Source organism: Zootoca vivipara, chromosome 11 (assembly GCF_965207765.1).
Source record: "Zootoca vivipara chromosome 11, rZooViv2.hap1.1, whole genome shotgun sequence".
Lineage (NCBI taxonomy): Eukaryota > Metazoa > Chordata > Lepidosauria > Squamata > Lacertidae > Zootoca > Zootoca vivipara.
The window spans coordinates 1509277-2662709 of NC_142594.1; the positions used below are offsets into that span (position 1 = coordinate 1509277).

General features: G+C 43.1%; 4 protein-coding genes across 4 annotated transcripts; 2 read left to right on the forward strand and 2 right to left on the reverse strand.

Moving 5' to 3' along the window:
- Nucleotides 1-1279: 1279 nt before the first annotated feature.
- Nucleotides 1280-48508, reverse strand: CUL1 (cullin 1). Its single transcript, XM_035101380.3, has 22 exons — nt 48420-48508; nt 36276-36569; nt 31043-31217; nt 27876-28043; nt 26856-26906; nt 25758-25848; nt 21094-21257; nt 20041-20203; nt 15589-15719; nt 14680-14787; nt 14487-14593; nt 13772-13820; nt 13258-13389; nt 12125-12242; nt 11632-11708; nt 10068-10199; nt 8569-8661; nt 7164-7211; nt 6996-7078; nt 5337-5442; nt 3985-4098; nt 1280-1880 (listed from the first exon to the last, which is right to left on the reverse strand). Exons 2-22 carry the CDS (start codon nt 36413-36415, stop codon nt 1800-1802), a joined length of 2331 nt encoding a protein of 776 aa, XP_034957271.1. The 5' UTR covers nt 36416-36569; nt 48420-48508; the 3' UTR covers nt 1280-1799.
- A 13059-nt stretch (nt 48509-61567) lies between these two features.
- Nucleotides 61568-898555, reverse strand: CNTNAP2 (contactin associated protein 2). The gene is made up of 24 exons (XM_035101355.3): nt 897352-898555; nt 578943-579062; nt 558334-558527; nt 485111-485258; nt 461514-461723; nt 457953-458137; nt 455608-455751; nt 452119-452383; nt 398245-398394; nt 350617-350755; nt 319214-319320; nt 301078-301197; nt 286593-286793; nt 193647-193803; nt 169687-169814; nt 133750-133920; nt 123626-123844; nt 120509-120745; nt 116545-116790; nt 115498-115631; nt 104422-104515; nt 69610-69840; nt 65924-65992; nt 61568-64353 (listed from the first exon to the last, which is right to left on the reverse strand). Exons 1-24 carry the CDS (start codon nt 897446-897448, stop codon nt 64154-64156), a joined length of 3966 nt encoding a protein of 1321 aa, XP_034957246.3. The 5' UTR covers nt 897449-898555; the 3' UTR covers nt 61568-64153.
- Nucleotides 223519-229380, forward strand: LOC148684182 (uncharacterized). The gene is made up of 2 exons (XM_088653881.1): nt 223519-224890; nt 229278-229380. Exons 1-2 carry the CDS (start codon nt 223656-223658, stop codon nt 229378-229380), a joined length of 1338 nt encoding a protein of 445 aa, XP_088510007.1. The 5' UTR covers nt 223519-223655.
- CFAP141 (cilia and flagella associated protein 141) lies at nt 353220-361462 on the forward strand. The gene is made up of 4 exons (XM_035101356.3): nt 353220-353385; nt 356215-356255; nt 360128-360257; nt 361232-361462. The coding sequence occupies exons 1-4, from the start codon at nt 353311-353313 to the stop codon at nt 361331-361333; spliced, it is 348 nt and encodes a 115-aa protein (XP_034957247.1). The 5' UTR covers nt 353220-353310; the 3' UTR covers nt 361334-361462.
- Nucleotides 898556-1153433: the final 254878 nt, after the last annotated feature.

A 1153433-nucleotide genomic window follows, 5' to 3' on the forward strand; every position in this document is an offset into this window, starting at 1 on the left:
AATGCTCCAACCATTAAGTTCGATAACCTGAACAATCTTAATCAGCATGGATTTATTATTAACTGAAATAGTTTTACCTTGTGTCCAAATTTCTACCTGATTTCTATGCAGTGTTTATATGCAACTGACAAACTTCAAAATTTCTAAAAATTAGAATTGCAAAGCTGTCTCTGTATTTTAATGACCATGAACTGTGTTCATATCATCTTGTCATGAGTCACTATGCTTGAATTTTGAATCAACTGCAATGCCATGCCACAAACATGTCCCTGTATCTGTAAGTAATCATGGTGTGTTTCCATATACAGTACCATGCTGCAGCTTTAAAGACACTGTGTGTAATACGGCCAGGCAGCTGCTTTGTGTGCCCCACGTGCTAAATATCACATGCCGCCTGTGGGGAGCACGAGATAAAGAACACAGCGGGAGACAGAATGTGGATCGGAAGGTCGCCCAGAATGAAAGCAGGCACCCCCTTTTATTGTAAAGTTTCAGAACTGTCAATGATTAACTAGAGGTGCATCCTTCATCCAATGACAAGTGGTCAACTCCAAAAGAGGTGGTGTCCTTGCATAGGTCACATCCTGCCAACACCCCAAAACTCCGCCATAGAGGAAGTGCCTGGTCCTCACATACTCCTCAGACCTCGCCCTGTCACATGCCTACTCCTCAAACATCCCCCTCCTCTCAATCTTGTGATCCTTGGGGTTTTTCCACCACTCTGCCATTTTCCCATTGTCTTCCTCCTAACCTGGGTCTGACCCTTCAGGCTTGAACCAGCCTCCCCTGTTCTAACCTGCTCTAACTGGTTCCATCAGGATCCTCCCAACTCTGGCCAGCCCAGTAGTGACCTGCTGCCCTCTAATGTCCCCCTGACCCAACTTGTGGATGCGTGTTTGTGCATACTGACGTACAGGAAGGTTTGCCAGCACTGTACGTTGTGTTGATAGCTGAGGGTTTTGATAGCTAGCTTTTATCTGATGCGGTTTGCCAGCATCAATCTAAAATCACTGCTACACCGCCATACCTGGTAATTATGATGATGGGCATAATTAGTGCTTCTATGAAAGTGCATGATTATTGGGGAAAACGTTGGGTTCGTAACACCAATATTAATTTCAAATGGAAGATGGATTTTCTGGCCAAGGAAATATTCCTTTAACCCCCCACTCCCACTTTTCACATTGCAATAAAAGTTTTGGGCAAACTTCACTTTTCCAGTACCTGCAACCAGACTTTGACATCATTAGAAGCAATACAACAAGCAAAACAAGACTAGTTTATCTGGCTTTCATAATTATACCTTTTATTTACATTTAAGAAAGAACTCATGGAACTTAACAATAAAACCAAATCCAACTTGTACAGAAAGTTTTAAGTTTTTATTTATCACACATTAAAAAATGAAACACACTATACAAATGATTTTATAGCAGATTACACATGGGCCAAATTAGACTCTCTCAAACTGCTGCCAACATGTATGTATAAATGCTGCCTGGCAACAACTGTTTGCTGTGTAGCCAATGTATTGATTTAAATGCAAGTAGCATGCAACCTCCAAGGGAGGTTTCAGATTCCTTTCTGTTCTTAAATTAGGTTAAATGGCATTGGTGTCCATATTTACATACTTGAAATGTATCAATCCTGAGCAGGTCTGATGTAAGTCCAAGACTGGCAGATGGAAGTCCTAGTCTTGGTTATAAAAATGGAGGTCCAGACGGCAGCAGGCCAACAAATTCTGTTCTCATTTTTTCAATGACTTAACTACTCGCCACCCAGACAGCTGCTGAGAACCATTAAGCCAAGTAACTGTAGGTGTCCTTCTCGCCATCCACTCGCTCCAAGTATTCCTTCTCTATTAGAATGTCAATGCACTTCTGAAAACGGAAAGATGTGACATTGTTCATAGCCATCTTAGGGGGGGGGATAAAAAGTACCGTATTTTTCCATCTATAAGACAGAATTGGGGGGTCATTTAAGAAAATGAGGGAAAATCTTATCTGTGTATATGACACCCCCAAACTTTGGACATTATTTTTTAGGTAAAAAACCTAGTCATACACGGGAAAATACAGTACGTAAAATATAGCACTATGCTGTAGTACAACTTCAGTATTGTAGTATTTTTTTAATGGGACTTGGGTAGCAATAGAGGGGGAACAGGCTAGACTAGGCAGTAGCACCAGCATCCCAAGTCTGGACCAAGTTCAGTGTCCTAAGAGACGACAGAAGCGCAGCAGGCACTGCAGGGAGCCAGGGGGTTCTGCTGGGTCTCATCTCCTGAGCTTAGACGCATTTAGCCTGTGCACATTCATTTTCACATGCAAAATAGTAATAAAATGAAAAGAGGGTGGGGATCTGGGGAAAAAAGACTGGGCAATCCCACCTGCCATTGCTCCCAATATATTTTGACTATACACAATTTTGGCTTTAGGCACAATCCCCTGTGTAAGTTGAGGGCTTACTGTATTCAAAAAAGAATTTACAGTCATGGGAAAAAGAAAGCACACTCTTGAATTCTGTGGTTTTACATATGAGGGCATAACAACAACCATCTTATTCCTTAGCAAGTCTTAAATTTAGGTAAATACAACCTCAGATGAACAACACATGACGTATTACACTGTGTCATGATTTATTTCCCCAATACTAGCAGTCATCTGCATTTGATTCTTCGTTACAGCTTATAAAAAGTGTTTGTAAGAGTGCATAGAGCAACTTTAATAAAGAAAAAACACAACAACAATCATGGCTTTCCAGAAGAACCATCTATGTAATTATAGTAGCTATGAAATTATATAATTATTGTGCACACACAAACGGGGGGAAGGGAGAGCAAGATATTTTATAGGGCAGGAAACCTTTCCAACTTGGGTGGCACTATTTTTCCTGATTCCCTGCAAGGCATCAGACGGAATACTGAAAAGAGTGAAGTCCTTTTTGAAATCCTCCAAAAGGCAGGCAACTTTTGCAAAAGAACAGCTGGTGCTGTTGTAACAAAAAATAGTCAAAGACAATATATTGGGAGGTAAGGAACGGTTGTCTCTATGTGGTGCTCTTGCACAAGAGCCTGAGGTGCGTGTCCAGGAGTCACCTGATCCTAGGTCAGATTGCCAAAACTGCAGTTTTTCCTTGCCATACACCGTGGGCCTGGTCCATTTTTAAACAGCCACCCTTTATTTCACTGCCACTGCCCCATGACCCCAAGCACTGAAATGCTAGACGAAGCTGCCTTATAGGAACACCTTATAGCATTGGTGGATCTACCTCTGTCTTTGTCTACACTGACCACCAGCAGCTCTCCAGGATTTCAGGCAGGATTCTCCCCCCAACTGACCAGGAGATGCTTCTGGGGGGTTGGACCTGGATCTCCTTGCAAGGCAAGCGCTCGGCCACTGAGCTACGGCCTTCCCAAAACCTGAAGTATCTACTGTGTGGGGATCTTGAGGAAGCAGCTCCTCCAAAAAAGGGCTGCTGAAATTTGGAGCTCTCCTCAGGATGAAGGAATTGGTGGAAATGGGCACACTGGGCAGCTTGTGTCCAAAGGAGGAGCAAACCGTGGTAGTGTGGAGAAAGAGGTCACCCTGAACTGTAGCCACACGTGACCAACCCCACCAAAAATGCACTAACCAGCTTCTAGACAAGCACAGACTGCAGATGCTGATTTTATTTCTTGGATTTGCTGCAGGAAGGGAAAATCCCTATTTAAATGGGGCAGTATGAGCTGTGATTTGGATGAAGGTGGTGTGAGATTAGACACTATGGAAACCTGTCATGTGGAAGCACCCTTTAAAGTGTTGCTGAAAGTTTTACACTGAAATATAATGAAACAGGATCAGACAGAGTCATAATTCTACTTGAAGCTTGGCGTATTTTATGCTAATCCCTATTTTTCTGTATGTGGAAAGGGCTGCAAATGTGTACTGGTACTTCAGAAGAAAGATTCGTTTTTCCAACTACAAGATGGCTCTTTAGACAAACCTTTATTACTGGAACTCGTGGCTTGAACCTTGATGATAGTTGTGTGAGAACTTCTCCCAGTAACTGCTGGTGTTTCAGGACTTTTCTCATCTTCATAATCCTTACAATGGCAGCCTAGCATGCAAAGGGGGGGGGGGGGAGAATCATTTTAGTTATCCAAGATCAGCCACTGACTACCAAAGACCAATCACCGAAAAGCTTTCTTAGTTGTTATTATGGAGACCGTGTTTTACAGCAAAAAAAATCTATTTGGCTGTAGGAACATTTCAGCAGAAACAGCCAATCTTATAGATTTTCCCCCTTCTTACTTTATTTCATAAAATTTATATACTGCAGTTTAAATGTTGCTCACTTATGTGTTTGGAACACACAATCTTAAACTTCTAGATGGCAGAATATTTCCTATATAGTATCACCTGAACGAAGTAAATTTAAAAGCCAGCTCTGCATCAGATATCCCACAAGATCAATGAGCAATTCCCTCAGTCTAGTCAAGAGACTGACCTTCCCCCTGGCTGTTGCATGGAGGAACCTGCCCTTTGGGACGGAGAGCTGGAAGTTAATGTGGGAGTCACTACCTGGGCAAGTGCCACCATTCTACTGCCTCAAAAAACCTTGGTTTGTTTGTTTAGATAAGCTGAAGCAGACATGTGCTTTTACATGTGCATATGCTTTTAAAACTGTTGGTATTTGTTTTGTCTACTTTTTCTAAACTGTTTTCATTGCCATTTTAATGAGCATTTTCTACCATTTTATAAAACAGGTAGGTAGCCGTGTTGTATCTGAAGAAGTGTGCATGCACACGAAAGCTCACACCAATGACAAACTTAGTTGGTCTCTGAGGTGCTACTGGAAGGAATTTTTTGCATTTTATAAAAGGTATTTAAATCCTGCAGGCATGTATTCTGCCCCATGAACAGTTCTATAAGATCCGGGGCACACCTAGTTGGAGGCCTCAGGCAGCTGGCCTGGGAAAGATTGGAGGTTTTCAAGAGCCCGTCTGAATGGACTATCCGGAGCAAGACGGAGCAATGGGTCCAACTATGGCATTTTCCTTCCTGCTTATAGCCATGAATCTGTACACTTCTGACACAAACCTCTGCCCAATGTGTTACAATCCTGGGAATTGAAGCCCCTTTAGCTCTTGTGGGGCTCCTCCAAAAAGAGTCTTCTGTAATTTCACTTTGCTAATCACTGATATTAACCATTGCAGAGGTAAGTTCTGTTAAAAGCAAAATTATTTCATAATTCTGCCAGCCATGAGAACAAGGAGAATCTCACTAGATAAAGATCAGCAATATTCAGAACTTCTGCACATGGCCCAAGTTCCTGAGCTACCTATTGCAAGTCACCTGGATTAGTAGTTTTCGATCTTCCTCTATATTCTTATGTGTAGCTTCCTGTTCTTGTTTCTGCTCAGTCTTCATTGGCACATTTATGTTCACTCGCAATTTTTTGCTGCCAGGAGAAAGGCAGATAAATAACTTTACAACGCACAAATAAAGAAAAACAACTATAGAACTGCCTGGAATTTTTACTAGATAAAAAAATGTATGAGCCTACAAAGTTATTTTCAAATATGACTAAACAAGGGCATTCCCAGTGAAGTTGTGGAACTCCCTCCCCAGAGGTGTGTCTAGCACCTTTGCTAAACAATTTCCTGCAACTATACCTTGAGGTGTATATTTTTATTTTTTATTTTTTATAATTATTTATTAAATTTTCCAAAATAAACACATTTAAAACATTATACAAGACAAACAAACACATAAACAAACATTCAAAAATACAAACATCCCAAAAAAACATGCTCCGCCGAGCTTGACTTCCCTCCCTCCCCTCAAAAGGTTTTCTAATCAGTTCTTATCTCGCAGTTCCTTTGTATCTAATCTTTAGGGTCAATTCGTAGGATTTATTTCACGCCTGCAAGTGTCTTTAAACCTTTACAGTTCATTTCCATATAGTCCACAAATTTACTCCAATCCCTTAGAAACCTTGTCTCCCTCTGGTTTCGAATCCTGCTAGTCAGTCTCGCTAATTCTGCATATTCAATCATCTTTGTCTGCCAGTCTCCAATTGTCGGTAAGTCCTGGGTTTTCCATTTTTGGGCTAATAATGTCCTCGCCGCGGTTGTCGCATATAAGAAAAGGGTACTATCCTCCCTAGTTATCTCTTGGCCTATCAGTCCTAACAGAAAGGCCTCTGGTCTTTTGGGAAAAGTATATTTAAATATCTTTTTCAGTTGGTGTATATTTTTAGGACCTCTTCTACTTTTGTCATTGAAATTTCTTTTAAACTGTTTTTTAATGCTGTGCTTGAAATTGTTGTGGCCTGGCACCTGTACCCAGGGCACCTTAGGGTGTAGGGCAGGTAACAAATCAAATTATTAATGATAACAGTAAAATAATAATAATAATAATAATAATAATAATAATAATAATAATAATAATAGCAGCAGCAATCACTAGTCTTCCAACAAGTAGCATTTGCCAGAAGCACTAATCCACCCTATGGCAGATTCAAAAGGCTTTTTATCCCATCATTATATTATTATTATTATTATTATTATTATTATTATTATTATTATTATTTATTAAAATTGTAAAGGTAAAGGACCCCTGACCATTAAGTCCAGTCGCGGACGACTCTGGGGTTGCAGCGCTCATCTCGCTTTACTGGCCGAGGGAGCCGGCGTTTTCCCGCTGACAGCTTCTGGGTCATGTGGCCAGCATGACTAAGCCGCTTCTGGCAAAACCAGAGCAGCGCACGGAAACACCGTTTACCTTCCCGCCGCAGCAGTACCTATTTATCTACTTGGACTCTGACATGCTTTCAAACTGCTAGGTTGGCAGGAGCTGGGGCAGAGCAACGAAAGCACACAAGGTATTTCAAAATTAATTGTAAAACAGTATTTCAAATTCTAAAAATATACTGCAACAAATTACACAGTTCTAAGAAAGAAATCTTCTATGGTTATGCATAAATGGTTTATATTAGTTGATCTTCCTTACTTTTTGTAACCAAGATAAAGTTTTATTAAGGTATCTGGCTTCAACTCCACCTCGTCGACATTTGCATTTTCATCTTCCAACACCTACAGACAATAGAAACAATGCAGGAAAATGTTGTCAACAAATCATTTCTCTCATATCCTACCCCAAGAAATCAAGAGGACTTACCAGCAACTTTGACTTTAGCAAAATCTGTAGAACTTGTCCCAAAATATCCTAAAAGACGAGGGGAAGGGGAAAATATTACTCCTTCATTCCATTTATAGTTCGGAGCACACATACTTATTTTGAAGCTGGTGGGGAAGAAAGCAGAGCACTTCTCTGCAAGTGCATAGCTGTGTTTATGCATGTGTTAGGTTTCCCTCCCTCAAATATTATATCCTAAAGAAAGGCAAAATTAAGAAAAGCAAAATGTCATCCTGGGCTCTGCACTGTGAAGAAGGGCTGGATATAAAATGAACAATAATAAAATTTATGCTTGAAGGTAACCCAAATTCAACATCAACAAAAGTGGAATGGTGCAGATTAAGTATTTTACTTCACTTCTACTACAGTAGATATGGGAAAGGTCAAAGAGTTCATTATCTAGGGCACTCCAGATGCATCTTCCTCAACCAAATCCAACAAGAACCTTTCATGGCTTTGAAGGTTTCCCTGATCCTTCACCATATTATTATTTAATAATAATAATAATAATAATAATAATAATTATTATTATTTATTTATACCCCGCCCATCTGGCTGGGTTTCCCCAGCCACTCTGAGCGGCTTACAACAGAATATTAAAATACAATAATCTATTAAACATTAAAAGCTTCCCTAAACAGGGCTGCCTTCAGATGTCTTCTAAAAGTCTGGTACAGTGGTGCCTCGACTTACGAATTTAATCCGTTCCGAAGGCACCTTCGTAGGTCGAAAAATTCGTAAGTTGAAAAGCGCCATTGGAAACGCGGTTTCCCATAGGAATGCATTGGAAACAGAAAAATTCGTAAGTCGAAGCAACCTTATCTAAAAATTCGTAAGTCAAAAAATTCCCATCTAAAACAGCCGCGGTTTCCTTTCGGATGTCGAGACATTTGTAAGTGCACGGCCATTTGCCCCATTCTCAAGTCGAAAAATTCAGTTGTCGAGTTGTTCGTAAATCGAGGTACCACTGTAGTTGTTTTTCTCTTTGACATCTGCTGGGAGGGCGTTCCACAGGGCAGGCGCCACTACCGAGAAGGCCCTCTGCCTGGTTCCCTGCAACTTGGCTTCTCGCAGGGAGGGAACCGCCAGAAGGCCCTCGGTACTGGACCTCAGTGGCTGGGCAGAACGATGGGGGAGGAGACGCTCCTTCAGGTATACTGGACCGAGGCCATTATATTAATGTTTTTCAAGTCTGCCATTAGTCATCAGAGCTAAGAAGCCTGTTTTCTTTTTAAAATGAAAGACAAAATTTTATTCCCATTGTCATTGGAATAAAAAAAAAGCCTCCAAGAGTGCAATAAAAGCAAGGATATTGTTGGGTTTCCAGAGGCTACAGTAAAAACAAATGCTTGGGAAACCTACTGTGAACGTAACAAACGCTGCTTACCATTTTTATCTGAGTACTGTCTGTCAGTTGTTGAACAGTGTAGGCATCTTCTGTGTTATATTGCAGCAAGATTGCCATTTGGAATGTAGATGCCTTCAAGAAAAAAATGGGACAAATGTTGTATTTGAAATAAAATCCAATTCAAGCAACTCAGAAATGATTTTACTGCTTCATACGAAAAGCAAAGCAAACTCTAGAACAAACCTGTTCTCCTAGACTCAGCTGTTCTGCTTTTCGTACAAATCCCCTTCCTCCTAGGAACTGATCATTATATATAAATATATAAACTGGACATGTGGGTTAGTCTCAACTTTTCTTCAAAACCGCTTGACCGATTGCGTTCAAATTTGGACACAATGTCACATGCCAATATGCGAGTGTTTGTATGCACTTTGTGTAGACAGGTGTCACACCTGTGGCAGGTAAAGCAGATAAAACCCAGTTCGGCACACAAAACAGCGCCCTCTAGCGATGGCTACACTGGTACTGCACCTAGGAAAGCTTCCCTCTCCACAGAGACTGGGCCGAGGGGGCGGGATAGGTCATGGGTCGGGACAGGGTGTGGCCAGTCACAGGGATGTGGGGGGAAGAGGGGGCAGAATAGGTCATGGGTTGGGGTGTCACAGGGTCGGGCCAGCTAGTTATGAATAAAAGCCTATTCATGAAATGTTCCAAAAGACTTTCTCTCCACCAAGAGCCTCAGGACACAAAGCAGACAAATGAACAGAAGAGCTTGTCTGCATTTCAGTCCCTTTCCAGGGGCGTCCAAACTTTTTTCAGCGGGACAGATTCGATGAAGTGAACATGCCAAAGTTGTTAACCTTTTTTAAGGATTGAAGTTGGACATGCCTGCTTTTATCAAACAAATGGATTCAAATGAGCCAACTGGAAGAGTCAGCTATTTTGGCTTTACAGAGTACTCTTCGCCAAGGACTCCTAAAATGGGCACATGGGTGCATGTGTATGCTCAGGGCTTTGCTATCAAGAGCCAGCCAAGAGCCTTATAGAAGGGAGAACGATGCGGGGGGGGGGGGGAGAGAAGAAAGTAGAAAGTGGCTATTCAAAGCTATTAACGGGCAGTATAAAAATGAACACGGGGAGAGCTGCAGCTCCTGTCTCTCACTCCTTCACATCTAACCAGACCTCACTCCTCATTCCAGCCTATAGATTTCCTTATTCTGGGAGATAAAGCAGCTTCCGCACGCTGCTCTCCCTATGCAAATGTAACTCTAAGAGCAGCAGTCAAGTACAGATTTCTAAATTTGTGGAATGGACTCTCACAAGAGCTAGTGGCCTCTCCTTCCTTGGAGGTTTTTAAGCAGAGGTTGGGTGGTCATCTGTCCTGGATGCTTTGGCTGAGATTCCTGCATTGCAGGGGGTTGGACTAGAGGACCCTTGGGGTCCCTTCCAACTCTACATTCCTATGATCCTACGAACTCTGTACTCAGTTACTGATTACTTGTAGAAGCTTCATATCAGCAGCACAAGGGGTACCTTACCTGTAAAGTGTATCTGTTTTTGAAGCAATTGGTAACCAGTTCCCCTTTGGAGAGCTGATACAACCAGGTCAGTTTTCTTCCACTATGGCGACTAGCATAAAAAGCAGTAAATCTCTGGTAACTGCGCTCCAGCTACATATTGCAAAGCAAAGCAAAAACACAGCCATGTAAATGTCACATTTTCAGTCTTATTTTACCAACCTAGTTTTAAAATCAGATTAGACCTTTTATGAGCGTGTGAGTTTAGACGAGGCATAGGCAACCTTGGCTCTCCAGATGTTTTGGAACTACAACTCCCATGATTCCTAACAGGGCCAGTGGTCAGGGATCATGGGAGTTGTAGTTCCAAAACATCTGGAGAGCCAAGGTTGCCTATGCCTGGTTTAGACTTCCCTTAAAATACCTGCTGCCATTAGCCACTGACTTAAGATAGCAGAATTCTCCCTTTATATTTTTACTCCAATACACAGCTAACCCAGACAGTTGGAGAGAGAGAGTCCCCTTGGAATCCACCCAGACCAGAAGACAGTCAGTTCCAAATAAATACACTAGTTTAATGAAGGAGCCTAATTACATTCAGAATATGCCTTCTTTACACAGTTACTATAGTTCCAGATTCCTGATCTAACATAACTGCCCAGCTTATGTCACTGACTATAATAAAAAGGATATCTTAGGTTTCAGAATAGCATCCTATTTAAAATATGTTGTTTCACCCCCCTTCCTTACAGCTACACTTTCCAGCCAGTTGCTCATTTTGACTCCTCCCCACATCCTCTTCCACTCCCCCCTATTGTGAAACATTCATCCACCAGCAATTCTGCAAGAACTGCCTGGTTCTTTCTTGTTTTTTCAAATGATATTTATTCGTTTTAATCAAAGAAATCAGACAAAGGTGTTTAAGGAGCAATTTAGACGGCTCTCATCCAGACTGAACATATTGTAGTAAGTGCTCACTGAACTGTACACCTCATAGATGTGGGAAGCGGGGAAGCCACCTGTCAGGGGGTCTCTTTATAAAGAGCCCCCACCTATCATTTTCACCAGCTCATCACCCAGCGTCAGCACCAGTAGCGAGTCAGAGGAGAGGAATGCGGAAATGAGCGGAGTGGAGAGAGGGCTGTCATATTCTACAGAGCCCTTGCACCACTCTGAGGGAGAGCTAGGGGAGGAGGAGCTAAGAGAGCCTTCGGACACAGGACATCTGTTTCCCCCAACACCTGAATTGAGGCGTGCTAGCACCCGTACCCGTAGGGCAAGGGGGGAGTTTTGGGGGGCCCAAGCTGTTATGCTGGGCGAAGACCAGGAAGAAGCCATTGCGAAGTTCTGACACGGACTGAGCAGTCATGTTTCCTGATACTTTTGCACAGTAAATAGCATGCACAATAAAACTCTGAAAGAAACGACGGAGTGGAGCGTCTTTGTTCATGGGTAGCCACAACCTTCTCTGACACCACCTTTATAAACTGCACAAAGCACCTTGGCTTAATCAGACTTCATTGGTCCCACAGATTACAACTCTCATGTAAATGGAAATGCAAGCTTAAAACACAAATACACCCACCTCTGAGGGGAGAGCAAATGCACAAGACATTTGGAAGGGCCAAGATCCGGAGCTCAGAACCTGTATGCTAAAGTCCACTGGAAGAGAAAAAAGGAAAACACATAAACACTCTTTCTTTCAGTATTTATATACTGAATATATAAAAACAGAGCCTTCTATTCTTTCAAATAAAGATTAAATAAGCTTATATTTAAAACTTAGGGTCTAATAGATCACATTTTGAATTACAATGGCTCTTGCCAAATTAGACCAAATATGAGCCAGTTTTAACAGCTGCACAAATAATATGCCCAATGCACTTCTGAGTTAACCAAACCTACAAGACGACCAACACCTCTGGCACGAGAAACTTTGCTCGACTCAAACACATTTTACCAACACTTGAGAGCAAGAATGGTCATTTCTTCATCAATTGTTCACTTTCATCACATAAAAAAAGAAATATGGCTACTCAAGGATTCAGGTTTTAAAACAAATAGTTAGATTAACTTACAATCCAATGGCTCCGAATTGGACAGGTGCTTTTTAAACTGTTCATTCAAGTCTTTGCTTACACCAATATCTTGGAACATCCTCTGAAGCTTTGAGGTGTATTCAAAGCCACAAGCTTGCTGTAATTAACCACAGAACAGTATATAAAAGAGGGGGAAAGACCCACACATCTTACAGCAGGACCCAGTTTCCAAAATTATCCAATGGTAGAAACTACCGACAACAAAACCCACCTATATAAAAGGCCGAAAATTCCAGAGGTAAGGCAGCCCTAGCAAAGCCAACAGAAAGAGCTTCCACACAGCGATCAGTTTGTAACCTGTCATGGTTGAGGTCTACCTCAAGTTGCAGAAGACCGACACACAAGTGTTATGATCCCCCCTCTTGTTATTTTGTCCCCACCAGTCACTGGGCTAGAATGGGTTCCCCAAGGGCAAACCTAATGGGAAAGTTGGATTGTTGCTTCACCTCCCTCACTTTTGCTTTTCACAGGCATGTAGACAATTGAGAAAAGCCCAGACTGTCACTTTTGTGAGCATACTTGATATGCCGTAGCTCAGTGGCAGAAAACGGGCTTCACATGTAGAAGGTCTTTAAAAAAAACCCAAAATGGCAGGGCTGGAAAATATCTCTGACTTGAGACTGCAGAGCTGACACCAGTCAGCATTGACAGTTTGATACTATACCTAAGAGCTTCATGGTTCATATGCTGTTTAATTATCCTGAATAAACCCCAAACTAAGACCCCAGTGTGGCAGCCACTGTGCAGGCTCTTCCCAGCCATTAGCAGCCACACAAATGAATCACCAGGAGTCGCTGTGTGACAGAATTTGTAGAGGCTCTTTGGCCTAGGGATGCTTCGGCGGTTTGGAGGCCGATTACTATTCTACAGCCATCGAACTCTAGTAAAGGAAGTATGTAAGAATCCCAGTACATAAAAAAGAGAAAATCCAACCAGCATGCTTATGTATTTTTCTCGGGGAGCCTTATTTGTCTTCCACTAGTCTCCACCAGCATAGCTGACGGTCAGGGGGATGGAAACTGCATTCTAGCACCTTCTGGAGGGGCTGCTTTGCAGTGTAATCCTGGAAAGGAAGGTGGTGAAGCAGAGGGAGAGGCCCAGGCACAACTCACCTTCAATTTGGAGATCATGCTTGCCTCAGCATCATCACTAGCACTGTTCTGGTGCACAAGCCGTTTTGCCAACATTTTGGCATAGAATTTTTGAAATACATCTTTGTCTTCAATATACTTAAAGACAACCATCTGGAAAAAGCATGTATTCTTAGCATTAATTTCTAAATGCAAACTATTCAAAAGTATTCAAAGGCAAAATCACAACTTTCAGCTCACTAAAATATTATAACTCTTTTAAAAACATTTAAGAAGGGAAATCTGGTGTTTCAAATCATTCAGAACATGTAGCACAATATAAATTGACATAAATGTAAGCATACACAAACCAATGTTCACTTTAATTATTTTTAAGGGTTGTGACAAATGGTTTAAAACATATGCACGGATGTTGATAAGTTTTCTTCCACGATTCTCTCAATCTTCATTCAATTTTCTTTCTAAAGAAGTCTGCAAAAAGAATTACTTGAATGCAGAATACAGCTTGTGAGTAAAGAGTGAGTAAGAAACTTACCACTTGATTGAGTGTGTCTTCAAGCTCGGCTTCCTCTGGATTCTTTGAGCTGTGGTAAAAAGGGCATCATTTTTGTTACAGTTCAGCATGCTTACCATTTGGACTCATAAAATCTCCTTTACTTTCCAGTACAACAAGCTTGGGATACGCACAGCTTAGTTGCAGCAATAAAACTCTCCAAAAGGCAGCAGGTTACAACAATTAAGCTGCATCTAACCGTTCCCAAGCATTGTACCAATAGGAATGTTAGTCTTCCCCAGACAGACTGGACACTGATCTCTCAACTGAACTGCTGCTCCTTTCCCTACCCTCTTTACTGCTGTGAGTCATGAATGAATGAACCAGGAAATCCTGCAGATATTTTAGCGCAATATTGTTCTTAATCCTGGAAGACTGCATCCTCATTAAAGAGTACACAGTTTCAGTCTCTCCCTGGGGAAAATCCTGAGTCAAAGAGGGGCCCCAGAAAGGTAATGTAGCTGAATATTTCTAACAAATTTTTTCTGTGTGTAAGGGATTGAAGGAGGTTAACATGTAGGAATAACCAAACTGAAACCTACAAATACGTTTTCACAGCTACAGGCAAAGATTAGAAGTCTGCACAAGATTCCTTGATCAACAGTTAGAATGGCGTTTCATTTCATGAATGGTGTGTGAACAACTCTAGTCTACTACTAACTTGCAGAAGTCACAGAGTTCCCCATGGAACACATACCTTTTCTTTAGCAGAGAGTCACAATACCGTGCCAACAGCTCTGGGGATTTACTGGATGACTGGGCCATTTTTGTCACTGCGTTGTTATTTATAAATCGACCACAAGCCTGTGATACACACAAAGAAGTTAAACCTGCAGAAATCCTCAAATGAGTAATTATCAATAACAACTACAAAGTTTAAGTCCATTTACCTTGTCTAGAGCAGCCACAAAGCCAGCATCATTGTTGAAAGCAGACATGACCAGTGCATTGTATTTCTTATGGACATCCAACACGGTCTGAACATACATTTTGGGATCCTAGAAATTAGAGGGGGTGATGAAAAACTTGCCGTATGTTCAGAATACTCTCACAGCTACAGATTTTAGGGCAACATTTTCAGCACTTAAACAACTATCAAACAATAAAGACATTTCAAAAGCAGCACCCACCCTGTGGAACGCCCTCCCAGCAGACGTCAAGGCAATAAGCAATTATTTTACTTTTATAAGACAACTGAAGGAAGCCCTGTTTTGGGAAGTTTTTAATAATAATAATAATAAATAATAATAATATATGATTATGATGATGATTAAGCAGTAATTGAAAATAAGAAAATGCTTATAGCCACAATATCTTCAACGAGTCACTTATCTACCTCCTTAGGGCAAGTTCACTGGCCAAGGATCTCACATACAATGACCCCCTTTTTATCAAAGAAAAAATGCTCAAGGTTAGATGAAGTAAGAACATCAGTCTATTATCAGGCAGAGATGCATTTAAGCTTTTTAAAGCCGTATTTTGAAGCCATCAATTCTATGTAGCTCAGTTTGTATCACAGCATGAGACTACAACCTGAGAGGTCATGGGGCACCCGCCCCCCCCCCCCCAGCCATAACTCCCTGCTTGCATATACTGTCACCGCCTATTACAGACCCAGTCCCGAATCAGCAATGTTTGAAGTCCATGTAGATATTCCTGACCCTGCAGGAAAAGTCTAGTAATTCTTACACTGCAGTTGGTCTCTCTTGCTCTTTCAACTCCTTATCAAACATATGGTGAATCTGGGAAATGTGCCCAGATAATCAAGCTATCAAAGTTCCTTTCGAAGAAATACTTGCATTAAGAGCAGCTTCTCCACACTTTTCAATGGCAGAGAGACCCTGGCTGTGGATGTGTGTTTCCAAAAGTCTTTTCAGCTCCCCAAGGCCATCTTGGATTCGAGACACAAGGCTGTACATGCGCCCCAAGTCTGGAAAAGAGGAAACAGATCCTTTCAGTTGTACGAACTTCAGTTCTGCATCTGAGAACTGCTCGGGAAACGAGCAATACATTTGCAAACATATCAGAACCATCTAAACCATTGCGACTCCAAAGCAGGACAACTTTAAAACCTTAAAGCTTAAATTTAACTATTGTCAATGTTAACCAAAATCATGAATAAGGAGGTACCACTGTATCATATTTTGTCCTCCTTACTTAATTCGTTCTGGAGGTCCTTTCTTAAACTGAAACTGTTCTTAACCTGAGGTAACAGGTTAACGGGGCCTCCCGCTACCGCGGTGCGATTTCTGTTCTCGTCCTGAAGCAAAGTTCTTAACCTGAGGTACTATTTCTGGGTTAGTGGAGTCTGTAACCTGAAGAGTCTGTAACCTGAGGTACCACTGTATTGAGTTTTGACTTGATGACAAATGACACGAGTGGTGCTCCATATAACACTAAGGGTTCCCCTCCCAATAGCAGAATCCTGATAAATTTAAGGCAAGTGGACAGGCAAGTGAAAGAGATGCCTGCCAACAAAATCCTTCAGTAGGTCTAGAGCTAGCAATCAAAAAACATTTTTAGGAAAATGTTGGTTTTGAGGGATATAAACTTTGTAGTTTTTAAAAATCAAACCACCAATGTTGTAAGGCAAATGACTAAATTCTATAAGCCCACATTAAGTTTATTCATCCTTTTATGGATAACTATTACATTACATGTAATAGTATTGCTCAGTACTGCTCCACACAAACACAGTGGACTCAGTTTTAAATTGCTCAAAACCAGTGAAGTTGTGTGGAAAACTTTTAGAGGTAATACACATTGCTTTCATAAAATTTACAGTGAGGGGATCCCCTAGTAAATTTGCCCATTTGCCCGCTGACGACGAAATGACCAGTCCATAATTCTAATGGTAGGTTTATTTTAGCTGTGAGAGACAGCTTAACAACAGGAAAACCCCCAGAAACCCAGAAGACAAGAGTCAGAGATTGATGTGCATTATGAGTGAAATAAGTATTTGATCCCCTATCAACCAACCAGATGTCAGGCTTCCTGGTATCTTCACTGTATGTAACAAGCTGAGATTAGAAGCACCTGCTGTAAGGGAGAGGTCTTACCTGTAATCCCAGCTCATTACAGTACCTGTACAAAAGTCACCTGTTGGCAGAAGCAATCAATCCAGCAGATTCCAAAGTAGCCACCCTGACCAAGACCAAAGAGCTGTCCAAGGATGTCAGGGACCAGATTGTAGACCTGCACAAGGCTGGACTGGGCTACAAGACTATTGCCAAGCAGCTTGGTGAGAAGGTGACAGTAATTTGCAAATGGAAGAAACACAAAATAACTGTCAACCTCCCTCAGTCAGGGGCTCCATGCAAGATCTCATCTCGTGGACTTGCAACAATCATGAGAATAGTGATGAAGCAGCCCAGAACTACACGGGGGGGACTTGTCAATGATCTCAGGGCAATAAAACTACCATTACAATTATGGACTGGTCATTTCTTCGTCAGAGGGCAAATGGGCAAATTTAGCAGGGGATCAAATACTCCCCCCCCCAATTGTATTTGCAGCATAATGAATGGATATAACATGAGTCAAACTAGGCAATTACAAAGTATACAATACCATTCAAATCTAAATTAAAACATAACAAACTTTTCAGATGACCATCCCTCCAAAACAAACTTTGTTGTGCATTACTTTTTAGTATGAAAAACATGTCAATGTTTTACAGTGCCTTAATTTTCATCTTGAAAATTTAAATTATTCTGTCATGTCACGGGGAAATGGTGGTCTAAACCAGTGTTTCTGAACCGCTGTTCCGCGGCACACTAGTGTGCCGCGAGACGCTGGCTGGTCCGCCGCAACGTGCGGCGGCGAGAAGGGCGATTTGCATTGTCACGTGCCTAGCGGCCGCCAATAATCAGCACTGACCCGCCGGAAAGGAAGCCGGCCGGGTCACGATGCGGGGCGAGCGCAGCTCTCAACAGCCACCACCACGGGAGGGTGGTTTTAGACAAACTTAAAGAAGCTGGCTGGATGAGCTCAACCTGAAACTTGCTGAGCAAAGGATTGTGCTGGCAGAGAAATCAGCGGCTTGTGAAGCCTTATTACAGGAGATTGCAACCAACACAGCAATTGGCAAGTGTTTCTTACAGTCATAATTATATAGTCAATATAGGGTGGCACAGAGTTAAATTTTTTAACTTTTTTAATGGTGGTGTGCCTCGTGATTTTTTTCATGGAACAAGTGTGCCTTGGCACAAAAAAGGTTGAGAAACACTGGTCTAAACTACAGAGCTAGGGCTTGCCAATCAGAAGGTCGGCAGTTCGAATCCCCGCGACAGAGTGAGCTCCTGTTGCTCTGTCCCAGCTCCTGCCCACCTAGCAGCTCAAAAGCACGTCAAAGTGCAAGTAGATAAATAGGTATCGCTCCGGCGGGAAGATAAACGGCGTTTCCGTGCACTGCTCTTGTTTCACCAGAAGCGGCTTAGTCATGCTGGCCACATGACCCGGAAGCTGTCAGCGGGAAAACGTCGGCTCCCTCGACCAATAAAGCGAGATGAGCGCCGCAACCCCAGAGTCAGTCACGACCTTTAATTTTCATCTTGAAAATGTAAATTATTCTGTCATGTCTAAAAATGTTCAGAAATAGTCCAATAAAAATGTTATTTGCATGAAAATCTACACTACACTAAGTGCATTTACAGTGGTACCTCGGTTTACAAACACAATTGGTTCTGGAAGTCCGTACTTAACCTGAAGCGTACTTAACCTGAAGCGAACTTTCCCATTGAAAGTAATGGAAAGTGGATTAATCCGTTCCAGACAGGTCCGCGGAGTACTTAAACTGTAAATACTGAAACCAAGGCGTACTTAAACCAAGGTATGACTTTACTGAATTTTATCCTAATCACATATTTCAGTTCAACTAATTTTGGCTATGGAAAAAAACTTGAAATATAAATAAATGAATGTAAAATGAACATGGCATCCGTTTTAAACTTGTTACCCCAAACCAGACATCCCCAAACTTCGGCCCTCCAGATGTTTTGGACTACAATTCCCATCTTCCCCGACCACTGGTCCTGTTAGCTAGGGATCATGGGAGTTGTAGGCCAAAACATCTGGTGGGCCGCAGTTTGGGGATGCCTGCCCTAAACTATATCCACTCACTGATTAATTTTATGGAAAAAATGTGGTTTTGAACAACTGCAAAATATTCTGCTGAAGAATTCTGCATCAGAAACATTTCCACCCCACCATCACTGACATCTGATGACATGGCAGGTGACCTAAAACCCATCCTATAGAAAGTGTCTTCACAATTCTTTCAGGCCAAGCTATAAATAACACCTTTAGGTAAACATTTTTATCGCAATGCCTTTTAAACAGCCTGGAAAGTCCATCATGTCTAACAAATACCCTGTTTCTCATATTTTAAGACATACCCATAAAATAAGCCATAGCAGGATTTTTAAGCATTCAAGGAATATAAGCCATACCCCGAAAATAAGACATAGTGATAGGCGCAGCAGCAATGCCGGCCGCGGCAGGAGGAGGAGGAAAAAAATAAGACGCCCCTGAAAATAAGCCATAGTGTGTTTTTTTGAGGAAAAAATAAATATAAGACGTGTCTTATAATATGAGAAACACGGTACAGTGGTACCTCTACTTACAAATTTAATGCGTTCCGAACGCACATTTGTAAGTCGAAAAAGTCGAAAAAAATTGTAAGTCGAATGCACTGGGAGAAAAAAATTGCAACCCTATCTAACAATTCGTAAGTAGAAAAAATCCTATCTAAACCGCATCCAAGATGGCGGACGGAGCGCCATTCGTAAGTAGAAACAATTGTAAGTAGAGTTATTCGTAAGTAGAGGTACCACTGTACTGAAGTTTTCAATCAGACCCATGAAACTAATATCCTATACCACACACATAAAAATCCCCCTATTTGCATATTTTAACCCATTTTCCTATGCTTAGTGTCTGGCAGTATTTATAGCTAGGCCAAACTGAATTTGTCTACTAATGCAAGTGATAGTTAGCTTAAAATCCTTGCCATTTAATTTTAAAAGCTATTAATCACAGAAATTGAAAGTAGATTTTTCATATGGCAAAATTACACTCCTATGCATTGTAATTCTTTGAAAAATTGCAAATCAAGTGTTTTTAAATGTGTTCTTCTCCCCCACACCCAATTTTATGTACATTTTAAGCAAAGGAAACCACCCTGAGCAAAGGTCTATCACATTATTCCCATTACTCATAAATGTCTAGAAGTCAAGCTCGAGAACGCTAACCTTCATTTTTGTCAGCATCCAACAGGTTCTGAAATTCTGTATGAAATATCTCCAAGTGTTTTTCAATCAGTACTTGTTCACATTTCCGAGCTAGCTCATCTTGCGTGCTCTCGTGGAGATACACCTGAACCCTCCTCTGCTCCTCCAGGAGGCGGGCTTCGGCCTGCAAATAAGCAAAGACTTAAAAGCAAAGTCTGAAATGGTCCTAATGTCCAAGTTGCAAGAAGTTGCAAGTAGTTCTGCTCCTCTTTCTATGATGAAATGCTATGAATTAATATTTGAAGAAGCAGAACAAGTTTTCAAACCCTTTCCCACTGGCACTTATATGTCCCTACCTTAGACTCAGATCACTGATCTATCTAGCTCAATACTGTTGAAATGGAATCAGTTTTCAACAAGTCTCAGGATTTATTATTGCTGTTAATTATTTATTGATTATATTTCTAAGCTGCCCTTCATCCCAAAAGAACCCCAAGGTGGCATATAAAAAGGAATAAATACCAAACAGGTGGGGGTAGGGGTGGGTATGAAATAATGGGTGGGGAACCTGATAGAACATGTGTTTCTAGAGACAAACAGGAAATGGCCATTACCCCTCATGACAAGGTTGTGACCTTCTAAGGCAGGCGTCCTAAAACTACGGCCACGTCGGGGTTACCTCAGTGCGCGGGGACTGACTGAGGCTCTGAAAGCACCTCAAGCAGCAGCAACTCTGCCAATGAAACACCGTGGTGGGTTGCATAGGAATTCGATCATATTTGTTTCAAAATATAGTCCGGCCCCCAACAGTGTCTGAGGGACAGTGAACCGGCTCCAGGTTTAAAAAGTTTGAGGATCCCGGAGTTAGACATTTGGGGGGGGGGGAGACAGTGCAACAACAACAACAACAACAACAAAACCTAAACTACAGGAATTATGAATAGAAGATGAGGGATTCAGCTTGACTAGAACTAAGTAACCCCTCGAACCTCTACCATGCAAAAACAATCCTATTACTTCTAATACCATAAGCAGTTTCAAGATCTAAGCAGCAAGTACTGCAAGTGTACTTACTTTTTTCATGTATTCTGTAACTGGATTCTGTTGCAAAAATTCAGTGCTCTCTCTTGTGTAGAACCTCTCTGTGTCAGCAAGAAACTGAGACTCAAAGGACTCCTTATACACTGTCAGTGTAGGGCCCTTAGCAAAAGTATCATCTTCATTCAGACCTAGCTCCACTAGAAACATAGGAACAAAGCAAATAAATAAATCATACAAGTGTGCATGCACACGACAGCTCATACCAATAACAAACTTAGTTGGTCTCTAAGGTGCTACTGGAAGGATTTGTTTGTTTGTTTCTACTATAGCAGACCAACACGGCTACCTACCTGTAAATTAATCATAGTTATTCTGCTGAATAGGAAAGGTTCTATGATTGTACCTATGCCTAATGAACTGCAAAATTATCAATCCATTCAGAAAGATTCCATCAACTTTATCTAAGAATGCCAAAAGTGGGTTGAAGAACCTGCAACTAAAATTACAAGATTGCACGCTTCTGCAGTTGAAGCCAGTCTCACAGCACAGCATATCACCATGGCTATAAATTCTAATACAGTGGTACCTCTGGTTAAGAACTTTATTCATTCCGGAGGTCCGTTCTTAACCTGAAGCACCACTTTAGCTAATGGGGCCTCCTGCTGCCGCCATGCCTCTGGAGCATGATTTCTGTTCTCATCCTGAAGCAAAGTTCTTAACCCGAGGTACTATTTCTGGGTTAACGGAGTCTGTAACCTGAAGCGTTTGTAACCCGAGGTACCACTGTAATTTTGTTTTGTTTGCAGAGGTGTTTTTTAAAAATTCAAAATGGTAAATATTTTCTCTTTTAAATTTAGACAAAGTAGTTTTCATTTGTGGCAGCTGCATCACAACATGTTTCCTCCCAAAACAACCTTGTTTATCAGGCAAAAGTGGCTTCCTGAAAAGGCTTTTCTCTGCCACATACCTTTATAGTGCTCATGTCTCTTGCTTCTACATCTAAAGCGAGCTCTGTCTTCCACATCATAGTTGAAGCTGTCCACAAGGCTTAGCGCAGAAGTGTGTAACTTTTGCTCCAATTCTTTCTTTCAGCACAATCCTAGCCACGTCTACTCAGATGTACTACTGAATTCAGTGCTTACCCCCTGGTAAGTGGGGTTAGGATTGCAGACTTTTTCTTCCTTCAATTCTCTGTTGCTCTATTCTAGGCATCCCCAAACTTCGGCCCTCCAGATGTTTTGGACTACATTTCCCATCTTCCCCGACCACTGGTCCTGTTAGCTAGGGATCATGGGAGTTGTAGGCCAAAACATCTGGAGGGCCAGAGTTTGGGGATGCCTGCTCTATTCCTACCTCTCTCCCCTGCTGTTTAAACTCTTCGATGGATCATTGTTTGATTTACAGTGGTACCTTGGTTTACGAACTTAATCCGTTCTAGAAGTCCGTTCTTAAACCAAAGCGTTCTTTTTTTGGGGTGTTATTATTATTAATTATAACAATCTATACAATCCATCTTATACATTAATTTCAAAGAAAAAAATACCAACAAAAATATAATACAAGCAAAGAACATAATACAATACACCACCCTCCACCATTCCCCCTCCCCCCTCTGACTTCCCTCCAGTCTACTCGACTTCTGTTTCTATCATTATTTTAATTCTGTAAATTCTATTATCTATATATTCCTATAAATATATATCTCTGCATGCATTCTATTTTCATATATTTCTATATCTGTATCCTTTTTATCTCCAATTTTATCCTCTTGTGTAACTTCATATCTTTCATTCTAAGCATGAAAGCCTATTATCCTTTGAATGATATTTTTTCATATATTCATCATAGCATTTCCATTCGCTTCTTAGCTTTTGTTTTGATTGACTTCTCACTGCTGTTGTCAATTTAGCCATCAATAAATACTCAGTGACTTTGCTAATCCACTCCTCCTTTCTTGGTATTTTTTGTGTTTTCCAATATGTGGCTATTACCATCCTGGCTGCTGTGCTAGCATATAAACACAATTTTTTATTCTCCTTTGGTATCTCCTCATTTAATAGTCCTAGTAAATAAATCTCTGGTTTTTTATTATTGATTTTTTCATCTTTTTTTTAATACCTCGTGCACAACTAGCCAGAACTTTTTGATTTCTTGACATGTCCACCACATATGTATAAATGTTCCAGGTTCTTTGTTACATCTCCAACAAAGATTAGTTTTTAATTGATATATTTTAGCCAATTTTGTAGGTGTTAAATGCCAGCTATGGTAGATCTTAACGAAATTTTCTTTTATGCTATACGAAGCTGTAAATTTAATATCTTGACTCCACAATTTCTCCCATTGATCTATATGTATTATATGGCCGAGATCCTTAGACCACTTGATCATTTGTTGTCCCTTCTTCCATCAAATCCCACTCCAATAGGAGATTATATGTTTTGGATAATAGTTTCCTTTTGTTTTGAATCACTTCATTTCGAATTTGGAATTTATTTTTGCAAAACCTTTCTTTTTATCTGCATTAAATATACTAATCAACTGCATATATTGCCAATTATCTATTCCAAAAAAATTTAAATTTTCATATGTCTTTAATTTATAATCACCTTGACATTATTCTAACAATTGTCTATATGTGGGCCAATTTGTCCTAGTATTCAATTTCTTGATAGCATGAGCTTCTATTGGTGAAATCCACCACGGCGTATGGAATTCTGCATATCTTTTATATTTGTTCCATACCTTATATAACGTGCCTCTTAATATGTGATTAGAAAATTCTTTATTTATTTTGGCTTTTTCGTAATTTAGATATGCATGCCAACCGAAACCAAAGCGTTCTTAAACCAAGGCGTGCTTTCCCATAGCAGCGGGGGACTCAATTTACAAATGGAACACACTCAACAGGAAGCGAAACATGTTCTGCTTCCAAGGCAAAGTTCACAAACCAAAACACCTAGTTGGATCAAGCGTTCTTGATCCAAGTTGTTCTTAAACTAAGCTGTTCTTAAACCAAGGTACCTCTGTACTGTGTTTAGCAAGCAGCCATTACACACATAAAAATAAGAAGAATACTGCTAACAATAGTGGTTTACATTTCTACTCCCCGAGTTTTACACGAAAAGTAATTTCCCATTCCCCCTTTTAAGTTTTATTACACAAATTGGTAAAGTCTTGGCAAGAAATTTGTATGGTCTAAAGGTGCTGTGGGTTAAACCACAGAGTCTAGGGCTTGCTGATCAGAAGGTCGGCGGTTCAAATCCCTACAATGGGGTGAGCTCCCATTGCTCGGTCCCAGCTCCTGCCAACCCAGCAGTTCGAAAGCACGTCAAAGTGCAAATAGATAAATAGGTACCACTATGGCAGGAAGGTAAATGGTGTTTCCGTGTGCTGCTCTGGTTCGCCAGAAGCAGCTTCGTCATGCTGGCCACATGACCTGGAAGCTGTACGCCGGCTCCCTCGGCCAATAACGCGAGATGAGCGCTGCAACCCCAGAGTCGGTCACGACTGGACCTAATGGTCAGGGGTCCCTTTACCTTTACCTTAAAGCAGTGGTTCCCAACAGGTGGTCCGCGGACCCCCAGGGGTCCGCGAGCTATGCCAGAGGGGTCCGCAAGATGCTATTAGAATAAAAAATATATTAAATATATTTCGTATGATAGCAGATTTTTTGTTTGGGCCGCTTCCTGCATGAGCAGAGTCTAGCGCAAAACTAGAATTAGATAGAGGCAGTAGTTCTGCTGTATGCCGTTAGGTGGAGCTTTACAAACACTACTGTTTTGCAAAGAGGCAGCGCGCACATTCTACTAACGCTCACCTCCCCAAGATGCTTTGCGTGCGTCGGCTTCATTTGTGCGCTACTGCGCAGGTACCCTGTCTTCTCCATTCCCCTCCCTCCTCCCTGGCGCGCGCTGCCTCTTTGCAAAACAGTAGTGTTTGTAAACAAAGCGTTGTTCTTCGCGGAAGCTACAGTTCGCGTAGTTAAAAATGGACCGTTGGTTAAAAAGTGGTTCATCTCATTAAGAACTGAAAATTTAAACTAACTGTATACTGATGGAGTACTCTGTTGTAACTGTAAAAAACGTATAAATATAAAATATAAAAAGATTCTTAATTTGGCTCTCACTTTTTAATTTTAGGATTAGGAATTAATGGGGGTCCTTGTCACAATAGCGGCTTGATGAGGGGTCCTCAAGAAAATTTTGTTGGGAACCCCTGCCTTAAAGGATATATACCACTCTACATTAGACAACAAAAAACAGGTCTTTGCAAGAGATGTCCTTTCCTTCTGCCATCTTAACAATGGGTGGATGTAATTGTTTCTAAGGTCATTATAAAAAGGGCATTCAATATAAACAACATATAAAGCTTTCACTCTCCCAGCTATTTACACACCGAGAGTAGGCAGGTATATTGAACTTCATGACAAAGCAGGCATTAGACCCAGATTGTGCCATACAGTTTGTTGTTGCAATGAAGTCTTAAACACGAGGCTATGCAACTTAACTGATTGGCTGAAGCAGCTGAAAAAGCTGATATTCTGCTAACTCTTCAACTCTACAACTCTAACACCAGGCATGGGGTGGGGAAAGGACTGCAAATAAGGGCTGTTTCAAATTCGTCCACAGGGTTGCACATAGTTTGGAGTTGTACAGGTCTGGCATGGAGAAGTTAGCAATAAAAAAATATTTTACCATAAGACTGCACAACTCCACTGATCAGTCTTGTATTGATTGTTTCACCATTTCTTTCCTTTTCAATCAGCTTCAGCACAGCATTTGTTACCTTAAAAAAGGAAATTAAGTGAAGACAAACTAGTTATTTAAACAAATTACAGAGAGCACCCATGCATACATTTGAAAGCCTAGGGTCACCCAAAAAATCCTTACAGTTCAAAATCAAATATGAATATTAATTATTTTCATCTTTATTGTTTTCCTCTGGAACATGTTTAGCTCTCTTGAATCATGTGTAACCATCCAATCTTCAGAAGCATTCTGCCTCCAGGTAGATGGCATGTGACTCAAGTGGCTGCTGGGGAAGGACATCGCCAAACACTGGCCTCCCATCAGCCATGCTTACTGGGCTTACTGGGAGATGGGGGAGGTCCAGAGCGGTGCAAGCACAGCAGTGGAGTCAATCTGGTGCTACCACCTCTACACCAACCTCTCCTCCCCTGAGAACAGTAGTGCGGCTGAGGGAGACCAGTCCCATGGCAATGCCCCCTTCCCATGCCGACCCATTTCAGCCCTTTCATTCTTACAGCTTCCTATAGGGATATAAGGACTGAAAAGTAAAATGATTAAAAATGCATTTCCAAAGTATGCTGGTATCAGGAGCTATCAAGATGCCTATGATATAAAACATATTTGTTTTTTGTTTTTAAAACATTATAGTTAGAACTATGAACTTATATAACATTATTGTATGCTATTAATAACACAGAATACTTATGTACAATCAAATGCAATTAACTACTTTTTAAGGCAGCTATTAACTATATGCATAATGATAAACTACTTTTCAGCAGACAATTTTTTTAAAGATTTAAATGAGAACATTAACATTAATGCAAAGATAGAGGTTAGGTGTGCAAGGATATAACCAGCTAATCCTTATTCTGCATATCTCTTTTCTGGGCAAGATACTGACTTATTTGACAAGTTATAACTTTTACTTAAGGAATATGGAAATATATATATATACTATTAGTCCTATAAATAATCCATTACTCCTATAAATAATTAAGGCAAACCTTATAAGAAAATACAGGAATCACTGCAAATACCTACCTGCTTATTTAAAGGCCTGAACAAACAGTCCCTCCAGGTGACAAGGGCAAGCTAGGATTTAACAGAAGAAAATAGAAGTTTGTGAGGTCTACAACATAGCTTGCGCTGCACACTGTGCTTTTCAGAACTTTCTTCTTTCAACAAACATTTTCTAAGGAGCATTGTCTTTCAAGGGATTCCCAAGTCCTTTAAAACTGTATGGGGGCTGCCTACTAAGTGGACTTATTGAGCAACACCTCTGCCTTAGGGCAAGGCTGGACAGACTGCAGGCTTTCTGGAATGTGGGGTTTCTTTGTTTTTAATTAGAACCCGATGTTCTATCACCTACAATCAGGTGCAAAATAGTGAACTGCAGGAGAAGGAAAAGGGAGTGAGCATAAGCTTGTAGTACAATCCTATGTATGCTTACTAAAATGTCCAGGAAATTGTTTTCAGTGTCTGAATTACACTTTCACAGAAAAAACCAATTGTGGCCTTTCCCTTAAGCTTTCTGTTTCTCCAGCCTAATTTCGGAGGCACTTCATGCACAAAACCTATGCCATAATGCATTTATTATTTTTCGAGAGAGAGTACAAGACTCTTTTACTGTCACATATCAGTGAATGGCCAAGATACAGAAACTCTGCAAATTACCCAGAGATTCAACAGGAGGTCCCAATGATGTTCAAATGCAGCCACTGAGAGGTCCAGAAGACAAGGAACATAATTGCCCCTCTCATGCCAGTAGTGCATGTTCTATTTTATAGCAGAAGTGTGACCCTCCAGGAGTTGCTGAACTCCAGCCCTATCAGTGCAAGCCAGAATGGCCAATGATCAGGGATGAGCCCAAAAACTTGTGGATTGCCACAGGCTAACCGCTCATGTTTCATAGCGGTAGAGCATTCATAATAAAAAAAAATTATGTGATGCCGTAGTAGAAACAAAGCCACACAAAGCTCTTGTGTCTACCCATTTAAAAACAAACAAGTTACCCCACAAATACTTTTCCATTGAAAGCTACCACCTTCTTGGAATACTTACTGAATAGATTTCATATATTCCCTTGCGGCCTTCATCACACTCACGACGAACCCAGTGTCGATTGAGGTAGGCACAAATCCCATTCAGCACTTTGCTTGAAAACCTATAATCCTCCCATTGTTGAGTGTAGAATTTCAACACACTTTCATCCATCAAGTCTTCACCATCCTGAAAGAGAAATGCGGGGGGGGGGGCATAATGCCAGACACAAGCAGGACGTCGGTGATATGCCCGAGGTCAGAGTACAGCAGGAGCCTTAGCAATCCTTGATTGCTTCTCACAGTGATTTGGATCAGAAGGAGACACATTTTCCAAGGCATGAGACCATGTCCATCTTTGCTTCTTGCAAAGTCATAGGCTTATAGAATTTCTTCAGTTTTTATAATTTTGGAAAACCAGTTCCAACTCTCCATCATCTCAGATAGCCAGAGATGTTTCTGCAACTGTTGCCATATTATTTATGTGCTTAAACCCCACTCTCCACGTTAAGCATTTCTTTGTTCTTATAATTAAGACCAGAGGGCTTACTCCGAATTGACACTGGGAATGCACCCACTGGGCAGAAAGGTAGCACCAATTTTATGAGAGACAACAGACATCTTAATACTTCTGTACCTGAGCAGAACAACGACAGTTCAATTTAAATCATCTTTAGGAAAGTGCCTCTTTAATTCATTCCAACTGGAATGGCAAAAGCTTGCTGGGAACAGGTCTGTGAAGAACAGACAAGCATTTGAAAAAATGTTTGGTGGGATCAACGTGTACCTATTTAATCCTATTGCTGAATACTATGTTTCAGAGCAGTCTATGGACCAGGAGTAGGCAAACTAAGGCCCGCGGATGATCTGGGAATCAGCGTTTTTTTACATGAGTAGAATGTGTCCTTTTATTTAAAATGCATGTCTGGGTTATTTGTGGAGCATGGGAATTCTTTCATTTCCCCCCCCCCCAAAAAAAGTCTGACCCACCACATGGTCTGAGAGACGGTGTACCGGCCCACAGCTGAAAAAGGTTGCTGACCCCTGCTATGGACTAACGAGAGGCGCCAAGCACTGTAATTCAGAATCTGAGATTCCAGAGACTGGCAGGCCCAGAGCAGGTGTTATGCCAAACCACGATTGCTATGGGCCCAAGCAGTAGCGGCACAAGGCACCTGCTCTTAAAACCAATACAGTAGAGAGTTTCTCATTACATCCAAATTGGGGGAACTCTGAATAATCTAAGCAGGAAGCAAAAGCCTTCTTCTGGTATGCCCCACAGAGGACCTTACGGTCTGCTAACAACACCTTGAAGATCCCAGGCCCCAGGGAAATTAGACTGATCTCGACTAGAGCCAGGGCGTTTTCAGCCGTGGCCCCAGCCTGGTGGAACACTCTCCCACAAGAGACCAGGGCCCTGCGGGATTTGACATCTTTCTGCAGGACCTGCAAGACGGAGCTGTTCTGCCTGGCCTTTGGGCAATATTGTTGATCCAGAGTAGATTTCAATGTATAGTTAGCAGAGTAAAAACTTAAACACGTTGCAGGATTCCCAAAAAGTAGACCAGAGGCAATAGTATTTCATTCAGCAGAGCTTTGCTGCTACTGAAGGCAAATGAGCATAATGGGTCACAAATCCAATACATTCAGGATTTGCACTGTCCATAGGAAATCCAGTTGTAGCAGACTTAACTTAGACTTATAATAACTTATAATAAGTCTAAACCTTAACACTATACAGTGGTACCTTGGGTTGCGGACCCGATCCATTCCGGGGTGCCATTTGCAGCCCAAAAAGTCCACAACCCGAGTGGCGCTTCTGCACATGCAGCGAAACCCGAAAGAAAAAAACACTTCCAGGTCCGCCGCATTCACAACCTGGAAAAACGCAACCCGCAGGGGACACATGAGGTATGGCTGTATACAGAAACCACAGCAGAAGAGATAGAAAGAGAAAGTGAAATCCAGGCTCCTTCTGGCCCTACTTTTATAGTCAGCATGACATGGACAGAAGAGATAAGAGAACTAGTGTAAGTCAGCTGTACTCAGCTTCTCTGAAGGAATAACCCAAACATCATGAACCTTCTGCTTGTTTCTTTCACACAGAGAAGCTTCCAGAAGCCTCTTGAATTAAGTAGAATAGGAAGTATCCTCTACACATCAAATCAATACTTCCTGCACTAAGAAATGCAAACTGACATATACATCAGGATGAACTTTCAGGTGGTAACAGCTGTTCTGACAGTGGAATGGACTCCCTGAGGAGGTGGTGGACTTTCCTTCCTTGGAAGTTTTTAAGCAGAGGTTGGATGGTCACCTGCCATGGATGCTTTAGCTGAGATTCCTGCATTGCAGGGGGTTGGACTAGAGGACCCTTGGGGTCCCTTTCCAACTCTATAATTCTATGATTCTAAGCCTCGGGAAGTAGATACTTTAAATAAATAATAAAAGGCAAAAATCTGTATAACTTCAGGCTTATCACCCACTGACACCAACCGCTTTTATTTCACTCCATTCACAAAATAATCTTTAATTTAGCAATCTCCCATGAAGTAAGGGAAGGTGCTTTTCACCAATGACCCTTCCACAGTTCGGGCCTTAAACAGGGCTGTCAGACCCTTTGGAAGAAATTAAGATTTGGTATGAAGGGTTGCAGAAGGGGGACTCTGAACAGATTGCCTGTCTTTCACTTCCATCCACACAACACGCTGTTGGATCAAAGTGACCTAACCTTATGTGTCCCCTCCACTGACTTCAGGCAGTTATCAGCCATTTCTCAATATGTGGCTGGCTATTTATTATTCTTTCAAATAATTTCCTCAGAGCCAACATCAAGTCAGGCTTAAAGTTTAATGCATTACTGCAACTCTTACAATTTTCATAAGAATACTGATATTAAAAGCTTAGGCATTTTATCTGTAATCCTATTTAAACAACATTTCTGGTATTATTTCTTCATTCTAATTGCATGCAACCCTGAATTTTACTGAAGAGGAGCCTAGAAATGTCTTTAAAATACTTATATGCTATCAAGAAGATCATTATTCTGACCTTTACAATATATATCATTTCCACCTTATAATTACATGTATTTTAAAAGTGACAGCAAAAAGCTCCACAGAGGTTTAAAGGCAACTTGTGCACTACCTTAAAGCCTTAGCTTTTGAGCTGATACAATTACTGTCTTACCTTAAGAAGATTTGTCAAGTAATTCTTCAGAAATTCTTTAAGCCGCTTGTACAGTTCCAAGCCAACAAACTGAGCTCCTCCAGGTGTTTGGCCTTTTTTAGACTTAGAAGTCGGCACACCAGCCCCTCGTGCTTGATTAGACTGGTGGACACTAGTACAGTAGTTATAAACATGACTGGTAGAATAGTTAAGGAATATGCAGTGTAGACTACATGCTATAATCAATTAACAAACGAGTGTGAAATTAATACTTTCAAATATTCAAAATGGTTCACCTACATTATCTTTTAAATCTTGAAAATAGTCATATATAAAGGTAAGTCAGCACTATCCCTTTATTGCAGAAGAGCTGAAGTAGGTGGATGTCCTGATTCATACAACGGCGTACTTTTAGAAGGTTACAGTATGGCAGACTTAGATTGGGGCATGTTTTCTAACAGCAAGAGAGCTATGGAAATAGGATGTAGGGAAAACCTGCCTTACCTTATTTTTGGAGAAGGAAATAAAATGAACATCTGTTGAGGATAATTACTTTTGCTTTTAACTACAGCAATGATATGTTACCTTCCAGTTCCAATTCACAAAGAGAGTTCTCTATATACTATTGATTTGAACACAGTCTCAGCTTTGTTGACCAACTTTAATTTATCTTAGGAAGAAACAATAAATTTACATGCACTGAGAAGAGTCAGTGAATATGTTAACCTAAATAGAAGCCAACAGAACTAACAGAAAACCCAAGGAAAGTAAAACATGGGACAGCAAACCAACATTGCTAAATTCGTAAGTAGAGGTACCACTGTACATTTAAAACATATTTAAAGCACATGGCTTTCCCCAAATAATCTTGGAAACTGCAGTTTACATCTGCCAGAACTACAATTCCCAGCACCCTTAAAAAACCACAGTTCCAACTTCCGGTCTACCGCCATTGCTGACCGGCGGGAGAATCTCGAGCTCCGAGATTCTCTAGCGCTGTGAGGGAGGGGGGAGCCGTGAGAGTGCCGCGGACCCCCAAAAGACCTCCAGATCGAGCGTTCTGGAGACGTGGGGACTCAGCTGCACCTTTTTCTGTCTCCTCCACCCCCCAGTAAGGGAGCCGAGAGCGAGCAGAGTTGAGACATGGTGCCTTGAGTCAATCTGCTACCCTTGCAACATGAAGCTCCGAGATGGCAGCCTGTGGAGCAGTGGATTTTTCCAGATTCAAAGGATTTGAAAACATAGGGCACCATGAGTAAAGGAAAATGATTTTTTAAAAAAGTTTTAATTCAAAAGATTTGGACACGGGGGGGGGGAATTAAAAGAGGAAATCGATTTCCCCCATTGAGCGAATTGAGACACAGTTAACTTGCCCGAAGCTGGGAAGATGACAGGAAGTTTTTAATCACCAAAAATCGGACTTAAAACTTTCCCCCTAAGGCAGGGTCAAGGGGAAAAAGGTTGAACTTCGCAAAATCCCTATAAAGGTTCTTTTATTTGGTCTGGGGAAAGTGCCCCTGGGAGCTGGAGTCGGGACCCTGGAGGGATCAGCGAGCCACCATTATGACATCACAATAGGATGGAATTTGTTTACCTCTTTGAGGCTGAAAACTGTCAACATTGAAGAGAGCGTAAAATATAAGGTTGGGAATAAGAAGTTTGACAGAGGTTTTTTTCTTAAATCGATATATGAGTTTTAAGATATGAAGAATTAGAGAGTTTGTAACCAGATCAGGCATAATTTCTGTTTCTGAAGATTGGAAATATGAACTGAAAATAATAAAGAAATCAGAAGGACTTCCATATGTCAGTTTTGAGTTTGAAGAGGATTCAAAATGTGCACTCCAATATAACATCTAGCTGTTTCTCACTCTGCTAGTCGGTGTTCTCCTAATTTCAGCCCCAGACATCTCAAGATTATTCATTCCTTATTCCACCCAAAAAGTCCAAAGAGAGGCTCTTCTTATTATTATTAAATATCAAAGATAATCCTTCTCTGATCCAATATGAGGAATTTCCTTCCAAGGGTTCCAACAAATCTAAACAATATACAGTGATACCTCTACTTACGAATTTAATGCGTTCCGAACGCACATCTGTAAGTCGAAAAAAATTGCAAGTCAAATCCCATAGGAATGCACTGGGAGAAAAAATTCGTAAGTCGAAGCCTATCTAAAAATTCGTAAGTAGAAAAAATCCTATCTAAACCGCATCCAAGATGGCGGACGGAGCTTTGTTCATAGGTAGAAACATTCGTAAGTAGAGTTATTCATAAGTAGAGGTATCACTGTAATAGTCCGTAATTATTTACTTCTCTAGTCATCATTAAATTGTACCCAATTCCATGTACAGTATTCCAGCCCCATTTCCTGTTAGCCATTCTTCTCCATCTTAGATAATAAGTCACACACACCCCTTTTTTTCATTCACAAAGTTTGGAGGCTTTTCTTCTTCACTTCAGCTTGTACACAAGGCCCTTTCTCTCTCAAGCTCTGTCTCTGCCATCTTGTTGTTTCTTACTGTCTCTGATTCCATTCATCTCTTCCAGCATCCCAACAGTTTCGGTCCTCCAGAGAGCTCTATGGCTATCCACTCAGTTTCAACTTCTGCTGTTACCCAGCTTGCCTTTGTCTTCTCAAGTTCAGGCAGGCCTAGGTCAAAATCTTTTCCCACAAGTTCTGTGCATTCTTTAACCTGTTGTTTCTTTGCTGGAAATGCATTTACCATTCTGCACATCTCTCAAGTTGTGTCAGCTGTTCATCTAACAGCTGCCGCATGAAGCCACTGATCGATGAAGCATTCATCAGTATCTTTGCCATATTGGGTGCTGTTCATCTCCCCCTTGGCAGTCTCTGCTTCTAGAAATTTGGGCCTGTCTCTTCAAGCCAGCATTCCATTCCCCACTGATTAGCTGCAGCTTCACTTTTGCAATCATTACCGCCCCCCCCCCAAAGACCAGAGAATCACAGGTAATATAAAAGATTTTATACCAATTAGAGCTGCCTCATGTGTTATCATCTTCTGTAGTAACCAGTAAAATAAGCCTTTGAGTCTGCTCCTTAGCCTGTTGATCAGTACTTTTTCACCCTCCAGCAGTCTGTTTGCTTTCTGCATGCCAATCAAGTGGCAGATAGAAAATCCAAGTTGTGCTTAATTCCAGTCTTGAAATAATCAAAAGGTGGTGGTTTTGTTGACCTGGTGCCCTGAATTATGCAGTGTGTGGGCCCAATGAAAGTTCCTCGCTCAAGATGTTCTTCCATCCCTGAAAACTTCTTGTCTCTGGTGTGATTAAGTTGATCCCTGACCTCCCTTATTTCAAAATGGAGTTTGGTAACCAAGATTTATACCTTGATTACTTTTAATCACTGCATAAATATTTGTATCAATGGGAGCATCAGCAGTCGTTGTAGTCCACCATCATTCCTCTCCGGAAGTCCGGAGCCAATGCATGTTCAAGAGATGTAAGGTGCCGCTGGGACTCAAAAACAGACTTTGTTTCTTCCAATTCCTACCCACACCACTATGGCAAAGGGCTTAAATATAAATGGAAACAGATGATCAGAGAACGTTTCAATATACTTTCCCCCAAATATTTAATTTGCTCTTATGGAAAGAGGCTGTGGTTCTGACAACAGACTTGTAGTCATTTGGCATGGAGGACGGGTGAAAAAGTCTAAAGACCCTTTGATTGCACTGAACTAGTTCTGTAGTTCAAAATCATTGCTATACAACAATCCCACTCTACTCAACAATCATTCCTACTGTAACCAACATTAAGCTAATTTTTGCCATGCCTGCCATGTGAACAAAACCACGGATGAAAGGATTAAGATGTAAATAACCCATTAAGTGGTTTTCAGTTAGCCAGCTACCCAGTAAGGAAAATACAGAAAGATTAAGCATGTAGGAAATCACCTAGAAGGCACATAAAAAGTAGCAAGCAAATCAGACAATCCATGCTTTACATGCACCATTCACACAAAAGCTGCTCAAGGCATTTTCGATCTAAATGCTAACACACTTAAGACTACTGCTCTTATAAAACTTTTTATATTAAATATCCAAATCAATTACTTGTGCAACTGATGTTACAGTCTTCTGCCATCTGTTCTGCCTCAGTTAATGTCACAAGGACTGATTTAAAAACAAAACAATCCTAGTATCACAAGGATATTCAAAACAACAGAACATGTAATCTATCTGCAGTGTAGCAACGAAGTACACTGCAACTAAGCCAGAAATTCCAAGGAGTCCTATGAATGTTGATTTGTGCCAAAAAGCAGCACATATTGGAACTCCAACTCTGATGCAAGATGCTGATTATCCTAAATTTAACACTGTCCAATTAGAAGCTAGATAGCACATTAGTAATATGTCCCTGATAATCCTCTAAGGACAAAATCCTATGCACATTATTTACTCAGTGGAATTTGCATCTGTGTAAATATGCATAAAACCAGGCTGTCAAATACGAAATTTTGCCTGCTTACAATAAAAATCCTCAATATCTGAGCAAAGAAGTTTGGATTTCAAATATGAATATCCTTTAAGTATTTGCCATCTTTTTATCTTTAATCAGCTCTGAAGTATTTTTTTATGTTACTATTTGGAATTCTAGTAATAATATTGCAACACAAATAGGGAATTTCAATTCAATATTAAATTTTATTTTAAGTTTCTTTTTTATATTTAGATTGTAAAACTCCATGAAGCATGGAGTTTTTGCTCTCTGGTAAACACCATTCCTTCTTACAAAAAAGTAAAAATGGAGGCAGCTGGTGTAAAATATTTGGATTGCTTACTCACAAAGTTGTCACCAGAGCATTGTCATCTTGCAACAACCATTCCTACCTACATGAACTCGGAAGCAGCATGCCATAACAAAGACAGAATAATTTAGGATGAGATTTATACCAAAGAGGATAACCCTCCTACTTCTGTCATTTAACAACTTTATTTTTACAGAATATCAAAGGCGAGCCAAAGACTCTGGTTTTGCCAAACGGCCTCCAAGTCTCTCATTTAAGTTTATAGGTCAAACAGTGAACCTAAACACAAGCAGAGGTTCAAGGGAAGTCAAACATCCTTTCTCTCTCTAAACCCAAATATTGAGATCCCAGGCATTCAAGGCCTGGTTGGAAAAAAACTAATTAAATTGTATCATTATAAGCGAACAATTAAAGTTGCCCATGTAGAATAATTCTACATCAACAGTAAGATTAATAGTTGATTGTTTAGAAATGTGTTAGGATACGTGTAGAGTTCCATATATCTGGACTTTGCCATACTTTGCCTTGTATAAACTTGCTGAATTCCAGCTCTAAGGTCATCCCATATCTGGTCAAGACCAATTTGTTTAAGTCCATGTGGGTTCTGACTCCGATTTGATGACATTTTGTATCTCCTGTGAAGTCTTTCAGTGCAGGAATGAGAAATCTGGTTATTCCTCCATCAGAGGCAGAAACAAACCAACATTCCAAGTTATGCCACAGTCACTCAGAAGAGATGCTCTTTTCATATGCAGGCTGATATGGACTCACAAGAAACCCTGCAGAGGAAGAGAAAGGGGGATGTTTATTCAACTGTCCACTTAATTTCACCAGTAACTAATATAAAGCTGTAACATATTTGCTTTAATACCAAATGGAAAGATGTCCTGGAACATTTGCAAGTGTCTCTGGTTATTTTAAAATCGTGTCTCCCCTGTGGTGGTCAGATATTCTGTTCTCAATGTACTAATCAGCATATTATCGAACACAAACCAGTGAAATCAGAATAGCTGGATTTAAACCACATTAGCTCATCTGATTTGAAACAGCTTGTGAATTACCGCCTACAATTTGTGCAACGATACACAATTCCAAGGCATTTTAGTAGCAAGTCAGATGGACCACACCACGGGCTTACTCTCAATTCACATAATCAAACTGAAAGTAAATATGAATTTGGGTAAGGGTAAGTGATAAGATTATGGTCTACACAAATACCCCAAGGTATAATCTCTCTGTTCATGGCTACTTTATAAAGACAAAACAAAAATGAGAGAAACTCTCAAACTGGCGTTCACAAACCAATATTTATTCATGCAACTTAAAGAGTACTCAAATGGGCAGCATTAAATAAGTTACTGAGCACCATGAAGCAAACCAGCATTCTGTTTACTAAATATCCTTGCTTGGCTACCTAGGAATAATTTGTATTAGCTGCAAGCAGCTAAGCAACTGATCATTTTACAAGCCTAGTTTTATCTATTTCTTTTAAAAAAGAAGAAGCTGAGTGATAATCATTTAATACTTGGTTACCTGACTCTCCTCTATTTAGTACTTTATTACAACTCCAATAAAAAGCAGATAAAATACAAACTGGCCACCTACTCATTTATGATGGATCCAATTCTAGGGACAGAAGAGGGGGCAGGGAGGAGAGGCTGGCAGCTTTGCTACCTTTAGCCTTCTGCACTGACTCCCACACTATTCTAGCATCCCCCCAACCCTCTGTTAGGATTTTGAGTACCCGATGCTGGGTAGTGTGATTGATATAAATCACATGAGATGTCTGAGAAGAGTGTGGGAATGGAAGACTGTTTTATCTCTTCCGTCTGAGCATGTATTGTTGTATTACTTTCAGTTCTGCAGTATGCAACAGTCTTGTTCTGCCTGAGCTGGAGAACACAGACGTGATTTTGGATCCTCTGTATATGCAATGGTGCCTCACTAGACGAAATTAATTCATTCCACGGGTCAATTCGTGTAACGAATTTTTTGTCTAGCGAGTCCCAGTTTCCCATAGGAATGCATTGAAACGTAATCAATGCGTTCCTATAGGCTCTGGGGGACTGGCGGCGGCATGCAACGGGGCTTTGGAGAAGGTCTCCGAAGCCCCGTCTGTTGCCGCCTGTGTGCAAGGTGGCGGGGGGAAGAAGCTCTCTTCTCCCAGCCACTGCCTTCCCTGCCTCCCCCGACACGGAGCGCAACTTCGGAGGTCTCTCTCTTCTCCCCCCCCCGCCACCTCCCGCCTGTCTTTCCCGGTGGTGTGAGGCAGTGCGGTGGCTCCAGGGGACAGAGCCAAATCGCAGCGGGCGCTGCTTGCCCCTGCCTGTCTTCCCCGAGCCAAGGGGAAGACAGGCAGGGGCAGCCGCCGCACCGCCGTGTTTCGGTTCTATCCCCCCTGGCAAAGGAAGATTAGCTGTCAGCTTCCCGCGCTGACAGCTGATCTTCCTTTGCCGCTTTCTATGGCCGCGCTTCGTAAGACGAAGCGGCGGTCATAGAAAATTTTGTCGTCTTACAATGCCTCTCGCAACGCAAAACTCTTTCGTCTAGCAAGTTTTTCATTGTGCGAGGCATTCGTAAAGCCAGGCACCACTGTAGTGTGAATAAAACGTAGTTTAGACCTATGGGTGTCTTCTTCTTCTCGCTGCGAAATGCCAGAAGACCTATGTGCACTTTTTCCAAGGAGGAGTGTCGCAGAGAGGCACTCTGGAGTGAAGGGGAATGCCATTCCAGAGACGTGCCTTCCCGGATACGCACATTCCGACACCCTCTTCAGGGGCTACCAAACCCCGAGTGTCATATTCAATAAGGAGAACTCCAGTTAAGAAACTCTGGATTCAACCCATTCAGATGGTATTGCAATAGCACCAAATTAGGGAGGTGGTTGAACCCTTGGATGACAGGCCCTCCATACCACACTCCCCTGGCTTGTGTCCCAGAGATGTCACTGCGGTGCTGCTAACACAGCAAACATAACATGGGAGGCAGCAGTTACGGGTTAACAATCTCTGTGTGAGTGCTCCTGCACCATTTACCAGGAAGTGCTTTCCTTTACAGAAATAGAAACATTAGAACTGAAAAGAATCACATGATGTGGGCATGAATGGACAGAATGAGACAATGCCCCTCATGGCAGCTCCACCGATCACAGAAGTTGTGACTGCAAACTGAAAGAAAAAGGTTCTTCCCAGTGAGTGGTTAGTGTCTGCAGGACTAGGATCTGGGAGCCAGGGTTCAAATCCCCACCCAGTTCACTAGATGCTACTGTCCTATTCGTGCCTAAACTTAAGCCCGACTGTGCTCTGTGGTTTGCTATGGCTGGTTACAACCCTCCAAACAACACAAATTGCAAAAAGAACAGAATAAATCATCTATGCAAAGAAGTTGTTCACAAATTTATAAAGACACAGGTTTTGGCAAACTAGCCACTCTAATTAAGTAAAAGACTATTGGTTTTTACTTTTGCTAGAATGAAACTGCAGTCACATTTCTCCTAGACTACTTTTTCCCTTGATTGTTTGTTTTAAAAGAACTTTTCTTTTGTGCACAGCATTTATTCCATCTTCAGCTAGATCCCCCATCTTGTCTTCAATTGCTTTGTAATACAGTAGTGTAAAAATAAATGTGCTGAGACATATTGTCATGGCGACTGAAAGCTAGGTTTCAGATGCCATTTGGCTCCTAGCTTTTATATCTCAGTTTCTAACACTTGAAAAAATATAACACTAGAACTCGTGGGCATCCACAGACATTAGAACAATTGGTTAAATCCTCTTTATAAGGGAAAGATGGGAAAGTGGGAAAGATGGAGGGCACCAGGAGAAGGGGACGACAGAGGACGAGATGGTTGGACAGTGTTCTCGAAGCTACGAACATGAGTTTGACCAAACTGTGGGAGGCAGTGGAAGACAGGAGTGCCTGGCGTGCTATGGTCCATGGGGTCACGAAGAGTCGGACACGACTAAACGACTAAACAACAACAACAGTAAGTGCTATTTTTATGGCAAAAGAGGTGCAGGAACTCACCATGAACAGTTCCCTCTTTCTCTTAGAATGGCACTTGCACCCACCATAGAGGTGCCAGAACTGAGTTCCGGCGAGTTCTCCCTGAAAAAAGCCCTGCTTTGTATCAATAATTCAGTCTGATATGCAGACTCGGAGAAACGAATGAAAAAAAGAATTGGAGGCTTCAGGTGAATGTTATATAGCGGATGCTCGGGTTGCGAACGTGATCCATGTGGGAGGCACGTTCGCAACCTGCAGTGTTCGCAACCCACGTCTGCGCATGCACAGGTTGCGATTCAGTGCTTCTGCGCATAGCGTGATTTAGTGTTTCTGCGCACGCGCGCACCGAAACCCGTTCGGGTACTTCTGGGTTCAGCGTGGGACGCAAGCTGAAAAGACGCAATCTGAAGCGTCTGTAACCCGAAGTATGACTGTAGTTTCAGTAGCAAAGTTGTTAATTGACTTTAAATTGTATCTTATACAACAGAAAACAATATTTAGAATTTATTGGACTTCATAACATTTGTACAGAAAGGGACTAAGACAACACGCTGTTAGAGATGAAATAAGGATAATGCTTCTTTGAAACATATGCAACATCTAATCCAGGCTTCCTCACTCGGCCCTCCAGATGTTTTTGAGACTACAATTCCCACCATCCCTGACCACTGGTCCTGCTAGCTAGGGATCATGGGAGTTGTAGGCCAAAAACATATGGAGGGCCAAATTTGAGGAATCCTTATTATAATCCTTAGAAACTTTGGGGAGAAAGTACTATATTGTATAAATATAGTATACTATCATAGGATAATAATATTCTAAATTATTTACCTACTATATGGAATTTGACAACTTGTCAATGTAAATGGATTCTCCGCACCCTCCCTATGGCTAAAAGACTGATACATATTGATCCAAATCTGTGGCCCTCATTAATCAATGGAGAGAAGATACAGTGGTACCTCGCTAGACGAATGCCCTGCTAGACAAATTTTTCGCTAGACGAATGGGTTTTGCGATCAGAGGTTGCCCCGCAAGATGAATTCGTTTTGTGAAAAATTCGTCTAGCGAATCGCAGTTTCCCATAGGAATGCATTGAAATTAAATTAATGCGTTCCTATGGGCAAAAATAAAATAAAAAATTCAATGCATTCCTATGGGATTCACGAACTGACTCACAGAACCAATTAAATTCGTCTTGCGAGGCACCACTGTATATGACAACTCTTGAAACATACAAAGGAAGGGGAGAATACGCTTGTGCTTGAATCATGTTTGCAAGTTTCCTACAAGCATCTATCTGGCTGGCTACTGTGAGACCAAGAAGCTAACCCATTCCCACAGGCTCTTCTTATGGACAACACCACCTGGCCAATGTAACTGGATTGGAGTATCATTATCCTGGACTAATTCCAGTCGAATTTTCTGACTATCACCACTTATGTAGCCATGCACAAGATGGCAGCATCAGCAGACATAAAGGGATCCTGTGGTTTGCATTAATACTAACTTTAAAACAAAAACAAAAACAGCCCAATGAGGACAGAGAACACTTAGTAGCCACAGAATGCTGCCTGTTGGGAGGGGAAGAGGAGCTGGGTGGCAGGTTGTGTGAGAATGGCTGTGCGAGATTGATAACCCATAATCAATAGCATTGGTACACTTATAATCAATAGCTTAAACTATGCTCATAACCAATGGTTTTCATTAGGGCTACACAAGATCTGTTTTTCAACATCGCGATATATTACCAGCTAAACCCAGTGATGTACTGATATATCACAATGTCTGAAATAAGGATAGAGCCATGTAGTGGCGAACAGTAGGGCTGGAAGATATCTGGTTTTCAACTTTGTGATAGATACTCTTCATGATAGAAACCAGCTAACAACATGATATACAGATATATCAATATAATGTCTGAAATAAAGATGGAGCCATGTGGAGGCATTGGCTGGCTTCAAGTTTTTCCCTTCATAGTGAATTTTGCGTTTCCTCTCTCTCTCTCTCTCTCTCTCTCTCTCTCTCTCTCTCACACACACACACACACACACACAGAGAGAGAGAGAGAGAGAGAGAGAGAGAGAGAGAGAGAGAGAGAGAGAGATTCACAATATATTTCCAGGTCAAAAAATTATGAAACCAATATCACAATATACCAGTGTCGAAGCATGGCAATTTTGAGTGTACTGTACTTCATCTCCCTTGTTAATATTCTAATGTTTAATGCTGGCCTCAAATATCATACACTTCAAACCCTTGTTTAGAAAATACAGAATAAAATATCCTATGTGCTTGATGCCTATGTAAGGCAACTGTTGCTTAGACTGGAATGCAAGACTCCAGAACCAAACTTAATATAGTTTAAGTTTAAGACAACTGAGTGCTGTGTGTTTTTCTTTTTCCTGCCCCCAAAGGGGGTGGGGAACAACACTAGAAGCAGAGCAATGCTTCTCTGATTTCAGAACTGCATGTACAAGCTCACATGATACTGTGTAGAACAGTATGAATACCAAGGACATGTATATTAAGCCTAACATGCAATCTAATGCCTTTTGAACACAGCATTGCTTGCTACTTTCTACAAAAAGGTTCTCTCTATTATTTATAAGATTTGATGCTTACCACATTTTTTCTCAGCGCAGCCTGCTTTTTTTAAAAAAAAGAGAACATATAATTTCACATTTTAAATGCACCAGAAAATTAAGGAACATTAACTAACAGTTAACTATACAGTTACATTGGCCAGAAAATTAACTAACAGTGTTCATCCTGGAATAATATAAAGAGGACATTCTTAATTACATTAATGGGGGGGGGAGCTCATAGTGTACTGATAATTGGGAGATTTGCTGCTCAATTGACACTCAACCAATACACTGTTCTGCTCACTGACCAGATTAGGTTCCAATCTCACCCTTTCCCACATTTTCACACTTCATAAAGGTATATGGGCTACCCAGGAGTATTTGCAAAGCAAGACATTTTATGCAAAAAGGGTTCAATGAAGAGTCAAAATCTAAGTGTCTCTGACAATATGCACATTGGTTTGAATCATAGAATTGTAGTTGGGAGGGATCCCAAGGACCATCTAGATTCTAGTCAAACCCCCTGCAATGCAATAATCTCCACACACAGTCCCCATCCAATTTGAAGCTAAACACCTTTCTACAGATTGCCCATTGTCAGTTTGCCTCCGTTATATGCATAGAAGGCTACAATCCTGCACACACAAGACAGTACCAGTAAGTCCTCTGAGACATACTTCTCAGGTTTTGAACAATGGGCGTGCATGTGAATCGATGGGCGTGCATGTGAATTTTAGCATCAATGAACAAAACTTCCACTAGTATTAATAGAATGACTGATTTAGAAGTACAGGCAAATCCCCATGTGTGCATACTCTATTTGCACACGACCACCCACACATATGTACAGTGTTGGGATCCCAGAAATGGGGGGCACGCTGGAGAGTCCTCCGGGCTTGCAAGTAGACCCTCCCCAGAGCCCGAAGAGCTCTCTCCTCGTGAGCCACCAGGACTCTCCAGTGTGCTCCCCATTATGTGTGATTTCATGTACACACACAGGGGCCCGGAACAGAAGCCCCACATAAATGCAGTCTCATTCCTTAGTAAACATGGTTAAGAATATGCTTCGTCAGGGGCCACCCTATGTAAAAAAATCACTTGTCTGAACAAATCCTACAGCAGTTCATCTGCAAACATTATGTGAAACCACAAAATATGTTATAGGTACATAATTTCAGGACTGATTTGGTATTTACAGGGGTTTGATAGGTAACACTGCTATCTAAACTTGAGGGACCCCCCCCTTTGCACATGAGAGTCAGCCCAAATGGCGCTTCTACATCACCTCCATTTGCCCTGCAGCTAATTAGTACAGTGCTACCTCGGGTTACAAACGCTTCAGGTTACAGACTCCACTAACCCAGAAATAGTACCTCAGGTTAAGAACTTCGCTTCAGGATGAGAACAGAAATCGTGCTCCGGCTGCGCGGTGGCAGCTAAAGTGGTGCTTCAGGTTAAGAACAGTTTCAGGTTAAGAACAGACCTCCAGAATGAATTAAGTTCTTAACCAGAGGCACCACTGTACTGTCGGATTTTTTTTTTAGCAGTGGGACCTTGTGGCAGGCCGGAGAAGCAGCACCGCACTGGGGGGGGGGGAGCTGGAAGAAGAGGCGAGGAGGGCAAGTAGTTCTCCCCACCCCCAGTGCTTACCTGCCACTGCCACCGCTGCTTCTGCTTCTCATGGGTAGGCAGAGCGAGCTGATTCACTCCATTCTCTGTCCCACAGGAGCACCAGAGCGGCGGCAGTGGCAGCAGCGGAGGGAACATGAGCGGCATGAAAGGGCTGGCTCCAGAGAGGGACTGCTTAAAATGGCGCTCAGCCAGCTCAGCCCAGTCCCCTTCCTCCTCTAGGCAGGGCAAGGGAAATCCAGGAGGGAGGGTGGAGGCGCCGCCGCAGTGTGTGTGAGGGAGGAAATGGAATGACGCGGGGGGGGGAGAATGGCGCAGCCCGAATGAACAGAATCCCCACACCGAACCACAGACAGTCCACAGGCCGGATCCTGAAGGCAATTGGGCCTGATCCAGCACGCGGGCCTTAGTTTGCCGACCCCTTGTATACAGCAACCCCTTTTATTTAAGAAAAGCTCATTTTTAAAAAAGTACAGTCAAACCTCAGCTCCCAAACACTTCCGTTTTGGAATGTTTCAGCTCCGAAACACCAAGAACCCGGAAGTAAATGTTCTGGTTTTTGAACGTTTTTTGGAAGCTGAACGCAGCTCCTGCAACCAATCGGAAGCCGCACCTCAGTTGTTGAACATTTTGTTGTTGAACAGGCTTCTGGAATGAATTACATTCAAGAACCGAGGTTTGACTATATTTACAAAAACTGCAGGTGCTGTCTCAGAAGATGGAATATATTTTCTATTGTCCATTTATACTTCACCACAGTCAAAGTTTGCGTCTTCTTCAGTGCAATCACTTTATTAAACACACATTCACGTAAATTTGATCAATCTATTACAGCTATAATTTATTAAGCATTATTTATTTAAATATGTAGCCAACCTAATTTAGGTGCAAGAGAGGTTGTAAACCAGTAACATATATTTTCAATGCTGAAACAGATGGAATGTCCACCATGCTTCAGAAACAAAAACGCAAGTGAAATGAAATGAAGAAACCAAGAGAGGAGAAGATGCACAAGAACTGGTAAGGTCAAAAGGAGTCATGGTAATAGATCCAGTAGCCTATGCTGCACTGTTAAGAAAGCATTAAAGTACTTCAATAGTGGTGTCTTATTTCTTATTTGCAGTTTTTTAAAGGAGGAACTCATCTGAATACAGAAAACGTGTAGCAGAGCAATGAAAGAAAACCCTTTCTAGCTACTGTTTTGTGTTAGTTACTGATTTGTGTTTTCAAGTCTCCTTCTGAACACATATACCACAACTCAGATCCACTGGCCCTAACCTACTTGATGGTGTATTCAGAGAGTATTATTACATCTTACATATCAATGTGATCATTTGCAAAATTATGCTAACACTTGATCCACTGTAGAAAAAGAAGCAATTATTTAATACATAAATAAAAAAGAATAGCTTATAAACAAGTCATCTAACATTCCTCAGAGCAAGTTTTGAGCAAAGCAATATAGGAATTGATTAAAAAGTACCCCAGGAACAACAAGTGTCTGTAATAAAGAGGTATTTATGAAGAAAAATAGCACACATTTCATTATATATACATGTTTCCCCTGGTGGTTCTACCGAGATACTCTTCTATGACAATATAATTTATTTACAGTCTACCAACTACAAAGCTACACTCAACTTAAGATGCTGATGAGCCATTTTATGTTGTACTTTTTTTAGGTAAATCTAGTCTCTATCACAATACCATTTTGCTAATAAATTTCAAATGAGTGAACAAGCAGCACATTTTGGAGGTGGCAGTTAATACTACCCCAGTTCATGCTTTTATGCAAGTGACATCCTTAATCAAGCTTGCAATTAGATTTCACTCAATTTGTCTAATCAGGACTTCCTCGTTTTCTCCTGCTGAAAACAGAATGTCAGGTCTCAGGTTCTTCCAAAATGCACTAGCATCTCCCCCTCCCCCCTTTAATACTGTACAGAAGTGCAAACTACCGTGTTTCTCATATTATAAGACACGTCTTATATTTATTTTTTCCTCAAAAAAACACACTATGGCTTATTTTCAAGGGATGTCTTATTTTTTCCCTCCTCCTCCTGCCGCGGCCGGCATTGCTGCTGCGCCTATCACTATGTCTTATTTTCGGGGTATGGCTTATATTCCTTGAATGCTTAAAAATCCTGCTATGGCTTATTTTATGGGTATGTCTTAAAATATGAGAAACAGGGTAGAGACTGAATGATACCCTTATCAATGCAAGTTACATGCAAATGTTTTACCACAGTGCTGTTTAAAATTTAATTTAATCAGTGTCATTTACATACAGTGGTACCTCTACTTACAAATAACTCTACAGTACTTACGAATTTTTTTACTTACAAATGGAGCTCCATCCGCCATCTTGGATGCGGTTTAGATAGGATTTTTTTCTACTTACGAATTTTTTCTCCCAATGCATTCCTATGGGATTCGACTTACAAATTTTTTCGACTTACAAATTTTTTCGACTTACAAATGTGTGTTCGGAACACATAAAATTCGTAAGTAGAGGTACCACTGTAATTCCCTCACTTATCCATTTTGTCTTTGCAACAACCCTGAGGCTGAGTAAAAAGAAAACCCTCCCAAAGCCTCATACGTTTGTTTTCTCATACTACAGAAATCAATGTGCTATAATCAAACTTGTAATCATTAACAAACCATGAAATTTTCACATGCTACCTATTCAGTTAGGGTACATATAACATGTTCAACTCCCGCCTGGAAACCAATGTCCCCACTGTGGAAGGACATGTGGCTCCAGAATTGGCCTCCACAGTCACTTACGGACCCATTGTTAAAACCGTGTTTATGGAAGATAATCTTACTTGGCTACGAGTGATCACCAAATAAGAAGATATAACATGTATACTGGCTAATTTTGTTTCATTATTGAAATACAACAAATTTCAGGGGTTTGTATGAAAAACTTTAAACAGGAACTCCACTAGGAGCTACAAAAGTGCACTTTTAAAAGAACATAAAGGTAAAGGGACCCCTGACCATTAGGTCCAGTCGTGACCAACTCTGGGGTTGCGGCACTCATCTCAGTTTACTGGCCAAGGGAGTCGGCGTACAGCTTCCACGTCATGTGGCCAGCATGACAAAGTCACTTCTGGCAAACCAGAGCAGCGCACGGAAACACCGTTTACCTTCCCGCCGGAGCGGTACCTATTTATCTACTTGCACTTTGAAGTGCTTCCGAACTGCTAAGGTTGGCAGGAGCTGGGACCGAGCAATGGGAGCTCACCCCATCGTGGGGATTCAAACTGCCGACCTTCTGATTGGCGAGCCCTAGGCTCTGTGGTTTAACCCACAGCACCACATAATCTTAAAATAGCACAATACAGTATAGCTTTCTCCTCACCAGTCTCTCAGCCCGCACTCTTGATTAAGGGGTCTGGCAGATGAGCTTTCAAACATCAATATTCTCTCTCAAAATACAGCTACGTATTAGGACAGTTAGAGCAGGGATTCAATGAAATGAATTATTAGCAAATATAAGAGTAATTGCGCTTGCAGAGATGCGCTTGCTTCCTTAGGGAAACGAAATTAAGCAGTCGTGTTTCCTTCCTGAGCGTGCGCCTAAGGAACGTGCGGACAGAGCGAGCAACGCGGCGGGTTTCGAGGGGGAAAGGGATCTCTGGGCGAGGGAGGGAGGCCGAGCAGACGCCCTAAACAGAGCAAAGGGGATCCCGAGGCGGGCGCAGCTGAGACGGGAGCCTTGGAGTCACTGCGGAGAGCCATGGGGGACCAACAGGCGGGTGGAGGGGGGTCCCTAAGGGGTCCCACACTGCGCACCCTTCCCGGATCCCCAGGGAGGGCTTTCCAAGAGAGCCACAACTAAGTGAGGGCGAGGCCCGGGGCCCCCGATGGCTCCTGCCTGGGTCAAGAAGGCGCCCGAGGGAGGCCAAGGCAGCGCCGACGGAACGCTTCCGTTCTCCGCGAAGACACGGGACCCACGAGCGAGGGAAGCTCCAGGGGCCGCCGGCGCCGCCGGGGGACAGCCACGAAGCCCAAGGAAACTCGGGGCGGACGGAGGGAGGGAGGCTCCCGCGAGCGAAGGCCAGTTTCCCGCGAGGCCTTCCCCGGCGGCGCTGCGAGCGGGAGGAGATGCCGGTTCCTGGCCGCCCTCGCCGCCTCCTGCGCCACCAGACTCCGGAGGGGGAGGGAGAGAAGCGGCCCCGGCCCACCCCCGCCCTCCCCTCGGCGGAAGCCCGCGCGCGCCCCGGCCTCTCTCTCTCTCTGGCTGCGCCACAGCCCCGGCCAGGCCGCGCCGCCGCCTCCTCCTCCTCCTCCCCCGGGCCTTCCCTCCCGGCCAGGCCCCGCGCCGCCTCCCGCTCCCAGTCGAACTCCAGCCTCGCCTGGGCTCCCCAAGCGACGGGCCCCGCGGCGGCGACTCACCGGCCCCATAGCGCGCGCCTCGCAGAGTCCGTCAGGCAGGCAGGGCCCGGCGGCCTCGTCTCCACACAGGCCAAGCCTCTTCCGCTTCCGGGTCGGGCGCCGCCGGGGAGTCGCGTCACCGCAGCGTCATCTTGCATCACGGCCCCGCCGGGCGGCCTAGCCGGCTCTGCTCCGCCCGCGCGCCCGAGGTAGGGAGGCCGGGAGGGGGTCTTGGCCAAGGCAGGGGCCACTGCGTCGCGGGCCGAGAGGCCGGGGCGCCGGAGACCCCATGCCCTGGCTGGGCTCCCCTCGCGGCAGGAGGAGCTAGAGGATGCTGGGAGTTGGAGTCCTCAAGTGCCTCTCCCCCCCCCCAAAGATGATGGTGTATCTGTATTGCGATTGATGGGCTTTAGGCTGACTAACTGCCCTTCATCCCAGAACCTCAGCCTAGAAATGCATGGCGTCGTCATCTTCATCATCTTTGTATGCCACCTTTCCACAGTGAAAAGTGCTCCAGGCGAGTTACAGCATGGCAAGAGTTGCACCATTGCAACCACAACAGAAGCCACAATGGAAAATAAATAAAACACGCCAGAAAGCACATAAGACAATGTAATCATAAGCTATCTAAAATTATATATATATATAAAATATTACATATATATATGTGTGTGTGTGTGTGTGTAAACTGGGCATGTGTGTTCGTCTCCAATGTTCAATGAAACTGCTTGACCGATTGCGTTCAAATATTGACACAAAAGTCAAATGTGACTACGAGAGCAAGCCCATACCGTTTTCAAAGACAGATGTCACACATGTGCAACATAAAACCCCTAAAACCCCGTGTTCAAAACCTCCCCACTCAGTCGAAAGTGCATGCTGGGAAATAGAACGGAGAAGCAGCGTCTCCATTAGCTGCAGACAATCGGTGACATCACTAATTTCCACTGCAACCAACTGAAAACCGGCCTTTTGCAGCAACAAGGCCCAGCATTGCCCAGCTGACTGAATAGGCCACAGCATTGCCCAGCTAGGAGAACTGACTAGGTCACAGGCCACAACCAACTGAATATGGGCCTTTTACAGGGCCGTGCCTTTGGGTAGGATAAATGTGTCGGGGTGGGGTGGGGGGATTTTACAGAACACGCATGGGTAGGGGAGTCAGGGTAGGGACAGGGCAAAATTTTACAGAACATGCGTATTGGGGGGGGTGATTGTGTGCAAAATGAAGGGGGACTCTGAATGTGAGGGGACTCTGAAAGGAGACTCTGAAGGTCCATTTAACATAAAAAGGTCCATTTAACACAAAAAGCCACAGCAACGCGTGGCATGGCCAGATAGTGAGACCTAAAAATAAAGGCACACAGAACAACCACGACCACCACCCAAGGAAACACAGAGCAAGGTGCTCAGGCGGGGAGGCCGTTCTGCAGCTTTTGCTGCTGGAGTCTGTCTGTCCGTCCACCCACCACACCAGGCCTCGCCATCCCCACTCTGGGTGGCTTCCAACAGGATATTAAAAACAAAATAAAACATCAAACATTAAAAACTTCCCTAAACAGGGCTGCCTTCAGATGTCTTCTAAAAGTCAGATAGTTGTTGTGGGAGGGCGTTCCACAGGGTGGGTACCACTACCAAGAAGGCCCTGCTTTACTGGTTTTCAAATATAAAAAACATCACAGAACAAAAAAAGACCAAATCAAACAATATATAGTAATCAACACAAGGCATTCCAAAAGAGAGCTAAAGATGACTTACACTTCTTGCATACCAAAATTGAGTTCATCCTTCGCTTGATTTCCAATCCCCCCCCCCACTGTGGTTCCTAGGTTTCCTTTCGCTGCGCACTAGGCTTTATCTCCATTTCCCCCAAAAAATTATTTCTGTCTGGAGTCCAATTATGGCCTTGTAAGTGCTGTTTACTAAGCACCCCATCTCCTTAGACAAATCCAGGATCATTTGAATAGAATAGATCAGGCTACTCCTAGGTTAGGGAACATTATTACAGGAAACCAATCCCCTTCTGTGATGTCACTGCACTTTTTTTCACATTGTGTTGAGGTGGGGTTAACCCTGCTGGAAAATCATAGGCCAGTGTACAGGTTCCATCCCATCATGGAGGAAGCAATATACCTGCCCATGTTCCACTTACCCAGTAGGTTCCTGCTGACAAGTCACAAAGTACCTGAGGTTGGTACGGTACACAGACTTCTGCAGGACAGCTACAGTTTGGGTAACACCAAGAAACCTTGAAATTGTCAAAAGGGACAAGTTCACATTCTGTCCTTTCACACTACAGTGGTACCTCAAGTTACAGACGCTTCAGGTTAAAGACTCTGCTAACCCATAAATAGTACCTCGGGTTAAGAACTTTGCTTCAGGATGAGAACAGAAATAGTGCGGCGGTGGCAGCGGGAGGCCCCATTAGCTAAAGTGCTACCTCAGGTTAAGAACAGTTTCAGGTTAAGAATTAAGTTCTTAACCCGAGGTACCACTGTATTTCCCAACAGAATGTTGTTATTATTCCTGTCAGGGGGACTCCTGACCAGCACTTCGCCCAGCAATAGCACGAGCAGCAAGTCAGGAGGAGGGAATAAGGAATGGAGTGGGATGGAGGGAGGGCTCAGTGAGGCGTCCGAGCCCTGGCTACGCTCTGGGGAACAGAGGGACAGTGGATGAGGGGCTCAGCAAGACGCCGAAGCCCAGGCACCGCCCCAGCCAGCAAGAGGGGAGACCTCTCCTTCCGGTGCCCGAATTGAGGCGTGCGCCCAAACGTAGGGCTAAGGGGCGGCGTTTTGGGGTGCCCAGGCTTTTATGCTGGCCCCAAAGCAGACGGAAGCCATTGCCGAGTTCTGAAAGTGACTAAGTGGTCATGTTTTCTGATATCTCTGCACTGTAAATAGTATGCACAATAAAACTCTTAAAGACAGTGCGGACTGTAGCGTCTTTACTCGAGAGTAGCCGCAACAACCCCCTGACAATTCCCATAGACCCAGGGGTCACTAAGATTTGTGATTCTTGACACATTAGCTAATGGTACAATAAATGAGCAATTTGGGTACTGGCCAACATTCTGCTTTCTCCTTCCCACTGGAAACAAACTTCTGCAGCATCTTGACTGGGAGCCATTCAGTGTTTGGGGCTAACTGTCCAAACGTTTGCACCACACGATGGGAAATGTGAGTAACATTTACCTGCAGTATCACTGGGAACACTCAGGTGGTGGTTTGTTCTGAAATACTCAGGGGTTTGCCAAACCAACATTCTACCCGGTTTGTTAGCAAATTTGAAACTCTTTTGCTTTAACCATTTTATTTTGTGTTCAATTTCATTATTTAAAAATATGGAGAGTTGGGTTTGCAACATTTTGATGTTTCGTTTTGCAATCTCGTTTTTTGGGTTTTTCGACAATTCTTTCTCATTTGTACTTATCTCTTTCCTAATTTGCTCCATTTTGTTTTCTCTAATTTTCTTCTGGGTGGCACTTTGTTGGATACAGAAACCTCTCATAACAGCCTTGCTAGCATCCCATACCACTTTGATGTCAGTTTCCTGATTTATATTTATTTCAAAAAAATATTTTAAGGTCTCTTGTGCTTTTTAAAATATTTTTTCATCTTTAAAAATGTTGTTAATACAGAGATAATATCCTTTGACTCAATACACAACAAAAATGTTTTCATTCCTTCTTCTCCATCTCCATCTTGTTTTTCTAGTGTTTCTCAGCTCTAAGGTGACTTGATTGTAGTCTGAGATCAGTCTTGGTTAGATTTCTGATTCCCCCCCCCCTTCAATATTAAGTTACTTGACATCCATATTGCATCTAACCTCCCTGCTGAATGTTTTGCATCCAAGAAGTGAGTAGTTTTCCACCAGTTGGAAGAAGGTCATTGGCAATCTTCCTTCTTTAGATTATTTTTCTCTGACTGTTCTATCCAATTCTAATGAGGTTAGAAAAGCGTATGACAGGAAAAGGGGAGGGGAGGAGGCGGAGGGTACCTTGCTTCCAGGGTTGGAGGGGGGGGGAGAGGCTACATCCAGCAACTGACTCTGAAAGTGACAAATAAGTTAATGAAGCTCAGACTGCTGAGCCGTTAATTGCTGAATAAATCCAAAGTAATAAAACTGTCAGAGACTGCTTTGTGTGGGAGAGCCTACCAACCTGACACCCAGCATGGTTACCCTTTATACACAGCCCAACAAGACAACACCAAAAACTCGCCAACAGCAGGCAAATCAATCTGGCTAACCTGATCCAAAAACACCCACCCACCCCATTCACACACAAAAACAACTTTCACTACAGCCCATCAAAGACAACCAACCACACCCTAGGCCACCCCAACCTCTCTCACCACCAAAGAAATACGACAAGTAAAGAGAACACACACAAGTGACGCTGACACAAAACCCCACACATACACTATGTAGAATAGAAGCATTGGTACCCGACCCCTCCCCCCCCACCATTCCCCTCCCCCTCTTATCCCATTTCTTCCTAACCTAAAAAAAACACTTTGTACTATGGAGAATTATATTTGAATTTCATTTATTACTAAGGCTTCCAGTGTTTAATCAGTTTTACTTGTGTAAATGAATAAAGTATGTCAAAGTAAAAAACAAAACAAAACAAAACAAAAGAAGCAACTCTATCCAGAAGGTTAAAAGCTTTGAAAAGGTTCTCGCCTGCAAAATAGACATCAGGGTAAAGTTGTCCCTCTTGGCTGTTGACTGGCAGGTTGGTGGCTTGAGCCCACCCAAGGACAGCTGTGGGCAGGATTCCTGCATGGCAGGGGATTGGAGTAGATGACCCTTGGGGGTCATATACCTTTAGGCACCAGGTGAAAACATTCCCCTTCAACCCGGGCTGATTAATCTTCTACAACCTTTGAAATGTGTTTTTTTTTGGGGGGGATATTGTTTAGTTTTCTTTTTCTTTTAACTATTTGTGTTTTTTATGCTATATTTTTATCCTGCGAATTGCCCTGAGCTCTTCAGATGAAGGGTAGTATGTAAAATTTTGTGTGTATGTGTGTGTGTACACACACACACACACACACACACATTTCCTGTGGCGGACCTGCAGTTGGTTCATTGGAGTGAGGGATTTGGCAACCATAAAAGGGATCCTGAACTATACCTTTTCTGAACTGCCTTGTGTTTTCACTTGTTTGATGTGACAGAGAGTTAGGCATTTTGACTAAACAATCCCCAAATTCACATATTTGGCCACTCTTAAGTATGGGAAGTACAGGATAAAAGATGTTTTTTCACCACATTGACATTCTTCCCTTATGATTGGCAGAAAAACCCATTGCCTCAGATAGCAGAACCAGTCATTTTCATAAATTGACAGCAGGTATAGTCTACCAGCATGGAAACACCTTGTTGTTTTGCTATTTCTCCCATTAAAAACAAAACACAAAACAGAATTCCCCTCCCTTTGACTCTAATGAGAATCAAAAAATTACAATAGCTCTCTCTGCCCCTCAGATAGAGAGATCTAAATAATCCCAATGTCCCTGGGTCAGTCTCCTATGCTTAAAGTGGGGGGGGAAGCAGCCTAATGAGAACAGTGTGAGCAATGGTCACAGATTGCTTGATGGCTCACTGTTGAGCGGGTGGGAAGGGGAAAGGCAGGGGCAAGCACTCCAGAAGGCTCAATTCTGTTGCAGGTTGCCTTTCTTAGAATCATAGAATCATAGAGTTGGAAGAGACCACAAGGGCCATCCAGGCCAACCCCCTGCCAAGCAGACCCAGTTACAAATCCACTGAATGGTAGCATTGTCTAGCCTGCATTTTACCAGCTTCTTTACAAGAATATCATGGGGCACCTTGTCAAAGGCCTTGCTGAAATCAAGATAGGCTACATCCACAGCATTCCCTTCATCTACCAGGCTTGTAATCCTGTCAAAAAATGAGATCAGATTAGTCTGACATGACTTATTTTTCAGAAACCCATGCTGACTTTTAGTGATCACAGCATTCCTTTCTAGGTTCTCACAGACCGTTTGCTTAATGATCTGCTCTAGAATCTTTCCTGGTATTGATGTCAGGCTGACTGGGCGGTAATTGTTTGGGTCCTCTCTTTCCCCCCTTTTGAAAATAGGGACAACATTTGCCCTCCTCCAGTCTGCTGGGACTTTGCCTGTTCTCCAGGAATTCTCAAAGATTGATCACTGCATGGGTTGCCACCTGTCAAAAGTGCCAATAGTCGAGACCTGCACTCCCGGCAGCTAAAGGACACACCTGGGAGACGCCCAATGCACCCTGGTCAAGGGTACACATCGATCCCGCTGGCCCTTTACACGGACAGACCTTTATAGTGGTGGTCGATGCCTACTCGCCTATAGTGGCTGGGGGTGGCCCTGATGACATCCACCACTTCCAAGGCCATCATCTGGGTGCTGCGGGGCCTGTTTGCAACCCATGGGTGTCCTGATGTTCTCGTCTCCGACAATGGACCACAGTTCACCTCAGATATGTTTGAACAGTACCTCCTGGGACTGGGCCTCCAACACGCGTTGACAGCACCATTTCACCCCGCCAGCAATGGGCAGGCAGAAAGAATCGGCAAAAGAGGTGCTTGCGCGCCTGAACCAGGGGGACTGGCACAAGTGGGTCACTGAGTACTTGCTCGTGCAGCACATCACCCCTCATGCGGCCACAGGACGGAGTCCGGCCGAACTGCTGATGGGCCGCTGCCTTCGATCTCCACTTGATCGACTACACCCAGACTTTGGTGTGGCCGAACCCCCGGGCTGTGTCAACGCACCACGATCTTTCATTCTGGGGGATCAGGTTTTTGCCCGGAACTTTGTGGGAGACATTCCTTGGGTGCCAGCCACGGTAGTGGGAATCACTGGACCTCGCTCATACCAGGTGGCACTCAAAGACGGACGCTTATGGCGCCGACACATTGACCAGCTGAGGCGCAGGGTTGGGTATTTGGACACTGCCACAGTGCCTCCAACTGCACCCCCAGCTTCGGAGCAAACTCTAACAGAAGGCGAGGCTCAATCTACACCTCCCTCACAAGCTGCGGATGTGGATCCTAGCCAAGCCACGTCAGAGGTTCAGCATGGCCCTCCAGAGTCTAGGGCCACTGCTGTGCCTGACCATCTGCTGAGTCCGCACATGGCGGTTCCTTTGGCAGTCACGGAGACAGGAAACTTGGACTCACCGCCACCATCGGTGGCGCCACAGTCTCAGCGGGAATCGGCCAACCCCCTGGACACTGGTACTGGCCCTCGGTGTTCCACCAGGGTCACCAAGCGGCCATCCTACTTACGGGACTATGTTAGTAATTGCATTTGAAACGTTGCATTGTAAATAGAAGCTATGTACCTTGAAACTGTTATGCTCTTGTACCTAATTGAAACCATTACGAATGTAACTAATGCCTTTTCACGGTGTTATGTATTGGTGTATATGGTTTTCCCTCAGGTCCTTGACAGTTGTTTTAGGAGGGAACTGTCATTGTTTTAGGAGGGAACCGATACATTGTTTGAGGCAGCCTCTATAAAAGCAGGCCAGCTCGGCAATGCAGTTCAGTTCTGTTCTGGCTTCCGAATAAAGAGCTTCTTGAAGAATCGCTGTGTCGTCTACCCACTATTTAATAGAAAATGTGTTGAGAGGCAATGTTAAGAGCTACCCTGCCATAGCAAGAAGGATACCCTTTGGTCGAGTAACCACACTGGGGCAAGGCCCCATAGAATCATAGAGTTGGAAGGGACCCCTGAGAGTCATCGAGTCCAACCCTTCGCAATGCAGGAAACTCAGCTAAAGCATCCATGGCAGATGGCCATCCAACCTCTGCTTTAAAACCTCCAAGGCAGGAGAGCCTCAAATTTCCCATGGGAGACTGTTCCGCTGTCTAACAACCCTTGCTGCCCCAGAAGGGAACTGGGCTTGCAGCCACCCAGGGGTGACCCTCCCATTAGGCAGGAGCTGGGAGTCCCTTGGTCCGCCTGCTGTTGCTGTATCTGCACTCAGGACCTCCCTCTCAGCCCCCACTTACTTCATGGCTATTTTCCCATCACTGATGCAGCCTCTGGCTGCTGCCCCTTTCCACCCCACAGGCCCACAAGTGCTGCCAGAGAAAGGAGTGAGCCATCTTGTCAGGCTGGGCAGAGCCAGCCGTGTCCAGTGGGGTGGGGGGGTGGCGGTCTCTCTTCGGATTCTTCTTCCTCGTCTGGCTGGCACCACAGCAAACAGCGCAGCATCACTCAGTCCACCAGCAGAAGCGCAGCAATAAGCAGATTCCATACCCTCCAACATTTCTCAGACGAAAATAGGGACAGCCCATTCCCTAATGATAATTTTACTATTTATACCCCACACATCTTACTGGGTTGTGTCAGGCACTCTGGGCAGCTTCCAAACATATATAATAACACAATAAAATATTAAACATTAAAAAAACCTTTCCAATACAGGATTGCCTTCAGATGGCTCAGGGGTTGGATAACTCCATACCCTCCAAGATTTCTCCAATGAAAATAAGGACACCCCAAGGAAAAGTGGGACATTCTGGGATCAAATCAGAAATCAGGACGGCTTCTCTAAATTAGGGATGTCCCTGGAAAATAGGGACACTTGGAGGGTCTTAGAGTCTCTCCTCTCTCCACCCACAAGCAAATGCTGCATGAGTGGAGCGGCTGAAGGAGAGCTTGCTTGCAGAGCAGTCCAACCCAAGTGTGGCTCTGCTTGCCCTGTGCTACCCACGAGACAGAGGTCATCCAGGTGGCTAGGAGAAGAAGAAGAAGAAGAAGAAGAGGAGGAGGAGGAGGAGGAGGAGGAGGAGGAGGAGGAGGAGGAGGAGGAGGAGGAGGAGGAGGAGTTTGGATTTGATATCCCGCTTTATCACTACCCTAAGGAGTATCAAATCTTCTTTCCCTTCCTCCCCCACAACAAACACTCTGTGAGGTGGGTGGGGCCGAGAGACTTCAGAGAAGTGTGACTAGCCCAAGGTCACCCAGCAGCTGCATGTGGAGGAGCGGAGACTCGAACCCGGTCCCCCAGATTACGAGTCCACCGCTCTTAACCACTATACCATGCTGGCTAGGAACATGCAGCACAGCATGTGTGGGCTCTGGGCAGCACCGGAAGGCAAGCCTGCTGCGCACTGAATGTCTTGGCACCACTGCTGCCATCTCATCTCATATTATTATTATTATTATTATTATTATTATTATTATTATTATTATTATTATTTCCCCAGCCACTCTGGGTGGCTCCCAACAGAATTGATGATGATGATGATGATGATAAAACATCAGGCATTAAAAACTTCCCTAAACAGGGCTGCCTTCAGATGTCTCCTAAACATCAGATAGTTGCTGTTTGTTTCCTTGGCATCTGGTGGGAGGGCATTCCACAGTGCAGGCGCCACTACCCACATCAGCTGACTTACTTCCAGCCTGAGTTCAACCTGACATGGTTAGCACTGTGTAGTTGGCGCTTTGCAGTGGGGCAGCTGGCGGTGCCTGATGAAACAATGCCTTGCTGGAAAGAGCTTGTGCCACAATAAACTGGGTAGTTTTCACTGCACCAGAGCAGATGAGCCTCTGTCTATTCAGAACATCACATCAGCCCCTCTGAGGTCCAGGGAGCTGAGTTTCCTTCACGTGGCGCTTCAATATGCCTCCCCTCACCCCTGCTTTATGTTTAAAGGCACCATCGGGACATCTGCTCCATGCCTGGGCCAGAAACTTGGATCTGCTGCCCAGTCATCATGTGAGGCTCCCATCAATCAACTCCTATATTAGGCATTGATTTTCAGGCTAGAAAATGTTACCTTCACACCACTTTCACCAAGCCAACACTGCAATCCTATAGATACTTATCTGGGAGTAAGCACCACTGAACTCAATGGGACTTACTTGTGAGTAGACTTGCAATAGCTCTGTTAGAATGTATGGATGACTTTGCCTGTGAACATTAATTGCAAAGGGATTTAACTGTTAATACTCCACTCCCCAGAGTCGCTGGGGAGGCCCAGCCAGATGGGCAGGGTATAAGTAATAAAATAATAATAATAATTAATAATAATAATAATACTTATTTCTGAAGCATATGGAAAAAGTAACATTTAATATTGGAAGTGAAGTGAAAAGATCTGGCTGACAGACCAATTCTGGGTGATACTTAACTCAGAAAAGGGTCCCTGATTTTTTTACCTCCATTTAAATGAGCATAGAATTCTGGCATACAAATCTAATCATTTCTAATTCTTCTTGCCCAGAAACAGCCATGTCCACCTTTAACATGCCTGATTAAATCTTCATTAAATCTTTAGAGTCTATTAAATGAGTCTTTTATTGAGATTAATAATGACATGCCCTACACTATGTTATATCACTAATCGATATTTTCCTGAGGTTTCAAGTGACCCAATTTAGTGAATGCCACTGTTGCATGCTAGGCAATAGTGCTAAATGTCAGTGTTAAATGTGGTTATACTGATAAATTATAGAAACTGTATATAATTATGAGTGACCAAGATATATATGCTGTTTTTCTTTTTTCCCCTTTTTTGCAGTTCATGAATGTTAATTTGTCATTCCTCCTCAGTTTAAGATCAAAAACAATGCAGAACAGTGTGTGCAATTTAACATTCAAAATAAAGGTTGATTCAAATTATGGCAGAGGAAATAATTAAAATAAAGAACAAAAAAATCTGTTGCATGCAAGCAAAGATTCCCCTTCTTCCCAGACTTCAGGTGCACAACAGGGACAGAGACAAATCTCTTCCCACCAACCACTGTCTTCCTTCCTTACTGCAACTATTTTTACACACACCTAAAAATCCAAGAACTGTGGCATCACAATTGTACTGTAGCCCTATCAGCGGTTACTAGGTTTCAGAGATCTATAAATGGGTAACCACCCCTCCACCATTCCTCCTAGCTAGCTGTTGAGGATGTTTATAAGAGGACTAGCTGGCCTTACCCGCGTTGCTGTGCGTTAGTCTGTCAAATGGAGGGTAATAGGCCCCCTTCAGATCCCCCTGAGCCTCAGAGTCCCCCTGTTTTACAGGATCTCGTGGCGGAGGTGGGGTTTGTGGGTGTGGCGCGTTGTTGTGGGTGTGGCGCGTCCCTGTGACTGCCCCACGTGTCCCGATCCATGATCTATTCTGTTTGCCCCCCCCCCCCCCCGTGATCGGCGTATCTCATGACGTTTTGAAGGATGGTATTTATGTCTTGTGGTTATTTGGTGGGGGATTTGGCGGGGGTTAGTGGTGCTAAATTTTAAAGTAAAAACCCCTTGCCGTGCCCCCAAGTGCGTTGCTGTGGGTTATCTCCCCCCCCCGGGGCCTAGTGGGGGCCTGGCAGGGCCTACATAAAACAAAGGCCATGCTGTGACCTGCGATCCGGGTGCTCGCCCTCTCTCCCCCCCCCCTGGGGGAGAGAGCCTGGCAGGGGCCTAGGGGTCTGATAATGGCCGCCTTGGTAGTTTCAGTTGCTTGGTTGATGATGTCATTATTTGGTTTGTGGGTGTGGTGTAGATTTCACAGGAAGGAGGAGGAGTGGAGGGAATAACGCCACTTGAGGGTGCTGTTTGACTTGGTGGAAAACCAGGTATATATCTGCCCAGGTGTGAGATTTGAGGGATTTTCTTTTCCAACAATGCTCAGGGAGTGGCCTGGATCGTTGTGTCAAAATTTCAGGACGATCGGTCAAGCAGTTACGGAGAAAAGTGGAACACGCACTTTCACGATTTTTACATTTATATATATATAGATTGTCCCATTTTATCTCACAGAAAACCTGTGATGTAGACTAGGCTGAGACACGGAAAGTAGCCCAAGTTTGCCTATTGAGCCCCACAGCCCAGAAGATATTTGGCTGTCGGTTTTCCTGGTCCCAAGTGTGATGCTGTATTCACCAGACCACATGGAAGCCCCAAAGCCTCGGAACAAGTTAATGCAAGGACCGGCTGGTAACACCAAAGCTGCCATGGAAACTCTGTGCAGGGGTTCTTTTTGTGTTGGCGTGGGGGAGGCAGGGTGGAGGGAATGGCAACGTAAGCAGCAAGCTTCTATGCACCTAGCTGATGCAGAGGGGTTGTGTGTGGGCACAGGGTCCATCTGAACATTCCCCATTGAAACCTGCAGCTCTGTAATTGGATATGTGGAGGGGGAACGGTCTGCCACCAGTCATACCCAAGTGCAAAATGAAGTAGAAAAAATGGTCGCCCGCACAGGCATCAGTTTGTAGCAATCTTTGGTTCTCAAATGCTGCCTCTAAACATGCTGATGCCTATAAGGCATGTCCGCCGTGCTACTGTCTTTAACTGTTGCCTAAAAGACTCAAGACGAATAAAAAAAGAAACTGATATGGGCATGAATATGAATCTGCCTTATCTAATTCACTCTACCTCCCTTTGCATTCTGTCTGCCTTACAAAAAAGAAAAATTAAAATGTGGTTTTCACAAGGATCACGACTTCAAAAATTAAGTAAAAGAACAGCTTTTTGGATTCAAAAGGTATCTTTGTTGATTCAGAAAGCTGCCATAAAACAAGTTTACATCACTTACTTTCCTTCTTGCTGAAGAACTCTTTATAAAAATCCAAAGCCACAAAAAGAAGAAAGTAATAAATTGGTTATGATAAGGAAAAACTCCCATCAGGATATGAAAATGGGAAAAGGAAACCAGGTGTATCTTTTCAGGTGAGTCATTAACCCACCAAATGTTGTGGATTTGTTGTTGCTCATTTCTCTGTTTACAACCATTGATAACTCCTGGTTCCCAACTGGTTAAACACGGCAGACTGTGCCACTTTCCTTAGTGGGAGGCATCCTGGTGGCAGTAGAAGCAAATAGGCACAAAAGGACAGAAAGGGCTCAGCGTTCGTTACTGCTGTCACAAATGTACTAGTGGCTTCATAAAACGGGGGGGGGGGGGAGTGATGTTCCTTAGTGGGATCTCTGGGCCGTGTTCCTGGAAGAAATGTTGCAGAGCCTTGAAGCATCTTCTGGCTGCCCTCAGCTTTCCCATCCAGACCAGCAAAGTGATTCAGAAGGCAGACAGATAAATGCAAAGACATGTATGGTACGATAAAAGATTTCTAAATGAAATTCTCTCCCGTTTGCAAAGCTTTTGTAATAAATATAAACAATTTCACTCCCTTCTGTACACAAGAAAAATAAAGTGAGGATTCAGCTAAAAGAGAATAGTAGTCTTTAGTATGTTGAGCTACAGTTATTTTTGATTTCCCCATCATTCTTTCTCAGGTGTAGTTGATATAGAAATGTTTCAAAGCTGTGCATACCAAAATTGTGAGCAGATGAATCATGGATCCACAGCCATCATAAGCAAAAAAAACTTTCACAAGAAATAATTCATTTTTTTAAAATACATAATAAGCAAGAGGCCATACAATCATATATCTTCATTAGGTTGTACTATACAACTTTCTGTAAGGCTTTGTCAGTGTAGAATCTCCTCAATCAGCATTGGGAATTCTTTTTTAAAAAAAACCACCTGTCATTCAAGAGAATCATTGACTAATCCTGCCTACTGCAAAGGAGGGGCCCTTTCCCAAAGGTGGTTGTTATCGAAGGATGTGGTGATTGCATATTAAAGAAACTTAAGCCAGATTCTTGCCTGTTTAACTGCCAAAGGAATCCAAGGATGCTGCTGTTGAATGAAAGAGCTATGGTCCCACTACAAAGGACTCCTCCACATAGAACTGCCATTTCCAATTTTCTTGGGAAAAGTTCCGTTGGTTAAACCATTTTATAATTCACTAAGCAGAACTCTACTGGTGGAAACTGCATTGTAAGAAACCTCAAGCCACATGCCGGAGCTGAGACAGCACTTTCACTCAACCATAGCTTTCCATCACTTGGCCCCAGCTTTCTCCATTTTAGAGAGGTGTAAATTTCAGCTGCTCTATATGACCCATGTCCCAGAAGCCTTAGCTGACTTTTGCCTTAGCTGCCTTCCAATTGCCTGAACAGAGATAATGAGAAAGACCAGGGAAATCTGTGCTTTAAAGAAAAGCCATGCTCTAGGACTGTGCAATCCTGCAGCTCTCTCTGCACACAGGACTACTTGATCTCTTAATTTCTGCCTCTCATCTTGGGAGAAAACTGCTTCACAGATATTCTTCACAACAGTGTTCCATTGGGAAATTGTAAAAGAGAAGAGAAGAATTCAGCAGTATGTTGTGTTTCACATGAAATCTTCAAGATCAGTATTTCTGCAGCAGTCTATATATAAGAAACAGAAGCAAAGAAGTCTAAAATCTGGTTCTAATTCCCTACTGCAATGCTTATGTCTACATACGTATAGCATATGCCAATATGATGTCACAGGTGGAACAGGTGTGCAATGAGGACTTCAGGTCAGCAGAGTCATTACAGAGTCAAATGGGACAGTCTTTCTTCAGATCTCAGCAAGAAATTCACTAAGGATTCCTGTGCCTTATGATACTCCTCTCTGACAACTACAAGGATGATAATATGAGGCGTTTCTAAACATTATTGTTAAGTACTTCTACACAAACATCATTATGTGCCCTTAGCAGACAGATGGCAGGCAACGGAAACAGGCAAATGTGGTTTTCTCTCAAGTGCTTCCTATGCTCCAGGCTTCTTGCTCTCTACAGGCAGATCTACACTACAAACATGTACCAGCTTTAATCTTTTGAAACAATCATGGTCTCTCTACCCTCCCCCCCAAGAATCCAGAAAACTGTCCTTTAGCGAGAAAGCTAAAATGATCTGCTAGGGCTAAACTTTAAATTGTGGGAGCCATTGCAGCACAGTTCTGTCCTGCATCAGGCAGTAATACTGGAAGTTCAAAGTTCACATGGGAGCAACCCACCCCTTAAGATGCCAGAATCAGGCCTCCCAGGAACTGGAGCCATTGGGGGAGGGAAGGAACTGTGATATAGATTCCTCAAGCATCTGATATGACTGAGCCATGAGGCAGCAGCTCCCATACAAGGTAACATCAAATGGGACACTGAGAAATTCCTAGCCTTCCCCACAGTTCCCTGAATTCTCTGGGAGAGGAGGTGACTGTTAAACCATTTTAAATCTATAGTGTAGATCAGGCATCCCCAAAGTGCGGCCCTCCAGATGTTTTGGCCTACAACTCCCATGATCCCTAGCTAACAGGGCCAGTGGTCAGGGATGATGGGAATTGTAGTCCAAAACATCTGGAGGGCCGAAGTTTGGGGATGCCTGGTGTAGATTCACCAAATTGGAAACATTTAACCATGCATTAAAATAACAATCATTGACACTGTATGTGAGTACAACATCCTTTCTAGGAAATTATCTATGCAAGAATGCTAGAGAAGAACGGTCTCAGGCTTTAGGATTGCTTTGCTGTTCTCAGGAGAGAAGTATTTACATTCTAAAGGGCTTCTAAAAAAATATAGAAAAGTGGTCCCTGTTTCCACAGGTATTTCTGAACACCTCCAGCCACTGACAAAGAAGACAGGTGGTGATTGACAAGTGTGAACCTCTTAAATTATGCTCTTAGTTTAGATGGATACAAGAAGGGCAAATTCACAGTAAACCAATATTAAAAAGTCCTTTTCTGAAATGCTGTGGCACCTCCAGTCCTAATGGTTGTTTGTCACTTGCTCCTCCGCTTGTGCTGATCTTTTTTAAAAACTAGATTTGTTGAAGAGTCTGCAAGAGAGCTCTCTTCTTCTCACTGCAAAAGTCTTCCCTGCCCCCTCCCCACCCCCTTCCCCCAAGCCAGCCGTCGGCTTTTCTTTCTGCTTCCAGTTTCAGATCAGCCACTCCTTTTTGCTTTCGTCAATGGTCTCAGTAAAATTGGGGTCGTTGCCCATAATGGCTGCGTCAGCGCTCTCTGCCGATTCTGCCCCCTTGGCTTCATTGGTGTGGTAAGTTCCCTTGTGGCGGAACATGTAGCGAATGAGGAAGACAAGGGTGCAGAGGATGGTGAAGATCACAACAGCAATGACACCTAACACAGAGAGAAAGGCGGAAGGTTTCAGATTCAAAAACAAATGAGCAAACAGTTTAGTTTTCATATACTGTCTGATATGACATGGCTACAATATTGTCTCTCTCATGGTAACAGAGAAAGCCTCCCGTCTTATTGCTCCGTTCTTAACACATGTCCATTAACTGGCAAATAGTACAGTGGGGCTTGTGCGGCTGACACTGCAGAGCCAAATTGGGAGAGCCACTTCATGACACTCTTAATTCTAACTATAGTGTGGCATAGGCATTGGGGATGTATCCTGAATCAACCAGCTCAATTGCTGGCTGATTACTCCACAGTTGATCCTGGGTTAAGGATCCCCCCAAGATGCAAATCAAATAGGGCAAACCTGCCAGGTTGTCATTTGGGGGGATCTATGGCCCATTAGCCACCATCTGGGCCTTTGGACAGAAACCTTCCCCCTCAATGCCTTCACTGGGGTACCCTGAAATTTGAACCTGGATAGCTCACTTTTGCCATCTAGTGTCACATTTGTATGTTGCGCTTTACAACACATTTAAAACATGTTATTTGCAGCTGTATAGCTGAGTCCTCAATGCCTGTTTCTGCCAAAAGTTGTGACAGTTGCTATGAGCATAGCTGCCAAGTCTCCCGTTTTCCCTGGGAAAACCCCTTTTTTTACTTACCTTTTCCCGGTGGTCCCCCGTATCACTTCGTCTCCCGTTTTTCTCCGTTATTTTCTCCTGCCGGCGGCCATTTTTTTCTTTCCGATTTGCCCTTCTATGGGCACCAAAAATGGCCACTGCCAGCTTCAAAAGTCGCATCTACGCATGTCCGGAAGTGCATAGACGTGACTTCCGGTGTTGGCAGCGGCCATTTTTGGTGCCCATAGATGGGCGGAGTGACACCGGAAGTTGCGTCAGCAGACTTCCTGACATGCGTACAAGCGACTTTCGAAGCCGGCGGCAGCCATTTTGGGTGCCCATAGAAGGGCAAAGCGACACCGGAAGTTACATCGACACAACTTCCGGTGTCAAATGGCTGCCGGTCCCGGATTCTGCAGTCCGGAACTTGGAAGGTAAGGCTATGAGGAAGGCAAAACCCCCAGACAGGCCCAATTTGTCTGTGGGCAAATTCCTCCCTGGCCCCAAATGCAGTGGCAGATGCAAGGCCATAGCGGTGCCCTGCCCACTTCCCTTCAAAGAGAGCAGCAATATGCAGGGCTGGAGGGGGGGGGATGCCCAATGCAGACTGTGCTGTTTGCTCCCAGCACAGCCAGTTTACATGCTGAATGTAGCAGGATATGCCATCAGAATTCAAACTACCTGTCATTTACTGCTTCATAATTAAATGTATTTATTTCCATTTCTTATTACAGTATCTACTCTGTCCTAACAGTTCTGGGAAACTAAGCATTTTAAAACAAAAGACAAGTATAGTTGAAAATCCTTTTCTCTTTGTTAGCTTAGCCTTGGAAATTATATGTGTGTTTTAAATTAGGTATTTTAAAATATACTTGCAAACATCATATCTTATCAGCATAGAAATCAACATTCCCTTCTGAAAGGCGGGACGTGTACTTACTTACCTCCAATAATGGCTGAATTCCTGTTAACACCACCTCCAATCACTTGACCATTGTAAGGAAGATCGGCACCTGGGACACAAGAAAAAGCACAAGTTATTATTTACACCAGGCCCTTCAGACATTTAGCCCCTCACTTAAAATTCCCCGTGCTTTCCCTCTGTCCCACTCAGACGTCCTTCCAGGCTAAATCAAGCATTTGATGCTGGAGGCAGTTTTATGCTCCACTGCCTTACGGGGCACAGAGGTTTAAGTAAAATAAATTTTGCACCAGGAGTAAAACCCAAAATAGGACAGGCTCTTCTGTCTTTAATGCTCATGTTTTTTCAACCCCCTGGAAGACTCAGGTAGCCCTCGCACACAGGAGGGATACACTTGCAATGGTTTGTTGCAAGGTCCCACTTCTTAATAATATTTAATTAAAATAACACAAACAGAAGTGGTAATAAAGTATACAGCTGGATGCTGCCATTAACATTCGTATTCCAATGAGGAATCCACTTTCCCACAAGAACTGGTTCTGTTTCGTGTTTCTTTTGAGCAAGTGATGCCCACAGTATGTGGCCAAAGACTTGAACTGTAACAAAGCCATTTGGGGGGACAAATAAAATCCCTGCCAGCAGACCCTCCAAGTGTCCCTATTTTCCAGGGATGTCCCCGATTTAGATAAGCCATCCTGGTTTCTGATTTGATCTCGGAATGTCCTGCTTTTTCTTAGGATGTCCCTATTTTCATTGGAGAAATGTTGGAGGGGATGGAGTTACCTGACCCCCTAGGCACCTCTGTATAGGGATTTTTTTTTTTAATGTTTCATGTTTTTATATATGTTGGAAGCTGCCCAGAGTGGCTGGCACAACCCAGTAAGATGTGTGGGGTATAAGTAGTAAAATTATCATTATGGAATGGGATGTCCCTATATTCATCTGAGAAATGTTGGAGGGTATGTGCCAGTGAATTTAGTGGCAGAATACTAACTGTTTTAAATACAGTACTAACACCAATCTCTCTTCAGGTACATATATTTATATATTGCTTGTATTTATTTTAAATATACCCAGCTTTCTAGAGGACCAAATTAGCTTCAATTTCAGAAGGCTTGAAACAGCAGTTAGAGAAAGTGGCTCCCCCCCCATTATAGCGTGTGTGTGTGAGAGGGTAAGGGAGATCCAGAGACGCACCAAGGAAATAGCTATTACCATGCCTTCTCCCTCCCTTCTGAAATTGTTCCCGATAACTCCACATAGGCAGAATTTCTAGGAATGATCTTTTCCATGGGAGAGCAGCGCCTGCCTTTGCTTATCCTCATCTTCCTGCTGCTCTGTGGCATTAAAATTCTGCTCAGAGCTGCACAGAGCAGCTTGAAATGCCCAGGTCTCTCAGGGAGGGCTGCTAGAATTTATGGCTTTGGCAGGCAGCTGAGCCTCAACTGTCTGTAGCTCCTGATGAAGTGTCTGGGGTGGAGTATATATTGCCATTAAGTTGGGCAGGAGGAGAAAGGTTGTGTGTGTGTGTGTGGGGGGGGTGTTATTGCATCCAAGAACCAGGCAAGATTGAAGCTCTCTTTCCTACTCCTTTCCATTAGGGAAGATTTATGGGAAATTCAAGTGCCATCATTAAGTCATTTGGGATCCAAAGAACAGAGCTGCTAAAGCTGAGCCAGAGATCAAGCTTGCTCTCATGTATTCCCATGAGAAGAAATTGGGGCCATCCACTCATTAAATAATTTTAAGTTGATTCAACTCTTGCTTTTAAACCAATTAATTGAATGGAGCTATTGCAAACATTTCAGCACATGTGTGCTTTTGCTATCCTGGATGGCGCATGGAGGAGGAATGTAGAAAACTGCCTTATCCCAAAGGAGACCACTGGGTCCATCTATATGCTCTGCTGACTGGCAGCAAAACCCAGGAACGAATGTTTCTGAGCCAACCTAGAGATTTCAGGAACTGATCTAAAGGTTTTCTGTGCAAAAAGCAGCACGGACAGGGCAGCCTTACGTGTGCTGTTTGCACGCGGCAGCCCCACGAGTCGTCGCTTGCTCGGCAGATTGCAAGGTCGCCACGGGAGCAGCAGCGCCATTTGTGCATGCACCGTTCGTCATGATGTCAGGATGTATGCATGCTGCGGAGCAATGCCTCGCCCCCAGGGGGTGCCTCCACATTTGCCACCCCGAGCAGCCAAAAGGCAATGTTCGCCACTGGAGACAGCCGAATAATAAAATAAGTCTTCCCTCTAAGCCACTTCACCTGAACATGGTTCGATTTTTTGCACTTGAGAAAACAACAAATGCAGCTACTCCTTTGGAAACTGAAATCTCTAATAGTCCGTATGTGCTGGTTGTTTAAAGCATGGCTGCAGTGAGGCTGCTATCTATGTGGAAAGCAGAATCAGTTATTTTTGCTCTCTACAAATTTAGCAGTCTTTCTTTTTTTATTTCCTGGTGCAGCGTGTCTTTCACTCAAGTTTGTATATTACTACACGAAAAAAGGCAGACAAAGAAGTTAAGGATAGGATTAATTTGTTTTTTTTTAAAAAAGTATAGTTATTTTAAGAACGGGAAATTTTGCATTGGTGTATCTTTGAAATCTTTGTGTTTTTCTACTCCATAAACAAAAACAATTGTGTGTTTGTATGCAATTCCCTGATGGTTTTGAATTTGATGACAATTAAAATCTACATGTAAAACCAATTATTATTTTAACTCATGATTCCTTTGCCTCATCTACTTAAACACAGGACGCAGTTCTGAAGGGAAGCCAGGGGCTGCTTGGCCCTGCGTCCATCTTCAGAAAGGAAGAGACGCTGGCTGAGTCCTGCAGCTCCTCCATCGCCAGCACAGAAAGTCACCAGGGCCACAGGGAAAGGGGGGCAATTACAAAACAATTTCATGCTTTGAGATAACCATTTGGCACCGCAGCAGAATATGAACATGGTCACAGAAGCTGTATTTATAAAGTCAAAATAGACGTTATCTCTGGAAATGTGAGGCTTCAGCCCTGAGATAACAGGGAATTTGGGGTGGGGATCTGAGCTTGCCTGGGGGCAACAACCTCCTCAAAGGGCTTCCTTAGGTGACCTGAAGAAGCCTCCAGGTTTCTTCTGTGCCAATGGTGCCTCCCTGCCCTTGCAGCAGCTAAGGGAAAGCGGGGGAGGGGAGAGTCCCTCGCAATATTCAGATTGGCTCTAACTCTAGCAGTGGACCTGGCTGAAAACTGATCTGCCACTTTTCATCATTTCCAAGGATTATTCTGGTAAAAAGTGCTATGATTATCAGCACCAAGAAAGACAAATCTATGCCAATTTTCTGAACTTGCATTCATTGCATTTATCAAAATTAGAAGCACCAGTAAAACAACAATTACGTGCCCACAAGACAACCCACAGGTCAATCTGCCACTGCTTCACACTGGAGGTTAGTGTCTTTAAGATAAATGCAGTAGTCATAAACCTATAGCAGCAATGAAAGAATAAACTATAATGGATACTTAAGCCATTATAGTTTAGAAGTTAAATTGTCAGTGTGTGTGTGTGTGTGCGTGTGTGTGCGTGTGAGAGAGAGAGAGAGAGAAAATGTTCACTATTATTCTAATCTCACCATCATAACAGATGGTGAGTTATAGTCTAACCCTACATTCTGGAAGCAGCTTCAGGGATTGATTTCAGGATTTTCTCATCCGGTCTCAACTTACCTGAATCGGAATGCCACGGATCCGTTGCGGAAGACATTGGTTGGATGGTTTGTGGGTTTGCACCACAGTTGGATTCCACAAGTTCTCCTTCTGTGTGGATGTGAGAGGAGATGTTTGTGGCTCTCAAAGCTGCCTTGAGCGGGGAAATCTGGTTGAATTGGACTCTGGACAGGCAGCCAGAGAATCCCGGGGTATTGTATTTATGGATCTCTTGGTCAATTTTTCCAAGTTCTGGAGGACAGAGGAAAGGAAAGGCTTTTCAACAGAATTCACTGAAGAAGGAACAAGCACCGTGATCCTTCTCCATGCTTTTAATCCTCACTTTCAGAAAGTTAGGCACACGGCAGACTTTGTAAGTAGTATATCATACCCTCCAAATTCCCACGGACAGTCCCACAATAACAAAAGCCACCGGGCTTCTGATTTGATCCCGGAATGTCCCTATTTCCCCCACCACCGCTGCCACCACTGAGCTCAGAGAGAAGGATGAGCCGGTGTTTGTCCTGAGCAGCAGCGGCAGCGAGGGATCATCCATTGCCTCTCCATGGCTGCTGCCGACCTCCTCCCTTGGGCAGCTCCTAGCAGCTGCTGGACATCAGGTGAGAGGGATAGGCTGCTGCTGCCAAGGGGCAGGAGGAGGGCAGGGCTGCCCTGGGTGGGGAGAAAGGCAGAGCAGAGCACAAGGAATCTTGACTTTTATATATAACTAGCTGGCCTGGCCATGTGCTGCTGTGGGTTTTTGTGTTAAATGGACCTTTTTCTGTTAAATGGACCTTCAGAGTCTCCCTTCAGAGACCCCTCACCTGCCCTGTCCCAACCCTGACTCCTCTACTGTAAGTTTCAAAAATAAGACTCCCCACCCACACGTGTTCCTGAAAATGACCTCCAAAGAAGGAGACTCCACCACACTCATTGGCAGCAAATTCCACTGTTGAACAGCTCTTACTGTCAGGAAGTTCTTCCTAATGTTTAGGTGGAATCTTCTTTCTTGTAGTTTGAATCCATTGCTCCGTGTCCGCTTCTCTGGAGTAGCAGAAAACAACCTTTCTCCCTCCTCTATATGACATCCTTTTATATATTTGAACATGGCTATCATATCACCCCTTAACCTTCTCTTCTCCAGGGTAAACATACCCAGCTCCCTAAGCAGTTCCTCATAAGGCATTGTTTCCGGGCCATTGACCATTTTGGTTGCCCTCCTCTGGACACGTTCCAGCTTGTCAGTATCCTTCTTGAACTGTGGTGCCCAGAACTGGACACAGTACTCCAGGTGAGGTCTGACCAGAGCAGAATACAGTGGTACTATTACTTCCCTTGATCTAGATGCTATACTCCTATTGATGCAGCCCATAATTGCATTGGCTTTTTTAGCTGCTGCATCACACTGCTGACTCATGTCAAGTTGGTGGTCTACCAAGACTCCTAGATCCTTTTCACATGTACTACTCTCTCAAGCCAGGTGTCTCCCATCCTGTATTTGTGCCTTTTATTTTATTTTTTGCCCAAGTGCAGTACTTTACATTTCTCTTTGTTAAAATTCATCTTGTTTGCTTTGGCCCATTTGTCTAATCTGTTAAGGTCATTTTGAAGTGTGATCCTGTCCTCTGGGACAAATGTTTAAAGCATGTCAAGGCAAAAGGTTACCAGTTCAAACTGGCACTAATAATTAATGGCAAGAATTCCTTCTGATAGACTAGAAGAAAAATGTTTTATTGGGCTCAAAGTGGGATATAGAAAACCTATACAGAAAAGTGCAGGCTTTTAAAAGGAGAATTGCATGAATTAAGGCTGCTGGCAGCATGGGAAGATTACTGAAATAATGCACAGAATGTGCTTCAGACACCCTAAATATAAATGCCAACTATTACTAGTAATACAACGTAATGACAAGAGAGCTGGCAAAACCCAGCTGAAAGTGTCAATGAATGGCCGATTCACACAGCACTGAAATTGGGATGGCCAAGGCCAGGAAAAAAGTAAAGGAAAAGAACTCTCGGCACACACATTCAGCTTACTAAAGAATTATATACAAATATATTGTTCCTGAAAATTAACAGCCCATATTTCTGCATATAGCTCTTGAGCAGGGGTAGGCAACCCAAGACCCAGGGGCCAGATGCAGCCCAATCGCCTTCTCAATCCGGTCCATGGACGGTCTGGGAATCAGCATGTTTTTACACGAGTAGAATGTGCCTTTTTATTTAAAATGCATATCTGGGTTATTTGTGGGGCATAGGAATTCATTCATATATTTTTTTCCAAAATATAGTCCGGCGCATCACATGGTCTGAGGGACGGTGGACCGGCCCATGGCTGGAAAAGGTTGCTGACCCCTCCTCTTGAGCATCATGCATTTCAAATGCGTTTCTGTTCTTTTCCAGCACCATGTTGTCTCTGTTAACACAACTGGTAGTCTGGACCTGCACTAGCAGAACACAGATTAACATTTCAAGCATTTCATTACTGCAACATAAAATGTGACATTTTGGCTGCAACAGGGAATCCAGCTTCACATTCTCCTGGACTGTGCAAAAGAAATAAAAAGGAACCTCACCATGGTCATTTTTGGACAAGTTTAAATTGGAGGCACTGAAAAGTAACAATGCAGCATCCATGATTGAGCTCCTCAGAACAAAAGTGGTTCATTCACTGGGACAGCAGAAATACCGGGTGCATCTAAACCATAAAGTAGCTTCTACCACCTGAAACCCCTTGCTTAAGAAGCGCTCATTTGTGTCCAGGAAATAACTGCCCTGTATCTCTGGGTCCAGTGTTGTTGTTCCATAAGGAACAGTTGTGCTACCACCTGTTCATGCAATTATGTGCTCACCAAACCCTGCTGGTCAGCCCCATCCCTAGCTAGCTCAAATTTGTCACAGCATGCAAGGATTAAGAGGGCATGTGACCTCCTAAACTGCTGCAAGCACCTTATCCACATCCTGAGGACTGAGAACCTGAAACTGCTCTTACGAAACCAGACTAGACGGCACACTAGGGTTGCCATGTTTTTTAAATAAACCCTGACACCTGCAAAATTCCCCCAATGCCATTTTTGCACCCCAAAACAAGGACATGTCAGGAATTTTCCTGAGGTATGGCAAGCCTATGGCACACTGTGCACTTCCTCAGGACCTGTCACAACAAGAGCATCAAAGTTGTTGCGGACGTGCATGATTTTATCCGTTGTCACAGTAGACTTCTGGAAGCTGCAAGATCCCATTCAGCAGGTAACATGTTAGGAAGCACCATACCACTTAGAATAGGTCTGCTGCCCAACTACTTGATGATGGAATGAAGGCAGCAAAGTAGACCTTCTTGTCTCCAGTCCATGATTATGTGCTCTAACACGTCATCTTTGCCACAAAAGCAATGCAATTTGTTTTGCAGATATTAATATTGTACAGCTTGAAGCAATAGGATGAATAAGCAACTGGAATAAAATATGATTCAAAAGCTTTACTAACAGAACTTGCTCCAAAAACAAATACGAAAACAAATGATACATCCAAATAGTTGTACAGTCATACCTTGGTTATCTAATGCCTTGCGTCTCAAACATTTTGGCTCCCGAACGCCGCAAACCTGGAAGTGAGTGTTCCAGTTTGCAAAAGTTTTTTGGAAGCCGAGCGTCCGACGTGGCTTATGCAGCTTCCGATTGAGTGCAGGAAGCTCATGCAGCCAACTGGAAGCTGTACCTTGGTTTTCGAAAGTTGAATGGACTTCCAGAACAGATTCCATTCAAGAACCAAGGTACAGTGTCATGTGCATGCTCAGCAAGGCTTATCTTCTTGGATATTTGAAATTACTCTCTCTCCACACAGACTCTGTTTGCCTGGAGCTGGTCTCCTGTGTCTTTATGAGACACCCTGTACAATTACACTATTCGTGGTTTGTTGGTTGGTCTTTAGAAAAGTGGAAGATACTTGGTTAAATGCCTGAAAACATGTTTTGCAGCTGATCTTACTTGACATTTGGCGTCAGCTTATGATGAGAGAAATGATATAGCAGGGAATGCAATGCAGGTGCAATGCACCCTGTTTGATACTTAGAAGATTTTTGACATTTCAAATCAGTTTGAGCACTCCAACTGGAATTGCATTATGTGCGTTACAACATAACAATTACAAGAGCAGGAATCCTAAATATACAGACTGCTTCATGGGTAAATAAAGCTCTGTAAATAATGATGGTGCAGGTTGGGGGTGGGAATTGTGGGGCTAAAATTTTGGGGTGCAAAAATAGTGCAGAATGACTTCAAAGCATTACATTACAATGGCACATGGGGTTTACAGTGGTTTATTCAATGAAAAAAATGACAACTGTAAGAAAATATTGCATCTACCATGTACAGTTTGCTTTCCACCAGGACCCTCTGTGTCTGACCCAACTCAGCCCTTTTCCCTCAAACTCCTTCTCCCGGCCAAACCCCACCCTCTGCGCATAACAACTGTCACTCTGACTCCTGGCTCTCCTCTGCATGGACCCAGCCTCTGCAAGCACAACCTCCTGCTCTCCTCGTCCAACCAGACCCACCTTCTGCCCATGCAGTTTGGATGACGACGAGGAGCACAAATAGGTGAAGTCAAAACAGGACAGGATACACTTTTCTTAAAAAAAAAAAGGGTGATCACATTTTTCTAGGGATGGGGGGGGGCAACCCTTCATCCAGCACATATCATTGCAGTGCTGAGGGATCTGCACTGGGTGCCTGTTAAGCACAGAGCCAGTTATAAGGTTCTGCTGTTGACAGACAAAGCTCGAAATGACTCTGGGCATTAGGATCAGCAAAGGAACCTGGTTTGTTTTGCGATGGCCTGATGTTTACCAACATGTGGCAACACAGAGGCCGGATTTCAAACTGAAGCCCCCCCCTTTATAATATGTGATGCCTCGTCTGTATTGGGCTTCTGTTCTGCCAGCAATGCAAACATTCCCCTGAACGTGACCTCTTGGCCTCATTGTTTAAATCACTTTAAAAAGTGCTGCTATTTTTCTATATATACAGATAATAGCCCTATAACACATTCGCTTGTTAAAGCAAAACCACACACACATTGCCTGTGTTGGCTACTTAAGGGGGACAACCTACCCATGCAGCATCAGAACATGGCTCCAACGAGTCCAGTCTTCTGTCTTCAAAGATGGTCGGCCAGCTGTTGCTAGAAAGCTTGCAAGCACACCACATTCCCATGCCTTGCTTGCTTCAGGACCCAGCAATCACAGGTAAACTGCCTCTGATGAGGGAGGCTCAATTTTGGCCTGTCATTGCTCACATCTATTGCTAGAGTTCTCTTCCATGGATTTGCCTAATCATTTTTATACCATCCAAGCTACACTACATCTTGCAGCAATCATTCCATTAAAAAAAAATAAACATTTTGCTTTCCATTTATAATACCAACCAATTCAAACGTCAAATAAAAATGTCCTCAACTACTCAAAACAGACTTTGAGTCAATTTCAAAAGGCTTGTGACTTAGAATACTGTTCTCATCCCTTTGTACCTGGGTCTTGTACAGAACTGATTGTGGAAACTATCGAGGCATCTCTCTATTAGCTGTAGCCGGCAAAAAAAAATTCTTGCAAGGGTCTTTGCAAACCGTCTGGTAACAATATCCAAGGTGACCCTTCCTGAATCCCAAAACGGTTTCTGGCCTTCTAGGGGGACAGTGGACATGATTTTCACCACTCAACAGCTTCAAGAAAAATGCATAGAGCAGAACTAACCCCTGTATATGGCGTTTATTGACCTGACTAAGGCTTTCGACACTGTAAATTGTAATGCCCTGTGGACTGTCCTTCTGAAAGTTGGCTGCCCAGATAAATTTGTAAACATCATTCAGCTCCTCCATGATAATATGACAGCAACAATCGCAGATAACAATGGCTCTCAAAGTGAACTATTCACAGTGGGATCAGGTGTTAAACAGGGTTCTGTTATTTCCCCAACTCTATTCATTATTTTCATTGCCATGATCCTACACTTTGTCGACGGGAAACTCCCCACCGGAGTAGAAATCATATATCAAACAGATGGAAAGGACTTCAATCTGAACAGGCTGAAAGCAAAAAGTAAGGTTACTGTAACTTCCGTCATAGAGCTTCAGTATGCTGATGACAACGTAGTGTGTGCACACTCAGAGAATGACCTCCAAACCAAACCATCCTAAATATCTTTTCAGAAGTTTACAAAAAGCTTGGCCTATCACTCAACATCCAAAAAACCAAAGTGCTGCACCAACAAGTACAAAATAACCCCCCTGCAGTGCCACAAATCCAACTCAGTGGTGTAACGTTGGAAAATTTTGATCACTTCTCCTACCTAGGCAGTTACCTTTCCACAAGGGCCAACATTGATGCCGAAATCCAGCATTGACTGAGCTCTGAGTGCGGCTTTCTCCCAATTGAAGTGCAGAGTGTTTGAGGACCGGGACATTCGCAGCTTGTTTACAAAGCTATTGTACTACCAACATTACTATATGCTTGTGAAACATGGACCACTTATAAACGCCATCTCCAACTCCTCGCAAGATTCCATCAACGGTGTCTCCAAAAAATTTTACACATCACTTGGGAAGACAGGCGAACTAATATCAGTGTACTGGAAGAAGCAAAGATCACCAGTGTTGAAGCAATGATTCTTCAACATCAATTTCGTTGGACTGGTCATGTTGTGCAGATGCCTGATGATCGTCTTCCAAAGCAACTACTCTATACCGAACTTTAAAATGGAAAGCGTAATGCTGGTGGTCCACAAAAGAGGTTTAAAGACTGTCTCAAGGCAAATCTTAAAAAATGTAGTATAGACACCGACAACTGGGAAACACTGGCCTGCGAGTGCTCCAGTTGGAGAACAGCCTTTACCAAAGGTGTCATGGGCTTTGAAGAAACTCGATCTCAGGGCGCAAGGGAGAAACGTGCCAAGAGGAAGGGACGCTTGGCAAATCCACACCGTGATCAACTCCTGCCTGGAAACCAATGTCCCCACTGTGGAAGGACGAGTGGATCCAGAATGGGCTTCCACAGTCATTTACAGACCCATTGTTAAAAACGTGTTTATGGAAGACAATCTTACTTGGCTATGAGTGATCGCCAAAGAAGACGACGACCTGGGTCTATTTTTGTTCTGGGTTTTTCCATAAACTGAGTTTGCAACGTTTTCTAAGCAAATGAATAACAACAAAAGCTAGGATGTAATTTGTTAAACCTGGATCTAAAAATGCTCAGACTTTTACTTTCTGTTGTCTCAGCTAGATATTCTCCTAGCTTTGACAGCTCTGACGCCTTTCTTTCACATTTCTTAGTTGAGGAGCTTTTCCTATTTTCTCTTTCTCTTTCATTGTATGTGCCATTCAATCCTCTTTAAGTCCAAACGGAATATCCAACAGAAATGGGATAACCTATCATTTTGCAATCACAAAACTAGCTAGTGTTTGTCAAGTTCTTATAGAACCTCCACTGCCCCATTTATCACACACACAAACAAATAAGGGAACGTGACAGGCTCGCTAGTGAAGAGTACTGTAGCACCCACATGCTCCTTTTGTTTCTTGCCAACATGCTGGATCACTGACTGTGCTCAGAAAAAATGAAAAACTCAACGGAAGGCAACGCACCTTAAGAAAAGATCAGATACACTGCCGACATAGCTGTTACTTGTATGAATCAGCGTCATTTATTGACATAAAACAGAACTGCAGCTTATTCATTTATTTGGCAGCTTGCTCGTCCAGTAACAAATTTATCAGTCTAATGTCCCAGTCCGCCTTTTTTTTTTTTGCTGCAAGAGGCAGCCTTTGGGAATCTAGATTCACTGGGAGTTAAGCTGTGAAAAAGGCAACTCCAGCCACAGCCCAAGGACTGACCTTTTCGCCCGGGGAAACGAACACCTGAGAAACTGGAGGCTGGCAAGGCAGCCGGTCAGACAGCAATGGCCCCTCCCTCGGCAGTTACCTGGTCCGCCCTTGCCTCGTCTCTCTTCTTCCAGGGGAAATGCCTGCCTGCCTCTCCTCCGCCGGACTCGGGGCTCCTCCGCGTCTCCTTTTGTTGGCAGCAGGGATGCCTGCCGTCTGGCTGCAGCCAATCGCGAGCCCCCCCCCCTGCCGCCGCCCCAATCCCGGGCACCGAGCGGAGAAATGCAGGTGAGGAGGGAGCACATGCAAAACCCGGAGTGTAGTCGGCAACCAATGGGGATACGATTTCTAACAGCAAAATGTGACGGGAGAGGCAAACAGAAAGACGTGGACCGGATCTCTCTCTCTCTCTCTCCAGCTGTTTTGGGACTACAACTCCCATCATCCCTGGCTAACAGGACCAGTGGTCATGGGTGATGGGAATTGCAGTCCCAAAACATCTGGAGGGCCGAGTATGGGGGCGCCTCCTTTTGGGTCTTGGATCCGGACCAGGAAGCCGCCGGAGAAGATTTCGGGAGCGAGGTGGGTTGCCTTCGCAGGAGGCGGCTGTGCAGCATCTCCAAGAGACACACCTGAGTCTCCACATCAGGGATGCGAACACTCGGAGTCCCATGGCCCCAGCAGAACACCTGTGAGTCCAGCACTTGATATTGCTAAAAGCTCTTCTGTTTGCAGTAGTCATTTCTTCTGGAACAGTGTCCAAAGAACATGGACTGAAAAACACAAAAAGGCCTGTGCCTTCTGTTGGCTAAGGATATACCAGCACAACATTGTTCTCTGATGTCTTTTCCAAAGAAGTCTTGGCGCGGCTGTGTGCATCCTGCGCTTCCTTAGGTGTTTGCAGGTTCATACTTGCGCCCGAGGGACAGGATTCACCCCCCCTCTCCGAGCCATAACATAGGGCCGGAGGAGAGAGCACAAATCCAAAGAATGGCAGCTGTAGCCACGCTCATGACTTCAAGGGCATAGTGCTAAAATCTGAACAAGGCTAAATTTGGCCTCGGATCCAAAAGATAATTTTCTGCAGCCCATAGCCTGCAAATTATCCTTGTATACCAGAGTGCTGAGTTAACAGTGGCCAAAGAGCACTCTCTTCTTTTAATATAAAATTCTCCCTGACACCTTGTTAGCAGTTTGCAGATGCTTTAAAAACAAACACCATGAATTGAACATTTTTGTTTACTAAGTATTTCATCTAGTAAAAATTAATTGAGAATGTTTGTGCATACTGAACCTTGGAAGATAATCCAGCATACAATTGAGTTTGAACCAGAAACTAAATGTACCAACATCCCTCTCAACTGGAAACATTTAGTATAACAGAGATCTTCTGCTTTTTTTTAATGAAAAACCCCCAACACTTTGTGGTCCCATAAAACTTTGTATTTTAGCACTGCACACAATTGGAGCACAAACTTAGTCTCTACAATTTTTTAACAGAAATGATTTGTCACTATTTTAAAAAACCACCTTCCAAATCTCCTCAAAAGCTTGTATAGGGGTTTATGAAGGAGATGTTGCAAAAAATAGGGATGGAACTTTGAAGATAGGGACAATTGGATCATATTTAATTGCAGTATGCAATGGAAACATATTTTCAACAGCTTGCTGAAAATAATACAGACCTTTCAATATCACTAACTAATGTAAACCAGCAGGCACATTTAGTGAAAATATAACCTTAGGCTGTAAACTGGAGACTCTTTAAATTATGGTAATGGATTCTGCTCCATTAGTTTCTTATATTCCTATTTAAGACCACACTCTTAGCAACTTTACTCATAATAAAGTCCTATTGAATGGGACCTGCTTTTAAACAATATTTATTTATTTCATAAAAAATTATATCCTGTTTGATTGTAAAAAAAAACCAAAATTCTCAAATACAAGAAAACAAGAAAATCAAGAAAAAACTGCAACTGTACTTTAAAATATCAGAAGTTAAAATACTAAATCAGATTCAGAATATGCTAATGAGGCATGAAGAACAGTTAAGAGATTTAGTTACAGGTAGGTAGCCATGTTGGTCTGCCATAGTCAAAACAAAATTTAAAAAATCATTCCATAATAATAATAATAATAATAATAATAATAATAATAATATATTTGTACTTCGCCCATTCAGATGGGTTTCACCAGTCACTCTGGGCGGCTTCCAACAAAGATTAAAATACATTAAAATGTCACACATTAAAAACTTCCCTCAACAGGGCTGCCTTCAGATGTTTTCTAAATGTCAGGTAGTTGTTTATCTCTTTGACATCTTATGTGGGAGGGCATTCCACAGGGTGGGTGCCACTACCGAGAAGGCCCTCTGTCTGCTTCCCTGTAGCTTTGCTTCTCGCAATGAGGGAACCGCCAGAAGGCCCTCAGAGCTGGACCTCATTGTCTGGGAAGAACGATGGGGGTGGAGATGCTCCATCAGGTACACTGGGCAGAGGCCGTTTAGGGCTTTAAAGGTCAGCACCAACACTTTGAATTGTGCTCGGAAACATACTGGGAGCCAATGTAGGTCTTTCAGGACTGGTGTTACATGGTCTCAGCGGCTGCCCCCCAGTCACCAGTCTAGCTGCCACATTCTGGATTAGTTGTAGTTTCTGGGTCACCTTCAAAGGTAGCCCCACATAGAGCGCATTGCAGTAGTCCAAGCGAGAGATAACTAGAGCATGCACCACTCTGGCAAGACAGTCCGCGGGCAGGTAGGGTCTCAGCCTGCGTACCAGATGTTTCAGTGTATCTGAAGAAGTGTGCATGCACATGAAAGCCCATACCAATGACAAACTTGGAATCATAGAGTTGGAAGAGACCACAAGGGCCATCCAGTCCAACCCCCTGCCAAGCACGAAACACCACCAAAGCATTCTTGACATATGCCTGTCAAGCCTCTGCTTAAAGACCTCCAAAGAAGAAGACTCCACCACACTCCTTGGTAGCAAATTCCACTGCCGAACAGCTCTTACTGTCAGGAAGTTCTTCCTAATGTTTAGGTGGAATCTTCTTTCTTGTAGTTTGAATCCATTGCTCCGTGTCCGCTTCTCTGGCGCAGCAGAAAACAACCTTTCTCCCTCCTCTATATGACATCCTTTTATAGATTTGAACATGGCTATCATATCACCCCTTAACCTTTTCTTCTCCAGGCTAAACATACCCAGCTCCCTAAGCCGTTCCTCATAAGGCATCATTTCCAGGCCTTTGACCATTTTGGTTTCCCTCCTCTGGACACGTTCCAGCTTGTCAGTATCCTTCTTGAACTGTGGTGCCCAGAACTGGACACAGTATTCCAGGTGAGGTCTGACCAGAGCGGAATACCGTGGTACTATTACTTCCCTTGATCTAGATGCTATACTCCTATTGATGCAGCCCAGAATTGCATTGGCTTTTTTAGCTGCTGCATCACACTGTTAACTCATGTCAAGTTCGTGGTCTACCAAGACTCCTAGATCCTTTTCACATGTACTGCTCTCAAGCCGGGTGTCACCCATCCTGTATTTGTGCCTTTCATTATTTTTGCCCAAGTGTAGTACTTAACATTTCTCCTTGTTAAATTCATCTTGTTTGCTTTGGCCCAGTTGTCTAATCTGTTAAGGTCAATTTGAAGTGTGATCCTGTCCTCTGGGGTATTAGCCACCCCTCCCAATTTGGTGTCATCTGCAAACAAGCTGGTCATCACAAACACTCTCTTCCAACAACACAAGAGACGACTCTACACATGGATATCACCAAATGGGCAGCATCGAAATCAGATTGATTATATTCTCTGCAGCCAAAGATGGAGAAGCTCTATACAGTCAGCAAAAACAAGACCTGGAGCTGACTGTAACTCAGATCATCAGCTTCTTATAGCAAAATTCCAGCTTAAACTGAAGAAAGTAGGAAAAACCACTGGGCCAGTAAGATACAATCTGAATCAAATCCCTTATGAATATACAGTGGAAGTGAGGAACAGGTTTAAGGATTTAGATTTGGTGGACAGAGTGCCTGAAGAACTATGGATGGAGGCTCGTAACATTATACAGGAGGCAGCAACGAAAACCATCCCAAGGAAAAGGAAATGCAAGAAAGCAAAATGGCTGTCCAACGAGGCCTTACAAATAGCGGAGGAGAGGAGGCAAGCAAAATGCAAGGGAGATAGGGAAAGATACAGGAAACTGAATGCAGATTTCCAAAAAACAGCAAGGAGAGACAAGAGGGTCTTCTTAAATGAGCAATGCAAAGAAATAGAGGAAAACAATAGAATGGGGAAAACCAGAGATCTGTTCAAGAAAATTGGAGATATGAAAGGAACATTTCGTACAAAGATTACCATAATCAAGGACAAAAGTGGTAAGGACCTAACAGAAGCAGAAGACATCAAGAAGAGGTGGCAAGAATACACAGAGGAATTATACCAGAAAGATATGGAGGTCTCGTACACCCCAGGTAGTGTGGTTGCTGACCTTGAGCCAGACATCTTGGAGAGTGAAGTCAAATGGGCCTTAGAAAGCACTGCTAATAACAAGGCCAGTGGAAGTGATGATATTCCAGCTGAACTATTTAAAATTTTAAAAGATGATGTTGTTAAGGTGCTACACCCAATATGCCAGCAAGTTTGGAAAACTCAGCAATGGCCAGAGGATTGGAGAAGATCAGTCTACATCCCAATTCCAAAGAAGGGCAGTGCCAAAGAATGCTCCAATTACCGCACAATTGCGCTCATTTCACACGCTAGCAAGGTTATGCTTAAAATTCTACAAGGCAGGCTTAGGCAGTATGTGGACCGAGAACTCCCAGAAGTGCAAGCTGGATTTCGAAAGGGCAGAGGAACCAGAGACCAAATAGCAAACATGTGCTGGATTATGGAGAAAGCTAGAGAGTTCCAGAAAAACGTCTACTTCTGCTTCATTGACTATGCAAAAGCCTTTGACTGTGTCGACCACAGCAAACTATGGCAAGTTCTTAAAGAAATGGGAGTGCCTGATCACCTCATCTGTCTCCTGAGAAATCTCTATGTGGGACAAGAAGCTACAGTTAGAACTGGATATGGAACAACTGAGTGGTTCAAAATTGGGAAAGGAGTACGACAAGGTTGTATATTGTCTCCCTGCTTATTTAACTTATATGCAGAATTCATCATGCGAAAGGCTGGACTAGATGAATCCCAAGCCGGAATTAAGATTGCCGGAAGAAATATCAACAACCTCAGATATGCAGATGACACAACCTTGATGGCAGAAAGCGAGGAGGAATTAAAGAACCTTTTAATGAGGGTGAAAGAGGAGAGCGCAAAATATGGTCTGAAGCTCAACATCAAAAAAACCAAGATCGTGGCCACTGGTCCCATCACCTCCTGGCAAATAGAAGGGGAAGAAATGGAGGCAGTGAGAGATTTTACTTTCTTGGGCTCCTTGATCACTGCAGATGGTGACAGCAGTCACGAAATTAAAAGACGCCTGCTTCTTGGGAGAAAAGCAATGACAAACCTAGACAGCATCTTAAAAAGCAGAGACATCACCTTGCCGACAAAGGTCCGTATAGTTAAAGCTATGGTTTTCCCAGTAGTGATGTATGGAAGTGAGAGCTGGACCATAAAGAAGGCTGATCGCCGAAGAATTGATGCTTTTGAATTATGGTGCTGGAGGAGACTCTTGAGAGTCCCATGGACTGCAAGAAGATCAAACCTATCCATTCTTAAGGAAATCAGCCCTGAGTGCTCCCTGGAAGGACAGATCGTGAAGCTCAGGCTCCAATACTTTGGCCACCTCATGAGAAGAGAAGAATCCTTGGAAAAGACCCTGATGTTGGGAAAGATTGAGGGCACTAGGAGAAGGGGACGACAGAGGACAAGATGGTTGGACAGTGTTCTCGAAGCTACGAACATGAGTTTGACCAAATTGCGGGAGGCAGTGGAAGACAGGAGTGCCTGGCGTGCTATGGTCCATGGGGTCACGAAGAGTCGGACACGACTAAACGACTAAACAACAACAACAAACAACAACAACAAGCAAACTTGCTCAGGATGCCCTCAAGCCCATCATCCAAGTCATTGATAAAGATGTTGAATAAGACTGGGCCCAAGACAGAACCCTGTGGCACCCCACTAGTCACTTCTCTCCAGGATGAGGAGGAGCCATTGATGAACACCCTTTGGCTTCGGTCAGTCAGCCAGTTACAAATCCACTGAATGGTATCATTGTCTAGCCTGCATTTTACCAGCTTCTTTACAAGAATATCATGGGGCACCTTGTCAAAGGCCTTGCTGAAATCAAGATAGGCTACATCCACAGCATTCCCTTCATCTACCAGGCTTGTAATTCTGTCAAAAAATGAGATCAGATTAGTCTGACATGACTTATTTTTCAGAAACCCATGCTGACTTTTAGTGATCACAGCGTCTCTAAGGTGCTACTGGACTGATTTTTTAAATTTAGTTAAGATATTATATTAGAATTATGTTATTTTGTTTGGATTTAATTCGTTCCACGGGTCTTTTCTTATAACGAAAAATTCATCTAGCGAATCCCATAGGAATGCATTGAATTTTTTTTTGAAAAAATTTTTTTGCCCATAGGAACACATTAATTGAATTTCAATGCATTCCTATGGGAAACCGCGATTCGCTAGACGAATTTTTCGTAAAATGAATTCGTCTAGCGAGGCAACCTCCGCTTGAAAAATCCTTTCGTTAAGCGGAAATTTCATTAAGCAGGGCATTCGTTAAGCGAGGCACCACTGTATTTAAATACTTTTAAATAGATATTTTTAAAACAATTGGCTCAGAAGTCAAAGGCGTGGCTTAAGATTTTTAAAAAACCTATTTGAAAGAATAAACCATAAACGTTATTGTCATCAATTTATTAAATTATTTTGTATAAGAGAAATAAGCCAAGTGACTATGCTCAAATATGGAAAAAAGTTGTGATAAAAATTCAAGAGACTACCGGTAAATAGAAATATTTTGTGGCAAATAAGAATAAATATTCAGCATCATTCTCCCTGAGGGAGAACTCTCTAAAGGTGTTTACAACCTTTATATTTACCCTGATGTTGGGAAAGATGGAGGGCACAGGGAGAAGGGGATGACAGAAGACGAGGTGGTTGGACAGTGTTCTCAAAGCCACAAACATGAGTCTGACCAAACTGCGGGAGGCAATGGAAGACAGGAGTGCCTGGCGTGCTCTGGTCCATGGGGTCACGAAGAGTCGGACATGACTAAATGACTAAACAACTTTGATTAGTGCATTATTTTAATTATTTATCTGTTTCTTTCTGATTTGTTAAAGGAGGTTATTTACCTTCAGTCACACTGTGGCCTTGCATATAAAGGTTTGCACAAAAATTCAAGTCACTAATTCATAATGCGAACAATCATGATATAATCTTGAGATTTAGAAGCAAAACAATGTCCCTGAATGAGCCCTGAAGGCCTAGGATGCCACAGTCACCTGGCCCCAGAGCAAAGCAGCGTTGCTCAGGTCTGTCTCTTACTGGGAGATCCCCCTTGAATGAAAGTCTATATAGATAGATATTATATATATATAGATAGATAGATAGATAGATAGATAGATGATAGATAGATAGATAGATAGATATAATATATACTATCCATTTACAGACTCATGCAAACTAAATGAAATCTCAACAGCCAAAAGGTTGACAATACCTGCTGCTCTCTCCCACACGCTGTGCCACCTGCTGAACCTGCTGCTCTGCAAATTACTAGATGTCAGTCACATATAATCAATCAATATCCTTATTTACCACCCCTAATGATCTATTAACTGGTCCCCACTTCTATTTCCCCAGCAAACCAATTACAATGCATTCCTATGGGATTCGCTAGATGAATTTTTCGTTATAAGAAAAGACCCGTGGAACGAATTAAATCCAAACAAAATAACATAATGTACGTAATGACATTACGTAATGTCATAAGATTTAGAATATGAGCAAAAACAACTGCCCTTTTATCTAATATAAACTGCCAATTTTTAATATTTAGTTAAGGCTGCTATTAACATCAAATCAACCAGCAACTATTTGACTTTTAGAAGACACCTGAAGGCAGCCCTGTTCAGGGAGGTTTTTAATCACTGATGTTTTACTGTGTTTTTAATATTTTGTCGGGAGCCGTCCAGCATGCCTGGGGCAACCCAGTCAGATGGGCTGCATACAAATAATAAAATCATCATTATCATCATCATCATCATCATCATCATCATCATCATCATCATCATCATCTCCTAATAGATACATGGGAATACCTTATTGCAGAGTATAAATGTATCTTTGAGAATAAGCATTTTGCTTTGTTGTCTTTGTCCATGGAGTTTTCTTGGCAGGGATACTGGAGTGGCTTGCCAGTTCCTTCTCCAGGTGGATCACGTTTAGTCAAAACTCTCCACTATGACCTGTCCGTCTTGGGTGGCCCTGCACAGCATAGCGCATAAGTTTCTCTGAGTTATTCAAGCCCCTTCACCACGACAAGGCAGTGATCCATGAAGGAAAGTCCCATGGACTGCAAGAAGATCAAACCTATCCATTCTGAAGGAAATCAGCCCTGAGTGCTCACTGGAAGGACAGATCCTGAAGCTGAGGCTCCAATACTTTGGCCACCTCATGAGAAGAGAAGACTCCCTGGAAAAGACCCTGATGTTGGGAAAGATTGAGGGCACTAGGACAGCGTTTCTCAACCGCTGTTCCGCGGCACACTAGTGTGCCGCGAGACGCTGGCTGGTGTGCCGCGACGTGCGGCGATGAGAAGCCCCTGATGTTGGGAAAGATTGAGGGCACAGAGGACGAGATGGTTGGACAGTGTTCTCGAAGCTACCAACATGAGTCTGACCAAACTGTGGGAAGCAGTGGAAGACAGGAGTGCCTGGCGTGCTCTGGTCCATGGAGTCATGAAGAGTTGGACATGACTAAACAACTAAACAACAACAATACCACACTGACATACTCAAAGCAGTTCACATATATTATTTCAGTAATCCTTACAGCATCTCAAAGATGGCTAATATTAGTAAGAAGATTTTACTTTCTTGGGCTCCATGATCACTGCAGATGGTGATAGCAGTCACGAAATTAAAGGACGCCTGCTTCTTGGGAGAAAAGCAATGACAAACCTAGACAGCATCTTAAAAAGCAGAGACATCACCTTGCCGACAAAGGTCCGTATAGTTAAAGCTATGGTTTTCCCAGTAGTGATGTATGGAAGTGAGAACTGGACCATAAAGAAGGCTGATCGCCGAAGAATTGATGCTTTTGAATTCTGGTGCTGGAGGAGGCTCTTAAGTATTCTTAGGGAAATCAGTCCTGAGTGCTCACTGGAAGGACAGATCCTGAAGCTGAGGCTCCAATACTTTGGCCACCTCATGAGAAGAGAAGACTCCCTGGAAAAGACCCTGATGTTGGGAAGGAGAATCATAGAATCATAGAATCATAGAGTTGGAAGAGACCACAAGGGCCATCCAGTCCAACCCCCTGCCAAGCAGGAAACCTATCCATTCTGAAGGAAATCAGCCCTGAGTGCTCACTGGAAGGACAGATCCTGAAGCTGAGGCTCCAATACTCAGGGAACGACAGAGAACGAGATGGTTGGACAGTGTTCTTGAAGCTACCAACATGAGTCTGACCAAACTGTGGGAAGCAGTGGAAGACAGGAATGCCTGGCGTGTTCTGGTCCATGGGGTCATGACTCATGTAGAGTCGGATATGACTAAACGACTCAACAACAACAACAATTTTGCTTTGTTGTACTGTTAGTTTTATTTTGAAATGCCAACAGGGTTCCAAGAACCACTCGAGGACCAAACTTCCAAAAATAATCATGGTCTACATACAAACTAATTGAAAATACTAAGCTGGTTGCTTGCAATTGCCCTGAGAAACTCCACAATTTTCCTTCAGGAAATCAAAGTTTCACACATTGCTAAAAGTCAATTACACAGAGTAGATTCAGACAGGGTCGGCCTGCTGTTTTTAATGAGGGTTGCAGACGCAGCGGCATCACAGGATGCAACAAGTGTGGGGTTGTGTTCTGACTGACCTAGATACACACAAGCCACACACAAGGAGAATGACACGCAGCTTCCTCTGAGCTCTAGCAGCTTGTGTAAGAACATATGGAGAGTCCTGCTGGGTCAGGTCAAAGGCGCAGCTGAGGCAGCCTCCTCTTTTCACATTGGCCAACCAGATGCCTCTGGCAAGTCAGACAGCAGGACCTGAGGACAAGAGCCTTCTCCTCCCTTGGGGTTCCCAGGAGAAAGCAACTGGAATACAGAGGCAGTAGATGTGGAACACAGCTATCATAGCATCCTGCACAGAGGTGCATTCGCTGGAACAAGGATCGTGGCAGTAAAATAGAAATAGGGACAAGCCTTTTTCGGAGATGTTTGCAAAAGTCTTTAAATGTAGATCTCCAAGTATCTGTGTGCATGGAAGAAAAGGCTGGAAAATAGCCCCCTCCTGATTTCTATACCACTTGGAGGGCTGCCTCAATGCTTTTATCAATGTTTTACTAGTAGCATAATTGGCATGCAGTGAACATAAAATGTGAATTTAATTTAGCAATAATTGGCTACTTCTGTTGATTTGGAGTTTCTGAGTGTCTCTTGGTAAGAAGAGAAATGCTACGTCTTGGCGTGATAGATTTGTTTCCTGCCGCTCTAAGCCCTTTATTTCACATTGGTTGGATGCTTTCCTGCTTCCTGAAGAAATGCATTAAGTGCAGAAGAGAACCAAGGAGTAATCAGAATGAAAATCCAGAGACGAAGCAGCAGCAACAACAGAATGGTTAAGATTTCTCAGGACACAGATTTATTATAGCATGAACTTTCATGAGCCAGAGTCCACTTCAAGGTAGTTGAAGCTGAAATGTTCACCACCCCAGTCCTTAAAAAAATACCACCCTCAACAACAAATACTTCCATGTTTATGAATATTTATTATCAAGTTTTTAATTACTAAGGTATGTAAACATGTAATGTATTGATTCCCAAATTGTGAAGAGGTGCTGGTGGAGAGGGAAATATTGGGTACCATCTGAGCTTTGTGTTTGTCGGAGCCATACTCTCATGGGTAGCCAGGGCCGTCTTTAGCATATGTGCTGCCAGGGTGCAAAGATCCACTCAGCACCCCCAAATTTAATTTAAATGTCCAGTTGCATGCTCATCTCACTCTATGGGTCCGCAGACAGCTTCCAGGTTATGTGGCCAGCATGACTAAGCCGCTACTGGCGAACCAGAGCAGCGCACGGAAATGCTGCTTACCTTCCCGCCAGAGCTGTACCTATTTATCTACTTGCACTTGATGTGCTTTTGAACTGCTAGGTGGGCAGGAGCTGGGACTGAACAACGGGAGCTCATCCTGTTGTGGGGATTCGAACTGCTGACCTTCTGATCGGCAAGCCCTAGGCTCTGTGGTTTACACCACAGCGCCACCCATGCCCCCATTTTTAAAGGGGGGACCGACTCAAAGTTTTTGAGCTTTTCTCACCTATAACAACGATGCAGCGGAAATAGCTGCTTTTGCTGCCTGACTCGTCAGGAATATTTGACACTATGGAGTAACAGAGCGACAGAGGAGGGAGCGGGGACTTTTGCTCCATTGCTTTTCACGGCTGCCGATACATTTGGTGCCCACCAGAATTCGGTGCTCAGGTGCACTGCACCCCTTGCACCCCCGGGTAAAGATGACCCTGTGGGTAGCATTGCTAGGTGTATGCAAGGTGTGCCCAGGCATACTACCGGTACCATGTTTCAAAAACAACAATTTGTCCCAACATGCCCCCCCCCCCCGGGACTGGGTATATCCTACTCTAAGGGAAAGCCAGGTGACTCATGTCATGTGTAGTTTAGTCTGATTCCAAGAGAGGCACTGCCTCAAAGAAAGTGAGCGCCTCTTAAAATCTTGGGTGCTGAGTCTGGGACCAATTACAGCTTCCAGGCCATATAGGAGAGTGACCAGGTTGTTTCTAAATGTGAACTGGGCAAAACGGTGGTTTACGATGCTAATCTTTCTGTTCCTTGCCATTAACAAACACCGGGCTTAATAAGCCCTCCAGAACTTTTGTGATGTGTTTCTACACGCAAATGGCAAATGGCACCCTATGCCATGAGATGTTTCAAAGGAGTGGTGCCAAAGAGAAGCTTGAAGGGGGAAATGTTGATGCTTATGATTTTTATTACCCTCCTGGCATATTAATGTCTTTCTCCTCTTCTCCCCAGGCATAATAAAAAGCTCCTTGCTGGCAACTGTTCTGATTGATATGGGTGGCTCTGTCTGAGCAACAAACGTTGTGGCTTTAGGGACCTCCATTTCCCAGCACCTGAAGGGAGCTGGGCTTGATTCTCAAAGCAAGATTTCATGCTGCATCACCAAACTCTTTCAGACCTTCCTGAGGTTCTGCCTTTATTGGTTGATACAGAAAATATAGAGTTCTTTAACAATATTTACCGGTAGCTGCCATTTCTAGCTCACCTCATCTGGAAGACATGTGGCATGTATAGGTGTTTAAATCAATATGTTGCAAATAGGTAAAAATATGAATAAACAGTGACCCGAGACCCTCGCCTTCAAGTCTGAATTAACTCTGGCTACCATCCCATGGAGTTGTGGAACTCCTGTTCCACTGGGACTACTGGGTCACAGTCCTCCAAATGTGGGCTATTTTTAACACCCTACGCTGCCAGTCGTCATCGTCATCGTCGCCATCGTCATCATCATTGTCGTCATCATCATCATCATCATTATCTCAGAGTAACACACTCTTTTCTGTCCCACACATTTTTTATACTTTCGTTTAAACTGAGATATGCTGCTGGAGACCTTTCAGTAAATCTCTTCTCGGCCAATCCATTTCCTGCAACATGCCACCAATCCTAATCCAAAAGTAGGGCTACAGCAAAGAGCTCCTTCCCATGTTTCTCTAGGTAGAAAAACATGTGGCAGACATTTGGATATTAGGACAGTCAGCTTTCCAGACCCTGCTGGGCAGATTCCCACTCCCTCTGTTGTTATGAGGGCAATTCAGCCGCTTGAGGAGCAGCACTGCACCTATCTGAATAATACGGTACATCAGTTCTGAGCATGCCCTGAGTTGTTTCCTTGAAGGCCAGATCTTCTAAAAGCTTGTAGCATGTCCTGGTAGCCAGAGAAGCAACAGGATGTGTCTTCTACTTTGAGGATCTTTTGTTCTTTGGGCGAGTACTGTATTAGTTTTGTGACCTTGCTAGAGAGAAAGAGCATGGATGCAGTGTGAGTTTCTTTCTATAATAAATATCTAGTTTTTACTTAATTTTTCTGCATTTGTGACTTGGGTTGGGAAGGGAAACGATGGCTGGCTTGTGTAGGTGTTGCAACAAAGTCTGTATTAACCATTTCCCTGCATTCATTCATTAAAAGCCAGTAGGGTTGCCAGACTCAAGAGAGGACACGACTTCTGTGTCTTTTATTGCCCTGCTCTCTTTTGAGTCCGGAAACCTTAAAGAGAAACCAGCAGACCCTCTGCTTGGAAATTAAACAAAGGGTCTGCTGGCTTCTCTTTAAGGTTTCCAGACTCAAAAGAGAGCAGGGCAATTAAAGGTCCTCTGTTGAGTCTGGCAACCCTAAAAGCCAGATGACCTTGGGGTCCCTTCCAACTCTGCAATTCTATGAAAAGCTGCAGCTGCTGCTGGATGGAGCAGAGCAGGCTGATCTGAGCCACATGCAACTCCAAAGTATTTTGCAGGGCATTTCCAGAAAAGGCATGTGGGTCTGCTTCCAACAAGCTCCCCTCCTAGCTTAAAGTTCAGAATATCTTGCAGGATTTCTTCCTTGCAAGCACAGAACAGTCATTGTGTGGCACCTGTCAAAGTGCCAGTTCTGCAGACTGAAGCTGACCAGGCATATGTGGGGCAAGACTCTTCCCAAGGGAGACTGGTCCCAATCTGTTAAGGGCTTTATACACTAACGAGAGCACTCTGAATCTGGCCAGATGACAACTTGGCAGCCAGTGCAAATCTCTGAGCAGAGGTGTAATATGCCGACAGGGTCTCACTTCTGCCAGCAACCATGCTACAGGAATCTTGGATACTTTTTGCTTTCGGATACTCCCTTGCCACCTTCATATATACGTCTCGTCTTCACCTGGATGCTCCGTTGCCACCTATACTTGTCACGGCGCTTGGACAATCCATTCTGTGGAATAACCGCTAAGTGACCTCATCAGACACACTATATATTCCTGGTAGCGGTGAACAAAAAATCTCAAGTATTACACATCCATTTGGAAGTACATTTGAACCAATTTATATGTCATATGGATACCCAAAGTATACTTCTATACTGTCTGTATTGTTGTGATGACCAACGGTTTCTAACAAATAAATTTGACTGACTGACCTAACCAAAGGGTCCAGGGCCAGTTTCTTTAGGAGTGTCTGTCCCACTGTCTCTTTCAAGGTGAGAGGGGCCAGTCTCTCGTGCAATGAATCATTAACAGTGCTGTGGACCCAACCAACAACCCCCTCTGCTAGATTTCGTGAACCAAGTGATGTGGCTCAAGAGGACATGCAGTTGGGCAAATAGCCACAAGTACCTTGTCCACATCAGGCTGCGTAAACTGAAAATGAGCCCACGACACATCCCAGATTTTGGCACTGGGTACTTCAATTAAAACTGCAAAAACAGCGGAATCAAAGTCACTCTGAAGTACGAGACTTTATCCTGGTCAAAGGCCTGGAAACAATGCCTTATGAGGAACGGCTTAGGGAGCTGGGTATGTTTAGCCTGGAGAAGAGAAGGTTAAGGGGTGATATGATAGTCATGTTCAAATATATAAAAGGTTGTCATATAGAAGAGGGTGAAAGGTTGTTTTCTGCTGCTCCAGAGAAGCAGACACAGAGCAATGGATTCAAGCTACAAGAAAGAAGATTGCACCTAAACATTAGGAAGAACTTCCTGACAGTAAGAGCTGTTCGGCAGTGGAATTTGCTGCCAAGGAGTGTGGTGGAGTCTCCTTCTTTGGAGGTCTTTAAGCAGAGGCTTGACAGCCATATGTCAGGAATGCTTTGTGTTAGGTTTTTCCTTTAAGACTGATGTGGTCAATGGTGCTACACAGAGATGTGTGTTTTGGAATGCAAGGGCAAAGGTGATCTGGTAATTAAGGTTCCTTGTTTAGGCAAATGTAAAGATATATGACTACTTGTCTGCCATTTATGATAGAAGGAAATATAGCTCTTTGTCTCCCATAAAAGGTAATAGGAAATGGGTGTATCTTTTATCATTGGCTCTAGCACACAGCCAATAGGAATTTCAACCAAGCTGATTGGACAGAGGCAGCCAAAAGGAGGAGCAAGGGAGCTGGGCTGAGGGAATATAAGTGCTGACCAGCAGGGCTAGAGCAGGCAGAGCTTTTTGGTAACTATACCACTGTGCCTCTCATTTATTTGTCTGACAAATAAATTATTTTAATTTTTCTATTGCTGCGTTGAATATTTCATTCCAGCTAAGTGTCAACCACAAGCAGGGTGCTACATTTCCTGCTTGGCAGGGGGTTGGACTGGATGGCCCTTGTGGTCTCTTCCAACTCTATGATTCTATGATCCTCAAAATGTGCAGATGGTTGATCACAGCGGGTCCTTGAAAGCTCCAGAGATCGCTCTCCCCGATGGGAATCACTGTCTCTTTGATTGAGCATCAGAGGACACACAGGTAAGTGGCTTGCACTTAGGGGCCATGTTGTGAGAAGCAACACATATTGCACCCAGCAAGGGATTCACACTCACTCCTAGGCCTCTGGTTGAATGGAATAGTAAGTGGAATCATCTGTGTTGGGGTTGTTGTTGTTTTTTGCTGGTCACCCACACTTTTTTAAAAAAACTGAGTGCATATAGTTGAATCCGTATAAGTTAATGTGCATATTCTATGGCTCCACCATACAAAAAAGCTTGAACTTGGTGCGGTAATCAATTGTTGGCAAGTTCAGAACCCACAGACGGTAGTATCCTGGTAGCAGTTTCCCCTACAAGCAGCCTAACTACTCCATTCTGCATTAGCTGTAGCCTCTCCCCCAAGCCCAAGGGTAGCCCTGCATACAGTGCATTGCAGTAGTACAGCCCTGAGGTTGCCCCTGCATAGACAACTGTGGTCAAGCTACCCTGATCCAGGAATGACTAGAGTTGCCTTACCAGCCAAAGTGGGTAAATGGCACTCCTAGCGACAGAGCTAGATCCAGGAGTACTCCCTGACTACACCTCTGCTCCTTCAGTGCAACTCCCTGCAGAGAACTGGCTGGTCTTCCAGTCCAGAATCTGCTCACACCCAGAGCGTTTGTCTTTCCATGATTCACTCGGTTTATCAGACTGGTCCAGGACCTGTACAGCCCCTTTGAATAAAATGTTACAGAGATCAGCATATTGATGGCACCTCACTCCAAATATCCTAATGATCACTCTCCGTGGCTTCATATAGATGCTCAGTAACACTGGAGACAATCTAGTGCCCTGTATTAGGGGGCTGAGAAACATTTGCCAAATGATATCTTCTGGAACTGCCCAGGGAGATACTATTGGAACTCCTGCAGAACAGTCTCCATCATCCCCACCCCCCACAGATGGTCCAGGGGATTGATGATCTCCAAAGATGGTGAGAGATCGAGTAGAAGCATCATGGTCACACTCCAGTGTTACTCTCCCATTGAAGGTCCTCCATCAGGGTGACCAAGGCTGTTTCAGTCCTGAATGCACATGGAGAGACAGTTAAGTTAAACTGCTCACCTGCATAAGTGCAATGTTCCTTTAAAAATCAGGGTATTCTTGCTGCATCCTCTATATAAATGAACACTTTTTCAAGTTTTGATCTTTACCCTTTAATTAGTTTGCACTGAATATGCATGTAAATTGTGGGAAGGTAAAATCTCTTCATTCCATATTGATGGTTCTGCTGCTGTGCTCAGTGCCCTTGAATTTATTTTCAGGGAATTATCGGGTGAGTCCTTTAAAAGAGGCCCCATGGATACAGAGCACACATGTTCCACAGGGCCTCTTTTCAAAGACTCACCCTGTACAAGAGGAGGCCTTTCAGTGGGGAAGCAGAATGGAGCTAAAGACAACCTTGAGCTTCTATTTGTAATGTATCATGTAAACATTGAAAAGCAGGTCTGATCATGACTGGCACCATACATGGAAAATCACAAACTGAACAACTCTGTGTGTAAATTTACAAAAGCTCATTTACAACAACAAACAGCATTTCAACAATTTCTATTTCATGAAATCTTAAATGATGTATACAATGCCAAAATAATGACGACTGGAGCAACTCAGTATCTCAAAGCCAAGCAATCCAAATATTTCTGAAATAAGTCCATGAGGGAAACTCTCTCTGTGTAGACTTGCGCTGCTGCAGTCTCAACAGAACTCTGACCATGAGATACCTGGATTTCAGTCTCTGTTACATGAATCGTAAACCTACACACAGAGTTGTTTTGTTTGTGATTTATCTCTCTGAATTCCTTGGGTGTGTTGTGGTTCAAGGGGAAAGGCAGTATACTGGAGGCATGCAAGGAAGATGCAGGTTTGCAGAGCCCAAGCAATTTATGTCTCAGGCCCTTATCAGCCACAGACTCTTTTGTCTTGCATCCTCCCACCATGATCTATTCAGCTCAGAAGCAAAAACGGTGATGCCTACAAAGGCTTTTTCAAAAGAAGTAAGAGCAATTTGACAGTGAGCAGGAACTGAATGGGGAGGGAAGGCTCTTAGCAGAACCATGTCAGTAGTGAAGTGATTTAGATAATGGTTTGAAAAATACTAAAAGTCTACCTTCAAAAAACTGACTGATGAGTTCAAATCAATATGCTCCTCCTAGTCTTCAGTCTCCACTACGTACAGTTTTCTGCCTACTTGGGTTCCACTTTCGTTAGCTACCTTGTTGTTGTTGTTGTTGTTGGTTTACAAAGATATGTGCAATGTCTCTCACAACATTTTTACAAATCAGTTTCATTTGTTGAGACATTGGGAAGAAAAGGGGGAAAGAGGTAGATGGGGGAGAGATGGGTAGGGTGGGGTTGGGTGAAGATGTTTCTATTTTGCTTAATATGTGTGGGGTTTTTTGTCAGCGTTACTTGTGTAGCTACCCTGTTTTGGGGGCAGAATCTTTAGATGCTCTCTTCCTCTCTATGCCCTCCCCACAATCACAACATGCAGGGCCCTCCTTGCTTCGAGTATAGCAATGTTTTTTTTGAGCCCCCTCTTTCATTTCCATGGAGACGCAGGTTAATTCTGTGTCCAGGGCGGCTCCATCTGGTACGCAGGCTGAGACCCTACCTGCCCGCGGACTGTCTCCCCAGAGTGGTGCACGCTCTAGTTATCTCTTGCTTGGACTACTGTAATGCGCTTTATGTGGGGCTACCTTTGAAGGTGACCCGGAAACTACAACTAATTCAGAATGCGGCAGCTAGACTGGTGACTGGGAGCGGCCGCCGAGACCACATAACACCAGTCCTGAAAGACCTACATTGGCTCCCGGTACGTTCCGAGCACAGTCCAAAGTGTTGGTGCTGACCTTTAAAGCCCTAAACGGCCTCGGTCCAGTATAGCTGAAGGAGCGTCTCCACCCGCATCGTTCTGCCCGGACACTGAGGTCCAGCGCCGAGGGCCTTCTGGCGGTTCCCTCACTGCAAGAAGCCAAGTTGCAGGGAACCAGGCAGAGGGCCTTCTTGGTAGTGGCGCCCGTCCTGTGGAACGCCCTCCCATCAGATGTCAAAGAGAAAAACAACTACCAGACTTTTAGAAGACACCTGAAGGCAGCCCTGTTTCGGGAAGCTTTAAATGTTTAATAGATTATTGTATTTTAATATTCTGTTTGGAAGCTGCCCAGAGTGGCTGGTGAAACCCAGCCAGATGGGCAGAGTATAAATACTCTATCTATATAAATGTAGGCATTGCGTGCGCAGAGGTCACAGCCTTTCTCCATAACCGCTGAACTGTAATGTAACAAATTTGGCCACAACGTTCCATGCTCATCAGTGAGGGATCTGGCATAATTTTTTTCCCCCAAAAGCAAACCTTTCATACCTAAAATAATGATTAAACACAAAAAGTGGCGCCCAAATTAGATGTCACCAGCAGCTCTGAAGACTCCAGCAGCATCCAATAGAAAGGCAGATCGCCCACTGCTGCCCCAAAAGCCGCGCCACCAGATGACATCACAAAATTCCACAGCAAACAACTGAAAACAGGCCTTTTGCAGTAACAAGGCCCAACATTGCCAAGTGGAAGTAGGGGCCTGTCTGGGGGGTGGGTGGGGGGCAAATAGGTGGCAGAGATAGGTAATGGGTCAGAACAGGGTGGGGGGAGACACAGGGATGAAACCTGCCCTCTCCACAGTATCTTACCTCGGCGTTGCAGACTAGGCTGAGTGGATTTAGGGGCCTGCCGGGGTGGGGGATGGGGACGCGCGAATAGGCCGCAGCATACAATCAACTGAATATGGGCCTTTTACAGGGCTGTGCCTTTGGGTAGAATAAATGTTATTTCACATAACACAGGTGGGTAGGGGAGTCAGGGTTGGGACAGGGCAAAATTTCACAGAACACGCGCATTGGGGGAGTGATTGTGTGCAAAATGAACGGGTCACAGGGATAACCCGGGGGGGGGGGTTGGACGGAGGAGAGGAAGGAAATCACAGGGGTAAGTCGGGGTGGGGGGAAGATGGGGCATAATAGGTCATGGATCAGGACAGAGTTGGGAGATTCACAGGGATGAGGGGGGAATCACAGGGATACGTCATGGATCGGCACAAGGTAGGGGAAATCACACAAATAACCCACAGCAACGCGTGGCAGAGCCAGCTAGTAAATAATGATGATGATGATGATGATTAATAATAATTTGTGCCTCCTTACCACAGCCCCATGTTTCTGTGGCTCTTTGCAACAGAAAAAGTGTTTACAAACTAATGAAGAAGAAAAAGCAAATCATCGGGCTAACACATAAAGACAGCTGGGGAAGGCAGTGATTCTGAGAGTTTCTTAATGGACAAAAAGGAGAAAGAGTTGGTTCAACCAGACAAACATTCCCAGGAGAATTGCAGACGCAGGCGAAAGAAAGGACATTTGTTGCACTTTGGCAAAGCAGCACAGGTAGAAAGGCACCACAAATTACGAGCTGTAGTTGAAGGGTCTGATTGTGTCCTGTCCACCTGCCTGTTTTTCACTGCATGGTTCAGCTTCCTTCTCAAGGAAGGGCTTTGTTAAAGCATCCTGCAACAATGCCTGCCTCTGCCACTTCAAATAGTCCTCTTTTCTCTGCCGCTGGAAAGGAAAATGAGACCTCTTTAACATGCTACATGGTGTCCCACAAGCAACTCTTCAGAAATTACAACAAAACGATCGTTTGGCCAACAAAACTGTCTGTCTTTAGTGCAGAGAGGGGGAATTCTAATATACCAACAGACACTGGGAGTACAGAAGATGTCCTGCACAGCTTTCTATGCCTCTCAACAAAAGGCCAGCCCTGCATGTCCCTTGGCAAAAAATGGCTGCATCATCAGAATTCATCAGAATTTACAAGCAGAAAATCAGATCTGGCTTACAACATAATCAACCTGTATATTATTAACCAGCCTGTATATTATTATAACCAGCCTGTATATTATTACAAAGTGATCAGTTCCGTTGTAGTCGGTTATTACATTAATATTCCACCTTTCCTCCAAGAAACACAGATCCTGCCTTTCAACTTTTATTCTCACAATAACCCTGTGGGGTAGGGGAGCTCAAAGGATGGTGACCAGTCCAAGATCACTGAGGGCGGGGGGCCTTCATGGCTGAGTGGGGATTTGAAGCTTGGTCTCCCCAGACCTAGGCTGATATTCTCACCACTACACTGCACTGTGCACTGCCCCTCAGAGGAGGCAGACTGTGACCAATCTCATCCTTTGCTGGGGGCCAATAATTCTGCTGCTATCTTGCATGTAGCCATGGTTTATGGCTTCCTGCTCATGGGATGTCAGGGTACGCCATGAGTGTGATGCTATGCCAAACCATAGCTTAGCTCACAGCAGTGTAGATGCAGCAGGATCAGAAGATTGTCTCTCCTGGAACAAGCACATTTGCTCATTTGTGCCAAGCTGTGATTTGGCTTAGAATTGCATGCAAAGTAGGCCATTGTGTTGACAACAGTCCATTTCCAATGAAATGATTTAAAAGGGATATGTGTGTGTAGGAGAGAGTGAGTGAGAGAGCAAAATTAAATTTGCACATCCGAAGGTCTTTATAAGTGTCAATCACACAGATGTATTAAAGAATGTGGTAGTTTGATCTCTTGATCACAAAATCCTTAAACAATCCTTCTAGTTTCATGGAACTTGATGAAACAGCTTGCTAATATAATCCTGGGACTGTGGAACTGGGGGAAAGGTCAACATAATGATTTGGGGGGAAGCAGAGCCTTCTTTCTCATAGAGCTTAGTGGCGCATTGCACCACAGCACTGCCCTCTCAGGGGTGCCCCAACGAGTGGGGGAGCTGTGTGGCTTTGCCGGCAGCCTCCCCTTTCCCTGCATGCCCGGGCGTGCAGCTTGCCTTCCAAGCCTCCTCTGCATGGCAGGAGTGCGGGAGGGGAGCCCCAAAGAGGTGGGTGGGAACGGTTTTGACGGGGAAGCTGGAGCCTCTCCCAGCAGCTCCCTGTCAAAGCTCCCCAACAGCAAGCGAGAACCCCGCCTCTCCCTTTTCAGTGTGCCAGCTTCCCGGTGGGCGGAAGGGAACTCCAAAGCATTTGCAAAGACTCTTATCCTCCTCACCTTATGGAGACAGCTCAGTATCTTTGCAGCCACATAATCTTTCATGCACAATATAAAGCTATGTCATAAATAAACTGAGTTGCTTTCTTTTTGTGTGCGTGGTTGGGTAGAGTGATTCACACAAACCTACTTAGAATACTGGGTGAATGTAGCAAAAATGAGGAATACTCTTGTCACAGCAGAGGGAGAAAGGAAACAGGAGACAGGAGGTGGAAAGAAAGGGTGCGTGCTAGAATGGCATTTTCCCCAGACTCACACAGGCATGAACACTGAGCACTGCTAAGCAACCAGAGATGCCCTTCAAGCCCAAAGAAAGGAAAGCCTGTCTTGTGGGTGCTATAAGGGATGACGGATTGGACTTGGGGAAATGCCATTCTCTCTCTCTCTCTCTCTCTCTCTCTCTCTCTCTCTCTCTCTCTCTCTCTCTCTCTCTCTCTCTCTCTCTCTCTCTCCCCCCCTCTCTCTCCAGGGGCATATGACACCCCCCCGGTCCCCCCATGCTACACCACTGTATATTACTGCTGGGTTCACACACAGTAGGGATTGACACAATGGGGCATGGGAGTGCATCCTTGGTTCTTGCACAGCTCCCACAAGGTGTAGGAAAGGGTGGGGGGAACTGGATCTTATCTCTCCCACTCTACACAGGCAAACTTTGGCAAGTGGGCAGGACAACCCAGTCTTGGCACGTAGTGATGACTTCATTGCACTGGGGACTAGAAGCCGCTAAGTGACCCAACCACAATACATTTCCTATCTGATTCAGAAGCTTGATGGTGCCATGTCTAGTTAGATACAGAACTACAAAGCACTCTTCCCTGCCAGCGTCCGAACCCTGATATTTACTGTGGATACAAGTCTGCTGTTACAGCTCGTAAAGGTAAAGGTACCTGACAGTTAGGTCCAGTTGCGGACAACTCTGGGGTTGCGGCACTCATCTCACTTTACTGGCCAAGGGAGCCGGCGTACAGCTTCCGGGTCATGTGACCAGCATGACTAAGCTGCTTCTGGCGAACCAGAGCACACACGGAAACGCTGTTTATCTTCTGGCCAGAGCGGTACCTATTTACTTGCACTTTGAGGTGCTTTCAAACTGCTAGGTGGGCAGGAGCAGGAACCGAGCAACAGGAGCTCACCCCATCACAGGGATTCGAACCACCGACCTAGACTCTGTGGTTTAACCCACAGCTTGCACCTCTTTGATTGTCCCACTCCTGATCTCCGCCCATTAACTTTGTGCTGTAAACTGCCCTGTGATCTTTAGATGAAGGGCGGTATTGTTGTTGTTGTTTAGTCATTTAGTCGTGTCCGACTCTTCGTGACCCCATGGACCATAGCACACCAGGCACTCCTGTCTTGCACCGCCTCCCGCAGTTTGGTCAAACTCATGTTGGTAGCTTCGAGAACACTGTCCAACCATCTCGTCCTCTGTCGTCCCCTTCTCCTAGTGCCCTCAATCTTTCCCAACATCAGGGTCTTTTCCAGGGAGTCTTCTCTTCTCATGAGGTGGCCAAAGTATTGGAGCCTCAGCTTCACGATCTGTCCTTCCAGTGAAGCACTCAGGGCTGATTTCCTTCAGAATTGATAGGTTTGATCTTCTTGCAGTCCATGGGACTCTCAAGAGTCTCCTCCAGCACTACAATTCAAAAGCATCAATTCTTCGGCGATCAGCCTTCTTTATGGTCCAGCTCTCACTTCCATACATCACTACTGGGAAAACCATAGCTTTAACTATACGGACCTTTGTAGGCAAGGTGATGTCTCTGCTTTTTAAGATGCTGTCTAGGTTTGTCATTGCTTTTCTCCCAAGAAGCAGGCGTCTTTTAATTTCGTGACTGCTGTCACCATCTGCAGTGATCAAGGAGCCCAAGAAAGTAAAATCTCTCACTGCCTCCATTTCTTCCCCTTCTATTTGCCAGGAGGTGATGGGACCAGTGGCCATGATCTTGGTTTTTTTGATGTTGAGCTTCAGACCATATTTTGCGCTCTCCTCTTTCACCCTCATTAAAAGGTTCTTTAATTCCTCCTCACTTTCTGCCATCAAGGTTGTGTCATCTGCATACCTGAGGTTGTTGATATTTCTTCCGGCAATCTTAATTCCGGCTTGGGATTCATCTAGTCCGGCCTTTCGCATTATGAATTCTGCATATAAGTTGAATAAGCAGGGAGACAATATACAACCTTGTCGTACTCCTTTCCCAATTTTGAACCCATATCCAGTTCTAACTGTAGCTTCTTGTCCCACATAGAGATTTCTCAGGAGACAGATGAGGTGATCAGGCACTCCCATTCTTTTAAGAACTTGCCATAGTTTGCTGTGGTCGACACAGTCAAAGGCTTTTGCATAATCAATGAAGCAGAAGTAGACATTTTTCTGGAACTCTCTAGCTTTCTCCATAATCCAGCACATGTTTACTATTTGGTCTCTGGTTCCTCTGCCCCTTCGAAATCCAGCTTGCACTTCTGGGAGTTCTCAGTCCACATACTGCCTAAGCCTGCCTTGTAGAATTTTAAGCATAACCTTGCTAGCGTGTGAAATGAGCGCAATTGTGCGGTAGTTGGAGCATTCTTTGGCACTGCCCTTCTTTGGAATTGGGATGTAGACTGATCTTCTCCAATCCTCTGGCCATTGCTGAGTTTTCCAAACTTGCTGGCATATTGGGTGTAGCACCTTAACAACAGCATCTTTTAAAATTTTAAATAGTTCAGCTGGAATATCATCACTTCCACTGGCCTTGTTATTAGCAGTGCTTTCTAAGGCCCATTTGACTTCACTCTCCAAGATGTCTGGCTCAAGGTCAGCAACCACACCTGGGGTGTACGAGACCTCCATATCTTTCTGTTATAATTCCTCTGTGTATTCTTGCCACCTCTTCTTGATGTTTTCTGCTTCTTTTAGGTCCTTACCCCTTTTGTTTCTTTATTATGGTAATCTTTGTATGAAATGTTCCTTTCATATCTCCAATTTTCTTGAACAGATCTCTGGTTTTCCCCATTCTATTGTTTTCCTCTATTTCTTTGAATTCGAAGGGACCCAGGTGGCGCTGTGGTTAAACCACTGAGCCTAGGGCTTGCTGATCAGAAGGTCGGCGGTTCGAATCCCTGTGACGGGGTGAGCTCCCGTTGCTTGGTCCCAGCTCCTGCCAACCTAGCAGTTCGAAAGCACATCAAAATGCAAGTAGATAAATAGGAACCGTTACAGCGGGAAGGTAAACGGTGTTTCCATGTGCTGCTCTGGTTTGCCAGAAGTGGGTTTGTCATGCTGGCCACATGACCTGGAAGCTACACGCCGGCTCCCTCGGCCAATAATGCGAGATGAGCGCGCAACCCCAGAGTCGGTCACGACTGGACCTAATGGTCAGGGGCCCCTTTACCTTTTTATTTCTTTGAATTGCTCATTTAAGAAGGCCCTCTTGTCTCTCCTTGCTATTTTTTGGAAATCTGCATTCAGTTTCCTGTATCTTTCCCTATCTCCCTTACATTTTGCATGCCTCCTCTCCTCCGCTATTTGTAAGGCCTCGTTGGACAGCCATTTTGCTTTCTTGCATTTCCTTTTCCTTGGGATGGTTTTCGTTGCTGCCTCCTGTAGAATGTTACGAGCCTCCATCCATAGTTCTTCAGGCACTCTGTCCACCAAATCTAAATCCTTAAACCTGTCCCTCACTTCCACTGTGTATTCATAAGGGATTTGATTTAGATTGTATCTTACTGGCCCAGTGGTTTTTTCTACTTTCTTCAGTTTAAGCTGGAATTTTGCTATAAGAAGCTGATGATCTGAGTTACAGTCAGCTCCAGGTCTTGTTTTTGCTGACTGTACAGAGCTTCTCCATCTTTGGCTGCAGAGAATATAATCAATCTGATTTCGATGGTGCCCATTTGGTGATATCCATGTGTAGAGTCGTCTCTTGTGTTGTTGGAAAAGAGTGTTTGTGATGACCAGCTTGTTCTCTTGACAGAACTCTATTAGCCTTTGCCCTGCTTCATTTTGAACTCCAAGGCCAAACTTGCCAGTTGTTCCTTTTATCTCTTGATTCCCTACTTTAGCATTCCAATCCCCTGTAATGAGAAGAACATCCTTCTTTGGTGTCATTTCTAGAAGGTGTTGTAAGTCTTCACAGAATTGGTCAATTTCACTTTCTTCAGCATCGGTAGTTGGTGCATAAACTTGGATTACTGTGATGTTAAAAGGTCTGCCTTGGATTCGTATCGAGATCATTCTGTCATTTTTGAGATTGCATCCCATTACAGCTTTTGCCACTCTTTTGTTGACTATGAGGGCCACTCCATTTCTACTATGGGATTCTTGCCCACAGTAGTAGATATGATAGTCACCCGAACTGAATTCGCCCATTCCCTTCCATTTTAGTTCACTGATGCCCAGGATGTCGATATTTATTCTTGTCATCTCATTTTTGACCACATCCAGCTTACCTCCATTCATGGTTCTTACATTCCAGGTTCCTATGCAATATTTTTCTTTGCAGCATCGGACTTTCCTTTCGCTTCCAGGCATATCCGCAACTGAGCGTCCTTTCGGCTTTGGCCCAGCCGCTTCATCAGCTCTGAATCTACTTGTACTTGTCCTCCGCTCTTCCTCAGTAGCATGTTGGACGCCTTCCGACCTGAGGGGCTCATCTTCCAGCGTCATAACTTTTATATGCCTGTTGTCTTTGTCCATGGAGTTTTCTTGGCAGGGATACTGGAGTGGCTTGCCAGTTCCTTCTCCAGGTGGATCACGTTTGGTCAAAACATAACTTCTCCAAGTTATTTAAGCCCCTTCGCCACGACAAGACAGTATACAAATTTATTAAATTATAGTAATTAATAAATAAGCACATGAACAGCAGAATCCCTCAGAATCAGATGCTGCAATGCCAGCCTTCAGCCCTTAGGCACCTGGATGTTTCACTCACCTGCCATTGAGTTGTTTGACTGCATAACACTATAATTCCAACAGACCAGTCATTTCAAGTTAATGAAAGGTCTGCAATAAATTGATAGAACAAAGCAGCCCCTATTTTTTTTAAAATGCCATTTAATCATATTCTGGGCCTTATAGCTTTATAGGCTTAACCCTCTGATTAAACCTTACAACCATAAGCAAACCAAGAAACAAAAGCTCTTAAAAACGTGTCCTTACCTATTACTTTTCCTAGGAAGAGTGACTTCAATGAGTGGAACTGAAGGCTTGATGCTGCTGGCAGGGTGTAGGTGACGGCCGGGTAGAGGTCCAGCTGGAGAAAGACAAAAGCAAAGAAGCCAGGCTTTGAGAAGGCTGCCACCCAGCTGGGTTTTTGTAGAGGAGGTTACCCTCACTAAGCAGACACTTCTGCTTGGGGCTGCTTGCTTCACCCTGATAAGCAGGACATTCTAACAGCAGCAGCAGCAGCAGCAGCCAAGGCCATGAGAGCCAGGGTCAAGCCTCGGTGGGGAAGAGAAATAGCCAAAACACGGTGCTGCTATCAGTCTCCCATCCACTCCCGTTCACAGGCTCACGTAAGAATCTCTCGATTTGGTTTGCTGAATTGTCTGCTTTAGAAATGAAGGGCGTTCATCCTTTGATGTATATCTTTCAGATTTCTGTGCAGGGTTGAACCCATTGTAAAGTGAGACCATTCATATTTCATGTAATAAAATCAAATAGCAAAGCACCAAACTTGGTTATTGTTGAAAAACCAGATTTCAGATTTTGAGTTTCAATTCAAATTACACACCCAATTCTGACTTTTGTTTACAAACAAAACCAGAACTCCAAACACATTGTGAGATCATTTGCTCATGTCTGAATCTGACATACTTGAATACATGAAATCTGCTGAATTCTGAATTCTGGTTGCTTTCATTATTAATTTCTTAATTAATTAACAGTACAACAATTGAAACTAATAGAACAGAAAGAATACATCTATTAATAGCCAAGGTCTGGCACAGTGTTGTAACTCAAACCTAGTGCTTTGAGTTTGGGGGCAGGAATGCCGGACCCCTCTAATCCCTGAGATCCAGCAAGGATTAAAAGATCGAATGGGGTATAAATAATAAAATTATTATTATTATTACTACTACTACTACTACTACAGCTTCCAGGGGAGGTGATGGGGGATTATAGGGCTCAGTGACATTCGTCAAATGGGTGGTGCCCCCTCCCTCCACAGATAAAGCCAGTTGGGAGCAGCGATGGGGCAGTGAGGTGACCTAGAAGCAAAGCAGCAAGTTGGAGAGAGAGCCAGAGCAACGTTTGAGAGCAACATTTGATTTCTGCTTGAATCCAAGGCTGCGGCTATGGAAGGAAATAGACCCCTTGGGGTGTTAATGCTGTGAACCCCTCCATCACAGTTTCAGGTGTAAATAAGCTTTTATTACAAAGACCCCACCACAGTCTCTGCTGGGCCTCATTTCCAAAAGGACACAAACTCTGGGCAAGCCTGGGACCTCTGGAATCTCATCTTGGGGTGGCAACAATCTCTTTCTTTTGGGAGAAAGCTACATTTGGGTGTTCAGAGAAAGAGAGTAAGTTTCAAAGCCATCCTGCATTTAGGTGTGAGAGAAGGCTCCCACAATTCCTTACTAATTTTCCTGAGTGACGCTGACAGAAAAGGAGCTGCATTTTCACCCTCCCTTTCAAAGCTGACACAGAAAGCTATACCATCTTTTCTGCTCAGCATTGCAATGTTCAGGACATCCCTGGGCTAGACACTTGCCAGGGGAGGAGAAAAGATTGGTGCCCCAGTCTAAACAGAAAAGCTAAATGAATACAAACAGGGAACCGGACAGGGAGTAATCAAGCAGGCAAAGCGAAACAGAGAGCGAGCAAGCAAGGGAGAAAGGAGTGGAAGAGAACTGAGCCCAGATTTCCTGAGAGGAACCAGAATATTAATACCGGTAGTTACAGGTAGGTAGCTGTGTTGGTCTGACGTAGTTGAAACAAAATAATAATAATAAAAATTCCTTCCACTAGCACCTTAGAGACCAACTAAGTTTGTCATTGTGGCTAACCATCCGAGGTCATAACCAAAAGAAAAGGGTTGTGCTTCCTTTTCCTTTCTTTAGAAAATATGAGGCTTAGAGAGCAAATGTGGCCAACAGCCTGGTCACATGAAAGCAGCTACCCGTAGCGACCCCCATTCTCCCAGTTCAAGGGTGAAAACCCGACAGCTGTGCCCCCCCACAAATGCCAGAGTGAAACACGCAGTGTCCGATACCAAAACAAAAGAGGGAAACTGATGAGCACTGGGCATCTTGTGCGTCAGCCTTGTCAGAATTCCTGCAGCTGAGCAATATTATTGGGGGGAAAATAGCAATAGGTATGAATAAAAAGCAGGAGGAACTCAGAAAAAGTTAGATTATTACTATTCGTATACCATGGTGTAGGGCAGCCAATAGTAAGAGATAATGCTGGTCAGGGATATGCTCTTATACATGAGAAAATATCTACTAGATTTAAAAGAATTCATATTTCCTAGCACCAGCCAGTGGGAGATGTAGTTACAGGAAGAAGAAAGGGCAGCCTCTTTGAGTTATGTGGTTTTACATATGAAGACATAAGAACAATCCTCTCTTCCTTTGCAGGTCTTAAAATTAGTTAACACAACCTCACATGTCATATTACACTGTCTCATGATTTATTTAGCAGAAATAAAGCCAAAATAGGGACGCGGGTGGTGTCCTGTCATGCTGGCCACATGACCCGGAAGCTGTACGCCAGCTCCCTCGGCCAATAAAGCGAGATGAGCGCTGCAACCCCAGAGTCGGTCACGACTGGACCTAATGGTCAGGGGTCCCTTGACCTTTATCTTTAAAGCCAAAATGGAGAAATAGTGTGTGAAAAACTAAATACACTCTTACTGCTTCCATAGGAATTAAGAGGCTAAGTAGCAGGCAGGGGTTGTGTGTTCAGGCCCAGATACCTCCCCCCTAAATTCACACATGCTCAAATTTTGGTTTGGTTTTTGGCAGAATTTAGGCCACAACTTTATTGATTACAGAAAGTGAGTGGTTGCATAGGCTCTGGTTCGACTAGCTCCCTGCACCCTTGCAGGTAGCGGTGCCAAGGGTGAACACCTGGATAGGCGGAAAGCTGGGAACAAACTATGTCCACCACCCAGATATCCCCCTGGACTCAGGCATGCATGGGCACAACCCCCTCTCAAGGGTTGACCAAACCATTTGAGTCCCTGGATTCCTTTAATGGAATACCCTTCACATAGGGATGGCGAGAGTGTTCTCCCATCCCTATCACCTGAACCAATGCCTATCCACCACACGAGCCCCCCGCTTGCTGCCAACCACTCACACCTGTAACCAATCCCTTAACCCCGCTGACATGGAGGTCAGCCATAAATCATTCCCAGTCACAGACAGATGAACCCCATCAAGCCTATAAAGGGACGCATCACGGAAGGTAATGCCCGGGTGACGGATCACAGTCCTGCCCAAGGCCAGAACCTTCTTGGCCACTGCGCTCTGGACGCGCCTCTTGGCCCACTCGGTGGCAGCTGGGCATCGTCTTCCTCGCCACACATGTCGCTGCAACAGCTGCGACCAGAAAATTTTGAGTCCGGGAAGAGCTGCCTCCAACTCTTCCTAGTCCTCCTGCATGCGGGTCCACAGGCTCAAGCCGGGAGCTTCCAGCAAATCGTTCTCACGCAGCTGCACCACCATCGCCCCAGGCGTGCCTTCCGCAGACACCTTCGCCCACACCATTGGGAGAAGCTCCTCCCAACGCATTCCTCATCTGCATATCCAGGATACGCAGACGTGGTCAGGGAGTCTGAGCCTGCGTCCAAATCCAGACTCTGCTGCCTTTCGGCTGGCTCAGTGGACAATGCTATCCAGACATGCAGGGTAGGCGACCTAGGAATGAACAAAACAACATTAGCAACTGCACCTCAGTGCCGCATCCAGACATAACCCTTGTATGCTTCAGATTTCCAGCGGCCCAGATCCTTAATCCTGTCGATGGAAAGGCCCCAATGCGCAGTGGTAGTAGCTGCCCCAATACAGAAGGAATGAGGTGCAAACTCATTGGCCAGCAGGCTGCAGGCCTTAACATTACTGCAGCAAATTGATGCCTCTTTAACAGGGACCCATCCTCATCGACCAGGAAGGGTCCATCCCCAGGCGGGCGAAGTGACGAATATCTCTTGGCATCTTTCACTGGACAAGGGCCAGGCTTACCAGTGGCAGGCAGCCTCAACAAGCCGCCTCTGCCCAACTGGTCCGTTTTTGAATTACGAATCATGAGCACCAGCTCAGCACCAGATAGCTGAACATCCTGCAAAAACAAGCCCCTGGGAGCCCTTCCTCGTGCTAATTCCAGCACCACTTCACCCACACGCAGTGCACCAAAATTGCAATTGAAAAGGCTGCCTCATAAACAGACCAGCAAATAAGCCTCAGTTCGCTGCGCATAGCACAGAAAATACTTATCAAACATTTATTAGGCATTTTACAAGTAAAACCATAAAAGAGAAAATCACATATAAGAGCCTTGAAATATATATTAAAAAGGCAGCAGTTGGCTACATAGACTGATTGTATGTATGTATATGACAGCTGTCAGCGCCTCTCAGCTGATCTTCCTTTGCCTTCTTCTCACACTGCAGCTGGTTCCCCTTTGTGTTCCGCTGGTCTCTGCCGGTTGCCGCGAGCAGTGAGGGGCAACCGGCAAAGACCAGCGGAACACTAGGGCGGGAAGAAGGCAAAGGTTTCCCCCCCGCCGCCTGTCCGATCCAGGCGGGAGGCGGTGACGAGGAGAAGAGCTTCTCCCCGCCGCCTCGCTGCGCACAGCCGGCATGGTCTCCGAAGCTGCGTCCCCATGCCGGGGAAGGGAGACGAGGCGGCGGCCGGGAGAAGAGCGCTTCTCCCGGCCGCCACCTCGCTGCGCACAGCCGGCATGAGACGCAGCTTTGGAGGTGTCCGAAGCTGCGCCCCATGCCAGGGAAGGCAGGCGAGGCGGCGGCTGGAAGAAGTGCTCTGGGATAACGTCCCTAACAACATTGCTCAAAACTTTAACGTCTTTGAACGGTTCGCCATCAATGCATTCCAAAGGTAGGCCATACTGTGGGTGTTGGCTCTATGCTGCCATGCCCACCTAGGAAGGTCTGAAGCCCCCTCACCATGACCCCAATACAGGCCCAATGCCACATCTGAATCATCACCAGAGGTCTGAGAAGATGTACCAGTAGAAGAGGAGGAATCGCCATCTCTGCACCTCTTAGCCCTGCGTTTGGAGCGATGACTCTTCTGCCACTTTCCACCCGAAGAAGGGACTCTAGGCACAGAAAGATCCTCCTCAGAAGACTGGATGCTGAGAGCCTCCCTTGAAGGAGCAGACTGGACCTGCACAGAACCAAAAGCATGCGAGGAGCTTGGCTGGGAAGAAGACCCCCCCCCCACACACACTGTACAAATTGAGGCCCTGAACTCCCAGGCCCCAGGGGTGCTGACTGTGAACGAGGCAGTCCAGACTGGAAGGCCCACTGCATCATAGCACCCATACTCCTAGGACAACCCCTAGGACTAGCTGGGACTGGAATCCTGGAAGTTTGGAATTGGGAGAACAAGGCACCAGAAGAATAAAAAACCTCACTTCCTTCACTCACATCTGAAGGATCATGGGCCTCAAAAACAGTAGAAGACGTGGAGGGGCTGGGCTGAGACACAGGCTGCCTCCCAAACTGCTGAGCCAAAGACTCCAGCTCAGTATTAAACCTTGATGTGGCCACAGGATCTGATCCAATATCTGCCATAATTGCACCCAAACGATCCAGAGTATACTGGGGGATCGCTGGGGAAGGCACTGAACGCAGGGACTGAGATGGGCCTCTAATCACATTTTTGGAAGAGAGAGCAGGACTGGGATTCCTCTGAATAGGCATCCCAAAACCTTCTCAATAAAACAAGGGGAATTACAGAAATACAAATGGGATTAAAAAGGGGGGAACCCCGCAATCAAAATGACGCTTCCACCAAATTAGCTGGGTGAAGGCCTCCGCCTTGAAAGAAGGTAAAATGGCAATCGCATTTAAACTGGGGGGGGGGAGGAGGGGGTTACCGACCCCGGGAAATTCCCCACCAGCCCCTTAAGCAGAAGAAAAAAAAGCAACTCGCTCGGAGAGGGAACTCTCGGCGAAGCCTCAAGCAATCGGTTTCCCAACAAATTTTTCAAGCCCCAAAGGCTGCAGCCGCAGCCGGGATTGTAAGGTAAAGCCGCTGTGCGAAAGCTGACAATTAACAGGCAGTGGCAAGCTCCACGGACTGGGAGCGCTCAAGGTGCCGAAGCCCCATGGGGTGAAAGCCCCTCTGGGGGGAAGGGAAAGGCAAGGAAAGGAAGGGAATTAACCAGGAGGGAATAACAACTATTGGAAAAATCAAGGGGAATCAAGGGGAATAAAGGAAAAAAGATCACCAGGACGATCTGTCGAAGGTAAATCTCTCTCTCTCTCTCTCTCGGTTGCACAGAGGACACGCTGTTGCTGTTCCGAATGCACATACTGAAAGAGGAAGCTCTGAGACACGTGCATGGGCATATATAGGTCCCTCGATCCGTTTGGACTGTGCCCCATTGGCCAGATTGAACCCAACATTGAGGGACCTACCAATCGGATGTTGTGTCTGATCAATCTTACCCACCCACAACACAGGAGGTCGGTCTCCAAGTCTCACCACAACACGTGCCCTCTTTGAGGGAGGACCCGATCTGCTAATCAAATGCCCTTGCTTAATTGATCACCAGCAAGTGTGCCCACCTCTATAAGAGCCAAAGTTTTGTCAGTTTGCTGGTCTTGAGCATTCAGATGTGTTTTAACACAATGCCAAGGAGGAAAGACAACACAATGCTCTCAGAGAAGCAAGTGCTGCTGCCCATGAAACTGGGAAGGGTTCTAAGGCCATCTCCAACCAACTTTATGTTCATCATTCTACAGTGAGAAAGATTATTTAAAAGTGGAAAACATTTAAGACAGTTGTCAATCTTCTCAGGAGTGGATGTCTCAGCAAATTCACCCCAAGGTCAGACTGTGCAACACTCAGATAAATTGCAGGAAACCCAAGAGTTACATCTCAGGCTCTTCAGGCCTCAGTTTAAATGTTAAGTTTCATGACAGTACAATTATAGAAAAAGACAAAACAAGTATGGTTTGTTTGGAAGGGTTTCCAAGAGAAAGCCTCATCTCTCTGAAAAAGAACATGGCAGCACGAATTTGGTTTGCAAAGTTGCATCTGAACAAAACACAAGACTTTTGGAGCAATGTTCTTTGGACAGATGAGATCAAAGTGGAGATGTTTGGCCATAATGCACAGCACCACATTTGGCAAAAACCAAACATATGCCAACTGTTGAGAATGGTGGTGATGATTTGGGCTTGTTTTGCAGTCACAGGGCACCTGGGAGCCTTGCAGTCATTGAGTTGACCTGAAACTCCTCTGCACACCAAAGTATTCTAATGTGAGGCCATCTTCCCAAAAGCTGAGGCGTGGCCGAAACTGGGTCATGCCACAGGCCAAGGATCCCAAGCACACCAGCAAATCTACAACAGAATATCTGAAAAAGAAAAGAAGCAAGGGGTTGCAATGGCCCACTCAAAGTCCAGACCTCAACCCAGTTGAAATGCTGTATGGGACCTTAAGAGAGCTGTGCATAAACAAATGCCAGCAAACCTCCATGAACTGAAGCAATGCTGTAAAGAAGAACAGGCCAAAATTCCTCCACAATGATGAGAAAGATGCATAAAGTCCTACAGAAAACAATGACTTCATGTTATTACTGCTAAAGGTGTAAAGCTATTGAATCATAAGGTGTACTTAGTTTTTCACACATGGCCTTTTCATTTTGGCTTTATTTCTGCTAAATAAATCACGACACAGTGCAATATATCATGTGCTGTTGTTCATCTGAGGTTGTATTTACCTAATTCTAAGGCCTGTGTTTCCATGCGCTGCTCTGGTTCGCCAGAAGTGGCTTAGTCATGCTGGCCATGTGACATATGGGCCACTAGCGAGTTAATGTAGAAATTAAACAGTGCAGAGGCTAACAGACAGCCCTGTCTTACCCCCCTAGTGGTGGTGACCGGATTGGAAACTAGACCATTATTATCTAGCCTGATTCTCAGAGTGGTATTTGTATGCAGATTAATGATCAGGAGGAGAAGACGGCGATCAATTGTTGTAGCTGCCAGTTTTGTCCATAGCTGCTTCCTAGAAATTTGATCAAAGGCCTGCTTGAAGTCAATAAAGGCCACATGGAGAACTTTTGGGGCTTTGCCAGCGTATTTTTCAGCCAAATGATTCAAGATTAGAATTTGGTCTATTGTAGATCTTCCAGGGTGGAAACCAGCCTGTTCTCTGCAATGATATTATTGTTCTCCATCCAATTTGACAGTTTGTTTAGCAAATACCTTGAGTAGATCATCCCAATGACAGGCTGATCGGCCTAAAATTGCTTGGCTCAGTTCACAGGCCTTACCAATAATAATATAATATGTGGGAATAAGGGAAACAGAAGAGCCTTTCAAAAAGTTATGATGTGCTGCCATCTAGTGGTTATCAGGAAATGAGGCATTAAGGGTTGAAATATCTTGTTGCGGTAAAAAGACCCTCCACCATTTCTGCAATGAAAATAGGGACATCCTATTATTATTATTATTATTATTATTATTATTATTATTATTATTATTATTATTATTACCCCACCCACCTGACTGGCTTGCCCAGTCAGCTTCCAACATATATAAAAACATAATAAAATATCCAAGGCTGCCTTCAGATGTCTTCTAAAGGTTGTAGAGTCACTTATCTCTTTGGCTCGGGGGTTGCATAACTCCAGACCGTCCAAAATCTCACTGATGAAAATAGGGACATCCTAAGGAAAAGCAGGATATACTGGGATCAAATCAGAAACCGGGACAGCTTCTGTAAATCCTGGACTGTCCCTGGAAAACACTTGGAGTGTCTGCATTAATAGCAATACTTATATTGTACTTAACACTTGCTAAGTGCTATACAGATATTAAAAGATAAGGCAAACCTTGGTCCACAGGCTCACAATGTACCACCCTTCATCAAAAGGTGAAGGGAAAAAAGGAATATATTTTGAAGATGTGTAAGTTGCCAAAGAATATTTTGTTTTAGCAAAAATCACAATTATTAGTAAGAAGAACAATTATCCAATGAATATATATTCAAGTACATATTCAAGTACGGGACCCAGGTGGCGCTGTGGTTAAACCACTGAGCCTAGGGCTTGCTGATCAGAAGGTCGGCGGTTCGAATCCCTGTGACGGGGTGAGCTCCCGTTGCTTGGTCCCAGCTCCTGCTAACCTAGCAGTTTGAAAGCATGTCAAAATGCAAGTAGATAAATAGGAACCGCTACAGCAGGAAGGTAAATGGCGTTTCCGTGTGCTGCTCTGGTTCACCAGAAGCAGCTTTGTCATGCTGGCCACATGACCCGGAAGCTATACGCCGGCTCCCTCGGCCAATAATGCGAGATGAGCACGCAACCCCAGTCGGTCACGACTGGACCTAATGGTCAGGGGTCCCTTTACCTTTACCTTTATATATTCAAGTACAGTATTTTTTATTTTTTAAGGAAGCAGGATTGCTCCTCCTTCACATCAGCCCCTATGAGTGATCTTGCTGGGTTTGGGTGCCAGCTCAGTACTAAGCAGAATAGTTCCCTCTGATCAGGAAAGGGGTGAGACTTTTTTTGCACCGGGTTCAGGAGAGCAATTGGATGCACCAGGGATGAGAGCCAGTGTGGTGTAGTGGTTAAGAGTGGTGGACTCATAATCTGGGGAACCAGGTTCGCTTTCCCGCTCCTCCACATGCAGCTGCTGGGTGACCTTGAGCTAGTCACACTTCTCTGAAGTCTCTCAGCCCCACTCGCCTCACAGAGTGTTTGTTGTGGGGGAGGAGGGGAAAGGAGAATGTTAGCCGCTTTGAGACTCCTTAGGGTTGTGATAAAGCGGGATATCAAATCCAAACTCCTCCTCCTCCTCCTCCTCCACTTCTTCTTCTTCTTCTTCTTCTTCTTCTTCTTCTTCTTCTTCTTCTTCTTCTTCTTCTTCTTCTTCTTCTTCTTCTTCTTCTTCTTCTTCTTCTTCCTCGTCGCATGCCTGGAATTCAGCGCTGAAAAGGGAGGAGGGAGAAATCCCTCCCCTCAAAGTGCAATCTTGCTAGGAGGGGAGAGAAAAGCAGGGCCCACAGTTGTTCAGCACTCAGAGGGGACCTCAGCTGTGGCAAGAAACAGCAGCCCAGGGAGGCCAGACAAGCACAACCAACGCCCAGGTCTCTCTCCCTGTGCAGATCTTCTGCAACCTCACCGTCTTGCAGCTCCTTCCTTCATGCCAGATACTGAAGACTAATATTCATGAGACTGAGCTTGCTCGACAAGAGAAAAGGTCAGGGACAATTAAAAATTAAATTAAACCAAGCAAATAAAACAGAACACCATGCAGGAAGTGCAAAACTACAACTAAAGTCTTTTTTTAAAAAGGTTACAGTTATAGTCCCATGTCCTAAACAAAAGTTCTGTTTCTAAGCAAAGTGTGCGCATGTGCACTCCTAGGTTTTTGCAAGGCTGTGAAAAAAAGAGAATCTTCATTTCTGTCTTTAATATTCATTCATCATGATGTAATTATAAATGTAGGTCAACTCCTACAAAAACCTTTGCCAACTATTTGTTAGGAGTCGAATACTGCTACTGCCCCCTTTCCAGAAAAAAACACCAAAAACTACTCAGTGCCCCCCTTGATATCTCTCTTCTTTAAGCAAACAAACAGTCTGATCGGCCCCAAGGGAAGGGCCGGTGCCACAGCCCGCCTGCCATTGGCCAAAGAGGCAGGCAAGCCGGAAAAAAAGGTTTCCTCAAGCCTGGGAAAACCCCTCACCTCCAGGGCAGGCGCTGTCACCGGATGGTAAGCATCACTACACAACATATGAAACATGTACAAACGGTTTTCAATGTCCCCCACTCCTTTATTTTTATTCAGTGCCCCCCCCAATTGCATCCTAGACTGCTACCGCCCCAGGATCATTCCAATGCCCACTTTGGGAAACACTGTTCAAGCCCCGTTCTCTCTCTGACCAAAGGAGGAATGAGCGCCCCGTCTGTTTTGATGCCTGGCTGGCTTAGATTCCCCCACCTTCTGCCTGTATTCCATTTGCAAATTCCACATTCTTAGTATTAATGTTATCGATGACCCCATAGCAGCACATTTACCTGGAGACTGATAAACCTTCCTTGGCGTGTTATGTTAACGCTGTGTGGTTGTCCATTTGAGACGTTCCTGTGATCTACATTAATAATATACGGCTCTTTGGTGCTTCCAAGGTTGTATCGAATCTGTAAGTTTCCTACAGAAAAGAAGATTCAACTATTCAGTTATTGTTATCTGTTTTCTAGAACTTTTTCTATAAAAAGTGCAACGTTTTAGTTTTTACATCCTGTCATTGTGATACAGGGGTTGTGTTCCGAGGCACCACACATGTCGGTGAAATCATGTATAATTGAAACCCACTGAAAAACCCTGCAAATACCCCATTCCACCCTGCCCTGCCCCATCCTGCCCTTTGAGTGACATTTCAGCAACCTCTTTATGACGTTTCTGGGTCCAGGGCAATGTGCGATTGTAACTTATTTGAGGTCCGAAAGGCCATTTCACACATTCCACAGAAGGAAGCCCAGGTTTGCCACAGCCCTGTCCTCAACCATAGTTTCCTGAGGGTTTGTTCCCGTGTGACATGATTCAAAGCAGAATGTGCAAGGGGAGTTGTAGGTAAGATGATGAGACCAACATCTCATCAAACAAACAAAGCAGCTGCAACTCTCTGTATCCCCAAACTGGAAAGGATTATGACTGCAATAGTACTGAACTCACAATCTGAGTCTTTGGAGAAAAGCGTGTTCTGGGAAGAAGAAAGACTGGGATCCATCTTGGGCAGGCTGGCTGAAGGCTGGCTGGGAGAGATGCCTTGGACTCCATGGTTGCACTGCTGTGGGGGTCAAGCCACTCTTGAGATGAACATGCTGCAAGGTCTGGACTCCCCCCATGCAGACTGACACACCCTGTTTCTTAAAGCTATGACAGTCTCCATTTTGTCTCAATTCTCCAAAGGAACATTGTCACCCTAGGTGAGTGCCTGGAAATCCATGGGCTTTTGCTGCCCCTCGGCAGAGAGAGGGGCAGGCACCCAACTTTTGTAACAGTATAAGAAACAAATAAGGAGAGGAATTCTCACATAAGGAGAACAAAGACAAAGCACTTACCGGAGGGATTCACCAGCACAGCCATGTAGTCCTGGGAGTAAGAGCTGACATACAGGAGGATGCAGGGGGCTTTGTTAGTGCTGAAGCTGAAGCTCAGCTCCTCTTTCTTCAGGCTCTGGTCTGACACAGCGTTCTCTGTTTCCTTTGAGCTCAAGAGAGTTCTGCTACCTAAGTCTTTCACATTATTCCCCACAGATGAAAAATTGTACCGGAGCCACATTCCCTCTTCAAAAAAAGCACCCACGTCTGCAGAAGGGGAAAGAGAAAAAGGACGTTACAGTACTATGACATATTTGGATGGACACATGCTATAATTATCGCAATCTTATCATCAGCTCATCTCTCAATTTACTAAAACAATGGGCCAGTCTGGACAGATGTGATGGATGTGCTAGCAAATGCTGAGTAAAGAAACTGTTGAGAATGTGGCAACGCCTGTAAACGATTTTAATGAAGCAATTTCACAAGGCTTTGTTAAATCTAACACTAGCAAGTATTGCACTTTGTTGTTTTCCCAAAAAATGAATTAATGTGTTTGGAAGTGTCCCTGGTGCAATCACATAAAACAACAGTCCATCCTTTCTTTTCAGAGCTCTCTGTGATAGATTTATAGCTGGCATTCCACCATAAATCTCCTCCAAAATACTAACATGAAAAGCAATTCCATTTTACACCTTCCCTTTTTGTTAGATCCAATTTCACCCCTTTTGCTTGGTAATGAAAATCTCAAACTTACATGCGGACACTACCAACCATGAGCCCCACTGCTGTGGGTTTGACCCACTTTATGGTTCAACAGCATTTTGCCCATAAAATGGTGCTTCTAAGGGCATGACTGGCATGCAGCTGACTGCTTCCATCCACAGACTTTTCAAGTGCTTTTTCAGAGGCCATGATAGAAGACTCCAGGGTTGTGTGAAGAGGTCTTAGGCAACTGCTTGAAATGAGTAAGGGCATCACTAAAAAAGTTTGTGTTCGTGTGTTGGAGTGCCTTGAGATGAAATCACCAAACTTCCCACTTTCATGGTTGTTGACTGCAAAACCAACATGTGACTTCAAAGGACTGGCTGACAGCCAAGGTAGATGGCGGCTCCTCTCTCTCTCTCTCTCTCTCTCTCTCTCTCTCTCTCTCTCTCTCTCTCTCTCTCTCTCTCTCTCTCTCTCCAACATCCTGTGCCTCAGGGGCCTGCCAGCTGTCCACTGCCCTGTCTTCATGGCCTTGAAGGGAAGCCCACCACCCTACCTCCTGTACTCTCTCACACTGTGGTCTCAGCAAAAGCCCACAACGCTTTCTCGTGACAATATATTCCTATACACAACTGATTCCTTAGGTCTCACTAGAACAGGTGTAGGCAACCTAAGGCCCAGTGCTGGATCCAGCCCAATCGCCTTCTCAATCCAGCCCACGGACGGTCCGGGAATCAGTGTGTTTTTACATGAGTGGAATGTGCCCTTTTATTTAAAATGCATCTCTGGGTTATTTATGGGGCATAGGAATTCGTTCATATTCCCCCCCCCCAAATATACTCTGGCCCACCACATGGTCTGAGGGATGGTGGACCGGCCCATGGCTGAAAAAGGTTGCTGACCCCTGCACTAGAAAGAAGGACTCTAATAGGAGCTATTAAGCACTTTCAGGCCCCACATGAGAGATAACCTGTTGGATGCTTTGTGGTAGTGATAGCCTTTGTTTTATTTTCAACCTGGGGGACTTGTGGGTTTCACAAATCTCGGCCTGCAACTATCGCCCATGTGCAACCTAAAGCTGCACAGCCCCCCAGGGTCATTCCAAATGTGTAGATTGGCTCTGAGTGTCACGATGACCCCAAAGTCCAGCCGTGATCCACGCACACATGCAGCTCACCCTCCTGAATTACTTGCGGGCTCTGCTTTACCAAGGCAGACCAGGTGGGCTGCCCTCAAGAGAAGTCATTCCTATCACTTGATGCACTTCCAAGTCTTTTCCTGGCTAATTTTATAACTCTCTTTCTCTGCTATTCAATTTAGTTCTTTTATCCCATCTCATTATACAAAAACCACAAGTTCTTGTTGTTGATGCTGCTAGTGGACTTCTTCCTGTTATATCCATGTGACTTAAGACACTTCTTGCAATGCTTTTGAGAGTTTTATAAATAGTGATGATGGTTCTGGATAGTGATGCTGGACATTAATTAAGCAGCCTGTATCTTACCACAAGGTGCAAATACTCTTTCTTTCAGGACCCTTACAAAATGGAGGCTTTTCCAGCATTTGTAAGCAACTCTTATGTTTCCAAATATTTTCATTGCAATTTCAGGACATACAAAAATGGCAAAATTATACTCCTCTCCACCTAGAAGTGAGGCAAAGGAGTCTTGCAACAGGGTCCTATTTGGATTAGGATGAATTTTGATGATAGCCACCTGCTCTTTTCTTTTATCTGCTCCTAAGAGCCCCACTGGATGCGACCAAAGGCCTATCTAGTCACAGTGGCCAAGCTGGACCAGGAGCAGCAGCAGCAGCAACAACAGCAACACTTTTCTGCTCAGGAGTTGCTAAGGAAGGCTGCAATCCTAACCCCACAAGACTTACTTCTGAGTAAGACACAGCTAGGATTTTGCTGAGACACAATTTATAGCTCTCCTTTCTATCAATTCTTCAAGGCCATCATGACTGAGATGCCCAGAGTCCAGTGGAGCCCAAAGCAGCCAAACTCTTTCCCCTGCTCTTTTGCCCAGTGGCTGAATCCTCTCTTGTCTCTTACGTGGAGACATTAAGATGGAGAGGGATATCTTCCTAACCTCAGAGAGTCCGTTCCTATATAAAAACAAGCTCATTAATTTCAGGATATGTCCCCCAGCCCCTCTGCTTAGGCAGCAAGCTAATAAGAATGCCAAAATGAATACAAACTGGTTCAGCCCCCAGAAATGCCATTAAGTGCTGCTGGGCGGCTTCCACAAAGAAGGGGAAACATACATAAACTAAGGGCAAAATGAGGTCAGCAAAGCAATCTCTGGGACTGCAGACTCATTTCAGCCGCTCCTCATAACAATTTCTCAGATCAGTGAAAGAACAATTGCAGCTGATTACAACCCCCCCCCCGAAAGGCTCCTAATAGAAAGAAATGTCAAACTCCCTTTTGACAGCTATGTCCTTGGCCAGCTGCTGCAAATCTCCAGCACCTGAAGTGTCACTCATACGTGAGATTCGGCCCTCCACAGACTGGAAGGGGTGCAATTTCACAGCAGCCATCAATCAGGAATTCCAAGCATGAATTTCATCAATAAAAATATTCCCATAGTGTGTGGCCCACGCTCACCCTGAGAAGGGCTTGCTAGTTATAAACCAATCTAGGCTGCTCCTCAGGGCCAGCAGCATTTATTTGCTTAGATTCTTTTGTATCATTCCTATTTACCGGTCCTGTAAATGCATTGAAATCGAAAGTCACTGTTGTGTAAGATAAAGAAGGATCTATTTTCACTACTGGAATATGTGCAGTTTCTTGTCGGCCTGTCTGAATGAGGCTCTGTGCATGTAAAGCAATGTTCTTGCCTATGGCACGCACAAGGCACACGTCTTCCTCCTTGGAGCCTGCCAGAGGCCCGCATTTCAGACGTGGGAGTTAGCGAACTCCTGTGACATCCATAGGCCCAAACCATGGCGTAACCTCCTGGGTTTTCAGTGACTTGATGAATGTGCCATTGGGCCTAAGCATTTTTGTCTAGCAAACTACAGTGGAACCTCGGTTTACGAACACCTCGCTTCACGAATTTTCGGGTTAACGAACGCCGCGGACCCATCTGGGACGGATTAATTCACTTTCCATTACTTTCAATGGGAAAGTTCGCTTCAGTTTATGAACGCTTCAGTTTATGAACAGACATCCGGAACCAATTGTGTTCATAAACCGAGGTACCACTATATGATCCACAATGTCCATGTGCTACATTAGGAAATGGTGCCACGATCCTATGTAAAATGTTACCTTTTTTGCAGTATGGACCGTCGTATGCTGTCCCAGAGCAATCACAGGAGTAGCCATGGTATTTTTCAACGCATTTGCCACCATTCTTGCAGTACATCCCAAAGCTGGTGCAATGGCCGGAGCACCCAGGTTTCACACCAGGGGTGACTTTGGCTCTCTCTTCTAAATCCAGAGTCAAACCGTTCATTCTCAAAGAGCGAATGCAGCCCAGAAACCCCTTCTGTCCTCCTGCGGCACCTGGGCAAGAATGGAAAATGCTCAATCGAAAGATGCTCCTTCTAGACGGTTTCACATATTGCACAGGAGGGTCAAAAAGAGAAGGGCCAGGGATTGTTTCGACAGGTTCCCCCCTCCATGGGCTCTCTCCTCTGAGGAGAGAGGGGTGTGGAGGGACGGCGACTCTTCCAGAAGGCCGTGCCTGGACCCTGGGTTGTGGGAGTGGGGTTGGGGTTGGGGGCAAGAGGAATGAGGTCTGGCCCCCTTACATTCATCTCAGAAGAAGCCCTTCTGTGAAACTGGTTGTAAGCATGAGAAGCCACATCATCCTGACTCGCGAGCACTGACAGCTTCCTAAGCAAGCGGATGCCCAGAGTGAGTTACAACTACGGTATCTCCTGAACCAGTCAACATTGGGACCAATTGCTCTTTACTGCTAATCATTCTGAAGGTAGGAGACATGCAATTAAGATAAGCTCCATTCTTGTGCAAATGAATTTAGAGTCCAGCCCTAACAGAGACTTAGCCAAACCAATTTCAAGCTTCCTCTGATAGGAGTGGCACTGGTGTTTTTTTACCTCCAGTTATATAGCTACTAGTAATCCAAATAGTCCTGAGCTCAGGCTGCTACTGTCAACCACACCTGCCCGCCTCCTGTCCCCCACAAACAGTACTTCTGTCTTGTCAGGATTCATCCTCAATCTGTTAGCCTCCAACCATCCTCCAACCGCCTCCAGACACTCACACAGGACCTTCACTGCCTTCACTGGTTCCGATTTAAAAGAGAGGTAGACCTGGGTATCATCCGCATACTGATGAACACCCAGCCCAAACCCCCTGATGATCTCTCCCAGCGGCTGCATATAGATGTTTAAAAACATGGGGGAGAGGATGGAACCATGAGGCACCCCACAAGTGAGAGCCCAGGGGTCTGAACACTCCTCCCCCCCCACCACTTTCTGGACACAGCCCAGGAGGAAGGAGCGGAATTATTGAACAAAATGGATAAAATGTAAACAAGAAACAATTTTCAGACAATAAAAGAAAATACAAATAAAAGATACAACTCTAATATGAGGAAACAGGGAGTTCGGTTTCCCCATTGACTTTCAAAATGTTCCAGCTTCACAGTTTTGCAGGCCAAGATAGAGTTGTGTCCTCCTAGAGGCCCTAAGAGCCTTTATTTTGTTAAGTGGGAACAAAGCATGCATCATCTTTGAACATCTGGAAATTAGGCCAAGTAAATCAATTTGGCTCAATAAATCAATTAAAGATAATTTAAAACTCTCATTTACCATCTTTACCAACTAATTACACAAATTCCAGTCTAATACCTTAACTAGGTAAAGGTAAAGGGACCTCTGACCATTAGGTCCAGTCGTGACCGACTCTGGGGTTGTGGCGCTCATCTCGCTCTATAGGCCGAGGGAGCCGGCGTATAGCTTCCAGGTCATGTGGCCAGCATGACAAAGCCACTTCTGGCGAACCAGAGCAGCACACAGAAATGCCGTTTACCTTCCCGCTGTAGCGGTACCTATTTATCTACTTGCACTTTGACATGCTTTCGAACTGCTAGGTTGGCAGGAGCTGGGACCGAGCAATGGGAGCTCACCCCGTCACAGGGATTTGAACCGCCGACCTTCTGATCAGCAAGCCCTAGGCTCAGTGGTTTAACCCACAGTGCCACATGCGTCCCTGTCAATACCTTAACTAGCCCTTCCTTATTTTCCTGCTTCCTATAAGCAACTACTGGGACGCGGGTGGCGCTGTGGGTTAAACCACAGAGCCTAGGGCTTGTCGATCAGAAGGTCAGCGGTTCGAATCCCCACGATGGGGTGAGCTCCCATTTTTCAGTCCCTGCTCCTGCCAACCTAGCAGTTCGAAAGCACGTCAAAGTGCAAGTAGATAAATAGGTACTGCTCCGGCAGTAAGGTAAATGGCGTTTCCGTGCGCTGCTCTGGTTTGCCAGAATCTGGCCACGTTTGTCATGCTGGCCACGTGACCTGGAAGCTGTACGCCGGCTCCCTTGGCCAATGGCGCCTGCCCTGTGGAACGCCCTCCCAACAGATGCCAAAGAGGAAAACAACTACCAGACTTTTAGAAGACATCTGAAGGCAGCCCTGTTCAGGGAGAATTTTAATGTTTAATAGATTATTGTGTTTTATTTTTCTGTTGGAAGCCGCCCAGAGTGGCTGGGGAAGCCTGGCCAGATGGGCGGGGTAATAATAATAATAATAATAATAATAATAATAATAATATAATAATAATAATAACGCAAGATGAGCGCCCAGATTCGGTCACGACTTGACCTAATGGTCAGGGGGTCCCTTTACCTTATAAGCAACTACCAGTGCCCCCCTCCAGCCTCCTCATTCATTCAGTGCACCCATTTACCAGACGACCCCCTTCATTCTCAGCACGCCAGAGTTCTGGATGTAGCACCAGCGCAGACTGGTGTGTGTGTGTATGTTGCCATTGCCCATAAAAATTCAATCTCTCTCATCAGGACTACAGTCCAATCTGGGACTGGATTTGAGGGTTTATTTCGGGAGTTGAAGCTGAGTGACAGAACTAAATGCTGCTGATGTTCAGCCCATCCCACCACTCAGTGAGCCGATGGAGGTAATCTTGGAGATGAGGCTGGAGAGCCCCTTCCCAGCATTCAGGGCAAGGCAATGCCCAGTGTGTCAGCTGGGGATTGTGTGACCTCTGTGGCAACCATTGGGCTGTCTCACAACATCAAGGCATTCTCACAACACACTGTCATTCTGCTCTTTGGCTTTTTTTTTTTTTAAAAAAACACCATAAGATGTTATTAAGACTTTTCATAGTAGATTACAAAGAAAGCAAACTAATCTCAACAGTCCTTTGGTAGCTTAGCCCCTCAGAGCACCCTCTTACCAACGTAGAGCTGGCTGTAGAGCTCCAGGCGGGTGTGTCCTTCCGTGGGAGCCTTCCGGGTCTCTTTGGGCAGCTGGTCCACCTGCAGGCTGGCCTCCTGGACATTCCGCTCCGCAGTGACCCAATGCCACTGGTCATCATTGAGTGGACTAGGCGACCTCACATTGATCTCCACAGGGCCATTTCCAACATCAAACGAAAAAGAGACATCTGTTGCAGCTGAGGAGAAAACGATAAAGGTGTTTGGTTTGGTTTGGGTTTCTTTTTTTTGGGGGGGGGATTCTGCTTTACATAAATGCTACTGAAACCAACATGGAAACTATAGTTTACAATTAACTGTTACATTTAAGTTGCAACAGAGATTTAATTCTCAATTAGAATAAAGAAAACACCTTTTAAAGACCATGGAGTGGTCTTATAAATCAGAGGTGGCTGAACTGCCTCAAGAATCCGCCCTAGCAAGCATGGCCAATGGCTAGAGATGGTGGGAGCTGTACTTCAGCAACACTGGGAGAGCCAAAGGGCCCCCACTTAAACAATAAATAACTTGAAGTGCTGGTGCTCCTAGATGCAGAGAGAACAAAGGAAAGAAGGAGGAAGATGTAACCTTGTGCTAGGAAGCAATGTGCAATGAAGATCTGTAAAACCAATAGGGGTGGAAAAAATGCTATAAATAAGTCAGAGATTTAATAAACGCTATAAATAAATCAGAGATTAAACAAAAGAAAAAAAGCTATGGAAAATCACTTAGAACTTATTTGCTCTCTGGTGCCATCTGGTGTTACAGGTTTATAACGCACTCAAAACACTGTTTCTTGACTAATGTAGCAGAGTCCTAGGTGTTTGCTTAAATTAGCATCCAGCTAGGTCCAGTCGTGACCGATTCTGGGGTTGCGGCGCTCATATTGCTTTATTGGCCAAGGGAGCCGGCGTACAGCTTCCAGGTCATGTGGCCAGCATGACAAAGCCACTTCTGGCGAACCAGAGCAGCACACGGAAACACCGTTTACCTTCCCGCTGTAGTGGTACCTATCTACTTGCACTTTGACGTGCTTTCGAACTGCTAGGTTGGCAGGAGCTGGGACCAAGCAGAGGGAGCTCACCCCGTTGCAGGGATTCGAACTGCCGACCTTCTGATCAGCAAGCCCTAGACTCTGTGGTTTAACCCACAGCGCCACCTGCATACCTTTACCTTTAGCTATAGTTATTACTGTATTACATACTTATTTTTTACCCTGGCTTTCCGTTTACAGATAAAATTGGAACAGCTAAGAACACAGAGGTAGAATCATTAAAAACAATTAAACATTTATAGAATTAAAATCATATATAAATACAAAAGCTTTAACAGTCATGCCAGATAAACCTCATTTTTTTTTATGGACTTACAAGTTTGGTGGATGGGGGGGGATGCTGTTATCTTGATTACAGTAAGGCTTTTGACAAAGACTCCCATGATGTCCTGGCAAAGAAGCTGGTAAAATGTGGGTTGAACGAGGTAACTGTAAGGCAGATTTGTAGCTGATTGACTCATTGAACCCAAAGTGTACTTCTTAATGGTTCTTCATGAAAAACGTGACAAGTGAGGTGCCACAGAGTTCTGTCCTAGACTGTTGCTGTTCAACATCTTTATAAACAACTTGCATGAAGGAATTGAGGGGGTGCTCATCCAATTTGCAGAAGACACCAAACTGGGAGGGTAGCTAATGCTGCAGAATATGGATTCAGGATTGAAGATGACCTAACGGATTGGAGAACTGGGCCCAAACTAACAAAATGAATTTCAGCAGGGAAAAATGTCACGTTCTGCACTTAGGCAGGGAAACCAGATGCACAAATATAAGATGGGGGACACCTGGCTTGCTGGTAGTACATGTGAAAAGGATCTAGGAGGTCTTGGTGGACCACAAGCTTAAGATGAGTCAACAGTGTGATGCAGCAGCTAAAAACCTAATGCTCCTCTAGGTTGCATCAACAGAAGTATTGTTTAGTGTCCAGATCCAGATCAAGGGAAGTCATAATCCCACTCTATTCTGTCTTAGTCAGACCACACTTGGAATACTGTTCTGGGCACCACAGTTTAAGAAGGATGTTGACAAGCTGGAATGTGTGCTGAGAAGGGCAACCAAGATGATTGAAGGTCACCGTTAAGAGCGGTGGCCTCTTAAGCTGGTGAACCGGGTTCGCGTCTCCGCTCCTCCACATGCAGCTGCTGGGTGACCTTGGCCTAGTCACACTTCTTTGAAGTCTCTCAGCCCCACCCACCTCACAGGGTGTCTGTTGTGGGGGAGGAAGGGAAAGGAGAATTTTAGCCGCTTTGAGACTCCTTCGGGTAGTGATAAAGTGGGATATCAAATCCAAACTCCTCCTCCTCCTCCTCCTCCTCCTCCTCCTCTTCTTCTTTGTCCTCTGTGGGGAGGCAGGAATTGTTCTGTGCATTGTACCTTCCACAGCCACCTTAGTGTATTCTGAAGTCTGCAACTGCTGTCCTGGCTCCTTGGTGTCCAAAGTGAGGGCATGGAATTGATTTTGCAGCTGCAGTGACACAGCATGTCTCCTGACCATAGCTGCCAAGTACCCCGTTTTCCCTGGGAAACCCCCGTTTTTACTTACCTTTTCCGTATCATATCGTCTCCCGTTTTTCTCCGTTATTTTCTCCTGCCGGCAGCCATTTCCCCCCCTGATTTGCCCTTCTATGGGCACCAAAATGGCCACTGCTGGCTTCAAAAGTTGCATTTACGCATGTCCGGAAGTGCATAGACGCGACTTCCGGTGTCGGCAGCGGCCATTTTTTGTGCCCATAGATGGGCAGAGCGACACCGGAAGTTGCGTCGATGCAACTTCCGGTGTCACACGGCTGCCGGTCCCGGATTCTGCAGTAAGCTCCTGACAGTCCTGCTTCTGTGTGTCACATTCCTCCAGGGGTTTGTCTCCTGCAATGGGTGATATTCCTTCTCTCTGCCCCACTCTGCTCTAGCAAATACCCCTCATTTCCCCCAGTAGCTTGAAACATGGATAGGCGGGCCTCATGTTGCTGTGCCTTCTCCTCCAGCAAAGCAAGCAGCCCTGTTTACAAGCTCCCAGAGGCTGCAATCAGCCAAATAAAGCTTCTTCTTTTTTTTATAATAGTTTTTATTAGTTTTTATACAAACAAGACACACAAAACATACAATATAACACTGTCCCTTCAATTTCCCTCCACCCACCCGTCCACTTCTGCCACCAGTAGGACCCGTGGGCCTTCAGAATCAAAGGGGGTCCATTATAAGTTGGGTTTGACCTCCCCCCTCCCTCCTCCCCCCTTATCCCCTCCCTGCCACTGAAGGGACAGGGATGGAGGAGCTCTGAGAGTTGGTTTCCCCCCCAGCTCTTTCAAAAAAAAAACACACTTAAACAAACACACACAACAGTAGGGAAAAAATGAATTCCCAAGTTCTTATTGTCTTAACATTATAATTGTGACTTCCTCGATACTCTTCCTCCTGGTTTTCCTAACTTCTCTAACTAATTGTGGCGGGTTTTCTATTCCAATTCAAAATCTTATTCTTATAATATTGACTCAATCCTCCTCCTTTTCCATGCTGCCCTCCCACAGGTCCCCTTCTGCCACAAGAGGGACCTGCAGGGCACAGCACTTCCAAGGTTCCATTTCTTGTGTCTGGGTTTCCTTCCACCCCCTCCTCTCCCCTCCGAGCACCCCCTGCCACTGGGTGTCTCCAAGTAAAGAGAGGAGGGTAGGCAGCTCTCTGCCCAGACACCTATCTGGACTCACAGAAATTAATATTAAACTACCAAAAAAAATTTCTTTCCTCAGCCATTCTTCTAACTCCCTCCAGAAAACTCAGTTCCCCCCCCTTAACATCAAATCTCTACACTAAATCTTAACCATATACTTTATTACACTCTCCTTCCCCTCTCCCTATGTCTTTTCCCCCAATTGGCTCAGCATTTCCGTTAACAAGCCAAGATTTCGAAGACCGTCGTTCAAAGCCAAAAAAAACACCTTTTAACTAAAATTTTCACCCCACACCAGTTCTTTCCCAATTCCATCTCCAGGCCTTTAATCCCCCCTGCCCCTGTCCTTCCCATCCCTGAGTAACACCACTCCACATATTAACTCCTCCAGGATCTTCAATTCCATTAATCTTCACGTCCCTTTGCTTCTCGTTTTCTTGCTTTTCTTGTTTTTCTTCCTTTTGAAATCCATGCTTTGCTTCATCCAAAATATATTTTTTGTAGTCCAAGTCGCCTTCAAAATTCTCCTCAGGTTGTTTCTCCTCACACACAGTCTCAGAGTCAAAAATCTCAAAATCCAAATTGTCCTCTAAATCCTGAACTTGGACTTCAGCCTCTACTGATGATAAATTAGGATGTTGCCGTTCCTTGTAAATGTCCTCCCATATTTGTAGATAGTTCAGCACAGCCTCCTGGAAGGCTCGAGAATACTTTGTTTTCATAGTTCTCTTAACCACAGACGAACAGGAGATAGGGGGCAAAGGGTGCTGGAAAATTCCTTCCTATTTAGACGATCGACTCCATCTTGGTTGATCTTTCCCTTTGTCTTTAACTCCATCACAAATCCATTCTTAATTTCAATTTAAATAATTCTACCTCATTTTCAATCGATTTTTACTGTTCACAGCAATGCAATAAAGCTTGTTCTAACTTCTAACAAAAGAGTCACCTGCTCCCTGTAACTAGCCCCGGTCAGCAATCTGGCTGAAGCTTTTTGAGCCCAGGGTTGCCATAGGTAAAGGTAAAGGGCCCCTGACCATCAGGTCCAGTCGTGTCCGACTCTGGGGTTGCGGCGCTCATAGGCCAAGGGAGCCGGCATTTGTCCGCAGACAGCTTCTGGGTCATGTGGCCAGCATGACAAAGCTGCTTCTGGCGAACCAGAGCAGCGCACGGAAACGTCGTTCACCTTCCCCCCAGAGCGGTCCCTATTTATCTACTTGCACTTTGATGTGCTTTCGAACTGCTAGGTGGGCAGGAGCGGGGACCAAGCAGAGGGGGCTCACCCGTTGCAGGGATTCGAACCGCCAACCTTCTGATCAGCAAGCCCTAGGCTCAGTGGTTTAGCCCACAGCGCCACCTGGGTTGCCATACATCCGGAATAAAAACCACCTGGGTTGCCATACATCCGGAATAAAAACCAAACTTTTAAAAAAGCTCAAGTTGACGTTTTTGAGCACTTTTGAAAGGCAGCCCCAAGTAGAGTGCATCACAGTAATCCAAACAATGTCTCTTTAATGAGTTATTCTGCAAGTAAAGGTGTGGGCTTACTGGCAGGGTAGGCAGCACACAGGAAGGGGGCTTATTTATTTACTCCCTCACCACAACTGCTAGGCTAGGAGCCTCAGAGAAGAGGTCCCCATTGGCATGGGTGAGAACTTTTTTCTAAGGCTCCTCTAGCTATGCAATCACGCCCCCCCCCCCGCCGCTTCCCAAGCACTGCCTTCTCACTGAGTGAGCTGTGGAGGGGGGTGGTTGGTGAATGAGTGAGCAGGGGGAGATGCCACCTTTGTCCTCCCCCCACGTGAAATACTGTAAAAAGAAAAGAAAAGAAAAGAAAGGTTGGGAGCTTCCGATTTCTCCTTTTAAACTAGGCTTATATAGGCATGTTGTGGGAGAAAAGGCGCCCCGATCGGCTGCTGCAGATGCCAAAAATGAGCGGTAGAGAAAATAACTGAAAACAGGAGAGCAGTGGGGAATTGGAAATCAAAAGAGGCAAAAATTCAACAAGAAATTGTTGAACTAAAAATTAATGTCTTATTCTAAGTACTGATTTCAAGTTCATGTCCGATGCCCTTTCCTTCCCATGCATCATTCCCTGTGAAGGGGTCCATAGCAGAGTAGCTGCTGCGGCCACATTGTGCACACTGCAAAAAGCCAGCTTGTTGAAATATGGCCTAAGAAGCCATGACTACTGAGCATTAAACACTTTCGCAATGCAATCCTGTCCATGTCTATTCAGAATAGAGCTTTCTCCCATTTATAGGTCTGCAGCTTCAGCAACCAGGCTGTATTGGATTCCCACTGTTCAGTGGCTGCAAAGATTAAATAAAACCTGCTTTTCTGTTTCACATAAAATATCTTGTCCAGTTCCACAGGTGGGGCTCACATTTAGCCAGGCCCTATTCTACTCTCCTGTTGGCTCCAGAGAGTGAGCAATCATATTTTCTTCATATCTTTAATATCTAATGTATATGTTGGATTCTTACAAAAAGTATATGAATATGCAGTAAGGGACTCAAGAATGATGCTCAAGAGAAGAGAAAAGGATGGCCACTATTACAATATTCTAGAGGCTTTATCAAATGCTTTCCAGAGACCTATCAAATCTGATCATATAAAATGTGAATCTCCATTGTGTGGGATATATTGCTTCCCATGTTATTATTCTCCAAGGCAGAGAATTGTAAATTTACATTTATAAATACCAGTGGTGTTATCAACCGTTTACTATTGATTTTCTCTTAGACCAAACTCCTTATTGCCTCTGGAAAGTTTTATGAATGTTATTTGCTCTGAACTACCAGCTAAATGATCACCTGCTGGACTAGGCAATAAAAAAATGGGAAAGTCAGTTGGGAAATCTACGCAACTTGGATCTTACCTCAAAAGAACCATTCCATTCACATTCATCTCTATAGGGAATGTTAGCCAGGGATGTATTCTCTGAACTCTCATGAACCACAGTATTCTCCAAGCAGGGAGTGAGGGTGGTGGGCGGTGGGGGGAACTGGGGAGCACGCAGCCCTTGAGAACTCCAACTCCCATCAGCCCCAGCAAACATGGTCACTGGTCAGGGATGAGAAGAGTTGCAGTCCAACCACACCTAGAGGGCCACAGGTTTAGGTTCTCAAAATTGTACTTTGCCACACAAGTAGATGCCTGAATGGAAGGGCTACAAAATAAAACCAACACCATCTTAGCTAAAGGGGCTTCCCAGTTAAGGAGCATTGTTGGGGCATTATATAGATCTCTATTAAGATTTCCTGCCAGGGATCAGATAAATTGTTCGGCAGGCAGGCCCACAACGTGGTTCCTACTACCCAAACAACTTATTTTCATAGGTATCTTTTCACAGAGGGCATCATCTGTAAAATAAATCCCCCCAAACTGAAATTTCACCAAATTTTGCTCTACCGTATTACTGTATTCTGCCTGTCTACATACATGAACCTTAGAATATATACACAAAATGAAAGAGCCTCATCAGGAAGGAAACGCTTTGTCTGCAACTGCAAGTTTATCCCTTTGACTTCTGCCAAGAAAACTTTTCTTAATCTGGGAGATGCCGCTCTACAGCTCAGAGGGCACAACAACTTCATCTTCAAAGAGCAATCACACTTTCAAGCAGAAGTAATCAACTCACCATGTGAAGCAACATACTCATGACTCCTGGAGCTGGTTTGTATATGCATGCAGGCCCCTTGATCTCTCTGTCAACAGAAGTCTTGGGCACCTTCCACTATGATGGCTCATTCTTAGACGCCTTCCTTATCAAAAGCGGTGTGAAACAGGGCCGTGTTCTCGCCTCAACCCTCTTTGGCATACTCTTCTCCCTGTTGCTCTCATATGCCTCCAGCTCGACTGAAGATGGTATGTACATCCATACAAGGAGCAACAGGGGTCTGTTCAACCTGGCACGTCTCTACGCCAAGACTTATCTGACAGATGTCATTTGCAGGAGACACAACCGTGACTGCACACTCCAAGGAAGCTCTACAGAGCCTCACCAACCCTTTTGCCCAAGCCTGCAGGAAGTTTGGCCTTGCCACCAGCCTGATGATGACCAAAGTCAGAATGTTGCCAGCCCTCCATGCATCAGCAACGGTGCCCACACACTTGTGGTGGTTTGTCTCCCGGGGTTCCACCATAACCAGCAACCTCTCCATCAATGCTGAGCTGGACAAGCGTTTTGACCAGGCAGTTACGGCAATGGTTTGCTTCTCCAAAAGGGTCTGGAGAATGTGATGTCCAATACTAAGATGAAGGTCTACCAGCCTTGCATGTTGATCATGCCGTTAATGGAAGTGAGTCGTGGGCAACTTACAACAGTCAGGAGCGACGCCTCAATGCCTTCCACACCGCAATCTACTGGTAGATCCCTGGTAGGTTTTGGTAGAGTGCGGTTTACCAAATCACTGAGTCCCTTTCCTTAGCGTGGTAAAATAGAACACACACCCCGCCCCCTTGCCCCACCCTCCATTGTTGCACAATCTGCAGAGCAGAAGACGGAGTTTACTCAGTAAGGCCGTTTGTTTCCCCAGCGATCTGTAGGGGGTAGGTCACTGCCAGTTTTTAATTTTGTGAGTAGATCGCAGTCTCTTGGGAGTTGGCCACCCCTGCCCTAAACCTGCTCTCCTAGAAATGTGGGCAAAAGCAATGCAGGGGAAAGGTGTATTGAAGATTTGGTGCAATTGGGTTGTGTTGTTATGTGACTATGTTCCCAGTTACTACTAGACCCTGAGATGAGTTGCTTGGACTAGCAGGGATTAATATAAGGATTATCATAGTCTCCAGACAGTTTACAGATATAAAACACACAGACACAGACACAGACACAGACACAGACACACACACACACACACACACACAGCAAATAGGAAACTGACTAAAATTGGGGGGGACCCCCTAACTTAGGCTGCAACCCACCCAAACAAAGGAGGCCTCCCCAACCCAGATGATGAATTCTGATGTTGAGCTTCAGACCATATTTTGCGCTCTCCTCTTTCACCCTCATTAAAAGGTTCTTTAATTACTCCTCACTTTCTGCCATCAAGGTTGTGTCATCGGCATATCTTGTTGATATTTCTTCCGGCAATCTTAATTCCAGTTAAATAAGCAGGGAGACAATATACAGCCTTGTCGTACTCCTTTCCCAATTTTGAAACAATCAGTTATTCCATATCCAGTTCTAACTGTAGCTTCTTGTCCCACATAGAGATTTCTCAGGAGACAGATGAGGTGATCAGGCACTCCCATTTCTTTAAGAACTTGCCATAGTTTGCTGTGGTCGACACAGACAAATGATTTGCGTAGTCAATAAAGCAGAAGTAGATGTTTTTCTGGAACTCTCTAGCTTTCTCCATAATCCAGCACATGTTTGCAATTTGGTCTCTGGTTCCTCTGCCCCTTCGAAATCCAACTTGCACTTCTGGGAGTTCTCGGTCCACATACTGCCTAAGCCTGCCTTGTAGAATTTTAAGCATAACCTTGCTAGCGTGTGAAATGAGCGTAATTGTGCGGTAGTTGGAGCATTCTTTGGCACTGCCCTTCTTTGGGATTGGGATGTAGACTGATCTTCTCCAATCCTCTGGCCACTGCTGAGTTTTCCAAACTTGCTGGCATATTGAGTGTAGTAGCTTGACAGCATCATCTTTTAAAATTTTAAATAGTTCAGCTGGAATATCATCACTTCCAGTGGCCTTGTTATTAGCAGTGCTTTCGAAGGCCCATTTGACTTCATTCTCAAGGATGTCTGGCTCAAGGTCAGCAACCACACTACCTGGGGTGTACCAGACCTCCATATCTGTCTGGTATAATTCCTCTGTGTATTCTAAAATTTAGTTTGCCCTAAAACACTGGGGTGTCAAGCAGGAACTGAGATAGCATGCTGGACCCAGGTTCAACCTTCAACTGAGTTATGAAGTGTACAGTTATTGGCCCAAAGGCATCTCTCATGGGTTGAACCTACCTCATAGGTTGTTGTGTGGATTAAAGAAGGAAAGGGAAACATATATCTCAAGCCCCTTAAATTACATATAAATGTAATTTAAAAAGTGAAGGAATCTGTCAAGATTCATTAGCTGCACTCAAGTTTAAGCACATAAAATTCCATATTGGACTGTAGCCATTAACTTTAAGACAAAACTCATTTTGGAGCAGATGAGGGACACGCCGTCACTTTCTCTTCTGCAACATTGGGTTGAGTCCAATGCTAGCCCTGTTCAGAGGACCTTCACTGAAGTTTATGGAAGTGACTAACATAGGACCATTAATTTCAACGCATCTACTCTGAAAAGAAGTAGGATTGACAAGCTAGTTTTACAGAAGATGCTAGATGCCCAATGCCTTACCTTTGCCTAACATGCCATTAATGCTGTGAAAATACTCACATTTCAACTCAAGTTTGATGAAGTCTGTATTCCCCAGATTTTCAAGAAACACTCCATCAGCTGCTGATGTTTTGAAGTAGAAAGAAATGTCAGCACTAGTTTCGCCTTGAAAGGTGGAGAAGTGGAGATATGAAGATGGAGTAATAAATGAGGCTGCGTTCCAATAATTCTCTGTAGAGACATAAGAAACAAGGAAGATGCATTGGTGTCCCAGTGCTCTTTTTGAGCTATGAGTTACTTCTAGTCAGAAGAAATAAAAAATGGAGCTGAGAAGGGCCAGGTTTTAAATTCCAAATAGACTACAGCACTCTTCATGTGTCTATGTTTCTTTAGAAGTCTACATTTTTTAATATATATATATATATATATATATATATATATATATATATGGTTCTATTCATTTTCAAGATATAATATAACAATTACAAAAAAGATAAAAATATACAAAAACAAAATCCCAGCCTACTCCCTTCTCCCATCCAGGATTGATCAATCTAGTTGTTTGTCAAAATCCAATCTGTGGTTTCAGTAGTTACCAGTCTTCAGGGTTATCAGTAAAGTATTTTATAAAAGGATGCCATATTTCAACAAAATCATCTACATCATTTGTACCAGTCAATGTATGTAATCTCTTTGTTACGGTAATTTTGCTGATACGGCAACGGACCTACATTCTGCTTCCAACGAGAGACACACAGATGTTCCAATCCCTTGCAATTCTGTGCCCCTAGTAGGCATGCTGCTACTAAAAGAAAAGCAATTATTTCTTTATAACAAAGATCAGATTGCCCTTCCTTAAAAATAGTTAACAATCCCAGGGGCTTTATGCAGTTTAGGATTTTAAGTTTAAGCTACAAATCCACCAGGTGGGTAGTGTTTTAACATATTGCTGAGAATGGGACAAAACACAACTGAGGCCAAGGTCTTAATACAATTCAGAAAAAGTGATCAGTTCTATCACACAGGACAGATGAACAATTCAAGAAGTGCCAGAAACTGCCATTAGATCTCAGAACGTGAGCCAAATGAGCTATCACAGAACGTGGCACACTTCCCCCAAACTGGCTCTGATTTGAGTTATGGTACGCAGAACAATCTAGGATAGATTTTCATATGGAAGATAAGGGGCTATTTTATCTTTCTCCCAAGCAACAAATGTCTACTGATTGCAAGGCCAGTTATAAACTTCCGCCATTATGTATTTAGAGTAACTGAAACCCAAAAGTCAGGGAGTTTGTTGGCTGTGTGAACAATGCAAGCAATTGAGATTCTGAGACAGATAAGAATACACATAATCTCATTTATGAAATGAGCTTTGCAAAATCTGACACCTGCGAGTTGCTGTTGGAAATCAATTCAGTTTTATTCCTGTAAGGGAAGGGGATCTGATGGAATCACTCAGACTTGATTCCTACATTCCTATATTCTTAGCTCTTCCCAATGCTTATTAGGCATATCTAAGGTGGTATTCTAAGTTTCACTCAGAGGAGACCTGATGAAATTAATGACCAGATCCATTCATAGCAACAGGTCTACTCTGAGTAAAACTATCACCAAAAAGTAACAGTGAAGGAAAGAAGACAATGGATTGCCTTGTTGAAGAAAATGCTTGAGGGGCAGAAGACAATGGCTCACATACACACCTGTTTTTGTGTATGAAAGCACATACCACTTCAAATTGTTCGAAGCACCAACACTTCGAATTGTGATCAGAAACGTACTGGGAGCCAATGTAGGTCTTTTAGGACCGGTGTTATATGATCTTAGTGGCCACTCACAGTCACCAGTCTAGCTGCCACATTCTGGATTAGTTGTAGTTCCTGGGTCACCTTCAAGGTAGCCCCACATAGAGCACACTGCAGTAGTCCAAGCAGGGGATAACTAGAGCATGTACCACTCTGGCGAGACAGTCTGTGGGCAGGTAGGTAAACAGTTGCCCTGGACACAGAATTGACCTGCGCTTCCATGGACAGCTGTGAGTCCAAAATGACTCCCAAGTTGCACACCTAGTCCTTCAGGGGCACAGTTACCCCATTCAGGACCAAGGAGTCCTCCACACCTGCCCGCCCCCTGTCCCCCAAAGCCAATACTTTTGTCTTGTCAGGATTCAACCTCAATCTGTTAAAAAGCATGGGGGAGAGGATGGAACCTTGAGGCACCCCACAAGTGAGTGTCCAGGGGTCTGAACACTCATCCCCCCACCACTTTCTGGACATGGCCCAGGAGGAAGGAGCGGAACCACTGTATGACAGTGCCCCCAGCTCCCAGCCCCTCTAGACGGTCCAGAAGGCTGTTGTGGTTGATGGCAGGGTCTTTTAATGGTGGGTTTTGTATATTTTCCCTTCCTTTTCTTGTTCTTTTATACGACTTTACGTTGTTTTGATTAAGTGCTGTTTTTGAAAACAGTATCTCATTAAATTGCTCTTTAATATTTAGCTCTGTGTTTAATTTGGGAAGCAAGCGGCCTCAGGTCCTGCCCTGGAAGAAAGGGGTATATAAATGAAATAAAGAGCTTGCATTCAAATTTCATTCTTTTTTTTTTTAGTGGAAGAGAACTTAATCAACCTTTCCCCTGCCTCCTATCAGTCTGGAAGAAGCCAGATGTCTAGAGGTGACATGACACAATCAGAGCAGGCAACAGAAAGCAACATTTACTGGTATGCCAACCAACACACTGGGTGCTTCAAAGGAAAGGAATAGCACAATTGTTAATGAAATAGTGGAGTGGCAGCTGGATTCAGTAATGCAGAAAGATATCCACTGTTTGCAGTGCTCCTCACATACATCATCAGAAGATCATTTCTCATAAGCCTTGCCTTCTTTTCAAAGTATCTCATCATGAGGTACACCTTGCTACTACTGACAGCATTACTTTCATCAATCACAACGGTGAAAGATATCAACATTGTTTGCTTTTAGAACAGGCTGAGTGTAAGATGTTTTAATGAAGCATGTGAGCTGGGATGCTCTCACATGAATACTGTTTTGCAGAACAGTTAATAGGGAGGCACCCTTCTGACTACCTAAGAACCCCTTCATTATTATAGGGTACATTTGGCCTCATGATCAGTATAACCTGTAGGCATTTATAAGGATATTGCTTGCTTCAGTTACACTTTACATTTTAAGGGGTACATACAAAACACCCTCTGTATATACTTTATATAGTTATATTTTGGGTATACATAAAACTACATATTTTATGATTCATAACATGTTCCCTGGGAACATACTGTAAGACCCCTAGATATTTTTTACATGTACAGTGGTACCTCGGTTTAAGTGCACAATTGGTTCCAGAAGTCTGTACTTAACCTGAAGCGAACTTTCCCATTGAAAGTAATGGGAAGTGGCTTAATCCATTCCAGATGGGTCTGCGGAGTACTTAAACGGAAAGTACTCAAACCGAAGCATACTTAAACCGAGGTATGACTGTACTGCTGGTAAGCCAGGTATCCCATGATCTTATATTTGTGCATCTGGTTCTTCTTACCTAAGTGCAGAACCTGACATTTGTCCCTATCGAAATTCATTTTGTTAGTTTGGGTCCAGTTCTCCAATCCGTTAAAGTAATCTTCAATCCTGATTCTGTCTTCTGCAGCATTACCGCGTTTCTCCAAAAATCAGACACCATCTTATATTTATTTTTCCTCAAAAAAACACACTATGGCTTATTTTCAGGGGATGTCTTATTTTTTTAAAAAATTAAGTATGGTACAGTTTAACCCAGGCACCCCCAAACTTCAGCCCTCCAGATGTTTTGGACTACAATTCCCATCTTCCCTGACCTTTGGTCCTGTTAGCTAGGGATCATGGGAGTTGTAGGCCAAAACATCTGGAGGGCCAGAGTTTGGAGATGCCTAGTTTAACCTAAAAGGTTAAACTGCCTATCACTATGGCTTATTTTCAGGGTATGGCTTATATTCCTTGAATGCGTAAAAATCCTGCTATGGCTTATTTTATGGCTACGTCTTATTTTCGGAGAAACAAGGTAGCTACCACTCTCAGTTTGGTGTCATCTGCAAATTGGATGAGCATCCCCTCAATTCCTTCATCCAAGTCATTTAGAAAGATCTTGAACTACAATGGCCCCAGGACAGAAGCCTTGCCACTTTCTCTCAGCATGACGAGGAACCATGAATGAATACTCTTTGGGTTTGGTCAGTCAACCAGCTACAAATCCATCTAACAGTTACCTCATCCAGCCCATGTTTTGCCAGCTTCCTCACAAGAATACCATGGGGGACTTTGTAAAAAGCCTTACTGAAATCAAGGTATCTACAGCATTCCCCTGGCCCACCAAGCTTTTAACTGTGAGCTTTATGTGACATGACTTGATTTGAGAAACCCCTGCTGGGTCTTAGTAATCACAGCACCCTTTTCTAAGTGCTCACCATTTAATTATAATCTGTTCTAGGGTCTTCCCTGGTATCGATGTCAACCTCACTGGTTGGTAGTTACCTGGGCTTTCTCTTTTCTTCTTTTTGAAGATGGGGACAACATTTGCCCACCTCCAGTCTGCAGGGACCTCACCTGTTCGCCAAGAATTCTCAACGATAATGGACAAAGATAATAGACAAATTACACCCACAAGCCCCTGTAATACCCTTGAATGCAGCTCATCAGGCCCTGGAGATTTGAATTCATTTAAAAGTAGCCAGGTGTTCCTTTACCACCTCTTTTCCTATCTTGGGCTGCAGCCCCCTCCTTACAACACCCCCACTGCTGCTGCGCCGCCGCGCCAGGATCGCCCGGCCACCCGGAGATCCGGGGCCGGAGGGTCCCAGTGGCAAAAGCAGGGTAAGGAGGGGTAAGGAGGAGGCCCTGGCCCAGCTGCCCCGTCGCCGAACTCCCACTGCTGCCGCTGCCACAGAAGCGAAGAAGAGGACCCTGAGCCCCCATCCAAACAATGACTATCATCAGTCCAGATAAGAAAACAAATTAATTTTATTTTTTTTCATCTACAATACTGTCTTAATTCTTTTGTATTACAGTACATTGATTATTACCTTCATTTTATGTATCAATGGTCTTGGTAGACAGTAAAATTTGTGTTAAATTGTTGCTTTAGGGGGTGTTTTTCATTGTCTGGAACGGATGAATCCACTTTCCATTACTTTCAATGGGAAAGTTCGCTTTGGTTTATGAACGCTTCAGTTTATGAACAGACTTCTGGAACCAATTGTGTTCATAAACCGAGGTACCACTGTATAGGATGAATTATTTCTAGGCTTCCCCCAGGTTTGTACTTGCAGGGAGAGATTTAATGTGTGAAACAATGCATGTTAAACATAATCTGCAGTAACAACAGCTAAAAATTGCCACCACATTAATAGGAATTATTGCTAAATCCAATTGTGATATTTATTCATCCAACGGGGAGGGAGCTGGGGTAGAAGGCCAGGACTGTGAGACAAGAATTCCCTGCTTCAAATCCCACCTAAGCCACAAACTGACCAAGCAGCTAAGGGACTGTCCCCAAGCTGCACAACGAGGATGATAAATACTGACAGGGTCACTGAGATTATAAGTGGAAACTTCTGAACATATTGGACTATGTATTTACCACGTCCAATTATATAACATTATCGCAATGTAATACAAATTCAGAAAATTACTATCATTGCAGAGACTGAAAGAGCAGATGCCTTTACCAGTACTACTTACTGGATGCAGCTGTTTCCATGTTTTTTTTTAACCTGCTGCCCTTTTCAAGTCACACAGTTAAAGCAGCAATAAGCTGGTTGCGTCATGCATGAAAAGCTTGTCAAGCAATTTGTATGGCTTGTGAACTGCATGTTGTTTGATAAGTTTTACAGAAGCTAGGGAAGAAAAGAAAAGAAAGGCCAGTTGGAGACTTTAAAGCCTCATATTTGTTTGTTTCGAAAGAGTATTATACCAGCGTTATCCTTTAACATCTTTGGGGGCCTCTGGTCAAGAAGCAGCATTTAAATGAATGAATAGTGAGGGAACATAACAAGCAGCGTAGCTCTAAAACATCTTGGTTCTGGGCGGATGCGACAATAAGCACCTCTCATCTCTCCGTGCTTCTTGATCTGTCACCAGGAGATGGAAAATGCGTGTGAGGCATCGCTCAGAGCCCCATCTGTGGAAGCCCTGCAGCCATTTCCAAGCAAAGGTTATTTCCTACTCTGGCGGAGTGGCAGCTCAGATGTCTTGGAACAAAGGGCAAGCTTTAATAGCCACCTTTGTTCTCCTTCCTGGCCTCTTGCATTTGCCAGCAGCAGCCAGAAGCTGTGAGAGACATCAGCAGTAGCTCAGTGAAGAAGCTCCTCTGAGGGAAGAACATCTGTCAGGAAACAGATCTGTTTGCTCTGATATCAACTGTGACCCAAAGAGTCAGCAGCAAAGCAGCAGGTGGAACATCTGAAGATTTAGGGAGAGATTGTACATGCATTTGATCCTCTTTGGCAGGGCTTTTTTTCAGCCAGAACTCACGGGAACTCAGTTCCGGCACCTCTCAGGTGGGTGCCATTATAAGACAACAAAGGAGGCCTTCTTGGTGAGTTCCGGCACCTCTTTTTCTAGAAAAGAGCACTGCTCTTGCCTATTTATTTTCAGCGTAGTGTAAACCCCCTCAAAAACTTCCGTTACAGGAGGGTATAAGCACTGCAGATAAGAATAATGCAACATAGCTGCTACCACCCTGAGGACAGATGGAGAGAAGATGTAGAAAAAGACCCCAGAGCAATCATTTAAATATTTGAAACAGGCAGCATCTCTCCTCCTGACCCCTAAACTTTTCCAGACTTAAATGCGCCCAGTCCTTTCAAAATTACAGCTTTCCTTGGACCCCTTTCATGGGTGGCTCTTCCTCTCTTGCTTTAAATGCTATCATTTTTTTAAATGTACAAGTTGAAAGTGTAAGTGACAAATTAAAAAGAAAACATAGCTAGAATGGTTATGAATGAAAAGGACACCCCCCCCCCCCTTGAGGAATAGTGTGCTAGACTGTTATAGAGCAACAGGATATTGTTTTGTGAGTGAACTGGGCTTCTCATTTTTCATCCTGAGACACTGAAGTCTTTTTCAAGGAGGGGCATCATTTCCAAAACTACTAACACAACTTCACACACTGATAACAAAAGGAGAGGAAGCAGGTAGGAAGTAAAAGGATTGAGGAAATCAGATCCCCTTTTCAACGGTACTTTTTTATTTTACTAGAAGACACTGATTTTCTAAAGCAAAACACGTGTTTGCATCCTAAGCAAGCAAGCAAGCAAGCAAGCAAGCAAGCAAGCAAGCAAACAAACAAACAAACAAACAAATTAAAAGAAAACACCAGAGAAAGGGGAGGGCACAGCTCACAAGAACTGCAAAAGGACACAAAAGTAAAAGTAATTACACCAATGATTCTCCCCATCCCCAGTGAGTAATACTTACAAAGGCATGATTTATTTGTATTTATTAATTAAATTTATATACCGCCATTAATCCATGGGCGTAGCTAGTATTTCGGTTGGGGGGGTGTTAGGGGAGGCAGAACCTCAGTTATTTTTATTGATTTACTTGATGGGGGGGGGCAACTCCCCCCCACTCCTCCTTGGCTTTGCCCATGCCTTTATCATAAGATCTCAGGGCGGTTCACAGAATAAAATACAAGATAAAAACACCAGTAAATTATGGACCCCTGTTTTTCTTCACTCTCCAGCTGGCGCTTGCACAGGACAATGTCCCTGGGGACTGTAAAAGGGGGGTCCTCTGTCCACTCTGTCCACAAACAAGGCTAGCTGGGGACCTGAGAGGACTCTTCATTTCAGGGTTTTGGGTTTCTCAGGGATTCCTGCATTGCTTGGACCAGGAGTCAGCAAACTTTTTCAGCAGGGGGCCGGTCCACTGTCCCTCAGACCTTTTGGGGGGCCGGACTATATTTTGAAAAAAAATATGAATGAATTCCTATGCCCCAAAAATAACACAGAGATGCATTTTAAATAAAAGGACACCTTCTACTCATGTAAAAACATGCTGACTGTCCACAGGCCGGATTTAGAAGGCAATTGGGCCGCATCCGGCCCCCGGGCCTTAGTTTGGGGACCCATGGCTTGGACCATGTGGCCCTCGGGGTCCCTTCCAACTCTACGATTCTTTGATTCCAAGATGCTGAACTCTTCCCTTAGCACCACCATCCACAGTATTTATTTGCCTGCGTGGAACTGAAGAATACACAAAGCACTACCATTCACTTCTCTGATTTTCTAGGAAGATTCGTGCTTCTTCTTCTATCCTTTTCCTTTCCCGAAAGCCATTGCAGTCTTTTTACCCCAAGTATTTTCATACTATGTATTCTCCATTTTCTCCACAAGATGGGAACACATTCAACTGGAAGAAATATATTGAGTGGATGATTCTGCTTTTTGTAATTACTGAAGGCAATGGGCTTAAAAATTGCATCCTCACCGTTTTTCAAAAGAAACTAGAATCTCTCAGCTGCCACATGCAACTGTTTCTGACGCCCCCCCTCCCCCCGCTGCATTCCCTGCTTGGCTCTCCATGAGTGTTGGTTATAAATAATCCATTCTTATTTAGCATAGGAATATATTAACTCTTATTAAATTTAAACTGAATGCATCTTTGGGAACCTTAATTTACAGTATTGCCGAGTATAAATAGCGAGGGTTGCCACCAGTTCCACACCCATTACTCAGAGTTTTATAGCGGCACTGAAATTGACCAACTAAATGACTGTCCTGGGTAGCACATGATGCCATAAAGCTTAATGCTGATTTATTATTTAATAAAAGGTGTTGAAGATAATCAGGTTGTTTAATGCCAGGACTGGCTCAGTTTGCAAGATGGGATGCTCTGACTGGAACCCAGCCAAACAAGAAACATGGTCTTCTAAACATTTTGTTTATTTCCCATTTCTGCCTTCAGTAGGAAGTGTTGGGAAAGCCTATTTCGGAACAGGAAGGATTTTAAGGTGAGAGTATATGAGATTTATGGTGGAAGTATTTGTTACGAGTGGCACTGGAATACCTCAGAAAAGAGCATCCATTGCCAATTTCTCCTCGTTTCCCTCCAGCATTTAAAAGCACTTGCACACGCATGATGCCACCACACTGCGCATTCCCCCACCCCATGCCACATTGTTGGCTACTGCTGGTGGATGAAGACATCATGAGGCAGGCAGGTGCCCTGGTCACCATGCAAATGGGAACAAAGAGGTTTCTAGGCTGCACCGTGCCCCAAATGGCATAATTGTGGTGGGGCACAAATTTTGGAATTGGTTTAAGTTTAAAATGTTTTTTTTAAAAACAACAACAGCAACAACATTTGAAAATAAATTGTTGCCGAAGCCCATTCTGAATCAGGCTGGGGGGAACTTACCCAACACTAGTTATAAAGAACCGGGAGATGCAATTTTGGGTGGCATTCCTATACCATCCATATCATGTGGTCTCACAATAAGGGTGAGAGTAGGAAATCATTTCCCCTTTCGTCTGGTCTGATAACATTCTCACTGGTGAACCAAGACAATCCTCATTTCCTTTTAAACTGTCTACCTTGCATTCCGTATTAATACGGTATATTGCATGAATGGGATTAATGACTTTAGAAGCTGCAACAAGGCAGTGGTGTAGTGGGGGGTGCCCCGGGTGCACACATTTTCAACACCTGGTTCTGTTTCAATACAGCTGAGCGTTTCTGTCACTGGGCTCCATTGAAAAGAAGCTTCTCCATGTGAACCAGGAAGTGAACCAGGAAGTGACCCCTCTAGACAACAGAACGACTCTTCTTTTCTTATCTCTGTGACTGCGATCTCCTGCGTGATGCAGACACCGTTAGGCAGTTGAATGCGCATGACTCTGTGCGTTTCCCACCCTCCCCTACGCACGGCCCCAGGCACTGGCAACCCATGCTACGCCACTGCAACCAGGTTATGCACTGGATATGATTTCATGTTCTACTTTCAAAAAGCACAAGGTGGCCTTTAAATTCTGCCAGACATTTTCAGAGCTTGGGGTGACACTTGGTGTGTTGCTGCTTTAGGATTACAATGCTTTGATGCATCATTTTGGACTCCTAAAAATATACAGTGACTAATCTCCAGGATTTATCATTTCTCTTCCCATGTTTAGATGAATGTGGGGGGTCTCCAGGAACAATTTCACTCCACCCCCATGTGCTCATTTCCATGCACCGCATGAAACAAGCTACTACCAGCTGCCCTAGAAGTGCTTTGAGGACTTCCCATGCTTTTTAAACAGCAATTGCCAACAGGGGAAGCAGAGCGCATCGCTCAACAATGGTGAGATTATTAAGAGGGGAAACAAGAATAGAAAGAAGGGAGAAGAAAAATAGACAAACATTCAAGAGATTTAAGTGAATTGCTTTCTAAAAATTATGTCTGCTGAGGGGAAGTGATTTCAAATTGTTTTAATTAACATCTTCAAAAGTCTACCTATTTTCAGTTTCAAAATACTTCCAACAGAGGGCAGCAAGATGTAAGATTTACACCAAACATGCCTAGCCCTTTAACAGATATTTTTTTAAATTTTGATCATGTTTTCTAATAAATGCATTTAGACAACTAGTTACATTTGACTGCCCACCAACACACACACACACAGAGATAGGAGTTTTGTTTTTGTTTAAATTAGATTTCTGATGTGAAGGGACATACCCCTCCACAATTTCTCCCCACCCCCTTTTGTTAAAGCCAATAATTTTCTCCAAGGTTTGTATTCCGAGATAGCAAAAAAGAATGCCTTAATTTTGGTGGGATTCATGAAAAACTACTTAGGAATTAAGGGGAAAGAGAATCTAAATTTCCTAGGTTTTCCTCATTACTATTTGTGGATAAATCCCAGGGGACCCAGAGATCCTCCCCGTCTATATTTGATTTGCAAGCCTGCAGGCATTTTCCCCTTTATGCCACAGCTAGATCATGGACGCACTTAGTAAATATTACAAGTGTAGAAGCCCAGTGAAATTCATGGTAGATTGTGAGCTGTGGGCCAAATCCCTGCCCCCACCCCACCCTACTTTGGATTCCCCTCCAAAGTAACAGGGAAGAGGAAGAATTGGTCCCTGAGTCAACAACTTCTCCTCCATCGTCATTTGGGATGGCTCAATCTCTCTTCTCCCACCTACCTGGTGATGCTGAGGGGAATTTGCAGTTACCAGGGCCTGCCCTTGGCTAAGGTCAGTAATTGCACACCAGCCTGGGCTGCCAGGGACTGATGAGAGACTCCTTCCCATTTTGTCCCTCAATCCCAGTTTCTGCCACGGGTGGAAATGCACAGAGAATTAGAAGAAACCCTTTAGTGCCTTGCTCTCCCCCAGCACATCCACATATTGGGGACACTATTTATTACGGCTGTACATCATTTTTGTTGTTTTCCTCTGGAGAACAATTAATATGCAGGCATTTCCACCTTAGGGAGATGCACAATAAAATACTCTCACTTTTTTTGCAGACAAAAACTGACCATTTGTTTCTAAAAAGAAGAACACATAACTAGGAGATGGATGTTTGTGTGTGTGTGTGTGTGTGTACAGAAGAGCTATGTTCAAACAAATGCTACTAAGCTTTTATCTGAATGAAGATTTCCTCTGACAATATAAGCAGCATGATCAGAGCTCAAGGGCTTTGTGCAGGTTATCAGAAGAAGCCAAAGATAAAAGAGTGGCCTCTTATCATTTGAACTCAGCGGGAGCTCTAACATTAGACACCAAGAGAAAACATAAAACAGCCAGTGCTTAATAACTAGCAATCGAAATGACATGTCTATATTGTATTTTCTAGCTGTTTTTCCAAACGTCTCTTTTTGCCTTTGAAACGTGAGTGTGTACATGCAATCAAGATTCACAGTGCTGCTCTCCAAATACTCAGGAACAGACACCTTGATCCTAAACACATTTATTTGGAGGCAAGGGTTAGTTCCAACATGAAGGTCCTCCTGTCTGCAACATCAATGTGTGAAACAGCCATGAGAGATCCTACACCACTGACACACCTTGCAGAGGACTTGATGTTACATGAATCACAATGCTTTTCAGTGCAGGAAGTTCACACCTTGTGCGGCACTGTGGTAGGTGTATGCAGGTAGGAAGCAGTTTGCGCAGAAAAGGCTCCGAATGCCATTTCTCAATAAACACACATCCATTCCCATATTAGAAGGTGTTAAAACAGGGGGCAGCAAACTTTTTCAGTAGGGGGCTGCTCCACTGTGCCTCAGACATTGTGGGGGGCTGGAATATATTTTTTGGGGGGGAAATGAATGAATTCCTATGCCCCACAAATAACCAGAGATGCATTTTCAATAAAAGGACACATTCTACTCATGTAAAAACACACAGATTCCTGGACCATCCACGGGCCAGATTTAGAAGGTGATTGGGTCGGATCCGGCCCCCAGGCCTTAGTTTGCCTGCCCATGTGTTTGAGGCTTCCTTATCACCAGTGCAATTTTTCTACAAAAAGAGAACTCACCATGAACGCCTCCCTCGTTCTCTTAGAATGGCAATGGCACCCACCTGAGAGATGCTGGAATTGACTTCCGGTGAGTTCCGGCTGAAAAAAAGCCCTGCTTATCACACCTACATGTGACAAAACTAGACATGGGTGCATTTGGACCCTGTGCCAGGTTTTCTATAAAGACACGATTATCTTCTGTGAAACAGTCCTAAAAGGTCTGGCATATTTCAACAGAACCTCTTTCCAAGTATGGGTCACGTATGTCTTCATATTTGCGTGCACAGAGTAAAAATACAAGAGCCTCATGAGTCAACAGGCACAAAATTGCACTGTGAGAGCCCTGCACTTTTTGTAAACAGACCCTCTTCCCACCCCTCACCTGCACAGAAACCAAGCCTGGCAATGGAAGAGCGAAGGAGCTGCCCTTTGCCAAGTATGGCACAAAGGGCTCCAAGTGCAGTGCAATACCATCCTATTTCTTTTAAAGCTTTCCTTAAAAATGGATAGAATTGAGGCTGGTCTGATTTGACATGAAATCACCCCACTTCCTCCCCCACCCAGTCCCACTTCTGGCAGTTTTCTAGGTGAAATGGGGGTTCAGAGGGCATGGTGCTCGAGGAGGAAGCTGCAGTGACGTCATAGAATTGTTAAGAATTATGGGGCAACCAGGTCATAAAAAGAGTAGAGGCTGGCTGCAAACACAATGCATTAATCACATTATTCACAATAAACTAAAGAAGTATGGGCAAACCTTGAAAATATGTGGGTTATTTAGGGGCAGTCCCTCCCTCCCTTCTTAAAAGCATCTATAATATCTGACCCAATATTATATCAAAACTCTTCCTGCTTCAAGATTTTACAATTAGAAAGCAGTGATTTTTTAAATTTTGTTTTGCTCTATTGCTAGCTGTACTTAAAAACCAAGTACTAAATAAGGTTGCTAATAAATAACTCCCAGAATTTGAGTGTGTTTTATTTCCAAGCAAGTTATCTTTAAGACTGTAGTCCCAGAATGTCAGCTCTGTGAATGTTAACAAAATCGCCATTTAAGCCCAAATGTGCTCAGGAGATGAGGTGAGCAGCAGCGGATGTGGGAAATTGTTTTAAAGAGCAGGAAGCAAGGCAGTTAATGGCCTTTAAATACTGTACTGTTAGAATATAGTGTATGATGGTTACTGCCTTTTGGGGGAGAGCTGATGGTTTGTTGTGAGGTTTATCTCAGGGTATATCTGCCAACTAAAAATTTAATGATTTGCAGTAGAGAAATCTCTGGTTAAGAATGGTTTCAGGTTAAGAATGGAAGGAATTAAGTTCCGGAAGGAATTAAGTTAGTAACCAGAGGTACCATTGTACTTCAATTTCTGTTATAGATGGCAAAGTTTGGCTACAATCCATGAGGCTTTTGTCTAGTGTTTTCCCACAGAAATTCATGGTGTTTGTGCATGCACACGAAAGCTCATACCAAGAACAAACTTGGTTGGTCTCTAAGGTAAAGGGACCCCTGACCGTTAGGTCCAGTTGTGGACAACTCTGGGGTTGCGGCGCTCATCTCGCTTTACTGGCCGAGGGAGCCGGCGTACAGCTTCCGGGTCATGTGGCCAGCATGACAAAGCCACTTCTGCCAAACCAGAGCAGCGCACGAAAACACCGTTTACCTTCCCGCAGTAGCGGTACCTATTTATCTACTTGTACTTTTATGTGCTTTTGAACTGCTAGGTTGGCAGGAGCTGGGACCAAGCAACGGGAGCTCACCCCGTCACGGGGATTCAAACCGCCGACCTTCTGATCGGCAAGCCCTAGGCTCTGCGGTTTAACTCACAGCACCACCCGCACCCCTAAGGTGCTACTGGACAATTTTTATTATTATTTTAATATATATTTCTACTACATCAGACCAGTAGCTGAATCTAGCTGAATCTGGATGTGTGGAATAAATTCCTGCAGAAGATGCCCTTGATTTTGCCCTTGACTTGAATTGTATCCAAATAAATGTAAGATGGGGGCATATCACTTGCTATATCTTGCATCAATAATATAGTGGTGTTATCACAGTATTGCAGGCAAACTTTTAGATAAAAATAAAGCTTAATTTCAGGAGGTGCTCACAAAAAGGATTGGGAATCTTACATCATCAGACAAGCTGGGCTCAAATTAAGCCTCTCCGCTTTCCTCCTCTTCCTCCTCCTCCTCCTCCTCCTCCTCCTCCTCCTCCTCCTCCTCCTCCTCCTCCTCCTCCTCCTCCTCCCAGTTGGGCTGCTCTCATGTTTTGGCCATCTCACCCTTTTTATACAAATCAATACCAATAGAGGAGGAAGAATAAGATAGACTGTTCCAGATGTTACATATTGATTATTGAGGTGGAGAAATATTATTTAGGAAAAAAGAAACATAGATGGGATAAGGTTAAGCTCGAGGAAAAAGAGAGGATGCAGCTAGGCATACTGTTCCGATGGACTGAAGAACATTTGCAGCCCTCCTGTGGAGCTTTTGCCTTTTGCTCTCTGGTCAGACTGGCTCCCTTTTCAGGTGCTGAGGGGCGTCATTGAACAGAGGGCTACATCAGCCACGCAGAGCCCTTTGGGGGCGCAGGGCCACATTACCCCAGGGGAAAGGCAGACTGACAGACAACCATGCGGCCATGGAGAGGCCGCCATGGAGAGGCCATGCGATTCCCCCTTGCAGTTGCCTTTGCTGCTGTTTTTTTCTCAGGACTTGCTCCTCCTCCTCCTCCTCCCTGAGCGCAGCAGCAGTGGCACTGGTTGGGGATATAGGGTCATTGTGGGGTCAAATCAGAAGCTGGGAAGGCTTTCGTAATTCCGGGACTGTCCCTGGAAAATTGAAAAACTTGGAGGGTATGCAAATAAGGTGTTGTTATAAAGAAAATTAATATATAAGCTTCTGTTGTATTTTACAACATGATAACTAACTTGAGGCCCTTTTGTTTCTCATAACAAATTACAGGTGTTCCAGTTGCCTTCATGTTTGTGGTAATTAGCAAACTTGGCTTTTGGAAGAGAGAGAAATAGTACGACGAAAAAGATCTCAGCATCTGATCCTCGACTTTGCGCTGTTATGCTGAGCTATGTTCCAGTATCTCTGAGTGACAGAATACACTGCCAAGCAAGCTTCCAGAAAGTAAAGCAAAACACACACAGAGATCCACATTGTTTGCTCTCTCATATTGGAACAGCAAACTAGACAAGACACAATTCACAAAATTAGCATTGCACTGATTGTTTTAGGGGGAAAGCAGGTGTCAGGTCCCCATTGGGATGAGGGCCTGGTGGAGGGATGCATGCAGACTTTAACCCTTTGCTCTCTACTGAGACCCAGTGTGGAATAGTGGATCGAGTGCTGGATGAGGACCTGGGAGACCAGGGTTCAAATTCCAACTCAGCCATGAAGTCCGTTGGGTGGACACCTGGAATACTGTGTCTAATTCTGCGTGCCACAATTTAAGAAGGATGTTGACAAGCTGGAAGGTATATAGAGGAAGGTAACTAAGGACTCAGCTATATAGGTTTTAAGTGTGTTTTAAGTGCATTATACAATTGTGACACTAGATGGCGATGGTGCGCTTATGGCAAATTCAATATATTTTTATAAATGCTTAAAAAAATTCACAGCGTTTATTATATGTGTTTAGATTCCACCTATGATGATCAAGGGTCTAGAAACCAAGCCTTATGGGGAACTGTTGAGGGAGTTGGGGATGTTTTGCCTGGAAAAGAGGAGACTGAGAGGAGATATGAGAGCCATCTTCAAATATCTGAAGGGCTGTCCCATGGAAGGTGGAGCAAGCTTATTTTCTGCTGATCTGAAAGGTAGGACTTGAACCAGGACTTGAGACAGGAGAGTCCAGCTAAACATACGGAAAAGCTTTCTGACAGTAAGAGCTGTTTGACAGTGGAATGGCCTCCCTTGAGAGCTTATGGACTCTCCTTCCTTGGAGGCTTTTAAGCAGAGGTTGGATGGCCAACAGTCATATATGATCTAGTTGAGATCTGTGCATTGCAGGGGGTAGCACTAGATGACCCTAGAGGTCTCTTCTAACCCCACAATTCTATGATTCTAAGTTGGACTTTTTATGCCCTTTAAGAACAAATGCGTTGAGGTGTGATGTGTATGTAAACGCATGTGTGGTGCGCTGCCAAACTGGGTCTCTGACCTGGGTGAAAGAAAACCTAGTTTTGTCCCTGAAGGTGAGAGAAGGATTCCATAAAGTTATATATTTGCAGCTGTATAAAATTGTAGGGTGGTGTTGTTGTTTTTTGCCAAATTGCAGATTTAAGGGACATATCTCCAGTGTTATTCCATAGGAAGTGTGATGTTCCCACCATACATTTACAAGGAGCAAAAATGCAGATGAACCATTTGCCCTTCCACAAAGTACTGGAAACCTTGAATCCCACTGAAATCTGCTTGCATATATCTGATGGCAAGACCAAGGCTTAGGATAGAGTTTAAAATTATGGTATAGTCTTGAGCATTGTTTGTGGATCACACCTGTCTAAGTGAAGAAAATAACATGTTTTATTACACCAGCATTTCTGCAGCTGAAAAACTCTGCTGGATGCAGTTAATACACCACATCTATTGAGTTATACAGAATATCCATTAACACCTTAACATTCCCCCTCAAATCCAATACAGAGGAGTAATGGTGGATTTAATGCTCAAAATCCCTGCTTAAAGTAATAACTTCTAGGCCCTTTCCCGCTTAGGTTCCAATGTTCACCTTGCAAAAGATTATAACATTATTATAAAAACAGTGTTTGGGAGGGAAAATGCAACTCCTTACGGCTGTTCACATCTACCAAACTCTTTCAAAATTGAGATACTAGTAAATGTTAGACCTATACCATATTCTCATAGACAATTATTTGTCCACTCTGGCCTTCTGTTCACAATGCAAATTACAACGGTAAGAAAACTGTTTAAGCTTTCCTTTTCAGCACTCTCAATACATTTGTTTTGAAATGAACATTTATTTTAAATTGTGAAAAGAGATAGTACTGCTTCATGGCAATTTCTCAGCAACCTTCCAGCTGTTGTAGTTGGTAGAGTGCTGGTCTTGAACTGTGGTGACCAGTACAGTCTCCTTGGATGAGGAGAAAACATGGCTGGCGGGCTGTCCCCATAGGTCTGTGGTCTTCTCTGTGCAATTACCCAGGAAGGAGCACCATGTACTAATATTTCCAGGCACCTTTTACTTAAAAGTGGACACGGAGCAATGGATTCAAACTACAAGAAAGAAGATTCCACCTAAACATTAGGAAGAACTTCCTGACAGTAAGAACTGTTCGGCAGTGGAATTTGCTACCAAGGAGTGTGGTGGAGTCTCCTTCTTTGGAGGTCTTTAAGCAGAGGCTTGACAGCCATATGTCAAGAATGCTTTGATGGTGTTTCCTGCTTGGCAGGGGGTTGGACTGGATGGCCCTTGTGGTCTCTTCCAACTCTATGATTCTATGCTTCTATGAAAAGTGGAAACTGCTAAGGATTGGAAGGACCAGGAACCACCTTTGACAACCTTATAAAGTAGTAGCTCTAAAATATTACTACAGTAGTTCCAAAATATTCCAATGTATATCTGGAGAAAACATGTGGCTTTTAAATAGATTTTTTTCTTTTAAAAATCTGCACAGACTTTTCATATAACGGACTTGCCGGTCTTTTTCCTGCAAGGGTCACAGACCAGATCAAAACTCTCGTGTCTTTTCCTGCCAGAAATGCCAGGGATACATACAAGTTCTGAAGGTACAAGCAGAATCACCCCCTCCCCAAGGGAACAAAAGAGGTGTTTTTTATTTAAAACAAAACAAAAAATCCAGTAGCTTTTCTATTCTAGAAGGAAGCTTCCAATCTTTAAGTGAAAGCTGTGAAAACATAAATTTAAGTGACTGGTGCAGCTTTATTGCTTATACAAATATTTCACATGACAGGGAAGTCCCTAGGGTATGCCCTAATATATGGATTTGTTTAAGGTTTGTTTTCTCTTTTTATTGAATTACATAGTGCATCTCTGCATTTATTAGGACATTTTCTGTGCCATCTGCACAAAGATACCATCTTGGTGTTTTTGTTTCTGATTCTGTTCATTTGGTTATGGCTTAGATTTTGTAGTATTCTTTTCTCTTTTGTTAAAGTTTTGATTGATTATGCTTGCTATGCAATTTAAAAAAATCTAAGTTGTTTATTGGAGCCAGCCAATTGCCCTCATTGGTCAGAGGTGTACTTCCCATGGGGCTAGTGGCTCATTCTGCCAGAGTGCCGGCCTCTCAGGGGCGCCCCAGCATTGGTGGGGCACAAGGAGCCACTAAGCCCTACGGCTCCTCCTCCTCCGCTGCCGCCTCTCCCTCGGCCATGGGAATCCCCTCAGCCACTTGGCCACCAGCCCGAGATCCAGTTTCCCTCGCTGCCTGGGTGCTCCGCGCACACAGGTGGAAGCAGGGGCGGAGAGGGGTCAGCGGCGTGACCTGGCAGCGGGACACTGCAGGCAACTGGATCCGGCACCTGGCTGAAAGCAAGAGGTGACGGGCGGCAGGAAGCCTGGTCTGGTGGTGCCGGGGACCCTGAGCCAGGGCGAGAGAGAGCAGCTCTGGCGGCTCGGCTTCGGATGAAAGCGTGGGACTTTCCTTTCCCTTTCACCTGCCCGCGCCCACCTCACAACCGGCGGAGGTTGAGCTGCTCCCTTCCAACTGCACAGCCAGCAGGAAGGAAATGGTGCAGGCAGCGGCAGCGGCAGCGGCATCAGCATCAGGGAGCTCCCCTAGTCGTGCCAAATCTGCAGCAGAAGCAGCTGCTGGCCCCTCCTGCCGCGGCCCCTGCCCAGGGTCAGAGTGCCTAACTGAAGAAAGCGTGGGTGAGGTGGCAAGTGTGTGTGTGTGGGAAGGTGGGGAGACCCCCAAGGGATCCCTGCACCATGGCACCAGATAAGCTTATGACGGCCCTGTCATTGGTTCATCCCTAGCCCCAGCCTTGAATAGAATAGACCAGGGGTAGTCAACCGAAGGATGCGGATGCGGCCCAATAGCTTTTTCAATCTAGCCCACGGACGTTCCGGGAATCCGTGTTTTTACATGAGTAGAATGTGTCCTTTCATTTAAAATGAATCTCTGGGTTATTTGTGGGGCATAGGAATTCGTTCATTTCCCCCCAAAAAAATATTCCAGCCCACCACATGGTCTGAGGGACGGTGGACCGGCCCACGACTGATAAAGGTTTTTGACCCTTGGAACAGACCCAAGCACATGCTACAAAGCTTCTGCTAAATATATTTAGACTGATTGTTTTGCCTGTTTGCTCTTATGCATCTGCTTAGTTACTGACCTGCATATTAAATTGTTATAGTAAACCATTCAAATGCCTGAAGCCCAAAGTGTGACTACCCTGACTAGTTACAGGTAGTAGGTAGCCGTGCTGGTCTGTCATAGTCGAAATAAAAAAAAAATTCCTTCCAGTAGCACCTTAGAGACCAACTAAGTTTGTCATTGGTATGAGCTTTCGTGTGCATGCACACTTCCTCAGATACTACTGGAAGGAATTTTTTTTACCCTGACTAGCTTCAGTTCTATCCTGAGATAACCACATTCAATAATAGTAGAGAGTCAGGATAATCTATTGCTGTATGACAAAGCAGCTTCACAAAAGTTTATCTTCCTAGTGCCTTCTGTTGAGTCTGTGAAACGTGGAAAGAACAGCAAAGAAGCATTAATAGTTTAATCACAGGACTCTGTGGGCATTTCTACTTGATTAAGTAAATGTGGGAATATTGGTCTCCCCCAACCCCAAGCCTGTCCAGTATCATTGACTCCTGACAATCCACTTCTTTTAAAAAAGAAGCCCAAAGTGTGACTACCCTGACTAGTTACAGGTAGTAGGTAGCCGTGCTGGTCTGTCATAGTCGAAATAAAAAAAAAATTCCTTCCAGTAGCACCTTAGAGACCAACTAAGTTTGTCATTGGTATGAGCTTTCGTGTGCATGCACACTTCCTCAGATACTACTGGAAGGAATTTTTTTTTACCCTGACTAGCTTCAGTTCTATCCTGAGATAACCACATTCAATAATGAGAGGAAACAGAAGCATCCATTTTATCAAGGAATTATGGATTATAAACATGTTCAGAAACTGTGGCAAGATGCTTGAGTGGTTTTATGAAAATCAAATATAGTAGAGAGTCAGGATAATCTATTGCTGTATGACAAAGCAGCTTCACAAAAGTTTATCTGTTGTGGTGCTTCCTAGTGCCTTCTGTTGAGTCTGTGAAACGTGGAAAGAACAGCAAAGAAGCATTAATAGTTTAATCACAGGACTCTGTGGGCATTTCTACTTGATTAAGTAAATGTGGGAATATTGGTCTCCCCCAACCCCAAGCCTGTCCAGTATCATTGACTCCTGACAATCCACTTCTTTTAAAAAAGAAGACAAAAAGGTTCCTAGTCTTTGGGAGTACAGCTTAGAATTCATTCAAACCAAGTTCTACTAAACTTATTGGGATTTACTTCCCAATAATTGTGCACAGGATCACAGCCAAGAGTGAAAAAACAGAGTCAGTGTGAATTGGTGTGTGAAGCCGGGAGAGAGAGCCTTTGGATCCCCAGATGTTGCCGGACTTCAACTCCTCTCAGCTTCACGCACCATGGTCAGTCGTCACGAATGCTGAGAGTTATAGTGCCCAGACATTTTGAGGGCTGCATACTCCTGAGTTTAGGACTTGAGCTGCAATTCTATAGCCATATACTTGTGAGTAGGCCTCATCTGAGCTCAACAGGGCTTCCTTCTGAGTAAACATGTATAGGAGTGTACATATTGTATAGGATTGCACCTGGGGGTACCCAACTTCTAATTCCTCCTTGGCCATGAAGCTCAGCAAGTGTTCTTGAGTCAGACACCATCTCTCAGGGCAGCTATATGCAGCTTGAAAGAAAAGGGAAACTGGTTTGTAGCATGTAGATTCTTCCATGCTGTAAGTCACCAACTGTGACAGGGGTTGCCAAAATGGAGTCTGTGGACATCAGTCTGTCCATGAGTACAGAGACCCTGAAAGGTCTCAGTAAATATCCCACAGGCCCCCCTTCCTTGTCCTAGAGGTAATGCATGTGTTCACAAGAAACCACCTGATTACACAGAGTTGTTTGTTACAGGTAGGTAGCCGTGTTGGTCTGAGTCGAAGCAAAATAAAAAAATTCCTTCAGTAGCACCTTAAAGACCAACTAAGTTTATATTTTGGTATGAGCTTTCGTGTGCATGCACACTTCTTCAGATACACTAGAAACAGAAGTGTCAGACCCTATATATATACACTCCCATCAGCCCACCACCCATTCCCACCCACCCCCAGCACCCTCTGTATATATATAGGGTCTGACACTTCTGTTTCTAGTGTATCTGAAGAAGTGTGCATGCACACGAAAGCTCATACCAAAATATAAACTTAGTTGGTCTTTAAGGTGCTACTGAAGGAATTTTTTTATAGAGTTGTTTGTGTTCCTCTTAATAAAGTGGCACTACCTCAATGGAAAGTCGTCCTCGAAAGTCACTCAGAGCTGTTTCCCCCTTAGTTACTTTTCCTGACTCATTCATCGTGCTGTATATTCTAGCATACCAAGAAAGACACAACTAACTTTGCCATCCTTTTCACTTTTACCATCTTTGGTACATAATTAATATGACAACATGTGAATCCTGCTGTGCTCACGGCTGTACTGTGCATATGTAAGGAAATGGGACACTCCAGTATCATTTTATTAGAATTATGATTTAACAACCACAGTGGAGAACCTTATGCTTCATATGAAGGACAGCATCTTAATTTGCTAAAGAGGACTTTGCCTCCTCTGTAAATTTTCATATGTGCATTGCAGAAAGAATTAAACATTCTTTCAGGCAGCAGATTTATTCCTTTAGGAAGAGTTCATTTGGTGAATTTCTACAGCCTTTGTAAATTTACCTCCTCAATGACTCTTTAAATGGTTGTGGTGAGCTCAGCAATGTAATTGTGTGGGCCCTTTCCAAATTCTATTGGTGTTCATTAATGGCAGTTATAAATTTACCTTAAGGAGACAGAGGAGATGCTTTAATAAAGAATTTCTAATTAGTCTTGAAGACATATACTCTGTGAAATGTGGCAGGCTTAGAGTTCTTTTTCCTTTTGCGTTGTTTTTGCACTGTTGGCTAAGTGCGCCAGTTCTAGTACCAATCTGTCTTGTTACAGACACAAACGGATTTAGAATCCTACTGGGATGTAGGCAAGCTTTAAAGCAAGTTACATTAAAAACCTAAATGCCTAATCTAGTGTGGTTTGATGCTTAAGTCTGCTGAGGTTAGTGCTGGCACATTTAATAGTTATGCTGTATTCAAGGCTGTATGCCTGTTGCAGTTCTGCAAGAGTGCAAAATATTATATTGGGCACAGAATTTGGCTCTAAGTAGGGATGACATGCCTGAAAATCTCATTGTCAAGCTTATCTGTGTAGATTTTCTAATTCCCATCTAATTCCATTTTTAACCAGCTCTGCTAAAACTACAGACAATTCTCACATGTGTGCATTATTATATAGAAATAAGTAGCCGCCCTGCCACGCATTGCTGTGGCTTAGTCTGTGAAATGGGCCCTCCCTTCAGGCCCCCCTGTAGGCCCCACTATGGTTTAGTCCAGGGGTCCCCAAACTACGGCCCCCGGGCCGGATGCGGCCCAATCGGCCTTCCAATCCGGCCCGCGACGACCCCCGCCGCCCGCTGCCGCCGCCCGCTCTCACGGCGCGCGGCGCAGCGACAATCAAAAAAATCGGCAAAAAATCGCCGAAAATCCTTTGTGCGCATGCGTACAGGCCTCTCCCGACCCGGAAGAGGTCATTTCTGGTGCACTTCCGGGTCGGGGGAGGCCCATACGCATGCGCACAAGCGATTTTCGGCTATTTTTTTCCGCCCGTGCGCGTGTGCGCATGCGCACGGGCGCGCACTCCCCCGCCCTCCGGCCCGCTGCGCGCGCACTCCCCTGCCGTCCGGCCCACCGCGCGGGCGGCGCGGCGGGCACCGGCCCGCCGCTCGGTAAGTCTGGGGACCCCTGGTTTAGTCTGTGAAATGGGCCCTCAGAGTCCCTGTAGGTCCTAAATGGTCCCCCAGAGTCCCCCTTCAGACTCCCCTATAGGCCCTACTTTGGCTTAGTCTCTTACATGGGCCCTCAAAGTCCCCCTTCAGACTCCCCTGTAGCCCCCACTGTGGCTTAGTCTGTGAAATGGGCCCTCAAAGTCCCCCTTCAGACTCCCCTGTAGGCCCACTGGACTGGTGGGGAGATCTCCACTGAGGGCGGGATCGTGGATCGGGCGAGATATGAGCGGAGGGCATGGATTGTGGATCGGGTAGGATGGTGAAGGCTGAGACCTATGGGGGGATCTCTGGGGAGTGGGGGATCTTTGGGGTAGGTACCTCCGTGGAGGGAGAGGGTCCTTGGGGAGCGGGCTACTGTTGGGGTGGCTTGGTCCCTGGCAGAGGTCTGTTCTCCGGGGTGGGCTGTGTCCCAGGGTGGTGGGGTGGATGGAGAGTGGCCGCTATTTTGCCAGTGGGCAGGATGTGGGATGTATGTTTGATTTTGTTTGGTGGGGTGGGTGGGGAGTGGGCGGGATTTGGTGTATGTTGGATTTTGATTGGTGGGGCGGATGGGGAGTGAGCGGGATTTTGGCAGTATGTTGGATGTTGTTTGTTGGATGTCCACTGGAGGGGGCAGTTTTTTTGTATACAAATCCAGGTTTCTACCTGTCCTAGGTATGTGTATGGACAATGTAAGTGGATAGAGACACTCTCACATGCGCTCCCGATGTTCTGGACAAATTTGAGGACGATTGGGTAAGCGGTCGTGGAGAAAGGTTCATTGGAACAAACATGCACCCTCTACATTTTTATATATATATAGATATTGTCTGCATATACAATCCAGGTTTCTTTCATGTAACCAGAACATAAACATACACATATAACAATGGATAAAATGGTAAAAAAATACTTATGGATTTACCATTATTTCTCAAACTTCGGTCCCCAGCTGTTGTTGGACTGCAACTCCCATCATTCCTAGCTAGCAGGACTAGTCATCAAGAGTGATGGGCATTGCAGTCCAACAGCAGCCATTTTTAGTGGGAAAATGGCAGGAAGGGAAAAGATTGAGCAGCTCTTCCTCCCACACTAAATCTCCATGCCTGACTTCAAGCTCCTGTGCGCTCGCTTTTTGTTGATAAAAACAAGAGCTAGGTGGAATAATTCCAGAGCTGCCCATCACATTTTGTGGGGCCAAGGTCATCATGGGCTTGCATCTCCTTTTGTAATTCTATTTCCCCCTGCTGATCACACCTGTGGACTGAGACACCAGCCAAAAAGGAGGTCCTCTGTGGAATGCATTTTTTCACCTGGCAACATCTGTTCAGAAAGGATAAATGTTGTTAGCACTGCATTGTGATGTGACATATTTTAGCTTGCATTGCTTGACACTTTGACCTCACTTTGTAAAAACACTTCCCCTCCCTCTTCTCTGCATGACCCACTGAGGTTATCACTTCTTGCATCTGTCAAAAGCTTAAAGCTTTCATACACAATCAGGGACAACTTGACATTTATTTTAGGATCAACATACATTATAGTCTCCAATCCAGAATTTACATCTTGAATGCCATGGCCCACTCATATTTCTCACTTTCTGCCTACTGAAAGGTTATTGTAGCCTTCGGTGGAAGCATGTTGAGACCCATCTATGCTTCCCTTGGAGCCACGCTGTTCTACTCAATTCAGAATCAATTGAATTCTAAGCTCTTGTCATTTTGTGTCTCCAGCAGAAAAAAAACCCTTCACTACATTCCAGCCTCTTGTACAATAAGAAGGTTCAGATGCAAGTTTGCCCTCAAAACTGCTTAGCTAAAGTGGCATATTAGGCAGGCATTTGCTTCCTAATAATTCCACTTTTGTCATGCCAATTCAGGACCCGATTGAGGTGGTTGAGAGGGGGCAGGTTCTCAGGAGGCAGGTTGAGGGGTGGCAAACAGCATCCTGCCCTGATGATGACACAGTGTGGGAGAGAGGCATGCCCTGGCCCAAGGGAAGGCTGGATCCAGCAAAAGCCTTGACTCTTGAATTCCACTTGCTTCCTTCTCCTCCTTTCAGCTCTGCCTACTGTTGAGGACTGGATGTCACCAGCTTAACACTGCTGCTCCCTTCCATGGCAACTGGAACTTCAGTGAACTTCATGGCTGAGCAACTATTTGAACCGAGATCTCCTGAGTCCAAGTCTAATATTCTATCTGCTATCCACCACCCTTGCTCTGAAGATTTAATCAACATTCATTGTAAACACATTTGTTTCCATAAATGTTACAAATTTCTATTATGAGAGCAATTAAATGCTGTTATGAATTACTGTATTATCTTTATAATTGTGGGATGGCTTCTTGTAGGTGTTTAGTATGATAAAGTGCTTTAAAATAATCTAGTTACTTATGAAGAATGTGGCTTTCTGTCATTCACTCCAAATTAACAAAGAAAAAAATAGCTTTCACAGCAGGAAAATCAAACCAGAAAGATTTTGTTGTTTTGTTTGGACCACACATTCCATGTTGGCTCATTAATTTAATTGATCAATCCCAAGGAGAATAACAGATTAAACATTCTATTTTATTCATATTAGTATTTGCTGTATTAAATATAGTATGTTGGCACACACACACACACACACACACACACACACACACACACACACACACACACCTCTCTCTCTCTCTCTCTCTCTCTCTCTCTCTCTCTCTCTCTCTCTCTCTCTCTCTCTCTCATATATCACAGAATCATAGAGTTGGAAGGGGCCAAGAGTCACCTAGTCCAACCCTCTGCAATGCAGCAATCTCAAGGCATAGTCCCCCATCCCACTTGAAACCACAGCAAACCCTCCTTAGCTTTGCAAATGTGCTAGCAGTTTTATCACTGGAAAAAGTGCTGGGGAGCCGCTCTAGGCATGCCACCCTGTTTTCTGCCCCCACCCCACTTGTCCATCTCCCTCACAGCTGGCACAGCCACTCACCACAGCAGCCCAAGTGTGCCCCTCAGATGCCTGCCCACTTGCCCAGCCGGCCCCTGCCTGGCCGTCACACCTCTTACTCGCCGCTGGCCCTTTCCCTGAAGCCAGATGGTGCACAGAGAAGTTTGGCAGGTCATTCCCATTTGCCCCTTGGGGCCAAAGGTGGTTTATTATGGTTTCAATTCATGGCAAAGGGCTGAGGAGGTAACTCACTGTGCTGCTGCTGCTGCTGCTGCTGCTACCGCCTGGTGCCTTCCTCCTCCTGCACCCGATTGAATGGAGCAGGGCACTGGAGTGTCACAGGGGCAGCAGCAGCAGGATTGCAAAAGCCCCGTTGCTGCTTCACTTTGCTACCTGCCCCTGCCTCTTTCCTCCTCTCCCACCCCCTGGATCAGTCCCTAACTATGATACAAAAAACTAAACAAACCTGGACATTTTGCCAAATTTTAAAAATCCGCCCAGACAGAAATTCAAACCCTGAAAAGAGAACATGTCTGGGGAAAACCAGACATATGGCAACCCTCCTTACATTTAAAAACAAGAACAACTCAAAACATAGGAAAAATCATTTAAAAAAACCCATGAAACAATGATATAATTAAGACTACACACACACATCTATTAAATCTATACAAATAATGCAATAAAAACAGTATGGTATCAGCCCTTCCATTGAAAACCATTAGTTCCCCAAAGTCCAATGGAACATTAAGATCTTCACCTCCTGGAGGAAGGACAACAAGAAGGGAGCAGCCTCCAACGCCCTGCAACCCCTCTTTAGGCAGGGAGTCCCCCCTGTTCCTCACACGGGGGGTTGAAGCCTCAAAACCGCCCGTTTTCACCCCGTAAAGAGTAGCGCTCCCCGGAGCTTCGTCAGGGAGCGTCTGGAGCGGTCCGCGGCAACCCGGAAGTCCCCCGGCCGGCTTCCTTTACGGCGGGTCAGCGCCCAGCGCCCCCTAATGGCGGCCGCCTTCTCGTCGCGGCACGTGACTAGGCACGTGACAAGGCAGCAAATCGCCCTTCTCGCCGCGGCACGTCGCGGCACACCAGCCAGCATCTCGCGGCACACTAGTGTGCCGCGGAACAGCGGTTGAGAAACGCTGACATAGCATCTCATGGTTGTACACTTGTACTTAGAAACAGAAATGGTCTTGCTGGCATTCATTGTGCTTCAGTAATTAGATTTAAAAACGAGGGAATTTTGTTTACTTCTGACACCAGTTGCAGGAGATTACAGTTGCCAGTTCATAGCCCTACATTCACTTATTACTCCTCTAAAATCCTTTAATAGCCTCAAACAATGAAATAGAAAAGTACAGAGAAGGAAAATTCAGAAAGACAAGGAATAAAATCTGAAATGACACAAGAGTCAAGCATAAAATACAATAAAAATCAATGGTATATTTCTCTAGAGAACATAAGATCAATGCAAGGACAGGGTTTTTTATTAATTCCTGAATTCCCAACATTTCAAGACCATTTCCCCTCCTTTGATGGTTCTATATTTAATCCAGAGTAGTGCTGGACTTTGTGAACCCGAGTGGTCACACTATTACAGTAAGCGCAACAGCTTTTTCCTATCTCAGCAATGAAACTTAATGGAAGTTTAAAAAACAGCAACACAGTGCAGTGAGCCAAGGCTGGAAGAGGAAAGAGATTCACTGGGTGACTAAAACCCACAGAAATTAGGTGAAATGAAGAACATAAATTTGAGATGTAAAAAACCACCTGCTTCTTCAGTTCTTACTCTTCCAACAGAAACAGGACTCAGGAAGGACAAATCAAGTCTTAAAATAATGTTCCTTTTCTATGCTCAAATGTTCAGGCACCATCCTGTCCATCATCAAAACCAGTGCCTTTTTTAGCTGGAGCATGCGGGAACGCACTTCCATTCCCTCTCAGGTGAGCGCCATTGCAGGCCAGCAGTCTCCCACCTGCGTCTTCCCCAGTGCTTTTTTTCCTTTAAAAATGTTTAGGGGTACTCTCATTTTCCTACTCATATTGAAATACTGCCCCTCAATGAGGCCAAACTTAGATTCACAAAATGTTTAGGGGCATGCGTACCCCTGTGATTCCCCCCTGAAAAAAAGCACTGGTCTTGCCTTTACATACTTCTGAGGTACCCCAAACAAACATTTCAAGCAAAAATGGAAACTGGCCAGTGTGTGCAATTCTACACTTGTTATAAGATCGATCGATGACTTCACTTGGCTCCTAGCTGCTCCACGACTGGTTAATCTTCAGGGTGGGGCCAATTCATATTTCCTTTATTCAATCCCTCTCCAGTGTAGCAGTGGTAGGCTTTAAGCTTTCCAGCCAGGCCTTTGCCGTTTGCGCAAGGCCCCTTTCGAAGTGCCCTAGTCATCCACCAGAATCAGAGAGAACGAGGGAGATGGGGCGTATTTACCTGACCTGGGGCGCATTTACACCAGAATCAGGGGTGACCCCCAAACCAGCTAGGGAGACAGCTTGCCCATAGTTTTTAGCAGCTCTGAAACTGTCCAGGGCTGCTCTGAGTCGCCCAGCGGTAACAACTGTAATGGCACCTATTCTTCTTTTTTCTTTAAAAAAAAGCACTAATCAAAACCTTCCCCATCTGTCTTATTGCATGTGACTACAGGGAAAAGAAAAGGTTCACCAAAGAATTGCAGTGGGAACTGCAACAGGGATGTTGTTCTGACTGACATGAAATTTGCAATAGTTATATTCATGGCTTCCAGCATCTCCACAGACCACCATCCTAACACAGTAGTTTTCATGGTTTTGTTAACAAAGTAAATTCAAGAGAATGGTCACATTTTTACGTTGCAGCCTGGGTACAGGGATTTGCAAGGAGAAAGGCATGTTCTAAACCCTCAGGGACGTGAGCTGGGGAGTCAGGTTCGATGATTATGCCTTCAAAAATAGAAGCAAGATCTTTGAAGGAAAAGGAAATAATCTAAAAAGAAAATCGAAAGGAGTTGTATTGGTAATATTGATACAGGCCTTCCAAACCACTCTAGCAGCAAGTTTGGGATAGTAAATCATGGCAGCCCATTTCATTAGGGAGGGCACCCAGGGTGGGTTTTTTAAGGTGAACATTCATTGAATACGTACACATACTCAGTCACAAATAAAATTCTTATTTTTTTATTTTAAAAGGTATTTTATTAATAAACAAAATAAACCAAAACTAAAGAGCATAAAATAAATACTATTAAATCAGGTTGAAAGCAGCATAAGGTTGAACATTTTCATTGAATTTAATGTTCCAAAACATTACAAAAAATACCAATTTTTCCACAAACCTGTTAGGTTGGATTATATGTATTCTTTTCTAATAAATTAGCTTAATCATAGCTAATATGAACCAAATTTTCTCAATCCATTCAGCTATAGTAGGAGTTATGCTGCTCCCCAATTTTTAGCTATTATAATCTGAGCAGCAGTTATAAGGTTAAACACTATTTCTTTATTATTTTCCAGAATAACTTTTTAGATAACCAAGTAGAAATATCTAGGGTTCCAAGGGTACCGTGTTTCTCATATTATAAGACATGTCTTATATTTATTTTTTCCTCAAAAAACCACACTATGGCTTATTTTCAAGGGATGTCTTATTTTTTTCCTCCTCCTCCTGCCGTGGCCGGCATTGCTGCTGCGCCTATCACTATGTCTTATTTTCGGGGTATGGCTTATATTCCTTGAATGCTTAAAAATCCTGCTATGGCTTATTTTATGGGAATGTCTTAAAATATGAGAAACAGGGTATGTAAAACCTAACATATTTGAAATTTGATTGTATTGGAAGAGGAGGTTCTTCCATGGCACTTATGAAGTCCTCAGTTGTCAGAATGACTTGACTCTGCAACATCATATTTATGTTTTCTATTTTCCCCCAAATAATATTTATTCATTTTATAAGAATGAAAAAGATATACAAAGTACAAATATACACAAAAAAGAAGATAAAATCCAGACAAAAGGAAGAAAAAAAGGAAACAATAAGAATAACAATTCATCTTACTTTCATCTTATAACTTTCTAAACATAATTAACTGGGCTTCCTCGAATCCCCCATCTGATTTTCATTTAAATTCATCTTTGGCAATTTTCATACATCATACCTTTAACTCATTATTTAAACCTTTTTACATATTATTCTCAAACTTTACCCTATTTTAATCTTTTCCTAATTTCCTTACTTCTATCATTAACTTTTAAAATCATAATTAAATTACATCACTTAATAGGTATTTATCCATTTATATATCATTACTTCATTATACATTCAAATCCTTTAATAATCACATTAAATTAATTTCAGCAAAACTAACCTTATATTCCATTCCCTACCACCTCCTGTCTCCTCTAAAGAGAACCATATTTAAAAATATTAATACTGTATTACATTTCTAATAATTATTAATTATCTTCAATCTTCCCCCACCAACTTTTCCCTCTGGTCACTGACTTTCCCAGTTAGTTTGGCAAGTTCCATAAATCAGTCAAATTCCTATCTGGATTAACCTATATCTCTGACACCAAAATTCCTTCCTCACCCCACTCCTTTTCTAACATATTTCAAAACCTCAAAACCTTTACCCCCCCACTGCTGCCCCCCCCATCACCATCCACCCTTCTATTTGGCATCCACTTCTCCTGACTTTTCCAATTTCTTTCATTAGCTTCTGTCGCAGAAACAAATCCTGCTCTCTCTCCTGCACAAAAATGAAGTTCTTCAGTACAGTCATACCTCGGTTTAAGTACGCCTCGGTTTGAGTATTTTCAGTTTAACTACTCCGCAGACTGTCTGGAATGGATTAATCCACTTTCCATTACTTTCAATGGGAAAGTTCGCTTCAGGTTAAGTACGGACTTCCAGAACCAATTACACTCATACTTCAGGTTAAGTACGCTTCAGTTTAAGTACTCCACGGACCATCTGGAACGGATTAATCCACTTTCCATTACTTTCAATGAGAACGTTCGCTTCAGGTTAAGTACACTTCAGGTTAAGTACAGACTTCTGGAACCAATTGTGTTTGTAAACCGAGGTACCACTGTAGTTCTCCTCCTTTATGGGCTTTCAATCTCTCATCCAGAAAGTCCCTCACTATCTCGTCTTTCTGGGCTTTCCGGCTCTTACCCGGAAAATCCTCCTTTCTTGTCTCATGTTTTATTTCTGTGGTGTCCTCTTCAGTCCTAACAGTTTGAATGAACCTTTCAATCTGAAGTCGATTTGTTTTTACTTCCATTCTGATTTCCGAAAGCAGCCTCAAGACTGTCTGTTCAAAACAAAATGCTGTTTCATCTACAGCCATTCCTCCTCTTTCAAGGACATAGCAGGGTTGAAAAACAGGAAATGGTGAATCCTTTGTCTCCGGAGTTGGAAGTTATTTCTAAATAGCAACATATCGTTGTAGATTGCTCTTTTATTTTTTAAAGTCGTTAAAACACTTCATCAAAAAAGTTACAAGTTCTTTTAGTAACGTCTATCCCCTTGCCAGGACTTCAAAGCCTTCATGAACAAAGCAAATTCCTTAACGATGAGATCATAATGGTGTCTCGCCTTCCAACTGAGAGTCGTTTCCAAAGCGAAAAGCAGCTTTTCTCATGCAATTTCTCTAAAGTTTGCAGAGCTTTTGTCAGGTAACTCTCCTCCTCCCCTTACCCTGCTTCTGGGGAGGGATTTTAGCTCAATCTTTAGAGGTTTTAAAGCCTCAAAGAGAAGTTCTCGGATTCGGGCAAACGTTACTGCTTTCCAACTCAATCAGTGGCCAGAGACCAGCTTCCTTTTTAGATCCTTTCCCCGTGACCCGATTTTAAATTCATTTAATTTTATAGCCCCTTTTCTTTTACTCACGGTATCCAATATCTTCAAATCTTTTTAATTTGGAAGAATCCACCGCTCAACAGGCTGTCGGCTCAGAGCATCACGCAGCAAAGGTAGCAAATGACTCAAGGCACCCACGTCTCCACTCCGCTCGCTCTCAGGGCTCTTACTAGAGCTTACCAGGGAGCAGAGGAAACATGTCTGGGCGCAGCTGAGTCCCCATGACCCCAGAATGCTCAATCTGGGGTTCTTTTGGGGGTCCGCGACGCTCTCACAGCTCCCCCCTCCTTCACAGCACCAGGGAATCTCAGAGCTCGAGATTTCCTTGCTGCTTAGCAATGGCGGTAGACCGGAAGCCCCCATATTTATGTTTTCTAGATCAGTATCTTGCTATTGTTTGAAATCTTTAACTACACTGCATATTGAATACATATTGCCTGCAGCAATAAATGGTCAACAACATTTCCTGAAAAGCTTGAGAAGTTTTACTACAAGTTTTACTATACAAATTTTGTTAAATAAAAAGATAAACTGAATGCCCTATTGCAATAAGTGGTAAATATTCCTGCACAGCTAGTTGAGAAACTAGCTGTGGAATGCTTGATAACCTTTCTAAAAAATGAAACAAACCTCAGGCAAAAAGACAGAGGATCTTTGCCATATAAAATGAATAAACATCAAACAAATGAACATTTTCCCATTTTAAGAAACTAACAGTACAAACCTGTAAATGTCTACTCAGAAACAAACCTCACTTAAATCAAGGGGACTTACTCCCAGGTAGATGGGTTTAGGAATGCAGTCTTTAAAAATCCTCAGAAAAAATGGGTTTCTGTTAACTGAAAGCATACTGCAGATGATTTCAAAGTCAAAGTGGAAGATAATTATTTGTAAATCCAAAGCTGAAGAACCAAACCATCTGAATTCTATTTTAGAATAAACATTGTTAATTGTCAATTCTAGATAGCATTTCTTCTCTGCAAAATCCCTTTTGACAAATAATATTTGCGTACCAAACGCTCTATGAAGAAGAGTAATAACAGAAAGCAAAGCTGCCGCTTTTATAGGAAAGGAACAGATGGATAAGGTGGAACTATAATTCTCCAAGGCACACATTTCAGGTTTGGCTCTGGACACTGACTGGAGGGGGAAATATACGGAACAGTTACATTCAACAGCAGGCTGCAGCCCTCAATAATGAATGTCATGGCATTCCCAAGCAAAACTACTTTAGCCTTGTTCTACCATGTCCAGAAGTTAGTGGGACTGACACGTAACTATTACTACTACCAGAATTATAAAGGTTATTATAACAAACACAAGCTTCAAAGACATTCGCACAGCATGGACAAGCTCTGCAGCTTAGCAAGCACACACTTTTTGGGATCAGCATTGCACTGCGCGGGTCTCAGCTGGAGGGCCCAAACAACAGCCCAGGGATTGTACTCCTTCCTCTGCACAGCTACAAGGTAACCTCAGTTCTGAATCTTTTTATGGGATACCACCAAGCACTTAATGCAAAGATGAGGAACCCCAGACCTGGAAGCCAAATGCAGCCCTCCAGACCTCTCAGTCTGGCACTCAGAATTCCCCCCAGGTCACACCCCTCTTCCCAGCCGCATCTCTAACTGTCCCTGCTCCACACTCCACCCCAAGTTCTTCTGTATGGATGCAACACATCCTTGAAGAACTGCAATAATGTCTCTTGCTTGCAAGACAAATGTTGATAAAGCATGCATGGTGTTTTAATGCTGTACCACATCCAGGGACCTTAGGGTGAAGGGTGAGCAAACAACAACAACAACAACAACAACAACAACAACAACAACGTTCAGAAATATCTGGCTTTTGTGTGAATAGACTGTAATGGATTGTCCTACATCTAGGGTACCAGATACTGTTGGTGAATATTATAAACTAATAAATGGTAGTAGTTAGATAATATTTGGGATATAATGGAAAATACAAGCTGCAGAACTATGCCAGGCAAGGAATTCATGGGTTAGCTTATGTAAACCAGCCCAGCCAGGCTAGCTAAGTGCAGCCAAGTTAAGGAGCAATGGGGATGAATAAAAATGGGGCAAATAAAAATAACTGCCCTTGCCCCACCTGCCTCCCCACCCAGCTCTGAGGAGTGGACAGAGACAGGAGAACTGGCAGGTTGCCAAGGTGATGGGGGGGGAGCAAGATGTCATAGGAACAATTATCTGAAATGTAAAAGTTTGCTGGGAAGGAGTAGGGCAGAATTCCATGGGCTGCTGCAGAGGTGAGAAGCAGGAACGAAGAGGAGGCAGGCAGGATGGCTCTGAATGCAGTGCTTGGGGGGGGGGGCAGGGTCAGCAGCTCCTGAGATGAGAAAGCTGTAAGCTCTGAACTCAGGTTGTACGTACGTGTTAATAAACCACATTTAAAGATGCTGCAGACTCTGTCATTTCTCCCCGAAGAGACACAGACTATGGTTGAGGGCCATGACCCCGGGAATCTTGTGCAGCACTCAGCAGACATTGGGGTGGCTTCTAACAGCGCTGTGCAGAGATTGCTATACACACCTTGGCATATGGACCTCATAAGGTTGTCCATTTCAGCCCTTGGGCTGAAATCAGGTTATCCACCCCTGGATAATGGCTTCGCAGGGTAGGGATTTCATTTTTCATGAATTAAGAGATAATGGATTGAGGTGCATCTTTAACGGCGAATGCTCAGAATCTGAACTGAAGAAGCTGGTGCTGAAATGTCTGCAGCTCCTTCTTCAACCATCAAGCTCATACAGCAAAAAAGCAGTTTTGGTTTGCAACCCAGCATCCACCTTTGTTAACATGGATGCTCCTCATCAGCAATAATGTCAAACTTTATACATCCATAAGCCAAGCTCCCAATGATGCATTTAGCCATAATGCTGCTATTTATACCTCTATAAAGTTAGTTTATTGCAATATAAATAGTAATGCTAATGGCATTAATGGCAGAGTTCTGTGGCATCACAGATGTTGAGCGCTGCTTTTCTGCTGTTTGTATTACAGTTTATATCGTCATAAACGTAGCAGGGTAGCCCAAGTTGCCTCATTTTCCCTGCAAGGAAGATGAACGTCTGCACTTAGGATGCAAAACCAAGCCTGGTTATAGAGTCATTTTTATGTATAGGTTTTTGCAGTATTCCATAGATAGCTTTGAATGAGCACCATGCAAAAGCATGATCTAAGGAGCCCTGAGGCCAGGCAGTGTGTGTGGGGGAGGCCTTATATAGGCTCCAAGGCTCATTGGCCCAAATCTTGCAATAGCTAGGAAACTCTGGCCATTACAGAATTCTCTTCCCAAAGGGCTTGCAATGTCTTTGAACTTCCAGACACCAAAATACATGAAGCTCTTCTTTGCAACCCACTCTTGCCTCTAAGGGAGGCAGGTGGGTGGGGCTACCTCTCTACTGCACTGCCCTCATTCCCTGTATGGCAGACTTTGTCAGAGGCAAATAGAGGAATTACTTCTGAAAATATATTTATGGATGTTCTGAGACACAAGTTTAAACAGAGAGAGATTTGCCCAAACTGTCTTGGTAGCGCAATTTACCTTTGCATAATTGTACTAAAGCAAGTAAACCTTTTAGATAATGCATGTAATAGAAAACTTACGGTCTCCGTGACATCTCAGGGGCCCCACAGTCAACTTGGCTTCTGAGCCAGGCCGGTCGATATCTCCAACCATTACTTGACTGACAGGCAGATGGTCCTTGTAAGATAGGAGGCCAGCATCTTTTCTCCTGAGTGGCCACAAAAGAAGATAACATCACAAGCTATCCATTGAAGAGTGATTTTTTGTCCCAGAGAGCACTGAATGGTGAAATTATGATTCTAAGAAAATAGTTGTTCCAAAATAATTATTAGCCTTTTCATAAGCAGAGGCTTGACAGCCATCTGTCAGGAATGCTTTGATGGTGTTTCCTGCTTGGCAGGGCGTTGGACTGGATGGCCCTTGTGGTCTCTTCCAACTCTATGATTCTATGATATGTTGCTACACGACACAAGGGGGAGAGTGGGGAGGGGTGCCCCAACTCCATCATGTCACTATGCACATCCCTTCTGCCCTCCACATGCTAGAGGGCTCCTGTCTGCGGCAGGGACCCTTCTCAATGCATGTCAGCTGCCCGTACAGTGCAGGGTCCTACCGGTAATTATACAGGGTTCTCTATCAGTGTTTCGCAACATGTGGGTTGTTAACTGCAAGTGGGTCTGAAGGAAACCCAAAATAATTGTGGTTTTTAATCATTAACTGGTATGATGAATGCCTCTTACAACCTTTGGCCTAGCATAATGCTGTGGGGACACTTATAACCAAATGCCAAAAGGCTCAATTCTGCCATCCCTCTGAGACTTGCCAAAATGCACTTTATTGTGAATCAAACTATTAAAAATAGCCAAAGTTTGTTATAGCCGCTTGTGTAACTGTGTTATTAGAATAATATCTTTATATCCTATGAAGCAGAGCCCTGCAATCAGATGGTTAATGTTCTTTCATTCCCATTAAAAATATGAGAAACTTTATAAGTACTATAAATGTTTCATCAAATTCCTCACTAATTACTTAACCCCTGTGTTAAGTAAATTTTTGCTTGGCTACATCAAGTCATGGTTATAAGATACCTGAACAAAAGCAGCAGTCCGAAATTCATGCGACAATGAAACAATGAGTCACCATACCAAGTAAATTTGGATTGGTGGACCAGCATACCAAACCGGTTGGGAAGAACTGTTCTGAATCATGTGGGGAGCCTACCGGGGTAACAAGTCTTTGAGCCAGAATCATGCCACCCTCAGGCACATGGAAGGCAGGGGGACAAGTGACAGAGGATTCTTGTCCCTGCTCTCCATCTTCACATGGAGCATTTCAACACCCAAACAGGGCTTGCCTTAACCCACTATATGAGCTGCTAAGCTATATTTGCAATCAGATAGCAGTCTATGTGTTCTCATTTTCTGCTTTTTGTCTTGTGATTCCTTTAACAAACAGCAAAACTACATTTTCAGGGATTCATCATCTTCTATGCCTTGAGCCAATGAGGGGGCCAGGGAACCAGAATGACAGCAGATTGACCAAATGCAAAAGCAGAGTTGAAGCTAAACTTACACTGTACTTCAAACTAATATAGGAATTAGTGCTTCCTTTGGAGGAGTTATCCATTTGATTCTCGATTTTTGTTCATACAAAGACTGCCAAATTAAATTAAATTCCTACCTATCTCATAAATGCTATTTATAAATGTCGGTACCACAATTCCACCACAAAACAGGTTTCATGGAAATGCATGAACAACAATGATAGTAAAACATTGTATTAAATCTCAAATCTCAGGAAACTAATTAAAAGCATGATTAGACCCAAGACATCCCTTGTGGCTGATTGATGCCCCTTTCCAGTGCCGGGGAATCTCTCTCCTTGGTGGCTGGGGCAGGTCAGTGGCAAGCAGGTCTGCCTCCTTCCCCCTGTCCCCTAAACATCCTGCAAAAAAGGTTGAGTCTGGTGTGCATAAAATTGTGTGCCTTGTGTATGAGACTTAGTGGAAGTTTGCTTTTGCAGAATGTATTTTTTGCAAAAAATGCAGCAAGTGCAAGAATGTGCTTTTGCCACTAAAGCTGCAACTAGAGAGTAGGGTCTTTCCCCCCATGTCTCTCCCCCCCCCCATTCCTGGGATGTGGGTCTCTCTCAGAAGCTGCTGAAGCAATGAGGAAGCAACTTGCTTCTCGAAATCTCTCTCTGAGACTAGAGAGAGACAATACCAACAAGAGCATAAAGAAAGCTAAACTACATTGCTAGTTGTTTATGAGCAATGTGTTGATCTGTATTTACAACATTTTAAAAACAAGTTTAAAGACCGTTTGCAGTAAAACTTTGTAACTCCTTTCTTGGTGCAGAAAGCTTGTCCAGATCAGGGAATTCTGCTCACATAACTCTTTAACATGTCCTCCCTCTTGGGCAGCACCCCACTGGCAGGCAGCTCTGTGCCCTCTCCTCCCCACCCTTCATCTGACAAGATGAATTTTAACAAGGAGAAATGTAAAGTACTACACTTGGGCAAAAAAAAAAAAAGAAAGGCACAAATACAGGATGGGTGACACCTGGCTTGAGAGCAGTACATGTGAAAAGTATCTAGGAGTCTTGGTAGACCACAAACTTGACATGAGTCAACAGTGTGATGCAGCAGCTAAAAAAGCCAATGCAATTCTGGGCTGCATCAATAGGAGTATAGCATCTAAATCAAGGGAAGTAATAGTACCACTGTATTCTGCTCTGCTCAGACGTCACCTGGAGTACTGTGTCCAGTTCTGGGCACCACAGTTCAAGAAGGATACTGACAAGCTGGAACGTGTCCAGAAGAGGGCAACCAAAATGGTCAAAGGCCTGGAAATGATGCCTTATGAGGAACGGCTTAGGGAGCTGGGTATGTTTAGCCTGGAGAAGAGAAGGTGAAGGGGTGATATGATAGCCATGTTCAACTATATGAAAGGATGTCATATGGAGGAGGGAGAAAGATTGTTTTCTGCTGCTCCAGAGAAGAGGACACGGAGCAATGGATTCAAACTTCAAGAAAGAAGATTCCACCTAAACATTAGGAAGAACTTCCTGACAGTAAGAGCTGTTCGGCAGTGGAATTTGCTTCCAAGGAGTGTGGTGTAGTCTCCTTCTTTGGAGGTCTTTAAGCAGAGGCTTGACAGGCATATGTCAAGAATGCTTTGATGGTGTTTCCTGCTTGGCAGGGGGTTGGACTGGATGGCCCTTGTGGTCTCTTCTAACTCTATGATTCTATGACAGTAACTGCCCACCCAGCCCCCACCCAGCCAGGATCGCAGGGCTCATGAGAGAAATCTTGCACAGCAGAGATGGGGAACCTCCTCTTACGGCTGCAAGGCTGTCTCAGCCAAGCCATGCCCACCTGCCCTGTCTGATGTCCAATGTGCAGCAGTGGATAAAGCTAGGCATGGATGAAAGGGGCTTTGCAGGGACTGCCAATCACCTGATCAGTTGCAACAGCTCTGCCCCTGTCAACTCTACCATGGGGACCTTACCTAAGGGCTAGAATAGTTTCTTTCAAGAGATGGCGCACCCTCACCCTTTGGCACAGGTATGGTTGCAACTTGCTAGCCAGCAAATTGGTCCAGTTGTGTTGTTTCAGGTAACCAGCCCTGGGTTGAAAAGCTATTGAAATGCTGGCTCTGTCAGCAACCTGTCAGATTTGGCCTTGGCTCCATCCATGACTTACCAATGTCCATCCTGTCTCTGGCTCTGCCTGTTCCAGCCTCAACAGGGGCCTTGGCAATGTTAAAACAATGGATAGCAGTGCTATAATGGAATAGGTTTGTTCGGAGGGGAACTTTCTACAGTTCTGCTGGGCCCATTCCACTAAGAAACTAATGGAGAAAGAAAAGGGAAAGAGCATCAACACAAACTCTCTGTCTCTTTTCCAAAGGGCAGGAAAAGCTCTTCTGCTCAAACGCAGCACAGATTCACAACCCCCTGGACATATCCAGAAGGATGCATTTCTGGCCGAGTGTCACTGGAAGGCAGCAAGGAAGGCTCCACACCAGGAGTTGGTGTTTCATGGTGGCAGGGAATTTCATGACCTTAAACGTTCACTTGGTCACCACTGTTTACTTGGTCCTTTTCAAGTGATGAAGAGAACAAGCATTTCTTTTAAAAAGGAAATGCAATTAAAGCAATTAAGAAAATAAGTATAACGTTTTAGGATGGTATCTTTTTAGAATGGCTGTCTAACACTTGTGATTAAGAGGGTAATTAGAAACTTAATTACTGTGCTTTTAAAACAGTTAAAGTGTTGTTTGAAAACAGTGGATATCAATAGCGGACTGTTGTTTTCATTTTTGGTTGCTGGAAAATTGCTGTTCTCTCTCTCACTCACTCACAAACGAATGAGCACTATAAATCTACTTTAAAATACAAAAATTATTACTATCCACTTACTACCGGTATATTTTCTGCTGTGCATAAATAGTGGCATAAATTTAGGAGGGGTCACTGCACTGAAAGGGTCTCTCTGCATGCCACATCTTTTTCACAGGGTAAATTCATTAAATCCCCACTGCTTTTTAAGTTGTTATATCTAGGATTTAAGTTTTATCAATTCCACCAGTTGCTTTTTAACACATGAGATCCTCCATCGACTTACAGAAGAGTCAATTTCCATTTTTTAAGCAAAGGGATTTTTCACTTAGACACGGATCATGTTGAAACCTAGTTTGTTGTTTACTGTATAACAATGGTCACTGCTTGTGAGTTGTGGAAATATTTATGCTGCTGAGGAATAACTTGTGACCTGAAGCACAAGGCAGGAAGGGGGACCCATTTGCCAGCCTTTAAATGGCATCCTTCTCAGAAAACCACCATTTACAGTAATTTTAGATGATGCATTTAGACGATCGCATACCCTCCAAGTGTCCCTATTTTCCAGGAACAATCCCAGAATGACAAAAGCCACCCCGGAATGTCCCTATTTCTCCCTTTGGTGTCGCCACTGCCAATCTCAGGGAGGAGGATGAGCTGGGCATGTTCTGAGCAACGGCAGTGGTAGCTGCAAGGGAGCACCAGGGCCACTCACTGCTGCAGCTCATAGAGGTTGCTGGAGAGCAAGGGGGGGGAGGCTACCAGCGCAGAAGCCCACTCCCTGAGTGGGAGGAAAGGGGTTTGCTTTTGGTTTTACAAAATGCTTTGTGCATCCACACCTAATCTTGCCCCTTTCTAAAATTTATTTATTAAGGTGTGCTTTTCTTTTTGTAAATCTACCAAAGAATAAAATAAAATAAAACCAGGATTAAGGGGTTTTCTCAGGGCATGTGTGCTCTGTCCCAGTGGTGCCCTCCTTCTGACAGGAAAGGCTCTGCAGGGGGATAGTTAAAGGGGGGGGGGTCAAGGAGGGTCAGTTGGGGGGGAGTGAGAAATATCCCTATTTTCATCTGAGGAACGTTGTAGGGTATGGGATTTTGTGTTATAATGCTGATACTTCTGCTGCTCTTTCTAATGTTCCCTTTACACTACATTCCCTGTTGCATTATGGAACTGTGGCTTTTTGATTGATGTTCACACCAGTGTGGGTGATGCAACACAAAAGCACTCCCATCCTTTGTGCACATGTGCACTTCTGTTCCCCCAAGATTAACCCATGAATTCGGCAGGAAATATCAGTGTGCTGGGATACCAAGGTTTTCTGAAAACAGTTAACACAGAAATGAGTGCTGGATTTCCACTAGATTCTGCTAGATTTCCAGGTGGCTTTTATGTCATACGAAAGGCCACATAAAATGCAGAAGGTATCAGGTAAGAGAATGTTGGGGAAATGGAATAGTGTGCTGTCTGAATATAGCCTTGGTAAGAGGGCCCCACAGTCTGCTTCTGGAGTATAAATTAGCTGTCCTCCTCCCCACCAAGCATATGAAGCTGGAGGGGGAGACTCTGAGAATAATAATAATAATAATAATAATAATAAGAATAAAATTTTATTTATACCCCACCCTCCCCAGTGAAAGCCAGGCTCAGGGTGGCTGACATCAATAAAATTACAATAAAACATAAGAGAAAGAAAAACAATTGATTAAAATGCGGATTAAAATACAATTAAAATACAATTTAGATTTATTTTATTTTTTTAAAAAAATGCAGCCTCATTTTAAAATGGCCCAAATCAAAACCATAAGGGAGGAAAAACATAGGTGCCAGACTGAGTCCAGCCCAAAGGCCAGGCGGAACAGCTCCATCTTGCAGGCCCTGCGGAAAGATGTCAAATCCCGCAGGGCCCTGGTCTCCTGTGAGAGAGCGTTCCACCAAGTCAGGGCCAGTACTGAAAAGGCCCTGGCCCTAGTTGAGACCAATCTAACCACCTTATGGCTCGGGATCTCCAAAATGTTGTTATTTGTGGACCTTAATGTCTTTCGCGGGGCATACCAGGAGAGGTGGTCCCGTAGCCTGCTTGCTGATGGAGGCCTTGCGGCACCTGGAGAACAATGGGTGATGGCCAAGCTATTTTGGTGGAGAAACCTCTGGTCGCCCAAGAGATGAAGGGAGCTTTCAGTCACCACAGAGCTCATCAGAATTCTGTGTTGCTTACAAGCATTAAAGCCCCACAAAGGAAAGCGAGTTAATTACAAAACAAGTCCAGCATGCTGACTTCATTGTGGATATTTAGAAAAAAATCACTGCTGGAATATTCAGTACTTAGATAATAATGCACCCGCTATTTAAAGATTTTGTAAATTTTGATTGCAAAAATGGCCTCTATCATCCTTCTCTCCCAAAGGAAATCACCCCAAAAGAACAGGGATTAAATTCTCAGTGTGCTGTATTCCACTTAATAACCAAATGGGAGATGAATAATCCTGTAATTGTAATGAGATAGATAACATCTTGGAATAATTTTCAGATTTCTGCTTTCTTTGCACTACATAAGATTTGCAAAGAGCTATAAGGTCTCCCAGAAATAAAGTGTCAAGATAGTATTTTTAAAGTGTTTGTTAGCTTTCTATGCAGAATGCATGCATAGGCCCCAGACAAACTAAAACATACCTTAACCCAGGCATGCCACATTGGGGGGGGGGGAGCTGGTGTGGGCATGCGACATCACATGGTGGGAGGAGGCCTGGTGGGGCCCAACGCAGCTGCAGGAGGGCCTGACAGGACCCACCCAGCTACAGAATATTGAGAGGGCCCAGACCCCGCAATGAAAATGCCCCTCCCCCCAGCTCCATGGCCCCACATAGATGGTGACCTGCTCTAATCAGTGCTTTTTTTCTGCCGGAGTATGCAGGAACCCAGTTCCATCACCTCTCAGGTGGGCACCATTGCAGGCCAGCACTCTCCCACCTGCGTGGGCTTTAAGCTTTCCAGGCAGGCCTCTACCATTGCACACATCCGCGTTCGCACAAGAGCCCTTCCAAGCTGTCATAGCCATTCGCCAGAATCAGAGAGAACGAGGGAGGTGGGGGCGCATTTACCTGACCTGCACCAGAACCGGGGTTGACCCCCAAACCAGCTAGGGAGACAGCTTGATGTAGCTTTTAGCACCTCCTGGGGCGGTGAATGTGGCCGTTGTCAAACCAGCATCTGCCCTGAGTCGTCCAGCTGTAACAACTTCATGGTGGGTTCTGGCACCTTTTTTATAATAAGTGCACTGCCTCTAATTATTTTGTTTTATTGCTATAGCTAACTATTTCAAGTAACCATACTGGCAACACAAAACATGTTTTCTCATTTGCCTTCTCTTTTGTTAAAAAGTAAAGGATATGGCTGGCACTGTGCTGTTTGGGCTTGCCGATTGGAAGGTCGGCGGTTCGAATCCCCGCGGCGGGGTGAGCTCCCGTTGCTCGGTCCCAGCTCCTGCCAACCTAGCAGTTCGAAAGCATGTCAAAGTGTAAGTAGATAAATAGGTACCGCTACAGCGGGAAGGTAAATAGTGTTTCCGTGTACTGCTCCGTGTACTGCTCTGGCCACATGACCCAGAAAAACTGTCTGCGGAAGAGGACAAAAACTGGCTCCTTCGGCCTGTAAAGTGAGATGAGCGCCACAACCCCAGAGTCGTTTGCAACTGGAGAGCCAGTGTGGTGTAGTGGTTAAGAGTGGGAGACTCGTAATCTGGGGGAACCGGGTTCGCGTCTCCGCTCCTCCACATGCAGCTGCTGGATGACCTTGGGCTAGTCACACTTCTTTGAAGTCTCTCAGCCCCACTCACCTCACAGAGTGTTTGTTGTGGGGGAGGAAAGGAAAGGAGTATGTTAGCCGCTTTGAGACTCCTTCGGGTAGTGATAAAGCGGGATATCAAATCCAAACTCTTCTTCTTCTTCTTCTTCTTCTTCTTCTTCTTCTTCTTCTTCTTCTTCTTCTTCTTCTTCTTCTTCTTCTTCTTCTTCTTCTTAATTCTCAGGGGTCCCTTTACATTTACCTTTAAAGGACCCCTGACAGTTGTGTCCAGTCATGAATGACTTTATAGGCTGAGGGAGCCGAAGTTCATCTGCAGACAGTTTTACCTTGTCCGCCGTTCATAGCTGCCAAGTTATCCCTTTTTTAAAGGGATTTTCCCTTATGCTGAATAGGCTTCCTCGTGAGAAAAGGGAAAACTTGGCAGCTATGCCGCCGTTTACCTTCCCTAGGCTCTGTGGTTTAGACCACAGTGCTACCCGCGCCCCTCTCTTTTAATAATATTAATAATGTATTATTTATAGCCCACCCATCTGGCTGGGTTTCCCCAGCCACTCTGGACGGCTTCCAACAGAAGAATAAAATACAATAATTTATTAAACATTAAAAGCCTCCCTAAACAGGGCTGCTTTCTGATGTCTTCTAAAAATCTGGTAGCTGTTTTTCTCTTTGACATCTGATGGGAGGGTGTTCCACAGGGCAGGCGCTACTCCCGAGAAGGCCCTCTGCCTGGTTCCCTGCAACTTGGCTTCTCGCAATGAGGGAACCGCCAGAAGGCCCTCGGTACTGGACCTCAGTGTCTGGGCAGAACGATGGGGTTGGAGACGCTCCTTCAGGTATACTGGACCGAGGCCATTTAGGGCTTTAAAGGTCAGCACCAACACTTTGAATTGTGCTTGGAAACGTACTGGGAGCCAATGTAGATCTTTCAAGACCGGTGTTATGTGGTCTCGGCGGCCGCTCCCGGTCACCAGTCTAGCTGCTGCATTCTGGATTAGTTGTAGTTTCTGGGTCACCGTCAAAGGTAGCCCCATGTAGAGCGCATTGCAGTAGTCCAAGCGGGAGATAGCTAGAGCATGTACTTCTGTCTTGTCAGGATTCAACCTCAATCTGTTAGCCGCCATCCATCCTCCAACCGCCTCCAGGCACTCACACAGGACCTTCACTGGTTCTGATTTGAAAGAGAGGTAGAGCTGGGTATCATCCGCATACTGATGAACACCCAGCCCAAACCCCCTGATGATCTCTCCCAGCGGTTGCATGTAGATGTTAAAAAGCATGGGGGAGAGGACAGAACCCCGAGGCACCCCACAAGTGAGAGCCCAGGGGTCTGAACACTCATCCCCCCCACCACTTTCTGAACACGGCCCAGGAGGAAGGAGTGGAACCACTGTATGACAGTGCCCCCAGCTCCCAACCCCTCTAGACGGTCCAGAAGGATGTTATGGTCGATGGTGTCAAAGGCCGCTGAGAGATCCAGCAGAACTAGGTAACAGCTCTCACTCTTGTCCCTAGCCCGCCGGAGATCATCAACCAGTGCGACCAAGGCAGTTTCAGTCCCATGATGAGGCCTGAATCCCAACTGGAAGGGATCCAAATGGTCTGCTTCTTCCAGGCGTGCCTGGAGTTGTTCAGCAACCACTCGCTCAGTCACCTTGCCCAAGAATGGAAGATTTGAGACTGGGCGATAGTTGGCCATATTGGCTGCATCTAAAGATGGTTTTTTAATAACCGCCTCTTTTGATAGTTGTACACAATTTCTTCACTTTATCCTCTTCTAGAATGCCTAGATGAGTGGTTTTCCTCTCATGCCAAGTCTACTCCAGGGGATGTGGGAATACTGGTAGTGTCTAGATAGCTTGGTAGACAGGACCAGGGAGGAGTCAGTGGCTGCCATGCATGATGCATCCAGTGACATGGAGAAATGCAGTTGTGTTGTCATTGAAACAAAACTGAGCTTGCCAGGTAGGGGGTTGAAAGGCAGAGCTTTCCAGGTAGCCTTCTTTGAAATGCTGACCGTTCCATTTAAAGGGCAAAGCTAAAGCTAGAGTAATTGTTTGTTTGTTTTTCAACTGTGTGTGTGTGTGTTAGCTGTTTTTATATATGCAGTTGTTCTATATATGTTTTTACTGTATTTCACATTGCTCCAGGATGCCTCATGGGAAGTGATTAATAAGTTAATTACATACTACTACTTCTAATAATGTTAATTTACTACTGGGGATCTACTATTGGCCCCTTGACCAAAATGCTGAAGATGAGATGGAGATAGATAATGAAATTATGGAAATTAAAGAGGCTCCCAAAGTAGGAAATATTGCAGTAATGAGAAACTTCAAGTACACTCATGTAGACAGGGCAAACACACTTCCAGTCACAGCAAAGAGGCAAAATTTCTAGATACCATAAATTATAGTGTCCTAGAACAGGGACTGATGGAACTGACCAGATGGGAGGTGATATTGGTCTTAAACATAAGAGGTACATGTGGATTTCAAAATAGAAGACCTCTAAAAAATGAGGGGATGGTTAAAAACAACAACCTGAAACGGCAAATCAAGTGAGTCAACTCTTGATTGCTTGGGAATTATTTGAACCCATAATAACAAAAGCTAAGCTAGAAGGTAAACCACAGATCAGAAAGGCCAAGAGGATGCCAGCATGGTTAACTAGCAGAGGCAAAGAAGTGGTTAGAAGCGAGAAGGCTTTCTTCAGAAAACGAAAGTCTTGCCCAAATGTGGAGACTAAAAGAGGACACAAGCTTTGGCAAAACAAATGCAAGCAATTGGATGCGAAAAAGAACTCGCGAAGCACATTGCCATAAGACTTAAGACCAACAATTTTAAATTCTTTAAATAAGTTAGAAGCAGGAAACTGGCAAGGTCCCTTCTATGACAAGGGAGTCAAAAGTGTGTGAAAGGAGGATAAGGAGATGGCAGAGAAGCGGGATGAATTCTTAGTATCTGTCATCACAGCAGAAGAGGTGGGACAGATCCCTGTGCCTGAACTCTCTTAGGAAAGGACCCTGAGGAACGGAGGCGACAAGTTACAGGACACAACGTCAGCAACCTTTTCCAGCCATGGGCCTGTCCACTGTCCCTCAGACCATGTGGTGGGCCAGACTATATATTTTTTTTGGGGGGGATGAACGAATTCCTATGCCCCACAAATAACCCAGAGGCGCATTTTTAATAAAAAGCACCCATTCTACTCATGTAAAAACACGCTGATTCCCGGACCGTCTGCGGGCCAGATTGAGAAGGTGATTGGGCCTCATCCAGCCCCCGAGCCTTAGGTTGCCTACCCCTGTTCTAGACCTTAGTGACAAATAGAAAACAAATCAATCCAGATGTCATCCAACCAAGAGCTGAAGAATTTTAATAGTTCATTCTAATGACTTGCAAAAAGCTAGAATTTAACTGTTTTATAATCGTCATGGCTTCTCAATTCATCCCAATAATGTAAGTCCGTCCTTGATATATTCAAGACCCCAATTCAAAGGGCAATTGTGAATAATGATTCAGACCTCGCTGCTACCTGAATATATTCAAGCTGCACAAAAGGTACTTGTTAGTTTTCTTGTTAGATCTTCATCCAGACTACTGTACATCCTTTCCAACATCATGTATGTAACCCAGGGCTACACTTTTACCAACATAGGTAACCTTTTAGTGGTGACTAATTCCGTCATTTAATTCCGTCATCACCTTTAGTGGTGACTAATTCCACATGGAGCCATGCTAATGAACCTTCTCTGAAATTATGCATTCCCCTCTTGCTTCAAACAAACTCCTAGAGCCCATTTTATTTCTGAGCGCTAACTGCAACAGCTTTTTCTTTTTCTTTGTGGGGGTGGGTGGGGAATTCATCCAAGAATCTGTGAAGCACCCCCCTCCAATGTACATTCAAGCTGATGTATCCCATTCCCTGACTGGCTGCAGCAGCTATAGGTTTAGCCAGTCAATACAGCTGCCTGGAGAGTCCCTGCCCTTCGTCTTCCTCAGCAGTAGCTGGCTTCTTTAGGCAACAGGGAAAAGGAACAAAGGAAGTTGCACTATAGCCAGGGCAGTCTTGAGCAGGTTGCGCGCCCTGGTGCTGAGGGGCGGAGATCGCTCCGGCGCCCCCGCCCTCGCAGGGCGCAGCATGGCTTTGCCGCGCAGCGCCCTGCCTACCGGCCCGGCACCCTGCTGCCCTGCGCCACCGGGACTCTATCTAGAGCCGGCCCTGACTATAGCTGGTTTGAGCATCCATAGTTGCTGCAACCAGAGAGTGACTTCGATATACACAGGATCTTGTTCACAGATTCCTTTACAAACTACCACAAGAAGACATTTAGGTTTTTTAACCCTTAAATATATTCTTTGACATCACCACTGTCAAAATCTGAGAAATGGTATTGTGTCAAACTGGTCCTTATTTACAGTGTACTGGAAGGTTGATGATACAGTTCCTTGAAAGAAAACATATTTATGTTTAGTTGAATCTTAAGGGGAAATCTTCCATCGGAGTTGTGGAGAATGTTCTTTTAAGAGCATCATTATCTACACAGGGGCAGATGGGTAATTGTTCTGAAGCAGAAGGCCCAGCTCCAGCTGAGTTGGATCCAACTCCTTAGGAAATGGAGGTGCACCCAGGATTTCTTCTGGCCCCAGTGACATCTGGGGTAACTAACCCCATGTTGTGATGTCATCTTTCCGTACTCATAAGGAATGGCGTTTAGAAAGCCCCCAACTTGATTTGAAATGAGGGAAGCGGGGGGGGGGTGTCACAGGTTTTTTGGCAGCAACAGGGCTTCCCACCTAGGAAAGGGCACTCAGTCCAGACAGGCTGAAGGTCCTCATTATTTTGTAATTGGCAAGAAGAAAGGACCATTTCAGGCTCCAAGCTATGTAAAGGTTTCAAAAGATGCTATTTATAATAGTGGCTTTTAAAAAGAGTGATTTGAAGAGGAGGCTACAAATTGAGCTATAAACATGATGTTGATGCATCCGCTGGGGGTGGAAGGAGGCCTCTGTGATTGGCGTTAACTGAAATGTTCCAGCAAGACAAAGATGATGCCATTATGAGAAAAAGGAGAACTAAATAACTATCTTTAAAACATTTTTATCCTTCATTCATGACAAATAATTATTGGCAATTGGATGTGCCAAGATTCGTAAACACATTAAACGCAACAGCACACAAGAAAGGTAATTAACAGATTGGGGCTGGTGAGCCCCCCCCCTTCATTATGTAGATCACTCTGCTATAAAGTAGAGGGAGAAACAGATACTTCACTTTTGGACTGCTTCTAAACACTAGCATATGTCTCATAGAATTATTTTCATTTCAATTAGGCTGCTGTTTTAGTATCTTTTCCAGGAGGCAAGATGACCTTGTTAGAAAATGAAATGCTGCCTCGTTCATTTGTCGAAGACTTTATGGTCTGTTTCTGAGGGTTTATGATTTAAGAACTGTTTTGTGTTAGCAGTGTTAATATCCTTGGAAATCAGAAAATTGCCACAGGATTTTCTCACTGGGGTTTTGAAATCTTGCATGCTTACTTAATGTTGGAGAGTGGTGAATGAAAGCAGATGGGTTTTGCCTTGACATGATGGAAGATTTCTTCTTAAATATCCCAAAAACAGGATGTTAAATGAGCCACTAAACAGGTGACAGATTGAATTAGCATTTCAAAGGCAGCTGCATCCAACAGGATATTTGTGATTTTATATGCCATTCCTACTATATCGGTAATAGCATTTGGTCACTTAATACACATGACATAGCCCTTAAAACAGCGTAAAATGTCAGGCTAATTTAAATCCATATTGCAGAAATCTAACAGTGCAATTCTAGATTTGTCTACTTAGAAGCAACCCTTATTGATGTCAACTGGGCATGTACAGGATTGTACTGTTAAAGTTGTTAAGAATATTTCTAAGTAAAGTTAGAATTTTGGAAGGTGTTTGTCTAGGCAAGTTAGACTGCAAGAGTCTAGAGTGGGAAATGAATGGTTGTGAAGGGCAATGCTGTGAGAAAGCAGCTGAAGAGCATGATGTGTCAGAAAGATGAGCTGTGCAAACAAAGCCACAATTGGTGCTTGTATTTGTCCATAGTTTTGAAGTTTTAAAACATCTGTTAAGGTCTTTAAAAACTTATTTATTTGCTATTCAGCCTTTGGTGAAAAGAAAAGAAAAGAAAAGAAAAGAAAAGAAAGAAGTAACTTTATGGAAACATCAAATTGTTGGGGTAAATGAGCAATTTCCATTTAAATTTATGGTGCTGGAGGAGACTCTTGAGAGTCCCATGGACTGCAAGAAGATCAAACCTATCCATTCTGAAGGAAATAAGCCCTGAGTGCTCCCTGGAAGGACAGATCATGAAGCTGAGGCTCCAATACTTTGGCCACCTCATGAGAAGAGAAGAATCCTTGGAAAAGACCCTGATGTTGGGAAAGATTGAGGGCACTAGGAGAAGGGGACGTCAGAGGACAAGATGGTTGGACAGTGTTCTCGAAGCTACGAACATGAGTTTGACGAAACTGCGGGAGGCAGTGCAAGACAGGAGTGCCTGGCGTGCTCTGGTACCTGGGGTCACAAAGAGTCGGACACGACTAAACAACAACAACAACAAGTCCATGTGTGACCTGGTGGTTTTTTATTCATTATTTATCTCTCCCCCTGCTCTTTCCACCCCCACCCCACCCCCCGCAAGAAAACTCTTTGAGATGTTATAAATCATCTAGCTTGTCCAAAAAGCCTGAGTGACAGTAGAGCAGACTTCAAATGCAATGCATTCAAGAAACCTCACAAATATGCAATAAATATAGAATAAGTTATGGTTTCTGGCTGAATGGATATGGAAGGATAATCCCTAGTTAAACACTGTATTTCATTTCAGACCTTCAGATATTATTTCATGGTTTATGAAGGTTGCAGCACCTTAATATCAAATTATAGCTTTGAAGTTGTATTGAGAGTAAAAAAGGAGGGGAGAAACTCCTATGCATAAATGACAAAGGGAGAGAGAGAGAGAGAGAGAGAGAGAGAGAGAGAGAGAGAGAGAGCTCAGACAAATCTAATCACGCTGTGTGACTGTAAAACTATATGCAACACATATTACAATTGAGCGCGCGCGCGCACACACACACACACACACACACGCACACACATTTCTGATATATACCAAATGTATAATCACACTTTTACTGCAATTCTAAACATGCTTATTAGGAAGCAAGTTCTATGAGCCCTGTAGGACTTTCTTCAAAGTAAAGATTCAACCCAGATCCCAGAAATGGACCCATAACACACTGGATGAAGTGGAAAGGAAGGCAACTGTTGTCCCATCCTCTTCCTAGCATGGCCACCCACCCTCCCTCTACACACAATGACAGACAGGTCTCAATTTGTGTAGCCGAGCAGATGATGGGAGGGGTGGCAAATGAGATGAACCAAGAGGGAGGAACTGCAGAAGAACCACACCTTCTGTCTCTCGGACTTTCGCTTGTGGTTTAAAGACCATGTTGATTGTCCTGAATGCTTGGTCACATTATATTCCCCCCCCTTACAATAAGTCATATAAACCACAGATAACACAACAAGCTGCAGTTAATAAAAAACAAAGGCACGTGAGCTCATTTCTATCAAGATTAGCTCTGGTTTATCATGTCTGAATTCAGGGTCTGTTATCACTATATAGTACATTAAGTCTGATCTAGAAACTAAAGAACTAGTTTTATCTCAGCTCAGACATTGCTGTAATAAACTGCATTGTCATAATGCAAGCGTTTGCTGCTGGGTCAAACAAAAGATAAATGAATCAAACTCTTCATTTACTTTACTGAAATTAAGTGGAAGGAGCCTGGGATTTTTAATAAGCATTTTTCATGATAAGCATGATTAAGCATGCTGTTGCTGAATGCCAAATTGGCTAGGATTAAGACCTCCCTCATCCATGGAACTAGAGTGTGTATTCTGGCAGAGCTGGTCTTGGAGGCAGTGCTCAAGACTCCCAGACCCCTGGTTCTGGAGGACTTCAAAATCCATGCCAAGGTGACTGGCTCTGGGGTGTCTCAGAACTTCATGGGCGCCATGATGACCATGGGGCTGTCCCAACATGTCACCAGCCCAATGTACATGGCAGGCCACACTCTGCCTTGGTGATCTGTAAGTGGGGGACGTTGGCATCACTCCCTTCTCATGGTCAGATCACTTCCTGTTGAGATTTAGGCTTTCAGCACCTTTTCTCCTCTTCAGAGGTGGGGGACCTATAAGGATGGTTTGCCCTTGGAGGCTGATGGATCCAATCGGTTCCCAAATGGTTCTGCAGGATTTTCTGGCTGATAGGACTGGTGCTGCTCTTGATGCCCTGGCTGACCTCTGGAACATTTGAATGGCTCAGGCCATTGACATGATTGTCCCTGAGTGCCCTCTCCCACTTTGTGGAGCCCATTTGGCTCCCTAGTATACTCCCTAGTTTAAAGACTGTCTCAAGGCAAATCTTAAAAAAATGTAGTATAAACACTGACAACTGAGAAACACTGGCCTGTGAGCGCTCCAGTTGGAGAACAGCCTTTACCAGAGGTGTCATGGGCTTTGAAGACACTCAAACTCAGAATGCAAGGGAGAAACGTGCTAAGAGGAAGGCACACTTTGCAAATCCACACTGTGATCAACTCCTGCCCAGAAATCTATGTCCCCACTGTGGAAGGACGTGTGGATCCAGAATTGGTCTCCTCAGTAACTTACGGACTCATTGTTGAAACTGTGTTTATGGAAGACAATCTTACTTGGCTACAAGTGATCGCAGAAGAAGAAGAAGAAGAAGAAGAAGAAGAAGAAGAAGAAGAAGAAGAAGAAGAAGAAGAAGAAGAAGAAGAAGAAGAAGAAGAAGAAGAAGATACTACCTAGTATTCCAGAGCTTAGGGCAAGGAAACAAGCTGGGCTGTCTTGTGGGGTTGTTTCAGGGGAGGCGAGGTGGTTTTCTGTCGCGGCGTTGGTGGAGATGGGCTGTGGGGGTTTGGTGTTTCTTTGGCAGTGTACGGGCTGCGTTGGGGTCAGCAGAGGAGGCTGTGAGGTGTGGCCTGCCTTGTGGGGTTGTTTGGGGGAATGGGAGTTTCAGTTTGAGGTGGTGGCGGTTGGGGGGGTGGGTTGTATCATGGGGTGGGTGCGTTGGTGGGTAGGGCTGTCTTCTGCCATTGCTGTTTGTAGAGTAATGGCAGTTGGGGGGGGTATGATTTGGTATTGTATTAATGAGGCCTCTCTTGGATAGTTACTAATGAAACAATTATTTTAAAAATATATTTTAAAAAAGAAAATCCAAATAAGACTGAGGCACTGTTAGTGGGTGGTTCCCTAGACCGGATGGCTGGGAGGTTCCCTGCTCTGATAGGGTTACACACCCTCTGAAGGAGTGGGTACACAGCTTGGGGGTCCTCCTGGACCCTTTGCTGTCACTCGAGGCTAAGGTGGCCTCAGGGCCTGGAGTGTCTTCCATCAGCTTCGGCTGGTGGCCCAGTTCCGACCTTATCTGGACAGTGAGAGCCTAACTTCTGTTGTCTATGCTCTGGTAACCTCTAGGTTTGGTTACTACAATATGTTATGCGTACGGCTGTCTCTGAAGATGGTTCTGAAACTTCAGCTGATGCAGAATTCAGTGGCCAGTTTGTTCACCAGGGCAAAATGGTTTGAGCATCTTACACTGATCCTGGTCCGACTGCACTGGCTACCAATTAGTTTCTGGGCCCGGTTCAAAGTGTTGGTTTTGACCCACAGGCAGCTCCCCATTTGCACAGGGGTTGTGCTTTGACAGGGCATGCAAAGGCCCACTCTGCCCCATTCCTGCCCCATCCCTTTCCATGCTGTCACATGCGCCTTGAATGCGTGCAGGATGGGAGTTGCCTGTAGGAAGCCTTAAGCAGCTCAGGACCACAATACCTCAAGGACCACCTCTCCCCATATAAACCAACCCACACTATTGTGTTCATAGTCTGGGGCCCTTCCAAGAGAGGTCTGGAGGGAGGGCAACAAGGGAACAGGCTTTTTCTGCAGTGGCTCCCTGTTTATGGAATGCTCTCCCCAGGGAGGCTTGTTTGGCACCTTCGTTACATATCTATAGGTGCCAGGCAAAAAACATTCCTCTTTAACCAGGCCTTTGGCTGATTAATATTTTGTGGCCTTTAAAATACTTTTGTGGGAGGTGGGATTATTGTTTTGTTCTGTTTTTCTTTTGACTATTTCTTTTGTGTTTCTTTCCTGTATTTTTATCTAGTGAACTGCTCCAAGATCTTTGGATAAAGGTTGGTATATAAATTTAATAAATAATAACAATAATAAACAATAATTCACTTATTTGCAGGAAGAAAACAGCACTCCAAATACAATGACTAGCATAGCAGCAATGTAACAGTGACAAGGTGTTATTTTTACAGTAACAATTCCAAAATAAATGGGAGCGGCAACATTTGTTTAAGCATTTGCTTGCCCCATTCACATAAAGCAGAGTGAGCGAATCTGGCAGAAGAGTGGAGACAATTACGCCTGTTGGCATATGACCACATGCAAAAGGGTCTCCATGGAGCACTTGCTCTCATCGCAGGTTAAGGGCCAAAAAGATAAAAAACCATGCAAAGGTTTGACAATATCCTTCTGAGAAGCAAAATTGAGGAACGATGAAGTTCCAGCAATGCAAGCCTACAAGGTCCTACAGTGACTGGTTGGGACAAGGTAGAAGTGAACTCTGCTCGCCATAGTGTGGTCTATGCCCACTGAACTGAACTGAAAGTGGCCAAAAAGCAATAGCACCTATCTGGAAAGCCTTGCTCCTTTTTCCTTTGGAAACTGTGGGAGTAGATGAACTGCAGGCCCATTCCACAATCATTCACAACTGCTGCAGCTACCACCACCACCAATTGGTTTTACAAAACATTTTTCTCATGAGCGTTAAGACGAGAAATGCAAGCAAGGAAGAATGAAAGGGAAGAGGTAAAGGTGTCTTACACCAGGCATGAGAGAAATCCAAACCAAGGAAAGAATGGGAAGAGAAAGTCAAAGGGGGGCAGAGAGAGAGAGAGAGAGAGAGAGAGAGAGAGAGAGAGAGAGAGAGAGAGAGAGAGAGAAGCTTTCTAAAGGAAGAAAAAGAGGAAGACAGATAAACGTCCAGAGGAACAGACGTTCATCTTTGGGTGCGACAGCAACCAAAGGACAAAAGTGAGAAATGGCACTAGAAACAGGTTTAGCAAGTCACTAACAGTTGTTCTTTGGGCTGTTCACCTCGGCAGTTTGCTGAATAACTGGCTCACAACACCAAGAGCTCCTTGCCAGGCTTGCTGCCTTGCTGTCCATTGAATATAATGTCAGCTAAGCAGTGCAATATTGAAATAGAATAGAACCAAGTGTCTGTGACTAAAAAGGGATTCCTGAAATTAACAGGATGGGAAGAATAGTTCTTACCAAATGATACATTTCAAACTAAATATGAAAGAGCATAATTTTATGTTCATTTCAAAGGTTTGTGCTGTGTAATGATGCATTGAATTGTTTCATAACAAAAATAACTTTTAAAGTTTAATGTTCAATATGCCATACAGCCATCTTTGCAACGAAATGTTCAAGAAGGTAGAACTATGTGCGCTAGGCAGCAAATGAAGTAGGGCTTCATTTCCAAAGCCTGTAAAAACACTACTGTGGATTCAGCAGAGCATTGAGGGTCACTTTACATCTGAATGCAAACTGCTCTAGTGTCATATATGCTGAGTGAAAAAGACTCAAAGGGGAAATAAGTGAGAGAGACAAAATGAAAATACAGTGGTACCTCCACTTATGAATAACTCTACTTATGAATGTTTCTACTTACGAATGGAGCTCCATCCGCCATCTTGGATGCAGTTTAGATAGGATTTTTTCTACTTACGAATTTTTAGATAGGGTTGCTTTGACTTACAAATTTTTTTCTCCCAATGCATTCCTATGGGATTCGACTTACTTTTTTTTTTTACTTACAAATGTGTGTTCGGAACGCATTACATTCGTAAGTAGAGGTACCACTGTACTAGGGACAAAATCTGTCCCATGTTCACAAGTGAAGGCAAAAACCGGGCAGCCAGATCGATGACTGCTGCCCTGCCACGCATATAACCTGGAATGAGAACCAGTGCTCATGTAAGTCTGTAAGTCTTCCATGTAAGTCTTCATTAACCATGTAAGTCTTCATTACATTTTTCAATATAGACCCTGGTTCTCGTTATATAAATGGCTTGATGAGGTGAGGGATGTATGATTGAAATTAGAACCAGTACTTTCCTACATGCATAATCTAGTGCAGTTGTGTAAATGAGCCCAGAAAAGTTCCTAGTCTGTCACCTCCTCTGCAGCCCGCAAGGAAACTCGAGAGATTGGCCTCTTAGCAGGCCAGTAAAAAAAGTTTGCCTTTTTCCAAGTGGGTTGGTAGGGGATGACTGGGTATTTGCCATCCCATGTCCCTGCTAGTTGGGAAAGGATTTCTCTCTCTCCTACAACTAACATGGAAACCAAGAGGATGAAGGATGGAGTGACTGACCCCTCTTCTCCCACTGCACTCCCTCCCTCACATTGAAGTCCAGGTTGCCTATGGCTACTAGATCAAAGCTGGTCTAGGCATTTGAGGCCTGTAAACTAATCCTCCACCTCCAGCCTTCATGCCAATGGAGAAAACCTTGAAAGTATGGGTACCTTGTGTGCAGCAAGAGTCCTCACACACATGATACACGTGACAGACCCAACCCCCCTTGTAAAAATCACTCCCACTCCCAACGAAACCATTCTGAATGTCTCCTAGGTAAAGAGAAACAATCACTTATTTGCATATTGATTACACAGTCATGGAAATGAAAGGAGCTCTCATGCTCAAGATAAAACATTTCCTTCAATATTATCTCAAAGGAAAAATGCACACTAGTTTCAATGATTTTAAGCACATACAAAGAGGACTTGCTTACATGGGCAGCTACTTTATCTCAAACAGGTTGAAATAATTAGGAACACTTAAATGCCTGGTTGTACTAGTATTTCTTGATTAGAGAAATACACTTGATTAAATCACTGCAAGCCATCCATTTAAGCAAATAAACTGAAGCTCAGTCCAGATGTGCTGTTCAAAATGCAGTTGAAAATGAGGTATAAACTGCAGATGGCAGGCAATGAGGTAGCTTTAAGATACGATGGTCAGCCTCCTCTGGATGGTGGGGGGCTCACAGGTTCACAGCCTGGGGGTACTTTCTGACCACTTTTCTTACTTCGTAGGCAGATACCAATTATGGCAATGACTGCCTTCTCTCCTGCTATGCTGGATGTATGGCTTAACACAGTGATTGAAAATGTGTGAGCAATGTAAGTGCCGGGACTCAGTTTGTACTTGGGATCAAAGCAGAAAATTCCCAGATAGTTTAGAGGGCTCAATACATTAACAAAAAATGAGAAGAACGCACTGCAAGACGGCTGCCATTTTTCCTTTTGCTGGTGACAGATGCATCTCCACCTCCATCGTTCTGCCTGGACACTGAGGTCCAGTGCTGAGGGCCTTCTGGCGGTTCCCTCACTGCGAGAAGAGAGGACTCAAACAATTACTGCCCAGTCAGCCTGACATCAACAAACGGTCTGTGAGCACCTAGAAAGGAACGCTGTGATCACTAAAAGTCAGCATGGGTTTCTGAAAAAATAGGTCATGTCAAACTAATCTGATCTCATTTTTTGACAGAATTACAAGCCTGGTAGATGAAGGGAATGCTGTGGATATAGCCTATCTTGATTTAAGCAAGGCCTTTGACAAGGTGCCCCATGATATTCTTGAAAAGAAGCTGGTAAAATGCGGGCCAGACATTCAGTGGATTTGTAACTGGCTGGCTGACCAAACCCAAAGGGTGCTCATCAATGGCTCCTCTTCATCCTGGAGAGTAGTGACTAGTGGGGTGCCACAGGGTTCTGTCTTGGGCCCAGTCTTATTCAACATCTTTATCAATGACTTGGATGATGGGCTTGAGGGCATCCTGAGCAAGTTTGCAGATGACACCAAATTGGGAGGGGTGGCTAATACCCAAGAGGACAGGATCACACTTCAAAATGACCTTAACAGGATTAGACAACTGGGCCAAAGCAAATAAGATGAATTTTAACAGGGAGAAATGTAAAGTACTACACTTGGGCAAAAAAAATTGAAAGGCACAAATACAGGATGGGTGACACCTGGCTTGAGAGCAGTACATGTGAAAAGGACCTAGGAGTCTTGGTAGACCACAAACTTGACATGAATCAACAGTGTGATTCAGCAGCTTAAAAAGCCAATGCAATTCTGGGCTGCATCAATAGCAGGATAGCATCTAGAGATCAAGGGAAGTAATAGTACAACTGTATTCTGCTCTGGTCAGACCTCACCTGGAGTACTGTGTCCAGTTCTGGGCACCACAGTTCAAGAAGGATACTGACAAGCTGGAACGTGTCCAGAGGAGGGCAACCAAAATGGTCAAAGACCTGGAAACAATGCCTTATGAGGAACGACTTAGGGAGCTGGGTATGTTTAGCCTGGAGAAGAGAAGGTTAAGCGGTGATATGATAGCCATGTTCAAATATATAAAAGAATGTCATATAGCAGAGGGTGAAAGGTGGTTTTCTGCTGCTCCAGAGAAGTGGACACGGAGCAATGGATTCAAGCTACAAGAAAGAAGATTCCACCTAAACATTAGGAAGAACTTCCTGACAGTAAGAGCTGTTCAACAGTGGAATTTGCTGCCAAGAAGTGTGGTGGAGTCTCCTTCTTTGGAGGTCTTTAAGCGGAGGCTTGACAGCCATCTGTCAGGAATGCTTTGATGGTGTTTCCTGCTTGGCAGGGGGTTGGACTGGATGGCCCTTGTGGTCTCTTCCAACTCTAGGATTCTATGACCTTCCAAGCATTGACTTTTTTGGTATCTCTCCTAAGTTCTGTTAGCCAGGATTGCATCTTTCAACCTCATAAACCAAGCACTTTCTAAGCTTGCTACACCTTAGTATCCTTTTGATTCTTCTCCTATAATCCAAAAGCCATTTGAAAGAAAGCTTCTCTTGCTTAGCCTCTCTGTTAATCCATATAATTAATTACCTATTTTATCCTACCCTAGATGAATCAAGCACTTTTCTGCAGTTCAGCAACCATTAATAATATAAAGATTTAATGTTTACCGCTATTGATCTAAATAGCAACAGGTTGATTACAAGAAAGAAAAATGCTAAAAAAAATAAAGAAATATATCCTATTATATTTTCTGAGCTATAATCACACATTTATTTAATCACTGAGATCAAAGCAGTAAATGCAAAGCTAATAATGGTTCCAATTCTGTCATGTACCAGAAATGCGTTCCTTTGAGAGCAATATTCAGTCTATAAAAAGAACCTGTTACATAAAAAAGTGGAGTCAGGAAGAGTGTTTAAAGGTATACACATGGATGACTGTAATAAATGTACTCTGTCACCCAGGCCCATAAATATATAGAAAGACTAAAAGACTAAATATATAGAAAGACTGGATGCTTGTTCCGAGCATCCAGTACTCTCAGGTAGAATGCCTTTGAGCAAAGATGTTCCATGGTTAATAATAGCTGCTAAATGTTTAGATGCAGAACGGTGCTTAACAGCTATCAAAGCTAATGATCATAATCACATTCTCTGGAACTGAATTCCTCCATTTAATTATGTGCCACGTCTGACTGGAACCTTCGGCCTGTCCTGACCAATTCATGTAATTGTGTGACCTTGAGATTTAGTATTGTGAGAGATTTAGGTTGCAATCCTACATCCATTTCCCTGGAAGTGAATTACTGTAAATGGAACTTACTTCTGAGTGAATGCGCAAGATTGTGCTGCAAATTGTTAACATATTGTTACTGTGCACTTAACAACATACTTACTCTTTTTTCGAATCGGCATCACAGTTGCAGTGGTATTTGGAATCAGTGCAGTTGCGTTCAATGCCACACGCACACTTCTGAATGCCTGGTCCAGAGCCTCCCCAATAGTAGTGTTTTTCATTGGCACGCCCAAACCACCAGGTATATGGACTGCCCTCTGTAAGGATAAAGAAGGAAGAATTGGTCATGCTAAATAGAGCATAGCTCCATGATGCTACAGCTTCTATGCCAACCACATTGTATCTCAGAGCCCCTGGGCACATCTGGAAAAGAAATACATTGCTCAAACAAGATTAGAAATCTTGCTGCACCCCAAACTCCACATGCATGCTCATTTATCTTTAGAAATGATTTGATCCTTTATTTATCAGTGGTGGCAGCGGGGGGGGGGGGAGTTAAAATTCTTAAGCAATGGATGTTTTAGGAGGCTGCCCTGGACTCAGATCGGAACAGACAAACAACAACCCAACATTCTTGTTACAGGTAGGTAGCCGTGTTGGTCTGAGTCGAAACAAAATAAAAAAATTCCTTCAGTAGCACCTTAAAGACCAACTAAGTTTTTATTTTGGTATGAGCTTTCGTGTGCATGCACACTTGCACACGAAAGCTCATACCAAAATAAAAACTTAGTTGGTCTTTAAGGTGCTACTGAAGGAATTTTCCAACATTCTTGGACAGCACTAAACACAGATGGACCTGATTCCATCACATTGAAGTCCAATCCCTCCTCTTGAGTGCATGAGGTTGCGATCTGATGTCAGAAGGGAATTGCAGATGCACCTAGCCACAGACACAGATCCACAAGACACGCAGGCGGTGGCCCAAGGATGTTGCATTACTATCCTCTGAGTCAGAGGACTTCCACAGATGGACAGCCAAAGTCTTCCCAGCTCCATCAGAATAAAAGACTGCCAGAGTGGACTGGGTCCCTTTAACACCAGGGCTGGATCTAGACACATCAAAAAAGCATTTCAGGAAAACACATTCTAAACTTTATTATGAGAAATCACATTGGCGAAAGACAGGACTCCGCGACTCCATCTGGTGTCACAGCGTTACAATGCATCTAAAACGGTTTTTCTTTCCTAATGTAGCCGAGTCCCTGGTGCACCAATTATGTGTTCTCTTCATATGTATTAGGATCGTTATAGTGCTTATGAAGTCAGCCTGTCCACGTGGCCTGTGAAAGACTAATATTTAAGCAGGTGGTTTTAACTGATGTGTACATATACTAGGGGAGTGTGCAGCAGCCACAAGACTTGACTTGTAGCTGTAACTGTAGCTGTAGAAATACTTCCAGAGTGCCTCACAATATTGTTTCCTATTAAAACCCTGAATAATTTTATGCCATCTATGAATGTGGTAGCTGTACTTTGATAAATGACCATAGAATCATAGAATCATAGAGTTGGAAGAGACCACAAGGGCCATCAAGTCCAACCCCCTGCTGAATCATCTGCTCTATATTCTTCAGGTCGGGCATTGTTTTCTCTTTTGGAGAAGACTGAAGCAAAGAAGGTATTGAGGAGTTCTGCCCTTTCTCTGTCCCCTGTTCGCATTTCACCATCTTCTCCCCTAAGTGACCCCACTGTTTCCAGGCGCTGGTGATCTTTATTAGGAACACAAAGTGATATGGTGAGGGGGAAGGAGATTAAAATTCCTTCTATCTCCACACCTGTAATCTGCTGTGAAAGAAAGGGAGTCATTCGGAACACAATTGCTGAATAAGCTGTTTTAATGTTGTGTTTTAATGTTGGAACCCACCTTAGGGTGGAGGGTGAGCAATACTAATAGAAAAACCCATGTGGTGGGCATTACGACACCTTGTGGCGGTGAGTTCCATAAAATAATAGGCTGGCCCTATGGATGTCAAAGTAGGTGAGTTTGGTGGGCTTACTTCTGGTGACTGTGCACAGGAATGCAAACTGAATGAAGCACTCTGGGAAGAAATAGTACTCTGTTCTAGCACCCAATCTGGCCTTTCACCTTTTGTTTAGAACAGAGAAGGCACTGGCACTCGACTCATGCCTCTGGGAGTCCCTGGCCACTAAGACCAGGCTGGAGAGCACACCTTATCCCTGGGTACCAAAATAATTTAGGAAGGGGCTGGGAGGGATCAGCTGAAGAGATGGTTGCAAGAAAAGCTTCACAGCATTTGGTGCTTCCAACAGAAACACAGTTGGGCCTGGAAGGGAGTGGCTCCCTCCGGCTGAACACTGCAGATGACCCAGACACAGGCAGGCTGAACCGGAAGAGGGTAAGACCCAGTTCTCAGGGAATTAAGGGGAGAGTTGCTGGGATTAGGAAAGAAGCAGGAGTCCTGGCTGTGTTGTTTGTGCACAGGATCCAGCCTAAGAAAAGAGAGGCGGAAGGAATCTGGTCAGAAGGCGGCAGGAGGAGCTGATAGGAGGGGGGACCTTCAAGGGGACCTTAGAGGGGAGAGGCCCCCGCTATGAAGCGTCACATTCCCAAGGACTTACTGTATTGGCCTAAAGACTGACACGAAGGGGAGAACAGAAGGGAAGGCGGGGCAAGGATAAGAGAGCACAAAAACAGGCAGAGTTTCTTATTTCGCGTTTCTGGCATTTGGGGATGAAAATTGACCCTGGGTTCTGAGGAGGGATTTGAATGAAGAGAGAAGTAGCGCCATTTAAGTGTGTTTTTAATGCTGCATCATTATTTCTGCCCCAATTGCTGAAAGAAGTAGAACTGGAATGATGATCATACTTTTGTCATCTAATTTGAGTACAGCCTGCCATATACCATATTGTACAGGTTTTATTTCTAGCTGTTCTGTGAATGCACCAAGGCTCAACCTCCTCTGACTGCAGAGTCTAATTCTCCTCATTGTCAATGCCTCCCTTGCAAACCCAGCTAATTACAGCGCCAGAAGGGAAGAAAATTGCTTACATTTATCAAAAGAGGGATTATAAGTAGAAATGATTAATGAAAGTAAATGATTAAGTATATGAAAGTAAAATTAGCAGTTGGATATAATGATGATGGGCTGTATGAGAATCTGTAACTACAAACATTCTGAATGACAAGCTCTCTTAACAATGGAACCAAAGGATTTAAATACAGGAGATAATGCTGTGCTTTTTAAAGCTGCCTGCTTTGGTGGAACAAAGTTTGCTTCCCTCAAGAATCATGATCTCTGTCATTCCTTGACCTGTTTTAAGCCACCTTCCTTCCTAAGTAGCCCTTGAATAGAAAGCATTTTGTTTCATCTGCTACTGCAAAAACAACTCTGCACCCAAATTAGGGTATATTTTGATTCTGAAGTATTACAGGGCACGATTTAGCCTAGGACCCCCCCCCCCAACAATGTGGTCCTAGGGAATTTTCTGAATACAGCCCCGTTGCTGAAACTAAGCAGGTCTGGGTCTAATCAGTGCCTGGAAAGGAGAGCACTGGGGAATCCCATTCCCACCTCGAGTTCCATGAGAGATGAGAAATTGGAAATGAAATGTACTAAATAAAATAAAACTTGTCAGCCAAAGGAAGCAAAAATAGGTTTACCAAGTTTGTTTTGTGTTGCAAAGATGCCTGGTGAACTGCATTCAAATTTCTGGTGTTACCAACTGCATAGACATGATCTATCTGAACTCATAGCCAAGGCACACAGAAGGACAGATTGTGAAGGTCTCTGTGTATTTAAGTGACCCTGGAGAGTTGGGTATATGGTGCTGTGGACACTGAAATCCACATTTCCCCAATATCTCACTTATATTCCACAATAAGATCTGCATGTATCTGGGCTCCATCCCTTCAAAACAACAGCAGCAACAAAATTCTACAAATTTGGAAGAGTTGCCAACAAATGCACATATGTGGTGTTTGCACTGAAATCTTCAGGATGGTATATATTTATGACATTCCTGTCCTTCACTAACTATAGATTTAAAGCAATTTTTTGTATGATTTTTGTATTAAGGGCATTGTTTTTGCTATGCCAAAAACAACACACAAAGAAAATGGACAAAGGCTGTTAGTATTCCCATAAATCACCAGTGTCATAAAAACAAAATCTTGCTTGTTTGATAAAATATGTCTCCTTGAGAACCATTTCATTTAATATGAAAACATTCCCATCAGAGTTAATGTAGTATGAACTAAACCCAGAACAGTCAATAACATATTTATTTCTGACATAATAGAAGAATGTATGGCTTTCAGGGGAGCATTTTGCATTCTAGTGAGCATTTAATAAAACCTATTATTTCAAAATACTATTGCTTGAGAAGAAAGAAGATTAATTTTATCACTTTATGGAGATGTTTTGGAAAGATTTTCAATGTGCCTGACTGGGATTCCATTGACGAAATGAAAAGCTCATTTAGACACTTGAAATGGCAGTATTTTCAAAAGACTGCAGTGACCTTTAGGACTTCTGAGGACTTAACTCGTGTTGAGTTCTAAATGGCTTCAGTCCTGTTCAGAGTTAGTTTGTCTAAATTCACTGAAGTCAAATGGATTTTAAGTAGTCTAACTCTTTTTTTTTAAATGATATTTATTCATTTTACACATTAAAAAAATAACACAAAATACAAATTCAGCATACAAAAAAAGAAAAAGAAAAAGATCCCCCTACCCCCCCGCAAAAAGAAAAAAAGAAAAAATATAACAACAATAAAAAAAAATCAATCTAAAAATCTTATATCATTCTCATAACATTGAGACTTCCCCGGTTCCCCCCTCTTTGATTCCCTAATTTACTTCCTCGTAGAGCAGTTTTCACCTTATACCAGATAATTTTTAATTAATTAACATTTCCTCATTCATTATCACCATTTAATTATATCTATAAACTCAATTTTTAAATACTCATATTCTAATATATCTCCCCAACTTAGAATTTTTACCAACAATGAAACTGCATTTTAATACTTCATTCTCCCCCCCCCTTCCCCTGGACCCAGATTCCCTAGATACCTCAGCAAATTCCATATTTCATACCAGTGTCGGACATTTCCAATCAGACCAGCCTAAATTTACATGATTAAACATTTTATCCCACTCCCACCCTTTCCAAAAACTTCCAGCAATATTTTTTAAAGCCACTCTGCTGTCTCCACACTTTCCTTGCTGTTTCCCAACACCCCCCTTCTTCCTTCCCCTCAACCCAGAGCCTTCCCTGCACACACCCCCTGGTTCTCCGTTGGAGAGTTCTTTTTTTAAGTCCAAAACTTGTCCCACACCTCCCACTTGTGGGGCTTTTTGACAGTCTTCTTCCCTCTCTTCTTTGCAATTTTGAAGTTCTTCTAGATTATCATTAATGTCTATCATTTTTATTTCTTCCTCCGTGTTGTCTGCGCAGGTCAGTTCTCTTCCAGAATCCTTGTCCATATCTCCCTTCGTGTCCTCAAGTCTGTTGTTAATTTGTCGCACTTGTTCATTGTTCTTGACCAGCTGTCCCTTGATGTATAAAAGTTCCAAATAAATCTTTTGGTACTGTAAGTCCTGTACTGATGTTGAGACTGCCATCGTCCTTGCTCTCAAATCCCGTGGGAAAGCAGCAGATAATAAAACCGGATGTGACAGGTGTCAAATTCCCAGATGGAGTCCATTTTAAGTCCAGTCCTGGCTATTTCGTAAATCCAAATATCAATAACATAGTCTCTTCTTAATAATAACAGAATATCGGTCCATTCACTGATCTCTCCAGGGACCTAGTTCCAGTCTCCTGGAGGGTTTTAAGAGTCTGATTCTTGGTAAATTAATTACTTCCTCTCTCTTCCCCTGCTGGGGATCAGGTTACTGCTTCACATAACAATCAAAGTGGGAGACCGACTTCCATTTTTATAGTCGCCCACCGTGTCCAAATTTTTTTTTTAAAAAAAATATTGCCAATCAAGCTTTTTTACTCACGCTGAGTTTTGTTTTTTCCTGATCGTTGCTTTTTACGGAAGGAATCCACCGCTCTCTGTGTGAAGACTCGGGACGTCGCTTCTGGAGGTAATGCTGGTGCCCAAAATGGCTCCCGCGACTGCGACTCCGCTGACTCTCCGGGACTCTGCTGGGCTCCCCGGGCAGCGGAGGAGTCGCATCAGGAGCTCTGCAGGGCAAATTTGGCCCCCGGGAAGCTCAACCCGGGGTTCTATGGGGATCCGCGTGCCCCCGCGGTATTCCCCCCCTCCGCGAATGCCAGAAGCCCCGCAGCTCGGGGCTTCTGCGTCCTCACAACAGCGCGATAGACCGGAAGTCCTATCCAGTTAAACATTAGGAAGAACTTCCTGACAGTAAGAGCTGTTCGACGGTGGAATTTGCTGCCAAGAAGTGTGGTGGAGTCTCCTTTGGAGGTCTTTAAGCAGAGGTTTGACAGCCATATGTCAAGAATGCTTTGATGGTGTTTCCTGCTTGGCAGGGGGTTGGACTGGACGACCCTTGTGGTCTCTTCCAACTCTATGATTCTATGATTCTCTGTTTCTTGACCCTGGCATAGTTCTCTTTTTACCAATAAACAGTAACAGTAAGTAATGTGGAGACCAGGCTTCTGAACCTCGCTGAGTGGCGTGTGTGGGGCAGCCCATTGCTTGGGCTCGGCTGGCTCATCTGCAGCACAACTGACAGTCTGACATTAGCAAGATGGGCCTGAAAGTGATGTTGGGGTGGTCAGTCCTGGGGGTATGTCAGCTCAAGAACACATCCCTGAGCCAGGATTAAAGCAAGGAAGGGAGCAGGGAAGAGTGGGGGTCCGTCTTTGTTATCTTTTTGCCTTTCACTAGCTATGGCTTGTGTGCCAACTATGGCCATTCTCACCATGCTCTGGTAGGGATACCTGGGCCAGAGTTCCCCCTGCATTTGAAACCTCAAGACTTGATCATTGCAGTGTGTTATATGTTCCCCTCCCCAATCATGATCACATGGAAAATCTCCCCCTGGAGCAGCTATTAGCCTTAGAAAAAAAACCTCCCATTTTTACTGGGACTGGCAAGGATTAAAACCTCCCCTTTGTAATTAAAGGGGTTGTTTCATTTCCTCTTCAGAGTTTTTAATTGGAGTTCTTTCTCCACTCTTTGGCCTGCTGCTAGTTTCTTTACTGTTTTTTATTTATTGATAATGACATTACAGTCATACCTCAGGTTACGAATGCTGCGGGTTGTGCGTTTTCGGGTTGCGGACCACGCCGAACCCGAAAGTACCGGAATGGGTTACTTCCGGGTTTCAGCGCTCATGCATGCGCAGAAACGCAAAATGATGTCATGCGCAGAAGTGCTGAATCGTGTCACATGTGTGCGCAGACGCAGTGCTTCAGGCTGTGAACGCTGCGGGTTGCGAACGTGCCTCCTGCACGGATCACATTTGCAACCCGAGGTATGACTGTACAGTACTACTGTTATATTGTAATTTTATTTTGGTTTTGTAAATTGCCCCAATTTCTTTTGAGGAAGGGTAGGGTGTATAAAATGTGGATTTTGTTCCGTTTGGGTTGTTTTTTTTAAAAAAACAATACAATATTTTCTCACTTACAGAGGATCCTATAGCATGTAAGAATGTACATACAGCAGTTACCACTTTCTGAAAAACTACATGAGAAGTCAAGCAACATAATAGGTAGCTTGGATTAATCATTCTGGTCACCTACTGTTTTCTTCCTGTTATCACTCTGAAACCTTTCCCCTCTGATATTACAGATAACCTATAGTTTATTTCAGCTGTCAAAGTGACCAAGTCTTGCTGGCAGTTAATTTGGTAATGATGTGATTTATGGAGCCTGGCTAAATGTTGTGACTAAGAGATGTTCTTTAAAAAAGCAAAGCCAGGGCAATCCTAAGTACGAATTTTTAAAGCAGCAGTAGCAACTAGAGCAGGGGTCAGACCTTGGGGGGGGGGCGGTCTATTTTTTTGGGGGGGGGGGGAATGAATGAATTCCTATGCCCCACAAATAACCCAGAGATGCATTTTAAACAAAAGCACACATTCAGCTCATGTAAAAGCATGCTGATCGGCCACGGGCTGGATTTAGAAGGTGATTGGTATGGATTCAGCCCCTGGGCCTTAGTTTGCCTGCCCATGAGCTAGAGTTTTCATCCAAACACTGCAGCCTTTTTAGTGTCATGAGTCTACCACTCTTAACCACTACACCACACTGGCTCCCTAAAAGTGTTTGGGAATTATGCAAACTGGGAAACAAACCAGAGACAGGCATGGTTCGCATAGGTTATCTGGATCCAGGGGGCAATCTGGAAGCAAACAGATATTGATTGCAGCTCAGACAAAGTGTTATGTATTAGTGTATATAGTTTTCCCTCAGGTCTTGACTTTAGGAGGGAACTTTGAATTATGTTTGATACATTGTTTGAGCCAGCCTCTATAAAAGCAGGCCAGCTCGGCAATGCAGTTCAGTTCTGTTCTGGCTTCCGAATAAAAAGCTTCTTGAAGAATCGCTGTGTCGTCTACCCACTATTTAATACAGAGAGTGCCCGGCAGAGTTGGGAACTTTAAAGCACCCTTCTCCAATCTGCTACCTTTTTCAGATGTTTGGACTCCAACTTCCATCCGCCTCGGCCAGCATGGCCAATGGTCAGGGATAATCAGAGCTGAAGTAAAAAACACCTGGAGATCTGCTCTGCGCTGTAAAGGTTCAGGTGAGAGCCTCTTCACCACTTGTGCCACCTGATCCCTGCAGAACTGGCAAGAAGCTGCTCAGTCCCAAAACAGCAGGGGACCCAGGGCACAGGATCCACACCATACCTTTAAAGCACATGACTCACCCCAAAGAACCCTGGGAACTGAAGTCCCCACCCCAGCTGTACTTTGGATGCATGGTGCGGATCTGCTCCCAGTTCCAGACCTATGCTTAGATTTGCCTGTGGGTAGATTGTAGTTAGCTGTTGTAATTTGAATTAATGATGCATTGCACTTATGTCCATGCACCAGAGCACAATTTGCCTCTGAAGCTTATTTTTGATGTGCCGAGGTGCACAGAGAAGTGTGAAGCTGATATCAATTTACATTTGCTAGTTTTCACTTTCAAAGAGTGTGTTTAAGGTAAAAAATGATCATATCTGCAATGTATGGCTTCAAAAAAGAAAATTCAGACAGATCTATAGGAAATAAAACAGGAGATGCAAAATATCATCCTGGCTATCAGACACTTGATTAAAATGTCCTTTTCATGGAAGTAAACACCATTTCTCTGAGCTCGCAGAACAAGCTTGTTCCATGGATGGATTGCTTCAATTTCATCACAGGGACCTTGTCTACCTCTGCTCAGTATTCCACAGCTATTCTCAGACAAGTAGTGCCTTGAAAGAGCCCCATATTCTTCCAGGATTAGCAAGCTGTAAGAAAGCAGCAGGAATGGCATCTGTCACCTCAGGGAAAGAAAGGATTCTTGACAGCTTCATTAGACTGTTGGGAAGATTCACTTTTGGACCCTGAATCTGAAAATCTTCCGCCGTGTGGATGATTCCTTCCTCAGCGAGACACATATTCCCTTTGCAACACCACTAACTGAGGCTGGCTTGTTGTATTTTTCTTGGCTATCATAGCCCCAGTAGTGAGATTAGATGCCCTTGCATACTGTGGTCTAGTCAGTGACTGCGACATTGGAGAAGGACAATCAAGCTCAAGGATGCCATCGTCTCTTTGTGCCACAGCTAGGAGTAAATAGGTGAAAGTGCTTTGCTTTAGGAACTCTGGAAGTGGCCTTCTGTGGATTCAAGGCTATTGAACCCCCTTGCTCACTCATTCCCAACCAGCCAGGGATGATGGGAGTTGCAGCCCAAGGACTCTGGGTGGCACTGGGTCACAAAAGGCAGATTTATTCCTTGCAGAATAAATGCAGAATTGGCTAAGCTAACAGATAAACTACGAGAGAAGGACAGAAAGGACTTCAAAAGACAGTTTATTTGCAGAAACAACAGAATGGACTGGATTCACTGGCAGGATTTGAATAAATGTTCACAATTTCATTTGAGTAACAGATATTTCAGAGAAATGATAAGGGATTTTATTTTTGTGTAGGAAAAGCAGGATACAATAAATAAAACTAAATAACTCAGCAGGGTGCGTGTGTGAGGGAAGTCCAGAGGAGGGACGGGAGAATAATTGTAAATAACATGATGAATGAGATTTGTATCATTATTTGTTATAAAATTCAATAAATATTCATGTACAAAAAAGTAAAAACAAAACAAAACAAAAGGCACATTTACCCCGATATTGTTTACGCTTGCTGACACTTGGTCTCCAGGCTTTCAGCCTCTACGGATGGGGATGGAACATGGGATATTTTACATCAACAGCATGTGCTGTATCCACTGAATTATGCCCTTTTCCTCTCGGTTGCATATATCAGTCAGAAATAAGTTAATTCAGTGGAATTTGCTTCCCCATGTTGGGTGCGATTCAAGGAAGGTTGCAGGGGGAGATGATGGACCTGGTGTAGCTTGAGCACAATAGTATCACACACTAAATACAGTGGCTCACAGAAGCTTGTTCTCAATTAGGTCAGAATGCTCTCTTGCTTTGGTATCTGTTGAGGCAACATGACTGCAAGAGCAGCTGGAGGTACATTTGGGGGAGGGGAGAATGAGCAGAGCCTGCTTCTTCTCTTAGAGCCTGGCCTGGGGGAGGAAGAGTAGAATACAATTGGGTGGGACATTTGCAAGGGAGAATCAGCACCTAGCTCCTCCTCACCATTTCTGGGCAGCAGGCAAATTTCTGCCATTGGTCCCTTCCAACTCCGCAATTCTATGGTTCTATAATTCAATGGTGATCTTTGTGGGCTTATTTTGGGGTGCTGTTTTAGCTTACTTGGAACTCCAGGCCAGGCATGTTCAGCCTAGTTGTTGATCTTCTTAGGGGAGATCCCTTGGAGGACTCTGGGAATCTTTTGCAATGCACAAGCGTTATTCGGTTGTGGCTTGATATATAAAGATTCAGGACAAATGAAAGTCCTTTTTCACACAGTGCCTAATTAAACTATGGAAATTGCTCCCCAAAGAGGTTGTGGTGGCCACCAACTTGGCCTTGTATTTAAAGGAGTATTAGACAAATCCACAGAGGAGAAGGCTATATTCTACCTCCCCCATTGGATACCTCTGAATGCCAGAGTCTGGGAATCACAGGTGGAGAGGGTGGTGCTGCCCTCGCTTGGTCCTTGCAGGCTTCCCAAGGGCATCTGGTTGGCCACTGTGAGAACAGAGGGAAGGGCTAGATGGGCATTTGGCCTGATCCATATTCATCTTATATTCTTATGAAGTGTTTCTCAAAGATAAGAAATCAGGGCGCATGACACCTTGGAGCTTATCTTGGGTTTCTTCTATAGCACCAGAATGTATGGGAAATGTGTTGGCAGTGACAAAGTTTTTCTTTCTATTTCTGCATAGCTATATAGCTGAGGGCATTGCTTATCCCTTTGTTCCATTTCCCATATGTGCAGATCAAAGCTGCAGGTTAGAATCACCGTCTCACCCATAAGGCGTACATTTGGTTCCCCTCCCTTGTATTTCATGTTCTCATGTTCTTCAGTGTTTATGATGGAGATGGGGGGGGGCAGAAACTGCGTAGTCTGCCTTAGGCGACAAAATGTCTTGGGCAAAGCCTTTGAATTGCAACCCTGCAGGGCATTGCCTGGTGTGTTGCTTAGTGAGCATTTCCAAGAACAAGAAATGTAAAAACCAGCCCTGAGGCAAGATTCCCAGCTAGACTGATAAGGCCTATTGAAACTGTAAAAATCACACACATGTGTATAGGGCCTTCGAAGGCCTAGGGGGTGGGCGGGCTGTGTCCTTTGCAGCACAGATCAAGTCCTCCCATTGCTTTTTCTATCGCTGGAATGTTATCATGTGATAGAAGCAACAGGCAGGCCTTGATCCACACTGAAGAGCCTCCATAGACCCTGCAGAAATGAAGCACTTATCGTATATACTCGAGTATAATTTTATTTGGGATTTGGACAAATCAGTCCCACAGCCCTGTCAGCCACCACTGAATCCTGGTACAGTGGAACCTCGGTTTACGAACACCAAGGTTTACAATTTTTCGGTATATGAACAATCGTAAACTGGAAGTGTAAACCGAGGTGTTCGAGGCCTGGACCGCAGCCGTGGAGGCGATCCGATGCCTCTGTGGAGGCTGGGCCTTTGCTCCGGGCCTTCGCAAAGGCACCGGAGCGCTTCCACTTCCGTGGCTGCGTCCCCCGGGCTCCTTGGGGGCGCCTCTCTCCCTATTGGTTCTTTGGGCTGGCCTTGGAGCCCCCTCCACGCCCTCCTTGGGGCAGATGCCCCAAATGAGAAACTCTCCCGTGGTCCCCGGACCTCTTCCCTGGTGCCCTCCCGGAGCGAAGGCCCGGCCTCCGGGAGGCATCGGAGCGAAGAGGACCCTGAGCCCCCATCCAAACAATGAGGTAAGAAAAAAAAATAACATTTTCATTTTGTCTTAATTATTTTATAGTACAGTACATTGATTATTGCCTTCATTTTATGTATCAATGGTCTTGGTAGACAGTAAAAATTGTGTTAAATTGCTGCTTTAGGGGGTGTTTTTCATCGTCTGGAATGGATTAATCCACTTTCCATTACTTTCAATGGGAAAGTTTGCTTCAGTTTATGAACGCTTCAGTTTATGAACAGACTTCCGGAACCAATTGTGGTTGTAAACTGAGGTACCACTGTAATCACAGTTTCTTGTTTGAGTTGAATATAAAGGAAGCTGTTTCATTAATCCACATTGCATTTAATTGCAGTGTGTTGAGACAGGAGCAGAGTAGGGCAGCATTAAGCCACGATATGTACAAACTGGGCTGCCTGTCTGAGCAGGCAGTTCACATGGAGCTCTTACATGGCTTGCTGGGTACAGACCCCCTCATAAAATTCCTCCAGAGTGTTTTAGCTCATCTTGGTAGATTGCTGGGTGATATGAAGGAACAAAGAAGCTTCAGCAACTTCCGTGGTACTCACACAAAGAGATCAGTTCCCCCCCAAAGTATTTCCGAAGCTATGAGAAAGGAATACAGGCCTAAGAGACCTAGCATACGGTAGCATTGTGGATGATTGATAAAATAAACACAACAACACAGCCATGCGCAAAGTTAGCCTTGCAAACTGGAGCAGGGAAAGGAAACGGTTGCAGAACCCTTTCTCTGCCATCTGTTTCCCCATGAAACTTCCATTGAAAAGCTGCTTCACCCTGTCCCCAGGGAGGCCTCAAAACTCTGCTGTTTGTGTTAGTAATCACATCTAAATCATACCTCATCAGTATAATTAATCTTTGCATATGGTGACGGTGCAGCACTCCTACAGAGAAGCCAGGAAATATTACCTTCAGGAACAGAGTTGTTTTACCACATCGGACTCATCTCTATGTGGGAGGAAGTCCAGTATATAGTAATTCCTATACTGTAAAACTTTTGCAACTTTCTCCTTTTGTGTTCATGCTTTCACATCTCATTTTTTCCTGCAAAGATTGCCACACTGGGAACATCTTGGTAGACAAACCTAAACAGGGAGGCAAAGCAAGCGCCCGGCTGCCCTGCTCCATATTTCTCCCTCACAAAGGAAAAGCAGCCTTTGTCACTTGCGAGTTCTGCCCTGGGCATCCTATACTGAACCCTGACAGTAGGGGAGAATGCTGGCGATGAGGGTGGGGGAAGAGAAATGGACTTCATCCATTTGCTTTAACAATGGAGTCTCAAAGATTTTATATTTGACAAAGGAAAATAGATGTTGGCCGAAGTTATTGCAAGCAGGAGAAAGAGGGAAGGATAAACATTGTTCTGTGCAACGTACAGGACTTCACATTGAAATGAAGGGAATAAACTAAATAGATTTCAAAAGGGGAAAGCTGAAATCAGCCTGAGCTGAAATTGAGCTGAAATCGGCCTGAACACGGAGCCAATTCAGGAGGAAGAAGTAATGGAATCCATTGCACATACAAAAGGCAACATCGGGAAGGCTTCCGGTTTAGCGCCAGCGCCGTCCGGTGGGGTTTGTCTCGATCTCCGAGGCAGCCCGACTTTGCGAGGGGGGGGGAAAGCAGCGGGGGCGACGCTGCACCCCATAGAGCCCTATATCGAGCGTTATAGGGACGAAAAGTCTCAGCGGAGCCCCAATTTGGACTCCCCAACTCTCTGGTAGGCTCTAATAAGAGCTCCAGAGCGAGGAGGGTTGTAGTCGCGGGGCCATTTTGAGCACCATTGTTGCATTCGCAAAGAGAAGCTCCGTTCCGGAGGCGGAGAGCGCTGAATACTTCCAAAGAAAAAGGATTCAAAAAATAGATTTCCGTGAGTAAGAAGATTAAAAATTTCTTTTGGGACTTAAATTTGGAGCGGGAGGAGATTTAAAAAACGGAAGCCGATCTCCCCCATATTGATCAAAAGTGGAAACAGTTAAGAAAATACCCATTGCCAAGTCATTTGTGATTTTGTTATATCAATGCATCTGCAAGAACTGCGCTGAAATCCCCCTTGGTGACAAGGTAGAGGGGAGAGTGCGAGATTTAAGAAGAGAGAAAAGTCTCTTACTACCGCTGGAATCGGCGGTCCTGATGGATTCAGCAAGATTTGTGTAATAGGGAGTTTTGAAACAATGTGGATAAACTGAGTTGTAAAAGTTGCTTACGATAACTCCCTTGGATTACAATTTAGAAACAAGTAATGGATTTTAATTTCTGAATACATTGTAACCAGTTTGGAAAAATGGCGATCGAATGAAAAATGCTAACACTTCCTGTGCTCTGGGATTGTACTGTGTCCTTGAGAGGAGTACAAAAATGTCAACATACGATTACACAGTTGGATTTAAAGAAAAAACTCTGAAATTCTTATGGGAACTTACTATTGGAACACATAAACAGATTGCTCAATTAGAGGAAACAAATCGACTTCTTCAAGGGGACAAGGGACAAAAAACGTTGGAGCAAGAGAATAAACAAGAAACAGAAGGAAAGCAAGAAACATGTCAGCTTTTGGACCAAGAGGAAGTCTGCAATGAGAAGAAGGAGGAAAAAGTTTTTGAGCATGTGAATCAGGGGAATGACGCTCCCATGGAAGGGGGAGCAGAAATTATGTCTGGACTTCAGAATACCCATAGGGAACAAAGACTGTGGGAGAGAATTACCTACATTGAGTGGATGATACAAACAATAAAGGGGCAACAGCGAGGGAATGGAAAATTTGGACATGTAAAGTTTTGCAGAAAGGGAGTGGGGTAAATGGAAAAAGGCTTCTTGTTTAAAGGCTGGCTAAAACGGTTTGAAACTGGTTTATGGACCATGGAATTTGCTGATCCGAGAAGGGAGGTGCCGTGAACAGGGGGGGAAGAGGCTAAAATTAGAAGATAAGATTTAAAATGGAATAAGAAAATGATATATAGATTTTAAAAGTAGGAAAGTATGAAAGTTCTTGCAGAAAAATTTAGGCAAGGGAGGGAAAGTAGAATAGAGATGTGTGTATTTTTCTTTTTAGATTTGAAAGGAGATTATTAGTATAGCTGGGAAGAAGGAATAATGGGATAGCGGGGTTCTCTAATCCTCCTCCCGTGGTCGTCTCCGTTCTGGGGTTCCCTGGTGGCAGAGGGGGACTCCCGGAGTGGGGGGGAGGGGGGGAGGGGGAGAACCAGCTGGAAAAAGAGCCATCTCTTCCTATCTTCCGTACCCTGGAGGCTCTCAGTGGCAGGGAGAGTTTTGGGGTGTGGGGAGGAGGAAGGGAATGGAAGGAGATATATAAGTAAATAAATAAAAAATTATTGATAATTTGATTAATTGGCTAAAGGGATAATTTTAAATTAAATGAGATTAGAATGGATGGTAAATAGTGAAAACTGTAAAGATGGAGTTAGCAAATGAAAATCAATAAAGGGGGGGGGGTCTGGGGAAGCCCAATAGACAATGTTTAGGAAATTAGATTAGATTTGAATTTTTGATGTTATGTGTTTTGTTTTTATTTTTATTATATGCTGTGGTTTTTTTCCCCTCTTTTTTTGCTATTATTTTTATTTTATTTTTTATTTTATTTTTTCTTATCGTTTTTGGAATGTTAAAGTTAGACAATAGCTGGGTGGATATTCGCCTGTTCCTATCCTTGCCATCCTGGGACCTCTTGGTGGCAGAGGGAGGTTCGGGGGGGGGGAGGGGGGGTGGATAGAGACCCAACTATAAAATGAACCACATTTTATTGTCTTCCTCTCGGGAGGTTCTCTTGTGGGAGGAGAGAGCTCTGGGAGGGGGGGTAGGAGAATGTGAAAAGTATGTTATGTATGTGTATGGTCTTTGTTATTATGTGAAATTTTATTATGTAAAATTAATAAAAATTAATTAAAAATAAAAAACAAAAGGCAACATCGGGACCAATAAAGCTTAAAGTCAGAGAGCCAAGACCAAGCCATCTGTCAAGCAGCATCTCTTTGATTTACTAATACAACATTTGGAAGAATTACAGCCACAAGCATATTCTCTTACCAGAATGTACTTTAACCCTTAAGTTTCTGTAATTTAATTATTGTATTGGCCCGAATATAAGCCACACTTCCCCCAAAAAAATCAGGCCATGAAAAGTTAAAGTGGGCACGCAGTGGACAATTCGGCTCCAGGGACCACACATTTGCTCCATAAGACGCACAGACATCTCCTCCTCTTTCTTTTTAGGAGGAAAAAAGTGTGTCTTATGGAACAAAAAATAGGGTAATGTGCAATGCAGGTAACTAATAAATAGCATTGCATGTGGAGACCTTTTAACCACCCCCAAAAGAAAATTCAGACAAGACTCAAATTTTAGGTTTGGTTTTTGACAGAATTTAGGCCACAACTTTATTGATTACAATCAAGTGAGTGGTTGCATAGGCTCTTGTTCGACTAGCTCCCTGTACCTTTGCAGGCAGCGCTGACCCTGGGCACCAAGCATAGGTCAGCCTCGGGTGAACACCTGGGACAGTGGCAAGCAGGAGCCCTGCTAGGCCTTCACCCAGATGTCCCTGGACTCAGGCTCTGGACACAACCCCTCACAGGGACGACCAACCATGAGTCCGTGGATTCCTTCTTAAAGGAATACCCAACACATAGGGATGGCTAGGCATTTTGCCACCCCGATCCACCTGCCTATCTGCAACCTTAAAAGTTGTGACGATTTGCTACGCGGCAGGCAGAACCCAAATGGCACCAGCCAATCAGCCAAGTGGGGGAAATTCCTGCCGTGCCCCTGTCCCAACAACAGATGACACACGATGGCATAACAAGGTCAAGCACAAGCCCTAAATATAGGGAGAGGTGGGCAGGTGTTCTGATGCACTAAGCCCAAAGGAGGAAGCTCAGCGACATGTGCATGGGCTTAAATAGAGGTCCCTTGATGTACTTTTGCCGGCATCCCATTGGCCTGATTTCTCCCAACATTGAGGGACCTCCAATAGGGTGTTGTGGCTATCCAAACGTGCCCAGCCACAACACAGGGTCTGGTTGCCAGGTCGCACCGCAACACGTGCCCTCTTGTTAGGGAGGACCCAATAAAACACACAGAGTAGAGCTCACACAGAAATGGCAAGATTCCTTTAAGGCACACACTCAACTGGATCACACCAGAATGTAGAGAAAATATCTCTGGCTCAACTGGGCCTCTCAGCTCAGCAGACAAGATCAAAGCATGTTAAAAAGATTTATAACCTTTTCTACCTAATATAGTTTCATTGTTCACAATTAAATGAATAGAAGGCACAAACACTTTTCACATCAACATGTGTTAAACCATTACCCTAGCCTAGACAAAGATAAATGAAAGACAGAAAGGGCCAAATTTGAGCAGCAATGTACAGCAGATCTTAGCTTCAATCCTTAGCAACTCTGGCTTAGAGAAAAAGTTCCTGGGCTTCAGGGTACGGAAAGAGCTCTGCGAAGGCAGAAATGACCAACATGTGGTCCTCCAGATGTTCTGGCTTACAACCCCCTCCCCCTCCCCAGACAGTATGGCCAATGCCATCCCCACATCGGCTCCCTCTGGCTATGATGCTAAATGTTTAGGTTTAGTAAATATTAGGATTTCATTAGAACTTGTATAAGACACTCTGTATATATATTAGAAGGGGGTAATGTAACAGGTTTGAGGTGTTTAATTAGTGTTATGTGTAAAGACTGTGTATCAGACCTTGTACCTGTAATCTAGATCCCTGTGTATTGGAATATGCATGTGGTCCTAGAGCAGGCATCCCCAAACTTCAGCCCTCCAGATGTTTTGGACTACAATTCCCATCATCCCTGACCACTGGTCCTCTTAGCTGGGGAACATGGGAGTTGTAGGCCAAAAACATCTGGAGGGCTGCAGTTCGGGGATACCTGACCAAGAGCATCAGCAATTAGCACGTGAAGAGTTAATTAGCCTACGTAAACGTCCTAAGTGTGTACCAGCTTTTAATCCTAGTCAGGAGGTGAAGAAGGAATCATTCCTGTGTGTGTCCTGGAGATGAAGAAGATCGGTTGCAGAGCAAAAAGGATGCCGTAAGGATCAGCTGGCACATTTTGGGTGGCTGCTGCTGCTGCTGTGCTCCCTTTATTGAAGGCTTAAGGTTGTTTACATGTGTAAAATAAACCAAATTTCATTAAGACACTAGCCTCCATTGTGCCTAATTTCCCCAAAGGAACACAGACCCCCCCCTGAAACCCCCCTGGAATCTTGACAGACACTTGGCAGACAGTTGGGGTGGCGTCCAACTTTTGTAACAATATAAACGCCACTTTTATTCACAGGGACCAAGATGGGTAACACTATAAAATAATAACTTAATTTTAAAAACAGTTTGACAACAATAAATACAACAAAGAAGATGTCAGGGACTGGCTGGATCCCAGAGGAGGGAGCCTCAGAGCCCAGGGATTGGTGGTGGGACACTGAGGAGGTCAAAGTTTGGGAGGAGGGGCTGGGTGCCGAAGGAGCAATAGGGTTTTGTGAGCAGGGAGAGCCTGTGATGGAGAGCAGTTCAGACTCTGAAATTGAAGCAGAGGAGGGGTCAAGAGGCTTCTGAATAAGCCAGGGAGACTCCCCCTCCTGCTGCGACAAGGTCCCCCCCCCCATTCTCTGAGAACGCACAGAGTAAAGAGAAGAGAAGGCCAGAGGTACACAGATGCAGTTTGAGACTGTGTGGGAAACTTCCAGGAGAGGAGGAGCCCAGGAAACTACTCCATAGGGGCAAGACCTGCTGGGAAGTGCTGCTGGGTTACATGCAGTTTCCTTGAATAAAGAGTTAACTTCTTTCGTGCTGACCTGCATCTGACTCCAGCCCTGACAGAAGACATAAACACCAAGGGTTGTATTCAAAGTAGCACTGAGTCAGTGCAAAATTTCCGCTTACACATCAGACTCCTCCCTTCTTCAGGTTTGCCCCCCTAAATCTGTACTTTGGATTCCCTCAAACCTTTGGAACAGATGTGGGGAAGGCATGGGGGGGTGCAGGGGGAGGAAACCGGGGGAAGTCCTTTTGCACAAGTGGAAATCCTTGCACTGGGTACCACCCTAAAAGAGCGGTGAAAACAAATAAACATACTTTAATCGCAGCATTGAAAATGGCTTTTTAAAATGAGCAACCACCTCCGGCCCCACGCTCTTCTAAAAGGGAAGTTTTTGATGTCTAAAGAAGCCAAAAGAGAGAGAGGGCTGAGCCTCACTTCGTGTGTGTGTGTGAGAGGGGAGCATTTTGGAGTCTGTGAATAGTCACTCCAAACATGGTCTTCCTAGTCCCAACTATTGGCATACAGGATGGCCTCTGACAATATCAACAGGCAGACAGGTTCCTGCAGAAGATGCTGGTCCTTCAGATATCCTGGATCCATTGAACAACTTTAAAGATCATCACCAGCACTTTGCATTCTGCCCAGAAACAAATGGAAGGCAAGTGTACCTGTTTCAGTTAGGAAACATTCTTATGTGCAAACCCTCTTGACAACTAGCTTGCAGCATTCTGGACCAATTTTAGTTTCTGAGTACCTGTACTCTTCAAAGGCAACTTTATCCAGAGCAGTAATCCAGAGATGATGTAATGAATCGAGTCTACAACCTCCAATAATCGTTGGCACAGCAGCCTAAGCTAAAGAAGGGGAGAGGGGGGATTCCAGCTTGAGCTCTTTGGAGAAAAGATGGGATATAAATGTAACAATATTTTATTATTATTTATTATTGTGTTTTAGAAGACTTGGAGGGGGGGTCCATGTGTGGTTAAAAAGTACCAAACAAGTACTCTTTCCCCCACCTGGTACCCCTCTCACTATGGTATGGCAGAAAACCATGGCTTGAGAACACATCATCGCTCCTCCATCCCGTCTTCACTGTTGCCTGTAAGAAGAGGAGACGGAAAGCTTCCAATTTTGCCTTTTTAATAAACTGCAGTTTCTTGTTACATCCAAATTCAGGAAATCGTGGTTCATTTTGCTGTGGTTAGTTAGCAAATTAGAATTTGAAGCCATCGTTTCTTTGAACTAACCACAGTTACAAACCAACCACAATTAGACTAAACTAGGTAACAGACAGGACTTTTTTCTGATTGTTGCTCTGCCAACTACCCAATTATTTATTTTTTGAAAAGTGAAAGGCTTCTGATCTTGGGAAGTTTTCACCAAGCTTACTGTTTTCTGTTTATGTGTTTGATGTGCCTCCTAATGACCTTCATGGTGAAAAGTGTGTGTGTGTGTGTGTGTGTGTGTGTGTTAATTGCACAATTCTTCATGAACACGAACCTAAAATGATTTTATTGAATACTTATTTCCTCTCTCAAAGGATCAGCTGAAGCACATGGATGACAAAAGAGAAAGACAACTACATTGCAAGACTGTATTTATCTACTGTTTCAAAAACCTTTCCCAAAGTCTCAGGAAATCAATTCTTCATATCACTACAAGACTATTATACCCCGAAATTTAAACAATAAAGACTCCTAAAAAGGATGAAAGTGCATTCATTTTCAATTGTATCTAGGCTTTTCTACTTGAATGATTTTCCAAAGGGGAGAACACATCCTTACCTCCCCAAAACAAAAAATTCTGATTCACAGGTTTTCTAAGCTCTAATGGTTTTTGAGTGTCTTTTTAAAATATGCACTGGATGGATTAGTCACAGGCATTCTGCTAAAAGCCCATCCAAATATATCCTATTTAAGCCTGATCTTGGGTGAGACCTTTGTGTTGGACCAGGACCTGGGAGAGCAGAGTTCGAATCCCCACTCAGCCATGACGCGCCCTGGGTGACCTTGAACCAGTCACCATCTCTTAGCTCATCCTACCTCACAGGGTTGTTGTCAGGATGAAATGGGGAGGAGGAGAACCATGGACACCACCTTGAGATCCTTGGAAGAAAACACGGTATGGAAATGTACCATGTGCGCCCAGATGCACACAGAGACACTCAGAAACACTGGAAATCAAATGCAGGTCCAACTCGAGCCCAAATGGGGTTGGGATAAGTGAAAGGAAGTGACTTGCTTAATAACAGCTAACGAACAATACAGAACAGACACAAATAGAAAGATTAGAGGATTTTAAAGGGTGTGAGGGATTTGCTTATTAAAAGGAATCGTTTTTAGAAAAATGGATGGTCTCTTCTACATGATTAATGGATTTGGACTTGGAGGAATGTCGCATCTAGACTAACCTTCACAGAATTAAGCTTTTATAAAAGATGGTGTTAGTAAAAGGCAAAAGATTCATTCTCAGCAATGATGACACTCATAGGTGGAGAAAGCTTTCATTTCTACCTCTGTTTGTTATTGCAAAGGGCATCTTTGTACGAGTCTGGACTTCATTGTCACTCGGGGGCTGCTCTCTCCCTTGGTCCCTTTGTTCTTCACGGTTTACACAGTTGGTTCTTTCTTTTCTTTCTTTTTTGTTACATTTGCGCTTTTCAACAAAATCAATAAAATATTTAAAATGGTAAAACACAATGTTATAAGATCTTTCAGATTTGTCTTCTAGGTCATGATGCCTGCTGCTGATGTCCTACATCACAGGCTGATTTTTTTTACGTATATATTCAGCAGAAAATTATTCTTTGAAAAGCGGATAAAACAATGGAACGTCTATTAGCAGCTGATCCTAAGGCAACTCTATTATGCCATTGAAAAGACAAACTAGTAGAAACTGATTTTGAAGTACTAACTGCAGCCAGGATCTGCATTGTGATTGGGAAATATGGCTATTATGTCCAAGTTTACTTACTATACTGAGGGGATTTGTTTGCTGAATTTTTGAATGATAAATTTCAAGATGCATATAATCATTCATGCATCTTGAAATTGACACAACCTTGATGGCAGAAAGTGAGGAGGAATTAAAGAACCTTTTAATGAGGGTGAAAGAGGAGAGCGCAAAATATGGTCTGAAGCTCAACATCAAAAAAACCAAGATCATGGCCACTGGTCCCATCACCTCCTGGCAAATAGAAGGGGAAGAAATGGAGGCAGTGAGAGATTTTATTTTCTTGGGCTCCTTGATCACTGCAGATGGTGACAGCAGTCACGAAATTAAAAGACGCCTGCTTCTTGGGAGAAAAGCAATGACAAACCTAGACAGCATCTTAAAAAGCAGAGACATCACCTTGCCGACAAAGGTCCGTATAGTTAAAGCTATGGTTTTCCCAGTAGTGATGTATGGAAGTGAGAGCTGGACCATAAAGAAGGCTGATCGCCGAAGAATTGATGCTTTTGAATTATGGTGCTGGAGGAGACTCTTGAGAGTCCCATGGACTGCTAGAAGATCAAACCTATCAATTCTGAAGGAAATCAGCCCTGAGTGCTCCCTGGAAGGACAGATCGTGAAGCTGAGGCTCCAATACTTTGGCCACCTCATGAGAAGAGAAGAATCCTTGGAAAAGACCCTGATGTTGGGAAAGATGGAGGGCACAAGGAGAAGGGGACGACAGAGGACAAGATGGTTGGACAGTGTTCTCGAAGCTACGAACATGAGTTTGACCAAACTACGGGAGGCAGTGCAAGACAGGAGTGCCTGGCGTGCTATGGTCCATGGGGTCACGAAGAGTCGGACACGACTAAACGACTAAACAACAACATAATCATTCATATTTTTTTTCTTTATTGTGATCTGTTGTATTTGCTAAGAAGCTTAAAGATTTGGGTTTAAATTGTGTTATATATACATATACATACTGTATACATATACATATGCCTATTTTATTTTAAATGCTAACAACTTGGAACCAGTTCACCTATGAGATTGTGTTACCCAACATGTGCCTGCTTGACAATGGTCATTTAGTATACTGTAACAGGGATGCGGGTGGCGCTGTGGGTTAAACCACAGAGCCTAGGGCTTGCTGATCAAAAGATCGGTGGTTCGAATCCCTGCGAAGGGGTGAGCTTCCGTCGTTCGATCCCTGCTCCTGCCAACCTAGCAGTTCGAAAGCACGTCAAGTGCAAGTAGATAAATAGGTACCGCTCTGGCGGGAAGGTAAACGGGGTTTCCATGCGCTGCTCTGGTTCGCCAGAAGCGGCTTTGTCATGCTGGCCACATGACCTGGAAGCTGTATGCCAGCTCCCTCGGCCAATAACGCGAGATGAGCGCGCAACCCCAGAGTCGTCTGTGACTGGACTTAATTGTCAGGGGTCCCTTTACTTTACTTAACTTTAAAGTCCCAAATCTAGTTATGCAGAGTCGTACAAAACTCCTGAGCTCATAATTATCTTGTTCAGAATATTGCATTTTTACCCCATCTTTCCTCTTATGAGCTCAAGGTGGGATTTTAAACTAGGTCTCCCCAGAGTCAATCTACCATTCCATCTGTTACACTCCCCTGGAATTAGGAACGGATGGATCAGCTTACTTCATTGTCATACAGGTAAAAAGCATTTAAAAATGTTCCCAGGAAGCAGCTGCACAACATAATATGCAGACAGTTCCTGGGGCATTGCTCAGAAAAAAGATGGCTGATGATAAAGTTACCAGCTGCTCTAAGCAACTTTAAAATGTTTTCAAAAAAAGAAAGAAAAGTCAGCCTTCCAACCACCTTGTAAGTAAAGGCAGATGTTCCTCTGGTGCCGCGCCGGCACCAGAAGTCGCTTCTACGCACTTCCGGACATGCATAGAAGTGACTTTCCAAAATGTCCACAGCACCAGAAGTCACTTCTACGCACTTCCAGACATGCATAGAAACGACTTTTGATGCCGCTCTGCCCATTTCCAAAATGTCCGCAGCACCAGAAGTTGCTTCTACACATGTCCAGAAGTGCGTAGAAGCAACTTCCGGTGCCGCGGCACTGCTGATCCCGGATTTTTAATGTGGAACTTGGCACCTATGGGAAGGAGGGAAGGAAGGAGTTAGAGAGAGAAAGAAAGGGAGGGAGGGAGGGAGGGAGGGAAGAGAGAGAGAAGGAAGGGAAGGAAGGAAGGAAGAAGAGAGAGAGAGAAAGAGAGAGGGGGAAGGATGGAAGGAAGGAAGGGAGGGAGGAAGGAAGGAAGGAAGGAAGGAAGCTGGGAGGACGGGCGGAAGGGGCTCACCTCGCTTGCTGTCACAGAAGCAGCCCGAGAGTCTGTTTCCTGCTGCGCGCAGCTCTGGCTCTTGAACGGGCTCTGGATCTTGACAGTTTGTCAAGGGAGCCATGGACCCCAAAAGGTTGAAAACCTCTGACTTAGAGGGTCAGCTGATTGTCTACAGATAGCAGGGCCAGCCCACCATGAGGATTCATGGCGATCCTTGGGTGGCAGGATTCATGGGGCAGAAGATCTGGTCTCCTAGAAATGCATCGCTCACTGATGTGGCATCAATAGTTATGGTGTGCTCCTTGGAGGCTGGATCTGCCTCCTTCTCTGCAGCCCCACCCCACCCCCGGTCGCCTCTATTGCGGCGGCCTCTTGGTGAATGGGAAGCACTGGTGGCCTTCTCCCAGTGCTAAGAAGGAAATGGTGGGGGCTGCCCGGTGGGGTTTCCTGGGCCCTGCATCCGCCTAGCATGATTAAGATGGACCCCCCCCCCCCGAGTGATGGCCTTTGATTCCCACCTCAACCATCAGGGAAAGTTGATTGGATTTCCCACCTTGTTCCTAATGCAGGTATTTCTCCCCCCTTGTTCTTGATAGAGATCTTCACTCACCCCCTTTTCCCTGTTGGGAAGGTGCCATTTTGTGGTTGCCTCAGGTCAGTGGCAGAGGAACCCTCTTTGGCACCCGGGGCGGTGCAGCCTGTATGGACTGTGCATGTGTGGCACCCCACACGTGCGCACTCTGTACGGAATGCTGCACATGCGCAGCAGCCCGTACAGTTGCCGTGCAAGAGGCAGCCTGTACGGACGCTGCGCGAGTGGCGCCCATATGGACTGTGCATGCCCTCGACCACTCTACAGCTGGGGGGGAGGCAGGGGCCATCTTGTCACTCCTCCCAGAATGGAACCTGGGGTGGCCCAGCCCCCCTTCCTACGCCTCTGGGGCCAAAATGTTGTGACCTGGCCCTGGCAGGAAAGGAGCTGCGGTTTAGAGGATTCCCTTTTCTCCCTTGCCTCCTGAGGATCCAGAGTGCTGGTCACACTGAACATGCTGGAGGCTGACCCCTAGAGACCCTAGATCAAGACTCGTACCCCCTCTGTGTCTTATACACCATCACAACAGTGCAAAAACAGGACAGGATTATTGGCAAACACACAAACTTTTTCTGAACACTTGCAAAGAAACCTTGCAAACACCAAGTCAGTTCTAGATTAAACTGAGGGGAGTTTGTCCTTCTCAAGTCTAGGGGAGGTTGTATACGTGTGTTGGAAAACATCTCTGACTTGGTGCAAAGCATATATTTGGTCTGTGATTGACAATGTGACAGCTTCAGAATTGTGACAAGAGCTTAATTATAAGGTAATAGAGAATATGTGACAAGAAAATTGTGGCATTTAAAAATAGAAATGCTCTTAAACATGTAAATTCTTATAGACTCAAGGGAACTTTCATAGCTTCCCTAAGAGATATATCTCGGTATATGGACGCTTCGGTTTGAGTACTTTCAGTTTAAGTACTCTGCGGACCCGTCTGGAACGGATTAATCCACTTTCCATTACTTTCAATGGGAAAGTTCACTTCAGGTTAAGTACAGACTTCTGGAACCAATTGTGTACTTAAACCCAGGTACCGCTGTAATTTATTTGATGCCACACCTGTTCTCTTAAGAGAATATGACTGCGTACCATCAGGGGCGTAGCCAGGATCAAAATTAGGGGAGGGCAAGCCATGGTCGTTCAGGGGCGGGGCCAAGGCATGGGAGGGGAGGGGCCACGAAGTGGGAATGTGGGCGGGGCAACAGGGCCAGCGGGCCCGAGGAAATCGTGGCGGCGGCGGCGGCCACCTTGTGCTTCTGGGGCTGGCAGCGTTGGCGGCTACCCTGCTTGGCTGGAGAGGACGGGAGGGTCGGGCAGGCGAGAGGGGGTGGCAGGGCGGGCGAGGGCGAGGCAAGGCACGGCCGCAGCCATGACAGTTCTGAGGCACTGCTGCATATCAGCATAATATTTCAACCATGTCGTGGGTTCAAGCCCCACCTTAGGAAAAAATTCCTGCATTGCAGGGGGTTGGACTAGATGACCCTTGTGGTCCCTTCCGACTACAATTCTATAATTCTATTGATATATTACCATAGCATATGCATCATTCTGCTTTCTTGAATTGTCCTACTCCTAGGCGTAGCAGCCAACTCCTAGAGGCCTAGGTGCCTCCCCCCCCCCAATTACTGGTAAATACCGTATTTAAAAGAGTCATCCCCCCCCCATGTTGATGGGCTTTCTATGTGAGGCTTACCTGCCCCCCCAGTATTTTATTAAGGATGGAAGAGGGAGGGAAGGAAGGAAGAAATAGAGAGAGGGATAACTCATATTTGTGGGTGCCTCTGGGTGACGCTGTGATGCTGGAGCTCTGTAGCAAGAGGAAGATACCGGTACGCCTGTACAGGAGCCTTGTAAGCAGCTTTCTCTCTGCTTGATTTACAGCAGGCATGTCCAACAGGTAGATTGTGATCTACCAGTAGATCCCTGGATGTCTGTGGTAGATCACTGGTAGGTCACTGGCAACAACTCCCACTGAAGAACAATAGGGTGAAGTGGTCAGCTATCGAATATTGCCTGGGGATATCTGCTCCATTGTCTGCTAGCCACTTTGCTTTATTTATTTGATGTGTTTTTGTTACAGCTGTGTCCCCCCCCCCACCAGCAAGCAGAGACTTAGCTGCTCTTGCTAAAGCAAAGCCCTTTTTGGAGGGGAAAAGTGCTGGTTATGGTCTTGTAAAATACATTAATTTTTTGCTTCTGGGGGGGCAGCTGACCCCCCCTGCCTACGCCCATGACCAGTAGTGGTCTTAATTCTTGTAGTGAGATGGCCGGCAAGATCCACCTTTACTTGTATCGATGTATCAGTATACAATGTTCTGATAAGAAATAATAGACGGCGATCTATATTTGTCTTCCCCGATTTCTGCCACAATGCGTGTCTCGGAATCGTATCAAAAGCTGATTTTAGATCAATAAAAGCAACATACAGTTTTTGCTTCAAATTATGGATGTATTTACATAGCAGAAAGTTCATCACAAAGCACTGGTCCAATGTGGATTTCCCTTTTTGGAAACCTGCCTGGGCTTCAGATATCACCTTATTTGTATCTGCCCATTCTTCCAGTCTCCCAAGGAGGAGTCTGGCATATAATTTAGAGGCTACATCTAGCAAACTAATAGGTCTATAATTAGTGGGAATTTTCTTATCACCTTTTTTATATATTGGGGCAATTATGCTCAGCTTCCACCCTTCTGGTATGCGACCTGAGCTGTTAATATATGAGAACAGTTTTGCAAAAATGGGTGGCCAGAAATCGAGTCTTATCTTATAAATCTCCGCTGGGATCATGTCTTCTCCTGGGGCTTTATTGGGTAGTTGGCTTATGATTAGCCTCTTAATCTGGTTGGCGTGACGTCTGGCCATTCTGGCAGTTCTGATAACTGAATGTGGTCAACTTGTGAGGGTGAGTAGGTTCGGGAACCATATATTCCTGTAAAATATGTAACCCAATCCTTTCCTTGGACTGATGCTTCTAGCGAGTAGCCCAGCCCATTTGTACCTCGGGTGACCAGATGTCCAAATTTCCGTGAATACTTTTGAAGTGCTGCATCTCCCAATGCTTTCCACTGTTGCTCATAATATATTTGTTTCCTGCTTGTAAGTAGTAATTTATAATCATAACGTAATTGGGCTACCTCAGCTTGTATAACAAGATTGTGCTTATCATGTTTTAACTTCAATTTTCTGAGTTCCCTAGATAAGCTTTTTTTTTTACTATTCTGACACTCCTTATCAAACCAGGTATGTCTTTTAAACTTTTTATTTTTTGTCATACTAGTTGTGGTCATCAATGGGCGCATTCTGTTAATTATGTTCTCATACAGACCAATTACGTTTCCTGTTTCTAAGAACAATTCCCCCTTTAATGAAACAAATTCATGGGAATCCAGGATCTGAATCGTTTTTTCTTGGACCCGTGCATTCCATTTTCACCTCTTATTTCCAAGTATCGGATATTCCATTTCATCCATTAATTTAGGAAAAGCAGGAGAAACGAATGATATCAGAGATAACTCAAGTGGGAAGTGGTCACTTTCAGCTCTGGGAATTACCCTAAAGGTGTCTCGGTTGCTGTAGGGGAAATGGTTGGCCGTGCCTGACCCTACAATGCTGCTGCTGCTGCGCGGGGAATTCCGTTAAAGGAATTCTAGGGCTGGCCATGCTTTCGTCCGTACCCCCTACAAGGGGCTAGGGCCACGGAAGAGCCCCTGGGAGCAGTTGAGGAGAGGAGAGTCTCTGACCCCCGTCTCCATTCTCTCCTCAATTTCTATTCCTCGCCCTGACTTCCGCAGGCGGGTGGATGTCAGATAGTCGTAACCAATGCCTAAGCAGCCACTCACATTTTGTATTTGAAATAAAGTTGTGGCCAGAATTATGCCAAAACCCTCAAACTTAAATTTCTGTGTGAAGTGTGATTTATTGGGGGGTGTTTTGGAGACCTCTACACGCAAAATCGATTTTAAATCACGGACACCTTGGTTCTGAAAATGGTGTTGCCTGTATTGGTGTGACTGATGGGGTCCCATGGCACAAATTTCATGTGGTCCCAGTGCAAAGGAAAAGAGCTAAGATCTTGTCCCTTACTATAATGTCCAAACAAGTTGTGACAGCCAAGAAGAATGAAAGGTTTGTAAGGAGTCTTCAATAATTTTGCCAAGGAAATTCTGATTGTTCAGGGCCTAATGCTATTAGCCTCTCTTGTAAATGGAGATCCTTTATGAAATGCATGCAGGACCATCAAGCAAATCTGTTATGAGATACACCAATCACCATTTTTACTCCTGGAACTGCTCTGAATCTGACTTCAGGAAGAACGTGTTTGAACTGCACAGTGTCCTGGAATAGACACTCTGCATTTGGAAAGAAGGGAACTGAGTTCCCTCCCATTTCCCCCATTCCTGCTGTTCCAAATGACCAGTACCCTGGAGTTATGATTTGTCTTGCTGTCAGGATTCTAACTGGACTGTAACTGACCTAAGAATTCTGCAGAGCAGTTGCTGCTGTGGCCGGCTGCTCAGGTGAACGTCAGCCCAGTGGCCAGCAGCTGAGTCTTTTTGAGGCTCAGGAGCACCTAGCAAATACCTGCTCTATTCCTGGCCCGCTAGACTCTAGCTGAGGAACGCATTTCACGTAAGTGTAGGGATTAAACATTCCTCACTATGCCATCAGGTGTGTTTCTGCTCTGTGGGAAAGGATAGCTGCAGTAGCAGATAGCAAAACAGCGAAATCATGAGCAGATTCCCATCCACAACAGGTTGCTGTGGTTAGGGCCATTTTCACAGGAACAATGCAACAGTATATTCAATCAGGAGCAGTGTGCTGGAAGGAAGTATGTGTGTCGGCTTCTCTGGATCAGATGTCTATACCTAACCAGGGGGTGGGAGAGAGCAGGGGAACTCTTTCTTTTGCTGCTTCTTTCTGGCCAGGAGGGAGGATGTCCTTCAATGACTAGACATGCTTGTTATTCCCTCCCTCACTGTATGTTGTCTTCTCTTTTGTTTCCAGGATGTCTGCCAAAGTCTCCCTGGGTCCTCTATTCTCCAATCCCCCCCTGCGGGTGAGAGAAGGCTCCTTGGTGGGGAGATTGCTGAGCGTAGTTTCTTGCCTCCAGTTCTGTGGGTTCTTGATGAGTATTTTGGCCTGCATTCTGTGCATTGCAACCACAGCCAGTGTCAACTGGAGAGTGTGGCGTGGAGAGAACGGCTCTGGAAACGTCTGGATTGGAATCTGGAATGTCTGTTTTTGGAGAAACCCTTCTGACGACGGCAACTCTTTTTGGCATTGTGAAGGTCTCACTGAACGATATCCAACCCTCCCAAGGGAAATTTTTATTGCTCAGGACTTAATGGCCTTAGCTTCCACTATGAGTTCAGCCGCCCTAGTATTAATATCATTTGCCTTGTGCAATGTGTTCGAGCCCGGAAAACACGAGGATTTCCTTTTAACCTTTTTTAGGCTTGGAGCGTTCCTGAACATACCTGCAGGGATCCTTGTCCTGATTTCTGTGATATGGAACATGTCTTCTGTCTTGCAGAATAGGAAAATTGACTTCCCAGAAAATTTTGAATTGCCTCCAATTCCCAGCGAGCAGCATATTGGGCCTTCTATTTATCTTGGCTATATCGCTGCGGGTCTCCAGCTGCTGAGTGCAGCATTGGTTGGGATGGAGAGATTTTGCATCAGGACCACCACAACAGATCCATATCGAATAGACATTGCAGTGGTGATTACCCCAAGAAATTCGGTAAATAGCAAGAGTCTAACTACTTGTTCAAAGTGTGGTTCTCTGCTGGATCTGGTAATTAAAGAGAAATCCTCCACAGTTGAGATACCGGAAAGCCAGGCAGAAGATCTTGACACTCGAAACCAATCCTGCATCGTAGAGATACCGGAAAGCCAGGCAGAAGATCTTGACACTCGAAACCAATCCTGCATTGTGGATATCCAGGAAAGCCAGGCAGAAGATCTTGACACTCGAAACGAATCCTGCATAGTGGATATACAGGAAAGCCAGGCAGAAGATCTTGACACTCGAAACCAATCTTGCATAGTGGATATACAGGAAAGCCAGGCAGAAGATCTTGACACTCGAAACGAATCCTGCATCGTAGAGATACCGGAAAGCCAGGCAGAAGATCTCGACACTCGAAACCAATCCTGCATAGTGGATATCCAGGAAAGCCAGGCAGAAGATCTTGACACTCGAACCAAATCCTGCATCGTGGATATACCGGAAAGCCAGTCAGAAGATCTTGACATTCAAAACGAATCCTGCATCGTGGATATACCGGAAAGCCAGGCAGAAGATCTTGACACTTGAAACGAATCCTGCATCGTGGATATACCAGAAAGCCATCTACAAGATCTTGACATTCGAAACGTATCCTGCATCGTGGATATAGAGGAAAGCTGTGCATCTCCAAGCCCACCTGAAGTTCCAAAAGATACTATTATACATGTGACTCCCTGCAACATGGAATAGCATCAGATCCAGATCCATGCAGATTGCTCCCCCCCCAACACCATTGGGGTGTGGGTGGGTGGGTGTAGAGATCTGCGTGGACCTGGATCTGATAGTTTACTATTCCCTGTTGCAGGGAGTCACATGGAGGCCTCTTTTATGTGTTTTCTAGCATTTGTGTCCTTGTTCCCATTAGCTTCCTCCTCTTCTGGATATCTTTCCTGTGTCTACTCATAGATTTACATTTTTTTATCAGCTCTTTCATTTCCTAAGCAACCACTCACATTTTGTATTTTAAATAAATACACTTTTAAAATAAAATAAAAATAGTAGTCATCAATGTGCAGCACACAGTGCGTGCAAAAAAAAAATAGGGAGAAGAAATGGAAGAGAAAATATTGATGTGTATAAACAAGAACAAATTGCTAAAGAAGCTGAGTAGCTTCTTCATCCTGGCAGTCCGTCCTCCATTCAATGAACAGATACAGAACAACTAAGGACATAACATTCTAATAAACAAAACCATCTAATATTTCAAAAATAATATTTCTTTACATTTCGCAGGAGCCCTATTAACTCAAAAGGTTGCATATTTTATTAAGCTTTGGTATTCCAGTACGTAACAAAACTACCCTACTTCTCTGTGAATAAACTGTTCTGCCTTCTGCTTTCTCATATATACTTCCTCCTCCTCCTTCTTGTGAAATCACTCATAGCAGAGGAAGATTGTCTTCCATGAATAATGGTGAATCTGTAAGTGACTGTGGAGGCCAATTCTGGATCCACACGTCCTTCCACAGTGGGGAAATAGGTTTCTGGGCGGGAGTTCACCATGGTGAGGATTTGCTAAACTGTCTCTTAGCTCATTTCTCCCTTTCTTCCTGAGTTTGAGTGTCTTCAAAGTGCATGACACCTTTGGTAAAGGCTGTTCTCCAATTGGAGCGCTCGCAGGCCAGTGTTTCCCAGTTATCACTGATTATTACTACATTTGAGAGAGTCTTTAAACCTCTTTTCTCGTCCACCGGTATTTCGCTTTCCATTCTTTAGTTGAGGATAGAATAGTTGCTTTGGAAGACGATAATCACGCATCCGAACAACATGACCAGTCCAATGAAGTTGAAGTTGAAGAATCATTGCTTCGACACTGCTGATATTTGCTTCTTCCAGTACACTGGCATTACTGTATTTTTCCACGTATAAGACACTCCCATGCATAAGACGCCCCCTACTTTTGGGGGACCCCAAATTTAGAAAATGGGCATAGGCACTATCCATGTATAAGACGCCCCCAGATTTTAAACCTTATTTTAAAGTAAAAAAAAAACCTTAGTCTTATACACGGAAAAGTACGGTAGTTCGCCTGTCTTCCCAAGTGATGTGTATTATTATTTTTGGGAGACACCGTTAATGGAATCTTTCAAGGAGTTGGAGATGGTGTTTATAAGTGGTCCATGTTTCACAAGCGTACAGTAAGGTTGGTAGTGCAATAGCTTTGTAAACAAGCATTTTGGTTTTACCTTCATTTATACCACACTTGAAAGCGTCACATTCCATTCCTCAATAGTCAGAGTTCTTGAAATTCTAGCAGCTGTCAAAAGATGCACAACCATTTCTATACCAACTGCTAACCCTAAATCTTCTACAAAGCCAAAAAGCAACTCCATCCTTGTATTTACATTTATTTGGGAAGCCAATTGCCTTTATTGATTCACAACTCCTATTTTATAGTTCCCTTTTACCATGCTAACATGTTCATGTAAATTAGTACCACACATGCCTACAGATAAAAAAAATGACACACATATTTTGCTCAATCGAAGTAGACTTCCGCATATAATGATACCATTATTATAGCTGGAGATGAATGATATTTTAAAGAAAGTTGACAGTGGCTTGCAAGATGCTTCACTTTCCAGAGTGTACACACAGAGTTCTTTTGTCCCATTGCAGCCTGGGGTTCTTGAAACAGTAAAAAAAAACCTTTATAACACCCTGCAACATTTCTCCAATGAAAATAGGGATGTCCCATTCCATAATAATAATTTTACTGTTTATACCTCACTGATCAGATGGTTGCCCCAGCCACTCTGGGCAGCTTCCAACATATGTAAAAACATAATAAAACATTCTGGGACATTCTGGAATCAAATCAGAAACTAGGATGGCTTCTCTAAATCAGGACGCCCCTGGAAAATAGCAGCACTTGGAGGGTCTGTTTTATATACCTTCTCACATGAGGCGAAAGTAAGATTATTGTGCACACGATGAGTGAAAAGATTCCTCTTTCAAACCTCCTTCGGCAATCTGAGAGGGAACGTTCTGTCATCTGTCTTGAATTCAATTGTCACTCATGGAGATGGTGAATTTCTACAAATGGTCTTGAGGTACTAAATACAAACATTGCCAAGAAGAATAAGTAGGCAATGAGCAGAGGGATTTAGTGTTTCATGTAGATAAGGATACCTGCAATGCAACAGCATTTCTGTCTGTTTGGGGTGCTCTTTTGTTACTGAAGGGAGAAAAACTCACAAGAAGAAACAGTCTCACAAGGGAGAGAGCATTGCAAGACTTATCTATTCAACCATTTTATTCTGGTTTTTGTCTATTATATCTGTTGTGGCCTCACGCTTTCATATTTGAGCAGTAAAATGTTTGAGCAGTAAAATGTTTAAGAACTGCAGCTTGAAGGACAGTACATTCTCTGAAAAAGCTAGAGAACGTCTTCTCCAATCATATTTGCCAATCTTTATGGCAAATTAGAGCCAACATTAAAAAACTCTGAAGTCCACTGATTTAAGAGGGAGAGCATTAAGCACCTGCCCCACCTGTGGGATGAGCAGAGCATCCTGGGAGTTGCCTTGAGGTATTCTGACACAACCATCCAAGCCCAGCATCCCATTTCCAACCAAGACCCCAGCCAGGTGGTTCTGGAAACACACAAGCGTGGCATGAGGATGAAGGCCATTTCATGTTGCTTGTTCCCAGCACCAGATGCTCAGAGAGAGGCTGCTTTTAGCTATATAGCTCTCCCCCCCCCCCCCCCCAGCATATCCTTGTGTATAAGCGGAAAAGGAAAAGAAGAGGCAGTAGTTTTAAGAAATGGTCCTCAGGAGAAACTGAGAACAACCCTAAATCTACTAAATCAGCACATTCAACCAGATCTGTAATTAACAATATTGACTCTAATAACCCTTGGCAGGAAGGCAGTTTGCTGGATGCCCCTGGGGCTGATCAGTCACACAGAAGGCAAGGCTGAGGTTTGTGCAGATGGGCAAAGCAAGAGAGGTTTGTGGGAGAAGAAAGTTTATGGACTAAAATGGGACAACTTCAAATCTATTGGCTCTCAAGCATGCAGTTGTTTAAAAGGGGGGTGGCAGAATGCAGGACTTTTGAAATTAGTAACTATTTTAGACTTAAAGGAAACGGCTGCTTGAAAAGAGCACCCTTAAATCTAAAAAAAGGAATGAGAGCATCTCCAACCACTTCTGGAGTGTTCAAGCACAATTAACCCAAATGACTCTGTTGTGTAGCAAGAGCAATAATCCTTCTGGCAGCTGATAAGGGGGGAAATGCATATGGATGAGCTTGTGGGTGGAGAGCATTGTGCAAGACAAAGTCCTCATTCCTCCCCTAAGGGAAAAACTCTGCAAATTTGATGGCTGGTGACACAAGATCCTGGAAATGAATTTTAAAAAGGGAGAGTTCTGTATTTTTAGTAGTCAGGGTCTTTATCAAGCTTCTTTGCATAATTGTCTGGCAAATAAAGAGCTGATTTCATATGGTAGAGATTCCATTCATTCCCAAGAATGCACTCAAAAAATACATGCAAAATATTTGCACTTATTTTTGGAAAACAATAAAAACACCCAAACTCAAAAGAAAAGAATGGCTTTTATCACTATTAGGAACTTTGGGCATGATCCAGAACATATCCAGTGTGACAAAAACTGCAATCCAAGGCACACTTACCTGGGTGAAAACCGTGGGATTTACATCTGTTTAACTGTGCATTGGATTGCAATGTGTTCCATTCAAATCAATGATACGAGTTACTTGCAAATATGATGATGATGATGATGCCCATCTGGGCCTCTCCCAACAAAATATTAAAAACACAATAAAACATCAACCATTAAAAATTATGAAGTACCATTCTGTTGATTTCAGTGGGCCAGTAGCAACAAATTTTGGCTGCCTTGTGTCTGTCATAGCTGTTATATTCAAGATGGAGTTTCTGGTGGTTGATAGCTTTGCCATTGTCTATGGCTAACAGACTCCTTTCCACTTCAGCATGACATCTATGCCACAAAGGCACTTATGTTTTCCACAGGGCTCCTGGTAAGAACATGGAAGCCGCAAGTGAGCCCACTCCTGTGTTTCCGTGTAAGCCACTGTTTGGGGTGAACCTCTTCTGATGGCAGATCTTTTCGTTGCATCTCTGTGTCAATCCCGTGCAGTAGAAATAATGGGTTGACTGGACTGCAAGAGTTGGTTGGAAAGTTGATTGGACTGCAAGAAGTCATAGCAGAGCAGGGGCTCATCAGAGGTGTGTTGCACAGTTCCTCCATGGGGGGGGGTTAATTTAGCCTCACAAGAGCCTTGAATTAAAACAATACGTTGACTTCACTTCAGCAACTCTTGAATGTCATGTTAATTACCTGAACACACAGTTTGGAAAAGATTGCTTTCATACATTTGTTGTGTGCAAAAAGCTGAACTGGATATTAAGTTGGCTGTGAACTGAACTGGTCTGCAGAAAGTGACGTGTCCCGGCATCAAATCTGAGTCAATGTTCTCATCCATTATGAAAATGGATGCGGACTGGCATCCCGGCTGACACATTGCAAACCAAAGCAAGACAAATGATGCTTTTCAGAACAAATTCTCCGCCCCTGTTCCCCCTGCCCCAAGATATGGAAAATGTGATTATGATGAGGTGGATCCTTGGAGAATAATGAGTCTTGCTTCCATTTAGACTTTAAGTCATTTTGTTAATTGCCCTTCCTCCTACAGTGCCTTTGCAAAATGAAACGTAATAAAGAGAAAGCATTATAATTAAGCATTCAAAAAAAATGAGCCCACGTTTTGAATTAGCATTTCTGTGTTGCTGAGAGCACAGATATTTAGAGGTGGCATTAACATTAATCCAAACTTGTGAAATAGAAGAAGCATCTGACAAAGACAAGTAATTGCCAATTAGCAAAACCTCTCCCCTGCCTTCCTTCTTCTCCATCACAACACTATACTTCATATGGCAGGTTTCCAAATAGGTTAAAATTACTCTTTGGGGACAAAAGAAACCAAATTTCAGGATGTTTCAAGATGTGTAGCATACCTGCCTGTGCCCCCACCCCGCTCTGCTTAGATTCCGCAACAAAACAAAACAAAACAGGTCATCTTCACACATTGTATAAGACACACCCACCCTTGGAAATACTGTGGGAGAGGAGGGAGAGGTAAATGGCTCCTCTAGTATCTGGGACAATGAGAGGTTTTGCCCCTCTTCACTGGTGTACCAGAGCACCACTTGCTTATTTTGTCTCATGTAACCAACTGGGAATAATTGAAACTGAGCAAAAAAACAGTAAGTTTGAGTTAGCTGCCCCTGTGTGAAAGCAGGGGCATACCCAGGATCAAAACTGGGGGGGGGGGGGGAAGCCATGGTCATTCAGGTTGTGACATTTCAGCACGGAAAAGGCGAATGAAACCAAAATTGTATTATTATATAAGGAAAAACGGGAGGGGAAACAAAAATTAAAACACAACCACCAACGCAGCAGAAAAGAAAGATAGGAAGAAGAGGGGTGGGGATGTAGATATTTGCTTAGATGTAAAAAATGAATTAAAATGAAGCGTCGGGGGAACAGGCGATTGGGCCTGAGGTTGCCTACCCCTGCTTTAAGGTGTCCAAAGGCTCATTTTCAGTAACACAAATTTATCCTCCTCTAAAATAACCACCTTACACCAAAAAGAATGCAAAATAGCAAGGGATGTGTATCCACAAAGCCATGGCTCTGGCAAGATGCCTCTTTGCTGCAAATCACCTGACCTGGATCTCCTGTCTTGTACAGGACATACAGTTCAACCCCTTAAGGAATATTTTCCTTCTCCTTCCTTGTGAGGCGGAGCAGCCTTTCGAAGGTATATTCCAATCTCACACCTTCCCCAGGTGGTGTAAATACAGGAAAAAACAAACAAACCTGAAGCAGGCACCCAGTGCCTTAGCACTTGCGCCAATGTCAACATGTAAATAAATGGCACAATTCCCACCCCACCCACCCAGTCAACGGATGTCTCCAGAAAGCAACAGCCTGGTCCGTAAAACCTACACATGAGATGGGAGAGGATGCCATACTTCTGAAGAAAAGGGGAGGCTCCCTTCAGCATTTAGAACTCCATTTATGCAGGGTTTATTTATTTATTAAAATTGTAATTTATTTATTAAATTTGTATACCACCTTATACCCATAGATCTCAGGGCAGTTCATAACATAAAATAACAATAAAAAACCCACAAATTACATAATAAAAACAAAAAAACAAAGACACCCAATAACCCCCACTTCCACAACACATTTTAAATGGGCATTGGATGTAAATCAACCAAAGGCCTGGTTGAAGACGAACATTTTCAACTGGCACCTAAAAGTGCATAATGAAGGCGCCAGCTGAACCTCCCTGGGGAGAGAATCCCACAAATGGGGAGCTACTTCAGAAAAGGCCTGCTCTCGGGTTGCTGCTCTCCGGACCTCTTGTGGACAAGGCACACGAAGAAGGACCTCAGATGGGGATCTCGGGGTCTGGGTAGGTTCATATGGAGAGTGGTGGTCCTTTAGGTATTCCTGAGCCATTCTAAAAAAGTGTTCTGAATTGTCCAGGGCAATCTGGGAGTAGTGGAAGTGCCCATCTCCATCCACAAATTGGTGGGGGTGGAGATTTGTGGGGGCATAAACTAGCACACCGGCCTTCATTTTTCCAACTCAGGTCCACACACAAGCAGAACCTTTCCAACACCCCCAATAATTTGCTTTAATGCTAAATATTACAATCAAATCCAGGTCCTGTCTTGGTGGCTAAGGTATTTCAAATGTATTAGTATCAACTGAAAGTCTTCAAGGAGTGTTATTTTAAAGTCATCCAGAAATGCACTTCATTTTAGCTAACACAGTAACTAGAACTATATTACTGGTTACAGGTAGGTAGCCGTGTTGGTCTGGATCGAAGTAAAATAAAAAAAATTCCTTCAGTAGCACCTTAAAGACCAACTAAGTTTTTATTTTGGTATGAGCTTTCGTGTGCATGCACACTTCTTCAGATACCTCCTAGTGAAACAAACTGCTGCATCTAGGTATCTGAAGAAGTGTGCATGCACACGAAAGCTCATACCAAAATAAAAACTTAGTTGGTCTTTAAGGTGCTACTGAAGGAATTTTTTTATAGAACTATATTAGTGAATGTAATTACTGTGTTAAAAGTACAGTGGTACCTTGGTTTAAGTACACAATTGGTTCTGGAAGTCCGTACTTAACCTGAAGCGTACTTAACCTGAAGCGAACTTTCCCACTGAAAGTAATGGAAAGTGGATTAATCCGTTCCAGACGGGTCCGCGGAGTACTTAAACTGAAAGTACTCAAACCGAGGCGTACTTAAACCAAGGTATGACTGTAAACAGAAATGAAAGGTAGATTATATTGTACTGTTGCCTGCCAACAGGTTGGAATGCAAAACCGTGTAGTCACTAAGGAAAAGGGGAGAGGGAGAGAAAGACTCATGGCTCCTGACATCCCTCCTGGCCAACTGGCACTGCAAACACACGAACGCATGCCATGAAACCATGACATAAGATTTTGTTCAGTGGTGCCACAACTTGGCTCTACCAAGCCAGGAACACAGAATCGATTACTGCCAGGGGCTCTTGCTTTGAGCTCCCATCCTCTGCTCATTCCCCCTATGGAGTACCTAGGAAACTACTGCTTAGTTTCTCTGTATCTCCCCCTCTCCTAATTGGCCTCATTTGGCCACATCCTCCTAGTGAAACAAACTGCTGCATCTAGGATGTTATGTCAGGGGCCCAGGGGCCACTATTCTTCCACCAATCTACAAGCTGCCAGTTTTTCTCTTGCAATCTACCCAGCTGCTACCATTTCTGCATGATTATATCCACTGTTGGGTCGGTCATGGTGCCCCCCCCCCCGGTTCCGATCTTTGAGTCCATATCCCACCTCCAGCTATTGAAATTCCTGCTTCTACCCAGAGGCCTCCTGGTCACTTACCACCATGACAACTCCACTTCTGCTTCGGAAGGAGGCTGAGAGGACTGAGGTTGGGCACCCCTGGAACCCATGCTTGCTCTAGGGCAACATTCCTCACCTTGGGTCCCCGGGATATTTGTTGGCCTACAACTTCCATCCTCCCAAGCCAGCAGGGCCAGCAGTCAGGGATGATGGGAGTTGTAATCCAGCAACATCTGGGGACCCAAGATGGAGGAAGGTTTTTCTAGGGTGTTAAGCACCTGCTGCATCTCAGACAGAAATGATTATTGGCAGGGAAATGCAGTGGTGGCAGCCTGCTTCATAGCTGTCAAGTTCTCCCTTTTCTAAAGGGAAATTCCCTTATGCTGAATAGGCTTCCTTGCGAGAAAAGGGAAAACTTGACAGCTACGGCCTGCTTTGCCAACTGCTTACTGCAGTTATGCAGCTGTTTAAAGCACAGAACCTCTTCCCATGTGAAATAAGCAGTTTACAGTTTGATGCAATACATGCTGTGTATGATGCCTAGAGAGGTTTTTTTTAAATTAGGCAACTCATAAATTGCATAAAACAACAACAACAGGTTTTAGCCATGGGTTAAGTGTAATTTACTAAGTGTGCATAAATAATGCAGCTTTAGATTCCTAAAATGAGCCTACTTTTGAAATGGAGTTAATACCACTGTTTCCTAAAAGTCCTTTTAAAAGCATCCACAAACACTGAAAGTAAACATATGACTTCTGAAGATATTCAGTTCTAATTTACATTTAGTAGTAACTGTGTGTTGTGGACTAGCTGGTGTCAATTTCCTTAGCACAATTAGTTGCTGATCCCTTTAATCAGTTTTGGGTAGCGATTGTGGACATCAAGCAGACATGAGCAATTTCCCAGAAATGACATTTTGCTACTTGGCAAACTTGACGTTGCTGGAGGGTCTCTCATGTTGTCCTCTTCTTGATGGGTTGTCCATGTCGCTTTACCTTTTGGAACCTTGACTGAAAAATCTTTGATTATAAATAATTATTCATTTCCAACCATCTGTGAATAAAGTTTTTTGCAACTGTATGTTTTGGAAAGTGAGATTTTACTTAATCCAATTCACTCTGTGAAGCGATGTCTTGAGTGATGTCCCCTCATCAAAATGGGATTCAAGCACCAAGAGTCTTCTTTTCTTCATCAAATCCAATTGGTTTCTTTACTGAAAACTGACAGTAAATTTGAAGCTGCAACATCCAAGGACTCCAGGTTAACGCAGCTTAAAGGCCATGCGATTCACAGGGGTGGTGTCACTTGCCACCTGAAATGCATCAAAATTGTGTCACACACCTGTGGATTATAAGCACCTGCTAATTAGCACAATGCTTATTTGATAGACAGCTGTCACCCACTGCTACATTTCTTGCTCTGCTGTTGAGGACTTACAATGTGCTGATACAATTTTCAGTGTAGCAGGCAACAATATATGGATTACTAACGATAAAATTTGTAAATTGGCATCCACCACACACATGGACTTATGGCAAAAGCTTATACATTAACCTTCTGTTTTGGGGGAGGGAGGAGGTTGGGAATGGGGGGAATCTCTTGCTTTGTTTATACACCTAATATATATATATATATATATATAGAGAGAGAGAGAGAGAGAGAGAGAGAGAGAGAGAGAGTTGTTGTTTAGTTGTGTCTGACTCTTCGTCACCCCATGGACCAGAGCATGCCAGGCCCTCCTGTCTTGCACTGCCTCCCACAGTTTGGTCAAACTCATGTTCATAGCTTCGAGACCCAACATCAGGGTCTTTTCCAGGGAGTCTTCTCTTCTCATGAGGTGGCCAAAGTATTGGAGCCTGAGCTTCAGGATCTGTCCTTCCAGTGAGCACTCAGGGCTGATTTCCTTAAGAATGGATAGGTTTGATCTTCTTGCAGTCCATGGGACTCTCAAGAGTCTCCTCCAGCACCATAATTCAAAAGCTTCAATTCTTCGACAATCAGCCTTCTTTATGGTCCAGCTCTCACTTCCATACATCACTACTGGGAAAACCATAGCTTTAACTATATGGATCTTTGTCGGCAAGGTGATGTCTCTGCTTTTTAAGATGCTGTCTAGGTTTGTCATTGCTTTTTTCCCCAAGAAGCAGCCATCTTTTAATTTCATGACTGCTGTCACCATCTGCAGTGATCATGGAACCCAAGAAAGTAAAATCTCTCACTGCCTCCATTTCTTCCCCTTCTATTTGCCAGGAGGTGGGCATGATCTTAGTTTTTTTGATGTTGAGCTTCAGACCATTTACACACACACACACACACACACACACACACACACACACACACACACACACAGTCTACCTATACACGGACAAACATGGTCATGGGGCCTATTTTCTTACAGTACAACCCCATGCTGTTAGGGAACACATGCACAAGAGCAGGGCTCATCACATGAGTCGTCCCCCCCCCCGGCCAACTTCCCAGTAGGATAGTCTTGTCCCTACCCCCCACCCCCAAGGTTCCTCTGAATACCAGGCGACTCTTGCTTCCAAGGAGACCTGGGTAGCCTTTTATTCTGAGAAGTCAGGAGCTCAGTTCATCCCATGGCCCCCCCTTTCCTAGGCTAGCCCCTGTGCACAAGAAACACAGAAAGTGTTAGCGCTTCTTCCCTCAATGAAACCTTCCTGTATTACCCCTGCAATTCCTCCACTCACCCTTCCAGCATTTCCATTTTGTCTCTGTATGCTGAGAGCCTGGTCCTGGCTATCACTGGAGAAGCTTCCTGCAAATACAGGAATGTGAGCTGAGCACCTGCTCACCCCCATCTAACTGGCACCTGATGCTACACCAGGGGGTTGATGGGGTGGGAAAGATGGGTGTGGCCTTCCTTGTGCTCAGAGGTCTGCACTGGCTGCTGATTTCCTACCAGGCCAACTTCAAGGTGTTACTATGAATATACAAAGCCCTTAACAACTTGGGACCAGTTTGCCTGTGAGATCCCCTTACGCCACATATGTCCACTCAAGTGCTTTGATCCGCAGAGCTGGCACAGTTCACGGGGGTCACATAAGACTCATTCCGCATCTGTAAGAACTCGATTTTTTTAGTGTGGCAGCACCTACACCCTGGAACTCCCTGCCTCTTGACATCATTGTACTCTTTTCAGCCTCTGCTAAATACAGTTTTGCTTAGATGAGCCTATACCCAGATATTTAGAAGGTTGCTGCAAGTTCTAATCTGTTTTCAGTTAATTGTTATTTTAATTGTTCAAAAGTCTTAAATTTTTGTTATAAATTCTTCTCATTTAAATTTTTATGGTTTTATCCTTTTTGTAAACCATTTTGAGGTTTGTTCGTTTGTTTACAATTAAGTGGTGTATAAATCTTTTGAAATAAAGAAAGTCAGTTCTGTTCGCCAGTTTTTAGGATTGTAAGACATCAACAATGGTTACTTGACTAAAATCCTAAATGCAAAAACAAAAACAAAAATAGGGCACCATAAAAAAACACAAGCAAGCATAGAAATAAGAACAACTCAGCTGACATCCAATAAAGCTGGACTGGAATCAAGCGTTCCTGTGAGGATCTAGCCTCTGTTTGCTGTTCTGGCATTCCCACAGAGCACTCATGCCAGGCATCCCCAAACTTTGGCCCTCCAGATGTTTTGGACTACAATTCCCATCTTCCCCGACCACTGGTCCTGTTAGCTAGGGGCCATGGGAGTTGTAGGCCAAAACATCTGGAGGGCTGCACTTTGGGGATGCCTGACTCATGCCCTTTGCTTTGCTAGCAATCTCCTGATGGTGCTAGGACAGACTTATTTTGGAGACATCTCTACAAACATGGTTAGTTCATCCCCCTGTGAACTAGCTTCTCCCTCAATGAAATGAGTATTTGAAACACAAATGTTTTCTATTTGCCAACTTTCTCACATCCTTACTTAGAAAAATGGTAGTTTATAAACAAGCATGTGACAAGTGAACTAGCAGAACTTGAGTAGCACACTGATGGAAAACATTCAGAAAGCGAGATTTTGATTTTCTAAATTTGGAGGATCAGGAGCTATGAGCTGCTGACACTTCCTGTGCCTCCCCTCACTGGTTTGCAATGTCCCAAATTGTTTGTATTTGGAGGGTGTCCCCTCTCCCCTTTGTTATTTATATCGGTTCTGGAAGTTTTACTCTCTATGATTAGGAAAGATGAGGAAATCAAAGGAGTAAGAGTAGGGAGAAAACAATTTAAACTTAAAGCCTTTGCAGATGATTTAGTATTGACTTTACAAGACCCAGAATCCAGTGCCATTAAGGCACTGGATTTAATACATGACTTCGGAAGTGTGGCAGGTTTTAAATTGAATAAGAGTAAAACCAAAGTCTTAAACAAAAACTTAAATAGTAATGAAAGAAAAAAGCAAGAAGCAACTGGTTTGTCACTCGTTAAGAAGGTGAAATACCTTGGTGTGAACATGACTGCAAAGAACTTGAATTTATTTAAAGACAATTATGTTAAGTTATGGAATGAAGTTAAGAGTGATCTAGAAATATGGTCGAATTTGAAATTGTCTTTGTTGGGCCGTATTGCAACAGTTAAGATGAATGTATTGCCAAAGATGTTATTTATGTTCCAATCATTGCCAATAATTGATAAGATGGAATGTTTCAAGGAATGGCAAAAGGCGCTCTCGAAATTTTGGCATTGTGCAAGGTGCCACTGACGTTTGAAAGCCCAAAGTCTGCCACTGCTACATGGGCAGAGGCATGAACTTTCCTCACATCAGAATCACATTTCAGACATTATATAAGGAAGCATGGAAACAAGTGTGCATGCACACGAAAGCTCATACCAATGACAAACTTAGTTGGTCTCTAAGGTGCTACTGGAAGGAATTTTTTATACACACCACCTGTTATTCTTAAACTGCCATTTAGGGAAAACGAGCAAGATGATAACTATGGATGTGGACCTCAAGCAGTAGGATACAGGGTTCGGCTTCTTTTGAGCAAAGATGCAAAAGATTAGATTGCAAGTTTAAACCAATCTGCAAATTCAACTGATTAAATTTTACGGTTATGTTATGGTGGCCATCATGTCAGATACCGTAACTATATACATATAATATGTCGATATGGTATAGGTTAACACGTTCAAAACTAAAACACCATATAAATTAGGGCACTGGCCATTTCAGATAATATATACAATCACACGCTCAAACAGGCATTTGATTTCATTAATAGCTGTGGAATTGATGATTAACTCATGCTGCAGTTTTCAAATCACATACTTATGCTACTGAAATAATTGGTTCTAAACTTCTGGATTACTACAGTCCAGTTCCTCTAAATTTACAACATTAGCAGATACAGTACCTCCCAACCAAAATAAGGCTGAGTGCTGTTAAAGATCCTGGTGTCTCATCCAGCCATTTCCTGCTTCAATAAACATGGAGGTTTGGGTACATGTGACTCACCCAAGTTAGAGATGGTAAAGGCATATTAAGATAATTTACTTGACTGCAGGAGAGCATGAGCTCCGGGTGCCCAACACATTACATTCTAAACTGATTTGTCCAGTCTAATTTTAAATGTATTAAGTGATTCCTTGAAAGGATATTCTAGTCTTATAAATCTAATTTATTTCAGATTCATTAGATTTACAGGAGAACAGCTAGCTGTCTGAAGCTCAAACCAAATAAGACTGATGGTAAGTTAGATGACGTGCCTGGAAGATGCTGTGAGAATGAGCGCTTTCCCTTTACTCAAGTCTGTGAGCCTTCCGTTAGTTTGCCGTCTGGAATATTGCTGGGCCTTCACTGCTCGGATCTGCATTTCAAACTTTTTTTTTTTAAAGAAAGCACCCTACATTTTCATATCAAGAATTTGGTTATCATTGGTTAATTTCCCTTTTTAAATGGGCTATATGGGTGAGTGCATACGTAGTCCTGCTAGCATCCCTGTTAAGAACAGTTACAACCCCCTGCCTGGAACTGCTGAGTGCAGGTCACTTCTCATGGGCTCTAGACCTAGAATTTCACTAATCAAAGGACAGTCTGTTTTATATGCATCCTTTTCGATATAGATATTATTTTGAGGAACTTCTCTGTTGTATCTCCTTGGAGGAGGTTTTGCAAAAATATCTAGCAATAAGTAAACAATTGAGAGCCTGTTTCATCACTGAAATACCGTATCTGCAGTACAAAGAAGACATGAACCCTGTTTAAGTGGCCACACAGCCAGTTTCATACAGTAATGGTGGATGATGAGTCAGAGACACAGCACCAGTGCTTTTTCCCCCCTTAAAAAAATGTTTAGGGGTACTCTCATTTTGACTCATGAAAACCACCATTTTATAGTTCAAATTGGAAAATTTAATAGAGTAAATGGACAAAAGTATAAAGATTCACAAAATGCCCGAGCAGGAAGAAGCAAAGTGTGCACCAAGCAGGTGAGCGAGCAAGCTAAGGAGCGAGGCTTTTTACCGGGCAGCAGGGCAACGGCGCCTCCCAAGCCGTAAAAAACCTCACTCCGCAGCTTGCTCGTGGTTTGCCAGCGGTTTGCCACCGCCGGCCATACGAAGGTGCTGGGACCCTCTGCTCGCAGCCGTGAGCAGAGGATCACAGTGCTGGAGCGCCGCTGGCAACCCGTTAGGTAGTGCACATGCGCAGCAATGCCCCACTCCGGGTGCGCGTCAGGGTTGCCGCTCTGGGTGCCCAACACCCGTGATTAGGCCAGGACCCGGGAGACCAGAGTTTGAATCTTCATTCAGCCATGAAGCTCACAGGGTGATGCTAGGCCTGTAAATGGCGTTTCTGTGCGCTCTGGCACTCATCATGGTCCTCCATGCGCCTGTAGTGGTCATCATGGTCCTCCGTGCGCCTGTAGTCCTGCTGGCCACATGACCCAGAAAGCTGTCTGTGAACAAACGGTGACTTCCTCGGCCCGAAAAGCGAGATGAGCACCGCAACCCCATAGTTGCCTTTGACTGGACTTAATCGTCCAGGGGTGCTTACCCTACCTTTTTCTAGGCTAGTTGGGGTGGGAGAGGCCATGTAAGGATTGTGAAGGAGGACATCTCCCATGAATTTTCATAGATCACCACTCATTTCTCTCTCTTTCCCTCCCTTGTATAATTCATTCTGCATTATTATTATTTTTACTATTTGCAAAATTTCTTCAGTTTTTGCTAGAAATGGAGGAGGGTAAGGAGCACTGCAAGACACAGAAGCTCCCACCCCAGAAAATGGGTACCTCTGCCTTTTCCATTCCTTGGCTTTTGAAATTTCAGAAAACATTGTCAACAAACCTTGAAGCATATTTACACAGCCTTAAGGCCTAGAAATGCTCTCTCTTTCTCGCTCTCTCTTTTAAACATCCAGGGGTTCTCTGAAGGTGATTTTTGATCTTGGCTACCATATTCTGTGCTTTTAATGTGCTCCTAAAGAATCCTGCTGCGTACGTGGCCATGGAAGCCTCTCATTATCACCAGGGTGAACCATGTGCTCCACACAGGCAACAATCTAATAGTCTTATCCAAAGCATTTTGGCTATGTGATGGTTTTACTGACATTAATCAGATAGCTGCAGCTTTTCATAGGGGCAGAAATAATTCAACCTTAAACATCCACATGCATTTACTCGTTCTACATTGTGCTGTTGTTGTTTTTCATGTTCCGAGTAAGCTACATTTTTGTAGTTTTTAGCTTAACAGTTAACATTTGGATTTATAAGCATTTACAAAGTAAATATTCACTATTTATGTACAGTTTAAAAATAATCCTGATAATTGTAATGGGCTTAAAAACAGATTAAGAAAGAAAGAGTCAGATGTATTCTAGTCAATAGAAAGTGCAGAGCAATTTTCACAAGGATAGTGTTAATAAGAAAGATGCATCTACTGTAACAGAGCATGCCTGGTCTAGTGGCTAGAGGGAAATTGCTTGTTAATCACATACAAATGACTGAGTTTCTGAGTCAGCTGTACCATGTATTACTCTATGGAGAAAAGAAAGGAAATCAGCTACAAATGACTGAATATGGTTTATGCCAGTAATAACCCCTTTAGACCTCTCATGTGGAGCAGTTAATGCCTGCGTTGCTGAAGTATTAGAGGCTTTCAACATTATAATGCTCCATTAGTTGTCAAATCAGCCATCAGCCATGGGCAATGGTCATGGGTATCATAATTATTGGTTAACACTTAAATGCTTTTCCTAGAGGGATCATTGTTACCAGGAAGCATGACATCAAAAGCAAGGGAATTATTTGGCTGAGTAACTGTTTGGGGGAGGGTGGAGAAATCACCATGTGAGTGTGCTCCATTGCATTCTTCCCTATGATCTTGCAGATCAAGTCAAAACCTAACATGCTCCTTCTTTCTATTATTTACCTGCATGGTAGGGCAAATGAATTTATTTAGGGGGGAGGTCTCTGGGTCTGAACACGCAACTTCCCCCTGAGAGGTACACCAGCAGTATCCCCCTTAGCAGTTCTGCTGAAGATAAAGCTTGACAAGGAAAAGCCCTTTTCTCTAGTCGCTTTAAGCACCCTCGGTACTTTCTCTACTCTCCTTCAAGTGGGTCATAGAAATAAAGTTCTGGAGGTTTGTGGTTGCCATGAGATAGTAACACCCCACATGAGTTGGGGCAAGAGGTGAAAAATGTGTTCTTAAAATAAAAAATAAGGCAGAGAGAGGTGATCTTATTATGTCAACAACCTCAATTATTTAATTATTCTTATCACTTCACAAGCAGGACCTCAAGAAATCATTGCACACAATGCTAATTCCATAGTAATTATCTCAAAGTTGCCTCATTACTGTCAGAGGCACTGGATAATGTTGTTATGAACCACCAAGTCAGGATTGTATTATCACAAAGGAAGGGCAGTCACAATAACAATTTATTTTAGACATGGTGCCATTGAGTTTGGGACAAACATAACAAGAAAATAGTGAGTAATGGAAAATGTGTTATTCCTGTCTATATTATCAGCTCTGTTGTGATGCCTTGCACCTCAGGCTCACAAATATCTTTTGCAGTCAATCATCAGTGAACTTTGCATTCTTTATAAAACAACTATATTGCTCCAGTTTACAAATGGCAAATGAGCAGATTTACCACCTACCCACCTGTCTCTCCCAAAGATCATTGAATAGTCTAATTATAAGACATGCTGTTCTAAGAAAGGCACACATGGGTTCAGGCACGTCAGCTGTTGCATTGACAAAATTTTACACAATGTTGTACTGAAGAAGAAAAATCCAAAGGCCACGCTTGGAGCAAGTCAAAAAGCTATAAAAATGTGGCCAGCCTTTGAGTTCTCTCGAACTCTTCATTAGGCATGATGTTACAGTAGGCAGGGGTAGGGCTAGGATGAGAAAAAACAAAAACCACAAAGTAGAAAAAATATACTAAACATTGCAGCCATTAGGTTAGATCTGTTGCTGTGGCTCATTTCCCTAATGAAGACAGCAGGTTGAGCAAGTGCCTCCCGGGTTCAGTGCGCTGGCGTTTATCATAGGGAAACAAACCAGATAATGCATTGAGTGACAACATCCCTGCTCTCTCTGGTGTATACAGCAATGCATGAAAGTGACTCGAAATGCAGAGAGGTGGAATAACCACACCGTGCTTGAAGCAGCTAATGTGTGCGCAACCCTCATCAGGACTCTTAAGAAGGATTTCACACTTGAAGTACTCTGGGCTTCTGTCTTTCAACAAGCCTTTGCCTGCCCTTGGTGCTCCCTTGGAAGTCTTCTTCTCCTCTTGTTCCATCTTGCTGGGCTGCTGTTCTCTCTTTTTCCTTAACTCCATGGGCTTGAAGGCCTCGCAAACCAGCCAAATTTCCCATTCACAGAGGGCATAAGTAGAGTTATCACTTGGAAGTTGACTAAAGAGAAAGTCATAGCAAGTCTGAGGGTTCCTCTTCAGGCATAGCATCTAAAGAATTTTAAGTGAAGCAAAAAAAGTTTTGATCAGGCTAGCAAAATATCTGCGGGAACTGGAAGGTGTTTTGCACCTTTGTAATGAAAAGCACATTGACAAGCAACCGTGGAGAGCAATGTGAAGTACACATTTGAAAAGCATGGCCCTTTAAGTTTGCTGCTTAAATATGGATTTCAGAGCCGACCATTTGGCATCCGAGATGGAAGAATTTATCCAAGGCCTCCCGAGTGAACTTGTAGACAATGAAAGTTCCTGCCACTTCAGCTGTCTCTGAGATATCCTTTTGACACCTTTCACTCTCTGCATTCGCTCACTTGATTATCAAAGCATGGGCTGCACACTATCTTTCATCCACAGCAGTGCGTTCCTTGAGATCAACAGAAGAGCCACTCTGGCCTAAAGGGAGGTTACGTGTGTTTTCTATCACTGCCTGGCCAGGGTATATTCTCTAACTGCCTGACATTTGCTTAGTGTTGAGCTGGCTGGTGAAGATTTATCACAACAGAGGCATGCTGTACAGACTTTTCCCAAGAGGTGGAAACAAATTCCCAAGGACTTTTTTTTTAGTTTAGCAAATGTCAGAAAACAATGAGCGGTCTACAGCAAGCAGATGAAGAAGTGGCCAGAAAGGTCAGCTTGGAACATTGCTGGACATATTGCTGACAACATCGACAAAAATAAAGTTCACCTTCTCTGTCATGTATGAATGAGACTATGGGGTGTTTTTGTTTTTTTACTTTAGCACCTGTTGTGGCTTTTAATCCCCCCCCTTTGCAAGGTGTTTGCCACATATATTCTAATATCATTGGTGAAACTGGGCACAATCCAGCCAAATTCAGTTCCCAGAAAGACACACTCAACGCAAGGGAATGTGCAAGGGAAGGCCTAATGTACAGCTAATTTAAATCCATTGATTTGCTAACCCTGTAATCCAATGTTTCTCAACCTTTTTTGGGCCACGGCACACTTGTTCCATGAAAAAAATCACGCGGCACACCACCATTAAAAAAGTTACAAAATTTAACTCTGTGCCGCCCTATATTGACTATATAATTATGACTGTAAGAAACACTTGCCAATTGCTGTGTTGGTTGCAATCTCCTGTAATAAGGCTTCACAAGCCGTCCAGCGGGTTAGTACTGCGTATTGGTGGCCGCCAGGCTCGTTTGCATTGAGCTTTGGGAAAGAGGAGGAGAAATATTGCTTTCCGGCGGGTCAGCGTTGTATATTGGCGGCCGCCAGGCACGTGACAATGCAAATCGCCCTTCTCGTCGCCGCACGTCGCGGCACACCAGCCAGCATCTCGCAGCACACTAGTGTGCCGCGGAACAGTGGTTGAGAAATGCTGCTGTAATCCCTAGTCTTCATGGAAATTAACTGACCTTTGCTCTATCCATTTATTGCACTCCAGTCTCTAGTGACACACCAGCTCTCCTCTCACCTCGCGACCATTGCACACAGCCGCAATGCCAACTCATTCTGCCCATATTTTGCCCTTCATCTGAAGGGCTCCCCGAATCTTTGCACATCAGCAAATAAAATAGACACCTCTACTATAATTGTCAGTGGACATTAAGTGGGATATAGTATTGTTATACAGTTCCTTCCCCTTCAGGATACTATGAGGAAAGAAGTAATTATCCAGTTAATTTTACAAGTTCAATTAATGAAATGGCCACGGCAATGATTATATTAATTCATTAATAAAATTGCATACACTGATTTTATATAATAAATATAGCTGTGAAACTTTCATATTATTATTTAATGGGTACTCAATTACTTAGTTTCTGTTTTTAATGTACAATGGCATGCAACTAATTAGAGGTAACAAAATTATATTCATTACAAATTATAGATCTTTTTGTCCAGCAAGTCGAATACCATGAGATTAAATCATTTAACAATATTATATACAGGTGTCAACCACTGACTTTGCAGAGTTTTTAATGGTCTATTGAATTTAGAATAGAATAGAATAGAATAGAATACTTTATTGTCATTGTACATAGTACAATGAAATTGAAGGCCATCCCATAAAAAACAATATAAAAACACAATTACAGTCACACACACACACACGCATACATTTAATAACTATTTTAGAAAACTAAACAAAAAATTAAGTTCACTAGAAACAGATTATATACCTAACTGATGGGAATGGAATATCTAAAAGAAACAACAGCTTTGAACCAAATAGAAAATTGCTGAAGGGAATTGAGGTTGCTTTGCACTAAAGGAATCCATTACATAAATTTCATACCACATTCAACAAGGTAATTTAATATTTCTATTTACATGTGTAGCCTGACTTGCTACAATAATAGTTTTATAATAATGCTGCATACAAATATGTTATGCAACTGTGGGATATGTGCTCCTTGGGGTTATGAGGCTTGCAGTCTGGTAAATAAATCTCTTTACAGGGATTCACATGAGCAGGTGGATCTTACAGGACAGGAGATCCCTTTGTAGAGGATTTGATCACTTATTTTCAAAGAATGAAACTTAAAGCAACTTACAAAAAAGAACACTGTCTTCAAAAGTCTTAAGAATAAAAATTCCGAACAACGTTTTAAAACATAACCAAGGATAGAAATGATCTTAACAAAAGTGACACAAAACAAATCCTTGATTCTTTCTACATCTATAGTGAAGGTCATTTCAGAGGTAGATCTCCTGCCCCTTATTCTCTTTTTAACCATTAAAAAAGAATTACTTTGCTTATAGGCAGTGGTGGAGCTACATGCTCTGGCACTGGGAGCGGAGAACAGGTGTGGCGTGGCTGGCACATCTCCGGGGGTGACGCCGTGCGTCCTGGGGGGGTGGCTGCGATGGCACCCCGCCAGTGATGGCACCCGGAGCGGACTGCTCCCCGCTCCCCTTCGTCCGCCAGTGCTTATATGGTGACTGGACATGGGACCACAAACACCCGCCCTCTTGATCTGCCCAGAGCCAAACTTGGCCCTGGCTCTATGCCCTTTTCAGTCGCTAGCACTGCTCCTCTGCAGCACACTTTCTCCAGAACTGGGAGTTACTAGTGACTAATTTAATTGCATAGTAGATTGTCACAGCATGACATTTCCACTCATATGAACACTGGAAGCCTTACCTGCCCCCTGCCCCCCCAATGTAACCACTACAATTTACAGGTGATTTGGCTGCCCGGTGCAATTATCTGAATGACTTTCTTGTACGTCTCACACATAAGAAAGGATCCTGATTGAATTTGGTTTCTAGTTGACTGACCATTTCATTTCTGCTGGGGAAATGGGACTGGGACTGAACAAGTACCCTCACAATTAAACGACTTCCTTGCCATAATAACTTCTACTGGGAATGTTTGATATTCAGTCATTCTAGATCATCAGTATCCTGCAGAAAGCTAAGAATCCCTCCCTCCCTCCATACCCCTTTCTTTTAAAACAGGATGTTGAAACTGTGCATGTGTTTCTACGTGCATTGACACTGACTGTTTACAATTACACTTCTTTGCTTTTTATATTATATTATTTTGTAGCCTCTTGCTTCTTTGCATTGCTTCAATTCTGACTCGGATTTCAACAAATTATCCTGAAATATATTTACTTCTCGTTAACATGCACCAATCCAAATCATATTCTAAGATCAGTTAGACCCTTAGAGATCAAGAAAGGATGTGAGGAATCAAAAGGCCACCAGTAAGACTGCAACCCTGCATACTCTTAGTAATGAGTAAACCCGGGCACCAAATTAATTTTGCTGCCCACAATGATACTGTGGAGGATTCCGCCCACTTTGGGATGCCTAGCTGGCTAGAGTCCACGTTCTCATGGCCACACAGACCAAGACCCTTATTTGCAGATTTGTGATGGTCTATGGCTACAAGTATTAAAGTTTGCAAGCATTAATGTGTAGGTCAAAATGATTTTTGCCTCATCTTTTCCCACTAACTGTGATGACAACTGAGGCAAAAATCATTCTTTGTTCGGAACCACCTTATCTCACCAGTAAAAGGTGCCTTATATCTGCAGCTGGGGGGGGGAGGGGACAACGACGACTGCAAAAGATACTTTTTTCTAGTACCCCAAAATAGGGCATTGCATTTGGCTGATACTAATCAGCACATGTTTTATGTGTATCATTTTGGAACAGTGCATTACACACTGATAAGGCAATCCATCACCTTGATATGTTATCTGTTTGTAATGTGCTTCCTTTAGAAAACTTCTCAGAGTTAAACTGGGTGGACTTCTTTGACAGCAAGTGTGCAGATCTGTGCTAATGTGCATGTACGAAGGAGCACTAGATTGTTGGCAACTGTCCTCCTGAGACTAAAGTAAGACAAATAAGCTCATTTGCTCAGTGACAGCGGCTCTGGACTTATGAACTAGTACTTCAATGAGGCAAAGTCAGCATATGTTAATAGCACAAAACATCTAGCTTTCCTTTTCTTTCCCAAGCAATTAATAAGTTTCGCTAGTGCTGCTTTCAGAGAGAGAAATAAAAGGCTATTGTTTGTAATGAGACACTGACAATTTAAGCAACACGTCCCTGATCGTTTCTTCTATCATCAACTATGGAGGGGAAAGGTGATCCTGGTTTTCCTGGTTTATTCATGAAACCTTATGGTGAAACATGGTGACAAGTAGTAGTTGTCACTCTTGACGCAACTGCAGAAACAACTGCTACATGAAGCTCAATGAGAAACCACAGAAAGGTTCTGAACCATCTACATTAAGGGTAGACAATGTAGGGTAGACAATCCCCAAGATGTTGCTAGACTACGGTTCAACTGGCCATGCAAGTTGGGGCTGATTAGAGTTCATAGAATAACAGAACCACAGAACCATAGAGTTGGAAGAGACCCCAGGGGCATCTAATCCAACCCCCTGCAATGCAGCTAAAGCATCCATGACAGATGGCCATCCAACCTCTGTTTAAAAGCCTCCAAGGAAGGAGAGTCCTTGAAGACATTGGTTTGAGTCTTACCCCCCAGAGCAGGAGAAAACAAGCTCGTTCCCTCTTCCATGTGACAGCCGTTAAGATATTGGAAGATGGCTATCATATCTCCTCTCAGTCTCCTCTTTTATAGGCTAAACATACCCAGCTCCTGCAACCATCAAGGCTTGGTTTCCAGACCCTTGATCATTCTGGTTGCCCTCCTCTGCACACGTTCCAGTTTGCCAATATCCTTCTTAAGTTTTTAAGTTGTAGTCCACCAATATCTGAAGTGGACCATGTTAGCTTCCCTGATAAATAAGCACTTGCACAAATTCATGCAGAAGATATTGTTCATGCAGAATTTGAAATTGTAAAGACATCCTCACAATTAGAATGGGAAAAGGACGCAGTAATCAAGATTGCATTTCTTTGTAAAAATGCATCTAAGTTCTTAGAAACTGTTGTAGTAAATGTAGTGCTGTAAAGTTCATTAGTGGGTAGTAAATCCTTAGGCCCACGCAGCCAATCTTCAATGGCTGCCCAGCACGCTCCCCAGCTCGCTCTGCAAAACTTCTTCTTGTTTGGACCCAGCAGAGTTATAGCACAGCTGGAACGATGGCAGTCTGTGTCTTCAATAAAACAGACTCAACTCCGTTGCTTCTAATCTAACTCAACTTTATTACAGAAGCATAAAAGAAACAGCAAAACCAACAGAAGCTAGCTGCATGTTTGCAGCTCTTATCTCTAGCACTCTCTCCTACACACTTGTCTCCGGCAGAAACTCAGACTCAGACTCTGAGACTCAAAACCAAAACTGAACTCAGAACAAAGGAAATTGCACGTATCACTTGTGGGCAGACACCCAGAGAATCAGAACGCCTTTAGAGGGTTTTTAACTCTGTGTTCACCAGAATCCCAACAGAAACTGAACAAATATATAAGGCATTGGCTAGAATTAAGAGTCCTTATTATGAATTTAGTAACAAAGGGTCTTGTCTACTAGTAAAAGCTTTCAAAAATGTAGAAATAAAAATCTAATTACTGGGATTTGCAACCCTGAAGGGACAGGTGGGGAGGATTGACCATGGTGCCCCCAAGCTTGGGTTTGGGTGTTTGCCTGGTTGGAATCCATACCCTGGTCACCCAGTGAAACCTTGCTTGCTTGACTTGCACCATGGCCAGGTACCACAGTGGCCAGCTCCCATAGAATGGGCTTGAGATTCTCCAAACCCAGTGGACCCATTCCATCAATGTGGGGTTTGTGGAATGATGAACTGATCCTGGGACCCAATGCCATGCCAGTCCTTACCCTGCCTGCTGCTGTCAATAAAGGTTTGGCCTGATTTTATCTCATCACAATTGTACAGTCCAGCTATTTTGCTGCTCTCATGGGCCACATAATGTTCCTGCCTGGGCAAAGCAGAATCATTATGTTTCCAGGACCCATTCAGTCACACTGGGAATGGACCAATTGCACTCAAAGAGCAGATGCTGAAGAATAGTTATGGACACACACGGTAACAGACACAACATTTGGGCAGCATCTCCTCAGCCACTACCTTCATACAAAAGAAAAGGCTGAGGTAATTTTGTCTGTCCATTACCCTTCCTTTCTGTTCTGAAATTGACATAAATAGGGGGTGGCTGGCAAGACATTCATAACATTTCTCAATGCATTAATAGAATTTCCAACCTTTCTCCCCCCACCCCCATTTGTCTCCAAGCACTTTTCTTCTCAATCACACATATTTTATCTGAGCAAAGAACTGCCCCATAAAGGACAGGCTCAGTGTATCCCAGGATGTTTAATATGCATATATTTCACACTCCTTATTTGTTTTGCAAGCCAATTTGCATGTGGCATCTCTCCAAGAGAAGGAGTTGGAAAAGAGATAAAATGCAACTGGGGGGAAAAGGGAGTTATTTTAGATGCCATTCTAAAGGACAAGCAAATTTCTAGCTCCAAAACAGGCAATAAGAGCTGCCATCAGGCTGGAATCTGTGGGAAAGATGTGAAGCTGGAGAGAGTCAAGAAAACTCATTTCCCTGTCCAAGATTCCATCTTAATATCCTCTTGTAAAACACTTAATGGATAATGGGTTCACAATTTCTCTCTCTCTCTTTCTCAACCATTGAGGAGATATATAAATATATTGAAACAGAAAACTAAGAGCTAATCTATACATGATGATAAATCCCAGAGGCCTTGGATCTCCTGGGCTGTACTAGGGTAGAAGGGAAGAAGGTCTTCCACAGCATACACTCAAACACTTCACTGCACATAAAACACCCCAGAGAGAAAGATCAGAAAAGGTTTCCAAGCTAGTTTCCTGTGAACTTTTGATGGGAGACATATCCAAAATGCAATCTGAAATGGTAGGGACCAAGAACTCCTAAGAGCCACAGAATTCTTTAAGGTGAATGAGATTCCAGGTTGGAAGATATGCTGAACGTAGAGCAGATTTCTAGTTCTGTTGACAGTATGAATCAATTCCTGTGATCCTAAGCACATTTGTGAGTACCTATTGTTTTATGCTGAAAAGTTTAAAGAAACCAAAGAATGGGGTTTTCATGGCAATGGAAAGTTGGCTGTAGACACACAACAAACTTAAAATGCAGCAAAGTCCCCCCCCCCCCCGGATGCATTTCAAATCATGCTTGCTCAATGTTGTGCACCTCCCTGCAGTGTTCCCTGGCTGGGTGCCGTCTGTCCACACCAGTGGCTGCAGTGGCGGCCTTCCTATGGCTTAGGTTTCTAAACTAGACCCAAGCTGATTTGGATATTGTGTTCTTTCTTTCTTTCTTTCTTTCTTTCTTTCTTTCTTTCTTTCTTTCTTTCTTTCTTTCTTTCTTTCTTGTAGTATTCATTAAGAAAGAACAGGACAGATGTGGATTGTGGCTAAAATGAGTGGTGGGAGTATATTGGATGCAGAGTAAACAGGAGTTTGTACACAGCCTGATATCAGCAACCTAGCATTAATCATATGGTCTACTATAACAACTTTATTCATTTTTTTCAGATAGTTAAAATTATTAGCTCTTAGGATTTTGACAACCATACCAGATATTTTTGCATAAAGGTATTCTCTGTGGTTGCTTATGGTGGCTGCTATTTTATTTATCTGTGATAGCCTATGTGTTCTGTCACTCTGGGGCCGCTCTGTAGTCTATTCATAATATACTTTTAGCAACTTTTTAAATTCTAGGCTATTTTTTGTGTTCCTGCTTCTTGTTCAGCCATGTAGCAGTCATTTTATAAAGATAATTTTCTTTCAAAGTAAGGCAAGTACATGTTATCATTAGTTTCCTCTTACTTGAATATTAGATTCATAACACTTTATTAATAAATTTCATACACATGTAAATTAGACCTAATTGGACTGGCTCATCAATCTGTTATTCCCCAATTACATAACAAAGTACATTAACAGAGTGTGATTTATGGATAAGGTACCAAGTGAATGTTTGTGATGGAATTCAGAAAGTCCTCATTTGCATAGCCTAATTAGTAGTTTATTAATCTTAAGTGCATATGGAAATTAACAGCATTTTAATCTCCTAAAATTCAGCTTCTTATCCCTTCATTAACTTCTTCCACTCTGGGTAGTGAGAGAATTTTTAATAATGTAGGTTAGTAGATTAGGAGTGTACTGTATGTGCATTCGCATGGATGTACAGTGCGCCTCTAATTACCAGATGGTAGAAACTACAAATAGGTGGTGGAAATTGCCAACATATTCCACAAATAAATTCTCTCTTGCACCTGGATAGCCATTAGAATCCTAAATAAAGATTTTTTTAAAAAAATGTTCCTGGTCAGGGCAATGATGTAATGCACTCCCTTGCCCTCCAACCCAGGAGAGAGCAGGATGCAAAAATAGGACTTTAAAGAGAAGAGAGAGTGCATTTGAGTGGATCAATGGAAAATTGGGAATAAACAATTAGGACCTGCTGCAAAGGAGCAGAACAGGGTGAAAAACAACAGCTGCAGTTTGTTCCTGGATGGAGGAGATTTTCTACTAGAGCTGGAGGATCTCACTAGGAAAAGGCATGGTACCTGCATCATCACATGCCTTATGGAGCAGAGAAATTTTGTAAATAGTGTTTATGTTGTATTATATATATAACTATCATAATAAGGGACCCAGGTGGCGCTGTGGGTTAAACCACTGAGCCTAGGGCTTGGTGATCAGAAGGTCGGCGGTTCGAATCCCTGTGACGGGGTGAGCTCCCGTTGCTTGGTCCCAGCTCCTGCCAACCTAGCAGTTCGAAAGCATGTCAAAATGCAAGTAGATAAATAGGAACCGCTACAGCGGGAAGGTAAACGATGTTTCCATGTGCTGCTCTGGTTTGCCAGAAGCGGCTTTGTCATGCTGGACACATGACCTGGAAGCTATACGCCGGCTCCCTCGGCCAATAATGCGAGATGAGCGCGCAACCCCAGAGTCGGTCACAACTGGACCTAATGGTCAGGGGTCCCTTTACCTTTATCATAATAAGGTAATAGTATAAACTGGATCAGCTAAGCTTAGTGTTTTGATATAAATTTTCAGGGCTTTTTTCAGCCAGAACTCAGCTCCAGCACTTTTCAGGTGGGTGTCATTGCCATTCTAAGAGAACGAGGGGTGTGTGCATGGTGAGTTCCAGCACTACTTTTTCTAGAAAAATAGCACTGGTGTACCGACGCTAATTATTAATGTCTCTGTTTTCATCCTTAGTACTGGTGTGTGTGCAACACACACAAATGTTTTCATTGCCAGGATGTAAGTTACAAATGGCCATTACAATGTATAGCAATGGCATTGTACTACAATTACTACTAGAATTCTGAAGAAGTGTGCATGCACACGAAAGCTCATACCAAAATAAAAACTTCGTTGGTCTTTAAGGTGCTACTGAAGGTATTTTTTTATTTTGCTTCGACTCAGACCAACACGGCTACCTACCTGTAACTAGAACTACTAGAATTGTTAGCTGATGTAGTGGGACACAACTTTACAGAGCATTTGTGCTACATGACTTCTCTTTGACCCTGGAAGTTTTATTGTTCCAAAGATGCACTTTTACGTTTCTTGCTGTTTGCCTTTATCATCTGTAACACCCATTTACAAGCCAAATATCCTGCACCAAGTGAGAAGTATTAAAAATTAAAGTAAATTTCATAAAAGATGCTATACACAGATACCAATAATCCAAAATTACTCATTTTCTCTCTGCACTTGGCCTTTCCTTAGCCAGCCAATAACAGTTCACTTCTCACCATTTTCTGAATGAGAACCATTAACGGAGACTTCATGAAATAGCTATAATGTAATCAGGTCCAGGTTTATATAATCCATTAGCCCTGAAGAACCATCAAACATTTATTAAATTGTGTTTGAAACTTCATGGTAATATAAAGTCAAGATAATATCCATAAAACTGAAAATATACAGACATTTTCCTGTTTAGCAACTCTGGTTAATTAATGGCAGGAGTATCAAATATTTCCTGCTGGGCTCAGACAATTTTTATAAGGTTTGTTACTCTTGGGGTTTCCATTTGCAAACCTTTTCTTTTTATCATGTTTATAGGCTTACTATTTGACGGCTGAGAAGGAGTCTGGACAGAAGAGGGGTAAGGGAGCTTGGAAGACCCCTCAACTCCCCTGAGGGTCAGCATGCTCATATCCACAACATATGAATGCTTTAGAGTGGCTAGGAAATAGCGGAGGCACCTTCTAGAGAAGGCAAAAGATGGCAGAGCTAGGGTTGCCAATGCTGGTTAGAATTCACAGACCCGATGCCGCACCTTAATTCCCCTTTAAACAGTAAACCCCAGAAATAATGGTGGGTCTCACCAGACAACTACTCTCACTCTGAGGTCATTGCATCCTTCCTCCCTGCTGCTTGGCAGATAGCATGGCACCTTCATACTGAAAGACTTGCTATTAAATGTGATGGCTTTACCTTAAAGCTGCATTGGCTTGCCCCCAACTTCCTTCCTTTTAAATTTGTATTTAAGCTTGTCTCTTGCTGTTTTAGCAGATCTGTGTTCTTCTTTAAGAAGTTGAGGAACTCTGCAGAGGTCATGTCAATGTTCCGTTGCACCTGCAGCTTGGCCTTCACAACACCATCGCTCAGTCCAAAATTGGCCTCAGGCAGGGTGCCAACTTGAATAAAATATGGGGGGACAGGTAAGCCCTGCCCCACCCCGCCCCACCCCGCATAATAAGTCACAAGATATGGGGCACACACACCATTTGAATAACAATGCCTCTATCAACTTGGTGGGTGGCTCAAATATATTATTGTGGGGCGAAGGAATCGGTAGAATCCTGGAGACTCCAAGCCAAACCTGAAGAGTTGAAAAATCAAGACAGGGCCCAAAGATGAAGAAGACCAATTCCTCCTGACAGAAAAAAAACTGAATTAGCTCAGGGTGTGTATAAAGGAGGGGTGGCTAACCTCTAGCCCTCAAATATTGTTGAACTCCAACTCTCATCAGGCCCAGCCAGCCAAACCAATGAAGAGGGATGAACAAAACTGGAGCCCAACATCATTTTTGAAGGCTACAGATTAGCTACCCCTGAGGGAATCGACGGATTGCAAGCAAAAACATTTAGGGAATGAAAGGGTGCCTCCCTCTGAAGATATGGAAATAAGTGTGCTCTGCTGTTTACTTCCATTAGTGCTCTGCTTTTATATTCGTATAGAAATTAAATATTGCAAGAGTGGGGAAACCCCTTAAGGATTACCTTTTTCGTTGGATTCCATCTGTGTTTAATTTTCACTGCTATGTCAGCTTTTGAGTTGGAATTAAAACAGTATGGTTGGATAGAAATGTTTTAGTACACAAAACAAAATTTAAGAATGCCTGCCTGAATTTTTTTTTTAAAAGAATGATTGTATTCAGTAGACTTCTAAACTGAAACTGTCTGGAATAAATGAGGAAAATGAGAGTACCGTAATAGCATGATTAACCAGAGAATTGCTCACATAAAACTTTCTATTTGGGGTGGTCAACTGGGGGAAATGAGGGCAATGAAATTATTGATATTATTAAACTGAATTAGAGAAAACCGTATTTGGAGAAGGCAGATGGAGATTCTGCCATGTTTGGTAATTCTTTTCATCTACTGAGATGTTTTGGGCTTCCTATGAGGTCTATATATTGTATCTTTGCAAAGACACCCACTTAAAGGAGCACCAGAGCACAGTTGTGATATTTCTGACTTGCTGTGTGCACAGGATAAGAAAATTTCATTTTATGCATCATTCAGTGCTTGCCAAAGCGATTCTCTGAAGCTTATGCTCTTTTACGATAAAAGCAGAACAAAATAAAGATAAAGAAATCTTTGTTCTCTTGAATGAGTTCATTTATAACTGAATTACAAATGGTGCTGAAAAATCAAAATTGCTTGGCTCTGAGTGCCTTTTTCTTTCTTTAAGATGCTCTTTACAACATCCAAAAACCTGGTTACTTAGCTCAGCTGTAGCCTTATTAACTAAAGCATACAGGATTACTATAGACAAGAAAGCCAACACACTCTGTGTCTATGAGAAAAATACATTTTTTAAAAATTAACAGAAAAGCTACATGGAACACTCAGGAACACACAAATTCAACATATTCAACATTGGCTACTATTTAGGACACTTCTCATGTTTAAACTTGGATAAAAAAAATTGGTAGAACATGTTTTAATAGAGCAACAAGACTGCGAATTCAATTTTAAATAGTGAACCAATTTTTTTAGAATGCAGTGTTACTATAATATGTTGTATGAGAAAAAAATCTTCAAATTGATTATACTGCTTCTGCAGTCATACATTAGACTAGCACTGGCCCTGAGTAATAAGACATAAAAGCAGGATAGAGAGTTGACATGGAAATGAATAAAGAATAGTAGGGGTTCTGCTTCTGGAGCAATCTGGAAAGCATGGCAAAACATTTCCAAAGCTCATATTTTTTGGAACAGTGACTCCCCCCCCCCCCCGGGAAATAAATGGTCCTGAAAATAACCACATGGTCCAGCTGTGCCCTACAAAACCAATGTTTAACTTAAAATCTTATAATAGCAGCAAGTGACACTACAGATGCTATAAATAGGTTTGCAAAGAAAGAAAGAAAGAAAGAAAGAAAGAAAGAAAGAAAGAAAGAAAGAAAGAAAAGAAAAGAAAGACCAATAAAATATAGATTTTGTTCTGTGTGTTTCTGATCTTTTATTGGAGTAATAGCTTGTGGGTGAACCATTCAACTGACAGTTAAGTCATTATCATTTGTTAATTGTATTTTAAAAGCTTCCTTATGAACATTAGTTAGCAATGAGGATTCTGCTTCACTGATTAAAATAACTAGGGAATGTCAATGTTTTTGTCAGACACTAGTGGTAGTTGTTTTCTTGAACCTCTGCAGTAAAGGTTAGAATATGTTATAAATTCATAATCTTTCCCATGTAGCCAGCACTGCTGTCTTTATTAAGGTTAAGCTGGCCATTTCTAATAAAGCTGTGCAAGCATTACCTAAAAGCCTGTGGCATATTCTGTGTTCGTGATGATCCACAATGGGGACCCATTTTTCTTTCTATCAGGGAATGTCATGCAATCTTTGATTCAGTAGCAGAGTGCATGTTCTGTTTGCCATACACTAGAACCAACCTTCCCCATATAGTGATTTGCACCCATCTTGGCTATAACATGGAGTCTGCCATTCTTGCCTTGGTCAGGCTACACCTGGGACACTGTGTTCAATTTTGGGCACCACAATTTCAGAAGGATATTGACCTTGACCTCCAGCCGATCGTGCAGCAATGGCGGGCGCTGTTCTCCTCAGCTGAGGGGAACGTGTGCCTTCGAGGCAAGGGGGGACTGCCAGTAGTATAGCAACCCTGGGAACTGGTAAAATATTATTATTATTATTATTATTATTATTATTATTATTATTATTATTATCCCCGTTATCACCCCTAGACTGAGAGAGAGCAGCTGGCCAAAAGCCATGGAGTTCCTTGCTAGGCTCAGATTTGTGCTAGGGACTTGCAGCTCACTGTATTAACCATAGTGACTATCAGGTTTCTGCTAAAGGTGTGGAGACCATAAATACCATAACTTAGTGGTTTACATCTCTCTGTCCATACCTTCTTGCCCTGCTTCTCTGCCTGCACAAGTCTATAAAGAGACAATAGAAAAGGGTGGGCTTAAACTACCCTTTCTAAAATCATATCTGAAAACCTCCACATGCTAAGGCAAGGGTGGGGGACCTGGGGTTCATTAGGTGATGTTCAACTCTAATCAGCTTGGCTAATGATCAGGGATGGTGAGAGTTGTCATCCAGCAACATCTGGAAGGCCCAAGGTTAGGCAAAGCTTGGCTACAGCTCATGGTTAGCAAGGAGAGAACATAGCCACAGCTCCCCATTTTTATGACATGCTAAGGCGAACCAACATGAGCTCTGACCAAACTGCGGGAAGCTACCAACATGAGTCTGACCAAACTGCGGGAGGCGGTGCAAGACAGGAGTGCCTGGCGTGCTATGGTCCATGGGGTCACAAAGAGTCGGACACGACTAAACGACTAAAGAACAACAAAGGCGAACCAGGAGTTAGCGCAGCAAGAAAGACCAGGGAAGAGCAACGAGGCCACACAATTGTATGGTCCCAGTAAGCCATAGTTTGGCTTGCTGTGTCCACTCTAAAACTGCAGTCATGTTTTGTTTTTTAAATAGTTTTTATTGAAAGACTTTCATGGATAACAAAGGTACATATAACACCTCTGCTTTCAATTCACTGAGTCCTTTCAACAGGTCCGTTACATTCGGTGTAAGGCTGTTATAGGCGTGGGCGAAGAGAGAAGGGTGGGGATAATCTTTCAACCACCAACCTCTCCAACTTTTCACACCACCAACATAAACAAATCAACAAATAACCTATTCCCATGATGCTGACACAGAAACTCTGCATATACACTATGCAAAAGAATGAAACTTCAGTCATGTTCATGACAGAAGCAAGTCTCAAGCAAGCCATGTGCATCATCAACGCCCATGACTGAGTTCCAGGATTGGCCTTGGATAAAGATGCAAATGATATTCAGAATGCCGCAGATCATTACTTCCAGCATAATGTTGTACTTTGAAGAGGTTAAAATTTATGATACTAATAAACAAATAAACTGTTACTGGCAACTGTGTAGAAGATTTTTTTTAATGACCAATTAAAATAATGAGCCCTGGTGTACTTCAGCCTAAGGCCAAACTAGGAAGGCAATTAGACAGCAGGCCCACAGGTGGAACAAAGATGGAGCAAGTTTGGAGCACAGTTATTTATGCCAATTCCACAGCTTAACATCTTTAAAGGGTTATTTGTTTCCTAGCTGCTAAAATCAAAAGGGTTGTTATATAACTTGTTTCAAAAGCATTTTGACATGCTTTATACTGTGGGGAAGGCCCTTACAGCTTGGCAATATATTAGGTAGAAAAACCAAACCGTTGCTCAACTGTCATGTTCTGGTCCAATGCTGGATTCCACAGAGAAAGAGGGAAGACTGCATTGGTTACAAGTTGCACACCCATGGACAGCTCCAAGTGAGCAACTTAACTCCGCTGAAGGTTTGGAGCCGACAGAGGCCTTGTAAGCCTCTGTCTCCAGACTACCTCTTCTACTCCTTTATGGAGAACTTCAGGGCTTTAAAGGACCAACCTTCTCCCCATGCTGCTGACACAACGTGTCGTGGGTTCTTGAGGGGAAGGTGCCCATGAGGGTAAAGCTTGCGGTAGTCCAGGAGGTTCTTCTGGGGGTTCCTGTCCAAAAGTGTCAGACACAGTGGTCTCCTGATCTCCAACAGCCAGCTCAGAATTCTGTACATGATCTGACTCCTTAGCTGGTGCCTTTGAAGCCCAACTCTGTATCTGGATTCAGCATCTTTACTTCAACATAAATTACTTTAAAATGCTAAGTAATATCATGTGAGAAGAATGGGTTTGCCTCTGGTTCTTGCCAACCCTTCTCATCAATGTCACACACTGCTTCGGATGTACTAAGGGACAAGCAGAATGAGCAAGCAGCAGATGAAGCAAACTCATCTAGTGCTTCAAGAGGTATCAGGTGATAACTGCTTAGGATACTCGTCCAATTTGCAAATGACACCAAACTAGGAAGAATAGCCAATGCTACTGAAGATAGAACTTTAACAGACTGGAGAACTGTGTCCAAAATAATAAAATGAATTTCAGTAGGGACAAATGTCAGGTTCTACACTTGGGAAGGAACACTTGTGCTACCTGCACAAATATATGGTGGGGGATACCTGGCTTACTAGTAGTACATGTGAAAAGGATGTAGGGGTCTTAGTAGACCAAGCTTAACATGAGTCAACAGAGTGATGCAGCAGCAAAGAAACCATTCTAGGCTGCATCAACAGAAGTATATTGTCCTGATCAAGGGGAGTTATAGTAAGACTCTATTCTGCCTTGGTCAGAGGGAGTTGGGTATGTTTATCCTGGAAAAAAGGTGACTGAGAGGAGATATGAGAGCCATCTTCAAATATCTCAAGGGCTGTCACATGGAAGAGAGAACAAGCTTCTTTTCTTCTGCTCTGCAGGGTAGGACCGGAACCAATGACTTCAAGTTAAGAAAGGAGATTCCAACTAAACACCAGGAAGAGCTTTTTGATGGTAAGATCTTTTCAACAGTGAAATAGACTCCTGTGGGAGATGTTGGACTTTCCTTCCTTGGAGGTTTTTAAGCAGAGGTTGGATGGCCATCTTTCATGGATGCTCTAGCTGAAATACCTGCATTGCAGGGGGTTGGACTAGATGACCTTCCTTTTCCTTACAACTGTAAAGTTCTATGATACTGGTGGAGGCCCTGTTGAAGGGACAGTGGCAGAGAACACAGTTCTGGTCACCTCACCTCAAAAAGGATGTTGTAGATGTGGAAAAGGTTCAGAAAAAGGAAACGGAAATGGTTGAGGGGATGGAGTAGCTCCTCTATGAAGACAGGTTGCAGCATTTTGAGCAAGTTAGAGAAAATGGAAGTAGGAGGCAACAGGAAGGAAGTTTATACAATTATGTGTGGCATGCAGAAGGTTTTCCCGTGTCTCTTCTGAAAACCACAGGAGAGTTCTCTTGTGCTTCTGTTCTGCTTGCTGGTTTCCCCCAGGCATCTGGCTGGCCATGATGGGAACAGGAAGTTAGATGAGATGGGCCACTGGCCTGATCCAGCAGGCCATTCTTGGGTCCTTAGGATGGGCCTCTGGATCCTGTGAGTGGCCTGAGGAACAAGACTGGTGCTGGGACTTGATGAGATGCTGTGCGTGGTTTGGCTTTATCTTATCCCACGTCACCCATAGGCATGCCTGCCTATGTCACTTCTGCATATGCTGTACAACTGCTACTTAAGCCCAATGGATCATCCGTTGTCCAGCATTGATGGGAACCTGGCAAATCACCGAGTGCTGGGTGGTGATAGAAGAGAAACTTTGCAGTCTGTGTGGCAGAGATTTCTCTGCAGACTCATAAGCAGATGCTCTTCACCGATTAAAATGTCACAATTATCTCATGCTTTGATGATGAAATATGTACGCAGGAGTGGAATATGCCTCATCTGTAAACAGGGAGCTTGTTTGACAGTAATGTCATCTTTATTCAATATGTTTTTCAGCCAAGCCAAAGGGGGAGGGTAAAAGATAGTTGGAAGGAGGTTACAAGTGCCTCCAGGCAGTTAAGTGGAAATTATTTCCTCTTAATTTGCATGCAAGCATTACAATTTGCATTTTAATTTTAATATTTTAAAGCATGAGAGCCTGTTTAGGTAAATGTGCTAATTAGATCTTTGTAAACAACCATATACTGTCATTTTTAAAATTAAATTTAAAGGGTGATTAGAATAATATGGGCACTAGCTTGCTTGGAAGAAAGGGAACAAACATCCATCTGCAAAAATAATGTGCTATTTTTTGGCACTAGGTTAGGATTCTTTTGGGTTTTCTGTCCAATTCGGTGTCTGGAGTACGATGACTAACAGAAGTGTATACCTCTGAACATTGTATAGGCATTTCCCATCCTTCATGCTGGAGAGATCCCCTCCCAAATACTGGCCGCAGGGGGTGTAGCCCCATCCATTGCTGCTACACAGTCCAGTTCCTGAACCTGTGAAGCCCCCATCTCTAAGCTTTGCATCTTGTCAGAATTCAATCACAGTTTATTAGCCCTCACCAAGTTCATGACTGCATCTAGGCCTCTCGTGATTCAGAAGTTATAGAGAAACAGAGTGAGATATCGTTGACATACTGATCACACCCTGCCCCAAATCTCCTGGCTGCCTCCAGTGGCTTCATGTAGCTATTAAATAGCATTTAGAAAACTAAATCGTGTCCTCTAGCAACACAGATCAACTGCTAGAGGACAGAGTGCTACTCTCTGGAATTGACCCTATAGGTGGGAGTGAAACCTCCCTAAAACAAGGCCCCCGACTCCCAAATCATGCAGAAGGGCCAAGAGATTACTGTGGTCAATGCTATTTCTTTATTTCTAGAGGTACTGTATTTATACACCAGCTCCTAAAAGAACAGGGTGGTATACCGCAATGAAAAAGCATATTAAAACCATGTAATAGATGTGGAGGAGAGGAACTTGGCGGGAAAGATGCAGATGCCTAGAGTCCTCCTGCTACACAACTGTTCTTACAAGAGGAGTTTTGTCCTTCACATCTGCTGATTCTAATACCAATCCATGCAAGTGACCCTGTGACCTCCCTAAAACAGATCTGGCAAACTACACTCACTACAAGGAAAGCCCCCATTGCCTTCAGGGAGGCTTGTGGAAGAGAATTCCCCACTGGACTATGGTATGAGGTCAATGACAACATTGTTGATACAGCATGCCGCACTGCCGTAGGCCCTACCAATGTCCTCAGACCATTCTGGGCCCTGAAGTTTAGATCTCTCCCAGAAATCAATGTGCCCCAAAAGGTACTTGGGAAACGGACCCATAGTGTGTGTGGAAGCAATGTCCTCCCGGGCAACATTATATTGAGAATTGAAATTCCTGACACGGAACACACCTTGGGTCTTTCTGTTAAGCCTGTTTCTGAGATTAAGATTAATCCATGGGCCACCTTGATCAGATGATGATGATGATGATGTCTTTGCATGGGATAAGGCAATTATCAAAAAGGTTCTTTGCACACTTGCAAATAGGCATGTGATGGGGCATGCCAACAGCCATGACAACACCACCAAAATAAAAGCCCAAAACGTATATATATTATATTGCTGTTTCAGCTAGGACACGGCTGCACAGAAGAGGTGTGTGCCAAATGTTTAGGACTGATATGTCAATCTCACATCCTCATATATCTCAATTTTGTGTGCTATGCAGCCCAATCCAACTTTTGAAGTGCTTACTTAGAAGGAGGTCCCACTGAGTTCAATAGGACTTGCTCTCCAGTGAGCACAAATAGCATCACAAACTAATGGTGCAATGCTATGAATGTTTACTCAAAAGTAAGGCTCACAATGTTCAATGGGTCTTACTCCCAACGTAAGCAAATATGACCGTGATTGTTGGTTCATTTCACTACAATGGCCAGATCCGGATGACATCCCTCCAAAACCCCTGAGAGAAGAAAACAGCTTCGGTACTGGCGATCACCTCTTGAAATCACTCACCCAGCCACCAGTTAGGCATATTTGTCTTGATATTTCTCTTTATAGCAACAAACATAAGAAACCCATCTGCTTTGGGCCCACAACTTTCAACTTCCGTTTCAAGATCCAGATTCATTTTATGAAGTAATGTGCTGAAAGGGATATGTATTAGCAGTTGCATTCAACTGCCAATCCATTACACTTCAGTTGCCCAGCTCTGTCCCTTAGAGAACAGAAGAGACACTGACCTAGAAGCAGGCTAGTAGGATTGATGGTTTCCTGGAAAATTCCATATTTTGCCACCTTGTCATAAACAACTTTAGAATAGATACTAATTACTAATATTTAAGGGGGGTATAATTTTATTTGGTATTTGCACAATAATGCCTCTTACTTATGTTTTCTGGAATAAGAACTATCATAAATTTAAATCTGTTAAATTGATTCTGAAATGACATGCTAAAGAAAATTAGTCATGTGTAATCATTCCCAACACGAATCTCCATAATTAAAATTGTCTAAACATATTTCTTCTTGCCAAGCCATGCTGACCTGTGGCATACCGTGTTTCTCCTTTTTTAAGACGTAGGCATAATATAAGACATAGCAGGATTTCTAAGCAATTGTGCGATATAAGCCATAACCCGAAAATAAGACATAGTGATAGACCCTTCCCCCCTCCCGCCAGCAAACTCCCCCCCCCTAAAAATCTCTCCCCATTTTGCTGTCGCTCCAAAGACACGTATTTCTTTTAAAAGCTTGTAAAAATGCACCGAAGAGCCATAGCTGCTGGTTGCTGCAGACTCGTGATTTCCCCTCCCGTTCGATTTTTTTTTTTTTAGCTAGGCTGTGTGAGTGAAGAGGAGAAAAGTGGCATTTGCGGTGGGGAGGAGATGAAACAGGAGGAAGAAAAGAGGGGCGATTGAAGACGCTGCCTTCCCCTTTAGGGAGAGACTCTGTGTGCGCGTCTCTCTCTCTCTCTCTCTCTCTCCCCTGCGTGTCTCTCTCTCTCTCTCTCTCTCTCTCACACACACACACACACACACACACACACACAGAGCCCACCTCTCGCTTCCCCCCACCTTCCCCCCTTTTAAAAACCTTTTAAAAAGTGAGGATTCTTTTTCTTTCTATTGCTTGTCTGTAGAGCTGCCCCTTTAAGGATTTTTACTGGTACCGGGATCGCTGCCGGTGGCTTCTCGCTGTTTAGGAGCTGCTAAAAGTTAACATTTTGTGGGTAAGAGAAGCAGTTAGGACCAGCAGATTATCTCACCCCGCTTTCCTGCTGGCTCAATTGCTACAATTGCTACCATTTACCATTTTAATTGCTGCTCAACTGCCTTGTTTTCTACAGTATCTCTTATCAGCCGGTAGCCTCTTTGCTATCAGTGCTACAAAGTGCTACATTGTTGGAACTTTCGCTCTTAAGTCTTGGGCTGGCTGGTAGAGATCCTTATTTGCTATACGTACTGCATCACACAGATAGATTCCATTATACTGTACTGGTTTAAATTTAAGAAGCTCCAGTGTAGCAGATTGCTATTAAGTGAGTCCCCACCTGGGAGGAGAGAGAGAGAGAGAGCAGCCCTTCGGAGGAGCTCCCTCCCTCCCTCCCTCACGAACATCCCAGGGCCGGGGAGAGAGGGCTGGGCCAGGGACGCACACACTTCCCTTCCCTCAGACTCCCTCTCACGGAGTTTGGTGGTGGCTGTTGCCCGTCCTTTTCTTTCAGTCAAGAATCCTGCCCCGCAGGGAGCCAGGGAGCAAGAGGGGCACTGCTCCTGACGTAATAAAAACAAGACATTCCCTGAAAATAAGCCACCCAGTGTTTTTTTGAGGGAAAAAAGTTATAAGACGGTGTCTTAAAATGTGAGAAACACGGTAATCCCAACATCAAACTCAAAGCGCAAACAAGAGCATTACTACAAAGAAGCATTCAGTAGCTCAAACACTGGAGCTCCTCAATCACATGCAGAATGTGGCTTAACTGCCATTCAGTCAACAGAACACTGATCAAATCGAAGGAGATTGATTAAATATACAAATGGCAATGAGAGGATTAGGGAATGCAATGTAACTAAAAAGTTACAATCTCACAGTACCAATGGCGCCTGCTTGTCAGATCAGAAAGGATCTAGTTATGTTTAAAACACAGTAGGCCAGTCATTATCTGTCAGCCGAACCCGCCTCAGACTTGGGCTGTTATGGGTGTGAAAATGAGATCAATCCAATGAAACCTTCTTGGAGCATGGTACATATGTTTTAATGCAGTTTATGTGGTGCATAAAATACACAAACTCTTCACTTTACTCAAATTTTGTCCAGTCGTTTTCCAGGAGCCTCTACATTTGCCGTGAATTTTGCTTTAGGCAAATTTTGGTGGTAACTTAGGAATGCTGTGTGGAACATTGATCTCAGACACTCAAACACCACTCCTACTATTGTTCTGCAAACCCTCCTGACCTGTAAGGATTGTGCCTCCCCAGATGTCAATTGCCATATTGTCTTGCTGATGCCTTTGGCTGCTCCAAGAAGGCAGCTGTGGCTCCTTGCTGCCTCCCAGATGCCTGAGCCCCCTTTTAAGGGGACCTGCAGGGACAGCCCTAGGCATTTTGGCACAGGAGATGAAATGTCCCACTGCCACTCCTGTGATTGGGAGGTGGGTGGGCATGAACTGCAAGAAAAAACCCTTGCAAAGCCTTGGGGTAGGGTGCAAATTGCACAAGGGTTTCTCTTCAAGGAGTATCCTGTGAGGAGTATCTCCCTCCTGCCCAGTGATGAGGCTTTGCAAGGGCTTCTTCTTAAAGAAAAGAAGCCCTTGCAAAGCATTGGCAACTTGCTTGGCAGCAGAGGGGCACTGCATCATAATGTTGCAGTCAGCGTTTGAAATTCCCAAATCTCCCTTCCTTTCTGATGGCAAAGCTGGTCAGTGGAATGCCCTCTCCTTGCTGCCACCTCTGCCTCTCTTACCTGAGTTGCTTCTCTGGTAGCAGTAGAGCAGGGCACCCACCGGTGTGCCACCTCTTGTGTTTCCACCATCTGAGGCAGCTGATCACTCTGTCTCATGGGTGAGCTTGCCCTGGGGACCTGCTTGGGCAATGACACAGCAACACCAACCCCTCCATATTTATTTGCAGAAATTTCAAGCTGATAGAAAAAGTCCCATGTGCCCCTGGCAGGAGCAATCTCTCAAAGGCCAATTGACTTTCCGAAGAGGAGTTTTTGACACTACCGTATATGATACTATATGATCTCTCAAGGCAAATCTAAAAAAACGCAGTATAAACACTGACAATTGGGAAACATTGGCCTATGAGCGCTCCAGTTGGAGAACAGCCTTTCTGGTTTCGCCAGAACCGGCTTAGTCATGCTGGCTACATGACCTGGAAGCTGTACGCCAGCTCCCTGGGCCAGTAAAGCGAGATGAGCGCGCAACCCCAGAGTCGGTCACGACTGGACCTAATGGTCAGGGGTCTCTTTACCTTTATCTTTATAAACCTATACTGTATAACTGAATCTCATCCTTTGTAGCTGCCTTCAGATGATCCCAGGTCCCCCCCCCCAATGCCGCCCTTGGAATAACACTATGTAATGATATAGCATTGTTCCAGGGGTATTACAAGAAAAAGGAGAAAAAGCCCACCAAGGAGCTCTAACACTTTAAAACTCAAAATTGTTGTTGTTGCAGCCACTGCCAATCAAGAAGCCATCATTAATGGAACATGGGACTAATTTCAACCCTTGGAATTTGCAAGTTGGTTCCTCCCCCACACTAAAAATGGAGAGAAAAGTCCTCATATGGAAACTTTCTGCTTGGCACTAAAAATGGTACACTAGTGATAAGCTTCTAAATTGGCAAACCTCAAAATTGACCCTTACGGCTGAAATGAGGAGAAAGATGCCACAAAGGTGGACTCATACAGACCTATTTCTCTTGCTAATGTTGCAAAGCTTTTCACAGCAGTAATGATCAAAAGGATTAATATTTTCATTGGTCAATATATTTCAACAGACCAAACCAGTTTCATTCTATCTAGGAATATTGTGGATTCCGTGAGAAGACCGTTTCATGTGATTCATGATTTCTAAACTCCTACGCAAACAAAACTCCCCTTGATGCCTTCAAGGTCTTGACAGAATTCAATGGCCCTTTAAATTTTTTTATTATCTTAATTACAATTTGGTAAGCAATTCCTGCATATGATTAATCAAATGTACTTACAGTCTAACACTATTTTTACAATAAATGGGCCAAGTCATCTGCCTCAATAGGGCACTTGCCCAGGCTGGCCCTGGGGCTGCTACTTTCTGTGGTCGAGATAGAGGTGCTTGCCATTCAGTCCTGGGTGGATGCGGATATTGGTGTGAAAATCAGGAATACTGAGCACAAAACTGATATGTCCACAGACGGTATACACCTTTGGGGAAAGGTGTTTCATTTTATTACCAGAATCATGTAGCAATTGTGCTCTTGACTTGTTGTCATTAGATCCAAACAATAACCTCAAATGCAGAAATTTTGTATTTTTTCTGTTATCAGCAGCCCAATTAACAATAGCCCAATATTAGATACAGTGGCACTGTGGTTAAACCACTGAGCCTAGGGCTTGCTGATCAGAAGGTCGGCGGTTCGAATCCCTGTGACGGGGTGAGCTCCCGTTGCTTGGTCCCAGCTCCTGCCAACCTAGCAGTTCGAAAGCACGTCAAAATGCAAGTAGATAAATAGGAACCGCTACAGCGGGAAGGTAAACGGCGTTTCCATGTGCTGCTCTGGTTTGCCAGAAGCGGCTTTGTCATGCTGGCCACATGACCTGGAAGCTATACGCCGGCTCCCTCGGCCAATAATGCGAGATGAGCGCGCAACCCCAGAGTCGGTCACGACTGGACCTAATGGTCAGGAGTCCCCTTTACCCTTTACCTTTTTATATAAATCCCCATTGAAGTCTGGTTAAATAGTATTTGGAATGTGGCTCTATTGGAACAGGGTAATTAAAGGCACTTCAAGGACAGACACTTTGAATAGAGTCTTGGCTCCCTTTCTTTTCCTTTATACATGAGATGGAAGATACTTTTATTCCACCCTCAACACAAGAATCTTTGTGGAGGGGCTACTTGAAAGAATAATAGTAAGGATAATAAGTGTACTACGCACTGCATATGAAACCTAATAAGAATGTAAAGGTAAAGGGACCCCTTACCATTAGGTCCAGTCATGACAACTCTGGGGTTGCGGCTCTCATCTCGCGTTATTGGCTGAGGGAGCCTGTGTACAGCTTCCAGGTCATGTGGCCAGCATGACAAAACCGCTTATGGCGAACCAGAGCAGCAGATGGAAACGCTGTTTACCTTCCCACTGTAGCGATACCTATTTATCTACTTGCACTTTGACATGCTTTCGAACTGCTAGGTTGGTAGGAGCTGGGACCAAGCAATGGGAGCTCACCCCATCGCAGGGATTCGAACAGCTGACCTTCTGATTGGCAAGCCCTAGGCGCCACCCGCATGGTGAATAAGTGGGCAAATTCCTGTAGTTATATGTTGCTCTTGTATTTGAATGAAAAACAATTAAAATTATAGGAAGGAAGGAAGGAAGGAAGGAAGGAAGGAAGGAAGGAAGGAAGGAAGGAAGGAAGATATGTTTCCTGGCCTGATGTAGAAAGTGAATAGTGAGCATCAAGGTCTGAAGCATAAGAAATAAAATCCCACCAGGTGACAGAGAAATGTTCTGGATCCTCCATTGTGCTGGAAACTCACAATTAATGTGTGATTTTTCACCTCACATTCCACAGATTCTTAGAGCAGATGATCTCATTTCCAGGTAGAGTATTGTTGAGAGGTAGCAAAGGACAATATGTCTTGGGTGCTGTGAACTCTTGAGCCATGTAAGAGTACGGGAGCATCAAGGCATGACTGAGGGAGGGGCCTGGGCTCAGCTTTATGGTCAGCCATGTGGATGACTTTGGGACATCACACTGTTGTGAGGATAAAAATGATGCAAAGAAAACCATGTAGCTACCTTGAGCGCTTCAGAGCAGTAGTTCTCAAAATCCCCATTCCACCATGGACCCCTTGAAGACTGCTGAGCTGAGCATTTTGGCAGACCACTTCATAATTTTTCTTCCTGCTGTAACAATTCTAATGTACTGTGCTAGCGGTTGTATGATTTTTACTTGACATGTCACAGACAACCTTAATGAAGCTTGCAGACAATGAAGCTTGCAGATAATGAAGCTCGTAGTCCACAGACCACAGTTTGCGAACCCTTGTCTTAGAGGAAAGGTGAGATATAAAAGTAACATACAAACCAACCCACCTGTCCCTCCCCCTTTAGATATGATTGTCCTATCTCCCCACTGAGAATCAATGGTTGCCATTTTAACATTTGGGATTTAGTAGCTTCAGTTACCCCAATTAATGGACTAAATATAATGAAATGATCTCCTGTATGTAATGAACCCCCCTGGCATTCCGCCTATAGTTCTCCAAAACCAAGAACCAATTCAGCAATATATAATGCCTTGTTTCAGAGGGATTGTATGCATAAGAGCAAAGAGATTTTAAAGCCATTAAAGTAAGAATCTAATATAGCTATTATACACATAAGGATATGAAAAATATTCCCATGGAAGCTTAAAAACGAGCCATTAGCCCAAATCAATTCCCTTATTGATAGAACTTTTAAATGTGAAATAGCTGGTCATAGATGACTCTCCACACTAATGGTAACAACAATACAATTCAATAATGGAAAAGATTCTAATAGCAGATATTGAGGAAAATAAATGAAGCTGGTTGGTTTGTAATGCTTGGAGTCTAAGAAGAATCCATTTTAGATACATTTATAACTGAAACCCGGGCAACACTCAGAATCTAAAGAAGTTCTTAACAGTATAAGATTGAATAAATAGCACCACTGCTAATTACAGCACAGATTGTTCACTTGTTCCTGCTGATATAAAATACCTATGGCTACAGGCCTATGAGTCCCTTTACTTTATGAGACAGTCCACTCCTACATTTATCACCATTGCTCATAACAACCATTTCCCCTCATTGCTACCAAGTTGTTCTCCAAGCAACGGGAATGTCTATGGAAGCATGTCACTGCCGTGTGGAGAAGCCATTGCAGAAGAGCAAAGTTCAGCCATCTCTTTTCATGGTTGCGTCAAAACCTCTCAGGACTAACCGTCACATCCTTACACTGACACCGAATGTTCTCAAAGTTTTTTCTCTGGGTCACACTTTTTTAAAATTGGTAAGAAATACAATGAAAAACCAAAAGAAACAACTCTTGGCAATGTTTTTATAATATGATAATGGAGCATCCAGAAAGTATAAAACAATACAGTTACATAAGAACATGAATTATTCCCAAAATAGAATTATAATTTGTACCTTAACGAGGCAGGTATATACAACCTCAATGAGGTGTGAACTGGCTTTTCCCGGGTAATCTCATATTTTTCATATTTGTCAGAGTTGAAAAACAACATATTGTTCACAACTATACAGTATGTTGTGGAGAAATGTAGAAGAATAGCTAATAGCCTTGAAGAGAGGTGTAGATACTGTTTCTGGTTGTATATCTAGATCTATAGTTACTACCGTGTTTCTCCCAAAATAAGACACGTCTTATATTTATTTTTTCCTCAAAAAAACACACCATGGCTTATTTTCAAGGGATGTCTTATTCGGGGGCTGGATCATAACAGTGAAATGATTTTTTATATGAATTTTACAGATGCTGTACAACAGAAATCACGTTTCTCTCTTTCAGGACTGATTAGCCAGATGCTGCCTGAGATCACAATTGGCTTTACCAAATAGCTGTTAAGTACTTTCCTTTGATGCCCAGATCTCGTGGCTACCATAAGGTTTCTACCTTTCAGGACAAAGGCAAGGTGATAATAAGAAGTTGTCTTTATCTATCTCCTTAATCTCCTCTTTCATATGCATAACCTTTGAAGCCTAGGAATGCAAGTTGTCTGGGTCTCTCGGCAAAATGAGAAGGGAGGGGATGTCAGTTTTAAAAAAACCACCCGCGTGTCTGCGAGAGCTCGCTACTTTCCTACCGTAGCTGCAGTTTGCCTGCCTCGCTCTCTGTCTCGGCCATCAAGAGGAAATCAACAAGCAACTCATGGCTGGGCACATACCGGTAGAATGGAAGGGGGGAAAGGTGGGGGGAAGTGAGAGGTGGGCTGTGTGTGTGTGTGTGTGAGAGAGAGAGAGAGAGAGGAGCCGCCATCTACCTTGGCTGTCAGCCAGTCCTTTGAAGTCACATGTTGGTTTTGCAGTCAACAACCATGGAAGTGGGAAGTTTGGTGATTTCATCTCAAGGCACTCCAACACACGAACACAAACTTTTTTAGTGATGCCCTTACTCATTTCAAGAGACAGGGGGAGAGAAAGAGACGCGCACAGGGGGAGAGAAAGAGACGCGCACAGGGGGAGAGAAAGAGACGCACACGGAGGTCATTCATGAGGCGTCTTTAATCGCTCCTCTTTTCTTCTTCGTGCCTTCCTCTCCTCTCCACCGCAAATGCCACTTTTGTCCTCTTCACCAAGTAGAGCTCACATACGGTAGCACTACGGCTTATTTTCGGGGTATGTCTTATATTTTTTCAACGCATGGAAATCATGCCATGGCTTATTTTATAGGCATGTCTTATTTTAGGAGAAACATGGTATACTATACTATACCACACGGAAATGTTTAAATGCTTCTTTGATTGTCCTTGAAACTTCCTGCCTTCCCTGCCATGCTCTCCTGCCACACCTTTGGAGAACCACTGACCCACACTGAGCGATTGCAATCTCCCCAAAGCTATCCAGGGAGTCCATTGATATGTTGGGATGTGGACTTCATCATCTCTATTCACTGTGCCCATTGTGTGCCTTTCCATCACAACTGGCTAAAAGGTTAGTTACTTCCTCAGAGTTTTCTGGCACCAGCTGTAGTGCTTTCTTAGCACTTTAACTTTAAATAGAAATAAATCACTGCTTGGGTTAAATTCTGTTCTTGGATGTGTGTGTGCAACTCTCGCTCGAGGCAGTGAGAAAATGCACAAACACATCTAAGGACAGAGTTTAGTGTTCTGCAATTTATTATTGAAATGATTTCAGAGATTCCATATTTGTGGCAGGAGCTGTTCCAAAGTTCTGTCTTCCTTGCTGAGAAGCACCCAGTTCATTCATTCTGCTGCCTTTACTGCATGATTGCCCTTAATTTATTCTTTGGCTCAGCTGGCATGAATTGTGTGCGCTTGTTCTCATGAGGAATAATTTCAACTGTTGTTTCAGTTGTGTTGACCCCACAGTCTTCTTAGTTACCTGCCCAAATAGAGTTACTTACTGGTAGATGCATTTTTGCAGAATGTCCTTCACATAGAGGTGAGTGCTGGGACTGCCCTTTGCATCTCACATTATCCAAAGATATCCTGAGATTAAAGAAAGGCCAGATTGTTACTGCCGGGTCCAGATCTGCGCGGGAGATCATGCAAACCCATGACATCACTATACAGGAAAATTCATAAGGCACTGAGCTCACCATCTGCCTGTTTGCGTTCCTTCTTAAATGACCTTTATTGTTATAATACTCTTGCCAAAACCAAAAGACTTCTCAGCTGCGCTTTTTGATAATAATCCCCTTTAGACATGTTACTACATTCAGAATTTCTCACAAGGCCCTACAAAGTTGGATCATTGAGAGAGTGATGGGCTGGCTTGCATCGCTTGTGTGCACAGCAGACTTCCACCTGACACCCTCACTCCACATGGCTTGCGTGGAGTTCCAGGAGCTTTTTCCAGCACCACTTATGGGAAAGATTTACAAAGAAGGGATCATAGAATCATAGAGTCAGTAGGGGCCCCAAGGGTCTTCTAGTCCAACCCCCTGCAATGCAGGAATCTCAACTAAAGCATCTATGCAACTTAGGCCACTGTTGCTAATCATTTGCTCTGAAGACAGTTGTGCTGAAATAAGAGAAGTTTCATTATATGGTGCCCCAGAAGGATCAAGATGTATCCTGCACCACACCCCCGGTAAACAAATGTACAAAGCATTTCAGTAACGTATAACATCATGTGTGTTCTGGGTGGTGCTGGAGGAGGAGGGAGTTGAGGCAGTGAACCTGCATTTTGGCACTGGAGTATTACAATCACTTTCCCGTATTCATCTGTGACATTTTGGAAGGTATGGTTTAGCAAGTCATACAAATGCAGTAGCTGGTTGCTAACGGGGTTGCCATTTGAGCTTGGATCTAAGAGTCTGCAGTGCACCAGTATAAGTCAGCTACAACACTATTTGTTTTTGTTTGGAAAATGGCCTGGCAAGGCCGTCTTAAGCATATCTGGCACCCTGGCACCATGGTGCGAAGATCCCTCCGGCACCCCCCCTGCCCCGTTTCCCAGCGTGGCTGTCTGGCGGGCGCTGCAGCGCGGCACCCCCCCTCTGGCGGCCCAGCGCCCTGCACTACCCAGCCTTGCTGTAGGGCTGGTCCTGTGGTCTGGTCAGGTCTCAGGAAACAACCATACCTTGATTTGCGAAGGGAGGCCTCAGGCAGTGGTGGTGCTGGAGTTAGAGTAAAATGTTTGGGGCAGACCTGGGATTAAAGCCTTTCCGTTTCCAAATAAGACAAGCTGAGGAAGACTCTGGCTGGAAGAAAGGCCTGCAGATTGTGGTTGGGATCCAAAGAGTGACCTTTAGGAATCCCCAAGGGCTCCGTCATGTCCCGTGGGATTGGGAACTTTCCTTTGAAGAACAGCCCACATGTAGTATTCTAAATTGCTTTTGAAAGTCATCTCAGTTTCAAAAGTAGGTTGTCAAGTACCACTGGGAATGTGTGTGGGGAGGGTGGCTCTTCAAGAGGAGCCAACGACCATTTGGAGTTTCATTTGGAGATTCATGCTGCTTTGGACTCAAGCCTACGTGCATATTCTTCAGCTCAACCGATTTAAAAGAACTAAGGAATGTTGGGGGGAAAAAGGAATATTGAGGCGCCATGCATATTTCAGGAGGCTTTCAGGTGAATCACAGAAGATGATTTTCATTTCTGCATTGCAAGTAGGATTTTATTAAAGCAGAAGTTACAGGGCAACCCCACACTGACATTGAGGTGACACCGTTTTGCAGTGGGTCCCTGGGAGCAAAGACTGCTGCATTTCAGGACACAGTTTTTTGAAAAGCACAACCCCACTATGGGCAACTCATGTTGAAATAATGTCAAGAAAGCAAATCTAATGATCAGCACTCCATCAACAGGCATTAGACCCTTGGCTTTTTGTGAAAGTGGTTTCCTCACATCATATCCTGCAACATGCTCCTTTTAAGAACAAGTAACAGATGACATGGTCCTTTCTGTTTTAAAAGCTCTCATCCTGTACTGGAAAAGACAATGACAGAATTGAAAAAAACATACAAAAGTAATAAGAATACTAGCTGGAAGAACATACACAATGACCCACTGGAGGTGGAAGAAAAAGATATTGCCTCTGCAGTGTCGTCATCGTCAGCAGCAGCAGCAGCAAGCTTAGCTACAGTATATTGTTCTGAATTATTCCCCACTCATGAAAGACCACAGACCACTACCTGGCTTCAGGTAGTTGTAAAAATTTCTTGTTATGACACAAGCCATAACCTTTGGAAGTCAGATTGCTTTATTTTGTAGTTTATTAAAACACACCATTCAGCAGCTCCACAAAGCAAAGCCATGCTGTTCTGGCTTAGGTCTTGGTCATACATGTTGCATTTGATCCAGGGGATTTAGATGTTCAAAGGCACTACTTCATCACTCTGACTTTTGAATGGTGCAGCCTTGAATAAAAAGTGTGCTAGCAACAGCAACCATAACAAGAAAGAGGAGACTCCTGGAATCATTCACTTTGATGCACACCTGAAAACAACAGCTCTCACCCCAATAATCAATCATTTAGGTCGAGGGATGGTTATTTTCTGTCACTGTGAATTATTTTGTCTGCAAGATTGCCAGCTCCTGCTCTGGAGTGGACTCCCATGCCCATATTAATGGTTGCTTTATGCTATTTTATTGTTTTTCTCAACAATACAATTAAAGTAGCATACAAGCTAAAAATCAGAAAGGGAAAGTCAAAATGGGAAGGAGGACAAGGATTCAGATGTTTTGATGATATAAAAATGTATATATAAAGCAACCCAAAAGTTGCTATGTTTCTCTTCTTTGTGCTCTTGTCGATAAATTGCCAGCTCAAATAAGGACACCGAGTGAAAATCGTTGATCCATTGTTATAGGAAATTCTGTGAATTCTCTTTCCACTGCTGAAGCACCATGCATTTCACTGACCCACAGGCACATGCGAACCACAGTTCAGGGCCCAGAGATGAATTCCAAAAGGCAAGGATGTAATTCAGCAGAATATTTACATCTTCAAAATATAGTCAGGTTTCCAGGACTAAAATAATAATTACCGAAACATCATCCGGAAAGGGGATTAAACTGTGTAGCTCTATATCATGTGGATAAAGGATGTGATTTCTACCTTACATCACCAGCTCTTGGGGGTTGGAGATGACAGTTTTCTGTGGAGCCTATGTGACAGTCAATAAGCTCACAGCTCAGGTTGAGTGGGACGTTCCAACTCTCTCTTCCTCTCACCCCTCATAGAGATAGGATGAATCTTTCTGATAACTCCTTTTTGTGCAAGCCACCGGCCTTGTCAGACTAGGTAATCCAAGTAGCATAAACAGCAGAAAGTAGGGAGGCCTAGAAAGGTGGACACAAGTGACGACTAGCCCTCTAATGGGGTAATGTAAAAGGTTTCTAGTTCAGCCCAGGCAGGATACAGAGGTGTTGAGTAGGTAGAGTTGCCACTGAAGAGAAGCAACCAAAAGGAAAGCTCATTAATAAAATGAAACCTCCTTCCATAATTAGTAGTTGCAGTTTCCTTAAAGAAAAGCCACATTGAATTTCTCATGAGGTAAACAGTTCCAAGTGAAATAGCATCCAGCCATATGTTTGATGGAAATGAATCATGGCCTAACGTTGGCTCACAATTTAGCTGGAGATGGTCATGATGTGGAAATCCTCAGCTGAGGCAGCATCATGGAAGGTGCCCCACCAGTTGAAGACAAAAGGTGACTGGGTTTGAATATCCAATTCTATGTTTCTGTCTCTTGCCACCTGGCATGCTCCTGAAAAGGCTTGCTGACTCTTAACAACCTCTTTTCATAATCAGGGACTATCATAATTTGTGAATTACTATCTTGTGCCCACTCAAATACTTCCTTCTCTCTTGCATGTTTGAAATGTCCTCCTTTGTCAGGATTCAGGAACTGGAGAACTTTAAAACCAAATGTATGAGGGCAATAGGAGTGACCTTCCCATTAGGCAGTGTGAGGTAACCACTTCAGGTAGCAGATTTCAGGGACAGCAACAGCAGCTGCCCCTAGTCCTGTTACTCAAAAACTCCCTGAGATTCCCCTCTGTTGCCACAGTCTCTCCTGGCCTCCTGAACTAGCCTGCTGTCTCAGGTACAATGAAGGATGCTCTCCCTTTAGCAATGTTGATGTAATATTCAATGGCCAATTCCTCTGGCTTCTGGCAGTGGTGTGTGTGTGTGTGTGTGTGTGTGTGTGTGTGTGTGTGTGTAACTTGTCCTTTGCCTCAAGGCTGCAAAATATCTTCTGCCTGGTCCAGAAGGGTGGCCTCCTTCCTGTGGTGATGGGACAGTAAATCTATAAGCCCTTCTGACATCTAATTCATAATCAGGAGATAAATCCAAAATAATATGCAATAAAGAGAGCCCATGAGAGCTGTGGGGCTCCCATGTTCTCACCTCTTTGGCACCTCAGTAATTTTGATGTTGTTTCATGAGAACGCCCATCCAGATACGAGAGTTTTCACTCAGAGCCTTATTAACAGCCTGTAGGACACCCTTGCGTTGGAACCACCTCCTTCTTCCTCCTGTGCCAGCTTCAACTTCTCTTGTTTCAACTTCTCCCAAATGGTTGTTTATCTTACCCACTGAACTCTGTAGCATGCCAACCAGGTTTTTAATTGTTACATGGGAACTCCTGCACATTGCAGCTAGCTGTAAATAGAGCCATTGGTTTCACATCCAAAAGTTTTGGAAGCTCTGGACGCAAGCTGATTTCAATCCACCCAAAATCCAGAACGGACTGGCAGGTGTGGAATGGATTCTGCCATCCAGTTCCAGCTTGAAGGCAGAGATACTGGAGTCAAGAATGGGCTCCGGGCATAGGCCATGAACAAAGCATGCTATAGGCCTTGGTCTAATCCAGAATTACTCTTCTTCAACCAGAGCTCAGGATCTTATTTCACCTTGGTTTCTTTGGTTGAGATTGATTTTGACACTCTCTCTAATTAAAAATTATCCAAACTGAGTCATGAAGTTTTTCCCTTTGTATTTTATGTCTGATCTGTTTTGCATATAATTTTATTAAATTTCCATACTGCCCTTCATCAGAGGATCACAGGGCAGTTTACAACACAATGTTAACTTAGTGCGATTGAAAAAAACCCATATCAATATGGGAGGATTGTATTTAATTAATGAAACAGAATGTAATTTAAAAGGATGATGAGGATGAAAAGACCTGGAGTTAGGAGTAGTTGTGTGGGGGAGGGGAAAGAAAGAAAAACTTTGCAGAGTTAGGAAACGACAACTTAAATTTGCCATTATTTCCTTCACCAAGAGAAAAAGCATTAGAGAATGAAAATAAAAAGCATCAATGAAGTGCCATTGGCAATCAGACTGATTACATGAGATGCAAGTCTCAACCTGCAGTGCCCTGAGCAAGCCCCAGGTTACCACCACCTGTGCTGAGCTGACAGCAATCTAAGAGAAAGATTAGTTCCCTCAATAGAACAGAGAAGTTATTTTAAGCTGGGTTTCCCCCTTGATTGCATTCTGCACAATCAGATATCTGAAAGCACAAGCATTTGAGCCTCTGTAGGGCTTGCCGATTGGAAGGTCGGCAGTTTGAATCCCTGCAATGGGGTGAGCTCCCGTTGCTCGGTCCCAGCTCCTGCCCACCTAGCAGTTCGAAAGCACGTCAAAGTGCAAGTAGATAAATAGGGACCGCTCCAGCAGGAAGGTAAATGGCGTTTCCATGCACTGCTCTAGTTCGCCAGAAGCGGCTTAGTCATGCTGGCCACATGACCGGGAAGCTGTCTGTGGACGAACGCTGGCTCCCTCGGCCTATAGAGCGAGATGAGCACGGAACCACAGAGTTGTCCGTGACTGGACCTAACGGTCAGGGGTACCTTTACCTCTATCTTTATGTGACAAAACTGGCACCTCATCATGATCACAAGAGGAGACCAGGATACGTATCTGCAAATTCTCGTGAATAACTCCATACTAGGAACCATGGAAAGTTGTCATCTTTTTTACCTGCCACCTAGTTACCATCTTCCCTCAGGTAAGTGAGGATGAGACATGCCTGTTACCTAATTTTAAATATAACAGAAGCATTGGAATAAAATAAGTTCCACTTCTTACAGATGTTTTTCATATATAAGTTTGGGCCATGATAAAGTAGGGATTAACTCCAGAAGCCATTTCAATAACCCCTGGCCAACATGTGGTTGTTACAGTATATGACCAGAGCGAGGGCTTGAAACATGGGCAGAATGTTTTTCTGTCATCAATGAGCATTTATACCCCATCAATGTTTGTATTTGATGATGAGGGAATACAATAGTCCAGATAATGCAAGTTGGAGTTCAGTCACACCTGAAGGGCCACATGTTCCCCAGTCCTATTGTGAAATATGTTTGGTGTTGGGGTTTGGTTTTTTTTAAAAAGATCATACCAGTAGTCATGAAACTGGTTTTGAAAACCTCCACTCACCCAGCCCTAAAAAAGTTCATGGACTTAAATTGGACTGACTTTCCAAAAAAGTGCTGAGAAATGAAGCGACAACGTATCAGATCATTTGTTACTTGACTTCAAAAATACAAACAAATAGCTTTATAGCAAATATCTATCCTTTGTTGTTGTCTTTTTGGCGGGGCTGGTGGCTGGTGGGGGGAATAGGCTGTATGCCTGAGATGCTTCTAATTCCCTGAGGCCGCAAGTGTTAACATGAAAGCAAAGATTGAAATAGCCAGACATGTTTCTTGGTAATGGCCCTCAAAGTATGGGCCATTAAGGTAACTGTGCCTGACAGCAAATGGGTGGGTCTTCTTCCCTCAACTTACTGGTAGCTAGAAAGATAGTGATGTATGGAAGTGAGAGCTGGACCATGAAGAAGGTTGATCGCCGAAGAATTGATGCTTTTGAATTATGGTGCTGGAGGAGACTCTTGAGAGTCCCACGGACTGCAAGAAGATCAAACCTATTCATTCTTAAGGAAATCAGCCCCGAGTGCTCACTGGAAGGACAGATCCTGAAGCTGAGGCTCCAATACTTTGGCCACCTCATGAGAAGAGAAGACTCCCTGGAAAAGACCCTGATGTTGGGAAAGATGGATAGCACAAGGAGAAGGGGACGACAGAGGACGAGATGGTTGGACAGTGTTCTCGAAGCTACCAACATGAGTCTGATCAAACTGCGGGAGGCAGTGGAAGACAGGAGTGCCTGGCATGCTCTGGTCCAGGGGGTCACGAAGAGTCGGACACAACTAAACAACTAAACAACAACAACAACAACAAAACAACAACAACAACAACAACAACAGAAAGACAGAGTTGGGAGTTGAGTTATGTGAGCTAGAACTAGAAACAGGAAGCAGGCTGGGCAGCTGAGAAACAGAACAATGTCTGATTTCTGCTGGGATCCAAAGCTGTGGCTACGGAAGAAACTAGACCTCTTGGGGTGTCCATGCTGTGGACCCCTCCATCCTAGGCTCAGGTTCTATATCTGTGCAAAGACACCAGACAAGCTTCCACTGTCCCTCATTCCAAGGGAACCGAGCCTTGGCCAAGTCATGAAACCTTGCACTGCTCTGAGACTGGGATGGAACAATACATTTAAAACTACTAGAGCCCATTGTGAAAACAATTGTGCTGGCCAATAATACCATATATTTTAGCTATAGAGATCCGGTGAACAGGTGTGCAATTATGTGATGCATGTTTCTTACTTATTCTTTAAAAGTGACATTTAGGAATAACTGTAGTCTGTGGTGCAGTTGAGCAGAAAAGTTGGGGTGGGTGGGGGCAGGGCCGGAATTAGGTTTGATGAGGCCCTAAGCTACTGAAGGTAACAGGGCCCTTTATATGTCCATCCGTCCTTTGTCAACAACAAATTGTCACTGGTTTTTGTGTTGAATATATGGCATATGGTAATTTATGGACCTAATAGGTATCTAAAGCCATTTGCACATAACAAAATATGTATTTTATCAAAGTAATTGGAAATGTACATCCAGTTGTTTTTTCCCTTTAACTTTTTTTGGGGGGGGGGGGCTTGTTTATAGCTTAGACGTGCTGGTTTATAGCTTAGACGTAATCCGGCACTGGGTGGGGGTGTCACAGCTCTAGTACCTTTTTCATAGCAGGAGTGATGATGTACTTTGCTCAAGTGATATTTTACAAGCCTGGCCCAGGATCCCTTGGGGCTGAGTATGCTAGGCTCAGGCAGTGACTGGCTCAAGGCACCCAGGGAACTTCAAGACTGCTCAGGGATATGACCCCACCTATCCCCAGCCTAAGCCAAAGCACCGCACCACCCTTTGCCAGCTGAAAGAAGCACATGGACACATTATACACCAACCATTGGCAGCTCAGGTGGCTGGACTGCCGGCATGGTGACACAACACATGCATTTGAAAATGGCAGGCAGCGTGCCTGGGGAATTCTTATAGGGGCAAGTGCTTTTCTCATGTAACTCACCTAGGAATAAGTCTGGGATTCTGTTCAAAATAGGAAATGCCAGATGGTTCTCCAATGAGCCTGCGTGTTTATCATGGTGGCAGAACAAGTGTAGCAGGGGCACTCCTGAGCAATATTTGTCCTGCCTCCTAAGTAATGATTTCTCACATTTGGAATTTCATTATATATATTTTTTTAGAAGAAGGGAGCCACTTCACACAATGCCTTAAGCATTCGGTTTCTAGCTAGAGCTTTCTCTCGTTAATTGCAGGTGAGGCCTCTCTCATCTGCTACTTTACTGCAATTCTGCCTTTCTGGTGCCTGTAATGCTTTTCTGCCTCCACCATCCCAGAAGTGACACTGCTCATCAAAGGGCAAGAGATTTCTAAGCAGCAGATGCAGCTAAAATGTTGTTTGTTCATGTCCACATCAATTTTTGCAGCAAGCCTGTTTTATTGATTTTTCTGTCCCCCATGCCTATCGAGACTGTTTCTATTTTTTTAATAAAAAAATATATAGCACAGGCAATCTTTATCTTTCACTTTGATTCAAATATTCTTTTAAAAATCTCTTGATGTCCTCCATTTATGCTCTTTTTAAAGCGATATGTGGGTTAAGAAAATAAGCAACAAAGCCAAGCCTATTTCTCGTGCTTGGGAGGATGGGACCTGAACCAATGGACCCAAGTTATACGAAAGGAGATTCCGACTAAACATCAGAAAGAACTTTTTGATAGTAAGAGCTGTTGGACAGTGGAACGGATTCCCTCTGGGGGTGGGGGTGGACTCTCCTTCCTTGGAGAGGCTGGGTGGCCAGTTGCATACCAAGACACCTGAGACACAAAGTTCCCAGGAGAACAATAAAACACATGGGTTCAAATAGGCCACAACTTTATTGGTTACAGATGTGAGCAGTTTGCCTGTCTGCAGGGAGTCCACTTAAGGGTAAACCTCTGATAGAGGGTGCCCTATGACTTACATCAAATAAGGGCACCCCAAGGGGTCCCTGTAGGGGCTGTGACATGGCCCCAGCCCACGCCTAGGCTTCGGACAGTATTCACACCCCAGATCCCTTTAACAGGGTACCCTTACTGAAGAGGGGCAGGTGAAGGCAACTTCCCCTCCATACAAACAAAGGCTTACCCAATGCTTAACCTCACCAAAGTTGTGATGGCTGCTACCAGATAGCGAAAACCAAATGGCCAGTGCCAGCTTGCCAAATGGAAGAATCCCTACCTAGCCTGAAGAATATGGCGACCGACAAGCAAGGTCATATCTGAGCAAACTATGAAAAGAGGGTGGGTGGGTTGGGTGATCTGGTGATGGGGCAAGAGAGGGGGGGCGGCCGGCAACACCACACTTAAATTGCCCACGACCACACCCACCCTGAAAGCTTATTGGCTGTGGCTGTCCGACAGGGGGAAGAACCCCAGCAACGATGACGTGGACAGCAAGAGGCAGGGGAAAGGCGGTGTCCCTATTATACATGATCTAGTTGAGATTTGTGCATTGCAAGGGGTTGAACTAGATGACCCTCAGGGTCCCTTCCAACTCTATGATTCTCTGAAATATAATTCAGATGAAAACTAGCCAGTGATAAATTGACATATTGAGGGCAGAAATTAAGTCTTTGCCTTCATCAGTATGACTTTGCTTGCTTCTGAGCTAGCCAATGTTGGAAGCAGCAGGAATGGTGGTGCAGCTGGGCTTTCACTTTGAACCAGCGAGACACTGGTTCCATTATTATGCGAAAATTTGGCACATTTAAGATATCCTATTGAACAACCGTCAGGCTAGGTTAATCATAAGGGTTAGCCATAAAACACTAACCAAATCCATACGTGGACTTAAAGGAGCCCTCAAAAGGTTCTTTAAATATAGATAGATAGATAGTATATATTTTTTAAAAGTTATGCAGCAATTTTGTTTACCAATTCCTTTCACCCCACATGTTCATCTCTAGACTCAAATATTCCGCTTACTTCTGTTGTGAAGTAAAAAACCTCTCTGTGATCCAGATGTAATTCAAAGAGCATGAGCCTGGAGGAATCAGGAGGAGCGAGAAGGTTTAAAACTTATTTTGTCTCATTTCTTCCAGTAGGTGGTATCATAACACTGTCAGCTTACCAAGAGTATAGCTGAAACCCACTGATCTTTTAGTCAAGTCCAATCAAGCATTTTGATAATCAGTTCTAGACTCCTCGCCTAGAATGTGTCTAGATGTTCTCGTAATGGGCCTAATGACCAGCTCTCCTTTGGTTTCAGCCTCCAAACACATTTTGTAGGGCAACTGATGCTTCAGACACTATCCTCAGAGGATATGTGGGGTAGCAAATATGGATGAAAGCAACACCAACCTAGAACAAGAATAATAATAATAATAAAAATCCCAGGCAACAAAACTGTTAAAGGCCTTCTGGTCCCATTTAGAGTAGCAATGTGTCCTGCTTTATGAGTACGGTCCCTTGTTTGAAGAAGTCCTCTATTTGAAGGGTTGCCTGGTCCAAGTCCACTTTAAAGAACCGTAAGAAGGGAGAATTGCCTGTCAACTTAATGGCAGAGTAGAGGTGAAAACTCTGCATTATATGACTAAGGATCTAGTTACAGGTAGGTAGCCGTGTTGGTCTGACGTAGTCGAAACAAAATAAAAAAATTCCTTCCAGCAGCACCTTAGAGACCAACTAATTTTGTCATTGGTATGAGCTTTCGTGTGCATGCACACTTCTTCAGATACACTGAATCAGATATAAGTGTCTGGTGACTTCTGTTTCAGTGTATCTATTTTGTGCATGCACACGAAAGTTCATACCAATGACAAACTTAGTTGGTCTCTAAGGTGCTGCTGGAAGGAATTTTTTTATTTTGTTATGGCTAAGGAATTAAGCATCTAGGAAACCCTCACTCCCATTATTCATGGACAATATGCCAGTCTATATCATTTTATTCAGACACAAACATTCTCTCTTTCATACACCCACCCACCCATGAATCACACACCCACACTGTTCCTTTGTCCTGACTCTGACTGACCTGGGCTTGCTTCTCCTTGGAAGTCTGGCCTACAGGCTTATTTTCAACCAGCTGACCCTGGATCTTCTTCCGCAGAACACTCTCCTACTCTGAGCATCTGAGGCAGCCACAAATCTGCCTCCACCCTGGCCTGCCATGGCTGCCTTGCCCTTGACCTATGATGGTTGTCTGTGACCAGCATTAGACACTATTGTATCACCACCTGAGGGAGGCTGATCAAAAACTTCCCCTTCCCAACTAGAGAATTTTCAGTGTATAAAATGAAAGTTGCCATAGCTTACTGGACTGGCCAGTGCCTCCTGCTCTGGCACCTTAGAGGGCACTGCCCTGTCTCAGAGACACCAGCCTCCTCCTCCTCATTGCAACAGAAAGGAATGCTTCTAGGGTACAGAATGACATCTGACATGAGTGTTTTTAAACCAGTTTCCCCTCCATACAAAAGTACAAGCACACAAGCAGTTGAATTGACTTAGCTGGATGCTCTGAGCAGGAACTTCTCTTGTGATTAGGGCTGGGCAATATATCAATATATCGTCAAAAACCATTTTTGAAGCCCATAGTGTGATATCGGTTTCATAATTTTTGACCTGGTAATATATTGCAAATCGTAATGTGTGTTTGGGCTGAGCAATATATTGTCCAAAACCAGTTTGAAGTCACCCTACAAAAGCAAAACCCATATTTATGTTTTTTATCTAGTCCCCCTGCTCCGCCTGCATGCACACCAGCCCAGTGTGATTTATTTGTAAAATTCTCCGGGAGGAGAAGCCACAGAATTTTATATTCAAAGATAAGAAGCGTATCATTATGTATTATAAGACAACACTCCCAAAGAGTAAACAGAAGAGGAGGGTAGGGACAAAAAGGAGCTGTCCACTTGCTGAACAGAGCTGAGGAACAGGCTATTTACAGAAGAAATGTATCAGCTTCTGCTTTTCCACTGTGTAAATCACCAATGTAGGATGTGCGCAGACTAGCCACTGGCGGGATGTAAACAATACTACAATGATCTGCATTGATTTGTTTTTCCCTGTCTCGCTCTTTGGAAGCAAAATGTGTTTGTGCTTGTGTGTGGTATAATGCATCTAATTCTCTGAGAACATCCTGTGTGCCAGATCTAAAATATGTGTAGTTCAAATAAGACATAATAAAGTATAATAGGGATTCTCTCTGTAAACACCACCCATTTCTTTGGAAACTGCCACCCCTCTAGAATTAGCAAGTCGGGAGAAGCATGGCTATTGAAGACTGTCAGACATACAATAATAGAAACATAGAATTATAGAGTTGGAAGGTACCCCAAGGGTCCTCTAGTCCAACCCCCTGCAACACAGGAATCTCAGCTAAAGCCTCCACGACAGATGCCCATCCAACTTCTGCTTATAAACCTCCAGTTCTTTTATCTTTAAGGTGCTTTTGATAATCTGTAAACTGACTACCTGAGCAAAGCAAGGCCTTTGGTTTAACTCACCCATTTATCATTCCATGTTTGCAAGTTTATTAGCAACATGCTTTTATGTCTCCTTGAGGTACCAGGCTGAAATTGGTACATTTGTTCCAAGTGCTTCAGATTCAAGCAACAGCTAGATACTACGCCCATTTTCCAGGGAGGAAGGCAAGATGCAAAGCACAAAATATATTGTAATGCAATTGCTTCCTTGAAGATCATAATAAAAGTGGAGGTGCATGTTCAGGACACAACAATACACACCAAGCTTGTATTAAGAACCATTCAAGCTCCCACAAGTGCTCACATGGAGGGGGTCAAAAGTCTGAACTGGAAGATGAAGCGGGACAGGAAGTTTGAGACACTTACTCCTGCTTCTGTTTTGCACCCAAAGAGTCTCTAAATCAGACCAGGATCTTGTTTTCAGTAGAAGGACTCAACTCTGTAACATCTAAAATGCTAAGAACAAGGCACTGCTGAGGACGGCCTTAGTGCCTTTCCTCTCCCCACCTAGGACTTCCAGGTCAGAGGGTGTGGCTTCTAAGCAGATGCTTGGAAACATCTTTCCTTTTAGAAACCACCTTTCTGCACAGAAATAAATAAATAAATAATGATAATAATAATAATAATAATAATAATAATAATAATAATAATAATAAATTTTATTTGTATCCCGCCCTCCCCTGCCGGAGCTGGGCCCAGAATGACTAACATCATAATGTATAACACAATATACATAGAAACAAAGATGGCAACAGCAAAAATAAAAATTCTTACAAGAGTTGAATGTGGGGATGGAATTGGCTACTTTTAGAATTCACTTTTTTGTATTCATGGTAAATGGCGTTTCCATGTGTTGCTCTGGTTCGGCAGAAGCGGCTTAGTCATGCTGGCCACATGACCTGGAAGCTGTACGCCGGCTCCCATGGCCAATAAAGCGAGATGAGCTCCGCAACCCCTGAGTCGTCTGCGACTGGACCTAATGCTCAGGGGTTCCTTTACCTTTTTACATTAAAACTAGCTTATGGAAATGGCAGCACGACTCATCCCAAACTGAAAAAATATTTCGTCAGCAGCACAATTTAGAAACACACCAAAATGGCAATACAGTGGTACCTCGGGTTACAAACGCTTCAGGTTACAGACTCCATTAACCCAGAAATAGTTAAGAACTTTGCTTCAGGATGAGAACAGAAATTGTGCTCCGGTGGTGCGGCGGCAGCAGGAGGCCCCATTAGCTAAAGTGGTGCTTCAGGTTAAGAACAGTTTCAGGTTAAGAACGGACCTCCGGAATGAATAAAGTTCTTAACCAGAGGCACCACAGTATCATTAATGACATAGTACAAATAAAGGACACCCTCCCATCCCAAGTGGGCTGGATTACTAGAGCCACACCAAGAAGCGCTTTGGATTAGATTTAGGCCAGATGCAAAACTAGGACACTTGTTTAGAAAATGGCCTGCCTACCTGGGGTGTTCAGCAGCCTTGACATTTTGCAGGTGTAGGAAATGAACTGCTCACAATACTCGGCGCTGCTTGTGATGGCCGAGATCTGATCCATGGTGGCGCTGTAATTCAGCTGCAGCAAAGCGTGCTTCTCTGGCTTCTTGCTCGCCACTGGGGATTGTTCCTGCAAATCATGATTCACAGTTGTCCACACTTTGTCCTCTGAAAGAAAAATAAAGAAAAACAATTCAGTGTGCCAGAACCATCACTTATCATAGAAAGGCCACCGGGGTGTGTGTGTGTGTGTGTGTGTGTGTGTGTGTGTGTGTGTGAGGCCACGTGTCCTTTCAAAACAGGGCCACCTGGGTCTCCTTGAGTCATAAACACTGACTCAGCACCTTAAGTGCTGTGGAGAAGAGCATGGGACTAGCTCAGTCAATGCCCCTTTGTGGTTATAACCACTCCCCTGACCTTGCCAGACAGAAACATGGACAGTGTCACAGGAATGACACCCCCAACGCTGGTGATCAAATGTCACCAGCACTCCCAGTAAGCCCACCCACAGCCTGTGGGAAGCCCAGGGGAGATCTTGCAGCTGACCAAGGCTGCCCCATGGCCTGTAAGGAGATCAATTCATTGCCCGCCCAGGAAGGGAAGGGATTCCCCATGTCTGTTTCCTCTTGCTTTGTTGTATGTTTTTCTCACCCTGTCAATGAAACCCATCAAAGAGCAACTTTTGTGATCTTCCTTGCCAATCTGAATCCAAAACAGCTACAGTACTGCCTTTGGCAACCAAAACCTTTGGCAGATCACACTCTAGGTTTGCTTATACGAAGTGCTATTTTTTCTTTTCCAGTTCGTTTCTTTTCATTTCAGGACTGCGACTACCATACATATCTTAATAAAGCACGCCATGGTAAAGTGAGATTAATCTTGATTAAAGTTATATAAGGGCTGACGACCTAGTGTTTATATAGCCCGCTTCTTTGCTCTGCTGCCTTCATGCAGCGAGATGCTTTGTGGCCTGTCAACATTTATTATATCATAAAGCACTTATCCAAGTTCAAGTTCTGATGGGGTAATAATGCTGCTTATTAGATCCCTGAGGGAGATGATATGTTTTTGCTCATTGGCTGTGGGTTATGGGTAAAATGAGCCAAAAGTGAACTTGCCAATGGATCTGGGGGATGTTTCATATTTACCAGCACTCCAATCCTTTTACTAGGAGGCTGGCAGCTAATGCATAAGTATTAAGGGTAGCACAGAAGACAGGGAAATGTACAGTGTGGCAGCAATGGTAGAAACTCGGAATTGATAGATGCCCTCAATTCCCCCCCACTCTTGCATGTGGCAAATGGGGGCAGCCTCTTTGGGGCCATTGGGAAGGAGGGGATGAGCAGAGGAGGATGGGGGGGAGAGGTAGACCCTTCGCTTCTTTAAATGATTTATTAAAGCCTGGTTTTTTGGCAGGCAGCTTAGCAGTGGAGTTCTGCCTGCCATTCATATTTAGTATGGCCTTAGAGGGTCCACACATACTAGCATCCTTCCCAGAGGTGGGGACCAGGGAGGCGGAATGGCAACAGTGAGAACCAGAGCTCTGCTGCTGCCACCATGCCCCCTGCCATAGCCACAGGCAAAGCCATTGGGTGATATCCTCTTTCCTTCCATTTTTGTTGGACTCTTGCCCCAAAGGCACCTCAAAATTTGGGTGACACCCCACTGTGCACACAGAAATGAAATGAGTACAGTTCTCCTAGAAACCACAACTGGCAGACTTTTATGCAATCATTACACATCTATGCTCCTTGGCCAACAGTCCCAATTTGTCCAAAGCTCCCTTGAACATCCAGACATCCTCTTCCTTCTGCCCAATACCACATAGCCCTATTCCTTCCTTCCTACCTACCTTCCTAAATTTTCAGAGCTTTTCAGAGTTTTACTCTACCTTTCAATCAAATGATTCTTAAGGCAGATTGCAACAGAATCTAATAAGATAAGCCAAACAATGAAAAGTACACACCGAAACAGCCCTTGGTCCTCCTGCTCATGAACAAGGGCAGAATGTGCTTCTCTTCAGTTCTCCTGTCTCAGACAGTCTTATTTTTATTTTTTTATAAATAATTTTTATTCAATTTTTCCAATTAGCAAACAAAACAAAACAATATTTTTTATACAATTCCTCTTAAATTCCCCCATCTCGCCTTGCTCTGCCGAGCTGTGACTTCCCTCCCTAACTTCATGCGGTTTTCTTATTAACTCCTATCTTGCAGTTCCTTATTGTCTTTATTTCAATCAATTCGTAGGATTTATTTCAATCCTGCGAGTGTTTTTAAACTTCTACAGTTTTTCTCCATATAGTCCACAAATTTACTCCAGTCTTTTTGGAACCTTGTCTCTCCTTGGTCTCGGATCTTGCAAGTCAGTCTAGCTAAGTCTGCATAGTCTATCATTTTCATCTGCCACTTTTCGATTGTTGGTAATTCCTGAAGTTTCCATTTTTGGGCCAACAATGTCCTAGCTGCGGTTGTCGCATACATAAACAATACTTGATCTTCTTTCATAATCTCTCCTCCCATAATCCCTAACAAAAATGCCTCCGGTTTTTTGGGGAAAGTATATTTAAAAATCTTTTTCAATTCGTTATATATCATCTCCCAAAATCTTTTGACCTTATCGCATGTCCACCACATATGATAAAATTCCCCATCCTTCTCTTTACATTTCCAGCATGATTCTATACATTCTATACATTTTAGCCAATTTTACTGGTGTTAAATACCATCTAGACATCATCTTAAAAAACGTTTTCTTTCAGGGCTGTACATGTTGTAAACCTCAAAGTTTGATTCCTCAATTTCAACCACGCAACGTATTCAATATTATGCCCAAAATCTTTTGCCCATTTTATCATCACATCTTTTGTCAATTCGTCTTTCGTATACCATTCCAACAACAAATCATACATTTTTGACAACAGTTTAGTTCTGCCTTCCAACACTTCTATTTGAAATTTGGACCTTTTGTCCTCAAAACCTATTTTTCTATCATCTTTAAGTACATCATTTATTTGGTGATATTGTATCCATCCTGTCAACATATCTTTAATTTCTTCATAGGGTTTCAACCTCCAACCCTTCTCTGTTTTTATCAAAATTTCCTCGTATGTGGCCCTCCTCCCTTCCATATTTACTTTTTTAACCATCAATACCTCTGCTGGTGGAATCCACCATGGGGTTTTGGTTTCTAACAGCATCTTATTTCTTTCCCACACTTCATAAAGAGATCTTCTTATCACATGGTTTGTAAATCCTTTATGGGCCCTTTTTTGTCATACCATAAATATGCATGCCATCCAAATCTATTATTAAATCCTTCTAGATCTAACAAATCGGTGTTTCTCAATGTTATCCATTCTTTTACCCAACACATACAGGACGCTTCGTAGTATAGCCTCAGGTCTGGCATGGAGAATCCACCTCTCTCTTTTTTGTCCACCAAAATTTTATATTTTATTCTTGGTTTTTCCCCCTGCCAGACAAATCTTGTCAGAGTTTTTTTGCCATTCTTTGAATTGTCCTGTTCCTTTTACAATAGGTATAGTTTCGAATAGGAATAACATCTTAGGTAACATGTCTCAGACAGTCTTATAAGGTTGCCATACACCCGGACATATCTGGAATATGTGTGTGTGTGTGTGTGTGTGTGTGTGTGTAGCCACTTCCGGGTAGAAATTGGTCAAATGTCCAGGAAAATCTGGACGTATGGTAGTCCATGTCGGCAGTGTTGTTTTTGCCAATTTTCCATAAAAATAGCTCAAAAATGGCTATTCTTTTTGCAATAAAAAGCTCAACAACTTTGCACATATTTCACTCTTTGAAATATGGCAGTTCTATCCATTCTTCTCTTCCTCAGTGTACCTCCAACAGTTAATAATAGAGGAAAGGCCAAGGTCTGCCTCATCCTGTGCTGCTGAGTCCCTAGTGAGGCCATATGGCATTTTGCATGAGCGCTAAATTCACTTAGCCAAGCAGATGTGCCATACAGTAGCTGAGCTTAATAAAAACACCGGAGCCTGTGTAAATACACTTTGGTCTATTCTCTGTTAATTGTCATCTCAATTAATGAGAAGCATATAGCTTTATCTAATATATGAAGCTAAAGATTTATGCGAAATTATTAAGAGATTATTTTGACATTGTGATTTCCACAATGCTAACTAATGTGCATATGAAGAATGCTAAGGTCAAAGGTGAGAGACATTTCAGTACCATTGTTGGCTGTCTTTGAAGCTACAGATAACTGCATCAACAAACATCAAAGGCAAAGGGAGCCTTGTATTCTGCTTAAACTTAAGGCACTTGTTTAGTGGTTAGAGATGCCTCAGATTTTTCTTTTTCTTTTTACAGCACAAGCAACTAAACACATAGGTTAAGGTTAATCAATTGCTGGGCCAGGATACTGTTGAAATATGCCACATACCCACATATGTCACTTGGCCCTTGTGGTCTCTTCCAACTCTATGATTCTATGCTTCTATGCAGACACACACGTTAGCATGCAGTGTGTGATTGTGGACATTTCAGGCTTGGCAACAGCAGGGACAGGCTCCCATCAGAGAGAGGAGGATACAAGATGGTGGCAACAAGAGAAAGGTTTACAGATGGAAGAGGCTGGCTTTGGAGATGGCATTGGGGCAATGCCCAATTACTCAAGCCCAATATTTTAATTGAGCCAGAATTGTATTAATTCATCAACTAACATTGTGGCCCTAGAGATACCGTAATCATCCCCTTCTGTTCAGCCAAACATTTTCTGGCAACAAAAGTGAGAAAACAATCATAGCCTTTGGGTAAATACACACATGTGGTTTGTGAAAAAAGCACTGCTTTTTTCCTGGGGGTACGCAGGAGTATGCATACACCTACACATTTTGTGAATCTTTGTACTTTTGTCCATTTACTGTATGTATTTTGCCTGATTTGAACTATAAAATGGTGATTTTCTTAAGTCAAAATAAGAATACCCCTAAACATTTTTTTAAAAGCACTGGAAAAAAAGAAAGGGAAAGCAAAGCTTCAAAATTATTCACAGACACCAAAAAACAAAGGGGTTTGAATCTCAGATTTTTTTAAAAAAAGAATCTCAGATGGACAGGCTCATGCAAAAATTGAAAAAGTTGTGCAAAAGGTTTTTTAAAAAACATCCCACATCTTCTCATTTTTCAGCTTCATTCCCCACTCCCCAATAATTGTTTGTTCAGTCATAATATATTTACTCCCTGCAATATGTTAGATGCTCACCGAAGTCATATATGGAAAAGAACCAATATAGTATAATTGGCTCCAGTCGTACGTTTAAAAATAAGCAAAGGCAAGCAGATGGATCCTCCACAGGAGGCCCCAGGTATCTCCTCTAATGAGATGGAGTTCTGCAGGTATCTAGAGGCTGCTGATTGGCTTAATGCTCATAAGACCTATTTTAAGCACAAAGCAAATTTCACAGAATAAAAAAGATCACATATTTAGCAATTTATCACTTGTTTTCAGGAAGGAGTGGGTCTCTCACAAGACATGTGGGGAGAAGCATTTTGCTCCCCTCTTTTGTGGCCCTTAAAAGACACTGCAGGGGCATACAGTTTGCTTTAGCAACATGAAAATTATGAACCTCAACTGATTAAGGATGATCCATGCACAGAGGTTGGAAGTGGCGGAGGGAACATTCCTGGGTGCTGAAAGGCACTCTCTCTCACACCCACAAGCAGGACAGGGGTCGAGTATGCACTAAAAATCCCAGCATGTGCATGATGTGGTTCAGGTATACTGCTGCCGCATGAACACAGCCAGACCCTTTCCAGTTAGAGCCACATGGGGCCTCATTGCAATTGGCTGGACACATCCATCACGAGTAAGGGCTAGTTCACACAATCTAAAAAAACCAAGTAGTAAAGTTGTTTATGGGCTGCACAATTGCTGCTATGAGGTTTCATAATCATCATCATAATAGGAACAATAATAGTAATAATAAAAACAACAGTAATTCACTTTTTATCCTGCCCTTTCTTCCAAGGAGCCTGGGGCAGCAACCACATCTATAATAAAGCATTTTTAAAGCATTCTAAAAACAATTGCAACATTCTAAATACTGTTTAAAACATTCTCTCATTTGAACCCCCCTGCCCACAGCACCCACAACAGAACCCCAAAATTTCATAGGATCATAGAATCATAAACTTGTAGAGTTGGAAGGGACCCTGAGGATCATATACCCTGTCCAGGCTTGCACCCCAGGGAGGTCACTTCGCCCTCGGAGCATGCCAACAGTAACAGGCAACCATCACAGATAGGTTGAAGGAGTCTGCTGGACTGTTGATTATATATTGCCCCTGAAGTATGTCTGTTCAGGACATGTGCATTATCATATTATATCATAAGGAAAGATATGCTTTCAGCAAAGGATACTGAATGGCCACAAAACAAAAGGTGGTCTCCAAAGCAGCACTTTTCCTTGTGTTATTTGGATAAATCTAGAGCTCTAAATAACCACCCACTCTATCCCATATCACATGGAAGTGAGCATGGCATCACAGTTTTATGCATGCTTTTCAGAAGCAAGCCTGAAGGAGCAGCCCAATCAGGTGCCAGGAGGAAGTTAATCAGCCTATTAAGTTGGTAGGATGCTAGGATGCAACAAATGATTGGCCTGCAGCAGCAGCCCAATCAGGCGCCAGGAGGGAAACATAATCAACCAATCAGGCGGTACTCATTGTGTATACAAAGCCTGAGGTTTGGGGGAAAATTCAATCATTGTTCCTATGAGCTGAAATAAAGAGCATGAAATTACTACTTGACTCTGAGTATATTTCAGGAGGGGAAGGAGCATCTCTCTGGAAAGCAAAGACGAGACAAGGAGAGCCCAGTGCCGGAGGTGGAAACAGTAGGCGGCTGAAGCTCCCTTGGTTTTACGTGGCTCTTGAGATGTTGATCATCTTCCTGTTTGTTTGCTAGAGCTGGCCATTGGGGGAGGGGTGCATTATTCAAGGTGAAGCATCCCGAAGGTGGCCAAGAGTGACTCCCTGTGACCCTGAGGGGAAAAGACTGTGGCAAAGAGGGCAGGTGCCTCTTGTCCCTCCCCCCAAACAAACAAAGCTCTGAAGATAGGTCTTGTGGCTCCTCTGCCGTCCCCGCACGGCCCTCGGCAGCTCTCTCCTCCCGCCTGCTTGGCTCAGGCTAGCAAAGCAGCACCAGCAACTGCTTTGCCTCCATTGCTCAGATCGGGGTGAGGGGCGGGGTAGACTTCTTCTGCTGTGAAACTTGTTCACAGCTCTGATGCACTGTGCCCAACCTCAACTTGCCCTCCTCGTCAGGCTGCCAAGAGAGCGGGGAGGGTTGGCTTCTGCTTGGCCAGAGCCGCTTCTCTTCAGGGCGACATGGCCCCACTCTCTCTCCCTGGGCCGCATGCTCCTCCTGCAGCCTCCTCCCACTCCCTTTCCTTTCTGGCAGGCTGTGAGCGGCTCTGTTGCTGCTGCTGCTGCGCCCACCTCGAAGTTTGGCCAGCAGCTCTGGCAATAATCAATATTTTTATCTATAGACACACTTATGAACTTATTTTAGCCGATTTTGCGCTCCCCCTCACCTGCGCCTCTGGCAGGGTCCCACCTTGCCACCCCCTAGTTACGGCCCTGCTTATAACCACATTCACAAACTTGGGCTGCAGGAAGTGGATGAAGTTCAAGTATTAAGATACCCCCTGCCACAAAAGCTGTTCTGTATACTATTATCAATCACAGCAGCTATCAATCTATGTATCTCTAAATATTTCATTTGTAAAATTGGTTAGGGAACAAAAATCTCTGTGAATCCTACAAATTATTGTGAGAAAATTAATATTGATATCCCTCCATACTGTATTTGCAAAGGACAACAGTGTCCGATGTAGACAAATTTATTGTGCAATCATCAAACTACACCGCTGGTGGCAAGACTGATTCGTTTAAGCTTTGACTGGTGGATGGATAAGCTTGAGTCAGGCTCAAATACCCATTTACCCCTGAGCAGCTACATGGTATGTGATCACACGAGGCCTGGAACCTTCAGGATTGTAAACTGATGGGCGGTCACACTCTCACTAATTTGTGCTAGTAGAAACTTCAGATATAAATCCCAAGATTGAGACTGCTCAACAAGGCACAAGGAAAATGAAATCATATAAAATCAACTTATATTTATCTGTTAACATGCAGAATCCCACAATTTACTTAATACCTCTGTCAGATTTTCAACCCCTGTTGGATTACTTAATTAACAATCTCTATCAACCACCCAGTAGTTAAAGGGAAAATAGCAGAAAGTTATTCACTGCTCTGGTTCAACACTTTTTCTTCTTAATGTGGGTTGTGCCAGAGAATTCCCCAGTGGACTGTGGCTTTAGATTCTGATCTGTAGCCAGTCTGTCAGGGCAGCAGTCAGACTCTGGCCAGCAAGCAAGAAGCAGAGTTTGTTAGAGAAGTTAACTCTTTATTCCTCATCTCCCTCTGATCTTGCCTCAGTGTCCCACCACCGATCCCTGGGCTTTGAGATGTCCTCCTCTGGGGTTTCCCTTGGGGATTCCCTGGCTGGTGCCTCCCAGCACTCCTCCTTCATCTAGCCCAGGCATCCCCAAACTTCGGCCCTCCAGATGTTTTGGACTACAATTCCCATCTTCCCCGACCACTGGTCCTGTTAGCTAGGGATCATGGGAGTTGTAGGCCAAAACATCTTGAGGGCCGCAGTTTGGGGATGCCTGATCTAGCCAGTCCCTGATAGTTTGGCAGGATTAATCCCATTGTAATAAAATAATAGAAATTACAAGTAAAACCAATTTGGGATGAGTTTTGTAATTGCAAAGTGAGAACAATACATGAAAATAAAATTTCACACATATTGATTACTGAATATTGTATCAGAAACAAAAGCACTCTGATGAAAGAAAGAACAAGCAAGCAAGCAAGCAAACAAACAAACAGCCTTTCAAATATATTCAGAATGTTATCAAAAACGGAAGCACCAGTATCTTCCAGGACCTGGCTAATAAATTTCCAGAGATGGATGAGGGGAAAATTTACAGTTGCACTCTATGTGCTGTAGCAACAATTCCCCTTTTCTCACAAGTTCTGTGGTAATACAATTTTCATTATTATTTTTAGTTTTGCTAAAGGTCAAGGTCATTTTGTAACCCTTTGTAATACAACACATTACACTTTGCCCATTTCTGCAAGAAGAGAAAAATGTAATAACATTTTGTTTAAAAACGAGAATCATATTTAAGCCTTAACCCTTATTTCAAAAACTAAATTTCAATGCTGAGTTTTGAGAGATAGTGAAAAAAGGCACAGACATCTATGATTTCTGTCTATATGCTTTAAGTGTACATAGTTTATTGGCCCTCACATGCCTACAACGCAGAGCAGGGTGGAAGCCTCAATGTCTCAGACAAATCAGGAAATCTGGAGAGCTTATCATCTTCCCACTCACCAAGGAAGCAGCATGTGGGCTTCAAAACATGAACAGGCTTCTAGTACAGCCTCTGGTCAGCACACAGTTCAACAGTACCTTCTGGTTATGCCAGTCCTAGACATTTGGTATGTACAGCTAACTATTTACAAGGGAAAGCTGCTGGCCATCCTGTGTATGTGAATACTTGGTGTGCTGGATTTTGTGGGTTCTTCCCAAGCAGTGAAGAGAATTTTACTACAGCACTCCTTCCTGGGATTTCAGATTGAGTGTGGCCACATTCCTTCCCACTTGGTGGCATGTGACAGGTTAAGGGGCCACCTGAATTCATTCCTTGTGGTTGCCCGCCTGTGGGCCACCAGCTCCTTGCTCGCCCTATTTCCAGATCTTTTCTGTCCTCCCATAGGAAATGCTTCCAAATGCCCATGCCCCTCACCCCCAAACTCCATCTCAGCCAAGCCTTTAGGGAATACAGTACCTGGTTCTGCTGGGAAAGCTGCTTTGATGTCTAGGTTTTATGCATTTCTCCTCAGATAGGTGGATTTCAAGCATTACAGAAATCCTATCAGCAATGGAGCCACACACAGGCCTTTTAAATATTCCAAGCTGACAGAACAATCCTGACTTATAAGTGTAACTTCGGTCGCCATACGTTACTCTGCTCTAAAATCTGTTCAAGAGCCTCTAGGAGGCGCTTTTCTCAGCCACGTCAGCAGGAAAGTTTCGGACTGAGTTTTGAGGTCCCATGACTGAGTTGAACAGAGTTTGGAAAAGGTCTTTCCATGACCCTGCCAATCCCCAGAGATTACTGGCTCTTACTGCTCCAGTGTAATCTTTAACCAAGGATAAAGAAAGCTATGTAGGTTTTAAGTATATGGTTAACCATAGAATCGTAGAATCATAGAGTTGGAAGGGACCCAAGAGTCATCTAGTCCAACCCCCTGCAATGAGGGAATCTCAACTAAAGCATCCACAACTGATGGCCATCCAACCTCCGGTGAATAAGTCTAATCCTATGACCAGTTCAGAGTAAATTTTGATACTCCTAAGGAAACATCTACGCAGAGACTGGCGTCCTTCAAACATAAGGCTCATCCGCACTTCCATTTGTCCTGTGATTTCTAGGCATGGGTTCAAGAGGGGTGTTTCTTTTGTCCCACCACTTTCCTTAGGAAAACCTGCAATTGGAATTGGAATGAACATCGATTAGGCTTTCTGCTGAATGGTGCTTGCTCCAATTCAGCACTAAACTGCAGGTTTCCCCACGGAAAGCAGCGGGATAAAAGAAAAGCCTCTCGGACCCTGCCTACGAGTCATGGGGCAAATGGAAGAAATCAAAGGGCCGTGTGGATGAGCATGAGTTTGGGCAGGTTGTTCCTGCTGACAAATTCATGCCACGTCTCCAGACAGGGAGAACACTATGCTGAGGAAGGTCTCCTCCACTCTGGCCACATTTGGCCTTGTCAAAGCAAGTTCTCAACAAAGCTGTGGTATAACAAAAAAGCCAATATTGTATTTCATGTCTCAAGCCTTTTTTCCACATTCTATACAATGGACTGAGTGCTTCTGTGCCCCTTTGGGGAAAATGGGACCCAGGGGCTTCTAGGAATACAGAACGCATCTCTTGGTCACAGGTAGCAAAAAACAATGATCATTGACATCAATGTCAAAGGCACACAAAAGCTTCCCCATACTCTGCCATGAGCTGTGTCTGTCTGTGAAACAGAAAACAGGCTTGGCAAGAAAGATACTTTAAACTGTGCCTTAAGATCCACATTAGCAGTGCGTGCGTGTGTGTGTGTGAGAGAGAGAAAGCGAGAAAGAGGATAAATTGCTCCTCCAGCATGCTGACTCATTCCTTTGCAAAACCGCACCTGGCAGAGCAAACAGGCAAGAAGTCCTGAATTTTTAATGTGAACAGTAGCAGCACTGCGAACTTGCCGTTTGTGATGGCCTGGGACTCGGGCCCGGACTCGGAGCTGGAGGAATCACAGCCTGTACTGGACCCTCTGCCTGGGACATCGGCTGAACCTTGTCTGGGCCTGTTCATGAAGAGCCTCAGTCTGCTCAGGTTCCATGCAACAAGCACCAGCTGGGCCGACTCAGGGGCCTGAGCCTGGCCTGGCTCCAGGTGCTGAGAAATACCTCATTGCCAACAGCTGGTCCACTACCGGCTGGGTCAGGAGAAGCTGAGGTGGCTTCTGGGTCCAGTAACCCTCCAGCGTCTCCCGAGCTGCAGAGACTCAGGGCTGAGAAGAGGAGAGACCTGAGTACTCACAGGAGGAGTGCTCGTCTTCAGGCGAGGCAGGGTGGTGAGTCATCGGGGGATCGGGACTGGCCATTGCCTCGTCAGACCCTGCCCCAGGTTGCAGGAGCAACATTGCTGATTGCCAAATCCTGCCTGTGCTCCAGAACCTGGCCTGCCTGTGTTCCTGCTCCTGACCTCGCCTAGTCTCCTGCCCTGCACTCTGCCTCAGCTTCATTGGACTGACCTCTCATGGATTCCCTGGACTTCTGACCTTGCCTCTCGGTTTACCCTTGGACCAGCACACCCTTTTCTCTTTAGGTAAATTAATTTAGAGAATTAAACATCAGAGCAGAACCATCCCCCGAAAACTGACTGGGAATTCAAGGAAGAATGCATCGCTCCCTCTTTTGTCTCTTTTTAAACACACTTGCCTCTTTTTATGGCTCTCATTATAGATCTTGCTAATCAATGAGCATAATGTGCCATTTCAACATGATTTTAAATGTTTCATTTCTTTTAACATTAATCTACTTTGAACTTTTATAGCTATACAGATAGTAGGAAGGGAAAACACAAACCAGCAAAAACAACCACCACCCCCCATTGGAGAGCAGGGCTTTTTGCAAAATGTCTCTCCTCCTCACGTGGAATGGTTTGCTTCTCAGCTCTGCTGTCTGTCAACTTGACAAACAGCATCACTAGCAAAAGCAACTGGGTCTTGATGTGACATGCCCAGGAGTCATTGCGTGAAATGTTTGTTTCCTAAAGGCAACAGGGCCTTGAGGAAGGAGAGAGAATAAAGAGGCTGCTTGTACTACAAGGGGACAATGCAGAGGTAATAGCCCAACATAACCACATGGAGATAGGCACATCTTTTCACGCAAAGATGATTTGCACCATTAACATCCACAAACCCCTAAAGTGCAGAGGTGTGTGGGTGGGGGGGGGATCTTTAGAACCTTGACAACAAAATGGAAAAGTAAACCACTAACAACCTCCACATGTATTCATTAAACACTCCCAGGGACTAAATAATTGTAAAGTCTATAAAAGCGCACATTTCACTTTAGCAAAGTGACTATAAAATGGAAGGGAGAGCATTATGGTGCGCAATCTTAATGAAAGCTCTCCATTTGACCCCTGACTAATGGATACCAGTTCAGATGAAGGTAGAAAGGACAAATTGTGTCCTCCCTCAAAGAGACCTGGAGACTGACCTCCTGTGTTACGGTACCTTTGACAGATCGTCCCAGTGATTTCTTTCCGTTATTCCTTCTTTCCCCTAAATTTGTTCCATTGTTTCCTTCCCCCAATTTTTAACCCCCCCCATTTCCCTGTTTGTGGAGCTTGCTGCTGCCCGCTTAATATTGCTCTCGGGGCGCCTTTGTACGGTGGCTTCTAATCCTTAGTTTCAGCTGTGGCTGCAGCTTTGGGGCTGTATATTTAACGCAGCATTGGGGCGATTCACGAGTTTCACTTTTGGGGCTGCTCTGTCCAGCCGATTGCTTTGTTTTCTGTATTGAGAGTTCCCTCTCCGTTAGATCAGCGATAATTTTTATTTGCCCGTTCTGCATAAAGGCCGGTGGGGAATTCCCTAAGGGCAGGAAACCCCCCCCTTAGCCCGGCCACCATTTTGTGCTCCCTTCTGAGTTGGGGCAGGTTTAGCCCCATCTAGTTTGGCGGGAGCGCCATTCTGATTGCGACCGTTCAACTTCCAAAATGTTTGAGTTCCGAGGCGCAGCTCCCAATTGGTTGCATTCAAGTAGAAGGCGCCTCGGATGTCCGCGTTTTTGAGGAACGTTCAAAAACTGGAACACTTACTTCCAGGGTTTTGGTGTTCAGCAACTGAAACGTTTGGCAATGGAGCTGTCCAAGGACATAATACCATCTAGAATGGAAAATAAATTACATACGACTTCTGTTTTTCTATATACCCTGTTTCTCCGAAAATAAGACGTAGCCATAAAATAAGCCATAGCAGGATTTTTAAGCATTCAAGGAATATAAGCCATACCCCGAAAATAAGACATAGTGATAGGCGCAGCAGCAATGCCGGCCGTGGCAGGAGGAGGAAAAAAATAAGACATCCCCTGAAAATAAGCCATAGTGTGGTTTTTTTTGAGGAAAAATAAATATAAGACGGTGTCTTATTTTTGGGAGAAACAAGGTATGTGTGAAACCTCCCATGAGTCTTTGGGTTGAGCAAGGAGTTGAGATGAAGAAAGGAAGACCTTTAGACTTGTCCCTATTCTGACTGCTCAGTTTCTGTGTGGCCGTAGATATGCCACCATCAGTAAATAGATCCTCAGAAAAATGGGTATATTTAACAGTGAGTTCTTGAGGTGCAATATGAGAGAGAGGGAGACTGAGACCAGGGTGTTGAGGTACTAGAAAGCTTTGCTCTGAATTTTCTTTTGCCAGCTACCAACTTGTGGGCCACAGATGAGATTCTGCTATGGGAGAAGTGGAAGGAAGCAGCAGTTGGTTCTAGCAGGCCAACATGGAAGGCTTGCTGTTTCCCTCTCAGCAGGTACTTCTGTTGGCTTATTTCAAATTTATTTAAAATTGTCTTCTTCTAGGAATTCTCTGGCAACGTAAGTGGGGTCATTCCATTTTACGCTTCATAACAGCCTTAAGCAGTTAGGCTGAGAGAGGCAGGGAATGACTGCTATGTTGTGATTCAAATCTAGTACTCCAATACAACATGGTTTCTCTAGTCTATGAATAAAGGGAAGGATCAAGGCTATGCGCACAAAGAACACAGTGTTACCTGTCATATTGCAGTGCACTTTCAACGGTCCCAATGCGCCGCTGCCATCTGGATCTATCCAGTAGAAGCCTGTTGGTTTGCCCAAGTGTTTATATGCTTCACAAGAGAGTTCATAATTAGCTGAAACAAATAAAAAAATAATGCTGAGTAAATCAATTGCCCTGAGATCCAGAAACATGGCATTCTTGGGAAAAGTCATAATATTGTAGTAATTGCAAAAGAATTGTAAAACCTTTTATATACTGTAAAGAATTTAGTAAGTTAGTGGAAGTGTTTGTGATATGCTATTTATCATATGCCAGAGGAAACAAAATTTCTAAAAGATTTAACTCTTTAAAAATTGGCAAAATTTCAAGATTGCAATATGTAGGTAATTGCTATTTAAGAAAAATAAAAACTGATCAAAGGGAAACTTAAAACAGTAAGTTTCCCATTGATCAGTTTTTATTTTTCTTAAATAGCAATTATCTACATAGTGCAATCTTGAAATTTTGCCAATTTTTAAAGAGTTAAAGATAAACCGCCAAACTGTGATTTGACATTTTTATTGTTGTTTTTGTTTTGACCATCAGGGTCATATCAACCACAGAAGGTAATGTTGTTGTTTAGTTGTGTCCGACTCTTCTTGACCCCATGGACCATAGCACACCAGGCACTCCTGTCTTGCACTGCCTCCCGCAGTTTGGTCAGACTCATGTTGGTGGCTTCAAGAACACAGTCCAACCATCTCATTCTCTGTCGTCTCCTTCTCCTTGTGCCCTCCATCTTTCCCAACATCAGGGTCTTTTCCAGGTAGTCTTCTCTTCTTATGAGGTGGCCAAAGTATTGCAGCCTCAGCTTCACGATCTGTCCTTCCAGTGAGCACTCAGGGCTGATTTCCTTAAGAATGGATAGATTTGATCTTCTTGCAGTCCATGAGACCCTCAAGAGTCTCCTCCAGCACCATAATTCAAAAGCATCAATTTTTCGGCGATCAGCCTTCTTTAAGGTCCAGCTCTTACTTCCATACATCACTACTGGGAAAACCATAGGTTTAACCATACGGACCTTTGTCGGCAAGGTGATGTCTCTGCTTTTTAAGATGCTGTCTAGGTTTGTCATTGCTTTTCTCCCAAGAAGCAGGCGTCTTTTAATTTTGTGACTGCTGTCACCATCTGTAGTGATCATGGAACCCAAGAAAGTACAATCTCTCACTGCCTCCATTTCTTCCCCTTCTATTTGCCAGGAGGTGATGGGACCAGTGGCCATGATCTTGGTTTTTTTGATGTTGAGCTTCAGGCCATATTTTGCGCTCTCCTCTTTCACCCTCACTAAAAGGTTCTTTAATTCCTCCTCGCTTTCCAGTCCCACAACCCAGTGTACGCAAATAACTTTGGGACAGGCCCAGCCTGGGTACCTGCCACAGTCACCAGGGGGGCCGGCCCTGTGTCGTTCGAGGTGCTAACAGGGGGGGCAAGCCTGGTGCTGCCACTGCGATCAACTACGGTGACACTTCCCGGGGGGAAACTGCGAGGAGAGCTGGACAGAGGAATCCCAAGGGGATAGCAGAAAGGTGAGGCCCATAGAGCAGGAGGAGCGGGTAAGGGAGGCAGAACTAGAAAGTCCAGAGGTGACCTCCAAGGTCGAACAACCACAGGAACCAGAAACACGACTGAGTGGACCAGCAGTACCCACCCAATGGCCCTGTCATAGCCGGCAGCCCTGGAACAAGAGCCAGAACCAGGAACCCCTACCGATACCACAACGCATACATAAGCGCCTGGCATACCTCAACGACTACGAATGCTAACCTTCCGGGCACAACAGGAACATAGAGGGGAGGGGTGTTATGTACTAAGCTTGGATGCTAGAACAATATGCAGGTAGGATCCTAGAAGGCAATAACTGATTGGCTTGCAGGAGGAGACCAATCAGGCTCCAGGAGGAAGTTAATCAGCCTATTAGGCTGGTAGGATCGTAGAATGCAACAGCTGATTGGCCTGCAGGAAAAGACCAATCAGGCTCCAGGAGGGAAGCAGAATCAGCCAATCAGACGGGACTCATTGTGTAAATAATGTATATAAATGCCTGAGGTTTGGGGGGCATTTCATTCACTGTTTTACAAGCTGCAATAAAGAGCATGAAGTCACCACAGGTCTCAGAGTATATTTCAATTCTAAAAATGAAGTGCCAATATAATTTACAGCTGGCAATTGCCAGCATTCTAAAACAAGATACCCAGAGATTTACCAACTGCCTGCTGCAAAATTATTTTAAACCAGAATAACACAAGTCTTAAAAAATCCCTGCATTTTTATTAGCACCTGAATATTAACCTCATTTGTTCTTTGTCACATAATTACTTAAAAGCTGTGAATTTGGACCTCATTAAATTGCATTAGTCCCTTGGATCACCTACTTCTTTTCTAACAAAAGTACAAACCTTTTTCCAACATAGTATCATGTGCTCAGGAATTATGATGTATCATGAACGCTCTCTGATTAAAAAAGCGTACCAACAGCCGGTGTACAATGCAGCTAATTGCAAGCCTTTGTTTTGTTAATGGCATCTAATATTACAGGAGGAGTTGCTCCTCTGCAAACAACCTTGACAGCTGCCTCCTATGAGCTCCTATGGCTCAGTTCCATGCCCCATTTACCTTGGGCCAGAATGCTGTTTAAAGTGATGAAACCCACTTTCTGATGCCCAGGTTATCCCAACCACACCATATTTCAACCAAACCTTGCCCTTGACTTCCTCACGTCCATAACCCATGGTTCCTTCTAATGGCATTAACTCCCCAATAAACTTTCCAATGGATGAACTTTTGCCATAGGTCCTCATCCCCACTTGTCAGTATCTGCAATGCAGGAGGTTGCTCTAGAACAGGGGTCAACAACCTTTTTCAGTGATGGGCTGGTCCACCGTCTCTCAGACCATGTGGTGGGCCAGACTATATTTTGGGGAAAGAAATTTATGAATTCCTATGCCCCACAAATAACCCAGAGATGCATTTTAAGTAAAAGGACACATTCTACTCATGTAAAAAAACGCTGATTCCCAGACCATCTGTGGGCCGCATTGAGAAGGCGATTGGGCCGCATCCAGCCCACGGGCCTTAGGTTGCCTTCCCCTGCTCTTGAAGACCCCGGGGTCCCTTCCAACTCTACAGTTGTATGATTCTATCTTTGTATGTTGGCCTCTTTTATCCTTGAATTTTGGGAGGTTGGGTTGGAAGTCACTACCCCTAAGAAAGCTAGTCCCACCCTTTCCTGAAGAGCCTTCCTAATCTGGCTGAACCAGAGCGGAGTCAGCCTCCTTTAAATACCTCAACCAACCCCAACCTGGTGCATTTCAGAGGTTTGGTACTCCAACTCCTATCAGCCCCAACCAGCATAGTCAATTGTCAGGGATGATGGGAGCTTGAGTCCAAAACTCTTGGAGGATACCAAGTTGAAGAAGGTTTATATACCTTCACCATAGGCTCCTCTGGGAGAAAGGGTTGCATATAAATTAACAACTACCCTGTCTAGTAAGAGACGTGGGTGGCACTGTGGGTTAAACCACTGAGGCTAGGGCTTGCCGATCAGAAGGTCGGCGGTTTGAATCCCCGCGACAGGGTGCACTCCCATTGTTCGGTCCCTGCTCCTGCCAACCTAGCAGTTTGAAAACACGTCAAAATGCAAGTAGATAAATAGGTACTGCTCTGGCGGGAAGGTAAATGGCATTTCCATGCGCTGCTCTGGTTTGCCACATGACCCGGAAGCTGTACGCCAGCTCCCTCAGCCAATAAAGCAAGATGAGCGCCACAACCCCAGAGTCGTCCGCGACTGGCCCTAACGGTCAGGGGTCCCTTTACCTTTACCTTTACTCTGTCTAGTCCAGGCATCCCCAAACTTCATTCCTCCAGATGTTTTGGACTACAATCAGAGCCGTCTTAAGCTTATCTGTCACCCTGGTGCAAATATCCCTCCAGCGCCACCCCCCCCCATTTCCCTCTCAGTGGGCTAGAGGCAGAGCAGGGCGAGGTGGATCAGGGCGTGTGCGCAGTGGGAGCACTTGTGCGCCTAAGCACGGGGCGATGGCGGAGGGCTCCCCAAGAGCGCCCTTGCGTGGCAGCCGGCTGGCCAAGCCAAGAGCCCTTCGGGGAAAAGCCAGCAGTGGGATGGGCAGGATTGCGTAGGGAGAGCTTCTGCTCGCCGGAGCTAGCCAGCACTCGGCCGGATGGTGCCCATGCTGGCCTGGCGACTGAGAGGTGGCCCACAAGCCTTGACTTCGCCTCCAGCCATCTTGATCCGCCAACGCCGCCAACGTGTCCTCACCAGCCGCGCTATGAAGCACCTCCCGGTCGAAGCACGCCGTGAGGCTCCCGGCTTCTTTCCCTGGCAGGTTGCAGGCCCGATCCCGGAGGAGCAGCACTCTGCAGCGCCGACGGGAGGCTCACGACTGGCTTCCCTGCAATGGCACCCGCAGCCCAAAAAGAGGCGGGCGAGGGCGGCGCTGCCGGCGGGGCTTGAGTGCTGCTTCTCTGGCAGGGAGGAAGCTCTGGGCACAGCTAGGCATGGTGGAGGCACCCCCCAAAGCGCCTCCAGAACTTGGCGCCCTGGCGCCTTGCACCAGTAGCCTCTATGGCTTGGTGCCCTTGCGCCTTGCACCAGTAGCCTCTATGGCTAAGACGCCCCTGACTACAATTCCCATCTTCCCCAACCACTGGTCCTGTTAGCTATTGATCATGGGAGTTGTAGGCCAAAACATCTGGAGGGCCGCAGTTTGGGGATGCCTGGTCTAGTTACTGCAGCTATGGGATTGTGATTAGGAACAGTGCTTAAACAGGGGTGGAGCTGCTGACTCCATACTATTATGTACCTCAAAAAAGGAATAGGAATACATTGGAGGTCAAAACACATCAACAAAAAGGAGGACATCTATTTTCTAGCCTGTGTTTGTCTTGCTTCTAAGCTAGTTTCTAGTTTTGAAATTTTTGAATCGTGTCAAAAGGCTCCAGCATTCTCTCCTTTCTACTTTGCACTATGAAGAACTCATAAAACATCCCCATTACCAGTGCAATATTCAGCATGTCCTGTGATAAAACACATCAAATTAAAAGGCAAGCATGAAAGAAAGAAAGAAAGAAAGAAAGAAAGAAAGAAAGAAAGAAAGAAAGAAAGAAAGAAGATGGGCATATGCCAAAGTGCCATTGAAATGACTCTGGGCTAAATCACATTGTTGAGAAACAAGACAAGGGGAGCCTGTCATTAGAATGATAAAGATGAATGTGTCTTTGACATGGCAGATGGTAAAGAGGATGATTGACACGTGGAGGTGAAATTATAATTAAGTTACTACAAACTATTTCAACTGGCAGCTCAGCTCAGCCTGAATACAAAAGCAAAGGAGTCTGCCAACACAGAGAGCGATATGCTTTGATTTCAAGTCAATTTCAGGAGTGGAGTTGCTTTTTAACTTATGCTACAAGAAAAATATGGTGGTGGTGGTGGTGGTGATGATGATGATGATGATGATGATGATGATGAAGAATAGGTTCTAAAATGTCCCCCCAATCATTAGAGTTCTAAGTTAGAAAACACATTGTAAGAATGGACATTTATACTATATGTCTAGGGGTACATAGTGCAAACAACTTGTTCAAGCATTTATCTGCAGTGGAACTAAGACCTAAGTAGGAAGATTCTAGGATGAAATCATTTGTTCACATCTGCTGCTCTTTGGAGTCAGAAAGACGGAAATATAAGCATCGCCATGCATTACACTTGTGGAATGGTTTTCTTGCAGTTATCGGAGAGATAACTGCACCCCGACCACATGGCTTCTTCACCCCAGCCTCTGCACACTGAGCAAAGATGCCTGCAGAGGGGAAGCCTATGTGTCCAGGCATCCCTGGGAGCTAAAACTCAGGCATGGGGAAGTAGATGCGCAGAGGCTTTTCTCCATAAGGTGTTAACACCCCGTGCATCATGAACATCAGGTGGAAGTGCATTACAAGGAAGTAGCCCTGTTCCACGGTAGATGTCTGAAGGGGATGTGACACCAGACTGGTCTTAAATGAGTCTGGCTTCAGAGTTTGCTGATGGCAGTGAAACACTGCTGGAGTTCACTGCGGAAGAGCCTGAGACTTAGAAGTCAGCATAGCCAAAGTAAGTCGAGAAGACTTGCCTCTCCTAAGCAACACACAAATAGCCTTTTCTGAAGCAAGCCTAGTCAGGGTTGCCCATGGCAAATCTCACTGTCTGGGGCTTCTCTCCTGCCTCTGCCACCCCCCCTCCACTTCATGACGATGATGGCAGCAGCAGCCCCTCTCCCTCGGCTTCTTGGGGACTGTGTGTGTGCTGTGCTTTTTGCTGCTACTGCTTTAGTGATGGCTTTACATTTTTCTTTTGCTACCAGGCCCTCCAGCTCCCTCATCCCTGCCTTGCTCTAGGAAAGAAGGTGGGCGGGGGGGGGGGCAGCCCTGTTGGGAGGGCAGGAAGTGGCAAGGTTGCCCAGGAAGCTGTGCTGCTTGCTGTGGCTCCTCAGGCACTTTGCCTGGGCATGAGAATAGAGGGGCTTTGCAAGCAGCATCCTATTTCCACATGTGAAATGTTGGATGCTGTGGGAATCGAAATAAACAGCTTCATTTTTAGGTGTATTTTAGAAGTGCTGGAGGTTTCCACTGAGTTCATAAGAAGTAAGAAGCAGCTCCAGTGGTTGATTCGTTTTCCCCCTGGAGGGGGGTGCAGACAGTGTTTCAAGTGTATTTTGCTATGAAGCATAAAGCCAGCACTCTGGGGGCTCTTTAATAGCCCTCATGCACGGTTTCCATTGCATTTTCTCACTTTACAAATAAAAGAAGAATTTTTGTTTTCAAAATAACAGCCCTGCAAGCTCTGTGCATGTCCTAAAGGCAAAAATAAACCGTTAAGCATCATACTAACGTCAATAATGACTCCTCTGTTGTCACTTAAGCAAACCTAACAGAGGGTGAAAGAAACACAAAGAAACAGCTGGATTTTGTTGCAACAAAAGAAAAGTGGTTTTTTTTATTAAAAAAGAAATCCAATGTTCAGGCAGTATAGAATGAGAATTAAAAATGTTTTTGTTGGTAAACTGAAGAGAGAGAATTCTAAGAATAAACTGGAAAGCTGCATTCAGTCCTTTACGGCCTTGTCCTTTACAGAGAGCTGGAGAAAGGGAGTGTTGAGTCATGGGGTTTTTGTAATAGCAATAATTTCAGTGACCCATCTTCATGAAAACAGCTCTTTATTTGAGGCAACAAGGCAAGACTAAGACTAAGGTACTGGGGCAGGAAAAGCTATACAGTATTTATAGAACAAGGGTTGGGTGAGGAAAGATACATTTAAGCGGGAACCAATGGTTTTCTAGCTTTCCGGTGGGACCCTCTCAGGCTGTACCCCTTAAACTGACAAATGAACATTAATCTTGCCAGGCTGACAAACTATTTGAATTGATACACAACAGGGAGCATGATCTTTGGCCTGCTTTTCAATCTCTTTGATACTTTTGACCCAATCAACTCTGGTCTTCCTCCTAGGCAGGGTCTGTGTACTGTAATGGAAAATAGGGGTGTTTGTGTTACCATGGGACCAAGTCCAGAAATGTATTGGGAGAGTGCTTTTTGGCCTCCTGGTAGAGTATTGCAGAGCCCTATTTCATCCTCAATGCTATTTATTTGTATGAAGCCCAGGGCCGGCTAAACCCTTATGGAAAGGGAAGGTGACCACCTCAGGTGCCAGGATGCAGATCTCCATTGCTCCTGATGTCACTCCCCCCTTCTTCGCTGGCAGGGAGGTGGGGGCACCATTCTGTGGTTCACCTCAGACGCCAAAATGTCTTGGGCCAGCCCAAATGAAGCCACTGGCAGCAGTCATTAGGAATTTTACAGCAAGGTGCCGATAGCTCAGTCGGTAGAGCATGAGACTCTTGTTCTCAGGGTTGTGGGTTTGAGCTCCATGTTGGGCAAAAGGGTCAATGGAGAAGCCATTGAGAAACAAGGAGAAGGTCTGAGTCTCAGCCTTGCAGAAGTAAGAAACAGTCCAGAGACACAGTTAGAAAAGAAAAATGGAAAATCAAGGAGGATTGGTGAATTGACTTTGTTGAGCCCTTAACTTCTTGTAGAATCCTGGAGGACAGTATAGTAGGCTGGCAGAAACCCTAAACAGGAATATTCCTGTGAAAGGGTAAGAATAGGATTTTGCTGCAGGGACCAGTTGTGGAGATGGTGATGCTTTGGGAGGACTTTTTAGGCTTTCTATTTTATTTTATTGCAATAAATTACAGCTAAAGACTGGCTTGAAGACCCAGCAATCACAGAACCATAGAGAACTGCCTCATTTTAGCTGGGATGCTATAGCAAGCAGTAGGATCATAGAATCATAGAATGGTAGAGTTGGAAAGGACCCCGAGGATCATCTAGTCCAACCCCCAGGAATGGAGGAATAGTCAGGAGGCCTGTATGGGGATCAAACCCATCTTGGCATGATCAGCACCACACTGTAACCAACTGAGAACTGGAAAGAGAACTGGTGGGGAAGCTATTCGTATTTGTTTTGCAGTATGTTAAAAAATTCAAATATAGCCACAGTGGAACCGACTCCCTCGGAAAGTGGTGGGCTCTCCTTGCTTGGAGGTTTTTAAGCAGAGGCCAAATGGCAGCTGCCATGGATGCTTTAGTTGAGATTCATGCATTGCAGGGGGATGGACTAGATGACCCACGGGTCCCTTTCATCCCTGCAATAATATGATTCTATGTTCCTGAAAGGGAGGGATTTTAACAAACACTTATCTAGTTACCCATGACATATTAGAATTACTCCAAGGGAGAAAAACTTTACCAAAGTGTGTGTGTGTGTGTGTGTGTGTGTGTGTGTGTGTGTGTGTGTTTTGGGGGGATAGGCCACAGATCAATTGATTTATATACAAAATAGCATTTAAAAAATACAAAATAATCATACAAATGAGTGCTTCATCTTGAAAAAACTTAACCAACTGAGTAGGTCTAGCTCACAATAAAAAGTTCTTCAAGGGACTGAAAATAAGAAGTGAGGAGAAGAAACTTATTGGTGGCAGGCAGTGTAGTTCGAAAAGATTCCAGACTTATTTTCCAAGGTAATAAAGAGGCACCACCTTTCCATGGCATCACCAAACCTGGTGTTTCCCTCCCTAAATTTAGGGATTAAAAGACTGGTTAACAGGCCAACAATGCTATCATTCAATTAACTTGCAAATGAGAGTAACAGGGTTTTGCAAAACACTGGATAATCTATTTTCCTACAGAATGTTGAAATGGGATTAATCTATGTACCATGGGAGATCCTCCATCATAGGTTTAAGGCAGAAATGCTCATTATGTAGCCCCTTATTTGTGCCTACCTATTTGCATTACCTCTCATGCTGAACACACAGAATTACAAATCTTCTTGAAAATATGCTATTTCTTAGAGTTGCAACTGAATTTTAATATGTGTCCAAATACTATTTTTTGCAGCTAAGCAGTTATTTTAAAGCAGTGAAGTAAGCAATAAACTTAGACTGAGTGTTTTTAATGGAAAAGATTAAAAGAAAGCTAATTAATTTTCAGATTTTACATGCAAAGTCAGTCTCAGGCAGTGATTAATCCCCAATAAGGATTTTGCTCCCTATATAAAGAATCTCAAAAGTCTCTCCTACTAATTATATGTTCTTTTAAATGTTGTGCCCTGGAAATACTTGTAGGTTTTAAAAATATATAAAGAAGTACTACATTGGCAATATTAAAGTTCCACCAATAATTTCATATATATATATTTTAACAGACCCTGTGGTATGCATTTATCAGAATAAAAGTTACAGATAGGTAGCCGTGTTGGTCTGAGTCGAAACAAAATAAAAGAATTCCTTCAGTAGCACCTTAAAGACCAACTAAGTTTTTATTTTGGTATGAGCTTTTGTGTGCATGCACACTTCGTCAGATACACTGAAACTGACGAAGTGTGCATGCACATGAAAGCTCATACCAAAATAAAAACTTAGTTGGTCTTTAAGGTGCTACTGAAGGAATTTTTTTATTTTGTTCAGAATAAAAGGTAAAGGGACCCCTGACCATTAGGTCCAGTCGTGACTGACTCCGGGGTTGCAGCGCTTATCTCACATTATTGGCCGAGGGAGCCGGTGTACAGCTTCCAGGTCATGTGGCCAGCATGGTGAACCAGAGCAGCGCACGGAAATGCCGTTTTCCTTCCTTCTACTTGCACTTTGACGTGCTTTCGAACTGCTAGGTTGGCAGGAGCTGGGACCGAGCAACAGGAGCTCACCCTGTTGCAGGGATTTGAACCGCCGACCTTCTGATCGGCAAGCTCTAGGCTCTGTGGTTTAACCCACAGCACCACCTGTGTATTAAACCACCTCTGTGGTTTAACCCACAGTGCCACCTAGTATTAGAATACTAGTTTTAAAAGCCTGTGAAATATCATATGCTGCGAGGAAGGAATTCAACACTTCCTTCTCCAATTCCTCTTTTTTTGCCCCCAGCACAAGCTGAGGCCTCACCTGAGTGGCCACTCCTAGCTTCTCCAGCACAGGCTGAGGCAGGCCCCAGTCCTGCAAAGCACTACAGGCCCCAGAGCCTGACTCCTGCCCATACTCCTGACAGTATCAGACAGAATTACATACAAAAATGTGTAACTTAGAATAAATCTGTGCTAAAATGCTTATGAATTTTCATTAAGGCTTGCCAAAAGATAATTTGCAAATTGATGTGGAAATGTGGAGAACTGAACATTGGAAAAATAAAAATCCTTCCAGTAGCACTTTAGAGACCAACTAAGTTTGTCATTGGTATGAGCTTGAAAGCTCACCTAGCAGTTCGAAAGCACATCAAAGTGCAAGTAGATAAATAGGTACTGCTCGGGCGGGAAGGTAAACAGCATTTCCGTGCACGGCTCTGGTTCACCAGAAGTGGCTTAGTCATGCTAGCCACATGACCCAGAAGTTGTACGCCGGCTCCCTCGGCTAGTAAAGTGAGATGAGCGCCGCAACCCCAGAGTCGTCTGTGACTGGATCTAATGGTCAGGGGTCCCTTTACCTTTACCTTTAAGGTGCTACTGGAAGGAATTTTTTAAATAAAGTGTAACAGAGCAGGTAAAATTCCAAAATAAAAGATAATACAAATTAGAACTCAGAGAGCTCACTGTTGTGGCCCTTTGTTTAATGCCAGATGCTAGACATTATGCAGACTTTACTGTCTCCAGATTGTCTTTGCCCACAAAGTCTTTCATGTATTATCCTTATATATTATGCCTTTTAGTTTTTTCTTGCATTTGGAGCACAGCAGCCTCGTTGTTATTAAAGCAATTGCAGCCTTTTCTGTTTCAAAAGTATCAACTTGGACTGTAGTGCATGTGTGTTTTGAGTGTTGCGACAGATCTTTGCATATGATAAAATGCTAATATGTGTAGTTTTATTAATAAAAAGTTTAATTGATAAACTTTATTTAATTGATAAAAAGTTTAATTGATAAAATTGATAAAGGCATTTTTGTAGTTTCCTACATAATTGTTTCACTGTTCACGGAGTGGGATCACAAATGGTGCAAACTAATCGATAGGAAACCTTTAGGAGTCTAAATAGCTCCAGCATGCAAATCATAGTCTATGTTGTTTATACATTGTTGTTTTCCTGATGATCAAATCTGGCTATGATTTTAAAGTAGTATAACAATTAGCCCATTGTCTATTCTAATTATAATGTGCAGTGAATAGAGGATGTGATCCTTTCTTCTTCTTCTTAAAATCACTCTAGAGGCAATTAACTCATTATCCACAATATTCAGAGCATTCTTTCCTAATAGGGTAAAGATTTACATTTTAGGAGAAAAATAATCAAAGCTCATTAGGCACCTAGGGCACTAAATGGAGCTAACATTTGGAGACTGGATCAGTGTATTTTCTCCATTAACATTTTAATCACATTGAAACAGGGGCAGAATGTGTGTGCAAGCCATATCTTAAATGAGCAAAATCAAGCAACACATCACCTGTTTGCATTTCATCCTGTTAACTGACTCCCGGTGGTGCAGGATTCTCTGAAGTTCATAGTTGCCAAATTTTCGCTTTTCTCGCGAGGAAGCCTATTCAGCATAAGGGAAAATCCCTGTAAAAAAGGGATAACTTGGCAGCTATGTCTGAAGTTGCAAAAAACTAACTACAGTCATACCTCGGGTTGCGAACATGATCCGTGCGGGAGGCACATTTGCAACCCGCAGCGTTCGCAACCCTCAGCTTATGCTTCTGCGCATGATGTTGTTTTGTGCTTCTGCGCATGCACAAGCGCTGAAACCTGGAAGTAACCCGTTCCAGTACTTCCGGCTTTGGCGCTGTCCGTAACCCGAAAACACACAACCCGCACCGTTCGCAACCCAAGGTATTACTGTAGTTAACTTCAAGGCTTGCAATGCAAATCTACTTTCAGAAATACAGTGGTACCTCTACTTACAAATTTAATGTGTTCCGAACGCACATTTGTGAGTAGAAAAAAATTGTAAGTCGAATCCCATAGGAATGCATTGGGAGAAAAAATTCGTAAGTCGAAGCAACCCTATCTAAAGCGCATCCAAGATGGCGGACGGAGCTCCATTCGTAAGTAGAAACATTCATAAGTAGAGTTATTCGTAAGTAGAGGTATGACTGTATCTCTTTATATATATACAGTACACATGTTCCCACTCACAGCCATTTTCAGAGCAGATACTAGCCTCTTATGATCAATGACTTACTGCTTTTAATCCTTGAGGAGTTTTGCAGAGCTATGATTGTGGGGCACCACTGGGATACAAGGATCTCCCCCTCCTGCTGAGACCAGCTCCCCTCCCCTCTGGTCTCCTCCTAGAGAGGAATGAAAGGGGCAGAGCAGAAGGGGGGGTTGTGTGCAGACACAGCCTATGACTGCATGGGAAACAGCCTGGAGAGGAGAAGTCCTGGTGGGCACTGGGAAGACAGGCACCCTCAGTCCTCGCAACTGCTTCATCAGCGCGAGACCTCCTAGAAAGAGTTGCTGAGACCACAAGGCCTGAGCTGTGTTTTGTTTCCTTGACTAAAGAGTTAACTTCATTAGCCTCAGGTGATTCATTGTTTTGTTGCTGACCTGTGGGACGCGGGTGGCGCTGTGGATTAAACCACAGAGCCTAGGGCTTGCCGATCAGAAGGTCGGCGGTTTGAATCCCCGCGACGGGGTGAGCTCCCGTTGCTTGGTCCCAGCTCCTGCCAACCTAGCAGTTCAAAAGCACGTCAAAGTGAAAGTAGATAAATAGGTACCGCTACAGCGGGAAGGTAAATGGCGTTTCCGTGTGCTGCTCTGGTTCGCCAGAAGCAGCTTTGTCATGCTGGCCACATGACCTGGAAGCTGTACGCCAGCTCCCTCGGCCAATAACACGAGATGAGCGCCGCAACCCCAGAGTCGGTCACGACTAGACCTAATGGTCAGGGGTCCCTTTACCTTTACCTTTATGCCTGACTCCAGCCCTGACAATAGATTTCCTCCAGTTTGGTTTGATGATTTTATCTCCAATAAATTCCAACATCCATTATTAGAATAACAACCCATAGTTATTTACTTGTTGTACCGTTATATTCATTAATTTGTTCCCAGCTCCATATCTTCCAAACCCATTTCCTGTTGGCCAAGATATCCCGTCCTAATTTTAAAAAAATAGTTCCTTCCATTTTGGCTTCTTCCATTCTTTTTCCAGGCTTGGTGGTTCCCCCCCTCTAAATTAGCTGGGGATCCTTTCTCTCTCAGCTCAAGAGGTTTCTTAATGTCTCTATCAGTGGTTTCATTCCACTCCTCCAGCATCACAACTCCATCATTTGTCTGTTTCCCTCTTCCAGGCACCTGTGTGAAGATCCTCTCCATTTCATCCTCTGCCGCCTCCTGATTTTCCTTTCCACTCTCTTGCTCAGGCAGATCTTGATCAGTATCCTCTCCCCCCAGGTCCTGCTTATTCGTTGCTCTGATCTTTCTCTGATCCGTTTTTGTTCACCATGTTATGCATCTCCGCTCTGAGCTCTTTCAATTGCTCATCCAATAATTGTCTGGTGTGTGTTGAATGGAATATTTGCCATTTTTCCCCCCAAATAATTTTTATTCATTTTTTCAGATACAGAATTACAAAAAACCAAACAAAAACTCAGAATAAAATATAAAACAAAGAGAAAAAAAAGAAACACAAAAAATGAAAAATACAACATAAAAAAAAGAAAAATTCTCAAATCTTATATTGTTTACTTAACATTGTTGACTTCCTCGATTTCCCCTCACTGGGTCCATTATATAATCCAATTAAGCAGTTTTCATCTTATCTCTTAAATTAATCTAACACATTTCATCATTAATACTCAAATATCCTATTCTAAAAATATCATCTATTCTCCACCAATAATTAATCAACTTATCCAAATCAAATATTATTTTCCCTACCTTTATCTTCTATTTCTCCCCTTAGCCTAAAATTTTTTACCAAGAACTTTCCATAAATTAAACTATTTATTCTTATATCATATAAACATTTAAACCCATTATATCCAATTTTAACCCCCCTTCCCCTGAACTCCAGGTCTCCCAGGTTCATCAACGAGTTCCGTAAATCATAAATCATTCCAGTTTCAGACCATTAAAATCAATCAAAAAAGTTACACCCATTACTACCCCTCACCCAACTCCCACCCTGTCCCAGCCTACCCGCCCATTCTTCCTCTATCATCCCCTGATGCCTCCCCATTTCTTCAAATGCTGTACTACAAAACCAAGCAACAAAAATTCTCTTCCCCAGCCCTTTCTCAATTTTTATTCCCTTTGTATTCTGACTCCAGTATGGATCCTGCCCTCCCTCTCTCACTGGGAGGACATTACTCCATGCTGGCTCTTCTTGGGTGACTCCTTGAATCCCCCCCCCCTCACTGGGGGAACCAATTCCATTACACTTTCCAAGACTGGTAGTTGTTTCTCTTGCGTGACTTCACTCTCTGTCCTGACAATTCTGGTTCCTTTCACGCCATTCTGTATTACTTTTACGCAACAATCTGTTATTTCTTATGTCCATCTATAAAAGCAGCAATGTCAAACTCCCTTCATAATTGACAGTTCTCAGTATCAAAAGGGTAAACAAATTCCTTTCTATTGTGACGTCATAATGGCGGCTTGCTGCTTCCTCCCGGGACCCGACTTGGTCAAAGGCCTGGAAACTATGCCTTATGAGGAACGGCTTAGGGAGCTGGGTATGTTTAGCCTGGAGAAGAGAAGGTTAAGGGGTGATATGATAGCCATGTTCAAATATATGAAAGGATGTCATATGGAGGAGGGAGAAAGATTGTTTCCTGCTGCTCCAGAGAAGCGGACACGGAGCAATGGATTCAAACTTCAAGAAAGAAGATTCCACCTAAACATTAGGAAGAACTTCCTGACAGTAAGAGCTGTTTGGCAGTGGAATTTGCTACCAAGGAGTGTGGTGGAGTCTCCTTCTTTGGAGGTCTTTAAGCAGAGGCTCTTTAAGCAGTCTCTTCCAACTCTATGATTCTATGATTCTATGACTTCAGTTTCCAGGGGGATTTTTCGTGAATTTAATTTGAAGGGATTTTCGTGAATTTAATCCTTCTCCCCTTTACCCTGCCTCCGGGGGAAGGAATTAGGTCCAGTCCTTGATGTCCAGCTATAGGCAAATTAACTGCATTTACAGTCCTCTCAATGGGGGAGATCGACTTCCTGTTTAGATCTCCTCCCGTGACCAATTCAATCCAATTAGTAAACAAATTTCTTAAATTTCTCCTTTTACTCATGCTATCCAATGTCCTCATATTTTAATTTTTAGAAAGAACCGATCGCTGTTGCCTGGCAGGGTCGCAGCTTTGTGCTTCCGAGGTAGCTTTGTTCCGATGCGCCGCGATTTGCTCCGACCCCCTGCTCTCTCGTCGCCCAAAAATAGGCAAACCGAGGGAGGGGGGAGCTCGCTTCTGGCATCTGCCAGATCCATGTCCCCAAAAAACTCGATTTGGGTTTCTTCTGGGGGCCCCGCTGGTATATTTGCCATTTGGGGTTCTGTTAGGCTCCACCTTGACAGTCTCTGCCTTGAAAACTGGCATTTGTCTTTTGATAAACAACCAGAGCATCCTTATCCATTTATAATATTTCTTAATCACAAATATTTAAGAGAGACTTTTGTATTGTTTTTCAGCCTGTTCATTAATGCCTCTTCTTATGCCAACAGTCAATTCATGTTCTAGGTGAAATTTTATTGGCAGATAGATTCACCTCAGTTGCAATACATCCTAATCTCGGAATTAATTAAAATTAGGGAGGTTCAGTTGACCTGATGTCTTGAGGGCTAACCTTTAAGGTTCTTATGTGGTGTCTGGGCATAGTAGCTGTTCCTTGCTCTAAGATGTTCCCCACCTCTGAAAACTTTTCATCTCTGGTGAGAAGAAAGGAGGCTCTCAAATTCACATCCCAAGACTGTTGAGGAACAGTTTGTATGAGATTCATCCCTGAATGCAGGGGGATAGATTTAGTGCCCCCACTCTCTTCTCCTCCAGACAGCTGGATCAGAGATCTTGCTGATAATATTAGTGGGGCTCACATGTGCCAACTCAACTGCTGTGCACACAACCTACCAGTTCAGGGCTTTGGACTGGATCATGCCTTTTGAAACTTCCCTTTTTAAAGTACCATGCACACTTCTGGTCATGCAGTTGACCAGAAGGTTGGTGGTTTGAGCCCCCATGGAGGGTTGGACTAGATGACCCTTAGGACCCTTCCAACTCTACAATTCTACAAAAACCGAGTTACCTAGCTTAGAGGTTAAAAATTGCAGAACACTGCCACATTCAGGCCCAGACACCAATTTCTCTGGAGGGAGCATGATCTGTTTTACAAAACTGCTCCTGGATCTTAAGCTTGTAAGATAACATGGCCTGGAAATCTTCTTCTGGCTTAAAGGCTCAGAGAGAAAAGAAAAGTGTCATAGGATTTCATTTTCCAAAGTGCTGTTATGAAGTTGAAACATTTCTAAGTCTGACTTTGGAAAGGGATTTTGTTTCCCAAACAGCAGGAAACTATTTTTACACTCATTGTAAAAATGAAATAAAATCCTCTATATGACTGACTGACTGACTGACATTAGTCTGAAATTCTGGAAGTATTAGGAGAGTAAACATTGCAGTGGCTCCTTGTCCCCTGATGAGCCAGACTTTTGCCATTCCAGAGGCTTTATTGCAGCAGCAGGAGGCGAGAAAACAGGACACTGGCCTCTAAATTCCTGTTCTAACACTGCAAGCAGAACAGATGATGTATAGATGGTATTTAAGACCAGTAAAATTAGCTAAGATGTATAGGATGAGTAGTAAAACTTGCTGGAAATATAAAGAGAAGGATGGTGAATTTTACCATATGTGGTGGACATGCGATAAAATTAAAAGATTTTGGGAAATGTTATATAACGAAATGAAACAGATCTTTAAATATATTTTCCCAAAAAAATCTGAAGCCTTTCTATTAGGACTTATAGGACACAAGATTGTGAAAGAGGACCAAGTATTATTTATGTATGCGACAACCGCGGCTAGAACATTATTAGCCCAAAAATGGAAAACTCAGGAGTTACCGACGATTGAAGAGTGGCAGACAAAAATGATGGACTATGTGGAATTAGCAAGACTGACTAGCGGGATCTGAAACCAGGGAGAGTCAAAGTTCCAAAAGGAGTGGAGTAAATTTGTGGACTATATGGAAAAGAACTGTAGAAGTTTAAAGACACTCGCAGAACTGAAATAAATCCTACGAATTGATTTTAGATAGAAGGAATAAAGAAACTGTAAGACAGGAATGGACAAAAAAACCGACTGGGGGGAGGGAGGGAAGTCAAGGCTCGGCAGAGCAAAGTAAACTAAAATAGAGAATATGTTAATAGCCCTTTATTGTATAGATAGTTTTGCATTCTCATTTGGTGAAGGTTACAAATACACATAATCCCCCCATGAATGAAAGAAAAATATGCATGTTTTAACTTTACTCTCTTCTCAGAGATTCTTAGCATTAAGAATATGAGGTAAGATATTAACTGAAACATTATGCACATTTTACCAATTGAAGTCAGCTGAGACTCCAGGCATCACTTACAGTTATGGCATGTGGCTCCACTGTATCGGGTCGCATCACAGTTGCAAGAGAAGCTGTCCCACGTCTGGGCGCACTTGCCTCCGTGCTCACAGTGATTGGGCACACACCTGTTGGGGTGAGAGAGAGGGAGAGGCAAACAAGCACATCAGGATGAATGAGTGGCTCCATTTTGGGACAGCCCAAACAGCACAGCATGGCAGTTAATCGTCATTATATTTAGGTGGATTAATGTAATACATGATGGAAGGCTGCAGGTCCATTCGGAAACAGGGAAGGGAAAGTGACGGCAATAGGCTATACTTTCTTATGTCCATTACATTTTTACAGGTCACATCCATAACTACTAGTATATATCACACACACACAGAGAGAGAGAGAGAGAGAGAGAGAGAGAGAGAGAGAGAGAGAAGGGAACGCGGGATGGCTAACCCTTTTCAGTCAGTCTGGGCCCCACCCTCTCAGGCCTGGTAGAATAAGGCCTGCAAGGCAGGGAGCAGGTCTTCCAGGACTCACAGCCAAGATGGCCATAAATTTACACCTTGCCCTTCATCACATGGTCAACAGTACTGAAAGCTGCTGAGAGGAGGAGGAGATTTAACAGCTTTGCACCAACCCAATCTTTCTCCTTGCAGGCCTCATCTATAGGCCTAGCTCCAAGTTTTGAGTAGCCCTGGGCAACCTGCCTTCAGTAGTCTCCTTCCATTTTGCATGCCAACCCCCCACCAGTCACCAGCATGCCAGGCCATGCAGAACAATGCTCTGGGTCTGTGTAATGAAGAATACAAGAAGAGTCCTGTTGGATCAGACCAAAGGCCTACCAGATCTGGCATTCCATTCTCACGGTGGACAAATGGATGCCTCTGGGCATGATAGGAGCTCAATAGCATGTCCCACTTGTGATACCCGGGTTTTCAGAGCACCTTGTTTTCAGGGCCATACTGATACTGGAGGTCAAAAAGTGGGGACCTGTGGTCCTCCAGATGCTGCTGGACTTCCCTGGGAGTGGATCCTCTCCTCTACTTTTCCTTCTCAAGTTGGTGGCAGTAAAGGGAGGTTTGGGACGTTGTTTCATTCCACTTCCCCACAGCTTCTGTCCGCACTCCCACGGGTGATGGTGTTGAGGGCCAAAGTCTCTGGACTGGACATCATAGCTGCCAAGTTTTCCCTTTTCTCGTGAGGAAGCCTATTCAGCATAAGGGAATTTCCCTTAAAAAGGGAGAACTTGGCAGCTATGCTGGACATCTACATCTAGTACTGGGAACTAAGTGCCTTGGGACTTCAGGAAGAAGAAAGCACACTCCCCAGGGATATCATTAAAGTTATCTATCCAATAACTTTTGTGCATGAGCCCACAAAGCAGCCTGCTGGACCTGCCCATTCAATGTGGATGTGAAGAAGCTGTGATTTGACCAAGTGTTATAAACTGGGAAAATGTGTATTCTTTAATGTTAGCCCCTTACTTTGCTTGATGACACTTTCTATGATTACTGTGATATTATTCAAACCAAAAGCCGTCTGCTTGGTCGTTGCATGCACCAGTATTCATGAATATTCACCCCTTACTCCTAATGAAACTCTTATTGGCTATTCTGAAGCCCATAAGCAGCTCAGCTCACCAGACAGCCATTTACTGGGTGAATATCTGCATTTTCCTGGAACAACTTTCTCATTGTTTCTTGCAACTGTTGCTGCTGGTCCATCATAAAGCTCTCTTGCTTCCAGTTGCTTTTGTTTTTGGTGTGGAAGGGCTTTTCCACACTTCTGCTTGCTGGTGCCTAGACAGCAGGAGTCCAAGTGGTTTTCCGCTTGACCTGCACTTTCTAGGTACAGGTTCTGAACCTTTTGCCCCTTGCTCCACTCCTTTCCCAGGTAAAACCCACTCTTTAGTGCTAAATCGGAGCAAACATCAATCTGGAGAAACCCTGAATTCCTGTTTGCTCTGACTGAACACTAGAGAGCAGTTTTCTCCAGGAGAAAGCAATGGGATAAGAGAAGGGTGGATAAACCCTAAGGTAGCTCTAGCCATGTCTGGTTCTGGGAACTACAATTCCCAGGAGGCAATACAGTAAGGTGCATATACATTGCAATATTGCTCATGCCCCAGCATTAGGAGTTGGGGTTGAACCCTCAGAAATAGTTAAGTTTTTTCCCCTGAATGCTCACTGAGAAAGCTAAAAAAAATTACAGAACTTTGCCTGAATTGAGTTTGCTCATCACTAAAAACAGGGCTTTTTCAACTGGAACTCAGTTCCAGCATGTCTCAGATGGGCTCCACTGCCATTAGAAGAGAGGTGTTCATGGCGAGTTCTGGCACCTCATTTTCTAGAGAAATAGCACTGACTAAAAATATCATTAAAAACTTACAGCAACTTCTAACCATTATAACTGTGTATACCCCCTCCTGTACATTCTAGCAAATACCTCTTGTCAGCATGTTGAGGTAATGCACAAGAAAAGGAAGAACAGACATGAATACAAAATGGAAAAATTACAGGAGGACATATATTTATTTCTTGAGATCAACAAAATGAGATTTCAAACATTCAAGTTTGACTGGTCCCCATTCTATCAAATATTCTTTTTAAAACAGGAATTACCATAATACTTTTTTGCTTTGGAAACTATTACTTTTCTCTTGTTGCAGTGCGCTTTGAAACCTCATTTCAAAGAACCAATTTGTTGCCCCTTTATTAAATTTCACTGTATCCTGGCTCCGTACAGTTGCTATATTTCCTGATCCATTTTCCTTTCATGTTGAGTTTCTTTTTCACCCAACACAATTTGGGAACCACACTCATGAGGAATTATATTGAGAAAAGATTAGGAGACCTCCCACCAATCAAGGAAGGCAATAAAAATTAAACCTATACTTATCCAGATGCTTCTGGTGTCCCCACAATAGCCTACAAGAGATTGCTGAATCAGAGACAAATGAATTCTAGCTTTTCCCTTCAACATATGGCTTGTATATATTTGACCAACAGCTAATGAAATGCCTTGGCGGAAGGAGAGGACTCTCTAGAAGGCTGCCATTTTGCACTCATTTCTCAGTAACTATTTGCCATGGAAGAGTTGCTTGAATATCCTCCAATAAAACCATTGATTAAAATATTATTCCAGAAATTAGTTGGCAACTCCCATTTTTCTTTGAGATGCATAATACTATGGAGTAGAAAATGGATGCATTGCCAGATAACAAATAAAGCTATTTGCCCCTATTGTCAGAAAATATATTTCCACAAAGTAGATATTGCCACTAAAAGCTCTTTTATCTGTGACCCACCAGGCCACCTGACGGGTGTATGGCAGCCAACAAAGGAGGTTGTCAAGCACCCATCAGGACGCAATCATCTTGTTGCACACAACAACACTAAGCCAAACCAGAGACGAGTGTGAAGAAGCAAATGGGCAGGCTCCCAGACAGGTGACAGGAGATCCTCCCCGGTTGTTTTGCTGCTCCACTGTGCGGCTTATCATATTGCCAAACCAGGCATGGGGGTAAGATCTTTCCAGGCAGATCATGGGCTGTAGCCAAGATTTGTCTTGTGCCACAATCTCGGCAGGAACCTGCTCCTTTGTGCTAAGCTATAACTTGGTATAGCGTCATGTGCGAATGATGGCAGTCGGGCGAGTGGGCTTGTTCAGCTTTTGGGTGTCAGGAGCCTCCAGGGTTCTAGAAGCAGGAACCTCCTGCTCCTTCAGTCCTCTCTGACAGTTGCCTACATCTCAGGCCTGATTGTGGCTCTCAAGTTGCTCAGGCCCACTGTAAGTACTGCAGTAGCTCAGTGACGCAAACCGAGTGCTGCGTTAGCTTTGCTATTTATTCTTCTATAAAGGCCAAATGCATTTCCCTGTGGTTTTCCATTACTGAGACTTGACCCAAATCTGTTTCCAAATTAGATTCACATACAAACACTGTGTGTTTGTGTTTCAACAAAGCTCAGGAGTTCATTGGCACACATGTCCTTCTCCTAGTTGAGCTTGGCAGGAGGAGGGGAAAAGGAGCAGAAGATGAGAAGCCCACTCTTCCCTACCTACATGATATTAGAGCAGGCTGTATCTTCAAGTGTCCTCAAAGCAATGCCACCAGGTGGGTCTCCAGACCCCACTGCCTCTCTCCTTGACCTCACTGGGGGTGGCAGAAGCAGCAGTGTTATCTGGGGGGGGGGCACAATCTGCAAAATCTGCAAGAGGCAACTGTCAGGCAGTGTTTTCTTCAAGGCTTCCACAGAGTTTTTCTGCATTGGGCACATGCTGGGAATTACTGGACATTTTAAAAGGCAGGTAGGTGGCTGGCAGTCATCCATCGCAAGGTGAAGTTGGGACAAGGAGACATGGGTTGGTGGTGGGTCCATCACCATCAGGTGTCAGTATTAGGGTTGACGATATTCCCTTTTTTCAAACTTTATACTGAAATATTGCACAGTAAGGTCCCTGTCACACCTTACTGGAGCAGTCATTGCTTTAGTGAAGAATCTGATCTTTTTTCCTTCCCCGCTTTTCTCTCCCCCCCTCCCCAAATTCTGTTAGCAATTGATGACTGCATGCTTTGCCTTGAAATGTAGTATTTTTTGTGTTACATCTGATCTGAAGAGCTGCTGAAATCTCTCCACCTTTCCTTTGAACTTCTCCATGGGGTGCTGATTAGCCAATCCATTTTGTCTTCCTTGTCTGCCTTTGCCTTGTGTGTCTCCTATTTTATTGCTATAGTGGAGGGGGGGAAGGTTGCTTTAGAGTTGCTCAAAGCTCTTCATCAGGCTGGGTGCTAAAGATGCAAAGGTGGGTTGGGGGAAAGGGAAACTGCTGATGCTAACCAAACCATCTTTGTCTTTGCTGATGCATCCATTCAACAACCTCTCTCTCTGGGACTGCCTGGGGCAGACAGAAAGAGCAGAGGTGGAGCTTCCATATTCCTAGTGCAGTGTTTCCCAACCAGTGTGCCTCCAGATGTTTTGGGACTACAGCTCCCATCATTACTGACCACTGGTCTTGCTAGCTAGGGATGATGGGAGTTGTAGTCCCAAAACATCTGGAGGCACACTGGTTGGGAAACACTGTCCTAGTGTTCCCCCACCTTCCCTTCACTAGTTTTCTGGTTCTCCGTCTCCTTCTGCCTTCCTTTGACTGACACCCACAAGCCTCCCCCTTCCTCTCTTCAATGCCTTCACCTCTCCCTACCTTTCTCTCAAAGGGAGGCTGCACTCCTGTCCTTACCCTGCCCACCTGAACTGAGTACGACTTCGCAGCTGACCTGGTTAGGATTGAACAGTGAGCTGGCACACACAAACTCTTTCTCTCCCTTCAGTTCCTGGGCTTCCCCCTAAGACTGACAGAGCTGTTCCCCCAAGGGGGCTGGAAGTAAGTCCCATTGAACTGAATGGGATTTACTTCAGAACACACTGTCATGTGACAAAGACACATGAGGGCAGAAGCAGCAAAGCAGGCTGGGAAGTGCTGGCACCTCAAACCAAGCTGGGACTCTGCCAACTTTCTTCCTCTGCCATCCTCTCCCATGCATGTTTAGCCCCTCCTCAGGTAGACCAGCTCCACCATCTATCACTGCTTTTCAGGAAATGGGATGGGAACCTTCTAACTCCTGCTGGCTGCTTTTGTATCTCTGTGTATAGCCACCTCCTGCCTCCACTGAATGGGAGCCACCGAAGAATTAGCAGACACTGCTGGAGGATGAAAAAGCAACAAAGACAGTCAACCCGAGAAAGGTTGTCGTTAGCCTCATCAGGTGATGTTCAACTGAGATTTCCGCAGAGGAGACCCACTGAAATTAATAAACATGACTAACATTTCAGTGGGTCTATTCTGTGTAGAACCTAGTTGAATAGCAATGGAAAACTGAAACTTAATTAAGAAGGAAAACTAATTCTCAAGGAGCACAAAACATCCACAGAACTAAAAATCAAGTTCTGTCCTCCTGTAAAGCCAACATTTTTTTGTATTGCAGAGATTCACAAAAGGTTGCCTGGGACTGTCAGCATTTATTTGTGTCTCACATGCAACACCTTCTTTGTGACTATGGCTGGAACAAGGTCAGTGGCTTTATATCATCAATATTATGGTTGCCAAGACCCAGATAAGGGCTAAGAAATGTAACTGCAGAAGCATCGCTTCCTGTATTCAACCTTAATAGTATTGATCACAAGCCCTAATATTTTTCACATTTTATTGTCTTTCCACCTTTTAACAGAACCCCATATAAATTGCAGCACAATGAGGACCCAGCTCCACCAATAAGGTTTAAAATCAACAATTCTCCAACAAACTGGTTGCGGGGCTGCATTTCAGTTACAGTTCTCCATTTATACCTGAAATGCTTTTCTCACCACCAGTTATTTTCAGTTGCTGAAACTAGATATGTAGAGTAAGCTATAAACAACTCATTTTCTGCCGAACATTTTCTAACTAATTGCCTTGAAGCACCACACCGCTGAAGTGTGTGTGTGTGTGTGTGTGTGTGAGAGAGAGAGAGAAATCTATGTACAGACACACACACAAACACACACACACACACACACACACCACCCCACTTCTGAGTCTTAAGACTGGAGTAATTAATCCCCAAACACTAAAAATGAAGAACTTATCAATAAATTAATACAGTGCTAATTAAATCAGAGAAACCAGACACTTGATAAGACCAGGTGACATTGTAAGACCCATTCAGGAGTGAACAGGCGACTACATGATATTGCATATATTTCAAGTGTGGAAATAAAATGTGAAATTTGGTAAACCCATGACCACCTGTTAATTATGTGCCTCCACAGTTGTAGACAGCAAGGCTTCTGAATACCAGCTGCTGAAAACCAGAAGACTGCAGTAGTTTTTAGTGTTTCTAAGCAGATAACAATGAATACAGCTTGCTATTTTATTTTATGTTTGGTAAGCAAGGGGCATTCTTTCACTTTACATTTATTCCATCCACAATTTCAGCATCACAGTAAAATCTATAAGAAAGTGTACCATTAAAAATGCAACTATATCTATATTTAAACCTACATACAGACACATACTAATAGCTTTATCAGCACGATTTTGCTTTCCCCGTCACTGAGTTTCTACAGCACAATAGTGCAATCATAGAAAATTAATTTGTTTTCTTTATTTATGTACACAAGCATATGTTAAAAGTATGCTATGCATAATAAAGAACACCTGTAAGAATTTCTTTTTTGAACCGCAGGTGCTTTCTAAACAAAACACAAAGAAACTTTGAGATATATTTTATCTATTGCATCTTCCAAAGGAGGTGAATCTAATTTAGAATAATTTATTTCTTATACCTTGTCCATCTGACTGGGTTCTCGGGTTATGGGCTATTTCTCATTTATTTTATTAGATTTATACACTGCCCTTCATCAAAAGATCTCAGGGCAGTTCACAAGATAAAAATACAGGATAAAAGGACAGATAAATAGCTAAGACAAAAACATCAAAACAATACCCTCTCCCACAAATACATTTAAAAGGCTCCAGAATATTATACTTGCCAATGAGGTTAATCCAAGGCACTATTATTGCTAATTGAAAACTTTCCCCATCAGTACCAAATAACAAGTCCTAAAATTCTTTCCTAAAATTTAGAAGATAACAAAATTCTATTTGTTAAAAGCAGCTTTACATTTAATAAACTTCTAAAAAATAAACATTGAGCCTCCAGTCTCATAAAGATGGGTCACATTTAAATGTGATGCTAATCCATTATTTGTAGTCTCAAGGATGTGACTTAGAAATTCTAGCTCCAAACCAAAAGGATGTCTAAGCAAGAGCTGTGAAATTATATTGCAATTTTTCCAGTTACAGAGGCAAATTATTCTCAGATTATATATATATATATATATATATATATATATATATATATATATATATGTATGTAATGATGCTAAATAGGTTTTCCCTAAATGATGGGGGACTGGGACAAAAATGCTACAAATTTCAATGAAAAAGCAAGGGTGGGTTACAAAATAATGACAGTTCTTGCAAACATGAGAATTTATCGTTCTCAGATGAATGCAAACTACACTTTAAGTCAGGACAGTCTGCTGATAAAATGGATTACTGAAATTCCAAGGTAAAGAAGAGGAGAAAGGCAATAAAATCATGAAGGAAAAAACTGAGCTATTGCTAGTTTTGAATTGATAGTCTGTGGTATATGAAAAAATGGGGTTTAAGCATGCACGAGATGCGCAGAAAATGTTACAGCATGTATGACGACATAAAACAAAAGGTAAGTTAAAAGGTAAAGGAACCCCTGACCATTAGGTCCAGTCGTGACCGACTCTGGGGTTGCAGCGCTCATATCGCGTTATTGACCGAGGGAGCCGGTGTACAGCTTCCAGGTCATGTGGCCAACATGACTAAGCCCCTTCTGGAGAACCAGAGCAGCACCCGGAAACACCGTTTACCTTCCCGCCGGAGCGGTACCTATTTATCTACTTGCATTTTGACGTGCTTTTGAACTGCTAGGTGGGCAGGAGAAAAGGTAAGTTACTGTAATGTAAAACCGAGAACTTATGGGAAGCAAAATGCTCTTATTTAGGACTGGGATTGTATTAAGGACTTGATTCAGCCGTAGTTTGTGCAACAGTGACTGTTAGCGGGTTTGCAAATCCATCATTATGGTCATCAGAGAAATCAACCAATACTCTGTTTCTCGTTGATGATCCCTGTTGTGGAAGGCCACATCGGGGCTGCCTGACCTTTCAGGAGAGCAGCAGTAAATACGGAATTTGCTCCCCTAAGAAGAAAATGTATTGATTTATTCATTTCTGATTTGATAAGCCTAGCCATAACAAACCAGCAGCTAGATATAATTGCGTGCTATTTTTACCCTCTCCTCCTCTATACCAAGACTCTTCTTTATTTTTGTATGGTAACACATCTTTTTTTACCGAGACACTGCCACTTACAGGGACCTCTGACACATGAAAACAACATTCACTTCTGTTAATGGAGGTTAAGTAGTCGTTCACTAGAACAAAATACAGTGGTACCTCGTTTTATGAACACAATTGGTTCCGGAAGTCTGTTCATAAACTGAAGCATTCATAAACTGAAGCGAACTTTCCCATTGAAAATAATGGAAAGTGGATTAATCCATTCCAGACGGGTCCACAGAGTACTCAATCTGAAGCGTACTTAACCCAAAGTATGGGTGTAATTGGTTCCGGAAGTCTGTTCATAAACTGAAGCGTTCATAAACTGAAGTGAACTTTCCCATTGAAAGTAATGGAAAGTGAATTGCAGTGGTACCTCTACATACGAATTTAATGTGTTCCGAACACACATTTGTAAGTCGAAAAAAATTGTAAGTCGAATCCCATAGGAATGCATTGGGAGAAAAAAATCGTAAGTAGAAGCAACCCTATCTAAAAATTCGTAAGTAGAAAAAATCCTATCTAAACCACATCCAAGATGGCAGACGGAGCTCCATTCGTAAGTAGAAACATTCGTAAGTAGAGTTATTTGTAAGTAGAGGTACCACTGTAATCCGTTCCAGATGGGTCTGCGGCGTTCGTAAACCAAAAATTCGTAAACCGAGGTGTTAATAAACCGAGGTTCCACTGTACCAAGATGTCATAACTTTTTGATCTTACAGTGTCTTTTTGTACTGACAGACTATGGCCTAGTATGCATACACCGTAAATGAGGCGCATACCCTCCAACATTTTGCGATTGAAAATTGGGACATGTGTCTTTTGGTGCTGCACTGCCACGCAAGTCAGCTGACCCCCAAAGCTGAGCAAGTCAGCTGATCGCCTCTCCTGCTGGGCTCCGGCTGCACTGTGTCTTCCTTCCTTCTCGCCCTCTTCCGCCTCTTCCCCTCCCGTGCTCAGTTTAGCCAGGCACCCAACAGCTGAAAGGGAGCTCATGGCACCAACACCCACCGAGAAACCGCCAAGCAGCACCTGGGCCAGTTCTTATGGTGGAACGACCAACTGCAACCTGCCAGGTAGTTTCTTGTGCTGTGTGTGCGGGTGCACTGTGCCTGCCTGTTGCTTGCCCCCCTCCATCCCCACCCCCATGAGGAGGTGGGAGAGAACTGGCGTGAAAAGCCATGGCCAGTCCTAAGGGAGTTGGTGGTTGTGGCGTTCACACAGAGCCCCCGGTCGTTCCACGGACTATTCCCCCCCCAAATAATATTTATTTGTTTTCAAATGCTACAAAATAGGGGGGGAAATCACAAAAAGAACAAAAACAAAAGGACCAAAAACAAAAATAAAACATAAAAAAGAAAAACATATCAATTCTGACATTTTTACTTAACATTGTGGACTTCCTCGATTCCCCCCACAATGGGTCCATTTTTAAATCCAAATTATGCAGTTTTTCATATTGTAATCTCTCAACATTTTCTATTCTAAAAAACATCAACTGTCCTTAACCTATAATTCATCCATTAATCCAGATCTAAATCTATTTTCCCATCCATCTATCATATATTTCATTCCTTAGCCTGAAGTTTAATCCCAAAAACTTTTCAATAAATTCAATATTACTTCTTATATCCTACTAACGTTTAAACAGTTAAATCTAATTCAGCCCCCTCTCCCAGATGAGCCAGCCAGTTCCATAAGTCGTTCTGGTTTCAGACCATCTTAATCAGTCAAAAAATACTGTCCGTTATTAAAACAAGGGAATCTCGGAGCTCGAGATTCCCTTGTCGATCAGCAATGGCGGTAGATCGAAAGTCCCGTTCCACGGACTATTGACTCTGTGCCCCCATATCTATTCTCTTCCATTGCCACCAGCCAGGTTTCCCTAGTAATATATTCAGACGCAGCCAAGTTGTAACGTATTAACAAAGATTCCAGTTTATTGTGAATGCAAACAAAATTTTAAATATTTTGCAACACTGTAATCCGATTCACTCTCTCTGTCTCCCCTCTGTCTCTAACCCACTCTGAATTTCTATGCCTACCACTCACAAGAAACCAACCAAACTAACTAACTAACTGTCTCTCTATTTCCAACTGTCTTCCCCAATGGTCTAAACCTCTGGCTAAGCCTTTTAACAGCAGGTAGGCTCTGCCTCTGGGCTTTTCTATTGGTCTACCTATTAACCCTTTCTCTCCCCCTGTACAGACATTTCCAAAAGAACGGACAAATGCCACATTGGTTGAGGCAGTGGAGGCATTGTGCTGCGTTTTGAGCCAGAGGGGGCAGCGTGGTCACTGTTCTTGGGCAGGGATGGGAGCCAAGCAGTCAAGGAGGGAAAAACCAGGCTCAGGGACAACTGTGCTTTAGTGCAATACTGGGATCATCTGCAGCCCAGCCCAGCAGCTCAACCGCCTCCTGTCTGATGGGCAAGGGACCAGGGTTGCATCGCATTATGACCCATCCAGTCAGTAGGGCAAAATAAAAGGACAATCAGAAACTGGCCGTGTAATATTTATGGCTGACAATTAAAATAGCATGACTAGACATGCATAAATGAGTATCTAACCACATGTCTTTAATTATTTTAATAATTAGGCACTAAAATGGAAACATCTGCAATGCAGCACTCGTATAGGCAGACATCATTCAGTAAACATGTCAAATAATGTTAGCTGTGGTTAATCATTCATGTGAATTTTTCACTTTTCTATTAGAACTGCATTTCTAAAACAACCATGTGTGGTTGATTTTGCTTAGCAAATCAACCACTGCTGAGTAGTCCCATTAGTATTTATGGTGCAACTCTGGTGCAAGTGATTGAGCATTGTGGCTATATATAATTGTATCCCTTTACTCAGGGCCGGATTAACCATTAAGCAAAATAAGCATGTGCTTAGGGCATCAAGGGAAGGGGGCCCCAAAGTAATTTTTCATTGTTGGATTTACCATGGACCATAAGCTACAGCTGAACCAGATTCCACACAAAAAAGGCTCCCACAACACACACACACACACACACACACACACACACACACACAGAGTGAGTGCTATTTTTCTGGAGGTAGGCGGGGGTACGCATACCCCTATACATTTTGTGAATCTGTGTACTTTTGTCCATTTACTGTATTTATTTTCCCCGTTTTGAACTATAAAATGGTGATTTTCTTGAGTCAAATAGGAGTACCCCTAAATATTTTTTTTAGAAAAAAGCACAGTGTGTACACACGTACACACACACAGTAATAATAGAAACGAATGAACACCACAAAATTAGAATCTGGTAACTGGTGAACAGCTACTGGGACCACCAAGGCTCAGTGATCGTTCATATCTTGATCATGTCGGTTGTCCCGTTTGGTTGTTCACTGAGAGTGAGTGCAGCAGCAGCAGCACTCAGTACAGTGTTGCCAGATGTGTGTGTGGGGGGGTTCCCCTCCAAATCTGGAGGTTTTTAAATGCCTTGATAAGAATTTTGGAGAAAACTTTTCTTTGGTTTTTTTTGGGGGAGCATAGATTTTGGAGGCAAATCCAAGAGAACAACTATGCAACAATGCAGGCTGGATGCCTGATCTCTACTATGTATAAAAGCCAATGTGTTACATAAGATCTGATCAAAGGTTCTGATCAAAGACTTTGCAAATAGAAAAGGTAGGTGAAAACTTTTCAAATATAAACTGGAAGTATGCAAGAATAAACATTATTTCCCATATTACTGTAGATTTTGTTTCATTTTGAAAGACAATGTTTATGTTATTGTTTATTATTGTTTATATTTTGAATTAGATATAGGGACACCAAAATATTCCAAGTGCTTCGTAAAGAGGAGGCTACATGCACAATGTGTGAGATTGCAGAGGTTGCTAGAGCACATCTGAATTTTAACTAGCAGTGGACAAAGCCCTTTTTTCAGGAGGGAAATGATTAAATTCAGATACTTCATCAGCTACATTACAAATGTCATCCACAGGTTATCAACATACATTTAAACACAAGGCAAAGGATATTGCTGGCGCCTAACAGCATTAAACAGCACTGAGTTCATTACAAAGACAGATGTTGGGCTAAGGACACATTTAATTAGGTTAGCAAGCTGCATTACTGAGCAAGTTATTATTTCTCTTCCTTTTAACAAATGGCCCCAGAGGGTTGTTAACCATCCATTCTTTTATGTTCTGTTATCAACAGGGGCTACATTCATTTGCAATGCCTTGATTCAAAAAAACTGCCATCTAAGGTGATAGAATTGGGGCTTCTGAAATAAGAACTGTGATGTCCGTTATCAAAAATCTGCCTTGTTACACACACCCATTTCAGACATTTAGAGCCATTCGAAGCAGGGTGGCTGGTGGGTGGGAAGATGCACACTCTCATGTGATATGTTTTCAAAGAAACATGCAAATGGGGAGTTATCACAAGTTGTCTAAAGGGGCTTGCAAGTGGGACACTTCATTATGAGTGCCAGTATTCTGTTCACATGCTTTGAGTAAAGCTGATCTCAATATTAGTCAAAAACATAGGAGACCCATTGGATCAGACAAAAGGCCTATCTCGTCCAACAGTGGCTAACCAGGGAGGGCCCCACAAGCTGGAAGTAAGCCCAATTGTGTTCCCTACTTATTCTCTTTGGGAACATTGCTGTGAAAGGCAGGTCAAGGAAGGAAATTATTTCATCAAGTTGTGCAGTTCCTTTTAGTATTCACAGTGGGATCTGAGGATAGGGGTCTGCAAAATTGGTACACTGGTACACTCCAGTGTAGCTTTGGTTTGTTCATGATGGTGATGATGAGAATCATGACTACTACCCACTGCATTTGTTCCTTCAATTCTAAGTCACACTGTTTCTGTGTCTACCACACTTCAGGTTCTGCAGTCCCTCTCTGAGTCTGGCAGTGACAACTCGCAAGGTGTTCAATGCACCAGCAAGTCTAAGAGAGGGCCATCCAGTGTGGTTGGGAAAAATGGGGAAAATGGTGCCAACTTCACTGCATGCCTCTGAATCCTAGGAGGGAAGAAGCAACACCAAATCTACCACTAACACTCTCCTACCCCCCAATTCCACTGTTATTGGGCCTGTTCCTGTTGGATAATAAGCATGATTAAGTCTAGTTAATGCATGGAGGGGTTAATGCCATAGACGAAGCTGTCCTGAGAAGCTCCCTGTCTGAAGAGGTTTTGAGTTTTACTGCCTGTGCAACCTATTCTGAAGCACATGAATCTGACCTTTGGAAACTTTACAAGAAAACAATTTTTTAACTTGCTGAACAAGTGTGCTTTTTCTGTGCTAGAGGAAGAAGAGAACTTTGTAAGAAATTTAGAAGTGCATATTTTAAAGGTCTAAGTGCCTAAATTTCCACACTTTACTTTGCCGTAGCTGCCAAGTCTCCCGTTTTTCGCGGGAAACCCCCAGATTTTAATCCGTTTCCCGCTGTTATCCCAAATAGGAAAAATTCCCGGAAATCCCCCGGATTTCCTACCTGCCACAGAGGCTACATTTGGGGTGCCACTCTGCCCATGCCTGGGCACCGGAAATCAGGGCAGAGCGGCACCAGACGTTGCTTCTATGCACATGCGTAGAAGCGACTTCCGGTGCCGTGCTGCCGCTGATCCTGCATTTTTCAGCGGGAGACTTGGCAGCTATGTACTTTGCTGCATAATTTGTGATTTTAAACCTCTACTGGGGTTCTCTCACCAAAGAGTACTTGGTCCAAACCTGGATCTTGGTTTCCAGGGGATTCTCCCTTTTTAACCTATTTATTCCTTGCCACCTACAGTACAATTCTGACAAAGAATGCGCTACACACAGTGAGCTCTTAAAATTCCCCTGAGGGAGCCATAAATAGTGAGCTAAGGAGTCTCAGTCTTAGGTTGTGCATGTGTGGCCTATGCAATGCATCCCCACACAGGTGTGGCAACAGGGAGATGGGGCTTCTGATTCAGATTGGACACAAGGAGCATGGCAGGCATGAAAACTGCTGCTCTAGGTTTTGGGGCTCCATTTATCACATTTGTAGACAGTGAAACAAAATTTTAAAAAATTATTATTTTTTCTTCCAGTAGCACTTTAGAGACCAACAAAGTTTGTCATTGGTATGAGCTTTCGTGTGTATGCACACTTCTTCAGATACACTGAAACAGAAGTCACCAGATCCCCACATATAGTGAGAGTGTGGGGAGGGGCACCACTCAGAAGGGTGGTGGGAACCGGACTGTTTATGACTGCATTTGGTCTTACAGGAAGCATTTACGACTGTTTACGACTGCAAATTGGTCCCGCAGGAAAAGCAATGGGTGAGATGGCTAAAGATAGCTTTACCATGTACAATGAGATAAGAATCCAATGTCTTTATTTAGACCAGGTTTCTCCATGGCTCCAAGTTTAGTGATAAACTGCAGTTCAGCAACCTCTCTTTCCAGTCTATTTCTGAAATTCTTCTGTAATAAGACAGCTACTTTGAGATCTTGTATAGAATGTCCTGGAAGATTGAAGTGTTCTCCTACTGGTTTCTCTGTCTTGTGATTCCTGACGTCAGATTTATGTCCATTTATCCTTCGGCGTAGGGTTTGGCCTGTTTGTCCAATATAGAGAGCTGAAGGGCACTGTTGGCATTTGATGGCATACACAATGTTAGAAGATGAGCAATTAAATAGTCCTGAGATGCTATGTTGGATGTTGTTGGGGCCAGTAATGGTGTTGTCCGAGTGTATGTGGCAGCAAAGTTGGCATCTGGGTTTATTGCAGGCTCTGGTACCAGTGTCCATGTTAAGTCTGGTGGTTGTATTATTGTGGATGAGGAGTTGTTTAAGATTGGGTGGCTGTCTGTAGGCAATGAAAGGTCTTCCTCCCAGAGTTTGAGAAAGAGAACTGTCATTGTCTAGGAGAGCTGTATGTGATTACTAGTGGTGTTCTGTTATTTTCTTTTTTGGGTCTGTCTTGCAGCAAGTTCTCTCTGGGTATGAGTCTGGCTCTGTTGATCTGTTGTTTAACTTCATTGGGCAGATATTTTAGTTCTTAAAAGGTTTGCTGTAGATTTCTTAGTTGTAACGTAGGGCCTGGCTGTATAGTTGCGGTTGTAACGTAGGGCCTGGCTGTATAAGATGGATTGTTTGGTATGTTTGGGATGGTAGCTAGAAGCATGTAGATATGTTTGTCGCTCAGTTGGTTTATGGTATAAGGTGGTGTCTATACAACCATCCTGTATTTTTATAGTGGTGTCCAAAAATGTATTTCTTGCATAGATTGGTTCATTGTTAGGTTGATGGTGGGGTGAAAGTCATTGAATATCTGGTGGAAGGTTTCCAGGGTCTGTGGACCATGTGTCCAGATAATAAAAATATTGTCAATGTATCGCAGATACAAGAGAGGTTTGAGTGGATAGGAGTTTAGGAAACGTTGTTCTAAATCTGCCATGAAGATGTTGGCACACTGTGGGGCCATGTGGGTGCCCATAGCTGTGCCGCTGATCTGGAGGAACAGGTCATCACCAAATTTGAAGTGGTTGTGGGTAAGGACAAAATGGCAGAGTTTGGTAGCAAAGTCTGCTGTGATTTTATCTGAAATGGTGTTCCTTATGGCTTGTAAACCATCGTTGTGTGGGATGTTGGTATACAGAGATTCCACATCCATAGTGGCTAGTATAGTATTGTTAGGAAGATTATTCAAATATTGTATTTTCCTCAGAAAATCTGTGGTGTCACATACGTAGCTGGGAGCACTGATGGCATATGGTTTCAGAACAGAGTCCTTATAGCTGAAAACACCCACTGTAATAGTGCCAATACCTGAGATTTCCTGGATTTCCTGGTTTCTGTATTTTAGGTAGAAGATAGAAAGTTCCTGGTTAAGGTTCTGCTGGTGTGTTTGTGAGGATCTGTTCTTGGATGTTTGTATGGATGTAGACAGTGAAGTATGTGATTCACAACTACTTCATGGGGTATGTTGTGCCTTCCAAAATGCAAATGTGACAATTGTCCCATGTGAGTGTTGGTTTGGGCAGCTACCGTGCCAGTAATGTCATATTTAGAGCACCCCTAGATGTATATATGCTGTCATTTAAGCAACAGTAATAATGATGATGGAAAGCACAGAGCCAGAAATTGCATTTCACTGCCTTTTGTGTCCCAGAAATGTGCTTTTGTGCTGTCACCGCATTGCTGGTGCTGTTTCTCCCCCTCTTCACTTTCGTTGGGAAGGCAGATAAGGTTAATGCTTGATGTATTTTCCTAAAGCGTGTCTCTCAATCTGGCAATACTGCCCTTTAAAATATGGAACAACTTCACAATAGTCACATAAATAATAGTTTACCAGAGACCTTCACAAAGGTTGCAGTTGCCCTTGCCTCTGGGCAGGTTTTCTTCAAAGTGTTGGATGAGAGTGAACAAACAAAAACCTCAATTTTTACAATCCCTTATATCTCTTCCTGTGGGTGTGATTTGGACAGGTGGGTGAGGTAATAAAGGACCTAAAAATGGTGACGCACACAGTAATGGAAAACAATATAAATTAATAATACAGCCCAGCATTGTTTGTGATGGCATTTTCCACTCTAAAATATGTCTTTTAATAGCTAATTTAATACCTGAGTAAGTGAGAGGGAATAATAATACTTTTGCAGATGACCAAGGAAAGATGAATTAGGGCAGGAAAGGTCTCTCTACTTGCTAGCATAAATAACAGTCATTCTTATGAATCATATTATTGCACAATCTGGACTGTGGAAAGTCTGGCATTTCCACAGCTTGCATTTGGTCCTTGCAGGCCCTGTGTGGTCGCAGTGGGGGGGGCAAATCTCTCTCACTCTGCTGCCAATGAATTATTTCCACTGCCAAATATTGCACATGGAGAGAATCATGGTCTTTCTGACTCACCAAACAACGGTTTAGAGGGCTGGGGTGATTCTGCGAGATTGTGATGTGGAGGAAGGCGCATGGCGAGAATCCCCTTCCCCCTGTAGACAGTGTTGGAAGTGCTGGGATTCAGCTCAGTTTGAACTGGCAGTGGGTGTGTCTGCAGGGGAAAGAGCAGATAGAGGGACCTCCAAATTTCCTAGACAGTCATTTCTTGCCAAACCTGTGGTCACTTCCCCCTTGGTGCTAGACTGATACACTTAGGGTTGCTGGCCTCTTCTTCTTCTTCTTCCTTCTTGGGAAAGGATACATCTTTTGGGTCTCCCCTGCTGACATGCAAGAGCAAGCATGGCTCAAGGCCATACCTGCCAAGTTGCTGTCAGAGAAATAAGGGACCGGGCTGGAAATAGCAGACCGGAAGTAGCGCTGCCGCCATTTTGGAACTGGGCGGAGCAGCATCAAAAGCATAGCTGCCAAGTTATCCCTTTTTTTAAGGGATTTTCCCTTATGCTGAATAGGCTTCCTCGCGAGAAAAGGGAAAACTTGGCAGCTATGATCAAAAGTTGCTTCTGAGCATGCTCCGCCCAGTTCCAAAATGGCCACTGCGCCAGAATAAACTGGGGGGAAACAAAAAATTCTGTTTTTTTCAGCTAGGAACAGATGGAAAAACGGGGATTTCCCGGGGAAAACGGGAGACTTGGCAGCTATGCTCAAGGCACCTTCATCTTAGTTAGACAGAACTACAAGCTTTTCTATCAAGCATACATATCCTCAAAAAAGAAAAAAAAGCTTTCTGACTTTCCTAAACTCAGAATCTCAGTGTGATGATATCTAGCATTGAGGGTGCTCCTTCAGTAGGGATCCAGTAAGTTCACCTCGGGAAGAGTGTTTCCAGTGACCCCCCCCCCCACCTTGCCCTTGCAAGCCTTATAAGAAGCTGCTGCAGGAGAGGGACCCTGAGCGGCATAGCTGCCAAGTTTTCCCTTTTCTCGCGAGGAAGCCTATTCAGCATAATGGAATTTCCCTTAAATAAAGGGATAACTTGGCAGCTATGCTGAGCGGTTGCATGGGAGAGGGGGAACTGCTCATCGGAGGGGGAACTGCTATTAGATGCTGCATGTTGTCTACATAATCTTGTATTTATAGTATTGGAAGGTTGGGTTTTTTGGCATATTATTATATTTGCTATTGTTTTGCTCTGTTATTGTAAAATTGCTTTTGTAGTGTTTGTTTGAAATGTGCCCTTGTTTGTTTGCTGTCAGCTGCTTTGAGCTTGACTTAGGTGTGCGTGTGTGAAAAAGCAGCATACAAATAAATGAAGAATGGGTGAATGAATGAACTTTCGCGGAGCATTTTTACTACAAATGCCACCAGACAGTCCCCCTCCCACCCTCCCCAAGTCGCCTGCTGTGTCAGGAATGATGCCTCCTTTGCCTCTTTCCTCTCTGCCACCACACACAACGCTGCATTCGAATATCTTGAGAATGTTGGTTAGGGAGGAAGAGTGTTATCCTTAGAAGACTTTATGAACATCAAGAGTATGGAAATGATCTATTGTAGGAATATGTTGATACCATTGTGCCAACACCTGGGAGTCAAGCAGAGAGCTAACTTCCCCCCAAAAATAGTTCTAATTAAAAAACTTGCAAAACTTGGGAACTTATTGCTTGCAGCCACCTTACTTTTTCTAGATAGTGATTCTTTTAATAAATTCCCCATATACAGTATGTTTCTATCTGCAGTATATGCCTGGTATTATATAATCATCATCATCATCATCATCTGATTGAAGTTATGTCAACGAAAGAAGGATTGCATTAAACAAAGATTAGTTGTTTGTATGTCCCCTTTTTCCTTCGTGAGAAACACGGTTCAGGTGAATTTCATGTGCCCACGAAAAATACCAATCCCCCTTTTTTTATTTAAAAGTTAACACCGCAGCTTGGACCAGATTAAAACACCAGCACCCAAATCATAACCTTGTGCTCAAGCTGTCTTTATTTCTGTTAACATGTTTCTTTTCTCCATATTTGTTAAATGTCATGGCAAAAAGGCTGACAAATGTGTATCAAATAAAGGCCCTGAAATATCACCAATCAGTTATTTTCATTGCTGCCAATCATCTGGTGGCAAGAACATGATAACCTTTTAAAAAGTTTGTTCATGCACATTGATTCTGGCTGTTCTAGCTGAAATCTTTTGAAATAGTTTTTCCTTTTAGAATCATAGAATCATAGAGTTGGAAGAGACCACAAGGGCCATCCAGTCCAACCCCCTGCCAAGCAGGAAACACCATCAAAGCATTCTTGACATATGGCTGTCAAGCCTCTGCTTAAAGACCTCCAAAGAAGGAGACTCCACCACACTCCTTGGTAGCAAATTCCACTGCCGAACAGCTCTTACTGTCAGGAAGTTCTTCCTAATGTTTAGGTGGAATCTTCTTTCTTGAAGTTTGAATCCATTGCTCCATGTCCGCTTCTCTGGAGCAGCAGAAAACAACCTTTCTCCCTCCTCTATATGACATCCTTTTATATATTTGAACATGGCTATCATATCACCCCTTAACCTTCTCTTCTCCAGGCTAAACATACCCAGCTCCCTAAGCCGTTCCTCATAAGGCATCGTTTCCAGGCCTTTGACCATTTGGGTTGCCCTCTTCTGGACACGTTCCAGCTTGTCAGTATCCTTCTTGAACTGTGGTGCCCAGAACTGGACACAGTACTCCAGGTGAGGACTGACCAGAGCAGAATACAGTGGTACTATTACTTCCCTAGATCTAGATGCTATACTCCTATTGATGCAGCCCAGAAATAATACTTTTTAACATCTGACCTATTAATTGCCAGCTCTCTAAATCCACTCTGTACCATAAGGCAGAATACAAAATCCACAGATTTAAGTCCTATCATAAGTATCATAGAATCATAGAGTTGGAAGAGACCACAAGGGCCATCCAGTCCAACCCCCTGCCAAGCAGGAAACACCATCAAAGCATTCTATCCTTTAAGTATGTCAGAACACAAACATCATGGGCAATGTGTACCTTATGTAATGGAAATGGATAGGCTGCCACAGATCATTTACTGATCATTTCTGCATTCCCAGATCACCCCCCTGCATTGCCACTCAGAGGGTGGGAGTGCAGCTGCTGTTTTGACTTGGTTTACAAGCAGAAGATGCTGAAGTGTTTCTGGACCTGTGGCTGTAGATCAGTGCCAGGATGGGAGCGTGCTAGAAGGCGCATACCAGGAGGAGACAGGGGACGTCCCTGAGGAGGAGGTCAGTTCCCCAACACAGGAGCCAGATGTATGGAGGAACATGACTCATAGAAGTAGAAGGCCCAGGGATCGCTCTGAGTGTTTAGAACTACACAATCGATTTGAAGTGCTCTTCCTTAACATGGAAGACGAAGAACAGACTCCATTTGAAGATCTCTCCCTCATCACAGTTGATCAGGAATATGAAGACGAGCAGCAAAATCAGTCCTCCGGGAATATGCAGGTGACCTTGGAAGGGACACCCCATTAAAGTCTCCCATCAGAATGGTTTTTTGATCACTATAATCTAATAGGGTATTTTCTAATTTCTGATAATTTTCTAATTTTCTGATAATTGGGATTAATATAAAATACTAGCCCCTTCTTTTTAGTTACATCTGAAGAGATAAATTCCTCCCCTATTTTTTTTGTTCACCAGCAGCCTACGATGATTTTTGTGATATGTGTCTTTTGTAAGCAAATTATATCTGATTTCCTCTTCATCAATAAATGCTCCACTCTGTTTCTTTTTACTTCACTATTTAACCCATTCACATTCCAAATCATGATTTTTAAATCCATTTTTATTTAATTCTTTTTCTACACTTGTTTTATTTAGTTTCCTTTATGTTTATTCCTTCTTTAAACCAAAAAAGGGGGAGGAATTACAACAGCACAACCAACCAAAAAGAAGAAAAGAAGGGGGGGGGGGACTACAATATCAGCTAATATCAAATCAAAACATTATTTAAAACCACTTACATCCAGGGCAGATTTTTCCCTTTACTTTGATTTATGTCAGCTTAGTCCTCGTCACTTTCTGACTTGTCTTTATCCCCTTTCTTCCCTTTCACTCCTCCCCAAAAAACTTTTCATATTTCCTCCAGAACTTTTCTACCTCAAACTCTGAGGTTAACCTCCTTCTATTCTGCTTCTAAGTGAAGGTTATCCGCTCCGGAAATTCCCATTTATAAAATATATTGTTCCTCTGTAGCGCATCAGCCAGCAGTTTATATTTCGATCTTTTTCTCAGAAGTCTTGGCGGAATCTCTCTCATTATGACGATTTCTTTATCCTCTATTTTCAGCTTCTGAGTCTTTTTATGCTGCATTATTCTGTCCCTTAGTATTCTAGAGTTTAAAAAGACTAAGCAGTCACTGGGCCAATTGCCGGCTCTTGCCTGTTTTGATTTCAGTCTAAATGCTTTATCTATACATATAGACACATCTTCCTCTTGCAAATCCATCCATTCCGCCAGTCCTTTGATGATGGTAGTTTCCACATTCTCTTCTGAATTCTCCTTCAGGCCTCTAAATCTCAATGTCAAATCATTTTGCCTTAGTTCCTGCATCGCGAGTGCATCCCAGATAGATTCTTGTGTGTCTTTTAATCTTTGTATTTCCTCCTTCATTTTTTCTTGATTTTTCTTGAACTCTCTATAATCCTCTGTATGCTTCTTCACGACTTCCTCTTGTTTGTTTATTTTCGATGTCAAGTCCTGGGTAGCTTTTTCCATCTCTTTACTTCTTTCTTGTAGCTCCTCACGTTGCTTGTTTAAATCCACTATTGCTTTAGATTTCTGTTCAATCATTTTAAAATTTTGTTCAATCTTATTTCCCATTTTGTCTAATTTTTCATTCATAGAGTCCATTATCTCATTAATCTCTGTTTTCATTCCTAATATCAATTCTCTTAAGTCCATCGGTTCTGTCTCCACATTGGACTGCCGTCTCATTGGACTGCCTCCACATTGGAATGCCTGCTGCCATAAGGGTAGTTTGGGTATTAAGTCTTTTATTTTCCATGTTTACCTCTCCTGAGTTTATTTTGCAATAGTAGCAATTTTACGTGTATTTTAGAATTGCCTTTGGGATGGATAACTCCCTGAGGGGGGGAAAGGATTTAGTCTTCTAAGTTGACATTTTCAAATGGTTGTTGGGAGGAGGGGTTTTCAGAGGTAGTTGCTTTACATATTGGGTTGCTTCCTTTACTTGCTCAATCAATTGATTGGGAGTCCACTAGGTGTCGCTGAATCTTCCTTTCTTTTTCCAGTTTTATCCCTTCTCCTTCCTGCTTCTTGTACTGTTCACCTTCCGGTTTATAGTGAATCAGCACCTCTTTGACGCCATTATCTAATACTTTCTATTGAGTTCCAGTTAGACTTCCCCTCTTATCTTCTCTACTGCTCCCGTTTACTTTAATTCCAATCGGGCTTCCAGCGGGTTATTTCTTGGCTGCCCCTTCTTCCCCTCTTGTGTTTCCCAGTGGTCTCTCTGTCTGCTCCTCTGGTCAAATCTTTTTATCTCTATGTCTCTTTGTTTTCCGTGTGCCTTTAAACGTTAAAGGATTTCAGACTCCTTTCCTCATCATCCCAGTTTGCCTCTTTCTGTCTGTATTTACCCCGTCTAAATCGGTAAGGGATGCCCATGCTCCTCTCTCCTTCTTATTCCGCTGCATTTCTCCACCTCGTCCTTTCCCCAGAAAAAATATGGGTACCTCCAGACCAGGCGCTTTGGGGAGGGGGTTCCCTTCCCTTCCCTTCTTGGATTTCTGGGATCTTACCTTGCTTTTCTGTATTTTCCCGTGTTGTTTTTTGTCCGCAGTTTGTGTGTCCTCCGGAATTACAGACAAGCTCCTTTCTTTGTTCTGGTTTTTATCTCCACTCCAGCAGCTTCCCAAAGCAAGGCTATGGTAAGTCCCAGTTTTTTAAAAAAAGATTCCATTCTGAGCCTTGCTCTTGTTGCAATAGTCGCCGTCAAATTGTGCCCCATCTTGAGGCATCTCATAGGGGGTGGGTGTTTCAAAAGCGCAAGGGCTCCGTTTCTTTCTTCTTGTTTTCCCAGCCTGTTTTAAGGCTATTTTAAGCCCTGTCACCGTGCCGCTTTGCCCTTGTACCCCAAAATTTTCCTTTGTGGGTTCAGGGTTCCCGTTGCCCTCGGAAACCCGTTTCTCCCTCTATGAAATGAATCAAATTGGTGGGTTGAATCTCCACCTCAGCGATTCACGATTAATATTATTAATATTATAACCAAAATGGTCAAAGGCCTGGAAATGATGCCTTATGAGGAACGGCTTAGGGAACTGGGTATCTTTAGCCTGAAGAAGAGAAGGTTAGCCATGTTCAAATATATGAAAGGATGTCATATAGAGGAGGGAGAAAGATTGTTTTCTGCTGCTCCAGAGAAGTGGACACGGAGCAATGGATTCAAACTACAAGAAAGAAGATTCCACCTAAACATTAAGAAGAACTTCCTGACAGTAAGAGCTGTTCGGCAGTGGAATTAGCTGCCAAGGAGTGTGGTGGAGTCTCCTTCTTTGGAGGTCTTTAAGCGGAGGCTTGACAGCCATATGTCAAGAATGCTTTGATTGTGTTTCCTGCTTGGCAGGGGGTTGGACTGGATGGCCCTTGTGGTCTCTTCCAACTCTATGATTCTTCTATGATTCTATGTTCTGGGTTTTGCAAGAAACAAAAAGATGTAACACACAAACACATTATATGAGAGAGAGCATTCCTGGAAAGATCTTCTGCCTCATTATCAGAGTAGTCTAGAACTCATTTAATATTTCTGTGGGAGCTGAGTTTGCAAAGTTGGTGAGGCTTGTAGGGTGTAAATAGTGGAGGTTTCTCTATCACTCTGCAAGTGATCCTGGATGTAGCTGCCCATGCTTCCTGATCTGAAAAAGCCCCATTGAAGGAGTCGACTCATTTTTTAACCCCCCTGGACTTTAACTGAAACATGGACACCCGGAAAAGCTGCAGAGATGATTTGGGGCGTGAAAGGAAGAATCCTCAAAACACCACCACAAAAGTAAGATAACCATGAAGAAATATAACCCCACACCCACTCATGAGGATTTCAGCAAAGTTTTGAATCCAGTTTCTATTGTCAATAGTCAATGGGGAATGCAGAATACATTTTTGGCACAGCCCTTGTGGCAAGAGATTAGCTTGCAAACCATGCGAACTAGGGCTAACCAGGTTTTTTTTTTTAAAAAAAAATCAAGCTGGTGTGGGAACAGTTATTTGCAGATGGAGGAGAGTAGTGCCCCTTTAACACAGAGGCATTGGAAATCTATTCATCATTGAGGCTTAAGTAAAAAAAAAACAAGAAGAAGAAGCTACAGCTTTGAAAAAAGGCTCCTTGTAACTATTCTCTGAGGTCTTGACCAAACAATGAAAGGGTAATGAAAGATCAGAATGAGCAATTGGTATTTTCCTTCAGCTTCACACAACCAAATGCAATATATAAGGCACAGCACAGAATCAAGAATTGTTATAGTCAAATTCGTACAAATACATAGAGCACACACAATAGATGGGGGCAGGGGATGCTGGTGAGTGGACTCTCTAGCCCAGGCATCCCCAAACTTCGGCCCTCCAGATGTTTTGGACTACAGTTCCCATCTTCCCCGACCACTGGCCCTGCTAGCTAGGGATCATGGGAGTTGTAGGCCAAAACATCTGGAGGGCCGCAGTTTGGGGATGCCTGCTCTAGCCCAACAGAGTCCACAAAGCACGCCAATAAATTCAAGAGCGAATTTGTTCTGGTGCAGAGTCTAAAGTAAGTAGGAATCTTATTTACTGATGTAATGATTTTCAGAAGGTCAGCTGGTGTAATGACACAGAATTGATCAACTGTTGGCATTTTAGCGGAACAACTAAAGACATCATCAAACTGGGCTAATGCTTGCTTACACAGACTTTAACTTAAATCACTGGCCAGTGGCTTTAGGCCCAGAAGTAGAAAATCAAGTGCCCTTCCTCTGGAAGATAGATGGAAGGAGTTAATGGGGTTTCTTGTTTGCTAGAAACCTCCTGAAGAATAATATGGATGCTTCTTTTCTGATATAAAATAACAAAGGCAATGGGGGGGGGGAGAGAGAGAGAGAGACCTCAGTGCCTTTACAAAAACTGACAGACAATTTCCGAGTTGGATTTCCAAAATGGGTACCAGAGATGGAGCCTGTCAGAAGCTGTCATGAAGCATGCAGCCTGGCTGCACAGTTGCCAAGAAAATGCCTGGAGAATCCTTGCAAGCGTATTTTAAACTTGTGAGTGCTGCCACATTGATATATGAAATATACTCAGCAGTTTACAATGAAGCCTGGGCAGTGAGATAGGTGTGTATCTGTGTATTGAGGCAAAGGATTTAAAATAGATTATAGAGAGTGCTCATAGAAGAAAAAAAAGAAACTAGCAGCTGCTGCTGAGCAAGAGGGCCACAGTAAGGAGGAGAAGCCAGTTTTGCTTCTAATTTTATAATCAACAGGGAGCTGTAGCTGGCCATGGTTCCTGAGGTGTGTGGCTACATGACATGTGTGCTGGCAGATATATATATATATATATAGAATCATAGAATCATAGAGTTGGAAGAGACCACAAGGGTCATCCAGTCCAACCCCCTGCCAAGCAGGAAACACCATCAAATATTTACCCCACTCACAATTTAATTATTTAGGTGTGGATGTGAGCAGACCTAAGCTGCCCTTGGATCTGCTGTACTTGCAGCCAATGTGGAAGCAGATGCAGTTCTGGACATGCATCTCCACCCAACTGAACAGGTTGAATATCTAGTCTGGTGCACTTGGGGATGTGGATCCTCACCAGTTGTTCACTTCAAGGGAAACTCCTCTGGGTGCCAAGAGTATGGATTCAGGAGGATATGGCCCTCAAGACAGTGACTTCAGAATTAACTCATTGCGCCACATTCAGCTAAGTTGTTATGCCGGCAGAAGCCACTGCAAGGATTCCTGCTGGTGCAACAGGACTCTGCCGCCCCCCCCCCCACTTGCTGCTTCCCTGCATTGTCCCCAAATTTACCCTGGAGGGTTGGGAAAGATAAAATCCTTGTACTGAAAGAACATTAGCAGCAGCACTAGGTTGAATAAGATGGTAAGAATCAGGAGGGAAACCCTGTATTCTCTAACAATCTATTTCCAGTCCTTCAGAACTGAAATTTGTTGTGAGAACATCATGAAGGCTTCCTTTCCCCAAAATACTTCCTATTTAAACAATGTAGAATATATATAGAATTTCCAAAACAAGCAAACTAAAGAAAAAGAAAAACCAAACACCAGAAAGAAGGCATAGGGATATGTTTTCTGTTCATTATACATTCCTCTTCTTTTAGAATTTCTCTTGCTTTTGTCTTCCTGTGTAAGAGTGCCCTCAACACTAGTTTCCTTTTCAGGCCCCTGTGTTAACAATATAAAAAGATACTTTCCAACCGATTTGAAATACGGTATAGAAAAATCTATGAAGAGCTGTTCATTTTAACCTCCAGCACTATATCAACTAATTCATTTAAGCTGCCCTTCAAGGAAGACATCAAGGATTAAACTGGAAACATCTGACATTCATTTCTCTGAGGGATTCTCTATTATTTCCCAGAATAAACCTGTTTAAGGCTTAATGCAATTTCTTACCTGAGAATTACCTTCATTTTCTATTCCAGACAGACATCTGCATGTACACACAGACTTCCAAAGTACACTCTTTCTCGTGTTTATTTATAAAATGAACATAAATCTAAAATGGTGAATTTAAAGAACAACGTGATACCATATTTACTCAAGTCTAATCTGCCATCAAATCTAATGCACACCTCAATTTTCAGAACCTTGAAACAAAAAAAGTATTTGCTGGTAAATATAAGTGTGCCATCGAATCTAATGCACACCTTCATTTTCGCAACATAATTTGGCCAAAAAAGGTGAGCAGCCGCGGCAGGAGGAGGAGGAGGAGGGAAAAAATAAGACATCCCCTGAAAATAAGCCATAGTGTTTTTGCTTTGTTTTTTGAGGGAAAATTAATTTAAGACGGTGTCTTATTTTTGGAGAAACATGGTATATGGTCAAGCTCAAAAACTTTATAAAAAATAAAGAAGGAGTTCAACAATATGATTTGTTCACGCAGAAAAGGGGCTTATTCATGATTAGAATGATAAAACAGGATATGTAGTCCTGCTGTGTGTTGTTTCAGATGCAAGTGTGGGTGGGGGACTTATCAACCTCTTACTTCTTTCTTTGCTTTTTTATTATTCAGTTCATTTATGGGTGAATTTAGTCAGATGAACAGAACACTGTTGTGTTTTTAAAATTGCTTTCCTTATGTATATCATCTTGGTTTACCTTGTTACTGAACTGGTTGGGTTAAGAAACCTTGTAAGGTGTACTATATATTTTTGCTAACTGTACTTTTTACATAAAAAGGTAAAGGACCCCTGACTGTTAAGTCCATTCACAGACGACGCTGGGGTTGCGGCGCTCATCTCGCTTTGCTGGCTGAGGGAGCCGGTGTACAGCTTCCGGGTCACGTGGCCAGCATGACAAACCAGAGCAGCACACGGAAACACTGTTTACCTTCCCGCTGTAGCGGTCCCTATTTATCTACTTGCACTTTTGGCGTGCTTTCAAACTGCTAGGTTGGCAGGAGCTGGGGCAGAGCAATGGGAGCTCACCCCGTCGCAGGGTTTTGAACCGCCGACCTTCCTATCAGCAAGCCCAAGAGGCTCAGTGGTTTAGACCACCTGACCACCCATGTCCCCACACGTTTTACATACAGCTACAATAAAAGTGACAGGGAGAAATTCTGGATATGCACACTGGGCACCTTAACAACCCATGGCGGCATTTCAGGGGATGCCAACCAACATCACTGAGCGTCAGCAAATGAATCCCTTCTGAACACCCCCAAACACCCTCGGGGATCCCAGCGCCTCAGCATGCTAAGCAGCATGTAGCTTGTTGAGCAGCATGGTTTTCTTATAACTCATAGCTTAAAAATAACATTTTATAATTTCCAAATCAATGCACATTTATTACCTCAAATATAATGAACAACTATTGTGTATGGAAGGTCAGTGTTATTCTATTATATGTGCATCACTTTAGAGACGCCGGCTGAGAAAGGCCAGCTTGCCAAAGGCAAATGATTTTATAGACGATACTTCCTGGTCCAGAGCTCAGTCTCCTGGGCACTATATTTCCATAGCTTCTTTTTCTGGATTCCTTTTCTGACTAGCAATGAGGCAGCCCGGGAAATGCAACGCTTGCATAGTTGTGTCAGTCAAATGCTTGACTCCTGTGCCCAACGGTATACAGTGCAGTCATACCTCGGTTTAAGTACACCTCGGTTTGAGTATTTTCAGTTTAAGTACTCCACGGACTGTCTGGAACGGATTAATCCACTTTCCATTACTTTCAATGGGAAAGTTCACTTCAGGTTAAGTACGCTTCAGGTTAAGTACAGACTTCCAGAACCAATTACACTCATACTTCGGGTTAAGTACGCTTTAGGTTGAGTACTCCGCGGACCCGTCTGGAATGGATTAATCCACTTTCCATTACTTTCAATGGGAAAGTTTGCTTCAGGTTAAGTATGCTTCAGTTTAAGTATTCCACGGACCATCTGGAACGGATTAATCCACTTTCCATTACTTTCAATGGGAAAGTTCGCTTCAGGTTAAGTACGCTTCAGGTTAAGTACAGACTTCCAGAACTAATCGTGTTTGTAAACCGAGGTACCACTGTACAGTATCTACAGGTAATATCCCAGAAAAAAACCAGAGTCTGGCTTACCTTGCCTGCTGCATTCATGAAACAGAGAAATTGCAGGACACGCCAATATCTCTTTGTCATAAGGACAAAATCAAAAGCTTCTGCCCAACATTGGCAAACAGTTTCAGGAAAAGTTATGACTCAATGCAGCTTCATTCTATTTGTACATCCCTTGAACTTAGCATGTCTTTAAACACACTGTCAGATTTTCATTAAAATTGACATATGTTAAACATAATCTATAATAACATATTGGATGGGAGGTTTCAAAATCCTTTCTAGCATCATGTCATGCTATCCCAGTGATGAAAATCCATGCACACGCTGCTTTGAGGAAACCAAGTGCAGCCAACCAGTTTCTGCAGGCTTCTGGGATAAATTAGTTGTGAATAATAATTCCTGTGCAATGTGCTGTGTGACAATCCTAATGTACAACCGTGCCATCTGGACTACAACAACAAACCCAGTTTGTCAACGATAAGAAAAGATGTACAGGAATCTGTTCTGTCACTTGCCAGGCAGCACACCAATTGCTTTGGCAACTCTGAGGCTTCCGGGTGAGTCGACTTATAGATGTTGCAGACGTGAAAGAAAAAACAGGATTTCTCTCCGCATAATCAGAAACACCTGTGACTTTGGAAGTTATTTTTCCTCCCAGAGCATATCTGTCTCTCAATTCTTCACGGTGACCTGGGTCCCCTCTAATTGCAGCCATGAATTGGGAAGCTTGCTTACAATGCCTTCCCACCCCCCACAAGATAACCCAGGAGGGCATGTGAAGACCCCTACTGGAAAAAAATGCATTCATCAAAGCACCTTTTGCTTCCCTCAGAATTTCTCAGATGTTTTGCCTAAGCAAAAACTTCAACATTTCACCAGGGAATGTTGCTTAACATAAAACACGGAGATAGCTTTCTAGCCTAGAGCAGCTTGGCTGTGGTTTTTTTTGTTCCCAGGCTTCCCTAAGTACCGGTAGTTTGAAGTCTGTGGCTCCCTTCATAGGACTTCCACCCCACCCACTCTCCAAACTCCTGGTGTCTTTCTAATAATCTTTTTAAAAGTGCAGATTGTACTGCAATTATTAATGTGAAAACAAAAATGCATGCCAATTCTAGCCAGTTCATCTGTTCATTTGGAGAAAAAGTCTAAGCCTTTAAGAATTGCTCATCTCTGTTGTTTGAGAGACTTGAGTTCAGCTGCAAAGGTGGAATTATTTATTCAATAAATCCACATGTGCAAATATAGAACAGCCAATGAAGGTTCAAATGAGTGGCTGATGGAGTGAAAGGGACAGCTCTTGTCACAACAATGTCAGGCCTCACAATGAAGTCTTGGTCTGTGCTGGGTGAAGTAGGAGGAAGTTTCAGATCCCACACCCCACAGCCTCCCAAGTCCCCCCTGGAGAGAGGGCGCTTGAGCCGCAGCCAGAAAAAAGGTGGGAGTGCATGACTTACTGAGCCCGAGAGAAAGCTCCTGTCATAACAATGTCAGGTCCCATTAACGAACAGAGAGAGAGAGAGAGAGAGAGAGAGAGAGAGAGAGAGAGAGAGAGAGAGAGAGAGAGAGAGAGAGAGAGAGAGAGCTTTTTCCCTGAAGGGATGGGTGCAGACTTGATGGCCCTTGGGGTCTCTTCCAACTGTCGGATTCACAGGAATCCCATCTCACAATCACACCCACCCTTTAGGAGTTACTGCTAAAGAGGGAGAGGTCTTATGATGGTTGTTGAAACACAGCAAAAGTTGAATGCAGAAAACAGCCTGGGAGTTTTCAAAGCAATTTACTCCTGTCTCCTGCCACATCCATTTCACGCTGCATCGTCCACCATGTCACTCCATGCTCTAAACTTACCGATCAATAATAGCGCACATATCAATGCTGACGTTGGCGAAACTTCCCAGCTTTCCTTGTTCTACTGCATGCAAATCCACCAGCTGATCATCGACATGGATAAGCTGCATGCAGCCTTGGAATGAGAGCTGAAGAAAACCTGTATATAAGTAAACAGACAAAATAAGGGTTGCTGTTATATTCAACAGAAAATTCAGGGAAAGCATTTGCATGCTTTTGCATTTGCATTTGCATCATACATTGTCATTCCTTTGCCAAAGCACATCTCAGTAAAAATCAAGTGCTGGGGGCGGGGGGGGGGAGGTAATAAGGGGCTTTTCAAAAAAAGAAATATGATAAAATGTGGGCATTGTCTTTATGGTGTAATTGCCTGTAACTGCAAGCATGGCTTTTAACTTGAGTTGCAAACAAGCCAGAAACTCAGTGATCTCTATTAAAAATCTATTCTGGCAAATCACAACTTATTGTGTGAAACTCCACAGTGTTGCACCTTGCTGTAAACGCAGGACAATGATGATGCCCACAGATGATGAGACGTTTATTTATGTCATGGAACCCCTTGTGGTTTTTTGAAATAAAGCAGAAAGTACTGCAAAAGAACAGCATGTTCCATGGCCTCATTTTTTTATTAGCCTCTTGTCCACTAATCAATAGTTTACAAACAACTAAAACACTTTGGTTCAGTGCACTCCAGGAAAAAGACGTGAAGAACTAGCTTCACACGCTCTAAGGAGGCCTGCTCTTATTGAATTGGACTGGAGAGAGTGCTGGCTGATCTATCCCAAATGAAGATGGGGCTCTGGCTCAATCCACCAGCCAGCTTCCTTGCAGGTGCCCCACTGAAATGGGCAGTAGCATAGCCCCCATCCAGAGGGCCTGCAAAGGAGCACCCCCCAGCAGGAGGTTGTCACCCAACCCTAGAAAAATGGGATTGCTCCATTTTTGGACAAAAGTGTTCCCTGTCCCTTTTGGACTTCAAACAGGATACCTTGTCCCCCGTATTTGAGCTCAACTGGCCCCCAAGGGTGGCTGCATCATTGTTGGTGTGGCTGAGGAGAAGTCCAGCCCAGCAGCCCAGTCTCTCAATAGAGAGAAAGGGGAAGGAGGAACCACCTCTCCCTCGCCCCCTCCTTCCTTCCCTCTCACTGGTGCTCCTTCTCAGCCGCCGCCTGCCAGTCAAGCATGGCACACAGTTGACGCAACTTGGCCCTCTCAGCCACCCTGACCTGACCTCTCCTCCTCTCTGCTCGTCTCTTCTGACACCAGCAGGGGGAGCCAGCCGTCTACCCCTGGCCCTGCCCTTCTAAGAGGGGGGGAGGATTTGGTGTCACGAGAGTGCGTGTGCCCCCCAGTCCCAACCCCCAACCTGTCCTTGCCCGACCTATCCTGTATTTTGTCATGCTTGACCAAAGGTGGCAACCCTACCTAGTAGAGAATCCCCCGTCACTCTTTGTCCGTTGGGCATTAGAGCGTTGGGTCTGGCCGGCTGAAGGCCGCCCCTTGTACAGTCTGACTTCCCCAAGAGAAATGGTTCCCCATTCCAGAGCCCCTCCTTGCACATGCCAGGCTCCTAGGAAAGGATTCCAAATTAACCTTTGCTCTTCAATAGACATTTCCAACTCCAAATAATAAAAAACTATACTAGATTTCCTCTGTATCAAAACAAATGAAATACTGGTAAAACCCTCAAAGATATATAATTTTCCCTGGATTTGCTAGCCTTAAAAAAGCATTTGGGGAAAGACAAATGACTTGCATGCAAAAAATAAAATACAGCCTAATAAATATATCATAATAGGAACAACTTTCATTGTAATCTAAAATGGCACTATAACTTGAGCGCTCTGTGGTCCACATAACAGCTTTTATGAAGAGACTGGAAGCACTTGGTAATTGTTCATTTACATCTCAAACGCTCTTTGGGTTGAAGGTACTTCCTGTGGTTTGAGACTGCTCCTACTTGCCATTTTTATGTAATATCTCATTTGAAAATGGCTTTCTAATTTTATTTCATTGGTTCTCTCAGTAAGTTGGATGCACACTTTACCATTCTCAGAGTAGGCCTATTGAAATCAACGGCAAAAATTAGGCAGGACTGTAACTGTTTTTCTAGTGTGATGTGCATTTCCACATGATTGAACCAGGGCAAGCAATTTGTCAGAGGGGGGGGCACACAGTTTTTCCCCACCCTCCCCACATCATCCATTGGGAGGTCCTTTAATGCCACATGAAACTCAACACAGAAGGCAGAGGAGGAAGGATAACTTTATGGGAGCAACAGGGATGGCAGCTGGGAAAATGCAGGGAAGAAAAAATGATTAAAATATAATAAGTTTTTTATTTTCTTTTTTTAAGACTACATTTCTGGTGTTTTTTCTCCAGGGAGAATTTATTTGCTTTGGAGTATATTGCACTTGGAGAATAGTTGAGAGAGGAGGGAAGCAAAGGGACTCCAACCCTCTCCCCAAAAGTAACTGCGGAAATCGCCTTTACAGTTAGCTCAGAACTGGGCCTGCGTCTCCCTTTCCTCTCCTAGGCAACCGGCAGCTGCCATTCGGGACCTTTGTGTTGGCCTGACAGTTCTGGAAGCATGGTCTGCTCCCATGGCAACCACAGATGCAAACAGCATCAGACTAGGAGAGAGCGAGAGCGCATGAGCATAGAGCTCCCCACTTGCCCTGCTCCCACAGCAGCATGGCGTCCGCCAAGGAGAAGACAGGCACAGACAGCAACATCATCACACGCGAGCAGCTACTGAAAGAGGAAGAGGTAGGACCTTGGGCCATGGCCAGAAATACAGGGCGAGGCAGCCTAGGTGGCTTCTAGAATATGGACAGGAGAGCACTCCTCAACTTTCAGGCTGATATTGCAAATATAGAGGAGCCCAGAACATTGCTGCCTGTTAATGCGAGTGTGACACACGGACCTGTGGCAGTGAGTTCCACAGATTAATAAGTTCCAAGGCTGAATGCTTCATGGGAAAACTGTAAAAAACTTTCCTCTTTGGCTTTTTAATTTAGCTGTCAGGATTAAGCAGATTTTAATATAATTGTATATTTTATCTTTATTGCACATATTTTTAAAATAGTTACTAACTGCCCTGAGTTATTGGGAAATGCCAGGTTAGAAACTGAGCTAAGTTTGATGGTTTGTGGATATTAGACGTGTCTAAAACACAACTGGAATTTTAAAAATTACAAATAAAATGCCCCCCCTAACAAACAATGTCGAAACAACTTCAGTCTAAATCCCCACAAATATATGCAATCCTACGCATGTCAACTCAAAAGTAACTTGTCCCAGTGAATTAAATGAAATTGACACCCATGCCAGTGTGTATTGGAATGTGGCCTTTCACTCTCAAAATGGATCCTGGATTTTGCTTCACCTAGAACTCAATAGCAACTCTGGGATGTCTGAAAGTTTCTCCTGAGATCATTCCTTTAACATTCTTCAAAATAGTTATAGAATCTTTGCCTGATCAGAACCTGATTTTCCTCACATTTGCCTTTGTCAACTGTTTTGTCAGCTGGGGTGGCTACAGACCATGTGTGGCCCACACTTTTTTTTTTTACATTTATATTTCACCTCCCCCTCCCCCATCATTATTCCCAAGCTGGCATAAATGTCTTTGCAGGATATCTCCCATCCAGGCACTGATAAGAGCTGTTTATCTGATTAGCACCATTATGGCGATGGTCTCCTGTGCCAAATCCTGTCAACGTCTAATGGTATGATAAGAGTAGCTAGTTAGTCAGTTGACTGACCCTGTGGTGAGACATATTGGACCACATTCCCACAAGCAATAGCAAATACAGGGTAGTGGAGATCTAGGAAAATATTTCTCATCATGGGAGGAGATTCTCCAGAGCACTGGCTCCCCATGTGGTTTGCATATCTCCTGCATTACATTTGCAAATGCCGACAAACAGCCGGCTGCCAACGTCCCTTGGATGGCATGAGAAAGTGCTTCTGTTTCTCCCATTAGGAACAGGGTACAAGCTTGAACTTCTATCGGGAGGCTAGCTGGGGTCTCAGCCCCAGGTGAAGTCTCTAGAGGGGAGGCACTGAAGCTCCCAGCTTGCGGGGGGCTTCCTCCAACCACAGCCCCTCCTTGCGGCTCTGGAGTCCAAAAGTGTCCTTCGGTGTCATAGTCCTGTGCTGCTCTGCCTCAGCAGAGCTCAGTGGCGGGAGAGGCCAGCCAACCAGCCAAGTCTCAGGGGGGGTCATAGCTGCCAAGTTTTCCCTTTTCTCGCGAGGAAGCCTATTCAGCATAAGGGAAAATCCCTTAAAATAAGGGATAACTTGGCAGCTTTGGGGGGGGGGGTACTTGCCTGGAGGCAGGGTCCATATACAAATCCTAAGTTCAGTCTAGTCCTAAGATCAGGGGCATCTCAGTTCACATAGTCAGACTATCCGGGGGTCAGGAAAGCCGTGTCCAAGGTAACGAGAACCAAGAAGCAGCAAGGTCTGGCCAGGTGAACATTGTTTGCAGCAACTGACTGAGGCTGGAAACTCTGCTTAAGAAAGCTGGAGCCAGCTGGTTCACATCAGGAGCAAGAAGGCTGATCAGAATGGAGTCACTCTGCCTTCTGCTCCTTCAGGCTGCTGCTCAGCAGGTGAAGCCGACTCAGGACATGCCCATGACATTTTGCACCACAGAGTCTTTAGTAGTGTGGATCTTGAGCTGCTGAGCATCTGAGGGATGCTAATTTGCATGGGGAAGCAGGAAAACCTGGAAACGATCCTCCTTCCCCTTTCCTCCTGTCTGGTTTTGGAACTGTGTACAAAAGAGAAATCCTGGAGAAGGTTGATCACTAAGCAAAGTTGAAAAATGGAAGTTTTGTTGCTTTCTTCTTTTGTTTCCCTCAATGACTCAGAGATCAATTAAAAGTGGTGAAGAGATCAGAACACCACCTCCTGTCCTTTTTTGGGAAACACAAGCTTTTCTCATGCTTAAACAATTCAAATGTCAAGTTCACAAGATAAGCACTTTGGAGTATTGCTTGCTTATGTCTTATCTCTCTCTCTCTGTATGTGTATGTGTGTTTGCCTCTAGAGGACAACATACATGTTTACAGCATGTGAATACATAAAGTGGGCACTGCTTCATACAATCAGCTACAAAAATGGAGTTCTCTTTATATTGAAAATAAAATTACCTGCAATGAAAGAAATGTGATGCTGACATACAAAACACTTTGTATTTATCCCTTCCTGTAGTTTGGGAGGAAAATGTAGCTAATCCACTTTAAATTCTTTAATTGCAATGGTTCAGCAGCCAACAATTTTTTAACGAAACTTGTGGAGTGTTTTTCTTTTATTCTTTAGAGCCTTAAACTGGAAGCCTTACTACTCAGAAGTAAGTCTTTATGCCTTCTATGAACAAATGTGATGAGTTGTGTGTGTGTACGCAAATGACATCTCTCTCTCTCTCTCTGTCTGTGTGTGTGTGTGTGTGTGTGTGTGTGTGTGAGAGAGAGAGAGAGAGAGAGAGAGAGAGAGAGAGAGAGAAACTAGGTCTTTGCCCCAGGTGACAGAAAGCCTAGTTTCAGCCCTTCTTTTGCTTTGCACTAACTATCTTTCATTGCATTTCAGATGTTAGCAAAAGCTCAAGCATATGCTAAATTGCTCCGAAGGTAAATGGATTTTGAAATCCTGTTTTCTAACTGTGGACTTTAGTGGCTAAAAGCCTTTTTTCAGTAAAGAAACAATGACACAGGCTGCCTCCAGGGTGGCAAAGCTTTTGACACCCAGCTGAAAATGCAGCTGGGCAAAAACTCACAAATTGATGATAAACACCAAAACCTTCCAGACCCAACCGCCTGATTAAAGCCAGTCTCTGTGCTGGGTCTGAAAGCCACATCAGATGTTGGCTGTGGCTGGCAGATAAGAGCCATTGCTTTGCTCTGGATGCATAGCTGCCAAGTTTTCCCTTTTCTCGCGAGGAAGCCTATTCAGCATAAGGGAAAATCCCTTAAAATAAGGGATAACTTGGCAGCTATGTCTGGATGGCAAAGCATAACCAGTATCTATGTGATTCCTGTGGGTGCTCACGACATTGCATTTAGCTATGAACTAAAGGACCCCAAAAATAATCACATAATTGTGTGTTTATGTGAAACATTTCTATACCACCCTTCATGTGTAATAATACTACAGAAGCTCACAATAGTTTTCAATAATACCAATACATTTCTCCCCAAAACAACACGTTAAAATAAAACAAAACATAAAAATCACGTTGAAGCCAAACCTTTCTACTAAAATCTTTGTCCATTTCATGCTCCACTTTCTGCATTTTGTTATATGGTTCATTTCTACAGTGGTTCCTGGTTTGAGGATTGCAGGAATAGGGCTCACACATCTACGCATTCCTTCCAGCAGCACCTTAGAGACCAACTAAGTTTGTCATTGGTATAAGCTTTCATGTGCATGCACACTTCTTCAGGCACACTGAAACAGAAGTCACCAGACGCTTAGATATAGTGAGAGGGTGGGGAGGGGTATTACTCCCTCCTCATGGTGGGAGTAGGTGATTGACAGACTGATAGCTGTTGACGACTGTTAACGACTTTAATTGGTCTTACAGGAAAAAGCAAGGGGTGAGATGGCTAAAGATAGCTTTTTCGTGGGTACTTCTGGGTCTACTGCCAGCACTGTTCGGCAAGGAATCCTTGAGCTCCGAGGTTCCTGGTTCTATGAAGGAGGGTGGGAGCCACGAGAGCAACGTGGCCCCCCAGAAGAACCCCAGATTGAGCTTTCTGGGGGTGTGAGAGCTCAGCTGCGTCCCCAAAGTGACTCCTCTGCCCTGTAAACTCTTTTTAAGAGCCCCGAGAGTGAGCAGAATGAGAGTCGTGGGCGCCATTTTTGAGTATACTGCTACCCTCACAGAGCGAAGCTCCATGCCGGCAGCGGAGGAGCGGTGGATTTTTTTAAAAAAAAGGGATTTGAAGATATTGGATACCGTGAGTAAAGGAAAGATCTTCTAAAAATTTCTTTAATTGGGGAAAATTGGCCACGGGAGGAGGTTAAAAAGAGGAAGTCGATCTCCCCCATTGAGAGGACTCTGAGGCAGTTAATTTGCCTGAAGCCGGAAAGATTCAAAGACTGACTTGATTACAAAAAAAAAAAAAATGGACCTAAAACCTTCCCCCTAAGGCAGGGTAAAGGGTTCAATTCAGTAAAGTCCCTGCAAAAATCTTCATTTTGGACTGGGGAAAATCCCCCTAGAAGCTGGAGCAGGGTCCCTGGAGGGATCATTGAGCTGCCATTATGACATCACAATAAGAAGGAACTTATTTATCTCTTTAAAGCTGAGAACTGTCAACTGTCAAAATATAAGGCTGTGAACAAGAAGTTGGACAATGCTTTTTACATGAATGAACATAATATTTTAAAGAATGATCAAGAATCAAAATGAGAATCTGTAACCAGATCGGACATAAAGTATGTTTTTGAAGTTTGGAAATACGAACTGCGCAATTTCCTGCCTGTAATCTGTGCCGTTCCCATGAAATTGGAGATGAGCAGGATGACAGTAGACAAAACATTATTGCCTGACTCTGCTGACTTTCTGAAGGAAGTTTTGGAATTGCTTTTGGATTTTAGAGATGAACTGCGTGAGAATAATAGACAGATGGGCATAATAAGTCAGAGCTGCATTGAGAGTGAGGAGGGACCAGTCTCCGCGGAGAGTGAGGAGAAGCAAGAGGAACAACCATCAGTCCTGGACAATATAGTTGAATTTAAAAAAAGATGAGGAACACACATGGAATATTGTTTCCCCAGTGGGAGGGGGGAAACAAGACTTATGTGTGATTCAAGGAGTCTCCAAAGAAAAAACCATATGGAATAATGTCCTCCTAGTGAGAGAGGGAGGGCAGGATCCATACCGGGGCCAGAATTTAAAGGGAATAAGAATTGAGACAGGGCTGAAAGGTGGAAACATAGCTGACTGGTATTGTGCTACGGTTAGTAAACTGGAGGGGGTAGCAGGTAAAGATGGGAGAGTGGTGGATAGGCGGCAAAAGAGTGGGAGTGGGATGAGGAATAAAAATGGGTTAATTTCTGACTGATTAAGGTGGTCCGAACTGGAATGACTTATGGAGCTGGCTGATGCATCTGGGAGATGGGGGGCAGAATTAGATATAAGTGGTTAAAGGTTATTAGGATAGAAGAAATAATATTTGAATGTATTTTTTAAAATTTGGGGTAGAAACTTTGAGGCTAAGGGAAGAAACAGAGATGGATGGAAAAATAAATTTAGATTGGGAGTAATTAATGGATGTATAGGTTGAGGAAAGTTGATGTTCTGTTTTAGATTAGAATCGGTTGTGAGATAATGGGGGGAAATGTGATAAAATGATTTAAGATGATAAAGGAAAATTGCTTAATTTAGATTTAAAATTGGACCCAGTGTGTGTGTGTGGGGGGGGGGGAATCGAGGAAGTCCACAATGTTAATTCAATGTAAGAATTGATTTCTTTTTCTTTTTTATGTTTTATGTTTGTTTGTTTTTGGCTTTTGTTGTTGCCAAATTTTGTATTTTGAATTGTTTGAAAACTAATAAATATTATTTGGGGGAAAAGATAGCTTTATTGTGTACCGTATAATGAGGTAAGAATCCAATGTCTTTATTCAGACCTGGTCTCTCCATGTCTGGAGGAGGGAGTAATACCCCTCCCCACCCTCTCACTATAGTGTGCATGCACACGAAAGCTCATACCAATGACAAACTTAGTTGATCTCTAAGGTGCTGCTGGAATTTTTTTATTTCGTTTCGACTACATCAGACCAACAACATCTATGCATGTTTATTTGCCTGTATGCTGGAGGGTTGTATGTGGGGTTTGCCCTGCCCCCTTTAAAAATCTCTGGCTGCATTAACACACAACACTAAGCCATGCACAAGGAGGCTGCCACAGGCTTGCAAACTTCTCCCTCTTGTACCCCATCCTCCCTTGCAGCCAAGAGGAAGACTTCACCAAAGGTTCATTTTCCATGATTCTTGCCATGTTGTTACATTAGAACCAGGAATCACAGTTTCAAAGAAAAAAAATCTGGTCAGCTCCAAAACATGCTTGCATGTTTCACTAACCACAGTTTGTTTTATACCACAAACCATGATTTGCACTTCGGGACAAGTCAGGAGTCAGGTGAAGAGGCCTTGCCCACCCAATTTTGGAAAGGAAGCAGCAGGGCTCCAGGATCTTGTCAGAGCATCGCACCTCCTTCCCTAAGATGGGCAAATGCTTCTCGGGCTGTGGGAAGATGGCATGATGCTCTGATGGGGTCCAAGAGTCTTCTTGCCCCCCCCCCTCTGGGTGGTGGTACATACTGTTGCATACCACCAGAAAAAAGCCCTGCTTAAAATGCAGTACTGCATTTAATGTAACATGTAGCTCGGCCCTTAAAAAGAAGTTTGGAGATGTCCTCATTCTGCAATTAATGCAACAGCAATGGCTGATTTCTGCTGCTTACACAACTTGTCCTGCCTCTGCTTCTGCAGCTGGGAGCGCGGCAAGGCGATGGCCCTGGAGCTGGCGAAACAAGAAGACAGGTGTCTGGAAAGGGCCAGAAAGAGGGAGCAGGCAGAAATGAAAGAGGAGGTGTACCATGATAATAAACAACTGAGGATGGTAAAGTTTGAAGGCAACCACCCCCCTTTCAGTTTTTAGGCAGGCGCAGCAAGGAGGAAATCCTCTCAGTCCAAACAAGAGGACCGCTTGTTTTCTGAGGCTTGATTCCTACTTTTCATGGGGAGAAAACAACCTTCAGACTTGTACAATTGCAAGTGATAAATAATGTTAGCAATATAGTGAGGGCCTTGCTCATACCATAAGGGCATTAGGGTGAAAGCTTGGAAGAGAGGAATGCTTTGCCTTTCACTGGTAACTTGCTTCCAGAACAGGGACACGATGCAGTAATTAAATCTCTAGTCCCTGCAGAATCCAAGTTACAAGGCAAAATGTGCAGGCGCTATCCTGCTCATTAGTTTCGTGAACACTCCTTTCAGTGTTTGTTTCTTTATAACAATGCCAGCACAAGCTCCTCACTTGCATGCTCGATCCAACCTTATACTGTACACAACACTATTGTCTCATATAAAATGGAACCGATTTGTAGAAAAGACTTTATGGCCTGAAAAAAGAGACAATGCACGTACTTTTGTAAACTAAGAAAATCTTTAATAAAAATTATTTATTAAAACCCCCCACAAATAAATAAAGGTGACTGAGAGGCATTCAGAGAGGCAAGGAAGATCTCCCTCCTCTGAAGGGAAATGGAATATTAGAAAGTAAGGTAAAAGGTCAATATTTATTATTATTTCAATGAATGAATAAATAAACTGGGAATGGAAAGGAAGGAGTTAAGGGAAGAAAGCTCTTGCAAGAGGAAGAATGAATGAATGTAAAAGGGCTGTTGAAATCTCATCCACACTTGGTCAGTCACACAGATTGTACCTGATGCAAATGGAGCCAAGGTCAGCTCCTTGGATGGAGCTCATTATTGGCATCCATAGCAGCAAGCAGTAATATTGAGTGCAGCCCTTGTTGAAATAGAAAAGAAAGAGCAAAGGAGGAATTGTTAACGGGTCTTCCATGTCCTGCAGGTTCGGCGAGCAGCTTTACGTCATCGCCTAAGTTTTGAGCATCTGCAGTACCAACTGGAATTGAACCACTTGGGCAAGTCATTCTTCACAGAGCGGCTGTGAGCACTTATCTCAGACAAGCCCAGACCATTATATGCTGGTGCTTTTTCATACTGTAGAGAGATTCTTCTTTCATTGTTTAAGAATCAAATGCAAGCAGTGAAAGGAAAGATTAAACAGTTTTTGTTTGAATGGTTTGGTATACACTGGAAGTTGTACATTTTGTTTCTGATAGAGGGCAACTCAACTATACATCAGATTGGACTCATTTTCTAAGCACAAGCAATGCAATATGTGAATTTGCTTGTCTGTTCTGAGTGTCTGAAAATGAGCAGCACTTTTAGGTTGACTTTTAAATCCTCACCACAACTTCTAATTGACAATAAAGAATAGAATCTATGTTACAATCTAACCCCCCCCCTTTGTCTGACACAGGAAAAGGAAAAGGCAAGATGCAAAATAATTTAAAAATTTGCAGCAATTTATTAAAAACAAATGCTATTTGTTGTTTCATTGAAAATTGGTAATGATTAATTGCAGGATGCTTTTAAACTATCCAGAAAATGCAAATTCTACGTATTGCAGATATTACGGTGCCAATAATTTAGAATTAGTGCTTTGCAGGCAGTCTTGAAGGAACAGATTCTGTTCCTCCATCCAGTACCAAACTGTATGGGAAAATATTAGAAACATCATAGCATGTTTTATGCTGTTCTATATGATGTGGTTGGAAAGCTCAGATAAGACTTCTTTTCACCCTGCAGCAAGGTGAATTCTTTATACCGTGGAAATTTCTACTTCAACCATAAATGTATTTACATAGCTTCACTCCATTTCTGGGCAGTGTCTACTTGTAAAGATACCCCACCTTTCCTCCAAGGAACTTGGTAGCTCCTTTTTATGTTCACAACAACCCTGTGAAGTAGGTTAGGCTGAGAGATAGTGACTGGCCCAAGATCACCCAGTTGGCCTCAGGGCTGAGTGGGGATCTCTCCCAGGGCCTACTAACACTCTAACCACAAGAGGGACCTGTGGTTTGAAGCTATACCAGGCCAACCCATAATTGTCCTGCATAACCCGACCATGACAAAGTTTGCCAGGCTTGTGTATGTGCTCCTGGCTCTGTTCCTTCAACCCCTTCCTTCTAATGTTTTCCACGCAGAGAAAGAGGACAGATTATTCTCTCTCATACACATGATCTGCCCTGTTTAGCAGAGTTCTTTCCCTGGGTGGAAAAAGCAAAAAGGAATGAAAATTATTTAATTGGCTCCAATAATTGCTTGCAATTCCTTTGCCATTTTCAGCAGATGTAATAGAAGATAACACAGCAGAAAGCCAGATAATGATTAAATTGCAGCATATGTTTACAGTCCGCATTCTGCGTAATAGATTCTATGGAAGGCTTTCTCTTTCATAACAAAGGATCCAAAATAATGCTTGCCATAGTTTCAAAATAGCAGGGCCTCCCTCCACAGCCTCACGTGTACCATATGGGACTATGAAAGGCAATTTTGCTCAGAAGAGCTATGAAAGTGGAGCATGAACTAGCACAAGTCAGAGGTGCCATAGGCAGGGAACATTATTGTCCACTGTGGACAATGATTACTCTTGCCCAACAGCTGAGCTTCGCATAGCGAATCTAAACTTTGTCATCCATCCAAACCAGCCTTGTGGGCCAGCCAGAACCTGTGACCAACACCACACACTTAGATTTCAGACAGAGATGACAAGGCGTTTTGGAAAGGAAGGGGACAAACATCCCTGAGCCACTATGAGCTGAACCATTTCATCACAATTCATAATGGCTCCCCAACATTCTGCTCATCTACCCACTTTGCCTTCCTTTCCCAAACTTACAAATAGTTAAGAGCCAGGGATTGACAAATGGAGCTGGTGGATATAAGAGGTAGACCCTAGTAAAATGGTCAAGCATGCTGACCACCAGTAATGTGTGGCTTTCACCCAAGAAACCCCATTTAGGGTGAGGAAATGACAAGAGGAAATGACAAGAGGGTGAGAAAATCACAAGAGAATACATAAAATGTGGCTTATGGCAAGCAGAAAAAGGCACCCCCACTGCTCCACAATCCCAAGGCTGCTGCTTACAGCACCAAATATGTGCATGTTAATTGAATTCACACAATTTCAAAGAGTGCTTATGGCACTCTGAATATCTGCATGTATCAAGAAATACTTAGAACGTTTTGAATGATTGCTATGCCCAGATAATTATAGCATTTCAAGTTTTTCTTCTTCTTTGAAGCCTGTCTGGAGAACCAGGAGCCAAGAAAGGTTAGCATTTGGTTGGATGATGACAAATTAAGAAGGAAATTTAAAAACAGCACAAACCCCTTAGAGATTGTGATGTACTTCCCTCACCTTATTCTTATTTGGCACTGCACAAATGTTATAATCCAGAGGAAGAAGGAAGCATATTTTACAACGGTCTGAACTGACACTCGCCCCTGAGAGGGTGGAGCCTCAGAGCTGCAGAATACAGTAGATGAGTCATCACAACACATACCCTCCAAAATAGGGACATTTCTCACTCCCCACCCTGACTTTCCTTGACCCTGCACTTCCTGTTCTCCAGCAGCCACTACCAGCTGCCCAAGGGAAGAAGCCTGGAGAGGCCCTGGAGAGGCAACAAGACGCTCCCTCGCAGCCATAGATGCAACCCTCCACCAGCTCACACCCCCCTCCCTGAGTTTGGGATTGGCGGCACTGGAGGAAGAAAAAGGGACATTTCAGGATCAAATCAGAAGCCAGGATGGCTTTCGTAATTTCAGGACTGTCCCTGAAAAATTGGGGCACTTGGAGGGTTTGCATGCTCTGTGTCCTGGTTTGCCACTTCCACTGTCTCTGCCAGAGCACTGCTAAAATGCAAATGCAACATGCTGGCTAATAACTGTTAGTGAATATATAATCAGATATGATGTCATTCAAAATATACAAATAAGACACTTCAAAATGATGTATATATCATACAATACATCTCACAAAATATACAAGTAACTACAAGTTGTTATATGTATCAGAGTCATGGGCGTACCCAGGATCAAAGCTGGGGGGCACACGGGGGGGGCACACCAGCCACGCCCCCCAGCCACCCGATTGGCTAGCTGGCAATGACATGGCCAGGATCCCCCCCAGGAGGCATGGTCAATGTCCACGCCCCCCCAGAGGAAAGGGGGCCGTTTGCAAGGCAGCACACGGAGCCACCTGCGCTTGCACTCCTGCCTCTCCCGCTCCTTTAATGGCAGCGGTGGCTAAAACGAGGCAGCAGCAGCGAAGCTGCCTCAGTTGAAGGAAACCTGGACCTGGACCTGGGCTAACTTCAGCCCACACTCCTTCAAGTCACAGCGAGCACAGCACAGAAAATGCTGCCCCACAATGCTCCACGGCACTTCATTTGCTGCTGCTGTTTTGCTTCAGCCAAGCAGGCTGAGGCAGAGCACAGCAGGCAGCGTCCTTGCCTGTCCTCTCCAGCTGCCCTGCTTCTAGGGGGGGACAGCTCCCCCCCTGCCCCATGCTGGGTACGCCCATGATCAGAGTCAAACAAAGAATCAAACAAATCCATTTTTCTGGCTGACATCCTCTCTAAGAGGCCTTGAGGAATGTGTGTCTCTCAAGAGGATTTTGTACATTCTGTGAGCAGTATGCATAATCTCAGACAGGCTTTGGGGAATGTACATATCTCAGTTGCACTTCATACATTCTCAGCCAATATGCATACTATCCGACTGCCTCCATAGGACTGAAGCCTCTGGATTGCAGGACTGAAACACAGGATTGCAAGCAACTACTCTCTGAAGGGCCGAACTGCATCTCAAAATCTGCATTAAGCCATAGCTTTTCTCGCGAGGAAGCCTATTCAGCATAAGGGAAAATCCCTGTAAAAAAGGGATAACTTGGCAGCTATGCATTAAGCCCACAACTTCTGCCAGAATGCAAAACATCCTTTAGCTTTAATTAAAACCTTTCTTTATAATGAGCTAAGCTCAGCCAAATGGCTAGGTAAATTCCTTATTAAATTTAAGCAACAATTAAGCATATCTGCCATACTTTCTATTCTATAATTATATGAAATACAAGTGCATATTTCTTTCATTTTCATTGTTTTATTTTCCTTGAATAAGCATGCTGTTGGGATGGGCTGCAGGCTAGGTTCTTTGTTTTAATTGTACCTCGTTACACTTGAATACAATCATTTTTATTGCTTGCTGCAGATGTTTCTCAAATTGGCACAGGACATTGAACCCACTATCTTTCGCAGAAGGAAATTGTTCACTTCTGATTAACCCAAATTAGTCTTGAATGTCACTATATGAATCAGTCTGATAGTCACATGCACATATATAAGTTGTCCTCTGCTTAATTCACCCAGGAAGATTCTGCTCATGTGGGGGAGATAATGCTAATTCCCTCTCCCCACACCTTCCAAATCATGACTCCCCTGGACATCAGTCTCAGCTGTTTGGGTTTACATTTAAGCTGGTTCTTCCTCCTAGTCCTTTCAACTCCTGGGGTTGAAGAAAAGAGTCGAACAGATCTAAATGAACGGGGGGGGGGATGTCCAACATTTCTGGCTTCCATGTATGCTTGCCTTAGGATCCCCTCCAGCTTTCTCATACCCTCCAACATTTCTCAGATGAAAATAGGTACATTTTAATCTGAGGAATGTTGGAGGTTATGTGTATCCAGTGTCAATTCTACATGGAGTAATCCCATTAAAATGAATGGACATGACTAATTTATGCCCATTAATTTCAATGGAACTACTGTGAGTATAATTACCGGGTAGTTGGATACAATCATTTGTCTTTATTTGTTCTCTTTTCCTCCAGACTAGTTATGGTGCTCTGAGATTTCTCCCCACAATGATTAGTAGATGGTTCTGAAACAGAGAAATGTAGGCTGCTTCCAGACTTCCTATTTTGCTGGTGGGATTCAATCACATACTGACAAATTCAAGTTGCACAGTTAAAGTTTGCATAACACAAAAAGTGGGAGGGCGGCATCCCTTCTATTCTTTTACCCGTCATTTATAAAGATGTTATAGAACGTAGGGTCTTTAGCATTCCCCTGATCTATTGAGCTTGTAACACTTAAAAAAAAGGAAAGAAATTAGGTTTCTCTGGCATGACTATTTTCTTGTTGTTGTTGAGAAATAAGAGTCTTGCTGGCTCTTATTAATCACAGCATCCTTTTCTAAGTGCTCACAGACCAACCTGTAGCGTTCATAAAAAATTATGATGAGAAATCATAACTGGATTGGACAACTGTACAGCATCCCTGTGGAATTATTATAGGGCTCAGGAAGCTATTCTGACCAGATGTGTCAATGAGCAGGTGATGCCGAACTCTGATTCTGAGCCGTAGCTTGATCTTGGCTGGGTCAGTCTAAGTGGACTGGGTTCTAATAATGTTCTGTATGGGACACACGTATTCATATCATTGCATTACAATCCACCATTCATTGAAGATGGAAAGGTCAAGTAGCTTCTGCTAATCATTATCTGACCATTTGGCCTTCTCTCTTTCCTTTGCCAGACATCCTTAGGATTAAGGAACTGGCTCTTTGCTGTAGATCTTTTCTCTAAGGAGGTGATAAAAGCTTGCCTTCCTGCCTGCCTTCCTGCCTGCCTTTATGGCCCCCAGGCTCTGCTAGAGACCCTCCTTTCTCTATTTTCCTGTTGCTCTAACCTCAGTATATATTGCAAGCCTTTTGAACCATGGGAATGCAAATAGATCTGTAAGTGAGGAGATTAGTTTACTGCTCTGTCTCATAGGTTCTTTGTTGCTTGACTCTGCTTGACTGTCCATGTGGAAGTTGAGTGGGAAACCTTGTGGGCTTGTCCTGGGATGTGTTGTATTATTTTCATTGGTGCATTTAAATTTGGGGAGGCAGCCTTTGAATGTAATAAAATAATCTGGAGGGAGAGTGGGGGATCTCACTCCTCTCTCAGAGCTCTTGCTGGCAAAAGCTCTTGTGTCTGTCTTTCCTTTGCACTCTGCACATGCTCAAACGCCACACAACCTTTTAATTATCTGTTCTAGGACCTTTCCTAATATCGATGTCAAGCTGACCCACTGGCAGTTATCTGGGTCTTCTCTCTCTCTCTCTATCTCTCTCTCTCTCTGCTGTCAAGTGTTCTCGCGAGGAAGCCTATTCAGCATAAGGGAATCTCCCTTTAAAAAAAGGGAGAACTTGACAGCTATGCTCTCTCTCCTTTTCAAAGATGGGGACATTTGCCTGCCTCCAGTCTGTAGGGACCTTGCCTGTTTTCCAAGAATTCGAGGTTATAGACAGAGGCTCTGAGATCACATCTGTGAGCTCTGTTAGGAGTCTGGGATGCAGCTCATCAGGGCCTGGAGTGTCTCTAGGGTGGTCATTCCCCAGAGTGTTGCAGAATATTCCTATATTTGGCAACACAGATTCAATGTGTTACTTGTTGTCTTTAAAACAAAACTCAAAGTTACAAGGAATATGCACAAAAGTTCAGCCAGGTATTCCTTTCAAAGTTTCAAGTTTGATGGAAAAGTTTTCCTAGTTTAGTGGTTAATAAGCCTATTTCTGGGGAAGCTGGTGACTTTGAAGGTCATTTCATTAACTGAAATGTCTGTAGGTACAAGCCTATGAATGGACATATCTTTCGGAGGGAAAGAGGCATGGCTTGGTGGCCTCACAGCACTGCAAATTCCAAAGAGAAAAGCTCAGAACTGCTCTTCTTGACCTTGAAACATAGGCATATTCTTTTAATGAATTTAGATGGAATTTCAGCAAAAAGACAAAGCATATGAATCAGCCTAACTGCCATGGCTGACCTCAGAAGCAGCTGAAGTAGGTGGAAGAGAAAGGGAGCCTCTCCAATCTGTCCTATAGACACTGTCCTTAATGAGACGTAGAGGGCATCACTCTGACTAATTCCTCATACAGCAGTCCTTGAACCAGCACCTTATCTTCCACAAACATATGCTTCCCAGCCATTATTTCTGAGTATAATAAAAGACTGGGAGTTGGAAGGTTTTTGAATACCATTTAATTGGATCTCTAATGTTTTCTTCACAAGTTTCATGCCTTTGAAAAAATCTACAGGGCAAAAAAAGAAAGAAAGAAAAGAAATTCAGCAACAGGGAGAAAATTGCAGTTGCAATAACTGTTCCTGGCCATACAGTCAAGAGGAGTCTTTCATTCTTACCTCAATTCACACTATAAATCTAGTGGTGCAGCTCTAATATACAGGTGGGGACCATTCTAGGTGCATCCAACTGACATGTGATTGTCAATGTGCCACGTGACTTGGACCCCAAAGAAGGCAGAACGCGGCAGAATGGGGCAGGGGGCACTGACACATAGAGGCTGGAAACAGGGCCCTGTGAGAAACGGTTGCTGCCTCTATGCAGTTTTAAAGCAGGGTCCCACAAAGTTTCATTAGTAAAGCATTTATTTCTAAAAGGTGGCATTCTACCAACTAACCCAACTAACCTACAGAGGCTTAAAAGGACAATAAAAGTAAAAAAGCATGAATAAAAGGTTAATATCCACCAATAATTAATATATGACAAACACCACAGTTTTCTATTCATAGCACCAAAATGCAACACCAGCAGCCAAAAACCCTTCAGAGGGGGACAAATTTCCTGAAAGACGGGATGGTCTTGACTGCACAGTCTCCACCAGGCAGGATGCTACTGCTGTGAAGGCCCAGACTGATCAGTTCCCTGGCTTAGCAGGGTCAAAACCAGGCATCCCCAAACTTCAGCCCTCCAGATATTTTGGACTACAATTCCCATCTTCCCTGACCACTGGTCCTGTTAGCTAGGGATCATGTGAGTTGTAGGCCAAAACATCTGGAGGGCCGCAGTTTGGGGATGCCTGTTCAAAACCATCCTAAGGCAACTGGGACACAAATGTATTGCATTTCACACTGTATCTGATGCTGAAATCCACCTGTGGCACTCTTGTGGGAAAGTTGGTGATCTTTGGCTTATGCCAATATCTGTGACCCACAGGATGCCTTAGTAGAGTAGGCTGTTGGATGTAGGTCTCCTGTCATGTGCCTCTCCCTCCCCCCTGCCATGCCATGGGAGATAAGTGGCACCAGATCCGCTTCCTCCTCTGCCTAATAAAAGGGTACCACAGGGGTATACATAGGTGGTTGTGGCTCCTTTGGTATGGCCAGGGCAATGACAGAAGCAGCAGCCACAGCACCACGGACAGAGGCAAGAGGCAGCGATGGCTGGCTAGCAGCCAGGCCTGGGTGTGTGACAAAGCATTAGAATAAGATACAGTGGAGGTTTACTTGCTTACTCTCTGCAATCCCCCTATTGCCAGTTTGCCTCGTTTGTTAATGACTTCTACTTGTCTATCAATATAATACAATGTTCAAATCTTGCAAAAACAAAGTACTGTATGTGATAATACTCTCACTTCCACAGTAAAGGCACTAATTTCCCCAAAATGCAAGCACTGTTATCTTTTTAAATGAACTTGTACATGGATTATAACCTGGAAAACAAACATTAAATCAGGCTGTTAAATGTCTCCTTCTCTGGCACACCAGTCTCCTTTTTGTCTCCTCTTCCCTTTACAGCATTAGAGGCATCCCTCACATGGGGGATTATATTCCAGGCCCCCACATTCCTAAGTGAAATTGTGTAAAGCGGGGAGCATCCCACTTTAATGGGGGGGGGGGCAAGGCACCGCTGGGGGCCACTGCCTGCCCTGTCCTGAGTGCCTGCCTGCCTAAGGAGAGTCAATGTGTATGCTAGGATCTTTAAGGCAAAGACATGCGGCGGAGCAGCAGGGGTGAGCAAAAGGTGCCTTCTGCCTTGCCCTGCTGGTTGATTGAAGGCCAATCGCTTGGGCAGCCGTCCAGAGTGAAGGGAGGCCAGTCTTTTCTTTCCCAGTTCACAGGGACCTGTGTAAACATGGTCGCACACAAGTGGCATGCGTGTAAGTCTGGGAGCAAAATATTAAGAGGAGGGGTTGGGTTGCAATGACAATTCTAGGTTTCTAGGAATAGGTAGAGTGCTTGCAGTCACCTGTCGGGTTACCACTCAGTCAAAAATGTACATTTGATAGCCCTGCTGACACCGCATTGCTATTGCAAACTTCTTTCATTATAGATGCAGGTATAGATAGATATCACAGAACTCTTAGTATGCTTTGTTCACAAAACTAATTGGAAGAGTAATAACTTCAATTAGACTGCCTTGCTCCAAATAATAAATCTTAGGCGCAGTTGGCATTTGGCACTGTGAACTGAAAGGCGGTTTGAGCTGGTTTGGATTAAAGGACTATCTCTCCTCTCCCATTTTGTAGAAAGGAAAGGAATAAAAACCAGCTGCAGTAAACACAAGAAAAAATTGTAAGCAATCTTTAAACGTTAGCTAGAACAAGTCTAACTTCACCCAGCATAAGAGCCAATACAAATTTGTCTACCAATCCTACTTTAACAGTTAAAGGATTTGTAGGATATGTGTTTTCATTATAAGGATCCATTAAGTATTTTGTGAAGGAGTTGAGTAAATAAACCCTTGGTTTTAATAGGAAAATTTAGAACTGAAATTCTTATGGCAAACAAGGCAGGGAGAGCAACTCAGTGTGCATAATAGACAGGTACCCCCAGTTCACCTATAAAGTGGTGGTGGGTGACACGTATAGAGATGAACATACACTTTTCACGGAAGGAAGCATGTGGCAAATGCAAGCGAAACCAACCCATCTCCTGCCTCACCTTCTCAGGCTTTGCAGCTTTAAAGCAGTTTCTCCCCAGCTCAGCTGGGAAAGTCAGAAAATGGCACATAGCCATGAGTAATACTAAGCAAAGGAAGGCAGGGAAGAGGCTGGGGGGAGGGGTGGTCCCTGTTTCCTGCACACTCCATTGTGAAAGTTAGTTTTCCTCCTCTCTTGTCCATGAGCTGGGGAGACCCAGCTGGCGATGGAGCATCAAGGCGAGTTATGCAGGCAGGTGAGGAGAGGGGAAGGGAAGGGAAGGGAAGGGAGCACCATTTATTACATTGTTAATTAAACAGCTCAGAATGATATGGGCACAGTAAGGTCACTGCCTGCTGCTACGCCCCAAATACTGTAAGAACGAATAACTCAGGAGCTGAATTTGAGGGCAGCAAGTCTATAGAGAAGCTTGTGTTCAATGCTACCTTAGCAGGGGAGCTTGAAGGGCTTTAGTAAACTACAAAACTTAAATAAACTAAAAAAGTCAGTGCTGGAGAAGGGGTAAAAAGGAAATTCCACTGTATCTACAGTTCCACAGATCTAGTTAGTGGGAGAGGCAGGTCAGCTTTAAAAAGGGCATCTTTAAAAGCATCCTCTCCCCCCAAGCTCTGATTTCCTAAGTTAAAGGCTGTGGTGGTGGGAAAAAATCAGCTGAAAGTTATTTTTAGAATAAAGACATGTAACAAAAGCACCAGGGAAGCCACCCTGGGGAGAACGCTCCAGAAGCAGGGAGCTACCACAGAAAAGGAAGGCTCCCAGGAAAAAAGGAAGCCCAGGCTCCAGAGCCCACTCCACAAGTCAGAGGGAGGCTCAGCTGGACAGAGCATCAAGGCGAGTTGAGCAGACATGCGAGTTTGACAGCTGGGTGGGGCGGCCAGGGCAGCCCACTCTGCCCCTTCTTTCTTTGTCGTAGAGAAAAACCAAGCTTTTGATAAAGTAAGTTAAACCACGGAAAACAGTTATGCAGCCAGAAAGACTGCAGGAGTCCAGGGGTGGGGTGGGCGGCTTTCCACTGTTGACACTCCTATAACATGCACGGCTATCTCTGTCTTGGGCAGAAGTCGTGGATGTCCCTGAGGTGTACTGAGCTCCTGGCTCTCCAGGATCAAGGTGAGAGAAGCAGAGAGATTTGTGGATGAATCTTCAGGGACAGTGTAGCTGTGTCCTGCTCCCAGGGCAATAGTTCCCTCCTGTCAGGGTGACTGAAGGCCTCAGAGATGGAAGGGACCTTTCATTGGGAAATGACCAGCCATCCCCTTGTGCTGAGGATACTCCTCCAGAGAGTGAAGGTATCATGGCAGTGGGGGGATTCAATCATTAGGAACATTGATAGTTGGTGGAGCAATGGGCATACAGGCCACAGGGTGAATTGCCTGCCTGCCTGGCGTGAAGGTTGCCTGTTGTCTAGACAGCCTGGTAGATGGTGCTAGGGAGGAGTCAGTGGTCGTGATGCACATTGGCACCAAGGAGACAGGGAAATGTAGTCATGAGATCCTGGAAGCCCAAGTTTAGGTTGCTATGTAGGATGCTGAAAACCAGGACCTCCAGTGCTAGTGGATCCATCCACAGGGCCAGACAGGCAGGTGCAGCATAGCAATCTCAATGGAAGGATGAGAAGATGGTGTCACAGGGAGGAGTTTGGATTTGTTAGGCACCGGGGAACATTCTGGGACAAGGCAGGTCTTGTCTGCTTGAGTCCAATTTGTCTTTAAAGACTTTTATTGTGCAAGATATTTACATTGCAGAGACAGCTTAAAACATGACCTCTCATTCCGAATCAGAATCCTGTGTTGCGCTGGAAGGAGCGATGACCTCTCAGTTTCCTCCCTGAGTGGTCAGTGACAGGGCTCTCCAACATCCCTGAGCTCCTGCCTGCATCTCTCCACCCCTGAGCTTTCCCATTGTTGATTTCTCTCTCCCTCTGAGTCTTTCCCCTCCCCCCTGGCTGCTTCAGACCCACTGCTGCTCTCTGTGCTTGGTGAGGCGGACGTCAGGATGATGGGGGCTGGCTCCCTGTAGGGAGTCACCCTTACAAAACTGTTGGAACTTAAAATAAAAAAGAGCAGCTTTAAAACTACAGTACTAAGGAAGGAAAGACAACAGGAGCTGAGAAAGGTCCAGTTCAGAGCAAATCTCCTCTCAGGGATGAAAATGTATTTATTTACCTTATTTCATGCAATTTTATACCACCTGATTGTAAAAACAATGGTTTACAAAAACAAAACAAAACAAAACAAATAATTATCAGTAAAAAACAATGAAAATCAACCATTTAAATCACTAAAATAATAATCAAAATAAGTGAAAAGTGAAAACCAGATTGAAAGGCATGTAAACATTCTATAGCAGGCATCCCCAAACTGCGGCCCTCCAGATGTTTTGGCCTACAACTCCCATGATCCCTAGCTAACAGGACCAGTAGTCAGGGATGATGGGAATTGTAGTCCAAAACATCTAGAGGGCTGAAGTTTGGGGATGCCTGTTCTATAGCTCTGTGTAAAGGTAAAGGTAAAGGGGCCCCTGACCATTAGGTCCAGTCGTGACCGACTCTGGGGTTGCGCGCTCATCTCGCATTATTGGCCGAGGGAGCCGGTGTATAGCTTCCAGGTCATGTGGCCAGCATGACAAAGCCGCTTCTGGCAAACCAGAGCAGCACATGGAAACACCGTTTACCTTCCCGCTGTAGTGGTTCCTATTTATCTACTTGCATTTTGACATGCTTTCGAACTGCTAGGTTGGCAGGAGCTGGGACCAAGCAACGGGAGCTCACCCCGTCACAGGGATTCGAACCGCTGACCTTCTGATCAGCAAGCCCTAGGCTCAGTGGTTTAACCACAGCGCCAGCTCTGTGTAGGCTTGTCTAAACAAAAATGTTTTTAGCAGGCACCCAAAAGGTATAGTGAAGGTGCCTACCTGATATCATGAGGCAGTGGGTGCTGCCACACTAAAAGATTGATTTTTTTGCAAATGAGGAACAAGCATCATGTGGCACTCGTAACAAGTGCCAGTTCCATATATTTATGAGGTGAGGCAATCTTGGAGGTAAACTGGTCCCAAGATATTAAGGGCTTTGTATACCAATAGTAACACCTTGAACTTGGCCTGGTAGAAAATCAGAAACTAGTGCAGCTCTCTGAGCACAGGGCCTATGGGTTAGCAGAGTCTCACTCTCGGGTTGCTCGGGTCAGCAATCGCGCTGCAGCATTCTGCACTAACTTCAGCTTCCAGATCAAATGCAAGTGTCCTTTAAAATTGAACTTCCATTGACTGAAGTCACTGCAGAACTGGGTGATTTAATAAAAGCCAAACAACTGATACAAAACTGTAAGGACCTCAAGAAGCAGGAGGTCTACAGCTTTACCAGATATCTGGCTGTATTGTGCATGTAAGAAACAGATAAAAGAAAGCAGCTTGTAATCATTTTGCTCTATTAAGGCAGATCTGGAATCTGTACTTTCCATGCAGTTACTTCCAATTCTAGTAATTTGGACCTGAGTCACTGTATAACGATCCTTAAGCAGCCACCTACAGAATCCAATTGATTGAAAAGAGAGAGGACAAAGTAAATTAGTTCCTTCACCAAAGCCAAATTAACCTCTAAATCGAAGCATTTTATCCCCCCCCCCCCCCCGATCTCATGCACTGAAGCAATGAGAAGTTCAGCTGGTTTTGTGCCACTTCATCAGACTCTGTTGGAGGTTAGCCTGCTACCACTGAAAGGCAAATGCATCACACTTTTGGTTATTTCTACAACAGATCAAGCAGAAAGAGCACACACAAAACCTGCAGTTGTCTCGATACACTGCCCTCACGACTAGTAGGAAGAGCCATGGCTCTCCGGGTCTTCAGGCAGGGCATTTCTCCCACTGCTACCTGGAGATGCGGCTGGAGGTGGAACCCAGGACCTTCTGCATGCAAGGCCAATGCTCTACCACTGAGTGATGGCCCTTCCCCAAGTAGTTGAGGTCCCTTACACCATACCCTCCAACATTCCTCAAATGAAAATAGGGACATTTCTCACTTACCCCCAACTGATCCCCCAGCCCCCTATTTTGTCCCCCTGCTGCAGAGCATTTCCTTTCACAAGAAGGGTGAGTGTAGCCTCTCCTCCTCCTTGTCCGCTTTCTGGCAGCCGCTACCAGCTGCCCAAGGGAGGAGACTGGCTGGGGTGGCCGTGGGGAGGCCATGGAGAGGCAGTGGGGTGATCCCTCATAGCCACAGCTGCCACTCCTCCTCCTCCCCAAGTTCACCAGCCGTGGCGCTGGTGGGGGAAATAGGGAAATTCCAGGATCAAATCAGGGCGGGGGGGGGGCTAGTGGTGGTGGCTTCTGTAATTCTGGGACTGTCCCTGGGAAATCAGGACCCTTCTGACACATATCCATGACACCATGTGCACCGCTCACAGGTCAACACAATCTTATGCATGTTTTAAGCTCAATGATTTGAATACAGCTTACTCTCTAATAAGCATAGGATTGCAATCTTAATACAGCAACACAGGTGTTTCCACAAAAAGATGTCTGTCATCCCAAACACACTAACTCAAGAATAAGGGCCAGGCCACTGAACTCACTAGGACTTGTTTTCCAGTAAACAGACCCAAAACTAAGATTTCTGTATGTTTTAGTAGTTTCAGGTAAACTGATTAACTTAATGTGCTTAACCCTAAGCAGCTTGTCTTCTCAAAGCATATTTTGTATTTGTATAGTATTTCATAATCTAAAGCAGGGGTCGGCAAACTATGGCCCGTGGGCCAGATGCGGCCTGCCAGGCTCGTAAATCCAGCACACCAGGGAAGCCTCCGAGCAGCAAGATCCAAGCCTCCGCTCTCCCTCCTTGCTTCCCGGCAAAGCGTGCTTCTCTTCCTCAGAGCACTCAATGGGCAGGGCTCCGCTCTGCCCCCTCCCACCTCTCACCTGTCCCGCCTGCCCATAAGTAGCTGGCCGTGGGTGGTGCCGCGGATTGACAGCCACCCCTGTGGATTGGCAGGCGGCAAGGGGAGTGTGACATGACCAGAACTGTGCAGTAGACAGTATTGCAGATGCAGTCATACTATAGAGGGCATTGATCTGCACAGTTTTATTTGCAATATTTTCCTAATGATCCCTAGCTTGGAATTTGCCTTTTTCACAGCTGCCATACACTGGGCTGATATCTCCATCCAGCTTGCCATTTGCCTTCAGAACTTCAGCTGGGGCTGGTCCTCTATGTGGATGGAGGGTCCATTCTGGGGGTGCCTGAGTAGGGCTATTTTGAAGCAACAGAAACAGCAGAAACTTCAGCTGTTCCATTATTAATATTAAGAAATCTTGCCCATATACCAGGGTAGAAAAACTGTGACCAAAAAGAGGCAGAAATTGCCTGAAAAACTGCAGACATGCTGAATCTTATCCGCTTCGATCAACTGTTGCATATGCCTAAGCAAGTCAGCTATGGAAGGAAAGCAAAATGAGGCTTGGCTGGACTTGCTCTGTGTTAGAAGACAGGACAAAGCAGAACCACCAAATAGAGGTGAGTGAAAACTTGCTTCTTCTTTTTTTTTTAAAAAAAAAGAAAAACAGTTTTTAGAAGTGCTGAGAAACACCTCCCCTGTCCAAGGACTTTTGGCATTCTCTTCAAACATTTCATTATCCTACATAATGCCATTGCCTGCTCAAAGCTCCCAGGCTCCATAGCACTGTGGCTGTGAGGTCGCTGTAACTAATGTGAATAATCCAAGAAACAGGAAAAAAGGAGCAGCAAAAGAAAAAGGGAAGTTCTGTAACAGCAGTAGCCAGAAGAAACAGTGGAGCTAAAGCAATTTAGGAAAAACAGCCATATGGTATTGGGAAAAATTCATACATTCAAAGTATTTGTTCAGGATTTGTCTTTCAGAAAATCAAAACTGCAAAACATCCAGCACAACTTAGCTGCCAAATTACTTCTGTTTCAAGATTTAGCTGATTAAATTCAGCCTATAATTGTTATATATTAATTCATATCCTGGGTGTTCAAAATTCTCACAGGTTTTTTTTTTTTAAAAAAAGCCAAGCTGAACAGAGGCTGAGTGACTCTAATATCATTGAAGCCCTACAGTGTTCTGTTAAATTGCTGTCTGGAAACAGATGTGATGATCCCCAAAGCACTTAGAAAGGCCCATTGAGTTCAGTGTGGCTCTGGCATGGCAACTGCATTTGCAATCACAGTCAGAATCCCAATTTTATGTCCTGACTTTGCCAACCCAAGATGAAAACTTGGCTGGGGTTCTTTTATTTGTGGTGTGTGTGTTTGATGATGCATATCACATTTTACACATGCTAATAGGCACTATTTGCCAAGGTCATTATTTTGCATTCCAGGAGATAGCAAGACCACACAGGGTAAACTCTCAGACAGCATGATCAGTGACCCCAGTTATTTAGTGAGAGCTGAACATACTTTTGTCCTGAAAAGCTTTTCTGCAATGTCTATCAAGAGAGAAACTCACACGAATTAACACTTGTTTTCCATTTGATGCTCTAAATATGTTTAAAAACAATATTCTATCATGTACAGTCCCATGGGGGAAGACCCCTATACAATCATCTGTTGCATACGGTATATAAGACTGAACCAAGTGCCAGCTTGTGGATTTGAGCCTCATTTGCTGTTAACCCAGATGATTCTTTTTGGTTCACCTTGCCAGAAATTGAGATCTGATTCATTAATTAGGGGAAGGCAAAATTGATAATCTGTGGACTCATCATATTAGAACTCAGGATCAGCCACTGAAACCGGTTGGCAGTAGACTCAGGATTGACAAATGACATATTCCACATAATGCATAATCTTGACTATGAGGTATTTTGACTCAAAACACAGCAGGTGCTGTGTAGAGCTGTCCAGGTTTTGCTTACAATTCTGCTAGGTATACTCCCTCTTTTGCCAGGTATATTATTGCTGTATGACATTTGTTGCTTTTTACTTATGGAATATGTTTACAAAAGAAGAAACATAAAAACTTGTGTTAGTGTTCAAGTCAACAAAAGACTTGTTCAAAAAGGAACAGTGTATCAACAGGATAGGAATTATGTGAATATTCATGGTTTTCCATTCTCATTGTGACTACAGCACAATTGTTGAAGAGGCAGCAGTTCTTAGAACATCACACCAGGTCTACATAAAAACACCTGACGGCTAACTTTTCAGGATGATACTGTGAGCAACAATTCAAATGCACATTTTCCTGCTTAGAAAGATATCAGTGTGGAAATACCAAAGGAGCAGAAAATGCTGTATTTATGTTCGCGACGGTAGCAGCGCAGATACTACTGGCCCAGAGATGGAAAGAAGACAAAGTCCCGACCAGAGACAAATGGCTGATAAAGATGATGGACTATGCAGAAATGGTGAAAATGATCGGGAAGATCAGAAACCAAGAAGATAGAAATTTTAACAAGGAATGGGGGAAATTAGAAGTTATTTAAGAGAACACTGTAAACAACTAAAAACTTTGGCAGGATTATAACAACACTTGTAACAACGTGTATAACAACACAGGACCTCAGATAAAATGGATTTTTAAGAAAAAATGAGAAATTATATGATGCAGTAGAACCCATGGAGGGGTGGAGGGAAGTCTAAGGATTCAGGGAATCCTATATGTTTACCGTATGATTATGATTATTGTTTGAATTAAAATGTAAACTGTAACACTAAATAAAAAACAATTTAAAAATAGAAAGACATCAGTGTGTGAGTTTTTGAAAGAGGGCCATGCTACACAATGAAACCAATAGTGATGGCAATGTTCATGCGATATGCAGACGTGATTGGGATCAGCACTGCAGAAGCTAAAACACAAAAGCGTTCTCTAAGTGTGCCTAAATGTCTACAGCAGCTGGTGGCACACAGGAGCAGCCGACCGCACTTCCTTTACAGAGTGTCCGTTGGCATGGATAACTTGGAGTCAGTTGCAATGCCAGACAGAAAACCATTTGGCAGCACCGGGCAGGGCAGCTGAGCTCTACAAGAGGAGGCAGATTGGTAAATTAGATCTGTGGCAAAGACAAGGTAGCTTTTAAACAGATGTTATGATTGTAGCCCATGGGCCCAGTCATATATTACCTAGAAACTTTACATATTTTATATTAATCACTGTTAAGGCCTCTAAGTGCTTATCAACCAATCATTGGGGAACATTTTATTATAAATAGACCCAGAGTCTGTATGATTTAAATACATATTATATTGGCACTGATGTACTTGTTGTTGTTGTTGTTTAGTCGTTTAGTCGTGTCCGACTCTTCATGACCCCATGGACCATAGCACACCATAACTGATGTACTAGTTATAGCTTTAAAAACAAAAACAAAACCTCAACATTTACAAAAACATTTATAAAATCAAGGGGGGAATGCAACCCTACTCTAGAACATGCACAAGTCAAAATACTAAGACAAGGTTAAAATTATGCCAACTTTCTAAGCACCTGGGTTGGCTTGTCTAAACAAGAAGGTGCCAAAAAGAGTACAGTGAAGGCACCTGCCTCAGATTATTATAACTTTTTTTATATAGACTATGTATAACCAGGCCAGGCCCGTCCTAGCCATAGAGGCTAGTGCCGCGGAGAACCACGGCGCCGGGCATTGGAGGGCGCTGGAAGGGCGCCAAGTGAGCGCAGGGTTCCGGCGATCTGGCCAGGACTGCGCTCCTTCTCCGAGGACTCGGCGCTGCACCTCCTTCTCGTTTCCCCAGCGCTGGGTTCCGCTCAGTCGAGCTCCGCCAACAGCGCCCAAGCAGCTCTTGCTGGTCCCGCGGTGCGCGCGCTGGTGGCGAAGCTTGACTGAGCGGAACCCAGCGCTGGGGAAACAAGAAGGAAGTGCAGCGTGGAGTCCTCGGAGGTGGCCTCCCACTGCTGCCGCGGTCCGCTTGGCACTCCCAGGCCCTTGGAGAGGCTCTGGAGGGGGGCACTGGAGGGACCTAGCGCCAGGGCGCTGGATGGGCTTAAGATGGCCCTGTGTCTAACCAGCTTCATAGAACCTCAAGGCTCTCAAAGCAGTTTACAATTTATACTGACAATAAAAACCACCAGTTCAGCTAGCGTCATGATTTAAAAGGATTAAGAATGTTTTTGATAGAAATACCCAAATTCTGTTTGTATTGTAATATCAGCTTGCCAATAGTGCTTATGTGCATACAATCGTCAATCTTGGATTCACATTGATGTGGTCACAGTTGTCCATGGAAGGCCAAGACATTTCTTATCAATAAATCATTTTCCTGCAATTTCTATGGTTCACATTTCTCTTGTTTTCTTGGTTTGCAGTTTACTATGTCCATTATGTCACTGCTTGTCATACCTAGTTCATTGTTACAGCACATCGTTTTGATGAGATAACTTTCAAAAGATATTTGAAGTCGACATATTCCATCATGCAGAGCTTTCCAGATGAATAAAATAATAAGAGAAAAAATGGAGGGGGACTTATGTCTGAAGTATGCTGAAAAATCACAAATGAGTTGCACTATTGAATAAATATTTCCTATCCTGCCCCACCCTGCACTCTGATTGTTACTTTCAATAAGAAACCTTATTAAATAAGCTAGCTATACTAATTCTTTGCATGACCAAAATGTTTAAAAATACACTGAAAAGCAGGGTTAATCAATCCCTTCTCCATTTAGCTGCTAATTCTTTTGGAGCCACAGCTAAAGCATTTAGGGCAGTTCTGCCTGTATTTTCAGCCATAAGAGGTAACCTGAAGAGAGATTGCAGAGTGCTGGTGTCCTGTATGTCTGAGCACTTGGCTCTGTGATGCTGCTCAGAGTGTTCCCTTTAGGATGTGTGCCATGCAACAGATGGAAATAGAGGGTCTTTGAATTCCTATGTTTTGTTGCATCTACCCTGTGCAATACAAAATCACCAGATCTTGTTGATTTAAGCCTTTCCAAGTCTAATGTTGACCTTAATTATACATATGCTCACTAAAGTGTACAAAATTATTTATTCTTCACTTAAAAGGCATCTTTAGACAGTTTTAGGAAACTTCAAAAAAAATCTAGTTTTCTCTGAATGATTAATTTGGATAGAACACTGTTTCACTAAGTCACTCCAGCCCCAACCCCTCAGGAAACAGGAACTGATCTGTGGAATTGCAAAATACTGTACAGACGTATTATGTCTGTTCTCTCAGCCTTGTCAATTTCCCTATTATTTATTAATTCTTCAAATCACATCAAAAAGGAGCTGAGGAGATACAACAGCTGCATGCACATGGATGAAATACATTCCTCTTTAATCCAATCTGACATTGACTTGATCCATAGCTTTAACAAACAAGATCTGTAACTGGAGATTGGAATGAATGCTCAAAACCTGTAGGGCGTGAAATGTATACCTTTGGAATCAGCAAGAATCTCAAGGCTAGGCAGGCAGACAATGCAAACAACACAATTCCCTGCAGTGGGAGTAGAAGGAAATTTGTTTAAGTTGCCCAGTTTTTCCTGCTATGAACTGAAATGAATTAATTTCATAAATGGGGTGCAAATTCACTGAAAAATATGGTGTACTGCTCTGTTCTGCTCTGTTCCAGTGAAAGACTGAAAGAGTAGCAATACTGCCCTAACTTCCAGGATTGTTGTAAAGATAACACATGCATTACAAAAATGTAGTATTATTTCTTCTTATTAAGCCTGCATCATTTTCATAATGCAGATGGCAAACCTTTAGAAAAGAGAAGGAACGTTTCATATCATCACGTAGCACAGACTTGATCCTGACAGATAAATTTTAATAATCTGCTGTAAAAATTTCATTGGAAGAGGCTAAACTCATTTGATTATGTGACAGTTCATCTTCAAATCTTTGCCACAGAAAGACTCCAATTCTTTAAAAAAAAGGGGGGGAGGAATAAAGACAGGTCTGTGAAGACCTAAATTTTATATAGACATCAGAAACATACTATCAAAATGTACCCATCCAGCACCCAGGAACTTTCTTTTCATTTAGCTCTCCAAAAGATGAGAATGCATGATAAAGCTATTAGTGCTTCCATCCTTCAACTTTTCCTGGCAGTCTGGAAGATAAGAGTCTGCTCCACAATCAGAAAGAAAACAAAGTGAGTCCTGTTCTGCTGGGGCTTCTGGCTCTTTCCTTGCAATAACAGCTCTCTACCTCCAACTTTTGATTGTGAGTTTCCATACAGCAACAAATGAAAGGTAAGCAGGGAAGGGACATGACCCAAGGCCATAGAAAAGAGAGGTAAATGTGGCATTCAGAAGACTGGAAGAAGAGGGTTTATAGCAGCACCAACATTCTAGTACTGTGCTATAGTATTATTATGGGTGCATTGCTACTGAAGATGATATCCTGTTGCAAATAATGCATGCCTACCGGCACAATCCGATGCATGTTCACTTGGAAGTCAGTCTTACCATTCCTTAGCGTTTTTCAGCCCAAGGCCTGGCTCAACACCTAGTAATTGTTGCCCCCCGGATGCCACCCCAAATGGTCTCTTTGTAGTCACCCCCCCCCCTGGTTCTAAGCCATAAACATGAGTACAGGGGCTCACCATATGGAACGTACCAGGCTGGCCCCACCAGTAGACCAGGGCCACCTCTGGCAACTGATGTTGGGATGCCGTTAAAAGAAAGCACTTTGCTATTCTGCCTGGGGCCAGTTCCGGGGGGGGGGGCGCACGCTGTGAGTCCCCATGGCTCCCCGTTCATTCAGTGCCTCCCTTTCTATCTTGGGGGAGACAGAAAGACTCATACAGTCTATAAGTGAGCACTGCTAATTTTGTGGCATCCAAATAGCAACCATAATACGTGCTCTCAGTCCAGTCGCTTCCAACAATACGTTATGCCTGCACACAGTGGTGGCTTTAACCTACACTTTTCTGACCTAATAAATCACATGGCAGTGATAAAACAGTAAAATATAAAATCACACTGTGGGATGCAACATTTTATGGGAAATGTAGCTATTGCTATGAAGAACATGCAACATTTTGTAGAAGATAATGATTTATACTGCAAAATAGAAAGTTGCCACAATTCTCCTATGATCCCATGGCCATTCTGATCCACAGTTTCACTAAACCAAAGCAGTTATTAAAGAAAAATTCAAATCAGTAATGATTAGGGGCCCTTTCTCACATTATGCTCATTGTGTGCAAGTCCCTAGTGTTTCTTAAAACACAGTGCTGGCATAGGGAAGAGAGGCAGAGTGGTCTCATTCCACCCCGGCAAGCCATCTTGTGTGAGAAGCCGCTGGATTCCAATGCTTCCAGAACCTTACATACAATGTGAGAAGATGGAAATGGGGACTTGCATTTTTCTGCATGGTAAATTGCAGCAATCCCATGGGTTGCTCATGTGAAATGGTTACAAAGAGAAAGAACAAGTTCATGCAGCTGGAGAACTCCCTCCCTCATAGGATTATCACTGAGATCATGTATGAGGAGGAGGATGGTGAGCTGGCAGCTCTATCAGAAGCTGTTGTATGAACAGATATATCCAGGTAGGGCTTGTATATGCAATTGAAAATAGGCTAGTTGTTGTTAATGTTCAGAAAGGTTTTTTATTTCACTTTTCTTTTAGTTTATTTAAAACATTCTTACAATTTTGCATTGCCCAGTGAATCATATCTACCGTATATGTAGTTTAATTATGAAAATACTGGAAATTATGTTTCTTGTGATCTGCAAACCACATAAACTTTGATATGTTTTGAATTCAAAGATGGAACACTATGGAGAAATGTTTGCAGGCACTGAAGCCTGATTGCTACCTGATGCACACAAAACAACATATTTGTAAATCCTTTATGCCAGGCAGAACCATCTGTCAGTAAGCCAGCAAATCAGCCTGAATTATGCAAATATATCACTCCAAACCTGCCTAGAATAGAAGAGGAAAACACCTCACATAAAAGGAATAATATGGGGGGGGGTGTCTCTTGGAGGGGTCCAAGAAATTCTTCTGGATGGCATAACTATTAGGGATATATGAACATGCCTTAATCCATTTTGATATTCATCCACACTCTCGTCATGTATTTTTCATTCTGCTGTGTACTGTTTCATTTTACTCCCAGGTAAATGGGATTAGTTAGGATCACAGCCACTCTTGCTATCTTAGCTGCACAATTCAGTATAAACTCATCATCCATTTTGGCACTACAGATAATTAAGTATTTTTTTTTCTCTGAACCCAAGTTGGAATTAAATGGCTCTTGCTAATCCCCCCCATTAATTAAAATAAAATAAAATATTGTGCAATTACTCCCATGGTGTGCAATGACTCTGGATTAAAGATCTCAACATATTGTCCTTCTTGGTGGTTCCACTTGTAGCCAGGTGAGTTAGTGCAATGTGTGAACAGAGACATGTGCTGGTTTGGCAACAATAAAGGTACAGTAAAGGTAAAGGAACCCCTGACCATTAGGTCCAGTCTTGACCGACTCTGGGGTTGCGCGCTCATCTCACATTATTGGCCGAGGGAGCCGGCGTATAGCTTCCAGGTCATGTGGCCAGCATGACAAAGCCGCTTCTGGCAAACCAGAGCAGTGCACGGAAACGCCGTTTACCTTCCCACTGTAGCAGTACCTATTTAACTACTTGCGCTTTGATGTGTTTTCAAACTGCTGGGACCGAGCAACGGGAGCTCACCCCATTGCGGGGATTTGAACCGCCGACCGTCTGATCATCAAGCTCTAGGCTCAGTGGTTTAACCCACAGCGCCACCCACGTCTCAACTATACCCAGCCCTTAAATCAATATAAATGTACTTAACATAAATCTTTAGATTAAAAGATTGTTTGCCACTATGTACCCGCCAAACCCTTCAACTTTAAAAAAACTGTGTTTTTATCTATATTTATTTATACCTTTCTCAATAACCTCAGATATGATAAGCCCCACTGAAATAACAGATGGTTTTGATTATCTTAGTCTTATTGTCAATTAACACAACAAAGATCAGTGCACTATGCAGAGCCCATTTTACCCATTAATATCCTCTTTATTAATACAAATCTTCCAAGAATCCCTTCAAAATTAACTTCTGGTACATGATATATTAACATGTAGAGATATTACTTCATAGTCATTTTTTCACACACTTTCATTATCACTGCATCTGAAAAGGCACTCGTGTAAATACATCACCTTTTCCTTGGTGGCAGAAGATGATCAAATAATAATGAAACTCTGAACTTATTTAATGCCGCCTTTTTCATGAATCCTAAATGTATTGCAGTCTTAAAACAGGTCTTTGAGGCTCGTATATATTATTAAAGTGGGGGGAATAAATTTTTTGAAACTTTTTCTTCAACATGTTCAGATATTTCCCTTTAGATTATTGACAAAACATAATGTGTCCACTTCTGTCTTGGCTTTCTCCTCCAGATACCCATCCCTGTAACAAAGTCCTCAAAATGTTAAAGCTTCTGTAAAATTCTTCCAATTAAAAAGTATGGATTTTTATGAGCCTCTTACACATTCAACAACAAATTTCATTGGTTAACAAGTATGTACTAAAATTAACAAAATGTACATTTAAAAACCCCTCCTGGTTTAATATTAGCCTGAAAGTTCGGCATCACATATATTAAAATACAGTAATAGTGATTACTACTTGCAATCTAAGAAATCAAATTTCCAAGACTGCCATCATATACAGTGGTACCTCGGGTTAAGAACTTAATTCGTTCCGGGGGTCCATTCTTAACCTGAAACTGTTCTTAACCTGAGCTAATGGGGCCTCCCGCTGCTGCTGCGCTGCTGCCATGCGATTTCTGTTCTCATCCTGAAGCAAAGTTCTTAACCCGGGGTACTATTTATGGGTTAGCAGATTTTGTAACCTGAAGCATCTGTAACCCGAGGTACCACTGTACTCTCTTTCCTGGGAGTCCCATGGAACAGCTTCTGAGCACAACTGCCTGCGCATTGCATCTAATTGCAATTCCCCATCCTTGCCATGCATCTTGCATTTCTCTTTCTCTTCACCATGCGGCTCTCTCAATAACTGCCCGTTCCCAGAGTTCTCCTCCTTTGGTCATACTTTGCCATCCTGCATAGTAGAGGACCGGTGGGCACAATCAGAAGCAAAGTATTATCTAGCCCACCCTGCTTCCCAATGTGGGTAGAGATTGTGTGCTTGAATGCTCCCACATGGGAGCCCCCCCCCCCTCAGCACATGCAGGGAGAGCATTAAAAAAAAAGCTGGAGCCAGACATTTCTCCAGTATATAGCAGGGGCTGTATGTTTTAGCTTGCCTTTTTGTTGTTGCTGTTCTGGTCAGCCTGGGTTCAACTGTTCCAGGACTCGGGAGTAATGAGAAGGGAGGGTCTATCAATCAGTGCTTTGCTGCCCCTTGTGGCAAACTTTGAGCCTGGTCCTCCCAGGTTCCAGCATAGCTCCCTCCCCCACTAGCAGCCTACTGGTTCGCCCTGGTCTGGCAATAAATGCTTCCAGATGAGGCATGGGACTTTGAGCAAATTCCAATCCTGCCTGCAAGTTCTCCAGGTACCCCCCAAGCCACCACACCTCCGTTTTAGTGCCTACGTGTTTACCTGCCTTCTTAGCCCTAGATTAGGGATGTGCAAAACATGTCTACTTCATGCCTGTGTTACTTTCCTCTCTTTTACCCATCATTCAATTCCATTTTGGTTCCACATTATTCTGTTAAAAAAACCCTCTTATACAATAACGATTAAACTAGTATTTTAATACATATTTAAATGGAAATTTTCTCTCATTTTGATAAGTTTAAAGTGCTGAGAACTACGCAGGAACATTTGGGAACAGATAAAGGAGTTTTGATTCACACGTTAGTCCAAGAGCTTTAAGATCAGGTCATTTCATGCAGGAATTTGCAAAAATCATCCCTATGCTTGACCTGCACATCAGCTTTCTCTAAGCTCCGGTCCTTTTCTGGTGTGATTTTTAGTTTCTGAAGCCTGAACTGCTGGCACAATTTATCCTTGGCTTTAAGAAAAAAAACAAAGGCTTGGTTCATTTCTCTGTTCTAGTTCAGGCAGGTTTTCTTCAATTCCCTGGTCAAAACCTGAGTTTCAGTACACACACACACACACACACACACACACAAACAAGAGGGAACACTGGGAAGCAGGAGAAAATACAACAATAGATTGAGACTGACAGAATGGCAATCAGTGGGAAAAATGGATGTAAGCAAACTGGCAGCTGCACTATGGAGCCCAGGCATTTGTAATATTAATGTTTGCTTCAGTTTTAGGAAGCAGCTGGAATTATTCATGAAGGGACTGGTGCTAACAAATGAATAAATTTATCTTCCTTTAAATACAAGTCTAGATTTGAGAGCTCAAGTTGTACTACTGTGCATTGCTTACCTCTGCTGGGTCATTGGGGGGCGGCGGCGAATGGGCAGAGCCAGTGGAACGGCCCCACTGGAAGGGGGTGCACTCTCCTTCCTTGGAGGTTTTCAAGCAGAGGTTGGACCTGGCAGGGCTTCTTTAGCTGTGATTCCTGCATTGCAGGGGGTTGGATTGGATGACCCTCAGGGTCCCTTCTACAATCCTATGATTCTATGCAAAGTAGGAGCAAGGGGCATTGCAAAGGAAAAGGAGAAAGTGGGAAAGAGAGCTGGATCATCCCATATGCGCATCTGCTGCCTTTCTTCTCCAAGCCCTGCTTTCCAGTCCAGGTCTGGAAATGAGTGTCCCAGTCAAGTAGAGGAAAGCAGGAAGAGGAAGGTTTGCCATGGGAAACTGGGAAGTTGGGAAAGGGCTGAGCATGGTTCTCCCACATGACCCTTCTCTCCTCCAATGTGCTTCCCACCTACGTTTTTGCATGTTGAAGTCAAGCACAGGATTGTGAATTTCATGTTTGCCACAAAGATCTCCTTCCGATATAACTGCCTCTTTTAGCAGAGAGAGAGCTGAACATTCCCAATATTCCTAGCTTAGAACCACCCAAACCAGATAATTGGCTTTAAATATTTAGCAGCACATTCACAAAGTATTTTCCATCTCAAGTGAAACCCTCCCACTGACATGGTCATTTGAGGGGTGTTTTATGCCTCATAATTGACAGTATATGTTCTAACAATGGTCATAAACCAATTTACTATTAGCAACCCATTTGAGGAAAAATATTTAATGATAATTTGCATTTCCAAACACACAGCAGAAGCCAGGAAAGCTAAATACTTCACAGATAATAATAGAAATACAGGATTTTAAATATTCAATTTTTTGCCATGTAGTTCAATTCCAGCTGGCAGATCAGCTTTAATCCGCTGACTAGAAAACTAGATAATGTCCTTTTTAAAGGGAAAATGCACTAAAAGTGACATCATGATTTATTGAAGAAATTTTAATCAATGTTTCTGTAGCAGTCCTAGATTACTGCTTACACATAATGGGATTTACTGTGTGCATTGCCAGGGGCTAGGAGCGAACTGGGACTTTAAGCACACTAGGATTTAATTGGCTTTCACTCCCAGATACAAACAAGTACCTATAGGTTGTTTATAGGGTAGCTGCAGGAAACACGAATTACAAATTTAATTGGGGCACTACTCTAGTTTCTTAAAAAATAATCAGTGATGAAAACTGCTCCTTAAGCAACAATTAGGCAGGACAGACAAAATGACTCCTTGTTAACAACAAAAAAACAGGGTGACAAATTGCTATCAAAACAACATAATTAATCTCTTTTGGTAGCACTGGAAGACATTTTTTTGAAGCTTTCTTTTAAAAGTATTGATCTTCCCCCTGCAGTTTAATGGACCTCAATAAGAGCAAGGGGTACACCTTGCTTCCATGGAGGCATTATCATCCCTAAAGTTTCTACAAGATTTCTCCAAACTCAGGCAGTCTTTATTTGTTTAAATAAGTGTCTTACCCAGTGTCTTGGGGAGGAAGGAAAATATTTTCAATGATAAGTCAATGGTTAGTGGAATGTAAATTCTACTGGTTTCAGCAGAGAAGCTGAGCGTGTACCTCTCTCATTCAGAGTGTGTACCTCTCTTATTCCCTGGAAAAGACCCTGGTGTTGGGAAAGATGGAGGGGACGACGGACAGAGGATGAGATGGTTGGACAGTGTTCTTGAAGCTACAAATATGACTCTGACCAAACTGCGGGAGGCAGTGGAAGAGAGGAGTGCCTGGCGTGCTCTGGTCCATGGGGTCACGAAGAGTTGGGCATGACTAAATGACTAAACAACAACAACCTCTCTTATTCCCCTTAAAGCACCATGTCTGTGGGCCACTTCACACATCATGGTGGCTCCCAAGCAACCACCAAGAGAACCTGGACAACTAAACAGTTGTGTGCTGTGTTCCATCCTTGTGCCAGAGGTTGGCAGGGCTGTATGGGTTTTATTTTGCCATTCAGACTCAGCGTTACCTACCTTTTGAGGGTACCTTCCTTCAACATATAAAGTGTAAATTGATCTTCAGAAGCTTTGAGAAAACCCTTCAGCATCTCCTGTGCTAAGAGCTGGTTGGATTATGGAATGGAGGTGGCAAGGGACAAGAGCTATGAGACCAACTCTAGGCTGTGCTCCCTATAACCTGCTCAACCTGTACAGCTATAAGAGAGAGTTACAAATATGCCACAAGTCTTCATATTTGCAAACAAAGCCCATTGTTGCCTCTTTGAAGAAAGCAGAGTCTGCAAAGCTGACCTATGCTTCCCACTGCTCAGAGGACAAGGACATGAAACAAGGCTATTCCCAGCAGCCTTTTTGCCAACCTTTGTTAGTTCCAGCTTCAATTTAGTTTACATTATCGCAAAAGAAGTCATAGACAATCCCATGACAGCTTAAATTTCACTCACTATCCATTTGCTGGAGCAGAATTGTTAACTGAAAGAAGTTTGTTCAAATTATTGTTGAAATGAGATAAGAATTGATTGCAGGAATACTTATGAAGCGGAAAAGCAACATTAAATAAATACATGTTCTGTTTTGCAGCTGCCTGTGTTTCAAGGAGCCAGCATATGCCTTACATTGGTCCTTCCCCAGGGAACAGGTAGCTAGCATGTGTCTCTGGCTGCACGGGGTGGGGGTGGGGGTGCAGAGCTCACTCTCAGCTGGTGCAAATAGATGCTGTGCCGCCTCAGACTCCTTTCCATGGAATCACCAGCCCCACAGGGCCAGGGGGCTCTATTAAGCCCTGTGGATATAAGCAGCACAGATAGATTGTGTCCACATCTATTTGGGTGGTCTGTGCAGAATGCTTCAATGACTACAGTGGTACCTCGGGTTACAGACGCTTCAGGTTACAGACTACTCAGGTTAAGAACTTTGCTTCAGGATGAGAGCAGAAATTATGTGGCGGCAGCGGCGGCAGCAGCGGGAGGCCCCATTAGCTAAAGTTAAGAGCAGTTTCAGGTTAAGAACGGACCTCCAGAATGAATTAAGTTCTTAACCAGAGATACCACTGTACTTTGTTAATCTCTTGTTGAATATAGAATGTTTTTAGCATTTAACTTCTTATTGAATCCTTTCTCCCCTCTATGTGATATACTGGTAGTTTGTGTGCTTAATTGTTTCCTTATTTGTTTGTGTGCTTGTGCTTGTTTTCTAGGGCTTCTGCCTCTTGGATTTGTGTGACTGTCCAGGCTTGTGTGTCTGTTTGTTTCTGGCTGTGTTCTCTCCCTGAGCACATGGTCTGAGGGGGCGGGGCTTCTGTGGAGTCAGGTGAGTCAGGTGACTAGCTGTGGGTGGAGCTAGTCAGTGCCTGGAGTCCAGCGAATGATGAGGGAGCACAAGGTGAGCTGAGCTTGGGGGACACTCTGTAGGTTTTGTGGGTTTGTCTTTTTTGGGCTGTGTGATATAGTTTGTGTGCTTATTTGTTTCCTTATTTGTTTGTGTGCTTGTGCTTGTTTTCTAGGGCTTCTGCCTCTTGGATTTGTGTGACTGTCCAGGCTTGTGTGTCTGTTTGTTTCTGGCTGTGTTCTCTCCCTGAGCACATGGTCTGAGGGGGCGGGGCTTCTGTGGAGTCAGGTGAGTCAGGTGACTAGCTGTGGGTGGAGCTAGTCAGTGCCTGGAGTCCAGCGAATGATGAGGGAGCACAAGGTGAGCTGAGCTTGGGGGACACTCTGTAGGTTTTGTGGGTTTGTCTTTTTTGGGCTGTGTGATATAGTTTGTGTGCTTATTTGTTTCCTTATTTGTTTGTGTGCTTGTGCTGGTTTTCTAGGGCTTCTGCCTCTTGGATTTGTGTGATTGTCCAGGCTTGTGTGTGTGTGTGTGTGTTTCTGGCCGTGTGCTCTTCCTCTTCCATCTTTTAGATTTAGGGGAGCTAGTCTCAAACGTTTATTGGGGGAGACCTATGCTTCTTCTTCTTCTTCTTCTTCTTCTTCTTCTTCTTCTTCTTCTTCTTCTTCTTCTTCTTCTTCTTCGCTACAAAGAACAATAGTCTGACCCACAAGACGGGCAGCTTCCTATATTCCTTTGGGGAAAGAGGCAGGAGTGCCTTCCTTCAATGACAAACATAAACCTCAACTCTTAAAGGAAATGCCACTTTGCAGAACACACATGCACTTTCTTTCTTTCTTTTTCTTTCTTTCTTTGTCCCCTGCATGTTCTGAAGATTTTCTCCTCACTCCTTTATTCACTCCTGCAGGGATTCCCTGCAGAGGGTTGGACTGGATGACCCTTAGGGTCCCTTCTACAATTCTATAATTCTATGAATCTCTTGTGAATGACTACTGCCCTTTAGAGCATCCACAATCTCCTTTGCAGTTACATATCCTAGGCAATAGGTCATTCCAGAGTTATCTTGGGGCCTCCCCAGTCGAGTCGTAACTGCCTTCAAACTTTTTAGTCCCTTCCAACTATAATTCTGTGACTATGACTCTCAGCAAAGGCCTGTAGCTTTTACGGAGAGAAACTGCCATACTATTAAACATTTTTTTCTGACCATCTGGAAATCCATTGTGAGATTGCTCTACTACAAGGTTTTTCATGAGACAGCTGCACTTCATACATCCCAGAGCATAATGATATTATAAGAGCCATTCTGGATCAGATCAAAAGCCCATCTAGTCCAGCTTTTGTTTGCAGAGTAGCCAAGCACCACTCATGCCAAGCGGGACATGAGAGAGCAACTGCGCTTACAGCAGGGAACAGGGAAATCCTAGACTTAGGTTCCCCACTCTACCACTGGCAGCTATCCTGCTCCAAGGTACGGTAGTTGTGAAGCCGCAACTGACCAAGCAACGCCATAGAAGCACTACCTAAATAATGCATCTGTTGAAGTTGATTCCGCTATCTTAAATTCCATTCTCCAGACTTCTGCAGGAATTTGCTTTTTTTAAATGTTCAAATGAAAATTAGCATTTTTGTGCAAATTTCTCCTAATAAACACATTTAGTATTCACTTTTGCCTAATTTGTACATTTTGAAAAAGTATTTCCCCCTAAAATAATGCATTTTTGCATGTTGATTTCACTAATGCATACATTTTAGCTGTGCAAATTCCAAAGGATACCTGTGTTTCAGTCTGAGTTTTGTTTTTTAAAAGTTCAGATTCGGTAGTTTTTCCTCTCGGCTGCTTCCGGTTGTCCTCAGGGAAGTCCTAGATCTGAATGGCTCTGCAAGAACAGGCTGGCAGCCTCTGCTTCACTAGATGATCCCCACTTGGCTGCTTGGGCTACTTAATAAACGGCAGTAGTGAAAGTGCAGGAGATACTGCCAGAGAAGGAACATGCTGACAGTGAACAAGAAAGATTCTTGCAATTTAGTTCTTTCACTGTTTTTTGATTTGAAAATCAAAATGGGAGAAGGATGAAAAGCAGGCCTTGATGGAACCATTTCACAGACTGTTCTCTCTCCATTTTATTCCCCTGAGCACTGGGCAGGGTGGGTGTGTGAAGGCATAAGGAGGCACATAAAAGCTCTCACATCTAAATGTTTAAACATTTTCTGTTGTGCTTAATGGTCTCATTTTTCCCCCAAAGCTCTTTTGTTTTATGCACATAATTGCCAAAGCAACAAAAGGCAACACAGTTCTCAAGAGGGTGAGAGGCTTGTTTCTTTAAAATGCTCAATTCCTGGAAAAAGGAAAGGGAATTAAAAGTTTCTATGTATTCGGGGGGGGGGGGAGATGTCCAAGGTAATGGACACTTAAACCAAGTTATATTGCACATGTCCTGCCAACATATCACAGATACATAATCTGTGCAGATGCACACATCTTTTCACAACTCAAAGAACTGAAAGCACATTTTATTTCCCCCCCCCCTTTCCTTTTTTAAAGTCCCTTAAGGCTATCTCTGAATCTTCTTAGCATCCTAAGCACAACAAAAGACAAAGACAGTGAAAGCACTCGACATGATATACTCACAGGCATAGGAATAAAGCATTGCACACCACAACTGGAAAGGACATGGCAATGCCTTCTGATACAGTATATAATTTCCCTGTTTCCATCCCCCTGGACATTTCACAGGCATCAGTTCTAGCATATGCAGTTTAAAAGATTGGAAATGCGATCTCAACCCTGAAGAGGCACCTCAAGAGATAATGAGCACAGCATTCCCAGGGTTTAATTCAAACAAAGGCTGGGGCTAAAGACTGCTGTCCTTGAATGATGGTGGCATGGGAAGCAGGTCCAGGGGCTGCTGCTGCTTCATTCGCTCCTTCTTTCTAATTGCCTAGTCAACAAAACACTTGGGGATTTTCTAGTCTAGGAAGCAAAAGAAAAGCACTCTGCATGATTGCAGCCACCATGTGCAAAACACAGAGCTGACACAGAGCAATGGATTCAAACTACAAGAAAGAAGATTCCACCAAAACATTAGGAAGAACTTCCTGACAGTAAGAGCTGTTCGGCAGTGGAATTTGCTACCTAGGAGTGTGGTGGAGTCTCCTTCTTTGGAGGTCTTTAAGCAGAGGCTTGACAGCCATCTTGTCAGGAATGCTTTGATGGTGTTTCCTGCTTGGCAGGGGGTTGGACTGGATGGCCCTTGTGGTCTCTTCCAACTCTATGATTCTATGAAAAGAATTTTTTTAAAGGTCCAGCTAATGTATTACAAAACTGAAGATTGAAGACCAGTGGTGTAGCATAGGTTGCTGCTGCCTGGGGTGGGGCAAGTGTTACACCCCCCTGTGGAATGGGCAGCCCAGTGGTACTGGGCCGTAACATGAGGAAGCTGTCTCCACAGCTCCCGCGCACCCCGGAGCCCAGCGGAGGAGAGGCATGGTGATGCTGCGGCCACCTCTCCTTCTCTCCCACCGCTGGGTCAGGCCTGATCCGGGAGTGGATCTGTGGTCTGGTGGTGCTAAGATGCACACCAGAGCCCAGCGGAGGTAGAGGCGCAATGGGATGGCACCACCATCCTCCCCATCCCTCTCGGCCAGCCAAGGGGTGGGACACGCACGGACATCCTTCACCAGCCACAAGTTGAAGGAGGTGCTGGGCCATAAAGCTACAAAGACCTGGCCCAGGCACAGCTTCTCTCTCTGTGGCTCCAGCCTCAATGAGGGGAGTCTTTTGTTGGGGTGCCTCATTGTGCCGCCTGAAAAAAATATGCCCAGGATGACGCCCCCCCCCCATCCCATGCCTGCACTATGTCGCTGTCTAAGACTAACTTGCTACTTCATATTCTACCATCTTTGCTGTCTCTCCCACTATTAAAATTCACCTATATACCACGTGGGGGTTGCTTTCCTTGCTTGCCTGATTCCATCAAGTGCCATGCACACTATAGGGCCACATCTGGCCTGCCCATCTCATGACCCAGCAAGTTGAAAACAGCCTGCATTCAAGCTGTGAACTGTGGCCTGCCAGATATTTCACAACTGCTCTCTCAGGCAAGCAGCAATAAAGTTTATTGAGCTTCCGGTGAACCACCAGTCATAATTGTACTGCGTGTATCAAGATGCCCAGGCTTGTGTTATACAGAGAGGCAGACAGTGATACACACAGTCCCTGGCCCTGAAATCCAGCTGAACTTAAGCAGTTTGGTCAGACTCATGTTCCCTCCTATTTATAGCTCTGGATGCACATCTTGATGGCCCTGAAGGTCTGAAGAAAAAGCATCCAGGACATGTACAAGCAGAGGCTGAGAAAGAGCTGCTTGAAGAGAACAAAGCGTCATATCCCAATAAGCCTCTGTATCAAACTTTTCATGTTCCATGGCTGAGTTCTAAAGCGGAAAACAGATTTCAGGGCTCAAGCCTTGGCTCGGAAAAAGGCCCACAAAAAAGAGTTACGGTAAGTATTTTTCGTTGGTTTCAAACAGAATTCCATATGATCACTGTTAGACTCAATCAGCTCCCAAGCATTTAATGCAGGCAGAGAAACACACAATTCACCCCACACAAAAATCTACAAGGAATATTCACATAGTGGTGTGAGAGCGTTGCATTTTTGAAAAGGTAACTTTCCAAAAAGATGTTGCTTTATGTATGCTACATAGACGCCGCAATTTGTTGTTGTTGTTGTTGTTTAGTCGTTTAGTCGTGTCCGACTCTTCGTGACCCCATGGACCAGAGCACGCCAGGCACTCCTGTCTTGCACTGCCACCCGCAGTTTGGTCAGACTCATGTTGGCTGCTTCGAGGACACTGTCCAACCATCTCGTCCTCTGTTGTCCCCTTCTCCTTGTGCCCTCCATCTTTCCCAACATCAGGGTCTTTTCCAGGGAGTCTTCTCTTCTCATGAGGTGGCCAAAGTCTTGGAGCCTCAGCTTCAGGATCTGTCCATCCATTGAGCAATTCCATTGAGACACCGCAATACTGCACCCCAAACACAGAGGCTTGTTTCTGAAATCCTGCTGGGAGGGAAGCTTGTAGTATTTTAGATGTGACATTTATGCACCTTTCTTGGGAATAGGTTTCAAAGAGGGAAAAATCATGGCATGTGTGACCAGACTTCTAAAAATACGCACTGCAAAATCCAAATGAGTTTATTCTTGATGAGTCAAATTACCTATGGGAGACTAAATTAAAAGAAATGTAAACAATTTCCCCAGTTTTGCCCTGACTCTTCATCCAATGGGCCTTTGGAACAGTTTCTCAATACAAAATTACTGGATTTACCTGTTTTCATTCATGTGCAAATATCTACGCCCCAATCCAAGGGAAGCCAATATGATGCCTCCAGGTGAGACTGAAGAATAACTCCCCAAACCGCAGGCCAGGCTACGACCTGGGGACCTTCCCATTAAGAGGGACAGACTATTCTCCAGTTAGTCTGGCATATTCTCTAAGTGCTTGACTTCCGATGGGACTTGATGTGAAGATTTGATTTCAATGATTTATAGCTGACTGTCATTTGACAGTATTTGTTAGAAAACATGAAACATTTCATAGCTGATAAAACAATGCTATTTAATATTTGGTGGGATCTGATATATGACATGCAGTTATATTTGTATTTCACAGTATGCATCTCATGAAATGCCAAGGTCTAAAGCACTCAGTTTTGAAGTAAATCATTCAAGTCTTGGGTAGCAAATTTCAAATATCTGCAAATATTAATTTCAACTCAATAGAGAACATTTTATACCCCACATGTATGCCCTGTGAAATGGGAAAGGCTATACATTAATAAATATTCCTTTTTCAAGTTTGTTTTCTTTTTGTCATGGGTTGTTCTTACTGAGCAGATGGGCACTTTGTCAATAGCAATATGCTTTTCCTTTAGAAACCTCCACTGACTTCCAGAGAGAGGGACAGACGGAAAATGACAGATACTCAGAACTCTTTATTGAAGTCCACAGTACTTAGGAAACGGCTGCCTTCAGGAGGGACACAGGGAACCTGGATGGCCAGGCAGCTGCAAATGGAGAACAGAGGCTCTGCTTGTCCATGGATCATTCTTAATATACCCATATTTATGTATGACAAGCGCCGGCCGTGGAGGAGCCTCTTCATTATCCTCATTGCCAGAAGAGGACGTGTTTTTCAGAGCAGTGAGCCATGCCTATTGAGAGTATTTGAGCCTATCCTTAATGAAGTGTATATTAGCTTTTTGTAAGACTATTTAAACACTAATTTCCATATGTGTTTTTAATACTTCTATGGATGAGAGATAATGAAATGAAATGAAGCAAAATGTAATGAAATGAGAGTAACCTTGAAATGTGGTTTTTTTTAAATTTTGTGATACAGGCAGAGGCATCTTTATATCAATGTCATCTGTCAGTCTACTGGGATGGAAACATTCCCCCCCCCTCTTTTAAATCCAAACAGAAATATAGGCATTTAAAACAATCAATATAAACTTCGCAGAGCATACAACTCTAGAGGAACAAAGGACCTATAGCTAATCTCCCTCATCTACAGGACCTACCAGATACCTCCCTCCGTGAGGCTATCCATGGGCTGGAGGTTCTAGCTTTCAGGAATGTTTCCTATATCATCTTTGTGGCACAGCCGTAGATCCTTCCACTCATGTGCTTATGGAGCACACACACACACACACACACACACAACCTTTCAAGAGGCCATGGATTACCCAGAAAGTTCCTGCCAGGACCTGCCTGGGGGTTTTGCACTCTTCGCTGGTTGCATAGATCTTTCGGGTAAGTATGGAAAGATAAATAAATATATTTCTGGTCCATGTCACTTTTTCATCCCCTTTTCACATTAATCAGTTTTTAAAGATCTGTTTAGATCTGCATAACAATACATATTTAAAAATGCGTTTTCTCGCAAAACACACATTTCTAAACATATTTTGACACATTCTTTGAGCAGAGAACTTTAACGGAGGAAGTATGAAATTGGATAGATGACTAAATTCTGATCTGCACATTAGTCTGGAAGATGCAAATAGCTCAGTTCCTATTGGTCAATGTTGAATTCCTCAAGCCTTTCCACAGCCAATGCTGCAACACTTCTCTGAGAGGGCTCCTTTAGGAGTTGCCTGGGCACTTCATCGTGCCAAGGCTGGGAAGCTGTTCACTTTTGGAAGTGCCTCAAAGACAGTAGATTTTCAAACAAGTTCAGTTTACATACAAAAGAGCTCAACCTTGTTCAATGTGAATTTCAAAACTGATGAATATTCAGCTCAGATGAGTCTACTCTGAAAATGCAACTTAAGGTCATGTGTCTCTACTGTACAAAAGGATCTGCAAGCATTGCTAACTCACACCTTAAGCAGGGCACTGTTTGAAAAGAGTTTCCTAACAATAAAGTCAAAACCATTTTAAGAATGGAAACATTTATGGTGATGTGATTTGCATTGTTCACAAGGAAAGACCTTATTGAAAGCAAAATATCCCCCTTTCATAAACACTCTTCTCAGAACATATAGTGAAAATCTTTACCTCCAAACAGATATTTCTCTCCTGTCAAAACTTTCAGAGGGCTGTTACTTCGAACGGAAGAGGCTTCATCACCGTCAATGGTGAGCACTGCAAAATTTTCCTTTGCTAAGAACCGAACCTCATGCCACTGCCCGTCATTGAGTCCAGCCCCTGCAAGTGGGAGAAAGAGACAGCCTGGTTATCTTTCCATTTCCTAATCTGTCTTGAATCTCCTAGGACAGTGGGGTAGGGTTAGCTGTAGAATATTGTCAGACTACGGTAGTTGTATAAGAAGTCATTTATCAGTCAACATTTGAAAGCATTCAACATGTGCAAAATTAGGTGACAGCTGCATGTCATGGTGACAGCTGTTACCCAATAAAATTTCCCACATCCCCTTGCGTATGTCTGGAGAAGTGATGTATCTCTATTGGAGAATAATGGATGCTCACCCTTTCCAGGTGGGCGGGGGTTGCAGCCCCTCACCCTCAGCCACCACCCCAGCAGACAGCTCTTACATGCTCGCCAGCCGTTGGGGTATAACCCTGCTTCTAATGCGCCAATCAGAGGCCCCACCAAATGGGCAGTGCCTTGCTGGCTGGCCAGGCAATGGCTGCTGCTGTGCCCAGTCAAGGTTAGGGCAAAACATCACAGCACAAAACATTAAGACGCTGGGTGGAATCCAAGTCTTTAAGCATGGGGTGAAGTGGTGCATCACCCTGTCATAAACCAGTGGTGTATTCAGGGTACCCCATTAGAGGATCTCAGTGGGTCTCTGTTCGGAAGCCAAGGGTGGGGGCAGACGAGACTTGGAGCTTCCAGTGGTGACCTTAGGACAGCCACCTCAGTAGATTGACATCTTGGGGAGGCCATAATCCCTGGCACATTTTTAATCCAGATCGTTGTCTGTTTAAGTCTGTTCTGCTACACCTCACTTGGGTCTCATGGCGGAAAGTGGGGAGATGGGACTGGGACTACAATATATGAATGCTGACTTTCACCAAAGTTTGGGTAGTCCCTGTAACATAAACCTTATTCACTCCATTCAAAATGAAAACTGATCATAGAAACATGACTGGTTCACACATTATTTATTGAAGAATATTAAGGCAAGGACATACAAAAAATTTTTTTGACCCAAGTAGTGTGATTTATTTCAGGTGGATCATTTATTTTTTAAAAACCATCACATTCCCAAAGATAATCACAAGCAAATCATTAGGCTGCTGCTGACAAAGCACCTGGCTTCTCGAGAGATAATTGTTGTAACCAGAATAAAGAGAAAATGTGGACCAAAGTTTGCTGCTGAATCCTATTTACTCAAAAGTAACTGTGCAGAGAACTGCAGCCCTAGTGCGCATTGTTACAAGGCATGTGACTGAACCCACATGCATGTCCAGTGCACATTTGAACCCAACACACACGCCTGAAAGGACTGGGACATTTTGCATGGAGTCGGGCAAGCATCCATTTAAAATGTGCATAAACCTTGAGCTCTTATACACAATAAAGCACTTGTCACACCAGGAAGTAGAAAAAGATTGGTTTATGACACATAAAAGAAAGACAAGGAGTTAATGCATAGTGCTTTAGACTGAATGTTACAGAGTATGCGGGCAGCAACTAATTAATTAGTACACTCATGCCCCTGAATCCTAAAGAGTAAGAGAGTCCCTAATTACCCACCCGGGACATGGGTGGCGCTGTGGGTTAAACCACAGAGCCTAGGGCTTGCCGATCAGAAAGTCGGCAGTTCGAATCCCCGCGACGGGGTGAGCTCCCGTTGCTCGGTCCCAGCTCCTGCCAACCTAGCAGTTCGAAAGCAATATCAAAGTGCAAGTAGATAAATAGGTACTGCTCCAAGTGGGAAGGTAAACAGCATTTCTGTGCGCTGCTCTAGTTCGCCAGAAGCAGCTTAGTCATTCTGGCCACATGACCTGGAAGCTGTACGCCGGCTCCCTTGGCCAATAGAGCGAGATGAGTGCCGCAACCCCAGAGTCGGTCACGACTGGACCTAATGGTCAGGGGTCCCTTTACCTTTACCTAATTACCCAAAAGCCTAGAGAGTAAGTGACCGCAGCAAATTGCTACAGACTCACACTGAAGAAAAAGGAGGCTGGTATACCTGGTCTTGAAGCAAGCGGAGTGCAAACTCAGCGAACAGAAATCTGTGCCCTCTGCAAGGATAGAGGTATTATCTAAGTCCCTCCCTCCCTCCCTTTCTTTCTTTCGCAGCCAGTGCCTAGATGGTCGCCTTGTGTGTTCTGAAGCTATTATTGTCACCCAAAAGAAACTGGCCCATTTCTACCAGGCTGTACCTGCTTGCTTGTGTGAACAAAGGTTTCAGAAAGTGATCTTGTGGGTTTCTTGATAAGGGGCAGGCGAACAAATAATGAATGATGTCTTCCACCTGAGACTGACCACAAAGACAAAGTCTGTCTGCGTACAGGACCTTCTTGTAGCAGCCACCCAAGACTGCAGTGGACATCACTTGGAAACGCAGCTCAATAAAGGCATTTCTTAAAGAAAATGGTGACAGTTTGATCAGATAATTAGCTCTAAAATGCTCTGTTCACAAGAGTAGATACCAAGAGGAAAATTTGGTGTTCTAAATTAGTTGCAAGTCCTAGACTCCATCAGAAGAGCCAATCCCTAGTTCCAGAACAGAATAACAGTTTAATAGTCTAAAATATATTGAGCAGCTGCTTCTCAGAATTGCTTATCACCCAAATTCATGTAGCACAAAGCAGGAAAACGCCCAATTGGCATGGTAGCAATTTTTAAACATATACTTTAACTGAGTGTAGTCTGCTATTGCCTTGTTGGCCACCTGGATTCTGTATGAAGAATAGCTGCTGATCTTCCTGATGGCATAGCTTCTGAATAAAGTTATTCTCCACAGATTCCAAAACTTCAAATGGATTTGAATGGAGTGTGAATCAGAGCCCAGATTTCACCCCCATAGAGCATTTGAGCAAGCACTTAGGGTAGGTTCAACCAGCTGCTCTCCCTTATTGGAACAGAACTTCATCAGTGCCTTCACTGGGTTTTCTGTGCTTTGACTTTCATCAACTCCATATTACACTTCCAAGAGAGTGTTTCACTAAAAAGTACACCCAGGTATCTAAATGAGTGAGTTTGTTCTAGAGTCTGCTGTTCCAAGCACTATCTACAGCTAGGACTGTGTCCACCAAATATCACAATCTTGGTCTTGGTTCTTGAAGAGAAGCTGGTAATACGTCATACTGTAACTATTAGGTGGATTTGTAGCTGGTTAATTGACTGGACCCAAAGATTAATGGTGCCTCACCACCCTGGACAAAATTGGTGGCCCAGAATACTCTGTGACAGCCCCCAAGTTGTGGCACTCCCTCCCCACAGAGGTCCATCCGGCACCTTCACTATACAGTCTTCAACGAATGCTAAAGGTGCAGCCTTTGACACCTGAGATGCATATTTCAGTTAAAAAGGGCAGGAAAGGGGGCAGTCCCACCTGCCAGTGAACCCATTGTGTTTTGACTATTTGTGATTTTGGCATCAGGAGTGATCCCCGGAACATAACCCCCAAGTAAGTTGCAGGCTTACTGTATATCATATGACTTGGCTTATTTGCTAAAAGTCATAAGAATTGTGCTGCTAAACTGCTCCTGACAGCCATGCTTTTGTCTAGAACATGTGGCATGCACACTTACTTTGACTAAAGGGCTCAAGGAAGCTAATGACAAGAAGAAAACAGAACCAATCATGAGGCGCTTCTGCAAGATTCCACCAAATCTCCACATAAGAGTCCTTCTGTTTCAACAATTCCTTATTTTATTGTTTACAGTACTTTTTTAATAAACTGCGCTAGAAATAAAACTTTGAAATGTGGGGTATAAATATATCCAGCAAACTGATTCAGTTCCCTGGGCTGCTCTCTATTTTTAACCATGCTGGAAGGTCCTTCTCTTTGTCACACTCTGGAATTGGCATTGTGAAATTCAGTTTCAGATCCTTCTTTCCTCCTTATTCATCAAGGAACCCTGAAGCAACAAAATTGAAAATCTGACAGTTTCAAATTTACAGAAACTTCTGATTATCTCTATGTAAGTCCATTGATTGGTGTTATGTGTGCAGAAAGAATTTTAAATTAAAATTGGTACAGCTCAAGAAGTAGAACATGCATCAGGTATAAATATATACTTAGAAGTCTCTACTTAATATTTTGTATCAATTTATAACTGCATTTTGCTGCCTTTATTCTTCCATGCATTATTTTAGAAAATTCTTAACTTGCTTATTTAAAGCATGCAACCACAACCCTCTTGCGAGTCACAGAAACTTCTTTTTCATGTGCAAATTAGATATGTTAATGAAGCATATTCTGTCTTGCTAGAATTTCTTTTAAATGGCATTACTTTTAAAATTGGGACTCTTGAGATTGTCACTTTGATTGAACAAGAAGGAACAGATGTTTCTGTTATAAGATACATGGAGAAAGAAATGGTTTAATGAGTACCATTTTATTTTTATTTTTTTGCAAATTCAAAAAATCTTGTAAGAAATAGCAAAAGACACCATATGCTAATTATTCTTCAAACAACATTACAGCAGTTAATTCTCAAATGTCTTTATAGTTGATCTTGAGAGATCAAATCAATATGGAATGATCTGTGCAACTGAAGTAAATGAGTGTTAGGCTATTTTTCATTAAATGGATTTTAGAGCCATTTATTGACTCTAAAGTATGAGCAAAGAATACTCATTATCAGAATTATTAATCTGGAGGTAAGTCAGGAAGTCAAGCAGGTAAACCAGCAGCCCAAAAGATTGCTCAGAGAATTCTAGGCACAGGCAACTGACTCTCTCCCCTCTGATTATTTGTCACTTAGAATATCCATATTAAAACCTCTACATACAACTTACTTCCAGATGGAGAGTAAAATTAAGAGCAAACAATTAAAGCAGGAGCAAAAATACCCCCCCCAAAAACCTGTAAATATAAATTACCCTCCAGGTCACATGATCCCAACTGAATGGGTTATCTGCAGGACACCCTCCAACATTCCTCAGATGAAAATTAGGACATTTCTCACTCATTATTTTATATTATTCTTTTGTAAATTTACAAAAAAGAAAAAAGTAAACACCCAAATAAATAAATTTTAGAAAGCTTTCAGGGTGGATCCAAAAATCATAGCAAAAATATTAAGATGAACTGAAACCATAAAACTCTAAAACCAGCAGAAACACTGAAATCAGCAAATCACTAAAAGACTAGCAGGTGCAAACAACCTATATGTGAAATGCTACACTTACAAATGGATCTCCAGGAAAGGTCTTGCGGTGGAAGGGGGTCCTGAGCCAAAGCGCTAAGCATCTCCCCCCCCCTTTTAAAGCCCTGGCTCAAAAAAACACCCTCCTCATTTTCAGCTATGGGGGGAGAGCACTTTAAATTAACACAGTCATGGGGACATTTATGAGATCTTTTAAAACATCTGAAAGTTAGGGTGGGTGGTATTTTGTTTTATTTTTTGTTACATTTTAAACCTTCTTTTGTAATGACAATCCCTTGGCACCACGTTCCAACCTCATATTTCCATTCAAATTTGTTCATTAATTCTAGACTTGATTCTCAGCTCATAATTAATTGAAAAATAAGGATGCAATCTCATAGTGGATGGCTGCTGTTTGGTGGGGAGAACAGAGGCTAAAACCTCCCTTCAAATTCTCTATAGTACTACCGTAGTAGTGATTAAACACCGGGAATGCCTCTTCATTAGTTTTTCTTTCAAAAATTTACAGCATTGATGCAAGTGTTTCTGTACAACACACACCTTTGTACAACCTCTTGGTTTAAGCCAACATATTCTTCTGATGATATATCAATGAAAATTTAGGAAGGTGAACCAACAGTGAATTTTCAGGATAGCTAAGCAGGAAGATTTAGCAGTGTTTGCCAGATGCTTAGGCACTCCCAATGGCATTGACACTTTAAATACAACTTTTGTCTGGAAGCATATTTTAGCAGCACTTTTTAGCAACCCTCTGGAGGGTGGGATGAACAAGCCTGCATACACAATTAATGCTGTCTAATTAGAAACTTGGTAGATCTGAAGAAAAGTAGCAGCAGTAAGTGTCTCCACCTCTGCTCTGATTCAGTGAATAAAACTAAAGATTTGCCTCACTCTTTATTCATATGTAATTTCTTTAGAAAGGATTCCATTTTAGCCATCAATCCACAGCAGGAGAGTTACTGGCCTGAAAGGCAAATAAAATTATACTTGTCTAGCTAATATTATCCATCAGCAAAAATGAAGCTTCTGTGGCATGCGAAGGAACGCATGAGGTATTTAAATAGCAGGGATGGCCAAGTATTGTACCCTTTTTGTGGGAACCACGGGCTTAATTCACACCTTACGTGGGTTAAGAAAACCTACCCTTAGACATGTTCACTTAGATATGAATAGGAGTAACTTCTATAAAGACTCTTTATAGAAGCACAGCAAACCAGATTCACTTCTGTTCTTTGCTTGTGGCACACTAAAGGGAGATTCACGTAAAATTGGCTTGTGCCGCCCACCTGCTGCATGCATTGGCCAGTTGGGCACTGCCATGAACTGGCAGGACAACCGAGGAAAGGGAAGAGGATCTTGACAAGAAGGGTAGCCTTGATTGGAACAGACTGGGACAAGCTGGAGATGGGGAAGGGGGTTGGGGGGACTTAGGAGGTACTCATGGGACATCAGAGGATGTTGCAGGGGCAGCTGACAGTTCAGGGGAGCCAGGGAAGGGGGGGACATCACCAGAACCAGAGGTGCCCCCTTCTCTGTGGACACGGTGGGCTCTGTGGTGCTGGGAACAGTGGGTAGTGCATTCCAGGAGGCTGAGGCAGGCAAGGGAACACAGCCCAGATTGCTAGTGGGGATCATGGGGCTCTTCAGGTCTGGGAGGAGGTTGTGGTCACTCAGATGGATTTGGCTCAGGGCAAGTGGAGAGACACAGCTGCTCAGCTAGAGCAAACTGAGATGCATCCATCAAGATTGGACCTGTTTTGACTTCTGACTACTTTCTAGCGTTGCCCCCTTGGGACTGTGTGTCTGACTGGGCACACAGGATTCAGGACAGAAACAAAGTAGTGCAGCTTGGCTGGCTGGTCCCACCATTTCACCCTTCCCATAGGCTTTGTGTGTGTTTGTGTGAGAAAGGGAGAGAGAGAGAAAACTCACACCCTGTCCTTTCATCTCACATGTTGCTATCCTTGGAGATTCAGCGCTGAACTTCATATACATTAAGTGCCCTGTCACATACACAGTGACTAATTATGAGAGCATCGTCAGTAAATCATGAAAACAAATTATCCTTGCCTCATCCTTTACTCTGGGTAACATCATCCTGATGCTTAATAGAGGCTGTCATGAGCTGTTTATGAAGATAAATCATTGAGCCACACAAATCATGAGATGAATTGTAATAAATCAGTCAGCTGATTGTCCCAAAGGGATTGTCCCAAAGGGATTGTCTCGTGACACTGTCAGTTAGACGTGGGTGAGCACAACTTAGTTTTCATTCCAACACAGACACTGTTGCCACTGACAACTGGACCCACATAGGTGGCCTGGAAATTGGCAGGGGACTCCCACAGGGAACAGGAGCATTAGAAATTCTCTTCTCATGTAGAACTTTAGCACTTCATTTAGCTCTTTGTCATGTGTCCAGCGCTTGCTCTCAGAAAAAAAAGGATAAAGTGGAAACCTGTTTCTTTTAAGCTCGAGTGCTCACATAAAAATGCTTCAACTTACAGAAAAGTTAATATAGCTATTAGCTTTGCTGTCACTCCCAAGAGACCAGCAGAGCAAGAAAATGCCTGTGTTTGATGTAACAGCATAACTTTTGATCAAATGGCCTGCTGTTGCATTGTGAAGCACTGGTTGCACACTGGAAAAGCAAGCTGCTAAATTAGAGAACAGAATGAGGTTGCACGTACTACTTTTAACAGTCATACCACATACACTGATGCAGTGCAGTCTTGTAGCAGAATATTTTACATTGAGTTTATTCATACTGGCAACAAATTGAAAAATCACCAAGCAATTGTTTTGGCAATCCCCAGGGAAAACATCATTTCCTCAAATCCTACATGAAATATATCCATAGGGTCCACATTGACTGTTTCCACCCGAGTATAAAATCAGGAATTTCTCTGAAACACATTTTTTTGGGGGCAAATTTGGAGGTTCTTTCTTGGGAGAGACAATTGGGGGAATCAAAGGAAGCAAAACAAGTTTCAGTAAGACCAATGAAGATGTTCAATGCCCTCAGCAAAACTGGTATTTCCTAAGAATAGAGTTGGCAGTTTGGTAAATTTGCAGCCTCCTGCTTTCGTGAAACATCTGAGAAATTTTGAGCAAAGCCAAAAGTTTCATAAGGCTTGCTTTTTTTGAGGGATGTGACTTAAAAAAACTGGTGCCTGAATTTACTTGTTTCCCTCTTTCTTCCTCATTTCTTTTTTCCATTTGTGTGGTGTCTGTTAGATTTGGTGTCTGTTTGTTGTGGGGGAGGAAGGGAAAGGAAAGCTATTAGTGCGAAAAACACCCACCCACACCCACAAGTGGTCAGTCAAAAGTCTGCTTCCTTTCATCATAGGATGGAGGATAGTTGGCACACATGCTGAATTCCTGTTAAATAAGTTGGCTATGTAAGGTCCATTGTGGATTCAAATCCTCACAGACAATAATTTTGTGATGTGATTGAGACTTTAGATAAAGGTGCATAGTCACTAACCCATTTGTAGCAGAAAACCATAGTTTTCCCCAATCTGGAATTGCTCATGCTCATCCTCAACACACTGCTTTCAATCTAGATTGATTCTAGATCCTGTCATGCACAAGTGTGGGTCTGGTTTCCTGATACACACTTGAAACTCTGGGTTAGGTGATCCATGCCTTCTCCTCTCTGCACATGCCCTGAGTGAAGAAGGAAGCGCTGATTGCGATTTTATGTTGTGAACCGCCCTGGGATCTTCAGATGAAGGGCAGTATACAAATTTAAAGGATCACCATCACCATCATGGTATATATCCATCCACAATGTCACTGGGCAGGTGCAGATCCATACCCCCCATTGCTAGGACCCCCTCCATCAGTTTTCATATGGACACATTGCAAAATCAATCTACAATGAGCTATTTTCAGAATGAAACTATTTTTTCAAGCACTTTTTAGGTGCAAAAAATATGCAGTAGATCTAAATTGTGTGTGTACTACATAGGAAAAACAAGCACAGTCTCCAGTGATTCCAGAATAAAATGGGTGCACATAGCCAAAGTTCCTATTCATTCTCTCTCCCACAAACACAGCTTGCTTTTACCAAAACATAATGCAGCTTGTGTTTCTTTACGCTGTTCAGAATGAATACCTGCCACTGCAATGAATATTGCTCCAATCTACCATAAAACTAGGTGGCCAAGATATGGCCTATGTCATTTCATGCTGGACCTGCCATTTTATCGGGGATAATATTTTCCCCTGCCAGACCCTGGGATGAATTTTAACAGAGCCCAAATGAAAATTCAGTGATCAAGGACAGCTTCTCCTGTAGCTGCAGAAACTTAACAAAGAGTTCTGAGCCCGCCACCATCTCATGTTGAGGTCTATATTTCTGTAAATCACTGAGAGGTTTTCTTACAATCAAGCAGTATATACAGTACACTTTGTTTACACACACACACACACACACACACACACACACACACACACACGCGTAGGTACAATGCAAGGTGTATCTCAACAGAAACCAGTATTTTGTCCTACTATCCCCTTGGAGCATTTGGAAGATTTGGGCAGCCTTTTAGTGGCATCTTCTGGAAGGAAGAGAACTGGGAATTGATGGTGTGTGTAAAACAAAATAAAGTGCATGGGCTGTGTAGGAACCCTAGGAGCACACAATGTCGGGAAATGTTGTCCTCCTAAAGCAATACCAAAATGCAGTCTATTTCTCTGATATAACTTCTGATATTCACCTCTCCTTACATACAGACAATCTAGCAAGACCAACTGTAGGTGCTGGACCATCAAGGAGGCTGAAGGAGAGGACTTGGCGTCACGGCCATTCCCTGGTATTTCCCCTTTGCTGCTGCTGCTGCTGCTACCAGTGGAGAGAACCATCCAGCCTGGTGAGAAGACACATCCCCCCCAAAAACAAAAACAAAATGAGATCAATATTCATGGGCAGAGAGAAAATAAAGGTAGCAAGATTTAGGCCCTGTTGAAATACTCTCTGCCCATGTATATTGATCTCATGTTGTGGTTTTTTTTTTTACTGCTATGTATTAGTTAAATGTGGGTTGTAGTTGTTGTGTATTAAAGTAATAGCACAGCCAAGTATGTATTGTAATATAGAGTTTATTGTATTGTATTACAGAGTTTATTTGAATGTATAAGTTCTAGCGGGAACGTATATCATTTGCTGGTTCAGCTATATCAAAAGGGTAAAGAGGCGGAGGAGGATATGGAAAAATACCTAAAATCTCATATGCTGGAAAAAATATCAGAAGGTCAGAGATTATACTTAAATGGACCTATTGAAATGGAAGAGTTACAGGAAGCAATTGTAAGACTAAAGGCAGGGAAGGCTCCTGGGACTTTCAGCAAATTTTTATAAAGAATTGTCAGAACAATTATCACCAACTCTGCTGAAAGTAATGAACAATATTCTAATAAGGGGGGGAGATTCCGAATTCTTGGAAAAATGCCTTTATCACACTGATCCCAAAAGGACATACTGATTTGATGAATGTTAAAAATTATCGTCCAATATCGTTGCTTAACACAGATTACAAGATTTATGCAGATATTCTGGCAAACAGGTGGAAAAAGATACTGAATGAGATTATACACAAGGATCAATCTGGATTTCTGCCTGGGCGCCAAATGAGAAATAACATAAGAACTGTGATAGATATAATTGAATACCTAGATACAAGAATTGACATAAAAGCTGCCTTAATCTTTGTCGACGCCGAGAAGGCGGACAATATATCATGGAAATTTATGGAAAAAAATCTGGAGTTCAGAGTGCAGGATTTGGATCCGCTGCTGGATTGGTTTACGCTGGAGGGAATCCTTGCCATTGGTTCCCGCCAAAATGTATCTTTTCCCTGCTAGTTCTCTGTTACTATATAAGCCCCAGTTTTCCCCATTCCCGGTGTTCTGGCTCTTACTTGTTCTTTGAAGTAAAGAGATGTTGTACCAGATCCTCGCCTCCTGTTTCTTATTTGCACTGAGCTGAAATCACTGAGGACCCACTACACAACAATAGTATTTAACTGTAACCTGTTAAGTATGCTGTTGTGAGCTTAGTGTACCTATATTTCCAAAGCCCTGTATTTTGATGTTTTGAAAGTTTGCTGTAAGCACTTTGGGCACAGCTCACTGTGGGAAAGTGGCATATAAGTAAATCAATCAACCAACATCCAGCACATTCACTGCTGGGCAAAGGGGTGTTCCTCTCATCCACCCTGCACATGAATAGGATTTACTTTCTCAGTGCTTGAGGTTGCCAATGGCAATGCCCCTCCCTCCCCCCTCAGCGCCCCTTGGCTTCCCACCCGGGCACCTGCCATTCCAGCCACTTCTCACACCAAGAGAGCCGGACTCTGGTTTCTCAACACAGTTTATACAAGAAACACAGCACAGTTGCTTTATATTTCCCCCTATATTTTTCTGGTTTTCTAAAAGCTTTACAAGAATCAAATGACCTTTAAATATTGACAGAGTTTGTCATGCTGGTAATTAAATGTTGATGTATTCTAAAATATTAGTAATTAGGGTAATTTGTTTGTTGAGGGTCCTCAGTTTGTTCAGCGCTACACAAAAAGGGGAAGCATTCATTACATATTTCAATGTTAATGATGTTTATAAAAAGCAAACATAGGAGGAAGCATCTCTTCACAGACTTGTTTCTATTACAGCTTGGACCAAGTTCAGTCACCATTAAATGGAGCTTGGGCTTTTATAGCTCAAATTTGTTCTGGCTGCTGTGCCCCAGGAATCGTCAGAGTTCATCCAAATAATAAAAAATCGTGCAAATCAAAATGAGGATGTTTCACAGGGTTTCCATAGAAATGTCATGCTTTGGGGAAGCAGATAGTCCTGCTGCATTAATAGGGTTGGTTATAATAAAGCTGTTTGAATTGCACATTAAGAAATCTCAATGAAGCCTGCATTTTGATAGAAAAATCTTCAAGTTGAATCAGAAGCATTAAAAAAAAGCCCACTGAATTTAGCCTGTGTTCCAGTTTCAGTGTTGAGGCTTTTCCAGCAGTCCAGTGAAGTTTTTGCAACCAGTTAACTCTGCGGCTACCAAATAAAGCATCTGACATTCTTGTGGTTCCTGGGACTGGGATGTTTGCTGTCCATTGCTCCAAGTGACGAGGTTTACCAGTTATTTCTAGTAGCCTCAATTCTGTGCCAATAACAGCAGTCTGGTTTGCAAAAATAATAATAAAATAAAATAAAATAAGCAGGTGACGCGAGGAATCATTAACGAGTCCCCTTTGGGTACATATTGCTGCTCACTTCCATGGTACATGTATAAGAGCACAAAGGCAAAATAATATACCTGCATCTTTATATCAGAGGTTGTGAAATAACATGGAATTGCATAGGTATTGTGTCATATTTCTCAGGTGATACTGAAAGCCTCCTGCCACCTGATCTCTGGTGTTCATAACCAGGAAACAGAAGCAGGGAGTGGGGGCAAGAAGGTTGAAATGATGCCAATCAGGGCCGTCTTAAGCGCCCCTGGTGCCATGGAGCGACGGATCCCTCCGGCGCCCCCCCTCCCCGTTTCCCAGCGCGGTGGGCGGGCGGGCACAGTGCGGCTGCCACAGGCACTGCTGCGCGGCGGGCAGGCACAGCGCGGTTGCCGTGGGCGCAGCTGCATGGCGGACCGGGCAGCAGGCGGGCGCAGCTCGCGGCGCCCTCCTGGCGGGCCGGCGCCGTGGTGCCCTGCGCCACCCAGCCTGGACGTAGGGCCGGTCCTGATGCCAATGCACCAGCAGCAGCAGGGCTGGATGGGTTCAACCAGTGACCAGGCTGGCATTCCTTCTGCCCCCCCCCCACCGGCTTCCCACCTCCCAGTAGAATTTAACATAGGACTATGCATGGGATGAAAAGAGATGAACAGAGAGGTATTATTACTACCCTTGATTTGGATACTATACTTCTGTTGATGCAGCATTAGCCATTTTTTTTGCTGATGTTTGTAGTCTAGTGTAGTTGAAAAGATTTATGTATGCATGGCTGCTTTATATCCTGCTTATAATCCAACTGGATTCTCAAAAATGCATCATCATAACGCCACAAGAAAAAGAACTTGGGTTCAAACTGTTGGTGGGTGGGATCTTGGGGTCATAATGGATTGCTTGATGAAGATGTCACCAGATGTGATAAAGGCAAATTCAATGCTAGCGATCATTAGGAAAGGAACGGAAAATAAAATTGCCAATATCATAATGTTGTTAAACAGATGAAAGAGGATGGAGCGGCTCCCCTATGAAGAGAGGTGAACTGAGTAGAGCACTAAATAAATGCCGGTCATAAATATAAACCTCTATTTCTATCTTTCTATCTATCATCTATTGTGATGTCACAATGTTGTTGTTATTGCAGTTGGTATCAACAACATAACAGCAACATCAATTTAGTGCTTAACATTATAAAGGTAAAGGAACCCCTGACCGTTAAGTCCAGTTGTGAACGACTCTGGGGTTGCGGCGCTCATCTCGCTTTACTGGCCAAGGGAGCCAGCATTTGTCCGCAGAAAGCTTCTGGGTCATGTGGCCAGCATGACTAAGCCGCTTCTGGCGAACCAGAGCAGCACACGGAAACACCGTTTACCTTCCCACCGGAGCGGTACCTATTTATCTACTTGAACTGGTGTGCTTTCGAACTGCTAGGTTGGCAGGAGCTGGGACCGAGCAACAAGAGCTCACCCCATCGCAGGGATTTGAACTGCCGACCTTCTGATCGGCAAGCCCTAGGCTCAGTGGTTTAGACCACAGCGCCACCCGCGTCGCTTAACATTATACTAATCACTAAAGTAAAGCAGGCTGATCCTGTAGGGTCGGGAACCTGGGGAAATAGTAAATATCGCTCGGGAACCTGGGGAAATAGTAAATTTTGTTTCCTAGCATTTGATCATACACTCAAATAGATAGATATCAAAAGCAAGCTGCCTATACTATGCCTGTAGCTCTGCAAGAACTGCACTGCTGTGAGAAGGTGAAGCCTGCATTTGTCCGTGGCTGCTTTGTTTTGTTTTTAACAACCAACAGGCAGATGTTAACACTATAAACTGAGTGTCAAGAAAACCTGCTGGCCAAGCGCATGGCACTGGGGGACAATGCAAGGCCTGGGGCTAAATTATTTAACTTGCGCGGAGCTGAGCAATGTCTTCACAAAGGATATAAAGGCAGCCTCATGAAGGAGCTCAAGCACTGTGCAGGGAATCCAAGGCTTTCCCTCTCTTTGCACAATCCATCACACAAACAACGGGGCAAACAAAGCAGGAAGACAAGCCCTGTACCAAATTAGGTAGAAGAAAACCTTCAGAACATTTCACTAACCGAGTTCTATTAAAGCTTCTGGTGCTCAACAGTTAATTATTTATTAATAAAACCAAGCAAAGTAAATATGAAATATGTATATTCCATGACAATAAAACCTGTCTGTTGCAAAGTGCTATGAACCTGCCATGCAACTGAGAGAAAAAAGTGTGAAATAAAGAATTTTCGGGACATCGCCAATGACAGTATTGTTACTAGGGGGGCTTATATATTGGTAACACCTAAGGAGGGATCAGTCTCTTTCAGGCCCATGTCCATTGGGTCACATTGCCACATCAAGTACTTATCTTTTATATTTAAAACCCTACACAAGAATTTGTATACTGTATGCATTTTCTCACAAAATATGCATGTCTAAGCTTATTTTCTCTCACATATCATTTGTAAACATATTTTCTCATTAAGTACAGGTATATAATTTATTTATTTATTTTGAGTGGAGAACTGACTCATAAAATTTTGAACAGTACAAGATCCAAAGGGCAGCTCTCTTAGCCCAGGAGGTACAGATTAGATGGCTGCAGAGTGGGATTTGCACAGAACAAATTCCTCAGGCGTCCCGAATAATACCTGCCAGGAGGTGACAATTCATGGTTGCACCTGACTGTGCAGGCAAAGGTTGTGATCCAGCAAGTTTATTAAAATTCATTTAGACTCCAGATTGTTTCTTTCTGCAGAATGCCAACACCAGTCCCTTGTAAAGACTAAAAGAGGTGTATGTCTTCCCATCTCTGCCAGTCTCTGGCATTTGGGCCCCCCGGAACAAAGCCTTCCAGGACCATGTTGGGGGCAGACCAAGTGCCCGCCACACACATCCAAAAATGGGAAGGAAGTCTGCCCACCTTGGGGCTTGCATGTTTATTTTATCTCTGATTCGGACAAAAACAAGTGGATTTTTTTAACAATGCAGTTCTATATAATAATGTCAAAATATGGGGGAAGGGTTATGAGCCCAGCAGGTCTTTGAAGCCGGTGGTTTGGAGGACTGTTGTGTGAGACTCTCTACATTCTGCCCTTCATTGAGAGGGAGAGCTTAGACAGGTAGCTATTTTTTATATTGGGTCACTTGCACAAGCAAATGTAAAAAAGCTTATATCTTGCAAAATACTGTTTTAAATCTATATTGACTTGCTTGTGAACTATATCTGGAAAAGAGCTGATGGGAACATTTATATTTTGCATGCAGGAGTTTATATTTGATTAATCCATTTTCCTCCTGGACATTCTGTGGTAGACTCCAAAGTAGCCTTAGAACACATCAGCAACTTCAGACAATCTTTGCTTTGGGAGGTCGTTCGATTAAGGTTGCCAAGGTCGTTTTGGCCTTTCCTGAAGATGCAGTGTTGTGTTGTTTTTGAGTACCTGTGATCAATATATTTGACACGTTTAACATTTCAAAAGTGCACATAAAATTTTGTGTATTTTGAGTTCATTTGGTTTATAAGCATTTTTCTTTTTACTTGCCCTTCTGGATAGCTACCATATCCAATATCCTTAAAAATGCATCATTCTCCCCAAATGTTAAGAAATTTATGTTGTAAACCATCCTGGGATCTTTGGACAAAGGGTGGTATATAAATTTAATACATAAATAAATAAGAATGGTTTTTCTTAGGTCCCATTATACACACCCTTTGTAATAGTTGCTTGCATCCATCTCATAAGGATTGATACTTTTAATTTCAGTTTCAGTACTTGACTTTGCTATAATTCTGGCCCAACTGCACTGGCTGCCAATTAGTAGCCCAATTTGGAGTGCTGGTTTTGACCTACTAAGCCTTACACAGTTCATGACCACAATACACCAAGGACCGCCTCAGACCCTGCGCTCATCATCTGAGGCCCTTCGTCATGTGCCTCCTCCACAAGAGGTCCGGAGGGTGGCAAGGCGAGAATGGGCCTTTTCTGTGGTGGCTCCCCATTTGCTTTCCTCGGGGAGGTTTGGCTGGTGCCTTCGTTACATGTCTTTAGGCACCAGGCAAAAACATTCTCCTTTACCCAGACCTTTGGCCATTAAATAATCCATGGCCTGTTAGAGCTGGCGGGGGGCAATCATAGAATCATAGCGTTGGAGGAGACCACAAGAGCCATCCAGTCCAACCCCCTGCCAAGCAGGAAACACCATCATAGAATCAGATGGTGACTGTTATGATTATTTTTTATTATGCTGTCTATTATTATGTTTTTATTGCTGTGCTCTGTGAAATGTGTTCTGATTGTTATACACCACCCTGAGATATTTTGATAAAGGGGAGCATATAATTCAAATAAATAAGAATAAAGAAAGAAGTCTTCTGTGACTGCATTGCGTGCTACAATTCTTATCTCATAGAATCACAGAACTGCAGTTGGAAGGCACCCTGAGAGTCATCAGACAACCCATTTCCCAGGCCACCCACCGAGCTACATTCTAATCTAGATCAGGAGTTTCTGAAAGTGGGAGAGGGACCTCCTGTTCTCTCTGCTCACTCTTCCTCTCTCGCTCCCACAAAACCACCCACCGGTTCTCATTGCAGAGGTAGGAAGCCAGCTGTCAATGAGAATAGAAGAAGCATTTGTGATTAGAACTCAGATACAGGGGTACCTTGGTTTACAACCATAATCCATTCTGGAGGTCCGTTTGTAAACCAAAACAGGTTGTAACCGAAGGCATGCTTTTGCCAATGGGGCCTCACAAAAACTTTCTTTGTAATCCCATAAAAGGGTTGTAATCCCAAAAAAAAGTTTTTACAAACATGTCAAACCTGGAAGTGCATGTCTCCTTCAAAAGACCCATTCTCTGCCAAAACCATAACTAGAATGTTTCCAGAGAATACATTTCCTCCAGAATTGCTTGGAGTGTCAGCACACTCTGAAGCTACAAAAGGGGATACTAGCAACCAGGCAGTAGTTTCCAAATTTCTCAGGATCCAAAGATAGCTTTTCAAGAGCAGGTATGCCAACACCAAGGTGGTAGGGATGGACCCACATATGCCGACCCATGATGTGAACTCATACATGGACCCATTTGTGAATGTATCCCTGAGAGATCATGTGTTCAGCGGACAGAGGCTGAGTGGGCAGCTGGTGAATGAGTGATATTCCCCTTTGCCTTCCAAATACTAAATTTATCCAGTTTCTTGGCTTGACAGAGACTTACGGTTTTAAAAACTGTGGCATGAGCTAAAGTGGCATCCTATCCATTCTTGCAAGCAAGTGCCATTCTCCCACACCATTCTAGGATACCACTAAAGTCACCAAATTGTAGAAGTATTTATGACAACATTTTTCTACTGGACAACATCTGCCTCTAGTACAAATGTCTGATGGTGATTCGTCCCCTAAGGTCACCCAGCACCCATCTAGCCTCATCCTGTGGCAAGCAGTGAGTGGTCTGGCCCCACCTCATCTATTCATTGCCATCTATTTGTCAAATGGTTGAAGAAATAACACTAAGGTGAAACGCCACACACTTTTTCAAATCCTATGTCTACCGGAAGGTAAAGCATTCAACATTCAGGAGGAGGAGAGGGTGGCGAAACTCCTGTAAGATCAGATACTCATTACTCCACATAAATGTCATACCAATGACATTGATTCCATATCTAGCCATAGGAGAGAACAAGGCCTAGCATCTGGGTCACAAGGACAAATTGTAGCTCTGGGCACCAGCTATTATACAGCTGCTATTCTCTTCTCCTGCTTACATGTTGTTTGCTGATTCTTAGTCTATATTCCTTAGAGGTGGAAGGGATGCTTAATCACATCTATTTTGTACTATGCTCCTCTCTTGCCCTGCCTCAGTAAACAAGGAGACATGAGAGCAACAGATGGAAATACTAATGCAGAACTCTTCAGCTGCTTCTGTGTGCAGGGAGACACATGTGGGGGTAATTGTATTTAGAACTCATCCATCAAGTTAAAGTGATATATACAATTTATTGAATACTGAAATAAGGTCACTTGCCTTGCCTTTCTGTACAAGCAGTGCACTAAATATGCTTGCATTCAGATCCAAAGAATCTATGCGGCTTTAATCATAATATGAATGACTGGAAATGCATATTTGTGGAATAGTCTCAAACCCTTAAAGTTGTGTGCTGGGCCTTTTGCCCAGTTGCCCAGGAAGCCTTATAAGGAGCTGCTTCAAGAGAGGGACTGTGAGCAACATCATTGGGGGGGGGGTGTTTCTAGGATCAAGGTGCAGCAGTGAAGCTCCCTTGTTATTCTTGCTGTTGCATGTTGCTAATGTAATCTTGTTCATATATCTAGATATCTTACTAAAATCATAGAGAATCATAGAATTATAGAGTTGGAAGGTACCCCCAGGGTCATCTAGTCCAACCCTCTGCAATGCAGGAATCTCAACTAAAGCATCCGTGAAAGACGGCCAAAAATGTTGCTGCTGCTTTATTATGTTATCATGAAATTGTTTTACAGTGCATGAATTTGAAAAAGCATTTCTGTTTCCTTTGTTGTAAGCTGCTTTGAGCATTTTTTTGGGGGGGTGGAAAAATGTCATACCAAGAAAATGATGGATGAGAGATGGATGCAGAAGGTCGCAGGTTTGAGTTCCCAGGATCTCCAGGTAGGGTTGAGAAAGACATACCTAGAAGCATGGAATGCTGAGCAGGGTGGGCTACTCAGTGTAAAAAAAAAGAAACCCCATCTGTTCCCTCCAAGTTCACTGATATGCCTTCTTTGTTGGGAATGTGCCAGTTGGAAAATATTTCCAGCCTCTACGGTTTCAAAACATGTCCCCTACTGTGGACAGAGGGGCTGGCCGGTGGGTTGCTAAGCAACTTGAGCAGTATGGAATGCACAACGCCTGCTTGTCCAGGAAAGCCAGAGTCTTGGTCTGTTGATATCAGAAAAGTCACAGAGCCTGTGCAATCTGGCAGCCTGACTTGGGTTCTTCCACTTTACTTCTATTGGAGGAGGAAGATGGAAGGTTAAATATTCTCCAGCCATAGCCTGCCTTCCTCAGGTTCCTGATGGCAGTTCTGCTGCCATGGCTGGTTGACCAGGCAGAAAGAGCAAGCAGACAGATGCACATGTATGCAGGAAAAAATGCAACTGATGGCACTACATGGGGAAATGAATCAAACGTATCCCTTTTGTTTCTGAAGAAATATGTTTAAACAACTAAAATTAAAATAGGAGCATATCAAACCCTCCTGAACCCTGGAAGTTTTTTGAAGCACAGACAATATGATGTATTGCTAACTCATCAGAAGAATATAATGGAATTGTTTTTGTCATGGAACTCATCATTGTAAATATGATTATTAAGAAGAAGCTTACTGAACAGGCAGCTCCCTTGATAAGATAATTGTGAGCCTTTAAGGATAATATCTAATTAAGGCACTGATTTGGAAGGCAGCATTTGAGTTATTACAATGCACCCATCCCACCAAGACTCTTGCCCCGGTCTAATACTGCTCTTGGCTGATGGCTGCAGGCTATCCCATTAAAGAGATCCACGGGGAGGTGCTTTTGTCCATATACCCCCCCCGGGGGGGGGCTGAGGGCCACATCACTCCTCAACCCAGCAAGCCTGTGAGGGTTGCACTCATTTGTAAGTCAAATGAGGTTTGACCCTGTTATTCTTCCAGCAGGTGGGCTGGAGGAGATAGTGACTACCCAGTGCCAAGGCAAAAGTCCTTTACTTCTGTAATCAATAAAGCTGTGGCCTAATTTGAACCAACAAATATTGTCTGTAGTGTTTTCAGCTTTTACCAGTATGGCTTGATGGGGGCAGGTGCAGGTTCACTGTGCAAAGGCAGATGTTATCTCAAATGTCAACAGCACACCCAGTATAGCCAAGTCACAAGCATTATTATGAAAATACTTTAACCTTCCAATGTAGCTGATATGGAGGCTCTGGCAACTTCCAGGTCTGTGGTGAAACCTCTTGTATGTAGCAGAAGCCAGGCACCCAGGCCCCTGCCTGCATGGCAAACTGAGGTGAGCCTTCATGGTGCTCACAGTTTTCTGGCGATCATGTACTGCTGGGTCATTATGTTGCAGGTGGCCATAGTTCACTAGCTTCCCATTAACGCACTGATAGGAAACTTGGCTGCCAATAAGCCAATATGCTTATTAACCATTGTCAAAATCCATCTGTGGCACAGTTTGCTTTTCCTGGCAGGTGCAGGGGTAAGTTGTTAAGGTAAATTGTGGGGAAGAACTGCCTTACCCATACACACAATTAAAAATTCATCTGTTCAAAAGTATTCCAGGAAATGCTTAAATGGAGAATGGTTACATGCCAGGAAAGGGGGGGGGAATGGAAGATAAACAGTATATATATCTAGGGTATGCTGTAGGTAGATGGAGATTAAAGCTCCAAGAAAACTCTCAGTGAAGTTTTCAAAACTCTGGGAATTTGCTTATATGTTTTATTTCAATATTTATGGCAGCTGCTGATTTATTTATTTTTATAGGAACAGAAATGATGGGACACCAAAAGTTAGGTTCTATTTTTGGCTGAGGCTTTAGGGCAGGCATCTCCAAACTTCGGCCCTCCAGATGTTTTGGACTACAATTCCCATCTTCCCCGCCACTGGTCCTGTCAGCTAGGGATCATGGGAGTTGTAGGCCAAAACATCTGGAGGGCCGCAGTTTGGGGATGCCTGCTTTAGGGGAAGGCAAGCAAAGAGGGTGGCCAAGTCAGTTGCCTGCATCACACTGGAAAGCGCTCTCTGACCATCTTGTATTCTTCAAGAATCTGCCTGGTGCCCTAGGAAGGCAGGAATTCTAGGTCGGCAAATAGCGGGGTGAAAGCCTCCACCCTCACAGGACTACCAGAGAAGCAGCTGCTACCAGTCACAGAAAAGGAGGCTCCTCGCCTCTTAGCAGGCGCATAAAAAAAGAGAGGTCAGGCTAATAACTTTTGTAAACTTGTTTACAAGGCTGCTCTATTATTTCTACGCCTCTTGGAAACGGAGCCTGGATTCTAGGCTTTTCAGGCCTGGAAGCGTTACTAACATGGGCTGCTGCTGACACCCAGATCTGAAAACTGATTATTGGCATTTGAGATCTTCCACTAGATCTCATGCTTGACAGCAGATAATAGATGCGAGGTTTTCTGTTGAAAAATTAATTACTGTGTTAAAGAAATGCCACTTTAGTTTGAAACAGCTATTGGGACAACCTGTTGTTGCGGAGATATACACAACTGCCTTGCACAGAGTTCTGCGCGATTCAGTTGTTGAAGTGCTCCTGTGTCAAGAGATGTGCACCAACAAAAGATGCATCTGAATTCCAAACTCTGGTCTTAGCCAATCAGAGAGCTAAACTCTGATATTATAATGCTAATCTGAGCATAGAAAGCTACTTCACGCTAAGCCATGTGATTCATCCAGCCTAGCAGCCTTTACTCTGACTGGCAGCTGTTCTTCAGAATCTCAGCCGAGGTCTTGAGCTCCTCCACTGGCTGAGATTATTGAAGGGGCAATGCGAGTGACCGTGTGGGGCACTTGCTGACCACGCCCACTTCCACTGATCTATGGACCCAGCAGACCCCACACCTTTGCCTCTGGGAACATGCAGGGCTAGGTTCAAACTCAGGAGACACAGTCAAAAGCAGGCATCCCATAAACTGCGGCCCTCCAGGTGTTTTGGCCTAAAAACTCCCATAATCCCTAGCTAACAGGACCAGTGGTCGGGGAAGATGGGAATTGTAGTCCAAAACATCTGAAGGGCCAAAGTTTGGGGGATGCCTGGTCAAGAGGATGCTTTCCAAAACAGTTTATCTGCTTGGTGGTGGTCCATGATTTGAGCCATGGTCTATATATTTCAAACCTGTCAGGAATGTATAGAAATGCAGAGCTCCTTGGACTAGCTACGCTCACTGAGGCCATTGTGCAATTGCAGAGGTGATGTGAAGAAAGAGAAAACAACCTATCGGTTTCCAGTCTTTATTGACAGCACAACACTTTTTTCTTTTCTTTTTGCTGTGAAACACCTTCCTTTTGATATGTGTAATCTGAATGGATAATTTGACAATGAAGTGTTCCACTGGCAATACACGAGGAGACTTTTGTTCAAAGCGGTGATCAATACGGTGAAGAGAGCAAAGCAGAGCATGCATCATTACAAACCTAATGATGTCTTTACTGCTCTACAATCATTAGAAGTCTGAGCACTTCAGAAATAATGCATCCATTACAGAAAATTCTGTATTTGCTCTACATGCCTCTGATGACAATTTGTATTATGATTAACCTAAGAACAGGTAATGGGGACATGGTTGCTGCAGCCCCCACAAGCCTGTTCCTCAGGTAAGTCCAATGGGGGAGAGGAGAGGATCAATAAGCAGACTGGTAGGTTATTAAACTAGTGGGCGCACTTGGTGGCAAAAGGAGAAATGCATTTACAGTGGTACCTCGACTTACGATCCGTTCCGCAGCCATCTTCGTAAGTCTTCGGTTGTCAAAGCGCCTGTCTTCGGTTGTCAAAGCGCCTGTTCTGCACATGTGTGAAGTGCAATTTCACACTTCTGCGCATGCACCGACCGTGCACGGCGAAAATACTTCCAGGGTTGTTGATTTCGAAAGTCGAAACCTTTGGAAGTCGAGTCATACGGATGTCGAGGTATGACTGTATCACAAAAGAGACTCGCTATGGACCTGGTGCTTAGAAACTAAATAGCAGCAAGAGCAAGGAAGAAGTCACAACCTTTACCTCAATGGGCAAAGGGGGACTGGCTAGCCCTGACTGTGGAGGATACCATGGAGCAAGGTCTCAAAAGCTGCAGAGAGATCAAGCAGGAGCAGGAGGCATTTGCACTCGCTTAAGGCTAAACATCCCGGAGAGTGAAGTCAAATGGGCCTTAGAAAGCACTGCAAATAACAAGGCCAGTGGAAGTGATGATATTCCAGCTGAACTATTTAAAATTTTAAAAGATGATGCTGTTAAGGTGCTACACTCAATATGCCAGCAAGTTTGGAAAACTCAGCAGTGGCCAGAGGATTGGAGAAGATCAGTCTACATCCCAATCCCAAAGAAGGGCAGTGCCAAAGAATGCTCCAACTACCGCACAATTGTGCTCATTTCACACGCTAAGCAAGGTTATGCTTAAAATTCTACAAGGCAGGCTTAAGCAGTATGTGGACCGAGAACTCCCAGAAGTGCAAGGTGGATTTTGAAGGGGCAGAGGAACCAGAGTCCAAATTGCAAACATGAATCGGATTATGGAGAAAAATATCTACTTCTGCTTCATTGACTACACAAAATCCTTTGACTGTGTCGACCACAGAAGCTATGGCAAGTTCTTAAAGAAATGGGAGTGCCTGATCACCTCATCTGTCTCCTGAGAAATCTCTATGTGGGACAAGAAGCTACAGTTAGAACTGGATGGTCTGAAGTTGTTGTTGTTGTTTAGTCGTTTAGTCGTGTCTGACTCTTCGTGACCCCATGGACCATGGCACGCCAGGCACTCCTGTCTTCCACTGCCTCCCGCAGTTTGGTCAAACTCATGTTCCTAGCTTCGAGAACACTGTCCAACCATCTCATACTCTGTTGTCCCCTTCACATCTTTTAATTTCGTGGCTGCTGTCACCATCTGCAGCGATCAAGGAGCCCAAGAAAGTAAAATCTCTCACTGCCTCCATTTCTTCCCCTTTTTTTGCCAGGAGGTGATGGGACCAGTGGCCATGATCTTGGTTTTTTTGATCACTGCAGATTGTGACAGCAGTCACAAAACTAAAAGACGCCTGCTTCTTGGGAGAAAAGCAATGACAAACCTAGACAGCATCTTAAAAATCAGAGACATCACCTTGCCAATAATGGTCCGTATAGTTCATGCTATGGTTTTCCCAGTATGTATGGAAGTGAAAGCTGGACCATAAAGAAGGCTGATCGCCAAAGAATTGATGCTTTTGAATTATGGTGCTGGAGGAGACTCTTGAGAGACCCATGGACTGCTAGAAGATCAAACCTATCCATTCTGAAGGAGATCAGCCCTGAGTGCTCACTAGAAGGACAGATCGTGAAGCTGAGGCTCCAATACTTTGGCCACCTCATGAGAAGAGAAGACTCCCTGGAAAAAGCCCTGATGTTGGGAAAGATTAAGGGCACAAGGAGAAGGGAACGACAGAGGACGAGATGGTTGGACAGTGTTCTCGAAGCTACGAACATGAGTCTCAGCAAACTGCGGGAGGCAGTGGAAGACAGTGCCTGGCGTGCTCTGGTCCATGGGGTCACAAAGAGCCGGACACGACTAAACAACAACAAAGGCTAAACAAGTGGGACTTCAACAAAACAGCTTTATAGTGGGCGGCGCTGTGGTCTAAACCACTGAGCCTAGGGCTTGCCAGTCAAAATGTAGGTGATTCGAATCCCCACAATGGGGTGAGCTCCCGTTGCTCGGTCCCTGCTCCTGCCAACCTAGCAGTTCGAAAGCACGTCAAAGTGCAAGTAGATAAATAGGTACCACTACAGCGGGAAGGTAAATGGCATTTCCATGCTGTTATGTATAAAGTCAAAAGCCTTTGACTGTGTCGACCACAGCAAACTATGGCAAGTTCTTAAAGAAATGGGAGTGCCTGATCACCTCATCTGTCTCCTGAGAAATCTCTATGTGGGACAAGAAGCTACAGTTAGAACTGGATATGGAACAACTGATTGGTTCAAAATTGGGAAAGGAGTACGACAAGGTTGTATATTGTCTCCCTGCTTATTTAACTTATATGCAGAATTCATCATGCGAAAGGCTGGACTAGATGAATCCCAAGCCGGAATTAAGATTGCCGGAAGAAATATCAACAACCTCAGATATGCAGATGACACAACCTTGATGGCAGAAAGTGAGGAGGAATTAAAGAACCTTTTAATGAGGGTGAAAGAGGAGAGCGCAAAATATGGTCTGGAGCTCAACATCAAAAAAACCTCCTGGCAAATAGAAGGGGAAGAAATGGAGGCAGTGAGAGATTTTACTTTCTTGGGCTCCTTGATCACTGCAGATGGTGACAGCAGTCATGAAATTAAAAGACGCCTGCTTCTTGGGAGAAAAGCAATGACAAACCTAGACAGCATCTTAAAAAGCAGAGACATCACCTTGCCAACAAAGGTCCGTATAGTTAAAGCTATGGTTTTCCCAGTAGTGATGTATGGAAGTGAGAGCTGGATTATAAAGAAGGCTGATCGCCGAAGAATTGATGCTTTTGAATTTTGGTGCTGGAGGAGACTCTTGAGAGTCCTATGGACTGCAAGAAGATCAAACCTATCCATTCTGAAGGAAATTAGCCCTGAGTGCTCACTGGAAGGACAGATCGTGAAGCTGAGGCTCCAATACTTTGGCCACCTCATGAGAAGAGAAGACTCCCTGGAAAAGACCCTGATGTTGGGAAAGATTGAGGGCACTAGGAGAAGGGGACGACAGAGGACGAGATGGTTGGACAGTGTTCTCGAAGCTACGAACATGAGTTTGACCAAACTGCGGGAGACAGTGGAAGACAGGAGTGACTGGCATGCTATGGTCCATGGGGTCATGAAGAGTCGGACACGACTAAACGACTAAACAACAACAGCAACAACATGTATAAAGTTAACTGCAGTACTCCTTCTGGCCACCGTGGCTGCAGTTCTTACCCCGCCCAGTGTGGCTGCAGTTCTCACTCAGGTCCACAACATGTAAATGAAGGATTGAGAGTGCTGTTCACGGATTGGGTAGCTAGGGGAAGTTTGTTACTGTTGCAAGTTACTGGGCACTATATAAGCCAGTCGGCTAAGCTACTGTTCAGTCCAGGACTCAGAGATGAAATAAAGAGCTGGTTGTTTTAAGAGCCGTGTCTTCATCCATCTTTCCCACGATTCAACACGTGCGATGCTCTGGTTCACCAGAAGCGGCTTAGTCATGCTGGCCACATGACCTGGAAAAACTGTCTGTGCAGCGGACAAACGCTTGCCCTGTAAAGCAAGATGAGCGCCACAACCCCAGAGTCGTTCGCAACTGGACTTAACTCTCATGGGTCCCTTTACCTTTTTAATAAAAGTTAGTACACAAAAGAGAGTGCAGCATCAAGGCTGTCTAAGGAGAGGAATGCTAAAGGGTTAACTGTGGAAGTTTAATGATCTCTTTCCAACAACTGGAGCTTAAAATATTTGTTTGTTGGGATCACTCCCCCAACTTGTTTTCTTCCTTCAGCACCAGGGTGTGTGTAGTATTGTTGTCCTGCACAATCGGAGGACATATGAGGCGTGAATGGAGCCTGCAGATGATATGGATTCTCTTTCCCTACCAAATGAGCTGGAGCCAAACTAATAGGAGAAATCTCCATTCTCTCTTTGAATCTGAACTCTCAAAGTAGCATGCTGCTGCTCCAAGTTGGAAACTTACTGGGACTCCCAAGTTTTTGCTCAAAGAAGCAGGTTTTTTTTTGGGGGGGGAGAGAGCCCCTTACACACCAAAACAGGATCTGTGCAACCTGAATTTGCAGGTGTTTGTTTGTCTCTCACCCCCAAATAGTGACCATTCAGAAGTACCCCGAGATGCAGTTTCACTGCAGAGGTTTTGTTTTGTTTTTGTTTTCTGCAACAGTATTCTCGGCTCCCTTTGATGATTTGAATTCAGTCTTTTCATTAGGCTTGGAATGGTGGAATATTTACCATAGTTAGGGTAACTGTATCCCATTTGTTCTGCTGGCACACTCTTATTTTTTTCTTCATAGCTCATTCACTAAGCTAACTCTGCTGAGTGAGTGTGACATCTTGTTAAATCAGAGTTGCTACTATATTGCCACCTAACCTCACCAAACACAAAATACAAGGCCATTTTGTGTGGGGAGCTCATTTCATGCAAAGTTTAAAATCATGGAATCCTAGAGTTGGAAGGGGACCCCAAGGCTTTTCTCCTCCTCCTCCTCCTCCTCCTCCTCCTCCTCCTCCTCCTCCTCCTCCTCCTCCTCCTCCTCCTCCTCCTCCTCCTCCTCCATACCCCACCCTCCCCGCCCAAAACCGTGCTCAGAGCAGCGAACATCAAATGTATGACACAGTTGTAATGCAGAAATCTTGGCTGCCATTTTAAATTTCTCACGGTGCCTCAATTTATCAATTGAAGAAACACTGCTGTAGGAAAAGCTGCAAGAAAGGGCTGACATCTGAGTGGATATGGTTAGGATGACACCGTCAGCTCTTATATAAGACAGGACAGCAGAAAGCAGGGGCTGGCCCAAGATGGTTTGGCACCTGAGGCACCCACAAAATGGTGGGAAGAAGAGGGAATGAAGACCTACATCAGGAACAGGGGGGGGGGGGGATAACCATGAACACAGGGAACTAGGGGTGGGAGGAGCGCAATGGCAAGGAAACAGCAGTCCCAGCCTCCAAGGCAGGCATCCCCAAACTGCGACCCTCCAGATGTTTTGGACTACAATTCTCATCATCCCTGACCACTGGTCCTGTTAGCTAGGGATGGTGGGAGTTGTAGTCCCAAAACATCTGGAGGACCGCAGTTTGGGGATGCCTGCTCCAAGGCATGTGCTGCCCCTGGGGATCCTGCAGCCTGAGACAATTGCCTCACCTTGCTTCACAGACAGGCCAGGCCTGGCAGAAAGGGGAAATCTGAATTAACCTTTTCAAAACACTGCATTACTTCTGACCCTTCAATCTGACTGCTGTCCACCCACCAGATATTGTGGTCTGCCATGCACTTGACCACCCAACTCTCCCTGCTCCCCACTCCAGCATCTCAGGCTGATGGCAAAACTAGGAGATTTATCACGCACATGGCAGGCACCAAATCTTGTAGCTGGGCTGTGTTTGGTTTGGTGAGTCTAACATTCTGCACAGAAGAGGATATACAATTTGAAGAACTGGGTTCTCTGGTGGGGCTAGAGATGGGAATGTTTTTATGACTAGGACTGAACAGTATGCTTCAAGTATTGAACAAAGTAGTCTTGGAAAGGAGGAACTGAGTAACTTGCAGAGTTAAAGCAGCAGCATGAAGGAAATAAATTATTAGAAATAACAGGACAAGAGAAGCACTCAGCAGAAGGGAACCAAGTTGCATGTACAGACCCAGAGACCTTGCTCCTAAATAAAGACACATTTGACTCAAGTTTTAGTTTTTGGCAGAATTTAGGTCACAACTTTATTGAGCATAGACTCTGGTTTGACTAGCTCCCTGCACCATTGCAAGTAGCAATGACTCAGAGCTCTATCATAGGTCAGCCAAGGGTGAACACCTGAGGAAGGTGAAAAGCCTGGGAGCAGACTCCATTCACTGCCCAGATGCTCCCCTGGACCCAGGCACGGGCACAACCCCTTTTCAAGGGTTGGCCAAACCAAGTTGAGTCCCTGGATTCCTTTAACGGAATACCCTTCACATGAACCAGTGATCCACAATCTTACAAGTTGTGACGAATTGCTACGCGGCAGGTGAAACAGCCAATCAATCAGCCAAGTGGGAGAATTCCTGCAGTGCCCCTGTCCCAATGACAGATGACACACGACGGCATAGCAAGGTCAATTGCAAAAGGCCCTAAAATTAGGGGAGGTGGTTGGGTGTTCCGATGCACAAGCCGAAAGAGGAAGCTCTGGGTCACGTGCTTGGGTTTATATAGGTCCCTCGGTCCGTTTAGACTGCAACCCCATTGGCCAGATTGAAACCCATCATCGAGGGACCTACCAATCAGATGTTGTGGCTATCCAATGGACCCACCCACAACCAAGAGGTCAGTCTCCAGATCTCACCACAACACATGCCCTCTTTTAGGGAGGACATGATTTACAGAGGCTACTGAAGTCAAGTATTAAAGAAAAGGGGATAACAAAGAGTGATCTTTTTCAAAAAGTCAATAAATACTAGAGTTTCAGGAGTCCAGTGAAAGAGTTCAGTAAGTCATTTCTGAGAATGCAAAAGAAGTGGGATGAAAACTACAGAAACTATAAAATATTTAAGTACAATATGTAGGATTTGGCTGATATGAATGGTACTTCATTCCAATAGTTCAGTGCTGAAGCCCAAGTCTTGTTAGTACAGTCTTCGTTGCAAGGGCAGTGTCCCTAGTGACTCACTGAGCCAAACACAGGTCACCTATTATGCATGGTGGTGAAGTTCAGTAAGCCCTGTGCACTGGCAACCTCAAAAATAAAGGGGGGAAGGACAGCTGTGTTGTTGTTGTTTCAAATTTGTGTCCCTGTCCTCCCTCCCAAACTAACCTAGGGTGACACATTATGTGTACAAAGTAATCTAAACAAAGCCTGGAAATAAAAAGCAGAAGAATGGAGGATTGCTAAGACAGCAGTGCAAAACTTACAGCAATCTGGAACTCTTGGATCTGGACATAAATTGAGAGAGCTGGGGTGAACCATTGCCCAGGAGTGATGCTGAGAAGAGGTTAGTGGTGCCTTTTGTTGTTGTTTAGTCGTGTCCGACTCTTCGTGACCCCATGGACCATAGCACGCCAGGCACTCCTGTCTTGCACTGCCTCCCGCAGTTTGGTCAGACTCGTGTTCGTAGCTTCGAGAACACTGTCCAACCATCTCGTCCTCTGTCGTCCCCTTCTCCTAGTGCCCTCCATCTTTCCCAACATCAGGGTCTTTTCCAGGGAGTCTTCTCTTCTCAGGAGGTGGCCAAAGTCTTGGAGCCTCAGGTTCACGATCTGTCCTTCCAGGGAGCACTCAGGGCTGATTTCCTTCAGAATGGATTGGTTTGATCTTCTTGCAGTCCATGGGACTCTCAAGAGTCTCCTCCAGCACCATAATTCAAAAGCATCAATTCTTCGGCGATCAGCCTTCTTTATGGTCCAGCTCTCACTTCCATACATCACTACTTACCAAGTAGTATAGTCCTGGTGGATCATGTTGAGGCGGAGGTAAAGGACATTGGGGCAGGGATGGAGGAGGCTCAGGGGGGAGACAAGGAGGGAGGAGGAGGAGGTGCACATGGCCCATACCCAGTGCAATTGGTGCCGGAGACTGTGGCAGCTTTGTGGGGCCAGATGGAGCATGGCAGGACACAGCATCTTCTCATATAGGCATCACCATGCTACATGGTCTAAACAGTGCCATCAATAGGGATTTCTCCGCCACCTTGGACCATAGTGAGCAGATCCTGCATGCAGTAGGCAATGTGCCCCATGAGCTGGCTTTTCTGAGGGAGATTTCTGAGTTCACACACTCCCTCCATGCGCTGGCAAGGATGCTGGGTGTGGTGACCCACTGGCATTGCTGCCTCTTTGCTGCCCATAATGGCGGTACTGCTTGTGCCACCACAGCTGTGGCCACCCCTGCACATCGCAATGGAACGGAGTGCTGCTGAAGCACCTGAGCGAACCCTGCTGGCACCAGTGTCCAATCAGGTCTGGCCTGGCCTGCCGTTTCCCTACTGGCCGTGCTCTTGCTTGTTGGTGGCTCATGCCATGTGGTCCCAACTCCCTCCCACTTGTCCAGCCTTTGGTATGTCCTGGCGTGAGCTGCTGTGACCTTTTTCTCTGCCTGTTTCAGCTCTGGAGGACTACCACTGCAACCCCCCACCCCCCTTGGCAGATTTACTTACTTTGTATTGCTCTGCCCTAACATCTTTCCCCCTTCTATAGCTCAAAATAATGTAACAAAAATATTTAAAAGACAAATAGAACGAGAGGATAAGGTGACATTTTGCAAACGTGTTTTGCAGTAAGAGAGACTAGCCCAACACTCCTGCTAATCAAGCAGTTATTTGTAAAGGCTGTATTCACTAACAAAGACTATATGAGCCAGACCATTAAAATGTTGACTATAAAAATATTCAGTAGTTTCATATATGTTAACAAAATTATTATACTACTGTATTCATGTACGATACCAGTTTGTTCCAAAGATTTCTTAAATACTTTGTACTTCAAAGACAGCAATTTCAAATATTCATTTCCATTTTCTTGATTAGCAAGTCAGCAAAATCAATCAAGTTTTTTTCAAAGCAAGGCAAAATCACATTGGATCTGCTTTCCTATTACTGCTTCACCCTTTAAAGTCATTTCAATGTTACAAATCTTTCCTGCTGTGTAAGTAAGTGATAAAATGTAGATAATTATGATTTACAAGAATGGCATTAAAAGGTTGATTTAAATAGTCATGTGACTGACTATCAAAAGTTCCACCCAGGAAAAAGATGCTGTCAAAACATTTTTAATGACAGTTGGAAGAACTAAAAAGTGAGGGCTCTTGATATCCTGATAACACAAAAGTTTTAAAGTTGATTAAAGGTAAAGAAGAAGAAGAAGAAGAAGAAGAAGAAGAAGAAGAAGAAGAAGAAGAAGAAGAAGAAGAAGAAGGAAGAAGGAGGAGGAGGGAGGAGGAGGAGGAGGGAGGAGGAGGAGGAGGGGAGGAGGAGGAGGGAGTAGTTTGGATTTGATATCCCGCTCTATCACTACCTGAAGGAGTCTCAAAGTGGCTAACATTCTCCTTTCCCTTCCTCCCCCACAACAAACACTCTGTGAGGTGAGTGAGGCTGAGAGTCTTCAGAGGTGTGACTAACCCAAGGTCACCCAGCAGCTGCATGTGGAGGAGCGGAGACCCGAACCTGGTTCACCAGATTAGGAGTCTACCGCTCTTAACCACTACACCACACTGGCTGACCATCAGGTCCAGTCGCGGACGACTCTGGGGTTGCAGCGTTCATCTCGCTTTACTGGCCGAGGGAGCAGCTTCCGGGTCATGTGGCAAGCATGACAAAGCCGCTTCTGGCGAACCAGAGCAGTGCACAGAAACGCCGTTTACCTTCCCTCTGGAGTGGTACCTATTTATCTACTTGCACTGTTTGCTTTCTAACTGCTAGTTTGGCAGGAGCAGGGACCGAACAACAGGAGCTCACCCTGTTGCGGGGATTCGAACCACCCACCTTCTGATCGGCAAGCCCTAGGCTCTGTGGTTTAGACCACAGCACCACCCGTTGATTAGCTGCCTTTAAAAAAGTACAAACCCCTCCCTAGGAAAAGGCAAGTATAACTTTGTAAAATTACCAAGAGGTCCTGATGGCTTCAATTTCTTGGAAATTCATTCAGTCACGAACCACATGTCACGAACCACAAAGTCACGCAGCACATTATTATTTGTATTATTTGTATTGGAAGGGGAAATGGGCAGGATTCCTCTGTATCCAAAGTCTAAATGCATGACACAAGCGATCCCCATAGGTTTCTACTGAGATTTCTTGTGTCTTTGCCCATGCTCAGCTGGTCCTACTGTCACACTGCTAGATGCACAGTAAGGCATTCCTGAGAGCATAGGAGCCCCCATGATGTATGGATCATGCGAAGGGGAAATCAAGTGATTCCACCTGCACCAAGGAAGCCTGTGCATAAGCACCTGCCCATGCATAGGCTTCCAAACAACAGGGATTCCTGATGATGCAGGGATCCCAGCTGGGATCATCTGTATGGATGGTTATACGTCACCTGGGCTTCTTTGGTGCGGACACCATGTCCACATGCCGCTGTCACGAAGCAGAGCCGGCAGTGCATGAAGAGAGCTCATATACTATCAGAAATGGACGGATGCCTTGCACTGCACCTGGCACTGGAATCACAAAGGGACAAGGTCCTTCCAAGTTAACCATCTAGCAGTTCTCATTCCTCTCCAGCCCCTGGCGCACAGCATGAGTCTGACATGGACCAACATGGAGAAAGTATGACAAAGTGCAGGCATCCCCGAAAGGGGGCCTCCAGATGTTTTAGGACTACAACTCCCATGATCCCTAGGTAACAGGACCCGTGGTCAGGGAAGATGGGAATTGTAATCCAAAACATCTGGAGGGCCAAAGTTTGGGGATGCCTGACAAAGTGTGAGGGGGTTGAAGAAATGAAGACTTGCCTGCCTTTGTGATACCCAAAGGAACCCACCCACCTTCTCAGGCAATATGGGATTAACATACCAAACCTACAAGTGTCAGAGGCTGCTCTGATCTCTGGACAGCCGCAGCGTGTCGTGAGCCTCTAACTTGCAGGCAGCAACTTCTCAGGCTCTGAATTGACTCTGCCCACCTAGGCTGGTCTTTGGATCCTCCTGGCTTCCGGCTTGCTTCTTGACCTTGCACTTTTGTTTGTTCTTCAGCCCTGACTTAATATTTGGTCCTGACTACTGGATTCACCCCATGGTTCCTGCCTCAACTCAGACCACTGCTAATGGCCCAGCGCTCACATCAAGGGACTCGGTCCTACTGGGGAAGTACTAGGAAGATCCCTCCTCAGTTCCCACCACATTGTTAATCTCAGTCTTCTGCTGACTGGGAAATGACCCAAAGGAAGGAGGAAAATAACTCTTGAGTTCTTAAGCTCCTTGGGGGAATCAATGAGCTCCACTGTTGATTGGGAAAGAACCTTGTAAACAGATTCTGGTTGTCCAGGCAGCCATGGAATTCACTGTGGTGTATCTGAATGGAGAAAAAGTCCAGATTTCTCACATTAAAGGGAGGTATTTTTCAGACTCCTTTCTCTGTTTCTAGGGCATTGGTGAGTCCCAGCTGCTACAAGCTACTTCTGTTGCTAGCACTGTATGAAAATGGCCCTAGCCTTATCTGCACTAAATGTTAAAGGAAACTGAAATATTTGTTAATCCCTCATTATGATGTTATAGGAACTCCTAAAATACCACTGGTGTACAAGATCAGCAACCAGACCTTCCATCATGACACAAAACAGAATGGATCAGATGAGGAACAAGAATGTGATTTAGATAGTTCAGTAAGTTTTGTTTCACAAAACAAATAAATAATCTATAGCAACATCTCACTATGATGGAAACACCAGTGGAAGGACCGGTTAAAGGACCCCAAAAATAATAGCCAGGAAAATCATCAGCAGATATCACTGGGGAAGGAGCACAGCAAGAGCAAGCAAGCTGCTCATTCATATCAGGGAATCCTTTTCAAAACTAGTTTAATGCAGTAGTTGCCAACCTTTTGGGGTCTGTGAGAATGTGCTGTGGGTACTAGTCACGAAATGGCTGCCATGAGGGGATGATATTGTGTTGCCTCAGCAAAAGAAAGTTCACTTTTTAAGTCAAAATCCCTCAGAAGCTTACCTGGGAGTAAGTGACCCTGAGCATCCAGGCAAACATGGACAGAACTGAGATGTGAAATTTGAAGATGGCTGCCTGATATGACTAGCTATGCTGGCAGAAGAGGCATTTTCACTGCAACACTGTGAGATTAAACCTCCTTTTCCACAGGCTGCAATCAGCTCTTCTTCCATCATATCTGGTCACCCTATCATGGCCACACAAACTATACATTCATTGGGTTGCCAGGAAAGACTATCATGCTTGCTGTAAGATTTTAAATTGGGTCTTGCTGTTTGGGGGCATAATGAGTGCATAACCTTTTTCATTTTAATATTGAAACATTCCTCTCTATTTAACTCCCCAGTCCCCCAGGAAATAAACAATTCAGGAACACATGCTCGTTTGCAGGAAAAGAAATTATTGAGTTTGCTGCTTAAAACACAGTAGCTATTACCTTGGCTTCTGTTCTAGTACAGAATAAGCCAGCAGGATGACAGGCACAGGTGCCCCCAGCCCAGTTTTTTAAAAACAAACAGAGAAGCCCGCCCTTTCCCAGGTGCGGGCAGAATCCATGATGCAGTGAGCAGGGATGCTGGGCCAGCTCTTGCTTATTACCTGCTATAATGAGCCCCAGCTGCAGGGACCCACTCCAGGGCCGCCAGTGTTTGGCACTTTTCTCAGCAAGAGAATGAGTTGTCTTTCCTTCCTTGTTGAAAGGTCTTAACTCCTCCACTGCCAGAGTTCTGACCATGATATTTAATATCTGACCATGATATTTAATATAAAAACCACAGATAGTCATGGCAAAGTACTACACTTGGGCAAAAAAAATGAAAGGCACAAATACAGGATGGGAGACACCTGGCTTGAGAGCAGTACATGTGAAAAGGATCTAGGAGTTTTGGTTGACCACAAACTTGACATGAGTCAGCAGTGTGATGCAGCAGCTAAAAAAGCCAATGCAATTCTGGGCTGCATCAATAGGAGTATAGCATCTAGATCAAGGGAAGTAATAGTACCACTGTATTCTGCTCTGGTCAGACCTCACCTGGAGTATTGTGTCCAGTTCTGGGCACCACAGTTCAAGAAGGATACTGATAAGCTGGAACGTGTCCAGAAGAGGGCAACCAAAATGGTCAAAGGCCTGGAAACGATGCCTTATGAGGAACGGCTTAGGGAGCTGGGTATGTTTAGCCTGGAGAAGAGAAGGTTAAGGGGTGATATGATAACCATGTTCAAATATATAAAAGGATGTCATATAAAGGAGGGAGAAAGGTTGTTTTCTGCTGCTCCAGAGAAGTGGACACGGAGCAACGGATTCAAACTACAAGAAAGAAAATTCCACCTAAACATTAGGAAGAACTTCCTGACAGTAAGAGCTGTTCGGCAGTGGAATTTGCTGCCAAGGAGTGTGGTGGAGTCTCCTTCTTTGGAGGTCTTTAAGCAGAGGCTTGACAGCCATCTGTCAGGAATGCTTTGATGGTGTTTCCTGCTTGGCAGGGGGTTGGACTGGATGGCCCTTGTGGTCTCTTCCAACTCTATGATTCTATGATTCTATGAACTTACAGGTTAACAGATTTCTTTATGACACCACGATATTGTTTCTTATTCTCACTGCAACAGAACAAGAAGTTTTGATTGCTCCTTTTACAAGGAAATAAACATTCTTCCTTTTAAATTAGCCACTACGGTAGTTCACTCCTAAGACTTAGTGTTGCCACTTGTCTATTTGAATAATGGTTAGATTAAAAATACCCTGATAAACTTTCAAATTCACACATACTGCCATGGAATTCTGAGGGTCCTGCACAGTCAAAACAGCTGTAGAAAGGTCAAAGGAAGCTTTAAACACAAATGGTGCTGCCCTTTGCATTTGTGACATCACTTTTGTTTTTGTCACCTTACAGCAGAATGTTCCAAACTGTGTGTCATGACATGTTAATGTGTCAGCTGTAGTGTGTAGGTGTGTTGCACAAACACTCCCTGGGCTTCTCCTGGGGCTGGAAAGGGGTTAGTTCAACCTCCGGTTTGCTAGTAAAACTGAGTTACTGTGTCATGAAATGATGCATGTCTAAAAAATTTGTCACCAACATGAAAAGTTTGGAAAGCTCTGCCTTACAGACTGAAATGTTAAAAGCACACAAAGCTCTACCACCTGATTTGCAGAACAAGCTAAGCCAAAGCTTGGCTCCTAGAGTGTTTGCAGCTGCTTTGCTCCTTTCTGGTCCTTTTTGTTGGTGTGCTATGCCAAGAAAAGGTTCCATTGGGGGCTCCTGGTTAGGGAAAGAAAGAGCTTAACCCTGAGCCTCAGGTCTGATGACACACTCAGTGCAGTGCAGCAGCAAAACAAGACAGCAGAGGCCCAAACCTGCTGGAAGTTCCTCTCTAGTCTCGCTAAAGCAAGCTTTGGCTTAGCGTGCCATGCAAACCAAGTCCCTGGGTGAACGCCACTTCCACAAATACAACTTAAAAAAAAACAACGAACAGGGAAATTAAATATTTTAATTTGAACATTTCAGTTTGAACATAGGATAGACTAAAAAATACCCTTGTGACGTTTCATATTCACTTATACTGTAGTTCTAAGCAATCTCATATCATGACATTAATACAGAACCTCAAACAAAGATGCCACTACTTCTTAGCATACACATCACTGACATCCAGCAGAGTTGGATGCATTTACAGTATCTCTATAAATCATCAACTCAGTGCTTAAATGTGATACAGTGCCAACTCTGAACTACCCAAATCGGGGAAGGACTTCTGCTCCTGTGGCTTTCCATGTATCATCCAAAACTGCCAAATAATGGCTCCCAGATATCTGACAGGAGCCTGGTGCTCTGTTTGATCCCATCATATCAGTGCTAAAGTGTCAGTCAACTTCTGTTGAAGGCTGCTTGGTGGTAATATCCAGAGACTGAGTTTTGTCTGAATTATTAGATCCATGTATTCTACTCTTTGGCTGACCAAATTGAAGAGCACTTGCAGCATCAGGAGCCCGGCCAGGAGGATAATACTACTGGCATATGAAAAGGGTTCAGAACATGTCAATCCAGTTGACTGCAACCTTCCTTGTTTATTCATCAGCAAATCAACAGAGCTATTGACAATGACAGAAGAACATAGCAAGGCTGAACATTGTCCCATCTGATGGCTCCCTATTTTGGCAGCAGGAGAGCGAGTTGTGCTCACTTCCTTTCAGCCAACAGAATTTACCCACTTCCCCTTGGAACAGTGCCTGTGGCAAGTAGGAAGCACTGATGTGCAACCCACATTAGGGCTGGTTTGGGAAGGAAAGGAGATTGCTCTGATGCTCCTGTATTTATGTATTTTTCAAAGATAGGGGACATAAACCTGCAGAGCCTCCTGCTTTTCACCCAGACTGAGAGGGTGAGAATATCAGAGAACAAATGTGGTCTCTTCTGTTCTGTTACATTTCTCAATATATATATTGCATCAAATACACATAGATTTCTTATAACTGAGGAAAAGCAATGTGCAACATTTTAAGTCATGGAATTCTGGATATATTATCTATCTTCTTAAGAGAGATATTTGTTTTTGCTGCCCAAATTGCTTATGTGCAAGATCACTGCAGAGTGCCCTGCCTTACAGATGAATTATTATTGTACCTTGTAGACAGTGGGCATTCTGAAAATTTGAGGGCAGACATTACTGAGTCTTCTTATACAGAGAGAGTTTGTTTTAGAATGATATCTTTCAAAATTGTGGTTTTTTCTCATTTTTTAGAAATCTTTTGGAAACCATAATCCTCAGGGTTAGTCATAGTCCAGGGGCCATAATGAGACATTCAGAAAAAAACATTATTTGTGATTCAGAACACACCATAAAAGCATTAAAGGTAAAGGTAAAGGGACCCCTGACCATTAGGTCCAGTCGTGACCGACTCTGGGGTTGCGCGCTCATCTCGCATTATTGGCCAAGGGAGCCAACGTATAGCTTCCAGGTCATGTGGCCAGCATGACAAAGCCACTTCTGGCAAACCAGAGTGGCACACAGAAGCACCATTTACCTTCCCACTGTAGCAGTTCCTATTTATCTACTTGCATTTTGACATGCTTTCGAACTGCTAGGTTGGCAGGAGCTGGGACCGAGCAATGGGAGCTCACCCCATCACAGGTATTTGAACCGCTGACCTTCTGATCAGCAAGCCCTAGGCTCAGTGGTTTAACCCACAGCGCCACCTGCGTCCCCAACATTATGGGAGCATTATGGAAGAAATATTTCAGATGGGAGAGTTTCCTCTCCTCCTACCAAACACCAAGTTCCATGAATTTGCTTTTGTGTCACTTGAAGACCTCATGGCTATGGTATCAGCCATGAAGGGAAAAAACTTGCTCTCCTTTTCCTTCAGATTCATCTCACTATACTAAATGCCTGCTTAGGCTATAAGAGTTGTCCTCCTCAGTTGTCTTTCCCCTCTGTTCTCACAACTTAATACAGTTTCCTTCTTCCCTGGTCTTTCACTCCAACCTTTTTACAGTGCTAGTAGCACCACACCAGCAAGGCACATCCAGAGTTGTGTGGGTGAATCTTCCAATAATGCTCAGAATGCTCAGCCTTAAAAATAGATGGATGGTGATGAGAAAAAGTCCCTGCAATTGTGTCATCTCCCTCTATACGTATACACAGATGCTACATTACTGAAGGGCTTGTCTTAAGTAAGAGACAATGGCTGTGTTTGGACATCACAGTAAACCAAGCTTCATTATGATGAGAACCACCATAGCAAGCCTAAGGCTTCCCGTTCCCTCTCCTTGCTGAGCACCTCCTTGCAGACTTTGGAAACTTTCATGTCCATTTTTTATTAACTGCAGCTCATTGTGTCATCCCAACCTGACATCTGTGGTTAATCTTAACTATGGCTCATTTGAAATAAGTCAACCTGCATCAACAAATTATAGTTAAGATAAACTATAGTTTGGGATCTGGATATAATACTAAACTGATGTTACTAAAAAAAAGAAAAAGAAATGAAAGCTCGTGAGCCCCTCCTCCGAGCTCTGCCAGGAGAAGAGAGGAAGAGCACGCATGCCCAGGGCTTGCTGTAGCTCATTTCCAGAATGATAAGCTGTGGCTTTTCATTACATCATAATCATCTTCCCTGTTGTTGTTATGCTTGTTATTTTGATTTCTTACCTGCCCTTCACTATATGGTCTCAGTTACAGCAATTCAAAAATACATTAACAACAGTTTAAAACAGATTTCAGTCTCAAGAATAGGATAAGTCCTAAAACTGTCTGTCTCAGGTATGAAAGGTTAGGGTAAAAAGGCACATCTTCAGCATATGACAGAAACTAAGGAAGGTGCCAGACACACTTCTGTGGGAAAGGAATTCCCGCTACCCCTCAAAGGGATGACAGCCCCACTCCCCCTCTAATCATAGTAAAAGAATGCAGGGGTGGGGCTCTTGTGCAACCCAAAAGGGACCATTCCTCTTGTAGTTGGACCACTGCTTGACAACAACACAGGCTTATCTCGCTTCCAGGAACCAGGTGTTCCAAGTTCGTGTCTGGTGCTGCTTCTGACCTGTGGACCAGAATTTGTTACAGATGGAAGATCAATTTCTCAGCCAGTGGGGGCTGCCAATGAAAATCCCCCTACTTCTTTCTCAGTCACCGGCTGAGAGCAACCTGATCGATCAGTGTTTCTCCTCTGAACACTGTCAGATCTTATTCTTGAAATTGATCTCACTGTATTCAGTGGAAGTTAATCCACAAAGCAAGCATGCATGTGACTTGAAGGTCCAGCGTGTTTGTCACAGTGTACTAACGGCATAAAACTGAATAAGACACGGAAATCTAGGGAATCACCAAGATGTTGGCAAATATTGGGACACTGATCCCAGAGCTTTCTCAGTCCACTTTGTGTAGGTTTGACTTGATATCTCCTTGGTGTGAGTAGCTGTCGACAGTGTTTTCTCCACTCCTTTTCTTGCCTGCATCTCTAGAAATCCTGAGAGCTCTTTCAGCTTCACTCAACATTTCCATAGCTGTTTTGTCCAAATATGGATCTCAGACTTTAGATGAAATTTAGTGGGAATTGTGATTTGTTGCTTAATAAGCCATAATATTAAAATCACACAAACAGTAATAGGCAAATGGCATTTGATTGTTTTAATCAAAACTGAGGAAATGAATCTTAAGGGCAAAATCCTGCCATTAATTATGAGCAGGGCTGTTTTGGGATAATATTATCCAGATGTTCCTTTTCTTCTTGTTGTTTATACTTCTTCTTGTTTTCTGAAAATCATTAAATATATTGCATTTAAAAATTATGAACAGGGACATCCCATTATGAAAAGGGTCCCATTTATTTCAAATGCAAGAGTTACTAAAGGCTGGAATGCAACCTAAATGGTTTGATCTTTCTGACTAAATGGGGACAACAGGTTTATGTGTGATATATATATTTAAAATAAGGAAAGAAACTCATTTAAGATGTGCTACACAAAACAAACAAGTTAACTGATCTCCCTGGGAAACAAACTCCTCATTGGCAGTCAAAACCTCATCTCAGGCAAACTAGTACCAGGTTTGTTTGTTTTTTAAAAAATAGAAACAATTTGAAAGTCTCTTTTGTGAATGCTTTTAAATGAGAGCTGAACTGTAGGAGGCCAAACATAAATTGTGCTATGTGCAATATAATGCAATTCCATGGCTGCATTGATAAAACAAAAAGGAAGACAACAACTGTTTTTAACATTATCTTGCTAGGCATTCAGACAAAAACCCTAACGAACAGCAACTCCTGTATTTCTCAAGTGAATGCTATGGCTCTTGAAAGACACACCACCTGCCATGTGACAGAGAAGAATTCATCTATCTAGCTGACATTCATGCTAAGGGAACCCAACATCAAAATGTTAAGGGAATCCAAAGAGAGAGCTGTGAAACAGCTGTGCTCCCCCCGTTCCCAGCAGGGGAACACATACATGCAGTCACACTGAGCAGGATTGAACCCTTTGCTCCTCAACACCAATCCTGCTGGCTGCAGAGATCTGTTTCACCAGCGTGTTACCTGCAGGAAACAGGAGGCAGGAGCAGACCCCAGCAGTCCTGCAAAGGGATAGCCAAGAATGCAGATGCCCCAAGAGGCGGAGACCTAACCCTAAGACTGGAGGGTGGTGAGGAGAGAAGAAAAGGCTGCGGCCCCCATGTTTAGCCAGCATTGGGAGTTGGTCAGTCTCTCACCATTGGCTATGGCTCCCATGGTGATGGTGACAGCAGATACAGGAGTCAGTTTATGGTGGTAATGGGAGAGTGAGTGAAGCAAGTCTGGTGGAGGTAGTTGGCTTCCATTTTGCTACAGTGGTGGCTGGAGTGGAAACAGGTAGCATGGAGGCAGGGGCCACTGTGGCCTGAACTGCACCGAACTGGGACAAGTTGGGGCAACGACATGGCGGCTTATGGGAAGGAGGGGGTAAGCAGCCTGGCTTGACTGCTGTGCCCATGCAACACAGGACAGATCCTGGCCACCAAGGGTGCCATCTGCTGAGATCTGCTTTGCCACTGGGCTTATGCATAAGCACACCTTGGCAAAGCAGCACCCAGAGGGAGCCAACCTTCCTGCAGGCAACAGTGTGGTCGGGACGGAGTAAGGGATGCAGCAATTGCTTCCCCTGCCCCTCTACCAACTGTATGAGGTTTTAGAACCCCAAATTATGCACAAGCCCCACCCCCTGACTTGATCCTGGTTGGGTGTCCCCTGGGAGACTTGTGCAGAGCTCTGCATTATCAATTTAGAAATCTTAGTATTTTATTTTTTTAAAGTTTCTAAGGTGCTTTCATATAGTCTTTGGAAAGATGTTTGTTTGCGATGCATTTGGACACCTCTTAAGATATCATAACCAGATTTTCCATGATGGTTCCTGAGACCAAAGAGGTCATTTATGCTTGGATACAACTGGACACCATTCTGCATCAGCACAGTGGGCTGAACCTTTGAAAAACTGCACTGATTTTAACCACTGATTCCCAAACTACAGTGATATTTTGATTTCTTAGAATTCCTGAGCAACGCTGGGTACATGCCCAGTGGACAGTGTTCCAGACTCACTAACAATAATGTACAGTTTTCTAGAGATAAAAGCAACTATTGCTGTGGTACTCTGGCAAATCCCATTTCCCTGGATGTATAGAAGATAAGGCATTTACTGATAGGGCACAGAGAATTTGAACAATTAGGTTTGATCCACATGGGCGGGATATAAATATTATTTATTACTACTACTACTACTACTACTACTACAGTAAACTAACCTACATTAAGATGTCAACAAATGGGCAAAAATTGCCTATGAAGTTATGAATAAGAGTCCTGAATAAAGCTACAAGTTTTCATAGAATTAATGCATATCCTTGAAAGAATGGGTAGGGACGTGGGTGGCGCTGTGGGTTAAACCACAGAGCCTAGTGCTTGCCAATCAGAAGGTCAGTGGTTCAAATCCCCACGACGTGGTGAGCTCCCATTGCTCAGTCCCTGCTCCTGCCAACCTAGCAGTTCGAAAGAACGTCAAAGTGAAGTAGATAAATAGGTACCACTCCGGCGGGAAGGTAAAACGGCATTTCTGTGTGCTGCTCTGGTTCGCCAGAAGCGGCTTAGTCATGCTGGCCACATGACCCGGAAGCTGTACGCCGGCTCCCTCAGCCAATAAAGTGATATGAGCGCCACAACCCTAGAGTCGTCCGCAACTGGACCTAACGGTCAGGGGTCCCTATACCTTTACCTTTGAAATAATAATAATAATAATAATAATAATAATAATAATAATTTATTATTTATACCCCACCCATCTGGCCGGGTTCCCCCAGCCACTCTGGGCGGCTTCCAACAAAATATTAAAATACAGAAATCAATCAAACATTAAAAGCTTCCCTAAACAGGGCTGCCTTAAGATGCCTTCTAAAGGTCTGGTAATTGTTATTCTCTTTGACCTCTGGTGGGAGGGCATTCCACAGGGTGGGCACCACTACCGAGAAGGCCCTCTGCCTGGTTCCCTGTAACTTGGCTTCTCATAGTGAGGGAACCGCCAGAAGGCCCTTGGCGCTGGATCTCAGTGTCCGGGCAGAACGATGGGGGAGGAGACGCTCCTTCAGGTATACAGGACCGAGGCCGTTTAGGGCTTTAAAGGTCAGCACCAACACTTTGAATTGTGCTCGGAAACGTACTGGGAGCCAATGTAGGTCTTTCAGAAAGAATGGGGAATGTTGGTGACATGGTGCAGAATTAAGCTACCTGAATAGAACAGCAAAATAAATGGAACAAAAATAGTAGAAAGCACTTTGATGTGCAATAAGGACAAGTATGTGGGAAGCAATTAGATGGAGAACAATGATAAGCACTAGGAATTTAGATGAGAATAACTGTGAGTGACGGCAAGACAGGCAGCACTTTCCATAGAGAAACAGGCTCACATGCGAGGGGGGTCCACAAACAGCCTCTTCAGTCAAAGAATCTAACTCCATGAACATTGCATACCTACTTTTGTAGCTAAATGTCAGGTTTCTTCAAGTCGAACAAAATCATAGAAATAATAGGAAATATTTCACACATTCCTAATCTACACAACAGAAATGTTTAAACTTCTTTCTCAGTTACGTTGATAAGAATAAGAATAATTTATTTATACTCCGCCCATCTGGTTGGGAAATCCACTATGTGTAAAACTCTCTAACAATAAAAGCAGACAGATGTTGTGGAAGCTGCCGGGTTTATCTTGCATTCTGTGCAGATGGTTAGAAACAAGGAGAGATGGAGGAGGAGAGGCTGACACTCAAGATCCAAGCAGAAACTGCCACAGATACATTTTCCAAGTGCTGGACCAGAACGTTAAAGGAGCCTCGGAGGTCCAGGGCTATCAATGCCCAACTTCTCCATTCCTCTTCCTTTATGCTCAGCACAAGCCACTCTTGCCAGAGTAACCAAGGGCAAGATGACTGTGGTTACAGGCCATATATTTACAAAAGTGAGTTAAAACAGACAGTTCAGGCTTCTGGTTATAGAAACTATATGAACTAGTTTAGTGTCACACAGAGTGAGGAATGATTTTTTTTTAAAAAAAAAAACTCAAGGAAGTTGCACCCCAAAGAGCAAAAGTCAGGAAAGTAAGTGATTCTGTGCAAACAGCCAGAGGTTATGGGAATTCATTTTGCCCCATTGTGAGTTTTTACAAGTCAGATTTCTCTGGTGAGCAGGTGGAAATTTAAGATAATCTTCTGTCAGTGGATGGTAAATAGCAATATGGCCACCTGCTTCCCTTTAGGGTGAATGAGTCCGTGCTGGGTATCAAGGAAATAAATTGATGCAGGGAGATGAGCAGATAATTATACTGCAAGATAGTAAAAGATGGGCTCATTTACTGGAAAAAAATGTGCAGAATATGTCTACAGCAAACCACCTCTCAATGCTTATAAATTTTTACCATTTCTAGAAGTTTGGGGGACTTTCAGAACTTAATCTGAGGTAGTATTAGGTTGCCAAATTTCCTGCTTCCTGGGTGGCAGCTTTGAATTTCAAATTTAATGGTACAACTTGAAATAAGTCAGACTGAGTGGAGTTCCTTTGCTTAGGTTGAACAAAACATTTACTGGCTCCTAGGCAAAGACTTTCCCTGCCAGGTTTTAACCTGGAGGGGATTGCTACTGCCAACTTATTAGTTTCTAAAGCTCAGCATTCATAATGGAATGCTGACATTCTTAACTTTCCTGGCACTGAAAAAAATCTAGGATAAAGTGGCAGTAAGAACGCTCACTAATTTAACGATGGCACGGGGATTTCCCCCCAACATGAGGCTCATTGAGAGACTGGCATGTTGACTTCTTTGCTTACTGGTGATATACAGCAGAAGCCAACTGCGCACATTTCAGCAAATGCTGACGAGTCAGCTTAGTGTGCACTCAGAGGCAAAACACAAAAAAGAACCCACACCAAACCTGTGCACCAACAAAATGGCTTCACAGATGCACAGAGCCCCCAGTCATTGTTCCCTTTTAGACTTGTCATTATCATTTCGTGGCTACAATCCTTTTCTGTCTAAAGATAAAAGAACCTGCCTTATACCACTGGTCTACCGTGACCAGCATTGTCTACTGCAGCTTTCCAGGGTCTTCCCCATCTACGACCTATTTCTGACCTGTGAGCCGTAAACAGCTGCTGCAAATGTTTCAAACACACATTTAAGACATTTTCATAAGCCACATAATCAAAAATAAAAATCTAAGCAGTATATTCAACACAGTAAATATTTGTCCATAATGCACAGAAAAAATCATCAGGATTTTAAACCAAGTATGTATAAATGAATTGTGTGCTCACAATCAGGGTTTCTTCTTCTTCTTTTGATATGCTACTTTTCTGCAGTTGCACAAGGTACATCATGACATACAATTGAAGGTACCTGATCAATAGGCAGGGAGTTCCAGTGTTGATATGCTGAAAAATCAACTCCTCCCAGATGTGCACTGAGCATTACGTGGCACTTGCAGAACTGTAACTTCCACAGGCCAAAGCTGTTCACTGGCAAATTTTATGTAAGCCAAGGTGAAACTGGCCTTGATCTGGATTGTTGTTTTATGATGGTCCCTGGTTTTATGGTTTCATTAATTGTATTGTATTTTAATGAAAGAATAAGAATCACTGATAGTATGTATACAAAGCCTAAGTGCTGGTGCCTCACAAGCACAACTGATGGTGAATGTGCAATAAAAACGACATCCGCTTGTCCCCCTGGGAAAACCCAAGGCTTAGCACTGAATTGGAACAAATGGCAACCGGGTTTTCCACTACAGTGGTACCTCGGGTTACGAACGCGATCCGTTCCGGATCACAGTTCGTAACCCGAATAGTTCGTAACCTGAAAACGCCATTTTGCGCATGCGCAAAGCGCTATTTTCGCTATTTTCACGCTTTGCGCATGCACAAAAATACCCGAGGTGTTCGCAACTCGAGGTACGACTGTATTGCCATTGGTTCCAATTTATCACTAAAGATCAGGTTTTCCAGGGGGGGGACTCCTTGGTCCCTTTCTTTCAGGGCATGGGACAAGCACCTGAGGATGCGGATGAGACCACAGTCTTTGGCTTTATTGGAGTATCTCAGATAAGTGGCCAAGGAAAACTGATGTTAAATGCTGGGTTTATTTAGAATAAACATGAGAGGATTTGGACCAACATGCAAGGCTTTCATGGTCACAAAATGCAGTCATGGTCCCTACTTTGAAAAATATATATATAAAATACTTGGCTATTAGCTAGGAGAACTAAATGGAATTTCCAAGTTGAGAAGCAAACTGCTACTGATTATTTCTTATTGTGTGTAATATTATTTGATTTAAAATATCTGTACACTGTCTTTTGGCCTAGACCCCAGAAGGCAGCTACCGAGATCAACATTAAAAGCAATATATAAAATGGATGCAACATTTAATAAAGAAAATAGAAGCAATCCAGGGGGGGGGGGAAATCAGCAAAAAGCCCACAAGTGAACAGCAGGTTGCTTCCACAAAGTAGCTCTGTGATGCTCAGCAGAATAGTCTGTCCACTGCTCAGACTCGGAGAGTGAAGACCAGATGGTAGGGACAAACCACAGGGCAGGTCACCTCCATCACTTTTGCTTGTGAGCTCCCGAGGGGCTGCCTGGCTGGACCTTCTGGTCTGATCCACCAGGATTTGTTTTTCATACCAAAACAAATTGGCCATCCCTTTTTTTCCCCGTGTGAAAGAAAGTGGGTAAGGAGCAAAGCTAGGCAGGTGTTTCAGAGAGAGAGAGAGAGAGAGAGAGAGAGAGAGAGAGAGAGAGAGAGAGAGAGAGAGAGAGAATATTTCTAACTGGGCACTGAGTCAGAAAGAATAAAAACCAATATCTAGGCAAGATATAAATATATATTCTATGGCCAACCAACCACAGAGCCCAGGAAATACACAATATATGACAGGAGATCAATGGCTGCTCATATTTCAGGAGACTACTAACTGCATCAGGTCGAGCTGATAACAAAATGAATATAAGGTTTGGAATATCTGGCCCAAAAGATAGCCAGCCCAGCCTGGCACCACTCAATGCTAGTAAAAATGTGTGTGATAAATTCACACACATTCACACTGCTGTATTGCTTGTAGATCTGGCAGCAGCTTCATCATGGGGAAAGAGGTTTATATAATAAAACCTGAACTCTCTTTTACCACTACTCTACTAGGCACATATGAATAAAGGGCCCAGACTTGGAGCTGAAATTAAGTATCCAATACAAGGAAACAATCCATGAATAGGGATGGAAGGATTTCTCAGTTTTGGTTCTCTCAGTGTTTTGTTTTTCCAGTCTTAAAGTCAGTTGTCTACATTTTTTCAGCAATTTGCTATATATAGAGGAGAGAGAGAGAGAGAGAGAGAGAGAGAGAGAGAGAGAGAGAGAGAGAGAGAGAGAGAGAGAGAGAGAGAGAAACCCTCCCCCTAAATCCAGTCTACAACTCTAGCACTCTCTTCCCCAGTCTGTGGTTGTACCCCAATTCTCACCGGACCAAGCCATCATGGACGATCGTCAGAGATGATGAGAGTCATAGTCCAACAAGAAGTGGAGGGCACCATACTGGGGAGCCCTGCCCTAGAGTGCTGCTGTTGCCAGTCAGGGAAGACAGTACTCAAGGAGATGAGCCAGTGGTCTGAATTGCTACAAGATAACTTCCCTTGTTCTTCTTTTTGTTTGTTTGTTTTTTTTGGGGGGGGGAGCTCACTTCTGCAGCTATGGAAACCACTGTGGCAGAAACAGTAAGAAGAGATCTGGTGGATTTTCCAGCACTTTCCTTTTTGTGTATCCTTACCTTTGCTTGAATTTTGGCTAGAATAAATATATTTTATACTCAAGTATTTTTCTACTTCTAAAGGGAAAACAGAAGAATTGGTAGAATAGAGTGGGTCAGAGTGTCATCAATAACTATGTAAGTAGGAAAGCTTCTCCACCCCTTGGGTATCAGGACAATATTGACCTATTTTAGGGTGAAGATCACCATAGTGTCTCTGTGTTGTAGAAGTGGCTTAAACATGTCACTTTGACCCCAAAACAAATGCACACATGCCAGAAGCAGTTCCGACATGCTTTATGATAGGTAGGTTTGTCTTCACCTTTACAGAGCAGTTGTAAAGGTTACTAACATCAAATAAAGTATTTGAAAGAACAAACAATGCTAAAAAAAACCTTTAATAATAAAATCAAGAGAGGCTTGCCTGAATCTACTTTGATTTTTACTAGTTCCCTGAGATCCTTGTGAAATTTGTTCTGTAGAGGGTCACCAATGTTTTTTGAATTTGTAAGCACATTTGGAAACTGAAGAAACTGTTCTGGCATACACGCACTGCAATCTAACACACCCCACAGCCTATTCTACTGTCTACAACAGAATACTCCTTCCTCTGATCTTTTTTCCTTTCGACAGCCTAATTTAGAAGGGAAAGCCCTTTTATTCACCCAGAGATCTACCAGCAGATCCTGACCTTCTGTCCACCTGAAATAAAATCTTCCAGCATTTGCCCTTTAATTGCATTTAGGAAGCAAGCTTGACAGCAAGGTGGGATATTTGCAGAGGTGACATGAAATCACAAATATAGCTACATTTGAAAACAGGCAGTAAAGATAAAATAAAATAATGTCATTATATTACACCAGTTTCTGATACTGATTTTGCAAGTGCTCATCTTATAGCAAATGAATGATTACTCCCCTTCCCCCCAAAAAGCAGATTAATTTTAATAAGTAACAATCCTGCATAACAAGGCTTGGAATTAAAATAACTGCATGGAAAACAGCACTTTACACAGCAACACAAACAAAATGCTATTTGCTGCTGCTCATACAAAGTATGGCACACAGCTATAGCTAACTAAAGGGTGATTAACATAAAAAGCAACATTACCACTGAACTTCACTAAATGCAGTTCTGTTTATCATTTAAAACAGATTTCCAAAACTATTAAAGAGCCTTTCAAGCTTGTTGGAATCTTCTTCCAGTAAAAGTTGATGTGCTTATTGAATGTTTCCATGCAGCTGTTTTTAAAAAGGTCTGTAAAATCGGGATTTAGCATTCAAAAACCACAAACAGAAGTGGGTGATTACATTTTAAAAACCATTAGCTTAATTTGAACGAGGGCAGGCATGCTTGAGAAAATTCCCATAATCCTGAGATGCTTACATAGAAACTGCTGGGCTTGGGCCAGGTGGTCTGCATACTGCCATTTACCACAAGTACAGAGTATTTTGGGTGGTGCCATATTTAGCATCCTGAGAATCCCTGCCTTCATTTTTTAAAAAAGTTGGGGGTATGGGTGAAATGCAGGTTTCTAGCATGTATACTTGAATGAATTATTAGCTGGTGAGATCTTTGAAGCAAGAGAGGATGTTCTGGGGGATTCCACACCCTTAGGATCACGGGACCATCATGTCTAGGTGGTGCAGTGGAAACAAGAAGAACGAGGATACAGCTGTAACACTGGAATTTGGACAAAGGCTGCAAACTTGGCAGTGCAACTTTTGTTAAGGAAAGAGCTCTTGATAGCTAGATCTTTTCAAAGTCTCCTGAAGCAGGGTCAGAAGCAGACCTTTCCCTTCAACTTCAGAGTTAGCCAAGCCTGCCACATGGCCAATATTTGACTGGCTAGACTGGCTTTTAAATTCTTTCTAAAGCAGGGAAGGAGGGAGAGAAAGAAAGAAAGAGCGAGCACCCCAGGACAACTGGAGCCACAGGCCTCAGCTTCTTCCTTCTTCAGAGCCTAGCTTCTTCAGGAAGCTTCCTTTGATAACACAAATGACAGAAGAAGCTCACTGACTGACTTGGAATCAAATATGGGAAACTGTCAGAGAAGTTATTGTTTGGACACTCTGCTGTAAATACCATTCGGTTGCAAATGCAATGGATTTGGAAGAAAATAATGCCCATAGCATGATGAATTCCAGCATTCAAGAAAATGAATGTGGGAAAATCAGAGCAAAGGGTTTGTCCTTGGCTTCTCTCTCTCTTAGAGCCTAAATAACTGGCTTTTGTGAAGAGGAGCTGTGGCAAAGAATTGGGGTGGTGGCGGCGGCATAACAGCCTATATAATTTCAGGCAGCAGGTGGCGACACCATTTGTGGATGTCCATGGTGGGGGGGCACCTCCCTTCAATCATGTAACTATGGTATAATCTCAGGAGAAATGTTTCTAGCCTAGCCTACTAGGCTTATTTTCTACTTACAGAGTTTTCATCATAGGGAAATATTCTGAAATTCAAGCCATCATCTGTATTCTCTAATCTACCTTATATCATTTCAGAAATCCTCTCCCACTTCTTTGCCACTTTGCTCTTAGGGCTTATAGTTGGCTGGAACCAGCTTTGAAGCTTCTTTCCCCAAAGCATCTCTTCTTGCCATTCAAAAACACCTTTATATATTCATACACTGACAGGCTCTGTGTCCATTTATGCTGGCACAGTAAAATTCAGGACTAACCTCATAATGAGGTGATCCTCCATCTAGCTTGCATATACTATTTAAATTAGAAAAGGAAAGTTAACAGAAATTTCCTTTTATGGAGCAAAGTGTACAAATTCTGTGCATTTAAGGGGGCCATGGATTGGCTCTTGATGTAGAACAGATTAAAGGCTTAAACTGGAAGTCTGTTTTAATGCATAGGTTGATTACATTATGGGCAGCAAATCAGAGGTTAAGGTAGTATTAAGAGGTTAATGTAAAAAAACAAGCTTGGAGCTGTTGTAAGTCATACCACATCACAGTAAGAATTTGATGAGCATTTTCAGTATTCTGAGCGGAAGGCAGGGCACACCTTCTGCAACATTTAAAAGAATGGGAAGTTGCACATCTGCAGAAGTTGCACATCTAAAACCAGCACAGAAGCTTTGGCTGGCTTTCTTTTGTCTTGGGCAAGTCAATCTTCTCACTGCAGAATATGCCAGATCCACACCTACTGCAGTTCTTGTTTGTCCACACTTTTCTGATATTAAAAGAAAGTGCATTTTTATAGAGGCCGTTTCCAGAGTGAGGCAATTTAGCAGCTTACCAAATCATAGAGTTAATGAGCAAACTTCCTCAAGACACAATCAATTGTGCAGATCTGCTTTGGAAACCCAGTGAAAGCTCCGGCTCTCTGTTTCACCTCAGTGAATCTACCGGTATGCTGTTTTGGCAGCATCTCGAAATGAAATGGTGAGATGTGCAAGGAGGTCTGGAAGAAGGAGAAAGAATCTCTATCGTTTTTGAAGACCAACATAACAGGCTAGAGTCTTTGTTTTCTCTGCAGGTCTATTTTGGCTCCTCGTTCTGTGAACTGCACAGAAAGCAAACACAATGCAGCAGAAAGGTGATGCTCTTTCAAGGAGGAATCAGGATAAAAGTTTACTTTTAACTCTATTAATGTCATTCGAAAATGCCAAGCTGCCAAAGGCCACACTGTAATTCTGAGTAGCTACACAGAGTGACAGGAGGGGGGGGGGAAATAGCCATGCCCAAATTGTTCCACCTGCACAACAGCTGCATTGCATTCATACAGCAATGGATTCTATTTTCAGCCCACCAACTCCAAATGGTTCACTAGGGGGTAACTAACCATGGGCTGCTTCAGATGCTCCCCCAAAGATGACCAGTGCTTCCTTTCTACACACTTCCTAGGATTGCTAGAGGGGGGTACAGGGAGATGAGGCAGGATGAGACCCAGAAGGATGGGGAGAGGAAGCTCATGTGGCTTTCTGTGGCAGTGCTTGTAAAGTTGGAGTAGGCAAAACGAGAGTCATATATCAAATATATGACAATTGTCTTCTATAGTAGGGGCACGAAAGCATAGGGAAGAACCACAGCTTAATGGCAAAGAACATTGTGTGCATGCAAAAGGTCCCTGCTTAAATCCTCAACGTCTCCAGTTTTCAAAATAGGATCTGGCAACAGAGATCTGTGCCTAAGATTCTGGAGAGCTACAGCAACCCTGGGCTAGATGAACAAATAGCCTGATCTGGAGAAGCCATGTTTTTATGCACACCATTTCACACCAAACATGAACAAGTTGTGATCCCCAGGTTGAACGCAGACCACCAGTGTGGAGAAGACAGAGAAGTGCTATTGGGTGACAGGGAGAAAGTAGAACTGCTCAACACCTACTTTGCCTCTGTCTTCACCCCAAAGCGATGCCCAGCCTGGTGATAAGAGAATAAATGTTGTAAGGAGGGAGCTGCCGCCCAAGATAGGAAATTAGGTGGTAAGGGAACACCTAGCTACTTTAAATGAAAGGGCCAGATGAACTGCATCCAAAGGGTACTAAAGGAACTTGAGGATGTAATCTCAGAGCCTCTGTCTATAATCTTTGTGAATTCGAGGGCTGGGTTTGCCTATGCCTGGTATAAAGCATATCAAAAGATCTGATGCTCTGCCTGCCCATCATCAAACTTAAACTGATCTTGCACTGATCTACAGGTGAAACTGCTATCCCATTCTGCTGAACTAACAGAGGAAAGGGATGCTATGTTTTCTTTTTAAGCAGTTTCATAGTCCTTGGGGCACTGGTGAGCGATCTCTACTCTTCCTCTGCTCCATTATATTGTTGCTTATTGTATTTAGAAAATGTTAAATAAAATGTCTCCTGTCCTTCCTTCTCTCACACTGTAGTCTTCCCCAATGTCAAAATTTACAATGTAAGCTCCGTGGAGCAGCTGTCTGCTTAGCATTTGGTTCTGTTAAGGCACTATGTACATCAATACTGCATTATAAATACATTAAAAATGGCAACAATTGCTGTTGCCCTGAAGCTTCTCACTTCAGACTAACATATAAAGCACACAAACTCACACACCCCTCTAGGGGCATGGAGGAATCAATTTCTAGCTCTCCTCTTTTGTGCTGCACTGCAGTGTTTCTGATACAGGGTACTAAATTCAGGTAACATATCAATTCCAATATTAGTAAATAATAGCATCCACTTCAGAATTCTCCTGGCAGTTTCCTTCCAACTGTGGTAGCACTGAGGCCTTTGGGACCAGCTACTGTATTTTTCCATGTATAGGATGAGGTTTTTTTTCCTTTAAAAAAAGTCAAAAATTAGGGGCCCTCTCCCCCCATTTCCTTAAATCTGTCCCCCAAAATAGGGGGTGTCTTATACCTGGGGGCGTCTTATAGACGAAAAAAATAAGGTGCTTCAAATGCAAGATTTCAGTTTGTCCACCACGACCAAAGCGGTATCTCCTTACAGCACAAATCTACAGCTCCAAATTGCCAAAGCACAATGACTGAACTTTAAGAAAACCAGAATCTTGAGTTTATGGTGCTCACCTGAAGATATGTCTACTTGACTTTTCTTCACTCCAGTGACATTGATATGGACACTGACTTTGCCTTCTATCAGGTCAATCTCTATGGCGCCCAGTCCTTCAGCAAAATTGCTGAACAGCAGAAGTCCATTGGGATTCCAAGTCCGAAATTGAAAGCTGACTGAAAACATATCCTGATTTGGACGGCCAGGCACTTCCAGGAAACTGGTAGCATTGAAAAAGACGGGCACTGTATGGGGCTCCACACAGGAGAAGCTTAAATTCCCCTATTAAAAACAAAAGCAAAAACAGTAACACACACAAACACACAAATGAGAAAATTGACATATTTCTTAAAAAAACCCCAGTTATTAGAGACCTTAAAGTTTCCTCCTGAATCCTGTAAAACAATGTTCAAAAGAGAGCATGTTGATCTACTGAGGGATGTATGAAAGTTACTGAACATCCTTGAGAAATGTACAACTCTGCTCACTTCCCACAGGATTCCTTGTGCACTTTCACTTGAGAAATCTAAATTTGCTCCTCATTTCAAAATTTAGTAATAACCTTGGAATGCAAAGTAAAATAACATATACTGCATGTATGTGTGTGTGCTTGGCAATTTCAAGGGTTCAGAGGACACATGCAGTATCTAGTTGCAATCTTTGCAACAGCCCTGTACGTAAGGATGGGGAACTTCTGACCTGTGGCTAATTTGGCCCACAAGGACATTCTCCCCAAACCACACCCACTGGCCCAATCCCTGATGCCATATGTGATGTCAGGTGTGGAACAAGTAGCGGTGCGCATATATCCTGCAACTGGAAAACAAGATTGAACTCCCCACGCATCAAATGGTGCACACGGGTGTGTGTGTGTGTGTGTGTGTGTCAATCTTGCTTGAATCTGAGGTGCAAGCTAGTTCCCTAAGGGCAGCTGGCAGGCACGCGCAACCGCTGCACAATGCAAGAGTGAACTCTGCGCATCAGCTGTTGTGTGGGGAGTCCAATCCTGCTTGGTCACTCCCACCCCCATGGGCCAACTTTGAGGGGCAGGTGGGACCAACTGTCAGTCACCTGACACAGTGGCGGAGAAAGCGGCATGGGTGCTCAGAGCGGCGGCCACGCTGTGCACCCAGGGGGAGCTGTGTGGGAACAGGGCAAGCCCCCCACGATGTGCCTTTATGTCACCCCCCTCAGGGATGACACCTGGGGTGGGAATGACACCTGACCTGAAACCATTATGATGTCAGAAGATTGGCAGGTAGGTGGTCCCACCAGGCCAATGACGTTCCCTACCCCTGTCCCCCCCCCCAGCTACCTGCAATGTGCATGGACGAAGACCAATGTAGGCTGAAAGCAATAGGAGTCAGATGCCCACATACCTTCCTCTTACAGAAAAATGGAAAAATTAATATATGAGCAGAAAATCTGTCTTCACTATTGGATCTACACATGCCTTTTTCAAAGTTATAAGCCAGGTACCCATGATAAGGTACATAGAAATGCGGAAAGGAAAGGAAATTTATTCCCATTTTACAGACAATGAAATAATAGAAGGATTTATTTATTTTAAAGAGGATCCCTCAGGGCTGAGCTGCCTGCTTCATTCTTTATGCAAGAAGCTTACAGGACATTTTTGAACGAGTTAAAAAAGAAACCTGTGGTGAATGTGGAGAGGAATAGCCATGCATGGAGTACAGGCCTGCATTAGGAAGTTCTAGGAAAACTGTTCACACGTATTCATCCCTGAGTTTAGTGTTGCAGCGAATGCTGTGGTTGTTGTGGCCAAAGATGCAACGCCATGATGAGGTCACTGAGCAGGTCATGCCATTCCTTTTAATACATGGTGATGGGTTAGAAGAAGCATCTCCATTGCGCTCTCTTCTGGACATAGCATGCATTTGGACAAGGTGCCCATGGGTCTTCGTTCATAGGAGACGGTCCTCTATTTGAAGGCATCCTATATCTGGAGGGCTGTCTTGTCCAAATCCAGTTCATTTGAGTGGCGGGGAGGAACCTTGATGTTGCCCATCTGAACATCAAGACTGAATGGGAGCACAGGTTGCACGGTCACGGTCTTCCAGACTATGGTGAGCCTTATGACAGCTATTTCTAAATTTGTATCTCTACATATTTATCACCATATGCAAATTTTATGTGGAGCTGTGGTGAGGCCTCCATGGCCATCCTATATTTGGAGCCACAAAAATTGCAGCATTTCTTTTTAGATTCTTCAAAGAATGCATATCATCGTCATCTTTTTTTAATGCTAAACTAATCCCATGGGGCAATAACAGCAACAAAGAGAGCGAGAGGGGAGAAATGAAAATCTATGCTGATTTAATTAGAAGAAAATTGATCTTGTTTTCCTAGAGGTAAGGCAATGGAAGTAACTCAGCTTGAAACAAAGGAGATGGCAATTTTTATAGCCTCTCTTTGCACTGGATATCAAGTGAGCCCTCAAATTATACCAGCTCACAACAGTTTCTTGCTGAAGCACTCATGCATTACTAACACTGCTTATACAGGTCTTGCTGTGGAGTTAAATAAGAAGAAAATGAAATACCATCAGTAACAGGGAGAAATTGTATTCTACATCCATTTCCATGGTCTTAGCACCTAATGGAGAATGGAGTCACTTGCTCTAGGTTATTAACCTTTTAAGAGAGGATCTGCAGTGAATGGCATTATGCCATAACGCCTATACACAAGTTGCCTAGCAACCCAGGACATAGTGGTCAACCACCTCCAGGGGAGTTTAGAGGAAGATACGCACATTGCCAGAGGCGGATTTAGGGCAGTGTGACTGGTTCTGCCATACTGGGCACCAAGCCTAGGGGGCGCTGTGGGGCGACACAACTATGACATAGTGAATTGAGCAGAACGGAGGGTGAAAGGCATTGGGAACAAATTTTGGGCTTCCACAAGGTGCCACTGAAATTTGAAAGACCAAAATCAGCCCCTGACATTGCCCAAGGTGGCATGGGAGCAACCATACAGCTGCTAAAAGGTAGCAGGTAAAATTGGTGCCCATAATAGACAACTATGAGAAGAATTCTGGTTCAGGGTCATTACGTGAATAGCTTAAAAGTGCCCCTCAAAAAAGATGTTAGTTCCTAAACTCAGATATCAGACTGAAATTTGGAATAACATCTCAAAAATTGGTCAATTGGGGGGGGGGGAGAATTATGTGTTGCTTGTTTCCTTTTGCCTAAGCTTCTTAAAAGCACAAAAATGCTATTAGAAATTGCTTTTTCCACTGTGAGGCTTAACAGCATTCGTTCAGGCCACTAGGAAATTCCCTGCATGATAGGAAGACATTTCAAGGGTCGAGTTTGTATTATAAAAAATGAATGAAATTTGCTTTTAAAGCAGCTCATAATCTTTCACACATACGCTGAGTTATTTCAAGAAATCTAGCAGTAATACAAAGGGAGCTGTAAATTTGTACAAAAATATAAATAAACTGTTGTGTTTCAATTTAGATGACCACAAAATGATGTACTCACCACATTAGAAGGCTCCAATTTCTTCCTCCTGGCCATATCTGTGATATTATTGGTATTATATATTATGCTCTCCATGCAACCTTTGAAATTCTTTCTACTGTTTGAACTTGGCTTCCCAGAAAATGGCATGCCACCAAACGTGATCTTTGAAAAGAAGCATGAAACATTTCAAAACAGAGTGACAATTCATTCACTCCTGGATTTTATTAACAAGTTTAGTTCAAAACACAGAACCACAGGTAATGTTAAGTGACACAAACCTGTGCATAATTTATTTTATTATCTGCTGCCCATATTAGTGAAGACTTAACTAGATGAATCAATAACAAGCCTATGAACATATTTAATCTAGTGATGGTCCATGAGCTCCAATGTGGAGTTCTCTTGCCTACAGGAAGCAATTGCAGCAGCTCCACCAATTTCTTGATCAGCAGGGTGATACGACTGCGAGCCACCAGGGTGGCGTTCTTGTGCCAAAGCTTTACATATCCTACTGATTCCTATAATTTCCATTGGAAATAGACTGGAGCCAAGCTCAGGTATTATCTAAATATTCCAGGTAAAGTTGACTAGAAAATCTAAGCGTCTAAAAGGTTGTGCACATTCAACACACTATTTAGAATGTGGGGGCACCTTTTTTTTCTTTTTCTTTTTGCTTGAGGGTCACATTCGTTCTGGGAAGCAACCCAACAATGGGTGTAGCCAAACTCCTGCGCATACATGCACATGCACACACACACACACACACACACACACACACACACTCATCACCCTTCCCTACACATCCAAAGATCAACTTGATGACTGGGGAGGGTGAATTTCATTCACCTCAGTCCTATATCTTGTGCAGCAAAAAAATCTTGGGGGCCTTGGGTGGTAAATTGGGTGGTATATTTACTGCCCCAGTAAAGGATGAACAAACTCAATACAATGTGTGACATTCTAATTACGGTATATTCTAATTCCAAAATAAAGAATATAAGTGAATTGTCAAACATAAGGCCTGAAGCCTTATTGGGCTTTCTGGGGCCAGAAGCTATTCCTTTACAACAGTGTGGTATGCATGCATACAGGGTTTCAAGGGGTACCCAAATAATCTTTGCCCAAGACGGGGTATGCCAGTTAGACTGAACTCTCAAAAGTGGTATGTGGATTTTCTAAACACTGCGTTACTAGAACAAATGCTTGCTATTCCACTTCTAAGCTACCTTCCTTTCCCTTTCCATTAGGAGCACAACCATCAAGGACTTCTAGGGCAGGGGGAGCAAAGTGCCCTAAAGCAGGAGATAGCACCAGGGGGGAATGGCAGGCAGCATCAAAGGTTCAGTTATGGAACCAGGATGCCAGCCTGCAGAATCCCCTGACAGGAATATGTTGGCCCTAGGATGGAGGCAGGCAGCATGTGAGGAGGTTTGGAGAACTAGTGACATGTGGAGGGGAAGCTAAGATGACGGAAACTTCCAGGGACTGTTCAATCTAGAGTGGTGGTTCCAACTGGTAGAAGGGCTCAGTCAGGAGAGCAAGTGACTCTGAATCTGAGGGTTATGGGTTCAAGCCCCATGTTGGGCAAAAGATTGCTGCATTGCAGGGGGTTGGACTAGATGACCCATGCGGTCCATTCCAACTCTATGATTCCTCCTTGGCCTCTTTGCATGCCATAGGAAGCTGCCTTATACCAGATCAGAGCTTCCAACTTTGACAATGTTACAAAGGGATAAGGCAAATTGAAGGAGGGTACATTCATTGTGACTATGGCCATGATGACTGTGTGGTGACCTCCGCTGTTGGAGGCAGTGTGCATCTGGATGCCAGGTGAAGGTTTTGCTTGTAGGCTTTCCATAGGCACCTGGCTGGCCACTGGGAAGTCAGGATGCCAGACCAGCTGCACCCAGGGGGGGGGTTCCACCAGGGCTGCTCTTATGTCGCATCCACCCCAGGACGCTGTGCTCTGACTGACAGTGACTCCCCGTGGTCTCATGCAGAGGTTTACCCCATCAACCACTATCTGATCCTTTTACACTGATAGATGCCAGGGACTGAAACGTGGACCTGCAGATGCTCCACCACTGAGCAACATCTTCCCTGATGTTGCGTCGCACAATGGCACCGACTGATCTGCTCTGATGTCGCAATGGGCTTCGACGGACAGAAATGCCCCAAGACATTTTGTGGCAGTTGTCTTTGTAATAAGGGAGAATTGAGAGAGAACCAACGCTAGATTAAATGATGGGCTTTTGAACTCACAAGATGACACAAATCAGTTGACCATTTTCAAAGCATTTTAATGAATACTGATGGGCGTCATTTGTTTATTTGTAGGGATAGTAAGGGATGGAATTGTTTACCTCATAGTCCAAATCCAGGTAATCAAATTCCCCATTGATCCGGAAATGCTGCAGGTGCCTATCAAGCGTGAGGTTGATGTTCCTCCCATGACGCTCTATCACTACAGAATGCCAGTGGTGGTCATCCAAGAGGCTCCCTGTTGTCACAGACGTATGGCCATAAATTGAGCCATATTGGTTGCTACCTGAGGAGAAGAAGAAGAGGGCAGGAAATATTGAATACCTCAAATGTAAGGCCACGTAATGAGTTGTCATGCCACTGTTGCTGCTATGCCGCTACAATAAAATGCCTTGTCATTCACAAATACTATATTCTTTGTAAGGCAGCATTTTTTTTTCTAGATCATGTATAATGAACCACTTGGGATGTGACTGGGGAACACAAAAAGTCTGACTAAACAAACAGTTTGAATAAGCTCTAAAAGAGTAATGGCCCATATGGTGCCCTCTAGGTGTTGAATTGCAACAGCCGTGGGCCACACTGGCTGGGGCTGGTGGGAGTCCAACAACATCTTGAGGACACCATGTTGGCCAGTCCAGCTCTAAAGACATGTGGCTAAAAAGCAGTAACAGCAGTGCTTATGACAAAGTAACAGATAAGATCACAGCAAATACTGAGGTACTTTTCATGCAGAGTTGTGGTGAAACACTAGGTTCAATAAATGGAAGGTCTGTAGGTCACTGGTAGAGCACATGTTTTGCATGCAAGACCATAAAAGCATGAGAACATTTGCTTAGTATTTTGGAAAGTGGTGTCTGTTTGTTTGTCCACCTCCTGAGATACCACAGAATTCTCCCATAGCCTGTAAGAGCTTGAGAACTGCCTTGATGGATCCAGCATTCTGCTTCTTTCGGTAGCCAAGCAAAGACTCCTGGAAGTTCCCAAGAAGAGCATGCCACTAAGCGCTATGGCTTCCCCCAGGGCCTGTGAAGGTGTACGGCCTCTGGACATGGAGATTCTTTCATGTGGCTTTCATGGCTAAGAGCCACAGAGAGCTCAGTCCCCAATAGGCATCCTTGAGTTTTTCAAGTTATGCTGTTATCAGGCAAGAGCTAGCCACTGAAGTCAAGCAATGAAATATTTTCAACTACAACAAAGACCAACATAGCAGTAAATCAAGCCTGAGAACGTGGCACCGTCACCTTCTGAATTTTTTCATGTTTTGACTGCAATTTGATCCAAGTGTTGTGTCAAAGGATTCTTGGTTTCTAATTTCTCTTCCCAGCAGAACCTTCTTAACCCCATTTCTGACCCAAGAGTATATATTTTCACCTCAACTAAGCACATATGTAAGAGATGTCATTTATAATCCTGATAACTACCTGACTGAACTAAGAAAATATATGGGAAAGGAAATGGAAATGAGGAGAATTTCAGAGTCATTCATCAGAAACTGTTCAGGGTAAAGCTCTGCTATTCTCATTTGCATGAAGCAAAAATTGCTGATCTTTATGCGAAGAGAAAGCAAAAAAAGGGGGGGTGTAGTGGACAATGAGAGGCAAGAACAGGGAAGACTCAAGTTTAAATCCTCCCTCCATAGTTGTGAGGTGCCAGATTGTCTCAGACCGTAATGTATAAACCTGGCTACTGAGTTGGTTCCAGAATGTTCAGGCCCAGCTCAGCTCTGTGGATTCACACAGAATGGCCCTGGGCAAGTCATTCTCTTGAAGCTTTGGTTCCCCACTTGCGTATGGAAATGATGTTACTTGCCTGGAAGGCAGCCTTATGAGTGTAAATGAGACAAAGAGGGAGAGCAACTCTCCATTCACAGGATAAAAACAATTACAATCTGAAGATTGCTGTGCCAGAATTACGCAAGAGCTCATTTAAGGCATCTCATCCACATCATGTCTTTAATAATTTTATTATTCACTAGTGTATTTCAGCCCGTTCAATAACGGGCTCTAGAACATCCTGGGGTTCGGAGAAGCGCTTGCGCAGCGCTTCTCCGAACCCTGGGACCTGTCATTGCTGTCGGCGGCAAGGGGACAGGAACGGAGGAGGAGAAAGCGCTGCTTTCTCCTCCTCCGTTCCTCTCCCGCAGCCGCCGACAGCAAGGACACCTCCCAGGGTTCGGAGAAGCGCTTGCACAGCGCTTCTCCGAACCCTGGGACCTGTCATTGTTGTCGGCGGCAGGGGGACAGGAACGGAGGAGGAGAAAGCGCTGCTTTCTCCTCCTCCGTTCCTCTCCCGCAGCCGCCGACAGGAAGCAGAACTCCCAGGGTTCGGAGAAGCGCTTGCGCAGCGCTTCTTCGAACCCTGGGACCTGTCCTTGCTGTCAGCGGCAGGGGGACAGGAACGAAGGAGGAGAAAGCGCTGCTTTCTCCTCCTCCGTTCCTCTCCTGCAGCCACCGACAGGAAGCAGACATCCCAGAGTTCGGAGAAGCGCTTGCACAGCGCTTCTCTGAACCCTGGGACCTGTCCTTGCTATCGGCGGCAGGGGGACAGGAACGAAGGAGGAGAAAGCGCTGCTTTCTCCTCCTCCGTTCCTCTCCCGCAGCCGCCGACAGGAAGCAGACATCCCATGGTTCGGAGAAGCGCTTGCGCAGCGCTTCTCCGAACCCTGGGACCCGTCCTTGCTGTCGGCGGCAGGGGGACAGGAACGGAGGAGGAGAAAGCGCTGCTTTCTCCTTCTCCGTTCCTCTCCCGCAGCCGCCGACAGGAAGCAGACATCCCAGGGTTCGGAGAAGCGCTTGCGCAGCGCTTCTCCGAACCCTGGGACCCGTCCTTGCTGTCGGCGGCAGGGGGACAGGAACGGAGGAGGAGAAAGCGGCGCTTTCTCCTCCTTCCTTCCTCTCCCCCAGCCGCCGACAGGAAGGACGCGCGCACTCTCCCCCCCCCGCCTCCTCCAACCGCCGCTCCTCACGGCCAGGGAGGGTTGTGAGGAGGCCTTCGCCGGCCTCCACCCCGGCGGGAGCGGCGGTTGGAGGAGGCAGAGTGGGGGGAGAGTGCGCGCGCGCAGTCTCTGCTGTCCAATCCCTGTATCCCTGGGGCACATGCGCAGTGACCCAGGGACACACGGGACATCTGGACGCAGGGACAACATGGACATTATTATATAGGATACCCTTCCCATCTGGTATTAGCTACTAGGCCACATATTCTGCCTACAGAACCCTTCCTTGCATAACAAGGGCATTGTTTCTGTTCATCCCAGTTCATATGAGAGTTCAGAGTGTCAGGACTCAAGTCTTGTGATATGAAGGAGTATCCATGCCGAAAACATGGCCAGGGACAGAGACCCAGAGTCCGAGATGAAGCCTATTGATAGTCCACAGTCACAACAAGGATGCACCTTTTCCCCCTGGTGTCAGGGTTTTGATGGTCTTGGGAGGGGAAGGGTTAGCACAAAATACTAAAGCTTTGGAAACCAATCCATGTTCATTCCAGATGTATAAAAGGTTGCACTGCTACCAGCAAGTGATTTCAACTCTTCTTTCAAAGAAGCATGGGAAACAGAAGACAAAGATGAGGAAAAGGATAAAGCTCAGGACCGTATATTTCAATCAAATTAATGCAAAACTAATTAATATGCATTTTTAAAAGACCCTGAATCCTACCTAAATTTAAATTAAGCACCAGTTTGGCTTTTTTCAGTTCCAAGGTGATATAGTCCCCTTGCTGGCCTTCCCCATGGAAGATAACACCTTCACTTTCAGAGGTTTTAAATTTCAAAGCGATCACATCTTTCAGCGTTTTCAATGTTTTCTTCTTGTGACCAAATCTGTACGGTAATACAACGTGGCCATCAAAATTGATAACATCAGCCCCTAAAGGGAAAAGAGAAATAAAATGGTTTCTGAGCAGTTATGCATTACTGAGGCCATCTAAAACAAAGGCACATATACTAGGAGCATGCAATAAATGTAACACGTATCCTGAAACCATTTTTGCCCAGCTATAAGTTACTAAAATAATGCGAAAGGGAACATTATCTCAATATATTATTTAATGTTATGCTTTCTTCTTTCTTACTAACAGGTGAGCATGATTTTTATTTTTATTTACAGTCCATTCTCAAACAATAATATGATTGCCTTAGCTTCAACATAATATTCCACCTGTGGCCCCCAGTTGCTGGTTCCGGCCCTAGACTGCTTGCAGAATTCCCCCAGGAAGGTTACAGAGCAATCAGACTGTGTTCTGCACACCATGAGCAGACCGGGTGACCTCTGGATAAATGTTCCTCCAACCTATAGGTCTAGTTTAAGCAATGACCACTATGTGAAGACCTCCGAAAAGCAATTACCTGTGTGAATGCTCTATGTGATAAATTTTAAAAGATTATTCACCTTTCCAACACCTGGACTATGTCTGCATGTCATGGGTACACAGCAGATGACGGCAATGATGATGATAAATTGAGTATAGTAGGGGTGATTAACCCTTTTTGAGCTGAGAGCCAGAATCAGAGTTTGTAAATCCTAGATTATGAGTGAGGTTTTCTTACTTCAAATGATTCTTAAAACCTGTGTATTATTTATTAATTAAATTATAACACACACACACACACACACACACACACACACACACACCTAAAAAAGAGCCCAGGGCAGAGAAGAGTTTCTCTAAAATGTAGCATTTATGGTTCTTATGTCATTGGCTTATCTGCTCTCAAGTTGCTATCATTTTAAATATTCCAAGTCTTTAAAATGTCCTTTCTCAAAACCTCCCAAACATTTACATGCCACATTTCAAGTCTTTGGAGTGTAGTAATTATCATGCATTCTTAAATCAATTATTTAAGGGATGTCAGCTATCAGGATTATTATTGCCATATTGCAAATGGGGACCATGGAGTGGCATTTTCTAAATTATTAGCTGAGGTTAAACTTGAACCCAGAACATAATGACTCATTGGTCACTTTTAGCTACTACACCATAACAATTTGCAGGGTCTGAATATCTCTGGGATGGCGATGACTGCCCTGCCTTTATTTCCTTAATGAGTTCGGAGTTTGAGCCTTTATGTAATCACATAAATAAAACATGAATCCAGCAATAAAATGTACGACATCCACCCATAGTTTTAGGGCCATACAGCAAAGTCCAAGGATATGTTGAAGCCCACTGCATGCAGCCTGCGTCACAGCAAGCAAAAAGAAAGGAGGAGGAGAGCTTGCAGTGAGAAACCCCTTGTAAGAAACAGTCCTTGTCTAGAAAGAGCAGCCAACACTATCAATCCACTCATCATCTTATGAATTATACATTCGAGTGTAGGAATTAGTTCATAAATAAATGCAAAACTCAAATTAGCCACTTGTAACATACAGCATGGAGCCGAATCAAAACAGGGCACAGGGGACTTTTTCAATTTGTCTCACAAAATAACCAACACCCCAGTGTTCATTAAAAGCCTTGGAAAAGACAATAAACACAGCAGAAAAGGTCACCATGCTGGAGATGCAACAAAGCCTCCCTGTAAACCCATATTTCTTGTTTCTAAACTCATAACCACCAGGAGACCTAAGTTAACAGACCCCCCCTTTTAAATCTAATGATACCCACATTTCCTCTGAGAACAACCCCATTTTCTAATTGTTTGGGGAACCCACTGCAGAATCTGGCTGCAGCAATCACTCCAAGGGGAAGTAACATTTGGAACTTTCAGTGTTTTCAAAAGGCGAGAGTCCGGTCTGCTTTACACTTGCTCATGCATCCATATACACAAAGGGCAATTGCACAGCACTGGGCACTGTATGTGAGGCTTTCTTGCCTGATCAGAGTCTTGCTTGGCGTGGAAACCCCATGTGACCAGTTCCTTCACGTTCCTCAGAATAGCAGGGTTGTACCATATGGAAGCAGTTCTTGTTGTTATGCACAAAATGGATGGGCTATTTAGATTTTTGCATATTGTTTTGATTAAAACATTTTTTGGTAGTGTTGCTGCACAAATTTTGGCTAAAGAAAACGCATAGTCAATTTGGGGGTCTCGCCCTTAGCAAAATATATTGAAGATTTCAATGGAAGTGCAGTGTTTCTATGAGGCTAGTGAAAATTCTCCATCGATTCTGCGCATCCCAGATTTCACCAAAAGTGAACCTTGGAGCAAAACATGCAAGACACTTTGAACGAAGACCAAATGATCTTGATAAGGTTAGTGAAGATGATCTAGGTTCCTCCTCCCAACAGTTCAAAACTGCATTTTCTGGGTATCTTGAGAGCTCAGTCATACTTCAAGAATGGATATGTTATGCACTTGCAATAATAGCAATATAAACAAAAGTGCTTTTTCTACTCCCCAGAGATTGTCTCGCATGTTTGTGGAGGCCATAATCTTGAGCTTGTAATAAAATGTGCTCTTCAAACTGAACTCCCTTGCTTGCATCCTCTCACAGCTGGCTTCCTCATTATGGCACCCCCACAGCCACTGAATTACCATTCCCTTTGAGTCATGCAGCAGTCGTAGTTTAGCATCCGGGGGCTGATCTAAAGTCAATTGAAGTCAATAGGAATCCATCCACAGGCTTCAGCACACTTTGAATTAAGCCCTAAAGGGAGATCTTCCAACTGCATGTTGAAAGGGAATGTTTAACCTCTTAAGCAAACACATTTGGTGCAGTGGCCCTTGTAGCATTTACTTGAAAAGAAAGCTATAGGCACCCTGCAGTTACACCTTAACAATTTCACATTCCTCTACTAACCACAAGCTATGCAACTGCTGGTCCCTTTCACCTTTAAAACTACAAACCACTTGAATAACCATCAAAAAGAGGGACGGCAAGGAAAAACCTCTCTCTCAAAAGTCTTCCTGACCACATGCAGCTTCAATTTTGAGACTGTTATATGGTGAGCAGATGGAAATCTTCCTTCCTTATATCCCATTCTCATGTTTCAGGACCAGTTCACTTGGGAGGCCTGGCTGAGCGCCTTGAGGTTTGCACAGTCAGAGCAACCCTGTTCAAGTTGCTAGGTTTTTACAAGCTGAAGCAGCTATGTAGATATTCCCTGCATTGAGGCTGTGATCCACACAAACTGTGGTTCTGCAAGGGTGCTGCAAGGTGGCATTTAACTTCTAGAAATAAAATAAAATGGGGCAGTGGTTGCTGTAGTCCTTAAATGTTAAGAAGGGTGGGAAGAGAACTGGCACCATTTGGTTTGTCGTGTGCCAAGGCCCCCGTGACGGACACGAGTATTTAATTTATTGGTTCAAATAGGCCAAAGCTTTATTGGTTACAGATGTGAGCAGTTAGGCTTAGGCATTGGGCAAAGCCAGGCTATATCACGACTCCCGCCCGCCTGCAGGGAGGCCATCTAAGGGTAAACCACCAATAGGGTTTACCCTTATACATCAAATAGGGGCACCCTGAGGGGTCCACGTTGGGGTTGTGACATGAATTCTGTCTGGGCATCAGACAGAATCCACACACCCCATATCCCTTTAACAGGATACCCTTACTGCTTCCGAACTGCTAGGTTGGCAGAGGCTGGGACAGAGCAACGGATTTGAACTGCCAACCTTCTGATCAGCAAGCACAAGAGGCTCAGTGGTTTAGACCACAACGCCACCCAGTCCCCTTAATTGAGGAGGGGCAGGCAGAAGCTACAACCTCCCCTCCATCCAAACAAAGGCTTACCCAATGCCTAACCTCACAAAGTTGTGACAATTGCTACCAGGTAGGTGAAAACCAAATTGCTGGTGCCAATTTGCCAAGTGGGGAAAATTCATAGAATCATAGCCTTGCTGAAATCAAGATAGGCTACATCCACCGTGTTCCCTTCATCTACCAGGCTCGTAATTCTGTCAAAAAATGATTAGTCTGACATGGCTTATTTTTCAGAAACCCATGCTGACTTTTGGTGATCACAGCGTTCCTTTCTAGGTGCTCACAGACCATTTGCTTAATGATCTGTTCTAGAATCTTTCCTGGTATTGATGTCAGGCTGACTGGGCGGTAATTGGGTCCTCCCTTCCCCCCCTTTTGAATATAGGGACAACATTTGCTCTCCTACAATCTGCTGGAACTTCGCCTGTTCTCCAGGAATTCTCAAAGACAACTGCCAGTGGTTCTGAAATCACCTCTGCCAGTTTCTTTTAATACTCTTGGATGTAGTTCATCTGGCCCTGGAGACTTGAATACATCTAAACTAGCCAAGTATTCTTGTACTACCTCCTTACTTGTTCTGGGCTGTGTTTCCCCTGCTGAATCATCTGCTCCATATTCTTCAGGTCGGGCATTGTTTTCTTTTTTTGGAGAAGACTGAGGCAAAGAAGGTATTGAGGAGTTCTGCCCTTTCTCTGTCCCCTGTTTGCATTTCACCATCTTCTCCTCTAACTGACCCCACTGTTTCCTTGTTCTTCCTTTTGCTACGGACATACCCATAAAAGCCCTTTTTGTTGCTTTTAACCTCTCTAGCAAGCCTGAGTTCATTCTGTGCTTTAGCTTTTCTGACTTTGTCTCTACACATGCTGGCTATTTGTTTGAATTCCTCTCTGGTGATTTCCCCCTTTTCCCATTTTTGGTACATATCCCTTTTAAATCTTAACTCAGTTAAAAGTTCTTTAGATAGCCAGCCTGGCTTCTTTAGGCACCTTCCATGTTTCCCAACTCATTGGTATTGCCTGAAGTTGTGCTTTTAATATCTCCCTTTTAACAAACTCCCAACCATCATGAACTCCCTTCCCTTTTAGTATTTCTGTCCATGGGATCTCACCCAGCGTTTCCCTAAGTTTTCTGAAGTCGGCTTTCTTAAAGTCTAGGATTTGAGTCTTAGTATGCTTGGTTGCTCCTTTCCGCTGTATAGTAAACTCCAGAAGAGCATGATCACTCCCATCACTCCTGCCACTTCTACCCCACTAACTAGGTCATCACTATTGGTTAGGACCAGATCTAAAATGGCTGATTCTCTTGTTGCTTCCTACCAGGCCACAACAATACGGCCGCCAACAGTTGTCCTTAACAAGGTCATATCAGAGCAAAGCATGAAAAAAGGGTGGGTGGGTTGGGAGAACCAGTGCAAAAGGTGAGAGAGAAGGTCCCGTCTGGTCACCACAGTTAAATCTCCCGCAGCCACATCCCCTCCCAGCGCTGATTGTTCAGTGTGGCCACACTGGGCGTGGCTCCACCCAGTGCTGGCAAAATGGCTGGGACAACACAGAATGGGCCATCAACTCCCCACTCCCCCGGCCAGATCACTGTCGAGTGCCGGCTGCCCAGCCGCAACCCCGCCCACCGGGAAAGGTGAGCAGACCTCTCGCACCAGTATTGTTTCCCTCCATGGGACTTTTTATGGGTACTTAACCTTAAACAACATGGAACCTTGTCCAACCCAGGCTCTGTCTCTTTCCGCCATCAGGTTGCTAAACCAAAGCTAACAGTCATCTAAAATCCAGCAGTAAAGGAAAGGAAATTGCTGTGGAATAGAGTCCCACACCTTTGATGCCACTGCTGAAACTCTCTCTTGTGGATCCCCATCCACCGCCATGCTTCAGATGGAAAAGTAATCTGGAGCAGGGAGTCTAAGGATCATCTCAATGAACAGGTAGACTGTTCAATGTGTGCAGAGTAAGCCATTAGAAGCATTTCCTGCTGTGCTCTATTGTGACCTTTTTATCTATTGTGGCTGCGGTCTATTTGGACTTTATAGGCTACATTTTGTGCCTTGCAGACTATAGTATCTAAAAACCCAGATCTCAGTTTTCTCATATAACACTATTCTGGCATGTCAGAGACAACCCCTCTGTAATTGGAAGACGACTTTTGCTGCCAGGAGGGTACGTGTAGACCCCAGCCATGCTTAACTGGTTAGTAAGTCTAGAATAACTCCCCAGTTTAAAAAGACGAACAAACTGTTGAACAAATCATTCAGGGGGGAATCCTCCTGTTATAAAAATAGAATATATTTTTGCATCCTTGGGGAACTCTTATATGGATTCCTTGATAATGTGTAACTAATGGCTGCTTACCTTGTCTCCTGCAGCAGACTCTTCAAACAATTAAGTCAATTAGAAAGAGATGGAAACTATTCTCCAATAAAAACAAAATTGATCCATTTTCACATGCAAAACTGATTTTGTAGGCAAATCCTATCTTACAAATTGGAAAAAAGATGGTAATATGGAAAAATTAGGTGGAAGCAAGTGTATTGACTTTGGAACAATTGATAGATGAGGAATATTAATTCTATACTTATACTGTTCTAAGAGATCAATATCATCTATCAGATGCAGCCCAATGGCAATATCTGCAGTCACAGAATCTGGTAACAGCCCTGTTTGGACCAGCAGCCTTTTCAGCTTCTGAGACACTTGAGATACTGGAACAATTGGACAAGACTTTTGAAACTAAGGAACCAGCGATCACCTTCTATAGATATTTGTTACTAATAAATAAGTTTGATGTGCAGACTTTGACTACCTAGTCAGGGGGATTTTTTTAAAGCTTCTGTAGCAATGGTATCAATGGGTCTTAAATTAGGACTTATAGAACAGAAAATAATATTTAGGATTTATTGGACTCCATTACATTTGAATTAAAAAAGGATGCAGTTGCAAGAGATGTATTAAGGATAATGCCTATTTGAAACATGTTTTTACAGTGCCCTATACTCAATAAGTTTTGAGAGAAAGAACTGGGCTGTATAAATATGACTGTGTAGAAAAAGTTAAAATTTTCAGAGTAAAATATTCTTGTGAATTATATACCTATTGTATGGAAGCTGAAAATTGGACAACATAAGTGGATTCTACGCACCCTAACTGTGGCCAAGAGACTGGTATTGATGAACTGGAAGAATAAAGATGATTCTCATTAATCAATGAGTCAATCACATGATAGCACTTGCAACATATGAACAGATTGCTTATAGACACAGATTTTGTTTGGATAAATATATTGACATTTGGAATGAGTTTATACAGAATATAGTAGGTTATTAATAATCATACACATATTAGGGCAATAATATTACATATATATGCAACTTACTATATTTAATGTATTAATTTATATCCTTTTCATTGTAATTGTATTTTTTTCATTTTTGCACTTTTTTTGTTCCCTCTTCATTCATTTTCTCTTTTTTCACATTATTTCTTATAACTGAAACTATCTTAATAAAATATTAATTGAAAATAATAATAAAAAATAGGGTGGTCTGTATCCTTGGTTGACCCTGTAAAATAATCAGCCTACACATGTGTTGGTTGATTCAGGATTCATACTCAATGCCTATGCCAAAGCCTGTTGACATCTGTCATCCTGTGTTTATAGCAATTTTACCATTTTTGGGCCCTGCCGCCCACGCCTTCACTGTCCCAGGGGACTGCAATTTAATTTAAGCTTACTGTTTTCAAGCCCAAGAACTAAAATGGAGTAGACATAAAAATGTGGAATAAAGAAAGTATATTTTTATACGAGCTGCTAGGTTGGATTTCTTAACTTGCCATTATCCCAAAGTCTTAAGAGCACGTTAGACAGTCTGCAGATGGTTAAAGGGTAAAATAGTTCTATCTACAGAAAGACTGAAGCATAATCTCTATCAGGAGAGGTTCAGTGTTTCAGGCAACACAGTTTTATACTTCAGACATATTCAAAATCACTGGTACATACATACATACATATACATATGTAAAACGTGAAAGTGTGGGCTCCACTTTTCTCCGCAACCGCTTGACCGATTGTCCTGAAATTTTGACACAACGATCCAGGCCACTCCCCGAGCGTTGTTAGAAAAAAAATCCCTCAAATTTCACACCTGGGCAGGTAGAAACCTGTTTTTCCACAAAGTAAAACAGCGCCCTCAAGTGGATTTCCTCCCACAGTACACCCCTCCCTTCCTGTGAAATCTACACCACACCCACAAACCCCGCCTCCACCACAAGATCCACCACTCACATACATACATCCGGCAGAGGTATTGAAGACCAAACCAACTGAAAACAGGCCTTTTCCAGCAACAAGGCCCAACATTGCCAAGTGGAGGTAGGGGCCTGCCTGGGGGGGGGATGGGGGGCAAATAGGGGGCAGGGATACGTAATGGGTCAGAACAGGGTGGGAGGAGACACAGGGATGAAACCTGCCCTCTCCACAGTATCTCGCCTCGACTCAGGGGGACTCTGAGGCTCAGGGGGGTCTGAAGGGGGGCTATTACCCTCCATTTCACATACTAACGCACAGCAACGCGTGCAGGGCCAGCTAGTGTGTGTGTGTGTGTGTGTGATTTTGAACTTACCACCCTTCATTTTTTAATATATATATATATTCAATATATTCACAGAGAGAGATGAAGGAATGCAGTCTTCCCTAGATAATGGTTTCTCCAAGTAAAGCCCCACCTGCTCCATCTCTCTTATCTTATGTCATCCCTGTGCCAGCTAATCTGAGCTTTCTGCCTCTGAGCTTTCTGCCTCTGTTCTATTGCCCTCAATGCTTGCCTGGTCCTGGGGGGGGGGGGTCAGGAATGCTCTCCAAGGACATGGAATCTGTCAGCTGGTGCTTCTTCTTCCTGCTGCTCTTCTCCCAATATTTCCCAGCTTTCCCCCTTTGCAGCCTCTGAACTGTGTCCTTCTGCAAACCACTGTTCTAAATCTATACTGTCCTCCTGTTCTTGGGAAGGTTCAGGAGAAGGGGGTGGCCCCCACCATTCCTCCTCAGTCCAGGCCCTGACAGAAAACAGTGCTGGACTCCAATCCAAAGTGGGTGTAAGAAGCCACAGGTGGCCATTGGTCACGTTTGGCTTAGTGAGCCACAAGTTCTTGGGCCCCTGGTAAAGTGTGGGCATGATTTCCTTAACCACAACCTTGTCATGTGCATAGCTGTCAAGTTCTCCCTTTTCTCGCGAGGAAGCCTATTCAGCATAAGAGAATTTCCCTTTTTAAAAAGGGAGAACTTGACAGCTATGGTCATGTGACAAAGACACATGAGAGCAGAAGCAGCAAAGCAGGCTGGGAAGTGCTGGGACTGCACAGTCATACGGGCCTACTAAAGTTATTCAGGCCTAACTGCTAACTGCTGAGTCACTCTGACATGTGACTCATTCTCCTTATGAGTAGCAGCCATTTTCTCCCGCTGTGTTCAGTAAGGTTTCACTCAGTGTCGTGTTGGTATGGAAAAGAGTCTGTACTCAGCATGTGATCTCTTAAATGGTTTTGGAACTAAGTTATGAAGATGTTTATTTTAAACTTAGATTTCATTGCTTCAATGAAGAACTCTGCACCATTAATTAACTCTGCTTGAAAAACCTCACATAAAATCTACATAGTTCCACCCTGAAGATCCCGGGCCCCAGGAAGATTAGACTGGCTTCGACCAGAGCCAGGGCCTTTTCAGCTGTGGCCTCGGCCTGGTGGAACGCTCTCTCACAAGAGACCAGGCTTGTAAGACGGAGCTGTTCCGCCAGGCCTTTGGTCTGGGTTCAGCCTGACTCATGTTCTCTTTGTATAGGAACAAGCACAAAGCCCACTCGCAGGTCCTTATAATCAGTAGAAACAGTTGGTCCTGGCGAGTATTAACTGCTTTGAATTTTAACCTGAGGATTGTCATTTGTTCAGTTTTAACTTTAATTTATTTGAATTAATTTTGGGGTGCATTTTAATCAATGGATTCCTTGTTTTTATGCATGTTGTATTATTTATATGATGTTAGCCACTCTGAGCCCAGTTTCAAATAAAAATTTATCATTATCATTATCTCTCTGTATTCCTTCAAATCTTCCCAAAACCAGGACCCTGCAAGTGGCTTTTAAGGCAGCAGATCTGCACCAATATCTTGTATTCAACGGTCTGCCTCTGGCTACTCCACGTTCTTTGAAGGATCTTTGTAACGGAAAGGACCTTCAGAAAGTACACCTTTATTTAAGAAAACACATGCTAGTAAAATAACATTTCCATGAATAACCCTGACTAATGGGGGTATTCTTTGCCTGTTTTCCCCCAACACACAATTGATTCACACCTCCATCACAAAAGTTTTATTTTAATATATCCCTTCAAAACTTGTAAATGTATCAAATCTCTCAGACCAGTTTCAAAGATTTGAGTCCAGCCTGATAATTTTTCTCTTGAAAACACGAAACACTGCCTTTTCTTCCTGATCACGCTCCATTCTTCCTCGTGGGTGTTTCATGTAGAAACACTGAAAAACATTTTCCCACAGTTATCCTCCATATGTCTACTGTGAAGAGGCTTTAGGAATTAACAGAGATATGTTCACAACTTTTGGAGATTTAAACCTGGAAGGTAAATGTCTTAAATCTCAGAGGTAATTTAAACATTAGTGTGCTGGGTTTTCTCCCTCTTCCTAAAATAAGCTGAAAAGCCAGGCATAATCCTGTATTGGATGGATTTTCTATTCTCCCCTCCAAAAAAGCCTCCTCTCTCTCCAAATAAGAGAATTGTGTTTTATTTTTTTGAAAAGGGGAGCTAGCTGTGCCCTGGAAAATAATTACTGGTACACTCCCAGTTAGGCAGGAGAGTCAATGGAGTTCAGGATGGGATCTGGAAGTCAGAGTCACATACTAAATTGTGCCAATGAGCAGTGACCTCGGGCAATGTGTGCATTTATCAGATAAGCCATGGATGTCTAAGTACACACAGCTGTCACGGTCAAATTCTAAATCAATTGCAAATGCCCTAGGAAGCAATAGACAAATCACTATACCCAGGACTTTTTTTCAAGAAAAATGGGTGCCAGAACACACCATGAAGTTATTACAGCTGGACGACTCAGGGCAGATGCTGGTTTGACAACGGCCACATTCACCGCCCCGGGAGGTGCTAAAAGCTACAGCAAGCTGTCTCCCTAGCTGGTTTGGGGGGGTCAACCCCAGTTCTGGTGCAGGTCAGGTAAATGCGCTCCCGCCTCCCTTGTTCTCTCTGATTCTGGTGAATGGCTATGGCAGCTTGGAAGGGCCCTTGCGCAAATGTGGATGTGTGCAATGGTAAAGGCCTGCCTGGAAAGCTTAAAGAAGAGGAGGAGGAGGAGGAGGAGGAGGAGGAGGAGGAGGAGGAGGAGGAGGAGGAGGAGGAGTTTGGACTTGATATCCCGCCTTTCACTCCCCTTAATGAGTCTCAAAGCGGCTAACAAGGTCACCCAGCAGCTGCATGTGGAGGAGCGGGGAAGCGAACCTGGTTCCCCAGATTACAAGTCCACCACTCTTAACCACTACACACACACTGGCTACATGGGAGAGGGATTGAAGGAATTGGCCCCATCCTGTAGCTTGACCAATTGTGGCTAGGAACTAGGTGGAGTCATAGATCTTTAAAAAGTGTAGATTCACACATGCTGGCCGGCTTCCGTTTTGACTTGAAACGTTCATTTTGGGCTTCTCAAAAGCATGTAAAGACAAGGGGGGGGGTGACTGCACCTAGGTCATAATGCAAATATCTAAAATAAATTCAGCACCTCTGTCAGATATGAACAAGATCTCATTGGCTTGCTCTGTTTTAGACGGAAATACAAACAGAACAACAAAAATACTCCTACAAACTGCAAAATAAAATAATAAAAGTATTAAAACATCATTGGGCACCCTCAGTTTCTGTCCTTTGAATCATTTTTTTTTGGGGGGGGGAACACCATCTTACATGCAAAACAGGAGGCACAGGGGGTTGGACTAGATGACCCTTGGGTCCCTTCCATCTCTACAATTCTATGATTCTATAAAAACAAAATGGCAAATCTGGGGAAAGGTGAAGCTGGAATCCCTTTGCCTAACAGACTAGCTTCCTATACACAGAGGGACCCACCCACCCCCAGGATGATTTGAAGATAAGAATCTGTAATATACAGAAAGAAGTAATACAGTCCAAGAAGAATTGTACAACATGGTGGTTCTGGAGATATAATTTTATTTTCTATCTTCTGCAAAATAAACAAAGGTTTGGCACACACATTTTTATAAGTTATGTATGCCTACACTAATTCAAACAAAACAAGATTGTAGTGCATTGCTGAGAAATGTTTTATTGGGGATTTCTGCTTATTGAGTGATTGAGTATGCTGCCATCTTACAGATCCACGAAGCAATGTAAATTCTGAAAGACTTTGCCCTCCAGGGATACTATATAAGCAAGTAACAAGACTTACATTGCCATTTCATCTGGAAGGCTATGGTGCATATTTGAAAGCGTCGGTACCATTTTTGTTATTAACATGAAAAAGGGAGGATGGAAACGATAATTCATGGTGGCTTTGTTGTATCATGCCAAACACCTGCCTGATCCTGAACTTCCTTGTGTGGAAGTCACCCCATCTGCCTGAAGCTGTCACAAGCATCAAGGGTCACGTGAATTGCAAATGGAGAGAAATCTTTAAATGCCTCTGATTCAAAGAACCCAAACTATAAGGGGACTGCCTAGATAGCGCACAACCATTTTATTATTTATTTATTTATTTATTTATTTATTTATACCCGGCCACTCTGGGCGGCTTCCAACAAATATAAAAATGCATTAAAATATCACAGATTAAAAGCTTCCCTAAACAGGGCTGCCTTTAGGTGTTTTCTAAATGTCAGGTAGTTGTTAATCTCCATGACCTCTGATGGAAGGGCGTTCCACAGGGCGGGCGCCACTACCGAGAAGGCCCTCTGCCTGGTTCCCTGTAGCTTTGCTTCTCGCAGTGAGGGAACCGCCAGAAGGCCTTGGTGCTGGATCTCAGTGTCTGGGCTGAATGATGGGGGTGGAGACGCTCCTTCAGGTATACAAGACCGAGGCCGTTTAGGGCTTTAAAGGTCAGCACCAACACTTTGAATTGTGCTCGGAAATGTACTGGGAGCCAATGTAGGTCTCTTAGGACCGGTGTTATGTGGTCTCGGCGGCCGCTCCCAGTCACCAGTCTAGCTGCTGCATTCTGGATTAATTGCAGTTTCTGGGTCACCTTCAAAGGTAGAGCGCATTGCAGTAGTCCAAGCGGGAGATAACTAGAGCATGCACCACTCCAGTGAGACAGTCTGCGGGCAGGTAGGGTTTCAGCCTGCGTACCAGATGGAGCTGGTAGACAGCCACCCTGGACAACAGAATTAACCTGGACACAGAATTTTACCATGCAGGTAGTTCTTGAATGGCTGTATCAGTATGGAACTTCCTGGGCACTGCACCCACCCTACTTTCTTATTCCAATGTAGTCAGAGTGGCATGGATCCTGCCACAAGAAAGCAGGAAGCACATCATGAACCACCAGGTAGGTAGCAATACAAACCTGGGCTGGAGGGGGGAGCTCCCATAAGAAGAGCAAATACAACATTTTGTGTACAGGACAGAAGGGATGGCTGTCACCTTCAGGCTATGCTGCTTGTGAACTTGGTGGTATCTGCCGGGCTGCGGTTGACTAGACCTTGCCATCTAGCATGGCAATGCAGAAAAGCCTATGGGTTTCCTTGCTGGGTAGCCCAGGAAGAGCTACCAGCCATGGAAGAATCTTCTAGTTAGTGCTGTGCCAGAATTGGTTCTCCATTTCCTTTGTCCCTGGTGAAAGAGGCTTCCAATTTTCTGCTTCATTCTTGGGACATTTTCGAAGAATTGTGGTGCTGGCAGGGCTTTGAGTTTACCTTATCACTGTGACGTGACCAATGGCTCCGTGTGTGTGTGTCCCCCCAGTAAACATTTCTCTGGCATTTTGCAGTTTCCCTGGCTGCCTGCGCTCCCTGGTCTGAAAAAAGTCACATGGGAAGAGTTCCCCTGGACTTTACTTGAAACATTGCCACTCAGGAGGGCTGCAGAGTGAGGACCTCTGGTGAGATGATTTGCAGAGTGGAAGGAATGACACCTCCAAACACCTCTTGGTCATCTCAGAAGTAAAAGAAGCACCAACCCCCAACCCCCCCAACCCCCCCCGCCCCTCTGTAACTCATGAGAATGTCACTGAAATTTTCTGTCCCTTTTCATAACTTTTAAACTTAATTTCTTTTCTCACAGATGGTGGCGAATGGGGGGGGGTAGAAAGGTTTTTTTAACACATTGAGTATTCACGTTGTTCCCTAACCAGAGGCAACTGCAAGTCCTCATTCTATTTATCTGTCAATTAAATTGTAACCATTTAAATTGTAATCAGGCACATTTTTGCAAGAATTGTTTCAATCATGTCTTTGATTTTAACCATTCATGAAAAAATTAATGTGTGAAAAAATCTTAACTCTCCTGATAATACATCCTCCCCCATCAATAAAGACAATATTTCACTCTTTGAGGAACTCAGCCTTCCATCCAACTGAGACAGAAGAAAATCTATGCGTTCTCTCAAACACCAGAACACAAACCTCCAACCAGGATGATGAGGTAAGATTAAACCATATAATTTATGTATTATTTCTCAAGATATATTGATCTTTCTAAAATGCTTATTGATCGCTCTGAAATGCTTATTAAGTGAACCTATTGCTTATAAATTTTGTCTTATTGCTGAAAATCTTATTATTTTCTTATTCTCAAGATGCTAGAGGTAATGCTGATATTTATTTGGAGTCTTATAAATGATAATTGGGTCCTGCAAAAATAAATTATCAGCATAGCTGGCAGGCTGGTGACACTTTGGGGCACTGGTAACTATGGGGTAGACCAGGCACCCCCAAACTGCGGCCCTCCAGATGTTTTGGCCTACAACTTCCATGATCCCTAGCTAACAGGACCAGTGGTCAGGGAAGATGGGAATTGTAGTCCAAAACATCTGGAGGGCCGAAGTTTGGGGATGCCTGGGGTAGAAGAAGAACAAACATCCTTTTCCCGTATTTCTAGAATAACATCTGAAATGGGAACTCGTACAGGATTTCCATGCATTTGCTCTTGGATTTCAAAACCAGCCCCAAAGCATCATTTTGGTGGTTCTGTTCTGCCTGGCTGTAATCCCAGAAATGCCCTTTACTGCCTTGTCTCCCAGAAGCCTCACTCCACAGGTGACTTTATCAAACAGGCGCTTAAGCAACCCGCAAGCATATGCCCTTCTCTGTACCTGAGCCCCTTCGCTCACAGTCATCTCCAGGATGGCTCTTCCATTAGACCATTCAAAATCTCCACCAAGGACAAAAGGAACTTTCCAGCAAGCACTGTCCCTACTGGTAAATTAATCAACAGTTATTTGCATTCCTTAAACTTAGGGCCTTCCACCCCATGTTGGCACACAACACTCCTCTTGTACTCAGAATTTTGCCACTGAGTACTCACGGCCAACATCAATCTTACCTTAGGCTCCCAATTCAGTTAAGCACCTGAAACATGTTTTAATAAGAAATTTAATTCACTCCCTTTCATAGCTGCCAAGTTTTCCCTTTTCTCGTGAGGAAGCCTATTCAGCATAAGGGAAAATCCCTTAAAAAAAGGGATAACTTGGCAGCTATGCTCCCTTTCCCTTCTTTAGAATGCTCACCTTTGCTCCAGGTAACTCCTCCCCTTAAGAAAAAGAACCTTTACAGACTTTACAGACTTCCAGGGAGGTGGCAGACCTGCTCAGCTGCAACTGTTGAAAGCTCCAACAGAAGTAATTACGTGGTGTATTTATGATAGAGGTACATATCACTATTATATCTGAGGACATAAATGACCTTGGAATGAACTTCCAGAAGTTCTAAAAAGGATTGTTATCTACCATGGGATCAAGAAATCTTCACAGACAAGTGAGTTCAGAGGAAAAGAAAATATGGCCCTGCCAAACATCACTTAATAGCACTAGTTTATCTCTAGGATGTAGACCAGCCAAGCCTCCTTTATTTAATTAACTTTGAAACTATTATAAATTATTAAAGGAAACTAAAAAACAAAAACAAAAAACTACCCCCTATCAGTAAAAATGTTCATTTGAATTATGACTTGAAAGCTGGCTTAGAAAGAGAATCTAGTGAAGGGTCTGGAAATAAAAAAAGTGCATGTATGATTGGGAATGTGTGTTAACACGGGATCTGGTACAAAGAAACATATGTTAGCCTTTCTATTCCCTTTCTCCCCAAGGAAAGCGTTGAATAAAAATCTCGAGGACTGACTGGTCCTGACATGTTACAGGTTGGTAGCTGTGTTGGTCTGACGTAGTTGAAACAAAACAAAAAAATTCCTTCCAGTAGCACTTTAGAGACCAACTAAGTTTGTCATTGGTATGAGCTCATACCAATGACAAACTTAGTTGGTCTCTAAGGTGCTAGAAAGCTCACACCAATGACAAACTTAGTTGGTCTCTAAGGTGCTACTGGAAGGAATTTTTTATTTTATTTTTGTCCTGACATGATCCTTTAGATCACGACTAACCCTCATTTGTATTTACAAAGAATAAATCAGTGCAGTCTGAACCAGGTTGAGGCCAGCTGTTAAGGTCAGATAGGTCAAGGATAAAGTAACGGAAGTGGCCTTGTAGCTGAGGATGTCTCTTCCATGCTTGAATTCCACTGAACACGAGATCAGAGGAAGAGAATCTCTCACAGCGAAGGGTGACAAATGGGGATGCCTTTGGACATTGCAACCATGGTGGAGAGGTGGTAAGTTTCTCCACATGCTACACAGGAAGTTACACCTCCTTTGATACATGTTGTTTCAAGACATAAAACTTTTCTGAAGCATAGTATGTTAAGTGTTCTCTTGAAGTCAACCATACAAAGTTAACTATGGCAACAAGCTACTCTTAATACTTCTTAAAGCCATTACAGTGGTACCTCGGTTTATGAACACAATTGGTTCCGGAAGACTGTTCATAAACTGAAGCGTTCATAAACTGAAGCGAACTTTCCCATTGAAAGTAATGGAAAGTGGCTTAATCCGTTCCAGACGGGTCCGCAGAGTACTCAACCTGAAGCGTACTTAACCTGAAGCATGGGTGTAATTGGTTCCGGAAGTCTGTTCATAAACTGAAGCGAACTTTCCCATTGAAAGTAATGGAAAGTGAAATAATCCGTTCCAGATGGGTCCTCGGCGTTCATAAACTGAAAATTCGTAAACCGATGTGTTCATAAACCGAAGTTCCACTGTATAAATGTATGGATGTCCCTTCCCTGGCCATGAGGTGAAGAAGGCACCATCTCTGCCCCAGCCCCAAAGGCCAGGCCCCAGCATGGCTTTCCTCCCTGTGGCTCAGGCTTCCATGAGGGAGCCTGTCAGGGGGACGCCCGGTTGCACCTCCTCAAAAAAAAATGCCTCAGGGCGATGGCCCCCCCCAGCCCCGCCCACACGGCGACTCTGAGTGAGTGCCATTTCCACTTCTCTATGTGCATTTCTACATGCAGTGAAGCACAGGTGCCAGGCCTTCATTGCCTGCATGATGTGTTGTGTAATTGGGGCTCTAGATGTGCTTATGTACCCCCACCTGGGGATCTTTTCCCCCAATCCAAATAATTGTTGCGTATATCATGGATTCACATCATATTTAATTGGCTTTTGTGATTATGGTAATACACCAAACAATTCTGCCATCTCTCCCTCTCTCTCTCTCTGTATTAGTTACAGGTTGGTAGCCATGTTGGTCTGCCGTAGTTAGAGACCAACTAAGTTTGTCATTGGTATGAGCTTTCGTGTGCATGCACACTTCTTCAGGTCTACTGCTGGTTGAGAATACAGTATTTGCAAAGCTGTTTGGGACACAAATCCTTATGGATGTTACTGGCATTTCTATCTAAAAGAAGGATTCTGAGATAAATTCTGAAATGGTTTGAGCAATTAGTGTAACAAAAATAGTAGCCTGCTTATACACTAACATAAATATAATGCAATATACATGAAAAAGCAGTTAGGCTTTCTCTAGGGCAAGATAACCTGGAATATGTGCTGACTGAAGCTGATAAACTTCAGCAGCAAAATGTGATAAAACCATGAGTTAGGTTTATTCACAGACCATATTTAATGCCTGCATTATGACAGAAGATCAATCACTTAAATTCACTTAGAATATCTACAGCATATTCAGTGTCAAAGAGACTTATTTCACTGATGGAAATAAGAAGTGACCTTATTTCTATGCTGTTAAAAGCAGACAGGTATTAAAAACAATAAAATCAAGGTTCTATTTAGAATTCCAAAACAGCTATCAATGTGCCTAGTTATACTATATATTGAACAGGGTTGCAATCCCCTTGAAAAAGCAGGTATGCAGCGGGGGGGGGGGGCTCTTAGTCAGCTGAAACCCACACAGCCTGAGTGACATAGAGAGCCTTTCACCAGTTTCAGATGCTTCAGAGGTGCAGCCATTTCTGGCAGAGCTAGTTTGGCCATGATAATCCATGCCTGGGAGCCTCCCACTTGGATCACCCCAAGGAGTTATGCATGGTCCTGCCCTCAAAGGTGCCGCAGGGGATTCATTTGCTATGGAATACGGCTACCAGAATTTTGACGTCCATTTTGACGTATATTATCCTAATCTTTAAAAAAGCAAAAACTCCCTTGGCAGCCTTCTGATTTGGATCCAATTCAGAACCCTGGTTCTTATTACATGACTTGGGACCCAAATGCCAGGGCCTCCTCCATACCAAGCTGTATGTGCTTTAAGATTGAGGCCTCTCTCCCGTCCCTCTGTGTTTATAGAGTGGGAGGTGGGAGTTCTGGTCTTCTTTCTTCTTATGTGCTTAGTTGACTTTGCTGTTGCTCTGCAGAACTTGCAGGGAGAAATAATTTTGCTAAACGTTAGAGAAACCTCTTAATGGTCAAGATGTTTGACCCCTCAGGAGGTGGTGAGCTCACATTTGTTGGAAGCATTTAAGCAGAAGCTGGGCAGCCAATCACCAGGGATCCTGCACTACAGATGGGGTGTGTGAACTAGATGGCTTCTGGGGCCCCTTCCATCTCTCTTAAGCTATGATTAAAGGTAAAGGGACCCCTGACCGGTAGGTCCAGTTGCGGATGACTCTGGGGTTGTGGCACTCATCTCGCTTTACTGGCCAAGGAAGCCGACATTTGTCCGCAGACAGCTTCTGGGTCATGTGGCCAGCTTGACTAAGCCACTTGTGGCAAACCAGAGCAGTGCACAGAAATGCCATTTATCTTCCCACCTAGCGGTACCTTTTTATCTACTTGCAGTTTGATGTGCTTTTGAACTGCTAGTTATGATTAGGTGGGATAATTCCACCATTGATGTGTGTTTTGATTGGGGAAGGCTGATAAATCCAAATTTCCAAATAAATATAATCCAAGGGAATGAATAACAAGTTTAGGACAATGCTGTAAAAATCACCATCAAGATAATGTCTTAAAATTAGAATTAAGTGCCAGACTTCTAATATCTGAAAAACAGAAACTACATAACCACAAAACATCTTAATGTTTTTGAAAGCATTAACCTTTTCAAAATCTTAATTTTCATAATGAGCACCTTCGTGCAATTGAGAAACTCTAATTGAAGACATTTAAGATTGCTGCTCAGAGGCAGAAGTACAACATATGAAATTGCTCTCTTGCATTAGCTAGTTCATATCTGGTGTTGTGATATGAGCCCCCCACCCCACCCCACAAAACAATCTGAAACTGTGTTTTTCATAGCTGTACAATAGCATCTTAGTTCTGATTAAGATCTGATTCACCCAACCAATGAATTGTATGCGTCAGTTTAAAGGCTGTGATAACATTTCACTGAAGTAATACACTGGGCCTTACTTTCAAAAGGCACTAAATTGTGTGGAATGTTTTCAGATCAAAGCCAGACAATTCAGGTGCCTCACATCAAAAGCCTTCTGTCACCACAAGGAATTAAGTCCATGGTGTCAAAGAAAGGCCTTGGCTCTACTCCCCAAAGGCTTTGCATTAATTTCCCTATTGTGCAAAGGGGACGTTGAGTCCCTTCAACTCAGCTGACAATCTGCAAGGCAGGATGCTACTTGACACTGCAGTAATTAGAAAGCTGAAAGAGGAAGCAATGGAATCAAAGAACTGCTCACTTGGGGCAGAAAATGAGAGGTCACGGGAGAGGCTTTAATGGAAGAGAGCTCACAGCACAGAACAAAGAATGACGAGGTCAGCAAGAGAAACATTGCAGTAATAAACCAGGGGGAGATGTACAACTCCCAAGGTTCCGCTTGGCTCTTTTAACTCAGCAGTCAATAAAAGGGTAGCACTGAGTCAGTTTACTTGGAAGTGGTTGTCTTCCCTGAACAATTATCTATGGTGGGATGGTAAGGAATTTAAAATTGTGTCTCATCAACCATTTGGAATAAGCTATACGGGTCCAGCAGAAGCTGATTTTGAATGTCACTATGTTCAATAAATCCTTTGCAACTGGTTGACTTTCCCACAGCTGGAAAACAAATACCGGTAATCAAACCTCTTCTTCTGCACATGCACACTAGTCTTAGCAACTCAGTGCTGCTGGAAGCTTTGCTCACGGTCTCTCTGCCTTCTGCTGCCAGGAAGGCACACGGGAGACCACCTGCAAAGAGGCTCCTCAAGGTGCCTTTGAAGATGGCCCTATTCCAGGCACCTTCACAAGCCTCTCTGCAGGTGGTTCCCGTGAGCCTTCCTGGCAGCAGGAGGCAGAGAGACCGTGAGCAACGCTGCCAGCAGCACTGAGTTGCTAAGACTAGTTGCCTTTTAATCTCCCATGATGCCCAGGAGTGTTGCCCAGTTGTCCAGCTCTCTTCAGAGCATGGAGGCAGAACAATTGCATGGTGCTAGAGTCTTTGTAGACCTGTGGCCTCAAAAAAAGTTTCTTCTTCTTCTTCCAGGTGCATCCTGCCAATTTAGGCTAATACTTCACACATCAGATGACCTGGTCTTTCATCCATGAAAATCCTTTCCCATAGTCAATTCTGTTTGTTGTTTGTGCCACAACAGACTAACATAGCTGCCTCTTTGGACCATTTGATGGGAAGACAGGAGACAAAATGACACATCTTCCCCATACCTTTAAAGCACTATGATGCCACTTTAGCTGTCATGGCTTCCCCCAAAGCATCCTAGGAAGTGTAAAGGTGCTGAGAGTTCTTTGGAGACCTCTATCGATAGGTGTCTCCTAACATCTCTCAGCACCCTTAACAAAATGAAGCTCCCAGGATTCTTGGGGGGGGGGGAGAGACATGACTGTTTAAAGTGGTATGATATGGCTGAAAACATATAGTACAGATGGGACCAAAGTAAGAAAGAAAAGAAAAGAAAGCTAACTGCTGACGGGGGCCTGAAGGAAAACCTCTGACACACGGAGGAATCATGCAAGATTCCTTCCACTGACATCCTGTCACTCCCTGCTGACGTGGTCATGAAATAGCAAAGAATGACATGAATGACGGCTGAAGCATAATTGCCAAGGTTGGCAATTCACATCTTACTCTAGACATCAGTGAAACAGAGGTGGCCCCTTAGGCTTAAAACCAGTGACACAGAACCAAAACTCAGAACCTTAAATCTGGTGAACTTTTCCTTTCAGAAAGAACAATCCCTGATTTCCCAGGCGACCAAGTCACTGTGGACAAACTGATTGGTCACTGCTGAAGAAATGAGAAGGTGGCAGAATGCCAAGCAAAGCCTTTATGGACATTCACTCAAGCAAAGAGCTTGAAAAGGCTATGCAGAATGAATTAGGCTACAATTCTCCACATCTACTTGCCACAGCTGAATGAAAGGACACCAGGGAGACTTCATTTTCCAAAGACTTGCTTTAAAGGCCACACTTTCAGAAACCTCTTCTCCTTTTCCATGATGACTAACTAGAAGTATTATTTACAGTAGTTGAAAAGGTAAAAAGAAGCCAGGAAAGAGAATGTCGTGACACAAAGCTGGGTTTTGCTGTAATTTAAATGAATCCCTGCTTTGAAAAATAGCCTGCTACAGCATGAAGGGAAACCTATGATTTATATTAACTAAAGAGAGTCCTGTTTTGCAGCAACTTTATGTGTCTTCAGAAAACGATGGAAGAGAAATCTGTTTGGTCCACATTTTTAAGTGAATGTATACCTACTTCATACCTTCCGGACTAATATATAGAGCAGGGGTGTAATTCCTTCAGATTTTGCACTTTTCCAGATGTTGTGACATGGTCCTCGGCTCAAAGAATGGACCCAAATGCATGAAAAATGTGTTCCAATCAATGTTGAAATACATATTTCCATACAGATATATATATTATCCAGCACTCTTACAGTGTTCCAGTTCAAACATTTCACCTGCTAATAAATTCATCCAGCAGGTGGGGAAGGCCCTGGAGCAATAATCTCTAGGTGGTTCTAATTAATCATGGGGTAGAGTTGACTAACTCCTCCTTTCTTCCATTTTCCTGTATGGAGTCTCTGGATCTTTACCAGATCTGTCCCTAACACTGAACTGCCATTACTTCCCCTCCACCTTCGAGGATTGGACACCTTCCAACTGCAACCTCAGTACTTATAGGCAAAATTGACTTTACCAGAATGGGTTATGCTTTCTGATTATGTGCCAACATAATAAAACCGTTTGACATCACTGGAAGAGGGAGTCACACTTTCTCTAATTTCTATTTAGCCCATTTTCAGGATTCATTATGCAACTGGTTTAACAGCAAACAAATTAGAACAAGCCAGCTTCATAAACTATAGCCTGAAGTAGGGATGTAGCTGTCTGCTTATGTCGTTGATCTCTTGCAGCCTGTTTCCACATAAAGCAGTGGTATTATTTTAAACATACAAAAATTGCATTGAAATACATCTTCTGCCTTATTTTAAGTTATAATTCATGCATTTTAGCTGGTTTTTGTGCAAATAAAATGCATTGCAAAATTCAGAGAAGTGTGATATCTGACTGCTGTGTTATGTTCTATAGAGTATGAATCAGTTTGCTCCACAGGTGGATGGAACAAAACTATCAGGCACCTTAATTTCAAGATCACTTGCTTCAACTAACCACAGTTAAGATTAAAGCAGTTTGTCCAGGTTTCCACAATATGACAAGTTGTGTTGTATCTAGAGTCCTCTGTTGGTGGACGAAGGGGACCTCCTACATATTGGCCAGCTAAACTCTGTTAGGTAGTTCAGCACAATTTCCCCCACAATGCAAAAGGAGGGTTGAGGCTGAGATATCATATACTGCCTTGGCCCCAAGGCCACTGTTATATCAGAGAAGAAGTCAATACTTGATTCAGGAACTTCTTAGCTCATAGCTGAGGCACTATGCTACCTCAGGTCTCTTATTAGATATGCTATAGTTTGCATATATTACATATGCAATGTAACTACACTCAACCCAAAATCCTGCATGCACTTGCTTGGATTATACTAGGCTACACAAGAAAGCTCCAGGAAAGCTTCAGGAAAGCAGAAATAAAACAACATAGCACAAGTTAAAAGAACTTACAGTAAGGACAACCATAGACTTCAATCCTCAGTCCAATTTGACCCTCTCCACTCCAGTCCAGAGGAAGTATCCGTACATAGCGGGCAATAACTGGATGCTGTAAATCATGCCGGACCACACTGTCAGAATTTAGATTTCCAGGAAATGCCTAGGGGGGGAAACAACACAAAATCCTTTTAGTACCAGGGCTATTTAGTATCTATAGACCACTTTCACAAGATTGAGTAATCCAGTGGGAAATGTGATCCCCACAGAAAGCAACCTGCTTGGTTCACTGCCACACTGTGCTGCTTCTGCCACACTATCCAACCTGGAAGAACAAACCTAGAAGTTGCGCTCCATTCTGTGCATTCCAGAATGATAAGAAGTTCTAGGACAGCCATTTTCCTAGCATGGAAATCTTGGCCCACCAGCCTTCCTTATTTGGCCCACAAGGCTGCTTTTGGGGTAAGTCACCCCACCCCACACCTGATGCCATGCAGGGGCTTGGCTAAAAGGGTAGAGGGGGGTTGGCCAAAGCCCACGGGAGCCGTTTCCAAAGCAGCTTGTTATTGGGAGCATTGCACAAAGCAGGAACTGAGCAGGACCACACATGTCCTCTCACACACACCGTGACAGCTGATGCTCCTGCTTGGTCCCTTTTGTTTCCTCAGCCATTTCATTGCTGTGAAACAGCTGCTGAAATGAAGTGGAGAAGGGGCTTCCTTTTAGCAGCACTTTGCTAAAATGATGTCAAATCCACTGACATTATCTGTGACAATAGGTGACTGACAGGTGGCCACTCCCACCCATTTTCTGAATTTGGATTACGAAGCAGGTTCTGATGGAGACAAATATAATGCATTGTTGAATGGTGGTTGTTTTTTTTGTAATATTGTATCTGTAGTCCAGGTTATATGCTCTTGTATACATTACTTGGCTGGAGAACAACATTGTGAAATTCAGAGAACTGTAAATTTCAAAAATATGTCTGTGCTCCAGTTCTCACATTGTTTTTGGAAAATTTGAATTAGGAATGTTCATCTTTAAATGTGAACTGAATTCAATGTCTCCTGCTCCAAATGCATTTTCATGCAAGTTTGCAACACAGATTGATTCAACTAACAGTTTGTCCCAATTCTGGAAGTTTCAAAAAGGTCATAATTTTCCACTGAGATGTTTAAGCCATGATACTTAAGATATATGTTCAGTAGAATCACATAGTGCACCCCTCTTTCAAAATGGGGGGGTGGAAGAGGTGCAAACTCCCTTCATCTAAGAAAAAGAAACCTCCATACACTCAGAAAAATAGCCAAATAAAAGTCTAGTCTAGTCTAGCTTTCTTCAAAATGTGCATTTAAAAAAAAAGAAATTTTAAATGCATAATGTGCATTTTAAAAAGAAGTAAAAAAAATTAGGGAATTTCTGAGGCAGAACAGCATTCATTATGCATTATGGTCACCCACCTGCAGTTTTTATATAATCATAAAATGATGGAGACCTCAAGGGCCACCTAGTCCAACCCCCTGTGATGCAGGAATCTCAATTAAAGCAAGCAGGACAGGTGGCCACCCAACCTCTGCTTAAAAACCTTCAATAAAACAGAGTCTTGAACTGAGGGAGTCAGTTCCACAGCCAAACAGCTCTGTCTGAAAGTTCTTCCTGTTGTTTAGTCAGAATCTCCTTTCTTGTAACTTGAAGCCATTGGTTCAAGTGCTACCCTCCAGAGCGGGAGAAAACAAATTGGCTAGGCGTTCCCTATATTGAGATACGTGTTTTCCTATCTTGGGCTGCAGCTCCCTCCTTACATCATCTATTCTGTTATCACCAGGTGGGGAATCACTTCCCTTTTGGGTGAAGACAGAGGCAAAGTAGGTGTTGAGCAGTTCTGCCTTCTCCGTCACCCAATAACATTTCTCCATTTCCATGCAGTGGGACCTGCTAGTTGCTCGATCTTCCTCTTTCTTCATGCATAGCCAAAGAAACCTTTTGGAAATTATTTTTAACCTCTCTTGCAAGGCTGAGTTCATTCTTAGCTGGACCCAGCTAACCTTCTCCCTGCAACTCTTGGCTACTCATGTATACTCCTCCTTTGTGATTTCCCCTTCTTTGTGATTTCTCCTTTCTTCCATTTCTTATACATGCCCTTCTTACACCTCAGCTCATCTGTGAGCTCCTTATGCAGCCACACCGGTTTCCTTACATGCCCACCACTTTCCTTTCTTGTTGGAATTGTCTGCATTGGGGCCTTCAATATCCCACTTTTAAGAAACTCCCATCCATCTTCAGCAGCTATGTCACATACTCGTTCTGAATATGCAGATCAGCTCATAAACTCAGCAAAGAAAACATTTCTTCCATCTCATTCATTCTCCTGACAGTGCTATTATGATTCTGTTAGTTGACTGCATTGTGCTGGACCACACTCTCCAATTTATGTTCCCAGAAGTAAAATTAAGAATGTTGCAGCCTTTTATTTTATGCACCTTTTGGCACAATGATACATTTCACTGAGCTCCAAGCAAACAATACCTTCTTGTTAATTCTGCTTTGCTATATATATATTTTAGTAATCCACAGGATGGCATCTTTCTTCATAGCCAGCAGTAAATGGCTATAAAACAATTCTACTGTTGTACGATTCCATAAGCTATTCTTCTTCAACACTCTAGTACTCTTTTTAGTGGATATTTCAATTTATTTTCCTTACTATAATGAAAATCAGATAAATAATGGATTTGGGGAAAACAGCTGGCAGTCAGAAACACACTGTTTTTGCAATGTTTTCTACAGGACAGCATGCAGCCATAGCCTGAATGAAGGACTGCTTCAGTTTATAGGTGGAATTTTAATTGTAATATTCACATGAACTTTTAAAATACTTTAGATAGTCTCTCCTCTCAACATTGGGTCTGGATTGCTGTATATTTTCCTGAAACATAACCATCCATTGCCACCTAATCAACACTGTGTTCTTTGTTTATTAAATTACACACTAATATTGGGGCCAGGACAAAACAGTAACTCACCAGCCTGAAGGTAGCTAAATGCCAAAAAGCACCCTTCTCACCTAAAGTGGTATTTTCAAGTGTAACAACAGAAGATTTGCAGCTGTCGTGGTCATGGAAAGGAAAGCGCAATCTCTCATAGATTTGCTCTTTCAGCGTTTCCCTGGTTGACCTACACAGCTCAGAAATCCGTATCTTCATGCTAAAAATGTTAGCAAGCCTGTTTTGACTCACACAAAAGTCTTTGTAAATTTAATTTCAAAAGCAGCACGTTCACCTAGAGGATTTTCTAATAATTTAAACAAGTGTGTACCTACTCAGCACCTACAATGACAGCCATCATATAACAATTCTCTCCATCACATGCTGTAAGGGAAGCCTATTGTGGGAGAATTGTGTATTTGGAGGAGACAGTGAATTGGTTTGTACAATTATTCCTCCTTGCTTTTCGACACTTCCTAAAGGGTTGCTGTCAAGAGCTTTTGGTTTGCTTTATTGTCTTGATTTACACTCTCGGGTTCCCGCAAGTTGGCGATGGGGCGGAGAATCTGACAGCTCTGTCAGATTTGGCTTTGTAGAGTGGACGGGGAAGAGCGCAAGGGCAACGCACCTCCCCCCAAAAAACCAAGAGGAGCATTGGGGTGTCTCGGGGTCCTGCAGACTCATGCGCAGTGCATCTACCGAAAGGAATGGTGGGGGGGGGGTGGAGCCAGAGGCACCAGCTCAGCTCTACAGAAGCAAAGCCTGTGATCCAGCCATGAGCGGTTCCCTTTCCAGACATTGTGCCAATTGGAAGGTGGAAAAAAAATTAAGGAATTGATTAAATCAATTAATTTGGCAAGAAGAAATTGGGAGTGAAAAAAGGAAGTCCGCTCCCATTACTGGTGCAACAGGCATGAAATACCTGCAAGTGAATTGTGGGTGAAATGTACTTTGGAAGACAAGTTAACTAATGAACAAATAGGTTTAAAAAGACTGCACTCAGCTGTTTAAGGCAGCCTCAATATTTTTTAAAATAATGAACTTGATCTGATCTCCATTTGAACTTGAACATAAAATACGGTGAGATTGAACTTGACTTAAAATGGAGGATAAACCTGAGAAGGATTATAATGTTAAAATTTCTTTTCTCTGGGAAAAAAGATTGGAACCTATCTCACTTCTGGAAAAGTGTTCTAGAATTTTTGTGAGAGTTGAAGATCCCCAATTTAATAGAATTACAAAAATGTTTGTACTTTCTGAAAAGGCATTAGCTGGATAAAAACTAAGACTAAAAGAAGAGGACTACCTACTGTGGCGATTCGCCACCTAGACAAGACCCAGCATGTGAGGGGTTAAGCTTGGAGCAGATAGAACCCTCGGGGGCGGGCTCAGCCCAGGGATAAAAAACCCCTCCCGAGTGGCAGTTAGTCAGTTGAGGTGGAGGTTGAGTTGAGGTTGAGGGAGTGGGAGTTGGTGTTGAGCTAGGAGTGGTTGGTTATATGCAAAGAGAGCTAGTTTAATATATTGAGGAAGGAGAATAGGTAGCGATTTAGTCAGACGGGATACAAAGTTGTGAGATTATTAATAAATATTTTCTTAGTTGACTTTAGCGGTAATAGGCCGGTAACTTATAATTAGAGGTAATAGGCCGGTATAGGAACCATCTGAAATTTAGAACAACCTAAGATTTGTACTGCAACCATTAAGCGTATGAACACACAATAAAGCAACTTCGTTTTATTTTATCCGTATCCTGGTCTGTGGTGTTTTGGTGGAGGTGTTTATTTTGTAGTTGGCACATCACCAATCGACCGTAAAACGTCCAGTGGTGATGTGCAGGTCAGAGTGAGCGCTACACCTACTTCTAATATTGGACTAGAACAAACTCAAAATAAAAGGTTCAATATAGATTTATTATATTTACAATTTAAAAAGTTATTTTGATGTTCATTATGTAAAGATCCGGATATATAATTGTGAGTAACTTGGAAGAGGGGAGGTGTATAAGTTGAAAGCACTATCTCTCTCTACTGAAATTGATGATGTCCTTGGTAAAGTACTGATAAGGTTAAAAATAACACTGTGTGGTGGGAAAGGACATTTTGTTTTGAAAAGAGAAAACTAGGAAACAGGGAGAGTATTGACCTCTCAGTTTAAATCAGAAATGGCAGAAGTAAAAATCACAATGTCAAAGCAAACCAGCCAGGCTGTAATGCAGTTGCTTTTAGATTTTTAAAGAGAACTGTTTGATCAGTTTAAGGAAGATGTCAACAAGGCAGCTGTCAAAATTTGGGAAAATGCCTATTTAATTTCAGAGGCAGTGGGACAATTAAAAGAGGCAAATGCATGAATTATTAAGACAGGAATGGTAGAGGGACGAGGTTTGCAGAAAATACATGGGAAAGTAAGAGTGGTTCAAAATAAAAATAGTACCTCATGCGAAATGTTCTGGGAGTCTTTGACAGATAAAAAAGATACTCTGTGTGAAATGATACGGGAGGCTTTGACTGTGATAGAGAAGAAGCAGAAGGGGAGGGCACTAAAAGGTGGCAATGTAAAACCATTAAAAAGGCCTGGGGAAAGACATACTGTATAAGGGTTGGAAAGGAATGTGGGAAATAATTGTTATTTTTTAAAAAATTGAAGATGTGATATTGAGATGTACAGGTTTTGATGGACTTACTGAATGAAAGGTATTGTTCCTGTACTCAAGAGTTGATTCCAGGCCAAGACCTGCCAGCAGCTCCTCCAGAAGGAAGAAGCCTCCACCAGAGAAGAATAGTGGCAAAACAAACTTTTGAACTATGCAGGATAAGTTAGATAACTTAAAACCTAAGAAAGAAAGAACTTTGAATTTAAAAAGGGGGTAAATGTTCAATGCATATTTTTTGAGCTTTGTGTATTGATTTTTACATTAGTATAACTTTTACATGTCACTTGTATTAAGATGAAGGTTTAAAATTGGATTATGAAAAATATAAGGTTTTATGGACGTGCATGAACAAGTATTAAACAATAAAACTAAGAGGGGGAGGGGAGGGAAGTCAAGTAAAATTTACTTATGATATTATTTTTTCTGGGTTTTTTCATTTCTTTTTAAAAATATTGTTATTATCTTATGTTATTTTTGGAGAATTAATAAATTGTTATAAAAATTAGGTCTAGCTTAATTTTTTAAATCAAAGGATGGTCCGCACAACCGTTGCTTCCCCCTCCACAACTGCATTGCCCAAATGATTTGTTCCAAAATGTACTGATATTATCACCCAGGAGTACACATAGCTATTAACTAAGGCTAGTGCTTTTTTTCTAGAAAAATAAGTTTTGGCACTCACCATGAAGTTGTTACAGTAAGCGCCACACTTTTTAACAACAGCAAAAAAAGAGCTGCCAGTACTGCATCCCCTTGAGTACCCCTGAAGAAGAGGCCTTTGAGATAATAATACTTCAGCATCTGCAGCCTACCAGACTCGTATTTAATAAGCACAATGTACCACCTCACCATTGTGCTCCATTTTTGAAATATGTATCCAGGTCATAGTATGACTTTTGCAATCTGATCCCACCTACACTTACCCCAAAACGTCGCTGAGTTCCATGGATCTGACTTCCAAGTCTCAGGCAGGGGCAGCCAAGATGGTGCCGTGTGGCTTTGGTTGCCCCACAAGTCCCATCATCCCTGGCCAGCTGGCTGGTGAGAAAGGGAACCCTTGCCTGGCCCACAACTATAATCCTATGCACAATCTAACCTAGGAGTAAGTACCTTAACACCCAGTGGGACTTACTTCTGAGTAAACACGTACAGGGACAGGATGTGCATTGATCATCTTAAGCATACTGTACTTCCCAGGAATTAAGGAAGCCCTTTCAAAATCAATAGAACTTCCTTCCAAGTAAGGTAGTGCATATAGGAATGGGCAGTGCTTTTTTCTAGGGGGACGCAGGGGGACACATACCCCTAAACGTTTTGTGAATCTTTATACTTTTGTCCATTTACTGTATTTACTTTTCTTGATTTGAACTATAAAATGGTGGTTTTCTTGTGTCGAAATAAGACATCTTTTAGAAGAAAAGCACTGGGAATGGGCTCCAATTAATCACAACTGAATTTCCTAAAATATGTACATAAATGTGGTATGTATGTGCAAAAACAGGGAGAGTAGAGGTGTCATAAATTTCCTTGATAATTAAAACACATTTCATTTTACTCTTCAGTACAATATACTTTGAACTCCAGCCTACATTTAGATAAATGACTTACAGTAATGCACATTCAGTGTATAAAGCAAACACCAGGCCCAAAATCCATCATTGCAAGCCTTGAAAAGAATCAATTTGCAGGGCCTGTGAATTATGTGCTGGTGTCATTAAATCTCCTTTACTGACAGTGGTGCATTTGTATACTTAGAAAATCAGATTTAAAAAAATTGAATTTTATGCAAATCATCAAACCAAAGTTAGCAAACACTTCATTAAAATATGTAAAAAGTGTAACTCAGTATCAGTATCGTAGTTTTAAAAGAGTTAGATGCAACATAAATGTGCAATGAATTTACTGTTGTATTTTTTTCAGATGCAAATATCCAAGACAAAGGTAAGTTATTTCCTTAGAGCAGCTGTAGCAGCATTTGGTGTCTGCATGCATATCTATCTTGCAACACCACTTCGACTCCTCCTGAAATAACTTTTTCCTATGACTCAGTGGCTGGTGAATGAATTGCTCCTTCTATCCTTAGGATGCTCTCCAAAGGGTGCCCTGTTCACAATGTGAAAAAGCTCTTTTGTCAACCAGTGTTATCCAGGACTATCTGGGCATTTGGGCTTTCTTCCAGGGATCATATCCCTTTCTGCTGAACCAAACCCTATGCTTTGCTGTGCAGGTCATACCCAAGGTATGATTTAGAGGCAAAACAGGCCTCCGCCTTGTTGCTGCTAAAGGAGATTCCAACTCAACATCAGAAAGAACTTTCTGACAGTAAGAGCTGTTTGACAATGGAATAGTCTCCCACAGAAGGTCTCTCCTGGATGCTTTACTTGAGATTCCTGCATTGCAGAAGGTTGGTCTAGAGGACCCTTGGAGTCCCTTCCAATTCTACAATTCTATTATTCTGTTTCCCCTGTTTGACATGCAAAAGACTATTTATGTGGAACATTCCAAAATGTAATCCCCCTTCTGCAGTCTGGAGTGCTACAGTCCAAAATCTTCCCATCCTGGCAAAGACCAGACACACCTGTTTAGCAGCAACAAGGCGGAGGCCTGTTTTGCCTTCAAATCATACCTTGGGTATGACCTGCACAGCACATGTTGTGGTGAGATCACCAGAAACTGCCTCCCTGTTGTGGGGCGGGACTGTTTGGATGGCCCCAACACTCCATTGGTTGCCCCTCTGTTGCTGGGGCAGAAATTTGGTCAGTTGGGTTGGCTATTGGCTGCTGAGGAGCTACTTAAGCTGCTGCACATTGCTGGAGAGTTTCACTTTCTTTCGACGTGCAGCAGATCACCTGCCCTCCTCTCCCTATGTTTAGGGTTGTTCTTGTGGCCTTGCTATGCTTGCCTAGGGGTCATCTGTTTTGGAGCAGGGGCCTGGTAGGAATTTTGCCATTTAGTTGATTGGCTGGTGCCACTTGGTTTTTGCCTCCCGTGTAGCAAATCGTCACAACTTTGTAAGGTTGGCAGTCAGGCATTTGGTTCAATGTTTTGGGGAGGGGACGTGGTTGGCTGTGCCTGCCCCTCCATTGCTGCTGCTAGGGAATTCCGTTAAAGGAATCCAGGGACTTGCCTTGCTTTTGTCCAAATCCTGTCAAGGGGCTAGGGCTACGCCAGAGCCCCTGGGAGCATCTGGGGTGAGCTGTGAGATGGAAGGAGTTCTCGCTCCCCCAGAATGCTTTCCCTTACTGACCTCTGGTGGTGCCCAGTGTCAGTCCTGTTCCTGCCACCGTCCAGGTTCAGGTAGTCTGGAACCAACGCCTAAGCAACCACTCATATCCTGTAATCAATAAAGGTGTGGCCAAAATTTAATGCCAAAAACCTTAAACTAAAATCTGTGTTTATTGTGTCTTCATTTGAGGATGGTTTTGGGGGTCTTCACGCACAACTTGAAGCCATTGGTTCGAGTCCTACCCTCTGGTGCAGGAGAAAACATGCTTGCTGCATCTTCCAGGTCAATAATACTACGACATCATTCTTCCTGATAACACTAACATTCTATTTGTACAGGGTAGTGAACATTTTATGTGAAGGAGACTTTTAAAATGCAATGTGCCCAGATGTCCTGCTAAAATTGAGGAGCCCCTGGACCAGGGACCTTCCAGGAGGGCCCCCACCCTTTCTATTTGTGATTTACTTTTGAGGGAACATGTTTAAGATCAGGCTATTTAGGTATGATGTTCCTCCAGACAGACATTAGGCAGGGAGGAGAAACAGTTTGCACTCAAAGATAAACATATCTAATTTGTACTTTCAAAAAAAGATGTAAACAAATAGTCATATATTACTGTAAAGTGTGCATATAAATACCAAATTAGTAAAAATAACCTACAGAAATCACTATATGAGGGAACACTGCTTGCAAAAATATGTATATTAGTCAAAACATCATACCACATGTGTTTGTTGCGAAAAATTGCACTGATAAACTGGTGAGTTTTCATGAGGATTTTTTAAAAATGCAAATTGCAGCAGAAACAGAGAATTTAATTTAAGATTAGAAAAGGGAGAAATGTAGAGAACCACAACTGACAGATTTGTTTGGCAGGGATAGCTTATTTGGCAGAGCATGAGACTCTTAATCTCAAGGTCATGGGTTCAAGCCTTGCATTGGGCAAAAGAACCTGCAAAGTAGGGGGTTGGACTGAATGACCCCCATGGCCCCTTCCAACTCTGCAATACTACGATTCTATGATTCTATCCTTCCTGAATAAACCTTTTTCATAAGCAATGCGATTCTTTTCATATAGAAGCGTGCACACCCCAGCATATTCCAAGAACTTTGGATATTTTTAAACCCCATTCCTGTGAGCAAAGGCTCAAGGCAAAATGCCTTGGTGAAAAACATCTGAAACTAAGGAATGAAGTTAGGCCTCTGTTGGAGGTCCACGTCACAATGTGGTACCACCACTGAGAAAGCCCTGTCCTGTTACTTCTCTGGAAACGGTCTCCAGAGCAAGATCTCAAAAAAACACAGAGACTCGTATTGCATTGTGCAAATGTCTTCCCAACCTTCTAATTTAAAACCATTTTTATACACAGTCTCCTAGAATATTTGGAACTGTTTCCAAATCTGTGCCATTCAGAATTCTTTCTTCCAAGAATATTTAAAGGCAGAGAAAAATGCAGCAAGGTCAGATATTGCCAATTCAGAGCTTGATGCAAGAATTGAGTGCAATTTCATGGTCTGTATCATACTTGTCAAGTGCCCCTCATTGTGAGTGACAATTGCATTTGACGCAGTCCTAGCAGCTCTCCAAGTGGTTGAACGGCAGCACATTGCCAAACCAATCTCTACATCTCATGCTTCTAAATCTTATGCATCAGCACTTGACAGCCACATAAAGCTTTGCTAAGGAAGGTGGTTAAAACTTTTACTTCACGAGAAGAAAGCTAGCTTCTGTCCATTGGCACCCAATATCCAAGGAATGTGATATTATAAGTGGGCCAGTAATATTGGTTTAAACTTTGGGATGGAGAACTTTTATTTGATCAGTTCACTAAATGCAAAACAGCAATGCATGGTAGGCAAAATTAAATTCATAACCATTAAAAAAAAACCTTTTGAGTTAGGTCCCAGGTCCCCGAGCACAGAGCTTGCCCCAAAGTGCAAAATATTTGCTCCCAGGTAGGCTCCACCCCTCTACTATATGTGGAGGGGTGGCCCCGCTCGGCTGGCCCCACCAACGACATGGTTGGCTCATCTGAACCAGGTTTGGCGGGAACCCCAATGACTGCGACATAGGAAGGTGGGCCAGTGGGACCATCCGGTGAGTCTCCAGCAGACCGGGGGTGATGTGCATGGCCCTGTAAAGGGTGCCCACCGACGGATGGGTGAGCGATCATTCCAGATCCCTTTATATTTATTGAAGGCCAGGTGAAGCCTCTTTGACCGAGACTGAACAATGCAAGGCAAGGGAAATGATTGGGCCAGCATTTTCCCCAGGGGGGCTGGCAAACTTTTGAAAAGGGAAGGCATTTTGGATCCTGCTGTGACTTTAAGGGCTTATCCACACTTAGCTCTCCTCCGCTCTTTCTAGGCATGGCCCACAGTTTAAAGCACTGTGTCCAAGCATCCCCCCCATCTTTTGTGGTCCTCAGCTTCCTTCACACACAAAAACACCTCTATAAAGCTCAATTGGAGCAAAGATTGCTTGTACATTTCCAGACAGCAGTTGTGGCCCTGCATGGAGGTGTGTGTGTGTGTGTGTGTGTGTGTGTGTGTGTGTGTGTGTGTGTGTGAAATGTCCTGCCCATGCAGCCAGCTGACATCACTTGGCTGGCTGCGGGGCTGGTGGGGTTGCCCACAGAAACTTAAATTCAAAATGGGCCAATCATGGCCCTAGTGCAGGGGTCGGCAAGGTTTACCAGCCATGGGCTGGATCACTCCCACGGAGATTGTCCGTGGGCCAGAATGGCGCAATTTGATGCTGGAAATCGCATCTGCGCATGCCCAGACGCAGAAAATTGCGCCTGCGCAGAAGAGATTTTCAGCATCTGGACATGTGCAGACATGATTTCTGGTATCTGCGCATGCACACACATGGTTTCCCGCGCCACTCAGCGAATCCCCATGCCACGTTGTGCTGCAGCACACAGGGGACTCATCGAGCGGACAGCTCAGTTCGGGGGAGGCTCATGGGCCGGTAAAACGGTATTTGTGGGCTGCATCCAGCCCATGAGCCACACGTTGCCAACCCCTGCCCTAGTGGGTAGGGGGGTGCTTCAGTGATGGGCCTGATGGAGCTAGTTTTCCGTGTGCATCAGGCAGAGAGGCACTGGGTTGGATCCTTAGTCAAAAATGTTGTGGATCCTGGAGCAAGGATCAAAATTCAGGATACCCCAGTAAAGGGGTCCAGTGGCAGGAGGCTAACAGGCCATAGATCACCCAAAATGGGACTAACAGGCCATTAAAAGGGTAAAGGAACCCCTGACCATCAGGTCCAGTTGTGACCAACTCTGGGGTTGCGGCGCTCATCTTGCGTTATTGGCTGAGGGAGCCAGTGTACAGCTTCCAGGTCATGTGGCCAGCATGACTAAGCCGCTTCTGGCGAACCAGAGCAGCGCACGGAAACGCCATTTACCTTCCCACTGTAGCAGTACCTATTTATCTACTTACAGTTTGACGTACTTTCAAACTGCTTGGTAGGCAGGAGCTGGGACCTGTTGCGGGGATTTGAACCGCCGTCCTTCTGATCAACAAGCCCTAGGCTCTGTGGTTTAACCCACAGCACCACCTGCATCATAGATCGCCCAAAATGGCGACCTGGCAGGATTGCCCCATTTGATTTGCGTCCTGGGGGATCCTTCACCAGGATTGTCCCTGAGGGAGTTATCAGCCAGCAATTGGGTTACTTGATTCATGATACATACCCAATGCCTATGTCAAAACCAACTTACATCTGTAATCAATAAAGTTGTGGCTATTTTGATCCCAAGCTGGAGTCCTGTCATATTTTCTGCTTCTACAATTCTTGACCCCTCCCGCCAGTGACCTGCTGCGCTTGGGTCCACAAATGTCAACCCATGGAAAACTCAAATAGACATTTGCTCCGATTTGGCTTTAAAGAGCAGATTTTTGCAGGGCAAGCTCATCCCACCGCACTCTGACATAGAGTGTTGAAGCAAGTGTGGATAAGCTCCAAGAGTCTTATCCATGGCTCAGCCCTATTCCACACCAGTGGCTTCCAGACAGATTTCCTAGATGTTTTCCCAAGCAGGAACTCCCAAACTCAGATTTTGCTTTGAGCAAGATTAGATGGCCATTCTAACTGTGAGCCCTTTTCTGCCTTCTTTAAAGACGCCACAGGTTTCAACACTATGATTAGAGTTAGCTGGAAGGATCTAAATTGTTCTCCTTCCTACCTTTCTGTGCTCACACAGTACTTCATCAACATGTTTTAATTTACACAGTGTAATGAAGCATAATATCTATAAGCAAACAGCAAAGGATTCCCAGATTGAATTGCTTTTGTTATTCCCCTGTATTCTAATTACTCACACCTATGTAAATAGAACATTACCGAACCATATGCAAATTGCTAACCTGAGCTGCAGGAAAGAATTCCATGAAGGGTATCTGTTCATCCCTTCGCAGTACCTTAACGCTGAGAGATGGAGACTTGGATTCAAAGATGCCTGGGTCCAAAGTGCATAGAAAACACTTTCATGTGTGCACAGAGGGGATAACACCCCCTTCCCATCTGCACCTCCTCCATATTAGTATGCTATACAGTCACCCTGCAACTAGTGACTATAAAGGGCAGGAACAGAAATCTTTTGCAAATGGCACATTCAACTCCAGGCTTTCTGCTGTGCATGTGCTTGTTTTCTTTTAAAGCAGCCGTGCCTGTGGAAAGAGGGGAGGGGATCAGGGCAGCCGGGGGGGGGGGAGCGTGTTTAACCTTTCCCTATGCTGCAATCCCAATGAAAAATAATCCCACCAAATCTGCAGTGTGCCTTAGGAAGGAGAGCGGTATATAAATAATAATAATAATAATAATAGTAATAATAATAATAATAATTGCCCCCATAGAAAAAATGCCACTTTGCTTGAGGCCCAGTCTCACCCCAGTGGGTTTTTTTGGGGGGGGGGATTAAGTTCCAAGTAGAGATGCAGGCATAACCCCAATTAAGTGTGCATAGATCTGAAGTCAAGATCTGAGGCCCATCTTCCTGTGACCCCTCCACCAGAGCTCCACAGGGCAGCAACATGAGAACGAGCCTTTTCTGCAGTGGCTCTCTGTTTGTGGAATGCTCTCCCCAGGGAGGCTCGCCTGGTGCCTTTGTTACATATTGTCTGGGCCTTTGGCTGATTAAACAATATATGGCCTTTTAAAATGGGGAGGGGCATTGTTTTGGTTTGTATTATGTTATGTATTCTCGGATGGAGGGTGGTATATAAATTTAATTAACTGAAATAAACAAAATTGCCAGTTTCTGCCAGACTTTGGTGGGGAAGGACTCTAGCAAAGGATTGCCTAGAGAGAGAGAGTGCCAAAATCTTGTAGGCTTCCTCGCCATAGGAATCACCAGTCTGGCTCCCCACAGCAGATTCTCAGCAATGAATCAAATCTGTTATTAACTGAAGGGAAAATAATAGGGAAGAAATAAATGAGCCACAAGCAGTGCAGGCCTTTGATTTACAATGTGTGTGTCACTCTAAGCTTTGTGACAAGTGTGCCGCCATTTTTAATCTTTTTGAGTCATCTGTTCAATTTATACCATCAAGGCATCCGTTCAGGTATAGCCAGCAAAATAATGATTTTACGTACTGCTAAAAGACTTCAAAAGTTGTGTTTTCACTCCGAATTCAGGAATCTAAGAAATAGCACATGGGGAGAGAATAATGCCCCATCACTTAAAATACGCACAGAGTCCAGTGGTTGAAGTGATGCTTAACTTAAAAACTGACAAGCAGCTTCAAAAAGGCATATTCATTTAGACATGTGAAACTTGTGTACTGGGGGACTCTTCCCCATCAGATTCTTTTCCAGTGTATTGAACTGAGCTTCTTCCAGCAGGTAAAGTTGCCTTAGACTTACTCAGAACATTAGGGCTTATTCACAATTACCTTCCCTGCATGCTCTAATTTGGCTTTAACGAGCAGGTTTTAGCAGGGAAAGCTCTGGAGCCCAAAAAGAAAGGGGGGGAGATGCACGGACACGGAGCTTTGCAGACCTGCAAAAGGTAAGTGTGGATAAGCCCTTTGTCTAAGCAGCCACGCACCAGCTCTCTCTGGTTCCTGTTACCTGACATCCATTAACCGCAAGGGCTGGGGTTGCATGTAGAGCTTCCACACCATCATTTAGCTACGTCCTCCAACTGAACGACAGCAGTTGGTTGAAGGGAGGGGCACTTTAAAAATACTGATGAATCTGCTTAATAATTACAGATGAATTCTGCAAGTTCCTAGGGCAAGCTTACTCTCAATGACAGGCAACGGACAGGGCTATGAATGTTCTTAGCTGCCATTCTTTGCTGGGTGACCTCCAACCACCATTGGGGAAGGCTAGAAGCTATACCCACCCTGCAGGTTCGTCCCAGCATTAGAGTTTCTGACTTCTTCCAAGAAGAAGGACCTGGATACGCTGGTTCTGATTCCAGAAGGATTGATGGGAGTTCCTTTTGTGGCTGCACTTTCTCTCTCTCTCTCTCTCTCTCTCTCTCTCTCTCTCTCTCTCTCTCTCTCTCTCTCTCTCTCTCTCTCTCTCTCTCCTCTCTCTCTCTCTCCAGGTAAAAAAATTAGACAGTGCTTTAAAGCCACTTACTGTTCTTATAACTCATAGCTCTTCATTCCTCTCCGTTACCCAAAGCAAACAGCTATCACAATGGAGAGAGATCTCTGGAATTGATCTCTAACTGGCCATTTTGTTGATGAATTAACTCAGGTTGCTGCTAAATCGAACTTCTCTTTATAGAGCCACTTCACATGGTCCAAGGGTCACAAAAAGATATTTATCCAAAGGGGTCTTCTCTGACACCTTCCAACTCCAGTTTCATGTCAAGTGTGCATAAGGCACAAATTCCATATAGCTGCCAGTTTTTGATTGAAAAATAGCTGTCAAGTCTAAATCATACTTTTCCAGATACAAAAATTATTAAACTAAAATATCCTATTCAAAAAAAGTAATATACAATCTTGTCTTATGGTAGAGAAAAATGACTTCCAAGCAAGAAGTAATCAATTGACTCAAAGTGCTTATGCTTCCCAGATTTATAACACAAGTTGAAATTATATTTAGAAAGTTTCTATTGTGTGCAAATTAGGCCATTAAATCACTTTGCAACTCATTTTATAGAGTTCCCTACAATCAATCAGTACAAAATAGGTAGGGAATTATGCATCACTTTGAGTTAGTTTAGTGCACAATCACACATCAAATGCATGCAAAGGAGCACAAGAGTAACATCCACGAAAAAGAAAGTCAAAATGACTCCAGGAACCTACAAGCAATCCAAAAACTATGTAGAAAAATGGCTTGCTCTTTATTACCAGCAACAGCACTGTGCAACTTTCATATATTACATGGGAGGGGAAGGCAAAATTCTGCTGTGTATTGCAGAAACCTAGGTGAGTTGGGCACAATGGATATGACCCACCTTTGCCTGCTGAGATACTTGGAACAGAACCAGCACATCTCTTTCTCTCTCTCTCTCTCTCTCTCTCTCTCTCTCTCTCTCTCTCTCTCTCTCTCTCTCTGTGTGTGTGTGTGTGTTGCACTATGAAGATCTCACCAGTCTTTTTTAACAGTATGAAACCACTGGGAGAAGTCATTAGGAGGTTTGAGCTATAGTGCCATCAGTATCCCAGTGATTCTCTGCTTTATTTCTGTGCGACATGTGAATCAGGAGGAGCTTTCTGAACCAATGCCAGGATGCAGTTATAGGTTGGATGAGGCTAATAAACTGTGGTCTAAACCACGCTGATCGGAAGGTCGGCGGTTCGAATCCCCGTGATGGGGTGAGCTCCCGTTGCTCTGCCCCAGGCTCCTGCCAACCTAGCAGTTCGAAAGCACGCCAGGACAATAGATAAATAGGTACAACTGTGGTTGGAAGGTAAAAAGCATTTCCATGCACTCTCATTTCCGTCACAGTGTCCTGTTACACCAGAAGCAGTTTAATCATGCTGTCCACATGACCTGGAAAGCTGGCTGTGGACAAACTCTGGCTCCCTCGGCCTGAAAGCAAGTTGAGCACCACAACCTCATAGTCACCTTTGATTGGACTGAACTGTCCAGGGGTCCTTTACCTTTACATTTAATTAACCAAAGCAAATCTTGAGAAGACAAAAACCCTGTGTGTGTGTGTGTGTGTGTGTGTGTGTGTGTGTGTGTGTAGCAATTGGGTTGTTTATTAGCTCTGCATGGAGTGACACACCCTCTGAGGGAGCAAGTACATTGTTTGGGGTGCTTCTAGGGTTGTCAAGGTGGCATGGGCTGCCCTTCTCCAACTTGAGCTGGTGTGTCAAGAACATCCATTGCCGAATAGGAAGAACCTGCCTTCCCTGGCGATCTCATGGTTGATCTAGCTGAGATTCCTGCATTGCAGGAGGTTGGACTAGAAGACATTTGGGGTCCCTTCCAAGTCTACAGCTCTATGACTCTGTGATTCTATAATGCACTGCATATGGGGCTTCCCTTGTGTTTGGTCAGAAGCTTCAGCTGATGCCACATACATCAGCCAGGTTCCTTAGTAGAGTCCCTAGCTACACACACATTACACCCATACTAATGTGAAATAACTATTCTGGCTGCCTTTTTGCTACTGAGCTGTGTTCAAGGTATTGTTCTTGACATATACAGCTCTAAACAACATGAGACCAGGATACCTAGTGTTGTATGAGTTTTAAGGTTATATATATAATAATTGTTCATTAACATGTACAGGCACATGTCTGAAGCAGCACAGGAAGACAGGCCTGACTGACACCATTTTGACTCTCTCTGACCAGGTGTTCCTCTGCAAGGAAGAAGCGGGGTGGGGGGAGCCTTCTCATTGTCTCAGGAATTAAAGTTATAATCCCTGGCATCCTGATACCTGAGTGCCAGACAAAAGGGTGTGATTAACTTGGCTGGGAAACAGGGAAATGTAAAATCTCCTTTTTTTGTTGATTAGGTTTTGGGGGCAGGGGGCAGGGGGCAGCGTCCAGGATGTTCAGATTACTGCCACCAGACCTCCCCTTTCATGATGTACCTATGATGAATCTAGGGAGGGCGGTCTTGGGCTACACCCCTTCTGTGACGTATGGGTGATGCTTTCAAATTTCTATTTAAGGGCAGGACACCTTTGTTTGGGGTTCCTTTCTTGTTCTCCTGCGTGAGGCGAAGGACCCTGTTGCAACAGCAAAAATAAAGGCTTTGCTTCTCAAAATTCTCTGGTTGGCCTCTGTTATATTCTCCAACCGATGGAGAACCCCATAAGGGAATAAGGGCAGATTTTTGCTTATTACACCTAGTAAACTACAACCACCCTAGCCAATCACTAAGATCTTCAGAAGATATTTACGGGCTATGCCATGATCAGTGGGATGCTAAGTTATGCCATGTAGAAAATGGGTCTTCTCAGTGGTGGCACCCACCAACCCTCTGGAGAGCAGAACCTTCCTGCCACAAACATTTAAATGCCTGTTTCTATACATTTCAAGCAATGACTCCATCCTCTCAAAGTCGCTATTTTTCACTCTTCAGCTTTGTAAGGTTGAATTATATTCTTATTTAGATTGCTGTACTGTAAACCAAAAAGGAGGCCTTTAAGCAATCTTTAGTGTGCTTCAAATCAATTCAGCTGCAGCTTAACTCAAAGTGACAAAGAGCTTTCAAATAATTCTTGGAAATATTAAATATGCCATATTAGCAAACTAGCAAACATTAAGCCTGAAAGAGAACTCAACCCATCACTGACTGGAGAGAAAGTTTTACAACTTCACACACACACACACACAAAACCAACAAGAGTGTTTAGCCATGCCTATTGCAGGCTAACTTTGGGGTGGAGGATGGGAAGACATTTAGAGGCAGCAAATAAAGAGGGGAAACAATGTACAAAGGAAACAGCAGTAAAGAGAGAATGGTTTCCGAAGGTCGCCATAGATTACTCTGTGGAATCAACTGAATTGTTTTGAAGGGAACAAATCTTTGTTTCTCCATGTGCAGCTCACATGAGTTAGAAAGTCTTTATTATCTAAACATTACCAATTCAAAGGCACATTAAGAAGGAGGGGGGAACTAAAAATGGGCTGAGTTGTGAAATGCCTCACAATGAGGCAATAAAGAAGCCCCCCCCCCCCCGTGAGCTGGAAGAGATCTGTATAAGACATTTTAGCAAACAGCAATGAGGACCTGGAAACTGTCCGCCATCAAAAAGAACTCCAACTCTACTACCGACACACATGTCTATAGTGTAGAAAGGCATATTATGAACATCAAGAGATCACCCACATAACCTTACATCACAACTTGTGATGGCAGGAGATCCTTTGGTGCCCCTCCCCTGCCCCACCTCACCGGGGAATCCCCTTAAGGGATCTTGGAGGGCTGCACTTTCTGTCCTAAAGCCCAGCTTGGGGACTGACAGCCCACAGTGGCCCGGTTGAGTCCGCCCAAAGTGCTTTTCTCACCACGGAGGACTCCAACCTGAGCCAATCCCATCCGTTGGTTGGCAGCATGTTGCTGTCATGGACTGGCTGGGTGAGAAGTGGTGGGAGGCAGCAGCGGGGAAACCCCCTAGGGAAGTCCCAGAGGAGGAAGGCTCAGAGCCTGGGGAGTGGTGGTGAGGACAGCATTGGGGGAGGAATGGTTGGGGGCTGAAGAGACAACCGGCTTCAGTGAGCAAGAAGAGTCAGGGCAGATGAAGCCAGTCCTGTTGGGAGGCTTGGCTCTCTTCTGGGCTGTTTCCCTGTGCCTTGAGTGTTGCTTGATCATTGGATCCATGCCTCAGGCCTGGGCCAGACCTTTTCTTCTGTAATCTTTACTGACCTATTTTAATCCAACACTTGGCTCTGTGTCGTTTTTTTGGTGCTTGGTCGCCACCTTACAGCTTCACTGTGGCACAGACCCACCAATTGCTGTGGAAATGTGGAGAACAAATTTTCGCTTGGAGAAAGGAGAAACGGAGAGAAACCCAGCCCTGACAGATCCATCCATCCCCATCAGCCTCCCAAGGGAGGTTCCCCTCACCCCTTTACTGCTGGCTTGCAGGCAGACAACAGAGATCACTTCATTCCAGGGTCTAAAATCTCATCTTGTGGAACGATGGCCTTTTAACCTTTTAGAAGGTTTCTTGTCTCCATCAATCTTTTGGTTTTTATCACTCCATTTTTACTTGGTTGCAAGGCAACTCAAATATTTTCTAGAAATGTGGAGTGTGACTGCTGAAAATTGATCATGTTGATATTTTTCAATGTAATTGCTTTAATTTTCTATTGTATCTGCTGCATTCTCTTGCCTTTCCTTCTACCAGCTCTACAACTGATGAGTATCGTGCACTAACCACCTGGGACTATGATAACCTGGTGTTCTATTTTTGGCAGCCAAAACAGTATTTGGGACGGCAGCAGTGGGAGGGGTAACAATATGAAACCAAAGCAACAATCCGTTCTTATGTCATGAATTAGTAACAAATTAGGAATGGTCCAGACTTAATCCGTTCTCATTAGGTTGTAATCTTGTGGTTATCCTTTGAAATCGCACATGGTTTTCCTTTCCGCATCAAGAATTCAAGCAAGTGGATTATAGTATGTGAGGAGTGGCTCACCAATACAAATGTTTTAAATGGTATTAAAACGAAGCATGAATCAAGTGGCGTTGGTTTCACGCCAGTGGCACTTGCACAGCCTTTAACTCAAGTGCACAAGGGATGCTACAGAAAACAGATTAAAAGGTCAGAGGTTTAATGTGCCGTCAGTTTAATCCTGGCAATGAGTTGTTTCGACCATTCTGTAAACTGGTGACCTTTCTGCAAGCACAGCATCTGCTGCATTTATTATCCAGTGTTTCATTTCTATCTCTTCTGGGTGGCTCACAGATTGACTGATGGCATAAATATTTACAAGTGGAAAGGGTGGGTGGACTGGTATTTTCTCACAGATTGCTTCAAGATGCTTTTTTGTTTGTTTTGTTTTTAAATTTCAGGAGCCAGGAGATGGTTTTAGGGCTCATGCCTGGAGAAAGACAATCAGGTTGTGTATTCACAGCAGGAAGCAGAGGAGGAATGACTGCTTTTGGGAGCGCAGAGACAAGAAACGCCATGGCACATCTGCAGAAGCACAACTAGGCACCTTCCTCTGCCCCAGCTGCAACAGTGCATGTCTCTCCCTTATCAGTCTCTACAGCCACAGCAGGCATTGCAAGCCTCCAATGATGTTACTTGACATGCAAATACACGCTCCTCCGTTGTCTCCTGAGACAGACAGATGTCAACATGTCCCAAACTAAGGAGTTGGGCAGACTGCATGTGAGAAACAAGTGCTGAGGGGTCTCATTGCAGGTCCAGTCTCATATAGCCACACAATGTGCATGATAAAAACAAGAACAAGAACAAAACAAAAACCCACCTCCCACAAATATAAGCAAATCGATCAATCAATCATTTATGAATGAATGGTGAATTCTCCTGCTGCTGCTGCTGCTGCTGCTGCTGTTGTTGTTGTTGCTACAGGCAGTGGGGATTAGATCCCAGCAGCAGCAGCAGCAGCAGCAGCAGCAGCAGCAGCAGCAGCAGCAGCACCTCTTGCTGCTTTAGCCATTTCCCAGGGTTCTCAAATGCATGGGGAGCCTCCCTGGGCTACTGGAGCAGTAGGAGGGTGGTATTAGCACACACATCCCCACTGTCCCTGTCCCATGAAGAGCCCTAGAGTAGAGCAGGAGACTCTTAATCTCAGGGTCGTGGGTTGAAGCCCCACATTGGGCAAAAGATTTCTGCGTTGCAAAGAGCTGGACTAGATGACCCTCGTGGTCCCCTCCGACTCTATGAGTCTGTGAGTCATTGACTAGATTATCTGATCAATTTAGAACAGTTTACTTTTGCAGGGCTGCTGAAAAACCCAGGAAAGTAGTCAAAAGCTTCCATTACATGTTCAATTACTCCTACCAATATTAGCTATAGCAAAGACTGAAACATTACTGTATTAAAGAAGCCAAACAAAGCAGACTATTTTGAGAAGCTGAGTAATAAAACAAAGTGTGATCATAAACGTAGGAGAACTGACACTGGAATTAGTTAAGACCAACTATGAATCCAAAGAGCAGCAGAAGAATGGACTGACCTTCAAAGATGTTCAAGTAAGTTCAGAACAACTAGCTAAGTCAATAATTCTCTGTATGGAGCCAGTTAATTCAAGTGTAACCAATTAATTCAAAGCACTCTGGGAATTTGTTTAAACTCACATTCACAAAAGCCATTTTCTGGTGGAAATTGGATTCCAGTAGTTAATGTGTTATTAAGCAGCTGTCCAGGCCTGTGCTGGATTAGGAACTCCAAAGTCACCCTGACCTCAGCTTGTGTAAATGCAACAGTGCATAGAGGGGCTTGTATGGAGGTAACAGCAGAAACATTCTCTCTCGGGCAAAAGGGGATCCCCACACACCAGTGTTTATCACCCTTTCAACCTTCAGGAAATCTATCAAGCAACTGTTTCATTTATCCCACAGGAACACCGCCCATTGTGGAGGATTCTGGGGCACATTTTGGGGTACACACCCATGTGGGAAAGGGGCAAAGCCCATGGGGTCTCAGCGGTGACACATATGAACTGAGAGGGCAACATCAAACCACCTGACTCAACCGTCTCTATGGTTATTAAAGGCCCAGTCAGGGCAAGCTGTCCTTCAGGGAAGTTTGACTTGACCTTCTCACTGAAGAACCTGATAAGCCTTTGAGGAACGATGTATGGAAACTACAGCCCTATTTTGCCCTATATTCTCAGTAGCTGACTAGAGATCACTAGGCATTTGGGTTTGCACCAAAGTTGTTGAAAGTCCTTTAATTCACTGCAGAGCTGAGTCCTTCTGTCCCAGTTTGCTCACATGACTCCCCATATCTGAATTATGTGACATTATAAGATCCCATCTTGCTACTTCTTATGGCTCTGGTTTCCCCAACTGCACTGTCGGAACAACCAGTTAGGAGGATCCTGATGCTGCCACAACTTCACTAGTCAACCTACCATGGCCAGTCTGTTGTTAAGCCAGTCTCACCCCAGGTACGTTTGACTGCTCTGTTTAGATACCTACTGTGGAAATATAGGATGCATGAACTGAACTATGGATATCGTTGCTCAAACATACCGCTTGCCTATGGAGAAGCTGTCTGCCTTGAAAGAAGTTATTTTCTAATACTTCCTCTTCATTAGATCTGATCTTGCTAGGTCATTTAATTTAATTTTGCATTCAGAATGGTTGCCCCAGGGCTGCGGCCCAAGGTCCCCTTACCTCCACGTACGCTTACCAAGTGAGGTGAAGGTGGATCTCATGTGGTGGTTGCAATTCTTAAGTGAATGCAATAGTTCACCATGGCAGGATACCTTGAACCTGCACAGTGATTTTCAGGTTCACATCCAAACTAAACAATTTCCACATAAATTACAAGAAGATCTAAAATAAAGATACCAAGCAGCAGCAGCACCGCCCACGGGCATATCAGGGTGAGGACTTCCCAGTAAGCCACTAGTTACAATAAAAGACTTGTAGGAGATGTTCTGTCTGGAGTGAAGTGTTGGAGAGAATCAGCTCGTGTTGAAGAGAAACGTAGGATCAAACGGAATACGGCGACATGTTTATTTAACTTGCCTACTTTTCCAATTACACTAAAATGCCCCAAAGCAAAAAAAAAACAACCCAAACAAACAACTGATCTGTTTTCTGTCAAAGTGCTGCCTTGTATTTATAGATGGCAATTATGCAAGTGGAACCTTGCCAGAGATGGCTGCAGAGTTCAGCAATTAGAAAGCATAATGTGACCTTTAATATTAAAATCGGCTACATAAATGCAAATGCTAAAAGCATAGTAAAAGGCCATTTCCCCTCCCAGATGGCAAATGGGGGGAAACAACCCTAAAATAAAGCTAGTACAGAACCACATCCATCCTCACTGACAAATGGGCAATGATCTCTCTCTCTCTCTCTCTCTCTCTCTCTCTCTCTCTCTCTCTCTCTCTCTCTCTCTCTCTCTCTCTCCCCTGTGTGACTTTTAATGTTTGCAGGAATGCATTCTGCTTTCCATCTTAGACACTGGAAATGAAATGCTATGTCTGATCACATGTTTCAAGCAGTAAGCCAGGCAGTAGGTACACAAATGCACATGGTGACTGAGTGGATGGAATCCAAGATGAATGGGGCAAGGTCTTACCCACAATAATTCTCCCTCCCTCTCTCACACACATAAGAAATGTGTCAAGCATCACAAGCAATTTCTATCATGTGTAGCTTCTGGTGGAACAATAGCTGAGAAGTTTTGCTTTACTGTATATTTTTTTAGCCACAAGCTGTATTAACACTTAAGTGCAAGCCACACAAAACAGCAGGAGAGATTTCTTTTGGGGCCTGGTCTAAAGCCAAGTGAAAAGCTTCCGCTGAGTCACGTGGCATTTGGACAGAAATATTCCCAGGTCATATGGCTTTCTCTCCTAGGCACCCCTGCATTCATGTCATGGGTCACTGGGGAGAAGCAGCCTCCCTAGATCTGAATGAGGCCCAAATCAGAAGCAAAGCCAGGAGACACAGGAACACAAGGGCAAAGATAGGAAGCAGGAAATCAACAAAATTGGGAACAGGAACTTGGAATTTGCTTCAGAAGATGGTGTGTCTGAATATAGAGCTGGCAGAGTGGGCAAAGATTGCTCAGTGGCATGTGAAGTGCCTGGCAGCTCCTTCCTAGGTTTCCTTGGGCAGGTATCTTAGCATCAGGCTGCACACTGCTTCACTTTGAAGGCTACCTGTGTATGTGGACGAGTTAAGCCAGTTAAGGAGGTTCAAAATGTGAAGCTTCACACACTCAGTTTTTTCTTTTTCAGTGTCAATAAAATGTTTGTTATGCGTTTTACTGAGAGTTGTGAATCTACATGCTCCCAGCGGCGTAGGGAGCCGCTTGGTCAACCGGGGAGGAAACCCACTCCGTAGTGCGCATGTGCAGCGTCGCTACGGCGTGTGTACGTGCAACGTCGCTACGTAACATGTGTCAAATGCGGGTTGCCAGTGGCGGCACTCCAGCACTGAGATCGCGTCGCTGGCAAACCGCGAGCAAGCCGTGGAGCGAGGTTTTTTAAATAGCCTTGCTCTGCAGCTTGCCTGCTCACCTGCTAGGCATGCTCAAGCGGAGGCGAGAGGCGGGCCAGGGAGGCAGCCACTGACGCGCCCCTCCCTGGCCCACCCCTCACCTCCGCCTGAGCAGGAAGACGCAAAGTGCACTATGGAGCGGGTTGCCGGCGGGTTGTCAGGGGTCCCTTTACCTTTAACCTTAGTCTGAATTAATCTTTAACAAAAATTAAAGGTTAAAAAGGTGGTTTATAGGAAATACCCAATGACGAAAAAGAGCCATTGCATATGTTAAAGCATACTGCCAATATTCTGATACAAAGAAGTCAGAAAGCTTTATGATGTGCATTTGTAGCTGGGAGGAAAGTAAAAGGATTTCCTTCAAAGCAATTAGAATGCTAAATTTGTCAGGTCAATTTCTTACTTTGGTAGGGTACTTTGGACATTATTTCTGCCTCATTTTAAGTTGTGTAAATATACCAATAAGCCACAGCAGGATATGCACTAGTTAGCTCTTGCTGCCTTTCGAAAGAACACTTCCAACATCCAGTAATGGTCCTTATAGCATGCTAATATGGCTTATTCCATGGTGTGACTTGGTTAAACAAACATGTCTCCTGAAAATTACATTTTTGAAGGCTTTGGTAAATCTGTATCTTAAGCGGTAAGTGGTCCCCTCTGTAAGTTGAATCTGTCCCTTGTGGTCTGTTAAAGAGGGTAAACATCTCTGTCTGCTGCTGCTGCTGTGTTGCTTGGGGGGGGGGGAAGAGAAGAAAGGAGCAAGATTCCAAAGAGAAAATGTGCAGGGCTCCCGTCTGCAAATGCAAACTCACATATTAACACCATCATTCATCTTCTCCACAGTGCAGTCATCTGGGATACACAAAAAACTTACAGACACAGCTTCTTTTTACTTTTGAAAAATAAAGTCAGATATTATTTAAGATTAAACCTTTCCAACGGCAGACCCTCCAAGTGTCCCTATTTTCCAGGGACGTCCCTGATTTAGAGAAGCCATCCTGCTTTCTGATTTGATCATGGAATGTCCCACTTTTCCTTAGGATATCCCTATTTTTATTGGATAAATGTTGGAGGGTATGGAGTTATCTGACCCCCAAGCCATCTGAAGGCGATCCTGTATAGGGAAGTTTTTAAAATGTTTAATGTTTCATTATGTTTTATATATGCTGGAAGCCACCCAGAGTGGCTGGGGCAGGCCAATAAGATGCATGGAGTATAAATAGTAAAATTATCATTATGGAATGGGATGTCCCTATTTTCCTTGGAAAAATGTCACAGATGATCAAGGAAGGCGCTCCTGTTCCCAACTGCTTTTACAGGTGTAATTTGATCAGTTGCAAAGCCTATATCACAATCTAGAAACATTCACAAGCAGTTTTTTTTAATGTTAATGAGTACTTTACTAGTTTTTTTTCATCCTAATTTTGTCATAAATATTTTTAACGATGAAAAATGTGCTATTAGTGGACTTTCTTGCATTTTTTAGCTTTTTTCTTTTCCTTTTTCAAATCAGGTATTTCCTTTTGATGCCACTGCATAGGGCAGATCTGCACTGGTTTCTTACATTCAAATCTGTTTCCAGGCAAATCATAGCATTTGAAGCAGCTACTGCAACCCAACAAGAGTGTCTGAGGAGTCTGTGGGGCTGCTAGTGGCCATTAGATCACAATCATACAGTGATGCCATTTGAGAGTCATGTTTTATTTTGTCACTAGTTGTCCCTGCCACGTGTTGCTGTGGCTCAGTCTGTTGAATGGAATCTCAGAGTCCACCTTCAGAGTCCCCCTGTTTTACGCGTGTTATCTTTACACAGACACATCCCTGTGACTCCCCCCACCCTGTTCCAACCCATTACCTATCCCGTCCCCTCCTTCCCCCACCTCTGGCTCATCCCTGTGATTGGGCCCACCCTGTCACGACCCATGACCTAACCCCCCTCCCCCCCAGCCCCCACCCAGGCAAGCCCCCACTTCCACTGAGCCTAGTCTGGAAAGCAGCCTAGTCTGGAAAGCCGAGCCAAGATGCTGTGGAGAGGGAAGCTTTCCTAGGCGCAGTACCAGTGTAGCCGTCACTAGAGGGCGCTGTTGTGGAATATCTCCTGTGCTCCCAGCATGCACTTTCGTATGTTTTATGAGTTCTGAAACACGGGGTTTTGGGTTTTTTACCTGGCGTAGGTGACACACCTGTCTTTGAAAACAGTATGGGGTCACTTTTGACTTTGTGTCCAAATTTCAACGCTATCGGTCAAGCGGTTTTGTTGAACATTGGAGACGGAGGAACATACCCAGTTTACATTTATATATATATAGATAATCATTCATTAAAGCAATCCCATGTTCAGTCCCCATGCAGAGGCACAGCATTGCCCCTTGAGCACTACCTTGTGCTGCTGTTGCAAACTGCTTTTATTTATTTATTGTTTATTTCATAAAATTTATACACTGCTTGATTGTAAAAATCAAACAAACCCTCAAAGTATCTGATGAAGTGTGCATGCACACAAATGCTCATACCAAAATAAAAACTTAGTTGGTCTTTAAGGTGCTACTGAAGGAATTTTTTTATTTTGTTTCGACTCAGACCAACACGGCTACCTACATGTAACTAAACCCTCAAAGTGTTTTACAAATGTAACTGAATCAGTTGCAAGGTTTGTGTCCCAAACTACACAAATCAATCATCCGCAAACACCTTCCTGGCAACTAAATGAATGCAGCACCCAAAGAGCCTTGGCCAGACGTGGGTTCTTCTGAGCATATCCGTATTTGGAAGGAGGTGTGTGGTGTGTTCCACTACCCACCATCAAATCTGTAGAAAGAGCTCTAGCAGGCCAAAAATCCTCAGAAACCACAAAACAGGACAGATTACAATGCAATGCACCCAAACACCATTGATGCTTAAATTGTTTTGGGATTCTTTACATCATTTACAAGTTCCTCTAAAAAAATAAAATCAAAGTTAGAAATAAGATTTCTTAGCGCTTCAGTATATTAGAAATGCTATGAAGAAATAAGCAAATACTGTCCTTGCCATTCTTAACTAAGAACTCACCCGAAAATAAAGTCACTATGCTGCCTGATTTACATGCAGGCTTTGGGTTTTCATAGGATTTTCATGGGATTATTATACAGTAGGCTTTATCCCAACTATTGTGGCTTCCTTGGCTTGCTGTAGATCAGGCTGCCGCCTGCACACCAGCTCTGCTCATGCTGATCAACAGAAAAGCCCAGGGATCTCATTTGCTTTTCTACCTGCAGGCATATCCCTCAGTTTGGGCTTGGTGTTCTTCATTATGGTGACCTATTTTTGGAAAACACTGGCCAGATACAGAGCCCATGTTCATGGCTTCATGCAGCTCAGGTAGACTAGCAGCCTGAGGCTACACAGCACTGAACCAAATCACAGAAATGTTAAAGAGATGAGCAATCAGAAAAGAGAACAGAGCCAATTTCTAGCTTGCAAAGAAAACAGAGGATTATCTAAACATTAAAAGTTGAGTAAAAAAAAAATGGAAGTATGCAGGAGAAAGCCATCCCTGAAGGTCATTCCCCCACTCCCTAGAAATGAATATATGACCAATGAGTGAGTTATTTATGAACTAGAAGGGAATGGTCACTTGTGAATTTGGAAAATGAAGACCTGGGTCACTTCTAGACAAACTGTTTATTGAGCATTCACCCTGATTTGTTTTATGGGGCAATTAGGTGATGTCACCTATTTATTGAGCATTAACTTTCATTTCCCCACACTTTCCAGTGCATTTTCTCAACACTTTCCTTATTTGGGGGGGGGGGTCTAATTTGAGGTGGGAAAGTGGATTTGTTGCATAAGAACTCCAAATCGACTTTCATTGTGCAACCTGAATTTGTACAGGGAAGTTGTTAATGTTTTATGTCTTACTGTGTTTTAATTTGCTGGAAGCTGCCCAGAGTGGCTGGGGTGACCCAGTCAGATAGGTGGCATATAAATTATTATTATTATTATTATTATTATTATTATTATTATTATTTCCCAATATGTGACTGAATCCACCTGAGAAATTTAGAAACACCCTTAGTTTTCAGAAACAGCAGATGGAAAATATGTTTTTAAATTGTACCATTTCTTACAGTCATGCACAGGTGAAATGTACAGATTAGGGAGAAAGATTCTAGGCTGCCCTTTCCCATGACATTCTAAATTACTATTTCATAAGGGGAGGTGTTCAATTATTGACACCCACTCACTTAATTCTAAAGTTACCACATCATCTACTATTCATGAGAAGAGGCATGAAGTAAACTTCTCAGATGGTCCTGCTCAGCTGAATCTCCCATTTTAAAAGATTTTAAAAGAAAGTTAAAAGAATTTCAGCAAACAGCAACTTTTTTAGTGGGGAGGGGACAGATTACACATCTATATTCTCTTGCAGAATTTAGCCTAAAGCAAAAGACAATGTTTCTGCTGAGAGGAGCCCACCTATGGAGGGTAGAGATATAAGTCTCCTCCTGCCCTGCTAAACATTTCTTAGGAGTACTGGTAACTAAATTTGTAATTTAAAAGATATAAAAAGTAAACATAACAATACATCCTTTAAAAATACACTCCCGTTTTTGCAAGCCACGCTACAAAGGGAAATCCAAAGCAAGCAGGGCTTGAAGTTGCCACCCATCAGGTGTCAGGGGGTGACTTGAATCCCTGGTTTCTGCAATGACCTGCTGCCCTGTTGATCTCATGAGCACGTTGCTAGCACAGTGGACTGCCAGTTAGCTGATCTTAGAACCATATCATTGAAAGGGACCCTTAGAGTCATCTTCTCAAATCCATAAGCCTGAGTTTAAGAGTCTCATGTTCTACCAACACAACACTGATGGCAAGCCTTCCTTGCCAATGAAGAATTGAGGGCACACTTTAAGACACATTGGCAAGTCTCTACCTGTCCCATCTGATGTCAAACATGACATCATTGTTTTGAAGAAAGAGCTTCACGGGCCTCTCTGGGACCAATGCTAGGCCTAACTAGACCCACAAGCATGAAGTGTCCCACCTCTGTTGTCAAGAAATACCTATTGGTTAGGGGTAGAAATGCTTGAACCATTGGTGCATAACCTGAGACATCCTTTGCAGGAACTAAGACAGACCCCTGCCCGCCCCTTGAGGTATGATCTACTTGACCTACCTACTTGCCAGTCTGAGGCAGGTAAAGGGTCACTGCCCACCTTGATTCCACATCTGGGCAGCTCCATGCCTCTGCGCAGCCTCCCCTGGCACTCAGGACTGCTCACAGGCGGCATAGACAAGTCATCCCTCCTAAGCTTATTAGCTTTTTCATACAACATTTTAGTATGTTCACCATCATGTGTATATTTAGTATTTATTTTATTTGTTGAATTTATATACTGCCCTATACCCGGAGGTCTCAGGAAGAAAGAAGAAAGAAAAAATCTAGTCTAGTCCATGGCATAGTGGGATGTGCTGTGGCACCAAGAAGCTCCACCCCGCTCTGTGTTTATGCATTTCCGCAATTTCCATATATACATGGTATATGGTAGCCCTGTATGCGAAGTCGTAGACCATGCTTCCCTGCCATGCATGCTGCTGACATGGGTGGTGGGGCTTGATGCCACAATCCCACTCTGCCAGGCCCAGGTTCACGGTGTAGCTGGTTGTCTGAAAAGAGTTTTGGTGTCACAATGTGGGAAGTCAAATTAGCATAAATTGTCAAAATGTGAACAATTCACTTGGACATAGCTAAAACAACTGAACATTTCATGTGCAAGAGCAAAGATGTGAAAATGAAGCCACAATGTACAAAAGCCTGAGCAATACTAAGCAGGTCACCAGAACTATATTGCAATAGATGAAGGGGATGAGTGTGGAGAAATGTTGAAAGATACCTTCTTACCATGATGGAGAGAGAGAGAGAGAGAGGGAGAGAGAGAGAGAGACCCTATTTTCTTGACTGTAATTTATTTTAACTGATTTAATATTGTATTTTTAAATTACTGTAACCTGCCCTGGGACCTAACCTAATGATGAAGGACAGGTAAGAAATCAAATCAGTCAGTCAATCAATCAATCATGAGATGAACATAAACCCTGACTGCTATTTTTCATAATCTTTTTTTATTTTTCACAAACATATTATAAAATATAGTAGCTGTAGAGCCAGCCATAGAGCACCAGAGTAGCATATAGCTGGGCATGTCAGACTAGGACTAGAGAGATCCTTGTAGGAAACCAAGATATAAATGTACTTTATTTTATTTTATTTTATTTTATTGTTTGATTGTTTGTAATAGCTGGCTTATGCAAAAAGAAGAAGAAGCTAAAATGCAAACTTTTCGCTGTTGGTATCATACTTCTTTTAAGTGGTTGCCTATGCCTCTTTGTTGTTTAGCATTTGTTCTGGAAGCATAGGTATTTCTAAGATCCATTCTCTCATATGGAAATCATAGTTTCAGATTCTTCCATTTTCTAGATAAAAACAAAGTAAGACAGACCTGGGGAAACATAAAATAGCCTCCTTGAAAAAATCCTCAAGATAAGTCATGATCAAAGTAACTGGATTCCTACTTCCCTCGACATTAAAAATCACAGCATGTGAAGAATTAATTAATCAAACCACACTGGAGGCACTCTGTATACTATCTTGTATTTTAATTATAGGTTAGCTAAAACTTTTGACTTCTATAAAAAAAACTATGCGTCTATAGTTAATTTATAGAAGTAAAAGATCTAGGCAACCTATAATTGAAAGAAAAGATAGTACCGTAATTAGACAACTGAAGACCTTTGCTAACTAACCTTAGCTATTTTATATGTATTTTATTCATTTGTTGCAGGTATGTTCAACCTGAGTAATTCTGAATGAAAATGCAATTTCTCCTGGAAATGTTAATTACGTCCACGGCTTGTGGCTTGTGAGCATGATGCAGATTGTATGGTTGTGCCTTCAACACAGCTTTTCTTTCTCTTTGACAGTTGTGAAAAGTTACTGGAACTGGAGAACACAACTAATGCTATCAAAAGGCACATACTTTTTGTCCTTTCCCACATACCACTAACAGTCAGTGATGTGAATTGTGGTTAAATCTTCTCTCTTAGAATGGCTCGATGGGTGATGCCACGAGGCTGAAATTAATAAGATCTTGCACAATAAAGCAAATGGACAATTGTTTTTTATATCCATCATTATCATGGCTGTCCCACCCATGAGGCAGATGGAAGCAGTCGCCTTGGAAGCAGAATCCAGAGGGTATATAAATTCATTCACTCATTCATTCAATCAATCAATCAATCAAACAATCACAACGATCCAACCAATCCTGGGCTAGTTTAACCTCATCCCCCCTCCTGCTCCTGGAAAGCCCATTTCAGGGTTTTATTCTGGCTGCTACCAGTGGGGATCCTGCCAGCAGCAGTTCTACTCTCGACCTGTTCAGTTGGCAGGAAGGGGAATTCTGTGCTAGGGATGCTGGAATTAATCTGCAGGTGGTTGGCAGGCCAGCCAGGCGGATGGCACAACACCCCAGGCTGGCCAGGAGGGTTTCAGATGCTCAGCCAAGAGGAATTCGTAATGACGTATCACCCAGAATGCTATCTTCAGTCATTTATTTACCTCAAACTGCAAAAGGCCTTGTGTTCTCTATGACATTCACTCTTACACCTATCAGGCACCTCAGTTAGTCATGCTACAAAGTTCAATTTAAAATATTGAAACAGAAATCAATTTTTGTATAATGAGATAAAGACTATCTATTATTAATTACTGTGAAAATTTGGTAAGGGAATGCTTGAATTAAATGATATATTTCCAAATCTCTTAAACGCCTGATGGTAACTGTGATACTCTCAATACCATTCTACCATAAAAGTGGAAATTTCTTCCCAATCTTGAATAAAACCACAAGTCAATACCCTTAAATAAGGCATTCCCCCTTTGCTCTTCGGAATTGATTACGGTGTTGCAGAAAAACTATCCCCAGTTTTTCTTTATAGTATTTATGCTTAAGGTTGCAACCTCAGACATGTCTACAGAAAAGGGCTGGTAAGTTCAGAACTCTCTTTACTGGTGACTCTATGGAGAAAGCAAAGCAGAACATCATGCCAAACATAGGCAAAGATGTTGTAAAAATGCACAATATATAATATAAAATATTTTAAAGTATATAGTTAGCAAGTAAGAAATTCAGGGTCCAATAAAAGGAATTTGTATGCTTTAAACTTTCAACTTCTAGACCTAAAATATCCCCCCAAAGGCAGGGGAAGGGGGATAGAGGCTTTTAAGATTTGAATTATCTGCAAAACTGTGTAAAAAGAAGAAAGGAATAGCTGCTTTCCATCTGGGAGGAGAGACCAGGTCAGAGCACTGGACAGTTTTGTGACGTTACAATACACTGGATGTTGTCAACTTTCGTTTTCCTATTTGGGTACTTTGAAGTTACTGCAGCGAACTGAACTGCTACAAATTAACTTAAATGATTGTGTTTTGCTACATACTAACCTCTTCATCTATTGAGTAACATAAATTGCATTTCCCAAGTACAGTGGAACCTCGGTTTATGAACACCTCGGTTTATGAATTTTCGGTTATGACCCATCTGGAACGGATTAATTCACTTTCCATTACTTTTAATGGGAAAGTTCGCTTCAGTTTATGAACGCTTCAGTTTATGAACAGACTTCCGGAACCAATTACACCCATGTTTCAGTTTATGAACGCTTCAGTTTAAGTACTCCGCGGACCCGTCTGGAACGGATTAATCCACTTTCCATTACTTTCAATGGGAAAGTTCGCTTCAGTTTATGAACGGTTACTCCGCGGACCGTCTGGAACGGATTAATCCACTTTCCATTACTTTCAATGGGAAAGTTCGCTTCAGTTTATGAACGCTTCAGTTTATGAACAGACTTCCGGAACCAATTGTGTTCATAAACCGAGGTACCACTGTACTGTAAAAAAGACTGAATTTGCCAGCTTAATCTAAGACTGTTGTTTCCAGGCTGAAACTACTGGGAACAGTGGCTGTAAAAGCTTTGACCTTGGCATTCCTTCTTTGGTGTCTCATTACAGGGGATTGGAATGCTAAAGTAGGGAATCAAGAGATAAAAGGAACAACTGGCAAGTTTGGCCTTGGAGTTCAAAATGAAGCAGGACAAAGGCTAATATAGTTCTGTCAAGAGAACAAGCTGGTCATCACAAACACTCTTTTCCAACAACACAAGAGACGACTCTACACATGGATATCACCAAATGGGCACCATCGAAATCAGATTGATTATATTCTCTGCAGCCAAAGATGGAGAAGCTCTATACAGTCAGCAAAAACAAGACCTGGAGCTGACTGTAACTCAGATCATAAGCTTCTTATAGCAAAATTCCAGCTTAAACTGAAGAAAGTAGGAAAACCCACTGGGCCAGTAAGATACAATCTAAATCAAATCCCTTATGAATACACAGTGGAAGTGAGGAACAGGTTTAAGGATTTAGATTTGGTGGACAGAGTGCCTGAAGAACTATGGATGGGGGCTCATAACATTATACAGGAGGCAGCAACGAAAACCATCCCAAGGAAAAGGAAATGCAAGAAAGCAAAATGGCTGTCCAACGAGGCCTTACAAATAGCGGGGGAGAGGAGGCAAGCAAAATGCAAGGGAGATAGGGAAAGATACAGGAAACTGAATGCAGATTTCCAAAAAATAGCAAGGAGAGACAAGAGGGCCTTCTTAAACGAGCAATGCAAAGAAATAGAGGAAAACAATAGAATGGGAAAAACCAGATATCTGTTCAAGAAAATTGGAGATATGAAAGGAATATTTCGTACAAAGATTACCATAATAAAAGACAAAAGTGGTAAGGACCTAACAGAAGCAGAAGACTTCAAGAAGAGGTGGCAAGAATACACAGAGGAATTATACCAGAAAGATATGGAGGTCTCGTACACCCCAGGTAGTGTGGTTGCTGACCTTGAGCCAGACATCTTGGAGAGTGAAGTCAAATAGGCCTTAGAAAGTATTGCTAATAACAAGGCCAGTGGAAGTGATGATATTCCAGCTGAACTATTAAAATTTTAAAAGATGATGCTGTTAAGGTGCTACACCCAATATGCCAGCAAGTTTGGAAAACTCAGCAATGGCCAGAGGATTGGAGAAGATCAGTCTACATCCCAATTCCAAAGAAGGGCAGTGCCAAAGAATGCTCCAACTACCGCACAATTGCGCTCATTTCACACGCTAGCATGGTTATGCTTAAAATTCTACAAGGCAGGCTTAGGCAGTATGTGGACCGAGAACTCCCAGAAGTGCAAGCTGGATTTCGAAGGGGCAGAGGAACCAGAGACCAAATAGCAAACATGCGCTGGATTATGGAGAAAGCTAGAGAGTTCCAGAAAAAAGTTTACTTCTGCTTCATTGACTATGCAAAAGCCTTTGACTGTGTCGACCACAGCAAACTATGGCAAGTTCTTAAAGAAATGGGAGTGCCTGATCACCTCATCTGTCTCCTGAGAAATCTCTATGTGGGACAAGAAGCTACAGTTAGAACTGGATATGGAACAACTGATTGGTTCAAAATTGGGAAAGGAGTACGACAAGGTTGTATATTGTCTCCCTGCTTATTTAACTTATATGCAGAATTCATCATGTGAAAGGCTGGACTAACTAGATGAATCCCAAGCAGGAATTAAGATTGCCGGAAGAAATATCAACAACCTCAGATATGCAGATGACACAACCTTGATGGCAGAAAGTGAGGAGGTATTAAAGAACCTTTTAATGAGGGTGAAAGAGGAGAGCGCAAAATATGGTCTGAAGCTCAACATCAAAATACCAAGATCATGGCCACTGGTCCCATCACCTCCTGGCAAATAGAAGGGGAAGAAATGGAGGCAGTAAGAGATTTTACTTTCTTGGGCTCCTTGATCACTGCAGATGGTGACAGCAGTCGCGAAATTAAAAGACGCCTGCTTCTTGGGAGAAAAGCAATGACAAACCTAGATAGCATCTTAAAAAGCAGAGACATCACCTTGCCTACAAAGGTCCGTATAGTTAAAGCTATGGTTTTCTCAGTAGTGATGTATGGAAGTGAGAGCTGGACCATAAAGAAGGCTGATCACCGAAGAATTGATGCTATTGAATTCTGGTGCTGGAGGAGACTCTTGAGAGTCCCATGGACTGCAAGAAGATCAAACCTATCCATTCTGAAGGAAATCAGCCCTGAGTGCTCACTGGAAGGACAGATGGTGAAGCTGAGGCTCCAAAACTTTGGCCACCTCATGAGAAGAGAAGACTCCCTGGAAAAAACCCTGATGTTGGGAAAGATGGAGGGCACAAGGAGAAGGGGACGACAGGGGACGAGATGGTTGGACAGTGTTCTCGAAGCTACGAACATGAGTTTGACCAAACTGCGGGAGGCAGTGGAAGACAGGAGTGCCTGGCGTGCTATGATCCATGGGATCACGAAGAGTAGGACACGACTAAACGACTAAACAACAACAAACTTGCAAAAAAATTATCATACACATGATAATAAATGCTGGAAATGTAAAGCTGTGGAAGGAACATTTTACCACATGTGGTGGACTTGCCCCATAGTAAAAGACTTCTGGGAAAAGATTTATAATGAATTAAAGAAAGTGTTGAAAAACACATTTATTAAAATACCAGAGGCCTTCTTATTGGGCATAGTCAGAAAAGAGATTCCCAAAAAAGATGTTACTTTCTTTCTGTATGCCACAACAGCAGCAAGAATATTGATAGCTAAGAATTGGAAACACAGGAGGTACCAACTGTGGAAGAATGGGAAATGAAAATGATGGACTATATCAGGCATCCAGATGTTTTGGCCTACAACTCCCATGATCCCTAGCTAACAGGACCAGTGGTCAGAGATGATGGAAATTGTAGTCCAAAACATCTAGAGGGCCGAAGCTTGGGGATGCCTGGACTATATGGAGCTGGCTGAGCTGACCAGGAGAATCCACGACTAGAATCAAGAGTCTGTGGAAGAAGATTGGAAGAAATTTAAAGTTTATCTAAAGAAATATTGCAAAATTGATTAGTATGAATTGATTTGGAAGTGGTTATAAGCTGTAGGTTTAGAATTTAATGTTCAGATTTAAGGAAGATTAATGTAAATTGATATAAAGGAAGCATTAAGAAAAATTTGTTATAGAAGTAAGGTAGTGTGAGTTAAAAATATGATTTAGAAATTGCTAAAGATAATGATAAGGATCATGAACCGCAGATAGGGAGGACTCGAGGAAGTCACCCTAAAATGTCAAGGAAAGTTAATAGTTGGGGAAGATATATTTTCTTCTTTGTTTATGTCTGTTTTATATGTGTTTATTGTCTTGTATAAGCTATGTTTTTTGTTGTATTCTATTATAAAATGATTTTTTTAAATTTTTTAAAAAGAAAAATTTCCTCAGGTGATCCAAGTGATTGTACATGTCTATACAGCACCAGGGGTACCATCAGAGTATGTTAACAAGACCTTGGAAAGTGATTGGCAGTGCGTGGAGTTTCCTTAGCACAAGTGTAAAAGGCACCTGCCCAACAACAGCTCAACCTCCTGACGGCAGAAGTCTGTACCAGGTGAAGTTTTTGTGGTAGTACATACAGTACTAGACTTGGCATGGTGGTGGCTTCTCTCAGTGGGCACGACGTTTTGATGGCACACAAACATGACCTATATTACACCTAAATTAGCTGCATGACACAAGGTAGGAAGGAAAGCAAAACCACATAAACAACATTACAACAATTGTGGTTGATGCAGGGCACAATTCAGCCAGACAGAGGCAGTTTTAGGTCTCATGTATTTCCATGGAAAAGCTTTCAATATACACTTACATGGCCCCCACTGAAATCCATGGAGCCTGAAAGTTATCGGCTTTAAGCGGATTGTGTCCATGGTGGTTTTGAAAAGTGGAATTATTTTCTTTAAGTGATAGTGTCTTATTTTTTTTAAAAAAAAAAAAACCATCACTGCAGCTGGTCACACGTTCTGTCTGAAGTGTAGTTTTTTAAAAAAAGGATTTGCATTTCAGCAGCAGATGTCTACAGGAGAGAAGAAAGCAAGACTAGAGACCCTCATGTATACCGGTTTATGACAAGTGCACACTTTAGAGGGTTCACTCATCTTTGGAGCTGTGCGCAGGCACTTCTCGAGTCTATGCCCTGGGGCTCACCCTGACTATTGCCATATGTCTGACAAAGCAGGGGCAGGAGTTCAGTTGCCTGAGGTAGCTGTCTCCATTATGTCACTTTCTTTTTAAGAAAGATGGGCTTCTCAGCACAGCATTACAGGGAAAAAACCAGACTGTCAAATCTTGATAGATATTCCCTAAGCCATTGGCATCAAACATTTTGTTACACTGGTCTCTTTCATTGCCTTGGTCTCTTTTGGATAGAACTTTACACTTGCTTTTTGTGAAATGGAAAATCTTCATAGACAACTTCTAAATTGCCCTGTATTGTAGCTGATAGGAACTAAACAAATGTTATATTTGACAGGGAATTACATGAGGGGACACTGGTTCACATTCTGGCTTTGTATATTGAAAAGGTGGCTTTTAGACCACTTCTAAAAAGAAACGGTTTGATCTTGCAGTACCTTTGTAAGTTATGGGATAGAGTTAACATATAATACTGGCTCCACGTTAGCAATGAATTACTATTGCTATATACACCTAAGCACTTTCCACATTTTCTCAGTCATTTTAATTGTAAGCTGATTCCATCTTTCAACAAATCTAGCTGTATCTGGATAAGTGCTATATAACAAAGTGACTAAACCTTTGCTGGGGTTAAAAATGTCCACTTGGTTAATTTCAGGAAGTGAAATCTCTTTCTTGAAACACATCAAGAGGCATACAGATCCCACAAGCAGAGCATAATGTGTGGTGCCAACCCCACAAACATGGGTCCATCCTATGGTCTCCATCTAATCCATCCCCACTGAAGAAAGGATAGACTGCTGGTCTGGCAATGCCATGGCGGCCGTCACATTAGGTTAGGAACAAGCGGTGGTAGCAACTAAGTTTACTCAGAGTAGACCCACTGGGATCAATGGACATGACTTAATCATGTTCATCAAGTTCACTGGGGGAAAGTGATAAGGATTAAAGCAAGATTTGTTTCCTAGGGCTTGGGAGGGAAGGCTGCGGTGGCAATAGACAAAATTAGTGAAAAGGGTAAAGGTCAAGATTTGGCCTTTGCTATGAGTTAGCACCCTAAACCAAGGTATCAGCACAGAGAGACAGGTAGCTGTCTCATGGTTGCAAAGATACTAAGTCGGCTGTGAGCAAGGGTGTTTTATAAATGTTGATAAGGGCATCCAAAAACTCAAGCACCCTCCATGGGTGAGTGTGAGGCAGACACTAATTCCTTTCAGCAAAAGGCCACTGAGATCATGCACTAACTGTGTGCATACATAACTTTGAAAGGGAATGAGCAACTGGTCTGGGGAAACAAAATTTCAGCTAAGCAGAGAAATGGAAACAGCCATGGAGGAAGACATGCACAAATGCAGCAGGGATTATCATGGCCTAGTGGGACCCCCCCCCAACTGCCATTGAGAGGGGAAGAAAAAATTCATCAAAACAGCAGGAGAACTCAAAGCTAAATTTATTTTGCTCTCTTGTATTCACAGCTGTAGACATTGCCTCTAGCAGAAGGGGGCTGGTAATGAGGACTAGATAGGAGAAATGCTGATCATTTCAGAAGACAATAATATATTTCTGAAACATTCTGGAAAACACACATAATATTTTAATTCACATCATGTCTTTGATCATTCTTCCAAATGCAAATATCTGAGGCAACAATGCTTCCATGTTTCTTTTTTAAAGAGATTGCGCAGGTAACAAATTGTGGGCACCACAATTGAAGAAGGATGTTGAGAAGCTGGAACATGTGCAGAGGAGGGTGACTAAGATGAACAAGGGTCTGGGAATTCTAAGAGAGTGCCTGGTCATTAGCCCCTGTGGAACAGGAGACATGCATAAGCCTCTTTGCAAGGTTTTCACATTTGCCTCTTGTGGGCAGGGGAAATTCTGTAACATCTGCCCCCACCTATTAAACAACTTGCAAGGACTACCTGATCTCAGGCGAACCCAACATAGGAAATATTTATCCAGGTTGTTTTGGGGAAAGAAAGGGCAATCTATGATTATTTTGAGAACTGGAAAACAAGACAGAAGCAGGAGAAGTGCACCAAAGGGAAGGGGAATCAGTAACTCTATGACTCCAGGGATTCCTATTGCCTGGTGTCCAAACAGCTTTGCTCAGGGGCTAAAAATCTGAGACCATGTTCAGGGAAAGAAGCCCAGGAGCACAGCTCTTTGTTAAGTGGGACATAGACATTAAGATATGTTCCCTTTCCCTAAAGTATCTAGGGGCATAGATATCTAGAAATTTATAAACAACTAGTGGAATTCAGCCCGTTTAAAAACGGGCGCTAGAGCGCGTGTCTCGGCAGAAAAGGAGAGGTGTCGGGGCTCAGGCAGCCAAGGGGAGGAAAGGAGGCGGTGGTGGGTGGATCCCAGGGCCAGCGAGCCTACTCCTCCTCCTCCTCCAGCAGCCGGCCAGCGGCTATGGCGACGCCCGTGAGGAGCCGCGAGGAGCGGCCGGAGCTGCCGGGAGATGGGAGGAGGGGGTCCCACCATTGTCGCGCTCCTGCTGCTGCTGCTGGAGGAGGAGGAGGAGGAAGGAAGGAGCCCGGAGCTCGAGGCAGCCTCCCCGGCGGCCCCCTCGGCTCGACGCCCGCCGCCTCGGCCCGGGCCGCCCTCCTCAGCCCGCTGCCTCCTCAGCTGCACATGGCAGTGGTGACTCTGCCGCTTTCCCGGTGTCTCTGCCGCTTCCCCGGTGTCTCCGGCCCGAGTCCTGGCGCCGCTGCCTGGCCCAAAGGAGCCTCCGCCGGGGCGAAGGCAAGCGAGGCGCTGAGTGGCGGCTCTCTTTCCCCGGCGCCGCTTCCTGCCTTTGCCCCCGGCCCGAGAGGTGGCAGTTCCTGGCGGCCGCTTGCTGTCATGTCCCACCAGACCAGCATCCAAGGTACTGAGCCCCTTGGTCTGCTGGTCATAGGGGGGGGGGAAGGGGGCTAAAGCAGCCTCCTCCTCCTCCTCGCTCTTTAGCGCTTGTCCGGCCGGGAGCGGCAGTTGGCAGAGGGGTGGGGGGGGTGGGGAGAGCGTGTGTGTGTGTGTGTACGTCGTCTCTGCTGTCCAATCCCTGTGTCCCTGGGGCCCATGCGCAGTACCCCAGGGACACACGGGACAACTGGACGCAGGGACAACTTGGACTTTATTATATAGGATATTTCATTAAAATAACCCTCCAGTTAACAAAAAGATAAAAGCTGATCTTCATATTTGGAAGGACAGAATCTAAGTCCTTCTCTTCTGGAATGAATAGCATCCTCATCTCCTTTTTCCTTTTCAAGTCCTTCCCATTTATATTCCACCCACAGTAATTACGGTAGGACCTGACAAGCAAAGTTTAATATGTTCATTTTTGTATCTCTCTTCTTTGTTCTCTTTACAGGAAATGCACCCAAATATATATTTTTCTCCGATAAATTTTTAGGACCAGTCTGTTCCTCTCTTACATACGTAATCAACATTCTACATGGTTAATAGATGCCAAACTCAGCTGGTTATGGACAGCAAATATTTCATTTCATTTCATTTCATCCCGTGATATATGTATTTTGCTACCTAGACCTGTGTCTGTATTTAAACATATAATAATGCTTCCAACTTCATGTATTAGGGGACTAGTTTTGCAAATATCCACAGCTCTCCTTTCTCAATTTTATCCCTTGTTGACTGGGTTGGAGTCAGCATGGGAACAGGACTTGAGGGAAGAAATTGAGATGATGAAATGGAATAAACTTTGGTTCACAAAACCATTCTATTCAGTTCCAGCCTCTGTTAGAGAAAACACCATGAAAATTGTTCTAGACAGTTCCGCAAACTTGTGCAAACGGCACATATTCAAAGGGAATAAGTCTGGCTGACAGCACTGGGCAGCCCTGGTACAAATTGACATCCATGGTGGATCTGCCCATTAGTCCACGCTTTGAGGACTGCAGTTTGCAACGTTATGGTAACCTGGCTCGGCCAGCTCCAGCTCCATGCCTCCTTTCTATATTTAAAGGCAGCGACTCCTCAGTAACAATAAAACCACCTGTCCTTTATCTTGTAGGGGCAGCCTGCCCAGGGATGGAAAGTGTGCAATTTCCCAATTGATAACTGGCTCTAAAAGGTTGTACATATTGCAGACATGGAAAAAACCATCATCTGTGTGTGCTGCGCAGAACTACAGAACCTAAGGGTTATGTGCGTATTTGATGGGCCTTTATGACGTATCTTAATAATTACCCCATCTCAATATAGTTCCCACAAAGTATGCATTCATCTGGAAATGACCTTAACTAGTATTTAACCTGCCTTACAACAACTTGCCTATTTCCCCCCTTACTCTTTTCTTTATAATTAGATGTTAATGCTCATTTTATGTATTAACTCACTTATTTAAAATATGTATTATATATATATATATACATTCAGTATTGTAAACCCCAAAATTATGCTATTTTCTTCTTTTGTATACCTACCATGTCCATGATCTATATTTTTGTTTTGTTTTGTAGCTTTCTAAAAATATTTTATGTTGGGGGTGGGGGAGAGGCGAAGGGACCTCAGCCCCTAGGAGTTAGCTCCTATGTTTAGAAGTTAACAAAGATGTAAACATGGGGTGTCTGAGAACACAGGCATGGACACATGGCTTGCAATTGTCAGAAGGATGCTAAATATTTGGTCTGATGTGTAGTTTGTTTGCCTCCTTCCCCTCAATACCTTCTGTGATTAAATACCTGCTCAAAAGATAACCATTAAAAGCACAATGAATAATTTAGGCCTTCTTAAGGTTTAATGAGAAAATTACAGTAGGGGTTCTTTCAAGATACATTGTTTGGGGAAACAGGTATTTAATTGCTCCCCCAGCCATCTATTTCTTTTTCAGATTACCTGCCTTCTGACCACAGCTCTTAGTGACGATTAGCTCCAACCAGAGCTCTCACCATAACCATCTTATTTGCTCTACAAAAGGTCCTAGGAATGGGGAAAATCTTTACTGAAGAAACAGCCCATCCTCACCAATTAGCTTCCTAGTGCTTGCTCTTTATAACCCCATCTCCTTAAATAAAATAGCATGCTACCAAGGTTATGAAAACACCTCCATGGGGAAGCGATTCTATGGACTTATGAAAGATCTGTTTTAACAAATGCTGCTATTTTTACCCAAACTTACTTTCTTTTGTATTACTGTATATACCTGAGTTTTAAAAATGCCTTAGGCATACATTGTTGAAATCATTTAATATAACAATTCTTAATTTGAAGCTGTCTGATACATTTCTGGCAAAAATATGAACCATTTCTGCAAATGCATTTTGTTCTTCCATCTATAGTCCATTCCCAACATTCTGTTCTGGGTAAGGCAATGCAGACAGGGTCTTTTTTGATCCTCAGTTACTCCATCTGTCTCCTTCCTCTCACGCCACTCCTCAGTTCAGCTTCAGGCAGCCTCCTTAAGCCAAGAGACATGTTGCCCCGCAACCTCAAAATCACAGTTTCAACGTTAACCTTGTTAGCACTTGTTGCCTGGGGCAGTTGTGAGACTGCTCCAGGGCTAGGACAAAGCTTTGTGCAAACATGCCCGGCTACTATTGAGTCCGGTGGTGCAATCAAATGTGCAATTGTTCCCAGCATGAAGAACAACACACACAAGCCATTGAATAAGGCTAAACTATTTTATTGTGGCAAAATGCAAAGTCTGTCTCTGTTTGCCCAGCTCAGACATTCAGAGCTGTTTAGCATGGCTGCCTCTCTCTAGCATAGCAGGCAGTCAAGAGAGAGAAGAAAGGAACACCAGTTCCACTTCAGGAACAAGAACAGTAGACAAACATCCTGTCTACGTCACTTCCACTCTGTGGAGTGAAAACACATACAGTCACATGATACACAACAATTCTCTGCCTGCAGATGGGGAATGAATCTCCCAACAAACCTGTGCATCCCTACTCATAACAATAAAGGATAGTTCTTCATTGGTGTAAGAAACGAATGAGCATCTCTTGCACATTACATTTAATCAAGAGCACCATAATATATTACAAGTCTGTAATTAACTGAAGTAGGGAATAGTAATTGCCAAGACTTTTAAGCAGACAGTATCGGACATGATAAACAAGAGAAGATAAAAGAAATGAGAAGAACCCAAAGTAAAATGCAATGTTCAAGTTATTGCCATTTCTTTATTTTATGCTCCATTATTGTATTGCATGGAATCTCTGATGTGAAAAATTGTCAAAAGATGAGATTAATAGAAACATTAGCAAAAATACATTTTCCACTAGCTTTTAAAGAAACTAATGAGACAGATCAGATAATGAGCATCAAAAATTTGAAAGAATGGTTTAAGTTTTTTAAATAAACTGATGAGGCAAAACTGTTAATGTGCATCAGCAAATGCTGCCAATATTGATGAGAAAGGAGAAAACTGCTGATGTGATTTAGTTGCTTTTAAAGATTTATGAAATGGAAGCAGGGGATGGGGAAGACCAAAAGCATATTATAATATTAAAAAGGATGCCTGCCACAGGTTTCGCTGTGCCTCCTAAGTAATGGTTAGCAGCTTTAACCTTTCTGGCAACACATATCACTTTCTCCTATTCTACCTTTGGGTTCTTATTTGATTCAAAATAATTTTAACATTGCCATCATAGGAAGGAGGAGTAAGATGTGGAGATGGTAAATGGAAAAGCTGGCTGAATGAAAACCCCAAAATGCAGAAAAATAGAACAAGAAATATTGCCGGTGGCATGTCCTGTTTGGGAAATTGTGAAACAACTTTTCTTACCAATTGGAATCTCAAAGTCATCGTTTGCCCTTCCGTTACAATTCAAAAACACTGGAAGTGCCTGATTCAAGTGGAAGTAGATTTGGGGGGGGGGGGTTAATTTTAAAGGAAGCTAAAAGAGTTTCTCAAAGGTAAACCACATTTCATCACTTAATCGTTTTGAGAAAAACAAAGTAATTTTGAGACAGCCAAAATTATTGGGGATGGGAATTTTGGACTTCCCTGAGCTGTACTAGTCACATCCTTATGGAATCTGTTCCACCGACACTCAAAGTAAATCACATCACAGAGCTGGCTTTTCCTGTAATCACTGTCTCTTCAGCATTATAGCCCCCTGTGCTTTTTCATCATTATTTTTTTAAATTTATAAGAGCACCTTAAAATTATTTTTGGCCCAGTACATAAACAAATTCACAGATTTATTTAGTATACTATGGTGATATCAAGATGTGAAGTTAAATTAAGAATGAAATGTGAAAGTTTTTCATGGCCAGGGCATTTATGAATGGCATGTCTGTTGCAATATTTTGCCAGTAAGCCTGAGATAGGGCAGAGTTATGCATTTTCTGGAGCAGGCCCAGCTCTAGGGGTAGTCTCGGTGGCGCAGGTGCCGCGCAGAAGCCATGCTACGCGCTGCGCCCACCCACCAGGGCGGGGGCGCCGGAGCAATCTCCGTGCCACGGCGCCACGGCGCCCGACCAGCTTGAGACGGCCCCTTTTCTGCAGTGACGAAGACCTTGGGCTTTGATTTCCAGGAAGTTCCAGAACTACTCTGTGGGAAAAGGAAGGTCTCTGGTGCAGGAAAGCAATGTCAGCCTCCCGCTACATGCCTCTGGGGCAAAGTGTGATTGAGCTGGGATTGCCCATTTTACAGCACAAATCACTAATAACACAAGTCTCAACTGAAGGCAAACAAAGGTTTATATTTAGTATTAAAAAATGGTGCATAATAGCTGAACTTACACTTTCATGGAAGGGTCCAAGCCTTAAGACATCTCTTCACCCTTCCAAGAGTTAATTAAAATTTAATTATTCTCACTACTGCAGTAGCACTTTTAAACTACCTTGATAAGAAAGTCAATGACTGACAGGAATGTTTTAGCCAGTCATTTCCTGAACAATTGTAATTAACTCAAACAGGGAACACAGCCTTTCATTGCCCCTCATTAGCAAAGAAGCACAAACAAAAAACAAAGAAGATTACTAATTGCGCAGACTAGGGTTTATTAAATCAAATGGACAAATGCAAAATGTAAAATAATAATAATAATAATAATAATAATAATAATAATAATAATAATAAAATAAATTCAGCTCCTTCCTCCCCAATTCAGCAGGTGTTCTATGCTAAATGTGCTCTTATTCTAAAAGGTGCTCAGAACTACACCTCAGAGATGAAGCTGGCCATTGGATTTCTCAAGCTGTGCAGGTTAACATGTTTCTTCCCACAATTTTCAGCATAAGAAGATTATAGCAGCACATAATTAACGGTGCTGCAGGCAGAAATAGCTGCAACACTTGAAAGTGTAGCCAGCAGAGAAGGCGCATCTCAAGGTTTGTTATGAGCTCTTGCCTCTGTGTTCAGCATCATGTGCCCTGGACAGTTTCCGTCACTTCTGGCTGGCACAGTAAGCACACCCAAGGCTAGAGAAGGCTTGATGCTCTGGTTGTCCATCTGTTGTGGGCATCTTTTCCTCCTTATTCTGCAAGGAAAATATTCCACTGCCAATCAAGGTTCAGTCTGAGCCAAGACTCAGCCATGAAACCCATCATCAATTCACTAAGGTGCAACTCTGGAAATTATAAGAAAAGTGTCTACAGTTCACTCATCTACCAGGAACACAGGAATCTGCCTTTGATCTGACCAAACTATTTGCTCAGCAGCCCTGTATTGTCTACTCTGTCTAGCAGGGCTCTCCAGGATATTATTATTGTTATTAATTAATTAATTAATTAATTAACTACATGTAAGACAGAACTACTCAACACCTACTTTGACTCTGTTTTCACCCAAAAGGAAAGCAATGCCCAACCTGGTGATACCCAGCCAACGACGTAAGGAGGGAGCTGTAGCCCAAGATAGGAAAAGAGGTGGTACAGGAACACCTAGCTACTTTAAAGGAATTCAAATCTCCAGGGCCAGATGAGCTGCATCCAAGAGTACTAAAGGAGCTTGCAGATGTAATCTCAGAACTGCTGTCTCTGATCTTTGCAAATTCTTGGAGAACAGATGAGGTCCTTGCAGAGCGGAGGTGGGCAAATGTTGTCCCCATCTTCAAAAGGGGGGGGGGAGAAGACCCACATAACTACCAACTGAAACCAGGAAAGGTCCTAGAACAGATAATTAAATGGCTGGTCTGTGAGCACTTAGAAAAGAATGCTGCAGAGACCAACAACTCGTAACAGCTGCCTCCGCACTGTTTTTGCTGTGTTAGCAGCACCACAGTGACCTCCCTGGGGCACAAGCCTAGGTAGCATGTCTGGAGGTCTTGGGCTGCCCACATGACATGACTTGGCTCACTGATGTGGTCCAGAGGAAAACAGAGTAATATGTTTGGCACCAGCTAAGCTGCAGGAGTTGCCAAAAGAGGCATACAGGATGCCATCCAACCGCCTTAGGGATTCCACTCTGGATTTGCGTAGAGTTTACCCCTGAGCCTTTTCTATGGACTGATGATGTCATTGTCTTATATGGGTGTACTAGCCCTTGGCAGTGCCATTGAAGAAGCATGTTTCCAGATTTTCTGGCCTATTTTTCGGTTTAGTTTCATTTATCCACCATCATGTAACCATGGCGGGTTCCATTGCATGACAAGCACCAAGTCTTGGCAGCTGGCCCATTCCCCTTGCTACAAAGGGGAACTGAAGCTATGAGAAACTCGGGGGGAGCCTGTGCTTTGGAAGCGGTTATAAGTAGATCATCCCTTGTGCCTGCATATAACATGTGTGAGACGATGGACACAAATCTAGTGCATAATGTTGTATACACTCACCACTTAATATTTTTGTATTCATTCCAGCAAGAATATCATTTTACCATATTTTTATCTAAAGATAACTTTTTCCCCCCTACACCTTTGAATAATTGCACAGGTGAAACAAGAGTGAACTTGCTGCAAGTTCAAGGCAAATGCCACAAATACATGTGCCTGCAAAGCTTGATAGGTCTTTCCTACCTTCCGGCACTTCCATCTGGTTGGGAACGGTACATGCTACAGAATAACAACTTAATCGGTTGTTATTTAATGTTATGTTATTTAAAATCAACAACAACAAACACCAGTGCACGGAAACAGCATTTACCTTCCCACCAGAGCAGTACCTATTTATCTACTTGCACTTGACGTGCTTTCAAACTGCTAGGGGGGCAGGAGCAGGGACTGAGCAACGGGAGCTCACCCCGTCGCAGGGATTCGAACCACCCACCTTCTGATTGGCAAAACCTAGGCTCTGTGGTTTAGACCACAGCGCCACCCACGTCCTTCAATGTTCACAGTAGCATTTAATAATTCATCTGAAGGATGAGGTTTTTCTTTAAAAAATAAACTTGATTTTGTTCATGTACATGAAGTGATTCTGTAAATGTCAGTTGTGGTTTAATTTAACAAGCACATCTTGTTGCCATGAAAAGACAAATGAGCATGTGAAAAACATACACACACAACTCTAAAACTGGAGCAGTTTTTTTCTGGGGTGGAGTGACTGCATTAGGTGAGGCTAGATGTGGTGGCATCTCCACAGCTTCTTGCATAGTCTATGACGATAATAATAGACCAAGAGTCTGTCTTTTAAGAAGACATCAAGCGCTCACAACCCCATTTCAAATCACCCTCCCTCCTGTTTTGCCATTATAAACATCCCACATCATCTACTGTTAGTGCTGAAAAGAACATTTTCTAAATGGTTTCAACCCATCAAAATATTTCAGTGTCCAAGGATCCATGTGTTCTCTGGAGAAATACTTCCAAGAGTTTTGCCCTGCGTCTTAGGAGGAAAAAACCATTAACTTGCCTGAATCACTCCAAATTACTTGACGGAGATAAAAAAAAGAAATGAGTGACAGGGTGAAATCTTTGGAGGAAAAAGTTGACAAAATGGAAGAAAAGATGGATCAAAGTGAAAAAGAAAGGACTGAAATTAAAAATGAGCTGAAAGAAGTGGAGATTAAAAGTCAAGCAACTGAATTAGAAATTCAAGAGATGAAAAATAAAATCTTGGCACTAGAAAATAGCATCCAGAAAGCAAATAAAGAAAAGAAAGAGGATAGAAAGGAGATGGAAAAGATGAGGAAAGACTTAGAGACACAAAGAGTATTACAGGAGGCCGCTCTGGACGCACTTGCGATGATGCAATTAAAATTAAGAGAGAAGACGCTGAGGTTTCGAAATATCCCGGAGAAAGACAACGAAGACATCGAGAAATTAATTGTGGAGGAAATAGCACGTTGGTTGGAGGTGGAGAAGGACGGGATTGAGGAAAGAGTGGAAAAAGTCTTCAGAGTGAACTCAAAGAAAGCGAAAGAGAACAACTGGCCGGGAGACTGTTTGGTCACCTTCACTGCCGGATGGCTAGTGGAAAAAATCCTACAGAAAAAAGGGAGAAAGAAGATGAAAATAAACGGCGTAGAGATAGTGATCCTGAAGGAAATTCCGCCAAGACTGATTCAGAAACGACAGAAATACCAATTCCTAACCAAACCACTAAAAAAGAAAAATATAATATTTCGATGGGAATATCCCGAGGGATTATCTTTTTTCTACAAAGGAAGGCGGAGAAAGTTTGGATCAGTAGGGCAAGCGGACATTTTCTGGAGAAAGTACTGGCAGGAGCTAGGTGGCGAAAGGGTGAGACCGGCAGAAGAACAACTAGACAGCAGCCTGGAAGATGAAAATGGAGCTAGCGCCAAAGAAGAGGAAAACGAGGTAGAGGTAGAAGAGGAAGAAGAAGGGCAGATACAAGAGACTTGAGATATTTAATAACTGACAATGGGAGTCACAAGGGGGTTTAAGGGAAACAATATTTTACACCTCTAAGAACAATGGATACTAGAATCTCCCCTGAAACAAATGCTTCTTTTGTTGTGGTATTGGTGTTTTTTCTTTGCTCCGTTTTCTGTTGTATTAGTGAATGAAAGGAAGGAAGGAGTGGGAAGCTGTAAGTTTTCTTCCCCTTTCTTCTTTTTTTTCCTTTTTATCAATAAGAGAGATTAATTTCTCTCTCTCTTTTTTTGCCAAATAAATTGATAATAAATTGAAAATTGAGAATTTAATAAAATGAAGCTTAAAACAATCTCATGGAATGTGAATGGCCTAAATAATAATAAAAAGAGGAATAAATTGGGACATGTATTAAAAAAACCTAATTGGGATATAATTTGTCTCCAGGAGACGCATATTAATAAAAAACACGAAAAGATTTTGGAAAATGAAAAATTGGGGAAAGCATTTGTGACAGCCGCAGATAAAAAGAAAAGAGGAGTTGTGATATACATTAAAAGAAAATGGGAACCAAATTTGATATGGAAAGATCAAGACGGGAGAATAATAATGGTGGAGATAAAAGTTGAAGGAATAAAATGGCTAATTGCAGGAATATATGCGCCCAATGGGGGCAAAGGTAGTTTCTTCCAAGTCTTGGAAGAGAAATTATTTGAACATATGGAAAAAAAAATATTGATTATGGGAGACCTCAACGGGGTTCAAAAGCCAGAATTAGACAAATCAGTAAATAGGGGAAAAAGGAAAGAAATTAAACTCCCCAAAAGTTTCAACAATATGGTGGAAAATCTAGATTTGGTCGATGCGTGGCGGCATAAATACCTGATTAAAAAAGAATTCACCTACTACTCCTCCATGCACCAGACAGCAAGTAGAATAGACGGGATTTGGATGTCTAAGGAATTAACAACAAAAATTGGGAGAGTAGAGATACTCCCCAAGACTTTGACCGACCACAGCCCAGTAACCCTCTGTTTAGAGGAAATGGAACAAGAAAAAAGCAGAAGGTGGAGGATGAATGTCTTCCTACTGCACAACGAAAAGGTTGTACAGGGAGCACGTGATTTAATGAAGGAATATTTTGAGCTCAACTGTAACGGGGAGGTAGAATTGAAAACAATATGGGATGCAGGAAAAGCGGTGGTTAGGGGGTATTTCGTCCAGCAAAGTAAAATTGAAAGGAAATTAAAAGAATTTAAGAAAATAGAGTTAATGGAGGAGATAAAAAGGAAGGAGAAATTATTATATAAGTTTAAAAAAAATGATATAGAACAAGAGATTAAAATTTTAAGATTAGAGTACGAAAATCTAATAGAGCAAGAAATGGAAAAAGAAGCACAATTCTGGAGGTATAAACACTTTGAATGGGCCAACAAACCAGGCAAGTTACTCGCCTGGCAAATAAAGAAAAGGAAAAGTGAAAGGATAATTAACAAATTAAAAATAAGGGGGAGGGTGGTAGAAAGACCTAAAGAAATAAGGAAAGTGTTTGAGGACTTCTATACAGATTTATATAGGAAAGAAAACGAAAACGAAAAGGAAATAGAAGAGTATATAAGTAATGCCAAATTGTCAAAAATTATGAAAGAAAAAATGGGGAAAATGAATGAAAGTATAAATGAGTCGGAAATTAGAGAAGTAATTCAAAAAATGAAAATTGGAAAGTCCCCAGGGCCCGATGGCCTACCAATAGAATATTATAAAAAATTAGAAGATATATTAATGACACCATTGAAAAAATTAATTAATGAGATTTTAGAAAAAGGTGGGACACCGGATTCCTGGAGAGACGCAATTATAACTCTAATACCTAAGCAGAATAGTGATTTGGAATCTCCAGCAAATTATAGGCCCATATCCCTTCTAAACAATGATTATAAAATCTACGCAGGAGTCCTGGCCAATAGGCTAAATTTAGTCCTAAAAGAAATCGTACATGAAAACCAGGCCGGTTTTGTTAAAGGCAGACAGATTAAGGATAACATCAGAAATATTGTTAATATTATTGAATATCTGGAGAGTAATAGAGGGAAACAAGCGGCAATATTAACAATTGACGCCGAAAAGGCCTTTGACAAGGTATCGTGGGCATTTCTTAAGAAAGTATTAGAGGAACTAGGACTCGGAGAAAGGCTGAGAAGAGCAATAGGGACAATATATGAAGATCAAAGGGCAAGAATTGTAATAAATGGGATAACATCTGGAGAGGTTAAAATCTATAAAGGCACAAGGCAAGGGTGCCCCCTGTCCCCCTTATTATTCATCATAGTTCTGGAAGTTGTGCTAAAGAAAATAAGAGAAGAAAAAGAAATAGAAGGGATCAGATTGGGAGCGAAAAGATATAAAGTTAGGGCATATGTGGACGATTTAATCGTCACCACCGAAAATCCCCTAAAAAGCATCCCTAAAACATTGGAAAAGATTAACGAATTTGGGAAATTAGCCGGATTTAAAATAAATTATAACAAAAGTGGTATCTTAACAAAAAATATGGAAGAAGCAGAAAAGAAAGAATTACAAGAGGTAATTGAAATTAAGAGAAAAATAAAATATTTAGGAATCCACATGACAGCAAACAACATAAATTTAATTCAAGACAATTACGAAAGAACTTGGAAAGAGATCAAAAGGAAAATGGAAATGTGGACTAAGTTAAAAATTTCGCTGTTAGGTAGGATCTCCATCATTAAAATGAGTGTGTTACCGATGATGATGTTTTTATTTCAAAACCTACCAATTTTGGCAGGGTCTAAGTGCTTCGAGATTTGGAAAAAAGATATCAGTAAATTTATTTGGGATGGGAAGAAGCCGAGGATCAGATATAAAGTATTAATTGACAAAAAGGAAAGAGGTGGACTAAATTTACCTGATCTTAAATTATACCACGATGCGGCCGCCCTGTTCTGGCTAAAAGAATGGATTGAGCTAAAAGACAGTGAAGTTTTGGACCTGGAGGGTGCCGGACTGGGGTTCGGCTGGCATTGGCACCTATTAAGAGAAAAACTGAATGTACATAATGCCTTATGGAATAATATCATCAGGAAGTCAATTTATAAAACATGGGTAAAATACAGGGGGATATTGGAACCAAGGACACCACGGTGGATATCACCTAAAGAAATAATTTCAGTTAAAAGAGTAAATATGGAAAGTAATTGGCCGATGTATAATGAATTAATAGAGGAGCGGGATGGACATTTAAAATTAAAGGATTATAATGAAATTAGAAGACATTGTAATGTGTGGCTACAATATTTTGAAATTAATGAAAGATTTAAAAAAGATAAGACAATTGGTTTCGAAAAGGAAATGTCTAAATTTGGGAAAATAATACTGGAAGGGGGAAATAAATTTATTAAAAAATTGTATGAATTGATTCTGGAGTGGGAAACTAAAGATGAATTAACAAAAGACGTAATGGTTAAATGGGCGCAGGATGTGGGCAAACCAATAATGTATGAAAGTTGGGAAAAATTGTGGTTAAGGGATATTAAAATGGTTATTAGTTATGATTTGAAGGAAAACATTTATAAAATGCAATTTAGGTGGTATCTAACCCCGGTGCGCCTGGCAAAGATATACAAGGGAAACAACAATACCTGCTGGAGGTGTGGGGAGGAGATCGGAACATTTATACATGTCTGGTGGTGGTGTAAGAAAATAAGAAATTTTTGGGATGAGGTATATAAGGAGTTAAAAAAGATAATTAAGACATCATTTAAGAAAGAACCGGAGATATTTCTTTTGAGCATGGTAGGCGAAGAAATTAAGGCCAAAGATAGATGTTTGGTAATGTATAGCACTATAGCCGCCAGAATTCTAATTGCACAAAATTGGAAAAGTGACAAAATCCCAAATATTAAAGATTGGCTGACGAAATTAGTGGGATATAAGAATTTGGCTATCCGAAATGGGATATCAAAAGGATTGGGTAGGGAAAAAGCGGGTAAAAATTGGGAATCTTTTGAATCATATATGAAAAATAAGGTAAAATGAGCGAATCTTGAGGCAGAGATATGAAGGGCAAGGAAACTAAGGGGCAGGAGGAAATTGCACTAAGCATGCATCAGAACAAAGAAAGAAAATCAACATACAGGAATGACTGGAAGTCACTAGGGTGGAGGGTATGGGGAGGGTATTTAAGTTTCTCGTAACAGATTTAATGGTTAAGATGAATTGGACCAGAGTCCATAAATTAGGGGGTTGAGTATGAATGACTGTCTGAAGAGATATTTGATTTGTTTATTCATTATTTGTTTATTCATTATTTGCTTCTATTTTAAATCTTCTGTTTGATGATTAAGATTCTCACGTTAAAATTTTTGTTATAATTATGATTTGGATATTTTACAAATATTATTTGGATTCTGTTATGTCTTATTCTTACTTTGTTTAAGTGATTGTTTTCGAATATAAGGTTTTTCTTTATTTTCTTTTTTTGTATTATATTAGTTTTGTTTTTCTTTACTTTGACGTCATACGTGTATGTGTATGTTTGTGAGTGTGTGTATTTTAAATAATTCCAAATAAAGTTTATTAAAAAAAACAAAAAACAAATTACTTGTGAAACCTCTTTTGATACAAGACATTGTCCACCGGGGAAACTTCAAAGCCCATTTGAATTACATGCTGAGCTGGCGGCAGCTCGCCTGTCCATTTTCCTGAGGAGACCAAGGCCCCTTAAGCCCAAACAAGCAATTCAGAGCCCAATCTTTTATTGGACTTTAACTGTATGATCTTTTGATTGGTACTGAACACTTAACAGAGACACATGTTTAATGTGAAACAGTTTAGAAGAATTACAAGTTTGCAGATGACACCAAATTGGGAGGGGTGGCTAATACCCCAGAGGACAGGATCACACTTCAAAATCACCTTAACAGATTAGACAACTGGGCCAAAGCAAACAAGATGAATTTTAACAAGGAGAAATGTAAAGTACTGCACTTGGGCAATAATAATAATAATAAAGGCAAAAATACAGGATGGGTGACACCTGGCTTGAGAGCAGTACATGTGAAAAGGATCTAGGAGTCTTGGTAGACCACAAACTTGACATGAGACAGCAGTGTGATGCAGCAGCTAAAAAAGCCAATGCAATTCTGGGCTGCATCAATAGGAGTATAGCATCTAGATCTAGGGAAGTAATAGTACCACTGTATTCTGCTCTGGTCAGACCTCACCTGGAATACTGTGTCCAGTTCTGGGCACCACAGTTCAAGAGGGATATTGAAAAGCTGGAACGTGTCCAGAGGAGGGCAACCAAAATGGTCAAAGGCCTGGAAACGATGCCTTATGAGGAACGGCTTAGGGAGCTGGGTATGTTTAGCCTGGAGAAGAGAAGGTTAAGGGGAGATATGATAGCCATGTTCAAATATATGAAAGGATGTCATATAGAGGAGGGAGAAAGGTTGTTTTCTGCTGCTCCAGGGAAGCGGACACGGAGCAATGGATTCAAGCTACAAGAAAGAAGATTCCACGTAAACATTAGGAAGAACTTCCTGACAGTAAGAGCTGTTTGACAGTGAATTTGCTACCAAGGAGTGTGGTGGAGTCTCCTTCTTTGAAGGTCTTTATCCTGGGGCACCTTGTCAAAGGCCTTGCTGAAATCAAGATAGGCTACATCCACAGCATTCCCTTCATCTACCAGGCTTGTAATTCTGTCAAGAAATGAGATCAGATTAGTCTGACATGACCTATTTTTCAGAAACCCATGCTGACTTTTAGTGATCACTGAATTTCTGTACAGTTCTGTTTTCCACTGCTCTATACTGATTTATCCCTTCAAGAGGGTATACATTTCTCCTGGGGTGATAAAGTTCCTATATTTCCTTCATTAGGTGGCATTCAATGCAGTTGAGGATTCTGAGTGAAAGCTGCCTAAAATCCGAATGGCGTTATCCTGATTCCTGCTGGGAGCCACTTGCATTGCTGGCAGTGATAAAACTCTGTAAGCTAGGAAGTTCCCCACCTGTGCACCCTTCCCAGTGCTGACCGTTGCTCATTTGGAAAGGCAGCGTTAATCCACTCACACTGTGTCAGGAGGAAAGCTATGAAGCTTAATTACTGGGCCTGCAGCTTTCCAAACAGATGGTCTTAGCTACAGCTGGGAAACACAGAGCCGAAGTTGATTAAAAATCTTGTTGGAAGAAGCGTGACTTTTAAAGGATTTTTAAAAACAAAACAAAACAAAAAAACCACACACAACAGAATAATAAAAATCAATAGCTAATGGGAAGGTTGAAAACCGTGTAAAACTATGCTTAACAGCAGACTGTTTTAACAGACTTTTGTATGAAAGCTTTTACCTGATCAGCATATTTCAATTAAAAAGAGTCAAGGGGCTTTTCAAATACAGGTAATACTGCAGTGTGGGAGGAAACATTTAAGCAGAAATCTGTAGCATTTTTACTTTTATATAGCATTTGCCTAACCGTTGTTTGTGAGGAGCCCCCAAAGGTTCCGCCATGGAGGACAGCGCTGGGTTGTCCTACTTCTGAATTTGGTACAGGGCTGAGCCAAATGCCCCCAATGTCAGGGAACGTCTGGATGATGAGGAGTGGAGGGAGAAAGCAGTCAGGGAACCCCCAGGGAAGCAATACGGGAGAAGCATGTGCCCCCCTTTCCACTCCTACATACTCCCGTGATGCACGTTCACAAGTACATCAATATTTCACTGCAAAACACTACACACTGTGCACACAACCTTGATGGCAGAAAGCGAGGAGGAATTAAAGAACCTTTTAATGAGGGTGAAAGAGGAGAGCGCAAAATATGGTCTGAAGCTCAACATCAACTCAGCAATGGCCAGAGGATTGGAGAAGATCAGTCTACATCCCAATTCCAAAGAAGGGCAGTGCCAAAGAATGCTCCAACTACCGCACAATTGCGCTCATTTCACACGCTAGCAAGGTTATGCTTAAAATTCTACAAGGCAGGCTTAGGCAGTATGTGGACCGAGAACTCCCAGAAGTGCAAGCTGGATTTCGAAAGGGCAGAGGAACCAGAGACCAAATAGCAAACATACGCTGGATTATGGAGAAAGCTAGAGAGTTCCAGAAAAACGTCTACTTCTGCTTCATTGACTATGCAAAAGCCTTTGACTGTGTCGACCACAGCAAACTATGGCAAGTTCTTAAAGAAATGGGAGTGCCTGATCACCTCATCTGTCTCCTGAGAAATCTCTATGTGGGACAAGAAGCTACAGTTAGAACTGGATATGGAACAACTGATTGGTTCAAAATTGGGAAAGGAGTACGACAAGGTTGTATATTGTCTCCCTGCTTATTTAACTTATATGCAGAATTCATCATGCGAAAGGCTGGACTAGATGAATCCCAAGCCGGAATTAAGATTGCCGGAAGAAATATCAACAACCTCAGATATGCAGATGACACAACCTTGATGGCAGAAAGCGAGGAGGAATTAAAGAACCTTTTAATGAGGGTGAAAGAGGAGAGCGCAAAATATGGTCTGAAGCTCAACATCAAAAAAACCAAGATCATGGCCACTGGTCCCATCACCTCCTGGCAAATAGAAGGGGAAGAAATGGAGGCAGTGAGAGATTTTACTTTCTTGGGCTCCTTGATCACTGCAGATGGTGACAGCAGTCACGAAATTAAAAGACGCCTGCTTCTTGGGAGAAAAGCAATGACAAACCTAGACAGCATCTTAAAAAGCAGAGACATCACTTTGCCGACAAAGGTCCGTATAGTTAAAGCTATGGTTTTCCCAGTAGTGATGTATGGAAGTGAGAGCTGGACCATAAAGAAGGCTGATCGTCGAAGAATTGATGCTTTTGAATTATGGTGCTGGAGGAGACTCTTGAGAGTCCCATGGACTGCTAGAAGATCAAACCTATCTATTCTTAAGGAAATCAGCCCTGAGTGCTCCCTGGAAGGACAGATCGTGAAGCTGAGGCTCCAATACTTTGGCCACCTCATGAGAAGAGAAGAATCCTTGGAAAAGACCCTGATGTTGGGAAAGATTGAGGGCACTAGGAGAAGGGGACGACAGAGGACGAGATGGTTGGACAGTGTTCTCGAAGCTACGAACATGAGTTTGACCAAACTGCGGGAGGCAGTGCAAGACAGGAGTGCCTGGCGTGCTATGGTCCATGGGGTCACGAAGAGTCGGACACGACTAAACGACTAAACAACAACAACGTGCACCCTGTCATAGGAGCCAGCTCCTAGAGGCCGTAGGGGATTCGGCCCCCACAATAAAATATTTGAGGGGGTGGGCCCCCACAAAGTTGGTGGGCATTGCCATTCAAATGGCGTGTGTTATGTTTTTCCCTCAGGTCCTTGACAGTTGTTTTCGGAGGGAACTTTGAATTATGTTTGATACATTGTTTGAGCCAGCCCTCTATAAAAGCAGGCCAGCTCAGCAGTTCAGTTCAGTTCTGTTTCAGCTATCAAATAAAGAGCTTCTTGAAGAAATCACTGTGTCATCTGCGATGTCTACCCACAACTTAACACTGGCGACGAGGATGGGATTGCTGCACATCAGAGCACAGCCAGATTCGGACAATCACTGAGCAGAATCACTGAGCAGAACCAATTCAGAGCTGACCGTTCTGGCTAGAGCACTGTGTTCCATCCATCGCCCTCCACACTGGCATCGGAACCATGGCTTCACTCATGCCTCTACCGCCATTTGCCACAGCCTCTGAACCATGGGACTCATACCTCACTCGGTTTGAGTGGCGGGTGGGGGGGACCTGGCCAGATGGGCAGGGTATAAATAATTTATTATTATTATTATTATTATTATTATTATTATTATTTATTAGAATGCTACTTCCAAGCAAACGGACTGACAGAAGTGTCAGATGAACGTAAGAGGGGCCTTCCTCAGCCTCTGTGGGCCTGAAGTTTTCGAGACAGCCCGAGCGTTGGTTGCACCTCTCGCAGTCCAGGCAACACCGTGGGACACGCTCAAGGACAAGCTTTGGAGTCACTATGTGCCCAAACCATCTAACCAGGCGGAGGGGGAGACCATCAGCAATTAAATCGCTGCTCTCAGGAAGGCCACCCTGCATTGTGAGTTCAGGGGCCTTGAAGACGCCCTAATGGATCGAGTCATCTGTGGAATCCAAGACATCTGCCTGCAGCAGCGTCTGCTAGCCAAACCAGATCTCACGCTACAGAAGGTCATGGAGGAGGCCGTGGCATTGGAAGCTGCTGAACTCTCCGCCCTGGAGATCTGAAAGCCCAGTAGTCCACACTCTGTTAAGAAGCCAATTCCGGTGCACTACGAGGAGGCCAGTAGCCACGAGACTTCCTCTTTGGATGAAGACGATGACGTGCACCAAACTAAACAGGAGCGTGGGAAAGTCAAATCAAAGCCCAATCAGCTTGTGCCGGTTGTGGAGGCAGCCATTGCCATGCCAAGTGTTGATTCATCTGTAGGCGGTGCTCCAAAAAGGGACACATCAAGAAGGTATGCCGATCAGCTCCATCTGACACGCCTTTTTCACCGCTTCCCAGGGCCAAGTCTTTGCTCCGGTCTGCCAAGAAAAGCTGTTTCGCCCTCACCAACTGCCACTGTCCGGAACCACGATTGGCCAAACCGACTCGCCTACGTGACGCAAGCTGCACGTCACTGTGCTCATTGAAGGAGCTCCGTGTGACACGGAGATCGACACCGGGTCTGCCATGTCCATTGTGTCTTGGAGCACCATCAAAAGACTCGTACCCAAGGTGTCCAAGAGGCAACTCGACTCGCAGTGCATACACCTGAGAGACTACCAGCCATGCTCTTGCCTCTTGCCTGCCGCACAATGCCTTTCCCCCCTTTTTTAAACAACGGTACTTTAGAGTGAGGACAGAAAGCCTTGTCCTCGCTCTGAAATGGCTTCATGATGTTACAGGATGATATCTGAAGCCAAATAAGAGTGAGGGTAATGCTTCCTGCATTCACTCAGGAGTGAAAACATGATACCCGTTAGCTGGGAGTACAACTGTGCCTTCTTGCAGGACCACAAATCACACAGCAGTGAAAAGGTAAAAGGAGATGTTGGGTGGGAGTGGGTGGAAACACCCTATCCCAAAAAATATTGCAAGCTGAGTGTGTGCTTCAAATTCTTCAAATATTTTCCTGAGCAAACATCTCCAAATGCACCATAAAATATTATTTTAAGCAAAATGATGTTTGGTGGCAACTTTATGGTGCAATATTCTTCAGGAGTGTTGAAAGCTGGGTATCACAAAGGAGCTCCTATCTCACACCACAGGCTCCTTTGTCCCCGATATTAGATAATGATATGGATCTAAATCTCTCTGCCAGAGGCAGAAACTTAAAGGGAGTAAGCCACTTATTGACCAAATGCCATGCATAGCACTTTGAAAACATTAGTGCTGGTTTCTTTTTAATTAAGTACCATAAGTCAGAATCTAACATTTTAGAGTTCATTCTTTTCACCATTGACTTATGGCAAACCACGAAAACACTGCCCTTTACAGAGTTCAAATGAATTCATTTTACCCTACTAGATTACAGGTTTTACAAGAGGCATTGTAAAACCAGCTGTTTTGTGAGGTTTTTTGACGGGGAAATAAGAACTGGAACAAGCACATAAAATGCTAATCAAGGCAGTGCAGGCAGAAGTGGCAGGACGTGCATTGTATGAATGTGTCAGCAATTGTTAAGAAAGCTGAACTTAGATTCAATTTAACTTTTATTCTGAAGTTCTGTTAGAACACCCCTATAGCTAAACAATCCCTCAGTTGCAGTGTCCTGTTTGTGCTCAGTGGGGAGCAGTGAAGATAATCAGGGACCATAGGAGAGAACTGTGAAAAAATCAGGGCACACAATTTTATACCTAGAGCAGGCAGAAGAAGAGCAGTCTCCCCTCCTGCTCTACCCATGGAGCAATGTCAATGGGGCATTTGTAAGGGATGCCCCTTCAGTTCCTGGAGAGCTAGAGTCACAGCAGGACAAGAAACAACTCCCTTGCTGTTGCTCGGCCACCATGAATTGGGCCTGGGATTACACCACTTCAAATGCAGGAGGAATAACTCCTTCAAATTGTTCTTCATGCAGAAACATGAAAACATGTCTGGGAAAAGATTAGGCTAGAAATATGGCTCATCCACACTTCAGTTTGCCCCGCCACCTTCTCCTGGGGAAACCATCAGTTTAGCGTTGAATCAGAACAACCACCAGCTTGTCCATGGATTGCTGTTTGTTCCAAAAGCAGTGGGGCAAAGGCAAAACCACTCAAAGCCAGGCTTTCTAGGCCCAGGACAAGCAGAAGTGCAGAAAAGCTCAAGTTCTGGGAAGGCTGTACCAAGCGATTTTTCTGCATGTGAAAATTATATATTAAAAGACCAGAAAACTGTACTGGACAGGGTAACAAATATAATGTTTTTTTGTTTTTAACAGTAATAGAATGTAGCTGAAATATCTGGATAGTGTGAGGGCATCATACTGTATTTAAAACAGAGTTGGATGCCTGGTTCAAATGTAACAGGAAACAATGGTTTCACATAACATAAGTAAGTGCAGCAGACCCCAGGCTTTTCTCCTCTGCTTTCCCTCCTTCTCCCAATGAAACCAAAGCCATAACCATTAAGGGAAGTGCCCCCTCCTCAAATTCAGTATATTTGATTCATTTCTAAGTTACTTACTTACATTGTTTGACACCAAATATTCATTCAGGATTCCAATTAGCTCTGGGCTGTCAAAGAACCCTCATTAATGTTAGACTTATAATCAAATACCTTGATACAATTACCATAGAGACACTGTTAATTAAGTTTCTGATTTTGAGTCCAAGTGTGACTCTTCTCCCATTAGCACTTGCAGATCTAATGCTTTTTATGCAAACCACAAGACCCTGCAGAATATATGTGTCACCTTTACGGAGCCAAATCTACAGCCAACTTTGGAGAGCCTTCGGGCAATTGTGGTGCTATACTTGCCCAGGTGCATCTCAAATGATGACACAGGGAGGTTTAAGGTACAGACTTTTAAAAAGGTAAAGAGAGGGAGAGGGAGGTTGCATCTTTTGCAGAAAAGGGGGGGGGGATGCCAACACTCATATTCACACTGGAATTTCTTCTTAAAACTTGATGCAAGTGATCACCAGCCAGTCTTGAGAGGCAGTTTGATATTATTAGAATTGATGGCAGTGATAGTGTTCAAATGAGTTCAGAGGTGACTCCCAGAAGATTTATTTTAAAAAGAAGTTAAAGGGAAGGTAACCCCATTTTGATCTGTTTATAGCATTTCTCAAGATATTTGCACAGTAGATGAATGAACACATCTTCTATGTAATTAAGTTCTAGATATAAGTCATCACTCAAACTATTTCTATACCATCAGCAAAGCTCTATTGCAAAAAGAAAGTGACAGCTAGGAGGCCTGAACAGAGGTTTACAAGCCCCTGTTCACATACACAGCCCATTTGGTGAAGAAGAAGAAGAAGAAGAAGAAGAAGAAGAAGAAGAAGAAGAAGAAGAAGAAGAAGAAGAAGAAGAAGAAGAAGAAAAAGAATTTCTATTCTTCCGCCCTTCTTCTGAAGATCACAGAAACATTAACAATATAAAAACTCAAAAATGCACACCATAAAAACAATAACACCCACACCCACACAGTTTAAAAGGCCATATATTGTTTAATTAGCCAACACCCCGGGAGAATAGGAATGTTTTTGCTTGGCCTCTAAAGATATGTAAGGAAGGTTCCAGGTGAGCCTCCCTGGGGAGAGCACCCCACAAATGGGGAGCCACCGCAGAAAAGGCCCGTTCTTGTGTTGCCTCCCTCCAGACCTCTCCTGGAGAGGGCACATGAAGAACAGCCTCCGATGACAATTGGAGGGTCCGAGTCAGCAATTCACTTGTTTTAAGGAACTTCCCATGTAATTGTTATGAATTGGGACCCTGCCCACAAAAGGTGTGGCAGAAATAGCTGTGACCTCAGGGAGAGATACTTCACACCATGGCTTGCCATATAATGCTGTGCTTGCATAGCTGCATTTGAAGGGGCCACCCTTGTAGGTTGCTTTGATGTAAACATCAAGCCTAAGTGCCTCTGGATGCCTCATTTTCTTGCAGATCTGTTAGATTTAGCCATCATGAAGAAGGAGTGCCTTGGTGGTCCAGATGCAGCTGGTAGATCTTCCACTGTTATTTTTCTCTCCCTTAATTTTGACCCAGATACTCTCAATTTGGCTTTGAATTTTTAAATCCTAGATTCCCATCCAGATTCCCCATCTCCATCTTATACAAATAATATAAAATCACTTCCGGTTTGGTGCCATTTGCTGATCGGCGGGGGATTCCTCGGTCTCCGAGGTCCCTAGCGACCCAGAGGGGGGGGGGAGAGTCGCAAGGGCACCGCGACCCCCCAGAAAACCCCCAGATTGAGCATTCCGGGGATGTGGGAACCCTGCTGAGCCCCGCAGAGTCCCGTTTGCTGCCCGGAAAGCACCTTTTGAGGAGCGCCGAGAGCAGGCTGAGTGGGACGGAGCCTTGGGTAGACTGCTACCTCTGGGTCATAAAGCTCCGCGCCGATGACAACTGAGCGTCAGATACCTCCAAGTAAAGATTGGACTTGTAAGTAAATTCTTTTTGGATTAATAATTGGAGAAGATTTGGTCCTGGGACGGAATCTAAAAAGGAAACGGAGGTCATCCCCCCCCCCCCCCGAGAAATAAGCAGTTGCAAAACCTGCAGCTAAAATGCTGAAACGGGATTTTAAAATTCGCTAAAAAATTAAGTTGGACCCCTTCCCTGTGGGGCAGAGCCAAGGGAAGGAGATTGGATTCTGTGAACCTCTGCCCCCCAAAAAAATTGAATTTGGAACGAGCCCTTCGATAACCTGGGGGCAAGAACCTGGAAACAAAGACCAGCCGCCATTGTGATGTCACCGGCTAGGAAGTTATCTACCAAGAAGAACTCTTGAACTTTTAAATTAGGTGTGGAAATAATGGGATCTGCGATGTGAATAACTTTGGTAGGAACAAAGATCATATTTCAACACATATTTCTAAATATTGTTCTCAAAATTAATGCTTTTAAATGATTTTATTGCCAAAAAAATCTGAACATATTTAATTTCACAATGCACAGTCTAAACATATTTTGTGGAACAAAGAGGAAGTGAAAAAGGAAGTGGACCACTAAATCCCAAGCCACACATTAGTTTGGGAGACATGGATCAGTTGAGTTTCCATCTTAATTTGCAAAGATAAATTCCTCAAGCATCACTATTTCCTACTGTGAAACCATGACTTTCTGCTATACAGTTATAAACAGCTTCTCCGTCTTATAAAGCCACTTCAGACATTACATTTCTAAGTGTACACTTACTGATTTATTATGGCTAGGCAGATTAAAGGCAATTCTGCCACATGCATGATTTAAAAGAGGTTTGGCATGTATGAAGGTAATCTCCTCTCCCATGGCCTGTTTAAAGGTTCAACGCTGAAGGCTATTATGGGATAGCAACATGTTTGGTGCAGGGCTCTTGGCTTGCTAGCTGCTCTGAAGACCCAGGAAAATGCTAAAACAGGCAACGCTTGCAAACAAGCCCCATGAGCTACAATTTGTCTCAAATTAAGAAGAGCAGCAGAGAGTTTTTGCCACAAGCTAGTCTGAGGAACAAAAGGACACAAGAGGTTCCACTATAGCTCCCAGAAAGTCCCAATAAGATGGACCCAGAGGTCTTGAGCTAGAGAAACCCCCCGGGAACAAAGTCACCTCACACCATTTTTGCTTATTAGTTCTACCATCTCTAAGTTGGTTGGGGAGAAAGAGTGAAATGCCTGTAATGTGAAACATTCTAAACTTGGAAAACACCCAATCATATTTTGATTGAGCACAATTGTGGATGTTAAAGTCATTTCACTATTGCAAGATGATTCGTACAAAAGAAAGCTCCTAACTTTTAAAATATATGAGCAGTTTGATGAAGCAAAAGGATATTGTATTAATAGAACATAATTTTTTTTATTTTCTTATGTTTCCTCTTCAGAATCATGGTCTTAATTATTTAATTAATTAGAGATGGTCTTAATTTTTTCTCCCTTAAAACTGAAAAAGCACTCATGATTTCTAAAAGATGAATTAGGCAGAAATAGAAAACCAAAGTATGCTGAATGATAGCAGCCTGATAGGCCAACATTAGAAAAGAAACCAGAGTGAATTATTATATTCTGCCATAAAAATGCTTGCAGCCATTTCCTTTAAGGCAGCTTTTGAAGAATATGTCAGTGTTGACTATGCTCATCCTTCTAAAAACAAGCACGCAGGGAGAAAGGATTGAGCTTTGTCTGTTCTTCTAGCTTTCTATATGTATAGGGTGGTGTGTTTTTGCCCACATGGGGGACCCTTTCAAAGCTGTAGTTGAACGCCCCTTCTCGGAGAACTTATACCTGGTACCATGTTGGTTGTTTACTGAGATGATCAAATGGGTGAGTGGTGTGTGTGTGTTTGCCTTGCAGCAAGGAACCATATGAGTAGGCCAAAAAAAGGCTACTGCCTTGAGCAGTGACCAGTCTGATGTGCTAGAATTCTCGCTCTTCTGACAATCCTACTGATGCGACATTATTGCTTGACAAGGTTATATTATTTCCCTTCACTAACAGCTACTTTTTCCAGCACCTGGTATGCTGGACATTGTAAAGGACTTAGTCCTATTAAAGAGCCCCTTGATATCAGCAAAATTCTTTTGGTTCTCCGGTTGTCAGCAGGCACAAGAAATTGCTGATGTGGCCTGAGCCAAAGTGATTTTTTTTTCCCTTCTTGAAATGGCGAGACTTAGCCTTTGACTTTTCCACTCCTTTAAAGCTCCTGCTCATTCATTGTTAACTAAATTTCACCCAGGTCCTCAACCCCTGCTGCCCACTCCCCATTTAAAAATGCTGAGGTTGTAATATCACATCATTTAAAATAGATCTTTAAAAAAGTTGAAACTGTTTGCTGTGCTCTAGCCCAATCTCATTTAAACTCTCCCCCCCCTCTTGTTGTGGCAAGGAAGCTCCTATATGGAGGGGGTTTTGTTTTCTTGTTTTAAAGCAGCTTTAGCACTTTGGCAGCTCTTGGAAAGGTAAGCATTACTTGCTTGGTGCATAAGGAATTCTGTACTGCTTTAAATATGCAGCGTAAAAACCTTAGTTATTGAATCCATGGCTTTTCTTGTTCCCCCTTCTTAGGAACAATACTACTCAGCCTCCCCCATATCACCTATTACCTCTTTTTATAGCTTTACCCAGTGCCAGTTGGGAAGGGAAGGGAGATGCACTACAGCAGGGACTTGCCAACCTTTTTAAACCAGTGGAGACATCTTGAATATGAATGCCAGTCACAAAAGGGTTGCCATGGAGAGTGTGTGTGGCATAACGCAAAGAGAAACAACTACCCCAATAGTTGGTAATATGGTAATATGGTAAGGGTAAGGCCATGCCCTGATTGTGTAGATCACATAGTAGTGCTTACACACACTGAGATGCTGATGTTGACTGCATAACATGGAGCATTCCTCAGTACCAGGAAAAATCTACAAGATGGCTATTATCACTCACTCTTATGTTGCAGAACTCGCTTAGAAAGGACCTGCCCATTTTGCTCCAAACTTTTATTTCTAGGAGGGACAGAGACTTACTTCTTTCTTTAATTGAAAGATCAGAGTCTGAGGAACCTTCCCAGAGGCACCTATTAAAGCTTTCATGAGTGTCATGGTGCCCATGGGCACTTGGTTGGTGACCTCATAATACAGTATCTCAGAGGAGACCTTGACTGGAACCAGGAGCACACCAATTAGGAGGAGATGGTACATAGCATCAGTTTGTTGCGCATTCCACTTGTAACAGTTTAATACTGTTTTGTGAGCAAGTCCCCATTTCCCTGAGTAGCAGAACATTATTGTAGTGGCTTCTAGTCTGTTTCCTTGTGAGAAGCAGCACTGGAGGTTTGTGGCATTTTTGTGGCATCTATTTATTGCACAGGGATATTCAGTCAGTTGCACAATTAGAAGCCATTCCTCCAATTCCCTGAATTTCTGGGGGCTGGATAGCATTTTTAATACAGGGCTTAACCATGTTGTTAGGGGCTGAAAAGGTTCACCTTTCCATACAATTTAGGTGTGGTTCAGCAGCTTTAAACAGGCTCCTTTTATCTTTCTATCCCCTTGGAGTCCTTGAAGTGGAACAAGCTTTCCATCTAAATAACAGCAGATCATTCAATAGGAAGGCTTAGTCCTCAAAGCTTTCAGGGTAGGTCTGAAGCTGGTATGTCTGCCTCAGTACAGTGTAAGCAAGCACAGGGCATGTTGTAATTTCCATCTCCTTTGCATTGGCACAAATTGTTTGAAGGTTGGTTTATACAGTAGTCCTAAAATACAGGAAAGCAAATGGATGTGACTGACAGACAGGAAACACCAAAGAAAATCATACCCAGAAGTAGACATTCTTCTCTTTGGTGATCACTTGTAGCCGAGTAAGATTGTCTTCCATAATTACGGTTTTAACAATGGGTCCATAAGTGACTGTGGAGGCCAATTCTGGATCCACACGTCCTTCCACAGTGGGGACATTGGTTTCCAGGCGGGAGTTGATCACGGTGTGGATTTGCCAAGCATGCCTTCTTCTTAGCACATTTCTCCCTTGCACCCTGAGATCGAGTGTCTTCAAAGCCCATGACACCTTTGGTAAAGGCTGTTCTCCAACTGGAGCGCTCACAAGCCAGTGTTTCCCAGTTGTCAGTGTTTATACTACCATACTTTTTTTAGATTTGCCTTGAGACCGTCTTTAAACCTCTTTTGTTGATAACCAGCATTACGCTTTCCATTTTTAAGTTCAGAATAGAGTAGTTGCTTTGGAAGGCGATCATCAGGCATCCTCACAACATGACCAGTCCAACGAAGTTGATGTTGAAGAATCATTGCTTCAACACTGGTGATCTTTGCTTCTTCCAGTACACTGATATTAGTTCACCTGTCTTCCCAAGTGATATGTATTTTTTTTTGGAGACACTGTTGATGGAATCTTTTGAGGAGTTGGAGATGGCGTTTATAAGTGATCCATGTTTCACAAGCATATAGTAATGTTGGCAGTACAATAGCTTTGTAAACAAGCATTTTGGTTTCCCTGCGAATGTCCCGGTCCTCAAACACTCTGCACTTCAATCTGGAGAAAGCCGCACTCGCAGAGCTCAGGCAATGCTGGATTTTGGCATCAATGTTGGCCCTTTTGGAAAGGTAATTGCCTAGGTAGGAGAAGTGATCAACATTTTCCAATGTTACACCACTGAGTTGGATTTGTGGCGCTGCAGAGGGGTTATTTTGTACTTGTTGGTGCAGCACTTTGGTTTTTTGGATGTTGAGTGATAGGCCAAGCTTTTTGTAAGCTTCTGCAAATATATTTAGGATGGTTTGGAGGTCATTCTCTGAGCGTGCGCACACTATGTTGTCATCAGCATACTGAAGCTCTATGACGGAAGTTACAGTAACCTTACTTTTTGCTTTCAGCCTGCTCAGATTGAAGACCTTTCCATCTGTTTGATATATGATTTCTACTCCGGTGGGGAGTTTCCCATCAACAAAGTGTAAGATCATGCCAATGAAAATAATGAATAGAGTTGGGGCAATAACACAACCCTGTTTAACACCTGATCCCACTGTGAATGGTTCACTTTGAGAGCCATTATTATCTGCAATTGTTGCTATCATATTATCATGGAGGAGCCGAATGATGTTTACAAATTTATATGGGCAGCCAATTTTCAGAAGGATAGTCCACAGGGCATTAAAAATTACAGTGTCAAAAGCCTTAGTCAACCCAATAAACACCATATACAGGGGTTGGTTTTGCTCTCTACATTTTTCTTGAAGGTGTCAAGCAGTGAAAATCATGTCCACTGTCCCCCTAGAAGGCTGAAAACTATTTAAGAAACTACCATAAAAGTTCAGGTTATTCAGATGTATTAATGTAAATTATCATAATGATATGAATTACACAGCTAACAGAGGTTTAATTGGGAAGGTTTGGTTCAAAATTTAATTGCAACTAAAAACTCTGATTGCATTCTTTCTATTTTTATCATCTGTAAGCAGACACACAGTATTTTAAGAGTTTTTTTATTTTAGTTCCACTATTTTATTCCTTAATGAGAGGCTTACAGTGGCCTCCAAGCAGCACACAACAGGGGTTAGAAAGTTTGGTTATTCCTGTTTAATTTCCTAAATTAACAGTAGGGGGGAAGGGTTAGTAGAGGCACCAAATTAATCAGCTATCAAATCTTCACCTATTAAGTTCTTTCATTCTTGGCAGTCCTTTAAAAGATCAAAAATGCTTATTTTTGGTGGTATTATTCTTCATCTGGCTTCCTCATTACATCAATATCTCCTGACATTAAAAGATGAAGCATGGCAGTTTAGAGAATTCCGATCATACGTTGACCTTTTGCTATAATGAAAGTCATGTGTAAATCTAATCACTCTACTATCTGTATACACTGCAATCTTGGAAAAGATTTGGCATTTAAGTTTCTCATAAGATGTGCTGGAGAAGCATACAAACTATTTTTGTGAAGTTTATTAACACTTATTTTCACATTTCTAAAACATACTGTAGTGTTAGCATTGCTGGGGTCTCTCAATGGATCTATGTTGCCCAATTACAAATTATTCACAAATTACTCATAAAGCATTTCCATAACAACCATAGCCTTCCCCATTGTCAAGGGACAGACATGCAAATGTTGCCTGGGTTGATTTTAAGCTGGTAGCTTTTGCCTCACCACAACAGACATGCTTTCGAACTGCTAGGTGGGCTGGGACCGAGCAACAGGAGCTCACCCAGTCACAGGGATTCGAACCGCCAGCCTTCTGATCAGCAAGCCCTAGGCTCTGTGGTTTAACCCACAGTGCCATATTAGGCAGTATAGAAATGGTCTAAATAGTGTGTCCCCATCTGAACATCTCCCTTAAAATGAAGGACTTCCAGTCTGCCAGAAGTGTTCTGGAGGTGGTACAGTTTGGGATTGTCCCAAGGGCTGCTCTGAATGTGGCAACTGGCCCCCTCAGTGAGCCTGCAACTGACATAAGTAACTGCATCATTTCTCTCCCATTTCTGGTATTTTTAAACCATATTTGTTTTGTTAAGTACCCCTGTTGCCCCCGATAGTCTTTCTCCTGGTTATGTCACTAACATTCCTAAACAAAACCATGTGGAACATGATAGTCAATCAGGTTAAATATCAGGGAGGACAAATAAAGCTGAGGATAATGAAGGAAAAGAAAGAGAAGTTAAATTGTGCCAAGAGTTATTATAATAAAACCAATGGAAAGGTTTGGGTAAGTACCTTTTCAGTAATTTGTTCAGCTTTGTTGAATATGTTAATATGTTACCCCTGCTTGGCAGGGGGTTGGACTGGATGGCCCTGGTGGTCTCTTCCAACTCTATGATTCTATGAAGCAAATACCAAAATTAGAGCACTAAACTCTTCTGATGTGTAAGTATTTTGTTCTTTTAACAAATCCCTTTCATTATCTGCCAAATTAAAAATGATTTAATTTCACTTTTCAGAATTGTGTGCATCTGTTTGAAGCATTTTGCGTATGTTCATGCAATTTGTCCATTTTTATTGTGTTGGCTAATAAGCATTTCATTTATCAATCATGACAATATCATGGATGGTTTTTAAATTATGTAAGACTATGAATGCTTCAACTCTGCATGTCCCATCAACATGGTCATTTTTGTAAGATGCAATGGCAGTGTGAGAAATACCAACTCGGCCTTCCACCCAGATGAGCAGGTTTAACTGAGGCCAGGGTCTTCAGCCAGCCACTGGTGATTGATAATTGAACTTGTGGTGCTTTCACACTTCATTCATTAAATATTTAGCATGGGGTAATTATTATATAAAGGGGGGGGGCTTCCTTGAAATACAACATGTTTTCTTCTTATATTTATTTTCCTATACCAGCACGGAGACAGGGGACACATCAGAAAGAGAAAATAATTTACACAAAGACAAGCACTACAAAATAAGAACAGTTCCTGATAAGTCAGCATAAATGGAAAGTGCATGTATGTATTTACACCAGTCCTGTGTGCATCCTTCCGTTGGAGTAACAGGCATGTACGATACTATAGATGGACTTCATATCATTTCCCAAAATGTCCATAGTAGCTGATGTGTAACCCAGGTGGTGCTGTGGGTTAAAGCACAGAGCCTAGGGCTTGCTGATCAGAAGGTCGGCGGTTCGAATCCCTGCAACGGGGTGAGCTCCCGTTGTTCGGTCCCAGCTCCTGCCCACCTAGCAGTTCGAAAGCACATCAAAGTGCAAGTAGATAAATAGGGACCGCTCCGGCGGGAAGGTAAACAGCGGTTCTGTGCACTGCTCTGGTTCGCCAGAAGCAGCTTTGTCATGCTGGCCACATGACCCAGAAGCTGTCTGTGGACAAACGCCGGCTCCCTCGGCCTATAGAGTGAGATGAGCGCTGTAACCGCAGAGTCGGACATGACTGGACCTGATGGTCAGGGGCCCTTAATTCCCTTTACCTTTGAAAAATCTGAATTTCAGCATAGTGTACATGTAGTTGCAAGAAGAAACCAATTCCATACAAGAGAAGAGCCTCACTAATGTTAGCAATCAAAGAAAACGGAACATATCCCAAAGCACAAGAGGGTAAAGGCAGAAAGCTTCCTTTGCAGAAACAGAAAGCTTTCTCTAAATTCACCTTGAAAGTACTTTCCCCCATCTCCATCTCACTGCATGATGTTCGATTTCTTTCTTACCTAGCAGGTAATTATAGAACTTCTTTCCCTAATGCATACAGAAAAGGGTCATTTCAACATTTTTATGTAGATTGTCATAGTTTGTTCTCCTTGATATCTTTTTTAAAAATTACTTGCTCAGAATATTCATGCTCCCTCCCACTGCATGGACCCAAACTGCTGCTCATTCGTTATTATTCATTCCTTCGTTTCCCAGATTTTGTCCCCTGGCTGTTTCATTTGATATTAAACTGCTTTTGCACGAATATTGCTGAACTCTGCACTTTGAGTTCCTTGTTCCTCTACTTTCTCATTTAAGTCGAGATATGTACACCATTACCAAGGAATCACTGTGCTTTAGGTTTGTGAAGAGAGTGCAGCAAGCCCAGCAAGGTACTATGTGAGGCTAAGTATATACCCTGTACTTTAAAAACAGTAATTCAAAAATGCTGCACCAAGGAATGCTGAATGTCACAGTTTCTACAAATTATGTGAAATAAGCACATTTGTGAATATTAGCTCAATTTGTTTAATTTCTGCTGCTGCTTCTTGTCATGGGAAGAATCCAGGAGTTGTGCAAGGCACCTCTAACCACTGGGAAATCACACTGACCCCAGCGTTGGCTTCATTGATCTGATCAAAAATTAGTCACATGCTTTTAAGCTTATCCCCAGGGTGTAGAAGCTTCCTTTTCATTCAAAGTGAGACGAGCTTCTCAAACTGCTGGATTTTTCATGTAGTACCAAATTCTGAACAAAAAAACAACCCTGCTGGATCAGACCCTAACCCTAACCCCAAACTCCACCTTCTTCAACACTATTTTCTGCAGTAGTCCGTCCATCAATCACATGCTTTTGGGGAGCCCAGAGGTACAGCGTGAAGAGATAGCTCTCTCCCTTTGTTCTTCCCCAGCAACCAGGACTGACTCTGAAACTGGAGGTTGGGCAGAGTCACCCACTGGTGCCTTTTCCCTCCATGAATTTGCTGAATCCCATTTTAAAGCCACCTACTTTAGTGGCCATCACCACATCCTGTGGTAGTAAATTCTGTAAATGGCTTTCTTTTGCCTGCCGTGCTTCTACTGGCCACCACTTACAGTGTCCCAGTATAATGGGAGAGAAGAAACTTCTCTCTCTCTCCTTTTCCCATACCATGCATAATTTAAAAATGAGTCTCTCAATTGGTCTTTTTTTCTCAAATAAAAACCATAATCAATGTAGTCTCTCTAAAGTGCTCTGTCCCTTTGAAGCCATATGAAAGAAAGGAAAATTCTCTCTCCACTTTCCCCCCACCATTTTATAAACCTCTGCCATACTTCCCATTTGTTGCACTTCTTTCTAGACCAAAATGTTTTCCTACATTTTCATGACTTTCATATTTATCTCCACTCATCCCTGAAAACGTGGCCCTTTACCCCATAAGAGACAAAATACTATCAGACAAGAATTCCATCACAACCTATTCAGAAAACAAATGTAACTCCATCCTCAGGGCAGGAAGACAGTCTGCTATGTTGTGTGGAAGGAAACGTACCTGATTTCAGAGTCAACCATCGACACAGCAGCCCACTAGATTCCCGGTGAAATAAGGTATATTTCAAGAGCATAAAGAGAGAACAACGTAGTGCCATTGGGCAAATCACTTACCCAGACATTTCCGTCTTGGTGATATGGCTTCCAGTTTCTCCCTGTATCACTATAAAGCATCCGGTACTGCGTCACCCAGTCAGAGCTGCTGTATCTGCCTTGAGTAGCAATAGAGCTGATCTGCTTCCTATTGCCAAAATCCACTTGCAGCCATTGGTAGTGATCACTGTCTGATGGACACCAGCCTCCAGCCCCTGAGAAGTTAGATGGAAAGACAGACATTTACACTGTTTAATACCCAACAGAGCTTTCTTTGAAATTTCCCCAGTTGAAAGATTGTGGGTGGCATTCCACTAAAATTTACTCAGAGTAGACATTAGTAAAAATTTGTCATGTTACCTGATTTCAGTGGAACTGTCTCCCTCCAGAGGTTGTGGACTCCTCTCCTTCCTTGGAGGTTTTTAAGCAGAGGTTGGATGGCCATCTGTCATGGATGCTTTAGTTGAAATTCCTACATTACAGGGGGTTGGACTAGATGACCCTTGGGTTCCCTTCCAACTCTACAATTCTATTATTTTATTATTCAATAAGTCTACTCTGAATAAAACTTAGTGGAACACCACCCATTAAAATCACTGAACATGATTGAGTTAAGTTGGTTTCAATGCATCTATTCCGAGTAAAACTTAACTGACTACCATCCTTTAATTCTGATTATACAGCTGCTAGAGATGGAAGAGGAATGTGTGTAAACTGATTTTCCCATTTTGAGGGGAAGAACAAAAAGTGGATGGGTGTTTTTTTAAAAAAAGTTTCCTTTTTTAGTTGGCCCCGGTGAATATTTGACACTTTTCTCCCCTTATGGCTTTGATCTATAGGCTACCACTAAAACGAGACTGCATTTTTTAAAGCTGCATTTTAAACTGTATTCTAACTTACATTTTAATCAACTGTTTGCTTGTGTTTGTTTTTTGTTTTAATGTTTTAATGTTTTTACTGTAGTTATATTCAGTGTTAGCCGCCCTGAGCCCCTCCCTGACAACATTTGAATTTTGAGCACAGCAATGGCCAATATGGCCAAACCCACCCCCCCCCCACAATTTACCAGCTGCCAAATTGTGACAAATTGAGAGTGACTGTTTTGGTCCATCCAAGTCACTTTCACAAATTTTGAGATTATTCACGCTCCTCACAGACTCCACATGACTGGATGCCTTACACAAGATGGCTCCAGCCAGCAGCCATTCTCATGATGAAGGCATAAGATGTTTCCTGCAGCATTATTTCCAAAAGTACTAATTCACACTAGCTTTTCTTTAGACGGCCACTTGCTAGCAGTGTAAACAGACCCTTTGGGAAGATAATAAGGTGCAGGGGTTTATAAAGGCTCTCTCCGAGACATTCTTTATGCTCTACTTTGTCCACTCTGTGGAAAATTTTCTCACCAAGAGGCGGAAGGCAGAACCTCAACACAGCTTCAGCAACAGCCTGCACGGCTGTTTTCTGTGAGTTTCCAGTAGGAATGTGTGTAGCTTCTTTCTGAAGGTTCACTGGTCTAATCAAACCCCTTTTTGCTTCCCTTGAAGTTTCTCAGAAATTTCTTTCACCCAAGTTAGAAGGAACCTCAAAATTATTCACTTTGGGCAAAGCTCAGCAGTAGCTCTGTTATGGTGAATATATATCAGTCGAGTATTATATCCTTATACCTTCATAATAACTGTCAAAGTGTAATAACTTCAAAACTTCAACAAATTTGCCACAACATCTCATGTCAGGCTTGACTAGTGCAATTCAGTGACAGGTGATTTATTCTCTGTGTCCTTCCTAAGTTCCCACATTAAAGGACCATTTCAAATTAAGTGAGAGGGGAAACAGCATCTCCATCTAAGCTCTCTGCAGCACCGTAGCATTCATTGAAATGTATAAGCTTGAAAGATTTTCATCAGTGAAACATAAAGGGGAGAATGGATGGCTTTCATTTTGGTTGGCTGAGCATATAGGGGTATCATGAAGTACATTGAGCTTTGCTTGACAAATGTTTTATAGCTGTTGGGGCAATGAGCTGATTTCCAATGCAATGGGGTTAGCAATTGTTATCATCATACATTAAACTCTCTTGAACCATCTCCCTCTTTAAAGCAATTTTAGGGGATCTGTCTCTTGAAGTTGCTGTGGACATTTTATTCCCACATTTATTTATTGGAATCTTTGTAAACTGCACTTTCACATGCCAATCAAAAGCATGTCAATAAACCGACTGGTAAAAATTTTAACGGGGTGAGAAAGGAAGCATGATCACCTTCCACCTCCTCTCTTGGCACTTCTAAGGCAGGTGTGGGAGGGAAAGAGATTCATGTTCTTACACTGTAGAGACTGAAACACATGTCTACCTACACCCACACCCAGGTGAGATCTGCAGGCTTGGTGGGAGGAAGCACGGTGGGTCAGACATGGATTTCATGGGTTTCTGCTCCCTTAAGAAGCAAGGGTGCTAAACTAAGCCTATGTCTCAGCTCAACCATAAGCGATATTTCTCCGGTTGCTTTCTCTCAGCTTACGCTTCCTCAGGTGGTTGGTGTGTGTGTGTGTGTGTGTGAACGTCAAGCACAGCACTGGGGGGGGGAGGGATAGCCTAGCACAGACTTCCTCAACCTCGGTCCTCCAGATGTTTTGAGACTACAATTCCCATCATCCCTGACCACTGGTCCTGCTAGCTAGGGATCATGGGAGTTATAGGCCAATAACATCTGGAGGGCCGAGGTTGAGGAAGCCTGGCCTAGCAAATATATTAAATACACCTTTAATCCATACTGTTCATAGGTATATTATCCTTCTCCAAAGTGTCAGTTCACAGTAAACTAAGAGTAAACTCTTGCAGTAAGAAAAGGAAGCAAAATGAAGGAAAGCAATACAGTATTGGGTGTTGCTGAATCTGCTTGTGTGAAGGCAGCGTTGACCAGCCCAAAGGAAGGCCATTTGCCGTATCTTTGCTAGACACACCGAGGAGATCGGTGGGAAATTTCCTCGTACTGTTTGATCTATCACGTGGTAATAATAAAGTATATAGTTGATTACTTTATAATCAAAAAAGTTGATTACTTTATTCGTTTAGTCTGTGAAATGTGTAGCATCTATTGATCTGGGGATTAAGGGCAGTTCTTCTTTCATCAGGTACACACTCTTGGCACATAGCTGCCAAGTTTTCCCTTTTCTCGCGAGGAAGCCTATTCAGCATAAGGGAAAATCCCTTAAAAAGGGGGAAAACTTGGCAGCTATGTATTGGCATAAGTTGGAAGAAAGTTGAATTAGTCAGAGAGTTTTCCCTGCGGGATTCTCACAGGAACCCACATCATCTTTGTTTGCTTGTTTGATATTACATCCTTCATTTAAGCACACTGTTGCAGACCAATGTATACTTAATTAATGAACATTCTTGTCCATTAAATAACCAGAATGTTGGAGGAGAGCTGCAGCCACGTTCTCTGAAATGCTACATTTCTTTGTGCAGGGATTTTACTTTTCACGAGGGAACATTCAAATTTGAGATCATCAGCAATTAAAATTGGGCAGTACATGTAATATGGGGGGGGGCACATGCATCTGATGGGTTCCCACCTGGCCCATGGTCCCTCCTCCCCAGCCCAGCCTACCCTACCACCTAAGCAAGTTGTGAGGAAACAGTGTATATGTGTTTTTCCATGCATGCTGCACAGAAGAAAAGTGAATTACCTGTGCAATGCTATGGGAGAACTCAGGAGAGCATGAGACTGTTAATCTCAGGATTTGGGGTTTGAGCCCCATGTTGCATTGCAGGGGGTTGGACTAGATGACCCTTGTTGGTCCCTTCCAACTCTACAATTCTATAATGCTAGATGAAATGGCTAATCAGATCTGTCTATGTAAACAATGCCATGAAACTAATTCCCTGCTTCCTGTTCTGAGTCTGAATGGGCAAACAGTTTTATTCCTATTTTTAGCCTCCTTCCCGTGACAAATCACTGTAAAGGTGTGAGGTTTTCATAACTGACAAGTTTTGACAAAAATCACCTCTGCTTTTCAGCTCAGTCTCACTATTTGCATTTCCCTGCTGCTAGTGTGTGTCTTTTGTTCTCAGTTTTAGCATCCCCAAATCTATTAAATCCACTCAGTACCATCTTCTTGTATGATTTTTCACTGCTTAAGTTCAGATCTTTGCTGACCTTTAAAAATGAGAAAGCACAAAATGTAATGACTGCATTTTATGATTTTTCAATATGTAAGCTACATGTTTAAAGATGAATTATTATGAATTGCTATTGTATTAAATATTCTATCCTGCTCTGGATGAGCTGTATGCAGTGTGTGTGTGTGTGTGTGTGTGTGTGTGTGTGTGTGTGTGTGTGTAAGATATGAAACTCAAACACAGTATTATCATCAAAAACGGCAGGATTCCCATTAAATCTGCCTAACAGTGAGTTCAATTAGAATAAATCCCTGTGGTAAGGGACACATTTCTCAGTGCCAGCCTTCTTAATGGAGCTCAACGCCAAATCAATGATCTGTCTGCCCTAATGAACAAAAGCAGAGGATGGCAAGAGCTGATAGCAATGGGAGATAAACAGGCTCTCAGAGCCAATCAGCTGCCGTTGGAGGAGCCGTTTTCCAAGCAGAGGAGGCAAGGTCTCCCTAGAAAGAGTTTCCCACCAGCAAACAAGCATTTAGTAGCTTCAGTTATTTTAACTGACACGTCACAGTGAGCAATGCCTGAACCATCTGCTCTGCTTCCCAGTTACAAATGTAAACATGCAACAACAAAAACCCCAAAGACAACATACCACAACCCTCATTTGCAACTGTATCAGAAGGGAATTTCAGCTATGTTCTGAAAGGGGTTTTAAAAGGCCTTATGCAACGTCTCTATCAAAAACTTGCTGGTGGGCATGCAACCATCTGGCCTTTTTAGATGGAGGGCTGAGGTGAGACGGCCACAGGAAAGGCTGGACTTTGGCAGCAGACAGCGACCACAGAGACTGATGGAAGCATTCGGTCAGCTTATATTAGGCAAATTATCTTCTGGTTGTCTTAGCAGAGGCCGGGGAAGAAGGAAACCAGTTTCCTTTAGTTCTCCTTGGTGATGGGTAGATTCATACCTACGCAGTTTAACTGCCTCCCAGGTCACATTATGCAGCAGAGACCCTGGTTTGTCCTGTTCTTTCACCTGTTATCATCCTCTTTATTCAAAGTCTACAGTATCTACCCATATGCCAGAATGATGCTGCATCTTCGCCCCATAGCATCTACGTGGTGGGGAACCAGGGGTGGTGGGATTTTTGACCTGTCACAATCTCCTCCTACCCCTATGGGCCAATTTTGACAGGTGGACAGGACAACTTAGCTGTCAATCACCTGGCATCATTACACCAGGTGAGGCAGTCCCACCCACCTATAAAAGTTGACTCACAAGGGTGGGAGTCTGCATGGAGTCCACCTGCCACCAGAAGACACAAGCCCCACGGCAACTTTTTGAGCGGCATGGGGGTTGCAGGAGTCTGCCTACCGCATCACTCCCAGGGCAGACGCATGGCTCGGGTGCACTGCAGACCCTGTAGTAAGTGTTACCCCCTGGGTAAGTGGCACCCAGTGTGCCCTGCCTTTCCTGCCCTCTAGCAGCTATGCTGCTGTGTAAACCTGCATTTTCCGATGGACCCAGACTCTGCCATGCCTCAGACTCCCAACAGGGGGCTGGGAGGGATACACGCCCAGTGCCTAAGCCAAGGCTTACCTGCAGCTGAAATCAATAAAGTTGTGGCCATTTTCAAATCCCAGACAGTTGTTGTGTCCATTTATTCCTTCATGCTAATAGGCAGGGCACACTGGGGTGGGGGACTTTGCGGTTGAGCATGCAATAAACTTAGCCAATGATACAATTGTGCTAACATGACATGCAGAGAACAAGGTGCAGAGTAGTTCTTTTAGGAAGTCTTGCCTAGCTCTCCCCACAGCCTTGGTACCCAGCTGTGGTTTTTGGGTTCACCCGCATGTATTTCTGTTCTAGCAGAGATATATAGAACAGCAATCCAAATTTAAGTTGTCATCACCATAATCTTATGCATTACACCAAATTCCCTTCTTTCGTTAATACTTAGCAGTGAATGATTGCTCAGAAGCAACACAAAGATTATTAAACCAAGGGTTTTAAAAATCAGTTAATCACAGAGACCTCTCAATTTTAAAGTTAATCTACCTTGGAAATAATAAACTAGCTCTATCAAATTGCACACCATTGTTAAGAAGATAGGCCTGAATGATCTCTTCTCCCTGCAATATCGGCAACAGTGAGGAAATAAGAGAGGCAATATTTCCTATTTAAAAATAAATACCACTAATATAATAAAGGGAGGTTGACTAGTTTAATTTTCTTCCCTTTTTGTCCTGTTTCCATTTCCTTAGACTGTTGAACAAAAATGCCCCCCCCCCAACCACATGGCCTGTGGTGAAGTATTCATGGTGTTTTCAAGTTTTATAATTGGGGGTGCCACTGTGTAACTGCAGTGTTATTGATTTGGGGAGGTGGGCAAGGTGACTCTACACACCGTTACCCATCTGTGAATCTAAACCAATCAGACGTAGAAGGTCATACCTACTGTAGCTGATATGTGACAGTAGGCCAAGCTAAAATTAGAACTTGGCTTAAAGTTACCTGTTGTCATGGTGTTGTTTATGCCAGGATGAATGTTTTTATTAACGAATGTGCTGATCACACCTCAAGTAGCCAATGTATATTCAGCATAGGTTGTTTGTCCATGAGTCTTTGTAGATCAATCATATAAATGTGAGCTTCATGTCTTTTTATGGTGCTTAAACACATTTGTGCCTCACTTAAGCATGAGCAACTTTTTACTATCTTTCCACCTCTGGCAGCAGCGCCAACTTGGGCCCCAGCTTGTGGGTGCCCAGGCCCTGCGACATCACGACGTTATGTCATGACAGGGAGACGCATGTGCGCTCTGGTGCCATGGGGGCGACTGGGCCAGGGCCTGTGAGGTAAAGTGCCAGAGGTAAAGTGCCAAAGTGCCAGAGGTAAAGTGGTACAGAAAAAATGTACGTGCGGCTAGTACAACGCTGACACCCTCTCTGCTTACATCTTCATCCGTATCTTCAACAACATCTGTCTACAACTCTACCATTATCTCTTGGTATCGTGAATAGCATCCCACTCACCTCTGTTGGTACCTTCATGAACTGTTCCAAAGGAAATTAAAAGACTGAGTTAAATAATATAAAACATATTTAAAGTGGGCATTTAGAATGAGTCAAAAGTTTGAAAAAATTATTGGTATCAGATATCAACAGCTCTTTCCAGATTTGGTAGTTTGTAAGACTCTGTGGCTTTCGCATAAAGTTTTGTATTTTAAAGTATTATTAATTTGGAGATTGCTGTGTGTCGCCCAGAGGTTAAGTGGTGGCTGGTGTTGGCATTGGGCGGCACATGACAGTGGAAAGGGGTGGAGCCCAGGCACCCACAGTGATAATTTTGTGGGGGCCGGGGCCCCCAGGACCCCTTAGAGTTGGCGCCCCAGACCTCTGGCAGTGTTTTATTGCCTTTGGGGTCACCCCGGGAACAGGAGCCATTGCACCCACTACATAATAACCTTGTGCTGTTGTGATGGCACCACAATATTGTTTAGATCTTTGTGGTGTCAGAACACTACACTTCATTGACAGATGATGATTTCACTATTGTGAAATCTCTCCCCCTGGCACCTGGTGCAGCTGCTGTGTATGGTGCCAGAGCACCCACGGCCAGAATGGGATGGAGGGAGATATTTGAGGTGAGTCACACGCTAATGAGCATTTTGAACTTACCACATGACATACCTACAGTTCTGGTGCTTGATGGTAGAACTGGGCATTTGACTGCTGGAAAGAAACCCAGTTGCCTAATATTGACTCCTGCCTGTATTGGGGCTGCACTGAACTGTCAAGGATTGTTTCTCAATCAGGGACTTGTCAGGGGCTGTAAGATACCATGGCCACTGAAAACAGAGATTTGTGAAAATGTTAAGAGAAAATTCACTGGTGTAATGTTTAGGAGGAACTCTAAAATAAAGAAGAACATCTAAGAACAAAATAGTATAGAATGGCATGATTCCTTATTGCAAGGGTATGTCTTAGGTTTTCAAACACTGAGACTTTTAAATTACAGTGGTACCTCGGGTTACGGACGCTTTGGGTTACATATTTTCGGGTTACACATTATTGTAACCCGGAAGTAAGTAACCCTAGCTCTTGGAGGCCTTGCTGCTGCCTGGAGCAAAGCCCGGACATCGGTGGGGCCTGCAGAGCCTCTGCGACTGGGCTTCAGCCATGGGAGCACTCAGAGGTAGCCCGGTTTCCCCCTGCTCTTGCGAGTGTCAGTGGCGGGATGCAGTCGCCACCACTTGCAAGAGTGAGGGGTAGCCCGGTTGCCCCTGCAAAGGGCGGTGGCGGGATGCTGCCGCCGCTTCTCACGAGAGCACGCTTGGTAGGCTTCCTTCCCCCCCCTCTCTCTCTCCTTCATTCCTTCTTTCCCTCCTTCTCTCTATCTTCCCTCCCTCCCTCTCTTTCCCTCTCTCACACCTTCCTTCCTTCCTTCCTTCCTTCCTTCCTTCCTTCCTTCCTTCCTTCCTTCCTTCCTTCCTTCCTTCCTTCCTTATAGAATCATAGAGTTAGAAGAGACCATAAGGGCCATCCAGTCCAACCCCCTGCCAAGCAGGAAACACCATCAAAGCATTCCTGACATATGTCTGTCAAGCCTCTGCTTAAAGACCTCCAGAGAAGGAGACTCCACCACACTACTTGGGAGCAAATTCCACTGCCGAACAGCTCTTATTGTCAGGAAGTTCTTCCTAATGTTTAGGTGGAATTTTCTTTGTACATGTGAAAAGGATCTAGGAGTCTTGGTACACCACAAACATGACATGAGTCAACAGTGTGATGCAGCAGCTAAAAAAGCCAATGCAATTCTGGACTGCATCAATAGGAGTATAGCATCTAGATCAAGGGAAGTAATAGTACCACTGTATTCTGCTCTGGTCAGACCTCACCTGGAGTACTGTGTCCAGTTCTGGGCACCACAGTTCAAGAAGGATACTGACAAGCTGGAACGTGTTCAGAGGAGGGCAACCAAAACGGTCAAAGGCCAGGAAACGATGCCTTATGAGGAACGGCTTAGGGAGCTGGGCATGTTTAGCCTGGAGAAGAGAAGGTTAAGGGGCGATATGATAGCCATGTTCAAATATATAAAAGGATGTCATATGGAGGAGGGAGAAAGATTGTTTTCTGCTGATCCAGAGAAGCAGACACGGAGCAATGGATTCAAACTACAAGAAAGAAGATTCCACCTAAACATTAGGAAGAACTTCCTGACAGTAAGAGCTGTTCAGCAGTGGAATTTGCTACCAAGGAGTGTGGTGGAGTCTCCTTCTTTGGAGGTCTTTAAGCAGAGGCTTGACAGGCATATGTCAAGAATGCTTTGATGGTATTTCCTGCTTGGCAGGGGGTTGGACTGGATGGCCCTTGTGGTCTCTTCCAACTCTATGATTCTATGATTCTTTCTTGTAGTTTGAACCCATTGCTCCGTGCCCGCTTCTCTGGAGCAGCAGAAAACAACCTTTCCTCTCCTCCATATGACATCCTCTATGGCTTGAGAATATTAATAGCTAGCTTGTTCCTAATTGTCTCGATTGCTAGTTCCCCCCAATAGCTGGCCATTGGTGCTGCCCTTTGAACGCCTGTATTTTCTCTTTATACTATGTATGTGCTAGTCCATTGTCATACCAGCAAAAGTCTGCACATGCTCCATAGTGAGGCAAGCCTTGGAGGCAGGCAGGCAGGCAGCAGGGCAAGCAAGCAAGAGGCCAGTGGTCAAGTGAGCTGCATTTATGGAGATGGGGGCCTTGAGCAAGAAGGGGGGGTGTTAGTGTGGGCAAGTGAGAGAGGGCACATGAGCTGGGTTTGCCACAGCAGGGGTTGAGCAAGTGGGGCACAGGTGGGCCAGTGGGGCACAGGTGGGCAAGTGAGGTGGGATTGTGGCAGCAGGATGAGTCCAGTGAGAGGGGTGCGGCATGGTGGGGGAGGCAAGCTGCAGAGATTCGATGGAGAGTAGGGAGAGGGACGTAGAGAAGGGGCTTAATAAAGGGAGGGGGTTTTGCAGGGGGAGGTTGATGAGCAAAGTTAGCAGTGGCATCAACCCCTAGTTAGCACACATAGAGTCATATTTTAACTTTCTACTGCTTTTAACATTGCTTCTTGTTTATCATGGTCTTCTGCAACATTGTCTCCTTTTGAGTTGTTAGTTAGATATATTGCCTGTTCACATTTTGCTTTCTTCCTGTCTTGTCATTTTCAGTAATATTTTTGAAGGCGATTTCTTGTTCCTTTCCTTCTTTTTCTTCTTCTTCTTTTTCAATGGAGGCCACTACGCCTCTGCTCTTATCTTGTAACTCCTTTGATTTTAGACTTTGTCTGCAGATGATCCCATCAAGCTTGTGTGACTTTAACTCCCATGTTGATGCTCTTTCTCGACTTCTATTTCTCTGGCACTTCATCTAGCAAATTTCATAGCAGATGCCGACTCTTGTCGTTGAGGCAAGGTTTCTGTTTTGTCCTCAACCATGGGCTTGCCTTTATATTAGCGCTCTTTTTGTGCCACTTATTTAGGCTATTTCGAAATCATGTTTATCTGCTTCAAATCTCCAAATTCATCCCTATGTAGCTGCTTCTGAAGATAAGTTCAATTACAGAATGAATGTTTCTTGTTCCCTTCTCTTCCTACATCACCACCTGCCTGCCCTTTGGAGGGTTGGGGCCCCCACCTGAATCACATGGATGGTGTCCAAGTGTCTGGACTCCCTAGGCACCATCAGGCTTGGCCCAAGGATGGCAGACTCCAAAGGAAGATAGGGAAGAATGGGAGCCGGGGAGAGGCTGGATGACATGGAGACCCTCCCTCCCTCCCCCATACTTCCTAGTTTTCAGAGACCATGCTGAGGAGGGCTGCACTGGGGAAGAATGGTGGGACCCGCCCCCTCCCCCCGATCCTGATCCTGAATCTACCCATTCTAGGTAGAAGGGTTTTTCTCTCTCACTGATTATTAAAGAATCTAACTGGTAAGATGTTAGATTCTTGTGTCCAGTTCTGGGCACCACAGTTCAAGAAGGATACTGACAAGCTGAAACGTGTCCAGAAGAGGGCAACCAAAATGGTCAAAGACTTGGAAACTATGCCTTATGAGGAATGTTTAGCCTGGAGGAGAGAAGGTTAAGGGGTGATATGATAGCCATGTTCAAATATATAAAAGGATGTCATATAGAGGAGGGAGAAAGGTTGTTTTCTGCCGCTCCAGAGAAGCGGACACGGAGCAATGGATTCAAACTACAAGAAAGAAGATTCCACCTAAACATTAGGAAGAACTTCCTGACAGTAAGAGCTGTTGGGCAGTGGAATATGCTACCAAGGAGTGTGGTGGAGTCTCCTTCTTTGGAGGTCTTTAAGCAGAGGCTTGACAGCCATATGTCAAGAATGCTTTGATGGTGTTTCCTGCTTGGCAGGGGGTTGGACTGGATGGCCCTCGTGGTCTCTTCCAACTCTATCATTCTTTTGCTTGATCTCTTCTTATTTACTGCCACTGGGGAGGAAGCCGATTCCCCGAAGCCTGACTCCAGCTCTAGTTTGAGAATAGAACTTCCAGATCCCTCCCCTCCTAAAGGGGAGAAAGAAAGCATTGTTGCAATCTGAAGAGGGCTTGAAGCTACAGCTTGAGGTACCAAACAGGATTCAGAGGGGAAGTTGGGTCCAGAGCTTTCTCTCCCTCAGGAAAAAGGACAAGATTCCCCCACTGAGACATAGCTCCTGGTTGCAAGGAAGCCGCTTGTGCAGGAATAGACACCTGCCAGTAAGGACTGTGCCTGCCTTGGGTTTGAAGATGAAAGGGTGGGTGGAGAAAACTTGTTGGAACAACTCAGCAGTGTAACTGGCCCTGAACTCATGCACCTTCCTCCTAGACTGGGACCATCCCAGCCAACTCTCTGGGACTAGAAGCTGAGCCTGGACCACCTACTCTGCTTTAAAAAATATCCTTCCATGACATACATTTAACAGCACCTGCTGTCCCGTTTTGGGATGGGAGCCAGGGGTGCTGGGTGGGGAGTTGACCCAAATCAGACTTGGAGCCTAAGATGATTTAAATTAAGGAAGTTCATGAAAAGTTTCCTACCCCTTCCTCCTCCCACCAGGTTAGACTGCATCTCGCCATTTGCTGTACTTCAGAGGGCAGGTGCAGCCCAAGAGACATTGCTCAAATTACAAGAACAAAAAAACCTCACTCAACCAACCCCCCCCCACCTAAGGCATTTCTTAGTGCTCAGCTTTATTAATACTATGAATAGAAAACTGGATAATTATTTGGGCCTCTGGTGCTTCCTGCCTTAATGAATGCAGCTCCTGCATTAACAGAGATTGTTTGTGGAGGAAATCTCAGAATCTAGATTAGTTCTAATGGCAATGACATTAACAGAAGCCACTCTCTGCTGTTTCTCTCTTTCTCCACTTTATAATTCTTGAATAATGACTCTTTGCATGATCACTCTGGCTGTGGTTGCCATTCTTTCTTGCCCTGACAGAGTTATTCAGCTCCACCGCAGAATCATCAATATAAATGTACTTAGTGAACTAGTAAGGTAATTATGATTATTCATATTTGATAAGCACCAGGTTTTTTTAAAAGATGTAGTTGTCCAGGTGTATGTGGGGAATTTTCAAGGCAAGGGAACTGAACTCACAAATGACTGATGCTGAAGATTCTGTCTTCTTTACAGTTTTTTAAGCTGCAGTCTGTCTGCACTCATTTCTTAGGAGCCATGTCTACTGACACTTCTCAGCAAACCTACAAATGCCTCATGTTTCCCTTTTCTCTATCCACTGTTTTATATTGTGAGCTAGTTTAGGTAAGAACAGATTTTCCTTTTGTGAGCAAGGACTGACTAATTTATCAGATTTCTTTAAAGCATTTCACAAAGAATGTATCTATTAAAAGGAGCAACAGCCATCACCAAACTAAGCGCCTGAGTTCCAAATCTAAAAAATTGGAATTGTGGAAAGGCCTGGCTGTTGAAACAGTGCAGGCAAGTGAGGCAATTCTTACATTTAACAGTACGACAAAAATAATAAGCATAATGATAGGTGGTGGGAAGTATATTTCAAGGTAAATTCCATCCATTTTATTCCAAGGTTCTTTTAACAATACTTGGTATTTTTGCAAACCTCAGGATTCTCTCTGTAGCTTGTAGAGCTCGTCTCTAGTTCTCAGTGGTCCCTTTTTGGTTCTAGTCCTGTTAGGACTCACCATCTAAGTTTTCTGTTTGAAGGAGTTGTAGAAGTACAGATGGGAGCACATGAACCCTGTTGACGCCACGTGGCCATTTTGTCCCCAAAATGTGTCACAGAGTTTCACGTTAGTAAAGCCACAGCTTCCACACTGGATTTCACTTTGTACAGAATTCTGCTGCACAACTATGCAGAAAAGTACTGTTGAGAAGCGCAATAACTCTAAATTCTATGTGGTATCTAATAGGAAACAATCTGCAGGTCTCTAAAAGGGAGAGGGAGGCTCTTCCCTATTAGTCCAGATTAAATGCTTAAAAGGGGCTTGGGCTGGCATTGTGGTGAGTGCCACCAATTTCATGATAATCTGGAAGCCCCCAAAGTTGCTCTCTCTCCCAATCATTACAATGCAAATGGTCCATCCGCTACAATGTCTGCAACTCTTTACCATTTGCTGCGGAGTTAAAATATTTTACGTTTCTAAAATAGCAGCCCCAATCACCACTGAATGCAAAGGTAATGTATGTGCTATTAGACAGAGTACCTGATCCAGTAAATAGTTAAAAGACTTCTAAAGGATGACCTAAAAAGCATTCCAGGAAAATTGCCCTTAAATTTTAATTGAAATCACTTAAAATAATAGAGGCAATTCATATTTATTACATATAATAAAAGGCATAATTGCATTACTTTCTGGAGCACTTTGCAGCAACAATCGTTATATGACAGTGCAAGGAGAAGACACTGACAATTATTTCCTCAAGCTGAGCTCCCCCCCCCTTAAAAAAAACACCCCACAGGATAAAAGCACTGTGTAGTTGAAGGAAGATGGGCTATAACATGGCATCCTAATTTTACCAGAAATCTGTTTCAATTATTTTTAGGTGTATTACTTATAAAACTATTCAGGGATCTAGGTAAATAAAGTGAAGTGGTAGAAGCAGAGTCCCATCTTATTAAAACTCAACTGAGACTGTAGGAAGAGCCTGCTGGATCAGGCCAGTGGCCCATCTAGTCCAGCCTCCTGTTCTCACAGGGGCCAACCAGAGCCTGGGGAAAACCTGCAAGCAGGACACATTAACCCAGCCTTTCTCAACCTTGCTGTTGTTGGACTACAATTCCCATCATCCCTGGACCCTGACCACTGCTCCAGCTAGCTAGGGGTCATGGGAGTTGTAGTCCAACAACAGCTGGGGACCAAGGTTGAGAAAGTCTGATCGGTCATTCACTATACTACCCTGGCAATACACGTGAGTCTGACAGAAACCATCTCCTTTAGCTGCTATGGCTGAAAGAGAGAGCTGGTCATCTCACTTAGAGAGATGTGTGAACATGCACAGAGTACCTTTCCATCAAGATTTGGTGATGGCTTGATAATCACAGAGGTCAGATGACAGAAATTGTATGCCTGAGTGAGTGAGTGAGTGAGTGAGTGATTGATTGACTGATTGCATGTATACCCCACCTTTCCTCTCAGAATCTGAAAGTAGCATACAGTATATGGCTCTCTTCACCCTCCATTTCATCCTCACAGGTAGGCAGGTTAGGCTGAGGGACTGTGGCGGTCTCAAGGACACCCAGGGAGCTTCATGGCTAAGTAGGGAACCCTGGTCTCCCAGGTCCCAATCCAACATTCAAAGCATTGACACTGGCTCCTTGCCCCTCCCTAGTAATAGCAAAGCTTTTTTTTCTAGCGGTACTCTCATTTTGACTCAAGAAAATCACCATTTTATACAGTGGTACCTTGGGTTAAGAACTTAATTCATTCTGGAGGTCCTTTCTTAACCTGAAACTATTCTTAACCTGAGGTACCACTTTAGCTAATGGGGCCTCCCGCTGCCGCCGTGCGATTTCTGTTCTCCTCCTGAGGTAAAGTTCTTAACCCGAGGTACTGGGTACTATTTCTGGGTTAGCAGGGTCTGTAACCTGAAGCGTCTGTAACCCAAGGTACCACTGTAGTTCAAATCAGGAAAAATAAATATAGTAAATGGACAAAAGTACAAAGATTCACAACATGTTTAGGGGTTTTGTCCCAGAAAAAAGCACTGAGTAACAGTAATAACTTGTTGTTGTTGTTGTTGTTGTTGTTGTTGTTGTTGTTATATATATACCCCACCCATCTGGCTGGGTTTCCCAGCCACTCTGGGCGTCTTACAGCATATATAAAACACAGAAAAACACACAAAAAAAACTTCCCAATACAGGGCTGCCTTCAGACGTCTTCTAAAAGTTATATAGCTCTTTATCTCCTTGACATCTGAAGGGAAGGCATTCCACAGGGAGCGCACAACTACCAAGAAGGCCTTACCATAGAAGCAGAGAAAATGATGCATGCACTATTTATGTTACATTTATACACAACCTTTCTAATTATTTAAGTTATGCAAACCAGGTAGATTTACGTAAGTCACAGAATTAAGATTTGTGCTGTGAAACGGCCAGCATCAAGAGGCGCATTGTCTTTAAGTTTCGTAAGGTTGATGCATGCACGCCATGATGTTTGAGTTTATGTGGAATGCAAAACTGAAGCAAAACAATGTGTAGAGGGAAGCAAATGTTTCCTCTTATTTTCCCTGCAATTAGTGTTTTTTTGTCAGTTCTTTCCTGTTAACACAGATGTGCTTTGCGGCATACTGGATTTCTCACAAAAGAAAAGATGATAATATGCTTCATCATACTGAGTAATTCACAATTGCTTGCAAATAATAAAAGTCTAATTGTGAAGGCTGAAATGAGGCTAATAGCTGCACTCTTCTTTTTGGAAGGGAAAAAAGTAAAAAAAGGGGGGAAGCTTAATTTTAATCCCATTAACCCCCCCCCCCCCGGTCCACCACCATCCAGCATTTCAGTGAAATGCTAGATGGTTTTAATGCTAAGCTATTAGCTTTACTGTTCCCTGCCAATGTTGTCAGGGAGAAAGGACTTCTGTGTCAGGTACGTAGCTTACTTTGGTCATCTTTGCTCAATACAAGCATGGATAAGAAATTAGTTTGCAACTACGGATAGTTACGTACACCCCAAACAATCTAACATCAATTGCGACAAACTCCCTTCGCAGACAATGGAAAAAGTTAGTTGCAACTAACAAGTTCTAAGGAAAGCTACAAGTCACTTCATCTAGACTTAGACCATAATATGTGCCAGACAAAGGTGAGGGCAGCAAAAAGAGGGAAAGCTCAGGCAAACGGGGGCAAATGAGGGAGCCCTCCTCAAGTCCTTCATCAGGGATTCTTAAATACAGAAGTTCAGTCTTTTGTTATACTGTCTCCTCTTTCTTTGTATGGTCCAGAAAATGTGTGCCAGTATCTTTTACTCTCAGCCCCCCCCCCCCGGGGCTCCTGTGTTTTTAATAGTTGCCTGATCTGCATAAGCTTAACGGGTGAGCCTTTTCCTGGCATGTAAAAGAGGAGATGAAGAAGCTTCACCTGACAAATATTCTTGTTGGCAATCCTAGCTGAGGAAGAGAAAATAGCTGTTTTACAGAGTAGTCAAAGTATGTACATTCTAATGCATAGTTACGATTTTGAGATTATGCTATGTCCAATAAAGACAAACTAAAAGAGAGAGAAATATTTAAGATTATGAATTATATCCATTTTAATGTGTAAATGAAGCTGCATTTACAATTTCTGCTAAATTCCTAAGCCCATGTTGGGACATCTTTATGAGGCTATTAGTGTCAAGTGCTCTTTACAACATTCCCTCTGAAATCCCTCTGAAAGTTAGCAGGTTATGTGGCATAAGCCCTTATCACCTTTTGGATATTTAAGTTCATGCTTATTACTGTCCAATAGCTACAAGTATACTAAATATATAGAATTTTTACAAATGAAAGCTTAGTGTTTGGTAGGTGCTTCAGGAACATATGCTTAACGAAACTCTTAATTGCTACAATTTAATGAAGCTTTAGAAGAAGAGAATAAAAGATTCAAATTATCTAGCTGATCAAACAGAAAACAAAAACAATATTGCAATGTTTATTAACTATGTTCCCATCAATCAATGTGGTTCAAAGGAAAGGGAAACATATGCAAGTGCTTTCTGTGTCTATAAATAAGGTTCTTGGAAAGCCACATTTATGTTGATCCAAGGTTATGTGGGAGCAAAACACAGGTGCCAAACATGCATTGCTTTTCTCCTTCTTTCAACAGATTTCCTTAGCAAAATCTAATGCTATTATTAACATTGATTACAATTAGGGCAATGAGGAGCTGGGTGAATGTGGGAATTCTTCCAAGGTTCATCTGCAGAAGAATCTGGGGACTCATAATTCTTGCCTCTTGCCTGACACTTGCTTCTGGGCAAACTTCTTCGGCAATCCTATGTGATGCCCATGATGTGATGCCATAATCCTGCACCCTTGCTTATCCCCACACCTTTTGTCTGGGAGGTACTTGTGGGTGTGGGGAAGTTTGCAGGCTGCTATCACTACATATTTTGCCTTCCTAAATATCTTGGGGACACAAGGAGACATGAGGCTACTACTTGTGTTGGGAGCTGTGACTCAGCCACATGTGGAATTACAGTAAGAAACCCTGGATAGGTACAGAGTGGTGGGCAGCTTGAAAAAGGAGCACCAAGTATCATTTCAAGAGTTGGTCAAACTTTCCCTCTGTGTCCAGGGCAGCTGTCTATCAGCTCCATCTGGTACGCAGGCTGAGACCCTACCTGCCTGCAGACTGTCTAGCCAGAGTGGTGCATGCTCTAGTTATCTCCCGCTTGGACTACTGCAATGCGCTCTACGTGGGGCTACCTTTTGAAGGTGACCTGGAAACTACAACTAATCCAGAATGCAGCAGCTAGACTGGTGACTGGGAGAGGCCGCCGAGACCACATAACACCCGTCTTGAAAGATTTACATTGGCTCCCAGTACGTTTCCGAGCACAATTCAAAGTGTTGGTGCTGACTTTTAAAGCCCCAAATGGCCTCGGTCCAGTATACCTGAAGGGGCGTCTCCACCTCCATCATTCTGCCCGGACACTGAGGTCCAGCACCGAGGACCTTCTGGCGGTTCCCTTGTTGCGAGAAGCCAAGTTGCAGGGAACTAGGCAGAGGGCCTTCTCGGTGGTGGCGCCTGCCCTGTGGAACACCCTCCCAACAGATGTCAAAGAGGAAAACAGCTACCAGACTTTTAGAAGACATCTGAAGGCAGCCCTGTTCAGGGAGGCTTTTAATGAGTAATAGATTATTGTGTTTTATTTTTCTGTTGGAAGCCGCCCAGAGTGGCTGGGGAAACCCAGCCAGATGGGCGGGGTATAAATAATAAATTATTATTATTATTATTATTATTATTATTATTATTATTATTATTAATTTCAGGCTGGAATCCACCCACCTGTCAACACAGTGGTGTCACGTGACCCTTTTTTGCATCAGGGGTTTTGTAGGAACCAACAATCTGCTGATCATTAGGTCTTGCTGAGTCTCTCACAGAAAAATGCTGCCTTGAGACCACTTTGCAACCATCAGCTGATCACGGGTAAATTATAGGCAGCTATGCCAAGGGTTTTGTGCTATACACCTTTAAATTTTGATTATTATTATTTAAATAAACATCTATAACTTCTTTATTTTTTTGGCAAGATCTGATTAATGTTTCAGGCATAGCAAGCTCTTCTGAGGCAATAAAATGATGCTAAGTTTCAGAAGGGAGCTGCAGTCCTGCAAGAACAGCATTTGTAGTTTCGGGATAGATAAAAAAAGAAATCGGTTTATCTCTCCACGTGTTTTCTGTGAATTGGTCTGAAAGGAGCAGGCATGAAAGGAGTGTCCTGCCAAACTGTAGACAAATTGGTCTAGGTGTTGTTTTGTGCTAGGTGCTTTTAAAGGTTTATTGAGAAGAGAACTAAAAAGGATTCACTTTTCTCCCAGTGGTTTTGTTTGTGGGCCATGATTTTATGGCATCACTTAGATTCCTTTGATGGTTCTGCTCAAACAGCAGCAAGGGTTTGATTTGAAGAGGAGGCTGGTGTTGAGACCTTTATTTCCCTTCCTCCCGCAAACCCTCCATGGTCACTTGCGGAAGCGTTTTTCTGCCTCTGCTGCTTCTCCACTCTGTGTGCTTCTTGCCCTGAGTGCTGGCTCCACCCCCCTTTGACTGGCTGCCTTGGTAGCCAATCAGAGAGAGGCTCCAGCCCTCTGGTGGAAGTCTGAGGCACTGCATCACCAGACTGCTCTGGCTCAGCTGTCCATCACAATCGCCAACTCAAAGTCATCACGGGCTACCCTCTGCCATCTATTTCATTTATTCATCTTATAAAAAATATTTATAGACCTCCCTTCATACAAAAAAAATCAGGCCAGTGTACAAAATTTACAAAGGGGAGAAAATACAATTTCAAACAATACAGAATAACCATATAAAGGACTGGCTCATCTTAAAACTACTGAATAGGCCCATGAATCTCTGTGTTGTCTACTCAGTATTGGATACTGCTCAAGGTAGAAGTCCCTTGCAGAACAGGTGTCTGCACAAAAGGAAGTCAAGGTGGTTACACATCCCTGTTGGAGCCAGCTGAAATTCTGTAATGGGGGGGGGGACACACCTCCAGGTGACCTCAGAGATCAAGCTGGGATATAAGGACTCAGCCAGGCCTTAAGAATATGCTGGCCCCAGTTGTCCAAGGGTTTGTATATCAGCATAAGATCCTTGAACCTGGTCCAGTAGCAGAGGAACAGCAAGTGCTTAGAAAGGGGATCTACCTGCAAGGGTGTTTGCTCTCTTTGCCCTCATATGGGCCAGTGAAGCAATGGGAAGGCCGAGGCCAAGCGGCTGCTTTGGGTATCAGGAAGATATGCAAGTTTGCTTGGGTGCTGCCCAGCCGATATCTCCCTGCTGCTGTGGCAAACTGTGCAAAAGGTTTGCTATAAAGAAGGCTATTTTCTCTCTTGAGAGACCAAGTAACTTCAGGTAGATCAGAACATTAGACTATAGCAGTTATAATTCCTCCCAAATATTTTTGTTTTGTTCAAAGACATAGGCCTGAAAGAGAGGGGTGTTGATGACGCATGGTGTGCTACAACAGGGTCATCTGACAGGCACATGAGCAACAGTCATGCTGTGTATATGCTCTAGCTTTTTGGGTGATGAACATGTCACTAAGATTATATATTATTTACCAGATTTGCATATTACCTTTTTAGGTGGCTTACATACAACATTATATTTCTGCTGAAATTTCATAAATATTGCAAGTAATTTACTCCAGTCTGTGGTGTCAGTCCTAAACTTCCTAAAACTTTTATTTTTTGAAAGTTTCATTACCAACCTATTATGCTGTTAGTAGTGGATACTTTTTGCAAATGACATGTGTACAAATTTCTTACCTCCTCGTTTGTTTAACTTTGCGAAACCCGGTGCATAGCTGTTTGATGCAGATGGCATAGATGATGAACTGCTGAAGAAGGAGGGGGCAAGGCCGGAGACCAAGGGCTCATCACATTTTTCTGAAAGACAAAGAAGAGTGTTGTTTCAGGGATGCGTGTACGGCCACAGTCCTCAGTCGCCGCAGTGCTCTGCAGACCATTCTGTTAAAAGTTATGCAAGCAGAATTTCCCGATCTGGACCTCATGCAGAGTATGATGAATCCATAAGCCCCCCCCCCCGCCCCACACCAGGAAAGGATTTCCAAAGTTTCACTGCAATCTGTCTTTGTTACAAAAGCATTGTAAACAAAAACCAGCAGATTGCTCATAAACAACTAAGAATGCAATCCAGTTTTCTTTAGGTTCTTCCTTATTAATATAGTCCAAGAACTATTCTCTGTCTGGTCCCAGAGAGAGATTCAGATAAACAAGTTGCTTCCTCAATACAGTGGAACCTCGGTTTATTAACACCTCGGTTTACAATTTTTCAGTTTACGAATGCCGCAGACCCATCTGGAACGGATTAATCCACTTTCCATTACTTTCAATGGGAAAGTTCGCTTCTGTTTATGAACGTTTCAGTTTATGAACAGACTTCCGGAACCAATTGTGTTCATAAACCGAGGTACCACTGTATGCTAAAAACTTCTGAGAGAATCTGGGACACTTGGAGGGTTTGTTTTATGCATATTGCATGTACAGCTTTTACACATTCTAGGACAGGGGTCAGCAAACTTTTTCGGCAGGGGGCCGGTCCACTGTCCCTCAGACGTTGTAGGGGGCCGGACTATATTTTGAAAAAATATATGAATGAATTCCTATGCCCCACAAATAACCCAGAGATGCATTTTTAATAAAAAGGACACATTCTACTCATGTAAAAACACCAGGGAGGCTCCACAAATAACTGAGAGATGCATTTTAAATAAAAGGACACATTCTACTCATGTAAAAACATGCTGATTCCCAGACCATCCGTGGGCCGGATTTAGAAGGTGATTGGGCCGCATCCGGCCCCCAGGCCTTAGTTTGAGGACTCCTGTTCTAGGACATGTTTTAGGGCACAGTCGCCACCTTGCCCCTGCAACTGAAGGCCCTGTGACATCAGCACACCCCACAATGTGCACACAGGATGCAAGCACACCTCATGGAGTGTGTGCACGGCCGCCCTCGAGCTTGGGGGGTTGGGGCTGGCCTTTCATCTGAAATAGGGGTGTGTGGCCCCCTGGCCCTCTCTACTTAGTGCCTCTGTTTTAGGGTATACAGAGCACTAGCCAGGCCTTTATGGCCTTGTTGTTGCCAGTCTTGAACAGGATGTGACCTAGAAAACTCTCAACACTGTCCTGCAGGTGCCTATTGAAGTAGATAAGTTTCAGGGCATCTTGTTTGCTACCACAGCTTTTTTCCTTGTGGGAGCCCACTCAGGCTGCCAATAATACAGTTACAAATCGCCACTCTATAGTTATGCCATACCATACAAAGTCTGTCTATTGGTCAAGTCATCCAGACACACTTTACCAGCAATGTGGGAAAGGCGCCTTTCGGACACCAGCAGCCACCACAACAATCCCCCTTGCAGGCTGCTTTGTATGACCAGCATCCAAAATGCCTGCAGTCAACCTGCAATAATCCCTTCTCACATCTGGCCAAGTGGCCAAGATTGTATAGAGTTGTTCCAGTTCACCTTGTCATGTAGATACAGCCCATTCTGGGGGCTGCTCTTCTACCCACTTTTTGAGGAGCAAGCCCACCCCCCCAACGTGCCTCTGGATGGAAATAGAGACATTTTTGTCCAAAGACTGTTGGAGGGTCTGCTTCCCCTTTGGTGCCTGTGCTTCTGCCAACCCCCCCCCCAATTCTCACTCCCCCTGCAACTGACCCTCAGACAGAGTATACACCAACAGGACACAGCATGTTCACTAACTGAACAAGTACTTCTGGCAGTGGGACCCCTTCCGCCAACACACACACTTGCCTGCTCCCAAGATGGGATCATGGGAAAAGCAGGTGGCGATCTCTGTCTGTCTGTCTGTCTGCCTGTCTGCCTGTCTGTCTGTCTGTGCCAGTCTCTCTTCTGCCCTGCAGCTGCCCTTTCAGTGCCTGTGTTTCTGCTGCCCCCTGCCATGAGTTCTCACTCCCCCCCCACATTGACCCTCTGTGATCCCCTATCCCCCTCCCTGAGCATTTCCTATCTAAAGAAAGGCAAGTGCCACCGCGCCAGTGGGACAGAGCACACACACACACACGCCCTCCACCACCCTCAGAAAACCCCTTAATCACAATTTTATTTTATTCTTTGGTGCATTTACGAAAAGAAAAACACACAGCAATATATACATTTTAGAAAAGAGAAATATTTTTTAAATAGAGAGAGAGATTTTCATTCCAGACTCCCTGCCCTCTGCCTGCCCCTCAGGGCCAGCACAGCATGCAAGTCTGGACCTTGGAGGTGGCAGCCTCTCCTCTTCCTCGCCTGCTCTCCAGCAGCCACTATTAGGAGGAGGCTGAAAGCGGCGGCCATGGAGAGGCAATGGGCTACTCCAGCTCAGCCACAGCCACTCGGGACAAGCACTGGATCATCCTCCTCCTTCCAGGAACAATCAGAAGCCAGGATGGCTTTTGTAATTCCGGGACTTTCCCTGGGAAATCAGGACACTTGGAGGGTATTCAAGCCTCTAGGATAATATTTGATAAGCAATGCATAGAATCCACTGACACAATTTCCTAGCAATCTCCATACATGTCAATGGGTATTGTGCACACAAAGTGTACATGGTTATTGGGGTAATCAAAACAGCAGCAACCTGTCCACGCTTAACCCATGATTTATCAGGGAAATAACTCATTTGCACTCTGTTAATCGCTACAGATGCAGCAATAAGGGTTAAGAGGCCTAATCTGTTTTTGTAGTAATCTCAATAATCCATTTAAGCACTTTTCTTCCATTGGACTCAGTATAGAGAAGAATAGGAGCCAACTGTTAGGGGGCATAAAATACTGAGGGGGCAGGGCCTCCACAAAGTTGATGGGCATTGCCATTCAAATAGTGTGTGTGCACTGCATCATGTGATCGATTATGCATACAGACACTATGTGGGGGAGGAAATAACATGGACGCAGCATTGCTTCTCTGTATGGTATCAACTTTTGCAACCAGTGAAGAAGTTTGCAAGTGTATCCATTCTGAGCTAGTGTTTAGGAAGCCAGTGGCTTGGCGGCTCAGCACCAACTGCACTTTAGTACCAAGGTGCAATATAGACACATATTAAAAGAAACCTGCTGTGAAAATGCTTTTTTAAAAAAAGTGTTTTGAAAAATATATTGAATTTGCCATAAGCTCACCATCGCCATCTAGTGTCACATTTGTATAAATGCACTTTATATTTGCAGCTGTATAGCTGAGTCCCAAATGTAGTGTTATCATATATAACTGGAGCCACATATGCTACCAAGCGGATTCTTACAATGCAAGAGGTTGGACTAGATGACCCTCAGGGTCCCTTCCACCTTTACAATGTTCCATGTGGTTATTCTTTTCCCAGCAGTTACGATGTAACCTCAGATGGAAGTAGCCCTAGTAGTGGTAACCGGGAGCCATGGGTTATGAAGCTATCGTTTCCCTATCATGTTGATTTGGAAGTTCCACCAGAGGAGACCTCCAATGTTATTAGACTCTCCTTGCCAATATATGGAATTTGTTTCTAATTCTATTTTTGAAGATGTGGGTCAAGAAAGAAAAACAAGCCTCCCTTCCATGCTAATAAATGTGGCACCATCTATTTGGTCTCCCACAAGCTCTCTTACGTAGATTCAGCTCTAAATCAATTTGCGAGGTGAGAGAGAGGGAGATTCTTAAAATGAGCAAGCTGCTAAGATAAATTGCATTACTTCTGAGCACATAGCTTGCAATAGTGTGCACCATACATGAGCTAGCTAAAAAGTAGAAATGAAAAGTGGCCTTTGCAGGGTTGAGGCAACATTTGTAACATTGTCTGAGCTCCTCGATGCTTTTTCACTTAACCGTCGGCTGAAAGCCAGAGATGTTATAGATGCCACAAGGGAAAGATTCCAAGAAACGCAGACACTTTTGACAGGTTTTGCTGTTTTTTCAGAAGGGGAAATATCCAATCTTTCACTTACTAAAAGTGCAATCCTCTAAGTCTTTCTTTTGCAGAGATACAGCAGCCTTCCTTATATAAGTCAATGTACTGTATCCTGTTAATCAATTATGGAACACTCTCGCCAGCCAGCGTGACAGCAGCAGCAAAGGAATAAACGTTACTCTATACCATTTATCTCAGTAAGGTGTTAACTTCAAAGACAACCTGGGACCATTTAAATGTTAACATTATGAAGCAACAGCAATCTTCCAGTTTACTCTACTTTGTCCTAATAAGATCTGGCAACAGTGTCTTCAGTCTCTCACATGCTCAGTGCAAGAAGAAAACAGGATCTGTTCTCTGTAGCCCCAAGGCAACAAATCCACTTTTTTTACAGTTCGGAACTGAGGGTGAAATGGACGGAAAAATATGGGGTGAATATGTGTGAGCACCATGTAAGCAAATCAGGAAGGGTGCTCATGGTTGTACAACCACTCAGTAAACAAATGAGAACTAATGCTCAGTAGAGAAATTGATGATGATGATTAAAATTTGTATACTGCCCTGCATCCAAAGATCACAGGGCAGTACACAACAGAAATCATGCTAAGGTTGTGCTTCATCTGGTCCAGAGCTGCTAGCCAAACTAACTTTGTATTGGGTGAGCCTCCTGCATGATTAGAACCCATCGGTCCAAAACATTCCCATGGAAACTTTGCTGAGCTGCACCTCCACGCATCCCACATCTTTTCACTTGAAACTTCAGCCTCTGATGCCCCAGAGGAAGAGGATGGATATTCAAGTTTTAGGGAACCCTGAAAATGTGGGTATCAGAAATGGAGGGATGGAAAGCAGCACAGGTGAGCAAAATTCAGGGAAATGTGACATTAAGTGGCTATGCAAACCGGGAAAATAACCAACTATCTTTGTGAGACCCAGCAAAAGGAAGACATGCTCAGTATCTGTTTGCTTTTTAATCTGCTGTTTCTAGCCAAGCTCTCACACATACATTGTCCTTTTATGTTTTCCATTTTCATTCTTGCCTGAAGATGCGAATGAGATTGCTATTGAGGCAGGTTTGCATTTAGCTTCATGAACAAATGAGCCCAACCACAGCTGAATCATTTCTGTGAATAGGTCTGGGGATCAGCTGTAATCTGAAGATTAGAGCCTCACTTATTGATCCTAAGGAATGCCTCATATTCCACCCCAAATTGCACAGTGTCAATAGAGATAAAACATTATTGCTCCAAAGACTTCTGGCTCCTGCCACTGCCATGGCAGCTGAAAGAAGATAAAAGAAAACAGCAGCGTTTCCTACACCCCAAACTGAAGCCAAACAGAAGGAACACATTAAAAGATAGGACCAAGCAACTGGAATAGAGTTGCTCAGAAAATATAATTTCTGAAAGCCTGTAAAAAAGAAAGAAAATGCACACACACTATAGTTAACCCTCTTTATTTATGTTTAAATTACAAGAAAGGCCTCAATAGATGCTTTCAAAATACTCCACGTCCTAATTTCACCCCCCAAATGTAAAGCCCAAATTGCTTATTTTTTTCCTAAGTCTCCAAAGTTCCACTTATTATTTCTCAATTTTGTACAGAACATGCACAGTTTGCCACAACCTTCAACTTTCCTGCATATATGTGCACTTTGCTACAGCTGTGCAAAAAGGCAATACTGTATTGAGAGTACACATAACAAATGCATCAATATTATTTTTGTGTGGTGTTTCACTGATGCATAGGAATTTGTGTATGCATTGGTAAAACACCACACAAAAATAATATTGATGCAATCATATTTATTATCATATCAATATTTGTATTAACATATCAAGAGTGCTTCTTTGCACTGTTGTGTATCAGTGCACATTGGGATTAACTTCCAATGCTCTGGAAGGGCTGCTCTCCTGCTGTGGGACCAAGAAATCTTCAAAGAACCCAAATGGGTGAGTGATGGGAAGTAGAAGAACCACAATCTCACCCAAACACCACTTAATAGCCCTAGGGATCAGTCTTTAGGGCAAAGATCAGTGAAGCCTCCCACACTTCAATCTTTATGAAATTCCTACTGAGACTGACTCTCTGCTGGTTAGAATGTTCATCTGAAATACCTACGACCCAGCGACTGGCTTAAGGAGAGACGCCACAAAGGGGCTCAAAACAGAACAAAATCATGCTCTAATGATACATACTAAATAAAGTTTTTAAACAGCTAAGAGATTCTTCAACCCTGATAAATTTTCATCTTAGTTTGTTATATTCTTAATCCCCTGCTTACCTGGTGAATGTGCTGCTTGTAATGGGAAACTACATGGCTGCTCACTGTGAGGGTGGGATGTTAGGAATGTAATTTATTGATAAGCAAGGACTGTGGAATTCAGAGAAAGCACTCAGTATGGTAAAAGTACTGAAAAAAATCCCACTGATGGTTGCTGTCATGCAACAATTATTTAATGAGCAATTAAAAGAAGTAAGAGAGAAGATGCCAAAAATGGTAAATGGAAACGGATTAGACAAAGCTGAGGCTTTCACCTTTGGGGGGGGGGGGGAAATACATATGTCACCTTTGGGGGAAAAATACTGATGGAGGTTTGCCAGAGCAGGAGATTGGAAGGGTACAGCTAGAGCCAATGGATAACGAAATTGAGAGTACCTCCACACAGGTGGCTGAAGGAGTGAAACAGCTATGATAAGAAATATCCTGAGCTGGCAGGAATAGAGTTGAGAAAGAAACAACTCTGTGTAAAATTTGCATGCAGATGAAGGTGATGGCTGGCTGATGAAGAACCCTGGGAGGCAGCGAAGCGAAGATCTCCCAGGGTGGGAGGCTGAGGGAAGAAAGGGGAGCTCCCAGGTGAGAGCTGGAAGGGTTCACCTCTTTCTGTGTGCGTCAAGTTAAGATCTTCCTGTGGGGGAGGACTCTGCATTCATGTTTTTTTGCTTTTTTCTCTTTTTGTTTTTGTTTAGATTTGTTGATTTTTTTTTATCGTAATGTATTTTATTGTAATTATGAAAGTTTGAGATCTTATTGGGGGGGGGATTCCTTGCTCAAATACACAACATGTATTTATTCTCATATGTGTGTGTGTCTGAATTTATATACTGCCCATTAAACAAAATTCTCTCGTTTAGGTAAAACATATAAAAGTGCAAGAGCAAGTGATGCTATATTCTAGAATAAACAGCCCATGATTAAAATGGCTTTCATCGGCTGACAGGACTCACTTGAGACTGGAAGGTGACCCATTGTATTACTGCACAGCTTGTTTCAATAGCTAGCAATATTTTTCCAGAGGATGTGAAGAAAAAGGCCTGCTGCAACCATACAATGCTCAGAAACACCTTTACTGTACAGTGGTACCTCGGTTTATGAACACAATTGGTTCCGGAAGTCTGTTCATAAACTGAAGCGTTCATAGAGTGAAACGAACTTTCCCATTGGAAGTAATGGAAAGTGGATTAATCCGTTCCAGACGGTCCGCAGAGTACTTAAACTGAAGCGTTCATAAACTGAAGCGAACTTTCCCATTGAAAGTAATGTAAAGTGGATTAATCCGTTCCAGACGGTCTGCAGAGTACTCAACCTGAAGCGTACTTGACCCGAAGCATGGGTGTAATTGGTTCCGGAAGTCTGTTCATAAACTGAAGCATTCATAAACTGAAGCGAACTTTCCCATTGAAAGTAATGGAAAGTGAATTAATCCGTTCCAGATGGGTCCGCAGCATTCGTAAACCGAAAATTCGTAAACCGAGGTGTTCATAAACCGAGGTTCCACTGTATTAATGTAAGCAGAATTGTGGATCTATGCATTAATTTGCTCTGTATTCTCTTCTGATGACAAGAACCATGGTCCTTTGCATTTAAAAGGTTACAACTTTATTGTCTAATAAGTGGCACCTGTCATTGAAAATCTGAAGAAGAGTATGATAGTCCAAATCTACCGGTATTTGTGTTTCCAGTACATGCCCACATAACTTTAAGATGGTGCAGTTCCTCCAGTTTCATCATGCCACATTCAATCCATATATGCTCTATGCAATGCAGAAGCCGCCTGCCTGGCTACTTATCAGTTGCCTGCTGTTGCTGGCAGAGATAAAAGCAAAAACCGATAGGTGCATGACTGATAAATCATGCTGTGTTTCCTTGACAGCTTTTCTCTTGGAGGAAAAGACAAATCATGTCCTAACAACTTTCCCCTCAAGCTTTTACCCAGGCTTTATTCAACTATAAATACTAAATGCTCTAAGAGCACCATTTCATCCAGACATCTACCCACATCACCTTTTTCTTCTGCAAAGGAGAGGAGTGTCTCAGACTATGTCTTTTCTTGTTTTCTTTTCTCATTGCCCCTCTGATGTGTTAATTTCTTGCAATCTGCAAGCTCTGGTGTTTAATGCACTAAACACTTTATGTCCCAATGATGTACTGGTTTCTGTGGAGTATTATTGAAATGTGTTAGCTGAAAGCTTTCTGCAGCAAGCCATCCAGAAATGCATTTGACTTGTTTCCTTCACTTACTGCCATCAACTGGAAGGCACACACAGTTCTAATCACAGAGACAGCTTTTGTAAAGCAGACTCTGGTGAGAAGAGAATTCACATCTTTAAAGAAAAGAATCTGCTTCCTTGTGTATTAATCTGTATATTCAGTGTTTATATATCACGTTTGGCATTCCGACTTCTGTTTAAGAATCTTTGCCCCATTGGGTCATTGTGGGCAGAACTAAGGTCAAGGACAAAACCTAATGGGGAAGAGGCAAATCTCCCAGGAATTGATTGCATGGGATATTTCTTGGAGTGAGGGGCATATGGGGATTGTTTCTCATAAGTATTTTTAGAAACTTAAAATAAGTTTTTTAAAACAAACTAACAAAAGAACAGAGGAAGGATGGAATCTGATGAGTTGAGGATTTAGATCTAAGAGCCTGTTAAAATCTGGAGGCTAATGGTCACCTGACAGAGGACACTTTTGGAGATCAGAGCAATAAAACAATGGTTGCTTGGCATCCTTTCATCTGGTAAGAATAGGCGAGAACCTTTTCTGAATGCTTACAGATCCTATATACATATTAACATGAGGTTTTTTTTAAAAAAAAAATGAAAATGTGAATCATTTTCAACATATTTTCTTTCATATTTTTTCTAAACACACACACACACACACAGGCTAAGGACTGGGGAACATTTGAGAAGTGGGAAATCTAATAATAACTTTTGAATCCACACCTTAGTCTAGAAAGTGGAGATCAGGTGAGTTTAGTATATAGGAATTTGCAAAGACTGAATTCCTCACACATTCCCAGCAGAGCTCTCTTCCTACTGGTTTGGCCCCATTGCAAGATGTGATTGAATGTAGCATCTGAACTCTTTAAGTTGGAAGAGGTCCTTCAAGTCTGGCTCCAGAATATTACTATTTTCAGGGATGAACAGATTGGCTGGCTCTCTGAGCCAGCCATTGCCTAAGGGCCTCTAAGCCAACCAAGGTGGGGGATTCTGCCTCCTGATACGGTAGCAGCACCCACTCCTCCTCCTCCTGTCTTTTCTGTGGGACCAGAGAGAGGGGTTTCTTTTAGCAGTGACTGCTTCTGCCCAAAAGTTTAAGTCCTCCTCTCCTAGTGCTGTATTCATAATCAAAACAAGCCATATATTCTGGTGCTAAGTGTTCCTCTCAATCAAAACAGTTCTCTCTGCTGAACTCATCGAGGCGAAGCAAGTTGTTTTCCTTTAACTATTGATTGTGATTGGCTTTCTTCATTTTCCTAGGTCAGTTGATCAAGGTGGTGGCAGAGCTTCTGAATTCCTGTTATGTCCACATGAATGGTGCAAAAGGCAGCAGTAGAAGCAGTCCATTTCTTAATGGACCTTCCTGGCAGTGCCTCCAACTGTAATTGCACTCGCACAGAGATTATGTAGCCTTGTGCAATTTCTACACTATAAACATCAATGAAATACTGTATGTCCTCCTTCCTGAGCATTCATTCCAGCCTTTGTCCAGGGAGCCTTGGTGGCTGAAAGAAATATGTTTATTAAACGTCTGCCAGTAAAGGACAAATAGGGCCACTTCAAATGTTTAGCATTTCTTACACAGAAAATATGGAGTAGAAACTCATAGAATAGTTGCACCAAGACACAGCTAGGTTGAGATGGCACATTACAAATCCTGAAGTCATGCCATGGAGCTATCAAAGCACCACTGGCAGATATACTGCAGAAAAATAACAAGAAAGAAGTTAGCCAAACAGCTGGAATTACACAAAACGGAGGTAGCTTTATCAAAGAGTACTGTGTACATTTCTGAACATAAATAAATGTAAAATAAAAAAATTCCTTCAGTAGCACCTTAAAGACCAACTAAGTTTTTATTTTGGTATGAGCTTTCGTGTGCATGCACACTTCTTCAGATAGTGTGCATGCATGCACACAAAAGCTCATACCAAAATAAAAACTTAGTTGGTCTTTAAGGTGCTACTGAAGGAATTTTTTTATTTTACTTCGATCCAGACCAACACGGCTACCTACCTGTAACCATAAATAAATGTGTTCATAAAACACTGAAATTTTAGCAAGGAAATCTAATTTAAGAATGAATCATAATGAGTTTACAAGAGGTGGGCAATTTTCCATCACTGTGTCCATGCACATTAGAAGAAAGCTCTTATTTCTCATTTCTCTTCCAGTTATATCTGCTATGCTTTTTTGGTGTCATATTTTGGCTTGTTTTAAAGATAGCATCATAGGATTTCCTGCTGTCATTACTACTGCAGACATTCCCCTTCATGATGTTTTGAAGACTTCTAGATTAAATGATTACTTGTATGTGTAAATGAACCAGGACAGATCTGTCCACACATTCAGCTGTCAAGTACTGAATGAACAGGTGATGTAGATGTGACTGGTGAGGATGTGAATCGGTATTCTTTGAGATCATGGCACTTTTACCACTACAATATATATATATATATATATATATATATATATATATATATATATATATATATATATGTAAACGGTGCATGTTCGTGTTCGACCACTTTTCTCTGAAACCACTTGACCGATCGCATTGAAATTTGGACACAACGTTCCACTCCAATATGCAAGCGTTTGTATAAACTTAGATTACACAGATGTCACACCTGTCACAGGTAGCAACATGATTTTGAGTAAAAAAATAGCTCCCTCCAGTGGTTGTCAAAGGAACAGACGCCATATCCGTTTGTGTAGCAATAGCGCCATCTGTTGGATGCCAAAGGAAAAGATCCTATAGAACACACTATTTGGGGATAAAACAATATTTCCAGATTCCTGCCCCCACCTCCTCCTTCTCCTACCTCGCCATTCCAGAACCATAGCTGCCGGGGGGAGAGGGAGGACAGCAGGTACCCCGGGAAACAGGACAGGCCTCACCGCTCCTCACCTCCCACCACCCAGCAGGCCAGACCTCACATTACCCACCACCTCCACCGCCCACGCCATGACCGGGCCCCACATCTACCGCCACCACCGTCGACTCCCATGTCCCAAGAGGCAGCCCAACCCTCTCCTCTCCTCACCCCCACCACTGGGTGGAGAGGAAGACCGCCAGAAAGGCCGGGAGACAGGCCGGGCCTCCCCGCTCCTCACCTCACATGCTGATATTCCGAAACGCAGACCAGACCTCGCCTAACCTCACCCCCACCACCTGGTAAACTTTCACTTTCCTTTCTTTTCACTTTAACACACAGGGCCACTGCAACGCATGGCCTGGTACAGCTAGTGTGAAATAAAAACAGTAAAATACTACAAGACAGAAATTGTATAGAAAATTAACACACATCCTGTTCACTCAGAATTCACCAGGATGTCGCACCAAAGGAGGACATAGTGCCTTGACACCGCTCTCCTCAGCATCTGTAGTTGCATCACAGAAAGTCCTCCACAATCGCTCTGAATTCTAGGAAGCCGAATGTGGCCCCTCAGAAGTTTCCATGAGAAGCAGAAGCAAAGTGGTTTCTTGCTTCTCTGTTACTGCTAAAACTTATGATCTGGTCGTTGGGGGCATTTTGTCCACTTCTTTTCTTTTTCTTTTTAAAATTATTTATGTTAGAACCCAGTGCATTTTTGTGGCAATAAATTCCACAGATTAATTATAAAATGTATATGAAAAAGTGCTTTGGTCTGTTTGAAATTAACAAAGATTTCTATGCCATGGGTGATATTGTGCCTGGACATGCTGTTGAATGTCACTCATCTGGATGCTGAGCTGCCTCATTTCATTTGATACTTTATAATAAAGAAGCCAAGGCAGATTGAAAGCTGGCGACAAACAGAGTTTCTCCGTTAAATAAATCACAGCGCTGTATTTCCCGAACTGTGCAAAATCCATGTGGCTGAGTCTTTCTCCTTCAGGGTATTAAAATGTCCAAATAAGCACTTCAAGCTTTGTAACCAAAGCCGTATACGGTGCATGAACAATCTTATACAAACCAAAGTGATCAGCAGGCCGACCACCTTAGCACTATTCAAGCATGCTTGCTGCAAATATGTGCTGGCTGTTAAAGAGGCGTAGCAGATTCTTTATGCTGAAAGGTCAAACAATGAATTGAATTCTGAAGCTAATGGTGGGTAAATCCTCTAAATTAATTTTTAGAAGGTTTTGCAAAATCAGACAGCAGCTCATTCAGCTCTTACTGGGCCATTTCATTTCTAGATTTGCTATGCTAAATGTGTGTGTACACACATTTCAGTGGTAAACATAAAACTAAGACTGATTTTTATTTTATTTTTGTTGAAAATACTGATGGCCCCTGTCCTTGTATCTCGGTTGTTATTGGCAGGAAATGTCATCCTGGAATGCACCCAAACTGAATAACTAAATGAAATGCCTACCTTGCTGGGATCGGATGAAAGGTTGTCTGATTTCTTTCAGGATTTGAACTTTACAATGAAATTTAAATAGAACATGCTTATTGTGAGAGGGTTTTTTTAAAAGCTCTACTTGAGTAGTGAAAGTAAATGTTATTTTACTTTTTGCAGCATATGCCTACATTCAACATTGGCACAGATCCAGTAGAAACTTGTGTTGTTCTTATACCAGTTTAACTGTCATGGCTTTTCTCAAAGACTTCTGGGAACTACAGTTTGGTGGGTTTGCTAAGAATTTTTGATTAGAGATCCCTAGTCCCCAACATAAAACTATAATTCCCAGGAAACCCTGGGGAGATGGAGTGAGTATGCAATAAGAAGGAAAAGGGCAGATGGGACCTGTGAACCCTGAAAGGTAGCAAATCTAAAAGGAAAACTCTGGTCCTAAACCCTACCCTAATCCAGAGTGGAGTTTCTAAGATGGTTGGGTGGAGCCTGGAATGCCTCCTTCTGGCAACTCCTACAGCCAAGCGGGTTCCAAATGTCTTGCTCTGCTTTCCTTTGGACCCCATCAGGGAGGCTGAGAGGGGAGTCTTGTCATCTGGTGGTGTTGCCATATTTCAAAAAGTGAAAATCCGGACAGAAAAGTTGTTTTCGGCTAATTTATATTTTATGCAAAAATCAGTGGTACCGTAATTGTTTTGAAATTATCACACTACAAATACAATGCTTTTTATGGAAACCATTTGCAAATTCAACAGCTAACTGCTCTCTGTAGAGTTATAAATATCAAGTGATAGCACATGCAAAGCATGGAAGTGGTTGACAAAGAGTTTATTGCAAAGCATACTACCCTCCACTTCTCCTACCAATCCCCTTATTCACAAAAATAAGCACAAAATAATTAGGCAAAAAAAATCCCCCTTGGTAGGTACCGGTAATGCCTTGGTTTGCCCTAATGGCCCCATGTTGACAGGCGTGACAGACAACCAGCATTGATTTCCCTGCTCCAGAATGCTCATCATTTAACAATATATATTAGTTACTGCTCTTAAAGAATTTCCTCCTTCTCCAACACATAATCTATGAAGTGAAGACCCTGTCAATACAAGCACTGCCTATTATTGTACCATCACTGATATGTACAATTAATTAGTCCAAAGGCATTATAATGCCAACATTTTGTTAGTTTGTTGTTTTAACGGTGATCATATTACTCATGAGGGGGTTCATTTGTTGGAAATTAGTCAATGACCACTTTTATCCAGCACCAAGGGCCTTCTGGTGGTTCCCTCACTGCGACAAGTGAGGTTACAGAGAATCAGACAGAGGGCCTTCTCGATAGTGGCACCCGCCCTGTAGAATGCCCTCCCATCAGATGTCAAAGAGAAAAACAACTACCAGACTTTTAGAAGACATCTGAAGGCAGTCCTGTTTAGGGAAGCGTTTAATGTTTAATAGATTATTGTATTTTAATACTCTGTTGGAAGCTGCCCAGAGTGGCTGGGGAAACCCAGCCAGATGGGCGGGGTATAAATAATAAATTATTATTATTATTATTATTTTAGTTTATGATATTTTATTGTGTGTATTTTATTAATATATATTTTCCTTCTTCAAAATTGTTGTAAGTTGCCTTGAGATTGTGGTATATGTCAATGGATGTGTAAATGAATGAAGAAATAAATTATGATGATTTTGCGTAGAAATTAGCACCTGTTGAACATGTCAACCATGGAAAACAGCATGCCAAAGTTAGCAAATCTTACAAGCAAAAAGGATCTTGGCTGATAGAAACAGAACTAAATGGCTATGCACCATTCCAAGAAAGACAGAACTTAATCAAATGGACGACCAATATAAGGAAATAGGAATGTATATCTGAGGTGGTGCATTTGCATTCAAGGGTTGCACTAAGAGGCTTATGGTAATATCCCAAGTGGGGCAAAAAAGTCCGTCCTGATGTTGCTTGTCATTTTCTAGTCCATCATATCAGGAAGCTACAAAGAATCAACTGGTCTTGGCTGCCCTCCAAGGGCATTTACATGCAAGTAAAAAGGTAAACATTTTCTATTGCAGTCTAACATATGGACTCGGCAGATAGGAAAGAGCAGCTTTCAGTTTGGGGCTCTTACAAGAAAGAGGAGGAGCAACAATGGCTCCAGTCCGAGAGCAAAGAGTACTGCAACATTGCTTCAACCAAGATTCTCAACTGCTCTTGAGAAACCCTATTCCTGTGACCATTCCTTTTTCAACCTGAAATTAAGAGGCAGAAAAATAATGGAAGTAGAGAGATAGAAATTGAAAACACCCATTCATTTCTATTCCATATTAATTTCATTAAAATGCCCTTAATTTCTTTTACAAAGTTAACTTTTATGACCAAGCATTTTTTTTCAGGAGTGTAGCCTGACTGTGTGAAGAATTAATCTTGTCTTATAGATGAATGAACATGATCTGAGGAAGATAAAACGAATCACTAAGTGATTGCAGTTAACCAAAAAGTTCCTCTTTGCTCCCTTATGGAGAATGATGGAATATCATTTTATTGAACTCCATTATCCTAATGAGAAGATATTCTGCACTTGATCTTAGCCAAAAGGCTGGAGAAAATGTTTTAATGACTTGCTGCTGCTGCTTAATGAGAAGATTTCATAATTACTGAAACTACATCTGTTTGATTAATGAGCTTCTTGCAGTATTCATGCTTCCCCCACAACTCTAAGGAGGACATGCATTAAAACTTATTATTATTTTACTTCGATCCAGACCAACACGGCTACCTACCTGTAACCTTTGAGATATTTTATTGATCAAGCAAAACTAATTCTACTTCCTTCAAAACCTGTCAAATGATTCTCTCAATTTAACACTGAAATGCTATATTAGTTTAAATATGGTGGCAGCTGTAATTCCAAGTCTTAACTGATTTTGATTACTGTGATTTGTGTAATGGACACAATGCAGGAAAATTTAGGGCTATGTTTTGTTTTTCAAAATGTGCATTTCTAAATGCACTTTGATATTTGAGCAAAGAAGAGAAGACTCAGGAAATGTAAAACAGTTTCAGTGAATCAGTTCTGATGCAGACATTGGCCTAGGTGCTCCAGATCAGGTCGGTTTGTACAAGAAATTGCAAAAATAGCATTCTGAAAACATCTCTAGGAGAACTGTAATCTGAATTAGAAGTTTTTTTAAATACAGAATAGCGGCCCACTATTAGTAATAAAGTGACAGGAGCTGACCTTTAGTACAACTGAAATTAATGGTAATGATATACCACTAAATTGGACTGCATTCAAGTACAGCAGCTTAGTTGGTTTATCAGGCTGAAAGGCTCTTAAATATTCAGCTGGTGTGGAAATACAGAAGGCTGGTGACACCACCAATGAATGTTGGGGCGGGGAAGAGCCTCTTAAGAACATCCATAAAATGATACAGAGTTACAGAGTTTTAAAACCCCATAAAGTCCCATTCATCTCTGCTATAATTTGCCTCTTCTTAACAAACGTCTCATAATATATGACAGCTGCCAATCATTTTAATGTCAGCAACCTACCATCATTTGTTAGAGCCACAGGGATATATATATAATAGTGACAAACACACCGGTGATGAAAAATGAGAAACAAGAAATACTTGTTACATTTTTTAAAGGACCCTTTCCAAAACGCTTTATGTTAATCACAGTATAGCTATAAAGGTGGTGTGTGCACAGTGGTACCTCGGTTTATGAACACAATTGGTTCCGGAAGACTGTGCATAAACTGAAGCGTTCATAAAATGAAGCAAACTTTCCCATTGAAAGTAATGGAAAGTGAATTAATCCGTTCCAGATGGGTCCGCGGTGTTCGTAAACTGAAAATTCGTGAACTGAGGTGTTCATAAACCGACGTTCCACTGTATAAGGAGGTTTTCATGGGTGGGGGGAGGTGATGTAGGGAAGTGAAGTGACACCAACAATGGGGACAGCAGAGAGCTTAGATGGAGTAGAACAGTAGGCTGAAGTTCCAGGAGAGGCTGTCCTTCCAGAGACAGCCTCAGGGGTGCCAACTTGAATAAAATATTGGTGCAGGTAAGCACCACCTCACATAATCCCACACGCACACACACACACACCATTTGAATGGCAATGCCCATCATCTTTGGAGGGACCCAGCCCCCTCCAGCATTTTAGTGGGGGAGCTGAAGGGACCTCAGCCCCTAGAAGGTGGCTCCTATGGGCAGCTGACTCACTTCCAGCTTTCTGAGCACTGAACATCTCCCTGCTTCCAGTGATAAAGCCTCTTGGAATATTGGTCAACTGAAATCTGAGACTTAATACCAAATTCTAAAACAATTCAAGTACTGTGGAAGCAAAAGTGTAACACTTAAAGGTTGTATTGTAATATTTTTGAAAATGACAATACAAGTGTGTAAAGTTCCAAAGTAATAGACTATGGGTGATACCCAGCGGTGACTGTCTGCAACCGATTCCCCCTGCTCTAGATGGAGCCCCAACCCTGTGGAGAAGATTGCTGCTGGGGGGGGGGAGTGCGAGGGACTGCCAGAAAGGGGCTTACTGTACTTTCCTTCTTATTTGATACTACCTTACTGTACATTCTGAAGGGCAGAAGAAGACATGCATTTTCCCCCTTTAACAACAACAAATTTGCAGCAATAATTTCCGCTTGTAGATTCCTTGCATTTTAAAGAGACAAGAGCATACTGCACATGCAAATATCTGCATATCTGTTCCCAAAGTCAATTTACCTTGCAAGAGTGAATGTGTTATGAGCAACAAGAGGTTTGCAAACAGTTTACTGTGCAACTTGTTGAGTGTCAAGTAATTATGCAACAAGTTGTACTGAAAGAAAAATTATGAACAAGGTCTGTATTTTTAAATAGGAATGATATACAATTAAACAATTCATCTATGCAATATGCAACAAGGATGGGAAATGATATTGATTATCCTGCCACTATGAAAATTTTGAATCTGCTCTATGGATGGATAAGTGGAATGTCATTGTTTGGCCAAGTGAAAATAAATATCTGTGAATCTAAATGAGAACCTCCCTGCATGCTTACTCCACAGCTGATTAAATGTGCATTGTATCTTGTGCACGAGCATCTAATCCTGAGGAGCACAGTCTGTGTGAAAAGCAGTCCACAGATGGCTCATTTGCGGCACACAGTCTCAAGTGAAATAAATAATCTTCTTCAATCTGATGTTTGTTTTATTCAATGAGAAATTCAAGGGTGAGTCTTGCAGCGTCAAATCCAGTGATTCCCTTCTCCCTGCCCAGTTTATTTTAGGAAATATATTTGCACCACCCCAGGCTCATTTACTGAACTGTGTTTGGCTTCAATGTAAGGGTGTAAAAATCCAGCCCCAAACAAACAAAGGGGAAAATAGCCAGCTGCAAAAACTTTATAATTAGCCAGGCAAAGGAGGAGAGGCAGATGGATGATACATTCCACTAAATGTTAACTTGGAGAAATGCCAAAAGCAGCTGATTACAAAGGGGGGGGAGGGGAAAGGAAAAGGAGGGAAAGCAATAAATTGCCCTTTGTTGTTATTGCTCTTGTGATCAGAATAATTCAAAAATACAGTGTATTTGACTCTTCGGAGAGGGAAGGTAAAACATTTATAGCTCATTAGCTTCCATAAATTAAAAACCATTTTAAAGGGAAGTTAGTCATCACAATACGCAGATGCTGTGGATGCATGAATCATTATAGGCAACTGTAGACACTCCCAACTCCCTTCTGATCCAGCCATAGAGATGCAGGACCCGCCTCCCGCCCTTCCTCCTTCTTCTTAGCCAGATGCAAAGACATGGCTAAAAGCTCCCTCTGCTGGTCCCACCTAGGGAAGGTGGGAATGGCCACAGCCAATAGTTTCAAGCTTGCTTTAAAAGTTAAGGGCAGTGACGTAGTAATGGGGGGGGGCGTGCTGTAGAATAGTCTTAAAATAGTAATAGTTACTTTCTATTTTGTAATGTTTATTTGTAGTACATTGAACTTAAGCAAGTAAAGCAATCCTGTCCCGTCTTCTTTTTTGTCCTTAATGTGGTTCAACAACTTTCCTCTCTTTGCTCAGAGAGAGAATTCCCACGCAAGCAACTTGTTTGTTCAAGATCTCTGAGCTGAGCACCTGCTGGGGCTGAACCAGATGACTGACTGAAACCCTGAGTTCTCAGGTGTCCTTTTCTGCTGTGAGAGATCTCTGCTCTGGTTTCAGGGACGAGTCATCAACTAGCCTTCTCCAGCCTCTTTTTGATGCATTTGCTAGAGGTAAACCTATTGTGCCTAATGCAAACCTACCTGCATGGCATTTTTAAATACAATGAACTCAGATATAGCATTTTGTGCATATTAAACTTACACCTTTAACAAGACTGACTTTGAAGCCTTTAAAGGTAAAAGGACCCCTGACCATTAGGTCCAGTCGTGACCAACTCTGGGGTTGCGGTGCTCATCTCACTTTATTGGCCGAGGGAGCCGGCGTACAGCTTCTAGGTCATGTGGCTAGCATGACAAAGCCACTTCTGGTGAACCAGAGCAGCGCACGGAAACGCCGTTTACCTTCCCGCCGGAGCGGTACCTATTTATCTACTTGCACTTTGATGTGCTTTTGAACTGCTAGGTTGGCAGGAGCTGGGACCGAGCAACAGGAGCTCACCCTGTCGCAGGGATTCGAACCGCCGACCTTCTGATCGGCAAGCCCTAGGCTCTGTGGTTTAACCCACAGCACCACCTGGGTCCCTTTGAAGCCTTTACAGCAAGGAATAATGAAGTTGTGGCCCTCCAGATATTGTTGGACTCCCAATTCCCTTTTTGCTTTACAAGGACTTCTTCTAGCTTACTAGTGTAAAGAGATTTCATTTCTACTGTGACAAGTTTCCCTGGAGTTTCCTGCACTGACTCAAGCTTGGTGCTGCTGTGTCCAGGCTGAGCACCTCCCTTATCCCTCTCAGCTTGGTAGGTCAGGATCAAATGCTGACCCAAGTTTGACTGCTTAGCAATAATAAAGGGGATGGTGCAGTCTACATTATATCCCACCACCGCAGCAGTGATGAATCCGGGCTCTTAAAAGTATAGGTCTTTCTAGTTTGCAGTCTAACCCTGCACACATTCCATTAAAGAAATTTCTCTGAACCATTTCTTGAATAGAGAAACCTGTCACTGATATTTTTCTATATGCCCCCAGTACAGCCACTGAAGGACAGCTTTACCTTTAGACAGAAAATTGCCAGTGCTGTTGACACAAACTATTTCCTTCCAGCTCTTATCAAACCTCACGGCCGACAGCAGGAGACAAATGGAAAGTGCCAGTTTAATTGGGGAGGTAAATGCCATCAATACTCTGAACTGTTAAATCAGTGTGGAAAAGGGTGAGAGTTGATGAAGGAGTTCCATTTAATAAAAGGGTCCACAAGAACAAATAAGGTGTTTTGCAAAGAAGAGTTCTTCAATGCAAATGGCTCAAAATGCTGGAGTGGAATGGCCTTACTTCTCATTAAGATTTCTGCCTCCTCCTCCACGCTGCTCCATTTATTTCAAAATACAACAATATTTTGTGACATTGGACTGAGGACCTCTAATGAAACCTGAGACATAAGAGCTGGTTCAGGTTCGCTAACATGTGACCCCAAAAATTTGGATCCTCTCCAAACTGATGCCAATGTTTTGTGCTCTTTTTGTTCTGTGAACCCTGAATTTTTTGCCACCCCCAAACTGAGTCATTGATACTCAAACCAGGGGCCGTACATACCCCCCCCAACCTCAACATTGTCTGATTCACTCCAAACCACTGTCCAACTGAGCCTGTAACATACCAGCTGACCACCCCTTACTAGGGTCACATAGAAACAAAAGTGGATCTGAAAGAACCACCAGTGCCTGTGCTACACACACCTTCCATGTTTCCTTCTGTCCTGCTATAGCCTCCAGGGCAGGGCAGACACTGGACTGTGTCAGAGACCTAGTTTTTCTATGTGTGATTTTGTGCACATTTGCCTACACAGGAGTGCTTTCTTTTCTCTTTTCTTCTTTATTCCCCCCTCCCAAATATAACAGAATATGAATAACAAAAAGGAAAATGATGAAAATAAGAAAGAAAATACCCCGTGTTTGACACTGAAAGTTAGAAGGTGCATACAATGTAATGCAGGCAACAACCATTCAACACAGGGGTTCTGTTTCTGGGGGGCCCACCCAGGTGTCAGCGGAGGGCATATAAGTGCGCTCCACCCCACTATGCTCTGCCCCTGTCTTCTTCTGGGTCCAATTGATTGCACATCAATAGGATGCGCCTAAAATGGTTGCCGCCTGTTTGGACATTTGATAACATATTGCATTTTGTTTTGTGCAAGTCTCTGTTCTAGATTGGAGAATATGGTACCATGTGATTTTAGGGAAAGCTGTTCTTATAGAGCATTACGTAGCCTAAATTATTGTGTATGCTTTCTATTATTGACCAACTTGTGGATGGTGCTCAAGGGGAGGTTTTCCCACTAGGTGTTGCTGCCTGGTGCAGTTTTAGTACTTACCTACCCTTTTTGAGTTCTGGGAACTTTAGGTGAGCAGGAGTGAAGGTCTTTGTTTACCTGTACGTGGTGCCATTTTGTAATTATTTAAATACAAGTTTTCCAACATACCAAACTAACACAATTTTTTTGTTAAGTGTCCTGCCTGGCCCACCCTTTCTGATGGTGAAGCAGGATGAATTATATTGGGCAATATAATAATCCTGTGCTACCAGCTAAACATTGCACTTGTGAAATGCATCTGAAAACATCTGAAAGTACCCATTAACACCCACACACCTCTCCTGTATACATTAGAGAATGTGCAGGGCCTCATTTAAAACAGCCTTATAAATGGCCTTTAGACTGCCTGGTGAACTGATGAGAGTTTTATGAACTAGCAAACAGAATAGTGGCAAAAAGGGGAAGGAAGGAAGGAAGGAAGGAAGGAAGGAAAAGAAAAGAAAAGAAAAGAAAAGAAAAGAAAAGAAAAAAGATATGGCACATCACTATTTCCTGGTCTGGTGCCCTGATCATTGGTCACAGTGGCTGGGGTTGGTGCAAACTGTAGTCCAAAACATGTGGAAGACACCACACAGTGCATGAGCTGATTGCTGTCCCCAAGAACAAAACACAATAACAACAACAACAATTTATTTCTCCCCAGCCTGCTTCCAACAGGATATCAAATGTGCTCTGAATGCAAATGAATGCCCTGAGGTGATTTGATCTTCCCAAGCTATAGTCTGAATCAATAATTCAGTGCTACTGAAGGGAGAAGTCCTTTCACTAGAGAAAGTTTACCTCAATGAAGCTGTTATCTCAATGACAACTATTGAGTGAATGACTGTGATTATCTGTCTGTGCTCTGCAATATCAGTCATACCTCATTTTCTCAAAAGTGACTATTAATACCCTGGTTTGTGCCATTGGCTTAAACACAATAAAACTGTGCTCGATCCACACCCATCGCCATAATGCACGTTTGGGGACCGGACTTGCAATCACAGCTATAGGTTAATTTCTGATCAGCTGACTTGGGCAGCCATTATACATCAGCATCCCATTAAAAGATTACTGTAAATACTGAAGGGGAAAATTCGATCTCTGTCACAGATGGGGGTGGCTACTCCCCAAGTAAGCACGCTACACACCATCTGGATTTTCTGAGTTTTATTGTGCATGCTATTTACAGTGCAAAGACGTCTCCTGCCATGTCTGCTCCGTGTGGAACAGAACCCTGCAATGGCTTCTGGTGGGCTCTGACCCAGCATTTAAGACGGGGTACCCAAACGCCCCTCCTCCTGGCTCTATGGTGCCGTTCTGCCTACCCCCTCCTTTCCAGCCCCTGCTGAAGCTAGCACCGCCTTAAAAGAGTTTCCTTCATGGCTGAGGTATTGTTGCACATAATTCAAGTGTTTTGAATGATGATGGCCAAAAGGATTCAGAGACCTTTTCAGAATATTGTAAGTTTAAACCTGCGTCATCTTCTGCAGAATTAGCAGAATTAGCAGAATCTTCTGCAGAATTTTTATGATACTGTTTCAATGTTTTATGTTAATTGGTGCTTTTTAGCCCATCATATAAATTTAAATATGATTATTATTATTAGTAGGGACCCAGGTGGCGCTGTGGTTAAACCACTGAGCCTAGGGCTTGCTGATCAGAAGGTCGGCGGTTCAAATCCCTGTGACGGGGTGAGCTCCCGTTGCTCGGTCCCAGCTCCTGCCAACCTAGTAGTTCGAATGCACGTCAAAATGCAAGTAAATAAATAGGAACCGCTACAGCGGGAAGGTAAACGGCGTTTCCATGTGCTGCTCTGGTTTGCCAGAAGCGGCTTTGTCATGCTGGCCACATGACCTGGAAGCTATACGCCGGCTCCCTCGGCCAATAATGCGAGATGAGCGCGCAACCCCAGAGTCGGTCATGACTGGACCTAATGGTCAGGGGTCCCTTTACCTTTACCTATTATTATTATTAGTAGTAATATACGTAACAATCAGTTTAGAATGATTTTTAAATTTAAAAATGACATTTGATTTGGATTTCACCAAGTGCTTATACTGTGATGACCAGCAAATTCTCTTTCTTCTTCCACTAAAATGTCTAGCTGCTTTAGACTCAGGGGAGGCTGTGCCTCAGATATTCACACAGTTAACGCTGGGGAACCTGGTGTTTATGCACTGATTCCATGGTCACCAAGTGTTTTTCAATGCCCTCTTTAGAGGCAGTCTCCTCAGAGATGGAAGGAAATGAACTCAGATGCCAGTTGGACTGTACCAGTCTCTTTGCTCCTAAGGGTTAAGGAGCAGTGGCAGGACAAGGCAAGGAAATCTACACTGGAGCTCTAAAGCTGTGAGTCTACCACCTTTTTACCTGAGCTAAATTCACTCTAAGATTTTGTGTCCAAAGGAAAAAGGCATTTGGAAAGGCTTAACTTTCCCCCCAGAGTCTCTATTAGAACTACAACAAGTTTGAGAAAACTGCCAATCTTATTCCAAAGAAATGTCCCAAACATTGGGAGAGGGGAGAAATTCAGTTTCAAGTGAAAAGAGTCAATTCTCCTCCACATCTGGGGCTGTAAACTGACCCAACGACAGGAAAGAATGAGAGAGGTACTCACACAAAAAGCCAAAAAATATGTCATCAGCTATGGGGTATCTTATGAAAGTTGATTATTTATTATTATTATTATTATTATTATTATTATTATTATTATTATTACCACCATCATCAATTATTTATTATTTGGAATTGTTATTCATTGTGAAGGTTCTTTTAGAAAATGTTGTGAGCTGCTTGAAGGGGTTTATACAAAAAGGTGGAATAAAATTGTTTTGGATACCATAAATGAGCAAGAAAGAGAAGAGGGGAGCAAAATACTGTCCACTCGAGGTTAGAGCTTTATGCAGTGGTATTTCATATTTCTCCATCCTAATTATGGACAGAAACACTGGAGGGATCATCTCTGAGCTTTTTCTGGGGAAGAGATATTCTCCCAACGGATTATCAGGGATGGGCCTCACTAACAGTGACAGGACCTTCTTTCTTAAAGTTCCCCCTCCTCACAACACCTCACCAATGTTCTCAGAAAAATGCATTTTGAGAAATTTTGCGCTCAGCAGTACTCAGTATCAAGGGTTGTCTAAATTACTCTAACATACTGAAACAAAATTTATCATTAAATACTTGTTTAAACAAACAAATCTGACCATTTGGGTCTATATGATGTGAACATCAGATTAGTAAAGTTGCTTTTACAAACATAGGAGAGTAAAACTGGTTTAAGACAAACAAGTATTAGCTGAATTTTGCAAGCATCCTGGAAAGCAAAGGACATGGACCAAGAATGTGTGTCACATCCCTTTGCATTGCCTCCCCCCACCTCTTCCCCCTCCTCTGCCTCTTTGCCTCCTTTCCTTGCACAACAACATAAAGTATGACTTGCTAAACTTGCATTTTCTCTGATCAGGGATCAGAAGCTGTAGGAAAACGTCCAGCTCAGCTTTCCCCCTTTATGTTAAATTGTCAGGGAAAAGCCAATAACAGTGCTACGTTTCTTCCCTGCATCAGCACTTTTGACACATTTTAGGTTAAAAGATACAAAATGAGGCAGACGCTTAAAAAAGCAGCACGAAGGGGAAAGATGTCTGAGTTGGGGGGGGGGGAGTACTTCAAGGCAGAGGTGCTCAACCACGAGGAGGGTGTGGGTTTGGGGTACCATTAAGGACTCAGAATGGGAAAGTTCATTTCCGTACCAGAAAATTTCCACATTTTATGTTATCTTTGACGTGACATAAAAGCCACTTCTGAAAATTGAGTGGAATCTAGCAGAATTTTAGTGTTTGTTCCAAATTAATTGCTTCCACACGCATCAGTTTGCAACCCTGTTAAATGGGGAAATCGCAGAAGTTTTGCAATGTGATTTCCTCATCATTTTCATGGATCACAGCATGTGATGAAATTTGGAGCGGTATTCCAGCATACAATTCTTTCCTGCCATTTTTTAATATATTTTGTAAAAATGAACCAGCTAGCTTGATTCTTATTGCCAGATGTCTGGGACTCTAAGCTTGGAATGCCAAGGACCCCCAGGAAGCCAAACTGGAGTGGTGCAATTGGTTCCGGGGAGTTGGTCGCTCTCCAAGTTCATCGCTCCCCGAGGCACGCTTCTGCGTGTGCGCGAAGTGCCGATAGAGTGCTTCTGCGCACGCTGCGCAGATCGCTTATGCGCATCCGAGCGCCGCAGAACCTGGATGTAAACACTTCTGGGTCCGCGGTGGTCGGAATGCGAAACGGTCGCAAACGGAGGCGGTCGCAAACCGAGGTTTGACTATGGTAGACTTGGCTCCTAAGCAGCAGATTACTTACAAATGAGGGCAAGCTTTTGCAAACATTTGGGGAGGGGTCCATGTGTGGAATACTCATACTAAAAACATGACTGCTAGTGCATTTGCTCAACCATTGAGACTCCTCAACTCTTTCAGATTACTCCTTTCCTTTGCTTGAGTCTGTACCCTCTCCCTTTTCGCGTCTTCCTTTAAAATACACACATCACGTCGCTCCAATTGCACTAGTGTGAGAAGAGGAGAGCTAGGCAAGTGCACTGGACATATGAACACAGTTATATTTGCTAGAAATAGGGTGCCTGTTTTTGTAATGGGTTGCTATTGAAATATTATCTTTCATGTTTATTCTGGTGCATCTTGGATAGTCTCTTTAGATTAAAACTCAAAAAGTAATTCATAGGGGGAAAGAAAGGACCAATTATCTTACTGGAGGTGAGACAGGGCTGCATGCAATTCCCCACCCTGAAACAAGAGGCCTGTGGTGGGAATTCATTTGGAAAGTGCCTCTCTAGTAGGGTAGTATCTGCCTCGCCTGATGTATTCAGCTGTGAGCCACTAAGTCCCTGCACTGCAGAGTGTACAAGGAATGGATGTTGAATGGGAGGCATGTAAATACCCCACCAGAAAATCAGAATGAATACTGGATGTATGCTCATCATCATATATCTGCCCCATAAACAAATCTGAATGAATGCTCATGCAAGCTCTGAGCAATGCAAGCTCTGAGCAAGCAAATCTGTGCTGACTGAGCAGGTCATCTGCGGGAGCATCGCTTGATGAGAGTCTAATAATACATTACTTGGGAAGCCTCATTGTCGCTGTGCTATGTGTCCCCCCCCCCAATGCCTCTCTAGCAGTAATATTTGTTAAAACAACTGCAGGATATAATTTCATTAGTCAGTATTTCCCCACCCCTGAAAGTGGCAGCTAGTCTTGTTTCGAAAGTAGAGTCCAAATAGGAATAGATGTGAGTGATCCTAACTGCAAAATGTTGTACTAAGTGTTTCAGTGGGCCACAGATAGTTCTTCATGTCACAAAAGCCTCTATAGGCTATAGATATGATATTGGAGGTGGGGACACCAGCAGTGGCTGAGTTCAGAATGTTCAGGTGCACACTGTGTGCAGTGATTTTTTCCCCCTGAGTCCTGGATCCCAGCCACAAAGCATATTCATACTTGCATTTCTGGAAAAAACTTCTGAGAAAATCTCTGCAGGGTATGCAATGAGGAGACACAAGGACACCCTCAAAAGTAAATGACACATGAATGAATAAACCTTGGTGCAGGTGGGTATACAATGACCGCTCCCCACCAATGCGACTCCTGGTAGTTCGGGGTGGCCTCATCCTCCCCAGGCTGGATACCTGGAGGTCTCCGCCTACCTCAGCCAATCATCCAATCCAGCCTGGGGAGGCATTGCCAGAGGATTGGCCAGGTAAGGGGACGGACCGTCCTGCCCACACAACAGAAGGTGAATCTTACCTGTGAAGCTGCAGTCGGCTCCAGAGCTTCTCCCACCCTCCCCTCCCTCAGTTAAGTCTTCTTTTGCAGGTTAACCTCTTCTCCACAGGTACGCAGATGCTGCTACGTCAAGGTCGCTGTTGAAGGGCCAGAAAGGAATTTTCCTGCATTGGCAGGTTTTGCCTTTCCCGTAGCAAAATGTCACAACTTTGGCAGTTTCAGGCCTTGGGCGGAATCCTTTAGTCTATCTTCCTAAAGGGGAGGGGCGTGAAGCGGTGACCCATGCCCCCCTTGTGGCGGTGATACCAGGGTTCCCCTTTAATGGGGAGGCATTGGCCATACGCCAAGAGGTTGTCATTGCTCTCCCCTCCAATGGCGGCGAAACGGAGGGCGGGCTCTCTGCTTGAACATATATTCTCCAGAGCCAGCCCAATCCCCACACATTCTGAATAACCCTGAAGTCTCCCAGATCCCCAGCTGGGGACCAGGAAGGATAAACGCCCAGTGACTGAGCCAACATTTCCCTACATCTGAAACTTAATAAAGTTGTGGCCAATTTTAATCCCATATCAAGTTGTCTTGAGTCATTATTCCGCTTGGGGGTCACCTGGGGTTGGCGGGACTCCGCCTGTCCTTTCCACGCAATAAGGCAGGTTATTTTGATGAGTACTGCTCATGGAGTGAAAGAGACACAGAATCTTCTCTTACAAACAGGTAAGACAAGTGAAGTACACTTAAATTGGAAAGCGAGTGAATGAAACAGCTTGTGTCACACAGCAAGCTCTCCCTTTTTCAAAAGGAGCATAAGACAAAAGCACAAATAGATTCCAGTCAAAGCAGTTCACTTTTATTTAGTTTCTGTGCTCCCTTTTGAAGACACAATGCAGTGTAATTAACTATAAATTAAACGCTGAGGAGAAAGAAATGTGAGAGCATTCTTTGTCAGCAAAGCTCATGACAATTAGCTGGCTGAATGAAACCTGATCTACCATTGGGCTTCAGAACCTGATGCCAATATGGACATGAATTAATGTTATGGCAGTATGTGGAAAGCTTAGTGGAAAGGTCACAATATACTTTAAAATATGTTCAACGCTAGCTTGTTTTCTCCTGCTTTGGAGGGTAGGAGCCAAACCAATGACTTCAAATTACAAAAAAGGAGATTCTGTTCCGACTAAACATCAGTAAGAGCTGTTTGACATTGGAATGGTCTCCTTCAGGAGGCTGTGGACTCTCCTCCCTTGGAGGTTCTTAAGCAGAGGTTGGGTGGCATCTGCCATGGATGCTTTAGATGAAATTCCCGTATTGCAGGGGGTTGGACTAGAGGACCCTCAGGATCCCTGATTCTACGAATCTTCACATGAATAGTTCTACAATAGCTGAACAGCAACCAAGAACAACTCTCTATGTGTTCCCAATGCTGTTGAGATTGTCTTTGGTTGAATGTAAACATTTCCATGGGTCCTGAAAATATAGTGTCTAAAATTAATGCCAGTATTTAGGGATGGTGGGGCTGTTGACACCCCAAATAGCACTGCTAGACAATGCTGCCCCTCCTTGTCCCATGCAATGCTCACTTAGGCACTGTTGCCACATCGTTGTGTGTTTCCTCACCCCTATTCCTGTCAATGATTGCCACTTCAAGCTGGCATGAAAGTACATACAATGAAATCAGAATATTATTTGTGAGTTTGAGAGATGCTGCATGTTTCAAGAACGAAGCACAGAATGCTGGGTGCCGTCTTTGCCAGCACCCCCATGGTGCAAGTAGTCTGTAGTTCCACCCTGGGCAAACTGCTGTATATTGCCAATGTAATGGAATGAATTAATGGAAATGTGAAGCTTTGATCAAAGTCAAAATGGAATAGGAAAAAATCCAATTGTCAAAATAACTTTCCATGCAAATTGGCTATCTCAGATCACCTTACAATACATAGGAGAGCTGTGAAAGGAACAACTAGAATGGATAATTGTGTCAACATCTGGCTTCCTATTTTGGGGAAGTGATGGGGACTGCAGGTCAGAATTGCCGCCAAACATCAAAATTTGAACGGGCCAATCAGGGGGCTGCTAGTGGGTGGAGCTTTGCTGGTGGACCGTAAGCTAGAAGTTTCCACTCCAGCCCGCCAGTGACACAAAAAATTGGCTGTGCTGGACACTTCCTGTGCAGTTGGCATAAGAGCAAACCCTCCCTCTCTTCGTGCTCCTATAATAGTTTAGTTTAACCTTTTATTGTGTTTTAGATCACTTGCTTCTTAGCAAATTTAACCATATGTATTTTCTTCCAGGGTTGTGTGTTTAACCATGTTTTGTTTTGTTTTGTTTCCTAGGTAGCTTCTTAACAATGTTTTGCTTCCTTTTGTACTATCTGACCTTGCTGTGGTTGCCATACTTGGAGCTGGGAAAGAATTTATCTGCAGACAAATTGGCTGGTCTGAAGGTTTTGTCTTTGTCATTGCAAAAGTCACAATTTTTGGTGGTTAAGGCATTGGGCGGAATCCTAGTCATCAAGCTTTTGGGTGAATTGCTGCATCACAGGTGCGTACTCAGGGCACCTGGTTAGCTGGGTCTCAGTGGAAGTCTCTGTCCAGAAGCCAAGAGTGGGGCAGACAGCCATGGAGTTTCCAGCAGTGGCTTGAGGACGGTCACTTCAGTAGATTGGCATCTTGGGGAGGCCATAATCCTTAGGACAATTCAAAGTGTTGGTGCTGACCTTTAAAGCCCTAAACAGCCCCAACCCAGTATACCTGAAGGAGCGTCTCCACCTCCATCGTTCGGCCCAGACACTGAGGTCCAGCTCCAAGGGCCTTCTGGCGGTTCCCTCCCTGCGAGAAACAAAGTTACAGGGAACCAGGCAGAGGGCCTTCTCAGTAGTGGCACCCACCCTCCCATCAGATGTAAGAGTCGTTTATTTCCTTGACTTTTAGAAGACACCCGAAGACAGCCCTGTTTAGAGAAGTTTTTAATATCTGATGTTTCATTGCATTTTTAATATTTTGTTGGAAGCTGCCCAGAGTAACTGGGGAAACCCAGCCAGATGGGTGGGGTATAAAATTACATTCTACATTTTACTGGGTGGGTGGAATCTTTTTTCTTATTCAGTTCTCAGGAAAGGATGCTCTGAATCAAGACAAGATGTCTTTTCGAAAAAGCTTGTGTGACGTTTTTATAACTAGATTTCATGAAAGAATTAGTAACTGACAATCTGACATTCAATGATCTGGTGATCGAAATGGCCTTTAGATGTACCGGTACTTAAATCTCGGCAAATCCTAATGTTACATTGCACACGGTGTTCTTTCACAAGCAGGGCTAGATTCAGGATTGTGGACACTCAACAGTAGCCTCCTTAACTAGCACGTGGCAGGACTGACAGCACCCTCCAGGCGAGAATCCCCTGCCAGTTAACGCAAGCAAGCAAGCAATGTGGTATGAAAGAGGGGCTTAGGCTGTAGGCCACTTCGTTGCCATGCCAGAGAAGGAGGTAGCAGCAGCAGTCATCAGGCAAGCAAGCAAACATGATTTGTCAGCATCTGATTAACAGGAATTACCATGGCCAGATACTAAGAATATACTGTAAAAGCAAGGCTTGCCAACCATTCACAGTGCACTGGGATCCCAAGTTTGTACATTACAAGTGACTTCAACCTGAGTTTCTTTCAGCCCAAGCTACAGTCACAAGGTAGGATTGTGAATTAACACAAGGTAGGATTGTTCTGCTGAGCTCACATTTGCTATGGCTAATACTTACTTTGAAGTGCTGTAGATAGCTTAAATTAAACATTGTAATAGAGAAATATATTAATACCATGATGCATCAATATTAATTAAGGAATTAACTCTGCCTGGGCAGCCTTTGGTACTATCTGTCTGTGCTGCTCAGCATTTAAAATTCTCTGCATTGGTTGCTACTCTTATGCCATATGAATTAAAGAAAGTTACAACAAGTTCTTTTTGTCAGCTCTCTCCGTCTGAGCAGTGAACACAGTCACTTTTCACCTCAAAGCTCAAACGTCACAAGCAGAGCAATCCATGGAAGACATTGCATGCCAGGCTCAATCACATCACATTAATAAGCAGGCGACAAGTAAATGAAATGTCAAAGCACTACAACTATTGATTGACCGTATAGTACAACATGGTGGAATCTTAATTAATATCCGTGGCTGCCTGAGAAGAGGCAGCAGCTTGCCTTCCTTATAGATTTCCTCTTGTTGCTTTCAATACACTCATTTTCTGGTCCCATATTTGATGTCCATTCAATTTATTCATTTGACTGCCCCCATTCACCATCCTCTTTATCTAGATCTGCTATGTAATTAATGCATGGGGAAATAAAAACTGGACCAGTGAGCCTCATGAATTCAGGTTTTAGTCTAGGGCACAATGTGCCAGGAAATTTTTCTGCATGCACTCCACTGAATAGATGGCAGCTGCTTAGGAGCATTCAGAGGACAGATGAAGGATCCACAAGGTACTTGTGACTCAGATGCTACCCTGAACTTTATTATCAGCACAGCCTAGGAGAGTTAAATAGACTGAGCAGAAAGCTCCAAGAAAAGCAGCCCTCTCCCCATCAGTCTAGTTGTGACAATAGATTGTTGGGGAGAACTATGGTAGAGATTAGGCAAAGAGTTCATATTTGAAAGAGGAGGGTCCATCTGCGTCCAGGGCTTGTGCTTGTGCCTTCTCCCTTGGACATTGATTCCTACAAACTTGCTCCCTCCCTCCCTCTTGCTCCTGATTCTCTTCATAACCTGCAAATTGTCTTCAGTGAATAAAAAATTATTTGCTACTAGTTTGCTCTGTCAATCTGAGAATGGCATTGGTGCTGCCTTGGGCCAAAGATTGGGGGGGGCAGTGGCGCATTGCACATGTGACTTCATGCACATGTCACATTCATTATGCACATGTGTCATTGGGGTGAGGCCTTACCCAGCACCATGCAGCTTCAACGGCCATGGCTCCTCCTGTTTCACACTCAGAAAGAGCCTGCCTTTGACGCCGCACTGCGCTCAGCTCAGCACTTCGAACTCCTTAGCTGCCACAATAAGGGGGGGGGGGTTGAGTCCCCTGCTAAGGAATATTGAGGGGGTGGACATCACCTCTGCCCCAGAGTCACTTGGAGAATGGCATGGCATTTACATCTTAAGCACACACTGAAGCTGCCCCCTTGCAGCAGAAAAGAGCTCCAGGAAACACCTGCTCTGCCCCAACCAATAATAGCTCAGTGGTCCAAAGGACCTTCACATTATACAGTGGTTTCATCATCCACCACCACAACAACATTGTGGACTGACCTACAACAACTTTTAGGAAGAAATTCAAAGCTGCAGTTTGAGATATTAACATATTCAACCGACACTTAAATTCAATTTAAGACTACATGAGGCAGATAATAGAATATCCAGTATCACTTAGAGCTATATGTGATAATAGTGTGACATTTTAATCTAACACTCGTCTTTACTTGAACTGCCAGATTTCTGAAGCCCTGAAATAATTTTAGAAAGCATTTCAAGCTGTTTATCTTCAGAGAATGCTTTCACGTATATTGACTTGCTGCAGAAAGAACCCTTGGGCACTGCAGACAGTTCAGGAGCCCCACTTGCTTTGCCCTTTTCCTTGAGGTGTTTGTGCGGATTGGGCCCAAAGGGAGATAACAAATCCATGGGCAGCAATGGTGAGGAAGAGGTGTGCCAAATCAAGGAAGCACTTGAAGGCACACATGCACACTGTCAGGATTAGGCTCCTGATGCCCCCAGGACTTTCCTGGTATACATGCCTGGTCTCTCAGACCCCAGGGCACGTAAAGAGTTCAGCAGAGTAACTCTGCAGAGTATCCACAGTAGATGAGTCACACGAACAGCTCACTTCATCAGCAAATAAGCTTTCCTGAAGCATTCCAATAAGCATAGTGGTTGCAAGTTCTCAGCCCTGGCTAGGTGCATAGCTTCAAAAAACTGTTACAAAGAGATGCCAGTGAACTGCAAAGCTTGAAAACAAAAGACTGACTGACTCTCACACCCGCATGCAGCCAGGAACCTTCCATTAAACAATGAATACTAATGAGAAAGGAGTGCTGAGTCCTTTCATCTAGGACCATTTTTAGGCCGTGACACACACATCCCATGTGTGAAGCCTGGAGACAGGATTAAGTGCACAATATGCTCAATTCAGATATAGCACTGCCCACACCTTCTGGGCTTCACCATTGCCTTACATAAGCGGAAAGTGTGCCATGAAACACACCCAGCCCTTTCCTAAGACTTGCAGGCGAAGTTCAGGAATGGCAGGCAAACTGCTTTCAGGTATACCTGTCTACCATCACAGATCTCCGCAATGTGGGACCTGTAGTGAGGTTCCAGGAACACCTCAGGCCTTCCTGGTTCATAAGTTGCAACCATTGCTCAAATGCAATTTTTGCTTGAGCGATTTCAAACATAGAACAGAAAAGAAAACACCACTTCTGCAGTCCTAAGCATGCTTAGTCTCCTGCAAGCTGGGGCCCAGCTAGCACTTTGGTTTACTGCCTTTCATCAAGTCCATTACCAGTTACTGGTAGCCTGCCACTCTCACCTGAGCCAGGTGTACAGGTAGAAGAGAAGTTCTGCCTGGTGCCATCAGCATACTGTGAACACCTTACTCCAAATCCCCCCCACTCAGCAATTTTACACTGATGTTAAAAACATTGCTTGGTTTCAGAGGTGACACAAATTGCTGCCCAAAATATGATATAAAATCAAAACCACCAGAATGCCTGTATTACGCAAATCCAATTGAAAATACACATAAATGTAATAGGCTGTATGATAACAATTGCAAAGTTATTTACTAGAAACTACTTCTCAAAAATTAGATAACAGCTTCTCATAGTGTCAAAATCAACATCGTGACATAATATATTAAAATGTAGCTTTTTCAGTTGACAACCAAGTCCAGTACAGTGGTACCTCTGGTTAAGAACTTAATTCATTCCGGGGGTCCATTCTTAACCTGAAACTGTTCTTAACCTGAGACACCACTTTACCTAATGGGGCGTCCTGCTGCCGCCGCGCCGCCAGAGCACAATTTCTGTTCTCATCCTGAAGCAAATTTCTAAACATGAGGTAATATTTCTGGGTTAACGGAGTCTGTAACCTGAAGCATTTGTAACCCAAGGTACCACTGTATGAACAAAATACAAATCCTATTTTGTCAGTGCCATAATACATTCATTTCTAATTTCTTCATCTTCTCTTGTATTTTCTGTTTGACGTATTCCTTAGAAGAGTGACATGAAATAATCTTCTAAGTGTCTAATGAAGATCATAAAGTTGGTAGACAAAAGAAACTGGCACTGGTAGATGCTGGCACAGGCAGGCAGACAAGACAAGGATTCCTGGATATTCCCCTGTTTTGCCCGAGGGGCTTCATCAGTTGTGCGTAGTTCTATCTAAATCATATAAGCATAGACACTTTGTAATATAATAGCTACACAAATTCCAAAGAAACATACAAGGATATAATAAATGCACTGTATATAACAGCTACATGGAACTTATTCGTAATAGGTTCTCAGTCGAGGTAAACCAGTAATTCTGAGTACAATATAAGGGTGAGAACACTAACTAAGGCAACAGGTGCAGATGATGTTCATTCACTCTTAAAGGAACATTGCTCAGTGACATGCTATAAACCAGGCTTCCTCAACCTCAGCCCTCCAGATGTTTTGAGACTACAATTCCCATCATCCCTGACCACTGATCCTGCTAGCTAGGGATCATGGGAGTTATCATACAGCCTATTACATTTACGTGTTTTTTCAAAATATGATATAGCCTAAATAAAAAAAGGTTTCTGAACTGGAGCAGGGTGTGGCATTGGAAATCTAGTAAATGTAGGAAGTGAGATTTCATAAAATTGGGGAATAGCTGTCTATTCCAATCTATTCATGCTATCTTTATGATTCTTCATATTTTCTTCTCTTCACTCTTTCTTTCTACATTTCTCTTTCTTGGGCTACTCATAGAAAGGATGTACTAATAGAAATATCTGTAGCTGTACTGAACGTGGTGATTTTTCAAACTTCTCTATGTAATTCCACTAATACATCTCATTTCTTGACCCATATCATAGTCAGACTTTCCTCAGAGTCAAAGCCGTCCATTTCTGGTAATTTGTTTGATGGGAATGAAGGACCGGGATGTGATTACTAAACTTATTTTCACTTCAGCTTTCCAGAGGCAAAGGCCACTGAGTGCATAAAACAGCTGCAGCACCTTGCTCCCCTTGAGTTACTTCCAATTGCAAGCTGCATCAATTCATTTTAAGATTAGCCAATCTGTCATTTGCTACCCAGAGTCTGGCACACCAGTTTCAGAGTCAAAATTAGACAGTTCCATTTGGTGAAAATAACTGGAAATCATGTAAAGATTTCATAGGCTTTAATGTACAACCACCACAAAAAAACATGGGCAGGGGAGAAAGCAGGGTGCAACCTAGGCTTTATTCAATTATACTTTACTAGTATCATGTAGCCCGTTAAAATAACGGGTGCTAGAGCAGACTTGTTGCTCTAGCAACCTCGGGGACATGCGCAGAGCTGATGAAGCGGCGGGTCTGCGCTCCAAGTCCCAACGGATAGAACTGACCCGATGGGGTGGGAGTTAGGAGAAGGCCTCGCTTTCTTTCCTCCTCCACCGAGGCCAGCAAGCGGCCCTACGAATTCCCTTCCTGGACCTCCTACCTCAGCCCGGCTCAAGCGCCACAGCGGCCTGCCCGCCTCATTCTCTCTCCCGCCGGTGTCACTCCTCGCGCGGATAAGCCGCCGAACCCGCCTCTCCCATCAGGGCCTACAAAGAAGAAGAAGCAGCACCCGGCAAGGGGGAACGGGCGGGCCTCGCCACCTCAGCCTGGCTCGTCTCCCTGCTAGGCTGAGCGGGCACCAAGCTCCCCTCTCCGAAGTGTCTCTGCGCTCCGAGTCATCTCGCTTTACTAGCCGAGAGAGCTGGCGTACAGCATGTGACCAGCATGACTAAGCTGCTTCTGGCGAACCAGAGCAATGCACGGAAATGCTGTTTACCTTCCTGCTGTAGCGGTACCTACTGTATTTATCTACTTGCACTTTGACATGCTTTCGAACTGCTAGGTTGGCAGGAGCTGGGACCGAGCAATGGGAGCTCACCCTGTCGTGGGGATTCGAACCGCTGACCTTCTGATCGGCAAGCCCTAGGCTATGTGGTTTAACCCACAGCGCCATCTGTGTCTACCTTAGTTGGCTACCTTAGTTGTGCCCATTAATTTAAATGGGACTACTCTGAGTAAAAATTAATTGACTACAACCCTATGACTTCCAATCCTCACTCTGCGTGATTTCTTTATTTCCTGACATAGGAACTAATTCCTAGGATCCCCATTAAAGTATTTGAGGGGACCGGCCTCCCCTAAAGTTGATGGGCATTGCCATTCAAATGGTGTGCATGTGCTGCATCTTGTGATCAATTACTCAGGGTGGGGCTTACCTACCCCACCCCCAAATTATTCAAGTTGGCACCCCTGTTTCCTGATTTCATATTTCCACTTTATGCTATGGTTATTAGGGCCTACAGATTCATCTTTTGACTAACAAAATGCTGACTGTGTTTCATAAGGATGATTTATCCAGCATTTGGACATAGAATTCACACATCCCCAGGGACACAGGAGAAGCCTCCCATGCTTAAAATGTACCGTGTGACATGGCACGTCTGTACATGTATGCATGCATCTGCTAGAAACATACATGAGTCATCAAACACAAAAAAAGTGTAGACGTGTGAAGACCTGCAATGCTGTTCTTTCTTACTTCAAAATTGGAGGCACATCTCATTGCACATGGAAAGATATATAAATATGGTTACACACACACACCCCTATAATGCTGATGTTAATAAAATAAATAAATAAATTATTACTTATAGCCCGCCCATCTGGCCGGGCCTCCCCAGCCACTCTGGGTGGCTTCCAACAGTATATTAAAAACACAATACAACATCAAACATTTAAAATGTGCCTTTCTGGAATTCTCACACAGGCTGCATCAAAGAATTTCAGTTCCTCCTTCCTTTCTCCCCCAGAAATGATGGCATTTCCCTTATACTGACTGAAAGAGAGATCAATTCCACAGGGCCTTAGGCTAATCATGAAATACTTCACAACTTCCTCTGCTTCACCTTGAGGCTGTGAAGGTAGTAAAGCACTTTCTACACATTCAAGGGTAGGCTGGACTATCTTTCCTTCCTCCCCTAGCTGCAGTGTGGACATGTTTACCCCAAACAGATGGAGAAGGATCTCTACCATCTCAAAAATACATATTTTAAACAGGAAGAGGGTGGGCTAAAAAGGAGAAGCCTCTGACTCTATGTTAAAAAAATAATAAGTCCCGTGCCCTGCAGAAGTGACCCTGGAAATGTCAGAACTTTCTCTGTCCCTCTTTCCCCACATTCTTCATCCTCCCCAATCCCCACAAATTCACATAGTCCTCTCAGAGCCTCTCTATGTTTTTCAAGGCACACTTCCATCCTCCTGTGGCACATGAATGTGTCCAGGTTGGCACACAGTTTGGAAATCCATGAACATGAGAAGAGATCTGCTGGGTCATAAAAAGCAGCATCCTGTTCTCAGTGTCCAACCAGAAGCCCCCTCTCTCCTTGTGCTCCACAGCAGCTGGTCTTCAGAGACAAACTGCCTTTGACTGTGGAGCTAGTATACACCCCTCATCATAGCCATGGAGAGTTTCAACCTCCATTAATATATTTATATGTAATATATGAGTGCATATGGGAAGATAGGATCTTTTCTACCCCCAATATGCATCCCTTTACACTTGCTTACATTTGAATAACATTTGCCATTTTAATGCCCATTCTCCCAGTTCCAAGATATCATTTTGGAGGTTCTCACAATCCCTTTTAGTTCTTACCGCCCTGAACAATTTGGCACCATCAGGAAACTTGGCGATTCATTTCTCACCCCTAACTCCCGGGAATTTATAAACAAGTTACAAAGCGCAGCTCCCAATGCTGAGAGGATCCCAGATTTTCCACCCTTCCTTTGGAGGGGTGAGCATTCATTCCTGTCCTCTGCTTCACGTGCTTTAGGCACATACAGATCTCTAAGAGGCTCTGTTCTCATAGCCCATGACTAATAAGCTTGCTCAGGAGTCTTTGGTGAGGGACTTTATCAACTGCTTTTTGAAAGTCCAAGTACACAGTTTCTACTGGATCAGTCCTATACATATGCTTATTGACACTCTCAACAAGCTCTAAAACAGGCTTCCTCAAACTCGGCCCGCACAATGTTTTGAGACTACAATTCCCATCAACCCTGATCACTGGTCCTGCTCATGGGAGTTGTAGACCGAAAACATCTGGCGGGCCGAGTTTGAGGAAGCCTGCTCTAAAAGGTTAGCTAGTTGTATACTCTTATGGAAACCATGCTAGCTCTTCCTTGGCAAGCCTTGTTCTTCTAAATGCTTTGTGCTTCTACCTTTAGAAATACAATCCCACCAGTTTTCCCTGTGCCACAGTGTGGAATCACAACCCTTGGTGGTAGTTTTTCTAGCATGGACAAATGGGTGGTTTTAAAACTTCTTGAACTATCGAAAGTATGTGCCCCAGGTAAGAAAGGGGAGCAAATGCATCTGGGGCTGAAATGAGAGACACAAGCTTCAGCTTTTTCAATTAGAACAACTTGCCATATGTCAGGTGCACTCTTTGTAGTTAACAGCCAGCTCATTTTACTTGCAGTTTGCCTATATACCAGCTGTACAGCCATACACAGAAACTTCTTCACTCTGGCGCTCTTTTCAACTTGCAAAGGAACTGATGGCTCCCTTACTGATGCAATTTCTTTCAGCCTCAGCTAAACTTAACACTGGTTGTGCGAGTCATTCCTCTAGCATTTCCTTTTTTCTGAAGATAGCACTTCCTACTTGTTTTATGCAAGCATGTAATTTGTTTACCCCTCTGGATTATGGCTTCCAGCCTATCTCCCAAGCACTTTTAATGGCTGGGAATATGCAAAATGCAGATGCTGTGCGGTTTTTGGCAGGATGCCTCTGCCTTTCCCCAGGTGTTCAGGTTTATGACAATCAACTCACACTCACTTCAAGAGGTATTACAACTTAACACCAGGTGGGCATGTTTCGTAGATAAGTAGGCTCATTACCATTTATCCCTGTGAACTGAAATTGTTCAAGGTTAAATAGGAACTGAAGGATGTTAGAAGATTCCCCCCACCCCCCCAAAACCCCTCTTTAATCATCTTCTTTCTGTAATCATTTCCTATTTAGCACTCTGAAGTACTGAAAGGTGTTTAATTTTAATTAGGTGAACATTTCCTTATTTCTCAGGTTCTGCATGCCACTTTACACAACCTCACTCCTCAGAAGAACAGCAAGAGTCCTTACTAGAGACTCATTTGCAGGGCACGGGTGACAATGTTGCCAGACCTCCTGCCAAACCCCCAGCCCCACGCCAACTGCCCCCTTTCTAATAGGGCTGTCCGCCAGATCCGGCCAAAGCCTGTATCTGGAACCAAACAAAGCAGATCCAGCCTTTGACAAATTGAGCCTTTATGTAGACAAGACACAGGTGCTCTTGGTCAGACGGAAGCCGGAGCAGGGAATAGGGATCCTGCCTGTGCCGGATGGGGGAACACTTCTCCTTTGCGCACACTCCTGGACTCCCTCAGACCTCTGTGGAGTGCATTGGCACAGTTAAAGCTAGTGTGCCAGCTGTGCCCATTCCTTGAGATGCCTGTTTTGGCCACAGGGACACATGTCTTAGTTACGTTCCATTTGGATTACTGTAGCATGCTCTATGTGGGCCTGCCTTAAAAGGTGCTCAGAAACTTCAACTGGCTCAAAGAGCTGCAGTCAGATTGTTGACCAGGGCTGCTTATAGGGAGCTGACAGCTTCACTGTTTCAGGCACAATTCAATTCAAAGTGCTCTTTATGACCTATAAAGCTCTACCATATTGTCTCAAATGAACCTGCCTGGGTTTGACATTTGGGGTGGGAGGTTTATGGGAAGCCTTTCTCTGGGTTCTGCCACCCACCCAGGCACACTTGTGGGGGGTACGGGAGAGGGCCTTCTCGGTGGCTGCTCCCAGACTCCAGAACTCCCTCCCTAGAGAAGTCAGACTGGCTGACTCCTTGTCCTTCCACTGGCAGGTGAAGACTTTCTTGTTCCAAAAGGCTTTGAGGAATTGACTGCTGGTGCCATGCTGTTTTTGTTGTAATTATTGCTATGTTTTAAACAGTTTTTATTTATTTGTATAGTTTTAATTCTACCCTTGTTCAATTGTATTTTAGTAATTGCTTTTTCTGTTTTTAGTGGTTCTTTTTTTTCTGTGTTCTGCATTGAGTCCCAGGAGGGAAAGGGGCAGGTATTAATGACTGGGTCGAGACAAGCTCTGGAATGCCTTGGGTCAGTCCAGCTGGAACAGCCCAAGACAGTCACACAGCAAGGTGGTTGGGGTTGCTCTTTAAAGAGCAGTTCTCCTTCTCCTTCTCCTTCTCCTTCTTCGTCTGCAATTACTCGTAGCCAAGTCTTCCACGAACACGGTCTAAACAGTGTGTCCGTAGGTGACTATGGAGGCCTATTTTGGATCTACATGTCTTTCCACAGTGGGGACATAGGTTTTCGGGCAGGAGTTGATCACAGTGAGGGTTTAGCAAATGTGCCTTCCTCTTAGCTCATGTCTCCCTTTCCTCCTGAGTTTGTGCTTCTTCCAAGTCCATGATGCCTTTGGTAGAAGCTATTATCCAATTGGAGCGCTCGCAGGTCAGTGTTTCCCAATTTTCTGTGCTTATGTTGCATTTTTTAAAAGCTTTACCTTGAGAGTATCTTTAAACCTATTTTGTTGTCCACTGGTATTTCACCTTCCATGAAGTACTGGCGGACAACAAAATAGCTGATTTTTGCTTCTTCCAGCAGTCACACAGCAAGGTGGCTGGGGTAAAAGGTGGGGGGGGGCAGCCTCTTCAAAGAGTAGCACAGGGCTATTTGCAAAAGGACCTTGGCTATATGTGCCTGTTCCCAGCAAGGGAACATGCACAGTCCAACTGACCAGGATTGACTCTGCTGGTGAGCAGAAGTGTGTATTTCTGCTGCAACTGGTTTTGACAGCAGGCACATGACATGAAAGATTCCAGAAGGTGGCAGGGGAGGTTCCTGTTGAACCTCTGCTGGTAGGAAGCTCCACTGGGGAGGGCCTGTCACACTAAAGGGTCCATCTGCCGTGGAGGTCAACCCAGCCTCCTGGATGGGGGGAACCAACAGAAGTGCCCCATCAGAGGATTTCAGTGATCGAGGTGGGGCAAAAGGAATCCTTAAGGGGTTCCTGCTCAGGAAAATTTCTGAATGTTTCTAAGCAAGCCAAAGGACTTTCCAAGCCAAAGTGATGCCGGAGGATAGGCCATCTGGTGCACTGGTCACCCCACTTGTGTTAAAGCCTGAATTGCTGATCAGCCTGCTTGCTCCAGGAAACTAACAAGATGAAGACATCCCATTAGAAGTTAGCTTTTGCAAACATGAAGTTCTCACAGATGGATCTATTTTCCAGAGTGCCATACTGTACATCATATATTCCCAAAGCATCTGTTCCACAAAACAAATTGGCGGAAGCTTGTCTCCTTGATGACAATGCATTCTGTGGAGCAGATGATATATGAAATAATCTTGACTTTTTTTAATACACTGCATGTGAAGGGTTTTTTATTGCTATAATAAGGACAAATCTGTCAGGAGTTAGCACAATTTTTGCACAACATGTATCATTCCCTGTGCAAATTATTCCCATAAAGCATCCCACTAATTGCTCCTATATTAACCTCTCACTATAGTTGAATGAAGAAACAGGATGCTTCATGTACACAGACAACATTATCTTTTTGAAGAAAAAGTTAAATATGGCTTAGGATTTTGTTTGTTCTATACCGTACAGAGTAAATATGAACTGTGAGCATAATTCAGCAGAAATTTCTCCTACTCCTCAAATCTTATTCATTTCACACAGACTTGCACAGGAAATTTTCTCACCAGCTTGTACCCTCTCTTTCTCCCTCTAGTCTCTTAATTTGGTGTAAATGCAGAACTTGTGACCTTCCCACCAGTCCAACATCCTGTTTCTGATAGTGGCCAACAAGATGCCTCTGGCAAGCCCACTAGCAGGACCTAATGCAAATAGCCCTCTCCTGCTCTTGCTTCTAGCCATTCTTTTTTGAAGGCTCAGTGCTTCTGAACCTGCAGGGGAGTGCATAGCCATCATTACTAGTAGCCATTTATAGACTTATCCTCTGCAAAGTTATCTAATCATCTTTTGAAGGCACCTAAGCATCACCACACCTTGTGGCGGAGAATTCCATAAATTAATTTTATGTTGTCTGAAGAAGAAGTCTCATAACAGGTATTGCTCTTGGTTCTTGGGACCTCACAGCTTTGTTCTCTGAGACAAGGTGAATAGATGTTTACAATACATAGGTTTGGATAGTACAAATGGGTCACCTTGCCCAGCAACTCATCCCTAAGACATCTTGAACCAGAAGTTCTACAAAAAGCTCCAGGGAAGAGTATTTTATCAAAAGATGACACTACAAGGGGCCAGTGAGCGGCCGAATCCCCCGCTTCCTCTCTCTTCCTCTCTCAGACACACACACACAGACACCTGAAAAGATTTTACAGTTCCATCAACCTACTATAGATTAGGCCAGGCCCTGCAAGAACAAATCACTGAACTATCTTGCCTTGGAGATATCCCAGTACAGCGGATAGCAGTACCACACTTTGGAAAAAGTGCTGGTGGCTTCACATCTCTTTCCATTAACAAGTTTTATCCATGCTTGAATGGGATTATACTTTGAATTAGATTATTCTGCATATTTCAAAGCGAAGTTTCAAGCTGATAAACAACCAAAAAGAGCCCAGTTAATCTGATAGGAATCTGTTTTTGGCACTGTTTTGTAAGTCTCAAATTCAAGAAAGAAAAAGATGGATATAAAACAATTTAATCTTACTATTTTAAAATGCATTTTACCTTTGGAGAAATAGTTACAGTAATGCTTATTCTTTTTACATTTCTATCCTATATCCATTGGGATTAAGGATGCATTCATGGGGCTTTTATTAAGACTGAAGTCTAACTGTTTGATTAATTAATGAAAATTTTACTGAGGGGAATATTTATGAACACTTTTAAGAACAATGTTGGTTCTAGCGTTATTATAAAATAGAGTGGGAAAATATTTAGAATGGCCTCTCCTAAGTATTGGTCACAACATTTTTTATTTTTATTTAGTTCTTACACTTCCTTCATTATATCAAAAAGTCATCTACTTTTTTTGAAATAGACATTGTCAATTAGCTAATTTATTAGCTAAAAGGCAAGTGAATAATCTATTGCTATTTAGTTTTATCCTTGCAATGGACCTGCAATATACAGTAGCTCTGACTAAGCTTCACCTGTGTGCCCTTTATTGCTAATTAACCCCATTGAACCCAGTGAGACCCACATCCAAGTTAACGTGTACCAGGATTACTCAAGAAACCTGGTGCTACCTAAGTAATGTAAACAAATAGAATAATTCAATTGATTTGGACCTAGAGATACTGTACACATTGTGCTTTTTCTCTCTCTGTAAGAAAACAAGGTATTCAAAGACAAGCATCATGAATGTATAGCAGATTTCGTGACAATATGACCATTGAGCCTATGGGGTATAACAGTGACTTACAGGGTGATTTGCATGCAATATGCTTCAAGGCTCTTTTGTTGTTTAGTCGGGTCTGACTCACATATGCATAATTAAAGCTACAGAATTCCTTTTCCACTCCTGAGGAGGAAAGCAAGAGATCTGGGACTCATCCAGACTCCCTTTTGGGCCACATATTCCAGGCACAGGAAAGCTCTTTGCCTGAGTGATTTTTTTGTTTGTTTGTCCCAGAGCATTCCCCAAGAAACCCATGTTTTACCGCTGAATCAGTGCAAACATCTTTGGGAGAAGAAAAGGGCTCAGCAATAAACCCTACGCAAATGCGAAGTGGAGTCCCTAGGATGGCCGGATGGCGCCTTGTACGCCTCCTTCCGGCAACTCCTGCAGCCAAGCTGGTGCCAAACATCTTGCTCTGCTTTCCTTTGGACCACATCAGGCCAAGGTCTTGTCTGGGCAGCCCAGGACCTCCAGACATTCTCCCCAGGCGTATGTCCTGTAGATGTCACTGCAGTGCTCCTTATGCAGCAAAAACAATGAGTTACTGGTCTTTGCAGACACAGCGAGAGCAGTGATTCTCCAGGGGTTGGACTTCGCCCTCAGAGGTGCTCTCCATTGTCTCTGAAGACAATGCCAACAGTGCAAATAGCAATCCACTGAAAACCCAATTACTGTTTGCTCGTTTCAGCCATAAAATGAGGGTTCCCCCAGTGAAAGTGCCACTGCAAAAACAGAGAAAAAAGCATGCTTAGAAATGGAGCTTTAAAGCCCGGCCCTGTACATATTAAAGCAGCACCAAAGGAAGTCTGGATGAGAGAGGGATGCTGCATACACTTTAAGCGTCTGCTGAAGCACCCCACCCTCTTTTTGTGGCAGCAATAGATGAAGATAGGTGCCACTGGAGCCACGTTGACCTGTTGGGGACATGGGAATAGCCCCCACCCCTTTTGCCTTCTCTGTATTGCCAAATTTGAGGACTACTTCATTTTGGATAGGTCAAAGTATTGCACTTCTTGAAGCCTGAACTAGCTTTTGCAAGTGGACTCCTATGCATAACTCCAAGCATCCTTTATGCTTCAGGAATCCAGTAATGGCAAGAGCCCAATTAAAGCTGGAGCTCAACAAATGTGAAGGTGTTGCAGGACTGAAACTGTACTTCAGAAAGCCAGACCTTTTATGTTCTGATATTTCCCCTGTGCAACTTTTGAGCTCCAGCATATTGGTGAACAAGTAGTTTAGATATCTGGAAATTCAGGTAGTCAATAACTTAAACAAGCATCTCTCTGCAAAGTGCAAACTATTAGATTGTTTGGAAGAAAATACTATTAGACATGAAATGGTGGGATAACCTATTTCCAGCTGCATTGCAACAATCGAAATGATGGTTCTTCCCAAATTTTCTTGATTTCATTTATATGCTCCCCGTTGCATTCCATGATGATTGCTTATGAAAACAGCAGTCTAATTAAATTCTTTCATTTTTCCTAGTCAAAGGCCTAAGAGTGCTATAGTTGTGTGTTATACAGCAAGCCTCACAATGTGGCAGTGGCCGTGGAGGGGTTTCCATTCCTTGTGTTTTATTCAGAGTCTTTCCAAATCACAGGTGTCAGAGACAAGGTCCGCGGGCCTAATCTGGCCCGGCAGACCTCGTGATGTGGCCCGTGGCCCACCGCTCGCCGCCCGCTGGCCCACCGCTGGCCCGCCAGCCCGCCCGCCGCTGGGCGGCCGCTCGCCCGCACGGCCACATGGGCAGCCTGGGCACCGCTTCCGGAGGAGAGGGGGGAATTTGCGGGCGGGACCCGCTCTACGCTCCCCCCAAAAAAACAGCACCTTTGTCTTTGTCAGGATTAAATCTGAATCTGTTAGCCACAATCCTTCCTCCAACCGCCTCCAGACACTCTCACAGGACCTTCACTGCCTTCACTGGTTCTGATTTATTTCTAGTGTTGGCCCTATTGCAAAATTTTCTGTAGGCTTTGGAAATAGTTAAAAGGACTCTGTCATTATTTAAATCCTTTATATCCCACTTTATATCAAGGTGTGTTATCAATTGCAGAATAATATCATGTGGAGCATTGACAGTGATTTAGATCTAGAAAAAAATATCATGTGTGCAGATAAATGTCAGCCAACATGCAACACTACAAGGTGGGAAGTCACAAATAGCCATGGAAATAAGAGGACAAGCTTAACACATATTTAATGTTCAGTGTTCCAAGGACTGTTGCACTGGAACAAAGCAATGGTGCCAGGAAGGAAAAAAGACTCATGAATAATTTTTCTTGCCGAGTACCACCATGAGAAACCATGTCCCGGGGCCTCACAGTGCCTGTGTGTCGATCTATTCCATCCATGCATTCTCATAAGTTATGAAGATTTGTTTCCAAATATCCAACAAATTCATCATACAGTGTTGTACTGCCCTTGGCGGCATTGGACTACTGAACTGAAAAGTAATGCATTTATCTGCAGAATGAATCAGGAAGAGGTTTTACTCTATCATCGCTGCACTGCCTTAGTGGTACACAAGTGGAAAGAATAGAAAGCATTAAAAATTACACAGTGAAGCAAGCTATTATCATGATAAAGGCTTACACAACCGAATGCTATTGCCTAGGGATAGGTTTGCTGTTATGGCAGGGACCGGCAAAGCATTCATTTAAACTTTGGAACTCTGGTAAATGTTTGGTGGGTATGGCTTACTTTGCGTACAGGCCCTCTGAAAGAACAAAACGTTGCCAAGCAAGACAAGAAACCTCAGTTATAGGCAGGGTTGGTTAGCGCTGGGCATTCTTGGGCAGCTGCTGGATTCAAAAATCCTGGCAGCACCCACTGCTGACACCTGCCCTGCCCCTTGGACCTTTTTTTATCCCCCCTTCTTCCAGAGCTCCAAGTGGCTACGTCTAGCCATCACTTTAATCTCCCACAATGTAGCTTCACACGCTGAGACCCTACTGGGAAGGAAAAGGGCTAAATATGTGCCACAAAAGCCTGTCAAGGACCCACCAACTGTGGAGCTTGCTCACCAGATAACACTTTGCCCATTGCCCCATCTGTTCTGCCAAGGGCAGGTTTCTTTCCAGATCTGGAGCCAATAAGCACCTCAGTGGATGAAGAATAAACAATGCTTTATTTGCATAAGGTTAACAGATAGCAGCAGGCATACAAAACACACATTATAGCATACCAAACAGGAGTCACACACAATCTCCTCTTCAGCTGCCCAAAGCTCCAGGTAGAGCAGTGAGAGAGACCCCAGCTGACAATATCACAGCATCTGACCCCTTCATCTGTGGAGAAGCTCACCGAGCCCCTTCAGCTTACAGCTTTTATAGCCAACTTTGAATCGATTGATTGCACCTGATTAGCAGGCATCACTCCTGATCAGCCCGGGACACCAGGGCGACTAATGGCGAGCAGCTGAGAGTCTCCAACCCAACTCACTGCAACTGGGTATCCTCCCCACTAGCCAATCAGCACTTAGAACACAGGAGACCCAGGAAACTCCTGGCACAGGTGTGTGAAAAACAAATTATACCATCATGAAACGGCAAACCTTAAACTGGGGATGTAAAAGGGAAAGAGATACGTCATCTAACTCCTTGAAATTACAATGGTCTTCCGTGTTTCCCCTACACCATCCAACTCCCTGCTCAGAGGAAAGTGCCGTCCCTGCCATAAAAAGATAAAGGGTGGTACCCAATCAATATTTACTCAAAGTAGATCCATTGAAATGAACATGAGTAAGCTAGGTTCATTAATTTCAATAGGTCCATTCTGAGTTAAGTTTAGCTGAATACCTCCCCCCAAATACGTGCATTTTTGTGTATACATGATATCTCCCTTAGCCTATTTGCTTGCATTCTGCCACTACAAGGATGGAGTCAAAACAACACAGGGCCTAACGAGATGTGATACAAAACATATCACTGGAAGACCCCACCTCTCTCTCTTTACTCTATGTCTAGGCTCTCCACCTCTCCACCTTTGATTAAATTGGCCCCTGCTCTTTGGCTTGGAGGCTTCCCTCCTCTTCTCATGTGCTGCAATTCCAGTCCAATCCACTCTCCACCCCCTACTTCAAGTGAAAAGAGAGGCAATTTCCAGTGAAGTGCTAAGGTGACTAGTTGGTGAGCTTTGTTGTTTTCCAAGAATTGGTGGCAATGAGGGACAGGCAGAATCTCCCTGGGACCCAATTTGGTCCAAGAGCTTCCTGTTGCTGGCCCTCTCTTACAGAGAGATTACCCACTCACAATGGGGTTGGCAAAATGCTTGCAGCCTTAAGCCATTGTGAAATGGGGAAGCCACTGAGAACATAGATTGCCATCTCTCCTGCAAATCAAGTGATAACATGGTTCTCTTTATAACAAAAAAAATGTGTGTTTTTAAAAATATCACAGGAGCAAGATGTGTTTTGAAAGAAGTTATCAAGGACTATAAAGCTTGAAACAATGTTCAGAAACAGAAAAATGACTTTTACTTAAATCAGAGGGAGCCAGAGGGGGGGAAATAATCCCAGTGAAAATGCTTACAAGGATTAAAGGAAGAAAATCTTATGTTAAGACTCAATAGGGTATGAAAGATTTTTTAAATTATTCACATCTTATGCACTTGACTCCTTTAGTCCATTTCTTTCTAAAGTGACCTAGCCAGAGAAGGGGGGCAGCTGCTGAGGAAAGTGTGCCTGAACCTTGCAGATTCTTTCTTCAAGGCTCTACTGTAGAAAGAGGAATTGAAGAATAAACCACTAAATATGACTGCTTCAAAATGCTCTCTAGAATTGATTGCGCTTCAGAAGAGGAAGCAGTGAAGTGCTCTTTGAGCAGATGTGTTTTTCCTGTCAGTCCAAAAAGCAAAGCAAAGCAATCTGTCTTTGAAGGGATTATATTTGGAATTAGATGTTAACACAGATTTGATTTTTTACAAAACCCACCTAAATCGTTGTTGCAAGAGATTCTGGAGTGGGCATAGGAAGCATATGGCAACTGCAGATTTAAGAAAGCAGTGGAACCAAAGGGAGGCTGAGTTCATTGGGCCCAAGGTGGTGGAAAGGGTTAATGCCCTTACCCAAGCACTGAAGTCCCGATGCTTCTCCCCCCCCCCATTATGTCTATTTAATTTTTGAAAACCTATGCACATTAATTAATTACTTATACACAAAAATACCATATAGAGGTCAGTTCTTTGTGAAAATGTTTGTAAAATCTTTCTTCAGAGAGGGGGAATGGTGTATCAGAAGAGGAGTGGAAACAATGTTTGCAAACAAGATCAAGTAATGTTAGAGACCTGGTGAAACAGATGATTGCTCCATCTACTCTAACATCCTGTTTCCAACAGTGAGCAGTCCCACACCACAATTCAAAACTTTCAGTTTGCCTTTTTGCCTGCTTTTGCCTGCTGTGATGATTTTCCAGTGAGATTTCCATCACTACTCCAAATTCTCTTTCTATGAGACACATTTTGGGCACAATCCATGGGCACATGGCCCAAAGAATGGTTAGGAGGGCGACTTTCCACCTTCCCAGCAGGACTGGGAAGGTTTGTGAGAAAAGGCTGGCTCTGCTTCAACAAGACTTGTTCTTCTATCTTGTTACAAAAGTTCAGAGCTTCCCTCTCTCTCCACGGAGCAGTGGCAAGAGTCCATGGGGTTCCAGTCACTCCCCAGAGTCTCTGCTCCTTTGGAGAATTGAGACACAGCAGAGACTGTTGTACCGGTAGCTTCAAGAAATATAGTTTATTCACCTACTTATACCTTCATTCTGCATGGAGGGAGTTCAGATCTTCTGCATGGTCATTTCAAGAGGGGCTTGTTCCCCACAGCAGTGCAGCATCATGCTATTAGCACAGCTGTTTGTTGTTGATCATATTTCAGATTTCATTCATTTTTTAAAAAAAGATTAATTAAATGAACTTTGCCTTAAAAGCTATTATGAGAGAGAAACACAGTCAATGGACTGAATCAAATGATTAAAGCTCACCCAATACATGTTGCTGCCTGAGGCAGAACAGCAAATAGTATCCCCTCTCCAGGTCAAAGCCTAGAAACCATATCTAGCCAAGCTATTTTGGCACCTGAGGCAGAAATCCCAAGAAAGCTTCTCTTCTCTGTCCCTCCGCAGAAGTAAAAGGCAACAATAAATGCAGTAACTACCGGTAACAACCTGTTGCCCTTCCATGACGCTTCCCTCTGCCTGAGGGCAGGGCCAGCTGTTTCAATGCTGCCTTTCATCCAGAGAAGGGGCTTGGATCCTGCAGACACATTTGTGAAGACAAGCAAGGAGAGGGGTCACTTGCTGATTCTCTTTTTCCTTGGCAGCCCCCCTGAAAATCTGCTCTGGTGGCAGGGGGGCTGTAGGGGGGGGTGAAAGATGGGCAAAAATGGCCTCTCTCCACTTTTCCACTGAGGGTCCAAACACCTAACCTGAATTGGGGGGGGGGAATCCCACTGAATCCTACCAATAGGTACAGAGCTGTGAGTATGAGAATTCAAGCATAATGCAGTAGCTCCTGCACTGGAGGTGCTTGTGAGAATCTTTTCCATGGATGAATTTTCTTCTCCTTGTCTGTCAAATCTAAGCAGGGTCTTTTATTATAAATGTCATGGGAGCCACTGAAGGCTCAAAGAGTTCTTTGACAGGGCACCACAAAGTTGAATATGCGACACTTTTTAGTTGTAGGTCTCTCTTCCTCTGAGAAAACCATCTTTTCACTGGGTACCCCGCCTAGGCAGGCAGGTGGTTTGCTAAATATAGTACCCATTGGCTGCTAAATGGTGTTTTAATTTTGCTACTGTCAAGGTAAAGCAGGGAAGTATATTTTTTTGAATATTAAAAAGGCTAAAAGCTTCTTGTGCTGCCACTCTGCTTTCTCTAGTACCTCACCTGTGAATTGCAGAGTTCTTTTGCATACCTGCAGATATTTGCTTCTTGTTCACTGAGAGAATCAAATGCCATGTTCAGAAATTATTTTGCACATTTGTTCCATGAATCTGTATAGCTCCCTGGCATTCTTACAACTTACCTGGATTCCATGTGTCAGCCATCCTGAGGAATGTTGCTACTCTTATCAAACTTGTTTGGGCTTCTTTTGAATTTCCTCAGATGTTTTATCTAAGGAAGAAGCAAAAAATCCACTTCTGGTGGAATCTGATGTAACCCTAAGTATGTGAAGCTCCCATAAGCATGCCTCCTGGCAGCAAGTCTAAGTGACAAAGAGAATTGGAGTCAAAGCAAGGCCATTAAGACACAAAAGGGAAGACTCAGCCCAAAATTTGCACAAAAGCGCTTTTCAAAACAACATGAGGCTGGTGAGAACTTAGATGGCTTGGTAGCCATGGAATATAGAGTGGTTGACACAGGAAAAGAAAAGTTAGCATGGGAGGAAGGGAAGAGCAGAATGTACTGCTTGGAGAGAAAGGCTGGCTGGAACCGTGAAGAGCAGCCCTCCTGTGGTCCTGGCTCTCCGTCAGACTTGGAACTAGAATCATCATGATGCTTGGAAGTCTTACAGATTTTGTTTAAGAAGTCAGTTCAGCATCCCAACATGGTTCTGCAGGTTACAGATTGATAAGGCATGGCACAGATCTATAATACATGGCTAAGCAGTAAGCAAAGGTGCTGATCCAACACATGACATGGCCTCTGTGCTCTTCTATTGAGCAGGCATGGATCTTTGTGCAATTGAAATCCCAAGACAGTGGGTGCTCTTTCCATAGAAGCTGGGCATGCATCCTTGGAGATGGGGAAGAGTCTGCAGGGCTGTCAAATTGATTCCCAAATTGACTAAACGTAGGACTTGATTAGGTTGGGAGCTGACCGCTCCCCCTCCCCCCATTTTTCTTCCTGCAATGCTTGCTTTGGGGGCGAAGGAATGCTTAGCCTCTGTGAATTCTCACAGGATCCCAACTTGTACTAATTACATTTTGTATCGACATTCTTTTGGCTTTGTAATTTTCCATACTTTTCTGAATTCATTACATGAGAAGAAGCCCCAAAATTTGTGTGACAAATTTGTGTGACAAACCTACTTATTGGTTCATATGTAGCAGCTTGTTTGCGTGTGAAGACACCCCCCCCAAACCACCCCCAAAATAAATCACAATAGACACAGAATCTTTGTTTAGGGTTTGGGCATTAATTTGGCCACAACTTTATTGATTGCAGCATGTGAGTGGTTGCTTAGGCACTGGTTGGGACTACCTGAACCTGCACTCAGGCAGGAACAGGACTGACAACTGGGCTCCACCAGAGGTCAGTAAGGGAGAACAGAGGCAGATTTCCGTCTCTTAGTTCACCTCAGGTGCTCCCAGGGGCTCTGGCATGGTCCTACCCCTGAGAGGGGATTGGAGAGAGCAAATCGAGCCCCTGGGTCCCTTTAGTGGAATTCACTAGCAGCAGCAGCAGCAGCAGCAGCAGCAAGATGAGGGGCAGCCACAGCCAACCACATCCCCTCCACCAAACAATGAACCAATGCCTAACCGCCAACCTTACAAAGTTGTGATGATTTGCTACACAGTAGGCAAAAACCAAATGGCACCAGCCAATCAGCCAAGTGGCAAAATTCCTACCGGGCCCCTGCTCCAAAAGCAGACGACCCCTAGATAGGCACAGCAAGGTCAAAAACACTGCCCTAATTATAGGGAGGCAGAGCAGGGGATCCACTGCATGATGCAAAAGAGAAAGCTCCACGCATCGTACAGCACCTTTAATAGCCCCTCATACTCCAATCAAAGCCCAAACAACCAAATTTTCTACCCCAGCAACAGAGGTGTGGCCATCCAATCAGGCCCGCCCCAGCAACAAGGAGGCAGTTTAGGTGATCTCTGCAACATGTGGCTCTCCATGATGGAGGACATGATTTACCACTGCCCATTGAGGGCAGGAGCACTGTTGGACCATGGTCAAGAAGGAGGATGATATTCAGAATGAGAGAAAGTAACCTTATTTAACTGGAGGGACAGGGCACCTCAAGTCTCTCCCCCCCCCCATGGAAGTGCTGCCTTCCGCTGGCAAGATTATAAATGAAACAACTCCATTTGCTGCTATTTCCCATCCTACTTACACACTACAGTATTTAGATTTAAAATAAAAATAAAAATGGGTGGTGCTATGTATCAAATTATTCTCCTTCATTCATTAATAGCAGCCTGTGTGGAGGAAAGGGGCAATAAGATAATGGAAACAGGCACTCTGTATGCTGGTGGGTTTTTTTTTAAGGAAGCACAAACCTACTGTTCTTCTAACATATCTTAAAATTTATTATCTGAAACCATCACCCAAGAATTGCTGTTTCACATCTCTTTTTTAACAACAATCTAATGACATACATTTCAGGTAATAAAAATCAATATGACAACAACAGTAATAGCCAGGAGAAACCATGAAATGCTTCTACTGCTAGACTCCTGACAATAAACAATTCAGCTCTATAAAGAGACGCTGCAAGCAGGTCGGGGAAATGACCCAAAAACAACAGCAGGGGCACCTGCTGGGTCAAGACATTTGGGCTGTTCTTTTCTTGATAAAATAAGAAAGGTTTTATTTTTATTTTTTGGCAAGCCTATGAGAGGCTGTAAAGGCAGACATGTCAACAGAATGATGCGAGACCAGCAGGACCACGGACATTCATCCGAGGGAGCGGAGGTGACCTAAACATGTTTGTTCATTTGGTCACTACATGCTGCCAACTTGGAGTGGTTAAGACAGCAATCTGACAGCAAATCTTTGTTCCCTTTCTTATTGCTAACATTGAAAAGCTATTTCCTTCTGGGAAAATCAATGTACTTGTGTTTGGCCCAGATGCTATGTCCCTTTCTTAGGAATTACACCCCATCCTGAACACATGGACAGATCTACACTACAGTACGTTGCAGACTTAAACTGCCTCCCTCTTTACAGAGAAGTCTGAGAACCACTGTCCCAAGATCTGCTGTTCCCCTGATATTCCTTACAGGAAAGCCATGGCACTTAAGACAAGTAGTGCAGGTGATTCACTGGCAGAGGATGAGGAGTGCTGGGGGAGCACACCACCCCCGGCAGCGTGATCCCAGTGGGGTGCCATCGCGGCTGCCTCCCCGCCCGTGCTGGGCACCATGCCCCCGCAGGAGGCACTCCACGCCCCCGGGATTCACGCCAGCCCTGCCCCCGCCTGCTCTCCGCCCCCCGGTGCCGGAGAATGAAGCTCCGCCACTGAGGTGATTCACACACAAAAGCAGGCACATCTTCTATAACTTGGCACAAAATGGAATGGCAGGCTTAAACAAACTAATGAAGGATTAGACAAACTTGGAAATGCAAGATCTGTTAGTTGTGATAGCTAAACCCAAGAGAAAAAAGGCTCTTCACGTTTAGAGGAAGTACAACTTTGAATCCTTGTTTTGGCATCCGTCTGTCTTGAGAGACAATGGAGTGCGCCTTCGGGGGTGAAGTCAAACAAAGTGACATCTCTGGGGCACAAGCCTGGGCAGTGTGCATGGAGGTCCTGGGCTGCCCAGATGACAAGACTCCCTCCCGGCCCCGCTGACGTGGTCCAAAGGAAAGCAGGGCAATACATTTGGCACCCGGCTTGGCTGCAGGAGTTTCCAGAAGGAGGTGTACATGGTGCCATCCAACCGTCTTAGGGACTCCACTCCAGATTTGAGTAGGGTTTACTCCTGAGCCTTTTCTTCTCCTGAAGATATCCCACATGCAATGGTGGTTTAGGACCAGAGTATTCCTTCTCCTAGATGGGCTCCCTTCCCAGGTTGATGAGCCCTTACTTTCCAGAAACCACCTTCTTGACCATTGCATCCACTCTTGGTCTCATCCTCTCAATCCGTCAGAGTCTGCTTTCATATGCTGGTGAAATCCCTAACAGGGTTTGAGACCCATTGGCTACCCTCACCTGGTTTAGCCAGCCAGCTGAACCTTTTCCCCAGGGTGGACAAACGTCCCCAGAAGGAGCACAGAAAGCTGCCTTATACTGAGTCAAGCCATTGGCCCATCTAGTTCAGCAGCAGCTTTCTAGGAATCTTCACTCATCCTACCTGGAGATGTAATGCATTGAACCTGGGACCATTTGCAGGCATTTGAGCTTTGCCACTGAGCTAGGGACCTTCCCTAATGCTAGATCATCATCAGCTACTTTATATATCCTGATCATAGAGTTGGGGGCTTTCATTCTCAGAACTGCTGCATTTTTGTGACCTAAGAACTGATTATTATTGGTCCCATTTCCTTTCTGTAACCTATTGTTATGTTGATCAGCAGCAGGCATCACAATATTCATGACACGCCTCTCCTCCAGTTAAGTTGGTTTGTATTTGTGGAATCAGTTATCATTCAAAATATTTTATCACACAGAAAAATAGAGGCAGCCATAGATACATATTCAACATGCTTATTATTAGTAGTATTATTATGCTTCATATTTTTATCCACTTCTATGGAAATACAGTGATTCTATTGACCTTTCCATGGCTAATCCTCTGAGACCATTACCAAATATTATATAATAATTAATAATAGTTTATTATTTATATCCCACCCATCTGGCTGAGTTTCCCCAGCCACTCTGTTAAAAACAATACAGCATTAAACATTAAAAGCATCCCTAAACAGGGCTGCCTTCAGATGTCTTCTAAAAATCTGGTAGCTGTTTTTCTCTTTGACATCTGATGGGAGGGCGTTCCACAGGGCGGGTGCCAATACTGAGAAGGCCCTCTGCCTGGTTCCCTGTAACCTCACTTCTCACAATAAGGCTCAGAACTAGGGTTTCCAATTTCTTCATATCTTCACATTACAGTACTAATTGGAAACATTTTATAACTGCTGCAAAAGTGAGGTGCACACAACACTTCCTTGAGTACCCCGTGGAAAAAAGCACTGGCCTTGATAATGCTGATTGTTTTTGAATGTCAAAAATTGAAGGGAGAAATCAAACTAAATGCTACCCACAGGAGGTCTACTGATTTCAAGGGGCCTACTCTGAGTATGACCAATGTTGGCTATCACTCTAACAAATGTGTTTCTCATGGCTCCGATTCTCGTGTGTGTGTGTGTGTGTGTGTGTGTGTGCACTCAGCCTATGGCAGGAGCTAAGGAAATACTGAGCTAGCTTTGCTGGGATTGCTGGAGGTGTTTCTCTGTTTTGATCACCGGGATGAAATCTTTTAGCCTTGATCTCTCCTGATAACTGACTTGCTGCAGACTGCATGTGATGTTTCTCAGTGTTGTGATGGGGTTAGGGGGGGGTACTTCATAAACACAGCAGTTCCACCCTTCTGATAGGATACCATTGGTCCAGGGGGCTTACAGTATTTGCCAGGTCTTCCTTGCTTTGCAGCCATTTCCATTGGAAAGCACTCCACTAGTCACTAATGTATAATCAATGTTGCCTAAATAATTAACTTTAAATGCATACTTGCAATTCCTTCTGTTGTGGGCACTCGGTGCTAATGATTGAAATTCTTAAAGTGAGCTTGACATTGAATTTGAACTCAATAGTTATGTTTCCATCTGTTTCTCCTCCATAACTTACTCCTCTGTTACAAAGTGATACATTTTCCGTTATCTCTGTACTAACAATTAGGATTAATGTAATTAAAATGGGAATTATCCTGTGAACTATAGCAATCAACCTCTTTTTATTGCCCTCTGTTGATTTGTTTCGTTCATTTGCTTCTATTTCCATTTTTTAAATTATTTGATCATTCTTCATTAATTTGCTTCCAATAAATTAAATTAAATGCAGCAAGGGAACACAAAGCAAATTAGGTCTTAGATGTACCATGCCTTAAAGAACACAAGCTTGATTTTGTTTTTCCATTATGAAACATAAAGGGACACAGCAAATACCTGTATTTAGGCCTCCATCATTTCTAAAAGAATAGAAAACACTGGTTCAAAGGCCAGTAATTTCAGTGCTAGACAGATGTTGAAATATACAGAATCCTATGGTTGGTCACACAAGTCTCAGTGTAAAGAGCAGAGGAGTGGCCTGGTTTTGAGAGTCATGAAAGGGCAGTAAATTGTTATTAAATTTAGTACTGCCAGGGAGAGGCACTTGTGGGATTTTCTGCCTCAGTTGCCAAAATAGCTTCACCAGATTTGGTATTATATACCCTGACTTACCCCACTGACCAGGGAAAATCTTTCAAATACCTAGAGATACCTACCAGTCAAATTTAAACTGGACAACACACAGACGCCGAATGGTCATCCAAGCAGAATGCACCACATCTGCGATTCTTCATTTTTTCTTCCTCAGAGGCAACCAGATGGTCCCGCTGCAATAAATATTTTTAATGCCAAGGTCCTTTCTCAGTTATTGTATGGCATTCCAGTTTGGATGCAAGCATTTAATAGAGAAGTTGAACAAATTCAAGCAACTTTTCTTCGTAAGATCCTTGGTGCCCCGAAATGTAACTGTAAGTTACTTAACCTGATGTGTTGAAACCGGTCACCATCTGTGTGACCTTATGACCCTCAACAGCTTCATCTTTGTCCTTTTAATTATCTCAGTGACTTGAAATGTTTTATACTGTGATGCCAATAAAGGTATTTGATTTGTTGATGTTTTTACCTTGACTTCAGGGCACTCTTTTCTGTTCTTCCTCAGGTAAATAATGTCCTCAAACAATGCAGGTGTAGATTTGACCAACATCTGAATGCATAAGTACATCCTGCCCTGTTCTGTTCTACTTTGATAAAGCACTGGGGGGAGGGAGTGTGAGGAAGATAATTGATATCGTTGTGCATGATGTTTGATCGATACTTTTTTTGTATTGTTTTATTGGTGGGCAGGAATGCCAGTGCGTATTTGTGAAACAATGGAAATTTGTTGTTATTATTCTATTTATACCCCACTCCTTTGGCTAGGTTTCCCCAGCCACTCTGGGTGGCTAAAGAAGAAACGTGGTGGGATCAAACAGGCAACCCCACCCAGACTGCTTTTAGTACAATCCTTGCAAAAAAACCCCAACCAAACCCATGTTAATCAGCAACATAGAGAGGGGGAGATGCAACTGAACCGAAGGAACTGAAAGCCTGTTTGTCTCTGGAGGCTGTTGCAGTGGTGGCGCATAATTGTATTAGGAAATGGAAACTATTAAAGATGGCATTTCCTTACCAGAGTGGATGTCTCTATTCATTAAACTGTAAATTTAATAAACTTTCTTCCCATATCCCAAGAAGGCATTTAAGTGGAGGTTTAGGAGATATGGAAATTTATTTAAATTTAATTAGATTTTTCATCAGTGTAAAACAGGGATTGATTTTTACATTTTGAGGAAAGGTGATGGTGGGGAGATTTTCAGCAAAGTTTGAAAGCCTGATCTTTGATACATGGCTCAAGAATCCATGCGTCCTAAGTGCATTTGTCATGGTTACTGTAATCACAATGCAATCCTATGCATGTTTAACTCTGCTGTGTTCAGTAGAGCTCATGTAATGATCTCGGGCAGGTAGGCAAGCCCTGATAAGAAGTCTATTTACAAAAAAGCACATCCAGAGCATGGCTTATTGCATTGACGATAGTTGGTCATTCGGAAGCTTCGCCCCTCCCACAGCAGGAAGGATGCCAAATTCCTGCCCTTCTGTTGTCCTCTGATCTTATCCAGTTTCGTAGAACAGGGACTGAGAGGCTGGCCACCCTTCCCACTTTCACTTGACACAGTCTCAGTCCTCTGCTTATCTGCTGATTGCCTAGCAATGCTCTGGCTGCCTCCTAACTCTCCCACTTCTTGAGAGCTAACAGTGTCTTCTTCAGGAAGGGGTGTGTGTGTCAAACTGCCCCTTCTTGGCTCTGAGATGATCTCCTGCTGTTTCCCTGAGACTGACTCCTACAAGACTTTCATGAGAGGTGGTGGACTCTCCTTCCTTGGAGGTTTATAAGCAGAGGTTGGATGGCCATCTGTCATGGATGCTTCATTTGAGATTCCTGCATTGTGGGGTGCCTTCCAACTCTATGATTCTATGAGGCACAAATAATTTTGTGTGGTTTATCTTGGAAGCACAGCATGCCTGGAGGTGGAAGCAGTGCCACCTGCCCTTCATGGCCGTGCCACTGCTGGGCCTTGGTCTCCTGAATAAGCAGCCCTGTCATGGCTCAGAGAATCTTTCACCCTGTCCAAGGAGCCCTTATCTTCTGTGCACATAGCACAGAAATGCTGCCATCTGATCATGGGCGAAGGGAGAGAGGCCGTGCTTCATGAGGGGCAAATTATGTACAGTTGCAGCCAGATTCCGCCCCCCCTCCTTTACTTGTTCCACCTAAGTGAGGGCTCATCCACATTTCCTTTCTTGCCACAGGTATGGGATTTCCAGGTCCCTGTCTGAGCAGGGGTTCCCCCCAGGAAAACCCACATTTTACATTCTTGTTGTTTAGTCATTTAGTCGTTTCTGACTCTTTGTGACCCCATGGACCAGAGCACGCCAGGCACATTTTACATTAAATTGGAGCAAATGGCAATCTGGGGGAAATCCTATGCCTAGAAACGCAGCATAAGAGGAAGTGCAGATGAGCCATAAGTCTCATGAACTGCAGCTCTCTGGGAATTCCACTTCAGCTCATGACATCTTTCTACAGTTATATGCAAGGGTTATATGTTATATGTTACAGTTATATGTTACAGTTATATGAAGGATTGCTTTGCAGGGGTCAGCAAACTTTTTCAGCAGGGGACCGGTCCACTGTCCCTTAGACCTTGTGGGGGGGCAGACTATATTTTGAAGGGGGGGGGAAATGAACGAATTCCTATGCCCCACAAATAACCCAGAGATGCATTTTAAATAAAAGCACACTTTCTACTCATGTAAAAACACTAGGCAGGCCCCACAAATAACACAGAGGTGCATTTTAAATAAAAGGGCACATTCTACTCATGTAAAAAACATGCTAATTCCTGGACCATCCGCGGGCCAGATTTAGACAGCAATTGGACCAGATCTGGTCCCCGGGCCTTAGTTTGCCTATCCATGGCTTTGTTCCTTACATTGGTTTAAGAGCTGGCTATAGGGTGACTGCTAATTCTTGACTTTTCACCAGGTAATTCCAAAGTTGTAATGGATTTGTTACACTGGAGTTGTGTTATCAGATAAGGCATTGTTTGTTTGTTTGTTTGTTTGTTTGTTTGTTTGCTTGCTTGCTTCTTTGCTGCTAGCTGGAAAGAGGCCTTAAGCTGCAAGCTTTGAAAAATGGTGGCTTGGGGGGAAAAAATTCCAGAGGAAATGAGAAATGGTGTGACCATTTAATACAGTGTTTCTCAACCAGTGTGCCTCCAGATGTTTTGGGACTACAACTCCCATCATTCCTGACCACTGGTCTTGCTAGCTAGGGATGATGGGAGTTGTAGTCCCAAAACATCTGGAGGCACACTGATTGAGAAACACTGATTTAATATATGGCTTGTGAGACAGTACTGCATAGCAGCTAATAAGATAGGATTCTTTTGGAATCTTTAGCCTTTAATAGTGTATCAAAGTTCCCCACCCCTAAAGCAGGCTGAGAATAAATTATGTGTTGGCAGGTTGAATTCAGTAACCAAGATCTGATAATGCAGGCCTGAATTACTTATGGGATTCATCTTAAATCAGCTTTTGATACAAATGTGTTTGTTTCTGTCCCCAAGCTTTCTTGGCTCATTGTCAACTAGATAATTACACTTTTCTTCCCTTCATTACAGTAGTTACTTTGGCTTCCTTTTACAAACAATTGCAATTTGGAAATGAGGCTGGCCTATATTTACGTTTTGAGACCAAATCCATCTTTTTCTTGGTTTAGCAGTCCAAACTGACTGTGCATTGTAACACCTGAAACCCTCTGTGGAATTTGATGCCACCCAGATTTAGTGACAGCATACTTGATTGGGTTCCTGGAAGCAAGTGAGGTGATTCTCTGGTGAGAAGCATCCACTGCCACTTCAGCGGTGGAAAGCGTAATGCTGGTGGTCAACAAAAGAGGTTTAAAGACTGTCTCAAGGTAAATCTTTTAAAATGTAGTATAAACACCGACAACTGGGAAACACTGGCCTGCGAGTGCTCCAGTTGGAGAGCAGCCTTTACCAAATGTGCCATGGGCTTTGAAGAAACTTGATCTCAGGATGCAAGGGAGAAATGTGCTAAGAGGAAGGCACGCTTGGCAAATCTACTATGTGATCAACTCCCACCTGGAAACCAATGTCCCCACTGTGGAAGGACGTGTGGATCCAGAATTGGCCTCCACAGTCACTTACGGACTCATTGTTAAAACCGTGTTTATGGAAGACAATCTTACTCAGCTACGAGTGATTGCAGAAGAAGAAGAAGAAGAAGAAGAAGAAGAAGAAGAAGAAGAAGAAGAAGAAGAAGAAGAAGAAGAAGAAGTAGTATGCAGCATGCTTGAGGCCAAGTGTGGAGGCCAGCATGGCGCCGCTTCTGTGGCTGGTGGCTCCTCTTCCCTCACGCTCAGGAGGAGGCGTCTGCCCCCTCGACATGGGGGTGGGGCTCAGAACCCTGCCAGCTAATACTGAGGGGGCTGAAGACACTTCCGCCCCTAGGAGTTGGAGCCTATGATACAAGCACATTCTTCCTAACCAGCTACCAGTCTCCTGCTTGGGTGCAGACCGAAGATTTCTGAGGGACAACTAACCAGCACCTCATCCAGTAGTTATCAGTATGGGAGAGCTTTTCCTTCTCCCTGGGTTGCTCAACAGCAGCGCCTGCTAGCGGGGGTGCCATCTTGAATGAAAGATGTGGCGCAGACACACCATTTGAATGGCAATGCCCATCAACAACTTTGGGGTCAGCCCCCTCAAATGTTATATTGGAAAGGTCAAAGGGACCTTGGCTCCCAGGAGTTTGCTCCTATGCCTGCTAGTGTACATCAATGGCTACCTTCACAGGCCACTGTTGTGGGTACCAGATGAACACCTTTTCCTAAATGTGTGGTTACTTCAGATTGCACCATCTGCTTCCCCTGTGCTTCTGGAGACGTTCCTGTAGACTGAGGCTAACAGCAACATCATGGCTGCAGGGGTTTATGCGAATAACAGAAAGGTTGGTTGGGGTAGAATTGTGGGAAGTTGATCAATACTTCCCTGAATTGAATATGAATTGGAATTTCTATCTGCCAGTTAAATAGCACCCAGGAAAGAAGCAAGAACATTAAATAACAGGCATCCCCAAACTGCGGCCCTCCAGATGTTTTGGCCTACAACTCCCATGATCCCTAGCTACCGGTAGCAGGACCAATGGTCAGGGAAGATGGGAATTGTAGTCCAAAACATCTGGAGGGCTGAAGTTTGGGGATGCCTGGGCTAGAAGATACAGTAAAACTTAACTGAATTAATTACCTTAACAATTAAAACAAATACCGGTAATAGCTCTGAAGTTGCTTATAACTTTTACTTTACATTGTTTGCAATTCTCAGTCTCTGTTTGTGCTGAGCTGACTGAAAATGAAAGCTAAATTTTATCTTTTTCATATGAGCTGGAAAGTAGAGAGAGCCAGTAAATCATGGCAATACAGAATGCTTCATTGATTCTTGAACTTTTACAACGGGTGTTCAAAAAACAGATTGGACTACAGATAAAGCAGGTGAAAGAATGTATGGAATCTGTGGAAGAAGACTTGGAATTACTTTTTCCAAAACACGAAGAATCAACAAGCAGTGAATGGGAAAGAGATTTACAGTGGTCTGAAGGTTGAAACAAGCAAAAGAAGCTGTTGTAATGTCAGAAGAGATTAATGAAATTATGATCAAAGATGATAAGAGATGATTGAAGATGGTAGAGACTGAAATGAATACACAAGCAGACAAAAACCTCTCATCTCCTGGAGATTAGTCTGATAAAAGACTGGAAAAAAGGAGGGAAAAGAACTTTTTCTTTTTTTCTTTAAACAGGAACGAAGCATGACCAACTGGAAACGAGAATGGAATATGATTTAATGAAGATATAACAGGCAAATAAGTAGGGATTATTAAATTATTAAGATATGTTGGAACTCTAGAGGAGAAACTCAACAAAATGAAACGGAAAAAGACCATTTTGACACTTGAAGATAATAATAACTGAAGAGCTATTTTGGACTTTTTGAGTGGAAAAATGTGGATGCGAGACAGGAGTGTAGCGTGCATGGCCCTGGCGCTGAAATTTGTGGGTGCCCAGCCCCTTAATGGGGAATTTTGTGGGTTCTCGGGCACCCAGGGCCCCAGGGAGCAGGAACCTATGATTCAAGATTCCTGAAAGGGAACATTGCGAAAATACCATCTAGCAGAATGAGAAAAAGCTGGATCTTAATACAGCTCAAAATTATCCTAGAGTGCATACTCTAAATACTTACAAACATAACTGGCAGACAGAGAATCAGAAGACTCATAGAGTTGGAAGGGACCCCAAGGGTCATCTAGTTCAACCCCTGCAATGCAGGAATTTCAACTTAAGCATCCTTGACAGATGGACACCCAACCTCTGCTTAAAAGCCTCCAAGGAAGAGAATCTACCCCCTTCTGAGAAAGACCATTCCACTGTCGAACAGCTCTATCAGAAAGTTCTTTCTGATGTTTAATAGGAAACTCATTTCTTGTAACCTGAAGCCATTGGTTTGTCAAAAGATGTTCTACATCTGCAGCATTCCTCTGGTCCACCAAGGTTATAACTCTATCAAAAAAAGAGATGAGATTCGTCTGGCATGACTTGTTTTTGAGAAACCCATGCTGGGTCTTAGTAACCATAGCATCCTTTTCTAAGTGCTCACGGACTCTTGAATTATTTGGTCTAGGACCTTCCCTGGTATCGATGTCAAGTTCATCAGTCAGTAGTTACCTGGATATTCCTTTCCCCTCTTTTTGAAGATGGGGACAACATTTGCCCGCCTCCCAGGGACCTCACCTATACTCCAAAAATTTTCAAAGATCATAGACAAAGGCTCTGAGATTACATCCACAAGTACCCTTGAAAGCAACTCATCAGGCCCTGGAGATTCGAATTCAATTAAAGTAGTGAGCTGTTCCCTTCCTACCTCTTTTCCTATCTTGGGCTGCAGCTCCTTCCTGATATCATCTATTCCAGGCATCCCCAAACTTCAGCCCTCCAGATGTTTTGGACTACAATTCCATCTCCCCCGACCGCAGGTCCTGTTAGCTAGGGATCATGGAAATTGTAGGCCAAAACATCTGGGGATGCCTGATATTCTGTTATCTCTCCCCCCCAAAAAATAATAATAATAATTTTTTATTCATTTTCCAATATTACAAAATCACAAAAACAAGAACAAAAAACAAAAAGAAAACATTTAAAAAGGGGAAAAAACATATCAATTCTTGCATTTTTTACTTAACATTGTTGACTTCCTCAATTCTCCCCTCACTGGGTCCATTTTAAAATTCCAATTAATCAATTTTCATTTTATATATTAAATCATTCTAACACATTTTATCATTATCACTCAAATATTCTATTCTAAAAACATCATCTATTCTTCATCAATAATTAATCAATTTATCCAAATCAAAATTTATTTTCCCATCTTTCTATCCTCTATTTCTCCCCTTAGCCTAAAATTTATTACCAAGAATTTTTCATAAATTTAAATATTAATTCTTCTATCATGCTAACATTTAAACACTTAAAACCAATTCAGCCCCCCTTCCCCTGGACTCAGGGTCTCCCGGATACTTCAGCAAGTTCCAGTTTCGGACCATCGTTCCAGTTTCGGACCATCAAAATCAATCAAAAATTTACATCCATTATTACTCCTCACCCCACTCCCACCCTGTCCCAGCCTACTCCCCATTCTTCCTTGATCACCCCCTGCTGCCTCCCCAATTCTCTAAATACTGTAGTACAAAACCATCCAATTATATTTCCACTTTCCAGTCCTATCTCAATTTCCCCCCCTTTAGGTTCTGGCCCCAGTATGGATCCTGCCCTCCCTCTCTCACTGGGAGGACATTATTCCATGCTGGTTCTTCTTTGGAGCTTCATTGGATCAGACATATGTTTTGTTCCCCCCTCTCACTGGGGGAACAATATTCCGTGCATCTTCCTCATCTTCTTTAAAGTCAATTACATTGTCCAAGACTGATGATTGTTCTTCTTGCTTCTCTTCATTCTCTACTATTGAAATTAATCCTTTTTCACTGTCCACACAATTCTAATTCCTTTCACGCATTTCACGCAACTGTATATTACTTTCATGCAACAATATATTATTTTGCCGCAATTCTTTTCTCAAGTCCAAAAGCAATTCCAAAAGTTCCTTCTGAAAGTCCAGGCCATCAGGTGATGTTATGGCTACACATCTATTCTGTTATCACCAGGTTGGGCATCACTTTCCTTATGGCTAAAGACAGAGGCAAAGGAGGTGCTGAGCAATTCTGCCTTTTCTCCGTCACCCAATAGCATTTCTCCGCCTTCAACACACAAAGGACCTACCACTTGCTTGTTCTTCCTCTTACTAAAGAAACCTTTATTATTATTTTTAATCTCTTTTGCAGGAGATATTTTTCTTTTCTTTTCTCTTTCTTCTTATCTTGTTTTTTCTATGCTTTTTAACTCTTGCTAGCTCTCTCTGTTAATTCTATTTAGATGTCTGTTTTGCTCCTTGAATTTTGATATTTGGTTTAAATGAAGCTACATACAGAGAGGTGATGGAAAGAAGAGAAGAGGTGGGCCAGAGAGGTTTCCTCAGGGTGTGAGGCTGAGGAAAGAGAGGGATGTGCCCAGGTGAGAGCTGGGAGAGTTCACTCTTATGTATGTGGAATAAGGATCAACATAAAATTGTGATGGAGAACTTTATATTATATAAATAACCAAAGGTACCATTGTACTTAGTGAAAGCTGAACCATTTGTAACCTATGTTCCCTCTCGGACCTCTTATTTGCTGAGGAGAAAAATCTGAAACAGTCGGTTATCCAGGAAGGACTGTCCTGCCGCTGGAGCACCAACGTCTGTCAGTGTGTTCACTGCTAAATATATAAATAAGTCGTGAATATAACCAGGCACATCTGTGCTGTGGTCGGAACTTTATACTTATTTTGGAAGGCATGTTGCCTCAATCATTCTACTTTGAGAAATTATCTGAAGTTACATTAGTTGGTGTTACATTGCATATATTGTATGTCACTTGACTTTGAATGAAGATACAATTTAGCAGTTATATAAAGTGTTGTAATCAAATTATTAGCCTGCCATGTTGCTTTTAGGTTGCCAGACTTCTCTGCCAGTGGCTGGGATGAACCAGAGACTGACTTTCTTGCAGTTGGGCTGAAGGCTCAAAGGTATACTGTTCACTTTTCAGGAAACTGTGTTTGTTTACGAATGAACACTCTTTGCTCCCCAGTGCTCAACATACATATTTTTCTTTTAAATAAACAGATGCCACAGAAATGACGGCATAGATCTCCTAGGCTCTCCCCATACAAGGATTCTTGTAAAAGGTTACCCTCTGCTTAAGGGATTGGAGAATATGAAAAACATTACTGCTTCCAGCAGAAAGAGAACAATATTTTCCTCCTGAATTATTTTACTTTTAAAGTGAACATGCAGCTTTACTTAACCATTTCCTAGCAAGAGCATTAAACTTTTATCTGAAAGTCTGCACAGCACTTTTCAACCAGTTTCCAAAGAGGGCCAGGCATTGCCAAAATTAGTATATGTCAAAGGCATCTGCGGCTACTCTTGAGTAAAGACACTCCGCTCTGTCTTGTCTTTCAAGGCTTTATTGTGCATATAATTTACAGTGCAAAGATCTCAGCAAACATGACTGCCTAGTCCGTGTCAGAACCCCACAATGGCTTCTTCCAGGTTCTTGACCAGCATAAAAGCCTGGGCACCCCAAAGCGCCACCCCCTGACCTTACAGGTGGGCGTGCACCTCAATTCTGGCATCAGAGGGAATGGTCTCTGTTCTGGCGGCCCTGTGTCTGACATCTCCCCAGACTCCTCCTTCGCTGGCCCTCTCTCCTCGCGGCGCCGAGGCTCCGATACCTTACACAGCCCTCTCTCCTCCCCACTCACTTCCTCATTCCTTTCTCCTGATTTGCTGTTCGTGCTGACGCTGGGTGAGTAGCTTGTCAGGATGAGAGGGGGCGGCTCTCTGTAAGCCCCCCCCCCCACCTGACAGTATATAAAAACACCACAGTGGCTCAAGGTATAGGGAAGCTACATCATTAAACAAGAGACACAACATTCAGAGGATGCATTTTAATGCAAAGGCACTGTGGGATATCTGATTGCTCCATATTATACAAAGAGATGAACAGAAATGTTACTAAATGTAGCCTGAGCTCCGCAGAAGAACATTTTTTACAAGCAAAATAGCTTGAGATATGTTGGCACACAATCAAAAGCAAAAAATAAATGCAAATTAGAGATGATCTCATGGGCCTCATTCCCCAAACACAATGAAATAGTATTGCCTGAAATTCTAAAAACGTTGCACTTTACAGTTTATTTATGGCACTTTTTCCACCCAGCTGCCTTTCAAATCAATGCAGAGATTTGAAGGGGAATGAAATGCGTGTTTCAAGTAAAGCCAGGATCCATTTTTCCAAGCTATTCATAATCAAATCACATCTTGCAATTTGGCAAATGCCTAACACCTTCAGGCAAGCCAAACTAGGATGCTGCTTAAGATTTCAATAGGTGGGGTTGGGTTATATAATAATAATAATAATAATTTATTATTTATACCCCGCCCATCTGGCCGGGTTCCCCCAGCCACTCTGGTTGGTGGCAGGGATTCTAATAGGGTTGCAGGTTGGTTCACACCTGAGTATATTCAAGACCAAATTGCAAGAGCTTTGTGTATGATTCAGAGTTTTCCGCTGTTACTTTTTAGTACCTCATAATCACTATGGGGTCACGAAGAGTCGGACACGACTAAACAACAACAACAATCACTATGAAAATGTTAGCAACCTCCTTTGCCACCACCTTTGCAACCATGTGGAGCGTTTTTCCAGGTGGTTTGTGACCTCTGACATCAAGTCCCCCAGAAACAGTGCCCTTTGGTGCCTCAGGGACCGAGAGCCATCTGACGGAACAATTTATTGTTTCTGGTCATTCTCAAGTCAAGCACAAACATGGTATTTCCATCTCCTCTGAGATTTCCATCTACCTCTGAGACTGATGCCTGATATTCCAAAGTCCATGTCTACTCTACATAAAGCAGGCGGACGAGGCCCCCAAAGCAACTTCTGCTCCTACAAGACTTCACTGATTTTGTTCACACTGGCAAAATGATAAAAATACCTGGCATGTACTGTAGCTTCCCGCTTAAGTCTCTCTTTCGAAAACACTTTCAAAATGGATATGCATATCATCTACATATCATTGTGTAAAATGTTTTTATATAACTGTTTTATATATGTTTTTATTATATCCCGAATTCCTTCAGGAGCCTCATGGGAAGCAATCCCTAAATGAAAATTAATTAATTAAATATGCATAAGAATAATAAAAGTTTTGGTTCTCAGGAGGCTGTATCTGCTAAAGACTGGGGAAAATCTTGAGGATTTGGGCTTCAGCTTTCAGGGAGTAGTAGGTCTTTTGTGCATCCCATTCTCCTTACTTGTGTCTGACCACCAGATTCCCCTCCAAGCCTACATCTATTTTGCTACTATCCAGAACTTGCCAATATTGACAAACACAAGTACTGTCTCCAGAATTAGTTTGGCAACGTGATTTGAACAGCATAGTGTGATTTTCCATGGTGCAAAATAAAATAAAAATCTTATTATTAATTTATTTATTCCCTGCCTTTCTCCCTGAAAGGCAGTTTGCAGATGCAAATAAGAACTGTTATAAACAAAAAAATCATTAATTTTTTAACTACAAACATATATACCATACCAATAATCAAAGTAAAAACACCTGGGCACCTTTCTTGGCATGGTGTATGATCAGGCACACCTGGTGTATCACCAGCTGGTGGTGATGAAGAGACTGCAGCTGTGGCTCCTCCTTTTAAGGGCCAATTAATTGCAAGAAAATGACTACATGTGGAATTCTTTTATTGTATTGTCCTTCATTTGCTCTGAGAAGGCAGAAGATTTAATAGTGGACATTTAACAAACATTCAGCGTGATAAGTTACAACTTGATAAGTTGCCTTTATTTAGGTTCCGAGCTCTTCAGAGGAGTCAACATTTCATAATCACATAGGCTGGAAATCCCCCACTTCTGTGGGCCAGTGAACTGGTTCTTAGCCCCCCAAAGAAGCACTCAGCAAGATAGTATTTCATTCCCAGATGAGAAGTACAAGTGAATGGTGTTAAAAGATAATGCTCTTTGTTTATTTCAAACAGCTGTAGCCAGGTTTGTTGAAAGTCATTGACATAAACTGCAGCTGCTAAGCTTGTATCCTTGCTTAAATGATAAATGACATATAAAGAGACATCCGCTTGACATCACATACTTGGCTTGCTTACCACCTGGTTCTGAGTTATATATGCTTAAACTGGAAGAGGGACATAACTGTATTGATAGAAACAGTCATTTTGGTATAATATCATTATCAGAGGCAGATTGAGAGCAGCACTGGTTCCTCCCACTGGGCACAGAGACTATGACTTAGTGCAGTGTTTCCCAACCAGTGTGCCTCCAGATGTTTTGGGACTACAACTCCCATCATTCCTGACCGCTGGTCTTGCTAGCTAGGGATGATGGGAGTTGTAGTCCCAAAACATCTGGAGGCACACTGGTTGGGAAACACTGACTTAGTGCATACACAGAACAGGAGGTGAGAGGCAGGCAGCGGTGTAGCTAGCCGCCTGGCTGCCCGGGCCGGCAAACCCAAAGGCCAGGGGGTGGGGTGTCCATTGTGCACATGCGTCATGCTGCATGACGCACGTGTTGCGATGCACAACGCATGCGCACACAGGATGTACACAGGCATGTGACACGGCGCCGCGGCAAACCCCGCGAGCAAGCTGCGGAATGAGGCAGTTTCGCTTGCATCGGGACTTCTCCTCGATGGCGGCGGCCATCGGAGGTGGTCAGCCCCGCCCAGCCTGCTGCCCGGGGCGGCGCGCCCCCATGCCCCCCATTACTACACCACTGGAGGCAGGGAGGGGCTCCAAATTGTGGCCTCACACAGGGTGCTGCTGAAATTTTAAAGATCAAAGTTGGCTTTGTCATTGTGTGTAAGGGATTTTGTTGGGATTTTTGTGATCCTTTAAAGATTAGGGAATTCATCTCTGGTCTTTTCTAGCTGCAGTCAGTTGCTTATATTGCACAGCTCCTGATACTGCACAGGCTTCTAACTGTTTTCAGCTGAAATTGATTCGAAGCTCCCTTCCAACATTTGCACCAAACACAGGAGGTTGTGGGAGGAGAGGTGCACCTGAGATGGTGGGTGGTTGAGATAACCACTTGCCTCAACAGGCCTATAGTTACAACTTAGAATCATAGAATCATAGACTCATAGAGTTGGAAGAGACCACAAGGGCCATCCAGTCCAACCCCCTGCCAAGCAGGAAACACCATCAAAGCATTCCTGACAGATGGCTGTCAAGCCTCTGCTTAAAGACCTCCAAAGAAGGAGACTCCACCACACTTCTTGGCAGCAAATTCCACTGTCGAACAGCTCTTACTGTTCTTCCTAATATTTAGGTGGAATCTTCTTTCTTGTAGTTTGAATCCATTGCTCTGTGTCTGCTTCTCTGGAGCAGCAGAAAACAACCTTTCACCCTCTTCCATATGACATCCTTTTATATATTTGAACATGGCTATCATATCACCCCTTAATCTTCTCTTCTCCAGGTTAAACATGCCCAGCTCCCTAAGCCGTTCCTCATAAGGCATTGTTTCCAGGCCTTTGACCATTTTGGTTGCCCTCCTCTGGACACGTTCCAGCTTGTCAGTATCCTTCTTGAACTGTGGTGCCCAGAACTGGACACAGTACTCCAGGTGAGGTCTGACCAGAGCAGAATACAGTGGTACTATTACTTCCCTTGATCTAGATGCTATACTCCTATTGATTGAACCCTAGAATTGCATTGACTTTTTTAGCTGCTGCATCACACTGTTGACTCATGTCAAGTTTGTGGTCTACCAAGACTCCTAGAACCTTTTCACATGTACTGCTCTCAAGCCAGGTGTCACCCATCCTGTATTTGTGCCTTTCATTTTTTTTATTTTTTATTTGCCCAAGTGTAGTACCTTACATTTCTCCTTGTTAAAATTAATCTTGTTTGCTTTGGCCCAGTTGTCTAATCTGTTAAGGTCATTTTGAAGTGTGATTTGCAGAATTTTGCCCAAAAGGTTGGCTTCCACTAGATACCCAAGTGGCTTTAAAAAATCTCACTAAAATAGGGCCTTGATGGGGAAATATTGGGGTTAAATGCACAATCCCTGTGGGCTCAGCCACATACGGTATTGGCCACATAGGGCCAATAAAATCCAGACTCCATTTGTCAGTCAAACAGGACACCTATTTAGGAGTTGCAAGGCCATTGTGACACAAGCTCAACCAGTAAGTAGCTGAGGGGGTCTGCACCTTATACGGCAACCTAGCAGAATATTCCTATCCAAAAGTTGTCAAACCACTTGCAATTGCCTTTCAGGTTGAAAGATCTCAGATTCAAACGGGATGGAATCTGTTTTGGATTTTTCATATCCTATAACCTTTAGGATTCCAAATAAGAGTTATTTTGTGCAAATTTGGCAAAATCCCACTGTGTTAGAAATATAGTGGGATTCTGCCAAATTTAGCAGAGAGGTTTGTTACACTGTGGGAAATGGTTGTGAAGTGTTAAAAACACCAAGGTGTGGGCAGAAGAGAAGTGCTTTGTGCATTGGCTTTAGTTGGTTTCATTAGTTTGCCAGGGATGGAGCAAGAACATTTTCTTCAACAGCAATTCCTCCTGTGGCAGGAACTTGTCAGGAATTGGTGCAGAGGCACACCTCGAGCTTGGAGTTAAAATCCTTGGACAAGATATCTAACCACGCAGATTGTCATATTGCATCTGCTAATAAAACAGAAAAGAATCCTAAAATACACCTTCCAACAGGCATATACCTAACATACTGCTGAGCTTGTAGAAGGGGAAGTACCTTAATAGCCTTTGGCTTTTGGTCTGAAAGTTTTTTGGGTGTGCTTGCATTGCTGTAAACATACAGGAATCCTTGGCTGTGCACAGAGAAACCCCCCCCCCCATGGGAGCACCCACAATTTGTAGGGAGAAATACAGACATTTCCCCCTCTAAGCTGACTGTAGCGGATCCCACCATTGTATACCAATTATGGTGGACCCCATCTTATGTACACACTCTATAATAACCACCACAGGTAATCTTTTTGGATTTTTTGTGAAACCTCCTGCCCCCAGCAGCAATGGAGGGTGCTGTGCCATTGCAAAGGTTGAAGTAAGCTTCAGTTGTCAATCCAGCCAATATCTGTCAATGGAATGGGCAGGAGGCACCATCTTGCCAAGAAGTACCAGGCCAGCCTTCATCTTGACTTCTTCCAGCAGATCAAGTCTTGGGTTCTCTGTGGTCAGGTATCTAGACCATCATATGGCCTATATGGTTGCAGTGTTCATTCACTGCATTTTTCGTTGAAGTGGCTCAGTGGAATATCATGTGCTTTGCATACAGAAGATTCCAGGTTCAATCCTTGGCACCTTCAGTTGGGTAGAACTGGGAAGCTGGTGCAGTCAGTGCATATGATACTCAACTAGGTGGATCAATGACATGACTCAGGAAGACAAAAAGTGACCTTATGCTATGCAGTTACTTCAAAAGTGTGAAACTGCTATCACAGCTCAATTTCCTGTATGTCCATCAGTTCCCAAACAGTACAAGGCAAGTTGGGTGGAAACAAGGCCATAACTAGTTGGCTTTGGTAGCACTTCAATCAATTGTATGAATTCACTCTTAGCAAAATAATTCCCCACTCTCTCACTTATATATAGGAGCACTAAAGAGTGTAAGCCTGCAGTCCTACAACCTGAGAGAAAGTCCAGTTGAATTCAGTGGCGCTTACATCTATATGTTTCTGTAAATGCTTTTGACAGTCCATCAGTAATCCACTTCTCAGGTTATTTGATGAGGATCACAGCAAGAAACTAAGGCCTTGATTTGAGTACACAGGATTTTTCGATCCCAAAAGCATACTTTGCTCCAGCACATGAGATGCTCTTAGTTTCTGAAATTCCCTTGATATCTTATCTATAAGTGCACACCTATCATTAATAATAATAATAATAATAAATCCAGCAGGACTTTTACTGGGATTCTGCTGATTACCCACATAAACAGTTTATTGTTCATTATGGATATCTATCAGCTATGGCTGCATGCTTGATTAAGAGGAATTAGTACAATTTTGTATTTATAAAATACCCAAAACATTCTAATGCTACTAATGAGGATTTAAGGTCCGAGCCTGGCTATCGCCCATGGGGTGATCATGTGATGAACTGTAACATTTCAGGAGTTATTTGCTGCTGGACAGAATATCTTAATCCGTCAGCTGGTCCAAATGGGGCACAGCCCCACCAACCTCTGCCAGTTGGCCCACCCAGCCCCTGCTGTCTGCCTTCTTTCTTCTCTCCAGTCCAGGGGGTGGCGGAGTAAGACATTTTAACAGTTTAGAATTACTGGTGTTCACAACAGAACTAGGCATTCTTAGATTTTCGAAAGGAACTCGTGTGCCAATGGATATGCTGCATAACAGAAAGTGTTATGAGTGACAGGATCTCATATCAACCTGAATTTGGAAAGGGAAAAGGAAAATAGAAATTTTGTTGTGAGCATGAGCCCTATTTCAAAATATTGCAGAGAAACCGCTAAACCATGGTTTGGTGTTACATCTGAATAGCCTCTTAGATATTACGTACCACTGTTAACCACGCAAATCAGTTCAGAACTTGCAGAGAGTTAAATGTAACTTATGAATGACTTATACTCCAATTTGAATATATGTGTACAAATTCAAAGAAGAAACAGGATGGAGTAAAATGTGTGAGAAGCTTGGTAGCCTATGAGAAGGTGGGGGAAGCAGACAATGAAGCTGGATACTGGATATCCAGCACACACACAAAAAGTTTGCCAAAGCCTTTGTCTGGCAGACATGTGAAACAAAATCACTACATGTCACAGAGGGCTGCTGAACTTGAAACTGGCTTCCAGCCCTTTTGAGATTTGAATGGAAGAGCTTTCATAACATCAATACCACTTTTAAAATGTTATAAAGGTTATTGAAGAGTAAAAGGTACGTGAGGGGCAAATGATACTATAGGAATTTTGCTAGGCTGAAATCCCACTGGGAAACAAGTTACGTCATTTCAATTTTGTCTCCTGGAGTGGTAGTATCTGTTTCCTATGAAGGTATAAAATGAGATATCTGGTGGAGCAAGTGAACCAAGCAAGCAATGATCCCCACAACTTTTTCTTTTTTCTGAAATAAGCATTTATCCAGAGAGCAATAGCTCATCTTTCAGAAGAAATTTAGCAATTACAGTTCAGAGAATTGAAGTTGGTGTAGGCACATCAGGTTGCATGTGAGTAAATTGATTTACATCTAGCGATTTCATCTCTGCTAGAGTATGGATCAGGCTGGAATTAGGTAAAGTCTTATGCCAAAAGAAATAATAAACAAATAACTTTTGCAGTAAGAACAAGAAAGACAAGGTGATCACTTATATTGGATCGTTTGAGTTGGAATTACATCTCTTGGCAATATCTGACCTAATTTCAGGCTGATACAGCTGAAATGCTGGAGATGAATGCAAATCAATTTAGATTTAGTCAAGGCACTGCATCTACCCCATTTTTAATCCAAGTATTTCAGTCTGTGCTATAAGCTCCTTGCCTCTCATCATCCGCGATCCCTTCAAGAGACACCCCTATCCTTTTACAGGTAGGTAGCCATGTTGGTCTGACGTAGTCAAAATAAAAAAATAAAAAAAATCCTTCCAGTAGTACCTTAGAGACCACCTAAGTTTGTCATTGGTATGAGCTTTCGTGTGCATGCACACTTCAGAGGCGGGAGAAAGATTGTTTTCTGCTGCTCCAGAGAAGCGGACATGGAGCAATGGATTCAAAATACAAGAAAGAAGATTCCACCTAAACATTAGGAAGAACTTCCTGACAGTAAGAGCTGTTCAGCAGTGGAATTTGCTACCAAGGAGTGTGGTGGAGTCTTCTTTAAGCAGAGGCTTGACAGCCATCTGTCAGGAATGCTTTGATGGTGTTTCCTGCTTGGCAGGGGTTTGGACTGGAGGGCCCTTGTGGTCTCCTCCAACTCTATGATTCTATGATTCTTCAGATGAAGAAAGCTCATAGCAATGACACGAAAGCTCATACCTATGACAAACTTAGTTGGTCTCTAAAGTGCTGCTGGAAGGAATTTTTTTATTTTGTTTTGACCCCCAGTATACTCTAAGAGCTGGCATGAAATTATTATTATTTTGTTTTGAAAAATCCCCATACCAAAGGTAACAAAATCCCTATACCAAAGACCATGGTCCACAAAGTTTATAACTGATCAAGAGTAGGGCAGCCATACGGCTAAAACGTCTGGGGAAACTTTTGTGTACAGATTTACACTTTTTAAAATATGGCAACCCTAATCTAGAGCTAATCTCATGTACAAGACACTGCAAGTCCCAGTGATAGTTAGTGTGTTTCTGTGACAGTTTTCTATAGCTCAGTCCTCCTTCTAGAGATGGTGGAGACGTTTTCTTGAGTCAGCATGGAAATGAATGAGGGGTGGTGCTTAAAGTCCTGAAATTCTTCTTTAGCTTGGATTAACATCTGAGCAAGATAACTAGGATGTGCTGTAGCCACTCATCTCTTCTACCTCCTGTCCACGAAGGACTCCCTGCCCTTCAACTCCAAACACTCAACCCTCCCCCTTCTTTCTTTTGCTTCCCTTCCTCGCCTTGACATGCATGGGACTGTCTGAGAGATGCACCTCTTCCAGGAGCAACTGCACAGGCCTTTCAGAGAAAGTTCCCTGGGTTCCACTGTACTACTTCCACAGCATCTCAAGCAATGGAGAGGATGGAGGGAAGCAAAAACCAGAAGAGCCAAGCCGTCTTCTCATCTCACCACTCACTGTACCTCAGCTCCTCTGCCTCCCACTGCTGATTAAATGTAAGGAAGCATGTAAGAACGCAAGCATGCCTAGGCAGATGGACCAGGATGGCTCTTGGCCACAGGAAACAGAAGAGATGAGTGGGGTGGAGGTCACAGAACAGGGAATTTGTTATCCCATTATCCTTTTAACCTTATTTACTGCTGTATAGCATGTGAGTTTATTTTTAAAACGTGTTGGCCCAATGTGTAAGGTAGGTGGCAGGAGTCAAAACTGAATGTCATGCTACATGACATCCTGTTAGAGGCTAATGGGCAGAAGCAGTTAATGTATGTCTGATTTGGTTGCTTCTGTGGTATATGCAAAAGGGCTGGTTGAAGCACTTATGGGAAGCATGTAATCCTCTTCATTGACTATGTCGATATTACCACTTGCATAGAAGTGCAGGCAACTCTTTCTTGGGTTGGCATTCAACACACCAGACAAGCGGGTTGGTGAGCAGAGTGTCAGAGCTTCTCAGAGAGGGGCGGGGTGGGCACTGTGTCCTTCACCCTCAGCACTGAATCTGGGAGACCCTGGATTGAGCCATGAAGCTTAATCACCAGCTCTTAGCCTAACCCTACTTCACAGGGTGGCCCCCAGTGAAGATAGCCCCCATGCATAAAATCTTGAATTCATCGGCAGATTGGACACAGATTTAAGAACTGGACCATAGAATTCTCCCTCTCTACACATTGCCCAAACATATGCTGTGGAAGCCCAGCAGGCAAGCATAGGCACAAATGAAGCAGGGAAACATCACATGTTACGGCATCTCCATGGAGCACCAGCAGGTGGAGGAGAACTGTTCACTGGCATTCACTGACATGAGATGGCCATGAATACAACCCTATTTTAACAAACACAGTTGTGGAACCAAACCCATCACTATTCATTTTCTAAAGAGCTCTTATCAACAACACTCTTTTATTATCAACTCCAAATGAATACATTACAATCAACTTTCATTTAGAAGTTTGCCTCTGGAAACTTACTGCAAGTGAAAGAAATCCATATAAGTATCACGCATGCAGGTCAGATGGGCACTGTTAATGGGCCTTCAAATGAGCTCTGCAACTTTGCTTTTTGCCAAAAATGCCTTTGGCCTCATATATTAAAATCTGAGGTGGATGCAGATATATTCTGAAGTGTGTTCTGAATTGACAAGTTGATCTACCAAGCTGCTCTTTGCAGGCATTGGTTTTCACACAGGATATTCTGCTCAGAATATTCTATATATCTCAAATATTTTTCAAAAGTACCTAGCAGCATGGATGCTTGAATGCAAATTCAGTTTGCATAATTAAATAGAAAGTGAATTTCCTAGAGTTTACCTGATGTTACTACTTCCCAGGGCTTATTTTCAGCTAGAACTCACTGGCACGGTGCTCAGGGCTGCATTGCAGAGGCAGCAGGCGGCAGGGCGATTGTGGTGGCACAGGTCGGGGCGAAAGTTTTTTATTTTTTCTCGGTGGCAGTGGGGCTAGCAGGTGAAGTCCTCCCCCTAAAGAAAGCTCCAGAACTTTGGGTGGGTGCTTCCCCTAAAAAAAGGAATCCACCACGGAATCGACAAATGCAATTGCCATCTTCTTAGCAGCAACCAGAAATCTTTCTGGTGATGGGCTGACTGTGGATGCCCAGCACAAAGTGGACATGAAGACACTTTTCTTCAGGCCCGAGCCTTAGGCTGGGATGGGCAGTCAGGTTCAGGGCTCTGCTGGAGCTCTGCTGGCACAAGTGATCAGCTCACAGTGGCTTGGTGCTGAAGGGTGTAACTATTCTTGCATAGGGACCATAGCCTGTGTCTCTGGATCACAAAGTAGACTCTTGTATCAGGGGGCCCGTTCTGTGCAATGCCAGAATTGGGCCCTTAATCTGGTGGCACCTACTTGGAAGTTGTGGTTGCTTCCCTCACACTTGCTTGTTTGAAGAAGGAGGCTGACTGATGTTGCTGCCTTTAATAGGGCTCAGTGAGAAAGGGGCTCAGAGGCAGGCAGAGATTATCAGTCTTGGTCAGCATCTCTTTATGTGTTGCCTTGGAGACTGTAACTTTTAAACTTAATTGAACAAACAAGCAAAGGGGTATATACTGAAATAAGCAAAACTCTGCCCTTATGGGGTTCTCCATCGGTTGGAGAATGTAACAGAGGCCAACCAGAGAATTTTGAGAAGCAAAGCCTTTTATTTTTGCTGTTGCAACAGGGTCCTTCCCCTCACGCAGGAGAACAAGGAAGGAACCCAGAACAAAAGAGAACCTCCACTTTTATCAGTTTTCCCATCACCAAGAAACACCCCCCCCCAAATACATCATTCCTACATCACAGCTACCTGTACGTAATCAATACCTCACAAAAAGGGAGGGTTCAAGGTAGAAATCTGAGCACCTTTGACACCTCTCCTAGTCCTCCTCTTACCCCTCCCAGGTGTGAATTCCTAAACACAAAGAGAAATTAACAGTTTCCTAAAAGTTGATCACTATCTTTTGTTCGGAGGAGTCTTCCATTGTAAATGAGATGGCTAGTAGTCTGGCACCATTTATGGGGAAATGTCCAGTTGGCAGAGCCTCCGGCTTACAGGATTATGGCTCCCAAGTTGACAGCCATGTGGAAATGTGTGTGTGATTCTGGTCTGATTCAGACATGTTCCTGTACATTCATGTACATGTTTATGAACAATTATTATATAACCTTAAAATTTACAACAATACAATTCTCAGAAAAATACTTATATGGTTGCCTCTTATAATCTAATGGACATTTAGTTCAACCCTCACAAGGTTGCAATAAAGCAATATATTATAATATTATAATTCCAAAATAGAAAATAGCATTAAAATAATAAATAACCATATTATAACAGCAACAGCAGATAAATGTTCTTAAATACAGGCAACGCTCCCATTTACAGAGAGTTTCCCTTTGATGTACTGTGCACATGTGTGAAACCATGTATAATTGAAGCACCCACTGGAAAAGCCTGCAAACACCCTCTAAAGCTCTGGAAATCCTTGAAAAACCCCTTTGACACCAAACTCTACCACAACCACTCCCCTCCCTCCCCCCCCATCTCCTTCCTCAAACGCCAACTCTCCACAGGTCTTTTTAAATTCAGTTCTGGGTTTTGCGCAATACTCATCTATGTAGTTGCACATATTGAACACACATAAATGGGGTGTGTGCCTGTACAATCAATTAATCAAAGGAAGACTGGAACAAAACAGTCTTTAGGACTTTCCTAAAGGCCAGTGGGGGTGGGGGGAACATACAAATTTCCCTGGGAAGGGTATCCCTGAATACAAGACCACCACTTTATGTGTCCAGAATGCAATGACACACTCCCTGCTTCCCCTAGGCATCTGACTGGCTCCTGCAGTGGGAACAGGAAGGAAGCTGGATGTGGGCGGGTCCAGCAAGGCTCCTCTTATAGTTCTGATACCATTAAAGGTGTAAGTTGCATTAACTCTGCTGAAGTATTAGGATGAACACCTGAAAAAGGACTGCTGCCTTAATTGCCACTGTTTTATGGAATATCCATTTTTAGGGATCTTTATGTCTGTGCTTGTAGCTGTGCTTAATTTCTTTCTTTTAGAATCAGTTTATGAAAAAAAGAAATTGCATTGCAAATTATGGAAAAGGAGCAAAAAACGTTTGCAAAATTCTCATGGGTGGGATGCAGGGTTTATTTTTCATTTTAAAAAATAAGATTTTATTAAGACTTTTCATAATACATTGTGATAAAAAAGTGAGCTAATCTAAACACAAATCAAAACGAAACAAAGAGGGGGGAAATGCCAAGTCCTCTATCTCAGGTAGATCTTTACTCTTGTCCCACCTGGGAGCTTCCCTCTCTTCTCCCAGCTTCCCCACCCTGGGATAATTTCCCTTCAGGGTCCTTCTCCAACAAACCATCACCTCCATCTGTGTGCAGTCCTCTCATTAACCCAGAGCAGAAGACAACAAAAAACAACAAAGCAAAGCAAAGAAGAAGCAAGAGCAAAGCAAAAAAAGGAAATGTAACAGAAAGATAAAAGTAATAAAGAAATGAGAAAGGAATAAAGGAATAAAAAAAAGAAAGGATGATAAGACAAACAAACAAGACTTCCAAAACTCTGTCAGTTGTCTATACAAGAGTTATTCAAAGTATTCAAACTGTTCACTCCAGGGTGGGATCCAGCTATTCCTCCTGTTAGGTGATGTTTTTTCAGTCTTCAAGTCTGAGCACCTCAAGTTCATTCAAAAACAACACCACAAACTAAAACAAAAGCAAAAGCAAAGCAAATAAAAGGAGGAAAAAGGTAACAAAGTTAGAAAAGAAAGAAGTAAAAAGATAAAAAAATATGTCCAATTCTTCGCCTCTTGGTTGCATACATGAGTTTTTCAGAATGCCCACACCAGGGTTGGATCCAGCTGTTCCTCCCCTTACTAGGTGACTTCCCCCATCTTCAAGTCCAGGCAGCTGGCATTCATTGATTTTTCTTTCCACACAAAATATCCCAAAGAGGTTATCCAATTACATAGATAAAAGTCCACAATAGTCTTCCTCCAATCTAACGTAACAACTTTACCTCCATTATTGAGAAACAGCACTGTATGTCCTTGATCTTTATTCTCTTAAGAGTCTTTTCACTGTGGTCATATATTGAGAGAATGATCCATAGTTCCTTACTTATTGTATAATCACTAATTCACACCTAGTTTCATATTTTCCAATCCCATTTCCTGTTGGCCATGGTTTCCCACCCTTTGGTTTCCATTTCCTCTTCTTCCATTCTTTTTCCATGAGAGATTCAATAGCTTTTTCCTCTAGTTTCAATCCAAATTGTACGCAGAGTCCTTTCTTTCTCATCTCTATCCCAGGCAGCTCAGGATGTTTCTTTGTCCTTCCTTCGCAATACGCTTCATAATAGGGAGCTGAATTCCAGCTGTTGTCCCCACCCTCCCTGCACAGGGTGGATTTAACTTTTTAAAAAATAAATGAATAAATTACCAATAAATATTTCAAATGAAGGGGGAAAGTATCAGTTCCTGGAAGTGTCTCACGTGTCTTTGCAAAGGAGGTTCTAGAACTTACTATCATTTGGATAAACCTAAGCACTTTTCATTTGGGCGTTTCTGAAATATAAATGTGTTACCTAGTCAAACTGCTGCTGTGGAAAGAAAGTTTGCCACCATTCTAGGAGCACATCTCCACCCTGTGAAATCTGAATAAAATGTCTGCTGATCTAATTTCCTGTCAAAGCTGGCCTGCTGAATAAGCTGCTGAATGATTACAAAATACGAATGGAAGTGGCAAACAGTGGCCTCCCCAGTCCTAAAGTGATATGAGAAAATCCAAACATTTCAAGCGGAATAATTTCAAGGAAGGAATGAAATTAGGGGGGGGGGTCTTATTAGATTCTTAGACCATAACAAGTGGCCTTAGAAATATGTTGGAAGGCACAATCATTTTCAGCAGAATTTCCTTTGTTTCTTCTAGTCATAACTGCACTTGAGTTAGATAAGTCACAAGGCAAACTTGACAGGAATACAATGCCTCTGGACCCTTGTGGATTAGAAATATGAGAAAGAAGTATTATATTTTTGGTATAGAGTTATCTGCTGGGATATTGTGCCAACGGTGGGAAGTATCTGGTTTGAGAGGGGAAATAAAATCAATGTGGTATTGAATCATAGAGTTGGAGGGTTACAGTCTGATCCTACTCAATGTGAAAAGGCCACGCTCCATGTTCTATAAGCTGTGGGTGCACAGAGTAGCCTCTTCCACTTAAAAAAAATACAATAGTAGTTTGGATCTAAGCTACCCAGCATCTTCTTTTTATAAGTTTAGGGGTTACGCAGGAATGGTGAATACCTAAAGGGACACCAAACATTGCTAGTAGGCATGGGTGGATATGTTAATTTTGGTTTCTCATTTTTCAGACCTTAAATTCTGTTTTCCACATTTCCATATCAGTTTCATATATATATATATATATATATATATATATATATATATATATATATATAACTTCATGAAAATTAATCAGCATTTTAGTGAGCATTTCTCTTAATATAAACATTTTTGCAAGCAATTTACACTAAAACAATGCATGTTTAAATGCTATTTTCACTAATACATGTTTTTAAAATACACACATTGCCCCAGGATATGCATTTTTGTAAACATTGTTTGGAGAACTGCATTGCAAAATTCCAAAAACTGTGAATTTTGAAGGATAGCCGTGTTTTGCTTCACATATTGTTTCAGAAAGTGCAAATGAGGTTTATCTTCAAATGCTAAATGAACAACAATGAAAAGTTTATCAAAGGAATAGCATGAAATCTTATTGCAGGACCAACTTTTACAAACTACAGTTTTTACAGGTTTTTTCTATACAGTATCTGCTTCTATCTATTTATCTAGCTAGCTAGCTATCTCATACCTAGCATAAGATAGTGTAGGAAATTCTGAGCTGGCCAGAGACACACACAAAAGAGAGACATAGAAGTGTGCCTCCCTATGTCAAACTACTTTTGAAACTACAAGTTCCAGAGTTCCTAATTTCCTGCTGGAATTTCCTGCCTAACTGGCATCTGACCCATTTCCTTTCTTATTCATTTGCCATATCTGTATTCATTTAGGCTTCCTCAATTTCGGCCCTCCAGATGTTTTGTGACTACAATTCCCATCATCCCTGACCACTGGTTCTACTAGCTAGGGATCATGGGAGTTGTAGGCCAAAAACATTTGGCGGGCGAGGTTGAAGAAGCCTGATTTAGAGGTCTCAAGACAGAGATGCATAAAATAGAAAATTAAACAATAATATTAAAACAAATATTCCATACAAATTAAAACAGCTGCAGCAATAAAATCCAGGCTTTAAGAGAATTGGTATAATAACCAAGGGATTCTTATTATTAATAACCAGCTGGCCTGGCCACATGTTGCTGTGGGTTTTTGTGTTAAATGGACCTTTTTCTGTTAAATGGACCTTCAGAGTCTGCCTTTAGAGTCCCCTCACCTGCCCTGTCCCAACCCTGACTCCCCTACTGTAAGTTTCAAAAATAAGACTCCCCCACCCACGTGTGTTCCTGAAAATGTCCCCACCCCCCACTGCTTTGGCTGACTCAGGGTCCTACCTCCCCTCCCCCATGGCTATGTGTTTCCCCCCTCCCTTTGTTGTGCCTCATCCCTGTTATTCCTTGTGATGGACTGGGCTTAGTTTAAGGGCTTGGGAATATCTCCAGGGTGTTAAGAGTTAAGTTGCACTCACTCCGGTTAGAGTGACAGTTGGCTGCTGAAAGGCGGGACATTCCTCACTTTAAAAGAAGGGAGCAGCCATCGGTCAGGAGGAGAGGGCGGGGGAGAGTGGTGACTTGAAGTTAGAGGGTGTGGGGCCAGGATAGTGGTGACTAGGAGAGATTGAGTTGGAATTATTGTTATTCCACTGAATGAAGACATGATATTGTAAACAAAGGAAATACCGAAACCGATGTGTTATATTAAAAATAAAGTCTTGTTCTTGTTCTGCAAAGAAATGTCGTCGACTGTTTGATCCAGCAAGGCGGGCGGGCTCAAAAGGTGGTGAACTTGAAGAAAGGGACACTAGGATTTACAGGGTGATAAGTCAGGTCCTCGAGTTACACGGAAGAGGGGTGAAGGGACGAGAAGCTCAGGAGTGCCACTTTGTTGCCCTGTGTGCTGAGGTAACAGTAACAGGGAGGGACCCGAAGTGAGGGAAGCCCTGGATTTAAGGCAAAAAGGAGCTTTATTCCCAGTAACCCAGAGCCAAGCCTGTAACTGACCATGGTAGCTGGATAGGTGTACCCTTGTTGTTAAAAGACCTTAAGTGGAAGGGAAGATTGCTATTTTAGGCAGACCTCGAAGTACTGGTGGGGAGGGAGTTTAAGAGAGTCCCGCTCTTCGACACAGAAAAATAAAAAGCAACAGTGGGAATCTGAGAGTCAGAGGAGGGGTCCGTCGCATCCCCCCACCCTGTGTAAGGCCCATATTCTGATTGTTTTTGCCTGTGGCCTACTGGGCAATGGTGAGGCCTACTCATTTTCCCTGCTGGGCAATGCTGTGGCCTACTCAGTTTTCCCTGTCCCAACCCACTGTGGCCTACTCAGTTTTCCCTGTCCCCACTGCTTTGGCTGACTCAGGGTTCTCTCCCCCCCCCATGGCCATGTGTTTTCCCCTCCCTTTGTTGTGCCTCATCCCTGTGCCCCCCCCCCCCGTTGTGAAAGGCCCTATTCTGATTGTTTTTGCCTGTGGCCTATTGAATGGTGCAGCCTACTTAGTTTTCCCTGCTTGGCAATGCTGTGGCCTATTGAAAAAGCTGGGCCTTGTTGCTGCAAAAGGAATGTTTTCAGTTGGTTGCTGTGGAATTTTGTGATGTCATCTGGCGGCGCAGCTTTGGAGGCGGCAGGGTGCGATCTGCCTTTCTGTTCGATGCTGCTGGAGTCATCAGAGCTTCTGGTGGAGACGTCTAATTTGGGCACCACTTTTTTGTGTTTAATCATTATTTTAGGTGTGAAAGGTGTGGTTCTTTTGGGGGTGAAATTATGCCAGATCCCTCCCTGATGGGCATGGAATGTTGTGGCCAAATTTGTTACATTATGGTTTAGCAGTTACGGAGAAAGGCTGTGACCTCTGTGCGCGCAATGCCTACATATATATATATATATATATATATATATATATATATATATATATATATATATATATATATATATAATTGGGGGCATGGAAATTCCTAGAACATCGGGAGTCAGCACTTTTTTCTTACACATCTCAGGATGTATGGGAGCAAATGGGTTAGGCCTCTGGTCTCCAGTATCATGGAAGTGCAAAGAATATTCAACTGTATCCAACAAAGTAGCCCCACTGAAATGAATGGAACTAATTAGCTCAGGCATAGGCAACCTTGGCTCTCCAGATGTTTTGGAACTACAACTTCCATGATCCCTAGCTAACAGGGCCAATGGTCAGGGAGCATGGGAACTGTAGTTCCAAAACATCTGGAGAGCCAAGGTTGCCTATGCCTGAATTAGCTGCATCCATTAATTTCAGAGGGTCTACTCTGAGTATGTCTGACATTGGATACAACCCTTTGTTCTTGAGCAGTCTACATAAATGCAGTTAAAACGGACATGCATAGAGAGAAAAACACAACATCCCAGGGATGAAGAATAGGGACTATAAGGACCTTGCGGGGTTGATATGATTTATTGTATTTCTATGCCACTGTGGATCATACCAAAAGCTATGTAGGCCAGCATTCATTCAGTGCTCACAGTGCCTAAACAGATGCCTGGCGGAAGCCTACAAGCAAGAGCAATCTCCTGCCCATGAATCCCCAACACCTGATATTAAAAGCTATTTTATATTATATGCTGGAGATTATATAGCCATCATGAATAGTAGCCATTGCTCATTTGTCCTCCATAAATTTATTTTCTCTATCCTGAATTTCCCAAGATTCATTTTCATTCCAGAGTTCTAATATTTTGAGGGAGAAAAACTTCTGCCGGCCCCTTTCTACAAACTATGCAGATTTTTATACAGTTATATTGTGTCCATGCTGACTCACTTAAAAAAGAAACCTAAACAGCCCCAAACATTGTACCCTTCCCTCATATACAAGAGTTATTTCTGTCCCTTGATCATTTTGGCAGCCCTTTTCACTTTTTAATCACAATTTTTATTGAAAACTTGACAACACATAATGAATGCAAGCAAACTTAAAGTGTAAAATAGTAACTAAACAAATGAAGTAAACAAATAAAATAAGCAGTGTGATATGAGTAACTGCAGCTCATATAACAATTCATAAGCAGACAGAAGAAAGTTAAGCCTGTAAAGGCTTACAGCATGTTTTCTCCTTTTTCTTCCAGGAAGGATAATCAAATGAACTACTGAAATTTCCGCGGCAAAAATGGTGCAAGACTTGAGAGAGAGAAAGAGTTCAGCTACCCAGTTTCCATGTCCAGGGCTCTAACAATTCTGTTCAAAAACTATCAATATTGCATCACGCCTTACCCTCTCCCTAAATAGAAATAAAAGCAAAAAGGCAACGTTGCCCTTCTATCAGGACATCCCAAGATTTATATACTCTAACGGTGGTGGTTGTCCACATTCCCTATGATTTATGTGCACAATAAAATTGTGCCAAGCCACCACATATTTGTCAAGTTTGCTTTGTTGCCCTTTTCTGCATCTTTTGCCGATCTAGAATATTCTTTTTCACGTGCAGCAGAGCTCAGTACTTATGTATAATTAATGTGTGCCCATGTCTTACTACTGCGAATACTTATCAGCCAGAAGAGTTACACAAAGGGATGCAGAGAAACTCAGTGGCCCCCATCCAGCCACCCATTTTCCAGAACAAATTAAGCCTTTAAGGGGGCCAGTGCTTAAAGTTGGTATTGGGCCCATAAGAAGAATTGTAATGATGACACTGATATCTTAGATATCCTTTAAGTATTAAATTGGTAGTTTGAGGACTTTCCCCAAAATCACATGATACAGATATTGCAGATATTAATATTGTGCAGCATGAAACAACTGGATGCATAAAACCTCCTCCTTTTGGAATAAAACCTTGTCTAGACCCATAGGTTTGTTCAAAATGTTACTTGCAGAGTTTTCTTTAAAAACTGAACAAAAACATCAAAAATACGACCAAATAATTCCATACAATACATTGTGCATGTCCAGCACAGGCTCAGTATCTTACAGGAAATAAAAGATAATTCCAAACAGACCTAGAGGCAAAAGTCTTTCTCTCCTTACTGCCTCCATTTTGCCTGCAGCTGTATTCACTCGCCGGAGAATGTACACATCTTACTCCCACAGAGCCTGGGAATAAGGACCACAGCCGTCACCCTTCCAAGATGGAGATTTGCAACCCAATATCTTCCTGACATGTTCAAAGTATTACAGCAGAGAACATTCACTGCCAATTATCAACGAGCTGAAGCTCAGAATGCTGCCATGCAACCCACCCACCCCCGAATGTTAGCAATTGAGCCATTCTCCATTACGTGTCAATTAAACAATTCAACTTAACACCAAGCAGTTCCAAAGGCTTAGAAGTTGCTTCATAAATTTGTATTAGAGGCCCTGGAGAATAAACTTGCTTCAAGCTGCTTCTCGTTCCTCTGTGGACTCGGAATATTACAGAAATTATACAGCCACAGTCCTCACGTAAAAACAAAACTCCTTTCTGAAGGTAGGCGAGGAGGTGAATTTCTTTCACTTTTTAAAGTAAACTAATCTTAGTCACAGTACTTGGACTAATACTTTGATGGGAAAGCAATTAGTGTGTGGACTGTGCACTTCAGTAAATTATGTGGCAGTAAATTGTGTGGCCTTAAATTGTGTCACCCTGGTGGAGGCGTGTACTGCATTGTTATAGGCAAACTCTGCGAGTGCCAGCTTCTCCACCCAATCTGTTTGCCGCTGATTGACATAACACCTCAGATACTGCTGCAGAACTACATTAACCCTTTCTGCTTGGCTGTTGGTTTGAGGATGCCTGGCAGTGGAAAAACTTACTTCCACGTGCAACAGCTCCATCAGTTTACGCCAAAAACAGGAAGTAAATTGGCTTCCTCTGTCGGAGATAATACGTGAAGGCATCCCATGCAGCCTGAAAATGTGCTCTACAAACAGCTTGGCTGTCTCCTCTGCTGTGATTGCCTTGGTGCAAGCCACAAAATGAGCCATATTTGTGAGGAGACCCACTATGACCAACACTGCTGTTTTTCTCTGGGATGTGGGCAAATCGGTAATGAAATCAAGGGACACCACCTCCCACGGCCTGTTTGGGGTTTGCAGTGGTTCTAACAACACTGCTGGTGCTGCTTGTTTCAGAATCTTGGCCCTTAACCTCTCCCCAGAGATGTATAACGCCCCCTGTAGTACAGCAAACCCCGCTTCAAAACCCCTGTTGCAATCCTCCCCCTTTTGAAAGTGGATAGTTTCTTGCTGGCAAAGTCATCCGCCTGGGTTAGTGTCAACAGTTCTGAGTCTTGAAGTAAAGTGGCCCAGCAGACCCACTGCTCCAGCCGGAACATCTCTCTTGCCTTGGGTGGACCTTCCTGTTCCAGATACTCCTGTTTCCTCAGCACCTCAGCACCACCTTCTGGGCGATGCTCTGAAGTAGCAGCATCCTGGAGCCCTTCCACTGACCTGCTGGGCTCCCTGCTGACCCCTAGTGGTCCCCTGACACAGTATACAGTAAATGTGTGCACGAGAATCATAGAATCTTGGAGTTAGAAGGGACTATGGGGTCATCTAGTCTAACCCCCTGTGATGCAGGGAGGTGCGTGTAGCATTTAAACAAAATTCTACATACAATGGACTTGTGACTGAATGCATGTGAACTGACATGCGACAGAAGTAAGCCAATTTGTCCATCCTTATCTGAAGGTACAACCATTGTTTTTTTAGGTGTACACTGTGTAGTACATTTTTAGGATATATCTAAAAATGCCAGGTGTGAACATAGCATCATGCTCGCAAACATATGTGTCACATAGTTACACTTATTAAGGAGACTCTTTGTAGCAATCCCAGGTCTGCCTCTACCTAAGATGCAAAACAGTCCTTCTTGGCTGGCAGGAAGGCTTTTCTGATTCACAGACTCCTCCAAGGTCTGCCAAAGGATGAATTGGGCCTCTGTGGGCAACACAGAGCTGCAAGGTGTAGGGGTTCTTTGTCCTTCAAATGCTCTGTGCTGATATTCAGGACTGTTTCAGTGTCTCTTTTTATTGTTGTCATTTCTAATGTGTTACACACAATAGTACAACATCCTCTGAATGGGACCTTATCTTTTTATGCGTGTTTTGTAAAGCTCCATATACATTTATGAGAATACATAAATGATACAATACAATGAGATACGTTCAGGATTCCCTTGCATGACACAATCCACCACTACTGGGGCTGGCAAACGTGGAGCTGGGATAAAATACAGGTATCATCATTTCATCCTCTTCCATTCTTAACCTAGAGCTTTAAAACCTAGGAACCTGCAGCTTCCAACCAGTTTTTACAAGCCTTGGTGATCCACTTTGTCCCCATATGTGTTTTATAGTTATTAAACAATGTTTGTAACTATTGGCCTGAACCTGCTAAAGTGAACTATGAACTTTAAGGCTGCAGTCTTGTGACCTTGGAGTAATGCCCATTGAATTCATAATGGCTACACATAGGCTTGTGATGGAAGCCGCCCAGAGTGGCTGGGGGAACCTGGCCAGATGGGCGGGGTATAAATAATAAATTATTATTATTATTATTATTATTTATTTATTTATTGTGATGGAAACCCCACTTGCAGGCTAGATTTAAGTATGTGCATAACTGTGCTATTACAAAGCATGGGGCTTGATTTGGATGTGTTGTATTCATAGTTCTATTTGCCGATATTTGAGAGTTAGTTTTATTGCGTGCTATTATTGTCTAATGGATTATTGAATATTGCTTTATTTTATATAAGTTGCTGGATTTAAAGTCATATTTTAATTATGACTTTTTTGTAAGGGATTGGACTGTTATAAAATGTGTAATCTTTATTCCATATCTTGCTGTTTCTTCAGCTTGTAAACTACCTTGTTGTAGCAATATAGAAAGGCAGGATACAAAGTAAAAGTTACATGTAATGAAAACAAGTCTTTCCCTTATTGGTGCCTGGGGAGGGGAGGGGAATGATGTGTTTAGGGTTATCTCCCAGGGGAAAGATCAGGCAGCCTTTATAGACCCTCCCAGTGTCCAGGGACAGTCCCAGATTTACAGAAGCTGTCCGGGTTTCTGATTTAATCCCAGAATGTCCCACTTTTCCTTAAGACATCCCTATTTTCATTAGAAAAATGTTGGAGGGTATGGAATTACGGGACCCCCCCCCCAGCCAAGGAGATACAGTAACTATACAGCCTTTAGAAGACACATGAAGGAAAGTTGTTTAATGTTTTATTACGTTTTTATATACAGTATGTTGGAAACTGCCCAGAGTGGCTGGGGCAACCCAGTCAGATGGGGTAAGGGTGACTCCCTACAGCAGGCATCCCCAAACTGCGGCCCTCCAGATGTTTTGGCCTACAATTCCCATGATCCCTAGCTAACAGGACCAGTGGTCAGGGATGATGGGAGCTGTAGTCCAAAACATCTGGAGGGCCGAAGTTTGGGGATGCCTGCCCTACAGGGAGCCAGCCCCCATCATCCTGACGTCCACCTCGTCAAGTACAGAAAGCACCAGTGGTTCTGAAGCAGCCAGAGGGGGAGGGAGAGACTCGGAGGAGGAGAGAAATCAAAGGGAGGAACAATGGGAAAGCTCAGGGGCGGAGGGATGCAGGCAGACGCTTAGGGATGCTGTAGAGCCAGGGCACGCTGAAAGGGCATCACTTCTTCCGGCGCCAGAAGTAAGGAGAGCACCACAACGCAGGTCAAGGGGGTGGCGCTTTGGGGTGCCCAGACTACTTTGCTGGCGTAGGAACAGATATATGCCATTGCCAGATTCTGATTCAGGATGAGAGGTCATGTTTTAAGCTGTCTCTACACTGTAAATAAATAGCACAATAAACATATTTGAAGACAAACTGGACTCAGGCGGAGTTACTCTAGAGTAGCCACGATGACCCTCTGACAGATGGGTTTGGTATGAAGAAGACTGATTGCTGAAGAATTGATGCTTTTGAATTATGGTGCTGGAGGAGACTCTTGAGAGTCCCATGGACTGCAAGGAGATCAAATCTATCCATTCTTAAGGAAATCAGCCCTGAGTGCTCACTGGAAGGACAGATCATGAAGCTGAGGCTCCAATACTTTGGCCACCTCATGAGAAGAGAAGACTCCCTGGAAAAGACCCTGATGCTGGGAAAGATGGAGGGCACAAGGAGAAGGGGGCGACAAAGGACGAGATGGTTGGACAGTGTTCTCGAAGCTACGAACATGAGTTTGACCAAACTGCGGGAGGCAGTGGAAGACAGGAGTGCCTGGCGTGCTCTGGTCCATGGGGTCACGAAGACTCGGACACGACTAAACAACAACAACAACAACAACAACAATATAGGACACCCATATTTTCATAGGAGAAAAGATGGGGGGTATGCCTTTACCTTCTTTTTTTGCAGGTTTCTTCCAGCACCAATCTGTGTTGGTGAATAAGAACATAGGAAGAGCCTGCAGGATCAGGCCAGTGACCCATCTAGTCCAGCCTCCTGTTCTCACGGTGGCCAGCCAGATCCCTGCTGTGGGAAACTCACAAGTAGGATTTGAGCACAATAGCAGCCCTCTCCCCTCCTGCCGTTTCCAGCAACTGGCGATCAGAAACATAGCAGCTTCCAGCTGTGGAGGCAGAGCAGAGCCAGCCTGGCAGCCAATGACAGCCCTCCCTCCTCCTCCTCCTCCTCCTCCTCCTCCTCCTCCTCCATCATGAATTTGTCTCATCCTCTTTGAACGCCATCCAAGTTGGTGGCCACCATGGCCTCCTTGGGGAGCCAGCTCCATAGTTTAACTGCCCTGCATGAAGAAGCACTGCTTCCTTGAGGGCCCACGAGTTCTAGTGTTACAAGGGAAGGAGAAAAACTTTTTTATATTCACTTTCTCCATGCTCTGCGCAATTTTACAAACTTTTATCCTGTGACCTCTTACTTTCCTTTTCTCTAAATTAATAATGTTGTTGTTGTTGTGTTGTTGTTGTTGTTGTTGTTGTTGTTGTTGTTGTTGTTATATAACGTTGACACAGATTTGTTTGCACATTGGCAAGAGTATTTAATTATTCTTTATATAGCACTTTTCATGTGAAAAGTTTTTTATAGTCACTATTTTATTTATATTCTTGGCAATCCATGGAGTGGGTTGTTTAATAGTTTAATAGAGTGACTAGCAACTGAAGGGGGGGGGGGACTTGGCCACGCCCAACTATGAAGTCTAATGGGAGGGGTGGGCTGTTCATTTCTGTGTGGTTCTGGGAGATGGTTAAAAAAAGCCGCCCCTTTCTCAGTGGGCCTGGTTTGGAATTGTGCAAGCTTTCAGACTTGATGGCCTCCAAGAAAAGTATCACTTAATTGGCTTTGTCTATGGAAAGTGGAAGCGGGTGGCGCTTGCCAATCAGAAGGTTGGCGGTTCGAATCCCCGTGACAGGGTGAGCTGCCGTTGCTCAATCCCTGCTCCTGCCAACTTAGCAGTTCGAAAGCATGCCAAAAAGTGCAAGTAGATAAATAGGTACTGCTCCGGCGGGAAGGTAAACGGTGTTTCCTTGTGATGGTTCACAAGAAGCGGCTTAGTCATGCTGGCCACATGACCTGGAAGCTGTACACCAGCCTCCTCGGCCAGTAAAGCGAGATGAGCGCCTCAACCTCAGAGTCATTTGTGACTGGACCTAACGGTCAGGGGTGTCTTTGCCTTTTAATGGAAAGTGACTGGCAATTTATACAAGTAGGCCCTTCTTAAAATGGATGCGGAACTAATAAAACTGTCAGACGTTCATGAAATGACACCTCATGCCCTTTATTTTGATTAATCCGGAGAGTTGTTTTTTCTGGCAGGAAGCTGGAATCCCTGACAGCAGCAGGAAAATGCAAGGCCAAGTCAGATCCATTGAGGAATATTTTTGAGTGTTTGGTCTGCTTTCTGAGGAAAAGGAAGAGATATTGCTATAATCTCAACCTTATTTAAGAGGCCAGCTCTCTTTCAGGACTTGCTGATGAGTTACAGAACACTGAACTGCAGTGATCTCCCATGTAGGCGTGTTGGTATAACTCATGCCATTCCTGTCTGCCATTCCTAAAGTTGCCTTGTATGTGTGAAGGGGAACAGAACACCCATGGCTCAAATGGTGGTGAGACACAACAGTGGGTGTCATTGCCATCCTTTATGCACATGTGTGCTTCTCTTCCCCCATGAAAATGTTGGATAGAACTGGATGTTGGAATACTACCCCAAATTTAGTCACATTGCATGAACCATGGAAACAGCAGGAAAACTGCAGCACAAAACTCCCATGATTTTCTTGGTTAACAGGGTTGCAAATGGATTTTTTTTTGGGGGGGGGGCAAATAACACATAAAGGTAAAAACTAGATTCTGCTTGATATCCAGAAGTGTAATTTATGTGGTGTGAAGGATCACATAAGATGTAGAAATTAGCAATTAAGGAAACACTGGGAAAACGGAATAAAAGTTAATAAACTGCAAAATAATATTATGGTGAACGCTCCTCCCCGTTTCTTTTTGAACCTAATTTGGAATTGCCTTCATTGGGGGGGGGGGAATTCTGAAATAAAGTGAGGATGTTGTGTTTCATTTCATAACCAAATTCAACCGTGCCAAACTCCCTTGTGCTTTGTCTTACCTTTGCTTTCACGTGGAGTTAACTGTTCTGGAAACTAATCCTTTGAAATGGAATATTCTGATTTAGAAATTTGCACTGCTTGCCAAAGGTCAGCTCTCTCTATTCTAATACTAGCCTCTTTGCTCTGCAAATGTTATGTTTCATCCCCTGAATAAAGCTTTGCCGTCTCTGTTTATTGGCTGCTGTTTGTTTCAAGCAAACATTATTTTGAGAGGTGCAATTAGAATTTTTCAAGAGCTTTAATTTCCTCTTGAAAAGAGTTTGAACTAGATTTAGCAATGCATATTGGGAGCAAATTATGAATTATCCCCTACACTGTACACAAGACCTACTTCCCCCTTTCCGCTGGTTTCTACTACTTGGAATTAATAAAGACAGGATTCCCCATAGAGGCAGCTGGCAGTGGGAAGTGCTGCTTTAACTTGCATTTGAATTTTTAGTTTACCTTATTACCTTAGTTAAGTTATTTTGTTTTAAGTGGGTGCCTGGGAGTGGGCTCCAGCCAACAGAAAGGCTAGTGTAGGATGCACTGGGACACCCAATCTCAGTGATCCTGGGAAGAGTTATGCTAGGACCAGTCCATGTCATTACCGAGGAAGGAAGTCTAGTTGTTGCCTGAAGACTATCCCTGCTTCCAGGTCTGGTCCTGACCAGAAGGTAAAGTAAAAGGTAAAGGATCCCTGGACGCTTAAGTCCAGTCAAAGGCGACTCTGGGGTGTGGCACTCTTGTCCCTTTTCTTTTCTTTTTTCTTTTTTGAAAAAAATTATTTATTGAAATTCATTAATATCATTACAGATTTAACTTCGCACATACACATACATACAAAGGGGAGGAAAAACTTAAATTAATTTACCATAAGGTGTTAATTTAAACTTCTTGTTCCACTTAGATTTCAACTAAGCTAAGATCAAATAATATTACATAAAATAAAGTAACATATAACAAAATAAAGTAAAATAAAATAAATATAGACTTCCCATAATTTCCCAGTATTGTTGGCCTTTATGATTTTGAATGTTCTTATAATATACTTTAATATAAAAGATAAAGGGGCCCCTGACCATCAGGTCCAGTCGTGTCCGACTCTGGGGTTGTGGCGCTCACTCTATAGGCCAAGGGAGCCGGTGTTTGTCCGCAGACAGCTTCCGGGTCTAATATAATATACCTTAATATACTTTCTAATGCTTTCTTACAACATATCATACCAATTTCTCCTTATTTCTTGAGTTTTACATGCACAAGGATCATTCAAACACTGCCATAGATAACACTGCTGTCTTTTTTTTTTTGGTAAGTATCACTTAAACATTTCCCATTTTTGAGAAAATGATTGTTTTCTGTTGCCTCTTAACCTATTTGTTAATTGAGCCATTTCCACATAGTCTATTTTGCCATTCCGTTAGTGTTGGTATCTCCCCCCCCTTCCAATTAGATGCTATTAATAGACGAGCGGCTGCTGTTGCATATAAAAAGATTTCTCTTATATTTTTTGGGATATCTCTGCCTAAAATTTCCAACAGAAAAGCTTCTGGTTTCTTTAAGAATGTTAATTTAAACATTTTTCATATCATAAACAATATTCCAAAAGTCCTTGACCATTGTGCATGTCCACCACATATGGTATAAATCTCCTACTTTTTCTCTGCACTTCCAACACTTATTTGACCAATTTTTTGTACATCTTGGAGAGTTTTGATGGTGTAAGGTACCCAGGGCCGTCTTAAACGCCCCTGCCGCTGTGGTGCGCCGGATCTCTCTGGCGCCCTCCCGCCCCGTTTCCCAGCGCGGTGGGCGGGTGGGCGCAGCGCGCAGCGCTGCTCCCACAGGCGCAGCTGCGCGGCGGATCGGCCGGTCAGCGGGCGGGCGCAGCGGGCGGCGCCTTTCTGCCAGGCCGGCGCCATGGTGCCCTGCGCCACCGGGGGTCTACCTAGAGCTGGGCCTGAAGGTACCACTGAAACTGCATTTCCATCATATTTTCTTTAATGGTGTAACATGCAGTAAAGTTCATCATGTTAGTTTTCCAGAGTGATTCCCATTCTCTCATCATAATAGGATGTCCGATATCCTGCGCCCACTTGATCATTACCACCTTCACCTCCTCCTCCTTGACTTCCCAGTCAAGGAGGAGTTGGTACATCCTAGAGATAATCTTGATGTCGTTATTTAACAGCTCTATTTCAAATTTAGAGGGCTCATTGGCAAATCCATTTTTGTCTGAATGTCTCAAAGAGTTGATGATACTCTAGCCATCCCAATAATTGATATTTTATTTCTTCATACTTCTTAAGATTTAATTGGTTGCCTTCCTCAGTTAGTAACATGTTATACGTCGCCCAATTTCCTTTCATATTTTTCTTTTTAACTGCCTTGGCCTCTAAAGGAGAGATCCAAGGTGGAGTTTTTGGTTCCAACAAAGCTTTGTATTTTGCCCAAACCTTGAACAACGCATTTCTTACAATATGGCTGGTAAAACTTTTATGCACTTTAGATTTGTCATAATTTAGATAAGCATGCCAACCAAAGTGACTGTCATGGCCCTCCAAATCCAATATTCCTCAGTTGGCACCAATCTCTTATCCAAACACACACACACACACACACACACACACACACACACACACACACACAAAACCAGGTGGTCTCGTTATATAACTTTAGATCAGGTAGGCCGAATCCCTTGATATCAATTAATAGGGTGTGCATTTGATGTTTTGAAATGTTTCTATTTGTGTTGGAAGCCACCCAGGCAGGGTTGGGGTTGGTCTTTATACTGGATTTGTTAATCCAAAGTACTTTTGTCTCTGGCTCCACCCACTACTGGCCCCTGACAGATTTCCCAGAAGGCAATGTGACCCTTTACAGAAAAAGAGATGACCCATGTTTGTGTGATGTGAACAATGGGTTAAATGACTCAGTGCTTGCTCCATGCTTTGAGTTAGAACACCCCCACCCTACCCTGGTCTGGATGCTCTGGGATAAGGTGCCAGGTGCACTGGGTTACTATAGCAACACCAATGGTCCATGGTATGACTTGCTGAGTCATTTGCCCTCTCATTGTTTCAGGAACGTAGAGACAGGGATAACAGTCTCTAGGGCATTACTTCTGTCTACTCCATGCCCTGTCCTGTTTGCTGTCAGGGTCTGACTCTGAATCTGTCAAAGGCAGGGACAGGTAGCCATCTTGGGGGGGGCAAGGGCACCTCAAAATTTTCAATCAGCTGTGGTGGGCTATGACAAACCCCATTGGGCCTTTCCACAGCCGCAATGGACCCCATAGGGCCTCCTCTTGCCACGTGCATGTGTGGCATCATGCGCACACACTGCCCTCCTCCAAGGTTGGGCAGCACCCAGTACAGGTCAGGGGAAGAGACTCTTAGGTGTACAACACAGATGGGAGATTCACATAAATTTAAATGCACCTCAGGGCAAAAATCCCTTTGGATGTATTTCATTTGTCTAGATTGCCATTACCTTCTCTGCCTCAACGCACATGCAGACATATCTTTAAATTTCATTTTTGTATGAATGTAGGCTAATGGCAATGATTTTATTTTCTGTTTCTCCACTAGCATGCTCACAAACCTCCTGGGATAATAACAAACAGGGAATGGAAAGGAACCAAAGAGAGTTCAGTCATAAACATGATATTGAAAGAGATTGGCTCGCAAGAGGGTTTTTTAAAAGTGTATTTAAAATGAAACAGTCAAGCAGGTTGAGAGGAGAATAAAGATACATTTTGGAAAAGAATTACAATAGTCAGCTCATGGCATTGAAAAGAAAGAAGTGAGGATTATTGTTGCTGCATGTTTAACAACTGCAAGACAGGCAGAAATTCAACAGGTGAAGTGTTTCATATCACATCACCTTCAAAACTGCATCACTTTAGATTTATGCCTGTTCTAACATTGTGAAAAGCAAACGTTATTTGCAAGAAAGCAAAGTATCCATCATACGTCCTTGCAGGCACTTGGTGCACCCAGGAGATGTCCTCGGTCCCAACACAAGAGTCAGTGGCTCCTCGGAGAAGCTGAGGTCTCCTGACCCAAGCCCCAAAGACCCCCAGTAGTCACTGGTGCCCTCCTTGGGGCCCTCCTCACCCTGCCAGTCTTGTTGCCCCCCTCACTCCACAGCACCTGAACATGCCCTGTCTTGTCTATGGTGTCAGAAGTGTTTGGCAGGTTCAACAGCTATGTCCATTTTTGGACTGGGGTAGCCTTGCCACCCCACATCTGAACTACTTTAATGCACTCCATGTGGAGCTACCTTTGAAGCTGAAGCTCAGGCTGATGGCGGATGCTTGGTTACTGACTGTTGGTGTGATATTACACCTTTTCTTCATCCTAGGCATGGACTGTCTCTGACACACAAACACATCCCAAGTGGTGATGTTGGCTCCAGTGCCCTAAATGGCTTAGGGCCCCAAGGGTATGGATGTGCCAAATGGACTCTAGAGGTCAGGGCAGAGGCTTTGTGTGATTCTACATTGGCTAAGGATAGGTTATGGAGTGGTATTCCATTTGCAGAACTTCATGCCTCTGAAAATATATCAGACTTTATCAGAAAGTCAGTTTTGTCATCAGCTTTGAATACAGCTACATCCACCTAGGCCTTGGGGACTTCGCAGCGCCTTCTATTGACCAGTTTGTGTTCTGTAAGATGATTGTGAAATATGCTTGCTGCATTGTACGATTTGGGCTTTGATGTGCTTTGCTTTGTATTGTTGCATTTTATTGTTTTATTGTGTATTGTTTTATGGTTGTATTTTATTGTTTTGTTGTGTAAATTGCTCTGTGATGTATTAAGGAAGACAGAGTGGTATAAATGAAATTATGACTACCGTTGCTAGTACTGTTCATAACAAATACAGGGAGAATGATCAACACTGGTAGTTGTGGTTCTTTTCAATACCCAAGCAGACGAACTGCTATTAGTGGTTGGCTGAATTTTATGACTGACTTTGAGTGAAATGTGAAGGACAAATAATGAAATTAAAGCAAGAATCAAAGACAAAGTAACACAAAAGGTTGTGCCCACTTCCTTTTAGTGCTGAAACTCATATTGAATTACTGTGCTTGAATAGCTTTGTGCTCCCTACTTTTTTCCTCGTTGATCTGCAACAATATTCATTTTAACAAGATTTTAGTCTGAGAAAATAGATTCATGTGCTATTATTATTTTATAGTCCTGACCTTGTTTATATTTACTCCCTTTTCTTTTTTGCTTTTAACCTTCTTGTTGCAGATTGCTCTGAAATGAATGCAAACATTCTAGCAGCTTCAAGATAAATAGCAACACCATGCACATCTCCAGCCTTAAAGGGCCAGTCTCATCACCAGGTGTGCTGAATGATTAGACAGAGGAAGCAAAACCCCTAGAGCTGTCAGCCAGGTTCTCATACGGAGAAGAAGGATTTTTAAATGCTACAAGGACCTGAGAGAGAAGGGACACAGCAACCGCTCCTTCATGGGTGCCCTCATCCAACCTCTTATAACTCTTGCTAAACAGGGATTAAAGATGGTACCACAACATGTGGGGAAGGAGAGTGGTCAAAACAACCAGTGGAAGAATAGGGTGGGAGGTGTAGCTACTCAACTATTCCATTCAGATACCCCAAGATTACCCCATGTGCAGGGCCAGCCTACCCATGAGGCAAGGTGTGGTGAGAGCCTTGGGTGGCAGAATCTGTAAGGGTAGCAAAGAATTCCTGCCTCCCTTGTGGCACTTCTGGTCTCCTCCCACCCCAAGGGAGAATTGGTGGGGGCTGCCCTCTCCTGGGCAAGACCAGCCCAATATATGTTGGCACCTGAGGTGAACCACAAAATGGTGTCCCCCTTCCACCAGGGAAGAAGAGGTGAGTGAAGATCTACATCAGGAACAAGCAGAGGAATCAAATCAACCTTATCGGACGGTTGAAGTTGGAATCAAAGGCCATTATGGGGAGGGGGAATGCAAGACTCCTGGAACCACTGTACTAGCAAGGAACCAAATTTGGATATTTTGCAAAAGAAATTATTACAAAAAGAAGCATATTGGATACACAGGTTTGCATACCTGACACCTACAGGCCTCAACATGAATATGGATTTTATTCCTTTCTTGTAAATACCCCTTTTCATTCATTCCAAGAACGTTCAAATATAAGGCCACAAGCATCAGTTTCTTTAAGAAGTTAGCTTGGGTTTATTTTTCAGATCGAGTGCTTACAGTGTTTTTCTGTGATTATAAACAAGGATAGTTGCTTTTCACTTTACAATCATACTCATTACTAATATTCCTCTATAAGTCTCTCTATGTTAAGACCATTTTAGAACCAGCATTATGTAAGTTTGTTGCATTTTACTATTGAAAGTGTCCTTTGACATGCCCTAAGCCTAAAACAATTAATTGTTCCTAGCCCTTTAAGAAATGGAGCTCCACTCAGTATATAAGCCAAGAATCAGGCAACACCCTCTAGCAGTCTGAACAATGGAGACACACCATCACAACTAGGAGAGCTTTTACAGCCCTTTACTTAATCTTTTCCTAAGAGCAATGATATTCATTAGTTGAATTGTCCCATAGGTTAGCTAACCTTTAGTTTAAACAACTATAGCCTTATCTTGGGGAAGTTTATCCCTGACTGCTATGTAATTTTCAATTCTTTTCAGAGTTTACAGCTCCTGTTTAGTTTTTGATTATAAGGAAACCTCAGCCCCTAAACATTTTCCTTCTGAGGAAACAGATATAGAGATTTTCCAGTGAAACGAGTCGCTTAGCCGGCACCTCGTCAAGGTTTACTTTATTTAGAGGTTATTTTTAGAAATTCATGTCTTTTCTATATCAAAGTTTCTTTTGGGAAATTTAAACCTATTATGTCTCTTTGAGTAATCATTAGTTGAATTTTAGTATTATTCACTTTATAAATATCTCGTTTCAGGGATTTATCACGGCATAGTTTTGTTTTTGCGCTGATTATATTTTCAGTGCCAGCATTTATAATGAAATGACAGAAACATCACGTTTGGCATTTTGAGAGGTGATTCACCTGCTCAGACCAGCTGGATTTCCAGTACAACCAGTGGCATTAAATCCTATGCACACCCTGCTCCCACGAAGCAACACGGTGGAAGATGCTGTGAATTAGCCACAGCATAAATGGCTATGCCCGGCTCCTGTCTGCATCTGTCCCTGTCCCAGGACCGTCTTAAGCGCCCCTGGCGCCGTGGTGCGCCGGATCTCTCTGGCGCCCTCTCGCCCCGTTCCCCAACGCGGTGGGCGGGTGGGTGCAGCGTGCTGCGCGGCGAGCAGGCAGGCAGGCACAGCACGATCTCTCCGGCGCCCTCACGCCCCGTTTCCCAGTGCGGTGGGCGGGTGGGCGCAGCGCACAGCTGCGCGGCGGACCGGCCGGCCAGTGGGCGGGCGCAGCTCCCGGCGCCCTCCTAGCGGGCCGGCGCCGTGGTGCCCTGCACCACCCAGCCTGCTCGTAGGGCCGGCCCTGCCCTGTCCCCCCCCAAATGTTTCGTGGGCAGTGAGTAGGCTGCTCTTCTGCCAGGCAAGCACAAGCACAAGCACAAGCCAAGTGAGTGTGTCATTTGGCACCAAGTCCACCATGGGGTACATTATGGTTTGATTGGCTTCCGTGGTGAGGCATCACCTTTCACACTACATTAAGGCAGGCATTCCAAAGAAAAGTGGAACAGTCCAAAATGCCAGATAAAATACCACCTGGCACCCCAGCAAGACTTAAGCGGAGAATCCAGCTTGACTCCAGTGCTGAAGCTCCCCACCCTTTCACAAAACTAACCTGCAAATCTATAGTTTAAGATTAGGCAAGCATATTTTGCTTATAGAAAAGGATCTTGAAGCAAATAAGCTGCAATATTGTTTGAAGCAGTGAATTCTACATTTTTTAAAAAAGAAAAAACCCTTTATTATGCGTTTTCTGTATCATGAGACTATACCATGATATATATAATGTTTGGATTTCTGGTTTATAAGTCTAAATGGGCTTTCATTAGTGGCTATTTTTAACTATCTCTAAAATGAATTGCATTGCTTTAAATTTGCTTCATTTCGTTGGCTTCCCTGAAGGTGGACATATAAATTAGATTTCAGTTGCTGAAATTGTATAGGAAGACCAATTTCTCATTTAAAAAGCCTCTAATTACCAACTATTAAATCCTAATACTTAAGCACTTCATTATAAAACACATTTCTTAATTCTCCCAAGAACCCTAGTGAAGCAAATACATAGCCAAAGCTTAATTGGAAATGTAATTTGATTAATGGGGGGGGGGAATTAACCATGAGTGGAGTATGGAAAAGCCAAGTGAGTATTGCGGGTTTGGGGCAGGAATGAAAGTTGGTGTGGAACTTCAGTTTCTTCCTTGTTCAGAGAATAGTCTGGTGCCACATGGAGTCGTTATGACAGAATCCCAAAGGATGTCAACTTGTCAGCTGCCTTGCAGAGAGAACACTTGGCAGTTCCCATGCAAGACCTGAAGGGGGAGGGCAATAAATGAATGAATATCCAGTGACCACAGCAAGAGTTCTAGGGTCAACCTGGGCTCTTGACCTTTCTGTTGGAATATATGGTTTATGCAAAGCCAAATTAACAGCAGACTCCTAGAACTACAGAAAACATATTTCAGGCCAAGGGCCAGACTTGGTGAACTTCCAGTGTCCACAGTAGACACTGGGAAAACTAGGAAAAACTAGCCCAACAAGGGTCAGTTGTGAGGGGGGGGGAGTGAGAATTTTTTTTGGGGGGTGGCAGTGGCAGAAGCACAGGTGCTGAAGGGGCAACATCCCCTCCAGCATTCCTCAAAATGTCCCTATTTTCATCTGGTGACCACTGTGGGGTCTGGGCCTGTTGCAGAGAATAAGGGTCTCTATGGCTCTGTCTGAATGCCTCTTGGGAGACTGAGAAGATCTAATGTTGCTGGCCCTTCAGTCCTTGGTCCACTCCAGTATGGCCACTGTTAAAAAGTAGTTGCTGACCAGCTCCTGTGCACCTTCATGTTTAAAGTTGTCCCTGAATGAGCTGTTTTGTCAGCAGCAGCATCCAAATAATTTTACAGTTCTGTTCTGTGGCAAGAAAATGCTTGATGAGCTTCCAACTGCCTATTCTAGCAGCAGATTAATTCTGCCGCACGTTCTTCAGAAAGTCATGCACTATCAGCTCTACACAATGTATGAAGCACAACTGTGATGTGAACTGACTGCTTCACATTTATTCCATGCAGATGATTCCATTATTTGACATGCTACAAGCCAGGAGGAGTCGTGTCCTGTGACTAGTTACCAGTGAATTTGATATGTGTTTTCATGGTGTGCTGTTTTTCTCCCTGATAGCTCCACTTAAAGGATGTGTGGTAGCCAGACTGGGAAAAACCTCTTCTTGAGACTGTGCTAGTCAAAGTAGGCAATACTGGCCTTGGCACAGTGAGCCCAAGGTCACCAGGACTATGCCTGAGGCAAGGAGTAAAGACACAGGACAGCAAGCTTAGTTCAGATAGGGCAGGGGACAGGGGTGGCCAACTCCCAAGAGACTGTGATCTACTCACAGTTAAAAACTGGGAGTGATCTACCCCCTTTTGGGGGGTTCAGGTCAAAGCTGTTGAGCTTTTTTTTAGGAAGGGAAGCCCTGTGGTTCAGGTCAAACTTGTTGAGCTTCTTTTAGGAGGGAGGGAGGCCCATTTTTTAAGGGCTTCAGGTCATAGTTGTTCAGTTTTTTTAGGGAGGAGAAAATTTTGGGGTGAGCTTTTTTTAGGGGTGCCAGTGATCTAGCAGTGATCTACCGCAGACATCCAGTGATCTACTGGTAGATCACGATCTACCTGTTGGACATGCCTGAAATACGGCACAGCTTGATTAATTACTGATGTAAGTAGGCTTTGGCATAGGCAATGGGCATGTATCCCAAACCAATCAACCCAGATGCTAATTGATTATTTTGGCTGGGTCTACCCCGGTTGATGAGTCACTGTAGGATGTACATCAAATTGAGTTGACTGTCCAGGATTGCCAGTCTGGGGAGGCCCCCATTGGGGAATCCTGACAAGAACCGTCCCCTTAATGGGATACCCCTTTTTATTTGGGAATGGGCTGCTGACCTCAGCCTTGCTTTTAACTAGGGATCCATCCCAATGTGTTATCCACCAAAACAACGAATGTTGTGACAGTTGCCATGAGGCAGACAAAACCTTCAGACCAGACTAGTTTTTCTGCTGGAAAATTCCTCCCTGGCCAGCATGACTAAGCTACGGTGACCAAGGCCTGCAAATAAAACGTTTTAAAAGTGTTGTAAAGTGCAATATACAAATGTGACACTAGATGGCAACAGTGAGCTATGCCAAATTCAATGTATTTTTTTCAAGATTTTTTTTTAAAGAAGCATTTTCACAGTGGTTTTTTAAATATGTGTGTAGATTCCACCCAAGGAGTACCATCGCTAGGACTTGAGCAAGGTCTGCCTGTTCATCTATGGGCCAGACCAGAAGCACTGAGACGAGGGTGGGAGAGTGGGGAAATCCAGCTCCGACTTAGCTGCCAGCAAATCTGTGGCCCCTTTATCTGGGTAGTTGGCGGACCTGAGTGAGGGCTAGCCAGCCGAGGTCCTACATCCAAGCTGCACCCCCTAGCCTGCCTGTGATTGGTCAATTCAAATGGGCAGACCTCCAATGGTCACACGGGGCTGTATGAGGGTCCAGAACGACCATGCCAAGGTGGACAACCACTGCCAGCTCACCAGGATTGCCGCCAAGTGATATTTTCTGTGGATCTTACATACATAATATTCACATCAAAAGGTAAAGGACCCCTGACAGTTAAGTTCAGTCATGAACAACTCTGGGGTTGCGGCGCTCATCTCACTTTACTGGCCAAGGGAGCCAACATTTGTCCGCAGACAGTTTTTCGGGTCATGTGGCCACCATGACTAAGCTGCTTCTGGCGAAACCAGAGCAGCGCACGGAAACGCCATTTACCTTCCCACCGTAGCGGTACCTATTTATCTACTTGCACTTTGTTGTGCTTTTGAACTGCTAGGTTGGCAGGAGCTGGGACCGAGCAACAGGAGCTCACCCCATTGTGGGGATTCGAATTGCCGACCTTCTGATTGGCCAGCCCTAGGCTCTGTGGTTTAGACCACAGCGCCACCCGCAGCCCCAATGTTCACGTTAGAGAGACCTAATTAGAGAAAGTAGGCTCAGAGGTCTGAGCAACAAAGCCATTCTATTTCTTAATGAAACTTTTAATGGAATTAATGGAAAACTTTGATTGTGCCTTTTCATGTCTCCATAGCGAACCAAGAAGGTGTCTGAGCTCTATTCAGTGAGAGAGGGTGCTTAGAAGCATTTGTCTCAACCACCTGAGTCATCTATGTATTCCACAGTGTTACAAAGGTTTTGAGAGGCCCGCTGGCCAACATTAAAACAGCATTTGAAGTAAATTTGGAGGATCTTTCTGAGGCAAAATATCTGAGGAATTTTGAGGCAACCAAAGGAGCTTCAGTAAGATCAATTTCTCTGAAGGTATTGCCATAGTAGTAATTCCTGCCCACACATGATATGGTGATGAACTAAACCTTGAGCATATGTACAAGAATTGCCACCAAAGCAGGTAAGAGCATTAGAGAAGAATCCACAGGCATTAAAACATCCTGTTCAGGCTCCCTATTTCAGCCATAGGCAACCCTGATATTGACTGGCATCTCTTATCACTACAGGACATGAGCCACATTCCACACTTTTTGCCCTCTTAATTTACAGAAAATGTCTTTGTACTACCACCTTTGTAAAGTAATGAGGTAATTTGTCACATCAAAATTCCAGGTACCCAATTCTGCTCAGCATGTTTTATGCGGCTACCCTAATGCTTTACTGGATATGACAAGAGATTAATGCCAGGTAATTATTATTATTTTAAAAAAGCAATGCTACTCACGCTACTCTCCTCTGCACCTTTTAAATTGATCTATGGAGCCGTCGAATGATGTAGTCAGTTTTCCTACTCCAGTGAACAGACAGTGAGATTCACAGGCCTCATGTCCTTTCAAATGAGGTCTGAACTCATCATGCTCTCTGCCAGATTTCGAAACACATCCTTCTTTCCCTGATGCAAGGCGATAAATGTGTGCCATGAGGTAAATGAATAAAAACATCAACTTATTTATGACAGAAACTGGAGAAAGGGGGGGCTTGCCTAGTTCTGAACTCTTATTACTCCAAATTAATCAAAACCCAGTCTCGGAAATGCTGCATTTGCAAACTTAAAAAATAATTGGCAACCTCATTGGGTAATCATAGTAATGTCCCCACATTGTAGCTGAATACCTTTCACAAGATGCAATAGTTCAAGTCTTAAAAGCAGGATGAATTCCAGGCTTTTGTCTGAAATGGTTACCCCCCCCCCCTCTAAGAATAAAATGTCAACTAAATTATAGAGGCATCAGTCATGGAATATGTTGACATTCAGAAAATTTTGTCTTGGGTGACAGCTTCACCACAAGTTTTATTCAGAAAACAATATACATAAGAATAGTTCTGCTGGATCACACCAAGGAATTATTGGATTCAGCCTCTAGTTTCCAATAATGGGCAGTTATTAAATGTATCCCCCCCCCCCAAACTAAGCATCTTAAAATGTATTTTGATACATTTTTGTATCAAAAACTGCACCAGAGCATTTGGGAAGCACAAATGTTGAAGGGTAATTAAGTTCTAGTCCAAACATTTATATGGCTGTGTGTGTGTGTGTGTCTGCAATTCAATTTGAAACTCATAAAGATCAAATTCCTCAAATGCCCTTACTAACCAACCTGTAGTGAAACCTGGAAACAGATAACGGAAGGTAGCGAGGGAGGTTACAACCCATCCAGGGGGGCCAACTTGGGACAGAGATTGGGGGCAACTTCACGTGTGACATTGCACGCACGCGGCAACCTGACATTGCATCAGAAGGTCAGAGAAGCCAGGGGGCAGAGCTGAGTGTCGGTGGCAGTTCTCCCCCCCCCTTCCCCTCCGCAGCAGCTAAAGGAGGAGGAGAAGCTGGTCAATGAAGCCCGGCTCCACACTTGGCACTGAGTTTTTTGGACATTGGGGGCATCCCCCCCAAAAAAAAATACAAGGGGGGAGGGAAAGGATTGGGCCCCCAGGAGTTGGCACCCCTTAACCCATCAGACCACCTACTTGTTATATACCAAACTTAGAAGCCAATGGAGAAAAATTGCTGCTGAAAGGAGAGAACTTCATGAGCCACACAGTTAAGTTTTATGAGCAAACTTCAGCATAACCCTCATCTAGTTTCCATTAGCCAGACAAACCTGAAGCCTGAGTCTTGAGCTGACATCTCAATCCCTCCTAAATCACCTTAAGTCATGCACTGTTATCAGAGTTGGCAGAAGCCTGGTAGTGAGCCAACAGCAGGTTTCAGATTAGCATCTTCGCTTCAAAAGATTAAAATATAGTTTATGCTTCAGCAATCCTGTTTAGACTGCAAAGAAGGAGCGAAACTGAGAGCTGCCTAGCAGGTCAGTCACCTGCTAGATCTACACTAACAGGATTGTAGCATCTGGGCAATAAAGGAAAAAGAGGCGGGGACAGAAAATTTCAGATGCTCTCCAACAGCAGTAACAAAAACACAGCATCATCTCTATTCTCCTGCCTGATATTTTGCACCAATAATGCATTCTATTTGGGCTGAGTATAAAAGTATAATAAGATGCAGGGGAAAGGCTCAAAATGAGTGGGTTTTGTTTTCATTCATTACAAACTAGTAGTGGCTAGTTCATACGACAGGAACGGGGCCCAATTCTCATAAATGTTACCTGTAATAGACAATGGGATGCAAAATGGAACAATTGTGTGGCCATAACAGGATGTGCCAGACCCTAAATGAATAAACTCAGTGCTTTTTTCTGGGGGATACAGGCAGACGCATACCCCTAAACATGTTGTGAATCTTTGTACTTTTGTCCATTTACTGTAGTTATTTTCCCCGATTTGTATGTAAAGGAAGATCTGAAATCTGCAATAGGACCCAGGAAATTGGCATTAGGCATATGGAGGAGATGGCAACCTATATGGTTAAAAAGGATCTCTTTGTGGGCACCCTTAGAAAGCATATATGAGGCAACAGACGGCCCCAAATGGTGGAAAATTCTTAATGCTAAGGGATATCACATAGTCCAAGATATGTATAGAGGAGAGTCCTTAAAGTCATTGCAGGAAGTAACAGAGAACATAGGTAACCAATACTGGTTAAAAATTGGAGGGTTATATACAGTAATAAAATTCTTAAAACCCAAGAGATAGGAAATATGAGATTAGAAGAGCCAATAGAGGAACTATATAAACAAATGGAAAAAACTAAACAAGGAATGATAGGTAAAATCTCTAAGAGGATGATTACAAATAAAGAACTGACAACCCAACTTATTCAAAAGATGTGGAGTAAGGAAGAACAAATTAGCGAATCAAAGGTCAAAAGGATAATGAAAGGAATAGACGAGATTAAAGTAAGCAAATTTAGGGAGCTCGAACTAAAATTCTTTCTAAAATGGTATAGAACTCCAGCCCAGCTAGCTAATATGATACCAGGATTGAATCCTAACTGCTGGCACTGTGAACAAGCCTAGGGATAGTTCTCCCATATGTATTGGGAATGCCCAGAGGTAAGGGAATTTTGGAATAAAATCCTTAAGGTTATAAATGACGTTTTTAAAGTGAAGTTACCTATAGACTTCAATCTTATGACAATGGGTATACTAGGAAACACGGCCATAGAGAAAAGTGACCAGCACACCTTCAAAGCAATGAAACTAGCAGGAAAGGCAACAATAGCTTTAGGTTGGAAAGATAGAGAAAAATGGGCAGTAGAGGTCTGGACTAATTATTTGTTTGAATTTATTCAGTCAGACTTTGTGGCAGTAACGTCACAGGAGGCCCTATCTTCAATGGATAACAACTACTGGATCAGAAGACATTCAGTGGAAATTAAAGACATTGTGCCTGTGGCTGAGGACAACAGTTGGAACCCTTCCAATGGATTATGGGTGGGGGAGGGGTGGGAAGGGAAAGGAAAAATGGTACGGGAAATTAAAAATTGGAAGGAGAGAATATAATGTATGTAAAAATTCTCATACTTTAATAAAAATCTTTTTAAGAAAGAAAAGAAATGATCCACCACCCCTGCTTGTCAGGATGTAACAAATGAAATCCCCAGGCCATGAAACTGAAGTTTTGGGTGTCATTGGATCTCAGTTTTTGGATAAAATACAGGTTGAGATTTTTCAAGGGAAAAAAAATATATTTCCCCCGATTTGAACTATAAAATGGTGACTTTCTTGAGTCAAAATGAGAGTACCTCAAACATTTTTTAAGAAAAATAGCACTGAATAAATCCATATTCTCCATTGGAGATCACTAGACTAATTTAGTGGACTCAAAACACTCCATTTTGGGACGTGTCATTGGATCATAGCTTCCAAGTTTTCCCTTTTCTCGCGAGGAAGCCTATTCAGCATAAGGGAAAATCCCTTTAAAAAAGGGATAACTTGGCAGCTATGCGTTGGATAATTACAGGCATGAAGAAGTGAAAGCGAAAGACATGGATGAAAATAAACACCCACACAGAGACATTTTGTTTTGATATAACTCGCTTGCTGGACAAACTCAGAGGCTGTGAAAAACGAATGAAGGATAAACATCGGATTGATTTATGGAAATCACCTGGACTAATCAAGAAAGCAGCACAAATGTGAGATGGTCGCAATCCTCCGACCATTTGGATCCCTTCCAGTCGGGATTCAGGCCTCACCATGGGACTGAAACTGCCTTGGTTGCACTGGTCAATGATCTCCGGTGGGCTAGGGACAAAGGTGAGAGCTGTTTCCTAGTCCTAGAATCATAGAATCATAGAGTTGGAAGGGACCACAAGGTCCATCCAGTCCAACCCCCTGCCAAGCAGGAAACACCATCAAAGCATTCCTGACATATGGCCGTCAAGCCTTCGCTTAAAGACCTCCAAAGAAGGAGACTCCACCACACTCCTTGGCAGCAAATTCCACTGCCAAAAAGCTCTTACTGTCAGGAAGTTCTTCCTAATGTTTAGGTGGAATCTTCTTTCTTGTAGTTTGAATCCATTGCTCCGTGTCGGCTTCTCTGAAGTTCTCTGGAGTTCATTTAGACTCTGACAGCATTGTTGGGCAAAAGATTCCTGCCTTTCAGGGGGTTGGACTAGATCAGGCATCCCCAAACTGCGGCCCTCCAGATGTTTTGGCCTACAACTCCCATGATCCCTAGCTAACAGGACCAGTGGTCGGGGAAGATGGGAACTGTAGTCCAAAACATCTGGAGGGCCGAAGTTTGGGGATGCCTGGACTAGATGATCCTCATGGTCCCTTCCAACTCTACAAGTCTATGATTCCACGATTCTATGGAGTGAAATTTGCATTTCCCAACTATAATGTATTATAGTTTGATTATTCATATTGCTGCTGCTTCCAGGAATGTATGTACTTTTCATCCTAGACTCAGATGCTATCCTGCCAGTGACTAGATGTGCTTTTGACCCATTCCCACAGGCAGCATAAGGCCAAATATAATAATAATAAAGAGAAATTGCACCTCAAATGATCTCATTGCAACAGGATGAACTTTATATATCACTTCATTGACTGCACTTGTACAATATTTGGTGGTGCTTTTCTTTTTCCTTAAAAATAAACATTATGCAATTTATTTTTTTTAACTCTCTGTGGGTAGATGTAATATTCATGGCAATATATATTAAAGAATAAGACCCAGTGGCCCTGTTTAAATCTCACAATTCAATGTGGATTCCGGCCGGTATTATTAAATCTGAAAGGAGAAGGACTGCTGAAGGGAAGGGAAGGGCCTGCGTGGTGGGAAGGCCTCCGCCAGCATTCTCCACAAATTATACAGCAGAATTAGACTTTAACAGACTTCATTTTTAATGGCTTTTCACTTATCCTAGAGGGCATTAAACCTCTTAGCACTTTTCCAGTGACTTGAATTTCAAAATATGCTAATAAAATCAGAGGCAGAAAATACCTCCATGAGGGGAAAACAGGAGGAGAGGGTAAGGCAGAGAAAGTCATCACAATCCTCCTACTTCCCACTCCTAAGGTGCCAGAATCCAGTCCTACAGAAGCACTTTCACAACCCGCCATCACCTGAGTCTGCTTTGCTTGGTCTCCTCCCAGGACAAGGCAACTGCTCCATGGTCAGGCAGGAGCAGAGAGGGTGGCCATCCAGGCACCTGCCATCAGAAAACACCTTAATCAGGACCTCACGGAACCCTTGCGGATCTGTTTCCAGGGTAGGGATGCATGACCACAGGACCACAATTGGTTGCCTATATTATCGGGAATTTGGGGGAGGGATTAGGAAAAAGTCAAACTTGTCTTCTTAAAAGTCAAAAGCCATTTTGAGAACCTTGTCAAAATTTGACAAGCAAATTTGAGAATTGCTTGTCAATAAGGTGGATAATCATCTAATAAGCAAAAGCCAAGAGTTAATCCATCCCAATTTTGCCCCTTGTTACTTACCTTCCAAGTCCCGGACTGCAGAATCCGGGACCGGCAGCCGTGTGACACCGGAAGTTGTGTCGATGCAACTTCCGGTGTCGTTTTGCCCTTCTATGGGCACCAAAAATGGCCGCCGCCAACACCAGAAGTTGTGCCTATGCACTTCCGGACATGTGTAGATGCGAATTTTGAAGCCGGCGGTGGCCATTTTTGGTGCCCATAGAATGGCAAATCATAAAAAATGGCCGTCGGCAGGAGAAAATAACGGAGAAAAACGGGAGATGAAGTGATACGGGGGACCACCGGGAAAAGGTAAGTAAAAACGGGGGTTTCCCGGGGAAAACGGGGTACTTGGCAGCTATGCCTTGTTATTCTGATGGAACTCATTTAAGAAAACACAATAGTAAGTATGTGGCCCAATTCAGACAATTTTCCCCAGCTTAATAAGCCATAGTTTATCAGATCAAAATGAGCCTTGGAGCGGAGGGCTTCTCCTTTACCACACCCCTTCACCTTTCCTGGCTAGCTTTGATCTTTCTCTGTATTGTATTAATCCAGAGTTCCCTGTTCTATCAGAACCAGTAACCTCTGGCTTAATGCCAGTGAACAAACTGAGATAAGATGGAGAAGAAAGGAAGACAACAATACCTGCCCCCGTTTAGAAGGAGTGAATTATGGGCCTGGACATTTTTTTATGAGCCTTGAATTTACCGACTTTGGAAGCAGTTCAGGGTTTGCAGGGCGACAGGGGATCTAGCCATTCAACCATGAGAAGCTATGAAAGACCAGGTCAGTGAGCAACACACCACCAAGGATGTAAGGCCACAGAGAAACATTTTCAGTCTTTCTATGGGAGAGTACTCCAGCCACTTTTAAAGCACATTTTCATAGAATAATAGAATCATAGAGTTGGAAGAGACCACAAGGGCCATCCAGTCCAACCCCCTGCCAAGCAGGAAACACCATCAAAGCATTTTTGACATATGGCTGTTAAGCCTCTGCTTAAAGACCTCCAAAATCATTCTGGGAATACTTTTCCCAGAAAGTATTCACAATGGCAATGACAAGTCTTGTTTCTCAGCCCATTGACAGGAGGTGATTGACAATGGACACAGAAGTAAAATAAAAAAAATCCTTCAGTAGCACCTTAAAGACCAACTAAGTTTTTATTTTGGTATGAGCTTTCGTGTGCATGCACACTTCTTCAGATACCGAAATTGGCATTTTTTGGTGGGGGGCGCCTTATGGAAAATGAGTGATATGGTGATGTTAATGTAGTGGCTTGTTTAAGGTCATCCAAGCAGATCATAGCTCAGCTGAGGGATGGCAGGACACTCAGATGTCCGACACAGAATTCAGTGCCAGCTCTATTCCAGACCTCTTTTGTGTTTAAGTAACCCAGGAAAGTAGCCACTGCAAAGTCTGACTTTGCATTGCAAGCAAGAGCGATGTGTCATCTGCTACTGAACCCCAATAGGGTCGTGCCCTTTTCAATGCTGTTTGTAGATCAAAATGATTTATAGCATGTGCCCATGGGGGTTACATGTACGTAAGACCCGAGAAAATTGTAATTAGGTCTGAAGCCCTGCTTGTCAATAACTGTACACCATGAATAATTGCTGCAATTTTGTTCCTAAAGCCTCAACAATATGTTGCTAATAGGAAACAGCTAGTACAGTTACATTTGATTTTTATGTTCATTAAACAATTCTCTTATGTGGCCACATGCAAGAAAGAGCTGGCAATTCCATAGGAGGATTGTATGAATTAAACATGACATTCAGCCACCATCCTTTTTTGACCTTTCTGTTTTTATCCCACTATTTCTTGTTAGTCCCAGTCATTAGTGATTTATTATAGTTAGTTCAGTTCCACTCACCACTGAAATACATGGTGCAGTTTTTGCTGGGCCGTAGCACTCAAAACATCAAGTGGAAAATTGTGTGTTTAAGTTTCTTCCCCCCCCCACCGCCCCCCAGTTCTCTGAACATGCACAACTAGAATGCCAGGGACAAAGATTCTAGTCTGGTCATCGTGCTGCTGCTTTTCTATGTGCACAGAGTTGGTTGTATATGGAGGGACCATTCAAACGCAGCTCCACCCCTGCAGTCTGAAACGGAGCAGATCAGCAAGAGAGCCATAATAATAATAATAATAATAATAATAATAATAATAATAATAATAATAATAATATATTATTTATACCACACCCATCTGGCTGGGTTTCCCCAGCCACTCTGGGCGGCTTACAACAGAAAAATGAAATAAAATAATCTATTAAACATTAAAAGCCTCGCTAAACAGCCACCTCCTGTTGTTCTCCTCATTGTGGATTTCAGATGTCAAATAAATTTATTGGTTGTTCCAAAATCCTCTTTCCCTAAATTTCACTCTAGTCTTTGTAGTTCTGAATTGCATGCTCTTATTTCCAGAACACTGCGAGAAAGCATTGAAAACAAACTTTCTTCAGCAACTGCTGTGCAGTTCTATGAAGCTGCTGCAGAATCCTGCCACAAGCCCGGAACACCAGGTTTCCTGTCAAGGTGTGCTCATGGATCAAGCAGTGAACCAAGGCCATGAGGAACTAGGTGAAGATTGTTTCAGCAGGTGTTTTCTTGTGCCTTGTTTGACAAGCACTATCCAGACATATCTCAAATGGCTTTCATAAATTAGATTTTCTGGCATAAAGTACCACTGTGCAAAAGGTGAATAGAGCAAGACCAAAGACCAAAGACCTCATTTTGTGAGGAAAAATTATTGCTGAGAAAAAGGTTTCTGCGAGAACAGATATTCTAGCTTTATCTACTACCATACAAGCCATAAAAATAAGATAACCCGTGTACATAAGATTTGAGTTAAAGATTACAAATATCAAAGACATATGGGATTCATCTCAGAAAACTCAGAGCAATTTTCTTTGTATTGCTCAAACACGAAATGGCTATAACTTGCTATTTGAAAATTTCTGTTTACATTCATTTGAATGTGTTGGATAATTAAACGCACTGCAGCCTAGCTTATTCCAAGGTTTTGGACTGAATGGATGAAATCCTGTGGCTTTTATAATGAGTAAACTGCTGATGAAGTAAGGTATCTTTCATGCCTTGGGAATTTCAGTTCTCAGTTATGAGATATGTGTAAATTTAAATGTGACAGCCTCTGTGTTCAATCAGGTGCAAACACAACACTTCCATAACTGCTTCATGTGCCTCAGCCTCAGGCTCTGCATGTTTTAGCAACATTCTCCTGCACATTCCTCCATCCCTTATAGTCAAATAATGCCGCATTCTTGCTCCACGTCTCCTCCTTTTCTGTTACTTGATCAGGACAGAGGTTTTGCAGTGGTGATGCCCAATTTGTTGACCTTTCTTCCATTAAGATCTGAACAGGCTCCATAACACACCAAGACTGTTTAAATCCCTCTGCCTTGTTTCTCTCTTTTGGCAGGCATTTGCTTTGCCAAACTGTTTTTAGCTCCATGTTTTTTGAGTTCTTAATTTGCTTTCTAATCAACAATTCAAAGCATACCTAAATAGCTCCATTGTATGAAAAAAGGCAGTCTCTGGTGCTTTTATGTTCACAAACATGTGCAATTCTTTGCCTGTGTATGAGAGATAAATTGCATCCACCATTCACTCAGATTGAATGTGCAGAAATCGTGAGCTGGGTACTGAACTCAGAGGACCGATAATACTAGCAACTCATACTAATAAAAAATCTCAGAGACAAGAATTGGGGCAGTGATTTACCAGGAGGAGATACCAAAAAGGACCTGTCTCTGTAAATAAAGGCAGCGGTGCCTATGAAGGAAAATAAGGGTCTTTTTGGTGAGGGTAGGGGTTCAAGGACCCTCTTTTCCAGATCTCCAAAAATATGCTTCCTTCAGCTGTATCAAAAAGGGGTTGAATCCTCCTCCTTTGGATTTCTCCTCATCCCTTTCTATCATAGCTGTCAAGTTTTCCCTTTTCTCGCGAGGAATCCTATTCAGCATAAGGGAATTTCCCTTTTTAAAAGGGAGAACTTGACAGCTATGCTTTCTATATATTTTGTTCACAGCCCATTTCCTCTAGCTTTCACCATGTTCCTCCTGTGCTTTCTGTAACTCTTCTTTCTCTGCAGCAAATTATGGAGCCCCATTTTCTATCCCATTTTCCCAGCCTGCAGTTTTCAATAATGTTGCATCTTTTTTTTTGTATGTCAAACTATTGCATACATTTTATTTGTTAACCCAATTATGATGATTATGATTATGAGTGTGATTGTGATTATGATTATTTGGGGGGGGGGGTTAACAGGGGACTTACTTACGAAAACGGTGAGGCATACACCCCTTATTTTACTCCTCCCCACCCCTTCAATATAGTACCTCTTGTCTCCACTTCAGTTGCAGCATCTTCATGTGGCAAAGCCCTCTTTGCCTGTTTGTGTCAAGTCTTCTGCTTTATGCCATTTTACAATTCCTCCTGTAATTTGTCATTTCCCCAGCACAACATTTAACAGATGGCCAGTGTGGATATTTTACTTTTGTTAGCGTTCCCCATCCCCACCCCCAGACCGTAGTACAACCAGCACTATTTCCGAGGGTCACAAATATCGGAACAAAGCTGCATCAAGTCAGAAGAAGCGCCTGCACAGGGAGCCAGATTTGTTTCTTATGGAACTACATCCCCAGGTGACGGAGCTTCATGCTCTGGCACCGGGGGGCAGAGAGCAGGTGGGGGCAGGGCTGGTGCATGTCCCAGGACCGTGGCGTGCCACCTGCAGGGGTGTGGCGTGCATCCTGGGGGTGTGGCGTGCCGCCTGTGGGCCAGGCACCCAGCACGGGCAGGGGAGGGGGGCAGCCATGATGGCACCCCACTGGGATCGCACTGCCGGGGGTTTAGATCTTGATGGATCTAAAATGGCATCACCTACAAGTCAGAGGGAGTTACCAGCAGGCTTAGTGAAAGCCAGAAGTCACAGATGTACAGCCAACATTTGTTTGCAAGGGACATGGAAACAGCTCAGTGAGGACTGAGTATGCTCAGTTGTCAGGGGATTCTGACTGACTATTGAATTAACATGGAAAAGTAGAGAGGGGAAATGGAGTATCCTGGAAAACAGTGTGGTTGGCTGAATGGAAATCTGAATGGGACCCCTCCACAAACATAAGGTAAAGGTAAAGGTACGACTCTGGAGTTGTGGTGCTCATCTCACTCTATAGGCAGAGGGAGCCGGCATTTGTCCACAGACAGCTTCCGTGTCATGTGGCCAGCATGACAAAGCCGCTTCTGACAAACCAGAGCAGCGCACGGAAACGCCGTTTGCCTTCCTGCCGGAATGGTACCTATTTATCTACTTCCTCTTTGACGTGCTTTCGAACTGCTAGGTGAGCAGGAGCTGGGACCGAGCAATGGGAGCTTACCCCGTCACGGGGATTCGAACCGCTGACCTTGTGATCGGCAAGCCCTAGGCTCTGTGGTTTATTTATTCAGGGACCAGTTGCATATACTAAGAGTGAACTCAGATGCTGAGTATGGATGATTATGTAGCCAAAAGTGAGTATTGAGAAAAAGAGGACAGCCTTGGCTCACTTGTGGGGAATCTGGGAGGTTGCAGAACTAGGGGGGGATTTTTTTCAGGGGCAAGAACATTCCAATAAGGACTATGCGTGCTCAGTGGCCATAGGATATGTGGCAGGGATGGACTGAATGGAGTATTATGAAAGAGGGTCTGGCTGAAACTTGGGAGCTAGCCATGATTATCAACATAGAAGTTTTACCTCAGCCGTGAACTCACTAGCGGCCTTGAACAAAACCATGATGTTGAGCCCGTCCCTCTGCAAATGTTGGACAGCAGCTTTCATCATCCCTGACAGGGGAAGCTGCCTGTTCTGCATCAGACCATTGGGCCATCTAGCTTAGTGTTGTCTACACTGACTGGCAGCACTTCTCTGAGATTTCAGGCAGGGTTCTCTCCCAGCAAAGCAGTTCACTCCCACTGAGCCACAGTCCACCCACAATTGGCTGTGCTGGCTAGAGCTGATGGGATTCTTGGCCAAGACTTCTTAGCTTCACCAGAATCATGTGCCCTCAGACACAGGGATGAATCATAGAAGGTTCTTCGCCATATTGCCCTACATTCCATGGCAAACAGAACAAAGCTTGGAGGACTTTCTATGGAAGAAAGAAAATTAAAAATAGGATTTAACAGAAGGAAATGTTTATAACATCTGAAAGGATGTTGTAATATCATGGAGTAGGCATTTCTTCCACATTGTAAGTGTCCTTAAACCTACACAATGCACATATTAACAAGCGAAGACAAGAACTATGGGAGAGCTGCAACACAGAGGGGGTGGAATGAACTGCCACTGAAAGTTACAGAAAACTTCATCACACATCTAAGTTGCCAGCAGGAATGGAAAAAGAATTTAATGCCAAGGAGCTCTGTATGGATTTTCAATCTACCTGCAGATAAATAATCTTAAATTCCATGCTGTTTAAGGTTTATAGGTATAATAAAAGGAGGTAAATAACTTTGTATCCCATGCTGTTATTTTAGATATATCCCCATGGATTTACAACCCCAAGGTCAGAGGGCACCTCTTATGTCTCCACAGGACCCATGCTTTGTTTTCTCCCAATATACCAATGAATTTTTGTCACATCTCCCATTGAGGTTAAAATGAAGCACCACAGGAACTGAACAAAAATTTACAATAGTCCTGACATGCTAATATTATTGGTTACAAGTTATGTGTGAGTTGAGGTAGGGTTGAAAACCTGGCTTTGGAGCCATATGTGTATCTGTCTGTACTACAGACTTAAATTGGTTTAGCAGTCATTCCTTATCTCCTCCTTCACAGAGAACCTGGGAGATATGACTAGGGGTGGAAGGATCTGTCAATTTTGCTTCTTTCAGTTTTTCAGTTTTTCCAATCTAAAAATCACTTCTCCACATTTTGAGGCAACGTGTGTGTGTGTGTGTGTGTGTGTGTGTGTGTGTGTGTAATCCTCATGACAATTCACCAGCCTTTTAGCATGAATTTCTCCTAGTAAAAATGTGTGGTGTTTTTTTTTTTGCTAATGTACACATTTTTGCAAACAATATCCTCTGATATAATGCAAATATGCACTTTTGTAAACAATGGTTGGGGAACTGCATTACAAAATTCAGATAAATGTGAATTATGAAGGATGCAGTGTTTTAGTTCATATATTGTTTCAGAAAATGTGAATTGGATAAATTTGGCTTTTTAATATGTAAAGTATCAAATTTCTCTTCTCCCTACCAGTGAGGAAAGCTAGAAATCTCTAACAGAATTTTCAGCACAAATTTCAATTCCCAGGATTCTTCAAGAGTTAAAGTGATACAAAGCTCATATTTGTTGGTAGCATAGATAGGACCACAGAGTGTGGGCCTTTCATATTCTTCCCTGCCTTTCCACTCTTCAAAATGTCCCCAGATAGGAAAAGGGACACATTTTAAAATGGTATATTTTTAAAAGATGCAGGGGAAAGTGTATTGTTCAATATGTGATCCATCTCAGGTCACAGTAGTAGCAGGCTGCTGTATTTGGTTCTCAATATTCAAAAACCCAGGTATCTGTTCATGGAGGGCAGGAACTGAATTTAATGCCTTCTGCAAATAGATAATCAGACCTATTGCTAATAATCTAAACACGGCTCAGGATGGGAATTTGGAGTTCTGGGAACTGTATGGCATCTGTTTGCATTTTTATACTTCTAGCCAGCTCAAGGAGAATTTGTTATGACCAACTCCCATTGACTTGCCTTTGAAATGTTCTCTCTCTCCCATCTTCCTTGAGAAAACTTGGGGAAAAACAACAATACAAAGTATTACAATAAAAGAATGGGGTGTGCGCGCACACGAGAGAGAGAGAGAGAGAGAGAGAGAGAGAGAGAGAGAGAGAGAGAGAGAGAGAGAACTATGTTCTGATCCCAGTTACTCTAGCAAAAAAGAAAAGTGACATTTGTGGAATTATTCTGGATTTATAGCTGCATGGTAGTGTAATTGACCCAACAGTTAGAGTTGTCATGTTCAGTGGCACCTAATTACATCTGAAAGGTATGCAGTTTGTTCTCTTTCTCCCTAATTACTCAGTGAATTGCAATTAACACTCATTCTATTTTCAGAAGCATTTTGTAAAATAAACAGAGAATGAATGTTCAATAAATAAATAAAATCCTAAGCTTTGGCTGTACATCAGTTTGTAATATCTATATAAACCTAGTAATATACCTTTTGGCGTTCAGTAAAGATTTAACAGCAGAACCCAGAGGAGGGAATAAATAATAATAATAATAATCACTCTGGGCGGCCTCCAACAGAACATCAAAATACAACAATCTATTAAACATTAAAAGCCTCCCTAAACAGGGCTGCCTTCAGATGTCTTCTAAAAATCTGGTAATTGTTTTTCTCTTTGACATCTGGTGGGAGGGCGTTCCACAGGGCCCTCTGCCACTACCGAGAAGGCCCTCTGCCTGGTTCCCTGTAACTTGGCTTCTCGCAGGGGGGGAACCACCAGAAGGCCCTCAGCACTGGACCTCAGTGTCCGGGCAGAACGATGGGGGGTGGAGATGCTCCTTCAGGAAACACTGCATACTTTGAGAACTAAGGAATGGCATTGCTTTTGTTGTTGTTGTTGTTGTTGCTTTTTTGCAAAACTGCATTACAATCCATGCAATGCAGAAAATGCATTCAGAGAGAGAGAGAGAAAAATATTGTGAATAATTTCCCAGTTACTTTTTATTGAGTATATGTGACTTGGCCACACTTGCCCAGTTTAGACAAAATAGTTTGACAACCTGTGTTTATGCATTGCCTCCTCAGCCCTCCCCTCAAGCACTCTGGGTCAGTGAAACAAAGCAATTTCCTATGGCATTTTAAATGGGGCACTATAGTTTAAACCAGTCACCTAAGCAGCATATGAAACCATGATTTACTGAAATAGGCCACAGTATGAATATGTCCACATAAACTCTTAGAGAGAGAGAGAGAGAGAGAGAGAGAGAGAGAGAGAGAGAGAGAGAGAGAGAGCGTGCACGCACACACACACAGAGAAAACCGTGGAGCCCTATTTGGGTGTTCTGTTCGTATGTAAATCCTACCTATGAGGACAAGAGGGAATTGCCATGTTATGTTCAGCCATTTCTATCCCACCAGTTTCCCCACTGCTTTCCACAAGCTGCAAAGTGAAGTGGCACCTGAAGCAGGGAGACATCATAAACTAGATCTCCAGTTTTGTAGGGTCCTGAACAGAGATCCTCCACAAGTTCAGGAGGCTCCCTGCTCTCTAACTCATGGAGGATGAGCAGGATAGTGATGTCAGGGTGGAACTTAGCATGCTTGCTTTTGTTCGCATGTAGGATTTACACACAAGCAGCATGCCCGAACATCACATCACATTGCACAGGTGACTTCCCGTTGGTGCAGGGGTTCTGTTTTGGGTCCCCGCGCACATACATGAAATTGTGTATAATGGGGAGCACCCTGGAGAGTCCTAGTGGCTCATGAAGAGACCTACCTCAGAGCCCAAAGAGACCTCTTTGGACTCTAGGGAGGGTCTTCTTGCAAGTTGGAGAAGAACCGGAGCTTTGTGGAGCTGCTCAGCCTCACAGCTAGGTAGCATAGCAGCAGTTGCTGCTTCCTAGTACGGCAGCTGAGCAAGCCCTGTTGCCCCTCCAGTTTGCACGGACACCTTCCCTGGGCTGGAGCCCAAAGAGGACATCATTTCCAGGATCCCAGCACATATGCGCAGTCGCGCACAAATAGAGTGTGCCTGTATATAAAATATTTCAAGGATTTCCTAATGTGTTGTCATGGAAGCCTACTATGTCATGCATTAAGAAATAATGTGGGTGACGTGAGACAGCCCCTCCTAGTGATTGGCTGAGTTGCCCTCCTGTCGCAGAGGAACAGGACAGGCAGGAGGGTCTCCGTCTCCTATCGACTGAGCTTCTCCGATCTTTGGGAGAGGCAGGGCAGGCAGAATATCATGGGAAAGGGAAGTGGTCTTCCAGATGGCATTGCAGTTAGGGGAACAGCTAAGGATGGCACCAAATAAGGAGCAGAAAACTAGTAGTTGAAGGCTTTGCACAGGATTAACAACTTTCCTTTGTGGTCCACTCTAGTCTCCAGTTGCATTGCTGATCAAGTTTGTAGTGGGAATTATTATACCTGTGGTGTAAATCTGCTGTTCTGGATTTGGTAACGTTGATTCCTGGGACTGGGCCTATCGCCATAGTTCTGCAAACCACGGGTGATAAGGAACCTAACAAGGGAACCTCAATAGTTTTGTTCACATAGGAAGTTTTCCACAATGTTCTGAAATGTATTTCTGGTTTCAGTTAGTAAAAGGTGCAGGAAAAACAGCTTGCAGCTGACGGAAGTGAAGAGATTGAAGTTTTTAGCTCTTGTGTCTTTTGGTGGATCAGAAAAGCAGCATAAAAGAATTAAACTCCAGAGGTACCCTTCTGGGTAAGAGAGATATGGATATGTTTTACTGTTTTTTAGATTATTAAGATATGAATCTGTGATGTATGCAAGGGGAGGACTCGGATGTGAATCAGTAAAGACAAGAGAACATCCATAAATCATTTGCAATATTTTTAAACTTCTTGCACTCAAAAGAATTACTTGTATTTACGTTCCTTGCCTTACAAAAGCAAAAGGTGGATCTTCAGCAGAAGACACAACTTCGACTTAAGTAAGTTGCGACTCAAATAATACTTGCACAAAACCATTGTGAGCAAAGAGAAAATCATGAAAAAGCAAAGCTAATGACAAAACTGTATGTGTCAACGTACCATCTCATACTGAATTTTAATATTACCTGATTTTATCTCACCAGACACAGCATTCGGTAATTGAACTAGCTCACACATTTAGCTGCCAGACATTGAATCCCAACTAATCAAGAGGTGAGAAATCAAGCGCTGAACATGCATGTTTGAACCAGACCCAGGAGATGGTTTCAAGCCCAGACTTCCTCCTGCATGGTGACCTTAATTAGTTAGCTTCATTGTGGTTACAGTGTGCTATGAGCAGTGTAGGGTAAGATGTGTACTGTAAGGATTATACCTCAGGTACATAACACCCGGGAGCTGGGTGCATGCAGCACCAGAATTGGTAGAAGACTTGGGGTGAGAACACACACGACAGCTGCTGAACAGCGAGTGGTCCCTGCTAGGTTTAGAGCTGTAAAGCCTGCCATGTTGTTGGATTACAGTGCCCATTGTCCTGGGCTATTGGCCATGCTGATGGATGGTCAAAGGTTGCCCTCTCTGTTTTTGAAGCACCGAATAAAGCTTGGCCATGCCATTCTGCATCTCCGTGCCTCAGTTCCTGGCGGCCACAGTGGTGCGGTAGGGGCATGGAGTTTCACACTGTGATGGCCAATTTCTACAGAGTGCCTAGTCAGCACTTGGAGGCCACTTTCAGCAGTACCTCTTGGACAATTACAAGACAAGCTCTAGCTTTAAATCTCTTATCTCTTGTGACCTAATAATCATCTATCCCAATGTCTCTCCTTCCATGGTTCTTACTTAACTTGGACAGCATTATCCAGGAGTTCAATATTATTTGTGAACGGACATAGCTCAGTTTGATTGAAGTCTAATTGGCAGCTACTTGCCATTGAGTCAGCAATCATTTATCTGCCTTCCCCTTTAGATTCTACTTTGAACTGAAGCTGCTGTCACCCATAGCTTCTTGTGAAGCAATTTCTAGTCACCAGTGCAAAAATGATGGGTGTGCAGCAGGTGTTTGAACATTGACTGCTTTGAAAATATGAATAATAAAACACCTCTTCAAGGAAGCTTTTATATTCTGATTTGCATTAGTCCTTCCCATCTGGAAGAGCATAATTTGTAAGAGGGTGTGAATTAAAGTATTACTAGAATGGTACATAATTATAACACAGTACATAGCCGAGTCTGTGGCCTCTATTAAGATTCTGGAAGTCAGTCATTTTGTATGTGAGAGAAAGAAGGAACATCATTCTAGAGCCCTCCAGGGCTTTATGCTTTCAAAATCCAGGAGGGTGCATAATACAATATTCTGAAGGGTGTGTGTGCGCGTGTTCAGACAGACAGACAGACAGACAGACAGACACAGACACAGACACAGACAGACACACACACACACACACACAGGTCCGCTCAGTAAATGAGCAGGAGGGTCTTCAAATACACCAGGGCTACCATACAACATTCTCAAATATAACATAATATTATTGCCATGAATACATTAATGGTAGCTAATGTATACTACCCTCTAAATAGGATCCCCCACATAAAATAATTCTATCCTAGAGAGGGTATAAGTCCATCCTCCCCAGAGTCTAAAATTAAGTGCACTACTGTGCTTGGCGGTCACTCTCCACCACCACCAACTGGGACTTGAATTGCATGAGGAAGTTTGTCCTGTTTTCCAAATTATATCCTTGGCTAGCACTACTTGGCCCCAGTTCCCATTCTGAGGCCCACTTAGAATTCCCACTCCTCATTATTCCAATCCGCCAGCCCCCTGTCTTGCTCCCTGTGGGATTGTTCGCTGTTTTAATAAGGTAAGCTTCCTGTCCCATTTTCCAGGAGAGAGAGGTAACAATATCACTTTTCCTGACATAAAAATAATAATCTGGGTGTCCTAGACTATGTGTGTGTGTGAGATGTTTGCTTTCCATCTGTTGTAAAAGCCCCTTAATGTTTTTTGTTGTCCTTGGCAATGAGTCAGTGAGGCCCAAGTGTCCTCTTTATATGTATGGAAGACACAGAAAACCAAATATGATTCTGAATTTACAGATCCGTATCACACTCATTCAGTTCAGTATTGTATCTGTAAAATAGCATTTGGACCCTCAATGTAGGTAACAAAGTTAATTTGTATTTAGACGTTCCCTAATATAAAACCAAGTCTCTCCCCAATCAATAAAATCCAACTTCTGTGTCAGGAAATCTTAAGATCTGTGAACAGATTAAATTTTAAAAATTAAGTGAAAAGAAATGCATCGAAAAAGAATAAAAGAGCATAATTTGCACTTCTTAGTAGTCTCAGAGAGAATGTACACACTTGTGCATACATTTTGCAGCTCTTTAAGCCACTATGTATTTCTTGTTAAATTGCCCTAATTATCTCCCATGCAAGATATTCAGCAAACAGCTCAAATAGATAAATGGATATTTAACAAATGCTGTCTGGTGATCAATTGAAATGACAGCATCATTTAATATTATCAGGAATTACCTGGAAAACCATTTGCTATCATCATCTTTTTGCATGTCTAATGGTGCTTTTAATGAAAGAGACAAGCGTATCTTAACTAATTGCTTAGTGATTCTGAAATCACTCATGTCAGCAACTCCTCTGTCAACTTTACCTGGACATTTGGTTTGCCTTTTTCTTCTAACTGCAGGAAATAAATAAATCGGCCATCTTTCCATGTCATGAAATAGGAGGTCTGTTTTGACAAATGATGCTGCTTCACTGTGAAGCTAATTCTAATTATAAATGCATCCCTTTTGGGACTGCTGCTCATCAGCATGGCAGGGTCTGGAAATGTCTCTGTGCGTTCTCTTGGTTTATTGAGTTGTAGTCAATGCATTACATGTCCCCCTTCCCTCTGCTGATGTACTTGGAATAGAAACCCTAGGGCTGATGTCCTCATGTCTTCAGAATGAAAATATGAACCCCCCCCCTTTCTCTGACAAGGAAGATCCCTGTAGCATTTCATGGCAGAGATGCTATGGTAGAGGACTCCTGCACAGTTTGTGCCAGGTGCTGCTCAGCAGCCATGCAGTCAGCCTTGCTAGAGGCTGAGTCAACCTCCCATTTCTTGCTCATTTCATAAGTTTATTATTCTAGCCAAAGGCCATGACAAACCCGCAGAAACAGTACCAATTAAACAAGACAGATCAAACATCCATAATATAAGCCAACATCCATGATGTGAGAGAGGTTGCCAGAGACACCAACAAACTCAAATCCAGCTTGATTTCAGATTAAACCTTTCAATCACCACCACAACTTACAGAGATATTATTTAACTCCCTTTTCCTTTCCTTCCTTCCTTCCTTCCTTCCTTCCTTCCTTCCTTCCTTCCTTCCTTCCTTCCTTCCTTCCTTCCTATGATTCTATGATATGATTCTTCCTATGATAGAATCTATGATTCTATGATTCTCCCTTCCTTCCTTCCTTTTGCAGCCAGTGCCTAGATGGTTGGCTTGTGTGTTCTGAAGCTATTATTGTCACCCAAAAGAAACTGGCCCATTTCTACCAGGGTGCACCTGCTTGCTTGTGTGAACAAAGGTTTCAGAAAGTGATCTTGTGGGTTTCTCGATAAGGGGCAGGCGAACAAATAATGAATGATGTCTTCCACCTGAGACTGACCACAAAGACAAAGTCTGTCTGCGTACAGGACCTTCTTGTAGCAGCCACCCAAGACTGCAGTGGACATCACTTGGAAATGCAGCTCAATAAAGGCAACTCTCAAGAAAACAGACAAGAGTCCATAAGACATAACAACAACAAATTTTTATTATTATTATTAATACCCAAGAGAGGTTGAACTTTGGAAGAACCTCGCAGTGCCCAACACCTCAGGCCCATAAACAGCCTAAAAGTTCAGGGAGGGTGCCAAAAAAGTAAGGGGGGCAGTTTATCCCTATACTGTATACATATGCATGAATGTTTACTTGTATTCATCATTAATGATGACAATGATAATAATGACCATTATTCCTGTTTCCTGCACAGATCCTGCAGCAGCAGTGGGCCAGCTCCGAGGGAACTACTTCAAGGACTGCCGGAGCACAGCAACCTCCAATTGTGTTTCCCCCCTCAAAGGAAGACCCACATTGTGACTGTCCAGTCTTATTACTGTAAGCAAATCTGGAAACAATTTTGGCTGAAGAGAGGGGTAAAATGCTTCCTTTTCCTGTCAGGTGCATGGCATGCAGAATAAAAATCCCCATGCTGCAGGACAGTGGGGTTTGCCAAAGTTCCTGAAGCACCGAGCTTTGTTCACGGTAAACTGGATTCAAGAAACCAGACACAAAGCAGCCATCTTTTCTTTAAAAGAGGGTGGGGATCCCTTGGAATATAAGCAGCTGTGCTGGATCACGCCAAGGGCCCATCTAGTCCAGGATCCTGCTTCCCACAATGGCCTCCAGATGCAGGATGAAGCCCATAATGAGGGTTTGAGGCCAGTGACGCTTTGCTGTTGTCTGTCTCCTTCAGCATATTCAGAATGAGCTGCAGCTTTGCCCAATCACCTCTAAAATGGTATGTAAGCCACCATCACAACAGGATGTGCTGCGTGAAGGAATCATTTTCTATATAACAACCACCCAAAACTGAACAAATTCCTTTTGTCTTGATCTATAAATGATGCAGTCCTATGCCTTTGCAGAAGTAAGTCACATTGACCTCCACGTAAGTGGGCCTATGGCTGCAGTCTTAATTTCCTCTTTGCAGCATGGAGCTCAGAACAGATTAGAAGGACATCCTGCCTCCCCTTCTTGTTCCCATTTGGGAGGCATGACTATGGCAGATGTGGAAATCGAGTAGTTCTCCTTATCTGGATGCCCCATCTGCCTGCCACTGGTTGCAATGTTTCAGCAGGAGACAGGAGAAGCCAAACTATGGGGATTGCAACTCTTTGTTTCCCCACTCCTTACAGGTGTTCACAACCAACTCTCCTTTAAAAAGCAGAGTGTTCATAGGATGCCCCCTGTGTCACTAACGTGGCAGACTGGGCTGTGACTCACTTGCCAAAAATACTTGGAATGCAAGTGATATTATATATTACAGTGGAACGGACTCTCCTTCCTTGGAGGTTTTAAAGCAGAGGTTGGATGGTCATCTGTCATGGATGCTTTAGCTGAGATTCCTGCACTGCAGGGGGTTGGACTAGATGACCCTTGGGGTCCCTTCCAGCTCTACAATTCGTGTGTGTGTGTGTGTGTGTGTGTGTGTGTGTGTGTGTGTGGAAGCTGAAGCAATGAAGTTAGAGTAGCACATTGTTTTCTCTCAATCCTTTACTGAAAAGGATTCTCACGATGTTTCCCCCCTTATCAGAACAACTAAGGGCCATTCTTATTCTCATTCAGTTCTTTTCTTTTATCCAGATGAAGATAAATTGAATCAGGATGCAAAAAGAGAGGACAGGTTTACTGATGAAACCACATCCTCAAATAGAATTGCTTTTTCTGAATTCAGTTTAGTGGGTAAATGGATTTTTGTGCTCAGGCAAAAGCTTGGTTAGGGAAGCAGAATGGGTCTGTGTGTAGAAATCTCTGGAATAAAATGTTGATGTGTTAATAAGGGTGGAAATTAATCTCAAACAAAAAGTAAGATAAATGCTTAAAAACTGGTAAAATATAATGGTTGGATCTACACTTGCTGTTCTGTGAATGGAAGGGTTCCTGCTTCTCCTTGAAGCCTAAAGTACCACCTCCTGCAATTCTGGAAGAGGCTGCAAATCCTAAGGAGCAGATTCCCAGGGGGAATGGTGGGCTGCCAGGTGAAGAACTGGGGAGACGAGAGCTTACATTTAATAAGCTACACGTGTCTGGTTAGGGTAGAAAGAGTGGCCAACTGGTTCAGCGAGTTAAAAGTGTGAAATTGCACATGCTCAAGCATTTTCTTTTTATCAAAATTGGGAAAATATTTCTGTTTAGGTTTTAGGTGGGTTAGGCTGAGAGTTGTAAAACCCTACATACCCAAAATATTTTTAGGTTGATCTTTTTGTAGCTGTTATGATGCCAGAATAAATTCTGTTACTTATTATGTGTTACCTTATTTCATATATCTCCTTTGGAAGGAAAGGGCAGGGGCGTCTTAGCCATAGAGGCTAGTGGCACTGGCAATCAGCCCTCCATCCATGGGCGTACCCAGGATCAAAACTGGGGGGGGGGGCACGCCAGCCATGCCGCCCACCCCCAGCTACCCGATTGGCTGGCTGATAATGACATGACAGGGACCCCCCAGGAGGCGCAGTCAATAAGCGCTGGCAATAAGCGACTTAGATGAGGACAATTGTGTGAGAAAAGACAGACATCCACTGAGACAGTCATGGACAAATATCACTACAGCTGCCATTAATATATTTTTTAAATGGATCATACAGATCCCGAATCTGCCATGTTACATCTGGTTTGGCCTCAGATGAGTTTGTAACTCACCAAATTTAAGAAGAATATTAACAATCTGGAATGTGTGCAGAGGAGGGCAATCAAGATGATAAAGGGACTGAAAACCAAGCCTTATGAGGAACAGTTGAAAAGACTGAGAGGAGATAATATTATAGCCACATTTAAATATCTGAAGGCAGGGCAGTCTCGAGCAGGTCACGCGCCCTGGCGCTGAGGGGCGGAGATCGCTCCGGTGATCCCGCCCTCGCAGGGCGCAGCATGGTTTCCGTGCGGCTTTGCCGCGCGGCACCCTACCTACTGGCCCGGCGCCCTGGCGCACCGCGCCACCAGGGGTCTACCTAGAGCCGGCCCTGTCTGAAGGCCTGTCACATGGAAGAGGGAACAAGCTTGTTTTCTCCTGCTCTGCAGGGTAGGACTCAAACAAATGGCTTCAAGTTACAAGAAAGGAGATTCCTACTAAATATCAGTGGAAAGGGCTCCCTGAGGAGGAGGTGGACTCTCCTTCATTGGAGGTTTTTAAGCAGAGGTTGGATGGCTATCTGTTGTGGATGCTGTAGTAGAGATTCCTGCATTGTGGAGGTTGGACTAGATGATCCTTGGAGTCCCTTCCAACTCTATGATTCTATAAAACCCATTTGCTGCCATCATAAGCTGCCAAGCAAGGCTAAGGGTTGCATTTTGTCCTGATCTACTCTCAAGGTGTAAGGCTTTCTTCAGTTCTGCACATTTTACAGGCAATCTCTTATGCACAATTTGAAACAGAATGAAATATTTCAGCATACTATCTGACTGTATTTTGGGCAGGCATATTTTGTGATTCACCCAGATATTAATTCTGGTTAGTGAGACAAAACAAATCAAGGAAGATTGCACAGTGGCTCTGAATACTGTATGTATCACAAATCATGTGAATTCAAAAATGTGACCATCATTCATGGAGGGGGGGGGAGGGGATCCAAATGAGCAGAACATTCAGATATTCACATGCCGGAGGGAATTTTCAGGCACCTTTACTAAGTAAAACATATTTCACTTCCTGAGATAAACAATGCAAAATGAGTTGTATGGGTGCATTCTTTTTTGAGTTCAAGAAGATATAAATCACTTATAACTTATTCCTGCACTGATGAGGGTTATAATGAGTTTCTGAACTGCTGTCTCTGCTAGGTGTAAATCTAAAAAGCAGCACTGAAAAATTGCAGATGACAAAGATGTAATGTGATGATGATGCTATGACAAGGCAAGGGACAACTTAATAAAGGCGGCTGCAAAGAACTCCACAAGGGGACTGAAAAGCGCTTTCTGTTGCAGCTGCATTATGGAAGAACTGGGATGCTGCAGAGAACGCAAAGCATAGGCCAGGCATCCCCAAACTGCAGCCCTCCAGATGTTTTGGCCTACAACTCCCATGATCCCTAGCTAACAGGACCAGTGGTCGGGGGAGATGGGAATTGTAGTCCAAAACATCTGGAGGGGCGAAGTTTGAGGATGCCTGGCATATGCTGCAGGTAAATTAGATAGTTAGGATTCTAAAATTCAGATTGATATCCCACATAGTTCACAAAGCTCAAAGCCCAACTGGAGTATATGTGATGGTTTTTTAAAATTCTTTTGGATGTTGCATTTAGTCTGGTAATTGTGCTTTAATGGCAAATTATTGTCATTTTTATCTTTGCTTTTGTTTTTTCATAAGCCTTTGTTTTCATTTTTCTTTTTTGTTTTTCATAAGCCTTTTGTTTTTCATAAGCTTTTTTTTTTTTCATTTTTCTTTGCGTGACTTGTTTGTGGAGGAAAAAGGCAGGGCTTATTTTCCTGCCCTCACAAATAAATACATTTTGCATAGTTTTAAAAATACACTCCCTTAAATAGAACCAAGGGACCATTAGAATTTTGGCCTAACGGGGAGTGGAATTTACAACTTGGCTGTTCCTTCTGAGCCCTTATTTGCTTCCCTTTCACAGAAGAGCAAAGTCATGTTGCCATACATAGCTGCCAAGTTATCCCTTATTTTAAGGGATTTTCCCTTATGCTGAATAGGCTTCCTCGCGAGAAAAGGGAAAACTTGGCAGCTATGTTGCCATATCACCCCTAAAACGTTGTGCACGTTCTGCAAGGACTTAAGAATGTAATACAAGTCGGCTGGATCAAGCCAGTGACTCGTCTACAGTAGTGCTGCATCCTCTTCCCCAGTGGCCAACCGGACGCCTGGGGAAAACCTGCACGCAGTTTTTTAAATTCTTTTGGATGTTGCATTTAGTCTGGTAATTGTGCTTTAATGGCAAATTATTTTTTGTGTGCACTGAAAATAAAAAATACGTGTTTTTGTTTTTCATAAGCTTTTTTTTTTCATTTTTCTTTGCGTGACTTGTTTGTGGAGGAAAAAGGCAGGGCTTATTTTCCTGCCCTCACAAATAAATACATTTTGCATAGTTTTAAAAATACACTCCCTTAAATAGAACCAAGGGACCATTAGAATTTTGGCCTAACGGGGAGTGGAATTTACAACTTGGCTGTTCCTTCTGAGCCCTTATTTGCTTCCCTTTCACAGAAGAGCAAAGTCATGTTGCCATACATAGCTGCCAAGTTATCCCTTATTTTAAGGGATTTTCCCTTATGCTGAATAGGCTTCCTCGCGAGAAAAGGGAAAACTTGGCAGCTATGTTGCCATATCACCCCTAAAACGTTGTGCACGTTCTGCAAGGACTTAAGAATGTAATACAAGTCGGCTGGATCAAGCCAGTGACTCGTCTACAGTAGTGCTGCATCCTCTTCCCCAGTGGCCAACCGGACGCCTGGGGAAAACCTGCACGCAGTGGTGTAGGAAGGGGGGGTGCAGGTTGCCCTAGGTGTCATCACTGAGGGGGTGACAAAATGGCAAAAAATACGTGTTTTTGGAAGAACCCCCCCCCTCGCCCCTTCCTATGCCACTGCAGAAGAGCTCTTCCCTCGAGTGATTTCCAGAAACCAGAAGCATTGCTGCCTCCAACTTTGCAGGTAGAGCACAGGCTTTATGGTTAGTAGCCTTCGACAGCCCTCTCCTCCATGAATCCGCCTAAGCTGCCTCCTCCTCTCCGTCTTCCTCGCCTGCTTGCTTTGGCACAGTAAGTCTCCGCGGAGGAAAGCTGCTTCCCTCTGCAGGAACCGGGAGAGTCCTGGCGCAGGCAGTTCGGCAGAGAGTGAGGCTCCCCCTGCGGGTCAGGAGGTGGGGAGGGGATCTTCCTGCCAGGTTTCAGCCGCCTGGAAGGTTTCCAAGGCTTGATCAGGTTGAAATGGGCTGAGACTGCTTGGGATGGGTTTCCATGAGGGCTGCTTTTCTGGTATTGTCGGGGGCGGTGTGGGAATGAGTTAATACTTTTTGCTGGGTCAGGGTTGCTCTGGGTTTTATGGCTGCATGGTGGAGGAAGCCACCTTTGGAGGCTCGTTGCCCTAAAAAGCAGCTTTGGAATCTCTGCAATAAACCAGAAACCCACCATCTGGCCCCATTTCGTCCTCTCTCCATAAGCAGGTTGCTTTCCTCTCGCTGGCTCCTATGGTAGAGAGCAAGAGCAACGGGGCTCGGGGAATTGAGAGGGGAGAGTTTGGAGACCCACACTTAGGTGAGCATAAAGGCAGAGGTGTAGCTAGATGAGATGGGGTGGGGCATTGAGCACCGCACCGCAGGGCCTGCAGCGTGCCTGAGCCACACATCTCTCCTGAGCGGGAGGCAGTGGGCAGACTGCCTGCAAGCTCCATGCTGCTTTTTCGAGGAGTGCAGGGCTTGTGTCTGCCCACTGCCTCAGTTGTCCTACAGCTGAGGGGGAGGCTGCCAAGAGGCTCCACACAGCACTCCCTGCCTTGGCTCGTCCTGCCCCCATGGGCAGCTCACCCCCCCTCCGGCTGCAGGGTGCGCATGCCACCCCGGATATCTGAGCGGCTAGCTACACCGCAGGATTTGAGCAGAAGATTGGATTGGCGCTACTGCTCTCCTCGGCTGGTGCACTTCAGAGCACACTACGGAGCAGTTTGCCGCTGCCGCCCCTCGGCTGCAACCCACTCCGTAGCGCGCTCTGCTTCTTCCTGCTCGGGCGGAGGACGTGAGGGGTGGGCCAGGGGCCGGGGCGTTGCTTTTGCGCTGCCCTCGCCAGAGTGGAGCTAGTGTGGAGCTAGGGGCGGCCTGCCCCCTACGCCCCTCCCTTGCTACGCACCTGTGGCCATCATGGCTTCCTTGCTTTGTTTTCATTTTGCTCTTGCTTTCATTATGTATTGTTTCATTTTGTTGTTTCATTATGTACTTCGTTGTGTACTTTGTGGTTTTATTCTGTATTTTAAAGTATTAATATGCTGCCAATCACCCTGAAATCTTTGGATGAAGGCTAGCATACAAATTTAATAAAGAACAAGGAATGAAAAATAAAGTTTCTTGGAACAATATTATTCAACTTAAAAAGGCAAAACAAAACCAATTTACCCCCAAAGGCTTAATTGCCAAAAACCCACCTATGAGTTACTCTTTTAAGGTACAACACTGGGGGGAAAAACCTTATATATGTACTAATAAAAAATTTCCTTCCAGTAGTACCTTAGAGACCAACTAAGTTTGCCATTGGTATGAACTTTCGTGTGCATGCACACTTCTTCAGATACCAATGACAAACTTAGTTGGTCTCTAAGGTGCTACTGGAAAGATTTTTTTTTATTTTTTTTCAACTACATCAGACCAACAGGGATATGTACTAATGTTAACCCTGCTCTGTTACATGCTTTCTCATTCTTATTCATGAATTTTATTTGTTTAAGCTCTTTTCTATAATTAGATTATACAGAAGCTTCTAAGGAATAATACTGGCTATCTACTTCCATTAATATGTTCATTACTTCCATTCCATAGAACACCAAGGGCTGAACATATAAAATCTATCTTGAGCAGCATTTAAAGATGTTCATGCTGACATAGTTGTTTTTAATGCATTATCTACAATAATGCCACATTATTACATCTATTATATGATAAATGGCCAATTGTAAATAACATGAAGTCAGGCAACACATTCACGAATGATATCAGACTTCTAAAACAAATTAGAAACAGCTATAAAATGTCTTGGTAGTAAAATTTAAGACCAAGTTCTTACTACAGATTTTACTGAGTCATTTTAGCAAATTAGACCATTATTAGAAAAAGGCTTATTAAGATGACCTTCTGGCAATTATTTTCAGGAGCAAGAAAGGATGGACATATATCCTTTTCTAGTGCTAAATAATGTTTTGTGGACAACTCACAGTAGAGGCGATGAGGAAGACATTAAAAAACCTAACCCAGGTGGCGCTGTGGGTTAAACCACTGAGCCTAGGGCTTGCTGATCAGAAGGTCAGCAGTTCGAATCCCTGTGACGGGGTGAGCTCCCGTTGCTCGGTCCCAGTTCCTGCCAACCTAGCAGTTCGAAAGCATGTCAAAGTGCAAGTAGATAAGTAGGGACCGCTACAGCGGGAAGGTAAACGGTGTTTCCGTGTGCTGCTCTGGTTCGCCAGAAGTGGCTTTGTCATGCTGGCCACATGACCTGGAAGCTATACGCCGGCTCCCTCGGCCAATAATGCGAGATGAGCACGCAACCCCAGAGTCGGTCACGACTGGACCTAATGGTCAGGGGTCCCTTTACCTTTTTTAACCTAATCTAAGCATAGGCATACAACAGAGGGGGCTAGATCTGAACTAAAGTAGTTGTGCTTTGTTAATGAGATTTGAAATTAATGAGACTAATTTTTCACACTCTTTTCAATTGGAACTATTTGCAGCTAAGTGAGGATCTGACCCAATACTTTTTCTAAAATCCCAGCACAAACCAGGCAAGTTAAGTACTTTTCTTAATTCAGTAGCAGAGAATGACCTGGATGCCTCACCTTTGGAATGAGATCAGTGGGACTCAGTTTTAGGTCTCAGCTAAAATTCTTCGCCATCTTTCAAATTTGTAGTCCTAACTGCTAAAAGAAATGGCTCCAATTTTAATTGATTTTTGGCACTCACTATCAATTATTATTATTGTTATTTATTAAATTTGTATACTGCCCTATACCTATAAACTGTAGTTTAATCCTAGTACTGGTACCTGTGTCTTTCTGCTTTTCTGTGTCTAAGGTAGGATCGCATTTGCCCCACTTGTCAGTGGAAGGAATCCATGGGACTCATGGCCAGGGGTTGGGGGGGGGGACTGGATGCATGTGAGATGTCTTGGCTGCAATGGGCTTTTCATCACCCTATAGGAGAGAGGCATTGCCTCTCTTGGGCCTCTTTCTCGGCCACGCTGCAGGTGTTCTGTTGTGTTGCACCATCTGCACGCTGAAGCCTGGGCCCAAGATAAAGCCTGGCAGTAGCTTGGAGAGGCCACAAGAGCATGCATGCAAGTGGGGGTGGGGGTGGGGTGTCTCTGCTTTCCAGAGTTGCACAGGAGTGAATTGCTGAAGGCATCCCCAATGGAATAGGTTTTTTGAGTCATGAGGGGTAGTGATGGCGGCATGGTTTTCCACCCATTCTTTCTGTTTAATCTCCAGGGCCTCATTTCCACGACTGTTCCCCTCCCCCCCAGACTCCACCACAGCAATATACAAGATTGTTCCTTGGCTTATGACCGATATTGTTTGAAGTTTTGGACCAGATATCACAGTGTTCCAAGTTCCTCTGCCCAGGACAGTGGCAGCCAATGAAATACGATAAGATCTTCCTCATGCTCACATCATGCTCCTTTCAGTACTGAATGTTACTAGGATGAGGAGATAGGGGCTGCTCTTTTTGACAGCAGCCTTGTGTCAGATATAATGTCTATTTGCCAGCCTTGACGTCCTTTGAAATCCCTGTCATTTTTCTTCTTCTTTTTTTATGTCAAACGTGGAATACTTAATACTCAATACGAAGCTGAAACAACAGTGCAGTAGATCTTAAAATCTAAGATTGGTTAGATTGGCCTGGATTATGCTCTTCCCAGCTCCTCTGCCAAGGCTTCTGTCAACCCAAAGTGTGGGCAATGGAAATCTCCAACACTGGAAGAGGAAATCCCTGTCTTAATGATGACAATTATTTAGAGCTCCTTCTCCTAAGGATTTCAAGGAATTGACTATAATGAATGGCTCTTTCTGGCTCCAAAATTCATGAGTGTCATTATAGGATCATAGAATAGTAGAGCTGGAAGGTACCCCCAAGGGTGATCTAGTCCAACCCCCTTCAATGCAGGAATCTCAACACATGCCCACCCCCCATCCATTTTAAAACTTTACCGGACTCTGCTTAGCTCTGCAAGTGCGCTAGCAGTTTTATTGCTGCACAGCTAGGAGGACAGAAATAGTATTAAGAGCTTTGGCAAGTGCCCTGATACACAACCAGGAGTAGAACGAGATACTGTTGAAGCAGCAGATCAGGTTGTGCCTCACTAAGGAAGAAGCTAACAATGTTTGGATTTTCTTTTTCAGGTATGTTCATTCAATAACCTCTTATTTCAGTGATTCAGTTTGGTGTGATTGGTAGTTTTGAAAATATGTTCTTTAATATTGAGTGCCCATATGCCGTTAAAATATTTTATGCAAGGATTGGGAGCCACCCTCTGGGCTCAGGGGGCTGCGCGCGTCCACGCAATAGACGCAAAAGGGCTGTGCGCGTCCCCCCATAGATGTGTGGAGCGGTCATTATGCAAGGATGATACAAGAAGTTCCCCCCAGTCACTGCATGAAAAATTCACACAGCATCACTGACATTTTTTCTTCTCAGATTTTATTAATCTTCTTAGTATTAATTTAGCAGCAGTCTGCAAAAATGAATACAGTAATTCCAAGACTTACCCATGCTGGGTTATACCTTATTATAATGATTTGTGGACTTATTTGTCCCCATCCAACAAAATGCAATCCACATATGAGCACAGTTCTCCCTCCCACCTTGATCCATCACTTGCAGCATCAGCAGCCATATATATAAATCTGATGTGCATCCAAAACACCTGCCATGTAATCTGAACTGCATATGCACAGTGCTGTGAAATAATGCCAGTGGGAATGTGCATCACAAGGCACATCTCCATTAGCATTCTGCCATAACCAGTTGCATGTAATACCAACTGGGAGTAAAACCTTTTTATAAGAACAGCTAACAGCGCATAACCCAAGATCTGTGAGGACGAATGAGTCTGGAACAGATGGAGCCTGGGCTGGCCCAACTGAGCTACTGCTCAGCCAGGGCTATGCTGGTGTAATTCCCTCATACAAACTCAACCTGAATTCACTCCTTCCTAATAGGTGATGGGCATCTCCACATAGCTGCCAAGTCTCCCGTTTCCCCCGGGAAATCCCCGTTTTTCCAGCTGTTCCTAGCTGAAAAAAACGGATTTTTTTGTTTTTCCCCGGTTTATTCTGGTGCGACGGCCATTTTGGAACTGGGCGGAGCATGCTCAGAAGCGACTTTTGATGCTGCTTTGCCCAGTTCCAAAATGGCTGCAGTGCGACTTCTGGCGCGGTGGCCATTTTGGAAATGGGCAAAGCAGCATCAAAAGTCACTTCTGAGCATGCTCCGCCCAGTTCCAAAATGCCGGCAGCGCTACTTCCGGTCCCTTATTTCTCTGACAGCAACTTGGCAGGTATGCATCTCCATTAGGAACAGATGACTCTGGCCCCATCCCATCCCATCCCATCTCTGCATAAGGACATGTTGAAATATGTTCCATCCTATTCCCAAACAGATTTTTAGGATAATTCTGGGGATATCCTCAAAAGAAAATCTCCAGAGAAAAGCAACTGTATTGCACATACAACATTTTATACACCAAGGGACAGTAAAAGCAATTCTGCACTGTACGCTTTACACTTCCAGCAGCATTACACTGTTAAAACAAGAAAAAAGAGAAAGCAGTTCTCGATTCACCTTGTGAGCACTATGATCACAGCAGTCCTCAGAAAGGTTTGTAGATCTGTGGTCCAAAAGGAATATCTATGTTCTGAGGACTGGCTTGATGGGATGAAAGAGGGGACATCACACTGAACTGCAGAATGAATGGAAATCCTCTGCTATCCCTAACAAGCAGACATGACAGTGCTGATAATCTGTTTAGAACCACAAGAAGTTGTCTTTGTCCATCTAGATCAGCACTGGCTACAATGGTTGGCAGCAGCAGCTGTTTCAGTCGGAGAATCTTTACCAGCCTTATTGGCTAGAGATGCTGTTGTTTGAACCTGGGACTTTTGCAAGGTACAAGTGGAACCTGACCACATCTGCCATTTTGGGTGACAGAAGGACAACTCCACTATTGGGAACCACATGTGAAATATCCTTTTCTGTCTGCTCTACCTGATCCAGAAAGGAATTTTGCTTCTACAGGGGGGTCACTGTCGCTGAGCACAGCTGTGTGAAATGCCCATGAAGAACTTGGGCAGGCTTTTCAAAACTCTTTTTTGCTTTCCTCAAAAGATTTGTCTTAGACTGATCCCCAGGGGCAGGGGATCCCACTTCACTGCCCCAGGAGAAAGGGTCATGTAAGGGTGACTCCCTACAGGGAGCCAGCCCCCATCATCCTAACGTCCACCTCGCCAAGCACAGGGAGCAGCAGTGGGTCTGAGGCAGCCAGAGGGGAGGGGAAAGACTCAGAGGGAGAGAGAAACCAGTGTGTGGAACGATAGGAAGGCTCAGGGGAGGAGAGATGCAAGCAAGGGCTCAAGGATGCTGCCCAAGTTCTTCAAGGGCATTTCACACAGCTGTGCTCAGCAACAGTGACCCCCCATGTAGAAGCAAAATTCCACTGCCCTGACAGGCAGGAGACTGAGGGGGCATTGCTCCTTCTGGCGCAAGAGTTAAGGAGAGCACCATGACACAGGTCAAGGGGGAGGCGTTTTGGGGTGCCCTGACTACTTTGCTGGCAGGGTCATCTAGTCCAACCCCCTGCAATGCAGGAATCTCAGCTAAAGCATCCAGGACAAATGACCACCCAACCTCTGTTTAAAAACCTCCAAGGAAGGAGAATCCACGGGAAGTCCCTTCCACTGCCAAACAGCTCTTACTGTGAGAAAGTTCTTCTATATGTTTAGTCAGAATCTTTCTTGTAACTTGAAGCCATTGGTTTGAGTCCTACCATCCAGAGCAGAAGAAAACAAGCTTACTCCAGCTTCAATGTGGCAACTCTTTAGATAATTGAATATGGCTATGATATCTCCTCTCACTCTCATCTTTACCAGGCTAAACATACCCAGCTCCTTCAACCGTCCCTCACCGTTTTCCAAGTCCATCTGAGCAGAGAAGCTCCAAGAGTGCCAGAGACCATCTTGACGATGAGTCCTCAAAGACCAGCTCCTGGCCTTGCAGGCCTTTTCCCAAAAGTGGATGCTGCTGAACAGACTCTTGGGCTGGGGTGTTTGGAGTGGGGGCAGAAGGGGGGGTTGTTGGGAGGGGGATTTGCTGCTGTGGGCAGTTTTTTGTATCTTTATTTTACATACTGTGATTTCTGTGGTTCAGTTTGGTTGTGTTTTTTTTAAATGTTTTCTTTATTGCTTGCAACTACTTTTCCTATGTTGAAGTTACATATATATTTCATATTGTAATGGAATATATTGTTCATGTCTTGAACATGGCTTGAACTGTGGAAAAGTGGCATACAAATAAATTTATGTGTGTGTGTGTGTGTGTGTGTGTGTGTGTGTACTAGTGCTCACTTCCACAAGGTATAGTTTTGCTGATTCAGTAAAGTTTTTCAATCACTGTTTTAATTATTGTAAATAATGGACTTGCAGTAAATTATCTTTGTAATAAATAGATGCTATATTTGGGGTGGGAAAGCTACATTGCAAAAATTGGAGTAGTGGAAATTTTGGAGGATGGATGTGTTTTGGTTTGCATATTGTTTCAGAATTAGGTAGACTTGCCTTTAAATGTGAACCAATTCTCCCCTACCCATTCTTCTCTGAGAGTGCCAAGCAAAATTTAATAACCGTACTCATGAACCACTATGATATATTGATAAAACACTACAAAGTGAATCTGGCTGCTTTCCTTGCCTGGGGTGTGGTGAAATATAACATAAAGGATTATTAATATAAATTAGCTAGAGCTGCTGCTATTGTTCCAGCCAGTCTCAGCAACATCGGTGCTTGTTGCAGGACTGCAAAGCCACACAATAGCCCAGCTCCCAGGTGTCTCTTGGGACCTCGATGTCTCTGTCGGAGGCTGGTATGAACTTCAGAACACCAGTATTGCACATCACACCCTGAATAGCTTTCAGCACCATGCAACAATAGCACATTGTACACTACAGAAGCTCAGCCAAAAATCATCACAACCACCAAGCATACTTTCCAAATTGACTGATAAAAAAGAAAGGGGAAGCTGAACAATTGATGTTCCACAGCCAAAGTTAATATCATAAACTGTGAAAGCTGACAGTGATAAAGCAAATCCAATTTGCTGGATATTCATTTTCCCTGCCCCAAGCTTTGAATACTAACCAGGATAATGAATGATTTAAACATGGCTTGGGGTGGGGTCTTCATTATTTTCCTCTTCAAGAAGTTTGGGGTGCAGGTTATGAAGCAAACAGATTAACATATTTTAAACAGATATCTGGCTTCACATTGTAGTTGCACATCTACTTTAAGGCTGGGAGAGTTAATCCACATACTAGAATCATAGAACTGTAGAGCTGGAAGGAATTCCAAAGGTCATCTAATCCAATCCCTGCAATGCAGGAATCTCAACTAAATAATCTATGACAGGTGGCCATCCAACTTCTGCTTTAAAACCTCCAAAAAATTTCAAGGGAGTCTTTCCCACTGTTGAACAGCTCTTACTATCAGAAAGTTCTTCAGAATCTCCTTTCTTGTAACTTGAAGAAGCAGGAGAAGACCAGCTTGTGCCATCTTCCATGTGACAGCCCTTGAGATATTTGAAGATGGCTATCATATCCCCTCTCAGTCTCCTCTTTTCCAGGCTAAACATACTCAGCTCCATCAACTGTTCCTCATAAGGCTAGATCATTCTGGTTGCCCTCCTCTGCACACGTTCCAGCTGGTCAATATCCTTCTTAAACTGTGATGCTCAGAAACAGTTCTCCAAGTGTGCTCTGACCAAGATACAATAAAGCAGTATTATGACTTCCCTTGATTGGGAAATTACGGGATACCTTTGTTGATGCAGCCTAGAATAGCATTAGGTTTTTTTTAAATTGCTGCATCACACTGTTGATTCACGCTAAGCTTGTAGTCTACTAAGACCCTTAGATCCTTTTCACATGTACTACTGGCAAGCCAATTATCCCCTATCTTACATTTATGCAGCTGGTGTTTCCTGTAGAACCTTACATTTGGACCCAGTTCTCCAATCTCCTACGGTTATCTTGAATCCCAATTCTCCCTTCTGCGGCATTAGCTACCCCTCTTCATTTATAAAGACATTGAACCACAACAGGCCCAGGACAGAACCCTTTGGCACTCCACTTGTCACTTTTTTCCAGAAGAACCATTACTGTAATGAGTATTCTTTGAGATCAGTCAGTCAACTAGCTACAAATGCACCTAACAGTTACCTCATCCAACCCACATTGTATCAGCCTCCTTGCAAGAATATCATAGGGGACTTTGTCAAAAGCCGTACTGAAATCAAGATACACAGCACCCCCCTGATCCACCAAGCTTGTAACTCTATCAAAAAAAAGATAGATTTGTCTGACATGACTTGTTTTTGAGAAACCCATGCATAGTTTTTAGTAATCACAGAATCCTTTTCTAAGTGCTCCCAGACTGCCTGTTTAATTATCTGTTCTAGGACCTTTCTTGAATAAATTAATTTTCAGTAAATATGAGATTTCCCCTTTAATTTGATATAGTATTGTGTGTTATTCACCCTACAGGAAGACCAGTTCTAAGACAGCCTGCTATCTCTAGAGTTTCTGTTTTCCCAGGATTTCTTGAAGAGCTTTGTAAAGGGTTCTTTTCAAATACTCAACCATAACAGCAAATGAAGAGTAAAACCAGCTCCATGTAAAAGCAACTGAACAGCAATGGTTGGAATCTATGGGGCCAAACAAGGAAGTTCCATATGAACATTGAGGTTTCTGATCCCCTTTCTTTACCAGAGCCCCCAACATTACCCAAACGACAGATTCAGAATATTGGGGACCTTCAAGAACCTCTGGTGCAGGTTCTCTGTGACACTCTGCAGAAAACAGTGAGGAAGGCTATATCTTCATAGAAGTGACTGATCACACACATACCCCTCCTTAGATCCTGGCTCATGACTATGAAATATGAGTGAGCAGCTTATTCAAGGTTCAGGACCCATCAAAAAAACAAGCTCGGCAAAGTTACAGGTAAACAATCTCTGCTTTCTAATAAAAGGGTCCAGATCTATGAGCTATATTTCCATGGAAGCCTGATTTATATTCTCTTGAAAAATCAACTGTTGTTTCCCCTCAGTTACTGGATGCCAACAGTAGAACAATATGTAGCTTGATATCACCATAGTATACTAAATGCCCCTTCATAGATCAATGCCTTGTCGTGGTGAAGGGGCTTGAATAACTCAGAGAAGCTATGAGCTATGTCATGTAAGGCATGGAGGCAGTGAGAGATTTTACTTTCTTGGGCTCCTTGATCACTGCAGATGGTGACAGCAGTCACGAAATTAAAAGATGCCTGCTTCTTGGGAGAAAAGCAATGACAAACCTAGACAGCATCTTAAAAAGCAGAGACATCACCTTGCCAACAAAGGTCCGTATAGTTAAAGCTATGGTTTTCCCAGTAGTGATGTATGGAAGTGAGAGCTGGACCATAAAGAAGGCTGATCGCCAAAGAATTGATGCTTTTGAATTATGGTGCTGGAGGAGACTCTTGAGAGTCCCATGGACTGCAAGAAGACCAAACCTATCCATTCTGAAGGAAATCAGCCCTGAGTGCTCACTGGAAGGACAGATCCTGAAGCTGAGGCTCCAATACTTTGGCCACCTCATGAGAAGGGAAGAATCCCTGGAAAAGACCCTGATGTTGGGAAAGATTGAGGGCACAAGGAGTAGGGGAGGACAGAGGATGAGATGGTTGGACAGTATTCTCGAAGCTAACAACACGAGTCTCACCAAACTGCGGGAGGCAGTGGAAGACAGGAGTGCCTGGTGTGCTCTGGTCCATGGGGTCACGAAGAGTTGGACACAACTAAATGACTAAACAACAACAACAACACCCCCCCCCAGCTTGCATGGTATTTTCCATTCTTGTTGATGGCCTTCTGCATATCTGAAAAATATGCCACCTCATGAGATGAGAAGACTCCCTGGAAAAGACCCTGATGTTGGGAAAGATGGAGGGCACTAGGAGAAGGGGACGACAGAGGACAAGATGGTTGGATAGTGTTTTCGAAGCCACCAACATGAATCTGACCAAACTGTAGGAAGCACTGGAAGACAGGAGTGCCTGGCGTGCTATGGTCCATAGGGTCACGAAGAGTCAGACATGACTGAACGACTAAACAACAACAACAAATTTGTAATAATACACAAGGTGTGATAGGATTCTGCTGCCATTCTCTGAGTTTTGCTGCTCTTATACACCTTGCTGTTATAAACTTAGCTACTACTTGTGGTGGAAGCAAAATTCTTGACAATGTCATATTACACATTTTGTATAAGATAGTGCCAGAGGAAAGAAAGAAAATACATGGAGCTGCTAGTTCCAGAAGTCCACTCACCCCTTCTGGTGCGGCAGCATTGCGGGACGGCAGAGGCCCTGATGACGGAGGGGGCATAAGCCCTTGCCACCTATCAGAAGCCGGATCCTAGCCTCCATCCTGGATTGGCAAATGGGGATTCAGGCTGGGACACAGGGGGCGGAGCTGACGGAGCTGAAAGGCTTCCCTTGGGTCTGTGCCCTGGCTATTTAAATAGCCTTCACCTGGGCCCCTACCTGCTTTTCCCTCGTCTGGTCCCCCCACCCTCCCTCCCTTGTTTCAAGCTGATGGTTATGGACTTTGCTGTGACTACAGTGGCTGCCATTTATGGGAGTGGGTAGGAATTTGTCCACTGGGCCAATTGGCTCTAACCTGGTGGTTTTGCCTACCTCACAGCAACCGTCACAACTGGTTGGGCATTGGGGCAATCCTTTGTTTTGGATGGAGGGGAGGTTGTAGTCTCCGCTTGCCCCTCCAAATGCTGGGGTATCTTGTTAAAGGGATCCGGGGGGAGTAGCCATGTCTTTGTGCCCAGGTGGGGCCAGGGCCAAAGCCAATCCCCCAGGCGATGGTCCCTGTGGGGGTCACCCTATTTGATGTAAGTCTTAGGAACCCCTGCCTGGATTGACCTACAGGTCACTTCCGGTGGGCAGGCCAGGAGTATTTTGATTGCCCCATGCCCATTTGTATTCAATAAAGCCGTGGCCTGTTTCAATCCAAACCAGTCTATGTGGTCCTTATTTGTGGGTTGGGGCCCGGGGAGCATGACACCTTGTATTTCATGTAGCATCTAGTTCTAGCCTGAGTTTAGATGATTTTAAAACAGACTCTTTATACAGTGGGACCTCGACTTACGAGCTACTCGACATCTGACGTTTTTGAGTTACGAGCGGAAAAAGTGGCCATGCGCTTATGATTTTTTTTTACATCTGAACGGAAAACCCGTTCGTGGCTAGATGCGGTGTCCTCAACTTATGAATTTTTCCGTTTCCAATGCATTCCTATGGGAAACCGCTTTTCCTATGGGAAACTCGACTTACGAAGTTTTCGACCTATGAGTGTGCATTCGGAACGGATTAAATTCGTAAGTCGAGGTCCCACTGTATATTCCAGTGACTCACAATCTTGCCTTGTTAATATTGCAGAAGGATTTCGAAGACAAAAAGCCATTAGCCGTTTATTTCAACAAATTTGTTATTTTACTTTACTTTTTACATTTAATTGAATTCCTATATTTTCTAGCCATTTGAAAACTCTTTAATGCTCAAAGTGTATTTTTAATTTACATGTTTTATTTAACATAAAATTATAGTCATAGCAACTGAAATGCAAGTGAGACATTTCAGAATGGGTTGAAAATGCCAGAGAGAGAAGAGAGGGAAGAAAATGCCAGAGAGAGAGAGAGAGAGAGAGAGAGAGAGAGAGAGAGAGAGAGAGAGAGAGATACTTATTGAATTAGGAATGCAGTTTTTGCCAGGAGCTTAAAAACCCTCTGTCACCCACATTCCTTCAAAAATTTAAATTTATTTTTAGAGAACTGAAAATGAAATGAGTAACTATAGCTTCATTCTAGTGCCTTAATTGAAACACCGTTGATTTAGCATTAATTTCCATTAAGTATCTGGAGAGCTAGGGAGATGTATAATGCCTCCTAAAAAACTTTGGTAACTATAGATACTCATTTGTGTTTCCCATGAAATTTTTGTTCTACATCTCACATGTTACTCACAATTGAACACTATGTTCTGTATTACATGAACTAATTACTTAACTCTGCATTGTGCTCCTCATTTGAAAATACAGACAACAATATACAATAATGCAGATCTGCATCATTGCTGTCCATTACATAAGCAGTTCATAGAATTGTAGATGGGTGGAGTATAAATTATTCATCATCATCATCATCATCATCATCATCATCATCATCATAGGGTGCAATGCACACTTATCTTGAAGTACTCATGTAAATATGCATAGGATGGTGCTGTTGCACATACACACAAATTGACAATATTACAAATCAGGACAGTTTCTCCATTAGTGAATAGGCAGTTTTCTCTTCAAGAACAGACAATCCAGGAGAGTGCTTTTCAGCACATAGCAGATAACTAATCCCTGAGAATGGTATTTTAAATATACACATGTAGCATCAACTCTCGATAGGATTGTAGCAGATCCCACCACTACCACCAATTTGTACTGGATCCCACCGCTTTCAACAAAATGTAGCAGATCCCACTACTGCCACCAATTGAGGTGGATTGTTCCCCTGCCCAATACGCTATATAACCACCACCAGTTATAAACCGTGTTTATGGAAGACAACCTTACTCAGCTACGAGTGATCACCAAAGAAGAAGATCGTTTTGGTTTCTGTGTGGGGGTAAACTCATGCAGAAGTTGAACAAATAATAAAGATTTATTTTACAGAACAAAGTTGGTATGTGTCATAAAGTTCTTTCAGGAAACTGTTAACTAACTTATAATTATACTAAAACTAGTGGGTGTTGCAGGCTTCTAACAAGATTATAAATACACAGCTTCTTTTAAAGTTCAGTTGCTTATTTCTATGTATTATGTATTACTCTTTAGTGAGATGTTACAGGTTTCTAGACTGGTTGCTAATGTGCAGCTTATTTCCGGTTATTTCACTTCAGTTCCTTATCTTAGTCATTGTGTAGGTGTTATAGCTTAATATTTTGGTGCTTAAACAAGGAGGTACTTTCTCTGTCAGTTTCCCAACCTTTTCTCACTCACTCTCCTGAGGTACGTCTAGCAGTATAACAGACCCAGGGGATCACCTCACCCTTCTTAACAGGCTTGGGAGTCTTCTCTACCTAGATCTCTCCCCTCCTGACTGGAAGGAGACCCAAGGGGACTTTATCCTCACAACTTCTACTTCTCCTGCTCAAACTCAGCCCTCCCGTTCACTCCTGTCTGAATACTCTCCCAAGACACTCAACAACACCGTCTTCCTATCTAAGCTACGAGGCTTCTTCCTCTAGCTGTAGATATTCCCTTCAGAGCGGAAATTAAACTCAGATTTGAACCAACTCTCCCAGACAAACCCTGTCCTAATCCCCATCTCCCATCTCAAATCAAGCCCTATCTCTATCCCAGGCATAGGCAAACTGCGGCCCTCCAGATGTTTTGGGACTACAACTCCCATGATCCCTAGCTAACAGGACCAGTGGTCAGGTATGATGGGAGTTGTGGTACCAAAACATCTGGAGGGCTGAGTTTGCCTATGCCTGCTCTATCCCTATCTAGCTCCAGCTCTTTCCCTTCTCTATCCCTATCCAAAAACTCTATCAAAACAGCTCCTTTTATTTTAAATGCTGTCTCCGTCCCCCTCTCACTGGCTGTCTTGGTCACGAACTCACTGGCTCACTCACTGCCTAGGGAAATCAGAGATGTGGAAAAATCAACAGAAATACATAGAGAGACCATGAAAAATGCTCACTCAGTCCTGAGACAGAGTGACCACTCCCCTCATGGCTCCACCACCTCTTTTTCTAGAAAAAAATTAGCACTGATTAAAAGATATAAATATGAGCATCATCACTAACATTTGTATCAATGGCTTCAATCTTTTTTATCACTTAGGGTTTCTGTGACAAATAGACCTAAAAAAATGAAGCACCAAATTGGGTTTGGTTAGAGAGGCACAATTTCCTGTAGACAACACATTACTTGCTACAACTTTTGGTAGCCTAATCTAATTTAGATTTAATATAGATCTCATCTGGCATTTGTGGTCATTAAGGGAGCAATCATTGACAGGAAGCAATTGGTATACAAACTAATTGGAGCAAGGGAAATACATGATGCAAGTGGCCTAGTGTATATAAAAGGGATGTCTGGCTTTTATAGCAGATAAAGCACATCAGTATATGATAATAAATAGGGACTGAAATGGCTGGTTCAGAAGGGGGGGAAATGCCTTGAGGGTTTATCCCTTGATCACAAATGGATCATTGATCTACATATCCACATCATCTGTTAGATTTGCAAAACTAAGTTTTCATCATAAACCACCTTATGTCACGCGAAGAATTGCTGCCAAAAGAAGGTATTGCTTGTGTGGTGGGAATAGCTAGCACACTGCAATGCTGCCATTTGTTTCCTTCGTCCAAGTTTCCCCTCATTCTGCAAGACTTCCGAGGCAATGCTGCCAGATTATCAGTTTGGAATCCCAGAAACTCAAAACTTCCAGGAGTAGAATTTGGCAATATTTTGTAATATGGTGCCCTGTGCAAGCCCCAAATTTGGTGCGCCTTAATCAGTCTTCTCAATTATGGGTCCTCTCAATTTTGCCACCCTTAGGCTCACAACCCTGGGCAGGGAAAACACCCACACAGCCCTAAATCCTGGGCTGACACTTCACAGATCCCTTACATAAAACAAACACCCACAGAGAGTGTTATGTATTGGTTTAAATTGTGTACATGAATCTCACTGTTAACTACCTTTCCCACTCCAGGAGGATTCAAACGGGTGTGGTGACAATTGTTATTGGTTAATTTGTTAGTACAATTTGGATCCTTACTCTGATTGTGTCCCACCAAAATCTAAATGTATCCTTTCCTCAACTCCTGTTCCTGAGAGTATAAAAGAAGCTTGTCCTTTCCCTCCGTCCCAGTTAAGTTCCTACTGCAATAAAGAAGATTGTTCTTGTTAGACTTGACTCCTAGCATATCCTTGCTAGCATGCTGAATCACTACACAGAGCTGATCACACAAGAGCTGACATCTGCACCCACGACTTAACAGAGAGACAAACTTGCAGTTCAGAGAGAAGGCTAAAGTAGAGCCAAGTATGGGCAGGGAGTAAGCATGTGGTCTCTCATCTGCTGTCTGAAACGATGCAGTCCAGCAACTGGCACGGATGCATGAAGTGGGCTGCTTGTTGTACAGTCTGAAGAAAGTCACCAAGGAAGGAAGCTGATGAGATGGATGCAGATCTGAGGCATTCAACATACTGTGAAGGGGAGCCACATTACACAGTATAGGAAATGCACAGGGCAGGTGCCAACAGGTGCAAGGAATATTTTATTGCCAAGGTGATTTCTGATGATCTGACTCAGCTCTCTCTCCCTCAAGGGAAAATCACATTTCAAAAATAGGAGCAGCCTGATTTACTCTCTCCAGAATTCCTTCAAAGTGGAGTTGCTTTTTAGCGGCAGAACATTCTTTGCCAGGCAAGGAGGTAGCAGCTTCTCTGCAAACAGCAACCCAGAGCAGAACGCCACTCTGCCACTTGCTCTTTCACTAATCAAGTTAATGGGTTCAGCTTGTTTTTGCTTGATGGAATAGATGGGATTCTGGGGAACAACTAGCCACCGAATTGAAGGGTAGTGTGGGTGAATTAGTAAGAGAAGCCTTGCACTGGCTGTGAGAAAGAGAAGGGCTAATGAGCAGAAATTTGTTGGTGGTAACAATATATTTGGTGGCAGCATCTAAAATGTGTCCCTTCATTTCTCTATCCTAGATTGAACTATATTTGGGGCTGGATCAGGATGCTTTCAGGTCTGCCTGTTTTATTTTTATTTTTTTAAAAAAATAATGCCTTACCAAGTAACCAAAATAGGCTTCTCACAGCTGCATACAAGATAAACAATACAAATGCATACCGGTAATTCAATAATACTAATAACAGCTACAATACCAGATATACAGTTAGCAGGAAAACAACCTACACAACCTAACCAGCAGATTCATAGAAAAACTTCAGAAGCCCAAAGCCCTTCTAAGTAAGAAAGGAAGACTTCAGAAGACTTGCATGCCGGAAGAGGACAGAAGGATTATCCACTTGGGCCTCTGTCTGGAGAGACTTGTAAGGATCTAGTCCTGGTAACCTCTTATCAAGCTACAAACAGCAAGGGCACCCACAGGATTGTCTTGCCATCAGAGGAAGGGAGAGGATAGCCCCACAGGTACTCTGCACCTAAATCATTTAGGGCCTTAAAAGCAAACACCAGCATTTTCAAATCACACCCCCCCGGCCAAACTAGCTGATAACCAGCACGGTTCTTCAGTGGTTGGTATTATATATTCTCTAGACACCCCTGGGGATCCTAGCTGCCGCACTCTGAACCAGCTGCAGTTTTTTAAGCACTTGGAAAAGGCAGCTCTGCATAGGCATATAGTAATCTAACTTGTTGATATTCAGAGATGGTTGGAAAAAGCCTCTGTGTCTACAGAAGCTGCAAGAGCACCAGACCTACAAAAGCCAGGTCCAGGAGACCCCCAAGCATAACCATACACCCCCCATTGTAGGCCAATCTCCTGCCCACTCTGAACTAATCTGGACTTGGGCTTCAGATCATCCAGCCCAGGTTAGTCACTGCAGAATAAGAAATTCAACAAGGTTGGCAAGGCAGATGTTTAGGAAATCCAATTTCCACCTGGCTACTCTATCCTCCCATCCTAATATCCTTGATATACAAGTTGCTCGATAAATGACGGCCCTGAATTAGATTTATTTATTTTTATTATTATTGTAATGCTACTCCTACAAGCTGCTGAAAACTACTTTCTTATCCTGCAATGAAACTGTCACAATTCCCGGCAGTGAAGTTGTCACTTTTTTCCACCTGCTATCAAGGAGAGAGAAATGTCAAGCTCCATCAAGCTCTGCAGCAGGTGCAAAATTTTCTAATGTTCACACAGGTCAGGGTGTTAGCAGAAAGGATTGTAACAAAGCTACCTAGGGACGTGTGGTGGTTGGTGTAGGAACTTTGCAGATAGGCACACCGCTATGAGAATTGGTTGAACAAAAAGAACACCTTCCTGTCTCAGAATAACAAGCTTTGATTTCTCAAGCCATCTTGGAATTCCTATTGATGTGTATCTACTACCTGTCTTTCTGTCCAAGCTTCCCAACTGCCCATGTCAAAGCAGTTAGCTCTCAGGTCGCTCAGGACTTCATGGCTGCCACAATGACCATGGGGCCGTCCCAACATGTCAGTGGCCCAATGCATGTAGCATGGCACACTATGGGCCTTGCTTTCTTGGCTGGGCAGGAAGATGGTGATGTGAAAGTGGGGGATACTGACACCCCCCTTGTCAGATCACTTCCTGTTGAGATTTAGGCTTTCAGCACCTTTTGCCCTCTGCAGAGGCAGGGGACCTATGAAGATGGTCCATCCACCAAGGCTAATGGATCCAGCTGGTTTCCAGGCAGCCCTGGCAGATATGACTGGTGCTCATGTTGAAGCTCAGGCTGACTGTCTCCTTGATATACTCCAGAGCTTAGGGTGAGGAAACAAGCTGGGAGACAGGAAGCAAGTGGAGGGAAAATCCAATTGAAGACTGGTGAGGGCTCATCATCGAGCCTACCTAGTGGCAATGAAGGCAGCAAAGAAGGCATACTTTGCTGCCTCCATTGCATCCTCATTGTGCCTTCCAGAATAATGGGTGGTGTGAGGCCTCTTCCAGTCTGGCCTGAAGGAGGTCACAGAACCAATGGTAGCTCACTGTGATTTCTTATCAAAGCATTTTGAGGATAAAATTGCTTGCATCTGCTGGGATCTTGACTCCCTGTTACAGCAGATGAATCTCAAGAGGTGCCCAGAGCACTGCCTAGTCCTGTTGTGTTGGACGAATTTCACTTAGTAAGGCCTGAGGATGTGGACAAGGTGCTTGGATCAGTCAGGACAACCAATTGCAATCTGGACTCTTGCCATTCTTAGCAAGGAGTCAAGGAAGAGGACAGCTGGCTGGGCCATGGAGGCGATTAATGCCTCCTTGTGATCAACCATGTTCCTAGAACGATCCCAGGAGATCCATGCAAACAGGTTCCCAGAGACTGGTGCCCAACATTGCACCAGTAGCCATGAGGTGATTCCCCTTTCCTCTCTTCCTTCCTGCAACCGGCTTCCCACTGCAAACACTCTGCAGAATATTTCGTATGTGCCCAGAGAGGAGAGGAAGGGGAGATCCCATTACACAAGTGGAAATCCATTGTGCAAGTGGGCCAACACTGTTGAATGTCACCCACCGTCTTCAAAAGCCCAGCAAATAGGAACTTGGAGAGACAAGTCTGTCGCTGATATGTAAACATTATTTTAACTTTGTAAAGATGTAGTGGGTAGGGTCTCCCAAATCCCCCCCCCATGCATTGTTTCACATTTGTCCAATGGAACAAGGAAAGGCACCATAGACACTTGGGAGAAACTTGTTGAAAATTGATCCATTTAAGACTGTGATTCACACTAAAGTTAATTTTAATTGCACATATAAAGAGCGGTATGAATTGAATAACGGATAAAGTAGTATTAAATCGTGTTTAAGCAGGTAATAATTACCTGTTAAAACTTTAAATGGAAGCCTCTCATAATTGCTTTGTCAACCAGAGGGCAGAAATGTGAGAGAAAATTACAAGATACGCTAAGAGAAATGGTATTTGCCTAAAATGTCTCTTAAATTAAAATAGTGACCTTTATAGATTTCTGCAGTTTCAGGTAACATCTCCAGCAAAGCTGAGCACCGTCCTTTCTCCTGTTTTCTTTAACACTAGGAGAAGTGACAACTTAAACTCCCTTAACTTTTCATTAGCCACAATTTCTCCACCTCCTCCTCTGTTTGAGCAGACCCCTCTTAATTTACATTTTGCTTTAGGTAATAATATGGTAGCAACTTAGAAAGGTGCAAAACTGAACAATGTTGCCGGTCTTCCCCAGATTGGTCTTGCTAAAATTCCTAGTAGTCCTTCATTCAAGACAAAATGTCCAAATTTACCTCAGATTCCACTTTATGCAAAAAATCGGGGCCATTTTAGCTGTGAGTACAAGGACTTATTCACACTTCCCCTTGGTCTGTGTTTTATTCTGCTTTCCTCCAGCGGCGGAGGAAGGGGAATGTGGTGGGTGCAGGCCGCTCGGGGGGGGGGGTCACCACTGAGGGGGGTGACAGCCGGCACTCGCCGCAGGGCCTGCAGCGCACCTGAGCCATGTGTCTCTCCTGGGAGTGTCACAGTGGCTTGGGAGCCCACAGGCTCCATGCTGCCCCAAACAGTCTGCCCATCACCTCCCCCTCAGCTGTAGGGCGGCTGAGTGGGAGGCAGGCAGACTCCTCGGAGGCCCCACGGAGCGCCTTGCCCCAGATGGCCCCTCCCCTGCAGGCCTGTTTCTATAATGCACGGGATAAATGGAAGAAATAGCGGAAGAAAGGGAACTGTGGGTGAGCCCTTTGAGTTTCAGTGATAGCATCAGAAAAATAAAACACTGAGGGAGCACAGAAGGGGCAATGTGCTTTTGTGGGGGGCAGGGGTGGGGAAGCAAGTTTTGTCTCACATACAGTATTTCAATTACACTAATGCTTCTATTCAATCTATACCTTATTGTGATAGATAAGGCATCCCCAAACTTCGGCCCTCCAGATGTTTTGGACTACAATTCCCATCTTCCCCGACCACTGGTCCTGTTAGCTAGGGATCATGGGAGTTGTAGGCCAAAACATCTGGAGGGCCACAGTTTGGGGATGTCTGTGATAGATGATGTAAAGGTTGGAAAAACTTAGTATGACTGGAAATCTCTATTATGAACTTTCTTGACCCTGGGGCCAGTCTTATATCAAACATGTCCTGGAAGGCACCAAGGAGATGTCCCGAATGCCTAATACTTTATGTAAAGATCAGCACATGTTATCTAATTACCAGAAAAATATAATCAACACTGCCTGTGAAATAATGGTTGCCACCAAGATAATTGTAAGAGAAATTTAAGATAGGAAACAAACAAGGATAGCCAGTTTAGTCGTTGCTTACAAAGATTATATTACCGTATTTCAACTTTTAATTAAGCAGAAGAAACAAAATGGGAAATAGGCAGGAAACTCTAGGGAGAGACAATAGAATAGAAATATTAGAATTGTAGGAATTGCTCATCTCAGAGACCCCCCCTTCTTCACTAGAATACAAAACCCCTAGATTTTCAATTATTACCTCTCCAAGCTTGACAAGGAATATTGCTCAACACTCTCAAGGAACCAACGCGAGTTTCACTTTAAGGACAGGTACACCCTTCCCCCTCCTTTTCTTGGCTTGCTATTAGTGCAGGTTCTGTGGCAAAATTATCCTTCTCACTTTCAGTAGGCTTTTGAGAAAAGTTAGGGCTTCTGTCACTTTAGATCTAGGTGTGTAGGTACTATAGGGTTTGCTGCCTGCTTGGATTGTAATTTTGCTGTCTGAAACAACATTTAGCTACCCTGTCACTTTCATTTCATATAATAAACCAACCTTCCTTCATTTCTGCACATAAGAACTTCTTGTGGGCATAAGGTTATGGGTAAACACATATTCATATGCAATACACATCATAACTCTAGTAAAATATCCCAAACCTCTTGGTAGCGTGTGCATGAATACACGAGTGCTGGACATGCATGTGTGTTCAGACACATACACCCGAACATAATTCATCCATAGCTGCCAAGTTATCCCTTTTTTTAAGGGAAATTCCCTTATGCTGAATAGGCTTCCTCGTGAGAAAAGGGAAAACTTGGCAGCTATGAATTCATCTGATACCAAATTCTATTGATTTGGTTAATTTTCAAGTAAGAACATTTAGGATAACAGCCTTATTTTAGTTTCCACTTAATGAAACTATCAATAAACCTGCAGGGATTTGGGATGGGGGTTAAGGTGGGATGGCCAAGGTCCTTCTCTGGGAGGGATGCCCCCATTCTGTCCCCATCCTGTTCCCTCAGTGCTACCTATGATGGATTTTGTCCGTGCTTCCCCTTTCCCCTCCAGCTTATAGTGAAGGAGGTCCCTGATTAAAGAGGGAAGATGAAACGAGAAGCTTAATTATGGATTGACACATACCTGTACTTTAAATTTCTATACTTGAAATGATTGCTGTATTGTTGATTATTGAGAAGTTAATATGGGACCTGACTCTACTGAAAAGCATTGAACTGGAGGAGATGTGAGGTGCAATGAAAGCTCTATTTGTGATTTCATATATGTGATGGCACATTTACATATTCCAGTCATGACTAGCTTTGGCCACCAGGTATGATCCATCCCTCATCACACTTTGATAGGAACAGCAAAAGGCAGCTCCTCAGTTGATGAAACCAGCTGCAGAGTTGTCGAGATTCCTTCCCCCACCATGCCTTTTCAATATTTAGATATCTGAATGTCTCAAGAAACACCCAGGTAAGACAGGGGAGAATGATCAGTGAGAAGATTCATTGCAATACTGCTTATTACAAATGGACAAAGGCAACACAGAGCAGCTAAAAGGAGTTTTTAATGAAAAATGTCTATTCTGCTAAATGTCTCATATGCAACAGCTTTGCAGGCATTATGTTATGGGTTCTCATTGCCTCTTTTGGATTTCAAATTGAATGTCAAATATAATTTGGACAAGAGAGAAATAAAAGAGCAAGATCATGCATGGGAGGAACATAATAGCCCAGTTCCTATATTGCACATTAACATTTGCTGAGTCTAAAAACCTATCAATCATTATGCATTATCCCATATGGGGGGAAATGTTATGAATACATGCTGTTCAAGCAGATGAACACTGTAAACAAGTACCTTCCCAGCACTTTAAGGGTTTTGAAATCACTGTCATTAAAGTGGCTTGGAATATACTGCAGAATACTAGAGGTACGAAAAAGGGCTGGTGTAGCTTTCATAGTCCTTGAGGGGAGAGGGAGAAGGTGCCTTGTCAAAAGTCAGAGAGTTGCAGCAGCCTCTATGATGCCCTTCTTATTTCGTTTTAGTAGCTGAGGGGCTGCTGCTACTGCTGCTCCTCCCAAACTGGTTCTGGTACGGTGGGAGGAGCTGCTCATGGGAGAAGGAGCTCTTTCCTAGACCAGTGGCATGATCAGCAGAATCATGTCGCACAGCTCCTACTGGTTGATTCTGTTTCCAAATCAAACAGTTGAATGCTTACCCCATATAAAAACTCCCTAAATGTAAAAGGCTAGCATGTAGAGAGGATGTCTGCCCTCACTACCTGCCACCTTGACTACCTGCCACTTTTCTATATGCAAGAGCAGGCCAGCATGCAACCCCTACAGAGACTGAAGCAGCTCCGTCCAGCAAGAGCAGCACTATTCATTCCTTTATTACATTTATAGCCTATATTTTTTCTCCAAGGAGCTCAAGGTGGCATGCACAGTTCCCATTTAATCTTTACAACAAACCTGAGAGGTAGGTTTGGCTGAGAGGCAGTGACTGGCCCAGTGTCACCCAGTGAGCTTTATGGACAAGTGGGGATTTGAACCCTGGTCTTCCAGGTCCTAGTTCAACATTCTGACTGCTGGTCCAAAACACTAACACTGGCTTCACTACATCACAAGGTTCTGCTAATTGAGCAGCTCACTTGTAAATGTTTAGTAAGTGAACAGGGGCATCATCTAGGTAGCTTCTTCCGGTTTGCAAGCACAATCCACACCACAACATCTGGAATCAGTGACCCAAAGGGGAAAACAATTGCCTGCAACTTTCAAGGTGCAGAAGCATGCAACTGGAAGCTTTCCCCCATTTCCTCCCCAGTTAATTTTCTGGTTGCGTAGTGTGCAGCCGAGTATTAATGTCACTGTTAATGAAGTCATTTGTTGTCACTGGCCTATAGCTTGTAAGTCACAGTACGGCAGACAGCAAAGAGCTCAGCCCCCCAGAGGAGTTATAAGCTGCCTTCTTTAGTGCCACTGTTTAATCTGCAGGCATTTAATGTCCCATGGGGACCTTTCCAGAGGGGAAGCACTGCTTTTACATGGTATTTAAGCAAAGCCAGGGATGGATTTTTCTGACTGCCACTTGCCTCAAAGTCAAAGCCTGGAAGAGTAGGCAGCCAGCAGAGCCTGCTTCCTTTCAGGGTAGGAAATGCTATGCAGTCTTTGGAAGGAAGCGCTGCAGCGACTCATCATCTCTGCAGAAATACCAGGTGCGGCAGGACCACAGGCCATGATGTTTCAAAAGCGGAAGGAATGCACATTTTGGATGAGATGGAAGAAAAGGCACAAGTCTGAAGGAGCCACACTGGAACTAATACAGATAAAGCAGCATAAAAGCAAAAGGGAAGGAAGGCTTGGGGAGCCAGCAGAAACTCATTTAAATAAGCTAGACTGAAGCTGGGGAAAATGGGTTATAAAATCAGACTGTCATTCCGTATTATGATCAGGGTTCTCTCATATTAAGCCAGCATAACTAAAGTTGCAGCCTGTTCCCCCCCCCTCCAAAGTGATGGCTTTTATCTGGGAGAGTGTAATGGCTGTAAATCAAATTGAAAAATGACATTGACAATAATTGTGCTTTAGTTGTTTGTTCATTTGTTTGTTTTTTGACAGATGTGTTCAGTGCCGACAACATTCAGAAGTGACACGTTCCAGACTAAAAGGCATTTGTAGGTACCATTTATAGAAATGTGTTAATTCTTCATTTTCTCCATAGAATACCTATCAGCTGTATTCTCGTGTGACAGTGCAGAGGGGTCCGGCGTCCCTCAAGCCATTTCTGACTTCCAGGGAGTGTGTGTGTGTGGCAAGTGGGGAAAGCAGGATAGCAGGGGCAAATGGCAAGTGGCTGAAGTCCTCATCCCCCCTGCGAAACACAAAACTTCCCCTTCCCTTTGAAATTTCTGACTGTGCTCTTACAGCTCAGGCAGATGATCAGAAATCCTATGTGATGCATCTGCTACTGGGCTGCTCCACTTCAGGCTACATGTGGGAATTCAAGTACAAGTACTTGTGCACTGAATTTTTGAAAGAAAAAAACCCTGAAATAACATGCACGATATTTCTTGATACTGTGGAATGTGTATAATCTCATTAACCATTGATTATTCAAGCTATGTTGGTTGAATCTGTATTTTGCTATATTGGAAACTAATAAAAAAATATATGGGGGGGGGGTAAGCATAGACTCACTGAGGAAGAATAGAGTTCCTTCCAGGTGCATATTCTGATGTCTATTTGCGTGCACATCCTCACCTGCATTCTGCCTCCCCCAACTAGGCAACTGACAGGTGACTGGGCTGGGATGAGGAAGAGCTGGTCCAGTATGGGTGCTAATAAGGATGCATCTCCCTTACGTTGACCCCCCCCAAAAAAAATATTCCATAGTCTTTCACAAACAGGTTTTAAAAAGACGGTTGTGTGTCTGTGTGCATGCAGATGTGCACACATGCTAAAGCAATATTATTACTGTACCTCCATTTTTCTAGGCAAAATGAGGATAGCAAGCCAAGTCTTTGCAGCGCAGACTGAAAAGGTAAGCAAAGAACAATTCCCCTGCTTCTGCATTGCTCTGACCTCTTTTGAAGGCACATACATGAAAGGATCACATAGGAAGTGAAGAATAAAGAAAGTAAAATCCACTGAGCAGTAAAGGATTATTTAAACACCCCGTGGGGCTCTAGCAAGTTTAGTGATAGCACTAGATCAAAGCGCCTGTCACAACTGGCACTAGGCACACTGAAGTCAGCAAAGCTAGGCAGGTCCCTTTTACTTAAAGGCATTTTCTTTTGTTTCATTCCTTGATAGCCCCATGTGTCAAAAAATCAATGAATGTATATTCATGATGGAGGAGGGGGAGGTAGAGATTATGGGGAAGAAAGGGTCTTCAGAGGCAAGAGGTGTTTGTTGGAAAAGTTCCAGATTTTGGTAAAGGATGCTGAGCCTCCCATGAGAATAGGCTAAGCTAATTGCAGGTGGGGATTTGACTGTATTATGCAGTATTTTTTGATGCAGAATTGTTAGGTTTAATAATTTGGGACTGTTTTATTGATATGTTTTTAAAATGTTATTTGTTGCATTTTATTTGAACTGCCTTGGGGAGTGTTTTATTTGTCAAAGCCAATGTAGAAAATTATTAAATAAATAAATGAAGCATGCAATCTCTCCACAGAGGACTGAGCAGAGCATGGCAGAAAGCAGTGGGCAATTTTGACAGAAATGAAAGGGTTGCCATACGTCCAGAATTTCATTATTGTTAAATATTATCAAAAGAATAGTTCTTATTGTCAAAAGAATAAGTCTTATTTATGATAGTGGCAGCACAAATAGTAATTGCAAGTCAAAAGGAAAACAGCCCAAAATTTTACATTGGGCACTTTGTACCGCTCACTTTGGTATATAGCTATAATGGAGAAAAATACACATAATTTGAGATTTCCACAACAAGTAGAAACTCCAGACACTTTCTATATGATCTGGCATTCCTTTATGACACAAACGGTGGAAGGATCATTTTTAAGACATCCCTCATCACAAGCCTGGCAGATCTGGAACTAGACTTGATGATCTGGTTACACTGTAAGTCTTGACTTGGACTTGGTTATTTAAGCCATGTTGTCAGAGACTGGACCGAAGAGGAGGAGTGGTGGAGGTCATTGTCATCGTCCCCCCTTTGCCTGTAGCTTCCAGGGAAGAGGAAGGCAGTCTCAAATTACAGCAGGGCTTGGAGGAAGATGACAGCTCAGAGAGGGGGGAAACGGCAGTTATGCAATGTTACGGGTTAGGAGGAGGGGAGACAGAGCAGCTAGCTGACACATCACTGGACAGCATAAATGACCCCCCCTTCTCCCAAAACGCAACGTTCGTTAAGGGTGCAAGAACAAAGGGCACAATAACAGTTGGCCACGGGCAGATGCCGTAGAAGCAGGTGTAGTTGATGTTAGAAGGAAGGGGGAGGAGCTCAGTGTGAGCAACTCCATCATGGAGGAATGATTGGATTTCTTTGCCTTTTACTGTGATGACTAAATAAATCATAAGTAAGAACTTTCTTGTTTCCTCCCTGATTCTTGGTGCCAACAGGGGGAGGGAGAGGATTCCTCGAGCCTGACACATGCAACTGAATTCATTCTACATGCCTATAATATAGTTTTGCTGTTCGTTTTTTAAATTTTCATCTGTTGTTATAACTGTTCTCTTTGTTTTATATAATTAGAAAATGAAATAAAAAAAACTTTTCAAAAAAGATGACAGCTGTCAGTGGGCATATCATGCCCCCAGCCAGAGCCCACCCCCAGCCCCGTGCTCTTTGCCCATGGCCCCCGCTAGGCTCATGGCCATCTTCAGCTCAAAGCGACTTCATGATTTCAGGAATTAAATGGTGTTTGCTTCCGTTGCCCTGATGTGAAACACATTCACTTGGGAATAAGCACCATTTTCTCATTGAAAAGAAAAGTGTGTGTGTGTGTGTGTGTGTGTGTGTGTGTGTGTACACACGCACACACACAACTTCCCATTTATGCAGGGGTTATGTTCTGTGGCACCATGGAAATTGCGTACATTTGGAACACCATTGAAAAAGCCTGCAAACATTCTCTAAACCTCTGGAACACCACTGAAGAACTCTTTAAAAAACCAAAACTCCACCAAGCTCCTCCACAATTCCTCCCCTCAACTTCTTGCTCAAGCTTCAACTCCACAGGCCTCAAAGACCAGTGCAAAAGCTCTTGGAATTGTTACATGCTTTTTTTCATGCCATTTTTGTCATTTTCATGATCTTTTAGGGCTTTTTTGATGTCACTTCCAGGTTTGTAGTGGTTGTGTGTGCCTCAAAAGTGTGTAAATGGAAAGTTGCCTGTATTTAAAGAATATATACTTAAAGTAAAAATAACAAGTTAGGGTGTGTAACCATGACATGTCTCACTGACCACCCCCAGGCTATAAAATGTTTTTAAAATGAAATGAAGGAAGGAAGGAAGGACATTGTGGCACCATTGTGAGCCCACATGGTCCCTAGCCTAGCAGGCGGTCAGGGGGGAGAGTGCATTATGGACCCTGGACTTCAGTCCTGAGTTCCAGTGCTAGCTGTGCAACAACATTTTATTTACTTTCCTGGAATATCAGGGGGACGCCGCCTGCTTTCCAGATGGAAGTACGGTGTTTGCCCAGCAGTGTGCATGCACACAAAGACGCTGAGAGGCTTTCAGTGTAAGATTTGATTTATCACACTCATTCCACTTCTGCCTAAAAGCCAGCAGTGAAAATGAAAACAATTACAACGACAGCACTGCCCCTGATTACTAAACAGGAAGAATTTTTCTTAAGTTAGACAAAAAGGGGAATTGTCTCCAAAGTTTTCACTCTCAGACCAAACACAAAGTGATTTCCGTGGTTTACATGCATAAAGAGACATAGAGTTTCCCTGAAATTCTCCGGGGTTTACTACCCACTCCCAGGAAATGCACTTCTAAGCATGCACAATCCGAAGGATGTTTCCTCAGAAGCAAGTCATCTTACTGTGTTCAGTGGGATTTATACCCTTGTAAATTGCTTAGCATATCATCCTTAATCCCTCAACATAACTAAATAGCTGGTGTTGCCACATCTTGTGCTTGTGGTATCTTTGTAAGAGATTTGTGTGGAGGATCCCAAGCTGCTCCTCTTTGGCCACTATCAGCCCTGCTTCTTCTACAATAACACATTGTTCTCTTACAAGGCTGCTGTAAGGACTTCTGAGGTAATGTATGCAAAGCAAGTTGAACCAAATAGCACTTATATGCAGGATAGGAAGGTATTGTGTTTTGTCCTGTTGTCATGATTACTCAAGTCCCCCCTCGCCCAATGTATTACAAAAACATCACTTTTGTTCAATTGTAAAAAAATGTATTTAAGTAATATGTGCTTATTTTATTTAAAAACAACAACAGTAAATGTATACTTTTAATAAAATGTAGCGAAGGTAAAAACATGCTTGGCTGTTCAGTAAACTGTGGGTACCAGTACCTGATCTTTAATAGTATTGGAACATTTTAGTACAATGTGAACAGTTTAGATTCAGGTAGGGTAGCCATGTTGGTTTGATGCAGTTGATATATATATATATATATATATATATATATATATATATATATATACACACACACACACACACACACACACACACATATATATATAGTGTGTGTGCTACTAGACTTTTTATTTATATATATATTTCATGAACAGTTTACTTCAATTGCTAAAGATATCAGATCTGGATATTAAGTACTGTAATACTGGATATATCAAATACCAGAGCTGCTATGCTAACCCAACTGGGAGTCAGGAAAGTGACTGTGTTGTTTTTGTGTTCCAAATGATGCCCAGTGCAGAATTGCCCCCAAATGTTGTTATGGGCTATAGGTATTGTTATTGCAAGGGTACCTGCTGCTTTGGCATGGCTTGCCCTCTAACAAAGAACATAAATGGAGGCAATCAAATCCAGCTAGGGGTGCCACACCCATTTACCCATTTCAGAGCTGAAACTTGAGAGATTTAAAAACTGGCAGTTTGAATCTGGCGAGAGAAAGATAAAGCCGGTTTGAGCAGGGTCCTTTTGGGGGCTGATGCTGCTTTTGCAACACTCCTGTGCAGTCGAATCACCTGTCGAAGAGAAGCCATGAATTTGAAGAGGCACCTGGCTTCCAAAACACTGGAGAGCTGTTTGCTGCCGGAGTCTCAACAGAAAGAGGGTGATCAGGGTGTAGGGCTTGGTTCTGGTCTAATATTTCAAACCACATACAACCGACCACTTGTGGGAGGGGAGAATATAAATTATTTTGAAGTTTGGGTGGGTGAGGCAGAAACATCTTTTATAAACCACAAGGATGGATGTGCCCATGTATTCTTCTTATCTCACATTGGCGTTAAGAGGTGGCGCAGTACAGCATGTACTGTACTAACTTTTAACTTTTTGTCTTTTCCAGCTTCCAGTCTCTTTGTAAGTTGCAGGAATGTGGCAAGGCTGTAGTTTATCAGTTTGGTTTTCTGCAGTTGCCATGGAAACCAGATGTTTTCGTGTGCTCTTCAAGAAGTGCTGGCAAAGTACAGACAGCTATGAGGGCCATTTCAAACACAACTTTTGAAGCCAACCATCCAGAACGAGGGATCAGGCGAGCGTTTGAAGCTGGGGTGCTTCACTTTGCAAACACTTGTGTGACTGCAAATGGACAAATTTGTGGTGGCTTCCATTCTGTTTATACCCAGCCTGCATATCATAACCTAATATTAGAACCTAATATTCATAATGGTTTCCCCATAAATTTAGCTTAATTGTGGGATTGGCAGCCTATTCTTTGAGATGATTTCAGAAAGCCACTGTGTAGATAGTGGGAAATAAAATTCTATATGAATCCACAGAGAGGGAGTTTGACACACACAGGGTAATTAAACATAATAAGATAACACAAAGAAGCCAAAAGGCCATTCTGACTTTATTATCTGCTTCCTGATTTGTATTGAGGCTAAAAAGGATTGAGGTACCTTTCCAGCCTCTCAGTGAAAGTCCTCACTTCAAACCGTCAGTGACCAGAATTTGAATTGTCTTCTGTGAAACCATGGTTAGTAAGAGCACATTTAATTTACAGTGCAGGATGTCTTGCAGCTTTGCTTAAGAATAATCACATGTCATTGATAAATTATTTTCATGCCCTCTTATTAAAGGAGGAATCGCCTTCTTTCAAGATGCACCCTTGGGACCCTCAAATAAAAGCCAAGTAGGAGGAAATGATTGTAATTCATATCCCTCCCACCATGAGATTTTACTCATCTCACAAAATTGTACTCTTTTATTGTATCCTGTCAGTATGAAGTTCGCCTGATTGTCCAAATAAATGGAAGGCCTTGAAGAAGACAACTAATTGTTGGATTATATTTAACACTTTATTGCAGGTGTAAGTGCAAGTCTATAAGATTTAGATGAAAGCAAAAAGCATCTTCTCAATTTACGGAGGGAAAACACCATTCCATTTTACCATTTACTACAAGGGTTTTCCCTAGCAGATAACCCAGCAAACATCTGTTTGGCATTCTGTCTCTATATGACACATAAACACATATTTGTTTGAAATGAACATTCCACAGGGTTTCTTGTCACAGGGTCCAAATCTTTCCATCTATTTAAGTAAAATTGATTTGCCCATATGTAGACACACTGGGAGCCCAAAAAGGAAATGGGGTGGGGAATATCTCTGTTAGACTCCTTCAGTTTTCAAGCAGTTTATTATATTCAGCAATTACACTCTGAGCCATTCAAGGCATTGAGGCTTCTGGGCTATGATCCCTCCTCCAACATTATATTGGGAGCCCCTCTTCTGGTTCTTTGATTGACGTCTTTCTTTGACCTTTGTTAACCTATGAGCGCAGGGAGATTCATGCTGACTTCCTACCCCTTCCTCTGAGGAATCCCTCCCCAGTTGTTACCAGAGTCCTCTTATCAGTATCTGGCCTTCTTGCCAGCTCTAGCTCGCTTCCCTGAGAATTTCTCTCCTCTTCTCCAACAGAAGAAGAAGATGGGGGTTGAGGGGAGCCGGCTTCAAACTGCTGGGAAGGAAGGAGAACTACCTCTTCCCCTCCTCCTATCTCGCTGTCTCTCTGAAGATACCTGTCTCTGGAAATTTCTGGTTCACTGTTGCCTTCATCTTCCTCATCGTCGCTCTGGGGGGCCATGTCTCTGACACTCTAGCTTCCTCCAAGATGGTGTATATGGTCCTTCCCTCCCTACTTTATCCTCACAACAACCTTGTAGGGTGGGGTAGGCTGAGAAACAGTGGGCTCATCCAGACTCCTGTTTCTCCTGCCACCACCCCACTGCCAAAAAACTCAATATTCACCGCTGAATCAGAGCAAACACCATTTGGGTTTTGCACAGATTGATGTTTGCTCCAGTTCAGCACTTAAGAGCCAGTTTTCCTGGGGAAAGTGGGCAAACAGAAAACTGCACCAAGCTGTGGCTAGGAAGCCCAGGAGAAGTGGAAAACCACCCAGAAACCAAGGATGAAATATAAATTATTAACAAACGATAAGGAAAGAGGGGGGCTTTGCTCTGCCAGATCTAAAATTGTATTATGAGGTGTCCTGTCTCTGCTGGCTAAAGGAATGGATAACATTGAAAAATACAGATATTTTTACACCTGGAAGGTCACAATAATAGATTTGGATGGCATGCATATTTATGGTATGAGAAGACATAAGTACATAAATTACATAAAGGTTTTTTACATCATGTAATAAGAAATGCAATATGCAATGTATGAGAAAAGTATAAAAACTTGTTGGAACAGAAAACCCCATTCCTTCTATTTCACCAATAGAAGCGATATCTCTAAAAATGGTTAATGCAAAAGTAGAATGGGCAACTTATAAGGAATTGCTCATTGAGAGAGAACAATTGAGATTAAAAAATATGGAGTTAGTCACAGATTGGTTGCAATATCACCAAATAATCGATGTGTTCTTCTTCACAAAAGTAAGCACTTCTTTGCACAATGAATTGTTGATTTGTAGAACTGACAGCCACAAGATATGGTGATAACCACCAGCTGCTATCAGAGTTAATAGTGATTGGTAAAAATGAATTATGTTAAATGAAGGCATGAAAACATACAGGTGGATATGCCCAATAAATAAATAAATAAATAAATTTCAATTATTGTACTTTGTAAAATCTATGTAGATTTACAACAACACACTAGAATAAGTAGGAGGGAAATGGTTTGCTATTTTGTGTTTATGTTTCTCCCCTGTCCCTACTGATGCTGGTAAAACAACAATAATATAAAAAAGGATTTAGGGATGACAGCAAATTCACACAGGACAATGTCCCATATGCACTATGCATATAAAGCAGCATTGTGCCATTTTAAACAGGCACAATGTCCCCCAAAGAATCCTGAATTCTCAGAGTCAATCCCTTTTCTTGGGGAACTCAGGTAATTGTAGCCCTGTGAAGAGATTTGAGAATCTTCCAGCACCCTTAGCAAACTATACTTCCCAGGATGCCTTGGGGGAAGCCATGGCTGTTTAAAGTGGTATAGTACTGCTCTAAATGGGGGACCTTAGGGCTTATGCAAACTTCCCTTTTCTCTATGCTTTCCAGGTGCAGTCCAGGATTTAAAGCTCCATTCCTGCATTGCAGGGGGTTGGACTAGATGGGGTCCCTTCCAGCTCTACAGTTCTATAATTCTATGTCCAAGTGCCTCTCTTTAAAGCTCCATTAGAGCAAATGTCAATCCACGGAAAACCTGAATGGATGTTTGCTCTTATTCTGCTTTAAAGAGCGGGTTTTTGCAGGGAAGACTTGGGGGTGGGGAACCACCGTGCTTGGACATGGAGCATTAAGGCACGGACCTATGCCTGGACAGAGTGAGGCAAAAGGGAAGTGTGGATAAGCCCTAAGCTATGACACCCAGATGGACACTCTATATCCAGAGGCCACATCATCCAACTACCAGCTGCTAGGGACAAACCACAGGCAAGGTCTTTTGCCATCATGTCTACCACTTGTGAGATTCCTAGAAGTATTTGGCTGGCCACTGCTACACTAGATGGACACCTGGTCCAATTCAGCAAAGCTCTTACCTTCTTGTGCTCCATGGTACATTCAAACGGAAACAGCATCAACCTAGTCATAAGAGCATCAAGTCATTCTTAATAGTTGCATCAATCTCTTCTTAAGCGTCACTCTGTTCTTAATAACAGGAACAATAACCAGGGGCAGGCCAGCCAGAATGAGTGCAACGTGCTAATGAATGAATGAATTCTATGAAGGCAATGTAAAATATGGGGGGGGGGGAACACACACACACACACACACACACACACACACATGAATGGCATGTTGTAAAAGCAGCACAGTATGTAATTCACGGTATCTGGTAGTGCTACTCTATTAGCACTGGCTAAGCATCAGCTTAGCACGCAGGTGGTGCTGTGGGTTAAACCACAGAGCCTAGGGCTTGCCAATCAGAAGGTCGGCGGTTCGAATCCCTGCAACGGGGTGAGCTCCCGTTGCTCGGTCCCAGCTCCTGCCCACCTAGCAGTTCGAAAGCACATCAAAGTGCAAGTAGATAAATAGGAGTAGCTACAAGTAGCTACAGCGGGAAGGTAAACGGCGTTTCTGTGTGCTGCTCTGGTTCGCCAGAAGTGGCTTTGTCATGCTGGCCACATGACCTGGAAGCTCCCTCGGCCAATAATGTGAGATGAGCGCCACAACCCCAGAGTCGGCCACAACTGGACCTAATGGTCAGGGGTCCCTTTACCTTTACTTTTAAGCATCAGCTGGGGTTTTATATTCCGTCCTGGCTGTGGAAATGCTAGAAAGGGCTCAGAGAAGAGAGCAAAGGAGGTGATGTGCAAGGCCTCATTGAAATCAGTGGGAAGTTAGCAATTGACACCAGTAGAATCAAGACCACATTGTCCTCAAAGGGCTCAGGCTGTAAAATCTAGCAGCAGAATAGATTGTTGGAACTGGAACTGATTTTTGTTTGCATAAGAGGACTAGAAAGAAGTGACTCTGGGAAATATATGGATTCTGAGAAGGCAGGAAGAAATATAGATCTATACTTCCTTTTGGCATCTGTCTGTCTCAAGAGACAATGGTGTGCGCCTCCGGGGTCAAGCCAACTGACCCATTAGCAGTACCCAAGTGGGACTTGCCCTGGGGCAAGTCTGGGCAGTGTGTATGGAGGTCCTGGGCTGCCCAGACAACAAGACTTGGCCCCGCTGATGTGGTCCAAAGGAAAGCAGAGCAAGGCATTTGACACCAGCCTTTTCTTTTCCTGAAGATATCCTTGCAAGGCAGCATGGAGGTTTAGGATCACTTTTCCTTCTACTAGGTAGGCTCCCTCACTTCCCTATAGACGTTGTGCAGAAACCAGATCTACTCTGTGGTGTTTATAAAAAGGGAACTCTGAAAAGGAAATAGATAATTTAACAAGTTAAGGAATTTTTAAAAATCAACTAAATACGTTTTTGTTTGTTTGTTCTAGAGGAAGAGATTATAAAACTGAAAGACACATAGTTATGAATGCCATAGGGATGCCTCCCAGAGCCAGAATTACCATGAGTCACACTGTGAATGGATCAGAAAAGGCGGTGGGTGCAGTGCTATTTTTCTAGAAAAAGAGGTGCCATGAACACCTCCCTTGTTCTCTTAGAATGGCAATGGCACCCACCTGAGAGGTGCCAGAACTGAATTCTAGTGAGTTATGGCTGAAAAAGGGGGGAGTTGAAACAAAGGAGGGAATAGGAGGCATGGGAATGGGGTTGAAGATGAAAGCAGGGGCAGGGATGGGTCTGCAGAATAGAGGGGGATGGTGGCTTCATAATTGGGCAGCAGGTGAAAAGGGTGCATCACAGTTGCAATGTGCAGGAGGAGGAAGATGCAGGAGGTTACCGTGGGGCTGGTTTGTGTGCGAGGAGGAAGGAAGGTGGCACATAAGAAGGAGAAGGCAGAGTAGAAGAGAGAATTGTGGGGGGGAATGGTGGGGGTGGTGAGTGGAGGGAGCAGGGGCTCAGACCCTAGAAAATGCATAAAATTAGAACTAGCAGGAAAAGTGGCAAGGAATGTTTGAAAAACAGGAGTTAGAATAAGGAGAAAGGCACAGGAAATTCAAGAAAGCTGAAATTTGGAATAGAAAGTTCATTTTGAATAAGAAAGCAATAAGGAAGCCAGAGAAAAAAGTAAAGAGGACAGGAGAAATGTTTGGCATTGTTAAAGAACCTTCTGTTATTCTCCTTCCAGGAATGTTTTATAGAGGGAGCAAGTAAAACATTTTAAAATCATGGTGGTTCAAAGCAAATAGAGCTACGGATTAGGATTACAAACTGCAGAGGTGGCACCACAAATGGCAAAGGAATGATACTAATTGCTGCCTTTTTCTCAGAGCAGAGGGTCACTCCAGTCAGCAATTAAAGTAAATGATCCATATTTGAGTGTACAGGAAGTGCTGTAAAATCATCTGTGTTTTTTACTTGGCTCTGTTTTAGCATTCAAATTTAAACATAAATGGAAGTATAAACATGCTGTCTATGAGAGCTCCTCTTACCAGTAAGGCACTTAACATGCAAATCTGCGACATAAATTTAGCTTACAAATGGTACAGCGTTAAGATTACAGTAACATCTCATTCTGCAGCCAGAAGAGATGTGAAAAAGATAACATGTTAGAGAAATGACTATAATTCAAGGGAAGCCTGGCCAAAGCCTCAACAGCTTTAGCACGGATGCTTCCACTTGGATTGGGTTTAAGATGAACGAGTTGCTGGAGATGCACAAACCTTCCTAAATTATTACTGTTATTATTATATATTCATTAATACCCCGTCTTTTCACCTGATAGGATTCAAGATGACTTAAAGATGGGACTGAAGACAGATAAAAACAAAAATCACTAAAAACACACAGAGAGAAAACCTATCATTAAATGTATTGCTGAAACTCCCCCAAACTCCTGAAAGTCTCCAAATTCCTTTTGTATGATGCCTTACATAAAATCTGGTTGCAATTATGAAGTGTGTAGAACATCTCCTGGTGGTGTTATACCTCCACTTTTCTACAGAATCCCTCTGTACATTGGGAATCGCAAGTGGGGAGATTTGCTGCTTGTGGGCTTCCCTCTTGCATCTGGTTGGCCCCTGTGAGAACAAGATGCTGCAGAGCTCTTCTGATGCTCTTAGAAATCTTTCTATACTCTTTTGGCTTCAGTGTTTCATCTAAGATCAAGCTTCTAAATTTCTTCAGATTTAACGTTCAGTAGCAAAACCAGCTTTTAAATAAGATTCAAATGATTCAAGCCAGGGGTGGAGCTAGCCGCCCACACAGCAAGCATCCCTAACCACCTGCATCCAGGGCCAATACTGTCTATTCCAACTAGGAGTAGCTTTTTGTGATTTCACGCAGAGATCTTTGTGATCCACTCATGGGATTTGTCAGATATCATGTCCCTTAGCAGATTCCAAAGCAGGGTGTTCAGTCCTTTGCAGACAGAAAGGCACAGGGTCACCCTCTCTCAAAAGTTAATTTTTAATCAATTGTGATGATGTTCATCAGCGCAATACTGGTGTTGCGCTGGTGAATATGTTTTCAATTAGCCTTAGTCAGAAGGATACTGTTTTCGAATGTTTCCATCCTAGAGGGGTTTTGTGTTTTGTTTTGCTTTTTCAAAATTACAAGTTAAACAAACATTATTCAAAGTGACCGTGCTCTGTTCAGTCTGTGAACTAAGATCCTACATAAGATGAGTGAGTTGAATCTCTAAATATAGTCTAGCGATGAATAATAAATGAATTCTATAATGACACTTCACTGCAAATGACATCGCTGCAATTTAGAATGAAAGATTCAGGTTTCATATTCTAGTTGGGAATTCATTGGCAGCCAATTGTGCAAACCTTCTACCAGAGGAGCTATAAATTATTTCCAAAGCTATAGGGTGGCTGAAAATATCTCGCTTCTACACGGGGGGGGGGGGGAGTAGGGACATTCCTAAGAAGTTCCATCCTCATTGTTTGCTCAGACCTAAGAGCCAGTTGACATATGTCAGCTGGCTAGCTCTACATGAGATTTCTTTTGAAAGAACTGGTACCAACGGCTCAACCGCACTTCCTCCTGTCCAGCTGCTCTCCCTCTATTTAGCGATCTGTCGGCGCAAGCAGCAAGAAGGTTTTCCATGGATTTCCATGGATTGCTACTTGTTCCAATTTAAAGCTAAAGACCAGGTTTTTTCCTGGGAAAGAAGCAGAGCAAGGGGGAAACTGCTTAGACCTGTGCCCCAAAAGCACAGGTCAAGCAAAAAGCCACTCAGCCCTGTGCTTTCTAGGCATGGGACGAGTGGGTGGGTGGATGAACCCTGAGAGAGTATAGGAAACTAGCAGTTTTGGTGCCATCCAGTGTCATGCAGGAAAGCAGAACTAAAAGCCTCCAAATATGAGCTGGCCATTTATTTATTTATTTGTTTGTTTGTTTGTTTCATTAAAATTTATATACCACCTGGTATATAAAATTTATATACCAAAGCAATTTACAAATTTGCTTTATATTTGCTTCATTTAAAAGTGGCTTCTGGAAAGCAGAGACCAATAAGACCACAGCAGATGGATGAAAGAGCCAATGAACTTCAGCGAAAAGGCAAGAGAGGAAGACTGATGTGTGATTCCCAATATGCACCTTTCAGTCACAAACACTGACTATGGGAGAGCTTGTTCCATTATTGTCTGGAACTGGCTGCATGAGGAAGAGTGGTGGCTGCTGCTCACCCAAGAATCCCCCAGAGAGGACACAGAAGAAGACGATGACTTAGATGCCAGATTGTGGTGGTGGAACACTTGGGAGCAGTGTCATGGGCCAAGAGTCGGCAGTTCGAATCCTTTACCTTTAACTTTATGGTGTTTAGAAGGGCCATAATCTTCTGGGAACATCTAACATCCAAGTCCTCCTGAAATGATTAGGAACTATCAAGTAAAGAGCAGATTAGCACTTTTGCAGACTCTTCATTTCAAACCAGTTCATGCAGGAATGCTTTTTTTAAAGATTTGCCTATGGACTAGAAAACCATTCTCCACCCCCACCCCCTGGCTGCCCCCATCACACTGGGCAGGGAAGCAATCTCACATTGCTGTAGACCAGGGGTTCCCAACAAAATTTTCTCGAGGACCCCTCATCATGCCGCTATTGTGACAAGGACCCCCATTAATTCCTAATCCTAAAATTAAAAAGTCAGAACCAAATTAAGAGTCTTTTTATAAGAGTCCAGGGAGGAGGGAGGGGAATGGAGAAGACAGGGTACCTGCGCAGTAGCGCACAAATGAAGCCGACGCGCGCAAAGCATCTTGGGGAGGTGAGCGTTAGTAGAATGCGTGTGCTGCCTCTTTGCAAAACAGTAGTGTTTGTAAAGCGCCACCTAACGGCATACAGCAGAACTACTGCCTCATCTAATTCTAGTTTTGCACTAGACTCTGCTCATGCAGGAAGCGGCCAAAACAAAAAATCTGTTATCATACGAAATATATTTAATATATTTTTTATTCTAATAGCATCTTGCGGACCCCTCTGGCATAGCTCGCGGACCCCTGGGGGTCCTCGGACCACCTGTTGGGAACCACTGCTGTAGACTGTGTGCTTTTGAAACCCTCCTTTGCAAGAATTCTGCTGGCTGAAGCTAATTTAAATTGTTTAGCTTCTATTTTGTAGTCCAAAATTAACAAATCTTTTGTATTATCAATGCCAGCAAATACCCTGTCCCCATAACATTTTATGGTGGGTTTTGTTTTTGTTTTGTTTTGTTTTGCAAATTAACAGCTGTTGATAATATAATTGCTTTGGCAGAGGAGTGGGATTGATATTTAGAAAAATAATTTTCTTGCTTTTACAGTTGGTGTTAAAAAGAGTAAGGCATGTGAAATTAAAATCTGTTTTATTAGTAAATTATGACATCATATAGACTCTAATTATAGGAAACAATATATCAAGTGGCACAATTTTCTTTGCAAACTGAAATACCTTGTTCTTTGGAGGAGAAGAAAAGTTTTTCATATTAAACGAGCTCATTATTACTCTCAAGCCTAGAGAACCAATAAATCCTACGTCCCTGTTGGTCATGTGATTATTATTATTATTTTGTGTTTTGTATTAATCCTGATTATAACTAGTGTTATTTTATGGTGCACATAGGAGAAAAATGTTGTACAGAAAAATGCAGCTACTGTGGTGTAGGATTGAGGTTCAAGCAGAGACCATTTTGCATGGGGATTCCATTCCAGAACCCTGCTATTGATTCAAAATAAGGCGCTTGGTATCCAAACATGCCACGAAGGCCGCCATCCCCTAGCTCAGTGGTTTAGACCACAGTGCCACCCATGTCCCTTCTAAACACCATATATCCAATAAATAGCATATAGCTCTGCTGCATACCTTCAAATCCTTTTCCGATTCATCCTCACAACAATCCTTTAGTAAGGTGGGAAAGTGAGACTAGAAATTAGTGACATGCTCAGAATCATGGCCATTCTGGACCAATTATTCACAGAAGACTTAGGAAAGGCAGAAATGCAGTGCCATGTGTCTAAAGATTACCTCTCAGAAGCACCTTTGCTTGGGCCAACATAGTAGGTCTACCTAGTTTCCATATTACAAACTTATTATAATTATCCAAAGGAAAGTGTACAGAGGCATAAAATTTGGATATGCTGAAGCTCACCTCCCCATCAATTAAAAATCCCACCAGCCTGCTATTGTGCAGAGCAACAAAACAGTGAACCCCTGAATCTAGCACCCATTCACAACCCAAAGAGCTTCACACATGCTCTGCTGTTAGATGCGACAGGGGGAAAACCACACAGCATTCACCTAAGAATGTAGCTTCCCATCCAGTGAGCTAGACCAGGGAGACTGACTATTATAAACAAACAAAGTTTCCTATACTAGCTTGGAAAGAAACTGATCACTTTGCTACATACAAACAAACAAACATCAACTTTCAGACTTCACAGAGCTGTTCCAAATATTATCAGGACAGAGTTAACAGCCCAAAGAGAATGGATGAAAGAATTATGAGCTCTTCTCAACTTATAAAGTTAAAGGCTGACAAATAAAACTGCACAATAATGGAATAATAAAGTCTGCAAATTGTTCCTAAAATGCTTCAGCTGCCAAATGGGACTTAAAGTAACCATTAGGAAACATTTCAAATTTCAGGATCAATATTCCTCATCACAAGGCAAAAAGTGAAGTCTCTGTTGTTGGAGCCATTCAAAACCAAATGGAGACACCATAATTAGGCACGTTGCTGGATGCAATCTTTCTCTTCCAGAGAAATTTACCACACCAGCAACAAAATATTGAATGACCTTGATTACCGTTTTTTAAGTTCCACGGTGCAGGAGAGGGCTCTGGCAGCTTTGGATCTGGAGGACCCAAAGTCCCACACATCCTGATCTTTGTGTCCAAGAGCAAGGCCAGCATGGAACTGGCATAAGCAAGGCCATTGGAGGTGCTACTCTGCAGCCCGTCCTAACAAGACACAGGACTTCTAGAATTCTTTCAAAGAGCTTGTCCTCCCCCAGTAACATCTTTAAATAAAAAGCATGTTTTTTAAATACCCATTAAAATCATTAGTTGAATTGAAATGTTTGAAAATTAAAAGGCATGGATATTCTCTACGACTAAGCTTTAATTAAACATGAAGATGTCTTTTAGCTTATTGTACATAATTGACTTTGAGAAGTAACAAATGGCCTGATAATTTGCTTTTTATCACCCATCTCTCCCTTCACCCACCCCCTCCCCACATCATAAAAATCAATAAGGAGTGTGAACATGCTGCTAAAATTCCCTTCCAAGTTCTAAGGGCAGATGAAGTTCGTATGATAAATATCCAACTTTCCCATCACATTCCTTTTATCACATTTGTTCCACAAACCAGTTTATCTGAGTGCATTATTCTCATGGAAAAAAACCTCATTTATTTATAATTGCCTAATCATCTGGAACTTAATTGCATTATGCTGTATGGACCTTTCATCAAGCTTTTAAAATCTGCATAAATATTAATAATTTGGAACCCTAATTAATATGATAAACAAAAGATTTTATTTCAGAAGGAAACAAAGAGTAACTTCTAGTCCGTGTGAGATGTTATTTGAGTGTCACAGCTCATGGTTCTTCTACATCTTCTCTTGCAAATGAAAAATGTATAAGCTGTTAAGTGTTTCACTTATTTTATTATGATCACACATTTCTTAGGGACACAGAAGAACTCTCCTGTCATACCTGCTTGCTATTAGGGAGGAGATAGTTGGCAATCTTTTTCTTTCTTTTTTTTCTGGAATGATTGGTTACAGGGCCTTTTTGTAACACACAGCAATTGTCCAGGCAAATTTCTAGGATGTTATCCATGCTAGGAAAAGTTTTTGCCTAATGCATTTGACCCTGTCAATAATAATAACTGTATAATTTTAGAAATGGTTTTATAGGATGGTATACAACCAAGTTTTACTCAAGAGTTGACCTGCTGAAATTAATGGACCTAACTCAGTCATGCTTATTAATTCCAATGAATCTACTCTGAGTAAGACTTGGCTGTATACCACCCTATAAAACCATTTCTAAAAAATTTCCCTAGGTGGACCCAGCAGGAAGGTGGGAGACTCTTTAGGGTCAGGCATGGATCAATAAAGTGGGCTATGGAGCATGGCATAATTCAACAGGTCATGATCAAAGCCTAGAATAATATGGCGGTTTCCTCACTGCAAGAAGCGAAGTTGCAGGCAACCAGGCAGAGGGCCTTCTTGGTAGTGGCACCCGCCCTGTGGAACGCCCTCCCATTAGCTGTCAAAGAAATAAACAATTATCCGACTATCAGAAGACATCTGAACACAGCCCTGTAGCACTAAGTTTTTAATGTGTGGTGTTTTGTTATGTCTTTTATATTCTGCTAGAAGCTGCCCAGAGTTGCTGGGATAACCCAGTAAGATATGATTATGAGTATGATGATAATTCATAATCATATCTTACTCATAAGATATCATAAGATATCATATAATCATAATCATATGATTATGAGTATGATGATGATTTCCCTTCATGGATCACTGCCTTGTCGTGGCGAAGGGGCTTAAATAACTTGGAGAAGTTATGTTTTGACCAAACGTGATCCACCTGGAGAAGGAATTGGCAAGCCACTCCCATCTTGGAGAGTGAAGTCAAATGGGCCTTAGAAAGCATTGCTAATAACAAGGCCAGTGGAAGTGATGATATTCCAGCTGAACTATTTAAAATTTTAAAAGATGATGCTGTTAAGGTGCTACACCCAATATGCCAGCAAGTTTGGAAAACTCAGCAATGGCCAGAGCATTGGAGAAGATCAGTCTACATCCCAATTCCAAAGAAGGGCAGTGCCAAAGAATGCTCCAACTACCGCACAATTGCGCTCATTTCACACGCTAGCAAGGTTATGCTTAAAATTCTACAAGGCAGGCTTAGGCAGTATGTGGACCGAGAACTCCCAGAAGTGCAAGCTGGATTTCGAAGGGGCAGAGGAACCAGAGACCAAATAGCAAACATGCACTGGATTATGGAGAAAGCTAGAGAGTTCCAGAAAAAATGTCTACTTCTGCTTCATTGATTATGCAAAAGCCTTTGACTGTGTCGACCACAGCAAACTATGGCAAGTTCTTAAAAGAATGGGAGTGCCTGATCACCTCATCTGTCTCCTGAGAAATCTCTATGTGGGACAAGAAGCTACAGTTAGAACTGGATATGGAACAACTGATTGGTTCAAAATTGGGAAAGGAGTACGACAAGGTTGTATATTGTCTCCCTGCTTATTTAACTTACCGGTATATGCAGAATTCATCATGCGAAAGGCCGGACTAGATGAATCTCAAGCCGGAATTAAGATTGCCGGAAGAAATATCAACAACCTCAGGTATGCAGATGACACAACCTTGATGGTAGAAAGTGAGGAGGAATTAAAGAACCTTTTAATGAGGGTGAAAGAGGAGAGCGCAAAATATGGTCTGAAGCTCAACATCAAAAAAACCAAGATCATGGCCACTGGTCCCATCACCTCCTGGCAAATGGAAGGGGAAGAAATGGAGGCAGTGAGAGATTTTACTTTCTTGGGCTCCTTGATCACTGCAAATGGTGACAGCAGTCCCGAAATTAAAAGACGCCTGCTTCTTGGGAGAAAAGCAATGACAAACCTAGACAGCATCTTAAAAAGCAGAGACATCACCTTGCCGACAAAGGTCCGTATAGTTAAAGCCATCTGCTTTGCATTCTTGGAATATAAATTTACATTCAAGAATTAGAGTTACAAGAAAAGAGATCCAGGTATGAAGCAAATTGGGTCCAGCTTTTCAAAACAGGTATCTAAGAGGAAATATTATTAACTTTTATTACTTTTAAAGTACACAGGAAAAAAGAGGAAGGGTAAAGAATCCCCACTCCTTCACAGAAAAACACTTATCCCGCAAGTACAATATTTCACACAGTCTGAATTACAAAAATCCATGCATGAAGATCATAGAAAAGGATTAGTTAAAAGCTGTATCCAAAAACAAATAAAATATTCAAATTATCTTTTTAAATTAATGAATTGGAAGATAACGAGTCCAAAAATGGGCATTTTGAGGCTTACTATTTCAGCTGGGGAAATTAAGGTACAGTATGTTAACAAGGGTTCCTGCTCCTGCCAACCTAGCAGTTCAAAAGCACGTCAACATGCAAGTAGATAAATAGGTACCGCTCCAGCGGGAAGGTAAACGGTGTTTCCATGTGCTTGCTCTGGTTCGCCAGAAGCGGCTTAGTCATGCTGGCCACATGACCTGGAAGCTGTACACCGGCTCCCTCGGCCAGTAAAGCGAGATAAGTGCCGCAACCCCAGAGTCATCTGTGACTGGACCTAACAGTCAGGGGTCCCTTGACCTTTACCTTTATGTTAACAGGGGTAAGCCAAGTAACTTCCAATGAGCCAGACTTGATTGTGTGTCTACTAAGTTGTTTTGTTGGGTCAGTTTCTTCCTGCAGAGCAAGAATCTAGACTTTACTCCAACCTTTTTAACAACTGTTTTTTCTACGTTTTAGCAGTTCTCATTTTTTACATGTATAAATAAATAAATAATTTATTTATACCCCGCCCTTCCCAGTCAGGGCAGCTAACAACAAATAATATCAGCACAAGTATAAAAGAAACAATTCAGTTAAAACGCAGAATAATACAATGTTAAAATTCAATTTTAAAATTAAAAATCTACGAATAAGATAAAACCATTATGAAATAAAACCTTAGGGGAGGGTAACCGTGGGGTCACACTGCGTCAGTCCGAAGGCCAAATGGAACAGCTCTGTCTTGCAGGCTCCATGAAAAGATGACAAATAAATAAATAAATAAATAAATAAAACAACTAGTTGCAAAATTGCAGCTTGCATTTATTTTTGAGAACTCTCATGTGAAGCATTGGATCTGACATTCATTTTAAAAGTGTGATCAAAAAGAGTAGAATATTCTGAGATGTGATCCACAAGAGAAACTCATCTGTGCAGGGTGGAAACAAGAGCAGGATGTTGGTTCACTTGTAGTGTAAAAATTACTATGGATAATAAGGTTTGTTATAATATTTGGACAATGGATGAATATGCAGTTGTTGATGCTTAAACTGAGACTCCATGGGGGGGGGGATTCCCGAGATTCGGAGAATCTCTGTATGTAGATATGTAAATACTAGTTTGTTTATTTACACTTTGTATTTGTAAAATCAATAAAAATATTTCATTTTTTTTTAAAAAAAGAGTCATTCTGTTTCCTCAAGCCTCCTGTCTGCCAAAGCGCCAGAAAGTGGGGATTTCGCACTCTTGGAATTTCCTAGAAAACAAATAGTTTAACTTACAGCTTGGGTGGAAGATACTTCTTGACTAGCAGGAAAAAAACTCAAAGATGGGTTACTGTTGTATAAATATAAATATGTTGCTGGTGTTATTTTACGTTAATTTAATGTTTAAAATCTATTTTTATCCAATCTAGCAAAGGATGGGGAAAATTTAAGCACTTTTTTAGGTTTACAGAAATCAAGGAAGAGATTGAAGCAGATGCTTAAAACAATGTAAATTAGAAATATGTGACTCACTAGATATATATAGTTCAGAGTGGTTTTTAATCCCAGAAGAGGTTCCACCTTCCCCATTTCCTGTATGGCAAATTTTAAAAGTTGGGTGAGCAAATGTTGGGCATGACTAAAGCAGGCAAGCGCAGTTGAGGTTTTACGTAAAAGCAAATTTTACTCATTTTATCAGCAGAAGTAACAGGTGCTCAGGGCCAATTCACATCAATATGGTACTTAAACTTGCCAGCTGAAAAGTGAACCACTGCCAGTTCATTTAAAAAATCTCTGGGTGGGTGGCATAATGTGTAAAATCATGGTGGATTAATAAAAACGAAATGCTTAGTATGTAAGCTTCTGCTGTGCAACCGGAACACATCCACAGGCCCTGGAGGTAATGCTCCAGTTCCCACATGGGTGACTACAATATGCACATTTCACCATCCCAGACACAGGTTCTTTAGCCTCCAGCTGCGTAGTAGATTTTAAAAAATAATAATTCAAAGTTGGCAGACGTTTTACACTAAATAACAACTGATCTAGAGAGAGAAGGTACATTTCTGTTTTATAATTTATCTATTCATTATATTTACATCCATCTCAATCACAGAGATCATCTGCAGTAGCATCTCTGGCCGTTCCCTGACTTGGTGAGGCTTGTCTGACAATGACGATAAACTGAGCCTGAACGATTGGTGGTGGAGAAAGAGAAAAGCCAGGTTTCAGTGGGGAAGAGAATGTAGGGGCTAGAACAGGGCGACAGAGAGAGATGCTGCTCATCTTCCAGCGTGATGTGTGCCATCTTCTGCCAGCGATGCCCTTCTGGATTCTACATAGGACAAACAGGCCAGCCACTTCTCAAACGAATAAATGAGGACAGATCTGATCTTGCCAGAACTGAAATCCTTTGATTTTCAATGACGCTCTCAGGCTGCTGGCATCTTTTGCAACAGGATCTCATTTTATTTTTGTTCAATCATTCTTTTACTTTAATTTATAAGTGGGTATCTTGGTAGATGGCTGCCCTTATATCGTCCTTCTGAGGGAGAAAACGGTGCTTGAGCCATTGGGAAGGCAAAGCATTGCTACTGGTTCCAGCTGGGCAGATAAACATGTTTGTTTCTCTGTGGATGATATCAGTGCTTGGCTCTAACGAAATACACCATTGAAGCAAATTATCTGGATGTCAGCTGTTAGCAAAGAAAGAGAACACAGCAGAAAACTTTAACTTGCCAGTAGTTCTCCAAATTTGACTGACTGTTAACTGCTGAAAATTTAAGCTAGTTGGCAAGAGACTGGCCAGCACTCAATGAAACAGGGCAAACTAATTGTAAGAAAAGCATGTCCTTTTTTTGAGGAGGGTTGCTACGGTCAATCAGTCCATCAAAGTTCTTCTCACCAACATAAATTCACATTTTAAAAGTGTCAAGAGATTAAATGAATGGTCTCAAGTTTATTTTCAGCTTGTTGTTTGTTTGTTTTTATTTTAATTATATATATATATATATATATATATATATATATATATATATATATATATATGAGATTTCTTTTGGAATGAAGCATTGTTTACTTTAGACCCATTAGATTGTTCAAAACTTTACTGGCAGAACGGTCTTCAAAACAGAACAAAAACATCAAAATTACATCCAATGAATTCCATATAATATATTGTGCAAGTCCAGCACAGATTCATCTATAAAACATAACATAATCAGAGCTGACCAATATAGTTTTTCACACCTAGACTCCATTAGCCTGCCTCCCAGCCCTGAAGGCTGCTGAGCTCCTGTAGGGCATCTTCCTCCCACACAGCCTAGGAACAAAGACCATTCCAATATGGCAAATTTTCAATTAAATAACCTCCCATGTGACCTAAAATTAAACCACCCACGTGTCAGCTGCTAGAGAATAACTACAGTTAATTATCAACCCATTTAGAGCTCAGAGTCCTATTCTTGGCCTCAGTATAGCCCCATGGGAAAATCTCCATTTTAAAGCCTTGAGTAACACACAGGCACGCTCCATTTCAGTGTGAATTAAACAATTATACTTCACAGGATGAACCCTTAAATTTGCTTGGAATGTTTTTTTCAGTGACAACTGTAGTTTCTAATTTCTGTTGTCCCATCCTGAATGCAGAAAAGCAGGGACACTTGGCAGAGAACCAGCCCCAAATGATGCATAACCCAATAAAAGTTTTCATAGCAAAAAATAAAGAAATAAAATAACTTTGTGCAAGACTGACAGGACTTGAAAATCTGCAGACACTCGGGCATATTAAATATGCTTATTCTATTCTCCTCCAGGTTTTCTCAATTGCTGGTACTAGATTATCTGTCATTCTTGCTCCAGAAAAGTCCTCTATGATATGCCACTGTAAGCCGTCTCCTGCGCTGTATGGTCCTCATTAGAATTTCAGAGCAAGTTAATATATTTTTGTGAAAAACACTGCACTTTCCAAACCTGATTTTCCTCTCTTAGATCTTCTTAGGCATTTTAAAACTTCTTGTGACCTTTCAGAACCGCCCTGCAATGCATTCTTCATGCAATTTCTAAGTGTACAGAACTCCCACTTTCTCTTTGGCTCAGTTTTAAAATGGCTTTTTACTCAGAATTCGGAGTACGGTGTTCACTGTTAATAATAATAATTTATTATTTGTACTCCACCCATCTGGCTGAGTCTCCCCAGCCACTCTGGGTGGCTCCCAATCGAATATTAAAACAATACAGCATTAAATATTGAAAACTTCCCTAAACAGGGCTGCCTTCAGATGTCTTTTAAAAATAGGATAGCTGCTTATTTCCTTGACATCTGTTGGAAGGGTGTTCCACAGGGCGGGTGCCACTACCGAGAAGGCCCTCTGCCTGGTTCCCTGCAACTTGGCTTCTTGCAATGAGGGAACCACCAGAAGGCCCTCGGCGCTGGATCTCCGTGTCCGGGCAGAACAATGGGTGTGGAGACACTCCTTCAGGTATACAGGACTGAGGGCTTTAAAGGTCAGCACCAGCTCTTTGAATTGTGTTCGGAAACGTACTGGGAGCCAATGTAGATCTCTCAGGACCTGTTAATTAGTTTCCTCTTGCCACCTGTGAGTGCCTAATGCAAGATGCTGTCAAGGTCACTATCACGCTGCAGAAGCTAAGTGAGTGACTACATACTCTCTAGGGCTGGGAAGTGTGTCCTGATGGCAGGGCTGAGGCGACTACCTCAGGTGATAGGATCCACAGGGGCAGCAGACCCACTATATATCTTCATTCCCCTCTTGTTCCTGGAGTAGATCTTCACTCACCCCTTCTTCCCTGGCTGTGAGGGGGGGCATCTTGTGGTTCGCCTCTGGTGCCAAAATGCCTTGGGCCAGCTCTGCCTGGCTAGCTAAGCAACACCTGCCCTTCTGCACCCAGGCCTTTCCATATTAAAGGGGTCCCTGGCTTTTGCCTCCATTTTAATGGAGATTGTGGGCTGCGGCATCTATGTGTGCCTGGATGCAGCTTGCTGATTTAATAGGGTTTGTGACTCAAGTGGCTAATATTAGGGTGAGTCAAACCATCTTTGTTATTTTCCATTCTGTGTTGAATTCCCAAATGTATCTTTACACTGTTAGCCCTTTTCTTAATTGTCATTTTATGGGTAATGAGCTCTTAGGCTGGTGTTTATAACCTCTTTAACAAAATATTGCATTTGCCTGTGGTGTGGCTTCTTTGAGGAAGCTTGGTTCTGAATCTGGTGCTTTGCAACCGAGTCATTTGTAGGCTTGGGGCTCAAGAGACAGAGAGCGGACTGCTCATCTCTGAGTTTCCCTTGGCTCAACATGAGTTACATGAGTGGTAGCAGAACTACTTAGCATTGCAGTTATTAAAGATCCCATTACAACTCAGGAGGCTGACTTTGGGTACAACACTCCCTGGGGAGGTTGTTAAGGGCTTGAATATTCATCCTCCCTCCCTACTTTCTTCACACTAATATTTCTCAAGAAATGCACTTGTCATCTGAGTACTTGGTGTCAGCCACAGACAGCCGAGTGAATGGGGGCTTTGAGGGCCACATATAGAGCAGCGGTCCTCAACCTTGGGCATCCAGATGTTTTGAGACTACAATTCCCATCATCCCTGACCACTGGTCCTGCTAGCTAGGGATCATGGGAGTTGCAGGCCAAAAACATCTGGAGGCCCAAGGTTGAGGACCACTGATATAGAGGCCATGAAGGCTGCCTTCGCTCCCCTGGGCCTGAGGATGGATCCCCACCCATTTCAGTCTTCATGCAAAAGAGTACCGGTATCACTTTGCCTCTGCCAGCCTGAGCTATGTGAGAATCAAGGACAACTTATTAAAATAAGGGCAGATACAACCATTCATAAAGAAATGACTGTAATAAATATACAAGGCTAAATGTGCAGATTCTGGGAACTTCTGGTGTTTGCACCACAACTTTCAAATAATGAAACAGTTAAGTCAATATGCCTGCAATTGCTATTTTTATCTCTAGCTGGAACAGAGAGGGCAGCATATTCATGGCATTTCTGAAATGGCAAACCAGTTTCTGCTCCATTAAGCATTCTGACATGTTTTCCACAGGCTCAATCACCACTTTGCTTTCAGAGAAACACTTACATATCTGATCAGCTTTCATCTTCACCTTGAAGCATCATGAGCTGGGAGTGGGAAGGAATGTCAGTCGTGAGACACCTCGATCTTTCTCCTCAGCCATTGACAGGATTGTAGGTGCTCCACACAATCAAAAAGCTCCTCCAACTGCATACCCCCCTTTCCCCCATATTCCTGCAGAATCACATTATATTTGCTAGTCCTAGGCTACTTGTGGCATTTTATTTTTAGTCAGAATCTTATACTGAAAAATGTATGCTTTCACAACAGAGACCATACAATGGGACCTAAATGCTGCAGTCAAAAAAAAAAATCCTTCCAGTAGCACCTTAGAGACCTTAGAGTAGCACCTTTTGCACACGAAAGCTCATACCTATGACAAACTTAGTTGGTCTCTAAGCTGCTAGGTCAGACCAACACAGCTACCTACCTGTAACTAAATGTTGCAGTGTGGAATGATCCTGTTCAGGGTTAAATCCTCTTCGAGGATACTTTATTCCATTCCCCTTCCTTCTAGTTTCATATTTTCCACCTCCCTCCACCAGTGAGTTGGCACTTTTTGGAAACTGAGCATGCTTAATCCTCATTGGGCTATTTTAGGTCCACACTCCACCTTCTTTAGAGTTTTATTTTCCAAAATGTTTTTGAACATTGCAAACCTTTGGGTTCGCCAAGCCTGCTGATAACGTGCCTCTTCTGCATTAAACAAATGAGGAGCCAAATTTTGGGGGGAACTTGATTTAGGTCAGTAGTACTTCAACTTACTAGAAGTGATCTGACGCATCTGGTGCCAACAAAGAGTTCTGTAGCACCTTAAAGGGTTAAAAAATTATTATGGTATGAACTGTCACAGGCCAGAGAAAATCAGATTTTGCACTTTTCTGAATTATTGATAGAGTTATTGCCCCCCCAAATACACGAAGATGTGAGTGAAAATGTACATTTTAAAATAAAATACATTTAGAAATGAGTACTTGGAGAGAGAATACATTTAGATACCTGCATTTTCTAAGAAAATAGATTCAAAGGATGAATTTAGATACAATTTTTAATGCTGATTCCTCACCCCCACCCCCAAAACCACCCCCACCACAAAAGATTAATGTGGAAACAGTCTGGAACTGATTTATGTATTAACATATTCAGAATGGAAGTGGACTGAAACTCGATTAATCCACCAATCCCTGTTATGGGCCACTGCATGTGCCCAAAACTCCTGTTTCTTTTCTACTTCATAGGCCCAGAGAAATAAACTTATTACTACCAAAAAATAGAGGGGGGGAAGATGGGGGACACTGCAGATGCTGCCTAAATGCTATCTTGATAAGTTATACTCATAGTAAGATAAGGCTGATGAAAATATTTGACTTCAGGGACATTGTTCCTCCCCCTCCCCTAAAAATGTCATTATCTAGTAGGCCAAAACAGTTACTAGTCTTTAGGGAGCAGATTTAACCCACAAGATTTGCAACCTCTGCACCTGCCTTGTCACTTCTGCATGGGTTTGGAAATCTTCAAGAAAGGAAAATAGCAAATTTGATTTAATACATTGTGTAAACAAGGCACAAGAGATGATTAAAGACCAGATTGCATTGACTTTCATATTCAAGTTCCTCCGAGACAATCATAGAATCATAGAGTTGGCAGAGACCACAAGGGCCATCCAGTCTAACATCAGACTGGGAGAAATTACTGCTGTACATTATACAGTGGCATGTAAGTGTTTGGGGTGATTGTTTTTCCTTATATACAGACAGATTTACTTCCACTTTATTATGAAAATAATTTTTGTGTTTTTATAAAGCTAATATTCATTTATTGAATAAAATGTTTAGCAACTGCAGAGATGAAGTCCAGGTGTCTTAAGACTAAAATAATAAAAAGGGCATGAGTCAGCCAAAATGCAGCACATTTTAAGTCCCCCCAGTTTCAATGAGAGATGGGCCTATTTATGTTTGCATGCAAGTAAATCCCTTAACATTTATAGTGGTTTACTCCCAAGAAGCCTGCAGTAATCTGCATTCCCAACAATGTATAACACAAAGCAAACACTTGTGTGACACTTCCACTGAAATGAATTTTGCTCTATTGTTGGCAGGCAGAAATCAGCACTAATAAAATTTTGTACCAGAGTAGCTTTTGTTTTGCTTTAAAAAGAAACATTTACAGCCTAACCTGCTCAATCCACAGAAGAAAATTTGATTATTTCATCTGTAAAGGGACCACTGACCATTAGGTCCAGTCGCAAACGACTCTGGGGTTGCGGCGCTCATCTCACGTTATTGGCCGAGGGACCCAGCGTACAGCTTCTGGGTCATGTGGCCAGCATGACAAAGCCACTTCTGGCGAACCAGAGCAACGCACAGAAACACTGTTTACCTTTCCGCCGGAGCAGTACCTATTTACCTACTTGCACTTTGACATGCTTTCAAACTGCAAGGTTGGCAGGAGCTGGGACCAAGCAACGGGAGCTCACCCCGTTGCGGGGATTCGAACTGCCGACCTTCTGATCAGCAAGCCCTAGACTCAGTGGTTTAACCCACAGCGCCACCCGCATCCCATCTGTACTTATCCATTATTGCAGATAACAACTGTGCTCTTAAATGATTTTAAACACACAAACGCACCTCAGTCCTCCGCTCCCCTTGCTTCCTCCCAGAATCATTAGTCTTCATGAAAAACACATAGTAAGAAAGACAAAAATAGAACAGGCTTCTGCCGCTGCGTCTCTTTGGCAGAGGAGGACAGAAAGTACAAAACACGGGCCTGGATTTGTTACAGAATCCAATAATGGCAAGTAGCAAAATTCATCCGCATCGCAGAAACGGGATGGAAGCTCCTAGACATCAGTTAAAGGTATGTTGCTTGTGTTGTGTTTTCCCCCTTCATTATATTTCAGGGATGCCTCCTCTCCCAGCCAAGCCACCTATTCCCTCGAGGAACCAGGCTTCTGTTCCTTCAGCAACTGTATGATAAATTGTATAGCAAGTTTATGTTAAGAATAAATTCAGCAGGTAAAGTATTGCTCATTGATGAATCTCTATGACGAGAAAGACTGCATGTGTTGAATTTCCACCTGCCATACCACAGTTAAATGCACATACGTTCTATCAGAAAACAGCATGCTTCACACTACAGCCCCATAATCAGAAGTATAACTTTGAGACATAAACAGTTCCTTAACTCATCCTTCTGTCTCAGCAGGTTGCGTCAAGGCCTCTACAATGTGCAATATTATGTTACACAGCTTGTTTTCTGAGCTTTAGGGCATAACAGAATTGATTATGGATAGAGAGATACATTTTTAACACAGTCCATGGTGGTTTAGCTTCTATAAGTATCAACAGTTTCAATAGGAAGCACATGAATCTCAATACAACCAGAGAATACTTCTTTCAGTAAGTGACAGCTGTGCCTCAGTCCATGCATTTTTCTGCTCAGAGGTTCCATCTGAAAAGCTCGGAAAACAAACACAGTCTGAGTTGCTTATTGAACCTCTGAAGACCAGCCCATGCAAACAGCACATCACTTGATTTTAACATTTGCCTGGACTGTACCACTTCAGATCACGAGACCTTTTCAGCACTGAAAGTGAGATACCAGGGAAGGCTAAGCATCGCTCTGATTGGAAGCGTGGCTGCCTATTGCATCCTCCTCATGTGTGGGGGCACACTCACTCGCCAGAGCCCAGTAGGGGAGAGGGGCAGTAAAGCAGCCACTGCCTCTCCTCCTCTATGCTGTTTCCAACCCAGCTCAGGCCTGACCCAGGAGTGGAGCTGCAGCTGGCTGAAGGCTGCACCCTCCCTCTCAGCTGGCCTAGGGTCAGCCTTAAGGAGGAGGAGCTGCTGTGGCACTGCTCCAGCCCTGAAGGCTGGGCTGGGCACGGCTTCCTTTGATGAGGGAGACTGTCATGGGGCGCCTGGTTGCATTCTCCCCAAAAATGTGCCCGGGCCTATGGCCCGCAACACTGTGCCACTGTATAGTGCAACAGAGTGCCTGGGATGCTGGGACCCTGCTGAGAATCCCCTGTGTAGAGCCATATCCTTGGGTTTAGATCTAACCATTTCCCCATCTTCATTCATTCACCCACCCACCCATCCTGCCCTGAAATGGCCAGAATTGGCTCTTTCAGGCCAGGGGACATTACAGCCCTCCTTATCCAGACCTTGGGACTCTTTCCAGGACTCTTCACCAACCATGCTCTATGCAGGGAGGGGCTTCCATGTGTCCCACAGTTCAGACAAAGGCTTCTGTGCAACAACTGTCATGCTATTCTGTGCTCGTCTGCCCTGGAGCTGAAGAGCCTGAATGGGGTGCCCTACCCAGGGTGCATCCCTCACAAGGACCTTCCCGCACTGCGCTAGCTGCACAAAGGATGATACAATAAAGTGCATATAGAGCAGGTAACTCCAGGTGACTAAAGCAGAGGAGTCAAACTTTCAAGCCCTTTGACCAACACTTAATAATTCTGGCAGCTGGCCAGGTCTAATTTATTCTGACCACTCCTTTCCTATTAGTCTGCAACACATTTTCCTCTCCCCCTGAAAATTATGCTAAAATAGTAGGAATTCGTACAGTCCATTTCTTGCACCCTGGAATGGAAGGTGGCAGAGCTTCCCATCTAGTCACTGACCAGACCAGCAATTGCTGAATCATGTGCAACAGCTAACTATATGGGCATGGTCAGGCCCTGGCACACAGAGACAAGTCCCCCAGTGCAGCCACACAGTATATTTTCCCATGTGTCATCACCAGAGGAGCAGCAGCAGGAGCAGGCCTCTTTGATCTCCCTGCTAGCCTGCAGCCCCCGGTGGCTGTTTTAGCAGTGGGAAGGTAGCAGTGACACTTTTGGATGCAAAATGCAATGCCTTGGCCTACACATCTATGATTTGAAATTTGGGTAAGTTCAGATGGAGGGCAGAAGCTGAACTTGCCTCCCATTCAAAAGCGGTGCCATCATTCAAAAGCCTACCATTCAAAAGCCTGCCATGTCTGGGGGCCCAGGGGGAAAGGGGGCAAGTGGCAGCACAGCTCAGTCAGGCCAGCAAGGGGCTTCTGAGCTCCTGGGAGGGACCCTTGGCCACTGCCCAACTGGATCGAGCAGGAGGATTCTTTAAAAAGCAACCAAATGCCCTTGCAAGTACATACTATTCCCATGAGACAAATTTTGTTTCAATTAACCACTGTTTCCCTTTATGACCAAATCAAATGCAAAATTCATTGGTACAAAAAGGTGAGTCACCTATCACTCAAAGCACATAAGTAGGGTAGCCATATTTCAAGAGCTAAAAATCCAGACAAAGAAGTTGTTGCACTTGGGGGGGGGGCGTTCACCTGCTCGCCCCAGGCCAGCAATGCCAGAGCCAGAGCCTGAACCTGAGCCACCCACGCACAAATAAATTAAGTGAAAACATTAATAACAACAACAAAAACAACAACAACAACAACAACAACAACAACCCCTGCCCCAAACCTGGACAATTGCATGCAGCCCCCCCCAAAAAAAGAGGATATGTCTGGGATTTCCCGGACATATGGCAACCCTACACATCAGGAAAGACCATACGCAGTTATGTGAACCAATTTTAATTATTGGTTATATGTTTCTGAATGTTATTTAATCTCTTTTAAAAATACTAAAGAGCATATATTATATTATGGTTTCCTGATATTTCCTCCCTGCTTTATGAGAGGCCACTACAGCACTTAAACTGCACTGATACATAAGCAGGTTTTATGATTAGCTAAAGAGGAGTGATAAGTTATTATGTATAACAGAATTTACATACTGCTTTCAAGTGTTCGATACATATCACCCCCATATTATTTTCATAATGCGAAACTAGGGGCTTCTTCCAGATTCATAGGTCAGTATCTTATACCCTTTTGTTACATCAATATTAAAGTCCTCATCTACTTTTGCTCATTTGCTGCTGTTTCTGGATGAAAGAAGCATTTGATGATGGAAGGAACAAATGTTCTTCCTATATGTTCCATTTCATCTGGACCTATTTTATATTCTGACCATGTGCTTGCAATGAGAACTCTTTATTCCAGAACTACAGCAAGGCAAAATTCCCCAAGTAGCAGGCTGTTTGTCAAAGTTCCATCGGAACTTGTGGAGGTTCCTGCTTAGGCAAAATGTCTGAGGAATTTCAGGAAAAGCAAAAATGTTGCTAACATTCCTCAGAGGATTAATACGCTCTACAGAAAACCAAAATGCACATCTAGAGGTCCTTGCTATGACAAAACGTCTGAGAAAACATCAAAGAGAAATGTAATGTAAGATATGGACTACTGCCGCCATAGCAGGCGATGCCTTGTGTTGCTTTTTTGTTGCATGTGGAGCACCTGGCAAATCTTACCATTAAGCAACATAGTTTCATTTGTATTGTATTATTCACACTGCCCCCTTCTGGTCTGCTAAAGCTTGAAATCCAAAATGCATTTGCTGTACTTAATGATATTTACACCAAACTTAATTGCATTGAAAATTAGCCTCTTGTTTAGAGCTTAGCAAGAGCTTAACAAATTATATTCAAGAAGGCAAATAATTTACACTGTCACCATAGGAAAGGAAAAGCTAATATTCAGAATAATCAATGTAAAAGGATAGGCTTGTCATACATCTGGAAAATTCTGGACATGTACAGAGGAATACATAGTAAGTAAAGGCCCCCCCCCCCGATGCGATCAACTTGCTCGCAACTGCGTATATGCACAGCACCGGGAAATAATAAAATAATTAAATTCCAACCTGGAAATGGTGGGAGAGAGCTGGAGAGTCCACGTGGCTTGTGAGGAGACTCTCCCCAGAGCCCGAAGAGGACAGAGGAAGCCCCAAACAGGCCAGAGGTGCAATGGGGTTTTGTTTATGCTGCTCAGCTTCCTGGCCAAACAGCTGACACCTGGGGCAGCGCAGCAGAAGCAGCAGCTTTCCCATGCATCCTCCAGCTCCCTGCCAGCCCCAGAGCTTCAATTCTAGTTGTGACTATTTTTGGATACAGTATATTTGGTATGGATTGAAGAGAGAGCAACAGAGAGGGCGTTTAAAGGGTATTTAGAGGGTGCTCCCCACTTTACATCATTTCACATATGTGCACAGGGGACACCTGTATAAATATGTCAGGAGACAAGAGTATACAGCACTAGTGAAGTTAGTGAAAGCTCACATGCAAACATTAAAGCAATTGCAAAAGAAAGTAGTGTTTGACAAAACAGCCTAGCATGAGAAAGATCATACTTAATGTTGCAATGCACAATGTTGTGGTCCCCCCCCCCACATGACTAGTTACTACACTGACCTTACTGGGTGAATAAGAGTAACTACTCCAGGTGCTATGGGGTCATCACAGGCCCCTTAAAGTTGCTGAGGCCCTTTGCTAGGTTCAGAGAATACCATAGGTTTGTCATGCTCGAACCCAGGCATCCCCAAACTTCGGCCCTCCAGATGTTTTGGACTACAATTCCCATCTTCCCTGACCACTGGTCCTGTTAGCTAGGGATCATGGGAGTTGTAGGCCAAAACATCTGGAGGGCCGCAGTTTGGGGATGCCTGCTTTAACCAAACAGGAAATGATTTTTAATCAGAGGTTGGATGGCCATTTGTCATGGATGCTTACATGAGATACCTGGGGGTTGGACTACCGGTAGTCATGACCCTTGGGGTCCCTTTCCACTCTACACTTTTATGAATCCATGATTCTATGACTTATTGGCAACACAAGGCACTGCCAATAATCATTGCATATGGGAATGAATGAGAAATGGAGAGGGAGCACCACACAATACGCCTCAGAGCATCTTAAACCTTATAGTGTGATGACAGCTTTTCATTATTATGTATCTAGGAAGATGTAGGATGTAGATGAAGATCTAGGAAGGGACCCAGGTGGCGCTGTGGTTAAACCACTGAGCCTAGGGCTTGCTGATCAGAAGGTCGGCGGTTCGAATCCCTGTGATGGGGTGAGCTCCCATTGCTCGGTCCCAGTTCCTGCCAACCTAGCAGTTCGAAAGCACATCAAAATGCAAGTAGATAAATAGATAAATAGGAACCGCTACAGCGGGAAGGTAAACGGCGTTTCCATGTGCTGCTCTGGTTTGCCAGAAGCGGCTTTGTCATGCTGGCCACATGACCTGGAAGCTGTATGCTGGCTCCCTCGGCCAATAATGCGAGATGAGCGCGCAACCCCAGAGTCGGTCACGACTGGCCCTAATGGTCAGGGGTCCCTTTACCTTTACTAGAAGATGTATACGTAAGCAAATCCTCTAATTAAGAATTGGCTAACCAAAAAAGCAACCATGCATCAAAGGTTAAGAAACATACAGTTTAGGTATCATTTCAAGAAACACATAAGCTAAAAGAAAAAGAAAAAACAAAAGAAAAAGAAAAAGCAGTTCTACCTCTCCTTCTGTCATTAGACAGAGTTGATGCAGTATAAATAGCTGTTGGTTAATTGACCATAATTTACTGTTGAATCAAATCTGCAGTACCCCTGCTGTTCAGAACATCTTGCCAGATAATGTAGGTAAAATTGTACAAATCCCAGAAGCAGGTGTTTAATAAAAGATCTGATGATCTCTGTTCTGCCAGGATCCAGCATGTCAGGCTCTCCGACCTTCAGCCCCTGGGTTCCACTGCAGCAATTTTAATTACCAATAATTTACTGATGCTCAGTCTTGGACAAAAGTTCAGCCTCGTGGACAGGCAATTCAGAGAATAAAAAACAACATGGCTGAGGAAGGCCAGAGAGTTGAATTATTCATCTTAATGAGTTGATTTCCTCCTGCTTTGTGCTGACCCCCACAGCTCACATCAATATACTTAAGACTCTGCACATTTTTCTTTGGCAACTTTTTCGAACAGCTCTTCCACAAATTACTTTCTTCTTCCTCTTCTTCTCCCCACCCCCCACAGCAGTTCTGTACTTTCTGCAAAATTTCTATAGGAAATAGAAGAACAAAATCTATCCCACTGCAATTAATTCAGAAACCACAATTTAGTGAAGAACTTTAAAATTTATACTTAAAACATTTGTGTATTTAATTAAAACATTTATATCCCACCCTTGCGGTATGCAAAAGCACAACCCCTAACAGTCAAAATTGCAATTTAATAAAAACAGCAATTTAAACAACAAAGTGGAGAAAGAAACAGCTGTTTAAACCAGGGGCCAGCAACCTTTTTCAGCCGTGGGACGGTCCACCATCCCTCAGACCTTGTGGGGGGCCAGACTACATTTTGGAGGGGAAAAATGAACGAATTCCTATGCCCCACAAATAACCCAGAGGTGCATTTTAAATAAAAGCACACATTCTACTCATGTAAAAACATGTTGATTCCCAGGCCTTCCAAGGGCTGGATTGAGAAGGCGATTGGGCTGTATCCAGCCCACAGGCCTTAGGTTGCCTACCCCTGGTTTAAACCAAGCACAAAAACTTAACTGTCACCTGCAACAAAAGCTTGTTGGGGAAAAGAGACTGTCTTTAAAAATGATTTGAAAAGTTATGGGGAAAGGTGTTCCATAATCTTGTTTCAGCCACTGAGAAAGCCCTTTCTCTTGCTCCACTCACATGTGCTCCCACCATCGTGGGACACAGCAAGGACCTTGGGCAGGGTGATGTGGAAAGAGGGGGTCCCCAAGGTAACATCAGCCTAAGCCATTTAGGTCATTTAGAGCTAATCAGTAACAATCCGAATAGTGCTAAGAAGCATATTATGACTTGCCTGTGCAAGTAACAGCTACAACAAAGTTCAGGCAGGCTTAAAATGGTAATTGAGTTATGAAGACATGCTTCTGAGCTTGGAGCTGAGACCAGCAGATATTCTCACAACTGCTAGCAGAGCAGGAAGAGGGAGAGGGGGGAGGGGGAGGGAGAGAGGGAGAGAATGTGCCCAGGCAGGTAAGAACAATACACAGTGGTGCCTCTACTTATGAATTTAATGCGTTCCGAACGCACATTTGTAAGTCGAAAAAAAATTGTAAGTCGAATCCCATAGGAATGCATTGGGAGAAAAAATTCGTAAGTCGAAGCAACCCTATCTAAAAATTCATAAGTAGAAAAAATCCTATCTAAACCGCATTCAAGATGGCAGACGGAGCTCCATTCGTAAGTAGAAACATTCGTAAGTAGAGTTATTCATAAGTAGAGGTACCACTGTATCAGGGCCGTCTCGAGCAGGTTGGGCGCCCTGGCGCTGAGGCGCAGGGATCGCTCCGGCGCCCCCACCCTCGCAGCGTGCAGCGCCCCCCCTGCCGGCCTGGCGCCCCGCGCCAACGGGACTGCACCTAGAGCCGGGCCTGCACTGTATATAGCTACGCCTTTCCCCCTGTCAGGGCACAGTGGGTGTGTCTCTCACAGAAGAGTCCTTTCTAGCAAACTTACAAGAAACTTCAGCTCCTTTCATGCAGTCTAGCAAAACATGAATTGTTGGTTTTGACTGCATTTGAAATATCCCACAAAATCTAGCTTAGTATTGTCTAAACTAGGCATCCCCAAACTGTGGCCCTCCAGATGTTTTGGCCTACAACTCCCAGGACCAGTGGTCGGGGAAGATAGGAATTGTAGTCCAAAACATCTGGAGGGCCGAAGTTTGGGGATGCCTGGTCTAAACTGACTGGATTTCAGACCAGAGATGCCAGACACTTAACCTGAGACATGGAAAGCAGCTCTAACAATTAGTTGTGACCCATCCCCACTTCTTGATTAGGGACAATGAATATGCAAATAACCTTTCCATAAACATTCTCCTACTCACTCAAACTCTTGTTCAACATCAAAACATTGTTTGTTTGTTTCATTTCTGCAGCACGGGGTGGCTTAGAAAAGCACAAAAATAACAACAACCAACCAACCACATAAAAAAATTTCTTCCAGTAGCACCTTAGAGACAAACAAAGTTTGTCATTGGTATGAGCTCCTGGTGTCTCATGGAGGAGGTACATGAAGAAGGGCTTCAGGCAAGGATTGCAGGGGTTGTGTTGGTTCGTAACAGTCTCAATTCCTCTCTGTGTGGACTGCCACAGCAGTGCAAAACATAAGGCATTAATGAGTATGATGCCTGTGTATATATTCAATCTATGTATCTGTTTAGTATTCTAGTCAGCTGCTTTTTGAAACAAACACCACCTTACCTACAGCTGCCCAATTAGAGCCCCTGAACTAAGAAATGTAAGAAATGTTGTTCATGAATTCTGTTTTACTCAAAGTCCTACTTACTCTCCAGAAAATCCAACTGATTTATTGTTTTGCTACACACTAGGTTGTTTTGTGTTTGCTGTATGCCATTTATGCTACAGCAAAGAGTGAAAGGCCATTTCCTTATGACAGCTCAGCAGTTGCGGCAATATTCAAAGCAAGCACTGCATTTTAACTAAAGCTGAGCAGCTGTGCTTCAACTTTAGGATTCCAGGCAGTGTTGAAGGACTGTTGAGGGCTCCACTGAAGAACTAAGAACACTGCTGAGGGAAGTTGCACACAGACATTGTCAAAAAAGAAGAAATGCATCAGAAAAGAGAACAGTAGAGAAACAGTTGCATGAAATGTGCATTTGCTAATTTATAGCCACAGATGCAAATTTAGAAATAATTACTCTAATTTGCATAGCTATACTCCTCCTATTCTCTGGTCCCACACCTCAACCTATCCATCACAGGGATTTCATTCTCGTTTGCTGGTCTCGGCCACAGCTGAGGGAAGCACAGGATAAGAGGCAGAAAGGAGAAACATGGGGGGGGGAGAAAACAAACTGCCCAGCGCTCAGGTTCCTATACTCCCATACTTTAATTCACAAACTGTAATGGGTACTGGTCATTCCTTGGTTGCAAAAACGAAACAGCAGTGGACGTCATTCTCCATGTAGTTGTAAATTAACAAGGTTTGTGGTCAGATTTGTGGGAAACTTGACTGAAAAATCAATTATTTAAATCATCCTTTTTTCTTGCTAACTTAAATTATGTTTTATTTTTAAAAAAATATATCTTGCTTTTGGCCTCAAAAGCGACTTAAATTATCTTGATTTAAATCCTTAGATCCTGTAGCTATGTTGGTTTGGAGATCTGAAAGATGGGATAAAAATATTTTAATTATTGATTAAAATATCCCTTTCAGCTCAGCTCTTGCTCCACATATGCCCACCTAATTCTGCTGGAAGAATCTAATATTTTAATTTGACTGATTTCTTGATTCAACCTGAGAAGTATTAATTTGCTGGTGGCACACTCACATGCAGTTTTTATGTCCTGGCCAAGAAATCAGTTATTTACATGCATAAAAACATCATTTTGTAAGTGATTGCACAACCATTATAAATTTGACCTTTAAAGCAAACAGTTTATTTATAGTCTCTCCTTTTCTTGATTAAATAGGCCTGCCTGACTCATAAGGTAAATAAAGATACATTTGCAGAGGTTTTAGATTAAAGAGGTGGGTGAATTCAAGTTCTATTTTTAAATTTTTTGACAGTGACAGGTCTTTCCAGAATTGACCCCCTACTAATGGAAGACAGTGTTTCCAGAGTATATTCTTTTAATTACAAAAGCAAGGTGGTTTATTGATGGTATTTGTTCCAGGCTGTTGCAAAATTTCATTTCATTTCATTTTTGTTTAGACCTTGGAAATGAAGGAGATTCAATAAGAGTTTTGCAAAAGACCCAGATGTCTGATTTTCATTGCTCTGGGAAACCAAAGGAATAGTGTTAATTCATCAACAACCTGCTCTTAACAAATATTCTCTAGAACTCTCTCCCTCTTCTTCTCTACTTGGTATCATCCTTGAGTAAAGATCAGACCTAAAATGAGGGCAGTAGCTTTCCAGCACCAGCACCTTTCATGGTTAGGAGTAGGAAATGCAGAAATTCCAGGATTGTGCAGAATCTCCCTGGAGAGGTTTGTACTCATTTGAAGGCTATTCAGACACTTCCTTTGCATGAAAATCCATGAGAACACATGAAGGATTGCACTCACTGTCCCCATGCATGTGGGCCACCCCTGCTTGTGTGAAGAGCCCATAGGTCTATTCTATCTGTATGGATGCAGACACCCCTTCCTGAGGAACAGGTGGAGTTCTAGGGCGAAGGGCCACACTGATGTTGGAGGCAGGACCAGTGGGTGTAGCCCCACCTCCCCTTCCATGTGGTAGATATATGTGTTGGGCAATCCTGTTGAAACTTCCTTCCTTGAAAGGACTGCCTACTTGACTTTTCAATTTTAAAAAATGGACTAATATGTCCAATATAAAAGCAGCAGCAGCAGCAACAAGCATTATGACAGTAAGAGCTGTCCGGCAGTGGAATTTGCTACCAAGGTGTGTGGTGGAGTCTCCTTCTTTGGAGGTCTTTAAGCAGAGGCTTGACAGGCATATGTCAAGAATGCTTTGATGGTGTTTCCTGCTTGGCAGGGGGTTGGACTGGATGGCCCTTATGGTCTCTTCCAACTCTATGATTCTATGATTCTATGTACCAGGAAACAATATGACTCTTGTAATTTTGACTCCTGATCTTGGGCCGGAGCAACCCCACATTTGTGACACTCCACATAGATTTGCAATGCTACCTCCAAATTCATAATGCTATGATCAGTTGGATCATACCACTTTAGAATGTGAGCAGGTAACTGCATGCTTGAAATAAAACTTTATGTTCAATACAAAGTATTCCAGCTGACAAGTTTGGAAATCTTCATTTTCTTGCTATCTCCGACTCCTGGCTGTGGGCACTTTCCATCAAAGGCAGATAAACCAATAGGCATTGCACCATTTTTCTGCCAAAAGGCCTGTCTAGAACCATTGGGACTAAAATGCCAGTATTCATCTTTCTTTGGATCTGGTTACCTTTCAGCTCTTGGTGGCAGAAGTTTCATTTGCGCCTGCCTATGGTGCCACTCACTTTAACATGTAACCCCCTGTGGCTCTGGAGTGCCAGAGCCACATAAAACTATGTTGTAAATGCTTTTAATACATGCCAGATCTCTTCAATTGAAAATAAAATAGAAAGTACTGCAAGGCACATGGCAGTTCAGTGTGGTTATTTCTATGTGGATTGAGGGTTGTTGCAATTAATGCTAGGGCACCCTGCAAGCAGCAGATTCATCACAAGCCTGGCTTAGTGAAGGAAGAGGGACAAGGGAAATTGAGATACGTGCCCCTAGAACACATCTTTTAATGCATTAATATCAGCTGCACTCAAGGAAAGACTTCCAGGCTAGCACAAATGCATTACCTGTTTATTGTTTTTCTTTTACTTTTTTCCCTTGAAGAATTGAAACCAGGCTAAGGGCACCAGACAGGCTCCCTCTGTTTATCACAGTGCACACCAAGTGCACCACCCGACATCTTGCAATTCTGGCAAAAGTTCAGGAGTCAGTGGGAAACACACTGATGTCTGCAGTTTCTAATTGCTAATGACTGTTTCTTAGACCACGAGTAACTTTGCATGTGCAAGTTTGGATTGCTCCACCTGCATGATGTAATGCATCAAAGGGAGGATTTTGGGTTTGCTTGTATAACACACTTTCTTTGTCATATTAGAGAAATAATGTCATTTAAAATAGCTACGGTGCCGCACTTCTCCAAGTTCCTTTTTTTCTGGTGAGGATAGGGTTGCCACCCAGGTCCCATGATTTGACCAGAGGTTTCTAAGTCCTTTAGCAGGCATCCCCAAACTGCGGCCCTCCAGATGTTTTGGCCTACAACTCCCATGATCCCTAGCTAACAGGACCAGTGGTCAGGGAAGATGGGAATTGTAGTCCAAAACATCTGGAGGGCCGAAGTTTGGGGATGCCTGTCTTAGAGGCTCTAAGGGAAGGGGTAAAATTGTGGGGTGCGGGGAGAGACCCAAGGGGGCAAATGAGCCAGGTTGTTCCAAGCCTCCCTATGCTTTGCCTTTTTTTCATTGGGCTCCACACCCTGATCTTTCAGATTCACTCTTTAGCACAGGGTCTGAACCTTGGAAAACCAGGTAATACTAGGTGAGGAGCTGGTTTTCAATGGGAAGTGCTTTATTTAGTGCACAGGGGCATTCAGGATAGCAGCACTCCAAAAGGTACTTCAGTTACACCTTAGGCGCATCTGCCTTTGCTGATGCCTTTTTAGTATTCATGAATGGATTTAGGCTTTGAACTTTGTTGTGACTCTTTCTATCATGAAGTGAGGAAGCCGAGGCCAGGGAACAAAAAAGCGCCAGCTCCTCATCAATGGCCTGAGAAAACTGCTGAGGCAGCCTCCACTTTCCCTGGGCCTACTCAAGACCTATCTACCTTGAGAGAAGGCAGGCGACTCTGAGCTTTAACTCGGTTGATAATTAACTATTCTTGTTTTCTGAAAGCTAACATGTGAAAGTTTAACCTTAGATCACACGAGAAGTACTGAATTGCAAATTCACCATCTTGGAAGGGTGGTGGCTGGAGTTCTTTGTTCTCTGTGAGAGAGAGGATGTAAATGAAGGTCTCCAGGAAACAGCTCCAGGCAAAAAAGATGCTGTAAGGTGAATTATTTCATATTTTGTAAGATGCTGAACCAATACCTTGGACTGGCATAAGTCTTATGGAATTGTTTGGATGTATCTTTGATGTTTTTGTTTATTTTTGAAGAAAGTTCTACAAGTAAAGTTTTAAATAAACTTATGGGCCTTGACAATGTTTTATTTCTAAAAAGGAGTCAGTTTTCATGCATCCAGTCAAAATGTGCACTATTAGCACCTGCAATAGAATAAAGTGCAATTGGGGTGTTCATCAGAGCTCCTTCTACACATAGCAGCCAATATATGGAGAGGCTTGTGGTACAATTTTGTGAACTGAGTGGAATCTTGACGAAGGTGGGGTGACTGGGCACAGCCCTGCTGCCTTGTGCTTTAGTGAACACCCCTCAGGTAAATTTGCACTCATAAAAAGAAGAAACAAAAAACCTACACATTTAGTTCTGCTGCTAAGTTCAGTCTTTAGTTCACTATTTTGGTGTCATCACCCACACACAAACTTCAGGTTTGGCCCTCTGAATTCGATACTTAAATATCTTCTTGAATGTTTGTAATTTTGTAGTGTTTTTGCTGCGCTGATCTCTTAGACTTTTCTATTCCAATTTTCATGTACCTTCCTTTCCTTTCCCTGCCTCATGACGCAGTGCCTTTGCACCACCTCTTTGTTTCTATTCCCTTTAATTGTTGCCCAAAGCACCTAAGAAATAACAAAATAAGTAGCACCCAAGCAAAATTATACAAGGATTGATCTCCCTGAATCTGTCGTCACTTCTTCATTTTGCTTCAGATGAAAATGCCTGTGAGCAGAAGCAGAAGTTTCCGTAGAAAGTGCTTGAAACTTCTGGTTTCAAAAGACGTCAACACACTTCTCTCCAACCCCAATTCAGATAATTAAACATGATGCTAGAACTTGATATTGGTATTGGAGAGAGAGAGAGAGAGAGAGAGAGAGAGAGAGAGAATGGAGAATGTGTATCTTTGCAGGATCAGTTACAGGTAGGTAGCCGTGTTGGTCTGAGTCGAAGCAAAAAAAAAAAAATTCAGATGTGCATGCACACGAAAGCTCATACCAAAATATAAACAAAGTTGGTCTTTAAGGTGCTACTGAAGGATTTTTTTTTTTTTTGCAGGATCAGTAGGAAATGTGTCTGAGGTGGTTGTGGAGCTGAAATTCCAGAGTTTTTCAACAGCTAGGTGTTGGTAAAGGGGTGCTGGGTCCCTTTGACCTCATCTGGAGGGAAGAGTGTTCTAGTCAGCCGGATCCTTCTAGCAAGTTGCAGGTGCCCATGAACTCCCGCAGCTTTTATTTTCTACATAAGTAAAAGGTATATTAAGGCATGAGGAGATGGGAGGTTGCATTAAGAGGTTGAGGACACATTTTGTTGTGCAGGTGTGTTTCTCACATGGTTTTATATTTGGTTACTTGTATTGTTGTAGCCCTTCCAGGGACTTTAGGATGAAGGGCAGCTAATGAGTCTGATAAAGAACAAAATAATAATAAGCAGATCTTGACCTTGCCATTCCCAGATGTGAGAATGATTAGAAACCTCATGCTGAGAGATAGAATGAATAAATGCCATTTAATGCTATAGTATTGCCTCACTCAAACATTTATAGATACATTATTAAGGTTGGTTTATAGTGTAAAAATTCCATTTCAAGATGACTTGGAAATTACCCTTCTCCAAATCACCCCTCTGAGAGAGGCTTAGATGATCAGGCCTCTTCAGTTGTGGCTCCACATCTGCGGTATGCTCTCCCCAGGGAGGTCCACCTGGCACCTTCACTGATATCTTCTTTGTGCCAGACATTTTTTTGATGGACTGAGGTGGTGGTGTTTTGTTATTAGTGTGCTCCCAAAGCTTCCTGTGGATGTTCTGGCAGGAAGCTCAAAAGAAGGGATTTCTTTTGTATATGTGTATTAATGAACTGTCTTGTATGAATTAGTTAATGGTATAATCTATTTTATGTTGCTAGTAAGTCACTTAAAGACCTTTGGGTAATAGGTGGCTAACAAGTAATAATAATTGTTATAATGAGGAAAACACCCAATGAACATTAAAGAAGGAGGAAGAAATTCAATAAGACTAGCAAAAATTATTTCTTTTCAGTAAAGGAAGAGAAAGAGAGTGGCATGATTTCCCCCTTTAGTGTCCATCATCTTTATACTGAGGAGACGTATAGGAACGAGATGTGTTTATGTAATGTAAAGGCCACCTTTACCCACATAGCCACTCTACCAAAATCGCATGGCTCTGCAGGAGGCAGAATTTGTCTAGAAAACATTTGACTGAACCAGAGTGCTTGAAATACCCATGTGCACATTCCCTACAGATCCCAGTAGTTCCGAACTGTTGCAAGGAGCCCCAAATGAAGGTGTTAATAGCTCATTGCTTTTAAAGCAGAAACCTAATTTTATCAAAGCGTCAAACTTAGCTCAGTGCAGATCCTGGAAGCTCACGACCAGCACTTGCAAACAGGGGCATTTGCAAAGGCGTTTAGTGAGGGAGGCGCAGAGTTCTGTCTCTTGCTGCTAGAACCAGAGGCATGGAGGGGCGAGGGAGCTGCTGCACACCTGTGCTATGTTTGCCAATCTGCCAGAGAACAAGCAACTGTATACTTGTAGCAAATGCAAGCAGGTTGTCTTGTTGGAAGAAGAAGGTGCAGCAACTTGAGGCCCACCTAGCCATACCTCAAGCAACAGGACTACATGCAGAGCTATTTGAGAGAGCCGAGTTGACTGAGATTGAGCACCAAGATAAATGGGGTGCCCCCAGGCTGGAGAAAGATTGCCCATTGCAAGAGTCTAACCTCTGGAGGAATGTGACACCCAGAAGAAGGACTGTCACAACCCACACTTTATCATTAGAGTTGGAAAGTTGCTTCCATGCTCTCATCTTGGACACTGATTCTGGGCCAGAGGAGCTAGGACAGCAGTTGCCAAGCTCAAAAGACATTCTATGATCTGTAATATTTGATCTGGTTATACTTCTGCAAAACATAGAAATGGACAGATCAGTCTAAGTCCAGGTTCTCATGTAATCGTTCCTAAATAATTTCTGTTCCATTTATTGATTAATCTATGATTATTTTTTTAAAATCCAAATGATATTTGCATTTAAATATGCATTTTTGAACATTTTACCACAAAACATGCATTTCTGAATGTCTTTTCTCTCCAAATACAATTTTTTTAACATACTTTGAGCCAAAAACAACACCACACCATTTAAGAAGTATGAAATCCAAAGGATAATTAGTCTGGGAGGTATGGATTGGGTCAGTTCCTATTGGAATTCACAAAAATTGAATTCCTCAAGCATCTGTAGTTATACAATACAATCATAACATTTCTGTATTTCCATCACAGGCAGACACAAATTCCATCTTCACAGCTCTCTGAATGTTCTTATCAAAGGAGGAATTGAAGGGAACTGGAAGATGAGGGAAGAGACGTTTTGACATATCTGCATTAGGAATAACTGTAGCAGCAAATTAAACTCTTTTGAGCTCCTATACAAGAAGATACAGTAAAAGATTTTGTAAATGAAAAGAAAAAGATTCAAATTCGGCTAGAACCTGAGTGGAGGCGGGGAATCAACCCTGACTAATCAATAGCAGTTTCTGCATAGCCAGGAACACTGATTGCCAATTTTGTCAGGAGAATGCTGAACATAGATGGGAGCATGGGGGGCGGGGGATGACAAATACCTAAATATTTGTTTCTTGTGCAATGGTTTCATGGGAGAATCTTGAACTTGCTGGTTAAATCGGCACATCCTAGGGAGAAAGACTGTGATAGTGATATCAGATTATGAAACCTAACACACCAAAATGGCACTGCAGGTGCTGCTTTTATTACATTGGATCAGAAAGATCCAAAGGGATCTCTTGCCAGGGCTGCATGTTTGCCATGATTCCACAGAATTGTAATTTTCTTTTTTTACATATTAACACATGCTGCCTTTAATAGGAGAATAAAAATCTTCCAAGGCATTGTATAATTAAAACCAATGCAATCAATAATAAAATAAGTAAAAGCCAGTAAAAATAAACCACAAACACCCAGCTCCCCCATCCCCAAATAGCAAAAATAAGGTATTATATATAACTAGGAAAATAATAATCAGCAGAACACAGCCAAGAAAGAAAGCAGGCAAAAACAAATATGTCTCCAAGGCTTTCCTAATCACCTGAATTTCGGAGGCCAGTTGGAGCACAAGTGGCAAAGTGTTCCAGAGCATGGGTCCACAACAGAAGAGATGGTTCTTCAATCATTTTGGCCCAAAACATTTAAGGCAGTGCTGGGGAAACTTTGCCCCTCCAGATGTTGCTGAAATACAGCTCTCAGCCTCCCCAGCAATCATGGCCAAGGGCCTGGGATGGTGGGAGTTGAAGTTCAAACAACACCTGGAGGACCAAGGGTTCTGGTTCAAGGCTCAAAAGCTGAAAACCAGTACTTAAAATTGTAATAAAAATCTACCAGAAACCATTGTAACCAAGTTGATGTCACCGAGTACCCCATAAAAGATGCAGAATGTGGTATGATTGCTTCTCAGTGTCCTTCAACTCTTAACAGTTCTGGGTTGTCAATAAATGTGAAATTACAGAAGTCAGGGGGGCTGCTGAATAAGTGAATCAGTGGCCAGGGTTACAGGTAGGTAGCCGTGTTGGTCTGGATCGAAGTAAAATAAAAAAATTCCTTCAGTAGCACCTTAAAGACCAACTAAGTTTTTATTTTGGTATGAGCTTTCGTGTGCATGCACACTTCTTCAGATACAGTGAAATGGAAGTTTCCAGGCACTTATGTAGAGAAGGGGTGGGGAGGGGTGGGGATGGGGAGGGGGGATCACTCAGAAGGGTGGTGGAAATGGGTGATTGACTGACTGATAGCTGTTGATGACCGCAAACAAGTGGCCAGGGGTGGGACTTCAATATTATGGATTTTTAAATATATATATTTTTTAAAATGTGTTCATATTTAGACCACCTGTATGCAGATCTCAGATTTCAAAAGACAAACAGTAATCTGAACTGTGCTGATTACTCTTCCCACAGAGCAAGGTTGCAGGTGAAGAGATGAAACTTACAGTCAACAAAATTAGGAAAATGCTTGTACTGTATTACATTAGTTAATTAATGACTAGAAGGTGAACTTGGATGATGATGGCCTATTATTAAGTACTAAACATTTATGAAGGTTAATTATCCAGTGACAGAGGGTATTAAAGTGCATTTTTGAAAAATACCCTCTGGACCTATCGACTTAGAGGAAGAAAGGAGGAAGGTCTACATATTTCCGGAGGATACCCACCAAATTTATTGCAGAACTCAGGCTGGAGCTAGTTCTAGTAGAGCAATACAGAAAGTGTAGAGCAATACAGAAAGCAATACAGAAACTGTGAATTATTTATTGCATCAGTGAAATACTTAAAATCCCAATTAAAGCATCATTAATTTCTTACAGGCCAAGGGAAAACTGTGTTAATTTCTGCTCTGCATGTTCCTCCTGCTTATTCAAAATACAGCGAGATTTGTCCCCCCCCCCCCAACTACATCAGTGGTAGGTTGTTTTGTGAAATGTGCAATATTATTGATAGGTTTTCGGTGCACAGTTAAACTGTAGAAGAAAAAATCTCTCACTGAAATATCCTTGCTGAGAAAACCATCAACGAGAGATAAAAATATTTTGTATCCTTTGTGACAAAAGAGGATAATTGTGAACACACTGCAGCTAAGGATGAAGAAATGTGCCTGAGACCTGTTGCTAGCTGGCCTTGTTGAAACTCTTTTAGCTGCCATTGAAATTACTCAGATATTTTGCTGGTGAGAAAACCCCACTTGGCTTCAAATTATGATTTATGTGAATTATTTTGTGGCAACTCCAGGTACCTCATAGGAGTGGTTGTTGTTGTTGAAATCTGTATACCACCCTTCAACCAAAGATCACAGGGCAGTTCACAACGTAAGAATATGAAACGTAAACTCAAAATACATAATAAAACAAAAACAAACCAATAACCCTCCTCCCACAAATACCATATTTCCCATAATATGCAATTATGTGTACAATTAATACACCGTTCTTTTTGTTTGGAGAACTGCATCATAAAACTTTGGGAAGTTTTGATAGATAACTTTTTTCAGTTTGTGTATTGCTTCGGGAAGTACGGTAGGTTTGCATGAAAATGCAAACTGAATTAACTTGTACCCCATTGCTACTTTGTGAGCATGCACAGTGTTGTTGATCGTCATTTATACCCAACAAACGGCAACCAGTAAGAATCATTTATGACAAGTTAATGACAAAAACAATTTTTTTCCCCAATATTGAAACTAGAGGCTATGCAAGTGTTTAATATAATACTTTTATTCTTAGAGATTTTAATGAATTGCATTCTTAAAGTGTGCTGGGAGACTGTTTAGTTATTAATAACTTCATTTAACTTTCTAAAACAATAGCATGGAAAATTCGTTCTAATTAATGAAGACTGAAAAAATAAGCTTGTTGGAGCTTCACTGACACCTTGACCTACTTATAAATAAATAATTCTAGCTTAGTAAAAGAGTGAAATTCAGTACTAAAGAATTACTTGCCTTTAACCATGTTATGCTTGGACAAAATCACTTTACTAATCCAATACTAGGATCAAATAGACCCCAGTTATATTGCTGGTTTATTAAAAATAAAAATAAAAAAATCATGAAATTAAAGAAGCATTTTAGTTCAATGTAGAAAAGTTTGATTGAAGTAAGGGGTCAGAACTATAAGTATATCTAAGGTTTGGTAATCATAGGCATCTTATATGTTTCACCCTTTCTCCCAATTCACAGCCCATCCAATTCGTAAGCCCATTAGGCTGACTCTAAAGTCTTACTCTCTCTCCCTCTCTTCCCTGGCAGAGATTGCCAGAGTGCCTTGCAGGAAGGGGCCCTGGCGATCCTCAAAAGGACACAGCACCAACAGGTCCTTTTGAGGATCGTGTGGAATTTTTTTTTTGGGGGGGGGGTCTTGAAAATACTGGGGGTGGCCCCCTTCCCCCCATGGCCTGCTCCTCCTCCTTTCTTCTTTCCCCTTTCCTCTCCCACTCTCTCTCACTCACACTTCTCTGTGATCAGTTATAATCCCCAAGCTCCCTATAAAGGCCCTCATTTTTAAAAAGAAGCATTGTTTCAGGTGTGGGCTGAAAAGTTTCCATAAGCCCTTTTAAACAGGACCATAATCAAGTTCAGCAGGATGCAAGAGATCAGAGGAGGCAATTTGAAGAAGATGGTGGGAAATGAGCCATTCTTCCACAAATGTGCATGATTAAGAAGCCTGTATTTCAGATCGCAGATAAACATGAGGACAGTCCCATTTGTGCTAACATAGAGTTCAGAGCTCACCGAAGAAGAAGAAAGTGCTTGTTCCTCTACTGATTTCTTAATGGACCGTGCTGAACATTAAGCCTGACATTAAAATGAAGAGAGTACCTAGAATCCTTGCATCCACAGCAAAGGCAGCATCTGAAATTAGTGGGTGAACTTGCCTAAATTGAATTTATTATTGCTTTGTCATGTGTGGCTGTCACAGACGCTCCCAGTAATCAATGATGCTGGGCTGGCAACCTTTTAGATTGCCCTAGTTTGATTGACAAAGTCAGCTGTGAATTTATCTGATTTTGGATTTGAGGCAGTCTTGCCGATTAAGAAGTCTGGGATTTAATACAATGTTATGAGTTGGGCGGGGAGGGGGAGGTAGTAGGATTTATGTGAGATTCTTCTAAGCCCTGGATCCTGTACATGTTTAATTATCAGCCAGGCTAGTTTCCGGTCTTGAGGTGATCGCCCGGGCCATTGAAAGAACGAACAAAGGAGCTCTCTGCGAGATGACAAATGGGTCCCTCCCTCAACTCAAGAGATAATTAGAGAAACAAGGCCTGAGTTTCGAATTGAAAAGGTAGTGAAGTGGCCTAGAAGCAAAGCAGCAAGTTGGAGAGAAAGATCATAACACAATGTTAATTTAAATTACCAGATTTAATTATGAAAAGTAACTACCGTGTTTTCCCCTTTTTAAGACACCGTCTTATAACTTTTTTTCCTCAAAAAAACACACGGTGTCTTATTTTCAGGGGATGTCTTAAGGCTTGGTGCTCTGTGCAATCACACATGACACTTTCTGGCACATGCAGATGGAGATACAGATCAGCTGTAGCGCAGAAATCAGCTGTTCCGGGCTTAGTTGTAGCGCGTGCCTAGCGAAGTCAGCCCTGAGAAGGGAAAATGGCATTTAAAAATGCCTTTTGAAGTGATTTTAGCCTGCCTCCCCGCTGCCCGGAACCGGCTGCTGCAGCGCGGAGCGCCCAGCAGTGCCCGGGTGGAGCGCCCAGCAACACGGACGGAGCGCTCAGCAGCACCAGGAGGAGCGTCCCACCGTGCCAGGCGGCGGGGTGGCAGGCCTCCTTGGCATGGCGAGGAAGAGACGAGGTCGCTGGCTCGGGCGCTCCTGAGTCCTGACCCCAGCCGCTTCTACGCGGCAGCAGCAAAAGAACCGTGCGGCCACATGGAGAGGCGAGCGCCCGAGCGGGAGATGCGCTCTCTGCAAAGCTCTGCACTCACTTCATCCGCCCAACGGGAAAGCGAAGTGGGGAAGAGAAAAAGAGGAAAAACCGAAGCGGCTCTTTTTCTCTTCCCCACTTCGCTTTCCCGTCGGGCGGATGAAGTGAGTGCAGAGCTTTGCAGAGAGCGCATCTCCCGCTCGGGCGCTCGCCTCTCCATGTGGCCGCACGGTTCTTTTGCTGCTGCCGCGTAGAAGCGGCTGGGGTCAGGACTCAGGAGCGCCCGAGCCAGCGACCTCGTCTCTTCCTCACCATGCCAAGGAGGCCTGCCACCCCGCCGCCTGGCATGGTGGGACGCTCCTCCTGGTGCTGCTGAGCGCTCCGTCCCTGTTGCTGGGCGATCCGCCCGCCGCTGCTGCGCGCTGCAGCAGCCGGTTCCGGGCGGCGGGGAGGCAAGCTGAAATCACTTCAAACGGCGTTTTTAAACACCATTTTACCTCCTCAGGGCTGACTTCGCTAGGTGCACGCTACAACTGAACCAGGAACAGCTGATTTCCCCGCTACAGCTTATCTGTATCTCTGCGCTCTGCTTCCTTGCTTTGCCTGCCGCTGCTGAGCGTTCCACGCTGCAGCAGCTGGTTCCAGGCCCCCAGTTGGCAGGCATGGGGGTATGTCTTATTTTCGGGGTATGTCTTATATTTCTCAAATGCTTAAAATTGCTGCCCTGGCTTACTTTTTGACTACGTATTAAAAAAGGGGAAACACGGTAATCCATGAAGCTCCATGCATCTAAAATATAGCAGCCAAGCCAGCCTCAATCCCTTTCAAGCAACTCCAAAGACTTCCTGTTTTATTTTTATTTCTGTGCTGTTGATTTTTTTTAAAAAAAACAATGACGAACCTAATAGAGCATAGATGTAGGGGCAGTCATGTATCATGCTTTATAATGGAAAGTCATCCATCCAAAAGGCTGTCGTCAGGCTGTCCTTTATTTGAGGTTTCTGGTCCAAGTCTGATTCAGAGACAAAGAACAATGAGAAGGGAGAGAGGGGTCTTGAAGTTGGCAATCCATCAACCATGTTAGCACTTGGATAAGTGTCTGAGCAGGCACACAGATGATCCACTCAGTCTTCTCTACTATGGTGAAAAGTATAGCCTTTCTATTTAAATTAAATATTTCTAAATTAGTATCTAGCCATATAAAACAGCATATCTAAATTTTATGTAAATTTCTGTCCTCCTTTTTTGGTGATTCACCTGAAACTGACCACTTCTATCCCCCGCTTTAATTTTTGAACAATTGGGAGTGGTAGTATTTTGATAAAAATAAATTAAAGTTAATGGTTGTCTTTACTTCCCCTGTGGTGTGTGGCTTAGGGAAAATATATTTTCCCTCAGCTGCCTGAGAACAAATTGGCATGCTATGTGTTTGTACATATAGGACACTAAAATCAGTAAGGAATTGCTTTCATTTGCTTTCCAGAACAATAGCTGTATTGTTACTTGAGTGTTGCTCCATCAAAATCCAGTGGAGTAATCCTGCATAGGTTTAGGAGTTCTAACCTGAAGTTGCTGTCCTTTCTATCACAGGAAGCTTTTACTGAATAGTACAATCTATATTTTAATTATGTCTATTTTTTAAAGTCTGTGTTTTTCTCATGACTATTTATACTACCTTATGCAAACCAGATGATAGATAGATAGATAGATAGATAGATAGATAGATAGATAGATAGATATTGACAAAGTGGTATATGAATCATCCTAAAATTAAATGCATATATTCCAGATTAGTTAACCCTTGGCAGATTAGCCCTGATAAAAGTTGCCCCCCTCAGGCATAAACAAAGCGAACAAGACCCAGAGAGGTTTCCAAGCCAGCTTTGTATGAAAACCCAAAAAGGCAGCATGAGGAGTCCATTCATCTCCAGAGGAGACACATTGACTGGCCCCTTCTGAGCAAAGCAATTAGATTAGCTTAATTTCACTCTCCTTTCTGTTTTTCCTAATTGGTGGTTATGCAAAGACTGGCCTCAGAGAAATCCTACCCTTGGCTCTACTAAAGTTCAACTGCTTGGCCGTGGTATTGTTACAAAGGTAGACTTTCTTCATGGCGGCGAGGGAAGATGCAAAACACTTTTATAATTTAACTAGCTGACCCGGCCACACGTTGCTGTGGATTTTTTTTGGGGGGGGGGATTATTGATGTCATTTGTGTTTTGAATGGTAATGGTTGCATAACTTGTTTTGGGTTAGTGTTTTGATGTAATATGCTTTTCTGGGTGTTTCAACTTTGTGCTTGTATTGATGGTTTTTATTTTTTTGGTCTTCTTATGATTGTGCATTTTTGTTTGTTTGTTTTGGTAGTTTTATTTATGTTTTTAATTTTAAGAAGTGTGATTTCCCCCACCCTGTTCTGATTCAGGACATTTCCTGTCCCTTCCTTCCCCCACCCTCTGTTTATCCCTGTGATTCCCCCTCTCCCGCGTGCAGTTGTTACATAGATAGATAGATTAGATTAGATGATAGATAGATGTGGCTTAATGGGTTTTTATGGTTTTTTTTTTTTTAGAGATTTGTTTATTAAGGTGGTATTTTGTTTAGTTTTGTAGAGTTTTTCTGTTTGTGGGTTAGAAGTTGGTAGGGTTTAAGATGTGGGTGTGGTGTGTTTGTGTGTTGTGGTGTATTTATAGTGTGGGTAGTTGGTATGTGTTGTTGTGTATTTTCTATGTTTTTGCTTGTGGATTGTTTTTTAAAAAATTGTTTCGTCCCTCTCCCCCCACCACCGCCCTCTCCGCCCCGGGCCTCGTGGGGGCCTGGCAGGGGCCTACATAAAACAAAGGCCATGCTGCGGCCTGTGATCTGGGCACTCCCCCTCCCCCCAGGGCCTAGTGGGGGCCTAGCAGCCTGGCAGGGGCCTAGGGGTCTGGTAATGGCCTCCTTGGTGGTTTCAGTTGCTTGGTTGAAGATGTCATTATTTGGCGCCGCCCTTCAGAGCTTTTGCTGGTGACAGCGTGCAATCTGCCTTTCTATTGGATGCTGCTGGAGTCTTCAGAGCTTTTGCTGGTGATGTTTAATTTGGGTGCCACTTTTTGCGTTTATTCACTATTTTTGGTGTGAAAGCTGTGCTTTTTTGGAATTTTTTTTATGCCAGATCCCTCACTGATGGGCATGGAACGTTGTGGCCAAATTTGTTACATTACAGTTCAGCGGTTACAGAGAAAGGCTGTTTCATCCGCGTGCGCAATGCCTATATTTTTATATATAGAGAGATATTTTCCTTGTGGTAGTGCATCTTTCAAAGCAGCAGCAGTGCTTTTAAAATAATTTTTTGATTAGTTTTCACATTTTTGTATATCTTTACATTAACCATTTCACACATCCAAAAAAGAGAAGGTTCCTTAGAACCATCAGACTTCCCTCTCTCCCTCCATGGGTCCTTTGTATAATAGAAAGCTATCTGCATCCTTTTAAATTATCCAATTACTATTTTTTTCCATTTAAAAAAGCAACATATGATAAGAATTTCACATTGCAAGCATCTTCACATTCCTGCCAACAGCAGCAGCAGCAGCAGCAGCAGTGCTTAATGGCAGAACGCTGACTCCAAGTAGTTTTACAGCAGTTCTGTATCGCAAGGATTAAATAATATACACATTGCTTTTGAGCAGCTGTCAGTTCTGATTTCATAATATCAAGAACACAATTAGCTCCAGTGACAAGCAGGAATAAAACAACTGTTTATTACCTGATGAAGCTTGGGATCACAATAATACTCAGCAAATACATTTTACTGGGCATTTTTTCCTTTGAATTGGAGCAGCAATGCCACCTCAACCCTTGTACCTGTTTGCAAGCAAGGTACGAAGGATGAAAAAGTCCTCTGTTTTTAATGCTTGATGCTTTATTATGTTTTATATATTCTGTAAGCCGCCCAGAGCGGCTGGGGAAACCTAGCCAGATGGGTGGGGTATAAATAATAAAATTGTTGTTATTGTTGTTGTAAATAATGCAAAGTATTTATTATTAAATGTTTTTATACCACCTAGCATCTATGTTTCAAGGGGGGAATAGGTGGAGGGGGGAAAGATGGGTGTGGGTGGGGTCAGGTGGGGTCATACCGGGGTGAATCACCCTCCCCTCCCCACCCTCCACCCTCTACTTCTTTTCCCCTTTCTTCCCAATATCACAACAAATGAAACTGATTTGTAAAAATGTCATGAGAGACATTGCATAAGAAACTAAGAAAACTTTTAATAAAAAAAGAAAAAAAGGAAGAGCTTCACATGTTCGCTAGCCATTTGTAAAGGTAAAGGTAAAGGGACCCCTGACCATCAGGTCCAGTTGTGACCAACTCTGGGGTTGCGGCACTCATCTCGCGTTATTGGCTGAGGGAGCTGGCGTACAGCTTCCAGGTCATGTGGCCAGCATGACAAAGCCGCTTCTGGCAAACCAGAGCAGTGCATGGAAATGCCATTTACCTTCCCGCATTTTGATTTGCTTTCGAACTGCTAAATTGGCAGGAGCTGGGACCGAACAATGGGAGCTCACCCCGTCACGGGGATTTGAACCGCCAACCTTCTGATTGGCAAGCCCTAGGCTCTGTGGTTTAACCCACATATGATAAGAATTTGTAGGTGGCTGTAATTACCTTTAAAAAACAAGCAAAAGAAGACAGGCAGCTTTGGGAACACCTCTAAAGTGGATTTTTTAATATAAAAAAGTGCATATAAGGATTTGTGCAGATTTCAACAACAACAAAAAGCTACTTGGTACCAGGGCAGGGCAGACATTACTTTAGTGCTATGACTGGGACCAGCCAGAATTTGGTCTTGGGTCCATTCCTAAGAGATATCCCTATCCCTGGTTTTCATATGCCCAACAAATACACATATTCCTCTCCACACTTGTTTACAGAAACCCTTCTGAAAAAATGTCTTGCCTAGTTTGCAATATTCTCCTGCTTCACCTTTCCTTTGTAATTGCAAGTGTCACTAAATTGATGGAAGATGAAACATTTGTTGACTAAGGGGATTTCAGATGGATCTGAATATCTGATCTATTTCTGCTCAATTTTCCCTTTCATTATGCAAAGAGAACAAAATAAAAAGCAGATATCAAAATACAGACCTTTTGTAATTAAAGTGCTCCACGTCACACTTTTTAAATCACAAAGCCCCCCAGTTGTAATAGTGCTCTGCTGGGCAAGCAACTAAATTTAATTAGTTTTCACCCTTCCATGAATATTGCATTTAGCATAATGCCCACAGTGAATGAAATTCAGTTAAGAGAACAATTCTCTCTATTAAAAAAACTTTAGGTTTTTTTCAGTTCATGCTTCAGTAATTGGGAAGAAATAATGGTGGGAAAAGACAAGAAGAGACAATGAACTTTGGTTGGCAATGGTAAGAATCGTTAACCTCTCTCACTCCCTTTGTTTTTCCATTCAAGGGCAAAAAACAACTTTTCAGAGTGTGCAACAATTGTGTCATTGTTTTTCTTCCTTTTCTGTGATCAACTCTTACAGAACTTTAGTCTACAAAGCTGCAACATTCTAGCTACCAGCTAGTGGCAAGCCCAGGCCTCCACCAGGTCAACTTTTAGGGCAGCCAAAGGGGTTTTTGCCAAGCATCACTCCTAACTCCTTGTAATACAGAGGTTTTCCAGATATGTCCCAATACAGTGTAATACAGAGGTTTTCCAGATATGCCCAATAGGGCATCAAGTGGGAGGAATGAATAAATTATAAGGAATCCCTAACTCAGACATAAGTTTTAAGACCCAAAAGAAATAAAAAAAGAATCTCTAAAAAAACTAGCTTTTGTGGTTATAGCAATGTGACTTTTTTTCTTCAAACAAGAACATTCATTCTGAAATCATTGAACACAACAGTTCCTTAATATGTTAATACTCTGTGGGTTCGGAGAATTGTTTCAATCATAAAAATGGGGGGAAATTATGCAAATGGTGAGATTTATCAACATTTGTATTTTGTGACTAGTGTTGCATTTGAAATGGTTTAATGTATTTAATGAGAGGGTACTCAAGGTGAAGAACCATATAATTTTACACAATTGGCAATGTGGTCGCACGGCAGCTAACAATAAAAATAAAATACACTTATTAAAAACAGTTTAGCTATAAAACAGCATGAGTATCAAAAAGTTGAATGTTAAAGAGCAAAGCTACAAACAATTCTGTAAATCAAATTGTATTTACTAGATATCTAGAGAACCTCAAACAGCTAGCCAGATAAGCTGCTGAACGCAAGGAGTATCATAAAGAAAATTTCAAAGGGACCAAAAAGTCCTCCTTCTCTTAGCCATTCAACATATCTCAGGTGTTAGTGATGAGTGTCTGGAGGAAGTTGGTGGATGGATGGCGGCTAACAGATTGAGGTTGAATCCTGTACTGTTTTGGGGAAATGGGGCGAGCAGGTGGGGGGGACTCCCTGGTCCTGAATGGGGTCACTGTGCCTCTGAAGGACCATGTGGGAGTCATTTTGGACTCATAGCTGTCCATGGAGGCACAGGTCAATTCTGTGTCCAGGGCAGCTGTTTACCTGCTCCATCTGGTACGCAGGTTGATGCCCTACCTGCCCACAGACTGCCTCGCCAGAGTGCTGCATGCCCTAGTTATCTCCCACCTGGACTACTGCAACATGCTCTACGCAGGGCTACTTTTGAAGGTGACCCAGAAACTGCAACTAATCCAGAATGTGGCAGCTAGACTGGTGACTGGGAGTGGCTGCCGAGACCATATTACTCCGGTCCTGAAAGACCTACATTGGCTCCTAGTATGTTTCTGAGCACAATTCAAAGTCTTGGTGCTGACCTTTAAAGCCCTAAATGGCCTCAGCCTAGTATACCAGAAGGAGCATCTCCACCCTCATCGCTCTGCCTGGACACTGATTTCCAGCTTCAAGAGCCTTCTGGCAGTTCTCTCACTGCGAGAAGTGAAGTTACAGGGAACCAGGCAGAGGGCTTTCTAGGCAGTAGCACCCACCCTGTGGAATACCCTCCCAGTGGATGTCAAACAGATAAACAGCTATTTGATTTTTAATAGACATCTGAAGGTAGCCCTGTTCAGGAAAGTGTTTAATGGTTGATGTTTTATCGTGTTTTTAATATTCTATTGGTAGCTGTCCAGAGTGGCTGAAGCAACCCCGTCAGAGGGGGGGACGACATATAAATAATAAAATTGTTGTTGTAGTATTTGAAACAGGGCCCTGGAGAGATACATGTGGGCATATGCATAGATACATATAGTTGACCAATAGCTTTAGCATTCCCTTAGCATTCTACAGGAGCTTGGGGCAGAATGGCATTTTGTAATGAAGCAGTGGGGAACTGGGATACAACCCCTTTCTTCCATCACCATGAACTGTGCTAGCTGAGGCTGATGGGAGTTGGAGTCTAACAACAAATGGGGCAACATGTTGCTTTACAAAAGTAGAGTATTATATACAATATAATACATCTCCAGGGTTCTTTCTTTTCAAGGAATACATTACAATAAAGGCTGCTGACCAAATACTTTCTCATGGTGAATAGCTCAAGAGCACATGGTTTGTGTGAGAAAGGTCTCAGGTCCAGCCCCAAGCACCTCCACACAGGGCGGGGAAGACCCCTTTTGGAAACCCTTGAGAGCCACTGCCACTCAATGCAGATGATACAGAACCAGAGGCGGTTTTAAGGTAGCTGACCAGTGTGGTTGCATTGGGTGCTGCCCTGTTGTGCTAGCCTCTAGAATGGAGCGCAAGAGGCGGGGGCACTGAATTTTTGTGCTGCACAGAGCGCTGCTGAAATTTGAGAGCCCAAAGTCCACTATATGGGGGCTGGATGGGCACATAGTTTGACTCAGTATGATTACAGAAGGAAAATCATAAATCCATGCACGAGAGAAGTCCAAAATACAGAAACATCTGAATATGCCTAAGAAAATCCAGAATGCTCTATTCCAGTATGTGTGGTTGAATTTAATATCCCTAAATCAGCCTAGGTGGTTGATCAAATCCTCCACAGCAGGGCCAGCAAACATATTCTCATATATTTGTCCGGGTTCTCCAATATATGCAAAAGGTTAGGAATCTGACGTCAGTGCCTCTGCACCTGGCAGTGTATGAGGATAAAAGAGAAAAACAACAACTGCAGGCTTACAATCCGCAAGGAGATAGTGTTGGCACTGAGCAGTGAATCTCAGAGAAAAGAGGTACAGGGGTAGGCTGAGTGGTGTGGAGTGTCAGGGTGCCGAGCCAGCAGGGGGCGCTGCGGCAAGAAATGGGGTGGTGGCGGGGGCGCCGGAGCGATCTCCGCGCCACGGCGCCCGACATGCTTGAGACGGCCCTGCGGAGGTAGCGAGTGTGACTATGATGATCATACATCTCCATAAGAATGAAAAACAACAACTATGAACTTGACGTGAACTCCACATTTACAAAATAGCATTCAAAGTTTTATTCAACCAGCTTCTGTCAAACTAAGTGCAGATCCTGGGAGCTCATTACCAGAACTTGCAAACAGGGGCGTTTGCAAGGGTGTTCAGTGGGGGAGGCCACCTTCCTTGGAGGTTTTTAAGAAGAGGTTGGATGGCCATCTGTCATGAATGCTTTAGCAGAAATTCCGGCATTGCAGGGGGTTGGACTAGATGACCCTCGGGGTGCTTTCCAACTCTATGATTTTATGATTCTGTTGCCTTTAAAATGAAACAACACAGTAGAAAACTGTAAAAAGAACACCTGCTCTCAAAACCATTTCCATGCCAAAGTCCCAGGCTTTTAAATGAAATGGTTACAACATAATTACATAGTCTAGCTATATATTTATGGACGGAAATTTGTGGGAAGCATTTTAGTTTTGTGTATGTTTCCCACATATTCAATTTGCCTTCCTCCCAAGAGCAAGTGGCAACTCCCCAGCATTCCTCCCCCTGCTCTGTATCACTGGTTCTCACTAATGGTGTGGAATCATGTAATAAGTAGACATTTTTGGATTCGGTGCATTAACTACACTAAGTGAGCAAATAAGCTAAAGTGGCTGTCCCTAAAGACCGATTAATACATTAAGCTTAACTTAATATTGCCTGTGCATGTAGGTATTGCTTTTATTCTGAAATGTTAGCAACAGTTTGCAAGAAGAATACATTCTATAGCAATATTCCACCTTTTTTCATTACACTGTGTGAACGGAAGGGACCTGGAAGCTGCCTAGAAAAGGGTGTGTGAAATTATTATAGTTCTCTGAGGTGAGCTGTATTATACTCAGGTGTGTAGACCAATTAGTTCACCAGCTTTGTTAATCCTGGCACTTGAGAAGAATGTAAAAATGTAAGAAGACGCAGGAAAACTGTGGGTGTATTTGGATGGAGAACCAAGCCATAGATGGATGAAAATGCTCAGAGCAATTTTACTCAACTTTTCAATACTCTTTCCCCCAGATTTCTAAAGCTACTTTGCCTCAGTGACACCCCGCCCCAAATACTTACTGAATTTTACTTTAAGGAATATTTAGTGAGAAAGCGGTAATGTGAGATTTGTTAATTTCCCCTTGGGCATTAGGTATGCAAGCCAATGAGACAAATCCTTTGGCTTAATTAATTAATTGTTATTATTGTTATTAATGCTGAAAAGCAATTATATGAAATATCCTTAAAATGGAGTTTTTCATTCATGAAACCACCATGGTTGATCCCTGTCTGCAAAATCTCTCTCCTTCTACTGAAATGGTTTCTCCTTCCTCCAAGAAGCTCAGAGCAGCTAACCTTTTCTGACCATTCTCTCTAGAGCTGCTCAATGTATTCATATGTCAGGCTTGATGTATTCATATGTCAGGCTCTGCTTTCACAAGTGATCCCCCTCTTCCCCTATGCTTTAAACACTTGGGGGGATAGAAAGCAATTGTTAATGCAAACTTACAAACGCTTGAGGAATTCTCTATCAATTTTGAAATATTTCACAAGAGATGTAGGTATACGGATGTCAAAAGATTCCCTAAGTTATATGATCAGGAAAGCCTATGGGCAGGGCAGAAGGTGGGGAGTCATCTGTCATTGAGCAAAGCCTACTTTTCATCTTTCTATAACTGCTTTGTGGGGGAATGGCTGAAATACTTTACTAATATCACAAAATGTGCAAATCTCTCTCCTGTGGTAAGTCTGGCAGCAGCTATTATTGTGAGTATAATGCTGACATTCCAAAACTGAGTTAAAATCTCTCTCTTTCTCATTTTCCCTCCCACCAGTGTAAGTGGTGACTATCATGATGCGATAACTATGAAGAATAATCTTACAATTTGGCAGGCAGGGTGGGGGCAGCCAACTTAATATTGCAATTTGTCTAGGTACACAATCTGGATGTCCATATGGGAAGGAAATGATTTTTTTATTGACAAAAAGTGTTCTATGATGATTGGAATGATTAAAAATATTTCAGTTATTAACGGGTGGCTCTCTTCAAACACTGTGCTGTCTCATCCTGTTAATGAATTTTGTAATGAAAAAGAGATAGGAATAATAATAGTCATTATTCACAGTGAATTTAAACTGCTCTCTCAATACAATATCTTTCTTCCTATATAATGAATCCACAGAGACAGAGGAGGGTCTAGCAAATTTATAGGAAGGGTCCATAGCTGCCAAGTCTCCCGTTTTTCGCGGGAAACCCCCGTATTTTAAACCGTTTCCCGCTGGCAGCCTGGATTGGAAAAAATCCCGTAAATCTCCCGGATTTCCTACCTGCCAGGGAGACTCCATTTTGGGTCTTGGCGCCACCTGATTTCCGGTGCCCATACATGGGTAGCGTGGCACCGGAAGTCGCTTCTACGCATGTCCGGACATGCATAGAAGTGACTTCCGGTGCCGTGCCGCTGCTGATCCTGTATTTTTCAGCGGGGGACTTGACAGCTATGGAAGGGTCTTCTTTATGTGTGACTCAGTGAGCCCAGATATACTGTAGGTTCTTAAAGGGCTTCCAACCAATTTGAAAGACAGCTGTTCAGACTCCTGTTCATAGTTACTTGGAGAAAGCCCTCTTCAGGCCAGTAGGGCTTCCTTCCGAGCAAACATGCATGGGATTAAGATGCATGTGTAATAATCTGCCTTTGATGCAACTGAGTTCAGAACAGATGCCTTCTGGGCTTAATGAAGGAAGTGTGATGTACAGGCAATAGTTTCTGGAGGCAGCCAGAAACTTGAGCCTTGAGCACCAGGGAGTTAAGTCTTCTCCCTTTCCAAACCAGGGCTAAGAAGCTTTCGTGCTTTGTTTCCCTTGAGCAGACTGCTGCCACTTCAGAAATGTTTATTATTTTAAAAAGCAAAATGGAGATTTCAGTGCCGCTCCCTGTCAATAGATGTAAATCATATCTATGTTGTCGTTCTAAAAACTCACCTTTCAATATGAACTGACACTATGTCTGTTTCTCGCTTTCCCCTGGTTTTAATATCCAGGGCATTACATCCCAGTAGCAGCAGGAGACGTTAACCAGGCCCACTGTGTATATAATACTGTCAATATCTTTATATGAATTGACATAAGTTATGGCATCTCGGAGCAGTAAACATTAGAAACCTTGTATTTTTCATGGGGAGGGGGGATATCTCCAAATATCTGAAATAAAATAAGCCAGTTATAAATATATGGAGAAATCTTTACACCACAACACGTGGAAAATAAAAGTCAGCCTATGCAGAGATTGACAAAGCCATCATGTACAGCCTTGAACATACTTTTGAAAGTAATTTTCCAATTTCCATTCATATAGGTCATAAATTAATGGCCTCCATGCAATACTGTGTAAGACAAAACTAGAATAGACTGCTGTGACGGACAGCTGAGCCAGACCAGAGTCTGGGGATGCATACCTCAGGATTCTAACAGAGGGCTGGAGCCTCTCTCTGATTGGCTGCCAAGACCGACAGACCTTGGGTTACACATGCTTCAGGTTATAAACGTTTCAGGTTACAGACTCCGCTAACCCAGAAATAGTTCTTCAGGTTAAAAACTTTGCTTCAGGATGAGAACAGAAATTGTGGCACGGTGGCAACAGGAGGCCCCATTAGCTAAAGTGGTACCTCAGGTTAAGAACAGTTGCAAGTTAAGAACGGACCTCCAGAACAAATTATGTTCTTAACCCGAGGTACCACTGTACTGAGATTTCAAAGGCAGAATTGATGTCTGGGGGAAACACTCAACAGCTTTGGGAGTTTATTACAAAAAGCTCAACAACTTTCAGGGGGGTCGTGGTTTTTTTTTTTTTTAAAAAAAATATGGCAACCCTAGTTTAAGAGAGAGCAGGAGGGAGAATTAGGGAGAGTTGGTTCTGGCCTGTGTGTAACATCCACTCTGAGGAGAATATCTACAGCTAGAGGAAGAAGCCTCGTAGCTTAGATAGGAAGACAGTGTTGCGTTTCTAGGTAAGTATTCAGACAGGAGTGAACTGGAACTGGAGGACTGAGTTTGAGCAGAAGTAGAAGTTGTGAGGATAAAGTCTCCTTGGGTCTCCTTCTAGTCAGGAGGGGAGAGATCTTCTAGAATCTAGGTAGAGAAGACTCCCAAGCCTGTTAAGAGGGGTGAGGTGATCCCCTGGGTCTGTTATACTGCTAGAAGTACCTCAGCAGAGTGAGAAAAGGTTGGATAACTGACAGAGAAAGTACCGCCTTGTTAAGAACCAAAGTATTAAGCTATAACACCTACACAATGACTAAGATAAGGAACTGAAAGGAAATAACTGGAAATAAACTGAGCATTTACTAACTAGCTTAGAACCTCCCTAAGACCTGCGGGTATAGGGTGGTATATAAATTCAATAAATACTGTAAACCAAAACCAAAAACCTGTAACATCTAAATGAGGAGTAATAACGAAATTAAGTGAATGGCATTGAAAAGAAGCTGTGTTTACTACCTTGTTAGAAGTCTGAAACATCCACTGGATTTAATATAATTATAAATTACCGTAGTTAACTGTTTCTTGAAAGAACTTTATCTCATGACACATACCAACTTTGTTCTGTAAAATAAATATTTCTTATTTGTTCAATTTCTGCCTGAGTCTCCAAGAATCTAAGTTTATCCTCACACAAAAACCAAAAGATAGCCTGTGCTAGTAATATAGGGTCTATGGGGGGCTTTTTTTCTTTTTCTTTGCTACAACTGTAAATTACTTATTCATGTGTGTGAATAGATACAAAGTTTCAGACCTTGAGGCTGCATCCTGCACTTATATAGTTTGGCTAAGGTCATTTTCATTTTGTAACTTTGATGGTAACTTCTGCCCCCCCCCCCAATCCATCCATGTTGTCCCTGAGTTTGGTGTGGGGATTGTTTCCTCTCTGTTCCTGGTTAGGTTGGAGTCCCTGGATTTCTGATGCCCAAGAACACCCTCTGCACATGGGATTTCAGTTTGAGAAAATGGTGCCAGTTATGAGGATTTGATCTGATGCTTCAGAATGTTAGCTTCCTCCTAATCTCAGGAGAAATGGGACATGGGTGGCGCTGTGGTCTAAACCATAGAGCCTAGGGCTTGCCGATCAGAAGGTCAGCGGGGTTCGATTCCCTGCGACGGGGTGAGCTCCTGTTGCTTGGTCTCTGCTCCTGCCAACCTGGCAGTTCGAAAGCACGTCAAAGTACAAGTAGATAAATAGGTACCGCTCCGGTGGGAAGGTAAACGCCGTTTCCGTGCACTGCTCTGGTTCGCCAGAAGCGGCTTTGTCATGCTGGCCACATGACCTGGAAGCTATACGCCGGTTCCCTCGGCCAATAACACGAGATGAGCGCTGCAACCCCAGAGTTGTCTGCGACTGGACCTAATGGTCAGGGGTCCCTTTACCTTTAATCTCAGGAGGGATAAGGGGACCAGAACCAAAGGGACAGGCTATTTTTCCTTGTTTATTTTTATTTGAAACATTATTTATGAGCCATCTCTCAGTCCAAAAAAGCTTCGCAAACTGTCTTACATTTTATAAATGATAAGTTACAGGACAATCCTTAACGCCAATCCACACTCCTGGAGGAGGTTCAGATGAGGCAGAGATGTCCCTCCACTGGGCTCTCCCACTGATGTGGATTCACTGCCACAGAGACCCTACTGCACCTGTACTGCACCTGTCAAAAGTGTTGCAAAATGCATGTTACTGCCAGTGGGAGCCATTGTAAAGGTAAAGGGGCCCCTGACCATCAGGTCCAGTCGTGTCCGACTCTGGGGTTGTGGCGCTCATCTCGCTCTATAGGCTGAGGGAGCCGGCGTTTGTCCGCAGACAGCTTCCGGGTCATGTGGCCAGCATGACAAAGCTGCTTCTGGCGAACCAGAGCAGCGCACGGAAACACCGTTTACCTTCCAGCCGGAGCGGTCCCTATTTATCTACTTGCACTTTGATGTGCTTTCGAACTGCTAGGTGGGCAGGAGCTGGGACCGAGCAACGGGAGCTCACCCCGTTGCAGGGATTTGAACCGCCGACCTTCTGATCAGCAAGCCCTAGACAATCAGGCATTATGGGGTCATCATGTGGGCAGCTCAGGGTCTGCAATGGATAGACTATTTTCTGGCTTGGTGGAGCAAAACAGTAAAACCTACTCCACTCATCCAGTCCAACTCACTGGCCAGCACAACTAGGAAGGATTTAGATGCACGGTTGTTTTCCGTGCAGTATAATTCCCCTCCCAGTTGTTTCACTATTGGTTTTTCATATCAGTTAGCCAGTTCCATCCCACTCTCAGGTTACATGGAATGATGTAGTGCTCAATAGGTGTCCACATGAACAAACTCTGTACTCTAGAACTTTTCCCAGAATCTTTAGTTTATGCCAGAAATAAAGGAGTTCCTCAATGGATAAGTCTCCACATTGGCGTAATATTTGCCCTGAAAAACACAGATTTAACCTCTTTTGATATATATTTTTACCTTGATGTTTTGCCAAAGTAATACACATAGGTGAAACAAAGCTACATTGTTTTTAATCTTTATACAAACAAACAAACAAAAATTACACTCCTCCTAACTATGCTCACACAAAATCTTGAAGAAGACCAAGTCTAACACATTGAGTGCCTCCTTGTTTTATTTTTTTATGATAGCCAGATCATGAAATTCTACGCTTGTGGGCACATGTGGTGCTTGTTTTTTTATTTGTAGGTTATACCACATAACCATTTGTTTCTCTTTGTGAAACAGAAAACATGCATCAAAAACATCTCCAGATGAAGCAAATATGCATTTGCTAAACACAGTATGGGTGAGATTTTGGCATAGCTGCCAAGTTTTCCCTTTTCTTGCGAGGAAGCCTATTCAGCATAAGGGAAAATCCCTTAAAAAAAGGATAACTTGGCAGCTATGGATTGTGGCAGTGGGGACTCACAATGGTTAGAAATAATAGGAAAAATCCCTATATTTCTATGCCAAAAGTAAAATACATTCTAGCTGCTGCCTTAAAATAAGATACTATACATTTGTCCTCAGCAAAACATTTATCAGTTTTATCTCCTATGCCATTACCGTATTTTTTCAGCTAAAGGAAAATTGTCCTCATTCTTCTAAGACTGCATTGAAACATTTTGATACTATCATGAAAACATTTTTCTCAAGCATCTTCTCTGTGCTGCCAATTGTTAGGTACCTATTTGCTTTGCTGATCAGACCAAATCTAGTTCAAACATGTTTACAGATAGGATCATGTATGCAAACTGCTTACTGTTTTAAAACAGGGGTGGGGAACCTTTGACCCATGAGCCAGATATGTTCCACCAGACCACACCTGGCCCATGAGGCCATTTCCCCCAAAACCTTGCTCACCTGTCATATGGCATATCAGATGCAGAGCAGGTAGAACAGCTGGGTTGAATGCTTGTATAATTGATCCTTGCAGAAAACTGGATTGAGCTCCTAACTATCTTAACTTGATTTATTAATGAGATTGGGCAGTATGATTCTACTCTGAGGATGTCTTTCACTGGTTTTGGGATGGAGACTATCTTGGAGTAGGTCCAGGTTTTCGGAATGGGTCCCCCTTTTATGATGTTATTGAATAGGCAGGTCATGGGGTTCTTTGAATTTCCTATAGAATTCTGCTGTAAAGCTGTCTGGGCCTGGGGCTTTGTGTGGCTTCAGGTTTTTGAGGACCATATCTATTTCCTCTGGGGTGATAGGACTGTCCATGAATTCCTCTTCCTCATCAGTTAAGGTAGGCATGGTCAGTCCTGCTAGGAATTTTCTGATTTCCTCAATGGGTGGGTTATGGGAGGTGTAGAGGTTGCAGTAAAATTCTGCAAATTCTAAGGTTATTTCTTTGGGGGAGAATGTTATGTTGCTGTCTTTTTTGGTGATGCAATGTATTATTGATTCGAGTGATTTTTTTTCCTACACCTGTTTGCTAATAGTCTGGAGTTTTTCCCTCCATACTCGTAGAAGCGTTGTTTAGAGTATAGAATGTTGATCATTGTTTTGTTGATTTCTAGGGAGTCTAGTTCCCTCCTTTTTCATTCTATAAGTTTAAGGAGTTTTTTTTTAAGATCCTGTTTGTTTGTAGTGTGATGAGAGGGCCCTGAAATGGCCCTACTAAACATCTTCCAAGACATTAATGCCCATTTACATCACAAAGAACTCATAACCCATCTACTCTCAGCAGCCAGAAATATCATAGCCAGACACTGGAGAGACCTGTCAGGAGCAGGGCCGGCACGTAATTAAGGCAAACTAGGCAGCTGACTAGGGCGCCAAAATGGAGGGGGTGCTGGTCAGCCTGCCCGCCGCCCCCCGGTGCTGCCAGAGGACCACCAGAGGAATTCCACCACCAGAGGAATACAAGCGAATAGTAAAGAAAACCTGCACAAGCGACACTGACACAAAACCCCACAAATACATTAGGTAGAATAGAAGCATTGCCACCTGGCCCCACCCCACTCACCATCTTTTCCACCTCTTTCCCCCTTTTCTTCCTAAGGTAACACTAATGTCTCAACAAATGAAACTGACCTGTAGAAAATGTAACTTGAAGAAAAAGACATTGCACATACTTTTGTAAACCAAGAAGTCTTTAATAAAAATACGTTAAAATAATAATAAAAATACAAACTATCTTAACTTGAATGGGTGGGTTGAATAAGCCACCTGACAATCACTTACGCCATTACGATGTCAGAATAAATATTTGGCGCAGCTCCAAAATACAGGGAACAACCATGCCTGATAGTCTATGCCTCTAAGTACAAAAGGCCTCACACACGACTTGTAGCAACCAATTTTAAAGATTTGAGCACTTCCTCTTCAGAACCTTTCAATCATCTTAATGTTCTAAATTAATATTTTCCAATCTTTCATTTTATGTGACTTTTTATAAAGAAAGGCGTGGAACTTTTGATAAAATAAACAGAATCCTAAACCTTCCATGAGGTTCCTAATCTAATGAAAGGGCAAGGAAATAAACTGTCATGTTGCTTGTCATTTTCCGCCAAAGGCTTTGAAATAAACTTGTTCTGCAACGACAGGGCAATAATGAAAAATGTATAATGAAAGCATCAGAATTCTGACAGACTTCAAAGCATTTGCTTGGGAAACAAGGAACAATCATAAGGAGGCTGGCACATTGGCAGGGTGCAAAAGAGGAGATGTACATAGAATCAACATATAGGTGCATTTTTTGAATCATCAGATTAAGTGTAAAGATTAAAGCCAGATTTGGTGCTGCCACCGACAATTATTATTGTCATTGTTGTTAGAATTTATATATCGCCCTTCATCATAAGATCTCAGGGCGCGTCACAGAATGAAATACAAGATAAAAACACAAGTAAATAATTAAAACAAAACAAGAAAACAATACCCCTCCCTTCCATAGACACATTTAAATGGCTGTAGAATATTAATCAGCCAAAGGCCTGGTTGAAGAAGAACATTATTGCCCAAAAATGTAATGAATTATATTATAATCTCGTGTTGCCACCCTCCAGACGTCTTGCGGAGAAGGCACATGAAGAAAGGTCTCAGGTGATGAGTGCAGAATCCGGAGTGGTTTATATGGGGAGAGGCAGTCCTTGAAGTATTATGGTCCTGAACTGTTTAAAGCTTTATAGGTCAAAACCAGCACTCTGAATTGGGCTCAGAAGCTGATTGGAAGCCAGGATCAGTATAATTTGCTCAAACCGTCTTGCGCTGGTGAGCAACCTGGCCATGGAATTCTGCACCAGCTGAAGTTTCCAAACCATCTTCAGAGGCAGCCCTACATATAATGCACTGCAGTAATCCAACCTAAAGGTTACCCAGAGCATAGACAACAGAAGTTAGGTTATCCCTGTCCGGGTAGCAGCACAGGTGGGCCACCAGCAGATGCTGGGGGTAGGCACTCTGTGCTACCAAGGCCACCTGAGCCTCAAGTGACAGCAGAGGCCCCATGCTACTAACCCACTCCTTCAGAAGAAGTGTAAGCCCATCAAGAGCAGGCAACCTTTCAGCCATCTGGTCTGAAGAATCACCCACTAGCAGAGCCCCAGTCTTATCTTGGTCGAGCTTCAGTTTGTTGGGTCTCATCCAGTCCATTATTGAGGCAAGGTAAGGTAAAGGACCTCTGGACAGTTAAGTCCAGTCAAAGGTGACTACGGGATTGTGGTGCTCATCTCACTTTCAGGCCAAGGGAGTCAGTGTTTGTCTGCATATCCTGGGCGGATCTTTGCACCCCGGCGGTGCATATGCTAAAGACGGCCCTGGTCACAGGGATTTGAACTGCCAACCTTCTGATCGGCAAGTCCAAGAGGCTCAGTGGTTTAGACCACAGTGCCAATGGTCCAGCATATTCATCGGCTCACGTGTAGATGTAAAGGAGTAGAGTTGTATGTTGTCAGCATATTGCTGACAACGTACTCCAAAATTCTGAATGACCTCACTCAGCAGTTTTATGTAGCGGTTTCCTATTCTTGTGTTGGGTTCCCCCTGCCCTTACAATGTAGAAAATCAAATACCCCTTACTATATATATTGTCCTTTTGTAGCCTGCTTCCTCACTTCTGCAGGGGCAGGGATGACTGTGCAGTTACAGGGCAGAAACATAGAACTTGGCATAGGGATTGCGTTTTAATGGCAGTTCCATTTGGGACATTTCTGTTCTCAGGATCCCTACACTGAGAGGCTTGCAAAGAGGGTGGATGGATCTTTCTCAAGACTACATCATTATGATTCATTTATCCAGCACCACACATCCCCTGCCCACCCCATAGTTTCTTTGACTTAAAAATAAACTATTTTAACTCTAACTGATGCCCTAATAAGGGAAATGAGGTGGGGGGTCTGGAGGGCTGTAGCTCAAAGGCAGGGCATCTGTCTTGAATGCAGAAGGTCCCAAGTTCAATCCCCAGGTAGGGCTGGCATAGAACCCTGACTTGAAACTCTGGAGAGCTGCTGTCAGTCAATGTAGACAATACTGAGCAACAGGTAGGTAGCCGTGTTGGTCTGACGTAGTCAGAAAAAATAAAATAAAATAAAAATTCCTTCCAGCAGCACCTTAGAGACCAACTAAGTTTGTCATGGGTATGAGCTTTCGTGCACACTTCTTCAGATACTGAGCAAGACAGACTGATGGTCTGACTCAGTATAATTCAGCTTCCTGTGTCCCTCATAACCAATAATGAAAAGAGCCACCGTGTAACCAGTAGCCACATAACCTGAATTTGAGAGCAACCGGTAGGATTTCAATGGGGCTGATTCTCAGTGGCTGTGCTCAGGATCTCAGCCTTGAGCCCCTGCTCCCAGGCCTCAAGTTAGCAGGTTGATCTGTCACCTGAGAGTTTCCCATCTAGCCAGTCATACTATCTGTCTGTTTCAATCACGTCTGAAAACCTCCTCAATCTCTTTTATGATGTATCCTACAGTAAATCGCTGTCATTCCATGCCATTAGTCAATCAATGAAACTAGTCAGCAAAATGACTTGCTTGCACCATTTTTCTGTCTTTTAAAGTTTGGCTCTACTTTTGCCTTCATTTCTGACTCCATCTTTTCAGCCTGTGTGAGCTGGCCTCGAGCCATTCAGCATCACCCCTATCTTATCCCAAATCTTTCTAGAAAGCATTTTAATGTTCAGTGTGAAGAAAGCTATTTTATGTACCCTCCCATGTGAATGTGTAGTAATTCTCTCAGGCCCTTTTCTCCCTGTGTGCAGCAGCCACTACCTCACCTACATTTCAGATGTTGGCAGCAACTGTACACAGAAACTGTTGTTTGGCACTAAACCACTAGCAGCAGCACTTTCTCGTTTTCTTTTTTTGAGACATCTGATGGCATGCTAGTATCAAATGCAGATTGCAGATTGCAGATGTCCTGAACTGTCTCTCACACAACCTTCTTTTAAGAGTAATGGTAGGTCAAAACCAATAGAAGAGAACTGCACCAGACATTTCAATTCCCTCATTTACATTCTCATCCGAGTGCAGCAATTCATTGAACAGGCAACTTGGTGAAATACACTTGAATTTCAGAATTGCTCCAACAGAATCTGAACATCTCTGGTCCTGCTGAGAAACTATCCCCATCCTGATAAATATTAATGGAAATATAAGGATTTCGTGTTATTCCATCACTCTGGTTTAATATATTCTCAGTCCTGCCTTCATTGACATTTTTCTTCATTAAATAAAGCACTCTTTAGGGTGTTGACCAGTGTGCTATAGTAACCTAAAATATGCAACTTGTGTTTGAAGTCATTGTTGTTTTTCAGTTCCTAATATAGTAACACCTCAGAAATCCCAAAATATTGGGGGGGGGAGGTATGTCTGTAACTCTCAGCTGCTGATTAAAACTTACCAGTAGTGATGAAGTAACGAATATTTTTATTGATTAATCTACCCATTAGACCAATTAAAGCTTGCAGCCCCAACATAAATCCAATCCAATATGGTACCCCATGAACACGGAGAATCTGTCTGGAGCCATGCTTTTGCTATGGGGGATGTTTTACTAAGAGAATACTTAAAATGGCTCTGCTATGTATCAAGAGTAGCTCTTTTAATTAAATCACAAGTTATCTTAAAATTCAGATTTTGTGGTTTTGATCCTTTATGTTTTAACCGATTATGAGTCTGGTGAAAGTGCTGTCCGTATCCATAGGTCAGGTCAGCTACTGCCAGCTGTGCCCTTGTTTGCACATAAACAATAGTTCATGTAGGCTATGCCTCTGTGAACTGGCACTAATATTCTAAGCTGTGGTTACTGGCACAAACTGAAAACAGTTTCTTAAAACGATCCTTTAAGTTAGTTAAGCAAATAATATCTATTCTTTATCACAAACACTTATTTGCATAATGGCACAAAGATGGGATGGCAACTTTGCAGAAAAATGATTACTGAGGATTTAAATAGGATGATTTAAAACAACAGTTAGGATGGGTTGCTACCATTTGGCATTTGATTATTTGGAAGTGAGCACTCTGTGCATGCATAAAACATTAAACCGGGGGGGGGGGGGGTCCCCTCTTCAAATGAGCTTTAAATCTAGAATATAACACCATGCACACACAAACACTGTGTTTCTTGCTTAATAGGGTGGGGGAGGGGAGAGCTTTTAATATACAGCATTCTGATAAAGTTTAGCATTCTGGTGAAATGCAGAGGGAGGTTGGGCTTTTTAATTTATTTTTGGAAAGGTTCTTTTGTACTTCCATTGTTAATTATTCTATTGTTGTGAAGTATGTGTACATTCCTTTCTTGCAACTTCTCTAGAAAGAAATGTTGGAAACATGCATGAAGCTTTTTCACATATTTATGATAAAAAGCTATGCACTACAATTCACACAGATCTGGGCACCAGACAAATGATAGTTTTAAAGGGGGAGTGGAAAAGGTTTCAGCACTTGTTCCAGGGTTTTCTTTGGTCAAACAGGGCTTGAAAAATATTTTAAGAACATCAAAGCCTGCGCCTACCAGAGACGTTTGGCGGGCTAAGGGCATTTTTTAAAGAGGCCACAGAAATAAATCGGCTTAACTTTGAGCTGGTACTGTAGTGGTTGTTGGTTGTGGTTGTGTTTGCCAGAAGTGGATTCGGCAGGCTCAGCATATTAAAGGGGACCCATAAGGGTCCCAAGAGAAGCTTGGGCAAAGGCACGCCATAAACTCAGATTAGAGCCTCCATCTGGCTGAAATATCACCCCTGGACACTAGCCTTGCACCAGGTCAGGGTTCAATGCTGGCTGATTCCCATGGACAGGGTTTGGGTGCTTCTGAACCTCAAGGGACTTCCATTCCAGCAGCAAGGACTGAGTGGAAATAAACTGCTGCAGTCAGGGAAGATCTTGCCTGATTTCACTCAACACTGTGTCCTGGGCCAGTTATTTCCACCGCCATTGCAAGACCACAGATTGCACCTGCGTGGGCAATAACTAGGTCAAGAGCACAAATAATTCTTACCCAAGAACCTCTCCTTCAGCTCATTTGTTTCTCTTTATGGGTTGTGCAGTCTGCTGAGAAACTCATAAAATGTTCTCTCCCATGCCCTCATATAGTGTCAAGAAATTCACTGTTAAGCACAGCCACAAGGAAGCTATCAAGGAGATTTCTAAATGGAAGCATGCCCAAACTCAACTTTCAGATGTATAAAGTGCACGGCAATGAACAATTTTAGCCATCTTTTTTTGACAGCTCCTGGGGCCTTTGGTACTTTATACTAATGAAACTAATATATTTGTGGTGAGCTAAGGCTTACGATGACACCCTTATCTGACAGGCAGTTGCAGTGATAAACATTCTTCCTGCTGAATCAATCAGGATATGTCATACAACACAAAATCAGAAGCGTCTGCCCTGTGGTTGGTAGGAACCGGCTCCTCGTTCCTTAAAATTAATGTCAGATGGCCAAGCCGCACAACAAGCAAACTGATTAGGCTGAACAAGATCAAGGAAGAGTTTAGAACATGCAACAAATTACTTGGCTTCCTGCTGACAAAAGCGCCAGCTTTTCAGAGACATTTCAGATGTGATAATGTTACAGAAGCACTTCCTTTTCCACCCCAGTGGTAATGGTAAGTTAAATGGCATTTAATGTGCCTTGGTTCCTCCCCCCCTCTAAATGGCAGCCACAAGCCCCGTGAAAAGAAGCTGGGACTGTGATGAAACCACTGCTCTTTTTCCCTGGAAGGAAGTAGCCATTGACGCAACATGAAATAGATCTTAGCATCTGCAAGCCCATGCAGCATAGTAGGCAAGAGAGTAAGCTACCAGTCAGAAAGTCACAGAATTGTAGAGTTGGAAGGGACCCCAAGGGTCATGTAGTCCAATCCCCTGCAATGAAGGAATCTCAGCTAAAGTATCCAGGAGAGATGGCCATCCAACCTCTGTTTAAAAACCTCCAAGGAAGGAGAGTCCACAACCTTCTGAAGGAGACTGTTCCACGGTTGAATAGCTCTTAAGTTTTTCTGTATGTTCAGTTGGAATCTCCTCTCCTGCATCTTGAAGCCATTGGTTCGAGTCTTGCCTTCCAGAGCAGGAGATAACAAGTTTGCTCCATCCTCCATGTGAGATATTTGAAGATGGCTATCATATCTCCTTTTAGTCTCCTCTTTTTCAGGCTAAACAAACCCAGCTCCTTCAGGTGCTCCTCATAAGGCTAGGCTTCTAGAGCTTTGATCATCCTAGTTGCCCTCCTCTCCATACATTCCAGCTTGTCAACATCCTTCTTAAATTGTGGCGCTCAGAACAGGACACGGTATTCCAGGTGTGGTCTGACCAAGGCAGAATAGTGTGGTACTATTACTTCCCTTGATCTGGACATTGATACAGCCTGGAATAGCATTTACTTTTTTGGCTGCTGCATCACACTGTTGACTCATGTTCAACTTGTGGTCCATCAAGACCCCTAAATCCTTTTCACATGTAGAAGGATTGTGTTCATAAACCGAGGTACCACTGGATAGCAAAAGTATTCATAAACAATAAATAAAACATCAAAAAGTTCACAAATCAAACAATTTCCACATAAAGATGCAACAACTCTGCCAACAAAGCCCACAAAACAATATCACTATTATAGAGCTATGTTTATTTCTGCTGAACTTTTCTTGCTCTTTTTTATTTTTCTATATTTTGTAATTCTTTTTATTCCCACACTGTTATTTCAGGTATATCATATTTTTAATTGAAAAACAAAACAAAACAAAAATTAACAGTTTTTTGAAAAAGAGAACACAGCTGACAGGTGCTTTAGCATGATATTGGAGGACTTCATAGGACCAATATGTTTCATCTCTGTACATTCAGAGCAGTAATTCTTTCCCTGATTTACTGAAGTTTACATGCAGGATACTGATTTTAATGAAAGAAAAATGTCTTTTAAATCTCTAGCAGATGTTCAGTGTCTATATCATGATCATTACCCTCAAGCTATGCTGAATTATGTAAATCTCTTGGAATTTGAAAGCGACATGCTTGAATTTACAGCTGCAACTTGTCATTCTGTAATAGGTCAGCCCTTCAGTGTTTAGGAATCATGACAACTATAAAGATTAGTTGTTGTAACGATATTTAACATTTGGAAGCTGTGATGAGCATCGAGGTTCAAAAGAAAAGGGGAGAGCCACTGTAGAGCAATTTGTATAAAATTAGGCAAGAAATTTCCCAAGTAGTGTATGGTACTAAAAACCAAAATGTGTTCAAAATCAACAGGTATATACAGTAGACAGAAACTGCAACTGCACACACAGGACATACTTAATTTGGCAGTATTATTTGGCAAGTATTATTAATTAATCAAATAAATTAATCCCTGATTAAAAAGGAATCCCCAGGATAGCCTTCCATGAGTGGGGAGCCACCACTGAAAAGGCCTGTTCTCATGTTGCCAGCCTCCAGACTTCCTGGGAGGGGGGCACAGAAAGAAGGGCTTCAAATGACAATCACAGGGTCTAGGTTGGTTCATATAAGGTATTGGGGTCCTGAGCCACATAAGACTTTACAGGTGAAAACCAGCATTTATTATTTATTAATTAAATTTATATACTGCCCTTCATCCATTGATCTCAGAGCGGTTCATAACATTAAAATACAATATTAAAAAACACACAAAATACACTTTGAATTGGGACAGGGAACTAATTGGTAGCCAGTGTAGCCGGGTCAAGATAGATGGTGTTATATGCTCAGACTGTCTTGTCACAGTGAGCAACCTGGCTGCTGAAGTTTCTGAACCGTCACCAGAGATAGGCCCATGTATAGTGCTTGCCTAGAGGTTAGCTATGGGACCCAGGTGGCGCTGTGGTTAAACCACTGAGCCTAGGGCTTGCTGATCAGAAGGTCGGCGGTTCGAATCCCTGCAACGGGGTGAGCTCCCGTTGCTTGGTCCCAGCTTGGCCGGCTCCCTCGGCCAATAATGCGAGATGAGCGTCACAACCCCAGAATCGGTCACGGCTGGGCCTAATGGTCAGGGGTCCCTTTACCTTTACCTTTAGAGGTTAGCTATCCCTGCCTAGATAGGGATGCTGCTGGGCCACCAACCAAAGTTGGTGGAAAGAACTCCATGCCCATGGAGCGCCTCAAGTGACAGCAAATGATCCAGGAGTAAGCTCAAGCTACAAACCCACTCCTTCAGAGGGAGTGAAAGCTCATCAACAGCAGGCAACCTCCCCCCCCCACCCACTAATAGTGCCTCAATCTTACCTGGATTGAGCTTCAGTGTGCTGACTTTTATCCAGCCCATTACTGAGACAAGGCAAAGGTCCAGCACATCCTCTACCTCACCTGCAGAGAAGTAGAGCTGTGTGTCTCCAGCATATTGCTGACAACACACTTCAAACCTCTGGATGACCTCACTCAGAGATTTCAGGAGGGTGTTCAACAACACAGGGGATAATGTTGGTGCTGACCTTTAAAGCCCTAAATGGCCTCGGTCCAGTATACCTGAAGGAGCGTCTCCACCCCCATCGTTCTGCCCGGACACTGAGGTCCAGTACCGAGGGCCTTCTGGCGGTTCCCTCGTTGCGAGAAGCCAAGTTGCAGGGAACCAGGCAGAGGGCCTTCTCAGTGGTGGCACCCGCCCTGTGGAATGCCCTCCCATCAGATGTCAAAGGAAAAAACAGCTACCAGATTTTTAGAAGACATCTGAAGGCAGCCCTGTTTAGGGAGGCTTTTAATATTTAATAGATTATTGTATTTTAATATTCTGTTGTAAGCCGCCCAGAGTGGCTGGGGAAACCCAGCCAGATGGGTGGGGTATAAATAATAAATTATTATTATTATTATTAAATCTAACCCTGTGGAACCCCACATTGAAGGCTCCATGGTTGACGTGAGATTTCTTTTTTAAAAAGAAATGGCAAAATTGTAATTATGTGATACTGTTAAGAATGGGTGGGGCAGTTTAAGTTACCCACAAACAGTGTCAAGAATATGGGGGGTGGGAGCAAAAAAAAAAGTACTTAGAGAATGGGACTGTTCCAGTTGCTAGTACTGTGGGAGCTAATACCCCAGAGGACAGGATCACACTTCAAAAATGACCTTAACAGATTAGAGAACTGGGCCACAGCAAACAAGATGAATTTTAACAAGGAGAAATGTAAAGTACTACACTTGGGCAAAAAAATGAAAGGCACAAATACAGGATGGGTGACACCTGGCTTGAGAGCAGTACATGTGAAAAGGATCTAGGAGTCTTGGTTGACCACAAACTTGATATGAGTCAGCAGTGTGATGCAGCAGCTAAAAAAGCCAATGCAATTCTGAGCTGCATCAATAGGAGTATAGCATCTAGGTCAAGGGAAGTAATAGTACCACTGTATTCTGCTCTGGTCAGACCTCATCTGGAGTACTGTGTCCAGTTCTGGGCACCACAGTTCAAAAAGGATACTGAGAAGCTGGAACGTGTCCAGAAGAGGGCAACCAAAATGGTCAAAGGCCTGGAAACGATGCCTTATGAGGAACGGCTTAGGGAGCTGGGTATGTTTAGCCTGGAGAAGAGAAGGTTAAGGGGTGATATGATAGCCATGTTTAAATATATAAAAGGATGTCATATAGAGGAGGGAGAAAGGTTATTTTCTGCTGCTCCAGAGAAGCGGACATGGAGCAATGGATTCAAACTACAAGAAAGAAGATTCCACCTAAACATTAGGAAGAACTTCCTGACAGTAAGAGCTGTTCGGCAGTGGAATTTGCTACCAAGGAGTGTGGTGGAGTCTCCTTCTTTGGAGGTCTTTAAGCAGAGGCTTGACAGGCATATGCCAAGAATGCTTTGATGGTGTTTCCTGCTCGGCAGGGGGTTGGACTGGATGGCCCTTGTGGTCTCTTCCAACTCTACGATTCTATGATTCTATGAAGATTGTTAAATGTAACTGTGTACATTTCTTTAAACCATATTTAATGCTAAAATTCTTTTGTCATAGAATAGAATGTATTATGTAATTTTTATTATGCAATTTGATTTTTAATGAAAGTTTTAAAGTGCCCTTTTGAGTTCATTCTCCACCAGTAAAAATGTGTTTTAAAAAGCACTGGGAGATAAAATTATAAATGGATTGAAGAGTCCTGGTAGTTTACACAGAGAATCTACATTAATGACTGATTTCTTCCCACAAATGGATTTGGTAGGGGTCTGGAGAAATCCTCTAAGAATGTGTAAGCTAAGCATTTTTAAAAAAATTCAGATTTGACTGCAGGAAAATATATGCACGATTACATTTGCTGCTGTCAGCAGCCCTCATTCTATAAACTGATAGGAGGCACTCGTGGTTGATTCCCTTCAATTGAATGTCCTGAAATTAGCTTTTAGAATGTATCAGTTGCTCTCACTACTGGCATTTGTCCTGAACAGCAATGTTGTGTGATGTTCTGCAGTAAACATTAGCTAGACTTCCAGTTCCCCAAAGGTTGGCATGCCCCTGTCATTAACAAACATCTTGCATTTAAACACATTACAGAGACAACGGAAAACCCTGGGATAAGATCCTTGATTATTATGATTATTCAATTATTATGACTATATTAGGTGATGCAGCAGGACAGCTAGGAGTATAGGCTGCACCTGTGAGCCAGGAAGTCCCTGGTTTGACACTTACCTCTGCCATATTGGCCTTTGCCAAATTGTATTGCCTCAGTTTCCCTTTTTCCACAGCCTCCCGTAAGGGGGTAGGTAATACTACTGGTCTAACCTAATAATGATATAACGTAGAATCATAGAATCATAGAGTTGGAAGAGACCACAAGGGCCATCCAGTCCAACCCCCTGTCAAGCAGGAAACACCATCAAAGCATTCTTGACATAATAGAATCATAGAAGTGGAATACTTTGATGACCTGAACTGTGCTACATCAATGTCATTATCTTCATTAACTGTATGATCCATCTTGACCATTTGTATATGTGCAGCATAGAACAACTTCCTTTGTGTAAACAAACAATCCACACTTGGGGCCAAAGGAGTTTGTCTGGCTTGTTCAACAACAGAATCTTCCATTAGATTTTAACCCTTGCTGGATCCAGGATCCCAGGGATCGGAAGGAATTCAGGCATTATACAGACTAACTCACAACAGTATTTAAACTACATTGTACTCTTTTTCTTGGGGGTAGTGTCCAAAAAAGCAACCCTGCCCCAGTCAGAGCAGAAAGTGGTGTACCTGGGAAGTTTTATCATTTAATTCTACAGATTTATAAAGTGACTAGAGGTCCCTCTTTCTGCCTGACGCTCTACCTTGCCCCCCCCCCCAATCTATTTTCATTATTACAGCAAGAGAGCTCTTGTTTTGCGGTTCACTGCTATGCCAAACTTGACATTTGTGTGCTGCCTCACAGCATGTATAAAGATGGCCAACTATCGCTCAGTCTCAAATCTTCCATTCTTGGGCAAGGTGATTGAGCGGGTGGTTGCTGCACAACTCCAGGCATGTCTGGAAGATGCGGACCATTTAGATCCCTTCTCATCAGGATTCAGGCCTCCTCATGGGAGTGACACTGCCTTGGTCGTGCTGGTCAATGATATCCAGCGGGCTAGGGACAAAGGTGAAAGCTGTATTCTAGTTCTGCAGGATCTCTCAGCAGCCTTTGATACCATCGACCATGACATCCGTATGGACCGTCTAGAGGGGCTGGGAGCTGGGGGCACTCTTATACAGTGGTTCCACTCCTTCCTCCTGGGCTGTGTCCAGAAAGTGGTGTAAGAGCAAGGGGAAAACACTGGGTTTCCCATTCCAAGTGCTACTATCCAGCCCACTCTCCCCCCACCCCCACAGCAGCAGTGTGGGATCTTGCCATGGTGTAGCAGAAACTATGTCACTAGAGTAATGTCCAAGTTGGCATTTTCACTATTTATCTTGCTAAATGCTAAGTCCATTAGCAAGATGCTAAATGGAGATGACATTTCCTGTCACTCTGGCACTTCTGCAGAAGTAGCACCTGCCAAAGTTTTCCATTCAACACAGCAGTAAAGGCATAAGAAGCCTTCCATGGTTAGGAGCTGGAAGCCACGGGTTTACACAGTCCTTTTGACTATTAAGGAGCGCATTATATCAGATTTTGCAGCAGAGCTTTGTACATGATGTTGACAGGGTGTCTAGAAATCAGTCAAAGAAATGAAGTTGGCTGGCAAATTGAGAAAGCCTGCAAACGCATATGGAATGTTTTAATTACTATGTTAAACATGGAAATGCATATCCAAATGGGGCAATATTAGAAAGTTGCACCTGTCAACATTTATTATATTTTGCATATACAAAGGGGAAAAGACACAAATTGGGAAAGTCATGCTTGCCAAATAACATGTATAGGGAGAGTTGTTCTGTCTTTTAGGGGAATTTGTTGATTAAATTGGCTTTTTAAAATATAGCAAATGCTTTTCCTCCCACTCAAGATGACAAAGTTTATGGAATGTTTAAAAAACTCTCCAAGTTCTGCTTTCAATTACGGTATATATTCACATTAAAGAAAGTGTAATATAGCCAGTGCTTTTGGGGGGGGGGGGAGATGCAGGGGTACTCATACCCAAACATTTTGTGAATCTAAGTTTGGCCTCATTGAGGCGCAGGATTTCCATATGAGTAGGAAAAGGAGAGTACCCCTAAACATATTTTTTTAAAGAAAAAAAAGCACTGAATATGTAGCTAACCTCAACTGGAAAACTTATGAGCTGTGCTTTACAGAGCAACTCTATGAAGGTTTACTCAGAAGTAAGCCCTGCTGTGTTCAGTGGAGCTTACTCTCTGGTAAGGTGCATAGGATTGCTTGCAACCTTAAATCAAAATGCAATTTAACTTCTCTATCTCTGATTAGAATCAAAATCCAGGTTGCAATATAGAAACAAATTTCCATTTCAATTTGGATTCTCAAATTTCTTGAAGGAAGATACAATTATTCCCATTGCAGGTATTTAGCATTCAGGTATATTGTCTTAAGTCAGTTGGGCCTAAAGGTTGCTTCTCAGTGCGACCTGATACAAAAGGAGAATTGGGCCATAGAAACTTTCAAGACTAGAGATTGTCGTTCAGATGTAAGAACAACTGCAGCTGCTGAAATTGTCTTTCTCCACAACGATTTAACAGACTATGGGTTGTTAAAGGTAAAGGGACCCCTGGCCATTCGGTCCAGTCGTGACCGACTCTGGGGTTATTGGCCGAGGGAGCTGGCGTACAGCTTCCAGGTCATGCGGCCAGCATAACAAAGCCACTTCTGGCGAACCAGAGCAGCGCATGGAAACGCCATTTACCTTCCCGCTGTAGTGGTACCTATTTATCTACTTGCACTTTGAGGTGCTTTCAAACTGCTAGGTTGGCAGGAGCTGGGACCGAGCAACGGGAGCTCATCCCGTCGCAGGGATTCGAACCGTCAACCTTCTGATCAGTAAGCCCTAGGCTCTGTGGTTTAACCCACAGCACCACCTGCGTCCCAATAGGTTGTTAGCTGACCACAATTAAGGACTGCTATCACATTATGCTTTTGTCTGAGTTTGACATCCAACAAATATCAGGATAGTTGAAATCCCCCATTACTACTATCTCACTTCCTTTTGAATGCTTGGTCATCTGTTCCAGGAAGGCTTCATCTGTGTCCTCAGTTTGGCTTGGGGATCTATAGTAAACTCCCACAATGAGATCACTGTTATTTTTCTCTCCTTTAATTTTGACCCAGATACTCTCAGTTTAAATCCTGGATCTCTTCACAGGTATACACATCTCTGATATATAATGCCACTCCTCCTCCTTTCCTGTTTGGTCTATTTGTCAGAAATAGATTGTATCTATTTATTACTACATTTCAATCATGAGACTCATCCCACCAGGTTTCAGTGATGCCTATTATGTTGTATTTAGTTTGTTGTACCAAGAGCTCAAGTTCATCTTGTTTATTTCCCATGCTCTGTGCATTAGTATACAGACATTGAAGACCATTGATCACCTCCCCCCAGACTCTTATTTAAGGATTTTTTTCCTCCCACCACTAGAAGACCCCAAAAGTATCTTATTCATCTTTTGTTACCTTGCTGTGGGGGGCAATGTGATTTTTAGCAACCTGCACATTAAATAGCCATTTCTGTCCTATTCCTGTTGCTTGTGCCCCAGGGATGTCACTTTGGTGCTGATAATGCAGTGGTTTGACTTCAACCCTAGAGGCCCACTCCATTGTGTCTCAAGACAGACGATTGCCAACCAAAACTGTAAACCAGTCTTTGAATTTTATAAAAAAATAATAATCCAAAAGCCTTCAGTTCATAGCCTTCAGCTATGTATGTAGCATACAAACTCAAAAACAGCCTTTCCATGGTTAAGGATCTCTGTCCAAAGTTTAAAGTGTCCATCTCCATCAAAAGACTTGAGTATCTCCATTACATCTGGTGACTCAGGGACATGGGGACTCACAACATAACCAGGGCAATTGGCTTGGTATTCGAGCTAAGATCATATTCTGATCTTAAACAGAGAAAATGAAATAGTATTTTATGGAAGCCCAGAAGGGTATTAAAATATTTTTCTTGCTTAAATTCACATTTTCTTTCCTTTTTCTTTTTAGAAACCAAAACTAAACCCAGCTGGGCATCAGTTGAGCTCAGCTTGCTCTGACATATATGCAACCTAGTTGTTGCTCCATGTCATTCATTTGCTTCCTGACTTCTTAATCACCTACATGCTGAAAACCAAGGAGGAAAAATCTACTGTCCAATTAATCATAATCCACAACAGTAATAATCAATCTTGCTTCAGTTTTCTTGTAAAATAAAACTGTCTTTTCTCCATCCTCAAAGAAGCTGTGCAGCACACACAGGATATCTCATTAATTCACCCATCACATTTCATAACTTTTTCTAAAGAAACAAATTACAAGAGGAACTTCCATACTTTATCTAAGTATTGAAATGTTAAGTCAGTGTCTAGAACAGTGGCTCTCAGATAACAAAGTAATTCAGCATCTAAAAATAAAGTTTTAAAGGAGCACATATTCACATATTCAACAAAATAATTTGAAAAATACAAACATTTGCCAGCATTACCTTGTTTTTCTTACAGATCTCCTATATTTACTTGCAATATCAACATTAACATTCCTACAGCATTTAAATTAGGATTAGGTTTCTTAATAGCAGCAGTGGGGAACACCTCTGCCTCACAGGCCTAACTAGACCCACCAGATCTTCCCATCTGACCTGCCCTGTGTTTGGCTCCAACCATGACCACCTTTCCATCACCTGACATCAGACAGGATTGACTGTGGCACCAAATTAAAAGGGAATAACTGGGAGCACACTTGGTATAATCCCAATTCTTTCTTTCCAGCCATTGCTTGATTTCAGCACTTTTTTTTTACCTTGGTGCCTTTTTCTGTCCCTTTACAAAACAACCGAAAAAGTTACTAAATTCTAAAAACACCAGATTCAAGCTGGAAAGGAAGAACTGGGAGCACATAGCACCTGCTTTCCCTTTACAGCTGCAGATTGAACTCAGGTCATGTCTGCAAAGGAAGAGCGGCAGCTGTGGCTACAAAGGTAAATTGTGCCAGAATGGTGGGCTAGTTCTGGATCTGATCCTCCCACTGGATCCAGTTCCCCAAACCCTGCTTAAATGGAAATATTCGACTACTTAGGGAGGGAAAGCAGTAGTTAGGATAGATGGCTGTACAATCTTCCCCACTAATTCCCTCAGTGCAGTTTCTGAGTATGACGATGTGAGACGCAAGAGGCCTCCTGGGCTGCATACTCTTACATTCATAGCATCCCCAAATTAGTCTAGGTTTCTTCTAAAACTCTCAGCTTGACCTCTGAAAGCCTAGATTCAGTTATAGAACCTCCATGTTAGGTTCTTAGAAAAGATCCACCTTTTTTTCTTAGTTTACTGGATAGATGAATGGAAGAATAACCCCAGAGGTGAAGTAAAGCCTTCAGTCTTAACAACTGTGAACAATGCTTTCTCTTTATTCATTTGAATTTATGTTTCTGCGCTTTGGGCTGTCACTCCTTCAACAAATGGAATACAGACAGCACATACCCTTCACATATCACACACATGCACCAGCCTGGGAGCTTCTTCCTTGAGGTCTTTTTCATAATGCTGCTGGTTGTGGGGAAAAACAACAAACACTAAAACCATATGGACAGAGACCATTGTACAGATTTCCCTCAGATTCATGCAACTGGTCTCTACCCACAAGGCTACAGCCTAGACAACACACAGACCGAGGCAGCATGGCTTAGATATTATAGGCAAGTGGTCCCTACTCATCTGATGGAGCATGTGAAGGGGTGCCAGGCATGCAACACTCTCTGGCTACCATGGGAAAGTGGTGTGTAAATATTACTACTACTGTACTGTAAGATAGCTCGAGCTTAGCAAGTATTATATCACCACCACAGTTAGGGTATAACTGGAGGTTAGGGGAGCTTGTTTAGTAAGCAAGTGGAAGCCCAAATGGAACAATGTATAATTCACAATGAATAACAAAACCAAAACCTCAATCCCATGTCTTATTCATTAGTCCAACATGTTTGATTAAATATATATGAGGCTCTGGTCAAAGAAAATTGCCAGGAGGTATATTGGAAATATACTGACAGGACTCCCATCAAGCAACTACACTCAGCTAGGTGATAAAAATTACTAAATGAACGAACCCATGTGTTGCAGACTTCAAACCTGATCCAAAAGAGGCAACATGTAGACCGATGAGTAAAGGGGTCCCGTATTAGAAATGCAGTTCTGGAAGCACTCCTTGACGAACATTTTCTATCTAACAATCATGCAGACTCAGATTGCCTCTTTACAGTTCTGTGGATTATTAGGAGAAATGCAAACACTAGATGTGACTACGTAAAACGGTTAAGACAAAAAGAATCACAATTTATTTTCATGTTCAAGACCCTCCATCCAGGAGGGTTGAACTCTGAGTTAGATCTGAATTGTTTCATTTAATTGTATTATTCAATTGTACTGTTATGCTTCTTTAATTTTGTCATGTACCAGAGTGGGACTGTAGCTTTAAATATCTCATGCTTCCGTGATTAATAAGGGAGTCACCTGTGGTTGAGTTGTTGTATATTAGACTTACTATTCCCTGCTTGAGGTAGCAGTGGTTGCATAGGTTTATGGCCACTGCTCCGTAGAAGGTGTATGTACACTGAGGTATGCTATCATTATCATTTCTTTCAATGTTACTTTGAATGTTTTGGACTATTTAGACTCTTGTTCATGCTGGTCAGCGGCCTTGATATAGTTAATTATGTCATTCTATATATTCTTTGTAGTTGTATACTGAAGAAGACTACTTCGAAACAGTGCGATTATCCGGATCACTGTCTCACCGGATGAATTTAGTTACATAGATTGTACAGCTGACTATTGCTTCGCTGCAGTTTATAAAGGCATATATTTTGCCCTTTACTCATTGGTCTACGTGTTGCCTCTTCTGGATCAGGTGGTAAAAATTAACATCAGGAACTTCTGAATAGAATAATATATAATTCAAATGTTATGCAGCTGAAAATAGTCCCGTGTCCTGACGAGCCTCACTGACTCCACTCCTCCATCTCTATTTGTCAGGGCCATAAATTCCTACTGAGGATCACTTTGCAATGGAGTTCAAAAGCTCTCGGAACCCTATAAGCATGGGTTCTGTAGGGATTTCACTCCTAAGAACCTTCCTCTGCATCCTGATGATGTAGTTTTTGTCAATGTGCTGTGTTTTGGCAGCATTAAGAAACTGTCCCAGTAAGCACAGAAAAATGCAAGTGCTCCATTAAGCTTGTTAACTGTAAAGGTCAACTGCTAAAGGGTCAGACCATAATAATACACCTACACTATCAAAAGGCAAATTAAGGCATGCCCTTTATTTTTGCTTAGTTTTTGCATAAAATTATTTTCAGGCATATGATAAATTCTGTACCCCAGGAGTACTTTTGACATTTCTAGAAAGCTATATTATTTGGCAGGATCAAAAAAGGGGAAAAAATGCTCCTTCATCCTGATTACTATTGAATAATAAGATAGTTCTTCTGTGTTGTTTTAAATGCTGCAATTTATAAGCTACATTAAATCATTACTTAATTAAACACTGTATCTCACAAAGACATGTTTGTTTTCCTCAAGGAATGCATGTTTTATTCAAGATTATTTCTTTAAAGCTAATAACAAATGATTACAGTTTATTGGTAATTCACTCTGTGAAATTTCCTTCTTGGAGGAGAAAGCAGATTACCTTTCTCATTAATACATCTCCGTTCTGAGCACATAAATTAAAACAAACAAACAGAAGCACATTCAAGCCACTTGTTTTATAACACATTTTCTACATTACTTAATAAGTACTCATACTCCTGATAGCTTTTCGTAAACTCCCCTAAAAATGTGCATCCACACAATGAATTTCTGAAAGTTCACCGATGGCTGGCCCTTTCCAGACTGTGTCAGCCTCAAAGATAATGAGTAGACCTACACGGTCAACCAAAATGACTTGCAGCTGGCCCTTCCGACATGATGCAATTGTTAGCTAAGCGTAAGGAGTTTAATTTTACACATTAGCGCTATAAGGTGGCACAATCGGGAACCTCACCAGAACAGCTGTTGCTAAGTACTTAAATGACTTGGGGAACAGGCCCATGACACATGTAGGAGTGCATCAGTCTAAGGAAGGATGGGGCTCAGGTAAAGAAAGGCAGACAGAGACTTTGACCTGCAAAGCTCTGGGCGAAAGAAGTGGGAGGGAGAGAGAGAAGCCTTTCCGCACTTTGCCCAGGCCACTTTTATTACACAAAGGAATTGCGTCACAGAATTCAAAAGGACCAACCACATTCACACAGCACATCCCCGGAAACTCCCACTAAATTCCCATGTGGATTCCACATGGGCAGTATCAGGTTAACAAAGACCCTTTGAAGATGGGAGATCCAGGCTGTCCTCTCAGAATGTAGCTTCTGCCATCATTTATAGGGATATACTCGTCTGTGAACAAAGTTGATCATTTTATTGTTAAAATGCTGTCTATTTCAAGGAACATTGCTCTTTTTTGACACTGCAGTATTTTTGCTGACACATTCTACCTGAGTTCCCTCCAAAACACCTTGAGACATATTAGTAGAGTGGAAGTAGATGCTACAGCAGGCAGAAGCCCTGTATCTCCTCTTCTCTCCACGGTGACACTGAAGGATATGCTACATGGGATGCAATCTCATTCTGCTGCACATTTCCCCACTTCCCCTCATTGGCTGCTGCTTGGGCAAGGCAGGGATACTCAACCCTGAAGAAGCGGTGGGGAAATCTCAGGCTTGGAGGCCAAATATGGCCCTTCAGACTTTTCTACCTGGCCCTTTGGACTCTCTCAAAACCTCACCAGCTCTGCTCTGAGTTCTCCTCCATTGCTTTTGCCTCACTGGAAAGTGTCCTTGAGCAAGGCCTCTTGTATGCCTGGATGAACAATGGAGAGAGGCATGTGTAGAAACCTCCAACCATCCTTGGCTGAGGGAAGGTCATCACCCTTGCTTTTGCCTCTGGCCCTGCTCACCACAGAAATATGGCCCCTAAAATGTTCCTCATGAGAATATGTGTCCCTTGGGCTGAACAAGATCCCCCCCCCCTGCCCTGGACATTGTAGTGTAAGGGGTTTGATACGGTGTGGGGGTGTCAGGTTCAGCAGCAGTTTTTTGGTGTGGTTTTTTTTTGTCATTTGTGATATCTTCTGCTCTCAGTCACCAAATTCTGCAGCTGTTCCTCTAGGAGGCTGCAATACACATTCAAAATATCAGATTTATAGCCTCACAATCACAACATCTGGAGGTTGTTGTGGGTATCAAAGCTCCCAGAACAATATTTGATTCTCAAGCAAGCAACGTAAAAGAAGAAAGTCCTGCAGTCCTGCACTACACGTTAATGAATTGTATCCTCCACACGGAATGCTGTTCATTATGCAAAAACTGGTGAGTCTCCCTTTCAGCTGATTTCTCCCTGAACCACTTGACTCCAGTCTCTGTAATTAAACAAGAATAAACCTGCTAGCATAGAAGATGGCACACTGTCAATGAATAGCACAAAAGGCAGGAAAAGGAAAGTTATTTCTGATTGCTAAGAAGGCAAATACGTGCAGTTGATAAAATCTGTCCAGAATAGTTGATTTAATTTGAAGCCTGCCGAAATAGGAGGGATGTTTTCGCTAGGTAATCCTACTTACTGAACCACCCCACGCAGCTGAAAAAAGTATCCATGTGCCCACAGAAATCGGAGTGGCTTCCTCTATTGCTCTGCTTCTCCTTAGATGCCTAACAACTTTGAATCATAATATGCACAAATCACATATAAGATTCATGTGTAAATTGCCTCCTCCTCCTCCAAATAATATTGTGGATACACTACATTTTGTTCATTAACTGAAGTTGAACTCATGCAGGAAGCTCTAAACCACGAGACTGAATGATTGCATGGAATCATAGAATTTTAGAGTTGGAAGAGACCCTTAGGGCCATCTAGTCCAACCCCTGCAATGCAGGGGTTGGACTAGATCATCCATGGCAGATGGCCATCCAACCTCTGCTTTACAACCTCTGCATCAGTATCAAATTCTTCACGAATTTTATGTTAAAGATGACCCAAGTACCATTTCTGGGGCTGCTGACAGATTGTTTATTTCTTAAATTTGTACGCTGCATTTCAACTGGTATACCCCAAACAGCTTACAAGATTCATAAAATGTAATACATTCATGAATAGTTTTCCATTTGAAACAAAACAAAACAAAACTACTCTTATGTGTAGCACCCCACAAACACTCCATTGGTTCTATCTTATATGACTTCTGTGTATGCATTTTAAAAATAAATCATTTAAATGGGTTTCCACAAAATGCTTCACAGAACTCTGCTGTAAATTTCTAATAAATAGGACCCTGGATATTGATCTGCAATGCAATATTCTCTCTCCCCCCCCACTTCACCTTTTTTTCCCAAACACTAGGGGTCAGCATGGGCTCAGGAGAATCTTGGCCACCACAGAGTGAGAAGATGACAAGAGCAATATTTCTCCTTCATTATCGCATTTGGCAGTTAATTTTCATAAATGGATTTCATTTTGACAAATACATGAGTTGTGTTGCAATGTTCCTAATGCTATTATTTTATGAGTCTCCATTCTAACAAATCTCTGTGACTGACTGATAATGCAGGATTTGCGAGTTCCCTCCCTCCAAAGCAAAATCAAACCGGACAGTCCAGCAGCTACTGTAAGTTTTAATCACTAATGAAAATGATGCAAAGAAGAATCTGTAAGGACCGCAGAATGCCGTGTTCAGATTATAAATATGTTGACAACAGCAAGGCCAAACAGCCTTCGCTTAGGGGATACATATTGTGCTAAGTGCAAAGGGTTGGTTGTTTATATGTTGATATGCATTAATAATGGTCATATTACATAGCCCAATTAGAGGCGGGGGGGGGGGGGGGAAAGGCACACAGGAAAACCCAGTCAATGTTTAAAAGCAAGTAAGTCCCACTGATCAAAATGGACTTTCTTCTAAATAAGTGTACAGGACTGCAGTGTTAGAGTGGTTTTGCTTCTTAGACCTAGTAAATATTTAACCAAAACTTATTTTCTGTAATTTGAAATTTTAGAATAACATCTATTTATCAAACAAAATTAAGTTTAAGGTACACAGTCATTAACAGGAAGTTCTGCATTTTGCCCTGCTTGTTCTCTGCTTGGTCAGCATGGGGGGGGGTCAATATGTGAACTGTTTATAGTACAGGCTTCAAAACCATTTGGAGAATCTTCACATTGACTGGACAGTATGCAAAATGTCTTGTTGATGCTATTCATTTGTGCACGTTCACTGTGATGCCCAGTGATTGGGCTCAACAGTTTATATGAATACTGTATACACACATTCTCCAGTGAGCATATATTCATGAACACATACAGGGAACTTTTTAAATATAATATTTAATTCATTTTTTAATGAAACATAACCCAAAATATCATCACAACAGTTGCCCTGGTCTCCAGAAGCTAGAAATGATCAACACAGTACACTTATTTTCACAAGTCCAATTTGATTTAACTTCTCAAGTGCTGTAGGAGTAAGTTTTACAAAGAGCTACCACATTTCCTCAAAATTGCCCAGCTGCATTATTCCCCCATTTACCATACTTTGCTGTGTGAATTTTTCAGGTAATGCAAGGTGCCATATTTCCGATGTAAAGGGTGAGGAAGACCACCACTGACAGGCTGTTTTCAGTCTTGCAGCTGCCGCTAAGTAAGGGACCTTTCTGGGGACAGAAAAGCAGTCTGTAAATGTCAGTGAAGACTTCCTGATAACTGTACAAAGAAATGGTAGGTATGTGGCTTGTCAACTCTTAATTTTACTCTTCTGTGTATTTTATATTCAATATCAATGAGGATTTAGTCAACTGAACATAAAAGATAAGTATTTAATCTGCCATCTTTTCTCTCTTTTACTGTTGAGCAATTTTCTACTTTTTTGAGTTTAAAAATGCTGATTAGGTTGCAAGCTGCCTTGAGCATCTCTTTCAATGCTAAAGTGGAATAAAATACTTGTAATCAACCAACCAACATGTCTTTTTAGATTCCTACGGGCAGTGCATTGCATCAAGCCACTATAATCCCTTCCAACTTCATATTACAAACTCAGAAAGTTTTTATTCCGTTATTCAAAAATGTGAATTACGGTAAGCCTCTGTATACTCTGGAACATGGCCAGTGTTGATGCATTTGACAGAAATTCATCTGAGAAATTTCACAGGTCATCCTCAGGTTCCCATGAACACCCTACAAACCTTTAAACAGACCAGGACACTTCAAATTCACCTCAAATACTGCAATGCAAAAAATGTGGTTGTATTTATATTACAATGATGTATAAGATGGTGGTGAGAGCTTTTAAATTGGAGGAAGGGGCTTGAAATGCAAACATCCCCTGCTCAAAAACAAACTGAAGTCCATTATAAAATTAAAAAAATTCCTTCCAGTAGCACCTTAGAGACCAACTAAGTTGGTCATTGGTATGAGCTTTCGTGTGCATGCACACTTCTTCAGATTCCATTATGGTCCATTATGTGTAATCTGGTACTGATGTCTCATTTTAATTATTTTAAATGCTATAAAATAATAATTAGAGTCATTGAGTGAGACAGTATCATTTTTTTAAAAAGTTTCACATTTGTTCATCTTCATTCCTTCAGCCATACAATGGAAACATTAATTGGGAAGATGCATTTGCAGAATTCGATGCACTTTGAAAACATCAAGGTGAAATTTCGCCTTTTGAGCTAAATAGACTTGAAAGTGGGCCATTATGTGACAAAAGAAGTACTTCAAACGACTGAAGAAACTTCAGAGCGCAAATGGATAGGGATGAAAGGAAGTGGCTAGTCGAGTGTGACAAGGATCAGTATTAAAGCTGATTAGGTTCAAGGCTCCTTTTTTCCAAGCAATTTTGTATAAAGAGAAAGCACAAGGAGGTGATGAAATTTGCTTAGAATACAAAAATCAGTGGAAGTGTGAAGGGGAACCATCATCTTAAATGTGCATGGAATTCTATTTAGAACGGTGGGGTGATTAGGAGCCTGGGTCTCCGCTATACACAATGCACCCAAGCAGACAATGCATGGGAGGCAAAGATGGATGAAAAATAGGCTCTTTCCTGTTCTTGCCTCCCATTTCCTTGCCTTTCAGGGATCTCTCTTCCCTTTTCTCTGTGACAAAGGAAAAAACCCAGTATGTATAATGCTTCCATTTATTCAAAATGGTTAAAATTCAGCCCACAGGGGAACCTTCTCAGGAACACCCAGAGTTTTGTGGAGGGTTCTTGTGGCCATGCCCACAGGCTCAATTTCTGTCAAGCTGGCCATCCATGCTGCCTGCAACAAGTGAGGGCTAAACACCACATTGCAAATGCTGCTAAGCTGCTGCCCCACGTCTCTCCTGTGTCAAATAACACTTGCAGTTGCGTGTTCATTATCAGATGATATATGCTAGAAATACCACTATACACGACAACATATTAACTGCTGCATACCAACCATCAAATACTGTCATATATGATATATCCTTGCGTTTCAAATTACTTTTCTGGGCAAGAGGTGTACTTTCAAGTCTTATCAAGGGGTTTCTCAATGAGAAGAAGAGCTGGAAAGAAGCTTGACCACACTCTGGATCTTCCCATGTGACATACAGACATAGGGAAATTGGGGTGTGTGTTTGTGTCTGATATGTGTCCAGACCCATCTGCCGCATACATTTATAGTGGTAACATGCCATTTTAAACAAAGGTAAAGGGCCCCCTGACCATCATGTCCAGTCGTGTCCGACTCTGGGGTTGCGGCGCTCATCTTGCTCTATAGGCCGAGGGAGCCGGCGTTTGTCCGCAGACAGCTTCCGAGTCATGTGGCCAGCATGACTAAGCCGCTTCTCGTGAACCAGAGCAGCGCACGGAAATGCCGTTTACCTTCCCGCTGGAGCGGTCCCTATTTATCTACTTGCACTTTGATGTGCTTTCGAACTGCTAGGTTGGCAGGAGCTGGGACCGAGCAACGGGAGCTCAACCCGTTGCAGGGATTCGAACCGCCGACCTTCTGATCAGCAAGCCCTAGACTCTGTGGTTTAACCTGGGTCCCTTTATTTGTAGCTTCCCATTCCCATTCCCTTTAGAGAGCTACAGTTCTCAGTTTCCTCGAAAAAATTGTTGACAGTTAAGTCACTCTGGAAATTGTAGCTCTGTGATAATGGGGTATTCTAAGGACTCTCAGCACCCTTAACAAACTGCACTTGCAAGAATTCTTTGGGGGAAGCCATGACTGTTAAAGCGGTAGGGAACTAATTTAAATGTTCTGTGCGGATGGGGCCTCAGTTAACAATGGACAATGTGGGAGCAGTATGCCATCCTAACCATGTCTGCTCAGAAGGAAGCCCTAAGGGGGCCTTGCTTCTAAGAAGAATGAATAGGCTCGTGCTTGAAGTGCAGCCTCTTGAGTATTTGCCCTGCCTGTGCAAGACATTGGGTTGTGTTCAGATGAAGTTGCGCTTTGATCCTATTAAAATTAATGAGATTAGCTTTTCATTTTGATTAATGCATTGCCTAACTATGACTAACTTAGCTTGAGACTCAACCCTTCATCTTTGACTGAAAATATAATGACAGTAGGTCGTAGTGGGATGCTATAGCACTATAGTTTATGTCCTCAAAATAAAAAGAGAGAGATACTATAAGAGGATTATAAATTAAGCTGTACATTACATGTTTCTACCCCACAGAAACTTCTTGATACAAAGTTAACCTCTGGCTGAAAATTAATATGATTTTTTTACTCTTACCTGAACCTGTCAGGTAGCTTCAACTTTTGGATAGGCTTTAAATAAAAATACATATTTTCTTCACCAAAGTAAATCAATAGTGTAAGCATGAAACACCATGTTAACATAATATGTAAATTGTTAAGTTTCACACCTCTGGAAACAATAAATCAGCCAAGCTGTAATTAAACCTTCAAGCCTTGAGTACATTTTAAAGGAGAATCATAAAACAAAAATCAAGTGGCATTTTTAAAGCTAGTGCTCCAAGTCTAGTGGAGAGAATTTAAATTGAAACAGCACTCTCAGATCTTAATTAAAAATATACAGCAATTACATACCTGATTTCCTAGGGTCAGTTTAACAATCTATCCATCTTTTGAAAGAAACTTGCTTCTTTGAATTTGCTTAATGGGAAACTATGAAAATTTTAAATTGATACAAAAAAAGTTCTTAAATTTTGATTCTACCAAATATTTGCTCTTTGGTACAAGTTAGATCGATATGCTGGCTAAATACAAAGCACATGAAAATTCATATGAATATTACCTACAGTATGTGGAAATACTTCAGGGCATACACATGCCCAGGAAAGTGAAAGAACAAGGCCAAAAGCCACGGCTCCCAGGCTCTCTACTACTCACTGTGGGAACCGGGGGGAGAGATGGACCAGAATAGACATTGGAAGTGCAATAGGCAGGGGACACCTGCTTTGTTAACCAGGCAAAGGCCAGGATCCTAGTGAGAGATGACTGGAGATTTTGACCTTTGTGAGTGCCAATATGAAATGGTTTTTTGACTAATTTGTGGGTTGGAACTTGCTATCAAGCAGATTTTGCAATTCTCCAGATGTTGTGATGCAGCTGTCAGCGGTTCAGAAGTGTCAAAATGCACATTTAGATGCATATTTTGAGAGAAAAGACACATTTAAATACGTTTTCAAATAAAGTTTTGAGAACTTTTATAAATCAGATCAATAGATAATAGAACAGAAATATGGCTAAGAACTTGCAAAAGTGGAACAGAAATACTGTAGACAGATTGGCTAAACCCTACTCCTCATATGGCTATTGAGATGGCTGTCTCAGAGGCTTTCCAGCACTTTTCATAAAAGCCCACTGTTTCAAAGCACTCAGAAATATATGCCTGGGTTTGGTAAATAAAGAAGGAAACGAAAAACATATTTATTGCAATACAGTATATGGACATTTATCTGCTAACAGTTTTGTAATCTGGTGTTCTTGTCTAAGAAAAAAAATGTGTGGTTTTCCAGGAAGCAAACCTTTTTTTAAAAAAAAAATTGCTGTGGAAAAATATTTCAGTGCAATTATGCTGATTCTCATAAAAGTAATAATGAGGAACTAAAGCACAAGAGACCCTGGTCCTTCATTAATAAGAGATCTGCTGAGTCACTATGGCTTTTGGCCTTCTTCTTACAGAAGCCATTAGTAAGGTCTCCAAAGGGCAAGCATAGCTTTATACACCATTAGCACGAGGTGCATTATGCAGAACACTGAGGGTGAAGAATAGTCTCTGATTTACACAGCAGTGCAAGGATTACCTTCTGCAGCCATCAGAAGCCACAAAGCTAGAGGCCGCTGGAATTTCAGTTTGCATGGAGAAACCAGATATTCAGCAATACTGCTGAATGACTCTGAACTTTCCCTAAATGCTTTTGTGGCATTTTTGACATTGTTACCCTTTCAACTGGCACCAAAATTGCAACGGAGCCAAATATATTTGCATTGTTAGATAACATTCAGCATCCATTTGCCGTTTCTTCTTGGCAGCATTTTTCTTCTTCTTTGCCTTCACTGCCATTTAATCTGATTGACTGATTGGTTATTTAATTTCTATACCGCTTAATATATTTAAAATATCTCTAAACAGTATACAAAAAACTGAAGCAACAACAGACAACTTAAACATTACAAAATACACAGTTAAATATAATACAAAGTTACTAATACAGTGGTATCTCTACTTACTAATTTAATGCGTTCCGAACACACATTCGTAAGTCGAAAAAAATTGTAAGTCGAATCCCATAGGAATGCATTGGGAGAAAAATTCATAAGTCGAAGCAACCCTATCTAAAAATTCGTAAGTAGAAAAAATCCTATCTAAACCACATCCAAGATGGCGGACGGAGCTCCGTTGGTAAGTAGAAACATTCGTAAGTAGAGATATTTGTAAGTAGAGGTACCACTGTAGTTATAAATCAACATGAACACAACGTTACTAATATAGAAAAACCATATATAATATATAAATAATATATTAAATACTACACAAAAAATCATATTAAAAATGTTTATCAGCAGCATGAATTCCTTTTCCTTCTGACACACCCTCCTCCTCGGCCTCTGCATTCTCATGCAGGGTCCAAACAACCTCCCAGCTCACCTACACAATGAGAAGAGTTCCCGGAAGCCGTAGAGACCACCCTAGTCTCTCCCTCCAGGCTTGATTTTTATGGGCAGATCGGAGGTAGATGGTCCTTCCTCAGGCTGCCCACAGCTGTGCCCCATTCAGCCGCCCTCTCCATCCCCATTTCCAGGTGCAGCAGGTTGGCTGAGTTTCCCAAAGGGGGTTCAGAGGATGGGGAAAGGAGCCCCCTCCACTCACAGCTCTTTCTTCACCCTCTATCCTCACCTCCTCCAGCCGCTTGGCTGTGGTGACTAATGTGATTTTACCAATGAAAGGTCTGATATAATAATACTACTAAGAATTTTATATTTATACCCTGCCCATCTGGCTGGACAGGATGATGTCATGGCCATGGAAGCCCATAAAAAACCAGCACAGGCAGAGCAGACCAAGGAGGGATGGAATGAGGCAAATGATCTGCAGCGTATTTTGATATTTCTGTATCAAATATGCTAATTCCAAGCTGAAGAGAAGCGAGGGAGTATTGAGCACAGTTCTAGTCAAAAAGAAAAATCTAACCGTATTTGAACCCCGCACAGAAAAGCATGGGGCTATATCTTGCTGGCCCCACATTGTGCACCAGTGTATTGGTGGGGATGGGGGTCCGGGAGAAAGGGCACTTTATGCACAAATCAGACTAGCCACACAACATGGCTGGGAACTAGAGCACAGCCATGCCACAAAGGAGAATTGCTGCAACTGTCTCCTGTGACCACATTCAACTAAGCTGTTCATTGGAAAAGGCCAGGCACTTTGTTCCAGCCATTTCCCCTTGCTGGCCAAAGGCTCCCATCATGTCCATGTGGCCATTGTTACAGGCTCAGTCCTTCATTTGGGAGCCTCTAGTTCCTACTGCATTAATGTAGGTTTTTCATTCAGGGGGGAAACAAAAAAATCCAAATGACAGCCACATGTTCTTTTAAAAATATAATTTGAGTCAAGGGTTTTGATAAGTAATTCGAGGTATCTCCCAGAAAAGAAAAGAAAAGAACTGTAATCATTTATGTAATGAAATGCATTAAAATACTTTGGGTTTTTTCTGAGATCTTAATCTGGAGAAAATTCAGATTATTTTTGTATTCCATTGCCTATAAGTCTCATAAATCCTACCCTGCAGCAATTTGCTTTTCAAAAGATCTTTAGTATGCTACTTCATGTAGCTCTCATTTTCAGAAATGTCTTGCTTCCAGGATTCTTCCAGCTGGTAATTCACTCAGGTTTGGCAGCAAGCTCTATAAAAATACATAAGTGAATTACAAAAAAGACTGCAGCTTCAAGCAAGGTCAGGTTTCCAAGATTCTTACCTGACTCAGCGTCTTTCTCCAACTTTGAGGTCTGAATGGTTTTAATCTCAATAGTCTCACCCAGCGCCATCTGGAGCCAGAGCTAAACTATCAGAGCTGATCATGCTTTGCACTAGTGTGTGAAGCTATTTCACATACATGATCTCAGTAATCATTATGAGAGCCCTCTAAGGTAAATGACCATGAAGCAAAGGAAATGCCTGCCTAAATCAAGTGAGTTATTGTTTTAGTAGGAGTCAGGTTCTGGACTTGATGACTCAAAGGGACCTTATGTTAAGCATGTGATTATCCCTTGCATATCTCTCTCTCTCTCTCTCTCTCTCTCTCTCTCTCTCTCTCTCTCTCTCTCTCTCTCATTATATTAAAATATACTAAATAGGGAGCTGCATGGAGCAGATCTAGATCAGGGCTGAGATGTGGAGGAAACACCACAGTCCTGATCATTAGCCCCCTCACCTATATGTTACCAAGTAGAAAGATCCCATTACCATCAAATCTTGTCAATAGCAATTCCTGAGGGGCAGGGAATCTGGATTGGGACTGTAATCAAAGATTCAAGGCACTCACTCCCATCAGTCAATCTGGAAAAATAACATAAAAGGGATAGGTTTTTTAATCTTCCTAAGATCTTCCTTTTTATCTTCCTAAGATCTTCTATCTTCCTGAGATCTGAGCATCCCATTGCCCATAAGACACTGTTTATGAAGTCCTGATTTGTAAAGATCAGTTAGGATTTTTTGTTCATTTCATTTGTAATTTCTTCTCTTTTTTCACCCTTTCTTGTGCTATTCTTTAAATAAACCTTCAGAATTTTGAAAATTGTGACTTGAATCCCAGGGATCAGCTTTGAACTGTTTCACCTGGCAATTTGTCCATGCTTCAAATCAGGGAGAGGGAAAATCACAGTTTGACACTTCAGGCATTTGGGGTGAATATGTGTGGTATTAAAATTAGGAGGGGATGGAGTTGTGCATGCCAGTTCCAACCACTGAATCCCCACATGTGCCTTCTCCATTACAGGGCTTCCTACGTTTAGTGTCAAAGTCTGAAAAGGTGTTCTAAGTGCCTTTTAAATCATCCTTCCTCAGGGACGAGCCCCAGGTCCCCCATCCCTTTAGGGGACATGTCACAGCAGGTACTAGCCTGAAAGAATGTCCCTCCTTGTTCGTGTAGTCGAACTGCTTGCTGTCTCCTCCTCTTGTAATGCTGCTCCCCACCCCACCCCCTGCTTGGTATTTTTTCCGTCATCCCTCCTCGCTCCTCCCTCCGCTTCAAACCCACTTCGGAAAAGTGGCATTAAATAAATAATGGACAGGAGATTTCCTCAAATCAATACTGAATTATCTTCTCAACAACCAAATAATGTGAAAGGCTGTGTGCCGATTTTCTTCATAGAATATTATTGATGTTACAAATACGGCCTTCTCACATCCACCAAATTCTCCACCTTCGTGTCAGCTTCTCCAATATTTACTTCCACAACACTGGAAGTTCTCTTGCTATTTTTGCTGCCTCCCATTTCCTTCCTCGGCTATCAAGAAAACTCCAGGGTGCATGAGAATCACAGCAAAACTTGTTTGTGTGGTAATGAACATGGCCTTTTTCACCTTGGCCTCTCCTGCTTCTTCTGTACCATCAACTCCCACACTTTCTGATCCACCTTGCTTTCTTTCTCTCTTTTTACACAATTTTGTCCTCTCTTCCCTGTCCTTGTGATGCTGAACCTGCAACTGCTGCTAATTTATTTCCATTTAGCTGCTACAGAATTAACTGGTTAGACTGTGACTCCTGCTTCCCCCAAGGAATTCTGCAGACCAACTATAAGAGCACTCACCAGGTTTCCGTGGCAATTTAACTGGTCTAAAACCAATAAAGGTTTGTAGTGCTGTGTCTCTGTACTGGGAATTCTTAGTACAGGGATAGCCAATATGATTGCCTCCAGATATTGGACTCCAACTTCCATTGGCTCCAGCCAACATGGCCAATGTTCAAAGATGCTGTGATGTGTAGTCAACTCCATCTGGAAGGCACCATCTTGGCTACCCCTGTCTTAATAATTTATTGTCTTCTGAAATGGTGAATAAATTTTCATGAATCACAATTTTGATTTCACATATCTAGATGGGGCTGGAATTAATATTGTTTTGGAAACTGCAGTTTCCTATTGGCCAGGGGGACTGAACATGCTTAGACAACTTTTAAAAAAGATACTACTTTTACAGTTTCTGCCAGTTCAATTTAACCCTCATGAGTTCCTACTGAAAACTTGGACTCCTCTTTTGGGAGATACCACAAGGGTCTAAAAAGTAAGCTCACCATGTCTACAGCTTGTTCACAGTGAAGTTATTTAGATGAGTCTCTCCTTTTGTAGCATAGTCCTCAATATAGGCAAGGTGCTTTGTGGAAATGAATCTTCTACTAAATGGTATATAGGCCAAAACCAAAGAGCTACAGGTTAAACAATGAAAAAAAAAATAGCAGAAGGGTAATTAAAATTCTAGGAGAAAGAGCCCTTTGCGTGAAAAATAGTTGCTGCTGCTGAGCCCTTCATCAGTAGAGAGAAAGCTTTTCCCTTGTCTCACACAACAGCATCTGTAGCAGTCCTGTTTGGTTTGTCACTTGTGTGGGCTGAGCATGATGAATTACATGTTTGCAAAAACTCAAGACTACTGACAAGGAATTTGGCCTTGGGACATTGTTTATTCCCTATAAAGGCCTCTGTTTCTTATTTGTCAATCAAATATGCACCAACAAATCACCAGACTGAATACTGATGAATAAACTAATATTTTACAGGCAATGTTGGAATAAGAAGTCAGCAGAATGCAGAGCAGCGTCATGCATATTCATTGCGAGTACATGAGACACACTCTGAAATCCTGAAACAAAAACTCTCTGATATACAGTGGGTGGGTGGTTTTAAAGAGGGATGGTTAGATTCACAGGAAATATTGAAGGGGGCTGTTGTCATTGTCAATTGTTATGTCCTCAAACAATAAAGACATTTTGGAACCAATGTCACGCTGACAGTCTAATACACTCACAATAAGTATAAACAGAGTGAAAGCGAGTTGTGTCTTTTCAGGTTACGGACGCGCCGAACCCGGAAGTCCTGGAACAGACGTGGTGCTTCATGTAGCGACCTTTTCATGTTGCGAACGGGCCACCGGAATGGATCCTGTTTGCAACATGACGTACCACTGTACTAAGATTTAGCAGAGGATGTAGCGTTCCAGCCTCATATAACTTAAGCATGTTTGAATCTAATCAGTGCATGAAGGGGATAAACCAGGTTTCCTCAAACTCGGCCCTCCAGATGTTTGAAACTACAATTCCCATAATCCCTGGCTACAAAAGGTGCTTTGTGTCTCATTTGCCACCAAAGGGCGATAGATGTGTCACCTCACCCATTAAAAAGCCTCTGAATGAATATTTATTCCCAGTGCTTTTTTTCTTTAAAAAAATGTTTAGGGGTACTCTCATTTTGACTCAGGAAAATCACCATTTTGTAGTTCAAATCAGGAAAAAGAAATACAGTAAATGGACAAAAGTACAAAGATTCACAAAATGTTTAGGGTATGCATCCCCCCAGAAAAAAAGCACTGTTTATTCCTATCCAGAAATTCACCAGACTAAAGGCAGGCTGTATTGGTTCCCACTTCTGCCATTCCTTCTGCATTCGCTTTAGAATTGCACCATCGCAGTGAAGGCACAAAGGGATGCAATAATAAACTGAACTCAAATGGTGCCCAAATACAGTGGAATCTCACCAGAAGAAACTTTGTGTAAGTTTATCAAAATTCTCTTTTCCTCTGCCCAGCCACTTGACAGTCTGCAAATGGCAAAATCTGATGCACCATTTTGCTCATATGTAATAGCAACACACACAGATTACTGGGGAGCATATAATGAGATATAGGTGCTATTTGAGAGATGGGGTGCATGGAAATCCAGGCCAAAACTGTAGTAAGTGCAGAGTTGGTACAGAGTTGACAATGGGTGATGCCAGTGTGGAAGACTGGAAGACTCCATTGGGTAAAGAGCAGGAACCCTGCTGAGCAAGAAGCTGCTGAGCCTCTGCAGGAAAATAGTATGAGATTTCATTTCCATAGGAATACTCTTACTGAATTATCCTCCAATAAAAGCTGTGGGGCTGCCACGTGGTACTTGTGTACTTGGTATTTTCAGAGGTCCTGCTTAGCAGATTGCCAATAATTAGGCCTTGTTTCTAGGGATGGATCCCCTAATAAGACATCTAGCAAAGACCACAACATCCTCCCAAGGATGTCTCAAGCAATGTCACCTCTGAAGCTAAACCCTTTAGTGATGGGAACATGGGACTGGGATGATTGTAATTGTTATAGGAATTTTAAGGTCTTATACTGTATATAAAAAATAAATGTTCATAACTGGAGAAGGGGTCACGAAGAGTCGGACACGACTAAACGAGTAAACAACAACAACAACAACTGGAGAAGGCAGACACATACATAAATTTATAGACCACATGCCTGGAAACAGTACAGAAAAACAGTCCTAAACCCATTTTGACTCTTTCAGTCACCTCAAATATTTCTCTGCAACAGTAACGTCTTAAGGGTATCCAGTGCCATGGTGCAAGAATCCACCCACCCACCCCACGGTGGCAGTAGCGTACAGCTGAGGGGCAGAGATGGAGGATGGCGGAGCCTGGACAGCGCACACCACTTGCAGAGGGCTGGCCTGGGCGCAGAGCCCACCTCCCGCAGAGGGGGCTGCTCGGCCTCCTGCCCTGGACCGGCCCCTCCTTGGCGCCTCCCTCCAGCAGCCACTCCGGGATGTGGCGGTGGTGCGTGGCCATTGAGCTTCCTCCATGAAGCAGAATCAGCGAGACTCCTGCCTAGAGTGGCAGCAGGCACGTGGAGCCACTCTAGGTAGGAGTCTCGCTGATTCTGCTTCATGGAGGAAGCTCAATGGCCGCGTGCTACTGCCGCTGTGGGGGGTGGGGGTGGGGCGCCGGCAGCAGCTGCTCCCAGACACCAGCTGTTTGGCGCCCCTTCCGCGCCCCTGGTGGCCAGGCGCCCTGGTGCCTTGCGACACCCAGCCCAGGCCTAGAGACGGCCCTGCTCTGCAAGGAGGAAGGAAATGGAAAAGCCTCTCCATTGTCTCTTTGTTCACAAATCCTTTCTTAAGGGGTATCTGTGTATGAATAGGGTGAGCCTGTGACCTGGATTCAGGAACTCAGTATTTACCATCACAAAGGAATCACCAGACTGCCCAAATAATGTAATCAGTGATCATTCTCAACTAACCTGGCAGACAGGTTTTCTGCTGTCGACCGCCTCTTCTGTGATCTATGTATGATATATTGGGCTGCAGGATGGCAATTAAAAGAGCCTATATAAGGGATTGTTCTGGGTCCCTCCTGCCTCCTGCGTGTGGCTGTGAGCACCCTGATGCAATGGCTTTAATAAAGATCAGGCTTCCTAGCTGCTTTGCTTCTCAATATTCTCTGGTTGGCCTCTGTTATTTTCTTCTACCGATAGAGAACCTACAAAAGGACTCTATATGGGCTCTTGGGTACCCCATAAGGGAAAAGGAGCAGTTTTTTCCTTATAACATAATGAAATGGCAGCAGTATCCAGAGTTGATCATACAGGGTCTTTCAACAGTAATAAGATAAGAGCTTTGTTAGTAAAATTGTCTTTCAGTTGAATGCCAGCCTGGGTAGATTATTATGTTCCAGCAGCAACATAAAAAGAGGAGCCAATGGCCAGCGTGAAGTACCTTGGTGAGCAGTGCTTGCTGCAAGCAAAGCCCATTGTTGTGAATTCCCTTTCAAAGGAGCACTTACATTAATAGTGTGAAAATGTCAAATAGTTATCTGCCAGGTGTGAGCCATTATGTCTGTGTGAGATGGTGCACTTTGGTACTTCCATTTGATGCCGGGTATAAATCTAATAAACGTTGATTATGATCTACTTCTGTGGGTATTTGGGAGAAAGGCAGATTTATTTTTAGGTTGCCATAATTCTTTCATGCTGGAAACCACGTTCCAAATGGCATTGAAGGGCCTCTGAAAAACATTAATTTATGCTGGGTTTTATGTGTATAGGTCTGTAGATGCACTATTGATCTGGCCCAGTTTTGCTAGTTAGAAGCCTACTTAGGAGTAAACTCCGTACCTAGTTTTACATTTCTCTGGTTATTGGAAACAAATGCCAGCACATCTTGCTGAAATGTGTGAACCATTTCCCAAATGTGCCAGTTTGGCAGGTAAATCAGCCCATGCTGCATATTCCTTCTTCTCAGTGTCTTCAAATATTCCTTGTGGTGATGAACAATCAAACTAGCGAGGCAACACAAAATAGCAACATGGGAGAGGCATGACACAGAGTGGAACTAGATGTCCTCCTTGACATGGGGCTGCTGCCCCAAACAGAAGCCCTATATGCTCTCCTCAGACAATTCCCTGGAAGACTTAAGCCTCTAGTGTTTTTGCCCCACATTTTATTGCCCTCAACAATGAGGTGGAGTAGGGCTGGGAAATCAACATAAGGTAGCTGAGTGTGATTCAGCATTAAAGGGAAGTAAATGCAGAACTCTGACTCAGGGTGCCAGTGTCAAATATCTAATTCCACCTACAGATGCAATTTCAAGTGACCTCCCTGTGACACCCATATCACAAGAAGCAGCTCTGAGTTCTGATGATAACCTCATAATATAACTATGCTGGGCTTTGATAGGGTTGGATAAAAGTCAACAGGACATAGATAAACCCCTTTTCCTAAACCATTATGTGAAGACAAATTTCCTGTCAGCGCTGAAGCCATGAACATTTTATCTCTGGCACTATAACAAAGAAAAAATGTTGTTTGGCATGAGAAAGTCAAACACATCCTTCTCCTGCAGAAAAAACAACAACAGGACAGATTACCTATTTCAGTGGCATACATTATTTTCCCTTTGTAAAATATTCAGTATTTATAATTTTGTAACATCAACACAAGGCACACTTGGGATGCATTCCACTCTACAAATTCTCACATCAGATAGTAGAAAACATATCATAAACTGAGTCACAAACCTCAAATGTTTATTTTTCCAAACTGCATTGATATGGTTCAAGTCAAAGACTTTCTATGAGAACCTATCAATAAAATCATTTGGGTCTCAGTATTTGACACATCATAAATATGGAAATACACGATGCTTTCTGAGATAGGCAGACATCTCTGTCTTTCCAAAGGTCAACCATGAGATGTCGGCTGTCTAGGGCTGATGGAACTACCGGGATGTGATTCTTGTGCTCCAATATTCTAGTCTTGACAGTTTATATCGTACTGCCTGCATACCATAGGTTGCACGTACATTGAATTACGTATGTCAAGACTAGAATATTGGAGCACAAGAATCACATCTTCAATAAAGTTATTGATACTCCCCTTACATCTCACTTTATAGAGGCTAAACACAGGGCCACGGATTTCAGATGGTTCGTGATTTATAAGCATAACACTACTGAGGCAAACATGGAGATCTTGCAAAAGAAATTATTACAGAAAGAAATGTACTGGATCTTCAGATTTGGCTCTTTTGATCCATCAGGCCTTAACACTTGCATTGATTTTAGTCCCTTTTTGTAAGTTTGTTCTATAACCATATGGCATATCTTTGTATTTAATTTTCCTTCCTCAAAAATAATTCCCAGCCCCGCCCATGTGTTGAATATTATGGCCTGTCCCTTTAACAATTAGTTACCAGTTAGTATATAAACCTACTACAGGTAGGTAGCTGTGTTGGTCTGACGTAGTCGAAACAAAATATAAATAAAAAAAATAAAAAAAATTCCTTCCAGTTGCACCTTAGAGACGAACTAAGTTTGTCATTGGTATGAGCTTTCGTGTGCATGCACACTTCTTCAGATAAAGAAAGCTCATACCAGTGACAAACTTAGTTGGTCTCTAAGGTGCTACTGGAATATATATATATATATATATATATATATATATATATATATATATCAACCTGCGATTGAGAATGCCTTCCAGCAGATTTTGCCAAACACCAGTAACAACTAGATCACGGGAGCTTGTACAGTCCAGTTTTTGAATTCTTTTAAAAGCTAATATAGCTTAATTTGAATTCCTCCTTGCTTTCTGCATTTTAGGTTTCCAAACCTTTTTGAGGACGCAGAATTAGAGCTTTTATGTTTGGGTATTTAACCCTTTATTACTGGAATGTTATTGGCTTCCTTTAAGTCCAATTAAAATTATCATAAGCTTTTCTTTCACTGGGTTTTTTACCCTTTATCTTTGAACTTGGGTCAGTTAGAGTCTAGTATCTTTCTATTTCCTTCTGAGGAAACTCTTAATCACAGTGAAACGAGGTTTGTAGCCAGCATCCCATCAAGGATTTTGATTATTACTTAATTTATTTTTGCATCGTTTAGTTTTGCTCTAGCAGTTTTTGATATTCATTTGTTTAAGTGGTTATTATTATTTTCAGTTAATCTCTATTATACTCAATTACTTCTCGTTTCAGGGAATTTCACGGTTGATATTTAGTTTGTGTTTGGTCCGCCTTTACATCTGGGCTACGTTACGTTACACCTTGGGCTACGTTAGATCTTCAGGGAGCCCAGTGCAGATTTTCAACTCCAGGGTTCTTCTATAGATTTCTGTCGAGGTGAAAGAAGCTCAATGCCATGTCCTTTCAATTAATGTTATTTTCATAGCCTTCCATTTTTAACTAGCGACATATTGATGAAATGTTTCTTGTCATGTGGTTTACTGCTGTAGTATTAGCTTGCTGTTTAATTCATTCCCCTCCTGACTCACTTGCTGAGCCTCCCCCACCTTCCTTATCTTAACAAACTGCCAGTTGTTCTTTTTCAGATCTGTTCCTCTGTTATGTTTGACTTAAACTAACCCCTGACATTGATCCAAATAGTGGAGGCTTCATCCCTACCTACATGTGTGTCAGCCCCCACATTTAGGTAGCTGCCACAGACCTAGAAGTAGGTCCCTTGAATACAGTGGCACTTATTTTTGAGTAAGCATGCGTAAGATCAGGCTCTTTTCCTTTGACAATGTTTCTAGTTACTGTCTTGCTGTGCTTAAAAGTTCTTTAAATAGGACTAAGTGCTGTCCTGTTAAACACTGAAAGCACAGGAAATTTTGATCACATGTTCATCTTAGCTTCAGGTTTATCTCTTCTCTTGGGGTCGCTTCTCAAGTTTCACTGTTATTAAAGGACAAGGCTGCTGCATTTAATTGTTACATGTGTTTCAGCAGGTGTACCTTCCATGACAAAAAATTCCTCTTCTACAAAACTACTAAAGGTACTAGAGCCATTCTCTTTATCACCTAAAGGGGGGCCCCTGACCATCAGGTCCAGTCGTGTCCGACTCTGGGGTTGCGGCGCTCATCTCGCTCTATAGGCCGAGGGAGCCAGTGTTTGTCCGCAGACAGCTTCCGGGTCATGTGGCCAGCATGACAAAGCTGCTTCTGGCAAATCAGAGCAGCGCACGGAAACGCCATTTACCTTCTCACCGGAGCGGTCCCTATTTATCTACTTGCACTTTGATGTGCTTTCGAACTGCTAGGTTGGCAGGAGCTGGGACCGAGCAGCGGGAGCTCACCCGTTGCAGGGATTTGAACCGACGACCTTCTGATCAGCAAGCCCTAGACTCTGTGGTTTAACCCACAGCGCCACCTGGGTCCCTCACCTAAAGGGGGGCCCCTGACCATCAGGTCCACTCGTGTCCGACTCTGGGGTTGCGGCGCTCATCTCACTCTATAGGCCGAGGGAGCCAGACAGCCTAATTTTCATTAAGTCTCTCAAACAATTGCAGGCATTTTACTGGAGAAATCACCCACCTTTTAACTGCTTATGGGTAAAGTCCTAGCTCCACACACCTGGGAGTAAGCTCCATTGAATTCAAAAGGATTTACTTCTGAGCAGTGGCAAAGCTACCTGCTCTGGCACTGGGGGCAGCGTACATCCGGGGGCATGGCTGGTGCACGTCCCAGGGGTTGTGGCACATCCCAGGGGTTGCACGACAAGTGGTGTGCGTCCTGGGGCGTGCACGGTGAACGGCAAGCGTCCCGGGGTGTGTGCAGTGAGTGCCCAGTGTCCCAGGGATACACAGTGTCCCGGGGGGGGGTAGGCCACTCCCCCACCTTTGTCTGTCAGTGCTTCTGAGTAGACATGATTAGAAGTCTGTTGTAAATGAATACATAGGGAAAAAATCCACATACCTCCAAAATCATGAGGCAGGTGGTCCATTGTTAGAAGGAATGGCCACTTTTAATGTTTTCTTCTTCTTTCGTCTGCATTACAGTAACTCATCAGAACCAGAATATCCTCAAAAGCAATTTAGTGAGGCAATCCTCACTACATTATTTAGTGAGGCTGCAATCCATCCAAAATTGGTTGGGAAGAAGCCACACTTAATACAATGAGACTTCCTTCAGAGAGAAAACATGCATAGGCTTAGAGCAACCAGATGATAAGGAGGACAAGTCTCTTGCAACTTTAATACCGTATTGCCCCAAATATAAGCTGCACCCGAATATAAGCCGTACCTTTAAAATTCAAAGGGGAAAAGAAAAGAAGTCAATACTCAAATATAAGCCGCTCCCTTAAAATTCCACAGGCACTCACACCCATTCCATTTTACTATATCATAAAAGCCAATTTTTGTAAGGTTGCAAATTTAAGCCACACTTTAACTTTTCATGGTTGGAATTTGGAAAAAAAGTGAGGCTTATATTCAGGCCAATATGGTAGTTGAGTAGAGGAGGAAATTTCAGCAGTTACAGCTTGTTTGAAAAGCCTCATCTGACAACCCCTTGTGAAGATTTAGCAGCCATCATTTGATATAAAAGAACAGTCCCTTTCTGCATAAGGTCCATGGCGTCATTCTTAGTCATTCCCTTCCCACTTATTCATTCATGTCTGAAACAGCTTTTAAAATAGTGCTGAATATTTGTTAGTTTTGTAAAGGGTGTGCACTAATTGTTCATACCAGATAGTCATTTAAAAGGAAAACCATCACTGGCTTGAGTAACCCACTCTCACATTTCCCTTTGAAGGTAAATTTTCAGAAGCAGTTTGCAATTCTGTCTAGCCAGTTCCAGTACTCCATTGCATTGCTTACAACCGAGAGAAATGTCTACAATTAAGAATAAGGGGAAATGCTGCTTTCCTGCAGCAAACCATCTCTACCCAGGTGTAAGTCCCACTGAGTTCAATGAGACTGAGAGCTCTCAGGGCATATTCCTACCATAGAATAAGCACCACTGAATGCAATGCGACTTGAGTAAGCATGCTTAGTCACATTATTTATTAATTATTATTTTATTTAATCAACTTGTAGACTGCTTAATATAAAAGAATCTCTCAGTGGTTTACAACGGAAAAAGCACAAAATCAAGACTAGAACACAAATAAACATACATACTGACAACAAAAAGCTAGAATGAAAATGCTAATACAAAAAAGAAGAAGAAGTAAAATCTAAAAATTAATGGTCAGTAAATGCTTGACCAAAGAAGTAAGTTTTTTAAAAAAACAAAAAACGGACATCTAAAACATATCACAGTTGACACCTCTTCCCTTGTGCAGGGGAGGATGTTCCAGAAAAGGCCCATGCCCCCCCCCCCAATGTTGTCACTACTATTAGATGGCCCTAGTTCTTCGGGGCTTTATATACCACTAGTATAGCTCTGTCAGTAGACCATGAGACTCTTAATCCCAGGGTTGTGGGTTCAAGCCCCATGCTGGGGAAAATATTCCTGTATTGCAGACAGGGGGTTGGACTAGATGACCCCCAACTCTACTGTTCTATTATTCTATATATTAATAACAAGGATGGTAGCTAATAGGCAGCCAGGGCAGCACATTTAACAGAAGTGTGACATGTGTATAGCTATGGACACGACTCGGCTCCCTTGCTGCTGCATTCTGCACTAGCTGCAGTTTTCCTGCCAAGCCCAAGAGTAGCCACACATAAAACAAGTTTCAGTAATGTAACTGTAAAGTTACCAATGTACAGACCATGTTTGCCAGGCTATCCATGAAAGGGCACAGATGTTGATAGTAGGCGCTTCAGGCCACGGGGGCTTCTAATGGCAACAATAGTTCCAGGAGCAGCCCCAGGATGGCTTGAGATTGAATCCTGACAAGGCAGAAATACTGTTTGTGGGGGACAGGAGGTGGGCAGGTGTGGAGGACTCCCTGGTCCTGAATGGGGTAACTGTGCGCTGCCTGGGAGTCATTTTGGACTCACAGTTGTCCATGGAGGCGCAGGTCAATTCTGTGTCCAGGGCAGCTGTCTATCAGCTCCATCTGGTACGCAGGCTGAGACCCTACCTGCCTGCAGACTGTCTTGCCAGAGTGGTGCATGCTCTAGTTATCTCCCGCTTGGACTACTGCATTGTGCTCTACGTGAGGCTACCTTTGAAGGTGACCCGGAAACTACAACTAATCCAGAATGTGGCAGCTAGACTCAGTTTCTTAGTCCTCATCCAAGCTAGTACTACAACCAGGCACCAGTATAGATCATGCATGATCTCTCTTGATTCAGATGTTACAGAGAGTTAGAGCTAGGTGTCAGAAGCAGACTTCTGGCAACTATAGAAATTCGTGAGAGGGATGATGGTTAACAAGCCCACAAAAAGCAGGCTGTAGTTTCTTGTGTCTCTAGAAAGGGATGCTCCCAACTTTTTGAGGTGCAGACTTGGGTCTTTATTATGTCCAGCTACACCTGTTATCTTGCAAAGAAGGAGAGATGCTCTTCTTCGGAAATATATTTTTTGCCCAGTACAACTAATTTCTGCAGCCAATGAAATCCCGAGTATTCCTGTTTCTGACAAATTATTAACTGCAACACGGTGACACCAGTGAAAACGCAGGAGAGGTGTTTTTGCTCTCATGCAACGGGCAGCAAAAAAAGAGTGTTATTCGACACTGACTTCCTTTGCTGTCAGAACTTGCTAGTGCTTCATCAAGCACATGTCTTCATTTCAAGGTGGAAATTATTTTACCAGATTCTGAAGTTTTGAGGGTTTTGTTTTGTTTTGTTTTTAGCTCAGTGGGAAAAGACAATAAATCAGCATGTGTGTGAGTGACTAGGAAGATAAGTATTGATGGATGAACATATCTGCCCCTCAACTTGAAGGAAGCTCCACGTTCAGGAGGATTGCTTTTTAGTAAAGAGACCCCAAATTTACACATTGCCATTCTCAGCATTCAGAGGGTGGGGTGGTGATGTAATCCCTTCAGATAGGAATCCTTCCGCAGAGGGTTAGAAAAATGTTTGAGGGACTGCACAATGGGATTGCCTGTTGACCAGTAAAAGTCAGACATTGTCCTCACTTCAAGAGCAGGTTAATGTTTTTTTTTTATTGAAGGGTGCAGCACAAACCTTACTAATGAATAAATAGATGTGCTCAACTCTCTAGATGAAGAGAGAGATGCATTATCCCAAGAGAACAAGAACTGCTTGCCAACTGCTCTTCCTGCTGCTGGCTAGGAGGACACCAGTGGTCCATGGGAGAGGGAGAGGCCAGAGAAAGTCCTCCATTTGTCATCCTTGTTGCTGGCACAGGAAAACTAGTTACCAGAGCAGAGGAAGGGACCAAGAATAATTTCTCATGCCATAATTTGCAGCAGCAGGGGAAAGGGCTAGTCCTCTGTTTTCTGTCAGTTCCTTCAAATAATCTTTATTCTGTAAGATGCCTTGACCATGCCAATGGAAAGGAGGGAAGGGTGGGTGGAAAATGAATACATGTTTACCAACCAAATTGCTGTTAAAAGCACAATAAGAAATCGATAACCCCATGACAGCCTAGTCGCATGCAAAGGCGGCATTCCCTTGAGTTCCAGGTACAAAGAGCAAGGGATGGTAAGTTTACAAGGGCATCTGTCTGGGTTCTGTTAGAAACAGAATACTAAACTAGATGGACCACTGGCTGATCTGCCAAGGTGATCCTGGCTCTTACATTTTACATCCTTGGCTGCTTCATTTGTGTAATTTCTAACCACAAAATTGCCTCCAATCTGAGCTACGGCAAATAAGCCTATTGTTAAGTGAAATCAAATTGATCAATAACATATTTCCTTGTAATATTTCCAAGTAATTCAAATAATGGCTATAAAAGAATATTGTAGTTGTCTTCATATTAGCAAAGCCAGAAATTAAATTTCTGAAAACACAACAGGAAAGAGTCAATGGAAACTAAATCATAATAGAAGATTTAAGTCAGTGATACATAGCACAGGTGGAAGTGTCATCTGACTGGTCCCGCACAATGCAAAGGCAAAGACAGAACTGCTAAAGTTCCAAGCCAATGCACACTTACCTGGGTATTTCTGTGTCAACACGGATAAGGGTGGGGCACAAAACCTGGCCCTAAATTGCCAGAGAGTGTGATGTCTCATGTCGCATACATACGCAAGGCCGAAGCACCTTCAAATTCCTACAGTGCTTCATAATTTGGTATAAAGGCTGGGATAGACTTGAAAATAATGGACTTTCAAGAAGTGGGAATGAGAGCAATTTAATGAGCCAAAAAGCAAGCAAACAGGTTTTGAACAAATACTCTTCATCATCGGGAGCTATAAAGTGTGTGTGTGGTTTGATTCCTCAAAACTTGAAAAAGACATTTATGAAACAACATCAGAAATAATTCTAATGCATAAGATTCCAGGAGCTACCCTATTCCAGGAATAAAAGCTGCAAGATATCCTGGCATGAATTATATATGTCTTCCATTATGGCAGCCCAACATTAAGAAGCACTCTGGAGAACCAGAGGGATACATTTTGCTAAGTTTGGACAGGGGAATCATCCTCTGGCACCACCTTGGAATGGAATCTCTCTCTACAAGTGTAAATCTCATTGTTTAAGATCTTAATGCTTATGATGTAAGATAAATGGAATCAATTGCACAGTGGCCTAAAGCAGAAGAGTTGGATATAGGACTGGCATTTCCATTGAGCAAATGGGCCTTCTGCTCTGCTACAGGCTACAATACTTAAGTCTACAATACTTTGGCCACCTCATGAGAAGAGAAGACTCCCTGGAAAAGACCCTGATGTTGGGAAAGATTGAGGGCACTAGGAGAAGGAGACAACAGAGGACGAGATGGTTGGACAGTATTCTCGAAGCTATGAACATAAGATTGACCAAACTGCAGGAGGCAGTGGAAGACAGGAGTGCCTGGCGTGCTCTGGTCCATGGGGTCACGAAGAGTCGGACACAACTAAACGACTAAACAACAACAACAACAACAACTTCTTAAAATTCCAAGGGTATTCCAAGGATGGGTCATGGGAGCTCTGAACCCTGGGCAAGGGTAGTACAGGAGATGAGCCAGAATGCTCTTGTGGAATATTTTTTGGGGGGAGGTGTATCCTTGAAAACTCTTATGTATCATGCTGGAACATAGCACATCTGGCACTTACTGGCTTTGCAGACTCTAGTGTTGGCTATCTGTGAGCAGTGGCGTCACAAGGGGGTGTGGCCCAGGTGCCATGTCTGGGGGGGTGACAAGAAGGCACCCTGTGGGGTGCATGCCCCACCGCCCTGGGTGCAGTGGCGCGAGCGGCCATTGTGCCACCACAGACGCATGTGGAGGATCCTGCCACCGTCTGTATGGCGCTCAAGTGGCGCGGGTGGCAAACCGCTACATACAACACATGCGCAGTGTAACACGCATGCTTTGTAAGTGGTGACACCACACATGCGCTGTATATAGTGGTTTTCCGCCAGTGCCGCGCTGTACGGACGGTGGTGGGATCCCGCTGCCGCCGGTACAGCTGCAAGTGGAGGATCCCTCTGTCACCGCTACAGCCGCGAGCATAGATCCCGCCACCGTCCATATGGTGCTCAAGCGGCGCCGGTGGCAAACCACTATGTCAAACCGCTATGCCCTGGGTGTCGCTTAGCCTTCTTTTGCCCCTGTCTGTGAGACGACCAGTAAAACAGAAGCTCATTGACAATCTCAGAGCCAGCTGCTACCTTGCTGAGCCATTTGGAGTGAGGTGAGGAACTGAGCTTGGAGGAGTGAACAGGATTCAGGATTAAGGCCCCCCCCCCACACACACATTTGGAATTCCACATAGCATCTAACTAGATAACCAAAGTACTTATTCTGTCTTTCCTGTATTTTCCCAGCCCAGAAATCAATCTGCTGTGTCGGCAACCTGGATGTGAATCTAACAAACAATCAAGCAATCTCATCCCTTGCCCAAGGCTGCTGCTCTAATGACAGCAAACTTGGATGTGGAAGGAAATCAGCTGGCAGTAATGCAGTGCAATCAAAGTGGGGAAAGTACATTCAAATGTGCGGCTCTTTAAGTTGGCCGTGCTTTCTTAACCAGTTCAGTTTTTTGAAAAAGTACAAAGCACAGGGACAGAGCAGCATGATGTCAGCCTTCTTGAAAATAATATCTTGAGTGGGCCTTTTATGCTGCATCACTGACTTTCTTAAAGATAATCAAGCCTGTTTGCCCCTCACCACAGCAATAAATATGAACATTTTTAGCAATAGCCCAACAGGCAAAAAGCCATCTGGCTCATTATGGCAACACTTTCACCATTAATCTGCTCTCTTAAGAATAACACTTGTTATTCTTAACTCAGAATTCTTCCTTCCCTTGAACATGCATATGCAGAGAGAAAAGCTTTTTAGTTTTTGATTGCTTTCCATAATTGTTCTCTCTCTCTCTCTCTCTCTCTCTCTCTCTCTCTCTCTCTCTCTCTCTCTCTCTCACACACACACACACACACACACACACTTTTTATTCACAATAGAGATACCTCTTCTTAAGAGTTTGTTTGTTTGTTTGTTTGTTTGTTTGTTTGTTTTGATTTATGGAACTGAAATAGCCCCTTTGTTTACAAGCTGGCTTCTAGGTGCCTGTAACGTTCCCTCAAGTCACTTCAGGGGCCCATTAAAGCCCACCTCAAAGGATACTTAAGTTTTATAAGCCCTAGAATTCTTCCCCTTTAGATTGAAGTCTAAGCTGCTGAAAAATTGCCAGCTTTCCTGGCCTGTCCATTTTCCTCTCTTGCATGTAATGAAGCCATATCATTCTGTTCGGCTCCCACTTCTGAATGGAAGACTCAGCAGAGAGAAAACCTAAGGAGGGTGTGTTTTCTCCTATGGGTCCTTGGCATGGCATTTGGCTTCCTTCCCTCCCCCACATATTTTGCTCAGCCCCATATGAAGGTGTGAAGCAAACTACTCCATTGGATTGCATGGGAAGAGGATCTGACTTCTGAGCTCTCAAATTGGTTCAGAAAAGTTATCCAAGTTCTTCCATTTCTTTTTGGAAGAACTCAGGTAGTTTCTGAGTTAATCATAGGAGGGTGTGGGAAAGCTCGCCAATTTCTAGGCCCTTAAGAACCTGTACAGTGGAACCTCGGTTTATGAACACCTCAGTTTACGAATTTTCGGTTTACGAACGCCGCAGACCCATCTGGAATGGATTAATCCACTTTCCATTACTTTCAATGGGAAAGTTCGCTTCAGTTTATGAACGCTTCAGTTTATGAACAGACTTCCAGAACCAATTGTGTTCATAAACCGAGGTACCACTGTATTATCCCCTACTGCCACCCCAAAGTACATTTGCCTTCTGACATTAGCTTGACAGTCACAAAAGCTGCCTTTCAATGGCATTCCACTCCCAGAGAGGTTCACCTGGCCCTAAAGAGGAGGGTGGCAGCAACTAGACCTCTCAGAGATAATATGGTAGTTTTAATGTGGATTCCTGTGGCTAATATGGGGCGGGGGGGGTATATGTGGTGTTCTTACTAGTTTTTTGTAGTGTGTGTTCATGTTATTTTTATGACGCTGATTTTATGGTTTAATTTTATAGGCTGCTTTGAGTGCCTCAGTAGGCAGAGTTTTCCTTGAGAGCAAAGCCACACAATTTGTGGCCCATCCATCTGAAATCACCTTTTCCTCCAACTACACGGCGCAATAAACCTCCCATTTTTGCTGCCTGCTTGGGACCAACAGAACAAGGAGAATATCAAGCACTGAGCAGGCCAGAATGCACAAGAGGCACAGCTTGGTGGATCACCAACCATGCAGACTGAAGACAGAATGGCATGAGAGGCTTCCCATGCCTCAGTTGTTCTGATCTCCTGTATTGGTTCCCTGCCTAATTAACAAATACAACCAGTCACTGTGAGATTTTCAGACATGTTGGCAATGAAAGTGGCTATAAATAAATGGAATCACGAGGGATGCAGTCTGCCATTACTGATTTCCATTATTTATGAATTCCTGTAAGTCATTCTCTTTTGAAGCAGTGCCACCTGTCACTTCCATCACAGCGAGGGAAAGAAAAAAGGCAAAGCCAAGTTCAAATTCTATATAAGGTGAACAACACCGTGGCTTGAATGGACATTTCCTCAATGGATAGGACAAGAATGTAATTAAGCTTCCATCAATCATCCGCACACATCATTCATCAGCTGTATCTTGCTCCAAGCAACTGGCATGCTGTTTCTAAATTTAGTTTGGTTTTGTGCAATATCTACCTTGGAGGGCTTAGCACTGAGACAGCCTCTCTTTTCCAGTTAGGATCTGCTTTCTAATCACATTTGCCAGCCAGTTTCGCCTTAGTCATGGGAAGGTCAAGTGCTTCTGCTGATCTCACACTACAAGTCAGGGCCCCAGTTCAGCTAAACCACAGATTTTTCCAACCACTGGTACAATCTGACAGCTTGTGTATGTAAAGCATATGGGAAAACATTGGATTTGTATTTCTTTGTTACCTGCTTTCTTTCAAAGTCATTTGCATGTACATAGTTCTCAGGGCTTTTACACAAATAATCCCTTGCAAGAGGCCCAAAGTCTCTGCCTCAAAACAAAAGGACAAGCAGTTATGTCCCCAGTTTCTAGAGGATTTAGTTTCTTTTCTACCCACAACTGCAAAACAGTTCAGATGCAGCGGGGGGCGGGCAGGTGTGGAGGATTCCCTGGTCCTGAATGGGGTAACTGTGCCCATGGAGGACCAGGTGTGCAGCCTGGGAGTCATTTTGGACTCACAGCTGTCCATGGAGGCGCAGGTTAATTCTGTGTCCAGGGCGGCTATCTACCAGCTCCATCTGGTACGCAGGCTGAGAGCCTAGACTGTCTTGCCAGAGTGGTGCATGCTCTTATCTCCTGCTTGGGCTACTGCAATCCGCTCTGTGTGGGGCTGCCTTTGAAGGTGACCCGGAAACTACAACTAATCCAGAATGCGGCAGCTAGACTGGTGACTGGGAGTGGTCGCCAATATCTTCATTCCTGCCTTCTTCTTCTTGTTCAGCGCCCTCCCATCAGATGTCAGGGAAATAAACAACTACCTGACTTTTAGAAAACATCTGAAGACAGCCCTGTTTAGGGACGTTTTTAATGTTTAGTCAGAATGTCCTTCCTTGTAACTTGAAGCCATTGCTTCAAGTCCTACCCTCCAGAGCAGGAAAAATTATGCTTGCTCCATCTTCCATGTGACAGCCCTTAAGAAATCTGAAGATGGCTAACACGTATTCTCTTCTCCAGGCAAAACATTCCCAGCTCCTCCAAAGGTTTGGATTTCAGACCCTGTGTCATCTTGGTTGTCCTCCTCTGCAAACATCCCAGCTTGTCAACATCTTAAATTGTGATGTCCAGAACTGGGCACAGTACCCCAAGTCATTTATATATTTACATGTAAACATACACTGAACTTTTTATTGTTTATATCTTTTGTGGATCTTGTGGGATGTTAGCATCCAAAATGCCTATGTAAAGGTTTATGTTTGAATAGGCTGTAGAACCCTGTGGTTCCTACACCTGAGGCCACCATTTTAGGCTGGTTCAGTTATTAACAGTCTTGCGAGTCTTAACTATTACAGCAATATGTTATGTTGTGTTGCTGTCTGCCTCAGAGTATCAGTCAGTCTGTGAATGTTAGTCTGTAACAGTTTATTCTATGAAAACAGCTAAAAGAAACATCCACCTGCATTTGTATATATATATTTAATCCGCAACTGCAAGTACGCTAAGTGAAATTTATATGTTTTTAAAGTTTTAAACAGAGAGTGTCTTGTGTAGTTTTTATAGGAGGAAAAAGAGAATGAAAGGGTTAAACCACCCAGGGCTGTCTTCCACATACTCTGCAATTGGAAACTGAAGTCTTAATTCCCACAGATCTCAGTGTAAGGTGGGGAAATGTACGAGAAAGCGGAAAAACATAAAAATATGAAGTGCAAGCCTACAAAAAAGCATAATCCAGCTGAAGAAAAACTCTTTGAAGTCCCATTGGTTTCAAAGAAAGCTGTGGTCATATGATTCCCCATCTCTTAAATAATAATAATAATAATAATAATAATAATAATAATAATAATAATAATAATTTATTATTTATACCCCGCCCATCTGGCCGGGTTCCCCCAGCCACTCTGGGCGGCTTCCAACAAAACAGAAATTCTAAAATACAGAGATCCATCAAACATTAAAATACAGAAATCCATCAAACATTAAAAGCTTCCCTAAACAGGGCTGCCTTGAGATGCCTTCTAAAGGTCTGGTAATTGTTGTTCTCTTTGACCTCTAGTGGGAGGGCATTCCACAGGGTGGGTGCCACTACCGAGAAGGCCCTCTGCCTGGTTCCCTGTAACTTGGCTTCTCGTAGTGAGGGAACCGCCAGAAGGCCCTCGGAGCTGGACCTCAGTGTCCGGGCAGAACGATGGGGGTGGAGACGCTCCTTCAGGTATACCGGACCGAGGCCGTTTAGGGCTTTAAAGGTCAACACCAACACTTTGAATTGTGCTCAGAAAAATATATCCAGTGACATATTGGCTTGATTATTTGGCTCCATACATACCTTTTTATAGAAAAAAACATTCTACATGTAGAAATGCATGAATCAGTCTATTCCCAGTCAGTGCTTCTTTCATTTCTGTTTCTAAATTGATCTGCAACACACTTTAAAAAACACAGTAATCTGCCTTAAAATTCACATTTAACTATATATTTTAAAAATGACTCCCCCCCCTTTTGTAGCTTAGCACTGAATTGTAACATTAGGGAGTTCCATGGATAAGATCTAGCCCACCCATTAGAGCAGGCAGTGTGAATCAGGTGCTATCAGAATTTGCAAATATCATATTCATCAAGCATACCTAATGATATTAATATAGATTCTGAGCTCTGGGAGTATTTACAGTTCAGATTTGCACACTTTAATTTTGTATGCTATTTGAATAGTAATTTGTCAGTGACCATTCCACTCAGCTCAGTAAGTCCATCTGATGACGATGACTTGTAGTTATTAATTTACTATTAATTATTTCTTGTTTCTTCATCTGAAAGATTTATCTCTACTTGCATTTCTCAAAATTATATTTCCACTTACACTGGGGTAGATAAATAATATCAGGGCGACAAGCGTTGACAGTGAGGGGACATCATTATCAAGGTCTTTTTCATATTAATCTCCAAACACTTCACATTTATTAAACTTTTTCTCCCACATATTTATATGAGCTTTTTAGTATTTACTATTTTGACATCTATGGTGAATGGGTTAGCAATCATATTTAGAAAAGCACTTGAGCCCATTATTGTGTTCTGTGTGACTTGACCTCCAGCAATGAATGCTGATTAACGGGGAATCAAGGCCAGTTTAAAACGCAGGTCACACTTACTGAGATGCAGAGCAGGAGATGAAAAACTGGTGGTTTTATATGTAGCCAGAGAAAGAGAAGTAGAGGTTTTGTCGCTCCATTTGTAAATGGACTGCAGCAGCCTTCCTTTTTTTCTTTTCACAACATTTCTTCTGTCCCCGAGCTTCCCTCACGAAACCCGCTTTTTACAGCTCAGTTGGAGCAAACAGCAATGTGCAAGAAACCCAAATTGGCGTTTGCCTTTTCAGACCCAGAGACCTCCCCCCTAAATAAAGACACATTTGACTCAAATTTTAGTTTGGGTTTTGGCATAATTTAGGCCACAAATTTATTGATTACAGAAAGTGAGTGGTTGCATAGGCTCTGGTTCAATTAGCTCCTTGCACCATTGCAGGCAGTGCTGACCCAGGGCACCAGCATAGGTCAGCCAAGGGTGAACACCTGGGTAGGCAAAAAGCCAGGTACAGACTTTGTTCATCACTCAAATGCTCCCCTGGTCTCAGGCATGGGCACAACCCTGTCTTGGGGGTTCACCAAACCAGTTGAGTCCCTGGATTCCTTTAATGGAATACCTTTCACATAGGGATGGTGAGACCATTCTCCCATCCCTATCACCTGAACCAGTGCCTATCCGCAACCTTACAAGTTGTGACGATTTGCTACATGGCCGGTGAAACCCAAATGGCAACAGCCAATCAGCCAAGTGGGGAAAATTCCTGCCATGCCCCTGTCCCAACGACTGACAACACACGACGGCATAGCAAGGTCAATTGCAAAAATGACCTAAAAGTAGGGAGAGGTGAGCGGGTGTTCCAAATGCATGAGCCAAAAGAGGAAGCTCTGGGTCACATGCATGGGTATATATAGATCTCTCAATCTGTTTGGACTGCACCCCATTGGCCAGATTGAACCCAACATCAAGGGACCTACCAATCGGGTGTTGTGCTGTTCAATCTTACCCACCCACAACACAGGCGGTCAGTCTCCAGGTCTCACCGCAACACGTGCCCTCTTTGAGATTGGGGTGGTGGTGGTGGTGGTAAGTGTGGATAAGCCCAAACTTTGAACCTTGATCTCCCAGTCCTAGTACAACATTCCAATTACTACAGTCTACTAACGATTGTGTCACACTGGCCCTTAGCAAAGTACTCTGTGGTAGGTTCCCCCCTACACTGGTGGACCCCTGTCTTCAGGCTTACCTCATGCAGGGGCAAGCAACCATTTTGATTTCCCGCAGTACTGAGGAGCACTCAATATGGCTCTGCAGCTTTGTCAGAACTTTAAATGTCATCCTGTCACTGTTGCAGCTGGGTGTCAGGGTCTGGCTGGATGCTGAAGAGTGGTGTCTGGATACTGGTGAGAGGACAGCAGGAGAAGTAGGGTTGGACAGGCTTGGAAGAAGGCATTAGTGATTTGGGGAAAACCTGTAACAGCTGGGAGATGAGAGTCAGAGGTAAGAGAAACTGTAGGATTGGAGAGTGAAGAACAGGGGCAGAAGGAAGGAGAGAGAGATGGGTCAGGCTGGTGTAGAGTCAAGGGCTTCTACTCCTCCGGCTCTCCTGTCTCCCAGGACCAAAAGAGGATTGAAGAGGGAGCAGCAGAAAGAGTTTGCACAGAGGTGTAGTCTTGTGTGCAGCTCAGGTGGGAGAGATACATCAGCTGAGGTTGGAGTGGGGCCTCTCTGTTGCTGCAACTGCCTCATTGGGTGCACACCTAGGAGTAGCTGAGAGATGTAGGACTGATGGACATACTTTCCCCCAACTTGCAAGTGCACTTTTGACAATAAAGAGTTATAGTAATTTCTCACTCTGGACATGTCTTGCATGTCAGTACTGTGATACTAGGTAAGCCTTCAGCAACTGCTCACAAATACTGACCTCTGATGCCATGCTAAGGACAGATGAAGAAAGATGTGCCAAAGACCACAAAGCTTAGATGGTTTTAAGGCTGGGAGAAGTGAAAGTCTTCAAAGTTTTCACAGACAGACAGGTCTATCTCTTGGCACACCAACCAAGAGACTTTTGCTCCTTGGCTGTCCATTCCAGGATTGCTTAGCCTGATGAGCTTTCATGGCCTCTGCAACTGTATATGAAAGGGCAAAGATGCTTGGCTAGTTAACAAATGGAAATGCATTGCACAAAATAGGATCTTAACTGACATCTAAGGAGTCATCCTGTCATTTTGGTGGCTCTGCAGTCTTAGAGCTCTTTTTAAAAAATCAATTTTTATTAAAAGTTTTCAACATAAAATACCTGTACAATAAAAGCCAAACCAATAATGAGAAAAGAAATAAGAAAAAAGCAAGAATAAGAATATGAAGAAGAAAGAGAAGGAAAAAAGAGAAAGCGAATATAAAGCCCTCTATCACAGTTAAATCTTAATGCTTATTCCACTTAGAGAAGAGTGAGCCCTCCCAGCTCTGACCTGGGAGCCCCCCCCCTCTTCCCCCAGCCTCCAACCCTGGGATATCCTCTCTTCCGTCATCACCTTCCTGTCTGTATCTTTATTAATCCAAAAGAGGGAACTTAAAAAAGCAGAGCATAAATTAACAGAAGGAAAACAAGAATTAGCGATCATAGAAAGATAAAAGAGAAAGAAAAGAAAGAAAAAGAAGAGATTCCAATTCTCTGTCTACCAAATATGTATTTGAAAAATTATTCAAAGTCTTCAAAGTCTTCACTCCAGGATAACTTCTAGCTGCATTGTCCAGCTGTTTCTCAATAAGTTTCATTTTCTCAGTCATCCCTCCCAGGCATCCACTCAAAAAGTTCAAAAATGACTCTTCAATTTTTGTTTTCATTAAATGTCCAAAATAGTCCTTCTCCAGTCTAATATGATAAATTTCTCCCCAAGGGTTCTGACAAGTCTTAATAATGTAATCTTCCATACTTATTTGCTTGTTATTTCTTCAGTAATTTGTAGTCAGTTCCATATTTCAGTCCCATTGTATTCCAGTCCCATTTACTGTTGGCCATGCTTCATCTTGGTTTAAAGAGAAAAAGGAAGACTCTTCTTTCATTCTTTTTCCAAACCTATTGCCAAGAGTTGGGAGGCTTTTTCTTCTGTGTTCACTTCAATCTGTACACAAGCCCCCCCCCCGCCCCCCCAGCTTCATCTCTGCCATCTCCAGTTGTCTCTTAATGTCTTTGTTCATAAATCCATTCATCTCTTCCAGCATCACAACACAGTCCATTGTCTGTTTCTATCCTCCAGGCGGCTGTATGGATATACACTCCAATTTATCATCTGCTGTTATCCATTTTGCACCCACCTTTACTCTCATGTTCCGGCAGAAGAGAATCCACATCTTTTTTCCCCATGTCCTGTGTACTCTTTAGTCTGATCTAGCTCTGATCTAATCTCTTTTAACTTTCTATGCTCTTAATTCTGCCAGCTGTTCATCTAGCAGCCATCACATGATACCAATGATCAGAGAGGCACTCAGTGTTGTCTTTGTCATATTAGCTTCTATTAATCTCCCCCTTGGCAGCCTCTGCTTCCAGGAACTTATGCCTGTTTATTTAAGAACACATTCTTTTCACCCAGATAAGATTCACTTTAGTTTTCATAGCTAACACAGGACATACAAGGCGGAGATTTACAAGCAGTATAAAGTGAAGATTTAAAACTGATTTAGAGCTATTTTATCAGTTGTATTCTGTCAGAGTTGCCAGAATTTGAGTTAAGCTTTTTGGTTTACTTCTTACCCTGTTAATTGGTGTTTTTTCTGCCTCCAAACTACTGTAGTCCTTTAGATTTCTGGCTGCTAATTATTTGCTTCCAGCCTTAGAAATAGTTAAAAGAACAAGGTTTTGCTGTCCCGGGGTCCTTATTTAAGGACTATTATGCAGTGTGTGGGCCCGGTGAATGTTCCTCGCTCAAGACAATCTTCCACCCCAAAAAACTTTTGTCTCCAGGATGTTGAATGTCTTCTTCTGAGCATGTGAGGCTTATCCCTGAACTCCCTTATATCAAAAGACATCACCTTCAGTTACTACATAATTACCTCTGTCGACAGGAGTGCCAGCAGTTGATGAGTAGTCCACCATTTCCCTTCCTGGAAGTCCCCTGCAGTCAGAGTTCTTGATGAAGCAGAGACCGCACAGCAGTGGTGCCAGCTTGCGCCCCTGAACATGGGTGCCCAGGGCCATGCGCCATCCCCAGGATGTGTGGCTGGGGATGTGTGTGCACTATGGGGGTGCTGGGGATATGTGTGCACTATGTCAGTCAGCATGCTCACTGGCGTGCTGACACCACTCATGTGTGTAGCGGCAGTGTGATGACATAAGCACGCCCATGCCCGTGTGGCATGTGCATGGCTGCCTCTGTGGGGGGCTAGGGCACTCACAGCCCTGGGGAGTTGGTGTGCCTGGCACACAGTGTTTATGTATGCAGCTGTGGAGGCTCATTGAGCAAAACACTTGTATAACAGATAATCAAGGTGGAGAGTCTCCTGAACATTCTTATTTTAATACTGGCAGTGGACAAGGAAGGTAAAGAAGACACAGTGTATTTTGCTCACAGAATTCATGCAACGTAAGGACAGAGAAATGCACATTGTACTAAATAAGAATGCACTTGGTAGAGTAAGAGTAGGATTTATAAAGTAAATATCTGTTTGGAATTATTAAAGTTGATATTATTGTGGATGTTACGTTTGCAGAGCATGGGCTGATAAGCCCCATTAATTTCAATGGAAGAAAGATGACAATGCTTGTCATCCCACTAGCACATACAAGGGGTTGACTTGGGGTTGATAGTGCCCCAATTAGGTTTTTTATTTTAAAAAATACACTGTGTCATACTAATAGAGAGAGAACATGTGGTATTCAGGTACATCCACCAGCAGTTCATTCCACTTCTATATTAGCATGTGTCAAGTAGACATCAACAATATGGCTTCTACAAATGTCAATAACTTCTCCACTAACAGGATCTTGGGTAAAGCAGATTACTTTTGCATCAGTGCATTAATACCACAATTGGATTATTGCTTTAATATGGTTGAGCTCGGGGCTTCTGAAGAGTTCATCTATAAGCATAGCTGCCAAGCTATCCCTTTTTTTAAGGGATTTTCCCTTATGCTGAATAGGCTTCCTCGCGAGAAAAGGGAAAACTTGGCAGCTATGTCTATAAGCGATTTACATCACTTGATATATTATTTCCCTGACACTTCAGTGGCCTATGTTAGTAATAGTAGACATGTCAGTTCTGCACAGATGACTGCTGCAGCAGCAACAGTGGATGCAATCCCAACATACACATATCTCTTTGGTCATCTGTGCACAGCTTATTGGAGTATTAGATCTGTGATTGTCTTTTCATTAATATTGAACACGCATTTTGGAAGCTGAGTGTGAGAAATGACTCCATTGATATGTGTTGTATTTGTGGTCATGCTCCATCTGTGGTGCCATCTTTAGATCTTTTATTATTTAATAATAAATATACAGACTGTGGGTGATATCAAAGTCATAATCAGAACAGACCCGCTGAAATTAATGGACTAAAATAACTGATGTCTGCTGACTTATTTGGATCTACAGTGTCACTATGACTATCACCCTGTGTCTTTCTTTCACATTACACCAAGTATATATGGATTTCAATGCAAGAAGCATTTCATGGAAAATAAATGATAGTTAACGAGAAATGGTTATCTAATCAAGAAATACTAGAGTGGAGCCAAGGGGACTGTGAAATTAAAACAAGGGAACAACTAACAAGAGGTTACAGTCTCTGGTGGTTTGCTCATTTACAACTAACTGAGAGACTTAAATTGGACAAAAAGACTTTTGGTATAGAACAAAAAAAATTGAAATACAGTTGTGTAAAGATGATGAACATTTTATTGCAAAAATGTATAAATTACTGTTGAAAAGTGAAATGCAAGAGGAACAAGTTAAAGAATGCATAATTAAACGGGCAAGAAACTTTGGGTATAATGTACAGATGGAACAATGGGGACATATGTGGACTAAAGGGTTAAAATATACGCTGTGCAATGACTTAAAATATTTTTTTTTTAGTAAAATGATGTACTGTTGGTATTTAACTCCTGGGAAATTATTTAGAATGTACAAAAAATATTCTGAATACTTGTTGGAAATGTAAATCATGAAGGGACATGCTTGGTGGATATGTAAAAAAAGGCAAAAAACACTGGATACAAATACATACATGGATAATTTTGAAGATTAACTTTGACCTGAAACAGGAACTCTTCCTGCTTGGGCATATGAATATACAATTAGAAAATGACTTTGAAAGTTTGTTTCAAGATATGATTACAGCGATGAGACTTTTATATACACAAAGATGGAAAAATTCATCATTACCAACAATGGACTAATAGTTCTTAATATTAACAGACTTAGCTGAGGTGGCAAAATTGACATGCCTAATCAAAGAAAAGTCATTGTTAACATTTACTAAAGATGGGAAATCTCCCATAGACTTCTATATATACATACCACCCTATACAGTGGTACCTCGACTTACGAACAACTCGACAACCGAATTTTTTGACATCCGAAAGGAATCCGCAGCAGTTTTAGATAGGGTTTTTTTGACTTACAAATTTTTAGATGAGGTTGCTTCGACTTATGAATTTTTCCGTTTCCAATGCATTCCTATGGGAAATCACATTTCCAATGGCGCTTTTCGACTTACGAATTTTTTGACCTACGAAGGTGCCTTCGGAACGGATGAATTTCGTAAGTCGAGGCACCACTGTATATACTGTATATTGAAAAGATGAAGAATCAGAAGTTCTCTATTGTATTTGCATTCAACTTTCAATTTACTTTCTGGGCTATTAGCAACTCTTGCAACTCTGTTTTTTACTATTCTATTCTGAAACCCCATACCAAGATATAACTGCCCAGCACTTGTGCAAGAATGATCAAGTAGGAAGACAGTTTAACAATGACAAATAACAGCAACCAAACAAAAGCCTACAATTATAAATAAGAGAACAATAGCTAATTAAAATGCATTTTTTTGTAATTTACAAATGTATCAAAGAGACAGATGGCCAGGGACATCTCCTGCAAACCAACTACTGTATTCCTGGAAATAGCCAGGGTATAATTGTTCTCATTTATTATCTATGAGACTTTCAAAAACTGTGAATTCCAGAGAAGCAGAATTGAATCTGGAGTCAGACAGCTGATGCACAACAGCACATTGCAAAGCATCATTGTAAATAAGCTGCAAATGAGCCAAAAATTCTCAGAGAGACACTGTGCTACTGCCCAGCCTTCAGAAACTGGAGAATTTCTCCTCCTTTGGAGAGATTTGTTGAAATGATCCCCTCATTTCCCCTGCAATTCTTTCTATTTGTGTGTCGAGACCCTGTAACCACCCCCTCAAGGAGGAATAAAAACACTAAGACACAGGATATAATGAGAGCCAAGAGGAAGCACCTCAGTTTAAACGTGTCCCAGCCACACACACCCAGCCAGCCGATTGTCCGTCTGAATGATGATGTGGCTGGGATCCCCTGGGCGGCACAGAACCACGCCCCCACCTCTGCAAGAGAGTGGGTGGCCACACGGTCCACCGCAACTCCTCCCCACCGGGAAGTGGAGTGGATTTACCACCAGAGTCACATGTGGCTATGCATGTCCCAAATCAGTGCTTAGACACAGTGGTGGACTCAACAAGATGGAGGCCATATGGGCAGAGGGCTCTATTTTCAAGGAATTAGGAACACAACCTTTTTAGATGGGGTTGCTGTCCCATTGAAAGAGCAGGTGTGTTGTTTGGGGGTGCTACTAAATCTGCTGTTGTTTCTGGCGGTGCAAGGAGTCTTCTGGGGATCTTCAGGAGCAAAGCATTTTTTGAAAGCATTGCTAGTTACAACAATTTCTGGGCAGTGATGGCCTGCTAAAGTGGTCCCATGTACTGATAACCTCTCATTTGGATTACTATAATGTGCACTATGTGGGCTACCTTTGAGATGGTTAGGAAACTGAAGAGTACGAAACTGAGTCAGACTCCTTGGTCCATCATTGGTCCAGCCTATTGCACCTAGTTCAAAATATGGCAACCAGATCGTTGGCAGGCTCAACCTATTCAGAACATGTAACACCTGCCTTGAAGGAACCACACAAGCTGCTGATATGCTACCAAGCCGTAGAGGTCTGTAACCATGAGGGACATTTGGGGGGGGGGAGGAAATCCCTAGCAGGGAGCTGCTTGGTCCCAGAAAGAGCCCTAGGGTCTCCCCATGACATGGAGATGGTTATGCTGGACTCACTCCCAGCCGGCCCTATGGCAGGCTGGGTGATGCAGTGCAGCGGCGCCCGCCCGCCGCACTAGGAAATGGGGTGGGGGGGCGCCGGAGGGATCCGTCGCACCAAGCCGCCAGGGCGCCGGGCATGCTTAAGACGGCCCTATGCCCCTGGCTGTGGGGGAGGTGATCCTGAAGGACAGAGAGAATAAGGGCTCATTCACCGGTGCCTTAAAAGGACGGGTCTGAGCCGTTTTGCATTTGCCTGGCTGCTTCCCCCTAAAAGATGCACTCTTTACCAATGAATTGGAGTAAACAGCAGTCCATGGAAAACCAAGAGTTTTCCCTGGGGCAAATCAAGGCGTGGATGAGCCTTGAGTGGTTAGCTGCTTGGGACGCAGCCATAGCCTCGAATGTGGTATGTGGTCCTTGGCAGCTCACTGAAATCCATTTAGTCCAGCACTCTGTTTGGGGCTGTGTCCATCCAAATGCCTTTGGCTGAAAGCTTAAAAGCAGCTGGACAGGGAGGCCATTGCATTTCACTGTTTGTTACCAGTGTCTGACATTCAGAAAGAGACAGACAGAGGTTGTTAATGGCTGAAAGTCTGCCACAGCCAGGCAGATATTGTGGAGGTGCTGACTGACTTCTGCACAAGTATGACTCTTAATAAGCAGTTTCCGTAAGCCTTATGCGGCAGGGGGTGTACATGTAACAAGGGGAGGAGGTGGGTAATACTGTTTGTAATACAAAACTGAAGTCTTATTCAGGCAGGAGTTGTGGAGATGTGTAATGCATTTAATGCAACTCTGGATTCGCTCTGGAATATCCACAATAGTCATCAGAGCATTGCCAGGCTTGTCCTCTAGAAAGAAACCAATCCAGTGTCTCGGAGCCTTGTTCTTGTCTTGGGAACAGGTGGGTGCCGTCTTACATTATTGTGCCATTGTGCTGATAAATAATGAGTGCGGAGCTGTTGTGGTAGTGCACAATATGGATGTGAAATAAAAGACTTTCAGGCCAGCGTGCCCCATTAGCACCATTCGTACCTTTCAAGGCATTCTACAATTTGGGAACTAAATCCAGTAACAAGTGTTTGCTTCCATGCAGACCTGCCTGTGCACTAAGACAATCAAGGGAGGCCTTTCCAGTTGTGCCACAGCCAATGGAGATCTGCAGGAATAAAGGAAATGACCTTTTCTGTAGCAGCACCCTGCCTATGGAACACCCTCTCCTTAGAGAAACTCTTCTGAGCTTCCATCAGCAGCTAAATACCGTCACCGGGGCTTCTGCGGGACTTTAGTAGCAGTCAGGTTGGTTGCCATCCTGGTTTATGTTGTAGCAGTATTAGTCTGCTTTATATTCACCAGTGTTTAATGTTTTAACTGCCCTATTTTATTAATGCTATGGACATGGATTTATTTATTTATTTATTTTAATGTACCCTGCCCTGGGATTGCTTTGTGATAAAAGGCAGCTTAGAAATACATTTATTTAAATAAAACTATTACTTTAGGTGCTTCAGCACTTAGGGACCTTCTGCCCCAAAGCCTTGGCCTGATGGAGCCACCACATGCACCATGTCTCAGGTGGCAGTGGGAAGATAAGGGAGGACTTCACCAGTCTTCGTACCTCAGCAGGTCCAGGTAGGAAAAAACAGCCCTTGTATTGCCAGAGCTTGGGACGCCTGGCCTCACGCTGCTTTCACGGTTGACCAAAGTGCCTGGAATTGGGCAGTCATGATCTTTAGAGTTCATCATTTGACCTCACATGTTTGTGAATATTCAGCTTGGCTAGCATTAAAAGCAAGATCTTCCCACCAGCCTCAGCAGATTGTACAAGGAATTCTTCGATGTGAATTCCTTGTGTAATGTGACGCTATTACAATTGCAAATGGCTGAAATATTTATTAGAGCTTGTAGAGCATTCCTCCTTATATATCATGTCATGTAGGCATGAATTATTAATACTTTATTTGATGATTTTTAGCCCGTTAACCTCACCAGGAAAATAAACTAGCAAGCAACATTATGCAAATGATCCCTAGCCAGTCATTAGCAGTAAAACATTTGAGTCATGCAACATTTTCAGCACACACTGCCGTCGTTTCATTGCCTAAACCCAACAAAAATACTGACCCAAAATGGTATATTGCTGGGTTGATATTTGGTGGTTTATCATTTTGAGAGGGAAAGAAGCCCATCTGCATGATGAAGACTTTGCCTACATCACTGAACTACCCATTGTGGGATGCTAAAGGGGGGGGGGCTGTTCACTGAGCATTGTATATATTTCTGTAGATACGCAGATTCCCAGAGATGAAAAACAATCAGATCCTAACATCTGTCAAAACCATTGTTATTCCTTTTCTGGAACATGACTGCAATTCTTACTTTATAAAAATAGAGGACTTGCAGTGCAAGATGTCGTGCATCTCACCAATGACAAACAGGATGTTGGTCCTGAGAAGCCTTTTCCTGATGTGGCAGCACTCTGCGTGTGTTCTTAGGATGGTCCATTTGAGCTGGGCCTTCTCCTCAGCAGAGGTTTCAAGGAGATGAGAGCTCATCTATGCAGGACAATAGGACCTGCTGAGGAGTCGAGGCAAGTCTGTATTTCAGACTGGATGTGATTATTTCTCAGAAATTCACTGGTTCAAAGCACTGAATGACAACTGTTACAAGCATACACAAATTTGTTAAAAAGTGGGGGGAGGGACACAATTAAGTAACTCTGTGAATAAGGACTATGTGCAATTATAATGATGATGGCATCCATAAACCAATGTCAGTTAAAGGAAGAGAGATAAAAGTCCATTTCAGAGAAGCTGGTGTCAAGGGCTTACAGCTGAAAGGTGAGAAGCCTGCTTCAGAAGGCTTAGTTAGTATGAGACTTGACAAAAAATTCCACAGCAAGTGGCACAGAAGAACAAGTAGCCTACCTAATCTCTGCCACAACAAAAGAACAGAAATTTCAGCCCAGCCTGAAGTAGACTTCATACCTGGGCCCTTTCATGTGTCTCTTTCATCACAAGAACCCTTTGCTGCATTTGACATGGCCATATGGTGCTGTGAAATGAGGCACCAGACCATGAAAAGAAATAGCTTTTGCTTTTGACTATACCTGACCCAGTGTAAAAATCACTTAACTTCTCCCTCCCTCCCCATTGATTTTTTATTTACTAGTTTTAGACTATTTACTCCATGAACAGAAATGTTCATGTAACAGGACTTCCTCATTGTCTGTGTTAACTACCTGTGGGCTCATTAATATGAAGACCTGAAGCAACACATGGGTACATAATAATGCCAAATGAACTTAGCTAAATGAACACTCAGAAGGTGGCAGACTCTCCTTCCTTGGAGGTTTTTAAGCAGAGGCTGGATGGCCACCTGTCATTGATGCTTTAGTTGAGATTCCTGCATTGCAGGGGGTTGGACTAGATGACTATGGGGGTCCCTTCCAACTCTAAGATTTTATGATTTATTCTATGATTCTTCTATAAAAAGGTGGTGGTTATGCAGATGTGGCATACACACTTCCATATCTGCACCAGGAATCCCTGCATCACATGCAACATCACATATTGCAGACCGCCAGATATAGGGTGGTATATAAATTCAATGAATAATAATAATACCGGTAATAAAATATTGTGGGTAGGAGAAACCTTTTTCTACTCCTCCAGCTCACCCAAAGAATCATTGGCCTGATAAATGCTCTACTCTGTCCACTGCACAACACACTAGACCTCCGTAAGTTCTCAATCTTACATTATGAACTTTCAGAAGTCAGAAATATAGACATGAGTTGAGGAAAGTACAGTATTATCAGCATTTATTGAGCAAACTAAACAATTAAGATCTGGAAATCTCATACAGTAGCTTCCCAACAGCCTCACTGTCATTGCATTTGTTTCACTCCTGTCATGGTCCAATGACTGAATAACTAAGACATAAAAATGAAAAAGATTATTAGAACTCATATATGGAAAGCACCAACTAACAGAACTGCTTCATTTAAACAAGATTTGCAATGGGTTTTTTTGCAGATTAAGTGGACTTTTCACAAGCATCGCAATTGGGAAATAGCACCAACTTATTTGAGAGCTCTGATAAAGTAGTCTGGAACTGTTGTAATACTGGATTGCCTCTGAATTTTGAGTGCTGCCTATCTAACTCGATCTATCTAACTAACTAACTAACTCTATCATAGATGATCAAAAGATGATCAAAACTAGATCCATTTGTATCCCAGAGAAACACAGAATGTCAAAGGGAAAATACAATTGAGAACATTTTGTTTTTATTAAAAAGACATAGGCCTAGTCAGTGTAGACATGTTTGTTTGTTTTTTAACCATGGTAAGAATAGCCATAGTTTCTTGATTTAATTCTTGCTAAGGTTGAAGAATGTAGTGGCCCAGTTCATCCATAACAATAAGCCAAAACTTAGGAGAAACCAGCAGATGTACGGGTTCCCAGGCTGAAGATCCCAGCTACAGCACTTCTTCCCCAGTCTTGGGGAAGCCATGTACCCCAGGGCTAAGCAATGGTTGGCTTAGGGTTAAGTCTGAGCCTGTGCTTGTGATTTGTCCCCCTGAGACAAACCATTTGTGGTACACTAAGATCAGACCTTGGTTACAGCTCCTGGTTTGTCTAGAGCAAAACAAACCAAGAATCCATGTTTGAACATAACACTAAGCCCAAACCATGGCTCAGTCCTGAGAAACGTTGCATCAGCAGGGCTGGAGAAGGAGTGCCACAGTCACAATCTTTGGTCCAGGAAACTGCATGTTTCTTTATCCATGTGGAGCCATGATCTGGTTTAGAGTTACATGAAAACTGTCAATGAAAGCATTGTAGTCTGAAATGCCAACCTGTGCCCACACAAGACCTGTATAGTAGCCGGAAGATACCAGCAAGATCAGCTTTCCCTCTTACAAGCAGAAAGGCTGTGCTGTGCAGAAATAATGTTTGACCAAAGACTAAGTTAGCACAAACCATGGTTAGCAAATCTGTTTTCAACATACTTCCACAACTGCATTGTAGCCAATCCTTAACTAGGTTTAGATGTAATACTTGATCCCAATTAAGGAAAACAAGCTGCTACTAAATATTATGTCTATATGTAGCCGTGTTAACTTTGTAAAGTTTTAAAGGGGCTTCAGTTCATCCAGCTACCAATTATTTTTGGTGCAATGTACCTTATAGGATATACTTTCTTATCTGTTATCTGGAGTCCTGGTTTCATGTTATCCCCCTTATAGAAGATAAAAGCAATTAGGGTTTGGGATCAGACAGAGCCCTTTTTATGAACCCAATCTTTTGGAACACCATGCCTAGAGAGTTCCATGAGGCGACTTCTCTGGGGCTTTTTCTTCTGTAGACAATATCTGCTCACCTGGGACTCCGGGTGGGAAACAGCTGCTACATGGTGCGGACATGGTGGGTGAGGTGATGGAGGTGATGGGTGGGTGAGATTCCAGCATGGCTGGGAGAGGTGATGGTCACCAGGACTCCCACCTCACATCTCGTCAGGTTCCCAGGTAAGGTTGGACAGTGCCTGCTTAGCCAATCAAAGGGAGGGGCTTGGGGAACTAGTGGGAGTCTTCTTGGCCAATCTCCTTTCACCTGCCATGAATATTATGCTCCTGTGCTGGCAAATGAAGATTTTTTAAAGGTGGTTCTGAAAGCTTTTTCCAGCCACTGATTGTATCTGAGTTTAATAAGCACAGTTACCGTGATAGAATGTTTCTGTTTTATTTGGTGTAGATTTTAATAATAAAATGTTGATGTTAAAAAAATGTTTTCCCCCCCTTTTTTTGTTTTTTTCTAAATTGCTTTGCAACTTTTAAGTTTACAAACACAATTGGTTCCGGAAGTCTGTACTTAACCTGAAGCGAACTTTCCCATTGAAAGTAATGGAAAGTGGATTAATCCGTTCCAGACAGGTCCGCGGAGTCCATGGAGTACTTAAACTGAAAATACTCAAACCAAGGCGTACTTAAACTGAGGTATGACTGAAAAATAAAGCATTTGCATATATATGATTTTTATTTATTTCTTTTTAAGTTTAGCAGGTCAGCTTTACATCAATCCATATAAACAAAGAGGTTAACGGAGAAGTAGGCAAAAAATGTAACAAATAAACTAAATATATTTCTTTACCTCTATGTCAGGATGGGCACTTTGAAAACAACCTTTTCAAATTAACTTCCAATATTATTTTTCTCAGACTTTCATTTTATCTGGAATTTTGAGAACATAAAAGTCCCAGGTATTAAAACACATGTTACAATTTTGCAGAAGTTAGATTTTATTCTAGCTGAAGGGGTTCACTTGATACGAGTTAGTCATTGCATTTATTAGATTACTTCAAGATTGTTAGGAGGCAATATTGTGTGAGGTGATCACCTACGAACATCCCAGCATGCCCCTGTCAGCACTATGAGCCAACATTTTGACCTGCTTCTGACCATGAAATCAAGAGAAGTACAGTGATCTTGGAAAGCACATTATACTTCCTCAGTGGTGGGTCAATAGCATGTCAGAGTTCCTGCTAGGAATGCCCTGAGATATGTGAGTAGGGAAGCAGATGAATGCAGGACACAGCATTCTGGAGCTGGTTTGCAGCTTGCCTCATTGACTCTGGAGCAAAAGCATCCAGGTTTTGAACTTCTGATTGAGACAGTAGCTTTTTTACCCATCTGACAGTACAGCCTCTGCTGTCAGAATGTACTTGATGAGGCAGAGGAATCCCAGAGTGCCCAGTGTGACCACTTTGAGTGTAGTAGATAACCATGGTTAGCATGTTGGAATCACATCCACCGTTCAAACATTTGCTTTCTTTCTGATTAGCATCATCCATTCCAAAAGCTGCCAAGGGCTTATTTTGAAACTGAGCTTTGATGGAGCATGTTGCAAAAACCTGTTGGAGTTGCCTAACAAGGTGTGCCTGAGAGACTAAGTGTCTGAGAGATGTGTGTGCTCAAGTCTCATTCTCCCCATCTGTATTTGGAAGTAGCCCTAAGGGTGAGATTACATGGTGCATTATCCATATGAGAATTGCTGTTAATATGATCATAGAATCATAGAGTTGGAAGAGACCACAAGGGCCATCCAGTCCAACCCCCTGCCAAGCAGGAAACGCCATCAAAGCATTCTTGACATATGGCTGTCAAGCCTCTGCTTAAAGACCTCCAAAGAAGGAGACTCCACCACACTCCTTGGTAGCAAATTCCACTGCCGAACAGCTCTTACTGTCAGGAAGTTCTTCCTAATGTTTAGGTGGAATCTTCTTTCTTGTAGTTTGAATCCATTGCTCCGTGTCCACTTCTCTGGAACAGCAGAAAACAAGCTTTCTCCCTCCTCTATATGACATCCTTTTATATATTTGAACATGGCTATCATATCACCCCTTAACCTTCTCTTCTCCAGGCTAAACATGCCCAGCTCCCTAAGCCGTTCCTCATAAGGTATCGTTGATGATGAATGTTTGCACCTCCTATCCTTTTTATGTTATCAGACAGCATGGATTATTGCCTCTTCTCATGGTATGTGATGACTCAATAATAGAAAAACAGCAGCAAGGAGATATTGCCTGCATTCAGTCATTATAATATGCTGTTGATTATTGTTATGGGAAGAAGTGGCAGTGAGTCTCAGTATCCTAGCACCACCCCCCCCCCTTCTCCTACCATCTGAACATGAGGTCAGTAGTCTTTGCTCCCATGGCTGATTGAGGACAGCTTGGGCAAACTATGGTTAATCTTAACCACGGTTTACTGAAACAAGCATTTTTCAAACCTTAGGTTATGAAGCTGTCTTGTTTCAACAAACAATAGTTAAGTTTATGACCACATTTGAAGATTCAGATGTGATGCTAAACTGCCATTCATCAAAGACAGAAGGAAAAGTATTTGATCTTCTACTTGTGACCATGCTGGAAAGAGAATGAGGATTACACAACCTGGTATAGCTCAGTTGGTAGAGCAGGAGACTCTTAATCTCAGGGTCACGGGTTCAAGCCCCACATTGGACAAAAGATTCCTGCATTGCAGAGGGTTGAACTAGATGACCCTTGGGGTCCCTTCCAGCTCTACAATTCTCTGACTATATAACTCTGAGGCTCACCATATTCTATAGGTTGGAGACTGTCAGTTTTTGCAGTGCCCCCCCATTTCTTGAACCTGCCCCATTCCTGTCTTAATCCCCCCCCGACTTTAAAAAGTGTTCCCGCCATCTTTCTATATAGTCGTAGAATAAAAAAGATTGTTCTCTCCTGCCAGAGCTTATTGTTTCATCTCAACTAGGTTTACCCCATTCGGATTATCATTTCTCAAATGGCAGATATCAGTTTTAAGAGAATTTTTTTTAAGTGATGTCCATGCATATATGGACTGACCCTAAACTGATACAAGTGGATCTATTCTGGATAAGTCTGATATGGAAGTTTTCAGCAGTAGAGATATTCCTGGTCTAGAATATGCTGCAATTACATCTAAACTTTTCCTAATTCAGAATGAATCACCTAAAACAATTCCATATACACAGATGTTTAACCAGCACTTTTTAACACGAGCAAGCAAAATATAATGAGGCAACTTCATTAACACGATTATCACCTTATTAATAATTCAGCAGTTGGCAAAAGTTACAGTACTGATGGGATTTGAATGTATCATTTTAAACGAGAAAAGAATATTCTCACAATGATCATTAAGGTGACTCCAATGTAAGTACATATATTTCCATTTTCTTAATGGGTCTAAATAGACCAAATCTGCTAATTTGTCAATGAAGAACATAATGGTTTTTTTTCTTTTACATTTCCCCATCAGTTAGGCCTTCCAAGCAAATTCTGCTGTGTGGCTTCAACATGTCTCCAAGTCATATCAACAGTATTTAATTTCTCCACAGTTATGCTCCACAATTATTTCTCCACAGTTATTCTTCGGGTCACCAGATTTTGAAATAAAACACCTTAGGACATGGGTAGGGATGGGGAGATGGGACCCTCTGTGTCTAAGGTGGAGCCCAATGAATTTAGATGAGTCTGGCAGACCAGGGAAAACTCCACTCATTTTAAATATATAGCTTTTACAAAATAGCTATGGGGTTTGGGAAATCTTGTCTCTTCCTTTTCTAGCAACTAGGCCCTAAAGCAAAAAAAGATTCAGCATTATTTGTCACCCTCTGGGTGGGCCCGTCCACGATATCTTGCTGCTTGTGATGGACAAGGTGTGCCTCATTCCATTCCATGTAAAAAGCCAATCAGATAGAAAACTGAACCTCACCGAACTAAATCTGCCCTCCATTGCATGTGTGGGCACCAGACTCACTTAGGGGGCATGAGATGAGACAGGTCACATGGCATACACTTATGCATCACCAGATAAGAGAACAAAATGGGGCACATATTTGCATAAAAATGGCATTTATTAAAGAGACAAATTTAGCAGCTGTTGTATCATTTAAATAGAAATGTATTAGGAGAAAAGACTGTGACCAAGTGACTTTTGCGTCAGCTTTTGGAAAATGTGAATTTTGGTTCATAAAATAAATTTTGACTTCTGAATTCCAGCCAACATCCACCCACCCCACAACAATCCATTAGGTTCAGATCCACAGAACACTACACCAAAAACATATCGCCATACCAAAAACCGACCATGCACTGAGGTTTGCAAGAATGCACCGAAATAGTTAAGCAATGCAAATAACTCAAGATAGTGCTAATAACAAGCTACATAATGGTCTGATTTCTGAAAAGGCAGGCAAGTTTTCCTGGCTGGTATGGAAATTTGATGAAGGGCAGTATGGAAATCTAAAATAGAAATAAATAAATAAATAAATAAATAACATACATAACATACATAACATACATACCTACATACATACATAAGCCTTGTGTTTTAATGATGATGATGATACCAATCAAAATCAAAACAAAAATAAACACTGGATTTAATTTGCAGATTTATAATGGTATTGCTAGCCATTGTGCAGCAGTTTATGCTAGAGATTTAAGAATTCATTCTTTAAACTCCTTCCAAATGGTTGTCAATCAAGCAAGACCCATTGGTCACATTTAGGGTCAGGTTGCCAAGAAGATTGCTAATATGACCCAGAACCTTCCATACCTAGTTTACAGGGTCACAGCTGTCCAAGGACATACTGGTACTCCTAGGTAAGCGGTGATAGGACGGCACTATGAATCGCAAAAAAAAAAGTTTTGGTGGGAAAGGGTTAACATGATTTATTATTTACTTACATATATATAGTCCAGCATTTTTCCATCCTAGAACTCAAGACGGCAGACATGTAGTTCCTACCATGGAATGGGAATAAATATTTTCTATCAAGCCAACTCCTGTCATTTCTCAAATCATTCATATTGGCAGTAAATGCTTCAAGACTGCAGATGTTTTCTGTCTTTTAAAGGTGAAAGTTTCCTTCTGCTCTCCTGCATCTACACATCTACACAACCTGTCACACATAAAGCTATACATCAGCTATGTACAGCAAACCAACAGAAGCCGAATAAATGAATAAACTAAACACATCTGAAACATTTCACCTTTGCTGAACATTGCAGAGGAAGGCCAATACTGGTGCACAAGCTGTTCTTGGAAAAACGTCCCGGGGACTCCCGTGTACCTGAGAACACTGTGAAAATCACCAGTCTCAATTACACTCTTGGTCTGGTCATTCTTTGTGATCCAAATATTTTTCAAGGGATCGTAACTGTATGTGGACAAAAGGTTTTGGGAATTTATGTATATTAAAACATATTTTTATTAAAGATTTCTTGATTTACAAAAGTATGTGCAATGTCTCTTTTTCAAGTTACATTTTCTACAGATCAGTTTCATTTGTTGAGACATTAGTGTTACATTAGGAAGAAAAGGGGGGAAGAGGTGGAGGGGGGATGGTGAGTGGGGTGGGGCCAGGTGGCAATGCTTCCATTCTACTTAGTGTATGTGGGGGGGGGGCTTTGTGTCAGCGTCGCTTGTGTGGGTTCTGTTTACTATTCACTTGCATTCCTTTGGAGGTGAGAGAGTTTGGGGGTGGCCTAGGGTGTGGACGTTTGTTTGTGATTGGCTGTGGTGAATTTTGTTTTTATGTGGGGTGGTATGAGATCCGAGCAATGCATAGGTCTAGAAAGCCACTTCCGCGCAATGAGGTCGGTCGGGGTGGGGCCACGACTTTTAAAGGGCTCTGCAGGCGGGAAGAAGCTCCCTCTTTCTTCCCCTGTTATTCAGGGGAAGGAGGGCATATTGCCACACAAGCATTTCTGTGGGATCTTATTATAACTGGATTTTTATTGTTGTCATTTATACTGTCATTTCCCTTTTATTCTCTTTTCCAAGCCAATAAAACTCAGTTTCTAATACAGGCATCCCCAAACTGCGGCCCTCCAGATGTTTTGGCCTACAACTCCCATGATCCCTAGCTAACAGGACCAGTGGTCAGGGATGATGGGAATTGTAGTCCAAAACATCTGGAGGGCCGAAGTTTGGGGATGCCTGTTCTAATATCATCAGAACTGGATGTTTTTCCCCACTATATGAAATACAGTTGGGATGCTTCACAGGAAGAAGAAAACCTGACTCAGCTTCCAAAAATGCAGTGAGAAGCAGGTGAACAACAGTGGATGCAGGTGATGAAGGGCAAGGAAAGCTAAAATCGCCTCCACCTATAGTCTTTGGAATAGCTTAAAGCCAGCACCTCTAAAATTTAGAGGTGTGCTTGAATATCGGCACAATGTAGAATAAGGTGGGGGGTTACTAAGTGGAGTAGGACCTGGGAGAACAAAGTTAAAATAAGCCATAAAATGCACCATGTGACCTTGTGCCAATCACTGTCTCTCGGGGTAACCTGTTAGTTTTTATCAGTTTCATACCATTTTAACTGTCATGGTATCCTGGAAGTTGCAGTTTGTATAATTATGTATCAGAGATCACTAGCCCTCCTTGCAAAACTACAGTTCCATGAAGAGGATACAGTAAATGAATGTCAAACCAGCTTTATAAGCCTGGAATGTACAGATACTTCCCAAAGGATTTAAATTTGTGAAATGATTCATAAAAGCATTTATAAACCACTGTTCAGCCCCCCCCCCCAGCTGCTGTTCTTTAAAAGAAAAAAGAAAAGCCCTTTAGGAAACTACACCTATAACAGCAGTGTGTTGGTAGAGGTGTTTAAATCAACACCCATCTCATCTATGACAATGCAGCCATGAAACTCAAATTATTATGATAAAAATTCACAACACCGCTTATATAGGCACCCTTTCACGGCCTTGGTCCAGTATACCTGAAGGAGCGTCTCCACCTCCATCATTCTGCCCGGACACTGTTGCAGGGAACTAGGCAAGTTGTAGGGAACTAGGCAGAGGGCCTTCTCGGTGGTGGCGCCTGCCCTGTGGAACGCCCTCCCAACAGATGTCAAAGAGGAAAACAACTACCAGACTTTTAGAAGACATCTGAAGGCAGCCCTGTTCAAGGAGGCTTTTAATGTTTAATAGATTACTGTGTTTTATTTTTCTATAGGAAGCTGCCCAGAGTGGCTGGGGAAACCCAGCCAGACGGGCGGGGTATAAATAATATATTATTATTATTATTATTATTATTATTATTATTATTATTATTATTATTATTATTATTATTATCAGAGAGTGTTTGAGGTTTTCGTAACAAATAGCCAAGACTACAAAGAAAGCACAGAGTCATGTACGCCACCTTGACCCCCTTGGAGAAGAATAAATGCTCAAGGCGGTTCACAGCATAAATCTACAAAATTAAAACACCAAATATGTAACATAAGGAAGAGCAAAAACAAAATAAACCTACAACCCTCCCACAGAAAGGACTACAAAGTGGTGGCGGCTCAGGTGACAAGGAGGAGCAGGAGCAGGGCAGGTGTGACAAGTGTTTAAGTGCAAATTATTTACCATCTTTCTCTCTGAAGTGACAATTTACTGGCAAACATGCAGTAAGTAAGTGCATTAACCACAGCTAATATTTAAGGTCTTCAGCTCCAAATACTGGCAGTCATTTTCAAATATGGTCCAAGGAAAGATATACAGTGTTACGTTCTCTTTCCCCAACATGAAGAAAGCCATTTGGGCTGCATGCTATCGTTGCCTTCACCTGAAGGGAAATTAACAAGCCCTGCAAGATGCAGACAGTGTGTTTGAAGTTGCTCCTGGAGTCTTTTCCACAGAATATCAAGCGACAGTTTCAGTTCTTCAGGGCACACTGGACACCGTGTTACTGATTCTGGTACATGTCAGACACATTACAGTCATCACCCGTTGCAAGAAATTGGCTGTGAAAGCGCCTTTGCATTTTGTCATCCAGCTTTCAAAAATCACACGCTCCCTTCTGTCTTGGGCAGAAGGAAAATGCTGAGTGGAGGATATTCCTAGCACTGTGCTCATTTCAATTGGTTACTAAAGGGCTTCCCTTTTCATGGGCCACAGGACTGCAAAAAGTAAATAAAAAGTCATTTTTCATCATTCAAGATACACTTTTTGGCCTTAAATGGAAAGCCTGGACTTTGAAGTCATCTTATTTTACTTGTTATTTTGTATTATATTTACTGTATTGTATTATTTATTTGTTTATTTATTGTATTATATTTTAATTAGGTTTTTGTAATTTTGGATTATGCGGAATGCTTTATTGGAGTGGATGTAGCAACCGAGTAATTTCGTTGTTCCCGCAAGGGGACAATGACAATAAAGATAACTTACTTTGGCAGAAGGAAATTTCAGGGAAGGCCAATGCTGACAGGATTTTCAGGAGGTAGGGAAAGGCAAATATATGTCAAATTTGGTTTTCTCTCATCCCCACCCCCAATCTTTTGTTCTCCACATTGCCTCATCAGGTTTCTTTTTTTTTAAGGTCTCATGAAAATTCTTCAGCATCTTGGTGCTAATTTCTCCTAATATGCACATTGGCATGTGTTTGTGATATTAACAGTGCTCTGGGCAGGGCACAACACAGTTAAGTCCCCCATCTTAAAAATTCCAAATTCTGCAAAATGCCCTTTATGCAGTCCAGTGAGATGAATTATTCCACAGAATTTTCTTGGCTAATTTCACATTTCTCCAGTTAAGATGGCTTCCTGGCTGGCTGTGTTGTGCTGGGTTGATTTGCTAGTCAAGAAGATGGCTGCTCCCCCCCCCCCCCGTTTCAGGAGGAGACCAGAGGGCGGCACCCTTAAGCACCACCTGAAAAGGCCTGCAGCTCATTGGGAGAGCAGCTGCTTTGGGGGAGAGAGTATAATTCAGCAACATGGCACATTTCTTTTTTTCTTTTTTTATATACTGCCCTTTATCGGAGGATCACAGGGTGGTTTACAATGCTTTGAATGCAGAACATCTCACATTCAATTTTAGTAAAAATGATGTTGTCAACTAGCATCCTGAAAAATGGCAACCACTGAAATCATAGATCGGACATTGGCAAATTTAACTAGATTGATCCGTCCTAGAGCAGGGAGGGGGTAAGTTGGGATTTTGCTTTTGTATCTTTCTCTCTCTCTCTCTTTTGCAATTGATCTTATATATTGGAAATCAATAAAACCATTATTATTTTAATGAAAAAGGTAGCATGGGTGAGAAAGGCCTGAACCCATGGAAAGCCACAATGATTGATTAGGGGCCTTGTAATCCTATATTTGGGGACCCAGGTGGCACTGCGGGTTAAACCACAGAGTCTAGGGCTTGCTGATCAGAAGGTCGGCGGTTCGAATCCCTGCAACGGGGTGAGCTCCTGTTGTTCAGTCCCAGCTCCTGCCCACCTAGCAGTTCGAAAGCACATCAAAGTGCAAGTAGATAAATAGGGACCGCTCCGGCGGGAAGGTAATCGGCGTTTCAGTGCACTGCTCTGGTTCGCCAGAAGCAGCTTTGTCATGCTGGCCACATGACCCGGAAGCTGTCTGCGGACAAACGCTCAGCCTATAGAGCGAGATGAGCACCGCAACCCCAGAGTCAGACATGACTGGACCTGATGGTCAGGGGCCCCTTTACCTTTACCTTTAATCCTATATTTACAAATGCAGGTCACCCTCCACCTGTCAGTCTCTGTTCTCTACTAAGAATACCCAGAACAGGGGTCCACTCCACCGCCAGGCCCTTTCAAGAGGTGGGCAGCCTCATCCACCTTTCAATCACCTGATGCCATATAATGTCAGGTGGATCCAAGCCAACTGGACATAATCGCCAGAGTTTACATTTAAGCGGCACTCAGTGCAAGCCCTGTTGCAGGTGTGGGAACTTTGGGCCCACCAGGTGTCACTCAACGAAAACACCTATCATCCTTGGCCATTGGCCATGCTGCACAAGCAGTACCAGATCACATGCAGGTCAAGGATGGGGCTTGCTGTCTCCCTCCAAATAGGCATTCAATATGCATACTTGAAGGTCTGAAAAGTATACTCTGGTTTCACCTCAGATCGTATAAATCTTTCGCTTTTTACTTGAATGTCTGAAAAGTAGCAAAGTTAATTCAGAATGAGTGAAAATAACATTATTATTATTATTATTATTATTATTATTATTATTATTATTATTATTATTATATAAAGAACAATAATATACTACTTGCCAAAGGGGAATGCTGCCATAACTGTTCATGACAGCAATAGGTACTTTCAGTTTTGCCCTATTAATTTTAGTATATTTATTCCAAGCTTACACATTATAGCATGAATTTCGACATTATAATAAAAAATGCTGATCTCATCTATTTATGATGACACCTAGAACAGATTTGTTATAGAGACTGTGATGAAATGCCATGTGCTGCAATTCTAGGACTGAACAAACTTTGGAGTTATTATTTTTGCAGCAAACATACTGCATTGTGTCAAAGAAACATAGCAGAATGTCAACTAAGTATTGTCAAGCCATCTGCCAAAGTACTTCAGAAGCACCATTATTTCAGCCATTATTTGAAATGACAGTGCTTAGATCTGTTCGTCTGCTATAACCTTGTCACTTTTACTGTTCCGTAAATTACATACATATAGATCAACCAATGGGATCCTTTGGCAATATACGGACTGTTGCATCACATGAAAGAACATTGCTTTAATGTAACATAAATAGTTCTAAGAACTTTTGCATCCTGTCAACAACAATTAAAGCATTTTTGGTTTGTGAACTGGAGTCACACACATTTGGAAGGATATAAAAAGACTGATAAAAAGATAATTTGAACTAGCATTGAATGCCATTTGTCCATATGATAGGAATAAATATATTACTGACAGAAAATTCATGGAGGTGATTATCTTTTTTATGGGTATAAAATTAGGCCAAATAAAGTCATCAGTAGAATGTGTGTGGTTTTTTATTTTTTTTAAAAAGGAAAATCAAATAAACTTCCCACAGTACTTTCAGAATATGGCATTGTAACTGGGATGTGATGAAGATGATTCAACAGCTTTGGGCCTCCCACAAAACCACATTTGAAATTATTATGGTATAATAGATCTGATCAAACAAGATCTAGAGCCAATAATATCAATAAAAAGTACTTAGCATTTATAAAGTACATGCCAGATATTGGAAAAACCTCACAGATATAACCTCAACTATCCTGTCAAATGGGTCAGTATTATTATTCCTGTATTAGTACACAGGGGTTCAGAGAGATCATGGTTTGTCTAAGACATTCTCAAGTGATACACAACAATGCATATGACAGCCTCAGAGACTTAAGAGTGTTACCTCCAATCAAATTGCAATGTGGATGAAAATGCCCTCTCCCATCCACACCAGCCTCAGCTCAATTTGCATCATTATGCAAATGTGCATTGTTTGTGCATGTGGTTCACAACCCAGCACCCCAATGTTGTTGCTTTAATGTGTATGGATGCATCTACCTACCTTCCCTGCTCTCTCACCCTGCCTCAAAATCAGTTCAGTGTCTCAGCACGGCAAGCTCTTCTTCACCTTTTGGGAGGCCCAAGACCTAGAGAGTTTTCTAGTGTTTCCTTCTGGAGGATTTGAATGGGCAAATGAAAGAGAGACTCAACCTGCAATAGCTCTGAGTAGAGGTGTGGATCGTGAAGCTGAGGCTCCAATACTTTGGCCACCTCATGAGAAGAGAAGAATCCTTGGAAAAGACCCTGATGTTGGGAAAGATTGAGGGCACTAGGAGAAGGGGACGACAGAGGACGAGATGGTTGGGCAGAGTCTCGAAGCTACAAACATGAGTCTGACCAAACTGCGGGAGGCAGTGGAAGACAGGAGTGCCTGGCTTGCTATGGTCCATGGGGTCACAAAGAGTCGGACACGACTAAACGACTAAACAACAACAACAGAGGTGTGGAGGTATATGCTTTGACTGAATCTGGGTGGCTTTGTGCTGATCCTCAGAATGTGAAAATGTAAGAAGAGCCCAGGAGGGGCCATTCAAGAATCCATGTAGTCCAGCATCCTGTTTCCAACAGGGACCAGCAAGATGCCTCCAGGAAACCCATAAGCAATGCATGAAATGAAGACAGTAAACCTCCAGAGATTTGCCACCAGACATCCATATGCATTTTTGCTGCCATAGCTAACAACTCTTAATATGGAATTGTAGCATTTTGGAGTTGAGAGTAAACTGGGAAGTTATCTAGCCTGACTCCCTGCTCAGCATAGGAGGACTTGAATGCTTTTAGCCATGACCAAGGGACATGTGGCGGTAGGTACAGAGTCCCATTTCAATACTACAAAGAAGATACTTTCCTTAAACGTCTCTCTGCCGTGTGGCAATTAAGTGAACCAACTAGAATTGTATGTAAATCAACTCTGCTCTTTAGTTAGGAATAAGATCCATCTCCCATAGCAGAGCCAGCATCAAGGATCTGCACGGTTAGGCAACTGCTGAGGAACCACACCTCCTTGAGGGACCCATGAGCTCCCTGAGCCTACTCCTCTGCTTCACCATTGCAATGTGCTTGCTTGTTTTCTCACTTCTCTCTCTCACACAGGAAACAGTAGTGGTGAGAAGGAGTTGCCACGGCCCACTTGCTCATTGGCCCTGAGCTTGGTGGGCAAACAGCTGCTATCAGTGAAGAGGAAGGTGACCAGCAGCAGCAGTGGCAGATGATAGTGGCCGGAAGGAGAGTGACTCAATGAGGGAGGAGGTCCCATGCAGGCTGTCTTGAAGGACTGTCCTTCCTTGGAGGTTTTTGAGCAGAGGCTGGATGCTCAACTGTCATGGATGCTTTAGTTGAGGTTCCTGCATTGCAGGGGGTTGGACCTGACACTCCCTTAAAACCCTGAAGTTGGAACAAGAAATTGTTCCTAATATTTTTTATAACTTAGCAAAACACCAGCCTTTTTAAAAAAAAGAAAAAAGAAAAAAAGCAGAAACCTTTTGTGAGAATTAATCCCCTAAGCAAAAGAACCAATGTAAAGCCATATTCTCATTAAAAACGACAGCAGAACAATTTCAGTTTGATGTCTCTCTATGCACTGGATTAATAGAGGCTTCCAGCTCTTTACATTTCCAAATTGCCATGAAATCTTTCATCACCCCCAAATTCATTTCTTCCTCTTTAATCAGCACTATTAAATAAAGAATGGAAACAAACTCCCAGAGAATATTGAGTTAGCTGTATAAATAACAGCCTATATTTGCAAATAGTACTTTTCTTCTTTGGGAAGCAGCATCTCTTTTATAGCACCCTCTGAACTCTAGCAGAATGTCAAACATGCCACTACACTTTGCCCAAGTCTGAAAACTCCTGAGTACTGTGCTTGTCTTTGTGGGTTTGCTTAAATAAAGGATTAGCAAGGACATTCTTTTCACCTCCTACATGTTGACTTGAAACCATTGTTGCTGTTTCTTGACAAACTTTATCTTTTGGCTCAGCTAACGGTTCTGTTTATTTCTGGTTGTTGCAGTTTTGTGGCATCTGCAAGGTTTAAATTCATGGCCTAAGAGGGCTGGTGTCTCTTAAGGGCTGAAGAAGTGCTGCAACTCAGCAGTAGAGAAACTGCCTTGCATGCAAATGCTCCCAGGTTCAATCTCTGGCATCTCTAAGTAGTGCTGGGGAGGATTCACAGTCTCAAACCCTGGAGAGATGCTGCTAGTCAGTGGAGATGACTTTGAGCTAGGTGGACTGTTTGGTATAAAGCAGATCCTTATGCCCATAGATGCTTAAATCAGAATTAGCCAAAATTTCAACAGATTAAGGACTCTTTTGTGGAATAAGATGGAAGGTCCACCATCTACCCTCAGAGAAGTCCTGAAATTGAAAGTGGGCTGTGTGCATGTGTGTGAGAGAGAGGGGGGGCAGGGATGAAGGGAGGAGATATGTGCATGTACCACATACACCCACTGAAAATCCACACACTGGACATTGACGGGGACCTGGTGGTGTCAGTGTGGAAATGTGCATTTCAGTCCTTTAAGCAACTGCTGCTACGTAAGGGTTGGATGCTATGGCAAACAGACAGTCTATACATGCTCAGAAACATTTAGGGAAGTGTGCTGTGTTCCCCTGGTGCAAATTGTGTAATCAGTATTCCGGAGGGGCATGTGCATTCAATACAGATTGAATGCAATCTGTAAATTGCATTCAAATCTGCCAGGAGATGGTGTTCTGTGCATTAATATGGCCTATTAAGTCTCTGGGCTGAGCCCTGGCTCAAATTAAGCCTGAGTCTGTGATAGAACAGATTTCCTCATGAAATTGTTAGCCCAGTTCCCCAGGGGAGTATTTCTAGACAAGTTTGATGCCGTTAGTTTTCTCGGATAACCCAAATACGAATTGCTAGCTAAAATAAGCCTACACTTTGTAGGAGAAATCACATTGTCAGATTCTTACCGGATTCTATCCCCACAATCCAAAATGATTCATGCTGGTAGTACTGTACAAAGATAACCAAGCTCTAAGTGCGTGGCATCATAGCATGATGAAAGGTACATAGACTGAGCTTCACCCATTCAAGGCTTAATATAAAACTAAAAGCAATTTCCTTCTCCAGCCAGGATAGGGGGGAAATGAATTAAACCTCATGGCTGAACATCCTTCATAATGAAGATAATGTTTACCAGTGGTGTTTTGAACAAGGCAAACCTTTAACAACTTGGGAGAAATGACTTTAGAATTCATGATAGAGAATATCCTGCTATGTAGCAAAACTCAACTATTCACCACATGACTCAGTTTTGTAAACTTTAGTCATGATGAGCAAACTTCAGTTCTCAAACCTGATGACCAAAAGTCTCCTTAAATACTCTGACCCTCCAATTGCCAAGAATTAGGTAGTCCTCCTGATGGCCTGGCAATGCCTATATATTGCCTTTGGCAGTAGTACGTGTGAAAAGGATCTCAGGGATGTAGTCAGTCACAAGCTGGACTTGACTCAGATGCTGATATGGCCGGATGGTGGGTGTGGGGAGGCAAATGTGACTTTAGGCTGCTTTAGAAGAATGTAGTTTCCAAGATAGAAGAAACAAAAACTCCTTGTCATTTTGCACTAGTCAGACCTCCTCTGCAGTAGTCGGTCCAGTTCTGGGTGTTACAGTTTAAGAAAGAAGTACCGGTAGTCAAATTGGAAGATTTTCAGAGAAAAACAACAGAGATGGGCCATGGTACAGAAAGCAACCCCTAGAGGACAAATTTGAAGGAATTGAACGTGCTGAGCCTAATGATGACATAAATGGAAACCACAGCATTACATATACCAGCATGAAATTGTTCTCAAAATCTGGCAGTTTTCATAGCAGGTCAAGTTCTACATTCTTTGCCATCACAAAAAGCCGGTGCTCATTATATTATGGGTGATACTGTTGCTTTTCAGCCATCTCCAGGGCCTGGGGGTTTCTACAAAAAAAATCCAAAACGGCTTATTGGGTTGCCTGAGCCTGTTGTTGTGCATTCTAGTTAGCTGCACTCTACAGAATACACACCGTTGCACAAAATACACACTGCTGATCTACAACCATTCAATCTTCATTCTGAGATATATTTTGCCCAGATGAGCTTTTTCTGCCACCACCAGGAATATTTGCAGTCAACCTGTGGCAAGATCTGCATGGAGCTCTGGGCTGGTTTATGCAGTATCAGAGCAGGGACAGCCTTCAGGTGCTTGCAGGCTGGGTCCGGGATTCAATCAATCAGATTTTATTTGACCGTCAGTCAGAAACAAACATTTTTCCATACAAAAGGTCCAGGATTCAAGGTGGTCTGATTATTATAAATATTATTAGCCAGGTATGGTCAAATGCCCCCATACAACCTCGCTCATCAGCCATATATACACATTTCATGTGTTTGTGTGTGTCTCTATGCCAGAGTGATTGTGCTCCATAACCGAGAAGTCCTTACAGCAAGATCATTCCAACTTCATTACACATCCTGACCACTGAGGCCACTCTGAGAACGCAATATAGAGAACAGCCAAGTGAAGGAGGAGCCGGGTGTCTCCTCAGTAACAAATTCTCAGGCTGAGGGACTGCAGCAGACCACATCGCTTCATAGCAAGTACAGTGGTGCCTCGCTAGATGAATTTAATTCGTTCCACGGGTCAATTCATATAAGGAAAAATTCGTCTAGCGAATCCCATAGGAATGCATTGAATTATTTAATTTTATTTTTTGTCCATAGGAACACGCTAATTGAATTTCAATGCATTCCTATGGGAAACCGCGATATGCTAGACGAATTTTTCACAAAACGAATTCGTCTTGCGAGGCAACTGTAGTGGTACAGGACTGGCTCTATGAGACCACTTGATCACCAATGCGGGTGATTAGCAGCCAAACCTAACAAAAGCGTATTCCTACTAGTTAACCTGAGAAGGGGCTAAGTACCACAGAGCTGTATTGATGATAAACAGATACTCAGACCATAGAAATACAATTGGAAGAGAGGGCTCTGTGTACTTCTCTTTTTCTGTTATCATCCATGAGGGTGCAGCTGCAGCTCAAAGCTGTCTATATTACAATCAGATGCCAAGGATGGGATTTTGAAACTGTTCAACCACACACATGGGCACCTGGAGAGATAAATTGCAATTCATATATATATAACCCATCCCACAATCAGGACACGGGAAAGTCAGGGCTGTAGTGCATAGCAGCAAGCTGCCTGCTGGTCCTTCCTCTCATCAACAGCCTCAGTGGTACAGGAAGCAGAAATCCCCTCCATAATCCACAGATACATTTGCCCTGGCTTCTCAGTATCTGAGAAATCCCATGAAAATGATATGGCAATATAGCTGTTGTTCTCTCTTAACACCCTTACTACCATTCTGTATTACGTACTAACACATAAAGCCTTGCTACCGCCAGTGACGTTATCATAAAGTCCATGTATCTTGGTCATAGTTCAGTATACACACAGAGAGAAACACACATCTCAGCAAGTTTTTAAGTGGTTTGCTGAACAGAGTGGGGTGCTGAACTGGGCCTTAGGATGCAGCAACACTTAATAGCCTTTGAATGATTCTTTTAGTTACATTTCTCTGCGTGTATTTCAATTATTAATGGGGGCGGGGGAGAAAATCCATGCCTGAATATGTTTACCAATAAAAGTATAATCCACCCAAGCAAAGCTATAATTCATATTACAGCTTCCTTGCACATAACTGTATTGACTCCTATCACATCTTCTCTTCAGAAATAACTGCAGATTCAACACACTATAGATCAGGGTCATGCATCATTTCCATATACCTGGGTAATATATGATAATGTTATTAGATAACTATTAGCAAGCTCATTACCACACATACCATGTTTTGCTGGAGGAATCCATTTTTAGAGCATGCACAGTCAAAAGGAAAATATTGTACTGTATTTCTTATCCACTCAGTTTTGTATCCGTGCTTCTTGCTTCTCAGTTTAGAAAGCCATAGACTTGGCTGAGTTTCCTAATATGCATAGGCAGATTAGTATCACCCATAGTTCAGACCATAAATATTGTTACAAAAGTTGGGCGTCTGCCCCATCTCTGCCAAGCAGTAGCAAGAGCCCATGGGGTCCCAGGCACCCACACAGGGTCAGTTTCCCTTTGGAGAATTGAAGACATGGTAGAGACTGTTGTGGCTTTAAGAATTATGTTTTATTCACCTATTTACACCTTTAGTCTGCATTGAGAAAGTCCAGATCTTTCCAAGAGGGACAGGTACCTATGGTTGCTATATGTCTGGATTTTCCCAGACACATCCTCCTTTTCAGGTTTAAAGTTGCTTTCCAAGATGATTTTTTAAAATTTGGCAAAATGTCCTGTCAGAGGTTCTTGTGACTACTCTAGAGTAACAACGCTCCGCATGCTTGTCTTTCAGCAGTTTTTATTAGTGCAGGCTATTTACAGTGAGCTCGGTATGTACAACATGTCTGCTCAGTCCGATGCAGAATCCGGCACTGGACCGCCCCTGGACCTCCTCCAACATAAGAGTCTTGGGACAGCAAACCTCCTTCCCCTCCTTCTCCTGTGTAATTCCGGAACCGGAGGAAACACTCCATGTTTTCCTTCTCCCCGCTTTACCCCCTCTCTCTCCCTCCCTCCTGTGTCGCAGGGGCTCTCCCGTGCTGCCAGAGCCATGGCCCTCTTTCCCCACTTCCTGACTGCTTTCCTCAGCGTCCTCGCTGCTATTGCTGCTTGGGGAGGAACTGCTTCTGATGATAGGGGGAGGTTCTCTATACTCTTTTCCCCTTACATGTCCATTTAAAAACAACAACAAAAATTTAAAGGCACAGAGGTAAACAGTGTTTCTGTGCACTACTCTAGTTCGCCAGAAGTGGCTTTGTCATGCTGGCCACATGACCTGGAAGCTGTACGCTAGCTCCCTCGGCCAATAATGTGAGATGAGCGCCGCAACCCCAGAGTCGTCTGCGACTGGACCTAACGGTCAGGGGTCCCTTTACCTTTTAGGTTGTGCCAAACATTTGCCCATTTCAGTGTCAGAACCCAAAATAGTGCAGGGGATTAAATATTTCCCCAAATCCCCAAAACACTCACATTTTTTGCCTACAGGTATTTGCTGACATAGCTTTGCCTCCCTTCTGCTGCTTCAGTATCATAGTCACACTTATTTATTATTATTTATTATTACATTTCTAAGGTAAAGGTAAAGGTACCCCTGACCATTAGGTCCAGTCGTGTCCGACTCTGGGGTTGCGGCGCTCATCTCGCTCTATAGGCCGAGGGAGCCGGCGTTTGTCCGCAGACAGCTTCAGGGTCATGTGGCCAGCATGACTAAGCCACTTCTCGTGAACCAGAGCAGCACACAGAAATGCCATTTACCTTCCAGCCGGAGCGGTACCTATTTATCTACTGGCACTTTAACGTGCTTTCGAACTGCTAGGTATATACCACCCTATACCTGCTGTTCTCAGGGCAGTTCACAACATAAAGTTACAATGTATAAAACTCAAAATATGCCAAACTAGGAACAAGCACAACCTAGTAATCCCCCCTTCCACAACACATTTAAAAGGGCATTGGATGTCAATCAGCCAAAGGCCTGGTTAAAGAGGAATATTTTTGCATGGTGCCTAAAGATGCTTATATAATGAAGACACCAAACAAACCTCCCTGTGAAAAGCTTTCAACAAATGGGGAACCACTGCAGAAACAACTCCATGCTGCTCTTTAAACCTCTAGCTTGTGGAGTTTCAATTGGCTGTTTTCCAAAGGGCTTTCAAACAGGCCATTGCTGCACTTTGAAATCCCAACCTCAAGTAATGTCACGAGTGACAAGTGCAGGTAGGTAGCCGTGTTGACGAAAGCTCATACCTATGACAAACTTAGTTGGTCTCTAAGGTGCTACTGGAAGGAATTTTATTTTTATTTTTTATTTTGAGTGGCAGGTGGGCTTGGCAAATTTGGGCCACTTGGGATAGAAAGGTAAGGATTGGGCCCACTAGCCATAAAAGGTTCCCCACCCCCAACTTAAAGGATATCAAAAATGTAAATGGACTTAGCAGCAGGCTACCAAAAGGGTTAGGGTTAGGATTAATCTAAGGTTAACATTCAAAGTGACTTCAAAGCTCAAGGAAGTGCGCCACCAATCCTTTTGGCTATGTGTTCATGTCTGAAGTAAACAAAGCCAATTGGGAATGAGAGGAATTCTTTCTGCAACCGTCTCATGGTGGTACTTGTCAATTATTACCATGCATATATTATATGCTTTCTATTTCAGTGCAAGCCATAATAATAATAATAACAGCAACAGTTACATACTCACTCTGTTCTCAATACTATGAAGGATGAAAATATTGTACTCTGAATTATCGCTGCTAACATGTGGCACATTTAATCTTTGTAGTTGCACTGATGAAATTTATAGACATGATTGTGTGGAATTTGTATTTTCTATCCTTGACATTTGATATACATGTTAATAAATTGTGGACAGTACTTTATTAGGCAATCTTGTTATTATTTGACTTAGGTAAGAGCTTATGTTGTTGCAGTTGTTTTGATTGTTATGATACCTTTGGGAACAAACTGAAAACTAATACTAAGAGGAAGAGATTCTAATTCAGAGTTGAACACTGACACAATAAACTATGGTTTGGAACTAGCTGTATCTCTGGCACTTAAAGCTAAAATTTATATTACCAGAAAAATGTTGGCAGTGAAAGCAGGTAAAACATAGTCCCAAAAGGAGTGTTGGTACTTACTTAACTACCTTCCACTGTAGAAAAATATAAGCTATGTGCTGTGTCTTTCCATACAGTATACAAACAATCGATATTTTTGGTGTTATTACTGTCAGGAGAGATTCTGAAGCATTAAAGATTATATGATAAAAGTGTCTTAGTCAAGCCACAGCAATCAATTGTGTGCCGTTAAAAACATTACATTACATAATATATCAACAAGTTCATTTTAGAAAAGGGACAGTTGTGAGGTGGATAGAAACTTGGGAGCGAGAACAGTTATGAGAAGAGGCCTGCAGAATTAGTATTCAGAAGGCTTCTTTGTGAGAAAAGCCAAAGGGTTTTTAAGGTCCTAATTGGGAACCAAGTATTTGACTGTGGACATAAGTTCAGCAAACTTTGGCTAAAAGCTGATCCATTGACTCTGCACTGAACAGAAGGATAATATACACTACTAAATGTGAATTTATTCATAAAGTCATGTAAAGTATAAGAAAGAAATCTAAAAATCTTACATCTGTGCCAGGTTTTGCTCCAGTAAGATCCTGTTTGTAGTGGGCAGTTCTTTAATATTTTCTTATCAAATTACAATGCCACTTTCCATAGCAGCATGCTCAAGGCACTTTACTGTATAATGAAAGCATGCATTGAACAATTGGATTTTTCCCCTTTAAAAGCAGCAAAGCCAAGGCAAAATTAGCAACCGTATACAAAATGTAGCACACACACACACATACTGTCCTTGGTTCTTTACAGCTAGTTTCATGCCATAGGGACAGTCCAAACTTCTGCAGGACACAGGCAGAGAGCGCCAGCACACAGAGTATTCCAAGGCAAACTACAAAAGGGTGCCCCCCGCCTGGCCAGAGATAAGGGGTGAGTGAAGATTTACATCAGGAACAAGGGGGAATAAAGATCTACACTGGGAACAAGGGTTGGAGGAAACTAGTACTGTAGCACCTCCTATTGGCTAAGAGGTCATGGTAGAGGTGGCATGGGGGGGACAGATCGGGCCTCCAAGGAGTGCCCCACAGCTGTCACTGCCACCATGACAATGCAGATCTGCTGCCCCTGTGGATCCTGCCACCCAAAGTAGTTGTCTCACCTTGCCTCATGGGTGAGCCAGCCCTGTGGAGGGCAGGGCTATTTAATCGTTCCCTGACTTCCCCAAAGCCTTCTGCATTTTGTTTGTATGTGGTTGAAATGGTTTGTCACCACCACTCTTCGGTTCCTAAAGACCAGACTGGGGTCTTGGGAAAGGGATGGATAAAATGCTTCCCCCCTTTGGAAGGGTTGCCTCCCCTAGTTTGCTATCTGCAGTGAGTGTCCTGCACTACGATTCCCTTCTGCAAATCTGATGTGGCTCAGTTTGCCAAGCTTTTGTGTCTTGCCTCCTTGTTTCCAGTGTGGTTGCAAATGTTTTGTAGTCATTGTAATCTCTGGGTGTGATGTATTTCCCAACTAGCAGAAGAGAAGGCAGCAACTGCATGCATATACTGAAGCCCCTGCAAACAAATATATGGCAGTTGCAAGGACACTATTATTTCATCTCTTTCTCAAATATGCAATTTATTTGCGACCCAAGTTTCCTTTCTTGCATCTCTTGTTCATGTCCATTTCAGAGGTGCTGGATTATCTCTGTATAATTTTTATTAAATTTTCTGTTTTACAATTTAGAATATTCATTTGAAAACCTTAAAACAGGAACCCCCAAACTGCGGCCTTCCAGATGTTTTGGCCTACAACTCCCATGATCCCTAGCTAACAGGACCAGTGGTCAGGGATGATGGGAATTGTAGTCCAAAACATCTGGAGGGCCGAAGTTTGGGGATGCCTGCCTTAAAATGTCAATGACTGTCCGGGGACCACCAGGGGTCAGCAGGGAGCCCAATGGATTGGTGGAAGGGCTTTGAGATGCTGCTGCCTCAGAGCATCGCCCAGAAGATGGTGCTGAGGCTCTCACAGCGGAGGAGAGTCCAGGGGATGCTGACAGATCACATGAGCAGTAGGGAAGATCAGAAGTATCGGACCTGAGCGCTGCAGAGGGAGAAGTGTCAGAAACCAGAGAACCTGCCCAACAGTTTAGCAGTTCTGCGGGGGGAAAGCAAGGTTCCTGCCCCTTCACCCCAGGAGCGCAGGGAGGACAAACATAGGGAGCAAAGGTGGAAGCTGAGGGCTCCCAGGTTCCTTTGTTGGCACCAATCGAGATGCGTGCCACTTCCGAATACAGATTCGGACTAGACAGTCATGGACTTTTTAGCTCTGTCATGTACATGTGGATATAATAAAAACTCTGTAAAAATCAGCTACGGAGTTTGAAGCCTCTCACTTGTGAGAAGCCAACAAGCACCCTTACAATGACTTCCCTTTACAGGTAGGTACTGGTAGCCATGTTGGTCTGACGTAGTTGAAACAAAATAAAAAAATTCCTTCCAGTAGCACCTTAGAGACCAACTAAATTTAGGAGTTCCGGTTCCGCCTGCAGGAATGGCTGACCCTTTTTCCATCCCTCCGACCTTCATAAGGAACTTGGCGGTTGCTAGGGGAGTAAATGGCAACCTCCCCACCTCTCCGGGGGTTACGGAGAGGGGCCGCAGGCCCGCGGATGCCCCTAAACCCACCCCGACTGTTCAAGGGGTGGGGGGGCCAGGGCTGAAAGCACTTATGGAGGAGCGGAACTCCCCGGACGCCTACCTGTGTGGCGGAATCTCCATGATTAAAGAAGATAATTGGGCTTAAATTCATGGACGCGCTTCAAAAAGGAAGGGCAGAAGCTCTGTTTATTGCCAAGGAATTTTCGCTGCTGAGTGTGAGGAGTGAGGGAGTATATCATCGGCAAGAAAGATTGATTGGGACGCCACGAGAAGGGAAGTGAGTCTTTGTTATTTTTTTCATACACTCTACGAGTTATATCATACCTTCCCGGACGTGATGTCCTGTTTGTTTGGAACAAATGAGAAATGGAACTTAACTGTGTGACTTGGACTTTATAAAACTATCGATATTATATGGTTAGAAGTTGTAAAATTGTTGAAGAGAGGGCCCCCCCTCCAACCGGACAATCGGAGTGCGGCTGGAAGCGTTTGGATTTATGAGGTGTGACGCACTTGGAATTTGAACAGCGATCTGAAGCTAAGTTCAGCTATAGGGCAAGGAGAGCTATAAATTTATTAAGAGTCTGTACATAATGTGACAGCTGTGCCTATGCCCAGAAAAGCTGTAAATTTTACTATGATCGTCTGCAAAATAACGTCGAGAAGAAAACGAAAGTGATTTGAGCTCTTTAAGATGGCGCTGTTTTGTGTTGAAAGATCGGCGCAAGAGGAAAGCACTCCAGACAAAGAGGATTTATGGGGATTTATGGGGAGGCCGGACTGATTAAAACTCACACAGGAGAATGAATATATGGGAAATCTCGTTTGATGCTTATTTCAGCGGCGGTGGAAAAATTGGATGAAAGAAGAAAATATTTTAGTGACTGCAGGCGAAGATTGTGACTATCATGGTTTTTGAGTGATTATTTGGACTTTAGAACAAAGACGACAATAGACAGTTGCGAGAAAACCCCAATTTTTGAAGCATGGGAACTCCAAAATTTTATAAGATTTGGCATAATATTCGGCTTAATAGATATGGATTTGTATAATTTGGAATAATGGATGTGATATAGTTGTGTTTTAATTGGAAAATTAATAAAAATAGATTGTAAAAAAAAAGAGAGACCAACTAAATTTGTCATTGGTATGAGCTTTCGTGTGCATGCACACTTCTTCAGATACACTGAACCAGATATAAGCATCTGGTGACTTCTGTTTCAGTGTATCTGAAGAAGTGTGCATGCACACGAAAGCTCATACCAATGACAAACTTAGTTGGGTCTCTAAGGTGCTACTGGAATGATTTTCCTTCTTCTCTTTCCATGGTTTATTTTGCATATCATAAATCCCTGCATATTTTACATAAACTAAACCATTCAATAATCCATTATTACATCCATCAAAACCTGTTTACACTGGAACTTTTTATAATAAATTGCTGTAAGTCCATTCTCTGTGTTGCCATTTGTACTTCCAGTATCCATATGGGTGGTGGATTATCATGAAGAAATCACGTCTGAAGTGTATGTAGACAAGGATGTCAGCATTCTCAATGGTGCATTTAAATAAATGATTTCACAGGGTTTTACTTTTTTATATATATAAAAGAATGTTTATACTGTGTTTGGATCAAGTAGGATACCCAGAGTAGCAAACCAACATAACATAAAACATAAAACATAACATAACATAAAACACAAAACATAACATAACAACATAACAGCAATCCCAACATAAAAGTTAAATCAGACCAGCAGCAATTACCATCTAAACATCATCCAGCATACAATCTCAACTGAAATTAAACAATAAAGGTTAGTGCTATGCGAGGAAAGAGAATAACGAGTTTGTTCATATTGGTCACTCTAATACCGTATATAACCACCAGTTTCCTACCAACTCCTTTCCCAATTGTATTCCTTCCCATGCACTTACAAATTTTGCATTGTGATTATGGTTATGGTTATTATCAGCCAAGACAGGCCTTTTTCACAGCCCTACAACTTAATAGACATGATACAAAAAGAAAAAAAGAATGGTGAGCTGATAAATAGCACAGAGAATGTTCAAAGTTTAATCTTTGGATAAAAGAACCACAGCTAGCAAGATAAGAAAAACATCTCCCTGGGATCTTGCAAAATTGCTATTAGTCATTGTACGCATTGGGTGGGTTTGCATGATGATATAATAATCAAAACTATGGCTTCACAGGACTGCAAATGTTCAGGTTCCCTGAAAGGGGCTCACAGCTGTTTTACTCCTCCCCAACCCCTTTTTATGCCACACTTCACTGAGCTAAGCCAAGGTTGGCTCAGCAGGTCATCTGAACCAGAACTCATGGTTAAGCTTGAGCTAACCACAAGATATAGTGAAGAACAGGCCTTAGCTACAGTTTGTGGTTAGTGAATGACTTCCCTGAGACCTGTGGGTACAGGGCGGTATACAAATTCAATCAATCAATCAATAAGCAGCTTAACCACCAGTCTAGTTGGGACAAGGCACAAAGCCAAACTTAGCTTAACTCAGCATAGCATGGCAGTAAAAGGGACTAGGGTGCAGAAAAGAGGCTACGAGCTCCTCTGTCGGAGACCACACATTTGTACAACCTCCCTCAATTACTGTGTTTGGTGGAATTAAAACTCATTTCATGTGTGTTGGCAATCTATAGAGATGTGTGACCAGTAATGAGACATGCCACTCTGTGTCAATGTATATGGAATCTAGATCTTCCCAAGAGAACACAGAATAGGATCCTGCCCAGGTGTATAAGGCAGGGACATATACACAGTTTATCGTTCCAAGTCTTCACATAGTGCCATATCTGGAATATTTCTAAGCATTTTCAGAAACTGAACATGATACATGATGCTTTACAAGGATTCACCAAGGCCTGAGCTGAAATGACTGAGGAACTCCTCAAGGAAAATTTGTTCTCCTGTGAACTAGAAGTCAGATGCACTTACCCAAGTGTAGCTGTAGCTTTTGGCTTTTGATTGGAACATTAAATATTGTTACATTAGTCCCTGTCACAGCTGTTGCTGCCGATGAAAGAGGGTTGTCTGGGCTTTAATGTATTAAGCATATAAACATGAAGAAAACTTGAGAAAGCTCCGCGAGTCTTTTGGAAACCAAAACACAGGAGGCCAACACTTCGAAATATTGATGGTGATTGGTATTAACCAGATTGGCCATCAGTGCATTGCTTATGTTCTGCCAACTGCTTTGGGTAATGACTGTGTTTGCACACACAGGACAACATGAGCAGTCAGTGGAAGTGTATTGGGCAAAGAGGGCTCAGCAGGGCAATTTTCAACCATGCTGGACACCAACATAACATTAATGTTAGAAGCCAAACAGTTAGCTAGCCTGACAGTTTTGGGGTTTTTCCCAGCGATGGTGCCTTAGGCATATTGTCTTGGCTGCTGCACCCACATGCTAGTTTGTGTGAAGCACAAACAAAACATCCAAACATAAATGAAAAACCAATAGGCTGCAGATTGTCAACTGGCCAACAGTTACTTTTCTTTTATTGAAGCACACCATTAAAAGATGCATAAATGTAAATGAACTTAAAACCAGTCTGCTTCTCCACCCTTGCAGCCAGATGCATTAAGAAATCCAGAAGAATTAGTACCTAATCTAGCAGCTAGCAAAAGGAAAATATTTCTACTGTATGCAGGGCATGGCTAAATATTCCTTCCTTTTGAGTTGAGTTGCAAGCAAAAATGGATTTTTTAAGGACAGAAAGAAACGTGAACTAAGAGAATGTTCAGCATGTATAAATTCTCCCACTCCTTCCTAGAATTGCAGTGTTTTCTACAATTGGTAAGAAGTAAAAGATCCATTTCAGTATATCACTCACCTAATAATAATAATAATACACAGGCGTAAGGGTGAGATTTAAATTCAATTAAAAATAAATTAAAAAATAAGAATCAGATGACCATTCCATGATCTCTCTGAGGGTAAGGGCTATTTGACAATGGAACGGACTCCCTTGGAAGGTGGCAGACTCTCCTTCCTTGGAGGTTTTTAAGCAGAGGCTGGTTTGCCATCTGGCTTTAGTTGAGATTCCTGCATTGCAGGGGGTTGGACTAGATTGCCCTTGGGATCCCTTCCAATTCTACACTTCTATGATTATGTGATTCTAGAAGCTTTTATCACCTAACTATTTTCAAAATGTCATTATGTAGGACTGTAATAATTACATTATCACCATTGGCCAATTCACACACACATAAAAATCACAAAACAGTGGATACTTTTCACATTGGGTAATATGTATGGCTGCTGCAGGAAAGTATGGATATTGGCTGGCCAATGTACACACTACCCCATTGTCAACGTCCACTGTGCATTGCCGGGAAGCTATGCATGTTATTTATACATTTGGACAATTTATGTACCACTAACATTAAAGCAACATTCTAAGCATTTTACTGCCTAGGTGGCATACGTTGATCAGGCTGTGGGCTGAATTCCCTGCTCATACTGTCCGTTTCTGTGCATCTTCCATACCTTCGTATTAATTAGCATCATTACTAATGATGTGTCTGTGTGTCAGTCAACATATACTGCACAGTGTACATACATGTGCATAATAAAAGGTTTCTCTGCATGTTGGGTTTTTACTCCCGATCAACACAGGGTGATACATTTCACTATCAGCTGAGCTATAGAGCTATAGAGCTATCTTATTGTTATAGTTTCAATTGCAGTTTCCCTAAAAAGGTGCCTGCTTGGAACCAACTTCACTCACACATAAACAAGGAGAACTGAGCAGAACCCTGCTGTGAAAGGCTATGGTTCCATAATTAGGTTGCATTAAACTATCTATAGAAAGCCCCAAAAGTGCTCATTTGGTTACATTTATGTACTGAGTAGAAAAGATAATTTGCCAAGAAGAGCCCATAAGCAGACACACTGCCTAAGCCTGACTGCATTTTCTTCCTTCTCAGCCTATTCCAAAGTGAGAGGAAAGGAGGAGAAAGTATTAAATTTTATTATCCATGTTACTTTTTGTCTTGTGATGACCTCTCCTGGCTAAGCTGTTCATTATCCTTGATGCAAACATTTAAGAGTCTTCAGATCATTGTTTTTAAACCTTGTCATAAGACCATCAGTAGGTACAGCTGCTTATGGTTGGGTCTGATAAATATTACCTTCCAATACGGAACTGTTTGCAAAGGATAGACCATTTTATTTACATTGCATTATTATTATAGTATATATCAAACTCATACTTATTTTAAACTATAAAATGGTCATATTAAAATGTGAACATTTGCTCTAGATGACCTTTGAACAAATAATTATTATTTGTAGTGAAACGACTTGGCCAAACCATATGAAAAAATATGTAAAAGTTTAAAAAGAAGTACTGTATTTTCAGCTCTCTCTACTAAAAACAATATAAATACTTAATGCTCTAGTTCTTGCACAATAGAACCAACCATAGAGCAGTATGTAGTTTCTTGTGTGCAGGAGCAGCTTTCAAAACAGGAACTTGTAGAACGAGTGCAAGTAAACTTTTGGTGCTTCTCTGTCATATTTCATACTCCTTTGTGCACACTTCCACATGAAAATGTGTAGTGACTTCAGTAATTTACACACACAACCAAAGAAAGCCTTGCATTTCCTAGTAAATAGTCCTTTAGTTTAATCTTTCAGCTCCCATTTCAACAGCCATTCAGTAACCTAGCGGGTCATCCTTGCATTTTCAAGGTATTTGTGGGTGGCATCTTCCAGCTGCATTAAAATCAACAGAGTTCTGCCACTGCCTTTGAGGGGATGTAGATCACCCTCAGAACTCCATATGCAGTAAATAGTCCAGTTTAGTCTTCCAGTTCACATTTCAACAGCAGGACATTAAGGCAGAAAGCTTCAAAACTGTTCAGTAACTGGTAGCTCTGTAATTACCCCCCCCCCCTCCAAAAAAACTAATTTCTAAGGGGCAATCAAATTGGACATCAGTTTGCAGATTTCATCTGCCAAAGTCTTACATATCACAGTGTTCAAGTAACATTACCAAATCTAAGAGCAAACTAAACCTCCTTCGTTGCTCTTTCATTGTCACTTGGAAGTATATACCTTTATGATTCTCTGCAGGAATGTTTTTCATGCACTTTTCATTTGCCAGGATGTAATTGGGTTTTATAATGGTTCAAGAAAGCAGATGTACTTATATTGCTTGATTAGCTTTTTGCAACTATTCATCTGTTACCACCCAGTCCCTCTTCTGCCTTCTCCAATACTGGCAACAAGGGATCACAAGGTAATAATACAAACAACAACAACAACAAAAACACTATTGAATCTAGGAAACTGGGAAAGTATAGCTATATGATATCCATATGTTGCATATAGAGAATGGGGTTTTGTTTTCAAAAGAGACAACATGGAAATTTTATTTACAGAAGGTTCTTTTCCAAAAAAATTAAAACGAGCAAATAATGGTTGTATGATGCCTGCATCCAAGCTTGAGTAACATTAAAACAAGTCCCACAAATCAGTGCACATGGACAAACTTATTGCATTATGATACAACACTAGGAGGTAACACAAACTAGCTACCCTGCAAGTTGATACAGCAGCAGTGCTATGCAGAGACAGTTTAAAAATATGATGCAGGGTACATTTACGTGAACATGAAGAAAAATGTACAAGGGTTGAGTTTCAAGACACCATCCAGAATGCACTGAGCTTGCAGCAGCCAGAGGAAAGGTACAACCAGGTCTTTCTTGACTTCCTGTGGTGTTACACACCACCTTTTACCATTAACTGGAAGACATTCACATTCAGAATCTATATGGGATAAACCATGCGCACCAAGCACAAAAAATCCTTATGGATTGCTTCTGAAAGAGAGCATGACATTGCTCAAACCAGTTTGCAGTGTGCAATTATTTGGTTCATATACTGAACCATGTTTTTTGTTGTGTTGTACATGGTATCTTTCAAATGTATCACAGACATTGGAAAATAATCCCTTGCATTTGGGACTAAATAAATGCCAGCTCTTTTCAGGGTTCAACCATGGCATTCCAAGTCTCAAGCTTGGCATATTTTACATAAACATAAATGAAATTTCACCGGATCAAGTGCAAAGTGCATTTACTTAATCACCAAGGAACTGCAAAGAATCTCCAAACTTCAAGGATCTGCTCTGACATTTCTCCCCTTCTTCCTATAAATAAAGTAGTGCTTTTTATTTTCTAGAACTAAAGGTAACAGATGCAAAGGTGCTGAGTCAAGTATCAAGACTTGTACATTGGCTATTAAATCTTCAAGGTGATTTATTACAAGAACATAGTACGCACTGCCCACACTCCAAAACAAACAGCAAAACTAGCACACTGAACACCACAGGCATGCAGAATCTGCTTTCCAGATCACTATGAATCTAAAAAGGAAAGTGCAGATCTTTGAAGTAAAAGCTGTATATTTGATACCTTACAACAACCCTCTCTATAGAGACTGGAGAGGTGGTTAAATACTTTAGTCTGGCATCCGCCAAGCAACGCTAAAATCTTACAGTCATTTTCGACTTTCAATGTTTCAACTTGCACTTAGCTCAACAGATCTGGCAACAGAATTAGGCCCCTCTCAGAGTGCCCTGGGATGCAACCCTCTCTCGCACCAACTGTTTGCTCATTGTTTACGTAACAAACATCCCTTTCTCAAGAATCAAACACAGAGGCAACGGCTTTAGTCCAACTTCACTGATTTTGCTTTGAGAAGGAAAACTTTGTATTTCTTCCTAAATCAAGCCTTCTCCAACCAGATCAGCAGCAAAATCCTGAATCATATCGCCCATTGCCCACTCTTCTGAGCGCGCACCAACGCTTCTGGCACTTGAAAGTCAAAGCGCTGCCAACCCCACCGAAGAGTGGACAAAGAACTTCCGAGAGAGCCCACCAGCAAGCTGCCTAGGTCTAGGCGAGGATCGCCAACAACCTCTCTCCAACAGCACTCTCGCCACGGAAATACTGGACCAGATCCACAAGCCTCCTGCTGTTGCGGTGATCACCCCAAAGAGAGCCACCAGCGCCAAAAGAACACCGAATTCGAGCTCCGACTAGGGAATCCGATTCTCCCTCCCGAACCGTCCTGACCAGTTTAATACAGAAATGAGGTACTCACGGGAGGACGGGAGAGCTGTCCGGGCTCTGCAGCTGATGTTGCTGAAAATCCACAGGAAGAGAGCTGCCCGGCAGCCGGCTCGGAGAACCACCACCATCCTGTGCTTCCAGACTCCTCGTTAGTCCAAGGCGCCAGGTGCAGAAGAGCCGTCGGGTCCTCCTCTCCGTCGGATCTGCCCTCTGCTCGCCAGGGGTGGATCTCTCTGTCTGTCTCTCTCTGCCTCTCTCCAAATTCAAGTCCCGGGGATTAGTTTTTCCTTTCCTAATGGTCCTGCGCCCCCTCTTCGAGGTACTAAGGGGAACAGGGGTTTCGAGCGGGGTATCAGGAAGGGAGAGGCGAGGGAAAGCGCCTCTCGCTGCCGGTGCTGGCACCGCTGCAGCCGAACCCTTCCTTGCGCACAACGGAGGGCTGGCTGGCTGCTTCCGGGAGCTTCCCTGCTCGCCTCTCTCTCTATACGGCGACGTGGAGCCCACGCAGCGCCAACCGGCGAGGCAGCCACGCAGTGGGATCAAGGAGAGCGAAGGAGCGGGTAGACCGGGACCCTCCCGGCGCCGCAGAGGAGCTGCCTTAGACGCTCTCGCCTCCTGTGTTCATCGCTCTCCAGCAAGAGGAAACGCCGCCGCCGCCGCCGCCGCCACGACTAGCAGCAGAGGCAGCATAACCAGCAACCGAAAGGGAGGGAGGGAGGGAAAGCTCGGCAGGGGGTGGGGTTGGAAAGAGCTGGGATGGGAAAATCCTCCTCTCCCCTCCTTCTGCTTCTTTCCCTTCTCCGGCGGCTCCTCCTCTTCGCCAGGGAAAGAGCCCCCTCTCTGCAACTCTTCCGCACTTGCCTAGTTTCAAAGCAAAAGCAAAAGAAACACCTCCAGGCAGCTCCTGCCCGCCCGGCCCGCCCGCCCGCCGCACCCTTTCCGCTCCTGGCGGTGAGCCGGGGTTGCTCCGGAGGGGCAGCCGGGGAAGCGGGAGGCGGCCTCGCTCAGCGATCGGCGGCGCTGGTGCCGCTGTCCGTGGTGCTGAACTTAGAAGCGGAGGCTCGTCAGCCTGGCGGGGCGTTTTCCTGCTCTTCGCCTCCTTTCCCCCTTTATCCGTTTCTAAAAGGAAGGGGGTGGGGTGGGGTGGGGTGGCCCCCTGTTTTGCTGACTTCTCAGGTGTTCCCCCTCCGAAGCGAGATGGTACAGGCTCTCTGTGCTCCAGCCTCCTGGGATGCACAAGCGAAGGCAGTCCAGCAAGCAAGTCTTCCGAGCGGTCCTAAGTACTAGAATCAGAATCTCAGCATCCCGGTTGGGAAGCGAGTAAAGAGGACTGCGGAAGGCTCCAATGCAGATGTTTCCCCCCCCCTCCTTCCCGTTGTGCAATTAGAAGCACACACGCACGCAGAGCGGGCCGGAGGGTGGCAAAGCTGCATTAAAGTAATAGACCGCTTGCCTTCAAGGAACCGGTAATGTAATCAGGCATTATTGTAGCTTTGGTAGGAAAAGGCTTCAAGAAACCCTTCTCCCTGCTGCTGCTGCTGCTGCTACTACTCTACCTCTCCCCCCCCTCTCCCACCCACTCCTTGCAAGTCTTGAGATGAAAGTTGCTGCATTATAGAGGAATATTGTCTGCTGTTACCATTTGTTTGATGTTGGCTGTTTTGGTACATTCATATCTTATTTTCTAGCTGTTCTTTTGAGTACATAAAGTAAAAAAAAGTTTATTTAAAGGCTGTAGAATAATACTGATAAAGGAATAAAATATTTTTCAGAAATGTCAGTGATTGTATGTTCACATGGTGGTGGTGGGTGAAACGGACTCAGATACTGTCTGTCAGGAAATATTATTAGCAAATTGTAAACTAGTAAACTGATATTAAAATAGCCACGTCTAACTTAATAACAGTGCAAACTTATACATTTCTACACAGAAATAAGTTCTGTTGAGGTGAGTGGACATTGCTCCCTGTAATGTGAGTACTGTATAAGATTGCAGACTAAGCTACATCTTCAATATATGAGATAGTTAGCTGTTAATTTTCTTGTAAAGAAGCACTGAAAACTATGCCTTAAGATGAATGCTGAAAAACAAAACAGCTGAAAGCAATGACATACCTGGAATGAAAAATGAATGTGATGAGAAGCTAACTTTAGTGTCTTCTTCATCTTAAGTATTTTATATATAAATATTGAAGGTGCTTCAACATCAACTTTTAGGCTCAGGGAAGGGGCATCTTCTGAAAGACTAGTTCACCTTTAAAAATCATGTTTGTGCATAAAATATAGGAAGATGTCACTACAGAGCCTGGCCATTGTGTCAATAGGGAAAGAAATGCTATATTGGGAGAAATGGATTTGTTGTTGTTTAGTCGTTTAGTCGTGTCCGACTCTTCGTGACCCCATGGACCATAGCACGCCAGGCACTCCTGTCTTGCACTGCCTCCCGCAGTTCGGTCAAACTCATGTTCGTAGCTTCGAGAATACTGTCCAACCATCTTGTCCTCTGACGTCCCCTTCTCCTAGTGCCCTCAATCTTTCCCAACATCAAGGTCTTTTCCAAGGATTCTTCTCTTCTCATGAGGTGGCCAAAGTATTGGAGCCTCAGCTTCATGATCTGTCCTTCCAGGGAGCACTCAGGGCTGATTTCCTTAAGAATGGATAGGTTTGATCTTCTTGCAGTCCATGGGACTCTCAAGAGTCTCCTCCAGCACCACAATTCAAAAGCATCAATTCTTTGGCGATCAGCCTTCTTTATGGTCCAGCTCTCACTTCCATACATCACTACTGGGAAAACCATAGCTTTAACTATACGGACCTTTGTCGGCAAGGTGATGTCTCTGCTTTTTAAGATGCTGTCTAGGTTTGTCATTGCTTTTCTCCCAAGAAGCAGGCGTCTTTTAATTTCGTGACTGCTGTCACCATCTGCAGTGATCAAGGAGCCCAAGAAGGTGAAATCTCTCACTGCCTCCATTTCTTCCCCTTCTATTTGCCAGGAGGTGATGGGACCAGTGGCCATGATCTTGATTTTTTTGATGTTGAGCTTCAGACCATATTTGGGAGAAATGGATACAGGATGTTAAAAGCAGGTGAGCAAGTTGCCTAGATTTAGCTAATGGAGACTAGTTCACACAACAACTAGGACAAAGCTCGGGTGTAAGGATAGAAACTGACACATACCTCAGAGTATGAAATTTGACAGCTGGCATATAAAATTTGATGGAAACTTTGGGAGTTAGCATACAAAATATTTAATTTTGATATGTCAGCTCCCAATGCTTCCAAGAAATGGAACATTGGGTAAAGTTATGCAGCTAGGAGTGAGCCTCATTATCAGTGACCATAGATGCCAAAAGGGTTTCCCTTTGCATCCCACCCCACCCCCCTACATGCAATCTATGGACAAGAACTGCTACTTATGTACATATATTAACATAGCCTATCCAACCTAATACGGCTGTTGCAAATGTAAAAGGTGAGAGGACAGAAAACGGTATGTAGACTTGAGTTCCTGGGTGGAAAATCAAGATGCAAGTACATGTGATATAGCCCATAGTTAAAATATGGAATACACTCCCACAAGAGGCAGTAATGGCTGCCATCTTGGCTAGCTTTAAAAGAGAATTGGACTGCAGCAGTAGGGGGGATGGGATTAACTAATTATTGAGGAATAAAGAGGACAGATTATTTGATTTAAAATGCAATTGAATACATTCTTGGTAAAAATAATAAGTTAAGGGAAGAAATATAAGACAGAAGAATTAAGATAGAGGTGATTTAAGTTTGGGAATTGATAGTATGAAAATGAATTATTTGGATATATAATTATGGATAATATGTATATTACAGAAGAGTTAATTTCGAGTATCAAAAAGGATTATATTATTATTATTGTGGAAACTGCCAAATTGATAATTAACAAAGAACACAGAGCGGGGGGAGTCGGGGAAGTCCAAATTGTTTTAAATAATGATATGAACTGAGGAAATTTTTTTTTGGCTTTTTTTTTTGTTCCTCTTTTTCTTTTTCTCTTTTTTTCTTTTTTTTCTTTCCTTTCTCCCGTTTTTTTAAAGCTTTTTGGGGGGAGGGGATTATTTTTATTTTTATTTTTTGGGGGAGGGGGAGGGATAGGGGGGCTTTTTTTCCTGTTGCTTTTCTTATATGTATGGATAGAGGTAGGGTGGACACTCTTCTCTCTCTTGCCTCGTAACCCGGGGCCCACTGGTGGCAGAAGAGGGCTCTGGGGGAGGGACAAGGGGGAGGGGGGTAAACCCAACTAGAAAATGGACCGCCTTCAACTATCTGCCCGGCGCGGGATCTTCTCGTGGCAGGAGGGGACTCGTAGGGGGTGGTGGAAGAGGGTGGGATGAATTTGATATATGTATTTTATGTGTTATTCTGTAAAATCAATAAAAATTATTTTAAAAAAAATTAAAAGAGAATTGGACAAATTCATGGAGGATAAGGCAATCGATGGTTATGCTCTGCCTCCATGATCAGAGGCTATATGCTTCTGGATACCAGTTGCTTGAAACTGCAGGAGAGGAGTGTGTTCTTGTGCTTGTGTCCTGCTTATGGCCTTCTAATGGGCATCTGGAAGGCCATTGTGAGAACAGAGTGCCGGACTAGATAGCCGTAGACCAGATCCAGCAGGCTCAAGTTCTTCTGTAATGATTTGTTTATTTATTTATCACAAATCCTGTAATGAAAGCTATAAAAAAGCAGCCTCCTTGCTTATATGTTTCATAGTCATTACGTTTACATGGAAAAAAGAGGGGGAGCCAAACAAGAAGATTGCTAATGCTGATAAACAACAAGCAAAAAATACTAGCATGTGCAGTTCCTTAACTTTGGTGTCTGAAGCACCAGTCCTCAGGCTAGCCTACTTTATTGAGCTGCAATAAATGAGCTGCATCCTGAGGCAGGATTTAGAAGGGGGGGGGAATCTGCTGTTACTGCATACACAGGAGGCAGCGCTCGCAGAAAGCAGTGGTGTCCCTGAATGAAAGCATTTTTGTTTGTTCTTATGATGGAGAATAAACCACAGGACTGGGGGCACTGCTGAAGTGATGGCAAGGCCTGTTCCTCAGCAGACCAATCCCCAACCCGGGTATACTGCAAATGTCTGTGTATTGTGTGTACAGAGTTCTCCACAGTGACCTGTGCAATATAAAGACCCTCCTTTTAGAAACCCCTGCCCATCATTTTGCTCTGAAGAATGAGTCACTTGTAAAAATTATCTTTGAAGAGAAAGGGGTGGTTTGTTTGGGGAGTCTGCTCAGGAAACATGAATCACTTTTCCACCCCAAGAGAGACATGCTTTTGAACATCCATAAGGAAATTGTTGTTTTCCCCCAAGGCCTAAACACATGAACTGTTTATATAGACTGTCATTTTTTGCTTGCCCACTATAGTTAAAAAAGACAGAGAAAGTACCTTTACAGGAAAGAACCATAATCTCCTTGCATTGTCATATCCCTGAAAAGGGTTGACAGCATGGATCCAGACTTGCTCATTTTCAGTGTTCCAGTCAAGAGGGTGACCCTGACTCAAGCAGCTTCAGTGTTCATTTTCACAGTGTTCAATCATGACCTATCAGCATCTATTGAGACAGGTTTATACAGCAATGTCTTTCTCTGTCCTACTGTTTTGTGCATTGCATTCTGGCATGACGCTATTTTTAAAACCTATAATTAAAGTACTCTGATTCACAGAGATGCTTGAGCTTTTTGTAGACTGCTTCAAGTAGACTACTTTTCAGCAGTGAATGTTTTTTTTAAAAAAATCAGCACAGGTGGTAATATTGCAAATATGTTCTAGAACTCAGTGAATGTTAAGCGTATCTTACTGGCCCAGTGGTTTTTCCTACTTTCTTCAGTTTAAGCTGGAATTTTGCTATAAGAAGCTGATGATCAGAGTTACAGTCAGCTCCAGGCCTTGTTTTTGCTGACTGTATAGAGCTTCTCCATCTTTGGCTGCAGAGAATATAATCAATCTGATTTTGATGCTGCCCATCTGGTGATGTCCATGTGTAGAGTCGTCTCTTGTGTTGTTGGAAAAGAGTGTTTCTGATGACCAGCTTGCTCTCTTGACAGAACTCTATTAGCCTTTGCCCTGCTTCACTTTGAACTCCAAGGCCAAAGTTGCCCGTTGTTCCTTTTATCTCTTGATTCCCTACTTTAGCATTCCAATCCCCTAAAATGAGAAGAACATCATTTTTTGGTGTCATTTCTAGAAGGTGTTGTAAATCTTCATAGAACTGGTCAATTTCACTTTCTTCAGCACTGGTAGTTGGTGCATAAACTTGGATTACTGTGATGTTAAAAAGTCTGCCTTGGATTCGTATCGAGATGTTTCTGTCATTTTTGAGATTGCATCCCAGTACAGCTTTCGCCACTCTTTTGTTGACTATGAGGGCCACTCCATTTCTTTTACAGGATTCTTGCCCACAGTAGTAGATATGATAGTCATCCGAACTGAATTCGCCCATTCCCGTCCATTTTAGTTCACTGATGCCCAGGATGTTTATATTTATTCTTGCCATCTCCTTTTTGACCACATCCATGGTTCTTACATTCCAGGTTCCTATGCAATATTTTTCTTTACAGCATCGGACTTTCCTTTCGCTTCCAGGCATATCCACAACTGAGCGACCTTTCGGCTTTGGCCGCTTCATCAGTTCTGAATCTACTTGTACTTGTCCTCCGCTCTTCCTCAGTAGCATGTTGGACGCCTTCCGACCTGAGGGGCTCATCTTCCAGTGTCATAACTTTTATATGCCTTTTGTCTTTGTCCATGGAGTTTTCTTGGCAGGGATACTGGAGTGGCTTGCCAGTTCCTTCTCCAGGTGGATCACGTTTAGTCAAAACTCTCCACTATGACCTGTCCATCTTGGGTAGCCCTGCACGGCATAGCTCATAGCTTCTCTGAGTTATTCAAGCCCCTTCGCCACGACAAGGCAGTGATCCGTGAAAGGGGGGTGAAATCTACCTAAATTAATGAAGAAGTGCAGAAAAGCAATTTGTTTTTCATATTTAAATAATACACACAACCTCATTTATATGAATCATTACAAAATATTTATTTATTATTCCCGATTGACCTCAATATTTTTAGCGATGGTTGTTAGCATGTTCAATGCAGAAAAGACAATGAAATCATTAACTGCATCTACTTCCCAAGGATACCTTCAGCTCAGCCATTGTTGCTTTCATTTTATAAAGGACAATTTAAGGTTAAAATATAGTAGCTTGCTTGCTGAAGCCCCTCAGGACTGCTTCTGTTATTAAAGTGAAGTCACTGTATACTTTCTTAAAAAAAACAATTTTTAATGCAATGTAACTTCATATAAAACTTGTGGTGAAGTGGTGGGGAACTTTTCTGTTGTTGCTTGGTATGCCTTGACCTTTGACTCAGGCAAAGTTATAAACATCTCTCTTTTCCTCAAGATACTCTCCAAAGCCTACCTTTCCCATGAAACCTTTGGCCTAAACTTTCAGGGGCCCCTACAGATGTCTTGACTCATAATGCTATTGAGACATGAACACACTGTTAATACCATTTGGTCCTGCAATTAGTGCATGTCCCATGGTTTCTTGCTAAAATCATGTAACTTCTCATGGCACAAATGTTCTGGGTACTGTTGTGCTATAGTACAAGAGTGCCCCTCCAGGTGACAATAATGTGATAATGACGGGGAAGCACCTAATAGGGTGAAATGATGTGTGGGTGGTCTAGAATAAATTCACCAACAATGCACTATTGTTGCATCAATGACGTATTGCAGAATACACCCCAACCAACCCCTCCCCCACAAAGCACCACTTCGGAGGGTCCCCAAGACTAAACGCATGTAACTGCACTTGAAATCTACTGTGTGCTCACATTGAAATTTAGATACTTCTAAGTCTGCGGCATGGGGGGCAGTTGCTTTGCTTATGAAACTTCATGAATATTGCTATATCTATGCCTAGAACACTAGAGAGGGCCTTCTCTATGGCTTTGCAAAGACTGTGGAACTCCAGGGCCAAGGAAGGTCCAGCTTGTCCCCTCCCTGAATGTCCTTTGCCATATTTTATTTCAGTGAGCATTTGGCGAGTCAAGTTATTAGAGGTTTTTTTAGCTCCCTGAATTTCATTGCTTGAAACTTTTACTATTGCTTTATTTTTGCATTTTGTCTTAAGCTATTTGGAATTGCCTGTATTAAAACAGAAAGCCAGGATATAAATTTTAACCACAATAATATAAGTAGTAGTGGTGGTAAATATGTTTTTAAGCAATTCTTGTTTTTATCTGTAAGCTACGTTGAGTTTTGTCAGAGGAAAAGACGGTGTATGATGACAACCACCACCACCTGATATTTCTCAGGGTGCAAATATATTTATATTGTCCATGCACAAATGTTAATTGGCATCGGATCAGATGCAGAAAGGATAAAAATGTTTGGTCTGAGACAGGGATATGGGAAGACTCCATAAAAAACTGGTCGGTCAAACAGATTCCATTCTATCTGCCATTTTGACACCCCGCCACACACACACCCAATTCATTCACAGGCTTTTTCTCTCAATACTTTTTTACTGAGTTGCAGTAAGAGATCCTACTTCTAGACAGCTTTGTAATAGTCCATCAAGCACTTCAGTGACTCTGACTTTCAGGTGCAACAAGACTCTTTTTAGTATTTGTTGCAAAAGACAACAGGGCTAACCCTCTGGAAATTCATTAACTTTGAAACAGAACATTCAGGGATGGTAACTGATCTGTAAATGTCTGTTGATGACTGAGAAATATTTGCCCATCATACACTATGATATACATAAAATATGTATATTTCCATATCAGTGGGTGACAAAAAGGAAGAAAGACCTGTACAAAATAAACCAATTGCAGTGGCATGGGAAATGTCTGACAAAAGAGTGAATGAATGTCAAAATGGCTTGTAACACATTTATAAATCTGTAGCCTTAGAGTACCCAGTGCTGTGACATGGGTGTGGACCTGATCGGTGCCTGAAATATAAGCTACTCTGAGCTTTCTAATTGGATAACAGATGGAAGAATATGTAAAACCCAACTTCAATGCCTCTTCTGAAAATTACTGTAATGACATCCTAGAAGTCTCAAAAAAGAGAAGAAACAAATGTAAATTTGTATGCTCGTTACATGGGATTAGAAGCTTATCCAAGAAGTGTATTCAGTTTATTGAAACACTTGGAATCACCATAGGTCTTGGATTTTTTTAAACAGTATCTCATCTCTGCCTCTTTGAAAATTGATGTTGACCTATATTGGTTCATTAGCAATCAGTTGCTAGTAGAGAATAGAATACTTAGGTAAATAGTGCCAATTTATTCCATTAGAACATCATGTCACTATGACCTTTGATGCAACTCTCTAATTGCTTTCCTTTATTTTCATATTTCATTGTAGGTCTTTTTAGTCAACAGATGTTCTCTAATGTAATGGGAATCTGAATATATGAATAATAACCAATATTGAGTGTGTGCACTTCAATCAATCTGCATTAATTCCACCTATTCTCATGTGTTAAAGATTTCCAACCTGTATTAGTTTGTCTTGTAACCTCTGGAAGAATTTTACTTAGCTTACTACCACTCAAATTAAGTATAATCTATTGATATTAGAAGGGATTGACCTTTCTGGGTTTGCAATCTATGACTGCAATCCTAACCATGTCTACTCGGGAGTAAATCCCATTTTTTGTTTGCAAAATTTGTGATTATGTATTTCAAAACTATCTAAATAAGAGGCTCAATTTCAATAGCTGTCCACTTGCAGCTTCATTAAAATAAGGGCATCTTTGGAGAGTTAGTTGTGCAGAAGGGATTCCAAATCTAAACTTTCAGTATGGAAGGCATGACAAATGATAGAATTTCAGCTTATTTGCCTTTATCTTGTCCAACAGTGACCATGTGTCACCATTCATGAAAGTCGTTGCTATACTTTAACAGTAATCCCCACCCCACCCCAAGATGCCTTCTCCTTTTCACACACTCAGACCACACAATCCCTGGTGCCTGATAGAACCCAACACACTTCAACATATACATATCCATCACTTCAGCAAAACAAAGAATCTCCTTATATTAGTAATAAAAGAATACCACACAACACAGCCCAATTCGTATTTTGGATGCCAGGACTGCTTGTGAATAGGACAGCTATTCCAAAGCAAGGAGGCTCATGGATTCACTGTGTGCCTCTCCTACAGGAGGAACTCTTAATGCATTGGCAGGTTGGAATGGGAAGAAGAGGCACCCCGCTGGCTAGGTCTTTAAAGGTAAAAAAGAAAAAAGAAATGGGGGAAAATATTTGTAAATCAAATCAAATTTTATTAAACGGTCACAGACCAAAACAACTCATACAACTGATCAAAGAAGGATAACACAGGGATAAACAGGGGACAATTTCAATACAAATTGGGCCATGACAATACTGTAAAGGACATGAATAAAACTAAGTATTCGCATACGCCTGCTATATTTGTAAAGGAAATACAAAGTTATTTATTACATTAAAATGATATCACCCTGCCATTGTTTGGAATAGGCAACTCCAAATTTTGTAATGCAGTTCTGCAGCCAAGTAATGTGTACAAAAATGCACATATTGGGATGAGTTGTGCATAAAAATGCACATATTTGTGAAAATAACAAACAAAAACCATTACATTAGGGAACATTGATTTGCAAAAAAAAAAGTGTATATAATGCAAAATTGCATTCAAATGTGGCTGTCAGGAGAAATTCTTAGTAAAATGTGGTGATATTTTATAAGGACTTCTTTTAAAAAAGCCAACTTATGTGGAATGTGGAGAATGGAATTTAAGATTGAGATTTCTGCATTGCAGGAAGTGAACTATATGATCTTTAGGGTCCCTTCCAACTCTACATTTCTGTGATTCTGCGATTGGAAGAATTAGGAACTAAGCAATGCTAGTACTAATGCTGTTCGTAGTAGCATTAAAACTAGCAAAAATATAATAGGAACAAGATGACACCCTGCATTATATGCTCTATCTGGGGTTCCATAATTTATTCCAACTACACTTCAGCATCCTTAATGTGTGTGTGTGTGGGGGGTCCACTTCTCCATGGTGTGATCCAGTACAAGTGTGTGTGAAGGAAGGAACTACAAAGGTAGAGGTAATCAACAAGCTTTGGGGAACTGACTGCTTTTAATGAAAGGAATGGTGCTGAGCTCTTTTTATTGTAAATATTTGTAAGGCTTTAACAGACTATATATCTATTGCTATCTATATAGATATAATTATATCACTGTATAATTGTTTTTCATTGATTGTTTCTGAAGGGAGGGGTTTGCCAATTGTGTTATTGAGCTAAATCTGATCATATAGTTGCATTGTATAATTCTGATTGTATGGCTTAGCCCCCCATATCCCTGGGATGTCTTGCTTAAAATGCTTTCCTCTTTGCCTCTCTCTGTGTGCCAAAGTGTAATGTAAGTGAGACAGCTTCCTATCAAGGCCGAATAAGCTGGCCTTGTCTGGAACACAGAGAAAGGCTTATCAGTGGATGAGCTTGACTCTGGAAGCTACTATGCTTGACGCATGGTCTTACTCAAGGCTGAGTGTTTCTTTACTCTTGTAAACTGTGTTTCTTTACTCTTGTGGTGGAGCTGACCACCAAGAGTCTCTTCAATTTAAGAATTAAATTCTTTCTCTGGATTCAACCCCCAGTGTCATTATTGGCTGTCTCTGTCCCTGCCTGGGCGCAACTTAAAGGACCCTTAGTAGCTCATAAGGCTACATTTTTTCTATGTTTTCAGTAGTTCTTATTTTTATCTGTATGCCACCTTGAGCGCAATTAGGGGGAAAGACTGTCTAAATACATATGTGGTGGTGATGATGATACTATAATAATCAATGGATCTTGCCCATCCAGTCAGCACTCTCATAAATGGAGGGTACCAATCAGAATTGAAAACCTCACACAACTGAGACTTCTGACATGGTTATAATGCTCATGTGCCCTCCAAAGGGACAAGGAAAAACCACAGAGTAGTGCATTCCACATCACTGGCTATTTGTGTTTGTAATGTTAGAGATTCATTCCCCGTGTTGCTGTTCATGGGATTGTTGTCTATCACATGACAGTGCATGTTTACATTCCACAGTGGGAAGTGACAAAGACAGGATGTTTGTGTTACTGTGTTTCTTGTTATGGGACTATTGTCCTTTGTTCACTTTCTTTGCTGCCTGATGCTAGAGAGAGAGGGAGCCATGTTGCCGTGCTCTCTGTGTGTTTTTATGTTAATAAACGTAGATTAGCCAAATGCTGTGCTACTGAGTTCGGTTACACAATTGGGCAATCTCTGTGGATCTGTAAGTGTGCTGGTGTCAGTTGGCATCAGTCACTGTGATGTTCGGGCAGAAGAAAGCTTTTGAAGCTCCCAAACGATCAAGCAGGAGGGAGAGAACATGCCAGTAGGGCATGTGTCTCTGCCAGGGTCCTACTTGCAAATAAGAGATCCTAACATGTAATACCATAAATTTAGCCAGGACTTCTATAGTTAACAAGGATTAAGCAAAAACAGATTTTGTTAGTTTCTACCCACTGTCTCGAGGATTACAGTAGCATTTTTTTTTTACTTCTACATTATCTCGACATTGAATTATATATTTAGCCAGCTGGTGAGTGAAGAATGCCAGGATGTCACTTGAAACGGTTTGCACTGCACATTTCTATTATGCATGGACATTATCTCAGTTTCAGGCACACAGAGAAACCCAGTTTTGCATGTGATCTGGGGCCCTTCTCTATGGATTTGTGAAGAGCTTTTCGAATGTGGACAGCTGCATGATGGTGGATGGCTGCCCACAACATTTGAGAGATCAAAAGGAAAGGGTTTCTAGAACTCAGTGCTGTAGCAAACCTGAAAGTAAGGAACTTTATCTTCCTGCCTAAATTGCACTTTTCCTCGGAGCTGAGTTAGACATGAATAGTACTTACTGCTAAAACAAACAAATTAGTTGCTATCAAATTTTGTTTAAGAAGCATAATTCCAAGGAAAATAGAGATGTTACTGCTTAGGTGAAATGTATGAGGAATTTCAAAGGAAGCAATGGATTCAAAAAAGCCACTTCCGCGCCTGCGTCGGAGGTGGGGTTGTGGGCTGCCTGACTGTACCATCACGTAGGGGCTGCGAGCTCAGCCCCTACGTGATGGTAGGTTCCCGCCTGCGTCACCCCCCGACTAACCAATGAGGTCGGTCGGGGCGGGGCCACGTCGTTTAAAGCGCTCCGCAGGCGGGAAAAGCTCCCTCTTTCTTCCCCGTTGTGGGCTGCCCGACTGTACCATCACGTAGGGGCTGCGAGCTCAGCCCCTACGTGATGGTAGGTTCCCGCCTGTGTCACCCCCCGACCAACCAATGAGGTCGGTCGGGGCGGGGCCACGTCGTTTAAAGCGCTCCGCAGGCAGGAAAAGCTCCCTCTTTCTTCCCCGTTCGCCGGAGCGAACAATTCACCCGCCCACCCACCCCTTAAAAAGAGATAAGGGGACGCTGCTGTGGACGTCAGTTGGTTGCCCTGGTTGGCCAGGGGGCTGGGTAGGATTTTTCCCATACTGGGCTAGCTATGATGGGTTTTTCGCCTACCTCGTAGCATGTCGTCACAACTTAGGTTAGGCGGTTAGGCGTTGGAAATTTGCATAACAATTAGATGGAGGAGGGGCAGGTTACGTCATCAGCTGCCCAAATTTGGAGAAGTAATTCCGTTAAAGGATTCCGGGGGCGAGGCTTGGTCCGGAGCCTGGAGTTGCCTGGGCCATAAGGCACGCCCCTTCGGTGGCCACAGGAGGAGCTCTAGTAGATCTACGTCGCGGGGCTCCTTCCAGGAGAGGTTGCCAAAGTGTCTCAAATCCTTGGTGAGTTAGAGACTTCCCTTGCATGCAAATACAGGCTCTGGACCTCTGGTGGATTGAGCAGGCAAGACCAATAGTGTGTACAATGGTCAAGAAGGCAGTTTCTGGAGCTGTAGAGGGAAGTGAGTTGCAGGTGTGGCTCATCTATCTGGGAAGGTAGCAGATCTAAGAGAAGGAAAACTGTGGTCCTAAACCTCTGCTGCTTTACAGGACATCTTCAGGAGAAGGAAAGGCTAAGGAGGAAACCCTAGTCAAATCCAGAGTGGAGTCCCAAGGGCGGTTGGGTGGCGTCTTGTACGCCTCCTTCCAGCAACTCCTACAGCCAAGCTGGTGCCAGATGTTATTGCTCTGCTTTTCTTTGGACCACACCAGCAAGGCTGAAAGGTGGTCTTCTTGTCTCAGCAGTGCAGGACATCCATACACACCGCCCAGGCTTGTGTCCTGCGTAGATCACTTTGGTGCTGATAACACAGTGGTTTATCATATCTACTACTGTGGGCAAGAATCCTGTAGAAGAAATGGAGTGGCCCTCATAGTCAACAAAAGAGTGGCAAAAGCTGTAATGGGATGCAATCTCAAAAATGACAGAATGATCTCGATACGAATCCAAGGCAGACCTTTTAACATCACAGTAATCCAAGTTTATGCACCAACTACCGGTGCTGAAGAAAGTGAAACTGACCAATTCTATGAAGACCTACAACACCTTCTAGAAATGACACCAAAGAAGAATGTTCTTCTCATTACAGGGGATTGGAATGCTAAAGTAGGGAATCAAGAGATAAAAGGAACAACTGGCAAGTTTGGCCTTGGAGTTCAAAATGAAGCAGGGCACAGGCTAATAGAGTTCTGTCAAGAGAACAAGCTGGTCATCACAAACACTCTCTTCCAACAACACAAGAGACGACTCTACACATGGATATCACCAAATGGGCAGCATCGAAATCAGATTGATTATATTCTCTGCAGCCAAAGATGGAGAAGCTCTATACCAGGGGTGTCAAACTCAAATTCATCGGGGGCCGCATCAGCAGTTTGGTCACCCTCAAAGGGCCGGTTGTATCTGTAGGACTATGTGTTCACTCTTTATTATCATAAATTATTGTCACTGCATTCAATTATTACTGTTTTTTGTAATAATGTAAGTAATAACTAGCTCTGAAAGCGGAAACAGTCAGAATAATGGCAAGTAGATATTCAAATGTACAATTATTGTACAATTTATTGAAAAATGATTTTTGATAACTGCACTGGGTGGTGGAGGCTCGCTAGGGTTTCATGCAGGACCTTTGCAGAGCTACTTTGCAGAGGGGAGGGGAGGAAGGAAGGAAGGAAGGAAGGAAGGAAGGAAGGAAGGAAGGAAGGAAGGAAGAAAAGAGGGAGTGGGAGGAAGAGAGGAAGGAAGGAAAGAGGGGAGAGAAAGAAGAGTAGGAAATAAGGAAGGGAATAAAGAAGAAAAGAAAAAGAAAGAGGGAGAGAAGACGGAAAGGGAGAAAGAAGGAAGGAAGTAGAGGGAAAGAAAGAATAATAATGAGGGAGAGGAAGAAAGATGGGAAGGAAGGAAGGAAGGAAGGAAGCAAGGAAGGAAGGAAGGAAGAAAGGAGGGAGCAGGAGGGAGAGAGGAAGGAAAGAGGTGAGAGAAAGAAGAGTAGGAAAGAAGGAATAAAGAAGGAAAGAAAAAGAAAGAGGGAGAGAAGACAGAGATAAAGAAGGAAGGAAGGAGAGGGAAAGAAAGAATAAGAACGAGAGAAAGGAAGAAAGAAAGGGAAGGAGGGGTCGCCGCCTTGATTGCAGGCCACATGACGAGGGCCACATGACGAGGTCTGGCGGGCCGGATTTGGCCCCCGGGACTTGTGTTTGACACCCGTGCTCTATACAGTCAGCAAAAACAAGACCTGGGGCTGACTGTAACTCAGATCATCAGCTTCTTATAGCAAAATTCCAGCTTAAACTGAAGAAAGTAGGAAAAACCACTGGGCCAGTAGAATACAATCTGAATCAAATCCCTTATGAATACACAGTGGAAGTGAGGAACAGGTTTAAGGATTTAGATTTGGTGGACAGAGCGCCTGAAGAACTATGGATGGAGGCTCGTAACATTATACAGGAGGCAGCAACGAAAACCATCCCAAGGAAAAGGAAATGCAAGAAAGCAAAATGGCTGTCCAATGAGGCCTTACAAATAGCGGAGGAGAGGAGGCAAGCAAAATGCAAGGGAGATAGGGAAAGATACAGGAAACTGAATGCAGATTTCCAAAAAACAGCAAGGAGAGACAAGAGGGTCTTCTTAAATGAGCAATGCAAAGAAATAGAGGAAAACAATAGAATAGGAAAAACCAGATATCTGTTCAAGAAAATTGGAGATATGAAAGGAACATTTCGTACAAAGATTACCCTAATAAAGGACAAAAGTGGTAAGGACCTAACAGAAGCAGAAGACATCAAGAAGAGGTGGCAAGAATACACAGAGGAATTATACCAGAAAGATATGGAGGTCTCGTACACCCCAGGTAGTGTGGTTGCTGACCTTGAGCCAGACATCTTGGAGAGTGAAGTCAAATGGGCCTTAGAAAGCACTGCTAATAACAAGGCCAGTGGAAGTGATGATATTCCAGCTGAACTATTTAAAACTTTAAAAGATGATGCTGTTAAGGTGCTACACCCAATATGCTAGCAAGTTTGGAAAACTCAGCAATGGCCAGAGGATTGGAGAAGATCAGTCTACATCCCAATTCCAAAGAAGGGCAGTGCCAAAGAATGCTCCAACTACCGCACAATTGCACACATTTCACACGCTAGCAAGGTTATGCTTAAAATTCTACAAGGCAGGCTTAGGCAGTATGTGGACCGAGAACTCCCAGAAGTGCAAGGTGGATTTCGAAAGGGCAGAGGAACCAGAGACCAAATAGCAAACATGCGCTGGATTATGGAGAAAGCTAGAGAGTTCCAGAAAAACGTCTACTTCTGCTTCATTGACTATGCAAAAGCCTTTGACTGTGTTGACCACAGCAAACTATGGCAAGTTCTTAAAGAAATGGGAGTGCCTGATCACCTCATCTGTCTCCTGAGAAATCTCTATGTGGGACAAGAAGCTACAGTTAGAACTGGATATGGAACAACTGATTGGTTCAAAATTGGGAAAGGAGTACGACAAGGTTGTATATTGTCTCCCTGCTTATTTAACTTGTATGCAGAATTCATCATGCGAAAGGCTGGACTAGATGAATTGCCGGAAGAAATATCAACAACCTCAGATATGCAGATGACACAACCTTGATGGTAGAAAGCGAGGAGGAATTAAAGAACCTTTTAATGAGGGTGAAAGAGGAGAGCGCAAAATATGGTCTGAAGCTCAACATCAAAAAAACCAAGATCATGGCCACTGGTCCCATCACCTCCTGGCAAATGGAAGGGGAAGAAATGGAGGCAGTGAGAGATTTTACTTTCTTGGGCTCCTTGATCACTGCAGATGGTGACAGCAGTCATGAAATTAAAAGACGCCTGCTTCTTGGGAGAAAAGCCATGACAAACCTAGACAGCATCTTAAAAAGCAGAGACATCACCTTGCCGACAAAGGTCCGTATAGTTAAAGCTATGGTTTTCCCAGTAGTGATGTATGGAAGTGAGAGCTGGACCATGAAGAAGGCTGATCGCCGAAGAATTGATGCTTTTGAATTATGGTGCTGGAGGAGACTCTTGAGAGTCCCATGGACTGCTAGAAGATCAAACCTATCCATTCTGAAGGAAATCAGCCCTGAGTGCTCCCTGGAAGGACAGATCGTGAAGCTGAGGCTCCAATACTTTGGCCACCTCATGAGAAGAGAAGAATCCTTGGAAAAGACCCTGATGTTGGGAAAGATTGAGGGCACTAGGAGAAGGGGACGACAGAGGACGAGATGGTTGGACAGTGTTCTCGAAGCTACGAACATGAGTTTGACCAAACTGCGGGAGGCAGTGCAAGACAGGAGTGCCTGGCGTGCTATGGTCCATGGGGTCACGAAGAGTCGGACACGACTAAACGACTAAACAACAACAACAACAACACCACAGTGGTTTGACTTCACCCCCAGAGGCTCACTCCATTGTCTCTTGATACAGATGGATGCCAACAACTGTCTATTTAATGTGTTAGCTGCTTTGTGTGGCTCAGGGCAACCCAAAGCAACTTATACCCAACCAACCAACCAGACAAGAAAAATCCCACTCAGACTTCTGGCAAACAGAGGATCTCACAATAGCAGATGCCAGCTGTGCAGTTAATTAAGAATAATTATAATAATATTTTCTTAGTATGCCATAACTTCTCCATTTTGCCTCTCCAAAACCAAAAGCACTCCAGCATCTGACCGTGATTCCTGGCTTACTTCCAGCATTTGTCTCCTTTGATTCTTTCCAACCTTCTAACAAGCTGGTGTCTCACCAAAACCATAATAAATCAGAATTAGTGAGCAGTGAGCCTATGCATTCTTAACAGGACTAGAGGGCGGAAGAGAGCGAGAAAAAAAGGGCTCTGGGGATGTGATGGACAAAGCTTTGGGAAGCAACAGAGAAAGGGAGATATGAAAACTGAGATTTGAACATGAAGAAAAAGAGAGGCCTGCTGTTAGTCTAGTTCAGACTTCCGAGGGTGGAACGGAGAGTTCTGTAATTTCTCCCTGGAACCGTCCTGACATAGCAGGGAAAAAGAAAGGCCATTTCCAAAGGACAGTCGAGAAGAGAAGGTGAATTAGTATAAGGAAGGGTTACCTGTCCTGCCTTATAGGTAAAGAGACCCCTGACCATTAGATCCAGTCATGGACGACTCTGGGGTTGCAGCACTCATCTCACTTTACTGGCTGAGGGAGCCAGCGTACAGCTTCCGGGTCATGTGGCCAGCATGACTAAGCGGCTTCTGGCGAACCAGAGCAACACATGGAAACGCCGTTTACCTTCCCGCTGTAGCGGTACCTATTTATCTACTTGCACTTTGACATGCTTTCGAACTGCTAGGTTGGCAGGAGCTGTTGCCGAGCAATGGGAGCTCACCCCGTTGCGGGGATTTGAACCACCGACCTTCTGATCGGCAAGCCCTAGGCTCTGTGGTTTAGACCACAACACCACCCGTGCCTTATGCCCTACCTGGATTCCATTATAGAAGTTATTTTTTGCCTCTCCAGGCTGAAATGGAACCTCCTTCTCAGGTGCAGACTATGATCGTTACTGCAAAAATCTGGGTTTTCGGAATCCGTGCAACACACCCCACACTTCAAAGTGTATACCTGAAGGAGCGTCTCCACCCCCATCATTCAGCCCGGACACTGAGATCCAGCACCGAGGGCCTTCTGGCGGTTCCCTCATTGCGAGAGGTGAGGTTGCAGGGAACCAGATAGAGGGCCTTCTCGGTAGTGGCACCCGCCCTGTGGAACGCCCTCCCATCAGATGTCAAGACAATAAGCAATTATTTTACTTTTAGAAGACAACTGAAGGCAGCCCTGTTTAGGGAAGTTTTTAATGTTTGACGCTGCACTGTTTTTAATATTCTGTTGGAAGCCGCCCAGAGTGGCTGGGGAAACCCAGTCAGATGGGCGGGGTATAAATAAATTATTATTATTATTATTATTATTATTATTATTATTATTATTATTATTATTATTGACACATGAGAGTGAGTTGACAATGTGGTAAGGACTGACTGCAAGATCTTTCCCAGAAAGGAGAGTGCCAACTGGCTCCTGTGGTTCAAGGAGCATGTGTGAAGGGTTCTATAGACCTGGATAAGTCAACAAGCAACAAGCAAAGATCTGAAGAAGTGTGCATGCACATGAAAGCTTAGTTGGTCTCTAAGGTGCTACTGGAAGAATTTTTTTATTTTGTTTCAAGCAAAGATAATGTTCACTACGTTTTAAATTTCTCTTCTTATGTGAACCCCAGAGTGACATTTTGTTTTCTTTCTGAAATAATTTGATGAGATATTATCTATTATAAGATCAGAGCAGCGTACAATACCATATTATAAATGCAGACAATTAGATTTAAGCAGAATATTCAAATGCACCCTTGCCTTAGCATGGGATCATCCTAGGGAGATGCAGCTCTCACAAGCTAACGTGGGGGGGGGGAGCCCAAGGGGCGAGCCTTGATATTGAATGAAGTCTTATGGATGCAAAAGGTTTGATAGATTTTTAATTATTGTGGATTTAATACATTTATCATATCATGGTTTTGATATGAATGTAGCTTTTAAAAATGTAAATAATGTTTAATTCATTCTGATATTTTGTTGTTTTGAGTTGCTTGTTCTTTGGGCTTTCCTTGGGAAGGAAAAGCAGAATATAAGCAAGCAATAAGTTAAATGAAATATGCTCAGGTGACTGTGCCCTGTGACATGCTTGCATTTGTAATGATTTTTGGTTATAAACTGCTAAATTAAGCTGGAGGCAAGCAGCAACCTCATAGAGGTTTTCCACACATCTGTGCCTGACACCTAAAGAAAACACAAGTGAGGGATTTTATTCAGAGAAGTTTTTTTGGGGGGAGGGGGGTTAGATCAGGAAAATGGTTGTTCACTCTTTCCCACAGCACCACTTTCCTTATATCAGAACAGTTTATTAGAAATAAATTAAAATAAATCCCTCCAGGCAAATCCTTATCACAAAACTCTCCTTGGCTTATTCTCCTTGGCCTTAAAATCCCTCGACGTTTTAGAAATGCCCAAAGCAAATTATTCATTTCATCTGTGGTACAACTGGCCCTACTGAAAACTCTTGGTAGAATTGGTCATTTCCCCCTTTCTCCTCTACATAGTTGCTGATTCATTCCCTACTTTCCTATGGCGGTGGCTGTGCACCTAGACATACTCATTCCTCCTGCTCCAGCCCTGGGCACAATTAAGAATGCATGTTAATGTTATTTCCCATCTCATTTAGGCACTAAGTGTATGACTCATGTATACAACTAGAGCATAATAAACACATTTTGGTAATTTCTCATTTACACTAAGAGCCAGGGCTCACTGCATGAAAGGCACATGAATCTGTGAGAAATAGATGGCTTCTGGCTCAGCCACTGGGTGACCGTGGGGCCATTCCCAAAGTGGCTTATGTTTTTCACCGACAGGAAAGCGCTTGTGGAGCTCACAGCTTGCAGAATGAATCCTAAAATTTTGCAACTGACTTCCCTTTCCTATTTGTTCTTATTAAAAATGATAACTGTGGAAAGCTCTTAAATCTTGGATTACTAAGAAGAGGGAACTCTTAGAAGAGTTGTCTGTCTGGAGGTTAAGAGGCAAGGAGTTCAAGGAAGTAAGTTGATAAAATAAATAAGCTAGCAAATGGCACATGCCCCAATTTGGCCAGTAAGGCCATTTACCCTACACTTGGCGTCATATTATGTGACATCAGGTGTGGGGCATGCAGACTGAAAGTTCTCTACTGAATGAAAGTGCATTGGCAAGGGAGGCTTTCTGTCACTACCAATCAGCTGGTTGGCCATGAGAGCAAGCCTGCTGGGATCAGCTGGGCTGTGGAATTCTCCACAGGCAACTTGATAGTGCAGCTGACCCCTTCCCAAGAAGGGCATGGAATTCTCTAGCAGGCTGGAAGCCACCACCTCTTAGCTGCTAGGTGGAACACTCTCCCTTGAGAGGTGGTGGACAGGGGCGTAGGAAGGGAGGGGCGATGGGGGCGCTCTGCCCTGGGCAGCGCATTGCCGATGGCGCCATGGTGACTGCCCTCGCCCTCCCGCACTGGGCGCCCTGCCCCCAGAACGTGCACCACACCCCCAGAACGCACGCTACGCCTCTACGGGCAGCACGCCACACTCCCAGAACACGCGCCACACCCCCAGAATGTGCACCTGCCCCGCCCCCGCCTGCTCTCCGCCCCCGGTGCCGGAGAATGAAGCTCCACCAGTGGTGGTGGACTCTCCTTCCCTGGAGGTTTTCAAGCAGAGGTTGGATGGTCATCTGTCGTGGAAGCTGTAGTTGAGATTCCTGCATTGCAGGGGGTTGGACTAAATGACCCTTGGGGTACCTTCCAATTCTACAATTCTATGATTTTATAGGTGGTGACTCCAGTCCCATTGGATCAGCTGCATGACTGAGTTCCCCACAAGGAACTCTTCAAATCTTAGCTGATAAGCAGAGCTTCAAAGCACTGCACAAGGTTCTTCGAATGTCCTGCGTGGCACTGGAACACCATCATGTAGCACCAAACATCATGGTACTGTGTGATCTGATGCAGAGTTCAGTGTTACTGCTTCTGGGAGGTGGATATGGATTAGGCTCAGCAGTGACAAGATGGCTGGCCCTGCAACACATATCTGCTGTGTGATAAACATTTTCCAGTGGGCTCCTGATAGCATTGATAATGTGTTATTTGGTTCTTAGCCTGAGGTCAAATCAGAAAGAAACTATAACAGTATAACCCTTCACCAAACACACACACACACACACACACACACACACACACACTGAAGTGGTAGTGTGGACAGTACAGAAGTGAAGCAATTTATTGCCAAAGTCCATGGAGAAAGAGTAAACTCTATTTAAATCAAGTACAATCACTATTCACAGAGACCAATTCCTAAATCAGTCCTTAACATAATCTTACTAGCTGCAAATGATGTACATGTCACAGAATATCACAGAACCTGACATTCTCCTATCAGAAAAGTGCCAATAAAGTAAACCTTCAATTTCAAGGACATTTTCATCCTCAGTCCCAGTTGAGATCTGTCAAGCATCTATTAACAGTAATTGAAACTTTCAAAAGCTGAGACATTGCTAATTGTAGGTGAGTGGCAGTGGAAAATGTGAGAAAGGCCTCCTTCTGAAAATGGCAATCATAACCATGTTTGTTCCAATCCTTAAAAAATGAAGGAATTCCGGGTGAGAATAAGGAACAGGAAAGTATATGACAATGGGTGCAAACTGCTTTGCCAAACAGCAGCATTCAACATACAGTGGTACCTCGGTTTATGAACACAACTGGTTCCGGAAGTCTGTTCATAAACTGAAGTGTTCATAAACTGAAGCGAACTTTCCCATTGAAAGTAATGGAAAGTGAATAAATCCGTTCCAGATGGGTCTGCGGCGTTCGTAAACCGAAAATTCGTAAACCGAGGTGTTCATAAACCGAGGTTCCACTGTATCCATGTATTTCAGAAGAAACAAAAGCCAGAGATAGAAACTATGTGAGAAACTTGGCATTCCTAACCCCCCTCTCAGGGCAGAGATACTGGCATCAGCCCCTGGCTGGGTGCAGGCCATATATAAGGGGAATTGGAAAGGGTGCTGGATGATGCTGAAACCTTCAGGAACTACTTAGGGGAGAGAAAGGAGTACAAGTAATTGCTGTGGATCCACAGTAGATCCACACTGTATCTGGCTTTGTTCACTGATTTTTCAGAGTGGCTCTATTGTATTTGGTCCCAAACAGGGACTGAGAATGCAATGATGAGATAAATAAATAGATAGATAAATCATATATTGACCGCACCTGGAGACTCCTGCTGCAGACTCCAAAGGATTGACCATGGGTTAATGCAGTCCTTTGCCTCCAAAAGGCTTGCCATTCATACATTCATAAGCCTTATGTCTTAGCTCTGCCAAAGCTAATAGTAAGTGGTCTCCCAAAAGAATAAGACATTTGTGACACAAGCAGTGACAGCTGCCTCTGAAAGGAGAGTCTGCTCAAATGCATTAGATGTATGAAGAAATTGGTGGACAAGAATAGAGTTATATTAAACCTCTTGATGACGTTCGCCTGTTGGCTTGTTTTGTGGGTTCTCATGGTCTGAACTTGATCTGTCCTCCATTTTTCCTGCTGATCAGAGATCATGCCGCTGGACTCATATTGGATACTTCAAAACAGTCTGAATAAGGACTTTTAGTAACTAGGTAACTGGACTGTTATGTGCCTTGATTCTCTATTCCATCATGGAGCAAAGGAAACTTTTTTTAAAAAATAAAGCCAGATTCAAAACAACATTCTTTCAGTCAGTGTTTTGAATTCCAAATAATTTGATTTCTTAGTGATCAACCTTTATAACCTCTTAGTTGAAAACCTTACGAACCCACACATTTAAATGCTCTTTTCTGTTCTATTTTGATTTTATATGAGAAACTGGGCAACCCAGTTAGATGGACAGAGTAGTAATAATAATAAATATAAATATAAATATAAATATAAACTGAGGTACCTCCAAATGTCTAAGAGGCTAAAAGAATGACATTTCTGTCAGGATAGGTGCAAGTAATATAGCCAATTTTTGCAATGCTTAGGTTTTATTTAGAGCTGCAAATCTAGGCAGCTACAACATAAGCCTGTTCCCACACTATGGTTCTGTTCATGTACACCAAACTACGGCACACAAGATTCCTGAGGGGGAGCCTTGATGACTGTTCATGTGATCTAAAATGAATATAGATTTGACATGCTCATAGGGTCCTAGAGGTTTTTCAGAGTTCTCCAAAAAAGTGAAGCTTGTGGATCTAGTAAGTAAACTATGAAAACCATCAACTTAGCATGGAATGTGCAGAACAAGTCACCATTTTGAATGCCACAATTAAGTTGGCCTGCTTTCAAATTTGCAACTTCTGAGTCAACCAGAAGATCTTTGGTTTGATTGGTGGCTTCACAAAAATCTATAGGCATCTAAATGACTTTTAGAAAGAAATCAGAAGTATAATATGAGTATTTTTAGAACAAAATTGAAATTTAAAACTGCCCATTTCATGCAACATACCCGAAGGCTTGCTTTAGAACATATATAGAATTTTAAAAAGGTAATGAGTTGTTTATCAAATTTTTCATCTCATTCTGTAATGAAAGTGTCAAATATTGATGCTGTGAATGATGGTTGCACAATAAAAAGAGCCACATGAGAAGCAGGCTCTTCAAGCCTTTGTTACATAATTACAAAGCAGGCAGCAATTGCTTAATTTCAGTGTAGTCCTCTTTTGTGTCTTTTCTTTCACTTTCCCAGTTAACAGGCATTTATAACACAGAGAAGAAATACCACCCAATCAATAGCCTTTAGCTAGGATGTCTACCATGACTGACCAATTGGACATTACTTCCAATTGTTAGATTTAGGTAAAGGTAAAGAACCTCTGGATGGTTAAGTCCAGTCAAAGGCAACTCTGGGGTGTGGTGCTCATATTGCTTTCAGGCTGAGGGAGCCGGTCTTTGTCCACCGACAGCTTTCCAGGTCATGCGGCCAGCATGACTGAAGTGCTTCTGATGCAACGGGACACCCTGACGGAAACCAGAGAGTATGGAAACACCGTTTACCTTCCCGCTGTAGTGGTACCTATTTATCTACTTGCACTTTGACGTGCTTTCGAACTGCCAGGTTGGCAGGAGCAGGAACAGAGCAATGGGAGCTCACCCTATTGTGGGGATTCAAATCAGCAAGCACAAGAGGCTCAGTGGTTTAGACCACAGCACCACCACATGTTCCATTTATAGGTGACTAACTGTTGTAAGTCACCTATTCCCACCCCACCACTCCTTTACCACAGTTGTGCCGCTGCAGGCAACATGTGGAATGGGCTGCACTCTTGATGCTTGAGATATGTAACCCTCTGAAGCTGAAATATTCAGACTTAAACTACTTTACAGCACAGCCCTATGTGTATTTCCTTTGATTCAAGCCTCAACTTCATCAAAAAAAATACCCTGCAAATGGAAAGTACAATCCAGGAAGTTGGGGTCTTGGCCTGGCCAGGATCAACTACTAATTCCTTGCAAAAGTGTTCCTAGACTGCCGCTGGGTGAACTTTGAGTGCTACTTTGAGGGGAGGGATCTCTATACATTGAAAATTTTCACATCAGGAGATGGCTAGGCTAGATCTCTGCTTTTTATACAGGGGAGCATTCAATTATGTTATCCTTTACCTACAGCCTGAAGCTTATAGTCGACATTGTATGATTGTGTGATGAGCAGTAATCCAGGCCGGACCACAGCCTGACCCGGTCTGCTTGCGTTGTGAAGTGGAATCATGTTTCAATTGGCTCTCGCTCTTATGTAGTTTGGCTATCTGAAGACTGCTGAGGAAAGAGATTATCTATCTTTGTTATGTTTTAAAAAACCAAAACATAACATAACCAGAGTATGGCTTATTATGCCCAAGTTGTGTGCAACACAGCAAGGAAAATGTATCTCATATTCAGGTTGATTTACCTTTTGTCTGTTTGTTTTTTGTTTCATGAAATTTATACATTGTTTGATAAAAACCAACAACCCTAAAAGCAGCCTTTCCTAAGGCCCCCTAATATACCTCCCACCATTTGGATTAAGCCTGCCTACTTTTACCAGAAAGTTATTTGCTGACAACCTCGTACCAGCTTGACAGGAATAGAAAAGGGCATCCATACCTCGCACAGAGTAATCAGCCAAATGGCTTCTTTGGCACTGGGATGGGAAGACCGGCCTTTGGTGGTTTTACAGAATGCTTTGTTTTATAGTCTGCATTTCAGAAAGGCACTTAGCTGAATTGCACCTTGGTTGGTCAGGATGATCCACAATGGCACATTCTGTGGCGGTGTTGCCTAGCGTGGGTGGGTTCTTCTGCTTTTCTGCGTTTACCAGATTCCTTATTGGCTACCAAAATGTTTAAAATTTAAATTTCTAAGGCATAACCAGGTGAATTGTCAGACTCTGAGAGGCCTGGAGACCAAATCCTGAATTCATAGTCCCCTTAACTTCACTCTGCACCTTGTATCAATGTTTGTCACTCGAAGGTGGATATCATCTTTTCAAAGACTGTGTATATCAGGCCCTTTCCTGAATGCTTACAAAAATATTTCGGGAACAATTTCTGAAGGCAAATGAGCCATATTCTTGCCCACATAAGGGTGATGGGGAAGAGGAGGTTTTCTGCTGGCATGGTTAGGTTTTTCTTTGGTTTCATTTCATTTTGAGAGGAGGAGGATCCCTGAGAAGATCCAGAATCTTTCGGATCCTGTTTGTATGCCTCCTTGACAAAATTGTGGGTTTCTTCACAGCTTCTTCTTGAAGTTTTTTTGGCAGCACTACATTTAAAGTGCTGTGGAAACTGTGTAGGGGTTAAAAGGTAAAGGTAAAGAGACCCCTGACCGTTAAGTCCAGTCGCGGATGACTCTGGGGTTGTGGCGCTCATCTTGCTGTACTGGCCGAGGGAGCCGGCGTTTGTCCGCAGACAGTTTTTCTGGGTCATGTGGCCAGCATGACTAAGCCGCAGCGCACAGAAACGCCATTTACCTTCCCGCTGGAGCAGTACCTATCTATCTACTTGCACTTTGACGTGCTTTCAAACTGCTAGGTTGGCAGGAACTGGGACAGAACAACAGGAGCTCACCCCGTCGCGGGGATTCAAACCAGTGAGAAGGAGTGCGATCACTCTTCCTGGTTCAGCCTCTGATGCTTATCCCACTGACCCTGGCTCCATATCACCTCACCAGCAAGGCTCAGCCCCTCTGACACCTGCACAGAGCCAGTGTGGTGTTGTGTTTAGAGTGTAGGACTGGGAGCTGTGAGACCAAGGTTCAAATTCCCCCTTGGCCATGAACCTCAACAAGTGACTGTGTACCAGTCACTGTCTGTTCACCTAACCTACCTCACAGGGTTCTTGTGAGGATAAAATAGAACATGTACATCACCTTGAGTTTTTGGAGGAAAAGTGGGATATAAATGTAGTAAACACAGCAGTAGCAAACATTTGACCAGGGTCTGAAGAGGGAAACATGGGTGAACCAACTTCAGATTTTTGGCAAATACATGGAGACCTGAATAGGTCCTGCTCCACCCCACCCCACGTTGGCATTGCAAGTTGACTACTGGCATTGTGAAGTATCTGGGTAGGCTTGTCTAAACAAGCATGTTTTTAGCAGGCACTGAAAAGAATACAGAGAATACAGCCTGCTTGATATCAATAGACAGGGAACTCCAGAGTGTAGCTGCTGCCACACTAAGCAACTGAGTTTTTACAAATGGATATTATATGGGACCTGTAGAAGTGCCAATTCCACTGATTGAAGTGGTGGGCAAATGTGGAGTAAGGTGATCTTGTAGGTAAGCCTGTAGTTTATAATGTTTACACTGCCAGATGACTCTTATCTTGTTCTTAATTGACTCTCATCAAAGAAGTGAAGGTGATGTGCAAAGCTTTCACCAGAACAACATGCAGGGGAGTAGAGATAACAATAAAGGGGTTTCAGTCTCTTCCCCTCTCATTTTAGAAAATGGGCATTCAGGGGCCCCGCTCCCCAGGGACTATTGAGGAAAGATCCGTTTGCCCTTCTCAGGCAGGCAGCTTTGTGGGCAGGCACTGGGTCTCCCCTGTGAATCAGCCTATAGAAGGCCAGATTGTCCTCCTGTCGCCGATCAATGGTAGCAGGAATTCAGGAGGCATTCCGCTGGGTGTGGTGCCAATTGATCAGTAGTGGCGCTTGGAGCCGCACCCAGAGGAAGGTTAAATATCCGGGCTGCGGGACCTTTCGTCACCCAGACATCACATTTTGTCAGGAGGCACTTTACCTTCAAGATTCTGGCAGTATTATCTGGCTACAAAATATAGTGGAGGGCATTGATTGTTGGTTGCAGGTGTAAGTGGTTTGGCAGTGAGCTGATAATGCCTCGGTTGGCAGATAGGCATTGGGTAAACCTAGTCTTGGTTGGAGGGGAGGTTGTAGCATTCTCCTGCCCCTCCACAGGTAAGGGTATCCTGTTAAAAGGGTCTGGAAGGAGTGGCTCCTGTCCAATGCCCAGGCGGGGTCTAGGGCCATACCACTCCTCCAACAGGGACCACTTGGGGACACCCCTATGTGATGTAGGTCAAAGGGCATTCTTCCTTTTGCTGGCTTCTTCCTTCGAAACACTCCCAGCAGGTGGGCGGGAGTGAAATGTGCCATTGCTTACCTCAAGGCCTATGGCCAAACCTTCACATCTGTAACCAATAAAGTTGTGGCCTTATTTGATCCCAAACCAATATGCCGCGTGTTGCTTAGTTATTTGCACCTTAGGGAACAGGGTGGCCACAGGGCCTCAGTATAATAATAATAATAATAATAATAATAATAATAATAATAATAATAATTTATCTATACCCCGCCCATCTGGCTGGGTTTCCCCAGACACTCTGGGCGGCTTCCAACAGAAATATTAAAATACACTAATTAAAAGCTTCCCTAAACAGGGCTGCCTTCAGATGTCCTCTAAAAGTCTGGTAGTTGTTTTTCTCTTTGCATCTGGTGGGAGGGCGTTCCACAGGGCGGGTGCCACTACCGAGAAGGCCCTCTGCCTGGTTCCCTGTAACTTGGCTTCTCGCAGCGAGGGAACCACCAGAAGGCCCTCGGCACTGGACCTCAGTGTCCGGGCAGAGCGATGGAGGTGGAGACGCTCCTTCAGGTATACTGGACTGAGGCCATTTAGGGCTTTAAAGGTCAGCACCAACACTTTGAATTGTGCTCGGAAATGTATGCAAATATATCACCAGTGAATGATAATTAAAAGCCACTTTTTTCAGTGCACTGCTTTAGAGGTGGGAGATGTAATTGGGCTTAAGGTAGACTTTCATCATTTTATCTTCTCAGGTCCAAACCTCACTGAGATGGATGGCTGCAATCAAACGAAACATATCTGTTTACAGGAATTTCCCATGCTGAATTTTCAAAGAGATTCCCAGTGAAACATTTTGAGGGAAGGTGTCATTAGAAACTATCACTTTGAAGTCATCTTGCTTGGACCTGCCTCCTCCACCACGGAAAGTCCACTTAATTGCCTATATTGCCATTAGACCAGAACAAAATCTAATTAAAAATAAAGCAAAAGAATGCCAAAGTTGTTAGTCATGTTCTCCCTCTGTGTAAATTATAATTAAAGAAGCCAGATTCCTTAATTTGATTTCCAGTGTCTGAATGCACCATTCCCCCCACCTTCTTTTTTTTTAAAGAGATGCTGCTATTGGCATTACAAGTTGACTACTGACGTTGAGAAGGTACCAGTCTTAGGGTGCAATCCCAGGGTCTTCAGGTAGGTCAGAGATCCCTTTGCAATGTCAGAAGCAGAGCTCTAATACTGAAGAGGTAGATCTTATGCCAGATCCTGACTCCCTCCTGCTACCCAAGTCTCCTGACACTGGTAGGACCAAAAGCGGGTTCTGCTGGAGTGGGAGCATTCTGTGGGGGTATTGGAAAGCAACTTAGATCTTTCTCAGTCCCCTTCCAAGCCTCCAATCCAGAGAGAAACTTAAACATACTCAGGTTGTAGACAGCACTGGGCTGCATGAGGGCCAATAAACTGTGTTTGAATCCTGAGAAGATTGAAGCTTTTGGGTGGTGGTTCCTATGATCAGGAAATTGGTAAGTTGTCTGTTGTGGAGGGGGTTGCCTTCCCTCTGAAGGAGAAAGTGCATAGTTTGGGAGTACTCCTGGATACATCTTTGTCACTTGAGGCCCAAGTGTCCTCTGTGGAGAACCTGTGGAGAACCTGACTACTATTGTCCACACATTCACAACCTCGAGGCTAGATTACTGAAATGTACTCTATGTGGGGCTGCCCTTATGTCTGGCTTGGAAGCTCCAGCTGGTGCAGAATGTTGCAGACAGATTGTTGGCAGGAGCTTCTGGTCAATTAAATGCAACACCATTGTTAAAAGAGCTGCACTGACTGCCCATCTACTACTGAGTCAGATTTAAGGTTCTCGTATTAATTTACAAAGCCCTGAACAACTTAGGTCCAGGATACCTTAGGGATCGCCTGAACGCTTGTACAGTGGAATCTCTACTCACGACCACAATCCGTTCCAGAGGCCAGTCCTTATGGCAAAACGGGTCACTGGGAGAGGTGTTGCTGTGCGCTGGCACAGGCGGCGATTGCCTGCTTCTGCGCAGGTGTGAATGGTGATTGCCACTCCTGTGCTTGCACGAACGGTGGCAAACCCGCTGGTTACTTCCGGGTTTGCCGCGGTCATAACTTGGAACGTTCGTGAGTGGAGGCGGTTGTAAGTAGAGGTTCTGCTGTATTCCAGCTCACTCGCTATGGTCATACCCCAAGTTGGTGGGCTTGTCTGATGACGAGAAATATGCCAACTTTTAAAGGTCTGCTTAAACCTTTCTATTCTGCCAGGTCTATGCAAGCAATTAAGAAGACATCACATACAATGGCCTACTGATGCTTGTTTTTAATTATTTTGCTTTTAACTCTTTGTGATTTTACTGTATGGTTTTGTTTTTATAATGATGTGGTATATTTTTATGAGACAGTGGTACGGTATAGAAATATTTTTAAATAAATAATTGAAATAAACCTTGTCCTTCCATTTCCACTCCATCTTTAGAAATTTAAACTAGGAAAAAAGGCATTCCATTCATCCATCCCAACTTCTGGCCTGCTTGGGGTAGACTGGCTGAGCTACCTTCATCCCTCTGGAATTACACCACACAATCCAGACCTGCTGTTCTTATTGCCAATAACTTCATGACACTTCCTATTCCAATTAGCCAGCACCCAAAGCTACTCAGCCCCTTAGCAACCAGTGAGTTTTACACAGGGACGGAGGGCAAGGTATCCAATTCCAAAAGAAGGTTTGGCCAGTGTGGAGCAGACCTGGCACCCAGCACTCACAGGTTGATACTCCACATGCCCAACCTTCATCCAGGTTGGACGCAACTCCATCCCTAGCCAAGCTCTGTCATGACCAGTGAACATGTCACTCTCACCTCTAAAGCGGGTGTGCACTTGCTCCCACACCTCCTTTTCAAAGGGGGAACAGGAACTTGTGAGGCCATTTGCCCAATAGGGAAGCGAGGGACACTGGGGTACATAAGCTACTTCCTCCCCCCCAACTCCTCCTCTTTGTCAGCTTGCAAGGTCCCACCCTCCTTCTCAACAGGCACTATGGGCACTGGTCAGTCATCTGTTGAAGGAGCCGGGAAATTACTTTTGAGGGGAGCCTTCCCAAATGGCCCGAGGAGCCTCCCATTTTTTACTTACTTCACACTGCTGGGATCAATTCCAGTGGTGTTCCCGGAGCAGAGCGGTTTGTGTCCATGGAGCATGAGTCTGTTTGAGTCTGCAAATTGACAGCTCATACCAGTCAGAGGCAAGTGGTATGGAACAGACGTCACCCCAGGGCAGTCTCGAGCAGGTCGGCCGCCCTGGCGCTGAGGGGCGGGGATCGCTCCGACGCCCCCGCCCTTGCAGGGTGCAGCATGGCTTCCGCACGGCTTTGCCGCGCAGCGCCCAGCCTACCGGCCCGGCGCCCTAGTGCCCCACACCACCGGGACTCTACCTAGAGCCGGCCCTGCGTCTCCCGAACCATTCCCACCAGCACACACACTCCCTCTCCACACAAAAAGCAAGGTGGTGCTTACCGTATATACATGCCATACAATTGAAAATTATTCCCCTAAAGAAGGGGTGTTTTTTTTCCAGAAGAAAAGTTTTTTAGTACGTTATTCTGGAAGACTAGCTGATTAATGACAAAGTCATTCTGCCCGGACACTGAGGTCCAGCACCGAGGGCCTTCTGGCGGTTCCCTCGTTGCGAGAAGCCAAGTTGCAGGGAACTAGGCAGAGGGCCTTCTTGGTGGTGGCGCCTGCCCTGTGGAACGCCCTCCCAACAGATGTCAAAGAGGAAAACAACTATCAGACTTTTAGAAGACATCTGAAGGCAGCCCTGTTCAGGGAGGCTTTTAATGTTTAATAGATTACTATGTTTTCTTTTTCTGTTGGAAGCCGCCCAGAGTGGCTGGGGAAACCCAGCCAGATGGGCAGGGTATAAATAATAAAGTATTATTATTATTATTATTATTATTATTATTATTATTATTATTATTATTATTTGGCAGCATATTAAGAAACAAAAGAAAGCAGCTGCTATACCACTATAAATGGTAAGTGCGGAAAGGACCTTCATGCACTTCCAGTGACCTTATTTCATTTCAGGTTTTGCTTCTGGAACAGCGCACTAAGGGATTTAACACTGGAATTTTGTCATGGTATGGACGCTTTGACAAGGAACGAAGATCTTTCGTCCCCTTTACTTGTGTTTTGCATTTGGACATGTCCTTTCTGATCCTGATACGAATGCTGCCCATGTGAACTCTATAGTACATAGGAGTTGCCACATGGAGGAAGCAGTACAGATGCGTACAGAGGAAAGCAAAACCAGATCTGCTCTCTTCATTTACATGAATGGGAAAGCCCCAAAATTTACATGGGAGACAGGCGTGTCTTGGAACTCCAAAACCTCTTAAAATGGCTGAGGTAAAGCAACTGCCTCCAGCTCCCATTGCTCATAACCTAGCAACTTTCACACACCAGACCTACTGGTGGGCTGCAAATCTACCATGTGGAAATGACAGTTTTGGCAGTAGAAACCACATTCCCTCGGAGAGAGATAACGGTGCACATTTTTGTGAACCAAGAAAATCTTTAATAAAAATGATTTAAAACAAGAACAAAAAACCCCTATTGCCTCTTAATGTGTGCAGTGCCAGGCACTTAGCTTATGTATATCAATTTGCAGATATTTCAAAGCCAATATGCAGCACCTTGATGCTATGGAATAAAAGTGTTCTACATTATCTCTGTTCATTGTAACCTCTTTCCCCCCGAGGGGTATTAGTTTTCCAAAGCCCCAATTCTACTGTACAAAAATAGGGTGGGGTGGAGAATACATCACAGACATATTTTGCAGAGACACGGCATGCATACAAATTATTTACCAGCACTATATTAAGCATTTTTAAAAAAGAAAAAAAAGGAAGGAAGAAAATCCTGGCAAAGTACTAGGATTCCCCACCAGGTGGCATGTACGCCATTTAGCAGGTGAGGAACTGTGTTATAAATTCCATTTGAGTTTTGGCCTGCACAAAAAACTCTCCCAGAATGACTGGTCTGTGATGAAATAAGTCTCCAAAATTAATCTATAATTAATTATTAAAACTCTCAGTAGTTGTTTTAAAAAACAAAATTGCAAGAAAAGTCTTGATAGCTGGCAAAGGCTTGATTATATTCCTCTCTTCTGTTCTCCAGAACCTGAGTTACAATTCAGTAATTTTACATGGAAATGTAATGGCAGTGTGTTTCAAAATGCCTTACTGCCACCTCACAAGCACATTACTGCTGGTGTTTGAATTGTGTTCTGGGGGACCCTGGTGTTTTATTCATCAATAAAAAGATTGTTGCTGATGAGTTTGTGATTAGCTTTACCTGTTCAGTAAGGATCCAACTTATGTATGTGGAGTAAGGATACAACAAACCATTTGAGAATTGGTACTTATATTCAGGGCACTTATTATCATCAACAAAAAGATCATGCATGCTTTTCATTTTCAGGGGCAAAACCTACCTATTGGTTGGTCTTGATAAACGCCCTGGCTATAGCAACCGTTTTGCAAATGGTTATTTTAGGTCCTTCAGAGAAAGAAAGAATTGCACAGAATGAGGAAAGGTGTGAAAGAGATTGGCACAATACAATAACTTTTCATTCACTTACTTGAATGTGGAACATCATTAAGCAATAGTGTGGGATTTTTATTTCATATTAATTTTAATATATTTTAATATGGAAAGGGTGACAAACAATAATTGATATTTGGTCTCTTGTTGTTTCCACAATCACTTTACATTCATTATTGAGAATATGTGTCCACTGGGGACAGTGAATAATTTGGCTGCTTCCCCCCTAAACTCACAGGATAGGGCAGATATAAATAGAAATACTGTGCATTTATCTTCATGAGAATTTCAGATCAGGTCACATGGCAATTTACGTACCAGGAAAAATAGTTATTAGTTAAATTGCTACTCCTACTCAGTAATCTTCATGGTACGGCTAGAGCAAACCTTTTAATCCTTTTAACTGTCAACCTTAGACCGATAAGGAAATTAGATTGTATAAAATTATAGCTACTCTTAAATATATTATTATTGCAGATTAACAGCCAAATTTTTCAGAGTACAGTAATAATAACTGGAAGATAATTACAGTACAAGAGAAATATTAAGTAACTGAAAGGCAGGAAATAACATTATTATTAATTTTATTATCATGCATTTATATTGTTGCAGGGAAAAGGTGCCAGGTGCTAATCTGAAATATGCAAGAACGTAATAAATTTAATAAAAATTTCTAAGTGGTGTTTTAATCACAGTTCTTGTATTTTCAAAGCCAGATTATTGAGATAATGTCATTAGGATGTTTTTCTTTTATTTATTTCTTTTTACTAAAATGTCTAATTAGAAGAATAGTTCAGATAAATAGAAATGTTAACGGAAGTTCATTCTTATCTCATCTGCAAGGCAGTTTTGCCCAGACTAGTCTGAGCTCACACTCAGGGCTTAGATGGACCATGAATCAAATGCCACCTTCCCCTCAAGTTCTTTGTGACTTGGAGTGTAAAATGAAGTTTGGCACCTGAAGGCAGACCAGGATGTTTTGTGGGCAGATCTGCAAAAGTTTTTAATGTCAGCCCCTTTTGCTTGGAGAGGCTGTAACTGAAACTCTTGCCAACCTCTGTGAAACCGCAGGAACTACAAAGTGAGCTACTTTGCACTTGCAAGGGCTCTGCTGGCCCTCCACTTAGGGTCAAAGTACAGGTTCATGTGAATTAATTGTTAAAACTCCTATGCCGCACTTCAGTAAAAAAAATCTACAGTAATTATTAAGCTCATATATATTAATTGCTGGGGTTACAATGTCTATAGGGAACCATTTGGATTGGGGTCATAGAGCAGGGGCAAAGGATCATTAGGCCATCTTATTGGAGTTGGGTATGTTTAGCCTGGATAGGAGGAGACTGAGGCAAGATAAGATAGCCATCTTCCAATATCTAAAGGGCTATCCCTTGGAGGATGGAGCAAGCTTCTTTTCTCCAGCTCTGGATGGCAGGACCCGAACATATGACTTCAAGTTACAAGAAAGGAGAAGTAAAAGTAAAAAGGAACAAAAAAAGGAAAAAAGATTCTCCCTGAGTAAATGGGTACTGGATGGCCACAATCTAGAGCAGCCCAAATGCTTCCGATACCTAGGGCTTTTATTTCACCACTCAAAATCCTGGAATTGCCACTGGCAGACGGCATACCAAAAGGCAGAGATAAGCAAACTTATAGAATCATAGAATCATAGAGTTGGAAGAGACCATAAAATGGATTGAATTAGAGAAGAAAGAACTTTTAGATCTGGAAGGACACGATGACATGGAGGAATGACATGTGTGAATCACATTTACTGCAACACGGTAGTTTGGCAGTTGCTTTGTGATGGATCAGGTGTGTGGAATGTGAATGGAACATTAAAAAATGAGACAGAAGCACTAGCCTTATAATCACTAAAACTAATGCAATAAACCCAACATTTGAATGCAGCCTTAATGCTATTGTTAGGGAATAGTTAAGGATTTTTTTGGGGAATCCAGCATTATTTATGTACAAAAGGAGGATTTGGGAGAATTTCAAGATACACCAACATTTTAGAGATCGTGATCCTTATGGGTATTCAGGGTTCATTGTCTTCTGCTTGGAATTGCCTTCAGCTCAATGCTACAAGTATTAGAGCCAGTCCATACATTATGAGCATGTTTCGAAGATTAGGGTGGAGTTTTGCTCCAAACAAAACATGGAAGAGAACCATGGTTTCAAGCAGTCCCGGACCTGCTGCTTTCTGCTGAATTCTGATCTTATTCCATCAATACAGAAGAGGCAGGTGTGGCATAGCCTGGGGCAGCTGATCTCTTGTGCCAAGAGTTCTCTAGATGCTGGGATGGCAATAACTATTGTATAGTGATCTGGTGTATAGTATAGATCTGATTGTATAGTATCTGATGAAGTGTGCATGCACACAAAAGCGCATACCAAAATAAAAACTTAGTTGGTCTTTAAGGTGCTACTGAAGGAATTTTTTTATATTGTATAGTGAGTTACCCACAATGCCTAGTTATTGAGGGACCCACCCAGCACCTTGCCCATTGCTTACACGACTGATTTTTTTTTAAAAAAATTGTGGAGTCATGCTCAAATCCCACAGCATTCTGGAAAGCACTGTGTACACATGGGAGTGGAAGATTGCCTTTTCATGTTAGACCAGGCTCAGCAACCCTTGTTGGCAGCCTTCACAATCTGACCATAACATGCAGAAATATGAAATGTCATCAACTGGTGAGGAGATTGTGTTCATGCCAGGGTCAGCTATGGCCCCCGAGTGCTGTGCCAGACTCCACGATGCTTTGAAAACATTATGCCAGAGAATGGGGTAAACCATCACATAGGAACTATCCTTAGCAGTCTGTTTGCAATGTTCATAAAATGTGCTCTGAACGTCAGAGAGCACCTAGTATACACATGGTAAAAATAAAATAAAAACAATGTTCAAAGAGCACATTCAACCATGTTCACTATATACAAATGATTTTCAACTGCAAAGCACCCAGATAATCAATGTTGAAACAGATGTTATTACATCAATTCCAAGAAGAATAAAATGCACAGAAAGGAAAAGATAGAATGTTTTATGTCGAGATGAGAGTGATTTATACAATGCAATGAAAAAATCATGAAACACAATGTAATACAAAGTGTTGCAGTGTAGAAGTGAAATGTGATAGTCAGGTTGTTTTATTTCTCCCCTCCTTTTGCTATTTAACAAAGGGATTGAAGTTGCCAACCTATTTCTCTTCCATAGTACCAAGTGAATGATCATTGGCACATTTGAGTTTGCTCCTTTATATAAATTTATTTTTCACATCATTGCAAAGTTTCACAGCAGATTTCACAACCAGAAGTAGAAGAGATTTGTGTGCCATACAACCCACACAGACATATACTTGAAAGCAAGTCCCACTGTGTCCTGTGGGACAAGTTTTCATAAGATTCCTGCTTTAATACCCTCCTCATCTTTAAAACAAATGAGCCAACCTCTATGAACATATAGCAGTAGCATTTTCCATGCCACACCTTCCACAACAGCAAGTGGGTCCAGAATCTTCTTCTCCTTCTCCTTCTCCTTCTCCTTCTCCTTCTCCTTCTCCTTCTCCTTCTCCTTCTCCTTCTCCTTCTCCTTCTCCTTCTCCTTCTCCTTCTCCTTCTCCTCCTTCTCCTCCTTCTCCTTCTCCTTCTCCTTCTCCTTCTCCTTCTTCTTCTTCTTCTTTCACTCGTATTGTAGCCGAGTAATATTGTCTTCCATAAACACGATTTTAACAATGGGTCCGTAAGTGACTGTGGAGGCCAATTCTGGATCCACACGTCCTTCCACAGTGGGGACATTAGTTTCCAGGCGGGAGTTGATCATGGTGTGGATTTGCCAAGCGTGCCTTCCTCTTAGCACGTTTCTCCCTTGCGTCCTGAGATCGAGTTTCTTCAAAGCCCATGACACATTTTGTAAAAACTGCTCTCCAACTGGAGTGCACACAGGCCAGTCTTTCCCAGTTGTCAAGTGTTTATGCTACATTTTTAAAGATTTGCCTTGAGACAGTCTTTAAACCTCTTTTGTTGACCACCAGCATTACGCTTTCCATTTCAAAGTTTGGAATAGAGTAGTTGCTTTGGAAGACGATCATCAGGCTTCCGCACAACATGACCAGTCCAACGAAGTTGATGTTGAAGAATCATTGCTTCAACACTGGTGATCTTTGCTTTTTCCAGTACACTGATATTAGATCGCCTGTCTTCCCAAGTGATGTGTAAAAATTTTCGGAGACACCATTGATGGAATCTTTCAAGGAGTTGGAGATGGCGTTTATAAGTGGTCCATGTTTCACAAGCATATAGTAAGGTTGGTAGTACAATAGCTTTGTAAACAAGCATTTTGGTTTCCCTGCAAATGTCCCGGTCCTCAAACACTCTGCACTTCAATCGGGAGAAAGCTGCACTCGCAGAGCTCAGGTGATTATAGGCTTGGAAGGGATATATTTCCCAAACCAGATTGCATAGGGGCCTTGATTTAAAAATGAAATGAAATAAAATAAAATTTAAACATTTCTCTTGTAGTGCCCCCCCCTATTTCCTAATGTGTCTCATCTGGAGCTAAGCCACTTTCTGTAGTTTTCTGCTTGTAGGTTACACTGGATAATCATAGAATTATAGGAAGAGACCACAAGGGTCATCTAGTCCAACCCCCTGCAATGCGTACATGACACATGGTCATACAACCTCTGTTTATAAACCTCAAAGGAAATACAGTCCACAACCTCCAGAGGGAGTCTGTTCCACTGCTTAGTGGAACAGTTCTTAGTGTCAAAAAGGTTTTCTGAATGTTTAGTCAGAATCTCCTTTCTTGCAACTTGAAGTCATTGGTCTGAGTCCTACCCTCCAGAGCAAGAGAAAACAAGCTTGTTCCCCCTTCTATGTGACAGTCCTTGAGATATTTGAAGATGGCTATCATATCCCCTCTCAGTCTCCGCTTTCCAGGCTAAACATACCCAGCTCCTTCAGGTGCTCCTCCTAAGGCTTGGTTTCCAGACCCTTGATCCTCTTGGTTGCCCTCCTCTGCACATGTTCCAGCTTGCCAACATCCTTCTTAAATTGTGGTGCCCAGAAATGGACACAGTATTCCAGGTGTGGTCTGACCAAAGCAGAATGGAGTGGTACTATTACTTCCCTTGATATGGACGCTATACTTCTATTGATGCAGCCTAGAATAGCATTTGCTTTTTTTGCTGATGCTACATCACACTGTTGACTCATGTTAAGCTTGTGGTCCACCAAGACCCCAAGATCCTTCTCCTACGTACTCCTGGCCAGCCAGGTGTTCCGCATCCTAATTGGGAACCACTGTTGTAATAGATCTATGGTGCTAAATGTTTAGGTTTACTAAATATTAGGATTTAATTCAAACTTGTATCCATGTTTATTCTCCGCGAGCCTTTCCCTCTGCAGGGAGGTGGGACCAATTTGGATGGTCCGCCCCCACCACTTAACAGATCCAAGTGGTTTCCAGAGAGTGGTACCGGTAGGAAATGTTTTATCCCATGTTGATGGCCTTTCAGCTGATTCCCTGGTGGCCCACTGGAATTTTGAGTTAAGCAGGGCTATTGACTGTCTGGCTCCGAAACGCCCTCTCCAGTTGCATGGAGCCCGGACAGCCCCGTGGTTTTTCAAATTCCAAATTTTATTTGGCCCCTGGCAGTACAGGTTTATGTAATTTTTAAATTAAAATGAATTATTATTATTTTCTAGAAACATACAAAAAACGAAAGAATGGAATATAGCAAACAGTAAATAAATGATTAGTCATGATCATGAAGAAGTAAATTCATAACTAAATTAATTCCAAAATATTTAATAAAGGAAGAGAGAATACAACTAATATAACCACAAATCACCGATAAAGACCACAAGAGAGCTTTGAATTTAAGAGAATACTGAATAAAATATTACATTTACTCTGTATTTAACGCTTCAAAGATTTCTCACTTTCCAAAAATGGGCTACTGTATGGGAACTATTTGCCCACAAATTAAATGCACTCTCACTGGCAAGGGAAGGGGGAGGGGGATTTTTTTCCAGTGTAAGAAACTGAGAAATCCCACGATTTTATATGTTAAATTTCACTGTCGATAATGTCCCAACTTTGCAGCAATCATGCGTGCTCTATGATGGCAGGGCCTTTGCTGGCAGTAAGATGACAGCAACTTCATCGCAACACCTGGAAGTTTGTAACAGGGTTTGTATGTGCAGCAAAATATGCAACCATGTCGTTATTGGGAGCATGAAGTGTCTCCAGAGAATACAGAAGTTGGTCATCCCTGACTCAAACAGCACATAAAAGATGCATAGGCACCACTCTCTGAACAGGTCCTGGGAAGTTATCTTCACTGCTCCACCACAAGCATATTTTTGAAGAACTGAAAGTGGTGCAGGGAATGATATATTGCAAATGACACCCTTGCAATAACTAAGATGCTTTAATCTGTGAAAGGGAGAGTAATTGCTACTTTAAGCATTGACATAATGTTTGCAGAACTACTTATGTATTTTGCTTTGGGAATTAAACAACGGTAATTGTGGTTTTATCTTAGGTACAAAATGTACTCCAACATATTTCCTTTCCAGAAATGATACCACAGAATATGCTTACACTTATTGTATTTTTCAAAACACCTCAGGTCTTGAATTATTTACAGTAGAGCATGTTATGAATTATAGAATGCATCATATTAAAACTTTACCTGGCGTTTATAACAGGAAACAGACTGGCAAGTATTCAGATTGGGGGGGGGCATATTTCTATTGTTCAGCAGAAATTTAAAGGGGGAATAGGAAGTAGTTCTATGTGAGTCTAAGGTGTTAATCAACTACAGCACAAAGCCAGCCTTCACAATTGGCAGCAATTACAGGGTTTGTTGATTTTCTTAGGAGAAGACAAAGGGTACACGTGGGTGGCACTGTGGGTTAAACCACAGAGCCTAGGGCTTGCCGATCAGAAGGTCGGCGGTTCGAATCCCCGTGGCGGGGTGAGCTCCCATTGCTCGGTCCCAGTTCCTGCCAACCTAGCAGTTCGAAAGCACGTCAAAGTGCAAGTAGATAAATAGGTACCGCTACAGCGGGAAGGTAAACGGCGTTTCCGTGTGCTGCTCTGGTTCACCAGAAGCGGCTTTGTCATGCTGGCCACATGACCTGGAAGCTGTATGCCGACTGCCTCGGCCAATAATGCAAGATGAGCGCCACAACCCCAGAGTCGGTCACGACTGGACCTAATGGTCAGAGGTCTCTTTACCTTTACCTAGGGTTTCCAAAGTTTTCATTGGTCAGTGCATCCTCTCTACTGGAGGTTATTGAGGAGGAAGAGACTGATAAGCAACAGGGAGAAATGGCCTAGCCAAATCCTGACTAATTATGGACCTGTAAAGATAATTTCTCCTCATTTGTATTCTGGCAAGTTATTTTTGAGTGTTCAACATTTTAAGATGTTGTGAATATGCTGAACAACTGATTCTTGCCATCTAGGCAAGGAGGAAGGGAGGAGAAGTAGTAGATTGGCTACGTTGCCTTTAAAGTTGGAGCATACATCAAATTCGGAAAAATCCTGAATACCAAGTTGAAGTTGGATGCTGTGTCTTGGGAGGATTTGGAGTTTTTCAGCAGTGAAGGGGAATTAGAACGAGGCCACAAGAGTCAAAGTGTGAAGCACTTTGTTTCACAATGGTGATCCAGGTTTCAAAAAATATGGCAGACAAGCATCTACAAAAATATAGGCCTCTAAGCTATAATGCCAGGGAGGGGTGGGAGAGCACTGTTGTGACTACCAATGCAGTGTATAGGGGGCACAAGGGGCTTCAGCCCCCTCAATATTTTGAAGAAGGGGGCCCAGACCCCCAAATATTGAGGGGCCCGACATCTGCCACTGCTGGGCACCTTCTGTGCATTCCTGCCCCCGCCCAGGAGGGGGCTGGGACGTGCAAAAGCAGCTCTGCCCATCCTCCACCTGGCAGTCTGGGAGCTGGGAGGGGGCTGGGACGACCAAGGGTGAAGATCACTCTGCACGCATCCCGCTCCTGCCACCGGGAGAAGGAAGCCAAGCACGGAGCTCGGCTTGCACTCTCCATTCTACACCCAGTGCTCAAGTGCCAGCATTGTGGGGGCAGGACAGCTGTGCAGCCTGGCCAGTGCACGAGCTCTTGCACGCTGGGTGGGAAGCATCACGTGACATGGTGGGAGCAAGTCGGCACCCAGGGCCGGCCCTACACTGCGTGGTGCACTGCGTGGTGCGTCCGCCCGCCCGCACACCAGCCCGCCATGCTGCGTGCTGTGCCCGTCTGCCCACAGCTCCGCCCACCGCGCAGCTCCGCCCGCCCGCCGCACTGGGAAATGGGGCAGGGCAGGGACGGCGGAGGGATCCATCGCACCATGACACCAGGGTGCCAAATAGACTTAAGACGGCCCTGTCAGCACCCCTGGTTGTGACTGACAGGCCAAGCTCGTAATTAAAAGTAATGATTGCACCTGGAAAGTATGTGCATTATGTGTTGGAACAGTCCTCTGAGAATTGTACCACTTGCCCTTTCTGAACACTTTAATGTCTATTGGGGATTAGTAATTGTCAGGGGATTGTTGCGGCTATTCTCGAGTAAAGACGCTCCAGTCCGCACTGTCTTTAAGAGTTTTATTGTGCAGACTATATACAGTGCAGAGATAACAGAAAACATGACCGCCTAGTCCGATTCAGAACCCGGCAATGGCTGCCGGCTGCTTTTCGGCCAGCGTAAAAGCCTGGGCACCCCAAAACGCCGCCCCTTTGCCCTACGTGTGGGCGCGTGCCTCAATTTGGGCACCAGAAGGAGCGCCTGGGCTCCAACGTCTCACTGAGTCCATCATCCGCTGACCCTTGACCAGAGCAGTGCTAGGGCTCTGACACGTCTCTGAGCCCTTCCTGCACTCTCTGTTCTCCATAGCGTTGCCAGGGCTCAGGCACTTTACTGAGCCCTCTCTCCAAACCGCTCCATTCCTTGTTCCCTCCTCCTGACTCGCTGCTTGTGCTGTTGCTGGGCGAAGTGCTGGTCAGGATGACGGGGGGGGGAGGCTCCCTGTAGGGAGTCCCCCTGACAGTAATGTTAGTCCAACATAATTTTTGAAATAAAACTAGTTGACCCACATATTGTGAGCTTTCAAGCTACATTTCTTTGGCCAGTGGCATAGGTGTTCAGAGCAGACAATAAACTGCTTCAGATGCGCATGTATGGGACCTCATTACACATCAGTTGACTCACATCTGAATATATGAACATGTCTCATGGAAAAGCAGCCTGCCTAAGATCTTAGGAGAGGTCCCATATCAAAAGTTTCCTGCATGAGGAAAGCTAACACTGTGCTGCATCCATGGAAGAATTTGGGGACAGAAGTCCAGCAGAGTGAGCAAGAGAGCTTGCAAGCACAGAACTGGCCCAAGTTGCTTTGCCGCCTGAGGCAGAGGCATGGCCTGCTGTCATTCCCTGCACCCCATGTCTCCAGCACCCACTACTCACTAGCTACCACCACAGAGAAGTAGCCCTCAAACTCAACCGCACAAAGTATTGCAAGATGGGGCCAAAAAATGTGAGGTTCAGCAGTGTTGTGCAAGACTTGGTCAGGCAACAGCTGTGGAAAGCCTGTATAAAGTTTCTCCCAACATGGCCTATCTTTAGTCTGTGAATGGCCGCAGGCTGGTCTGGTGCTCCAGGTGCTGACCAGCTTGCAGGAGGCTGGCAGCCAATGGAATGAATGGGTAGCCAAGAAGCTCCTGCTCACCTCCTCTCAAAATGCAGTGAGAAAGAAGTCTACCATCAGAGCAGAAAGACAACTCTACCAAGAGTGTTTCATGGCCTAAGCCAGCTGCTGTTGGTGGCGGTAGGTCAAGTTGCGTATCTGTGATGTGTTTTCCTTCCAACAGCATGGTAGGGGCTCAGGTGGCTCAGCAGTAGGTGCTGGGATGGACAAAGGAGGGGATGCATTTTTCCACCCATATTTTCCCAGTCCACCACCTGAAGCAGTGTGGCTTATTGTAAGGCCAGGGCCAGGCCTGCAGAAAAAAATACTGCCAGCAGAACTTTCTTAGCACATTTCAAACACAATGCTTTCACTACCGAGAAAGCGCTCTACCTGGTTCCTTGTAACTTCACTTCTTACAGTGAGGAAACCTCCAGAAGGCCTTCAGAGCTGGACCTCATTGTCTAGGCTGAACACAGCACTTTACTGTACAAACATATGGGGGCACCCTAAAGTTTTAATTCCCCCCCTTTAAAAATACACTTCTATCTTTGACTTCTGTGTTTAACAAAGTGCAGTTACAATTGCCCCATTAGAAATTCCTTAAGCAGGACCCAGTTGAAACCTATATGTTTATCCAAAACATTAAGGAAGCAATCAACTTCTCACAAAAACTCACCAGTAATCTGAAGGACATCACCACAGGAGAGGACGTATTTTTTGAAATTCTGCTGTATTATCAAATGTTCCAATCTGTGGAGGGATTCACCAGAGTCTGTTACCAGCGACAGGGCCAGGAAGTGGAAAAAACTGGCCTGAGGCAAGATAATTAATCATCGGATAGATTCTATCAGCAAAGCTAAGCCCATGGAATGGCAATGCATTATTCATCAACAGTCTTCTCTGTGGAAGGATACTGAGTCATGAAGGTTTTGTTCCTTTCCACAGATCATTTCAGCTCTGGCAACGCCTTGATGGTGTAACTGGTGTGCCATAGAACAATTCTACGATTAATGACTTAAAACGCTGCACATTGGAGCTATGCATGTTGCACACCGACATGCCTGCTTGGCTGCACTTATCACAACATGAATCAGCACAGGAAAAGATGCTGCATCGCATACCCATAATGTGTAGCACTTGAATGACTAGAAACCATAGTAACACCACCAATGAAAGTTATCTGTGACTTGCTCTGCAAGATGAAGCAATTTCCAAAGCAACAATTCAAAAATGTTTAGCTCACTAACAGTTTATACATGACTCAAGCATTCTACCCTTTCCTCAACTATGTAAAAAGAAATAAAGAAAAAATATTTGTGCATATAGAAATTAGCATATACGGTGGGATATGCTAGCCTAGAACCATTTCCCGGAACTTGCTAATTTTCTATGTGCAGAGAGGGCTTTGTGTCAATGTCTTCTTCTTTTGTCACAAGTTAATAAACGATAGCATCAGCTCGGGCGGTTCCTGGGGCAGCTGCATGGTGTTCATTTTGTCTCAAGCTATACATTTTACAAATTGTGTGCTAGCTCATGTCTGGATATTCTTCTAATCCCATCCCCAAGGTCATGAGCCGTGGGACATGCGATGAAATGCAACCACATGCGGAGCTCTGTCCACATTGATCGTCTGGGAATTGTGTGGAATTCATGCACAGAACCATATTCAGAGACACTCTAATTACATACTTCACACTACCATTGCAACTGCTTGGCTGGGCAATAATGTTTGCTTTGAATAAGACTACTTTTAAACCCAGGATAGTGATTATTCTCTGCTTGGTCTAGCATATGAAGAATACATCTCAGTGGATTTGAAGACTGAAGGGGGCAGGGAAGGGTTTGAGAACTGCTAAGGTGTTTTTAATGTTCTTTCTATCAAGCTACAGAGTTGCCACTCAGTTAACGATCTTACAACCCAATTCTGTGCATGCAGACTTGTAAGCAGCTCCTGTTGACTGCAATGAGACTTTCCCCAGGTAAACCTGTCTAGTCAATTAATTGTGTTTTATTTGATTATTTGCTTGATTTTCTAATAAGAAGCAGCCCTTCTGGTTCTACTTAACTTAGCTCAGAATAAGTCAAAGTATTTCTAAAAACAGGTTTATTCTGAGCCAGTTTAAAAAGAAATTGGCCCTGTTGTACCCCCTCCCTCTCTCTGTCCCTTCTCTCACCCTCACTCTGTCATGATCCTTTAATCCACACTTGGGTGGACAACCCCCTCCCTCACACCTCACTGCTTAACTTATTGCTCTACTAGCAGTTGGACAGAGCGATAGAAGGGGGTCTCTCTGTCGTGATTTTGCTCCAAGTTGATCCAGAGCAGACGTTGCAGAGTTCCCAAAAATAGACCAGAGGCATTCATTTAGCTGAGTTCATTAAGGTAAATGAGCATAACAGTCAAGAATCCAGCATCTTCGGGATTGGCACAGTCTATAAGAAATCCAGTTGCAGCAAACTTAACTTAGACTTACAATAAGACTAAAACCTTAACACTTAAACATACTAGAAGGAAAGAGACAGAAAGTGAAATGCAGGCTCCTTCTGGCCTATTACTATAGGACACCATGACCTTGAGAGAAAGAGATAAGAGATCTGTGGAGTTCCGTCTTGCACCAACATAATTTCCCACTTTGAGGTTTACAACACATTTTTCTGAAACACTTTTTTGATGTGTCTAGATCCAACTCAAGAGTGCAAATTTGCCTCCTTCCTGCTGCCTCTGCCACAGCAAAATATATGGGCAGACAGGAGCAAAACTCGTGAGGGGAGCAGCTTTGGGGACATGTATGCGAAGGTCTCAGGGAGTATTTGAGGACTCACTCGTATTTGAGGGAAGCATTTAAAAAAAAATTTAAAAAATAATGCTTTTTAAGCAAATACAAATACTATAACCATTAAACACTTATCTAGCAGTACATCTAATTGTGTTTGTTTTATCCAATGAATCTAGACATAAGCTTATACATTCAAGCATCCTTTTTGTAGCTGTTTTCCTCAGAGTAGATGTTACATACAGACCAGAGCCAACCCTGCATAATGCTCTCTCTTAATCCCTCTCCCTCTCTGAGCCATCCCTGAGAAACAGCTCCTTTTATTCTCCCTCTCTCTGCCCCCCTCTGGCTATCTGTCTTGGCAGCCACTCAGAGAGAGGCTCCTGCCCTCTGGTGGAATCCCAAGGGAGTGCGTCCCCAGACTCTGGTCTGGCTCAGCTGTTCGTCACACCTACAGAAAGCTCCATCTTCTTATCACCAGGAACTTAAGTTGCAAATAATGTTGTTAGATCACCTCAATTAATTCTTGTACACTCCCAATGTTTACTTTCTCTCTTGCTTTCCCCCAGGCCTCTAAAGATCTATCAGTTCAGTTCAACTTATTGTGTCTAGCAAACAGCCATTACACACATGAAAATAATAAGAAGAATACAACTACAAATAGTGGTTTGTTCCTACAAAATCACCAGGATGCATTTTAGGGGTGAGAAGGAGAGCTGGGGGTGGTGTCCAGTCTTTTCTTGCCCGTGATGTGCATCTTTTTCTCCCTTGCTATCTTATAATGCCAATGGCACTTACCTGAGAGGTGCCGGAACTGAGTTCTAGCAAGTTCTGGCTGAAAAAAAAAGCCCAGAGAGCACCTGCCTTGCATGCAGAAGGTGTTGGCATTCACCGTAGACGCCAGGTCTCCGTCACCCCCCCCCCCCGGCTGGCCTGCCGGGTGTCTCAACCCTCCGGTGCAGCCAGCTGGTATCAATCTAGCCTCTAAGAGACTAGATATGCTTTTGCAGAGTCCACGTAGCGTGAGCGTCGAGAGAGAGAGAGAGAGAGAGAGAGAGAGAGAGAGAGAGAGAGAGAGAGAGAGAGAGAGAGACGTGTTGGCATATTTACAGGCATTTATTAAGCATATCTCAGGATAGAGAAAAACATGTCCTCTCCTTTCTTCATCAGCACAGCAGAGAACAATAGCAACATACAATGGAAGGGCACAGACATGTGACATACAATAGCTACACATCTGTACCTTAAGGTGGAACTGAATTCCCAACAGAAGGTTGATCCCTGGCATCTCCAGGTAGGTCTGAAAACCCTAGAGAGCTGCTGCCAGTCAGTGTAGACAATACTCAGCTAGGTGGATCAATGGTTCTCACTCAGTGTAAGGCTTCCTATGTTCCTAATGAGATCTCCCAGAACAACATGAATATTACAAACTGCTCCTAAATCTCAACCCAAAGTGCTAATGGTTTGCAGGATAGGGCCCAAAGGAAACAAAAGGAAATGAAACAATAGGTTTTAGGGAGGAGGCTGCTGTGAATATATCAATAAAGATTTGAAAGTACTTGTCACAGTGGTGCTGGTGGCTACTCTAGAGTAACGACTCCTCACAGCTCTGCATTTTATCCTTTTATTTAGTGCAGTCTATTTACAGTGCTGAAACAGTGCTATGTACATGTTGTCAGTCGGGTGCAGAACCTCCGAATGGAGATTCCCGCGTTTTCCTCCAGCAAAGTAGCCTGGGGATACTGAATCTCCGCCCACGACGTTTCCTGCGCAATTCCGGGGTCGCTGGGATCGGTCTTCTTCCCGCGGCTTCCCTGCTTCCCCCTTCCGTTCCCAAGCGGCGCCTTGGCTCAGCTACCTTGCCCGAGCCCTGGCTCCTACTTCCTGATTCCTCACTAGAGACATCCCCCTCCCCGCTCCCACTTGCGCTTGGGGAAGAGCTTGTGGATAAGATGGGAGGCGGCTGTCTATAACTTCTGTCCCTCACAGTACTGTACTGTGTTCCTTTGCTGCTGGAAATGAAATCCTTGGGCAGATTCATGTTATTTAATTCAAGATATCTATTATCTATGAAAAAGAGTTTGATCTCAAGATGAGTGAATGGAATTTGCACCATTTACATTACTCTGGAACTCCTGAGTGATTCGCTTATCATACATCTTACTAACTGCCAGACAACCCTTCTGGTCAATAAAAGAAATGCACTTGCAATTTATCAAAATAACCATCCGTAAACAAGTGCCAGACAATCATAACCTTATTTAGCCTCTATGCAGAATGACTTTAAGAATGCAAGTCTGGATTCCCCAAGTTAACATTGTTGCTTGAAAAACTTCTGCAGTTATTGACAAACATAAATAACAATCTACACAATCCTTTTTTAACAAAATAAGAAGAAGAATGACAACTTGGCTGTGTATAATCATAGCATGGCATGGAAGAGAAGCAAGATCATGTCCACATTGTGAAAGAGCCTATCCCTAATCAAATTGGACACACAGAGGCTCTGTATGCATGCATGCTCAGTGACCCTACTTTTGGGATGGGATGAGATCGCTGGTGCTGGCCCAATACATGCCAAACATGAGTGGAGGTGAAGGATGAGGCAGCAGGTAAGTTCCTGATCTCTCTCTCTTTCTCTGTATGTGCACACAAGTACCATATATGCAGAAACCTGGTTCGTCCATCCTCTTTAGTTACTATGAAGTACTTGCTTCTAGGTGACATTGATCACTCGTGAACATTTCTGAGGTGAGGTCTATGCACCTTTCCTTTCCTATTTCTACAAGTAGTTAGTCCTTGGGATGAGGACAAGAGGACAGCCATGAAGACAGTGCCATACTGTATTTTCAAATACTAAAACAGCTGGTTGATTTATACAGGAAGGTTCAGTATACAGAAGTCTCAGAACCACTGATCATTTTAAGATCTCAATTCTTTAATAAATTGTATGCCAGTAGAACTACTGCTGCTTTCAATGGAATCTACAAATTTTCAGGTAAAAAACTCAATCCTGGTAATGCAGCAGGTATAATGAATGTACAGTGACCACTGGCCATAGCATTGTCTGCATACAAAAAGTTTCAGGTTCAGTCTTTGGTATCTCCAGGTAAGAGCTGGAGAAGACTCTTGCCCCAAATCCTGAAGAGTTGCTGCTAGTCAGTGTTGATATTTATTTATTTATTTATTTAAAATTGAATACCATCCTTCATCCGTAGATCTCAGGGTGGTTGACAGCATAAGAATACAAGATAGAAACACAAAATACTCAATTCCTATTTGTATGCCATCACAATCAGCTGTACAAATTACACCGGGGCCATTCCGTGCTACTAATATATGATAATATGGGAGTAATTATCCTCCCACCCCACCCCAGGGTTGGGGGGCACTCCACCCACAGATCGTCCAATACCTGCTGCCCATCCAGAAGGAAGAGGGGGCAGGAGGATCTGGGCGTACACCGCACAGTTGTGGCAACTCCCCAAAGCCGGCATCACGAGCAGAGGACACCTACTTTTTAAGATAAACATTCAGACTTAACTAACAGGCATGCTCTGAAACAGCGGAAATAAAATAACTTGCTAATTTAATCAGCCACTGAGAAGGAATTGATTTGGGGAAAGACTTTCATGACCAAAATACAACGGCTTGAAAAATGTAAGTGGACGGTATCTTAATTATGAAACGGACTGGTGAAATTTTGACTATGATTCTGGCAATGATCATTAAGGGAAAGATGAAAGGAATTCCAGATAGAGCTATCGTTTTAGTGTGGAGGTGTAATCTCATTAACAGCTGGAAGGAGACCAAGAGGAGAGTTCTGGATATCTGCCCGGGATTAATGGCGGACTATGACGCAGTTAAAATATCTCCATGAGCAGAAAATGAAACTAAAGATCGCTGAGGAGCAGAAACAACAGTACAAAAGACTGACCTACTTGTTGAATTAATTGATGGATTAATTGTATAACCCAGGCACCCCCAAACTGCGGCCTTCCAGATGTTTTGGCCTACAACTCCCATGATCCCTAGCTAACAGGACCAGTGGTCAGGGATGATGGTAATTGTAGTCCAAAACATCTGGAGGGGCGAAGTTTGGGGATGCCTGGTATAGCCCATGGGGGAAGTGAACCTTTTTTATTCTCTTTTGATATATATGTATTTGCAGTTTTACCTGGTAAACCTCCCCTGAAAGGCAAAGATTTGAAATACACAAGTGGGTTGGAGAGAACACTGCTGCTGTTCCCACAGTGGAAAGAAGGAAAAAATCTGGATTGGAGCTACTTTGTTTTTGCAGAGGTACCAGCGTGTTGGGTGATGGTAAAATAAAAAAAAATCCTTCAGTAGCACCTTAAAGACCAACTGAGTTTTTATTTTGGTATGAGCTTTCGTGTGCATGCACACTTCTTCAGATACACGTGAAACAGAAGTCAGACCCTTATGTATATACAGAGGGTGGTGGGGGTGGGTGGGAATGGGTGATGGGCTGATGGGAGTGGTAAACCTATAGATGGCTGTTAACGACTGCTGATGACTGCAATTGGTCCTGCGGGGGGAAAGCAAGGACTGAGGCGCTAAAGAAAGCTTGATCATGCATAATGAGATAAGAATCCTATGTCTTTGTCCATCCCAGGTGGCTCCATGGTTTTAAGCTTGGTAATGAGTTCCAATTCAGCAACTTCTCTTTCCAGTCTGTTCCTGAAATTTTTCTATAATAAAACAGCTGCTTTGAGATCTTATATAGAATGTCCTGGGAGATTGAAGTGTTCTCCTACTGGTTTCTCTGTCTTGTGGTTCCTGATGTCAGATTTATGTCCATTTATCCTTTGGCGTAGGGTTTGGCCTGTTTGTCCAATATAGAGAGCTGAAGGGCACTGTTGGCATTTGATGGCATACACAATGTTAGAAGATGAGCAATTAAATAGTCCTGAGATGGCATGTTGGATGTTGCTGGGGCCAGTAATGATGTTGTCCGGGTGTATGTGGCAGCAAAGTTGGCATCTGGGTTTATTGCAGGCTCTGGTACCAGTGTCCATGTTAAGTCTGGTGGTTGTATTATTGTGGGTGAGGAGTTGTTTAAGATTGGGTGGCTGTCTGTAGGCAATGAAAGGTCTTCCTCCCAGAGCTTGAGAAAGGGAGCTGTCATTTTCCAGGAGGGGCTCTGATGATGCATTGTACTGTTTTAACTTGGGAGCTGTATGTGATGACCAGTGGTGTTCTGTTATTTTCTTTTTTGGGTCTGTCTTGCAGCAGGTTCTCTCTAGGTATCAGTCTGGCTCTGTTGATCTGTTGTTTAACTTCATCAGGTGGATATTTTAGTTCTAAAAAGGTTTGCTGTAGATCTCTTAGGTGGGATTCTCTGTCTGTAGAGTTGGAACAGATGCAGTTGTAACGTAGGGCCTGGCTGTATACAATGGATTGTTTGGTATGTTTGGGATGGTAGCTAGAAGCATGTAGATATGTTTGTCGGTCAGTTGGTTTTCTGTATAAGGTGGTGTCTATACGTCCATCCTGTATTTTTATAGTAGTGTCCAAAAAATGTATTTCTTGCATAAATTGGTTCATTGTTAGGTTGATGGTGGGGTGAAAGTCATTGAATGTCTGGTGGAAGGTTTCCAGGGTCTGTTGTCCATGTGTCCAGATAATAAAAATATCGTCAATGTATCGTAGGTACAAGAGAGGTTTGAGTGGGTAGGAGTTTAGGAAACGTTGTTCTAAGTCTGCCATGAAAATGTTGGCATACTGTGGGGCCACGCGGTTGCCCATGGCTGTGCCACTGATCTGGAGGAACAGGTCATCACCAAATTTGAAGTGGTTGTGGGTAAGGACAAAGTGGCAGAGTTTGGTAGCAAAGTCTGCTGTGGTTTTATCTGAAATGGTGTTCCTTATGGCTTGTAAACCATCATTGTGTGGGATGTTGGTGTATAGAGATTCCACATCCATAGTGGCTAGTATAGTATTGTTAGGAAGATTGTTCAAAGATTGTATTTTCCTCAGAAAATCTGTGGTGTCACGTACGTAGCTGGGAGCACTGATAGCATATGGTTTCAGAACAGAGTCCATATAGCCAGAAACACCCACTGTAATGGTGCCAATACCTGAGATGATGGGGCGTCCTGGATTTCCTGGTTTGTGTATTTTAGGTAGAAGATAGAAAGTTCCTGGTTGAGGTTCTGCTGGTGTGTTTGTGAGGATCTGTTCTTGGATGTGTAGGGGTAGCTCCTTGACAATCTTGTTCAGTTCTTTTTTGTATGCTTGTGTGAGGTCTGAGTCCAGTTTCATGTAAAAGGCGGTATTGGAAAGTTGTCTGTGGGCCTCTTGGATGTAATCAGTTTTGTTTGGGTGATGGTGTGAAACTATGGAGGGGGATTTTGGATGGCTGCTCAGAGCTAATGGTGCCTTTTTGTCTAGGATCTGGCATATTATGGTTCCTGTTGGCAGAAACCAAAAATAGAATTGCTGGAATGTGGATAATATCAGGGGAAACACAGAACTATGAAGATGAAAGTTTGAACAGACCAGTGGTTGTAAATATAAATGAAAATTAAGTGAAGGATTAATATTGGAATGGTTTATTGACTAATTAAGAAATGCAATGTGATATTAGATGATTAGCACTCTGCGAAATTCAGAGCATGGGAAGTTACCCAAAGATATATAGTTTGGCGATATATTTGGCTTTTTATTGTATTGTAATTTGGAATGTTTTAATGTGGTTCTTATTGGATTATTAAATTGCAAAACTCAATAAAATATTATATATATAAAAAGAAACACAAAATACTCAATAATACTGAGTCTGCCTTGGTATAATTCTTCCTATGTTTGTAATCTTTAATTCTCACAGTCCAGTGAAGCAGGTAAAGGTAAAGGTAAAGGACCACTAGACGATTAAGTCCAGTCAAAGGCGACTATGGGGTTGCGGTGCTCATCTCACTTTTCAGACCAAGGGAGCCAGCATGTCTTCCGCAGACAGCTTTCCCGTTCATGACTAAACCACTTCTTGTGCAACAGGACACCATGACGAGCACCAGAGTGCACGGAAACACTGTTTACCTTCCCATTGCAGCAGTACCTATTTATCTACTTGCGCTGGTGTGCTTTCAAACTGCTAGGTTCTATTCAACACATTGAACCAGTGCTCAAACCTTTGTACTTAGGCATGTTCTTAAGATGGGAGTGTCAGGGACTCTGAGCTGAAATATGAAAAATTGGGATTTATTACACAATACAGAGGTTTATAAAAACTAACAGAGCAAATTCTTTTTTAAAAAATGTCAGTCACTATCTCAGCATATGGAAAATCTGCTGTATAGACAGATGGTCTGAATACATAAGAGTGGTAGTAATTTGAAGCTTTTTCAGTGACAAAGAAATATATTAAAGCAAGCACTAAAAGTTAGAGGATATCCAGATGCATTGTGAACACACTTAAGAAAGCCTGGTTTAAATAATTGTTTTAACTGTGTAACTTATTTTTGTTCAGGTGGGTGGGGTATAAATAAATTACCACCACCACCACCATCTATTTTGGTTTTTTGCAATCATACATATAATATGTGTATATGTATGATTTCTCAGAGTATTGGTAGAAACACTTGTTTTCAACCAAGGAATAGAATTCATAGCATATGACGGGCCGACTGACCTACTTGGGCATGCATTTAGGTCTCAGAACACTCTGCAAGAGCAGGAAGAGCGAAAATGCAGCATCTGTGTGTTTATCAGGCAGTATGAAAACTGGCAACCAGCTTTGGTATAAAAATCTTAGCAGCTCTTGCCAACTGATTCTGCCTTGTCAAAAGAGAGCTATCTCGAACTTTTCACTTCTCTGTTTTGAGTCCTTCAGGACTAGATTTGGACAAGGTCTCCAAAGACTCTGATCTGACCCAGCCATGGGTATCTCTGCAGAGGGAAGGTAAACGACAATTCCCTGCACTCTAGCTTCTGTCACAGTGTCCCGTTGCACCAGAAGCAGTTTAGTCCTGCTGGTCACATGACCCGGAAAGCTGTCTGTGGACAAACATCGGCTTCCTCAGCCTGAAAAGCGATATGAACACCGCAACTCCATAGTCACCTTTGACTGGACTTAACTGTCCGTGGTCAGTTACCTATTCCTCAAACTATTCCAGACATCCTTGTAAGATTTAGCTTTGCAGGGGTAATGCCCATGGTATTTCCACCCCGTACAGTCACACCTCAGGTTATGGCTGCTTCAGGTTGTGCGTTTTCGGGTTGCACACCACACCGAACCTGGAAGTCCCGGAATGGGTTACTTCCAGATTTCGGCTCTCGTGCATGCGCAGAAGCACTAAATCGTGCTTTGTGCATGCACAGAAGTGCCGAATCGCAACCCACGTGTGTAAAGATGTGGCGCTGCCGGTTGCGAACGCTGCAGGTTGAGAGCAGGGGGGGTGTCAGGCCAAACATATTTCAGAAAGTGTTGCATACCTACATTGGCCTGGGCTTTTTTAAAGGAAGTGAAAAGCAGTTTAGATGTTCAGAAAAATTGGAAAGCAAAATTGATTCTAAAAAGCTGTTTCCTGCTACTTGTCTGTCAGTACTACACAAACTGTAGCCCCCCCACCCTGTCCTGATTCCATCATGTTTGGGATGGAGCTTGTTTTTGGTCAAAATAATAATGAGCAATGACCAGTTATCAGGAAGAAAATAAATGCAAGTTTTTGAGCCATTGTTATTTTCTCTCATTCTGGAATGTTTCAGTGTAATCATATATAATAATAATAATAATAATAATAATAATAATAATAATAATAATAATTTTTATTTATACCCCGCCCTTCCCAGTGCACGAACGGTCATGAATTATGTTCTTTTATTACAACTTTTTTCAACTATCACAACAAATTTAATAATTAGCTAATGCGAATTCCACATACAATAACAATTTGTGGTCATGATCCATCTAAAGTTAGTCGAAACTCAATAATCCAGTCTTATCTAATGCAAGTTTACTGGGAAATATTCTCAGGAGCCAAGCTAAATATATTGTTAAGTGTGTGGTTACATTTAAAAGGACTATTTTTCTTCTTCTAAATAAGAGCCATGGGGAGCTTGACTAGGATCAGGACCATGGCTCAGAGGAAGGGTGACTTTTTGCCTCTTCCTTCCCACTGTGGTCCCAATGCATGCCACCCCAACAGCTGCTCTTAGCTGCAGGTGGGGAGCTTCTATGGCTAATCATGCTTCTATTCTAATCATGACTTTCACCCACCCCATACCAAACAGCAGCTTTGGGGGCAAATTACAACAGGACCATGCTGTGTGGGGACACTGATGGAGGAAGAGGAGTTTGGGGGGGGAGTGCACTGCCCCCAGCGCTGAGCACCACGCCTCCAGGATGCATGCCACGCCCCCAGGACACACCCCAACCCCACCCCACCTGCCCCTCGCCCCCACCCCCCTGATGCAGGAGCATGAAGCTCCGCCACTGTGTGGGGAGAGAAGCACCCCCTTCCTGTGTGTTGCAGATCTTAAAAGGAGGGAAACTTAACAATAGATTTTGAAGATGTAGTTTGACATACTCTGCTTCAACAAACCTATTATTGCTTCACATTTCTCTATACTTTCCTGGACAATAAGGGGTAAAAGATTTCGGATGCCTGACAGGTACAGGATTTTGAGGGGGAAACTTAACTCTCAAAAAGACACGATCTCTGTCCCCTGACTTTGTGTTCCACTCACTTCATTTCCTCTCATAGGTATCTGAAAAAGTGTGCATGCACACGAAAGCTTATACCCAGAAGAAACTTAGTTTGCCTCTAAGGTGCTACTGGACAATTTTTTATTTTTTTATTTTATTTCAACTGCATCAGACCAACACAGCTACTTACCTGGATCTATAATTCTTGTCCTCCTTTCTTCTCTTTTAGTGGGAGTGTCTGTAACAAATGTTTCACTCACTTTAGGGTCCTGGGCAAGTAGGGATTCTTTATTCTTCAGGACTAGAGTGTATGAATGTATCAGTGTGTGGCAAATTCCTTCACGGCGCTTTAGCAGAAATGCTCAGAGTTCCAGCTTCTTCAGTGCAGTATATTTATTGTGAGATATATACAAATATATACAAACAGGCTATGATACATGAGCAGTTCATACAAATAAGCAGGATACCTGGCTGCACCTTAAGGCATGTAGGAAAACTTCTCTCTCTCAACCTCTCACTGACCACACCCTTCTCCTACAACAACACCACACTCATTGCTGGAAAGGTTTCCCTTTAAAACCCGTGACAGCCACTCCTATAGAAAGACCCAGCACTCCTATAGAAAGTATTGCATCAGCCAGTTGCATCAGCCAGTTTCACTTTACTAGTACATCCAGGCCTGCAGACTTACTATCTCACACAGCATTCTGTGGATCCCAACACAGTGTTTGATGCTGCCTGCATATAATTACTTTGCAGCTTACTATTTAAAGTGGACACTTTCTGTCTTTTTCTTGTAATGAATGAGTATTTCTGCTACTTTTAGTGTATGAAGTTCCTTACTGGATATAGGGGTTAGAGGAACACACACATTTCGACAACACATGTACTATCTCTCTGTCAAAGGTTTTGTTCCTCTTTTCTTTTTGGCACTGTGCAGGGGGACACCTAGCAACAGAAGGGAATTCTGTACTGTGCTATGGAGCAGCCACTAAGAGCTGCTTCACACATGATAATCCTGTGCAGACAGATAAGCTTATTGTTACTTCAGTATTTGCTACTGATTCTTCTTTCTCAAATATCCAATGGATACTTTTAGTCATCCTACCACTAATTCCAAATGATGCTCTTATCCCACTGCATCATCTCCTGTAGGTGCTCAACTGCCAACCCTCACGCTACAGTATGAACAAGTCATTACAGCCATGCTGCCCTTCCTTAGAAAAATGTTTTCAGTTAAATTGCATTATGAGTAAGACACTGCAGCAGAAATACACACCTTCCCTAGTGAGGCTCATGTTGCCCTTGAGGGAGAGAGAGAGAGAAATATTTCATGAGGAAAAGACCCAAGAATAATAGGGAAAGGTGCAGGAGGTCATGGACTGAACAAATAAAGTTTTCCCCCTAATACCCATTTTCTCCCCAATTCTGTTGGTTGTTAAAAAGCCATTCTGTATGCTATGGTCAACATATGACCTAGATATTGCAAGAGGCATTTGTGGGATGGCTTATTCCACAATGTCATAAACGTCCACTGTAACACAGGAACAGCAACTTTGTGCTGGAAGTGACACATTTCATTCATTAACTGAAATATGTCTGTCAAGCTCTCCAATGCAGCTTAACTAGATATGGCATACAATTTTCTAAAAAGATCTGTGCAGCTAAGAATAAATACACCTTATTGGGCTCTACAGCCAAATGTGTTGCATTGCTCTTAGCAAGCCTCATGCTTAAACTCCACTCAGCTGGCCTTTTTTGGCTGTGAATAATTTTGCTGCAAACACTTTGACCTGCTGATTACTATATGATTCGCCATTTACCTTTGCTTGGGAGTCAGACATTTCCATTCATTTCCTTGAGTTTCTCTCATGACTTCTGGTAAAACGTGATTAACATTTGAGCTCAGTCAGTAAACATAGATTTATACCCCTCTTTGACATTTTGTGCTAGGCAATTGTTTAAATTAAAAATAATGAGTTCAGGAAGAGGAATTTGTTTGTGTATAGGTAGGTAGATAGGAAGGATTTAGGTGCTACTCTGTAATAATAATAATAAACTAATAATAAATACCTTCAGGGTGGCTTAAAATACTCAGGGTAAAATGCAGGGTAAAACAACAATTTAAGACTACAAGAAGAGCCCTTTGGGCTACTTCCGAGAAGATCTGTGGGTATAGGGCGGTATACAAATTTACTGTAATATAATAATAATAATAATAATAATAATAATAATAATAATAATCCCCAGCAGCTGACATTTAGAGGCATATTGCCTCCAACAGTGGAGAAACTGGCAGCTAAAACATAAAGCTGGAAATTAAAGGGTATCGTGCCAAAAAGTCATTGATTAGGCCTTACTTCAACAAATCATACAGGAAGGCATTTTGGATCTTTCTACATTGCATATGGTTGAACGCCTGACTTCCCTACAGCCTGAGCTCCTGTTGAATCCTATAGGAGTTAAGTCTGCAGTACAAGTCTTGGTGGAACCAAAGGAATTTGCTGGCTTGAACACAGGTAAGACCAAAGAAAAGGGCAATTAATTCTGATTTTTCTTAAGAACCAGCTGTGAGAGTTTCAACCACTAAATATGTGTGAATACATGCAGTAAAATAAGTAGTATGTATATTAATAAAAATTATGGTGCAACTGAATCCCTGCTGATTCTGCCTGGGGCTGAAGAGAATGCTAGTGTTGGCTTGAGGATTGGCTTGTGTGTTTTTTTTGGGGGGGGGGGTTGAGCAAGGGACCCTTTCCCTTGTTTCTGTCCTTGCTGCCCTGGTTATATGCACCCAACCTGTGGAACTGCAGAGAGAGAGAGAAGGCAAGTGGTGGAAACTCCTCTGCCTCCTCCCTGCAGCTATGGAATTGTAGACTCTGGATTTAGCACGTTACTTCAGCTTTGAAGCATGCGAGTAAAACTCCCCTTCTTTCCCCAGTCATCACTATTTTCCCCACATCTGTTTCCACATTAGAGTAGAAGAGAAACAAAAAATTTGTTTGCCCACTCCTGATTTTAAAAGAGACAAACCCCTGAGCATGTGTGGATTTACATTTTGTATTCACTTTAATCTTAAATGTCATCATGATTATATTTCTGTAAATGGCTTAGAGCAGGCATCCCCAAACTTTGGCCCTCCAGATGTTTTGGACTACAATTCCCAACTTCCCCAACCACTGGTCCTGTTAGCTAGGGATCATGGGAGTTGTAGGCCAAAACATCTGGAGGGCAGCAGTTTGGGGATGCCTGGCTTAGAGAATAATAGAATTATACAGTTGGAAGGAACCCGGAGCCTCACCTAGTCCAACCCCCTGTCATGCAGGAATCCTGCCCACAGCCACACCTGGGTGGGCTCAAACCATCAACCTTCTGGTTAACAGCAAAACACATTGACTCATTGTGCTACCTTAGGGACCTTCTAATCTAAGAACTTTCCTTACAATTGAGCGGGATACACATTTTGTTTAAATAAACATCGGGCCTGAAATGGAATTTATTGCTGCTGCCCCAATGCAGGTGAACACGTTTACTGGGGGAACTGACATGATTTTGCAACAGAAAAAGTATAATCTATATTTTAAAGTAAAAATACTAAAATGAGTTTAGTCCTGCCCTGAGGAGAAGGACAGGGAATGTTGCAGCGACCAGCATCAGCCCTGGAGAGACAAAGTGTGCCTGCACTGGCCCAGGTGCTGAAACGGGCCTTATTTGCTTGTCTCCCCATTATCCACTCGTCTCTGGCTGGTCACTTGGGATGGGATTCTTCAGCCCTGAGCTTCAGCTGTCCATGTATCGCTGGCAGCAGAGAGGCTTGGTAGAACCTGGAGGTTGACAGCGGGACCCCTACAGAAGTGTGGGCCTCCTACCTCTGATGCCAGCCCTGATGAACTCCAAAAGGTAGGGATATTGCCCCACAATATGATTTCTGATTTCTTTTCCCTTTTCCTATCTGCTTAATTTATTTTCTGCCGAGTCTGCAGTGTTGCAGCAAGTGTGCATGTTAAGTAAGAGTGATTGATGGATTGGTTTATGACATTTGCCACTTGCGTTCTCTGCTTGAAAAGTTCTCAAGGCGACATGACAGATTAACAGCACAGAAAGACCATACGAAGCCTAATTAAAACTGGTTGCAAAACAAGTAAACCTTTTAAAATCTACACGAGTTTTAAAATGCCAGTTTTGCCTAACACGGGGCTTAAACCCATGACCCTGAGATTACAAATCTCAGGCTTTACTGGCTGAGCTGCTGTTTAATCTGGTGAGCCTGTCTAAGGAAAGGGAGAGCCATTACCATATCCCATTCCTTAAGATATCTTTAGTTATCTTTTTAAAAAATAAGAAGAAGACTACTTTTTAGCCAGAGTTGCAGCCAAAGGAAATCTACAATCAAATAATATAGTTATGCTACAAAAAACCAACATTAAACCATTAAATATCTGCATGCCATAAACAAAATGAAGTATTTTGTCAAATCAGCCTCCTGCAAAAAAGTTGGGAGTGAGGGAATGTGATGAGATTTTGGGTGGTTTTAAAGCTTAAGAACACGTGAGAGGTCTGTTACTATCTGTAGGTGGTAGCATTCCTTGATAACCAGCAACAAAGGGTGGCATCATGTGAAAGGGAAACCTGTGACCATTTATCCTTCACCAGGAGGCTCAAAGTACAGGTGAAGCACTTTTGGAACAAAATTAGAACTTTACTTATTTACACTCAATGAGGACTATAGCTTAATGGTTACTTTAAAAGGGCACAACAAATGTTCTTTACAGAGATTGGTAATAACTTTTTTCAGATTCTCCCTTTAAACCTGTTTCTAAATAGACTAATTCCTTCTAGAAGGCATGCGTCGTTACGTAGCAACGCCGCGCCCCCGGGTGCATGGCAATTTGCCGCACCAGGTGTCCCGGCGTCTCCCTACACCCCTGTCCCTTGCACTCTGCTTTAAGAAAAAGATCACTCAGAGCTCTTGAGATCTTGTTTTAGCAGAAACGGCTAAGTTTGTCAAGTTGAACTTAGCACCATGGCGCCCAAAGGTGGAAAACATCAGAAATTCCAACTGTAGGTGATTGGAGGGAGAAAATGGTGGAATATTCAGAATTGGCGAAGTTGACAGGAAGAATAAGAGATCAGAAAGAGCAAAGGTATCAGAAGGAATGGGGTAAATTTGTAGATTATTTAAAGGAATATTGTAAAAATGTTAAAGCACTAGTAGAATTAATTTAAAAAATACAACATAAAAACATATAGCCTCTGTCAATAACATATGTTTGGAAATGATATGAGAGAAAGGCAGGCAAGAAAGGGTAAAGCGCAGAAAATGAGAAGAAAAATAAAAAAACCAAGAGAGAAGGAGGAGGAAGTCAAGTTCGGAAGAACAAGTTTATATGTTAGGAATTTATAAGAGGAGAATAAGAGATAAGAGATGTAAATAAGAAACGACACATTGTAATCTCTGTGAAATATTTTTATTTGTAATCAGTTTATTTGTTTGATAAATGGAAACAATAAAAATGAAGTTGAAAAAGAAGAAGAACTTAGCACCATGGCAGTCCTCTCAGCCTCAGAAGGGAGGGAAAATCTCAGTGGAAGCCCATAGGAGATCCATGTCAGAGCGAAATGCACAAATGACAAAAGTCACACCAAGAGGAACTTGGGAAACTGGATACCAGGTCAGATTATTTATCCATCTAGCTCAAAGTTGTCTACTCAACTGGCGGCAGTTCTCCAGAATCTCAACCTGCTACCCTACAAAGGGAGTCTGGAAATACGCTGGTCCTCTACAAGCAATATGAGGACAATAGCGGTGATCTGATTTTCAGGGTTGCAAAAATTACTGAGGTAAGTGTATGTGGGAATGGTGTGCTGAGATTCCTACATTGCAGGGGGTTAGACTAGATGACTCTTGGAGTGCCTTCCGACTCTACAATTCTATGATTCTATGGTTCTAATATAAGTGAAGCACTTGAGAATTTCAGAGAGGACTATGTAAGTACAAACTGGTACAATTACTATTTCTTTTGGCAACCTATTGTGCTTACTGGTGCTGATACTCATACCGATGCAAAAGATGTTGTAATTTAATGGGCTAAGAGTTCTATGCACAGCTTGGCTCCATGTCTCACAAAGTACGGTGGCTGCTGTGAAATTTGGTCATGCTGAAGACGTAGGGTTGCCAGACTCAATAGTGGACAGGACTTCTCTGCCTTTAATTGCCCTGCTCTCTTTTGAGCCTGGAAACCTTAAAGAGAAACCAGCAGACCCTTTGCTTGGAAATTAAACAAAGGGTCTGCTAGTTTCTCTTTAAGGTTTCCAGACTCAAAAGAGAGCTGGGCAATTAAAGGCACAGAAGTCCTGTCCTCATCAATGGCTCCTTCTCATCCTGGAGAGTAGTGACTAGTGGGGTGCCACAGGGTTCTGTCTTGGGCCCAGTCTTATTCAACATCTTTATAAATGACTTGGATGATGGGCTTGAGGGCATCCTGAGCAAGTTTGCAGATGACACCAATTCGGGAGGGGTGGCTAATACCCCAGAGGACAGGATCACACTTCAAAATGACCTTAACAGATTAGACAACTGGGCCAAAGCAAACAAGATGAATTTTAACAAGGAGAAATGTAAAGTACTACACTTGGGCAAAAAATAATAATGAAAGGCACAAATACAGGATGGGTGACACCTGGCTTGAGAGCAGTATATGTGAAAAGGATCTAGGAGTCTTGGTAGACCACAAACTTGACATGAGTCAGCAGTGTGATGCAGCAGCTCAAAAAGCCAATGCAATTCTGGGCTGCATCAATAGGAGTTTAGCGTCTAGATCAAGGGAAGTAATAGTACCACTGTATTCTGCTCTGGTCAGACCTCACCTGGAGTACTGTGTCCAGTTCTGGGCACCACAGTTCAAAAAGGATACTGACGAGCTGGAACGTGTCCAGAGGAGGGCAACCAAAATGGTCAAAGGCCTGGAAACAATGCCTTATGAGAAACAGTTTAGGGAGCTGGGTATGCTTAGCCTGGAGAAGAGAAGGTTAAGGGGTGATATGATAGCCATGTTCAAATATATAAAAGGATGTCATATAGAGGAGGGTGAAAGGTTGTTTTCTGCTGCTCCAGAGAAGCGGACACGGAGCAATGGATTCAAACTACAAGAAAGAAGATTCCACCTAAACATTAGGAAGAACTTCCTGACAGTAAGAGCTGTTCGACAGTGGAATTTGCTGCCAATAAGTTTGGTAGAGTCTCCTTCTTTGGAGGTCTTTAAGCAGAGGATTGACAGCCATACATAGCTGCCAAGTTCTCCCTTTTTTAAAGGGAAATTCCCTTATGCTGAATAGGCTTCCTCGTGAGAAAAGGGAAAACTTGGCAGCTATGCAGCCATATGTCAAGAATGCTTTGATGGTGTTTCCTGCTTGGCAGGGGGTTGGACTGGATGGCCCTTGTGGTCTCTTCCAACTCTATGATTCTATGATTCTACCTGGATATAAGAGAAAGAGGTCTGACTTTAGTTTCTTGTAGCAATTACAGTACAATTTCTTCCAAGTGTCAATGCAAAACTCTTTCTTTGTGTTCATAAACTTTAATGAGGAAACATGCAGAAGAAGACTAGTGAACTTCACTCCCACTGATGGCAGCCCTTGGCAGGACAAGATCCCCTGTTAATAATCACAAGCTATTTGATAAGCAGGCTTTCCCACCCACACAGGGAAATTCAAGAGCAAGTACTCTATGAAACCACTGCAGATCATTGAGACAGAGTTTCTTCTCATATCAAGCAGCTCAGGAAACAAGAGGCATGGAAAGTTCCTAAAATCTTCATGCTAGAAAATGTAGAAATTATTTGGTGGCAAGTTTAATCCAGCTTGCAGACAAAGAACTGTTCTGTCATTATCATATTTTCTGTAGATTTGCTGGATGAAGGGCAAAGAAAGTCAATGAAACTCATTTTATAGAAGTATTAGGACTAGGAGTTGAGCCTACCTTTCCAGGGGTGGTCAATTTTTATTGAGAACTGCCAGGCGTTGCTGTGGCTCAGTCTGTTAAATGGAGCCCCAGAGTCCCCCTTCAGGCTCCCCTCACCTTCAGAGTCCCCCTGTTTTACATCCTGCCCTCTCCCCCACCACCCCGCTCATCCCTGTGATTGGCCCCACCATGTCCCGACCCATGACCTATCTTGCCCCTCCCCCCCCACCCAGGCAAGCCCCCACATCCACTCGGCCCAGTCTAGAAAGCCGAGCCGAGATGCTGTGGAGAGGGAAATTTTCCTAAATTCAGTACCAGTGTAGCTGTCGCTAGAGGGCGCTATTTTGCAACTTCTGCTGTGCTCCCAGCATGCACTTTCATCTGATTTGTGAAACACATGGTTTTGGGGTTTTTACCTGGCCCAGGTGCGACATCTGTCTGAGCAAACTTTATAAGATCCTTCGGACATTCGCATATGATGTGTCAAAATTTCACCTCAGTCGGTCAGTCAAGCGGTTTTGGTGAAAAGTGGAGACACACCAACATGCCCTTTTTACATTTATATATATATAGATTATTCTTTACTGAGAATAATTGATTCTCTAAGAAGGGAAAGTCATAGCACCAATCTATTCTGCCTTGGTCAGACCACACCTGAAATACTGTATCCAGTTCTGGACACCACAATTTAAGAAGGATGTAGACAAGATGGAAGGTGTTGCAGAGGAGGGCAACCAAGATGATCAAGGGTCTAGAAACCAAGACTTATGGGGGACGGTTGAAGGAGTTGAGTATGTTTAGTCAACTTACTTATTGGACCTTATATAGTTCACCTACTAAAATCAGATCTTTATGTCACTGCTTCTCATCAATGACTTGCTAGTAGGGCCCCCCAATGACTTTCTATCAAGCGGCTCGCCCCGCCCCGCCACCATTTGTATATGTGAATCAGGCCATCAAACCTGGAATTGTAAGCTAAAAGCTATTACCTGGTGCCCTGGTATTTTAGAGAAAATCTATATTTCCTCAGAAAGCCATAATTGAAGAAGAAGGTTGAAAGCATCAATTATCCTACCTCAAAGGGTTGGACTGGCTGATTTCTCATCATTGTTATCCCTGAATTTAAATTAATAGGTAGAGATACTGAGCAAGACCATTGAACCGCCTAGCGCAGTATTGTTTACTCTGGCTGGCAGCAACTCCCTGAGGAGTCAGACACACCTTTGCCTCAGCTTTGTCGCTGAGATCCTTTAGCAAGAGTTGGCATGCAAAGCTGGTGCTCTCTTACCACCTGGCTTAGCAGATGCCACTTTCTCTGGTGTGTTTTGTGTCTGAATCTCAATATGAGGAATATGCACAATTCAGTTATACAACAGATAATTTTTTCACACTGAAAGGATATGCCAGATATATTAAAGCTGGGTAAAGATAGGGAATTCATTGCCATTTCTGTGTACCTCTTTGTATGTGTACAGTCCATAAGAGATCGCTTTAAAAACCAGTGAGGTCATCAGGGCAGTGATAGCAATTGCTTCATGGGTAGAAGGTAAATGGATGGAGGCTGTGTCACTGATCCCACACCATGGAGCTTATCCTCTGGGTTATTAGGCTGAAGATGAGAAACCTGAAATGATGTCTGTGCCACTATTTATTTTGAGAGCTCCTGCTGCCATTGTGACTGATAAGGTCCAGGGAGGAAAGAGAGCTGATATTAAATGCAAGGGAAGGAGTTACAGATGCAAAAGTGGGGACACAATAAAAATACCTTAAGGAAAACAACCCCAGCCCCACAAGCTTTCACAACAAGTTTCTCAGATTTGTCAGGAAAATATTAACAAGCTGGCTCAATAATTAAAGTTAAATAACATTGAGGGGTGTGCACTGACTTGAAGATTTTGTTTGCCTTCTGACTTGGTGCTTTGGAAAACAGTTCAGCTCAGTTCAAAGCATTCTGGGGGGCACTCAATGCATCTCGGGATCCAGCAGGCACACCATCTATGTGGGGTCGTGGGAGCAAGCCCCCCATTTTCTTTCTTTTTTTAAATATATATTTATTGATTTTATGAAATCATAACAGAAAAACAGAAAAAAACACAAAATATACACAACATAACAAAATACCAACATAACAATAAAAAAGAAAAGATATCCAATCAATCTTATATTGTAAATCTTTGTCGACTTCCTCCATTCCCTCCCAACTGCGTTTCATCATATTACTTCCTTAGTACTTTCCAAATCTTTATTACAATCTTTTTTTATTTAATAATTGTCTATACCTTTTAATACTCTTAATATCTTATCAATACTGTAACTCTCTTATACTTAACTCAAAATACAATCCTATTCTAATAAATCTTAAAATTCAATACAATAATACCACTTAACTAAATCTTAATACATAATGAACTTAACAAACAATCTTCTACAACCTCCTTTTACTTCCAAATCTTTTGCTAAAAACTACTAATCTTACAATTCTTTTCTAAATAAACTTTAAATTTCTTCCAATCTTCTTCCACCGATTCTTCCCCCTGGTCCCGGAGTCTCCCAGTCAGGTCGGACAGTTCCATGAATTCTATCAGCTTCATCTGCCAGTCATCCACCGTAGTTATATCTTCATTTTTCCAATTCCTTGCTAATACTATTCTAGCTGCTGTTGTGGCATACAGAAAAAAGGTAACATCTTTCTTGGGTAGTTCCTCTCTAATTATCCCAAGTAAAAAGGCTTCTGGTTTCTTAACAAACATATTTCTCAACACTTTCTTCAATTCATTATAAATCTTATCCCAGAAGCTCTTTACTTGGGGACATGTCCACCACATATGGTAAAATGTTCCTTCCACATTCTTACATTTCCAACATTTGTTATCCTGTTTATGATAAATCTTAGCTAGCTTTACCGGTGTAATATACCATCTATACATCATCTTCATCATATTTTCTTTCAATACATTACACGCAGTAAACTTCATATTCTTCTTCCACAACCTTTCCCAATCTTCTATCATTATATTATGCCTTACATCTTTTGCCCAATCAATCATCACAAATTTGTCTGCTCATCCTTAGTATGCCACTCCAACAATAGATTATACATCTTTGAAAGATTCTTAACTTTAGATTCTAGCAATTCCGTTTCCAATTTAGATTTTTCAATTTGAAAACCTACTTTTCTATCCAACTTATACACTTCATTTATTTGGTGATACTGCAACCGATCATTCAAATGAATCTTCAACTGATCATATGTTTTTAGCTTATATTGGTCTTTCTTTTCCACCAATAATTCCTTGTACGTCAGCCACCTGGTCTCCATATTTAACTTTTTGTGTACCTTAGCCTCTAAAGGTGACATCCACCTGAGTGTTTTTCTTTCTAACAAATCTTTATATCTGTCCCAAACATTAAACAATGATTTTTTTTATAATATGACATTTAAAACCTTTGTGAACCTTAATCTTGTCATACCACAAGTAAGCATGCCATCAGCATTATCAAGCAGGAACCATTCTTTCATCCAACAAAATGCTGCGGCTTCAAAATATAGCTTTTTTGAATGAAGGGGCCACCCCCATCAAAGTTCTGCAACGGTCGCCAAGCACACTACAAGGCATCTGTGCAACATGTCAGCACAGCCCGCGACATCCATGAGTGATGTCAATTGCAGGATTTAGGGCCAAAGAATCATCATGGGAATGAGGGTGGGAAATAAGATTTTATTCCTCCTGTTCACTTTTTTTGGGGGGGGGGAACTAAATAAACTGTGACCCCTCACTCTTGACAGAAGTGAGTGAAACAGGCAGCTAAAGCCTGCTAGGTTTGGCCATTTTTGTGAAGGGCAGCATTAAAGTGTTGTTTTTAAAAACCCATCTCTAACTTGTTGATTTTAATTCACAGGTACGGTAGACCCTTCTGCGGGGAGGTCGTAGGTTCCCCTAGCCATACTTCATAGAGAGCAGCAAGCAAAGTGTATTTATTTATCTGAGGATTAGACAGCAATGAAGAACATGAACTGATGATGTAACTTCCAATTATTGCAGGTCACAGGTGAAATTCAAATTAGGATGGTTGTTTTTGTTTCCAGCCCCATGTTCCCCATCATATCTTGTTTAAAATGTTATTTATTTATACCAACAATTAAAAAGCTAACTAGAAATACTTACAAAGATTTAGAACATCTAAAAACACTTAATGTTTTTCATTCCCTAGTGAGCTTGATGCGCATGAACAAAATTAGCCCCAGAAATCAAACAATTCTGCTCTTAACTTTCAGCTTCACCAATAAAAATTGCCCCATCTCAATTAAAATGGGTCCTCCTTACTAAACTCAAGCTTCAAATGATCAATCTACGAGTCAAACCGATTAAAGCTGATAGCATTACTTTGTGGACATACTGAGGTTCTACATCATTTTTAACCTATTGTCAATGGCCAAATTGTTTTGAGGGGGGGGGGTAGGGAGTAACCAGTATTGCTACTCTTACCCACTCCATGAAAAGCCCATTCTGATCTGCAATTTAAATATATATTAAAGAGCTTGCAAATTCAAGAGCTCATTCATTTTAAAAAAAACAGTGTACCCTTGGAATTGACATTCAAGGCGTTAATATAGCAGGCAAATCATGGTGTCAAAGCCCAGGACAAATGATACTGGTAAGCACTTGGAATAAATAGCTTCTGTAGACCTGTCAAGGCTCTGTCTTGAGTAATGGGGTTCACTTATTGTTTCCCCCCCCTTGTTTGTTTGGTGATTTTGTTTTTGTTTTTTGGAAGAAACTAGAAAATTCAGTTGTAAACTGCTTTACTCCACCACCTTCCCACACAGAGTTGGAATGCAGTCCTAGAGTGCTCCAGTTCCAGGATTCATGAAATTTGTGAAACAGAAGCTCCCATGCTGTGGCTCTATCAACTAGTCCTCTTAGAACAGCTACTATTTTTCAAATAGCCCATTTAGACCACAGGAACATTTAATATTTGGTGGTTGTTGGCATCCATCTATCTTGGGAGACAATGAAGAATGTGCCTTTGGGGGTGAAGTCAAACCATTGAGAGGCTTCAGTGCCTGCTGTGGCTCTAGAGACCAATACAGAAGGGACATGTTTTGTTGCAGCTGAGGCAGATGAAGGCGTCCAGTTGTGCTTCTGCAGGGGTTCCATGGAGCTTCTTCTTTTTGTGCTCCTCCCAGCAGTCCTAAATCTCAGGTGCCTGTGGTGCACATATGCATATGCCAGATGTTTGAGGACTATGGGGAGATTGTGCTTCTCCCAGCTACTCTGGGTGGCAAGGAGGGTCCTATTCTGGATAGGAGGGGCAGAGGCTGAGAGCATTTGAAAAGGGGCACTAACAAAAGCAAGGTCCTCTACTTGGGTGCTTCTGAGCAGGATTTAGATGAGTTTGTTTGCAGGCTGTTGTGAGCAGGGCTTGCCCCAGTCCTGAGGTGTCCATCTCCTCCATCTCCAAGGCCCAGACTTACCTTGGGGAAGGAAGGAGTGCATGCTTCCCAAGCCCTGTACTGTATTTCTTTCTCTTCAGAGAACCTGGACTGGTAATTCTAGGCCCTGGGGGGGAAAGGTCAGCTGAGGTAAATTTGGGCCTTGGGACTGGGAAAGAGCCTGTGCAGAAAGCTCAAGACCAGGTGGAGATGGAGGTTTGAATACATGGGAAAGCTTGACCTATGAAAGCTGTCTGGGCAAGCAGGAGGATGCTCATGAATGGCTAGTTTGGTTTCAAATGCTCAGCAGTTGTCCTCTGAATTTCTTTTAATGGAACCAATATGAATTGGACACTCGCCGCTGCTGCCCAGCTTTGCTCATTGGTGCCATGGCAGAAAGGTGTGGAGATGAGAATGGGGACCCCAGATAGGACTGTTTCCTTTCCCTTCACACAGACCTTGTGAACACCTTGGTGTGAAATTTCAGACTTCTCATATTGCTGCTAAATGTTTCTGGGAAGTGTATATGATCAGCAGAGAAGCATTTCCTGGACTGTACCACTTCTAGACACAGTTATGTATGGTTGGTTTGTTTAATAATAATAATAATAATAATAATAATAATAATAATAATAATAATAATAAATTATTTATTTATTTATTTGCAGGGGAGACAATCAAATATTTGACTGCTCCCCAGAGAAACCATTTCATATGCGTAGAAAACAAGCACCTCGGGGAGAGGGATCCAGCCTAGCCTTGCCTTTGGTTTCCTGGGAGCGAGAAGTCTGATTTCAGGGCTTGCTCTTCCTGTCTATCACCAGCACCACAAGTTATGCAAAGCCACAGTCCTTCACAACAAACAAGGCAGCCAGGTTTGTAACACCATATTTGCTTAACAAAGCTCTCTAGGAGAACAGAGAAATGATTGGTGTTTATTTACGTTTATTTATGTCAGAACAGTAATGGAAGTACACTTCTCCATGTAAGCATACCGTACTTCTGTAAGTATGTGGTGCCTTATGTTCCTTTAAATGTACTAAAAAAGGCAAATACTGTAGCAAATATTTGTTTTACTTGAAAGACATGACTAAAACTTTTAATTAAAATTTGAACCAGGGAGTCTGTTTTTAAATAAATCACAAACTGGTTGGGCAAGAATTGGGGAACTCCTATAGAAAAACAAACTATCTCTCTTAATGCAAGGAATTCAAGCAGAAGATTTGCACATGTTATTTCTCATGACATTGAATCTTCAAAAGTCCATTAAATGCTAAGAATGACATGCCTGTACACTTGCAAACATTTTTTTCTTTTGTTTTTCCCTAAATGCTCAGGAATGGACATGAAAACTTCAACTGCAGCTAGAATGGCTGAATAAAAATATCCAATTGCCTGTAACAAAAAAAGTTATCTTCTATAATTGTCCAGGAATTTTTCGGCTTTCACTGATTTATAAACATTGCATATAAGATTAATTGAAGTCTCAGACAGATCCAGACATAATGGGCTGACCATTTGTGAAAAATCAACTTTGCTCCCAAAACATTTCCTCACAATTTTCATTCGCAAATTTTGATGATGAATACTCTCTATGTATTTCTTGCATGCCTGAATATTTCTGTACTATTTATTAAACACTGCATTGAGATGTTGGGTGTTTTACAGGACTCATTAATTGCAACACCCTGGATGTACTTATGTCTTATGTGATCTGTAAGATGAACCTTTTGGCTGATGGATTTCATGTGGAATTTCCTACCAAGGAGTGTGGTGGAGGCTCCTCCTTTGGAGGTCTTTAAGCAGAGGCTTGACAGCCATATGTCAGGAATGCTTTGATGGTGTTTCCTGCTTGGCAGGGGGTTGGACTGGATGGCCCTTGTGGTCTCTTCCAACTCTATGATTCTATGTCATCTAGTTTGTATTTCCAGGGACTACTTGTGTCAGTCTGTTGCAACAGAAACAACAAAATGTCTTGTGAGAGCTTGAAGACTGACAGATTTGATTATGGCATAAGCATTAGTGGACTGGAACCATGGACATAGCAGGGGACGGGGGACGGTGGCAGGAGGGCACCTGCCCCCCTAAATCAAGTAAATTATTAAAAAAATAGTAGAAATAGTAGAAAGATTTTGACAGATTTTTCTGAGTACTTGGGGTCAAAAGAAAGTAATTGAAAGCAACTGTTGTTCAGACATTTCATTCTAAATCTGCTAGACAGTGCCAGACAGAGGATGGTGACAGGCAGGTGTCCTGTCCCCTGCCCCCCCAACATAAAACATGAGTTCCTGAGAGCTTATGCCGTAATCCAGTTTGTCCGTCTTCAAGACTGCATTGGGGTAGCTCCATTGTTTCATACTGTGTGGATTTTACTGACAGTTTTATTTTCTATTATGAGCCACCTGAAGACCTTGCAGTTGAAAGGTATAAACGAACAACTTTCTTGTTTTAAACAAATGACTCAAGACTCCTCCACCCAGTCCTCTTCCCTATTGCAGGCAAGCTGAGGGGAGAGGATATTTTGAGCCAAACTGCTGTGCTACCCACAAATCATTTCCTGGTGGTTTGGATGTGGTGGAGGCAGGGTCTGGGTAAATGTGATGCAGATTCAGTGTGAAAAGCCTGGTGATGCATCACCAAGAACGGCTTTTAGGGAGAAGGGAAGGTGGGACTCTGAGCCCTGTTCCAGCTGCAGCAGACCTGCAACAGGCTTTTCATATTCTGGACAAAAAAGAAAAGGGGAGAAACCTACCACTGCCACACGAAGCCCATAACCATCATTAAATTGTTCACCTCTGAAACTAATGTTTTGGCCGAGTTCACTACAGCCCTACTTGAATTAGTCCTTGGAGTTAACATTATCCAAAGGGAGCTGTTGCTGTTGCTTATTGTTGTCTATTGCAGTTCTTCCTTGCCTTCTTATGCATCTTCCTGTACTTCTGTCCTCTTCACTCATCATTGACACAGCACCATCTCATCTATTTATTGCTACTTTTTTGTTAGCCAAGACTGGGGACAGGGCAATACATCTTCTGTTTGCTAGGAAATGGGGAAAGCTTTCATATTTAAAGACTGTCTTATCCCTCTCCGTGTCTCTGGAAAGTGAATGTGTCACCTCTGTGACTTGTTCACTCATCATTTTGTGACTGCCGATTCCCAGCCTCCCTTGAACGTGAGCTTCCCTAATTGAAGCACACTGTGCTGAGGTGTATATCAGACTGACATATTTCACATGCTCAGTGCTCTCTAAATGAACTCTGCCATAAGCTCTTCTCCAAAGACCTTTGCTTAATACACTGAACTTCTCTTTGAGTAGATAGGGACTGAACAAACAACTTGATTAGATCTGTTTCCTAGTGATCAGCACGTCTGAAGTTCTGTAAATATATGGTACTATATTGAGGATAGTAACTCCAGAACCCTGCACTCAATCCGGCCACTTACAGGGGGTTGTCTGCCCTCATCCCAATTGTCCATCAAGGTGGAAATGATTGGTGGTAGGGATGTGATCATTTTGTTCAAAACACGAACCTTGGCAGCTTGTACTGGCAAGCAGTTGTGGGGCCCCACAAATGGGAATAGCGCTATTGCACTCATTTCCCACTGAGTGAGAACCTTGGTCTCTAGGGGTAGCCAAGCACAACTGCTCTTGTGCTCAAATCTTGCTTACAGGCTCTCCACTGTGGCATTAGAGCATGTGCAGAGTGCAAAGGAAAGACAGACACAAGAGCTTTCGCCAGCAAGAGCTCTGAGAGAAGAATGCCACAATGTGATCATGGCCTCTCTCCTCAAGCTATTTTATTACATTCAAAGGTTGCACCCCAGAATTCAAATGCACCAATCAAATCCATCCAGAGTAACCAATTCACTAACCTAAAATGCTGCTCCTGGTGTTTCCTGCTTGGCAGGGGGTTGGACTGGATGGCCCTTGTGGTCTCTTCCAACTCTATGATGCTATGATTCTACTAGCTGATCTGGCCACGCGTTGCTGTCAGCCATATGTCCGGAATGCTTTGATGGTGTTTCCTGCTTGGCAGGGGGTTGGACTGGATGGCCCTTGTGGTCTCTTCCAACTCTATGATGCTATGATTCTACTAGCTGATCTGGCCACGCGTTGCTGTCAGCCATATGTCCGGAATGCTTTGATGGTGTTTCCTGCTTGGCAGGGGGTTGGACTGGATGGCCCTTGTGGTCTCTTCCAACTCTGATTCTATGATCATAGACAGGGCTTTTTCAGGGGGAACTCACAGGAACTCAGTTCTGACACCTCTCTGGTGGGCACCATTGCCATTCTAAGAGAACAAGGGAGGTGTTCAGGATGAGTTCTGGCATCTATTTCTCTAGAAAAATAGCACTAATCATGGACTATGAAGAGGACCTGATAATAGATAATGTAAAAAACAAAAAACAAAAACCCCAAGGCTTTGCCCAAAATAATAAAGAATGTGATTCTATCCTCCCACTAGTGAGCACTTCTTCATGTGAAACTACAGAATGTGTGGGACAGTACTGGAAGCAGATAAAGACAACAGTAAAAACAAGAATTGTGTGTCTAGCTGTGTGATTGTAGTTGAGAATTTCAAACTTTTTGTAGGGCTGAAAACCCCTTTAATCGTTGGTTGGGCATAAAGGGTTTGAGCGTTCAATGTAAGAACTGACAAACTATCCCAATGGGAGGAGAAATTTAAACCCAATTATAGGAAGATGTACACAAAGAAGTTACTACTCTGTATGCCAGGCATCCCCAAACTTCAGCCCTCCAGATGTTTTGGACTACAATTCGCATCATCCCTGACCTGTTAGCTAGGGTTCATGGGAGTTGTAGGCCAAAACATCTGGAGGGCTGCAGTTTGGGGATGCCTGCGTATGCTAATGCAAAATCTCAGCTGTGTCCATGACAGACTCATTGAGTGGGACAAAATCCCTCCACAGGAAATTCATATTCATGTCAAGAACCATACCTCCTAGCAGTCACCAGTCTTTGCCTGATATACATATTCAAATTCTCATGAGTATTATTTTACTATTTCAGCTTTTCTTTAGCGCCTCAGCCCTTGCTTTCCCCCCGCAGGACCAATTGCAGTCATCAGCAGTCGTTAACAGCCATCAACAGGTTTACCACTCCTACCAGCCCATCACCCATTCCTACCCACCCCACCCTCTGTATATACATAAGGGCCTGGCTCTTCTGTTTCAAGTGTATCTGACGAAGTGTGCATGCACACGAAAGCTCATACCAAAATAAAAACTTAGTTGGTCTTTAAGGTGCTACTGAAGGAATTTTTTAATTTAGCTTTTATAAGTAACACATAAACAGAGCTACATAATGGACTACAGTATTTCAAAACATGATTATCAAAAACAGTTATCTCCTTAGATATTGTTTTTAAAAGAGATAATCAAATTACATATAATGATACCTGATTGAACAACTGCCACATGGTGTTAATAATTGTCTTTACTTTGTCTACATTATCCCATTAAATAAGGATCAATAATACTTAATTAAAATACTACTTAAAATGCAGCCAAACAAGATGCCTACACAAATTAAGCTCCTCTCCCTTGCATAGCTGCCAAGTTATCCCTTTTTTAAAGGGATTTTCCATTATGCTGAATAGGCTTCCTCGCGAGAAAAGGGAAAACTTGGCAGCTATGCTCCCTTGTTATGTCAGAATCATGTTACTAATTAAAGAGATCTCAAAGACAAAAGAAACCATGAGTTAGTAGAACCTTTCCTCTATCCAGTCCATTGAAAATGTATAATTACTGAATTGTACATTTGGTGGATCCATTTAATTCTGTTTCATTAGTTTTCAATGCAGAGTTTAGTCAGAAGGTGTCATTTTTTTAGTACATATCATTTTAATCACAGAAATCGTAAAACATGAGAAATGTGGTATTATCATACTAACTGCATGATCCCCTGTTTGCTGGGAATTGAATCGTTCATATGACTATTTTGAGGAAGGAGATTCTGCGAGGAGATGGCACAGAAGCAGCAAAGCAATAGTGGTAAACAAAAATGAAAAATTGTAAATGGTTTCATAATGTAGAGATTTGAGGGGAAACTACCTTTCCCACAAAACCACAACCTTCAACCCAGAAATGAAATGAGCAATGAAAAAGATGGGTGGAGTATTTCTTCATTATTTGTTGTCATCTGTAGAATCAGAAACCAGATCCATTCTGGTGTTGTTGGAAGTTGAGCAGCAATGCAGATTCGCCAGTTGTGGAAGAATTCATTGATATGTAAGATGTAATATGCACCCAGCCAATTTGGTTGCCAATAAATATTGCTACAGACATTTCTGAGATCATGGTCTTTTCAACGAGTAGCTCCTGTCCAGATTTGTTAATTGTCTTACTTTAAATGTTGTGAGGATGCTATGCCCTTTAAAAAAGTGTTTTTTGGGGTTGGGGTTTATTGCATTGTTTTTATTTAAATTATGTTTTTTGTGGTTTTATATTTTGATTTTATTCTGTGAACTGCCCTGAAACCTCCGGGTATAGGGCGGTATATAAATTTAAATAAATAAATAAATAAAGGGATCTTGTCTTAGCATTGGAATGCTCAGATCCAATCCAGAAGCTGAAATGGAGAATAAAGCAGGTCAGCTATTGCACTGTTGACAGAGCCTAGTATTTATATTTATATTTTATAACTAGTATTTATATCTGATTGGGCCAATGCAGAGGCTTCTCACTGCCTGCCCATCACAGGAACTACTATCACACCTTTATTCACTTCGGTGCCTGAAGATACCTATGAAATATGAGCAACACAATCCGTAGTTAATCACTATGATGAGATCCAGCCCCAGTGGCTGGGGCAACTCTGTCAGATGGGTGGAGTACAAGATGATGATGATGAAGAAGAAGTTTTTAGTTTAAGCTCTCAAGTTCCTGAAACACTTTAAGGCAGCCCTGTGCAACTTGTCACTCACCAAGACAAGAGTACGTTTTGTGGCCTGCAAAGTGCTGGTCAGCATTTGTGTTGTTGTTTTTGCAGTGTCAGATAGCAAAATGGAGTTTGTGGAAGCAGAGGCCTGAATTTGTCTTGGATGGTTGGCCTGTGAAGATCTGAATTAGCATCTCGCATTCAGACTCAAGGGTGAGGGAGATGTAAAGAGACTATTGACATAATTTTCATCCTCTTCATAAATGAGTAAAGGGGTTAAACAATTAAATATCTATTTAGATGACTTAATGAATGGATGGGGTTGGATGGCATTGGATAAATCTAACAGTGTTTTACTTGCCTAACCCCACCAACTGCTTGGAAAAGTTGGGTTCAGCACCTCAGCCAGTGCTATTACGGTATGTATGTTCAATTTAATTGTCATTCTACTACAAATCAGTCGCCAATGCTCCTTAGCAATATTATCTTTCCATGTATGCTTTTTGGAGTAGAATTACTGTCGTTTAAAAAAGCAAGGCTGATTAATGCTAATTATCTTGTTAATGATTGTTCACTGAAGGTGCTGACTAAATGTTCTAGGAAAAGACAGTCAATATCATCAGATGTCCAATAAGAGAAAAAGATGTTTTGGCACTATGTCAAATCATTTCTAGGAGTGGCAGGGATTATTTAGCTTAGCATGGGTATTATATCCATTCTAAGAGCATGATGTTAGAATCATCTAATCATGAATTGTAATTGTATCTGGAATAAATTCAACCCATATGGCAATCCAGTATTCACTACTTGGTGCAGTACATCGTGGGCAGCCTTTAGAGACTCATGTACTGAGGCAGACTGAGGTCAAAATCATCACCTGGAAGATACACCATCATTGGGTCTGAATGAGAAGTGGGTTGTACTTCTTTCATAGAATCATAGAGTTGGAAGAGACCACAAGGGCCATCCAGTCCAACCCCCTGCCAAGCAGGAAACACCACCAAAGCAATCCTGACAGATGGCTGTCAAGCCTCTGCTTAAAGACCTCCAAAGAAGGTGACTCCAACACACTCCTTGGCAGCAAATTCCACTGCCGAACAGCTCTTACTGTCAGGAAGTTCTTCCTAATGTTTAGCTGGAATCTTCTTTCTTGTAGTTTGAATCCATTGCTCTGTGTCCGCTTCTCTGGAGCAGCAGAAAACAACCTTTCTCCCTCCTCTATATGACATCCTTTTATATATTTGATCATGGCTATCATATCACCCCTTAACCTTCTCTTCTCCAGGCTAAACATGCCCAGCTCCCTAAGCCGTTCCTTATAAGGCATCGTTTCCAGGCCTTTGACCATTTGGGTTGCCCTCCTCTGGACACGTTCCAGCTTGTCAGTATCCTTCTTGAACTGTGGTGCCCAGAACTGGACATGCCATTAATGTTATAGATTAATATCAACAGTTTTATTTTCTGCTTTGGTAATCCAGTAAACAAACTGGATTGCTGCAATGTGTTTATATAGGGCTGCCTTTTAAGATTGTCTGAAAACTGCAATTTGTTCAAACTATGGTGGGCTAACTGGAAGAGGAACATACCTGTATTTTACCTGTTCTCAAAGAATTGTGTTGGCTCCCAATTAGTTTTTGGACACAATTCAAAGTGCTTGTATTGACCTTTAAAGCTATTTGCAGCATAGGGGAATAATGTCTTAATGAGTACCTTCTCACACATATAACCCCACATCCTGCTGGATTTTCCAAGAAGACCCTGCTTAGGAAGCATCCCCCTTCTGAGGGGACTTGAGTGACCACAAAGCAAAAGGCCTTCTTAGGGGCTGCCTAATTGGCTTCCTTGGGAGACCTGCCAAGTTCATTTCCTACAACATTTCATGAAGACGGTTCATGCATGGCTTTTCAGGCAGGATTTCCCTTTCCAGTGTACTATTTAAGTGTACCAGATAACTCGTGGTACAATACTTAACTGATAGGGTGTGATTTGTGTATTGATTTGGTTTAGGGTATAATGCTTATTTTATGCAAACTGTGTTGATTGCTATAGAGCACAATTTATCAATTAATTAAACAATACCAAAAAATAGATCATGCCATTAATAATTTTAACAGTTCCTTTTATTAAATAATCCATATTTTGCTGTTAATTCAAGCCTGATCAGCAGATGGAGGTTTGTTTTTGCTTGTTCCAAAAATCAATCAAACAAAAATGGTTTAACTCATAAAATACACTTTTGTGAAACAGCTAGTACATAGACTGAAAATTTACACTTTTCAGACTCTAGGCATGACCTCATTGCCCTTCCAGTGACACAGCTGTGAGTCAAGAAGATAAATTCTGTATTCTTTGTGCAAAGGACAATTCTTTATATAAGGGAGCATCATAGTTTTCTGTGGAAGTTATTAAGTAAAATCATCACACTTATTCATCTCCAAACAGAATGTCCTTTAGGATGCCTGGTCAGCTTTATTACCACAGTTATTTTGAGAGCTTTTTGGCAGCCTTGAAGTTCACCATGTGGCATGAATACGTATTAGAAAGCTACATTCTGGGAATGTCTGAGAAAAATTGTTGAGAAAAATTATAAACATTCTAAAATGTTCTATAAAAACATATTTTGCATATGGGCAATACTACAGAGTAATTTAGTTAGGTTTAACCAAACTGTATCTTTGGCTCCTTAAGGACTGCAGACTTCCATCTACGTAATTTAGTGCCTGGGCCTCTGAAAAGGGATGGATTACCCATCTGATAAAAGGAATCTGCACAACAGTCCCCAGTTTAGTTGGGAGGTCCTTTGTGGTGAGAACACTTCTCCAACATCCTTACGGTTGTTACCATATCTCGTTTGGGAGGACTCTGCCAAAGTTCCAGCTCCTGCTCCCTGAGGGTGCCATGACCCGACCTGGCTGCACCTGGCCGCCTTGGCCACCTTTTGTAAATACAGTGGTACATCGAGTTACAAACACTTCAGGTTACAAACTCTGCTAACCTGGAAGAGTTACCTCAAGTTGAGAACTTTGCTCCCTCGGCCTATAATACGACATGAGCACCACAACCCCAGAGTCGATCACGACTGGACCTTTACCTTACCTTTATGACAAGTGAAGATGATAAATTAATGCACAAATTAAGTGAGATGTTCATAAATGTAAAATAAACACTAATGTGTTAATAGCCTAGCATTGTGTGCTAGCATCTGGTGCAGTAGACCAGGGCCCCCAACCTTTCTGGACTTGGAGACACATTAGGAAATCAAAGAAACTGTTGTGGGCACAAAAAGGACATTCATTTTACACAATGTCATGATGCTCAGAACACCCCCTCTATTAAAAAAGCCAAGCAAAACACATGTTCCCTCCAAAAAGACTCCCCAAAAACCAAACCACCTCCAAAATAATTCTATTTTGAATTTTATTTTATTTTTCAAATGTGAGGGACAGGCCATGGGGCTTTGTTGGGCACCAAGTGAGTGGAGAGTATGAGACCATTGTGGTTCTCACATACCCCATGCTGAAGATCCCGGCGTAGCTAGGGGAGTGCGGGCTCCCTCGGGCGGCCCTTTTTGGAGGCGCCCCCAGGCTCCCCCCCAAAGTTCCTGCAAGGAAGAGAGAGAGAGTTGTGAGCGAGTGCGAGAGAAGGAACCGCGGAGACAGAGCGCACGAAAGCGGCGCAGGGCCCCACGAAGCCCCGGCGGGAACGCACGTGGGTGTGGGCCGGGAGGGGATGGCTGCGTCGCGCGTCGTTGCAGGGCAGCTGCCGCTTTCCTGACTGGCTCTGTGACGCTTTGGGACCCATTGTGTGCTTCGTGGAGCCGAGGAGGATTGAGGCGAGCTCGAGAAAGAAGGTGTCGGATATTGGGACCTTGGTGTTAACAGCAGCATGCTTTAACCAACTGAGCTGTACTGGTTGGAAGCCAGGAGGGTTTTGTCTTGTGTGCCTCATCGTCATCTTCATCGTCATTGTCATTATTTAGTACCCGAGTAACTTCTACTCAGAGCAAACCTGTTGAAATGAACAGAGATAAGTTATTCATGCCACTTAGTGGATCTACTCTGAATAAAACTAACATGATTCAATCTATAAATAACTAATAATAATTTTAATGTTCCAAGAGTGATTCATGCAGGCACCAGGTGAGTTACTTTTCATCCTGGCTCATACCTCTCGTGTGTGTGTGTGTGGCAGTTTATCGTTATTTTATTTATGGCACTTATATTCCCCCACTTTCTTTCAAGGAGTTCCAGATGGTTCTCCCATTCCTCATTTAATCCCCACAACAACCCTGTGAGCTAGGATAGGCAGGGAGAGGAAGTGGTCACGGTCACACAGTGAGCTTCACGGCCCAGTAAGGATTTGAACCTTCCTTCCTGCGCCTTGGGAAGCAGGACTATGAAGGTATTCAGAAGCTGAACTGAGGGATACAGATGGTTAGTATTGGGTTGGTTAGGGAAACAGTGTAGGATAAATATAAATATGGGTGCATTTATCTTTGGGGGTTTTTTATACTGTAATGCATTTTTGTTTAACTACTAATCCAGAAGCTTAATAAGAACTATTCAGCGGAGCCGGCAAGAGAAAAAATAAGGCAGCCATTTGGTGACAGCAGTGAAGTTTTTTAAAAAGAGGAGTTGGTTTGGCTGGCTGGCTTGCCACCCTTCTCTCTGTGCTGAAACAGAGCCTATTAACAAAAGTAATTGGAACTCATTAGTAAGTGGTCTCATCAGTTAAGAGAGTTGTATTTACTGTCCTGTATCTGCAAGATGAGGGAACAAAACTCAGATTGTGTTTTCTGCCAAAAATCTTTAATGCTCAAATCAGTATAGTCCATAAGCAGGTGAAAGTCAAAGGTACAGCAGGTATGGTAGATGGTTAGGCAAGCTGAGATGTTGACCCAAGAGTTGACCTGCCCCTGGACTCCTGTCATAAAGGACAGGGGTGGGCATGGCTTTTGCTCTGCAAGTAGGAAGCATCTTTGGACTAGGTAAGCAAATGGGAACTCCTAGTGCGTTGGGGCTGTACCATTTGTTTGAGACTCACATCTTTGTGTCCTAGGTGATGGACGAGGAGACAGCACCCTCTCACATCCAGTCTATTCAGCTGCTGCCTCCTCTGCAGGCATAGACTTGGCATTGGGAGGTGGAACAGTGGGAACAGATGAGAGGGGAGGACCCAGTGAAGTGGGAGGTGGAGCAGGAGGGTTGGGCTAGGCTGTCGTGGACCAACCCTGTGATAGCCCACTAGGTCCTCCCCTAGGATTGGACTCATTGGTGTGTTCCCTACCCCAACAACTCTGATACATTGGGCATGATCCATCCTAGACCGCTGAATCCCTTCCTAGAATTGTCAGCCTCTACCTCCCAAAGCTCCTCTCATCGCTTGCCCTGATCCAACTAAGGCTTCTCCATGGAAGAAGTGTTGTAACCTAAAGAAGAATGAAGAAACACGGTGACAAAAACATTAAAGGCAAGTCATCACCAAACAGCAAGATAGATAAAGTGATTTATGCTGAGCAGGTACCAGAAAATTGGGACTGTCCCTATTAAAGAAATAATCAGGCCAAGTGAATGTAACATTTATGGACTGGACATGGGTGCAGAAATCTTGTTAGGCATTAAATATAATTTGTTGCATTTCACTGTATTATTTATCATCCACTCAGGAGAAATCCAGATGTTAAGCAAAGAGTGGACCCATGGACTCACTTAGGGTGGTGGGTCTTTTGTTTTTGCTGCTGCTGCTGTTAATGCCATTATTTGCTGCCATAATAAAATTTGCTAAGAAAAAACCTTAAAAACAACTCCATCTAACCTCATGAGGGGATTGAGAAAAGCAGAGGACAGAGTTTCAAAACTGAAAAGTAACTGGAGGTGAGGAGGGATTTTTCAAACTGAAAAGTGACAAACTGAAATGAAAAGATCTAAGAAAGCAAGAATTAAATAAAGCTGTCTGACCTCATGCTTGGAACTAAGTACATGATGGAAGCAAAATCGATAGGCTCAGGGAGTCAGGACAGGATCATAAACCATTTTTACGGTAGCTGCTGAGTCACAGGTTCATTGTTAGAATCTGCTTAGACTATAGATCTGGGACGTCTGTGGAAAGCCGGCCATAGTCCCAAAATGTTTACATGTATACTGACTATTGTAAATTACCCCTTCTCATCCCACTCTGAGCATAAAAACCTTAGGCACTGCAAGTACATTATGCTTTCAATTGAACTTCGCCCTGCTGTTTATTATTTGCCTCATAATTATTTAGTCTAAAAGATTTATGCATGCTGTAGAGCATTTCTTTGTACAGTAAATCAAACTTTTATTTTGTTATTTTCACTACAGAGCGAAACCCGTATAGGCATTCCCTAGTCATAGTCCATCATATTCTCCTAAATGAAAAACTCTTTCCTTCCATGAACATGCAGACCCTTGCGAGCCTAAAGAAAGGATAAATCAAAGCTTTTCAAATGACTTGTATGTTTCTCATAAAAAATCATTTCATGCCCTCAGTTTTTCCCCTACCGGTGGATTATTTATTTATTTATTTGCAATGTCTTACTTCAAATAGTTTGGTTCTTAACCAGTGATTTGGGATTCCTTGGGGTCCCTTGCCCCAGACTGATTTATTATATTAAGCATTATGCATTTTACAGCTCTGAGTGGCTCATATTGTGGCAGCACCTCGGCTCCAGCAAATGATGAATTACAGAATGAGCTCGTTGCTACACTTATTGCTTACATCCACTCAGCAACTTGGATGATATAGCATTATGAGTTCTTATTACTAACCAGGGGCAAAAAATAAAATAAAAAGTACATTATTCTCCTGTATTTCTGTCACCATCCTCACAAATGAAACTGAATGAAGAGACCAAGCTGAAAAAGAAACATGATTCTGTTTCATGGGTATACAGGTCCTGTTTCATGGGTATACAAACCTTGAGATGTCCACTTCATTTGCCTCACTGTTCATTTACAACAAAAGCCTCTGCTAGTGAGGCTGCTATGCAGGATCCAAATCAAGCTGAATTTTCTCAGTATCCATTGCTGCTGCCCAGAATATTGCCAGCCTCCCTGAATTAGAAGCTTCCCCTCCTCTGCCCCTTTCGCCCTTATTTGAAAACAAGCCAGGAGCTTTTGTACTTAAGGGGGGGGGATGCAAATAATAATGATTCTAAATGCACCACACAAGAAGGAAATCTGTGGTTGTCTTTTGGTGTTCTGGACTTCGCCTGCAAAGGAACTGAGGTGCTTGACAAGCACTTGGGCACTTGCCACTTTATTTGATAAATTAAATCTTCTTACGAGATGCATCTACTTATGTTTAGGAGGCTACTGTTCTGTCTTGATTTATGATGCCACCTCCCAAAGTGCCCTTACCAGCCAAAATATAAAATCTAGCTACAGGTCCCCATCACCTAATCTGAGGGACAGAGGTAGGGCCAAATAAGATGATACGCGTAACTTAAAATAAAAATCAATAGCAGGCATGGATTGGGCCCAATCAAGATCAGGGCATACAGGAAGAGGGGTCAACTGTTTCCTCTCCATGCTGCAGTCCTGCTGAAATTTGCCCCCTAAATATGCTTTGGAAAGTGCCCAAAATAAGATAACAAGAACAGACACCTATTCTGCATTGAATTTACTCAACTTGATGAAACTGATACTTACCTGAGATCAGGCAGGCTTTTTATAGTACTGTACATTACACTGGTTGAGGTGAACATCAATTGACAGAAATCCTTGTAAGGAAAATTAAGTGAGGAAAAAATACGACAAAATTAACATTATAGTGAATAGTATTATTATAGATAAGTGGTTATCAATATATACATATAAAAATGTAGGCATTGCATGTGCAGAGGTCACAGCCTTTCTCCATAACCACTGAACTGTAATGTAACAAATTTGGCCACAACGTTCCATGCCCATCAGTGAGGGATCTGGCATACTTTTTTTCCAAAAAAGCAAACCTTTCATACCTAAAATAATGATTAAACACAAAAAGTGGCGCCCAAATTAGACGTCACCAGCAAGAGCTCTGAAGACTCCAGCAGCATCCAATAGAAAGGCAGATCGCCCACTGCTGCCTCGAAAGCCGTGCCACCAGATGACATCATAAAATTCCACAGCAACCAACTGAAAACAGGCCTTTTGCAGCAACAAGGCCCAACCAACTGAAAACAGGCCTTTTGCAGCAACAAGGCTCAACATTGCCAAGTGGAGGTAGGGGCCTGCCTGGGGGGGATGGGGGGGCTGAATAGGGGGCAGGGATAGGTAATGGGTCAGAACAGGGCGGGGGGGAGACACAGGGATGAAACCTGTCCTCTCCACAGTATATTGCCTCGGCTTTGCAGACTAGGCTGAGTGGATTTAGGGGCCTGCCTGGGTGGGAGATGGGGGGGGGAGGCAAATAGGCTGCAGCATAGAATCAACTGAATATGGGCCTTTTACAGGGCTGTGCCTTTGGATAGAATTAATGTTATTTCACATAACACACATGGGTAGGGGAGTCAGGGTTGGGATAGGGCACAATTTTACAGAACACGCGCCTTGGGGAAATGATTGTGTGCAAAATGTAGAGGAGGGAAATCACAGGGATAAGCTGGGGGTGGGGGAAAGAGGGGGCATAATAGGTCATGGATCAGGACAGAGTTGGGGGATTCACAGGAATGAGGGAGGAGGATGAGGGGGGAATCACAGGGATACGTCATCAATCGGCACAGGGTAGGGGAAATCACACAAATAACCCACAGCAACGCGTGGCAGGGCCAGCTAGTGTTATATACATGGGTTTCTCAAAAACAAGTCATATCAGATGAATTTCATTTCTTTCTTTTAATTGAGTTACAGGATTGGTGGATCTGGAATGCTGTGGACAAAGTTTATCTTGGTTTCAGTGGCTTTTGACAAAATCCCCCATTATATTCTTGTGAGGAAGCTGGTAAAATGTGGGTTGCTTAAGGGAACTTGTTAGGTGGATTTGTAGCTGGTTGACTGACAGAATCCAAAGAGTACTCATTAATGGTTCCTCATCATCCTGGAAAAAGTGATAAGTGGGGTGCCTCAGAGTTCTGCCCTGGGCCCATTGTTGTTTAACATCTTTATTACTTGGATGAAGGAATTGAGGGGATGCTCATCAAATTTGCAGATGACACCAAACTGGGAGGGTTAGCTAATGCCGAGGTTGACAGAATCAGAATTCAAAATGACTTTAACAGATGGGAGAACTGGGACCAATATAACAAAATAAATTTAAATAGGGGCACATGTAAGGTTCTGCACTTAGGCAGCAAGGACCAGGTGCACAAATATAAAATGGGAGGTGCCTGGCTTACTAGCAGTACATGTGCAAAGGATCTACGGATCTTGGAGGGCCACAAGCTTAACATGAGTCAACAGTTTGATGCAGCAGCAAAAAAAAGCTAATGCTATTCTAGTACGTATTCCAGTACGTTTCTGAGCACAATTCAAAATGTTGGTGCTGACCTTTAAAGCTCTAAATGGCCTTGGTCCAGTATACCTGAAGGAGCGTCTCCACCTCCATCATTCTCCTCGGACACCGAGGTCCAGTGCCGAGGGACTTCTGGCAGTTCCCTTGCCGCGAGAAGCCAAGTTACACGGAACCAGGCAGAGGGCCTTCTTGATAGTGGTAGCCGCTCTGTGGAACGCCCTCCCACCAGATGTCAAAGAGAAAAACAACTCTCTGACTTTTAGAAGACATCTGAAGGCAGCCCTGTTTAGGGAAGCTTTTAATATTTAACAGACCATTGTATTTTTAATATTTTGTTGGAAGCCACCCAGAGTGGCTGGGGAAACCCAGCCAGATGAGCGGGGCATAAATAATGTATTATTATTATTATTATTATTATTATTATTATTTATTTATTTATTTATTTCCCAATCAAGGGAAGTAATAGTATTGCTCTATTTTGCCTTGGTTAGATCCCCACCTAGAGTACTGTGTCCAGTTCTGGGCACCACAATTTAAGGAGGATGTTGACAAGCTGGAACATTGCAGAGGAGGGCAACCAAGATGCTCAAGGGTCTGGAAATGAAGCCTTGGTTTGTGAATGTTTATCTCTGCTTTTTATCATTATTATTTTTTAAAGAATGTGGCATACTTTGGGGGGGGGAGGGTAGAGCGGTAATTTTTTACCTGTTGCTAAGCTCGCTGGAGCCTGGAGAAGACTGCTCCAAAATATTTTAGAAGATGGCCATTCTAACTTTTGGTCTGTGCAAACTGAAAAGGCACCCAAGTCAGGTCCCACAATCCTCTGCAATAGACAGGGCATTTATGGCGGGTGATGCTTGACATCCAGAAGGTACCAGAATCAGACCCTGGCATCTCCAGATAAGAGCTCGCACCAGTCAATGTAGACAAGGCCAAACTAGCCAACAATGACGGGACGCCTTGTAAGGCTGCTCTCTCTGTTCCTATGACTGGGTGCACATTGTGCAGTGGTGAGACGCGTTCCTAAACTGTGACACATTTGTTCTGTTGTGCTGATATCTCTGTGAAAATCAATAAAAATGCAATTAATGCAGTACATATTGTTAAGCTGAGAAGAAAAACAAGAGCTGAGTCACCAAACTGTGCCAGGAAGATGTAAGGGCAGGGCAGGGGACCAGTAAGGAATGGTGTCAGCTCCAACCCTGAGGAGTTCCATCTAAGCCTGAATGAGCTGCCAAGCTGTACTGTTAAAGGAATGGCAATATATATTTTGCATCGCACTGTAAAGTTCATCTATAAAATCTACAGTTGTTTTGTGTAAGATGCATTGGTATTCATTGCCTATTCAGCACTAGAGGAATCAGGGAGCATTTATTACAGACAAAGGGGCTATTTCCTTTTTCTCTACATAAACCATCATGCTGCTCAGCAGAGCATGGGGCTTTGCATCACTGTCGCTTTCAGACAAAGTATCTCTGCATAACTTTTATTAGAGCAACACATGCACAGTCTGGACTGGGAAGCGCAGGAACTGTAGGGGAGGGTTTTGCCATTCTGCGAGTGACTAACAGGCACAGCTAAGCTCTGAAAGAGCATGGTCTGCAGTGGTGCTTAAATGCAGCTTGTACGTGAATACTTCAGACTAGGTAGCTCTGAGGCCCCTCATGCAGCATGTTTGACGTTGATCAGATTCGCCTTCACCCATGTGATGATAACTCAAGTCAGCAGTGCAGGGACAGGAACGGGACTCCACCCCACAGCCCACCAGTTCTACCTAGCAGTTGACCAGTCATGGCTCCTAAGCTAGGCCTGGAGGTTCTTTGCTTGCTGGAGGGGCCAGCATGGTGGGACACTGCCACATACCTGCTTCCTAGCAACAGCAGCAGCAGCAACATCACTCATATCCTGGGATGTGGAGTGGCTGTGAGGTTTGGGTAGTGCGGGTGCACTGGTAAAGCCAATCCAGCACTCCCATCTGTGTCCATACCACCCCGACCTCACCGCCCCCCTGACCCAGCCTTGTACTGCCTCAGTAGGCATCAGAGACACGTGGCAGGAGGCCAGGCCCATAGCATAGCCACACACGCCAGCCACTCCTCATTCTTAATGCTGCTTCTCATTGGACAGATAAACCAGCTTTGACTGTATCCAGTTAACAACTTGGCACCCCCAAACTTTGGCCCTCCAGATGTTTTGGACTACAATTCCCATCTTCCCCAACCACTGATCCTGTTAGCTAGGGAGTTGTAGGCCAAAAACATCTGGAGGGCCGCCGTTTGGGGATGCCTGCTTTAGATAAACCCTTTCTTCAGAATATTGCTATGTCCTTAGGCTAACAGTCCCTGAAGATGGCTGGCAATGCCAGGCATTGATCCTTCAGGTGTTCAGGTTTGATTTTGACTTGGAGGTCGATAGTCTAGCACTGGCAGCATGAAACATGGGGTCAGTTTGGAAAATAAATTTGGAGCAGCTTCATGTTATATTTTCCTTTCTTAATGGAGTGGGCTTGGATTCACTGTAGCTTTCCATCACCATGTAAATCCAAGGTCCAGTTATAACTTGTAAACCATTCATTAGCGGCTACTTACTGCCTATGATCTATCATTTTATCTAGCCAAGATGCTTATGTTCAGCCTCCGCTGTCAGAGGCTATATGGCTCTGAACGCCACTGGCTGGGAATTGCAGGTGGGGAGAGGGCTGTTGCCAGAGGGGCCCTTGGCCTGATCCAGCAGGACTCTTTTTATGTGCCACAGCCCTGTGTCAATCTCACTTCATATACTAGGATCAGCCTAGTCCAGGGTATTAGATGAGTCATCCAGAGCAATATCCCAAGCAGTGATGTTATTGGTTCCAAAGATCCCGGCTTGTCTTGGGTCCTTGAAGCCCTGCGCTATCAAATGCCTCGATCAGCATCTGCTCACCCACAACTTGGTTCAGTGACATATATATATATATATATATATATATATATATATATATATATATGTGTGTGTGTGTGTGTGTGTGTGTGTGTGTGTGTGTGTGTAAAAATCGTGAAACTGCGTTTTCCACTTTTCACTTTTCTCCGTAACCGCTTGACTGATCGTCCTGAAATTTTGACACAACAATCCAGGCCACTCCCCGAGCGTTGTTGGGGACAAAAATCCCTCAAATCCCTCAAATCCCACACCTGGGCAGGTATAGACCTGGTTTTCCACTCAAGTGGCATAATACCCTCCTGCACCCCCTCCCTTCCTGTGAAATCTAAGCCACACTCACAAACCAAATGGCATCATCAACCAAGCAACTGAAACCACCAAGGTGGCCATTATAGACAGTCTGTGAGCACTTAGAAAAGAATGCCTTGATTACTGAGACCCAGCATGAGTTTCTCAAAAACAAGGGTTGTGGACTCTCCTTCCTTGGAGGTTTTTATGCAGAGGTTGGATGGCCATCTGTCATGGATACTTTAATTGAGATTCCTGCATTGCAGGGAGCTGGACTAGATGACCCTCAAGCTCCCTTCCAGCTTTACAATTCTATGTGTTTACATTGATGTGAGCTAGAAGAAAAAGCAGCAAACTGGGAACTGAATGAGACACAGTGATGTGTGAGTTCTGTTTGAATCCAAGGCTGCAAGATGGAGGAAGTAAGGCTCTCTTGGGTATTATTGCTATGACCCCTCCGTTGCATGTTCAGGTTGTGTGTGTGTGTGTGTGTGTGTGAATAAATAAACATATATCGTAAAGACACTACAGTCTCCACTGTGCTTTATTCCCAAAAGGAAGCACGAACCCTGGACAATGGCCTAAAGCCCCTGGAATTTCACATTGCTCAGAGATTGGGGTGGCATACAATATGACTTTAACTGATTTTTTTATATATACTAATTCATCAGTATAAAGAAAATAGGCAGCTCCTTACACATTTTCAAAGCCCCTCTTTTTGCCTTTTCTCACTGACCTATTTGAAAGCACCATCTTCCAACATTTGTCTTTAGGGAGAGGAGGGTGATAGTGCAGACTTTTACTCCCTATGGCAAAATTGGTAGATCTGGCACAATTGTTCCAGGTTAGCGCATTTCCTGCCTCAGTTGGTAGCACAAGAAAACATAGGCCAAGGGTTCCCAACATGAGGCTCTTCCCCAGATGTTGTTTGATCCTGGTTCTCATCATCCCTTACACCATGAGCCGTGTTGTCTGAGGCTCATGTGAATTGGCGTAAACAGTATCTGGAAGGAACCACATTCTAGGGTTGCCATACTTCCAGATTTTCCTGGACGTGTCCTTTTTCAAAGGTAAAATCACCAAAAGGCAGGGCTGTGTAGCTGAGACGGGGGGGAGTTGCATCAGCCCTGCAAAGTAACCCAGTGCTGTTATATACATTGTGACCAAGGAACAGGGGTGTTACATTAGTGTATGGCAATCCTGAAGCATAGACTAGTGTTGCTATCTTGCCATGTTTCTTTTTTTTGGGGGGGGGGGTTGGGTTCTTTCTAAAGTTTATGCTCAAAGGCATCCAAGATCCAAGCCTTTTGGATCTTGCTAGAGTTTGGAAGGACACCTGTAGCATCCTGCAGAACTCAGCCTTAGCAAGCACATTAAAGTAAGGAAGAGTCAAGCAAACAGATTTCAGGGTCTAGTAAAGATAGACAATCTCTTCATAAGCATTGGCAGGCAACTCTCAGCACCCTTAAGAAAGTACAGTTCCCAAGGTTCTTTGGAGGAAGCCTTGACTGTTTAAAATGGCTTAATACTCCTTTAAATGTAAATTTAAAGCCCTAAACAGCCTCGGTCCTGTATACCTGAAGAAGCGTCTCCACCCCCATCATTCTGCCCGGACACTGAGGTCCAGCGCTGAGGGCCTTCTGCCGGTTCCCTTGCTGCAAGAAGCCAAGTTACAGGGAACCAGGCAGAGGGCCTTCTCGATATTGGCACCCGTCCTGTGGAACGCCCTCCCACCTGATGTCAAAGAGAAAAACAACTATCAGACTTTTAGAAGACATCTGAAGGCAGCCCTGTTTAGGGAAGCTTTTAATACTCAATAGATTATTGTATTTTAATATTCTGTTGTAAGCTGCCTAGAGTGGCTGGGGAAACCCAGCCAGATGGGCGAGGTATAAAGAATAAAATATTATTATAATATTATTATTATAAAGTGAAGATGGGGTCAGAGAGAGACAAGCAGGCAGAGGTGTCTAGCTAGCTAGCTGTCCTGATCCTGTTGTTGGAGAACACAGCAGGAGCACAGCCATGGATTTCAGAGATGGCTAGATCTAGGGGGAAAGTGAGTGGAAAGAAAAATTGCATATACAGTGACTTTAAAGTGAAGGGTCCTGTGCAGGAAATTATGAATTTTCAGTAGTGGGCATGATCTGTTTTATTTGTATCTGCCCTGTTTCTCCCTCTCCTTCATTTCTTGCTTTCCTTGCTTCAGTGCTTTATCTGTAGCCAAAATAACAGATTTGAGAAAGTTTCATTATTTATTTTATTAGGAGACCAAGAGGGTAATTGTCTGCTTTTACTGGCTTGGGGCATTTCGAATTGCTTAATGACTCTGTAATAGAGGTGAGTGCACCTGGCATCCTTAACTTTTATTTCTGCTGAGATAAATAATGCTAAGAGGCCTTTGGAGAACTGAGATCTGTTTGCTTGACTATTCCTTACTTTAATGTGCTTGCTAAGGCTGAGTTCTGCAGGATGCTAAAGGTGTCCTTTCAGGTGGGGGAAGGGGCCAAGCTCTAACAAGATGCAAAAGGCTTGGATCTTGGATGCCTTTGAGGCCATAACGTTAAAAAGTGCATTTTCAGAGCAACAAAACTTTAGAAAGAACCCAACCAACCAGGGACTATGCTGCTGGTATTGTTAGATATTATGAGATATAAAAAAATCTCATAATATCTAACAATATCAACACCATAGTCCCTGGTTGGTTGGGTTAAAAAAAATCAAATGGATTTGTGTCTCTGTGCATACATAGGCGGAAGCAATAGCTCCCCCTGAGTAGAACCTGAAATAAGGGTGTCCTTGAGATATACAGGTGGAAACCATTTCTGGCACGTCCAATTGACACACTATCGCCGACATGAACCAGAAGAAAGCAGAACAGGGTGTAACAGGAGGCATAACGGGGGTGGGACAGAGTGTAATGGGGCAGGACATGTTTATATTTCATGGACCCCCACATAAAATGGTCACTGCCTGTAGTCACATGTGCCTTAAAATGTGCTTGGTGGAAAAGTTGCCCCTTTGCTGCTCTGAAAATGCTACTGAGACATCCATTTATTTTTATTTTTCAGGTGGACCAGTGCCCATCTCTTCCATATTACTGCATTGTTAGAAAAGCAATACAACATGGCCAGCCCCAAATAATATTGTTGCCTGCCACCTTAATCTCCGAGTGATGAGAGGTTCCAGGGGCTCCAGGCACTCACCCAGGATTTGTGTTTCCCTTGGAATGAGTCACAGTGCAGATATCTGGTTTATTTACATATATATACAACCTGAGCCTACGGTGCGGGGTGGGTGGGTGTTGACAGCATTAGAACCCCAAGAGGGTCTTGTTTCTCCCATAGCCACAACCTTGGATTCAAGTAGAAATCAAACATTGCGCTCACTTTCTTCCCAGCTTGCTGCTTCGTCTCTGGCTCACAACTCTCCATTCCCCACTCTGGCCTTTTGTCTTTCTGTTGTTTTGTCGTCAAACTCATGGTGGTAGCTTCGAGAACACTGTCCAACCATCTTGTCCTCTGTCGTCCCCTTCTCCTTTTCCACAATATCCCTTCATCTTCCCAGAGAAGTCTGGCCTTCAATGCTGAATGATGTATAAACATTAGGCCATGTGAACCAGATATCCTCTTGCACTGAGGATATTCCTCTGGAGTGGGGGGGGGAGGCTCTTGTTGCTGGGTGATTTGATCCTTAGAGACAGAAATAGCTAGGTTTCTGATGAGTGCAGGCCACACAGTGACTTGCCTGAGTCTGCATCAAGAGAAGTCTAACGTCAAGATCAAGGGAAGTAATAGTACCACTCTATTTTGCTTTGGTTAGACCACACCTGAAGTCTTGTGTCGACTTTTTGGGCACCACAATTCAAAAAAGGATATTGACAAGCTGGAACATATGCAGAGAAGGGTGATGCAGCAAGCTTTTTTCCTCCTGCTCTGGAGGGTAGGACTAGAAGCAATGGGTTCAAGTTACCAGAAATGAGATTCTGACTAAACGTCAGGAAGAACTTTCTGACAAGTAAGAGCTGTTTGAAAGTGGAACAGTCTCCCTCGGAATGTGGTGGACTCTCCTTCCGTGGGGGGTTTTTGAAGCAGAGGATGGATAGCTATCTGTCCTGGATGCTTTAGTTGAGATTCCTGCCTTGCAGAGGGTTGGACTAGATGACCCTCAAGGTCCCTTCCAACTTTACAGTTCTATGATTCTATGATTCTGGTACACTGCCTTGGTTACATGACAGAAGAAAGGGAGGGTATAAAATGTACTAAATGAAAAAATATTTTAAAGAACAAAACACATGTTAATCATTGTTTTGTGGAATTGATGCTTTTGAATTATGGTGCTGGAGGAGACTCTTGAGAGTCCTGTGGACTGCAAGAAGATCAATCCTATCAATTCTGAAGGAAATCAGCCCCGAGTGCTCACTGGAAGGACAGATCGTGAAGCTGAGGCTCCAATACTTTGGCCACCTCATGAGAAGAGAAGACTCCCTGGAAAAGACCCTGATGTTGGGGGGAAATGGAGGGCACTAGGAGAAGGGGACGACAGAGGACGAGATGGTTGGACGGTGTTCTCAAAGCTAACAACACGAGTCTCACCAAACTGCGGGAGGCAGTAGAAGACAGGAGTGCCTGGCGTACTCTGTTCCATGGGGTCACGAAGAGTCGGACACGACTAAACGACTAAACAACAATGAACGCAGATAGTCTAATGAAACCACCTCACTCTTTTTTATGTGGTTCACTTTTTGTCAAAGAAAGGTCTGAGAATATATTCAGGTTGCATTGATCCAATTTGTGTTTATGTACAATAGATTACATTACCTATGGTTCATTGCCTTATTCTTGGTCTAGTTCATAGCCTGTGATAATACTGTGGTTAACAGGCCCTCCCCTCAATTCTTAAATTTACCACTTTTGCCAATTGTAGGCCTTTGTTACACGTTACAGATATTCTGTAATCACAAACATAAACTGGATTTATTCCAAAAGTTGACTGGAATTTGTGATTCTGTTTTTCAGCAACCCTGCTATTGGATAGAGGAAGCTTAGGCTCTGGGAATTAATGGTTTTCACAGTAAGCCCTCTTTGGGTTTTTGTTTTCTTTTGTTTACTTTGAATGCTGCTGGTTTAACCATCATTTAGACATATTGCTATCATATGCTTTCACAATGGGGCAGAGAAAACTGTAGATGTCAACAAGAAAAATGTCCCATCTAATGAAGAACTATTGCATTTTGCCTCTTTGACAGATTGCCCCTTCTTGCCTGCATGCCAGGGCAGCTTTAAAAGCAAAGTGACTGTCATATATGACTTTCAAATCAAGGGCATTTTTTTTAGTGGGCAATCAATTATTTTATATTCACCTCACAACACTCTCTTTTCAGCCTGGCAAAGAGAAGCAATATGGGCACTAAGCAATGTAATTTGAAGTGGGGCATTCATGCTCATCTGGAAAAGGTTTCACTTTTATGGCAACACAGTTGGCGTATTTCTGTGAGTGGGTATAGCAGCAGAGATAAACTTGCCACAGAAAACATCCAACTTCTCAAGAACTGGAGTGAAACAACCTCTGGCAGAGATAAACTTTAGTCATTCTCCAAGACTGCTTGACAGTTTTCTGCTGCTCAATAATTCCTAGTTCAGGAGTCTGGTCCTGATTGGCCAGTGCTACTGTGCTGTTCCCCAGACTGGTCCCTGGAACCAACCAGTCCCCTGGCCAGCTCCTAGGGGTGGGGCCTGCAGACATGGTCTGGAGGAGAGACTTGCACCTGGGAAAATGGAAACGCCCAGGTTGTGGCTTTGCCCTGAAGCTCCCCACCAACCTTCCCTTCATTTCTCTAGGCTTGGGCCAAGCAGGGCTGAGAGGGGGCACATGCCCTGAGCAGCAGGTTGGCTGTGTGGGAGCAAGGAAGAGAGATGCAGAGGAGTCACAGAGCATGTGCTATGGAGGCATGCTTTGCTCCTCTCTGTCTCTTATGCCAAGGTGTAGCTCTTATTCTCCTCCTCTATCGCAGGGCCAGAGCTACTCATTTTGCCCTAGTTCTCTATCGTCTTCTTCCCACTCCTGTTTTTGCTGCTTCTCCTCTTGCTGCCTTGGTGATTTTCCCGTTTCTTCATTGTTGTGGATCGGTGAGATGCAAGATTCCAGATTGCTGCACATCATCCTCAGGACATTCAGCAACCACTTTGGGGGCAGTGGCATCCCTTGCTCCCTCTCAGATTGGACTCCCCAGCTTCTGGAACATAGGGGAAGCCGGTGCCTTTAAACATTTGCTTCCCTTAAGTTATGAAGGAAAAGGGAGGGGAGGAGGGAGGGGTCCTGCTTGCAGATTTTGCATAGTCATCTGATTGGCCACTGTGAGAGCAGGATGCTGGACTAGATGGAAGAAGAAGAAGAAGAAGAAGAAGAAGAAGAAGAAGAAGAAGAAGAAGAAGAAGAAGAAGAAGAGGAGGAGGAGGAGGAGGAGGAGGAGGAGGAGGAGGAGGAGGAGGAGCCATTGGCCTGACCCAGCAGGCTCTACTTATGTTTTAAGTCAACGTGGGATCATACTCACTTTTTCATGCTTGTGTGAAAAGACTGATTCTAAAAATGCTTTGTATAGCTTGTGGTGGTGCATTACCTAGAACACCATTTGTCATCTGATTGATCGTTGCCCACAAACTGTTAGGATTCTTTCCCCATGTTGCAGTTATGGGATTGTTTATATCACATGACGGTGATATTTCCCCATTGTGGAAAGTGACGGCGCTACTGAGTCTGTACGCTAACTCCCTATTCTCTGCTGATCCTGAAGTGTGCTGATGCCCCTGAGATATCAGTCTCTGTGATGTTCAGGCTGGAGAAAGATTTTTAATCTCGTGACCGACCAGGAGGGAGAGAACATGCCAGTCGGGCATGTGTCTCTGCTGGACTCCTACTCATGTGTAGGACCTGCTGACACACCTTGAACTAATGGTGCATTGTTGAGGGGAAAGAGACTTTCTCCAGGCAATGGCTTTTCCACCTGCCTTGCCCACCCCCTCCAGCCCCCAGAGCCTTTCCCAGACCATGACTTTGAGAAGAGCAGAAGCAGCTGGGAAGAGAGGAGTTCAGGGATAGTTTTTAAAAATAATTTTATAAGTTGTGTGTCCTTGTTTCTCAGTTTGATCTTTTTACATGGTTATCAATGTTTTGTGGTATTTTATGCATTGTGATTTGCTGTTATTTTGATAACTGTTTAATTATTATTTCCTGATGTTTAATTTTACTGTTTACTATTGGATTTGAAAGGATTATTGAATATTCCCTTATTTGATATTAGTTATTTTAATGTTATTGTGACTTTATATGGGATCTGATTGATACTATTAATGTTTAATGTTTTATTATTGTTGGTGTGTGTGCTGGAAGCCATCCAGAGTGGGTGGGGGGCAATGGGATATAAATATTATCATTATTATCATTATCATTCCAGTAGCACCACATTTCTTTTTTATCTCTAAGAGAAGAAGGTAGTTAAACTAGATGGAAGGTGAATACTTGTTCTGCAAACCTGCATTTCTATGAAACACTTAAAAAGCAGCAGGAATTACTTGGAAAGGAGAAGTGGCAGGTGGGGTTCAGAGTTGGTCCATAGGACCCAGTCCATAAGCATTATGAGGTTCTGCCAAACGAACCGTAGCCCTAAATATCAGCTACCAATATGAGGAACACTGAAAAATCCCTATGTTCCATTGCAAATACCTGGGCATCTTAAAATGTAATCATATGCATGTTTATGTGGAGGGAAGCCTCACTTTTTTCCATGAGGTTTATTCCCAGGTAAGTATGCAGCCTCTAAGATATTTTAAAACTACACCCTGATATCTGAATGTAAGTGGGTATATGTTATGGTTTGACATAGGATGAATTCTGCATCCACTTACTAGAGAAGATCTTGTTGTTCCTGAACTGCTATGAATCCTATTTGTAAATACCTTGGCTCTTAACTTTGAGAGTAACTCATTATCACAAACTTGTTAAATGGAAAGAGATATCCATCTTTCTCTTATCAGCACAAAAGCTTGTGCTCTTGCTTAACTCCAGAGCTGCAGTGCGACATTGAGGGGGTGGGGAATTGTGCTATTTAGCATTGTTATCTTTGTGGAGATGATGTTGGCCATACATTCAGTCTGTCTCGAGCACTCAACCACCGGTAAACTGTACAGGCTGTACTGTATAGATGAAAAGGAGTAAAAACACTTTCCAGTGCAAGACGGAAGTCATTATATATATATATATATATATATATATATATATATATATATATATATATATATAATTTTAAAAACCCTTGCCTTGGGATCTTAGGTTTTTTTCAGGTTCTATAGTCTAGCAGTAGCCATTCAAACTGTCACCAGATGTTAAGGTGTTACTATTCTTTGCTTCTTGGATTTATCTTAATGATCAGCTAAACCAAACCAAAGTGTATCTGAAGAAGTGTGCATGCACACGAAAGCTCATACCTATGACAAACTTAGTGATCTCATTGTGGGAGTTTACTATAGACCCCCAAGCCAAACTTGATGGCCTTCCTGGAACAGATGGCTAACCATTAAAAAGGAAGTGAGATAGTAGTAATGGGTGATTTCAACTATCCTGATATTTGTTGTATGTCAAACTCAGCCAAGAGCATAAGGTCGAACAGATTCCTCACTGGCCTTGCAGACAACTTCATTGTCCAGAAAGTGGGAGAAGCAACAAAAGGATCAGCCATTTTAGATCTGGTCCTAACCAATAGTGATGACCTGGTTAGTGGGGTAGAAGTGGCAGGATCATTAGGTGGGAGTGATCATTTTTCGCGACACAAGGCAAGCAGGTTGGGCAGGGCCAGTGGGAGTCCAGTGCTTTGCCCAGGTTCATTATGCTCAGCCTTGTTGCGTGTTCAGACCCAGAGACCTCCCCCTTAAATAAATTAACACTTGACTCAAATTTTGGTGTGGTTTTTGGCAGAATTTAGGCCACAATTTTATTGATTACAGCAAGTGATTGGTTGCATAGGCTCTGGTTTGACTAGCTCCCTGCACCGTTGCAGGTAGCGCTGACCCAGGGCACCAGCATAGGTCAGTCTAGGGTGAACACCCGGATAGGTGGAAAGCTGGGAACAGGCTATGTCCGCCACCCGGATGTCCCCCTGGACTCAGGCACAGGCACAACCTCCTCACAGGGTTAACCAAACAATTGATATTGGTTTTATATATAAACAAATAAACACATAAACTTAAACCACATATCAATCACCATACAAAAGATAAATAAAAAAATAAAAAATAAAATGTTGACCAAACAATTGAGTCCCTGGATTCCTTTAACGGAATACCCTTCACATAGGGATGGCGAGAGCGTTCCCCCATCCCTATCACCTGAACCAGAGTCTATCCGCAACCTTACAAGTTGTGATGATTTGCTACGCGGCAGGCGAAACCTAAGTGGCACCAGCCAATCAGCCCAGTGGGGAAAATTCCTGCCGTGCCCCTGTCCCCTATGACAGATGACACACAACGGCATGTAAGGTCAAGCGCACAAGCTCTAAATATAGGGAGAGGTGGGTGGGTGTTCCGATGTACGCACCAAAAGAGGAAGCTCTGGGTCATGTGCATAGGTCCCTTGATACATTTAGCCAGCGTCCCATTGGCCCGATTAAACCCTGCATCAAGGGACCTACCAATTGGGTGTTGTGGCTATCCAATGTTACCCACCTACAACACAGGGTTTGGTTGCCAAGTCTTACTGCAGGGGTCAGCAAACTTTTTCAGCAGGGGGCCAGTCCACTGTCCCTCAGACCTCGTGGGGGGGCGGACTATATTTTGGGGGGGGGGAAATGAACTAATTCCTATACCCCACAAATAACCCAGCAATGCATTTTAAATAAAAGCACACATTCTACTCATGTAAAAACACCAGGCAGGTCTGACAAATAACCCAGAGATGCATCTTAAATAAAAGGACACATTCTACTCATGTAAAAACATGCTGATTCCCGGACCATCCACGGGCCGGATTTAGAAGGCGATTGGGCCGCATCCGGCCCCTGGGCCTTAGTTTGGGGACGCTGTCTTACGTGCCCTCTTTAAGGGAGGAGCTGATAAACCATCTGGGAATTGTAAACTGTGTGAGGGGTCTCTTAACAGCTCTCACAGCAAACTACCCTTCCCAAGCTTCTTTGGGTGAAGCCATGAGAGTTAAAGTGGTATCATTTTAAATGGATGGTTCAGATGTGGCCTTGTTCTACAGTAGCACAACATGGGTTTGGAACTTAGATAAGCCCTTGGGGCGGGACGTAAATGGGAGCAGCTCATGCAGCTGCCAGCAAAGACTCCATGCTGTGCCTCCCACTCATGGAAACAGGCCTAAGCTCTACAGTTGCAGTCACATAAAACTTATTCCTGCAATTTGCTCTTCAGGTATGGATGTGAAAAAATCTCACTGATGTATACAAAGCTTTCTAACTGCAGTTTGAGGTTCCTTCCTACCTGAGCAATGTAGAAACTCACAGTAATGTTATGCTTTGGTAATCAAATAGAGCCCAGAGGCTTGAGTTTAAAAAACTGCTGTGAATTAATGGGTGCTGTCCTACTTTCTCGCAGTTGATAAGTATGTACACAAAGTATGTGAAGCTGATCATCTTATACAGTTTACTCAGAAGTAAAACCACTGCGTTCCACTGGACATACCTCCAGGTAAGTATTTATAGCATAGCTGCCAAGTTATCCCTTTTTTAAAGGGATTTTCCCTTATGCTGAATAGGCTTCCTCGCGAGAAAAGGGAAAACTTGGCAGCTATGATTTATAGTAACGCAGCCTCAACATGGCTGCCAATTTATCTAGTAGAGAAATGTCTTCTGATCAAATTTCTGAACGGTCAAAATGCAAGTTTGAGATTTCTGGAGATCATATGACTGAACTATATTGCAATATATTCTAACAGCAAGAAATCTTTGCCTGAAGAGAAGAGTTAAGATTCTTACGGATTCACTCAGGCTCCAGAAAGCATGTACATGATGAATTTAGGCAGCCACAGACTTTCTATGCTACGGAAGCAGTTAGAATATTGCATAATTTTACATATTTTGCTCTAAAGAATTTCTCAAGGGCAGAGAAATGCATATCCCTGCGCACCATCTGCCGCAACTTGGCCTTGCTGTGGCTCCTTCTGAGCTGCCAGTTTTCCTCACTGAAAGACGCTCCGTTATTTATTTTTAAATTTCATAATATAAATTCTCTAGGCATCACATGGGATTAAAAGAATAAAATGTAACAATAGAAAACCATACTGCACTAAAACCTGAATAAACTTAGGAGACAGTTTGGGAGAAAGCTGCCTTATAGTGAATCAAATCATTGGGTCCAACAAGCTCAGGGTTGCTTACTCAGCGGTTAACCTTTCTTTGATCCTTCTGCCTAGGGCCATGTACCAAAGGGCCAAATTTGTAAAAGTGCAGCAGCCAATGAAAAAAATAATAATAAAGGACAACTTTTGAGAGGTTGGCAGGGGGGACCTTTTGATATCACAGTATCATAGCAGGGAATCCACAGGAGCAGTAAGTAATTTAATTATTATTTTATTTATAAAAGACAGAGTAATTTTGGGACACCTCGGACACACTAAAAACGTGTAGAATCACAGGATCAGAGTGAGGTACCTAGGGGAGCAGCGGGGGGGGGGGGTAATATTCTCGTTGCAAGAAGCCAAGTTGCAGGGAACCAGGCAGAGGGCCTTCTTGGTAGTGGCACCCACCCAGTGGAACACCCTCCCACCAGTTGTCAAAGAGAAAAACAACTACAGTACCAGACTTTTAGAGGACATCTGAAGTCAGCCCTGTTTAGGGAAGCTTTTAATGTTTGATAAATTATTGTATTTTGATACTTCTGTTGGAGGCCGCCCAGAGTGGCTAGGGAAACCCAGCCAGATGGGCAGGGTGTAAATAATAATAATAATAATAATAATAATAATAATAATATGTCAAATGCCAAAATATCCTCCTTTGATGTTACTAGACTGGAAGTCAAGTTCTTGAATCTAAATTGCCTAATTTATTTCTGGCATAACCTCTTGACATATCAAAGACTACAGTGGTAAGTCATCTTGTGGAATTACTTGTATCAACTAACAGAAAATGAACTTCTTCCAATCTACACAACAAATAAAATAACTAATTCTATTCTGTAGGTCTCTGAATTATATGTGTTAATTGCTAAAACAACCTTCATTGGCCAAATTCTTAAAACCAACCTTTTCCCCAGATGAACTGAGTGGAAAATTTGCTGCTTCTATTAGAGGGATCGTAGCTGCTCACAATGCATTGTTGGGATGATTTTCAGCCATAACTGCCCTTTCAGTTCCAATTATAGGGGCTAATGTAGCAGATAAAGGTCAGAAATTGCTCCAAGTGAATGCTGTCTGCTCATCTCGTACAGTAGGAACCAAGAAATTGCCCTGTCTATTGCAATTAGTTGTGCTAATAGCTGGTGAAAGGTCACAGCAAATGCTCAAGTAGAATGTACAGGGCAGTGTATCTATAAATAGCACTGAGTAATATTTAGATCATAGAATTGTAGAATTGTAGAGTTGGAAGGGATACCAAGGGTCATCTAGTCCAACCCCTGCAATGCTGGAATCTCTGCTGAAGCTTCCATGACAGATAGTCATCTAACCTCTGTTTTAAAACCTCCAATGAAGGAGAGTTCACCACCTCTTTCTGATGTTGAATCAGAATCTCCTTTCTTGTAACTGGGTTCGATCCTACACCTTAATAACTATTGATATATACTATTGCTGTACTGTGTATTTTGGGTCTATGGACTGCAATAAAGCTGTGTGCGTGTGTAACTTGATCCTAGCCTTTGGAGCAGAGTCCTAGTTTCTGGAACAGGAGAAAACAAGCTTGCTCCATTCAACAGAACAAAGCAGTTAGGTGTCAGTCCTATGCAAAGCCAGAACATGCTGAAATTCAATGGAGCTTATTCAGATTCATTAACAGCTGATCCAATCTCAAAGGCTCACAGTACAAAGTTACAGCCAGTATGCAGGTACAAGATGGCTCCCAAGCCTCTCAGGAATCATTGCTGGATAGCTACCCTAAATGCTGTGCCAGCTCCTGACTTCATCTTGCACATTCTTTTCCTTCTTAATTGTTGTTTGTGATGCTTGCTGGTCATTAAATCCAACCGATCCATTTCTGCTACTTCCACTCTTTTTCTTGGGGCCATCCTTCTCCCACACAGCCATTGATGGGTGCACACCTGGCACTTCCCACGTCCAGCCGTACTGGCCCAACAGAGAAGGGGCCTGTCAGGTCACAGGGGATGGGGCTGACCAGGCCCACCCCTGCAGTACTTAGGAGGGGAACTGTGTGCAGTTTCCCCTCTTAGGAGAGCATTGTTGGGTTCACCACGTGGCTACCAAGGCTAGAAATGGCCTGCCCAAAGGTGAGAGGGCAGGCTAGAGTGAGAACCTTGCTGTGGTTTATTTAGTCATCATATTCAGGGCCAGGGAGGACTTTTCTGCTGTGCACAAATTGCCCAGTAAGCAGGTTTTCTCCTACCTCATAGCAAGAGTCACAATGTGGGTGGATAAGGCATTGGGTTGAATGCTTAGCTCATTGAGTACCCTGTTAAAGGGGTCTGGGGCAGTGTCTTTGTCTAGGAGCCCAGACGGGGCCAATGGGCCATAGCACCTTTCCCAATGGTGGCCCAAGTGGGGTTGTAGACCTGGTCAGGGGTGACTCCCCAGCTTGGGTCAACCCCACCATGTTTATCAACCAGCCTGTCTACTCAAGCTGAGCTGCAATTGTTAAGAATGGCAAAGAATTATTTAGAATTAAAATATAAAGAGCAATCAAACCAGGACAGGCAGAAGAATGATTGCCTATGTGGGGTCCATGAAAAAGAGGAAGGGGAGATATGATTGTGATTAATGCCTTAAACCTGAATATCTCCATTAACAACATTGAACAGGCTCATAGCATCAGAGGATCTTGCACAGCGGCATCATGGAATGATGCGCATGATCTTAACCTTAAATTTGGATCAGTTTGAGTCTCACATGCTCCTGCTTAAAACTGTGATTATGAATTTCAGGTCTTCTAATGCTGGGCTCTTTTATTTAGCTATATTTAAAAATCTGCTTTACAAAACACTAACTCAAAGCACCAAGTGGTACTGTAAATACAGGAAGAGGTAAACATCAATATAATTTTGTTTTCCTCTTCCCTAGCCAAATTTCAGTTATGATATTGGATATAGCAAATTTTGGTGAGCATTTTATTCAAAATATACCTGTACTTTGTGCGAATGTCCTTAAATTACCCTCCCATTTGCCTTGTTCAGCCTTAAATTACCCTCCCATTTGCCAAAACTCATGCTTGTTCTGAGTTCCCCAAATGCTCTCCAAAGCTGAAAGCTGTCCAACAGTATTATCCACAGATAATATCAGGATGCCTTATTCTGGTGGATAAGGAAACCAGGGCTGTGACAGAGTTTCTTCACTTAAGTCCATCACCTCTGCTACCAGAAGAATGAAAAAGAGAAGGAAGCTCTTTTCAAGGCCATCCCTAATTGCACGTGGTTTGATAAAGCTACACATTGAAAAAATATTTGATTTCCCCCTTCTTTAAAAAAGAATAGTTTACGGGAGACATTTTCTTCTGAAGAGAGCATGTTGCCTGAAGCATGATGCCAGCCAGTGGACACTCTTCCTTTGACCTCGGGGCAGCCTTGATCTGCTGCTGACTCAATTATAAGCAACTCTCAAAATCCTTGCTGGTTCCTACTGTCTCCCCTTTGCCACTCATTTCATGCATCGAGAGTTTTCGTAGCCAGAGGCAAAATCCGCTCTCTTGCCCCTCTGACAAGTATCCTCACGCAGTGGGGGGAAACATTAAGGCATTGATTAGAGAGCCACAGACAGTGATTATTCAGGCTGCCGCCCTCCATCTAGCCACCTTATCTGGGACTTCTTTTAATTCAGATGAGCATGTTTTAAGAACAACCTCCAATTTTGTTAGTGTAATTTACAACAATACCCTACAAGGGAAAAAGGCCCCTATAATTTCAATTTATCCTACAAAATTGCAAACTGGATCTCTTTAAATCTAAATTAAAAACTCTTGGGAAAAGGAGGATTTGTATCTCAACAGAGCATCTTTAAGCTCAGTTTTCATATTCACATCTGGTTGGGTTGTGTGTGTGTTTTTTAAGTACATCCTCCTTTCACTAGCTGACAGAACTTCATTGATATTCCAAGGTCTTCCAGCCTTACAACATTTCAATACCTGATTTAAAGCCTGTGGTGCTGTCTATCCAATCCAACTTGGGAGGGAGCAGAGGGTGCTAGATTAAAATCCCCACCTATTGGGCATTAATTTTCAGAACATAAATGATTGGTATATATTTATGCTTTTATTTCCTTAGGTATGGGAGACCCAGGGTACATAAAAGACAGAATGAAGGAAGAATTGAGGGGTTTTTTCACTACTCTGTGTCTTCCTCAAGTTCCTTTGTTGTCACATGCCTCAGACTCCCTCCCCCATTCTGGAGATGTATTTGCTAGAAATGGTAATGGGTCTGGGAGTTAGATTCAGAAAGCATTCTGTTCCATTCTGGTTTGTGCAAATTTTTTGGAAGAAAACCTAAATGAATGAAAAGTTTACATTTAAATTGTGCGTATTATTTTTAGCCACTCAAAACTTTCAATCATGGAATTGATGCAGAAAGATTGACACTGGACATGTCCTTAACTTTCCAAACTCCACAAGCAATAACGTTTTCCAATTTGCTTTCACATTGGCCCTTTTTGGGCTTTGTGAAAGTCCATAGACTAAATATACAGCGGGAGATTCAGGATAAGGACAGCAGTTCCTACCCGAGACTTCCACATATTGATTGGCTTTATACACACAATTTGGAACAGTACTATTTGGAGTGTTCTTCCTTGAGGGGAAAGAATCTATGCACTTGCAACCTGCACAAACTTTGGCTCTGTACACCCAAAGCATGGAGGCTGAGGGCAGGACCCGTTCCCTCTCCATGAATTGAATTTCTGAGCTTTCCAAAGGTCTGAGGAGTAGGTACCTAAATAAACATTAAAAGGTTGAAATTAATTTAGAAGAGGGGTTGGAGGATATGCACACATAAGTTTTTTTTAAGGGACCATTAGAAAATTAACATTTAAAACATTTCCAATGTTCTTCCCCAGCAGCATTGATGAGCTTTTAACCTTTACAGGTTGCATATACAATAGAGAAAATGATTCAAATGCTCAAAGTGCAGTGATGTATTTGCTATGCAGGCAAAAATATATATGGGTAAGCTTTTCTTCTGAGCAACTGTGACTTACATTAAAATTGAATTAAGGTCCTCAGTTTTTCTGCTCAATAATTTTCCTGTCCTCAATTCCCCAAAATGGAGCAAAACATTTACCCAGCTCAGTGACTGTATCTTCCCCAAGGGTGTGTTCAACTGCAGACTAAGCTTTTAGCACATCATAGGATCAGTAATGTGAGTCTTGTGTAAACTTTAACCAAAAAAAAAGTTCAAAGACTGCAGGAATGATCAGTTAGCTAATTCAGAAGGAGAGTTTACTACCTCTGCCTTGTTAGCAAGTGAGGGCTTAGTATGTGATAAAGCAAATCAGAAAGATCCATTTAAATGGATTAGGTAGCCTTAAGGTAAAATAAAATGTAACTATAGGATGAAGGAGGGCCACAAATGGAGCCATTCTGCTCTCCAAAAGCAGCAAGACTTATCCATTTATTCTGTTGGTATTACTGAGGAAAACACTGGTGTCGAGGACTCTTCCCACATAATCTGAGGCTTCTGAAGTTGCTGGCGTGTCAGGAAAGTGCACAGACCCCATAGCACCTCTCATATGGCAAAGGAAGCTCACTGGTGTTCTACTCAGCCTTTGCACAAGCAAGCTAAACTCATTGTGGATGGGGGGGTATGGTTTGTGCATTGCTTTGGAATGTGCAAATCAGATAAGTTGGCCTTTAAATGTGAACTGGATCAAATTTCTCCTCCATCCCTACTAAGCCAAGAACAAGTATTGCTGAAGCAGAACCAGAATGTAAGGGCAATTGTAGTTCTTTGAGTGTCAACAAGCAAATAGATAATCCAGTTGTCATTGTGTACTTAGACTTTCAAAAAGCTTTTGACAAAGTATGAGAGGAGGGTTCCTCTTGCGGATCAGTAACAAGTTAAGAAACAAGACAGAGAGCAGGAATAAATGGACAGTTCTTCCAATGGAGGGATGAAGAAATTATGGGTCCCCCAAAGATCAATATTGGGATCTGTGCTTTTAACATCTGTATCAGGAGTTACAGTTGTCAAGCCACTCCTTGGATGCAGTGGTAAGATGGATGGGGAGAAACAAGCTGAGCTTGAGTTCTATGGGTGAATAATAATAATAATAATAATAATAATAATAATAATAATAATTTATTATTTATACCCCACCCATCTGACTGAGTCTCCCCAGCCACTCTGGGTGGCTCCCAGTTGAATATTAAAACAATACAGCATTAAATATTAAAAAGCTTCCCTAAACAGGGCTGCCTTCAGATGTCTTTTAAAATTAGGATAGCTGCTTATTTCCCTGACATCTGATGGAAGGGCATTCCACAGGGCGGGTGCTGCTACCGAGAAGACCTTCTGTCTGGTTCCCTGTAACCTCACTTCTCGCAATGAGGGAACCACCAGAAGGCCCTCGGCACTGGACCTCAGTGTCCGGGCTGAACGGTGGGGTTGGAGACGCTCCTTCCCATGTCTAGTTCCCATGTAGACATGGTCAGCTGTCAGGGATGTAGAAACCATGTAGAAACTGGTCAGCTGTCTACCCTGGATGGGTTTGTAATCCTCCTGAAAGAGCAGGTTTGCTGTCTGGGGGTGCTTCTGGATCCAGCTTTGTCACTGGATGTGACTGATGAGCAATGAGCCCTTGAGGTTGTAGCAGATAGAATCATAGAATTGCAGACTTGGAAGGGAACAGCCCAATGGTCATCTAGGAATCACAACTAAAGAATCCCTGACAGGTGGCCATCCAAACTCCACAATGAAGATGTTTGCCCTGTCTGCAGCAGCTGTGGAAAAGGCAAGTTCCATGCTAGGAATAATTGGGAAAGGGACTGAAAATAAAACTGCCAGTTGACTACAGTACAAAGGTATTCAGAAAAGGGCACCCAAAATGATCAAGAGCTGCAACATTTGGGGCTTTTTAGTTTAGAGAAAAGAAGAAGAGGTAAGAGCTGTATAAAATTACATGTGGTGTGGAGAAAATGGGTAGGGATTTTTTTCCCCTCACTCATAATGCTATAACATTCAATGAAACTGAATATTGGAAGATTTGGGACAGACAAAAGAAACTACAGTATCCCACAGCCGGTGCATCATTAAACTGTGCAATTCATTCTCACAAGACATAGGGATAGCCACCAACTTGGATGACTGTAAAGGGGGATTAGAAAAATCATGGAGGATAAGGTTCTCAATGGCTGCTAACCAAAATGGCCACGTTCCATCTCCTCTGTCAGGGGCATCATTCCTCTGAGTGCCAGTTACTGGGAATCACAAGTGGGGGGAGGGTTTGCCCTCAGGTCCTGTTTGCCAGTTTCCCATAGGCAAGTGGTTGACCTCTGTGAGGACAGGATGCTGGACTGTAGGGGCCATTGGCCTGATCTACCTGCAGGCTCTGCTTATGCTCTTATAAGAGTCTAAAGAGAAGTCCTTTAGAGAATGCTCAAACTAAATGTTCTAATAAGTGTCAGTAGGCCTCAGCTTCCTGGAAATCAAATGGGACTGTGGAAACTCAGGGGGAGAGTTCAGGATTGGGTGAGTAGACAAAAACTAGACTCAACCCAACCACCAGAACTGGGACTAGCTAGAATAAAGCTCAGTCATAAAAGGGAATGTGTAACAGTGTTAGCTTCCTTGGTGATGCTAGGAGTTTCAACACATTTCTTTTATTATTGGCATGCAGATTGATTTAAATTAATTTATTTATTTACATAATTTATTACAGCTCTAGCCTATATGTTTTATTTCAGCATCACCTGGAGGACCACAGGCTCCACATCTCTACTTTGAATTGACAAGTTGTTGATTAAACAGTTAAATTTTAGCACATCCTTCAACAAAAAGTTTCTCTGTTCAAGTGTCATTGCAATGAATGGTAGCTACACAAAAGCACATTCATTTCAACTGAGCTGGCACAGGTGAACTTCCTGAGTGGATTAAGGAAACAGAAGTAACATTTCTGATTTCCCCTACATCATGGTTCCACTAACCTGTTAAAAGAACTTTGCTATGTTTCTATATTACTGTACTCTCCCAAATAAGCATCTCCAAAGCAATAGCTAAAATACCGAGGGTTGCAAAAAGCAGAACATGGCATTTTCTTATTTTAATGTTGCATATTGCTTTGGATTATTTTTAGGACCCTTGACGAAGATTGCAATTCTATGCACGCTTCTTTGGCCTAATGGGATCTTCTTCCCTGAGGCTGTATGGGATTGAGCGGTGGCGGAAGGGGATCTCCATTCTGTTCTTGGTGGGGGAGTGAGGGGGTTAGCTTCTACTCTCAGTGAGCTGCCTCCCAAGCAAGCATCAGGCTCTCCCCTGTCTGTAATTAGTTTAGAAAAAAAACAAGGTATGTAGCTAGCTGCCTGTGCATCTCGTCTGGCACTCACTCTGGGACCTTGAGTGGCATTACCGTAAAAGGCTGCAGAAACTATTAGAGAGACACTTTTGAGCCAGATGCTTCTGGCATGAGACATATCTAATGACAACAAACCTTAGTTTCTGGACTGCTAAATGCTAAACTTTGATGTGTGCATCAAGGTTAGCTGGACGCGTCTCACATTTAAAAGGGGGGTTTTCTGCTCACTATTCCACCAGCGGTTGATTCGGCCACCCACAGACATAAATAAATGCCATCCCTCACACTTGGTCCACTATGGGATATTCAGGGCTCCACCAGTTACTTTCAGTCATATCATTCCTGCTCTCTTGTTTTTCTTTTTGTTAACAATCTTCTTGCTCACTGATTCTTTGTCCCCTTGGAGAACCTGTAGAAGGAAGGATATGTCAGGCTCCTCAGGCAAGCCAGACAAGTCTGTCAGATGGCATTTAGTATAAACAGGTGGCTTGCCATTGTTCTGTGAGTGTGCTGGCACTGCTGCCCTGTGAGTTCTCAACAGTAGCTAGCTGTCAAAAACATTTGGGCTATCCTATTTCATCCACTTATAACACTGCATCCTGCTCATACATCTAAATTCCCACTTCATGGCAAGTTTTGTCATGAGGATGCAACTTTTAAGGCAACCATTCATTGGGCTTCTTTATGCTCACTGTTTGGTAATCAGCTCAATTCTCTGCTGTTAATGCCCATGCTGGAGTAAAACCTGGGGCTCTAGAAAAAAGTGCAGAGAGGGAGCTAGATTCCCCACATGGTTGGTCAGCCATGCTATGATAAAAAAAGGTTCCTGTTGTAGAGAAGGCTGGTTCATAAAGAAGAGGCAGCTGCGTAGCCCATTTTCGCAGACCCAGCAACTGACTGGAGTTTTCCTTGCTATGCCTTATGAGCAGAGCTTTACTATGGAGGGAGGAGCTGAGCTGAGCATTAATGGGGAGACGGAGACAGAGCTGAGGTTGAGAGTGAAGAGGCTGAGCCTTGAACAGTAACCTTCTACCATTCTATAATATTCTATAATATTGCTTGTGTCTTTTCAATATAGTTGGAATCCCTTATGAATTCAGTATTTCATTTAATATTGGGTCAACTTGAGACCCCCTTCCAACCATAAAAATATTTCCAGAGTCCTTAAATTAAAGCATATTTGAGCACAGACATATCTCATGTGGTGTGGTGTTGTGGTTAAGAGCGGTAGACTCGTAATCTGGTGAACCAGGTTCGCGTCTCCACTCCTCCACATGCAGCTGCTGGGTGTCCTTGGGCTAGTCACACTTCTCTGAAGTCTCTCAGCCCCACCCACCTCACAGAGTGTTTGTTGTGGGGGAGGAAGGGAAAAGAGAATGTTAGCCGCTTTGAGATTCCTTCGGGTAGTGATAAAACGGGATATCAAATCCAAACTCTTCTTCTTCTTCATGCACCTCTACCTCAAAGAACATTTTCATTTCTGGAGCTAGTATGACCCACTATATCCTGCCTCCCAGGATAGGGTTAGAATCATAGAATTGTAGAATTAGAAGGGATCATGAGGGTCCTCTCATCCAACCCACTGCAATGCAGGAAAATTTTGCCCAATGTGGGGCTCGTACCCACAACCCTAAGGTTAAGAGTCTCGTGCTCTATCGAATCAGGCTAACCCGAAGTCTCCATGTTTTCCTGCCCCCTCCAGGTGGCTATTGGAGGGTGACTGTCCCTTAAAAATATTTTTATTAAAAATTCTGTGCTTGCAGCTTCCAAGCTTCAGCCTTGCGGGACCCAGCTTCAAACTATTGCGTATATTCTCCAGGAGGCATTCCCTCCCCGGCACACTCCTAATTACCCTCCATCTCCAGGGTTCAGTGGTGGGATGGAACACAGAGGAAGAAAAAGGACTGGCCCTGGGCTCAACTAAGTGCCATCAGGTTCTCCTTATTGCTGCATCATGGCTTCTTTGAGCTTCTTGTTTTCAATCTTTCAACCCTCCCCATTTCTCCTCTATGTAAACAAACTGCATGCAAGTAGCAAACTAGCATAGCAGTGAATGGAGTGGAGCATTATTCACATGTTCATGGTTGTTGTGTTGTTCAGGTGTTTCAGCAGAGAGCTGTTTGCACAATCAGGGATCGTACAAAATTAGCATCGCCCCACCTAGAAATGGTACACAGTATTGTCTCACCTGAGGATTCTGTTACTTCATTGTGCTCTATGTGGAGGACATTCAGAACATTCTTATAAGATTACAGTTGGAAGGCATTATACAATATCTTCAGTGATGACTTGAATCAATGGTCAGAGTATTCTGAGTATTGCTTGTCTGTTCTTACAGGATTTGCTGAATTATAGTTTGTTCTATGTATCCAAAGTTCCAGACTTATTTTTTGGATTATTTTTTTAAATCTTAAAAAAAAACCTCTCTCTGCCGAAGGTTATGTCTAAGTTTATGTCTAAGCCATACTGACAGCTGTTCATCGAAGAGTTGTGTGTGCGTGTATGCTACTCCTCAACTAACTAGGTAAGTCAGCTCTATAACCTTGAAAAGGCCCTCTGCTCATTCTACAGGGGCTGATGCATCATACTTAAGCCTGTGTTTTGCAATCTTATCATTCCATTGCAGGCCAACCAGAGGAAGATATTCAAAAACAGAGATTTGCATCCAGTGATCTCACCATCAGAGTCCTGCTTGGGATTTCACACTGTTGGAGCACTGCCACTGTGTTTTGAGTGATTGAGAGCAACGCTACAACATGACTGGTGATATGGATAGGTTTCTTCCAGTCTGTGGATTATCCTTTGGAAACAAATATGCTGGTCGAGATTGTTTTCTCTTTATTGAATGAAGGAATATTTGCACAGAACTTTGGTTTTGGAAGATCTCGTGTTTCACTTGAACATGATTTTGGTATTGTATATATTATGTAAAGTCTATATTTTAAGAAGCTGACACTTGGTGAAATATTAACTTTTTATTCTTACATTTTGTCTTTGGGAAGTCCTATATAATTGCATACAGAGTTTTGTGAATTGTTTTCTTTTATTTCTCTGTATTCCTCTGTGATGTGTTTTATTCTTCAACTAACAGCTGTCAGCATGGCTTGGACATAAACTAAGATGAAAATAAGAAATGAAATACAGTTAAGAATCACACATAATACAGCAGAGCATTTTAAAAAGCAGTAAAACCAACAGAAACAATAAAAATTGACAGCACAGTCCTATGTACTGTATGTTTATTCAGATGTGAGCCTTGTTGAGTTCTGCAAGGATGAACTCCCAGGTATGTAAGTGGGTGAAGCCTTGCAGGTTCTTTTTTAAAAAATCATTTTTATTAGTTTTCCAATACAAACAGCCAATTAACATATAATCATATTCCAATTAAAAACTGAAAAACTAAAAAAGGAACAAAATTGTAGTCCAAATTATTAATTACTATTTTTTCCCGGGCCCTAGGAGAGGGGCTGCTAGACATACATTTAGCCTTCTCTCTCGCACTTAATGGCGATTCTGCAAACAAATGCACTGTGTTTTGTCCCAAATTGTCAGGGTCGAGACAGATGAGGAGGAGTGGTGGCACGGCCTCCCCTGACAAGGAGGCACCCACAAAGGAATGTGAGGAATTCATGCCTGGGGAAGACTGGTGGAGGCACTCCTCAGAAGAGGAGGAATCTGACAGAGAGGGGGGAAAGATCAGAGCTGGGAGATGAAGTTGAGTCAGAACCAGGTCCCGGTCAGGAAGGGTATCGGCTAACCCCCTTGCCCCCTCCCATCACAGCTTGGGAATGCCGAGCGGAGAAACGAAAACAGCAATTAGAGACAGCTGCAGCTCATAGGAGGCGTGGGAGTGACTCAACTACTTAAGGTGAGCCGGATGACCTATCCTGCAGCGTCTGCAACTGCTGTGCTGGAGTGCATAGTTGATCACGCTCATCTTGTGTTTATTCCTGTGTTCTGACTCCTGGCTCCCTCCTGACTTTGGCTTCCTGACTTCAGCATTCTGACTCTGGCTAACCCTGACCTTGGCTTCCTGAATCCGGCGTTCTGACTCTGGCTAACCCTGACCTTGGCTTCCTGACTGAACAGACTTTGGCTACCCCTGCCCTTGCAACTACTCGACTTTGACTGGCTCTGACCCGGACTGTGGACTTCGGCTTTATCTGACCCTGACTGCTGCTCTTCAGCTCGCCAACTGGTTGGCGCCCTAACACAAATTATGTCTCAAATCATTACAAAATCAGCCAACTAGCATCTCCCACTTCCCTCAAAACAGGGGAAAACTCTCATTTTTCTGTGCTGCGTCACAAGCGCCATCTTGTTTCTTCTTTTATTTATCAAGTCTTTCCAACCAAAATAAGGTGCGTAGTTGAATATGTAATTATAAAGAGAAGTCCATCTGTACTCCTCAAAGTAAATTAGGTTTCTTAATGAGGGTTGGCGTAGGAAACCAATTATAAGTACTGAAAAGGGGGGAAAAACACATACAAAACCTTGTAATCCAAACATCATGATGAGAATCTCCTTGAAGTCCAAACTTAAATGCCAGGGACTGTACAATTCTGCAGGTTTTTTCTCAGTCTTCTTTGGTCCAGACTATGTCTGTTTATTGTTCAAATCTATTTTTTTTATCAAAACAGAAATTCCTGGCTACGGGAGTGGTTTCGGAGAGTGCCGGCCGTGTCGTGCTCTGGGACCCAGTGTCCTGCTGCTTGCGCAATGCAAGTGGGCAATCTCAGACAATCTGTGGGTCTATGAGACAGTCCTCCCCCACCCTGGGAATTCTGCCAGGGCTAATTACCCCCATATCAGCCCTGAATTACTGGCACGGCTGGGGTCCAATCGTATGGGAGTCAGCCATTTCCCAATGTCGGAAACAGGAAGCCGAGAAAGAGAGAGAGAGAGAGAGAGAGAGAGAGAGAGAGAGAGAGAGAGAGAGAGAGAGAGAGAGGGAGGGAAGCCTTGCAGGTTCAAGCCAGCTATAGCTGATAGACTGAAAGGAGAGGCAAGGAGAAAGGCTTCACCTGCTTCTCTTTTCAGTCACCATCTTTATGTATAATCTTGCCAGATAAAACTCTGCTGGTGTAGATCCATGCCCATTCATTTTAATCTCTCAGATTTGTGTCCTATGTAATAGTTGTAATCCTATCAGAAAAATACATTGGGATTGTTAAAAATGTGTCTGCTCTACAAAGACCACTTTAATTCTATCTCTTTACTCAATACAGTTTAGAGTATCTTCTTACTACCTCTGATTTCACAGATATTATTTATGTTCCCTGCTGTATTAAGGAAGAATAAACCACTATATGGTGATGGTTGAGCAGCTGAAACTGTGGGCACATTCTATCTGGTTGGGTGGAGTTTACGTTTAATATTTCAATATTTTTCTCTCCCACTGATTAATTAAATTAAACATTGTGTGAGCTCAGGCTGTGTGCTTTCCTTCAGTAAACAATTCATTTATCTTTATTGACTATGCACTATGGGGAACATTTTATGGAAGGAGTTCTCAAGTTTTATGAGAGAGGCTTAGAAATTAAGCAATTTCAATTTATAAATTATGAAGCTCCATGTCTTCTCTATTTGTTTTAGACATTTTTATAATAGTAGTTGAGTCTGAGAACTTCCAAGTTCTTCACTTGTGCTATATTCAAGTCTTATTGCTCAGTTCATTGGAGCAGTTTAAGCTACAGTCACTTAAACTATGATCCTATACCACCAATCCATTGGCTCCAGCCTATTGGCCAAGATTCCCCAATACTTAGTGACTGTAACTAAGACCAGTGCATATACTCACCTGCCTTTTACATTGACAGCAGGCTGAGAGGAAGGACGGGTCCAGCTTTCCCCAGTTATGATGATGGGCCCCAGCAATGAAACTCCTGAGCCCCTTTGAGCCATTGAAAAGTTCCGCAACAATGGGTGCTGAGCCGAGGGGGTGCCACAGGGTGTGGTAACTAGGATGTAGAGGATTGAGCAGAATGGAAGGCGAAAGGCAGGGGGGCACTGAATTTTGGCTTTGCACAGGGTGCTGCTGAAATGTGAAAGACCAAAGTCTGCCGTTGCCAGTGCTGTATTCCTTGGGCCATCTTCTGTGACCTGGCTGTTTGAGAGCTGCTTCTTTGTGGTGCATTCCCACCCTGCTGGGCAGTGTGTGTGAATGTTCCAACCATGCAATTGGAACACGCTCTCTCTCTCTCTCTCTCACTCACTCACTCATTCATTCACTCTCTCACACACACACACCCAAGCAGCATGGATCATGCCATGGGACGTGGCTCCTGTGCTGCTAATGTTTGGAATAGCTATATCGTGCAAGATCAAGAGGACAGATTAACAAAGTTGTGTCAAAGAAGCCTAAGGCTGTGTACACGCTGCTCATTTACTCTGGCTTCAGTGCAATCCCACTGAATCTGTGTACACCAGGCATCCCCAGACTTCGGCCCTCCAGATGTTTTGGATTACAATCCCCATCATCCCTGACCACTGGTCCTGTTAGCTAGGGATCATGGGAGTTGTAGGCCAAAACATCTGGAGGGCCGCTGTTTGAGGATGCCTGGTGTACACACACCATAACTCATGATGCAGAGCTACCCTGTAGTTTCTTGAACAATGTTGCTGTTTGATCCATTTCCCCTCAAACTTCAATTTGAAAGCCAAACTCAACCACATTCATTTTGCAGTTAAACCGAAGTGTGTACATTGGAGAAAGCCATTGCATTTGCATAGATTACAGCAGCTGATAGCTCCATAAATAGTAGTTGGGGTGATGGTGGTGCAGGGCCGAAGAAACAAAACAGGTCATGTGCATCAGGTGAAGACATCCTCACTCCTTCCCTGCTGTGTACAACAGCATGAAAGCATGTCTTGAATAACTCATCAGGGGAATGACCTCTCTCTGTTATAAACTGTTAAAGGGTTCATAGCCTGGGGTGTGTGTTTTGTTTTTGCCATTCCAGGTAAGCTACTTCCTTTTCAGGATGGAGCAGAATTTTGTTTGATTCACATTCTTTAGTGAATCAACCCAACTTGCAGCTTCCAGACTAATATACATATTGAAATACAATAACCCTTCAGATTTCACACTTTTCTGATACAGTTCCTGGTTTTAAAAGTACCAATATGCATATATTTATATGTGATTAGATATAAAGTATGTATTTAAGTGCATATTTCTGTGATAAAATACATATTTAAATATGTTATTAAATACATATTTTCATATGTATTTCCAATCACCACCACACATTAATGCAGAAACACAATGTAACTGAGTTACGTAGGAGTAGCTGCAAAACCGAGCAATTGCCAGAAACAGACTGATCCATCCTTGCTTCCATGATAAACATCACATTATACACATAGACTTGCACTGTCCTTATGTCTTATCTGTTGTTATAGCTTAAATATCCTATTTTTCATTGGCAACATTATTTCCTGTAGCTTTTAAGGCAGAATAATACACCTATAAGGCCAAGCATTGCGTTGATTAACTTCAACGAGCCGCCAGTTTATGAGTATGAGCATTAGAAGAAAAGGCTACGGAGTTAACCCTACACAGATACAAAGAGAGTTGGATGGTGCCGTGTATACCTCCTTCCGGCAACTCCTGAGTCAAGCTGGTGCCAAATGTATTCCTCTGCTTTCCTTTAGACCACATCAGCCAGGCTGAGATGAGGAGAACCTCCATACACACTGCCCACCCAGGCTTGCGCCCCAGAGAAGTCACTTTGGTGCTGCTCATGCAGCAAAAACAATGTGGGAGGCAGCAGTTGCATGTTACCAATTTCTGCAGCCACAGCAAGCACTGTGAGTCTCCTGAGGTTAGACTTCACCCCTAGAGGAACACTCCATTGTCTCTTGAGACACACAGATGCCAACAATTCCATATGAGGTCATTGAGGTGGTAAATAAAATGGCTTCTTGCTTACAGGCTCAGATTCTGTTGGCTTCTCATAGGACTGAGGAAAAAATGGCCACACAAAATTGTGTGAAATTGTGGGGAGTGTAATTTCACCAAATATTCTTAGAGAGGAGTCAAAATTCTTCAACAATTTTTCACAATAAAAAAAGACTTCTGAGAAATTTCAGCTCACTTAACGTTGAATGAATTTCTATTGCAAATCCACATTGGTAGATGAAGGAAGCGATGGGATGAGAGAAGAGGATGAAGGAGTAAGTCAACATTTGTGTCTAAAATTCATGGCTGGCCCTTTAGAGGCCAGGTGGTTAACTGGTCTTCCACGTACAATGCAAGGAGGCAACTAGCTGGACTTTTGGGAGTAAACCCCCACTCCATCGACTTGAAATCCATTTTCCATATCAACAGCAGGCTACAAACGCAGAGTGCTGTTCTCCTTTGAATCCAAAAAGTTTCCAACCTCTATAATGTCTCTACGAAGTACTCTGATTAATTATGGAATCTTTATTACAAGAGTTTTTATCAACACTAAGATTTACCCTCTCCTACCTAACTCATCATTTAAAAGGAAAATACAGTGGTACCTCGACTTCCGAATGCCTTGACTTACGAAGGTTTCGACTTATGAAGTCGGCAAACCCGGAAGTATTTTCGGTGTGCGCGTTCTGCACATGCGCAAAGTGCAAAATCGACACTTCGACATCCGAAGGTTTTGACTTACGAAGAGCGCCGCGGAACGGATCACCTTCGTAAGTCGAGGTACCACTGTAGCATGGGCATTAACAGAAGGCTATTACTTCTGATGGTTAAGCTTCATGAAAATAATACCCTTCAGATAAGATTTGCACAGGATGGCAGACTTTCTAAAGGAATTCCAGTTCAAAGAGGGGTCAGACAAGGATGTATATTAGCTCCTTTTTATTCAACATCTATGTTAATTCTTTGATCACATGCTGTCATGAAATCGATACTCATCCCCCCCCCCCCCCGTGTTTTCCAGTGGTAGAAAAGTACCAGTTTTAATGTATGCGGATGACGCTGTTCTCCTCTCTCAAACTAAAGTTGGTTTGAAACGAGCCTTCGGGAAATTCAGCAACCAATGTAGCACTGAAATGTTAACAATTAATTTTGCCAAAACTAAAATTGTTCATTTCGACCACTCCTTCAAGAAAGACAATTGGAGTATGAAGGGAAACGCCATAGAACAAACTAAGATCTTCCAATGGATGGGCTAACCTTCTCTTATAATGCCAAATTGTCAACACACCTGACCGCATCAGCTACTTCATCAGGAAGAAGTGCAAATGCCACCCTTAGATTATTCAGAAGGAAAAGCGCCGGCTTCCTTCCTATGGCCCTAAAAGTTTTTCAGACAAAATCTTTAGCCCAACTCTTGTATGGCTCACAAATTGGACTTTCTGCCAATCTTAATACCCTTGAAACAGTACAATCAAAAATTTTAATATCTCTATTTGGTACCCCAAAGAGTACACCTAATGCAGTGTTAAGGCAAGAGGCAGGACTTCCCAGAGTGGAATTAAAAGTCTGGGAGCAAGCAATATCCCTCTGGTTGAAAATCCATTACAATCCAAAGGGAATGTTACCTCACTTCCTGGCCGCAGTTCCCTATCCGCCCTGGCTTACGCAAATAACTAATAAGATCAAACAAATTGGCCTAAATCCTGAAGATCTTTTTAATGGAACTTTGAATAAGGAAAAAATAATTATTACACAGAGACTTCACGATGTTGAATTACAATAAGAAGATGCCTTACTTCCGGGGAATTACAGATGTCTAAAATCATGGCCTAACTTTGCAGCTGCCCCTTACTTATCTAACATCACTAACGAAGCCTATAGTTGGGCTTTTTCTAGAGCCCATTTTGAGGCAATGCCCTCAGCTGTGTTGTATGGCAAATTTATGCGGGTACCAATTCATGAGCGCCTTTGCCCTTGCATGTCCAATAAGGTAGAATCTGTCACTCACATCCTTTTATTCTGTGAATTTTATAGTGAAGAACAAGCTCGACTTATTTTACCTCTTTTATCAAAATTTATACCCTTACAATATTATTTGGAATTCTCCGAAATCTTACGAAAATTCCTTCTGGAAGATTCCTCAAGTCCAGTATCATATGATGTGGCCAAATTCTGCACTTTAGCTATTAAGAAACGTAAATCTCTTCTATTGAATAATACATTGCAAATTCCTTTTGTGTAACTCTTCTGCTTCTAGTGATGTTATTGCTGTTTTTCTGTTTGGAATTATAGTACTTTGTATTGCTGGCTTTTGCTGTAATTAAACTGAACTGAATTCATGGCTGGTGAAACTGAGAAGGCCATTTTTCAGTTTATTTTCAATTTATTCTTCAGGAGCGGACTGAATTTATTCAACTCTTTGAAAAAGAACATTTCCATATTTTTTTTCAGAATTTTTTTTCCTGAGAATGTTTTGGTTCAGCCCTTGTTTTCTACTTCTCTTTAGTTGTGAATTAAAGTTTAGCCTTGCATCTACTCTCCTGATATTTTGATTCTATGGCAAAGGAGAAAGGAGCAAAATCATAGACACAAAGATGTAAGTCAAACCACAATCCAGCCAGTTCCTTCAGCCTTAGCTCAGAGGTCATGCGTCTAAAACCATTTGAATCATTATTAACTGCTTCCCAGTTCTCTTAAAACAAATCCAAAGCACATTTTTGCACTCTTAACACTGCATTACATTTCAACATTCTTCCCACATCAACTGTGACAAGTCATACAATGTTGGAAGGCAACTTTCCCCCCTGTAATAATCTACATTGGAGATGTACTTGATTTGACACAAATAGGACATTTCAGATCTGCAAATCAAATTTAGAATGGTTTTTTTTTTTTTTTTTGCTAATAAATTCAGCTGTGAAGCCACAAACTTTGAGGACCTCAAGGAGTCTGACAAACTTGAACTGTCTTTGGAATTTCTAAGTTGTGAGTTCATTAATGGGTGGGTTTATGAATTTTTAATTCATGATTAAACACTTTTATTTAAATATTTAATCAGTAATACAATAAAATGGCTCTTTAAACTTCAGTTGCTGCAGTATTGAGTTAGAACCCATGAAACATTGAAATAAGAAACTGTGAATGATTAATTAATGATTTATAACATTCCGACTGCAATACTTTTCTTTTCTTTCTAGGAGTAAGTCCCATTAGGAGTAAGTCATGCATAATACTGTATTGCATTGTTAAAGTATATAAATTCTAACACAACACCAAGCCTTTTACATATGACCACATGAGCAACGCCTTCAAAATCCAGTCTCCCGCCCCCCATTGCACCAGTAAGATTTGGTGTAGTGGCTAAAAAGTGGGATAAGTTGAGGAGATAGGCCTTTCAAACTTAACCTCGGCTTCTCCATCCAAACTTCCTCTGTAGTCCCAGCTGGCCAACCTAAAGCTTAATTGGTGGTAGGACCAGGCCTGGTGCGTCCATTTAGGCGGACTAGGCCATTGCCTAGGGCGCCAAAATGGAGGGGGCGCTGCTGAGCCTGCCCCGCAATACCCCGCGCCACCATCGCCCGCCCACTCACTCCCCGAGGAGCTCACAGCGTCCCCTCCACAGGCGGGAGGAGCGCGAGCCAAAAGGAGAGCTCAGTGCCCTCCCGCCCACGGAGGGGACGCTGTGAGCTCCCCAGTGGGTGTAGCGAGCAAGCGGCGGCAGCGCCCGCAGCTGAAGCCTTCAGCTATGGGCGCTGCTGCCGCCGCCGCCGCTCACTCGCTGCAGCCGCCGCCACTGAGGAGCTCAAAGCGTCCCCTCCACAGGCGGGAGGGCGCCGCACTCCCCCCTTGGCCTGTGCTCCTCCCGCCAATGGAGGGGCTGCATGCGCCAAGGGGACGCCAGAAAGTAGGACATCCTTCTGTTTGGGTCTGAAAAGCATACAGAACCACCCCCTGGTTGCAAGCTCAGCTTCTGATCTCTGCAACCCAAGCAGGCACCCTGACAGCTGCACCCATTATCTATGGTCTCTGGTACACAGGAGCTGGGAAAGTGGGAAGTTTGGTAAATGCATTCCAATTCTGATTCTGGAGGAGAAGATACCTGAGGTCAGTTGTTCCAGGCCATTTCCCAGCACATTTATATGGTGTGTGCACCGTTCACCAAGAGACGTGAGTGGATGTCTTTTACATTGTATCCCTAAACAGTTTAGGACTAGGATATTTGAAGGGCTTCTTTTTCAAACATTCTTTTACAACATCTGGTTAAAACACCTTGGGATTTTAAGAAAGAGTTATTAATAGGTAATCTGTTTGATATGATTTAGATGGTGTCATGGTTGGTCACAGCCACCAGAAAACTGTAGGCATACTCCTTAATGAGTTTGACTAATATTGGGTGTTCTGCTATTTATTTCAATGTGTTTTTGTGTATACATTTAAGTTATGAAATATTTTAATTTGTGCCGCTAATGTACATTTTGCTTTTAAAACTTGACTTTATGCTATGAATGGATGGAAGGTTTGCAAAGGCTATGAGTCATAAAGTAGATTGCCATTGGGCTCCAGCTGGGATGTGTCACAGAAGCTGTTCAGTTCTGGTACTGACTCAGGTCATGGGATGCCCAGCTTCAGGATGCTCATCTTCCTCTTTTTAGGAAGACCCCAAAAATGTCATTTTTACACTCGAAAACCAGGACATGTCAGGAATTTTCCTGATGTATGGCAAGCCTACCCAAAAGTTTTTGTTCTCCAGTGCTTTGGTTTGGTTTTTCCCTCCTCCTGCGGATTTAAAATCTGACTTTGGGATTTTAGCCATTTTCCTGTTCAGTTTCACTGTTGTCACAATCGGAGGCAGACGAACCGCAAGATATATCCCTGCGTAGACAAGATACATCTTGAGACCAAGCCGGGGGCAGACGCCCCAGAACAAAACGGAAATACTGATAGTTAACAACTCTACACGCATCTTATCAACAGAAGAGCATGAGACTTTACAATTGGGTTTGGGTTTTGTACCTAAGCCAGCTTATAATGCTTTTCGAATGAGAGTTTATTTGTTTAAACTTATCCGTAATATTAAACTCCGGGAACTGTTTGGTACCAGTGACCATATAAAACACCAGTTCAAACCTAAATCTACTTTTGTCCCAATTAACTCCAATCCCGCTATTATTTTGTTTCATCAATTGTTGTTGCAAGATCTTGAGAGGTTGGAGAAGAAGGGGCTCAGAGCCAGAGATAATTTATCCAAGGCTCAGCAAGATAGTCTAAAACGTTTATCGCAGGATCGGAATATTGTGATTAAACCTGCTGACAAGGGGGGAGGAATTGTCATACAGGATACCCAACATTATATATCAGAGGCAAAAAGGTTGTTATCAGACAATAAATTTTATCGTCCAATTGGGAAGGATCCCACGGACTCGATTACTACTATCTTAAAAACTATTGCACAACAAGCATATAGTATGAACTACATAAATAAACAAGTTTTTGAATATTTAGTACCCCCCCCCAATCCCCGGATTCCTATCTTTTATTGTTTACCTAAAATACATAAAAACATCCCCTCCCCTCCCAAGAGACCTGTATTGTTTCAGGTACTGGGTCAGTGTTGGAACCCACTGCTAAATATTTAGATTCTTTTCTTCAGCCTTTTGCCAAGGACTCACCTGCTTATCTTCAGGATAACACCCATTTCATTAGGTTAATAGAACATAGAGCGGTCACTGAATCCACAGTCATTGCGTCTTTGGATGTTGCCTCATTATATACAAATATACCGTTGGATGAGGCACAAGCTATCATCAGTAATTTATTACGGGCACGACCTGACCCCTATCCTCCCACTGAATTTCTGTTGAACTTACTGGATGTTGTTTTTGAGAAAAATTATTTCCGTTTTTTGGACACATTTTATTTTCAGATTCAAGGGGTAGCTATAGCGCCATCCGTAGCTAATATTTTTATGGGTGCCTTTGAAAAGTCATATATTCTGAATAACAATCCTTTTGCTAAGGCAATGTTGTTTTATTGCAGATTCATTGATGACCTGTTTTTCCTGTTTGAAAATGAGAATGAGTTTATTAGCTTTACTAATTGGGTAAATTCATTGCATTCCTCTTTATCTTTCTCTGGACACCACAGTACTATATCATGTGTGTTTTTGGATGTGGAGGTCTTTAAACATAATGAACAATTAGTGGTCAGGCCCCACAAAAAACCTACAGACTGCAATTCTCTTTTGCACTACTCCTCATTCCACCCTAAAGACAACTTACCTTATGAGAATTTTGAAAATAGAATGGGGAATATGACAAGAAAACTGCTCAAATGGTGTTGAAAATGAAAATCAGAAAGGGGGGAGGTAGGGGAAGCCCATAATACAATGTTTTGGAAAAAAGATTTATTCTATTATTATTATTATTATTATCTTTTTTAATTTTTTCTTTGTTCCTTTTTTCTTTTTTTTTCTCTTTCTTTTTGTCGCTTTCTCTTTTTCTTGTGTTTTTCTTTTTTCTTTTTCTTTTTGAGGATTTTTGGCAAAGTTTAAACGGTTGGGTGGACACTCACCTATTCTCTTCTCACTACTCTGGGACCCCTCGGTGGCAGGGAGGGTTCCCGGGGGGAGGAGGGAGGGGTGGAGATAAGCCCAATTATAAAATGCACCATCTTCGACTGCGCACTGTTCATGGGAATACCTTGTGGCAGGAGGTGCCTCGTGGAGGGTGGGTTAGAAGAAGATGGAAACTATGTACTTAATTGTGTATGTGTTTTTGTTTTGTTAATATGCAAAAATTAATAAAAATCAATTATAAAATAAAGACAACTTACCTTATGGGTTATTCTTACGGCTTAAGAGGAATTCCTCATGCCACGAGGACTTTTCCAGTAATGCTGAGTCATTAGCTACCACATTACAGGCTAGAGGTTATCCACCTGATGTGATGGAGAAGGCTAGAATCAAATCTGGTGCTAAACAACGCTCCAGTCTTTTACATCAGTCTGCCTCACCCAAGACTTTTGGCAGAGTTACAGCTTCGTGGGAGTATTCACCTTATACTGACAGAATCATTAGATTGATACGGAAGCACTAGGACATCCTTTGGAATGTGCCAGGTTGCTCGGATTTTCCTTTGATAGGACTTAAACGGACTAATTGTCTTAAGAACTCATTAGTGCATACTGACGTCAACAGACCATCTTGCACCCGTATCCCTGGAGGTCCTGTGGGACATTTTAGATGTGGCAGGTGTCCCGCTTGCAAACCAAGGTGATTTATAACGAAAAGACCAAATTCAAGTTTGTTATCAACCATTTCAGTACATGCCAAACAAAGGAGGTGGTATATTTAATTAGATGCCCATGTAATTTATTTTATATAGGGTCAACAATCCGGTCTGTGGAAACACGTATCAGTGAACACCGATCCCGCATTAGGAATGCGGTTCGGGAAGCACCCCTGGTTGAGCATTTTTTAGCTAACAATCATTCAGACTCAGACTTGCTTTACACTGTATTCTGGATTAACAGGAGGAAGGTGAACGCTAAACGTGATTATGTAAAACTATTACGACAAAAAGAATCACAATTTATTTTTATGTTCAAAACGCTTCATCCAGAAGGATTGAACTCTGAGTTAGATTTGAATTGTTTCATCTAATTATATTACTTTCAGGATCTTGAGGTTGCATGTAACTTTAAAAATTCCAATAGCCTTGATTAACCAGGGTGTTACCTGTGGTGGAACTGTATATTAAGCTTTCCATTTTCTGCCTCAGGCATCAGGGGTTACATATGTGTATGACCCCTGTTCCGCAGATTGTATACAAACACTAACATATGGTTTATTTTTGTATTTGTCTGTATTTTTTCAATATTAAGATATTGTGGACTGTATAGACTTGTGTTCATGCTGGCCATTGGCCTTAATATAATGTATGACATAATTAATGATATGTATTTATTTGATTTATTTTTTGTAGTTAAAAACTGAAGAAGACCAAACCGAAACAGTATGATTACCTTGGATCACTGTCTCACATGTCGTTATAGTTTATAAAGATAAAAACAGATACATTTCACCCGTTGGAATTGGTCGACGTGTTGCCTCTTTTTTTGGGTATTTTGACTCAAGTCTGCAACACAGGGGTTGTTTCATTAGCATCTAGTTCAAATCCTGCCTGCGACTTCATGTCTGGGTGATACTTGGATAGATAATCCATCCATGGTCTCCACCCCTCCTTAAACACTTTGTTGTTAGGACCTCTTAATTTCGCCATTTCAGCATAGTCCATCCGTTTCATAAGCCGTTCCTCCTTTGCGCCTAGGGCTGCCATATCTAGAAGAGCAAAAACAAGGACTGCCCGAGCCACTGCCAGTCTGAGCTGGGGACGAGGCCTCTTTCCCTGGCTTGGGCTGGCAGCAGCCACAGTGTGCAGAGCGGTCTGAGCCAAAGCCAAAGTCCAAGCCTGAGCCTGAACCAACCCCCCCCCAAACCCAGACATTTTCTTTAAAATGTAAATATCTGCCCCCCCCCCAAAAAAAGAGGACACTTCCAGGTTTTCCCAGATGTATGGCAACCCCTATTCATGCTCCTCTTTTTTACATTTAAGAAACATCCTCCTCCTCAGCAGGATGGAAACTGGGATGTGCCTCTTACAGTATGCAATCCTAGGTGAGTCATGTGACCTGCACCATGCTCTTGCCTCACAAAAAGTGCATTGTGGGGTGTGATATTACATGTCACCCCAAAATGTGCATGGGGGGGGGGCTGTGTAACATCACAGCCTTGGCAAAAGCGCTTTTTTTAGGATGAAAGCACAGCATGAGAGCATGAGAGGTCGCAGCACCCAAAATGGCTGTCACGTTCTTGCGTGGGGGAAAAAAATGGATGTCCTTTTTTTCAGGGTGCTTGGCAAGTACGCCACTGTAGAAAAGGCCCATTATTGTGGGGGATTTTGTCAAAGCTTTACTGAAATCAAGATACACTATGTCTGCATTATTTCCCTGATCCACCAAGTTTGTAATTCCATCAAAAAGGAAGTCAGATTGGTCTGGCATGACTTACCGTGTTTCCCCTTTTTTAATACGTGGTCATAAAGTAAGCCAGGGCAGCAATTTTAAGCAGTTGAGAAATATAAGACATACCCCGAAAATAAGACATACCCCCATGCCTGCCAGCTTGGGGCCTGGAACTGACTGCTGCAGCGCGGAGCGCTCAGCAGTGGCGAGCGCTCAGAGCGCCCAGACTCTGGCTAAGCAAGGAAGCAGAGAGCAGAGCTGCAGATCAGCTGTAGCGCGCGCCTAGGAGGAACGCAGCTAAGTCAGCCCTGAGGAGGGAAAATGGCGTTTAAAAACGCCATTTGAAGTGATTTCAGCCTGCCGCCCCGCCCTCCGTGGCAGGTACTGTAGAGAAAGAGCCCCTTTCTCCAAGTGCCCACCACGCGAGGGAAAAGCGCCCCGCGCCAGCCACCGTCCTGCCCAAACCTGGGCTCTCTCCCCTCAGTCACCCCCAGCCGCCCCGCCTCCTCTCTCCCTCCCTTAAAGGACAACTTTGTGAGCGAACCGCTGGGTGCCTTGGCCCCGGGGAGGCGCAAGGAGCCGCGGCGGAGGAACAGGCGGCTGGGGGGGGTCGCTTTCTCCGCATCCTCGGAGTTTGGGCTCCGTATCCAGGAAAGAGCGAGCCCGGAATTGCCCCCCATCTGGCAGCCCCTGAGGAGCCGCCGCTGCCCTCGAACTTCGCCTTCTTTTCCCTCAGGCGGCACCTTCCCGCAGAGCGCCCAGGCCAGGAGTGCTCAGCAGCGCTGCGTGGAACGCCCGAGCCAGCTCGGGGTCTGCTGCTGCAGCTGTGAGCGTGCAAAGCGCCTAGCAGCGCCGCACGGAGCGGAGTGCCTGAGCCAGGAGAAGGAGGCCTGCCGCCCCGCCACCCAGAACCAGCTGCTGCTGCGCGGAGCACACGGCAGCGCTGGGCGGAGCGCCCGAGGCAGCGGCCTCGCCTCTTCCTGGAATGCCGCCCCGCCGCCCGGAACCGGCTGCTGCAGCGCCGAGTGCTCAGGAGCGCCCAGCAGCACCGGGCAGAGTATACTGTATACTGTTATTGTTGGCTGTTGTGAGGGCAATGGGAGACTGCAAAATGACAAGGCTTGGGGAATAAACATCGTAAACTCAAGGCCCTTCAACAGTCACCATCAATGCTTTGTTACCAGCAGATCCTGCTAGCCATCCACAATACATTTCCTGGAAATCATTCATTAGGCAAATGTTTGCAAACAAACCCACAATTTCCATTGATGCCTTTGGGAATCGGTTATCTCTGTCCCCTCCTGCCATGGTTTCTGTCCAAAAATGGCTGCCACTGACCAGCCAAGCACAACAAGTAAAGAAGTGGACAATCTTCGGCTCTTTGGATATCTGAATCTGTGGAGTGTGTAGCCAGGTTTTCATGATCATTTCTGTTTGGATAAGTGAACAGGTAGATAGTGAGCAGGTGGACAGCAGGACCTGCATGTACTTTATGCTGCTTGTGTTTATGCTGGCTTTTAGGTTGCTTTTTTGTGCTGATTGATAAGTCCATTTTAATATTCTTTCGCTTTAATTTGTCATGTTAATAGCTTGATTAACCACCTGCAAAGGTGGTATAGAACTGAAACAAGCAAGCTTGGAAATTTTAAATATGTAAATAAAAGTGCTATATAAATAACAGGAAAGTGCGATCCTCTAGGAATTCTTGCGAGCAGAGCAGGATATACTGTAATGTTTGCCTTCCTCCAGTAGGCTATCGGTAATAAAAAAATAAGACATCCCCTGAAAATAAGACACCGTGTGTTTTTTTTTCAGAAAAAAAGTTATAAGATGGTGTCTTAAAAAAGGGGAAACACGGTATTTTTGAGAAACCCATGCTGGGTCTTAGTAATCACAGCATCCTTTTCTAAATGCTCACAAACCGACTGTTGAATTATCTGTTCTAGGACCTTCCCTGGTATTGATATCAAGTTCATCGGTTCTTCCTTTTCTCCAGTTTTGAAGATGGGGACAACATTTGCCCGCCTCCAGTCTGTAGGGACCTCACCTGTTCTCCAAGATTTCTCAAATATCATAGGCAAAGTCTCTGAAATTACACCCACAAGCTCCTTTAATACCCTTAGATGCAGTTCATCAGGCCCTAGAGATCTAAATTCATTTAAATAAAGCTAGGTGTTCCCTTACTATCGCTTTTCCTACGCTGGGCTCCCACATTACATCGTTTATTCTGTTATCACTTGAGGTGTATATATTTACGACCCATCTTATTTTTGTGATTGATGTTTTAAACTGTTTTTAAAATAATTTTTCTTGAATTTCCACCAATAAGTACATCACTTTTTCAAAATAAGAACTGTAAAACACAAAAATTGGAATTTCCATTCACACAATGTCTTATACAAAATCAGCAATCCAAAACTCACTAAGAAGTCTGACCACATTCCAAACTAGCAAACTAACATTTCAACTGTCAAAACTATGGCTTGGGCCTCATCATTTAATCAATATTGTAGAAAGGAATCATATTAGAAGTCAAAGAGAGGAAAGCCAAGTTCCTGGAGACAATTTCCAGTACCATTTTAGTATCGATTTTGATATACAGACACTTGTGCTGCAAACTATGATTTGTTGCATTCTGGTTTTTAACTTGTTCAGATGATTTCCAGTTATTAAGGATAGAACTGCACATTATGCTCAATGTGAGGCTGCCGTTGCACCAAAAGTGGCAGCTCCATGTTGAATTCTGCTCCCTATTCTCCATAAGGCTAAGCACACTTTCACATCTTTGACTGAAAGGGACAGAGAAACATATAATAGGATGGTGTCCAGAAATCTAAATGCTAGGGCCACTTCACGAATGCTCTCCTCCTCCTCCTCCGCTGCCTCCTCCACCAATGTTTAAACACATCCGCACCAGCCCAGCTGTGGCCACCCCAGCCCAACCACAAGGCCTTACTCCGAGAAAGGACACAATGCTGGATGTTGCTCTGTGGCAGCAGCATGTCTGGCAGGCTGTGGCAGTGGGCAGGTGGAGAGCGGGCTGGCCACCAGATGCACCGGTGTTGTGGCATCTGACCACCCCTGACCTCTTGACCAAAGGCTATAAAACTGCAAAACTCCATTTTGTCTGATGCACCTCTCATCTTGTCTGTAAATGCAATTTTTAGAATATGCTGCTCAAGCGTGCAAAAGTTCTCGTTGCACACAAGCCGAAACACCTGTTGTTCTAACGGCTGGAAAGTCCCCTAGCCGACCCGAAACTAGACGAGCTAAACCACAGAATGTCTAAATTCAGAAGAAATGCAAAGCGGTGTCCAGATGTGCTTGAGTAGGTAGGTAACTGCCAGCTACTAAGATGCAATAATAGTTATTCAGCACCTCTGGGGGGTGGGGGGAGCAAAACAGCAATGCAGCTTGAAACTAAGAAGGCAGCTGATTGGTTAAAGGAATACTGCAGAGGGATGGCCAGGGGGCTGATCTTTATTGTATGAAGTTGTATTTATACTCTGTACATGCACATGGTTTTGGTGCAAGTAGATAAGCTTTATTCTCACTTCACCATATTGCTTTTGTCTGACAGAAACAATAAAATTGTTCTTAGAACTTTGAAACTGTGCTGCCTGAAGTTTTTCATCTGGTCTATGTCTGAAGTCCTAAAACACAGTATAACAGTGTCAGATGTCGCATGGGCAAGCAGGCCAGTCAGCCCATGGAGACTGGAACGGTGTATACAATCCACTGCCCCCTTTGATCCACCACCTGAGGCATGTGGAGGCGCCACAAGCATGTGCTCTACCCTATCCTAATGCCCTGGGTGGGTGTTCCCCTCCACCCAGTTTCAGTCACGTTGAGGACGAGAGTGAGGCTGTGCCTGCTGACCCCCTACGCCAGGCATATCAAACCTGCGGCCCTCCAGATGTTTTGGACTACAATTCACATCTTCCCCAACCACTGGTCTTGCTAGATAGGGATCATGGGAGTTGTAGGCCAAAACATCTGGAGGGCCGCAGGTTTGACATGCCTGCCCTACGCCTACATTTGTGTTTCCATCATGCCCCCAGCCACACAAGAGAAATAGAACATTTGTCAAGGGGATCCTGTTGTTTTGACACATCTCTATGTGACTGGGAATCCTGATCATGTGCGTCTCTCATCAAGGGGATGCCCTACAGCATGCTCCCCTTTTCAAAAGATTCCCCTGCCTCACAACAAGTGGGCTACAGCGTAGGTAGTAGCAGGGCCAGCCCAAGACATTTTGGCTTCTGATGCAAAGCACAAAATGGCGCGCACCCCCCATCCACTAGGGAAGAAAGGGTGAGTGAAGATCTAAATCAGGAACAATGGTGGGGAACAAGCATCACCGGTTTTGCTAAGAGGTTGTTGTAGAGACGGCATTGGGGTGGCTGCCAAGGAATCGTAGAATCATAGAATCATAGAGTTGGAAGAGACCACAAGGGCCATCTAGTCCAACCCCCTGCCAAGCAGGAAACACCAAGCATTCTTGACATATGGCTGTCAAGCCTCCGCTTAAAGACCTCCAAAGAAGAAGACTCCACCACACTCCTTGGCAGCAAGCTCTACTGTCGAACATTAGTTCTTCCTAATGTTTAGGTGGAATCTTCTTTCTTGTAGTTTGAATCCATTGCTCCGTGTCCGCTTCTCTGGAGCAGCAGAAAACAACCTTTCACCCCAGGGCCGACCCTACGGCCAGGCTGGGTGGCGCAGGGCGCCATGGTGCCGGCCCGCCAGCCGGCTGCTCTTCTGCACAGCAGTGCCCTCGGCAGTAGCGCTGCCCACTGAGCCCGCCCGCCCGTCACGCAGCAGCGCCCTCGGCAGCCGCGCTGCGCCTGCCCACCCGCCCATCGCGCTGGGAAACGGGGCGCCGGAGGGATCCGTCGCACCACGGCGCCAGGGCGCCAGAGGTGCTTACGACAGCCCTGTTTCACCCTCTTCTATATGACATCCTTTTATATATTTCAACATGGCTATCGTAGCATTGTCTAGCCCGCATTTTACCAGCTTCTTTACAAGAATATCATGGGGCACCTTGTCAAAGGCCTTGCTGAAATCAAGATAGGCTACATCCACAGCGTTCCCTTCATCTACCAGGCTTGTAATTCTGTCAAAAAATGAGATCAGATTAGTCTGACATGACTTATTTTTCAGAAACCCATGCTGACTTCTAGTGATCACAGAGATTCTTTCTAGGTGCTCACAGACCATTTGCTTAATGATCTGCTCTAGAATCTTTCCTGGTATTGATGTCAGTCTGACTGGGCGGTAATTGTTTGGGTCCTCTCTTTCCCCCCTTTTGAAAATAGGGACAACATTTGCCCTCCTCCAGTCTGCTGGGACTTCCCTTAATTTTGACCCAGATACACTCAATATGGCTTTGAAGTTTTAAATCCTGGATCTCTTCACAGGTATACAAATCCCTGACGTATAACACCACTCCCCCCTCAGTTGGTTCAGGTTCCAATAGAACGAGGGGCCCACAGCCTCTCTACAGTTGTGATGTACGTACAATCCTCTTCTGTGTGGTTAATGGCTGCTCCACTGATTTCTATGTTAGGGATGCCCTAAGCAAGGAAAATGAGGCAATAATATGTGCTTGCAGAGGCTTTTGCATATGTGCAAGGAAGCCACTGAATACAGTATTTGGTATCTGAGTAGATTGTTGGGTGTGTGTTTTTTTAAGTTAATGTTTTATTGCTCATGATTCAGTGCTGACAATATTGTTCCCTGATTCCAGACAAACTGTTCTTTAACTTTGAAAATGATTTGGCTGTTAAAATTCCATCACAGTAATCTCATTCCAAACTGAATCCAAAAAGCATTTGAAGCATATTAATTTTACTTGGCTACCTGCTTTGTTAATTAAACTGATGAGGCGAATTATTTGCTCATTTCGAGGCTGACATTAAGTGACATTTTGTGGTGACATCCGATATTTCTATGCTAATTGAATAACTTTTTGATTTGTATACCCTAGGTTGATTTGTGAAGTGCTTGAACATCGGAGAAAATCACAGCAGCAGATAATAAGTAATTTAAGTGATTTACAAGTGGAGTTACTAACATTTTGAACACAGGTGGCTGTATATTTTGAAATGCACCCAGGAGCTCAGCTGAACTGCCACTCTTATGTTTTGTTTTCGTAAGGAATTTAAAATTAAAATACAATGTTTAAAATTGGATGCTTATATGTCCAAGAATTGCTGGAAACAATTTCAAAGATGAATTGGGGCAAAATAAGATAAAGGAATGGCCTTTTCTTTAAAAAAGCACCATCGATTTTACAGAAGGGTGGGTGAATAATTGGCAACAGTCTCAAAACATGGTTGAGCAGATGGGAGGAAACTCATTTTATGGATGTAATGATAGGCAGTCTACCATCTAATAGAGAAAGTTGCTTTAAAGACTTCAATAGACTTCTGCAATAAGGAACAATATATGGTTTTCCAGTTCTAGGTCAGAGAATTGAGGGAGGAGTCAAGAGCAGCAGACTGGAAAAGACATTGTTGAGAGCATAGTCAGTAAAAAAATGTTTGGATGTATCAAGACCTCTGTGCTGTCTTGATAAATTAGGGCAGTGTTAAATCAACAAAGGCTCTGGGTTATCTGCGTCATATGATCGATTATGCAGGGCAGGGCTCACCTGGGCCCCCTCAGTGTTTTATTCAAGTTGGCACCCCTGCCATGTGTCCTGAACCAAAGATGATAGCGCAAGCTGCTTCTACTTTTTCCATCATGATAGTCTGTGTGACAGGCTGGATGTACATCCATTTTCTTGAGGGCCATTCTGCTCTCAAAGCTGCATTTCAGGGGCCAGAGATAGCTTTCATTGCAGAATCTGATGCCCTCAATCAACATAGGGTTAGTATTGTGTTGTAGAAATACCTTTCCAGTTATGGGCAAATGTGTTTAGGCATAACATTACAAACAAACATGTACATTTGCGTAATTATGGGATGATACGGTGGACGTTCAGTAGCCACTGACACCTATGAGTGAGAAAGTAAGTTGTTTCCTTCCACCGACAGTATTTCTTTTGGGAACTGACTGCTTTTAATGAAAGGGCTGGTGCTGTGCTGTTTTTATTGCAATTGTCTGTATGTTTTTAATAGATCAGAGAGAGAGAGAGAATTTGGATTCTATTAAGGTTTAATTGTTTTTTGTGAACCCCCCTGCTTTTAGCTGCTCCTGTTTTATATACACCACCTTGAGTCCTGTCAGGGGAAAAATGGGATATAAATATAATAACCTATGCTTTTTTACTGGGGGTACTAAGCACCTCTTTTTTGAAGAAAAGCAATAATAATAATAATAATAATAATAATAATAATAATAATAATAATAATTAATAATAAAGCACCAACACCAGAAACCCCAGTGTTGCACCAACATTGCTGAAACATATTTAGGCTCAGGGTTTGGGGTGTCAGCAGGTGGCTGTTCTATCGCTTTTTTATAGTGAGTAACAGGTAACCATTTGTCTCAACTTCTATCAGTCCAGAAAAATATGTATTTATGCTGCTAGCAACAAAATAGCTACAAAACAGACCACTATTGTTGTGGCTAAATTGCATTAAAATATTTGGATAACACTAAGAGAGATTATTACAATAATCATTATTAGAGATTATTACAATTTACCATGCTCTGCTATGGTAAATTTTCATGCTGATTGTAATTTTATTTTTCATTGCCTATAGTTTTGGCAATAAACTTGGATTGGAAATTCATGCCACATCAGACTAAATGGGTCAGTGCATCTGGCTGTTAACCAAAAGGTTGGTGGTTCGAGCCCACCTCAGGGACGGCTGTGGGCAGGATTCCTGCATTGCAGGGGGCTGGACTGGATGACCCTCAGGGTCCCTTCCAACTCTACAGTTCTCTTATTCTATAATTCTAGCTATGTCAGTCAGACTTGAGACATGGTTAATAACTTTTTCTCATGGAAGTCCACGAACCCTTAACTTCTGTTCTAGCACTCATGGGCAGGTGATGGGCAGATGAAATGCTTCAGCAAGCTCCTTTGACACATAAACGACTGTGAACTTTTAAATGCAAAGTCCACCATATTTTATTGTGTTCAATACAGATTAGCCAAGACACTAAATTCTCATTTTAACTAGGCACCATAAAATTTTAATACTGCAAAATGCTCTTCACAGTTCAGACTTCTATTGCAGCAAAACACAAATTGTGTTATTGACCCTGATGCGTCTCAGGCACCTGTGGGAAAGATACTCTCTCCCATGCAATTCCTTATCCCATTCATTTCTTTAAGCCTACTTATTGTCTAATACTGTTGGTGGCATTAAGGCAGACAGAAGAAGTGGAGGGAGAGAAGTCCGAAACTGCCTATGCTGTATCCCATAGAAATATAACCCCCCACCCACCCAATATTGATAACTGCCAATTTCCCTTTAACACTACCCAGAATATGCTGCCTAAAGTGGTCTATCGAATGGAATAGCTAGCCCCAGGCCCTTTGCTAATCTTAGCCAGCGATTCATTGAAATCTGGCAGGGATCCTCCAGAATCCAGAAGCGTTCTTCATCATTGTAGGATGCACATGGCTGGAGGCATCATGAATCCATGTGGTGCAATGTCCATGCCACATCAATCAGCACAGCTGCTGTTTGTGATGGCAGGGAAAGAAGGAACTCCCATGCTAGGGATGATTAGGAAAGGGACTGATATAAAATGTCCAATATTGCAATGCTTTTATAGAAATCCGTGGTGCAGCTAACAATTTTTTTTGGCTTCCTGTGTATATTCCAGTGCAGCAACCTTTGGAATACTGTTCTTAAGGACTTTGTCTGATCACTGATATGAAAAAGGATATTGTAGAGCAGGAAAATGTGAAGAAAATGGCAACCCAAATGATCGAAAGGTTGAAGTACCTTGTTGTTGTTGTTGTTCAGTCATTTAGTCGTGTCCTACTCTTTGTGACCCCATGGACCAGAGCATGCCAAGCACTCCTGTCCTCCACTGCTTCCCGCAGTTTGGTCAGACTCATGTTGGTAGCTTTGAGAACTCTGTCCAACCATCTCGTCTTTGGTCGTCCCCTTCTCCTTGTGCCCTCCATCTTTCCCAACAGGGAATCTTCTCTTCTCATGAGGTTGCCAAAGTATTGGAGCCTCAGCTTCACGATCTGTCCTTCCAGTGAGCACTCGGGGCTGATTTCCTTCAGAATGGATAGGTCTAATCTTCTTGCAGTCCATGGGACTCTCATGAGTCTCCTGGTTACTCCACATTCCAGCGGGCCACCAGGGAATCAGCTGAAAGGCCATCAACATGGGATAAAGCATCCCCTACCACTCTCTGGAAACCATTTGGATCCATTAAATGGCAGGGGTGGACCATCCGAATCTGTCCCACCACCCTGCAGTGGCACTTCTTTAGTTTTGCTTTTACTTAGTGTCAGATCACCAACATCCATAGAGGTAAACACCAGGTCCAAGGCATGTCCATGGCTATGAGTTGGGCCAGACTTATTCTGGGACAGCCCCATGGAGGCCATGCTTTCCACGAAGTCCCGAGCGGCCCCTTGTAAGGTCGTGTCAGCATGGATGTTAAAATCCCCTAGGACAACCAAACTAGGTGTCTCCAGGAGGACATCCACCATGACCTGAAGCAGCTCGGGCAGGGAATCCTTGGTGCAGTGAGGAATCCTGTACTGCCCCTATTGCCCAACTTCCAGAACATGCACTCAGAGAACTGGGTCTTCCCAATAGGACTCCTGGTGCAAACTAATGACTTCCTAAAAATCACTGCAGCCCCCCCTCTCCGCCTACAAGGCCTGGGTTGCTGTGTGTAAGAGAAACCTGGTGGACAAGCAGCAGCAAGGACAGGCCCATCTGCTTCATCCAACCAGGTCTCTGTTACACATGCCAGGTCAAGTCCTCCATCCACGATCACGTCATGGATGGCAGTGGTCTTATGAATCATTGACCTGACATTGCACAGCAGCACCTTCAGGTCATGTGAGAATCCCTTGCTGATTCCAGTATCCATCTGGTCAAGACCAGACCCGGAGGCAGGGATAGTCCTCAGACAACGACTAAGCCTGCCTCCTCGGTAATGACATGGTCTGGTCTTAGCGTAACTCCTCCTCCTACCCATGATCACTGAGATCGGTTGTCCCAGTGCACCCCACCCCCCCGTGGAACCTGCCCCAGCCATTTTGTTGGCTGGGACCCACTCCCAGGCATCCCTGACCCCTCCCCTTAAGAACAAAGTAAAACCGATATAAAACACACACAAAACACAATAGAACAATACAAACAAAAAAACAAAAAAATACAAAAGTAGCAAAATTAAACAAATTCCCAAACCCAACTAAACATCCAACCCACCCCCACACCACAACGTATTTAAAATGGTAAAAAAAGAAAAATTTAAAACATTTTTAAAAGAACTCTGCGCTGTTCAGAGTCCTCCTGGGCAGCAACAGCGTTGGTGGCAACAGTGCCCAGGAGGCCCACCAGCCTCTCCCCTGGGCCAGGTTTTTGAGAGGCAGGAACAGGGCCCTCAAGCCCTCAAGAGGGGATTAATGCTCAAACAGGAAGCTCCAGGGGATTTCATGCTAGCCACCTTTAAAGTTTGCTTTCTTCGAAAGAGTGTTTGTGTGTGTGTACTGCACACATGTAATATTACACTGTATGTGTATTGTTTGTGCATAACAGGTCCTTGTACAATTTCTCCTGCTCATTATCATTAATTGCAGCTTCTCCTTCTCTGTAATCATGGTTGTGTTGCTATTTTAAAAATCCTGCGGTTTCTCGGGCGGAATACATCCGGGGAGGCAAAGAAAGATGTTTCTGTAAGAGCAACTGCAGTAAACATGGCTTCAGGTATTATAGGACGGAGGGAGGACATTGCAGGAAAAACACATCCCAAATGTGTGTATGATTTCTACACCATTTCTAATTCAGTGAGGCATTTCTGTGGGAAGCCTGCTAGTCTGTGTGTATCTCTTTAGCTGGGTGAGGATGCCTGGTTTGACAGGACTGACTTTTGCAACAGCCATTGTAGCCCCTCTGAGCAATTCTCCTAAGAGCAAGGAACTGGGTTTGGAGACAGCTGCCTAAGCACACACGCTCCTCCAAACAAATTCTTCTTTCCACTGATCTTTAAACTGTGGGAAGCATTCTGTTTCACATATTTGCTAAATGTGTGCCCCATCTTTCCACCATGTTGCGTTCTTGCACTTTGCCTCCGATCCTGCCCACCTACACAGGAACATAAGAAGATGAGCCCTGCTTGGTCAGACCAAAGCCCACTCTACTCCAACATTCTGATTTCCCATAGCAGCCAACCAGAGATGCCTTCAGGCAGCAGGAGAGGCGCTACCAGTGCTTTGAAGCACCAGAGGCCAGTGTGAAGGAGCAGTCAAAATCTCGTTAGATTTCAGTATGGGGTTGGAGAATCATTCAAAACACACACACACACACACACACACACACTTTTCATGGCATGCCACATGAGTTACCCTGTTCAGCACATCCATCCGTGCCACAACCCAACTTGAAAACAGAAATAGTATATTACCTCAAATCACATGCACGAACTTAGTTTTTGAGACACATCTTGATGGTATTTTAAAATAGAGTCTGGGGTTTGTGCTTGCAAACTTTTAATTTTTCTGCTATACATTTCAAACGAAAACAGCAGACTATGTGCATGTCATTTTCTTGCTCTCCTCCAAATGCTGCAGATCTCCCCCCAAATCCCAAATTGTGTCAGAAGACGTGATAGCCATCTTCATCTTTAATGAGAATGAATATTCCACAGTACAGCTGGGGAGCTCTAAATCCCTGAACAGATTTCCACTAGAGCACTAATGCTGAATTTAAGCATTTGTTTCATGTCCTAAATGTATGAAGAATTCTACTGAAATGAAAAAATAACCAGAAGTATAATTTAAACTCAGCAGAAATCTATTATATTTAAGGGAACAAGAATACTAACAGGTCCTTGCCTTTATGGCTGACAAACACTTCAGATATTTTCAGTAGCATACCAAGGGTTTTTTTCCAGTGCCCAGGGCCATATCCTGCCATTGATGCAAGAGACCTCCTTTTTGCAACATTACTGTCATTGATTTTGTTCTGCCCCTAAAAAGGAATGTCATACAATTAGAAAGTAATGCAAGTGATGCATAGCATATTGTCCCCAGTTTGCTGTATTTCTAAAATGTGCTCATTGGCTAAAAGGCAACAGACTGAGAATTTATAGGAATGAAACTTAAAAAAGAAAAAGCCCCTGTTAATAAGACATGATGTGGAGAATGGAAACAGAAGCTTCCCCCGAATTGTCCAGTAACTGCCAGGCCTGGCTGTAAATCGTCCCCCGCCCCAAAGGCTCCTTTGACCCCTCCCCCCAGAGGGAAGCATTAAATAAAAATATCAGCTAACATTGATTTGTAATTTTTTGTAAGTATTTATATTCTGCAACACATGGAGAGAGGGGAGGCAAAGGGGTCCCATGACCACATAGGCCCTGTGGCCTCCTGGTTGCTCTCCCCTCTCAGCAGCTCAAGGTGGCGGCCGTCCAGGGGGCCTTCTCTGTGACAGCCACTCAGTTGTGGAACTCCCTCCCCACAGAAGTGCGACCATCACCTTCCTTACACTGCTCTCACTGAATGCTAAGGGCACACCTGTTCACTCTGGTTTTTGACACTTGAGGGGTGTGTTTTTAGGACCCATCTTATTTTTGAAATTTCAAGCTATTTTTAAATTTAATTTTTATTAAAGATTTTCTTGCATAACAAACAAACAAAAAGGAAAAAGAAAGTACATTTAATCAAGGCTTCCCCCCCCCAAAGAAAACTATGCGCTGTTGCGATACCACCCCTCCTTCAGAGCACAAGAGATTCCCAGAGCTGGGAATTCTCTCAACTGCTCTCAACTGCTCAGAATGGCGACCAAGCGGAAGTCTATTTTTAAATTTAATTTTTATTAAAGATTTTCTTGCATAACAAACAAAAAAGAAAAAAAGAAAAAGTACATTTAGTCAAGGCTCCCCCCCCCCAAGAAAAATATGTGCATCATGCCCCCACAACTCTTGCCAGTGGTCCACCCTCTATACCTAAGACACCCCTACTTATATTGCACAAATGCATAGAATATTTTCCCATTTTATTATATTTCCCCATTTTATTTTATTTCTTCTTTAATTTCTTCCTTATTTCTCAGTTCAATCAGTCTCCTTTAGTACATCAAAATAATCCCTTGCACTGTGGACTAGTCTGTTAAATGGGCCCTCAGCATCCCCCTTCAGACTCCTCCCCCCACCCCGCGGCTCATCCCTGTGATTGGCCCCACCCTGTCCCGACCCATGACCTTTCCCGCCCCCTCCTCCCCCCAGGAGAACCCCCACCTCTATTCAGGCAATGCTGCGGCCTATTCAGTCGGCTGGGCAATGCTGGGCCTTGTTGCTTCAAAAGGCCTGTTTTCAGTTGGTTGCCATGGAATTTTGTGATGTCACCGATTGTCTGCAGCCAATGGAGATGCTGCTTCTCCGTTCTATTTCCCAGCATGCACTTTCATCTGAGTGGGGAGGTTTTGAACACGGGGTTTTACGTTGCACAGGTGTGATGTCTGTCTTTGAAAACGGTATGGGCTTCCTCTCGTAGTTACATTTGACTTTGTGTCCAAATTTGAACGCAATCGGTCAAGTGGTTTCGTTGAACATTGGAGATGAACACACATGCCCAGTTTACATTTATATAGATATATAGATATATGACCAATGAGGCATCTTGCTAGATTAAACTAGAGCTGGGCCAAATATCTCAGAAGTGTTTCCCTGAGAAAATGTCTAAGATCATTTGTTTTCTCGTTCTTTCTTTCTTCCCCCACCCCCCAAAAAAATCAAATTCTAGAGTTTATTCTGAATATTTTCCATCATTTTTTGTAGCAACTGCCAATGGCTCCCACCCCACACAGACCTACAGAATGCTCCAGAACAATGCTAGGCCTGGGGCAATTTGGAAGATACAAAACAGTGGCTCCCTGCTTCAGAATAGCGGGGCAGCTGAAGCCCCTTGAGCCCCATATACCTGGCTCTGCTGTCAGTAGCTCATCTTCTTTCTTACTGATTTTTAAAATGTGTGTACATGGAAAGTTTCTCTTCTTCTTTCTTACTGTTTTTAAAGTGTGTGTACATTAACAGCTTTTCTTCGTCTTTCTTTTGCCTCCGAAAGTCCTTAAAACTCAGAATCTCCACAACTGTTGTGTAAAATTGACTCCAAAAATCCTTTTCATAATTTTAAGCCTGTGAGTTAATTCTGACGAGGTGGCTGGCATGGGGCTGGAGGACACTGCACCTCAGGGTCTGGCCAGTGGCGGAGTTTCATGCTCCAGCACGCGGGGGGGCAGAGAGCAGGCTGCGGCAGGGCTGGTGTGCATCCTGGGGGCGTGGCACGCTGCCTGCAGGTGGGTGGGGGAGAAGCCACAATGGCACCCCACCGGGATAGCGCTGCTGGGGTGGTGCACTCCCCCCCTCCTCTTCCTCCGCCAGTGGGTCTGGCATGCCTGCCCCAAGAAATGGCCGGTTGGATTTCTCCTCCCCCAGGAAGAGAATCAGTGAAATAGTTCCTGCCATTGTTCTGCCCAGGTATAGGTTGGATAATGCCAAGAAGCCACATACACAAGCCCTCTCCAGGAAACCGCCTGCAAGCACAACATCGTGAGGCAAGAGACAGAGGATTTCCGCCATGACCTTTTGCACCAGGAGGCAGCTGGGGAGGCTGCAGGTATTCCTACATCTCTATTGCTACTGTAGTTCCACTGAGAAAAGCAAAAAAGTATTTTCACAAGGCTGATTAGAAAAAGGTTTGAACGTAACTAAGGGATTGATTAGAAGAAATGACAGCTGAGGAGCAGAGGGAGGGAGGGTTGCATTGCATTTCTAGTACTTTGGCCTCTGCAAAATGTCCCCAGCCCGTTTTCTCTCTGGTTTTTTCTTTCCTTTTCTTTTCAGTTTTCTCTCTGTTGAGCCCTGAGAAGGTGGTGGACTCTTTTCACTGGAGGTGTTTAAGGAGTGGTGGGATGGCCATCTGTCATGTATGATCTAGTTGAGATTTCTGCAGGGGATTGACCCTCGGAGTCCCTTCCAACTCTAGAATTCAATGATTGGAAGTAAACCAGAACCAGGGCCAGCCCACCCATGAGACAAGGTGAGGCAACTGCCATGGGCAGCAGAATCCGCAGGGGCAGCAGATCCCAGTATTGATCTTTACCCCTCCCCCACTGTTCCTAATGTAGATCTCCACTCAACCCTTCTTCCCTGACAGGGAGGGGGACACCATTTTGTGGTTAACCTTGTGCCAAAATGTTTGGGGCTGGCCCTGACCAGAACAGTCTTGGAGGAGATAAAAGCAGGGGAGGGAGTGTTGCTGCCCCTCCTCTGCTGTAAATCCCCAGTGCCCCTTTTACAGCTCTGGTTGTAAGACTCAGACCTCTTTATCTGGGGAAACAAAGAGAAGTGCTGGAGCTCCAAACAAATTGGAGAGCCAAAGAGATGGTTGACTGAATGACGGTCCCTGTCCTTTGTAGATAAGGTACAATCCTCTGTTGAATATTATTCTGATATATGTAGGATGCTGATTATTTCAGAGAAGCAATTAATCGAGCAATGACTACACTCATGTGTTCAATTAAAGTTTTTATGGTTGATTAATCTTCATAAGTTGTATCATTACTGCTTGTGGGATTGTTGTGTTTTTTGTTTTTAAATTTCTGCATCCAAGGCAAGGAACACCAGTGCAGAGCATGTGGAGCAAGATTTTAACAAACTTGTATACTTAGAAAGATGTAGTTAAGAAAGGGGCTTAGAGAGCCATTATTTTTCACTGTCAGAAATATTGGTTTGTTTACTGAAGCTGAAATGCATAATGAACGGTCACTAAATATATGCTTTCTTGGCAACTGCATCAACATGTCAGAACTGCCCTTTTTATAATCATTAGAAAGCCACAGGAGTTTTCTCACAGCTATCATTACACAACGGTTCTTATTTGTGGTAGGATCTGAATCCATAGCAGCTCTTGAACCTGTGGTAAGAGGCACTAGTTGTCAAACCAGGGGCGAAACCAGGCTTTATTTCACCTGGGTCAAAGACCCAGTTTGGCACACACATGCCCGTGCACATTTGCATACACACATGCAGGCTGGGAGCCTCAATGGTGCCCCTCTATAGGCTTCACCTAGGACAAAAACCTGGCTAGCCCATCCCCAGCCCCAGCTATGGCTCTGGTCAAACTTCTTACATTTCAAGAGGCTCATCCAGGCCTCATTCAAGATATTTTGCTGCAAGAGGTGGATCAGCAAATGAGGCTCCACAAGTATGTAGTACCCATAGGACAGCCTTTGTACCCAAAGACAGCCAAGTTATTTTGGCAACCTGCAGCAGAGATGTCTTCAAGCACCTCTTGCCATTCCTGGCAGTCAAGTGATAAATACATTTTAACAATTGGCTTCACTCTCATGCCACCCAAAAGCAGCTGCCCAAAGTGGTTACTCCACCCTGCCTAACAGTTGAGCCCTAATCCTCATGCAGCAGATAATGTTGTAGGTCTCTCTCACACACATGGCCACGCCTCGCTTCTGGGTCTCTTGTTCATTCTGTGTGAACCGGGAGTACATCTACTGCACAATGATGACTAGCAAAACTCTGGAAGCTTTTCATGGTGGGCAGAGAGCCCACTTAAGTTGCTTTGCAAGCAGAACATCACAGGTTCAATTTCTGGCACCTATAATCTTGGCTTGCACAGCTGGGGGAGACCTTGACCTGTGATACTGGAAACCAGCTGTTGGTCTGCTGAGAAGGATCAGTGGACCGATCCCAGTATAAGGCAGCTTCAGGTGTTTCCGTTCAGGGAAGCTGCTTAGCCACTACTGAAGTCTTCACTGAGAAACCTCCAAGAATCACCAGGTTTCCCAGAACACAAGATGAGAATGAATGGTCAGAGGAATAAACCACATACCACATGCTATGTCATACCACATAACACTGGCCAAAAGGTGAACTGCAAACCACATCAACAACAAAGCTTCCTGGCTAGCTATCAGCCAGAACCAGCTTAAAGGTCTTCCATCAGGTTCCATCTAGGGATGGATGGAGCAGTTAATTCCATCCCATGTCAGTGTTTCCGGCACTGAATCCTAGGTTAATTCCAGCCTGTTTGAGGTAAGTTTTTTTTAAAAAAAAAAATGAATGCATGGAAGTCTGCACTTACATTGCATCCTCCTTTTATGTAAAATATGCTTTATGTTTTAAACTGATTCCACCCTATGCTTCAGGGCATTCATCTGCAAAATATGTACTGTGCGCACATATTTTATGTAAGACTAGCTGGCCCTGCCACGCGTTGCTGTGGGTTATTTGTGTGATTTCCCCTACCCTGCATCCCCTACAGGGATGTATCCCTGTGATTCCCCCACTCCTCCCCTCACCCCCCTGGCTTATCCCTGTGATTCCCCCCCTCATCCCCCTCCCTCATCCCTGTGAATCCCCCAACTCTGTCCTGATCCATGACCTATTATCCACTCTTCCCCCCACCCCCGCTTATCCCTGTGATTTCCCCCCTCTCCTCCCCCTAAGCTCGCCACTTACCCCTGTGATTTCCCCCCACTCCTCCGTCAACCCCCCCGGTTATCCCTGTGACCCGTTCATTTTGCACACAATCATTCCCCCAATGCGCGTGCTCTGTAAAATTTTGTCCTGTCCCAACCCTACCCACATGTGTTATGTGAAATAACATTTATTCTGCCCAAAGGCACGGCCCTGTAAAAGGCCCACATTCAGTTGATTCTATGCTGTGGCCTATTCGCCCCCCATCCCCCACCCAGGCAGGCCCCTAAATCCACTCAGCCTAGTCTGTAAAGCCGAGGCGAGATATTGTGGAGAGGGCAGGTTTCATCCCAGTGTCTCCCCCCACCCTGTTCTGACCCATTACCTATCACTGCCCCCTATTCGGCCACCCCATCCCCCCCACAGGCAGGCCCCTACCTCCACTTGGCAATGTTGGGCCTTGTTGCTGCAAAAGGCCTGTTTTCAGTTGGTTGGGCCTTGTTGCTGCAAAAGGCCTGTTTTCAGTTGGTTGCTGTGGAATTTTGTGGTGTCATCTGGTGGCGCGGCTTTGCAGGCAGCGGTGGGCTGGTGACGTCTTCTGCTGGTGACGTCTAATTTGGGTGCCACTTTTTGTGTTTAATCATTATTTTAGGTATGAAAGGTTTGCTTTTTTGGGAAAAAAATTATGCCAGATCCCTCACTGATGGGCATGGAACGTTGTCGCCAAATTTGTTACATTACAGTTCAGCGGTTACAGAGAAAGGCTGTGACCTCTATGCACGCAATGCCTACATTTATAGATTAGATTAGATAGATAGATAGATAGATAGATATGTATCTGCATACACATTTCACACACTTAAATTGCATTGCAAAACCTGGAGAAGTGTGCAATCCCAACTGCATCGCAATCTACAAGCACGTTTGGGAGTTTGGCGTCATGTCTTTCTGCTGCAAAAAGCAGAGCAAATGAATTCTCCCCCAATCATTGTCCTATCAAAAGGGCTTCACTGTATGATTTTGCTGAACATGGAGATTGGGCCTCGTGAGTACATCACTTTGCCAATGCACTCAAGAAGATATTCAGCAAGCACCAGCTGGGTTGCAAGGCACTTTCAATGTTTAATGCCTCATCTGAAAAAGCTATACAAGTGCTAGCTAGGTAAGTGCCCATCAAGCTGGAATACTGCACATTCCTCACAGCTGCTGCTTGGGGATGGAGCACCAGGAGGTGAAGCTGCGTTGTTTGTTGGAAGAATGTCAGTCTCAGGGGCTGCAGGCTGTGGTGTCTGCTGCATTGACAGTATGTTCCCCTGGGACCTTGCCGCCCCTTCCACCTTGCTCCTAGGGAGGGATGAATCTGTCAATCTCAAGTTCTCTCAGTTTCTGTTTCTTTCAGTCTTAAGCTCAGTTCATCATGCTTCCACATTGAGATCCTTATGAAAATCCTTATGAAAATCCCTCAGGATTTGCTGCACATTTCTCAGAATATGCACAATGTGATGGGCAACTTTTGCCTCATCTACATATTTTGCAAGCAATTTCCTCAAATATAATGCATTTTTGCATGCCATTATGGCTAATATATGCATTTTAATATATTTTCTCCCCTATATTCACATTTCTTTGCTTAAAGAACATGGAAATAATTGTGTCCTGAGCTTGGAACTGGCATGAGTCTCTCCCACATGTCCTGCCAGCCACTGTCCCATTCTCCGGAGGGAGGGATCGATCAGCTCGTTGTTGGCAGAGCCAAGCAGCATGGTCTAAAATTTGTCACATGCTAGATGGTGGGTGCTAAGGAGGTGGGCCAGAGGCCACAACAGCCTAACCCAGTGAGGTTAATGGCCAGCTTTCCTAGATAGTTACTACTCTACTTGTGAAGAACAGGCATTTAGTCCAGCACAGTCTTCTTACCAACAGACAAATGGCTTTGAGGCTCAGGCTTCATAGCAGCAGGTTTAGTTTACTGATTCCCTGAGTCACTTGAACCAGCTGGCAGGGCTTCTAGCTGCCTAAATGGTGCCTCTGGGTCACACAATTAAGCCTGGCATTTCTTTCGCAGATATGCTGACTTCTTGTGATGGGAGGAAAGGTGTTGGTCCCAAAGATTTAAGGCCCCTGGTGCATTAAACATGTTTCCAACATGCAGGTTTAGGGCAAGGGGATTCATCCCTTGGAGCGATTTGTTCTCCTCCAAATATCAAAATAAGCAGACATTTCCAGTGAGAGAACAAATACATGATTGTGTTCTGCTCTGGTTTGCTGGTCAAGCTTTGAGAAAGCTGCTTCCACATAACCAGCCAAGCAGAGCAGAATATTATTCTCTTATTTGTTCAAAGGATTTGCCTGTAAAACATTATCTAGCAAATAGTTGTCTCACTGAATGTTCACAATTTGCCCAGAATATATTTCCGGTGAACCAGCACTTTTCTGGTAAGAACTGTCAACTGCTTTAGAAAGCTAATGACTTGGAAGTTCATTTAGCTCCTACTGATAGTGTTGGGCTGAATGAAAAGTGTTGTAAAAGAACAGAAATGGTGGACTGGAAAGCAGACGGATTCCACACATGGTGTTATTTGATTTCATCGAGGATACATTGCTAGAAGGCTGAACTGCAGCTTCCCTTTTTGGACAGTGTGCTCTGCTTATTTGAAGCTGCAAGATCAGCAAGGCATATTTGCCATTATGCCATGCTTGTGAAACATGGCTCATCCCATTTCTCAACATTTCTCCAATGAAAATGGGGATGTCCTAAGGAAAAGCAGGGCATTCTGGGATCAAATCAGAAACCTGGACAGCTTCTGTCCAGCACTGTCCCTGGAAAATAGGGACACTTGGAGGGTCTGTCATCCATGTGCCATGCTTTCTAGGCACAGGTCCTGGATTTCAAGGTTCATGTTCAATCATTTTTGGGGGGTTTTGTCCTGCCACTTTCCCCAGTAAAATCTGCTGTTTACTACAGAATCAGAACAAATATCAATTGGGTTTTCCTCAGATTGCTGTTCCAATTCAGCAATAAACAATGAGTTTTACCCAGAAAAACCACTGGAACACAAACCTAGAAATCCCTGACCTATGCCTATAAAGTGCAGCACAAAAGGAAGCATGGCTGAGCCCTCACCCTGAGGCATTTGGCTGGTCATTGCCACACATGCATGCCTATGGCTTAACAACTGCAGCATTAAGGATTGACTTGCCTTTCTGAATGAGCCATCTTGCCGGAAGATTAAGCATCACAAAGCTTTTACATCTGAATCGCTCTGTTTAAGAAACATTGCACTCTAGAGGACAAGTTGATTATTTACTTAATAATAATAATAATAATTTATTATTTATACCCCGCCCATCTGGCCGGGGTATAACTTTAATAAAGTTTAGGATGCAATCCTAAAACCACCTAACTGAGCGTAACCCCACTTAATTCAGTGGAACTTATTGCTGAGAAGACATGCTTAGGAAATATAGACGAGCCTTCACGTTGGCAAGATTGGATATGTTACCAGGGGTGGAGCAAGCGGGGGGCGGTCCGCCCCGAGTGATGCCCGGGGGGGTGACAGACACTCGGCCTCACCTCCACCCGCAAATGCGCAGTCCGTGCGGGGTGCCGCTGGCGTGTGGCAGCTCCACGGTGTTCCGCACACGCTTGGCAGCACCCCTAAACAGGTCGCTGTGCGCGAGTGGCGCGCCGTGGAGCCGACGCAGGCCAGCGGCACCCCAATCAGACTGTGCAAGCACCGGATCTAGCGTGTGCGCAGTCAGCACGGGGCCATGGTGATGTCACGCATGTGTCATTGCGTAGCGACGCCACGCCCCCAGGTGCATGGCAATTTGTCGCCCCGGGTGTCGCGACGTCTCCCTACGCCCCTGTATGTTACCCTCAGCTGTTCTTGAAGGCCAATTCCAAAAAAATCTCAGTTGAGAATTGACTCTGCCCATGTGGAGTTGGTAATTTGGAGACAGTGTCACATGTACTCCTGTCCTGCCCCCTTTATAAAGACCCGAGGGATGAGATCATCACGCCGCTCCTATTTACCACCTCAGGCCATTCATCCAAGGCCATATTGTTTTCCCTCTTAGCTGATTGGAACATCCAGACAACCGAGAAGGTTGCCAGATTCATCAAGAGGGCAATGAGATTGAGGGCCGCTATTTGAACAATAATATTGCCTTTAGCTCGGCATTTCACTTAGGATTTTATCTGACTTTCATTTGTATTGTGTAAAGATTTGAGGAATGAGATTATTCATTTACCTCTATTTATCACCTTTGGTCATTCATCCGCGGCCACATTGATTTCGTTTTTAATTTGCCCAGAATATATTATAATAGAGAAGGTTGTCAGTCTCGTGAGAGGGCAATGAGATAGAGGGTTACTTGTCGAATGATAACCCTGCCTATTTTACCGGTTTTATATAGGGTTTTATGTGTGTCCATATTCATAATGTATTGTCTCTTTTAGATGCTATGGCCTGTTGGCTATGCAAATAAAGTTTGATTTGATTAACGGCAATTCACTATGGCCCAAACATGCTTAGGATTGCAGGCTTAATCATGCAGCTTAAGTTGGGTTGGGGCCAATGGTTTTTAGCACTGGTACAGTTGGATCTCAGAGCAAAAGCATGAAATGATGAGGCGGGCAGGGGAAAAAGAGAAAAGCAAATTGGGTGCTTCACAACTGAAGTAATAGATATGGGGCATTTAACAGGGGCCTCCTATAACAGGCATCCCCAAACTTCGGCCCTCCAGATGTTTTGGACTACAATTCCCGTCTTCCCCGACCACTGGTCCTATTAGCTAGGGATCATGGGAGTTGTAGGCCAAAACATCCAGAGGGCCGCAGTTTGGGGATGCCTGTCCTAGAAGATTGCTAGGTCCTGGGTCCAAAAGTAACTAGCTCAACACCATTGTGTTTCAGTGGAGTCAATTCACACATTCATGCCAGGGAGGAAGGGGTGAAGGTCTACATCAGGAACATGGGGAAAAGAAAGACTGACAGGTGGCTCTACTGCCCCTGTGCATCCTGCTACCTGAGGTGGGTGCCTCACCTTGTCTCATGGGTGGGCAGGCCTTGAATAAAAAGCTTCATCTAGATCTGCTGCCCTTGTGAACCCTGCTGCCTGAGGTGGTCATCTTACCTTGCTTCATGGCCCAGTCCATCAGAAAAATCTAATTTTTCTGTTAGTTTGGGCTGGGTGGCGTCGAGTGGCAATTGCAAAGTGTACTTACAAAAAAACCTCTTTATTATCGCCAACAGACTAATGCAGGCATCCCCAAACTGTGGCCCTCCAGATGTTTTGGCCTACAACTCCCATGATCCCTAGCTAACAGGACCAGTGGTCGGGGAAGATGGGAATTGTAGTCCAAAACATCTGGAGGGCCGAAGTTTGGGGGTGCCTGGACTACTGTCTAGTGAATGGCTTAGTCTCTTGGTAGTTATGTTTTACACTATCAAATGAATTCATACACCTGGAATCTGTTTTCTTTAGGTGTGCTAATCCTTGCATGTTTTACATCTCCAAGCTGATCCTGAAATGGAACTGGTAGGCCCATTTTATAACACTGGAGAATTTACTGCCATAAAGTAAACTCACAAACCTTGTCATTCCAAAGAACTTTAGATTTACACATAGTAATTGTATTTAGCTTGATAGATTCATTCATGTCCTTAAAGTTAATTGCCAAATAAAGCACTTTCAGGATCAAGGCCAAATATATTTTTTCCCAATAAACCCCAGATGATACCACAGCTGAACCTGCAAACTCCAGTCACCTTTCATGTCACTGTCATAACATGATTAGCTGAGTTTTGCATTGTCATCATCATACAAATCATCATAAAGCAACACATTTTCATTAAATGATCAGTCAAGGTTTGCTATGGAGTACTGGGGAATTTGACCAAAGCTACAAGCAAATAACGAAATCTGATGTGCTTGCCGTAGCAGCAGGTACAATGTAGTTCCATTGGCACAGCATGCGGTCCTTCCATTCAGCTCCCTACCCTGACTCCTTTTGCTCTAAAGATGAGCAATTTGCAGGTCACACAGAGAAGCAGAGAGGTGTGTGTGACTTTGCAAAGGACACAGGAAGAGTTGACCAAGCTAGAACTCTGAAGCAACAGCTGCATGAAGACAGGCGGCAACATGGGAGCAGTGCGCAGACGCAGGCAATGAGCTCATTTGCATGCCAAAGGAGTATTATGCAAATCTATGCAAATGAAGGGATCCCCTAACCCTCTCTTCTCTTGTTCCCTCTCCGAATGGTTCTTCTTATGGCAATGATTTATAAGGATTAGATTAGATCAAAACTGTGGCCCTACAGATGTTTTGGCGTACAACTCCCATGATCCCTAGCTAACAGGACCAGTGGTCAGGGATGATGGAAGTTTGGGAATGCCTGGATTAGATAAATTCATGGGTGAGGGGGAAAGTTCATCAGGAGCAGTTCTCTGAATAGAACTGTTATGTTTAATGGGAGTCTACCTCTGCCTCCCAGAAACTGGTATGAAAAGAACAGGAAAGGTCATCGCCTTCTTGCTTTGCTTGTTAAATGACCTTATTCCCTACCTCTTCCACTAAGATGCAGGTTGGAATTTAGCCATCTACCAGATTTTGCACCTCTCAAATATTCACACCACAAGGGTGAAATTTATAGCCTTGTATTTGGTTGCAATGTAATTAAAAGCTGTTTGTTTGGGTTTCATATTCTCTCTTTGTTTTTAAGAAATCAGCATGCTCTGGGAGGAAGAAAAAGGAAGCATCTCGTATCAAATCTTTATTGAGCTGGATGTTCTGAGAGAACAATAATATCAGATATGCCATATGCTAACAACTTTAATTTTAACCACAGCATGTTTGTTGACTATGAATTTATTTATTGCAGCTTATTAAGCACCTTTCTTCCCAACTGGTGTCCACATAAAATCACAGATCTGTAGCAGCAGGAGAAATCTTGAGTTAAAGAAAGTTATAATTGCTTCTGAAATACTTCACACTTCCCCTTAAAAGTTATGGCCCATTCTCAAATATCTAGAACACATGTGCTTCATAATTTCAATTAGCAATGGATGATACCCCTCCGATGTTGGCTTTGAGTTGGCTTGGAATACACTAAGCTATTTACCCCCAACTTACCGGTAACTCTGCTTATTCCAAGTTAAATCAATCAGACATGTCTAACTCACACACATCGCCTTCTTCTTTCTCACACAAGCATCCTTTACCCTCAGAAACAAGAGATGACAAAGCAAAACTGTCTAGCCATCAGCAGATGGGGCTTCCATGGCAATCTCTGTCAATGGCTACTAGTCATGATGGGTAAATGACATCTCTGAATACTGGTTGATGGGAAGCAACAGCAGAAGAGGGCTGGCTTCCCAGGGTATCTGTTCAGCCAGTGCTACCAGTATACCTGAAGGAGCGTCTCCACCCCCATTGTTCAGCCCAGACACTGAGGTCCAGCACCAAGGGCCTTCTGGTGGTTCCCTCACTGCGAGAAGCAAGGTTACAGGAAACCAGGCAAAACCTACTGGGATAACATATATAACGAATTAAAGAAGATCTTTAGATACACGTTTCAGAAAAAAACGGAAGCATTTTTGTTGGGTATGGTTGGAGAAGATATTGCAAAGAGTGAGCAGAAATTGTTTCTATATGCAACAACAGTGGCGAGACTATTGTTAGCACAGGTTTGGAAACAACAGCAAGTGCCGACAGTGGAAGATTGGCAACAGAAGGTACGCGGAAACAGCTAAATTAACTGGGAAAATTCAACAACAGGGTGACGAAACATTTCAAAAAGAATGGAAGAAATTTATGTTGTACGTAGGAAAGATTTGTATGAAATAGAGAAACCAGTAGAATAGAAATAAACCCCATAATGTGTAACACAAATATTTTTATTGGAATAATAATAAAAAGGTACAATGTAACCAATGTAACCAGCTGTATTCATGGATTGACAACAACAATATAAAAATAAGAATTGTATGCATAAATGGGTTAGAATGATTTAAGATAATAAATGAAAATTGCTTAATTTGGAGTTAAAAATGGATCCAGCGCAAGGGGAATCAAGGAAGTCTACAATGTTAATTAAAATGTTAGAATTGATATGTTTTTCTTTTTTATGTTTTTTTGCTTTTTTAGTCTCTTTGTTTTTGTTTTTGTGAATTTTGTGAATTTTTGTAACTTGTAATGTTTGAAAATGAATAAATATTATCTTGGGGGGGGGAGATTATATTTTGAAAGAGAAAAAAGAAAACACAAAATAGTTCACAACATTTCTGTACCTGATGATTTGTCTATGTTGAGTGCCACTGCAGCAGGCTCTGCAATGGGAGACATTGCATATCTCCTAAATCGGGTCCTCCCTAACAAGAGTTGTGGTGCAACCTGGCAACCAGACCCTGTGTTGTGGGTTGGACAGTTTGGATAGCCACAACACCCTATTGGTGGTCCCTCGATCTTGGGAGTAATTGGGTCAGAGGGACGCCAGTCAAAGCAATCGAGGGACCACTATTTAACCCGATGCACGTGTCCCTGAGCTTCCTTTTCTGGGCTCAGTGCATCGGAAGACCCACCCACCTCTCCCTAGATTTAGGGCTTGCACTTGACCTTGTTATGCCATCGTGTGTCGCCTGTCGTTGGGACAGGGGCAGGGCAGAAATTTCCCTCACTTGGCTGATTGGCTGGCGCCACTTGGGTTTTGCCTGCCATGTAGCAACTTGTAAGGTTGCGGATAGGCTCTGGTTCAGGTGGATAGGGGTGGCAGGATGCCCAGCCATCCCTATGCATTGGGTATTCCTTTAAGAAGGAATCCACGGACTCATGGTTGGTCTTCCCTGTGAGGGGTTGTGCCCGGGGCCTGAGTCCAGGGACATTTGGGTGGAGGCCTAGCAGGGCTCCTGCTTGCTGTCTGACCCAGGTGTTCACCCAAGGCTGACCTATGCTTGGTGCCCAGGGTCAGCGCTGCCTGCAAGGGTGCAGGGAGCTAGTTGAACCAGAGCCTATGCAACCACTCACTTGATTGTAATCAATAAAGTTGTGGCCTAAATTCTGCCAAAAACCAAACCAAAATTTGAGTCTTGTCTGAATTTATTTCTTGGGGGTGGTTAAAAGTTCTCCACACGCAAATTTGGATCTCCAGTGCAAAGCACACTGTGACACTCTTGGCTTAGCTAGTCAAACACTTGCTAATGAACGTTAGAACTCCAATTATTTTCAGCTCAGGAGGATTCTAGAGAGTCAACTGGGAGGTTTATAAGCTGAAAAGACACAATAAAAAATGAGCAAGCATTCAAAGCAAAAATTATAAGGCCTCAAATTGAAGTGAGTTGTTGTCATAGCCTGGAAATGGTAATGGGGTGACATGTAGGCTGTCTTCTATTTGCTGCTGCATAAGAAACAACAACAACAACGGTTATTTTATTATCTTATCCACCTGACTGGATTGCCCCAGCCACTCTGGGTGACTTCAGAGTATTGTTATGAGTTTGTGGGTGCCAGGCTCTTCTAATTTCCTGGATCCAGTAAGTGTTCAAATTTAATCAAAGTTTCAGGGGTTAAGCTGAATGCTCCTCTAATCTCTGAATCTAACAAATGTTAACAGCTAATTAAGACAGACCAACTTCTAAGTCCCTGAGGAATGGGCCATTAAGAGAACAAAGCATTAAAGAGCTTATGCTGCATGGCAAATGGGTGGGATCCCCTCTCACAAATTTAGAGCAGGTAGTCACCAAGAAGGAAAGCAGGGAGCAGGAGAGAGCAATGTTTGATGTCTGCTTGAATCCTAGGCTATGGCTATGGGAGAAGCAAGAACCTCATGGGGTGCTGATGCTGTGAATCCCTCCATCGCAGGCTCAGGTTGTATATATGTGTGAATAAACTACCATTGTAAAGACAACACAGTCTCCGCTGTGCCTCATTTCCAAAACAAAACATGAACCCAGGGTAAGCCTAGAACCCCTGAAATCTCACACCACTTGGAGACAGGGGTGGCTTGCAACAGTATTAAGCTACGGTACTTCTTTAAAGTGACACTCTGCTATTGATAAATGTTTTTCCAGCTATGACTGCAAAATTGTGTTTATTCAGCTTACCAGTCAAAATGAATATTGTTCACTGGCCCACAGGATCACTGAAGCTCATGAAAATCAAATAGTAACTAGTTTGCTTCATAAATGATAAACAACAACAGCCTGACAATGGAAAAATGGGGTCTGATTTGGAAATGCTTTGTGCAGGCAATTTCAAGGTGTGTGGGGAAGATGCAGTGTGTAAAGGAATCACTTCATATAAATTGTTTGTTGCCTTGCCTGAGAATTTTAAGCGCACCCCACACACTCACACACCCCACCTTCTAACTAAAGTTAAGGGTGTGATTTTCATAAACTAGTCTCTCAGCCTCCAAGGCTAAGAGAAATAAATGAAGAAACCAATGTTTTATAGCTTTGCTGGTAAATTAAGCATGACAAGAAATTTGTGTAAGATGAATGGTGAATTGAATCCTTCATCTCTACATATTCTTATTTGAATGTGCCAATTTCTCTTAAAAACACAGGCTCTTCCAGACAGGCTACATATTAAAAAGGTAACATTCCAAACAGCCATTGCATTGCTTAGACTCAGAATGTTCTTCTTGGGTAATGCAAGTTAGTTTAACTAACAACTGAACAATTTGAATACTGTAGATGGATGTGACGGACAGGTGAGCCAGACCAGTTTGGTGCTGCAGTCCCTCAGGATTCCACCAGAGGGCCTCTCTCTGATTGGCTGCCAAGGAGATTGCAATCCACATATTGAGAGATGAATGGAAGAAGATGGAAGGGCAACACGGAATAAATATGAGTAAACTCATTTAATATACTGAGCTGAATTTCATAAAAAGTAAAATGTTAATGTTTCGCAGATGTAGGTATAAAGGAGTTAGCCTAACCTTTTGGAGGCCATAGGTAAGCCACAGTTCTTTCAACCTTGGTTTCCTATTTGTAATATGGGATATATGTAGTATACTCAATTACTTTACGAGGTTTTTTTTTTTTAAAAAAAAAAGTTAACTGAGATAATGAAAGCACTCTGAACACCAAATGCTGAGAGACAATAGAGTGCGCCTCCAGGGGTGAAGTCAAACAGCTGTGTTAGCAGCACTGAAGTGACCTCCCCAGGATGCAAACCTAGGCAGCGTGTCTGGAGGTCCTGGGCTGCCCAGATGACAAGACCTCCCTCTCAGCCTCGCTGATGTGGTCCAAAGGAAAGCAGAGCAAGGCATCTGGCACTGGCATGGCTGGAGGAGTTTCTGGAAGGAGGCATTCAAGGCACCATCCAACCACCATAGAAATGGTAAGAATTATTATTAAAGCTCCATGTACATTGGTGGTACCTATTGCTATTATTTAGTGCTACTGTCACCAAATATACTTTAACCAGCGGTAAATGCGAAATACAAATTCTGTTTTGTAATAAAATTCCATGAATAGGAACATAAACATTGCGCTGATATCGAATGCTTCTCTACCTATCTCATTCATCCACCACCATCACAACTCTGTGAAGTTTGCCACTATTATTCCCACTTTAAAGATATGTGATTGTGATGCTCCTGTTACTGACTGACTTGCATGTTACAGTCCTGGCCACTCTCATCCATAAAAAGGGGCTGGGAGCAAAATGAGGCAAGCGAGGGCATTATTGGTGGTGGCCCCTCACCCCCAAATGACATCTGATCTACCCCACTGTGGGTATGGTCAAGAAACAAAGACATTAAGAATGTCAAAAAATTGTAAGGGTCTCTGATATGCAAAATATGTTAAGACTACAACTTGAGGCTGAGTCAATTATCTTTGTGAGAAAAAGGTCTAAGTCCGAATTTAAGTATCTGCAAATAGCAATGAATTTGAAATAAGAAAGCAACAAGACTCATTTCAGCAGACCTTAAGGAAAATTTCATTGAAACTCTGTATAGTACTTAACATTATATAGAAGAAGCAAGATTTATGTAATGGTACAAAGTAATTGGCGGTTGTGTAAAGCAGAACAAGCAGAGCTGTTGCATATATTCTGGAATTCCCCAGTATGGTAATTATAATTTTCTGGGTTAAAAAAATCAAGGTTTGGGCCGGGACATGGCTGGCTATTTGTTCTCTAGGTCCAAAAAACTTATTATTAAGTTAGCAAAAGGATTGACTTTGAAACGGTTATCGGTCTTATCATTGCAGCTAGGATTTGTTTAGTGACCACCTGGGGGTGAGAATGGCTCCTCATTCATTTCAATGCTTTAACAAAATATGGAATAGAACTACTTTATCTAAAGTGATATATTGTGCAAGAATGTGTTAATATCAATCACTGAATAAATCTGTAGAAGGATGCAGTATTTTTGTGATGTTCCAAATGATGAATTCCAAGATAATATACAACTGTACAATACCCTTTGCCTTATTGAAACTGACAGGGAAAGTCGGTATTGTTTTCTTGCTCTGGTCTTAATGTTCATTGCTTCTAATGTGGGAGAAAAGGAAGACATTTTTATTTGACTCAGCACTTTGATGTTGATGATACTATTTTCTGTGGTGCAATTCTAGAGAGAGAGATTGTTGTTGCTGCTGACTGCACTGTACTGTATTCTGATTTATTGGTTTTAAAGTTGTTTTATTGTGATTAAAGCATTTTATGTGTCATTGCTGGAAACTGCCCTGTGCTCTGTGTTGGAGGAAAGGTGGGACGTAGAACTGTTTAATGTAATTGTTAAATGTGAAGAAATGCCGATACAAATTTAAAATCCCTGTGCCTAAAATACATGGGACAAATATTGTATCCAAAGGCCCCAAAATGCAGTGTAACTCCAACTGAAACTCAGAAAAAAAACCTTATCAGAAATTTGGGGGTGCTGTTTTAAGGAAATATTTCTTGGAAATTGGGCATAAGAAATTAAAAACAAAAACAAAACTTCCAACACTCTAGGCTTACTAAATTCCAGCGAAGTTACCAGGAGGGATTGTTAGGCACTGGAGATCCATCAAAACCCATGAGGAAGAAATCTTAGCCAAATGGCCACGTCACACACTGCCCTGCCACACTCATGCCAAGGTGCCCATTTAAAACTACTTTATTTAAAATTGCAGACAAACCAAATGTGTTGCAGCTGATATAAGCATATCCTAAAATATGCCCCTTGATAATCATATTGAACAGATACTTACACATTTCCTAGAATTACCTGAGCTACGTACCATTTAGCATCACATTCATTTCCTACAGACATTGTAGGGAATGATCATTTATGTGCAATGAATGGGAGGACAATAAGGTTATCAAACTGCAGACATTTAATAATTTAAGGTGTATTACCTTATATATACAGAAACCAGTATTATAATTACTGCTGTTAACGAAGGGAATCACATCAATAGAGGATTTTATTAATACCAGTTAAACTCTATGACCCTTCATATACCAGTCCAATCAAAGTTATCAGAGAAGTTAACCAACATAATATGCCTTTAATTCTTTAATTTTCTTCAAAATTAATCCTTTAAGACAATTGTAAAAATTAACATTGTTAGCACCCACAATTTCTTTGTGTGAAATAATTGACACGAGGAACACTCTAAATTATTTGAAATGTAGTAATCTCCCTTTACCAATGAAGGATAAGGACTATTTGTTCACAAACCTTTAAATTTCCATCATTTTTACAGGCTCCATTATTCACAAATCCTCATGCAGCTTCAATTGTCATATTTCATCTTGGACAGACTTTGCTGCACCCCATTAACCTGTGGAAATATCTGTTTACATGTGTAAGGGTGACTCCCTACAGGGAGTCAGCCCCTATCATCCTAACGTCCACCTCGCCAAGCACAGGGAGCAGCAGTAGGTCTGAAGCAGCCAGGGGGGAGGGGAAGGACTTGGAGGGAGAAAGAAGCCAACGTGTGGAACCATGGGAAAGCTCAGGGGAGGAGAGATGCAGGCAAGGGCTCAAGGATGCTGGAGAGCCCTGCCGCCGCCTTGACAGGGCGGAGACTGAGAGGGCATTGCTCCTCCAGCGCAAGAGTTAAGGAGAGCACCGCGACACAGGTCAAGGAGGAGGCGTTTTGGGGTGCCCCGGCTACTTTGCTGGTGTAGGAACAGACATACGTCATTGCCGGATTCTGGTTCGGACTGAGAGGTCATGTTTTAAGCTGTCTCTGCACTGTAAATATCTTGCACAATAAAAGTCGTTAAAGACAAACTGGACTCAGGCGGAGTTACTCTAGAGTAGCCATGACGACCCTCTGACAACATGACTTTTGTGTATTTGTTTATATTCCACCTTTCAGATCCTTCCAAAACAGATTAACAATTAACATCAAATATACAAATAAAATTGCAATAAGCAATATCAGAGAATAACATATCATCAGGCTCCTTCCCAGAGAGCAATTTGTGGTGGGTGATACTGGGGGGGGGGCGTAGAGTGTCCCCTTACACATGGCAAGGAGGTTGGTGCAGTGCAGATGCATCAGCAGAGCCAATCTGTTGCCTGCTGGCGCACTTGCCCCATGTCAACCTCCCCTATGCCCCCCCACCCCATAAGCAACAGATGCTCATGTTTTGGAGAGCTGGCACAGCAAGTTGCTTCTGTTTGCATCGTGGGAAACAATTCTCACATTGTATCACCATGGGAAGAAAGAAAAGTTCCCTTATCTCCAGTGATATCCAGGCGGAGTCCCCCATACTCCAGGCGACCCCTGAGCAGAATAATGACTCAAGACAACTTGCTATGGGATTAAAATTGGCCACAACTTTATTAAGATTCAGATGTAGGGAGACCTTGGCTCAGGCATTTGGGCGTTTTTCCTTCCCAGTCCCCAGCCGGGGATCTGGGAAACTTCAGGGTTATCCAGAATGTTTGGCGATTGGGCTGGCTCTGGAGAACATATGTTCAAGCAGAGAGCCTGCCCTCCGTTTCGCCGCCATTGGAGGGAAGAGCAATGACAACCTCTCAGCGTATGGCCAATGCCTCCCCTCAAGGGATACAGGGGACCACCGGGAAAAGGTAAGTAAAAACGGGGTTTCCTGGGGGAAATGGAGTACTTGGCAGCTATGCTCAATATTGCTATATTCCAAATGCAAAGTGGGTTCCACACAAACGGTTCATGACCTGACCCCTAAGTAACAATTGTTCTTCAAACAATAAAATGTTCCTAGAATTAGGCATTCATGCCAAAGCCACTTTTAAAAAAAAGTGATTCTTGAATGCTTTTTATAATACCTTGATGATGATGGTGCAAACATGCAAAATTAAAAAGACAATAACAACATATGCATCATCCTGTCGTTAAATCAAAATATGTAACATATAATTTACAATCACAATTTAAAGGCAGCAGCAACACAGATAAATCTATATCAATGAAAATTATACGGTATATTTATGGTTGTATATTATTCTTGATATTTCATATTTATCCAGCTTTTCAGCTCTGTGCATGGCTGGTGTCTAAAAATCTAATACTATCCTTCTGTAAAAAACTGATAATAGCACTTAGGAATATGAAACATATCCAGCTGCCAAATGCAAATGTTGGGGGTACTACAGATATTGTGGAATCCTCCAATGACTACGTTAAATCTGGTATGTTTGTTGTTTACTGTTACTCAGTTTAAGCATTTAAAAACCAGTATTAAAGTCTAGCAAAAAGTTAGGAACCATATCTGTCTGTCTGTATTTTCAAATTGAAACTGGCCCAATTTCTTCTGAATTCAGGTGTGTATGTCTGCTTTTGTTTTAAAGAAATACTATTTGTGAAGTATGTTTAGGGAAACTTGTTGATAAATAACTTCAAAGTAGATAAATGCAGTGGGTAATTCTATATGACTTTCTCCTTCTAAATAATAATTTAACTGGATGTCGAGTAAGTGCCCATCAATAAAGACTCTATTGTGTGATGCATCAAAATTTGTATATCTTTCCAAACACGGGCTAGACTGCAAGTGCACTTTCTCAAGTTAATGTGATTTCAAATATGTGTATTGATTTTCTGCTTCTTTTGTTAGAGTGAACATTATTTTGATTAGAAGTGGTTTTGTTGTGTGTGTTTTTGCAAAAAGAATAAAGAAACAACAAAATTTCAGTTTAAAATAAACTGTCTGGATACATTGGCTTTTGAAATGACATTTTTAAAGGAAACAAGAAAACAGCTTTCTAAAAACTGTATGCTTTTAAAAAATTGAGCAAATATTGATAGTTTTCTGCTGATAAATATTCAGTCCTCATCAGAAGACAAAGGTGTACAATCAAGAGTGAAACAGATGGAAGAACTGGAAAGAAGATAGCCTCAGAACAGGATGCAGGAACATGTGAAGTGGAGGTCGTGCTGCAGTGAGAAACATGTGTCAAGTTCTCAAATGTACACCTGTAGAAGAGGAAAATATTCAGGGACACACTACCAATTGATGGTTATCTGCAACATCCTAGTTTTTACAAGACCTGGGTTCCCACCGTAGCTAAGGACCCCCCTTTTGGCCCAGCATGGGGCTGATGGTGGCAGAGGAGAGTGGTCTAGAGTAGCAGGCACAACCACATTGGCATGAGGAAAGGGCTTTCCTCTGAGAGCCAATAAGCTCATCATGGCTGGTTACCAGCCAGGCGTGGCTCATGGGCAGACCAGAAGGAAGACTGGGCTCTTCTGGTCCACTCGTTGAATTATGAGGAAACTCACCCTGGACTCATTGCCTGTTTTGTCAGAGACTTCCCCATGCCTCCTACCCTGTGGTCAACACAATTTTGTTCTATGATCTTTGCTGTTAGCGATTATCTTGTTATGGAAGCATGAATGTCTTATACAGGTACTATTAAAAGGCCATTGATGAAGAAGACAGATATATTAGAACTTTATATATCAGAACTTTAATGAGTTGAGCTATTAATATTAGAAGGGAAGGGGCAACATTCTGGTTATTCTCCCTAGGTTAGTGTATCTTTCTTATAGTGTTCTAGCAAGTCTACGATTGCCAACTAGTGCATCTTTAACAATTGGTACCTTCCAATTCTAACAACTTTAGCTTTGTCTTGAAACATGCTTATTTATAGTGGGGAGCTCCTGAACAGAGCAATGCTGCTTTTCTAGAAATACAGACCCCCCCAAATGTCCCTATTTTTCAGGGACAGCCCCAGATTTACAGAAGCTGTCCCAGTTTCAGATTTAATCCCGGAATCTCCCACTTTTCCTTAGGATGTCCCTGTTTTCATCAGAGAAATGTTGGAGGGTGTGGAAATAGGTGGTACCATGTCCAGAGGTTGGTAGCCACTTGTGTAACTGCTCTCCCCCCCCCAATAATATTTATTCATTTTCATACACTACAAAATACAAAAAACAAAAAGACAAAAAACAAAAAGAAAACATAAAAAGACTTAACATTGTAGACTTCCTCAATGGAAATTGAAAGCTTCCTGTCAACCTTTCCGGCTTCGGGCAAATTAATTATGTCACAGTTCTCTCAATGTAGGAGATCAATTTCCTTTTTTAATTTCCTCCCATGCCCAATTCTTTCCAATTAATTTTTTAAAAAAAATCTTTTCCTTTACCCACGGTGTCCAATGTCTTTGAATTTAGAAGAATCCACCACTCCACAGGATGCTGGCATGGAGCTTCGCGCAGCGAGGGTAGCAGTTTCACTCAAGGCACCACGTTTCCACTCTGCTCGCTCTTGGCTCCCTTAATAGGGCTTACCAGGGAGCAGAGGAGACAGAAAAAGGTGCAGCTGAGTCCCCGCATCCCCAGAACGCTCGATCCGGTGATATTTTGAGGGTCCGCGGCGCTCTCGCGGCTCCCCCCTCCCTTACAGCGCCAGGGAATCTTGGAGCTCAAGATTCTCTCGCCGATCAGCAATCACGGTAGTCTAGAAGTTGTGTAGCTGTTCTTATCCCGCTTTCCTCCTGGTAGTAAAGTTGTTTTACTTCTACATGCCTGTAGAATAACCTGACATTTTTTTTTCCTTTTGCAGTCTTTTCAATACAAATTTCCCTGCTGCTGTTTTGCATGGGAGGAGCATTCACATTTTGTTCCTTCTGCAAACTGTGTCATAGAACCAGCCACCATGAAGGTGTGACTCTTGCATTTTTCTTTGCAAACAGCAGGGATTTGTTTGTGACTATATATGCTAATACCATGTTGATGTCTGTGCCAAAGCAAACCCTTGGAGGCAGAGGCCAACAGAACCCTTTGGCACGCACAACAATCGCTTTATTGCCACTGTGATGGTCTGGTGTCTTTTCTGTCCCCAAGCAAAGAAAATCACTTTCAGATCTCACAGAGGCCAGTTCATCAGGTAGCTGTCATGAGTTGCTATTGCAAAATGAACAAAATATGAAAGTGAATTCCATTGCCTGGGGACAGAAAGGACACCAGACCATCATGGTGGTGATAATAAGTGATTATTGTGCACGTCAAAGTATTTCATTGGCCTTGGCTGCAAATTTTCCCTTTAACAAGGAGTTATGAAGATGTACTCTGTACTGCATAAACAGTGCCTGGGCTCAGCAGCATTCATTTCTGTGTCTCTCCTTGGAAGCATTTCCTCTTTTGAAAACAGGAGGCCATTACAGAGGTTCCAAAAACAGCCCCAGCAGAACACATCTATCTTACCTTACTTTGGCAAGAATATAGTGACCTCTTTACTGCAAATTAGCTTCTGCTCTGTATTTCTTCATACCAAATGGATTACTGGCTCCCCATGCCTGAGACTGCGATGGGGGGCTCATCTCTTTCTTCCTTTTTCTTCCTTTCTCTCTTTCCCTCCTTATTTTTTTTCATCTCTCTCTCTCTCGCCTGTGTTTTTATTTAGATTAGCTTTTTAGTTTTGATAAAAAGAGATCTAATGTTAATCTTTGTATTTTCTTCCAAATTTTAATAAAATCTATTTAAAAGGGGGGGAATGGTGGGCCCAATTTTGTGGAAGTTCCTCCTAGCTGAGATCAGACAGGCCCCTCTCCCTGTTGAATTTGCAGGCATTTTAAGTGAGTTTTCTGATTTTATGGTTAATCTTTACGAATCTAGTGCTGTATTCTACACCCCCTTTGTCTCTCTATTGTGTGACAATTAGCACTAACTACTACCACACATCTGGGATGCAGGTGGAGCTGTGGGTTAAACCACTGAGCCTACAGCTTGCCGATCAGAAGGCCGGCGCTTTGAATCCCCATGATGGGGTGAGTTCCTGTTGTTTGGTCCCTGCTCCTGCCAACCTAGCAGTTCAAAAGTACGCAGTGCAAGTAGATAAATAGGTACCCCTCCGGCAGGATGGTAAACGACATTTCCGTGCACTGCTCTGGTTCGCCAGAAGCGGCTTAGTTATACTGGCCACATGACCCAGAAGTTGTCTGCGGACAAACGCTGGCTCCCTCAGCCTATAGAGCGAGATGAGTGCCGCAAGCCCAGAGTCGTCCGCGACTGGACCTAATGGTCAGGGGTCCCTTTACCCTTTACCTTTACTACAACACATGGTGTCTTGCACCTATTTTTTGTCCCTGAAAAAGGGAAAGACCCCCCCAAATATTTTTTTTAAATAAGAAAGGAAGCAGCTGTCAAGAGTACTATTCTTCATTAGTCTGACCCAGCTCCTGGTTGTGATTGTCGTTTTGAAACTGCTGGTGGAGGAATCCATTGCTTCTTCCTTGGGAGCACATAGGCATCCAACTTGCTTCTCCAGCAGTTGATTTGCTTATTTACACACACACACACACACACACACAGAGAGAGAGAGAGAGAGAGAGAGAGAGAGAGAGAGAGAGAGAGAGAGCTATTTGAATCAGATTCTCTTAGATGTAGCTTTGGATTGATTCTGGAGCACAGAAAATAGGAAAATAGTAAGTAATCACATCAAATTATTCTTAATTTTTTTAAAAAAGAAAAGTATGATAAATAATGGCTGTAATTTTGACATTTCATCATTTTAAATGGCTACTATTTTCCTACCTCCACATTGATTTGCCCAAGAAAGGGAGCTGATAATTGGTGATTTTGCTGTCTCCCGTGGTAATTTATTTGAAGCAATGCATCTGTTTTCAAACTATAAATTTAAATTGCTAATACTGAAGTTATTCACTCCAGTTCAAACTTGTATTCATTATAGACCCTCTGAATTCGCCTCTACTGCCTGTTAACTGTTATCTTAATGAGTTTTGCATGGAAAGGAGGGGGGAAACATTTATTAAGGGTGCCCATGCTGCATGAAGAAAGGAACAAAATTGGACAAAACCCTTTAATAGCTGCTTTGAAATTATTGTGGTCCTCACCTCTTTGTAGAAAAGCCACTGTTGATTTTATATTTAATAAATGATTTGAGTTTGAGAGGAATATACACTTCTCCAGTTAGAGATTTTCTTTTTTAAAAAATGGGTGCCTTACACCAGCCCTGAGAAGCGTGATCCAAAGTAAGATTTTTCCAAATTTTGTGCCCCCTCCAAATTTTGTGAGTAGCAGGAAGTTCCAGGGACACACCTTTTTACATGGTCAGTTTCCTTGTGAGGAGATTGTACTGGAGACTCCAAGCATTTTTTAAAATATCTATTGATAAATGTGAACAGCGTGTGGTGGGAGGCTGGTGGGCACCCAGACAAACCATGTTCTTTGAAACAGCAGCATTACTTTCCCAAAAGGCAAGCACCACGCCCTTAGAGCCTTCCTACTCAGACTTGACCCACTGAAGTTAATGGGCATAATTTAGGCTCCGGGGGGGGGGTTGCGGGTGGCGCTATGGGTTTAACCACTATGCCACTTGGGCTTGCAGATCGTAAGGTCAGCGGTTCGAATCCCCACAACGGGGTGAGCTCCCGTTGCTCGGTCCCAGCTTCTGTCAACCTAGCAGTTTGGAAGCATGTCAAAGTGCAAGTAGATAAATAGGTACCGCTCCGGCGGGAAGGTAAACAGTGTTTCCGTGCACTGTTCTGGTTCATCAGAAGCAGCTTAGTCATGCTGGACACATGACCCCGAAAAACTGTCTGCGGACAAACGTTGGATCCCTCGGCCTGTAAAGCAAGATAAGCACTGCAACCCCAGAGTCGCTCACGATTGGACTTAATTGTCAGGGGTCCCTTTACCTTTTTGACTTAGGCTCATTAATTTCAGTGAGTCTCTCTGAGTAGGGCTTGCAGATCACGTAGTAATCCAGTGGCACCAAGTTATTTTGATTGGATTAGACTGACTGAGAAGAGATAAAGAAACAAAATAATAATATTTAAGTTCAGTGGTGCAGAGAGGAAAGTAGAGAAAGACAACTTGTTGTGGTAGCTATGCAAACTGGGAGCCAAGGCTGTCCTGCCTCATTCTGCCGCCTGAGGCAAAACAGGATGGTACTCTTCCTGCTGCCGCAGCGTCACTTCCTAGGATCACATGGCAGTGGCTTCTGTTGAGCTCTTGCTGGAAGCCATTTCTCTGGCAATGGCAGCAGTGGGCAGGGTGCCCATGGAGGAACCACCCCATTGAATTCTGCATCCGAGGTGGCTACCCCAGTCTGCCTGATAGACAGGCCAGCCCTGCTGGGAGCAATCACTGAAAGATGCTTCTTTCCTTAAAAGATGGTGGCTAGAAGATGCTTGCTTAAAGCGGCATTGAGGGATTTTGATGGCTGGTGGTTGCTATCTACAAATCACTTGCCAACGGTTTGGAGAATAGGAATGTAGGCCAAAAAGGGCACTTAGGGAGGTATTCAACAAAGCCCTACATGCAGATATACTTGCAAGAATGCAAAACAGAGGGAACTTTGAAGCAGATCAGTTGGTCCTTACCTGACCACGTTTCAACAAAGCCCTACATGCAGATATACTTGCAAGAATGCAAAACAGAGGGAACTTTGAAGCAGATCAGTTGGCCCTTACCTGACCACGTTTCATCCCACCCCAGCTGTCATATCATGAGCCTGAAGGTCACAACTGCTACTGCTCTGGCTACAGTTTCCTGAAACTTGATCTAAAATGGGATCTAGGGCCCCAGTTCAGACCTGATTGACATAATATACCTCTAGGGCAGCCGATGTCACACTCCATAGATATCAGTTTGCATGAGTATCCACATGTGGTGACGTGGTCTCCACCTTGTTTAATACAATTTGAACCACAGCAGGAAAGCTGGGTAGAATCTTATGAGGCCTTGTAGCAACTCCCCATGTGGCTTGATGCCCATGTCCTTCCAGATCCTTGGGGATAACATGTGAATTCACAAAATTAGTAAATTACTTTGACTTCATTGCACAAGTGGTCCAGACAGAGGATAACTGGAATCAAACTTTTAAGGGTTTTTGCTCTTGTCCTCTACAGATAAACTTTCATCCCTCTCCATTTATCTTTATTTAAGCTCCTTCTCCCTGTAAAAGGTCATTGTTTAAACAAACTTCTAAAATAGAAGCAGATGTATTTTTATTAGAACCTTAATGCATGGTGTTAACAGTTGCATAAAGCAGGAAAGCAGAGCCAAAATACTGAGGCTTTTTTACATTTTTATTCCAGGGCTCTTTTTTATTGGCTTCTTTCTTTCCCCAAGTTTCCTTGAGTCTAAATTGGTTTTCATTTAAACCAGAGGTGATCAATAAAGCCAGAAATCAGGCAGGGTGCCTTAAAAGCACAGAATGCAGGCTAAAGCTTATTCCCAATGTGCAGCAGCAGGAAAGAAGCTCTTGCTTCAGAAACCCCTGTTAGAAATTCAAGAAAAAGTTGAATATAGTCACAGAAGATGTTGCAAGAAAGAAGATAGCAATTATATAATTGCCCAATCCAGGAAGGGAGAGCGACATAGGGAAGCAGGTCTCATTGTGTGCAGCTAATGGGAATGAATATTCACATGGTGATGGAATTCTTTATGTTTATTTCAAGAATTGACAGCCCCAATCTTCAGTCAACAAAGCCACTCAGAACAGTCAACAATCATTAGAACAACAAAAACATTGGCATTAGTTGGGATGACATTTTGTATGTGGTGGCTGTGTGAACAAGTGCTACCCTTCTGGGAGAGAGTATCTGTAGAAATAAGCAATGTTACAAATTGGCATGTACAATGTAATCAATGTCTGGGTTTATTGACAATATTCAAAAAAAGACCAGCTCAATCTACAGTACAAGCAACTCATTACTTTTCTTTGGGTGTCGGTGTGACGCCTCAAAACTGGAAAGGACTTGAACATCTATCTACATGCCGTACAATGGAGGCAGAATGTATGGACAACTGCTTAATCAGAAAAATGGGCAAAAAGGGTGTGTGCTCTGAATAGCACACATGGTGCGGATGACTTTATTGAAATATGGTACCCTTTTATTCATACATACATACATACATACACACACACTAGGGGTTGCCACCCCACTTGCTTCGCTCACCAGCCCCTCCTTCTCCATTGCCCTCCCCCACACATGACCAATGCCCTTCACCACTTGCCCCAATCTCCCCCCACAACCTCAAGCCACACCCCATTTTAAGACAGGGTCCGGTCTTTCACAAAGTGGCTGGCTAAAGTGCTGTGCGAAGGGGGCCCCCTCTGTTAAACCTCACTGTAGACATCTTTGTATCTATATAAGAAGATAAAAGAACAGTTCTCTCTTGATTTCTATGGAGATGGTAGAATATTAATTATTCCAAACAAAACGAGTATACAAACAGTACACACCGAGACAAATCAAGAGAAACACAGCATATGAGTGAGAATGTATTTGTAATTTCATAGCAGTTACTTGATTCTATATTAGTCTTATATTTAATAAAGCAAAGAATAAACAAAACAATTAGGAAAATAATTAGGGTTACCTTAGGCCACTGTAACTGCTATCATGGCTGAATTACTGAATGCAATAGCTTTAAGAATTTCAATGCTTTGCTTTGGAGTAAGTCTCTTTTTCACCATACTATTCAAATAAGGGTTGAATGGTCAAAATGTCCCCCACCCCACCCCACCCCACCATAACGTATTCCCTCCCAGGTGGACAGAAATCCCAGAGGGAGGGAGGGAGGGAGGGGGATCTGCACAGTTGTGAAATGCACACAGATCTGTTGTTGTTTAGTCGTTTAGTCGTGTCCGACTCTTCGTGACCCCATGGACCATAGCACGCCAGGCACTCCTGTCTTGCACTGCCTCCCGCAGTTTGGTCAAACTCATGTTCGTAGCTTCGAGAACACTGTCCAACCATCTTGTCCTCTGACGTCCCCTTCTCCTAGTGCCCTCAATCTTTCCCATCATCAGGGTCTTTTCCAAGGATTCTTCTCTTCTCATGAGGTGGCCAAAGTATTGGAGCCTCAGCTTCACAATCTGTCCTTCCAGGGAGCACTCAGGGCTGATTTCCTTAAGAATGGATAGGTTTGATCTTCTTGCAGTCCATGGGACTCTCAAGAGTCTCCTCCAGCACCATAATTCAAAAGCATCAATTCTTCGGCGATCAGCCTTCTTTATGGTCCAGCTCTCACTTCCATACATCACTACTGGGAAAACCATAGCTTTAACTATACAGTGGTACCTCGGTTTACGAACACCTCGGTTTACGAACTTTCGGTTTACGAACTATCCTAACCCGGAAGTTAGTAAACCGAGGTGCCGGAGGTCTACTGAGCGTCCGATGCCTTCGGGGAGGCCGGGCCTTCGCTCCGATGCCTCCTGGAGGCCCGCAGCGAAGGCCCGGCCTCCCCGAAGGCATCGGAGCGAAGGCCAAACCTCCCCAAAGGCATCGGAGCGTCGGATACCTTCAGGGAGGCTGGGCTTCGCTCCGATGCCTTTGCGGAGGCCGGGGAGCGTTTCCGCGACTGGGCTGCAGCCGCGAAAGCGGTCCCCGGCCTCCGCAAAGGCATCAGAGCAAAGCCCCAGCCTCCGGAAGGCATCGGAGCCGGGACTTCGCTCCGATGCCTTTGCGGAGGCCGGGGACCGCTTTCGCTCCGATGTCTTTGCGGAGGCCGGGGAGCACTTTCGCGACGCTCCCCAGCCTCCGGAAGGCATCGGAGCCGGGACTTCGCTCCGATGCCTTCCAGAGGCCGGGGAGCGTTTCCGCGACTGGGCTGTGCAGCCGCAAAAGCGATCCCCGGCTTCCGGTAGCCGGGGACTGCTTTCGCGGCTGCACAGCCCAGTCGCAGAAACGCTCCCCGGCCTCCGGAAGGCATCGGAGCCGGGACTTCGCTCAGATGCCTTTGCGGAGGCCGGGGACCGCCTCCACAAAGGCATCGGAGCGAAGTCCCAGCTCCGATGCCTTCCGGAGGCTGGGGCTTTGCTCCGATATCTTTGCGGAGGCCGGGGACCGCTTTCGCGGCTGCAGCCCAGTCGCGGAAACGCTCCCCAGCCTCCGCGAAGGCATCGGAGCAAAGCGGTTAATCCGTTCTAGGGGGTGTTTTTCCTCGTCTAGAACGGATTAATCAACTTCCCATTACTTTCAATGGGAAAGTTCACTTCGGTTTACGAACACTTCGGTTTATGAACAGACTTCTGGAACCAATTGTGTTCGTAAACCGAGGTTCCACTGTACGGACCTTTGTCGGCAAGGTGATGTCTCTGCTTTTTAAGATGCTGTCTAGGTTTGTCATTGCTTTTCTCCCAAGAAGCAGGCGGCTTTTAATTTCGTGACTGCTGTCACCATCTGCAGTGATCAAGGAGCCCAAGAAAGTAAAATCTCTCACTGCCTCCATTTCTTCCCCTTCTATTTGCCAGGAGGTGATGGGACCAGTGGCCATGATCTTGGTTTTTTTGATGTTGAGCTTCAGACCATATTTTGCGCTCTCCTCTTTCACCCTCATTAAAAGGTTCTTTAGTTCCTCCTCGCTTTCTGCCATCAAGGTTGTGTCATCTGCATATCTGAGGTTGTTGATATTTCTTCCGGCAATCTTAATTCCGGCTTTGGATTCATCTAGTCCAGCCTTTCGCATGATGAATTCTGCATATAAGTTAAATAAGCAGGGAGACAATATACAACCTTGTCGTACTCCTTTCCCAATTTTGAACCACTCAGTTGTTCCATATCCAGTTCTAACTGTAGCTTCTTGTCCCACATAGAGATTTCTCAGGAGACAGATGAGGTGATCAGGCACTCCCATTTCTTTAAGAACTTGCCATAGTTTGCTGTGGTCGACACAGTCAAAGGCTTTTGCATAGTCAATGAAGGAGAAGTAGACGTTTTTCTGGAAATCCCCCTTCATGGATCAATGCCTTGTCGTGGCGAAGGGGCTTGAATAACTCAGAGAAGCTATGAGCTATGGCATGCAGGGCCACCCAAGATGGACAGGTCATAGTGGAGAGTTTTGACTAAACGTGATCCACCTGGAGAAGGAACTGGCAAGCCACTCCAGTATCCCTGCCAAGAAAACTCCATGGACAAAGACAACAGGCATATAAAAGTTATGACGCTGGAAGATGAGCCCCTCAGGTCGGAAGGCGTCCAACATGCTACTGAGGAAGAGCGGAGGACAAGTACAAGTAGATTCAGAGCTGATGAAGCGGCTGGGCCAAAGCCGAAAGGACGCTCAGTTGCGGATATGCCTGGAAGCGAAAGGAAAGTCCGATGCTGTAAAGAAAAATATTGCATAGGAACCTGGAATGCACACAGATCTAGGATGGACATAATGGCCACCAGAAACAACTTGCTTGTGGCAAGTTTTCGCACTTGTTTCAGTAACATCTAAGAGCATTCTCAGCATGGCTTGGCCATGTCCACAGAATGAAAGATGGCAGGCAGGGGCGTAGCAAGGGGGGACAAGGGGGGCAGTCCGCCCTGGGTTCCACCCGGGGAGGGCAACACTCAGCATGCCACTCCCTGGCCCACCCCTCACTAGCTCCTGCCCAGCCCCACCGCTTTGGGGCAAACCACAAGGGAGATGCTAGTAGCAGAGGAATGGGGAAGGCAGGAGCAGCCTGAAATCAGGCTGTTCCCACCCTCTCTACTGCTGCTCCCCACTGATGCTTTGGGGTGAACTGCAAGGCTTGTTTTGGAGCAGTGGAGCTATGCAGGAGACACTCCTGCTAGGGGTATAGCAAGGGGGGGTGCCACCCTGGAGAGGGTTACATTTGGTGCAGCACCTGCATTAGCCCTGCTTGCTTTACTTAGTCCGTCGGACCTGGGCTACCATCTGCCCACACCCCTTCAAATCACAAAGATGCCTGCAAACATGACATGAAGGCTGGCAGCAACAACCCTGCCATGTGGGAATCCCTTGCAGGCAGGCAGGTTGTGTATCTGTAGCAGTGACCAGAGGAGAAATGACCACGGGGAGGAGTGCAGAGAGAACAAATGCCATGGTGCGTCTGCAGCAGCACAGCACACCTGCCCCAGCTGCAAGACGACATGTTTCTCCTGCATCGGTCTCAACAGCCACAGCAGATGCTGCAACCTTCCAACAGCTTAACTTTATTGTCTCCCAAGACAGACAGATGCCAGCAAGAAACATGATTTTGAGCCTGACAGTTTGAAATCATCAGTCTGAGGAACACAGATAAAGTCAACAGGTAACAAAACTGATCACTTCTATCCATGAGAAAAAATCAGTGATGAATGATGCATTCCACCAGACTTTACGTATAGGGCTCACCTATGTGTGCATATTTTTAAAATCTGTTAAGCCTATTCATTTTTGTGGGTTAAACAGGGGCTGTTTGCCCATTTCTAGTTATGAGTGGCGTTTCTGAGGTTTTTGTGTTCAATCATGAGGAGGCAGTCAATCACAATATCCTTCTACCTACATTCTAAAGTAGTGCAGTTCAATTAAATTTTGTTTGGCACTCAGACTGAAAAATTCCTTAGCAGGATTGGAGATTGGGGACGGTTATTCATGTAAAATATTTTGATTTTAAATAAAATAAACATAAATTGAAGATGGTACAGAGCTTTATCCACACAACTGCACCACAAGTACTAGTTATCTCATTAGAAACACCTTTATTCTATGGCTGTACTAGAAAATAACCTCCTTTTGAAGGTGAACAGCTGGCAAATTCTTCGAGTTCACTTGAGATTTTTTTTAAAAAAAAATATCAGTGAGGAGACACAGGGAAAGCAAATAGGTTAATGTCTGAATGAATCCCATTTTCTATTTCCTAAACCCTTAGATAATTGAATGGTTTGAGTGCTAGCCTGAGACTTAAAGAGTTCTGCATTCAAACTTTATTCCTAACACAAATGTTAATTTAGCAAAGGGGCTACATGGCATACAGAGACATAGCTGAGCACACAGAGTAGAAGGAGGTAGCACAAAGCCTTTGAACACTTTCAGGAATGCTCGGTTGCCTGTATGCTACATCTTGCACCAGACAGACCTGTCAAGTTTTAATGAAGATATGGTGAAAGCTGCCATGACCATTGGTCTGTCTAGATTAGCTTCCTCCTGCTCCCTGCCATGAAGGCGCCTTTCTCTGCTGGTCCTTCAGTTCATTTCTGCCTTCACTCAAAGAGGAACCCACTTGCCTCCTCTCCACTGTGTTGTTGTTCTTCCAGCTCAGGCTGGTTGTTTTCCTTCTTTCTGTTGTTATCCTTCCACCCCACCCCCCCTTCATGTGTTGTTTTATTGATCTGTTAAAATGAAACACAAAAACATTCTCCATTTTTAAAACTTATTTGTCACTCTTCAGGCTCACTCTGCTATGGCTCCCAAGGCAGAGGGGGAGAGCTTCCACCCCAATTTTGATTTGATATTTGTATTCTTCTTTCCAAGCAGCAAATGTTGAGCTCAAAGTGGCTCACAATAATAATGACAGCATTAAAACAAAGAACAACAAATATTGCAATCACTATGCTATCAAACACACTAGCGTATAAATAAAGCAAACAGCAGCAGCAAGTTCACCAGAACAATTCATACAAGTCGATAAAGTTGTAATAACTCATAGCATTGCAAGGGTACTTCCTAATCAAATGGAACCCTCCTCCAGAACATTAAAAAAAACTTTTAGTTAAATACTTTCATAATTAAGCAATCCTACTGCCTCGAGCAATTTGCTACTCTGTTAAAAAGAATAATCTGTAGAGAAGTTCAATTTTGGCAAAGAGCACCAGTGGCAGATACTGCCAGAAGTAACCCTGAAGCTATTTTATAATAAGGAGCTGGTAAGAACATTAAAAACAGCTGGTGCATTATAGTACAAAGTCAAAATGAAAGCTTCTGTGGTCAATTAATCATCAAATCCAGTTGGACAAACCTGAGCATAATGTCAGAGGGAATCATGATCTTCATCAGTGGAAAAGGCACCATGCATAGCTGCCAGGTTTTCCCTTTTCTCACAAGGAAGCCTATTCAGCATAAGGGAATTTCCCTTAAAAAAGGGGATAACTTGGCAGCTATGCACCATGATTGGTCATCTTGGTGACTCCTCTCATATCATTCAAGACTTTCTCAGCTTTACCCAGGAGCAAGATAATAGAATCATAGGACTAAGCTACACTCGTCAATTATATAGTTATAACTGTGTTATAAATGATGCGGCACCAGACAGCACTTTAAAGCTGTGATCTGTTGCCAATGGGATTTTCCATTAAGTGCTTTTATAACGTGTTTTTGTGTAGCATTTTCAATGTGCATAGATCCAGCCACTGATTCATAGAATTGCAGAGTTGGAAGAAACCCCAAGAGCCGTCTGGTCCAACCCTGCAATACAGGAATCTCTGCTTAAAGTCCTCCGAGGAAGGAAAGTCCACAAACTCCCAAGGGGTCCTGTCATTGTCCTCTTCTGTTAAGGTATAAGGGCACAGGGAGCAGGAAGAGCGCTCTCTGGAATATCTCAATCCTTGTGGCTGTTGCTACAGCCAGGATTTATACTTGCACGGTGCCATCCTGCACTCCACAGTCCTGGATCTTCAGCAAGTGACAGCCCAGGACAACCCCTGCCCACTGTCGAGCTCCAGAGGCGCTCCAGGGGACTCACTCCACTGTCACCCATCCTGTTCCCTCTGCAGCCTAGGTATGAACTAATCTGTCCATTTCTTAATTAATTACCATGCATCAGTTCTCTATGTCAGTTTGTCACCTTTTCTTTTTAAAAAATAGTTATCACAACAATGTGATATATAAAAATATGCAATTTTTGCAACACATTTTTGCAAGCAATTTCTCTAATATAATGCATTTATGTATGTAATTTTCACAAATATATTCATTTTTATGGAAGCTTTCCCCTTATATCTAAGCATTGTGTGCACTATTCAGTTAGAGAGCTGCATTTCCAAAGTTTGGAGAATTTTTAAGGATAGCTGTATTTTGGTTTGCATATTGTTTCAGAAAGTCCAAATTAGGTAGGTTAGCATTAAAATGTGACTGGGTCTCAGTGAACAAAAATGGACGGGAATGGACGAATTCAGTTCAGATGACCATCATATTTACTACTGTGGGCAGGAATCCTGTAGAAGAAATGGAGTGGCCCTCATAGTCAACAAAAGAGTGGCAAAAGCTGTACTGGGATGCAATCTCAAAAATGATAGAATGATCTCGATACGAATCCAAGGCAGACCTTTTAACATCACAGTAATCCAAGTTTATGCACCAACTACCGGTGCTGGAGAAAGTGAAATTGACCAATTCTATGAAGACTTACAACACCTTCTAGAAATGACACCAAAGAAGGATGTTCTTCTCATTATAGGGGATTGGAATGCTAAAGAGGGAATCAAGAGATAGGAGGAACAACTGGCAAGTTTGGCATTAGAGTTCAAAATGAAGCAGGGCAAAGGCTAATAGAGTTCTGTCAAGAGAACAAGCTGGTCATCACAAACACTCTTTTCCAACAACACAAGAGACGACTCTACACATGGACATCACCGGATGGGCAGCATCAAAATCAGATTGATTATATTCTCTGCAGCCAAAGATGGAGAAGCTCTATACAGTCAGCAAAAACAAGACCTGGAGCTGACTGTGGCTCAGATCACCAGCTTCTTATAGCAAAATTCCAGCTTAAACTGAAAGTAGGAAAATCCACTGGGCCAGTAAGACACAATCTAAATCAAATCCCTTATGAATACACAGTGGAAGTGAGGAACAGGTTTAAGGATTTAGATTTGGTTTACAGAGTGCCTGAAGAACTATGGATGGAGGCTCGTAACATTATATAGGAGGCAGCAACGAAAACCATCCCAAGGAAAAGGAAATGCAAGAAAGCAAAATGGCTGTCCAACGAGGCCTTACAAATAGCGGGGGAGAGGAGGCAAGCAAAATGCAAGGGAGATAGGGAAAGATACGGGAAACTGAATGCAAATTTCCTAAAAAATTGCAAGGAGAGACAAGAGGGCCTTCTTAAACAAGCAATGCAAAGAAATAGAGGAAAACAATAAAATGGGGAAAACCAGAGATCTGTTCAAGAAAATTGGAGATATGAAAGGAACATTTCGTACAAAGATCACCATAATAAAGGACAAAAGTGATAAGGACTTAACAGAAGCAGAAGACATCAAGAAGAGGTGGCAAGAATACACAGAGGAATTATACCAGAAAGATATGGAGGTCTCGTACACCCCAGGTAGTGTGGTTGCTGACCTTGAGCCAGACATCTTGGAGAGTGAAGTCAAATGGGCCTTAGAAAGCACTGCTAATAACAAGGCCAGTGGAAGTGATGATATTCCAGCTGAACTATTTAAAATTTTAAAAGATGATGCTGTTAAGGTGCTACACCCAATATGCCAGCAAGTTTGGAAAACTCAGCAATGGCCAGAGGATTGGAGAAGATCAGTCTACATCCCAATTCCAAAGATGGGCAGTGCCAAAGAATGCTCCAACTACCACACAATTGCACACATTTCACACGCTAGCAAGGTTATGCTTAAAATTCTACAAGGCAGGCTTAGGCAGTATGTGGACCGAGAACTCCCAGAAGTGCAAGCTGGATTTCGAAGGGGCAGAGGAGCCAGAGACCAAATAGCAAACATGCGCTGAATTATGGAGAAAGCTAGAGAGTTCCAGAAAAACATCTACTTCTGCTTCATTGACTACGCAAAAGCCTTTGACTGTGTCGACCACAGCAAACTATGGCAAGTTCTTAAAGAAATGGGAGTGCCTGATCACCTCATCTGTCTCCTGAGAAATCTCTATGTGGGACAAGAAGCTACAGTTAGAACTGGATATGGAATAACTGATTGGTTCAAAATTGGGAAAGGAGTACGAAAAGGCTGTATATTGTCTCCCTGCTTATTTAACTTATATGCAGAATTCATCATGCGAAAGGCTGGACTGGATGAATCCCAAACCGGAATTAAGATTGCCGGAAGAAATATCAACAACCTCAGATATGCTGATGACACAACCTTGATGGCAGAAAGTGAGGAGGAATTAAAGAACCTTTTAATGAGGGTGAAAGAGGAGAGCGCAAAATATGGTCTGAAGCTCAACGTAATAAAAAAAAACTAAGATCCCACCACCTCCTAGCAAATAGAAGGGGAAGAAATGGAGGCAGTGAGAGATTTTACTTTCTTGGGTTCCATGATCACTGCAGATGGTGACAGCAGTCACGAAATTAAAAGACGCCTGCTTCTTGGGAGAAGAGCAATGACAAACCTAGACAGCATCTTAAAAAGCAGAGACATCACCTTGCCGACAAAGGTCCGTATAGTTAAAGCTATGGTTTTCCCAGTAGTGATGTATGGGAGTGAAAGCTGGACCATAAAGAAGGCTGATCGCCAAAAAATTTATGCTTTTGAATTCTGGTGTTGGAGGAGACTCCCTGATGTTGGGAAAGATTGAGGGCACAAGGAGAAGGGGACGACAGAGGACGAGGTGGTTGGACAGTGTTCTCGAAGCTACCAACATGAGTCTGACCAAACTGCAGGAGGCAGTGGAAGACAGGTGTGCCTGGCGTGCTATGGTCCATGGGGTCACGAAGAGTCGGACACGACTAAACGACTAACCAACAACAGAACTTAATTTCCCACCCAACCTCACCCCACCCTGTTCTCACTCTCCTGTCCTTCCCCTCTTCCTATCTTCCTCTCAATTCCAGCTTCCCTCCAGCTGCTCCTGCTTCTCCCACCTGATGGAAGTGCCATTATGTTTTTAAAACTTTTAAAAATATAAGCATTTAAATCTTTAAAAATTCCTGTGGCTTTTCATGCTCAATAGGATGGAAGTGACCACGGCCTGTAGCAAGTGATGGGAAAGACCTCTGCCTCTTAAGATCCCGGAGATTCACTGACAGCTAATGGAGAAAGTGCAGACCGATGTAAGGCCCTTTCCTTTGTTCTAAAGTGCATTTTCAAATATTCAAAGGAGCATTCTTTCAGATTTTACCCATCAGACAAATGATAGCTTCTGGCAAAAAAAAAAAACCCGACCTTGTCTCTCTCAGACAATGCAGAATAGCTGAAGGGGAGACTGCTGTAAGCATAACTTTCTGTAAAATTTTGGTTAACTACTTCAGCTGTGCATGCATGAATTAGTCTGTCTCTTTTACAAGTTACTGTTGTGGCAGTTATTATTATTAATCACCTCCTACACAGACGTCTCAAGGCAATGTGCAAAAAAACAGGAAAAACAAAAACAAACCCAGTTAAAAAAACCCAGAAAAATTGAATCCAGGTAAAACAAAACTGAAATAATAAAAATATAAGCATACGTGGCAAAGAACCATTTATATGGATGGGAAGACCTCTCTCTCTCTCAAAAAAGGATGTCTTCAATTGTTTCCGAAAAGGGCCTATACTGGGTACCTGTCGCATCTTGACAGAAATGCTATTCCACAGAACGGGAGCAACCACACTAAAATCCCTGCTCTGAATTATAAAATAATCAAACTTTCTCTCTCTTTTTGGTCTAATATTACTTGACTTCATCACATCTCACAGGCAGCAGGTTTACCAAGTGACAATAGGCGCTATTATTTCCCCATGCATTTCACGAGTCTGCAGGCTCCTGTCGCTCTGCCACACCATTAGGCTAAAAAGGAGTTAGAAATCCCAAGGGAGAAAATGGCCACCGGTGTTTGTGAGCTAGAATGAGTTGGTGAGTCAGACTCCTCACGACTCCTCTGAATTCAGTCCTGCAAGTGAAGAAGAGAGGTTGAGAAGCTTCTCCTCAAGAGGAAAACCATTTATGGTCTAAGAATAATAATAAATAAATAAATAAATAAATAAATAAATAAATAATTTTTATTTATACCCCGCCCTCCCCAGTCAAAACCAGGCTCAGGGCTGCTCACACCAATAAAATTACAATAAAACATATAAAAAGCAATTGATTAAAATACAGATTAAAATACAATATTAAAATTTAAAACGCAGCCTCATTTTAAGTAGTCCATAAATCCAAGCCATGAGGGAGGAAAACACAGGGGTCAGACTAAGTCCAACCCAAAGGCCAGGCGGAACAACTAGTGGGAGGCACTCATTTCAAACATTCTCATCCGGCTTTTCAACCAGGGCCAGCCTGCCCATGAGGCGGAGTGAAGCAACCGCCTTCAGTGGTGAAATCCTGTGGGGCGGTTGCGTGGCACTGGCAGACTGTGCAAGTTTTTAATGTTTGATGTCATATTGTGTTTTAGTTTGTTGGAAGCCCCGAGTGGCTGGGGGCATATAAATAACAGCAACTATTATTATTATTATTAAAAAGAGACAAGTTTAATATGCCCAAAATGCTATGTTTGTGCTCATTGTGTACATCCCCCACCAACATTTATCTGATGAAAATATGGACATCCTATTCTACATCAGGAAGCTGGATTTTACTTTCCATATAAATGGGACTCTGTTTTTGCACCTACACACACAAACCAGTTTTAATTGTTCTCTAAGACATGGAGGAAAAAGGAACAGTGGAACATTCCAGGATCAAGTCAAAAACTGGGGTGGCTTCTGTAATACCAGGACTGCCCCTGGAAAATCAGAACACTTGAACAGTCTGTTGTGTAATGAAGTTTAGTGTAGGTTAGTATTTGCAGACTGTATGTTTTTCAGGGAACTATAGCGAATACAGAAGAAGGGGGAAAGGTGCTTTTGCAGCTAAAGTTGCAACAAGAAGGCGAAGTCTTTGTTTAAATATTACCGGTATGTGAATTGATGACTCATCTGGGAGTCTCTCTCAAATGCTGCCAGCACTGCTAGTTGTTTCAGAGCAATGTGCTGATTTGTAATATGCGGGGGGGGGGGGTTGTGTGTAACAAGATTAAAGATAGTTTGCAGTAAAACTTTTTTGATGTGGAGAACTTATTTATTCCTATTGTGCACAAGGTCTAGATCAATAATTCTGTTTCACATAACTCTAACTAGAGCTTTTGGGGCGGGGGGCACAGGGGTACATATCCCTGAACATTTTGTGAATTAAGTTTGGCTGCATTGAAGGGCAGTATGACAATATGAGTAGGAAAATGAGAGTACCCCTAAACATTTTTATAGAAAAAAAACACTGACTCTAACACATTGTTCCAGTGTTATTGGAGAATTCAGGGGTTGAGGATAGGCAAATCTCATTAGCTGTCTAGACCCCAGGATGGAATATCTTCTGAGGAACTGACTTGGGACCTTGCAGAAACCATGAAGTTCCCTCTGTGACCTTGGACAGGAGTGACTGTCACAGGTTGACAGGAGAATAAACCTATGTGGGTGGGTTTGTGTATGGACTACATGTTGCCCTGATTCCCCTGGCGGAAAGGTGAGATTAAAATGTAATAAAGAAATAGCACTGAAATCTTGTCAGCCGCGTGGCTTGTTACCTGAGGCACAGTGTGTGAAGAATGAAGACAAGCAGAATTGGAGAGGTTTGTTTTAAATCCCCACATTATCTTTCATGGCTCCCATAGGAACTGGTCTTGTAACTCCAAGGCTGCTGTGTCATACTGTGAAGATAGATCTGCCATCCCAGCCACTTAAAAACCTCTTTTAGCTAATCCTATACAAGTGGATTAAAGCTGCAAGAAGTTTATAAATCCAGTGATTTATTGCTGTGCTAATCTCTATAAATAGCTGATGCAGCTGCAGTGCACATAATTTCCCCCCCTTCCTGCTGACAATTGTAAGGCCAGGATTAGACCCCCAGTCCTAGTGCCACATGGGAATGAAGAAACTGGGTATGTGTCTCCACCTTGTTTGTGAATAATCAAATTTGATCTTATAGTTGTAACCAGATATAGTTGTAATCTAGAGTTATGATCTCACTAATGGTTCCTCACCATCCTGGGGGGAAATGACAAGTGGAATGCCGCAGGGTTCTGTCCTGGGCACATTGTTGTTCAATATCTTTGTAAACAACTTGGATGAAGGAACTGAGGGGATGTTCACCAAATTCTCAGATGACACCAAACTGGGAGAGGTAGATAATGCCACAGAAGGCAGAATCAGAATTAAAAATGACCTCAACAGATAGAGAACTGGGTGCAAGCTAACAAAATGAATTTCAATAGGGACAAATGTAAGGTTCTGAACTTAGGCAGGAAGAACCAGATGCACAAATATAGGATGGGGGACACCTGGCATACTAGCAGAACATGTGAAATGGATCTAGTGGTCTTGGTGGACCACAAGCTTAACATGAGTCAACAGTGTGATGCAAAAGTATAACCACTCTATTCTGCCTTGGTTAGACTACACCTGAAATACTGTGCTCAGTTCTGGGCACCACCATTTAAGAAAGATGTTGACAAGCTGGAGGATGGCCAAGATCAGGGGTAGGTAACCTAAGGCCCATGGGCTGGATGCGGCCCAATCGCATCCTCAATGTGGCCTGCGGACGGTCCGGGAATCAGCGTGTTTTTACATGAGTAGAATGTGTCCTTTTATTTAAAATGCATCTCTGGGTTATCTATGGGGCATAGGAATTTGTTCATTCCCCCCCCCCAAAAAATATAGTCTGGCCCACCACATTGTCTGAGGGACGGTGGACTGGCCCACGGCTGAAAAAGGTTGCTGACCCCTGGCCAAGATGATCAAGGGTCTGGAAACCAAGCCTGATGAGGAATGGTTGAAGGAGCTGGGTATGCGTAGCCTGGAAAAGAGGAGACTGCTAAAGCATCCATGGCCATCCAACCTCTGCTTTAAAAAAGCCAAGGAAAGAGAATCCACAGGGAGTCCCTTCCACTGTTGAACAGCTCTTACTGCCAGAAAGTTATTATGCTTATTAGGGGCTACTTCACATTTTCTTCAAAAAATTGCTTTGCACAGGAACTACCATATTTAGAAAAAAATTTAAAAGTAGGGGGTCCGTGGCTTGGCTTTTGAAAAATAGGGGGTTCTCGGTAATTAGCTAATTGAGAACTACTGTTATATTGCATTTTACTACATTGCCATTTGACTTTCCATGGGATTACAAATGCTGCAACAGGCAGAGTAATATTTAAGTGGTTTGCCAAGACCCTCAACAATTTTCAAATTATCCATGGCGGGGGGCAGAGGGGGGAGTTTGGGGAACCACTGCTATAGTCAATTTGTTTTTCCTTCACGACGCCATACATCATTTCACAACTGTTCTAGTGATTAATTTTTTCACTTAGAAAAAGTTTTTTTAAAAAAAAAATCTTTAGCACAATATCAATAGCTAGGATTGTCACTGGTTTTTTGGTTGTTGTTGTTGTTGGTTTTTTGTGGCAGGGTCCTTGTGTCAAACAAGTCCCCAGCAGGCCAGCAGATATTAAAAGTTAAATTCTCCCCTTCCCCATATTCCTCCTCAGTGCAACTGAAATAAATGTCTTGCCTATTGACCCTCTCTCTGTAAAAGACACAGGCTGGGCAGTTGCTGTTTCTGGGACACAGCTGAGATTTGTGGGAAGTATCACCATTCTAATAGTAGCCTGCTTGCTTGCTTGCTTGTTTATTTATTTAGTATCAGGATTATACCGTGGGGGGAAAGGTCGACCTAGGTATCTCAGGGTGATGCTTCCCCAGGCAAAGCTGCAAGAATTGGAACAGAAAATGACATGCAAATAACAAACTACGCTTGATTTCACAGTCTGCAATCTTCTTTGCTTATGCCGTACTGAGTCAAGCTGTGCCCCAAATGTGGCTCTGATCAGTTCTTTACAAAGGGTTACGAATCAAGGCTAGCGGCTGACTGAGCTCAGGCCGGAAAAACCTTTTACTATCCCTATGGTACACAAACTGTTCTCTTTATTTATTTATTTCTCATTCAGGCTGCGTGGATTATGGGCCTTTCAGCAGGGCCAGCAATCTTCACACAGGGAGCTTTGCTGAACACCAGTTTCCTTTTCTTCCGTTTTTAAATCTCTCCCCTCCAGCCACTGTGTCTCTCTGCTCTCCACAGTGTGTGGCAAACAGACATCCAAGCAGCCCAGCAGTTCCCACCACTGCAACTTGAGTATGAGTAATGCTGCACCTGTTGAATTCACCTCATTTCTTTTGTCGGTTGAATGAGGGCAGCCCTAAATCTTTCAAATTATCCTCTCCCCCTCAATTTAACAAGCCGCAATGTTGCCAAAGGTTCATTCTCCAGCTCGTCAACTGAAATGATCATACTAAAACTTAAATCGAGACTACATTTGTAACAGCTATCATGGGGGGCGGGGGGAGCCGTGGCCCCGGGTGCAAGATTTTGAGGGGGGAAATGAGGTGCTCCCGTGCAGATACCCGCTGCCGTACTGTGCGGTGCCCAGGGGCCCCACTCTGCTTCTTTGGAGGGGCGGGCCTTTTTCCCAGAGGCATCTGGCCAGGATCTCCCCAAACCTGGAAGCAGCACTGCAGAGGGGGCAGTGCCAGCTGAGGGAGAGTCCATCCTCACCAGCCAACGGACTGGCTACCCCAGTGCAGTGTGGCCCAGCCTGGCACTCCTCTCTGTGGGCATCAGGGGGATTTGCCCGCCAAGGGCTGTGCTGGCCAGCCAGGCTCCCCCCTGCACAGGTGGGCAGATGTTTGTGGTGTTAGCCACTCTGAGCCCGGCCTCGGCTGGGGAGAGCGGGATACAAATATATTATTATTATTATTATTATTATTATTATTATTATTATTATTATCGCAGCTCCGCTTGGCTCTGATGGGGGGCCATTCGCTGCTCTACTCTCCTTCAATCCCTTCATCCATCTTCTGCTCCTGCTTCCTGTGGTATAAACAGGGTTCTCGTGTTGTTCTGTGGGAGGTGAAATTGAATGGGTGGCAGAGAAGGGGCGAGAAGGGACAAGTTGCAGCGGCAGTCCTTTCTCTTTGTCTATGGTATACTTTTTCCTTATCACTACCTTACCTTCCAAGTTCCGGAATGCAGAATCCGGGACCGGCAGCCATTTTACACCGGAAGTTGCGTCGATGTAACTTCCGGTGTTGCTTTGCCCTTCTATGGGCACCCAAAATGGCCGCCGGCGGCTTCAAAAGTCGCTTGTACGCATGTCAGGAAGTGTGCCGACGCAACTTCTGGTGTCGCTTTGCCCATCTATGAGCACCAAAATGGCCGCCGCCAACACCGGAAGTTACGTCTATGCACTTCCGGACATGCGTAGATGCTACTTTTGAAGCTGGCGGCGGCCATTTTTGGTGCCCATAGAAGGGCAAATCGGAAAGAAAAAAAATGGCCGCCGGCAGGAGAAAATAATGGAGAAAAACGGGAGACGAAGTGATACGGGGGACCACTGGGAAAAGGTAAGAAAAAAGGGGTTTTCCCAGGGAAAACGGGAGACTTGGCAGCTATGATCACTACATTTACATTTTGGAAGACACACCAGTCAAACTTCTGTCTGCCATAGAGCCCTGCCTTAAAAAAAAGGTGTGAACTCTGCTGTATGGTAGTGTGGACAAAATTCACAACTCTGGCGTCCTTTTAAAAAGCTTTGAAGAAGCTTTGAAGGCACTAGTCCTCCTTGTTCACATATTGCCCAATGGAACACCATAATAACCACTAGAAAGGTGGGCGTGTTCAGTAAGTCCCTGGCCCCTCCATACCCTTCTCCCATTTCCACACAGGCAGACCTTTGCATATCAAGTTTGAAAAATCTTAACTGCCCAGGTATATTGGAACACTTGGATTTCCCAAATATTCAAACCACAATGTCCTCGGGGAGCACAGAGGTGCTAGTATAAAACACAAAGACATGGGGGGACTGACTTATTCCAACTTATTAATGAATCCTTCCATAATTTAACAAACCAGCTGACAAGCCAGCTCTATGTATGTCAAAAGAAATGAATTTGGTATGCAAAGATCAATATAATACATATTTATAATAATGTTAAGGCAACCGGCCCCCTGCTGTACAGCTGTACGTTTTCTACTGCTAATTGTCCTTATTCCAGATGCATCTCAAGATGCCTGGTCAGCCCTCTCTGCTGGGATCCTGAAGAGCAGTTTGCTCCTGGGATTGTTATTCTGTTTTCCCACTCCTTTCTTTCTAATACATTCCAGGGATGAAAAGGATGTTATCAAGTTTTAATTGCAGAAACTGCTCAGTGAATTCTCCAAACTATTCCTAAAGAATTTCACTGTGACGCATGTTGACAATAAAAAAGCCTCTCTGCTCTATAAGGATTTAGATCTGACTGTCTTTCAAGCTCACTCTGGAAACTACTTTAAAAACCACTGCAAAAAAACAACAATTCCTCTCTTTTTCCACTCTTATTCTCATATAAGAAGAAGAATTTGGATTTGATATCCCGCTTTATCACTACCCGAAGGAATCTCAAAGCGGCTAACATTCTCCTTTCCCCTCCTCCCCCACAACAGACACCCTGTGAGGTGGGTGGGGCTGAGAGACTTCAGAGAAATGAAATGAAATGAAATCTTTATTACGGCCAAAGGCCCACAATATAATCTTATGCAACACAATGTACAAAAACACTGGGCAAGACAGGATAAAATAAAGCAAGAGTAAATAAAGTTTTAAAAGGACTTAAAAATTCAATACATATAAACAGATATAATTTGCAATAATTCCTTGGATAAAATAGATGGAACAGTACGTTTGTTTCGACAAGTTTCCGCTATAAATCGGGTAATAGAACAGATTTTCAGTAATCATGAAGTAAACCATTTTTCCTTTTGTATGAGAGAACTGTAACCAAATATCTTGCTACTAGCAGTGTTCTGCTAGGGTCGCTGTCTTGTAGCAGATATGTTAACTGAGACTCAAAGTTCTCAGTCAAACTTTCTGTTATTAAGGGAAGTAGAAATCTGGTCCGGGAGTCCGTGTGCAAGGGACAACAGAATAATATATGATGGAGAGATTCTATAGTTTTGTTATCACATGCACATAATGCTGAAATTTGTCCTTTAGTAAACCTATTGCCCATAACGTTGGATGGAAAAACGTTAAATCTTGCTTTAGTAAAAGCAAATCTGTGGGCCGCAACAGATAAAGATGACAAATAAGATGGAATCTGCGGTGTAAGCCGTATACCAAGATTCAGCGGTGAGCATGTACCACTTCCCATTATGACATTTTGTTGGAGATCAAACTCATCTAGTTTTTGCGTAAGTGTTCTTTTGGCCGAGGCGAGATCTAGTTTCAATAGGTCCGATGGAGACAGTCCATAGGACACGATTTTTGTATGTATCTTCTCTGCCCATGGGCTAGCGAATTTGTCTCGCCAGAGACATTGGATAAGATAGAGTTTTGAAAGTCTGTGTCGCAAGGACAACCAATAACAAAAAATACGCCTCCATAGGGCGTTTTCTAGAGAAGGGATTTTTAATTCTAAGCGAATGGCTGAATTGCTCACACACTGGGGCAGTTTTAACAGACGTCTCAGAAATTGATTTTGGGCTATCTCCAAGGACATCAGGTTTACAGAGGCCCCCCATAACGGGGCAGCATAGGCCATTGTCGCGATCACTTTAGCATTATATACCTTTAAGGCTGATGGGACATGAAGAGCTCCGTCAGAAAAGAAAAAGCGCAACAGTGCGAACGAAAGAGCTTTGGCCTTATTTAGGGTATATGCGATATGTGCCTTCCAGCCCATGTTGTACTGGAAGTAGACACCCAGATATTGAAATTTGTGAACCTGTTCAATGGGTTTCCCCTCCAGTTCCCACTTATAGGTTTTCCGACTTCTTGAAAAAATTAAAACCTTTGATTTGGCTTGATTTATAGTAAGGAAATTTGATTTACAATATGAAGCAAAAATTTTAAGGGCCCTCCTAAGTCCGACTCTCGAGAAAGAGAGAATCACGGCATCATCCGCGTATAACAGCAATGGACATCTATAATTTGCCAGGCGGGGGGCGTGGATGACTAGTTGGGATTCGGCTAAGGGTGCCCTCATGTCACTGATAAATAAATTAAACAGGAAAGGGGCTAAAATACACCCCTGTCTGACTCCTCTATTGATAGATACAGGATTTGTAAGGTCACCAGCAGGAGTGATCCTCACCCTGGCAGCCGACCCTTCATGGAGTTGAATCATCAGCCACAGTAGCCTTCCATCTATGCCCCAGCGTGCCAGTTTTTCCCATAATAACCTTCTAGGTATACTATCAAACGCGGCCTTTAGATCTATGAAGGCCGCACAAAGCTGGCCTCGCGTTGGGAATGAATATTTCCGAGCTAAATGATACAGAACTATTGCATGGTCCGTAGTTGAATGATTTGGTCTAAATCCAGCTTGTTCAGGGCCAATCAGCTGGTTTTCATTGGACCATTGAACAAGTCTGGTTAAAAGAAAACGTGCATATATTTTCCCAATAATTGACAAAAGACTGATATTTCTGTAGTTCCCCGGATCGTCAGGGGAACCTTTTTTATAGATTGGGACTATGATGGCATCCTTCCACGTTTTTGGTACGAGACCAGTGGCATTTATAGCATCGAAAATAACAGCAAGAATTTTTGCCCACCAGGCAGGGTGAAGTTTTATGGCCTCCGCTGGGACCAGATCGGGCCCGGGGGCTTTACCAGTTTTTAGTTTGGAGATTAAGTCTAAAATTTCATCCGGTTCAGTATTTGGCCAGATGGGTAGGTGCTTGATTAAATCATCAGAAGAATGAGTAGAAGGTTCTGTCAATGAAAAATATTTCTTTAGAAATAATTCCCAAACCGGGGCAGGGATAACTGTCAAAGGGTACTTCTTTGATCTTCTATTAACCAGATGCCAGAATTCCCGTGAACTTTGAGATCGGGAGGCAGCAATTAGCGCCTGCCATCGATTTTTTTGCCACTCATATTTGGCAATTTTCTGTACCTGCTTATATGCAGTTTTTGCTTGCTGATAATTCGGAGGCAATACTAAAGCACCAGATGATTTGTAATCATTATAAATGGCACAAAGGTAAGATCTAGCCTGCTTACATTGTAGATTAAACCAAGGAGCACCAGCCTTAAAATGAATCCGATTTACCCGATGTGCTGGTACTGTAAAAAAGGACGTAAAATCTTCCATGAAAGAGGAAAATAAATTCAAAGTATTGTTATATTCAGATGAGTCTAACGTGGGAACGATATCAATTTGAACTATTTCTTTTTGGAAGAATTCCATATATTTTTGGGCCTGGACTACGGACCATTTTATTCCTCTCACTTGGGCGACAGCATTTATTCCCAAATGTGTGGGATGCATAGTCTCAACCGGCTGCCAATCCAAGGAGAGTTTGGCAACCAAGGGGAGGTGGTCACTTAGCTGAACATTTTCTATTTTAAAATAAAGAAAATTTGAGAATAAATCCCTAGAGACTATTAAGTAATCGAGAACACTGTTTGAGATTGTACTCAAATGGGTGAATTCTCCAGGAATATCAGGGGGACAATTACCATTTAAAATAATTAGGTTTAGACGGATTATTAGTTGATACAGAAGAACACCCGCTTTGTTCACTCTATCATCTTTCGATAGTCTCTGTGCAAGGGGAAATAGGTCCAGGTTTTGGTGGCCAGAGGGAACCCACCACTTGTCCTTGGTTAGAGCCTCCCAATTTGCACCTGTACGAGCATTAAAGTCACCACCCAATACTGAGGGGACGTTCGGGTACTTGGTGTAACAGGAAGATAAATGATCCTCGAGGGTTTCCCATTTAAGATGGAGATCTGACAGTTGGCCCCCAGGGGGGAAGTAAACATTTGTAATCAGTAACTCAAATTTTCCTCCTGAAATCAAGCGTGTGATAGCGTAGGGAGGAAATGATTTTACAAGCGTGAGTTTTGCCTGTAGTTTGAGGGAGATGGCTATCGTCAGGCCCCCTCTAGAACGTCCACCTTTGGGAGAGGGGCATGCTGGAAGTGAAATAAGATCATAACCATTTATCTCAATCGCCTCCTCTTCCCAGGTTTCTTGTAGGAGGATTATCTGAAATGAGTTTATAAATTTCAAGAAGTCAGGATCGAATTTCTTCCCCCTCCATCCTGCGATGTTCCAACATAAAAATAGCATAGGGGGGTATTTAGGTTGGTTATTTGATAGTCAATTCAGGTGGGGAAGGGGCTCTGAGTTGAGGGGAATTTCAGCCCCAAAAAAATCTGTAATTTTTCTTTGGGAGGGTAGCGACCGAGCAGAACATCCTAGCAGAATAGATTTGTTGGGATGATTTAGCTGTGAGGTTGGTACGCTCGTTCCACTAGAGGTAACTCCTTGGCCTGGAATAATCAGCTTTTCAGAAAAAGTTGATAGATGTAAAGGGGCATTACTCAGGGGAGTGAAGAAAGGGTCAGCAGAGGTAGTACCACTAACTGGAATTTCCTTTGGAGGTTGGATAATTTTATTTATATGGCCCATTGGATCTTCAATCAAATCCTCCCTAAAGTCTTGTAATATAGTAGTAGGATCATCCCGTGTTTGTTGGGGTGACCGAGTTCCCCTTGGTGGACCAGATATTGAAAGAGAGCTCCTTTGAATGTTCATTTGTAGGTTAGATGTTATTTTATCTGATGTAGAAGAAGGTTCAAGATCCGGCATAGAAGAATGCGTCGAAGGGTAATTTGGATCATGTCGGTGGGTAGGGACATCCTCCATCACTGGGATCTCCAGAGAAAGTGGGTCAAGATTTATTTGTAAGGGTGGTGGAGAAGCCTCTCGCAGGACAGTGTTCATTTCAGGCATCGCCTGCATCACTGGAGCTTGCCGAGCAACCATAGATTTAGGTATTGGGCTAAATTGAAGGAGGTCATCTGTTTCCAACAGACACGTTGCAACCAGATTATTTTGGTTCTTAATTTTATTATGTACTTGCAGAAATTGTGATTTGAGCATATCAAGTCTCTGTATTGTTTCTGCTTGCTCTTTCAGCGGGAGGTCACCAAAGGAGATGATAAGCGCATTTTCATCCAGGGATGTTTGCAGATTATCAGGATCAGGCCCCTCAGATGTTCGGAGAGGGGGTAGATTTGACTGGGAAGATTGGGTGTCAATCTCATTTCTTGATATGATAGGGCATTCTGCTCTTGGAGGAGTATTTCCGGCAACTCTGCATAATAGAGGTTTAATCGTGTTGTCCACAAACACCCTCGTAGGGATGATGTTAATTGTAGCTAAAGTCTTTTTCCGACGCACTATTTCAAAAGGAATCTCTGAGGAATGAAAGGCTAGTATCACTTTAAGGAGGCCATCTCGCTGTAAGAGAGGAAGCACCGCATGTAGGTCAATTTGTTGGTGCTTGATCTTTAAAATTTTGCTTAAACAATCCTTTGCCCCTTCTAAATTTAGCCATTTTCTTGTTCCATTCCAAATTGAAAGGCAGATTTTCTTTGGATGCAGGACTAACACTTGTTTATTTAATTGGTTATTTGAACAATATTTATGCTTCCTCCTGTTTTCAACTTTGGGGGGTTGGTCAACTGGAGGCTTTCTTTCATAGGGTAGACTTTGTAATGGATTGGGTTCAGGGTTCCCAACTTTCTGCATGAGGTTAGATACTTGTAAGGATATTGCATCCATTTTTTTAAAAATACAATGAAGAGTCCTGATAATCAAATGCAACTGCTCACTTCTGAGGCATTCCGCTGGGTCTGGCATTGCTTCCTCGGCCAAAAGGGTCTGCTTGATTTTTGGTGTACTCATTTGGACTCTTGATTGAGAGAAAGAGCACTGTGCCTTCAGGGTATGGGATGTTTCAAGGTCTTCCAGAGGGAGAAAGCGGTTGTAGGTTTCTACTTCAGCCTGAGAATTTGCCTGGCCACTCCCTCCTTTGCCCCTTTGCAGGTCTGTTCTCTTTAACTTTGGCTTAGGGAGGGGCAAAGGCTCTTCCTTCTCCCTCAAACGCTTGCTGCAGCCCATGATCGACCCAAATTTAAAATGAGTTTATTAAAATTAAAATTTAAAATAAGTTCATTAAAAAAAAAGAAACCAGGGGGGTGACGGGGGCTCAGAGAAAGGGAGCAAACTTTGCTGCAACCACCGCAGCTTCTCCTCCTCACCTCCGCATAGACTTGCTTACCGGCAGGTCGCAGTCTCGCAGCTCCAACAACTCTCGACTTCAGAGAAGTGTGACTAGCCCAAGGTCACCCAGCAGCTGCATGTGGAGGAGCGGAGATTACCAGATTACGAGTCTACCGCTCTTAACCACTAAACCACACCATACCTGCCAAGTTGCTGTCGGAGAAATAAGGGACCGGCCGGAAGTAGCAGACCGGAAGTAGCGCTGCCTCCATTTAGGAACTGGGCGGAGCATGCTCAGAAGTGACTTTTGATGCTGCTTTGCCCAGTTCCAAAATGGCCGCCGCGCCAGAAGTCGCACTGCAGCCATTTTGGAACTGGGCAGAGCAGCATCAAAAGTCGTTTCTGAGCATGCTCTGCCCAGTTCCAAAATGGCCGCCACACCAGAATAAACCGGGGGGGGGGAATCTGTTTTTTCAGCTAGGAACAGCTGGAAAAACTGGGATTTCCCAGGGAATACGGGAGACTTGGCAGCTCCACACTGGGGCCAAAACACAGTACCTGTTACACACAGTTGTATCCTTTACTCCTCCATTATTTGGTTTGTATGTATGCATGTAATTATAAAGAAGAAAAGAAACTGCTGTGCTCAAGAGGACAAGAAGAATAGGCAGGACTGTTTCATCTTGCCATTTGAACACTAAAAAAAATATACCACCACAGTGAAACTTTCACTGTCATCATGTCAAGAAAGGTACTTCTGCCTATTTTGCACCTACTAAAACAGACACTGGCCCCTTGCAAGAATAAAGTTTGATAACTCTTAATTGTATATTCAGTTTTCCCTTTCAAATGAAGACACAACACAATCACATTCAGAATGAATATGCAATAGCATCCAGTGAAGATTGGTTAAAATGAGAAGAGGGAGAGAAATGAGAGGTCATTAATGGCAAATGTGTTGGGTGGTCAACCTTCCTTCCAAAGGAGCAAGAGGCTGGAAAAGAGCCATGTTTGTACACACCAATGGCATTTTAAGTATCCAGCCATTTCTTTAAAGTCAAGATTTGGTGTATGAATTTACTCTTGTGATAAGCAAATCATATACCCAAGCATGGCTGGAAAGCTCTGAGACATAATTCCATTTGTTGGTGCTCAGAAGCCCCCTCCAGAGCTTCTCCTACGTGAGCAGGATTCCCAGTTGCATGGAGGATCCTAAGCCCAGAGAGCCAACGCGTAGGTGCCCCTGCAGACCAGCCACATTACCAGTTTACCTACGAGATTGCCTTACCCATGTCACCTTTTCAATCGGCCAAACTGGCACTTTTCGAGGTGCCACAGAACACTTGCACCACATTGTTGAGAATTTGATAGTTTAGTGTGGCAGCACCAACCAAAACTTTGGAACTCCCTGCCTATTGATATCAGGCAGGGGCCTCCACTATTCTTTGTGATTCTCCACTTATTCTTGAGCTCCCGTTGTTTGGTCCCAGCTCCTGCCAACCTAGCAGTTCGAAAGCTCGTCAAAGTGCAAGTAGATAAATAGGTACTGCTACAGTGGGAAGGTAAACGGCATTTCCGTGCGCTGCTCTGGTTCACCAGAAGCGGCTTTGTCATGTTAGCCACATGACCTGGAAGCTGTATGTCGGCTCCCTCGGCCAATAATGCGAGATGAGCGCCGCAACCCCAGAGTCGGTCACGACTGGACCTAATGGTCACGGGTCCCTTTACCTTTACCTTTAACACCCTTTCTATAAAAGTATTTCTAGGGATCATCAAATGAAGCTCTCATCTGCCTGGTAAGAGAGGAGAAGGTAGGTGAGCAGAGAACTACTGATCGCACAGAAGAAGGATCTTGTCTGGGGACTCCAGTGACAGCAGAACTGCTGCTGTGAAGAACGGGGCCTCTCCTGCCTCAGAAAAAGAAAGGAAGGAGAACGTCCTCTCCTCCTCAGAAGCTCAGCCCACTCCCCTGCCAATCACAGGGAGATTGATCATCTGGACAATGATCTCTGGGAAATTGGGCATTACCAGCGTTATGGACTCATTTGGCTCAGAGCTGCCTTAAGTGCTGTAAAGGAAAGAAAGGCTGATGTAGATACACTGCCAGCTATCTGCAGTTAGTAGATAATTAATGAATCATTGTGAATAGTTTATTACAATAACAGTGTGCTCTTAAAAGGCGGGGGGGGGGGCTGGCAGCTGATGAACAAACTGCACAGCTGTGCTGCCTTAAAAAAACACCCAACCCAGCCATCTCAAAGTTAATGCTCATTATTCACCAAGCCAAATGGAAGAGTAAAACTGATGCTTGTGTAAAAACATTAGTGTTGCAGGCATATTCCATGGTATAATATCTCTTATCACTTTGGTTCACATTTTAATGCAAACCTACCCAATTTGGGAATGTATGGGGTGTTATTGGGGGGGGGGTGGCACCTCTGGTGGAGGGGACATGTCATGCTCCTTCTGCGGTAGCTGTCGACCTTTGGGCCCCACCATGTATGCACTCGGCTCTCACCAGTGGCTCCTAGAAGCTGTCAGCAGGCGATAGCAGCCACACCCCAGGAACGGTTTTGACTGGCCAGCTAAACCAGGTGAGGGCAGCTGATGGGTCTCAAACCCTCAGTGAGTGAGGGACTTTTCCTACATGTGAAGACAAGCTCTGCCAGCTGGAGTGAATGAGACCAAGAGTGTGTCCAGTGGTTAAGAAGGCAGTTCCTGCAGGCGCTGTAGAGTGAAATGAGGGGCAGATGAAGCTTTTCCAGCTGGGAGAAGGAAAACTCTGATCCTGAACCTCTGCTACCTTGCAACTGTACACATTCATGATAAATGCTTTGGGAGTAAACCTTGTAGGACATCTTCAGGAGAAGAAAAGGCTAAGGAATAAACCCTACACAAATCCAGAGGGGAGTCCCTCAGATGGTTGGGGAGCGCCTTATCAACCTCCTTCCCGCAACTCCTGTAGCCAAGCTGGTGCCAAACGTCTTGCTCTGCTTCCCTTTGGACCCCATCAGTGAGGATAAGAGAAGGTCTTGTCAATATAAATTCATAATATAATGTGATTTTATATTGCAAACTGCTCTGAGACTTGCGGGTGTAGAGAAGTATATAATTGTCAATAATAATAATAATCCAAAGTTAGAAAAATAAGAAACTGAAATTAACCTATTTATGTTTGTCTGTGTGTGTGTTAATTATAAAGTATATTATTTGCTTTCTGCAAGAAATCTCAAAGCCAATTACAGAAATAAAATTCTAGTACACTATACACTACAAATAAATAAAAAAACCAGTGTGACTATACTAGAAGTGATTGGAGCCTTAAAAATTAGTCTCCCCTTTCTCCCAACATAAGCATGATCAAATAATTCCCCAGCTAAAATATAAACTGCTACAAATACTTGATTCTCTGGTGTTATAGATTTGGGGTAAACCCTAGAAATTCATAAATGCCAGGGTTTTGATTGAACTGAGATATGGATTAAAGTGCAGAACTGTGCCAGACAGGGAATTCCTGGGCTGGTTTATGCAAACTATCATGGCTAAGATAGGGTCATTAAGGGAACAACAGAGGCCCTTGCAATGCAGGAAAACTTCTTCCCCACCCCCACCCCTGCCCTGAGGTGTGAACAGGGATGGTTTGAAGGGTTGCCAAGGTGATGGGGTGGGAAGAAGGGTGAAGAGCTGAGATCCATCTTTGAGGGAAGCAGCCTGAAGGCTGCCTTCCCTGCTGCCTCTTGAAATGACGATGCCGAAAAATCTGGAGTCCCTCCATGCAGACTAATGGTGTAAATAGGCGAATAAATAAACCCTATTTCTTAAAGCACGACAGTCTCAGCTGTGTCTTCCATTCTCCAAAGCAGGGATCCCCAAACTGCGGCCCTCCAGATGTTTTGGCCTACAACTCCCATGATCCCCAGCTAACAGGACCAGTGGTCGGGGAAGATGGGAATTGTAGTACAAAACATCTGGAGGGCTGAAGTTTGGGGATGCCTGCTCCAAAGGGACACAGACCTTGTGTGGATGCCTGGGACCCCATGGGCTCTTGCCACTGCTACAAGATACTTGGCTCTCTTTGGGGCATCCAAATCCTAGGGTGCCAAAAAGATGCAAAAAGATTTTTTGCATCAGGCAAGGGGATTCAGTGGGAGGGGGAGGGGAGAGAGAGGAATAATGAAAGTGCCTATTTTCCTGTCACTGCTCTCCAGACTGCTGCTATAAATATTTCATCTCTCAGTGGTAGCTACCTAGGAATCTGTTAGACCCAACTTTTAGATTTTTGGTGCTATACAATATTTAATAAAAACATATAGCTTGCATGCCAATTATTCCACAGTGTTAATTCCAGAGAAGATGCTTACATCCTGTTTGTCTCCATTAACAACTACTTACCAGGTCACTTTCCATTTCTCTGAAGAAGTGAAGAAAGAGAGAGAGAGAGCTGTCATTGTGACATTTAACCATGACTCCAACATGCTAGATACTGACTTGGATTCCATTAAGAAAAACATTTCATCACATTGTTAAAAGTAGAGGCAATGCTGAACAACTAGAAAGAGTGCAGCTGGGAAGTAATAAATTACACCTCATTGATACCTGCAGCTTGTAGAACAAAAGGATTCCAAAAGGGCCCTCATAACTGTCCAAACAGCAACAAGTGCAGAGAAGATGCGAGGAAGGCAGTCATAGATCACAAAAGAGGGAGGGTGTGTGTGGGAGCAAGGCCAACTTATTTGCCATTTATTTACTCTCTCCTTTGTCTTACTCTCTTCTCTTGTAAGATGCTTAGACCTTTAGGTTTGCTCAGCTTCTTTAAGAATGTGCATTTATTTTCCACTTGTTTTTGTTCAACAAGCTCTGAGTAGCTTGGTCTGTCGTAAGAGGGCTGACAGGGAAGGAAGTAAGTGCCTGAAGTGGACAAAAGTTCTGGAATACATGGAGTGAGGGGGCGCAGTTTGGTCATACATTGCATCTTACACTCCGAGCCCCTGCAGTAAAGAGAGATGCCTTTTCCTAGATTTAATCATAAAGTTATATTTCTAATTCATTCCTGTAGTTAAGACAAAAGGAAAGTATCTTGCTTTCCTCATTCCAGCCCTTATGTACAACATGTCAATTTCCCCAGTCTGAAGTCTCAGGATTATTCTACAGTATTTCCTTGTTGTGAATGCTGGCACAGAGTTGCCTGTGCATTTATCTCCTGTGCACTAAAAGGTACTGGGAGACATGATGAGGTTCACTCACTCACTTTATCACCCACCACATCTTCTTTGGGAAAGGGTGCAATTGGCCAACCACATTACTGTCTTCCTCAAAATGTTCATTAAAAATGAATGTGCCCTGCATGTATCTTTCAATTGCAGGGATGAACAAATGAAAGCGCTCAAGTTTTAGTAACTAGGATAATAACTAGTTGCAGCGAGGGTTTAATTTGAGTCAAAGCTCAACAGAGTTCACAACCAGTTTTTCGAATGAGGATACAAGCTATGGAATGCTGGAAGCAGTGCCGGCCCTAAGGCAAGGCTGGGTGGCGCAATGCACCAGGGGGCGCCGCGCTGCACCCGCCAGACAGCCCGGCCGCCCTCTCGCTCGCCCTGTTCCTTGCCCCCCTCCCGTCTGCCTGCCACGGGTTCGAGTCCCGGCCTCAGCCTGGCGGGTCGGGTCGGGGGCATGAGGAGGACAAGAGGCCGGGCGCTTCGTGGCACCGCCCCCCCCAGCAGAGCCTCTGCGCAGGAGGAGGCGGTGCCAGCACCCCGGAGGACAACCAGGCAGCCCGGCCCACCCGCTGCGGCGCCCCTGAGACCGGCCCACCCTCAGCGCCCCATGCCATGTCCCTCCTCTGCTTCCGCGGTGAGTTGGGGGACAGCAGCGGAGGGACCTTTGCGCCACGGCGCTCAAGGTGGTTAAGACCGGCCTGGCTGGAAGTGTATTTTTTTTACCTTGTTCATACACGATCAAGTTTGTGGTGAACAGTGAGGTGGTCAAGTTTGCTGGTTCAGGCTGTTCAGATTGTTCAGGCTGAGAAGAACAAAAAGGAGCTCCAAAAAGTTCACATCAAACTGGGTAAAATGGTAAATGTGTTGTGATGCACATCGTGGTGCATGGCATCCTAGCTTCAGATATGTGCTTAAGGAGTCTAACAGGCAGTGACTGACTTAGATAGCTGGGAGGCACCTGATTTGGATCGTGCCCATTGTGATGAAGAGGAGAAGTTTAGCCAGGACTTTTTTTCAGCCAGAACTCACCAGAACCCAGTTCCAGCACCTCTCCATTGCCATTTTAAGAGAAGAGGGACGTGTTCATGGTGAGTTCCAGCACCTCTTTTTCTAGAAAACTAGCACCAGGTTTAGCCCTATCTCTCTTATTAGTAATCGTGCAGCAAGGGGAATACTTAGAATCATAGAGTTGGAAGAGACCACAAGGGCCATCCAGTCCAACCCCCTGCCAAGCAGGAAACACCATCAAAGCATTCCTGACAGATGGTTGTCAAGTTACTGTCAGGAAGTTCTTCCTAATGTTTAGGTGGAATCTTCTTTTTGTGGTTTGAATCCATTGCTCCATGTCTGCTTCTCTGGAGCAGCAGAAAACAACCTTTCTCCCTCTTCTATATGACATCATTTTAGATATTTGAACATGGCTATCATATCACCCCTTAACCTTCTCTTCTCCAGGCTAAACATGCCCAGCTCCCTAAGCCGTTCCTCATAATAGTTTCCAGGCCTTTGATCATTTTGGTGCCCTCCTCTGGACACATTCCAGCTTGTCAGTATCCTTCTTGAACTGTGGTGCCCAGAACAGGACACAGTACTCCAGGTGAGGTCTGACCAGAGCGGAATACAGTGGTACTATTACTTCCCTTGATCTAGATACTATACTCCAGGCATCCCCAAACTGCGGCCCTCCAGATGTTTTGGCCTACAACTCCCATGATCCCTAGCTTACAGGACCAGTGGTCGGGGAAGATGGGAATTGTAGTCCAAAACATCAGGAGGGCCGAAGTTTGAGGATGCCTGCTATACTCCTATTGATGCAGCCCAGAATTGCATTGGCTTTTTAAGCTGCTGCATCACACTGTTGACTCATGTCAAGTTTGTGGTCTACCAAGACTCCTAGATCCTTTTCACATATACTGCTCTCAAGCCAAGTGTCACCCATCCTGTATTTGTGCCTTTCATTTTTTATTTTTTTTGCCCAAGTGTAGTACTTTACATTTCTCCCTGTTAAAATTCATCTTGTTTGCTTGTAATTCTGTCAAAAAAGGAGATCAAATTAGTCTGACATGACCTATTTTTCAGAAACCCATGCTGACTTTTAGTGATCACAGCGTTCCTTTCTAGATGCTCACAGACCGTTTGCTTAATGATCTGCTCTAGAATCTTTCCTGGTATTGATGTCAGGCTGACTGGGCGGTAATTGTTTGGGTCCTCTCTTTTCCTCTTTTTGAAAATAGGGACATTTGCCCTCCTCCAGTCTGCTGGGACTTCGCCTGTTCTCCAGGAATTCTCAAAGATTACTGCCAATGGTTCTGAAATCAACTCTGCCAGTTCTTTTAATACTCTTGGATGTAGTTCATCTGGCCCTGGAGACTTGAATACATCTAAATTAGCCAAGTATTCTTGTACTACCTCCTTACTTGTTCTGGGCTGTGTTTCCCCTGCTGAATCATCTGCTCCATATTCTTCAGGTCAGGCATTGTTTTCTTTTTTGGAGAAGATTGAGGCAAAGAAGGCATTGAGGAGTTCTGCCCTTTCTCTGTCCATAGCTGCCAAGTACCCCCGTTTTTCCTTACCGTTTCCTGGCAGTCTCCTGTTTCAGCTCCTCTCCCGTTAATTTCCCTTATTTTGGCTCCTGTCGGCGGCCATTTTTCTGGTGCTGCTTAGCCCATCTATGGGCACCAGAAAATGGCCGGTGCCAGCGCCGGAAGTCGCGTCTACGTATGTCCGGAAGTGCTTAGACGCAACTTCTGGTGTCGCTTTACCCATTGTTGGGCACCGAAAATTGCCGGCGCCGGCACCGAAAGTTGCGTCTATGCACTTTCGGACATGCGTAGACGCAACTTCCGGCGACGGCCATTTTCGGTGCCCATAGATGGGCAAAGTGACACCGGAAGTTGCGGCTACGCACTTCCGGTGTCGCACGGCTGCCGATCCCAGATTTCTCTGCGAGAGACTTGCCAGATATGTCTCTGTCCCCTGTTTGCATTTCACCATCTTCTCCTCTAAGTGACCCCACTGTTTCCCTGTTCTTCCTTTTGCTACGGACATACCCATAAAAGCCCTTTTTGTTGCTTTTAACCTCTCTAGCAAGCCTGAGTTCATTCTGTGCTTTAGCTTTCCTGACTTTGTCTCTACATGTCCTGGCTATTTGTTTGAATTCCTCTCTGGTGCTTTCCCCCTTTTTCCATTTTTTGTACATATCCCTTTTAAATCTTAACTCAGTTAAAAGTTCTTTAGATAGCCACCCTGGCTTCTTTAGGCACCTTCCATGTTTCCGTCTCATTGGTATTGCCTGAAGTTGTGCTTTTAATACCTCCCTTTTAACAAACTCCCAACCATCATTGGGAACACCCTTCCCTTTTAGTATTGCTGTCCATGGGATCTCACCCAGCGTTTCCCTAAGTTTTCTGAAGTCGGCTTTCTTAAAATCTAGAATTTGAGTCTTAGTATGCTTGGTTGCTCCTTTCCTCTGTATAATAAACTCCAGAAGAGCATGATCACTCCCACCTAATGATCCTGCCACTTCTACCCCACTAACCAAGTCATCACTATTGGTTAGGACCAGATCTAAAATGGCTGATCCTCTTGTTGCTTCTCCTACTTTCTGGACAATGAAATTGTCTGCAAGGCCAGTGGGGAATCTGTTTGACCTTATGCTCTTGGCTGAGTTTGACATCCAACAAATATCAGGATAGTTGAAATTAGTATACAGACATTGAAGACCACTGATCACCCCCCCCAGCCTCTTATTTAAGGATTTTTTTCTTCCCACCACTAGGTTTGTGTGCTGTTTGCTCCATTTGGTCCCTGACATTTGGATGATCATCTTCAGCACTTGATAGATTCCTACCTTCAGGACCACTGTCTCCCTCCCCCACATAAGTCAGTTCAAAGCCCTCCTGATGAGGTTTTTGAGATTCTTGGCAAAAACATTCCTCCCAACCCTTGTGAGGTGCAGCCCATCACTTGCCAGAAGTCCATCTTCAAGAAACTGCAGACCATGATCTAAGAATCCATTCCGTTCCTGCCTGCACCATTTGCGAAGCAGCCCCATCCAAAAAATATCCACCTCTCTTTTATGTCACATTGAGTTTGCCCTTCTTCTAAAATTTGTATTAAAGGATTCTCAAAAGTGATGCAATTAATGGGTGACATGCAGTGCCAAACCTATTGAGTAGTTAAAAGGCAGGAGTAAGTTAGATTCATTAATTTCAATGTGTCTACTCTGACTAAGACTGAACTGAATACAACATAAAATGTTTTTCCTTTAGTTATTTATTAGTCATCTTTATCCATAATAATTAACGCAGGCATTTCCAGCCTTTCTTGTGACTGTCGAAGCCAAGAGAAATCATCTACCAATATGTCAAAAATGACTAGCTGGGCTGCCTTATACCATAACACAGTATGTGATGCATACTATAAACAGTGCTTGATTTCCCCCACCCATGCCTTTTTTAATTTAATTGCAAGCTCTTCATAGGAAAACATGGTATGATATAAAAGAAGAACAATTATAGATAATTTTCATTTTAACAGAGGCGTTTCAACTTTTCTCATACTGTTAAATAAGATTCCTATTTAATCAGTAATAATGACTATTCAGTCCAAAAATCTAGGGCTACCAGATCCTCCTGGTCTGGATCTTTTCAGATATAAAGCCCTAGTAGGCAACAATTTTTTAACAGAAACATATGTTGATTATGACAAGAGTTGGAGACCCCAGTCCATTAGCTATACCCAACCAAGCACTCCCACTGGAGCCAAGAGGAACACAAAAAGCTTTTTAGCCTCCCATTCCCTCCTGTGAACAGTAAGTTATTCACTTCATTCTCAGGCTGCCCTTCACCTAAGGTTTTCAATTTATTTTAATAAGTAACAGGAGTAGAGATTTTTGGGGTCAGATTCAAGAGAAGATGGCAGTACATTTTGGAAAGGGCTTTTGCTGCCTTATTTCTAAGTGGGGCAACTATTGCCTGCCTTTCTCTTTGCTATGTTACCACGTTTCACCCATTGTGTTCTGCCTCTCAACAGAAATAATGGCACAGAATAAACCTACACACTGAAGAATAAGGAAGCGAGCAGTAACAATAGGGTAGATAAATATTCAAGCATCCTCACTTGTCAAGAAATCAAATAAAAATATGTTCCATGTCCTCATTTTATGTGTTTCTCACCATAAGCCGTACCTTGTCATGTTTCAGAGAGATCACATACTGAAAAGCTGCCTCTTAATCCCATACTATCTATTTATTTTCATAGCCTCCTTTGGTCACTCATTATATACATTTATTACCCTTTCAGTAAAATAATGTTCAGCCTGATTTTTCCATTTACTTGAATGTCCCTGTAACTATATTTTAGGCATCTGAGTTTGTGAAACCTCACATTGCAATAAAAAAATGAACTTTGATAATGTTTTATTGGTCCTATTACAAATTTGGAAGACTTTCATTAGGTCACATCAAAGTTACCCTATTGCCAATAAACCTTTCAGCATTAGACAGAAATCTATATTGGTTGTGGAATTGAGCTGAAGTGACTCACCTATTTTCATGTTCATTTTTGCAAATTCCGACTTGGGGAGTGAAAAGGTCTTGGTCTCAGGTTTTCATTTTGTGGAATTTCTCAATCTGCCTTTTGTTGGGGTTCCTGGACTGTTCTTTAAAACAACTTTTCACTGTTTTCATTGCATCTCTGTAAATTGTTTCAAAGTGGCAAATCAAATACATGTGCATTGCATACATACACTTCACTGAATCTGCAGAACACCATGGCACAGCAATAACATGCCACACAAGTGTCTCCAAGGGCACCATTTCTTCAGGGCCATGGGGGCCTAGGCACCCACTAAATTTTCAATGCGTAGGCTGGGCCCCTCAATATCAGGCCCGTCACAGCAGTGGAGGGCTGGCGAAGGCCAACATTACCATAGCAGGCTCTGCCAGGCCTTTCTGAGGGAGAGTCCCGGAATTACAGAAGTTGTCCAGGTTTTTTATTTGATCCCAAAATGTCACGGTTTTCCTTTTTCCTCCCCTCCACATATCAGAGAACAATTAAAAGTTGTATGTGTATGGAAGTTCAAAAATGAAGTCCAGTTTATATTGAAAATAAAATTCCTGCACCCAATGAAGGAAATGGTGAAGCTGGCACAAGAAGCCCTTCCTATAATTTTGAAGGAAAATGTCACCAATCCACTTTAAATTCATTGGTTTCAGCAGCTCAGCAGCCAGCCGTTTTTTTAGGATACACCTGGAGTTTTTAATCCTTTATTGTAAATGGAGCCTTACACTGTCTACTCAGAAGTAAGTCCCACTGTATTCAATGGAGCTTACTCTCAGGTAACTGAGTAAAGACTGTGCAGCCTTACACTGCTATTCTAAGCATTTTTACTCAGAACTAAGTCCCACTGAGTTCCATAGGATTTACTCTCTGGTATGTTACTGATCATTCTCACAGTTTACACACACACACACACACACACACACACACACACACACAAACACACCATCATTATTTCCACCACCTTCTTCCATGCCAGCGACTCAAGGCAGCTTACCCCTAAAATTTTATTTCATTCCATTTATTTGTTGAAGGTGTTGTACATGATCCCTTCCCTTGCACATTTTTTCTTTGCAACATTCCTGTGAGGTAGGTAAGGCTGAGAGGTTGCACTTGGCTCAAGATGACCAATGTTGAGGTGTATATGACGTGTGTGTGTGTGTGTGTGTGTGTGTGTGTGTGTAGCGAGGTCAAACGCAGAAAAAGATTTCTGATGTAGAATAGGATGTCCCTATTTTCACTGGAGAAATGTTGGTGAGTATGCAATAATCGAACAATCCAAGATCACTTAGTGAATCCATGGCATGGAATTCTTAAGTAGAAATAATAGTCGAGAAATAATTGTAAGTGCTTCTTCTTCTTCTTCTTCTTCTTCTTCTTCTTCTTCTTCTTCTTCTTCTTCTTCTTCTTCTTCTTCTTCCTCAATTGGGTTTTATAAACAAGAATAACGTTATACAAACAAGTATACCAAGTTTTCTCATGTCATTTGTATATCACAAAGATAGCATAATAAATGTAGAAAAATATCTACAGCATATGTTTCCTTATTAGTGGTCAATGTATAAGTTCTTGGTTCACGAGTTGCTTTAAAGAACTAGGAAGAAGAAGAAGAAGAGGAGGAGGAGGAGGAGGAGAAGAGGGGGAGGGGAGGGGTTGTAAGTGCATATTTGCATATAAAGAAGAGCACCTTCACAATTGAGCAGCTGAAACCTTCCATCTTCCCACACAGCTAGAATTAAGTAACACAGACAGTGGGATGGGAAAGAGACATACCCGGTAGCTGCTACCTGAAAATCGAAGTACTTGGAGGGATGAAGTCTCCCTGAGACAGGGCTGCCCTGACTGAAATGAGGCAGAGAATATGAAAGCATTTTGTTGGCTTCTTTGGAAGTAGAGGCCAAAGTACACCTGAAGCACCACTGTGCCAATCAAAAAGCCAGGAAACAGATTAAGGGCCAGGGAGCTGAATGGTTATTCCGCAGGGAGGAGAAGCAAGCAAGGTTTTTCTACCTCCCTGTCAGAAGGGAGGCAACCCCATAGCCCTCTACTTCTGGAGGACTGGTGTGTCTTGAATAAGTTGGAATAAAAGGCTTTCAGAATTTGCAAGCAGCCAGTCAGCCTGGAAGCAAAAACATCCAGGGCTCTGGTCTGCTGCTATGGCTGGCCGGCACCAGAGACTCTCAAATTGTGATAGTTCAGTCAGCTGCAAAACAGAGCTTATCACATGGAATTTCACTTACAGTATATGTGTGCAACCACCACAACTCCTGAGAAATTCCATATTTCTTATCTGCTCTTTGCTTTTGTGTCCCTCAAAATTACTTTGATGCCTTACCCATGTAGAATCATAGAACTGGAAGAGATGCCAGGATCCTTTAGTCCAACCCCCTGCAATTCAGGAACTGCAGCTAAAGAAACCCGGACAGATGAGTCTCCAAGCTCTGTTTAAAAACTCCAGTCCACCACCTCCCAAGGTAGTCTCCTCCACTGCTGAACAGCTCTCAGCGTCAGGAAGTTCTTCCTGATGTTTAGTCGGAATCTTCTTTCTTGTAATTTGAATCCAGTCACGGAGCAGGAGAAAACAAGCTTGCTACATCTTCCATGGGGCAGCCCTTCAGATATCATATCACCTCTCTGCCTTCTCTAGACAGAACATACCCAACTCCCTCAGCCATTCCTCATAACGCTTGGTTTCCAGACCTCAACACATATAGAATTTAATTTTAAGCCCAAAAAGATTAACTGTAGCTCAGAAGAAGAAGAAGAAGAAGAAGCCTGAATTCTATGGGGCTAAAGGGGAGGCAGACCCATTTTGTGATGCCCATCTTAACTACTGATTCTCAAAGGCTAAAGGGATACATGACTGGCAACTATTGGGGTCAGTCATGGGCTGGGGTTTGTGGCCTCCTTCCTGCATTCATGTACTGGTGTGAAGGAGGAGCAGCCCCCATCCCTGACCTAGGCACATCCATCTGAAGGTCTCATAGAGCCTACACAGAGAGATGAATCCACAGAGCTGGGGTGGAGGGCTACTGCCATAATCCCTTTTCCTCTCTCTCTCTCTCTCTTTCTCTCCCACCCTCAGCCTGTGGCTCTCTGCATGTTACTGCATGGCTGATGGTCAGGAAGCAGCGTGACCACGCCCACATTTGAAGGGCTGGTGTCTCTCTATATTCATGTCTTTGGCCATTTGTCTCCCACTTCTGTCTGTCTGCCCTCCAGATGCTTATAGGGAAATGGTAAATTTGGGGTGGATCTACACACACGGGGAAAACACTATAAATAAGTCAGAAATTAGATTGTTATAACAAAAAGAACCCTATGGAAAAACCCATATAAAAATTTCCTGCTCTCTGGCACCACCTGATGTTGCATGTTTATAGCGCATTCAAATCGTTGTTTCTTTACTAATGTAGCTGAGTCCCTGGAACCAAGTTTTATTTTCTATTACAGATACCTTTCGTATTTTATAAAGACCTTTTATAAATATATATTATGGGTATGTTGCTTTGGGGCCCAGCTCCAGCACAAAAATGGCTGGACTAATTGTTGTTTTAAACTGTTCTTAAGTGTTATATGTTAATTTGTATTTATATCTTTTGGTTTTATAAGGCTGATTAATACAGCCTTTTAAATGTGTTTGTAGGAGGGGGAGTTATTGTTTGTTTGGTTGTTTTTGTTTTCACTATTTACTTGTGTTTATATCTTGGATTTCTAACCTGTGAATGGCCCTGAGATCCTGTGATGAAGAGTGGTCAGTTTGAATCAAGCACATAGCTGCCAAGTTTTCCCTTTTCTCGCGAGGAAGCCTATTCAGCATAAGGGAAAATCCCTTAAAAAAAGGGATAACTTGGCAGCTATGATCAAGCAGCATCTCTTTGCAGGCACTGCAGAGAAAGCCAATGGGCTTTCTAGAAGGCTCTTTCCTGCCCTATTTTAAATCCCTGTGACTATTAAACTGGCAATAGCTATTCTACTCTTAAGAGCATGTGGGAGCTCAGAGATGACAATTCAGACTTTGGTGACAGGCTGCAGCAGTCAGCCTTTGAAACATAGCTCCCTTTTTGCCTCCTAAAATGCTTTCATTAAAAGCTAATTTAGTGCCACGAGAGGTAATGGGATAATTATTAGGAAGTCAGAAGTCCCCTTTAGGACAAGTATTTCCACATATCCATATTAAAAAGGAAAATTGACAGTTACTTAACAGTTTGGTATCTGCTAATTAGCAACTGAAAGCTAAGATCTCTTTATTACTCCTGTTTTTTTCCCACATGCAAAAATTATAAAGCAAGGAGGGGGTTTCTTGATGTGGATAGTCTGTAGAATACAACTTCAATAAAGACTCCACCAACTTTATTCTAAGGCCTGATTGTGGTCATGGCCAAACTAAAGCCATGGAGCTCTGCCCCTGAGTCTGGTCTGGGAGTGCGTGTTCTTTACCCCATGGTATCTGAGGAACTTTGCTGGAACTGGAAGCTAGTGAAGCTGGAGCCTGAAGTTCAGGAGCCAAACGATACTGGCAAGGCAAGGACAGAATGCCAGGCTCCTAGTCCCAGGCCTGGCCAACCCAGGGGCTTCGTGCTTAGGGCTGCCCAAACTCCTGGATGTCAACTGTGGGAAGAGTTCAGGAGATTAAGGTGCAGAGCCAAGAGAAAGCACTCTGCCCATCTAATAGACCCCCCTATGTTGGAAATGCAAACAGACAGAAGGGTCCTTTTTCATATGTGGTGGAACTGTAGAAATGTGACAGGCTTCTGGGAAATGATACATAATGAATTTAAAAAGATGTTTAAAACAGCCGTTCCCAAGAGGCCTGAAGCATTTCTTCTGTAGATTACAGTATAGGGACAGAGGTTCCAAAAGAGATGGTTAAGTTGTTTATGGATGCTCCTACCACAGCCAGAATCCTGTATGTGCAGAAATGGAAAGAAGAAGTCCAGAAATGGTGAAGTTGACAGCAAAAATAAGAGATCAAAAAGATGAGAACTTTGTCAAAGAGTGGAGGTTCTTTTCAGACTATCTGAGAAAAAAATATAGTCAAATGAAATTGCAGGCAGGATTTGAATTATAGGCAAGGGAAAGAGAATAAATAAAGGAAAAGAGAATAAATAAATATAAGATGCAATACAATAGAAAATAAATGACAGTTATAGCAGCAGATAAAGGAATACAACAGGAACATCATGGACGTAAGGATGGGAAGTCAAAATGGAAGAAATTATTACGTATATTGAAAGTGAATTGAATAATGTCAAGTTTTGTGTAAAAAAAACCACACACACACACACAGTATAGACCCAAATTATGTAAGCAAATCTTGCATTTCAAAATGTTCCAAGGTTCAAATTCATTTTTAATAAATAAATAAATAATTTTAATATGCGTTATTTGTTTTGCATTGAAGTTGCTGGTGTGATGTATAGAGAGCCAAACAGGAAAAAACAGAACCTGTAGGATTTCCAAACAGATGGGCAAATCTTACAGCAGCTGCAGAAACAGAATGTTTACAATGAAATCTTAGAAGTTTACAGGGGAGGGAGGTAGAACTATGGCCTGGGCACATTTCATAACACTAATTCAAAAGATTTAGGAACCTGGAGGACTACTGGGGAGCAGGGGTGGGGGTGGAGGATCACAGAATCATAGAATCATAGACTTGTAGAGTTGGAAGGAGTCCCTAGAGTCATCTAGTCCAGCCCCCTGCAGTGCAGGAATCTCAACTAAAGCATCCATGACAGATGGCCATCTATCCTCATTCTCTCTTTACTTTATCTGACAGAGACTATAACTTTTGTGAGAAGAGACAAGAGAGCTGTTGTTGAAGATTTAAAAATACCATCTTACAAAGAAGGACTGAAGAGATGGTGTGTCCTGCTTGGCAGGGGGTTGGACTGGATGGCCCTTGTGGTCTCTTCCAACTCTATGATTCTATGATTCTATGACCTCCCTCTGTCCAAGGGGATATATAGAGCTCTGTTTCTGAAGAAAAATGCCAGGAAAAGATGCAGACAATGGAATTTCAGAGCAAATTCTTTTAAAAGGACTCTGGCTAGGCAGTAGAATGCAGAAGAGCAGTTGCATGTTCCAGTCTGGAAGTGTCTTTTAAAAGATGCTCTGCCATAAAGTATGTTAGGCAAAAACAGAAGAGAGAGCCCTGCTGGATCTGACTGAGGCATAGCTGCCAAGTTTTCCCTTTTCTCACGAGGAAGCCTATTCAGCATAAGGGAAAATCCCTTAAAATAAGGGATAACTTGGCAGCTATGGACTGAGGGCTGTAATCCTTCCAGTCCAAGTAGACAGAGGCTTCCGGGAAACTCACAGGCTCTGTTATTCTAGCTGAGTCCTTGGTCAAAGAGTCAGGAAGAATAAAATAATACACTCCCCAGCGTTTACACCAGCAATGCAGGAACAACATAGATGAGACCATTGGTTTAGTCTCAGCTGCTATTTCCTCTCCTTTTCCTTCTTGTGCCAGATTTGCTAAATCTGACAAAATCTGGGAAATCAGGAAGGGGTGGCAGATGAAAGAGCTGGCACAAAGAGAAATTGAGAGCACCCTTGGATCACAGCAGCCCAGGGTTTTCCAAACTGGGGGATTCAAAATTCTGCCCTCACTCATTACCATAATTCTTTACATTTTATCTTGGTAAGGGAAAAGTTTTTTGAAATTAAAATGTCTTTAGTGCTATTAGGTGAGAACCGTCCAGAGTGTGGGAGCCTTTTGAAACCCTTGGGACTGGGTAGGCACCACCAGACATTTTAAGAGATTGATTAGCAGAGCAGCATCTGGAGATCTTTGTGAATGGAAACGAACCTACAAAGACCCCATTCCTAGAGACCCAAGGGCCTTGCCATTGAAAGTATTGCCCAGCGCCTTGCATCAGACCAGGAAGCAAATAATCAGTGCAGCTGAGGAAAATTAGGGGAGGTGTGCTACTTAGAATGCCCAGTTTGAAAAGGGAATGTATTGAAATTTGCAGCCTTCAAGGTTCTGCAGAAGCTATGCCATATTTTACATTCTGTAGCAGGATGAGAACCCTGCAAACACTTAATTTGAGGCCAAGGAGTATTTCATGGTCCCTAGTCATTCAAACATCAAATTCTTTACCTTAATTCATCCTCCTCTTCGGTGCCCTCTGTCTACCCTTCAGCTTTATTCATGAATGTGCTGAGCATCTCTAACTCTCATTTATGCTATTTGCTTCAGTGGATGCACTTGACAATTCACTCCTTGTGTTTACTACCCTTTGAATGAAGTAGTTTCCCTGGAATTCAGGTGCAGTTAAGTGATAATAGTGCTCCTGCTCTGTTTTATGAGGCAATAATCCGGATTGGCCAAGTCGTTTATCCCGATACGGAATAATGCCAGGGAAACAGTTTGATGGTGTTGTTATTGTTCTTGGACTCAAACTAAGGCTTTAAATAAATAGTTTTGACAAGGCACCATTTATTTAGGATTGGCCTCTGTTAATCATACAGTTCTGCTTTAGTTTTGTTTAGATTTATTTTGTCTAAATGGAAATGGACCGTGTGTGTGTGTGTGTGTGTGTGTGTGTGTGTGTGTGTGTCAAATTCACATCTTCCATAAAAAATTCTGATATCCCACTATACTTTCATTCACAGGATACTCAACCAATCCACCTGGGATCTATTTAGGCTCCCTGCCTTCTATCTATGTGCATTCAACCACACTTGTGAGCTGTCCTCATCCAGTCATTTGTGAATTTGTCCCATACCACACCCTTCCCCCAAAGAGTTCAGGAAATATGCACCACTGAGATTGGTTAAAAATAATTATGACTCCATAACACCCTTCCCCTTGTTCCTCTCACTATTATTGCAAAATGCAGAAAAGATATGCAAAAATTCATTAACCAAATCATGAACTGTGCTGAATAGCCTACCTTTTATTCTTTTATTCTTTTTGAAGAGAATCTGCAAATATTGGTGGTATTAATTTCCCCCTCATTAAAAAAAAAAGCACACTCAAATCATGTTGCTTCCCCTGCTTTCAGTACCATGACACTGCCTGCTACTAACGCCTTCCAGGACGGGTCATATGTCTGAACCCAAACCATCACATAATTAGGGAATGGGATGGTAACACAACACTATGTAAAATAAATAAAAATAATAAAATAAATATGTGGCTAATCGGATTTGGCTCCATGATGGTGTCACTGACAGCAAGAGAGGTTAATGTAAATAACTAAGTACGTAAGTAGTTTTGTATGGAGTGACAAAAATTACTTACAAAGTGAGGTGATTTTCGGCTCTACCAAAATAGTCACAAAACACTGAGTCGTTTTGACTCGGTTGTAATGCAAACTGTATTATTTGTGTGTTTACATGAAAAGTGAGATGGATTCAACTGCAGCTGGCAGTATATTTCCAGAAGTAATATTAATGTTTTACAAATGGTCCACCCCTTCTTCAGCGGCTACATGAGATTTCCCTCCCACTGTATTGATTGAGTCTAAAATGCATTTTTAATTCCTCAGGAAGCATCACCATGAACTCAAGCTCTGCCCCATTATAGAAGTCAATAGTACATGTCCTTCTATTTATTTAGAGGCTGTTACTGATAATTGCTAATTTCAAATCTATGGATGTCTTTCTGAACTGACAGGAAATAACGTTCAAATTTATACTACTTACACTTCCTATTTGCTGCATTTGCTGAAGATCCCAATATATTTAACCATTATCATATTGATTGTTATCATTTGAAAATGCCACAGGAACTGCTCTGTACGTATTAAATAGTATTCATAGCCAGAAATGTTTTGAGTGCTGCAGAATTGTAGAAAATGTAGCGGTGATCATAGCTGTCAAGTTTTCCCTTTTCTCACGAGGAAGCCTATTCAGCATAAGGGAATTCCCCTTTAAAAAAGGGAGAACTTGACAGCTATGGCGGTGATACACAATTCGAGAATATGGAGCCAGTAGGGTTGCCAGCAAATGAAATTGTGTTGCATGAAGACAATGAATGAATGAATGAATGAATGAATGAATGAATGAATGAATGAGCAGGGGCACACAGAGGGACGGAGGCAGTGGCTGCTTCAGCATCTCCCCTCTGGCTGTTTCCCTCTTTCACAATAATCCCTTCCCAGCTTCTTTTCTTCTTGTAAGGGAAAAGTTAAAAGTACCATGGGCGATTGCAAAGAAAGGTTGTGTGGCTGAATATTGTTTCTTCAATATATAATCAGGAGAAATATGTGGTTTTATAAGATACTTTTGATTGCTTTTGTATAAATCAGGGATGGGGACCTGTAACCCCTTCCTATGTTGTTGGGCCACAACTACTACAACTCCCATGATTCCTGACTACTGTCCATGCTGGCTGGGGCTGATGGGAAACGGAGTCCAGACATAGTCTCTGGTATAAATGGCATTAATAAGCACTCTGAAGGTTTCAGCTGTAAGAAAGAAACATGTTTCTAGATACCAACTTCCTCCCTGACAGTAACACTGAACAGGCGAAGACCTTCTTGTTCCAACAGGTTTTGGGGAACTGACTGATTTTAATGAGGGGGCTGATGCCATGCAGGTTTTGTGGTAATTATCTATATGTTTTGAGAGAGAGAGTTTTAATTCTATTAACCTTTTATTGATTTTTTTATTATTGTTATCATTCCCCACCCCACTATGTATTTAGCTGTTCTTATTTCAACATGTACAATAAGATGCCTTGAGTCCCTGTCAGGGAAAAGGGCAGGGTAAATAAATAATAAAATGAAATAAATAGAATTGCTTCAAAGAGGAGGTGTTTCCTATGGTGCTACCCCTTGAGGGCTTTCTGCCACATTTGCTACCCATGCTGTTTGAACAGTTGAGAGATTCCTCATATAAATTGATGGTACCAGTTTCATTGTTCCAGCCTCCACAGCACACATGAATCCCTCCATCTGGTAGTGCACTAGGAAGTATTACATTCTTTGCCGCATTGTACAAAGAAAGCTTTAAGGTGGAAATGGACAACGAGTAAACTTGAGCCACTTGCTCCCCCCCCCCCCCAGCATGAGCACAAGACAGAAAGCAACATAGGCTGCTCAAACACAACAGCAATCTAACATTTTAATTCTCTCTACATCCAGTGCTATTTTTCTAGAAAAAGAGGTGCCGGAACTCACCATGAACACCTCCCTTGTTCTCTTAGAATGACAATGGTACCCACCTTTGAGGTGCCAGAACTGAGTTCCGGTGAGTTCCAGTTGAAAAAAGCCCTGTCTACATCCATCCTCTGAGCCAGTTCCACACCAGACTGAAGCCTTACAGGTCAACCCTAAACTCAGAATTCAGCAATCTGTTCTTTTCTATTTATTATTTATTTCATAAAATTCGTACAACACTTAATTGTAAAAACATCAACCTCAAAGTGGTTTACAAAATGGCTATGATCAAAAGTGCATGTTGAATTGTTTAGGACTGGTGTGTCATCAAATGGCTCAGCTTCATTGCTGTTGTAGAAAATACTGTTTCACGCAACCCCAATCTCTGAGCGGTGTGAGACTCTGGAGGTTCTAGGCACTGACCCAGAGTTTATGTTTCCTTTGGGATGAGGCACAGTGGAGGCTGCGGTATCTTTATGATATATTGTTCATTTAAGCACAGCACTTTTTTCTGGGGGTACGCAGGGATACACATACCTCTAAACATACCCCTAAACATTTTGTGAATCCAAGATTGGCCTCATTGAAGGGCAGTATTTCAATATGAGTAGGAAATGAGACTAAACATTTTTTAAAGAAAAATAGCACTGTTTACACATACAGTGGTACCTCGGTTTAAGTACACAATTGGTTCCAGAAGTCTGTACTTAACCTGAAGCGTACTTAACCTGAAGCGAACTTTCCCATTGAAAGTAATGGAAAGTGGATTAGTCCGTTCCAGACAGGTCTGCAGAGTACTCAACCTGAAGCGTACTTAACCTGAAGCGAACTTTCCCATTGAAAGTAATGGAAAGTGGATTAATCCGTTCCAGAAGGGTCCGCGAGTACTTAAACTGAAAGTACTCAAACCAAGGCGTACTTAAGCCGAGGTATGGCTGTATATACAATCTAAGCCTGCAATGGAGGGGTTAACAATTAGGCAGAAATTAGGCATGGCTCTGCCTCCCAGCTGCCCAACCTGCAGCCTTACTTCTAGCTTCCCTCCTCCTTCCATGTGCTATAACTTCCTGTTTTTCCTCTTTCCCATTCTACCCTCCCTTCTCTACTCTCCGCAGCTTTCTCTTCCTTCTTCAACCCCACCCTCTCTCCTCCTCCATCCTTACTCTCTCACATATGGGAGCAGGGATCTCACCTTTACATAAAAGAAACTCTGTGCTTTTACTGTATATCCTCATCATTTTAGAAAACAGTGTCGTATCAATTATTGAAGGTGTTCTTTGCATTCACGTTAAGTCTCTAATGCAACAGAGTGTGCTTCTCCCAATTTTCTTGCCCTTCAAATTACATATCTATGAAACCAATGCGATATTTGGTAAACAGGATATTGTCAAATGAATTCATACACAACATTAAACTGTGTATTAAAGATGTTGTAACTGCAGGCAAAACAGGAAGATGAATCCATTATAAAATATGCAGAACTGCAGAAGACAGAAGAAAGTAAGGTGGGAAGAAAGCTTAAACTAGAACTGAGCAATAATGACAATATAATTTTAAAAAAGCAATGTATTTTCATTGTTGAAGAAGTAAGGAGCTTTGCACATACATTAGGAGTTGTGTATTCTTCCCATCTCCAGTAGGATTGTAGCCTGAATGTGAGTTTATGGGCAGGGATTTTTATGTGTTTTGTACAACACCTAAAGTTTTCATGGGTTTGATTTATAATTATTTGTAATGGGAAATTATTATTATATTCCAACTCACTGTTTGATTACATATTCATCTCCTGGAGTTTCAGAAAACACCTTAAGTTGTATCTATTTCTTTCTATGGTCCAAGAGCTAATGCGATTCAAGTGCATATTAATGGCAGTGGGGGCAGGGAATGTGACTCTTAATAATGGAGGGCTATTTTTCAGCTTTGGTTTCACCCCAGGATTTGTGACTGAGTGTGGAATTAACTGGAAGCTCACAAGGCAAGGTGGTGTGACTGGCAACCTGTGTATAGCTCCAGAAAGGGTCTCCCACAAGGTGCCCATGGCTACAATGGTGCCCTTGCGACATGAGTCCCCTGGAGGTGCCTTGGAGGTGATAGCCAGATCTTGATGGAGAAACAAGAGGATCTGGAGGATCCCACGGAGGGCCTTGTTAGATCTATGTGGAATTCCCTGACCTGGACGGACCTTGAACAGAGTATGACTCAATAAGCTCTCCACACCAAGAAAAGAGTTCCAAAATCTAACTGCAAACTGACTTTAAGTTTGTTACAAAAAAACCCCATTGCAAACCGGCCCCCTGCTAAAAAAGTTTGCTGACCCCGATATAGTCCAAGAACTATTCTCTGTCTGGTCCCAGAGAGAGATTTAGATAAGCAAGTTGCTTCCTCAATATGCTGGCAGCTTCTGAGAGAGACCAAGACTCTCGGGGATGAGTCATTGATTCACATGAATGGAACAAAGACCCTATCCTCTTTAAGCACCTTCTGCAATTGCTCCATGTAGTCCTCTGCAAAACAGACATTCTTCAAATGCAAACCTCCACATCACATTTTATACACAATGCACACAAACATAGCATTTTATTCACATTAAAAATGTGTTTTATAAGCCCTAGCAGGTTCAGGGTGACAGATTCCAAACCCTCAGAGTTTACTGATCCAGGGAGGGTCCTAGAGCCAGCTTACTGAAGCTCATACCTAGGACATGGAAATTTAAGCACCAACCCAGTAGAAAGAGAGCCACTTTGCTTACTCCAACAGTTTGCTGATCTCTTCAAAAGTAAGAAGCAAAACGCATATTACTTGTTGACTCAATGTCTTTGCTCAGGGGTTTTCAACCAGTGCACCGTGACACTCTGGGGTGCCTTGAAGGATGGTCAAACCTGGCCTCTGTCCCTCTTTCCTTCCCTCCCACCTCTGATGGCCTCTTGCGTCTCTGCCTCTCGAAGGTTTGCATGGCTGTTTGCTGCAGCAGCCCTGGCTACAAGCTCCGTGGGCGAATGGTGCCTCTGGGGCTGGCCAGGGGGTGCTGGTTGCCAGGAGCTGAGGCGGCCTCAGAGTGAGCAAGCAAACGGGCAAGGGAGCCCAGCCAATCCACCAGCCCTTGCTGTTGGGAATGGACTGGGCAGGCAGGTGCGCTGGCCTTTCTTGTGCTTGTGTGCGCAATGCCTGCATAGAAGCTGAGTGCCCAGTGCCAAAGGGGAGGCTTTCTGCCATGCAGGCCCAGTGGTGCCCGCTGTTGCCACTGGTGTCTCCCAAGGTGAGTAAGGTGCTGGCCTCACATTCACCTTTGGCCAGTCTTTGTTGGGCTGCTAAGGCTGGGGTCATCCTCTTCCCAGGTGTGGGTCCAGCTCTACTTTCAGGCAGTCTGTGTAAGATGCCATTCTGCCTCCTGTCGCTTTCCAAAGGACTGGATCCAAGGACTGGATTGTCAGCTTGTCTGCAACTCCTCTACCATTTATATGGCATCTTGATTGGCAGACCTTGGCAATTGAGGTTGCTTATCTCCATCCTTTACTGATATCTGCAGATCCAGGTACTGTTAAATGACACCTATCCAAGACAGACCCTTTTTTTTTTTTGCTGGGCAGTTGGCAATCCTAAGAGCATCGCTAATGCTATCCATGGCAATGCTTCTTACCGTACTATCATTCTCTTTTTTATTTATTTATTTATTTTTTTAAAAAAATATTTTTATTAATTTTCCAATTAAAACCAATTATATCACATTCAATATTTCAAATTATACACATATATATATCAATCAAACCGAATGTTATGCCAAATCATCTAAAGAATTTTTTATTTGGGTTCCCATGCTTCAAGAAATTGGGAATTCCTCGCAACTGTCCACTGCCGTCTTTTTTCTAAAGTTCAAATCGTCCTCCAAGTTCATAATAATCCAGATCTTCCCCTTACAGTCACATAGATGTTTTCCTCTTTCATCCGATTGTTTCCCAGCCGCTGAAATAAATATCAAACAGAGTTTCACAGATGTTCTTTCTCCTGTGTGAGTTAATCAGTCCAGCCTCCCCATAAATCTTCTTAATGGAGCTCCTTGTTGCGTCGAAGCAGCCCGAAGCAGCGCCATGTCAAAAAGCTCAGATCACTTTCGCTTTCTCTCACAGCCATGAAGATTCACGATCATTATAGAATTTACAGCTTTTTCAGGCAGGAGACCCAAACATCAAACCATAAACTCTTGGTAAATTAATGGATCTCCTTGCCCTATAGCTGAACTTAGCTTCAGGTCGCTGCTCCAATTTAAAGTGCGTCACAACTCATAAATCCTCCGAGCGCGTCCAGAACTCCTTCCGCCCAACTAGGGGGAGGCTTTTCTCATCGGCAACTCCACATCTTTAAAAAAAATATGCTCAGTAACAACAGTTATAAAGTTCAACTCACACAGTCTTTTGCTTCTCTTTCACTCCAAACAAGCCAGGACATCGCGTCCGGGAAGGTACGAGGCAACAATATGAAGGAAAAAAATAAATAAAAACTTCCCTTATCGCTCCGTCCCCATCAATCCTTCTTCCAGATGCAGTACAGTCTTTGACTCCTCTCCTTTCAGCAGCATAAATTTCTCAGCAGTAAACAGCGCTTCTTCCCCTCCTTCTGAAGTATGTCCATAGATTTAAGCCTAATTATCTTCTTTAACCATGGAAATCCCCGCCATGCAGATTAGCGTCCGGGAGTCCTGGCCCTCGTAAGTGCTCAGCCCAAGCTCCCCCCACTCCAAAAACAGTCGGAGTGGGTCTGGGGGCATCGCGGGCCAGCGGCCCCTCTCCGTAACCCCCGGAGAGGGTAGGGGGTTGCCATTTACTCCCCTAGCAACCGCCAAATTCCTTACGAAGGTCAGAGAGATGGAAAACAGGTCCGCCATTCCTGCAGGCGGAAACCGGAACCTCCTTACCGTACTATCATTCTCTGCATCTTGCAAAATGATTAGCTGCAATGTGGTTGAGCTTTGAGCTTTGTGATTTAAGCACCCCAAAAGCTTAGGAAATTTCAGCTATGTTGCTACAGGGTCAAGGACTCTGTGTCCTTCAACCTTTTCACCAAATTGTTGAATCATTTGTATAGAAGTCTTATCTGACTGTAGTTAATCAGCATTAAACTAAAACACTGCCTGCTTATTACTGAGAAATTCTAATTACTTGCATACATTAGCTTTAATTCCCTGATAAGCAAGGCTTGGCTGTATTCACTGTGACTGCAAGATGGAATTAATTGGCAGCAGGTTGAAAGTGCACAAACTATCTGCATTTGAGAAAAGGACATTGAAATACAGTGGTGTAGTAATGGCAACCTGCCTCCAGCTTCTGGGAAATCACTAGAAAACATGACGACCATCCTGAATCTGAGCTCAGCAATAGAGAACAGCGGAATTCAGCTGAATTTTACCCAGAGTAAAACCATTGAAATTAAGTCAGGCCCATTACCAGTAATTTCAATAGGTCTACTCTTAATTAAATTTAGTTTAATATCACCCATTGAAACCAGGGGAAAGCCCAAGACATTTTGCTGCCTGAGGCAAAGGACAAGGTGCACTCCCCCCCCCAATTCCACATACAGAAGCCAAGCAGACTAACAGCTAAATCCTCACTAGTGAAGGGACAGCAAACTTCACCATACCTGCAGAAAGCAAGCTAGGTTAGCAGGCACAGGGCAGCCCCCCCCCCACAGTCAGCTCTGTCCACAGCTGCGGGGCTGTGATAATTGAACCCACACCTGTGGCTGACTCATGACTGTGATACTCTTTATCTGTAGAGCTTAAGGGGGAAATGTTGCATTGGTGAACAAACTATTAAACTCTTCTTAAGATAAGGTTGCCATATGTCCAGGTTTTCCTGGACCTGTCCTTTTTTGGGGGGCAGCAAGCTCATCTAGGCAGTGGTGGAGGAACCCTCTCCATCACCCGTGGCGGGACGCCGAGGGGCGGGGCAAACTACCTGGTGATGCATGTGTGACGTCTGTACGGACTGTGCACATGCAGCAGCCGGTACGGACGCCACACGTGAGCAGCAGCCTGTACAGACGCCCGTATGGATGCCATGCACAAGCAGCAGCCCGTGCGGACTGCACAGGCGCGGCAACCCATATGGTCACTGTGTGAGTGGCAACCCGTATGGACGGGATGCAGACGCGGTGCGAGCGGCGCCCGCACTGACTGCGTGCGCTCCCTCTGCCGCTCTACAGCTGCGGGGAGGCAGTGGGCTATCTTGTCACACACACACACACCGCTTTGTACGCCCCTGCATCCAGGGGGATATTTGCATTTTACACAAAATGTCCAGGTTTGGGTTTATATATGTATATGAGTAAGGCATGTGCATACTCAGGTGATTAAACACTCAGGTGTTGTGCCCCAGAAGCAGAAGCACTGCGGTGGCTGTTGCAGGGGAGGTCTTCGCTTGTGAAGCGGCTGTGCCCTGTGCCACCTCTGGGAGGAAAGGGGGGGGAATGTGTGAAGGAAAGAGACAGAAGCCGGGAGACTGTTCCTGAGTTACTTGGATTGATCTCTAATGGACATGTTTTTTTGGCGCATGGGGGGGGGATCCTACGCGCGCACATACACACTAGCTTCCTCTTCCCTTCTTCCCTCGTTTTATTCCAGGGGAGAGGGATTGATGGAGTGCTGGGTGGCGGCTGCTGGCTGGCCGGCTGGGCAGGTTGTGGGGGGGCTTCCTGGGCCCACTGGCCAACCTAGGAGCTGCTGGCTACCTGTGCGGTGATTGGCACCCTAGGATGGATGCTGCGCTTGCTGGAGAGGAGGCCTAGTGGCCAACGGCACTGTCAAGGCCGGGGACCTGCAGCGGAAGCAGCGCTGCCACAGCAGCCCCCGCCAAGGTGAGAGAGAGCGAAAAAGAAACGCAGGAAAAGGAGAAGGGTCGGGCGGCGAGAGAAGCAGTGCCCCCCACACCTCTCTGCTCCTGCAGCATCTTTTTATAACGTGCACATTTGTCATTTGAGCATGTTCTGTAGCAGCCGTAGCCAGTGCGAGGCTCGCAATCCAGTGCAAGCCTCTGTTGCACTATGACTACTCAGAATTAGGATTTTTGCTCTTTGGAATATGACAACCCTGCTTAAGACATATAACAATGTGGACCTTTCGTCAGGTGAGGATAGGACTGCATTCCCCTGAGATGTTTGGTTGCTGTGGTTCTTGCCTCCTCCTCCTCCTGGCTAGAACCTTCATAAAGCATCTCACTTGTGCCCAGAGGAAATACCAGGTGGAATTGAAGCGCACCACTTTCATGTACCTTTCCAATAACAGGAACCTCTTCATTCCTGTACTGCAATTTCACTAGGCAGCCTGGCTGTGATGTGAGGAGTGGGCGTCTTAAGCTCATTTCCACCTTTCACATCTAAGCAGCCTCTGGGCTTTTTTTTATGATGACTTGCTAGATGAGTCAGCTCACACATTCAGCTACAAGCAACAAGGGCTAAGTGGCCATGTGATGGGAAATCAACAAATGGGGTGTGCATGTATGGATAGCCCTATATGTTTCCTTAAACAAGAAAAAAAGAGTTCTGCAGTTTATAGATTCTGCAGTTTATTTCTCCTGCAAGGCAGTAAAAACCCCTCTAGTCTGTGTTGAGATTTTAATCATCAAAATTGTCCTGACTACTGATTTTTTTTTTTATTCCTTATACGTTATGTATTTCTTTCTGGTTGCCATGATGCAACATACCACCTGTTTATTGCTCTTCCTAGGCCATTAATACAGGTATTCTGGCAAGGCTGCAGGGGACTTAACAGCTAGTAAAGAAATGATGAATTAACACCTCATCACTCAGTGCTTTCAGAACATCAACAGCAGTTAATATTATTATTCCCTTGTTTGAGGCATGGAGTCACAGGATCTTAAGCAATTCATTAACTCTGAAAGGCTAATACCACAGTTTTTAGCTTCAAACTGTCTATGCAGATCACTATATGTGACTATATGTGACATGATGTGAAGAAAGTAGATGCAAGGTGGCCAGCTCTTGTTGGGATCACACTCCTTCTGAAGGAGTGGGTAGCGTTCATTAGCTTCAGGGAGGGGGGAGCGGTGCTGACTTGTGCTCCACACTGTGGGTGCCCAGCACTCACATGCTGCACCACAATGGCATGACATCGCAACGCCATGTGCCACCATGACATCATGGTGCTCTGGTGCCATGACAGCAACTGGACCAGGTGGAGGGCAAAGGCTGGGCACCCACAACAAATTTTTGTAGGTGCCTAGACCCCAGGGCCTTCTGGATTTGGCTCCCCTGCTTGGGGGTACTCCTGGATCCACTTGTGGCTCAGGTGGCCTCGATGGTGTAGAGCAGGGATCAGCAACCTTTTTCAGCCATGGGCCGGTCCACCGTCCCTCAGACCATGTGGTGGTCCAGACTATATTTTGAAAAAATAATAATGAACCAATTCCTATGCCCCACAAATAATCCAGAGATGCATTTTAAATAAAAGGACACATTCTATTCATGTAAAAACATGCTGATTCCTGGACCATCTGGGGGCCGGATTGAGAAGGTGATTGGGCTGCATCCGGCCCCTGGGGCTTAGGTTGCCTACCCCTGGTGTAGAGGGCCTTTCATCAGCTTTGTCTGATAGCCCAGTTGTGCTGCTCTCTGGACAGCGATAGCCTAACTTCTGTTCTCTATGATTTGGTAACCTCTGGGTGAGGTTCCTGCAACATATTACCGGTATATGTGGGGCTGCCTCTGAAGATGGTTTGTAAATTTCATTTTGTGTAGAATTTGATGGCCAGGTTACTCACTGGGGCAAGACGGTTTGAGCCTATTACACCAATCCTGGCCCAACTGCACTGGCTGCCAGTTAGTTTCTGGACCCCATTCAAAGTGCTGACTTTGACCTACGAAGCCTTAAAGGACTGAAGGTTTCAATACCTCAAGGATCGCCTCTCCTCATATGAACCAACTTTGACCCTGTGACATTTCTGAGCACAATTCAAAGTTTTGGGGCTGACCTTTAAAGCCCTAAATGGCTTTGGCCCTGTATACAAGAAGGATGTTTGAAAATTCTGACAAAAGCAAGAATGGAAATTGCCAGTGTTCAGTTACTGTCCAGGACAGAAAGCCATCCAGTGAATACAGTATTATAGCTTTCAGTCAACAAGTGAAATGTAATTGATTACACCCCCCTCCCACCATTTGCATTGTGTTCCTTTTGCTACAAATGCAATGATGCAGTGACAATGCAATATTTGTAATATATGTAAGTAATTATGTAACTTACATAAGGTACATGATTTCACTCCAGTGGGCAGCAAGATGAAAGTTGTAGTTTTGGGTGGAAGACGAACTGCAGTGGAACATAGACAGTGCTGCAAGCAACAAATACAGGGAAGAACAGAGAACAATGTCTTCTTATACCTTCACTCTCCAATGAGATGCATTACTGAAGAATGTTCTTATATTTATGACTTCAGTGTTTGATGGGTCCGGGAAGCTTGCATAGCTGTTTGGGTAGAAAGCTCTCCCTGATTTCTAGGTAGCCTGTTGTGCTTCTAAACTGTTTGTGGGATTGGCGATTTCATACAACCTCTGATACCTACATTATGTGCTGAATGGATTACACTGGTGGCTCTTTATTTACACTCAGCTGTATGAGGCAGAGGCAAAACTTTTGCAGGTCTGGCATCTTTAGCAGTGTGTCAATGAAACTCTGCATATCCTCTCAGAAATAAAAGTCCTTCAAAGCAGCAGCAGAGAGAACAGCACAAGCGCTGTCAGATTTCATTTCTCTCAGTTAAGCTTCTGTGCTGTCCCATCCTTAAGGTTTAGGGTGCATAAAGTTCAAAAATGAAAATTCAGAACTAAATATGTAACCTAAGGTTTTAATTTGTTCACAATTTATCACGTTCTCTCTATGAACTAAAATAGCTTTCAGTGAGATTCTAAATTTTAAAAAAAATCCATGAAATTCTCATAAACAGTCCAAACAGTCCAGAAAAGACCAAAAGACATGGCAGTGTGTATATAGACATGGTGGCCGTGTGTCTGATTTTACAGAGGACAGTCCTCTATTTGAAGCAGTTAAGGGATGCGGGTGGCACTGTGGGTTCAACCACTGAGCTTTGGGCTTGCTGATCGGAAGGTCGGTGGTTCAAATCCCGGCAACAGCGTGAGCTCCCGTTGCTCGGTCCCAGCTCCTGCTAATCTAGCAGTTCAAAAGCACATCCAAGTGCAAGTAGATAAATAGGTACCGCTACAGCGGGAAGGTAAACGGCGTTTCCATGTGCTGCTCTGGTTCGCCAGAATTGGCTTTGTCATGCTGGCCACATGACCCGGAAGCTGTCCCTCGGCCAATAACGCAAGATGAGCGCCGCAACCCCAGAGTCGGTCACGACTGGACCTCATTGACTCTACAGGTCAGGAACATTTACCTGAAAAACCAAACAGGCAGCTTTCTCAGTGCCAGTCTCTTTCAATTCTATGCCCCTTATTATTGACAACTGGTTTAGTTGAATATCAGACTGAACAAATAGTTACTGCTGTTTTCCTAGCAGATGAAGGATAATGGTCTCAGATCCGATGCCTGTTTGGAACACTTATCCATCATAATAATCACAAAGAAAATTATGGATATTCACAATGCCCTGATGCCTTTGTTTATAGGAAGCTGTGATATCACAAGCACGGGCTGCACCATTATGTGGCCTGAGCATGGGCTGTCGTTTGTGTGCTAATATTTATTTATTTATTTGCCAAATCATTTTTATTCATTTTACAATAATTATTATTTTCCATTACATTTTTCTCTCTTATTTTATACACTTTGGCTAAAAGCCTGACTTCCTTCAACCCTTCCTTATGAGTTTCTTACTATTATAACTAATTTATATATTTTCACTACTTAACCACTGCTTAAAATTATAACATTCTTGTTCATCTCTCAATTTCCTTCTTTACACTGATTTTTATAATTTAACTTACAAAGCTTCTTGCAATCCTACCAACGTAGTAATTGACTGCAATTGTCTTTCAAATATTCTGCAAATTTAGTCCAGTCTTTGATGAACTTCTGGTCCCGCTGTTCTCGGATTCTTCCCATCATTTTGCGTTTGTGTGCTACTATTCAGTGATCATGCACAGGGTGGTTGTATAAACCATCTCCTCATTAGCTTAATAGCTCAGATAAGCACTTTAGCTCAGATTCTTGCTATGTTTTTCTTAATAAGCAAAGGTAGAATCAGAATCAGTTTATTTCAGCTTTAAGCTCATAAAAATACAGAAGCAACAAAGGCACTCGTATTTGTGTTACAATTAATATAATAAAATATGGATAGAAATAAAATATTAGGGAAATATACAAAATCAGGGATAGGATATAATAAAAGAGTTTCAATTTTCGTATAGGAGACCATTACATCTCTTATAAGACAGGACAGAAGTTAAATTTTTTGCCACTTGCAAGGTTACAACCAGGTCTGTGTTTATTTTAGTTTTTAGATGTCTTAGATGTTTTAACTTTGTACTGAGAAATGTATCTTTTTTGACTTACGGTCGAATAAAGAATGATGATGGTGATGAACCAGGTCTGTGTCTTTAAGCAAAGGACAAGATGGCTAGTGAGCAGAGTTGGACGTATAACTTGCTTTAATGTGCACTCTACATTATTTGTGCTGTATTTGAAAACATTGTAAAATGTTTTAGAAATCACAGGGAACAGCCCTGTGAGTCCTTGATGGGCTTAACAAAATTAACAGTGCTTTTAAAGGCCAAAAAATACACCTGAGCTTAACATCTCTCTAAACATATTAAACAGATAATGTTCTCTCACATTAATTTTTGACAGCAACTACCAACTCTTTGTCCTATTGAATTAGATTCACTGTGAAGTCTTATCGTACAGCATCAAAACAGTTGCCCACATGATGGCATTATGATATGAATAGTGTATTTCAGATCAGAAATCCTGATATCTATAGGGAGAAGTAAGATGCCCTGCAGGGGGTTTCAATTTCAGGAAGCCATGAACCTTCCTTTGGGTTTGTTCTAAGTTTTTTTTTTTTGAAGGCTGGTAGAGATATAAATTTGTAATCAGTCCAGGAATGTGGAATTAATTTCCTGGTTGTCCACTGAATGGCTCCCAATTTATCTGTTTGTTTTTGGTTTTTGTTTGTTCTTTCTTGGGTTGATCATGAAGTCTCAGGCCTTGTCTTTTCATGATTAGATGAGGGAATCAGGGGTTTTCTTCCTCCTCCTCAAAGTTCTCCAAGGATCAAGCAGGAGGTGGGGGCTACTCCATGCTTGGAGGATGCACAACACCTTTGGAGACCTCTGGGTGACACCACTGGATATGCAAGGATGTAGAGGAGCAAGGAAAAGCCTTGCAGGTCCTGTTTTTGACTCTCAGCATATTACCCCTGCATATCAGTCTTTAACATGGGAAAAGGCTGATTCCACACTCCCACTCCTGATTGGTGACTGGACCAAGTAGTTCTGGAATTTGATGCTAACTGAACAAAGACTGTGTTGCTACTGAGTTATCCAATGAGGTATCAGCAAAAGTTAAAAAGATGCCTCCACCCTATTGCCTCCCCTACTGCTTAGTGTCAGCAGCCTCTGTTCAAACCAAGCATTTTACTAAGCTTGCTGTGAATGTGTGAGCATTGTTGGTGAAGGAATAGTTTTCACTGTCAAGAGTAGGGATGGACAAATCAGTATAAGTATATTCCATTCCATCCAATTTCTGTTTGTCCCCAAAGTTAAGTCCCAGGGGCATCACAGAAAGCTCAAACATAGACAAAGGCTGGTCGGCAGCATACAGGTATGTTTAACCCTAAGATCTAGGATTATTAGGCAGAAATAAGGACACACGAAGCTCTCAAATAATTTAAAGCACCTTTAAATAGATATGATTTTCATCCTTTCATTTCATCAGTTCCAAAAGGAAAGCTGTATGATGTCACTGAAATAATTGTGAAGGGCACTCAGATTTTGTAGAGAGCTTTTGGCTGCTTTGATCCTGTTTTCTTTTTGAAAAGCAGCAAAAAATTTACTTTGACAGTTTGCCGGCAAAAAATGATTGAACAGTTGGCTAGTACAGTCTGAATGGCCCTGCAGGAGTTAAGACTTGGCAGCATTTGCTGAGTTTAGGAGCTCCTAATTTTGAAATCAGCTTAGAAGATCTATTAATCCCTTCCTTCTATATGCAGATGTAGACTTAATCTTCTGATATCAGAGGCAGAATCCAGGAACCGCTGTCTCTTTGAGAAGTCTTGAAGGAACAGACTTAAGACAAGAGCTGAGCCAACATTTCTCAGAATGCATGATTTCTGGAAAAAAAATGCCTGACATATTTCTTTCCTTCCACCACCACCTCTAGGAAAAGAAGAACAGTATGCAGAATTTTCTCCAAATATTCCCCCCAATTTGGGGGGCAATCCAGTATTGTGAAGGGTAGAAAATGGTGGCCAGGCTACCAACACAGTTGGAAAAATATCTGAGGAATTCTGAAGGAAGCTGTAATGTATGTATTAATAGGTAATACTGCTAGGTTGGCAGAAGTTGGGACAGAGCAATGGGAGCTCACCCTGTCATATGGATTCGAACTGCCAACCTTCTGGTTGGCAAGCCCAAGAGGCTCAGTGGTTTAGACCACAGCGCCACCTGCGTCCCGTGTGTATGCATTAATATGGCCCCTTTAAGAGAAGCAGCTGTGACCCACGAGGCAACTGACGCAGAGGTATGATCTGGCTGGAGAGGTTGGTTGCCCAGTTGCATCAAAAATAAGGTTTATCTAACTACCCACTCAGCTTTCTGCATGAACAATTGAAGACAACACAGAAGCCAAAAGAGTTTGGATAAGATTTGGGGAATTTATCAAGGGGTCTTTATACATTCCTAAACTGTAAGGATTCTCTGGTGCGTATAAGAAATATGGAAGTATTGATGTATGTATATTGCAGAAATATTTGTATTTCTCATAAAAACATTCTTAATCTGAATGCATGGGGGAAATCCATATATTGGACCTTGGGTTAGTTCAGAAGAAAATGAGAAAAGAAAATGGTCTAAAACATTTGCAAGAATTCAAATGAGAAAAAGGGGGGAAGAGAAAGAAAACCGGGGTGGGCGGGGGGAGGAGGTTAAATGTGATTATTATGGAATCAAGAAAATCCATGAGCTGAATGTCACCAAGGGGTGCAGTACGAGTAGAAGGACAAGGAGGAGAAAATAAAGCAGAACCTGCAAAAGGAAAATATGCTTTCAAATTAGAAAATAATGTTCCCTGAAATCCTTTGTTCTGCTTGCTATATTCAGTGTGATGAAAGCATTGCCACTTTAATGAGTTTCAAGTCCTTCAAAGGGAAGTATTTATAAATGAAGTCAACATATGGGGGAGGCAGGTGGTCATTTTCTTCAATAATGGGCTATGATGTGAGTTCATTTAGAACACTAAATTGAATAGAAGATATTCCAAACACCATAAGCAGAGAAAGCAAAACCATACCCACGTTTTAAATGATATTTGGAGGAGGGTATTTTGCCTGAAGATGCCGGTCAATGGTTATTAACTATTTCAACAGGATTTTTGGCTTTTAAAAGTGTGTGAGGTTTTGGTTTGCTTTTGTTCATAAAACATTTCAGACCTTGAGTCTCCATGAGGAGAAAAATGGAAGAACAGAATCTGCTTGCTTGATTGACAAGCAATTGAGGGGTCGGGGAAATGAACAATAATTTTCAGACACCAGCCTCCATCTCGCCACATGGGTCTCAGCAGGAAACCGAGTAAAGTGTCTTGAGAAATGTATCTCATCAAATGTACCAGAAAGGTTTATGGGTGTCTGTTTTTTTAGCATCATTTTCAGGAGGGGTCCAAACAGATAACATATGACAAGACTTGTGGCATTTACATATTCAATGTATAATATTATTTCTTTTTGAAGGGAAGTAGATTTAAAGGTTCCTGCCAACCTAGCAGTTCGAAAGCACGTCAAAATGCAAGTAGATAAATAGGAACCGCTACAGCGGGAAGGTAAACGGCGTTTCCATGTGCTGCTCTGGTTTGCCAGAAGCGGCTTTGTCATGCTGGCCACATGACCTGGAAGCTGTACGCCGGCTCCCTCGGCCAATAATGCGAGATGAGCGCGCAACCCCAGAGTCGGTCACGACTGGACCTAATAGTCAGGGGTCCCTTTACCTTTAGATTTAAAGGTAGCAGAGTATCCAGACTATAAGAATTATTGGGCAATGTAATCAGTTGCTGCTAGAGAAGTTGTGGAATTTCCTTCCCAACAAGTTTCAAAGTTGTGTTAAAGAAAAGTCAAGATAAGCTTCTACTGGCAATTCTGAAAGGTGTATGCACAGTGCAGTCTCACTCATGGCTATACATGGAAGTAAGTCCAATTAACTTCAATGAGGTCTACTCCCAGGTAAGTAGATGTAGGATTTCAGCCTCTGAGTAGACATAGATTGGATTGTACTGTCAGTGACTTTCATATCAGCTGATGTAGAATAAATTTTTAAAGTTTATTGTTCCATTTATTTTCATCATAAAAAGCTTTACTTTGTTCTCCATTTGTTAAAATCACTTTTCCTGCATTATTCATTTGTTAGAAATCATGTTGGTTTTCGTTACTCACATTCCTGTTTAGTGTATGGGTTTCTTTTTCTTTTGGTCAAAAAGCAAGGCAGATTACAAGTTCATTTGTCCAGTCTGACTGAATAATCAAAGCACTAAACACCTTTTTTTAGAAACTAGCTGTGGCGGATTGGGCTGGTTTGCAATGGAACTTCAGGGTGTAAAGAGTTAAACCCAACCTCCTAGTTGATGGACGCATTCCATTCCTGAGGGGCGGGACTGCCATGAGTTTAAAAGGAATAGGGAGCAGTTATTTCAGTTGATAGAGTGGTTAGAGTTGATAGAGTTGAGAGGGGTTTGGGGAGCGGGAGTGTGTGGGTAGTAGTAGGAGATATTAGAGTGTTCTGAGGAGTTTACTAGAATTATATTATTCAGCCAATGTTATCTGTAACTAAGAACATGATCTAAGAGTTTATATGCATGAAACCATTACGCATTTTACATGTCCTCTAGTTTAATAAAGCTTTCTTAAATGTTACGTTAACAACGGATGTGCCTAGTTATTCCAGTGAAGTATCCTAACTCAAAGGGGTGGTGACTGTGGAGAGGAGGTTAGACTAAACCTGAGGAGCAGGAAAATAGTTTAAAAGCTCAAGGTCAAGCCCAGGGAAGACAAGTGCCAGGAGGAAGGTGCCACAAAGTAGCAACAGGCTGCTGAGGTGAACCTTAGGTTAAAAAAAGGGAATCCTGACTGTGAGCACAAGGTGGTTCCTGATACACTTGCCGGGAGTTAAAAGGGATACTGAGCCACGTTATTGGGAGAACTGGAACTGCACTTCTATTACTAGCAGACCCCAAACATAAACAGGCAGTTTATTTGGGCGCAAGAAGGATAGGTGGGTTGTTTGTGAAATAACCAATTTCCTTCAACACTCTGCTAGTGTTATAAAAAGGGAGGCACATCGCATTGGTGGGATCCGCACATATTAGGTGGGATCATCTCAAGTTTTAGTGAGGGCGGCGGTGGGACGATCGTCGCACTAGCCTCACTCATTATTGGCTGCAACCCATTAAGCATGGGTTGAATAATAATTTAATAATAATAATTTATTATCTGCATCCCACCCATCTGACTGGGTTGCCCCAGACTATGTTATTTCATCTTAGGTCTCATTGGAGGAAGTGGGACCAGTTAGTTACCACTGAAATTAAGGGGACCTAAGTTATACGCAGGTGGCGCTGTGGGTTAAACCACAGAGCCTAGGGCTTGCTGATCAGAAGATCGGTGGTTCAAATCCCCGCGACGGGGTGAGCTCCCTTTTCTCGGTCCCAGCTCCTGCCAACCTAGCAGTTCAAAAGCACGTCAAGTGCAAGTAACACACGGGAAGCCGTGTTGGTCTAACAGCAGCACCTTAAAGACCAACTAAGTTTTTTATTTTAGTATGAGCTTTCGTGTGCATGCACACTTCTTCAGATACACTGAGCAATACTATTACTTCCCTTGGTTGGGACACTATATTTTGTTGGTGCAGTGTAGAATAGCATAAGCTTTTTTGCTGTTGACTCATGCTAAAATTGTGGTCCAATAAGACCCCTAGATCCTTTTCACAAGAATCATAGAATTGCAAATGTAGAATGGGGGCAAGCCAGGTGTCTCCCATCCTATATTTGTGCATCTGGTTTTTCTGCCTAAGTGCAAAACCTTGCATTTCTCCCATATAGTCTTTTTGCACCGTTGCCTTCAGGCAAGAGAAACAGAACAATTAAATCAAGAACAAATAGATTAAAAAACAGTTTTTATCCAAGAGCTATAACCATCTTAAATGCTATAACTAAATAATATTATCTTCGGAAGTTTCGATGTGTCTGCATGTGTGGCTGTAATTGTGTTTTTGTTTTTATGGGATGGCATTCAATTTCGTTGTACTATGTGCAATGACAATAAAGTATGTATCTATCATCTATCTACAGTGGTACCTCGCAAGATGAATTTAATTCGTTCCGCAAGTCGTTTTGCGAAAAATTCATCTTGCGAATCGCAGTTTCCCATAGGAATGCATTGAAATTTATTTATTTTTGCCCATAGGTACTCATTAATTAAATTATAATGCATTCCTATGGGAAACCGCGGTTCGCAAGATGAATTTTTCACAAAACGAATTCGTCTTGCGAGTCATCATCAGATCGCAAGACTCATTCATCTTGCGAAAAAATCGTCTTGCAGGGCATTCATCTTGCGAGGTACCACTGTCTCTATCTATCTATCTATCTATCTATCTATCTATCTATCTATCTGCTGAAATTCATTTTGTTTGGGCCCATTTTGCCAATCTGTTAAGGTCATCTTGAACAAATTGGAGGATGGATGGATTGAGGTTGAATCCTGGCAAGACAGAAGTACTTGGGGGACAGGGGGCGGGCTGGTGTGGAGGACTCCCTGGTCCTGAATAGGGTAACTGTGCCCCCTGAAGGACCAGGTGCGCAGCCTGGGAGTCATTTTGAACTCACAGCTGTCCATGGAGGCACAGGTCAATTCTGTGTCCAGGACAACTGTCTATCAGCTCCATCTGGTACGCAGGCTGAGATCCTACCTGCCTGCAGACTGTCTTGCCAGAGTGGTGCATGCACTAGTTATCTCCCGCTTGGACTACTGCAATGCGCTCTACGTGGGGCTACCTTTGAAGGTGACCCGGAAACTACCAATAATCCAGAATGCGGCAGCTAGACTGGTGACTGAGAGCGGCCACCAAGACCATATAACACCAGTCCTGAAAGACCTACAATGGCTCCCAGTACGTTTCCGAGCACAATTCAAAGTGTTGGTGCTGACCTTTAAAGCCCTAAACAGCCTTGGCCCAGTATACCTGAAGGAGTGTCTCCACCCCCATCATTCTGCCCGGACACTGAGGTCCAGCGCCGAGGGCCTTCTGGCGGTTCCCTTACCAAGAAGCAACACTACAGGGAACCAGGCAGAGGGCCTTCTCGGTAGTGGTGCCCGCCCTGTGGAACGCCCTCCCATCAGATGTCAAAGAGATAAATAACTACCTAACATTTAGAAGACATCTGAAGGCAGCCCTGTTCAGGGAAGATTTTAATGTGTGACATTTTAATGTTTTTTAATTTTCTGTTGGAAGCTGCCCAGAGTGGCTGCGGAAACCCAGCGAGATGGGCAGGGTATAAATAATAAATAATAAATTATTATTATTATTAAGTTCTATCTTCTGTCGCATTAGCGCTCCCTCCCAGTTTAGCGTCACCTTCAAATTTGATGAGAATTGAATATGGAGCAGATGATTCAGCAGGGGAAACACAGCCCAGAATAAGTAAGGAGGTAATACAAGAATACTTGGCTAATTTAGATGTATTCAAGTCTCCAGGGCCAGATGAACTACTTTAAAAGAACTGGCAGAGGTGATTTCAGAACCACTGGCAATAATCTTTGAGAATTCCTGGAGAACAGGTGAAGTCCCAGCAGACTGGAGGAGGGCAAATGTTGTCCCTATTTTCAAAAAGGGGGAAAGGGAGGACCCAAACAATTACCGCCCAGTCAGCCTGACATCAATACCAGGAAAGATTCTAGAGCAGATCATTAAGCAAACGGTCTGTGAGCACCTAGAAAGGAACGCTGTGATCACTAAAACTCAGCATGGGTTTCGGAAAAATAAGTCATGTCAGACTAATATGATCTCATTTTTTGACAGAATTACAAGCCTGGTAGATGAAGGGAATGCTGTGGATATAGCCTATCTTGATTTCAGCAAGGCCTTTGACAAGGTGCCCCATGATATTCTTGTAAAGAAGCTGGTGAAATGCGGGCTAGACTATGCTACCATTCAGTGGATTTGTAACTGGCTTACTGACCGAACCCAAAGGGTGCTCATCAATGGCTCCTCCTCATCCTGGAGAGTAGTGACTAGTGGGGTGCCACAGGGTTCTGTCTTGGGCCCAGTCTTATTCAACATCTTTATCAATGACTTGGATGATGGGCTTGAGGGCATCCAGAGGAAGTTTGCAGATGACACCAAATTGGGAGGGGTGGCTAATACCGCAGAGGACAGAATCACACTTCAGAATGACCTTAGCAGATTAGACAACTGGGCCAAAGCAAACAAGATGAATTTTAACAAGGAGAAATGTAAAGTACTACACTTGGGCAAAAAAAAAAATTGAAAGGCACAAATACAGGATGGGAGACACCTGGCTTGAGAGCAGTACATGTGAAAAGGATCTAGGAAGTGTGGTAGAGTTTCCTTCTTTGAAGGTCTTTAAGCACAGCCATATGTCAAGAATGCTTTGATGGTGTTTCCTGCTTGGCAGGGGGTTGGACTGGATGGCCCTTGTGGTCTCTTCCAACTCTATGATCCTATGATTCTATGGGGTCACGAAGAGTCGGACACGACTAAATGACTAAACAACAACATGATTCTATGATTATCAAGTTCAATATAGGTGAATGGGTAAATACCTAGGAAATCTAAAAGTTGCATTCCATTTCAGAAGAGAATTTTTCAGAAATTGTGCTTCCAGTCCACTCTGTGCAGAAGGAACCCTTAGAAGGGACTGAGTACAAAGATAAAGCTGCCTGATCAGGATTTTTTTTAAGTGGCCACCCCTCCCCCTCCCCCGTTTCAGTTCCAGGGACACCGAGGGAGCTCTGGTGCTCTCCCATGTGGAGAGTAGCAGGACTCTTGTGCACTCTGGATACCTAGACCTGTATGGTGATTGTTGAGAGGCATGAAGGGGTGGGGGGTGGGGAGAGAGAGACCACATGAGGCAGTGAAGACTGACAAGACTTCTCTCTGGGAACTGTTTTTTGAAGGCTTCTGTCCCACTTCTAACCCTCACTCCTTGGTTTCTATTTCTTTTTAAGCCACCATGAATGCAAATGCCCAGAAATGCCTCAGCTGTGGCACCATCAGATTTATTTCCACAGAGGCAAAGTGAGAGAGCAGCAGGAATACAATCCATTGAGCCAAAGCTATTACGGCTTTGAAAACAAACCCTTTTCTTTCTTCTTTTTTGCCAAGACAGTGCACCAAAGCATTGCATGGGGTCTTTCACAGAGGGCTTATTTTCCTCCTCAATACTAAATAACTCAAAACCTGATTACTGTTGATGGTGGGAGGCAGAGAATGACTCCACTTTGATCCTCATATTAACCAAGCCAAGAATTTAGCTTGGCAAGTTCTTTTTGCCCCCTGCTAAAAATTAATACTCACCATTGGCAGGTATGCAAATAGGACCTATCACAAAATGTTGGCATGTGTCCTTATCACCTATCAGAGGTGCTTCAGGGTGCCAGCCAGCTGCGTTGACCTCTTCTAAGATACTAAAGGTTACCTTCCCCCACCACACACACACTTTCTGCTTTTTATTTTTTCAACTGATATTCAATATTGCATGTCCACTGAGCATGCCCTGACCTCACTGGAGAAATGGAGGAGGATTGTACCCCTAGGTTTTAAAGATTGTTCAGGAATTTCTCGAAAATCCTCATATGAGTGATGATCATAGCTGCCAAGTTCTCCCTTTTTTAAAAGGGAAATTCCCTTATGCTGAATAGGCTTCCTCGCGAGAAAAGGGAAAACTTGGCAGCTATGGTGATGATATAGCATGTACTCAAAGTTCTTCACATACATAATCTCATGAATTCTAACAACAACAACAACAACAACCATGTAAAGTCTGCTATTGTTACCTCCATTACAGATGGAAGGGGGCTGAGAACGAGTGATTTCCCCATTTACTCATGTTTTGCTGTGTTAGTAATTTAATGCCCACACTATAGCAAACACATTAATAACAGTACTGATAATGTTGTTAGTAGAGGTCCCAAAGAAAGAAGAATGGCTACAGAAACTAATAGAGTATGCAAAAATGGTGAAACTTACCAGAAGAATAAGAAATCAAGATAACAAACTCTTTAGAAAGGAATGGAAATGGCTTATTGAGTATTTACAAACAAACTGTAAACAAATCAAGACATTGGCAGGATTATTGTAAAAACTGGCTATATATATATATGAATAGATGAATAAAATAATACATTACGGCAATTTGGAGTATGCAAGAAAGGATGAAAATAAATGTAAGGAAGGGAGTCAAAGTTGAAAATGTTAAAATAATGGTTAAATAATTGTTGTAATGTATATAAATGAAAACTATAAAAAATAAGAGATAAATGTTATTAGCAAGCAACAAATGCCAGTGAGTAAAATAGATATATCAACACTTTAAAGTCTCAGCATAATTATTAATGTAACAGTAGAATATGATACAATATGCAGCCTGTTGGATCCCTCCAATATGAAGCATACTTAGAAAAATATTTCATTCTCACAAGCAATGCTTTCTGTCAACCTCTTAATGAAGGAGCAGCTTGTTGTTTTGTTGCCATATGGAGAGAGAAAATTGATCGACCTAATTTCTCAGCAAAGTCCGCAAATGCAGCCAAGAATAGGGAAGGGAACCAGCCATACAATGCACACTTCCTTCCTGACTCAAGGCAGGGAGAAGACTTCAGAATTGCAGCAACAAGCTCTGCTTTTTAGGCTGAGAAAACAAGAGCCAACGTCTCTGTGAAGTATATGCAACAGAGATGAATATAAGTGGTTGGTTTGGTATATTCTTCTGTCCATTTCATATTATGGTGATGCTTTTCTAGTTTTAATTATAAAAATAAAGTATTATGCCACTCCTGCTGCTGTATAAAATGGTGAATAAAATGGAGGCCAATGCTGAGACTAAAGAAGACACAGAGCCTTTGGTAAATAATATTGATGGGGGATTGCCACAACAGAAGTGTAAAGCTGGAGGCCATAGATCAGGCACGCCCAAACTTGGCCCTCCAGATGTTTTGGGACTACAACTCCCATCATCCCTAGCTAACAGTACCAGTGGTCAGGGATGGTGGGAATTGTAGTCCCAAAACATCTGGAGGGCCAAGTTTGGGGGTGCCTGCCATAGATGATCAAATGGAGAGGATCTTCACACAGGCATCTGGAGGAGTGAAACAGCCAAATGCTGGAGTTCTGATGTTGGAGGAGTGGAATGAAACCATGGACAGAGAGATTAAGAAATAAGCTGAGCTTGCAGAGATAGAGCTGAGAGAGAAAGGACTCTGCATACAATCTGGAGTGAATTCAGAGGAAAAGCTGACAAGCATCTGACAACACTCGGGGGGGGGGGGGAGAAGAGGAAACAGTATGACTTTTTTCTAAATGGGTGGAAAGTAATGGCCAACAGGAAATGGGATTGGAAGCTATGGAACTGAGTGTCAATTAATGGTTATAATCATTATCTGGAGATATTATAGTTGGTATGCAAGCCTAAGTTGGCAGAAAGCATTCTTTGCCAGAGAGGACACCTGAGTACTCCTAAATGTGGACCTGATCTTTCAGGGTTAATGCAGCTCTGTCCAAAACAGGCCGAACAAAACAGGCTAGTGAAATCTTGGTAGTATCCCTTTTGAAAAAAAATATAGAAATTGTTTCTCTCAGAAGTCTACCAGTGTTTTGGTAGAACACTTCAAATTCCCCTCATATTTACACAAGAACTCTCATCACACTTAACTGGAGGATGAGAGTTGAGCACTACTTTAAAGTCAACTATGGGTCTATGAGTGTGATATATTCCATGCTCTTAATGCCTCTCATGATCAGGAATTGCTATTCCCAATGTTATGAACCTGTACAAATAACTCCTTTTGTCACCTCTCACTTCTACCATGCTGTTCTCTGTGCTTGGAAATGCTACCCCTTCCACAAGGTCTCCAAGGGTTACCTGTTTAGCAAAGCTTTCTTCATAGAATCATAGAGTTGGAAGAGACCACAAGGGCCATCCAGTCCAACCCCCTGCCGAGCAGGAAACACCATCAAAGCATTCTTGACATATGCCTGTCAAACCTCCACTTAAAGACCTCCAAATAAGGAGACTCCATCATACTCCTTGGTAGCAAATTCCACTGCCGAACAGCTCTTACTGTCAGGAAGTTCTTTCTAATGTTGAGGTGGAATCTTCTTTCTTGTAGTTTGAATCCATTGCTCCGTGTCCGCTTCTCTGGAGCAGCAGAAAACAACCTTTCTCCCTCCGCTATATGACATCCTTTAATATATTTGAACATGGCTATCATATCACCCCTTAATCTTCTCTTCTCCAGGCTAAACATACCCAGCTCCCTAAGCCGTTCCTCATAAGGCATCATTTCCAGGCCTTCAACCATTTTGGTTGCCCTCCTCTGGACACGTTCCAGCTTGTCAGTATCCTTCTTTAACTGTGGTGCCCAGAACTGGAAACAGTATTCCAGGTGAGGTCTGACCAGAGCAGAATACAGTGGTACTATTACTTCCCTTGATCTAGATGCTATACTCCTATTGATGCAGCCCAGAATTGCATTGGCTTTTTAAGCTGCTGCATCACACTGTTGACTCATGTTATCAAATTATCCTTTTTTCATTTGGATTAGATGACCCTCCTGGTACCTTCCAACGCTACAATTCTGATTTCATCTCTTGCACTGCCACCACCTGACTCATCTCCCCCCACCCACCATCTCCCTTTCTCAAATCCTAAACGCTGAAGTCTCAGCCTGAGGCTGGAACAACAGTTATTTCTGAGTTCCCAACAGGATTTAGCAGGGGTTAAATAAATGTTAAGATGTAGTTGTGAGAATGCTTAGTGCTGGATTTGTGCTACAAAGCTCCATTTAAATAATAGAAATGGTGGCGTTTAATGTCAAATGGGTGGATAGACGAATGGAGTGGTGTATTTCTCACCTTGGATAAGTCAAATGATGTTGCTTTATTTTGCTTATTGACTGTCGGATGCTAGCCACATGGTGTCTCTTGTTGTCTGACTGAACCCTTAGAAGCAGGAAGCCACAACACAGTTATATGAAACTTAAATAAACTGCCATCTGCCCCTCATCCTTCTTCCTTCACCTTTTCTTCTCTCGAAGAAGACCCCTATGTTTAAACATACTGTACAATAGAACTGATCATAAACTACTGCTCACAGTTTTGGTGAGCAGTAGATCTAGGGGTCTATTGTATGTTTAAGCCTCTCATCATTACTAGCTAGCAGGATATCACCACAAGGCAGGGGAGTTTTAGGATCAGAGTTTTCCTTTAGAGGCAGTTGCAACTGGTTCCAAATGCAGTCCCAGGATTTTACCTGGGACAGCTTGTCACCCAGACAATTTAAAATATTTCTACAGTGGTTGCCAGTTTGCTTACAAGTCCAGATCAATGTGCTGGCTTGTTTGTTCTTGTTTTTAAATTGATTTTTACTTGTTTTATTGTATATATTATTGTTGCTTTGCTTTTTAAATTACACTGTACCCTGCCCTGGGATAAATATTTATGAAGCACAATTCAAGATCAGTGAAATTTCTTAGAGAGACTTTGCTCCTCTCTAGAAAAAATCAAACTGATGTACTGATGTCTCTCTGTGTGTGTTTGGTTTGCCTTTATTTGATATTGTTATGGTTTTATCTTCTCATTAGCTATGAAATTTCATGAATAGTGGCATACAGCCCCCCCCCCCCGGCAAGCAAGTGAATAATAATAATAAACTTGCCCAGTAAAATATATCATCTCAGTCTGATGTCTCATTTATCTCAGCCGATGGTAACAATGAACTACTTTTCCCCTTAACTCTTATCAATAAGTGCCCTAATGCTTAATTTCTCAATTGGGATTTTAAAAAGAGAGAAAAAAGAGAAAGAGAAAGCAGGGTAGGGGGACTTACAGTATTTGGTAGTACTGCACATTCCCATGAAAGTTTCATTTTAATGAAAGAGAAAATTAAAGGACTGCTGGAAGCCACAGGTGAGCATTATACAAAGACATGGCTGAGCATCAGTGATCAAATCCAAAGCAATTACAAGGGGTGGATATTGTGCAGAGTGCCTGCCAACTTGTGTTGATTATCCTACTTGGCAAAGGTAAACTCTGCCTCATGTTTGCACATTGGACAGCTAAGGATTAAATTGATAGCAATGCATTCAAAGCACCCTGATGCTCTCCTGCCCCCATAATGCTTTGGCTGCTTTGATATGGGATGAAGGTTGCACCACTGCCCACAAGATCATTTCCAGCCAGAAACATTGAACTATGACAGACCTTGATAAAAATATATATATAGGGAGGCCACAAAGTGTTGTGCTGTTGCAGATATGTGCTATAAACAGGCAGCACACCTGAGAATAAGCACTGTCAGTTCATCGGAGGGAACACCTGGATGTACAACTGTGCGTGTAAGATGAACAATTTGAATATGCAGTTTGAAAACTGCCTATCTGCTTTCATCAAAAACTATCCTGAATATATGACACTTATTGAAGAAGGTCGGTGTTACAGTGGTACCTTGGTTTAAGTACACAGTTGGTTCCGGAAGTCTGTACTTAACCTGAAGCGTACTTAACCTGAAGCGAACTTTCCCATTGAAAGTAATGGAAAGTGGATTAATCTGTTCCAGATGGGTCCGTGGAGTACTTAAACATGGAGCTGTCTCAGAAATGCCCCAAACTGAAGCAGGACTTCTGAAGCACTTTGGGAGATTCAGGTATTTGGGTATATTTTTTAAAATGCTGCAGATAGCATTGTGTGCAAAACAGTGAAACATCTCTCCCCAGGCACAAGTTTTTATGAACTTATGTTGTCAGTTGTATTCTTTTTACTCTCATTTGTTCTGGGCCTCGAGCTTTTGATTGGCCTCATCCTTCCTCTAACCGCCAACATGGTGTTAACATTTGCTTGAGGTACTTTGCTACACAATGTATGTGTAACACTTGGTTACATGAATGTGTGAACTAACTCAACTGACAAGCAATCATCTGACATTTCTGTTGGTTTTATATCTATACTGGTTCATTCATATATACACACATGCAAGCTATTTAATGTATGATGTCCCTATGAAAGTACTATTGATTTTGGATTTCATCCTGCATTAATATTTTTAGTATTGCTATGATTTATGTTTGTTATATGTATAATTTTCTATGTATAATTTTCTATGTAAAGATGATAAAATGTATAATAATGCTATAAGATATATTTATAACGTAGGATCTTTTAATATTTCAGCTGATGAAGACTAAACGAAACAAGGCCTTGTCCTGTATTTGAAAATTATTCTAACTGGAATTTGTCTCATTACTTCAAGCTTTAAACAGTTTGAAGAAATTATTATTAATCTCCTTCCTGGCCTGAGTTCTTGGAACCTTTCCATTTGATCTCATGATTTATGGCCAAACAAATAAAAATATTTACTTACAGGTCACTTCTTGACACTGAAATAATCAAATAATGATCATGCATATATGTTATGAGTTGCTGCAACTGATTACATAGTGATATTTCTTTCAGGGCTAAGTTACTTTTTTAAAATACAAAATGTGATGCTAAAATCATAATTTGTTTCTCAAAATTAACAGTATAAACAATTCTCTCTCCTCCCCCAAAGTACCTTTTATTTCATATTTAAAACTTGTTGCAAGAAACTTCCTTGTGGTATTGCTTCTTTCTAATACCACTACTGTAGTAGGTTTGCTTATACCTTAGAACTTACCATCCAAGGGAAAGATAAAATCACTGTAAATAAATTTAATGCAAGAAAATAATGAGGTCTGCTAATTATGTTCACCCCTGTAATTTAATAAAACTGTATCCAATAGATTTTCAAAATTAGATTTTGTTTGCCTGTATGTAGTGTTTGTGCAGATCGTTAATTCTGAACCTCCTGACACTATGGGCACAGATGAGATCTAATAAATTATTGTACTACTAAAGTAAATTGAGTTTTGAATAAGTCATGGCATGGATTTAATCATCTCATCATGCCAGTTGCGTCTACTGCTTAGTTTATTAACCTTTAGCAATTAATGTACATTTTATTGCATTGATAAGGTCTACTGTCTTTCAAATCGCATCTACCTTAACACAGGTTCATGTTGGTATTATTTTTCACAATTGTGCATCCCGTTGCTCATCCTAAAGCACATGCAACACTACACTTCTGAATTTCTGTTGCTCATCACATGTGCCACTGGCTTCCCTGAGCAACTGCATATGCAATTAGGCCACAATTGCACCTCCAGCCCAAAGAGTCACCTCTCCATTATTCAAGTTCAAATTAGAAAATACGAAAAACAATAAAATAGGAGGTGGAGAAAATGTAAAGTGGAATAACCAAAGGTAGCAGATTTATCCCTTCAAAGCAAAAGAACCATATCCTTATTTCTCTTTTAAAATAATGTTCTTTTCCTCTAGGTAGCTCCAACAGCCATATTTCACAGCTAAGTAGAGAAACAGTAAAAAATATAAAACAATATTTGGAAGGAGAGTCCACCGCCTCTTGTGGGAGACTGTTCCATTGTCAAACAGCTTTTACTATCAGAAAGTTTTTCCGGATGCTTAGTTGGAATCTCTTTTCTTGTAACTTGAAGCCATTGGTTCCAGTCCTACCCTCCAGAGCAGAAGAAAACAAGCGTGCTCCCTCCTCCATTTGACAACCCTTAAGATACTTGAAGATGGCTATCACAGTATTCTCTCAGTGTCCTCTTTTTGAGGCTAAACATACCCAGCTCCTTCAAGTGTTCCTCATAAGGCTTAGTTTCCAGACCCTTGATCATCTTGGTTGCCCTCCTCTCCACATGTTCCAATTTGTCAACATCCTTCTTAAATTGTGGCACACAGAATTAGACACAGTATTCCAGGTGTGGTCTGACCAAGGCAGAAAAGAGTGGTACTATTACTTTCCTTGATCTGGACACTATACTTCTGTTGATGCAGCCTAAAAAAAGGATTCACATTTTTTGGTGCTGCATCACACTGTTGACTCATGTGAAGCTTGTGGTCCACCAAGACCCCTAGATCCTTTTCACATGTACTACTAGTAAGCCAGGTGTGTCCCATCCTATATTTGTGCATCTGGTTCTTCTCCGAAACTTACATTTGTCCCTATTGAAATTCATTTTGTTAGCTTGTTGTTAAGGTCATTTTGAATTCTGATTCTGTCTTCCTCAGCATTAACTACCCCTCCCTGTTTGGTGATATCTGCAAATTTGATGAACATCCCCTCAATTCCTTCATCCAAGTTGTTTACAAAGATATTGAACAACAACGGGCCTAGGACAGAACCCTGCGGCACCCCATTTGTCACTTCTTTCCAGGATGATGAGGAACTATTAATGAGTACTCTTTGGGTTTGGTTAGTCAACTAGCTATAAATCCAGCTAACAGCTACCTCATTCAACCCACATTTTACCAGCTTCCTTGCAAGAATATCATGGGGGACTTTGTCAAAAGCCTTACTGAAATCAAGATACACTATGTTCACAGCTTTTCCCTGATCTACCAAGTTTGTAATTCAATCAAAAAAGAAATCAGGTTGATCTGGTCTGACTTATTTTTGAGAAACCCATGTTGGGTCCTTAGTCATCCTTTACCCAAGTGCTAACAGATCAACTATTGAATAATCTGTTCTAGGACCTTCCTAGCTCACCAGTCAAGCTCACCAGTCGGTAGTTACTTGGGTCTTCCTTTCCCACTTTTTTGAAGATGGGGGCAACCTTTGCCTGCCTCCAGTATGTAGGGACCTCACCTGTTCTCAAAGAATTCTCAAAGACCATAGACAAAGCTTCTGAAATTATATCTGCAAGCTCCTTTAATACCCTTGGGTGCAGCTCATCAGGCCCTGGAGATCTGAATTCCTTTAAAGTAGACACTGCTCTACCTTACTACGGTACTTCTTTTCCTATCTTGGGTTACTCCTTGCATCATTTATTCTGTTATCACCAGGCTGGACATCACTTTCCTTTTTCGGTGAAAACAAAGGAGGCAAAGGAGGTGTTGAGGAGTTCTGTCTTTTCTCTGTCATCCAATAGCATTTCTCTGTCTTCTTTAACATAATCTTCATCTTCTTCTTTTTTAACTTGGATATTTCAAGCGCTTTGTAAGTGTATGTTACTGCTGCTGATTTCCTACCTTAAAAAAAGAACAAAACTGTTTTTAGGGTTTCTTTGAAAGAACAATGTCAATCTTTTGCCCACAGCAGATCAGTTGCTGGATGTGATAACAGGGTTAATGGTGCCAATCCTGGGACAAAAATGCAGCTGGTTAGCGCATAATAAGACGTTATTTTGTCCAGAAAAGCTCCCACATTCTACACAACCATCCTGGAACCAGCAAAGTTAAAGAATTATTAGGGGCTTTAAAGGATACTGCTGATGAAATTCCAAGTTCTCACAACTCAGATTGAATTTGTTGTGCAGAGAATTTGCTACCGGTAGTTGCTACTGTCTACTGCAGTAGTGGTCAGTAGGGCAATGCAGGTTGGGCAGCATGGCTGACCTGACTTCCAAACCCTGAGCATTGCTGCTCATTCTTGGGAGAGAGTGGTGGGGAGGGGCGTGGCACTGGAAGCTCAGGTCAGTGAAAGCGTGGTGTTGGTGTGGCAGCCAAAGTGCTGAAAGGGCTCTGCCACTGCACTGCGCTGACTTCCCATGCCATACCCCTTCCCCTCTCAGGAACTAGCAGCAACACTGCAGGCAAAGAACACTGCTCTACCTGAACTGCCCCCCTGAATGCTAGATACATATATACATAATTTTACTTGTATGTGGCCTTTACAAACCATGCTCAAGGCAGATTACAACATGAAAAAATATACATAACTACAACACAACAAAAGTAGTCATAAACAATAAATAAAACATTAAAAAATACACAACCAAACTGAACAATTTCCACATAAGTCACAGGATCTAAAATAAAGACATAAAAACAACAGTAACAGCAGCAGCAACACACACACACACCGCAGCAATAGCAAACCTAATCAAAACCCCAGCCCAACAGTCTGTTCAGAAGCCTCAGGTTTTGTAGCTGAAGAATATGAGTCAAGTCCTAGGGGCCAAGGTCCCTTCGGCTCCCTTCAATCCAATATTTGAGAGGGCCACTCCCCCCAAAAAGTTAATGGGCATTGCCATTCAAATGGTGTACATGTGCAGTGTCATGTGATTGGTTATGCGGAGCGGGGCTTGCCCCCAATATTTTATTCAAGTTGGCACTCCAGTTGAGCTGAAGTCAATCAGGACTCTACCTTCCCAGGCCAGGTAGAAAAAGGCCTACAAGGCAGGGAGCAGATCTTCCAGGATGCACAGTCAAGATGGTGGTCTAGTGTCATAGGTCTCCAATTTTCTCCTCCTCCCCACCACTAGCGGAAATCACTGGAGACATGTTCTGCATTGTATATGGCTGCTGCAGCATTGCCACATCCTCAACATTCTCATGCCCATGCAAACGTTCCAAATCTGGGACCCACCTCCAGTCCCACTGCAGAAGTAGCAGCAACACTTGCTCTCTGCTGTATCATAGAACTCCGTGTCATAGAGAGGGACATGGTCACAGATGGAGCTCTGTACATAATCCTGGAAGCCCTTTAGCTGTTCAAGGGTTGTAACCTTTTCAAAACATTATGAATTTTTCAACAAGCTACAGGATTGCATTTAGCCATTGTGTTGTTTTTCCTGGCAATCGGGATGTAACATCCTATAATCAGATCATAGGATTATACATTAACAAATCACTGTTTTCCATGTTTGTTTGGTTACATCATTATAGATGACTGGTGTGTCATTGATTCAACATATTTTTGCTTACAAATGGACCTGGCTCAAGTTCATTAAAGCATTGCTTGCAAAGCTCTAAAACATGGTGGTAGCAGGAGATGGGCAATTTTATCAGCTGCATAAGCTTTTGTAAATATTTAGTTCAGCTTTGTGCTTAAGTGATCCCAGGATTACCTTTCTCCAACAAGCGAGTTTTAATATGCAGCCCAAGCTACAATGCAATTCATTGAAGAATCTCAGACTCATTGTATTGAACCATTTTCCCCATCTATTTAGAGCAGGGGGAGCAGCTAGCTAGAAGCTCATGGGAGAAATCCATCAAAGGTCCCACTTAGCAAAGACAAGAGTGTGGTCCCTTCCCAGCTTCCCAGTACATGATCATCATGATCATTTCAGTACATTTCTCAGGAGCCCTTGTATCCCTGATGCTTGCATTGAACAAGCAACCAGAGTGAACCTTCTTAAATATATATTTTATATATTTTCTCATATATATAGACTTTGATCCCAGCTGTGAATCTTGCCCGCTATCAAAACCTTGTTGTTCCTCTCCTAGTGTCCCTTCATAGTCAATCTCAAGAGGGAGAACAGCATGTATGATCATGGAATTGAAAGCCAATCATTCTGGAGCTTGTCCCCTGCCTTCCATCTAAGTGGCAAAAGTACTTGCAAACCAAGAGTTTAAAATTTCCTCATTCCCCCTTTTCTAAAATGAACATTGTTCATATATTTTTTTATTTAAAAAATTGAAGAGAATGTTTTTAAGAAGCTATTTCCCAAACTCTTTTTTCATCCTCTTTTCACTTTGTTCATTGTTTATCCCTCCTCTTTTTATCTGCTAAACTTCCGTGCACTCAGTCAAAGAGACAGATTAACCTGCAGCATAATAGGCACATGATTCAAAAACCATCTGATGTCAGGTTTGAAAGGGGGACTGGAGAAGTCAATTTATATACCCAAATAGGAGACCTTGAAAAAAGAAAAACAGAGTCAAGAAAGGGAAAGATGTCATCTCAAGATAGCATTTTTAATCCAGATTCAGAGCAGGTGTGTGGATATGTGAGAAGAGGCGTACAAGAGAAGCTTGCTGTGCCACGGCTTGCTTTGAAGCCGAGAAGAATGAAAGAAGCAACTTATTTGGCATCACCGGGATCTTGAGCTCTTAATTCAGATATGTGTGCTTGAGGCTGATCAAGAGTGGCCATCTGCAGTACATTCAATTGTTCAGAGGAGATGGATTTAGCTGGCAATCGCCACCACAAGATGCAGAAGAAAAATGAACTATGTCTTTTTAGAATTTTCTTTTTATTATTATCCTAGAGCTGTGATGATAGCTGGCCAAAATCAGCTGCGATGGTGCATCGTTTCCCAACACAAGCATGGCTTCTGTTGTGTGGGGAATATCATGCTGTGAAAATATGTGTCAAGTTATAGATCCGGAGCAGGATTAAATCAGGGATTACCAACCTCTGAATTCTCTGGGAGATGATTCAATTCTCAGTGGTTAGGAAGATGGGTTATCCGGAAGTGTATTCTCTCCACCCAGCCTGGTTCTTTGCTCAGGCTTTTTAATAAAGACAAGACCACCTAACAGAAGCTGCTCCATTTTTACTAAGCATGTGGACCTGGGCAAGTTTGGAGCCTTGCATACAAAATCCAGAACAAAGAGATAACTTTAAAGTGCAAAAAAATCTGTCTCTCACACACAGTTTTTGAATTATGACTATGGACAAAATGAAATTTATTTGTGGTCCAGATCTGGCCCAAATGCCACTGGTCACCATTCCTGGCCTAAATAATAGCAAGAGTCTGAATTGTGCTGTCTCTTTAGAATGGAGCAGACCTGCAATAGTAATGGCCTTTACTCTCCCGTAGACTATGGCTTCAGTGTCCTCATATGATCCTCTTTGGGTTGATCAATTTTGGCTAGCAATGTGATTTGTGAAGCTGGCATTGAACTACCCAAAATCCTGTCCGAACATGTCTCTCTATACCACCCATACATCTCCATCTTTACCCTTGAATTGTCAGCCGTATTCTTCAAGGTTGTCATTAACTTTTTTCTGCACAAACTAAATCTCTTCCAGCTTGTTTTTATGCATGAAGGAAGAGCTCTCATCTTACATGGTCTTTCAGCTCTCTGTACCACATCAGCCTTTGGAATTTATATCCTTCAAGATGATAGTGGTTCACCTTTACCAATATATAATAAATCCCTTCTTCTATCAAGCTTTGGATTACTGCTGCACTGGATGCTCCATGTTTTGACTTTTATCTCACTACTTCAGCTCTCAAAACCTGGAAATGATTAGACTCCGTCCACTCCTAATAAATCTCCAAGGACCTAAACAATGGCATGTTCCCTTTGCCAAAATGATGTTTTAACCCAGGATTAGGAACAGTAAAAGGACATGTTTGCGTCCGCCATCACCCCCGCCCCCACCTCCAGAATTCGCACAGTGCATTGCATGATAATTAATTCCTTATATACTATTTGAAGCACTGAAGCACGTTGTGCTGTTGGCCCTTTTATGAAAATGGCTGTGAACCCAAAGGTATCCAGAATGCATACATATCGGTAGTGGTGGGGTCTTTCCCCATTTTCTTGTCTCCATCAAGCATCCCATTGCCACTACCATCCTCAATGCTCACCTTCACTCTGTCCTATCGTGCTCGGGCTGATTTAAACATTATATGAATACTATTGCTTCTGTGTGTCCCCCATGCATATCACACTTCTGCCTTGTGTAGTTAAAGGTAAAGGTAAAGGACCCCTGACAGTTAAGTCCAGTCACGAATGACTCTAGGGTTGTGGCGCTCATCTAGCTTTACAGGCCAAGGGAGCCGACGTTTGTCTGCAGACAGTTTTTCTGGGTCATGTGGCCAGCATGACTAAGCTGCTTCTGGCAAAACCAGAGCAGTGCAAGGAAATGCCGTTTATCTTCTCGCCCGAGTGGTACCTATTTATCTACTTGCACTTTGATGTGCTTTTGAACTGCTAGGTTGGCAGGAGCTGGGACAGAGCAACGGGAGTTCACCCCGTTGCAGGGATTTGAACCAGCGACCTTCCGATCGGCAAGCCCTAGGCTCTGTGATTTAGACCAGTGGTCTTCAACCCCCGGGCCACGGACCGGTAGCGGTCCGTGGATCAATTGGTACCGGGCCGCCTAAGGATCATTAAATACAATTAAATTAAAATTATTAAATCAAAACAATCTAAATAAAATATAAACAATAAACGCCCTCCCCCCCTCAGCGGGCCACAGTAAAATTATCAAACGTTGACTGGTCCGCGGTGATAAAAAGGTTGGGGAGCACTGATTTAGACCACAGCACCACCCCTTGTGTAGTTAGGTGGTTCAAATCCCTGCAACGGGGTGAACTCCCGTTGCTCTGTCCCAGCTCCTGCCAACCTAGCAGTTGTGTAGTTAGGGCAGAGTATATTGAAAGAGACAGCATCATAAAAAGCAGAGACATCACCTTGCCGACAAAGGTCCGTATAGTTAAAGCTATGGTTTTCCCAGTAGTGATGTATGGAAGTGAGAGCTGGACCATAAAGAAGGCTGATCGCCGAAGAATTGATGCTTTTGAATTATGGTGCTGGAGGAGACTCTTGAGAGTCCCATGGACTGCTAGAAGATCAAACCTATCCATTCTTAAAGAAATCAGCCCTGAGTGCTCCCTGGAAGGACAGATCGTGAAGCTGAGGCTCCAATACTTTGGCCACCTCATGAGAAGAGAAGAATCCTTGGAAAAGACCCTGATGTTGGGAAAGATTGAGGGCACTAGGAGAAGGGGACGTCAGAGGACAAGATGGTTGGACAGTGTTCTCGAAGCTACCAACATGAGTTTGACCAAACTGCGGGAGGCAGTGGAAGACAGGAGTGCCTGGCGTGCTATGGTCCATGGGGTCACGAAGAGTCGGACACGACTAAACGACTAAACAACAACAACAAATATTGAAAGACTGTGACATCAGCTGAGTCATATGTATTCAAACTGTGCCACAATCCCTTATTGCAAGGATTCTGTGAAGAGATTTACTGCCTTTCTTCCTTTATCACACCCCGCCCAGTCTTCAGATGCAGCTGCTAATACTATTTCCTTCTTATCTCTGTATCAAATTTCCTTGCTTTGCTAACAATCGAGCCTTTCAGTTCCATTAATCTTCAAGGCTACCTTGATCCACATTCCAGATCTTCTGCTATTGAGCACCTCTGGAAGAACTCTAAAGAACAGGCAGATTTACTTAACTGCAAGTGAACTAGGCTTCCCCCAGTCTAAGACTGACCCTATCCATGATGCGGCATTGATGTTTTGGTATTGTTCATGTTATCCTGCCATGCAGAGTCCTGCAACTTTCTTGACTTGTTAAGACAGTCCATAAAAGAACTAAAATAAACCCTCTTTTCCTGTTCATCCCATTATATGGGCAAGAAGGAAAAAAATAACAGCATATGTTAATGACAGGAGTTCAGAAATGAGGGGCAAGTGTGTGGACAGCAAGTTGTGGGGGGCACGGGCACCACCTATGGAGACAGCGCAGTTAAAATAATAAAGGCCTTATAGGCACATAGGCAACAGGCTTCCCACTTCCGCAGCATCCCAGAGTTTGAGGCCCTTTCAGTTTATTTTCTTTTTCTTTCTGCCTGTCTGCATCCCACTTCATTCATTTATTTCCTTCTTCTTTCTCTTGCTTCATCAGACGTTCTTTCTCCCTTTCTCTAACATTCACTTGCTTCCTCATCCCCTTTTAACCTGACTCAGACTTCTACTGCTTTCCCCGTATCGGAATTTTAAAAAATGTCTGATGTTTCACAATTTTTTATCTATTCTGTAAACCGCTCAGAGTGACTGGGGAAACCTAGCCAGATGGGCGGGGTATAAATGGTGATGATGATGATGATGATGATGATAATTCCTTTGATGACTGCTGCTGGACTGCGGCATCGGCCAGACCAAGCCGCAAATCTAGCATGGTGTGGAACAGGTGGACTAGGAGGGCAGCCAACGAACATGCAGGAAAGGGAGTGGGTGAACAAGTTGGCTGACTCAAGGGTGAACAGCTACTGCTGTGCTCAGGGGCAGGCCACCCCCTTTCGCCACCTGAGGTGAAATGGGAATGTGCATCCCCTGCTGCCACTGCTACCCCCTGCCACTGCCACCACTTCACTTGCCACTGCCCCTCGATGGAAGCCTTGCTCACTGGGGTCATGTGGTGGTGGTTCCTCCTTCCTTCTCTGGTGCTGGCAGCGGGGGGGGGGGCGCCTGGAGGGGCACCACCCCTGGGATTCCACCACCCAAACAGCTCCTCCGTCTGCCTCTTCCTTTGGGTGTGGGTGCACATGGTTGCCAGCCTGCTCTGCCCCCTACTTTCCTTCCAGGCCAACTGGAGGATGCAGTGTACCACAATAATCGTGCACAATCTGTTTTAGGTAGAAAAGGAAGGGGAGGAGGTGATGGCATCAGGACAGGGCAGAACAGAGCACTAAGCAATGATGGCAGCTGATCAGCAGCAGCTCAAAGATTTAGGGTACTTGCTCAGAACCCAGATTGTCCAAATTGGGAGAGGAGGGGGGAATGGGGAGCTTAGTATGCCTACTAAGGTAGAAGACTTTTTGTCCTGTTATACATAGGAGCATAAGATTGAGCTTTCCGTTGAGCGTTTCCGTGCGCTGCTCTGGTTTGCCAGAAGTGGCTTACTCATGCTAGCCACATGACCCGGAAGCTGTAGGCCAGCTCCCTCGGCCAGTAAAGCGAGATGAGTGCTGCAACCCCAGAGCATAGCTGCCAAGTCTCCCGTTTTCCCCGGGAAATCCCTGTTTTTCCAGCTGTTCCTAGCTGAAAAAACGGATTTTTTTGTTTTCCCCCGGTTTATTCTGGCGCGGCGACCATTTTGGAACTGGGCGGAGCATGCTCAGAAGCGACTTTTGATGCTGCTCTGCCCAGTTCCAAAATGGCTGCAGTGCGACTTCTGGCACGGCGGCCATTTTGGAACTGGGCAAAGCAGCATCAAAAATCACTTCTGAGCATGCTCCGCCCAGTTCCAAAATGGCGGCAGCGCTACTTCCGGTCTGCTATTTCCGGCCCAGTCCCTTATTTCTCTGACAGCAACTTGGCAGGTATGCCCCAGAGTCAACCGCGACTGGACCTAATGGTCAGGGGTCCCTTTAACTTTACCTTTAAGGTTGAGCTAACTAAAGGACCTGAAGATCTGATACTTTCCTTGGAATTTTTCTACCCTCGTATAATGAAATTAAATGTTTTCTAGGCCTAGCTTTTCTGTAAAATGCACAAAACCTGAGTGAAATTGTGATTCAATTAATGCCACTTGAATAAATAACACTTTATCTTATGCATTTCATAGGACACTGTTATTGCAAGTTATTAGCAAAAATGTCTTGGAAATATGCATAAAGTCAGTACTCTATATCCTAGGTTTTGGTTCTTGAAAGCATCACCAAGATTACATCTTCTTCTGCTACCAACTATTTTGTCTTCCAGTGACAGACCATACTGAACCCACTTGTCCTCCTTAAATAATGTGAGCTGGTTGCTGCTTCCTGGCATACCTGCAAGCCATCATAAACTGTTGTAGGACTAGTCAGAAGAAGTGCAAGCTATATGCGAAAGTGAATGAACAGCAGGAAAGTCCCTATCTCTTCTGAATGCACCTTAGGCATACAGTATAAACATATTTTAAAGCTTTACAAAACAATTATCTACAAAATAATGGGAAACCTCCCACACACACACACACCCTTAAAAAAAACACACACACACACACACACAAATCATTCACACCTCCCATGGAGAAACTGTAACACCAGAAAATCGAAGTTAGGTATGTTAATGTTGCTCTGCTCTAAATACTGTTTGATTTGTGAACAATATAATTGTTCACAAATCAAACAGTATTTAGAGCAGAGCAACATTAAAAATAAGATGTAGTCATAAAATAAGCCATAGCAGGATTTTAAGCATTCAAGGAATATAAGCCGTACCCCGAAATAAGCCATAGTGGGGGGGTTTTTTGAGGAAAAATAAATATAAGACGGTGTCTTATTTTCAGAGAAACACGGTAGCATGATGTCAGGCCTGGCTCTAGGTGCAGTCCAGTCCCGGTGGCGCGGGGCACCAGGGCGCCGGGCCAGCAGGGGGGCACTGTGTGGCAAAGCCGTGTGGAAGCCATGCTGCACGCTGCGAGGGCGGGAGCGCCGGAGCGATCTCCACGCGTCAGCGCCAGGGCGCCCGACCTGCCTGAGATGGCCCTGCATTGTGTGTGTGTGTGTGTGTGTGTGTGTGTGTGTGTGTGAGAGAGAGAGAGAGAGAGAGAGAGAGAGAGAGAGAGAGAGAGAGAGAGTGGCATGGCTTCCAGCAAGATCTCACCAGAAGCAGTTGCCACAAAACCCCAATAAGCAATACTTTGGGTGGGGACAGCATCTTCCTGATTTGCCTCAGGTGGTAAAACAGGACAGGCCACCCCTTCCTATGAGGTTTTCTGCTGACGGTTATATATTGTTCAGTAGAATAAAAAAAAAATTACTTTGGCCACCTCATGAGAAGAGAAGACTCCCTGGAAAAAACCCTGATGTTGGGAAAGATTGAGGGCACAAGGAGAAGGGGACGACAGAGGACGAGATGGTTGGACAGTGTTCTCGAAGCTCCGAACATGAGTTTGACCAAACTGCGGGAGGCAGTGGAAGACAGGAGTGCCTGGCGGGCTCTGGTCCATGGGGTCACGAAGAGTCGGACACGACTAAACAACTAAACAACTAAACAACAACAGAAACAAAAAGGTGATTGGTCTTTTAGTGGATGTTCCATTTTAACTTCTTAAGACCAATGAGATGTCTGCTGGTCAGAGGGACTAATTTGACTGGGTAAACACGTCTGACTGAAGTATATAAAAAGGGAAGTGCAGCATGGCTGGGAGGGAGTCTGAGTTTGTGGCGCAAAACTGAGGATGATAAAGAGGCTAAGCGGAGCAAAGTGGAGAGTTGCTGGTGGCAGCAGGCAGCTGTTCAAGGGAAAAGAAACTGGGACTCCACGGCTGAAATCACTGAAGGCTAAAGCTGAGAAGATCTGCAGGGAGAAAGAGACTCCAGCAGCAGTTCTCTAGGAGGGTGGCAGATGTTCACAAGAAGCTGGCCAAAGGAAGATTCCCAAGGGAAAGAGAACTATTTGCATAGAATAGGGAAAATAACTAGTGTACAATTTTAATTTTATATTAAAAAGTATCCTTTAACATCTAAATTGCAAATAGTATTACTAAAAAGGCTCACTAGAGGTTGTCTTTCTTGCGTCAATTAAGAAAATTTAATTTGCCCCAGGAAGTGTTGATCCAATTTTACAGACAACACCATTACTGGCCCCAACAACATCCAACATACCATCTCAGGACTATTTAATTGCTCATCCTCTAACATTGTGTATGCCATCAAATGCCAACAGTGCCCTTCAGCTCTCTATATTGGACAAACAGGCCAAACCCTACGCCAAAGGATAAATGGACATAAATCTGACATCAGGAACCAGAAGACAGAAAAACCAGTAGGAGAACACTTCAATCTCCCAGGACATTCTATACAAGATCTCAAAGTAGCTGTCTTACTACAAAAGAATTTCAGAAATAGACTGGAAAGAGAAGTTGCTGAATTGCAACTTATCACCAAGCTCAAAACCATGGAGGGACCTGGTTTGAACAGAGATATCGGGTTCTTATCTCATTATACATGATAAGCGATCTTCAGCCATCTCAACCCTTGCTTTTTCATGCAAAACCATTTGCAGTCGTTTGCGGTCATCAACAGCTATCAGTCAGTCAATCACCCATTTCCACCACCCTTCTGAGTGATCCCCCCTCCCCATCCCCACCCCTCCCCACCCCTCCTCTACATAAGTGCCTGGAAACTTCCATTTCACTGTATCTGAAGAAGTGTGCATGCACACGAAAGCTCATACCAAAATAAAAACTTAGTTGGTCTTTAAGGTGCTACTGAAGGAATTTTTTTATTTTACTTCGATCCAGACCAACACGGCTACCTACCTGTAACCAGAACTATGGAAGGCACCACATTGAGCCGCATGAAATGGAAGTCCATCAACCTCACCAAGAAACTTGCCCAGGTACAAACTGACATCCTCTTTCTATCTAAATGCAAAAACCTGGACATTGTACCTAAGGGTCTTAGAATTAAGAACCCTCTTCAATCAACTTATCCCACAGAATATGCCAGAAAACTATGCCACACTTTATCTAAGAAACTGCTGAAACATCTTATCGGCGTTCTGTATTCCAAACAGAAGTTAATAAAGGAGGAACTCTCTGCACTGGAGAACTCCATCAGGAATCACCCGGCCTGGCAGAAGTTCCACAAGGAAAAACAAACCATTTACCACTCTCAACTGGAGTTACTGAAGAACCAGAAAAATAAAAAACTCTGCAACCTTTCCAACCTACAGGCCACCAATCAAAACAAGATCAACAACATTGTCAATCTTTCACAGCAAACACTCAGCCCAGCTGAGGAATCCGTCCTTTCACGGGGACTATCATTCTGCCCTGCCAAATCCCAACACATGATTCAGTTCTGCGGGGACCTGGAAGCATTTTTCCGCCGTTTACGCCTGAAGGAGTATTTTCATCACACACAAGAACAAGACAAAGTAGAACAAACTACATCCCCACAACACAACACCTCTCAACTTACTGGGGAACAACCATCACCCTCCAAACGCATCAATGAACAGAACATTGACCACCAACTACCACCGAAAAGAAGTTACACAAAAAGGGACTCCACATGGACCCCTCCTGATGGACGCAATACCACACTAGATCTGTACATCGAATGCTTCCGCCACAGAATCCAAACGGATGTGACCAGAAAACACCATCGCTTACAACAAAATCTAAACCATGCTGAAAGGAGAGCCATAGAAAATCTCAGGAACAACCCAGACATTATAATTAAAGAGGCAGACAAGGGTGGAGCTGTCGTCATCATGAACAAAACTGATTACATCCAAGAGGCCCACAGACAACTTTCCAATACTGCCTTTTACATGAAATTGGACTCAGACCCCACACAAGCATACAAAAAAGAACTGAACAAGATTATTAAGGAGCTACCCCTCACATCCAAGAACAGATCCTCACAAACACACCAGCGGAACCTCGGCCAGGAACTTTCTATCTTCTACCCAAAATACACAAACCAGGAAACCCAGGACGCCCCATCATCTCAGGTATTGGCACCATTACAGTGGGTGTTTCCGGCTATATGGACTCTGTTCTGAAACCATATGCTATCAGTGCTCCCAGCTACGTACGTGACACCACAGATTTTCTGAGGAAAATACAATATTTGAACAATCTTCCTAACAATACTATACTAGCCACTATGGATGTGGAATCTCTATATACCAACATCCCACACAATGATGGTTTACAAGCCATAAGGAACACCATTTCAGATAAAACCACAGCGGACTTTGCTACCAAACTCTGCCACTTTGTCCTTACCCACAACCACTTCAAATTTGGTGATGACCTGTTCCTCCAGATCAGCGGCACAGCCATGGGCACCCGCATGGCCCCACAGTATGCCAACATCTTCATGGCAGATTTAGAACAACGTTTCCTTAACTCCTACCCACTCAAACCTCTCCTGTACCTGCGATACATTGACGATATTTTTATTATCTGGACACATGGACAACAGACCCTGGAAACCTTCCACCAGACATTCAATGACTTTCACCCCACCATCAACCTTACAATGAACCAATCTATGCAAGAAATACATTTTTTGGACACTACTATAAAAATACAGGATGGACGTATAGACACCACCTTATACAGAAAACCAACTGACCGACAAACATATCTACATGCTTCTAGCTACCATCCCAAACATACCAAACAATCCATCGTATACAGCCAGGCCTTACGTTACAACCGCATCTGTTCCAACTCTACAGACAGAGAATCTCACCTAAGAGATCTACAGCAAACCTTTTTAGAACTAAAATATCCACCTGATGAAGTTAAACAACAGATCAACAGAGCCAGACAGATACCTAGAGAGAACCTGCTGCAAGACAGACCCAAAAAAGAAAATAACAGAACACCACTAGTCATCACATACAGCTCCCAAGCTAAAACAGTACAACGCATCATCAGAGATCTACAGCCTCTCCTGGACAATGACCGCTCCCTTTCTCAAGCTCTGGGAGGAAGACCTTTCATTGCCTACAGACAGCCACCCAATCTTAAACAACTCCTCACCCACAATAATACAACCACCAGACTTAACATGGACACTGGTACCAGAGCCTGCAATAAACCCAGATGCCAACTTTGCTGCCACATACACCCAGACAACACCATTACTGGCCCCAACAACATCCAACATACCATCTCAGGACTATTTAATTGCTCATCCTCTAACATTGTGTATGCCATCAAATGCCAACAGTGCCCTTCAGCTCTCTATATTGGACAAACAGGCCAAACCCTACGCCAAAGGATAAATGGACATAAATCTGACATCAGGAACCAGAAGACAGAAAAACCAGTAGGAGAACACTTCAATCTCCCAGGACATTCTATACAAGATCTCAAAGTAGCTGTCTTACTACAAAAGAATTTCAGAAATAGACTGGAAAGAGAAGTTGCTGAATTGCAACTTATCACCAAGCTCAAAACCATGGAGGGACCTGGTTTGAACAGAGATATCGGGTTCTTATCTCATTATACATGATAAGCGATCTTCAGCCATCTCAACCCTTGCTTTTTCATGCAAAACCATTTGCAGTCGTTTGCGGTCATCAACAGCTATCAGTCAGTCAATCACCCATTTCCACCACCCTTCTGAGTGATCCCCCCTCCCCATCCCCACCCCTCCCCACCCCTCCTCTACATAAGTGCCTGGAAACTTCCATTTCACTGTACCTGAAGAAGTGTGCATGCACACGAAAGCTCATACCAAAATAAAAACTTAGTTGGTCTTTAAGGTGCTACTGAAGGAATTTTTTTATTTTACTTCAATTTTACAGAGGTATCATTGAAACTGTTGTCTGTAATTCTATTACTGCCTGGTATGGCACAGCCTCCAAGAAGGACAAGGAAAGGCTCCAACGAGCAGTAAGAATTGCAGAAAGGGAAAATGGTGCTAGTTTGCCTTCAATTGAGACACTTTATGCTATCCGAGCTAGGAAGAGAGCAGAGCAAATTGTCACAGATCCTTTGCATCCCGATCATCATCTGTTTGATTTACTTCCATCTGAACATCACTACAGGTCTCTATACACAAAAACGACAAGGGAACAGTTTTTTCCCTTGTGCCATCAAACTGTTAAATTCATAATTGTGTAGCAGAAGTGGAGGCCAGTTATGGGTGGGGTTCCTTTGCTGTGCTATTGTATTGTGCAACAGTGTTTGTATAAAGTACGTTTACATTGCAACGTAGCCGAAGCAAAATTCCAAGTATGTTGGTACTTGGCCAATAAACTATTATTCTATTCTATTCTTTTGTTCTGTTCTGTTCTATTCTGTTCTATAAGCTTATTGCATGATATTATAAATAAGTTAATAAAGAATATATTGGTTTAAATTTTAAATTTCAATCTCCTATTTTGCTTGTCCTAAACTCAACTGTCTGTGTGCACACATTTCCTTCCAGCAGCACTTTAAAGACCAACTAAGTTTTTATTCCTGGGCTCTATAATTTCTCAAAAGTTAAATTGGTCAAGCAACATCAATAGTGTTATTAAAAAGGTCCACCAGAGGTTGTATTTTCTGCGTCAACTAAGGAAATTTAAATTGCCTCAGGAAGTGTTGATCCAATTTTACAGAAGCATCATTGAAACTGTTCTCTGTAATTCTATTACTACTTGGTATGGTACAGCCTCCAAGACAGATAAGAAAAGGCTCCAACGAGCTGTAAGAATTGCAGAAAGGGTAACTGGTGCTAGCTTGCCTTCAATAGAGACAATCTATGCTACCAGAGTTAAGAAGAGGGCAGAGAGAATTGCAGCAGATCCTTTACATCCCTGTCATCATCTGCTAGATTTACTCCCATCTGGACGTCGCTACAGGTCTTCATATACAAAATTGGCCAGGCACAGGAACAGTTTTTCCCCTTGTGCCATTAAATTGTTAAATTTGTAGATGTGTAGCTGAAGGGGAAGTCAATTATGCTTACCTTCCAAGTCCCGGACTGCAGAATCCGGGACCGGCAGCCGTGTGACACCGGAAGTTGCGTCAACGTAACTTCTGGTGTCGTTTTGCCCTTCTATGGGCACCAAAAATGGCCGCCGCCGGCTTCGAAAGTCGCTTCTATGCATGTCAGGAAGTGTGTTGACGCAACTTCCGGTGTCGCTCTGCCCATCTATGGGCACCAAAAATGGCCGTCGCCGACACCGGAAGTCGCGTCTATGCACTTCCGGACATGCGTAGATGCGACTTTTGAAGCCGCCGGCGGCCATTTTTGGTGCCCATAGAAAGGCAAATCAGAAAGGAAAAAAATGGCCGCCGGCAGGAGAAAATAACGGAGAAAAACGGGAGACGAAGTGATACGGGGGACCACCGGGAAAAGGTAGGTAAAAACGGGGGTTTCCCGGGGAAAACGGGGTACTTGGCAGCTATGATTATGGGTGGGTTTCTTTGCTTATTTGTATTGTGAGTGGAACAGTGTGTGTATGTTTACATTGCAATGTAGCCGAAACAAATTCCAAGTATGTTGGAAAATGTACTTGGCCAATAATAATAATAATAATAATAATAATAATAATAATAATAAGAGAATGTTTAGAATTTAATAGTGACAGAAGAAACTAAAGAGATGAGATATCTAAGCAGGTTTCATTGTGGTTTGGGAGTTCTACCTGTGGGAACTGTAAAACTGAGCTCATCCCATGCCTTGAAGAGCAATTCTTTATAGAGAAAAATATATTCTGAAATGCCTTGAAACTGGGTGGCAAGAGTAATGAAATTAATGAGCATGATTAAGTTACTCTATTTATTTCAGTGGGTCTACTCTGGGTAAAATACCACACTTTTTCCCAGCCTCCTGCCTTCTGGGCCTAGTTCTCATTAACATCAGTTAAGGTGGTCAATTTTAGATAAAGTTTGGACTTTTGCATTTTGGACCACAGGCTACTGGATGTTCCTCTGCATGTACATCCTGTCAGTATGCCCTGTTCAGCCCACGTCTTAAGCACGTGCATGGGCTAGGCGACTGGAGCACCTTCACCGACCTTCCGATCACAGGAACGTAGACACA

Bases quoted from the DNA above. Each gene is read 5' to 3' on its own strand.
- CUL1 (XM_035101380.3), bottom strand. From the start codon at position 36,415: ATGTCATCAAATCGGAGTCAGAACCCACATGGACTTAAACAAATTGGT. The intron at 15,720-20,040 runs GTTAGCGTTCTC...CCTCTTTTCCAG, and splicing joins GGATGCTGACAAAAATGAAG to ACTTGGGGCGCATGTACAGC. The intron at 12,243-13,257 runs GTGAGTTGTGCC...GGTTAATTACAG, and splicing joins GCATGATCTCCAAATTGAAG to CAAGCTTGTGGCTTTGAATA.
- LOC148684182 (XM_088653881.1), top strand. From the start codon at position 223,656: ATGTCTGCCAAAGTCTCCCTGGGTCCTCTATTCTCCAATCCCCCCCTG. The intron at 224,891-229,277 runs GTCAGAAGATCT...TGTTGATTTCAG, and splicing joins GTGGATATACCGGAAAGCCA to TGGGCCAGTAGCAACAAATT.
- CFAP141 (XM_035101356.3), top strand. From the start codon at position 353,311: ATGGCGTCCGCCAAGGAGAAGACAGGCACAGACAGCAACATCATCACA. The intron at 353,386-356,214 runs GTAGGACCTTGG...ATTGCATTTCAG, and splicing joins AGCTACTGAAAGAGGAAGAG to ATGTTAGCAAAAGCTCAAGC. The intron at 360,258-361,231 runs GTAAAGTTTGAA...CATGTCCTGCAG, and splicing joins ATAATAAACAACTGAGGATG to GTTCGGCGAGCAGCTTTACG.
- CNTNAP2 (XM_035101355.3), bottom strand. From the start codon at position 897,448: ATGGTGGTGGTTCTCCGAGCCGGCTGCCGGGCAGCTCTCTTCCTGTGG. The intron at 193,804-286,592 runs GTAGGCAGGCCA...TTATCCTTACAG, and splicing joins AAGGCTGCTGAACACCCCAG to AGGGCAGTCCATATACCTGG. The intron at 104,516-115,497 runs GTAAATGTGCTG...GTCTTTCTCCAG, and splicing joins GAAGGTTTATCAGTCTCCAG to CTGGACCTCTACCCGGCCGT.